This window comes from Cervus elaphus, chromosome 12, assembly GCF_910594005.1.
Source record: "Cervus elaphus chromosome 12, mCerEla1.1, whole genome shotgun sequence".
Lineage (NCBI taxonomy): Eukaryota > Metazoa > Chordata > Mammalia > Artiodactyla > Cervidae > Cervus > Cervus elaphus.
This window is the reverse complement of record NC_057826.1, coordinates 22065089-23163368: the sequence shown is the minus strand read 5'-3', so window position 1 is coordinate 23163368 and position 1098280 is coordinate 22065089. Positions and strand designations below refer to the sequence as shown.

Here is a 1098280-nt window from a genome sequence, read left to right as displayed (position 1 = left end):
CACATCATAAGAACACAAAATCTCTCCGTTCCATCTGATCTCAACCCTGTGAGGTTAGTAGAAGGAATCTTGATAGTAAATACCTCCAGAGTTATGGAGAAAATACAAAACATGGGCAGAGGATCGAGTAGGAAGTTTATATTCCTATGCATGTGTGCTAAGTAGCTTCAGTCATGTCCGACTCTTTGCAACCCCATGGACTGTAGTCCGCCATGCTCCCCTGTCCATGGGATTCTCCAGGCATGAATACTGGAATGGGTTGCCATTTCCTCCTCCAGGGGATCTTCCCGACCCAGGGAGTGAAGCAGCATCTCTTACATCTCCTGTGTTACTGTATTCCTACTATGTGCCAAAGACTTAACATTTACTACTCATTTAATCCTCAGATTTCCCAGTGAAGTAGGTATTATACCCATTCTGTAGATGGAAATGAAGATTCAGAGAAGGTGGGTAACTAACTTGGACAACATCACACAACTAATATGTGACTGAGTCCAGGTTGAAATTTAGGCCTGCCTGATTCCAAGTCTTTCTTTTCAGCACTTCACACTGTCTCCTTTGCCCAAAGGATGTTCTTAGAGGGAATCTGCTTGGCCTAAGTCAAGTCTACTGCCGTGGTAGACTGCATTATTGTTCCCCAAATTATTCACTGCCCTATTGCTGTGATAGAATTATACATTTCTGTGCCAAGTCACATGCAAGTGACTTGGGATGGGTCACGTGACTTGCTTTGGCCAACGAAACCTCAGCTGCATATCCCAGGAGGCCTTCAAGCACCATCACTTTGCTCTTTCCCTGTACCATAGCCCAGCATGGCCCACGGAGAGGCTGCTTCTGCAGCTTGGGGCCATTAATGAAGACAGCTGGAGAAGAAGGTTAGAGTCAAAGAGAGTGAGAAGTAAGCCTTTGTTGTTACATACACTGAGGTTTGGGGAGCAGGGGTTTGCTCCAATGGTATGACTTAGTGAAAGCTGACTGATACACCCACCTCTCTATCCCAGATGCTGCCGGCTCTCACCATAGTGGATGCTACAGGGCAATGCCGAAAGAAATACATGACTCAGAACATCTCACTGACAGGAAGGGGGTGCAGTGCCCTCTCATGAACACCCTGAAGCTTACCTCCCTATTCCACTGGAAAGGCTGGAACACCTTGAGAGGATTGTCTGTCTCCCAAGGGTGCTCCACCAGCCTTTGGTGTGGGAGAGCCCAGACTTTCTGCTTCCCCACGGGACCACCAACCCTGCCTACCCGCCCAGAACCCAGCCCTGAAGGAGAAATGCCCAGGCAGCTGTCTCCTGCCTGGGAGATGGGGGTGGAGCAGGATACAGAGCATGACTCAGCTGGGTGCAGGCAGACTGGGACCTGTTTAATGTAGATAAGGGCCCTCCCCTCCTTCTCTTCCCCCTTCCTTCCTCTTCCCTCCTCACTCCCTTCCCTAAATGTTATTCCTGGAGGTTAGACTTGCTTTTTGTTTATTTCATGTGAGTAAAAGAGAAAGGGGGGCTTCCCAGGTGGCTTACAAGTGGTAAAGAACGTGCCTGCCCATGCAGGAGACTAAGAGACGTGTGTTTGATCCCTGAGTCGGGAAGATCTCCTGGAGGAGGGCATGGCAACCCACTCCTGCCTGGAGAATCCCAAGGACAGAGGACCCTGGAGGGCTACAGCCCATGGGGTCGCAAAGAGTCAGACACAACTGAAGCGACCTAGCAAGCACACAGGCAAGAGAAAGGGGCAGAACTTGGCCTGGGAATGTCTGAGAACCCCCAGCAGGAAGTGAGTGGCCATGGTGCCCTGTGTTGGCCAAGATGTATCACACCTGGTCACATCCGCTCTCCAGGCCTCAGACTCCCACCTGGCAGTTCATCAGAACCACCTGCAAGGCTGTGACCAGCCCCACCCAGGGCCCTGGCTCATGGCACTACAGGCTGTGTTCTGCATGACAAGGGCCTATTGTGGGGGCTGAAGGGCAGTCCATGCCCCCCAGTCCTTGATCCCTGAGTCCCCAAGGTTCTTCACCTAAAGGCTTTGTCCACCTGCCAAGCAGGGCTGCATCTGCATTTTCTACTTCATACAAAAGTGGCAGGGTTCATGCCCATCCCCAGGAGATTCTGCTTCGTGGACTGGGGAATCCTCATTTTAGAAATCTCTACAGGTGAGGAAAGACTCTCTGAAGGTAAGTGGCTCTGGGAACCTAACCCTGGAAAATCACTGGGCTTCGCAGCCCTCCTATGGGCAGGGGCCTCTCAGCTCCAGCCACCACGAGTGCCAGCTGAAGATTAGTACCCTTTGCTGATTCGGAGCCCCAACTAGGCGCTGCCCCCAGGGGTCTTTGCCTCTCCCAGGTGATGTGAATGGTCTCAGACGGATTCAGGTGAGCCTTCTTCAGCCTGGCCTCCCACCTGCACTCAGGCCTGCACAAAAGCTAAGATCCCCACACATCCGACTTTTCCCATGATTGGGGTTCTTAGTTGCAGAGTGAAGCCCATCCCAACAATCGTAGAGCTGTGTGTGACCTTAGAGGTATGTGAGGGGTAAAGGGTTGCTGAGAGCTTCCTAGGGTTAGACATGGCAAGAGGTGACCAAAGGACTGGATGGTGACTCTGAACAATCGTGCTCTTTTTTGGAGTACCCTGTACAGGAGTTACTCTAACCAGAAATCCCCAGGACTGGAGCCTGGCACTTCTCAGCATCCCGTGTGCAGCTTGGACGGGTGCACTGCCAGCTAATTGAGACCTCTTACTTTCAGCTTTCACTTTCCCCCACTTTCACTTTTCAATTTTTTTTTTTTTTTTACTTTTAAAGGAGGCATGCATCTCAGAGCCCTGCAGGTGTGGAGTCAGCACCCTAGAGCGCGTGCCTCCTTAAATTTTGTGCTCTCCGCTTCTTAGTCCCAAGGAGTCTTAGTCCCAACCCAGGGTTGTAGTGTCCTCCAAATTAGCTAGTGCTTCTGACAGCCTGTGGGATGCCCAACCATGCTGTAGTAGGATTTGGGACTCTTAGAAACTCACTTCCCAGAAAAAGGATGAATCTCCTCTCACTTGAAGATCAGAAATTAAGGTCTGTTCTGTGCAATCAGGGACTTTTCAGGTGGTTCAGTGGTAAAGAGTCTGCCTGCCAGTGCAGGAGACGCAGGAGACCCGGGTTCGATCCCTGGGTCAGGAAGATCCCCTGGAGGAGAAAATGGCAACTTGCTCTAGTATTCTTGCTTGGAGAATTCCATGGACAGGGGAGCCTGGTGGGCTACAGTCCATGGGGTTGCAGAGTCGGACCTGATTAGAGTGACTGAGCATATAGGCCTGTGCAATCAACGATACATTTCCGATAAATGCAGATGCAAAAGGAAATGGACAACAGCGACTGAGGTCCCAGGCTCTGGATGTGATCTGCCTCTGGAGGGCTGCGTGCAGCCCAGGCCTCTGAATGGCTAACTAGCTCTCAGATGATGAGATTGTAGTTGGTCAGGGACCAGAAGTGTCAGCTGCTCAGCTACTCTCGAGGGGAGACTGGCAATGTAAGTTGCAGGGCCCAATACAAAATGAAAAGGTAGGCTCCTGGTTCAAAAACTAAGAACTTCAAGACCTCGACAGCAGAGTATTATAACAATTGCCAGGCCTTTTGCCACTTACCTGAGCCTCATAGGGTTGTTGGGAGGATTAAGGGTCAGCCATGGAAAGTACTTCGAAAGCAACTGTGCCTCATAAATCCGTGGTAGTGTTCGTGATCATTATTGCCCAGTCCCCCAAAGTCTTGACTATCAGACCATGTGTTGGTATGCAGACCAACCTTCAGGTTACAGGAGAGGAAATGGAGCCTCACAGCAGGAGTGTGAAGAATAAATGTTGGGTGGATGGGTGACAGGCCTCCAGACATCAAGCTACGGCGTTCCCTTCCAGTTGGCATTCTCGGTGGGGGGAGAATGTGACAACAGCACAAAGGTAACCCTGCATCTCTCAGAGATGCTGGGGACAACCTGGACTGCATGGGGAAGGGCTGGCCCTACGTGAGTACAATGCTAACCATTGTACCGCTCGCCTGTTGGACTTCTAGCCCAACAGGTAGGTTCTGAGCCCACTGGTAGGGGCGTGGAGTTATGCAGAAACAGCAGAGATGCCGTCAAACATGGGCCCTGAAACAGATCCAGGCTGTGCGTTCATCCAGGCTGCTTCTCAGAGTTTCTCTGTCCCCTCTCTCATTGCCAGTTGCCACTTCGCATGCTGTCAGGGTGCCCATCTCCGTTGGCTGCTCTATAAATTGCTTATAATCTGATTAGACTCAGACAACTAACCTGGGTCATTAGACGGCGCTTTAAAAAAAAGATAAGTGGTGTCTGAAAGCATTAGTGCTGTCATCATGTGATATCAATTTCTCCAGGCTTTTCCTCTTCCCCCTGATTTCTGACGGTATACCTTGTTTTGCAGGTAAGTGAGGTGGCCAGATATTGAATTCTAGATGAATGAGTTATCACTGTAGCAATAAGGAAGTTGATAGCAGGTTTTTAAAAATCACTGCCATCGTTACTGTTTTGGTTGTCATGATTAGGATTTAAAAAACGGACAGTAAGTTTCTGAGGTCATTCTGAGAACCAGAGCAGCTCTTCCTTTCTATTATAAGTCAGGGTAATCTGTGCTAAGATGGCAGTTGTACTTCTTCTTCTAGGGCCACCAGCAGGCAACTTATATTGAGGACAGCCAGGGTGCTGAGATGCCCAGACCTCAGCTTTGTGTACACCCCAAACCAGGGCACAGATCGTGGCCACCTCCTCCCTCCCTTCCTCCCCTCTCCCTCTGACACCTCTCAGGTGTCTTGTCATTGGCTTAGGACAGAAGAAGTGGATGAGGCTGGGGTCAACCTGGCCAGGCAGCCCTAAAGACTGAGTAGGCAGTTGTCTTCTCCCAGAATGGGCCTCCCCACCACCCTCTCCAGCATGACCCCGCTGGTCTCAGACCCACCTCAGGGGCCCCCCTTCCAAAGCCCCCCAGCTACCCCCAGACACAGTTGTGGCTCAGCCCTGTGCCTCACCGCAGCTTACTAGTAACAATAATAGTAATAGCTGCCATATTTGGAGTTCCATGCTAAGTGTTCCATTAATCCCAAAAGCCCTATCGGGTAGGTGCGGTTTTTCTTTGCATTTATGGGTAAAGAAACAGAAGTAACTTGCGAAGATTGTCTAGGTCTTGGTCCAGGAGTGGGATGATAAGTAAAATAAACAGACCTCCTGTTTACATGTGGCCCTTTTCTCTAAGCCAGCATTAGCCAATAAAACCATCTTTGCTGATGGAAATGTTTTATACCAATACCACTAATGGTTATGGAGCACTTAAAACATAGCTTAGTGTGAGGAACTGATGTTTACCTTTTATTTTAATTACAATTTATGTAGCCACAAGTGACCAGTGGCTAGCAAGTTGGACCACGCAGATCTTGACCTAAACGAACCATCTTGTTTTCCAAATTAAAACTCAGGACCCAGGGTCCAATATATGGGAGTGGACATGTCAGGTGAAATATTTGAAGTTTAGACTGGATGCCCGGCTTTCCTGGTGGCTCAGTGGTAAAAAATCCACCTGCCAATGCTGGAGTCGTAGGTTTGATCCCTGGTTCAGAAAGATATTACATGCCACGGAGCAACTAAGCCTGTGTGCCACAAGTACTGAGCCTCGGCTCTAGAGCCCGTGCTCCACAGCAAGAGACGCCACTGCAATGAGAAGCCCGTGCACTGCGACGAAAAGTGGCCCCTGCTCACCACAACTAGAGAAAGGCCCACAAGCAAGGAAGTCCCAGCATAGCCAAAAATAAATAACTAAAATGTTTCAAAAATGTTATTTAGAGACTAGATGCTAATTCCTGGACACTAGGTCTACACTTGAGCCCTTTGTAACAACAAACATTTCAGTCACTAAGTTGTGCCCAACTCTTTGCAACCCCATGGACTGCAGCACACCAGGCTCCCCTGTCCTTCACTGTCTCCCCGAGTTTGCTGAAATTCATGTCCATTGAATCAGTGATGTTATCTAACCATTCTGTCCTTTGCCACCCCCTTCTCCTTTTGCCCTCAATCTTTCACAGCACTAAGGTCTTTTTCAATGAGTCGGCTCTTTGCATCAGGTGGCCAAAGTATTGGCGTTTCAGCTTCCGCATCAGTCCTTCCAATGAATATTCAGAGTTGATTTCCTTTAGGATGGACTGATTTGATCTTGCAGTCCAAGGGCCTCTCAATAGTTCGAAAGCACAGCCTTGTCATAGCGAACGGGCTTGCATAACTCAATCAGGCTATAAGCCATATCAGGCAGGGCCACCCAAGATGGATGGGTCATAGTGAAGAGTTCTGACAAAACGTGGTCCCCTGGAGGAGGAAATGGGAACCCACTCCATTAGTTTTGCCTTGAGAACCCTATTTACAGTATGAAAAGGCTTGAGCCCCAGCTTAGGTTTAAAATTCTCTTTGGGACTTCCCTCGTGGTCTAGCATTAAGTCTCCATACTTCCATTGCAGGGGGCCCAGGTTCCAACCCTGGTCAGGGAACTAAGATCCTGCATGTCATACAGTCAAAAAAAAAAGTAAAAAATCTCCTCTTTCTCCTTCTTTCATATATTTTTATTTCAAATCCTCACAGAAACTGTGAAAATAATCTTACTCCCTTTGTGCTGATGAGGCAACTGAGGCTCAGAAAGCTTAGTGGTGGCCAGGTCATGCCCCCAGAGCTGTCTAGTTCCAAAGCCCAGCTCCGCCCACTTGGCCACACTGCTGCTCCTTAGGCCTTTTGAAGTCAGCTCATCAGGACTCAAACCATTTCTGGTTTGAGAAATCAGTCCTGAATACTCATTGGAAGGACTGACGCTGAAGCTGAAGCTCCAATACTTTGGCTACCTGATGCAAAGAACTAACTCCTTAGAAAAGACCCTGATCCTAGGAAAGATTGAAGGTGGGAGGAGAAGGGGACAACAGCGGATGAGATGATTGGATGGCATCACTGACTCAATGAATGTGAGTTTGAGTAAGCTCTGGGAGATGGTGAAGGACAGGGGAACCTGGCATGCTGCAGTCCATGGGGTCCCAAAGAGTCAGATACAACTGAGCAACTGAACAATAACAACATCAAGGGTGGCCCAGCCCTCCCACAAAGCCTGGGGGCATAACTGCTGTGAGAAACCCGGGTAGGGAAATCTCTGAGTTCAGCGACTGAGAAGGTGTATCTAGGAGAGGAAGGGAGCAGCCAGCCCACCCACAGAGCCCAACCTGCATCACTTCCCCCCGCTCTGCACCCCCAACTGCATCTACCGCACAGCGCCCACAGGTGTCTTGTGGAAGAGGCCAGGAGAGGGCATAAGGGAGGTGCCATGTCCGGGACCTGCCTTCTGCCTAAAATCCTTCCTGTGCTGTCTGAATTCTAGCAGTGACAGGTGGGTTTTCTCTCTCAAAATCTCATTCACTTGCTCTCTTTTCAAGAAGAAAATTCTTTGATAGATTGGTTTATGGGGAGGCAAAGAGGGCTTTGATAGGGAGGAGCATCATTTGAAGGGTAGGGTTAGAGAGAAAGGCAGAGTTTGGGTGGAGTTCCAGAATGGGCAAACATTAGTCAAAAAGCCTGAAGACACAGCATTCTGGGTCAGGGGTTGCGGGGCACTGGCATGCGCAAGTGGAATGAGCAAAGAAGCAGGAGGGGAGATGGAGAACATTGGTAGGCAGATCTGGGGAGGCACTGATGGCAAACCCACTTAAGCTCCAGTTTGCTTCTCTCAGGCCTCTCCAGCCAGCCTGGTCCCTCCTGCCCCAGGGCCTTTGCACGTCCTGCTCCCAGTACCCCCAGCCCTCACTAGCTTCTGCCTGGTTCACCCTGCCTCTTCCTTCTTCAGCTCCCAGCTTACAGATCACTTTCTCAGGTCTATTAATAGCTCCAGACTTTGCATTGTATGTATTATAGGTTTTCATAGCATCTCCATGTGCTTAGCTCAGCTTCTAATTATTTACTTGTTAGGATTGCTCCTTGCTTAATGTCTTACTCCGTCATTGTATTCTCAGCCTTATGAGAGCTGGGCCTATGTGTGGTTTTGCTCTTGGTTTTAGCCTCTCACTGTGATGCCTGGCACATAGGTGCCACTGCATAAATATTGGCTGAAAAAGTTAAACAATACAGGTGAAGTTAATCACCATCTACACAGAATTTTCTGCTCCTTTTCACAAAGAACTTGGGTTTGCCCAGACTGGTCACTAGAACTGTGATTTATCCATTCCCAAATACCGCCTTAACTTTCTTCTCTCATTTGCAGAAAAAAATGTATATAGGTTATAATGCTTTGGGTTGCAAGTAACCAAAAAGTCAACTAATGTTAGCTTAAACCCTAGGGAGATGTTTTTATTACTTAACCAAAAAATCTTAGGATAGATAGTTTCAGAGTTGATTCACTGGCTTAATGCCGCCTGGAAAGCCAGGCTATTCCCATTTTTTCTGCCCTGTCATCATCAGTGTATTTACAGCAACAAACACCAGTCTCTCAAAACAGTGTCCCGAACTTGATGGAAAGGGGCAAAAAGGGGTTGGGAAAGTATTTGTTTCCAGGATTGAATTTAAAAAATTAAGCAGCTGTCTATATAAACCTCTAGAATAGTACTTACAGCATGGCAATGTAGTTCTTTCCCGACCCATGACCATCCCTTCCGTTTCCTCCCCAACACGCTTCTTCGAAACAGAGACTGTACTATAGGAATTTCCCCTACCAGCCCCTAGCACAGTCCGGGCACTCTTGGTGCTCATAGAACGGGGAGCTCTTAAGGGGGCCAAGAGTGAGAGGCGGGGAGGGGCCCCAGAGCGGGGAAGGGCTGTGCCCATTGCCAGACTGGGGAATCCAGAGGGAAAGTGGGGTAGCACAGGAAAGAGGAAGTGGTCAAGTCTCAGAAAAGACTGGAGAGAGTTGTGGCAAATATTGGCACAGTCAAAGGGCTCTGCAAAAAAGAGAAGGGTGTGGATGCTAAGGTCTGTGCCAGTGCAGCTCTGCTCAGGTCCCAGTAGCTTCCTCCATCTCAGCGCATGTTGTTCCCTCCCTGGGAGCGAGTGTGAGGCTGTCAGTCTACTTAGAAGCATCCAAGTGCCAGGGAGCCCTTGGAGGCTGTTTCTGATGGCTCCTGCAATAGTTGGAGGAATTCTAGGATTTTAAACCCCCCTCTTCTCAGCTATTATGCTCCAGTAGAATTGAATGCTCAACACCAGGCAGGGGAGATAAGCTGATATGTTGGGGGTAGTTAAGAGAGAAGGCAGTAGAATCAACCTCCCACCCCCATCTTCCTTCTCATGTCTGTTCTCAGCATCTGGCACCCTCCCCAGTCTTGGGTCCCGAGCTGCTGAAGGGCGTGCGGAGGCAAAGCTGACAGGGTCAGGCTGGCTCTCAGGGCACCATCAGATCAGGAAGGCCGTACCCACTGTTGTGACCCATCATGTGCTTGGGAGTCGGTCCCCTGTGGTCCTAGCCCAGCTCCCCTCTGTTGCATTCTCCCCTCCCATTGCCTTAATTCTTCCCAAGTCCCACTTTGGGAGGAAGGACATCATCCCAACTGGCTCAACCGCTTTGCCTTGCCTGGGGAAACAAAGTTTCATATTCAGGTGAAACCATTTTAATGGCCCCAAACAACAAGTCTCTAAGTGGTTTCTCAAAATAACACATCCCAAACCAAAATACACTCCACATCAAACATTTAGAATGTTCAGTATGACTCTCAGATTACCTTTTCCTGTGGAAAGATCATCAGAGCGGCAGCCTTTAGGACATCCTCCACACAAGGGAGAAAATTGTTGGATCTGAGAGCATTTCTGCCCAGCTTCTGAGGAGGGGAGAGGATTGAACTTCGCCCTTGGGGTTTTCAATGGTCTCAGCAGAGTTAGGAACCAGAGATGGGGGCCATGGCTGTGTGACCTTGGAAAGTACTGGAGGGGGCTTCTCTGGTGGTCCAGTGGTTAAGAATCGCCTTGTAAGGCAAGGGACATGGGTTTAGTCCCTGGTCTGGGAAGATCCCACGTGCCGAGGGGCAACTGAGCCTGAGTGCCACAACTGCTGAAGCCCGTGCACCCTGAGCTGGTGCTCTGCAACGAGAGAAGCCACCGCAAGAGAAGCCCATGCATTGCAACTAGAGAGTGGCCCCTGCACGCCGCAACTAGAGAAAGCCCTCTTGCATCAACAAAGACCCAGCGCAGCCAAAAAAAAAAAAAAAAAAATCTCTGATGTGTAAAAAAAAGAAAAGTATGGGCTCCCATGTAACTAGCTTTGTCGGAGGTTTCATTATCTGCTGCCCCCTTCACTATGAGGGCAATCAGTCAGCCCCTCAAATGGTCAAGTGGGATTACCTTCAGCAGCAGCAGAGAAAGCGCAGGCTGGGTGCTGGTTTGAGTGGGGGAGTCCAGAGTAAAGAGGAACTGGAAGTATGCAGACTCCTGAGGTTCAATCTTGGAAGCAAAGACAACTCCGAGCAATTCTAGAATTCTAGGCCTGAGGTGTGTCCAGGTGGCCAGGACCACAGTGAGAAGAGGGGAGGGGGCGGGCAAGGTGAGCGGAGAGGCTGTCATTTTCCAGCAGCGCTCTCCAGTCCTCTGGCTGGAGCAAGGACCCCAGGCCCTGGAGCAGTCGGAACTCTGCACGCTTCTCTGGGCGCCAGGAGCCTTTTCCACTCGTAAGGAGAAACTGAATGAGTCAAGGGAATCGGAAAGATGGAGCATGGGAGGTGGCTGTGGACGTGTAGGGGAAATACGCTCAAAAATGACTGAAGACAATGGGAGGTAGGGGGCGTACTCAAGCAGAAAGCCTGCACTGTGATATTTGTGATAGTGCCTTGTAACTGGAATGCACTATTCAAACGCTATTATAAAATCGCATTTTCTATTATAAGAGAAGAACCTCTGCATCGTGGCCGCTAGGGGGCAGCAGAGTCCCACGCGCTTGAGATGGTTTGCGCGGAAGGCCCACCTTGGCGTGCCAAGGCGAGGATAAGAGGGGCAGCCCTGCGGGCAGTGGTCTGCGGAGACGCCGCCGACCGCGGACCTAGGGGCTCGGAGGCGAAGCTCAAATAGGCCCCCTTTGTCGGAGGCTTGCTTCCTTGCTCTCTGCAATCCCCACGCACGTCCTGAACTCACTCAGAGCTTCCTGTCTGCCCACCCCCGCCCCACTCAGCTGCTGTCCCCTACAGAGCGCCTTCTAGGACTGGCCCGCCCCATCCAATTTCAATTCTTATTTTCTCGGGTTCTGCTAAAACCCTGGCTCATCTGAGAAACTCATTAATGCTGAGGGGCAGATGACAATGTACTGTTTAGCCCATCAAGGGGTATCCAAGCTGAGGGTGCTGTGCTGTGCTGGCTTAGTTGCCCAGTTGTGTCCGACTCTTTGAGACCTGATGGACTGTAGCCCTCCAGGCTCCTCTGTCCATGGGGATTCTCCAGGCAAGAATACTGGAGTGGGTTGCCTTGCCCTCCTCCAGGGGATCTTCCCAACCCAAGGATAGAGCCCAGGTCTTCTGCTTTGCAGGGGGATTCTTTACTGTCTGAGCCACCAAGGAAGTCCAAGAATTCTGGAGTGGGTAGCCTATCCCTTCTCAAGGGGAACTTCCCCACCCAGGAATCCAACCAGGGTCTCCTGCATTCCAGGCTGATCCTTTACCAGCTGAGCCACCAGGGAAGCCCAAGCAGAGGATATCTGATCCCTAATAACGATGAGGTAAACTATTTCCTCAGGCCCCTGCATGGAAGCATTATCAGTCAGTTCATTTCAGTTGCTCAGTCATGTCCAACTCTTTGCGTCCCCCTGGACTGCAGCATGCCAGGCCTCCCTGTCCATTGCCAGCTCCCAGAGTTTACTCAAACTCGTGTCCATTGAGTTGGTGATGCCGTCCAACCATCTCATCCTCTGTCGTCCCCTTTTCCTCTTGCCTTCAATCTTTCCCAGCATCAGGGTTACAGTAAGCTGTAACACTATATTTTTCTGATATCTTCTGCCACTGTTACGGTACCATCCAAAAAGCCTCTTGCACACATTTCTGAGACTCTCCAAAGGGCATCTTATAGGAGCTCCACCTATGACCCAGACCTCCACAGTCATCATGGGGAAGCTTCTGACTGTTTCTGTTGTAGCGTTAGAGGGACCACGTGCCTCCCCCCACATAAAGGTGTCCTCAGAGTACCAAACCCAAAGCAATAACATAAAAATATTCACACTCAGTACTTATGTAGCGCTTATGTGACTGGCATTTTCCTAAGGACTTATGTAGACTTAGTTTTCACAACAACTGGGAGGAACTATTGTTATTACCCCTGCTACACAAGTGAGGAATGTGAAGCCCAAAGAGGTTAAGTACTTTGACCAAGGTCACACAACTGATAAGTGGGAGAGCCAAGATTGTTGTGAAGACTAAATGCGCGTAAGTCATTAGGAAAGTGCCAAGCAGTCTAGCTCTTCAGCCAGATTTGTAACTGATACACACAATGTCTCTTTAGAGAGCTCAAGAAACTGCATTTTCAGCCTGGAGTCTCTTCACAATCTTTCTTACTAGGACACAGTCGGGCAGACGTTTATTCTACTCAACACTGCCCCTTCCTTCAGAATCTGTTTTTCAGATAGACTTTAGGGCCGGGCATTTCTTCCTTTAATACTGGTTATCTACCAGGCCACTCCTGCGGCTTCCCTTGGGGCTCAGTGGTAAAGAATCCACCTGCTAATGCAAGAGATGTGGGTTCAGTACCTGGGTCAGGAAGACACCCCCCCCCCCCCCCCCCCCCCGCCGCCGCCGCCCAGAGAAGGAAATGGCAACCCACATAAGTATCCTTGCCTGGAAAATTCCATGGACAGAGGAGCCTGGCAGGCTACATCCACGGTGTCACAAAGAGTCAGACCCAACTGAGCAACTAAACAACAACCAGGTTGCTCTACAGGCAAGCTCCCTACAGCCTTTCCTGCCAATGCCCTGGGATCTAGGCCAGGAGACAGACAGGCTTTGGTTTGAAGAAGCCTGATAGACTTTGGGCAGCCTCTCTCATCTTTCCCTGTAGGCAGCCATCTCATCTGATCATCCTAAAGTTGGTCCCTGTGGCAAGGGGTATTACCCCATAAGGTCAAAGGGATAATAGAATCATGGAGTAGGAAGAAGTAAAAGGCTCAAGACCCCTCCTCTTACTTTATACAAAATAAAAGCTCATAATGGTGAAATGATTTGCTGAAGCTCGCCAAGCTGAAGCTGAAGCCATCACTAGAAACTAGATCATTTCATTCAGAACAACAATAACAGCATCTAATGTTTATTAAGTGCTTACTACATGTTAGGTACCAACAGCCCTTTATATGCCTGACCTCATTTCATTCTTTTGACATCCCTATGCTGTGCTGTGTGACGCGCTCAGTCGTGTCCGACTCTTTTTGACCCCATGGACTGCAGTCTGCCAGGCTCCTCTGTCCATGGGGATTTTCCAGGCAAGAATACTGGAGTGGGTTGCCGTGCCCTCCTTCAGGGGATCTTCCCATCCCAGGGATGGAACCCAGATCTCCCACATTGCAGGCAGATACTTTACCAGCTGAACCACCAGTGAAGCCTAACATCCCTATAACCTGGCTCTATTTGACCTTCATTTTACAAATGTAGAACCTGAGATTACAAGAGGTTAAGTAACTTACTCAAGATTGCATGGCTTGTCAGCTGTGGAGCTGGGGTTGAACCCAGGTTTGTCTTTGACTCCAGAGTTGCTGCTCTGAACTCTTACAGTGTATAAGGGAATCACAGGCATCCTTGTTACACTCTTGAAAGAGGAGGGCAAGCCTGGCTGTGTCTTGGTTAGAGCTGAGGCACGTGGCCACAGTCATACATGCCAGTCCCCTCTTCTGCTTGACAAACCCCATGCCCTGCATGACAAAGACCCAGGGCCACCTGGGACAGAACCTGAGTCCTGCAGACAATCTGAGTTCACTTACGTACCATCGGGGCTTGGGAAAGATAGATTATAGGGAATAACATCAGGGCACTGCTAAAATGGGGAAGGATCCTGGCCTGGTAGCTCCAACTCAAAACCAAGGCCCAAGCGGCTGGTTCTGGAGAAAGCCTGTCCTGGCCCCGAACCGGTGCTGGACTGAAATGTCAGTGTCCCGAACGAAGGAGCGGGCTGCCTGGCAGAGCTGAAGCAGCCATCCCGCTGGGGGTTCAAGGGACTTTTCTCTAACTTTACACCCTCAAAGGACGAAGAGTGGGCCTTTATTGGCAGGAAGGTGACCCAAGTGGAGTGTCATATTGACGAGCAGCTGATGCTGATGGTGTCAAGGGGATAGAGCTTTGGAGGAGGCCAGTGGTGACAACCAGAGGGGTGGAGTGTTGGCATCGAGTGGGTTGGTGCAAGTATCAGGCACACCCCCGGGGCTTAAGACCCAGACGAGCACTCAGGACCTTGGAGGACCTGCTCATCACCTGGCAGAGAGCTTCATTAAGTGGAGGCAAGGCTCCGCTGCTCATTCCAATCCCTTGAGGGCTCTGATTAAATCACTTAAGAAAATGTTATTGTATAGCTGATTTACAATGTTGTGTTAATTTCTGCTGTATAGCAAAGATACATATATACATGTATATACATATATTCTTCTTCATATTCCTTTCCATGATGGTTAATCACAGGGTTTTGAACTATAGTTCCCTGTGTAATACAGTAGTACCTTGTTGTTTATCCATCTTATATACAGTAATTGGCACCTGCTAATACCAAACTCCTGGTCCTTTTCTCTTCTCCCTTTCCCACTTGGCAACTACAAGGCTGTTCTCTATGTCTGTGAGTCTGTTTTTGTTTCATAGATATATTCATTTGTGTTGTGTTTTAGATTCCACATATAAGTGATATCATATGGTGTTTGTCTTTTTCTGACTTACTTCCCTTGGTAGGATAATTTCTAGGTCCATCCATGTTGCTGCAAATGGCATTATTTCATTCTTTTTAATGGCTGAATAATACTCCAGTGTGTGTGTGTGCGTGTGTACACCACGTCTTCTTTATCTGTTCATCTGTTGATGGACATTTAGGTTTTTTCCATGTCTTGGCTATTGTGAATAGTGCTGCTATGAACACAGGGGTGCATGTATCTTTTAGAATTATAGAAGCAGTTACTTCTTGCTGTGCCTTTGGAACCTCAAAATGCTCTGGGAAAATGTCTTCCCAAATATGTCTTTGTCTTTACACACAATTCTATGTTACCCCAATCACTTGGCAAGAGGAGTCTCTGTTCACTCTGGATTTCAAAAAGATAAATCGGACAGTGTGAAATCCATGGCAGGGCTGGACACCCAGTTCTAGTTTACAAACTCTGGATTAACACAAGCAAGGAAAAATGGCTCAGGAGGCATGAGCTGGGTCATGTTCCAGGAGTTCCCGCACCTAAGCTCGAGAGATTGGTACCCATCTGAGGGCCATTGGTACCCATCTGAGGGCCATTGGTGCCCACACTCTAGATGTCATTGCTGGATGATGATAAAAATGAGCATGCAGTTCTATCTTATTTTCCCCCTTCATTACACATTAAAATATGTTTTAACATTAGTTTCGTTATATACATGAAACAAAAAAGGGATGTAGTGAGAAGTGTCCCTCTTGCCCTTTCTCTCTGTTCTGCCCACCCCAGGGGCAGCCACTAGTAATTGGTAATATCTGCCTGATGCTTTACAGGTTAAACAATGATTTCCCATAAACCATCTCATCAGATCCCAGCAATAACTCCCTGAAATATGTTAGGCATAAATTTTTATTGTCTCCTTTTACGGATCAGGAGTACAGCTCAAAGAAATTAAGTGACCGGCTCAGAGCGACACTTCTGGTAAATGACAGAGTCAAGATTTAGGCCTTGGTGGTCTGAGCCCAATTTCCGAGCTCTTTGAATTACGTCACATTGCCTCCTTTGCAAAAGAGTCCTGGGTTCTTAGAATTTGGCATATGCCATAAATAGTTCACCTTCTGTGAAAAGAGACTTGTGGTTGGTCAGGAAACAGGAAAAATCTCATTTCTTGAGTATTTACATTCCGGAGTGGACTGTTCATTCTCTGCTTTGGGCAGCTTACAAGGACATTTCTCTGTGTTTTAGATAATTCTACAATTAAAAGTCAGCACTGGGGATGATTTCAGGTGAAACTGGGGATGCTGTGTAGACTGGTTTCATAGGGCTCCATAGCACAGTACCACAAATGAGTGGCTTAAATCACCAGAAGTTTCTCTCATAGTTCCGGGGGCCAGAAGTCTGAGATCAAATTATGGGCAGGGTTGGTTGCTTCTGGAGACTTTGAGGGAGAATCTGTTCCAGGCCTTTCTCCCAGCTTTTGATGGTTACCAGCAACCTTGGCATTCCTTGGTCTGTAGATGCACCACCACTTCAACCTCTGTCCGTTGTCACACGGCATTCTTCATCTCCGTGTCTGTGTCTGTGTGTTTGAATATGTGTCTGTCTTTCTCTTTTATACAGACAAAAGTCGTTGGGTTTAGGGCCTCCACTAATCTCAGGCAGTATAGAATCTGCCTGCAATGCAAGACACCTGGGTTTGATCCCTGTATCGGGAAGATCCCCTAGAGAAGGGAATGGCAACCCACTCCAGTATTCTTGCCTGGAGAATCTCATGAACAGAGGAGCCTGGTGGGCTACAGTCCTCGGGGTCACAAAAAGTCAGACACAACTAAGCCACTAACACACATCTATATATATAATGATATAAAACACTAATCCAGTTATGACCTCATTTTAACTAATTATGTTTGCAAAGACCCTATTTTCCAAATAAGGTCACATTCTGAGGTTCTCTGTGGACATGAGGGGATACTTATTCAACTTAGTACACTGTCTTCCTGTTTCTTCGATAAAGAGGGATGAAAGTGAAAGTGAAGTCGCTCAGTCGTGTCCGACTCTTTGCAACCCTATGGACTGTAGCCTACCAGGCTTCTTCACCCATGGGATTTTCCCAGCAAGGGTACTGGAATGGGTTGCCATTTCCTTCTCCAGGGCATCTTCCCAACCCAGGAATTGAACCCGGGTCTCCCACATTGCAGGCAGATGCTTTACCCTCTGAGCCACTTCTCGGCCCTTTGGCTAACATCAAGTGTAAAGAGGCATGACATTTCTGGAATACTCGAAGTCTTTCTAACCAGCTATACCCTCACCCAGAAAGGTGGTGCCAGGACAACTCTGCCCATCTAACCCGGGGGGAAAGGAAAACGTAGTCAGACAAACAGGGGTGACTTCAGAGCAGCTCACAGACTGCTGCTGTCTGCAGCTGAGCAGCACTGTTCGCGGGGCCTGGGCTCGGGGTGGGGGAGTCTGTCATTTTATCAGCATGGATTTGGGGTCAGAATGCTTGTATTTCAATAAGCATGAGAATGAAGAGTGGGACAGAGGGAAGGGAAAGGGAAAGGGAGAGCTGGTTTACTCACAAAAATGATTCTCCCTCTCCCCAGAATAGTTGGAAATTAATTTAACTTGGAATAAATGGTATTTCTTCAAAGAAAATTTTAAAGTAGGAAGAGTAAAGCAAAACATGAGTGGATGAAGAACTATACTCTCCTCCTGATCATAAAGTCTAACTTAAATTCAGATTACAAAAGGATATAAATTAACACAATGAGATACATCACTATATTTAACAAATAAATTATAAAACTCAGCTGGAGTATGAATGGGAAAAATGCCACAAAATGTTTTGAGGGAACTTAAAATAACCACTGCCCTGGTGGCTCAGTGGTAAAACTCTGCCTGCCAATCAAGAGACACAGGTTCAATCCCTGGGTCAGGAAGATCCCCTGGAGAAGAGAATGGCAACCCACTCCAGTATTCTTGCCTGGGAAATCCCATAGAGGAGCCTGCAGGCTATAGTGTCCATGGGGTCACTAAAGAGGCAGACATGACTTAGTGACTAAACAACAACAAAATAACCAGACAGTCATTACTGTATTCTACTGGGGTAAAGACAAGAGAAACTGCCCAAGGGAATGGAATAAACTCCACAGAAGGAGACTGAAGTTATTTAAGGACTTGATGTAAGGTGACTGAGTGTCAGCACAAGGCTATTAGAAAGAATCACTCTTTAACAAATATCATCTAAATCCTGGAATATCAGCATGGATCAGAATTGAGCTTATATCCATATTTTTCACACCATGCACTACAATACATTTCAAATGGGCCATAAAAAGCCAGGGTAGGAAATGGAAAAGCAAATGTGTTTCAACTGTGATGAGGAGAAAACATTTTGACTATTGATGAAAGAGATATCAGGGACAGGATGGATGGATCCAAATGTGTTGTTAAAAGCCTTTTGTGCCACAGAATGTAATAAAGCCAACACAAAAACGAAAGCCACAGAAGGGGAAAAATATATGTGGCAAATAAAGCTTTCTATCCAAAATAGCTAAGGAATTGACGTAACTATAAAAGGCCAGGATCCTGCTCCTTTTTTGAGAAGCAGTCAAAGGAAATGAGTGGATAGCTTACACACAAAGCTTTACATCGAAAAATGACCAGCCCCATTATAAATCTTGAACCTGCAATATGGACAACTTTTATATTGCTACAAAAATCAATTTAAAGGCTAAAAGTTAATGTTTAATTATTCAAATTCCCTTGAGACTAATCTGGGAAAAACTACAAAACAATGCTTAGCCTTTGATTCCATAATCTTTCTTTTAAGAAAATGTCTAAACAAAATTATGCAAAAGAAAAAACATTATTTCTACCAGATATTCACTGCAGTATTATTTAAAGAGAAAGCAACAGATAGCAATCACTTGCATAGTGATTTCTTAGTACTCCTTGAAGCAGGGTCTTTGGCTCCCCTACAGCAGAATCATCTAGGAGGCTTGTCCAAATGCAGATTTGGGGGCCACATTTCAGACCTACTTCATCAGAATCGCTGAAGGGCGCCTGGGAATATTCATTTTATCAAGCAGGCCAGATGACTCATAACTACACTGAAATTTAAGAACCACTGAACTGTAGGCAAACTGCAGACCACGGGAACATTGAGAGGACTAGACAGCGTTTCAGGCGACAGAGCCTGTGCCTGCATAAAACTGGATAGAAGGCATAGTGATGACTGCAGAGGACTCAAAGCCCATGAGCAGCCAACGCCCCATGTGAGACGCCCACAGAGCGGTGGCCACAACAGGATAAAATCACTGATGTCCTTGGTGCTCGTTATGTTGTATTTGTTTTAGACATTGTTTATAAGATTCATCACTGTCATACAAGTTTTTCACTGATTTGTCAAACTCCCGTGAAGGGCACTCGAAAAGTTAAGTGCTGTGTATCGTAGGGAGCTCAACTTGGTGCTCTGTGATGACCTAGAAGGCTGGGATGAGGGGAGGCTGGGAGGGAGGCCCAAGAGGGAGCGGCTATATGTATGCATATAGCTGATTCACATCGATGTACAGCAGAGACAAATGCAGTATTGTAAGGCAACCGTATCCCAATTGAAAAAAACAAATATTGACCAATAATCTCCATGATTCCTGCCTCGAGCCATACCTACCTGGATGTCACCCCCTCTCCCTTTCTTCCCTTGGACCCCAGACTCTGTGCAGTAACAGGCCCTTTCTGCCTTGGATTCGATCCAAAGCCTCGCATCCCACTAACTGTCACCCCACTGCATCCTTGGCCGTGTCCTGTGGCTGTGGGGATGTAGGCCTCTCATTAGGACATTTTACTGCCCACACATTTTTGCAACAAACTGGGTGGAGGGGGGCAGGGAGAGCTTAGCAGGCAGCTTGTTGGAGACTATTGGATATTCCCTTTTCAGGATGAGGAAGGGAGACAGGTCTGATGCGGTGAGTTGCTTATGCAGTTCTGAGCATCTGTAGCTCCCAGGGGGCTTACTTCCCAGCGGGCTGATCCCTGAGGTACAGAAATGCCACCAGAGATCTGCTTCCCACAGAAGCTGCCTTCCTGGAACCAACAGATCCATTCTTGTCCGGAGCCTTGGGGCTTCTTGCCAAGATCTATGGATGTCACAAGAAACTACTGTCTGGTCAAGGTTGGCCAACCTCCCTTAAGAAGGCTGGGCAAATGCCCAGGACACCAGGCGCCTGTGTGGGACAGGGTAATCTGTTATGGAACAGCCAGGGGATGGTGGGAGCCAGACTTTGCTCAGCGACATACCTAAGATTCGAATCTTGATGTTCTGCAGCCCCAAGGGAGTACAAATGCCTCCTTTCATACTAGCACATGTGTTCTCTGGCCCTGAAATACCAGTCCTCACCCGTGTCTGGCTATCTCACAGCTGTGCCCTCTAGGTGGTACCCAGTCTTGGGCATCTGTGCATGGTTCAGCAGAGGAGCTCCTTTTCCATGAGGGAGACGAGGAAAGACACCCCACTTAGGACACCAGAGTGGGTACTGGGAGTTGTCACTTTGTTCCCAGCCTCCATCCAACACCCTATAACCTCACTGTCACCTTCAGCCCTGTTGGAGGTCTTTCTCACAGGGTCAGAAACCAGCCCAGAGGGTAGATTCTGCACTTTGCCAGCCCCCTGTGCAGTGAGCCAGCCCCTCGAGGGAGACAGCAGAGGAGCAGAAGCCTGGAGGGACGAGAGAGACACAGGGCTGTGATCCTATTGTGACTTTCGGAATGGACTTTTCATCTTCCATCCAGAAGCAGTGGAATACCAAATGCTATGCTAGGAAGCTACAGCTGAGAACAGACAGACCCCCCGCCTTCATGGAAATTATGGTCTGGTGGAGGAGGCAGAAGAGAAACAAGTCAGCAAAGTCACGAAATGACATTTACATGGTAATGAGTGCTCAGAAGGAAATAAACAGGTGCTGTGGTAGAAAATAAAGGGGAATTCTGTTTCAGGAAAGAGGGTCAGGGACGCCCTCATTGAGCTGAGCCTGGGTGACCGGAAGCTGTTGACCAGAAGGCCCTGAGGAAGAAAAGGGCTTGGTGGGTTCCAGGAACTGCAGGTTCATCAGTGCCGGGGTTTACTGAATGAGGGCGAGACCTGTGGCTTAAGATGGTTGGATGGGCAGGGGCCAGACCAGTCAGGCCAAGTCGAGGAATTTGTATCTTTGTCTATGTAGAATGGGAGATCATTGAAGGCTTTTAACCAAGTGACATGATCTGGTTTTAATGTTCAAGCCACACTGTGGCTGTAGGTCTGGGAATAGGCTTCAGGGGCTAGAGTGGAAAGAATGAGAGCACTTAGGAACCTCTGCAGTGTCCAGGTGAGAGAGGATGTTGCATAGACTCGCTGGTGGAGTGGAGGGGAAGGGGTGGAGCTTGAGACGTATTTGGGAGGTTGGACCCTGGAGTGAGGGGTGGGGAGGAGTTGAGAGTGAGTCTCAGACTTGCAGCTTGAGCCACGTGACAGTGGGTGGTGCCAGCCACCGAGGTGGGCAGGACCTTAAGAGGGAGGCGGACAGGTAGTGGGGATTGGGAACAGGACCAGGGCCTCAGGCTTGTCCTGACTCCAAAGTCAAGGAAGTCATTACCCCGTGTTCCTTCCCAGCCTCTCCTGTGAGAGGTTATGAACCTCACAGGCTGTGAATGAGGCCTATGAACCTCGTTTTCCAGGCTGAGAGAAGCAGATTGGGCCCAATGAGTCAAGAGTCGGGGCTGAGAGATGACACCAAGGAGCCAGTTTGGGACCTTCTGCACCCTGCCTGGCTCTCTCTTTCCCAGTCCAGCTATGAAACCCCCTCCCAAACACCTCGCCAAGGCCACTTTGAGGCACCTTGGTAATCACTCCCAGGACGGGAGGCTCTGGCTCCAAGATATTTTGTCCCATCTCTAATGCTTTTTCCAGTGCCCCCTCCTGGTCAGCATCTAGAGGGTAGGGTGCTCTTACACTGGGGCAGGAACCTAGGAAGCAGAGACAGAGGCTGGATGTTGGTTTCAGCTCCTACCTGGCTGGGCCCATTACTTCCCTTCTTTGAGAACTTTATATTTCTGACTGCAAAATGGGATACAATCCCCCCTTTCTTTGTGTGTGTTAGTCGCTCAGTCGTGTCCAACTCTTTATGACCCCATGGAGTGTAGCCTGCCAGGTTCCTCTGTCCATGAGATTCTCCAGACAAGAATACTAGAGTGGGTTGCCTTTCCCTGCTCCAAGTGGAGGGGGTTAGGAATGGGGGCTTTAGAGTCAGGAGGACCTCGGTTCCAATCCCACCTGGCTGTGTGATGTTGGCAGGTCCCGCTCTAAGCTGCAGTCATGTCACCTTCAAAAGGGAAACATTAAACCCCTTTCCTATGGGACTCCTGTGAGGATAAAGTGAGATCATGGAGGCCAAGGGCCTTACTTACCCATAGCATCAATGTAAATGGTAGCTGGTGTTATTGTGTTGTTGTTGGACATTGACTGATGGAGAACATCCATAAAGGGACAAGGACAGGTGCCAGTTTCCCTAAGGCAGGTGGGAAATTATAGGATCTGGACAATGAGTTTTTATCTACAAACCTCAAGTTTTAGACACATACACACTTTTAATCTGACCTCTGCAGAGTTAGGAAAGCCCAAGGTCAACTGAATATTATCTTGTGACTTCATTTTTGGTCTGTGCCTTAATGACCTTATCTGCAAAATGCAAATAAAAATCATTTCTATCTCATGGGGTTGCTGTGAAACTTAAGTGAGTTAGCTGAAGTTTTAAACACTATAAAGTGTTTAAAATAGTGTCAGGAACAGGCTCTTGTTCATATTTTAGTAGCAATAGTAGCAGTAATGGTAGTAGCAGCTATAGAAATAAAAGCAGCAGTCATAGTACCAGCAGTAATAACAGAAGTAGTAAAAGTTGTTCAGTCACTGAGTTGTGTCTGACTCTTTGTGACCCCATTGACTGGAGCACACCAGACTCCTCTGTCCTCCATTATCTCCCAGAGTTTGCTCAAACTCGTGTCTATTGACTCGGTGATGCTATCTAACCATCTCATCCTCAGGCGCCCCCTTCTCCTCCTGCCTTCAATCTTTTCCAGCATCAAGTTCTTTTCCAATGATTCAGCTCCTCGAATCAGGTGGCTGAAGTCTGGAGCTTCAGCTTCAGCCTTAGTCCTTCCAAGAAGTATTCAGGATTGCTTTCCTTTAGGATTGACTGGTTTGATCTCCTTACAGTTCAAGGGACTCTCAAGAACCTTCTCCAGCACCACAGTTCAAAAGCATCAATTCTTCAGTGCTCAGCCTTCTTTAGTAGCCGTGGTAGCAATAATGGTAGTAGCAGTATTAATAATGGGAGCAGTAGGTTTTCATCAGCATGGCTTAGGGTGAAATGTCTCTTTACTGTGGTAGATGCTTTCATTCTCTCATCAAAAGAAGAAGAAATGAATGACTAAGGGTTGGGCTGCTGACTATTCACAGAACTGATAATTCTGGACAGTGTGAAAAGGCAAAAAGGACACTGAAAAATGAACTCCCCAGGTCAGTAGGTGCCCAGTATGCTACTGGAGATCAGTGGAGAAATAACTCTAGAAAGAATGAAGGGATGGAGCCAAAGCAAAAACAACACCCAGTTGTGGATGTGACTGGTGATAGAAGCAAGGTCCAATGCTATAAAGAGCAATATTGCATAGGAACCTGGAATGTTAGGTCCATGAATCAAGGCAAATTGGAAGTGGTCAAACAGGAGATGGCAAGAGTGAACATTGACATTCTAGGAATCAGTGAACTAAAATGGACTGGAATGGGTGAATTTAACTCAGATGACCATTATATCTACTACTGTGGGCAGGAATCCCTTAGAAGAAATGGAGTAGCCATCACGTCAACAAAAGAGTCCGAAATGCAGTACTTGAATGCAATCTCAAAAATGACAGAATGATCTCTGTTCGTTTCCAAGGCAAACCATTCAATATCACGGTAATCGAAGTCTATGCCCCAACCAGTAACAGTGAAGAAGCTGAAGTTGAACATTCTATGAAGACCTACAAGACCTTTTAGAACTAACACCAAAAAAAAAAAAAAAAAAAATGATGTCCTTTTCATTATAGGGGACGGGAATGCAAAAGTAGGAAGTCAAGAAACACCTGGAGTAACAGGCAAATTTGGCCTTGGAGTACAGAATGAAGCAGGACAAAGGCTAATAGAGTTTTGCCAAAAGAATGAACTGGTCATAGCAAACACCCTCTTCCAACAACAAAAGAGAAGACTCTGCACATGGACAGTACATCATGTGTAACATGCAGAGTACATCATGAGAAACACTGGGCTGGAAGAAGCACAAGCTGGAATCAAGATTGCCAGGAGAAATATCAATAACCTCAGATATGCAGATGACACCACCCTTATGGCTGAAAGTGAAGAACTAAAGATCCTCTTGATGAAAGTGAAAGAGGAGAGTGAAAAAGTTGGCTTAAAGCTCAACATTCAAAAAACTAAGATCATGGCATCTGGTCCCATCACTTCATGGCAAATAGATGGGGCAACAGTGGTTGACTTTATTTTTCTGGGCTCCAAAATCACTGCAGATGGTGACTGCAGCCATGAAATTAAAAGACGCTTACTCCTTGGAAGGAAAGTTATGACCAAACTAGACAGCATATTAAAAAGCAGAGACATTACTTTGCCAACAAATGTCCGTCTAGTGAAGGCTATGGTTTTTCCAGTGGTCATGTATGGATGGGAGAGTTGGACTATATTAAGAAAGCTGAGCACCGAAGAATTGATGCTTTTGAACTATGGTGTTGGAGAAGACTCTTGAGAGTCCCTTGGACTGCAAGGAGATCCAGCCAGTCCATCCTAAGGGAGATCAGTCCTGGGTGTTCATTGGAAGGACTGATGTTGAAGCTGAAACTCCAATACTTTGGCCACCTGATGCGAAGAGCTAACTCATTTGAAAAGATCCTGATGCTGGGGAAGATTGAGGGCTGGAGGAGAAGGGGACGACAGAGGATGAGATGGTGGGATGGCATCACAGACTCAATGGACATGAGTTTGGGTAAACTCTGGCATTTGGTGATGGACAGGGAGGCCTGGCGTGCTGTGGTTCATGAGGTCGCAAAGAGTCGGACACAACTGAGCAATTGAACTGAACTGAACAAAGACAACCAGAGTTTCCCCTCTCTGGTTCAAAACCCATCATTAGACTTGCCCGGATTCTTAGCCTCCACCCCACCCCTCCAACATACACACCCTGTCCTCCAACACACAAACACACATACAACACATTGATCTGCACCCTCATATACACACACACAGAGACTCCTCATTCTGATCAGTTCCTGAGGACCCAGACTTAACCTCAATCACCCTGACTCATGCCGTTTCTCAGGAGGCACCAACCTGGAGTGTCTAATCGACCCCTCATTAAACCCATCTCATTTCTTCCTCAGGGACAGAGTTACCTCTCTAGCAAAGGTCATCATAACACACTGTCCCCAGGAGCCTTTGAAACAGGACTTACTGGCTGAGTAGTTATGCCTTTCTGCATTTTCTTTACTGTGTTGTTGACAATCCGCACACATCCAGAGAACTAAAAATAAATAGCAGGAGGGCTGACTTTGAAGCTGGGTCAGTGTTTATTTTCTCAAAGATTGAACTTCCTTGATGTGGATGTAAAGCTACATGAAATGGGCCTTAGATGCATGGACTGTGGTCTGTGTTTTAAATATACAGACAGGGAGCATTTGCCCTGAAAATCTTAACTGTGGAATCCCTGTCTCACCTGCCTTGCCCCGCTCCCGGGTCAGGTCTAGGGCATGGGACACACACTTCACAGATCTTCCACTTTGCCCTGGTGCTGCCTGATTCTACTTCTCCCCCTGCCTTGACACACCAAGCAAATGGACACCCTTCTCGAGGCCTTACTGTCCCCATCCGGCAAGTGGGTCAGGGGAATAGAATGGAGGGAACGATGGCAGAATATTGATCCTAACTGTGTTAGTGTCTTAAGCATAGAAGTGGTTTGTGACAAAAGAGAGATGAAGCCCTTTCTGGTGGTGATGACCTCCCCACAAGAACATGCCTCTCGCCAAGGATCTCCTTCATCCCTCTCCAGAATAGAAAACACAGGAAGAAGTGCCTGGTTCGTATTTCGTGGATATGAAACGCCCAGGATGCTATGCAATCACCACCGTTTTTAGCCAGGCGTAAACAGTAGTTTTGCGTGTTGGCTGCTCTCCTGTCCTCTGCCAGGCTATGAGGAAAAACAATCTTCCAGAAGGATGCTCCTTCAGACAGAAGCAGCACTAAAAGCACCCTATACCAAGATGAATGGAAAACCATCCCAATAAACGCATTTTGGATACAAAAAAAAGAGAAAGAGACAGATGAAAAGTCAATCCTCCAAGACCTTGACTCCCTTTCTTTCTTATTCCACCCAGCTAGAGATTAAAATGCCTGGGCTCCAGCCCCCAGGCTCAAGACCCCTGGCAGTGAGCCCAGGTATCCACTGTATGCTCAGAGCTATCTCTTCCGTAGGTTCCTTTTACAAAGTGGTAACGCCAAGGAAAGGGCCATGTGTAACTTACTCCCTAAATCCTCAGGGCCAGCTTCTCCAATAGGCTCAATAGACAAGGTGCCTAAAGTCCTGGCTTGGTTAATTTTATGTGTCAGCTTGACTGAGCCATGAGATGCCCAGATACCTGGCTAAACATTATCCTGGGTATGTTTGTGTTTCTGGCTGAGATTTGGATCAGTGGACCCATGGAGCAGATTGCCCTATCCAGTGTGGGTGGGCCTCATCAAATTTGTTGGAGGCCTAAATAGGACAAAAGAAGGCAGAGCAGGGAGGCATTGAAGCTCACTTAGCCTGGGATATTGATTTTCTGTATTCAATCTCAGACTCAGGTAAGAACTTACGCCATTGGCTCTCCTGGTTCTTCAGGTTGTCAACTGAAGCCTGTAGGACTCCTTGGCCTCAGTTACCACATGAGCTAATTCCTTACAATAAATCTCTTTATATATTTATATATCTATATATCTCCTAGTGGTTCTCCTTCTCTGGAGAACCCAGACTAATACAGTTACCAGTACTTTTAGGGGTCCGTGAAAATGTTGCAGTTTTTTTAATCAGAAAGAGAAGACAAATATAATAAAAATGAATATACAAAAAAACTAGTCAAGGCTGAATTATACTTGTCTTTACGCCAATGTAGCCACAAAGTATAATTTCAAATATATTTTTATATAAGAAAAGGCCTATAAAGGGACAAGTGCCTAAAGCCCAGGAAAGCCATAACGTGACCCCATTCACCCTCCATAGTGCTCCATCCTTGAGGATTGGGGTCTTTTTATCTGGGATCCAGTGTCCACCAATTGGTTCAGTGGGTTGACCAGGATGGTGTCTCTATGGCCTTGAACTGACCTTGAAGATGAGGTTATTTTGGAGTTGCCCTCTTGAGTTGTATCTATTAATAGAACTCTGTGTGTGTGTGTGTGTGTGTGTGTGTGTGTGTGTGTGTGTGTGTAGTGGGGGTGGATCTAGCTGTGCAGAAGGCTAGCTGGGCAGTAAACCGGAACTAGGAATTTGATAGCAATAGCTTCTCCTTCAGAAGAGGTTGGCTGTAAGGAGCACCCTCCCTGCCTCCACCCCAACCAGTTTTCCTCTGTGTCCTGTCCTGGTTCTTGTCTAATTAGGTTGACCTCTCTCTCCAATAGACCGGGACTCAATATTTAGTCTCCAAGATATGTCAGATACTGCTCGGGGCAGAGATCAACAACACCATGCCTGTAGCCTTTGCAAGCAGTTTTCCTTGGTGGCTCAGACAGTGTGGAATCTGCCTGCAGTGCAGGTGACTTGGGTTCGATCCCTGGGTAGGGAAGATCCGCTGGAGAAGGGAATGGCTACCCACTCCAGTATTCTTCCCTGGAGAATCCCTTGGATGGAGGAGCCTGGTGGGCTACAATCCATGGGGTTGCAAAGAGTTGGACAGGACTGAGACACACACACACACACACACACACACACACACAAAAGCCTGTAAACAAACTGACGGAATAGAGTACCAGGTGCTACGGGAAGACCAGTTTTAATTCCACCTGGGTAACCACAAAGACGTTGTCATACAGGTGGGAACACTTGGGCAAGACTTGGAAGTATGGTTGTGATTTTGACCACAGGTGTAGCCTCAGGGGAAAGGGGGAGAGGGTGTGTATCCTCCCATCTGCCCAAAGGGAAGAATTTGTTTGTGATGACGAGAAATGCGATAGAACTGATGGCAGTTACAGGAAATGAGTTCTGTCAGCTGTGAACTCCAAATTACAACTCTGTCCTGCGACAGTGTAAAATGCTTTCTTCCAGGTAAAGAACAGAAGCAAATGTAAATAAAGAGCATTCTGTCAGGATTTCCCTGAGGGTCCAGTGGTTGAGACCTCGCCTTCCAATGCAGGGAGTCAGATTTATCCCTGGTTTGGGAGCTAAGATCTCACATGTCTCAGGGCTGAAAAACCAGAATATAAACAACAGAAGCAATATTGTAACAAATTCAATAAAGACTTTTAAATGATCCAAAAAAAAAAAAAAGAGTTCCCTGTCTTAGAAGACCTACCAACATCACAAAGCATTCTGTGCCCTGCAACCTTTTTGATCACCTGCACTTTGACAGGAAAAGAAGGGAAAGAAGGTCATGCCAACAGACAGCATGGTGCAGGCAAAGGGGAAGAGGGCCCATGCCTTGGGGATGGCAGGTAGTTTGGCCAACTCAGAAGTGGGGTATAAGAATGACATGGCCCCAACCAAGCCCTTTACCCAGATAAGGAAACAGGAACCAAGAAAATGGGGCTTCTCTGTTGTCTCAGGCATAGAATCTGCCTGCAGTTCAGGAGACCTGGGTTTGATCCCTAGGTAGGGAAGATCCTCTGGAGGAGGGCATGGCAACCCCCTCTAGTTCTTGCCTGGAAAATCCCATGAACAAAGGAGCCTGGTGGGCTACAGTCCATAGGGTCAAAAAGAGCTGGACATGATGGAGAAAAGGAGCATCCTTGCCTTTCCTGGGAGGAGGGTGACCTCTTAACAATGAACATGATAAAGTAAGTGTCCAGAGTGTGTTTCTGAGGCTCTTGCTATAAACATCCTAACTGATTTAGGCACTACATATATAATATATATATATAGTATAGTGTACTATGTATAACAGAAAAAGATTAGTCTGTGTTCTGGGTTCCTGGCACAAAGGCCCTAAAACCCTTGGAATTTCCTGATAGGAGTGTCTTTTGCTATTCACAATAGGCCCTTTTGAACACACTAGAGTTTATACTAATGAGGTGACTCAGGATGAGACCCCTAGAGATAGCTTTATGGGGGCTGCTCACCCAAAAGACCAATTATTCTTGAGGGTGGGAATTTTCAGCCCCACCTTCCAACCCCTGAGGAAGGGAGGGGCTGGAGACTGAGTTATAAAAACTCAGGAGCAATGAAATTTGGAGAATGTTGGGGTTGGTGAACTTGTCGAGGCGCTGGGCGGACAGTGAGCCCTGAGAGGACACAGAAGCTCCCCTCATGCTTTTCCCTGTGTATCTCCTCCATTTGGCTCTTCCAGAGTTGTATACTCTATAATAAAGTCATTAAAAGCAGAGCACTTCCTGAGTTCTGAGTCACTTTAAGTGAATTGTAGAACCGGAAGAGGGCAGTCATGGAAACCCCCATAATTGGTCGGGTAGAAGTGAGGGTCACTGGGGGGCTCCACTTGCAGCTGGCAAGTGAAGGGGCAGTGTGGTGGGACTGAGCTCGTAACTGGTGGGATGTGACTCTAAGTCTAGGTAGACAGTGTCAGCCAGGTGGTTCCCGTCTGGCTCTCCATAGATATCCTCTGTGCCTTTGGGCAAGTTGCGCCCATCTCAGGTTTCAGCTTCCTCATCCATAAATGAGAGGTCCTGGACGTGATGAATACTCAGGTCCACCCGGCCCCAGGGAGGGTGCCCCAGAACACAGTAGAAGAGCAGGCAGCAGCAGCAGTTGAGTAAAGGAATTTTTCAGAGAAGCAAACAGACTCCAGGTGACTCCTGTCCCACCCCTGAGCCAGATGCCCTCCAGGAAATCAGAGAAACAGAGAGACTGCAAGTTGGCCCCTGGGTCAACAGAGGCTGTGTGATTAGAAGGCTGTCCAGCCATAAATAAGATGAAATGACAACCTTCAGAATGGGAGAAAATATTTGCAAATGAAGCAACTGACAAAGGATTAAACTTCAAAATATACAAGCAGCTCTTGCAGCTCAACATAAAAAAAAAAAACAAAAACCAAACGACCCAATCAAAAACTGAGCAAAAGACCTAAACAGACATTTCTCCAAAGAAGACATACAGAGAGTCAACAAACACACGAGAAGATGCTCAACATCACTAATTATTGGAGAAATGCAAATGAAAACCACAGTGAAGTACTACTTCACACCAATCAGAAAAAAAAGTGGAAAGTGAAGTCACTCAGTTGTGTCTGACTCTTTGCAACCCCATGGACTGTAGCCTACCAGGCTCCTCTGTCCATGGGATTTTCCAGGCAAGAGTACTGGAGTGGGTTGCCATTTCTTTCTCCAAGGGATCTTCCTGACCCAGGGATTGAACCCGGGTCTCCTGCATTGTAGGCAGACGCTTTTACCATCTGTGCCACCAGGGAAGTCATATTTCACCAGTCAGAAAGCCCACCATCAAAAAAAATCTACAAACAATAAGTGGAGGAAAGGGAACCCTCTTGCACTGTTGTGGGAATGTAAATTGGTACAGCCACTATGGAGAACAGTATGCAGGTTCCTTAAAAAACTAAAAACAGAACTACCATGTGACCCAGCAATTCCACTACTGGGCATATACCCTGAGAAAACCATAATTCAAAAAGGTATATATACCCCAATGTTCTGGAGGAGGAAATGGCAACCCACTCCAGTATTCTTGCCTGGAGAATCCCGTGGACAGAGGAGCCTGGTGGGCTATAGTCCCTGGGGTCACAAAGAGTCAGACACGACTGAAGTGAGTTAGCACAGCACCACAACATTCACTGCAGCATTATTTACAATATCTAGGATGTGGAAGCAGCCTACATGTCCATCGACAGATTTATGCATAAAGAAGATGTAGTACATATATGCATGGAATATTACTCAGTCGTAAAAAGGAATGAAATTGACCCATTTGTAGTGATATGGATGAACCTAGAGTCTGTCATACAGACTGAAGTAAGTCAGAAAAACAAAAATTGTATATTAACATATATACATGGAATCTAGAAAAACAGTACAGATGAATCTATTTTCAGGGCAGGAATAGAGACACAGATGTAGAAAACAGACTTGTAGACACAGTGGGGGAAGGAGAGGGTGGGACAAATAGTACTCTTGCCTGGAAAATCCCATGGGCGGAGAAGCCTGGTAGGCTGCCGTCCATGGGGTCACTAAGAGTCAGACACGACTGAGCGACTTCACTTTCACTTTTCACTTTCATGCATTGGAGAAGGAAACAGCAACCCACTCCAGTGTTCTTGCCTGGAGAATCCCAGGGACAGCGGAGCCTGGTGGGCTGCTGTCCATGGGGTTGCACAGAGTCAGACACGACTGAAGCGACTTAGCAGCAGCAGCAGCAGCATTGGAGTATATACACTAACATGTGTGAAACACCTGTTTGTCTAGCTCAGGGAAATCAGCTTCTTGCTCTGTGATGACCTGGAGGTGTGGGTTGGGGGAGGGTGGGAGGGAGGCCTTAGAGAGAGGGGATATGCATATGTACATGTATACACACACGCACACATAGCTGATTCACAGCAGAAACACAGCATGGTACAGCAATTATACATCAATTAAAAGAAAAAACAGAAGATTGTCTGGTCAAGCAACCTTCCCCTGGCAGTCCTGCCTTCTCCCTAGTGAGACCTTTCCCAGGATGGGCAGCATGCCACCACTTACCACATTTTCAAGAGCCTGCTGGTCTGATGAACCACGAAGACCCTGAAAGTGCACCCAATATGCACGGGACACAGAGCAGAGAGGGAGAGCTACTGTGCTGGGTGGTAGAATCAGGTTTCAAAACTACGCCCCCTGACTTGAAAGATGCATTGAAGTTAATGAGATTATGTTTAATAAGGAGAAATGAGACCAAGCTCAGATCCAAAAAGACCAAGTAGATCAGGGGTTGGCAAACTTTAGCCTGAGTGCTGAGACCAGCCTGCAGCAGCTTTTGTAAAATTAGATTTTACTGGAACACAGCCACGTTCATTTGCTCACATGCTTACACATGACAGAGAGGAGTAGTTGCACCAGGATCCTATGGTCCACAACGTCTAAAATAATTGCCATCTATCTGTGTGACTCCTGAAAATCAAACAAGGAAGTTTGGGGGAGATTTAAATTTATAGCAGCTCAAATGGAAATAGACAGGGGGAGAGAGAAAATGAAGGTGTGATTATTTAGTCTGCATTAATAGTGGAAACTGGAAAAGATCCTGATGCTGGACAAGATTGAGGGCAGGAAGGGAAGGGGGTGATAGAGGATGAGATGATTGGATGGCGTCACCGACTCAATGGACTTGAACTTCAGCAAGCTCCGGGTGGTAGTGAAGGATAGGAAAGCCTGGTGTGCTTCAGTCCATGGGGTCACAAAGAGTCAGGCATGACAGAGTGACTAAGCAGCAACAGCAAAAGGGTGTTACAATATTAGGACAGATTCCCTGGTGGCTCAGTAGTAGAGAATCCACCTGCCAGTGCAGGAGATGAGATCTGCCAATGCAGGAGACGTGGGTTTGATCTCTGGGTCAGGAAGATCCCCTGGAGAAGGAAATGGCAACCCACTCCAGTATCCTTACCTGGAAAATCCCAGGGACAGAGGAGCCTGGAGGGCTACAGTCCATGAGATCGAAACAGAGTTGGACGTGACTGAGCAACTAAACAGCAACAATATTAAGACAAGGAATGTGTTAGGTAGACAGGTCTCCTTTAGCTGTAAGTGACCAAAAGTAATGCAAGATTAGCTCAGCACCAGAGGAGTGTATTGGAGGGACACAGTCAGATGACCCCAAAGGTCTGAGCTATTGACTTGGCCCTAGGCCTTTATATGAAGGAGGCTGGGTTGGGTCCAATTGCCCCTTTCCCTGATTTCAGGGGTGTATGAGCCTATCAGCCATTGCACCAAGGGAGCCCCTGACAGATAGAGCAGGAGAGCAGGGAGGGACCGCACCAGGGAAAGCATCCTGGCATTTGAGAGATGGATGGTCTGCCAGAGGCCCAGGCCCTGCGGGGGTGTCACACACGGACCGTGCAGGCCCCCGGGATGCTGACTCAATGAATCCTTAATCGCCTTCCCCTAGATTGGACTGTGGCCTTCCTGCCCATCAGTTCAGTTCAGTTCAGTTCAGTCGCTCAGTTGTGTCTGACTCTTTGCGACCCCATGAACCGCAGCACACCAGGCCTCCCTGTCTATCACCAAATCCCGGAGTTTACTCAAACTGTTGTCCATCGAGTCGGTGATGCCATCCAGCCATCTCAACCTCTGCCGTCCCCTTCTCCTCCTGCCCCCAATCCCTCCCAGCATCAAGGTCTTTTCCAATGAGTCAACTCTTCGCATAAGGTGGCCAAAGTATTGGAGTTTCAGCTTCAGCATCAGTTCTTCCAATGAACACCCAGGACTGATCTCCTTTAGGATGGACTGGTTGGATCTCCTTGTAGTCCAAGGGACTCCCAAGAGTCTTCTCCAATACCATAGTTCAAAATCAACAACTTTTCAGCACTCAGCTTTCTTCACCGTCCAACTCTCACATCCATACATGACCACTGGAAAAACCATAGCCTTGACCAGACGGACCTTTGTTGGCAAAGTAATGTCTCTGCTTTTTAATATGCTATCCAGGTTGGTCATAACTTTCCTTCCAAGGAGTAAGCGTCTTTTAATTTCATGGCTGCAATCACCATCTGCAGTGATTTTGGAGCCCCCCAAAAATAAAGTCTGACACTGTTTTCACTGTTTACCCATCTATTTGCCATGAAGTGATGGGACCAGATGCCATGATCTCAGCTTTCTGAATGTTGAGCTTTAAGCCAACTTTTTCACTCTCCTCTTTCACTTTCATCAAGAGGCTTTTTAGTTCCCCTTCACTTTCTGCCATAAGGGTAATAATAAGGCTGTAATCATCTGCATATGTGAGGTTATTGATATTTCTCCTGGCAATCTTGATTCCAGCTTGTGCTTCTTCCAGCCCAGCGTTTCTCATGATGTACTCTGCATATAAGTTAAATAAGCAGGGTGACAACATACAGCCTTGACGTACTCCTTATCCTATTTGGAACCAGTCTGTTGTTCCATGTCCAGTTCTAACTGTTGCTTCCTGACCTGCATACAGATTTCTCAAGAGGTATGTCAGGTGGTCTGGTACTCCCATCTCTTTCAGAATTTTCCACAGTTTATTGTGATCCACACAGTCAAAGGCTTTGGCATAGCCAATAAAGCAGAAATAGATGTTTTTCTGGAACTCTCTTGCTTTTTCGATGATCCAGCGGATGTTGGCAATTTGATCTCTGGTTCCTCTGCCTTTTCTAAAACCAGCTTGAACATCTGGAAGTTCACGGTTCACATATTGCTGAAGCCTGGCTTGGAGAATTTTGAGCATTACTTTACTAGTGTGTGAGATGAGTGCAATTGTGCGGTAGTTTGAGCATTATTTGGGATTGCCTTTCTTTGGGATTGGAATGAAAACTGACCTTTTCCAGTGCTGTGGCCACTGCTGACTTTTACAAATTTGCTGGCATATTGAGTGCAGCAGTTTCACAGCATCATCTTTCAGGATTTGAAACAGCTCAACTGGAATTCCATCACCTCCACTAACTTTGTTCATAGGCCCACTTGACTTCACATTCCAGGATGTCTGGCTCTAGGTGAGTGATCACACCATCATGATTATCTGGGTCATGAGGATCTTTTTTGTACAGTTCTTCTGTGTATTCTTGCCACCTCTTCTTAATATCTTCTGCTTCTGTTAGGTCCATACCATTTCTGTCCTTTATCGAACCCATCTTTGCATGAAATGTTCCCTTGGTATCTCTAATTTTCTTGAAGAGATCTCTAGTCTTTCCCATTCCTTTATTTCTTTGCATTGATCGCTGAGGAAGGCTTTCTTACCTCTCCTTGCTATTCTTTTGAACTCTGTGTTCAAATGGGAATGTCTTTCCTGCCCATCAGGGATGCATAAATAGATTTTAATTTTTTTCCCCAAAAGTTGCTGATGGATTTAACTGTTCCTAATTTCGTGCCAGGTCGAGGTAGTATTTCTGTCTCGGTGGTGGTGGGTTTGAGCTTCAGAGCTGGGATGAGAAGTTGAGGAGTAGACAGGGCGTTGTTGAGTCAGAAATGTACACACAGGGCATTGCATTTGCCAGACCTTGGCTGGGGCTCCCCTGCTGCGGAGGGAATGGGCTAACCCCCAGGTTTAGAGCTCAGCAGAGTGCATCAGGGGGGCATGGGAGAGAGCAAGGTGGCTGTAATTATAGATCCTGGCTCTGCCACATACCAGCTGGCTGATCTTCGGCAAGTTAGCTTCTCTAAGCCTCAGTTTTCTCATCTGCAAAATGGGGAAGAATCAGATGTCCGTCTCAGGAGGATGTTTAAAAAGATGCCAATTCCTCAGTTATACCAGCAGTAGAGCAAGGGCTGGCTTGAGGGCAGCATGGGGTGGTGATAAGAACCTGGCTTCTGGGCCAAAGTGCTTGGTTAAGGCCGGACTGCTTACCTCTATGGAACATATTGAACCTCTCTGCCTTCCAGTTTCCTATTCTGTAAAATAGACATAGTCATAGTTAAGTGCTTCAAGCAATTGTTAGAGAATTTAAATACTAAATACGTGTGAAACATTTAGAATAGTACTTGGCACATAACACATGGGAGTCTACTAAATACCCAGGTGACATTCTTGTTCATCCTTGTAAATCCAGACAACTTTACCTGTCGAAATTCCTTTTTCGCATCTCATAAGCATCTTGACATTGTCATCCCTCCTTCCTTTTAAGGATGACACTGTGTACCCTTTTTTCCTTCATGTGGTACTTGTTCAGTCACTCAGTTGTGTCCAACTCTTTGCAACCCCGTGGACTACGCACGCCAAGCTTCCCTGTTCTACACCATCTCCCAGAACTTGCTCAAACTCATGTCAATTGAGTCAATGGTACCACCCAACCATCTCATCCTCTATCGTCCCCTTCTCCTCCAGCCTTCAATCTTTCCCAGCATCAGGGTCTTTTCCAATGAGTCAGTTCTTCGCATCAGGTAGCCAAAGTATTATAGCTTCAGCTTTAGCATCAGTCCTTCTAATGAATATTCAGGATTGATTTCCTTTAGGATGGACTAGTTTGATGTCCTTGCAGTCCAAGGGCCTCTCAAGCGTCCTCTCCAACACCACAGTTCAAAAGCAGCAATTCTTCGGTGCTCAGCCTTCTTTATGCCCCAACTCTCACACCCATATATAACTACTAGAAAAACCACAGCTTTGACTAGATGGACCACTGTCAGCAAAGTAATGTCTCTGCTTTTTAATTCAGAGGTTTGTCATAGCTTTCCCTCCAAGGAGCAAGCGTCTTTTAATTTCATGGCTGTAGTCACCATCTTCAGTGATTTTGGAGCCCAAGAGAATAAAGTCTGTCACTGTTTCCATTGTTCCCCATCTCTTTGCCATGAAGTAATGGGACCAGATGCATGATCTTAGTTTTTTGAATGCTGAGTTTTAAGCCAGCTTTTTCACTCTCCTCTTTCACTTTTATCAAGAGGCTCTTTAGTTCCTCTTCACTTTCTGCCATAAGGGTGGTATCATCTGCAGATCTGAGGTTATTAATATTTCTCCCTGCAATCTTGATTCCAGCTTGTGCTTCATCCAGCCCAGCATTTCGCATGAGGTACTCTATATATAAAGTTAAATAAGCAGAGTGACAATGTACAGCCTTGACATATTCCTTTCCCAATTTTGAACCAGTCCGTTTTTCCATGTCTGGTTCTAACTGTTGCTTTGTGACCTGCCTACAGGTTTCGCAGGAGGCGCGTTCCACATGGTTTTCATTGCACAGAATCTTCTGACCTTTCTTTTTTTCCAGCCTTCTGGCTCACTTCTCCTCCAGAACTCAGCAGAGACCTCCCATCCACATTCTCCTGTTAACAGCACAGGGCTCACCTAGGGCTTCCTGAGTGTGTAGAGATCCAAACACCTGTCCAGCACACGCCGTGACCTGAGGGCTCTCCACTCATTCATTCACTCATCAGACACTCGGGTCGTCTCTCACTCTCAGGCACTGTGTTAGGCACTGGTGGCACAGGAAGAATAGCCAAGGTCTCTGCCCTCCTGGAGCTCACAAATCAAGAGACAGGGAGACCAAAAACAAGAAAAGAGATCATTAAAGTAGACTTTTATAAGTTGAATGATAAGAGGAAGTCCTGGTCCCTTGGGAACACAAAAGAGGTGCCTAACCTAGGCTGAGGGGTTGGGGCCAGTCTCCTGGAGGAGGTGCCTTGGCCCAGGGCACCCTTTGAGCACATCTGGTTGCTGCTGGCCATCTGCTCTGCTTGGGCCTCACCAAGGGCCATCCTGCCCTCCCCGCTCCCTGGCGGTGCTCAGTTTCTCCTCCTTGCAGGCTCCCTCCCCCCACCCCCCAGGTCTTTTGCATATCATCCCCTCTTCCAATAGTTTCCTTCAGTCCCCACCTTAGCTCCCAGTTAATGACTGTTTCCTTCTAGATCTTGGCTCGCATGTGACTTCCCTTGACCTCCCTGACTAGGTCAAATCCCCCACCTCTGACTCTTCATAGGTGCTTGTAGAAGTTTGTACCTCTGTTTTTGTAGCCCCGAGACACACATTCTGTGACCAGTTAATTCAAATCTCTCCTACAGATCAAATGTAAAATTGAATGAATGAATGAACGAGGGAAAAAATGGATAATAAATAAATAAGGCAGGAAAATGTGTATGTTAGTCTTGAGAGACTATGGAAATCATGCTTCCTTTTAAAGTAATTTATGATAAGTACTTATTTATAATAACCATCACTTACTACATAGAACAACACTGCAATAAGAGTTTATTTATTGTCCATGGGATTCTCCCAGCAAGAATACAGGAGTGGGTTGCCATTTCTTCCTCCAAGGGATCTTCCCAACCCAGAGATCAAACCCGCATCTCTGACATCTGCACTGGCAGGCAGTTTCTTTACCACAAGCATCACCTGGGAAGCTCATTCATTTATTCACAAACATTAATTAAGCATCTGCTTTGGGTCAGGCACTCTTCTCAGCACTGGGATGAGAAAGCGGTGAAAGGGTTAAGCATGCGCCCTGCCCTCTGAACCCTACATTTGAGTGGAGAAGACAGAGAATTAAGAGATAAATGCATAAGTATAGAAATCAGATTTTGGAAAGCCGTCACAATCCCACAGCTGCAGACCTTCAAAATTTGTCCTGTCCTTGAGGATATCACAATGAGAAAGATGACATTGACTCAAGAAATACAGGAAACCTTATTGGGAAAGTTCCACCAGACTCGAGCCTCTTTGAGCTCCCTAGCGCAGGCCTGACCAGGAGTTGGTACCAAATGCCCCAGGAGCAGTGGGCGGGCGGGGCTAGGAGATGACGGAACACCTGAGGTTCCGGCTGCGGGTGCTGTCAGGTGTGGCTGCTCTCTGGTGCCAGGCCAGAGAGCCGCTTGGCTGACTCCTGTGGCCCAACGTTCCCCTGCCTCAGCAGACAGGAGCGGGAAACAAAGGCGGAGCTGGCCAGTCCCTTGTGGCAGCGAGTGCTGCAGCCCGAAACCCGAGGAGATGGGCTGAGATCAGTGCTGGCCTCTGCTTCCCAGCTAGGGGTGAACTCAAGGCTTCGGATCTTTGCTGCCGTGGATGAGGGACTCCTTATAGTGGATATGGGGTGCCAGAATCAGGATGGGGTCCACTCTGGGGAGGATGGATACGGGGTTGAAGCTGGAATGGGGTGAGCCTCCTCTACAGGCTCAGAGTTGATGGAAGGATGTGTAGTTCTCTGTCCTTTATGGACTTGTGATTATACCTGCCTATTCCTTCATTCACTCCACAAATGTTTATTGAGCTCCGACTGTCTGTCAGACCCACACTGTACAGGTGCTTGGGATGCGGTAGTGAGTGAGATGTGGTCCCCAGTCTCCCCCAGATCATGTGGATAACATTTTGTTCTTTTTAATGCACTGTGAGGATCTCAAGTTATCCTTGTTACAATCCTGTGAGTCCCAGGAGAACGCTATTGTTCCCATTTGATGGATAGGCAAACAGAGGCAGAGAGAGGTTAAGTAATTTGCTAGTTAGAACCAGCCATCAGATCTTGCTTAGTCCTTTTGTTGACCCCCCCACCAAGGGAATTCAGGGAGGTGGTCAGTCAGTTCAGTCGCTCAGTCGTGTCCGACTCTTTGCAGCCCCAAGGACTGCAGCACACCAGGCTTCTCTGTCCATCATCAACTCCTTGAGCTTGCTCAAACTCATGTCCGTCGAGTTGATGATGCCATCCAACCATCTCATCCTCTGTTGTCCCCTTCTCCTCCTGCCTTCAATCTTTCCCAGCATCAGGAAAAATTTCCAATGTGTCAGTTCTTCGCATCAGGTGGCCGAAGTATTGGAGCTTCACTGGAGGAGGGAACGCCAAGCCACTTCAGTATTCTTGCCTTGAGAACCCCATGAACAGTATGAACAGGGAGGTGGTACTTTCTACTGATTTTTAATGATTCATCCTGCTCGTTAGCGTCTGAAAGTAAAACTTTCTAAATCAGGGAAGGTTTCATGGAACACCTGACCTTGTTTTCCTCATTCATTATTTCATTTTTAGCACCTTCTTCCTGAATGGAACCAAAGCCCTTGATAGGCAAGGGGATACATCAGAGACCTATTTAAAGTTCTTGCTTTCACCACTCATGTCACACCCTGGTGCCCATCTTTACCAGCCCTGCTTAGAAGGCCTCACTGGCTGGATGCAAACCCGGCTTGGTTTGAAGCTGAAAGGCCTCCTGGGTTACACATCAGGCTCTTAAGGGTCAGAGACATAGCGTATGCTTCTGTGCCCCTTCACAGCAACAAAGAGCTCCCTGTTCCCCACGTAGGCGTTCAATAAACTCTAATTGATTAGCTGATTGGGAACAACAGATATATGGTGTAAGTGCCGGGAAATACAATCTCCCAAAGGCTGCCAGCCAGCCAGGGGCTCAAGGGACAGGTGTTTTCAGATCAATGTGCTTGCTCATCCCCAAGGCAAAGTTTAAAGTGAGTGACTGAGCATTATTTTAGAGCAGTGCAAAATTGGAAAGAGGCAAATACCCAGCGACAGGGGAATAGCTAAGCTAACTGGGTTATATTAAGATGCTGGAAGACTGTATAGTTTTAAAAAATGACACCACAACACAATACCAAATAGAAAGTTGTGTACCAAGTACCAATGTGGGGAAAGCAGAGTTTGTGGAGAATGTGGGAATATACACACAACCGTTTAGAAAGACAAGAAGAAAACGACTACTTAGTAGCAGCTTTTTTGTTAAGTTCACTAAGGAAAGGGAATGACTATAGCAGGGTGGTGTCTGTCATGGTGTGTGGTGTGATGGGAAGAGTCCCTGGACCAGTTGACCAGGTGACCCAGGGATCCTGGTGCTGCCAATTATAGTCCACGTGCTCTCGAACCTTAGTTTGTTACCTGTCAAGTGAGAACTTGAATACTTGCCCTACTTGTCTCACAAGGTAAGAACTTATTTACCCCACGTAGTGTGATATTTATAGGTTTCCTGTGGAAATAATAATGTGTTTGACTACGGGGTGCTGACTCACACCTGGTTCAGGTGTTACAAAATATACAGCATTTAAATGTTATTATTTTTCTGAAATCCAGAAAGTCTCACAAAATCCCATGGGTTTAGAGTAAGGAATCAGGAACCTGTACTAAGCGTTTAGACACATAATTTTATTTAACTTAACTTTCACAATAATCCTTCGAGTAGGTTAGATCATTCCCACTTTACAAATGAGAAAACTTGTGTGTTTAGAGGTTTATATGCTTTTCCATTGATAATAAAGTGGCCCAGTTCAGATTGGGAGCATTCAAAGCCCATGATTTTGGCCACCATGCCTACATCAGCAGGAGTCCAGAAATCTGTGGTGGAGTGACATCTGCTTGTATTTGACTATGAGACCAACAAAGAATATTTCTTCTCATATCTGACACCAACTGCATGCCAAGCACTTGACGAGTATTGTCTCATCTGATGCCCATGACTCTGGGAAGTGCAGACTAATATTAGCCCCATTTTCAGATGGGAGACTGAAGCATAGACAGGTTACATCACACACCCAAGTGAGTCAGGGACCTGAGATTCAAACTCAGGTCTAATGACTCCAAAGCCTGGGATGTTGCATCTTCTCCTGAACAATCAGGAAGCTGCCAGGGTAACACAGAGTGCAGATGGTCACATTCTGGAAAGACTGAGAAAGGGCCTGGTTACAAATAGTGTCATGAATGTAGAGCAATCTGGTCCTTCCATGTCCTGGTTCTGAACCTTCCCTCCCCTCTCCCTTATCTTCATTTTCCCTCTTCATGGACAAGGTTAGCAGGCATCTCAAGGACATGAAATGTAAGCTGGGATTGGGTCCCAAGTGCCTTCAGCAGAGTCATAGGAAGGAAAAGTGTATGGATAACTAGATGGGATCACAGATAAGTCAATCAGAAGGAGATGAGGAGTTGTTTCTCAGGATGGCCAAGGCCTGCACCAAAGCAGAAATGATGAGATATTCCTACAAAAGGTACCATCTGGTCCTGCTGGTCAGCAGGCCTGACACCCTAGGGGAACAGACTGAGTAAAGTCAGCAAAATAATACCTAACGTCATTTTGTTCTCATTTCTCAAGTGATCCAAGGAAGAGGCTTGTTCTTTGGTGTTGAAGTGGTCTAGACAAGGTTCTGTCTTCTGCCTTGACCCTTGACTTGGTTCAGCAGGAGAGACTGTCCCAAGGAGCAGCCCATGGGGGAGCCAGGTAGGCAATGGGCAGTAGCTGTCCTTACCTGTCTACCCAGAGGTGGTGGGCAGACTTGTGCCTATCTCTAAGGATTTAGAGATCTTCAGTTTCCCCATCTGAAAATGGGCTAATATCAGTTCAGAGCCCTAAAGGTTTCCTAGAGACCCTACTGCAGAGAAGGACAGTTCCTGAATCAGATGAATCCCAATCGGAACAGGTCTGAGCCCTGGAATATGCACAAAATTAGAAAGAGTGTTATTTGTACTTCTTAGCTGATAAAAGAAGGGCCTAGTTTGGGGCACTCCCATGTTGGAACTTCCTCAGCTTTCAGCAGTCAACCTAAGTCTCCCAGCAAGTGCAGAGCTGGCAGGCATAGATGGTCATGGGTGAGGTCTCCTGGAGGAGGGGTGCAGACTGGATAAGGGGGTATTAGTTCAAGGCACGAGCAACATCTCGAGAATCAGGAAGGAGGAGTGTGAGGGCTAATGATACGATTACAGGTGACAGCTGATGCTGGAAAGAAGTCAGCTGTGTAGCAGGGTTCCTGACTGTCAACACAGGAGGTTCTCACTGCTTTGCAGAGAGTGGGAGAAGGGTTGGTTAAAAGCAACAGAATCAACTAACACAAACCAAGAAGGGATTAATTGGAAAATTGTGAGGGGCACCTATGGTGTCAAAGGAAAGGCCAAAGAACACTTCGAGAAAACAACAGGAACCCAAAGTCCTCTGGGGCTTCAGGGGACAGGAAGGGTTTATTGGACGGAGATGAGCGTGTTTTGTTCACTGCTGTGTGTAGGCCTAGCACAGGACCTGGCATGTCGCAGGGTGAATGAATGAATGAAGGTCTGCTGCATGGGCAGCCCCGGAAGAACTGAGCTACTGCTGCTGGCAGCTGTCACGCTGAGGGTTTCCAGGGAGACAGCTCCCATCCTGAGTTTGCCTGAACTAAATCGGGAGCTGGGGCCAGTGAAAGTGTGAAGTAAACAGAGACCAACCATGCTGGATGTAATCGAGCTCATCTGTCATCTAGCTGGGCTAAGAGAAGGGGTAAGAACATTCCAGGAAGAGGAACATAGGGCTGAAGGCCCAGAGGCAGTGAGTGGGGACATGCCAGGGGAACCACAAGTCATCCTCCCTGGACTGTGCAAGGCTGAGGGGGAGGCGAGAAATGAGGCCAAACCACAGAGGGTTGTGTAAGCCTCGCCGAGGTGGTGAACTTGATCCTAAAGGTAATGGGAAATCGTTAAAGAGTCTGGAGTAGGGAGTGAAGTGGTCAGGTCTGCATCTAAACAGAAAACCCAACTGCAGCTACGGGCGGTCTTGGGATGGACAGCTTCAATCACAACCTAAATGCTTGAGTTCTCTCCCAGGTGACCTACACTGTACTTCTAGCTCTTACTCATAATGGAATTCCTACATGGGTGTAGGATACAGGGCTTCAGAAGCAATGTCCCTCCTGAGCCCTTGAGTGGCTCCCCAAAAGATAGTGTTGTTGTTGATTTTCAGTCGCTAAGGCCTGTCCGACTCTCTGTGACCCCAAGGACTGTGGCCTTCCAGGCTTCTCTGTCCATGGGGTTCCCACAAGAATATTGGAGTGGGTTGCCATTTCCTTCTCCAGGGGGTCTTCAAGACCCAGGGATTGAACCCGTGTCTCCTGCTTGGCAGGTGGATTTTTTACCACTGAGCCATCTGGGAAACCCCTTCCCCAAAAGATAGATCCACGTTCAAATTCATGGAACATGTAAATGTGACCTTATTTGGAAAAGGGGTCTTTGTAGATGTAATTAAGTTAGGGATCTTGGGATGAGATCATCCTGGATTACCTAGATGTGCCCTAAGTCCAGTGATAAATGTCCTTAGAAGAGAAGACACAGAAGGGGAAGAGGCCATGTGACCATGTGGCAGAAACTTGAGTGATGCTACCACAAGCCTAGGGAGCCAAGATGTGCCAACAGCCACTGGAAACCGGAAGAGACAAACAACAATACTGCCCTACAACAACCAGAAGAAAGTCCTGCTGAAACCTTCATGTCAGACTTCTGACTTCCAGCACTGTGAAAGAATAAATCTCATTATCTTCAGCTAGCTAGCTTGTGGTAATTGCAGTAGCCACAGGAACTAATATAGTCTTACACTCTAACTGAGAAGAGTCAGCCTTCATCATCAGTGGACCCTTATAAACCAGAACATTTCCTTTCTGTTTGGAAAGTGTGATTGTGACAGAGGCAAGAAGCCAGACTAGACTAACAGTGATTCCTTCTTCTTTGAACTGCTTGGCACTGAAAGGACACCTCTGCTCACACCAAGAAAGCATATCACCAGAATGAAGCAATGGACAAGTCAGTGGAGCTGGGTCTTTGGCCAAGGACCAAAGACTGGGAGTGAAGCTGGAATGCTGGCAGGGCCCTGCAGGGACTAATGGTTTGGAAACAGAGGGGAGGGCAGTGAGTTGCTCTATGGCAGTGGGCACAGGTATGGCAGGGATGACTGTCACCAAAACAGGATTCCTAACTCCGGGTTTCCAAAGGGGCAGTGGGTGCTCTGGAACATCCAGCCTGGTCTTTAGGGTGGGCTTACTAGGTCAGACATCCTGTAAGTCTTCATTCATCAAGAGGTCCTTAAAGCACCCACTGTGTGCTGGCTTTGTTCTGCAGTCTACCCATCTAGGTGTCTCACAAAGCACAATCAACATCCATCTTTCTGGACAGTGGGAAGTCAGCCCACCGCTGGGAGCATCAGTACTTGGCCTTCAGGTCTGCGCTATGTGTCTCTTCTGTGGGGAGTCCTTGCCTATCCCTGTAGATGAGTCAGCTCCTCTGTCAGACTGAGGCTTCTCTTTTGGAGGCCTGATCAACATTGTACTGATACAACTATCTGCATGAAAGAACATTCAACGCCTGTCTCTTGACTAGCTGTGAGGACCCCAGTAACTAGCCTGGTCCCCAGCTCATTGCAGGGGTCCAATAAGAAGTTGAAGAACTAACCAGGTCAATTCTCAGGCCAACTGAGTTTTCAAAAGGAAAAAGATTTCACCTCATGGTGAAGACCTTGATGCTGGGAAAGACCGAAGGCAGGAGGAGTAGGGAACGACAGAGGATGAGATGATTGGATAGTATCGCTGACTCAATAGACATGAGTCTGAGAAAGCTCTGGGAGTTGGTGATGGACAGGGAAGCCTGGAGTGCTGCAGTCCATGGGGTCGCAAAGAGTTGGACACAACTGAGCAACTGAACTGAACTGGTGGTGTCAGACCCTCTGAGAGCACCTACAGCTAGGGGATAGGCTTAATCTCAAGAGAAGGAAATAGGATCAAAGGTGGAAGACCCAGGGAATAAATAAAGTTGCACATGGGAGGGAGAGAAGGTGTCAACCCTAAACTCAGGTTGCCAAAGGCCAAAATCTCACAACCCTCCCTCCATGAGGAGCCATGAGCCAGTTGGTTTAAGTCTTGGCTGAGATGGTGCCTCTTGAGAAACCTGTAAGCAGGTCAGGAAGCAGCAGTTAGAACTGGACATGGAACAACAGACTGGTTCCAAATAGGAAAAGGAGTACATCAAGGCTGTATATTGTCACCCCGCTTATTTAACTTATATGCAGAGTACATCATGATAAACGCTGGGCTGGAAGAAGCACAAGCTGTATTCAAGATTGCCGGGAGAAATACCAGTAACCTCAGATATGCAGATGACACCACCCTTATGGCAGAAAGTGAAGAGGAACTAAAAAGCCTCTTGATGAAAGTGAAAGAAGAGAGTGAAAAAGTTGGCTTAAAGCTCAACATTCAGAAAACTAAGATCATGGCAGCTGGTCCCATCACCTCATGGGAAATAGATGGGGAGACAGTGGAAACAGTGACAGACTTTATTTTGGGGCGCTCGAAAATCACTGTAGATGGTGACTGTAGCCCTGAAATTAAAAGACGCTTGCTCATTGGAAGGAAAGTTATGACCAAACTGGATAGCATATTAAAAAGCAGAGACATTACTTTGTCAACAAAGGTCCATCTAGTGAAGGCTATGGTTTTTCTAGTGGTCATGTATGGATGTGAGAGTCGGACTATAAAGAAAGCTGAGCACAGAAGAATTGATGCTCTTGAACTGTGGTGTTGGAGAAGACTCTTAAGAGTCCCTTGGACTGCAAGGAGATCCAACCAGTCCATCCTAAGGGAGATCAGTCCTGGGTGTTCATTGGAAGAACTGATGCTGAAGCTGAAACTCTAGTACTTTGGCCACCTCATGTGAAGAGCTGACTCATTGGAAAAGACCCTGATGCTGGGAAAGATTGAGGGCAGGAGGAGAAGGGGACGACAGAGGATGAGATGGTTGGATGGCATCACTGACTCGATGGACATGCGGTTGGGTGGACTCCGGGAGTTGGTTATGGACAGGGAGGCCTGGCGCGCTGCGGTTCATGGGGTCACAAAGAGTCGGATATGACTGAGCGACTGAACTGAACTGAACTGAACTGAGATGGTATCTCATACTTTCTTCTTTATAACCCCCATCTCTCCCCCGAAACCTCCTCCTCCTGCAGGTTAATTTCTGAGGTTAATTTCTGAGGTTAACCTCCTCCTGAGGTTAATTTCTCTTCGTGGATGGCATTGGGAGGGGCTGGGCTCTAACAACATCCGGAATCTCATTAAAGCACAAAAGAGCACCTGAATCATCACAAGTTCTTGCTAAAGTAAGGGAAGGGTCTTTTACTCACATTAAAACAAAAAAAGTGATGTGGTAAATTGCAACTGGAGACTGGTTGCCCCCAGACCTCCTCTGTAAAATAGGGAAACAGCGAAACTCACCTAGGATGGGAGAAAATTCGAGAATGAGAGTGAGCATTCAGTGCAATGCCTGAGTGGTCGCAGCTACAGCACCACCAGCAGCAGCAGCCACAGCTGTTGTTCTTCTAACCTGTGATGCGATGAGTCAGACGGTCCCTTTGAATTGGGTTAGGGTGGGGCAGAGGAGGCGAGGAAGGAAATTTATCAAGAAAGGAAGGTATCCACTGAGTGGAGTACAGAAGGAACTGGCCGATGAAGAAGGGCCTCAAGTCCTTTCAGGCTCTTTGTTCTGGGTCTTACCTCTTGCCTCTTCTCCATTAAGTAGACCTTGTTCCATGGAGCTTGCCTCTTTCTTTTTATAAACACCTGCTCTAATGAACTAGTCTTACAGGTTTATTTGTACTAACACGTGACTGTTGGGGTTTTGCTCATTTGTATAAAGGGAAACGCTTTCAGTTACAGCAATGAATACCATCAAGTGGGGGGGGGTGTGGAGGCTGAGGGCCTTCTCAGTAATTCAGAAAGCTCACTGCTTATTCCATCCAGAAAACCAACAGGTAATTTATAGCTCAGCTGCAGCAGTGGGGGACAGGGTGGGGTTGGGTGGGGTAGGCAGGCAGGCCATCTTGGTTTGGTTAAACTTGCTGAGCAAATTCTGAACCCTCCCTCCTCTTCCCAGAAGCAAGAAATAGGTGGGTGGAAGTAAGAAAGTAGGAGCGTGGTGGGAGGAGAGGAGGACAAGGGGGGCTAGACAGAAGAGAGGTTCACAGAGCAGGAAGGGATGACTCCCTCCAAACGCACTTCTCGGGGAAAAGAGCACTGCTGGGGGGAGTGCAGAATTCTGTTTCTAAATAGCATGACTCCCAAGGCAATGGGAAGTAAGGGAGTCTGGTCTTCCAGCTCTCTGGGGTACCCTCAGACTCGATCCATGGGCCCTCCCACCCCATGAGACATGGCAGGTCATGGCTGGCATTTTGAGAGGAGCTCATCTCATGGGCAGTAACCTACAGCCAACCTGGATACTGCTGAGCAGCTCCATCCTTGCAGTCTGGGCCCAAAGTCAGGACTGGACCAGACTGTGATAGGGAGTGGGAGGGGCTGGGTGGAGAATTCAGGTTACCAGAGCAGGTCAGCACAAAGATTGTGGATAGGACTGGTGGAGTGGGCCATCTGCCCTTCCTACAGCCCGCCCTGTCCAGCATGCTTCAGGGCAGCGTGACGCCAGTGTGTGCAGGGCCAGCAGCCCCTAGGGAAGGGGCTCCAAAATATAAGAAACAGAGATGGGCCAGAGTCAGTCCTGGAACACAAACACCAGTATATTTTATGTGCACGAATGTGAAAAGAAAGAGACAATGAGACCAATGAAGACAGAGCAGGCAATGGGCGCACAAACCAGTCATGTGTCCTTCGGAAGAGCTGCCATAACTGGGGGACAGTCCCACCCATAAAAGGCCCTTTTGCAGAGCAGGGACCTGCAGGTCCTCCAGGCCTGGGGTGGCCTCGGAGTAGAAGCTGCTTTCCTCGCTTGAGCCATAACTCCCCCAGGCCTGGTCCTCCCAATTTTCTGCATCCCCTTGACGATGTCTGCATAGCCCAGAGTTTCATAAATACAGGTTCTCATGACCTCATCCACTCAATGGCTGCCTCCCCAGGAGACCCATGCAGAAGGCGAGGGACCAGGACAAAAGGACTTTGCGGGCACCCCCTAGGTATTATTGCTGTGAATAAGCATAGGCCGTTGTGACTCACTGGCACATCCGAGGGAACACGGCACAAGGGACAGGATGCCTAGCAGATGTTGGAAGCGATTCAACCATGCAGGGCAGCACATGGCGACCTGTGCCTCAGAGACACTGCCATGGCCAGTGGGGAGAGGCCCAGGACATCAGAGGTTCATGAACAGTGAGTAGATTCTCTCCTGCTTTGCAGGGCTGGATTACTCCAAACTTTTGAGTCCTTGGGCACTAATGGATTGGGGCCCTGAAGATACCCAAAAAAAGCAAGAGTTGAGGTCTGGGTGACCTCTGGTGAGCTCTGAACCTGCAGATCCCATGGTTAAGCTCCAGGTCATCACCTGGAGTGAAAGTGAGAGAACAGGAGCCTTGGGGCAGCTGGATGAAGCAGAAGCATAATGCTCTGCATGCTGCCAGGCAGGCAGGTTTACTTGGGGACCTTTCGCACTTGGGAGTTTATAGGGCCCGGAGAGATGGTACCAGGGAGCATGGACAGGGCAACCTTCTGGAGCAGACAGACCCAGAGGGCCATCCAAGGACTGGCTCTGGGAGAGAATCACAGAGGCCTTGGGCTGGGAGACATCAACAAGCTGACCACCAGATTTCTGTCATGAAGGAAAGAACAAAAGGTGAGTGGTGTGGCCAAAGGGTCCACTAGGGGGCTTGGAGGGGTCAGGGTTGGGGGTCCAGGAGACCGAGATAACATGGAGCAAGGGGAAAAGACCAAGGAGACGACTACAGGGCAGAACGACTACAGGGCCGTCGTAGCAGATGACCACGGAACGGGGACCAGGCAATACTCTTCCTATGGAATCCCTTCCACCTATAGATGGAAAGCAATTGGCCCCCACTGGAAGGCTGAGTCCCTGGGAGCCCCAAAGCCCTGGAATTGGAGCCACATAAAATCAAAGGGAGAGTTAATCCCTGCAGAATGTAGGTCGTGCCTGGACTTGAGGAGCCTGCCCAGGACAGAGAGACTGGGGATCACCCTTTATCCTGTCCTGGATGGGTCACTGCAGAACTCAACCCTGCCAAAGGCAGAGTCTCTCAGCCTTTCTCCCAAACCAAGACACCACTTCTGCCCACCCCCAGCACCCCCACCCTGGCTTGCACCCTGGCTGGTACTATCTGCACAGTATACTTGGAGTAGTACAGCAAGAAGAGGAAGTTCTCTCCACAGGTGGTATTACCACTTTTAATGTTCTATAAAAAGGGAAAGGCTAGTTTCTACCTAAGAGTCCTAGGGTGGTCAAAAAGAGACCACGTACTGCCAGATAGGTTGCATTTGATGGAGCCCTCCCCTGGGGGAGGCAGCAGAGCTGGAAATGGGCTGGAGTTAGGATCTCACCTGTCCACTGCCAGCAATGGACCTGTCAGTGGGGAAGGTGGGGCAACTGAGATGACAATGCCCGTGAGCATGGCAGGCTTAATACTGTTTAAGGAGCAAACTCAGTGTGTTCGTCTTTCTGGGAGGGGGAAGGAGAGGATAGACCTGAGGAGGTTTTGCTGCAGGGCTGGGGCTATGGCAGAACCAGAACTAACTCATTCCCGCTGAGGATGCTTTGAGGACCCTCCAAAAGCCAAAGTGTTAGTCCATCAGTCATGTCTGACTTTTTGCGACCCCACGAACTATAGCCTGCCAGGTTCATTTGTCCATGGAATTCTCCAGGCAAAGATACTGGAGTGGGTTGCCATTGCCAAAGCTGAAAAGCCCTCTTTTTCTCCCTCACTCAGTCTCCATGACTCTTCAGCACTGGATACCTGCTCCTCCACCCTCTGGAAAGCTGGACTGTCCCGAACTGGTTTGAAAATAAACCAGCCGGGTGCCTTTACTGCCCACCTCCCCCTCCCCCTTCAACTGATTTGTCTCTCGGTCCCCACTGTGGATCTGTGGGGCCCATCTTAGCCTGACTGTGCGTTGGGGGTATTATTCGGTTTTTAGCCACTGTCCCCCAGATAAGGGGGTGGGGAGCCATAACAAGGAACTTCCCGGGGATCAGGCCAGTGGCAACAGGGGAGGGCAGGCTGCAAGAGGGTGGGACGGGTCTGCTCAGGGTTCTATCTCTGGCAGCTGTTGTGTTGGCTAGGGAGATGGGGGTGGGGACAGCTGGGGTGGTTGACTTGGATACAGGGGGCTGCTAGTGGTAAAGGCTCTGAAAATAAGAGATAAGGGGGAAACGCCACCGAACACACAGGGATTGAAACCTCCCAAAGCCTAAGGTTGGTGGGAATCCAGCACCAGGGGGGAGCCCCAGAAGGCCAAGGGAGCAGCGTGGGGCCCTGGGGGAGGGGAGAGGAGCCAAGGGAAGGCCTCCCAGCCCTTGCAGACCAGCACTCCTGCCCAGCAGCCTCCTAGCTGCCCAGTCTGTTCTTAGGCTGCAGCTCAACAGGCCTTGGGGGGAGGTATTGGTTGCAAGCAAGCACCTGAATATTGCCTAATGGAACCAGCCGAAGCCCAACTAAACTAGGTGAGAGGGAGGGAGCCAGCGGCGGCTGCAGCCGCCCACAGCCCCTGCAGGCCTTGCCTCCCACCTTCTGTCCCCTTCTTAGACTACCTTAGCCAGGACAGGGCCTGCTGCTTCCAAGGTCACCCACATAGTCCAGTCTCTGCATAGCCACAGGCCTCCCGCCTCCAGCCCCTGAGCTGGGCTGAGATCCACGCACTCCACCCCAAGTTCCTTTGTCGCCCCCAACACCTGACCACGCCTCCAACCCCGCCCACAGCGGAGGGTCCTGGGGTGCTCCGTGTGCCCCCCATGGGGCGGGGCTTGTGCTGTACAGAGGGGGCAACCCCACCAGCTTGGTACCCGTGTCCACAGGGTCCATGAGAGCCCCCGGGGGCCCCCATCCCAGCAGCTCCCCGCCCCCGCCCCCAACTCAGTCAGTCTTGACGTGGCCATTGGCCAGGGCCAGGGCGCCGCTGGGCTCCCCGGGCTCGGCGTCCTTGTCGAAGCGGAGGCGGAGGGTGTTGCGGATGATGAACTGCTCCACGATGAGGGCCCCGCAGAACCAGGGCACGGCGTACTCCAGGGTGATGAGGCCCATGAAGTCAAAGTCGAACTGGGAGTAGTCCCAGGGGCAGGCGTTGAACTGGCGCAGGATGAAGCCGGTGGTGAACTCCCACAGGTATGTCCAGAGCGTGTAGATGAGGCAGCGCACCAGCAGCGGGCAGCGGCCGCGCAGGCGCAGGTACATGCGCTCCACGATGAGGATGGACGTGCCGTAGATGAAGAGCGCCCACACGCTCGTGACCCCCGGGAACTTCCAGTTAAAGTTCACCACGAACTCCCAGGCCGCCGTGAACATCACCTCGCAGAAGTAGCCGTGGATGGCGTACAGGTACCAGCGGGACAGCGCCGTCAGGGGCTCGGCGGAAGCCATGGTGCCGACGGGGGCCGGCTGGCCGCTGGGGACCAAAGGACACACAGGTGAGGCAGGCGCGGAGGGACTGCCACCGCCCGGCCCGGGGGTCTGCCGAGGCCAGGCCGGAGGCGATTTCAAGCCTGCTTCTGCCCCTCTCTTTAGTCAGCCATCATATTCCTAAGCCTATCCCATGTTCCTTACTTCGGTTCATATTCCTTCCCTGAGCCAGGGAGGCAGGAGAAGTAAGAGAATACAAACAGCCCCGACTGGCTTCCTCTGAGCCAACTCTACGCAAGTGCTACTTAGAGGGAGGTGGCCAGCACACTCCCCATCATAACTTCTTAGGATTTATTCGTGGTCAGTGAAATAGTCAGCTATCCTGGCCCAGAATCACCCCCATTTCCAATCTACTTGCTGATCTTTTGCCACTGGGGTTCCCATCTCTTCCTCCACTTCTCAAACATCTCCACATCACTCATGTTTCTGAGATCAAGGATCCAGTAACATTTGCGTGTGTATGTGAACGTATGAAAGTTACCACTTTACTTTGTGTTAAGTGTACACTCAATGGTATTAAGTTCGGTCTCATTGTTGTGCTACCATCACCACCAGTCAGCTCCAAAACATTTCCCCCATTCCAAACTGAAACTGCACACTCATTAAACACTGACTTCCATCCCCTCCCCAGACCATGGCAACCACTGTTTTACTTTGTCTTTATGAATTTGACTTCTATAGGTATCTTATAATTTAAATGGAATCATACAATATTTGTCCTATTGTGACTGGCTTATTTCACCAAGCATAACATTTTCATGGTTCATCCATGTTGTGGCATGTGTCAGAATTTTCTTCCCTTTTTAAGGCTAAATAATATTCTATGCTGATCTATCTAGATATATCATATTTTGTTTATCAATTCATCCATTAATGGGTGTTTTTGGTTACTGTGAATAATGCTGCTCTGAACTGTGCTTAGTCACTCAGTCGTGTCTGGCTCTTTGCAACCCGGTGAATTGCAACCTGCCAGGCTCATCTGTCCATGGGGATTCTCCAGACAAGAATCCTGGCGTGGGTTGCCATGCCCTCCCCCAGGAGATCTTCCCAACTCAGAGGTAGAACCCAGATCTCCGGCATTGCAGGCTGAGCCACCAGGGAAGACGGCTGCTCTGAACATGGGTGTACAAATATGTATTCCAGTCTCTGGTTTCAATTCTTTTGGGTACATACCCAGAAGTAGACTTGCTGGATCATATGGCAATTTTATTTTCATTTTCTGTTTTCCACAGCAGCTATACTATATTACATACCCACCAGCAATGCACAAGAGTTCCAATTTCTCCATATCCCTGCCAGCACTTGCTATTTTCTGGTTTTGTGATGATGGCTGTTCTAATGAGTGTGAAGTGGTGGCTCGTTGTGGTCTCATTTGTCTTTAACTGCTCCGTTAAGTGGGGTTTTGATGTTTAGTTTGTTGAAAGGAAACCAGTGGGCTGACAGAGGAGAGAGTCCTCCCTTGTACTTCTTATTCCCTTCCGTTCCTCTCTTTTAAACCCCACTGATCTTCAAGGCCCCATCACATTTCCCCAGAGACTGGCCTGGCCCTGCACTGGAGACTGTGTGGACCATTCATTTGGTCCTTTATTCAGTGCTACCCCAATTTACTATTTTGAGGCACATGCCCTCTTGATCCCACCAGCCTGTGTACTCCTCAAGGGCAGCAACTACCTCCCAGTCCTCTGTCCTGAAGCCTTGGCACAGACCTCCCCCGAACAGGCATCTCTAAATGACATGTAGTTTATATGGAGGGTGGGATGAGAGAGTTCATGGTTAAATCGAGAATGGGAAGATAAAGCAGGAGAACATGAACGACAGCTCTGCCAGCTGCCAGTAGACTCTAGGCTGACACCTCTGGCAGTCCTCTCTCTGAAGTGGTAGAGGGGACAGACGTGAACAAGATGACATCTGTAGGGACTTCCCTGGTGGTCCAGTGGCTAAGTTTCTGTGCTCCCAATGCAGGGGGCCTGGCATCTAAGACTCTCCAGGATCTCACTCCAATCTACTTTTTCAGCCTAATTCTCACATTTCCAGCTCTCCCTGTCTTACCACCATCTGGTTTATTGTTTTATGTGTGTTTATCTCCTTGCCCGCACAAATACAAACCCAGCTTACAGGTTACCTCCGGTACAAAATCTTTTGCATTCTCCCAACCACAAATCCTTTCTTCCTCCTCTGAATATCCACAGCAAGTACTTTGTCTCTCTTTGGTACAGATGATCTTGTTTCACTATGTTGATAATTTTCAATCTCCAGCCAAACATCTTTCCTGTGTTCTATACCTATTTATCCTATTCCTTTCTGAACACCTCCACCCAAGTGTCCTATGGGCACCTCATATTCCTTTCCTCAATCAAAGTCATTATCTTCTCTCCAAAAGTCTGTTTTCCTCCTATGACCCCCATCTTGATTAACGGTACCACCACGAACCCAGTTAGCAGACAGAGGTCCTTCTTGCTTCTTCTGCCACATCGCCCCTTTAACCTGAACTCCCTGAAATTAAGGGCTTTGTCTGATTCAGCACTGCATCCCCAGATGCCAAGAATAGTGCCTCGAACACAGTAAACACTCAATTCAAGAATGAAGACATTTTTATCACTCAGCAAGTGCTACATAACAAATCATCCCCAAACTCGGTGGCTTAAATAAACTCTCATTTATTATTACACTCACATGCCTGTGGAATGGCAGATCTTGGCTGGCCTCAGTCACGAGACTGTGAGTCATCTGCGGGCTCTGTCTGTCCTATGCTTGGACGGGATGGCTCTGCTCCGCTTGCCTCTCGCCCCTTCCCTGGGCCCAGAAGACGAGCCTCATCAAGTTCTTCTCATGGCAAGGGCAGAGGCCCAAGAGCAAGCAACCCAACTGCACCAGTGCTTTTCAATACTGGTTAAATGTTCAAGTCACGCCCACTAACATCTTATTGGTCCAAGCAAGTCACATGGCAAAGCCACCAAGTCAGCCATTAACTCCTATCCATTCTACCTCATTTTTAAATATCTTTGAAATCCATCTCCTCCTCCTCTTTCCTCTTTCTCATTCCTGCTCTAGTTCAAGCCTCATCATCTCTCACCTGGATGACTCCAATAGTCTCTTAGTCTCCCAGACTTGCCTCGCTCCTTTCAATTCACCCATCACACTGTGAAAGAGTGTATAAAAACAACAGTCTTTCTAAAATACAAACCCAATGTTTCTCTCCACTTAAAGCCTAGGCTCAACTCCTAGGCATGACTGGCAAAGCCCTTCGTGATCCACTTCTGCTTTGGAGCCTCTCCTCCTGATCCCTCCATTGCTGACTTTGTTACCTGGGGTGCCCTTCCCAACTGCTGCTGCTGCACAATGCACCCCTACCCCTGCCACCCGTCCAGCCCATGGCCCGAGAAGTCATAATCCTTCTTCAAGATCCACCTCCTCCTTTGTGAATATTTTCGTAAACACTTGCAGCTCCGGAGCTGTCCACTGCCCTGTCTACCTCTGCACCCCACTTGCTTCTGTGACGACAGCTAGCACTCGGCTTTGCTACAATCTGTTTGAAGGCCAGCACTAGTAGCTGCTTGATGAATGTTTGTTTAATACAATATTAAGAGAAAAAAGGCAGAATTCAAAACAGGATACTTAGTACAATTTTGATTTTGCAAAGGCATGCAGTGTGTGTTAGTCACTCAGTCGTGTCCGACTCTTTGCGACCCCATAGACTGTAGCCTGCCAGGTTCCTCTGTTCATGGAATTCTCCAGGAAAGAATACTGGAGTGGGTAACCATTCCTGTCTCCAGGGGATCTTCCCGACCCAGGGATTAAACTCATGTCTCTCGCATCTTGTGCATTGGCAAGTAGATTCTTTACCACTGAGCCACCTGGGAAGCCCCAGTTTCCTTACATGGGAGAATAATGAGGAACTTGCTCCAAGGGTTACAGGGCCAATGGATGAGCCAAGAGAAGTCCACTACTAAGGATATAGCAAATGCTCAAAAAAAGGTGGCTTTCATTTCTGGCACAGAGCCAGGCTTCTGATCGGCTTCTCCCTCCTACCTGTGGCAGAGTCTTTCTGCCCCTGTCCTTGCTAGCAGCCGGGCAGCCTTCCATACCAAGCAAGTCAGGTCTTCGCCTCCACCCAGAGCCCCAATCCAGGCAGCCAAGCTACTCATGAAAATAAAGTCTCACCATAGCCCACAGAAGGACAGAAACCCAGCTGAGGAGGGTCAACGGGAGCTGGAAGCTCCTGTGTGGCTGAGCAGGTTTGATGAGTGGGGAGGGGTCCCAGAACCAGCCGTGTGAGGGCCAGGCTTTAAAAGAATATGAGTGAAAAGGCCAGCATTCCGGGCACAGTTCCTCAAGCTCTGATTTTATCCTGAACTCCTAACAGGTTCTAAGCTCTGCTCAGAGCAGAGCGGGGCAGTGAAACTAGTGAGGAGTGAGGAGGGGTCCATGGTCTGAGGGGGGTGGACAGAGGTGGCCTGGAGACCACTCTGCCTCCCGCCTGACTCAGGGTCCCCTGAACTCAGGTTTCTCCACCTGACCAGCACTTGTACCCCTGGCCCCTCTGTCCCACAGGACTCCAAGGAAGGGTCTTCTTCAGAAGTGTCCTTCAGCAGCCTCATGTAACTGGTGGAGACATCACTCAGCTCAGTCCCCATCTTGATGCTGATTTTAAAACCCTGCTCTCATTGCCTCTTGGTCTCATCTTTTGTGGCGGCCAAGAATGGCTTCCTGGCCAGTTACACATCAGAGGCTCCAGCCCCCACCTCGACCCTGGAGCAGGTGACGTGGAAGAGATGGACCCCCCCAAACCCTAGAGAGCAGAAGCAAGATTAGAGGAGTAGCTGTCACAGGGCAAGAGGATGGTGGCACAGAGAGAACAGGGAGAGCCCAAGACCTGGATTCCATTTTTAGACTCTTCTGAGCCTGGAAGAACACAGGTAGGGGGTGGGGGTGAGGGGTGGGGGGAAGCATACCTAGGAGAAGTCAGGCCGAGTCTGAGAGGTTGTGCCAAGACTGGTCCACGGAAGATGAATGGGGAAAACTGGAAGTCCTGGCTGGGGCCAGAAGGCACGGCTGAGGACAGGGACAGGGATGTGAGAAAGTGTCGTCAGCCGGGATGGCAGCTCACACTGTGATGGGACAGATGCTAAAATTAGAGGCGGCCAGTGGCCGGGGTGGATTTTCAGAACTCCACTCCCCAAACCCATTTCTAATCATCACAGGAGCTGTGCTTAAACTTTGAGCTAGCACAGGCTCTCCCTCCCTCTGCTAGGCCCAACAGCCCCCCATCCCTGCCTGGCCTCCCTCCGCCTGAACCCTTTGCCCCAGGCCCTTCTAGTACCTCTCCTGTTCTGCCCCGGGGATCAGAGCCCCAGTCAGACTGGCATCAAGAGGAACCAGCAGCTCACGAGACGTTGCTCCTTTCTCCTGCTGACAAACATAACCATCCTGAGGACCGTGACAGAAAGATGGGACAGCCCGGCAAAGAAAACTCAGGGTGGAGTAGAGAGGAGAGCGTGGGCAAGACTGAGGGCAGAGAAAACAATCTGGAGAGCAGTGGATGGTTTCACGAGCAGGATTTGGGGGAACAGTACACAAGTACAAGAGCCCTCGTGTATGATGAAAGAATCTGGGCACAAGGAGTTCCCGCAAAGGACCAGAGCTTAAGAGACTCCTAAGGACAGGGCGCCGCCCCTCCCAGGAAACAGGTGGGAGCCAGGGGGAAGGCCGGCTTTCTGAGCCTGGCTCCCTAGGAGAATCTCACCCGCTATTCTCAGAACCTGCTGAGCTGTTCCTTAGGTGGCAGAGAGCAGAGCAAGTAGCTGAGAGAAGTGAAGAGAATACCATAAAAGTCCAAGATGGTCTGGAGGCAAAACCAGATGGGGTGACTGCTCCTGGTTTTGCCCAAAACTCCCATCTTGTTCCTGGAAGCTAAGCTGCTACAACACAGAGACTCTGGGAGTTTTCATCCAGAGGAGCATCTTGCTAGAAAACTGGGAGTCCCCTTCCATGCAGACACGCTGGGCAGGCCTTCCTCTTTCACTTCATTTACTTCCCAAATTTCACTCCCCATCCCCAGGCAACAAAGCAACTAGAGTTAATTAATACCACTGCCCCAGGGAGAAGCACAAGCCTTCCGGGGGCCCCTGAGGGCAAGGGATTTGGGGCATGGCTTGAGCGACCCCGAGTCTAGTCTCCTGGTAGGGGAGTGGAGTCAATGAACGGTGGGCGGGTGCCCTGACAGCTGGGCGCCAGATGCAAGTTCTCAAGCAGTCCTGAGCTTCCCCTGTGGTCATCAGGTTGAATGAGAGGAAAACTGTGGTGGGGAGGGCCTTCAGGGCCAGAAGGGAAGCAAGTGGGGGAAAATACCTGTGGTCACTGGCTGCTCAGAACGCTGTACAGTCCCACTATCTCTTGCTGTGGGTGTCCCCCAGGAAAGCTCCCAGGGATGGTCTGTCTGCCACTTCCCAAGTCACAATAATAATCAGGCACTCTTCACAGTACTTTCCATGTGTTAACTCAGATAATCTTCAAACCCATTTCACAGATGGGGAATTTGAGGCAGAGAAAGGCTGCAAAATTAGCCCAAGTTCCGACTTGGCTAAGTACAGCCTTGTACAGCTGTACAAGGCAGCTGTCCGCTGGGACTCAAACCCAGCTCCAGAGCCTTCCCTCCTGATCAGCGCGCCTCACTGCCCTTAAACCTGACTGCAGGCTCCTCTAAGGGCACTACATTTTCTGAGTTTCTGCTTATGGCAGGCTGAGATGGTATATGGAGAGACAACAGGAAAGCAAGGACAGGAGCTTCTAGGTAGATCATCAGTGAAGCTCAGGTCTGGTGTCAGAGCTGCTGAAGGCTCTCAGCCTCTCCTGAGAGGCCAGGTTCTATTCTGAAGCTGCGTTCTGGCAGGAACTACGTGAAGGTCCTCCTGGGTCATAGCTGACCCTCCCAGGACCATCACAGCAACACGTGCCACTCAAAGACCTCTCACCAGGACATATATTACCCAGAGCTTCCCTGACTGCCAGCCTGCCCCAGTGCTGCCGGGAATCTTAGATGCCCCAGCCCTGCCATGGCAGTGCCAGCCAAGAGCAGTGGAGGCTGCCCAGAGAAGCCTTGTGCCTGGAGCAGCAGCAGCCAAAGTATCAGAAGCAACCGATCCACGCAGGATGGCCGGCAGGGGAGGATTCAGATGCGCTTAGATGCTAAGCAAATCCCAGCTGGCAGGTGCATGGGGGCAAGTGGGCCTGGGGCATAGAGTCAGGTTGGCACAGAGGCTCAGGCAGCAATGGACAGCCTGCGGGTGGTGCCTGCAGGCTGCAGGACCCCCCACTTCCCAGACCTCCCGAGGCTGCCTGTCTGTTGTTATTCATATCTCAGCTCATCCATTACCCCTCAGAGGATTCTCTGATCTCTGATGCAAAGCAGCCTCCCCATCACTCACATCATGCCATTTTAGTCACAGCACTTTCAGTTTCTGATATTTTGCTACTTGTTCAGTCACAGCACTTTCAGTTTCTGACATTTTGCTACTTGTTCACTGTCTGTCTCTCCCAGTTAGAATGAGCCTGGGTAATCAGTGCCTAGAACAGTGAGCAGCAGTGAAATCCACTGATACCTGTGAATGAATGGGTTGATGATGAATGAATGGGCCCAAACAGGTTCAGGTCCTTAAACTGATAGGAGCAGGTATAAATAGCTAACCAGCTCAGCCTTTCTCTTCAACTCTTTCTTGGGAAATATAGCCTTTAAAATTTTTTTATTTCTAGCATTTTAAAGTCATTTTCCCAATTACAAAAATGACATGTGCTCACAGTTGAAATGTAAACATGACAGAAAGGAATGACGTAGAAAGCAGAAGTCCCCCATCTTCCCACAAGTTAGAGAAAATCACTTTTAAAGGTATGGTGTGTACACATCCAGATTTAATTTCATTTTAATATAAACAAGTTAATGCATCATAGAAAGAAAAGGCATTCATAATTCCAGCAGCTAGCAGCCATTATCATTTCCCCTCTGCAGTCTTTTCTCTTGTGTTTATTTTACAAGTTACCATAATGTACCTATCCTGTAACCTGACACTTCACTCATGACATCATAATCATTATTTCAAGTTGTTATATTTCCCATGTCCTCCTCATTATAATGGCTGCATAATATTCCACCAAGTGGGAAACTATAATTTACTTCAACAAAGGGAGAACAACTGTTTTCCATATCCACTGTGACAATGACACCACAAGAAACATCTCTTTTATGCCCGTAACAGGAAAATTCAGCCCTTGTCTTTGCTGGGACTATTTCCTAATGAAAGAGTTCTCAACAATTCCAGAAGTGGGATCACTGGACGAAAGGGTACAACCATTTTGTTTTTGTTTTTGGCCACTCCGTATGGCATATGGGATCTTAGTTCCCCAACCAGGGATCAAACCCATGCCCCCTGTAGTGGAAGCATGGAGTCTTAACCACTGAACTGCCAGGGAAGTCCAGGGCACAGCTATTTTAAGGCTGAGGATTTAGGTTGTTCTGGGGAATTCTGTGTAATGCAGGGAATAGATCTCTGTCTGAGTGGCCGTGTTTCCCACAGTGGCCTCCATGACCATCCATCCACCCCAAACCCCCTCCCATGGTCCAGGCTTGCTCACACCACCTTGGCTATAAATCAATACAGTAACACATGTCCTGAAAGACTGTCTAGTCACGAACTGATTTTGTAAGCCTTGGCTGACTGAAAAGTAAATTCTAGCCTTGAGTGTTAAACTGTCAACTAGCAGTGGAGTCAAGAGTTACCTAAAGCTGAGAAGTGCCCAGTTGCCCTTGCCCCTCTCCTAAGTAGAATCTAAGGGCTCCGCACTCCCATGGACCAGTCCAACACCTCCTAGAAGCCTATCCAGTCAGCAGTGCAAAAGCACCAGCCCTCCCTGACCTGCCTTCCCGGGGAGCTCTAAACCTGCTGGCTCTGAATCCCTCAGTGGGGCTGACTGCCCTGTTCAGGCAGATGAGCCTTCAGGCTGGACAGCCTCTGGGTAAAGCAGCCAATTGTCATTTTTTAAAGTGTCCTCAAGGAAAAGCCAGAGGCTGAGGCTGGAAAAAAAGGCTGTGTGAGGACAGAGGAGACTCCGCAGCCAGAGGGCCCTCGCCCTAGAGCCGCTCCTCTGGACTGAGGAGGAGACGTGGCTGAGACACTTGGAAGCAGTGGAGGACTTGCTTCTCTTGACGACATTCATGGCAGCCAAGACGCCACAAATCCCTCCCCATCCAGTGGCCCAGATGCCCTACCCAAGCCACAAGATCCACTCCTGGCTTCTGGGCAGAGTCTGGAAGCCTAGGTAAGATCCAGTTCCCACTGCACAGAGGTGAAGCCCAGGGCCCAACGCATCCATGAGCCTACAGATGCGAACAAGAATTGGGGAAGTTGCCGTCTCCTTGGGGCTGGGTGTCTCCCATCACTCAGCTCAACTGGCTCTGGCCTGGTTTTTAGAAGCCATGTAGCTGTAAGACGGCTCTGGCATGTGACACGGCCTGAAACTGCTGGAAAACGCCCTCTCATTCCAAAACATAACCCTGTGACAGGCCCTCGGATGGGAAGCAGGCTCAGAAGTGGAATCTCCAGACGTGTGCTTGTGCCGCTGAGGCAGGAAGGGCCAGTGATTCCCCTGGGAGCCAGTAACATACTCACTTATCACACCCTTGAGTGCGCAGCTCTGAACAGACATCAGGATCACTGGCCACGAGTGTCCCGGGTTAACCTTTGTCCCGGTGCCTGGCTGGGCCGCAGTGCCACTCTCAACAGTGTGAGCAAGCATTAGCCCCAGGGCTCAGCTGATCCTTGGCTACTGGGCCGGTGGCTTCCATTTATCCCTGGAATTAAAGAGGAGGAGTTCATCAGCTTAAACTGCCCCAGATCTGAGCTACCGGTCAGAGCGGCGACCTCAAGGCAGACATGACAACTCCAGGCACTGGCTCAGCACCAGACACGCATCACACCCAGGCCACGGGGCCCTCTCCTGGAGCCGGCCACCTCCTCCCGGCCATCCTGCTCACCCAGGTCTGGTTAATCCGGTGATGAGAACCAGGCAAGGATCCCAGGCGACTCCTGCGGGGGCTAGGACGCAGCGCTTCTTGCGCCATGAGTGAATGTGTGCACATTTGTAAATCCGAGTGGTGATATAATTTTAGAATCCAGTTCCCTTCTCAATTGAGCTTCAAATTACACTCTCACCTTCACCCTGTAGTGGGTACATCTGTTCTCAAGGGCAGTCAAGAACCTCACAGGAGACAGACAACATAGGACATTTGTTTTTAGCATTTGGGGAGCCAAGCACAATTACACCTGGAAAAACAAGCACACCAACACAATGTGCGCCAAAGCCCCATCCCCGCAACCCCACTCAATCAAATTTAATTCATTCTATTATTTTTTTTTATTATTGTCAGACTGTTCCTATTAACATCAGTGACTGACTACAAGCTGATGTAAATCTGACTTTATGACATCCCTTGCCACATATATATTTTTAATTTAGCCCTAAGACTTGACCATTTGGTAGAGATTTCAACATTTCTTTTTGTTTCCTAAAGGAAATCAACCCTGAATATTCATTGGAAGAACTGATGCTGAAGTTGAAGCTCCAATACTTTGGCCGTGTGATGCCAAGAGCTGACTCACTGGAAAAGACCCTGATGCTGGGAGAGAGTGAGGGCAGCAGGAGAAGGGGAAAGCAGAGGATGAGATGGTTGGATGGCGTCATCAACTCAATGGACATGAGCTTGAACAAACTCTGGGAGATAGTCAGGGAAGGGACAGGGAAGCCTGGTGTGCTGCAGTCCATGGGGTCACAAAGAGTCAGACACGACTGAGCAACTGAACAACATTTTTGTTCTAATATGAAAGTGCTGAAGCTTCCACTGAAAATCCCTGGGACACTGCCCCTTCTGCATGAGCCCAAGGACAGCCCAGTCCTACAGAAGGAGGGACCAGCTGCTCAGAAACCGAGAACAGTGTGTGACCGGGGGGAGCTGTCACCATACCCAGGGGACATCAAGCAGGGTGAGCCATAGAGGCATCACCTGAGCTGCTTGCTACCCATGGCCACCCTCCTCCTTCCCTCTACCTGCCAGGCTCTCTGAGCAGGGGTGACTTGGGCCTTTGCTTCCAAAGCTGACAACCTGCAAGGCAGCAGGGGAGCCAAGAGAAGTGAAAGGGCAGGACTTGAGGAACTGAAATTCATTGTGTGCGCATGTACTTTGGGGTAGGAAAGCTGTGCACCGCCGGCTCTCTCCCGGGAGCCTCTGGATGAAGGACAGAGTGGGTGAGGGGCTGTGGGTTGCTATGCTGTCCTGGCCTCAGCCCCTCCCCATCTCCTCCACAAACAGGAGCCCACCCTCCCTTCTCCCAGCCTGCCAGACCGTGGGCAGGGGTCACCCTGGCACGTACCTGTCATCGGCATATCCAGCACACCCTCCACCCCCAGCATCACCAATGCCTGGGGAGTTTGATTCCCCTTCACAGGCACTTCCCCTTCTCTGGGCCCTAAGCAGGCCTCCTTAATAGCACAAGTCAAACCCAAACAGAAACAGAAACCAAAGCCCACATCCTGGCAGCACAGCCTGCCTGCAGTCAGCCCTGGGAGCCCCTCACTGGCTGCGGGGCCGCCCCAGCAGATGAGGTGCAGCAGTCAAAACGGGGTCCATCTGGGGCTCCTCCTCAGGTTGGAGCCCCCCTCCTTCCTCATCTGCAGGCTGTCCCTCTAGGGAGCCAGGGGGAGGTGGGGGTGCTGGATAAGGACTTGATGGGGTCCCACCTCTGCCTCCAAGTGTACCAGCTGTTCCCAGACTCCTCCGACACTCCCTGGCCCCTTCAACTGGGTCCCAGGGTATAGAGGGCATGCTCCCTTGTGGACAGCATGACCTGAACCAGAAGTTTCTGGAAGAGAGGAATGGGCGAAGAGCCGTTAGACAACTAACATGGGGGTAGAACTTACACTTTTTCAAGTGTATCATCTCTCATGATTCTCCCCAACCTCCTGCAGGGAAGGCAGGAATTAGTCTACCTCCCACCCTGTCCCCAACCCTCCTGCATTTTAAAGATGAAAACACGGAGTTTTAGGACATTAAGCGATTAGGCCAAATCCACACACTTGATTCAAGCCCTGGTCCTAGGGCTCCAGAGTCACCCCTCTCTCCACACGGCATTCCTTCCAGTTGCTTCCCATCCCAGTTTCATTCTCAAGGCCCATGTCCGCACATGCTCATCCTTCGTTGAGTGTAATCTACTTAGTCCGTTCCGTAAGCCGCTTACTCGAAAACATACTGCTGAGTCTGTCCGTCTAGCTTCTTCTTCAACACAACCAGATGCCCCAGAAGCTTGAAGGAGACCACGTTCAAGTTCAAGCCCTAACTGCCCTCCTCCACAGCCCATCACACCCACGCCTCCTTTGAGATCCTGCCCCTCTTCATTCTTGTGTGACATCCTCCCACAGTCCCCCAGTTATTCCATCACTGATGTTCCTACAGGGCATTGAACATCTTCCCATTGAAACATATGGTCCCATCTTAAAACGATTCAGTGTCTGTTTCCCCCTTTATATGGTGAATCCCTTGAAACCATGGAACTTCTGTTGGATGGAGGGACAGGCAAGGTAGAGAAGGCTCCAGCTAAATTACTGGGTGATTGCAACATCCAGTGTTACTAATCAAACATAATGATGCCTGAAAGTGTTAAGTCACTCAGTCATTGTCTGACTCTTTGTGACCCCATGGACTGTATGTACCCCACCAGGCTCCTCTGTCCATGGAATTCTCCAGGCAAGAATACTGGAGTGGGTAGCCATTCCCTTCTCCAGGGAATGAAGAATCCCTTTCCAGGGTTGGAATCCCTTTCCAACCTAGGGATTGAACCGAGTCTCCTGCATTGCAAGCAGATTCTTTACCATCTGAACCACCAGGGAAGCCCCGTATCTTCTCTAATTTTTAGGCCACCATCACAGAAGGGTTCTTTCCCACAAAGCACGTAAATATTGGTTTACAATGGCCAGGGCTGTCTCTGCAGAGGAAAGAAAGAAGGGTGCTTGCTATCCTTTCTCCTACCTCCAAAAGCCATCACCCAGCCTAAGGTGAGGAGAGATGGGGTGAGTGCCTGGGGTCTGGACAATACAGAAGACATGAGAAGAGAGATGGGGCTAGAACAGAGCATCCTAGGCATCCTGGGAGACACTGAAGGCTCTCACGTGGGCAAGAGGCCAAGCTCAGGTTCAAGTCAGAGAATACCAACGCCTATTCTGTTATTTCTACAATGTGCTGGCACTCTCAAAAGGCGCATCCAGTTTTCATATACGTAGGATTCATCTCCCAAAGAGGTTTAACCAGCAGCTGCTGGCAGGAAATTCCCACCGCAATGCTCTCTCTCCTCCCCTGTAACTATTTAGGGTAAGCTGGGCTTGCAGGATTGAATCTCTGCTTCTCTGACTAGAACCTCAAAATCCAATATACCCTCCCCCCTAACCCTTCTCCATGGCTCGGAACCTAAGACTGAAACCAGAAAGCAGCAGGCAAACACTATGCCTTTTTCTCTTCTATTCTCTTCCACAGATTCCCCCAACCAGGTGCACATAAAGTAAAGAGAAGATGCCCCAGAGACTCACTGGGGTGTGCTCTGGTTATGCAAATCCTCCCCAGTTCTTCCCTTTTGCTTTTATTTGTCCTGTAGTAAGACCAACCCTGAACGCAAGTGGATTTGCCAACTTCCCAAACCAAGGTGTGAACCCCAGGGTGGGGTGGGGTGGGGGGGGCAGGGAGGCTGAGTGTGGTCAGCTCCCTCTGGGGAGCAAGGAGCCCCAAGCCCTGGGGCCTGACCGGCATGCGGAAGAAAGGGTGGAGATAGGGGATAGGTTCCCCACTCCACCTGGCCATGTTCTTCCACTCCATTCCCCTCACCCTGGGCTTGGAATGTGGGTTTCCCTGCCTGTTGGACATCTCACCGCCCCGCCCCGCCCCCTCCCCCCCGCCCTGACCCCGGGTCTTCTGCCTCACCTGCAGACCACCCTGTCCTGATAACCTCCTCTTCTTCCTTCCTCCTCCCCACTCTCCAGCCCACTCTCCCCAACTCCCCGCTTCCCTCCTACCCCCGGAACCAACCCTGAAGGCCTGCCCACATCCCCCTACACCTTAGAGGGTGGTCTCTGACCCTGCGCTCCTTGCCTTCCCTCCCATCCCACCCCCTGGCCCTGGGTGGCTGCTGCTCGCGGTCTGAAAGGCTGGACAGCTGCTGGGCTCTCTAATTAGCTGCCTGGCCGCCGTCCCAGAGCGAGGCGTGTGTTACTGTACAGAGCCGGCTCCCCTCCCCTCGGCCAATAATCCCTTATGCAGATCCCACCGGGCAGCAGCTGAGGGGCCCTGGGATCCTCATCACGTGACCCCAGCCAGGTTCCTGCTGCCAGCTGGACAGGAAGAGACGACAGTGGCCTCACGGCCGCCCCCACACACTGAGCAGGAATTCATCTATCTGGTTTCTCCCTATTACTGCTCACATCCTTAGGAGGTCCCACAGGTAAATCCACCGCACCTTACCTTTGCAGCAATGGAGACCCTGACCCTTCGTCGCCTTCCCAGGGAAGGCAGAAAGAAACCCAGGGCGAGGACAAGTCTGGACGTTGTCAACAGCGTGACACCCAATGCCCTACTTTTCACAGCCTTCTGCAGCCAAGCCACCCCCGGAGATTTCTAAACAACAGGGGACTGGGTCCAGGAAGTCCTGTGGAGGCTGGTTTCTTCATCTGAGGTGTCATATTCCAGAAGTCAACAAATATTGACCAAGCACCTGCTGAAGGCCAGGCACTACACCCACTGTGAACAAGGCGAGGTTCCTGCCCCCTTGATGCTCGCAGCTCTATGGGGAGACAGACAATAAGGAAGCCAGCCGGCACATGCTGTAATGTCTGATATCAGGCCACGAAGAAGGGGAAAGGCCTGGTAGGGGGCAGAAAGAAACTAGATGCTGGAGGACGAGTCTTAAACTTCTCTAAGGAGCTAGCATTGGGCATAGGTCAGAAAGATGCAGAGAAGCTTTGCAAAGAGTGTCGGGAAAAGCATTCCAGGCAGAGGGAACAGAAGTGCAAAGATCCTGAGGCAGAAACAAGCTAAACAAGCTTTGTGTAATTAGGGGTCTGACATTCCCTGCCCCCAGAGTCCTCTGGTGATCCCTACAGGGTCTACTAGGTCAGGGCATAGTGCTCAGGTGCCAAGTAAATACAGCCAGCCCACTGAAGACTCTTTCTGTGGTCAGGGGCTGGAAATTGTGAAACCTTCAGCTGTTGTTGGCAATTGTATTGAACAATGAAGGGAAGATAAAATCCTTTGACTGATGGCCTAGAATTTCCACCTGCTTCTGATCAAAAGAATTTAAGTAACTTTACCAAACCCTCTCTAGTCCGGGTGTTTCACCTTAACGAGAAAGTAGATATTCCTTTTTTCTCCAGCTAGTTTGTTAGATTTTCTGTCACTTGTGATCAAGAAAATTCTGACCAGCACAGGTAGTTTTTCCGTCATCTGGAACATACCTAGCTGGCATGAGAATTACATACCTGAGCACCACCTACCCATCTCTGTTGCTGTGAAAACCAGTGGCTTTGCCCCCTGCAAACTGTAAGGGGGCAGAACTGTGGAATAAGAAGGTCAGATGCCCAGCACAGTCAGTGAATCTCAGCAGGATGGCTATAGCTCTGGGGGTTCCAAATTGCCCTTCTGGTCACTGATTTTTGTCATTGCCCCTTGACTCACTTGGCCTTTGCCAACAGCACACTCAACTATCTTCTCCAAACAGGACATGTGAAAACTAGTAGCCTTGAGATGCAGCCCAAGCCAAGAATATGAAGTACTCAGAGATGAATTTTCTGATAACTGCACAACTGCACTAGCCAGTCTGATAGCTACACATAGCTATTTAAAATTTAACTTTAATTAACTAAAAATGAATAGAATTTAAAAATCCAGTTCCTTAGTCACTGGAGCCACATTTCAAGTGCGCAGAGCTACATGTGGCAAGTGTCCACCATATTGGACAGTGCAGAGGTAGAACGTTTCCATCATCACAGAGAGTTCCCCTGGACATTGCTCTCGGAATTATCAAGGGTGACCAAAAGGCTGGCAAACATACAGACCTAAGGCTGAGCTTCATTCCTTGTTCTTGGAAATCTTTGTGTTCTGAACAGACACCCTACTCTCCTCTCCCACAGGCTCAGGCCTAGTCAACCACGGCTGCCATTGTGAGATGGGGGAGAATGAACCCTTGTTCCAAGAGAGTCACTGTCTACTGTCTGAAGAGTGACTTTTATCCAAGAGGCCAGGAGAGGGCCCTGGCCATTGGTGAATGAGACCCGTCCCTGTGTGTTTGGCTGTAACTCAGCATAGGGGCTGCTTCCTGGAGTGTTTAAAAAAAAAAAAAAAAAAAAAAAACTCCAAACCATTTATTGAGCACCCTCTACATGCTGGGCAGGTGTCACACAGGTCGTCTCATGGGTCCCCTCCATAAGCCCATGACATGGATTGACTCAGGAGGCAAGGGAGGCTCAGAGGCTTAATGACAGCTGGAAAATGGGAGGACCGAGGTTTTCATCAGCACTTCCCCTCCCATCACTCATGAGAGATGCAGATGTGTGGACAGGAGTCAGGGCACTTAATTCTCCTATGGCAACAGCCCACCTACAGCTGCCCCTTCATTCTTACAGTAAACAATCTCATATGACCTGCCCCTTCCAGCCTACTCAGGCCCACCCAGGAGCTTGGGAGTGATGCCTTCCATGGATCTGCCCACGAAGGCCCAGTTATTGAAAGACACCTCAGAACACATTAGAACCAAAGGAAGGTCATGGTACAGAAGATAAACCCTGGAAGGGGGTAGGGGTTAGAACACAGACATGTGACATTGCTCCTGGGCAAAGAGGAGAAGGGTGTGATCAAATTTTTGGTTTTGGAAAGCCATCTGGACCATGGGTTCCTTATCTTTGCATCCTCATGTCCTGGATAAAACTTGACATACAGTAGGATCTCAAAATCCAAGTACTGAATGGGAGAAAAGGCAGGGGGCAGGTCCCCCAAGAGTGAGAGGCTTGGCCAAGAGGATCCTGAAGGCCAGGTGCACTAGGGGCGAGGACTGAATGAGTTGTTCAGGAGGAGCTGTGATGGTTGCTGTTTGCTCCATACATGACCTGATCTGATCATCCCTTTAGGTAACGGCCCAGAGGACAGGCCAGCATACCCGAGGCTGGGCACTGACTGCAGCCAGGCGCTTCCACTGTGGGCCTTAAGTCCTGAAACCCTGGTCCCTCTGGACCAGCTTCTCCCAGACAGCTCCATCCACTGTGAAAGTACCAAGCTTTGCAACACGTTCAGATATGGCTCCAAACAGCACTTAGGCAAGAGTAATTAAAGGGAATGTTATCTCAGCCAGGCTCTCATTAGCCACATAATTAGACTGCTGAAAATAATTAACATTCCTTTTGACAAAGGAAGCAGAGGACCCATTACATTCATTAGGACAGCCTCAAACCAGCCTGAGGAAGGCCCAGAAGAGGACTCATCCCCTCCCAGGCCTGCACAAGACAGAGTCAGCATCCAGGATCCCAGACCAGGTGGCAAGTCCTGCCCTCGGCCAGGCTCCTGGGTGAGCAGAGAGAGATGGCAATGGATGCCTTCGTGTACGTATTACAGATAATAATAAGACTCACACAGCTCACTGAAGAAGATTTGAAGGAAATGTATCACTGTATCAAGATGGCAGACCAGGGTCAACTGTGTACCTCCCCCAAGGCCCTTGAAAGTGACACAAAAGACATTTTCTAAGAAGAATAAATCCATCACAGCAAAAAACAAGAGGGAATTCTATCCTTGAAGATGGAAGTAAATGATAATAAACTGATAGAGAAACCACAACCCCCACAAATAAAACCATGAAAAATAATAATAACTGACATTCATACAGCACATATATTGAACCCTCACAAAAATCCTTTGAGACAGAGACTATTATTTTCCTCACTTTACCAATAAGACCCAGAGTTCCATACCTTTCCCAAGGTCATAGTGCTAGTAAGTGCCGGTGCTAGGATTTGAACCCCGGCAGTGTGGCTAAGGATTCTACATTTGGGGGAATGGCTCTGGAGGCTCCAGTTTGGAGCAAGCAGATTAGGGGTCCAGGAGAGGCCCTGAGTGGTTGGTCATGGGATCTGGAGCAGCCAGGCAAGCAGCCCCTGGCCCACGTCTCCACCCAGCTGTCCCTCCACCAGGGACATTAGGGCATTGAGGCAAAGGGATACCTAGACAGCTCCTGCATCCTGGCTTGAGAGCATGTAATCGGGATTCATGTAGAGGTGACCGAAAAACCTCAAAATACAGAGAGAGAAACACAACCAAGACTCACCAAACATTTGACAAAAACCAAAACAGCCAAAGAAGCACCAAATTAGAGAATACAAGTTCTAGCTAGAAAACAAAATTAGTAAAGTCAACAGAATGAAACGTTTGTCAAAATATGATTAATAGCCTCTGAGGGACCTGAAGGGCTCCTGAGTCCATGAACCCAAATGAGCCACTGCCAGAAGAATGTCAAAGATCTCAGAAATGAAGGAACCACACTACGGTTAACTGGTTATCTCTGGATGAAAGAACAGAGTGACTTCATTAAAAATTTTCTTTGTATAGCTCTATTTTTCTAAACGTCTTATACCACACATGTATCACTTGTAGAATCAGAAAAGTTTTTTTTTTTTTTTAAATGCCTGGTATGAGGTAGGTGTTCAGTAAGGTGTAGATCCTGCCACCTACAGCAACCCTTGGCCCCATCCAGGCTGGTACATAACTCACCATCCCACAGTCACTCCATCCATACTCTCATCTCTGGGCCTTTGTGCACACCATTCCCCTTCTGGAGTGCCCTTATTTCTGTTTATCCAGATTTACCTGTCCTTCAATGCCCACTCAGAGATGACCCTTGTTAACGAAAGGTCCCTGCATCAATCTTACCTAAACCACTTTGATCCCTCTCCCCCCAAATTCCTAAGAGCCTCTAATTCTCCAGGGTCACAGGATAACTCTTGTTGAGTTGTCCTGTGGGGTCACAGTACTAAAGACTTACATGTTCTTTACCTTTCAGTGACCAAGTCTTGTCTCCCCAACTCAATGGTAGGCTTCTTAAAGGCATCGAACGAGTGAGCTTTCTTTTTATACCCTACCGTGCCCAAATAAAGCTGTGAAGCTTTCGCAAGAACATTCTTATGTGTCAGTTGAGTGAATGACGAATGAGCTTCTGTTTCTGGTGGGAGTAGGAAGAGGGAAATTATCATGGAGATGCGGTTACTCAACAGGGCTGGGTAGCACAGCCAGGCCCTCCCATGTGGGTGAGGCCCTCATAAATAGGTCACCTGGTCCCGGATAGCTCGACCTCCCATCCCTCGGGTGGGATCCAGAAATACCTGCAAACCCAGTGTGGATGATTGCTAAGTCTTAGGGCAAAATGTAGATTCGGAGTAAGACATTCATATGGTCTTGTCTCCCCACAGACTGCTTATTAGTAGGAGGAAAAATTAGTAAACACACAGTGAAGAAATGGGACACCTTGGCCAAGTGATCAAACGTAACATCACATAAAAGTGACAGAAGGGCATTTGGTGCCTCTGGGTGTAACACACCGAAAAAGACACAACATCACTCCTGTGTATGCTAGCCGGGAATGTGTAACTTGGAGTCTAAACATGACCCAACAGCAGACCACTCCAAAGGGAAAAGCATTCCTTTTTTTTTTTTTAAAGGTGAAAAGGAGGCTGTCTTCTTTGAACATGTCATTGTCATGAAAGACAAAGAAAGACTGAGGAACTGTTCTGGATGAAAAGAGACTAAAGAGACATAACAAATGCCATGTTGGATCCTGACTGGGGAAAAATGCTGTAAAGGATGCTATTAAGTTAATCAACAAATCTGCAATAAAATCAGCAGATTAGATAAAGTGTCATATTAAAGTTCAACATACCGCAGAGATTATAAAACAGTATCCTTATTCTTAGGAATCCACACATGAATTATCCAGAGAGAAAGGGCCACCATGTAGGCAACTGACTCTAAAAAGGCTCAGGAAAAAGAGAAAGAAGGAGAGAGAACATAAATGATAAAGCAAAATGTTAAAAAAAATATTGAATCTGGATAAAGAGTATATGTGTATTCTGTGGGCTTCCCAGGTGGCACTAGTGGCAAAGAACCCAATCCCTGGGTGGGGAAGATCCCCTGGAGGAGAGCATGACAACCCACTCCAGTATTCTTGCCTGGAGAATCCCATGGACAGAGGAGCCTGGGGTCTACAGCAGAGTCAGACACAACTGAAGTGACTTAGCATGCATGCATGTGTGTTCTGTACTATTCTGCCAACTTTTCTGAAGTTACTTCTGAAGTAAGTCTGAAATTACTTCCAAGTAAAAAGTTAGAAAAATTAGGACAACAACAAAGGAACCCTGCCACTACTTGGAGTGGGATGGAGTAGAGCAGACACGGAGGGTGAACCCAGGAAGGACATTGGTCATCGGCTGTCTATCTGGGCCCCCAACTTCCAGCCCTGTCAATGGGTCCCTCATAGACACATTTCCCCTCCAGTGGGGCCTTCCCCTTCTCTTACTTCTCCACCCGTTTACTCCTCTCTCTCCCCAAGATCAGCAGTCTTCCAGGAGACCACCCTATCAGGACCAGAGGACAGGATTATTTAGACCTATTCTTGGATGTAGTTAATGTTTGCTGGAGATATTTTGACACTTGTTTTGTCCACAAGCCCATACTAATGAGTCAGGGTATGTTTGTGAAACCACAGCCTTCTGGGTATTACCTGGTATTTCCTTTCCCCTACACTGCCCAGATTTGTGGTTAGTCCTATTCATACTGCCTGACTTTAGGTCTTTAGACCATGTTCATCCCTTCTGAGATCTCATGCAGGCACAGCCTCCCTCCCCCGAGTACCATGTCTGTCACAGCTGAGTGTGGCCACTTTGTTTTTTTCTTCTATTTTCTGGCCACACCACATGGCAGTTCCCCTACCAGGGATCGAACCTGTGCCCCCTGCCACGGAAGCGTGGTCTCTTAACCACTGGACCACCAGGGATGTCCCAGGGTGTGGCCACTTTAAATAACGCACCTCTTTAAATAAGGGGCAGGTGATGGAGTCTCTTGAAGCAGCCTCACTGCAGGAAAGGGAATCAAGCAAACCATCATGTTGTGCAACTTCATTTATTTATTAATTCAGAAATCCTCAGATGCATCTTTTATGTACAGACTACTCAGTGCAAAGTGGCTTGAAGTATGAAAGCTGAAGCACAACAGTGGCGCTGATTGTCTTTAGAACATTGTAAATATACAATCTTGGAAATTGTACTGTAGCATCAAATACCAGAAGCCTAGTAATGATAATAACTTTCAACAGTGCCTTTTACTTAAATGAACCTACTTCAAGTTCATCTCATTATTCATGCACTCATTCACATGTTCCTTAAACAATTACTCAGTATCTATGTCATGCCACTAGGTACACACAAACACCCAAGAGGCAAAAACCACAGGCAAAGACATCTCAGGCCACAGGTGGCTGACATTCTAAGTGATCCTGGATTGTCCAAACCGGCCCACTAGACACACACTTAGGCCTACCAGCCACAGTAGGGCACCAGAGGAAAATATTTTAAAGAAGATCAAATGAGAGAGATTAAAAAAGAAGCTATGAGAGAGAAAAAAAGAGAAGCTACTGTGGCTTTGGTATACAAATAAATTTTCTTGTTTCTGAAAACATTATTTTATAATTCAGAATGAGGTTAATTTATTTTTAATTACTTAGGAAACTCTAAGCCCTTCCATGCCGAGAGCCCCTAGAGACCTTAATCCAGCCAAACAATAAGTACAGGTTGCAATCCTAAATGTCAACAAGGGTCAGGCAGCCAACTCAAATTAGCAAAGACTCCAGAACTATTAAGAAAGCAGGACTGAAAGGACTCAGTGAGAGATTTATTGGAGGTGGGGCAGGGGGTGGGAAGGAAGGAGGTGTGAGAGAGAGAGGAGAACGGCACCCATAGTTCTGACGTGGGCAATGGTAGGATCATTGTAGGTTCATTCACTGAGAGAAGAGGATGCAGGCAAAGGTGTGCATCAGAGGTGATCCCCAGTGAACTGTGTTTCAGATGCTCTGATTTTGAGATGCCCACAGCATTCTAGGCTGGAGGCAGGTCTCAGCCCCCACTGGATGCAGTGGTAGAGAGGAGAAGCCTGCTGGGGAGAAGGTGCAATGGGTGACATCCAGGGCCCATAGAGGATGGAAGATGAAGCCTGTGGAAGGGCCAGGGAGGGAGCAGGGCACCCAGGAAGGGATCCTTCTGGGGAAGTGGGGGCAGGAGAGTGTGAGGGGTCACAGTCAACTGCAGAGGCAAGCCAAACAGGGACTGAGGAGAGTTAGCAGCAAGAAGGTTCCTGGGGACCGCTGTGACTGAGACAGTATGGACAGGTGACTCTTTTGAGAATTTTGCTTATTAAGGGAAGGGGAGAAAAAAGCTGCTGGAAAGTAGAGATGGGGGCAGGGGGAGGTGTCCTTTCCCCCTTCCTCCTTCCTTCCTCCCAGATAAGAGAGACGTGTGTGTGTGTGTGTGTGTGTGTGTGTGTGTGTGTGTGTGTGTGTGTGTGTGTAAGTCAGTCATGTCTGCCTCTTAACTCCATGGACTGTAGCCTACCAAGCTCCTCTGTCCATGGAATTCTCCAAGCAAGAATACTGGAGTGGGTTGCCATTCCCTTCTCCAGAGGATCTTCCCCACCCGGGTATCTAACTTGGGTCTCCTGCATTGCAGCCAGTTTCTTCATCATCTGAGCCACCAGGGAAGCCCTAAGAGAGACATAAATACGTTAAAATGCTCAAGAGAAAACCACAGTGGGGGAGAGCTGTGGCTGGGACATATACTATGGGGTACATATGGATGCTCTGCACTGACCTGAGATCGTGGAGGGAGCAGTGAGCCACAGTCCCAAAGACCAAGGACAAGTGTGTCATTATATTAATAACCCCTTTTCAGAGAGGAGACCCAGGCGGCCAGAGTTAAGGTCATACAAGTACTAAGGTGCCTTGACCCGAAATCAGATCTCCCAGTTCCTGGTCCTCCTGGTCGTTCTTCCAGACCAGTAGGTCTCAGTGGGGCCACTCCTGGAAATGGTGGGGGTGGGGTGGGGGACCTGTGTCAGCACCACAGTGGGTGGGGAGTGCTGCAGGTACTTATTAGTGGGGAGCTGGAATGCCGGACGCCCTGCTGTTCCCACAACAACCCACAGAAGAACCCTCCCACATAATTTAGAACATGCCACTGGGCATTCACAGAGGAAAAGCTCATTCCTTGTTATCAGCATCTAGAACCAAACTCCTTTCTGAAATAAACACAGGAGATTTTTGCACAGTTTTAACATATACTGAATTGACCAGGAATACCACTGGAGTGCAAACCAAGGGGATACGGTACTTTATGTTTGGAACTTAACCAAGAGAGGTTCAGCATCTGGGAAAACCACATCAACTTCAGGGGCGCCTCTCTTGGTATCTGAGTCACCCACACGACACACCTGTATCTTGTGGGTATTTGTGGCTGTTACATTCTCGGTGATTCTACGCACAGGTTCAAGCACCTGGCTCCTTCCTTCTGCTTTCTGTGTCGTTGTGCCCAAGCAATCCATATCAGAATATGTGGTATGGTATTTTTTTTTTTGTGTGTGGTATGGTATTATAATTAATTTTCCCCTTAGTTCTCTTTCAATTTAGGCATGTTGATTTTTTAATTTATGTATACAGGTATGTCATAGTATCTATAAATTTTAATTGGGGTAATCAGGAGGCATTACAAATAATTGTTCTAATAAAAAGGGACACCATCCTAGATTGTGCAATGCAAGGGAAACTGCAATGCTGAGGAAAATGGAGGTGAGTAGAATCAGGGTGGCTTCGTGTGATCAAACCCAGACAGTAAGTTCAATGGTCTCTTACAGATATTGACATGAAGTTCCTGAATTATGGGTACACGGTGTGATCAAACCTTGGGGCTTAAGACAACTATACAACTGGGGGCCTTTGGGAAATTTCATCTCCACAATTAATTTAAACTATACTATACTGCAGCATTTTCCAGCACATAATAATAGGTAGAAGACAGCATGTCATCTGCAGGGCCCAGGGAAACGACAAATGGTTGAATGTCTGGAGGCAGAGGTGTGTTTAGAAGTCAAAGAAAGAGGTGCCAGGCTTGGTCTGGTGAATATCTTCCTAATGGATGAGAAGATGAGTAAACAGTATGTAAGAGGATGCTTAAGGATATTTATGGAAATGCTATATCACGAGGAATCGTGAACAGAAATAGGGATAGAGAAATGATCTCAGAGGACCTCCAATAGGTTAGAAAAGCAGGCCAGAAATACTTACGGCTCAGAATATAAGAGGGGCTGGTTACTTAATGGTAGGGGAAAGGTGGCCTCAACTCCCATAGGCATGCCCATCACTGCCAAATAGGTATGAAGGGTTCAAAAAAAGTGTCTTTCTGTATATACCTATGGCTGATTCATGTTGATGTGTGGCAGAAACCAACACAATATTGTAAAGCAATCATCCTCCAATTAAAAATAAATAAAATTCTTTAAAAGTGTCCTTCAATCAAGAGGAGATAGCTAACTGATTCATGTGTCCGCCCCATCTGAGGTCACCTGGGGATGGGAAAAAAGGAAAGTCACAGCCTGCTGGCTTGGATACTAATGGAGGGCCTGGAAACAGGGCTGTCTGAACCTGGCTCTTCCACAAACCCTCACAACTCTATTACCTCTCCTCTCGATTCCCTCATCCAAAAGTGAAGAAAACACAATAAAACACTTTAGATTCCATCACTGTACATTTTTCTACTGTTCTGCTATTCTTCCAGGAGCATTTGTGTATATACATATATTTTAATTTTAAAATGTCAGGTTGAAGCAGCTATCGGGATTAACAAGAAGAGTGATTCTCAAATGAGTAACTGCATCCCTTCTCAGAAGGTGGTAGAGGAACTTGGCTCACATGGGCTCTGAAGAAACATCCAGGTGTAGGACTTGCATCCAGGAACCAGCTTATAAGTCTCTCTTCAGAGCTGACTCGGTCAAGGGCCAACAGCCTACCCCCCACCCCTACCCCCAGGATTAGAGTGAAATGCAAGCACCCAGCAGGCACTCCCACCTGGAGGACACACCAGTTCATCATTGAGACAAACCAGGAAACTTCTTGATTTTCTAGGGTGAGGCAAGACTGACGATGTACCTAAGGCACAGAACTGAAGGAGGTGCCAAAAAAAATCTTAGCAATCAAGATAAATGGCATTGTATGCAATACAATATCTTAAAAAACCAAATTGGTAAACCAAGGCGTGGGCTGTCATACTGGAACTAGGGCCGAGATTAGGACAAGGTCAAGGAGGCAAGGTCATGTGAGGGTCTGTGATGCTGGCATTGTCCTGCATCCAAAGGACCTCTCTACCCGTTACTGCCAAAAGCACCTCTGGAGAAATACTGCCCAGAACCACAACCTCTGGTCCCAAACCCCTGACATACAGAATTGTTTAGATTTTTTTTTTAAGGTAATGTAGAGCGCATCTAGTAGATTACATAACCCCCACAACTGGGTCTGGGGGCAACATCCCAAATACATGAGCATCTCTGCAGCCAAATTTATGAATATGCTCGCTCTGCGGATAAAAGAGACCACCACTGGCCTCATGTTTGTCCAGGTCAGGCTTTGCCATCACACAAGTTTAAAAAAGCTTTTTGGTTTTAGAATGTTTTGGATTTTGAAACCACAGATAAAGGAGTGTGAGCCTGAATAGCATTACATTAGGTCTCTTAAAGAAAAAAGGCAGCAGATTGGACCCAAAACTTCTGTTACCAACTTGTACAAAAAAGAGAACTCCAAAGATCCTCAGCAGTGACCACCCTGAGGAAGGTGATTTCTAGAAGTCACTCAAGCCCAAAGCAGTCTTACAGCCTCTCCCACCGACCAACCAACCGACACTTAAATACCGTCTGCGTGTAAAAGCTTGGGCAGAGTCCTGGGCTGTACTGAGACATCCAAGACACAGGTCCAGCCCTTGAGAGCTGAACAGTTAGAGGAGACTGGAAGGCAACTACAAACCACTGTATTTTGGAAATCAGAAGGAGCAAATCCACACCCACACTTTAGGAATGATGAAACCAAAGTTCATAGGGGGTGAAGGCCTTTCACATATTAGCAACAGGAAGTGTCAGGGAGAGTTCATACTGGGGTGTGCTAACTGCCCTTCCCTACGCTCTGCATAAAGGCACATAATAACTGCCATTTTAGTGAGGAAATGGCAAGAGTTGTCGAAGATCCTAGCTGAAGTGGCTTTGGTCAAATACACCTTTGCAGCAAAGATGGGTCCTCTTAAAAGGACTGTAATGTAGGGAGGGAGCAAAGAGGTGAGGGGCCTCCTGGCAGGGAAATAATGAGGTATGGGATGGGTGATATGTGGCAGGTGAGCGGGCATGTGGATTAGGCTTTGGTGAAAGGCATAGACAGAGTTGTTGGGAAAGCAGGCAGAGGCGATGAATGGAGAGCTCAAATGTCAGGGTGAGGACTCTGCAGTTAGGTCCTAAGGCAGCATTTCTCAATCATTTGAGTTCTGCCTTCATGACTTATGGCTTTCTACTACCCTTGTAGGAAGAGGCAGATAGAGCGATTTAAGAGAGACCACTCTGGGACTTCCCTGGTGGTCCAGTGGTTAAGGGTTTGGTCCCTGATCCAGTAAGATCTCAGATGACTTGGGGCAACTAAGCCTGTGTGCCACAACTACTGAGCCTGGCCCGGGAGCCATGACTACTGAAGCCTGTGTGCCCTAGAGCCTGTGATCTGCAACAAGAGAAGCCACTTCAATGAGAAGCCCATGCACCACAACTAGAGGATAGCCCCTGCTCTCTGCACCTACAGAAAGGCCATGGAAAGCAACAAAGACACAGCACAGCCAGGAAAAAAAAAAAAAGAGCCCACTCTGGGGTCACATTCTTTCCATCTGAATCTGGGCTCTGATGCCAACTGTGTGACCTTAGAGAAGCTCTCTTTGCCTCTGCTTACTCATTTGTAAATTAAAAAATAACACAAGTATCTCCCTTGTAAGAGTTACATGAAAGAGTGTTTTTGGTTGTTCGGTTGCTCAGTCATGTCTGACTCTTTGCGACCCCACGGACTGTAGCACGCTAGGCTTCTCTGTCCTTCACCATCTCCCAGAAATTGCTCAAATTCATGTCCATCCCAAAAAGAGCACCTGGCATTTTTTATACGTTTTCAGTAAATGTTAGCTGTTGCTAACGTCTTGATTTAAGTTAAATTTGTAGTTATGTATGTATTGTAGCCTTATCCTAAGCAATAATATTCACGAAATCCTGGGTTTCTCCTGTCATTATAATTCTTATGACACATAAAACAAGAGGTTCAATCAAAAGTCTTGAAAATCTTAACTAAAGCACTGAATACAACAGGTCTGATGCTCCCCAGCTGGTGCGAGGGCCTCCAACAGAACCATCCAGGGAATCTGATATCTGAGCCTGCAACTGAGAGGACAAGGTGGACTGGCACCTGACTGTACCTGAGACACACAAGGTGTGAGACGTGAGCTGCCCATCTGCTGTGGGTGGAGCCGAGGGAGCCAGCTGAGCTGGGGGCGTGGGGGTGGGCCCGAGTCCTCAGGTTCGCTGCAGGAGAGGACAGTGTGATTGCTTCCCGGGCTAATGTGGGCCACATGCAAGAGAGGCTGGCTCCAGATCAGAGCAGGTCTTGTCCAAGAGGGCCATTTGGACAGATGGAAAGACCTTAGCTGAAAGAGGCGAGAGGTGAATTGCTGGATTTTCAGGGGCTGAGGAAAGAACAGTGATCTAGAATAGAGGATAATTTGCTCTTTTCAAGACAACTGGAAGTAAACAGTCCCCACTCATGGAGGAAGAGTCTCTGAGAAACCCATGACCATGGCCACAAGAAGAGACTCAGCATTAGGTACCTGCCAAGCCCAGGAAGCTGGGAGCTGGCCGACAACAGTGCTGGCCAAGCAAGCCCTTTCCTGTCCCTCTCAGCCCAGGGACAAAGGACTGGACGTATTCAGTACTGAATTGAGACAGTTTGTGACTTAAAGTGACCACAGGACCTTCTACTGCCTAACAATGACCCGGGTCATTCGTTATGAGGCCTGATGGAGTTTTCCTGCCGGGTCAGGGAAACAACCAATCCCACTGAATAAAGGGACAGCGGGAGACAAAATCAAGTCGTATTATGAGTGAATCCCAATGATTCATGTTTCTTTACACTCATTAGAAACATAGCTATTAAAATAAAATGTTTGTCTCTGTACCAACTAAAATAATTTCTCAATATCCCCAGTGGTATGGTAACCACCATTCGAAATCACTGCAATAAGGCAATAAGGAACTCAGGAAGAAAGCAAGGCAGGCAGGGACAGAAAAGATTGGTTTGGTGGATTCAGTGGCAACTCATTTGCTCCCCAACCTTGAATATGATGAAATTAAAAGACGTACCAATGGAGAGCAGAATCCTTGGATGAGTGGCTTGTTTAAAAGGAAATCGAGGCAGCCCAATTCCATGAACAGAAAAGCTGTGACTCTCTGGATCCCTAGGCTGAGCTTATCATATGATCTTGTTCTTTTAGGAGGAACTAGGGCTGCAGCATTGGAAAAGACCCTGATGCAGGGAAAGACTGAGAGCAGGAGAAGAAGGGGGCAACAAAGGATGCAATGGTTGGATGGCATCACCAACTCAATGGACACGAGTTCGAGCAAACTCCAGGAGATGGTGAAGGACAGGGAAACCCGGCCTGCTGCAGTCCGTGGGGTCACAGAGAGTTGGACGTGACTGAGCAACTGAGCAATAACAAGGGCTGCAGCGGGCGATACATCCTCATTGACTCTGAGTCACTGGGAAAACATCAGCTGGTCCCTACGTCCTGGGGCTTTGGGAGGATACTGGGCTGAACCAGAACCTGTATCTGCCAAATCCAAGCACAGACTGTAAGACATACACCAGTGCACGACCTCCCTGCTGTCTTCACTTGGGGAGAGTAGGAGGATGGGGGGGATGAAGATTAAGTTTTAAGACAAGATCATTGGGAGATGACAACAATAAGGGTGAACAGAAGTCACCTCTTGGCTCCCCATTTTAACAAGGAGAGGTGACCCAACCCAAGCCTCCTTCACAAGACTTGGCCCCTAACTTGTAATAGGGCTTCTTTCTCCTTCAACCTTACCTCTGTTCTCTCAGCTGTGACTTCTTCCTACTCCAGACCAGCTGAGTTATCGCCTGAGAAAGAACCAAATTATCCAGATTCTAACGTGTCTGTGTGCACTTAGTTGCCCAGTCATCGCTGACTCTTCGCGACCCCATGGACTGTAGCCCACCAGGTTCCTCTGTCCATGGGATTTCCCAGGCAAGCACACATTCCCTTCTTCAGGGGACCTTCCCGACCCAGGGATTAAACCCATGTCTCGTGTTGGCAGGCAGATTCTTTACTGCTGAGCCACTAGGGAAGCCCCAGAAATCTACTAGATGACCCAAGCATTATTGCCAGGGGAGATGTTAGAGAATATCTCTCCCGACGCTCCTATTTTACAGATAAGGAAACGAATTTATGTCACATGCCCTGAGTCACTGAGTTGAAACAAGAACTGAAGTCCCACGACCTCAGCTCCATTATACACTGTCACATCAACTCTCAAAAGGGGGTCAGCCCCCCTGCTCCAGGCCACCAGTTCAACCTCCACTCCTCTTCCAAAAGCATCTCAAAAATGGTAGAAAAGCCCCAGAGTTAACTTGCCTGAAACAAACAAGAAAAAAAAGAGATGAGAACCATCTCAGTGAACTAGCTGGTCAACTTTGAATGGAGTAATCAGCGACCACAAACACTTTCTCAGAAGGACAGGATGGTCCAATGCTTTCTGTACCCTAGAGAGTATACCTGAGATCCAGAGTCATAATCAGGGTCTCCACAGCTGGATTATAATGATGGGCAGGGGAAGGCCCAGAAACTAGGTTGGAAAATGAGGCCTGGAGTCCAGAATCTGCAAAGGACTTCCCTGGGGGTGCAGTGGATGGGAATCCACCTGCCAATGCAGGGGACCCGGGTTCAATCCCTGGTCCGGGAACTAAGATTCCACATGCCACGGGCAACTGAGTTTGTGCACTATAACTACTCACCCCATGTGCCTAGAGCCTGTGCGCCACAACAAGAGAAGCCCCTGCAATGAGAAGCCCGTGCACCGCAATGAAGAGTAGACCCCACTCACTGCAGCCAGAGAAAGCCCACACATAGCAAGAGGGACCCAGCACAACCAAAAATTTAAAATTAAAAAAGAATCTGCAAAGATAAACTACTATGACTAGAAGAGGTAGGGTGATAGAAGGAAAATGCTGCCCCAATAGCTGGTTAAGCAAGAGAAAAATTTGGCATGCAAATGTAATGGGGTTTATGAGATACATTCTTATGCTAAGCAGAAAGTCTGTCCTCTTATAGTAACTCCCAGGCTTCCCCAGTGCAGAATACTGACCTCTCTCTTCCCGAACATTCAAACACTCGTCAGGATGTTGTTTTTCAAAGGAGAATCTCAATTTCCGTCTCCTTTTAACTAGCTGTGTTTAACCCACACCAGCTCTCCTACTTACACTTTAACTGCCACTACCTCCACTTGACTTTCTCCCTGACATTTGTTCCACCATGCGATCCGAGGCTATAGAACACAGTGGACTCGGACAGATCTCAGTTCAAATCTCAGTTTGGACTCTTTCTAACTGTGTGGCATGTGCAGTGATTTTATCCTTTATCAAGTGCTCAGCCCAGTGCCTGGCATAGAGTGAGTAGTCAATAAACAGTGGCTGTCATTGTTATTATCGCTATGTTCACAGAAGCCAGCTGGAGCTCCACGGGTGGGATGAAATCTCAGAGGGCTGAAGTGGGCTGTCCAAGGTCACACAAGTGAGTCAGGGAGGGATCCCAGACTTCCTAATCCCAGAAGCCTTTGCCAACCATCAGCTTCTACACAAACAGCATTATCGCCCAACGACCTCGAAATCTGGGTATCTGATTATACCCAGGTACTCCAGCTGATGATTAAATAGGTACTCACCATGTGCTGGAAACTGGGTAGACTATATGAAAGCTCTGAGGCGTCTACAGATTAGCACGGGAAGGCCATCCCCTTGTTGTGACAGACAAAAACACAATCACAATACAAAAGTCTGGAGCCACTGCTTGTGTTGCCCAGTGGTGATAATATTTCTCATCCATACTTGTTTTCAGAAGGTAGATGAAAGGAAGACCAATGCCCTGGCTGCCCCATTCCTGGCTTTTAGAGAGGCTTTTTCAATTGAGAAAGAGAAGGGGAGTGGTCCTAGGGACTGAAGACTAAATGGGTCCGACCAAGGACTGCTATGAAAAACAAGATGGGGGCTGGAAGTGGGCTAAAAATAGGTCCCACCATTGATTCAAAGAACTGCGGTTATTTTCTTCAAGGTGGGCTTCTTGTTGTACCAGGACCTGTCTCTCCACTGACTGTGCAAATGATAAGACCGGGGGGCCCCAGGAAGCACACTTTATCTCGAAGTATGAATCACCCCCTCAGAACTCCAGAAAAGAATCCTCTCTTTGTGGCCCTTCACTCTCCTTCTTGGCAGGCATCCCTCACTCCTCAGGGCTGGTGTCAAGGCTTTAGGATAACCCAGGGTGAGTGTCCTTTCTGATGGAGACAGACCATTCCAGAAATTCAGGAGACAGGAGTGCCTCTTAAAAACTGAAAGGAAACAATGAATGAATGAACCAGCTAGAAGGCTTTCATTATTCAAGTCCCATTGAGAAAGCAGTCCCAGTGTGCCCTGAATGCAGGGCTTCTGAAGTGGAAAGCGGTGGCAGAAAAAGCCCTCAGCGATTACGCCCCCTGATCTATTAGATCTCCCAATGGTAAGTTAGGATTTGACAATGCCATGCCTGATTTTTTTTTAACTGCCATGCATCTAGAGGGTGGAGCAGCAGAAAGGAGCAATCTGAGGACCCAAGTCCTGCCACGTAGACTGTCTGCCCTAATTCCAAGGATGCTGTCCCGTCTACAATACCAGCCACATGGAGAGCCAAGAGCCCTGAAAGGATATCAAACTCCCCGCTAGGGAGCAAGCAGAATAAAAGGCAATGGGGAGCTGAATGTTCAGAAACAGGAACTGGCAATGACTTTGGTTACTCTTCAAGCTGCCAGACTTAATTGTGACCGACCCCAAAGGCAGAAACACCAACATCAGTAGGGGGTGGAAAGTTACCTTTCAGAACCATCCTTTGAGGAAACAGAGAGCCATTATTACTCATTCTGGGGCTTTGACCCCACCAAATACCTAAAGGAACTGATGGATGTTAAAATGAACATTGGGGACAGCCTTAGGGCAAAGGGGAGTGGGAATCCACAGCCGCAGAATGGTGTGAGCAAAGGGTAGGGAGCAGGCTCTCCCTTTTATCTGCGAACGGGATAGATGCCCTATCCAGCCTCAGTTCTGTCTATGGATGTTAGCTGCAGGGGTGAAAACCCCTTCCATTCCCTTGAATCACAGAAGCATGGCACATGCCATAGCACAAAGTCTAAGACAAATGTTTATCTGAAATCAAACATGTGGTACCTAAATTCTATCAGTGCCTGTTTATCTCATAACAAAAAAGTGTAACCAGTGGATCTCTGGTACTGGATTCTAAACACTTTTAAATCCCAGGCAAGGAAAACTTCCCCAACACAGGCATTCACACACATACCATGGCCAGCATGCTAACTCACAGTGTGACTCAGTTTCCCTCCACGGAAGCCATAGTCAAGAATGCCACCTCCTAGCCCTTCCCCAGAAATCAGCTTGGACTTTACTTTTCAAATATAAAGCCTCTTTGATTTCTGAGAGGTAGTGGTGGAAGAAGCAGAAGTCCTGGCCAGTCAGGCTGAGTTCCTTCCTGCTCAGAGCATCAGAGTCCCTCCAACATTCCCAGGTCTTGCTACAAAGGAAGTTGAGAGTTTGCCAAGGCAGAAGTTGTCCACACCTTAAAAGGAATGTTCCTGGAATAATTATTAAAAAAACAAACAAACAAACAAACCTAAACCACCTTGCCTGTAAAACTGGGGATGGGGGAGGAGAGCAAAGGAAAGTAGAGAGACAAAAATTTGTAAACAGCCAGGGTTAGATTTCCCTTCCCTCAAGGACAGCCAGATCTGATACGGCTGCTGATAAGGCCAAGCAGCTTCACTTTACTGCCCTTATCCAGGTCTCAATTTATAACATCAGTGTTCCCAAACATCATCAGAGACCCTTCTGAGAGCATGGAGGGGGATTGTCACTGACATCCAGGCTGGACAACATCTACCAGAAAAAAATCCTACTAGGAAGGAGCTCAAAAGGCTTCCGGAGAGCAGGGGCAGAAAGCATAGCACTTGCTGCCCGCAAGTACCTTTCTGATGAAAAAACTACACTTTTGAAACCAACACTGAGCTTTCCCTATCACAAAGGCTGTGATGTGGCCCTTTCCTGCCAAAGGAGACCTTTCCCTTTAGAAACAATGTGTGAATCTCATACAAGTGAAATAAACACAGTATAAGACTCCCTAGCTCATTAAACATCTTTCATTCAAGACTTCAAGGCACTTAAGTCATTTTATAAATGTAAAAATTCATGCCTCATCACTTTAAAAGGGGGAGTCAGAGGGAGTATCATTTCCCCATCTTACGTTCAGTACATTTGAGAAACAGTCCATGGAAAAGCCCCTCTCTCCCCACTGTAAGTGGGGAGGTCAAACCTCTATATCATTATCCTCAGCTCGGAAAAGCTTGGGATAAACCCAAAGGAGAATTGAGCCATAGTCAACCCTGCCTGTTGGGAGGGGAAAGGGCCCTAAAAGCGGGGTTGGTGGTGGTCTCCAGTCTCACACCTGCATCTGACTTCAGCCACAGGTCCCAGGGCCATATAGAGCTATAGCTCAGGGGACTTCATTTTTCCTGATATCCTTTACTGCCCCCTCCCTCCTGTACCTTTAAGTGGCCAAAGTCAACACGAAATTAGCTTGTTATTTCCCTCCAAGGACTGGATAAATAAGTTGACCCAGCATCGACTGTTTCCCCAGTTACTCAACTCTGTCCCCAAATATAAACTAAAGCCTTGGGGAGGAGGGTCAAGCCTTATCTCAGCCCACCCCTCCATGTGTCCGGCCAGGCCCACCCCTGGCCCAACCACTTAAAGCATTAGTAATTCATTTACAGAAGCAGACAGAAGAGTCACCCAGCCAGCCTGCCCCCACTCCCCGCAACGCCACCCCCAGTCCCACCCAGCGCATTCTGTCTCCACAAGCAAGCAGATGTAGCTCTGCCTTGCAACCAGTGGATAACCTGATTCTCAAAGGGCTGTCCTTTCTAAGAAGGCAATGGGCAGTCCTGCCACTGGATGGAAGCTGGGGGTCACATGCAAGAGGCTCAGGGCTGGAGGCACCTTCTTCTTGGAGACACAAGGTCGGGGACTGGGGACCTGGAAACTGGCTCATTTGCTTTCTATAGAAAAAGACACTTTATCCACACCCCCCCCCACCCCCCAATCCCCAGAGGGTGTTCCGCCCTCCCCTTGACCACTCTCCCTGCTTACAGCAAAGAGAAAACCCCAGGCCTCCCAACTGAAGTCGGAAGGCCAGAATAACAGCTCATTTGTTACTGGGTGCTGAGAAGGCAGACTTGTGAGCTGAGCCCCCAAGGTTACACTGGCGCAGCTCCCCAGGGTCCTGTTCTTCTCCTTCTGGGAGGGCTCCCAGTGGCATCAGAACAACCTGCCACCCTCAGCAGGTTGTACCCGAGGCAACCAAACAAACATACCCCCGAGGAAACTGAGGAGAAAGAGGGAGACATAGTCCAGGGAGGGAAGGAAGGGGGTCAGTTTCCGACTGGACATAGAAAGAGGAAAAGGAAGACACCTGGGGAAAAGGCCAACGTCTCCCTCCCCTTGCGGTAATGGTCCCCATCCCAGCCCCGCCTCTCCAACAGAGCACCGGAGATCAGGGTGGGCAGATGGAGCTCTAGCAGCCAGGGGGCTGGGCTGGGCCCCAGGGCCCGGACCGGGGGAGGGGAGGACTAGGTGTGCAGTCCACCATCGCCTCGTTTTCCCATGCACCCTGGAGAGAGGGTTCATCTTGGCACGGTTTCCTCCCCTTCAGAAAAGTCCTCAAACTCAGGAGGGCCCGTGATTCAAGCCTCTCTAGCTTCCACCCAGACTGACGCCCCCTCCGCCCTCCCGAGGCTTCGGGGATGCTCTCCGCGCGGAGGAAGAGGGGGTGTCAACCTTGCGCTGCCGGAGATCCCCGGCTGGCCCCTTCCCCTCGCATCTCCCGGATGCCCCCTTTGTTTCTGGCGGTGAAAGTTGCCAAGGTGCACCCCTTCCCCAACACGCCCCCCTGTGCGCCCATCCCCCGCAGCGAATCCAAGCCCGGGCGCACCATCTAATCTGCGGCTCGCTCTCTATCCTGGGCACCGCAACGAAATCGAAAGCAAAGAGCAGGCGGGATCCGGCAGCGCCTCCAGCCTGGTCACCCGGTCGCAGGGTCTTCCCCATCACCGCACCATCGCCCGGGCCCCCCGCAACTCGGCGCTGCCCGCCCCGCGCGGCCACTTCTCCCGGCGGCGGAAAGGCCTCTCTGCGGGCATCGAGGGCACCTACCGGTGCGGGGCCGGGATCGCGAGCCGGGGCAGGGCAGGGCCGGCCGCCTGCCGGGCGCAGGTGCGGCCAGGAGCGCCGTCTCCCGGGCTCGCTCCCGCTCCTCCTCCCGCGCCGGGACTCGGGGCGCTCTCCTGCGCCGCCTGCTCCCCGCCCCCACGCCCGGCGCTCGGGCTCCCCCCGCGCCGAGTTGCCGCTGCCCGTGCCTCCCCTACGCCGCCGGCCCTCCCGCGCCGCGCCTAGTCCCGCATCGTGTGTAGGCGTCCGCCGCGGCGCGGGGGTCGGAGGGCAGCGGCCGCCGCTGCCCGGGCCGAGCGGAGCCCCCGGCGGCGGCGGCGGCGGCGGCGGCACTCACCCATAGTATGGATGCGGTGCAAACTGCACATGCTCGCGTCTGACAGGCGCTCTGCCTCCGGCCCCGCTTAACTCCTTGCTCGCCCGTTCACCGGCTCGCCCTCCGGGTTCGCGGCCCGGCCGACTCCTTAGCCCCTCCCCCGCCTCCGGGAGTCGGTTGCGCCCCAGGCGCCTGGAAATGCGCCCCCGGGTTCCAACCGCGGCGCGCCGGGCTGCAGTGCAGAGCTCCTCCGCCCGTCCGGCCCCTGCACCCCGCCTGCATGTAAGGTGTCTGAAGGAGCCCCGAGGAGAGCACCCCTCAGCTCCCCGCTTGTAGGAGTTGTGGGGGTACAAATTCCACTGTGGGTATCCTGTGGGTACCAGTTCCCCGAGGGCCACGGTCCGCATGGCACTGCAGACCCACTAGATGCCAGCACTGTGTCTTGTGTTGTCCATTCGTTGAAATAGGCCTGCAAGGTCGGTTTTATTATCCCCACTTTCAAGATGGAAAAACTGAGGCCTGTGGCAGTTAAGGAATCTACCTAATGCAGAGCCTGAATTTCCAAGGTTGACAATTTGGTTTATACCACAAAGATTAAGCAGATGTTCTTTCTTAAGTCAGTTGGGATCCTTCTATTGGAAGGTGGAAAATAATGGATGTCATCTAGAAAACCTGGAGATTCTGGTATGTGGATCAGTGGGAAATCCCTGACAGGAGGGCCAGAACTTGAGACAGGCCCCTCAGGTGGGCCCTAGGTCCTGCAGAAAGGCTGGGAGGGAGTAGGAAGGCAATGCAACTCCAATCCCTACATCAAGCCAGGGTTTGGTACAGGAGCTACAGCCAAGAGGAAAAGACATTTTTACGATTTCTAGTGCCCACTAGGATATCTCTTTGTCAATTATCGGCCCGGAGGGGGCACCCTTTGCTAATTCTCACAGGGACCCTATGTGTGCCAAGGCCTGATCAGAGAGGTCTGATGGCTGCTTCCCTGCTAGCCCTCACCCCCTTTTTAATCACATGCCACAGTGACAGAGAGTTCTCGGAGGTTCAAGGCAGCACAGAGTCTTCTAAGGAAAGGAACCATCCAGCCAGTCTCGCCCCACTCTGGATGAGAAGCTGAGCTGCTGTCCTAATCCGAAACTGTGGGTTTCTCAAGCCGGCAGAGGAAGTGCACTGCCACGTGGTGCCAATGGCCAGAGCTCTTGGCTTCCCTGAGTTAGTTTTCTCTCTGAGATGGAGGTAGTAAGGCCTGGGTCATAAGTAGATTGTGATGACCCAGTAACGAAATGCATGTAGCGTCCTCAGCACAGGAGGCCTTCCATAACAGGAGAGTATTTTCTGCTGAGGGTAAAGCAGGGCTGGGGAGAAGGGATCAGGGCTACAGTGAAGCCGTGGGTTGTCCTAGGACACTGTCAGAGAGGCAGGAGACAGGCCCCTCTCAGGAACACCTTGCAAGAAGATCCTGCAGTCAATCTGGCAGCAAAGCCCACCTGCTGAAGACGGACCTCCTTGGCGCCCCCTTGCCTTGGAGTCCAGCTCTGCTCTGGTTTTCTATCTCTGGCTGGTGGCTGATTCCACTCCCTTCTGGCTCAGGGAGGCAGCATTGTGCAGAAGAAAGCATAACGGGCTGTTCAGACAGAGGATCTGAATTGGGGGTGATTTATCCCTTAGGTACAGTGCAAGGCTGAGCATCCACAATATTTTTAGGGCCCATAAAATTTTCTGAGTTTCTTTTAAACTCAGAGGCAAAAAATAAACTTTGAGGTCAAAGAAAAGGTTTTCCTATATAATTTTAGTTTAGAAGCCATAGTGTATGGAAGCCAAGGGACCAGTTACAGAAAATAAAAGAAGGAAGAGTTAGGAACTAAAGCCCAAGATTTGGCATCCGTCAGTCTCTATCCAGCTCTCCCACGGACTTCACTCCGTCATCTGGGTCTTCCTCATTCCGAAATTAGGAATCATCTGTTCCTAACAAAAATATATACAATGCCTTACAGTTGACTTATCTCGTTTCTTGGATTTATTATTAATCCCCATCTTATAAATGAGGAAGTCAAGGCTCAGAGAGATTATATGGCTTGATCAAGGTTATGTCGCTAGTAAAAGCGGAATGCAATTCAAACGCAAGTCTTCTGGCACTCTGTCCAAAGTCCTTTCCATCTACACGCCAAGTAAGATCAGGTGTATATAGGACAGAACTGCCTGCTGCAGAAGCAGACCTAAAAATAACATCTGTAATAGTGAGTGGGTCCCCTGGCTTTTCACCCAGGGAATGCTGAGACATACGTTCATTGTTGTGAGAATGGGTAGAGAGGGTGACCCTGGGTGAAGGGAGGCACTGTATAATGGTTCTAGTGATTCAAGTACAGATTCAAGGTGGAGGGCCATGGGACAAACCAAGCCCCACGGCACTAACACACACACCAGAGGATACCAGCCCCTTTTCTGACTTCTTGTCTTATCCGAGCAACCTGGCCCTGAGTTCAGACTCCACATCCTAGTCAGGCATCTTAAGGCAGTTTATTTAACCTTTCTGAGCCTATTTCCTCATCTGCAAAATGGAAATGGAAATAAAACTCAACTCCATGGCTGTTGCAAGCATAAATAAAGATGATGAACACATACAGAGTTTGAAGTCCCTGCCATCACAGGCATTTAATGATCGTTCTTTTCACATCTCTCTTCTACCACCGGGTAGGGAAAAAGAGAGTCTTACAAGTGTCTTTGTAGTCTCTAAAGTACCTTGAAAATGTTAGGTCCTTAACCATATATTCTGAAAGACAAGAACTTTTCCGCCCTTCTGCAAAGCAAACCATCCATAAAGTGGTAGCTCTTGTCCACCATAAGACATTTTCTTGAGGACTTTCAAGGAGAACCAGAAAAACTTCTGCATACTTGTTAGAGAGGGTTGGTTTCCTGGGGGTTGCCCTCTGACCACAAGTCAGGAGACATGTTGCTCAAGAGGGTGATTTCAGCGAAGGGGCTGGGCCAGCAGCCAGAGCAGGAGGGACTTAGGAGGGGACCGAGGCGTGGAAACTGGAGGCCAAGAGATAACCGTGTATGGCCTGTCACAGAATGCTGTGATAAGAAAAAGAGAAGTGAGGTAGGGTGGAGGAAGCGCTGAAGTCAAAGGCTATCTTGAGTTTGGAGTTATTTGGAAGAGCTTAGCAGGAAAACGGGCTTCCCAGGTGGCATTAGTGATAAAGAACCTACCTGTCAATGCAGGAGACACAAGAGACACAGATTGGGAAAATCCCTGGGTGGGGAAGATCCCTGGAGGAGGGCCTGGCAACCCACTCCAGTGTTCTTGCCTGGAGAATCCCATGGACAGAGGAGCCTGGAGGGCTACCGTTCATAGGGTCACAAAGAGTCGGACACAGCTGAAGTGACTTAGCAGGCACGCATGACAGGAAAATAATCTGGGTGAGAGAGACCTGGAGAAACCCCCCAGGGAACCAGTCTTCCCTTACAAGCATACAGAAACCTTCCTGTTCTCTTTGAATGTCATTATGAAATTACTTGCGGTAGACAGGCGCTACTGCTTTATGGATGGTATGCTTATGGTATGCAATGGAAGGGCAGAAAATTTCTTGTTTACCAGAAGATACGGGCATGGTCGAGGCAGTAAGAGAGGAAGACAAGATCTGCTGGAGTCTGAAAATGGGGTGGGAGGAGGAATCTGTTTGTAACAGCCTTTTTTTCAAATAGGAAGGAAAGAGGCATAAAATTTAGAGGCATAAAGAGCCTAACTGGAAGGAATATGAAGCTGGAACTTTTAGGATTCTTTGGTTGCAAGTAACAGAACCCAACTTTAGCTGTCTAAAAGGAATTTATTAGCAGGATACGATCAGATGGCTCACAGATTTGGAAAGAATGCTGGCAAAACAGACTTGAAAAGGCTAGGACCAGGACAGCTTTGGGAGCCCAGGGAATTGGAAGAAACTGAGAGCCTCCTGGGCTCTGCTGCCAGAACAATGGGACTTCAATTATTTTTATCACTTTTATCTGCTCAAGTGTAAGGGTTAAGTTGGTTAAGTTTACCTAAGTTGAGTCTTGTATCTACCGCTCGGCCAGAGAAAGGCCAGGAGTATACCCTGATGTAAGCTCCACCAACGCCCCACATCACAATTCAGAGGAAGACAGAGAAATTGAAGTGCTGTTACCCCAAGGGAGAGAAAGGCTGGTAGGCAGTCCCAGAAAAGGAGATGTCCACGGTATATGGGGGAAGCAGCACAGGGACTGTGCACTTGACTCGGGGCCCCATTAAGTTCTCAGTTAGGAGAGAAGGTGAAGGGAGAAAAGTACTGGGACAGGGAGGCCTAGATTGCTGACTAAAATCACTGCTCGCTCTAGGGTGGGTATCGAGCTGGAGATAGGCCAAGATTTTCGGGACTTTGCACAGCTATGAGCTGTGCTCAGAAATGGATGAACTGTGATAGGAAAGCAGGCGCAATGGGTTATTAAGGATGTCCTTGAATGTTTGTTAAATGCTTCTGAGGGGTGGGAAAGTGGTACCAGAGGAGGGCTGGGAGGCATCAGGCCCCAGGGAAATGGTCAAGTTGACTACAGGTTTATCAGAAGGTTTTCTATTCACATGTCCATGTGGGAGAGGGGTTTGTGTACTTTCACCGAGCTCTCAAAATAATGTATGTTCCTACTTTAGGGATCTTTAAAAGTCATGTCCTCTTTTTTTTTTTTTTCAGTCATCAAAAAGAAAATGCAGTGGATAAGAACTATGCAGTATTCATGAACACCTAGAGCCTGAAAATGAGGAACTTACTATATTCTGTGATAATGTGAATTCATCCATAAAGCATTAAGACATTAATGTGTGGGCACTAAGATAGCCCAGAAAATGAACGCAGGTTCATGAAACCAGCAGTAAATTAAGGGGTGGGGGAAGGCCAACGCTCAAAGAAATCAAAGCGAGAATATGAACACACATGGGAACTACACAACTTCATAGTCGTTAAGTGTGAGTTTAACTGTGACGGTGGTAAACTGGAGGAGGGGGGAGGCTAGAGTTGATTATGAAACTTGGGAATCATGGGGAGAGCTGTCCCCATCCCCAGCTGCTCTCATTTCCGACTCAGCAGTCAGCCCAGGTGCTGGGCAAATTTGAAAGAATTTCTGCCCTGGAGATTAGAAACCAAACTCCAAGCTAGTCACCTCCCCTCCGTGCCTCCCTCTGCCAGGATACAAGGAGCTGAGTCGTCTGAGGAGGGACAAAGGAGTATTGTTAAAGCAAGCCTGGTTAAGAGGAGGCTTTGCAACTAAAAGCTTTTATGCTGCTATCTAAGCCCTTCTGCCTGGGGGGGGGGGGGGGGGGGGGGGGGGGGGACTCTGTGTGCCTGTCCCAACTTCACTAGATCAGTTCAAAGAGAAATTTCAGCCTGGAATTTTTGATTGCAGAAGGATAGCTTGGGACTTGGCAGCATTAATAGGTTAAGAATGTCTATCACAACATCTCATCCAAGACCCAGTTCCTGGTCCCACTAGGTCCTGAGATGGGTTAGAGTGGGATAGTCCTTTTTTTTTTTTTTTAAGATTTGAGTTAAAGAAGTTGTCCTATAGGAGCTGACTGAGAGGCAGCCCAGCTTGGGGGTGAGAGTAGGGGTAGAGGGGTGGGGGTGTTGGGACTATACTACCTAGGGTAGGATATAACCTGTATCAGTTCTTTTCACCCTCTTTGTCCTGCCCCGTGTAGAACTCTGCCACCTCCAGGAAGGGCTGCACAAGGAGCAGGAGGGGTGGATGATCTCAGAGATTCCATCTTGTCTGAGACATGAATTCAGGTGAGGTGTCCCATTAGTCTCAGATGCTCACTAATTAATAAGTTTTATATCTAATCTCTTCTCTGGTACTGTGCTGTCATGAGGACTGGACTCCTGATTTGAAGAAAATTGTTACTTAGTTCAACAACTATTAACGTACATGCGCTGTGTTGAGGAGTAGGGTCATGGAGGTAAAAAGATTGCGACCTAAGTGTTTGGATATGGGGACACTACACAAGCATCTCTAACAGAGATCCCATGCTCCTAGGGACTTAAATTTTCTCCCTCCGATGGAGCTCAGTTCAGTTCAGTTCAGTCACTCAGTCGTGTCCGACTCTGCGACCCCATGTACTTACTGCAGCACACCAGGCCTCCCTGTCCATCACCAACTCCCGGAGTCTACTTAAACTCATGTCCATTGAATTGGAGATGAAAGGCAGTGATTATTAGTGTTCTAAGGTGGAAAAAAAAAATAATAAGATAGAGCTTTATCCCTACCACACTTGATTTGTAAAGCAACTTTCAGGCACTGGCTCAATATTGACTAGTATTTGCAAATTTGTACATTTCTTTCTGTCAAAGACTCTGCCTTTCTTTCTTGCCTGTGACTTAGGTCAAAGTTTGCTTTTGTTTATGCCCTTCAGCAAGACACAGACTTGGGACAGGACATTGTCATCTTTACTGGAATTTTCCATACTTATGAGCAGTAATGATGTCAGGTATAGAGCTGTGACCTCCCTGGAGAATACAGCAGAGGGGTCTAGGGACAGGGAAGGAAGAAGAGTGAGGTTCCCCATGACTTAAAGACCACAGAGGACAAGAGTGCTTTGTTATGGACCTCCGTGTGTGTTCTTAGCACCGTCAAAGAAGGGAACTAGTTGCTCCAGGCCTCATCTTAACCTAGTAAGTGTCCTTATGGGCGGTTGTATGATGGGAGGTTAACACTACCCCATATCCTAGCATTTTTACTATTGAAATCCAAATTCATCTTGTAGGAAGACACTGGACCCAGTGAATCCCACCCTCTAGCTTAACTGAAAGGAGCTGAATGATGGCCTAAAACTCTAAGAATGTTGAAGGAAGGGTCATGAGTGTCTCTGGTGCTGCAGTCAAGGAGCGTGGATGAGCATAGGTGGGTGTGGTGGAATGAGAAGCGTAGAAGGAAGGAACAGGGGCTCTAGACTTTCTTCCTGAGATCATGCACCATGCTGCTCCCAGCCAGAGGCTCACAAAGTCTACCCTCTGGACCACACCCCACTAGCTTCACATTCCTTCTTCCCTCAAGTGGACACCACGGCTGAATGCATCATTTCCCTTGTAGGATGTAAAATGGGCTTGGGTTAGACCTAGACCCAACTTAACTCTGTCCTCAGACTTGTGTCTGCTCCTTCAAGACCTGGACTACTTCCAGACCACAAGAACATAGTGTATAAGAGGAATCCAGTAATGCTGTTGTGGGCACAGCTTAATTGCTCTGAAGAGGTAACAGGATCCGGGCAATATCAAAAGCATGTGAGTCCCCTCTGATCTCAGCATTGGTCCCCAGCTCCTTCCCCTGTCGTACCCCTGCCCAGGATCTTCACCAGTTGGAGACAGTGAGTTGGCATTAAACTTGAAGGATGGGAGGTTATGAGGCAAGTTCTTTGACTGGTAGATTGTAGCTTTCTTGAGTTAATTGTCAACTTCCCTGAATCTCAACTTTATACTTTACCGATGAGATCCATGTTTTTTAAACATTTTAATAGCTTTATTAGAAAAATAATCTATACTCCTTGTAAAACATTCACATAATATAAAAGAACAAAAACTAAAAATATTACACCAGATTTCTACACCCAAATATAATCAGATAATCACCATTAATGTTTGGGGGAAAAGCCATCTACTTATATTTATTTACATATAGTTTTATATATATATATATAGGTGTATATATATATATATTTAAAATATAATAGAATATTTATATATTTAATAAAATATAATTTAATAAATAAAACAAATATATAATTTTATATATAAATTTACATATACATAGGTGTATAAATATATACAACCATATGTGTGTGTGTGTGTATATATATATAGGCTTCCCAGGTGGCTCAGTGGTAAACAATCTGCCTGCCAACACAGGAGACACAGGAGGTGCAGGTTCTAACCCTGGGTCAGGAAGATACCCTGGAGAAGGAATTGGCTACCCACTCCACAATCTTGCCTGGACAATTCCATGGACAGGGGAGCCTGGCAGGCTATAATTCATGGGGTCGCAAAGAGTCAGACATGACTGAGTGACTAAGCACAGCATATATATAGTTCTACATAAAGTAAATTCTATTATACATACTTTTCTGGAAATTGTTTCACTTGACATTAATAATAAATTTGTTCCATATCAATAAAAATAATTCTTCAACATAAATTTTAATGGCCGCATAGTATTTTATTTTCTAGACGAATTTTAATCATTTATTTACTAGGTTCCAAGTGATGAACATTTAGGTTGTATCCTTTTTTCTTTACTCTGTTATTATTGCTGCTATAAATATTTGGGGCAACACAGTCCTTTGAAACATCTTTCTCCTAATGACAAAAATACTGAATGATGTAGCTTGAGGAAGGGCAAAAGAATCATAAAACCCTGTCAGTGAGAACAGGAATTTGGAGTGGAGGAAAAGGCCTTAGAAAATATTTAGTGATCCTCACCTGAATAAATGGTTTCCAATCTTATGTACATTACTACATATGTACATGACTATTGCACTGCCTTAAGTAGCAAGTTTATTAGAGTTATTTCTCATTCTGAATATCCAGTGAATTTATTTCAACACAAAACTTTGCTTCCCAAAAGAACCGTGTTCTTCCCAGGAGAGGCTTTGTTCCAGAGATCCTGCGTCCACGTAAGCACAACTCTCTGTGCCCTGCAGGGAGATTCCTTCTTGCAGGGTCAGGCCATTCCAGAAGCTATCTGAATGTTTCCCCAGTGGCCAATGAGGCGATGCATAGTGTTTGGAAGGAGCAGCAGTCACATGTCACCCCTAGAGCAATGCCTGTTGGTTTCCCATCCTAGGAGCCTGTGTGTTCTGCTCCTTACTCACCTCCCTTCATATGTACAAGACCTGCCTGTAGGTACTACCTGATTCCTTAGGGTGGACTCCATTCTGCAAGGGGGAAAGAACTAGTGCTCCCTCTTCTGGGACCGGATCAGGAAATTGAGAATCTGCAAGTGTGGATATTCCTTTTTGGAAAGGTACACTGTCCATAGGACCTCTCTGAGAACTCCAAAGGTCACTTTTACATGAGAAAAGCCCAGTTCATGCATGGATTCCATCAGTATTCTGAGTCAAGCCATCTGATTCCAGCTCCATGTCCCATCTCTTTATCTGTGGCACAGCAGAGATGATTCTTAATGCTCAATTTGCACTTTGTGCAGAAGAGACTTGTCCTGTGCCCTCCTCTTATGGCACAGCTGGGTGAGAGATGCCTGGAATACATGCCAAGCTGATGGTCTGTGTGTGCATGCTGGAGCCACGCAACTGGGGAAAAGGAGAATGTTCTTTCTATCTATCCCTACTTCACCCTAGTCTTTTAATACCACTAAATTCTCCAATCCCCTTCCCCAAAACTATATAAAACTGAACAAGGATAAAGGATATGGAATTTAAAGTTTCCACTTTAGGCAGAGCTTAAAGCCTCATGAATCACTTGTCAAAGTGTCCAAAGCCCGCAATGGTTTGATCAGAAGGGATATAGCCCTAGGTGTGGCCAGAAGCAGGAATGCGCGGGCTCAGGGTCTTTTCGGGAAATAAGCCAAGCCCACCACTAGATGGCGCTGAGAGATAGCCTCCAACGTCCTAGCTGGTAGCGACTCACACCCAGGACTTTAAGATGGAAGATAGGTTACGTTGCCTGGACTAACCCCTCTTCGCAAAAAGGAGTTGGCAGTCAGAGCTTCTGATAGGATATAAGCCCTGACGCTTCTCATAAAAACCCTGAGCCAGAGCCTGATGATCAGAAGCACAGGAGAGAAAGGTGTGATTGATCAAGGGAGACCTACTGGTTTCACACTAAACCACCCGGAAACGGAGGAACTGCTGCAACGGCTATGTCTTCTCATCCATTCAGGTATTTCTGTTCTTCCTTTCTCTGTGAATTCTGAGGAGCGTGTTGGCCCACTCTTAACAGCAACCACATCCTGGAAGGTGCCCTGCAGGGTCATGCTGTATTCCTGAAGCAGAGGGAACTCTCAGCCTTGTCTGGCCATCCCCACCTCAGTCCATAGGCCTCTTCCAGTCGACAGAAGCAGCTGCTTAGAAGGGAAACCAAGCTGCCATAGCACCTACCACCTACTTGGACTTGGTCCCTGCCCAGGCCCTCCTGCCCACTGATGTGAGCGGCCATTGTTTCCATCTGTGATGAAAGTTGAAGGAGAAAAAAGACAGCTGCTTTCAAACCACAATGTTCCAAGTTCTGAAATGATCTATCAATAGAATCCCAGTTAGATGGCTGGATTTACCAGATTCCATGCCCTGAGCTCTATCAGCTCCAAATTTAGCTTCTCTTTCCCCTTCCCTGCCATCTCCTCTCCCTGATTTCCTCCTTCATCCTACCTAGCCCCACTCCTCCTGGCTCTTTCTTGCCTGGGGAGCCCTCAGCTGCACTGGACAGATCATTCTGCACTGATAAATGTCATCATTGCGTCAGTTTTACCCTGTGTTCCCTCTGGGGCTGTTGCTGCTCTCTGAGAAGATCAGTGGAATGTGGGAATATGATGTGTGACAAACCTGTCAGTACTGAGCAGGATCCAGGGCCTAAGCAGCAGAAAAATACATATCCCTGAGCCTGCTGATCCCAAAGGTCAGGGCCCGAATGCATATTTTGAATAAGTGCCCCCAGGATTTTGTGACCAGAGGCTAGATGGAGAATCACTGCCTACCTTCTTATTGGAATCCTTCTCCTCCACACCTCCTGTCACCTAGTCCTCTTAATAGTTACCAGGTCTTTAGTTTTTGCATATCTTCCTAGTCCTCTACCCCTTTATACCCTCATGTTCACTCGTCATTTAACAACACTCATCAGGTGTCTATCATATGCCAAGGATGGGGCTAGACCTTCACCTCCACTCCTCAGAGCAGGTAAGAATCCTGCTCCCTGCCCTCCAAATGCAGAACCCCTCCCCTCCCCATCCTCCACCTGGCTTTCTCTGGCTTCAGAGCCCACTGCTGCCCTGGACAGATGGGTCATTTGCAGAGACACAAGCGGTAACTGCATCAGTTCTTCCCCATGGTCCCCACTGGGAAAAGCGTGGATTAACAGCAGGTATGTCTGCTTCTGAAGCCCGTGTCCTGCGTTCATCCATCACACCTGCCACACTTTGTCTCCTCGTATAGTGCCTGGAAAACAGGAAGTGCTCCCTAAATATTTGTTAGGGAGTAGCTGAACAAATAAATGAGAGAAGGAGCCACATTCGATCTTAGGATACTCCCCCAACACACACACACACACACAAATTCTGCCTCTGGGCCATCTCAAGTCCTTTCTGCCCTGCACCTCTCTGCATGTCCCATCACTGCCTTCCCAGCCCTATTTGGATGATGACTGAGCCTCCGTGACCCCAGCCCATCATTGCTCTGGCTGCTCCCAGAGATTCATCAGTAGAAATAGCCTCCTGATTTCTCTGTAACCCCAAAGCCACCAAGCTCTGCTCCTGAAGCAAAAGGCTGGACAGGGGACTGGCCCCAGGGCTCCTGAGACTCTGAGGCCCCTCCCCCCTTCTCCTCTTTGTTCTCCTCTGCCCCCGCTTTACTCTCCTCCTTACAGCAAGTGAGAATCAAGCTGTGAAGGCAAAAGGGTTACTTTGATTTGATAAGGTTTCTGGGAAGGAGGAGGGCTCTCTTTGGAGCCCAGAACCCTGCTCAGAGAAAACAAGTGGGGTTGGGAAGTGAGGTCTCTGGAAAGCCCAGGACATGGGGAGGACAAACTGTCAAGCATTTCACCGGTTCTCCTGGAGTTATTGCTGTCTCCCAAGCTATCTCGCTTAACTACTGCGCTGCAGTCTTACAACAAAGAGAATTCTTTGGAAGCAGATAACACTCCTGGACCTAGTAGGGGAGGGGTGTGGGAGGGTAACTAGTAAACATTAGACCTCCAGCAAATATTTGTTCAAGAATGCATAATAAAAGCTATCATTTAGACAGAAACTTGCTAAGTGCCAGACATGTACTATCTCACCGAACCCTCTCAAAAAGCCTAACTTGCAAGAATTGTCATCACCATTTTACAAATGAAAAATTAACTCTGAAAGCTTAGCAATTATTCCAAGGTTACATCAGCACATGGGTAGTGAAGCTGGGACTCGAACTGTGGCCTGGCTGGTTCCAAGTTTCCCATTCCCTTCCACAGTGCTGCCCAGGGAACCAGGCACAGCCTGGGATGCTGTTGTATTGACTCTGGAGGAATTTCTTTTTTAACTCTTTCAGTCCAAACAGTGTGGTGTGTGTATATGAACAGACTCTCCTCTCACCCCTAGAGTGGTCAGTTAGAATCTGAAGTGCCCGAATAAGGAATCCGCACTCTACAGCACAGTTACATAAACACTTCAAATGCTACTAAACGCTACACAAGCGGGCTGGATGTGCTTGAGGGATACTAGAAATAATCTCTCACTGGTAAAATGAGTGGCTTTCGAAATATGGAGGTAGTCAGAAAGATGATCCGGGCCCTCGTGTGACAGACATGTGAGAAGACAACCAGGCCAACTCCCCAAGTCCTGTGAAGCAGGTTGTGGGGCTTTTGGTGCCTGCTTGCTGATAAATGTGATGTTTGTACATTTGGTAGGTTCTGGCCTTGGCCACATTTAATGCCCCACCTGCAGGAAGCAATGGAAAGGGGACACGTGGCCTCCACTCACCTCTCATTTCCAGTGGCTGCAAATATTGGGTTGGCCCAAAAGTTCATTCAGGTTTTCTGTAAGATGATATGGAAAAACTCGAATGAAATTTTTTATCCAACCCAACAGAAGACCTTGACTATTGCCAAAGGGCCAAATGGGTTCAGAGCTGTTCACAGTGGATGCTTATCCAGGCCTCATCCTCCTCTCAGAAAAGTGAAAGGAGGCCTTTGGCTTCTGTGGCCCGGCTGAGCCTTCATCTCGGGGAACATGATGGCTTTCTCCCCTCCTCTGTTCTGTCAGGCCACCTGTAATGATAAGCAGAAACAAGCTTTAGGTGTGGAGGGTACTGTCTCTCCCTGGACCCTTCAGGGGGCCTGGAAACTCAGAGCCTCTCTCTCAGCTCCGTCCAGTCCTGCCTGCTCTCCTGCCTCTCCCACAATGGCACTGGCCCAAAGCAACTTATTATTTTTTTTGCCTCAGTTTTTCAAAGGTTCCCCTCTTCTGTGGGGACTCCCTCATAATCCAGCCTTTTCTTCAGACTCTCAAATATCATGATCCAGAGGGTAGCTGAGCAGAGGAAATAATTTCCCCACTTTGTTGTCATTCAGCTGCTAAATCACAGGATAAACTGAGGCAGGAAGCAAGGAGATAGTTTATCCAAGCTTGTAGCTGGGCAGCTAATAGATTCCCTGGAACAACTTGAAAGTCAGCTACCACAAATGAGCAAATGAATGAATGAATGAAAGGGTGGGAGAGAGGGACAGGCATCAGCAGATACTGTCAACTGAGTCAGCGGTAGCCACGGTTTGACTTTGTCTCAGTCCATGGAGGGCTATACAAAAAGTGCTTTTCTTTTTATTTTTTTTTTTTTACTAATATTTCAACGTGGACCATTTTTAAAGTCTTTATTGAATCTGTTGCATTGTTGCTTCTGTTTTGGTTTTTTGGCCAAGAGACATGTGGGATCTCAGCTCCCCTCCCAAACCCCCTGCATTGGAAGGCCAAGTCTCAATCACCGGACCTCCACGGAAGTCCCAGAAAGAGCTTTAAGACAAAAAGACTGTGGGAAAAAGACAGTGTCTCAGACATTCCAACCCTGAATGTCAGAGTTGAGTTAGGCGTAGGCCAGCCTTAAGGTCCAGAAGAATCCATCCTTGGGGAGGCGTGGCACAGGGAGCTATGGCTGAGGGCACCACTGGGGAGCCAGCCTCACTGGAGCCCGAACAGTCTGTCTCTGATGATTGGGGACCAATGAGGGGGCTGGTGCAGGAACCCATCCAGAGTTGGGGGACAGTGGGCAGGACCTCTCTGGGCTGCTATCATGGAGGTGGCTGGGGTCAGGCAGAGGAGGCAACTGCAGCAAAGGCTGGTGGGACAACCTGTAGCATCAGATGGGAAACTGCTCTTCTTGTGAGCATTCCTGCCGGCCTGCTTATTGATTACCTGCCAGGGTCTGAGGCTGTGGGAGTCACTTTTTCCCCTGGAGCATAGGAGGAGACAGGCCCATCTTCCTCCAGGCAACCATTCACCCTGGGGAGTACTAGGTAGGGATTAGTAATAGTAAATAGAAGAGCTATAAAACTGAGCTATAAAGGGCAATATTGGGGCAATTGGGGAAATTTATGGCCTGTACAGTCAATGATAGTATTGTGTTGATGCTAAATTTTGTAAGTGTGATGATACTAGGAAAACATGCTTGTTCTTAGCAGGAACATCCTGAAGTATCCAGGGACAAAAGGTCATGATGTGTACAACTAAGTCTCAAATGGAAAATACACACACACACACACACACACACACACACATATACATGGAGAGAGAGAAAGTAAATACAGCAGTGTGTTAACAATTGGTAAGTCTAAGTGAAGAGTATATGGGTGTTTAATATACTGTTTTTTGCAACTTCTCTAGGTCTGGAATTTTCATAATAAAAAGTTGAGGGGGGAGCAGAACTAAGAGAAGAAGAATAGCCATCACTTATCAAACAATGATTGGATCTCAAAATTTCAGTTCAGTTCAGTTCAGTCGCTCAGTCATATCCGACTCTTTGCGACCCCATGAATCGCAGCACGCCAGGCCTCCCTGCCCATCACCAACTCCCAGAGTTTACTCAAACTCATGTCCATCGAGTTGGTGATGCCATCCAGCCATCTCATCCTCTGTCGTCCCCTTCTCCTCCTGCCCCCAATCCCTCCCAGCATCAGGGTCTTTTCCAATGAGTCAACTCTTCGCATGAGGTGGCCAAATACTGGAGTTTCAGCTTCAGCATCAGTCCTTCCAATGAACAGCCAGGACTGGTCTCCTTTAGGATGGACTGGTTGGATCTCCTTGCAGTCCAAGGGACTCTCAAGAGTCTTCTCCAACACCACAGTTCAAAAGCATCAGTTTTTTGGCGCTCAGCTTTCTTCACAGTCCAACTCTCACATCCATACATGACCACTGGAGAAACCACAGCCTTGACTAGATGGACCTTTGTTGGCAAAGTAATGTCTCTGCTTTTTAATATGCTGTCTAGTTTGGTTATAACTTTCCTTCCAAGGAGTAAGTGTCTTTTACTTTCATGGCTACAGTCACCATCTGCAGTGATTTTGGAGCCCAAAAAATAAACTCTGACACTGTTTCCACTGTCTCCCCATCTATTTGCCATGAAGTGATGGGACCAGATGCCATGATCTTAGTTTTCTGAATGTTGAGTTTTAAGCCAACTTTTTCACTCTCCTCTTTCACTTTCATCAAGAGGCTTTTTAGTCCCTCTTCACTTTCAGCCATAAGGGTGGTGTCATCTGCATATCTGAGATTATTGACCTTTCTCCCGGCAATCTTGATTCCAGCTTGTGCTTCTTCCAGCCCAGTGTTTCTGATGAGGTACTCTGCATATAAGTTAAATAAGCAGGGTGACAATATACAGCCTTGACATACTCCTTTTCCTATTTGGAACCAGTCTGTTGTTCCTTGTCCAGTTCTAACTGTTGTAAAATTTAGGTAACTCTAATATCTGATTTAATCCTCAAACCAACTCCAGAGGGAGACATTACAATCCTCATATTAAAGATATGGAAACTGAGTCCCAGAGAGACTAAGGAACTCACCCAAGTTTACAGAGCAGGGATTGAGACAGAGCCCAGAGAAGGGGAGGTCTTGCAGGGGAGTGTGGCTGGGACTCTGTCATCTAACACTTTTATTGAGCCTTTCTGTGTGCTGGCAGTGTTTTAAAATCGTCCATGTGTTTAACTCATTTCATCCTCCCTTCCTAAAAGCTTTGTGCTTTGTGATAAATCACTTCATCATTATGGGTGGGAGGGAACAAAGGATCACTCAAATGCATCGACAGAAGTGTTGGTTGGTACAGTCTCCTTTGAGGGCAGTGCGCAGCATCTATTGAAATTTAAAATTCACATTGTGTTTACATCCAGCAATTCCACTTCTAAGTGTTAAACCATAAAGATAGTCACATATGTGGACCAAGAAATAGGTATAGAGATATTCACTGCAGCAAGGTATATAATAGCCAAAGACTGGAAATGTTCTAAATATCCATCATTAGGCGTGCTAGGGAACCATTTAAAAAGTAAGGCAAATGAACAAACATAACAAAAAACAAACAGATTTATAGGTACAGAGAACAAACAGGTGGTTATCAGAGGGAGGAGATTGGGGAGCGGAAAGAAATAGGTGAGGGAGATAAAGAGGTACAAACTTCCAGTTGCAAAATAAATGAGTCATGAGTATGAAATGTACAGTGTGATGAATATAATTAATAATTACGTAATATCTTTTAATGGTGATGTATAATAATAACCAGTAGTTAGAACCTAACATGGAACAACAGACTGGTTCAAAGTTGAAAAAGGAGTATGTCAAGGCTGTATATTGTCACCCTGCTTATTTAACTTATATGCAGAGTACATCATGAGAAATGCTGGGCTGGATGAAGCACAAGCTGGAATCAAGATTGCCCAGAAGAAATATCAATAACCTCAGATATGCAGATGACACCACCCTTATGGCTGAAAGTGAAGAGGAACTAAAAAGCCTTTGATGAAAGTAAAAGAAGAGAAAGAAAAAGTTGGCTTAAAACTCAGCATTCAGAAAACTAAGATCATGGCATCTGGTCCCATTACTTCATGGCAAATAGATGGGGAAACAGTGGAAACAGTGACAGACTTTATTTTTTGGGGTTCCAAAATCACTGTGGATGGTGACTGTAGCCATGAAATTAAAAGACGCTTACTCCTTGGAAGGAAAGTTATGACCAACCTAGACAGCCTATTAAAAAGCAGAGACATGACTTTACCGACAAAGGCCCGTATAGTCAAAGCTATGGTTTTTCCAGTAATCATGTATGGATAAGAGAGTTGGACCATAAAAAAGGCTAAGCGCCGAAGAATTGATGCTTTTGAACTGTGGTGTTGCAGAAGACTCTTGAGAGTGCCCTGGACTGAAAGGAGATCAAACCAGTCAATCCGAAAGGAAATCAATCCTGAATATTCACTGGAAGGACTGAGGCTGAATCTGAAGCTTCAATACTTTGGCCACCTGATGTGAAGAGCCAACTCATTTGAAAAGACTCTGATGCTGGGAAAGACAGAAGGCAGGAGGAGAAGGGGATGACAGAGGATGGGATGGTTGGATGGCATCATCGACTTAATGGACATGAGTTTGAGCAAGCTCCAGGAAATGGCCAAGGACAGGGAAGCCTGGTGTGCTGCAGTCCATGGGGTTGCAAAGAGTCAAACACGACTGAGTACACACACACACGTATACACACAGACTAGGGGACAAGGGACAGGTGAGGAAGGAGACTTACTATTCATTGTTAGCCCTTTGGTATTATTAATAATTCAAATTTATACTATGTGAATGATTACCTATTCAAAGTGAGTGAATGCACACATGAATGAACATAAGAAGTCTCCTTGACAAACTCCACAGGACTTGTTTTGGGGCTTCCTTAGCAATATTTCCAGTCTTGAAGGGGACAGAGGCCAGTTTCCCACACACAGTTTGGGGTTGATCTACTCCAATCCTCAGGAGGTATGAGTCCATGTGTAAGCTCATGAAGTCCCAGTAACCCTGTTGAACTTTCACCCTTGGCCTCCTGAACTACATGAGTCAGCTTTCCACAGAATCTGGGCTCTCAAAGTTGTGCATGAGATTTACTTGGAGGCCTTATTAACTGCACAACTTTTCAGGCTAATCTCCAGACACTCAGATTCAAACGTGGGGTGCAGCCGGGGGCACCGCCACCTGGAATGAAACTTTCAAAGCCCCTTGGGAGAAACTCTGGTGAGTCTGCCTGTGTTCAGAACTAGCCTGAGAGCCTGCCGGATTGGGGAAGAAAGCTGTTCTGAAACGTGGAAGTTTCCCTGCAATATTCTTCATATTCATCGTCTTTACCCCATATCCACCTAACTAAAACCTGAGTACTCCACCCCCCCACCCCCCCGCAGGTTTAGGATTGTGTTGGTGAGTGCAGGGGCTGCAAGAGTGCACGGTGAGCTGCCCGCGCAAGCGACGTCCTGTTTGCCTTTCCGGTTCCTCGGCCGGCCGGCTCCTTTAAAATAAATAATACGTGCATGCATACATACAGACGTACGGACGCAAGCAAGTTACCCTCTAGACTGCGGTGAGTTTTGTTTTTTCCTTCATATTACACATCAGAACTTTGGTCTCCCAATGGGACAGACTCTTTGAAATAAGGATTTCTGCTCCAAATATCCAGGCGTGACGGTTCCTGCAAGTTGTTCGGCCAATGAGGGAATCTCCTTTTAGGGAGGGACGGGGGAGGGTCTGGTCTTGAGCCCCATCCAGGGAGGGTCTCAGGCTGGTTGGGAGCTGAGGAGATGCTGGGGCGCCCCGGCCGCCCCAGGTGGCCGCTGATTCGGCCTCTGCAGAGAGCTCGGGGCCGGAGCTCGGGACACGTCTCGGCCCGCGGGACCCCGCCGCCGTCCCCGCCGCCCCAGGGACGAGCCCGGCGGTGCCGAGAGGAGGGAGGCTGGAGCCTGCTGAGGTCATTTCCTGCGCCTCTCCGCGAGCCGCCCCGCGAGCCAAGCCTGGCGCTCTGCCTCTAAGGAGCGGGCGGGGAGGGGGCGCGGCGGAGTATTGAATGGGGCGCTGCGAGGTCGGCTCGGCTTTTGTGCAGCCAGCGGGCGGGCAAACCTCCCAGGCCAGCCCGGCCCGCCCCGCCCACGCCGACCCCTGCTGCCGGGGAGCGGAGACCCGGCGGCGGCGGCGGACTCGGGAGAGATCGACGCAAGGTCAGCGGCGGACGCGCGCGGGGGGCGCCCGTGTGCCCGGTGCGCAGCGGAGACGCCCGGGATCTGGCTGGAGGTGAGCGGCCCCCGGGAGCCCCGCGGGCAGAGATGGGGTGGGCGCGGGGGTGGAAGTGAGGGTTCGCTGGCCGGGGAGGGTGTTTGGTTAGACTGAGACAGGATCCGCTGCCTCTGGCGGAGGGCGATTCCGGAGCAGGTGCCTCCCTACCTGGAAACAAGCTCCTAGCAGCCAGGAGCGCTAGGAGCGGAGCGTCGGGCTTGGGGAACTGGCACCGCCAGGAGAGGAGTAGCGTTCCTGGAGAGGATCCGGAGTGTGGGACCGGCTCGATCCAGTTGCCCCCGGGAAGGGCCCTCGGAGCGAACCTGCAGGCTTTCCACCGAGTTGCCTGAGCTCTAGCAGGCTCTCAAGTCCTCCCGCTTTCTTCCCGGTCTCATCTCGGGTTATCGCTTCTGTGATTCCTGGGTGGTTCTCTTAGGGTCCCGGTGGATTAGGCTTGATTTATGGAGGCAGGTCAGCCAAACAGAAGAGAAAACCAGTCGGGCGCCAAATGACAGCAGGAACTTTGCGTCCTAGGAGCCTTAGAGAGGAATCGGTCACCGGGGCGCAGGGGGTCTTAATGGACATGGCAGGGGCAATGAAGACCCTCATTTGGGAGTAGATCTGCTCTCTGTTGGATCTGTCTCTGGTGGTTTAGTCGCTCAGTCATGTCCGACTCTTTTGAGACCCCATGGACTGCAGCCTGCCAGGCTCTTCTGTCCATAGGATTTCCCAGGCAAGAATACTGGTTTGGGTTGCCATTTCCATCTCCGGGGAATCTTTACCCACCGAGGGATGGAACCTAAGTGTTGCGGGAAGTCTCCTGCATCCCAGGCAGAGTCTTTACCAACTGGGCCACCAGGGAAGCTCTGGATCTGTTCCTGCCAGGGGATAAATAAGCTTTTACTATGAATACACTTCATGAAACTTCAGGACAAAGCTTTAGTTCTGGCTAAAACTTCTGCTTGAAAGATCGTTTTAATATCAATTTCAGTGGAAAAGTTGTTTGTTCCTTCCTTAAACTTTTTGGACTGTCTTCTATGCTGCAGACGTTGTGTCTGTGGTAACTTCACTCAACTCTTTATAGAACATCACTTTGAGTGTTTCTGCATGATATTATCTCCGTTTTATAAAGGAGGAAACTAGGACTCAGAAAAACAGTGACTTGCCCAAGGTCACATAACTGAAAAGTGGAGGAGGCAAGACTCAAATGGAAGCCTCTTAAACTGCATTTACATCGCTGTTCACCGCTCTCCTTCTCCACAGGCTGCTGAGGGGGCCTGTTCAGAGCTGGGTTACTCATTGAAACTAACAAGTGCGCTGAGAAAATGCCTCTGGCACCCCTTCTGCCCTCTCCAGAAGGCATCAGCTATGGGAAGAGGTCACTGCTCGCAGAGGAGTGCTCCATACTGTTCCCATCTTCTCTCTGTGAGGCTGTGTGTGTGTGTATTGCTTCGTCGTGTCTGACTCTTTTGGAGCCCATGGACTGTAGCCTGCCAGGCTCCTCTGTCCGTGGGATTCTCCTGGCAAGAATACTGGAGTGGGTTGCCAGTTCCTTCTCCAGGGGATCTGTCTGACCCAGGGATCAAACCCAGATCTCTTATTTCATACACATGTATGAAAAACCCTTCATCAAAAACGAATTAAAAACTGACTACCTCTGTGGGGAAATTGGTGCTTATTGCTGACTGGAATATGAGTTAGAATAGCCTCAGGGGAGAGCAGTTGGAACTCTTTGGCCATTGCAAAATGTACATCACTCAGCGGTCCAGTTCCATTTCTGAGACTTTATCTTTGAGATAAACTGTATTTCATACATGTGTATGAAATAATGAAATATGAAATAATGTCTATTCATTGAATATTCATTGCAGCATTGTTTTTATGAAAGATTTATAACAACCCAAGTGTCTGTCAATTGGGGACTCAAATGAAATCATGTAATAGCCACACAAGAGAATACAATATAGCTCTTAAAAAGCATGAGGGAAGAACGGGGCAGGTATATATTATTATATATGCACACTTTTTCTCTGGTGGCACAGTGGTAAAGAATCCACCTGCAATGCAGGAGACGCAGGGGACATGGGTTTGATCCCTGAGTCAGGAAGATCCCCTGGAGGAGGAAATGGCAATCCACTCAGTACTTGCTGGGAAAATCCCATGGACAGAGGAACCTGGTGGGCTGCATTCCATGGGGTTGCAGAGTCAGACTGAGTGAGCATGCATGCATACACACATACACACGTATAGGAAGCTCTCTGAGTTATATTAAGTACAGTGTGTATAGTGTACCACCATTTGCTTGTGTGTATGTGTGTGCAACATACATATGGACACTTGTATATGCAGGAAACATCTCAGAAAGACTCAAATCCTCCTAACAGTGGTTGCCTCTGGGGAAAGCTATGCCTGGAGCTCAGGGGTGGGAAGAAGCCTTACTTTGTACCATATACTCTTTTGCTTAGTATTCAAAAACAAAGAGGTAAATAATTTTTTTATTTGGCCACGATGCACAGCATATGGGATCTTAGTTCTCCGACCAGATATCGAACCCATGCCCCTTGCATTGGAAACCCAGAGTCTTACCCACTGGACTGTCAGGGAAGTCCTGAGATAAAAGAATTTTTAAAAATCTTCTGACCTGTTCTCTGATCATGGTGGTGAGCACATCTCCAGGTATGCCCAGGGCACTGTTGGTTTGCCTCTTGCTTGTTGATAATAGCTGTTTTTTATTGAGTACTTCCTGTGTGCCAGGCTTTTGTATTATAATCTCTCCCTTGATTCTCAAAAAAATCCAACATAGTATGGCCTATGAAATTGCCAATTTTGAAAGTAAAAAAATGGTTAAGTGTTGACAGTTTCACATGGTTCGAACAAATATTATTATGCTCCTTTCAAATATTATTGCCTTCAATTTCAAATAGGTTCAGAGAAGTCAAGCAGATGGTTGAAGGTCACAGTTCGTTCTTGAGTCAGTATTCAAACTCAGGTCTGTTTGGTGCCAAAACTCAGGATCTTAAGTACTACACTCTGCCATTTCTCTTTGTTGGTTTTTGTCTGAGGGATGCTATATTCCTGGATCTCTTAGCCCCTTTTGGGATTTATGTCCCAGAAGTCTGTACCATGCTCACCTTTTCCTGACTCTCCCACCATTGTGAAATGGGATGCTCACTCAGCACCCAAAAGAGGTAAAAATGCATGTTGTTGGCTTGATCAGATGACAGTGGGAGATCAGATCAGAGGGAGCTGTGCCCCTGTGTGCACTCACCCTTCCTCCGGCTTCGTCCCCAGAAAGAGAGCTTTTCCTTGCCGAGAGCTGGGCAGGTGGTCAGCCTCATCTGCACAGCCCTTTCAGAAGCCCACTGCTAGTGAGTGGGAATCATGGAAGGTGCTCACGCTCAGAGAGTGAGCCACAGTGTGGTGACCCAGGAGAGCCTAGTGGAGACTGCACCAGAATGTAGCCCCTGTTATCTTCTGATGCCCCCTGCAGTGCCTTTAGGCACTTGCTCTGATTGGCCGTCTTTGCAGGAAGGTTCCAGGATATTCAGACTATAGACCTGAAACCTCACAAACCGCAGGGTCTTTGTTCTTTGTGTCTCCAACCTCACACATAGGAATCACCTAACAAAAGTTGGTTAAGTTAAATTTACTGTCAACATTTTGTCCATTTCTGGTCCATATCCCTAAAGTTTCCAGAGCTATCCCAGGTAAAGTCTGTGTTTTCTCTAATACAGACTGAAGTCACCTAACAACTTCCTCTTGCCTCTTTTCACCACCTTCCACCCATGGCCCCTGCCTCTTGAGGCATATCTCTGCTGACCTCTGTGGCTGTGTCAGTCCAGGGTGCTGGGAGCCTTAGGGAGTTATAAAGCAGGTGCCAAGGCCATGGCAACCATTTGACTCTTGCCTGCCAAGTCATTCAGCATGCTGGGCGCTAGTGGGAATCGAGAACTAGCTTTCACAAGAGCGACTATGAGTTGGTGATCATTATACCTGGCCGGATGGCACATGGGGATTTATTGTATTGTCCTCCCGACTTGTGTGTGTTTGAAGATTCCCAGGATAAAACATGAAACAAACAATTGAGCTGGGGTTTGTCCCCAGCTCACATCTCTTTTGTCATTTCCCCACCTAACGCAGCACATTAATGCTGTATCTTCGTTAGGCTAGCCTGGTACCGCCACTATGGAAGCATCTTCATGGAAAGAGAACAGTTCTAGATGTTGCGAGATCAGGATTCTTAGCCCACCTCTGATACTACTTGCCTCTGTGTCCCTGAGCAAGTCACTGATGTGGGAAGTTTGCTCACCTGTTCAGTGTGAATTATATATCACTTGTCCTCCATCTCGGGGATATTGAGAGGGTAACGAGAGAAATAACACCTGACAACGCAATGCTTTGAAGAGTTAAGGACCATTCTGCAAGTTCATTTCTTCTTATCCTTGCACATCTTTATGGGCGGTTCAAATGCAAGGTGACTTAGCAGCTGAGGTTCATCTTACTAGTATCTCCCCCTAACATCCTGTATACTCAAGCTGCAGCTCCAGCCACCTGCCTGTGTCGAAAGAGCCTCTGGGTCTTGGTTTCACAGCAGGCACCTTGCTCCAGATCCATTTAGAAACCTCTTAGTTCCACTCACATGCTGAGACAAGCTTAACAAGATTGCCAGCTCCTTCACCAGCATCCCCAAGGCAGGGAGAGGATTAAGCTGAGCACTTCTAAAAACCAGGATGACATGAAGATGCTGGATTGGGGAAAGAACTCCTTCCAGACTAGGTATAATCTCAGGTATCACCGTGAGGCAGAGACCAATGACGTAGTTTATTTCCAAAATCCCTGGAGATTTTGATAATTTGGGTTTCTGCCCTCCAACAGAATCTGAGCTGCAGCTTTGGCAATCAGTAAGAGGGGATTAACATTCGCCAAACTTTTTTTAAACAACACAAAAGAATTGAGTTTCTGCTGCCCTTTGGTTTTACTTGGGTGCTTTTACTGCTAATTCTTAGCCCCAGGCTAGGTTGCAAGACTCCAAGGTCCTAACTTTGGGTCTGCCACTTTTTGTACTTAGGCAGGGAAAGTGAAATCCCCTTTAAAGGACAAAGAAAACTAAACATGAAGCCTCCGGGCCTTCTATGGAGGCCCCACAAGGTTCTGTTGTGTCTTTTCAGCTGTGATCTTAGCTCAGAGAAGGTCATGTTTTGTTTTTGTCTTTTGTCTTCCTGCCCGTTCCAGTTGGTCCCAGTCTTTTGAGGTGGGGATCGCTGGGAGGTCACAATGTCGAATTGTTTGGGATGACAGTTCTGGGAGCGCAGGACTGAGGTCATGTGTCCAGTGTTCTGAGCCGCCCAGAACCAAAAGACTCCATCACCTGACCTATCAGTGGTTTCATTGTTGAGCCTTTCTCTACAGGTCTACTGACCCTGTTTTTTAAACAGAAAGGGCACATGACAAATATCCTTGCTTATGGAGGTTAAAGGGTCAGAATATTTGAGACCAGGGTGCCCTGGGAAGTCTAGGGTGTAGGTTCAGGTTTGCACTGAAAATCTTGAGAGAGCCTATAAAATGTTTCATTCTTAACAGTCTGCTCCACTCTTTTTTTGAAAAACAGTGAACACTTTTATTAATTCTTTAATACTTATTTTTGTTTAGTTGGTGGTGCCAGGGTTTAGTTGCAGCATGCGGGATCTTTGGCTGTGGCATGTGGGATCTAGTTCCCTGACCAGGGCTAGAATCCCGGCCCCCTGCATTGGGAACCTGGAGTCTTAACCACTGACCACCAGGGAAGTCTTCTCCATTCCACTCTTTGTGAAATCAATACTTGCAGTTTTTGGATGGATAAGGAGCTCAGTAGCTAAGAGTAGGCACTTTAGAATGAGAATCTCAGCCCTACGGCTTGCCGGCCACAGACTCTGTTCCTCAGAGTCCTCACCTGAGAGTGTGGACTAATGCCCACTCCTTGTCTCATGGGTTCTTGTGAAAATGAAAGAGGCCACTTGTGCCTGGAGTACAGTAAGGACCCAGTAGGTAATAGCTCTTTGTGGTGTATAATGGGAGAAAGATATTGTAGAGGTCACATGTCAGGTGGGAGGCAATACGGGTGGTGAACCTACCAAGGACAGGCTCACTGGTGCCCCAGGGTAGTATTTAGTGACATACAGGAGGTGGCTGGGTTTTCTGAGACCATGTGTCTCCTGAAGAAGGGAAAAGAGATTTTTTTTTAAAATGACAAATTTTTTCATCTCTCTTTTTTTATTGAAGTATAGTTGATTTACAGTGTTGTACTAATTTCTGCTCTACAACAAAGTGACTCCGCTATACACATATATACATTTCTTTTTTAATGTCATTTTCCATTACGGTTTGTCCCAGGAGATTGGATATAGTTCCCTGTGCTATACAGTAGGACCTTGTTGTTTATCCATTCTAAATGTAATAGTTTCCATCTGCTTATCCCAAATTCCCAGTCCATCTCTCCCCCACACCCCTTGACAACCACAAGTCTGTTCTCTAAAGACAAATTTTTATTATGGGAAATTCCAGGCATGTATTCAAGTAGAGAGACCAGTATACCCATCACCCAGTTTCAGAAATTATCAGTGTTTTGACAAGTCTCATTGCATATATCTCTCTCCACCCCAGCTTCTCACCTCTTATTGTGAAGTGTTTTAAAGCAAACCCCAGGCATTACATCATTTCACCTGTAAGCCATATCCATCTCTAAAAGATAACATTAAAATATATTATCAACCTAAGACTCCTGCTTCCACTGCAGAGGGCACAAGTTCAGTCCCTGGTCAGGGAACTAAGATACCACATGCTACACAGCACCGTCCCCGCCCCCAACTTTTTAATGAAAAAAAAAAAAATTATCAACCTAGAAAATTAATAATCATTCTTTAAAATCACCTGATAGTAGGGAGACCATATGTCATGGTTTGGGACCGACAAAATTTATGCTTATTGTCAAGCATAATTATTAAAAGCTCCCTAGAAAGGGGATTTAAAAAGGCCTGGTGATGGATATGTCTCCAGCCCTTCTCTTCTCTGTGCCCCCTCTGCGCCTGTATCTCCCTTCTCATGCACACTTACACATTCTTCTTCATTTTCTCATCCCTGACCCAAGTTTGTTTCTCTAAAATATGTTCAGGAGACATCTGGGTAAATTCCCCTGGCTGGGGATATTCTAGGTGTCTACTTGGCTTGTTCTGAATCTGACTGAAGTGTTTTCTAAAGATCTGTGGTTTCCTCCAGTGTGTGTGCATGCCTAGTCGCTCAGTTGTGTCCAGCTCTTTGCAACCCTGTGGACCGTAGCCTGCTAGGCTTCTCTGCGCATGGGATTTTCCATGGCAAGAATACTGGAATGGGTTGCCATTTCCTCCTTCAGGGGATCTTCCCAACCCAGGGATCGAACCCGTGCCTCCTGTGTCTCCTGCATTGGCAGGCGGGTTCTTTACAGCTGAGCTACCTGGGAAGCCCACGGTTTCCTCCAGAGGCTACAGCAAAGTATCTACCAATTTTCTGGTTTGCATTTTATAACTTAAAGGAAAGTGAGAATCTGTTCTGAAACAGGATGATTTGATGACAACATATGAAATCCCAACTGAATAGAAACTTGTCAAGGAAATTTGAAGCATTACATTTTCACTCCAATTTTTTTTCCCATCTGAAATCTTTTTAGTTGTGAAAAATCAGTACCCACCTGGGAACCACGATTCTATCTCCAGTTAGCCTTGTGATCATGGATGAATCCGTTATCCAGTTTAAGCTTTCCCTAAACACCCTCCCCCTAGCAGTCCTCTCCATTTCTCTACTTCCTTTTATTGATTAGTAATTGTGACTACATTGTAATTTTGCAATTAGACTTTTCCAAAGAGTTGTTTGAAAAGACACGGGGACCTCTTTCATTTCCCTTTGCATCTCCAATGTCTAGAACAGTGTCTGGCACTGAATGTTTTGTTGAATGAACACATTTTTTGTTAAATGGATAATTGAATGAAAAACCAATGAGCCCTGCTTTTCACTTCTGTAATAGGAGACGAGGTTCTCCTCGCGGTTTCTCAGGTTTTGTGATTCCTCACAAAGGTTGCACAGCTGCCTTGTGATGAAACAGGACCAGCTGGGCTCAGAGCTTGCCGGTGCAACAGAGGGAGAGCCAGGCTCGCTTACCTTCCCCGCCCTGTTTCCTCTGCTTTGCGTCCGTCTCCTCCTTTCCCCACCGAACTCCTCCTCACACACTTATCTTTTTCCCTCTCTGTATGCTGGTCCTCAGGGCTCCCTGGAATCCCCACAAGTTGCTCCCATCATGGCAGAACTCACGGTGGAGACGCGGACCAGTGTGGACTGGCAGAAGCGCTACCTGGCTCTAGAAACCCAACTTTTCCGGTTCCGACTGCAGGCCAGCAAGATCAGAGAGCTGCTGGCCGACAAGGTGAGTCCTGGGGAGCAGGTAGTCTCTACGGTCCCTGCAGAAATCACTGTCCGAGAGGAGAGCTGGAGAAGGCCAACTTTCTTTTTCTTTTCATTTTTTGTTTTGTAGAGGTTTGATTGATTGGTTGATTGACTGAAATATATTTGACATATAACATTGTGTAGTTCAAGGTGTACAACATGTTAATTTGATCCATTTATATATTATAATATGACACCATTGCAGCAATAATTAGCTTGTCTATCATATTACATAATTATCATTTCTTTTTAGTGGTTGGAATAATTGTGTTCTAGTCTCAGCAAGTTTGATGATTATAGTACAATGAAAAGCGAAAGTGTTAGTCACTCAGTCATGTCCAACTCTTTGAGACCCCATGGACTGTAACCCACCAGGCTCCTCTGTCCATGGAATTTTCCACGCAAGAATACTCAAGTGGGTAGCCATTCCCTTCTCCAAGGGATCTTAACCCAGGGATCGAACCCGGGGCTCCTGCATTGCAGGTGTATTCTTTACCATATGAGCTCCCAGGGAAGCCCTAGGGTACAATATTGTTGTCTATATTCATTATACTGTGCATTTGATCTCTAGGGCTTATTTAGTACCTGTTGCAGTAAGGTGAACTTTAAAAAATATATATTTATTTCTAATTGGAAGATAATTGCTTTACAACATTGTGTTGGTTTCTGCCAACATCACCGTGAATCAATCATAGGTATACATATGTCCCCTCCCTCTTGAAAGGGCTTCCCCAGTAGTTCAGTTGGTAAAAAATTTGCCTTCAATGCGGGAGACCCCGGTTCAGTTACAGTCGGGAAGATCCACTGGAGAAGGGATAGGCTACCCACTCCAGCATTCTTGGGTTTCCCTTTTGGCTCAGCTGGTAACGAATCTGCCTGCAATGCGGGAGGCTTGGGTTTGATCCCTGGGTTGGGAAGATCCCCTGGAGAAGGGAATGGCTACCCACTCCAGTATTCTGGCCTGGAGAATTCCATGGACTGTATAGTCCATGGGGTCTCCAAGAATCGAACATGACTGAGCGACTTTCACTTTCCCTCTTGAATTTCCCTCCCACTTCCCACCCCATCCCACCCCTCTCCAAAATATGCAGGCAGCTCATGCAGCTCAATACCAGAAAAACAACCCAGTCAAAAAGCGGGCAGAAGACCTAAACAGACATTTCTCCAAAGAAGACACACAGACAGCTAATAAACACATGAAAAGATGCTCAAATTACTCATTATTAAAGAAATGCAAATCAAAACTAGTAATACAAGGAAGGTGAACTTTTAATAAGGTACTTTCCACACTTATAAAATAAAACCCGGGTAGTTTTTTTTTTTTTTCCCCAAAGATCAAAATCTAAGCAATTTACTAATCCGTCATCTGGCATTCTTTCCCACTCTGTATCTCCCTATAACACACCAAAGAAATGCTACAAGTCTTCCTGGTCTTGCATCACTTCTTGAGTCATGTGTGTCTGCAGTGGGGGTTCTATTATTCTCCTAACACTTCTTTCTCAGTGTGAGAAAGAAGATATTTTAGGAGAGTTGTTCCACACGCAGATGTATTTTTGATATATTTGTGGGGAGGAAGGTGCTCGCCACATGTTACTCCTCTGCCATCTTGAAGGTCCCCCCGATATTTTAGGAGAGGAGAATGGATATCTCCACCCTGCTGCTCACCCTCTGTTAAGAGTGTGAACTATGGAAGGCAGCCTGCTTACTGGTGACAAGGACCCAGGCTTTGGATCCAGACTACCTGGCTCTGCCACTTTTTAGCTTTGTGACTGATGGCACGTCCCTTTACCTCTCAGGCAAGGACTCAAATGTCTGCCTACGCAGGAAAAAGGAAAGTCCTTAGTGAAAATGAATATATGATCCACAATGACTAAATACTTGAGAGAATAGCCCACAGTGAGTGAGAGTCCATGTATGCAACAAACTGAACTCAATCTCCCCTGCAAGAATTTCTAATAACTGTTGTTCCAACTGTTCTAAGAACTGTTGGCAAGACACTATAAAGTCCATGAATTCAAAACTACTTAAGGGAATTCCCTGGCAGCCAGTGATTAGGACTGCATACTTTCACTTCTGAGGACCCAGGTTCAGTCCCTGCTCGGGGAACTAAGATCCCACAAGCCACTCAATGTGCCCCCCCCAAAAAATAAAACTATTGAAGACATAATAAAGTAATTGAAAATATAAGACGAAGACAGGACATCATCCAAAAAGATCAGAAAAAGAACCAAATAGGACAGCTAGACATGAAAAATATTTGCACTGAAATGAAATACTCAGTGGCTAGATTAACACCAGATAAGGCGCCGCATGAGAAAGACTTCAGGAATGGAAAGATGGAGCTGAGGACATAACCCAGACTCGAGGGCAACACAGAGAGATGAAGACACAGGCTAAGACGTGGATGCCAGAATGACAAGATCCTTTTTGAAGATTCCAGAAGTGGAGAAGAGAAGCATGACTTCAAGAGATAATGCCTTTAAAGTTTCCAAAGTTGATGAAAGACCTGAAGCCTCAGATTTAGGAAACAGGATGAGCCAGGCAGTACATGTGTTTAAAAAATCCATTCCTTTTCATGTGACATTCCAGACATAAGCAGCCTAACTCTGCAGGGAGGTCTGCACATGTTTGAAGGTGGTTCACCCTCATGTCCACATTCCAGTCCCTTGCCTTTGAGAGCATGACCCAAAGGCTGCCTTCATTCCTTCCACTCACATCCCATTGGCCACTTATTCATGGTTATATCCCACCACCGAGAAGATTGGAAAGTGTAGTCTTTATTCTAGATAACCATGTGCTCTGTTAAAAGTCAGAGCTTCTACCTATATGACAAATAGGGGGAGAAGAGAATGTGGGGAACAAATAGAAGTCTTTAAGTCTAAGTCACTTCAGTTGCTCAGTCATGTCCAACTCTTTGCGACCCCATGGACTGCGCTACACCAGGCTTCCCTGTCCATCACCAACTCCCAGAGCTTGCTCAAACTCATGTCCATAGAGTCAGTGATGCCATCCAACCATCTCATCCTCTGTCATCCCCTTCTCCTCCTGACTTCAATCTTTCCCAGCATCAGGGTCTTTTCAAATGAGTCAGCTCTTTGCATCAGGTGGCCAAAGTATTGGAGTTTCAGCTTCAGCATCAGTCCTTCCAATGAAGATTCAGGACTGATTTCCTTTAGGATTGACTGGTTGGATCTCTTTGCAGTCCAGGGGACTCTCAAGAGTCTTCTCCCAACACTACAGTTTGAAAGCATCAATTCTTTGGCACTCAGCTTTCTTTATAGTCCAACTCTTACATCCATACATGACTACTGGAAAAACCATAGCTTTGACTAGACACACCTTTGTTGGCAAAGTAATGTCTCTGCTTTTTAATATGCTGTCTAGGTTGGTCATAACTTTTCTTCCAAGGAGCAAGCGTCCTTTAATTTCATGGCTGCAGTCACCATCTGCAGTGATTTTGGAGCCCAAGAAAATAAAGTCTGTCACTGTTTCCATTATTTCTCCATCTATTTGCCATAGAGTGATGGGACTGGATGCCATGATCTTAGTTTTTTTTTTTCTTAGTTTTTTGAATGTTGAATTTTAAGTCAACTTTTTCACTCTCCTCTTTCACTTTCATCAAGAGGCTCTTTAGTTCCTCTTCACTTTCTGCCACAAGGGTGATGTCATCTGTTATAGAAATAACAAATAGAATGTATAACCTTCCAATCAGGAGAGTAGCTACTGGAAATGGAATAAAATCTATTAAATCCAGGCAGGGAAGAGAAACAGGAATATAGAAAATAAGGAGTAAATACAAAGCACAAAATGCAGCAGTAGAAATAAATCCATATACAACATTGTAACCAACTATACTTCAATTAAAAAAAACAAGAAATCCAAATATATTGGTCATAAATAGACCTATACAAGAATGTCTATTGCAGCATTGATGCATGAAAAGTTGAAAATATTCTAAATGTTTATCAGTGTGATTGGGTAACTATGTTGAGTATATTTGCACAATAGAATACTACATTGCAGTTAAAAATGAGTCAAGTAAAGCCATATGTATAAGATCAATGAATCTCAAAAACCAACATTGAACAAAAAGGATCAGAAGAATATATATACAAAAATACACTTTATATAAAGTATTAAACCTGCACAAAACAGTAATCTCTGTTGTTGAGGGGTGTTTACAAATGAGGTAAAAATGTAAACATACTCAAGTGTAGGGTACATATATTCGAAAGGAGAGGAGTAACATTGGAGAGAGGAACACTGGAAGCGTCAACTGTCTGTAGTGGTTTATTTCTTAAAAAATCAGAAGCAGATCTGACAAAAATTAAGATTTGACAAAGATGAATAGTGGATACATGTTTTTTAAAAAATTATTCTCTATACATTTCTGTTGGCCTGAAACGTTTCATGATAGAAAAGTAAAGCGTTTTAAAATGCTTTCCTCCCCTATTCCCCAGCAGCCTTAAACACATTATAAATAAACATGTTCTTTTTCCATAGCCCCTTCGATCTGGGGAGGTTGAACTTCTATTGGGTTGGCCAAAAAGTTCACTCAGCATTTTCCATAAGATGATGTGGAAAAACCCAAACGAACCCTCTGGCCAACCCAGTATAATATCAACCCTTTCTTTTCTTCTAGACTGTATTTGCTAAGTAACCAGAATGCTCTCTAAGTACCAGTACTTACCATCTAAGCAACCAGAACGCTCTCCCATAAAGACGTTGGGGGCTCAGGGTGGGACTTGAGTAAAGAAAGGAGAAGCATATAGACTCAGGGCAGAAGAGCCTGGGGGTGTAGGAATGGAGAAGGGAGGGAAAGAAACTTTGACTAGGAATCATGGGCTGGAAGACTTAATCAGGGACTACGGCTGGGGCATTAGCTTGACATCGGACCTCTTGGCAGGAAACCGTAAGGCCATAAATATGGTGTTGCTCAATGTTGGGGCTGCTCTTGTCATCTGCTGTCATTCCCCAAACCAGTAGGCCAGATTCAAGAATTCATTAGAGGTTTTCCCCAGTACATCAAGGTAAGTTTCAGGTCATAGGAAGAGAGGACCCAGATTTCTCAGGAGAGCTCCTGCCAGGGCTGGGCCCTGGTCCCCATCTCTGTCGCTGCTCCCAGAACTTACTTATTAGTCATCATCAGTACCCACCTGCACCCAGGTGAGCCAGGTCAGCTGGGTCCCTTTGCCCCACCCCCTTACCTGCCTGCCCCCTCCACCGCCCCTGTTGCACACAGCTCACCCACTGGCCTGACCGCCCGTGGAGATGGCACTGCCTGGATGACTGATGGCCACTCACTCGCCGCTGGCAGTGGTGCAGGGCAAGCCAAGCCTGCGTGTCTCCCAGGGGACGGGCCCTGCCTGTGATCAGATGCCACCCGCTGGCTGCTAAGACTTGGGAGCGATCCCTCCTCCTTCCCCATCACACAGCCTGCTCGTACCTGACTCCCTTTTTCAGAATTGTCATTCGACACATGGAATCGTCATGCTGAAAACCAAATTTTTTAAAAAAAGAAAAAATGTCAAGGATGCCAGATAATTCCTCACCTGTTTTTGGGGGCTCCAAAATCACTGCAGATGGTCACTGCAGCCATGAAATTAAAAGACGCTTGCTCAGTTATGACCAACCTAGACAGCATGTTAAAAAGCAGAGACATTACTTTGCCAACAAAGGTGTGTCTAGTCAAAGCTATGGTTTTTCCAGTAGTCATGTATGGATGTAAGAGTTAGACTATAAAGAAAGCTGAGCGCCGAAGAATTGATGCTTTCAAACTGTAGTGTTGGGAGAAGACTCTTGAGAGTCCCCTGGACTGCAAAGAGATCCAACCAGTCAGTCCTAAAGGAAATCAGTCCTGAATCCTCATTGGAAGGACTGATGCTGAAGCTGAAACTCCAATACTTTGGCCACCTGATGCAAAGAGCTGACTCATTTGAAAAGACCCCGATGCTGGGAAAGATTGAAGTCAGGAGGAGAAGGGGATGACAGAGGATGAGATGGTTGGATGGCATCAACCGACTCGATGGACATGAGTTTGGGCAAACTCTGGGAGTTGATGATGGACAGGGAGGCCTGGCGTGTTGCAGTCCATGGGGTCGCAAAGAGTCGGACACGACTGAGCGACTGAACTGAACTGAACTGAAGGGTGAGCGAGGGGAGGAAGCGGGAGAGAGAAGACGGTTCTAGACCTTGTTTCTGCTGGGACACCTCTCATGGTCTGCTGTGCCCTTGTCAGGGCCACCCATTCGGAGGCCAGGTGAGCCATGGACTCACTTTCCATCTGGCACAGGAGTCGAGGGAATGGCTCATGTTTCGGAGGTCGCATCCTGTCCTGCTTCCAGGAGCCATTTTTCTGGCTGTCTTCTTGGTTGTGTTGAAGAAGTCACAGCTAGTCTGGTCAATCTAAAGTGAAATGAAGTGAAGTTGTCGCTCAGTCGTGTCTGACTCTTTGCGACCCTGTGGAGCCTACTAGGCTCCTTCATCCATGGGATTTCCCAGGCAAGAATACTGGAGTGGGTTGCCATTTCCTTCTCCAGGGAATCTTCCCAACCCAGGGATTGAACCAAAGTCTCCCGCATTTGCGGGCAGATGCTTTAACCTCTGAGCCACCAGGGGCGCCCCGCTCAATCTAAAAGTTGATGCTGTCGTAAGAGCTGGATGTGTTAAAAGTCCCTTGGACTTTGTTCATTCTTGCTAACCTTGTGCCTCAGTTTTCCCATCAGAAAAGTGGGAGTATAGCATCTATCTGCAACAGAGCTTCGTAGGAATTATCATGATGAGTACATGGCATCAATATGAGGACTAAAACGAGTTTAATATTTTTTTTATTTATTTACTCCCTCTCTGCTTCCAAAGGGTATTTGAGTGGATCTGTTAAAGAGAGGACTTTATGTAATAAAACATCCCTCACTTTTTAGCTTGAATATTTTTAATTGAGGCAGGTCTTCCTGAGGCCTGTTCTGGTGGGTCCGTACGCACTTCCTCTTTTTCTAGAATCCTTTACTAGTTTCTCTAACCAAGGTTTTGAAATACAGTAACTCAGTTTTATGTTTATATACCAAAAATTTGTACTTCAGGATTTTTTTTTGAGTGTATCAATGGTTCAGTTCAGTCTGTTACACAAAGGAACAATGGCTATTGCTCTTCCCTACTCTGACCAAGGATTATACAGAGGCGGCGATTCAGTTTAGGCACCAGCTTGACAGCACAAGGATGGTTCACAGAGCCCAGAAAAACATCCTTATATACTTCAGAATTTGTGAGAAGGCCGATACTGTTATATAAAAAGAGAACACTAGGGCTAATTAGGACTAGTTGGAAATAAAGAAAGTCTGCATAAAGTCATCTCAGAATCGGCCTTAGCAGATCTTGCTGATAGATCCGATTTGCCTTCTAGAACTTTTATTCACTATGTTTAAGGGTGTGCATGCACGTGTGTGTGTGTAGAGAATTTTTTTTTTATTCTCCTAATCCCCATTTTTAATAAGGCTCACTATAACATTTCCCAGGAACCATAGTCTTTGCTAGACCTTTGTACTCCTATAAAGTCATTTGAGAAGAGGCCTGTACTGATGCGGGCTTGACCTTGGGATGTTTGCATCCCCAAAGGAGTCAGTTAGCTTTGCTTTGCATTCTGTAGCCGGTCTAGCGTTTTTGAGTGGTGTGTGGACCACCCGTATCAGGATCACCTGGGGTTTTCTTTTCAAGCATATTCCTGGGTTCACGCCTCAGATGTGCTAAATAAAAACCTCTGTGGGCACAACCCAGGGATCTGTAACAAGCTCTGTGTGGATCACTGTGCCCCTGAGAGTGCGAAATCTGCTGCTACAAACTCCTCCCCTGAACATGTCCCTGGGCCCCATCCACCCATCCTTCTAGCCTTGAGCCCTGTGCGCCTTCAAGGGACTTTTGGGCTGGGTGGGGCCAGTGGAGCCACAGACAAGACTTAGGAGTCCCTTCTTTCCTGCCTCTTCTGCACTCGGATACCGGGGCAGCCCCACAGTTGTGTGTTTTATATATTTGGGAATAAGAATATGATTTCAATTGAACACGAGATTTGATATTAAAAAACAAAAAGTTGAGAATCAAGGTCTTTGATGACAACAGAGTTAGAACCATTTAATAGCTAACACTGGGGGTTGCAATCTCAAAGGCTTGCAGTTAACTAATCTTCTATGAATGCAGTGGGAGGGTTTTGGGGAGGATTCAAGGAATGTGCTATAGCTAGAGGAGGAAGCCAGGTGTTGCCAAAAGGTAAGTGTCGTGTGTCCAGGTCTCCTGAGTTTTCAGGAGAAGCTGGGAATTGGGGATTGCATTTTGGAATCGGTTTTTGCAGGATAGGAAATTTGGATGTGAGGGCCACAGTGTGAAGTCGCTTAGTCATGTCCAACTCTTTGCGACCCCATGGACTGTAGCCCACCAGGCTCCTCCATCCATGGGATTCTCCAGGCAAGAATGCTGGAGTGGGTTGCCATTTCCTTCTCCAGGGGATCTTCCCGACCCAGGGATCGAACCCGGGTCTCCCGCATTGCGGGCAGACACTTTAACCTCTGAGCCACCGGGGAAGCCCAGAGGGTATAATAGGGTAAAATAGACTCTGGAACCAGTCCTCCCGAGTTTGAATCCTGGCTCTGCCTCCTGGCTGTGTGACCTTAGGCAAATTGCCTCATCCCTCCGTGTCAGTTTATCTGTACAACAGGGATAATAACAGGACCTGCCTCCTAGGATTGGGATGAAGATGAAATGAGTTGATACTTGTAAAGTGCTTTAACCAGTGCCAGACACATAGCAAGTGGCCTTGTTTAGATATATCTGTGTTGGCTAAATGCCCACAACATGGTAGGTCTTACATGACGCTCTGTAGGCTAATAGCCCTGACTTAAAGCCATTCTTTCTGTAGATGGATTGTAAGCAGCATGACCAGGTAATTTATCATCTAAACCAGGAGACTTTGGAGAGAGAAAGGAAGGGTCTATTACTCATTATTCTGGAGGACAGGTGACCACAGGACTGTCCCAGGCAAACTGGTCTCCCTGGTCCTAAGCACCATCTTTGGTAATGAAAATCCAGCAAGTAGCTGATATCTGCACACTGCTCAGTAAGTGCCAGGTTGTGCATGTGAGCTGGCATCTCCTGTGATCTTCACCACAACCCTAGGAGGTGGACATTCGTTACTGTTTTTTCTACTGGTGAGAAAACTGAGGCTCAGAGAGGTTAAGGAATTTATCTTAAGTCACACTGTGATGGAGCCAGCCGGGCTCCAGAGCCTTATTGCTTACCTGTACCTTTCTCTTCAGAGGGTGTGATGCAATGGTAAGATGTTGAGCCCTTTTCAGAGGGATAGCTGAGACCAGCCTGGCGAGGCTCCGGGCTCGAACCACTGCTCAGCACGCAGGTCTGTCCTGGGAGCACAGGAGGGTGCCTGCTGCCTTGGGGCCAGTATTTCACAGCACCACAAGGAGCTGTGGACATGGGGATTAAATACCAGGTTGGTGCCAAGAGCCTTTCATCAGGTCACTGCAGCCCATTCTAGGATGGCTTATGAGTCTCATGTGTAAGTCGAAGCTGGTGAAAGTGGATCCTGCCTAAAAGTCAGCCGCCTAAACCTGACACCACCTTGGCTGGCGTGTCACCCAGACTGAAAGGATAGCTGAGGACTCAGTCCTAGGGAACCCTCTGAAAGGAGAAACAGAACCCAAATAAGGGGGCCTGCCTGTAGCTCACCTTTTCAGATCTCCCAGTGTGGCCCTCTAAGTGAGTGCAGGGGATGATCTGCCATCATGAATTGTGTCGATCCTGGAATTAAGAGTTTGAAAACTCCAAAATCGACACTCAGGTATAGGCACAGTTGGGAGTGTTCCCACAGCAATGGAGAAAATGTGTTTTCATAAAAATGGAGGGAAACATGATGTTAAAGATATTCTCTTCAGACAAGGATGGCAGGATGTTGGTAATTGTTGGAGCACAGTCATGGATACATAGATGGTTTTTTATACTCTTCTCTTTTAAAAAGCTACCAGATGTGCCAAATGGTTTCAATGTTCAGAAATTTGTTTTAGAGACAAGAGAGTGCTCCAGCATAAAGGTGACTACAGACTGCTTTTAGCTTTGAGTCTCAAGTGCCCTTGCCCAGTAGATAAGAATGGCTGGAGGATGGGTGACAGGAAGGACCACGTGGCAGTCAGGCCAAGGCTGGGAAGAGACCCTAGGTTCCAAGGGGCGCCTTCCTTTCCATCTGCTTCAGTGGTAGCTTACCCTAAAGGATATCTGACATTAAAAATTTAGGGGGTTGAATGCTCACCACATTGTTAATAACAGATTTCTGGCTCTGACCAGTGTCATTGACCACTCTTGACCCAAATGGAAATGCCCAAGTGGGAGGTAAGACTCAAATGCATTCTCTTCTTCTCTCTACCATGGTTTCTTTACTGTGTAAGATCACAGATATGCATGATCATTTCTTATGGAAATCATATGTCTTCTGAGCTACAGAGCAGATGTCAGATCTAAATGAAGGTGAATCTAGGAAACTTGTCAAGAATCTAAAGCCTTCCCATTCAGTGTTTCACTGTGTTCTTAAAAATTAAATGCTCCTAGTAATTGTATTAGTTAGATATGTTCCTGATGTGTGCAGAAATTTCAACCCTGGCTAGCTTAAACAGACAGGGGATTTATTAGGAAAGACCTGGGACATATCACAGAACTGAGGGACTTACCTGATAATCATGACTTGGTAAAGTTTGTGCATGTTCTCTGGTGCAGTCCCCTGACTCTCATCTCTGGCCTCTTAATCCCACATTTCGGCTTTCTGGGGAGAGAGAATCTGATTTGCTCCTGGAAGAGTCGGTTCTGGTGCCCAAGTGGGAAGGATTATATAGTACTAACCTGGTCACTGGGTTATGTGTCAACCACCACCCCACCCCAACACCAAGTAGAATGTTTTTTGCACTATGCAACCATGCCTATCACTGTAATATTGGTTTATTCTATGCTGTTGCCTCCCCCGTAGCTATGATGGCCTGAGGACTGTTTGATTTTGGAAAGGCCATCTGGCTATAATTGATGCCTGAGTCTGGCCAGAACCAACCCAGTGTCTCAGGCTTGAGTCAAGAGGTTCCACCATGATTATTAAACCCAGGAGAGTAAGGAAAGAGGAGATGCAGACATCCTTGGACTGAGCACAGGAATGCTCATCAAAGATGGTCCTGTCCGTTGGGAGCCCAGGGAGCATTTTTGTCCCCTGGGTTGTAAATCTTGAGGTTTTATTTGGTATCCTCTGTCCTTTCAAAGGGTACGTGTACTGAAAACATCTGTCTCTCCCCAACTCCAAGGAGGAAAAAACAGATGAGGGAAGGCGGTCCTGAGAGCAGTTTCTCCAGGCTCTCTAACTCAAACCACTTCTGGGTAACCCTGCTTTCACTGCCTGGCACCAGACTGGGGGACTTCTTTTCTTTTCCATCCTTTAATCAAGGCCTGAAAGCAGAATTTCACCTAGGCAGAAGAGAGATTGGGAAAGATAGAAAATTAATTGCTCAGTTCACTGGTAAATATCAAGCCAGGGTCCATGCTACATGGAGAAAGTTGAGTGGCTAGAGAAAAGGCCAAATCTGCAAAGATAAGGTGGGCGAGGACTGGACTGGACCGGACCTTGGGACGTGAGGCCTGTCCAGTCTCACGGAGGACATAGCTGGGACATGACGCCTCTGGTATGGTTCTCCTGCATACCTGTTGCCCTGGGACAAGGCATGGTGGGGAAAGCAGGAATTGACTCAACCAGACCATGGCCCGTGGCATCTGGTTGGAGAATGGAATGTGTGACTGTGCCCTGCTTCTGCAGGGCCTTTATGTGATGGCGTGTGGTTTTGGCAGTGCTCTCTGAGCCCTGACCAGGGGGAGGATGGGAGCTGAAATCCACTCCACTCGGTAGGCTGTACGCTCGAGAAGTGGCAGAGATGGCCCCACTGCTCCTGAGCTGCTCCTTAGGCTTTAGCTTAGATCTGTTCCCTGATGAGCTTCTGTGTGTAAGAGCATTGGTCCCTTTCCTTGGGCCGGTTGGCATGAGATTCCAGAATTGCTGTGATCCTCAGACCTCTATGGGAAGCAAGAGAGAATTTTTAAGAAATGTGTCTTAAGCCTCTATTTAAGATTAAAACAATCAAGAAGGGGATATCTATGAATGCCATTTGCAGTTGGAGGTGTCTGGAGAGAAGGAGAGGAAGTATTTGTCCCCAGCCATTCCCAGTGGGAAGGAACAGCCTCATCCTGATGATGGCGGCTCACGTGGGAGTAGGCTCCATGTCAGACACGTGGCGAGCAGTGGCGGGGCACTGCCTGCAGCCCGCTGCGAGGAGGACGGCCTGGGAGAGGAGCCTGAAGGCAAGAGTGGGGGCGAGGACACCCCAGGAAGAAAGATGGTGGTACTGCTGCCCCTTCCCGGTGCCCCCAGAGGGAGAAAGACCTTAACGTTTTCTCACTCACTGTAGAGAGGGCGGCACCTCTGGGCTCCTCACATGCCCCAGGCTTCAGGGCTACCTCTTGATGAGGGTGAAAGAGGAGAGTGAAAAAGATGGCTTAACACTCAACATTCAAAAAACAAAGACCATGGCATCTGGTCCCATCACTTCATGGCAAATAGATGGGGAAAAAGTGGAAATTGTGGCAGATTTTATTTTCTTGGGCTCCAAAGTCATTGCAGATGGTGACAGCAGTCATGAAATTAAAAGATGTTTGATCCTTAGAAGGAAAGCTATGACAAAGCTAGATAGTGTATTAAAAAGCAGAGACACCGGTTTGCCAACAAAGGTCCATCCAGTCAAAGCCATGGTTTTTCCTGTAGTCGTGTACAGATGTGGGAGTTGGACCATAATGAAGGCTGAACACCTAAGAATTGGTGCTTTTGAACTGTGGTGCTGGAGAAGCCTCTTGAGAGTCCTTTGGACAGCAAGGAGATCAAACTAGTCAATCCTAAAGGAAACCAACCCTGAATATTCACTGGAGGGACTGATGCTGAAGCTGAAGCTCCAATACTTTGACCACTTGGTGTGAAGAGCTGACTCATTAGAAAAGACCCTGATGCTGGGAAAGGTTGAAGGCAAAGGGAAAAGAGGGAGGTGAAGGATGAGATGGTGAGATAGCATCACCGACTCAACAGACATGAATTTGAGCAAAGTCTGGGAAACAGTGAAGGACAGGGAGGCCGGGCCTGCTACAGTCCATGGGGTCACAAAGAGTCGGACATGACTGAGTGACTGAACAACAACCAGGGCTGCCATGGTCATCTTTACCCTGACATCCTTGAGCCTCTTGCAATGGGTAGTTTAAGCCCGGCCTGTGTGTAGCGTCTGCAAAATTCACATGTGTTGCCTTGATGCCATGTTCATAGCAGGGACACTGCACTTATATCTCGTTTCCTCTCTGGCTGAGCAGATGCAGGAGCTGGAGCAGAGGCTGCTGGAGGCAGAGCAGAGAGCAGAGAACGCGGAGACCCAGGTAACGGGAAGGAGATGGTGGGAGTGTACAGGGAGAATGACCTTTCCTGACGCTTCCCCTGAACACTCATGGACACATCACACCGACGTGGTCCCACCCAAAGAGACCTGCTTCTTACAGGGACGAGGAAAACCAGCAGTCATGTGTTAGACCTTCTGAACAAATAAAGGTGCCTGGGGCTTGCTATGGGCATGAGGGAATCTTGGGTAAGGGTCAGTACAGTGAGCAGATACATGGCTTAGTCCAAATAGGCTGGGTTATGCTGAGATAACCAGTGAAGTCTGACATGTCCACTGTTTATCATATTTAGTTCTCATTCACGGTACCTGTCCACTGAGAGGTCAGCCAGGGATTCTGCTTCACACAGTGATTTGGGGATCCAGGTGACTAGAGTCCCCCATCTTCCAGCTGAATCAGCTAGAACATACAGTCTTCTTGGTTGCCATGGCAGAGAAAGAGAGCTGGGTGCTTGTGCAGTAGCTCTTAAATACTTCAGCCCAGAAATAATGCATCATTCCACTCCGACCCATTGACTTCAGTGACTTCCACAGCCACCTAACTGTAAGATGGCTGAGAAGTATTAGGAAATTCATGAACATTCAATGAGCAGCAGATGTCTCTGTCACAATGAGGTTGGAGCATTTCCTCTCCAGGGCTTTTTGTCCTGCCCAGCTTGTCCTTACTGGGGCCCCCAGAGTTAGATGGCCCTACACCTGGCTATTCCTTCCTCGTCAATTCCTTCTTTTTCCCAGATGAGGCTTCATAATTGGTCACTGAATTAATTGGCTCCCATTGCCCTGGGTAAGGACTCTGCCTGGGAGTCACAGGCTGGGGCGTCCGGAAGCATCCCATCCCATGTCAGCGGTGTCACATCCCTACCGTATGACACGATTGGTACTTTCCAGGTGGGTGTGATGGAAGAGAAGGTGAAATTGTCCAATCTGATGAACGGGGACTCAGCAGGCAGCCTGCACCGGAAGTACCAAGAGTTGCTGAGAGCCATGCAGGGCAAAGATGAGCTCATCAGCGAACTGGAGGCACAGCTGGAGACGCAGGTAAGTACTAGCGCCCTTTGCAGCAGCTGGAACAGTTGCCTACAGCCCCTGAGCTGAGCCCGTCTTCTCCAGCCTCGGGTGGCAGGGGCTCACTCCCTCACCAGACTGTTCATTCCCATGGAGATATACTTATTGGAAGGGGAGTGAGGAGCCAGGCAGGGGATGTGGTGGGAAAGGGAATTGGAGGCTGACCCATCTGGGTTGAATCCCACCTGTATCACCTGTCTGCTCCCTTGTGGCTGAGCTGGTAAAGAATTCGCCTGCAATGTGGGAGACCTGGGTTCGATCCCTGGGTCGGGAAGATCCCCTGAAGAAGGGGAAGGCTACCACTCCAGTACTCTGACCTAGAGAATTCCATGGACAGAGGAGCCTGGCAGGCTACAGTCCATGGGGTCACAAAGAGTCGTACACGACTGAGCAACTTTCACTTCCTTCCTTCACTTTAGCACCTGTGAGCAGATGACTTAACCTGTTGATTCTCGTTTTATACATCTGTAAAATGGGGGTTGTAATATGTCATAGGGCTGTCAGCAGAATAAACTCAGGGAGTCAGAGTAGAGTGTCAGACACGAGGTTGGTGTTTGGTCAGGAGAACTTTTCCTTCTCCACCACGTGCCCTGCCAACCTGTGGGACATGTAGTATTTGGAGCAGCACAGAGCCGGACCGTCAGCCTCGGTTGGCCAAAGTTTCTCAATGCACCTGAGTAGGCAGAGCCCAAGGTTGCTGCCTCCTCTGAAGAGCGTATGGAACTCAGGAGAGGCCAGTGCCCAATGTTGCAGCCACAGTCAGCACCTTTGTTCTAGAGAGGACATCTAGGACACCCCCTGCCAACAGTCCCATACACCCAGCTTCCCCGTCACGATCTCATTGACTTCATCCTAATTCTGTCCGTCCCTTCTGCCATTGGTCTTACCTACCCAGCTTTTCCCTGGTGCCAGAGCTTCATTGTTTCCAACAAAAAAAACTTCACAGCATGGCCAGACAACTTGCGATTTTCCACATGTGTACTCTCTATGGAAGTCCCAGCTGATCCTGCTAATGCCTTCCCACTGTTGCAGGCGCATTCGTAACCATTTGCCAGTAGTCACTGAACATTTCCTTTGTGGGGCGTACCTCCCACAGTGTGGGGTACCATGTCTTCCTGAAAAATCATGGGAAAATACAATATTGACACATGGAATTTTTCATCAATTTCCCATTGATTTTAGGTGCCTGTCTTCTTCTGAGCTTGCCAGGTGGCACTGGTGGTAAAGAACTCATCTGCCAATGCAGGAGACATAAGAGACATGGATTCAATCTCTGGGTTGGGAAGACTTCTGGAGGAGGGCATGGCAGTCCACTCTAAAATTCTTGCCTGGAGAATCCCATGGACAGAGGAGCCTGGTGGGCTACAGTCCATGGGGTCACAATTGAAGCAACTTAGCACTCATGTACATTTCTGTTTTGAGTGGTCTGTAGTTAAAAGTGGCAGCATCTGGCATGGGTGGACAAAATGCTTCCTGCTAAAGCTGAGGTCAAGAAAAAAATCCTTTCACGGTAATACTAGGTCCAGATCAGAATGGAAAAATGCTGTACTGCAAGTCAGGAGACCTGGTTTTAGTCCCAGCCAGGCCATAAACTAACAGAGGCAACTCATTTCACCCTCTGGGCCTCAGTTTCCATAGCCACATAAAGATCAGGTTATCAGACTAGGTCGGGTTGGCAAATTTTTTCTGCAGAGGGCCAAGTAGTAAATATTTTTGGCTTTGCAGGCCACGTGACATTGTTGCAACTACCCACCTCTGCTGCTATAGCCTGGAAGCAGCCTTGGACAACACAGAAATGAATGGGCAGGGCTGTTGGGGGAGGGCCCAGGTGGAAGGCTAGATTTGGCCTGTGGCCAGTCTGCAAACCGCTAGATCAGGGGTCCCCGACCTCCAGGATCTAGTGCCTGATGATCTGAAGTGGAGCTACTGTAATAGTAATAGAAATAAAGCCCGCAATAAAGCACTTGAATCATCCCCAAACCATCCCTCCCACCCACTCACCCCAGTCCATGGAAAAGTTGTCTTCCACGAAACTGGTCCCTGGTGCCGAAAAGATTGGGGACCACTGTACTAGAAAAGCTTACCAGTTCTCCAGCTCTGAAATACTGAGTCAGACATATTCATAGCCCCGTCTCATTTCCACCAACCCTCTTGTTTGGGGCTTACATCCATCATCTTACAGTTTTGAGGCCGTTTTCCCCTGGAAGTGTGACCAAAGTTGTTCTAGGTGGTCTTCAAACTGAGAATACCAGTTGCCTCCATGTTCTTTAGAGCAGGGAACTAGCAGTCATTCCGGAACGGGTTGATTACCTGCTCCTCAGGCGCTGTGCTGTACACGTTCTGTCCCTTCATCCTCAAGATGATCTGGAAGGGAGATGTGTCATTGCCTAGTTTAGAGATGACATCACCAGGGGGTGATGGAGCCTGTGCAGTGCCCAGCAGCAAATCAGCTGCAGAGGCAGAGGCAGATCCCCACAGATTGTATTTTGTTCTTCCCTAGGCTGCTGTTCTTTACATGCAAACCTCACTTTTCAGTTACCTTACAGGGTCCCCTCTGTATCCACAAGGGACTGGTTGCAGGACGCCCCACAGATAACAAGATCCATGGATGCTGGAGTTCATTATATAAAAGGGCGGAGTGCCCTTTTATATAAAAAAGGGTATATACAGATCTTCCGCATCTGTGGGATCAGGTCTGTGGTTGGTTGACTCTGTGGATGCCAACCCCACCAGTAGGAAGAGCTGACTGTACTCCACCCTTTTATCTAATGACTTGAGCACCCAGGGATATTGGTGTCTGCAGGGTGTCCTGAAACCAGTACCCTGGTACGTATCGAGGGATCACTGTATACTATTGATTATTTTTAGGGAATTGCACTCATGTGCTAATTTACCTTTATTTTTTGCTTTTTAACTATAAAGGTAATATATGCTTATAGTGAAAAATACAAATGGACCAGAAGGATATAAAATGACAGCATTTTTCCCTCTGGCATCATCCTTCATTTCCATTCCTTGCCACTAATCACTGTTCATTGTGACCATTTCCTGTGTATCAGAGCACAGTGTTCCATTTTCATTTTGTTTATTCAGCCAAACCCTAGGAGTCCACAAAGACTCTTAGAGGTTATTTCCAGTTTTTAGGGTTTTTTGGTTTTTGTTTTTGTTGCTTTATCAAATAATAATGGAACTAATGATTCCTAAGCAGTAGATTTGTTAGATCAATGATATGGACATTTAAAATGTTGACAAATACTATCAAGTGTTTCCCCCAAAAGCCTTTTCCAGTTTGTAGGAAGTGAGCTGTTTTCCAACACCCTTGATAATTTGGGGTTATGTCAAACTTTTAGGTTGTGTTAGTCTAGTCACTTTAATCTGCATTGTTAAAATTATAATTAAGATTGAGCAGCTTTTCATGGGTTTCCTGGCCTTTATTTTGCTGTTGATCTATTCATATCCTTTGCATAACTTATTCATTTGTTCATTTCAAATTATCCCCTTTGTATGTAAATCATTTGTGTTGCAAATCATCCCCCAGTTGGGTTTTTTGTTCAGAGGGGCTGTGCTGGGTCCTCCTTGCTTTTCTCCAGTTGTGGCAGTTTGCAGGCTTTTCTCTAGTGGTGGCAGCGAGTGGGGGCTCCTCTCTAGTTACATGCACGGGCTTCTCATTGCAGTGGCTTCTCTTGTTGCAGGGTATGGGCTGTAGACCACCTGAGCTTCAGTAGTTGCAGCTCGCAGGCTATGGAGTCCAGGCTTAATGGTTGTGGTGTACTGGCTTAGCTTAGTTGTTCCATGGCATGTGGGATCTTCTCAGACCAGGGATCAAACCTGTGTCTCCTGCATTGGCAGGTGGATTCTCTACCACTTGAGCCACTAGGGAAGCCCTCCAGTTAGTCTTTTAATTTTAAGGGCATCTTTTTTTGGTTGTATAGTAATTTATAGTGATGATGTAGATTTTTTAGTCTTTTCCTTCATGGCTGTTTTGGATTTGTATTATGCTTAGGAAGGCCTTTCCCACTTTAAGAATATTTTCTAAAAATTCATAAATGAATGTATTTTCCATATTGGCCCACCTCCATCCTGTCTGGTAATATTCTCAGGGCATCCCACCTCCATTTATTCAATAAACCAGGGACTGCCATGACTAACTAAAGGCCCTTTCCATCTTGCAGAAGCAGATGAGAGCTGAAGAGGCAAAAATTGTTCAAGAAAAAGCTGCAAAGATCAAAGAATGGGTAACACTGAAATTAACAGAAGTGAGTTAAAAGCTGGTCTGGGAACACCTGGGAGGAACCTGTGTGGGGTTGCTCTGGTCCCCCTGTGTTTTTCTGCTTCCATCTGTATTCAGGGTCTTGCCTGCCTTTCACGTTGTTAACCATTTGTCCCTCACTCAGCTTAGATGCGGAGACACTTTACTTTCCCCTTCCTGTTTTCCGGGTTGGGTTTCCCTTGAGCTCCTGGTTAGCTCTGTGACTGGGGAGAAGGAAGGATTTTCCCTTCTGAGAAGTCCCATCAGTTTCCCTCTGAGAAGCACACATGGTCCTTACCATCCACCCTCTGTCCTCACCATTCTTTTTAACTGGTTTTTTTTTTTTGATGGTCAGATATACAGAGTGTACCATTTGAGCTGTCTTTAAAGTGTACAATGCAGTGGAATTAAGTACATTCACAGTGATGTGTACGCATCACCATCATTTCCAAAACTCTTCATCACCCCAGAGAGAAACGCTGTACCATTAATCACTAACTCCCCATTGTCTCCATTCTACTTCCACCTCTGTCCATCTCTTTTCATAGTTTCATTACTTGCTATATAGCTTTGTTTAGGAAACTCAGGACTAGAAGCTATAGCACTGTGGGGAAAAAAAAAAAAAGCTCTAAACAAAAGGAAAGGGAATTAAAGTTTGGAGAGGAGTAAACACTCATCGTGGCTTCCTCTTTCCTGACACAAGTGACCCACACCTGCGGGAGGTAACTGCTCATTTTGCCTCCTGTCCCATCTGTGGGTACACATCTCGGGTCACCTGCTAGACTACTAGTCCTTGGGGACAGAACTGACGCCTGTTACTCCATCTTCCACAGCTCTGACCTCTTGCTAAAAGAAGCTCAGTAAAAGTGTGTTGGCTTTCATTTCCAAGAAAATGCAGCCCTTCTGAGGCTGGATCTCATGGGATGGTGTGTTGAGCAAAAGAAACCAGACAGAAGTTCACTGCGAAGAGTTCTATTTAGATAAATTTCTAATGGGTACAACTACATGAATGTGTGTAGGGATGCATACTTAGACAGTAAAACACAGAAAGCAAGGAAATGAGTTTAAGAGACTCAGAAGATTTGTCTTCTCGGTGGGGAGGGAGGACTGTGTGACTGGGGAGGGATGAGTCTTGGTTGCCTGGGGTGCTGGCAGATTCCTCTTTCTTAACCTGCATCGTGGTCATATGACTATTCACATCACAGTCATTTGTTAAGATATTCACTGGTGTGGAATGCATTTTTTGTGTTATATTTCACCACTTTTTGAAAGATTAAAACAACCTAGAAAAGAAAGCCCAAGGGCTCCCCAACCACAACCAGGGAGCCCAGAGGGAAGGCAGAGGTCAGGGCTCCCAGAAGAGTCATCAGTGGATTGGGTGAAGGGCAGCACGGGTTCTGTTTTGAGGATTTGATCTTTGAGAAGGATTTTAATCTCGTTTTGAATTATTTGTCTAAACCTGTAGGCTTGAGTATTCTAAATCTTCATTTTTCTTTATGCCTAGCTTGAGATGGAGAATCAGCACCTGAAAAGCTGTAATCAGCATCTGGTGGAGCAGGTGGGAGCCCTTCAACATGCACTGGAAGGTAAGTGGGCCAGCCTGCTCGGGGACTGGGGGAGTGGGGGGTGTGTGGAGGGGGCGGGGGTGCTTGTGTATGTGGTGGGTAGTGGCTGAATTGGGGGAGCTCTTAATATGCCTGTATTTGCCCCAACCACAGCTCTGCAGATGGCACCTTCGGGGAAGCTGCTGGTGGCCCCCCAGGGAACCACAGAGCGGGAGTCTGTCCCTTCGGGACCAGGGGCCCAGCCAGCGGGGCAGGACAGTGGTCCTCCGGCCCAGGGTGCCCTGAATGCAGCTATCCCCGCACCTTCTTCAGGTGCCCTGCAGAGCAAAGACTCTGTTCCTAAAGCAGGAAGCCCTGTGGAGGATTCTAGTTCCCAGACAGTCCACCCTGGAGCAACATCAGAGGCCAAGACCCTTCCACTTCATCTGGGAAGACAGGGCTCTCCTGGCCAGCTGTGCCTGAGGCCTCGCACCCCCAGGCATGGTCTGACCTCCTGGGGTGAGGGCCTGGTCACTGCTCAGGGAGGGACACTCCCTCGGACGAAGACTTCTGCCAAGGAAGGTGGCCCTGGCTGCAGCCTGACCCTGCCAAAGGCCCGGGCTCCCAGTGCCCTCTGGGACAGCATCCAGCTGGCCAAGCGGCACCACAGCCAGCCTCAGGCAGGCCCTGGGCACTTCAGCCACGTGGTGCGCATTGAGATGGGGACCCTCTCAGCCTTCCACCCCCTTGGCCTTCCCAAGGGGGCGGTCAGAGTCGAGCCCCGGGAGGAACCAGAGAAGATGGAGATGGAGGAGCAACCCCCTGCGGGGAAGAAGGAGGCCCCGGGAGCAGAGCTGAAGGAAGTGGATTTGGAGAACAAACCACCGCCACCCCCCTTGCACCGCTTTCCATCCTGGGTAAGAAGCTCCCCGAGGGACAGGACAGAGGGGCCTGGCTGATGATATGACCACGTTTTTGGTGCCCAGACCACACCACCCACAAGGGGTGGAGCCAAGATTTCTGATGATCAGATGGTGGCCGGCTGTTTCCTGAGCTTGGGCCACAGCCAAGCTGCATGCCTGTTTTCTCATGTGATCTTTGTGACTCTCCAAGGAGGTGCGATCTGGTGGCTAAGAGCACCTAGGATCAAACAAGAAGGGCTGAATCACTAGCTCTGAGAGTCAGCATGAGCTATTGAACCTCTGTGCCTCAATTCCCCTCTCTGTAAAATGGGGATAGCAGTACCTGCTTTACAGGGTTGCCCTGAGGATGAAGTGTATTAATACGTATTTGGTGAGTAGTTGCAGCAGTAGTTCACAGCAAGGGGAGAGGTTGTTGGAAACAGGGTAGGGGCCAAGAGAGGTTAGAACACCACCAGAACCATCCCTCCTCTTGTTCACTGCTATCTTGTAAATCCAGATGCTTTGGAGTCCTAAAGCAGAGGTGGGCAGTAAGGGAGCATTCGGCAAGAGGGCTCAACTGCTTCCGTCCCTGAGACAGGATCACTCTTGTCACTTTAAGGAACCATAATGGCCAGAAAACCCAACGTCTCTTCTTGGGTGGGACCAGCTGGGCAGTAACCTCATGGGAAAAATTGAGACTGAAAATTGGGGGGAAGGCCGTTTCTTAATCTGAGGGAGTCAGATGGACTTACTTGCTGATTTAGAGTTCCTTTCTCTGCTGCTGCTGCTGCTGCTAAGTCACTTCAGTCATGTCCGACTCTGTGCGACCCTATAGACGGCAGCCCACCAGGCTCTGCCGTCCCTGGGATTCTCCAGGCAGGACTACTGGAGTGGGTTGCTATGCTCTCCTCCAGGGGATCTTCCCGACCCAGGAATCAAACCCACATCTCCTGTGTCTCCTGCATTGGCAGGTGGCTTCTTTACCACTAGTGCCATCTGGGAAGCCTGAGTTAGGCATCAGGTAACCTTCTGTAAAACACTCTTGCATTTGTTTAACCTAAATCCCACAAGTTTCACTTTCTGTCTATGAAGTCAGAGGCCTATCCGTAGTTGAATTCCATAACCACTACTGGCAGGAATAATTTTTTTTATGCCTGATTTTACCACTTGGACCCAGTTTATCTGCCCTACATAAGCAGAGAATTCCCTGCCCCAGCCCAGTGCCACCCCCGCTCCGTAATCCCTCCTTGCTGCCCGTCACTTCCCTTCCCTTGCCTCCAGGTACCGCAGGCCCTCATCCCAGCCCTTGCCAGCCCATTCCTCCCTCCCCCAAGTGCCCCAGCACTGCCGCTCCTCTCTGGAGTGGCCTTGATGTAGCATGCACCCCGCTTCCCGCCCCAACCCCAAGAACCAGGCCAACAACCTTTCCCAGTCCCCGTGCCTCACATGTCACCTGAAGGGGCCTTTGTTTTCCCTTTACCTTGAGTGGAAAAGAGATATGGAAAAGGATAGGTGGGGCTTCTGGGTTGTTTGGGAGGGATCCAAACCCTAAGGCAAGCTCCCCAGATCTGTGGGCCTGCTTCAGAACCAGGGAACCCTGAGGAGGGGCAAGGGAAGAGTTGGGGTGGGCATTCCTGTTGTCTTCTGTGGTGGGATTCAGGAGTCTGGGTGAGCTAGAACTTTGAGCTCGAAGCCTAACCATGATATGACATTGTTACCATAGGGAAAAAAGATGTCTCAGTTTTCTAACAACTGGCTTACAAAAGGGCACGTCCTTGCCATGGGACTCTGACCTCCTCATTGTCAGTGCCCCAACGTCTAGGGCTCTGAGATGCAGAGAAACAGGTCCTAGTCCCCTCTTCTCCTGAACTTCTTGCCCCAAGGGGAAGGGCTGCAGCGAGGGAGGGAATAAATATCAGCTGATGAGCACTGGCTGTATTCCAGGCGTTAGATGTTTTTGTTGATAATTTTATTTGCTTGTCACAACAGCCTGAAAGGTATTATTTAAAATTTACGTCCATTTTGGTTGGTTGTTTTAGTCACTAAATCGTGTCCAACTCTTGTGACCCCATGGACCATAGCCCGCCAGCCTCTTCTGTCCATAGGATTTCCCAGGCAAGAATACTGGAGTGGGTTGCTATTTCCTCCAGGGAGTCTTCCTGACCCAGGGATCGAACCTGGGTCTCTGCATTGTAGGCAGATTCTTTACCAACTGAGCCACCAGGGAAGCCCACATTTAGAGCCGCGGAAAATGAGGTCCAGAAATGATGTTGACTTGCCCCCAGATCCCCCCGCCCCTACCCTTGGAGCACACTAAGCATGAATGTGGACCCAGGCCTGCCCGCCTCCAAAGCCAAGGGCCGGGATGGGCACAGGGGTGGGTGGTGACCCCCTGCCACCACCCTGTTACAGGAGAGCCGGATCTACGCTGTGGCCACGTCGGGCATGAGGCTGTCTGAAGTGTCTGTCAGAAGTAATGTCACCTGCTGCGGTGAGTCCCAAGTGCCTCCTGTGGTGGGCAGGGTGGGCATGCGCGGAGGAAAGGACTCTGAGCTACGCCCAGGCCAGGTCACCTGCAGCCCATTCCTTCCCACAACAGGCGAGGTTCAGGTGAAAGCACGTGGCCAGGGCTCCCTTGGAGGGAGAAGGAAGCTGCAGGGTTCTGCTCATCAAGTGCAGGGTGGGAGTGGGCGTGACCGGAGCTCTAGCCAATTACAGAGATGGAAGGGGTTTTGGAGGCGGGGCCTCCAGCAGCCGTCCACCTGCGCCGGCTTTCCCGGCCGGTGCGAGGACTGTGGGCTGAAGGAAACGCCAGCCCTTGCTGTGTGTGGCTCCGGAGTCACCCGCCACGGCGTCCCCACAGTGATGCGAGCGCCGCCTAGTCACATGGCTTGTAACTCACCTTGGCAAGAGTGGGACCAAGGAAGACCTTGGCCCTCGTCCTGTTATCTGTCACCCGGTCTGTCCGGTCTGTCCAGAGGGCTGTTTGTTTCAGGGAATGCTGTCGATGCAGATCTCTCTCGTCCTGGCGCCGCTCAGGTCTCTGCCTCCCTCCCACCCCTTCCTGAGTTATGTCACCGGAGTGAATCTCATTCCTCTCTTCTGCCCCTCCAGCTTCAAGCCCTCCTGCCCTTGCATCACCCGGGCCGTTCTCTGGCCTTGTCTACAAGAACGTCACCGTGCCTGTCTACACAGCCCTGAAGGGGGTAAGAAGCCGCTGTTGGAGGAGGGATTGTCCTCCTCCAGAGAGGCCTTCCCTTCACCTCCTGACCACCACCCGTATCTGCAGGCAGAGGCTGGAGTCGAGCTCTAGGGTCAGGCCCTGAACACACATGTAACTCTGGGCAGGCAGCTCAGTGCCCGCCCACCCCCCGCATGTATCATTTTGTTTTGTTTATCTTTATTAGATTTTTTAAAAATCTATTTTTAATTTTTCTTCCAATTTTATTGAGGTGTAATTGACACACAGCATTGTATAAGTTGAAGGTGTGTAGCATAATAATTTGACTTACATCACGAAATGGTTACAATGATAAGTTTAATAAACATCCGTTATCTCATATAGATATAAAATTTAAGAAATAGAAAAAATACCTTTCCCTTGTGATAATGACTTTTGGGATTTACTCTTTCATGTATTAACATATAACAGTGTTAATTATATTTATCATATTGTGCACTACATACTTAGTTCTTACTTATAGCTAGAAGTTTGTACTTTTGATCACCTTCATCCAATTCCCCCACTTGCCCCATGAGTATCCACAAGTCTGATCTCTTTTTCTATGAGTTTCTTTGTTTCTGAAGTATAATTTATAATTGACCTACAACACTATATGAGTTCCTGGTGCACAGCAATATCTTTATTAGGTTTTTATTAGAAAAATTCTACATTTGCAAAAATGTGAATCATTATGATTGAGGGCAAAGTAAAAAGTTAGAGGTTAAACCAATGCCTGCTCCACCTCTGCTCCTCATCCTTTCACATGTCTGTCCCAGAGACCAGTGGGGTTCCATCCTGAATTTTTTATGTGTTCAAACATGTATTCCCATATGTACTCCCATAACTTTTCTACATTTTAAAAAAGCATTTATTTATTTGGCTGCCTCCGGTTTTAGTTACAGCACATGGAATCTTCACTGCATCGTGTGGCATCTTTCATTGTGGCATGTGGACTCTTAGTTGCTCCACGGCATGTGAAGTCTTAGTTCCCTGACCAGGGATCAAACTCATGTCACCTGCATTGTAAGATGAATTCTTAACCACTGGGCCATCAGGGAAATCCCTCTATATATTTTTAATATATATATATTTAAACAAAAACCAGATATTGCTGCAGCATGATGTTTTCATATATTTTGGTCTGCTTTTGTTACTGTTTTTTGAGATCATAACAGTAATACTTAGTAAAACTTGTTTGTAGAAGGATAAAAAGCCAAAAGTGAAATTTCCTTTTACATTGCTTTTCCCTTATTCCTAACCCTAGAGGCAACTATCACTAATGGTTTGGGGTTTATTCTGTAATGCCCTCTGATGCATTGACAAATTTTCTGTCCCTCTCTTACACGCACACACAAAGAGGATGATGTCATACATGGCAGTCTGCCCGTTGCTTGTGCACCCAGCCATGTGTCAGGTCTTCCTGCCCCGCCCCCACAAGCAGCACAGCTCTGCCTCCCTTTTTAGGGCTGTCCAGTATCCCTGGTATAGATGCCCCATAATGACTTTAACTTGTCCTCCCCTGATTCGCAACATGGGTCATCTCTGTCTTTCTCTAAAATCAATGTTACGATGAACATCACCTTGCAAGTACTTCTCTGTGCACTTACATATACATATTTCTGTAGGACCTAGTTCTAGAGGTGGAATTTATGGGTAGATAATATGTATGTTTTAAATTTTGACAGGTAGTACCAAATAACCTTCTAAAAGATTTTATCTCATTCTAGAGTATCCTTTTCTGCACAGTTTCCCCAACATTGAAGTAATTGGTCTTTTAAAATTTTTACCATGATCTCTCGATTTCTCATCCCCACCCACTTTTAAAGCTCGTGTCTCACACTTGGCGGTGGTGTGGTTTTCTGGCCTGCTAGTGGCAGGGAGCACGGGTCCCAGCGGCCAGGTGTTCAGCCCCAGTGGGGCAGCTCCACTGGGGACCACGTGGTGTGTAGGGGAGAGAGATGAGAGGTGAGGATGCAGTGGTAGGGTGGTCAGGTCGGGAGGGGACAGTTGTCTTTTGGGTGTTGCAGCTGGGTGGAGGCGTCCCCATGTGCTAGACAGGCTGTGTCGGCCACACCGGGGACACGTGGAGCTGGAGTGAAAGTACAGGTGGGCGGGGGCTTGCTTTGCAGCAGGAGCTGCAGCGGGGGGCCTGTCTTGCAGAAAGCCACGCAGATCAGCTCCGTGCCCTTTGTGGATGAGTCCTCTGGGTCCGATGATGACTGCAGCTCCCAGGCAAGCTTCCGAATTTCACTCCCCTGCTCTGAGTCCAGGAAGACCAGTGGACTGGGCAGTCCCCGGGCCATCAAGAGAGGTAGGGAGGAGGGGGGTGGGAGGGATATGAAACAATGAGGGGCCCCTCCTCTCCTCCCATGGGTGGTCCTACTTGGGGGTCCCTGGTGGGTGAGGAAGGCCCTGCAGTTCCCAGGCTGGGCTAGCTGGGAGGGTGTGGACCCAGGCCTGGACTCCTCCTCCCTTGGACAGGTGTCTCCATGTCCTCGCTGAGCTCCGAGGGTGACTATGCCATTCCCCCGGATGCCTACTCCTTGGACAGTGACTACTCTGAACCTGAGCACAAACTGCAGCGCACCTCATCCTATTCCACGGACGGGCTGGGCCCAGGCGGGGTGAGCTGGGAGCTCCACTCCCACCCCACGGGGCCGAGGCAGAGCTGGGTGGGAACGGACCTCCAGCATGAGACCCAGGCAGCAGCTGTGGGGTCCCTGGGACTGGTGAAGGGACAGCGGGGCCTGGGGGTTGCCACTGATGATGTGAGGCCTCAGGGAGTGGGCTGGGGGTGTGCAGTTAGGAGGTCAGGTGCACACAGACCCCATCACTATGGCCCAGGGGGCCTAGTGGGGCAGGAGGAGTTTACACGTGCTGCCTCTTTAGCTCCACGCTGACCCGGGGATGCTGACCGCTAACAATGTATTTATTGAGTTCTTAGTGTTCCGGGCACCATGCTCAGGGCTTTGCATGCAGTGCCTCATTTGTCCTCACGGTCATCTCAGGCTTATTACCCCCTCTTGCGGATGAGAAGTCTGAGGCTCAGGTGTGCTGTTGCGCTCCAGAGCCAGCGGTGAATCCAGGTGGCTCATTCCCCATCCCTCGCTCCGCACCGCTGTGCTGCCCTGTCTTGTCTTTCCCTCCCCCTCCACAGACTCTGCTCCCCGACTCAGCTCATGTTCCCCAAACTCTTCTCTTGCCCTTCCTTGCTGCCTGGGATGGCCTCCTTCCTCCTCCGGGCTCATCTCGAAGGAAAGGCTGATTTCCTTCCAAGGCTGGTTCAGATTTGGCTCCTACTGGAAGCCTCCGCTGGCCAGCCTCTCGCTTGTACAGCCCCTGATCCACCACCTCCTCATGGTCCTGTGTTGTGTCCCCCTGCCAGCAGGACCACCCATGCTTTATGATTCCTCTCTGCACCCTTAGCCGGGCAGTTCCCTGAAAACACACATTGTTGTTGTTGTAGTCGCTAAATCATGTCCAACACACACAGTAGATACTCAATAATTTGTTTTAATTGATGACAAAGCAGTGATTCTGCTGGGCCCTTTTGGCCTGTGTGATGTCCAGGAACCCCAGTGATTTTTCCCCTTCTCACCCTGCACCCCTCCACTCCTGCAGGAGTCACTAGAGAAGTCGGGATACTTGCTGAAAATGGGGAGCCAGGTGAAGACGTGGAAGAGGCGCTGGTTTGTGCTGAGACAGGGACAGCTCATGTACTACAAGTCTCCGGTGAGACCTTCCTTCCCTGGACCATAGGCAAAAGGACCCACCCCAGCCCCAGAACTGCATGAGGGACCAGAAGCCAGGCAGAGGGCGAAGGTCTGGCAGGTGGAAGAGGCAGCCTGGGCAGGTTCCTGAGGCTCTGAGCCCCATATGGGACCAGGAGTAAAATCAAGCCCTGAGCAGTCGAGGGCACTTCTAGACCACTTGGCTTGGTGATTTCTTTTTCCTTTGGAAGCCAAGTTCTTCTTATGCCTGGTCCTATAAATAAACTATTCCCAGGCTGCTCTCACGTGATCGGGGCTATTCTAACAGGGAAGCTTGTTACTTCCTCCATCTCCTTCCAACGCTGTTTGGAATTAGGAAGCCTTAAGATCCTGGGACCTAGTTTGGCAGGATCTCCCTGGAGGACCAATGTTAATGTTTTTTTAAATTTTTTTTAATGTTTTAATTTTTTTCAATGTCAATGTTTTAAAGAAGGTGAAAAGGCCTGTCTCTTGTGCAATTCCAGTTGATTGTTAGTGCCTGCCTTGAGCACCATGTTAAAGATTCTGGGCCTGCACCACTCAATGAGTAGGCATGCTCTGATTGATTAATAATGTCTGGAAAGGGTAATGGTGATATACAGGCCACCTGTTTGTGACACTTGCTATAAAATATACAGTAGAAAGAATTTAAGGGCTTTATAACTCAGGAATAACTTAGTGGCTTCTTGCCCAATTTTTAAAAAGGTTCAAGCTATACTTTTGAGGCCTGGATCAGCAGGACCCATGTCTCTAATCATTGCTCCATTTACTTAGAACCAGGATCCAGAACAAGTTACCCATCATACCGCAGCCCAGGAACGCTTGGGAGTCACTTTCCCCTTTGTGACCTGGAGTAAGATCTGAGGGGAAACGGTGTGCTCTGGGAAGGCTCCAACCTCTTTCCTCTTCTTCCTTTCTTTACAGAGTGATGTCATCCGGAAACCTCAAGGCCAAGTGGAACTAAACTCCCGTTGCCAGATTGTTCGAGGGGAAGGTGCACAGACATTCCAGGTGAGCACGCTCCTGGCAGTTCGTGTTTTAGATAGAAGAGGTGCTGGGTTTGGATATGGCTCCGATGAAAACAAAGATGGGGCACGATGAGCATGTATGAAAGACATTACATTGACATTTGCATCGATCCTCATTTGTGGGTTCAAGGAAGGAAGAGGAGGCAGGATGTGAGAAGGAGTGAAGGTAGGAGAGAGATGGAGGAAACGAGGAGAAGGAAGGCCCGGTGGGCCAGAGTTCTGTACTACCTCATAGCCGGGCCCCTGTTATTCCATCCTCCTCTCCCCACCCCCTCACCCCCCAGCTCATCTCTGAGAAGAAGACCTACTACCTGACGGCTGACTCGCCCAGCCTGCTGGAGGAGTGGATCCGTGTCCTGCAGAGCCTGCTGAAGGTCCAGGCCATTGGGCCTCCAGCCCCACCTCAGGGGGGCTCCAAGCCCACCGTGAAGGGCTGGCTGACCAAGGTATGGATGGGGGGATGGGGGAGAGTCAGGGGAGCCAGGAGTGAGTCCCAGAGGTGGTGGGTCCCCTCCTGACACAGCTTTCTGCAGAAGGTTCCTCGCACTGGTTACCTGTGGTCTGAGCCACATAAGGTGATGGTGAATGACTCTGGAAAAATAGGGATCAAGGTTGTTAGAACAACAGCTGTTCTCAAGACAGAGGAGGGAAAGGAATGTCTTGGACCCAGTTTGAGATCATTTGAAGATGCCCCCACCCCTGCCTTGTACCCACCACAGCTCAGTATGAATAGAGGGAAGCTGTGACCTTGGTGAGGCAGGCGTGGCCAAAGACTCATAATATCTCAGGCTGCCCTTAAGACATTTTTTGTTTATTTGTTTGTTTTTGAGCCGTGCCACTTGGCATGGGAGATCCTGGTTCCCTGACCAGGGATCGACCCCAGGGCCCTCTGCGGCTGAAGTGCAGAGTCTTAACCACTGGGCCACCAGGGAAATCCCTAAAGACATTTTAATTAGGGCCTTTCTGGTTGCAGGGAGCTGAGAAGCACTTGTTGACCCCAAGGAAGGGGACGTTAACAGGGAAGTGCAGTAACTAGGCTAGGATGCTGTCAGGAGTGATGTGTGAGAAGCCCTGTGCTCGGGGCTCTCCCTCTGCCTTCCTGGTCAGTCTGTGTTCACGGCCCTCTCCTCTGCCCAGGTGCAGTGTTTTTACACTTCAAGATTACATTTGCCCAGGGGCTTTGACCCACGGTGGCCCTGCCCTCCCAACTCTAGCCCTTGCTGACTAGCAAGTTCTTCTTGTGGTCATCTTCCTGGGACAGGACATCTGGTTGGCTAGGTCGACCTTTTAATGGTGGCTCATATGAGGATGAGTGGGAGTGTCGTGGCCATGGACCCTTGCTGTGAAAGGGCTGGTTCCATTAGTCAAGAATCTGGGTGGCATCTGAGTTTGACCTGGAATTGACCCAAGGGTCTGAGTTGAACCAGGGGTTTTGAGATGTGTCTCCTTGTGGCTTCTCTTTGCCGGTCCCAGATTTACTTCTGGGGTCATCTGATTCTGATAATGCTGGTTCACTTCTGACCTGCAGGTCAAGCATGGCCACTCCAAGCTGGTCTGGTGTGCTCTTGTTGGGAGAACCTTCTACTACTATCGAAGCCATGAAGACAAGGTACTTCCTGGCCTCCCAATAGCTTCCCCCAATCCACGTTTCTGTGGCTCCGTGTCCTGATGGAAGGCCCCACCCCAAACTCTATAACCAGTAAGAAGCTAGTGACTGGATCCCTTTCTTGAGTGTGTGACCAGTGTGCAAGGCCCACAGGTTGTTTTTGTGTGGTGTGTCTGTGCTCCTCCAGGCCTGTCTCACCTTCCCCATCCTGTTGTCCATCCACCTCCTTGATCCCCAGCCCTATAAGCCCTGTGGTTCAGAGGGAGGAGACTCCTCCGTCCCTGCTGGCCCTCCCATTCATGCGCGGCTCCTGTCTGCAGCGACCCCTGGGCCGTCTGCCTGTGCGGGACGCGCACATAGAGGAAGTGGATCGATCCTGTGACTCAGACGAGGACTATGAGGCTGGAGGAACCCGGCGGTTGCTGTCCTCCCACTACACCCTGGTGATCCACCCCCCGGAGCACAGCCCCACCTACCTCCTCATTGGCACCAAGCATGAAAAGGTGAGGGAGGGGACTGGGCCTCCATGGCAAAGCTCAGCCCTTTGATCCTCATCTTCCTTCAGTCTTCCCTGAGAGTCCCAAGATTCAAATTTATTTTCCTCCTAGACATGTTGGCAACTCGTATTTCCTGATTGGGAATATTCCTTGCACTGGGTTCATTCCCAGTGACCAACATTTATTCACTCAGGCGATGAGATGGAGGGGACCACAAGCTTAGGAACTTAGGTTCACATTCATTCGATCCCAAGTCTTTCCTCTTAGAGACCGATGGCCTCAGCTTGTGCCAGCCAAGCAGGCTGAGCATCACCCTGGACTTGGCCCCTTCAGGGAAGCTCCCTTGGAGGTCCTGCCTCCATTCTGTCTCAGCCCAGCCCCATCAGCTGGCTTTCCGTCCTCTTCCAGGATACGTGGCTTTACCACCTCACGGTGGCTGCGGGTGGCAGCAGTGCCAAGGTGGGCACGGCCTATGAGCAGCTCATTGGAAAGCTGATGGATGGTGAGGGAGACCCAGGTAAGCCAAGGGTGGCCATCACTGCTGGGCTGGAGGGCAGTGGCTGAGTAATTGGTGGTTGGGAACCCCAAGAAAGCACAACCATACCCTGAAGCTGTTGGGAAACCATCTGAGCCACAGAAGGGCATTTGTGTCCCATGCTCCAGGGCCTTATTTCTGGAGAGAATACTGGGGAGACCACTCAGTATCTGGGGGAGTTGTCTGGGGAGCAGAAACTTGGTCAATGTTTTACTTTGTTCCCTGCAACTTTGCTGGCCGGACAGAGGGTTGAGGAAAGAAGGTAGCTGGTTAATCTGTAGTTAGAGGTGGTTAATAAATGAAGTTAGGATCAGGCTGACCTGAGCCTGGCGCATTTAGAAGTCTGTATTTTGCTGCTGATTCTCAGGACCCTAAGGACCCAAGGGCTCCCAGCACACACCCTGCTCCACTGCTGCTCCAAGGCTTTTTCATTCCAGGCTGACACACATTCCTCTATCCAGACCTGACACTGCAAGGAGGGGGCCTCCCCTGCATGCGTGCACACACACACACACGCGCCTACATTTAGATGCCCATGCCTTGCACACTCACTCCTACTGCATCCCCACGAGCAAAGCAGTAGCTGCCTTCCTGTAAGCCGTGCTTCTGAGTGTGCTGAACAAATGCAGCGCACACCTGCCCAGCCCATGCTCTGTGGGTATAAATGCAGCACAACCCGTGTATCCAGACTGAAAGCCCTGTCTTCCCTGCAGATCAGAGCGGGGGTGGGGGGGGGCGTGTTCCCTGTTCCCTCCGCAGTGCTGACTGCCCCTGATTTCCGGTGCTGTGCCCCGGGCAGACTCCCCACTCTGGAGGCACCCCATGCTGTGCTATACCACAGACGGGCTGTACACCTCCCTCACCACCCTGCCGTCCGAGGCCCTGCAGACGGAGGCTGTCAAGCTCTTCAAGGTAAAGTAGGAGCCGAGCCCAGGCCCACAGTCTGACGGTTGGCACCCTTGCCCTGCATCTTGGCTCTGTCCAGAGCAGTTCTGCCCACCGTGGTGATGAAGACCCGGGCAGTTTAGGGGGTGGCTTATGGAGGGATCTGAAGGGATGGGAGACAGTCCCTCAGGGTTCCCACCGTGTCCTTTATGGGGAAGATACTGGAAGCTCTGGGACGTCACCCCGGGCCCTTGAAATGAAGAGCTGGCCTCCTGGAGTGCACAGCGGGAAGGGGCAGGTTTCTATTGCTTCTGGACCTGAGAGGTTCTGGCCTATTTTAGGATGTTCTTTGTTCCCCTCTGAATCTTCTATTTTTTAAAAAAAATAAATATGTCTTGTAATGGGACTATTTAAAGAAGGAAAGATCCTCTCCCAAAGTAGCCATCTCAGTAAGCATAGATATTCTCAAGCAGTAACACTGCTTGCTCCGAGAAAGCACTGTCTGCAGGGCCTCCCTTGAGCTCTGAGGGGGTGGGGGGGACAGCCCAATCTGTCCCAGCCACAGGGGACAGTCATCAAGGAACCGCCCAAGCCTACTGTCATCTCCCTGCAGTCCTGCCAGCTCTTCATCAACGTGCCCGTGGAAGCCGCCTCGGTGGACTACCACGTGTCCCTGGCGCAGACGGCGCTGCAGGTCTGCCTGACTCACCCCGAGCTACAGAGCGAGATCTACTGCCAGCTCGTGAAGCAGGCCAGCTGCCGCCCGCCGCAGAAGTCCTCCCTCATGCAGGTGGGCGTCCCTGGGGCAGAACAGCTGAGAGCCAGGGCTGCCCAGGAGGTGGGAGAGGTGGAAGGAGGTGACGGGGCACATATTCTCCGAGCCTGGCGGCCAGCAGGTGGCCTCAGGGCACAAAACTGCCCCGCTGTCTTCTCCGTGCCCCTCCTGGACGTCCGCACACAGATTGCGTGACAGCGGTTCTGGACGGAGCCTGGCCAAGCTGGCCCTCCTGGTGCCCACAGGAGGTTGGGGGCTGTGGTTCGGAGGGGCTGCTGACGGCTCTGCAGCTCAGGACCGTGAGGGCGGTGGCGCGCAGACCCAGCACTCACCCCGCACTTCCTCCCCTCCCAGTGCTGGCAGCTCCTGGCTCTGTGCGCCCCCCTCTTCCTGCCTCAGCACCACTTCCTCTGGTACGTCAAGCAGCAGCTCCAGCGCCATGCAGATCCCAGGTGAGATAGTGCCCCTCTGGCGTGATCGAGAGGGATGCTGAGGGAGACTGGGATGGATCAGATCGCCCCTGCTCCCTGGGATTTGTGTGGTGGCCATAGAGACTTTGCCCATCAGCACGTATACCAATGGGCACATGGCGATCCAGGCATGCTGGGCTCCTCTACACGCCAGTCCACGTAGGCACAAGTATTCTGTAGGGGCTCTCATGTGAAGCTACAATGCCCCCACATCATCCCCATATTTTCATTCTCTGTTGCCATGTTTCTTTCTGCTCCCGCAGAAAACAGCCATGCCAGCAGCCTGCAGCAAATAGATCCCAAAAGACAAATTAACACCCCAGACCAGTCTTTGGGCCTCCTATCACAGCCTCCCAGCTGCGGGTTCAGTCCTACAGGTTACGTGTCAGTAGGGAGCCAGGGGTGAGTGGGTTCCCCAGTGTTCCTTTTTCCCTTCACCTGTCTTTTTAGAAATGAAACCGGCCAGTACGCCACGTACTGCCAGCGGGCGGTGGAGCGGACGCTGCAGACCGGGGAGCGGGAGGCCAGGCCGTCGCGCATGGAGGTGGTGTCCATCCTGCTGCGGAACCCCTTCCACCACTCCCTGCCCTTCAGCATCCCCGTGCACTTCGCCAACGGGACCTACCAGGTGACCAGGCTGCCGCGCTCCCTGAGCTGAGTCTTCTCGTGTCACCGACCCAGAGGAGAACCCCTTTGGGCCAGAGGGTGCTGAGCCTCCGTAGGCCCAGCAGGTCTTAACAGGCAGACCAGCCGAAGGACAGGCCTGGGGTTTAGAGGGCGAGCAGGGCCACTTGCACCAGTGTGGAGGGAGGAAGGAGCTTGAATCGCAGAGGTGCTTCACTCTTCGGGGCCTGGGAGATGGATCTCTTGAACCCACTGCACGAACAGGGATGCTGAGACACTGACCGAAAGAGTGGCCTGGGAAAGGTCCCCCCAAGAGAGTAGAGTATAGCATGTGGGACTGCAGTTCACTGTGGGCAGGCTCCTCCCTTAAGCATGCACCACTCCACGTGGAAACCAGCTCCCTTTGGCCTTTGCGATCGCCCTTTCAGACTGCCCTGGTGGCTCAGCTGGTAAAGAGTCTGCCTGCAATGTAGGAGACTTAGGTTTGATCCCTGGGTTGGAAAGATCCCCTGGAGAAGGAAATGGCAACCCACTCCAGCATTCTTGCCTGGAGAATTCCATGAACAGAGGAGCCTGGTGGGCTACAGTCCATGGGGCCACGAAAAGTCGGACACGACTGAGCGACTTTCACTTCACTTGCTTCTTTCAGTCATGCCTCTCCACCTCCTGGGCCCTGACCCCTCCACTGGCCCCTCTCTCGGCAGGTGGTGGGTTTTGATGGCTCCTCCACTGTGGACGAGTTCCTCCAGCGGCTAAACCAGGAGACAGGCATGAGAAAGGCCTCCCATTCCGGCTTTGCCCTCTTCACGGACGACCCTGCTGGCAGGGACCTGGAACACTGCCTGCAGGGGAGCGTCAAGGTGATTACCCCCACCCCCTAGCCAACTGAGTCCCTCCTGCTCCACCTCGGCCATCAGGATTGTGTTCCCAGCCTGTTGGAGACTAGCCCGAGGTGTTCCCCCAGGCCAGCATTTCTGTGCCATCCTAAAATGAGCCCATACAGGCAGAATTGTCTCTGCTCTTGTCTCTGGAGAGATCTCCACATCCCGCCCTCCCTTGAGAGACTCTTCAGCTTCTGGGGGAAAAGCTGCCTGTCAGCTCAGTGTTGGAAGGACAGGGAGGTGCTTGTCAGCATCAGCCCCACCTGGGCAGAGCCCCCTGCCAGTTCTATACGCACACAAACGCGTAGACAGACAACTGTATGCTGGACCCAGCGGATGTTGTGTTGCACACTGGCCACTTGCTCTTACCTCAACTGCCAAGGCCCCTACTGTGCTTACAAGTTCCATCATAAGGAGGTAGATCCTTATAGTACTTCTGTATGGACTTTTGAGTGGGATTCGAGCCCTGTGTTGCATTAGGGTCTGGGGTTAGAACTGCAGGGCATGCTGGCTGTTTGTGGGAATGTGCTGGAGCAGTTGCTAAGGATGAGGGTTTGGCTTCGGTGCCTGCTTTCTTTATGGTGACAGGACAAAGGCTTCTATAGTCTCTTACCATTGCCTGGAAAAACTATGCCATGTACCTTCTTTGTAAATGCCTGGCATCTGTAAGGCTTTGTTACACAGTAGGCCTCTGGTAATACTTGTTGAGGAGGAGAATGGCGGCTGGTGGAAGGAAAGTGGAGCTGGTGATAAGGGGCCATGGTTTTTGACTGGGGCCTGCCCAGCCTTGGGAGGCCGTCTCAGATGTTAAGGCAGTGGGGGGCAGGGTTCCGTGGTTTGCTGCCCACACCACACTCAGAGCTCCACCTCTGTCTGTAAGGAAGTCGCTGGCACCCTGGGTCCCAGGAGCATGAAGCCCCCTCAGGTCAGCCTCTGGATGGAGAATGACCATTCTGCTCTGCCTGGGTGCAGGCATGACTGGACCTTCTTCCCCTCATCGGGGGCTTTTCTGACTTTGCTCTTTTGCATCTTGCAGATCTGTGATGCCATCTCCAAGTGGGAACAAGCCCTGAAGGAGCTGCATGCCGGAAAGTCTGAGGGTGGCACACGTGTTGTGAAGCTGATGTACAAGAACAGGTCCTGAGGGCTGCCCAAGGCGGGACCGAGCAAGAGGGCTGCTGCTGGGGTGCAGCTCTTCACCTTTTCACTGGAGGCCTGTCCTTCACAGACAGGCCCACAGATATAACACTGCCTACTGGTCATGAGCTGGGGGCCCAGGCTGGCCCTGCTGGTCTCTGTGAGACCCTGGACAGCTCAGGCTCTCGGTTCCTGTACTGTATCTGCACACTCACCCATGCATGCAAACACACACACACACACACACCCCTGAACCCCAGCCAGCTTCCTCAGGTGGCTACATGTGCTACATTAAGAGAGGAAGATTTTGAGCACTAGATATTTAAGGCTAAAGAATAAATTGCTCCTATACCAATTCCAGGAAATACAGGAGCCATCCTGACTTTGAGCCATATCACTTTGAGTAAGAAAATTTCATCTCAGATATGTCTCTAGGCAAATAATTTCCATTAGTCTCTTGGCATCTTAATTTATCCAGTTCCCTAGTAAACTGTGAAAAAGGAGTTTCCCAGGTGGCGCTATGGTAAAGAACCTGCCTGCCAATGCAAAGCACCATGGGTTCACTCCCTGGGTTGGGAAGACCCCCTGGAGGAGGGCAAGGCAACCCAATCCAGAATTCTTGCTTGAAGAACCCCATGGACAGAGGAGCCTGGCAGGCTACAGTCCATAGGGTTGCAAAGAGTTGGGCATGACTGAAGTGACTTACCGTGCATGCACCAGGTACCAGCTTCCCCTCACCTAATCCAGTAAGTCTACAGGTGAATTCAGAATTAACCACACGCTACTGTTGCTGTGAGATCTGGTGGCCCTGTATTTTCTCTGTGTCCTGCTTGGTTAAATTTTCTGGAGGCAGTGGAAAACAGACTCACAAATGGTATAAGAAGAGTAGTTTTTTTCTTTGGAAATCAAGAGAAACAGATGCAGAGACAGCCTCATCTGTTCAGGATTCCAGTTGATTCCTGGCTTCTCTTTCTCTCTCCCGTAGGCTGTATTTTCGGAGTCAAGTCAAAGGGGAGACAGAGCGAGAGCGTCTGCTGCTCGCCTCGCAAACTAACAGAGAGATCGTGGCAGGGAGGTTTCCTGTCAACAAGGAGCTGGCCCTGGAGATGGCTGCCTTGATGGCTCAGGTGAGGCTCTTTCCAGGAGTCAGGAGGGTCAGGGGGCCGTCTTGGACTCGCAGGCGGAATGCACCACACGGGGGACACAGAGGATTCTGCAGGATCTGAACTGCCAGAGAGGGTGGCCTTGCTGGCTCCTTACCTAGTAGAGCGTCTCCCTGCAGACACATACTGAGAGCCGGAACCCAGGGGCCTAGGTTTGAGTCCAGTCACCTAACTGCTGTGAGATCTTGGCCAATTTACTTTTCTTATCTATACTTTAGTTCTCTTTTGCATTTTGAAAGCAAAAATCCTTACAGTGTTGTACTATGATTCTTAGGTAATGTATGTTGTAAAATGTGTACTTACCAGCTGTCAAACACTGCAGTGAGAACTGGGAAAAGGAACGTGCATTCTGGCTTTGACTCTTCTCCCTGTTGCCTTTAGGAGGCTGTCTTGCCAAAGGCATCTGGGATGCCTTCATGGTTCCCCTAAGAAAGAGCCTGGATTTATATGCTGGAGAAGAAGGAGATGTAATAATAGTAGATCTTTAATAAACTTGTACTGAATATGCTAGAGAGGGCCCTGTGCTGAGTGTTTTATATGCATTACCCTGTTTAGTTCTCATTCTTACTTTGTAGGAGAGTAAACTAAACAGAGTTTAACTTGATTGTGCTTTCAAAGCTGGTAAATGGCAGGACTGGGATTTAAGTCAAGCATCTGACTCTCATGGCCACATTTGGAACACTGTTATACTGTAGGATCTGTAGCATCTTCAGCCCTGTATCCCATAGTTTGGGATTAGAAGTCAGAATTTCTGTAGTGTTGTCTGCCACTGATTAGCTGTGTCTTTGGATAAGGCACATGACTTCAGCTGCAAAATGAAAGTTGAACTTGACAATCTTTAATATTCTTGGACCCTAAGATTTTTTTCTCTGGTGTCTGTAAAACTTGAGATAAAGGGTCTGTTCACAAGAAATGTTTTTTTTTTTTTTTCCCATCCATTCCCTCCTCACGAATAAAGGAATGAAATGATGGTTTATTGTACCTCTCAGCAGGCCCGCACCCATACCTATGCACATCCAATTTCCTGACTTGTCCCTCCGCGTGCTTCTACTGCAGGTAGAGTACGGGGACTTGGAGAGGACCATCCTGCCGGGACCTGGGGGTACACTCTCTGCCAAGGCTCAGCATCACCTCCAGCAGGTCCTGGACAGGTTCTACCCAAGGCGCTACAGACACGGGGCTCCCGCTGAACAGCTGAGGTAGGCTGCAGGGTCTTGCAGGGAGTCACTGTGGGGAGGGCTGCAGAGCTGGGGAGACCTCAGAGCTGCGACAGAAACGTGGCGCCCTGTCTCTCCATCCGTCCAAACCAGGCTCCTGGCAGACCAGCTGACCACGAAGTGGGCGGCCCTGCACGGCTGCTCCTCTCCTGAGTGCGTCCGCATCTACCTGGCAGTGGCCCGGAAATGGCCCCTCTTTGGTGCTAAGCTCTTTGCTGCTCAGGTGAGTGTGAGCGTTTCCAGTGGGAGGAGTGGGTACCATCCCATCTGGAAGCCCCCCATCCCATCAGAAACTCCCCTAAGTTCCTCGTGGATTCCATCAGGTTTGAGCCAGTTCAGTCCGTAGCGCCCGCCTGCACACTAGCAACCACTAGGGGTCGCAATCTCTCCACCCATTTCTTGCCTGCTGCAAGCTTTCCCTGATCCAGGGCAATTGTGACTTACTGCTTTTGGACCAGGATTATTTCTGGGTGACCCTCAACTTTCCTTATTGACTTCTTTCCCAATCCTACCCCTGGAGGAAAAAAAAAGATAGGGTCAACTAATTCTCAGCAGGGTTCAGACTTGATGTGGACGTCCCTCTCAAGAGTGCTTTCATTTGAAAAGAAGTTTGAAAGGACGTATTAGTATAATAACCTAAACAAACACATCTCCACTGACCTGGAGTGGCCCTCAGGCAACAGTTCATTTCTCCTGCATGAAGGCCAGGTGGCCAACAGTAATTTCAGTTGGAACTTTTCTTCACTGGGTATCTGGTATGTGTGAACTTTGTACATAACCACACAGAGTGTCCTGTCCTCAATGGTGGATTGTGGCCCTGTTCACTGAGGACACAGATCAGACAATAGACAGTCACTCATTCATTCAACGAAGAACTGTTGAGCTCCTGTTATGTCTCAGGCATTGTGCTGGTTGTTTGCGGTTATAAGACATAAGCAAATCTGACACAGTCCTTGCCTTCATGGAGCTTTCTATCTAGTAGGGGAGGGCCACATTAATCAAATAATAATTCTCTCTCTAAATACATATATAATTTTTTTTACAAGTTGTCACAGTGCCATGAAGGAAAAGTACAGGGGTGTTATAAAGGCATATAACATGGGGACCCTCTTGGCCTGGAAGGTTGGGGAAAGCTCCTGATGAAAGAGACATGTCCATCTCTGCCCCCAGACTTCTGGGTAGAAGAGATAGAAAATCTAGATTGCCCTCATGCAACCCTGGCAGGGAAAATTAGTCATTCTAGAACTTGTCCACCAAATAGTCACTTTTCTCCCTGGTAGGGCCTAAAGCCTTTAAGGTTGCATTACTGTTTTCCTGATTTTTAAAAAAATAGTCCCTAGAAAATTGGTTGAAGCAGGATGCACTGGTGCTGGGAAAAACTGGGTGGAATGCTTTCAGTTTCTGAGAGCCAGGAGAAGACAGCCTCTTCTCCATGCCTGTGACGGAACAGCCAGGGCTGGCCTCTGCAGCAGGAACAGTGTGCCTTGCTCTGTACCGTAGCAGGGTGGGCTGTGGGTACTGCAAGAAAGTGGTACCCTTCCCCACTCAGCCTAGTTCGTAAGTGGCCAGAGCTCCAAGCCAGATGCCTCCCGCCACGAGCAGTCTGTTTATCCAGCATGCTGCACAAATACCATCATCTGTGTTTTCCAAAAGGAGAAAAAAGTTGGAAATCACTGCCTAGGAGATCCCTGGATGTGCCTTCTACCTCAGAAAGCTCTAGTGGTTCAGAATCCTAGCTGTGACTCGGTCTGATGGGATTTTCCTGTTCCCCCAGCCTGCACAGCTGTCTTCCAAGGAGAGAACTCTGGTGTGGATTGCTGTGAATGAGGATGGAGTCAGCATCTTGGACCACAACACTATGGTATGGGAGGGTGAGGGCTGGCTCCCTGGCTCCTCCTGTCTGCACTCAGAGTCCTGAGCTGAGTGACCGTGGTTGCTCTGCCCCCACTCCCCCCGCCCCCCGCCCCCCGAAGCACTACTGTCCTCTAGTCTAGACACAGCTATAGACATTTGAATGGAGCTCTCCAAAGTGTGGCCACTTCAGACTTCTCTTTCCTGGTCTGACGAGACTCCCAGCTCAGGAGGCAGGGGGAAGGCTGCCCAGGAACTAACTGGATCGCTTCTGACAGCAAGTGCACATCACGTATCCCTACTCTTGGGTGACGACCTTTGGTGGCTGCCGAGATGACTTCATGCTTGTGATCAGATCCCTTCCGGACCAGAGCTCTGGGAAAGGTCACATTGAGAAGTTGATCTTCCGGATGGCTGCTCCCAAGGTGGGCCTGAAAGCTGCTAAAACATTTGACTCTGATCGGGTATGATGAGGTGGGCTTGGAGCATAGAAAGGAAACTGAGGTTGTGATAATACTCCAGAAGGGCCCCGCCCGAACAAAAACGTTTGGGCTTGTCTCTCATCAGTACCCCTGAGGATGCTGGGCTGGTAGGTAGAGGGGCTGGTGGGGGCACTCCTCACGCTACTTCCATTCTGTCAGCCACCGCGCCGGGCAGCTTGAGCTGGGGGGCCTCTCGCTGCTCGTCCTTGCAGCAGGCCCAGGCCCAGGGCGGCTTCCTCCTCCAGGCGCTCTCGCCTTGCCTTGGGTTCTGCTGTCCCAGCACTGGTCACAAGTGGGCCAGTCAGCACGGGCCCCCCTTTCCCTGGGGTTTTGAAGAAGGCCCAAAGACCTGTTTCACTTTAAGGGCTTTGTTCCTACTCAGTACAGGAAATGTTGATTGGGAAAAATAACAATTCCAGAGACTCTGAAACCGAAGTTCTGATTTATAGTTCCTGGTTCCCTTCTGAGCAGCTGGAAACCCTGTTGTTTTAATCCTAAAGCTGGAGTTTGACAAACCTCCTCCTTTAATACTGCCCCTGCCGAAGGAGAGGACACACAGGTCCCTTCCTCCAGGGAGGCCGCTTGCCCCAGCTTGGAGACAACCAGAGCAGAACGTTGGTCCTCCTGTTTTCAGGAGGTACTGTGGACTCCAGACGCCCATTTCACTGGTTGTCTGACCCTCACCAGTAATGATCCCCCGCCTTGGACATTTCCACCCTGGGTGGGTATCTAAGAGACAAACCGAAGCCCAAGAAGCTTATGTACCCAGTGCAACAGCTAATGAGAGACAGAGCCAGGATTCAAGCCAAAGCTAGTTCCATTCCTTCATTTCTCTGTTGTCTCCTTAGATTGCAGAGATGACCTTCATCTTGGCCAGCTACATGAACCACTGCTCCACAACTGTGAACCCACCCACCACCCCCACTGCTGCCTGCCAGCCATGGGAACTGCATGGATGACAGTTCTTTGCTTCTGTTCCCTGTGCTGCCAAGGGGCCAACGTTGCTGTGAATATTCCTCCTGTCCTTTTCCCCACCACCACCTGGTCCCTCTGGGATGAGAGACACGCATCCTCGGGTGTGATACTACTGTGATGGCTCCGATAGCCCCCTGCAACCCGCCCCGGTTGTTCTGTGAAATGTGTACTTCGGTGTCCATGAAGCCTTTACTCTCCAGGTGCCTTATCATGTTCCAGGGCCAACCTTTAGAAATCCAGACCCAGTGTAAAAACCACTTTTCCCCCCACAAAAATACTGAGCTGTGGACGCTGTTCGGTTCCAGACACAGGGTTGGCCCGCCATCCCTGACTACTGAGGGCATCAGTGCTGTACGTCAGTTTCCCTGCACTGCTGTTCTCAGGGAGACTAGTGTTTTTTATATTGTCTATGGTCCTCACGCAGGGATTTATACTTGAAGTTTTTCTGACATCCCTGAACGGGAGAGGACTAGAATTTCCAATTCACTTGAACTTCAGCAAAAGCCTGGAACTCACTCAGGCTAGACTTCCTTTCCCACATGGGAGAGGTGTTGGCGGGGCTGGAGACAGAGGAGTCGACCCACCTTTCCCCTTCCCCTGCTACACACGAGGCATCAATGGCGCCCTTCCAGGGCAGAGGCCCCTGTCCCTGCAGGACAAGGTGCTTTACCCCGAGAGTGAGGCTGTTCTCCTCACACTGGACCGTCAGCCCAGCTGAGTACAAGCAAGGGCAGGGATGGGTCCACCCTGACCTCTCCCTGTCTCATTTTAACGACTGGACAGGGCTCAGTGAAGGCTGTGCTTACTACTGTAGAAGGTGGGCGTCACTTATTCCCCTGCTCATTGAAAGACTGAGCAAATGCATCCTGCTCTTTGCTAAAAATGACTCAGAAACAGAAGATCCCCCCTCCAGGCTTGTGAGCCTGGATTTGCTTAAGACTTCTGGTGAACTTGCACTGGGAATTAGTTTGAGGGCAGAGCACACACATGTGTTATCTGATGCCTGAGAGCATCTGGTGAAAGAAATTCAAAGTTTCTTTCACCTTTTGTCTTCCCAATGATACCAATATCTCCCCAACCCCCCCAAGTGAGACCTGCTGTTGAGTGCAGAGAAGATCTTGTCTCCGCCCTCCCCTGACAGGAAAAAAAAAAAAGACGAAAGAGTTCATTTATACTCTGATTTTCCAACACTGGAGAAACTGAGTTTTATTTCATAACTCTAAGACAGCCTTATCATTTTTCAATAAAGTGCTGAACAAACTATATGGTTTAGCAGTAGCATCCATGAACCAAGCCTTTAACCCCAACAAAGTGTGTCGTGGGGGCACACTGCTGAAACTGCAAGGCTGGAACTCATTTATCTGAACACCTCAGCTGCCGTACGCTTCCCCTCTCTCACGCTTTACACTGAGGAGCATGATGAGAAAGGCAGCACATCAGCGTGTCTGCCTCTTTTAAATGAACTGGACTTTGCCAGGCTGGCAATTTTATAGCTGCCTCCCATTTTGGTTTCTCCCTTTCCCCCAGGATTTGGGATTTAGCTGAGACATTTCTACCTCGAACAAGTCACATGTCACATGTCCCACAGGCTCCTGATAACCCTTCCAGGGCTGGTGTAAAAGGCAGAAGTTACAGCTCTGGTTTTGTAATATCGTGAGTATCTCTAAGGCAAATAAGGATATTATCATCTCCAGGACCCTGTACAGAACTACTCTGCACAGAACACAGGAGCTAGGTGGACAGAGACTAGTCCTTTGTAGGACATTGCTTCCTACTAACCAGTCCCTGAAGGGATTGCTTTTTTCTTTCTTAACTTTTATACAGGAATACTGCACAGTTGGAAAAATTATCTTTTATCAAAAGAGCTGATTCAGGAGTTTAAAAAAAAAAAATCCCAAAGAAAAAGCAAGCAGGGATGGAGCTGTGTTTATAGTGAGTTTAGAGGGTCAAGCTGTTTCCCCTGCCCTGTCTTCTTCCCCGCCCTTCAGGAATCCTCCCTAGTTTGTTGATTTTATACAAAAGAAACTGCCTTATAAACAAAGGCTTCTACAGTATGTATGTTTATCCTTCTTCAACATGTCTGGGAACCAAAGTCAAATTTCTGTCTGGCTTTTTGTTTCATCCCTCTTGGCAAAAGAAGTTTTTGGAGCCATAGACAATGCTGAGTAACAAGAGTATTAATGTGCTTGACACCCTTGACTGAAATGCCACGATCATGTTTGTCAATAAAAAGCAGCTGTCTGAAGCAAGCAGTGGTGTATGTTTCGGAAGAAGTTCTGTTTATTAAGAGAATCATCATAAAGTAACCCTGTACAGAACCCAGGAGCTAGGTGGACAGAGACTAGTCTTTTGTAGGATATTGCTTCCCAGTAACCAGTCCTGAAGGGCTTGCCTTTTTTTCTTTCTTAACTTTTATACAGGGATACTGCAAAGTTGGAAAAATTATCTTTATCAAAAGAGTTGATGTCAGTTTCCCATTTTCTATAAATTCCAACAAAAAGTAAGCCCAAGTATGCTCACAAAGTGCGTTTAGTCAACATTACTCCTAATATAGAGTTTCGAGGTCTCCCCTCAATTGGTAAAATAAATAAAACCTTACAAGAGGAACACTAAAATATACATTAATACTTTGCTCAATATCACACAATAAGTTAGGTTTCCAGTCACCTGCTCTATGACTCTGAGATCCACCACATCCATACTGGTTTCTCAGACTATGTCCACTTGAAGGTTTAAAATACAGAAAATAAGCCAGCCACTGTGGCTTAGGAGTCATCTCCTTTTGAAGACATTACTGGCTTTCTGAATGCTGGGACTCATGGGTTTGTTGATGTGGCTTTCTGGTGTGCCAGGATCTCCTGGCAGCTTCTGTATACTTCAATCAAGCAGTCCAGCCGGGGCTTGGCACTCTGAATTCCAAAGGGGGAGAAATGCAGAGTCAAGATGAACGTTAAGAGACTGATTAGTGGTGTTGCGTCCATGTGCAACCTTGATCTTTCACCCACAACCCGGGCCGGCGGCGGGGGGGACGTCTAAACGGCACAGGTGTGGGCTCAGAGAGGCAGAAGTTCAGGCCTCACAGGACTTTGCTGAGAGTAATCCCTAACCAGGCCCACAGCCCAGCCTGTGAACTGTAGGAAGCAGGAGCTCAAAAGACAGTTTTTAATCTGTCTAAATTTCATGACCTCCGCTTAAGAGCAAGAAAGGGGAGTAACAAGGACAGGCCCTCTTGGGAAGTGTCACAAGCTGTGAAGCAGCTCTCAGAGACAAGAAGGGCACTTTAATATGTAAATATTTCAAATTATTTTGTATAATGAATACAATCAAAAGAAAAGCCACAGAATGAGAAAAATGTATGTGGAAAGCATATTTAATAAAAGTTGGCTACCTAAAATAAATTGTTACAATGCATAATCAATATGTAGTATCTGCTTGACTAATAGAGGAGATGGATAGCTTAAAACAAGAGAAAATACTGATAGGTAATACTTACAAGGAAATATAAAAGTCTGTTATTTAAAGAGATACAAATTTAGTAACTCTAAATTCCTTTAACTATATACTAAACTAAAAAATAGCTAAAACTACTGTTAAGACAAGACTACATAAAAACAAGCACAAATTCCCAAAAGTATAGTAAAGTTGTCTAATCTCTAGAGCCAAATCTCAAACACTATTATATTAAAATCTATGAAAGTATTCATAAGCTTTAATAAAATTTTGAGATATAATGCAAAAGAATTTTAGCTTAGCTGCCTTAAATCCTTTGTGAAAAAGGCAGTGAGGCAGAATTAACTGCATATATAACTTTATATACCTATAAAATAGTTTATTGTAATTATGTTTGTATGTTTTTTCTAAGAGCAAAATAAAAAATAATCTGGATGTGGTTTTAAAAGCTAGCAAATGATGTGGCTAAATAAACTGATATTTGACATGATGATATAATTATTTAAAATAATTAAGTATAATGGCTTTTGTAGATACATGAAAAAATATATATTAAAAAACCAATTATGGCTGATTCACATTGTTGTATGGCAGAAACCAATACAACACTGTAAAACAATTATCCTTCAATTAAAAAAAAAAAGATGTAAAAAAAAGAGTCAACTGAAGAAAACAAGCAAGATACCACAACAGTGTGCAGCAGTCTGTATAGATCAGTAGCATCTGTGTAAAATCATATATTGGGCTTCCCTGGTCACTCAGTGGTAAAGAATCCTGCCAGTGCAGGAGACCCAGGCTCCACCCCTGGGTCGGGAAGATCCCCTGGAGAAGGAACTAGGCAACCACTCCAGTATCTTTGCCTGGGTAATCCCATGGACAGAGGAGCCTAAAGGGCTACAGTCCATGGAGTCTCAAAGAGTTAGACACGACTTAGTGACTAAACAACAACAAAAATCACATCCTGGCAGACTGACAGAGTCGAAGCAGGTGAATGATGATATATATGCAGAAGCTGCTACACATGTGTTATTATCTCTAAAATTTGTATAGGTTCCTAATATTTCTGAAAGTTTTATCTGCCTCAGAAAGGAATTTCTGAAATAACATTCTAATTCTTAGTAAAAATAGCCCTCAGGAATCCTCAAATATTCTTGACAACAGAAGATTACATTCCTACTGAACCTAAGAAGCAGTGGATCTGCTTAGAGAAGGAGTAAGGTAAAGGATTTCTCTGGAGAAAAAACTTAAGAAAAGTCTTCTGTGCTCACCTGGAAGAGGGGTACTACTTGGGATATCCCATGTGGTTCCACTGGATCCTTCAATAAAATGCAGAGGTAGTAAATCACCTTCTGCTGTAAGAAAAATAAACCAAATAGGAGAGATCTAGGTGAAACTCAGTTTTCTTCCTCAAAACATTTCATAAATGAAATAACACTTGATAGCTTCTGAACTGAGAGAGAGGTATATTCTCATTCTTTAGAGGAAAAAAGACAACAACAACAACCAGAGATGATTCTGAGGCTGGGCTAGACAATAAAGTTGAAATGCTAACTCCCTATCCATGAAAACCTACTGCATCTCTTTAAGAATAAAGGGTGTTGTTTTCAATACAAGTTTACTTTTATGGTTTAAAGACATGCCAGCCAAAAAGAAAACACTCTAAGTACTAGTACACGGAGCCCTCAAGTTTAATTCTGTGACATCACTGACTTTAGGTATTAAGACTCAGTTTAGATCCAGACACACCCCATGGGCTGCCTCCTCTAGGGAGGCCTGTAACATTTACCACTTTAAATACTTACCATGTAAATAGCCTCATTAATGATGACATCCTTCACCTTGCCCATCTCAATGAAGGTGGTGCTTTCTTTGCCTGAGGCATAGGATGAGGTCATCTGGATGCCCAGGGAATCAATGATTAACAGAGTCTCGTGATCAATCTTTACAAAATGGAGGTAACCAAGCAGGCCTAAGAGAGTGATGAAGATGGCAGCAGAGAGGATCATGCTGTTCTGAAGAGAAAGCCAGACACAGGCGGTAAGGTTAACAAGTGTTTCTCTGCTGGTTAATAAGTTAACTCCAGACAATGTGGGAAAAAACCTTTGTTTTCCTGTGAGGTGAATGAATAGGAAGAACGTGCGTGAAGGAAGAGGAAGCTACTTTTATTTGGGCTCTGCAGTGCTAGGGAAGCACATGATAAAACACATCCAGACAACAAATGGACAGGTCTGGGGAGGAGACCCTCCCTCAGCAGGATATCCATCACACTACTTTCCGAGATTTTTCTTCCAAAATTGCAACTTAAGGACTCAGATTTTTTCTTCTCACCTTTCATCAGTAAAATATGTAGCAAAATCTCAGACTGAACAGTAATAAAATGCTTAGCACAGTGCAGCAGATAATACTCAACAGCCACTCCTGCTTCCTAATACTCCCGCCAACAACTGGTTCAGAAATGGACCAATGACACAACTCTAGCCAATAACATATAAGGGGAAGTCTGCTGGAGGGCTTTCTAGAAAACTAAGTCCATCTCAAGAAAGAGATCCAAGGAAGAGAAGGCCCCTTCATCCTGAAGTTTTGATGCCCAGAACTACATGGCCTCTGCTATGTGGAAAGCTAGGTTGAGGACAGGTAAAGACTAGAAGATTGGTAAGATAAAAAACCTAAATCAACTGAGCTTCTTATGCCCTCTAGAGCTTCTTATACCCTCTGGTTTTGTTAAATAATAAAGATCTTACTATTCAGGGCTCTTTTGGTTGCTTTGGGTTATGACTGACTGATGTGTTAAGGCTGACTGACTAGCTGAAATAACTGTGTTAAGGGCCTCCAAAATGGTATTATTTCTTTGACTCTAAGACACATTTACAACCTTTTAATATTTCTGAAGTTGAAGTGTGTTTTTCTATCGAGGTATGTTTTTTTGTTTTCCTTTTTTTTTTTTTTCCCAAAAAAGCTATTTAGAAGGAAGGCACAGGGAAAAAAATCATTGGTGACCTAGAATCACAAGAGATTCACTAATTTATGGCTGTCATTCCTTGAGGGCAGGAGGTGTTTTATTACTAATCTTTGTTACTGAAAAGATACCCTCTTTGACCTAACTCTTGTCAGACTCTTGTTGAACAATGCAGGCCTTGTTGGCGAAGTTGTAGCAAGACTCTTGCTAAGTGAGTTTAGAGAAGACGCTCACCTTGGTTATCTGATCACCCTGGCCTGCCTTCAGCAAGAATCCTGTCGAATCAATTTAGCCAGAATCCCCCATTTACTCATGTTTCCTTTTAGTAATTTTGCATCCGTTGACCACTGACCCTGCTCTTTGGCTATGAATTTCTACTGGTCCCTGCTGTATTCAGAATTGAACCCAACCTTCAATACTGAGGTCTCTCTTCTCCCACTGCAATAGTTTCTGAATGAAATCTGTTTTTATTGCTTTAACTACTGACCAGCTCTGGTACTTCTTTCTACATAACACATAGTTAAGAGTTAGATAAGAGATCTAGAAACTATTTGGACCTGTGATCTGCTTTTGTCTGGTCCACATTAAGCTAAGACTGTTTTTGTGGGGTTTTTTTTTACAATTTTTGAAGGGTTGATAAAGAAAATGAAACAGAAGAATATGAGACAGAGACCTGCAAAGCCGAAAATATTTACTATTTGGCCTTTTCAAGAAAAAGTTTGCTGACCTCTGCACTAGATAATTATTTATTAGTTAACAAATGGAGGATGGAGAAATCTATGTGCTGGGTCTTTGGTGGGCCCAGAAATACCTACATTGAGTTAATTAAATGTCTAGTACCTAGTACAGTGTCTTGTATATAGTGTGAACTGAATAAGCATTATGGAAGAATGGAGAGAGATAAACTTTAGTTCTGGCCCTTACAGACTTATTAGAGGCAAGATTAAAATATATAAAATATTTTTGGAGAATACTATAATATAGAAGTGACTAAAACAGGATTAACAGAGAAAGAGAAAAAGCAAGAAAGAGAGAGTTTAATTAAAGCACACAGGAATATCCTATGAAGACTTCTAAGGAAGCAGGATTAAACTGGTGCTGAGGAGGTGGTGATTATTGACAGATATACTTAGCTGTCAGATATACTTAGGACAGAGGAAGAACATTCTAGGTTGGAATAAGTAAGGTAAAAACCTAGAATCTTAATAGAACTGTGAATTCAAAAACTGGGAGGAAAGAAGGAATGAAGAACAGTATATACTTAGGGGATTTTAATATTATTTTTAAATTTTTTATTTTATTTTGGAGTATAGTTGATTTATAATGTGTTAGTTTCAGGTATAGAGCAGAGTGATTCATTTATACATATTCATTTATCTTCACATTTTGAAATTCTTTTCCTATTGAGGTTATTACAAAATATTAAGTAGAGTTCCCTGTGCTACACAGTAGGTCCTTGTTAGTTACCTATTTTAAATATAGTAGTGTGTATATATCAATCCCAAACTTCCAATTTATCCCTCCCCCCTTCTTTCCCCTATGGTAACCATAAGTTTGTTTTCTAAGTCTGTGAGTCTATTTTGTAGGTAAGTTCATTTGCTTACGTAGGGGGGTCTGACCCATATCAGCTTTCCTATAATCACTGCCCAAAACTTTATTACCCCTGCATGTTTTATACTTAATTTTTCTTTCTGAAATTCTAAAAATTCAATATTGGTTTGGATTGAAGTAAAACCACATGTCTTAATGAATTCCTCCAACAGATTTCTTCTTATCTTAGCTGAGATTCATTACTCTGATTAATAGTTTTGAGTAGGCGGAAAAATAGAAATTCTGGTACACAGAGCCCTTAAGAAGTACTGCAATGGAGTTTAAAGGAAGATAAGGTTACTTTCAGTTCAGTCTCTCAGTCGTGTCCGACTCTTTGCGACCCCTCACAATGCTGTGACGCTGGTATAGAAGGTATCAATTCCATTTTAGAGGTGTGAAAACGGAACCTGAGAAAACACTGGTGGGAATGAATCTGGAAGTTAAGCACAGAAACCACCCATCTCTGAAATCTCACAGTGCTTTAGAAAATACTTGGAAGTGGGGTAGTGATTGTGGGGTGGGGGAGGTTAGACCGCCCTGAAAGAGAGAGATTCTTAACCTGCGTGTGAGAACTGCGGAGGCAAAGACAGTTTCTCGAAGACTGTAAAAGGTATTGTCAGCAGTGATTCCTGTGACGAGTGGAAGTGATGGGTAAGGACGATCCATCATCCACCTAGTTCTCTGAACTCTTGGAACTGAACTACCGTGAGCGTGTACTACACAGAGCACACGGAAGTTAACGTTTTAGGCTGTCGAGCAAGGATGAGATGTATGCTGAGTGGAACCACAGGGCAGAGAGCAGCGACTCCAGAGCAGGGATAAAGCACAAGAGCGCAAAGTTCACTCAACGTTAAGGAAAGAAGAGAGCTGTCCAGCAGCGGAATGGCGTCCCCTGAACCAGCGAGTTTCTGCCCTCCAGGCCGCACGCCTGCAGGAGGGTCCGGCGACAGCTCTGGGCTCGAGCCTAAGACCCCAAAGATCCTTCCAAACCCGAGCCCCCGACTCCAAGGCCGGCCTTACCTCACAGAGGGTGAAGAGTCCGTAGGCCGCCAGCCACACGGTGCAGGTGACAGCGGTGAGCGAGCGCAACGAGATCCGAGGGCAGCTGAGGCAGAACTCTAGGCAGGAAGGGGAGTAGTATCGGCGGTGCAAGGCCAGACGGCCGCCGCAGATATCTGAGAAGCTCCGCTCGTCCTCCATGGCCGGTTCGCCGGCCCCAGGCCCAGCCATGCCGCGCCGCTCTAGCGCGCCCTCCAGCGTCCTCTCGCTGGTTCTGGACTCACTTCCCCACCGCGGGGTTGGCCACGCCCCTCCTCTGGCGGCGCGCAGCCGCAGTTCGGCGCGGACGGCGGCGAAGGCTCTTGAGGGGTTGTCTTTTCACGCGCTGCGCGGCCGGGATTCTAAGTGTATATACCACCGAGATTCGTAGGGGGTGCCAGTGCCTGAGCGGACAGATGAAAACCGCTATTAACGTGCTTTCCACTCGACAAACTGATTTTTATTTACAAACTAGAGTATGCCCCCCAGGAGGCAGTCAGCAGGTATTCGTTCATACCATTCATTTATTCATTCATTTCGGTGCCAGGCCATTTTAAGTGCTGAAGGTACAGAGGTGAACAGGATCGACAAGGTCCCTGGCTTCAAGCAGCTTCCTTCCTATTGAGAAACAATATAGAAATAATTCCAGAGAGTGCTGTTGCAGTAATATGACCTGCAGGGGTGGCTTGGGAGTCAGGAAAGTCTCAGAGAAAATATACCAGAGCTGCAAGGATATGGAGCCAGACTAGTCTCTGGGAACTCGGGAAGAGGAATTTGCCAGGAAGGAGGACCAGAAAAGACAAAGCCCCCGAGGCTGAAACAGGATTGGCTATTGGAGGAATCAATAGGTCAGAGAGGCGAATGCTTTGGAAATGCAGTTGAAAGTTGGGGAAGTAGGGAGGGGTCAGAACCAGGAGAGTCTGGTAAGGAGATTGGGTTTCATTGCCTAGTTTTCTCTCCCAGACCATTAAGTGGAGCAGTGAGTAGGCAGACAAGTCCTGGCTGGAAGGGTTAGCAAGAGTGGAGGATGCAGAAGGTATGGATAATAAAATTACTAAACTCATGAGTAATAGAGACCTGTGGTGTGGATTCCCTTTTCTTTTTTACTTGGGATGTGGCCCAAGAGTGCCTGTGTGGCCCATTAAAAGAATTATGGCGCTTCAGCCCTGGGGCACCATCGTGTATTAAAGAATTTGTGTATAAAGATGAATGGTATAAAGGTCTCATGAACTTGTGTCCTGATGAAAGTCGGTTTCAGTTTCTCCATCTTCATCCAGGATTTTGTTTTCCTTTTTCTTCAAGCATTATTTTGTTTTTCCAATTTTATCTCTGTATAGTTAAGCTTACCAAGCAATACACCGCTTTCATTTTTGTAAATATCATGTTATGTCTTTTATAATGGTAAAAGTGATGTTTGCTTATTATGGAAAATTTGAACAATACAGAAGAAGAGAGGCTTCCCTGGTAGTCCAGTGGCTAAGACTCTGTGATCCCAATGCAGAGGGCCTGGCTTCCATCCCTGATCAGGGAACTAGATCCCACATGCCACAGCTAAAGATCCTGCATGTCGCAACGGATTGAAGATTATGTACGTGTACAATTAAGACCCAGTTTAGTCCATTAAATTAAAAAAAAACATTGTCACCATACATGGTTATAAAAAATAAGAAAAATTTAAACCATCCATATTTCCACTACTCAGAGATAAACACGGTCAGTGTTTTTGGGGAACCACTAGTCCTAGAGTTCTTAACTTGCACACCATAGATAAAATCAAAGTTTTATCTTTATTTTCTTAACTTCTGATTGAAATTTAGCATTTCTTTTGATTGTGAATTCGGCAACAAACCAATTAGTATTAGTAATACTTGTGATTTTTGTCACTGATAGAAACCACAGATATTTTCATCTCATAATATTCTCAAAATGTCATTTCCACTCATTACTTCAAAATTTCTGCAGTAATTATTAGACCAATTACTAGATCTCCTTATTTAATGTGTCAACAGAGACACATATTACCATAAAACATTTAAAAAAATATTCTGATAACTATTTTAATTCACTTTTGTTTGAAATTCTATGTGTTCATTTACAAACATTATTGTGTATCTGTGACAACAAAAAATGTGAAGAACCTGTGTAGGCTCAGAAGTTTCACCACTCTAGAGTCATAGAAAAAAGACACCTAAGACACCTAAATGTATTTAAAGTACTTAAATTTTTGAATATTAAATTATTATATTAAATATTAAATTCTAGGGACAAATAATATGGTAATGTAATTCCACAATCTTTATAATCACTTTGCTCTGTTAGATCGTATTCTTAACTTGCTTATCTGCAGTAGAAATTGAAATCTGTGTATTTGCCATTTGCTTAGATGCTGCCTGGGATATAAAGTGACAAGTTCTCACGACCATAACCCTGTAAAGACAGCAAGGAGTGATATATATATTTATATATATATATTTATATATATATTTTTTAGCTCTCAATTTTGGACTTCAAAGTATTCATCAGCCTCAAAAGTTCGGTGGAGGGGACTTCCCTGGCAGTCCAGAGGCTGAGACTGTGCTCCAAATGCAGCGGGTCCAGGTTCAATCCCTGGTTGGAGATCTAGAACCCACATGCTGCCACTAAGAGTTTATGTGCCATAACTAAGATCTGATGCAGCCAAATAAATAAATAGAACTAAATAAATAAAATTTTTTTAAAAAAAATGTCGATGGAATATAACAGCAAGGAAGGGCGGGCTGACAAAAAGAATTCAAACTTAGCAATTGGCAAGTTTCTCCATGGAGTTTTATTAATGATATCTTTTTGCAGTGTCACTAAAAGAGTCTCAAACTAATTCCCTAGTGAATTTAGTTGTGGAGAAGCAGAGAAAGGAAGTATGAGAAACACATACCCTGTGTATGTCAAAAACTGCTATGAAAATAAAATGTCAGTAGCATAACAATAAATGTTGGTTTATTGTCTGTCTATAGTTCATTTAAGTGCTTCTGGTCAAATGACTCGTCATTCTGCCTAGTGGTAACTCAGAGACCCAGACACCTTCTATTTAGCGGCTTCCAATCCCTTGGGGCTTCCTCATGTTTCCTTCCATTGGATCTTCTGCATCTAACAGATGAGGGGGCAAGCATAGAGGATCATTCCTGGGAGGGTTTTATGGCCAAGTCTTCGACCCGCAGAACTCATAAACATGGATATACGGAACTTCAAAGGAGGCCGGGAAACACTGTCTATCAGTATGCCAAGTGGTGAAAGAAAAATGATTTGGTGAACGACTGGCCAGTCTTCGCTACACTTTCCAAAGAGTTCTGGCTACAAGAACTAGAAAATATATTTGAGTGATTTGAGCATTGTGGTGACAATAAACAGGAATAATCTGACCTACTTTTGATAAAACAGGTACTTACTTCAACTGCTGAAGTTGTTCTTGGAAGCTGAGTATTTATGAATGGTAAGAAAAATATCTAGCCAAAGAATTCAGATAACTTTTTATTTTTATGGCCTATGCTAGATTCCTTCTTTTTTTTTTTTTTTTTGTGGCTACGATGGGTCTTCATTGTGACACTGGGGCGCTCTCTAGTTGTGGAGAACAGGCTCTCAAGTGTGTGGACGCAGTTGTTGTAGCACGTGGGCTCTTAGTTCCGTTATCAGAGATTAAACCTGCATCCTCTGCATTGGAAAGCGGATTCCCAACCACTGGACCACCAGGGAAATCCCCATGCTAGATTCTTAAAACCTTTCTATAGATCTTTCTCTTAGTATTTACACTCATTGATGGCGTAGTTTTTCTAAGAATACTGTCTTATTCTATAGTTTTTATTGTTTTTTTTTCTTATGATATAACATTAATGATTGTTGCTACTGTGTTAACTCACAGTAGACTTTATTTAGGACCACGTACTCATAGGGGAGAAAAAGTAGAGGCCCATCTAAGCGAAAAGAAATTCCAAAGAAATAGGGTTTTAAAAAGATAAATATTGAAATTATACCTCAATTTTTAAAAAGCCAACTAAAAGGACTTAAAAAGCTTGTTGCAATTTTGTGAAATTGATCAAGAAAGAATTTACTTTGCATAAAAAAAAGGTAAATATAACACACTTCATCTTGTTCAGGATTTCATTTTGGTTTATCTATGTAGTGTGGATATGCCTCTTTATATAGCTTTTTTTACTGTGATTTCTTTTGGTACTACATTACGTATATGAAACTGTTTTAGAAAAAACTTGATCTACTGTATTTCTTCTTTACTCTTACACTACTACCACACTCACAATACTTCTGACACCAAATGCTGAGGAAGGGGGTCCCACACCAAGGACAATAATTCTCTGTGACACCAGTTTTCACACTCCATTATGTTCTGTTGTTCTCTTTTGTTTCTCCTTATGCCAGCATCAACCTGTCTCGTTACTTTACAGTAGGCATTGATTTCTCATAGTGTTAAGTCTTTCAACTGTGATATTTTACTTCAAGACTGTTGAAATATTTTACTTCAAGACTGTTGTTGGCTGTTCTAGGTTCTTTGTATACAACATAGTAATTCACAGTTTTTCAAGATTATACTCTATTTATAGTTATTATAAAGTATTGGCTATATTCCCTGTACTGTACAATATATTCTTGTAGCTTATTTTTTTTTTGCTTTGGTTTTTTTTTCACTTTTGTTTTGCTTATTTATTTTTTAACATCTTACTTATGTTAAGATTTCTAGGTCATGAACCTGGTACTGTATATCTCTGTCTATTTAGGTCTTCTCTACTTTCTCTTAGTGGTCTTCTGCAGTTGTCTTGTACATCTTTCATCACACTTATTTCTAGGTATTTGGTGCTTTTTGATACTCTTACAAATAATATATATTTTAAAAATTGTATTACCTGTTTCTTTTAATAAGATATGTTCATTATTTTCCCAAAAACATCAAGTTGAAATTTTATAAAAGAAAATATATTCCTAACCCTGTCACCCAAACACTCTTCATTTCTCAAGCATGTGAGTCCTTTTGTTTTAATGTTTTTAAGTATTGAAAAGATGATGTAATATAGAAAATTTGTGAATGAGAAAAAAATTACACAAATCCTAAAGACCTTTCAGTTTTATATATCACTTTTCCATCATTCTCTCTTAGTTTCTGCACTTTAAAATATCATAGTGATAGAATACACACCATTTTGTAATGTTAAAATATAAACTGAAGCATTAAAAAAAAATAAGAGTTTATTTGAGAAAAAATCAATTCAAATAGGGCAGTAGCAAGCCAGAAGTAAGAGCTGTCATTCCACTGACAGGTGCGAGGGGAAAGACTTTTACAGAGAAATTGTTTTTGCTGTTTAGTTGTTAAGTAGTGTCTGACTCTTTTGCGACCCCGTGAACTACAGCCTGCCAGGCTCCTCTGTCAATGGGATTTCCCAGGCAAGAATACTGGAGTGGGTTGCCATTTCCTTCGCCAAGGGATCTTCCTGACGCAGGGATCCAACCCACGTCTCCTGCATTGCAGATGGATTCTTTGCCACTGAGCCACCAGGGAAGCCCTTATAGAGAAAATGTGGGAGCAAAACAAGGAAATCATCTGATTGGCCATATCATAAGGTTGCAGTGTTTGGAAAGCCTGGTCAGCCATGTGTGATTGGTTGTCCTTAGGTTTCGATTTCTTAACCTTAAGGCATTTATAGGTTTTTTTGGTTTGCTTATGTAGGCAGCAAAAGTATTAGAATCACCTCAGTGTAATTAACAAGAATTAAAAATGAATGTTTTGGCAAACATTTTCCATACTTCTATAGAATTTATGAATACATTTAAAATAGCTACATAGAGTTCCAGCCTGTTAATCAACCATAACTTACTTCATACCCCCCTGTTGTTTTCCTGCTCAGTGAAAATGGCTAGTAACTATTTCAAATAAGGAAGACAGTGGGGAAATATAGACAGCTAGAAAGGGAAAATAGACACACAGAAATAGAAGGAAACCTGCAGAAACGGATACAGCATAGGAAGTGGAGGGGTTTTTTCCTTGGAGTCATATCTCCACCTTGTGGCACTTTAGGATAGTAATGCTTGATGTTTTTGATTTAAATCAAAGAACACAATGGCCTTTTTGTGTGTGTGTGGGAGGTTTCTTTCACCCCTAAAACATCAAGCGACTATATATCCTTGAACACTAAAGTTTTAAATGGAATAAACCAAATGTGGAAAAGTTTAGTTAAAATGATGGATCTAGTTTGAAGCACAAGGGCTTGAGAAACAGGTTCAGATAGACCATTATATTCTCAGCTCCATTTCAAGTGATGGGTATCAATGACTTAAGTCATTGATGAAGCCACAACTATGTAGCCTAGGAAGTTGTTAGCTTCATGTGAAAATGATTCTGAAGATTTAAAAGGAAAAGTGGAAAAAAAAAAAAAAAGCCTGGTTAAAGAAAGCCTTACCATTCAAAGTGTGGTAGTTAGAGCAGGTGCATGGACATCACCTAAGAGCGTGTTAGAAGTGCAGATTCTTGGGTCTCACAATAGATCTGTATGTGTGTGTGTGCGCACACATGTGTGTGCACGCGTGTGTGCTCAGTTGTGTCCCACTCTTTTATGACCCCATGGACTGTAGCCCTCCATGCTCCTCTGTCCATAGAATTCTCCAGGCAAAAATACTAGAGTGGGTTGCCTTTTCCTCCTCCAGGGGATCTTCCCAACCTAGGGATTGAACCCATGTCTCCTGCATCTCCTTATCGGCCAGCTGATTCTTTACCACTGCGCTACCTGGGAAGCATCCCCCATCCCTGCCCATAGGCCTGCAGACTCAGAATCTGAGCTTAACAAGATTCTAAGGTGATCTGCTTACACATTAAAGTTTGAGAAGCGCTGAAAGATCTAACTCCTCATACTTGATTCTCTATCTTGACTGCATATTAGAACCACCTGGGGAGCTTTCAAAGCTGTTGTCTGAGTCCATCTCTGATAACTAATCAGTGGTGGGGGAGGGAGGATAGGGACTTGAGTATTTCTTAAAAAGGCCGCTGCTGCTGCTGCTGCTAAGTCACTTCAGTCATGGCCGACTCTGTGCGACCCCATAGACGGCAGCCCACCAGGCTCCCCATCCCTGGGATTCTCCAGGCAAGAACCCTAGGTTCTTTTTATCAGCTGCCAGGGTCGAAAACTGTTGGGAGAAATATTTTCCCCTGCCATTTTAGGTTCAAGTGACTCGGGGCGCGGGGGGGGGGGGGGGGGGGGGGGCGTGGCTTGCAAATTAACTGACAAGAGATTAACAGGAGGAAAGGAAGTTAGTAAGAGTAACTCACTGAATAGCCAGAGTAAAGCTATAGACACCAACTTAACAAAAGGAGAAGAGGGGAGGACTTCATACTTCAAAGTATGGAAAATTCTGTTTGGCTTTTTGATGCCAATAGGCAGCCAGTTCCCTCTTTGGTGTTAAAGGTCAGTCATTTCCCAATCAGGAAAATCCCTCAGTGGAGTGAGGGGTGGGAGTCAATGGCAACTGTGTTTTCAGGAGGCTCTGCTTAAGTTTTTTTTTTAATGTCTTTTTATGGCTCATATCAGATATTATTAAAATAATTTTCATACAACTTTGGTGGGCTCTTCATCCTTTTTTAAAAAGACCACACAATCCCTCTTTTAAATTGTATTTTTATTTGGCTGCCCTGGGTCTTCTTGCTGCTCTTGCGGCAAGCGGGAGCTCCTCTCTAGTCGTGGCAGGCAGGCTTCTCACTGCGGTGGTTTGTCTGGTTGTGGCGCCCAGTCTCTAGGGTGTGGGCTCCGTAGTTCCGGTATAAGGGCTTAGCACGCTTCCAGCATGGCATGTGGAATCTTCCTGGAACAGGGACTGAACCTGAGTCCCCTACGTGGGCAGGCGGATTCTTAACCACTGGACCACCAGGGAAGTCCCTATTCATTCTTTTAGAACTGTCATTCTAGCACCACCATTCTGTTACTCTATATTGTATAATATATATTATATACATGTTACTCTAGTACACCATCCTCCTCCTCACCCAGGCTTTAAAACCTCTCCTAATCTGCAGCTCAGTACCCTGTGTTTCAGTTGCTCCATACTTTTAACCTCTGTCCCTCACCTCCCTGACGGCATTGGTTGACAAAGTTCTCCCCCATACATACTCTCTACCACATTACCTTATATTATTTATCACACATGTTTTATTTATCATGCAGATCAATACCTACAATTCTCTGTCTCAAGGAGAGCTTGGACTCTTTATCACTGTACCCCCAAGATCCTAGAACACTATCTGATAAAGTGGGAGCCCAAATATTTATTGACTCTCTCCCTCTACCTTCATCACTGAAGTTCCAAACACCCTACAGATTCCTCCTGGAAAATCCTTAAGCTCAGCTTGAATGCCAGTTCCATGAGTTCTTCCCTGCCCCATATAAGAGTGGTAATTACATCCTCAGAACTTTCACAGTATAAAGAGACATAATTTCTTTTAATCTTTTAAAGCTTTTTATTTTGTATTGGGGTATAGTCAATTAACAATGTTGTGATAGTTTCGGGTGAACAATGAAGAGACTCAGCCATACATATACACGTATCCATTCTCCCCCAAACTCCCCTCCCAACCAGGCTGCCATATAACATTGAGAAGAGTTCCATGTGCTATACAGTTGGTCCTTGTTGGTTATCCATTTTAAGCATAGCAGTCTGTACAGAGACATGACTTCTTTTAAAACTCACTTATGATAATTAACAAGGTCCTACTGGATAACATAGGGAACTATGTTCAATATTTTATAATAACCTATACTGGGAAAGAATATTAAAATATATTATATATACTATATGTAATATAGTATATATAAATATATAATCTGAATAACTTTGCTGTACACCAGAATCCAACACAACATTGTAAATTAATTATACTTCAATTTAAAAAGACACTTACATATGTCATTTAGTATCTATTTATTCAATAAAAATTTATTGAACACCCCTCCTGTACCAGGCACTGTGTTAAATGATAGTAAGACACTATTCAGGCTCTCAGAGAAGTTGCTCTGCAGGAGAAAGAGAGAATCCTCTTAACGGATGATTGTAAGTCAGAGGCTGCAGTGAACCATGGGAGGGGTAATCAACACTCTTGATCTGACTTGGTTTTGGATTCTCCTTTTGACCACTTACTCTGTGACTCTGAGCAAATGACTTCACCTTACCAAGTCTTGGTTTCCATATCTTAAATGGAGGTAATACCAGTGCCTACCTCACTACATTGTGACGAAGATTTAAATAACACTTGCAACACGTTGGGCGGGTATCTAGTTTATAGTAATCATTCAATAATGTTAGCTAGTACTATCATGTCTAACTCAGCATTGGAGGGTCTGGAAAGGCTTCCTTGAAGAAGTGACTTCAAACTGAAAACCTGAAGAATGAGAAGGAATTAAGTAAGGGAAGGAAGGGAGGGAGGGAGGGAATGGAAGTAAAGTCCTAAACAGAAAGAACAGTAAGGTGCAAAGGGCTTGAAGGTTGTTTGTAGTGTAGACCTGGACAAAGGACAAAGTGTTCTGGTGTCCTTTGCAGCCCCAGCCTCTGCTGGCACTAAAAGAAATTTCACACCTAAATTTCATTTGGCCTTTGATGGTAGCTGTTGGTCTGTTTTTACTTCTTTATCACTGATCAAGGCTAAAAATAAAATCCCCCTCTGTGTTGTGGGGGTGAGGGTGGGGGGAGTGATGAGTATGTGAGGGGCTCAGGCACCTCCCTCCACACAGGACTGCTGGTTGGGCAGGCAGTGAGACCAGTCATTTACTCCTACTTCCCCTCTTCTGTTCCCCTCACTTCAGGCTTTCTACTGAACCCAGGAATCCCCACTGTATGGTAAACAGACTGTTATGTCTTACCCTCCTTAGAACTCATCCTTGGCTTCCTTACCTTTATTGTATGAATTCTCCCAGCTCCAGGATGGAAAAGCAAAGAAAGAAGGGACCACATTTTCCCAACTGCAGATTTTCCCTAATGCAGATTCAGAAACATTAATCTTCTGCCTTTCTGTAAAAATTCTTTTTCTGAAGTTTATGTTCTTCACCGATGCCCCTGACATCTGACCCCCACCTACCAACATGACCCAAGTCACCGTGTTTCCTCTGCTCTGGACATTTGGGCTATATAGGCATTCTTGTTCTTCTGACCCACAAGCCGGTTTCAACTTAGGGCTGTTGATCTTGCTGTTCCTATAAGTCTGAAAGGCTCTTTTCCTAGAACTTGTTATGGTAGCTCCTTATCATTCAGGTCTTTGGCTCAAATGTCAGTTTGGAGAGGCCTTTCTTGACCCTTCTCTCTAAAACAGTACATCTGGTTCCATTACTCTACATTATTTTCTCCATACCATTTACTGCCATCTGAAATTATGTATCTGTGTGTGTGCGTTCAGTCACTAAGTCATGACCGACTCTTTGCAATCCCATGGACTGCAGCACACCAGGCTTTCCTGTCCTTCACTATCTCCCAGGAGCTTGCTCAATTATGTATCTACTTAACTGTTTTCCCCACTAGAATGTTAGTACTGGGAGTGATGAGATTTTATCTGTAATTGTCAACAACACATAGACAATTTTTTTTGCACTTTAAATATTGACAATATTTAAATGTGTTAAATATTGACAATAAATGAATACATGAATAGTTTAACTAAGAGGCTCTAAACTTTAGAGTCGGGCTTCGCAGGTGGCTCAGTGGTAAAGAATCTGCCTGCCAGTGCAGGAAATGCAGGAGACTCGGGTTTGATCCCTGGGTTTGGAAGATTCCTTGGAAGAGGTAATGGTAACACACTCCAGTATTCTTGCCTGGAAAATCCCCATGGACAGAGGAGCCTGGTGGATTATAGTCCATGGGGTCGCAAAGAGTCAGACACAACTGAGTGAGTATACACACAGACTTTAGAGTCAAAAGGTGTGGTCAATGAGCTCAGCCTTTGGAAATTTCCACTTACCACATCAGAGCCCTAGACCAAAGACCATGAATAAGGGCTTCATAAAAGTATAAGTTTTGTTCATTACCAAGCTTCTGTTATGTGCCAAGCACTGTACTCTGGAAAGGATCAAATGATGAACAGAAAGAGTCATGGGTCCTGCCTTTGAGAATCTGCAATTTAGTCCTCTCTGAGTTCCCTTTCTGCTGCTGCTGCTGCTAAGTCGCTTCAGTCGTGTCCGACTCTGTGAGACCCCATAGACGGCAGCCCACCAGGCTCCCCCATCCCTGAGATTCTCCAGGCAAGAACATTGGAGTGCCCTTAGATTTGTAGCAAACAGTGGTGTGCTGGACACCGCTTTTAGCCACCTGTCGGAAAGATCTGCTGGAGCCGGAAATGGCGACCTGCTCCAGTATTGTTGCTTGGAAAATTCCATGGCCAGAGGAGCCTGGCGGGCTACAGTCCCCATGGGGCACAGTTCCCATGGGGCTGCAGAGAATTGGACATGACTGAGCGACTAAGCACACACAAGACCCTATTGTCAAATTTTCAGGAATTTTGCAAGCCAGTTGTTAAACATTGCCATCATTAAAAGTCAAATTATATAAACTTACAAGTAAATCATGATAAAAACAAAGATATACTCAAAACTTTATGCCTAATTATTTTACTATATCTTACTTTTTTATGCTCTTGAGGTTATTTATGGTGATTGTATACATATGGTGAAAATATTTTATAAGCAGCACATTTTCCCAGTTTCATGTTCAGTGACATCACAATGGTAGCTTGAAATGATAGCCCCTGTGGAGTATTTACACCAGAGAGATCTCTCAACACCATCATCAGGTCTTACCTACTGACCAGCCCCCACCTATCACCCCCAGCACACACTCCCAGCAACCTATCAAGGGATAGAGTATGTGTTGGCAGCCAGTGAATTGCAGAGGCAGAATCTCTAGGTCCTCCTACAAAGGAAGAAGAAAAAGAGAACCAGCTGATTTGGACCTGAGGAAAGGTCCAAGAGCTATGCTATAAAAGAGTACTACAAGTCTTAAAATAAATTTCTAAAATTTAATTCATTCTTTTATGTAAAGTTAGAATATTATCTTTAATTACTTATTTTGCAAATAAATACCTATTTTGGAAATAAAAGCAGACCTGTTATTTGAACTTTGGGTTTTAAAGAAATGAATTATAAAATATTTCAGATATATAAAATTAATAATTTTAAAGTATAATAGTGATATAAAAATCTACTATTCACTCCCCTGAGGTATAGTATTGTGAAACTAGTAATTTACCTGTGAGTAAACTGTAGGTGGTGGAAGACCAGTGAAAGTGACATGCAGGATTCATGTAATACTTTAGAAAATCAATCTGGTGACTCACAGTAGGTGCTCATGAGCTGAGGTTTCCAGGAAAACCTGAGGTAATCTGTGACAGTATCAACTTCTGAAAACATAGCAAGGGGGGAAAAATGGATGGGTCAATGGGCAAGAAAAATGCACTTAGATAATTACAAGGATCTGCTCAAGTGTGACAAATCAGTGACTCCCTGACCACAGCCCCATCCAGGCTCTCCGCACTCCCCCACCCTGGAGAACTTGTTTAAAACCCAGGCCGTTGGCTCCCTACCCCCAGAGTTACTTAGCCAATAACGTTTGGGGGCGGGGGGCGGTCGGCGGTCAGACTCAGTAATTTGCATTTCTGCCAAGCATGCAAATATTGACCCTGCTGATCTGGGACCACACTTTCAAAACCACTGCCTCACAGTAATACTCTGCTTATTTTGCTAAGGCTTCAAAGACACCTCTTCTAAACCAGCAGGGGGAGACAGGTATATTTTTTATCCTTTAAAAATAAAACCGCCTTAGGAATACCCTGGTGGTCCAGTGGGAAAGATTCCGTGTTTTCACTGCCAACAACCGGTTGGATCCCTGGTCCCCTGGTCGGGGGAACTACGATCCCTCACAAGCCCCCGCAGCGCAGCCAAAAAACAAAGAAACAAAACCTGCCTTATAGTACTAAAGCTCCTTGGAATTACGACATTGCCATGGAGACTTCTGAAATATTTTAGAGAGCTGCATGGAAGTTGGCATCAGGTGAAAACATTTTCAGGTATTTATATAAAAATTTATTTTTGATAGGACTAACGTCCAGATTCCTGTAAGTAATTCCTTTCAAGTCATTCCTGTAAGACACTAATCATGGTTAAGGGCTTGGAATCTAGAGTCAGGTAGCTACCACTTACAAGCTTCCTGACTTTGGAAAAGTATTATCTTCTCTAATCCTGTTTCCACGACCTTAAAATAGTCCCTAATTTATGGAATTGTTAGAGGGCTAAAAGTTCTTAGAACTTACGTCGGTTATTAGAATATTACTATTACAACTTTAAGTAGTTACATATCTGCTCTTTAGCCTCTCTAAAATTGAGAAGTAGTTCAGATACGTTGCTATGCTTGTTTTTTTAATAATCGGTACTCCCGTTATTCAGATGAAGAACTGAAAACGCCTAGAAGGTAATTTATAAATCCTAACCTTCACATCCAAAATACCTGAAATAGGTGGGTTTAACACGCCCCTCCCGGAGAGCTCTAATCTATATTGGATCTAGCTTTTGACGCCCAAAGGAGGTGATAAGCACTTTTCCTGGACCTTGAGCTCTGAGATGAAACGGAGCCGATGGACATCAGCTTGGTCTTGGCCAGGCACTCACGTGGGGTTGGACCAAGTCCAGCCCCAGCCAACTCTTCCGTAGAACTGGCATCTGCCAGGCGTGCATTTGTGCGAACAGAGTCACGATCCTCGAGCCTACGTACGTGTTGGTTGGTTCGCATGTTCCGCTGAGTTCGCGCATTTGGGGGGTGGGGTAGGGGGGCGGCGGCCGCTTCCCGCCAAGGGACACACCTCTCCGGGACCTCCTTCTTATTGGCCAGGCCCCCGATCTTGGCCCTGTGGCGTCAGCGGCAGGGGCATGTCCTTGGCCCGAGAGTCCGGACCCGAGCCAAGTGACATCAGCGAGAGCAGGGGCACGGAGCAACAATGGGCGGGGCCTGAAGGAAGGTGTGCGGGGGGCTGGCTGGGGGCGAGGCGGCGGGGGCCTGGGCGGGGCCGGGCGGCGGTGACGTCACGGCGCGGGGCGGGGCGGCGCGCGCCGGTAGGCTTTAAGTGTTGCCGGCCCAGGCGCTCACCTCAGTAGGCGATCCGCACGCAGCAGGCTTCTGGGTCTGCTACCTCCCGCGCTGCCCATCATGTCCCTGAGGAGCCACCTCTCGCGTCTCCTCCGGACGCAAGTGCACTCCGTCCGGAAGAAGTCTGTCCACTCCGTGGCTGTCATTGGAGCCCCATTCTCCCAGGGACAGGTGAGGACTGGGACCTGGCACTTTGGGGCTGGGTTCCTCTCCCCTCAACCCCCACCCCCCCACCCCCTCACTCGAGCCCCGGAGAAAATCGGGACCGGTGGAAAGAACGAGGAGGCGAGGAGAGGATGGGGAGAAACGGAGTGGGGAAGAGGTGGTGGATTCCCGCGATTGGACACCAGGAGAGCACGTGGGATTTTTTTTCCCCGGGGTAGAAGATGGGAGAGGAGGGAGGGATGGAGGGCACCCAGCGGTGCCCGGGGTAGCGGCCTGGTGGGTTTCTTCGGCCTCCCCTCCGAGGAGCGAGAGAGGGGTGGGTTCCCCTCGGGGTGATGGAGGAGAGGAAAGACGGGAGAGGATTTCACAGAGGGGCTGGAGGAGGAGAAACCGAGGAGAATCCCCGGTGGAAAATCGAGGGCGGAGAGGCTAAAGAGAGCGACCGAGGATTTAAGCCTCCAGGGTCTATTCTCAGAAAGAGCGTTCACTGGAAAGGAAGTCGGCGCTTGTCTCTCCAGCGGCGGGAAGACTGAGGGGCTGTTTTGTCCTCTCTTCAATGAAAGAAACCTGGAGTCATGGAGAGCTCACTGATGGAGAAGCCAGGGCTCAGCCCAGGCCAGAGACGCACACACCCAACAGCCAGATTCTGACTTGGCTCAGGCTCAGTCTTATCTCCGCCTGCCCTTCCCGACCCCGAGGGGCTTGGGAGGTTGATTTGAGTCCAGTGATTGTTGTGTCTCTCCTCCTTCCCTCCAAGTGTTTGAAATGACCAAAACTCAGATTAAAAGAATAAAAGGAAGGGCTGATGCTGTCACAGGTTTCCAGAGGGATCTGCTGGAAACTAAGAATACCATTGCAGACTTCTGTATTTTTTGTGAGCTAAAATGGTCTTATTTTCAGTCATCTTCCCTCACATCTAGCTCTAATTTAACTTACAGAAGAGAAAAGGAGTGGAATATGGTCCCGCTGCTGTAAGAGAAGCTGGCTTGATGAAAAGGCTCTCGGATCTGGGTGAGTGGCTGGATTTTAGAAGTCTGAAGGCTGTTAATAGGCCAGTTCAGAGTTTCATTCTCTTATATCCTGAAACTGCACTGTGTGCTTGGAAAGTGCTTCCCATCCTCCCTTGGATTTCACCTGCAGCTTAAGATCTATGGAGGAGTCTTCAGGCAAAGTCTTCTTGCAATAAAGAGCGAATGGGGAAGGCAAGGAGGTGAAGTGAGGCAGGACCTGGAACAAGTGCTGGTGACTGCAAAGTGGTGCTGAGGATGCTGGCTCCCGCTCCTACTGGACAGTCAACCTTTCCTCGAAATTCTAGTTCTCCTAACTCAGTCAGAGGTCCTTCTGATTGATCCGTCTAACCAGTTTCCTATTAGAGCCATTTGTTTCCTCCTTAGTTTTAAGAACTTGCTATGACTGTAAGCAGAGACTTAGATCTGTGTTCTCCAGACTTCCCTGATTATGAAAATAACTTGGTTTACTTGTCAGAAACAGAGATTCCTTGGCTTCACTGAGGACGAATCTGATTTACTGGCTCTGAAGTGGGACCCAGGCATGTGCATTTTCACAGACAACCCAGATAATCAGAAGTAATATTGCTGTCTTGCAATCAGGATAGTGTTCTAAACATACAGAACCAGAAGTAAATCGCACCCACAGATATATGCCATTTGTCTAGTAATAACAGAGCACCAGATTCCAACACCTTTATGGTAGGAAGTTTCTTATATCGAACTCAAATGTTTCTAGCTGCTATTCAAGGCCATTTCCTCTGTTATATTAGGACCATTCACATATCTCTTCTGGAGCTATAAAGTGCAAAAGGGCAGTGGGAACTATAGGTCCTGGAGACAGTAATACAGAGGCTAGGTGGGCTACAAATCCCCTCCCCACGTTTGCTTAGAAATCTCTGCTGATCATTGAGTCCATTCCAGGGGTGGGTCATCTCCCTTTAAAACAAGATTGATGAACTCTCCGAAATCACCTTGAATTGAGGGCCCCTTCGTACACCTCTGGCTACATATGGATGTGGTATCTTGGTTTGAATATTGAAAACTTTTCTGTTAAATAATAGAGAACCCTACTGAAGAAGGAAATATAATTGATCACTTTAATAACTTTCCAAGTTTACCACCAAAGATGAGAGAGAAGATTTACTCTTGATGTGTCAACAAATTACCTGATGGGAAGAGATTGTCCCCCTCTTCCTGCTTATAAATGAAGATGTGTGTACTTAATCGATCAGTCGTGTCTGACTTTTTGCGACCCCATGGACTATAGCCCATCAGGTTCCTCTGTCCACGGGCATTCTCCAGGAAAGAATAATGGAGCGGGTTGTCATGCCCTCCCCCGGGGGATCTTCCCACCTCAGGGATTGAACCCAGGTCTCCCACATTGCAGGCGGATTCTTTACCGTCTGATCCACCAGGGAACCCCATAAATGAAGATACTGTCTCTTTGAATCAGCTGTACATTCTTTCTTTTTAAAAGTGTCTTTTACACTCAGGAAAGCAATTTCTGCTAACCGCTATTTTTTAATACTGGGTAAACCTGCAGCTCATCTGATAAACTGAGTCTAGCTTTGCTAAAATTGCCTGCTCATTCTATTCTGCCTTAAGAGACTCCTGACTGGAATCAATTGTAGCTTCTTACAGGGGAGGTTAGTAATACCCAGCGGCTGCTGCTGAATGAGGGGGAGGGGAACGTTTATAGCAGCTTCTCTCGCTCATGCTTTGTAGACCTTTCTTCCGGCCACAGAGCCTGGTATTTTTCCACTCCAACCTGGGGAAGCCATTCTCCCTAAAAATTCCACTCACTCAAAAACTTCTTGTGTAAATTTCCAACCTAAAGTGATGATGAAGCTTCAGTTTATTTGGTCTCCCCTTTAATTTTTTCCAGATATTTTTAGTTTTACACTTTATGTCCTTACCCTGTAGCTGATTGGCAGCCCGGTATTACAAGCAGTCTGAAATAGGATCTCATTGCATATTAATAAGATCGTGGCACTCAGCAGATTTCCAGCATGTGGTTTTGGCTAATCTCCAGGAAGATGCTGGAGAAAAGTAGCAAGAGGAGTTTTAAATGGCACTATTCTGAAACAGTACCAAATAAGCAGCATGAGTCAAATTTCAAGGGAGAGAAGACCCGTGGAAAGGTAGCTCACAAATCTCTTTGTTCCTTGCCTTCTGCTCTGATGTCACAGGCTGCTGGTGTTGCCATGGCATCAGTTAAACTTCCTGTTCCCTTGAATGAATGTATTTGATTTTGTCTGAGTTTGTTTGTTCCTTTCCCTGGGCTTAGCTAGGCCATTCAGTGGTTCTTCTCTTGGGTGACCACTTTACTATATAAAGAGAGCCTGAGAGAAATGAAGAAGTAATTTCTCTGGCAAGGCTTAGGTGCAGGACCATTGCTCCTGATTCTAGTTAGCGCTTATGGTCATGGTAATTTGCACTCTTTCCTCCAGAAGGGGAACGAATGTTCTGTGGGTAAGATAGTTATAAACTAACAGTTTGAGGTGTCTGTTATTGTAATTATGGTAATTTGACCCATCTGTGGTCAAATGGCAGCCACTGAAAATGACAGCCTAAATGTACCGTGCTCCCAAGCTCAGCCAAGGGTTGTGGGGGTCAGGAAGCCATTGTTCCCCTCAACTAGGCGAGGGACATTTATGCTTTTGTCCCATTTGGTGCTCCATCGGAGAGCAGGGCAGCAATCTCTGGTTGAGACCTAAGCATCTGGTTTGCTTCAGCAAGAACCAATAGAGAGCCCGAGATAGTTTAAACATAAAGATATCAGGGCTGTTTGTTTGGGACAGATTGCTATGTGAGTGCAGGGGTCTGCTTTCAGTGTTTGGTAGAGAATGGTAGCCATCACACATTTAGTTGTATGCTAGTGATGCTTCAGCCTGGCTCCCATCCCACCATTGTACTGAAACTACCCCAAGTAAGCTTACTGGTTTGTCAGCCTCTTTTTTGCTGGACCTCTGTACTATACATCACTTTATTCCTGAAATATCCTGTAAGCCAAGACACTGCTGTCTCCTGAGCCTTCTCCCCATTGCCTGGTCCTTCCTGGACTCCTTTGTGGGATCCTCCTCTTCTTCCCAACTCTCAAGTGCTCATGTCCCCAGTGTTCCTCCAGCTTTTTTCTGAGTAGCTTCATCTCACTGTCACAGATGTCTCAAACGCAACAGGATGGAAACAAAATTCATTACCTCCCTCCCCAGTTTGGTCCTTGGTAGGGGAGCTAAGGTCCCACATGCTTTGTAGCCAAAAAGAACCAAAAACATAAAACAAAAACAATATTGTAACAAACTCAATAAAGATTTGTAAAAAGATCCAAATAAAAATAAAAAGATCCTGCATACCACTGTGAAGATTGACAGTCCCACATGCTGCACCTAAGACCCAGTGGAGCAAAATATGTAATTTTTTTTAAAAAGAGGATATTCAAAAAAAGATCCTTTATAATTTGACCCTCAACTACCTCTTCAGACTTCTCTCCATCCACATTCTACTTCATTTTTGTTGTAACTAAGGTTGTGGGCACTTGACCTCGGCTCTACCAATTGAGACACCCATCCTACACCTTGTCTTGATATTCTGGATGGAGCAGTAAAGATTTCATTCTGTGCGGGGCCGTGGTGGCGGCAGTTCCAGCATAGCTTCTGTCTGTGGGGTCAGCCTTGGCAGTGCTTCCTACCTGCTAGTAGTGGAGTTGACAGCTGCAGTAGTATCTTCACTGGGAAAACCTGCATTGGAAAGGCAGAGTCTTAACCACTGGACCACCAGGGAAGTCCCAAGCCTAAAACTCGAAAACGTCATCAAGTTCTAGGCATGCCTGACTGGTAAACAGACCTACCTTAGTGTGTTAACTGTGACTTATTAATAATTTTACGTTCAGTGTTCTGTATCTTAAGCATGGTGTAGGTTATAGGAGTACATATGTTTGCCAAAACTCATTGCACTTAAAATGTCAACTAATATAAAGTATGCGTCAAAGCTGTTTAAACATTTCTAGGCTTATTCTTTTTTCCTTTTCATACTGTGCATGGGGTTCTCAAGGCAAGAATACTGAAGTGGTTTGCCATTCTCTTCTCCAGTGGAGAGCCAACTTGTTGGAAAAGACCCTGATGCTGGGAAAGATTGAGGGCAGGAGGAGGAGGGGTCGACAGAGGATGAGTTGGTTGGATGGCTTCACTGACTCGATAGACACGAGTTTGAGCAAACTCCAGGATGTAGTGAAGGACAGGGAAGTCTGGCATGCTGCAGCCTACGCAGTCACAGAGAGTTGGACATGACTTAGTGACTGAACAATAGGTTTATTTTTAGGATCAGCTTTTAGTCACTAAAAACTATAACAAGTTCACTAATTTGCATTGTGACTGTCTGCAGGTGTTAGTCACATAGTCATGTCCAACTCTTTGTGACCCCATGGACTGGAGCCCGAAAGACTCCTCTATCCATGGAATTCTCCAGGCAAGAATACTGGAGTGGGTAGCCATTCCCTTCTCCAGGGGATCTTCCTGACCCAGAGAAAGAGCCCTGGTCTCCGGCATTGCAGGCAGATTCTTTACCATCTGAGCCACCAGGGAAGCCCACAGTTTCATTAATTTGTATATTCAAAAAATCTGAGCACTACTAAGCTTTAGGTACTAGAAATACAATAGTGAACAAAACAGAAATACCTGTTATCATGGAACTCTCATTCTAATGAGGGGTGGTTGGAAGCTGATATAATTAAAACATACAGTATGTCAGATGTAATGACATAAAGAAATGAATATAAGGGTTGGGGGATGGGGTAAGCATTGCAGATGTAGGTAAGATACTTCACTGAGAAGGGGTCCTGTGAGCAGACCTTTGGGAGATAAGGAAAGGAACCATGTGCATATCTGAAAGAAAAGCATTTTAGGAAGAAGGTAAGTGCAGTAAGTGAAGTGCAAAGACCCTGAGATAGAAAGGTGCCTGGAATGTTGAGGGAACAAAAAGCTACTCCTAAGGTCCTTCCAGTGGTTGTCCTGTGGAAAGGGGAGGGCCTTTCTACACTCTCATCTCCAGTTTTTCAAGAAAAGCCAGAAATCTGGGTTCTTATAGGAGATTTAAGAAAAACGTGATATTCATAAAAAGGAATATTGAGTCACAAAAAGGAATGAATTGCCAGTTCATGCTGCGAAATGGATAAACTCTGAAAGCATGATGCTGAGTGAAAGAAGGAAGAAGACCACATGTTGTATAAATCCATTTACATGAAATGTCCAGAGCAGGCAAATCTATATAGAAAATGATTAGTGGTTCCCAGGGACTCGGGGGAGAGAGAATGGGGAGTGACCGTTAATAGGTCCTAGTTTCTTTTTGGAGTGTGTTAAGCTTTTCTGGAATTAGTAATTTGCTAATGCCTTGGCAAAAGCACACATCACTGATGAGCTTGAATATAGGCAAATCTATTATAGGCATTACTGGGTGGGATTTGGCAAATTTTAATGTAACTGTATCTTTCCTGGTTAGAAAAAGGCAGCACAGAATTTAACTTACATCTTATATTTCAAAGTTGTTTGATATCTAACCTTTATTATGTTCTAGGCACTGTGATAGGCTTTTGCTCTTATGGGATCCTTAATCTTAAGAGGAAATTATGGCATTAGGATGGCTAGCATCAAAAATAAATAACAGTTATTGGTGAGGATGTGGAGCTATTGGAACCCTTGTGCACTGTTGGTGGGAATATAAAATCATTCAGGTACTGTGGAAAACAGTATGGAATTTTCTCAAAGTTAAAAACAGTTAATAGATGATCTACAAATTCTACTCTGGGCACATATTCAAAGGAATTGAAAAACAGGGTTTTGAAGAGATGTTTGTGTACCCATATTCATAGCTGCATGCTTCATAATAGCCAAACAGTGGAAGCAACCAAGCATCCCTTAATGGATGAATGGATAAACAAAATGCAGTACAAACATACAATAGAAAATTAGCCTTAAAAACGAAATTGACATATGCTATAACATGGTGAACCTTGAGCATTATGTTAAGTGATATAAGCCAGTTGCAAAAAGACATATATATGATTCCATTTATGAGGTACCTGGAGTAGTCAGATTCATAGGGGCAAAGTAGAATGGTGGTTCAGGGACTGGAAGAGGGAATGGAGAGAGATGGTTTAATGGGTACAGAATCTCAGGTTTACAAGAAAGAGTTCTGGAGATGGATGGTGGTGATCATTACCTAGTAATGTGAATGTACTTAATATCCCTTAAAAGTGATTAAGATGGTTATTTCTATGTGTATTTTACCATAATTTAAATTTATGTGTATTTTATCAAAATTTAAAATTTAAAAATGAATTAGAATATTCTAAGAACAAGGAAGTTCACTTGAGGTTGTAACTTCTTAGGGACATAATAATGCTGTATGCTTGAAAATTTTTCAACTTGTTATTTAGCACACTGTCCTATAAATAAAAGCTGAGAATGGAAAAATGTATGGCCTGAAGGTCATGCAGTCAGCAGTAGAAGTAGTTGAGAGCTTCACAACTTGCCATATACAACCTAGCCCCTCAGTTGGGGCAGTCAGAACCTTTCTCGGTTCATCATGGCTGAATAAGCTGAGTGGCACCATCATAAAGGTATGGTCCCCAGCTTCTTCTGAAATCCCTGTATTCCTCATGATGGCTATTTCAAACCTACCCACAATTCTCCTATTTTTCCAACTCAAGTATGAACTCCCTTAACTTCTAGCTCTTCTCCCCATCATCCCCCCAATTAGTTGTATCTACAAAGATGCTATGACACTCTCCTTAGAGGATGAGGTATTCAGTCCTTCCTGGGTAGGCAGGTACAATTGCACATGATGAAAGTCCCAAATAACAGTGCTTTAAGAAAAACAGTTCATTCTCCAGGAAATAGAGTCCAGAGAGAAGTCAGAGCTGGTTTGGAGGCCCAGTTCCTTGACATTCAGACCTAGATTCTTATGTTGCTGCATTACCAGCAAGGCCTCTATCTAATGGTCCCTTAAGGCTGTGGCCTCGTTTCTGGTGGCAGGATGGGAGAATGAATCAAGAAGCGGGCAGAGGGAGAACCTGCGCTTTCCCTTAAGGGAAGTTCCCAGGACATTGCTGGAGGATGCCTCTGCTTATCCTCTTGGCCCCAGCATCTCACATGGCCACAGCCAGTTGGAAAGGAAGATGTTGAATTTAGTCTATTCTAGGGGATCACACTTCAGCTATTAATAAAATTCTTTCTGGAGGAAGGGAAGAGCAGATACTGGACAAGTGATTCTTAGCCATGCCATCTCCCTGTGGTCTAGAGCCTGTCCCTTTCTACTTCCCGAGTGTCCTTGTTCAGTCACTTAGCCCTTCTTTCCCTTGTTTCTCAGCACCTCTTTACTATCCTGTCCCTTCAATAATTCAGTGCAAATCTTACCCACCTCCCACCCGCTATCTGCCAAATGTAGCCTTCCAGCCCTTGTCCAGATATTTTGCTTCTCTTCAGAGCCGCTGTCTTGGCTTCCCCACTGCCTTTTTACACATCTCCTTGCTATAACCTGGTGTCCTGGGCCATCACTGCAATGAAACTAATTTTGCTAAGGTCTCTGATCTCCTACTTTCTAATATGGTGGATTCTGCAACATTCACATTTGACACTATTAACCATGCCATCCTTATTGAAACTGACACCAACCCTCTTCTACTTTTAATTCTTCGGGTTTCTTTGCAATATTCTCCACCGCCTACATGGTGGTATTCCTCAGGGTTATTGCCCTTGATCCTCTTGCTTTATGCTGCCTTGGTTGGCAGTTTGTCCATTTCCATGGCCTTCCTGGTACTTGTACATTGATGCCTCCAGAGCTTTATCTCCAACACTTAAAATTCCCTTTCCTTCCAGCTCCAAACTTATATACCAGCTGGCTTCCGTGTGTCTTAACTTTTTTATTATGGAAGTGTTCAAACATAAAGAAAAGTAGAGATGGTAACATAATGAATTTGATGTCTATCACCTAGTACCAATTATCCATACTTGGCAATGTTTCTCATCCCACCTTCATAACTTTTGAAGCAAATAACAGACATCATATTTTTTCATCTGCAAATATTTCATTGTATTTCTTCAAAATTCAAGAAAGCTTTAAAATTAACTACAATACTTTATTGCATCTAAAATAAGTTAGTATCAAATGCAGAGTATCAGGGAAATATAATTTAAAAGAATTTCTCAACTGAGAACCTGTCCACAAAGGTGGTAGAGAAGGAAAACAGTTTATTTTTGAATAAGCATTAAATCAGGCAATCTGCTGAAAAATTACAAAGATAAAGAAATCTTACTCTCTTCTATAGCCAAGCAGGTGCAGTACAATCCATGTTTTCAAGATTAATAACTAGTCCTCCAGTTAGAAGACTTTGATAGTTGACCTTATGTCACAGGGTCCCAGGTGGCACTAGTGGTAAAGAACCCACCTGCCAATGCAGGAGACGGAAGAGACTCGGGTTCAGTCCCTGGGTCAGGAAGATCCTCTGGAGGAGGGCATGGCAACCCATTCCAGTATTTTTGCCTGGAGAATTCCGCAGAGGAGCCTGGTGGGCTCCAATCCATGGGATTGCAAAGAGTTAGACACGACTGAATCAACTTAGCATGCACACAGTTATATCACATGTTTAGTTCAGTACAGTCGCTCAGTCATGTCCAGCTCTTTGCGACCCCGTGAACTGCAGCACGCCAAGTCTCCCTGTTCATCACCAACTCCCGGAGTTTACCCAAACTCATGTCCATTGAGTCGGTGATGCCATCCAAGCATCTCATCCTCTGCCATCCCCTTCTCCTCCTGCCCTCAATCTTTCCCAGCATCAGGGTCTTTTCAGATGAGTCAGCTTATTGCATCAGGTGGCCAAAGTATTGGAGTTTCAGCTTCAACATCAGTCCTTCCAGTGAACACCCAGGACTGATCTCCTTGCAGTCCAAGGGACTCTCAAGAGTCTTCTCCAACACCACAATTAAAAAGCATCAATTCTTCTGCGCTCAGCTTTCTTTATAGTCCAACTTTCACATCCATAAATGACTACTGGAAAAAATATCATATGTAACTCATCCTAACTTTATCATCAAACTTGGAGGGACTACTTTAGTTGACTGGCTTTATCTGGAGGGGAAACAAACATCTCACATCTTAACGTGGGAGGTAGTTTTTTGGCAAATTGAAGCAAGGAGCCCACCATCCATGCCCTTAGAACTGGGAGGTTGAGACCCTAGATGTTTGCATTTCAAAAAGTGGTTCCCAGCTCCTTGAGGAAACATTCCTAAATTATGAGGCCTATTTAGTCTGTAAAGGTTACTTGCATGTGAAAAGGACAGAGAAAGAAATTCTGAAACACAGGGAGGGGAAAAGTCTACCCTTGTTTTCAACAGGGATAATCAAGTCTATTTTCAATTTGCATCTGTCTTTACACAGTTAAGATTCACAGTGCCCAACTGATTTATACTTGTGGTTGATCTGTAGAGGAAACTAGGTCATTTGTAGAATATCTCAGCTTGGATTTTGCAGATGGCATCCTTGTAGCATTCTGGGACATGTTCTTTGTCCTCTGTATTTCCTGTCAACTGTTTACTGAATCTAGATTCTTGGTCAAATTCAGGTCCAGCTTTTTGGGTTTTTTCCTGGCAGTTCTGCTTCTTGTGCTCAGTCACATATGACTCTTTGTGGGACCATGGACTGTAGCCCACCAGACTCCTCTGCCCGTGGAATTTTCCAGGCAAGAATACTGGAGTGGGTAGCCATTTCCTTCTCCAGGGAATCTTCCCAACCCAGGGATCAAACCTAGGTCTCCTGCATTGCAGGCAGATTCTTTCCCATCTGAGCCACCAGGTGACATGTTTTCATTCAAAGTGATGTCATCAGTCATTGAATACTCATTGAATTGAGCCTTTAACTTGTTGAATTGAGCCATTAACTCGTTCCTGTGTATGATCAACAGGATAGTCTCTAACACCCCAATGTCGGTGCATCCAAAACTGAACTTAGCATCATCTCCACTCCCTTCCCCTGTGCTTTCTTATCTCTGGTGGAAGCAGAGCCAGAAGGCTGGAGGGCAAACCCTTTCTCCCCCATAGCCCTCTTAAGTATTACTGGAATCTTGTCAGTTCTCTCCCACCGCCTCGTCTTTATAGGCCCTCTGGCGGCTGCTCTTCTGCAGGCCAGGCAGTTTTCCAGAGGCCACCAGATCTACAGTGCAGATTTGATCTGTCACCTCCTGACTTGAACCTTAGTAGCTCCTACTGCATATAGGACCTGAGCCCTGCCTCTTCCTGCCTCATCTCTCTGCAGTCATCCCTGATGGTCCCTGGGCATTGTTGTGTAGGCCTGAAGGCATTATGTGCCTTTTCTGCTTGGCAAGCCTTTCTCCTTTTATTCCTGGCTAAAATCTTCAAGATTCAGACACCAATTCTTCTGAGATGCCCTCTTGGCTCATCCTGTATCTGAGTCAGCACCTTCTTGTGACTCTTTCCATCACACCCTGTGTATGACGGCGTCATCACAATTAGCACCGGTCTGTGCTTCCCCCGCCTGTCTTCTGACCAGGCTGTGAGCATCCTGAAGGCTGCAGCCAGGCGCGCAGTCAGCACACAGTCAGCTTTTGTTGAAGGAAGAAATGGGGCAAAAAATCTAGCTATCTTCTGGAACTTTATCCATCGTTACCCATGGGATTTTCCCAGATCACAACTTCCTTTCTCTCAAAATAGTTTGCTCCTCAGAAGCCCCCTGGTTTCTCAGATTTTAAAAATGCATGACAATAAATAATATATCAAATTGATATATTATCAGATTATATATATTAATCTATATATCTGTCATGTATCAAATTGTTTAATTCTTACAAGGTGTTGGGCTACCAGTTGAATGAACTTAGTCACGCTAAGTGTTGGTAAGCAGTGATGACCAGTTTTTGCCTCCTTTTCTGAAACATGCTTGGTTTTAATCTAGAACTTGAGTATCCAAGATGACTGCTTCAAGTAAGGCTGACCTCTAGTTGCTTTAGACAGAAGTGGCATTATTCCTTTCATATCCAAGACAGTACCGTTCAGAGGCCTAGAACCTAAGAGATTACCATGTTTAGTTTAAATAACTTAGCGCTTGAATAAATTTACTTGTCCTCTCTATTAATGAGCAAGCTCTCCTGGTGGGGAGGGTGTATTCCTGTAATAGATGTAGTAATGCTAAGATTTGATGAGAAGATAGAAAGCATCTTTCTGGCTCCCTCCTCTAACCCAAGAAATCAGAATTACAGAATAGGAAAAGAAATAGAAAATACCTTCCTGTGTGACTGAAAATTGAGTCACAGTAGGATGTGGCATTGCAGTTAGGGTTTTCAGAGAATCACTGTCCCAAGTGAAATTGGCGGTGCCTTTATATTCTTTTATAGGGAAGGTAGAAAGTTTGAACTGTGTGTGAAAGCTGGACTCCTTAGGAGCCATTGTGATGAGAAACCAATGGGCCTGTGTGTATTTGCTACTTCTCACCGAAAACTCTTTTCTTCTCAAAATGACATAATCATATTACAAACAAGTTTTGGGAAGTCTTAAGTTACACCATCTATTGTGAGGAAAAGGGTAGGGTGGAGAGAAAAACCACAAAGATGCCTCATCCAACTAATACAATGTCACCCTTAGTGTGTGTAGGCTTTTCCTTGTTCAGTTCAGTTCAGTCGCTCAGTCGTGTCTGACTCCTTGCGACCCCATGAGTCGCAACACGCCAGGCCTCCCTATCCATCAGCAACTCCCAGAGTTTACTCAAACTCATGCCCATCGAGTCGGTGATGCCATCCAGCCATCTCATCCTCTGTCGTCCCCTTCTCCTCCTGCCCCCAATCCCTCCCAGCATCAGGGTCTTTTCCAATGAGTCAACTTTTCCTTGTTACCTTATTTTAACTAACGACTGTGTGAGGGTGGGACATACTTAGAGACTGAACTTGGTTAGAGATCTTGACTCTTCTGGGGAGTCAGGGGCCAGAGGACAGTGATTCTTTCCTTTGCATCTGTTATGACCACATGAGCCACCCTGGCCACCTGGTCTTCATGCATGTGCTTTTGAATTGTGTGGAATGTGGTCGGTCTGGTTTGTTGAGGTTCCTTGGGAAACTCACTGGGATGCTAGCCCAGGTCTGGGGCAGGGAGCTACACATCTGGACTGGTTTACTGGCAGAGCCTTAGTAGTCACTCACCCTTTCAGTCCTTCCTGGAACAAGGTGAAGCATCAAGAATTTAAAAAAGAAAAAATCACATATTCTGAAGAGCAATATTTTAGCCCCAGGGATCATTGCTATCTCTTTCTGTGGTTAGATATTGAAGTAGCTTGAGGTCTTGTCAGCATGTTAACAACAGATCTTTTTCTCAGAGAAGCTTAACAGTCTTGTTTGGAATGAGGGAAAGTGGTTATGTTGCAGTGACTTGAGAAGCCAGAGGAGCCCTCCTCTTCTCTCTGCCCCTGCCTGTGTTGGAATCAGGCTGCCATCTCTCTGCTGAAGATCTGAAGGTCTGAATACTGCCCGAGAAAGCTGAGCTGGCTGGCTCACTGTGGTCTAGAAGTGCCTGGAGGGTTGACATCAGTCGGGTACAGAGGGGCATGCATTACTAAGCCTATTCTCAGCAGGTGATGCCCTGTTCTCCTTTGGCAAGAAGTTCAGATGTAGCTGGAAAACCAATTAGCAGGAAACAATATAAATATGAATATAATATAATATAAATATAAATGGTGTTGCAAGTCATCTCTTGTTACATGTCTTGGGCCAAACTTTTGCGCTTGTTTTGTGTTGGGGTTTTTTTACACCAGGATCACGGTCATGCACAGGCATCTAGTAACCACGTCTATATCAGCTGATCTTGAGGTTAAGCCCGGTATGTGTTAGATGGACATGTCTGAAGTGACCAGCCTGGATGCCGGGATTAGCCTTCCATCCTCGAGCCCCCTGGGCTACTCTCCCTGGCCTTCCTCAGCTGTGGTCTTAGAGTAGCATCGTAACTGTTTTCAATAAGTTGATCTTCCAGGTACAACTTTGAGGTTCTAAGAATTAGCAGGTGCAGTCCTTTTAAAATACCAGGAATTCCCTTTCTGTGGGATGAAATCTGCCATGTGCAATATATGAATCTGTAACTTTAAGAGCCACCAGTGTTCTCTTGGCACCAAATGAGAACTCAGAGTCTTCATTTTTCTGCACGTTTCACTGACTCATTATTCCTGACGAATCATAAGCTCTCATCCTATTCAAGGACAGTTCAAAAGACTGTACACTAATGGACTCTTGGGCTTCCCAGGCGGCTCATCTGCCTGCCAAGCAGGAAACATGGGTTCAATCCCTGGGTTGGGACGATCCCCTGGAGACGAAATGGCAGTCCACTCCAGTATTCTTGCCTGGGAAATCCTGGACAGAGGAGCCTGGCAGGTTATAGCCCATGGGGTCGCTAAAGAGTTGGACACGATTTAGCGACTAAACAACAGCACAACAACAATAGACTCTTGGCTTTTCTCCAAGTCTGATATTCTGCCAGTAGGCTACCTGTGGTTCGCTATACTCACCCATGTGTCAACCCACTTCAATACCCGTCTCTCGACTGGCTGGAGGCCTTGGGAGCAGCTAAAGCTACCTGTAAGTACAAGTGGAGCAGCAGAGAGAATGGGGTCCCCTTCTTTTGTAGAAATGCCTGCTCACTCATAATATTCTTATCTGATCTCTAACCAAAGGAGGATTCAGGCATGCTCTGAACTGTGGGAGCCATTTACCTTTGCTGAATTTCTTCTGCAGCATGTGGATGATGATACCAACAGAGGAAGTAGATGCTCCGTAAAGCATCTAGCCAGCACTACATGGTAGGCAGAGAGAGACAAGTTGTGTTCCTTTCCCTTGTTTCCTGTCACTGGCTTCTTTCAGGGATTCACTGGTGATGAGGGCCCTGAAATAGAAGTGCTGTTCGCAGACATTGCTAAGGTCAGATAGGGCTCTTTTCATTTCTTCCGGTTGCATCATTCTGTGGATGCCCTTGTGTTCTTGTTCCACTCCAATGGAACCTGAGAGGTTTATCAAGGCCAAAGGTAACATCCAGGCCTAAAAGATCAGAGTAGTAGTCAGTGTATTTTTATTTCCAGCACTGAGGAGAAAAGCAATGAGGCGGTGCCAGTATATATAGGGCTTGACTTTTTTCCCCACTGCAAATGAAAAATGAGAGCCCTTTCCAGTTGGTTGCAGATCTATTTGATATGAGAGCTTCCTTGGAAGTTTCGGGTTTATTTCATCTTACAGTACCTTCTAAAAGAGGAAAGAGCAGCAATGGAATATTGTGTCTCTTCCAATTTAGACTTGCAGATGAGTTGACCTGAAGCACAAAAGATTTGAGAAGAGAGAGCTCCCTCCAGCATGGTAGCTATTCCATGTTATAATATGTGCAGTTTTCACTATTATTCCAAGATTCATTAAAATTGGTGAAACCATTTCTTGTTTTTTGAACCAGAAAATTTGCCATTAGCACTCAAATTAATTGCTTTAACTGTACTCAGTTCATCCTGCTCTTAAAAAAATTAACCTCCCATCAACCTCTTTACACCTCAAAAGCAGCCTATGGGTCATAATTTATGTTCTCTATAACTTCATATTGCTTAGCTCCAATATGCAGACATCTCATTCCTATTAAATTGTTCAACTGTTTCCAAACAAGGCATACATTTCTTCTTTCAGGTCCTCATTTTCTTTAGAAACCAATCTTAGGCTCTGTTCCACTAGTCATTTGGGTGTTACAATGCTACTGATGCAGTAGGCATTATAGGAGAAAGCTGCATCAGGTTGCATCAGGATGGCATGGTCCCCTCACTTGATTCTGCTCTGTAATGAACTGGAACAGTTAAGATCAGCAACATAAGCTTTCATATTTTGAGTTCTTAATCACTTAAAGATTATGGCAGTGGAACTAGAAAGTATTCACTGTGTCACAGATTTAGCTGTCTGCCAGAATCCAGTCTCATCCTCTTCTGGATGTGAAAACCTAGTTTGCTGGCCAGTGCCATCTGAGCAGGAATGATGTGCCACTTCTAGGCTGGGGCCTTTAAAAGCAGAGGTGTGCCTTCTTAGTGCCTTCTCCCTCTCCACCTGCCTTGAACCTGGGGAGACTTAACCTTAGCCATACAAGATGACAAGCTCCTAAGTGTGGCAGATCCACAAGCCAGAAGGAGTCTGGTTTCTGAATCATATAGAGGAAAGCTGCTTGCTGACCTAGAATATTGAACCCTGGATACTTAAATGAACAAGAAACCAATCTAACATGTATATGTATGGCTGAGTCCCTTCATTGTACACCTGAAACTATCACAACATTGTTAATCGACTATACCCCAATACTAAATGTTTTTTGTGTTAAAAATATATATAAAAAAAGAATATTACAGTGCTTGCTTCAGCAGCACATATACTAAAAAACTGGAACAATTCAGAGAAGATTAGCATGGGCTGTATGCAAGGATGATGTGCAAATTTGTGAAGTATTAAAAACAAAACAAAGAACACCATGGATTTTGTTTAGGGATAAAGGTCTACAAGGACAGAGTAGTCAAACTTGGAGAATGGGATAAGGGACTTTCACCATTTGACATTTCCTTGACGATTTTACAAAAATTTCTATTGTCAATTAGGAAGGAAAACAATAGAATAACAAAATTTTCCTGTACAAAACTCACTCATTGTAGAAGCCCTTCCTTGTCTACCCGATCCTCCCTGAATTTCCTTTCACTTCTTTAGCATTCACTGTCCCTAGTCCTTACCTGGACTTTACTGTGGAAATCCAGGAGCAGAGTTGGGAGTCATACAGGGTGGGCCACTCAGGAAGGGCCCTCAAGGTATTAATCCCTTCAAGGGGTCTGGCCCTCAGCTTTGTGGATCCAGGAACAGAAGTCTTAAAGTGTGTAGCAGTTTATCAGGCTTTTATACCCAGAGACTGATGCTAACCATGATGTATAAACCCAAATGCCCATCTGTGCGTAATTACAGTGAGCAACGGTCCTTCTGACATCCACTGTCAGGAAGTCCTCTTGCTGGTATGAGGGCAGCTGGGAAACTAACTGAGTAAGCAAAAGGCTGTTTGGCAAGCAAGGAATCGGAACCCACCATCCAGGCTGTGAATTAATCTGGTGATTCACTCCATAGTTACACGTTTAATGACCAAAATCCTTTTATGAAATTCAGTCTCTCTGCCATGGAGAGTGTTGCTTTTAAGACTGCCAGATTCTCTTAAGGTTCCTTTTTAGGCTTTCTGCAGCTTTATTCTGATAAGTAAACAATAGTGAGCCCAGTTAGTACTGCTCCTGTCCCACTTATCGAAGCCTACATTCTATATTCCATGATTGGACTTGAGCGTTCCTCAAGTTCTGTCACTTAACCACTAGGCTGATCACTTTAGTTCTCATTATTTCTTATTGGCTATGGGAGGATTAAATGAGTTAGTCTTCAAAAATTAGTATTAGCATTATTTACTTAGATTATAAACCCTTTCTAATTATACACCTAGCATAAAACACCTAGGAAGAGCCTAAATGCTTGATGTGGTTTAAGGAGATGCTGAGATAAACATGGATAGGGAAGTTAAAGGGGCTTCCCAGGTTGTGCTAGTGATAAAGAACCAGCCTGCAAATGCAGGAGACTTAAGAGACATGGGTTCGATCCCTGGGTTAAGAAGATCCTTTGGAGAAGGGCATGGCAACCCACTCCAATATTCTTGCCTGGAGAATTCCATGAACAGAGGAATGTGGCGGACTACAGTCCATAGGGTTGCAAAAAGTCAGATATGACTGAAGCGACTTAGCACTGGAGCACTGGAGAGAAGTTAAAACATCCAAGTATAGGCACTGACATAGAATCTGTCCAGCACAAGACTGTCTTGCAACAGTGGCAAGACCTAATATTAACTTGAAAGTTAATGCTTCATTTCTCTTAAATCCAAAGTGTCCTTCCATATTTTGAGATTCAGTAAAGTACATAGTGACCTTCAGTTCAGTTCAGGCACTTAGTCATGTCCAACTCTTTGTGACCCCATGGACTGCTGCACGCTAGACTTCCCTGTCCATCACCAACTCCCAGAGTTTGCTCAAATTCATGTCCATTAAGTTGGTGATGCCATCCAACCATCTCATCCGCTGTTGTCCCCGTCTCCTCCTGCCTTCAGTCTTTCCCTGCATCAAGGTCTTTTCCAGTGAGTCAGTTCTTCACATCAGGTGGCCAAAGTATTAGAGCTTCAGCTTCAGCATCAGTCCTTCCAATGAATATTCAGGACTGATTTCCTTTAGGATTGACAGGTTTGATCTCCTTGCAGTTCAAGGGACTCTCAAGAGTCTTCTCCAATATCACAGTTCAAAAGCATCAATTCTTTGACTCTCAGCTTTCTTTATAGTCCAACTCTCACATCCATACGTGACTACTAGAAAAACCATAGCCTCGACTACACGGACCTTTGTTGGCAAAGTCATTTCTCTGCTTTTTAATATGCTGTCTAGGTTGGTCATAGTTTTTCTTCCAAGGAGCAAGTGTCTTTTACTTTCATGGCTGCAGTCAACCGTCTGCAGTGATTTTGGAGACCAAGAAAATAAAGTCTGTCACTGTTTCCATTGTTTCCCCATCTATTTGCCATGAAGTGATGGTACCAGATGCCATGTTCTTTGTTTTTTGAATGTTGAGCTTTAAGCCAGCTTTTCACTCTCCTCTTTCACTTTCATCAAGAGGCTCTTTAGTTCCTCTTTGCTTTCTGCCATAAAGGTGGTGTCATCTGCGTATCTGGGGTTATTGACACTTCTCCCGGCAATCTTGATTCCAGCTTATGCTTCATCCAGCCTGGGATTTCACATGATGTACTCTGCATATAAATTAAATAAGCAGGGTGACAGTATACAACCTTGACGTACTCCTTTCCTAATTTGGAACCAGCCCATTGTTCCATATCCAGTTCTAACTGTTGCTTCTTGACCTGCATACAGATTTCTCAGGTGGCAGGTCAAGGTGGTCTGGTATTCCCATCTCTTGAAGAATTTTCCACAGCTTGTGATCGACACAGTCAAAGACTTTGGCGTAGTCAATAAAGATGTGGATTTTTTTCTGGAATTCTCTTGCTTTTTTGATGATCCAATGGATGTTGGCAATATGATCTCTGGTTCCCTTGCCTTTTCTAAATCCAGCTTGAACATCTGGAAGTTCTCAGTTCACGTACTGTTGAAGCCTGGCTTGGAGAATTTTGAGCATTAGTTTGCTAGCATATGAGATGAATGCAATTGTGCGGTAGTTTGAACATTCTTTAGCATTGCCTTTCTTTGAGATTGGAATGAAAACTGAACTTTTCCAGTCCTGTGACCACTGATGAGTTTTCCAAATTTGCTGGCATATTGAGTGCAGTACTTTCACAGCATCATCTTTTAGGATTTGAAATAACTCAACTGGAATTCCATCACTTCCACTAGCTTTGTTTGTAGCAATGCTTCCTAAGGCCCACTTGACTTTGCATTCCAGGATGTCTGGCTCTAGGTGAGTGATCACACCGTTGTGGTTATCTGGATCATGAAGATCTTTTTTGTATAGATTTTCTGTGTATTCTTGCTACCTCTTCTTAATAGTGATCTTATGTCTTTTTTCTTTTTAAAAGACTTTTAAGAAAATTTTTTATAGTTGTTTTATTTGGTTACTTTTTTTTCTCTTGGTTCCCAATATCTTTGGTCTGTTTTCATATTCTACCTCCAGAACCTTTCCTTCTTATTTAGTCATTGATATCTTCTCCAGTTTTGGATCTCTCATATGTTATTTTTAAAAAAGCAATGGTATACAAAGAAGATACACACAGAAGTCTAGCTGCATATGCATCTTACCTTTAATTGAGAGTAGGATAAGACAGTCTGTTTTGCTTCCAGTATCCTTACTAGTGGTGATCCCTTGGTTGGGCTTATGTTCCAGGCCATTGTTGGCCTTATGTTCCAGACCGTGGCTTCTCAAGTTTCTACATTCTTTCAGAAGTTTGGCTTTGGATTGAGTTTGGGTTCAAGAGGTAAAGCTCAAACTGTACAACTTACACTCAAGACTGGTCTGTGCTGGTCTTAATCTAGATCTTTAACACAAATCTCTGCAAACATTAAGATGTCTGTCCTGTGACCCACCCTTTGCCCCTCCCCTCATCATACCTGGATCCCAGTTGGAGAAGGAGGCCCTTAAGAATACAATCTGTTCTAACATTCTGTTTACTCAGATCTCCTGATAGTGTTAGATTATTTAGTCCTCACCCTAAGTGTAACTGATTTATTGATATAAATGGTTAAGATGGAAAGATTGTTACTTACACTAAAGATTAACATGTAGTTACTAAAGGTTACTAGAGTGACTAATGTAATTTGCTGGAATACTGTGAACCCTGCCTGGGTGGGAAAATATTACAGCTTACTGTCAGAATGTACCAGTAGCTCATTTTGTTTGTTTTAAAGAGAAGTCTGTGCCTTTACTGGCCAAACAGGTACTCGAGGCAGATGAAGCAGGAGGAGTGGGTGGCTCCATGGTTCCTGGGCTTGTAGGTGATGGAGAACTCACCCAGGTAGTGTCCAGTAATCTTGGACTTGGTTTCCACCCGGTGAAGGTCTTGCGGTTGTAGACACCTACCGTCTGAGTGGGATGACTTCAGCACCTATGGCTTCTCTTTGGGCCGAGCCCCAAGACTGGTCCTGCCCAGGAGCTTCTGCCACGGCCATGGGGTGCCGTGTAGCTGTGTCACTGCGTCAGTGTCCAGCAGCTGGTCTGGGTGCTCATCCCTGTGGGTGAACTTGTGGAAGGTCCACTGCTGCCTGCTCCCCTTCTGCTGTCTTGTTGGCTCCTGGGAGAGGGCTGTTTAGTTCTTAAAGTGTTGGAATCAAGAGGGAGTCTTTGAGGTCTCAACTGCATAGTCTATAATACACACTTCGGGGCAGACGGCCTGAATTGGGATCCTGATTCTGACACCTAGAAACGGTGTGACCTTGGGGCCTTGCATCAGTTCCCTCACCTATAGAATGGCATACTGCAGTTGCCTAATAGGATTGTGAGTCTTAAGAATTTCTGTTGAGCAGTTGCAACAGTGTTTGGGATCTTGTAAGTAATTAACGGTAAAAGCCTCCTACACATAAGAGATATTTAGGTACTCAGATTGGCCTTTTATTTTTTTAAATGTTGATATTATGAAAATTTCTATATTTGTTTCTTTGTCCTAAATTAATGCTACTTAATTTTCTATAAATCCTTTCAGTTCCTCTTGGTATTTTACTTTCAGTCTAACTTGAGGCTATCGGAGCTCTAATTGCAACCAGTTTTGTGATTGGTAGGTTAAGTGAGTGAACATTTCTGGGTTTTACTTTCTAAAATTCAGCTTCTTTACCTGCAAAATGATATTCCTAAAAGAATCTACCCCACAGGATTGCTGGGAGGACTGAGAGAATCCTGCCACTGTCATGTGACATTTTAGTTACCCTGATATGTACTCTGTTACAACAGTTATTTGTGGCTCCGGGCCAGTAAAAGTGGGAATAACATGATTACTCTTGTCACCCCTCATTCCTTTCTAGGCTGCCACCTTAAAGACTTTGGAGATTTGAATTTTACTCCAGTTCCCAAAGATGACCTCTATAACAACCTGATAGTAAACCCTCGCTCGGTGGGCCTGGCCAACCAGGAGCTGGCGGAGGTGGTGAGCCGAGCCGTGGCGGGTGGCTACAGCTGCGTCACGGTGGGAGGCGACCACAGGTAAGCGGGAGCCAGGGCGGTGGCGGGGCTGGACCGCCCGGTGCTCTGGGCGGATCAGTTAGCTTCTTTGTCTCAGTTTCCTCATTTAAAGTACTCTAGAGTTTCTAGGCCATCATGTACATAGCATTTTCATGTCTAAGATCAGGACCACCTGAGGCATGTAGTTTTCTTCGTAAGACGTGGCACATAGTATGAGTTTCTTTCGTAAGACGTGTCGCAAGTTCAGAGTTAGACTAAGAGCCAAGTTTTTAGATGGTATGTTTCATGCTTGCTTCTTGGAGAACTTTCTTAAAACTTCTAATGACTTTTCATTTTGATTATTTAGGAGAATTGGAGGGATTCATCGACAAGCTGAATTTATTTTTTTAAAGCATTTCTGCTGAAAGGTTTGTTAGAAATGCCCCACTTGGCATGTGAATACTTTCTCTGCCTCCACAGTATGGACCCTAGGTGGCTTATGCAATCAATCCTTCCTCTCAGTGAGTCAGCATGCAGTTTACTGAGCACTGTTCTGATGAGTTGTCAAGCAGTGCCAAGGAGTATTGGAAACCTGTGATCTATTAGAACTAAATGAAATAAATATACATGGAATGAGGAAAAAATACTGAATTCTACATCTCCGAAGGAAGAGACCAGTCTGAGCTGGACTAGTCACATATCACGGGGGAGTATGATTTGAGCTAAGTAATGAAGATGTTTTTGGTAGAAAGAAAAATGGCATTGAAGTACTAGGAATATCAAGCATTTAATACATAGTCTCAGTTAATCCTCAAAACCGTGCCATGAGGCAGATACTATTTTATCTAATTCACTGCTGGGTACAATGAGGGACAGACGCTGAATAACATCTAGAGCCAGGAAGTAGTAGAGCTTGGATTCAAGTCCATTGTGACCACTATGGGCAATTAAATTGTCTTTTGAGATCAAATCTAGCAACTTCCCTGAGTCACTCAACTTTCCAGATCAATTAACAGAACTGGAAAGACAGGTAGAGTCCTCATTAAGAATAAAATTTTAGGTAGAGTAAGGAAGTCAGTCCCAGATTCTCTACTGAAATTGATTAAATAACTCAAGGGTGGGTCTCTTGCTCTTAGCTCAGTACTCTCTGAGCTCTGAGAGCTCATTTATTGTCTCTCTCATTTATTTATAGTCTCTTTTCTGGTTGGCTTACCTATTTAGGGCTCACTTATTACTGCAATTATAATCTTTGGTTTTTCTTTTGTTTGTATGAAGATTGCAGTCCTCTCACTGCTAAAACCTAGGTTGTCTGAAAGATTCTAGAAAGGAAGGGGTGTGTGTATATAATCTGAACAGCTGTTGAATATTTTAAAGAAAGAGGCACTTTTCAGTCACTCAGCTCCCTTTAACAGAGTAACATACACTACTGCTTTGATCACCAAACTGACTAAGATTATTATCCTTACCTTATAGAAAGGGAAACAGCAGTCTAGAGAAGTTAGATGACTTGTCCTATTTCACACAGTTCTTCCTAGAAAGACCCGCAGTATTCTGAACTGATCCAGTGCTTTTAGCACCATACCATGCTCTCTCTTGAAAAGGTCCTATGTGAGACACAGGGCTTAAAATGCTACCTCAGGGTATACTGACCAAAAGGATGACTGTGGCTAGTTCCTAAGATGCTTAAGCTGCATTTCCCATTGCCCTGAGGACAAATTCTTTGGTTCCTGGGAAGCTTGGGCAGCTTTCCAAACACAATTTCATCAGCTGTACTCCTTCAGTTCAAGCAGGACAGTTGGCTAATGTAAGCAGAGACCAAGGACAAGCAAAGCAAAAACCAGAAACACTTAACGATACTTGAATGTCATGCTAATGTACAGAACATGCAAATAAACTTGTTTTATTCAGTGATCTAATGAGGTCTTTAATTGGGTTGCCTTGCTAATGTCTTTAAAAATGCTGACTTCTTGTTTTAGGAAGTATCACATAACCTTTCTAAAAAGTGGTAATACAAATTTTTATTCTTAAAAAGTTAATATAACTGATTCTTTAAAAGTAATTCATTCTTCTTGGTCTCTCAAGAGATATTAAGTAGTTTCTAGTAAGTTGTTACATACTGATCAACTCTTTAACAGGATTTCATTTGTTGAACAAAATTTTGGGTCCTTTTCTGGGCCAAGGCTAGTGGATCCAATTAAAGGAATTTAGGGGCAGCAATGACACCTGGCACACCCCAAGAATAACCGGTTGTCAGCTTTGAATCTTTAGCGCCTCCCATCTCTCCCTTTCATTCAGGATTTGTCTTTGGGAATGACAGTCCCAGGGGCTCTGTTCTTATCCAAATCCAGACTCAATCTAGAGCCCTGATTTCACCCTAAGGACAAAGTGGGAGCTGTGCTGGCTGAGAATATTTGTCATTACTGATGTTTGCCAAGCAGGGGGCCTTTAAGATTATTTTATTTGTTCTTTGCAGCCTGGCAATTGGTACCATCAGTGGCCATGCCCGACACTGCCCAGACCTTGGTGTGATCTGGGTTGATGCCCATGCTGACATCAATACACCCCTCACCACTTCATCTGGAAATCTACACGGACAGCCAGTTTCATTTCTCCTCAGAGAACTACAGGACAAGGTCTGTGGGCCGAAATGAACAGAACATCGAGCAGGTTTCTAAGGGTTATCCTGGGGCTCTGAGAATCTAGTTCAGTAAGACTTCTCTGAAGGATAGATTTATGGTGATGGTGGTAATGTTCCCCACTTCTTCATTTGTTCACCAAACTTATTTTGGATCAGATAGTCTAGATGCTGGGGGCATAGAACAGGGGCCCTGCTCCTGGAGTGGCTCATAATCTCATCTCATAATAAAGGAATGTGGTAGTGGGCAGTACCCTCTAGTGATATGGATATACCTACAGCCTGAAGAATTATTGGTAAGAAGCTCCAGGGCCTCACTCCTGGACCCACACCAGTCTAGAAGACAAATAAAACCATGATTACCTCGGTAATGTTTTCCCACCCAGAAGACATGAGAGCTCGTGCTAGGCATGGACTAAAATCTGTGTATCCCTCCCCTCAGTAAGGGACCAAGTTAAACCAGGACAGTACAAAGGTTATTCACTAGGCAGAATTCACATTTTGACTCTTGGGGACTTGAAACATAACCTGGTTCCCATCTCGAGAACCAATCTGTAAACAATTCAATAGTGTGCAAAGAGGTGGAAAAGATCTAGTCAGCAGTATTCTTGCTATTTAGGTAAGTTAATGAGAAACCAAGGCCACCTTCAATTCAGGTCATTCGCTCAGTTGTGTCCGACTCTTTGCGACCTCATGGACTGCAGCATGCCAGGGTTCCCTGTCCATCACCATACTCCTGAAGCTTGCTCAAACTCATGTCCATTGAGTCTGTGATGCCATCCAACCATCTCATCTGCTGTTGTCCCCTTCTCCTGCCTTTAATCTTTCCCAGCATCAGGGGTCTTTTCCAATGAATCAGCTCTTCACATCAGGTGGCCAAAGTATTAGAGCCTCAGCTTCAGCGTCAGTCCTTCCAATGAATACTCAGGACTGATTTCCTTTAGGATTGACAGGTTTGATCTCCTTGCAGTCCAAGGGACTCTCAAGAGGCTTCTCGAACTCCACAGTTCAAAAGCATCAATTCTTCAGCACCCAGCATTCTTTGGCATTCAGCTTTCTTTATAGTCCAACTCTCACATCCATACATGACTACTGCAAGAACCATAGCTTTGACTAGACAGACGTTTGTTGGCAAAGTAATGTCTCTGCTTTATAATATGCTGTCTAGGTTGGTCACAGCTTTTCTTCCAAGAGTAAGCGTCTTTTAATTTCATGGCTGCAGTCACCCATCTGCAGTGATTTTGGAGCCCAAGAAAATAAAAGTCTGTCACTGTTTCCATTGTTTTCCCCATCTATTTGCCATGAAGTGATGGGACCGGATGCCATGATCTTAATTTTCTGAATGTTGAGTTTTAAGCCAACTTTTTCACTCTCCTCTTTTACTTTCATCAAGAGGCTCTTTAGTTCTTCTTTACTTTCTGCCATAAGGGTGGTGTCATCTGTGTATCTGGGGTTATTGATATTTCTCCCGGCAATCTTGATTCCAGCTTGTGCTTCATCCAGCCTGGCATTTTGCATGATATACTCTGCATGTAAGTTAAATAAGGAGGGGGACAATATAGAACCTTGACATACTCCTTTCCTGATTTGGAACCAGTCTGTTGTTCCATGTCCACTTCTAACTGTTGCTTCTTGACCTGCATACAGATTTCTCAAGAGGCAGGTTAGGTCAAGGTGGTCTGGTATTCCCATCTCTTTCAGAATTTTCTACAGTTTATTGTGATCCACACAGTCAAAAGCTTTGGCATAGTCAATAAAGCAGATGTTTTTATGGAACTCTCTTGCTTTTTCAATGATCCAATGGATGTTTGCAATTTGATCTCTGGTTCCTTTGTCTTTTCTAAATCCATCTTGAACATCTGGACTGTTGAAGCCTGGCTTGGAGAATTTTGAGCATTACTCTGCTAGTCTGTGAGATGAGTGCAGTTGTGCAGTAGTTTGAGCATTCTTTGGCATTGCCTTTCTTTGGAATTGGAATGAAAACTGAACTTTTCCAGTCCTGTGGCCACTGCTGAGTTTTCCAAATTTGCTGGCATATTGAGTGCAGCACTTTCACAGCATCATCTTTTAGGATTTGAAATAACTCAACTGGAATTCCATTACCTCCGCTAGCTTTGTTCGTAGTGATGCTTCCTATGCCCATTTGACTTCTCTTTCCAGGATGTCTGGCTCTAGGTGAGTGATCACACCATCGTGGTTATCTGGGTCAGGAAGATCTTTTTTGTATAGTTCTGTGTATTTTTGCCACCTCTTCTTAATATCTTCTGCTTCAGCTAGGTCCATACCATTTCTGTCCTTTATTGTGCCCATCTTTGCATGAAATGTTCCCTTGGTATCACTAATTTTCTTGAAGAGATCTCTAGTCTTTCCCATTCTAGTTTTCCTCTGTTTCTTTGCATTGATCACTGAGGAAGGCTTTATCTCTCCTTGCTATTCTTTGGAACTCTGCATTCAAATGGGTATATCTTTCCTTTTCTCTTTTGACTTGAGCTTCTCTTCTCTCAGCTATTTGTAAGGCCTCGACAACCATTTTGCCTTTTTGCATTTTTTTTTTCTTGAGGACCGTCTTGATCACTGCCTCCTGTACAATGTCACGAACCTCTGTCCATAGTTCTTCAGGCACTCTATCAGATCTAATCCCTTCAATCTATTTGTCACTTCTGTAAAATCATAAAAGATTTGACTTAGGTCATACCTGAATGGTCTAGTGATTTTTCCCTACTTCAAGTCTGAATTTGGCAGTAAGATTGAGTTCATGATCTGAACCACAGTCAGATCCTGGTCTTGTTTTTTCTGACTGTATAGAGCTTTGCCATTAGGCTGCAAAGAATATAATTAATCTGATTTTGGTACTGACCATCTGGTGATGTCGATGTGTAGTCTTCTCTTGTGTTGTTGGAAGAGGGTGTTTGCTATGACAAGTGCATTCTCTTGGCAAAACTTTGTTACCCTTTGCCCTGCTTTATTTTGTACTCCAAGGCCAAATTTGCCTGTTACTCCAGGTATCTCTTGACTTCCTACTTTTGCATTCCAGTTCCTTATAATGAAAAGGACATCTTTTTTGGGTGCTAGTTCTAGCAGGTCTTCAGAGAACTGTTCAACGTCAGCTTCTTCAGCATTAATACAGACTTGGATTACTATGATAGTGAATGGTTTGCCTTGGAAATGAACAGAGATCATTCTGTCATTCTAGATTGCACCCAAGTACTGCATTCTGGACTCTTTTGTTGACTATGATGGCTACTCCATTTCTTCTAAGGGATTTTTGCCCACAGTAGTAGAATGGTCATCGGAGCTAAATTTGCCAATTCCAGTCCATTTTATTTCACTGATTACTAAAATGTCGATGTTCACTCTTCCCATCTCCTGTTTGACCACTTCCAATTTACCTTGATTTATGGACCTAACTTTCCAGGTTCCTATGCAATACTGTTCTTTACAGCATCAGACTTTATTTCTATCACCAGTCACAGCCACAACTGGGCGTTGTTTTGCTTTGGCTCCATCTCTTCACTCTTTCTGGTGTTATTTCTCCACTCTTCTCCAGTAGCATATTGGGCACCTACTGACCTGGGAAGTTCATCTTTCAATGTCCTGTCCTTTTGCCTTTTCATACTGTTCATGGGGTTCTCAAGGCAAGAATACTTAAGTGGTTTGCCATTGCCTTCTCTAGTGGACCACATTTTGTCATAACTCTCCACCATGACCTGTCCATCTTGGGTGGCCCTACAGGACATGGCTCATAGTTTCACTGAGTTAGACAAGGCTGTGGTCCATGTGATCAGCTTAATTAGTTTCCTGTGATTGTGTTAAAAGAAGGTATTTTATTCTTCTGAAGACTATACTGTGTTCTTCAGCTGCCCTTCTGAATCATTTCCACTTCTATCAGTTTTTTCCCAGATCGTGTGTTTGCTGGTTTACACGTACACTGAGGGTAAGGAGAGAAAGCATACCGCACACAGGGATTTATCTTGGGGAGACCAAGAATCCCTGATGAGTCCTTCTCTTCCCAGGTACCACAGCTCCCAGGATTTTCCTGGATCAAACCTTGTATCTCTTCCCCAAGTATTGTATATATTGGACTAAGAGACGTGGACCCTCCTGAACAGTAAGTTGATACATTAGGGTTGAGTTTTGGGCCTGTCCTGGCCACTAATGTTCCATTTGATAGGTTATTTCTGGACTTAACCTGTTGTAGGTCACTATAAAGACAAGCCCCACTCCCACATCTGATTGAAAAAACTGCTCTTTAGCTAAGGCTTCTTTCCTTTATATCTCACCAGTTTTATTTTAAAGAATTATGATATCCAGTATTTTTCTATGAGAGACATAGATCGACTTGGTATCCAGAAGGTCATGGAACAGACATTTGATCTGCTGATTGGCAAGTAAGTAACTACAATGGATGTCTACTTCTAGGTTCCAAAGGGAACAGGGCAGACTGTCAGTGGGCAGTAAACTTTGGCCTGTCTCTTGAGGATAATGACCTTATAAAAGCAAAACGTACATATAAAAAAATTCAGATAATTCAGAAAGAGACTATGAAACTTCAGTCATGTTCTTCTGGGGCTGGGAGTGAAAACAGCTCCGGTGAATTTCTCTTTAGCTCCATTTTTAATGCTTATCTTTCGAGAGGAGAAGCATTCATTGTTCCAACTTTTCTCTTCCCAGCCTCAACTATTGCATCATCTGAAAGTTTTATATTAAGCAAATCTTGGTAGTATAGAAAGATGACAGATGAATGCTAATAAAATGCTAGTTAACATTTTCCCAGTGCTGAGTCTTCATTTCTGGGTGATTAATTGCCCCACCTTGGTAGTATACCGTTTCTTAAAGTGTTAAGAAGTATAAATAATTTACTATATAGGTGTTTACTGTATGTTACCTTCAACCATTAGGCTGAACTGAAGTTGCAATTGGGAGATGGTAAGATCGCAGTCATAAGTTCAGAGCTGCTGTTCTACTCTGAGAGGATAACTAACTGTAACCTAGACCAATCCAACTACAACTAGAATTTGCCAGAACCCTTGTCCTATGGAAGTGAGGAATTCCCTCTGTTGATAGTTCTTAATATAAGAGGCTCTAAAGCCCAGGGTAAATCAGAAATACAAACTGGAGTTAGTCTGAGGCGCACAGAACAAGGGCAAGACTATGAAGTGTGTAAGCACCTAACATAGTAACTTTCAGAACAGGAAATCTGGAAATCTGCTGCATTAATAAAGTACTAGCATAAACACAACAAAAACAAGGAGTTGTAGCTGTAGGAAGGATGAATATCCAAGTACAGCCCAAATGACTTTCTCTTATTTTCCTCCTTTCAAGAAGACAAAGGCCAATCCATCTGAGTTTCGATATTGATGCATTTGACCCTACACTGGCTCCAGCCACAGGAACCCCTGTTGTAGGGGGACTGACCTATCGAGAAGGCATGTATATTACTGAGGAAATACACAGTACAGGTAAGCAGTGATCAACCTGTTAATTACCTAAGTAGATCTGCTGAAGCCCCTTGCCTGCCAGGGGATCTTTTCTATTACATGTCACTGGAGACACTGTTTTCTCTTTAAACTTCTATAGCTAAAAGCCATGTGGTCAGGGTAATAAGGAGTCATTTAGAGGCATGTTGACCTGGCTGATAACAAAATACGTTAAGGTAACACTGAATAAAAAAAAAAATATTGTCCACTTAAACACTTAATAAATACAAGAATAAACTCTCAAACTGATGTAGTTCTTTGCATCTGAATTGTATAAAGGCAGATGAAGACTAAAAGGCAAGGCCAAATAGCTCTAATTTTAACCCTGACACTATAAGATTGGTTCACTGGGAGTTAAGAACGTCAAGCTGAAGTTTCCCTTGAAGATATTTCAAAGCTGGACAATACCTTGTGCCCTTTCATAGAAGTCTTATACTAGAGCTTGTTTGCTAGGACCTGTAATATGGGGATACTGGAAGATGAATGGCTGAAAGGAAGATCAGGAAACTGAAAGCTAGGGGATCAAGAGTAGCTACAAGAGGGGAATTCCCTGGTGGTCCAATGGTTAAGACTTACTTGGTGCTTTCACTGCAGTGGCTGGGTTCAATTCCTGGTTGGGGAACTAAGATCCCACAAGTTTTGTGGTGCAAAAAATTAATAAAAATTTTTAGAAAACAGTAGCTATAAGAGGTTACTGTCCCCAAACTCATACTTATTTGCAAACACTTTCCATTTCTGTCAGAAAGCTTTTTGTTTTAAGGCTACTTTAAATGACCTCTCATTGCAAAATTTAAACAATTACTGCATGGTACTTTAATACCACCTCATGAAATTGGGGTTGAAATAGCATAGAGACCCCAGACTGAAAAGTCGAGGACTATAGGAAACCCTTGACTAGCTGGGATGGGATACAGAAGTTGAGAAATGGTCTCCCTGGCTCTGGAGCCTACCAGAACCTTAGGCACTACAGAAAGAAGAGTGCTTGTCAATCAGATCTGATGGAACCAGAAAATCTTATTCTCAGACCTAGAACTGTAGACACTGTTAGTTGTCCTTAGCCAGTGAACCTGGCAATTCAATTCTCCATTCAGTTTCCCACTGACACCACTTAGAGCAGATTAGTAACCTCTAGCACTTAGATGGGGGCAGTGGTCATACCCTGTCCCTCCCTCCCTTGCTGCAGTGTTATTCTATTCCAAAAGGCTGTCTGTCCTGAGACTATCAACTAGATAAAGCAGTTTGCTTAAATTAATCTACAAGGTGGCAGCAGTCTAGAAACATGGGTAGTATATGTTTTTAACAGCTTGTACCCTCTTGATTTACTTCTGGGCTATGTAAAGGGTCCACATTTAGTAGGTGGAAATTGGATACAGATGTGTGTGCAGGAACCGGTGGACACATCTGCCCATTGTAGTTCTGCACGGTGCACTGAACCCCACATTGCTCCTAAGGGACGGCACACTGTGTGGATGTACTAGCGTTGAATGTACATGTGCTAAAACGTAATATCCATAAGTCATTAGGTATATTCATCCATGTATCGAGGCTTTATGACCACCCTAAATATTCAGATACTTGTATTCTCCAATCTAGTTTCTTCTAGTGACTCTTAAAAGGAGGTAGATTAACTTCATCCAGAATAACCAACTAAAAATAAACACCCCAGAGGTAGGGCATATATGTGTTGATGGGGAGGGGCAGAGGGCAGGTCTAGATAGGTTCTTTTTTTGGTTTAATCTTTCCGACTCAAACCCTTTGGCACAAGTACCCAGACCGTCACAGAAGGTAACTGGAGTTCAAACTAAATATGACCAAATGCAAGATACTGCATCAGTCTGAAGGGAAACCTAAGAACTGTGTCATACATGGAGCCTGTCCTCAGAGTTCAAACTTGCAGGGTTGAGAGTAAGATAAGGAGTAACAGCTATACTTTAGGACACACGGTGCCTTAAAAGCCACATAGCGCCAGAGTTCAGAAGTGGGAATAGTGCTGGCTAGTGAGCCCTGAGATCTCATCACACAACTACAGGCAGGCATCTGGGAGGTCCCTAGAAATACTGGAAATGATACATTTTCCCAACTAGATTGGAAACTCCTACTGCCACCCCTGCTTATCCTTCACCCCGACCTAACTCATCCTAACCAGAAAGCCTGTCAGCCATGCCCGTTATGTTCATTAAACAGGGATAACTGACTTAATTACTTTAAAGGTTTCTTTCGATCCTACTCCAGCATTACCAGTGTTTCTAACTTAAATTCATGCCCAAGAGGATGAGGTGTAAGGGCCTTCCTGACAGTGGGTAATTTTCTAGTAGAGAATGACCCTTTCACCGTGGTCTGTTCTCCCCGGGTGGGACGACCCCACTGAGAGGAGCAGCTCACAAGTTTCCTTTTGTCCTGCTTTGTGTTCTCAGGGTTGCTCTCGGCCCTGGACCTCGTTGAAGTCAATCCTCGATTGGCCGTGTCAGAGGAGGAGGCCAAGGCTACAGCCAGCCTGGCAGTGGATGTCATTGCTTCGAGTTTCGGGCAGACAAGGGAGGGAGGGCATGTTGTCTACGACCAACTTCCTACTCCCAGCTCACCAGATGAATCAGAGAGTGAAGAACGTGTGAGAATTTAGGGAATACTGTTTGCTGACAGGTGTGTCACAGTGGGCATTCCAGAGCCATGAGGCGTTTGTGGTGACAGATGTGAATGATCATCTGGGTCAATACTGCCTTAATGAGAACATTTGTGCACTCTCACAATTGTCAAGTTGCCTTCCCTTTCATTTTGGTGACCGATAATAGTACTGTACATGTACTTGGTTTTTTGAAGCTCACAGGGTATTAATATGTCGGAGCACTACGTAAACTTAAAGAAGTCATAAACGACATTTATTACCTTGGTATATCATACTGGTCTTATTGCTGTTCCTTCACATATCAGTGGTTTTCCGTCTTCCTCCCTCCACCCACAGTCTGGCTACATAGTGCCTTCTTGAACCGCTAGTTCACAGCAGCAATAAGATTTTTTCCACACCTCTAACGCCATTCATTCACAAAGTCACAGTTCTGGTCCACAAACCCTTCCCTGTAGGAGGTTCAATGCCTGCGAAAGAATTTGTAATAAACCAGGCCTCCCAGAATGGCTAGCTCCAGTAAGATGACGATGGAAAGCAGCAGCTTGTTGGTTGTCACTCTACAAAGAGAAGCAAAGTGGGATGTAGTCAGAAGTCTGGGTAACCTTATTTCTTTCCATTCTTAATACTGAGGAGTTTGACCTGGGGCCAAGGCAGGATACTGTGAGGCAGACTGAATTTTTGTTTGATCATGTAGCCACAAAGTAACCTTGTAAATAATTACTACTATCTACCTCACAGAAATATTGAAAACTGAGGCAATAAGATACCAAAACATACAAATGTTTTTTTCTAAAATGTCTTCAAATAGTAATTAGTACTTCACTTTAAAAGTAGTTTTTCTATGATGGGCTAGTTAGAAAAATATTAAATGTACATATGAAAAATTATACCATTTTTTAAATCAGTTGAATCAGATTTCAAAGTAGAAGCTCACTATCTAACCATCTACAGCTACCCTGACCACATATTACAGCTGCCGAGGACACATTAGGAGAAGGGTTGGTAGGAGACTCCAGTGTCCAACTCCAGCTTGGTACAAAGAGGTGGTCCTGCTTTAGGATAAGTAACTAGAAGCTGGGAGTGCCTTTCAATGTCTTCTCAACTTCTTGCCTTTCTTTCTCTATAAAGGTAGAAATTTTTCTGAAGCTCCTATATTCTTTAACACAAAGAATCGAAATCAGACATTTCCTCCTGCTCCACAAGGAACTTACCACTGTTTTGGAAAATCTCACTCTCTTGCTAGTTCCATGACTTGGTTATAGTTTTATTCATACTACCTACACTGACTTACCCCCCAAATTCAGCCTCAGTGCCAGTACTTCCCTTCTGCCCATAGTTCTGCTGCTGTCAGCACTTACCTAAAGGGTTTTTTCTCAAGTCAACTCCTTGCTAACAAGACAGAACTCCCAAATAAGGGCTGACTCCCATAAAGGGCAAGCAGAGCCAAAATCAAGTATGAAGCCATAGCAGTGAAAAGTTTTCTAATTAAGTTTTTACAAATTTATTTCCAGGAATTTGAAGCTCTGTTCCCATGTGCTGTCTTCTCTAAAGAATGTAAACTGGGATGAAAAGTCCTTCCAGTGGACCAGTTTTCCACTGCTCCAAATCATAGCAGTATATATACTTCCAACAATGGATTTTTTACTGGGATACTTAACTATGTGATATTCTTTATTTCTTCTGCTTTATCAGTACCTTTGGAAGTCACGGTTTAAAGCTTTGACATTCTCAGCTGAAAGATTAGAATTAAGAGAAATTAATTCTGTGACTAATTTTTAAAACTTACTTTCTGGACATTGAGCGGAGAATCTTCCGACTTTTGCTCAAGTTTTCACTTGTATTTACCAGCTGAGAAGAGAAAATAGCAATTATTTCCCTCTTCTTACAGAAGTACACACTGTAGAACTGAACCTTAGTAAACTGACGGGTGTTAAAGGGTTTATGTTGAAAAACTCCCAGAAATCACATCAATTTAAATGATGGCCTCTGTAAGTAGAAGAAACTGGAAAGGACAAGATACTTTAATACTTGTCAATAGGCCTAGGAATGATTGTATCCCAAGGCTGCTATGAAGAGACCTCTGGGACTGAGCTAATCCTTCACTGTGGCTATACAAAACAAAGTCTTCAAGTTTACCTTGCCAGTAACTACAGTAACTCTGAGCAACTTAAGATGTGAATTTCATCAGCCAAACTCCAGGAGAGCCTCCTGAGCTGATGTTTGTTTTGGTTGGCTGGTGGATTTACCACTTTGGAGATCTGGTTCTTTTTCCTTTTTTCTTTACCCTTTTAAGAGATATTTACATTGACTTGTGAAAGGAATTTATATATTTTTTAAAAGTCTTTTTTATCCCCTTTTGGTTGCCTGTTACTAAGCTATATAGCTGGAGGACATTTCAACAGATGCCACCTGCCATCTGTCCCTGTTCACCAGTGGCCTTGGTAAGCTGATATCTCAGCTCATTCCTCAGCTTTTAAATTCAACTAATCCATCTAGTAAGTTCAAAAGTAAAAACAAATAAACCATGCAATCTGCAAACAAGCTGCTTTCTCTGCAGCTTACCTTGAATTCAGTACTTTACTGTGAATTTTCACTGAGGAGGTGATACCTGGCTTGATTTTTAAGTTGTCAAAATCATTCTGACTTGATTTTAAGAGTGGAGAATTACGGCTATTACGGTGGGAAAATAATAGCTCAGTATGGGGATCTGAGATGACTTTGTCATATCTAAGTCTTGCCCACAGCATCTGTGTTTCATTTATCTGCCTCATGCTCTTAACACAGCATTCCATTGGCAATTTTTAAAATTCCTTTGCAGATGGTACAGAAAGGAAGAAATAAGTTGTTTTTCAGAGCCTCTTAGAGTGATAGTAGATTAGAGGCCACAGTATAGTCATCATTTGGCCTAAGTATTTTGTTTTCTCACAGTGATATCCCTTAGTGTAGTAGTAGTAGTGTTAGTTGCTCAGTCATATCTGACTCTGTGATCCCATGGACTGTAGCCTGCCACGTCCTCTGTCCATGGGACTTCCTAGGCAAGAATACTGGAGTAGGTTGCCATTTCCTACTCCAGAGGATCTTCTCGACCCAGGGATCGAACCCCTGTCTCCTGTGTCTCCTACATTGCAGGCGGATTTTTTACCACTGAGCCATCGGGGAAGCCCATGATCTCCCTTACCTTAGGTTAAAGAGTCCAGGATTCAGTCAGTTCAGTTCAGTTCAGTCGCTCAGTCGTGTCCGACTCTTTGAGACCCCATGAATCACAGCACGCCAGGCCTCCCTGTCCATCACCAGCTCCCGAAGTTTACTCAAACTCATGCCCATTGAGTTGGTGATGCCATCCAGCCATCTCATCCTCTGTCGTCCCCTTCTCCTCCTGCCCCCAATCCCTCCAAGCATCAGGGTCTTTTCCAATGAGTCAGCTCTTCGCATGAGGTGGCCAAAGTACTGGAGTTTCAGCTTCAACATCAGTCCTTCCAATGAACAGCCAGGACAGATCTGCTTTAGGATGGACTGGTTGGATCTCCTTGCAGTCCAAGGGACTCCCAAGAGTCTTGTCCAACAACTAACTTCAAAAGTATCAATTCTTCAGTGCTCAGCTTTCTTCACAGTCCAACTCTCACATCCATACATGACCACTGGAAAAACCATAGCCTTAACCAGACGGACCTTTGTTGGCAAAGTAATGTCTCTGCTTTTTAATATGCTATCTAGGTTGGTCATAACTTTCCTTCCAAGGAGTAAGCGTCTTTTAATTTCATGGCTGCAGTCACCATCTGCAGTGACTTTGGAGCCCAAAAAAATGAAGTCTGACACTGTTTCCACTGTCTCCCCATCTATTTCCCATAAGGTGATGGGACCAGATGCCATGATCTTAGTTTTCTGAATGTTAAGCTTTAAGCCAGCTTTTCACTCTCCTCTTTCACTTTCATCAAGAGGCTCTTTAGTTCCTCTTCACTGTCAGCCATAAGGGTGGTGTCATCTGCATATCTGAGGTTATTGATATTTCTTCCGGCAATCTTGATTCCAACTTGTGCTTCTTCCAGACCAGCGTTTCTCATGATGTACTCTGCATATAAGTTAAATAAGCAGGGTGACAATATACAGCCTTGACGTACTCCTCCTATTTGGAACCAGTCTGTTGTTCCATGCCCAGTTCTAACTGTTGCTTCCTGACCTGCATACAGGTTTCTCAAGAGGCAGGTCAGGTGGTCTGGCATTCCCATCTCTTTCAGAATTTTCCACAGTTTACTGTGATCCACAGTCGAAGGCTTTGGCGTAGTCAATAAAGCAGAAATAGATGGTTTTTGGAACTCTCTTGCTTTTTCGATGATCCAGTGGATATTGGCAATTTGATCTCTGGTTCCTCTGCCTTTTCTAAAACCAGCTTGAACATCTGGAAGTTCTCAGTTCAAGTATTGCTGAAGCCTGGCTTGGAGAATTTTGAGCATTACTTTACTAGCGTGTGAGTTGAGTGCAATTGTGCGGTAGTTTGAGCATTCTTTGGGATTGCCTTTCTTAGGGACTGGAATGAAAACTGACCTTTTCCAGTCCTGTGGCCAATGCTGAGTTTTCCAAATTTGCTGGCATATTGAGTGCAGCACTTTCACAGCATCATCTTTCAGGATTTGAAATAGCTCAACTGGAATTCCATCACATCCACTAGCCCTGTTCGTAGTGATGCTTCCTAAGGCCCACTTGACTTCACAATCCAGGATGTCTGGCTCTAGGTGAGCGATCACACCATCATAATTATCTGGGTGGTGAAGATCTTTTTTGTACAGTTCTGTGTATTCTTGCCACCTCTTCTTAGTATCTTCTGCTTCTGTTAGGTCCATACCATCTCTGTCCTTTATCAAACCCATCTTTGCCTGAAATGTTCCATTGATATCTCTAATTTTCTTGAAGAGATCTCTAGTCTTTCCCATTCTGTTGTTTTCCTCTATTTCTTTGCATTGATCACTGAGGAAGGCTTCTTATCTCTCCTTGCTATTCTTTGGAATTCTGCATTCAAATGGGAATACCTTTCCTTTTCTCCTTTGCTTTTTTCTTCTCTTCTTTTCACAGCTATTTGTGAGGCCTCCTCAGACAACCATTTTGCCTTATTGCATTTCTTTTCCATGGGGATGGTCTTGATCCCTGTCTCCTGTACAATGTCACGAACCTCCGTCCATAGTTCATCAGGCTCTCTGTCTATCAGATCTAGTCCCTTGAATCTATTTCTCACTTCCACTGTATAGTCATTAGGGATTTGATTTAGGTCATACCTGAATGGTCTAGTTGTCAGTAGTACTATTTTATGACATGTGGAAAATAGCCTTGGCTCTAAATGACAGGAAAGCTAGAATCTTTTAAAGCAAATGATGCTTTCATAAGAATAGCAGGTGCTCTACTAGACGTGTGAGAAACAGAAATTTAGTTCATAATACAGGACCTAATACAGGACCTAGTAAAAGGATGGTATGGCTATAATCCTATTTGACAATCTTCAATAAATGTAGAAACTGGGTTTCTGCAATCTCAGTCCCCCTGCCCAATGACCTCTAAATCTTACAAGTAAAATTACTTCCAAGGGATATGTTTTAGTCAAGCAAACTGTGAACAGAGAAAAGCATAAGAACCTAAGAAGATCATACCCTGAATTTGGAACTGTGGTAGCTTCTGGCAGCAGCAAAGCATCAGGGTGTAACGGGCCCAACTTTCCCCATTCTTGCCCCCTCCCTATCCACCCAGACTTACTCTACTCTTGGTACGTTCCAACTGGTCACGTTGCTCCCCCAGCTCTTCTATGATTTCTGAGCCAATCTGGTCAGTCTCTGCGGCAATACGATGAGAACGCTCAATACTCTGGGTGGCCCGGTTCAGGCTGTCAGTGCCTTGCAGAAGCAATGTCCTTTGAGACTGTAGCCGATTCTGACAGGAGTATGGAAGGAATTGTTAGATTTCTTCTGTTATAAATGAATTTATAAGGAGGGATATAGTGTGCAGTAATTTTCATTACTTGTAAGACAATCAAAGATGCTAATGAATCAGACTACAAGAAAACCTGGGATTCAATCTAGGATCACAATACCTCCCAGTCCACTGCTTGTTACACTTAAGTGAGGCAAGGAAAGGATTAAATACACCAGAGCATCTTCTTTGTGCTCCTGATGAATCTGAACTGACTCATGTGCTTCCTGGACTAACAACTTCTGAGAGGCAATGGCCCAGATCTAGCATGCAGGAGCTACCTGAAAATGCATACATCCTATCATTTTGATAGGGCAAATCAACTAAACTCTACTGCCTTAGAAACAGTGTAATTCACTGAAAGTTCCCACTGATTGATACTAAGTGACCATGAATAAGCTATTCGTTTTCAGCACACATAGAAATCACTTAAAAATGTAAGAGACTACTACTCTCTGGAAAAAAGCATCCAAAGAATTTCACCTCAGACCAAACACAGAAAACAAATACTAAAGTTGTTACACTGGTGATTTGCTCTCAGGGGAGGTAGTATCTGGGGCCAAGTAAGGGCCCTATTTCTGAAACTCCACCAAAGCATTATTCCACCTATAGTCCTAAGCACAGAAGGCATGAGGACAGAAGTAGCCTTTGTCAGGCCAGAGATAACTGCTGGCAGAAATGGAGGCAGCTCTAAGTTCTCAGCTATTCAGAGCATACATGTGCACAAACTCTAGAAAAGGGGTCGGCTCACAAGGCCTATTACTGAGCAGGTGACCATTAGCACTTGATACCAACATTAAGAAGCCGAAAGATGTGTTTACAGATCAGAAGCAACAAGGCTTTTTCACTTCATATATAGCTACGGACAAGTGAGTGAGGAAACCACTGAATGAGGCTGAAATGAACCCCAGTTTACACTGGCTTAAAAGCAGCAGGAAAACAACATTTTTAAACATAAAAGATGAGGATTTTCAACTGATTAGGCTTAAGAAAGAGTAGGGAGAGACAGTAAGGTCACATGAATCAACCCCAGATTTGAAACAATAATTCTACTGAAAGTAGTTTATATACCTATATTGTCTTTATAATTTCCGAAACTAATAATTTTAAAGCAAAATTATTGCTTGGAATTATCCTCCCCCCTTTTGTTTTTGGGGCTTTTTGGGTCACAGATGACCAAAGTCACTGTACACCTTTCATCTCACTTTTAACAAGTGCTACTTGCCTGCGTTTTCCCACTCTGCTTTGAAAATTTTACATTATTCTAAAATACTCTAGTTTTCACATCAGGAATGTCAGGCCAGTATCATTTGAATATTTCTTAAACTTTATTTAGGATGCATCATGAAATAGGATTTGTTTAAAACTGTCATCAGCCTTTCTACATCCATACAGTCTGCACTAGTGGGTCCCCTTCCACTTCTCTCCCACATTACCAGCCAGGCCATTTCTACTTTGTGCTGTGGAATATAGTCCCAAATGTAACACATGAAATTTAACCTCTGTCAAGCTTTTCTCCTTTACCTATCTAGCTTCTCTAGACAGTTTGAGAATACAGATTTTCAATTTAGAAGTCTAATTTTATAAATGAGAACACTGGAGGCTAGAGAGGCAGCCTGTCTCACTTTCTATTATGATGAAGTAAGGTGTCAGCCCCGTTTTTGAGAAGCATCCTGCTTTCTCTACTGTATCTGGGCTATTGGGCCATCTTGATACAAATATAAGGGAAAGTGTGGGTTACTTTTGTAACAATGCTCTGATAAGTTAAAATCCTAACTGAACTCTGGGGGGATATGTGACAAAGAAACAGGATTGGTGAATCAGACTACAGAGTCCAGGTGTAATATGAATAGGTAACACTTGTATATCACCACTACCCATCAAGCACTGTTTTATACATAAAGGATACAAAAAAATCTAAACAGGCAAATTGTTTGGAATGGTCTGCATTAAATTCAGTAGAGGAAGGCACCCAAGGGGAGAAGGGGAATTGGATGCAAGAGGGAAAGATAAGATAGAAAAAAACAGTCAAGTATGCACTAATAACATGAATTGTACTTCACAATTCGGTTAATCATTGTACCACAGACCCACAGGGAAAAGACAGCTGAAGCTTACCATATGCTCATTCTCCACAGTGTATGTACCATATTTCATGTCTCCTCGGGCCCCAGGAGTGGCTGTCAAAGGCGTACTTCTCACTTCCCGATGGAGTTTAGCAAGGTCCTTTCGGTAGGTTCGAAGCTTAGACATCATAGGGTTACGGAAAGATAGGGGAGCGTAACGTAGTTCCTCTTCCATCTCTGCCAGCTAGGAAGGCAGACAGTGGTGAGCAGACGGCCTGCTTCTATTCTCTTATGGGTAGTATGTCTAGTCGACCAATCAAACCACAGGCAGTCCTAAATAAATACTCAACATGTGGCCCAGGAGGGCAGGGACCACATGTGACACCTTCACTTCATTACTGAGTGCTTGGCACAGTGCCCAGTGGGCACAGAACAGGCCTTCCCAAAGTATGTGATGAATGAGTGAGAAAACTAACAAGTAGCTTATAGCTTATTAAACATTTTGACATATACTGTCTCATTTAATCCTCACAACAGATCAAAAAGGTAGGAAATACTTTTACTTCATATATGAGACTTGAAGAAACCTGTTCAAGATTACGTAAGTCAGGATTCCAGATCTTCATACTCTTTTCAGTACACCAAGTTCTTAGCCTGTTATGGTTCAAGTGCTATCACGAAGCACTTAGGGATGTACTGTACTAAAAATGATTAGGGGTATGGCATCAAGGTTCTTCCCTTCCTCCTCCTGAAAATCAACTGTGTCCATGTCAGAATAACCAGAGGTCCGAATCATTTCCATTTTTTGGGGACAAATAAATTGTAACACACAGACTTATTTGTAAGAGGCCATGAGTCATTTTCTTCTGCTTTGGATGGCTAGAGTAGGACTGGTTAACTTTAGAAAATGCTACCAAGATGTTAATTGAAAAAGAGGACTAGCTCTGTAACAGATATCACAGATATATGCCCAGTAATGCAGAGGTATTAGAAAAGTTTCTGGAAATCCCATGAAGGTGATAGTTTCCACAGTCTGGTAGGCTGATCCTTCTTCAAATACATGCAGAACAAAGGATGCAGATGGGCTTAACTTCTCAAAACTTCATTGTAATAAAAGAGTTATTCCTCAACAAACAATGAAGTTCTCTGGCTTAAAAAGAATTCTTCAGTCTACTCTGGGGTAGCAGATACTAGAGGCAACTGTTTCTTTGGAGTGCTACCAGGGACCAAGATTTTAGCTCCAGCCTCCTAAAAGGGTTTGCTAAAGCTAGAGCACAATGTGATGAAGACAGAGGACCCTTACTTCTAAAAGGTAAGACCAAAACTTTTTTTTTTTTTTTTTAAAGAAAAGTCACAGGTTAAATGAGAAGCAGTTCTTAAACTGCTTAGCAACCTGGACCAACTTCTGCTAAGCTTTGGGTCCTGACTGAGAACTCATCCTGACCATGCATGCCTTGCCCAAGGTACCAAAACCTTCTATTTTTTAAAACAAGGCAATGTGAGTAGGAACCACCTCTGAGCTCCATTTTCTGTGACAGTAAATTTAACAAAGGAGAATAAGTTATCTTAATGGCCAGCTTTTAAAATGAGCTTTCCAAAGACCACCCAAGTAAAAGGAGAATGTCCTTATGGTATCAGCAGTGTTTTATCAAGGACTCACTTCAGGGGAGTCTTTAAGTTTTACTCAATACCCATCTCCATCAACTGGCCTCATTTAGTAAGAAATAATCAAAACTAAGATCAATAGAAAGGAACGGTTAAATCTGTGATCATAATGTCATAAGCATTACTTCTGGCAAAGACCAACAAACAGGAAGAGGAAATAAGGACTTGTTCCTGTTCTCACCGTTTCATTTGCTTCCTGTTGCTTTTCATCGAAATCTCTGATCAACTTCTTCTTCTCTTCTGGAAAAGACAGATGAGTTTTAAATACTCAATCCTGCTTCCAAACATTTATTTGTAGAGGACATACCCTCTGCTTAGAATATACTCCCCATTCCCTTCCCGGGGGTACCCTACAGTACTTAATAACCCCTAAAAGACATTTAGAAGTGTAAGGGAACTAGTTACCACAATTAATGGGGGGGGGGGGGGGGCGGCGGGGGGAGGGATGGTATTACCACTGACATTTAAGTGCCCAGGGAACAAGAGTACCTATGCTTCCTGCGTAACAATGATCTGGCTCCAAAGACCAATAGCATTCCTACTAAGAAAGAAAACAGGGCTAAATTATTGTCAATCTTTCTTCACTGACCCTAAGAAAGGGACCAGGCACGCTTTGATCAATAAAAATGTTTAACAATACCAGTTCTCTGAAATCTTTATCCCCATGGTAAATCACATCTCTACATTAACCCTTATCCACTGCTTTTCTGCAAAATATATTCAAAGCCCACCTACTTTGCTCTCTGGAGAGCCTGCAAGGCATACAACACAAGTTTCTTAGCCATACTCTCTGGCAGCAGTGTAGGAAATGATGTAAAATACCACTGACTCACACAGGGGAAAATGTCATTCCTTGTTCAATCCTTTGCATCATGTTATTTTAGTTCTAGTATGTCTTTAATACCTAAAAACTACTAATCTCCTCTTTAATAAAAATAGAACGGGCTTTAGCCTCAAAGCAAGGACATCTAACTAAACCAGCATTGTTTTGTCTTCATTGTAGCTTTTCTGATCATATAGCTAGGTTCTATAGATTTTCCATCTAAGGCGGTGATATAAAATTTCCTTTTAAAGTAACTTTATATGTTAAATAAATGCATTTTACATGAAATACTGATATAAAGGAAATAATTACAGTAAAAATGGTGCTTAGACACACCACAATGATGAAGGGAGTACCTGGTAAACTTTGTATGGAGGGAAGTGCTGGGGAGTAAACAGGCTTAGGTTTTGGTCTTAACTTTGGGCCTAACTCAACATGTAAGCCTGGATAATTCTCTTCAACTTTTTGGGATCTAACCTCCTTCCTTGGCTAGGAAATGAGGAGGCAAATCACACCTAAGAAGCAAAAATTAGCCCTATTTATGAGGAGTTTCTTTTTTTCAAATGTATACAGCCAAATGAATGTTCTCCCTGGAAATCTACACATAATCTACTTATTACCACAAAACTGTCACTGCTTATTATATTTTTTGAATTCATCTTTTGGGATTACATTCACAATCTGGGATACTTTTTTTAAAATTGTGGTTAAATACGTATAACATAAAACTTACTATTTTGACCATTTTAAGTGTACAGTTAAGTGGCATGAAGTACATTCACAATTTTGGGCAACCATCACCATTATCCATCTATAGAACCTTTGCATCATCCCAAACTGAAACTCTACACCCAGTAAACACTAATTCCCTATTTCCCCTCCCCTCAGACTCTGGTAACCACAATTCTACTTTCTGTGTCTATGAATCTGACTACTCCAAGCACCTCATATAAGAAGAATCATCAAGTATTTGTCTTTTGGGTTTGACTTATCTCACTTAGCATAAAACCTTCAAGGTTCCTCCATACCGCAGCATGTATGAGGGCAGTCCATGTGTTTTTCACTCAGTGTGATTTCTAAATACCAGCCAGCACTGCCATCAACTGAAGAAAGAGCAATCTTTACCAACGCCAAGAAAACAGCAGAGTAAGGCCTACGAAGGGATGGCATGCAGGTACTCGACATGCTGTCCTAAGATTTTCTTGGATAATTTTGTCTACCAATTTTCATCTCACACCTTGACTTTCAAACCCAATCCCATGTTGGAAGTAACACCACTGTCATGCTTTATATAGATTTACATTGTGTTAATCACATAGCATCTAGCATGTCAGCTGTCCACTACTTTTTAACTGATCGTAAATCACTTGGCTGTATATATTCTATGTTCTCAACTTGACCTCAATCTCCCTCTGAGTAGAGAAATTTACTTTTTCTTTTATACATCCTATAAGTTCCAGAACTCTAAACCTGGTAGGGTGCTTCTTAAACACTGTCATTGCCTGCAAGACTTAAGTGACAATCCATCCTTTACTAAGCTGCATTCATTGTCATGTGCATTCCCTTAATACGTATTCCAGGTGAACAATTTTTCACCACACACTGCTCACAACTCGCCCCCGCCCCAACAAAAGGAGAAAGTTCAGGCAAAGCAAAAGGCCTACCTCTTGACCAACCATGAGGTAACCACCATGAAATTACCACCACGAGTGAAAGTGTTAGTTGTTCTTTGCAACCCCATACTGTAACCCATCAGGCTCCTCTGTTCATGGAATTCTCCAGGCAAGAACACTGGAGTGGGTAGCCATTCCCTTCTCCAGGGGATCTTCCTGACCCAGGGACTGAACCTGGGTCTCTCACACTGCAGGCAGATTCTCCCTGTCTGAGCCAGCAGGGAAGTGCCAAAGCAGCTTTATTATCCTTGAGTGGGCTGTGTTTCCACCCATCAGCAGTGAAATAATATCTGCAATCAAGAATGGCTACTTCCATGGAGAGCTATCATATTATTTTATAATAAGCATTCACAAAAGTGTTGAGTGTCACCACTCCTCTGAAGAGGCACATCTCCAAACTCAAGCACACTCACTCAGTTCTGATCCAAGTTCTATAAGTGCATTCTGGCCCTAGATTTTTCTACATCTCTGTTAGTCCTAAGTTCTCCTCGTTTAATCTTTGTTAAAGGATACGAGTATCTGCATTCCTAAGAGACAAATTCTAGAATAATTCAAAGAATGCAGCTGTATAATAAGAATCAGGGTGGGGGGGGGGTGGCAAGGTAGTCCACAGAGTCTTGATCCTTTCACTAACTTCCCTGCATGATTCTGTTATTCTCAGTCTTTTTGGAATACTCTACTCTCTGATTTCATAAGACATATATTCTCCTACGAGTGCTCTACAGCCTATATACTTCTAAAGATTCAAGAGACGGAACCCTTACCCAACTGAGAGGTATCAATACCTGTTCCTTTATGCTTTGCTCAGAGCTGTGAGATTAATGAATGTTAAGAGCTGAAATCATTTTACAGTTGAGGAAACTAGAGCCTGGAGACTGTCTTCCCCAAAGCCATAGAAAAGAGAAGATGTGTAGCAACACTAGTTGCAGAATGCAAGTCTCTAACTATAGCACTGTACACCATGTACACTATGGCACTGAGGGGTATTTTCACGCTCCCAAGATACACAAGTATAATCTTTTCAAATCTCTTCATTTTTTAGGGAGCTAGAATTAACACTACAATCAACCACAAAACAGCAGGACTGATAGCAGGTAGACTGGACACTCAGAAAGAATGAGCTACTCCAATAACACTATTCCTGACCCCTCATGTCTTTCCAAACCATTCACACGTTGAGTGACTCACCCTGAAGCCGAATGTCTGGTAAACTAGGTGCACAGCAGCACAACGTCTCAGACACGGAATAAAATGGAAACACCCAGCACTGAAAGTGCTAGAGGAAACCTACGGCATCTTAACCAAGGTGGCAGCCTCTCCACCTTGTAGAAAAAGAAAAGAAGGTAGCTCAGTCATGTCAAACTCTTTGTGACACCTATAGTCCATGGAATTCTCCAGGCCCGAATACTGCAGTGGGTAGCCTTTCCCTTCTCCAGGGGATCTTCCCCACCCAGGAATCAAACCCAGTTCTTCCGCACTGCAGGTGGATTCTTTACCAGCTGAGCCACTGGTAGGCGGTTTGAATTTTCACAACCCCAGAATGACTCATCTTGGTCCATTAGAACTGTGGAAATAACTTCAGTTTCACCAGGATCTTTAAAATTTGTGATTAATGCTTTTGGTGCCTCCTTGCAGCATTTCTAGGACCTACATCCTCTTTGCAGACCTCATGGTTAACCTGATCTCACACCATAAAGGAAGTTAAAGCATCAGATCCCTCTAAGCCTATTTCCTCAATTATAAATAAGAAATATAACAGCACTGACCTGTATAGTTGTCTGAAAAAGACAATACATATAACAAACACGCAGCAAATGCTAAGCACACTAAAGGTTCAATAAATAGTGCTACCACTGTTTTTTAAAGTAAATTCCTAGGTAGGAAGAACTAAGCAAAAACTAAATTTAAATATGAAGTGTTGGAAAAATTAAAATTCTGCAGCCAGGGAGTAATTGTGTTTACTAACCTGCTACATATGGTCCTCCGTAGTTATCATTTTTTCTGGTTTCTGAAATAATGGAGTTTCGTGTATAGCAATTGAAATGAGTGAATTAAAGTGAAACACTGAAAAATTTTACAATGTTCATTACAATATGTGAAGAGATGCCTTCAGGTGCTACGAAACTAAAACTAGAAATCACGACTATAGGTACTTACTGTATTAACTGGATAAGAATTTACAGCAGCTTGAGATATGTGGAGAGACCTCTTCAGATGCTGCAAAACTAAAACTACAAATTATTGTGGGTGTTTAAAGTAATAATAAATGGATTAATAAGTATCACAAATGCTAATGGACTGTCACTGCCATACAAACTTCCTAAAGTAAGACACATTGTGTCTGTTAATCCTATCCTTTTTAAAAATAGATATACATTGATTTTAAAAGTGATGACAATATGGAAAACATGGTAAATAAAATCACCTTCAGTTTCAACATTTAATCATACATTGATAGTTACTATTTTCTTCCCAACAATTCACAGTATTTATACAACCATTCAACAAATATTTATAGAGCACCAAGTATGTACTAGGCATTGTTCTAGGTGCTTGAGTGCTAAGTTGCTTTGGTCATGTCTGACTCTTTTAGACCCTATGGACTGTAGCCTGCACCAGGCTTCTCTGTCCATGGGATTTTTCCAGGCAAGAGTACTGGAGTGGGTTGCCATATCCTCCTCCATCTAGATGCTTAGGATATATAATTAACAAAACAGACAAAATATAGAGCTTACAACAGAAGAGGAGGGAATGCTTCCAAAGTCTTTTATGAGGCCAGCACTGCATACCAAAACCAGAGAACATCACAAGAAAAGGAAATTACAGGCCAATATCCCTGATGCAAAAATCCTCAACAAAATATTAGCAAAACAAAGGGCATTTTCCACAGAAACAGAACAAACAATCCAAAAATTTGTATGGAACCACAAGAAACCGCAATTAGGCAAAGCAATCTTGAAAAAGAAAAACAAAGCTGGAAGCATCATGCTTTCTGATTTCAAACTACAGCTGACCCTTGAACAAGGGTCTGAATTGGGCAGGTCCCCTTTATAGACATATTTTTTTCAATAGTAAATTCTATAGTACCATATAACCCGTGGTTGGCTGACATCTGCAGATACTGAGGAACCTTGGATAGGAGGGCCAACAAGCTACACTTGGATTTTCAGCAACACAGAAGGTTGGTGTTCAAGGGTTAACTGTATATTATAAAGCTAAAGTAATGAAAACAGTATGGTAACTGGCATTAAAACAGATTCAAAGCTCAATGGAATGGAAAAGACAGCCCAGAAAAAAAAAACCCACTAAGGTATGGTCCCCAGTATAATTCTGTGCCTCTTTCAACCTCTACTTGGTCACCAGCATTCTCCTTCTAAAATACAATCATATGGTTCGATTTTATTTTAGAATCTGTATTTTGTTCAGGATTTTTGCATCTATGTTCATCAGGGATAGTGGCCCGTAATTTTCTTTTCTTGTGATATTTCCTGCCTTTGGTATCAATGTGGGCTAGCCTTTAAAAGAATTTAAAATCCTTTATTGAGTCTCCGTGTCAAGTTTAGATGTCTTAATGTAATATTTAGGTCCCTTAAGGGTCTGGCTGTGTCTTACTTACCTCATCTACTACTGATCTCCCATACACATCTTAAGTTTCAGTCATAGTTCTGAATATTTGACTTTTATTTTTCCTTCCTTTGTTGTCTCTTCTCATTTCCCCTCTCAGGCAAACTCCCGCTCAACCCTTTACACTCAGAAGCTTCTCAAAAAGGAGAAGCTTTTTGAGAAGCTTTCCTCTCACTCCCCTATGGCCATGTTAGCTTTTCATGTCAAAACTATGTTAGGACTCATCACACACTTTGGAAATTTGCTCCCATTTAAGGCAAGAACTCATAGAACTCCCTAGACCCAGGATACTGAGTGATACATAATTCTTGATAGATGTTTATTGAAAATATTCAATTACCGAGCATAAGCTAAATGCAAGGGATGTGTTATGTATTAATATATTATTCAGTGCTTAATAATTCATGATAGGAAAGCTTTGGAAAGCCTATGAAGTCGTCTCAGGACAAGAAAAAAAGGAATCAGAGATGACACCCCAGTATGTTTGCTTAATTCAACTTATTCAACAAATATTTATTGAGGAATATAAACACAGCAGTGAATAAAGAGGCTGAAGGTTGTTGAAATTCTTATAACCTGAGGATATGCAAATACTATATATACTTACCCACTGAACAACTGTTACCAGCAACTTGTGTTGAGAATATTTTGTACTTGAGTAGAAATTCACACCTTTTTGATTGTCCTCTTTGCAGCAATTAGAAGTTCAGGTAGATGACAAAAGTGAATACAACTAAGTTTTCTATTTTTGGAAACAGAATGTCCTTTGGCATTATTTAGCCTTCCCCGGTGGCTCAGTTGGTAAAGAAGTCGCCTACAATGCAGGAGACCAAGTGCAATGCAGGAGACAGGGGTTTCAATCCCTGGGTTGGGAAGATCCCCCTGGAGAAGGAAATGGCAACCCACTCCAATCTGGTAAATGCCATGGACAGAGGAGTCTGGTGGGCTACAGTCCATGAGGTTGGAAAGTCAGACACGACTTAACAGCTAAACCACAACCACACCCTTACAGAAACAAATCTTGCAAAATTTAAATAACACCAGGCTGAAAAAATGATCTATTTTTCAACCATGTAAATCATATCCAATCACTCTCCTGTTCTGTAGCCTTTAACTTCAAGTCACTGTATTCAGATAAAGATATAAATCTTTCACCATGGTTCACGTGGCCCCACACAATCTGGCCCTTTAAAACCTTATCCACTACTACTATTTCCTTTGCGCATTCCACCCTAAACACACCGGCCCTTTAGTTCTTCCTAGAGCATACCAAGCTCACTTCTGCTTAAGGACTATTACAGTACTATTCTGTCCTCCTGAAACGTATTTCTCCCAGATTTTTGCATGGTTCACTCCCTTACTTCAAGTCTCTGCTCAAACGCCACCTCCTCAAAGAGGCCTTTCACAGCCACATTTACGAGAGCTTCCCCATTCCTTGCCCTGCTTTATTTTCCTGTATGGCCCTTAACACCACTTCCTAATATTTATATATCATCATCGACCCATAAGAACAGAGATTTGTAAGTCTTTTCACAGCAGTTTGCAATATTACCAGCATCCAGACAGTGCCTAGCGCACAGCAGCCTCTCTCAATAAGTATATGTTAAACAAAAGTATGAGTTTCATTCTCACCAGAGTCATTCAATTCATGTGACCTTGGGTAACTCTCAGAGCAAACACTCAAGCTTCCACGCTTCAGTAAAAGCAATGAAAGTCTCATCGGCCTTGTCATCAAGATCTACTTGTCTTAAGGCAAAGAACTATGATAGACTTTCCTATACAGATTCAACCAGAAAACTCTTAGCTCCCCCAAGCCAAGCTTGCAGCACACTGCATTATGAAATCAAGGGGCAGGAAGGTCTAAGCAGAGGTCATAAAAGGATCGCACCTGAAGGCCACCATCCTTATTTTAAAGACCAGTCCCTCCCCCAACCCCCACCCACCCCCAAGACTGGTTATTTACACCAGCCTCAAAAGTTATGATGGCTTTGGGTTCGTAACCCTTTTTGTGCCTTTTGGTCCTTTGCCAGTCTGGTGAAAACTATGGGCCTCTTTGGAGAATACTTTTAAGCGTGGAAAACAAAATACTGAGAGCCACAAAGAAAACCAATTATACTCAGTTTACAGATTTAAGGGTCACAGGTCTAAGGTGTCTCATGCCCATCTTGCCACAGTGAAAATGAAACGAGCGAGCTCTGAAGGCTACAGGGGATTCAAGAGAGAGATGACACTCCGTGATGGATCCTTGGGTACCTAAGAGGTAGCACGGAGATTCTGGATGCCGGGACTCAGCCAGCCCTAGGGGGCGTGTCTGAGGATGCCAAGCGAGGAGACTGGAGGGTGGGCCTGGGAAGAGGTGGGGGCTCTTCCTCCCGGTGCTAGCGGAGCCCTGTTCCTGTTGGCTCATCCCACTCCCACCTCACCTGTCCCTGCCATCCCCAGGAGCCGCTCCGGCACCCCTCGTAGGTCTTCATGGAGGCCGCGGAAGATCTCGTGCAGTTTCTCGAAATGCTCCGAGGAAGCGGCGGAGGTGGCCATGGCGCAGGCCGCTTTCGAGCAGCGGGCGCCGAAATTTTGGGCCGAGGGCCCGTTCCTACTCCGTCGTCAGCCGCCAAGCCCCGCAGGCATCACGGCGACCGCCGCCACAGTCGCCCAAGACGAGGCGCTTCCGGGGCCGCGGCGGGGTCCTCCCGGGCCGGAACGCCCACCCCCCCGCATGCCGTCACTGACGGCGCGCCGGGCGCCAAAGCCTGACAGAAAGTTAGTCTGGCTCCGTTGCCCTGGGGACTCCTGAATCGGCGACGGCGCTTTGGCGCGAGCGGCAGTCTCGGAGCCCCGGAAATGCTCAGTCCGAGGCTGGGGGGAAGCCCTATGGCGGAAGGAAAACATGGGCACCCGCGGGCCTGGCGACGCGGACTCCTCTTTCCTGGGCCCCGCCTTCCGCCAAGGGTTGGGGGCGCTGCAGTGCATGCCGGGGGTTGTAGTTCGGCGCGGAAGACGCTCCGACTCGGAAGTCAGCAGTTGCTGGGGGCGGTGGTCCTGCTGTAACCGTGGCCGCCGGCGTGACCCTGATGCGCAGCGGTTAGGTATCAGTTGGTACCTGGCCGTCGTCTTCATAATCATCTCACTGTGTGACTATCCTGACTTCCTCAGTTCACATTCCGGCTGTTAGCCTTCAGTTCTCAGAAGATAGTTGAACCAGGTGCCTGCCTGACACCGAGCTGAAAGCACTTTTATTGGGGAGCAGGTGACCGAAGTGACATGCTTTCAGGAGTGGTCCCCAGGCAGCAGTGCGACCCCTCAAATATGCGCTCAGCCTCTGGCGGTTGGGCTTGCTCATGCATTCACTCACTCAGGCAATTTAAGCGTAGCCTTTATGCTGGGATTTGGGCATGTGTTGGTGAATAAAAGATTCACCCTCTGCGCTTGGATAATTTATAATGTAGTGAGCAAGGCAGACCTGGCTTCATCAGGTCTCTTTCCCATTAAGTGTAATGTGTTAACAATTACAAAGACTTTTCCTGCACACTGTGGGTTTCCATGGTTTCAGTTCAGTTCAGTTCAGTTCAGTTGCTCAGTCGACTCTGACTCTTTGCTACCCCATGAATCGCAGCACTGCCAGCCCTCCCTGTCCATCACCAACTCCCAGAGTTTACTCAAACTCATGTCCATCGAGTTGGTGATGCCATCCAGCCATCTCATCCTCTGTCGTCCCCATCCTCTGCCCCCAATCCCTCCCAGCATCAGGGTCTTTTCCAATGAGTCAACTCTTCGCATGAGGTGGCCAAAGTATCGGAGTTTCAGCTTCAGCATCAGTCCTTCCAATGAACACCCAGGACTGATCTGCTTTAGGATGGACTGGTTGGATCTCCTTGCAGTCCAAGGGACTCTCAAGTCTTCTCCAACACCATAGTTCAAAAGCATCAGTTTTTTGGTGCACAGCTTTCTTCACAGTCCAACTCAAATCCATACATGACCACTGGAAAAACCATAGCCTTGACTAGATGGATCTTTGTTGGCAAAGTAATGTCTCTGCTTTTTAATATGCTGTCTAGGTTGGTTATAACTTTCCTTCCAAGGAGTGTCTTAATTTCATGGCTGCAATCACCATCTGCAGTGATTTTGGAGCCCCCCCAAAATAAAGTCTGCCACTGTTTCTACTGTTTCCCCATCTATTTGCCATGAAGTGATGGGACCAGATGCCATGATCTTAGTTTTCTAAATGTTGAGCTTTAAGTCAACTTTTTCACTCTCCTCTTTCACTTTCATCAAGAGGCTCTTTAGTTCCTCTTCACTTTCTGCCATAAGGGTGGTGTCATCTACATATCTGAGGTTATTGATATTTCTCCCAGCAATCTTAATTCAGCTTGTGCTTCTTCCAGCCCAGCGTTTCTCATGATGTGCTCTGCATAGAAGTTAAATAAGCAGGGTGACAATATACAGCCTTGACATACTCCTTTTCCTATTTGGAACCATTCTGTTGTTCCATGTCCAGTTCTAACTGTTGCTTCCTGACCTGCATACAGGTTTCTCAAGAGGCAGGTCAGGTGGTCTGGGTATTCCCATCTCTTTCAGAGTTTTCCATGGTTTAGTGGGGAAAATTCCTATTTCCATTGATTACATGGTTTGCCTATGGAGTTCATTCTGAAATGTTTCCTCGGCAGCCCAATACTGAAGACTGCCCACACATTAAGATTCATGTGACTGTTCAGGGGGAAATGATTTGGTGATGTATATCTCTTGGGCCCTTATTTTTATTAGACTGAGTTCACTGACCTTTGATTCAACAAACATTTGTTGAGCTCTTTGTGTAGCCAAGTCTGCGGTTGTCAGTAGCAGTGTACTGTGATAAGTCCCATGAAAGTGAAAAGTGTCAGTTGCTCAGTCGTATCCAGCTCTTTGTGATTCCATGGACTGCAGCCTGCCAGGCTCTTCTGTCCATGGGATTTCCCAGGCAAGGATATTGGAGTGGGTAGCCATTCCCTTCTCCAGGGGAATATTCTTGACCCAGGGATGGAACCCAAGTCTTCTGCATTGCAGGCAGATTCTTTATCACTGAGACACCAGCATTCATTGAGCATTCAGAGATAGCGAAGTCTGGGATTGTTAGTAGCAGTGTACTGTGATAGGCCCCATAGCATTGTTAGAGAAGGGGCAGGCACAAAAAGGAAAGATAATAGCCTGGGCTGGAAAAAGTGGTCTTTGAACAGTGTCACAAAAGATTAGTAGAAATGGGTGAATGAACAATCAAATTATCAACAATGCAAGTTAATAGCATTTGAATTGAGACTGCACTGTGGCAAACTCTGGGACAAATTATCCTCATGAATGAGGACTGATTGCATAACCACAGTAATGAAAAGTGTTTTCTTCTTTTGACCGTAATTAAACTGTCATTTAATTGCTTTCTTCTGTTGACTCAAATTAAATTTGCTTCATTATTACAGGCTTTATTCTGGTAAATAAAAACATGGTTAATCATTAGATTTTTTATTTGTCATTGACAGTTCAATATAAATTAAGTAAAATATTAATTCAGTTCTGTACTATTATCAAAAGTTTTCCAATTTTTCCATAAAATGACCATATCTATAGTTTAATGGTCAAAACAAGTTCAACAAAAGATTATTTACGAATATGAGAAGACCATGGTCCTATAACTCTTTTCCCCACCAAAGTGATCATGTAATTATTAGTCCAAGAAAATCACAAACTCTACTAAAAGAATGTACTCCAAACAAGTGATGGAACATGTTTGTGTTCCAATTTCTCAGACTTCCATTACTTTGGATAAACATTCTTCACGTAAACCATACAACAGGCATTTTAATATTGTCACGGTAACGTAAGGAAATGCCCTGAATGAGTTTTAAAATGACCATAATTACCAATACCAGTCCTTAAGATAATTTTGCTGAATAAAGAATTGGAGGGGGTGGGGGACTGTTTTTGCTTTTTCTGCCACATAGGTTGATGGGTGCTTGTTAAAACAGTGCCTTATCATGCTTGAACACAGGGTAGTCACCCTCAATTCTTCTATTGCTGGATTTTACCATCTTTAGCTGTGCATTAAAAAAAAAAAAAAAACAACTCCCTTTTCTAGCCCCTTCATCGCCTTTGCGTGCATTATCTTCCAGGATTCTTCTCTTTTTTGGACTTCTTCCCTGCTACCCATGTGCTTCTTGGTGGGTAGTTATCAGCATAGACAGAGTTCATTTCCTATTTGTATCAAAGACTGAATGACACAGTTCTGCTCTGTCTCTGATTATTTATCTGCACTAGGGTCCAGTTTAATACTGTTCCTTTCTGACTATTTTTAATACTCCCAACTGCTTAAAAACACAAGAACACACACAAAGATATACTCAGGGACAATCATTAAATAGCCTTCCTCTTCTGGTTTTCTAAGAGAAATTAAGGCACAAAGAGGAAGCCTCCATGAATTAGGGTCAGTAAGTGAAGCCAAGTGGCCTATCTTTTCAAACTGCCTTTTCCACCACCTTCTTGCTGATTTGAAAAACAGCAGAAAAATGAATGGCAGTTTAAATTTGATGTTTATTTCTGCCTTTCCACAAATCTCTGTGGAAATCCAGTAAACTCCACCTTCTTAGAAAAGGAAGTTCTTCTGTGGTCTAGGCATGGGAAAGTGTTTTAGCAGCAGTGGCTTTAGGTTGTCAGAGATAAAGCCATGCCACAATCCAGATTCAGTGAAGAGCTGAGAGAATTCAGGTGTTGGTGCCATGGTGGTTTTCTTAAGAGAAGAAGGACAAACCCTGCTCTTGAGCCAAGCCACTGGGACTCCTGTTAGCTGAGGCTAAATCATGCCTCCCCTTGAAGGTTGTTTGGTTCAGAAGAACTACATTGTGGACAAAGAGGATAGAAACTAATCCAAAGTGCCATCAATCAACCCCTGCGCAGCTTAGGTTCCCCTGGGTAAGAGGCTTCAGAAGGGAAAGATGAGTTTGGAGGTCAACTGAGGGTCTACTTAGCCTATATTATCTCTAATAACGGGCAGGAATAGGAGCAAAGTAACCGGGACAAATGCAAGGTGTTTGGATGAATCCGGCAGTGTACACTGGGCTTTCATCAGGCATCAAGCAGGCAAGGTTGGAAGGTCTGCTTTGTGCTCCAGGTTTTGGCCATCCTGAAGGAGAATCATTTTGGCAGGGAGTGCTGAGGAGTCTGCTTCAGGCTTCTCTTGGGTCCAGCTGCCATCATCAGTCAGTCCACAGGGATGCCCAGCAGGTCACAGCTGACATCCCACAGCCGCCTTGCTACCGTCTCATTACGAGCCTGTGCAGAGACCCATGCCACATGGCAGTCACTGGAAGGGAAAGAGAAAGGCTGAGAACACGGGGTTAACAATGCAGTCTGCCCTCCGCCTGGCATAAGGAACACGACAGAAAAATAACCCAGGGACGACACGGGCTCTGGGTATTTCACAGGACCAGTGTTTGTCCTATCTCTTCATTCTCCAGGCTTTAGCCCAGAGAAAAATGGGGTCAGAACCATTTTGGAGCTCACTAGACTGCCTGGGATCAGAATGTTTGTTTGATATATAATACATATCATTTAGTCTTTATATCCCCCTTGTGTGTGTGTGTATATATAAATATTTATTTATAATATCAGTGCCTGGCTGATACCTGTGTATGTCCATCTTGTTCAAATATGTCTCAAAGGTCAACTCTGTAAGATGTTGTATGGTGTCATGTGGCTGAGATACTACATTGCTCATAGATGCCTGGAGTGATTAAAAAAGTGCTTCTTCTTTCTGCAGTGTACCTACAGTTATAACTGTTTTTAAACTCAAAGAACAAGTAAAGTCAGCTTCATAACCAACAAAAGAAGGAAAAGATGACAGGAGAAAAGAAATGGTAACAAGGGGACTTCCCTGGTGGTTCAGTGGTTAAGACACTGCCTTCCAACGAGGTACAGATTGACCCCTGGTTGGAGAGTTAAGATCCCACATGCCTCATTGCCAAAAAAACCAAAACAAAAACAGAAGCGATATTGTAACAAATTCAAAATGACTGTTAAAATGGTCCACATTAAAAAAAATATCGTAAAAAAAGAAATGGTAATAAGGTCCCATCTGTTTCATATACCTTCTATTCACTGTTGTAATTCCAATTATTTTAAGTCCCCATTAAATACAGGACAGATATCCAAACTCTTTACTGCCCAGAAAAGTGTCTCAAGAATAATTCTTTTACTCATTTTTGTATTCTCTGCATCTAGTACACAGCAGAGATTCAGTGAAGGGTTATTTTTTAATGACTGAGTAAAGGGAATTATGATCTTTGAAGTCATGTGAGAAACGATTTCTAAGACTACCATTTTGGGGGATCTGCTGGTGGCTCCACGGTGAAAGATCTGGTCTGCCAACACAGGAGACACAGGTTCAGTCCCTGCTCTGGGAAGAGTCCACATGCTGCGGGGCAACTAACACCATGCATCACAACTACTGAGCCTGTGCTCTAGAGCCCAGGAACCTTGACTATTGAGCCCACTTGCTGAAACTACTGAAGCCCGCTTGCCCCTGAGCCTGCAGACCCCGCAGCAAGGGAAGCCACTGCAAACAGAAGCCCACACATCGCAACTGGAGAGTAGCCCCAGCTCGCTGAAACTAGAGAAAAGCCCTTGAAGCACAGCCTAAAATAAATAAAATTACTAAAAAAAAACAAAAACAAAAACACAACACTATACTATTTCAGGGCTTTCCTAGTGGTCCAGTGGTTAAGAATCTGCCTGCCAATGGAGGTGACGTGAGTTCTATCCCTGGTCCAGGAAAATCCCACTTGCTCCAGAGCAACTAAGCCCATGCTTCACAACTACTAAAGACCTCACGCCTGGAGCCTGGGCTCCACAGCAATGAGAAGCCCAGGCTTCGCAGCAAAGAGTAGCCCTTACTTGCCGCAACTAGAGAAAGCCTGTACATAGCAATGAAGACCCAGTGCAGCACCCCCCCTGAAATAAATAAATAATTTTTTTTTTTTAAAGGTTATAGTGTGTCAGACAAATCCAAATAATTCCCTATAGGCAATAAAATTCCATCCTCAAAAACAGACACATTCGTACCTGAAGTGGTTTCCACTGAGAACTTCTAGACCCTCCGTTAAGGCACAGTATAGGCTGGTCTGGGCTCCCTGCTGAGGGGTCTTGATGAGGAAGGAGAAAATCCACCAGATCCATCTCATGAGGGCGGAGTGTCGAACCAGCTCAGAGCTGACTGTGCCAGGATGCACAGAGTACACCGTGACGCCAGAGCCTGATGCTAGGAAGCCGTGTAGAAAGAGGAAAACAGGACTTGACGCTGCCGAATGGCCAAAGAGGGCAGGAGACATGAACGAACATTTGCCCGCTGTGGACTCTGTTCTCCTGATGCTGTGACAAGCACTCCTCGCGGTAATGTACACGTTCACTTCACAGATTACGATTCAGGCTCAGCATGTCTATTAACTGTTAGGAAGCAGCAGAGCCAGGACCCGCTCAGAAGCACTTGACCTTGTTGATCACTGCCTTTCTAAAGCTGCCTTTTCACTGATGGTGGTAAATCTCCAGTACTATATGGAAAGATCTCTAAAGTACTGTGTTAGGATTTCAGTTCCTTATGTATGGTATATACACAGTTAAATGCACAAGAAAACAATTGGAGAGGTGCACGTCAAGTTTTGACAGTGGTTTCTTAGGGCGGGCAGGGGGGAAGCAGAAGAGGGACAGAGAATAAGTGAAGGGGGTTTTTCATTTCTAACTCTGTATACTTCCATATTATTGGAACTTTTCACAGTGAGAATTATTCACGCATTAGTAGATTCATTTTACATGGGACAGCTGGATAAAAACTTGCTAATTATTTCTCTTTCCTATTGGATGTGAACCACTCCATCCCCAGCCCCTAATCCAGGGTGTAGAATAACATGGGCCCTGAATACGTGGCTATTGAATGGCTGAATAAATGACTCTTCCATCATGCCCAGGTTTCTTTCTTTGCATCATGGCTTATTTCCCATCCAATCCTCATCCATCAGGTTTCCTTGTGTATCCTCTGCTCTTGTCTGATCCTCACAGCTGGACTCATCTCTCCACTTCTGTGCCTCCCTAGCACCCTGACCAACTTTTGGTTGATTTTCACCACCCAGTTCCCCTGATCCATCTACAGCTGATAAAGGATATCATGCCCAAGACATAGACTTTCCTCCCCATCTCACAGCTGTTCATGTGTTTTGACACTCCTGTTCCAGTGCTGGAGTGCCTGTGTCTGATTCCTTCTGCCTGATCTGCCTGTCTCAAGTCTAAGCACTTCTAATTGTCCACGTTGGATTTCCTTACTCTTTATTGGAAATCCAGAGTAGCCTATGCTAAGGACCTCTGTTTGTGTCTGGAGACTCCCTTCCTCAAGCATACATTTCCCTTCTATTTGACCCTTTGCTGTTAGGGAGATCCCCTCACCCTCTATAGTCCCAGGACCTGTTTTATCCTAGTGTTTGTAGCCAGTGCCATTTTGGTCCCTCCATTCTAAGTCAAAAACCTTCCTTGACTTGCTCATGAGGCTTGAATTAATCATAACAATAACCCATGAAGCAATCCCACTTTACATGTGAGGAATTAAGTCTTGCAAAGTTAAGCAACTTGTTGCAGGTTATGCAGCTAGTAAATGCCAAAGCCAAGCTTTCAGAACTCCCCCGTCACCTCCAACATTCATTTGTGGGCTGTTTAGTAAAACTATACCCAAGCAGAGCCATGAAAGCAGATGCTGTCCACCAGATCAGCTCCAGAATACAGCTCTGATTCCTGAGACTTTTAGCTACTTCCCATTGACTCCTGTCTCCATACTCACTTCTTTTAAGCTTACCTTTTAGCCTCCGGGCCAGTTCCTGGGTGAAGAGAATGTTGGCTAATTTGCTGTGACAGTAGGCCAGACCTGACTGATAGAACTTCTCGCCCTGCAGGTTATGGAAGTGGATCCTTCCCAGGTGATGTGCTAAGGAAGACACATTCACCACTCTTGATGGTGCTGATTCCTTCAGCTTTTCTAGCAACAGATGGGTCAGGAGGAAGTGACCTATGAGAAAAAGAATCAACAGATTTCAGGGCCAATGTGGGGGGGAGAGGGAGTAGAGGTGAGCCAGGCTCTGCTATGGGAGACAGAGAATCCAATAATAAAGCTTTTTGCTTCATTAATTCATTATCAACTACAGAACAAGTTCAATGAGAGTTTAGGGACATAGGAACGCCAAAGACATTAGACATCCTTCTATGATGGAGGTCTAGATTATGTGAATATGAATTCTCCAGGCCAGAATACTGGAGTGGGTAGCAGTTCCCTTTTCCAGGGGATCTTCCCAACCCAGGGATCAAACCCAGGTCTCCTGCATCGCAGGCAGAGTCTTTACCAGCTGAGCTACCAGGGAAGCCCTCATGAATATGTAGTCATATCTTATTCCAAATTTGAATAACATCACTGTTGCAGGGAGGAAGCCAATTCTGACCCCATGATGGAACTGTTTCTTTGACTTGCTTTTTGCTGCTTTTGTTATTGAAATCATACAGAATGGTTTGCCTCAAAGAATCCTGCCCTTCTGTCTGGCTGTTAAACTAAAAGTGCCTTTGTTCAGAACCCTGTCCACCTGTGGATGGCAGGAAGGGAGAAATTAACACATGCCATGCCTGAGGCTTGCCATTCCAGCAGGTGTTTGCAAGATTAACGGTCTTTTTACTTTGCTTCCTTACCTATCCCCATCTCTGATCTATAATAGAACCTGGCATCCAGACCCTGATAAGATGGTTACTTTGAGGTGCTAGCCTGCCATCTTCTCAGTCTGCCTGCTCCCTGATTAAAGTCTCTTCCTTGCCTCAACACCTCGCCTCTCGGATTCATTGGCCTGTCGTGTAGTGAGCAGAGTAAGCCTGGACTAGGTAACAACTGTTTAAGAGCCGATGGCCTCCATTTGATGCCTGCCACAAAGGTGGCTACAAAGAAAGCAACATAACACCCACTCCAATTAGGTTAAGTTAAACTGAATGTGAAGCACAGATTAAAAAACGGGGGGAACCTCAAGGGAGCCTGAGCTTTCTGGCAGGACCACACTAGTTATTAAATTAATATATTTATGGTCTGTTACGGAAAAGACTCTTGAGAGTCCCTTGGACTGCAAGGAGATCCAACCAGTCCATCCTAAAGGAGACCAGCTCTGGGTGTTCACTGGAAGGACTGATGCTGAAGCTGAAACTCCAATACTTTGGCCACCTCATGCGAAGAGTTGACTCAATGGAAAAGACCCTGATGCTGGGAGGGATTGGGGGCAGGAGGAGAAGGGGACGACAGAGGATGAAATGGCTGGATGGCATCACCAACTCGATGGACTTGAGTTTGAGTAAACTCTGGGAGTTGGTGATGGACAGGGAGGCCTGGCGTGCTGTGATTCATGGGGTCGCAGAGTCAGACACGACTGAGCGACTGAACTGAACTGATGGCCTAGAGGTCCGCTCACACAAAGAAGGCGCCATATGACCCTAAGTTTTCCAATGAGAATTTAAGTTTCCCTTTAGCTTCGTGATGAGACAAGATTTCTTACCTAAGTGGTTGACTCCTATATGCATCTCAAAGCCATCTGCTGTTTTGGAGTAGGGACACATCATCACTCCTGCGTTGTTGATCAAAATGTGGAGATGCTTTTCCTCTGTAGGGAAGAGGAGAAGGAGAGTGCACGTGGCCAGCCACGCCTGTTACATCTTCGAAATCTGCCCCACACCCATGCTTTGAAAAGGGGGATGCATGGCTTCAATCTTTCCTCTATTTTCCCTTCATATTTATTTTGTATTGTTTTTCATTTTAAGATGCTAGTTGAATCCTACATATTCTTACTACAAGGAAAAATTCCACATGACATGACCAAATGGCCTTTCCAATCTTTCCAATTTAGGACCTACTGACTCACTGCTTTTGGGAAGTGTTCTATCTTTCCCAATAGAAAGACTTCCCCAGCTGAATGAGAAATTCCAAAACAAGAGAAAAACAGGATGTTTGGTATGCCTCCCTGCCACTCGGTTTCAGGCCCCCAAAGAAACACTGGTTTCACCTCTGTTTCAATTGCCAACTCTCTTACGATTTCTTTTTTCATATCATTTGTAATTTTTGTCTAAAAGCATGTATCAGTGGAAGTTGTTTTCCCTGGGAGGCCTAGATCCCTGGGTTATGAGGGAAAAAGTCTACAGAGTGCTCTTGGACTTGCTTTTGATGTGACACTACAGGATTATATGTTAATTTCTCGGCTTCAGTTTCTTGCATAGTTAGTGATGTGAATGAAATTCCCCCCGCCCCCATAAATGTCAGCCTGAAGTTCTAATTTCTTGCAGATGACCTTTAATTCATCCACCTCCTAGAGAGATGATAGGCTTCTTTGTCATATCCTTGAGCGGCTGGCCTGGGTTTTTTTTTTTTAAGCCCCTGTACCATGGACCAGATGACTTTTTGTGGATCCCAGCCTGACGTGGAGCCTCAAGTACAGCAACCCAGCCCTCAACATCCTGAGGCCTCATCTCTTAGCTCTATATGGATATTTGGACTCCAGACCATATGGAGTTCTAGTACACATGTGAGATTTTTGGCTTTAGTTCTTATGAACTACTATGACATTTTTGGGTGAATTTATTTATTTATTTATTTTTGGCTCTGCTGGGTCTTCACTGTTGCGTGTAGGCTGTCTCTAGTTGTAGCGAGAGGGGGCTACTCTCTGGTTGTGGAGTATGAGCTCTAGGTAGGTATGGCTCACAGGCTTAGTTGCCCCGAGGCATGCAGGATCCTCCTGGACCAGGGATCGAACCTGTGTCCCCTGCAATGGCAGGTTGATTCCTAATCACTGGACCACTGTGGAAGTCTGCTATGACTTTTCAAAGTCACTTTTTTTTCTGCCTCTTGAGGATTTCCCTTTGTTACTAAGGAGTCCCGTTATGAATCCAAAAGTTTTTGATTGTATCTTGTCTAGCATTTCTAGATGTCAGAGAGGGAGAGGAATCTTTTCCTTTTAGCTAAGTCTTCCATGTTGACTGCAAGACCCACAGCATAGTCCCTAGTTGGACACTTACCTTCTAAGAAGCGCTTAGCAAAGGCTCGAATAGATTTAGTATCAGCCAAGTCCAGTTTCCGAACCAACACTTGTTGGTTCCCTGTCATCATCTGGATTTCTCTGGCCACCAACTCCGCCTTTTGCACGTCCCGGCAAGCTAAATACACACGGGCTCCTGTCAACCAACATATAAGAGAGATAAACTGTTGGCTCTGTTTTTGAGTGAGCATCAAAGACTTAATTCTAATGTTAAATATTATTTTCTACTGTTTGTTTCTAAAAAGGGACTACCCCTACTTCACAAAGAGGTATCTGATGAATAAATCAGGAAAGAAAAATAAATCAACACTTTTCATTATGTCCATTGTATGTAGAACATGTACAACATTCAGACCAGCAGATCAGTGGGGCCCTTCAAATGTTCTTGTATTCCAAGCCTGGGAGGAAATAATGAAAATGGTCATCATGGCAAGGGATAAAATAGCAGTAGCAAGCAGGAGACCTAAATAGAAGTTTCTCCAAAGAAGACAGAGGGCCAACAGGCACATGAAAAGATGTTTAATGTTGTTAACTATTAGAGATGCCAATCAAAACTACAATGAGATATCACCTCATACCAGTCAGGATGGCCATTATTAAAAGTCTACAAATAACAAAAGCTGGAGAGGGTGTGGAGAAAGGGGAACCCTTCTATGCTGTTGGTGGGAATATAAGTTGGTACAGCTACTATAGAAAATAGTCCTCAGAAAACTAAAAAATAGAATTATCATATGAACCAGAAATCTACTCCTAGGCATATAGTTTGACAAAACTATAATCCCAAAAGATACATGCACCTTTATTTCATAGCAGCACTATTCACAAAAGCCAAGACAAGGAAAAACCCAAATGTCCACTGACAGATGAATGGATAAAAAAGATATGGTACATATATACAATGGAATTCGACTCAGCCAAAAAAAGAATGAAATAATGCCATTTGCAGCAACATGGAAGGAACTAGAGATTATCATACTAAGTGAAGTTAAGCCAGGAAGGGAAAGACAAATACGATATGCTATCACTTACATGTAGAATCTAAAATATGACACAAACGAAGCTATCTGCAAAACAGAAACAGCCTCACAGACACAGAGAACAGACTTGTAGTTGCCAAGGCAGAGAAGGGACGAGGTTGCATGGATTGGGAGTTAGGGGTTGGCAGATGAAAACTATTACATATAGAATGGATAAACAACAAGGTCCTACTGTTGAGCACAAGGAACTATATTCAATATCCTGAGATAAACCATAACAGAAAAGAACATAAAAAAGAATGCATATATAACTGAATCACCTTGCTGTACACAAAGTGATTAACACAAATAAACACAACATTGTAAAATCAACTATAAGGGTGTTAGTCATTCAGTTGTGTCTGACTCTTTGAGACCTCATGGACTGTAGATTGCCAGGCTCCTCTGTCCATGGAATTCTCCAGGCATGAATACTGGAGTGGGTAGCCATCCCCTTCTCCAGGGGATCTTCCTGACCCAGGGATTGAACCTGGGTCTCCTGCATTGCAGGCAGATTCTTTACCACCTGAGCCACCAGGGAAGCCCCAAATCAACTATACTTCAATTAAAAAAAACAACAAATGAACTAGTAGCAGGAGGGAACTGAAAGCAGATAGACTTGCCTCTTCGAGCCAGCTCTTTGGCGGTCTCCTTCCCGATGCCTGTGTTGGCTCCAGTGACCACAGCCACTTTTCCAGGAAGCTGGACGGTTGATGTACAAACCCCGCTGGACAGCATCTTCCTGCAGACAGAGGAGTTATCAGTTCTTCATTTTCTTTGCCTTAGCCAGAGGTTCCTGCAATAACCCCATATCTACACATCCCAAGGCTGATGGCTGTTTTCATTCCTTCTGCTGTCCTTTTACAGACTGAAGGAAGACTGGAGGAAAGAAAACAAAAGTTTTCTGCTCTTATGATTTTCTTGCTCAAATTTTTTCTGCTCTTGCTTAAGGACAGAAATGATTATATTGTAAGGGCAACTTTAACTTTAGCTCCTTGCAGTACAAGAACTGGATGAATATTTGAGCTCCTGGTGGAGCTCTTCCTCGGGTTGAGGAAATCACAAGACTCAGCCTAGAAAAAGAAAGAACTGGTCCACTGATGTTAATCGGTCCATAACTGGCACTTTATGGCCTTTATGGTTGAATAAAACAGCTTACCCAACAAAAAAAGTTAAAAATTATGAAAGCTTGTCAACCTGGGACAAAATGAAACGAGTCACCGCCCCCCCCCCAGCCCCCTACACATGAACACAGTTAAAAATAAGGCAAAACATGAGGTAAGTAAGTACAGAGTGAAACTTGACATTCCAGTCCTGGTTTATCCTGGTTTAATCAGTACAAGTCCTTCTTCCTAAGCAATACACCACCCTACTTCTCCAAAGGACTGAATGCCTAAACAGGTTTTAAGTCTTAGAGTGTCCTTTACCCTGCAAAGCCTGGGGACTCAATTTAAAAGAATCAGCTGACTGGGATATGCATTTTTTAATTTAAATGTTTCATTGAAAATTGGAAAGCACACACTGCTAGCCACTCAAGTTCCTGCTTAGAAGAAACAGGCCAATAAGGAAGCAAGGTGCCCAGCAGCGGGTATCTTTCTCCTCAGACAATCGTCCCCTCTCAGTTCTCCCCCGTCCATTCCGCTTCTCCTCCAGGAGCACCCACGAGGACCTCAACCCAGCTGTTCCTTCTCCTTACCCAGCAGGAAAAAACGAGACAACCAGCTACAAAAGTCCAGCTCTGGTCCAGCCCCCATGACCTAGCTTGGTAAGTTGGGAATATGACCCTTGGAGTATAACTTTGATTAGAAAAATCTCTTTGAAGTATGAGCAGTATTTTCAGCTCAGTTCAGTCGCTCAGTCGTATCCGACTGTTTGCGACCCCATGGACTGCAGCACGCCAGGTTCAACGTTTCACTGAGGTTCTGTGTGGATCAGAGGATGTTGTGGCGAAAAAGAAAGAAAAAGCAGCGTATTCATCCGAGTTTCGCACTCGTGTGAGCTTCTAGAGGTGGGAGCGCGGAGAGTTCAGAACAACAAAATTGGAGAAGCGGCTCGAACGAGGAGAGGAACGAGGAAGGAAGGGGTGAATGTGTAAGAAACGGCGGAGGGTGATCTAGCGCGCCTTCCAGTCCCAGTCGGACCTTGACTGCATCTCCCGCCCGCCCCACCCAATCCCCACCGAGGGAAGGAGTGTTCTTTGCAGGCACAGGTCCACCGTCACTACTGGTGACTTACTCAGAACCAATCAGCAGGCTGCCTGTCCGGCAACTCGCTGCTGATTCTCTGGGGCACGAAGCCAGCCATTGGCTGATACAGCCCCTGGTGAAGAGACCACGACCCTCAACCTCTCCTCCTCACCCCCAAACCCCAGGGCAAGGCTCGGGACCGCCCTCCCCCACGCCGCCCCACCCCATACTTCTGCTGCTAAGGCAGGTTAGAAGACAAGAGTGATGAAACCCTTTCATTTCTCTCCTTTACTGCATCTGCCCAGAGGAAAAGTCAGTCCAACAGCGACAAGAGAGCAAGCAGTGGGGGTGCAGATGTCACGACTGGCATCGAGGGAACAAAGCGGGGTGCTCTGGACTGCAGCCTCTTCCCACGACCTGGGGGTCTCTTGATCTCGCCCTCCTCTCCCCGGGCAGCTGGACCTCCTCCGACCCACCGAACATCCCCTACCTGGAGCCCCGCAGGGAGTCTTCCTATCCTCCTTTTGAAGCTCATAGCTTCGATGAGGATGTCTGTCTCCCCCCGCCCCGCGCCCCGCGCCCCTCAGATTTCTCTAAGAGGAAGGCAGTACATTTGCACAGACCTGATTTGGGGTGCAGCGATGTACAAGAGAAAGGGGAGAAGAAGGAGCAGGAGCAGGACCCAAAGCATCTCGCCGGGAGGCAGGTGCGGCTGCCGGAGCAGCAGCGAGACGCCGCAGCTGTGCTTGCCGACTGCGGCCTCGCCTCCAAGACACGCCTTGGTAAACTACGACAACCCGGGGAGCAGAGCCTTCTGGGAAATGTAGTCCGAAGCTTGGCATGTGCGCTCCTATTTCCCAGACTCCGAGAGAAGCTGAATCTTGCCCCAGATAGCAAAGACTCCCCAACCGGCTAGGATCTAGGACATTTGGGATCACCCAACCAGCTCTCCCATGGCCCCTTGGGCCACCGTGAAATCTCCCCAGTCCTCTCTGCCCTGGTGCCCAAGTCCAGACCCTGTTCACGTTTCCCTAGTTATGGTTAGTCGGTTACCGCATGTTTCTTCTAGAGATCAAATATTGGCGCCAGGAAAATGTTCCAACGCTGATTACACGGAAGAGGAGCGGTTGGAGTCTGACAGTTGGGGGCGGGGGTCGGGGGGCGAAGAGGGGAGAGATTCTTTAGGGATTCCTTCATCCAAAGGAGCAGAAGCAATCCGTCCCTGGAGACGTTACAGGAGAATCACTTCGTGTCTTTTGAATTATTTTATTCAATAAAATAAAAACATATCATGAAATAGAAAATATAATTTTCCTGGTGTTTGAGTGTTAACTGAAGATAGAATATAGTTTTCTTGAAGACTTGGGTTAGCTATTTTAACTCCCAGGGTGGCAGTGGATTTCTCAGATTAGCACAGTTGGTTTTGCCTACTCGGGAAAGTATTTAATCCTGTCTTGAATAAAGCCATGGAAATTCTCTGGGAACAAGCAGGTTCCCTGATTAGTCATTCCTTTTAGCTCTGCCATCTGAGGACTTTCTTGTTTCCAGAGAATGAATGTTTTCAGGTGGGGAATGTTTTAAGTCATCATCTGTTTGTGATTCCTGCCTGCACTCAGTAATGTATTCTGGTTCTTCTGGACAATTCATTTCCATTTGATTGAAAGACACATGTTCCGGGCTCAGTTTAAACCAGTGTATTTTACAGCACTTGGCAAGGAAAGTATTTCCTTCACACAATACAAATTTGATTATCTAATAGTCATCATATTTTGTCACACGCTAATTATTGGGTTATCTAATATTTGAATCAGCTTCCCTGGTGAGTCAATGGTAAAGAACCCGCCTGCCAATTCAGGAGAAGCAGGTTCGATCCCTGGGTCAGGAAGACCTCCTGGAGAAGGAAATGGTAACCCACTCCAGTATTCTTGCCTGAAGAATTCCATGGACAGAGGAGTCTGATGGGCTATAGTCCATGGTTGCAAAAGAACTGGACACGACTAAACAACAGAAACAATATTTGCCCCATGTTTTGTTCCTATACATTCACTCATTTATTTGACAAATGTTTATGGTATTCCTGGGCTTGCCTGGTGGCTCAGACGATAAAGAATCCACCTGCAATGCAAGAGACCCTGGTTCGATCCCTGAGTTGGAAAGATCCCTTTGAAAAATAAATGGCAACCCACTCCAGTATTCTTGCCTGGAGAATTCCATGGACAGAGGAGCATGGCAGGCTATGGCCCATGGGGTCGCAAAGAGTTGGACATGGCTGAGCAACTAGCACTTTCACTTTATGGTATTCCTGCAATGTATTAGGCACTGTGCTGAGGTCCAGGAAGGACCCAGGGAGAAATTACCTCTGCAACAAGTGATTACTATGAAAAAATTGTGGTGAGGTTTACAAGGGGAAATAGAGAGTTTTGGGAGGTTGTAGCAGGAGACCCCTTTTGATCTGGAAATCAGGAAGACTTTGAGGAAACAACTCAACCTCTTTGAGTTGAAGCCTGAAGAAGGTCAGAAGTTAGTGGGTAAGCAATATATAGGCAAGAATTCTCTAAGCAGAGGACTTGAGTGAGCACACAAAGGTAAAACAGGGGCCACTAGAACAATGGAAAACGTTGATCTATTTAGGCCACAGAGGCTAGAGGCAGTGCCAGAAATGGCAATAAGACCCAGTGCTTATATAGTGTTTATTATGTGCCATGTGTGCTAAGTTGCTTCAGCAGTGTCTGACTCTTTGCGACCCCATAGACTGTAGTCTACTGGTCTTCTCTGTCCATGGAATTCTCCAGGCAAGAATACTGAGGTGCATTGCCATTTTCTTCTCCAGGGGATCTTCCCGACTTGGGGATCCAACCTGGATCTCCTGCATTGCAGGTGGATTCTTTACCGTCTGAGCCACCAGGGAAGGGCTCTGTATCTACTAACTACATTACCTCTCATAACAACTCTCTGAGGTAGGTATTAATACTACAATATTCCCTCTTTTATAGACATGGAAACTGAAACAACAGCAAGGTTAAATATGTTAGCCCAGGCCATAATGGCAGAGCTGAGATTCAAACTTAAGCAGGTTGTATCCAGGGTCTGTGCCCTTAGCTATTGTGCCATTGTGCCAAAAGATGAGGCTAGAGAGCTTCCTATACATATGCACATTTGTGCATCCACACAAAATTTGCATACAGTTTCATTCATAGAACCTAGATTAAAACCCAAGGTTTCTTTAGTTAATTCCACAGACCTGATGACTGAAGACAGGTAAGCAGATAAGTCATTTGGAAAGGAAGTTAGGGAAAGTATAGAGGAGGGCCTTGAGGAGCTCTCACATTATAGGATAGCTAGAGGAAGCTAAGCCTGGAAATGGTCTGTGAAAGGGAGACAGAGAGGTTGGAGACATGTTAGATTGAGTCTGAGCAGATTAGGAAAGTTACACAGTAAATTTGAACAGGGAAAGTTTACTATGAAGAACTATTAAACATAATGGGGGCCTGGAATAATGAACTGACTTGTATACAGGTGGTTAAACTTCTTTTGTAGAGAAAAATATTTTAGACTTTGGGGGCCATCTCTTTTGTAGTTACTCAACTCTCCTATTGTGGCATGAAAAGAGTTGTAGGCAATATGTAAATGATTGAGCATGACTGTGTTCCAATAAGACTTTATTCACGCAAACAAGCAGTGGGCTGTATTTAGCCTGTGGGACAGTTTGCCAACCCATGGGCTAGTAAGGAATAAAGTGAAGTCGCTCAGTCGTATACAACTCTTTGTGACCCCATGGACTGTAGCCCACCAGGTTCCTCCATCCATGGGATTTTCCAGGCAAGAGTACTGGAGTAAGGAGTAAAGAGAGCTCTAAAGAAGATTAAAAGAACAGCTAAAAAATATGACCAATATTTAAAATTGTAATAGCAGGTTGTCATTGTTGTTCAGTCACTCAATCATGTTTCCTACTCTTTGTGACCCCATGGATTACAGCATGCCAGGCTTCCCTGTCCTTCACCATCTCTCAGAGCTTGCACAAACTCATGTCCCTTGAGTTGGTGATGCCAGCTAACCATCTCTTCCTCTGTCATCCCCTTCTCCTCCTGCCTTCAATCTTCCCCAGCATCAGGGTCTTTTCCAGTGAGTCAGCTCTTCACATCAGGTGGCCAAAGTAATGGAGCTTCAGCTTCAGCATCAGTCCTTCCAGTTAATATTCAGGACTGATTTCCTTTAGAACTGACTGATTTCATCTCCTTGCAGTCGAACGGCCTCTTGAGTCTTCTCTAACACCACAGCTCAGAAGCATTAATTCTTTGATGTTCAGCCTTCTTTGTGGTCCAACTCTCACATCCACACATGACTACTGGAAAACCATAGCTTTCACTAGATGGACCTTTGTTGGCAAAGTAATATCTCTGCTTTTTAATACTCTGTCTGGGTTTGTCATAGCTTTTCTTCCAAGGAGCAAGCATTTTTTAATTTAATGGCTGCAGTCACCACCTGCAGTGATTTTTGAGCCCAAGAAAATAAAGTCTGTCACTGTTTCCATTGTTTCCCCATCTATTTGTCATGAAGTGATGGGACTAGATGCCATGTTCTTTGTTTATTGAATGTTCAGTTTTAAGCCAGCTTTTTTACTCTCCTCTTTAGTCAAGAGGCTCTTTAGTTCCTTTTAGCTTTCTGCCATAGGGTGGTGTCATCTGTGTATCTGAGGTTATTGATACTTCTCCCAGCAATCTTGATTCTGGCTTGTGCTTTAATAGCAGGTATAATATAAATAATACAACACAATACAACATATAATAGCTTCTACCTGGGGCAGAGATGGAACTCCCAAGGAAAAGACCCCTTCCACTTCCAGACTGAAGCCCAGACCTTGTTAGAGCATATTGCACAATGAATGTCAAAGAAGTCACTTTCTGCTGCATTAGTGGAATTTGATGGAAATCCACTGTGCTGAGGAAAGCTGTCCCACAGAGAGATGTCTCCCTGGAGGCACTCTGCTACAAAATCACCTAACGGGAGGGTTGCTGGGGGAGGCTGTGAGCAACTGAATGATAATGGATCCAGGCACTGGAGAAGCTGTGTGGATCACAGTAGTCTGGCATGGCAGGAGCCAAGCATGCTACAGAAGTCTACAGAGCTAGGGCGCCAAACCCCTTTCCTTTTTCAGTGTCTCTCCAGTGCCATCTATTGACAAAGCTTAACATCCTGCAACATGCCAAAGAAGAGGATATTAAAGAGTCTATTTTCACTCTCACAGAGTAGGCAAAAAAGATGAATTGGATCTGAGAGGCAATAAATTGATAACTGGCACCAGAAGGAGGGGTTTCCCTGGTGGCTCAGTGGTAAAGAATCCATATGTCAACGCAGGAGCCACAGGAGACGTGGGTTTGATCCCTGGGTCAGGAAGATCCTCTGGAGGAGGAAATGTCAACCCACTCCAGTATTCTTGCAGGGATAATCCCATGGTAGAGGAGTCTGGCAGGCTACAGTCCATGGAGTCACAAGAGTCAGACACAACTGAGCACACACGCATATACCAGAGGGAATCCAGTGGATGTAATGTAATAGAATGCATTATAAAGACATTTAAAGAAATGAGTACAATACCAAAAGCATAATCCATAGACTAACGAATTGATAAGTTAGACTTTATCTAAATTGTTGACTTCTTTTCTTTGATAAATAAAGGCTGGGAGAAAATATTTACATATCACATGTCTGATAAAGGACTTGTAGTCAGAATATATATTTTAAAAACTCCCCAAACTCAAGATTAAGAAAGCAACCCAGTTTTTTAAACAGTCAAGTGATTTGAACACTCCAACAAAAAGATATATAGATGTAAATGAGTACATTTTTTAAATGCTCAAATAATTAGTCCTTGAAAGTGAAAGTGAAGTCGCTCAGTCGTATCCGACTCTTTGCGTCCTGGTAGACTGTAGCCCACCAGGCTCCTCCGTCCATGGGATACTCCAGGCAAGAATACTGGAGTGGGTTGCCATTTCCTCCTCCAGGGGGTCTTCCAGACCCAGGGATCAAACCCAGGTCTCCTGCATTGCAGGGAGATGCTTTAACCTCTGAGCCACCAGGGAAGCCCAGTCCTTAGTCCTTAGAGAAATACAAATTAGTATTTAGAGAAATACAAATTAAAACCACAATAAAATGCCACTAAGTGAAGTCGCTCAGTCGTTGCCGACGCTTTGCGACCACTTGGACTGTAGCCTACCAGGCTCCTCCATCCATGGGATTCTCCAGGCAAGAATACTGAAGTGGGTTGCCATTTCCTTCTCCAGGGGACCTTCCCGACCCAGGGATCGAACCCAGGTCTCCCACATTGTGGGCAGATGCTTTACCCTCTGAGCCACCAGGGAATGCCACTATATACCTACAGTAATGGCTAAAATAATAAAGACTCATCATGGCAAGTATTGATGAAAATGTGGAGCAACTATAACCCTCATACATACCTTTTTAAAATGCAAAATGGTACAACTACTTGGTAAACAGTTTTTTAATTTGTCAAAAAGTTAAATGGACGTTAAACCTACATCTATCATATGGTTCTTAGGTTATCTCCCAAGATAAATGGAAGTTATTCCTACAAAGGCTTGCATGTCAATGACCACAGAACCTTTCTGTGTTATAATAAAAAATAGGAAACAACCCAAATGTCCGTCAACAGGTGATCAGATAAACAAATTGTAATATATCCACACAGTGAATATTACTCTGCAATAATAAAGAACAGATTTTTCAATGCACTCAACAGCCTGAATGAATCTCTAAGTAACTATGTTGACTAAAAGAAGCCAGACCAAAATGATTCCATTTATATAAAATCCTAGAGAAAGCAAATTGTAGATTATAGATTGTGATGACAGAAAGCAAACCAGTGGCTTCCTGGAAATGGGGGCAGAGGGGAGGAAGTGGAGAGGGATGGAAGGTTTTAACCAAGGGAATAAGGAAACTTTGGGAGGTGATGGCTGTGTTCATTGTCTTGAGGGTGGTGATAGACTGTGTGATAAGCATATGTTTATGCCAGAACTCATCAAACTATATACTTTTAACATATGCATATAAATTATACCTCAAAAAAACTGTGAACAACAGAAGTAGGTAGTGATCAAGTGTGCTATACTACTGAGAAGTCAGGCAACATAAGAGTTGAGACTTGCCCACTAGATTCAGCATTGTGTCAGTCATTGGTGACTTTGGGGAGAACAGCTTCAGAGAAGTGGTGGGGTAGGAGGAGCCTGATTGGAGGTGGCTGTGGGGTGAGCAGAAAGTTAGAAAGTGTAGCCAACTTTTCCAACTGGGAAGGAGAAAGAATTTAGTGTAAGGAAGAGGAGGTGGGATAGTAGGAGCATTTTTATTTACTTGGTTATTTTTGGCCACCCTGCGTGGTTTGTAAGATTAGTTCCCCCATCAAACCTGGGCCCTCAGTAGTGAGAGGACAGGGTCCTAACCACTGGACCCCCAGGGAATTCCCTGGTAGGAGTATTTTTAAAGAGTACAGAGGAAAGAGCAAGAGAAGATAGGAAATAAATGATAGAATAAGATCCCCGAGAAAGCAGGAGACAGTGGGGTAGGGAGAAATTCATTTTAGGAGGAAATGAAACTGTGATGAGGGTGAATTCAAATAGACTTCTAGACTTGGTAGTAGAATATTGAAGACTATTTTTTCTGATGGTCCCTATGTATGTATGTGTGTGTGTGTGTGTGTTAAGAGGTCAGGATACATGCTGAAATTTAGACAAGAAGTTAAGAGAGATAGTAAAGGTGTGAAACAAATTTGTGGAGATGAGGTTGCTGGCAATTAGGGAAAGAAAAAAAAAAGACTGACAGTTTCTTTTTGGAAGCCTGGGTGACATGGGTGGCTATGCACTTATAATGGCATCATCATGCAACGTGATGTGATTTTTCTCTAGCAGCTGCTCGAAGAGGACCAAAAAATGGGTTCATCCAGAGTTGGGGTTTTCAGGCTCTTAGCACAGAAAGGCTAGGGTGTCAGGGGCTGAGGATATTGGCAAGAGGATGATTGAAGTAGTAGATATGAAATCTCAGCTGGATAAGAATGAAAGTGATGACAGCAGGTGTTTATCTGGAGGTCCTCCTGGGGTTAAATAATGGTTGGGATTCATGCCATGTGACCTAGACGAGTAGGAGGTGCTGAGAGGGGGAGCCTGAATGTAGAACTTCAGAGGTGGATGGTTCCAGGTGCTGACAGACTAAGGGACAGGAATGAGGTAGAGGAGAGGGTTTCTGGTGAAGAGGAGGTCAAGGGTCCCAGGGTCCAGGGAGTTGCTGGCTCATCTATGAAGATAATGAAGTCACCTGGATGATGGTAGTGTTAGGATGAGAAGGCTGAGAACCAGGCACTAAAGTCATCTGTGAAAGAAGAGACATGGAGGGAAGTGAATCCAGGACAGGGTCAGAGAGGAGGAGTCTCATGAGCCAAAAAAGGAGCAGGTGCTTCATGTCAGGGTTGAGCAAATGTCTGAAAGTGGGAGTGGGGTGTGGAGAAGACAGTGATACCCTGGCCCCGGGGAGCTGAGGCCTGTGGAGAGTGGGAAGAGTAACAGCCTCCACTTCAGAAACTGCAGGCAAAGAGGTGTCCACAGGACAAAGCCAGTTTTCAATTGAGGCCTGGAATTGGGGGTACATCAGAGATACAAGGGCTTCCCTGGTAGCGCAGTTGGTAAAGAATCTGCCTGCAATGCAGGAGACCCTGGTTCGATTCCTGGGTGGGGAAGTTCCCCTGGAAAAGGGACAGGCTACCCACTTCAGTATTCTTGGGCTTCCCTGGTGGCTCAGCTGGTAAAGAATCCTCTTGCAAAGTGGGAAACCTGGGTTTGATCTCTGGGTTGGGAAGATTCCCTGGAGGAGGGCATGGCAACCCACTCCAGTATTCTTGCCTGGAGAATCCTCATGGACAGAGGAACCTGGCAGACTACAGTCCATGGGGTCACAAAGAGTCGGACACAACTGAGCAAGTAAGCACAGCAGAGATACAAAGGCTGAAGATTTGAGGGTGTTTATTATTCATGAAAAGGGATTCCAGTGAGAATTGTGGAGGGGAGAGGGTTGTGAGCTTGGTTCAGGGAGAAGACCAATGGGTTTATGTTTGAGAATGTTCACTCAGCAACCCTCTGTGCAGTGTGGTATGTTTGTTCTTTCAACAGCCAAAAAAATGTCAGTGAGGATGCACCGTGATAAAGGGCTGTCGTACAAATAGCACAGGCCATTTGAGGGTACAGGAGTGGAGCACCCCTAGGGCAGGCAAACAAAACTCCAACTAATGAAGGAAAGGGATAGTCAAGAGGCCAGGAGGAGGGGCAGTTGAACCAAGCTGGCAAGTAGATGGGGTGGATGGGTGATCAAAGCTCACCAGGCGTGGGTTTGAGGGCACATGGTGACAGACTCACAGTCTTCTAAGAACACAAAGGAGTCTAGATCAAAGAAGGGGAGGGTATGGGTGAGGTATGGCAGACTAGGTCAGAGACACAGGCAACCGTCAAATCATGAAGGACTTGTGTGCCAAGCCAGAGTTACAACTTTATCCTGAAATCAAGCCAGTGAAAGGTTTCAGGTGGAATGAGATAATTGGATTTATGCTGCTGTACCCCCAAAGAAACTGTTCGGTTCAGTTCAGTTGCTGTCGTGTCTGACTCTTTGAGACTCCATGAACCACAGCATGCCAGGCCTCCCTGTCCATCACCAACTCCCGGAGTTTACCCAAACTCATGTCCACTGAGTCGGTGATGCCATCTAACCATCTCATCCTCTGTCATCCCCTTCTCCTCCTGCCTTCAATCTTTCCCAACATCAGGGTCTTTTCAAATGAGTCAGCTCTTCGCATCAGGTGGCCAAAATATTGGAGTTTCAGCTTCAGCATCAGTCCTTCCAATGAACAGCCAGGACTGGTCTCCTTTAGGATGGACTGGTTGGATCTCCTTGCAGTCCAAGGGACTCTCAAGAGTCTTCTCCAACACCACAGTTCAAAAGCATCAATTTTTTGGCGCTCAGCTTTCTTCACAGTCCAACTCTCACATCCATACATATTGGAAAAACCATAGCCTTGACTAGACGGACATTTGTTGGCAAAGTAATGTCTCTGCTTTTTAATATGCTATCTAGGTTGGTCATAACTTTCCTTCCAAGGAGTAAGCATCTTTTAATTTCATGGCTGCAATCACCATCTGCAGTGATTTTGGAGCCCAAAAAATAAAGTCAGCCACTGTTTCTACTGTTTCCCCATCTATTTGCCATGAAGTGATGGGACCAGATGCCATGATCTTAGTTTTCTGAATGTTGAGCTTTAAGCCAACTTTGTCACTCTCCTCTTTCACTTTCAAACAAACTGTAATGCCCAATAAAACAATTTCTCCTGCCCAGACTTCACTGAGCTCCAGACCTGTATTTCCAACTACCTGCCAGATCTCTCCCATTGACTGTCTTGGCCTCTCCTCCATGTGCCTTGAATCTAGTGAATGACACCTCCCTTCTTTATGCCTACACCCAACCTTATGGGTGCTATTAGAAAAAAATATGCTCCTGGGTAGACTGGTGCCAGGACAGATCAATGGTTAGCAATGAAGTTGCATAACATAACATGTATATTAACTAATATGCTCCATTATCATGCTTGATCAGAGTTTGAAGATGACCCAGTTGACATAAGTGGGTTCAGGGTCGAACTGATCTATGTGCGCATACTAAGTTGCTTCAGTTGTGTCTGACTCTTTGCAACCCTATGGACTATAGCCAGCCAGGTTCCTCTGTCCATGGGATTTTTCAGGCAAGAATACTGGAGTGGGTTGCCATTTCCTCCTCCAGAGGATCTTTCTGACCTAGGGATGGAACCCACGTCTCTTACATCACCTGCATTGACAGGTAGGTTCTTTACCACGCGTGTCACCTTGGAAGCCCAGAACTGATCTAGGGCATATTATTTACTTTTTCCTCTTCTAAGCTTTTATTTAAAAGATAAACACATAGATAGTAAGATTTCATTAGTAAGGCTATCTGCTCCTTTCTATCACTTAAGGAAATTATTTTGCAAATATAGGCTTACAAGAGTTCTCCAGGACAGTTCTCTTAGGTTGTTTTTTCAGTTACCTATAGTTGTGTAACAATCCACCGACACGTAAAGATTAAATAGCGTTTATTTTATAACATTCATGAACTGTAGGTCAGAAATTCAGGCAGGGTTCACCTAGGTGACCTGCCTCTCCATGTAGAGTTGACTGTGACTACCCAAAGAGGAAATCAGATGATCTCTGGGTTGATCTAGAGGGTCCAAGAAGTCTTCTCCTCACACATCTTGAATCTCAGGAAGGATAACAAGAAGCTGAACTCCGCTGTACTACTCTCCTTGTCCACATAGTCTCAGAGCCCCTCTACGGTCTTTCCAGCAGGCTTGTTTGACTTCTTGCGTAATAACAGAACTTGAGGAACGATACTGAAGCGATAGAAAATCTCTTCTTGTCTGGGCTTGGAAACTGGCATGACATTCCTCTGTAGTCTGTTGGTCAGAGAAGTCACACGGCAGTCACGTGGAGCCCACCAAGATTCAAGGGGAGGAGGGGCACATAGACCTACATCTCCATAGTTAAGAGACCTAAAGAATGTATGCCAATTTTATTTTTTTTCTTTTCCATTATGGTTTGTTACAGGATATTGAATATAGTTCTCTGTGCTATACAATAGGACCTTGTTGCTTATCCATTCCCTATAAAAAGGTTTGCATCTGCTAATCCCAAACTTCCAGGGCAACCCTCCCCTGCCTATCCTCCCCGCTTGGCAGCCACAATGTATACCATCTTTAAACTGTGTTCTTGCTAGGAATCTAGACGGATATTTTACAAATGAAATTATTCTTTGGTATTTCTGCAAAATTACTGAAATTTTTATCATTCAAAATATGTGTGAGGCCAGGACTTCCCTGGTGGTCCACCACTCAAGAATCCACCTGCCAATGCAGGGGACTCAGGTTCGATCACTGGTCTGGGAAAATTCCACATGCCACAGGGCATCTATGCCCATGGCCCACAACTGCTGAAGCCCCCACGCCTAGAGCCCAGTCCTCCCCAGAGAAGGCACCGCATTGAGAAGCCAGAGGGCGTTGCAAGGAAGAGCAGCCCCTGCTAGTGGCAACTAAAGAAAGTCCGCCCACAGCAACAAACACACAGCACAACCAAAAATGAATTAATTTTAAAAACTCTAAAAAAATGATTAAAATTTGTAATATGTTATTGAATTCTTTTCTTGTAATTGACTTCTTGTTTTCACTTTCGCACCTAATATTTATTCATAGTACTATATTCTTTTTTTTTTTTCTGGTTATAAGTTTAATGAAGTCCAAAAGACTTGCAAGATGGTGCTCAGAGTTAGGGAGGTCCACCTAAAAATGCAAAGGGTGTCCAGGTACCCTGGCCAGGCTTAGCACATGGGGTTCGCTGACAGAGAAAGAATCTGATAGCTTGAGGAATTCCTGCGAGGAGTCCATTATAACATTGCTATCACGGTAGGTCAGTACAGAGGAAGCAACTGACCAGTGTCTGTCCATCCGTCACGCAAACGCACATAGTCTTGTTTAGGGTCACCTCCAGCTGCTGCCTAGCCTGTACAGCTGGGGAGTTCTCGAGGAGCACTCCGCACTGAGCTCCTCTCCAAGCAGCATGGTTGGCCCAGCTCCAGCCATTTGTCCCCCAATCTCCTCCAGGCCCTTCAGCTTCCTATGAACCTTTCGGGTACTCTGGTCTCATACTACCATGTTCTTTTTCTTTAAAAGAGTCCCGTAAATTGAGTAGACATCAAGCCCTCCAACATCGTCATCCACTTCTGATGTTTTATTTCGTTAGCTAGATAGTGAGTAACTGTGAGTATTTATATTTTGTGCTATAGGTTTTGGTTTACCCCAAATAGATTATAGTCAAGCATTTTAAAGTAGTCTAGGTCAGGATCCCCAACCTCCAGAATCTAATGGCTGATTATCTGAGGTAGAGTTGATGTAATAATAATAGAAATAAAGTGCACAATAAAGGTAATGTGTTTAACCATCCCGAAACCATCCTCCCCTCACACACCCCAGTCCATGAAAAATTGTCTTCCATGATACCATGGTGCCAAAAAGGTTGGGGTCCTCTGGTCTAGGAGGCATTTGTTTTCTGTATCTCTCCTTGTCCTGGTATTGGGTGACTGTGACTCTGCTGGTGGCTGTGGGTACTTGAGTTGGCAGAGAGCCTGGACAGCTGAGTCTCTTTCTCCTTGAGGTCTCACAGTGCAAATCTAAGGCCTGGGCTTTGAGGTCCTCTTTTATTTAAAAATTTCCCAAGACTTAATTGCAAAACCCTCTTAGCTTCTTTTCTACATCCCATCACATTTCAATCTCTAGTGCCCAGTGCATTCTCTTTTTAGTTATTCTCTATAGGGATGGCTCACAGTTCGCTTCTATTAGAACCAAAATCTTTACATTGTTCACAAAGCTGCAAAGAATTAATCTAGAATATTTTAGAATTTCATAACCAGAAAGAGATTACTATATATTCAGTAATAGTCACCACTACTGATTGGGTGTCTGCTTCATGCAAATCTTGGTTCTAGGTGCTGGGAAAAAAGAAAAAGGAAGACCCTGTTTCTGTCCTTGAGTTGCGGAGACAAGAATTTGCCTAACTAAGCTACAAGCCAAACTATTATGGTTCCCTTCAAAGTGTTTTAGTCCCTCAGTCATGTCTGACTCTTTACAACGCCGTGAACTGTAGCCTGCTAGGCTCTTCTGTCCACAGGATTTACCAGGCAGGAATACTGGAATGGGTAGCCATTCCCTTCTCCAGGGGATCTTCCAAACCAGGGATAGAACCTGGGTCTCATGCATTGCAGGCAGATTCTTTACCACTAGGGAAGCCTTTAGGGTGAGGTAAATGCCATATATGGGAACAAGAGAAGATGGTGATTAGGGCAGGTGAATGCTTCAGGGAAGAGATGATATTTAAATTAAACCTTAAAGATAGTAAAATTTCTTCAGCTGAAGAAAATTCCCATCACAACTTAGTAGAGCAATTGTCTTCCTATCGTTGCATTTTGTTCTATACTTCTCAATATTGTGCCATTATAATCTTTGGATAATTTTTTAAAAATATGAAAAAAGAAAAAAGTGTAACACAACTTTGTAAATCATTCAACTAATACTTCAATTTTTAAAAAAGCATAAATAGAAGATGGCGGAGGAGTAGGACGGGGAGACCACTTTCTCTCCTACAAATTCATCAAAAGAATAACTGAACGCAGAGCAAACTTCACAAAACAACTTCTGATTGCTAGCTGAGGTCATCAGGCGCCCAGAAAAGCAGCCCATTGTCTTCGAAAGGAGGTAGGACAAAATATAAAAGATAAAAAGTGAGACAAAAGAGCTAAGGACGGAGATCCATCCGGGAAGGGAGTCTTAGGCGGCATTGCTTGGGGTAGGGTCCGGGCCTGAGTGCCCTGAGGACAATCGGAGGGAGCGTCTGTGAGTTGCCAACTTGAACTGTGGGAGACCAAAAGAGAGAGAGAAAATTAACCGGCCGGAACACACTGCTGGCCATTCGCAGAACAAAGGGACCGAGAAAGTCCAGAGAAGAGCTCGCAGGTTGCGGACCGGCCCAGCCCCGCCTGAGGCAGGAGGCAGGGGGGAGGGGAAGGTCGCGGCGAGACACAGGGCGCAGGCACCCGACCGGCGCGGGCGGGGACTGGGGCTGGGGACGCGGAGGGCAGAAGGCGCACGCACCCGACTGGCGCCAGCGGAAACTGAGACTGGGTCCGCGGAAGGGAGTGGGCGCGCCACACCTGGGGATAGTGCGCCCATCAAGCCCCTCGCTGCCTGGACCGCTCTGACGGGGAAGGCACAGAGAGCAGGCGCAGCTTTTTGTTCCGCGCTTTTGTGGAACACCCGAGGGCTGGAACCTCGCGCAGCGCGGGGCGCGCTCCATATAGAACAGCCGGGAGCCTGAGCAGCGCAGACGGAGAAAGCAGCGTCAGCCCCTCCCGGCAGCGCCAGCCCGCCCCCGCAGGGCCAGCCCCTCCCCGCAGCGTCAGCCCCGCCCCGCAACGCCAGCCCCTCCCAGCAGCGCAACGGAACTAGCTACCTGAATAAGAATCCACCTCCGCCAGCCTGTGTCAGGGCGGAAATGAGGCTCTGAAGAGAGCGGCAAACAGAAGCCAAATAAACAAAGGGAACCGCTTCAGAAGGGACCGGTGCAACAGATTAAAATCCCTGTAGAAAACACCGACTACACCGAAAGGGGCCTGTAGATATCGAGAAGTGTAAGCTGTAACGAGGAGCTATCTGAAACTGAGCCGAACCCACACTGACCGCAACAGCTCCAGAGAAATTCCTAGATATATTTTTACTTTTTTTTTTAAGTAAGAAAAAAAAAATTTTTTTTAATTTTTTTCTTTTTTCTTTTTTCTCTTTTATTTTCCTCTAAAATTCCCTATTACTCCCCCATTACTCCTTAACTTTCATTTTCATAGATTTTTATGATTTTTTTAATTAGGGAAAAAAAATTTTTTTCTTTCTTTCTTTTTTTTTTTTCTTTTTTCTTCTTTTTTTTTCTTTCCTTTTTCTCTTCTATTTTCTATTTTTCTGTTTCTCTTATTTCTTTTAAAGTCCTCTAGTACTCCTCTACTACTCCTTAATTTTCATTTTCAATACACTATAACCTTACAAAAAAAAAAAAAAAAAGAGAAGCCCTATTTTTAAACTGAAGATTATTCTCTCCCAATCTTGATTCTCTGTTTTCTACCTCAGAACACCTCTATTTCCTCCTTTCCCCTTCTCTTCCCAATCCAATTCTGTGAATCTTTGTAGGTGTCTGGGCTACAGAGAACACTCTGGGAACAGACAGCTGCATAGATCTGTCTCTCTCCTCTTGAGTCCCCCTTTTTCTCCTCCTGCTCATCTCTATCTCCCTCCTCCCTCTCCTCTTCTTCATGTAACTCTGTGAACCTCTCTGGGTGTCCCTAACGGGGGAGAATCTTTTCGCCATTAACCTAGAAGTTTTATTATCAGTGCTGTATAGTTGGAGAAGTCCTGAGACTACAGGAAGAATAAAACTGAAATCCAGAGGCAGGAGACTTAAGCCCAAAACCTGAGAACACCAGAAAACTCCTGACTACATGGAACTTTAAGTAATAAGTGACCGTCCAAAAGCCTCCATGCCTACACTGAAACCAAGCACCACCCAAGAGCCAATAAGTTTTAGAGCAAGACATACCACGCAAATTCTCCAGCAACGCAGGAACATAGCCCTGAACGTCAACATACAGGCTGCCCAAGGTCACACCTAACACATAGACCCATCTCAAAACTCATTACTGGGCACTCCATTGCTCTCCAAAGAGAAGAAATCAAGTTCCACGCACCAGAACACCGACGCAAGCTTCCCTAACCAGGAAACCTTGACAAGCCAATCGTCTAACCCCACCCACTGGGTAAATCCTCCACAATAAAAAGGAAGCACAGACCTCCAGAATACAGAAAGCCCACTCCAGACACAGCAATCTAAACAAGATGAAAAGGCAAAGAAATACCCAACAGGTAAAGGAACATGAAAAATGCCCACCAAGTCAAACAAAAGAGGAGGAGATAGGGAATCTACCTGAAAAAGAATTTAGAATAATGATAATAAAAATGATCCAAAATCTTGAAAACAAAATGGAGTTACAGATAAATAGCCTGGAGACAAAGATTGAAAAGATACAAGAATTGTTTAATAAAGACCTAGAAGAAATAAAAAAGAGTCAATTAAAAATGAATAATGCAATGAATGAGATCAAAAACACTTTGGAGGGAACCAAGAGTAGAATAACGGAGGCAGAAGATAGGATAAGTGAGGTAGAAGATAAAATGGTGGAAATAAATGAAGCAGAGAGGAAAAAAGAAAAAAGGATCAAAAGAAATGAGGACAACCTCAGGGACCTCTGGGACAATGTGAAACGCCCCAACATTCGAATCATAGGAGTCCCAGAAGAAGAAGACAAAAAGAAAGGCCATGAGAAAATACTCGAGGAGATAATAGCTGAAAACTTCTCTAAAATTGGGAAGGAAATAGCCACCCAAGTCCAAGAAACCCAGAGAGTCCCAAACAGGATAAACTCAAGGCGAGACACCCCAAGACACATATTAATCAAATTAACAAAGATCAAACACAAAGAACAAATATTAAAAGCAGCAAGGGAGAAACAACAAATAACACACAAAGGGATTCCCATAAGGATAACAGCTGATCTATCAATAGAAACCCTCCAGGCCAGAAGGGAATGGCAGGACGTACTGAAAGTAATGAAAGAGAATAACCTACAACCTAGATTACTGTATCCAGCAAGGATCTCATTCAGATATGAAGGAGAATTCAAAAGCTTTACAGATAAGCAAAAGTTGAGAGAATTCAGCACCACCAAACCAGGTCTTCAACAAATGCTAAAGGATCTTCTCTAGACAGAAAATGCAGAAAGGTTGTATAAACGTGAACCCAAAACAACAAAGTAAATGGCAACGGGACCACACCTATCAATAATTACCTTAAATGTAAATGGGTTGAATGCCCCAACCAAAAGACAAAGATTGGCTGAATGGATACAAAAACAAGACTCCTATATATGCTGTCTACAAGAGACCCACCTCAAAACAAGAGACACATACAGACTAAAAGTGAAGGGCTGGAAAAAAATATTTCACGCAAACGGAGACCAAAAGAAAGCAGGAGTCGCAATACTCATATCAGATAAAATAGACTTTCAAATAAAGGATGTGAAAAGAGACAAAGAAGGACACTACATAATGATCAAAGGATCAATCCAAGAAGAAGATACAACAATTATAAATATATATGCACCCAACATAGGAGCACCGCAATATGTACGGCAAACACTAATGAGTATGAAAGAGGAAATTAATAGTAACACAATAATAGTGGGAGACTTTAATACCCCACTCACAACTATGGATAGATCAACTAAACAGAAAATTAACAAGGAAACACAAACTTTAAATGACACAATGGACCAGCTAGACCTAATTGATATCTATAGGACATTTCACCCCAAAACAATCAACTTCACCTTTTTCTCAAGTGCACACGGAACCTTCTCCAGAATAGATCACATCCTGGGCCATAAATCTGGTCTTGGAAAATTCAAAAAAATTGAAATCATTCCAGTCATCTTTTCTGACCACAGTGCAGTAAGATTAGATCTCAATTACAGGAAAAAAATTGTTAAAAATTGAAACATGTGGAGGCTAAATAACACGCTTCTGAATAACCAACAAATCATAGAAGAAATCAAAAAAGAAATCAAAATATGTATAGAAATGAATGAAAATGAAAACACAACAACCCAAAACCTATGGGACACTGTAAAAGCAGTGCTAAGGGGAAGGTTCATAGCATTACAGGCTTACATCAAGAAACAAGAAAAAAGCCAAATAAATAACCTAAATCTACACCTAAAGCAACTAGAGAAGGAAGAAATGAAGAACCCCAGGGTTAGCAGAAGGAAAGAAATCTTAAAAATCAGGGCAGAAATAAATGCAATAGAAACTAAAGAGAGCATAGCAAAAATCAACAAAGCTAAAAGCTGGTTTTTTGAAAAAATAAACAAAATTGACAAACCATTAGCAAGACTCATTAAGAAATAAAGAGAGAAGAACCAAATTAACAAAATTAGAAATGAAAATGGAGAGATCACAACAGACAACACTGAAATACAAAGGATCATGAGACTACTACCAGCAGCTCTATGCCAATAAAATGGACAACTTGGATGAAATGGACAAATTCTTAGAAAAGTATAACTTTCCAAAACTGAACCAGGAAGAAATAGCAGATCTTAACAGACCCATCACAAGCAAGGAAATCGAAACTGTAATCAAAAATCTTCCAGCAAACAAAAGCCCAGGACCAGATGGCTTCACAGCTGAATTCTACCAAAAATTTAGAGAAGAGCTAACACCTATCTTACTCAAACTCTTCCAGAAAATTGCAGATGAAGGTAAGCTTCCAAACTCATTCTATGAGGCCACCATCACCCTAATTCCAAAACCAGACAAAGATGCCATAAAAAAAGAAAACTACAGGCCAATATCACTGATGAACATAGATGCAAAAATCCTTAACAAAATTCTAGCAAACAGAATCCAACAACATATTAAAAAATCATACACCATGACCAAGTGGGCTTTATCCCAGGAATGCAAGGATTCTTTAATATCCGCAAATCAATCAATGTAATACACCACATTAACAAATTGAAAGATAAAAACCATATGATTATCTCAATAGATGCAGAGAAAGCCTTTGACAAAATTCAACACTCATTTATGATTAAAACTCTCCAAAAAGCAGGAATAGAAGGAACATACCTCAACATAATAAAAGCTATATATGACAAACCCACAGCAAGCATCACCCTCAATGGTGAAAGATTGAAAGCATTTCCTCTGAAATCAGGAACAAGACAAGGGTGTCCACTCTCACCACTACTATTCAACATAGTGTTGGAAGTTTTGGCCACAGCAATCAGAGCATAAAAAGAAGTAAAAGGAATCCAGATAGGAAAAGAAGAAGTGAAACTCTCACTGTTTGCAGATGACATGATCCTCTACATAGAAAACCCTAAAGACTCTACCAGAAAATTACTAGAGCTAATCAATGAATATAGTAAAGTTGCAGGATATAAAATTAACACACAGAAATCCCTTGCATTCCTATATACTAACAATGAAAAAACAGAAAGAGAAATTAAGGAAACAATACCATTCACCATTGCAACAAAAAGAATAAAATACTTAGGAGTATATCTACCTAAAGAAACAAAAGACCTATACATGGAAAACTATAAAACACTGATGAAAGAAATCAAAGAGGACACAAACAGATGGAGAAACATACCGTGTTCATGGATTGGAAGAATCAATATTGTCAAAATGGCTATTCTACCCAAAGCAATCTATAGATTCAATGCAATCCCTATCAAGCTACCAACGGTATTTTTCACAGAACTAGACCAAAGAATTTCACAATTTGTATGGAAATACAAAAAACCTCGAATAGCCAAAGTAATCTTGAGAAAGAAGAGTGGAACTGGAGGAATCAACCTGCCTGACTTCAGACTCTACTACAAAGCCACAGTCATCAAGACAGTATGGTACTGGCACAAAGACAGAAATATAGATCAATGGAACAGAATAGAAAGCCCAGAGATAAATCCACGAACCTATGGACACCTTATCTTTGACAAAGGAGGCAAGGATATACAATGGAAAAAAGACAACCTCTTTAACAAGTGGTGCTGGGAAAACTGGTCAACCACTTGTAAAAGAATGATACTAGAACACTTTCTAACACCATACACAAAAATAAACTCAAAATGGATTAAAGATCGAAATGTAAGACTAGAAACTATAAAACTCCTAGAGGAGAACATAGGCAAAACACTCTCTGACATAAATCACAGCAAGATCCTCTATGACCCACCTCCCAGAATATTGGAAATAAAAGCAAAACTAAACAAATGGGACATAATGAAACTTAAAAGCTTTTGCACTACAAAGGAAACTATAAGTAAGGTGAAAAGACAGCCCTCAGATTGGGAGAAAATAATAGCAAATGAAGAAACAGACAAAGGATTAATCTCAAAAATATACAAGCAACTCCTGCAGCTCAATTCCAGAAAAATAAATGACCCAATCAAAAAATGGGCCAAAGAACTAAACAGACATTTCTCCAAAGAAGACATACAGATGGCTAACAAACACATGAAAAGATGCTCAACATCACTCATTATTAGAGAAATGCAAATCAAAACCACAATGAGGTACCATTACACGCCAGTCAGGATGGCTGCTATCCAAAAGTCTACAAGCAATAAATGCTGGAGAGGGTGTGGAGAAAAGGGAACCCTCTTACACTGTTGGTGGGAATGCAAACTAGTACAGCCGCTATGGAAAACAGTGTGGAGATTTCTTAAAAAACTGGAAATAGAACTGCCATATGACCCAGCAATCTCACTTCTGGGCATACACACTGAGGAAACCAGGTCTGAAAGAGACACATGCACCCCAATGTTCATAGCAGCACTGTTTATAATAGCCAGGACATGGAAGCAACCTAGATGCCCATCAGCAGATGAATGGATAAGGAAGCTGTGGTACATATACACCATGGAATATTACTCAGCCATTAAAAAGAATTCATTTGAATCAGTCCTAATGAGATGGATGAAACTGGAGCCCATTATACAGAGTGAAGTAAGCCAGAAAGATAAAGAACATTACAGCATACTAACACATATATATGGAATTTAGAAAGATGGTAACGATAACCCTATATGCAAAACAGAAAAAGAGACACAGAAATACAGAACAGACTATTGAACTCTGTGGGAGAAGGTGAGGGTGGGATATTTCAAAAGAACAGCATGTATACTATCTATGGTGAAACAGATCCCCAGCCCAGGTGGAATGCATGAGACAAGTGCTCGGGCCTGGTGCACTGGGAAGACCCAGAGGAATCGGGTGGAGAGGGAGGTGGGAGGGGGGATCGGGATGGGGAATACATGTAAATCCATGGCTGATTCATATCAATGTATGACAAAACCCACTGGAAAAAAAAAACAAAAACAAAAAACAAAAAACTGAAATGTTGTGAAGTAATTAGCCTCCAACTAATTAAAAAAAAAAAACCATAATAACCATAAAAAAAATAAAAAATTAAAAAAATAAAAAAGCATAAATATGGCAATGTTTTCCAACTTTTTATTCTGAAATGTATCTCTTGATTCTCCATGACAAAAGGTGTGTGTGTTTTCAACATTTTAATGTGAACAAATGTGAACATTCATAAAAGCTTAAAGAATTTTACAGTGAACATCCACATGTCCATCACCTAGATTGTACATTAACAATTTATTATGCTTGGTTTTTCACAAAAATAAAACAAGTATAATAAAATGTCTCCCCTCTTTCCATTATCTATCTTATTATATTAATGTACTTCAAAGTAAATTGCAGACGTAAACATATTTCCCGTTTAAAAACTCCAGATGGGTACCTCCCTGGTGGTATGAAGTGAAAGTGAAAGTGAAGTTGCTCAGTCGTATCCGACTCTTTGCAACCCCATGGACTGTAGCCCACCAGGCTCCTCCATCCATGGGCTTCTCCAGTACGCTTGCCTGGAGAATCCCATGGGATAGTGGATGGGAATCTGCCTGCCAATTCAGGGGACACAGGTTCAATCCCTGATCTGGGAAGATCCCACATGCCATGGAGCAATTAAGCCCGTGTGCCATAATTACTGAGCGCATGTGCTCTTGAGCCCATGTTCCACACGAGAAGCCACCACAGTAAGAAGCCTGTGAAGAGTAGCCCCCAGCTGCTGCAACTAGAGAAAGCCTGCATGCAGCAACAAAGCTCCAGTGCCACCAAAAAATTAAATAAAATTAAAAAAACTTCAGATGTATATCGTTAACTAGAACTTAATATTTGTCTACAGTTTTTTTTCTTTTGATGCAAAACTTACATATAGTGAAATGCACAATGTGTATTCACTGAGTTTAAACAAATACATAGATCTATGTAATCCAAACCCTCTCAAGATATAGAACATTCCCATCATCCTGGAAAGTTTCCTCATGAGGAGTGCACAGATCCTAGCCCTAGTAGACTAATAGAGTCATCAGAGGTATTCAGAATTAAGCTTTAATAGAATAGAATATGTGCATGCTCAGTCGTGTACCACTCTTTGTGACACTGTGGACTCTAGCCCACCAAGCTCTTCTATCCATGGGATTTTCCAGGCAAGAATATTGGAGTGGGTTGCCTTTTCCTATTTCAGAGGATCTTCCCAATCCAGGGATGGAACCCGAGTCTCTTGCATCCCCTGCATTGTCTGTCAGGCAGATTCTTTACCACTAGCACCAACTGGGATGCCCGCAGAATTCGGCTGGGAGAAGGTGAAACGGTTAGGAGATAGCTATCACCTGTAGCTCCTGGAAAGGTACTAATAACTGACCATGGATTAACAGGTTAATCTGGCTAAACTCCAGCTGAGTGAAAGGCCTAGGATACAAAGCAAAACATTACTGTGCTCTAATCCTTTTTATTAACACACATACTGAAGTTGCATTATTCTGTTGTCCTGAAGGCTCTGCCTCTTGGAGAGCAGTGACTCTCAAATGGGATAGTTTTGCCTCTCGGTAGATAGCAAAGACTAGAGATGCTGTGGTTGTCACAGGGGCAAGTGGTGCTACTGGCTTCTATGTGTAGAGGCCAGGGATGCTGTTAAGTACTAAGTACTTCCTCCAAAGTACAGGACAATCCCTCACAGGAATCTTCTGGCTCCAAAGTCGATAGTACCTGCTGTCGGTGAGGGTCACTAACTCTTACGGGAAAAATCAATATGTATTACATACTAGCAGTAGACTTTTTTTTTTTAAGAAGGATAATGAGTTTTTCACCTTTTAAAATCAAGAAAAAGGAACAATCAGTGTTTGCTTTAGCAGCACACATAGTAAAAAAAAAAAAAAAGAAAACTGGAAAAAAGGAACAATCATTATTATTGGATAAAACTAACCATTTTAGTAGTTTGGGGGTAGGGACATTGGAAGAGGCAGCAAGTTCCTCATGGCAGAAATAGAAATATCTATGCCGTGCTTTTGGAGGGGTGGCGGCAGTTTGTGGTAGGAAGTTTGGGTTTGAGACACTCTACTTCTCTGCCGAGCTTCCAGAATCTGTGATTTTAAGACCAGATGAAGAGAGAGCAAGAAGGAGAAGTGTGTAGTTCTTCCTCCTGCTCTAATTTGTATGAAGTTGAAAGGTTACTCCCTTTCAAGAGTAACCAGGGCAGGGTAACCAGGTGGACAGTGCAGCATGACTTCATATGAATTGCGACCAAAAGTCAAACCATAAAGCAGCCTTCCAGCTTTCTATCATGTGATCTGTCCATAGCACACTCTTCAAGGATGGTGTTACCTTCTGATCTGTGGTTAAGCAAGTGTCACGATGAGGTGTTGCAAATGATGAGTGCTCCCTCATAGCTGAATTTTAGGTCTATTCCCCTGATGTTTTCATCACTTTCTATCACATGTAAGATTAAAGTCCTTAAAAAGGAAGTATCAGATTTTGGTGTTGATTCCAGTGGTGAAGTAGGTCAAGGTGTTGGTTTCAATACACCTATGGGCACTTTATTTTTTTTTACAAAGGAGGCAAGAATATACAATGGAGAGAAGACAGCCTCTTCAATAAGTGGTGCTGGGAAAATTGAACAGCTACATGTAAAAGCATGAAACTAGAACACTTTCTAACACCATACACAAAAATAAACTCAGAATAGATTAAAGATTTAAATATAAAGCCAGAAATTATAAAATTCTTAGAGGAAAATACAGGTAGTACACTTTTTGACATACATCACAGTAAGATCCTCTTTGACCCACCTCCTAGAGTAATGGAAATAAAAACAAAAGTAAACAAATAGGACTTAATTAAGCTTAAAAGCTTTTGCACAGCAAAGGAAATAATAAAAGGCAACAATATTAAAAGACAACCCTCAGAATGGGAGAAAATAATTGCAAATAAGACAGCTGACAAAGGATTAATCTCCAAAATATATAAGTAGCACATACAGCTCAATACCTGATAAACAAACAGCCCAATAAAATAAATAGGCAGAAGACCTAAACAGACATTTCTCTTAAGAAGACATATGGATGGCCAACAAACACATGAAAAGGAGCTCAACATCACTCATTATTAGAGAAATGCAAATCAAAACTATGATGAGATATCACTTCACACCAGTTAGAATGGCCATCACTAAAAAATCTACAAATAATAAATGCTGGACAGGATGTGAAGAAAAGCAAACCCTCTTGCACTGTTGAAGGGAATGTAAATTGCTACAACCACTGTGGAGAACAGTGGGAGATTCCTTAAAAAACTAGAACTAGAACTACCATGTGACCCAATAATCCCACTACTGGGCAAATACCATGAGAAAGCCGTAATTGAAAGAGATGCATGTACCTGTGTTTGTTGCAGCACTTTTTAAGATAGCTAGGACATGGAAGCAACATAGATGTCCATCAACAGATGAATGGATACAGAAATTGTGGTACATATATACACTGGAATATTATTCAGCTTTAAAAAAAAGAGCACATTTGAGTCAGTCCTAATGAGGTGGATAAACCTAGAGCCTATTGTGGAGAGTGAAGTCAGAAAGAGAAAAACAAATATTGCATATTAATGCCTGTGTATGGAATCTAGAAACATGGTACTGATGAATCTATTTGCAGGGCAGCAATGGAGACACAGACATAGAGAACAGACTGTGGGAGGGAGGGAGAGGATGGGACAAACTGGAGGAGTAGCATGGAAACATTATGTTACCGTATGTAAAATAGATAGCTGGTGGGAATTTTCTGTTGTGACACAGGGAACTCGATCCAGTGCTCTGTAACAATCTAGATGGGTGGGATGGGGTGGGAGATGGGAAGGAGGTTCAAGAGGAAAGGGGCATGTGTATACCTGAGGCTGATTCATATTGACATATGGCAGAGACCAGCACAATACTGTAAAACAACTATCCTCCTATAAAAAAAATTTTAAATGTTGGTTTTGCTTATACAGAAACACATGTTTAAGAATATCTCCATACAGTTTTGAGAAATAGCCTTGCTTTGTGATATTGCAATGGTTACTTTAACAAAAATAAATAAGCAACTTGTTTCAAAGTGACCTGGGTCTTTTTGCTCAAAACTTTAATTTTTAATAAGCCATGGCTTATAAGTTCACAGGGTGCAAAAAGAGTATATTCAGTGAAAAGCCTCCTATTCCTGTCCCCTGTCCTCCTAGAAGCAACCATTGTTAACTACTTCTTATCTTTTCTGAGATGGTCTATGTATATCAAATAAATATGCCCATATATTCTTTTTTAAACAAATGGCAACATATTATAAACACTGTTCTATTCCTTGACTTTGTACCCAATGTTCTCAAAGATTATTCCATGTCCCTATGTTAAAAAAATTGTTCTTTGTTACAGCTGTATAGTGTCCATTGTATGGCTATACTATCAAAGGACATTTAGAAGGGTTTTCAAACTTTCGCTATTATACAGTGCTGCAATGACAATCTTACAAAAACAAGAACGTGGGATGTCTAGGTCAATAGGTAAGAGCTTTGATTAATTAGATGTTTCTACACTTCTCTCTGTAACAATCAACTCTTTCAGTAGCATTTCATCATTATTTATTCATACCCTCAACCAGTGGATCATATTATAATCTTTTTGATCTTTGCCAAACTGATAAGTGAAAAGTGGCTCCCAGTGCAATTTTAATTTGTTTTCTCTTATTATGAGTGAGATTAAAGAACCACCTGTATTTATTTTTCTGTAAACTGTTATTTTAATTGAGTTTTTATTTTTTTCTTAGTGATTTTTAAGAGTTTTTTATATGTGAAATGAATTAAATACTTATCTGCAATGCATGTATTTCCTATCTTATTATTAGGTTATATAACTTTAAAATCATTTAAAAATGTGTTCAATGGTTTTTCTTAATACTTTAATGGTTTTGTTTTTCACATTTTTATCTTTGATCTATTTGAAATTTTTGTGTAAAGAATAAGATAACGATCAAGATTACTTTTTCACAACTGTTTACCTAGGTATTATGCTTTATTAAATACTCCATCTGCCCCACTCCACCCCCAATTTGAAGTGGTGTTTTATCATATCTATATTTCCATATGTATTGGGGTCTGTTTCTTGGCTTTCCATTCGGTTCTATTGATTTGTCTGACCATTTACCTGCCTGTACCACACTATTTTTAGGGCTTCCCTGGTGGCTCAGATGGTAAAGTGCCTGCCTGCAATGTGGGAGACCTGGGTTCGATCCCTGGGCCAGGAAGATCCCCTGGAGAAGGATATGGCAACCCACTCCAGTACTCTTGGCTGGAAAATTCCATGGACAGAGGAGCCTGGTAGGCTATAGTCCATGGGGTCACAAAGAGTCGGATATGACTGAGCGACTTCACTTTCACCAAACCATTTAAGTTGGTATAGTTTTAACATAGTTTAACATTTGGTAAAGCTAATCAATCATCTGGTGATGGTCTTTGAATTGCAATATTTAACATGTTTTCAGCAAATTATTTGTGTCTTTCCATAATTCTAGATGTCTTATCTTCCTTCTAACGTTTTAATCTGTGCTGCTCCAGGGCACAATATGCTGTACTTGAGGGCTCTCTGCCTCCCAGACAAACTTAAGATAAATTGCATATCATCTCCACAGGGGCAGGGCATTTTAATTTGATTCAGTAGTGATGGGGAGCCAACAAGACTTTAGAACAGAGGTACTCAGATTTGAGGTTCCTAGATGTACTTTCCCTCTCATGATATGGCATTGTGTCTGCCTCACTAGTTGACCCTAGCTCTGATTACATGGGGGTAAGGAGGACTCAAATAAAACACCAATAGATCTTGTTTTCACATAAAATCTATGGTGTTGTAGACCCAGTATCAGCAGGTACTGAAGAAAAGGACTCTGTCCAATCAACAGAACCCTGTGGGCCCAGCAGACATCCATCTCAAGGAGACAGACATTGAGAAGCACCAATAGAAAGTTCCCCTCAGGACCTTCAGAGACTTTGCACTATTTGCAACTGTCACTGCTGCAGTGAACTGAAGCTACTGTAGGAGAAGGGGGAAGATATGGGAGAGGCAACCTGGGAGTCAAGAGGGATTCGCCTTCAGAGTGATCTGACTGCTTCTTGTTCTGTTCATCGGTTCTTGGGATTTGCAAGGGGCAGGAATGGAACTGAGAAATGCTCAGTGAGTGTATGTTCAGTAAATGGGTGAATCATTGAGTGAGGGAGTGAGCAACTGCCTGCTACAAAAGTCTTTTTTCATCACTCATGTCTTTTAGGAGCCTCCTCTATCTGCAGGAGGGAGCGGATCTGGGGCATAACTCTTGGAGTCCTGTCCAAGAGAGGAATGCTGAGTGAGCAGAGGCTGTGAACCCTTCGCGTTCTCCTCCCATCCCCTCACACAGCTCCAGAGGGCTCTGAGAGTTTCTGCTAGGTTTGTTTCCTATGTTTCCCCTCATCTTTAATAGCGTTCCACTGAAACATCCCCTGCATTCACTACCTCTTGCTTTTCTACACTAACCCCCTGAATAAAGCAGGTGAAATAGCAAAGGAGACAGAAATCAATACAGCAATGGCAACAGCCAACTTCCACACACAACTAAATGTGTTATTTTTGTCTCAAATTTTCTATTTAATTAAATACTTTAAAAGATAGGTGTATATTTTATCATGCCCATTACGCAAGTGAGGCAACTGAATTAACAGAGAGGTTTAGTAACTTACCCAAGGTCACTGCTCTGGTAAATAGATCAGCTGAGATTTGAACCAGAAAGTTCACTCTAAAGACCATGCACTGACACACTATACCTTTTCTTTGGCACGTGTACGTGTGGGTTAACTTCACTGAAATAGAACATAAACACAGTCAAGGGCTTCCCTGGTGGGCCAGTGGCTAAGAATCTGCCTTGCAATGTAGGGGACACCGGTTTGATCCCTGGTCCAGGAGGATCCCATACACTGTGGAGCAACAAAGCCCGTGGGCCGCACCTGCTGAGCTACCGAAGCCCCACGTGCTCTAGAGCCTGTGCTCTGCAACAAGAGAAGCCACAGCAATGAGAAGCCCAGGCACCACAATGAAGACCCAAGCACAGTCACAAATAAATAAAAAAATTAAAAAACCCACCAAGTGCACAGATAAGTACATGACTCAGTGAATTTTCACAAAGTGAGCACACCTGTGTAAGAGCAGCCACCTCAAAGAACAGAACACTACCAGCACCCCCCACAAGAAGGTCCTAACATGCTCCACCCCAGTCTCTACTCCTTCCCCATCAAGGGAAACCACTCTTCTGAATTCTCTCATCGTTTCCTGGGGGGTTCTTTCTTGTCTATTTTAATCACTCTGTTTTTCAAGTATCATGGGGTCTGTTGCTAAAGTTAAACATATTCTATTTTGCAGGTGTGGAGCTGGGGGTGGTTGAGAGAACACACTCCCTAGATAAGAGAGATGATTGAGGGCGGGAAAGTTAGGGGGCTGTTCTCCAGCTGCCCTTGTTCTCTTTGCCAATGTGAGGCTCTGCTCTTTTCTCTGTCCTCCTCCCCCAGGACTACATCTCCCAGCAGGCTGCGCTCTGACAGCTCTCGGATTTAAATAGGATTCTGGGCTGTGCTCAGAGCCAGGCTGTTGCTGAGCACCCAGGAGCGAGAAGAGCTGGAGGAGAGAGAAGCAGCAAGAAGCAGCCAAGAGTTGGAGCCAGACCAGGAGGAGCCTGAGCCAGAGTTGGAGTATAAGTTGCTCTTGCTGAAGCAGCAGCAACTAAAGAAGTTGAAAAGATGCTGGTTGTCTTGGGACTGCTCACCTCCTTCCTTTCTTTCCTGTATGTGACAGCTCCATCCATCAGGTTTGTCTTAATTCAGTAATTCATTGAATAGTTTACAAAGCCCTGAGTTGGGAGCCATGGAGCTTGTAAGTAGATGAGTTCTCAGCTGCTGAAGGGATGGAGGCCAAGGGAGAGAAAGTCAAGGCAGAAAAAGCATGAAGGAAGGAGGTGGTTCTGAGTACCATGGTGGAAAATAAGAAGGAAGCACCTGGGGAGAGGAGAGGCCGGTTTGAATTCTGAAGCTAGTGAAAGGCTGACTGGATGACTCTGTTAAGTAGCTTGAAAGCCATCTTATGGGGGAGCCCTTGCTCTTTCATTCTGCTCCCTTGGGTTCCTCTGAAGACCTCCCTTTCTTCAGTATCCCCAGTCAAGGTGGGCTTGCTGCATTACCATGGGTGGTCCTTACCAAGGGACTCATTGTTAAGTACCAGGCATCTTGGGAAGGAAACAAACTCTCCCCACTTTGAAACTACTGACAAGTAATGTTTGGGGATGGCTATTTTGCTGTAAGATTTCTGGAGATGTCAGAGAAATGTGGGTTCTGAGTAAAGAATTTTTAAATTGCTGATGGTCAAGAAGGTTAAAGGGACCTATCAAGGACAAAGTATTACTCTAGGTCCTGGCAGAGAAACCTGGGTTCAGATTCCAGTTTTGCCACTGTTAGCAAGTGAACTTCTTCAAGCCTCAGCTTTCTCCATTGTAATATGGGGATAATAACTGAATGACTGAATTAAATTCCCTTGGAAATTGCCTAGCCTAGTGCTTGGCAGCTGGATGATGTTCAGATCATGTCAGGTCTGTTCCTTCCTGTCCAATTTTGGGGAACTTGTCAGGTCAACTCTATGTAAAAGAATGCTCTTTGCATAGAGGTCTGAGCAAGGGAGGTTTTTCTCTCTGTGCACTGACGGCTAGAATGAAATCTCTAATAAGATGGCAGAATATTCTGGCTCTCTTAAAACTGGCAAGGCAACCCAAGAGCCATGTTTACATATGGGACCCCTGGAGGTGCTGTTCATCAGTTACTCACCACTGATGCTTATTGAAGACCGAGGGCTCAGGACCACTGATTCTACACATGCCCACCCCTCTCATGTTTGTGGCGCAGGTTAGAGGAGGAATCTGACCTCCGAGAACCTTTAGAGTTAAGTGCGAGATATTTTTGTTATCTAACAAGGAGGGTCTCCATTGGCTCTGGCTCAAGAGAATTGATTTTATTTGCTCTGATGATCATTTGTAGCTTCCGGGCACATGACCTCCCCACATGAGCTGATAAGCAGGAGACTGCCTTGCTCACTGGGACAATGCCCTCCCCTGAAGATTAGCTGCTTTAGGTCTCCTGACAACAATGCAAAGAAATTCCTCTTTGAGGGAGGGTGGGTTTTATGAATCTCCTTCTGGGGTTGGAAAAGATGGTGCATAAATGTTTTGTTTCCTTTGCCTATAGGAAGTTCTTTGCTGGCGGGGTTTGTAGAACAAATGTGCAGCTTTCTGGGAAGGTGGTGGTGATCACTGGCGCCAACACAGGCATTGGCAAGGAGACGGCCAGAGAGCTTTCTCGTAGAGGCAAGTCTTTCCCTTTCGTTTCCACAGGGCAGGGCCTCCTGCCTTTCTTGCTAGGAGCTCTGCTCACGTTCCCTTATCTTTCCTCCTGGGCTTGGAGGTTGTGGCCAGAAACTCAAGGATCCTGGGGTTCAAGTCCAGCTGGGACACCAACTTACTCTATGGCCTGAAACCTTCCTTCCTGCCTGCCCCTTCCTTATTATATAAAGTAAGGAAAACAGTGATGCCTACATATAATATTGGTCAAGTCAGTTATTTGAAAACGGGATCCTTAACCATGGTAAATATAAAACCAGTGTTGTAAAAATCAGGGTTCCCAGCCTGGGCTGAAGCTGATAGCAAGGAGAATCCAGAAGTGGCAACTCACTGTTTTAAGAATAGTGAGGGGGAATGCTCTGCCCACCAGCCCCAAACTCACTTACTAGACTCTTCTTCAGCCCAGATTCTGAACATGTAGTCCTCTGTTTTGGCCCCAGGAGCCCGAGTATACATTGCCTGTCGAGATGTACTGAAGGGGGAGTCTGCTGCCAGTGAAATCCGAGCTGATACAAAGAACTCCCAGGTGCTGGTACGGAAACTGGACCTATCTGATACCAAGTCCATCCGAGCCTTTGCTGAGGGCTTCCTGGCAGGTGAGGCCCTGGTATATCACTAGAAAGGCAGGAAGCTGGGTGTGGGTGTGGCTGCTCAACCCTGGACCCTCTCTGACTATAAAATCAGAAACATCATGGATCCCACTGGACAGGTTCTGCCGCATGAACTAGCAGGGCAGGGAACTGGCTCAGGGACAGTGGGTGGACAGGTTGGGCAGGATCCTTATCATTCTTTTGTGGATGTTGGAGGTGTCAGCTCCTTGTCTGGGCTTGCACCTTGACATCAAGGTGTGGCCCTGATGCCACTCTCTTCTTTGATGCTGAGAATCAGCCTTCTGGGGCCACAGGCACTAGAGGAAGTTCTGTTGCTGCTAATATTCTTCTGTATCTTGGAAAATGACCATCTCCCATCAAGGACGATGAAATCTGTGAAGGACAGTGACCATGTCTGTCTTATTTACCACTGTGCGCCCCGTGCCTAGCCCAGCCCCGAGTCAGTACTGAATACCCGTTTGCTGAATGAATGGATGAATGGTGTCCAGGAAGAAACAGCAACCAAAATTAGAAACCCAGTGACAGCGGTTACTGAATATCACTGAGATAGGCCCAAAGGCAAGGAACAAACACTCAGAAGTGGGACAGGCGGCTAACCACGTGGTCTCCTTGGCTGTGCTCCTTAGAGGAAAAGCAGCTTCATATTCTGATCAACAATGCAGGAGTGATGCTGTGCCCGTATTCCAAGACAGCTGATGGTTTTGAAACCCACTTGGGAGTCAACCACCTGGGTGAGTATCTTTGAGTGACTGAAGAGCAAGGCATACTGGTTTTTCCTTCATTATCTCTCTCCTAACCAGCGCAAAAAAGTGAGCTCCTCTTACCTACACCATTAAGAAACCCCCCAAATTAGGAGATACCAGGAAGAAGAATGTCATTCTTAAAGGGAACCATGGTAATGAAGACTTGCCAGGCAGGGCCAGATGTCGGGGTGCAGGGATCTTTGGCTGCGGGGGGTCAGTTACTGTAACAAGTAAACCAAGGGTTGGTCCATGGAGGAGGCAGAACTTTGAGACTTGAGGTATGAGAGAGGTCATGGTTCAGAGTTCAAGGCGATGGCTTTTGTGAGGGTATCAGGGAGCATGTTCTCTGACCATAAGTGTGTGTTATTTTCCCTGAATATTTCATCCATGTCCATGCCCACGGCTATGTGATCATAGCTACAGGGGAGATGTCGAAAGCTCGCAGTTTCCCCTGACTGGGGCAAGGGCAAAGGTACAAATAACTACAGATTACATCTGTGTTGCCTTATCTACAGTCCAGCTCTGGCCCTTGCCTTGAGGACTCAACTAACTCAGACTGACTGACCACTAGCGCTAAGTTGCTCATGGTATCAGCGTGTTCACACCCAGAAGATAGTGAGCTGGTGCTAAAGTCCTATCACACACCAGCTCTCACACCCAAGCCCAGGCTGCCAGTCCACTCTTACTTCTCCCCCACTGGCTCTCCTCACAGGTCACTTCCTTCTCACCCGCTTGCTCCTGGAGCGGCTGAAGGAGTCTGCTCCTGCACGGGTGGTGACCCTCTCGTCAGTGGTCCATCACGCCGGCAAGATTCGCTTCCATGATCTCCAGGGTGAGAAGTACTACAACCGGGGTTTCGCTTATTGCCACAGCAAGCTGGCCAATGTGCTCTTCACTCGCGAGTTGGCCAAGAGGCTCAAAGGTGAGTCTAGAGAAAGAGCCAGCGTTAAGACCGCAAAAGCATGGGCTCAGGTCAGTTTCGAGGTTGGCAGAAACTTCTGAAGTCAGAATGTCAAGCATGCTCATTTTAGAAGCAGCTCTGTGCATTAAGGAGAATGAGGTTATAAACAGAGTGAAAAATGAATGAGGTTATAAAACAGAGTCTTCGCCCTTGGGAAGGACTGTTAAAATTGAACAGGGGTCAGGAAAACCTATAAACCTTATTATGTGTTTTGTCACATCTTATTGCGTTGGCCAAAAAGTTCTTTTGGGTTTTTCCATAACGTCTTATAGAAAAACCTGAAAGGACTTTTTGGTCAACCCAGTATTTCATATTTATCATCTCATTTGATTTTTAAAATAATTTTATTTATTTTTGACTGTGCTGGGTCTTCATTGCTGTGAGGGCTTTTCTCTAGTTGCAGAGAGTAGGGGCTACTCTCTAGTTGCAGTGTGCAGGCTTCTCATTGCGGTGGCTTCTTTTGTTGCAAAGCGTGGGTTCTAGTGCATGCAGGCTTCAGTAGCTGGGGCACATGGGCTCCGTAGTTGCGGCATCTGGGTTCTAGAGCACAGGATCGATAGTTGTGGTGCACAAGTCTAGTTGCTTCACAGCATAAAGGATCCTGCTGGATCAGGGATCGAACCTGTGTTTCCTGCATTGGCAGGCAGATTCTTTACCACTGAGCCATCAGGGAAGCCCTCATCTGATTTTTTTATGACAACCTCTTGCAACAGGCAGAATGGGTATTGTTTTTACTGTTTTATGCGTTCACACTGAGATTCAGAGAAGTGGCCGGCCCAAGATTATGCGGCAAATAAAGGATAAGGACTGGAACGTGGGGACTGAGATTTAAATCAGGTTGCTTCCTTCACTGGGCCTTCTGCTGAGGTTTACGTGGTGAGCTGAGCTACAGAGCGGCCACTCGCTGCCTGGAGTCAGGGTTTCAGATATTTGGGTCTGAGTTCTTACTCTACCACATGTAGAGCCACGTGTATATGCAGACATGTCCCTTTAATCTCCCTTGACTTCATCCCCTCAGCTGTAAGGGGAGGTGAGGCCACTCTTAATCCTATGATTCCGTGCTCCCCTAGAGTTTTTGTTGAGCTGTTGACTTTGATATCTTTGAATCTGGAGGACCATTTGCTCTAGTGAATAAGCCAGAGTTTGGGGGAAGGTATTTACTATCAGAATGCAGAAAGCAGAAGAATAGGGTAACTCTGTTCAATGTCATGTGGGGCCTGGGCAGGAGGGGAGCTTGGGGGAGAATGGATACATGTATATGTATGGCTGAGTTCCTTTGCTGTCCATCTGAAACTATCACAACACTGTTAATCACCTATACTCCAATATAAAATAAAAAGTTAAAAAGTACTAATAATGACAACAAAAATTGAGAGTTTGTGTGTGCCGTGTACTAGTGATGTCTTTACTCATTTAATACAATATTCCTATGAGGAAATGCTATTATGTTTCCCCTCCCTACAAAGGAAGAAATGAGCACAGATATCTTAAGAAACTTGCCCAAGCAGGGCATATTGTTCCTAAATGAGACAGGATTCAAATCCAGGCAGCTTGGAAGTCCGTGCTCTTTGCTCTACATCGGGGTTCAGACCTTAGCTCTGCAGCCTGCTAGATGGGGCCTTGGGCAACTTCCTTAACTTGTCTGATGAGAACTCAGTTTCCTTAGCTATAAATGGGCTTCTTAGTATTGCTTACCTCATGAACCTCTTTGAGAGTCAAATGAGATAACATGTAAAACATGTAGCACAACCCTTGTATGTAATAAATACTGAAGACAGTAGAGGTAGCAGGCGTGTCTTAGGGTCCTATCAGTAGCCCTCATCATATCCATCAACACCCCTCAACCTATATACTTCATCAAATGTGCTTGCCTGGCAAATGCAGTTTACAACAAGATCCTAGCTTCCTACCTTCTAACAGAATTGTTACCCCTGAGACCCTCCAATAGAAATTCCAAAGATACCATTTAAGCCAAAGATTAAGATGACGCTGAAACAGGGACTTCCCTGCCGGTCCAGGGACTTCATCTTCCAGTGCAGGCGGTATGTATCTGATTGCTGGTTGGGAGCTCAGGTTTCATAGGCCACGTGGCCCGAACACCAAAACATAAACAGAGTCAATATTGTAACAAATTAAACAAAAGACTTTAAAAAATGGTCCACATAAAAGAATCTTAAAAAGAAAAGATGACACTGAAATAGAAGGACCGTCAACCAAACATTCCATCTGGTGCATAGAATGCTGAGAAAGTTATAGATCTTTCTGGATAACCTCAGTGAATTAATTGTGAGATTCTACCTGGCGGCACCGCCACCACCACCTGGCTAGAAGTGGTGTCTTTATAACACAGGGGTTCCCAAGGCCCTTCTTGTCACTTGTGCGTGTTGGTGCAGGAGGTGAGCTGTTTCCTCGCCTGGGAGTGTGTCTCTGGTCTAACTGTGCCCTCTTTGCCCTAGGCACGGGGGTCACCACCTACGCGGTGCACCCAGGCATCGTCCGCTCCGAGCTGGTCCGACACTCCTTCCTGCTGTGCCTGCTTTGGCGGCTCTTCTCCCCCTTCCTCAAGACGACGTGGGAGGGGGCCCAGACCAGCCTGCACTGTGCACTGGCTGAGGGCCTGGAGCCTCTGAGCGGCAAGTACTTCAGGTGTGTAGCAGCTGTGTGCCTGATGGGGGAATCCAGATTCCGGTTGGGCCAGTAAACCAAGTGCTTTTTCTTTTTAAAGGAAGCTTAGATTTGATACATAGGCTTGCCTGGTGGCTCAGTGGTAAAGAACCTGCCTGCCAATGCAGGAAATATAGTTTCAATCCCCAGGCCAGGAAGATTCCCTGGAGAAGGAAATGGCAACCCGCTCCAGTATTCTGGCCTGGAAAATCCCATGGAGCCTGGCAGGCTACAGTCCATGGGGGTCTCAACAGAGTCAGCCATGACTTAGTGACTGAACAGCTTTGAAACATTGCAAGAACTGGTTTCAACAACAACAATAAGAGTTGGTTTCATGGCTCTGTTTGAAACCTGTGTGCCACATTTGCAGATAAACCTTTGCAGAGCCTTTTTCTTTTCCTTGAAGCTTTTGGCTGACTTCCTTCATGAATTTTTAAATAGCACATAGCACAAAGCTCCAGGGCAAAGCCACTGCTTCCCAGTGTGAACTCTGTCTCCCAAAGATGCCAAGATTGGCATTAACTGATGGAATGTAAGAATAGACATTTTGTTGTCTACTAGATGAGCTAGCCTGGGGTCTAATCACCACCAGATTTCAAAGGATTGGTGAGCAGAAGTGACATTCTGTGGTATCTGCAACCACTGCAAAGTGACATGAACACGTTACTATGCTATGCATTTGTTTTTAAAACATTTTATACTGTATATAAGATAGATAACCAACAGGGACCTATTATATAGCACAGGGAAAGCTACTCAGTATTCTGTGATAACGTTTATGAGAGAAGAACCTAAAAAAGAATGAAGATATTACATGTCTAACTGAATCACTTTGCTGCATACCTGTACGTAACACAACACTGTAAATCAACTGTAAGTCAACTGTAATCAACTGTAAATCAACTGTAATCACAACACAACACTGTAAATCAACTCGACACCAAGAAAATTAAAAATTTTTAAATAAAAAACCCAATATACAATACAAAACCCAAAATATTTTAAAATTGCATTTTAGTACAGTTAGTTTCTTTTTTATCTAATATATTTTATACATTTAGAAATCTGTTCCAAGAGGAGGACGTAAACTTTTCCGGACTGCCCATTTTCACTCCTGGATATTCACTCTCTTTCTCTGCCCTCCAGTGACTGCAAGAAGACCTGGGTGTCGCCCAGGGCCCGGAATAACAAAACGGCTGAGCGCCTGTGGAATGTCAGTTGTGAGCTTCTGGGAATCCAGTGGGAGTAGATCTGGTGGAAGAGGCACGGTCGTATCAGACCGAGTCCACACCATGAGAGACGGGGACCAAGGAGAAAGCCTACCCTGCAGTCTTGTCCTGGCAGGCTGCTCTAGTGAACCCTGGCCTGCTCTGATACTCCTGACCCTTCTAGAAATCTTTGCACATCCAACCCTCTCATGAGGCTGGCTCATGGCATAAGACGGTCACACCTACAGAGCTCTCTTTTCCAAGACTTACAGAGTCGACCACCCTCTTGAGCCAGGAGAATGGGGTGGTTGCCAGGCTGGGCATGAGGATGGCAGAAGAACTTGGGAAACTGGGTCAGTTTCCTCATCAAGAACAGAAATGCCAGTTAGCACACTCAGCTGAGGTGATGAACATCAGTGTTACATCTTTCTATGATCTTTAGGCTCAAAGACCCTTGACTGATCTCTTTCCTCTTTGTAATGCTAGTCTGGAGTCTGGACCAGCTCAGGAGGATCTTGGCTCAACCTTGGCTGACTTTATTTCCTTCCTCTGAGCATCCTGGAGCCACAGTGTGAAGGCTCCTGTGTAAAGGCATGGGAGCCTGTTTTCTGTTTCCAATAGTTTTTTTTTTTTTAATTAAAAACAATTTTTTCAGCTCCACTGAGATATAATTGACATATAACATTGTATAAGTTTGGACCTTCCCATTTTCAATCATGTAGATGGTTTCTTTTTCTAAAGAGTTGCCTTTGCCTCAATTTTAGAGAAAATAAAGACTGCGTATTCATCTTATTGCCTTATTTATTCTCTCAGGGTAGCAAGGGAGAAATGAAACCAAGTTCAATGGGTAGTATTTCACTTTCTCACCCACTGACCCATAATCTTGTTATAATACATCCTCTAGGTACAGAATAAGATGGTTCAGTTGGATGTTTTCTCAAATTTCTTCCAGCTCTCACATTTGACTATCTAAGAAGTGGTAGGAGTGAATTAAATTATACAGATGCTGAGCTTCACTATAGATCAAGGTCAGAGGCAGTAGAGGACTTCATTTAATTTGATACATAAAGACAGAAAAATCAAGATCTGATAAACCTGCTAATTAAAACCATAGCTCTCTTCTCTTCTGGCCTCCCTGTTCTCATCTACTGTGGCTCTGGGTGACCTGCTCCTTGCCTTAAGTGCTGAAGGTCTCCAAGAAGAGACAGAGAGATGCCAAATTTTTAAGTCAATTGACCCAAGAAGTTATGTTATTGCTTCCAGTGTGAATGTATCCAAAGGGCATATGGTGACAAAATTGCCCATTCTTTCCATTGCAGGCAGATTTAAAAAACAGACAAGCAGGACTTCCCTGCTGGGCCAGTGGTTAAGAATCCACTTGCCAATGCAGGGGACATGGGTTCAATCCCTGGTCCCAGAAGATTCCACATGATGTGGAGCAACAATTCCACATGATGTGCCCCAGATATAGAGCCCATGCCCTAAAGCTGGTACTCCACAACAAGAGAACCCACCGTAATGAAAAGACTGCACATCGCAGAGAAGAACAGCTCCCACTGGCTTCAACTAGAGAAAGTTTGCATGCAGCAAAAAAGACCCAGTGCAGTCAAAAATAAATAAAATAAATTAAAAAAAAAAAACAAGGAAACAAAAAACCATTTTACTAAGGAAGTTTGCAAATAGATGAAAGTAAAGCAAATAGTGGAGTTCCCTGGTGGCTCTGTGGTAAAGAATCTGCCTGCCAATGCAGGAGACGCAGGTTCGATACCTGGGTTGGGAAGATCCCCTGGAGAAGGAATTGGCAATCCACTCTAGTATTCTTGCCTGGAAAATCCCATGGACAGAGGAGCCTGGTGGGCTATAGCCCCTGGGGTTGCAAAGAGCTGGACACAACTGAGTGACTAAACAACAATGAAGCAAATAGTTTTGTGAATCTCCAGGTACCTACCTATCATCCAGCTTTAACAATGTTAACATTTTGTCAATCCTATCTCATCTATGTCCCTCTTGACATTTTTTGGTGCCAGGGGTAGGGGTTGGGGGAGAGTTGGGTAGATATTTTAAATCACATACTGAGGCTTAGTTGCTCAGTGGTGTCTGGCTCTGTGTGACCCCATGGACTGTAACCCGTCAGGCTTCTCTGTTCATGAGATTCTCCAGGCAAGAATAGTGGAGTGTGTTGCCATGCCCTCCTCCAGGGGATTTTCCTGATCCAGGGATCGAACCCAGGTCTCCTGCATTGCAGGCAGATTCTTTACCGCCACCAGGGAAGCCCTTTAAAGCACATTCCAGACATCAAATATTCACCCATAAAGACTGTAATGTGCTTATCTCCATAACCTCCGTGTTTTACAAAGCCTCAATACCATTATCACTCCTAACAACATTAACAATACCTCAATATCATTTATTAATAATACTCTGAGTTTCAGTTCCCCTGGTTGTCTCACAGATGTCTTTTTACTGTGGGTTTTTTCAAATCAGGGAAAGAGAAATGGTCCTTCTGAAGAAAGAGGAAGCTTTGCTTTGCAGGAGCCCCAGCAGGTCTGCCTGTGCTTCACTGGCTGGGAGGAATACTGGTTTCCCTCCTGGACTCATCACTAGGCTAGGGATGAGCTATGTTCATTCCATTTAGTTCAGTTGCTCAGTGTGTCCGACTCTTTGTAACCCCATAAACTGCAGCATGCCAGGCCTCCCTGTCCATCACCAACTCCCAGAGTTTATTCAAACTTATGTCCATTGAGTCGGTGATGCCATCCAACCATCTCATCCTCTGTCATCCCCTTCTCCTCCTGCCTTCAACCTTTCCCAGCATCAGGGTCTTTTTCAAATCAGATCTTCCCATCGGGTGGCCAAAGTATCAGAGTTTCAGCTTCAGCGTGAGTCCCTCCAATGAATATTCAGGACTGATTTCCCTTAGGATGGACTAGTTGAATCTCCTTGCTTTCCAAGGGACTCTCAAGACTCCTCTCCAACACCACAGTTTGAAAACATCAATTCTTCGGCTTTCAACTTTCTTTATAGTCCAACTCTCACATCCATACATGACTACTGGAAAAACCATAGACTTGACTAGACGGACCTTTGTTGACAAAGTAATATCTCTGCTTTTTAATATGCTGTCTAGGTTGGTCATAACTTTACTTCCAAGGAGTAAGTGTCTTTTAATTTCATGGCAGCAATCACCACCTGCAGTGATTTTGGAGCCCCAAAAAATAAAGTCTGCCACTGTTTCCACTGTTTCCCCATCTATTTGCCATGAAGTGATGGGACCAGATGCCATGATCTTAGTTTTCTGAATGTTGAGCTTTAAACCAACTTTTTCACTCTCCTCTTTCACTTTCATCAAGAGGCTCTTTAGTTCTTCTTCATTTTCTGCCATAAGGGTGGTGTTGTCTGCATATCTGAGGTTATTGATAGTTATCCTGGCAATCTTGATTCCAGCTTGTGCTTCATCCAGCCCAGCATTTCTCATGATGTACTCAGCATATAAGTTAAATAAACAGGGTGATAATATATACAGCCTTGACATACTTTTTTTCCTATTTGGAACCAGTCTAGTGTTCCATGTCCAGTTCTAACTGTTGCTTTCTGACCTGCATACAGGTTTCTCAAGAGGCAGGTCAGGTGGTCTGGTATTCTCATCTCTTTCAGAATTTTCCAGTTTGTTGTGATCCACACAGTCAAAGGCTTTGACATAGTCAGTAAAGCAGAAATAGATGTTTTTCTGAAACTCTCTTGCTTTTTCGATGATCCAGCAGATGTTGGCAATTTGATCTCTGGTTCCTCTGCCTTTTCTAAATCCAGCTTGAACATCTGGAAGTTCTCGGTTCACGTATTGCTGAAGCCTGGCTTGGAGAATTTTGAGCATTACTTTACTAGCATGTGAGATGAGTGCAATTGTGTGGTAGTTTGAGCATTCTTTGGCATTGCCTTTCTTTGGGATTGGAATGAAAACAGACCTTTTCCAGTCCTGTGGCCACTGCTGAGTTTTCCAAATTTGCTGGCATATTGAGTGCAGCACTTTCACAGCATCATCTTTCAGGATTTGAAATAGCTCAACTGGAATTCCATCACCTCCACTAGCTTTGTTCGTAGTGATGCTTCCTAAGGCCCACTTGACTTCGCATTCCAGGATGTCTGGCTCTAGATGAGGGATCACACCATTATGATTATCTGGGTCTTGAAGATCTTTTTTGTATAGTTCTGTGTATTCTTGTCACCTCTTCTTAATATCTTCTGCTTCTGTTAGGTCTGTACCATTTCTGTCCTTTATTGAACCCATGTTTGCAGGAAATGTTAGGCTACTCACCATCCACCCCTGGAGCCAGTGTCCACTCCACCTCACCCCACCCCACCTCACCTGTGGGGAAGAATAGTAGTTCACAGAAAGTCCTTATAATAATTAGGATTAGCTATCATCACAAGAACCCCCTGGGGTAGGAACTATTATTATCTCCATGTTTTGCTAATGAGGCACAGAGACGTTAAGCAGCTTGCCAAAGTTCGCACAACTGGTAAGTGGTAGAGTGGGCCCAGATAGTCCATCTCTAGAACCTGGAATCTTAACAAGTGGAGGAAGCAACAAAGTCCCTCAAGGAAAAACCTAGGACTGGGAATGAACAAAGGGGCAGGGTAGAGAATGCTGGGAAACAACCAATGTATATTCACTACTGGGACCTATAATCTCTGCCTTATAGGCTATTGGGTCCAGTGGAAAATGCTTAGTGAAGAATGAAGGGGAAAAGAGGAGAGAGACGAAAAACAACAGGAAAAGACCATGCAAGGGTGGGAGACAGGGCTGGCAGAGAGCACGCCAGGCACTGATGATCCTGGATGCCTCCTCTGGGCTGGAGGAACACACATAAATCAGAAACCAGGGGCGCGGAATGTGGAAGCAAGCGGGCAGGGCTGCTTTTGGGGACAGTTATAGCCGGGAGGGCGAGAGCCACACCTGGGTGTTCCCGTGAGTGTGAAGCAGTGCAGTAGAAACACTAAGGCAAGAGGGGTGAGCTTGGGGCCTTTATGCACATCAGAGGGGGCTGGCTGTAAACGGAAGAAGCAAACCCGTGCAAGAGCTGCAAGGCTTTGACGCCAGCTACCATATCTGGGCAACACACTGGCATTGATCTTGGCCTAGTGCACGCATGCGCAATCATGTCCGACTCTGTGCAGCCCTATGGACTCTAGCCCACCAGGCCCCTCTGTCCATGGGATTTTCCAGGCAAGAATACTGGAGTGGATTGCCATTTCCTTCTCCAGGAGATCTTCCCGATCCAGAGGATCGAACCCGTGTCTCCTGCACTGACAGGCAGATTCTTTACCACCAAGCCACCAGGGACTATGGTTCTGGAATAAACTCACTCACAGGCTGGGTTCCTCCACTTTCACACATAGTTGTTTTAAACAAACCTATGGTTGCCAAGGGCTTCCCTCATAGCTTAGTTGATAAAGAATCTCCCTTCTGTGCAGGTGACCCAGGTTCGATTCCTGGGTCAGGAAGATCCCCCTAGAGAAGGAAATTCAACCCACTCCAGATTTCTTGCCTAGAGAATCTCATGGACAGAGGAGCCTGGCAGGCTACAGTCCATGGGGTTGCAAGAGTCAGACATGACTTAGTGACTAAACCACCACCATGGTTGCCAAAGGGAAAAGGGGAGGGAGAGGGACAAATTAAGAGTGTGGAATTAATGTACATATACCACTATACATAAAACAGGCTTCCCTGGTGGCTCAGATGGTAAAGAATCTGCCTGCAATGTGGGAGATCTGGGTTTGATCCCTGAGTTGGGAAGATCCCCTGGAGGAGGGCATGGCAACCCACTCCAGTATTCCTGCCTGGAGAATCCCATGGACAGAGGAGCCTGGTGGGCTACTGTTCATGGGGTTGCAAAGAGTTGGACACTACTGAAGCGACTAAGCACAGCATATATAAAAAACAGAGAAACAACAGAGATTTTCTGTATATCACAGGGCACTATATTTAATGTCTTGTAATAGCCTCTACTGGAAAAGAATCTGAAGCTGGACACCCAAACCTAACCAACATTTTAAATCAACTATAGTTTAATAAATAGAATTAAAAAATAAAACCAAATGCAAAACCAAATAAAAAATAAAACCAAATAAACCAAATGTTTATTAAAGTGGAATCTTCTCTCTATAGAACATATTTTTCAGAGATCAGAATGCTAACCCATTCAAAAGATTGTTCTTTAGAACCTTACAGTATGTGTGTGTTTGGAATCCTTTGGGCTATTACACTTTATACTTTTTTTGTGTTTGGCAGACTTTTTGCTGGTACAGTTGGCTTAACAAAGGTTATCCAATTCTTGCGTGCTAAGTCATTCAGTTGTGTCTGACTCTTTGCGACCCCATGAACTGGAGCCTTCCAGGCTCCTCTGTCCATGGGATTCTCCAGGTAAGAATACTGGAGTGGGTTGCCATTTCCTACTCCAGTCTGATTCTTGACTTGTGTCAAATACCTAAAATCTGAAAAACCTCTTTGTATGTTCTCTGAGACTCACGGGCTTCCCCCGTGGCTCAGATGGTGAAGAATCTGCCTGTAGTGCCAAAGACCCAGTTTCAATCCCTGGCTTGGAAAGATCCCCTGGAGGAGGGAATGGCAACTCAATCCAGTATTATTGCCTGGAAGACCCCATGGACAGAGGAGCCTGGCGGGGTACAGTTCATGGGATCGCAAAGAGTTGGACACAACTGAGCAACTAACACTGTAAGAGACTCAGAGAGCTTGGGACCAATTGCTGGGGGCAGGCTGCTGATAATCTTAGTCTAGAGTACAGGGCCTGGGGCATAGCAACCGAATGGGGCCTAGGACTCAGGGCCAAGACAGAAGCTTGAACATAGAATCCTCAGGGTCTATAAATGCTAGAAGCAGCACATCTAATTTGGGGAGGCAGATGTAAGCAATTTGAGTGGGACTCTGACATCCAAGAGGGAGGGACTCATCTCCCCCACAGCCTAATAATCTTAGGAACTTTGTGGGCTGAGGGTTGAGGGTCATGATATTTGTTGGAGAAATCCATCCCCTTGAATTCTAGGGTGGGGATTGGGGAGAGTGCATTCCCTACATTATCACCTAACCCTGGTCTCTGGAAAACACAGAAATTGCCCCAATCCTACTTCCCTTATCATAACTCCCATACTGTAGATCCCCTTACTTCCTGAAGAGTGACTCAACCAGAGCATTCCCCCTTTTCCGCCATCCTCGGCAAGTGGCACAGCTCAGCCAGCCCAAGGTGGTTCAGGCTGGGGTGGTTACTCCTGACCACAATGCTACACAGCTTCTCATTGAAAGAAGTCTGTGAAATATTATTTGGCCAGGGAAGATATTTTAAATCAGAACTTTTCTTTCCCATCCTATCAGTGGGTGCATTAATACCTAACAGTAGTGATGCCAACTATGGGAGAGCTGAGAAGAAAAGAAGGCAAAAAAGAGAAAAAAGAAAGAAAAGAAAAGAGGCGTGGGTATTGATTTCACGGGTTGTTGGTATTTTTCGACTACTGTTTCCCTTGTTCAGATTCTAGTCTCCATCACTGCTTACGGCTTTAGTCTCCCATGAGACTCAGCCTCCCTCAGCATTTGATCCTCTTTTGGAAGCCTCTCATGCTCAGGCTTCATTACGTCTCTGTGTGACTTTCTGCCCAAAAATGTTGTCTTCTCTGTTCAGCCTGGGCAAGGAACAAGTACCAACCTTGAACTCTTGTTAATGTTTCCAGAAGAGACTTGCCCCACATTCACCGCCACACAAGGGAAAGGCCTTGGCCCAACAGAAACAAGGCTGGGGCATCTGGTGGCTGAGTCACCCTCATCTACCATCTCATCTCTGCGCCTTAGCTTCTTCTGTGACCACAGAGTCATTTCCCTTCCATTTCGCTTGTGCTATGGGTATGCCTTCCTGCCTGGCAGACTGCCTCTTAGCATATAGGAGACAAAATCAAAGATAAGGGCTCAGGGATGACAGTCACTGCGGATTTCTCTGCTCCTTGGTGCCTCTCCAGCCGCCCCAGGTCACAGCCTTCACTGTTCTTCATTTCTGTTATGCTCTGAGATGCTCAGCTAGCCTAGCCCAGGTGAGGAACAATCTTTCCCTTTGGCTCTGAGACTGGCTTAAATTTCTAAAAATTAAAACTTGTCCGATACACTAAAGAGAAAGGAAATCAGAGACATATGAAAGTCGAGAAGCAAACAGTCCCAGAGCACAGGTTACCTAAGGGATGACTAGCTGCCTCACATCACCTTTGTTGGCACTTTGTCCTTTTCCGAGTCGAGTCTGTGCCATGTGTCACCATGCCTCCAGGCCCTGGAGGATCCACCTGTGTGTTTGGCCTCTTACAGGATACACACCCACTTTGAGAAATCGTAGGCAAAAAAACAAAGCATGGAATACCTTCCTCATAAATTCAAGGAAGGACTGAAACTGGAAGGTGGGAAAAGGCAGGGATAGATTTCAGAAACAACTAGAACTCAAGCATCAGAATCACAACTGTCCTATCCTGGGCCTTTCTTTGGATGTGGGCATCAGAGCAAGTGGCAAGACACTGGTCTGTTGAAAACTCTCAAGCTTTATACCTTGTGGTTTTTACCATTGGAGAGGCACTGTAGCTACTTTTTATTTTTAGTATCTAATGAATCTCAGGTTTGGCTAGGAAGCATTCGGCTGTGGTAAGGGAGGGAAGAATCATGTGAGAATGTGATGGCTATAGATGTTGCATTTCAAATTAGGGAGAAAAGCATGGACTGTTTAATATATGGTGCTGAACAAACAGTTCTCCAAGTGAAAACATAGGGTTAGAGTTCCTGTCTCACACCATTCTAAAAACAGGTATACTAGAGGGATTAAAAAAAATGTATTAGAGGAAAATATAGGAATATATCTTAAAGATCTCAGAAGAGGGAAGGTCTTTTTGAAACATGAAAAGCAAGAAGCATACAGGAAAAGAGGGATATACCTAAAAAACACGCCAAAAGTTAAGTCAAAAATCAAGTGATGTTGATGAGTATACTTGTAATTCAGGTCAAGTATCCTGGGCGATTGACTTTGAGATGGACATTGGTGCACAGGGATTTTGTGGCGATTTCTCTTGGGATCAGTGTCTATGGGGGAGGGATGCTACTAGGGTTGGGCAAAAGGGGAGTGGAACTGTGGGGCAGTCCTGATCCCACAGGGAGTGCTGGAACTGAGTTGTCCTGAATTGAGCGGAGGAGGTTGACCCCCTCCCCACCGGGTGTGGGCAGTGTCCAGGAAGGGGGCATGACCTGGGTGAGGGCTCTCTGTTTGGTGAAGGCACAGTCTAGAGAGAGACTCGGCTGTGAACTCTCAGCTGTGCTCCCAGCATCTAGGGGGATGGAGGCTTTGTTTCCTTTTTGTTTCTGTTTATTTATTTATTTTTGGTGGTGCTGGGTCTTCCTTGCTGCACTTGGGCTACTCTCTAGTTGTGGTGCCAGGGTTCTCCCTGTGGTGGCTTCTCCTGTTGGGGAGCACAGGCTCCAGGGCTTGAGGGATCAGTATTTGTGGCGCATGGGCTTAGTTACCCTGTGGCATGTGATTATCTTCCTGGACTAGGGATCGAACCTGTGTCCCTTGCATTGGCAGGTAGATTCTTAACCACTGGACCATCAGGGAAGTCCAGGTCTTCATGTCTGAAATGAAGTCTCTGGTTGGCACCCCACAGCATCTACTGTACTGATACATAGGTCAGAGAAAAGAGTAGCACTCATTTAAAGAAATTTTACTTGTAAAATAGGACATAGTACCCAACAGACCACTTTGCAAAAGATATTACTAGGAAATTTGCAGAAGAAATAAAAATGGTCTATACACTTTAGTACTAATCAGGGAACTACAAATCAAAACAAGATGCCATAATGTAATTTTTCAGTCATCAGATTGTCAAAAATTAGACTGCTTAACAAATTTTGGCAAAAGTCTAGGAAATAGATATTTTCATATACTGTTTGTATGAGCCGAAGAACTGGAGAAGCCAATGCTACTCAGAGATTTACTTCTTACAATCTTCAACAACACTACTTGTAGTTATTTTTTATAAGTACTAAAAATAAATACTAACATTATAACACATAAACATTATTCCTTATGTGTAAAGAGGCATTGTTTGTACTAGAAAAGAATTGGAAACAACCAAAAGTCCATCAGCTGGGGAAAACTAAATGATCTTTGGTGTAATCACACAATGAATTAGTACACCTGCATTTGGGATAATTACTCCCAAAAGTAATCGCGCACACACACATACACATACACTATATATATATGTATATATTCATATAAATTGATGAGTTGCAGAAAGATGAATATGTGCAGGTGATAAGATTCATATTAAAAAATTATACACACATGTAACATGATATCATATATCTTTTATGGGTACATATATAAGTATACAAAGGCATAGGAAAAGGTCTAAAACCAAATGCAGTGAACACACAAGAGAAATTACTCTTTAAGTCTTATGGAAAATAATATTTCAATTTAAAAAAGAATATTTTCATATTTTATTTGGAAATTAAAAATTAGTAGTTTCAGCAGATGCTGTTGGCTACTGCTGTCACTGTGACCCTGATTAACCTATCGCAGTGTTCTCAGCCCTGAAAAGTGAAAGTGAAGTCACTTAGTTGTGTCCGACTCTTGAGCAACATTATGGACTGTAGCCCACCACGCTCCTTCGTCCTTGGGATTTCCCAGGCAAGAATACTGGAGTGAGTTGCCATTTGCTTCTCCAGGGCATCTTCCCTACCTAGGGATCAAACCCAGGCCTAACTGCATTTTATTTTTTTTTTAAATGTTTATTTAACTGATCTGGGTCTAAATTGCAGCACGTGGGATGTAGTTCTCTGACCAGCGATCAAACCTGGAGCCCCCTGTGTTGGGAGTGCAGAGTCTTAGCCACTGGACCACCAGAGAAGCCCCACCCCTAGCTGTATTTTATAACATATAAAGTGCCAATACCTGGGGCTGTGAACTGCTGCTCCAAGACAATCATGGTGAGCACATTTCTCTTGCAAGTGATTGTGAAAACCATATGTACCTCAATCATGGGATGTGGAAGCTTCTGGGAGACACCTTCCTCATTGATCAAAAAGTGAGACACAGAAAGAAATTTTCTGTCTTTTTCTGCTAGACATTGTCATGGCCGAATGTTACATCTCAGTCTATGACAATTACGTTGAGTCATAAGTGGAGCTGAGTGATGACCTTAAGAGGTGAGATGGGGAGGGTGGGAAGGAAGCTTGGGAGGGAGGGGATGTACATAGAGCTGATTCATATTGTTGTTCAGCAGAAGCTAATACAACATTGTAAAGCAATTATCCTCTAATTAAAAATTTTTTTAAAATGTATAATTTGAAAAAAATAAGTGGATTTGAGTTGGCCCAAAGACCAAGCTCACATGCTGAAGATAGTAGAGGGAAAGAAAAAAAGAAGCTGAGTAGCTGACAGTAAAGTAATAAGTCACTAAATTAGCCAAGATTGGAGTGCCATCTGTTGTGACTTGTTACAAAACACCATAAATTGTCTTCATTATTGAAGTCTATGTCCTAACTGACACTATAGTGTTATGTCGAGCCATATAAAATTGCTGACAATAAAAGTGTTAGTTGCTCAGTTATGTCCTACTCTTTTGTGACCCCATGGACTGTAGCCCACCAGACTCCTCTGTCCGTGGAATTCTTCAGGCAAGAATACTGGAGTGGGTAGCCATTCCCTTCTCCAGGGGCTCTTCTCAATCCAGTGATAGAACCCAGGTCCCCTGGATTGCTGACAGATACTTTACCATCTGAGCTACCAGGGAAGCCCCAAATTGCTGATATTCTATCCTTTTTAACCCACTCTTTTCCATCGTCACTGCTGATCTAAGGCAGGTGCCTCCCTGGGTTACTTTTATCACCTTTGATTTCCTATGTTTCATTGTAGTTTTCTCCACTCCAAAGATCTGTCATCTTTCATTGATTTTAGTATCCACAGTGATAATTATCTAACATCCTCATACAGAACCTTAATAGCTCTGTTTTCCTTTCACAGGTATTCATCCAAGTTTTAATCTGTATGAAAAATCTATTATTTCTATATGATATCTTTTAGCCAAAATAATCACAGAGAAGATTATAGAACATCATGTACAATTTATTCTGATAGAAGGAGTAGATTAGCTGTTGTAACAAACAATGCTAAATGTTGGCAGCTTAATGCAAAAAAGTTGATTTCTTGCTCATAGTCCGATGTGGGGATGTGAGTGGGAGGGTGGCTCTGCTCCACATGGCTTTCATCTCAACACAATCATGAATTACGTTGCTGTAATCATTGAATATTTTGCATTCTAATGGCAGTAGTTATTTAACTGAAGGATTAAAAAAATACAAAATATACTTGTATTCAAAATATGTGCAATTTAAATACATTTCCATAAAATGTAAATTGAAGTAAAAAATTTAAATGTCTGTTTATTTTCTAAAATATTTAAATTAACTATTAAAATTAAAGACAAAATACATTATCACTGTGAATATCAACCTTTTAAATCAAAATTTTGTAAATAAAGCTAAATTTTTGTCTTTAAAAATTTAAATATTCTATGAATTTTTATGAAAATAAAACTATTCACAATTCTAATGTTCAATGTCCATTTAGTTGCCACTGTAAATCGTGGCTATCATACTTCATGCATGTTTCCTCTACACTGACATGTCTATCAGTTTAAAAGTAATATAAATTGATTATTATTTAGCCTCTATTATACCAGTGTTGCGAACACATGTGTATTAGAATATGGAGAGATGAGAAAATAGACACTCAGCACTACTGAAAATGATACCTATTTTTATGCAAGTGTTCATTATAATCATGCTGAGAAAGAATTTGACAAGTTAATTAATTTGTCTTGTCCCCAGTTGCTTCCTCTATTCAAATTCTTCCTGCACTCAGAAGTAACAGCACAATCTACACACATTCAGAACATTTGGATGTAGTCAAGATGTATTTTCCTGGGGCTTAAACAGTGCTTGTCATGGGAGCCGATGTCTAGGGTATCAGGTAGTATATAATGTCAGAACTGAACACTAAGAGCCTCAGTAAACAGATGTCCACATATTCTTATATACATTTTTTTTTTTGTATATGGTTGTGAAATGTAGGGCTCTTAAAAGTGCATGACTGAGAAAAAGAGCCCTTCCATACTGTAGTCCTGACATGGGTGTTAGACCCTGGCAATTCCCAGAAAAGAGGCTCCTTTCCTGTGCCAGGGCACATGTCTATCTTGGAGTTTTAATGTTGATCTGGCATGAAAGAAAGATTGAATATTTACTGAACACAATAGAATTCGGCCTCATAAGGTTTCTGAGATAGTATGATTAGAGAGCAACTATCACAACTCACATAACAACATGGTACTATAGGAAGACCAAGTGAAGAGTGTGATGATTGTGGGTATACATGGGCTGCCCAAAGCACTAGTATTTGAAAGTGTCCACTCAGACTCAGTTCTCTGGTATCCTCTGCACTGTCCTGTTCCTCCAACCCTTTCATCTCCCATTCCCATGACAAGAACCACCCCTGGGCACTTTGTCATCACATGAACTTGCTGTGTCTAAAATATCTTAACTTTCAACATCCCACTCCAACCACAACCTTCTACTCCTCCAACTTTCCCCTGCCAATTCCATGTCCCATTATCACCGTCTCTGGCAAAGGCTAGAAGAATACAGCTGTCTGATTTCTACATGCCAAGAGTGCTGCTGGAGAAAATAATTCAGCCCGGCAGACTGGAGCCACTATTAGTCACTGGTCCTCAAGGTCATCTTGGCTTTCAGTGCTACCAGATCATCTGTTCTTCCACAGTCAAGGATGGATCCAGAGATGCTTATAAGTTCATGGGATCATCTTTAAAAGTTCAGTTCAGTTCAGTCACTCAGTTCTGTTTGACTCTTTGTGACCCATGGACTGCAGCACGCCAGGCCTCCCTGTCCATCACCAACTCCCGGAGTTTACCCAAACTCATGTCCATTGAGTCTGTGATGCCATCCAACCATCTCATCCTCTGTCGTCCCCTTTTCCTCCTGCCCTCAATCTTTCCCAGCATCAGGATCTTTTCAAAGGAGTCAACTCTTTGCATCAGGTGGCCAAAGCATTGGAGTTTCAGCTTCAACATCAGTCCTTCCAGTGAACACCAGGGCTGATCTCCTTTAGAATGGACTGGTTGGATCTCCCTGCAGTCCAAGGGACTCTCAGGAGTCTTCTCCAACATCACAGTTCAAAAGCATCAATTCTTCGGCACTCAGCTTTCTTCACAGTCCAACTCTCACATCCATACATGACTACTGGAAAAACCATAGCCTTGACTAGACGGACCTTTGTTGGCAAAGTAATGTCTCTGCTTTTTAATATGCTGTCTAAGTTGGTCATAACTTTTCTTCCAAGGAGTAAGTGTCTTTTATTTTCATGGCTGCAATCACCAGTGATGTTGGAGCCCCCCAAAATAGTCAGCCACTATTTCCACTGTTTCCCATCTATTTCCCATGAGGTGATGGGACCAGCTGCCATGATCTTAGTTTTCTGAATATTGAGCTTTAAGCCAATTTTTTCACTCTCTTCTTTCACTTTCATCAAGAGGCTCTTTAGTTCCTCTTCACTCTCTGCCATAAGGGTGGTGTCATCTGCATATCTGAGGCTATTGATATTTCTCCCAGCAATCTTGATTCCAGGTTGTGCTTCATTCAGCCCAGCATTTCTCATGATGTACTCGGCATATAAGTTAAATAAACAGGGTGATAATATATAGCCTTGACGTACTCCTTTTCCTATTTGGAACCAGTCTAGTGTTCCATGTCCAGTTCTAACTGTTGCTTTCTGACCTGCATACAGGTTTCTCAAGAGGCATGTCAGGTGGTCTGGTATTCTCATCTCTTTCAGAATTTTCCAGTTTGTTGTGATCCACACAGTCAAAGGCTTTGACATAGCCAATAAAGCAGAAATAGATGTTTTTCTGGAACTCTCTTGCTTTTTTGATGATCCAACAGATGTTGGCAATTTGATCTCTGGTTCCTCTGCCTTTTTAAATCCAGCTTGGACATCTGGAAGTTCACGGTTCACGTATTGCTGAAGCCTGGCTTGGAGAATTTTGAGCATTACCTTACTGGCATGTGAGAATAGTGCAATTGTGTGGTAGTTTGAGCATTCTTTGGCATTGCCTTTCTTTGGGATTGGAATGAAAAGTGACCTTTTCCAGTCCTGTGGCCACTGCTGACTTTTCTAAATTTGCTGGCATATTGAGTGCAGCACTTTCACAGCATCATCTTTTAGGACTTGAAATAGTTCAACTGGAATTCCATCACCTCCACTAGCTTTGTTCGTAGTGATGCTTCCTAAGGCCCACTTGACTTTGCATTCCAGAATGTCTGGCTCTAGGTGAGGGATCACACCATTATGATTATCTGGGTCTTGAAGATCTTTTTTGTACAGTTCTGTATATTCTTGCCATTTCTTCTTAATATCTTCTGTTTCTGTTAGGTCCATACCATTTCTGTCCTTTATTGAGCCCATCTTTGCATGAAATGTTCCGTTGGTATCTCTAATTTTCTTGAAGAGATCTCTAGCCTTTCCCATTCTATTATTTTCCTCTATTTCTTTGCATTGATCGCTGAGGAAGGCTTTCTTATCTCTCCTGGCTATTCTTTGGAAGTCTGCATTCAAGTGGGTATATCTTTCCTTTCCTCCTTTGCTTTTTGCTTCTCTTCTTTTCACAGCTATTTGTAAGGCCTCCTCAGACAGCCATTTTGCTTTTTTGCATTTCTTTTTCTTGGGGATGGTCTTGATTCCTGTCTCCTGTACAGTGTCACAAACCTCCATCCATAGTTTATCAGGCACTCTATCTATAAGATCTAGTCCCTTAAATCTATTTCTCACTTCCACTGTATAATCATCAGGGATTCAATTTTGGTCATACCTGAATGGTCTAGTGGATTTCCCTACTTTCTTCAAGTTAAGTCTGAATTTGGCAATAAGAAGTTCATGATCTGAGCCACAGTCAGCTCCTGGTCTTGTTTTTGCTGACTATATAGAACTTCTCCATCTTTGGCTGCAAAGAATACAATCAATCTGATTTCTGTGTTGGCCATCTAGTGATGTCTATGTGTAGAGTCTTCTCTTGTGTTGTTGGAAGAGGGTGTTTGCTCTGACTAGTGCGTTCTCTTGGCAAAATGCTATTAGCCTTTGACCTTCTTTATTCTGTACTCTAAGGTCAAATTTGCCTGTTACTCCAGGTGTTTCTTGACTTTCTACTTTTGCATTCCAATCCCCTATGATGAAAAGGACTATTTTTAGGGTGTTAGTTCTAGAAGGTCTTGTAGTTCTTCATAGAACCGTTCAACTTCAGCTTCTTCAGGATTACTGGTCAGGACATAGACTTGGATTACTGTGATACTGAATGGTTTGCCTTGGAAATGAACAGAGATCATTCTGTCGTTCTTGAGATTGCATCCAAGTACTGCATTTTGGACTCTTGTTGACTATGACGGCTACTCTGTTTCTTCTAAGGGATTCCTGCCCACAGTAGTAGATATAATGGTCATCTGAGTTAAATTCACCCATTCCAGTCCATTTTAGTTCGCTGATTCCTAGAATGTCGATGTTCATTCTTGCCTGTTTGACCGCTTCCAGTTTGCCTTGATTCATGGAGCTAACATTCCAGGTTCCTATGCAGTATTGCTCTTTATAGCATTGGACCTTGCTTCTATCTTTAAAAGAAGAATACAAAATTACAGATACAGGGGGACATCACTGGTGGTTCAGTGGTTTAAGACTGACTTCCAGTGCAGGGGGTGAGGGTTCGATCCCTGGTCAGGAAGCTAAGACCCCCACATGCCTTGCAGCCAAAAACCAAAAATATAAATCAGGAACAACATTGTAACAAATTCAATAAAGACTTTAAAAACGGTCTACATAAAAAATCTTTAAAAAAATACATATACAAAATTAGGTACACAGGTGACATTGAGTTAAAATGAGGACCTCCCCCCCCCACTCCCAAATCATAAGTAATTGGAGCTGTGGGAATTCAAAATCTTCTGCTGTCTCTCAGGCAATTTGACAGCAATACTTGCATAAAAATACCTTCGGAAAGCAAACTGGCTTTCTCTCCCCACTTAACTCCACTCCCCAACTCCCAGCAACTCCTTTAACTCTCAGAGGGCCAAGTGAACTTCAAAAGCTTCATTGTAAAAACAGCGCTTAGGTTACAATATGAAGAGGTTCACATCCTCTCCATATTTTTAAGCCACTTCACCAAGCAGCTCCCTTGAATTAGTAACACCTGATTTCTCCTCTGATTTCATGGAGAACATGGAAGCCAGCAGTCCTAACTATTTCAACTTTCTGCTACCACACTAGCAAACTTACCTATATCCCATTCGTATTATCTTCCTTTCTGCTTTTCATGGTTAAAGATGTGTTACTCCCTCTATTGTTTAATCTTCTTGTTGAAAATTTCTCTTAACATTTGTCTCCTTCTTTTATCAAAGATGAAGCTTCTGTTTCTGTTCGTTGCCCTCCTTCGCTCTTTGGGGGTGGTTTATGAGAGTAAGTAGAAACCACGTGGAAACAAGAGGTCAACACTTGTTCCCCTGGTTTCCGTGAACTGCATTCCTAGTTCTCCCCCGCTCTCTGGAACTTCTTTCCAGGTTCTTCCTCTTCCTGCCCTTAAATTGTAGACGTCCTCCACTTCTGGTGGCAGAGTCTGGGAAAAGGGCAGCAGGTGCGGCATGGGGCCATGAAGGTGGCAAGAAGACCCTGCAGCTGCCCAGGAAGCAAGCCAAGGGAATGGATGAGGAAGATAAGGCATTCAAGCAGAAACAGGAGGAGCGGAAGACATTTCAGGAGCTAAAAGTAAAGGCCATGGGAAAAAGGTCCCTAGCCTCAGGTGGAATTAAGAAATCTGGCAAGAACAAGCTGTTCCTTGTGCCTGAGGCAATTATGATCCTTAATTCTATCCTCTTTAAAACACCCAGATTCCCTGCCATAACATTTGTTGCCACCTATAGCTAGAATGAAGTGTTGTCTTGAAATCTATTGTACTTTTAAGAACAAGCTTTTGTTAAAAAAAAAAGTAAAAATAAAAAAATTTTAGATATCCTCATGCCACCATTAGATCATTCATTTATTTTAAAAAGTACACACGATGTTCCAGGATTGTCGCCAACTATGGGTGATAGGAAGTGAACAAGAGACATGCTGTTTCTGCTCTTACTACAAGGACACGTGGCAGAGGTACCCATGCTTGTCTGGGGTGGGACGAAGAGATCTGAGAAGATGTCCTAAGCCATGTGCCACGTGCTTAGCAAGACTTGTTCACCAGGGGAAGAGAAGGTGAAAAGAGATCAGGCAGCAGGCTCACAGGGGGCAAAGAATGGTCACATCTGAGAAGCTGGAAGAAGGGAGTGGGGGTGGAAGGTGAGAAATGAGAGGTAGGTAGGGATCCAATAGGGCTTCCCTGGTGGCTCAGTGGTAAAGAATCCACCTGCCAATGTACGAGACACAGGTTTGATCCCTGGGTCAGGAAGATCTGTGGGAGAAGAAAATGGCAACCCACTCCAGCATTCTTGCCTGGGGAATCCCAAGAACAGAGGAGTCTTGCAGGTCATGGGATTGCAAAAGAGTCAGACATGACTTAGCGATTAAACAACAACGAAAAGGGTCTAATAAGGGCGGGCCTTTATGAGCCCTGGTGAGAATTTGGACTTTATTCTGAGGGCTACAGAAAGCCTCAACTACCATCCAAATTTGGTAAAATCTCTGCTTCTCCTCCTCCCTCTGCCCCAACTAACCTGTGCTCCATTCTGCAGCCAAAATGACCTTAAAATTAAAGACACATCATGTTATTCTCTTGCTTAGAACATTCTGATGCTTTTGTATTATTCAATGGGTTATATCCCAAACTCGTTAACAAGCTTATAAGACCCCACACACCGGGTCACAGCATGCTGACCCGGAAAGTTCTTTGATTTCTCTAGCGAGGTGCTCTGTTGTTTCTGGACTCCAGGACAAATTGTTCATCCTGCCAGGAACCTCTTTCTCCTGCTACTTGTATGCTGAGCATCACATTTGCTGGGAAGCCTCCACTGACTTCTCCCTAGTCTGTATTCAGGACTCCTCCCATGAGCTCTCATTTATACCTGGACATCCTGTCAATAATTAATACATAAGACTTATAACAAGTGACTGGGCATCTGCTATGACTCGGAAAACTCTAGCATACAGCTCACAATATAACCTTGATATTTGTGGGATAAATAAGTGAAGAAAAAATGAAATAAGGGATGTAGTCAACGTGTTCTATGACCACTTGTAGCTCTGAAAAATATATTCTTTGTAGATGCTGTCTGATACAGGTAACTTAGACAGAGTTCAACAATTTACTTCTAAAAAGACAGTGGGAGTCAAATTTCTACTCTTTGAGTTCCTATTTCCATTAAATTGAAGTAACTACTATGTTGGATTTTTTTTCCTCAACTCAGATGTTCTCAATATATCAACACAGAAATGAAAAGTATCTTCTCAGCTTTTCTTTAAATATGTTCAATCTTGCCCATTTTCTCTACAAAGTTTCTTTCTCTCTGAGGAAATGACTTCTATACTGGTATGTTCCTTAAATAAACTATCCCCATTGGTTCGATCCAATTAAAAAATTCAGCTAAAACTTATTGACAGCCGATCATGTGCCAGGCTCAGTCCTGGGGATACAAATAAGTCATTTGACCTTACCATTATCTGACCAGCTTACAGCCTGGAAAGAGACTCTTGAACAGATAACTTTAAACTGTTCCACTTTCTCAACTATTTCTGGCTCAGGACATGCTATATACTATACAGTTTAATTTAAAATAATATTTATGTACTGGTAAATAATGCACAAGTAACTTGTAAGCGAACTCAAAGATGAGTAAAAGACGACCCTGGCTTCCAGGAGCTTATGGTCTGTGAGGAAACAAAATGACAAGGGAAAATTGACTCAGCTCAGGAAATGTAGAGGGGTGGGCAGGGTGGCAGGCGGGAGGGAGGTTCCAAGGGAGCGGACATATTATACCGATGACTAATTCATGTTGATGTATGGCAGAAATGAAACCAATATTGTATAGCTTTATCTTTCAATTAGAAATAAAGAAATTAAAAAAAAACCCTGAATGTCAGGAAGGCAGACTAGGGGGGCTTTAAGAGACACAGAGCGTTAAAGGAGTGAGAGCACACATCTCTGGGGGAAGGGCAGAGATGGAAGTTGCCTAGTCACTCAGTCGTGTCTGACTCATTGCGACCCCATGGACTATAGCCTGCAAGGCCTCTCAGTCCATTGGATTCTCCAGGCAAGAAGACTGGAGTGGGTTGCCATTTCCTTCTCTGAGAGTGGGAAGTGGGGGACCAGGAAACAAAAACTTCTCAGCACAACTGCTATTCAGAAAGGGCCCTGAAGTACTGATAGAATTGATGTAGGTACCTTATGTAAGTGGAATCATGTATTATTTATTACCTGTCCTTTTGTATCTGGCTTAGATTTCACTTAGCGTAATGAAAAGAGTTTTTATGTCAAATGTATTGCTTATGGGTTTTTAAAATATGGGCTTCCCTGGTGGCTCAGATGGTAAAGAATCCACCTGCCATGCGGGAGACCCAACTCCGATCCTTGGGTTGGGAAGATCCTGTAACAAAAATAAAAGGACTATCAAAAGTTGGAAAAACATGTTTGCAACTTATATGACAAACAAAGGAGAATTAATTGAGATGGAGAGTAGAGTGGTGGTTACCAGGGACTAGGGGCAGTGGCGGAGGGATAGAGGGTTAGTGGTGAATGGGTACAGGGTCTCAGATTGGGAAGATGAAATGTTCTGGAGAGGGATGGTAGTGATGATTGCAAACAATGTGAATGCATTTAATGCTACTGAACTGCACACTAAAAAATGGTTAAAATGGAACTTACAGTTGCCAGGGGGAAGGGATAGTTAGGGAGTTTGGGATGGTCATGTACACACTGCTATATTTAAAAATGATAACCAACAAAGACCTACTGTATAGCACATGGAACTCTGCTCAATGATATGTGGCAGCCTGGATGGGAGGGGGTTTGGGAGAGAATGGATGCTTGTATATATATGGTGGAGTCCCTTAAGCTATTCACCTGAAACTATCACAACATTTTAAATCAACTATATTCCAATACAAAATAAAAAATTCCAGATAAACAAAATGGTTAAAATTATAAATCTTTTTGTTAGGGACATTTTAATCACAATAACAGCTAAATAACATCATGGCAAATAGATGGGGAAACAATGGAAATAGTGACAGATTTTATTTTCTGGGCTCCAAAATAACTACAGACAGTGACTGCAGCCATGAAATTAAAAGATGCTTGCTCCTTGGAAGAAAAGCTGTGACAAACCTAGACAGCATATTAAAAAGCAGAGATATTACTTTGCTGACAAACGTCCATATAGTCAAAGTAATGGTTTTTCTAGTAGTCATGTACGGATGTGAGAGCTGGACAATAAAAAAGGCTGAGTACCAAAGAATTGATGTCTTTGAACTGTGGTGCTGGAGAAGACTCTTGAGAGTCTCTTGGACAGATCAAACCAGTCCATCCTAAAAGAAATCAACCCTGAATATTCATTGGAAGGACTAATGCTGAAGCTGAAGCTTCAATATTTGGGCTACCTGATGTGAAGAGCCGACTCATTGGGAAAGACCCTGATGCTGGGAAAAACTGAAGGCAGGAGAAGGGGATGATAGAGGATGAGACAGTCGGATGGCATCACCGACTCAATGGACATGAGTTTGAGCAAGCTCTGGGAGATGGTGAAGGACAGGGAAGCCTGGTGTGCTGCAGTCCATGGGGTCACAAAGAGTTGGACACAACTGAGCAACTGAACAACAATTAAATGTTTCAGGGATTCTGGAATTTATATCTGCTTAGAAAGACTTCCCATACTTGAAGATCATAGAAAAGTTATTTTTTCCAGAACTATTTTGTCTGTTAATATGGAGTTGGCTGGAGGTGCAACTTTTGGATAGGTGTTTGAGATGAAGGAAATAGGCTTCTTCAACAGTCAGAGGAGGAAGTGACAAGGACCTGAAGTAAGGTGATGAAGGGCCAGGTTCTTCAACTGGGAAAGCAGGATAGGAGGTTTTGGCTTTCAACAGGATATATGCTTGATGCATTGTAGGTACTTGAATATTTGTTGAATGATGAGGGAAAAGAAAGAGTCAATACAGAGAACTCCTGAGGTTTCTAACCCAGGCAGCATTCACAATAGTAATACTAACACTAATTAATTGATACTAATATTCATTGAAGGAGGAAGGTTTGTGAGTAGAATAGGATGTGTTCCATTTTGAATATGCTAATATTTTTAGGGGCAATTCAGCCATCTGGGTGAGTTTCAGAAAAGAAACAAAAGCTGGATCTTTTGTGGAAAAAAGTTAAGGAAGACAAATTTGGTTTCTAACTTGTTCAATGAAGATGATTGCTGAAGCTATGGGATTATTCGGGAGAATATATGAGTGTCAAGAGAGAATGGATGAGACATTGAAGGATTTTAGTCCTTCAGTTGGATGAAGAGGAGGTATAGCCAGAGCAGCAAATAATTTGCAGAAAAGGCACTTGAAGTGGGTTTGAAGGGAATTCCCTGCTGGTCCAGCAATTAGGAGTCTGCACTTCCACTGCCAGGGATACACGTTTGATCCCGGGTCAGTGAACTAAGATCGCACATGCTGAATGGTGAGGCAAAAAAAAAAGTAAAAGAAATGAGCTTGAAGGAAGGTTTTGGATAACAGCAGATTGGAAGGTGGGGTAGTGGAGGTGGTGAAAGAAGAGTGCCAAGCAGAAATAACAACATGAAGAAATAAGGAGTGTGAAAGAACCCCACTGAAGAAGCCATTCAGCAACCAGATGTTGAGTAAATCTGTTGTAGAAGAATTGGAGGCTTCAAGGATGGGTCAGTTAACATCATTACTATAGAAGAGAGGATGACCAAGACAGGCCATTTCCCTCAGGGTTATGGTGACTGTTGCTATTTGGTTGCTTGAGTATGAAGAATCTGAGAACATTTGATCTACTTCACTTAAAGCTCCAGCCAAAGATATCCAGTAAATTTGGAGTGTCTCAGATTTCTAAACATAGTCTGGATCCTCTATCTTAGATTTACTTTGGGTGTTCCAATTTCCTTTGTTTGAAGCATCTTTGTGCCAGATCCCAAACAGGGGATTTTCAGGTCGACTTTCATCATTACTTTTTGTTTGTTGTGTGTTTGAAGTTTTTGCTAATTTTCTTAAATGAGATATTGGATGAGATCATGTTCCTGGGGAAAGAAGATAATGGTAGCAAAGCTCCCGTCTGTGACTCAAGTGTCATTCTGCACACAGGTGCTGTAAGAGGGCGGCCAGAAAACAACAAGCCCAGTGTGAGTTCTACTTTCCCCAAAGATCTGACCCCTGGTTTCAAAGAGTCACAGTTTGGTTGATATTAAAAAGATACATAGAATTAAAGAAAAAAAGCCAGCTTGAAAAAAAATTTCAGAGTTCCATTTTTCATTCTCAGACTGGCAGAGATCTACAAAGTTTGCTAAGTGTTGAGGTAAGGGTGTGGGAAAGCAGGCCCTTGTCTTCACTGCTGGTGGGACAGGTAATTACGATGACCTCTATGTAAGGTAACTGACAACACTCACCAAATGTTCATATTCTCTGACCCAGGGTATTCTAGTTCAGAGGTTTTTAATTTTTTGACTATGCCATGCAGCATACAGGATCCTAGTTCCCCAACCAGGGATAGAACCCATACCTCCTGCATTGGAAGGTTAAGACCACTGGACTGCCAGGAAGTCTTTGACCCAGGGTATTCCAGACAAGATAATTCACTGCAGCATAATCTGTTGTGGTAAAGATGGCAACAACCTAAACTATCCATCAATAGAGACTGGTTAAATAATTATGGCATATCTTCACCACAGACTACTTCAGTCATTATTGCTTCTATATGCATTAAAGAGTTCTGAAACTATACACGACAAACTGGTCACACAGGTAGCCTCTGGGAGGGGATGGGTCTGAGGGCTGAGGAGATAGGGGTGGGAAGGACTTTTCATTTGCCTTCTCTACCTGATGAATGTATGACCTACCTCCACCCACCACTCTGAATGAAGCAAAAAAAAAAAAAAAAAAAAAAAATCCCTGGTGGTAGAGAGTACACAAATAGTTTTTTTTGTGTGCCTAGTTGCTTCAGTTGTGTTGACTCCTTGCAACTCCATGGACTGTAGCCCGCCAGGCTCCTCTGTCCCTGGGATTCTTCAGGCAAGAATACTGGAGTGGGTTGCCATGCCCTCCTCCAGGGGATCTTTCCAGCCCAGGGATTGAACCTGGGTCTCCTGCATTGCAGGCAGATTCTTTACCATCTGAGCCACCTAGGAAACTTGAGATAAATCTTAACCTAAGAGGTCTGAGTTATAACAGGAATCATTTTGAGAAGTTCAAGAGTTGAAGGTCATTTCATCTTTCCCACCCACCTTTTTTCTCCACACAGAACCCAAGGCAAGAAGGGAAGGGTAAGAGCAAGACAGCACAAAGGAGCCATGAAGCCAAGAACCTGTAGGACAGACATTTTATTGACTTGCTTACAGTCAAACATTCAACCCGTCGACCTGCCTGTTAGTTAATTGTTTTGCTGGAGACCACAGCCGGATGCCCAAAGGCCCTTAGCCTCATCTTATGTCAGTCTAGTCAATGGTTGCCTATTTTCCAGTTCAATTAGTTAGAGGAAAATGTCAGGAAAATCTGGTCTTAACATCTCAAATTAATGGCTGTAAGATTTGCAATCCATTTAGTATAAAGTGCTCAAGTTCAGTGCAAAAAGGGCAGAATTGGAAGGGCAAGCAGATGCCAGGGAAGAACGTTTCCTGGGAGACAGATGCATTCTATGACTCAAAGACAAAAAAGCCACTTGTCCAACATCCCCATAAAGGAGTCTAGTATTTTCTTTGCCATCTCTTCCCTCCCTCAGAGGACCAAAACTTCTACAGATGCTCTTAGAGTTGTTTAGTTCACTATTTAAAAAACCTGGTTCAGAGGGAGATCCGCAGGGTTTCTAAGCACCAGAGATACTGACTTGGGCTTCTAGCTCCCGTTCCTCTCAGCAGCCCCTGTGAGGTGGACGGGCTGAGCTCTGGCTGGTGGGAGGCTTGCAACTGTGGAGCTCTTTTCACACCCCTCGTTTGCAAATTCACATCACGGACTAGGGCAGACCTTTTCCAGAAGCTTGCCACGTCTCCAGTGGGAAGACAGGCCCACACTAATTAAATAAAGGAGCACTTCATTTGGTTGCTCACCAACTGGACATGACCTTATGTCATCATCTCCTTGTTTAACTCTTGTCCTCAGGCCCAACTTTACAGTGAACCTTTGACTCCCATTGTTAAGACAAAGAAATGCACTGCCTTCTCAATGACTCTGGGTCTCTGCATGTCCACCCTTCTGTCCTGAAGAGAAGCAGGTGGAAAGAGGAAGCGATTTTCTAACCAATTTAAGGGGCATAAATAGGACTGTAACTCAAACAGGCAAAGTCTAGTCATTTGGTCCCAGGACCTTAGCTACTGTTTATCTCCCAGACTCTCCAAGAGGAAGCCATGTTCTCTTACTTGGCAGCAGGAATATTGACAAAAGCCAGTTCTGCGCTTGTAGACAACTCTCCTGCAATGCTGTTTGGAGAGGTTCCCCTTTCTCTCCCTGTGGATGAACACGATGGCGCCCCTCCTGCCTGTGTCTGGGGTTCCAGACCCCATCAGGTATCCAGGCATCCACAGCTTTCAGATGCCAGCACCTGAGGATCCTTCTGTTCAGACTACCTTCCAAAGACTCACAGTAACTCTTGTGCTTATGAGAGGAGAGAGGCTTAGAATGGTTTCACACCACTGGAAGCACCTGCCCCAAAGCCATCTCTGCATCTGGGGACGGGAAGGAGGGGAAAAGAGGCAAGCCTTCTGATGCAGCTCCATCATTCTGTCAAAAACCCTTGTAGTCACGAGAAGCTTCTGGAACATCTCCACACCAAGGGGACTGTGTACAAACAGGATGAACCCGGGTTAAGAACCAAAAACGCAGGAAGGTTTTCAGACAGGCAGAAGTCAAAAGTAAAGTGCCTCTTTGCAGTGGGCGAGAGCTTTGTTCAGAAATGCTTGAGCGTAAACATGAGCGTGAAGAGCGTGCATACACACACACACTCACTCTGAGGTAGAAAGAACTGGCCATCTCCAGACAAACACACACAGACTCCACAATTTTACAGAAACATGGCACTTGCGTGAAAGATTTCCTATCTTTGCTCAAAATAGCAGGTCGGGTCCAGTTCCAGCTCTTTCCAACCTGGGGTGGAGCCAGGGAAGTCCTGCCCCACATGAGGAAAGAGCCGGAAGTGTGCCCATCACTCCTGCCCCACAGCTGTCTGGCCCTGCAGCCCAGGGTCACTTCCTGGAGGCCGAACCATGGGCACCCCGGCTGCGGCTTGTCAGAAGCCACTGGGAGCAGATGTCTTGCACCACTGCGTCCCCGCTGCTCTTGGCGGCCTGCTGCACCCGCTCGACTAGGACCGCGGCCCGAGAATGTTCTTGCTTCACGGCGATCAGGTAGGCGGAACGCAGCTTGCAGCACGTCAGGTAGGCCTGAACCTGGCAATTGGGTGTGAGAGACAGCCGGAAGGAAACCATCACTGACAAGTCACCAAGGAGCAGGGCCGCGTGAAGAGAGACAAGACAGCACTGCTCACCCACCAATAACTATAACTGGGTTCTTGCCTTTTATTACGTTATGGTCACTCTTTAAATATTCTGGACACTAAGCTATTACACTGTATTACTGTACAGTGGAAAAGTTATTATAAATAAGCCAAGAATTTTAAAAAGCAGAAGGCAGGCAGGCAGAGCCTGGCCTCTATCTACTCCCTCCAAGACTCCTCACTCTCCTGGGCTTTCCAGCTTTCTCTGGGCCTCACTGCTGACAAACTGTGGTTTTTGCGGTTATTTGAGTGATTATTTGATTGACATCTGTCTCCTTGACTAGGAGGTAAAGAAGAGTGTCTGCTTTTTCTAACCATTCCTGGAGCCAAGCACAGGGCCTGGCATGTGGGTACTCCATGAATATTCATGAAGTGAATGAATGAGTCAGTTATCATACCTGCCCCCTACAATGGGCACACAGGGCCCCTTTCTCTATTTTCTTTGACCTGCTGAATTAAAAATCTTGGGGAAAGAAATGCAGATACACAATTAGAAAAAGTCTAATTAAGGGGTGGCCCCAGGTTGACCTTACTTGCTGTTTGCATCAGAGGCAGTCTAGTTTCCTGCATTCTGGACACACTCCATCTCATGAGTTCCTAGCGTGAGGGAGATGAGAGCCCCTTCCTTCCCCGCCCTGAACCCACCAGCACCTCTCTGGTTAGCCAGGGCTCCAGGCGAGCGAATGGCAAGGTCCTGGTGAACTGCCTCAGAACTCCAGGCCAGTAGGTGCCTTTTGCCATGACAGTCCTCCTGGTGGTTGGAGAGGACTCCTCTCTTCGTGTTTCAAAGCTCTACCTTCTTTTCTTATTTTAGTCACTAAAGTCTTCCTTTTCTAAGCTCAGTTACAGATAATCTACAGCTGCAAGATGTCTGGCACGTTCTGAGCTCTGGTCTTGTTAATCCATCTGCTGTTCTGGGATGTTTGCTCTCTCCCAGACCTTCAGCTCCCTTGGCACCAGTGTACACTGAACGGAATATCACCAAGTTGACAGGCAAAACTCCCTACCTAGAGAAGGGCATTTTTCCAGAAAGTCTGGAATAAAAACTGAATGAAGCTGTTCTACGGCAAGATCTTGTGGCCTTAGATCACTTAAGTGTGTTAGAACAGCAACTGGCAGAAGAAAAAACCTGAAGTAGTAACAATGACGGTAGCCAGGGTCCGTCTTTTCCAGGGACAAAGCCTCTGTCCTACTGAGCAGGAGGTTCCCCGAAGGCTTAGAAAAGAACCACACACAGTCTGAGAATCAAGAAACCTGGGTCTCAGGCCTGTCGCGTTCTCATTCTGATTCTAGAAGAAGAATTTTTCACATTTCGGGATGTCAGAATTCCATCCTTTTCATAAGATCGCATCAGGATCTCGCAGAATTAGATGAAGAAATGTTAAGAACAGATCCTCCCTAAACCCTCAAATGAAACATGCCCTGGGAATTCAGTTCAGGAAATAGCAATACTGTCATGGGGAGCAGCAACATGGTAGTGTAAGAAGTTGTTTGCTAACACGAGTTTTCTTCACGAGGGACTCAGATGATTCCACTGCTAGTGGCCAGGGCGGGCTGGCTGGGTTTTCTCATACCTCTCCTGGCCTGCAGGCCTCCCCCTGAATGGCAGGTGGATCGAGCCTGTGGTGGAGTCACAAACTGGAGCAGCTGGGAATACTTTTATTCTGCCTGGCACCCTCACCGAGGTTCACTCATTTCCTATGCAATGGGAAGCAGGTACGGGCCTCAGGGGAAAGGCCCATTCTGGAGACTGAGGCACTAACAGGCATTGCTGGTCAAAGGGTTGGCTGGGTTTTTTCCCTACCAGAGAGGGTACCCTCGCTCCTTTAGGATAAAGAGATGCCTGTTTACTCTGAGAACCTTATTCAGTGAGACAATCTGCAAGTGAGGATTTCCTAGGGATGGGAGAGAAAACCTCCGTGGAAAATGGGGAGAGTAGAAAGGCCTGTGTGTCTTGGGGGTACAGAAGAGAGAGGGCCAAGGCTCATGTCAGGGTCTCATGTTCTCTACAAGTTACCTCCCTTCTACACCCTTGTCTGGGTCCCGGCCCCACCTCTGATAATAAAGAGGGCGAGACAGGGGTTGAATGGAACTGTTGTAGCAAGCGAGGGGTGAAGGTGCCAAGGCAGGTCCAAAGGGCTGTTCCCGCGCAATCAATGGGTGCAGAGACAACTCTGCTCACCTTGTTGTCATCACTGTGTATCGCCTGGATCAGGCCCTCCAGCTCCTGTGCGGGACAGAGACACAGCAGCCGTGAGGCGGAGGGGGTAACAGAGGGGGCCCCTGGCATGGGAGCTGGGGCTCAACTCCGTCTCAGCCCAGCCCTTCTGACTCTGAGTGGGGATGCCTGCCTGACCCTTCCTTATAAACTCAACTCCTGGGAAACCCCTGGTGGTCCAGTGGTTAGGAGTCAGTGCTTTCACTGCCGAGGGCCCGGGTTCAGTCCCTGGTTGGGGAAATGAGATCCCAAAAGCCTCGTGGGGTGGCCAAAATAAACAAACAAACACCTCAACTCCTGCTATCAGAGCAACAGAGGAAATCTAATGATAAGACTAAGCTTGGGAATCTGACAATCAACATGAGACAAAAAGCTTTTCCTTGGCTTTCATGAATGATGTGTCTTTGTTCATCCTACAGAGAAGCCATCGGGGAACAGTTTTGCAGATGACATGTCACCTGTAGACCCATATTGACCTCGTCTACAATCCCTGGGAGAAACTCAACTCCACCGGTCCGCAGACACTTCCAGGTGTCAATAACATCAGGCAACAGGATGCTGAGGGGCGGCTTCTGGATACATACTGTGGATTTTCTTTCCAGGGAAGGGTTGATTAGAGTAAGGCCATTATTATAGAGGGGTCAGAAAGACAGAGGGATCTTGTCGAGTTTTGGGTACATGATGGGGAAGAGAAAAATAGAGGGGGATGTGAAGACACTGAAACAGATGGAGGAGCCGAGGTCTGGGGGGGTGTACCTGGGGGGGAATCCTCCTGAACGCTTCCACGCAGTTGAGGAGGACGGTGTCCCCATCGCTTTGGGCCGCCATGCCCGACTCGCTGACGCACTTGAGCAGCTGTCGGATTTCACTGTACTTCTCCCTCTCCACCAGCTGCCGGGCGGCCTTGCAGTAGGTAGCAGCAGCATCCAGCTGGAAGTCCTAGAAGAGAACACAGAATGACAAGGGTAGGGAGGCAGGGACTCCACAGCCGGTGGAAGGAAGGTGACATTTACAGAGCTCCAAACGGGCTTGGGGCAGACACGCCAGATTGACTGCAGTCCCAAGAGGAAACATATGTAAGCAGACAACCAGCAGAAAGTTCCTCTTTTGGAGTTCGGCAGACATTTGGGAAGCAAGCATGAAAACTGGGACTTTGAGATCTATGCTGGTACATTTCACTTGCTGCCACGTCACTGCCTGAAGATATTCTAATCAAATGCCCCAGACCAGTTCATTCTCCCTCTAACGAGTTAACCTTCTCTTGGAAAATGGATGTCGGGGGCTGATACTGGCTTCCCAGGACACCAGGTGCTCTGTGAAGAGAGGCTGTGGTGTTAGGAGCAGACCAATTCGCCAAAAGACTGATGATCTAGAAACTACCGGATAAACACTCCGTTGCCTTTGGGTCTGAAAGGAGCTGTCACTCCACCTGCCTATGGAGAGCTTTGTCCAACACAGAAAATGGGTGGGAAGAAAAGAGATCTGTCAGATTGGATTGCTTGCTGTCTTTGGTCCTTGAGATGTGCACAGTGTTAATTAAGACCCTGCCTGCCTGGAGAGTGAGGGGCCCCTGGGTGCCTCTGTGTCACGGTGCAGTAGGGGTGGCCTGGCTTCTCATGGTCTCAGCGCCCTGCTCCATCCTCTATCCAGTGCCACAGCTGTACCTGGGTCCTCTTATTACAGCAACAAGAAATGTACACTTCGGGCCGGCTCGTGGGCAGCTGAAGGATGGAGGGGCGGCTCTTGCTGCCAGGGAGCCCCTCCCATTGAATAGGACCACTCTTCCCCCCATCATCTCCTCCAGGTATGCTCCCCTGCAAGGAGGACAGCTGTGGTGAACTGTCCTAGACCCGGTTTCAGGTATTTATTTGACAGTTTTGATGAACTTGTCACCAGTCGCTTGGCTTTTGTCAAAGTGGCCTTTGGTCTCGAACTTGACCCAGTTTTGTAACAGCCACCTCGTTGCTTTCATCCTTGATGTAGTATAAATCTGCTTTTCTCGGGATAAAAATTTTCTGAGGAATAATCTCTCACAGAACTGTGCTCATGTGCTGATCCCTGCTCGTATAATCCTGAGTAATCCGGTCATACCTGCAGAACCCGGAATGCAATTCCAAAACCATCTTCTACATTTTTCCCTCCTAGCATGACCTGAAAAGGAGAGGGAAACATGCTTACAGAAGCGATAATGACTGGAGCAGCCCCTCAGTCAAGAACAAGGCCCTCGTTCATTCATTTATTCCAACAAATATCCGTGAAGACTCTACTGAGCACAGGCACATGGGATACGAGAGTCGTCAAAATGGACTCGAGCCACAGCCTTCTGGGGCTCACATTCCATTGGGGAGGCAACCATCAAACAAACGACTGAAATAATCAGACGATGCCAACTGTGATGAGCATTCTGAAAGAGAATGGCCTGCCAGGGGTCTGAGTCATCAGGCATACCTTGCAGGCAACATCCATTTTCATGTTGTTATTTCCAAACAGGGTTGGCAGAGGCGAGGCAGTGACTTGGGAGGTCCCGGCACTTTCGCAGCGATGCAAGAACCTGGTCACTTCCATCTGCAGCTGAAGGGTGTTCATGTGTCTGGGGGGACAGGCGACGCACAGTCTAGCCTCAGGAGGGAACTCGGGGGTAACGAGGACCAGGGGGGGCTGAGAAGTCATAACAGGATGGCAGTGGAAAGGGCAAGAGAAAGGGATGTGGAGGGAAGGGATCCAAAATGCCCTCTGAGACGTTACGACAGGACAAAAATGGGTGACGAGTGTTTACAGAGCATGGTAGGCTGCTAACAACAACAGAGGTTGAGACAGATGTGAACGCTGCCCTCGAGGCCAGAGGAGAGGTGGGTAAGGAACAAGCACATCAAGGCATCTAGCGACTGGGGCTGGGAAGGAAAAAACGGTGGCAGTGAGCATTCACTTCAGATGTGGTGTCCTCAGCATAGAGCTGAGAGGAGGGGAGGACTCGGGGTGCTGAGGAGCCGGCGTGCCTGACGCACCACAAGGAAGGAGTACTGCGACGTAAGATGGGGATGAAGGCTCGCCCAGGACCTCTTTTGTCTCTTGCACAGGGTAGGGGTTTAGCCTGATTGTCACGAGTGAGCCTAATCTCCGCCGCTCCCCTAGTCGCCTTTTCTCCAAGCTCCTCTGGAGACTTTTGAGACTTAACACCAGACACAACCATCCATGAAGGACTCCTATCAGGTGTATATGTTTGTTTCTCATGAGTTCAGAGATGGGCGAGAGCGGCTTCGTCACCAAACAGTCCCCTGGGTTCCAGCCCTTCTGCACCACCCCAACTGTTCCCTGAACCCCGAGCTACCTTGACACATCGGACGCCGTCATCTTCTTTCGGAAGAAGGTGGTTTTCTTCCTTCCGCTACGCCGGGAGGTTTCTTGGAGGTAGATCTTCAGGTGGTCCTTGGCTTTCAGCAGCCAGGAGAGCTTCTCTCCCAGCTCCGTGTACGTCTTTGCTTTGTGAGTGAAGAACCGGATACAGGTCATGGCGGCCCGCACGTGGTCCTGGAAGAGGAAAATGAATGTTCTGGTCAAAGGAGATTTGCAGGGTGGGGATGTGGGGAGAATTCTGATCTGAATTCCACCCGGGATGTCTGGTTGCCAGCACCCCTCCCCTCAGAGGCCCAAGAGATCTGCAAGTGAACTGACTGGCTGGGTTCTTGTCAGTTGTTTCTGCAGCCTTGTGGGCTGTGCTTGGGCTCACTTGTGTCCAACTCTTTGAGACCCCATGGACTGTAGCCTTCCAGGCTCCTCCATCCATGGGATTCTCCAGGCAAGAGTACTGGAGTTTGTTGCCATTCCCTCCTCCAGGGGATCTTCCCACTCCGGGGATCGAACCTGCGTCTCCCGTGTCTCCTGCATTGCAGGAGGATTCTTTACCCACTGAGCCATGGGGGAAACAGCTGGCAGGACTCTTGGGTGGGACATTATTCTTCCACAAAAGAGATCTTTAAAAAGCAGATTTGGGATACTCCATTTGACTTGCCATCACTTTCACTCTGGCACTGAATCATTCAAAGTCTCACAGACTAGAAGAAACCTGATCCTTCTGCTTTCATTTATATTCTCTAAAAATACTTCTCCACCCTTCCTTATGAAATAATTCTGTATTCACGCCCCATGTTTATCTAGAAACTACCATATCCCTCTTCTTTTTAATCTTTATATTTCCTGAATTCTGACAAAATTAAAGTTTGCCTCTTTGGGATGAGAATGGAAATCCTGATATTATATAAGAATGCCTCAGAGCAACATGGATTTGTTGTTGCTGAGTCAAGGAGCAAGGCTAGGGGCCAAGGGACAGTCTTGTCCCCTCATCCTGTGCAGACCCACCTCACGGCAAGGCTGCGGGGACAGAGGCGGCAGGCAGGATGGGGCTGTTGTTACCTTCATAAACTGCTGCAGCTCATACAGGATGTGGTAGTAGTTCTTCTTCTGTAAATGCTGGCAGGCGGCAATCAAGTACTTTCCCCAGCTTTCCAAGGATGAGTCAATAGATTCTAGGAGGTTTTCTAAATCGTGTAGCTTCCCACTTTTATAGCTTGGCTGGAAAATGCCTTCTATGAAGACTTCTGGGGGACTCTCCTGGAGCAGGGCAAAGCAACAAGTCAGAAGTCTGCAGCCTGGTTCTGGCACTGCTCGGGACCCATTCTGAGTTTCCTTCCACTCACATCCCTCGGCATTCTCCTACAGTCGTGCTACTTAACCTTTTTGTGCATCACAGATGGACCCCTTTGAGAATCCCACTCCAGTGACTGCTTCTCCCCTTCTCTGTACAGAAGAGCTCCTTGATGGAGTTATCTACACTCCCTGTCTCTAATTCCTCTCCTGTGATTGTCTCTTAAACTCTCATCCAGCTTTTATACCTACAACTCCACTGCAACTGCCCCTTAGGTCACTGAAGACTTCTACTTTTGTTAAATCTAAAATTCTTAAGTTCTTATTTTCCACCTATCCTGTCAACAGCTGCTGATAGCTGGTGGCTTGCTCCTTGAAAAACTGTCTTTATTTGTCTCCCAGGATACCACCCCTGCCAGGTTTTCATTCTATTTCTCTGGCTAGTCCTTCTCTATCTCTTTTGTTGATTCCTCCTAAGCTCCCCAGGGCTTAGGAGGATCCTCTTCTCTTTTTTTTAACTCACTCTTTTGATTTCATAAGTCTCAGGGCTTTAAATCTAGCTATTTGCTGATTATGTCTAAATCTCTATTTCTAGCCTGCTTATTCTTCCTGAACTCCATAACTGTATCTCTAAATTATATTCAATTGCCAACCCAAAAAGTCCTCTTGGGTATCTAGAGAACAATACATACTGATATAAAACTGCACTCCTGACTGTTTCTCCTCAATCTGCTCTTTCTGCAGTCTTCCCTTTCTCAGATGGCAATTTTATTCTTCTATTTGTTCAGGTCAAAAGCCTTCACCATCTTCTTCTTACCTTGCAATATAGAAGTCATTACCAAATTCTACTGGCTCCACCTCAAATATACACAGAATCTATATGTAACTGACCACTTCTCACCACCTCCATGTACCACTGTGGTCCAGGCCATGGGCACCACTTGCCTGAATGATCGCAATGGCCTCCTCCCTGGTCTACCTCGTTTACCTCCTGCCTCTTTTTTGACTAATGTCAATTGACCCAAGTGATCTGGTTAAAACATAAGTTAGATCACGTTATTTCTCTGCTCAAAATCTTCCAAAGGTTTTCCTTCTCACGCAGCACAAAGCCCAAGTCCTTATAATGTCTGCAAGGCCCTATATGATCTGGGCCCTATTAGGTTTCTGACCTTACCTGCTCCCATCCCTTCCCCAGCTCACTCAGCTTAAGCCACCCTAGCCTTTGCCCTTGTGACTCCCTCCACCTGGACTGTGCTTCCTCCACAATCTGCATGGTTCATTCCCCACCTTCTTTAGGCCTTCACTCAGATGTCACCTGTCCAGACATCTGTCTATAATCATACAATTCGCCTCTTCCCTCTCCCCTACTTTATTCTTATTACTTGTCACCTACACTATATATTTTATCTTGTTTATTGCCTCTCTCCCTAGTATAATGTAAGTTTTACAAAAGTAGCTTTTTTTGGCTTGCCTTTTTTTTTCTTCACTGTTGTACTTCTGGTGTCTAGAACAGTCCTCGGCTATTCAATAACTATTTTTTGGGTGAATGAATAAATGATAAATATCATGGATCTCATCAGGAAAGTGTACACACACACTAATCTACTCAATTCTGAAGTTCATCTGTGGTTTAGAGACCCTGAATCTTATCCCCCCATTGCATAGTCATAGAAAAGAAAATCATTTGGCCCTTAGACTTTAGATTATGAGTAAGTGATGGGAAGGGAAGGACAGCTATAAACTCACGGCAGTACAACCATGCTGGCCTTGAAGCACTGGACACAGCTGTTTAGAAGTGGAGAGGATCTGGGCTTTAGAACATGCACAGTGGGTGAGGGGCTTCTTTCCCAATTTTGGCTCTTCCTAAAAACTCAAACCTAACCTAAAAGTTGTAGGACACACTTTAAGAAGTAGGGAGATCAGCTGCACTGGAAAGGTGGAATATCTCAGAAGAGCAACCCCATAAGAACTTTCATTTCATCCACTCATTCATTCATAACTGGCACTAGGACAGGTGCCTGAAGATAGCAGGTAAGGTAAGTAAGGGCCTTCTCGGTCCAGACGGGAAGACACAATTGTAAAGAAATAGCTGCAATCCACTGGGATAAAAGCTATAAGAAACCTAGATTCTAGGCACAAAGGTGGTATATAGGAAGAGGTCAATGCTCAACAGAGAGGGTCTAGAAGGACAAACAGGAGTTCTCCAAGAAAACAAGGAGGGGCAGGGCATCCTAGGGAGGGGAAACAGCAATGCAGACTCCTGAGGTAAGAAAGGGTGTGGAACAATTAGGAAAATTTGAACAATCTGGCAAGTCTGGAATACAGACCATAGATAGGATTTGTGGTGAAAATAAATTGGAGAAATAAGGGGACCTGATCCTATTGTGTTCTGCATTCATGCTAAAGAGAGTGGACTTCGTCTTACAGCCATGGGGATCCACCAAAGGCCTTTTAGAGAGAGGAATCACATGAATTATGAATAACATAAATAACATGTACTATGTTTTAGAAAGCTCTCTAAGGGATGAAAGGCAGGGAATGAGCATCTTCCATGCTCTAGGCATTCAGTTGTAATTTTCACAATGTTTATCTATTTATTTTTTTCTGTTGCTCTCCACCTGTTTGAGAAGGTAAGATAGTCCACTTCAAGGGTAGTTGTGATTACAGGAGACAGAAAGGCTTCTTTCCTAGCTCTGACTAATGTAAAGCAGGGGCAATGCTGTTGTCAGCTTTAACCAAGATAAGCAAATAAGCAGCTTAACTCTCTGGACTGGTCATCAGAAGAAACAGAACTGGGTGAGGTAAAGCAGCTTTATCTCAAAACTCACCTGGAAACTGAGTAAACAGAAACAATTAGCAATTGAAGACCAAATAATATAACTTTTACAATATTCTTGACAACTGGTTAAGACACAGTAGCTAAGGCAGTAGTGAAAACATTTCCCTTTGGCTGTCCTGTGTGTGTATGTGCTCATTCATGTCCGACTCTGTGATCCCATGGACTGTAAACTGCCAGGCTCCTCTGTCCATGGGATTTTTCAGGCAAGAATACAGGAGTGGGTTGCCATTTCCTCCTCCAGGGGATCTTCCTGACCCAGAGATCAAACCTGTGTCTCCAACATTCTGTAGGGGTGGGGTTACCAGGACTCTGTACTGCTGACTCACTTGGAGACATCCGAGAAGGTATGTCTATTTGTAAACTTTCACTGGCTACCATTTTGGATGAGGGCAGCAGACTAAAATTAAAGTAAAACTCAAGTTTCTTTCTTTTTATATGAAATTTGGTATGAACCAGTTTTTCCTCAGAAAAACTTCATGGGGCCTTCAGATAAAAAAAGAGAAGGCCAAAGAGTCATGGTGAAATGGAGTGTTGACTTGGCTTAACAATGGCTCCAAGGAAATAACACACTTCAAGGGTGCCTTTGCCTCCTATGAGAGGAGAGCAGAGGACATCACAGGAAGAAAGGAGAGCATATTCTCCTCCTGTGAGATGCCTGGGGGCCCAAACTGAGGATCTGCGCCATGGGTGCTTCCTGGTCTTTGTGGAGACATCTCTGAGCAGACTCGCAGCTGGGTCACCAGCAGGACACACTCCAGAGCAGGTGGGAAGGGTGTGGAAACAGAAGTTAAGCAATTTGCCCAAGGTCACACCACTCATACCAAGCATCTCATTCCAGAGCCCACATTCTCAGCTATTATTTAGTTCTGCTGTATGTTCTGGGAGAAGGGATGAAATTTGTCATTGCCAGTGAGAAGGGCAATCTGAGATCCAGGTTAAGACTTTTGCCTGCTCATCAAAACATGATTTGTGTAGAGAGAATTTGCCATTTGTGGTTTTTTCTTTTTTTTTGGTCATGCCACACAACTCTCAGGATCCTAGTTCCTTGACCAGGGATTGAACCTAGGTCCTCAGCAGTGAAAGTGCAGAGTCCCAACCACTGGACCACCAGGGAAATCCGTAGAATTTGCCATCTGGACTTGACTCTGCCCAAGATGATCCTACAGCTGAACCCTGGGGTAAGGTTAAGGGGGGTTATCGCCCCCCCGAAAGCCGGGTAGGCCAAGCCAGGTGGGCGAGGCAGGTACAGCCGTGTGAGAGCGTGTCTGTGGGTCCCACCTTGTGGAGCAGGTGCAGCAGGGCTTCCCGCAGGCAGCTGTGCCTCACATAGAAGCTGATGATGGCCAGGTGGGTGCTGTAGTTATGCAGGTAGAAGAGGCATTCTTGGTAGTAGGTGTTGTTCAGGATCTTCCCTTCAGGAATCACCTCCAGAGAGAGGCTCTGCGTCCGGAGGGTTGCTTCCAGCTCTTTCAAGGTGGCCAAGAAATCATCATCTTGCTGCCAAGAGAGGACAGAGTGAGAGGGACCAAGGGACCCAGAGAGTTCTCAGCAGCCTCTGGACACACTGCTTTCAAAAAACGCTTAACAATACGGAAAAATGCTCTCTCGTATAGTTTGAAGGGTACAAAACAGGCAGGATATAAAATACTATACATTAAACCGTATGCCATGCCATGCTAAGTCACTTTGGTCATATCTGACTCTTTGCGACCCTGTGGACTGTAGCCCACCAGACTCCTCTGTTCATGGGGATTCTGCAGGCAAGAAAACTGGAGTGGCTTGCCGTGCCCTCCTCCAGGGGATCTTCCTGACCCAGGGATAGAACCCGCATCTCCTGCATTGGCAGGCAGGTTCTTATACCACTAGCACCACCTGTAGAACCCTATATACTGTATAGCAGCAATTTAATTCAAAAACACAACAAAGAAAAGTCACCAAAATCTAAATACAGCTTAAGTCTGGATATGGGATATGTGATTTTCATGTCTTTAAAATAATTCTTTTTTATTTTTTTGTTGTTGGATATTTGACTCTTTATGACTTATCTAATCACATAGATGGTGAGGGACAGGGAAGCCTGGCATGCAGCAGGTCCATGGGTCACGAAGAGTAGGACAGGACTAGGTAACTTTCTTGGAAAAGCAACCACATATACTGGAAAGAAGGAAATCCAAACTGGACAGCTCTGGGCCAGGGCTGCACTGTCAGTGGGACAGAAGCAGATCTTCTCCCCAGGCTGTCACTGCTCTGGGGCCTCGCTGCCCCCCTGAGCCCAGCCTCTGCCTGCTGCACTCTTACCACAGATAGGAGTGGCCTCGCTGTGGACTCCAAGTACTCGACCACCTCCTGTACCAGCCTTGAGCCATGACTCAGCTGATTGAGGTCGAGAGGGGGCTTTAGGCATCGGCTGAACTTCTCCCGTGCGGCAGTGAGGTTCCCAGCTTTGAGGCAGGCCATGCCCCAAGCGTGCCATGCCCCGGTGGTATCAAGGCCAGTCTTTGTGGAGACCTGGAGGAAAAACTGCTCCTTTTAGGGAAAAGGACTTGCAGCCAGGCCTGAGGGTCCCAAAGATTGATTCTATCCCCTTGTTGCCAATCATCTCCCTCACCCCACCCCACCCCACCCGCCATGACTCCCACACTGGCAAACTGGTCATGCCCTAGACACTCTCCGTGGCCAAGGAAAAGTGGAGGAAGTAATTTGTTGGGGCAGACATCAGCTCTGTGCCTCACCTCAACACCCAGTTGGTAGTACTCAGCTTCCAAGAGCTGGTTCCTGAGCCTGGTTACCGCAGCCGGTTGCAAGATCTGATCCAGAGATGGCACGTGGCGATAGGCGGCAGCAACTAAAATATTCAGCACATCGACCTTGCTGATGTAGCTACCAGGAGGAAAAGGGCATGGCAGTGAGGCTCCCCAGGGTCCTCCCAGGAACAGGTGCTGCTTAAAGGTTTCCTGTTTTATTTTTAATGTGAAATGGGATCACGAGAATTGGGAGGTACATGGGCGAATAGGCTCTGGAGTCAGACTTTCTGATTCTCAACTCTATCACTTGGTGGCTCTATGATCTTGGGCAAGTTAGTTAACCTTTCTCTGCCTCAATGTACTCATCTGTGAAATGGATATAATAACAGGGAGTTTTAAGGATAAAATGAAATAACTGAAGGAAAAGAGCTTAGGATGGTATCTGCAGCTTTGCAGTGGATTGTGGTAGATGTAGTTAGTCGATCAGCCGTGTCCAACTCTTTGTGACCCCATGGACTGTAGCCTGCCAGGTTTCTCTGTCTATGGAATTCTCCAGGCAAGAATACTGTAGTGGGTTGCCATTTCCTTCTCCAGGGGATCTTCCCAACCCAGGGATCGAACCCAGGTTTCCTGCACTGCAGGCAGATACTTTACCATCTGAGCCACCAGGGAGGCCCTCCAGGGAAGCTTTCAGGAACTCATTAAATGTTAGCTATCAATACGTGGAGTAGGGACGTTCTGGGACACTCAGGTTTATTTGAGGCAAGGCCTCTACATTGAATGTTAGCAGCTCACAGGCTACCTGTTGCTTTTCGGTTCTCTGGAAGCCTATCTGGGAGAGCGCATACAGATTGTATCACGGTCTGCATCTCCAGTCAGTATGGAGGTCACAGCACTACCGTCCTCTGGAGTGCTGCTGGGCAGGGGCCTCCTGGCCCTTCACTTGGATTCTAGTGCCCTGGACTTGACATCCTCTACCTGGGTCAAGGGTGGATACTGTCACCAGGACTGCTGCCTCTGATCTTACTCCTGATATTTGGTGACCGCAAAAACCTTTTAAAGACAGACTCCAGAAAGCTGTCTGGGATCATTCTGTGTGGCCCTACCTGAGACAGGCCTACACTCAAGGTTCTTGACTCTTGTATCAGATTCTATCAAAACCCATCCACGGATCCTGACTTGTCCACTGATTTCCCTGGAAAGGGATTCAGCACATGAGTGAGTCTCAACTAGTGGGGGTACGGCAGGGGATGGTATAGTGTATAAAAGAAAGCTTGGTATCATCATGTATTGGATGTGTAATAGGTGGTTTGAGCTTTTTTGTTTTTAAACATTATTTGTCTACAGACTCTTGAGCATCCCTTGGACTGCAAGGAGATCAAACCAGTCAATCCTAAAGGAAATCAATAGTCATTGGAAAGACTGAGGCTGAAGCCCCGACACTTTGGCCACCTGATTCGAAGAGCCGACTCATTGGAAAAGACCCTGGTGCTGGGAAAGACTGAGGGCAGGAGGAGAAGGGGGTGACAGAAGATAAGATGGTTGGATGGCATCATCGACTCAATGGACAGGAGTCTGAACAAACTCCGGGAGATAGTGAAGGAGTCTGGTGTGCTGCAGTCCATGGGGTTGCAAAAAGTTGGACATAGCTTAGCAACTGAATGACAACAATTTGTGTACCGGAAGAAGGTATTTAAAACAGTGGAAAAATACTCTGCAAACCAGGAGTTCTCAATACACGAGAGATGAATCTACTGTTGTCAGCAACTGGGCACAAGTGCAGCTAATGTGAGGACTCCAGGGTTGGGCAGAAAGAATGTGTCATTTGAAACCACTGCTGTTACATGTCCAGAAGCACATGGCACCTGGGGGTGGTTGAGAATCCTGCTGAAGCAATGACCTCCTGAATTTCTGCTTACTTAGCCCAAAGTGGATATTGCCTCCATCTGTACTGGATTTTGAAGGAAGTTTAGGACTTATTATTAAATTTGTTCTGCCTCCCCACAATCTATCTTTTTTCTCTTAATAAGATTGTATTTCATTTACATTTCTGATATTTGAGAAATATTCAGACATCTCAAGATTTTTAACATTAACTCTACCTTTTGCTATATGGAATGGTTTCTGTTCTTTCCTTCTCTTCTCCCCCATTTCTGATAAATTGGTATAGTTTTGGTTCTTCACATGGTTATTTAAAAAACTGTATTTAACATATTATAGTCCTCTTTTTTTGTCAACTTGAAAAATGATATAGAAACCTTTGTCTCTTGATCAAGGAGTAAAATTAACTCCTATATATTTCCTTCCACTTCCTGTCCCACTTCTTTCTGCCTTTCTCAACCTTCAGGTCTTTGTTAATAATAAAACTAACATTTTTGGAGTACACAAGCTCAGTTCTTAGCCCTTTATATGGATATAGTACTCACACTTTATCCTTATAACAGCCATAGGGAATAAATATCATTATCATCCCCATTTTCCACAGGAGGAAACTGAGGCCCAGAGTCATCTAAAGTTACAGAGCTCTAGGAAGTGGTGAATCTGAGCGTCACTGCACTCTCTGTGATCTGGTGAGTGTGCAGGCCGGTACTCTGGGCAAGTGCCTAAAGCACTGATACATCAAAGAAAATTATGCTCTCTTCTCTGAAATCTGGGTAGGACAGAGTGCTGGGAACACACAACATGAGTCACACATTTGGGTGGGTAAGCTGGGAATTGGGAGTTTTCACTGTCAGGTTAACGGAGGCAGAGCAGGTTGTGCTGGGGCCTGGGGCAGAATCCTCCCTTTTCTATAGAGACTTCTATTTTATGACTCACGTGTCTCCCTGGGATGCAGGGACAGACCAGTCCACAGTATGATTCAAAGATCTGTCATCCACAACTCCCTGAGGCCATGGTCTCAATTTGGTCAAGGCTAGGTAGACTTTTGGTTAAGGCTAAGGATACATTTTCTGTGTCTTTTTTTTTTTGTCTTTTTTTAAAAAATTTTGGTTGCACTGAGCAGCATGCAGGATCTTAGTTCTCCAACCAGGAATCGAACCTGCACCCTCTGCGGTGGAAGATCGGAGTCTTAACCACTGTACAGCCAGGGAGGTCCCAGGACACATTTTCTTTAAAAGTCAGAAAGTTCCACAGAGACTAAAGGTGTTCCCCTAAATTAATTTTAACTACAAATTAGCCAGTCTTTCAGACTGGGTATAGCTAGAGAACCTTCCTTGAGGACCCCTCAGGGAAAGGGAAGAACTGTCATGGGAGGGTGACAAGGACGGCTTGGGGTCTGGTGATGGCATTTGCCAACGTCAGACGGGCTGCCAAAACAGTTCAGCACATCTTGTCAGAAGATGGGGAGGTGAAAACTCACAGTGGGATCAGAAAAAGAAGCTGGATAAACATGTTATTGTTTAGTTGCTAAGTTGGGTCCGACTCTTTGGCGATCCCATGGACTATATAGCCTGCCAGGCTCCTCTGTCCATGGGATTTCCCAGGCTGGAATGGGTTGCCACTTCCTTCTCCAGGGGAAGTTCGACCCAGGGATCGAACTTGCGTCTCATGACCACCAGGTAAAAGGACAGGGACTCACTTCCACTTACCTGTCACAAAGGGCCAGGTCCTGGCTCTGGCCTGCCTTGACGAACATCATCTTGGCGCTGAAGAGCAGCTGCTTCATGATGTCCGTGAGCAGCCCGGCATCCACCTCGGGGTTGGTGAGCCCCTGGGACAGCCTGCAGCAGTGCTCGATCAGCTGGTGGCCGCAGGCCACGCTGTCCTCGTGCAGATTCAGGATGGCAATGCACAGGGAGGCGCTGGGGGCCTGGCCCGAGTGGAAGAGGAGAGACGCACACCGTGAGTTCAGGGGCCAGACCAGGCTGCAGATGTAGCTGGGGAGGCAGGAATTCTACCCATTCCAGGAAGCTTGAAAAACTCAGGAGGAAGAAGCCAAACTCCCACAGAGCAGAAGTGGAACTAAACCCGTTTCAGAAGTTCTAAGTCATACTCTGGCTGCTAGGTTTTGTCACCTGACTGGGGAGAAGGCAGCTGTGTCCATGTGTTACCTACTTCTTGGAAACGTCCGGAGGGGCCCTTCTTTTCCAGTTTCCTAGGAGTTCAGCTGCTCTTTAATGTTGGTTTGGACAACAGTTGCCTTGCTTGTTTAGCTACCTGGAGAGGTCTCTGCTTCAAGCCACTGGACACAATGCTGCTAAATTAATATTCCTAAAGCACACTCCATGGCCCCTGACATCTACCAAATACATATATCTCACTGCAGAGTGTAAGGTCCTACACATAAATAGCCCATTTCAACCTTGCCTCTATTAATACCCCATGTTTCCTTCAAATTAAATCACTCCCAACTCCCCAACTATTTTGGACACTGTGTCTTTGCTTGGATGTTCTAGTTTGGAATTTGTTGTCTTTCCCCTATCCTCACTCCCCTCATGACACCCAAACTTCTGCTTGTCAAACTCCTACCACACTTCCAAAGCTCATCTTAAATGGCATGAAGGCTTTCCTGATTTCCTCTTGTGTATTTCTCAAGCTGTTCCTCATTTTGTGCTTTTAATGGTTTCCTTGCCTTAGGTCCCATGTGATTACACTGTGAGCAAGTGAAGACCAGCCTGTGTTTGTCCAACTCTGCATTTCCTGCTATGTACTACACATCATGTGTGTGTGTGTGTGTTTTCAGCTGATCAGTCGTGTCTGACTCTTGGCGACCCCGTGGACTGCAGCCCGCCAGTCTCCTCTGTCCATGGGGATTCTCCAGGCAAGAATACTGGAGTGGGCTGCTATTTCCTTCTCCAGACTACAAATCATAAAGAAACTCAAATGACTATCTATTTTATCGTTATTACCTGCTCATAGTAAAATTCACTCCGCACCAGCTCATTTTCCTCCTCATTCAGATCCAAAATCCATTCCACCTCTGCTGCTTTGGGGACTCTCACCACAGCTGAATACGGAGGGCTTTCACTCTTGGAGCTGTCTGGGGCTGAGAAGACAAACGTCATCTGTGTGTCATTCATTGGCAGCAGCCCAGTTAGCCCAGCCAGTGAGTGGCGTCAGCCGTTGGCAGATCCCTGCTTGCTATCTTAGGGCTATTTCTTTCCTTTTGGTCCCTTGTATTTCCTTCAGGAGACCACCTTGGGTACCTCAAGCTTTCTTCCCCAGGCACAGACCCGGGATGAGTGTTGCCATATCTGCCATACAACCCTGTTGCTTCATGTGAGAAGCCCTGAAAAGTACATGCCTCCTAAATGGAGGGCTGAGCCACTGGCTGCTCTAAAGACCAACCTGCCCAAACTACCAATAGTGATTACTAAGGGGAGGGAGGGGGCGTTGGGAGGCAGGATGGTGGTCAAGGGGAATCTAGGGGGAAACAAGAGAAATAAGCTACTAAAAGTTAAGGACCCAATTCTTTGGCTAATGGCGTTCTCGATGCTGGAAGCTAATGGGCCAGTGTGATAAATTAATATGACAACAAACCTTAAGGGAAACAGCCTGATAGAAATGCCAAGAATTTTCTTTGGTCAGCCTATTGGACTGAGTTGCCACTGAGGGTGTCAGTTGCAGCAGATATGCTGAAGGAATGGCTCACTTGAGCACAGAAAGGAAAAGTCACAAGGAGGGAGCTTCCTGGCGGTCCAGGGGTTAGGACTCTGCGCTTTCACCTCCAAGGGCTCAGGTTCAACCTCTGGTTGGGAAACTAAGATCTTGCAAACCTGGCAGCGCAGTCAAAAAAAAAAAAAAGAAAGTCACAGGGCATGTGAGTCAGCCTTACCTTCTGGTTGTCCTGGATTCTCCTCTGGTATACTGGAAACAGAGAAAGAAAAGGTGAAATGCCTGTGAAAACTGAATTCCTCCTCCTCCTTGAGCTTGGTATACAGCACTGACATTTACTGTTACCCCACTGAGATTATCAGGGAATCATCCAAAACTCTTCTCTCTCTCTCACCTGTCATAGCCAACCACTTATCATTTCTTGTCCATGCCATCTCCTGAATACCTCTTTAAATATCCTCATCTCTCTCCTCATCCCTGTCTCAGAGACAGTCCTCATCACTCAATGCTATTGCCTCTGCAGTAGCTTCCCAACTGGTCTCCTTGATTCTGCCAATCTATTCTCTACTTTGTAGCTATGGCAAGCTTTCAAAAAATGCATTATGTTATGCTTCTGCTTAAAATTCTTTAATAGCTCCTTGGGGTACAAATATTCCACATTTGCAGGTTAGCAGACAAAGCTCCTCATGGCCTGGGTGTCTCTGGAGACCATCTCCTACCACCCATGACCTCTGCTCAACCCATAAAAGTCCTATCCACACTGCCACAGGCTTTGATTAAGTTCATTCAGTTGGTGCCACTAACCACTAAAGCTCAATGTCACAGGCCAGAGCCCAAGTCTATCACCAAAGGAGCCTTCTGGTCAACCAATCCCAGCCCATGCTGCCAAAGAGCAAGCTCCAAGCCATTGTGCCATTCCCTAGGTCCTCCCATCTCAGCTGCCCCTGAGTCCAGAGCCTTAGCTCATGACCTACCTATTTACACTTTTCAAAGGACCTGCATTTTCTCCTGTCCCTAACTTTGCAGGTGTTACTCCCACTTTTGGGTGCTGTTTTGACTTCTTTTCATCCTCTAGGGAGGCTTAGGCCAAGTGCCACACCCCTAGGAAATCCTGATCACTGAGCTAAGCTGGGTGTGTCTCCATACTGTACTATCAAAGGGCTCTGTGGTCTGTGTTTTGGCTGTCTTCCCACTAAATAGGGGCTCCTCAAGGGAAAAGTGATTGCTGAGTGAAAGAATCCTTACTGACTGCTCATTTCAAATCTCAGCAGAAAAATAAACAGGTAATTTCCCTGTCCCCCACCAGGAGGGAGGCAGTGGTATGCCAGGGTCACAGAAACTGTGGTATAAGCAAGGCACATCCTCCTTTCTATCAGGTCAGTAATCACCATGATAAACAATGATAAAAAAGTTCACGTTAAAAGAAACACAAACATGAGTTTGAGATCGATTTAAGTCTGTTCATAAAACACAAAGAAGTCAAAGTAATTTGGCTTTTGGATAGCTGCTTTGGCTCATATTCCCACATGCACTTAGTTTCACCCTCTTTTGCTGCTAGAAGTAGTGGAAAAAACTGAGCAACACTGAGCCGGCAAAAAACACTTGATCTGTTTCACCAGTGGCATGAGCAGTTTCTGAGATCTGTCCCCAGGTGAACTGTGTGTAGGAAAGTGTGGGGGCTCTCTGAGTCGTGGATAACAAGCCAGAATGATTAGGTCAATGAGAGCTGATGTAAGCGAGGCCCCAACATTCAGTAGGTGAGCGTGTTGTTCTGAGTCCAGCTGAGACCGACTGAAGCAAGAGTGGCTGGAAGAGGTGAGGGTGCTGGCAAACAAAGATCAACGGCCTCCGTTAGGGGACAGGCCAAAGAACCCAGTGCCCTGATCTCAGAGCATCATGGACGAGCTTGCTCTCTGCTTCTACGTACCCCTACTTCCTCTCTCAGATGTCTCTCTGACCAAGGTCAACCATTACACCACAGGCTTGAAGGCATTTCAGTGTGAATGTGAAAAGAAAACTTTCTGTAACTGCTCAGATTTGAGATGTGCTCCCTCATGAGACTCGTAGGTTTGTCAGGACCCCGGGGAGGGGGTGCTGGTCAATAGCAGCAGTGGCCCCGCTGCAGGGCACTCACTCTTTGTTGAAGTAGCTATAGCACTGGTCACACACGCGGGTAGGGTTCTCTCGGCAGCCTTCCACTACCATTTTCTTGGTGGAGCAGGAGCTGCATACCAGCCGGCCACAGCGGCGACAGTGATGACGCCTGTTGAACTGAGGAGGGTCATTGGAAAGAGAAAGGGGAGTAGGGAAGAGAAAGTGAGATGGCCGGACCTGTGAGCAACCTGTCAATCCATTTACCCTTGGAATGAGCCACCTGTGATTTGCTAAGACTATCAGGTGCTTGGGCTTCTGTTGAGAAGGAACACACTAATCCTTGCCTTCACAAAGCTGACATTTAAAGATCTCTCTCATTTGATGGGCAAAGATGCCTGAGTCATGGACAGTTTTGCAAGAGCTCCTGACAAGCCCTACCTGTCTGTGGAGGAAACATGTGAAGACAGAATAAAAAGTAGTGGGGAAGAAGTGACTTTTCCAGCCAATGAGGAACACAGTTCTACAAGGTATTGATGATGATGAAAAAGTGTCCTTTTTTCAAGTATTTTACAAATACTGCCTTATTTCATCATAAGAGGTTGATAGACATATTACACCTTTTTTTTATAGAAGAGGAGGAAACAAACACAAAGAAATTACACCATCATCATTCTCCCACATGCTGAGCTATTATGCCAGTTAGGTAATGTGCTCAGTGTGGTAACATGTGTTACTATAGTTAGTGTTTATGAACCAAGTAATACATCATCCCCAGTTTACAAGTGAGCATCTGAGATGAAAAGACTAATAGTCACATTGCAAGTAAGAGGTAGGGCTGGGATGAGAAGTGAAGTCCTCTGGCTCCAGCACATAAAACCACTACCAGGTCACCCGTCTTATTGCAAAAGACACGAGAGCTGGAAACGAGATGTTCTGATGCTTGGTCACTGCTTCTGCAACACCTCTGCCTCTTTCCATTTATTCCATAAGAAAGGCAGAGATTTAGAATTTAAGGCTACTCAAGGGAGGGGAGGGTGCGGCGTCTACCCTCTATCTGAACTCAGAAAATGCATCCTGGTCAGGTAAAAGATAAATCCAGTGCCTTAGACCTTCTGAACATACCCTCTCCTCTTGGGGACAGGAGGTGACTATAAACTCAGGCTCATGAAGGAGAACTTTCATTTCTCCTGCAGGTGAAGCTAGAGATGGATGAGACTTACCATGGTGAAGCGCTCCCTGCAGCAGACCATACAGACACTCTCACTCTCGTCTGGGACCCACTGGTGCCTGGCAGGGGGTGTAGCCGGGGGCACAAACTCCAGTGGCAGCTGATTCTGGGGGAAGCTCCTCTCCCTCAGACTTGGGGAATGTACAATGGGGACACCTGGGGGTCAGAGCCAGAAGTCAGAGTAAAAGGTGATCAACAGTCCAGCTGATAAATGACGAAGGGATGAGAGAATTAGAACTGTACCATTTTACAAAGCCTCCTGATATCACAGATCCAATTAATGATTATCAATGGCTGACTGCCAAAAAAGCACTGTGTGGGACTTTCCTGGTGGTCCAGTGGCTAAGACTCTTGGCTCCCAATGCAGGGGGCCTCGGTTCAGTTCTTGGTCAGGGAACTGGATTCCACATGCCACAACTAAGACCTGGCCTAGCCTAATAAATAAATATGCCATGTTTCTGAACTTGGTGATTTAAAGAAAAAAAGAACATTGTGCATTTCCTGATGGAAGGCACAGGACCGCTTATCAAATATACTGGCCAAAAAACATTGAGCCTGAATTAAATCAGGCTTCCAGATCCATGTACAGGGTACTGGAAACAAAGGGAACGGAGACCTAGATTACCACAGGGTGACAGTCAACAAAATCCAGAGTGTGGGAAGCTCTACGAGACAAGTGAACCAGTTTCCTTCACAAATAAAAAAGAGGTAGAGGGAAAAAGAGGGTATAGAAACCTACTGATTAAGAGAGATTCTTATTAAGAGAGAGTTTAGTCAAATGCCATGTGTGGACATTATTTACATCCTGATTCTAGAAATACCAATTCTAAAAAAATTCCTCATGAGATTACTGGGGAAATCTGAATATTGACTGGATAATTTATAATAATAAGGAATCATTAATTTGGTTCTCGCTATGAGAATGATGTTATGGTTTTGTTTTATAAATTTCCTTACCTTTTAGAGGTATACACTGGTTTTTGGGGGCTTTTTTTTGGGCCATGCCATGCAGCTTCTAGGATCTCAGTTCACTGACCAGGGACTGAACCCAAGTCACAGCTATGAAAGCCCTGAACCCTAACCATTAGACCACCAGGGAACTCCCGAGATAGACACTGTTTTATTTATGAGCAAAATGGTATGATATCTAGGATCTGTTTCAGAATAATCCAGTAGAGGGACAGGGGTACAGATGAAACAAGAATGGTCATACTCAGATGATAAATATTGCAACTGAGTAATAGGTACATGACACTTCATTACACTATTCTTTCTACTTTTGTGTACTGGAAATTTTCTGTAATAAAAAATAAAGAAAAAATTAAGTAAACCAAAGCTGCTCAGGCTGCCTTATGCAGAAAAGTTGCTCATATCCTTGTATACCTGAGCCCTTCTGTCAGGTCTGCTGATTATCCTGAAGCATGGCTCCTTCTCAAAGTTGGGCCACAAAATGCTACTTTGCTTTATGGTATCTAAGGAGATGGATGGTACGGTACCTAGCAGAATGATGTCGGCAGGTCACAGAAAAAGAACTGAATACACAGTGACTCTTAGCAGCACCCAGAAGGAGAGGGATTGTTGACCTCTCCCCAGGAGCCTGTTCTCCTGACTGTTGGCAAAACAAACACTTGCTGAGCCTCTTCTGAGTGCAGGCCATTGGGCAAAAGTCAGGAGATTGGAGTGGAGCAGTGGTGAAAAGGGGTGACCGAGAAATGGCAGGAGACTTCAAGGACCTTGCACCCTGTGTGGCTGCAATAAATAAATAACTACCTGTAGGACAGGGTCAGAATGAACACGATGACTAAGTAGGTTGATCCTCCTTATTAGCAGATTCCATATTTGTGAAGTTGCCTGCTTGTTAAAATTTGCTTTTAACTTCAAAATCGGTATTTGCATTGCTTTTGCAGACACCTATAGAGTGGTGAATAATTTGAGTTGCAGGCTTGTTATTATGCAGGTCCTCATCTACGGTTGAATAAGGTCATGTTTTGCTTTCTTATTTCAGCTTTCATACAGAGCAGACCAGAGAATGGAGCCAGTATGGGACAGTGAGGCAGGAAGTACAAGAAGCTCACTTCTGGGGATGGTTGGACAGGGTTTGAATCCCAAATGCTCAATATGCACTCGTGGATGGGGTGGCTTCAGGCAAGTCACTTTAACACTCTGAGCCTCTTTTTTTCTTTTGTACAATAAAGAAAATAGAATCTACTGGGATGAACTGTATTCAGTTGAGATTATAATGTATGTGAAATGTGTGTATATGTATATATGTATATATATATACATATGTATACATACAAGCATACACACACATACAAGCATATTTTCCCTAGGAGCAATGGTTCAGTATCTGCTAATTCATTGTGGAATCTTCAAAGATATACTATTGCAAATGATAAGAATCGTTCATATGTTGAGTTTTCTGGGATATACAAAGTTGGAACAAATCAACAAAACCAATAAGAATGTTGTGACTGGAAATGAAAAAAAAACAGAGTAAGGCAAGATTGAACTGAAAAAATGGATAACTCTCAGACTCATTCTTACCAGGAGCAGCAGCAGAAGAGAACTCGGCTGACGGTGACCTAGACAAGGTCTCGAGGTCTGAAGCCTGACTGACAATCTCCTGGAGGTGAGTCACAGAGTCTGCAGGGAAGGAAAATGTTGACAGATCATTCTACCATAAACAAACCTCACTTGTTTTGCTAGGAATTTAGTTCAAAGCCCTGTTGATTTCGCTGTCATCCCATGATTCTACCAGGCATGCAGAGAATGACAGAAGGACTTCTAAGACAGTCATAAGCATGCTTTTCAAATGCCTCAATAAACAAACTAAGTTAGGCATGTGAGATAAGTGATGTATAGACACTAGGATTTTACAAAATAAATCTAAAGATGTCCAGGGGGAAGCAGAAGATACTTAAGTGATGGTCCTGGAGGGTAGGGAGTAAGAAAAAAAAAAAAGCTGGCTGGGAACATTAGCCCTCATTTATTTCATTTTCTTCATTCTATTAAAGACTGAATCAGCTCACATACTAGTGACATCTGATGTGACCCTGGGAATAGTCCTCAAATCAAAATGATGGCACTTAAGAGCCCATTGCACCAAGGCTAGACAGACCACTCTCAGCATGCCTTGTTTTCCGAATCTTTATGTTATTATGCACATGGCAGTTATCTACCAACATTTCATTCAGGTTAGCCTGCCACTTCCTCCAAGACTGAGATCTCTCCTATACAAAAGAGCTCTCTCTCCTGAAGTGTATCCTCTCATTCTCTATCAACTCAAAATCATAAAAGAGGAGAAATGAAAACTAAGGATGGAGCACAGTTATTTTCTTCTCCATGTAGAACCCCCACTGAGCATGCAGGCCGTTACCTGAGCGTTTCTCCCGCAGAGGGTACGGGAAATCCAGGGCTTTTCCTGCATATCTGGAAAGCAGCGAGTCCACCTGGTCCACGGTGAAGCCAATCTCCTGGCCGGCCAGCAGCTGGCGCAGAGTCTGCACGGCCACAGTGGCCCAATCCACTTTCATGTTCATGAGCAGCTGCTCCAGCATGAGCAGGGGGTTAGAGGACAGGTGGGAGTAGCTGGCCCGGTGCTGCTCGGGCAGGGTCAGCAGTACCTGGGAGTGGGGTAGAGCCCCAGTGTGAAGGAAACAAGATATGAATTTCAGAAGAAAGTCAAGATTCTCACTGGGAAGTGGGAAGGGTATCTGGGACCAATGGCCTCTTGGCCAGCTGGCTGGGAGTCTTTTAGAAAGGAAGTAAGGCTGGACTCTGAGCTAAATCCTCCAGTGGCAATCAAGATGAGGGGAACTTTCTCTGGAAAGGTTCAGATAGTAAATATTTCAGACTTTATAGGCCATAAGGTCTTTGTGGCAACTACTCAACTGGTAAATGAGTGTACATGCTTGTGTTTCAACAAAACATGATTTATAAAAGCAGGCAGAGGACTGGATTTGGCTCACAGGTGCTGGTCTCCTAACCCCCAGCCTAGACTAACCAGGCATGATTGACCTCTGCCTGATCCTTAAAGTCACCATTCTGTCCTTTTGAGGCTTTGCTAGAATAAGCAATATAAGGTGGACTAAACCTGGTACCTGCAGGGTCCTACAGGTGAATGATGACTCTAAATTCTTCCTAGGGGTTCTTATCACTGGGCTTGAAATATGTTCACTGGCTCTGATCATTGCCCGTCTTCAAAGATTCCACTCTGGCACAGTTCATCCAAAAAGAGAAAAACAGGTGTATCCTCTCTAGGATCATTTTACGTGGTTGAACTCTTAGCAAGTAGGTTGGTAATCATGTTCATGGCTCTACCAGCACTGGTTCTATTCATTCTATACTCAGGGGACAGTATGACTGCCAATCACAATCATTATCACAGAGTTAGAAGGCCTTATCTTTTCCTAAACACTACTCTACTGAAATTAGCTTATAATTTCTTCTACCTAGGTTACACATCAAGGGTAAGGACTTATTATCCCACTGCATAGACAACTGACCCCTTTGCTTTAGCACAGAGTAGTTTTAAGGATTTAAAGCAGCAGTTTTAAATCCTCACATCAGAATCCTTCTGGAAAACAGGCAGGCCCTGTCCCAAAAAGTTCAGTTGTAAATACTCCAGGGTGGAGGTCAACTACTGCTAATTTTAGAAAGTCCAGGTGATTCTAATTCATGGTCAGAATTTAGAAGCCTTGATATAGCAGATGTCAGGCAAAGCATACAGAGAACTTAGGAGGACCGTAAAATTCACTTTGGAGGCAGAGCAGTAGGCAACGCTAAGTTCTAAGGGATATGGTGGACTATTGGGGTCAAGATTTTGTATAGCACAGATCAAGGAAGGCAGATGCCTGGAAGAGCAATTTCTGAAGTGGGAGCTGGACCACCATGCTTTCCTGACAGCCCCTTCTCCTCCTGACCTTGGATCCCATGTACAGTGCCTGGATTTCACGGTGTCGGTCAGCGGTCAGTTCTCCATAGAAGTAGGTTGTGAGGTAGTTGGCCAAGAAATGAGAAGTGGCCAAGCTAGGGTGCTGGTCGAGGGACTGCTCTGTGACCTCAAGGCACATGGTGGGGTCAGGAATTCTTTGTAGAAGCTGTTGCAGGAGGAAGGTAGAGGAGAAAGGTGAGGCTTATAGAAGAACTCTTAGTCCAGCCTTGTTTTGTTTGAGAACAGAACCTTTCGATTTATTCACTTTGGATTAACCCTTTCTCTGCACTCATTTTTTTTTCCCCAGCACCCCTTAGCTTCATAAATGATGACTTTGACAGGACCAGAGATCAGCAGGATCTTGGGCCCAGCTGCCCACCTGGCACCTAATGTAGAGTTGGCACTTACAGGGAGGGTGACTATAACCAGCTAATGCAGGAGCAGATCTGAGACTGTGAGTGCTCTGAATGGGATCCAGTAGGAACAGAGCCATCCGATTCGACCAACCTTCGCATCCCTCCCCAGAGAAAACTGGGAAGAGTTGGAAGCTTACCTGCAGAGCCTTTTCATGATCTCCTCTTTCTAGAAGGTGGAGGAGATGCTTTTGATGTAGGTTGATTAAATGTTCTCTTGGAATAGGGTAGAGGCAGCCCCACTCCTCACATAACTCATATTCCTGGAAGGAAACACACATGCCTTCAACCCCTTTAAAATCCTGGCCTTTCAGTGCACTTAAGTAAGTGCTTAATAAATGCTTAATGTTAAAAAAAAAAAAAAATCCTGGCCTTGTCACTCATTCAACTCTTGCCTGGTTTTTCTCAGCAGTCCCGAATCTGCTAAAGCCCCAGGACAGTTTGGGAAGTGTTGATGGGAACTTCATTGGGGGATTAAAGTGGGATCATAAAGGACCAGAATTGGCAAGGTAAGTTCTGAAAATGGTGCAAGTAGGCAGCTAAACATGTCCTTTTCCTCTTAGCTCTCCTATAAAAAAGAAACAGATGACATACAGCCACTAACACTTGGTCAGTGCTGGGAAGATACTGAGAAAGTGGGGAAGGCTGAGAGGATTGTCAAAGGAGACAGAGCCTACTCAGCTCTGACTGTTGCCATATGACTGTGCAGGCCCACTGCTGCCAGAGTTTAAAAATTTTCAAAAAAATTTTTTAGGGCTTCCTTGGTGGTCCAGTGGTTAAGACTCCACACTTTCACTGCAGGGGACATGGGTTCAATTCCTAGTCAGGGAACTAAGATATCTCTCACATGCTTTGTGGCATGGCCAGAAAAAAAAATTACAAAAACATTTTTTTTTAATTGAAAAATCTCCCTATTTTCCAATGCTGGCAATGAAATCAATATGAAAAGCTAAAAATTCTACAGACTACTACTGCACAGGTCAAATAAACATGCTGCTATTGGATTCCATGGATATCAACCCTTGTTACTCCCCGCATCCCCACCTCCAATTTGGGAACTCTGGATTAAAGTTTCAGAGAGTGGAATTCTCAGAGCTACATCCGAGTATTCTATGGTGGCATCTAAGGCTCTCCCCACAACTCTGCCTGGGGCCACCTTCTTCAGGATGTTCCCTTGTCTCTCAGGCTACATTAGATGCCCTGCCTGTGCCATCACCACAGTCTGGGCTTGCTTCTGTCACTTGGAATATCACAATCACCTAGGGATATGGCTCACATTTCCCCTCACCCTTGCCCCGCCCACCCCTTCCCAAAATAATGAGTTGCACAAAGGCAAAGGCAAAGGCTAAGCTTAATGACCTTTGTTTCACCACTATCTAGCACAGTGGTCAATAAAGGTTTCCTGGATGAGTCAGCACCTGAATAAATACATCTATATTTTGACCTATGATATATATCAGCTTCTCAAAGGGTAAAAAAAAATTTACTCAGCACTCAGTGTCCAACAATCACATGGAAAAGTAGTTAAAGTCATTAGTAGTCATGGCAACATAAATTAAAACAATGATGGTATCATACCACCTTATTGGCAAAAAGTAAAAAGCTAAACGACGCCAAAATTGCCAAGAAGATGGAGCAACAGGGACTGTGAGTAGGAGAATAACTGGGCCAGAACAATGTGGTAACATCTTAGTAAAGGTGAGGATGCTTATGCCTCATGATGCAGCAGTTCCACGCTGGGTATGTATTCTGTACCCACTGTGAACAGTGCAGGAAATCTCCTGTATGAAAACAAGGGTGATAGTTCAAAAGCATTAACTGTCTTAGTCCTTACACTTCTCTGAATGTTGGTAAGTTTCACATGCATAAAAAAGAGAAAAAAGAGTGTTAGGTAATTATAGAAAAAAATGTGAACCTTGACATATGGAAAGGAGTCTACCTAACTGGTTAAGGAGGGGTAAATCTAGAAAGAGGAGGAAGGAGAATAGTACCCAGGAAAATGGTACCTTGGCTTCCAGAATCAGGTTCATGACAGTCGATGGGTCCTCAGCGCAACAGTTTCTCAGGGCCTGCCAGTCACACCACATGGGGGTAGACTGCAAACCTAGAATCTAAGGAAAGACAAGAAAAGCTATCAAACCACACTGTAGTTTCTCTGTCCAGGAACAAGTCATTGGAGTATCCAGGGATGGGCCATCCCCAGGTCTCTGTACCAAACTTGCCAGGAGAGAGAGGGAATAAGAACTAATGGGGCAGAGTGTTTGCAAAGATGAGTGAATCGATCTGGCAAGTATAACCAGGGAGCCAAGGCTGAGTGGGGAGGCCACAACTGTTCTCAGAGGCTTCTGTCCTTTGCAGTTTGTTCAGTCTTCTGGGGTCACTTGTTCCTTGCTCCTTTACCTAAAAACTCTATCCAGGTTATTCTTCTGGCTTGAATGCTCTGTGGGATCACCCTTCATGCAACATTTTAGCTCAGCATGAAAACTGCTGAGGAAGAGTGGAAAGAAAATCTTTTTTACTTGCCATTTTCACTTTCCCTAGTTGGGCTCTGGACTCTGGTTACCAGTACACTTAGGAAGATTAGCATATGTATACTTGCTATGTAGCTGTACCACATAAATCTATATCCCTAAGCCTCTTGATCTTGAATATAACACATACATAACAAGAACCTTTCACTTGAAAGGTTGAACTGAAAGTGAAATTTTCACTTTTACTTATCCCTTTCAAAATGGCTACTGTTATAGTGAAGAGTTCTCATAAAACATGATCCACTGAAGGAGGAAATGGCAAACCTTGGGGAAATTTTTGCCTTGAGAACCCCATGAACAGCATGAAAAGGCAAAAAGATATGACACTAGAAGATGAGTCTCCAAGATCAGAAGGTATACAATATGCTACAAGAGAAGAGTGGAGGGCAATTACTAATAGATTCAGAAAGAATGAAGTAGCTGGGCGAAAGTAGAAATGACACTCAATTGTGAATGTGTCTGGTGATGAAAGTAAAGTCCAATGTTGTATACAGCAATACTGCACAGGAACCTGAAATGTTAGGTCCTGAAGCAAGGTAAATTGAACATGATCAAGCAGGAGATGGCATGAGTGAACACTGACATCTTAGGAATCAGCCAACTAAAATGGATGGGAATGTGTGAATTTAATTCAGATGACCATTATGTCTACTACTGTGGGCAACAATTTCTTATAAGAAAAGGAGTAGCCTTCATAGTCAACAAAAAAATCTGAAATGCAGTACTTGGGTGCAGTTTCAAAAATGACAGAATGATCTCGGTTCATTTCCAAGGCAAACCATTCAATATCATAGTAATCCAAGTCTAAGCCCCAACTGCTAATACTGAAGAAGCTGAAGTTGACTGGCTCTATGAAGACCTATAAGACCTTCTACAACTAACACCAAAAAAGGTGTCCTTTTCATCATAGTGGATTGGAATGCAAAAGTAGGAAGGCAAGAGATACCTGGAGGAACTGGCAAGTTTGGCTTTGGAGTACAAAATGAACCTGGACAAAGGCTAACAGAGCTTTGCCAAGAGAACACAGTCGTCTTAGTAAACACCCTTTTCCAACAACGCAAGAGACGACTCTATACATGGACATCACCAAATGGTCAATACCGAAATCAGATTCCTTTCTCTTGATGCCAGGTCCTATACCTTCTGATACACCTGCAGCTCCGCGAGCTTTCTCCGTAGCTCATACTCCAGCCCATCTTGGACAGCTGTGTCTGAAAGGCAGTAGGCCAGGATCTCCAAGCACCACTCCAGGGGCCACCGGTCCACAAACTGCAGTGTTAGCCGACTTCTCAGACATGCATCCTTCACAGCAAACAGGTACTGCCAACCTTCTTTGTCTATAAGACAAAAAGATGTTCAGCAAGCCTGGCACGGGAGTTCAAGAGTCCAGGTTACTTCTTAAGAGAAGGGCTGTGTTCAATTTCACAAAACAGGAGTTGGGAGGATCCTGAAGATACATCTGACCTGAATTAGTTTTTATACTTGGAGCAATTCTATGATGAAGACAGATGCTGTATCTTTTTTCTTGTTATGAAGGTGAAATCAAAGTCATGGGACTTTCTGAAGACAGAGGAGAAAAAAAGAAGAGAGGAGAAAGGAAGGAATAAAGGGAGAAAGAATGAAAAGAGAGAAGACAGAAGAACAGATGAGGTGCTCCATGGTTTGGCAAGCTGCATACACAGCACCGTTTCAGACTCAACTTGTCAGCAGAACTTTCGGTTTTCCCTGTAATTTCCATGCTGTATCCTACATTACGACTTGAAAGTTACTGCAAGCAAACTAGGCTGTTTTTTTTAACAGTTGTTTTTACTTAGCAGCTCTCTCTCTCACACTCCCACATCACAGAGCTGAAACACAGACTCCATCCAAGCCATTAAGACCTCAGAGCCGGTCAGTGGATTTCTCCACCTTCTCAAGGAAGGATTTTCTCCTTTCCATAGAGAAGCCAAGGTCCCTACCCGCAGCCAGCCCGGCTCTTGCTCCCCCTGGTGGAGGGCTGAAAGTCACCAGTCTCACCTCTGGGTACACGTCAGTCTCCTGGGGAGCTTTTAGAGTAGGAGTTGACTAACAGGCGTGCATGCGTGCGTGTGTGTGTCTGTGTGTGTGTGTACCTGGGGGAGTTTTTAGAGTAGGAATTGACTAACAGGCGTGCGTGCATGTGTGCGTGTGTCTGTGTGTGTGTACTAGCTTTTATAGTAGGAGTTGCCTAACAGGCCCCTGTGTGTGTGTGTGTGTGTGTGTGTGTACTAGCTTTTATAGTAGGAGTTGACTAACAGGCCTGTGTGTGTGTGTGTACTAGCTTTTATAGTAGGAGTTGACTAACACGCCCGTGTGTGTGTGTGTGTGTACTAGCTTTTATAGTAGGAGTTGACTAACAGGCCCCTGTGTGTGTGTGTGTGTGTGTACTAGCTTTTATAGTAGGAGTTGACTAACAGGCGTGTGTGTGTGTGTGTGTGTGTGTGTGTGTGTGTGTGCCTGGGGAGCTTTTAGAGTAGGAGTTGACTAACAGGCGTGTGTGTGTGTGTGTGTGTGTGTGTGTACTAGCTTTTATAGTAGGAGTTGACTAACAGGCCCCTGTGTGTGTGTGTGTGTGTACTAGCTTTTATAGAAGGAGTTGACTAACAGGCGTGTGTGTGTGTTTTAAATAATTATTTGCTCTTGAGTGCACTGGGTCTCTGTCCCTGCCTGTGCCTTCTCTAGTTGTACTGAGCAGGGGCAACTTTCTAGCTGCGGTGTGCAGGCTTCTCCTTGTGGTGGGCTCTAGAGCACAGTTGACCACCTTAATAGTTGTGGGCTCTGTTGGGCTCCACCAGCAGGTGGGATCTTCCTGGATTAGGGATTGAACCAGTGCCTCCTGCATTGGCAGGTGAGTTCTTTACCACCAGGGAAGCCCCTGAGGGTCTGTTTTTATAAAGATTTCTTAGAAGACAGCCACGCTCACTTGTTTATGGTCTATGGCTGATTTAATGCCGTAATGACAGATCCAAGTGGTTGCCACCAAGCCTGTAGAGCCTACAAAGCCCTTTACAGAAAAACTTTCCTGACTGCTCTTTTAAAGCAAACACTTTCCTGAACCTTATCATGGGCTTTTGGAAATGGGGCTCAGATATTTGTAGTCTATAACATTTGTCAACGATTCTGATATGCAGGGTTGAGAATACTGGTTATGAGTGCCTGTCCTAAAGTTTGATGGGCTTAGGTTCTAAGCTCTGCTCCACCACTGACTATCCTGGGCAGTTTCCCACGCTCTGGGCCTGGCTCGCCTCTCAGTATCATCAGACCATGGTGGCACCTTTCTCGAGAGTTCCTGTGAGGATCAGACGCGATGATCCACTTGGTGAACTCTCAATGTTATTACCATTGCTGGAGGAGGAAGACACAGCTTTCTGCTCACCACAAGCCGCCGCACAGCACAAGACCGCATCCTGTATGCCGCTCAAGTTGTCCCCATCTTGTCCGTACACATTAGTGAGCTGAAGGGCCCGGCGCCAATCTCTAGCCACCAGGGCTTCCTCGAAGGCCTCGGTGAGCACGTCCAGAGCAGTGGGAGAATGGAGGCCCAGGAGGACGGTAGAGAGACTGGCCTGGCCACAGAGACTCGCGGCCAGACTCTGCCCCTGCTCGGAGGACCCTCGGAGGGGTTCCCAGGCAGCCAGGAGGGAGGCCTCCAGCAGAGGAAACTGTTCCAAGAGGCGCTCACACTCCCGGGCTACCTGCTCGGCTGTCAGGGGCACTTCCCTGCGGCCACGAAGCTCCTTCCATGACAAGCTGGGCTTGGTGACCTTTGACCCCCGGGAAGCCCCCAGACAGGCCACGGTAGCCAGCAGCTTTGAGCGGGACTTCAGAAAGGCCAAGGCGGAGGAGGTGAGGGCTGGGGGTGGTGAATCCCTCGGGGAGGAAGGGGGCTTCCTCTCCAGTATGGGGTTCTCAGTTGGCTTCGGGGAGCTCAGTGTGGAAAGTGGGAGGTCACCCAGGCAGTGGGAGGTGTGCAGCTGGGCCAGCGTGCCCAGGCGGGTCAGAAGGGCTGACGTCTGCTGGCTCTGCCTGGAGGAGCAGAGGGTGAGGGGCTCGCAGCAGCAGTTGACAATGACCTGCGGCACGCTCAGGCTCAGACCCTCTCGGGCCAGGAGGGCTGCCAGCCTGGAGGGAGAGAAGCAGAGGGCATGCAAGGCCTGAGTGCCTGGGCACCATCACTCAATCTCCAAATTTCTTTATGTTTAAACAAACAGAAGTAAATGCAGACTCTCTGTTTCCCCCTATTCCCCTCCTCCTTTTAACTCAAAAGACAGTCTATTAGACCCAATGCCCTGCCCCTTGCTTTTTTACTTAATAACACATCTGGTAGATCTGTCCATATCCGTCTACAGAGAGGCCCCTTATTTATTTATTTTTTTAATAGCTACGCAGCATTCCATTATGTGGGGGAACCTGAATTTAACTAGTCTGTTAGTGGACAATGGCTACGACACACAAAGTTGTGGTAAAATGACTTAGCACATATAGCATTTTTCATACGCATAATAAAGCTTTGGGATAAATTTCCCAATGTGGACTGCCAAAAATGCGGATCGTCATTTTAATGGACAAGGACAAACTGCTTTCCCACAGGGACTGTACCCAGATTTATATCCCGCTAGTAATCTATGAGAACGCTTGTTTTCCCACAGCCTAGCCAACTAATTATGTTATCAATGTTTTGGGTTTTAGCCTACTCTTAAGTAGAGTCCCCCCTTAATTTTATTTATTTATTTTTAATCTGATTTTAACCCCTTTATTTAGATGTGGATAGGAAGAAACAAGGCACATTGAATTTTAATGAAGCCTGCATAAGAGTAACTGCAAACTAATGGAAAAGTTGAAGAAATCCCCCCCTTCCTGTACTGAACTCAAACACAGCCCCACTGAGCCCTTGGTTTCCTTGATGAAACTATTAGGAAGGCCCATGCCTGACTCTCACGGGGTGGCTCCTACCTGTCTGGGGGTACTTGTCGCTCAAGCAGGAGGTGTGACACCAGTTGGGAAGAGCTTTGTTGCAGGAGAACAAAGGGGTTTCCTACCTTGACCTCCACATGATCTGCAAAAGTAAAGAAAATGATTTTTGCACCACTGACTGCAACATTCAGAGCCCTATCTTCCAGAATCAACAACAAAAATAGTGTCAAAACTACACGGAAAGTCCTTTCATTGGTATTTTTCTAGGTAAAAGGTATTCTTGACATGATGCTGGCCACAGGTTTATCTATGCCTTACCACTGTCCTAGAGACTTCCAACAACAGACACACTTCAGTGAACAGGTCTAGCCACAAACAGCAATTTCTGCTCCCTTCCATGTGACTGAAGTGCAGGTAACACTTGCTCTGTGGACTCGAGTAAGCGTCTGGCATTTTAAACAGAGACTCAATTCCTCTTCTCAGTTCTCATATCCACAGTAGATCGAAGATCTGACAGTATTTTTGAGTCATTAATACCGTCAAAACATACTGAATACTCTCATATGTTGTACTACTGTACGAGGCATTGGGGAGATAAAGGTGACTAAAGTGCAGAGGTGTGTAAGAGAGGACCTCATAAATCCAGTGTCCTTGGCTACTGCTGCACCTAGAACCACTTCATCGTATGCCTTCTTCTTCCTCGCCCTAGATACTTGCAGGCCGGTCCTGACTATATTTCCTTTTTCCTGCTACTCACCAGGCTCAGAGCTCAGGCTCCGAAGGAAAACGGCAGCCAGGGTGCTGCAGTACTTGAAGAAGGTGCCCATGTAGTCAGTCTGCTTGCCGCCTGCTGCCGTCTGTTTGCCCAGGTTCTTCTGGAGGAGCTGAGCCTGGATATACACAGGGTGGGCCTCGGCCTCCGGAGCTTTCTGGGCCACCTGCTCCACCAGGGAGGAGAGTGGGGTACTCCTGGGCTCTGGGGAGAGTTATGGAAGGAGAAGGCATGCAGTCTTGAGTCTGTGCATCCGGCTTTGGGTCAATTTCCAACACAATATGGGAACTGAACCTCTGCTCAGTTCTGCATGGGGCATCCTATATTTGGGTATTATACTTACTAGGCAGCTATAAAATCCTAAGTTTGTAAAATAGAAATACAAATATATACTGCATGGGGCATCCTACAGCTTGGTATTACACTTATGAGGCAGCTTCACAATCCCAAGGGCTTCCCTGATAGCTCAGTTAGTAAAGAATCTGCCTGCAATGCAGGAGACACAGGCTCAATTTCTGGGTTGGGAAGATCTGCTGGAGAAGGGATAGGCTACCCACTCTAGTATTCTTAGATTTCCCTGGTGGCTCAGCTGGTAAAGAAACTGCCTGCAATGTGGGAGACCTGGGTTCGACTGCTGGGTTGGGAAGATCCCCTGGAGAAGGGAAAGGCTACCCGCTCCAGTATTCTGTCCTGGAGAATTCCATGGACTGTATAGTTCCTGGTGTTGCAAACAGTAGGACATGACTGAGTGACTTTCACTATACAATCCCAAGTTGGTTCCCTGTGCAAGTGATTCTCAGCCAGGAAGAGTTCTGAGTCTGGAGAAATCAGGGTGAAGAGTTCCACTTTCATCTCAGGGTCTCTGGGGTGGAACTCCTCTGCAAAATGCACAGCACTCTTTTGGGGATGGTTTGGTCAATGTTTACGGAGTGACTTCTGGGTATATCTCTCATTAGGAATGAGAAATGTGTACCAGTCACTTAGGAGGTGGGGAAATAGGTGGGATTAGTTACAAGACCAGTCCTGGTTAACTAGAGGGCTGGTAGGGTCCACTTCTGGGCTTCCCAGGTGGCACTAATGGTAAAGAACCCACCTGCTAATGCAGGAGACTTGGGTTCAATCCCTGGGTCAGGAAGATCCCCTAGAGGAGGGCATGGCAACCCACTCTTGCCTGGAGAATGTCATGGACAGAGGAGCCTGGCGGGCTACAGTCTATAGGGTGGCAAAGAGTTGGACATGGCTGAAGCGACTCAGCACGTACACACAAGGGCCCACTTCTGAGTCCTAAGCCTCCGTTCCAATGTGCTCCTTCATGCTCCGCTGTGTCCTTCCCCTAGTTCAACCGTAACTGCTCGCTCGCAGAAGGACTGGTACCTGGCAGCTCCAGTGCTTCTCTCAGCGACTGCAGGATCTGCTCCAGCTGCTGGGAGAGGCTGGCATGGCTGGCTACACAGTCCTCCGTGAGGCTGGGCCAACACATCTGAAGCAGCTCAGCAATGCTGCACCGTGGGGGACCTCCTCCTTTATCCTCTCCACTCTCTATGGAGAGCAAACAAGAAAGAAAGAGTCAGGTCTGATGCTGACCCAACGTTCCGAGTCCAGGAGATTAAAAAAAGGTAGTTACGCAGCTCACCTGATTTGATTTGCCCGGCTGACACAAGCGGGTAATTGAGAATCTTACTGATCTGCTGAAGAACACCTGGAAAGCCTCGAATGCCATCAGCATTGATGAATACGTGGTCTAGCCGGCGACCTGGAAATGGATGAATCAAGAGGGAATGCAGAAAAAACATAAGGTACTTTCAGAGATTGAAAGTCCTGTATTTACGTGTAAAGTTTTATCTCCTTCAATATGAAGGGGGAGGTAGATGCTGTGCCGGTTGAGTAGCCCAGTAAACCTGGCGTATTCCATGTCTGTGGTTCCAGGGCTATCTGTGGCAAGATGCCTCAGCTGTCCACAGCAGCAGAGCCAGAAGCTCTGGTATTCCTGGGGAATTGCTGTCCCAAGCCAACCAGGCACTTCTTGTGGATTTGCCTTGGTACCTTTCTTAGGTGAGAATTTGAGCTGGGATCCAGTCTCCTCTAATTGTTTTAAATGGTATCCTGATACCCTGACTAGACTATAAAGAACTTTATGCAGAGATTATTCCTTATACCTCTCTTGTGCTCCATAAACTTTGGATAATCTGGAAATGCAGTAGGTACTAAATTAATTCCTGATTGGCATGAAACCAGTTGGCTTGAATATTATATAATCTTCATTCAATTTTAGAATATAAGTGCTAGACGAGGGGGAAGTAAACTGTTCAGTAAAAACAGCATTGTATATGCCACAGTACACTTTCTTGGAAGGACTATGTCAGCATTAAAGGATTTCAAGCCAACAGCTCAGAAGTGATTTGGAAGGGTGTGCATAAAAGAGTTAACACAGAAGGCCCGAGACTGCTATCCTCAGAAAGGCTTGCTGGCAAGGTTGGTCCTTGGCTGGCAACTCCTACCTTGACTGGTAGATGCTTTTCTACCCTGATAAAAATTTCCCTAAATGATTCCCTAAATCACAGGAAGTGATTGATTGTGCCTAAACTGTTTGTATGGTGTGGTTTATGCTGAACACCTGCCTTTCTTCCGAGAGTCTGGAAGCTTGGTACATGTTGGGCAGAGGCTGCCTCTGTCACCAGCCCCCAATAAAAACCTTGGGCTCTGGGTCACTGATGAGCTTCCAGTAGACAACATTTCATATTTGTTTGTTGTCACAACTTACTACTGGAGGAGTTCAGTACGTCCCGTGTGACTCCAGCAGGAGAGAATTCCTGGAAGCTTATGTCTGGTTTCCTCCAGATTTGATCCCATGAGCCTTTCCCCTTTGCTAATTTTGCTTTGTGTCTTTCTGATGATGTAATTTGTAGCCATGAGTATGACTGTATGCTGAGTCCTGTGAGTTCTCCCAGTGAATCACTGAACCCAGGGAAAGCTACTCATATCACACCTGTTCACCATTCCTCCCTCCGTATTACTCAGAGAGAATAAGTTCCTGTCTCTCTGCCTCGTCAGTCCTTCCAGTGTTGGGTGTGTGTATCAAGGACAGGTGGGGAGTGACACTTTGCCTAATTCTTTCTTCACATTCCTCTAAAAATTCCATAGACACATTCTGGGATATTATTAACCCCAAGGTATAATCCTCCCCTTAACTGTGATCCACTAAAAATTTCCCTTATACCTGGTGTACAGTTTGAGACCCAGGTTTAAAGTTAAGTGGGATTCACTTTGGAGGAGGTATGCAGTTAAGGGGCACAAACTCCATTTGTAACATTTTTGGAAGGCAACTATATTCACTACTGTATCACCAATGCCATTTGAACCAGTTTTGAATGTTTATCTCTTCCTTGAGTTTATCTATAAACCAGAAGAAAAGGTTCCCAAATGACTGTAGGCTGTTATATCTGTTAAGAAGGTGAGATTCTTGGGCTTTCCTGGTGGCTCAGTGGTAAAGAATCCACCTGCCAATGCAGGAGACACATGTTCGATCCTTGATCTGGGAAGATCCCACATGCCACATAGCAAATAAGCCCTCATGCCACACTATTCAGTCTGTGCTCTAGAGCTGGGGAAACTGAATCCTTTGTGCCCTAGAGCCCATGCTCTGCAACAAGATAAACCACTGCAATGAGAAGTCTGAGCACTGCATCTAGAGAGAAGCCTGGCTCTCTGCAACTAGAAAAACAGTGAAGACCCGGCATAGCCAAAAAGAAAACATTAAAAAAAAAAAAGAAGGCGAGACGGTCAATAGACTAGTCACCAGAATGGACATGAAGGAATAAAGAAACAATCCTTTCACCTTGTCCCTCCTTCCCCAGTAACTTTCTTCCTGTATAATTGTTAAGCATCTCAGAACCCTGTCTCCTCATCTGAGAACAAAGGGATCATGTGAAGGAAGCATACTCACCCCGACTCTCAAGGCTGCTGTTAAGGCGCCGTTCAGCCGTTTCCAAGAGCTGCTTGCCGGTTTTCCAGAGCTGGCACTGTGAGCAAGCCAGGTCAAACGCAGCCATGGCGGGCGGGCTGAGGTCTTCCAGAACCTCTTTCAGGGGAGCAGTGAGCTCTACCGGGCTACTGCTTATCCAAAAGTCCTCCTGGAGCGTGGGGATGGGGTCTCCAGAGGTGCTGAGCAGCTTGTCGGTCACATCAGAGATGGAATAAAATACCATCCCTGGACACCCAGCGGTTGGGGGTAAAAGGCAAGAGGTTAAAATGATGCTCAGTACCACTTTTATTTTGAGAAGTAGTTATAAGGTCGGGAGAAGTGAGGGTTTCTTCCAGATCGGGCCTAAAAGGTTGAGAAAGAATGTGGTAGGTCTGTGTGTGCTCATCTGAAAAGATCTCTAAAATATATTGCTAAAAAACCAAACCAGAAAATAGTACTTGTTACAAGAGCCCATTCATATTAAAAACAAAAAGCATATGTGTATATTCTTTTGAATCTGTAAAGAAAATTTCTGGGAGCATATAGAAGGGACAGTGTGTGATGGTAACTTGATATATACAGCCTAGACTAGCAAAAGATGTGAAAACATGGGACAAGATTCCACTTTCAAGAAATAATGAGCTCTTTCGGCAGTACAGCCAAGGTTGGGCCTGGAGACCCGAGAATCCCAGGCCACAGATGTTAGACAAAACTCCTTCACTTTTTAGGAATGTAAAATAATCCCTGAATAACTACATGGGAAGAAAATACAGTAATCAATTCCCCAAAGCTCAAGATAATGGCCATCAAAACCTGTGGTGGAAACTGCATTCACACTCCTCAGTATAGGCTTAATGGAACAGTTCGAGAGGCAGGTAAGTGACCCCTGTGGTCAGCAAAGTTGGCCCCATCTAGAAAATGACTTGGGGGGTGTCAGGACTGCTGTTTTTCAAGGCAAGCGTCCTGCCCTGGGTTTCTGTTCATCTTCACGGTGAGCCTCTGCTCGGGTGGTTTCTCCCCCACCCCCTCCTCCCACAACTCCCTCCCCACCCAACAAGAGGGAAGCCAGACCTGCGGCTGCAGCGCTGCCGATGGCCTGCAGGGTGGAGCGGCCACTGCCTGTTCTTCGGATGGTGCTGCTACCCCCGTCTGAGTTCTGGTTTTCGATTTTATGTTCTACTCGGGCCAGCTCCTGGATCACCTCCTGGTAGCGCTCCATGAACATCAGCTCCCCGGAACTGTGTGAAGACTTCAGGTTGAAGGTGAACACCACCTGTCACACAGGAGAGAAAGGAGTGTGGCTTTTGGTGGGCCTGCTGGAGTGGGGGAGAATCTACAGATCTGAGATCTTGCCAGTCATCAGCCTCTGGCCCTAAGACAGCTGCTTTGTGGGGCTGGAAGAGTGTTGGATGTGCAGAGAGTAGATCAAATGTAGAAATAACTCATAAAAGTCAGCATGAGAGTCACCAGAGCCCCAGCAGAATATAGGCAAATGATGTGGACAATTTCAAAGAGAAAATACGCTTGACTAATACACAGATGAAAAAATGCCTTCCCTTCCAAGTAATCCAGGAAATTTAAAAGTCATACTACTTTGCATCTATCATAAGGACAAAGTGTAAAAATAAACCCTCAGGGGTAGAATGAACTGTCACAATCTTTTTTGAAAAGCAATTTGGCAATCTATGAAGCTTTAAAAATGTTTATATTCTTTGACTCAGTCGTTTTTATGAGAAACTTTCTTAAGGAAAAAACTCCAAAGTCTTAATATGTAAAAGTGATAATCTTGACACTAGTTATTACAGTGATTACAGGATTGAAAATAATCTAAGTGTTGAGTTAACAGGGGAATAGTCAAATGCAGCTACATGATCAGATAAGATCACTAAAATCAGTTACAGAGCAAATATTTAAAATGTAAAAAAGGTGCTAAAATTTTAGATTCAAAGTGATCTTGGCTCTATATAAAGGTCACATATATTTCAGAAAAACATTGGCAAAAAATATACTTTTATCTTTAGTATTGGTTGCTCTGGACAATAAGATTAAAAATAATTTTATTTTCTGGTTAATACTTTTTGGCATTTTCTTATATGCACAACTTGTTCTGTAACCAGGTTAAAAAACTTTCATTAAAAAAGAAAAACTCAAAGCCTCCGAAAAGGAAGTGAGGACTTTAGTGGTAAAGCATCGGGGACCTCACAACTGACTTCTTGGTTTGGGTGTCAGAGAGGCTAGTGAGAGTCCTATCCTCCTGAGAGCAACAGAATTGTCACTGTTATTAAAATACAAGATCTAAAATGTGTCAGAAGAAGTTAAACAAAAATTATCCCATCACATAGATGTTTCCATGTAAATTCACATGAAAGGAAAATTCTGACCTGTGTGTTAAGGGACCAGCATACGCATTATAAGTACAAGAGAGTTTTAAAAATTAGAATAGTGGGTTTTTATGCTATTACATTTTAACAATAGCAGAGGATTCCTGTATTTCTCACAGCTTGCACACAATCCTCTTAACATTCCAGGAGGCAGCACAAGCAGGTATTACATTTAACTCCAGTTTTCAGGTGAGGATATCAAAGCTCAGAAAGAACAGCTCAGAGGGAGTAAGGGTCTTTCTGGTTTTTACTCCCTGTAATTTCCCCTACACACATGAACCTTCCAGTTTGCTAGCCCCTTCCACTTCTTGCATATTGAACTGGCATTCTATTTCTTGTTAAAAATGGTCTGCACAGTGATTTCTAACTATATAAAACCACATATATGTTCAGAGAAGGACATGAAGGAAAGATATAAAATTCTTTCAATGTTTTGATTGCCGCCCAGTATTTTATCTTGCTAAAACATCATTTTTGTTAAGAAACCAAATGATTCAACAGCTTAAGTCTCCTCCTGGCTGGATCTTGAAATCCACAGTGCTCAAGATGGGGTTCCATACATGCAGACTCCCTCCTGCTTCTCCTGCTGGACGTGGGCCCTCAGATGCACCCGAGTGGCTCTGGCTGAACACACATCGGCCTCTCCCTGTGGCCCCGCGGGTCCCAGATGGTAAAAGGCTGCCTTGGTGCTCTTTACTGTGACAAGGTGAGGCCTAGGCTCCTAACACCTGTTGCACAAGAACCTGCCTCACCTGGTGGGCTTCTGCAAAGTTCCCCCGGAGGATGCAGGATGCCAGCAGGGACTCGGGTGGGGAGAACATCATGGGGATGAGGGAACTGTGGGGTTGGGGCTGCAACCGGCCCTCCAGCTCATTCTTCCCAGATGCAGCGCTCAGACTTCCCTCTGTTGGGATACAGGAACATGGGTGGCCACGGAAGGGATAGAAATTGAGGAAAAACTATTCTGTCACCTGCTGCCAAACTCCTATCCTTCTCAAAGTCCTCTAAAAGGTCTGTAAATAGATCTTGATTTTTCCTCAAATGAAGGGCACACCTATGCTACCATCTTTTTCTCTTCTTCTTAAATTTGAAGTACAGTTGAAGTACAGTTAATATTGCATTAATTTCAGGTGCACAGAGAGTGATTTGGTTATATATACTCTTTTTTTTTTTTTTTTTCAGGAAATCAAGCACACTTTATTTTAAATGTTGAGAAGAAAAACTGCTCATCTTTATTCCAAAAGTATGTCCAAAGATGGAACTTAGTGGCATTCTGACAAAGAACATGCTGAAAAAGAAAATTTAATTGTCTTAAATGTGGAGAAAAAATAGTTGCTGTTTCCGCTTTCACAGTAAATGCTCAAATCAAAAGATTTAGTATGAAAAGGAAGGGGATATATGTATACCTATGGCTGATTCATGTTGAGGTTTGACAGAAAACAGCAAAATTCTGTATATATATACTCTTTTAAAAAATCATTTTCCACTACTGGTTATTGTAAGATAATAAGTACAGTTCCCTGTGCTACCCAGTAAATCCTTGTCTATTTTATATATGGTAGTGTGTATCTGTTCATATGCTATCATCTTTAAATATAAGACTTATGTACCAACTACTTTCCTTGGGTATTTACTTCTGTTTCTCTCTACTGATGGGGAACTCAGCTGATAGGGAAACAGCCCCTTCACTGTTGAACACAAGCAAGAACTGCTCAGTCCAAGGTTTCAGACCGGGGTGTATGACGACTCTATCAGGGCAAAGTTACTGGAAACTGGCACCTGGTAGGGACACCAATACCTGAAGTACTTGTGCTCAGTTCACTGCTCGTATTTTCCAGGGATGGTTTGGAACCTTTGTCCCGGTCGTCTAGAGGTATTAGGAAGAAACAGAGAAAATCAACCATCAATACCTTACAGTGCAGAAAGGGGGAGGTTGGCTTGAAAGCTGAGATCTAGGTAAGAGTGAAAAGATAATGAGTAGTTACTACATCAGTGGCTCCTTCTACAGCAAAACACCAAGTTCCTATGGACCTATATATATGTATGTATGTATGTATATATATATATATATATATATATATATATATATATAGTTTCTTCCCCTCCCCCCGCAGCGGTGAGTCTTTATTCCTTTTAGCTGAGCTGCTCCCCTTGCAGGGAGGAGAATTTCCTCCTATCTCAGTCCAGCTGCTCCTTCTGAGCACCCTGAGAAACGGGGATCCATCTTCTTAGTCTCATTCTAGAAGGTTCCAGGCTTCCTCAGCTGATGGTCCGCCTCCCCTCCAGCACGAAGATACACCTAGCAACAAGCTCCAGGGAGGGGAGCTGGCCCTGGCAGAGGAGCAGGGTCAGGAACTGGGGTGAGTGAAGTGACTCAGAGTCTGGGTGAAGGTGCTAGAGCAGCAGCTGCAGGAGTGGGCCCAAGAGGTGAGAGGGAGGGCCCTGGCTGCACCCCTCCCTGGGCCAGTGATGGCCCCAGGGCAGGCTTAATATGACCCTAGTGCTCATTTGGATAGTAGCTTTTACCAGTGGTTTACAAGCTCTGGGTCTCAGAGCCCCAGGAGCTTTCAAATTACTTCTTGGGGTCACTGACCCCCATCTGCCCACTAAGCACTGTCAACAGTCTGAAAAAAATAAAAGCACAACTATTATAGCCAGGAAGCAGTAGGGTGCCAAAGAGAAGGGAGAAGTTGCTCAGTTCTGTCCGACTCTGCGATCTTATGGACTATAGCCTACCAGGTTCCTCGGTCCAGGGATTTTCCAGGCAAGAGTACTGGAATGGGTTGCCATTTCCTTCTCCAGGGGACCTTCCCAACCCAGGGATTGAACCCAGGTCTCCCGCATTGCAGACAGACGCTTTACCGTCTGAGCCACCAGGGAAGCCTAGGGTACCAAAGAGGGTCACAAAATTTTCTGACGTAGAAAAGGTGGCCCTCATGCTTGAAAGTGTAGGAAACCAAAGTATAAGGCCAGGCAGGCTGAAGACCATGATATTGAAAGCCCTGGAGAAAAAGCATCTTCTTCTCAACCCTTGCTTTCCTGAAGTGCTGGGGCTTTCAAGGGAGGCTTGCTATTCCTTGTTGTGATCAGCATGTAATTCAAGGGTAATGTCTGGCCACGTAAGGTAGCCTCCTTGGCTTACTGTGGGGAAGGAATAGACAGCTGCAGGAAACAGAATATGAACTGTGTATCTGGAGCTGGATCAGCCAGGTGGATGCAAACGATACCTTTTTGACTCTGATTAACTGAGTCACTTAAGGGGCTCAGCCTTTAAGTTTTCCACGTTTCTCTCTCTGTATCCTCCAGCTTGGCCAGCATGCTCGCATCTCTCATTGTCACTTATCTAAAGCCAACTCATTCTTCTATGTTTGGTCCCATAGTCAGCTCTTTCATAAAACCTGTTTCTTTGCCTTTTCAGGCTATGCTGACCTTCCCTTCCAAGAGATCTCTTCTGTTTTCAGGCCATGCCTCTGGGCAGTTTAAGTTTTTCATGTGTACTGTCTGTGCAGGTAAATTATAAATTCTTCAAAGGCAAAGTCCTGGTTTATGCCTCATTCACCTCTCTCAAAATACCCAGTATTTTTTAGGGCACAGGAAACTATTTATGAATTCCCTGTTAATTATTTAAAAACTAACAAAAATCATAAATGGAATGACTATCCAAAATTTAATACTTCTGTATAATGCTCAATAGACAAAATGGAACAAAGCTTATAGCACATGACAGAATATTTTCCTTCAGGTATAAAGAGCTTCTTACAATTCTACAAGAAAGACAAACCCAATAGAAACTATGGACCTGAGACTGAAAATTATAAATGGCCATACAATCTCAAACTAAAATTTAGTATTAAATTGATGACACACCATTAGTATATTAATCAAAGATTAAAAAAAGTCTGATGCTACTCATTGCTTTTTTTTGATACTGCTCATTTTTGACGAGTGTATATGCAAACAAGCACTCACATATAGATGATGGGAATGTAAATTGGCCTGCCTTTTTTGGGGGCAATTTGCTACATCTATAGTTTGTACCCACATATACTTTGACTTTCTGTTAAACTGCTATCTATATTATAGACATACTCACACAAGGATGCACAGATATACATACAAGGTTGTTTACTGTAGCATTGTTTATAGAAGCAAAAAACTAGAAACAATTTAAATGCCCACAAAAGGGTACATAGGACAATGGACTCCTAAGCAGCTTTTAAAATAAGTGAAGTGAGTTCTCAATACAGAGTATGATACATTTACACATGTAAGAGGATGTAAGTGAAAAAAGAAAGTTGCAGTTGCAGTTCTCTCTATATAGTAACAATGCATCTATATATCTTCTCAGGTGGTGCTGGTAGTAAAGAACCTGCCTGCCAATGCAGGAGATGCAAGAGACACAAGTTTGATCCCTGGGCTGGGAAGATCCCCTGGAGGAGGGCACGGCAACTGAGTCGAGTATTCTTGCCTGGAGAATCCCATGGACAGAGGAGCCTGGTAGGCTACGGTCCATAGGATTACACGGGTGGACACAACTGCAGCAATTTTAGGCACATGTATCTAAAATGATATATATGCTTGCATTGCATAGAGAATTTCTGTAAGAAAACTATAAGCAAGGGTTATTTTAGGAGAGTGGGATTAGGATAATCTTAGACTACTTTTGTTTGTACTTTATCTGGAATTGCTCTAAGATACTTTGTCTTTGGGTGGTCCAGTGGCTAAGACTCCATGCTCCCAGTGCAGGGGGCCCAGGTTGGATCCTTGGTCAGGGAACTAGATCCTACATGCCACCACTAAGACCTAGCATAGTCAAATAAATTAATAACAATTTAGAAAAAAAGATACTTTATCTTTAAGAATTGCTTGACTGCTTTAAGTATATTAGACAAGCAGTAATACACCACCTGCCTAGTACGTGGGATGGAGGCATGGGGAGAGCTCTTCAGATTACCTGCCCGGCTCCTTCTTGTCCGACGACCCCGGCGGAGACTGGGGTGCCGTGTGGTGATGGGTCGGTATCTTCGGGAGGGTTGTTCCTCTGAAACAGCAAACCCAGTGGGTCATACGAGAGGGTGATCAATTTTTTTTCTAATTGATGTATCACTGCTGCTGTACAGTATTATGTAAGTTACAGGTGTACAATATTATATGTTACAGGTTATATATAACATATAACATAATATTGTATGTTACAGTTGCACAATATAGTGATTCACAATTTTTAAAGGTTATGCTCCATTTATAGTTATAAAATGTTGGCCCTATTCCCTGTGCTGTACAATATATCCTTGTAGCTTATTTTATACCTAACCGTTTTTACCTCTTATTCCCCTACTCCTACACTGCCCCTCCTCCCTTCGAGGGTGACCAATTTAGAGTCGGTCCACCTCCTGGGGTAATAACAGGGAAGATCTGAACCGGACTGTGAGCCGTGGAGCAGTCCCTGAGTTCTGATAGGGGTGGCTCTGGCGACGTGCCTGGAGCTAGTTGGCTCTAGGCACGCCTAGTCTCTCCCATATTCCCGAGATGTTTCTCCCTCATCCCCTTCTGTTAACTCCTCTCACCTGAGCCCTGGATGCTGGTCACCACCTTGTACCTCCACTGGGCCTCCGAGAGAACCTTGGAGAACTGGTGTAGGCGACCCTGCAGTCCGTCTCTGCTGCCTGAGCCGCTCTGGCCTTCCAGCAGCTTTGACTTCTCAGGAGGACTGTGGCCGCTCAGCTCATCCAGCTGCTCCTGCAGCAGCCTGAGGAAGGCCCCGATCGCAAATTCATCAGCCAGGAACCCACTGACACCGCTCGTAAAGTGCTTTAGGTCCAAAAAGCTGTGCCCGTGAGGCTGCCGGGAACTGTCTTCTGGCTCTGGCTTCGGACAGCTTGGAACTGTGTAGGCCAGGCTCCTGGCAGTGCCCAGGGCACCCTGTTCTGACTTCCTCTCAGGCTGTGCCACATGCTGGGGGCTCTCTGACGGGGACCTCAAACCCAGTGGGCCCTTCCCCTCAACATCATCGTCCTCAGCGTAGTCCTCGGGCAGGTGAGGCTCTGGGTGAAGATCAGCAGAGGTGATGAGGAGCAATGAGAAGATGTTTTCTAGAAGTTCCAGGCACAGAGAGTCAGGAATACTGCACAGATACTGTTGACACCTGGCCAGGTACGTTGCGAAGAGATCTGAAGACCCTGAAGCAGCGTGGGTAAGAGAAGAGGCCGAAGGAAAGAGAGAAAATGCAAACATCAGAAACAGCACTTGCCAGACTCACTCTCCCAACTTTAACTCTTTTCTTTCTTTGTAACAACTCAGGGAACTGTGGTTACAGTCAGAAGAATGAGAGACTGCCCAGCCATGTCTTCATGATTTGCAGAAAAATTTTGTTCCCTTAACTAAAAGTGCAGCTTACTGAGTGCTCATAATTTTGTTTCTGCTTTTTGAAATTACATTATTCCTCATCTTGGAGAAGCACTCCATATTGCAGTTCCTACAATGAAGGCAGCCTGGAGACTCCTTACCCCTCAGTTCCCATTTTCACTCACTGTTACACTACAGGTGACCACAGGCTACCCAGATCACTTAAGGCATACTCTCTGGTCAAAAATGACCATGCTCAGAAGTGAAGGTCTATTTCAAAGCTCCAAGGGAGAGATATCTGAACACTAGTCACAGAAGGCAAGGTAAGGAGTTGTAAGTTAAGAAAAATGGGAGAGAATAGGACAGAAGGTTCTTTCCAACTGTAGGCTGTGACCTGTGACACTGACTTAGACAGCTGCATTTGAAAAAATGAAATAAAACAGAAAAATAATCTGGAGTGTGCTCTGTTTGGAAGGGTAAGTAATGTTTCTTAAAACTTATTTCAGTTTTGTTGTTGTTTAGTTGCTAAGTTGTGTCTGACTCTTTTGTGATTCCCATGGACTGTAGCCCACCAGGCTCCTCTGTCCATGGGATTTCTTAGGCAAGAATACTGGAGTGGGTTGCCATTTGCTTCTCCAGGGGATCTTCCCTACTCAAGAGATCGAACCTGCATCTCCTGCAGTGGCAGGCAGATTCTTTACCATTGAATCACCAGGGCAGCCCTCTTTCAGTTTATACGTCACATATACACATACACATAAAAGCACAAATTATATACCTAGGTACAAACTGGAGTGATGTGAAATACTACCTACTGTGGATTGAGTTTAAAAAAAAATGCATTTGGAAGACACAGTACTAGATCAGACTCTGAGAAGTTATACAAATCACTTGCTTTCTCCACGTCCCTTTGACTCACAGAGGCTGATAAACGGAAGAAATTAATCGCGGGCATACTAAAAGGCCACCTTCCAATCCTGGTGGAAAAGTGTTCCCATGCAAAGAGCCTCCTGGGGCAGGCTGTGCCCAGCTTCTGCTGGGGAAGGGGTGAGGGCGGCGCTGTACCTGGGGAGGAGACAGGATCGTTCACGGGCTCTGCAACTGAGGCCAGGTCCTCGGAGGGACCGTCTTTGCACTGCCGGCATTGGGAGTGCTGGTGTGAGTTGACGCACAGGGCATAGATGGCGTACTTCATGGCACAGAAGCTCCGGTAGAGAGTCAGGTTCTGACTCTGGCTCAGGTGTGCGGGGACCAGGGCATCAGCTGAATCTGAATTGCAGAGAGAAACAGGCAGAACTTCAGGGTTGCTCTTTTTAGGCCAGGGCCGCACTCAGGGCTGAAGCACAGAGATATCAAGCTACTAGTCCCCTAAGTGTTCCCACCATCCTCCTTTTCGGGCAGGGTGATGGGTGTCTCTTCCGGGTCTTGTTTCCTACTCAACAACAATATCTAGTCCCTGTTTCATTTTCCCCACCAACCTCCCCTCTACATGTCTGTTCAACCTGGGTCTCCTGGCTATTTAACAAGTTTCCCCCTTGCATTTCTTAAAATACTTGTTTTTCTTTTTTTAAATAATTAAAAAATGTAAAAGTTTAGTCCACTTTTAAAATGCCACATTATCCAAGAGGAGGCTTAAAATGTGTTTAGATTGAGAAACAAGACAGCGAAGGTAACACAAAATTTAAAAAAAAATTGATATTTTTAGGAAAGCCCTCAAGCAGACATCATGGGAAAAAAATACAAACTCTGTTGAAATTCCTTTACACTTGTTTAATAATTTATAATTTTTTATTAAAAATTTGTTTTGAACTTAGGAGGCAGGGTCCCATAATCTTGACAGAATCTCTAAACATCTTAATCTAGCCCAAATTTTTTCCATAGAAGAAGTACAACCTGTTCAAAGAAATAAAGCAAAAAGAAGAAAAAAAATATCACCCACAATCCTACTAGCTAAACACAACCACTGTTACATTCTGGTTTAACCCCTTTCATACTTTTGTGTACAAGTATACGTGTTTAAGTTGAATGTAACATCATTTTGTATACGACTTACTTTTTCTACTTCTTACAGATCCCTTAGAGCATAAGCACTGGATTATGTTTCTTTAAAAACTAAATTTCTGCTGGCTGCATATAGTTCTACCATATGAACCCTTTGTCTAGGCATATTCCTCCAGGGACACTGCAGTAGCTAGGGATGCTTTGCTGCTACAATGTTGGAACAAGCCTCTTACAGGTTTCCTAGTGGTCACTTCTGAGCAGCTCAGCCAATATTGTTCTATGGCCTTGACCTCTTCATGGCATTACTGCCCAGAGCCAGGACTTGCACGCACCCAGAGAGGGAGTGGCTCCAACACTGCTGCGCCAGAAGCCACTCTTGCCTCACCCTGTGCTGTGTGACACGCTCAGTCGTGTCTGACTCTTAGCGTCCCCATGGACTGTAGCCCGCCAGGCTCCTCTGTCCATGGGGATTCTCCAGGCAAGAGTACTGGAGTGGGTTGTCATGCCCTCCTCCAGGGGGTCTTCCCAACCAAGGGATCGAACCCATATCTCCCTCATTACAGGCGGATTCTTTACCCTTTGAGCCACCAGGGAAGCCCAAGAATACCGGAGTGGGTAGCCTATCCCTTCTCCAGGGGATCTTCTCGACCTAGGAATCGAACCGGTGTCTCCTGCATTGCAGGCGGATTCTTTACCAGCTGAGCTACCAGGGAAGCCCTGCCTCATCCTAGTCCAGCCCTATTATCACTCCTCTTTTGCCTCTTTCAAGTTCAAGATCTGAGTATGTCCTGTGACAGAATTCAAATGCTTCTTCGGAAGATTTTTATACCTGTATGTGCAAAATAGAGTTTCAGTTCTTTCAGGAAATCTGCTAAAGTTGTCTACATTTCCAAAAAAAAGAAAATGGAATGTAGTAACACTAACTGTACAGTTAGTGGTAGGTCCTTTAAAAAAGTAAATGGTGGGGTGGGATGAACTGGGAGATTGGGATTGATGTATATACACTAGTGATACTATGTATAAAATAGGTAACCAATGAGAACCTCCTAGAGAAGGAAATGGCAACCCACTCCAGTATTCTTGCCTGGGGAAATCCCATGGACAGAGGAGCCTTGTGGGCTATAATCCATGGGGTCGCAAAAGAGGCAGACACGACTGAGTGACAAAACGGCAACAATGGGAACCTACTGTAGAGCACGGGAACTCTATTCGATGCTCTGTGGTCCCCTAAACGGGAAGGAAACCCAAAAAAGAGGGGATGTATGTACACATATAGCTGACTCACTTTGCCATAAAGCCGAAATGAACATAACATTGTAAACTAATTATGCACCAATAAAAATTAACTTACAAAAGTAAAGCAAAGCAATCTCTAGGCTGAAAGACTTCTGCCATATGAAAATGTTTGTTTCTCTCAAAGGTAAGGTCCCTGGCCTGTGTAGTAGATTGAGACCACACTATCATATGATTTTTGAGAGCAGAAAGAGCTTGCTATGAGGGCTCTGAATTTACAGCAAAGATCTAAAGTTAAAGTAAGGCTTTGTTACTGTTTAAGGCAAATCTTTCTTTGAAAAGAAAAACTCTAAAAATGTTTGAAAAAGAATCTTCTAAGAGAAAAATCCTACCTGCTCAATAGATTATGAAGCGGGAAGGCAGGCACAAAATGTGCTATGAGACAGCTAATGGACCTCGGAGACTCACCAAGAACTGGCATAAATACTGCCAGTGACAATGCTGTGAATTCAGAGGGCAGTTCCTAATTCCGTGGAATGAGGGTATGCTTGTGGTTCCTGAGCTGGATCCCTATGGGACTGCTCTCATAGGAATCCCCAGGCCTCACCTAGAAAGGGGAGGGTGTCCCTACATCTAATAATCTGATTAGGGCAAACAGCATTAATTTAGAAGGTACCTGCTGGACCACCCCTCTTGGTGGATCCTAGCAGTCATGCTAAATAAACCTTGTTCTAAAAGAAACATGTGTAATATTGTCCTGGGGGGAACCCTGCCTAGGTCACTCCTTGGCCCACTCACCATGCTCTTGCTCGGGGTCCTTGGCTGGCACCTTCTGTAGGAGCTTGAGAACATCTTCCTCCCTGAGGGCTGGAAGGTTTGTAAGGTGATGGAGAGAGTAGAGCACTGAGTGGCTGTCTCCACCATGTAAATGACACAAGAGATCTCTCTTTGGTATGGGGTTGCTGAAAGCAAAAGTTGGGAGGATGGAAGGGGAGACAGTTTAAATAATTGCTTGGAAAAAGACCAGTCTCCGTTTCCTCTTATTCTTCTCTCTGGCTAGTAACACCACAGGTTTCACTTCCCCAAACACTAAATTTCAGATGGTCCATCACAGAGGATAGCATTTGTTTACCCTCAAGGAAGGACATCTATTAAACCAGCTTTTTACTTGTCTAGAAAGGATCTAGGAAGGGCCCGCAGATTAAGCTTCCTAATTTCTGTAACCTTCCTAGCTGAGATCCAATAGGAGCATCTCTGCTTTTCTTTGAGTCAGGGCCCCTCGCCACTTCCACCTCTGCTGGTAAGGTGGGTGAAGAACAAAACAGGAACCCAGATTTAGGGAAGACTAAGGCTAAGTTATCAGGAAAACACAGGACCTCACACACATTTCAACAGGCAGTTGTTGAATAAAAATGTGACTTAAGATAACATGCAGCTAAGGATGTGGACCACGCCCAAAAGCTGTGTGACTCTAGGCATGTCACTTAACACTTCTGGGCTTCAGGGGCCCCACTTTTAAAATGAGGATAACTTTGGTGTCTATCTCACAGGGTTAGGGTCAAGCTCATTACCTAAAGGGCTTAATGCAATCCCTGGTATACAGTAAGTGCTCAGGAAACACAAGCTTTTGTTCTTGTTATCATTGTCATCCTTAAATTATCCTCTAGTTATGACCCTGTGGTTGTAGTGAAGATCATCACTACTTATATTTCTTTCCTGGTTTAATAGTTGGAAAAACTACTTGTTGTGGGTCAATACTGTCAACTCAAGACATTTATGGGGAAGATGTATTGAAAAGGCCACATGCATAGAGTGTGGGGTCAAGTGTGCCCAGTGGTGGGAAGAGGGGGCTGGCAGTACAGAACTGTACCTGCTCTGCTGCACACACCACTCCAGGACCTCCAGGTGAGCCCACAGCCCATCGCAGGCATCCCTCAGGAGCTTATCACAGCCTTGGTCCTGCATTGATACAGGAGGAGAAAGAGATGCTGACTCAGGCACCTGGGGTCAGAGGCTGTGACCTACTTCAGGACCCCGCCCCAGCCCAAAGCCTCATCACACACATTTCTGGAGGAGCTTGGGCCACAGTGAGTTACCTGGGTCCCATGGAGTGTCTGGAGCAAGCTCTTGGCTGACGCTAGGCTCTGGCAGTGTGTCCAGCCCAGGAGCACAAGCAGTCTGCTGAGAGGCCTGAATTCTCTATTGAGCAGGCAGCCAAGACTTGGGAAGTCCTCCTCCTTCAGGAGGGTGAGTGCTGTCACCTGGAAGCCAAAGGAGACGGCTAGAGGACTTGCTGCACATCAGGGTGAGAAGATTTTCCATTGTGAAGGGAGGTTTCCAACAATACTAGAAGTGGCCAGTTGTTTACAAAAAATACTAGATTATAAACTTCCTGAAGGTAGGGACTGACTTCTGTTCTATCTCCAGATCTTAGCATAGGATGTAGCACATAGACTAAATTAATAAATAGTTGTTGAATTAAACTGGAGCTCAGCTGCAATCTGGAAGAAGGGTGGAGTAATTAGATTCCCCTGTCAATTAGGTGATATGTTGCTGCCACTGTCTCTTCTTCCTCACACCCTCCAGAAAGCTTACACATAGCTGCTCAAGGACAGATACGAAATGAAATGCAGGCAGTTCTAAATATGAATGATACTGGTTCTCAGAGCCTTCTAGAACTGTGAGATGGACACAAACTAGATGACTTACCACTAATTAAACTGCTTTGCATTGGACAGATGAATGGGTGAGAAAGGAGAAATGAAAAAAACCTGGAAAGGATCCCTGGGAACTTGTGTGATGGAGAATTACTGAGTTTGACTTACCAGGATCTGCTCGAGGAAGTGCTTGTTGTTGCTCAGGCAATAGAAATAGGCCAACTTCCAGGCGTGGGCTGGGTCAGGATTGGAGAACAAGGCTAGCATTGCCCGCTCAGGATCGAGAGGATCCGGTGGGACTGAAAATTAAAACAGACAGCCCACCTGATGGGAGAGTTCACTCCTTCAACAAGTTATACCAGGTTTTCTACACTTCTATCCTAAAGACTCTTTTCTTCTCTCGGTGTGTGTGCTTAATCCATCAGTCGTGTCTAACTCTTTGCAACCCCATGGCTCCCCTGACCAGGCTCCTCTGTCCACGGGATTTCCCAGGCAAGAATACTGGAATGGGTTGTCATTTCCTTCTCCAGGGGATCTTCCCGACCCAGGGATTGAACCTGCGACTTTCGTGGCTCCTGCATTGGCAGGTGGATTCTTTCCCATTAGCGCCACCTCTTTTCCTGCTAGTGTATCATTTTTTCCCCCATCACTCCATCTTGGACTACAAAATCCATGCTTTCACAAAGCACAGATGCCCATTTTTACAGGACCCTTGCCTGTTTTTGCTTAGCTTCTCCCATTAGATTTCCAGAGCAACATGGAAGGCAGGGATTCAGAGGGGCTGGAAAGGGTGGACTTGGCAACACAGGAGAAGCAGCGCAGGGACACACCTTTTCCCGAGGGTGTGGCCTTCTCTGCGTAGGTGTGGCCGTACAGGGACACCAGGTCCCGCCCGGCCTTGTGTAGCAGGCAGCCCAGCAGCTGCTCCTCCCGTAGGGGACTCCCCTCCAACCTGCAGGCCTCCAGCAGCTCCTCACACAGGAGACGCAGCTCAGCCCCGAGCGGCTCTGCAGGGCAGCGCAGCGTCCGCAGGGCCCCGTAGATGGCGTCCACTGTCCCTGGGGGCGCGGCGGTAGGGCCCCGCAAAGTTGGCAGTGCCTTTCGAATGAGGTCCACCAGGGCTTTCTGCAGAGGCCAGCCTCGGAGGCCCGCACCATCAACCTCCCCAAGCAGGAGCTCCAGCAGGGCCTGTGCGACCTGGGGGGCCTCCCTCAAGAGATCCCAGAGCACAGAGACAGCTTCTGGGCTGAGCCCAGGGGGCCAGCTCTCCTGCCTCAGGTTTCCATCAAGCACAGGGTCCACTCTGTCGTATGCTAAGACTGCGTACAGCTCCTAAACAGAGGATGAAGACAGAGATAGGTGGTATGTCCAGAATGTTATCACTTACAAGCCTCGATGTTTCGCTCTTTTCAGTGTATACATGCATGGGTATATACAATAGCAGTGGTAGCAAACGTTTCTGTAGTCGCTACTATGCGCCGGATTCTTTAGACAGAAAAATTAGTACTTAAAACCACCTTAGGAAGAAGACACGACTATTATTCTCATTTTGAAGGTGTCCTCAAACTAGGGGGTTAAGGCAAAGAGAGATTTGCCCAAGGCCTCCATGCTCAAGCTAGTCTATCCACACCCCTAACCCAGTTGCCCCTAAAATGTACACTGTCACACTAAATCAGGGACTGCAAGCTCACAGACCAGGTAACAGATTTTTATAAGACCCTGTACTCATCTCAAGGCACTTAAATTCAATTTTTAAAAGAACACTACAGACTAGTTTTTAACGCTTGATCTAAATCCCAAGCAAGATTTCAGATACAGTCTGTTCTTTTTTTTTGATTTATTTTTTCTTAACTTTTCCTTTTATATTGGAGTATAGCAGATTAACAATGTTGTGACAGCTTCGGGTGGACAGCAAAGGGACTCAGCCATACATATACATGTATCCAATCCTCCCCAAACTTCCCTCCTATCCAGGCTGCCACATAACATTGCAGATACAACCCATTTTTTATCCTTCCATAAAACCTTCCTCAGTACCTCCAACCCACACAACTCTCCCTCTTTATGGGGCTCAGTACCATATGGTTTAGTACAGAATTGTGCTATGTGTGTATTTCCTTCTTCCCCCACTAGACTGTAAGTCTTTAAAAGGCAAGATCTCTGGAACCTATAATTTGTTTGGTAGGTTATTTCCACTCTTCATTCCTGTGGGTGGTGCTCAGGGATACTTCTTTTTTTTTTTTTTTTGATACTTCTTCATTACCTGCTTCCGAGATGGTCAAAGGACCTTGAGTTCTAGTGAAAGTCCCTACCTTAAATCCTACTGTAAATATGTCTTTCATTGGCTGGTGGCCAGGTCATGAAGAAAATAAGCATTAAGCCTCAGAGCATCCCTCATGCACTAAAGGACAGATCTAGTTAAGATTCTGAATCTGCTCCCGGAAGGTGGCTGTGAGGATTAACTATAACATATTCAATGCACCTGTTGCAGAAGGAGGATTTTTTTTTTTTTTTCCCCCCCTTGTCTATGGGATTTTCCCAGGCAAGACTACTGGAGTGGGTTGCCATTTCCTTCTGCAGAGCTATACTTAGTACTTCTGGCCAAAACACTTCTAGGAAGTCTACAATTAGATAAGGTTTCCCTATCTCTAAATTTCTTTCAAGGGGCCTCCCCCTGGTCTGGCCTGAGAAAAGTGAACAGCCAACATCCTGAGGGCTTGTTTCTGCTGGATCTGTGAAAGCTGAGCTTCTTGAGTGACTGCACCCCTGGGCAGACAGCTGGGGCTGTCTCTCACCTTGAGGATGTCCTCTGAGATGTCACTTGGGAGGTCTTCTGACAATAAAAGAAACTCAAGTTTTCTCCGGAAGCCAGCTGGGAGTAACTTCTGGAAGAATCATAAGAAGGAAGCATAGAGATTAAGAATATGTTTTAAGGGAATTCCCTGACTGTCCAGTGGTTTCACTGCAGTGGGCCTAAGTCCAATCCCTGGTCAGGGAACTAAGGTCCCCCACACCACATGAAGCAGCCAAAAAAAAAAAAAAAAAGACTATATTTTAGCTGACAATTATAAGTAAGTACTTCTCTCTGGTTCAGCTTATTTTTGCTGTTTTCTCTAAGATAAAGTACTTTCTTTTTTGATAAAGTACTTTAGACCATTATATTTCTAGGTATGTTTTCATTCAGACACTTTTCTTTATAAACAAAAACAGCTAAACTGAACATATACTCCCCTTAAATACTAACACTGAAATCCCATACTGATCAGCCTCAAATGCCAAGGCTTGTTCATTTCATGTGATTTTTTCCTCTCTAACTTGAGGACCTTCTCCAAGAATCTTCCTTGTGGTGTCCCAAATACCCAGTTATGAGTAAGTTGGGATGGAATGGCCCATGTGATCCTTTTCTGGACCAACCCCGTTTTTTATTTCCATTTTTAGTTAGAAAATTAAAGGGGGAGAGATCTAATGTTCATGAAACACTTATTTAGTGCCAGTTACTATGTGCCAAGTTTTCACATGCTTTTAAAAATCTCACTTAATTGCTAAACCAACAAACCTATGGCCTTGGGATGTTTTAAAACACTATCTTCAGTAAAGATGAAATGATTAGGAAGTATTTTCCAATCATTTCAAGCATGAAAAGGAAGATGTTTGTTAATGAGACATGTCATCGGAGACTAATGCATAAGGGAAGAGAAAGCTTCTGACTTATTCTGTACCTGCTTGTTTCACAGTAACTTCCCTTCACTTGGTTCTTAAAACTAAAACGATAGTTCCCCTTTCTCTAGGCACAAATTCAAATAAGATGAAAGTCTGGGACTAATCCTGACAAGCACTCTTTAAAACTAGAGACACCTGTAAATCTTGCAGCTGGTTAAATCTTCCAGATGATGGGTTTTATTGAAAAGTCTCCTAAATCAAGGCAAGAAGCACCAATAGGATTGTGCATCTGTAAAGCAAAGTTTAGAACATAAGGGCACGCTTACTTTATTTGTGTGTCATTCATTACATCAGAGGCTAATAAGATCTAGTATGTTCTTGGTCCAAAATCCTTCTTACGATGCCCTCCCTTAATGCTCTATGCCACCTGAATCCTTGCATAATGCTAGTGATTGGAAGGTGGTAAATAAAATTCATTCTGGCAAGCTGAAAGTTAGTGATTCCATTGAGGGACTAAGAGGAAGGAGTAGATAACGCCAGAGGGCAGGCTCTTAATAAAAGAACTAGTTAAGATTTTAGGACTTTCATTTAAAGTCCTAAAGACTGACTAGCTTGTATTTTTTCTACTGGTGAGGTTACTTTATGCCTCTGCAGGGTCATAAACATCTAATATTTGTAAAACAAGCAAGAATTTGCCCAATGTTTCTAAGCACAGATTTTCTTATTATAAAATCAACGCCACGTTCAAGGTAGAAAAATACAAACAGGCAAATGAAAACACACATTCACAACACACACATACCCCAGATCTTTCAACTAAAGGAGAACTATAATTACAACTGTATTCTAAGAGTATTCAGACCATTTTCTATATACACATATAGGCATGCATAACAACACTGTTTTCTAAACAGCTTTTTCTTTTTCTTCACATAGCAGAATACAAATATCCTTCCACAAGACCAAAAATTCATTTACCATGTAATTTTAACAGTGCCATGGTATTTTACAAATAGATTAATCAGTTCTGGACTGTGGACATGGGAGCTGTTTCCATTTTTCCTCTTTTAGAAGCAGCAGGCTGTGAACATTACACTTTTCACATGATAAAACATAAAAAGGCAGAAGGCAAAAATGGACAAAGGAGAGGGAAAATGGAAGCACTGTTTCATCAGATAATTAAAAAGGATCTTTCAGTAGCAGGTGGTAGACAGGAGAAGGAGCTGCCAGCAAGTCCCTAGAAGATGAAGGCCAGTCTAGGATAAAGACTGGCTTTGTGGAACTACTCCAGGAATGAATTTGAAGTCTTGGTCCTTGTATAAAGTTTTAAAATTCTCTGAGGTCCTTGTACAAAGTTTAAAACATTCCCTAAACTGCTTATATAACTGAGGTAATGGGGCTTTAAGGACCAGATGATCTTCAATGCTGGGAAAAACAACTCTTAAGTCTGTGAAAAGGAGCCGGGGAAGTGAAATTCACCTTCAGATCTGGTTGAGCAGCTGTGCAGAAATTTAACCACCACCAATTAGCATAGAGTAAGCAAATGTGCTCCGTGAGGCCAAAGTTCATCTGGTTTGACAAATTCCATGTGTGTACTGAGAAGGTCCTGGGTAACAGTAAGACATTTTTTCCCCCCTTTTCTCTTTGAAGAAACTTTTGGATATTCTAGTTGAAGATGTCTCTTTTAGATCTGAAACTACAGCCAACTCTGAATCACCCTGGGGTTGATTATTTTTCAGTTTGCTTCTCTTCCTTCCCTCTCCTGCTGACCTTTTTTGTCATTTCTCTTTGCTAGTCCATTATCAAAAATCTGGATGATGAATGCATTTACATTAGTAACTTCTGGTACTTTTTGACGTTTATGTGAAGAAAAGTGTCAGGCAAATTCAGAACTAAACACAAAATTCATTTTGATGACCAAGAGAAAGGAAGAAGAAAATTAGGCTGAATTATAGATATTTACAAAACAGAATATGCGGTTTCTTACTTTCAAGTCCATGTAGGCTAAAGATAACATTGAGGTGGGAAAAGGAGAGGACCGAGGAGTTGGAGGCAGAAGACAATGGTTCCAGCTCCAGTTCTGCCAACTAACTTTACGGTGTGACCTTGAGCCAGTCATCTCTTTTTTGAGTCAGAGGTTCCTCACTTAAATCTTAAAGTGTCAGCTTTAATACAAAAGTGCCTCAGAGAGTTTCTTTAATAGACATTTATTTCTGATAATTAACACATATTTCTAAAAGAGCTAAGAATGGTAATTTTTCTTAAAATAAGAACAAACTCTAAACCCTTCCTTATGTTTTCTTTCACTATTAATTTATTCAGTTTTTTATTTGGTAACTTTTAGTTCAAGTCACATGAGTTATTAACTTATTAATTAATGATGTTTAAATCAATAAGCTTTCACTGTACTGGACTAGTTAAAATATGATTTTTGTATCAACAACCAAGTTTTGATTCAGCCATTCTCCATTACTTGAGTACTACGAGGGTTAGACTTTATTCACAATCTTGTCACTTTCACCTGAGTTCTCCAAAGTTCTGTTCCAACACAAGAGTCACAGTGGTTTTTAACACAATGGTATCACCTCAAATGGTAGGTTGGTGACTCAATGCCATGTAGGTTGTTAGTAAATTAATAAATGAATTTAGGTAAGGAGACATCAGTAAATATTCAAGCCAACCTCACTGTCAGTACTGAAACAGGAATACAACAAACCTCAAAATAAAGGAAGCAGCAGACAGAAGGGAAATTTCACAACTCCTTCCAAGTTCTTTTCTCCTGGCCTCAGGAGAAAATTTGAAATGTAAACCTATTTACCTTTTCCAGGGCCAACCATTTTTCCAGTACAAGAAGCCAAACCCAGGCTAATCTTTGAGGACTGATATCCTGTCCACATCTGAAAAATGTAAAAAGAAAAAAAATTCTAAACAGAGTTTCTACTGAATTTTTCTTCTTTGTGATCCAAAATTTAGATTTCACTTCTCAGTCTGTTTTACAGCTGAACAGGCAATACATTGCCCTAATGAGAAATTTTTGAATGTATGTGACAGATCAGTAAAGGGAGAATCAGAACAGAACTAGCAGCATTCACTTAAAAAAAAAAAAGGAAATGTTCTCAATTCTATCTCTATCTCCTTATTTAGTCTTTCTTATTTTTAAGCAAAATAATATTCCACCAAAAACCATAAAAGCAAAGCTATCTGAAACAGAAAACTTGAAATCTTGAAATAGAAACTGAAATCAAGTAATCAAAGAAACCAGAAAGTTCATAAAAATTTATTTTTAACTCTATGCTAAAAATAGGATTGGGGCTTCCCAGGTGGCCCTAGTGGTAAAGAACCTGTCTGCCAATGCAGGATACATTAGAAAGCTGGGTTCAGTCCCTGTGTTGGAAGATCCCCTGGAGTAGGAAATGGCAACCTACTCCAGTATTCTTGCCTGGAGAATTCCATGGACAGAGGAACCTGGCAGGCTATAGTCCATAGGGTTGCAAAGGTTGGACATGACTGAAGCGACTTAGCATAAAAAACAGAATTATAGGAGTTCATAAGCCTTTCTTTGAAGTTAGTAGTTTAGAGAGTAATTGACTAGAATCCAAATTTAAAGGAAAAAAAAAAAAGGAAGAAAAGAATCGTGTAAATCTCCATTCTATATATGCTAATACAATACTTTCTTATAAATAACTGCCAGAGTAAGGAAAAATGAGGGAAAAGACTAACGTTTAACTCCTATACCACTAACTGTTAATAGCACTGCCAGGAAGAACTTCAAAATTCACACAGAGAACACTGGTTGCCAGGGGACAAGTAGGAATCAGTGCGCAAACAGGTAGTCCCGGGGACCGGGGGAATTCTTTTGCAGTGATGCCTGATTATAGTGGGAGTTACATGAATCTAAGAATGGATAAAGATGCACAGAACTACACACATAAAAATGAATACATATTGGGACTACCCTGGTGGTCCAGTGGTTGGGACTCGAACTTCTAATGCATGGGGTGTGGGTTCCATCTCTGGTTGGGGTACTAGGATCCTGCATGCAGTGCAGCACAGCCAAAAAAAAAGAGAATGCAGATTTAAAAAATGGTGAAAACTGAATAAGGGCTGTAGTCTAGCTAACAGTGGTGGTGGTTTAGTCGCCTAGTCATGTCCAACTCTTTTCGACCCCATGGCCTGCCAGTTCCTCTGTTCATGAGATTTCCCAGGCAAGAATACTGGAGTGCGTTGCCATTTCCTTCTCCAAGGGATCTTCCTGACCCTGGGGCTGAACCTGAGTCTCCTGCATTGGCAGGCGAATTCTTTACGGTTGGGCTATGAGGGAAGCCCCCCCTAGTTAACAGTACTGGTGTCAATTTCTTGGTTTGATATTGACTATAGTTATATAAGATGTCACAATGGGGGGAAGTTGGGGAAAGGGTACTCTTTGTATTATTTATGCATTTCTTGTGAGTCTATAATTAATTATTTCAAAATAAAAAGCTTTAAGTGAACTCACTTCTGGTCCTTTGTTAAAGTTACAACAACATCTTCAATTTCACAAGCAAGAAGGGAGCAGGATTTGCTCTTATGGAGGCAAAGAAAATGCTTTATTATTAATGATAATAAACATGAAATGCTGGTTCCAGGCTTAAACGCAGTTTCAGATGATAGTTCAAAGCCAAAATGATTAAGTAATATACAGGCATGTATCAATATTATAGAAGCAAAATTTCAGAACACTTGAAATACAATCTGCCTTTGTTAATTCTTCAAAGGTGATTCAGTGAGGCACGTGGACCCGAGCTCAAGTATTGAACCTTTCCTGTCCCGTCCTGTGACTGTATGACAGGAAGCAAGAGATCCCTTACCTCAGCTGATTGGGACACAGGACCAGCGCCCAAAGAATATCTTCCACCTTCTTTGGGATATCCCCTTGTGCCTCGTGTAGCTGAGGTACGCATGCCTTTGCCAGTTCCCAGTCTCCTCTCCGAAGGCACTCACAGAAAAATCCTAAAAGCTGCTTCTGGGAAGCAGCTTCCTCTTTTCCAAATGGATGGTGCATTTTCCCCAGCACAGAGTGCAGGGAGACAGAAACAGATGAATTACACAAAACACATCGGCTTTTTTCTCATTTGTGGACTATCTCCTAGAAACAATACACATCCGAGAGAGAAGAAAAGGAAGGAATAAGACAAACTAGCAACACCCGTAGGAGGAAAGGCAGGGCTTACTTTTCTAATTAGACATGTTACTGTGTCTCTTTTTGAGAAGCTCCCTTTCTCCAAGGGGTGGATCCCATTTCTCTAGGCGCATCCAATATTTGATTAATATTAATCGTCATAAGAGCCCGCGACGCAGACCCAAAACTCCACTTCCTTATTTCCTCCTGAACTTTATGCCCAATCCGGCTCCAAATCCCCAGGTGGTCGCCTCCTTAAAGATGAGAAATTCAGCAGGAACCTCCCTAGTTTGAGCCCTCTTTTAAGGCAGAGCACTGATGATCAGGAGAGGAATCGGTGTCAGAACTGGAGGGCGGTGGGGATTGGGGCGCAGGGACGCTTCCTACCGGGATCGTGGAGAGCGCTCCTGCCTTCTCGGGGCGCCTTACACTCACCCGCTCCCGGTGCCCAAATCTGTACATCTTCCAGTGAAGCCATGTTTGAGCCGAGTCAGGTGACAAATCTCGTTCGGCAGGCTGGGGGCGGTGGAGGAGGGCGGGGGGAGGCGGGGATAACGATTGACATCGGCTAGTGTAATTGGTCAGAGGAGGAAAGATGCAAATAAAGCGCCATATTTGTTTGGGTCACGTGACTCTACCTCAGTAGCTGAGGAAGCTAGTCAGCTGGGAAAGCGATACCAGATACGTGCTTTAGGACCATCCCTCACAGTTCTGACAGTTCCTCTGCTTGATACCTTCTGTTTTGCCTTCGATGGAGCGAGTAGCAGGAATAGCTGTCTGCCTTGATCTTTTTTCTTTTGTTTTCTTTTCTCCTCCTAGTTTGAAGTTAGCGTTTACCTAGGGCCAGCCAGTGACAATGCTTTGCCACGCCCTGGGGATACCCAGATAAAGGAGACTTAAGTCCTCCGTTATTATTCCGTCCACTTGGACTCCCTTATAATTCCAGAACCCTACGTTCTGAATTTCCAGTTCCTTCTGCTTAACACCCGTTATTTATTTGCTCATTTACCGACTTATGACCAACCTAGACAGCATATTAAAAAGCAGAGACACCACTGAAATGTTGTGAAGTAATTAGCCTCCAACTAATAAAAAAAAAAAAAAAGAAGCAGAGACATTACTTTGCCAACAAAGGTCTGTCTAGTCAAGGCTATGGTTTTTCCACTAGTCATGTATGGATGTGAGAGTTGGACTATAAAGAAAGCTGAGCGCTGAAGAATTGATGCTTTTGAACTGTGGTGTTGGAGAAGACTCCTGAGAGTCCCTTGGACTGCAAGGAGATCCAACCAGTCCATCCTGAAGGAGATAAGTCCTGGGTGTTCATTGGAAGGACTGATGCTGAAGCTGAAACTCCAATACTTTAGCCACCTCATGCGAAGAGCTGACTCATTTGAAAAGACCCTAATGCTGGGAAAGATTGAAGGCAGGAGGAGAAGGGGACAACAGAGGATGAGATGGTTGGGTGGCATTACTGACTCAATGGATATGGGTTTGGGTGGACTCCGGGAGTTGGTGATGGATAGGGAGGCCTGGCGGGCTGTGGTTCATGGGGTTGCAAAGAGCAACTGAACTGAAGTGAACTGAACCGACAACCGTGAACTGTGCGCTAGACTCTACTTTAGAAGCTGAAGAAGACGCGGTCCTTGTCCCCAAAGAGATCACAGTCTACTGAGGGGTGTAAGTCAATAGTTAGGATGCAGTGGGCTAAATGATAAGACAGAGGTATGCACAGGGGAGATGAGAGCAAAGAATGAGCAAAAAGCCATTCTCAAATATAATAATCTGAAATTGAGTCTTAAAACAATTTACTAGGTATCCTCATCACAGCTACTTTTATACTGAACTTTCTGGTTTCCTTCATGTTCTTCAGCTATAGACTCGGACTTTTCCCCGTTACATGTTTTCGGCTTGAGCAGTTTCATTTCAATATTTTCCGAACTATCACCACCAAAGGCGAAGAAAAAACCAAAGCAAACCAAAAATTCTCTTCCAAAACTTGGATGATTGGTGGATTCTCATCTATTCTCAGAAAATTAACTTGTCTTTCTGGTCCATTAAGCAGTTTTTAAGTGAAGTGACAAAATAAAGAATAGAAAATTAAAAGAAAGTTATTTTCTGGCATGGTATTCTCCTTGCTGATATTCTTCCACCGGATGTTGATAATCACTATAATGAGAAATTTGACTGGGACTCACAGACATTAGCGAGTGTGAACTACAATTCCCAGCAAGCAGCGGAGCCGCCCTGGGCCTGTGCCTACCTTTGATTGGATAGTTCCCCAGTGTGACGACCCAACCAGCGCTTCGGTTGTTGCTTTTCATCACTTTCCGCGGGGAAGTGTGTAAGGGATAGGGGAAACTTTGAAAGTTGGATGCTGCAGAACCCGGTACTGGAAAGTTTCCTCTTGCGGGCGGTTTGGGGAAATGGGGTGCGCTTATTATTTCCTGCGCCCTCTCTGGGCACGTGGTGTTGATATCGGGGGAGTGGAAAGCCACACTTGGGTGCAGGCGCACGCCCCCTTAGGTACACTGGGATCTTAACTTGAGCACAGCCGCACATCTTTGGGGGTCTGGTCTTCCTTTGTGGGGGTTGCGTGGAAGCTGCACCTTGTTGGGAAGAGCTGTTGTTCAGGGGTGATGTTTTCGCCTCTTTATGTCCATCCATCTTCCCACGTGTGGGCAGTTTGAGGTCTAGGAAGGAGAGCCAGTCATTAGGGGAAATTGAGTGTCTGCCTGTCTTCAGGTGTTGTTGAATTAGAGGTACTGAATAGTGTGGAATATGGACTCAGATACCTGGGTTCGAATGCAGACTCCACCTTGTGCTAGATGTTAGGCTTTGCTTAAGGCTTTCATCTCAGTGCCTCAATATCAAACTATAAAGTGGGGTAAAAATCGGAGTTCTTGGAAAAGTGGCATGTAATAAAGGCTCAAGAAATATTAGCTATTATTGTTAATTGACAGTTTTCAATCGTGAGGATATTTTTTTTCTTGATAAGAAGAGGATTCACTTTCCAGGATTGAACTTCTTCCCTCACACACTTGTTTACATGCACTGGCATATATATACGCAGAGCAGGAATTTACCGTGGAAGAAACAAACGTTCAACTCATAACAACATGTTAATAAGATTATCGAACAAATGAGTACACAGTGTGATGAGGATATTGGAGAGAAAGAGAGTAAGCAGGAAGTCTTTGTGGAGGAAAATCAGGGAGGCAGGATGGCCCTCATGTAACCTATCAGTGTTATGGTTGGAAGGCAGGTCACCTGAGGTAGCAAATGCTGTTGTGCTGAATGAGTTGATAGCAATTGTTAGCAGTAGGAGCCAGGCACCATCCACATCCTCTAACTTTCACTACATTCCTGCAAAGTAGATATTTAGACAATGTCTGTTTTTCAGATGAGGAAAGTGAGGTACTGGGAGGCAAGCGATTTTACCAGAAAGATCAGAATCTGGGCCTTGCGATCTGATATATGAATGATAGGGAAGTGAGGGACCAGTTCACCAAGAGGCTTTAGGCCATCATAAGAAATGTGGAGTTTATCCTGTGGTCTCATGGTCCCACGGGCAGTGTGAAAGGATGAGCGTGACAGGATTGGAGCATTTTTAGGAGGCTACCTCTGACAGGATTGTGACTTGTGGGTCAGTTTGGTGCGTATTCCTCTCTGCTTCCATCTGAGTGTATGTGTTCTTGTTGCTGTCCTGTCCGACTCTTTGTCACCCTGTGGACTGTAGCTGCCCAGGGGGATTCTCCAGGCAACAATACTGGAGTGAGTTGCCATAGCACATTTAAATTCCGATGACAATACTTGCTGCATGACTAATTATTTGTGTATATATTACTTTTAATCTTTTACTGTGCGTTTCCAAAGGGGAGAAATATACTTAAGTGATTCTTGTGCCACAGCACTCAGCAGAATATGTGCTTAAGAAGCATCTGTGGAAGGAACAAACAATTTATTTTTTTGTGGGTTGGGGGGTGGGGGGCGGTGAGTGTGCAGGGCAGAGAATGACCAGAGGCAGTGTGAGTAGTCTAGGCAAGTGATGTGTGTGTGTGTGTGTGTGCTCAGTCGTGTTTGACTCTTTGCGATCCCATGGACTGTAGCCCACCAGGCTCCTTTGCCCATGGGAGTTCCCAGGCAAGAATGCTGGAGTGGGTTGCCATTTCCTTCTTCAGGGGATCTTCCCGACCCAGGGATCGAACCTGTGTCTCTTGCATTGGCAGGTAGATTCTTTTATCACTGAGCCACCAGGGAAGCCCTATTCTCTTTTTTGGGTTGAATTTATTAGTCAAAATGATGTCATTGCCCAGAGCTACCTGGTATGTGAAGACCCTGGGCAATGATTCAGCAGATGTCACTTGGTAAACTTTCTATTAGAGACACAAAACCCAACACTGACAAATTCCCTTTGAGTGAAATGAGAAGGATTTATTTTGTGGTTGTGGGAGGGATGTGTGTGTGTGAGAGAGAAAGATGAGGGAGAGAGAAAGAGTGTTAATCTGATTAGAAATTTGGGCCATGGTATTGGAAATGAATATCTACATTCTCAGTGATTGGTTTAGTTCCCAAATGTGACTCTTTTTCTGATCATTTTATTGTTTTATCTCCTGGAACAATGAAGAGTCCCTATTTCTATTTTATCCAGAGGATATTCTGCCATCTGAGTGTAATACAGCTTCTTCTTTGCTTGTGTTATTAAGATAATCACAGTGATTCTGTTCTTACTCTCTGAAGGCACATATTTCATGAGCCTCATTTAGTCCTCACAGGGTTCAATAGCAAGAGTGAAATGTAATTGCATGTGGGAATGTGAGCAGCTACTGTAATAAAAAACCATTTCAGTTTTTAAGTGACACCTGAAATAACAAAATCTCAGTTGATTCAGGATGTTTGTTCTGACTCCGAAAAGAGTATGATTATGGACTTGTAGAAGAGTGTACTGACTAAGAGGATAGGCCTCAGAGTCAGACTTCCTGGGTTCAAATTCTGGATCTACCATTTACTTTTTCTGGTAACAGTGGAATGGCTAACCTTTCCAGACTTTAGTTTTCTCATATGTAAAAATGGGACCAGTCATCAACCTTTCTTATAGGGCTGTTGAGAAGCTTAAATGTGGCAATTGATGTAAAGCTTTGGAACAATGTGTGATACATAGAAGGTGGTCAATAAATTTATTATTGTTTTGGTGCAATGAAAGCAGACTTTCTGGGAGTGCTCTTTGGAAATATTTGTATTAATTACACATCCAAATAAAGTTTATGAATGAACTGAAAATCTTAAGATGCTATATAAATGTGAAATGGTGTTATTATATTTGTGTAATAAGTTTTTAAAGAATTTTTGTGAAATGCAGATTCTTACATTGTTTCTTTCCATGTTTGACAAACAGTAGTCTCCCCTATTTAAAGTATTTAGAAAGATTTATAGCCTTCTTTTATTTTATCAGTAATATTTTAAATACCATACATTTCATTTTATATATGGAGAGGCTTGAAAATGTTTTATTTTGCAGAGTGTTGTGGATTGCCCATCTGCTACTGCTTATGCTATTTCCCAATGTTTTTTCAAGGTTCTTTTTCTTGCTGCATCTGGAGGCATGGGTAGCAAGAAACTAAGACGAGTGGGTTTATCACAAGAGCTGTGTGACCGTCTGAACAGACATCATATCGTTACCTGTCAGGTACAATTTGTTTAATTTTTCTCAGTGAGAAATCTTAAGTGCAAATTAATCTTAAGTGTACCTAAATAACTTTTCTTAAAAAATTTTTGCTTAAAGTTTTAGAAAACATGTTTATTTTAATTGGAGGATAATTGCTTTAAAATATTGTTTTGGTTTCTGCCATACGTCAACATGAATCAGCCATAGGTATACATATGTCCCCTCCTTCTTGAACCTCCCTCCCAATAACTCTTTAATTGCATCTGAAATATGAACGTTTAGGTTTATAAGTGATGGTGCTTGCTAATTCAAAATAACAAACCTCTTAGCTTGTATTTCCAAATGTGATTTCATTTCAAGAGTTTTACATTTTGGTTAGGGCTGAGTCAGGAGAATGCTCATGGCAGAAGGTGAAATACACCTGGCCATTTATTTGGGATTCTAGAGAAGTTTTGTCCTTGTAAAAGAAATTCTGTAGTTACATGAGAAATATGACTCAAATGAGGAGACAGTATTCAAAATGGGTAATTTCTCTTGAAAGCAAGAAAAATTTTTAGGATTACTTTTCTATCAGTGGAGTGAGAAAAATATATAAAGTGGATGTTGTATATTTAAGCACAAGAGTAAAGCAAATCCCTCTTAGGAGGTTAAATTAGATTTAACATTTTATATTAGGATTTAATCCTTGATAAGATGGACTTTTAGAGAATGCTGGAGGGTTTTTTTTTTTTCTCCTTTTTTTAATTGCTTTGTGTGTTAATGATATCTTTGCTTTCTCTGTTATAACATTTGATAACCTTCATGTTCATACTTTGAAACACTCTTAAAAATATGATATTTAACATTTCAGTCCATAGTTCTTTTTATTCTCTCTCAATTATGAAATACTTCCCCTGAATGATCTTATAACTTAGGATGAAACTGATTTTATTTCTGGTTGTCTGTTTGTGTCCAAACTTTTGGGTACAGGGGCAGGGCTCCTATCTACTTGGGCTGATTTCTGCTGCTATGTATTTTTACTTGGTGTGTCCTCTGGTATATATTAAGTTGGATAATTAGAAGATAAGATTATGTCATATCTTTTAGTTAAGGAATATTTAGGAGGAAAATACTATAAGAAACATTCAAACTGATCTGCAATAAATTACGCTTTTATTTACACATGGACAGTGTCAATTGAAAGCTTCCTTTTAATTCCAGTATCTTTGTTGTACATGTATATTTAAAATAGTCTCTTTATGTTTTTTAGGACTTTCTATGTCTTTCTCCACTGGAGCTTATGAAGATGACTGGCCTTAGTTATCAAGGTGTCCATGAACTTCTGTGTGTGGTTAGCAGGGCCTGTGCACCACAGATGCAAACGGTATATATATATTTTAGACTTATGATTTGGTTATGATTTTTATTTTGAAAAGCTTCTGAATTCTCTTTAAATCTTTTAGGGGATAAGGTAAAAGCAAAAATAGAGATGAACACCTCAAAAATACCAACCCTCACAACGTAAGAGTTAGTCCTCTAATGAGAATAAATTTATGTTGTTTATAAGCTCATGGGAGACAGTTACAGGAATGAGAGGTAACAGGAATTTTTTTTCTCTATAGCTGGCAGTGTTATTTCAAAAGTTCATCTTTCTCTTTTACTTGTTTGGGAAGGATTTGTGAACCTCATGGTTAAAGTATAATATACTCTTAATTTTAGAGTGTCCCTGTCTCTGTAATACTAACTTTTACCATCATCATTTACTCTACATCTCAGAGTATGCATATTGGACTTACACTGACTTATTGACTGAATGAATAATGCTTTAAAACTTATCCTCACTCCTGAGAGGAGTTAAAGTCTTTTGAAATAAGCCCAAATCAAGTTATACTATTATTTCATACTTTCTGTGTCATGTCTTTAACTTTTCAAAATGTAGGTTTAGTGCATGGTAGAAAATGTCTTATTTTCTCAGAGTAAGAGTTACCTGAAAGTCTGTCCAGTGTTTTGCAAATGTATTTGTTTGTGTGGGTTGTAAACTACTTACTATGTTATATTGAAATTTGGTAACCACTGAACAATAAAGTAGGATCCAACTCTGTGGCGGAGGGATGAAGGAATATTAGTGTCATTTGAAACTTTGAAAACAGTGAACAGATTGAGTGTTTTCTTTTGTTCAGGTTTTGCTTGTGATCTAAGGAAAATACTTTAAATCAGAAGGTGACTTAGAATTGGAATTAGAGATGGGCACCAGTCTTAGCTTTGTCATTGGTTTCAACAAAGATAAGTAGCTTTGAACAGCTCACTTTGTTTTATGGGAGAAGTTAAAGAGTTAAAATCACATGTGATGATTTCATTAGGAGGTTCAAATTAACCTGTCACTATTTTGAAAGTTGTAAAGCACCAAGAGAACCTTTTAATTTGACATCTGTGATTCAGTATGTATTGCATATTCCTAGTCAGATAATTAAGCAGGAGACGATGGCTAGGAAATTCACCTTCGATCTCCACGTCTTTCACCACTTTCAGCTGCAATGTTACTACAATTCCAATTGCCAGTTCAAGGAGCCATCTTTCTCCTTTGTTGTACATTTACTTTTGTAACATTGATTGTTTAGAGTCCTGCCTTAAATATTGAATTAACCTTAGTTCATTCCCTCAGAAAGATTTTTTGTTTTGTTGATTTATTTATTCAGTCATTTATTCCTTCAACCAGTATTTATCGAGTGCCAGCCATGGATCTGTCAGGTACTGGAGATACTGTAGTGAAGATGACTGATAAAGTTTTCTGCCCTTGTGTAGCTTACAGTCTAGTGGGAGCAGTCACATTAAACAAACAATTATATAAATGATTAATTAATTGTAGTAATGATAAGTCCTATCAGAGAAAAGTACAAAGAGCTTAGAAACTGAAAGGGACATTACTTAGTGTAGGGGTCAGCAAGGGCTCCCTCACGGAAGCAACACTTCAGCTGAAACCTGAGGGATGAATAGGAGAGAGACAGCCAAAGGGATTGGGAAGGGAGGGGAGCAGGGAAGAGCTTGCAGGCAGCGGGAGTGGGAAATGCAGAGACCCTGTGAAGAGCAGGAGAATGGTGCTTGTATGGTCAGAAGGTCAGGCCGGTCTGAGTGAACATAGCGAGCAAGAGATGAAGCTGGAGAAGCAAGCAGGGTCAGATCATTGGGGCCTGCAGGCCTGTTAAGGATTTTGGACTTCATTCTGAGAGCAATGATAAGTCATCAAAGGGAGTAATTTTCTAGTATGTGTTTTTTAAAAACTCAGTCTTTAAACACAGACAAGTGGTTGAAAAGGAACAAGGATATATTTGTGGACTAGTTAGGTATCTGTGACCATATTCCAGATAGATTGTGACATGGACTATTAGTGTGGTGTTAATGCCAATGGTATAATGTCAGTTACCATGAGCGATATGTAGGAGGTAGCATGAATAGGATTTGGTGGTGATTTGTCTGTGGGTGGTGGTAAGGTACAGGAAAGGGTCAGAGATGATTCCTTGATTTTGCTCTAAGAGGCTGGATGGTACCATTTCCTGAGATAAGGAATATTGGAAGAGGATCAGGTTTGAGGGAGGCAGATCATGGATTTGTTAGTACTTGCTGAATTTAGGCACTTGTGAAACACTGAATGAAGATGTGAAGTAGGCAGTTAAATATGTGGACCTAAGCTTGAAGGATAGTGTGCACTGGGGGGTCATCAGAATGAATATGGTAGGCAAAACCATGAAAATGGATGGGAGATTGCCTAGAAAGTATGCACAGTAAGAAAGTAAGTGTGAAAAAAAAAAAAAAAAAAAGTAAGTGTGCCCGAGGCCAAGTCCCGAGTCAGTCAGCATTTAAAGATCAGATCTGACAATGATGAATCTGGGAAGCAGCCACTGAAGAAGAAAACTGGTGGATTTACTGATAAAACTTTTTGGCCAACTCTATATTAATATGTTGGTCTCCTGTGTGCTCATAGAGGCAGAAGAGCTTGGATTTGAGACCTAGATTTATTAAATTGTAAGCTTTAAGTGGGTAGAAACTATGTCTATTTGGTTTACCACTCTTTCCCAGAGCTTATCATATTATATAGCATGCAGTAGGCAATTAATTTGTATTTGTTGAATGTATGAGTGAATGAATGATTACGATTCTGTGGCTTGACCTCAGTTTATTTGGGCAACTTAATGCTAGTAATTTTTAATGTTAGAGATTGCTTACACATTGCTGGTAGGTATGTAATCATGTCAACCACATCTGCAAAGACCTTTTTTCCAACTAAGGTGACATTACAGGTTCGAAGGATTTGATACGGCTTTCTTTTGAGGGGCCATATCTTAGGCCACACCACCCGCTTTCAAGCTGTTTGTCACATACCAAGCTCGGTTTGAAGTGGTAGCTTGATCATTTCACTCCCTGTTGCTCTCAGCCTACATGCCACACTTCAGCAAGATTCATCTGAGGTAACCCCTGCTTATTTCTCCAGCCTCATTGTTTGCCATGCCACGAGCATGCTCCATCTTTCAGCCATTCTAAATCACCTCTTTCATTTTTATAATTTCCCTTAGTTTCCATTTCTTATTTCTTGCTCCTTGACCTCTCTTTCTACATTCTTGTCTCTTTGGCAGGAACGTGCACACTTCCTTTGCCCATCTCATAACCTTTTCAGGTTTTAGCTCAGACATCCAGATCTTCCCTGGATCACAAAATTCAGATCAGGTGATTTGACCTGGACAAATCCACTTTCCAGTCTCTGCTTGCCCTATCACCAGTAGCTAGTGTTTAGCTGTATTGTAATTGCCTACTTTCTAGTCCTAGTTTCATAGTCTCTAGTTGGCTATAAGACCTGTGAGGGCAGGGGCTCTGTCTTTTATATAACAGCCTTCAAATCTAGCACAGTTCATGTGAAGTGAAAGTTGGTCAGTCATATCCAACTCTCTGTAATCCCATGGACTATACAGTCCATGGAATTCTCCAGGCCAGAATCCTGGCGTGGGTAGCCTTTCCCTTCTCCAGGGGATCTTCCCAACCCAGGGATCGAACCCAGGTCTCCCACATTGCAGGTGGATTCTTTACCAGCTGAGCCACAAGGGAAGCCCAGCACAGTCCATGGCACAGAGTAAATAGTTGTAGAATAAATAAGTAATAGAAGGAAAAAAACATGAATTGGGTTCTAGCTGCTAAAATTTGAATTTGGAGTTGGCTTATGTTTTTGAATAAATATAGAGGTTGAAAAGAACTTAACTTTTTCTTTGATCAGGCTTATGAGATAAAGACACAGAGGTGTGCTGCTCACTCATCTGCATTTTTGTCTACAACCCTGTCTGCTTTGGATGAAGCCCTGCATGGTGGTGTAGCTTGTGGATCCCTCACAGAGGTAAAGAAGACACTTTCCAAACCTTCTAACATTGACCTAGAACCTTTAGAACCAGGGGAAAAAGTATAATTAAGGAATATAAATTATTTTATGAATATTAATCTAAATTAAATTGTAAGTACCTCAAGGGCAGGATTCTCCACTCAGTCCCTGGTGGTACTAGTGTAGTATACCAAAAGGAAGATGTTCTAAAAATCTTTGCTGACAGACTGAAATCTATTTGGGTGGTTGTTTCTCTGAATTAGAAATTGAATATTATGAAATAATATGAAACAATTCAGGGGGAATTAGAAAAGGATCCCTACTTAGTGTCTGAGGAAGGAAAATTTGAAATTTTATTAATGTGCAGGTAAATTATAGTATTATGCTGAACTGAGCTATTTTTACTCCCTGTTAAAGATAAAATTTGGTTCTAGGAAGTAATCAGTTGTTGTGTTAGTTAGTTATTGTCACGTAACAAATTACCTACAAACTAAGGGGCTTCCATGACAGTAAACACTGATTTCTGTTTCTTTGGGACTGGCTTAGCTTGGAGATACTGGCGAGGGGTGCGAGGGGGCAGGCTGGTGCTGGTTGTTGGCAGGAGGTCATGATTCTCCCCTGGAGAGATCCCTGCAGGCTGCCTGAGTCTCCTCGTGGCACGATGTCTGACTCCCCCAGGCAAGATGGAAATGGCCATTCCTTTGATGATTTAGCTTTGTAAGTTACACACCATCATTTCTGCCACTTTCTTCTCTTTAGAAGCAGGTCATTAAGTTCAGTCCATGTTCAAGGAAAGGCAAATTAAGCTCTATCTTTTGCACGGAGTGTCAAGAATTTGAGGATATTTTAAAACCACAACAGGTTTTTCCCCTGAAAACTGCATTGATGTGCTTACTGGTCTTGGTATGGTGACTCCATAGGCTGTGTTTACCAGTGCAGTCCTGAGGGTCTTCTTGCCTGAGAGTTCTAGGGGCATAGATGCGTGAAACAAACTTTTAATAAGAGTAGATGCTTAAAGCATTGTGATAGGCATAAATTTAACTGTAGATATTTTTATTTGAAGATAGAGAACCTGTTTTAGATAGTAAGTCTTGTTTTATTTCCTGACTTCCAAGAAAGATTTAAAAATGTGTGTTCTATGCCTAGTAAATGAACCACTGAGAGAATTAATCTTAAAAAAGAAATTAGAATCTGCTGTTGCAGTGCACTGCCACCAGATGGTGCCAGAATCCTATCTTCCATAATCTTTGCACTCTAGTTAGACCTTTCTTGAAATAGGTCTATGAAAAAAAAGTTTTATAACAATTGTGAGCCATAGTTATAAGCTTTCTTATTTAGATAGCAAAAAGTTGAACTTCAAGACGATTAACCAACAAATACTTTTTTATGTTTTAAGTCTTGGAGTAGTTTTCAGTACTTTTTCACATCAGTCAGTCACATCAGTCGCTCAGTCGTGTCCGACTCTTTGTGACCCCATGGACCGCAGCACGCCAGGCTTCCCTGTCCATCACCAACTCCCAGAGCTTGCTCAAACTCATGTCCATTGAGTCAGTGATACCATCCAACCATCTCATCCTCTGTCATCTCTTTCTCCTCCTGCCTTCAACCTTTCCTAGCATCAGGGTCTTTTCCAATGAGTCCCCATCAGGTGGCTAAAGTATTATAGTTTCAGCTCCAGCATCAGTCCTTCCAATGAACACCCAGGACTGATCTCCTTTAGGATGGACTGGCTGGATCTCCTTGTAGTCCAAGGGGCTCTCAAGAGTCTTCTCCAACACCACTGTTCAAAAGCATCAATTCTTTGGTGCTTAGCTTCCTTTATAGTCCACCTCTCACATCTGTACGTGACTGCTGGAAAAACCATAGCTTTGACTAGACGGACCTTTGTCAACTTTTTCATGTAGCTTTTGTCAGTTCTTTTTCAATTCAAGAGGTAGTTACAAGCCCTGAGATGTTTTTTCGTGATCTGATAAGATGGCATGGAATATAAATACCCTGATTGCTTATTAGTGGCAAGTTCTGTACTTTCTGTTCCAGCCACAGGTAGCCTCTGCAGTCTTTTTTGGGACTTTTCAGCTGATTACAGAGATTGTTTACCTTTTATTAAAAACAAAAATTTAATATATGTCTTCCGTATACAAGATTAAATACTTCCTACATGTGTAAATTATAAACATTTATGAGCCTGTGACCCCAATATAAGCCCTGGAACAATACCAAAATCATTGAAATCAACTGTGGGCTTCTCCCTGATCCTATCTTGGGCTTTCTGTTAGGAGGTAACGTCCATCCTGAATTTCTACCCGTCTTGTAGTTTTCTAAACTTGAAGCATAGTTGACTTATGATATTATATCAGTACTGGTGTCAGATGTACAGCCCAGCGACTCTGCCATTCCTGTGCTTTTTCCCCAATGGTTACTCACACCTGTAGTTTTTTTTTTTAAATCACCCATGTACATAGGAAATGTAGCATTTTATTTAGTTTTGCTTTTTGAGCTCCATTACATCATATATTGATGATTAAATCATGGCATATCTCATCTATGAATTGCTTTTTCCACTTAATATTATTTTGTAAGATTTATCCGTGTTGTTGCAGGCAGCCAGAGTATAATTCACTTTCATTGCTATATCATACTCCATTTTGTGAAGTATGGCCCTTTTTTTTTTTAAATCCCTTTTTCTGTGAGTGAACATTTGGGTTGTTTCCAGTTTGCTGCTAATATAAATAGGTCCTATGAAAAGTGTTGTACATGTCTCCTGGATCACACGTACAAGTATTTCTTTAGAGTAGGGATTGGCAAACTACTGCCTAGTGGTCAAATCTGGCTAGCTGCCTGTTTTTTGTGAATAAAGTTTTATTGTCACACAGCTATGTTCATTTGTTTACATTTTGTCTGTGGCTTTGTTTGAGATACAAGACAGAGTTGAGGTACTTGTGACAGAGATCTCATGGTCTGAAACACCTAGTATATGTACTGCCTGGTCCCTGTTGAGGGTATTTGCCTTGGAGTAATGGCTAGTTACTAGCAGAGACATTACTTTGCCAACAAAGGTCCATCTGGTCAAGGTTATGGTTTTTCCAGTGGTCATGTATGGATGTGAGAGTTGGACTGTGAAGAAAGCTGAGCACCGAAAAATTGATGCTTTTGAACTGTGGTGTTGGAGAAGACTCTTGAGAGTCCCTTGGACTGCAAGGAGATCCAACCAGTCCACCCTAAAGGAGATAAGTCCTGGATGTTCATTGGAAGGACTGATGCTGAAGCTGAAACTCCCAGTACTTTGGCCACCTCATGCGAAGAGTTGTCTCACTGGAAAAGACCCTGATGCTTGGAGGGATTGGGGGCAGGAGGAGACGGGGACGACAGAGGATGAGATGGCTGGATGGCATCACCGACTCAATGGGCATGGGTTTGGGTAGACTCCGGGAGTTGGTGAATGGACAGGAAGGCCTGGCGTGCTGTGATTCATGGGGTCACAAAGAGTTGGACATGACTGAGCGACTGAACTGAATTGAACTGAACTGAATGGCTGGTTATAGAGTATGTACATAGGTAACTCTGCAGAATCAGGACAAATTATTTTCCAGAGTGGTTGTTCTTGTTTAATTTCCTACCAGTGATGTGCATGAATACCTCTTGCTCCATATCTTCTTGCCTTGGTATTATCTGACTTCTTAATTTTTGCCTGTCTTTGTTTTCATTTTCCTGATTACTAATGAGCTTGAATTTCTTTTTTTTTTAATAAATCATTTGACTATTTAAAAAATAATTTTATTAATATACAACTTAAATACTATGAAAGTCAATGTTTGTAACCATATAATTCAATTGTATTGGTGGATTTATAGTTGTCATCACCGCAATCCACTTTTAGAACTTTTCCATTATCCTAAAACATTCCCTTGTGCCCAGTTATAGTTAATCCCTACTCCCATTCTCAGCCCTAAGCATCCACTGATCTACTTTGTGTCTCTATAAATTTGCCTTTTCTAAACATTTCATTTAAATGGAATTGTATAATATGTAGTCTTTTGTGTTTGTTTTTTTTCACATAGCATACTGTTTTTGAGGTTCATTCATGTTGTAACATGTATTAGAAGGTTCCTTTTAATTGTTCCTTTTTGTTGTTCCTTTTAATTGTTGAATAATATTAATATCACTCCAGCCACAGGACTGGAAAAGGTCAATCCTCATCCCAGTTCTCAAGAAGGGTAGTACTAAAGAATGTGCTAACCATCAGACAGTTGCACTCATCTCCCATGCTAGTAAGGTCATGCTTAAAATCTTGCATGCTAGGCTTCAGCATTATGAGAATCAAGAACTTCCAGATGTCCAAACTGGGTTTAGAAAGTAAAAGGGACCAGAGATCAAACTGCCAACATTCGCTGGATTATAGAGAAAGCTAGGGAATTCCAGAAAAACGTCTACCTCTGTTTCATTGACTACACCAAAGCCTTTGTCTATGTGGATCATAATAAACTGTGGAAAGCTCTTAAAGAGATGGGATTACCAGACGATCTTACCGGTCTCCTGAGAAACCTGTATGCAGGTCAAGAAGCAACAAGTTCTAAACCCTGTATGGAACAACTGATTGGTTTAAGATTGAGAAAGGAGTACAACAGGGCTGTCTGCTGTCACCCTCTTTGTTTAATCTATACTGTGAGTACATCATGAGAAATGCCAGGCTGAATGAGTTACAAGCTAGAATCAAGAGAAGCGGAAGAAACATCAACAACCTCAGATATGCAGATGATATCACCCTAATGGCAGAAAGCAAAGAGAAACTAAAGAACCTCTTGATGAGGGTAAAGGAGAGTGAAAAACCCAGCTTAAAACTAAATATTAAAAAAACTAAGATCATGGCATCTGACCTCACTATTTCATGGCAAATAGAGGGGGAAAAGGTAGAAGTAGTAACAAATTTGCTCATCTTGGGCTCTAAAATCACTCTGGTGACTGTAGCCATGAAATCAGAAGACGTTTGCTTCTTGGCAGGAAAGCTGTGACAAACCTAGACAGTGTATTGAGAAGCAGAGTCATTACTTTGCTGACAAAGGTCCATATAGTCAAGGCTGTGGTCTTCCCAGTGGTCATGTACGGTTGTAAGAGCTGGACCATTAAGAAGGCAGAGTGCTGAAAAATTGATGTCTTTGAACTGTGGTGCTGGAGAAGACTGCTGAGAGTCCCTTGGACAGCAAGGAGATCAAACCAGTCAATCTTAAGGGAAATTAACCCTGAATACTTGTTGGAAGGACTGATTCTGAAGCTGAAACTCTAGTATTTTGGTCATGTGATATGAACAGCTGACTCATTGGGAAAGTCCTTGATACTGGGAAAGATGGAGGGCAGAAGAAGAGGGTGTCAGAGGAAGAGATGGCTGGATGGCATCACGGATGCAATAAACATGAACTTGGGCAAACTTTGAGAGATGGTGAGTGACAGAGAGGCCTGGTGTGCTACAGTCCATGGGGTCGCAAAGAGTTGGACCTAACTGGGCAACTGAACAACATTAATGTTATTCCATGGTATGGTTATAACCACTTTGTTTATCCAACTGTTAGTTGATGTTCACTTGGATTGCTTATAGTTTGTTCTATCAGGAATATGACATGTTTTTGTGTGGATATCGGATTTTATTTCTCTTGGGTAGATTCCTCGGAGTGGAATGGCTAGGTGTATGTTTAGTTTTTTTAAGAAACTGCCAAATTTGCTTTCTGGAGTGGCTGTATCATTTTACATTCTCACTGTAATGCATGATAGTTTATTTCTCCATATCCTCACCAACACTTAGTATTGTTTATAATTTTAATTTTAACTATTCTAGTGAGTGTTAGTAGCAGTCATTGTGGTTTTAATTTGTGTTTTCCCAGTGACTGATGACATTGAACACCTATTCATGTACTTGCAACCATTTGTATGTCGTTTTAGAAATGAAATATCTATTCCAATCTTTTGCCTATTTTTAAATTGGTTGTTTTCTTGTTACTGAGTTGTGAGTTCTTTGTGTACTCTGGATACAGGTCTTTTATCAGATACATAATTTGCAGTCCAATCTATGGCTTCTCTCCGCATTTTCTTAATGGCAGCTTGTGAAGTTTTAAATTTTGTAGTCCAGTCTTTTGGTTTTTTCTTTTATACTTGGTGTCAACTCTGTCTGGCCAGGGACACAAAGATTTTTGCTATATCTTTTTCTAGAGTTTTATATTTAGGTTTTGCATATAGTCTGTGGTCTGTTTTGAGTTATTTTTTCTGTGATCTATTTTGAGCTAATTGATAGAATGATTTGTGGAATATTTTCTCTTTTTTATGTTCTATAATAGTTTGTACATTGTTTCTTGAAAATTTGATATAAATTTCCTGAAAAAGTGTCTGATCTTAGTATTTTCCCTATGGGAAAATTAAAACGATGAAATAAATTCCTTTAATGATTAAAGGACTATTCAGGTTTTTTATTTCTTTTTAAGTAGTTTTAGTGAATGATATTTTTAGAGATATGCCCATTTTCTTTAAGTTTTAAGAGGTGCTTCCCTCGTGGCTCAGACGGTAAAGTGTCTGCCTGCAATGCAGGAGACCCAGGTTCAATCCCTTGGTCAGGAAGATCCCCTGGAGAAGGGAAATGGCAATCCACTCCAGTATTCTTGCCTGGAAAATTCCATGGACTGAGGAGCCTGGTGGGCCACAGTCCTTGGGGTTGCAAAGAGTGGGACATGACTGAGTAACTTCACTTTCTTTTGCTTTGTTTTAAAATTTATTGTTATAAAGCTTTTCATTGTATTCTTATCTTTAAATCTGGTTTTGTGTTTCTACCCCCCTCCCTGTTTTCATTCCTACTGTTACTTCTTTGTCTTCTCTTTCCCTTCCTTTTAAAAAGACCTGATCAAATGTTTGTGTATTTTATAGTCTTTTCAAAGAACTATGCTTTTTATTTTTGTTCTTTGTTGGTTTTCTATCTTTTCTCTGTCTTCTACTTCAGTGATTTCTGTTATTTTCTTGTCTCCCTCTATCTAACTGTATTTTTCTGGAATTCTTCTCCCACTCCCTCCAACTTCTTAAATTGCACATTTAATTCATAATTTTCCAGTTTTCTTCTTTTTAATCTGAGCTATTGCATCCTTTCTTTTTTTTTTTTGGTGATGAAGTATTTTCATTTTTATTTAGTTCTCATAGTATTTAAAATTTTTCATTATGATTACTTCTTTCACTCATGATTTTTTGGGGAATTTTTGAATATCTAAATTATTTAATTAATTTTCCTTTCACATTTTAGTTAGATTGCTAGCTTATTTGCATTTTAATCAAAGAATTTTGTGTGATACTGATTCTTGGAATTTTTCTGATACTTGTTTTAAGGATTAACATGTGATTAACTTTTGTAAGTGTCAAAAGTGTGCATGAGAAGAGTGATCTCTAATGGTTGAGTGTTCTGCTTATGACCATTAAGTTAAGCTTGGAATTTGGGTTGTGCACCTCTTCTTTATCTTTGCTGATTTTTTTCTTCAACCAGACCTAATACTAATCCGGAGAAGGTTGTTAAAATAGTCCATTATATCATTAACAAATTTACTTGTAGTTCTGTTATTTTGAATATTTTAAGACTATTTGATTATGTTTAAATCAACAGAATTGTTGTATATTCCTTGGGAACTGACATGTACTATGGTTCTTCTATGTAAGTACTTCTCACTGTTATAGTTTTACTGTTTGTGTGATTAGTTAATGTATGTCTTCCTCATTGGAGAATAAATTCCAGGTGGGCAGGAATTGTCTTTTTCGTCTTATTTTTACATCTACAATATTAGCACATGTGGTGGTGGTGGTTTAGTTGTTCAGTAATGTCCAAGTCTTGCAACCCCATCGATTGTAGCCTGCCAGGCTCCTCTGTCCATGAGATTTCCCAGGCAAGAATACTGGGGTGAGTTGCCATTTCCCTCTCCAATTAGCATATGTAGAAGGTACATAGTAAATATTAACTGAATGAATGAATTTATCTTCATTTATTTATTTTTAAGCACTTCTTTAATGTTTTGGTTCCTGCTGCCTCTCCTCCACTCTCAGACTCTCTGGTCTTGGAATAAACCAAACTTCAGTAACTTTTAATGTTTTTGCTCTTCCATAGTACGGTATTTATTTTCATTTGTATGCCATTTGTTTTTTTCAAATTATCAGAATAGTACATTTAAGAAATATGATTTTTCTACCTAATTGATTTCTTTATAATAAACATCAGAGATTATTTTAGGGGTTTTTTTTCTCATAAGTTTTAAAGTCGTTCCTCTCTGATTCTATATCTACAGACGTATAGAACTGTGTTAAACTGCTGTTTAACAAACCGTTCCAAAACTTAGTGGCTAAACACATCAATAAATGTTTATTATCTCACACAGTTTCTGAGTCAGGAATTCAGGAGCAGCTTAGCTGACTGTTTTCAGTTCTGGTCTCTCAGGAGATTACAATCAAGACCGAGGGTGCCATCATCTGAAAACTTGCCTGGAGGTGGGGAAGATGCCTCCAGAGCAGCTCCCTGACCTGTAGAACTGTGAGATAATAAGCTGCTAGTCTGTGGTCAATTGTTACACAGCAGTAGAGAGCTCATGCAGATCTCAGAGAAGATGTCTAACTAGTTGTGTTGCTCCATCTTTGTTTCTCATGCAAAGTTCAAGCCTAGCATCCCAGATATCAGGTAGAAGTTAGATCTGGTGAAGATAAGAAGTAAGGCATCTAGTTGAATAAACTTCGACCAGGCCTAGGGATGACTTGAGGGAGGAAGAATAAATCTGGAAACATTCTGCTGTCACTTTTATAGCTGCTCTTTCCTGACTCTGACTTCAAAACACCCTAATTTATTTATCATCAGTTTTGATTTATGTGAACTACCCTGAATCTGTGTATGTTCAGCTACAGTACCAAGATTAAAAGTGGAATTAGAGAAGTGCTACTCATGCCAAAGGCAGAAGCAGCAGAGGAGAAATCAAAGGGAAACCAACTGTGCTGAATCACTAATGGAAGTGAGCTAAAGGGCTTTGTCTCATTCCCAGAGAACATCAAATCCCTTACTTATGGAATATATAAGCAGATAATTCTACATCTATTATGACAGTATTGGTAGGGAAGATATGTTTGAAGTTTAAACTTTAAATATTTACGTTATGTGGAGATCAGACCATGTAATGGTAGCCTTCTCATATGAGGTAATATAGATCAGATCAGTGTTTCTCAATCTCTGTTCATTACCACCCCTTAAGGAGCTTTTTAGTCATTTTCTCTCTTTAGTAGCGCTTCCATCCCGAGATTTTAATTGTTGCCAGTAAATTTAAGGTTTTTGCTTTGTCATGAAAGAATTTAGAGACAAAATGATAGGTAAGAAGTGGCTTTATTTAGAGAGAAACACACTCCACAGACAGAGTGTGGACCAATCTCAGAAAGAGAGAGCAAGAGAGCCTGAAAACATGATGTGGGTAGTTTGTATGGGTTGGATAATTTCACAGGCTAATGAGTTGGGGATTATTCCAATTATTTTGTGGAAGGGGTGGGGGTTTCCAGGTATTGGGCCACCAGCCACTTTTTGACCTTCTATGGTTGGCCTCAGAACTGTTAAGGTGCTGGTGGGTGTGTCATTTAGCATGTTATTTTACCAGGAGGAGAAGGGGATGACAGAGGATGAGATGGTTGGATGGCATCACCGACTCGATGGACATGAGCTTGAGCAAGAGTCGGGGGTCGCAAAGAGTGGGGCATGACTGAGTGACCGAACTGGTATTACCATGAGCACATAATGAGGCTCAAGGTCTGCAGGAAGTTGGCTCATCTACCATCTTGGACATAGTTAGTTCTAACCAGTCTTTGTCATGTCCTGTCATTCTTTAAAAGGTTGTGCCCTGCCCCCTTCCCTCCTGTTTCACGCAGATACACTATATATCTGTTTATGTACAGTATGTAGATCTGTGCTTTATATGGAAAAGAGAGTAACATCTTTCTTCCATGATCAAAACCAAGTTTTGCCCTTCAGGTCACTGTCACCCCTGCTGAGAATGCATGATAAAGATGCTGATATAATTAGGTAAAATTAAAGGTTGTATTTAAAGGGATCATTAAAAAAAGGTATTTTCATATTGTAATCCAGAGATTACAGGAATAGAAAACTGGTCCAAACTCATGTCAATGAAAAGAGATATAGCATCTGCATATGTTGGTTGGAGAGTGCCTCTGGACTGGTAAACCTGTGAAGCACCGCCAAATCTTTATAACATTTAAGAAAAATGATTATACCCAGATACTTGCTCTAAATAATGAGAAACAATGTGGCACATGTCTACGTTATTTGTGTTTCCTGAGTCATTTCTATGCTTTGTTCATGATTTAAGGAGACCAGATGTCCTCCTCAAAGGGGGCAGTTTTGCTTTGGAGGTGACCACTCTACTGTCCCAAAAAGGTAGAGGCAGAATGCCAGACTCCTCTTTTGGCTTCCTTATCTTTCCTTAGAACAGTTCTGCTTGTTTCTTCTTGACTGGGTGGGCTGTCTAAGATTACAGGAGACAGTAAGTCAAGGCTTGTAAATTCAAGTGTCCACAAAGGTCTTGGCATGTATAGAAATGCATAAACAATGAAATATAAGACATACATACTTTATCAGTCAATTTTGGCTGCTTACTCTGCTTACAACAGCAGCAGACAGTCATTTTTCTTGCTCAGGGGTCTGCAGGTCGGTCAGGGTGGGTCTCATCTCTTTTTCAAGCTGCAGTCAGGTTCTGGTCTGTTCCACTTGCAGCAGCAGCAGTAGGAAAACTAGGGAGAGACTTCTAATCTGCATTCCTGGAACATCATCTACTGACAAGATTTGTTTATCCTGCCCTGTGTTTTGAAAGGCAAGATAACCAGGCCCCTGTCCTAAGACAGGAGTTTAGCATATGTGGTTGATTGAATCATTGTTCCTAATTCTTCACTCATTTCCTGATTTAGAAATGAGTATCTTTCGCCATAAAGGTTTCATAGTCTTTTTTATGGCACATATTATATGGTTGTTAAATATTTTTTTAAGTTTTATTTTTAAAATTTATGAAGGATAATTGCTTTACAGAATTTTGTTGTTTTCTGTCAACATCAGTATGAATCAGCCATAGGTGTACATATGTCCCCTCCCTCTTGAACCTCCCTCCCACCTCCCTCCCATCCCACCCCTCAAGGTTGATTCAGAGCTCCTGTTTGAGTTCCCTGAGTCATATCGCAAATTCCCATTGGCTATCTGTTTTACACATGGTAATGTTTTGACACTTTGATTTTTTTTTAATGTGAATATTGGGGTACTTGTTATTTTCATGTCCTCTTGTTTTTTTCTTTTTCTACTCTGTTACCCTGGCTGCTTTTTTTCCCTTACATTTCCATTTACTTTATTATTTTTTTTTTTTTATGATGCAAGAATGATTTGTTCTAAAATGCAATCCTACATCAAATTACATCAGACTTAGGAAAAGGTTTATGAAATTTTTAAAGCTTCATTTTTAGCAGTCTTGTTAATTTCTTTAATTTAACAAACTGTCAAGATACAAAGACCCTGCTGTGTTAACACCCCTTCTAACAAAATTTCTAGCTCAAGAAAAAATAAGAGTTGAAAAATTTAGAAATGTGGCATGTCAATGTCTTCAAATCAGAATCTATCAGTTCAGTTCAGTCACTCAGTCATGGCCAACTCTTTGTGATCCTATGGACTACACCATGCCAGCCTTCCCTGTCCATCACCAACTCCCGGAGCTTCCTCAAACTCATGTCCACCGAGTCAGTGATGCCATCCAACCACTGATACCATCCAACCATCTCATCCTCTGTTGTCCCCTTCTCCTCCTGCCTTCAATCTTTCCCAGCATCAGGGTCTTTTCCAATTAATCAGTTCTTTGCATCAGGTGGCCAAAGTATTGGAGTTTCAGCTTCAACATCAGTCCTTCCAATGAACACCCAGGAATGATCTCCTTTAGGATAGACTAGTTAGATCTCCTTGCAGTCCATGGGACTCTCAAGACTCTTCTCTAACACAACAGTTCAAAGGTATCAACTCTTTGGTTCTCAGCTTTCTTTATGGTCCAGCTCTCACATCCATATATAACTACTGGAAAAACCATAGCTTTGACTGGATGGACCTTTGCTGGCAAAGTAATGTCTGCTTTTTAATATGCTGTCTAGGTTGGTCATAGCTTTTCTTCCAAGGAGCAAGCATCTTTTAACTTCATGGCTGCAGTCACCATCTGCAGAGATTTTGGAGCCCAATAAAATAATATAAAATAATATCTCCCACTGTTGCCATTATTTCCCCATCTATTTGCCATGAAGTGATGGGACCGGATGCCATGGTCTTACTTCTTTGAATTTTTTTTTTTTTTACTTTTTTGAGGTTTTAAGCCAACTTTTTCACTCTCCCCTTTCACTTTAATCAAGAACCTCTTCAGTTCCTCTTCACTTTCTGCCATAAGGGTGGTGTCATCTGCTTATCTGAGATTATTGATATTTCTTTTGGCAATCTTGATTCCAGCTTGTGCTTCCTTTACTTAAAACACAGCAGTTGTCAGTATGGAGTAAGAGAGAGTTGTGGAGAGAATTTAAAGTCTAAAAGCTTCCACTTGTTGATATAAAATAACTTTAAAGATGAAAGTTACTTTCACAAGGCAAACAGCTGCCTGACTGTTCTGAGATTGTTTGCTTTTTGTTTGTTTTGGGATTCAAAGAGTGATTTTAAAAAAGAATTCTTTAGGTTTGAAAACCTAATTGTATTTCTACATAATCATAGAGCACATGGAGATAGGTAGTTGGATGCTGGGGAGGGAGGCCATTAAAAAGATGATGTAACATTTCCACATGCTCTTTTCTCAGATCAGAAGCAGGCAGTCCTTAAATTTTCTCTGCAAAATATTGGCTTGGTGAAAAAAATATATATATATTGGCTTGGTGGATTGCCCCATCCTCTTGACCCATCTTGAATGTGGGGGAGAGTTACTTGGTAAGATTTTAGGTCCTACTAGGTCTGGGTTTCTTTTCCATGGGGATGGTCTTGATTCCTGTCTCCTGTACAATGTCATGAACCTCCATCCATAGATCATCAGGCTCTCTGTCTATCAGATCTAGTTCCTTAAATCTATTTCTTACTTCCACTGTATATTCATAAGGGATATGATTTAGGTCATACCTGAATGGTCTAATGGTTATCCCTACTCTCTTCAGTTTAAGTCTGAATTTGGCAATAAGGAGTTCATGATCTGATCCACAGTCAGCTCAAGGTCTTGTTTTTGCTGACTGTATAGAGCTTCTCCATATTTGGCTGCAAAGATTATAATCAATCTGATTTCAGTGTTGGCCATCTGGCCATGTCCATGTGTAGAGTCTTCTCTTGTGTTGTTGGAAGAGGGTGTTTGCTATAACTAGTGCGTTCTCTTGGCAAAACTCTATTAGCCTTTGCCCTGCTTCATTCCGTACTCCAAGGCCAAATATGCTTGTTACTCCAGGTGTTTCTTGACTTCCTACTTTTGCATTCCAGTTACAAATAGCTGTGAAAAGAAGAGAAGCAAAAAGCAAAGGAGAAAAGGAAAGATATTCCCATTTGAATGCAGAGTTCCAAAGAATAGCCAAGAGAGATAAGAAAGCCTTCTTCAGTGATCAATGCAAAGAAATAGAGGAAAACAACAGAATGGGAAAGACTAGAGATCTCTTCAAGAAAATTAGAGATACCAAGGCAACATTTCATGCAAAATGGGCTCAATAAAGGACAGAAATGGTATGGAGCTAACAGAAGCAGAAGATATTAAGAAGAGGTGGCAAGAATACACAGAAGAACTGTACAAAAAAGATCTTCATGACCCAGATAATCACAATGGTGTGATCACTCACCTAGAGACAGACATCCTGGAATGTGAAGTCAAGTGGGCCTTAGAAAGCATCACTATGAACAAAGCTAGTGGATGTGATGGAATTCCAGTTGAGCTATTTCAAATCCTGAAAGATGATGCTGTGTAAGTGCTGCACGGAATATGCCAGCAAATTTGGAAAACTCAGCAGTGGCCACAGGACTGGAAAAGGTCTGTTTTCATTCCAATCCCAAAGAAAGGCAATCCCAAAGAATGCTCAAACTATCGCACAATTGCGCTCATCTCACACGCTAGTAAAGTAATGCTCAAAATTCTCCAAGCCAGGCTTCAGCAATATGTGAACCGAGAACTTCCAGATGTTCAAGCTGGTTTTAGAAAAGGCAGAGGAACCAGAGATCAAATTGCCAATATTCACTGGATCATCGAAAAAGCAAGAGAGTTCCAGAAAAACATCTATTTCTGCTTTATTGACTATGCCAAAGCCTTCGACTGTGTGGATCACAATAAATTCTGGAAAATTCTGAAAGAGATGAGAATACCAGACCACCTGACCTGCCTCTTGAGAAACCTGTATGCAGGTCAGGAAGCAACAGTTAGAACTGGACATGGAACAACAGACTGGTTCCAAATAGGAAAAGGAGTACATCAAGGCTGTATATTGTCACCCTGCTTATTTAACTTATATGCAGAGTACATCATGAGAAACGCTGGTCTGGAAGAAGCATAAGCTGGAATCAAGATTGCCGGGAGAAATACCAACAACCTCAGAAATGCAGATGACACCACCCTTATGGCAGAAAGTGAAGAGGAACTACAAAGCCTCTTGATGAAAGTAAAAGAAGAGAGTGAAAAAGTTGGCTTAAAGCTCAACATTCAGAAAACTAAGATCATGGCAGCTGGTCCCATCACCTCATGGGATATAGATGGGGAGACAGTGGAAACAGTGTCAGACTTTATTTTTTGGGGCTGCAAAATCACTGTGGATGGTGACTGCAGCCATAAAATTAAAAGATGCTTACTCCTTGGAAGGAAAGTTATGACCAACTTAGACAGCATATTAAAAAGCAGAGACATTACTTTGTCAACAAAGGTCCGTCTGGTCAAGGCTATGGTTTTTCCAGTGGTCATGTATGGATGTGAGAGTTGGACTGTGAAGAAAGCTGAGCGCCGAAAAATTGATGCTTTTGAACTGTGGTGTTAGAGAAGACTCTTCAGAGTCCCTTGGACTGCAAGGAGATCCAACCAGTCCATCCTAAAGGAGATCAGTCCTGGGTGTTCATTGGAAGAACTGATGCTGAAGCTGAAACTCCAATACTTTGGCCACCTCATGTGAAGAGCTGACTCATTGGAAAAGACCCTGATGCTGGGAGGGATTGGGGGCAGGAGGAGAAGGGGACGACAGAGGATGAGATGGCTGGATGGCATCACCGACTTGACGGGCATGAGTTTGAGTAAGCTCCGGGAGGTTGTGATGGACAGGGAGGCCTGGCGTGCTGCGATTCATGGGGTCGCAAAGAGTCGAACACAACTGAGTGACTCAACTGAACTGAACTGAGGTCTGGGTTTCACATTCATTTCTACTACTTGTTCTCTTTTGAGATTAAAAGACTAGGCCTCATTTTCACTTCAGTACAATTAAACTGGGCTTCTCAGGTGGCTCAGTGGTCAAGATCTGCCTGCCAATGCAGCAGACACAGGAGTCTTAGGTTCAATTTCTGGGACAGGAAGATCCACTGGAGGAGGAAATGGCAACCCACACCAGTATAGTTGCCTGAAGAATCCCATGGATAGAGGAGCCTGGTGGGCTACAGTCCATGGGGTCGCAAAGAGTCAGACATGACTGAGCACACATGCACACACAATTATACTGTCTTGGAAAGAATTCTTTCCCCTTTAAAGCAATTGCTAATATTTGCTTCTTTGTTGATATTCTAGTGATCTTCTCTACTGGATGTTTTCTTTCTGTTCTTTTATATTTCTCAGGCAGGATTGTTGAAACTCAGGCTCTAACTATATGAAGCTAATTGTATTTTACCAGTGTCTTCTGTGTGTAAATGCTGTATTCACTCTGAGTTTCCAAGAAGCAATCACTTAGACTATTCTGGTTTGGCATGTTCGCTCTTTCTAACCACCATTCGAGCTGTACCTGGGAACTGAACACAATTTGAAATTTTGTGGTTTGGCTGCTAGAAGTCAGAGCTAAACTATCTGAAGCTAAAAATTATTAATGTTGAAATGTTTTAACCCACTAAGTAAACTTGAAAAAATAATGAAATTTAACTCTAGCCAACCTTTAAAAATTGCATACAGCATATTTTTTGAGGCTAGAAAGAGAGGAAAAATATATGAAAAGGATCTGAGATTGCTAAAGAATTAGAAATTATTTATTATAGTTTATGTAAAGAAAATGTTAATATTCAAATTTAAAAGCAAAGTAAAGCAAACATAGAAAACCAAATGAACCCAAACATCTTATGTTATCCACGTGATGTTCTGCTTTTCTCAAGACTGTACTGAATCACTACATAAAAATAATGAAGCAGATAAAATGCCAGTTGCACTCATTTGACTTCAGATTTTTTAAAAACATGTTTTCTTTGAAGATGGAATGATAAGATACTACCTTACATTTTCATAGTATTTTATACTTTACTAAATATTTTCACATATAACATCTTAAAAAATGTTTTTAAGTTGAGGGCTTGCTTCACCTTTCCACTGAAAATTAAAAGTATTTCATAGGTTTAAGCTCATTAAATCTTACAACATATCTAAAGATCTAATGAAATCTTTCAGTTCAGTTCATTCACTCAGTTGTGTCCGACTCTTTGCGACTCCATGAACTGCAGCAAGCCAGGCCTCCCTGTCCATCACCAACTCCCGGAGTCCACCCAAACTCATGTCCATTGAGTCGGTGATGCCATCCAACCATCTCATCCTCTGTCGTCCCCTTTTCCTCCTGCCCTCAATCTTTCCCAGCATCAGGGTCTTTTCCAATGAGTCAGCTCTTCACATGAGGTGGCCAAAGTATTGGAGTTTCAGCTTCAGCATCAGTCCTTCCAGTGAACACCCAGGACTGATCTCCTTCAGGATGGACTAGTTGGACCTGCTCGCTGTCCACGGGACTCTCAAGAGTCTTCTCCAACACCACAGTTCAAAAGCATCAATTCTTCGGTGCTCAGCTTTCTTTATAGTCCAACTTTCACATCCATGCATGACTACTGGAAAAAACATAGCCTTGACTAGACAGACCTTTGTTGACAAAGTGATGTCTTTGCTTTTTAATATGCTATCTAGGTTGGTCATAACTTTCCTTCCAAGGAGTTAGGGTCTTTTAATTTCATGGCTGCAGTCACCATCTGCAGTGATTTTGGAGCCCCCCCCAAATAAAGTCTGCCAGTGTTTCCACTGTTTCCCCATCTATTTGCCATGAAGTGATGGGACCAGGTGCCATGATCTTAAGTTTTCTGAATGTTGAGCTTTAAGCCAACTTTTTCACTCTCTTCTTTCACTTTCATCAAGAGGCTCTTTAGTTCTTCACTTTCTGCCATAAGGGTGGTGTCATCTGCATATCTGAGGTTATTGATATTTCTCCCAGCAGTCTTGATTCCAGCTTGTGCTTCATCCGGCCCAGCGTTTCTCATGATGTACTCTGCATATAAGTTAAATAAGCAGGGTGACAATATACAGCCTTGTATGTATCTTTAGGACATATGTAAAACTGGGTAGGTATATAGTGTATATTGAAAGGAAGTCCTTTGTTCCTGTATTGGTTAACACTCTGAAGAGCTATCATTTCTCACCTTCAGGATGCACTTTCAACTTTATATGTGAATATTTTCTTTGCTCTGATATCTGGTGGTTAATTTGATTCACATTGTCTTTGATGATGATAAAAAAGTCAATGAAAAGTGTTTTGGGCTCTTCAAAACTTCCAGTCTTCAAAGCAGAGTATGTAGCATGGCCCTTTAGGTTATGGGAAGAAAATACTAGAATTTTTATTGGTGTTACATCTAAAACATAAAATAAACCTTACTTGACATTTAATATATGGCATCCTCACTTGATCCCTGTGTTATACTGTCATGTGTCAGGTAATAATCCACAAGGAAAGGGTACAGAAGGTTTACAGAGACACCTCGTTTTTAATCTTTATTTTCAACATATTGGGGTGGATTATAGTCCTATGTGGGCCTAGTTAGGTCAATTTATGGATTTAACTAAATAAAATCTCACAAAACAGACAAATGGCATAAAAAGATTCCTGCAAAAAAACTGTATATTGAAGGCAATACTAATAATGTGAGTAGAAATGAACCACATGTATGTAAAAGTCAGAGCTGATGACTCTCCTACGATTAATGAAGTGAAAATCAGTGACAGTCTAATCTCATTTGTAAAGACATCCCCAAAATTTGGAATTAGAAAGAAAACAATTTGATATATGGAATTATCTCCATTATTGTTAATAATGAAACTTTCTCTGTTATTTTGTTCCTTGAAATAGTGATAGTAGGTAGCCATTGTTAAGAAACATACATCACAGAAAGACAAGCATTCACAAGTTTTTCAGTGACGTTTAAGGTCATGTGACACATATTCAGTATCTAGAAAAATTTCACTAAAATTAATGTTAGATATTTAAAAGCCTCTTTTGGGCTTTCTTAATAGCAAAAGACCAAATGCAATATGTTTTTAATAACATTAGGGACACCCTTCAATGTACATGGATTTGGGTGGACTCTGGGAGTTGGTGATGGACAGGGAGGCCTGGCGTGCTGCGGTTCATGGGGTCACAAAGAGTCGGACACGACTGAGCGACTGAACTGAACTGAACCGAACTGTTCTTTTGTTAAAGTAAAATGGATAACATAAGACAGGGGAAGCAAAATGGCAATAACTTACGTGGATTCTTTTAGGAAGAAATACTTTCAGATGGAAATCATTGCCAATGATGTGAAGCATTAAGAATTAAAGCAAAAAAAAAAAAAAGAATTAAAGCAAATTATTTATTGAGGAAAGATGCTAGACAGTTAAAGTACAGAAGTTTCTAATAGGGCCCAGGTTATATTCTCAGCTAGATTCTGTTTCAGTAATGAGATACATGAACTAAGTTATTCTTAAGCCACAAAAGAGAAGATAAATCAAGGAAGATATATTCTCAAAAATAAATGTCTTCTTAAATATAAAACAATGTTTATGAGGGAATTTCCTGGCAGTAATATTCTTGTTCTGACCTGATAGGGGTTTGGATTGCTAATGTATATATACATTTACTACAGTTCATCAAATGAAACACTCAAGATCTGGGCATTTCATTGTGTGGAAAATTTACCTTAAAAGAAGAAAAAATCATACTTATTAAACTCAGGTTAATGATACACACATCTAACTTTTAGGGGAAAGTATATTTATGTCTCTGACTTACTTTGAAATACATTTAAAAACATCTAAGATGGACTGATGAATGAATGGATTGATGGATAGTCTAGTGTATTAGTAGACTATACAATAGTATAAATATATGTATATATGCATGCACACTCAGTTGTGTCCAATTCTTTTTGACCCTATAGACTGTAGCCCCCCAGGCTCCTCTGTCCATGGGATTTCTCAGGCAAGAATACTGGAGTGGGTTGCCATTTCCTTCTCCAGGAGATCTTCCTGACCCAGGGATCGAACATGCATCTCCTGCATTGGTAGGCAGGTTCTTTACCAGCTGAGCCACAGGGGAAGCCTGGTACAATAGTATAATAGTAATAAAATGGCAGTTGCAGAGTCTAGGTGGTGATATATAGATGTTCTTTGTAAAATTCTTTGCATTATTCTGGTACAACATCCTTAATCTGTAGTAACTCAGAACTTGATGTCATATGTGTGAAGAGTGCTTCAGGATGGTACAATTTTTATAAAAACCTGACTAGTTTTTATTGACTCTTTATAGTACTCTGTAATGCGATGAGGAGTGATCATGAAAATTGTTTGAATCACAAGAGCTTCTTTGGTTATCTCACAGCAAAGATTGTAAAAAACTGTTGAATTTAAAATGGGTGAAACTTTTTTAAAATGAAAAGATAAGTCAAATTTGTCGACCCTTTTTGTAAAACAAGTGACTGTGCAACTTGCCGCCTAGTAGATTGGAAATCAAGCAATCAGCCAACCAATGGAACACTCTTATTCCATCCCTTAAAGGTAAAACTGATATTTTTACAATGAGTGAGAAAGTAACTGCTTATTAAAAGACAGACATAAAAATATAGAACAGTATTCAAATTTCTGCTTGGAAATGTTTTATGATGTGGTTTTTGTCTTCAAAGATACACGTATCTTGTGAAAAAACTCTCACAATATTTTCTAAACTGTTAAGAAATCTTCCAAATAGTTTCATTTGATTTTGAAATCAATTTTTTAAAATGTTAAAGTGTAATACATCTTGATTGGTTTGCAAGAATAATTAATTGGTCTGAGGGAAGATGAACATTTATTAGCCAAAGTTGAATAATAACTTTTGCAATTATCCTTTCTCAACTACAGAGACATTACAATTGAGTACTACAATAAGCAGAACTTAGGAACTGTTTCAGTTGCTGGATTACAAAATATTTAAATAAGTATTTTAAAAACAATGTACATAGTTTCATTTATTTTCATTGTTAGATTGAAAAGATCTGTACAACTAATATATAAAATATGAATATTCTTTATGCTTCTAGATATTACTACTTTGTCACTTACATGTATCACAAATATCACCTTCAAATTTATAATTCATCTTTTTACTTTCTTTATGGCATATTTTTATCAAAAAAAGTTCTTAATTAAAGCTATGAAACTATTGATTTGTATTTTAAATGAAAAAATATATGAAACTTTTTAAATGCTTGTAATCTTTTATTTTTAATCTCTGTGTATTTTTTACTGTGCATAATGTATTAGTAAAATAGTTTATATATAATGCATATGCACATACTGGAGGATTGTAATAAAATTTTGTTTGTGTTTGTTTTTTTTTGGTGTGTTTGTTGGAGTATGTAATCAAAGAATTTTGGAGTTTTCCAAATCACTCATGATCTGGCACACTGTTATTGCTAGCAGCAATTATTTATACTAAAAGTTTAAATCATTGTTTTAGAGATTATAAATCAACACATGGTTTCTAGCTTGTGAGCCTTTGTTTTTTTCAATGTTAAACTTTGAAAAATGAAGTTTACTTTTAGTCTAAGTTCTAAAAGTGGTTCTCAAATGCAGAGCAGCATCAGTGTCAACTTACTAGAAATATAAATTTTCAGGTCCCGTTCCAGACGTATTGCTAACCAGAAATGCTGGTTAATGAGCTTGCCAGGTGAGTTTAAGCTCAGTCACGTTTGAGAATCACTGGCCTAGATGATTTAGACTCCTGTGTCATCCCTTCTTATTTCTTCCTGCTTCTTGGTATATCTGAGACAGTGTCTTCAGATCTGATGTGTCTTAGTTTAGCTAAGAGTTCTGTTCGTCTCTACTTCAGATTTCTACTTTTTCCTTTTCTCCTTTTCTCCTTTTTCTTTTCCCTCCTTCCTATTGTGAAAAATTATTCATTAGTGCTATTCTCACAAAAGGGATAGTGTTTTGGTTCTTAAAATTAGGATGCCATAGCCAGTATGACAAACAGTATGTTTAAACAGGCTATTTTAAATATTTCAAATTAACTTTTGTTAACTACTTCCTGTTGGACTCAATATGCCTTGATTAATGTCCTATTCTTTTCCATCTACGCCCTCTTGTTTTCAGATTTTTTAGTCTCAAGCTAGCTTTCCAACAACTAAACTTTTAAAATATACACTTCAAGTATGACTCACCTAGATTTAGCAGTTGTTGAATTTTGTTTCATTTGCTTTCTCTCTCTTCTACACATACACACACACATACACTTTTTTCCTTTGCTAAACCATTTAAAATTGTATAGATCAATACCTTTTACTCTTAAATACTTTATTAATATTAATAATAAAGATCAAAGTACCTTTAAGTTTTGAAAGGCCAATTTATTACAAATGCTAAACCAATTATTAAAGCCTCTTAAATATTTTCAGAGCTTTCTATAAATGTCTTACTGAGAAAAAATATAAAACTTCCAGTTGTGAGTGTATCAATGAATCCTCAAGCCTTTCTCAACCAGAGTTTTTCATCTGAACTTTGCAGGACACAGGGATGATTTTGGTGACTGTTTTCTCATTTCTCTCAAGGATGGTGCATAACTAGTACATATCCAGATGCATAGGGGAGAAGTTCATTTATTATATATTTAGTGAAAGTGAAACTCGCTCAGTCATGTTCAACTCTTTGTGACCCCATGGACTATACAGTCCATGGAATTCTCCAGGCCAGAATACGGGAATGGGCAGCCTTTCCCTTCTCCAGGGGATCTTCCCAACCCAGGGATCGAACCCAGGTCTCCCGTGTTGCAGGCGGATTCTTTACCAGCTGAGCCACAAGGGAAGCCCAAGAATACTGGATTGGGTAGCCTATCCCTTCTCCAGCAGGTCTTCCCGACCCAGGAATTGGACTGGGGTCTCCTGCATTGCAGGCAGATTCTTTACCAACTGAGCTATCAGGGAACTCTTATGTATATAAGGGTTGTATTAAGTGTTGCCTTTGGGAACCCGGGTAAGTTGAACTGTGTATGTGGCAAGTTTTTAAAAGGGTTTTGCTTTGACTAGATTGTAATGTTTATACAAATAATATTTTTTTCTTTTTATTTTTTTAGATTACAGGTCCCCCAGGTTGTGGAAAAACTCAGTTTTGTATAATGATGAGCATTTTGGCTACATTACCTACCAACATGGGAGGATTAGAAGGAGCTGTTGTGTACATTGACACAGAGTCAGCATTTAGTGCTGAAAGGTAGGAGATTTTATTTTCTATTTTAATGCTTTATTTTTGTAACATATACAGCATATAATATTTACAAACAGATTAATATTTACTTTTGAGAATATAGAGTATTGTTAATAGATTCAATATTAAAGAAATTTTCTTTTTAAAATGACACAGGAAGCGTATTCTTTGTTTTCATACTTAAAACTTTTTGTTTTAATTTGATGTATAGCCAATTAACAATGTTGTAATAGTTTCAGGTGAATATTAAAGTGACTCAGACATACTTATACATGTATCTATTCTCCCTCAAGCCCCGCTCCCATCTAGGCTGGCACATAACATTGAGCAGGGTTCACTGTGCTATACAGAGGTCTTTGTTGGTTATTCATTTTAAATATAGCAGTGTGTATATAACCTTCCTAAAGTCCCTAACTCTCCAGGAAGCATTTTCTTTTTGCCTTTTCTATCCCTTTATTATGGTTTAAAGGGAATTTCTGGATAAGCTGTGTTTTTCACAAAGTGAGGAAGAAATAAGTTTAAGAAACAGAGGGAGAAATGTAAGTAGAAAATAGAGAAGAGGGAAAATTAATAAGAAAAACAAAAGGTAAACTGCTTTGTAAGTAATTTCTAGTTGGAAATAAAATATTTGTGAAAGAAAAAATTGCAATTTTCAAAACATTTTTTATTGAACATTATTTTACTTTAATCTTTGAAATAATGTGGTATTAAATGCAGGAAACACTGATGGTAAGTATATGCATGCTTAGAAAGAAAAGATTTCCTTAGTTTGGCAAGGACCTTTGTTTTAACATTCTATGAGAAAGGCATTCAGTCATTTATGTAATTCTGTAAATCTGAAGATAAGTCTGGTCTCCTCTTCTGCTGCTCTGATAAACATTCATAAATAGGAGTGCTTTATGCATCTGGAGACTGATTCAATTCTGTTTTCTTAACCAAGGTGTAGTGTGTCACAATGAATATTCCTTATTTTTCTCTACAAGTACTACAAAGATCAAAGTGTATTACCCGACCAGGTAAATTCCAAATGGACTATTTTGCCTAGAGCTTATTTGCTTTGTTCTACACTTCTTGATAATCTTTTCTTCCTAAGTATATACCACTGGTTTGTCAGCTGTTTAAGTTTGTGTTATATCTTTGTATCTTCAAAGCCAAATCCTACAAGTAGCACATACTGGCTACTCAGAAAATGTTTGATAAATGAGGGAATTGACAAGTGTTACTCTCAGATCATGGAATCCAGATACCATTTCCTACTAAAAGGAACAAGGGTTCCATAGGGGAATGGCCAGTTCTAACTATGGAGCAGAAAGGTTTTGTTTTTTAGTAAGAGGCAAAAGATTTCTTTGATCTGAAGTGAAATCAGAGTATTAGGAAGTTTATAAGTTGAATCTGAAACATCAGATATCAAGAGAGCTATCAAAGACTACTTATAGGAGTGTCAGAAGGACTTAAGAGTCAACCTGAGGAGCTCGCCCTAGCCAAAGACGAAACAAATTGATCACCAATAGAACAATAATAGAGGTAGACTAAGACACATGAAATATATTTAAATTCATGAGTCTGTTATATTAAGAATGAAAAGCAACAAATTAATCACCCTTGGAAAATTCTGGAGATGCAACTTATTATTTTGAAAATGGGTTTTTATAAAAAAGGAAATTAAGCATTTATTCTGGTTTCTATATAAATATTACTAAGTAGTAAATATGTCTTTTTTATAGATGATAAATTAAGAAGAAATAATAGAATATCACCAAATTATAAACCCTAAAAATCTAATGGATCTAGGCACTAATCATTTCAGTTCAGTTCAGTTGCTTAGTCGTGTCTGACTCTTTGCAACCCTCTGAATTGCAGCATGCCAGGCCTCCCTGTCCATCACCAACTCCCGGAGTTTACTCAAACTCATGTCCATGGAGTCAGTGATGCCATCCAGCCATCTCATCCTCTGTTGTCCCCTTCTCCTCCTGCCCTGAATACCTCCCAGCATTAGGGTCTTTTCCAATGAGTCAACTCTTTGCATGAGGAGGCATTGAATATTGTGATACAATGAATATGTATTTTGTAGTCATCCTGGTTCCTGTCAAAAGAACTTCTAAAACTTTTGGAATTTCCTGAGTGATAGAACTGAGAAAAGCATCATTTGTATTCATAATTACCACCTTTCCAACCATACTTGATTTATGCTAATGAAATGACTCTTGATGGCCCTCTAGATTGCATCTAAATGAAACTGATTGCCAGAGGAGCCTGTCATGTGATTATAGGTTTGAACTTTCAGCTTTACCTCCCCAGTCTCTGAGCAGGGAAGGACTAGAATTGGATCAATCAACATTTCAATCATGCCCATGTAATGGAATCTTCCAAAACCCTCTAATTGATAGAGTTTGGAGAGCTTCTGGGTTGGTGAACCCATTGAGGTGTTGGGGGTAGGTGGTGCTCTCAATTTATTGCTGGCTGGTCTGAAGTAACAGAGGTCTGGGACTTGTTATTGATGTCTGAGGTCAGGGCAGTCTTGTGAGTCTGAGCCTTTAATCTGTGGGGTCTGAGTTAACTCCTAGTAGTTAGTGTTATAATTGAACTGACTTGTAGGACACACAGTTAGTGTCCATAGGGAATTGGAAAATTGCTTAGTATAGAAAACCTACACATTTGGTGTCAGAAGTGTGAATAAAAATGGTTCATAAACAGAAAAGCATGCTAGCATCACAAAAAGGCAACCAGTCATTGTGGTACTTCCCGATGGAAAGTGATCAAGGTTTCAGATCCAATGACCAGTTTACAGGGGCTTCCAGGTGGCGGTGGTGGTAAAGAACCCGCCTGACAATACAGGAGACATAAGAGATGTGGGTTTGATCCTTGGGTTGGGAAGATCCCCTAGAGAAAGAAATGGCAACCCACTCCAGTATTCTTCTTGGAGAATCCGATGGACAGAGGAGCCTGGTGGGCTATAGTCCATAGGGTCACAAAGAGTTGGACACTGCTGAAGTGACTTCAGTCACTTAATAATGTTTCCTAACTCACAAGGAACTTACAAAGGTCATTTGAAGACAAGGACTGAAATTTATATTGTTTTTACTTTTCTAGTCTATTCTTCACAAGGCTTGAAAAGTGTAGTCATCTAGTGCTAGGGTCAGATTGAATCAAAGTTCCCAGTGCTCTTTTGTATAGATGTCAGACTTATGTTCTTATAGTGCCTTCTGGAGTTGGACATAGGGGATTACAGAGTGGCACCAGCTCTGCCCTGCTTGGTCACATTTCATTTGTGCTATTACAAGACTGTTTGATCCCTATTTGGTGTTGCTGGGAAGGGTAGGTCAGGAAAGCTTTCTCCTGCAAGCAGTTGAATACCCAAAGAATAGTGGCTTAAACAACAAGAGGTTTATTTTTTCCCTCAGAGCAGGAAGACCTGAGTTGCTGGCAGTGGTTTTGCTTCTCAGTGGTGGTAGAGACCTAGGGCTGATACATTTTTGGCATTATATCCATTCTGTGTTCAAGTCAGTGAGATGAGAAAGAGCCCATTATATCTTAATCAGGAAAGTATACTTTTCAGAATAGCTGCCTCTTCTTCTCTGCTGATTTTCTTTTCATGCTTTGGAGTCCTTCTCCAGATTTCTCAGTTGGTCACCCTTGCATGCAAAAGAGAAGGGAAAAATCAGGGGAAAAATATTTGTAACAAGCCTGATGGGGCTGGTTAACATTACTGCCTGAGTGAAATTGAGGTTCCCACATTGCAGGGAAGAAGTGGAAATGGATATTGGTGGGTAATTAACAGTGTCTGCCACAACTGAGATAGTTTATGGACTTGGAAAAGAGATAAAGCAGGAAAAATAAGACTGAAAAAGGAATATTTTTAGCTTTCTGTATGTCTCTATATGGAGCACTCTCTCCATTTTGTGCTTACAAACAATCTGTTGGAAAAAGGCAAGTGAGAAAGTAAATTGAAGAATTAATATGATGGAAGATTAAAGGATTCACATCTAGAGAATTTAGGGTAAGTGGAAAATATTTTCTATCAATAAGTTGCTAAATATCTTTTTATCAAGAAGGAGGAAGAAAACAGTAAATAGAAAGAAAAAAGAATAAATAAAAGTAAAAAATTTAAAATTTATTTAAAAAAAAGAAACCCTTGTGGGTGATGTACTTGAAAGCACTTTAGAATGAATTGAAATGATTAGTTATATATTTTTTTACAACAGCGCACTAGCTAGCTTATTTTTATATGACTTTGAGCAGTATGTTAATCATACATGTTCATCACAGACTGCAATTGTATTTCCATACTGTTAATAATTAGATAATAGTATGAAAGTGAAAGTCGCTCAGTTGCGTCCGACTCTTTGCAACCCCATGGAGTATACAGTCCAGGGAATTCTCTAGGCCAGAATGCTGGAGTGGGTAGCCTTTCCCTTCTCCAGGGGGTCTTTCCAACCCAGGGATCAAACCCAGGTCTCTTGTATTGCAGGCAGATTCTTTACCAACTGAGCTATCAGGGAAGCCCAGATAACAGTACGCTGCTGCTGCTAAGTCACTTCAGTCATGTCTGACTCTGTGCGACCCCGTAGACGGCAGCCCACCAGGCTCCCCTGTCCCTGGGATTCTCTAGGCAAGAACACTGGAGTGGGTTGCCATTTCCTTCTCCAATGCATGAAAGTGAAAAGTGAAAGTGAAGTCGCTCAGTCATGTCCGACTCTTAGCGTCCCCATGGACTGGAGCGCACCAGGCTCCTATAATAGTGTAGTCTGGTGCTAAACCCTCAGGTAATAGGGACTGCCTTGGGGAGAGGGGAGTGCCAAACAGGCAGAATTCTGAATCCCCTTCTTCTGATTGATTCAGGAAAACTCTATTTTTATTTGTTTCACCTATTGGATTTCTGATTAGGGTCTGATATAGTTTTAGATGCTATATGCTGTACACACCTTGAGAATATGATTAAATAGATTAGTGACCTATCTATGGATATTTTGGCAGCCGTGAAAATTCCAGTATACATGAATTAAATAAATACTATATTGTCCCTATTGGGGATAATTAGAAAAAAAGATGGAGCTGTAGGTTAAGAATAAAAAAGAAAGGTAATATGAATGGTAAGTAGTAATAGTGATTTTTGAAATAAAACTTTGTGAGAAATAAAATGGATAAAGGAAAATAAACCCAGGTCTTTGAACTGCAAGTGGATCTGTGTGTGAGAAAGGCTGAAGGGTCTGGGGAAGCCAGAGATGGGACTCAGGGCCCTGGAAGGTGGTGACTTGGAGAGGAGGGATATAGAACTAGAACTGTAAGAGGCAGAAGTGGACATTCCTGAGTTGTCATGAAATCAGAAGAGCTTGAAAACCAAGAAGAAAGATGTAGTGCAATAGGGGAGGAAGACAAGTAATCATAAAAAATAACGAAGTATGCAAAGGAGAGGTATATGTTGTGTTGGTACCATGTGGAAGCAATGGCCAAGCTTAGATCTGATGGAAGTTTTCTACTTAGTGTGTAGGTCACTTCTGAGGGTACCAGCTACTCGACCACTAGTGCCGTTTAATTCCTACCGAACTACTCAGAACATCAATCTTTCTGAACCAGTGAATCAGGGAAGCAACATGTAGTGCTAGTGACAGCTTCACTTTGGCTGATTCTGATGGCAATGGCAGTGTGGTCTTAGGACCATTTACCTACTTGATAATATAGATCCAGGATCTTTGATCCAGGAGACAAACAGTAAGTCAAATAAATTCCCTTTTACCAGTTTATGAGATGGCTTCTTGAGTCTGATTAGGTTTTTCTTGGTTTACTTCCAGCTCTCCTATCACTTGTGAATCCAGGTAAATTAGTGGTGAGGGAGATCCTGAAGATTTCTGTGATAGAAAATAAAAATTATTCATAAGTACTTATTATAACTAAGACAAAACTTTGGAATATTCTGGAATCTGTAAGGAACTAATAGAGTCACATTATTATACTTAGTAATACCACAGTACTGAGCAAGTACATATTGAATTAATGAACAGGAAAGTATTACATGTGTGCAAGAAGCTTTGAGAAACCATAAACATATTTTAGCATATTTATTATGCTAGATTTCAACTAGAATTTTGAAAAGCTTTTTTTTTTTACATTAAGCTCGTGTTTTGTTTCAAATGGGCATTTGGTCACTAATGTAAAGCTTTTAACTTTCTTTTTATACAAGAGCTGTGAAGTCACAGGGGAAACTAATAACAAAAAGCTTGATCTGAATCCAGTCTTCTTCACTTTAGTTAATGGTAATTCCATTTCTCCACCTGCTCGTCTGATTAGTCAAGAAGTCCCTTCAATCCTCTTTGAAACTCTGTCTTGAGTGCAGTATTACTAATTACCTGAGCTATTCTCTAGGTCAAGTCATCATCTCTTATCTGGATGACTGCACTAGCTGATCTTGCTGTCACCCTTGCCCCTCCATAGCCTATTCTCCATTTGGTAGCTAGAGTGATTCTTCCAAAGAAAAAAAAGACATCCAGGGTTTTCCTCGTGGCTCAGTGGATTAAGCATCCACCTGCCAACGCGGGAGACACAGTCCAGGAAGATCCCGCATGCAGCAGAACACCTAAACCTGTGCCCCACAGCTACTGAGCCTGCAGTCTAGAGCAACTAGGCGCAACGAGGGGAGCCCACACGCAGCAGCTCGGGGAGCCCACACACCCTCGAGCCTCTGCTCTGCAGTCAGAGAAGCCACCATACTGAGAAGCCTGCGCACCATAACTAGAGAGAAGCCCCGCACTGTAACTGGAGAGGAGCCCCTGCTCACTGAAGCGAGAGAAAAGCCCGAGCGCAGTGACTAAAAATAAATAAATAAAAAAAATTATTTAAAAAAAATGTCAGATCGTGTGAGTCGTGATCGTAGGTTTCCTGTCTTACTGAATAAAATCTAAAAGCAAAAACAAAAAAAACACACCACAAACATAGACATCTTTTGTGTCTTCGGCCCCGGCTGTCTCTTAGACCTTATTTCCTTTTATTCTGCCTCCTGGTTTCTGTGTTTCAGCTACTACATTAGCCTCCTTGTTTATTCCTCCAGCACACTAGGTATCTTCTCACAAAAGAGTGGACTTGTGCCCTTGCTCTAATTCTTTCTTCCTGTGTGCTGTTTCACTGGATAGCCATATGGTTCATTTTCTCATCTCCTTTAAACTTTTGCTCAACTGTCACTTTATTAAAGAGGCTTTCCCAGACTACTTTCCATGAAATAGCCATTATTTCCTTCTGTTACAATTTGTTCTCTGATCCTGACTCACTTTTCTTTAAAGCATTTACCATCTGACATATATATTTATTTGTCTTTCTCAGTAGCATGTAAATTCCATGAGGGAAGGATTTTTTGGTTTTGTTGTTTTTGTTCATTGTTGTATCCTTAGCACCTAGAATGGTACCTGGCATATAGTGGTGGTGGTTTAGTCACTAAGTTGTGTCCAGCTCTTTGTGACCCCTTGGACTGTAGCCTGCCAGGCTCCTCTGTCCATGGGATTTTCCAGGCAAGAATACTGGAGTGGGCTGCCATTTCTTTCTCCAAGGGGTCTTCCCCACCCAGGGATTGAACCTGGGTCTCCTGCATTGTAGGTGGATTCTTTACCAACTGAGCTACCAGGCATATAACAGGTCCTCAAATATTGGTTGAATGAATGAATATTAAGTGCATCTTTTGGAAAGAATGCTTTTTATAAAAAAGACATCCACTAGATGGCATTGCTTTCAAATTTTTTGTAATTAATGTCTGGGAGGAAAAGATAAGATCTTTTGCTTGCTATAACCAAAAAGACCTTTGTGATGAAGATTGTCCTAGATTAATGTGAGGCCTTTAGAATATTACGTTTATATTTGGTTTTTGATTTATATGTATTTTAGATACATTTTTCTAAAGTAAACATTTGGAGAAGCTTATAGGAAAACAACAGCATATTGGTGTGTAAATAACCATTTGATACCGTTACTTAGTGGGCTTAACTGTGATGTCCACATAGTTCATGTGCACACACTGACCATCCTGCTTCTGAGGAGCGTACATGCAACAAGAGAGCAGAAATAACTTCCAAAGTCTTTCACTACCCAAGCCACTAGTTGAAATCGAGCCTAGTGTTAGAGGCATGAAATTACTGTTGTCTGTCAGCTGTTCACTTGTTGCCATCAATGAGTTCAGTTCAGTTCAGTTCAGTCGCTCAGTCGTGTCCGACTCTTTGCGACCCCATGAATCGCAGCACACCAGGCTTCCCTGTCCATCACAAACCCCTGGAGTCTACTCAAACTCTTGCCCATCGAGTCAGTGATGCCATCAAGCCATCTCAGCCTCTGTCATCCCCTTCTCCTCCTGCCCCCAATCCCTCCCAGCATCAGGGTCTTTTCTAATGAGTCAACTCTTCACATGAGGTGGCCAAAGTATTGGAGTTTCAGCTTCAGCATCAGACCTTCCAATGAACACCCAGGACTTATCTCCTTCAGGATGAACTGGTTGGATCTCCTTGCAGTCCAAGGGACTCTCAAGAGTCTTCTCTAACACCACAGTTCAAAAGCATCAATTTTTAGGCTCTCAGCTTTCTTCACAGTCCAACTCTCACATCCATACATGACCACTGGAAAAACCATAGCCTTGACCAGATGGACCTTTGTTGGCAAAGTAATGTCTCTGCTTTTTAATATGCTATCTAGGTTGGTTATAACTTTCCTTCCAAGGAGTAAGCTTCTTTTAATTTCATGGCTGCAGTCACCATCCGCAGTTATTTTGGAGCCCCAAAAAATAAAGTCTGACACTGTTTCCACTGTCTCCCCATCTATTTCCCATGAGGTGATAGGACCAGATGCCATGATCTTAGTTTTCTGAATGTTGAGCTTTAAGCCAACTTTTTCACTATCCTCTTTCACTTTCATCAAGAGGCTTTTCAGTTCCTCTTCACTCTCAGCCATAAGGGTGGTGTCATCTGCATATCTGAGGTTGTTGATATTTCTCCCGGCAGTCTTGATTGCAGCTTGTGCTTCTTCCAGACCAGCGTTTGTCATGATGTACTCTGCATATAAGTTAAATAAGCAGGGTGACAAAATACAGCCTTGATGTACTCCTTTTCGTATTTGGAACCAGTCTGTTGTTCCATGTCCAGTTCTAACTGTTGCTTCCTGACCTGCATACAGGTTTCTCAAGAGGCAGGTCAGGTGGTCTGGTATTCCCATCTCTTACAGAATTTTCCAGAGTTTATTGTGATCCACACAGTCGAAGGCTTTGGCGTAGTCAGTAAAGCAGAAATAGATGTTTTTCTGGAACTCTCTTGCTTTTTTGGTGATCCAGCGGATATTGGCAATTTGATCTCTGGTTCCTCTGCCTTTTCTAAAATCAGCTTGAACATCTGGAAGTTCACAGTTCATGTATTGCTGAAGCCTGGCTTGGAGAATTTTGAGCATTACTTTACTAGCATGTGAGATGAGTGCAATTGTGTGGTAGTTTGAGCATTCTTTGGGATTGCCTTTCTTTGGGATTGGAATGAAAAGTGACCTTTTCCAGTCCTGTGGCCACTGCTGAGTTTTCCAAATTTGCTGGCATATTGAGTGCAGCACTTTCACAGCATCATCTTTCAGGATTTGAAATAGCTCAACTGGAATTCCATCACATCCACTAGCTTTGTTCATAGTGATGCTTTCTAAGGCCCACTTGACTTCACATTCCAGGATGTCTGGCTCTAGGTGAGTGATCACACAATCATGATTATCTGGGTCATGAAGATCTTTTTTGTACAGTTCTTCTGTGTATTCTTGCCACCTCTTCTTAATATCTTCTGCTTCTGTTAGCTCCATACCATTTCTGTCCTTTATTGAGCCCATTTTGCATGAAATGTTGCCTTGGTATCTCTGATTTTCTTGAAGAGATCTCTAGTCTTTCCCATTCTGTTGTTTTCCTCTAATTCTTTGCATTGATCGCTGATGAAGGCTTTCTTATCTCTCCTGGCTATTCTTTGGAACTCTGCATTCAAATGGGAATATCTTTCCTTTTCTCCTTTGCTTTTCACTTCTCTTCGTTTCACAGCTATTTGTAGTTAGGTACTCTCATCTCATTAGGTACTTTCAGTCTGGTTCCTAATCAATGGACGATCCAAATATTAAAAAAACAAACAGACAAAAAAACAAACCTCCCTATTTCTGGCAGATGTCACCATCACTATCCTATTAAAAAGTTCTGCTTTTCACTACTACTGGCTCCAAGTGTCAGAGTTTTCTGCTGACTTCTCTGACTAGCGCTAAACTCAGCAAATAGTTTCCCTAATCAAGAAATTTGCACATTTTCCCCAAGCTGTTGAAATTTGCCCATTCCGCCTTTGCCAGTGTCATCTCATTTCTTCTTGCTTTCATTACTTACTTCATTTTTTTTCTAATCCTTATGCCTTCCTCCCTCAAGTACTTCTCCTGAATGGTCATTTGATCCATCTTGTTCTCACTTTGATGAATCTTGATTCTCAAGCTGGAATCAGGGTTTCCAGGAGAAATATCACTAACCTCAGATGTGCAGATGACACCACCCTTATGACAGAAAATGAAGAGGAACTAAAGAGTCTCTTGATGAAAGTGAAAGAGGAGAGTGAAGAAGCTGGCTTAAAACTCAGCATTCAGAAAACTAAGATCATGGCATCTGGTCCCATCACTTCATGGGAAATAGATGGGGAAACAATGGAAACAGTGAGAAACTATTTTTTTGGGCTCCAAAATCACTGCAGCTGGTGACTGCAGCCATGAAATTAAAAGACGCTTGTTCCTTGGAAGAAAAGCTGTGACGAACCTAGACAGCATTTTAAAAAGCAAAGACATTACTTTACCGACAAAGGTCTGTCTAGTCAAAGTATGGTTTTTCCAGTAGTCATGTGTGATTGTGAGAGTTGGACCTCTTCTTGGAACTCATTATTTAGAAATGAAAACAGTGTTGTTTTTTATACTTTTGTATCATTAAATGGAAGATAAGATATAGGGTGGTTTTAGTGTTTATAGTCCTTCCTCCCAGTCACCCTTGGATGATTAAGTTTTGGGCTGCTAAGCTATCAGAGACAGTTACCCTCAAAGATTTACATTTTTAACCAGAAATATTTGAAATTTCTAGTTATTACTCCATTTCTTATATTATTAATGATAAAGTTGCATCTGTTTCAGCTTGTCACCTCTAATGCTCAGCCTACCCCATGTATTAGGTCTAGCTTTGAGGTGAGAATTCAGTGTTTAGAGAATAGTTTTTTTTTTCTTTTAGGAAATGATGGGCTTCCCTGATGCTCAGACTATAGAGAATAGGCCTGCAACGCAGGAGATCAGTATTTGATCCTTTGGTCAGGAAGAACTCCTGGAGAAGGGAATGGCCACCCACTCCATTATTCTTGCCTGGAGAATTCCATGAACATAGGAGCCTGGTGGGCCACAGCCTATGGGGTCGCAAAGAGTTGGACATGACTGAGTGACTAAGCACAAAGGAAATGTGGATAGCATCCATATGTTTAGAAAATAGTATCCTGTTTACAAAGGAACAATTGGTTAGCATTTATTTAGTATGTGTTACGTTTTAATTGAGAAATTGTATTTTTCTGGTCTGAGACATGGAGATTTACTGATATCTGATTATTAGAATGATAATATTCAAATATATATTCCATTCATGAAAATGAAAGCATTTTTCTTAATTTACTAAACACGTATTATAGGTGGTAGTCAGATGGTCATTTATAAAATAACATTTTTGGTTAAACCTCAGAGATACTGCTTTCTCAACATTAGATGAGATCTCAAAGCCCTTGCTGGGCTCAAGTGCTGACTGGTAATCTTTTAGTGATTATAAAGAAGGGCTTACATTCCAAAATCATATACGAAGCCATTTTGCTTATACCTGCTGTATTGATAAGGCTTTTTTTCAAGTGTTACTTATGGCTTATGAGTTTCCTAAGTATAAGTCATTAGAGGTTTAGCAGTGTGACCTTAAATATTGACTTATTTAAAATTATTACAATTTTATAGGTTACTATCCATTTATAGTTATTACAAAATATTGGCTGTATTCCCTGTGTTGTCCAATACATCCTTGGGTCTGTCTTACACCCAGTAGTTGGTATCTTCAACTCTTCCACCCCATGCTATCCGTCCCCACTGGTAACCAATAGTTTGTTCTCCGTATCTGTGAGTCTGCTGCTTTTTTGTTGTATTCGCTAGATTGTTGTGTATTTTTTAGATTCCACATGTAAGTGATACCATACAGTGTTTGTCTTTCTCTAACTTATCTCACTTAGCATAATGCCTTCCAAGTCCATCCATGTTGCTGCAAATGGCAGAGGATATTAACTATTATTGCTTGTGCTATTTTTTCCCTCCACAGACTAGTTGAGATAGCAGAATCTCGTTTTCCCAGATATTTTGACACTGAAGAAAAACTACTTTTGACAAGCAGTAAAGTTCATCTTTATCGGGAACTCAGCTGTGATGAAGTTCTACAAAGGTATGCTGTTTTAGATTTTGGCATGTTAGTAATACTTTGAAGATTTATTCTTTTGTTCTTCATGTTTTCAGCTTCTGTGTGGGAAAAAAGTCCCTATCTATTAGGGTTAAGAGAAAAATCATTTCAGTGTTATTTATTTACCACAGCCTATCGGCTGAAATATTTCTTTAAAAATGAAAAAAATTAAATAAATAAGATGTTTTAGATTAACTAATTAAGTGGTATATTAATTAGCTACTGTTCCGTTAACAAATTACCCCGAAGTTTAGCAGCTTAAAATAATAAGCATCTGTTTATCTCAACTAGTTTTTGAGGGTTAGTTATCTGGGAATAGCTTAATTGGGTATTTCTGCCTCAGAGTTGCTCAAGAACTTGCAGTTAAGCTGTTGGCCAGGGCTGTAGTCATCTCAAGGGTCACTTGAGGCTGGGAGATCTTGGAGAGTTCCAGGATCATGCATGTAGTTGTTGGGAGAGCTTCTGTTTCTTCCTGGATGCTAGCCAGAGGTCTCTGTTTCTCACCATGTGAGCCTCTCCATAGGGCTTCTTACAATATGTTGTTTACTCAAAAAAGTGCACAACCTAAAAGCTGAGAATTATGTTTTATTCAGTGGTCATACTGAGGACTTAAGCTTGGGGGAGCAACCTCTCTGATAGCTCTGAGGGACTGCTCTAAGGATGTAAGGGAGGAACCAGGATGTAAGGGAGGAACCAGGACATAGGAGTTTCTGCAACAAAAACCCAGGTAGTCAGAATATCAAAACATTATTGTTAATTAAAGAAAAACCAGACATCTTTTAAAATATATATATACATATGTGTGTGTGTGTGTGTGTATGTTTATTTATTTATTTATTTATTTATTTATTTATTTGGCTGTACCAGGTCTTTTTTTTTTTTTTTTTTTTTTAAATTTTTCTTTATTAGTTACTTATTGGCTACACCGGGTCTTGGTTGCTGCACGTGGGCTTTCTCTAGTAGTGGTGAGCAGGGGCTACTCTTCCTTGTGGGGCTTGGGCCTCTCGGTGTGGTGGTTTCTTTCGTTGTAGAGCACAGTCTCTAGAGTGCAGGCTTACTAGTTGTGGTCCACGGGCTTAGTTGCCCCAGGGCATGTGAGATCTTCCCAGACCAGGGATTGAACCTGTGTCTCCTGCATTGCAGGGCAGTTTCTTAACCACTGGACCACCAGGGAAGCCTGTACCAGGTCTTGGTTGCTAGTTTCAGCACATGAATCTTCCTTGCAGCATGCAGGTTCACAAGGGATCTTTAGTTGTGGCCTGTGGGATCTAGTTCCCTGACCAGGGATTGAATCTGGGCCCCATGTATTGGGAATATGGAGTCTTAGCCTCTGGACCACCATGGAAATCCCCAAATCAGACATCTCGAGTTAATGAATTTAGCACTTTTCTGTGTGTGGGAAGATGCAAAAGTCTGGGCTTATTGAAATCATTCCTATGATATGCACCTTAACTATCTAGAGCCAGTACCTTGCTTTTCTCCATCCTGAATTCCCTTATGGTGCACAGCTGGGGCAGCTTCAGTAGCTGATGGCTTGATGGCCTCAACATCATTTGTTTACTCATTTGGCAGGTGGCATTTTTAGTCCACAGTGGTATCTTGCCTCCCTCAGAGCGAGTGCTCTGAGAGAGTGGGCAAGTGAGCAAGAGCCCAAGATGGAAGCTGTAACCTTTTACAGCCTATCTCTCAGAAATGATCCACCATCATTTTGCCATTTGGCCCCCAGCCGAGCCCTGGTACAGTTGGGAAGGGGACTCCACAGGGATATGAATGCTGGGAGGTGGGAGTAAGTGGGGGCCATTTTGGAGACTGGCCACTGCAAGTAGTTTTGCTCTAAAACTGGAGCTTTAGCAATATCATGAAAAAACCAAGCAATAAAGCTAAAGGAAAATATTTTGCCCTGTTTAGAAAAGAATGCAATATGTATGGAAGAACTGGAAAATAAGTTACGTTTATTGAATATCTGCAGTGACTACTGTAACTTAGAGAAGAGTAATTTGTTGTTTTAAAGTTGGTTAAGCTTGGCAGTGCTCTATTTTTAAAAATTATGCCTTGAAGTCATCCACTATTTTATATATTCTGCTTTTACAGGATTGAATCCTTGGAAGAAGAAATTATTTCAAAAGGAGTTAAACTTGTGATTGTTGACTCTGTTGCGTCTGTGGTAAGAAAGGAGTTTGATACACAGCTTCAGGGCAACATGAGAGAAAGGAACAAGTTCTTGGCAAGAGAAGCAGCCTCTTTGAAGTATTTGGCTGAGGAATTTTCAATCCCAGTAAGTTTTTCTTTTTTTTTTTTCTTCCCTTTTTTCCTTTCTTTTATTTGAAGTTCACTAACTTATAATATCAAATAATAGAAAGAATTATAAAACGGATGACTTTTTTAAGGGTAACACAGTCTGACTGCTATAGCAAATACCACCATCTTCTAAAATTTGTTTATCTGTTGAGATCATTTTATCTTTTTCATAATTTGAGCTTAGAGCAGATTTAAATATTATTTTCCGAAGTTCCTATAGTCAGTCCTTTTCTTCTCTCTCATTGTTTACTCTTTGTGCATGTTTTTATATTACTTTTGTTATGCTGAGGTAAGTAATAAGAATTAAAACTACATGAAAGTGCCCATATCTATACACTTTTTTTTTTATGACAGTATTTGTCAGTTTTATAAATTTTTAAGGTTTAGATTTTGTTATTGTGTTTAGTGCTGTTTTATATGCTGTAGGATTTGGTTTGCTTCAAAAGCCAGAGATTGATTCTTAGGGTGTAAACATTGGGAGTGATAGTAATGAAAGTGTAAGTAAGGAAAACTTGAAAAATTACTTTTGGCATGACTTTCAGTAGTGGACCAGGAAATCTGAAGATGAGATGTATTGTAAGAGTTTGTGGTGGTAAGCTACAAGAGTAATAAGTTATATTCCCATTAGTAGCGTGTGGGAGAGTGCAACTTGTTCTGAAGTTTTGCTAGCATTTAGTACTGTCAGGCTTTTAAATTTTAGCCATGCATCATCTCAACAGAAGATAGGAAAATTCCTTAAACTGAGATAAAATTTAGTAATGATTTTATAATTTTTAGATTTGCTTGGAAAATTAAAACCTTGGATCTTTGTAACATAGGAATTTGTACCATTAGTGGAAACTATCACATAGCCTTTGAGATTTATAAACCAAAACAAAGAGTTGAGGGAGAAAATGTGGCGTTCAGAAAGTTCTGCGTGTTTTAATGGCTTTTCAACTCATATTTTGGACTATATGGTATAATTCCTGGGGAATCAAGTGCTGTAAAAGTTATCTTGGATGATGCTTATCTTTTAAATTTTGTTACAGTTGCATAAAAGGACAAATTCATACTGTATATTTCCTGGTCAAGGAGAATAGGGAATTAAAAAATATTTTATAGAGTTGATTGAGTGGAAAAGTTAAGTGTATATGTTTATTTCTTTAATTCATACTGTTGCCTGATTTTAATCTTATGTAAAATATGAAAATTCACTTTTTAAAAGTTGTATTTGTTGTTTTTCTATTGTAATTATAAACTAATGCATTTCAGTTTTTTCTCAGGTGATTATTTTCCTGAGTGAGAAAGGGCCTCTGCTTTTCTTTTCTTTTTTAATAGAGCACTCTGAAAGAATGGGTGCTTAGCATCTCCTTATTCCTCTGTCTTTGCCTTTGTTTTTCTGTTTAGAGGTAAATGCAGAACTTATATAATATGTACTTATATAATACAGTATGGTATTGGTTTTTCTGACATATCAGTATTGGTTTTAGAAAGCTTTTGAAAAATACTTCCTTTAGGAAATGTCTTACTTTTCCTAGCCTAATTAGCTCGTCTAAATGGAAAACCAGAAACTTTTAAACTTTTATACTATACTTTGAATAGGTGGCTTCCTATGGAACAAAATGCATTAAAAAGTATGTTGTCTTCTGGTTCATTGTACCTTTCAAATTAGCAAGCCTTATGCCTCTTTGTATTTACTCAAAGTGAAACTGAAAGTTGCTCAGTCGTGTCTGACTCTTTGCAACCCCATCGACTATATAGCCCATGGATTTCTCCAGGCCAGAATTCTGGAGTGGGTAGCCTTTCCCTTCTCCAGGGGATCTTCCCATCCCAGGAATCGAACTGGGGTCTCCTGTTTGTGTTTACTCAAACATGTCCACAAACATTCCTGTCCCAGTAAGTGTTTGCTGTTCCTTAGCCTGAAATATTCCTCCACTATATCCATATGATTTATTGTCTCCTGTTGTCTTATGAGTGAGGACTTCCCTGACCATGTAAGTATTAATCACACTACTTGTGTCTCTCTCTATTTTGCTTTATGTTCCTCCGTCATAGTTTTCACCCTCTAGCATTATACATTTTTTATGTTTATTGTTTGTGTGTCCCCACCACCCCATCGTATGGTTATAGGGACTCTGTCTTCTTTGTTCATGGCTTTATTCTCAGAACCAGAAATAGTACCTAACAAATAGTAGGCACATTGAACGTGTGAATTTAGATATTGCATTTCTTCTTAGGCTTGATTTAATCATGTATATATTTATATTGAACTTAAATTTTATTATTTGCTTTAAATTCTATTTTGATCCTATCTTTAATATTATTTACTATTTATATAGTGATAAAATATAATTTTAGATGGTAGAATCTTATCATATAGGAGCTGTACTCAATTTACACTGGTGTCTTATAGGAAGAAAAATAGTTCTTAAGATTCTTAAGCTTGGAAAGGCTTTAGAGATCTAGATAGTATCGCAAAGCCGGCAATTTTAGAAGAGATTTTATCTCAGTTTAGTAAAACTGAAAAGTGAATGTCTGATGATCTCTGAAGATTGGGCAAAAAGCCAGGCCCTCCAACCTGTTCTTTGGCTGTTGATCTGAGGTGGTGGATAGGGCCAGGAAACCTGGCATATTGATACACTTTAGGTATGTTTTCATTCAGATGAGAATAAAGAGTCAAACCAACTTGGGTGGTGGGTTGATTGCTTCATTGAATTTAAATATATCTGTATAGTGAAACTTCAGTGCTTTCAAAATGTGGGAAAAAAGCTTAAAATATAATTTGTATTTAATTTTGATCATCACACTGTGTATGTGTTTGTGTTTGGTATGTAGAGTTGTTCCTCAGTATCTGCAGGAACTTGCTTCCAGAACACCCACAGATATCAAAGTTTGCAGATGTTCAGGTCCCTTATGTAAAATGGTGGTCCTCCTTATCTGTGGTTGTTGTGTTCAGGGCTCTGCATCAGAAATTCTTTAAGTGTGAATTTTTGATCCATGGTTGGTTGAATCCTCAGATTTGGAACCCATGAACATGGAAGACGATCATATGTATGTTTGTATGCAAGCATGCCTACGTGCGTGGAAATTTCAGCTTCCTTTCTCAGTAACTGATAGAATCAATAGAAAGTCAGAAGAATAGCATAATCAATCAGCTTGACCTAACTGATATTAGATCAGATTATAAAACTTTCCACTTAAATGCTTGCAGAATACATACTGCTTTCAGGCACACATGAGATATTCACCAAGATAGACTATATTTGGTGCCATAAAATAAATCTCAACATATTTAAAAGATTGAAATAGTACAAAGTATGTTTTTTGACCACAAGAAAATTGAACTAGAAACAGAAACATGTCTGGAAAATTCACAGATATTTGGAAATTAAGTAAAAACACTTCTAAATAACTCATGAATCACGGAATAAATCTTCTAAGAACTTAGAAAATATTTTGAAATAAGTAAAAATGAAAATACAGTGTATCAAAATCTGTGGCTTGCAGCTAAGTCAGTGCTTGGAGGGAATTTTTTTTCTGCTATAAGCACTTGATTAAGGAAAGAAAGATTTATTTAATATTTAATGTTAATTTTTAATATTTAGCATTAAACTATTTAATATGTATTACTTAATTTTAATATTTATTTGATTTTTATTTAATATTTATTTAAAGGAATCAGCGATCTAAGCTAGTGAAAAGTAGGAAAAAATTAAATCCAAAATAAGCAGAAGGAAGGAAATAAGGAAGATAAAAGCAAAAATTCATGAAAGTAAAGATAGGAAACAATAGAGAAAATAATCAGTGAAATAAAAAGCTGGTTCTTTAAAAAGTTTAATAGAGTTGATAAGACTCCCCAGACTGATCAAGAGAAAAAAAGAAAAAGCAAATTAGCAGTATCAGGAATGAAAGACGTTATATATCACTGGAGGTCCTCAGATATTAAATGAACAATAAGGAAATGTTATGATCAATTTCATTTCACTAAATTTAGTGGTGAAATGGATAAATTCTTTTACCAAAGCTTTCTGAGGAAGAACCATATAACCTGGATAGTCCCATATCCATTAAAGAAATGGAGTTTAAGGAACTTCCCTGGTGGCTCAGTGGTAAAGAATCCACCTGCCAATATGGGAGACTTGGGTTCGACCCCTGATCTCGGGAGATCCCACATGCTGCTACAAAGCAACTAAGCCCACGTGCCCCAACTATTGCACCTGTGGTCTGTAGAGCCTGGGAGTCACGACTGCTGAACCTATATGCTGCAACTACTGAAGCCCAATGCACCCTGGCGCCCAGCTCCACAACAAGAGAAGCCACCACAGTGAGAAGCCCACACACCGTAACCAGAGAGTAGCCCCTGCTTGCTGCAATTAGAGAAAAGCCCATGCAGCAATAAAAATCCAGCACAGCCAAAAATAAGTAAGTAAACAAAATTATTAAAAAGAACAGAAATTGAATTTGTAGTTAAAAATCCCATGAAGAGACAGCTACATGTAAGAGGATGAAATTAGAATACTTCCTAACACCATACACAAAGATAAACTCAAAATTGATTAAAGACCTAAATGTAAGACCAGAAACTATAAAACTCTTAGAGGAAAACATAAGCAGAACACTCAATGACATAAATGAAAGCAAGATTCTCTATGACCCACCACCTAGAGTAATGGAAATAAAAACAAATATATACAAGTGGGACCTAATTAAACTTAAAAACTTTTGCACAGCAAAGGAAACTATAAACAAGGTGAAAAGACAACCCTCAGAATGGGAGAAAATAATAGCAAATGAAAAAACTGACAAAGGATTAATTCTGAAAATATACAAGCAGCTCATACAACTCAATACCAGAAAAACAAACAACCCAGTCAAAAAGTGGGGAAAAGACCTGAATAGACATTTCTCCAAAGAAGACATACAGATGGCTAGCAAACACATGAAGAGATGCTCAACATTGTTTATTATTAGAGAAATGCAAATCAAAACTACAATGAGATATTACCTCACATGGGTCAGAATGGCCATCATCAAAAAGTCTATAAACAATAAATGCTGGAGAGGGTGTGGGGAAAAGAAAACCCTCTTGTAGTGTTGGTGGGAACGTAAACTGACACAGCCACTATGGAAGACGGTAGGGAGATTCCTTAAAAAACTAGGAATAAAACCACCACGTGACCCAACAATCCCACTCCTAGGTATATACTCTGAGGAAACCAAAATTGAAAAAGACATATGTACCCCAATGTTCACTGTAGCACTATTTACAATAGCTAGAACATGGAAGCAACCTATATGTCCATTGACAAATGAATGGATAAAGAAGTTGTGGTACATATACACAATGGAATATTACTCAGCCATAAAAGGAACACATTTGAGTCAGTTCTAATGAAGTGGATGAACCTAGAGCCTATTATACCGAGTGAAATAAGTCAGAAAGAGAAAGATAAGTCTCGTATACTAATGCATATATATGGAATTTAGAAAGATGATACCAAGAATTTATCTGCAGGGCAGCAATGGAGAAACAGACACAGAGAACAGACTTATGGACACGGGGAGAGAGGAGGAGAGGGTGAGATGTATGGAGAGAGTAACATGGAAACTTACATTACCAAATGTAAAATAGATAGCCAATGGGAATTTGCTGTATGTCTCTGGGAACCCACACAGGGGCTGTATATCAACCTAGAGGAGTGGGATGGGGAGGGAGATGGGAAGGAGATTCAAGAGGGAGGGGCATATGTATACCTATGGCTGATTCATGTTGAGGTTTGACAGAAAACAACAAAATTCTGTAAATCAATTATACTGCAATTAAAAATTATATAAATTAATAAACAGAATCCCATGAAAATTCTAGGTAAAATTCACTGGTAAAATCTATCAAACATTTAAGGGTGAAATAATATCAATTCTACACAAACAACTACAGACTGATGTTTCTCATGAACATAAATATACAAATCCTTAAAAATGTTAACAAAGTAAATTTGGCAATAAATAAAGAGAGTGAATATATCATGACCAAGTAGAGCTTATTTCAGAATTGCTAGGCTGATTTTGAATGCAACATTAAAATGTAAAATTTACCACAGCAACAGATTAATAAAAAAGATCATTTCAGGAGATGTAAAAAACCATTGACAAATCCATTAACTATTTATGTTGAAAACGCTGAGCAAACCCGGAGTAGAAGGGAACTTTCTAAACCTGATAAAGGATTCAATACTTAATAGTGAAATACTGGGAGAAGGAAATGGCAACCCACTCCAGTGTTCTTGCCTAGAGAATCCTGTGGACAGAAGAGCCTGGTGGGCTGCTGTCCACAGGGTCGCACAGAGTCGGCCGTGACTGAAGTGGCTTAGCATGTGTGCATGCTTTGGAGAAGGAAATGGCAACCCACTCCAGTATTCTTGCCTGAAGAATCCCAGGGACAGAGGAGCCTGGTGGGCTGCCGTCTATGGGATCGCCCAGAGTCGGACACAACTAAAGCGACTTAGCAGCAGCAGCAGTGAAATACTGAATTCTTTCTTCCTAAGACTGGGAATAAGACAAAGATGGTCTATTCTTGCGATTTCTAATTAGCAGTGTGTTGTTGAATCTAGCCAGTGTGATATGGCAAGAGAAAGAATTTAAGTATATTCAGATTAGAAGAAATAAGACTGTCTTTACTCATAGACAGTATGATGTATTTGATAGAAAACCCCAAAGATTTTACCCAAAAAAGCTACTAGATTTAACGAGTGATTTTAGTAAGATTATAGGGTATGGAAATCAATATATAGACATTAATTGTTTTCCTGTAAGCTAGTGGTGAACAATTGGAAATCAAAATTTAAAACCTATACCATTAATAAGAGAACCTTAAACCATGAAATATTTGGTGATAAATGTAGCAAAATATGTAAGATTTTTACACTGAAAACTATAAAGCATTGATGAGAGAAATCAAAGTAGACCTAAATAAATGAAAAGATACCATACTCATATACTCAGAAGTGTCAAGACTCAGAAGTGTCACAATGTTAATTCTCTACAAATTGCTCTGTATATTCAAAACACAATCCTGTGGATCCCAGTAGGCTTTTGGGTAGAAGTCAATAATCTGACTGTGAAATCTATGTAGGAAAGCAAAAGATTGAGAATCGCCAGAGCAATTTATGAAAAAGAAAGTATAGTTAGAAGACTTGCACTCCCTGATTTTAAGACCCACTATAAAGCCATAATAATTAAGACAACATTGTATTGGTGATAGGATTGACACCAGATCAATGGAACAGAATAGAGAGTGCAGAAATAAATCCAGTTTGCAGTTAATTTTCAACAAAGATGCTAAGGGAAGTCAATGGAAAAGGAATAGTTTGTCAACAAATGATGCTAGAACCATTGGATATCCATATGTAAAAAACAAACAAATAAACTAATTCCTTTCACTATTGTAGAAACTCAACTCAAAATGAATCATACACCATAACATAAAACCTAAAACTATAAAACTTCTAGAAAAAAAAAACATCGGAGAAAATCTTTATGGCCTGGGGCCAGGCAAAGATTTCTTAAATGACAGAAGAAAACATTAACTATAAAATATTAACATTTCTATTCTTTGAAGACACTACAGAAAATGAAAAACTAAGCCACAGACTGGGAGATAATATTTGTGCAGCTCATATGTTAAAGGACTGGTAACTAGAAATATAAGGAACTATGAAAACACTAACAATCTAATTTTAAAAATGGACAAAAAAATGGGCAAAATATTTGAATAAACACTTCTGCAAGGAATATATACAGATGACAAATAAGCATGAGAAAATATGCTCAAAATCATTAGTCACTAAGAAATGGAAATTAAAATCACAATGCAATACTGCTACTGCTAAGTCACTTCAGTCGTGTTCGACCTCTGTGTGACCCTATCCCTGGGATTCTCCAGGCAAGAACACTGGAATGGGTTGCCATTTCCTTCTCCAATGCATAAAAGTGAAAGTGAAGTCACTCACTCGTGTCTGACTCTTCACGACCCCATGGACTGCAGCCTACCAGGCTCCTCCATCCATGGATTTTCCAGGCAAGAGTACTGGAGTGGGGTGCCATTGTCTTCTCCGAAATACTACTATATACCTATTAAAATACTTCAAAAAACAAAACAAAACCCCTGACATTACTGAATACTGACAAAGATATGAGTATACAGAGCACCTTGAATTCTCCTACATACTGATGGAAATGCTATTAGTAGATAATATTGCCACCATGGAAAACAGTTTCTTATAAACATCTACTTTAACCATATGACCCAGCAGTCTTTCTCCTAGGCATTCTTTTTACCCAAATAAATGATATATATCAGTGCAAAAATCTGAAAATATTTTTAGTGGTTTAATTCATAATCACCAAACACCAGAAACAGCCCAGACAGGTCTGAGTTATAGTAGTAACTGGTTGTTCTTTTAAATTCAATTTATTTATCACAGAGCTTCAAATACAGCTTAACAAGTAAAAAAAAAGCTGTAAGGGGCCCTTATGTCTAATTTTATAAATCAGAGAATCTTATTGTCTTATCTCTCTTCTAGAAACAGTAATGCTTTGTTTCCCACTTGTTTGCTTCAGGACTTTCAAACACAGTGAGCGCATTCTCATTTTGCCCTATTAGCTCACTGGCCAAAGGTCAGCAAATTTTTTCTGTGAAGAGCCAGATGGTAATATTTTAGGCTTTATGGGCCCTACAGTCTCAGTGGCAACTACTCAATCAGCTATAGTAGCATCAGTTCAGTTCAGTTCAGTCGCTCAGTCGTGTCCGACTCTTTGCGACCCCATGAATCACAGCACGCCAGGCCTCCCTGTCTATCACCAACTCCCGGAGTTTACTCAAACTCATGCCCATCGAGTTGGTGATGCCATCCAGCCATCTCATCCTCTGTCGTCTCCTTCTCCTCCTGCCCCCAATCCCTCCCAGCATCAGGGTCTTTTCCAATGAGTCAACTCTTCACATGAGGTGGCCAAAGTATTGGAGTTTCAGCTTCAACATCAGTCCTTCCAATGAACACCCAGGACTGATCTGCTTTAGGATGGACTGGTTGGATCTCCTTGCAGTCCAAGGGACTCTCAAGAGTCTTCTCCAACACCACAGTTCAAAAGCATCAATTTTTCGGCGCTCAGCTTTCTTCACAGTCCAACTCTCACATCCATACATGACCACTGGAAAAACCATAGCCTTGACCAGATGGACCTTTGTTGGCAAAGTAATGTCTCTGCTTTTTAATATGCTATCTAGGTTGGTCATAACTTTCCTTCCAAGGAGTAAGCTTCTTTTAATTTCATGGCTGCAATCACCATCCTCAGTGATTTTGGAGCCCCAAAAAATAAAGTCTGACACTGTTTCCACTGTCTCCCCATCTATTTCCCATGAGGTGATGGGACCAGATGCCATGATCTTAGTTTTCTGAATGTTAAGCTTTAAGCCAACTTTTTCACTCTCCTCTTTTACTTTCAGCAAGAGGCTTTTCAGTTCCTCTTCACTCTCAGCCATAAGGGTGGTGTCATCTGCATATCTGAGGTTATTGATATTTCTCCTAGCAATCTTGATTCCAGCTTGTGCTTCTTCCAGACCAGCGTTTCTCATGATGTACTCTGCATATAAGTTAAATAAGCAGGGTGACAAAATACAGCCTTGACATACTCCTTTTCCTATAGGAGTCTGTCCAGTCTGTTGTTCCATGTCCAGTTCTAACTGTTGCTTCCTGACCTGCATACAGGTTTCTCAAGAGGCAGGTCAGGTGGTCTGGTATTCCCATCTCTTACAGAATTTTCCAGAGTTTATTGTGATCCACACAGTCGAAGGCTTTGGCGTAGTCAGTAAAGCAGAAATAGATGTTTTTCTGGAACTCTCTTGCTTTTTCGATGATCCAGCGGATATTGGCAATTTGATCTCTGGTTCCTCTGCCTTTTCTAAAACCAGCTGGAACATCTGGAAGTTCACAGTTCATGTATTGCTGAAGCGTGGCTTGGAGAATTTTGAGCGTTACTTTACTAGCGTGTGAGATGAGCGCAATTGTGCGGTAGTTTGAGCATTCTTTGGGATTGCCTTTCTTAGGGATTGGAGGAGCCTTAAACTATTTGTAAACAAATGGGTATGGTTGCAGTTCAATATGATTTGTTTACAAAACTAGATGGAGGGTCACAGGCCATAGTTTGCCATCCCCTGGATCTTCCCCTTTCTCTTTTCTCCTTAGCCTTAGGACCCAGGCCTGGTGCTACTAGTAGGATAAGGATTTTAGAGGAAGGGTCAGAGAGCAGTCTCCTCATAAAGCAGTGTTTTCCCGAACTAGTGTAAGGCATTGCTGCTGCTGCTGCTAAGTTGCTTCAGTCGTGTCTGGCTCGTGCGACCCCACAGACAGCAGCCCACCAGGCTCTCTGTCCCTGGGATTCTCCAGGCAAGAACACTGGAGTGGGTTGCCATTTCCTTCTCCAATGTATGAAAGTGGAAAGTGAAAGTGAAGTCGCTCAGTCATGGCCAACTCTTCGAGACCCCATGGACTGCAGCCTACCTGGCTCCTCTGTCCATGGGATTTTCCAGGCAAGAGTACTGGAGTGGGGTGCCATTGCCTTCTCCCGTGTAAGGCATTGGCCCCTTTTAAATGCAAGTAATACTTTCATTAACCACCATTTCTGACTTCAGGATTATTATAATATCATAGAAGTGTATAGCATTATGTGCTAAGTCACTTCAGTCATGTCCGGGGATGCTAAGTCATTTCAGTCAAGTCAGGGGATCTTTCCAACACAGGGATCGTACCCAAATCTTTTATGTCTCCTGCATTGGCAGGCAGGTTCTTTACCAAAAAGTAGTTAATAACTCTTTGTATTAAACCATACTTATGAAACCATATAAGTGGGTTGTATTTATAGATAACACAATACTATTCAAATTAATTATTCTAATATTATAGATGATAATTTGCTAAGTTCAACTATTACTTGCAATGTAAATATACTAACTTACGGTATAGCTTCTTTTGAATTGTGTGTGTGTGTGCATGTGTGTGTGCGTGCATGTGTGTGTGTGTGTGTGTATTTACTGTAGTTCATGTGATGCCTGAACTTTGAACTACTGTAAAACGTTCTTCTGTTTGGGAAGGATGACATCATTTGGCCTTCACCTGGGCATGAATGCATTTACATTTGAATTCTGCCATTACTTTTTATCATTAGACTCTTGACAATAAAAGTTGTGCCACTTGGCATCACTTGACTGAAAATAGATGTTAACATCTGGTGTCAGTTTTCAATTATAAAATACCTATACTAATACATATTTTGAGGCCATCATTGAAATGGAAACATAAAATTTAAAAATTCTCAGAAACAATTTATAAATCTTTGAATGTGTTCACTGACTATAGTTTGAGAAACAGTTGTACAAGTTTTGCAGAATTTTTTTTCTGAATTTTATGGGGGAAGCTTAAAAGATACTTTGCTCTTGGGATGTAAGATGCAAAACCGTTGTCTTTTTAATTGAAGTATAGTTAATTTACAATGTTTTGTTAGTTTCAAGTGTACTGCAAAGTGATTTAGGTCCATATATATTCTTTTTCAGATTATTTTCTATTATAGAAAACCTTTGTCTTTTTAATGTTTGTCTATGCCAGTATTGGGAAGAAACAGTAGGCTCTATAATTGTTTAGAGATAATTGATGAAAATAACATAAGAGAAGAATTTAAATACCACCTCTATAAAATAAATGTTGGTTATGGTTGCTTGTTAATCATTGACCTCTAATTACCGTAGAAAATAGTTTAGATATATTGTTAATTATGTATTAGGTTAAGATAATGAGTTTTTTTTTTTTTTTTTGCCAGAAAAGACCTTAAAAATCATTTTCTTTTTATAGATGACACTGATTCTGAGAGGTGACTTGACTTGTTCTATTTTTAGCATAGTGGAAGACAGATGAATGAGTAGAATGCAAGATCTTTGAGGTGCCAGTTCTTAAATTTTTTTCCTGCAGTAGGAGTCTCTTTTTTCTGAGATCTACAGAATGATGGTGGTGCTTCTTTGAAAATGCTTCAGAAGTGTCTTGATCAGGTCTTTAAAATGCAAAAAATGCACAAAATGCCAAGATAGCAACTTTTGCTGTTTCAGAGAATTCAAGTTAATTTTAGTGTTGGTCTATGAGTAGCATTGAAGTTTCTTGTCTCTTTCCCTTCTCTTTTCTTTTACCTTCCTTGCTTGATATTGTGCAAATGTTTTCTAGTGTAAGGGAACTAGTACTAGTTATCAGAATTTAGAGAAGTGGTATTTCAAGAAAAGTTAGAATGTACTACTTAAAGGTTCTAAGAAGGAAAAGTCTCTTTTCATTAAAAGTTGTTAGAATCCAGGGAACTTTCCAGAACGCTGGGTGAAAAGCGGAGGAGCGGCGGCTGCCCGAGCTGCGCACAGCAACGCGCTCCTTCCCGCTCCCCCACACCGGCATCGGCCCGCTCACCGGCTGTAGAAAATGGTGAAAGAAACCACTTACTATGATGTTTTGGGGGTCAAACCCAATGCCACCCAAGAAGAATTGAAAAAGGCTTACAGGAAACTGGCCTTGAAGTACCACCCTGATAAGAACCCAAACGAAGGCGAGAAGTTTAAACAGATTTCTCAAGCTTACGAAGTGCTTTCTGATGCAAAGAAAAGGGAATTATATGACAAAGGAGGAGAACAGGCAATTAAAGAAGGTGGAGCAGGTGGTGGTTTTGGCTCCCCCATGGACATCTTTGATATGTTTTTCGGAGGAGGAGGCAGGATGCAGAGAGAGAGGAGAGGTAAAAACGTTGTGCATCAACTTACAGTAACTTTAGAAGATTTATATAATGGTGCAACAAGAAAACTAGCTCTGCAAAAGAATGTGATTTGTGACAAATGTGAAGGCCGAGGTGGTAAGAAAGGAGCGGTAGAATGCTGTCCCAATTGCCGAGGTACTGGAATGCAAATAAGAATTCATCAGATAGGACCTGGAATGGTTCAGCAAATTCAGTCTGTCTGCATGGAGTGCCAGGGCCATGGGGAGCGGATCAGCCCTAAAGATAGATGTAAAAGCTGCAATGGAAGGAAGATAGTTAGAGAAAAGAAAATTCTAGAAGTTCATATTGACAAAGGCATGAAAGATGGCCAGAAGATAACATTCCATGGTGAAGGAGACCAAGAACCAGGACTGGAGCCAGGAGATATTATCATTGTTTTAGATCAGAAGGACCATGCTGTTTTTACTCGACGAGGAGAAGATCTTTTCATGTGTATGGACATACAGCTGGTTGAGGCGTTGTGTGGCTTCCAGAAGCCAATATCTACTCTTGACAACCGAACCATAGTCATCACTTCTCATCCAGGTCAGATCGTCAAGCATGGAGATATCAAGTGTGTGCTAAATGAAGGCATGCCAATTTATCGTAGGCCATATGAAAAGGGTCGCCTAATCATTGAATTTAAGGTAAACTTTCCTGAGAATGGCTTTCTCTCTCCTGATAAACTCTCTTTGCTGGAAAAACTTCTGCCTGAGAGGAAGGAAGTAGAAGAGACTGATGAAATGGACCAGGTAGAATTAGTGGACTTTGATCCAAATCAGGAAAGACGGCGCCATTACAATGGAGAAGCATATGAGGATGATGAACATCATCCCCGGGGTGGTGTTCAGTGTCAGACCTCTTAGTAGGCCCATGAATAACACTCACTGCTGGGGTTTTATTGCAGTAGTGATTGAGTGAAGGACTATAATCATAATATGCTCACTACTTGCTTTTGTTTTAATATTCAACTATAGTAGTGTTTAAAAGTTAAATGAAGAATAAACTCGAATAAAAAAAAAAAGTTGTTAGAATCCAAATTATTTTACTGAAATGTGGTTTTGACAGGTTTTTCTGTTGTTGCCATCTGTGTATTCTTGATTATGTGTTTTTTGAGAAAATGCATTGCTCTAATGTATTGCATAACATGATTTCTTTTGAAATATTAATGCTCATGAAATATTTAAAGCTGTTTAGAAAAATGAATTAAAATGTGTATTCCCTATTTTCATGTTTTAAGGACATAAGAGTTTAAAATAATTAACAGATGGAAACTGTTTTTTAGTGAGGCAAATATTATAAGGTTAAAGTTTTCATTATTATTTGACAAAAGCATAAAAATATTTTTCTCAGTTTCTTGGTAAATTCATATGGGCCAGAATTTCTTCTCCTTTATTTTTAGCTGTTCACCATACAAGGTAGATTTAATCTTATAGGATTATACCTTATTTTAGATATTAATAAATTTTGAAAATTACAAAAAATAGGAAGCTAGGTCAATGCATTTAAAATAATTAAGGTTTTATTAATTGCAAAATTATAATGCAATGTTTATGATGTGAAATAGAGGGACAAGGTACATATGAACCCAATTTTGACATTTTTATCATAAATGTAAAAATTCAGGACTTGCATTTTCATAAAGCATTTTGTAATGAAGTTTCTCTAATTGTGAAGTTGAAATCCTGGACTCTTGGTATATGTAAGTAAGCCATCAAAACTCTATAGTTATATTTTATTCTTGTGTAATGTTATTATATGATTTTTCAGAAATGATACAATTTTTGGTTTGATTACTTTCATCTGAATTACTGAAAGCAAACACTATGGGAATTCTATGAGGTAAGAAGAATCTTTTACATTTTTTTTTCTTTTTTCCTAAGTACCTTGTGTTTGCTAACTCACATTTGAAGTCAGTGTATCCTTAATGGTACCCTATATTCATTTTGGTGGCTGAAACTCACAGTCCAGATTAAGTCTTTATTTTATTTCATTAGTAACTGATAATAATTCTAGAAAAATTATATCCTTCCTTTGTGTGGCTCTTTATAATTTATAAAACTTTGTTTTTATTGTTGACTAGAGCAAAAAGCTAGGAAGAACATAAGGTTGATGAGTGTGGGGTGATTGGCTAAATTAGTGGTAGAATATCCATACAATGAAATACTCTGCCATTGTTAAAATGAATGAGATAACCCAAAAATGTATTCATAAGTTGTATAGGGAAAGATTAACTCAGCTGGGGTGGGTTGCTCAGACCTAGCATGCCCCCAAGCTGGTTTTTAGGACTACCAGCTCATGGGAAATGAACCCAGAGCCTTTGGAACATTCTTAAGAGTGTTTTTGTATGCCGGCTGCCTTGGACCACATAATACCAGTTGAATCAGATGGTTTATGCAAACAGTGTGATTTATGGGGAGCACTTATGTTGCTCTGGTGTTTAGTCACCAAGTCATGTCTGATTCTTGCAACCCTGTGGACTCTAGCCCACCAGGCTCCTCTGTCCATATGGTTTTCCAGGCAGGAATACTGGAGTGAGTTGCCATTTCCTTCTCCAGGGGATCCTCCTGACCCAGGAATTGAACCTAGATCTCCTGCACTGCAGGCAGATTCCTTACCGACTGAGCTACCAGGGGACTGGAATCTCAGTAGCTCAAGTTGGTTATGTAGGCTCTGCATGTTGTGTGACTGACCCCTAATAAAAACTCTGAACACCAGAGCTTGGGCAAGCTCTCTTGGTTGACTTTACTTCACATGTGTTGTCACATATAAATTCTGAGAGAATTAAACATGTCCATGCAACTCCACTGTGGGATGACACCGGGAAGCTTGTACCTGGTTTCTCCTGGACTTTGTCCATACTCCTTTTCTCTTTGCTTATATCAGATTGTATCCTTTTTCTGTACTAAACCATAACTGAATGTAACAGCTTTTCTGAGTCCTAGGAGTCCTTTCAGTGAATCATTGAGCCAGAAAGTGGTCTTAGAGACCCCTGACACACAGGGACAAGTAGATAGGTACAAGAATGTTTAGGACTTTTATGGCAACTTAATTTAATTGTTCAAAACTGACAAAATTTAGTTATTAGTATTTCATCAGCCTTTATTGGTTTTGATCAATGTACTATGATTATTTATAAAAGATGTCAGCATTAGGAGAAGCTGGGTGAAGAGCATGTAAGAACTCTCTGTATTTCTTTTTGCAACTATTTATTAGATGAATCTAAAATTATTTTAAAATAAAAAAAAGAACAGAGTGGGTTGGGGTGCTTTTATATGTATAGATTGGCTCTGGAGGCTCATTAAGGAATTCAGATTGGCTCTGGAAGCTCATTAAGAAATTCTGTTGGTTGCATCTGGAGAAGGAAAGTGGGGGTAGGAAGAGGGCTTATGTTTTAATCACTGAATGTCTTCCATTTAGTCATCTGGTCCTGTAGGTATTACCTAATACCGCTTCAATTTACATGCTACTCTTCATCTTTCAGCTAATCTATCTGACTCCATTTTCAATATATACTAAGTACCATCATCAGATTAATTCCCAGCATCTTCAATACTATCTACCCTGGTTCTGGGTGGTTAAGAGTACTGGCTTTGGAGTTAGGTATTGGTTTGAACCAACCAAATAGCTTCACTGTTTGCTGGTTTTATCACCTTGAGTAAGTTCCTAGTTCCAACTCTTAGTTTCCCATTTGAAAAAATGGGGATAATAATATCCGACTCATGGGGATGTGAGGATTAAACGAGATAATGTCTGTACTCTTCTTTGTACAATGTTTGATACATTCAATAAGAGATAGCCATTAATTATTAATTTTACTAGTTACATCATTCCAGATGCTTGGTATATTTTATCTCTCACCTCCTAACTTTTTTTCCTTAGAAGTCTGCAAGCTCTTCGGAAGGAAAAATGTCTTACCGCTGTATCCCCTTCCAGCTATTTCGTTGATGGTTGCTGTTACTGTCTGACTCTCCTATACCTGGTTTACTCACTTATTCTTTGGGTCTCAGACGCTCTTCTTCTTTTCCTAATTCGATCCTCAGCAGTGTGTACAAAACTCTGTGCTAGGCATTATGAGATCATAATGATGAATAAAACATAGTCTTTGCCCTTACGACTTCTATAAATAAGTTACTTATAGAAGACAGATGACTTTCTGTGGCATAATGGAGAATGAAATAAGTACCTTGTCTACTGTTCTTTTTTCTGTTTCTAACAGATATGTAAATGCCTTGGTGCACCCCCTTCTCTGTCCTTTACTTGGAACTACAGATTACACAGAGAGAAATAAAGAGAGGTGGCATAGATCTTCATTTTTGTTGTTGTTCAGTTGCTCAGTCATGTCAGACTGTTTTCAACCCCATGGACTGTAGTGCGCCAGGCTTCCCTGTCTTTCACCATCTCCTGGAGCTTACTCAAACTCACGTCTGTTGAGTCCGTGATGCCATCCAAACATCTCATCCTCTGTCCTCTTCTCCTCCTGCCTTCAATCTTTCCCAGCCTCAGGGTCTTTTCTAATGAGTCAGCTCTTCGTGTTGGGTGGCCAAAGTATTGACGCTTCATCTTCCGCATCAGTCCTTCTAATGAATATTCAGGATTAATTTCCTTTAGGATTGACTGGTTTGATCTCCTTGCAGTCCAAGGGACTCTCAAGAGTCTTGTCCAACACCACAGTCAAAAGCATCAGTTCTTCTGCTGTCAGCTTTCTTTACGGTCCAACTCTCACATCCATACATGACTACTAGAAAAACGATAGCTTTGACTAGATGGACCTTTGTAGGCAAAGTAATATCTCTTGCTTTTTAATATGCTGTCTAGGTTTGTCATAGCTTTTCTTCCAAGGAGCAAGCGTCTTTTAATTTCATTGCTGCAGTTACCATTTGTGGTGATTTTGGAGCCCAAGAAAACAAAGTCTGTCACTATTTCCACTGTTTCCCTACCTATTTGCCATAAAGTGGTGGGCCCAGATGCCATGATCTTCATTCTTTGAATGTTGAGTTTTAAGCCAGCTTTTTCACTCTTGTCTTTCACTTTCATCAAGAGGCTTTCATCATAGATCTTCATAGGGTCTAGCTAAATTCTGTCTCATCTGATCTTGACCCTGATGGTCCATTCTCTTTCAAAGAGTGTGCTTTTGGAGACAGATAGTGGTTAAACTGATAAAGTATAATTACAAAGTTGAGTTGGTAAGAAAAAGTTAGAGATGAAAGTAAGCAAGTTATAGCTCTTAGATTTTGCTGCTACTTTACATTTATTAGGCAGTGCTTTGATGTGCTTGTAGAACTTTCCAGTTGAGGATCTTAAGGTTGTAGCTGAGTGGCAAACTTCAATTCTCAAGTGAGAACAGGGATGCCGAGAAAGGAGGTGTTTTATCTAAGGCTGCTCAAGAAGTATTTGCAGAATTGAATACTATCACTTACATCTTCTCTCCTGGATTATTATTACAGTGTCTTAATTGGTCTGTTGCTTTTCTACCTAAGTACCTATTACTGCTGCATAATTTCCCAGAGTATATCTCTGATCACATCCTCTGCTCTGAAGAATTGCACGGCACTGTATTTTTTTATGGAATAAGCCACTAGACTATCATCACTATGAGGGTAGAGAACTTCTCTGTTTTGTTCACACTTGTATCCTTTGCATCTCAAATTGAGGTACATGACACAGAATAGTTGCTTTAATTGGTGTTTGTTGAATAATTCATTCTAAGTTCCTGATCTGATATTCAAAGTTTGCTTCCACATGGTTCTAGCTTACTTCTCCTACCTTTTCTCTTTGGTGCTGGCTGCTGGTCTACCCCTGGTCACCCTATGTTTATCTAGCTGTCCTTCTTCATCTCTCCTTTCTAAACTTTACTCTTCTTTGTTGTCTGAGCTCTCACATTTTCTCTTTTTCCTGAGAGTTTTGTATCACTTGATTTTTAAGTACCAGTTAATTCTACACACAGGTTTTAACCTCCATCAATTCTGTCTTCTTTGTAGTATACATGATCTTGACTTCTAAATTGGAGCTTTAATCATTTATTGCTTTGCAGTGTTATTTAAATTTTTTTATGACCATGTCTGGGCTCCTTAGTTATATTAGGAAGCTTCCTGAAAACAGAGCTATCTTATAGGTATAGTCCAGAGCTGCCTATATAAAATAGGATCCATGTTGAATAGTGTCCTATGTATATTTTTAGAATGATTGTATCACTTTTTCTAGTCATGCAATTTATGAAATGCATATTTAATTGTCTACTTTACATCTTACAATACTTAAAGGGAAAACATTCTAACACTCATTATAAAAAGTGAAAAGATACTTGGAAACTAAACTTTGATGTCTTTTGCCAACCCCTTTCCTTCTTTAAAATTGATTTGCTCATAATTTGCTAGTTCTGTACCTTTAATTTAATATGATGGAAGAACTTCTGTCAGACATCGATCAAGATTTTATACAAAGAGTTGTGATCATCAAAGTGGGAATTTAACATTAGTGCTCTGATACGTTATTACTATAATGCCTTGTTTGGAAGTGTAACAATATCGATAATACTCTATTTTATCATTTTTAACTTAGCAAAGGAAAGCATTGTAGATAAATTGAATCTTGAGTTTCATGGAATCAACAAACAGCTCACTCTTTAATTAAATTCAAATGAAGAATTTGAAATATAGTCTTGGCTATATGAGAGGTTGGTCAGAGGATACGGTCTTGTGTTTTTTAAACACAAAAATTATTTCTTTGGTTCAGAGTGTTGTTTGTTCTTTGTCTTTCTTCAGTGTATCTGTTGAGTTAATTACACTTATCTTCCAAGTGCATACATATTGCTATCTTGTTAGTGTTTTAGTTTTACACTTTAAAAATCTTCGTATTTAAAAAAGTTTTTTCTTTTTTTTTTTGAGCTTAATTCTTTGACATTGTAAATTTTGACTTCTTTCTGGAAGCTTCCAGTTTTATCATTTCTGTTTCCCATCAGTTTATTAAGTCAAATAAATTTATTTCTCAGATAACTTATAATTTTAATAAGAGTCTGAGATCCTAGGAAAAGTTTAGCCTTAAAACAGAAAACAATTTTAATAATGGCAGTTAGAATTTTTTCCTTTATTGAGTACAAGAATTTAAGTAGGCGTTTAATTAACTTACCAAGATTTAAGAAAATTTTCCAAATACTTGAGTCTGTGTAAACATGTAATAGCTGTAGTTTAAAGGTTTTATCTCTCTTCTAATACAATTGAAATAATTTAGAATAGAGACTATTAAAACTTAGATGTTTCTTATTTGAACTGTTTTTCCTTCCCCTTTTTTAATCTTTTGTTTATCCTTGATATTGAAAATTTTCAATTTCACATTTTCCTATTTGTCTTGATTCTCTTAATGTGGATTCGTCTCTGCTGGGAAATGTCTTATTAAAAGTAAAACATTAAGGAATTCCCTGGTGGTCTAGTGGTTATGACTCAGTGTTCTTACTGCTGGGGCCCTGGGTTTGAGCCCTTAATAAGATCCCACAAGCAGCATAGCATGGCCAAAAAAAGAGTAAAACATTAAATCAGTTGATGGCTTTTTGATTCTTAAGATTGTTTTGATTGTTATGGGAGAGAAAAATGTATGTGGATAGAAAGAGAACAAGGGCTCTTGTTCTTACCATTAGTGGTTTGAAAAACATAAGCTTCTTCTAAAATTAAATTTTGATTATAGATGTTTGGGTTTTGACGTCCCTTTTAAGATAAAGGACCCCTTATTTAGTATTTCAGAGTTTGTGTTAATTGTTGTACTGGCGGAAGTAAGTAGTTGTTGATATTGTTCTGGTTTGTCATCTTGAAAGACTTAATTATAAATAGCTGGACCTTACTGAGCACTTAAGTTTTTGTTCCAGGTATTGTAATGAGTACATTTTAAAAATCTTTCATTTAATACTTTAAATAATTTTATGAGGCAGGTTATATTATTCTTGTTTTATAGTTGAAAAAATTGAGCCTTGTAAGTGTTAAAGATTATAACTTTCCCAGAATCACATGGCTCGTGAGTGAAAGGGGTAGAATTTGAATTCAGATCTGTTTGATTGCAATGCACATATTTTTTAATTAATTTATTTTACTTTACAACATTGTATTGGTTTTGTCATACATTGACTTGAATCTGCCATGGGTGTACATGAGTTCCCCGTCCTGAACCCCCTCCCACCTCCCTCCTCATCCCATCCCTCTGGGTCATCCCAGTGCACCAGCCCTGAGCATCCTGTATCATGCATCGAACCTGGACTGGCAATTCGTTTCACATATGGTAATTTACATGTTTCAATGCCATTCTCCCATATCATCCCACCCTCGCCCTCTCCCACAGAGTCCAAAAGACTGTTCAGTACATCTGTGTCTCTTTTGCTGTCTCACATACAGGGTTATTGTTACCATCTTTCTAAATTCCATATATATGCACTAGTATACAGTATTGGTGTTTTGCTTTCTGGCTTACTTCACTCTGTATAATAGGCTCCAGTTTCATCCACCTCATTAGAACTGTTTCAAATATATTCTTTTTAATGACTGAGTAGTATTTCTCTGTGTATATGTACCACAGCTTTCTTATCCAGTCGTCTGCTGACGGACATCTAGGTTGTTTCCATGTCCTGGCTATTGTAAACAGTGCCACGATGAACACTGGGGTACACGTGTCTCTTTCAATTCTGGTTTCCTCAGTGCAATGCACATTTTTTTTATTCACAGTGGGGCATTGTTTCCTAAAGCACTAGTCAAAATTATTCTGCTCCCTCTCTTAAAAAAAAAAGTTTTATTTACTTTTGGCTGCACTGGGTCTTCATTGCTTTGCCTGGGTTTTCTCTCGTTGCAATCAGCAGGGGCTACGCTCCCTTGTGGTACTCAAGCCTCTCATTGCCGTGGTTTCTCTTGTAGAGCACAGGCTCTAGGCGTGCAGGCTTCAGCAGTTGCAGCACATGGGCTCAGTAGTTGTGTACAGGCTCTAGGCACTCGGGCGTTGGTAGTTGTGGCACGTGGGCTCAGTAGTTGCTGCTCATGGCCTCCAGAGCATGACCTCAGAAGTTGCAGCAGCATGGCCTTGGTTGCTCTGCAGCATGTGGAATCCTCCCTGACCAGGGGTCGAGCCATCTGTGTCCCCTGCTTTGGCAGGCGGATTCTTATCCACTGCGCCACCAGGGAAGTCCCCTTACTTCTTATTGTAGTACTAAAAGCTGTTCAGTATTCAGAATTCTTTCTTTGAAAGCTTTTTCAATGGGAGATCTCACACTTCACTTAATGCTTTGTTGTTTGGAAGTGGAATGGTAGATGTGCTTCTGTGTTAACTGTATTGGTATTTCAAGCAAGAGAAATATTTGAACAGTTACAGCTTGGTTGCTTTTCCACCTGCATATAAATCATACATGTATGTTAAGGGTATAATTAATTCCTTTTATCTGCTAGTGAATGTGCAGACTTGTTGGGTTTCTATATTTTCCAGCTGGAATTGGAGAATCATAGCCTAAATCCTGTGTTAGGTATGCTATCTTAGGAAAATAATTTCTAGACACTTGTACTTTGGACCTCTCTTAGGGAACATCTGAAGTACAGACAATCTCCTAAGATTTTGCTTTGAGGTTTAATGAAGACTTACTATGTGCTGTGACCAGACAGAAGATATTTCAGTTTCATGGCATTGCCAGATATGTCTGGTAAAACTGGGTGTTCATGAATTTAATTAGAAGTTCCTAGGAACTTACAACTTAAGGTAGTTTTTATAAGCATCAGGACTCAAAGGATCTTTAGTGTATATATTTTAGGGAGGGACAGTTTTGACTTGAACTGAAATAAAGTGATGTTTGTAGTTACGGTGACCAAGGTGCAGTATTTTAAAGAAATACTGAAAATGTTATAATGTGAAGTTTTTTTTTTAATGCTCCTATTTTAAAGTTATTGCAGTTGGTTTCATTTCCTAGACTATATTGCAGTGAATCTCTCTTTTGTTCTTCTTTGTGATCTTTAGCTTAGTTTACCGGGTTGTCCAATGACATGAGATTGGCTTGCTCTAGAGCCTTAGAAATGACACTTCTCTGTTCAACAGTAGACCTCTCCTTTCACATTTCTTGACCCATCTTTGGGAGTCAATCATGTTTTGAAGAGTAAACATTTTATACAAACAGGATGATGTAGTAGAAAGTACCCCAGAATTTCAAGTCTGAAGATACAAGTTTAAGTACCAAGTATATTTCAACTAACTGTGTGATTATGTTCCAATCAGTTCTCCTTCCTGAGCCTCAGTATCCTCGTCTGTAGAAAGGGCATATAAATTCCTTCTCATAAGCCTTAATGTTATTGTTACTCATAATAGTAATATTATTACTAATACAAACTATAACTAGTAGATGAATAATAGTATTCATATTGTTAGTAATATTTATTGCTAATACAGATCGCTAAATTACTTTTATAGAGATTTTTACAGTTAACAAACCACTTTCATATGTAGTAATTTTTTAAGAAGATCTATCTATCTATGAAAGGACTAAATTCTAAAGCACTGTGTGAGTATTAATTGATATTTTCATAACCAACTGAAGTGGCTGTTTTCAGTTTTAGTTATTTGAATGATAAACAAGGGTTTTTAAAATTCAGATAACACATTTCTGTTTAGCTAAAATAGAAGTTTTAGAATGTTTTCTGACTAGTGTTAAGGTTGATTTTAAGTTAAATTTCAATAACATCTGATTTCCATATTACTATTATTATTTGGATTTCCCTGGTGGCTCAGACGGTAAAGCATCTGCTATTCAAAGAAATAGAGATAGATGATCAGTAAAATTATGAGTGGTCAGGAGTACTTGTGAGCTAGTGTCATTTCTAGAAACTACAACAAGGTTCCTGTTACACTAACAGTAAGTTTATCATTTACTGCTAAATCACTGTGATTATTTAAAAATAAACAGTTAGCCCTTTATGTTTACAAAGTACCCTGCAATTGTTAATTAGCCTGCACCAGTGTTTATAAAGGGCTGGACTAGTGCCTGTATTGGTCAGCTTTGTGCAGGATTTCCAGACACCAGTCTGATGACTCAGTCTAACTCTGGGATCAGCTGATATTTGTCTGTATACTGCAGGGGATTGTCAAAGCTTATTTCATTGTTCAGTTGCACCATCATTTTCTTAGAGAAATTATTCTGAAAAAAACTGAAGAAAAAATTATTAAACCTTTTCTGTGCATTTGTTTCAGAACCTCACAGTTTCTGGGACCTAGAAGTTCTTACTAAGTATAATCTAAATATTTCCCTTCAGAATTTAAATAGCTAATAGTTTTAAGGTAATTACCATTTAAGGCATTTTGTAATGAAATAATCTTAGCCTTCAAGACTCATATTCCACTAGTGGACATATATTTGAGAAAAGATCAATGTGACATTTGGTAGTAGGTAATGAGTGTTAACCAAGTGGATGTGGCAGATACTGTTAGTTGCCTATCTAGTCCCCATTTCCATCTTCCCATTGTTAACAGACCCTGATTAAGGTGGCAGTGTCCTCACCTTAGCTAGTGTTAGTCACTCAGTTGTGTCTGACTCTGTGACCCCATGGACTATAGCCCACCAGCTTCCTCTGTCCATAGGATTTTCCAGGCAAGAACACTGGAGTGGGCTGCCATTTCCTTCTCCAGGGCACCTTAGCTAAGGTCATGGCAATCATGTTCCCTCATTTCCCAGGTTCTTTGCAGGTGAAGGTGGTCACGTGACCTAGTTCTGGCCAATCATAGCAGTTTTAGTTCTCTATTGCTGCTTAATAAACTATTCCAGAATGTAGTGACTTAAAACAACTTAAAACTTCTAGCTGTAGCTAGAAGACTCCAAGACTGGAGGCTGGAATTGTATGAAAAGGCTCCTTTGTACTGTGACAGTTAATGCTTATGTCTGCTGGGGACCCAGCTAGAACATTCACACGTAGTCTCAATGTGGTTTCTGGGTTCTAAGAGTTTCCCAAAAGAGAGAGCCCCAGGTGGAAGCTGTATTCATTTTATGACGTCGCCTCAGAAGTCACATAGCATCACTTCTGCTATACTCTGTTGGTCAAAACTATCATAAGTCCCCCTCCCAGTTTCAAAGGGAGAGAATATGACCTCTCAGTTGGAGAAGTACTTATCACATTGTAAAAAGAACATGTGGGCTGGGATAAGTTTGTTGGTGTGGCCATCTTTGAAAAATAAAGTTTGCCACAATCTAGTGAAGGGGAAGCTTACAAGAAAGCTTTTATAATACTTTCCAGATAAAAGAGAAGTGATATTTCTGCATGGTTCTTTGTTACTTGTCCCTTTTTCCTGCCTTAAAGGAGCAGCAACCATCTTGTACTCATGATGTGACAAACCAGTATTCTAAGGATGTTAACATCATTGGATGTCAACCCTGGACTATCTGCTTTCAGACTTTTTCTTCAGTCAGTTCAGTCACTCAGTCATATCTGACTCTTTGCAACCCCATGGACTGCAGCATGCCAGGCTTCCCTGTCCATCACAAACTCCTGAGCTTGCTCAAATTCATGTCCATAGAGTTGGTGATACCATCCAGCCATCTCATCCTCTGTTGTCCCCTTTTCCTCCTGCCTTCAATCTTTCCCAGAATCAGGGTCTTTTCCAATGTGAGGCAAATAATTGCCTATTTATTTAAAATATCTGTAGAGAGGTTTTCTTTTTTTTTTTTTTTTTGGTAATTTATTTATTTGGCTGTGCCAGGTCTTAGTTGCGGCATGCAAACTCTTAGTTGCGGCATGTGGGATCTAGTTTCCTGACTAGGGATTGAACCCAGGCCCTTGCATTGGGAGCACAGAGGCTTAGCCACTGGACTGCCAGGAAAGCCCCTAGGTTTTCATGATCCTGGAATCTCATGGTTGTCAATACTGAGTGTGCACAGAAATCACATGGAGAGCTTGTTAGGGCTGACTTAAAGGGAGAGATGGATCTTGGGCTAGATAAGTAAGATTTGGACAGTTAGAATAAGGGAAGCAATTCAACTATTACAGGTGGAATGAGCAAATACATCAAAGCAAAAAAAAAGTTAATTCTTTTTTTGAACTTCTATATAGTAATCCGCTTACTTGTAGTTTTTATTGAGGGTAGGAAATTAGTTAAAGGGGAGGTAACAACTAGATTAAGGAGGTCCATGGAGGCCAGAAAGACATTTCTTTTTTATTTTGTAAGTAGTTAGATGCCCAGAACTTGTCAAAGGCTTGTACTGTTTGACCATTGTTTGTCATTTCCCCCACTCCAGTTTCTGCTAACCACCATTCTACTTTGTTTCTCTCTTTTTTTTTTTTAGGATTCCATGTATAAGTGAAACCATACAGTATTTGTCTTTCTGTATCTGCCTTATTTTACTTAGCATAATGTCCTCCAGATTCATCCATGTTGTTGCATATGGCAGAAATTCCCTCTTTCTTATAACTGAATAATATTCATTCATTGGTTGACACTTAAGTTGTTTCTATATCTTTTTTTGGCTCTTGTGACTTTAAATTTTATATTTCACTAGATTTGTGTAGTGCCAGATTACTGTAGTGACTCGAATTAGGTACCAATTAGACTTCAAGTTATTGACCCACATCTGAAGATAGCCTTGTAGAGTATGTGTGTAATAATTTGTATTGTGCATTGTAGGTCTGATTTTGAATTAATAGTTCTTCCTTTATGTCAGTGTTGAATACAAGATAGAATCCTTTATAAAACAGTGAGCCTAACCTGTAAAATGATCACATTCCTTTAGCTTTAGTAGTTGAAAAAACTGTCTCATCTGTTAGTATGTTATGACTGAGATGTTTGCCAAGTTTTTCTTAGGAGCAACTGTTGTGCAAGCTATGAGCCTATATAGTTGACTCTGGCCTGTGCTTTCTGTTATTGGCAAATAGTGTTTCTTCCAGGGAATGTTACGTTTTGAGTCTAGAAGTTCTGTGAGGTAGAGCAACACTGAAGGTCAGATCACACAAACCACATTTTTTGTATTGCTCCAGAGACCTCTGATGCAGTTTCTGTGACTGATTCTTGTTTAATCTAAATAGTAGATGTTTGACATTTATGACATATGTGGCCAAGTCTTTTTTAGACAGTTTTCTCCACAAGTTCTTGCTCTGTATTGTTAGCAGGAAGTGTTTTGTTTGTTTGTTTTTTAAAAACAGTTTTGAGCTATAGTATACATACCATATAATTCACCCTAGGAGGAAATCTTGCTTCCATGGAAAGACTGATAGATTCAAAACAAAGCACACATTTCTTTATTCATTTATTCCATATTATGGAATTCCATATTATTCAACATATATCCCATATTATGAATTTATTTCCTACTTTACTGCTAGGCTACTATATATCCTGTTGCCATTATTATTACTATTATGCATCTTACTTTATACATTTTGAAATAAAAAGCTTTGATGTCATTTTAGATTGATGAGTATTTTGAAATTATTTTTATAGTGATACTCCAATATGAATTCTAATAGATGAAAGAGCTTTGTAAGCCATCTTATAGAAGACAGTAAAGATTTTAAAGATGTCCCAATTTAATGAGATTTCTAACAGCTGGAAAGGTTGATGCAGTGAATTCAGAACCAAATGATAGCAGTGAAACATTGATGGGATGAGAGAAGAAAATATTTATCTTGGATGTTATTTATAGTCTACTAAGCATCTGTTCTTCTTTCTTTCTTCCTAATGGACCCATGATTTTTCTACAGGATTCCCCTGAAAGTGAAAAAGAAAGTGAAAGTGAAGTCGCTCAGTCATGTCTCACTCTTTGAGACCTCATGGACTGTAGCCTACCAGGCTCCTCCGTCCATGGAATTTTCCAGGCAAGAGTACTGGAGTGGGTTGCCATTTCCTTCTCCAAGGGATCTTCCCAACCCAGGGATCAAACCCAGGTCTCCCGCATTGCAGGCAGACACTTTACCATCTGAGCCACCAGGGAAGCCCTGGGAGTCCCCTACTCCCATGTAACCAGTAAGCATCAAGAAAGTTGATTCCACCCTCAGTTCAAGCATGGGCCTGGTTGATCCAGGGTTACTTGCTGCTTGATGGTTCAGGCATGAACAGATGACCTAATCCTGGCAAATAGGAAAGTGTTTTAAGCTTGGGGCTAGTATTCCTTGTTCTTATAAGACATCCATGGGAAGCCACTCTGTATCTTCTATGGAACATAATCAAGGAAATCATGTTTTAATAGCTCTGATTACTATTGTCATCCATACTGTACCCAAAAAGGTGGAGCTGACCTTAGGATGAAACTGACATTTTGGATGGTATCTCAGAGAGATAGAAAAGCTATGGGTTCTTGATCACATTGTTGAACAGTCTTATCACTGGGTTTCCAGAAGTATTAATCCATATATTTCTTCGTGGTATAAGTCGTTGGTATGGAAATGGTGCTCTGTGAACTGATAGCATTATCATCACCTGTGAGCTTGTTTGAAATGAGAAATTTCAGGGCCTACTCTAGTCCTGCTGAATCAGAATCTCCATTTTAATAGGCTGTCCAGATGATTCGTATACACACAAAAACTGGAGAAGTGTTATTTTAAGCCACTTTGAAATGAGTTTTTGTTTATTTACAAATGAAAGCATCCTACTATGACATTCTAGAGTTTTTTCTCTAAGAAGTTACAAACTGTTCCAAGCATGCCATTTAGAAATAATGGAGTTGGGGATAGGCACCATTTCTGGTTGTTATAGAAATAGCATTTATTGGGTCATGATACAGAGTTTAAAAAATTCTCAGACACTTTACCATCTGAGCCACCAGGGAAGCCCTGGGAGTCCCCTACTCCCATGTAACCAGTAAGCATCAAGAAAGTTGATTCCACACTCAGTTCAAGCATGGGCCTGGTTGATCCAAGGTTACTTGCTGCTTGATGGTTCATACACTTTGACTGATGTATTTTTTTGGGGGGTTGTCTTTATAGTTATTTTTAGATGAAACCTAAAACTGTAATCCTTACTACTTGTGGTCAAAAAGACCCTAATGTTATTTTTGAAAAGTCAGGAGATGTGAGCTTAGCTGTGCTGGCTGAAAGCCGGCTTTGAGAGTTGCATTTTACCTTACCTAGGACCACGCCTTCCCATTCTCTCCTCGTTCCCATTCTTATTTCAACTAGTTTTGTACTGCTCTTCTATTCCAGAAGTATTAACCCATCAATGTCTGGGGAGTACATCTTACAAACTGCTGCCTTTTAGACCAGATGTGTGTTTCAGTTACATGAATGGAGAAAAAAATTTTCTCTCCCTGATGTAAATTATAAATTATCTGTCTGTATGAAGGCTAAAGATAGCATGAGTAAATTAAATCCCCTGTCTATCTGGGAATTTTATTTGAGAATTTTTTTCTTCTATGTTTTGTGCAGAATTAGATACTGCATTCCAAAGAAGCAACTCAGATTATTAAATTATACTTCTTTGTCCATTTTTCTAGAGGCCTTAAGGAGCCTCTGTCAGGATAAATTGGATAATTCAGTTCACAAATTAGATGATCATTTCTATAATTAATTGAGGATGAATGGTATCTGGCATGCTTTACTGTGAGAATTGCCAAAGGTCTGTGTTCAGTCAGAAAGGTCTTAGCTCTGAAAGGAGTACTTTTAATGGAAATGCCACTATGCCAATTGATTTTATTATTGCTATTTGCTGAGTTTTTACTGTGTGTTAGGCATTATGCTAGTTACTATGAAAATTTATCTCTGATCCTTACAGTTACTCTAAAAAATAGATGATCATTTTATTTCCATTTTAGACATGATAAAGTTGGGGCTAGAGAGATTAAGTAACTCCCAAGATCATATATATTTTAGAGCCTATGACTGGTACACCCAAGCTCATTCAGGCCCTCAAGGAGTTTTAATTTCAACTGAATGGGAGTCTAACATGCAAACAGTACACAGTAATACAATGAGAGATAAAGTAAAATTTTAAAATAAAGTAAAATCTAAAGATAGAATACAAATAACATTTAATGAGAGCGTAGAGGAAGAGGGAATTAATTCTAGTTCAGAAGATCAGGAAAAAAATAATTCATCTTCCTTCCCATTTCTCTAGTTCCTTAATAGGCTTCACGTGACTTCTCTTGTTCTCTTAATGTTATTAGTAATCAAGACTCAGAACCTTTGATATTTTGATTTTCTTCATATTCTTACATTTCATCAATCTGTAAAATCTTTTAGTAGAGTTTCTGGCAGTCTCCTACTCTTCATTCCCACTTCTATTATCCTAGTTTTATCTATCACTGTACCATTGAGCCAGTAGTTGTTAACCTTTGATGCACCTAGGATTCATCTAATAGTGTTTTGTCAATGTACAAATAGATTTGATTCATTAATTTGAGGTCACAGGTGATTCTGATGCACATTACAGTTGAGAACCACTTATCTAAGACAGGGAGTCCTCAAAATTTGATCTGGGCCTCCTGGGGTTAGGAGGCATTACCTGGGAATCTTTCAGGGGTGTGCACAGTCATAACTGTTTTCATAGTTGTACTAAGATATTATTTGCCTTTTTCACTGTCCTGACTTTGCACTGATGGTGAAAAAGCAATGAAGAGTAAATTTGCAGTGCTTTACTCAAATTAAGGCAGTGGTGCCAAACTATGCTAGTAATCATTGTATTCTTTACTGCCACACACTTGTGAAAAAAATCTAGTTTTGCTTAAGAATGTCTTGAATGAATCAGTTAATATTGTTAATTTCATTAAACCTTGCCCCTTGAGTACATGTTTTATGACTCTATTTGACTGTGCATTGTGCATTCTGAAGTACAATGGTTGTCTCAAGGAGTGGCACTTTTGCAGTTGTTTGAATTGCACTAAACTTTTTTTTTTATGGAATACCACAAAAAAAAATATTGATAGACAGACTGTGGTTATTTAAGACTTTGATATTGGGCAGAAGTTTTCCCCAAATGAGCAAAAAGAATTTTGCTATTGCTTATGATAAAATTTAAGCTTTTAAGCAAAAATGAAAATGTGGAAAAAACTTCCCAGTACTTGAAGACTTTTCTGATGAAATTGATGGTGTTTGAAATGTGTTGTTATTAGAAAGGTAGCCAGTGTATTCCACATGACCAGTACATGATATTATAAAATCATTCAAAGTGCAAAGTAGAACAATGGATTTTAATGTAACAGAGCCCCAAGAGTTCACTGATAATAGTTCAAGTAGCAAAGCAATTGTTCAATGAGTTTTTTGTTTTTTTTTTCTGTCTTAAAATAAATGAGCAAACTTAGGAAGATAGTGAAGGACAGGGAAGCCTGGCATGCTGCAGTTCATGGGGTCACAAAGGGTCAGACACGACTTAGCGACTGAACACTAACTATAACAAAATAAATGAGTAGATAAGTACTTAAGCACTTAATTTTTATTTCTAATATGGTAGATATCAATATCTAATATGGTCAGTCAGTTCAGTTACTCAGTTGTGTCTGACTCTTTGCAATCCCATGGACTGCAGCCCTCCAGGCTTCCCTGTCTGTCACCAACTCTCGGAGCTTGCTCAAACTCATGTCCATCGAGTTGGTGATGCCATCCAACCATCTCATCCTCTGTCAGCCCCTTCTCCTCCTGCCTTTAGTCTTTCCCAGCATCAGGATCTTTTCCAGTGAGTCAGTTCTTCACATCAGGTGGCCAAAGTATTGGAGCTTCAGCTTTAGCATCAGTCCTTCCAATGAATATTCAGGACTGATTTTCTTTAGGATTGACTGGTTGGATCTCCTTGCAATCCAAGGGACTCTCAAGAGTCTTCTCCAATACCACAGCTCAGAAGCATCAATTCTTCGGCTCTCAGCTCTCTTTGTGGTCTAACTCTCACATCCATATGTGACTACTGGAAAAACAATAGCTTCGACTATATGGACCTTTGTCAGCAAAGTAATGTCTCTGCTTTTTAATATGCTGTCTAGGTTGGTCATAGCTTTTCTTCCAAGGAGCAAGTGTCTTTTAATTTCATGGCTGCAGTCACCACCTGCAGTGATTTTGGAGCCTAAGATGATAAAGGCTGTAACTGTTTCCATTGTTTCCCCATCTGTTTGCCATGAAGTGATGGGACCAAATGCCATGATCTTAGTTTTCTGAATGTTGAGTTTTAAGCCAGCTGTTTCACTCTTCTCTTTCACTTTCATCAACAGGCTCTTTAATTCCTCTTCACTTTTTGCCATAAGGGTGGTGTCATCTGCATATCTGAGGTTACTGATATTTCTCCCGGCCATCTTGATTCCAGCTTGTGCTTCATCCAGCCTGGCATTTCACATGATATACTCTGTATATAAGTTAAATAAGCAGGGTGACAGTATACAGCCTTGATGTACTCCTTTCCCAATTTGGAATCAGTCTGTTGTTCCAGGTCCGGTTCAACATATGAAAAAACTCTTTGGGAACCGCAGTCATTTTTAAAGAGTGTTAAGGGGCCTGTAAGTGAGTTGAGTGTTCCCCCAAAAGATATGTTCATGTCATAATCCCTTATCCTTTATTTGGAGACAGGATCTTGGCAGATGTATTCAAGTTAAAATGAGGTCATGGTGGATTACCACAGGCCCTAAATCTAATTACTGGTGTCTTTATACGAGCAGGAAGAAGGAGATTTGAGTATAGAGACGCAGAGGAGATATATAGAAAAGAATGCCCTGTGAAGACAGAGGCAGAGATTGGAGTGATGTAGCTATAAGCCAAGGAATAGCAGGGATTGCCAGAAGCACCAAGGCTAGAAAGTGGCAAAGAAGAATTCTCCCTTAGAACCTTCAAAAGGGCATGTGGCCCTGCCGGTTGATTTCAGATTTCTAGCCTCAAGAATTGTGACAGAATGCCTCTCTCTGTGTTAAGCCACTCATCTGTGGTACTTTTGTTACGATAGCCTAGAAAACTAATACAGGATCTTGAAACCAAAAAAGTTTAAGAATCTCTCACCTAGGTTACCCACCTATCTTTTCTTCCAAATTTTGTCTGTCAGTACATGCTGCTCACCACTGCCAGCTTACTTATCCTAAAACAATTATTATGCTTCCCTTTCTAAGAAAATGTCACTGATTTATAAAATTATCTTTCAAATATAGTTCAAACTCCAAGTTTGCATTCAAAGTCATCTATAATCTGGCCCTAACCTACTTTTCCAATTTTGTGTCCCACATTTTCCTAAGATACTATTTTCTAATATACTATACCCTTTGAAATATTCACTTGAATGTACATTTAAGCATGTACTCTCTTGTTCATTCATTTATTTATTCAACAGAAAAAAAATACCTTTTCTGAGTTTTTATTCTAATAGTGTGTTGTCTAGTATGGTAAGCAGTAGCTCCAGGTGTCTATTCATTTGAAATTAGATAAATAAAACTGAAAATTCACTTCTTTGATATCAGTGGCTGCATGTGACTGGTGACTGCTATATTGAACAGCACAGATATAGAACATATCCACTCTGTAGAAAGTTCTTTTGGATAGTTCTATTCTTATAAATAATCTCTTCACCTTGGCCCCACATCACCTTGCATTTTCCTTCATTTTTAGCACTCCTGATATGGTCTTCCCTGAACTGGCTCTTTACCACACACCCCACACCTTTCCTCCAATTCCCTGGCATACTTTCCTTCCTGTTATTTATCAAAATCAACTTTTGATTCTGACTCAAATAATTCTTTTAAGATGACTCGAGCTGGATAGAATCCCTTATTTTTATTACTGTGACACTAATTTTATTCTGTGATATGTTTGTCTTGACCTGCATTTGCACCTGGCATGTAAGATGAACAGTTATGGTGTCTTTCCTACTAAGCTCATTGAAGGTAGGAACCTTGTCTAATAGACTAGGGTATACTAATCATCATACTAGAAATAGAAGAAAAGAAAAAGAAACCCACCAGACAAATAAAATGTTTAGTGAATATATTAATTTTAAAATCTTGATTTCTATTGAAAAATCCTCTCAGGCACATCTGTAAGGTGGTTATGATGCCTTCAGTCGTGTCCAACTCTTTGTGACCCCATGGACTGCAGCCCTCCAGGCTTCCCTGTCCTTCACCATCTCCTGGAGCTTGCTCAAACTCAGGTCTATCGAGTCGGTGATGCCATCCAACCATCTCATCCTCTGTCGCCCCCTTCTCCTCCTGCCTTCAATCTTGCCCAGCATTAGGATCTTTTCCAATGAGTCGGCTCTTCCCATCAGGCGGCCAAAGTATTGGAGCTTCAGCATCAGCCCTTCCAATGAATATTCAAGATTGATTTCCTTTAGGATTGACTGGTTTGATCTCCTTGCAGTCTGGGAAACTCTCAACAGTCTTCTCCAAAACCACAGCTGGGAATAAGAATTATACTGCTTCAGTATTTTTGTTTGTTTGTTTTTTGTCTCCTGTTTCAGAACCAATCAAATTGCCAGGTAGGTCTGTCTTCTTGGATGTTTCATAAGCTCTTCAGATTCTTTGTATCTAAAACTGAACTTCTCTGTGGCTCCTACTGGCCACAGAGAAGATTTGAGTCTCAAAAACAAAACAGAACAAAAACCCCTACGCAATTGATTGAAACACATCTAACATAAAATGATTTATATCATAATGACAAAAGGAGAAATACCCAACATCTCACTGAGACCACTGAAGAAACTAGGGCATTAATTCTAGTCTGAAAATTGGCTGTTTAAAGGAAGAAATTCAGCATTTAATTAATTCACACTTAATACTAATTAAAATTTGTATAGCTAATCTTCTGGATTAGCTTATACTTCAGGAAGGTCAAGTAGCTCTTTACAGAAGAATTCCAGCTAATAAGAATGGGAAAAAAATGATAGAAATAGAAACTCATCATTTTGTGACCCCCCCCCCCCAAATTATTGATTTAAACCACAATCATTGACGGATGAGTTTTGAATGGAAGGTTAAGTATGATTGATTATATGTGTTTTGTTCCTTTACGTATATTTGTGTGATGCCTCTTTACCTAACTATGCATGTCTCTTTACTAAGTATGCACCTAAATAGTAGAATGTCCTTCAGTCTGAGTTTTCACATGATTAGATGTGAGAAATTTCTGGGAGGGGATATATGTATACCTATGACTGATTCATGCTGAGGTTTGACAGAAAACAGCAAAATTCTGTAAAGCAATTATCCTTCAATAAAAAATAATTAAAGAAAAAAGAAGAAATACTCTTTCTGACAAGAATACCACAGAAGTGATGAGTATACTGTGTATCACAACAGTAGGTAAATGATAATGATTTGTTCCATTGTTATTGGTATTAACTTTAATCACCTTGTTTAGGAAGTATCTTTCAGGTTTCCTACTATAAAGTTACTATTTTCCCTTTGAAATTTAAGTGTCTTATGAGGGGATAGCTTTGAAGCTGTAAATATATTCTGTTACCCCTCAAGCTTTCCCTATTTTAGCATCCACTGATGCTTCTTGCCTGAATCAGTTACCACTATGATGGTTGTCAAATGGTAATTTTCTGATATTACCATTTTATTTACATTTGTTAATGGGCTTTCTACTAGAAGGAAGAAGTTTTCTGTTTGTTTATCTGTTTGTTTTTATAAGCATGAATTCAATGGATTTTTAAAAATTCAGTTGTCTGTAAACCATTACTATTATTATGAGAAAAGGTGAACATCTTTTCTTAGGTTTAAAGGCCATATTTATATCTTTTTGTATAAATTATTGATTTTTTGCACATATTTATTTGGGGTTTTTGAACTTTTTTCCTTTAATTTTAAGATTTTAAAATTTTGTTAGTGATTATTAGTCCTTTATCTGTGACATATTTTACATATACTTTCTCCATTTGTTTTCTTTTGACTTTTGTACATTTTTTGCCATGCATAAGTTTTTTATTCTTATGTAATCAAACAAGTTCTTTCAAATGTATCTAGAATTTAAGTCAGGGTTAGAAAGCCTTTTCCTATACTGAGGTTAGAGGGGAAGCCACTTGTATTTTCTTGAAGTATGTACGTATAGGTGATCTTCATTGCAGGTTCTGTATTTGTACTAAAATGTATTTGTAACCCCAGGTTAATACTCGTGGTGCTCTTGCAGTCATTTACAGATATTTGCAAACTGGCAAAAGTTCGAGTCAACCAGTGATCACGGTCCCGGCTGAGTTCGTACAAAACAATGCTCTGCCTTCTTTCAGCTCTCGTATTGTAAACTGTGTCCTTTTCATATTTTTGTGCTTTTTGTTGGGGATTTTACTATTTGACTCCAAAGCATGGTGCTGAATTTGTGTCTACAGAACTTCAGTTCTTAAGCCCCTGAATACTGTGATGTCCGTTAGGGAGAAAATAAGTGTATTAGATAAGCTTCATTTAGGTATGAGTTATATTGCCGTGGTAGTGTGTTCAATGTTTATGACTCAACAACATATATTAAATAAGGTGTCTCTGAACAAAAACACATAAAATAAGTTATGTGTTGATCAGTTGATGAGATTATTACCAGAGGCTTGCAGGGACCTAACCCTTTGTTTGTCCTAGGAATAATCATTGAGTATTTGTGAATTCAGTGTTTGCAGAGACTTTGTAGAACACTGCCATGAATGCCATGAATACCAAGAATTGACTCTAGTTTCATTTTTTACTTTTTAATCTCTGATCTTTTGGGATTTGTGTGAATGATTTGTTGTAGGGATCTAGTTTTATCTTTTTCCAAATGGCTAAACAGTTGTTCCATCATTTTTCTTTCTTCCTCTCTCTGTGTTTTTTTTTTCCTTTCTAAAATTCACCTTTGTTATAGTGATTTGAGACACCACCTTTATTATTACTAAGTTTCTGTATATATTTGGCTCTGATTTTGGAGTCTCTTTTGTAGTCTGTTTGTGGGCTGATACCTCATGTTTTAATTACAGATATTTTGTTTTATGTTCTAATTTTGGTAGGGCTAGTTCCCTCTCATAGCTTTTCTTTTTTAGTGTTTTCCTGGATATCTTTACTTGTTTATTTTTCCAAGTTGTCTAGCTCCCAAAAAAAGATTATTAGTATTTTTATTAGGATTGTATTAAATTTAGAAGTTAATTCAAGGAGAACTTAAAATTTATGATGTTTAGTTATCCTGTCCAAGAACACCAGACATCTTTTCATTTGTTCAAGTCTATTTTTGTACCTGTCAAGTGACTTAAAGTTTCTGTCATATAAGTTTTGCACATTTCTTGTTAATTTGTGCCTAAGTATTTTATCTTATTTGTTGTTATATTAAGTAGAATTTTCTTGTCCACCATATCCTTTAACTATTTAGTATGCTTGCATATAAAGGCTATTGTTTTCTATATTTTAATTTTATATCTTGCTACCTTATTAAATTCTTTTATTGTTTTAATTAGTTTATCTTATTGATTCACTAAGATTTTGCGTGTTCCCTCTTATGTCATTTAAGAATAGTTGTTTAATTTTATTTTTTTCCAATTTATAAGCTTCTTGCCTATTTCATTGGCTAATACTTTTAGTCCAGTGTTGAATAGTAGTGGAGATAGTGGACATCCTTGCCTTGCATTTGATCATGCATCTCTAGTGTTTATTATGTAAGATGTTGGCTTTAGGACTGAGATATGTATTATTTTATCAAGTTAATGAATGATGCTTTAATTTTGATATAGTAAGACTGCTAGAATTTCTAACTTAGTGCTGGGAAGATCTAAGTAGAGAGAGGAAATGAAGTTGAAATGGACAGAAGGAGGAAGCAAATGAGAAAGGAAAAGGCTTTGGAATGATCAGTAAAATGGCTCAATGGGAAAGAGTATGCCGTTTTTAATAACAACACATCTCACTGTTCACTTGGTTAATTAATCGAAGACTGAATGTCTGCACATTAAGATAGTAGAAATAATTCTAGAAATATTGTTATCACTCTGCCTCTATTATATTCTTGGACTTTGCTCGTAGCTTGAGTGAATAAAATACTTATATGACTGTAACCCTAAAAATGGAGCTTTGCCTTGTTTTTGAACTTCCAGTTTTTCCAGATCGCTCCTTAAGGCAATCGTAAATGTTTATTGAATGCCTTATATTAGAATATATATATATATATTTATATATATGCACACGCACATATATTTACAGTGCACACACACATACACATTGTCTAGCTTCAAGTGAGATTTAATCCAAAGGCTCAAATGATTTTATCAGAACTCAGTCTTCTTTCTCTTGATCTTTCTGTTCTACTTTTGTTAGTGTTACCCTCATCCTCAGGGTCTGCTTTTGGCATACGAGATTTAGATTTAGATTTACCTCTGTGTAGCTCCTGTGCAAGTCCTTGGAGTTCATTCTGGCTGGACTAGCCCCGTCATGTGCCCACAGGGGCAGCAGGGTTTGTGGTTCCTGCTGGACCCCAGTGGCACAGTCCACTCCTTCTGATGGGGATGCAGGTTCCTCCCCAAAACACACGGTCTGGGAGACTGGAGGGGTAGTTTTCCAAAAGAAAGGGGGTGTATTTATTGTAGCAGAAGAAGGGAGGATTAGGTGCCAGTCAGGCAAAAAAGCAGCAACTGTTTGCTGCCGTAACTGAGTTAAGTTTATTGGATGGACTTGAGTTTAGTAGTGAATGAGAAAGTTGTAGTAATTTGGAGAAAGGAAAAATGCCCGAATGAATTCTTTGGACATAGACTCCTCACTGCTTGCTTTCTCCCTTACTTTGGCAATAGCTTACTGTTTTCCCCCCAGAATTGATTCCTCTAGCTTTATTGGATTCTTTCACCCTTGCTGGAGGGAAATGACATCAGGTAAGTAGTGAAAGTGACAATAAGCATCACGGTTCTGTTTTTCTGCAGCTTTAGTCCTGCCTCCCAGATCTACTGCCAGAGGTGAATAGAAGGCCTCCTCCCAGCTTTCCTCTTGACTTTAGGGGATGAAATGTGTCATTCTTACATAACACAGAGAATATTTATCATATGGCATACTTGTACCACAGTTTTGGTTCTTTTTTGTGTGTGTGTGTGTCATCTAAAGTAACAACATGTATAAATCTTTATCTTTGCTTTCTAGGGCTGCCAATACAAAAAAGTAATATTTCCTTTTGGAGCCTGAGGTATGGAGAATATGCAGTTTAGATATTTGAATAGGAATAGCGGATGCGGCCAGAAACTTTTCAATAGTCCAGTTAAAATACATAATAGCATGTGTTTAAAGTAAATTTTTGGAATACAAATTGGAAAATCCTGGATACAGTCATATAGTATGTACCATAAAGGCATGCCTTGCTAATAAGTACAAGTGGGAGGAAGCAGTATATATCCTACTAGGGGTCAGAGATTCCTACTAAGTTGTTTCTCTGGCAGCCTTGTTCCCATCTAGGTAGCTGAAGGACTAAAGGAATTTTCCAGTCTTGCTTAATCTACTGGCTTTTATTGAGTTAAATACCGTCACCTCTGCAGCCTCACATATTTGCATAAACACTCTCCCTCAGAATTTAAACAAAGAGTTATATATTTTCCTTTGTTAGAAATGTAAGAAAAAACTTGCAAAGCCTGGAAGTCTATGGAGGATTCACCTCATTTTAATCATAGACATGGACAGGGGGCAGTCTAACTTAAACATGTGGACTTTGGCACCAGGCCAACATGGATTTTAACCTGGTTTTTCATGTTTTGGATGTGTATCCTTAGACAAGTTGATCGTTGTAGGCCTCACTTCTCTTATATATGAAAATTATTCATTTATTCATCCAGCACGTTTATTATTAACTACTGTTCCATGTGTTGGGGATGCATCAATAAACGAAACAATAAAGGTCTCTTCCTTTCTTCGGCTTACGTTCTAGTGATGGGGAGAAGCAAGAAAGTGAAATTTTGTGTTCAAAAATTATAATTGTTGTAAGAAAGGAAGGAGAAGAGCAGAATCATAGAGAAGTGGATTAGGGAAGAGAATGGGTGCAGAAGTAGGGTAATCAGGATTGGCATCACTGAGAAGGTGATGTTTGGGTGAAGTTTTAAAAGACTCTCTGCCTTGAGAACAGATTGTCGGGGGATTAAAAAAAAAAGCAGAGAGAATTGTTAGGAGGCTTTCATTGTAACCCAGGTGAGAGTTGATGGTGACATAGTAGTAGCACTGAAGATGGTGAGAATGGCTGAATTCTGTATACATTTTGTAGGCTCAGCCAACAGAATTTTCTGATGGTTTAGATATGTTGTGTGAGACAAAAAGAGGAGCCGAGGCTTTTGATCTGAAGAACTGGATGGAGGAATTGTTAACTGACGAGGAAGACTGTGGGTAGAGTGAGTTTTAGGGAAAAGATCAGGAGTTCAGTTCTGTGTGTGTGTATATATATATATATATATATATACATATAAAAAATATATATATTGAGTTTGAGATGTCTGTTAGGCATCCACGTAGGCATAAAAACATATACCGACAGGTTGCTTGTGGTGATTCAGTATGGTGAATATACATCACTTAGCACAGTGCCTGACATAATTATCTGTATGAGATCAGAGAATATATTGCTATATGAAACAAGAATCAGTTCAGTTCAGTCGCTCAGTCATGTCCGACTCTTTGTGACCCCATGAACCACAGCACGCCAGGCCTCCCTGTCCATCACCAACTCCCGGAGTTTACCCAAACCATGTCCATTGAGTCAGTGATGCCATCCAACCATCTCATCCTCTGTTGTCTCCTTCTCCTCCTGCCCTCAATCTTTCCCAGCATCAGGGTCCTTTTAGATAAGTCAGCTCTTTGCATCAGGTGGCCAAAGTATTGGCATGTCAGCTTCAACATCAGCCCTTCCAATGAACACCTAGGACTGATCTCCTTTAGGATGGACTGGTTGGATCTCCTTGCAGTCCAAGGGACTCTCAAGAGTCTTCTCCAACACCACAGGTCAAAAAGCATCAATTCTTCTGTGTCCAGCTTTCTTTATAGTCCAACTCTCACATCCATACATGACTACTGGAAAAACCATAGCCTTGACTAGACGGACCTTTGTTGACAAAGTAATGCTTTTAATATACTGTCTAGGTTGGTCATAACTTTCCTTCCAAGGAGTAAGTCTTTTAATTTCATGGCTGCAGTCACCATCCGCAGTGATTTTGGAGCTCCCAAAAATAAAGTCAGCCACTGTTTCCACTGTTTCCCCATCTATCTGCCATGAAGTGATGGGACCGGATGCCATAATCTTAGTTTTCTGAATGTTGAGCTTTAAGCCAACGTTTTCACTGTCCTCTTTCACTTTCATCAAGAGACTGTTTAGTTCTTCACTTTCTGCCATACGGGTGGTATCATCTGCATATCTGAGGTTATTGATATTTCTCCTGGCAATTTTGATTCCAGCTTGTGCTTCTTCCAGCCCAGCGTTTCTCATGATGTACTCTGCATATAATTAAATAAGCAGGGTGACAATATACAGCCTTGACGTACTCCCTTTCCCATTTGGAACCAGTCTGTTGTTTCATGTCCAGTTCTTACTGTTGCTTCCTGACCTGCATACAGGTTTCTCAAGAGGCAGGTCAGGTGGTCTGGTATTCCCATCTCTTTCAGAATTTTTCGCAGTTTATTGTGATCCACACAGTCAAAGGCTTTGACATAGTCAATAAAGCAGAAATAGATGTTTTTCTGGAACTCTCTTGCTTTTTCGGTGATCCATCAGATGTTGGCAATTTGATCTCTGGTTCCTCTGCCTTTTTGAAAACCAGCTTGAACATCTGGAAGTTCACGGTTCACGTACTGCTGAAGCTTGGCTTGGAGAATTTTGAGCATTACTTTACTAGCGTGTGAGGTGAGCGCAATTGTGCGGTAGTTTGAGCATTCTTTGGCATTGCCTTTCTTTGGGATTGGAATGAAAACTGACCTTTTCCAGTCCTGTGGCCACTGCTGAGTTTTCCAAATTTGCTGACATATTGAGTACAACACTTTCACAGAGTCATCTTTTGGGATTTGAAATAGCTTAACTGGAATTCCATCACCTCCACTAGCTTTGTTCATAGTGATGGTTCCTAAGGCCCACTTGACTTCACATTCAGTGATGTCTGGCTCTAGGTGAGTGATCACACCATCGTGATTATCTTGGTCATGAAGATCTTTTTTGTACAGTACTTCTGTGTATTCTTGTCACCTCTTCTTAATATCTTCTGCTTCTGTTAGGTCCATACCATTTCATGAGAAGTTGCAAAACCAGATTTTCAGGGGAAAAGGGCTCATTGAATATAATAGCAAAATGAAAAATAATAATTTGGAAAACTGAGGAAATCTCTCAGAAAATGAAAGTCAGAGGGATGCAAAAGTCATAGAGAATCCATGTAGGAGGTCTAACTCCTTCCTAATGGGACTCTCAGAGACACAGACCAAAGAAAATGAAAAGAGGAAATTATGAGTGAAACAGGAGAAGAAAAAGTTCCAGAACTGAAGGACAAGAATTCCTAAATGGAAAGTGCTCAGCACTAAGAATAGGGGGTGGATTGAGGTGGGGAGAAACATAGTACCAAGACATTTTAGAGCAGCAGAGAGAAGAAGCAAGTCACAAAGAAAGGATTAGAAATTAGCAGATTGTCAGACTTTTCAAAAGTAATACAGGATGCAAGTAGACAATAGATTAGTGCCTTTAAGGTTCTGAGTGAAAATGATCAAACATAGATTTCTATGTCCAGCCAGACAGTTAGTTATAAGGATAAAATGACAATATTTTCCAATGTGCAAGGTCTCAGAAAATTTATCTCCTAATACATCCTTCCTTGGGAAGCTATTAGGAGAATAGGATATAACACTGGAGAGACATAAAGGAAATTCCTCGAGTGATGATGAAATAAAGTCCAGGATAACAGCTGAATAGCAGGTCTAGAGGTTAAGGTAAATACAGTTAGGGCAGAAGGATGGAAGATCCAGGGAACATGTCTCTAAGGAGATTGAACTGACATTATATGTGTTTGACTTTTCTGAAGGAGATTCTTAGCTCTTTCAGAGAGCTGGGGGATAAACTGTTCCCAGCTTAAAGCAACTTATACTGCAGTATGGCATACGCTCAAGGAAGTAGGTAATTACTGTAGTCTGTGAAGGTTTGGAAAGCTTAGTACCCTTCTCCTAGACCACCCATAGTTGGAATGTGGGTTTAGAAGTCTAGTATTTAGCTCCTTCAGCATCTGTAATTGAACTGTCAAACCAACAGCTTGAAGCTGACTGTGGGACTAGCTGAAAATCATTCCACAGTCTAGGAAAGAAAGTCTTTTTCTTTTTCAGGGGATGGGCAGGGGAAACTATTGCTTATTATTAGTTGAAAGAATTTAAAATATATGTATGTATATTTATAAGCATTTGTCAGTTTTTATTTTTGTATGTATGACACCATATGTTTGTAAGAATGTCTTATTTTTACAATGAGTGTGGAATAGTACAAGAGAAAAAGCTTTCAGTTGTTAATTTTGGTATAAAAAGCAACTGAATTTTTTATATAATAATTAATTTTTTCCTCCCAAGATAACTTATTACCCCATTGACTTCTGCCAATAAGGTAATATTCTCCCAATATAATAATGACCTTTTTTTGTGTGTGGAAATCTCACTGTAAAGTTATTTTATAGTTGGAGATTGATTGCAAGCAAATTCAAATTTTACTGTTTGGCTTAGACTTTGCATTTTTTGGTACACTTTGGCTATACTAGAAAATGTAGCAGTTTTGTGTCACATAAGTATTTCTCAATATGAATATGAAATGATATTTATGTCTTACCTAATTTCTCACTCAGTGCTGCAATCCATGGGGTCACAAGGAATCAGACACGAATGAGCAACCGAATAGCAACAGTTAATATATATACTGTACAGATGTACAGAGGGAGTATATAAAGAAAAATGGCACGGGGAGAAAAAGATAATCAAAATGAAGCTTATTATTTTAAAGTTTTAATACTATGTAAGATTTTATGGTAGTTAAGTTCCTATAAAATATGTTCATTCTGTAATATATGACCTGGGAACATCAGTTAATCTGCTGGGAACACAGGACAAGTTAGGACATTATTCCTGCCCTCTGATAATTCTTAGTCCTAAAGAAATTAATTTATAAACAAGTAAATGTGATAAAATAGAGGGTTGTTGCTGTGTTGTGCTAAGTCGCTTCAGTTGTGTCCGACTCTTTGCGACCCCATGGACTGTAGCCCGCCAGGCTCCTCTGTCCATTGGATTCTTCAGGCAAGAATACTGCAGTGGGTTGCCATGCCCTCCTCCAGGGGATCTTCCCGACCCAGGGATAGAACTCATGTCTCTTATGTCTCCTGCATTGGCAGGTGGGTTCTTTACCACTAATGCCGCCTGAGAAGCCCAAATAGAGGTTAGAAGTACTATAAATGATGTTTACCAAATGAATAAAGAGAGGAAATCATCCCAAGAAAAGCATGGATTAAGAAGACAGATATGGAGATGCAGTACTATTTGTGAAAATGGCAAACTTTTTGTTTGTTTGTGGCATAGATTGAGAGGAAGGACCTGGAAAATACATGAGCTCCATCTCATAGAGCAGCTCTGCTGTACTCAGAGATTTACTTATTTCCTCCTAGGACAGTGTTCTCAAATTTATGTGGTCATAAGAATCATGTACAAAGTTAAAGCAAAGTAGAACAAGAAAACCTCTAAAGTTCACCCTCGACCTGACGAATCAGAATCCTCAGAGGAGGCCTGGTTGAATGTATCTGGTGTTGCTAGAAGACCTCACTGGCACAACAGAAGAACTGCAATTCATCAGTATTCCTTAGTAGTTGTTATTTGGTCACTCTGTTTCAAGCTCTTTTGCAATCCCATGGACTGTAGCCTATCAGGGTCCTCTCTCTGTGGATTTCTCTGGCAAGAATACTGGAGTGGGTTGCTGTTTCCTTCTTCAGGGATCCTCCTGAACCAGTACCCGGTCTCCTGCTTGGTAACCAGATTCTATACCACTGAACCACCGGGGAAACCCATTTCTTGGTTAACTTTCAGGTTTTTCAGTTTTATTTTGTGGTTCCTATGGATAAAGGGAGCTTAGACCACTAGGGGGTGCTTTATAATTAGAAAATGCAGGTCCTCCTTTGCCACCACTGGGGTCAGTGTAGCAAAGCAGGGGCCAGTGAGAAGAGTTGGTGCCAGTCCTAAGACACGTTTAAAATAAGAGAGAAAAGAAGAAAGGAAGAGATGACGATAGAGAGAAAAGAAGTCTAAAGGCAAGAAGAGAGAAGAGGAGAAAGTAAACAGGTATATGATGAAGGAGGTTGTCAAATACCATCAGGAAAATGGCTCCTATGCTTCTTGTTGCTGATTTATTTCTGTGTTTATTCATTTGACTCTAGTCAACTGAGATGTCAACAAGATGTTCTCCCTACTCTCTGAGAGTTTATAAAGGTAAAGGGAGCTTAAAAAATCTGAACTTAAAATCTTGACCCTCTCTTTGTGAAGTATGTTAAATAAAATGGGAAAAAATACTTTAAAAGTTTAGTTTTGTTTGTTTCCTATCGTCTGTTTCATTCCCCTACTGGAGAAAACCATTTCTAGAATTTCAAAGAAATTTTTCTTATAAAAGTATTTGAAAATTAGCTCCTTGAGGTCTAATGCTTCAGGAATCCAAAGCATGTAGTTCATTATTGGGCTGTTAGTAACAGGTGAGGGAATGTGGAGGTGTCCAAGTGTGTTGAATAAATGATGGGTTCAGAGAGGGCCCTCAGTAGCCAGCTCCTGATTAGAGTCTGCAGCCTTCCTGGCTTGTTCCAGAATTCAGGCTTCTGACCTCGAACACTCTCCCAGTAGCACAGTATTCCCTCCTTAGCTGTAGCACATTGCTGCCAGGGCCTGTTTACAAGGCATTCTGTGTGTCTCCACAATAGTGAGTTCTTTAATGGTAGAGTCTGTATCTAATTTAACTCATCTATGTAATCCCAATGTTTGGCAGGTGTGAGTGCTCAACAAATTTTGGTTGAAAGGATGAGTAAATAGTATTTGGTAGTGAACTTGGTAAAAGACAGATTCCTAATAGGGCTCCCTTCTGCAAGAGGTATTTTTTGAATATGCCAGAAAGCCCTTTCTTTAACACTTTTCATGTGCATGAGAGAGTGTGTAGACTTGAAGTATAAGATTAGATTACACTTTCAGAGATAACCAAAGATGTACCCTTCATCAGATAGAGATGGATTTGTCAATCCAACTCAAATTTTAATGTTGGATTCTGTTGCTTCACCATAGGTAAATAGTCCAGCTGTAGTTCTCTATATTTCTAATGTAATAGGGACTGATGGCACCTATTATTAATACTTCAGGCTCTAGGGCCTGCTGAGGACTTTGTCTTACAAAGATGTGCATTGAAATTGTCAAAGTTGAGTTGAGGAAGACGGATTTCACAGTGGGTGAATTCTACTCCCCCAGAAGTCAGTAACAGCAGATCAACATCTGTTGAATGCGAGAGCTTTACTATTCAATAATGCACATCATGAAATAGATGTATCGTTATAGACCTCAAAATGCTTGTTGTTTTATAAAGAACACATTACAGAAAGCCTTCAAATAACAGAAATGTTTTTAAAACAGCTTTATTGAGATATAATTCACATATCATACAACTCACCCTTCTAAAGTAGATAAGACTCTTTTTTTTTTAGCATATTCACAAATTTGTGCAACTGTCACCACTATCTAATGCCAAAACATTTTCATCACCCCCCAAAGAAACCCCATACCTAGTTAACAGTCACTCTCTGTGACTGTGAGAAATGAATAATTATTTCCCTCTTTTGTGGTTCAGGCAGTGTGTGCTTTTAGAGATACAGCTAAAAACAAAACAAAAAGCAACAAAGGACCAAGTGGTTCCAGCAGGGATGGCAGTAGTTCAGCTGTAGTCAAATCATTATCAGAGAAATATCCTCATGTTGATCAATATCATAGTGCTGCAAGCTGTTGTCTTTCTTTGACTGTAGGTTCAGTGACAGTTGCCCGGGTGACCAGACACCTAATTTAGATGATGGAGGGGAGGTATGAGGAGAAAATGTAATGTCTGTGTCTTGTTTTTCTACTAGTAATGGGCAGGTGGACTGCTCTGATGAACATGAACATGGAGTGACACAGTGAAGTGGTTTTGATCACTTGCACATCTTTTTGGCTGGTCTCATCCTGTGGTCAAGAACAGTCTTGGTCCCCTTACCACACCTTTAGCTTGATATCAAAGTGCAGTGGTAACAGTGAAGATATTTTAAACTCAACTGAGATAAATTAAGAAATGGTCGTATGTAGCAAGTGATAGGTACAGATGAGTGATTTTTTTTTCTTCTTTTTTTCATGGAGTGTTTGAAAAAGAATACTAAGAGTCTTCTGAGAATGATGTTCAATGTCCCGAAACTTTTTCCTGGAATGACCTATCAAAACCGTTACAGATTCTTGACCAAGACTTCTCAGCTGTATTATGTGAAAAGGTTTGGGTTTGGTAAAGCAGCCTGGCATGTGCTGCAGCACTTAAAAAAAATTTTTTTAAGTTTTTTTTTTTAATAAAGCACTAATTCCAGATTGTAGGTGCACTTGTATGAACAGTTCCCTAAACTTTTCTTTCTGAAGTGTAAATTGTTAAGTCTTTTGGAATAACAGTACAGTTGTCTCTTTAGAAAGATCCTTTAGATTGATGTCTTATGATTGGCCTAAGTTCTTCTGGCACATTCCCTCCTGACTCCTTTTTATACCCAGAGAGATCTTTTTTTCTTCTTAATCTATGCTTTGTTCAGGATAAAGAAATGTCAGAGAAGTTCTCTAACATACTTTTAGGAGAGGTTGCACAATAAAATTTTGAATCCAGAATGGCATAAACTGTCTACTTTTGCCGTTCTGGGCTGGTGGACAAGTTTGTAATCAACCGTTTTGCATAATGGTCATGTAATTGAAGTTGTAGGTTTGTCCTTAAGAACACAGCCTCGAAGACACTTGTGTTCAGTAAGTAATGTTTCAGGTGATTGTGAAACTCTTTGCTGTCAGATAGTGGGGACTTCTCTATCAGTTTGGTTTGCTTTGTAGACGATGCTGTCTTTAAGTAAAAAACAGTTGACACCTCCATGTCTCATTGGCATGTCTGGTTAAAGGTAGCTCAAATACATATTAAACTTTTGTGTGTGATAATGTGCTCTTCAAGTAAGGAGTCAGCACCGTATGACTCTAGAGGAATTATCTCATTTGATAATTTCAGTACCACCTAACATTTTATCTAGTGTGTGATGAGGTCATGTAGTGACTGTTATTATATATTGATTCAGAGTCTAGGAAGATAATTGATAAACTTGGTCCTTGGTTCCCAGAGGTGTGTCATAGAAGAAAGGCAATGATTAAAGGAACAATCTTTATTGGTGCTGACCAGCTCTGCTGTGGAACGTTTAAGACATTGGGGCTCTGGTGTGAAAGATGAATTGAAAAATAAATATTTAGCACTTACTCTACGTCCATAACTTTGTTAGGTACTGGTAAGTTAGAGACATAATTCCTGATCATGAGGTACTTACATTTGGGGGAATATAGGCAAAAAGATACTTCTTTTTTAAAAAAAAATACATTGAGGTAATGGCTTCCCTGGTGGTTTAGATGGTTAGGAATCTGCCTTACCATGCAGGGGAACCTGGTTAGAACTCTGGGTCAGAAAGATCCCTTGGAGAAGGGAATGGCTACCCACTCTGGTATTCTTGCCTGGAGAATTCCATGGACAGAGGAGCCTGGTGGGCTATAGTTCATGGGGTTGTAAAGAGTTGGACACGACTGAGTGACTTAACACTTGAAGGACTTTACTTTTTCTTCCCTCCCCATTGGGGAAGCATGCACAAAGAGGGATTAGCAAATACATTAGAACATGCCATCACTTGTGGTAAAAATTATTTTATAAGAGGCAAGAATAAAATAAATGCATTATTCAGAATATTGATGATCTTCAGGAGGGAGACAGAAGGATGGAATTCAACAGGAGCCCATGTGTAACTTCACTGGGACTGGGAATATTCTGATTCATAAATTGGGTGATGGGTTCATGAGTATATCTTTTATCATTATGCTTCAGTAACCTACATAGTATACATATTCTTTTGTATCTATTAAATGGTATATAAGTTTAAAAAAATCAAGATATTTTAGTAAACATTTCCCAATCTAAATTTATTAGAAGCATTTACTTAGGATAAATTACGGGAGAAAGACTGAACTCAGCCAGACTTTCTCTGAACAGTATCTATTCATCCACTCATCCTTTTTTGTTTTTTACTTTAATTTTTTGAAATATAATAAAAATAATGTAGGTTTTTTTCATATGACCTGAATGCCCTATTTCTGTGCTCCCTGAGGTTCTGTGTACTCTGTGTAGAACCCAGTTTATAAGTCAAAAGGATTCTGTCTGGACTGGCTGGCTAGACATTTAAGTATTCATTACCTCTGTTTGTGCATGTGTATGTACGAGTGTGTGTGTGTGTATTTAATGATGTTTGTGCATGACTTAGCTAGGGATTTTGAAGTATTTGTAGAGTTTTCCTATTTGCTGGGTGGTTTTAGAATTGAGAACCATCAGTAGAAAGAAAACAAAGAAAAATACTATTTCTTCTTTCATCTATGTCCTGTATTATACAAGTGTTGGCTGAAAATAGCACCAGTTTTCTGGGAAAGGTCATGCCTGAGACTTTTCTCACCCTTTACCCCTACTCTCCAATTCATGTTTCTTTCTTACAATGTGGTCATGCGCTTGCCCAACTCGGGCTTATGAACCGTGTAGAATATTTGTGCAGTTTTGTTTTTTAAGCCCTGCACTGGGCACATGATGCAGTATTTAATTTGGAATGGACCCTGAGTTTAGTCACACGTGCTTCTTGTGGTGTTTATCTTGGAATCCACAAGTAGGAGGGAGGTATTTTTGCATTTTATACATCTGGACATTGTTCATGATCCCCTTGTGACTTGGGAATTCTGTGTGGGGCAAAATCCAAAGAACAGCATTAAAAATAACATGGAGCTATAATGACATCTGAGTAAAAATCCTTGAGAATGCCCTTCTAATCCCAGCAGAGTTTGATCTTGATGGTGCGTGTGTGTGTTAGTCACTCGGTCGTGTCTGACCCTTTACAACCCCATGAACTGTAGCCTGTCAGGCTCTTTTGTCCATGGGATTTCCCAGGCAAGAATACTGGAGTGGGTTGCCATTCCTTTCACCAGGGGGATCTTCCCGACCCAAGGATTGAACCCAGGTCTTCTGCATTGCAGGCAGATTCTTTACCGTCTGAGCCACCTGGGAAGCCCTTGATTTTGAGAGTGAACTTTTTCTTTTTTCTTTTGTTTTTTCTTTCTTTTTTTTTTTTTTGAGACGAGAGTGAACTTTTTCAATTGCGCGCTTCACTGTTGGCCTGAGTAGAGTGCTGGGGTTATGCTTACCTGACACCTTTGCATGGAGGCTAATGCACTGCCAGGCTTTCTGAAAGTCTACTGCAGAGTCAGCCTTTTGGGAGGGGAAGATTCTGCCTTGATGGTGCATGGGGTAAGACAGGTGAAGTAAATTCTGCTTACTGCTGCAGTGTCTCTGCCATTCTCTTACTCCATGGGCATCTTAAGATGATGATGACCTGTGAGCATCTTTCCAGTTATTCCCTTGATCTTGCCTCATTTCATCTAGTTTAGAGCTAAAGGTTGATCTGACACCACCTCAGGGGCTGTGTCAAGACTAGGGATGGGAGTGAGGGGAGGGGTGGGGGAGGCGGGGAGGTGCGTCCAGTGAATTTATCCTTTCCTTGATTATATACGGGAAGTTGTACAGATATAGTACATCGCCTCCTCCTTTTGGCTAGGGTTCTACTAGGATGGCAAAAGTGAGAAGGGATGTATAGAAGCCTTGCTGCTCTTTGAGTGAGTTTGCATACAGACAGTATTGCTTTTTGGCTCCAATCTAGTTTTCTTCCATTCCCATGTCTCATCTTTTATGCAGCTGCAGAGAGCAGGCTCGGAAAGTGGAATGAAAGCTTCAAGCAGATTTGCTCTTGAATACAAGAAAGAGTGATTTCTCTGGGTCAGAGTACAGATTCAACTGAGGAGGAAGCTGTTTGTTTGCCTTATCACTTTCTGAGTGAGGACTGTTAGCTTTTTTCCCTTCAAATGTATTAAAAAGGGGGAAAAGCTGATAAGGCAGCTGGACCTGCTAGTTATAATTTATGTAGGATTTTCAAATGTACTTAATAAGGTCTATCATATGATTAGAAAAGAAGTAAATACTTGGAGGGAAAAGGTCAGCCTTTGCTTGAAGTTTCAGAAGGAGTGGCATATGAGGTGGCTGAGTGCTTGGATAAGACTACTCAAATAGGAGCTGTTTCTCTTTGCTGGTTTCTTTGGCCTTTCCTTTGGGAACTTTTTCCTCCTTACTTTCCTAATGTATTTTGCAACTTTCAGTTAAAAAATATCCACCAGAGTTTAAGCTCTTAGCAAATAAACACGTCCTGGTCCTACGATGGGAATCACAACATAACCGAGAATGGCTTGACTTCAGCTGGAGAGAGGTTAATCGTCAGAACTCCGAGGGTTGATACCAAGATCGTGCTTGTTTAATGTTTTAATGACTCCAAAAGGAAATGGTGAAATCTGCTGATGACACCAAATAGTTTTTGCTGATCCAAACAGGAATTTCTGGGAAGCTTCTTCATAGTATTTGGAAGACTGGAAGAATTGGGCAATGTGGTAGCAGACACACCGAACTTGAAGTGAAGGTTTATGTGAAGTAGTAGGAGTAACGTCAATTTGTTGAAGCTACAAAGCCTGTCAAGTCCTCCAAGGGGAAGACTGTGGGGTCCCTATAAAGGACTTGGCTTTGATTCCTCTCATGAAAGGAAGATTTAGGACAAAGAATATTTTGATATATAGAAAATGAAAACTCCTGTGGTAATAGTTGTAATTATAAAGCATGGTGATTTAAAGATATGGTGTCCAAGTTTCTTTGCTGGTGCCAGCAGTAGTATATCCACATAAGTGCTGTTTTCCCTCAAAATGCTCGTGGAAGATTGTATACTCATTTTATGCATGCTCCCTTTTGGGGAAATAGTCCCTAGTATATATCCTTTTCACTATTTTCTGGGGTGGCAGGTCTTAAGTCTTTAGGTTTATTTTTGATTTTTGATGTAGCCAGTGGTCATTTAGAACCAATTGTGATCAATAAGTTACATGATCAAACTAGATAAATTTAAAATATAAAGTAGTGAAACTAATTTTCTTTTATTGTTTCAATGTTTTCTGGAGAAAATTACCAATGAGAAAGTGCAAAAACATTTGTGTAATAGTAGTATTAAAATAACTTTTTTTTTCACCTTTAGATTGCTTGCTTATTTTTTTTCCCCCAGCTTTATTGATGTACAGTTGACAAATAAAATGGTATATATTTAAGGACTTCCCAGGTGGCTCAGTGGTGGTGAAGAATTTGCCTGCCAATACAGGAGATGCAGCACATGTGGGTTCAATCCCTGGGTCAGGAAGATCCCCTGGAGAAGGAAATGGCAACCCACTCCAGCATTCTTGCCTGGAAAATTCCATGGATGGAGGAGGCTGGTGGCTACAGTCCATGGGTTCACAAAAAGTTGGACGTGACTGAGTGACTGAGCAAACTACACACACAAGGTATACAGGGTAATGGTTTGATATATGTGTATAGTGTGAAATGATTACCACAATCAAGTTAACACACCCATCATCTCACATAGTTACTACTGTTTTATGTTTGTTGAGAACACTTAAGGTTTATTCGCTTAGCAAATTTCAAGTATATAATACTGCATCTCTAAGTATAGTCATCATACTGTACATTAGATCCTCAGAACTCATTCATCTTATTTCTGTCCCTTTGTCAAGAATCTCCCCATTTTCCCCCACTCCAGCCCTGACCAACTACTATTTCGCTGTTTCTGTGAGTTTGGCATTTTTAGATTTCACATATGAGTGAGATTATACAGTATTTGTCTTTCTCTTTCTGAATTATTTTACTTAGCAGAGTGTCCTCCAGGTTCATCCATGTTGTTGCAAATAGCCAGGCCTTCTTTTAGAGTAAGTTCTTGGTTGATTTATTTCACAAATGTTACTCAAATAGATACGTAATGATAGTGTTGTTAAAACACTTGCTTCATTACATTATAGATACACCATGTTTATAAGTGACCTTCTCTTTTTAAAATTGTTAGAACTCTGTGTCCCCCAACTGTACTCTTAAGGAGGAATGAAGAGATTGAATAGTAACTGGAGATTCATTTAATACATTGATATTTTCTCATTAAAACTTCCATCTGTATAATGAAAAAAGACCCTGTGGGTTGATAAATAAGATAGTCACTGTCACAGAGGCTCTGGGCTAGCTGTCTATATCCATCCATCCATCTATCTGTTCATTTACTTCACAAGAATAGTCATAGACCCTTACTTCAAGTTTTTTTTTTCCTGACATGGTGGAAAGTCCATGTGAAGCAGACAGCAGTGAGTTGCACCAGTGTCAGTGGAGGAAGTCAGTGGTTTTCAGACTTTGTCTGTGGATATATTTTGAATAAATAAGGGCAGGATGGGAACAGTGCTTAATTTTTATCCTCTCTTTTCCCCCTTGATGAGAATTCATAGAATAACTTTTGAAAAATCACAGGTACACCAGTGTTCATCGCAGCACTGTTTATAACAGCCAGGACATGGAAGCAACCTAGATGCCCATCAGCAGACGAATGGATAAGAAAGCTGTGGTACATATACACAATGGAATATTACTCAGCCATTAAAAAGAATACATTTGAATCAGTTCTAATGAGATGGATGAAACTGGGGCCCATTAAACAGAGTGAAGTAAGCCAGAAAGATAAACACCAATACAGTACACTAACGCATATATATGGAATTTAGAAAGATGGTATTGATAACCCTATATGTAAGACAGAAAAAGAGACACAGATGTATAAAACAGACTTTTGGACTCTATGGGAGAAGGCGAGGGTGGGATGATCTGAGAGAACAGCATCGAAACATGTATAGTATCAAGTGTGAAACAGATCGCCAGTCCAGGTTGGATGCATGAGACAAGTGCTCAGGGCTGGTACACTGGGATGACCCAGAGGGATGGGGTGAAGAGGGAGGTGGGAGGGGGGATCGGGATGGGGAACACATGTAAATCCATGGCTGATTCATGTCAATGTATGGCAAAAACCACTACAATATTGTAAAATAATTAGCCTCCAACTAATAAAAATAAATGAAAAAAAAAAAGAAAAATCACAGGTACAGAGGATAAGTTATCTGCAAGGTCAGAAAAGAGTTTTGTATACAGAAAGCAGTGAGGGGGGCTTACTTCATTTCTTCTCTACTCTTCTAAGATTATTAAAACAGAATTAAGAATTTCCATTTATCAATCTTATACTTTCGTATCTTGAAAGTCAGTAAAACACAAAATCCAAATTTATGACAGTTTCACCATCATAGTTCTCTGTATGTAAACTCTTTAAAATATGAGAAAAGTAAGGAGAACTTCTAATTTAAGAACAGATGGATAGCCCAAGAATAAACTTATGTCTTAGAGCTCTATTGTTCTAAATGCTGGGCCCCAGACTGACTGGGTCAAATTTGGCAAGGCTTACAAATTTCAGCTCAGACATAATGAATCAGAATCTCCAGAGTAAGGCCCAGGTATTTTAAAAAGTTCTTTGCATTAAAATAACACCTCTGAAAAAAACAGATGTATACAAAAAAAAAAAAAAAAAAGCCTATAGAGAGAGATAATGATGTTATAAAGTATTAAGGTAAAGTGTGATGTAGAGTTTGTCCTATGGAGTTCTGATGACAGAAGGCTGATTAATCATTATTTGAACCTACCTATAGTAATAGCTTGATATCATGGTAAAGAGATGGGTTCTGAACCCAGAATGTCTGGATTTAAACATAGTTTGGTCACTTACTAGTTGTGTTACCTTGGGAAAAGTTTGAATAACTCCTTTGTGCCTCAGTTTCCTTATCTGTAAATTAGAGATAATACTAATGACAGCTCTCTCAAAGGATTATTGTGACAATTACTTGAGATATTGAGTCAAACGCACTTAAAACACTATTTGGCACACAGTAAACTTTCAGTCCACTTTCATGGATCACAGCCTGGTAGTGAAAGGGCTTGAGACTCTGATGCTGGGAAAGATTGAAGGCAAAAGAGGAAGGGGGCAGCAGAGGATGAGATGGTTAGATAGCATCACCACCTCAATGGACATAAATCTGAGCAAACTCTGGGAGATAGTGGAGGACAGAGGATCCTGGTGTGCTGCAGTCCATGGGGTCGCAAAGAGTCAGACACAACTTAGCAACTGAACAACAACAAAAACTCTCAGTCAAACTTTGCTACTATTATTACTTGTTCTTCTAATATACAGGAGTAAGTATTTGGTCCCTACTGTGATACTCTTCTTATAGTGAGTTTAGGCCTACTTAATTAGAAAGTGAAAAGAATGCAGGAAAAATGATTGCACAGATATGAGAGTGTGTGTGTGTGTGGTGTGTAGCTAGGCAGTTGCACCAAGTATATGTATAAAAATATGTAATGGGAAAAAAAAGCACACCCTCTAATTTTTTTGCAATAGAATTTTAAAATAACAGATTCTTAATTTACTACATTTTACATTTCTCTAGTGCTCTGATAAAATGAACAAAAATGATGTGATCCTGATAGACACAGTAGATGGCGCTTTAGACTTAATTTTTAAAGGAACTGGCACCAGAAGGAAAAAGAAAACTAAAGCACATTTTAATGGACTTTTTTTAAAAGTTTCACCACCAGGACAGTTTCATTTTAGGATACATGCCTTTAAGAAGTAAGGATTTTTTTTTCAGTACTGGATAATAATTTTAGCAAAAATAAATTTCCCAGTTGCTATGTTTGTGCCAGGTTTGTCACTTGGAAAATGTTAGTTGTGTTTGAAGCCACAAATATATAAGGGAATAGTTTTCTTTTGAAACATTGAGCTTTATGAGATTTCCCCTGCTCTTTTTCTCTATATTTAATATTCTTTTCCTAGTTTTTTGGGGGGTCCTTTATTATTTTTATTTTATAAAAATGTCATAAAATTAATTTGAATCACGTTCATTTATAATGTAGTTATATTTAAAAATTCAGCTGTAGTCATCCTAATGGGCCTCAAAATGTAGGTCTCCTTTAAAGGATAATTATAGTACTTTTGTTACTACTGTGTTATGCTTTGTGTTCTTGATCTTACTTAATCTTAGCAATAACTCTATGAGGATTGCTATTCTCTCTTTTTAGATAAATAAACTGTCTCAGAGATGTTTTGTAACTTGCTGAGCTCACATACTTAGTGGTAAAAGTAGTAGCCGGTTTCAAAGTTTCATCTGTGCAGTGTAGGTGTGTTTTTTGAGCAGCTGCTGTATGTCAGGCTTGCTAAGCACTGGGCATGGATGGTATAGTGACCAAACTCTGCCCTTATGGACCTTGCAGATTGTTAGCTATTTGATAGCAACTCTTTGAAGTCTACAAGATTGGGAATATGCAGAGATGTATTTCAGAGTCACTGTGATTTTTAGGTAGGTCAGGGAGCCCTTAACCAGAAAGACTCATGCCTAGCTCGAATGTATTTCTATATTGAAATACTTCTTCAGGCATACTGATTCTAGCCAAGGGAAGAGCAAAATCTCCCTTCTCTCTACAACTCTGGACAGTTAAATTATAAAATCAAAAAATGAAAAAAAAAATCAACAAATAAAACCCACCATAAACGAAACTGATTTCCAGATAAGGGACAATTAAAGAAAATATGAGTGTACTAGAATGTCAAAATTTTCCTTTCGTTAAATGGTATTGAAACATATAAAGCAAGAAAATGTCAGTGACAGTCTGAGGAATAATGGACTTTGTGCCCAGTAAGACTATGGTAACTTCTAGATGGTTTCACTTGTGCCATTTGGTGAAATGTTTTGGTGTACAACCACTCTGTGCTTAGTCACTCAGTTCTGTCCAACTCTTTGTGACCCCATGGACTGTAGCCCACCAGGCTTCTCTGTCCATGGGGATTCTCCAGGCAGGAATACTGGAGTGGGTTGCCGTGCCCTCCTCCAGGGGATCTTCCCAACTCAGGGATCGAGCTAAGGTCTCCTGTATTGCAGGCGGATACTTTACCAACTGAGCCACCCGGGAAGCCCAACCAGTCTAGGTGATACCCAAATTGCCAAGTATCCCTTCCACTTTGAGACGTTTACCATTTTTCTTTTAACTGATTTTTCTTTTCAAAAAGTTTTGCTCTATTATTTTCACATATAATCCCAAGCTCCTGTGCTAGAGAAAGGTATGTAATTGATGAGGAAACAGACCAAGAGTTTTAAACTAAGGTCCATAACTGGACTTCAGTAAGTGTTTAGAACTCCTGAAATTGTGTAAAATTTTATGTGTAAGTACTCAGGAATGTTACCCTAGGAAGAAACTCCATAGTATCCACAAAATACTTAAAGAGTTCTATGACTATTAAAAAAGTTAAGCATTATTGTAATTAGGACTTTAGCCAAAGAAGTTTGCTAGATTCACTCCAGTTCAGGGTCCTGAAAAGAGAGGTATCTTCCCAAACAGCATCTTAGAGAAGGAAGGGCTGTTTTGTTCCTTGTAGGGATTGTAGTTTTGAGACTCTGAGTAAATTTGGGATTTGAAGGTATGTGTTTATCAATGGAGTTTTAGAACTCTCCAATCTCAGTGGGGTATCCTGATTTCAACTGGGGGATACCTTTTGGGGAAATGGAAAATGCTTCTTTTCAATATAATCTTTTAGTCAAATGATTCCCAGGTAGCGCAGTGGTAAAGAATCTGCCTGCCAGTACAGGAGACCCAAGAGACTGGGTTTTAATCCTTGGGTTGAGAAGTCCCCTGGAGTAGGAAGTGGCAACCCATTCCAGTATTCTTGCCTGGAAAATCCCATAGACAGAGGAGCCTGGTGGGCTGCAGTCTATGGGGTTGCAGAGTCACAGAGTCAGACACAACTGAGTATGTGTGCATGGACATATTTTTTTTGTTTGTTTTGAAAATGAAATAGAAAGGTAGTAGCAAATGAAAAAAATTGTTAGATCTCAGTGGAATAAATAACTGAAGAAATTAATTCCTAAATCTTTAAATTTCATCACAGGTTAAAGATATTCCTTTAGATCAAAGTCTTTGGTATAAGTTCTTTGATAATACAAATTGACTTTTTTGGGACACAGATTTAAGAAGATAGGAGATATGTATAGGAGATGTGTATAGTTCTTTTTTTCCCTATCACCTCTCTTATCTTAACCTTTGCATATATTTTGCTGAAGAGCAGGTAGTTATAACTTACAGTTAGGGTTTCCTGATTAAGCTGTTACCTGTGTTTCTAGATAGATGAAACAAAAAGTAGAATTAGATTTCTTAATTTGATATATTTGTCTTTTATTTTTATCTAATAATTTTTTGATCAAACAGTGATCTTTTAATTCTAACACTGTCACACATAATAATAGTACCTATCATATAGGATATGGTTAAGATTATGGTGAAGGGTAGACTGAATAATAAATGCAGTGTTTAGTGTAGTATCTGACGTTTAATGAATACTTACACAAGTATTAGCTATTGCTGTCTTCATCATCATCATTATCATTAATAGTAATATGTGTATTATATATATCTCTATGACTGAATTTGAAAGTGAAGTTGCTCAGTTGTGTCCAACTCTTTGCGACCCCATGGACTGTAGCCTACCAGGCTCCTCTGTCCATGGGATTTTCCAGGCAGGAGTACTGGAGTGGGTTGCCAAACTGAATACATAGCATAAAATCACCCCGAAATGTAAAGAAATGGGAAGGCTATGTTAGTTGGCCTCTTGTTTAGGGAAGCAGATTATCCCAGGAGTTGAGAGAGTTTCCTGCATGTGTATCTTTTATTCATGGGTTGATGGCAATATAGATAGCTCTTTTTTTTTAATTAATTAATTTTTTATTGAAGGATAATGGCTTTACAGAATTTAGCTCTTTTCTGTCAAACCTCAACATGAATCAGTCATAGTATATATATATCCTCTCCCTTTTGAAACTCCCTCCCATCTTCTTCCTCATCCCACCCTTCTAGGTTGATATAGAGCCCCCGTTTGAGTTTCCTGAGCTCTTTTGATGTAGGAAAAATAATGGCGTTAAATTGATTATAAATTCATGAGGGCAAGGACTATGTTTTATTTGCCTGTATCCTTTTTGGTTTTGGCTGTGCCGTGTGGCTGGGAGGATCTTGTTTTCCCAACCAAGGGGTCTGATGTGGTCCTCCTGCAGTAGAAGCGTGGAGTCCTAACCACTGGACCGCCAAGTAAGGCCCTCTTTGCCTGTACCCTTAACTCTCTTTTTAGTGTCTGGCCCATGATTGGTGTTCCATTAATTGTCTTTATTTATTTATGTTTTCTTTGTTTTTCCTTCAGCTTCCAAATATATTTGCTGTTTCCATATTCAGAATTCCTATGAAAGAGTTACATTAGTATTGTGACTTGTTGAATTATTGGTTAAAATGTGGATCTTTTTTGGAATGTTTTGCTTGAAGCAAATTACTTGTGAAACAAGACTCAATTCAACTTAAGAACATTCAGACTTAAGACTTTTTGTAGAAAGGCAAATATTTGGTCTTAACAAAGGAAAAAACCTTTATCTTCATTTGTGTGTGTGTCAGGCAATCACTGATGTTTAACAACACTTAAGTTACCTAGTGTACTGGTGTGTATATATCATAATGGAAAAATGTACTGCCTAAAGAACAATGTCTTTAATAAGATATTTAAGAAACACTGTTTACTCTCCCATATTAGAGAACTTTAGACAGCCCAGCAAATATTTATGATTATAGGAAAAATGATATTTTTCAGAAATGAATACCAATCATAAGTATGGCAACTGTGACAAAATTAGGTAAAACAGTTACATCTGTTAACTTATCTGTCTCTTGGAAATGTATTTAGATTAAATACTAAATTGGACATAAAGATTAGTATTCCTGTTGCATACTAGAGCCCAGCTATATGCAGGCCCAGGGTACTTTGTTATAGTTTATAAGAACATTGTAGATATGACCCCTTTGAAAAAGGGACTCTCATGAGGCTGGGTTGGTTCTTGAATCACGCAAGATTGAGTTCAAGTTAAGGGACATTTCACTTCTTTGGACATTGAATTGTTTTCTCCCTATTTCTAGGAATAATGAACTCTGGATGCCTTCTGAGACAGAGTAGAAATAGTATGTGTAACAAGAATTAGGGTCTGGAGATAAATGATACTCAACATCAGTCAGTTCAGTCACTCAGTCGTGTCTGACTCTTTGCAACCCCATGAACTGCAGCACGCCAGGCCTCCCTGTCCATCACCAACTCCCGGAGTTCACCCAAACCCATGTCCATTGAGTCGGTGATGCCATCCAACCATCTCATCCTCTGTCATCCCCTTTTCCTCCTGCCCCCAATATTTCCCAGCATCAGGGTCTTTTCAAATGAGTCAGCTCTTTGCATCAGGTGGCCAAAGTATTGGAGTTTCAGCTTCAGCATCAGTCCTTCCAATGAATATTCAGGACTGATTTCCTTTAGGATGGACTGGTTGGATCTCCTTGCAGTCCCAGGGACTCCCAAGAGTCTTCTCCAACACCACAGGTCAAAAGCATCAATTCTTCGGCACTCAGCTTTCTTTATACTCCAACTCTCACATCCATACATGACAACTGGAAAAACCATAGCCTTGACTAGACGGACTTTTGCTGACAAAGTAATGTCTCTGCTTTTCAATATGCTATCTAGGTTGGTCATAGCTTTCCTTCCAATGAGTAAGCGTCTTTTAATTTCATGGCTGCAGTCACCATCTGCAGTGATTTTGGAGCCCAGAAAAATAAAGCCAGCCACTGTTTCCCCATCTATTTGCCATGAAGTGATGGGACCAGATGCCATGATCTTAGTTTTCTGAATGTTGAGCTTTAAGCCAACTTTTTCACTCTCCTCTTTACTTTCATCAAGAGGCTCTTTAGTTCTTCACTTTCTGCCATAAGGGTAGTGTCATCTGCATATCTGAGGTTATTGGTATTTCTCCCAGCTATCTTGATTCCAGCCTGTGCTTCCTCCAGCCCAGCGTTTCTCATGATGTACTCTGCATATAAGTTAAATAAGCAGGGTGACAATATACAGCCTTGATGTACTCCTTTTCCTATTTGGAACCAGTCTGTTGTTCCATGTCCAATTCTAATTGTTGCTTCCTGACCTGCATACAGGTTTCTCAAGAGGCAGGTCAGGTGGTCTGGTATTCCCGTCTTTTTCAGAATTTTCCGCAGTTTATTGTGACCCACACAGTCAAAGGTTTTGGCATAGTCAATAAAGCAGAAATAGATGTTTTTCTGGAACTCTCTTGCTTTTTCGATGATCCATAGGATGTTGGCAATTTGATCTCTGGTTCCTCTGCCTTTTCTAAAACCAGCTTGAACATCTGGAAGTTCACGGTTCACATATTGCTGAAGCCTGGCTTGGAGAATTTTGAGCATTACTTTACTAGTGTGGGAGATGAGTGCAATTGTGTGGTAGTTTGAGCGTTCTTTGGTACTGCCTTTCTTTGGGATTGGAATGGAAACTGACCTTTTCCAGTCCTGTGGCCACTGCTGAGTTTCCCAAATTTGCTGACATATTGAGTGCAACACTTTTACAGCATCATCTTTCGGGATTTGAAATAGCTTAACTGGAATTCCATCACCTCCACTAGCTTTGTTCATAGGGATGCTTCCTAAGGCCCATTTGACTTCACATTCCAGGATGTCTGGCTCTAGGTGAGTGATCACCTCATCGTGATTATCTGGGTCAAGAAGATCTTTTTTGTATAGTACTGCTGTGTATTCTTACCACCTTTTCTTTTTTTTTCCACCTTTTCTTAATATCTTCTGCTTCTGTTAAGTCCCTACCATTTCTTTCCTTTATTGAGCCCATCTTTGCGTGAAATTTTCCCTTAGTATCTCTAATTTTCTTGAAGAGATCTCTAGTCTTTTCCATTCTATTGTTTTCCTCTATTTCTTTGCGTTGATTGCTGAGGAAGGCTTTCTTATCTCTCCTTGCTCTTCTTTGGAACTCTGCATTCAAATGGGTATATCATTCCTTTTCTCCTTTGCTTTTTGCTTCCCTTCTTGATACTCAGCATACATATTCAACATACAGTGTTATGATATTTTTGTTTTGGTAGGAGATTGCTTACAGTATATGTAGTTGGTCACCTGTGGTTTGGTATCCATTGAAATGTACTGTTACTCATTTGGTCTGGAGTTGGGTGAGGTTTGTATTAAAAATATCAGCTTGTCAGAGGGCTTCTGGTCTTTTTCTTTCTTCTGTGGTAGTGTGCTATTATTAAGCAAAATTTTTACGAACATTTCTAGAAGAATAGAAATTGAAAAATTATTTCTTAACTAACTTCAGCCTTAAATGTAGCGTTCATTCCTCCCACCCCTAAAAAGCTTGTTGTCCCTTTGGATTAAAAGGTTTAGACAGCGTGGAGTAAGAATGGTGAGTAATTTTGAAATTCAAAAGTTCGAACCTATTTCCTCTTGATCGTACAGTCACAGGAATCACAAAAGAATGGGCCTCATTCTCTGTAGATGAGAGTTCAAGATTATCTGAATTTAAAGTTTTAAATTAGGGTCTTCCCTGGTGGTGCAGTGGATAGGAATCCACCTGCCAATGCAAGGGGGCACAGGTTCAATCCCTGGTCCAGGCAGATTCCACATGCCCTGGAGCAATTAAGCTGCTAGCCAGAACTACTGAGCCTATATGCCACAACTACTGAAGCCCACTCTAGAGCCCGAGGGTAGCAACTATTGAAGCCTGTGTGCCTAGATTTTGTGTTCCGCAACAAGAGAAGTCACCATAATGAGAAGCTTGTGCATTGCAATGAAGAGTAACCCCTGCTCGCCACAACTAGAAAAAAGCCCATGCAGCAATGAAGACCCAGTACAGCCAAAAATAAATAAATAAATACATTTAAAAAAATTAAATTTTACTTTAACCATAGTAACATTATTAAAAATCTTATTTAAATCACAGTTGACTTTATACCACCACATTGTCTTGTGAGGTGATGTCAGGTGACTGGAAAATTGTTTATAGTTACTCTTGAAGGTACCTCATTCTCCTAAGGACACCTTCTATAACCTAGTATTTATTTGCAAAATAAACCACATTGTCCCCTTGTCGTATTAAAATGATGGAATTATTTCTAGCATATGGAAACATTTCCGCACCTCATGTTCTTTTGAGCAAGTAACCCCATGTGATTTACAAATAACAGTAAAAGCAATATATATTTCCAAATGCTATTAGAACGATAAAACTAATATATGAGTATTAAAAAAATTTCTTCATTGGGATGAATGAAGACTTGAATGAATAAAGTATTAGGCACTCTTTCTACTCTTTTAATTCCAGAATTACTTTAATTATTGCTGCTATTTTAATTTTTGTTGCTACTGTAATATCAGTATCACCACAGAAGATTCAACAGTCCTCTCAACACGCAACCAAATATTGCCCAAACCAAAGGTAGAATGTTCTCCCTGGCTTCACTTATAGAGAAAATAGCTGGTAGTTAAAAAAAGGTGTTCAAACTCTTGAAAGTATCATTTTAAATTATCATTGTCAAAACAAAATACATGCCAGGTTGAGATTTTAAGCATATAAAATCTGTACATGGAAGAATGAATGAAATATTTCTATAATATGTTAATGAATGATCAGATATTAATATATGGGGAGAAGTAATAGTAAACCTGGTCATGTATTCTGACTGTATATGAGCAGAGTGCTCATAAAAAATAGTGATATATCACTGTAATAGGATGTACTCTAAACTCCTTCCTAAATGACATCTTGAAATTTTGCCCTGTCTAAAAACATTTTTTTTTTTGAGGAAGGACAGATGGTTTAGCTGCTGTCTTCAAGGAAAAAGAAAAAGTGACATCATAACCTATATTAAATTTCATGAGGTAAAGTAAAGATGGCCTCTGAAAAAATGATAAAGTAGAGAAGGAGCAGGAGAAGAAGGAAAGGAGCTTTTAAAAAAATAGAAATAGTTGAAGATATTAGGGTATCTAATATTGTCAGGAATGGTGCATATAATGAGACTGTTGGCCGAGTGCAGCTTCAGAGTTCTCTGAAGATTCTAAAAGCAAAAGTTGTTTTTTCAACACAAAACTCTTTCTGAATCAGACATTCTTTGGCATCTTAAAATGAGTGTCTGCTACTATACCAGCTGTTTTGTGAAACTTCATTAATTCAATGCATATTCTAGATCCATCTACTGTAGGCTGGTACGCTGAGCATTTCAGAAAGAACAAGATGTTACGATATTGTTTCTGTCTCAGAGAATTTATTATCCAGTAAGGGAGAGAGCATCTATATACAAATATCTACAGCACCGAGCAGAACAAACTATCGGAGAGGGCTTTACTGACAAGACAGATTCCCCTTGTTAAGATGATTGTGTCATGAACGAGGACAGGTGAACCAGATGTCATTTTGCTCTTATTTTTTTCCGGCTGTACCAAATGGCTTGTGGGGTCTTAGTTTCCTGACCAGGGATCAAACCCGACCCCTTGTGGTGGAAGCACTAAGTCCTAACCACTGGGCTGCCAAGAAAGTTCCCTGGGGTTGTTGTGTGTGTAGAATTTGGACAGTTTAAGATGGAATTGGGGTAGGAGTTAGGCTTTTGGCAAAGAAAGGAGCATGGGCAAAGGTGGCGCAGGGATGAAGATGGGGACATATTCAGGGAACAGAGCAGAGCTGAGAGAGGGTGAAGTGTAGGTTTTATGGAAGAGAGTGGTGGGAGGCAAAATGGAAAGTAAAGCTTGGAGTCAGGCATGAAAGGTTTTAGAAAGTAAACTGAAGGATTTTGGTCTTTATTCTCTAAGCAGTGGGGAGTTCATGAAAACTCTTCATCTGCGACAAGATAGCTAATAGCTGTGCTTTAGAATAATTAACTGGAAGGATACAGTGTAGTAGGGAGAAACTTTAGAACTAAGATTTCAAATTAAGAGGCCGTTGGAGAGGCCCACGTGAAAAATAATCAGGGTCCGATAGCAGGTGTGGCAGTGGAAAAGGAAAAAAAGGAGAAACATTTAGTGAGAATCAGCAGAACTGAACTGTGATTATGTGGGGTAAGTAAAGGAAAAGAGAATTCAAGGAAGATTTGCATCTGCCCGAGTTAGGGCAGTGGTGCTGCCGTTAACAGAAAGAGGAATATTAGGCAGAGGAGCTGGTTTGGGAAATTAAGAAAATTCGTTATGACAGTGGTTGAGGAGGAAAAAAGAAGATTAGTTAAATGGTTGAAATGAATGGGTAGGGGCACATAAGAATGGTAAGGAAGAGAAACAGAAGACAAGAGAAGATTAAAAATGAAGCCTTAAGAAATACTTATCTTTGGGGATTCGAATAGAAAAAAAGGAAGAAGTTGGCAAGAATGGTCAAAGAGGGGATGAAGAGATAAGGACACTGTGTTATTCAAAGGTCCCTCTTTTAGGCTGTGTGACCCTGTTTAACAGCGGTCACTGAAGATTTTACTATCTGTGTGGTCTCTGCTATACTCTCTCAAAGACTTTTCACTGTCCAGTGAGTGGCCTTTCTACCAAAGAAAACCCCCCAAATTTCTGGGAAATTGGTTACAGTAGCCCTCTAACTCAACTTAATTTCATTGTTCTATTTTTTATTTCAACATCACAGGAGTTGTTATGACTGATAATCAACAAAAGGGTACAAGGAATCAGAGGCTTACATTGCCAGTGCCAAGATTATATAGCACTCCTGAGCTCACCTGATAGATCAGATTCTATGTGCGTAATTCCCCCATTGTGAAGGAGTCAGTGTGAGTCTGTTGTTTCTTTTCCTGTATCTTATGAGTGAGAGAAGGGCGGTAGGCATTTTGTTGGTATAGAGGCTGGCTCTCCTGTTTGTTCTCCAGATCAATGTGTCACTTGGAAACCAAGAGCTGAAACATTTTAATGAGAGTTCAGTCAGTAGTATCATGATTAACACCACTTGGTTTAGTGGTTTTGAGCTCATGGATGGCCTTTGAGAAGATAGTTTTAGTAAAATGATATAGGTAGAAGAATCCACATAGGATAAATACGTTATCGAGAATGGACTAACTATTGTAAACTACTCTTTCAGGACTTGTGACTAGAGAGGAATGGGAGTAGAAAGATAGGAGCACTATGATGAAAGGAAGATTTTTTTCCCCTTGTCTCTCTCTTGGTTTTTAGTGGGAAAATGAACATGTTTGTAGGCAGAGGTAAGGGAGCCTTAGGAGAATGTACTGGGGAGTAGAGGGTTCATTACTGATTGATAGATACCGGAGGAGTCTGGAAAGAAGGAGAGCAAGAGTACGGGTTCAGATACTGGTGTTGGGAGGGAATATTTAGAGATCAGAGGAAAAAGGACGAAAGATGGATGAAAGTGGGGGAGAGGACAGATGCTGAGGGACAATGTACCACATGACCTCAGACATCTCATTAAAGAAGGAAAATCCACTTGCCAGGAGTGAGGGGAAAGGAAAGAGGAGAAAAGATGTTGGAGTAGCTGCTGTGAGAAATAGTTAAGTTGTTGAGTTTCAGTGACAACACAGTTGAGGATAGTTAATCTTATTTCTTGCTTTTCTTTAGTAAGATTTACATGAGGTTTTTGTTTTTTTCACTTAAAAGGATGGAAGAAATTTCCATGAACGTCTGCGCTCAAAAATGTGAAGAATTTTGTTGTCAGCTAATTCATGCTGATGCACATATCTTGGATCCAGAAATATAGATGACAATGGTACTATTCCTGCTGATGGGTGGATCACAGAAAAGCAATATCCACTGAGGACCTGATGGTTCTTTCAAGTGTTAAAAGAAAACAGAATTTCTTCAGGGACTTGTTTTAGGAATGTAGCTTGGGATTTTGCCAAGCATATCTTCTCTGTCACTCAGTGGCGTGGTTTTGCATGACAGTGTCTGGCTCCTCTTGTTTCTGATTTCTTCTTTTTCATATGAAAGGTATTTCTCAAGGTTTGGAAATACTCCAAATCAAGATATGTAAAAGATGCTTGACTCAATCCAAGAAGACTGTACATTTTCTGAATTTGTCATGATGAAAAATGAAATATTACATATAGGTATTGGTGGTAGTTCAGAAAAGTGAGACATTAAATTCTATGGGGCTAACATTCATTGTGTAGCATTCATTGTGTATAACGAACTTGACAAACATCTGTAGAACAAAGCAGAATTGAACCATCTGAGAAGACTCCCAGATCCCAACCTTTTTTTTTTTTTTTTTTTGGTCAATGGGAATGCTTCATGAAGGCGCAGCACATGAACTAGACAATATAGTACATTTAGAATTTGGATGATGAAGGTGAGTTTGGGGTAAGAGGCTTTTGGCAAAGAAAATAGTATAAGCAGAGATGAAACAGAGGTGGAGATGTGGGACATATTAAGGAAACTTCTTTCTTTCCCTAGTTCCTTTTCTGAAAGTAAATACTTGAGGTAGCTGCTTGTGGAGGACATATAGTTCAGATAGTATAACATCTTTCTTTGTCTTGTTTTACTTTAATGGTGATTGTCTGATTTTTAGAATTACTTGCTATTCTTAAACTGGAAAGAAAAAAGAAATGTCAAAGTCTTTAAGTTTTAGCAGTTGCCATCTTCATTTCAACTAAAGAGTGTTTTAAAATACGCCTGCTATATATAAGATGTTGAACAAGATAAAATTCCTGCCCTCGAAACATGTGCACCCTGTTAAGAGAAATTTCACCTTGGAAATTTTAATAATTTGAGCAAACTATGCTTTAATGTTCAATTTATTATACAATATAAGCAAACCAAATTGTGCATAATTGGTATATTCCCGTTGTGATTCTAGAGCTACACTGTTCAGTATATTAACCACTAGCCACTTGCGGCTGTTAAAATGAATGAAAATTAAATAAAATTAAAAATTAAGTCACACTGGTTCATTTCTAAGTGCTTAGCAGCCACATATGACTAGTATTTATTAGTATATACTGTACTGGAAAGCAAAGATACTGATTATTCCACAGGTGGAGGAAGCTCTGTCCTGTTCCAGAGATGTAGAACATATTTTAATTGCTTTGGTCAGGTGGCTGGCTTAGTCATTCTTCTCCTCAATGAAGCAGCCACAGTACTGAGCATTTTTGCTGTGCCAGGTGCTGTGCCAAGAACAGCATCATGTCAGAGAAGCCCCGCAACAGCCCAGCGAAGACGAAGAGACTGAAGCTGAGCAAGGTCAAGTCACGTGCCCAACATCACTTAGCTGAGAAAAGGCCGAGTCAGGATCTGTACCTAAGCCCCTCTGACGCCGTGTGTGCATGTGTGCTCACTCAGTTGTGTCCGACTCATTGCGACTGTAGCCCGCCAGGCTCCTCTGTCCTTGGGATTTCCCAGGCAAGAATACTGGAATGGGTTGCTATTTCCTCCTCCAGGGGATCTTCCCAACCCAGGAGTCGAACCTGCGTCTGTTACGTCTCTTGCATTGGCAGGATTCTTTACCACCGCGCCACCTGGGAAGCCTCTCTATAAACCTTCATTAAATGCCTGCCATGTGCCAGGTGTTGTGATAGAGCTAAGTAATAAAGAAAAGTCATGGTTTCTGTCCACAGGGACTTTTCAGTCTGGTGGAGGAAAGAGATAAGTTAACAGGTGGATTACATAGGATATGATAAATGTTTTCAGTTGGTAAAGAATCTGCCTGCATTGCAGGAGACCCTGGTTCGATTCCTGGGTCGAGAAAATCTGCGGGAGAAGGGATAGGCTACCCATTCTAATATTCTTGGGCTTCCCTTGTGGCTCAGCTGGTAAAGACTCTGCCTGCCATGCGGGAGACCTGGGTTTGATCCCCAGGGTTGGGAAGATCCCCTGGAGAAGGGAAAGGCTACCCACTCCACTGTTCTGGCCTAGAGAATTCCAAGGACTGTATAGTCCATGGGGTTGCAAAGAGTCAGACACAACGGAGCAACTTTCACTCACTGTGGGAGAAGAAATCCAAGAGGCTATGAGCAGTATATAAGGAAAACTACAGAAGCAATGCTCAAGGGTTATCTCTGAGGAAAGGTCAAGAGATACTGGCTTGTGTAAGCTGAGAGAGTGAGTGAAAAGATGATCCTGGCAGTGTAAAACACCTAGCATGTAAAAGAGCACAGCAAACTGGAGGGACTGAAAGATGTTCACTCTGACTGGGGCCCACGTAATCTCTAAGATCTCGTAATTCAGAGTCTTTTTATGATATATTTGAATTATTTTAAAAAACAGGCTGAAGTTGAACGGTTCTATGAAGACCTACAAGACCTTCTAGAACTAACACCCAAAAAAGATGTCCTTTTCATTATAGGGGACTAGAATGAAAAAGTAGGAAGTCAAGAAATATCTGGAGTAACAGGCAAATTTGGCCTTGGAATACAGAATGAAGCAGGGCAAAGGCTAATAGAGTTTTGCCAAGAGAACGCACTGGTCATAGCAAACACCCTTTTCTAGTAGCACAAGAGAAGACTCTACACATGAACATCACCAGATGGTCAATACCAAAATCAGATTGATTATATTGTTTGCAGCCAAAGATGAAGAAGCTCTTACAGTCAGCAAAAACAAGACTGAGAGCTGACTGTGGCTCACATCATGAACTCCTTATGCACAGATGGGCACAATAAAGGACAGAAATGGTATGGACCTAATAGAAGCAGATGATATTAAGAAGAAGTGGCAAGAATACACAGAAGAACTAGACAAGATCTTCCTGACCCAGATAATCACGATGGTGTGATCACTCACCTAGAGCCAGAGATCCTGGAATGTGAAGTCGAGTGGGCCTTAGGAAGCATCACTACAAACAGAGCCAGTGGAGGTGGTGGAATTCCAGTTGAGCTATTTCAGATCCCAAAAGATGATCTGTTAATGTGCTGCACTCAATATACCAGCAAATTTGGAAAGCTCTGCAGTGGCCATAGGACTGGAAAAGGTCAGTTTTCATTCCAATCCCAAAGAAAGGCAATGCCAAAGAATGCTCAAACTACCACACAACTGCATTCATCTCTCATGCTAGCAAAGTAATGCTCAAAATTCTCCAAGCCAGACTTCAACTGTACATGAACCGTGAACTTCCAGATGTTCAAGCTGGATTTAGAAAAGGCAGAGAAACCAGAGATCAAATTGCCAACATCCGTTGGATCATTGAAAAAGCAAGAGTTCCAGAAAAACATTTACTTCTGCTTTGTTGACTATGCCTAATCCTTTGTGTGGATCACAGCAAACTGTGGAAAATTCTTCAAGAGATGGGACTACCAGACCACCTGACATGCCTCCTGAGAAATCTGTGTGCAGGTCAAGAACCAACATTTAGAACTGGACATGGAACAAGAGACTGGTTCCAAATAGGGAAAGGAGTACATCAAAGCTGTATTTTGTCACCCTGCTTATTTAACTTATATGCAGAGTACAATATGTGAAATGCTGGGCTGTATGAAGCACAAGCTGGAATCAAGATTGCTGGGAGAAATATCAATAACCTCAGATATGCAGATGACACCACCCTTATGGGAGAAAGTGAAGAACTAAAGAGCCTCTTGATGGAGGTGAAAGTGGCGAGTGAAAAAGTTGGCTTAAAGCTCAACATTCAGAAAACTAAGATCATGGCATCTGGTCCCATCACTTCATGGTTAATAGATGGGGAAACAGTGGAAACAGTGACAGACTTTATTTTTTGGGGCTCCAAAATCACTGCAGATGGTGACTGCAGCCATGAAATTAAAAGACGCTTGCTCCTTGGAAGGAAAGTTATGACTAATCTAGACAGCATATTAAAAAGCAGAGACATTACTTTGCCGACAAAGGTCTATCTAGTCAAAGCTATGGTTTTTCCAGTAGTCGTGTGTGGATGTGATAGTTGGACTATAAAGAAAGCTGAGCCCCAAAGAATTGATGCTTTTGAAGTGTGGTGTTGGAGAAGACTCTTGAGAGTCCCTTCGATTGCAAGGAGATCCAACCAGTCCATCCAAAAGGAAATCAGTCCTGATTATTCATTGGAAGGACTGATGATGAAGCTGAAACTCCAGTACTTTGGCCACCTGATGCAAAGAGCTGACTCATTTGAAAAGACCCTGATGCTGGGAAACATGGAAGCCGGGAGGAGAATGGGACGACAGAGGATGAGATGGTTTGGATGGCATCGCTGACTCCGTGGACATGGTTTGAATAGGCTCTGGGAATTGGTGATGAACAGGAAAGCCTGGCGTGCTGCAATCTATGGGGTTGCAAAGAGTTGGACACAACTGAGCAACTGAACTGAACTGAAAAAACAGGCTCCTTCCTTTTCTGAAAAGAAAAAAAAAGATCCCTGGGTCTCTCCCACTGTTTGGGGAGCTTCTTATACCTATCTTACATTTGTAGATCCTGCAGTTACAGGAAGATAAGAGGTAAAAAGATATTGGAGAAAAGAAGGAATAAAGAGAGAAAGATAGCCAGAACAAGCTGCAGAGAAGTAAGATAAGGTAATATTTGATGGGGAATGTCAGTAACATAATTCTCAGACTCCCTGTCTCTTATCAAAAGTTCAGATCAGCCATTTCAAAAGGTCATGTTTTGCTATCATGAAATGTATTTATGTGAGAATATTTTTGATAAGGTATCTAAAAATTGAATTGCTGTAGTGTTTCATTTCATTAGAAATCATAATATAATTTTCTTTATTTTATTGTCATGTCTGTGCACTTACAGTGTATTCCACCTGGCAGAAATTTAAAAGCTGTTATTTTTATAGGGGAATACATAGTCATTGTAAGACTGTAAGATTGAAACATAAGGAATCAGAGATGTAGTAGGGTCAGGACACAATGAATTGTATCTTTACTCACCAATTCCAGAGATTATTCTATGTATTATACAAAATACATTACACATAATAAATCTCTCACGCTTTGTAAATATTTAGTTGTTGTTGATTTATTTCTGCCCTACTGGCAGCCATCACGTCTCTGTTCTGCATTGTGAAACTTTGTTTATATGTCTGTGTCAACATCATCTGTTCTAGGATGGAGGCTTCTGGAAGGCAGGGATGATGTCTATTTGCTTTGCATAATGCTTAGCATATAGCTCTTTACATGGAGCTTTATTTTTGTTTGATGGTGATGATTTTCTTTATGTATTTCTTTTCTTTCCTGTCTTCAGATTGGCCACATCTTCTGATAACAATGAATCCAGTGGAACACAAAAGTGAAATTAACTGTTGAATGCCTACTAAGGCTGGACAGCCCAATGCCTCTTGCAGCTATATGAGGTCTTACACCACCACAAAGAGGCACCCTCTTGTTAAAAAATTAAAAATACAGAGAAGCCACCCACGTTGGTTTTCATGAAGGAAAAATTTGGTGTCTAGTTTTACCACCAAGTGCTTGTCAAATAAACTTGGTATGAAATCAAGGCTGAATACAGTAAACAGAAAATTTAGATAAAAGCTAAGTGGAAAAAAAAATCCTCTTTATTTCCATCCCTATTCTTTTTGGGGATGGGCTGCTGGAATAGTGTTGGGGGTTGAATGTAAGTTTGATCAAATGGAGCTGGAGCCAAGTGAGTAAAAACTCAGTATTTTTTGAAGATCTTCCAACTCTTTGTTTTAGTAAAAACAGATTTTACTAGTGTATCCTCCTTCAGATTGTCCACCTTTTAAAACTTGCATCACTAAATTATAAATCTGGGTATTCAAAGGCATTGTGTGGACACAATTATTAAGTTTAATTTTGTTAGAATATTCCAAACACTAAAAAGAAACATCCTAGATTCTTAAGGTACCTTTAAACTTTTCCTTAAAAACTTCCCTTTCTCCTTTACCTTGCCTTTTCTGCCCTTTCTCTAGATTTATCATGAATTTTTCTATTGTATTTCAGAGAACTTTTAAGGGTTACTTGTTACAACTTTTATTATAGTCAGCTTTTTATGTAACCTTGTTTGTATTAACCTGTTATAAGTGACATTTCTTTTATATGATTTCTAGATTCTTCATTTTTATTTTTTATTCTGTATTTTATTGAGGTCTGTATGTGTAAAATAACAAATCATATTATCAGAGGAATCAATATTATTAATCTTGATGTTTAGATTATGATTTTTAAGCTTTTTGAAGGTTTCTATTTGATTCTCTTGGGTTCCTTTGGGCAATACTTACTTTTTTTTTTGTTCAATACTTAGCATTGAAAAATGAAGATAGCCCCGGAATAAATATGCTTATGTATCTTGTGTTATTTAGATGATTAAAGATTCATTTATAAAACAGTTAAAAGTTATCATGTTATATCTTCTTTCTCATATGTATGTATGTGTATATATATATATATAGACATCTAAAAACATTTATCAATTATAATGTGCCTCTTCCTACCAAGAATAAGACTCTTTATGAAACCACTTTGTAAACTTTTTTGAAATATACAAATATAAAATTGATATTCTATATGAAGTATTTAAATATACTATTCAACTATTGAGCAGAAGAAGAATCAAGTTCAGGGAAGCTGAATAAACCATTGTTTATTCAAAGTCACACAGTTTCATAGGAGCTGAGGCTCAAATTCAGGAGTGGTTTGATTTCATTTCACTTGATCTTTTCATGACATCATTTCATCTCTTCCTAAAAAATATTCAAGTCATTTATGATTAATTTCCATAAATCACATTTGTTTGATTAGTTATCAGTGAAGGTTCTTATTTTCTTCAGCTCAGTGTTTCAGAAGAACCTATATCTTGGCTTTTGTTCCAGGACCCTGTCTCAGGGATTTTAGTAATTTGAAAGCATCAGAGTATAGGTTTATCAGTATATACACAATATACCTAATAGGAAATATATTTAAGAGAAATATATTTTTGAGAACACTGGATGGTGCCTGGACATATTGATCAACAATTTCCCAGACTCTGAAAGGAATTTCTTTATCCAGATACAGTTTGATAAGAGAAATTCTCTAAGGCCCTTATTTCCTTAACCTCTGAAACAGAAGAATGGGATCAGTCAGGAAAAAAGGAGGTGAGGTTTTCTTTCACACATGTTCTGTATCTCTGTCTGAGACAGATGGGGTGCTGGTGATCAGTATACCAAAACGGCTTACTTTGCTGTTTTTTCAAAGACTACTACTACTCATGGCTTGAGGAAGAACTTTATTCTTGGAAAGTTATATATTTTGGATCATTGACATAAAGATGGTTAGTGCTTAGCTGGACACTTAAAATTTATAGCTGGCATAAGTTATAGTGATATAAGCTCTGTATGTGTTAGTGCCTATCAATATCTGTGTATGAGTAACAGTACACAAAAAAATTTAGGAAGTTTAGGTAGGCAAAAAGAAAAAAATCACTGACTACAGTAGAAAGCTATGAAAATTCTGTTGTTAGCCTTTTGGACTTTATAGTACATGTATCAGTTCAGTTCAGTTGCTCAGTTGTGTCTGACTCTTTGCAACCCCATGAACTGCAGCACGCCAGGCCTCCCTGTCTGTCACCAACTCCCAGAGTTCACCCAAAGCCATGTCTGTTGAGTCGGTGATGCCATCCAACTATCTTATCCTCTGTTGTCCCCTTCTCCTCCTGCCCTCAATCTTTCCCAGCATCTGGGTCTTTTCAAATGAGTCAGCTCTTTGCATCAGGTGGCCAAAGTATTGGCGTGTCAGCTTCAACATCAGCCCTTCCAATGAACACCTAGGACTGATCTCCTTTAGGATGGACTGGTTGGATCTCCTTGCAGTCCAAGGGACTCTCCAGAGGCTTCTCCAACACCACAGTTGAAAAGCATCAATTCTTCGGTGCTCAGCTTTCTTTCTGAAAGCTTTCTCTCAGCTTTCAACTCTCACATCCGTACATGACTACTGGAAATATCACAGCCTTGACTAGATAGACATTTGTTGACAAAGTAATGTCTCTGCTTTTCAATATGCTATCCAGGTTGGTCATAACTTTCCTTCCAAGGAGTACATGTATATACACACATAAATCAAACACAATATACATAATAAAAATAATAAATACACTTTAAAAGTATGCTCATATTGATGAAAAGTGAGTTGTAGAGCTATGGAAACAAATTATGGACTAGAACAACACCATTAAAAAACTAGTAAGTGGTGGAGAGCCAGTAAGGAATAGAATAGAGATGGCTGAAAATTTAACGGGTTGGAGCAAAAGCTTGATACATTCACCATAAAAACAGGGGAAAAGATTAAAGCATATTGGTTAACAGTGAAAGATATGACACACGGTGAGTCAAGGAAAAGATTACTGGTGTCTGTGAGGAAGAGGAGTCAATGAAGGGAACTAAAAAGATATTCAGAGAATTAAAACAGCAAAACTTAAATGAACAGCTAAATCTGCAGGTTAAACATACACAGCAAACATTGAAATTGGTAAAGAAGAATCAGTATCAACTCATATCCTGGTTGCGTCTGAAGAGAGACTTCTTCAGTCATCACACAAGAGCAAAAGTCATCTGCAAGGGAGAAGATTAGAGTGGTCTGAGACTTCTCTACAACAAAGTGTAAAACTAGAGAAGCTGTGTCAACAAAGTTCAGATACAGGAAAGTATGACTAAAAATATTGTATCTAGCCAAGTTATTAAAGAAGCAGTAGACATGTAATCCTCAAATGTGAAAGAACCCTGAGAATACAGTATCTGTGAGATCCCTGGAAAACTTGTTAAAATTTAGCCAACCAAGAGATGAATCAAAACAAAAGTGGTTTTGAATATTAAAAACATTTATATATAAGTCTCAGATTTAGAAACTGTGGTAACAGGATGTGAAAATTATACACCGTAGCAAAGTAAAACAAATATTGGGAGGTGGGTGGAAGGGAAATGGAAATTATTAATCTCTTTATCTTTCATAGCGACAGTTCAGTCAATATAGTCTAAAATTTAAAGTAGTTTTAAAGTAATATTAATCTCTATGGTTTTTTATAATTTTTCTTAAACATGGATGTTTTATAGTTAATATTTTTTGAGTGAAGAAGCAATTGTCTAAGGTTTAAAATTGCTTCAGTTTCATTTTAACTTCTGTTACTTTCAAGTAAAATTAGCATTGATATATTTTTATTATTTTTAAAAGTGGGTATACTCTTATTTTTTAGAAGTAAGTATACACTTATTTTTAAAACTGAGTATACTCATCCTAGAAATAATAAATTTATTTTTGTTTATCCTTCTATCTGTATATGTGGGTAGCTGTCTGGAGTGATATCCACTAAATCTTAATACTGAATATTTCTCAATGGTGAGATTTTGGGTCATTTGTTGAATTATTCATTGTTTATTTTGTATTATTTCAATATTTATAGACTATTTAGTGAAAATGATACAATGAACTTATTATCCTGAAAATGGATTTATACTTATGTTTCTCAGATATAGAATTTACTATCCTCATTTGCTTTGCCAACAAAGGTCCGTCTAGTGAAAACTATGGTTTTTCTAGTAGTCATGTATGGATGTGAGAGGTGGACCATAAAGAAAGCTGAGCACTGAAGAATTGATGTTTTTGAACTGTGGTGTTGGAGAAGACTCTTGAGAGTCCCTTGGACTGCAAGGAGGTCAAATCAGTCCTAAAGGAAATCAGTCCTGAATATTCATTGGAAGGACTGATGCTGAAGCTGAAACTACAGTACTTAGGCCAAGAACTGACTGATTGGAACTAACTCATTGGAAAAGACCCTGATGCTGGGAAAGATTGAAGGCAGGAGGAGAAGGGGATGACAGAGGATGAGATGGTTGGATGGCATCACCGACTCGATGGACATGAATTTGAGGAAGCTCCTGGAGTTGGTGATGGACAGGGAAGCCTGGTGTGCTGCAGTCCTTGGGGTCGCAAAGAGTTGGACACGACTGAGTGACTGAACTGAACTGATCCTTGTTTAAAAAAATTAATTATGACCCTTTTCCTCTCGCCATTATATTTAACAGCTCACAGTGTTTTATGGATATGTTATACTTCTTATTCCAATCTTGATCTCAGTTTCTTCATCTGTAATTTCAGAGTTGGATTAGGTTAGTAGTTTGCAGTCTTATTCTTTAAACAATAGAAACTTTCCAATAAACAAAACAATTTATAACTCTTGGAATATAGTTTCAAAGCTGTACAGATTAGGTAATTTCTGAGGTTTATTCCGTTTTACCAGAGAAGTGTCTTTCATAGGATTTTTTTTTTTTTTGAGTGACTGCTTACTGTGTGTTAAAAAAAGAAAAATCAATAGCCACGATCTTAAGAATCAGAATTTTAAGGTGGAAGGGAGGAGCCTTTAAAACCATCTCATCTATTTCCCTAGCTTTTAGATATAAAGAAACCAAATTTAAAGTTGCTTTAACTAACGTGAAATGTATGGGACTTCATCCCAGATCTTCTGACTTTCTGTGCTATTCTTTCCTCTACAGTACATGAGGGAAAAAAAAAAATATATATATATATATATATATATATATATATATATATATATATTTTAAATGGTGGGCAGGAGAGATACAATTTTATCTTAACCTATTTCACATGTAGACTAACTTGTAAATGTGAGGAAATGCATTTAATTTATAGTGTATTTATTTTTTTCCTCATGAAGAAAGATCTGCAGGGCAGGCATTTATTGAACTCCTAAGTTCCAGAAGTTAGGAAAGTGAGTGGGATTTTGGTGAGGAAGAAAGCATTTACTTGTCAAAGATTTGGAATTTACTGTGGTTGCTGAGATTAAAATAAAACTAAAACTTGACTTGGCAGAGGATTAAAAACAAAGCAGCTCCAAAGTGTGTGCACATCATGGAGAAGATGCCATTCTTCCTTCAGGCGTCCAAGGGGGAAGGGAATATTGTTTCTTTGTGTTGCCGGAGTTGATTTATTTAGTTATGATTTCAGCATGCCTACGAGGCAAACCCCAGAAAACATTGCACAACATTAACCGGAACAAATTTTTTTTTTTCCTCTATATCCCCCTTCTTAAGGTTTTCCAAATAAAACAGCAGTGTTTTTTATTTTTGTTTTTTCAGACTGTTTAGATGGCTCTGATTATGTTTGACTGTTGGGTGTGGCAGGTTTTAGAATCTTAAGTGGTACTACAGGTTCCTGAACAAGAAAGAGAATTAAAGGTGAGGTGACTTGATTATTGGAATGTGTAGAATGTAAAGTCTGAGAGGTATTATGGTCTGCCGCAGGCTGCTCTTAGTAATAGGCCTTCTTGTTAAAAGCCCTATTATTATTGGAAATTTATTTTGGAAACGACCATAGACGAAATTTGACAGGAAAGTAAAACAAACCACCTTGTCTCGTATTTCCTTTCCACACAGGCACTTTGAAGAGCTATCTTAAATATTGTCAAGCCTCAATTATCATGGGATAGGTTAGCATTAGCACCATCCTCACATCCTCACAAGCTTGAATTAAACGCACATGGTGTTGCACTGTGTGCCACAGCACAGAGACAGTTAGCAAACAAGATCCTTATCCTTTGGGAGCTTGCTAAAAGTTGATAGCTTCGTATGTAGTTCAACAAATCCCCATCTCATTTTCCCACTCAGTATCTCTAAAGCCTCCTCCCTTCCTGTGTTCTCTCTCTCCTTTAATAGCTCTCCATCCTCTCAGCTGGAAACCTCACATCCATCTTGAGTCCTCATGTTCTCTTAGGTTTCCCAGCCAATCTATCCACAAGTCCTGTCTCTTCTGTCTCCAGAATTGCTTTTGTATGTGGTTCCTCTTCTGCATTCTCATAGCCATCACCCTTGTTTAGGAGCTTTTCATCTTTCAGTTCTTAGGAGAGATGCTTGTCTGCTTTCAGGCTTTCCATTTTCTGGTCCATCCTCCATACTGCTGTCAAACCTTTCTTTAAAGACAGATCCAATCATACCATCTTCTGACTTAAAAACCTTTGATGGGCTCCCCTTGCCTTCAAGGGGATAGAGTCTAAACTCCTTAGCTAGTCATGCAAGGGTTTCATAGTCTGGCCCCAATCTGCTTATTCTCACCTCATTTTCTGCCACATTTCCGTCTCCCTCCACCTCTTCTTCCATCAGCTTCCTCATGGTTTCCTGAGCTCACCCTCTCCTTGTACTTTTGATCATCCTGTTCCTTGCTCTCTACTCACAGAATGTGTTTTCTTGATTGCCATGATCCCCAAGTCCAAGCCTGGTTACCTCCCCACCAAAACCAGAAAATGATGACTATTTTCAGTTTAGTGTCTGTCCTTCAAAGCAAGCCTTTTTATATGCGTTGACTTAGAGATAGATGCAGGGGTAGATAAACAGGCTTATGAAAGACACATCGTGTTTTGTATGTGGCTGTTTGTGTGTGCTTTTCCCACAAAAACAGTATTGTATGTATTGCCTCTCATTGGTTAAACTTCCTTTCTAGATTCTACAATTTATATTGGAGATCTTTTCATATTATCACATACAGATGATGATTTATAACATTTTTTCAGCTCCTCCCACATGGTATCACCTTTAGACCTACCTTTACTTTTCCTCTTTTCCTGTATTCTCATATGTACAATTAGAAGGTAAAAGAGAAAACAGTTATAGCAAGCAAGTATAGATTCTGATGCCAGTTAAATAAGGAAGAAGCTTGCAATTGCTGGCTGGGGGAAGGAATGTTTTCCTTAAAAATTAGACTGTCTTAGAAACACTGTTGGCCGCAGTTCAAAGGATATCACCAACATTAACACCCTCTCCCCTCCCCTTCCCCTACCCATTTCCCCAACTGTTGCTGGAAACTAAATGTAACCAGGGCTCTTTGTGTTATGTGTACATCTGGTTTTCCCTTTGCCATGTGCTCAAGTCCTCCCTTCTCAATTGCTTCTGTTTAGCACTTAATTTAAATTTCCAAATTAATCCAAGAAGTAAATTTGAAACCTGTAAATTGAGGGGGTTTGATGATTTTTTTAGGCCTTTTAGAGCTATGAAAAGTGAAAGTGAAAGTCACTCAGTCGTGTCCGCCTCTTTGCGACCCCATGGACTTATACAGTCCATGGAATTCTCCAGGCCAGAATTCTGGAGTGGGTAGCTGTTTCCTTTTCTAGGGGGTCTTCTCAATCCAGGGATCGAACCAAGGTCTCCCTCATTGCAGGCAGATTCTTTACCAGCTGAGCCACTAGGGAAGCTCTTTAGAGTTCTAGGATTCTTTTAAATAGTACACAGTTTTATTTTAGAGAATGTATTCTAATAAAATGTTTAAGTTGTTTGTTTAAGTTGTAGTTAAGGGCCCAAGAGTGGGCTCTTGTCTAACATTCTGAAATGAATTGTCGGAGGAGACACATATGCAAGAGACTTTATTGGGGAGGGGTGCCCAGGCAGAGAGCAGGAGGGTAAGGGAACCTGGGAGGACTGCCCTGCCATGTGACTTGCAGTCTCTGGTTTTCTGGTGATGGGGTTAGTTTCCAGGTTGTCTTTGGTCACTCAGGATCCTTCCTGGTGGCTCACACATTGCTCAGCCAAGTTGGATGCCAATGAGAAGGATTCTGGGAAGTGGTAGGACACATGGGGTCTCCTTTTGACCTTTCCTGAATTCTTCAGGTTGCTGGTGGCTTGTTTTGTGTTCCTTGCCAGGACCTCTTGTTGTAAAATAACTCACGCAAATGGTTGCTATGGTGCCTGGCCAGGGTGAGTGGTTTCAATCAAAGTTTCCTCTAACATTAGGCTAAGGGAAAGTTTTCTATATTAGAAATAAAAATACTGAAAACTAATATAAAAGTAAGGGTTTGTAGCATTGTAGGATCTGATCTGATCTATACAGTTCTCTCCAGCTCTAATGTTTGAAGACATTTACTGCCTTTGACAAATAATTAGTGACACACCTTTTAGTTTTTTTTTTTGTTACATATTTGTTTAAATATTTTCCATGAGTTCTGTCCTTTAGATAACCTTGGAATAGAAAGTTGTATATAAAATTTGCCACTTTATTGAATTCTAATCCTTTCTGTGGAGTTATTATGTCAGGTTCTGTTTCTAAATTCCACTTCTCACTTTCTTGTGATTGGTCATTTTTTTATGATAAAAACCTGTTAAAAACAACTCTTAACCTCCTTGAAAAATATCTGTTGTTCTTTCAGATGATGTAAACACCAGTAAACTTCCTCTTCAAAGAAAAAAAGCAATTGTAGTCGAAAGGAGATATATATTTGAGGAAAGAGTGTAAAGAAATGCATGCTTTTCTCATTGTACTTCTTTCCAAATTGTTGTCACCCCAGGGGGTGTGAGAATTCTTTCAAAGCTTCAGGTCTGACTGGTGAACAGAACTGACACTTGATCACGTGAAGTCCAGTGGTGTTTTGCTGTGTAGTTTCTGCATCTGGAGACGATTCTGTTATGTGAAAAATTAAGATTACAATTTTTAAAGTATATATTTCACAATCAGAGTATTTATAAACACATATGAAACTTGTTCTACATGTAACTTATGCTGAAATGGAATGATCATGTTTATAACTCAGTAGGTAAACTACTCTGGAATGTTTCAGACCCTTCTCAGCTGACAGTTTGAGCTAATAACATAAGAAAGAGTTTGTTTCCTTATTCAGCAGTTTCATATGCATTTAAAAAGATAACTGATGTCTAGTTAGTTCCAAGTTTGCTATACTTATGCCTCTAGAACATTTTTTTTTTTTTCTTCTGTTTATAGACATAGTAGTGTTGGTCTTGAAATATGGATTTGCAGGTTAAAAAAAAAAGATTATTTGATTCTTCTTGAGCTTTAGAATTCAAATCAGTTAAGTAACCAAGAAGTGCAGTTAGGATACTGTTGACATGCTTTGTATTTCTGTTGCTTTTTCTTTCTTTGTCTGCAAACTTATACTGAATTGTGGTTTTGTACTTAAAAATAAATTACTATTAAAATAAAAGTTTAATAGCATTAGAAAAAACCTGGAAAATGGAGAGAGGAAAATGAACTATAATAGATAGGGTCTGAGGTGAGTCTTGAAGAATACATAGTACTTAATGTTGGTGTTTAGTCACTAAGTCGTGTCCAACTCTTTTGCAACCCTTTTGCTGTAGCCTGACAGCTTTTTTGCTATAGCCTGACAGGCTCCTCTATCCACGGAATTTCCCAGGTAAGAATACTGGAGTGTTTTGTCATTTCCTTCTCCAGGGGATCTTCCCGACCCAGGGATCGAACCTGTGACTTCTGTGTTGGCAGTCAGATTCTTTACCACTGAACCACCAGGGAAGGCCAGTATTTGATGTATTCCAGACTATCTCTTGGACGATCTGTGTGACTGTTGTGTGTTATATGTTATGCAACTGTGGTCATCCTGCCTTGATGAAAGGAGTTGGTAACTACAATATAATCTTTAAAAGTTTTTTCTAACTTAAAAATTTTTTTTATTGATGTATAGTTGATTTACAATGCTATGTTAGTTTCTGGTATATCATAAAGTGATTGTTATACATATATATTCCTTTTCAAGTTCTTTCCCATTGTGGGTTTTCGCAGATACTGAATATCTGTGCTTGTTTATCAATTTTGTATATAGTAGTTTATATCTGCTGATCCCAAACTCCTAATTTTTATCCCTCCTCCACCCCCTACAGTATAACCTTAACATATCTCCATCTGTAAAATGATAATAGCTATATAATTTAATTCAGTGGAGGTGAACCTTTTAAATTTGTGGAAATGACTTTCACTGTGAGTGAATTTCAGATAGAAGATAGCATTGCATATTCACACATTGTTCTACATTTAAGATGGAAGCACTTTTTTTTTTTATTGGCGTAACGGTGAAGATTAGGCTCCCAAGATAGTTTTGAGTGCCTTCTGCATGTTCTAGCTGGCAATAGTCTTAATCATTTTATATCCAGCATCTGTTTATGCATGAGACCCTTATAATTAGCCAGTTAGTACTTCTCTGTTTGGGAAGATTTATAGTACACCTCAGGTGACATGAGGTGGCAGGCAGAAGATGAATAGCTAACTCTCTTAGTTTAGAAGAAATGTGTATTCCTGATACCAGTATTGTTAAAATGCGATTTAAAAAATCATTTTCCAAAACTCTTCATTTGACATGATTGATAACTTTACTGTCTGAACAACCTCAGTCTGAAAAACCTAAGAAGCTTAAGCTTCTTGGGTGTGGTTTTAGAGTCTTAGGAAAGCCTGAGGAACCTGAGATTTAGGGGGGTTAGACTTGTGTGTTCTGGAGTGTTATGCAAGGAAGAATTATTGGGCCAGGTGCCTTTCATGTCTGTATCTGCCACAGTAAAAAGCTGTAGAGGCAAGAGTTTGTTGCAATAAAATTTTCATATGTTCTCTTCTCTAGGCAAAATGGCTTTGTAATACAAGCAAGAGTCCAGATACTTCAGAGGTAATCAGTCTCAAAAAGGGAAATTTATTTTCTGATTGGTTATCAAGTAGATACACACTTCTGTTGCCGTGTTCTGCTTAAACTATAATTAAGAAAATCTTGTTAAATAGGATTTTATGAAATTAAGCCTATTAATTACATCAGACCCTTTGGTTTTATGTGAAACTGTTATCATGGCATGAATTGAGAGCTGATTGTGCAACCCACTTTTTGGAAAATTCTTTACCTCAAAATTTTGCTTCAAATCCATGACTTCTAATGGAAACAGTATGGTAAGAGGCAACACTAGATTTCTCATTCTCTTTTTCTTAAAAATCCCCCAGTGATCAAGTTGCTTTGATTGAGTAGATCTAAAACCAGGGTTTGAGGTTGGTTAGTTTCAAGACATTTTGTGAAATACTCTTCTAGGGACGGGTTTGTGCTAGCTAGACCCATAGAAATCAAAACTTATCAACATAGTGATGACAATGTAATTGGCCACATCTATCAGCAATGTATAATCAACCATATCTAAGGCTGCTGAAATGTCCACTGAGGTAAAAATTCTTGCCGTACCTTTGACTCTCAGTAAGGACCCTAAGGATTTTGAACTCTGTGCTGCTGCTGCTAAGTCGCTTCAGTCGTAGATGGACTTAAATCTAACCTGGGATTTACTTTGTGGTTCCAGGTAAATAGTGTGCAAAGTTAGGAAACTAGATCAAAACAAAACTCACTTTATAACTCAGATAAATTATGATAGAGTGAGAAATTGGCAGTAAAGTTTTAGTGAATAGGACCTTCAAAGAAAGCTGAAGTCTGTTGCATTGACTTTAAAAAAAAAAACAAAACAAAACTTTGTCTAAACTGTTAAAGAAGATTTTATGTAAATTGTTCATGCTAAATATTTGCATTATATATTCCTATTTCTTTGTACTTCCCATTTGATGAAGTTTTCAAACTGTGGTTTGCTAGAGGGGAAAAAAAAACCAAACCCAAACCACATAGGACAAATTGAATTACAAGCCTGGTGTGGTCCTTTAACTCAATTACATCTAATTTGTGTTATTTTAGTCATCCTGGGAGGCAGCTGTTCTGCGTGATTGCCCACAAACAATTTCAGTGTAAGAATTTGTCCTGATTAAGACTCCTTAAGATTAATAGTAGTCTATTTCTATTGTAAGGGCAAACTTACAGATTAATTTTGTTTTATCAGGACCATTTTAAAAATTAAAAATATAGTTGGTTTGTTTCTTAAGTTGACTTAAGTATTACTAGTAAGCATATAATGTTTAAAAGTGTTAACTTTTTAATAAGTTCACCTCATTTTTTTTTTTATTTCTTACGCTTCTAAAGTTTCTCCTAAAAATATCCTCTTAATTACTTCTTTTAGTCAATTATCAATTTGAAGGCAAGGGAATATGGAATTTTAGGTTTTTGAAATACCTAAATAAATATTTTGACATTCTAAACCAACATTTGGAATGGTCTCGGAAGAAAGGACAGGAAAGAATATGGATTTAGGATTGTTCAGTATAATTGAGAGGGAGATTTCAGTTAGAGTTGTTAGGATTGAGTCTGAAATGCAGTTGACTTTACAGAAATGAAGAATTTGTAAATTCTTCAGAATTTATAGAAATTGAAACCCAAGTGGCTTATGCAAAAACAGACACAGGAACCACTTACATGAATGGTGTCTAACGATACTAACTTGTCCTTCACTCATCTTTCTGTCTTTTATGATTATTCTTATTTTAGTTTCAGGGGATTCATCTTCTGAGCAAAATACTCAGTTTAGATCATAGAGTATTATTAACTTCGACAGTAAGAGGACACTTAAATGTCTTTATTATTAGAGGTGAAGTCTGCAGAATATATAGATGCAGAAGAGAACATCCATGATAGAAAAATCTCAACTAGTTTTCTAAAGTGGGCAAATGGGGCAGTGCTAGGGTGGGATTACAGTGAAGAGATACTGTCCAACAGAGACAAAAATGGAAGAAAAATCTTAATTCCTCAGAAATGATATATGAATATGTTTGGAAAGACGTCTTTCTACTATATCTAGTAATTTTCAGTTAGCAACTGAACATCTGTTTTGGGTTAGATGTTGTTTTAGGTACTGAGACTTCACAGATTAGTAAGCTGTAGGTCCCTACTTTGGAGGAATTTACGTGTAGAAAGGATGGCAAACATGTAAATAATAATTTATAGGGAATTCCCTGGCTGTCCAGTGGTTAGGACTCCATGCTTTTATTGCATGGGCATGGGTTCAATCCCTGATTGGGAAACTAAGCCCCTTGGCATGGCCAAAAAAGTATATAATACTTTATGGCACCAAATGGTAGGTAATGTGATAGAGGTTTGAATAAATTCAAAGCTTATATTTTGTTAGGTCAAAGTATAAGACTAAAGTTAGGATTTAAAATGGGAGTGTATTCCAAAAAATACTACTTTATATGAGAGGCATCAGTTACTAGTTGACCCATAGATTTAGGAATATAAATTAAGTTTGTGGTGTCTATCAGCTGCCTGTACTACTTTCCTGTCATTCTCTTCATAAGGAAGAAACTAACAATTTGATCACCTTTTATTCTGAGCATTTTCTTGCCTATTATCTGCTTTTAATTAGTTGTGAACTATACCAAGTTCAGCAACATTAAAAAATTTTTTTCGTCATCCTATATTCTTTAATTTCTGACCCTATCCACATATTTACTACTTGAAACTCTCACCACCCCTTGGTTTTCAATGGCAGTATATTTTTTTATTTTCCTCCTGCCTTTCTAACCTTATTTGGTGTCCCTTTTGCTGGCTTCGTTTGTAGATTAGTTATCTATTGTTGTAACAAATTATCCTGAGATTTAGTGGCTTAAAGCAGTGAACGTTCATTATGTGTTTCTGTGAACCAGTAATAACACAGGCACATAATAAATATTCAGACATTCAACAAATATTGTTGAATGTTTCATAAGTGGATGCTGTTATTCTAGTTGATGTTCTCATCATTTCACACCTAGATAACTCCACCTACTTCTTTACCGGCTTTCAGTCTTTATCCCCATGTTGCAGTTAAACCAACATTTGTCAAGAATTTCATGATGCTGCTTCTCTGATCCGTAACCAACTGTCACTCTCATTGGACTAACTTTAAGTTTGTATTGGTCTTCTTGGCATTCAAAGTATTCTATATAGGAGCCTCACCCTATTTATTGAACCATTTTTATCTACTTATTTTTATTGGAATATAATTGCTTTACAATCCTGTGTTAGTTTCTGCTGGTACAGCAAAGTGAATCAGCCATGCATATGCATATATCCCCTTTATTGGGGATGTCCTTCCCATTTAGGTTACCATAGAGCATTGAGTAGAGTTCTCATTAGTTCCGTTAGACAGTAGGTTCTCACTAGTTATCTATTTTATACAGCGTATTGTATATGTCAGTCCCAATCTCCCAGTTCCTCCCCCTGACCCCGTATCCATACATCTGCTCTCTACATCTGTGTCTCTGTTTCTGCTTTGCAAATAAGTGCATCCATGTCATTTTTCTAGATTCCACAAGTGAACCATATTATCTGATACTTGGTTTTCTTTTTCTGACTTACTTTACTCTGTATGACAGTCTCTAGATCTATCCATGTCTCTGCAAATTTTGTTCCTTTGAATGGCTGAGTAATATTCCTTTGTTTATATGTACCACATCTTCTTTATCTGTTCCTCTGTTGATGGACATTTAGGTTGCTTCCATGTCCTGGCTGTTGAAATAGTGCTGCCATGAACATTGGGTTGCATGTATCTTTTTTTTTTTTTGCATGTATCTTTTTGATTTATAGTTTTCTGCTGGTACACGACCAGGAGTGGGATTGCTGGTCTATGGTAGTTCTAGTTTTAGTTTTTTAAGGAACCTCCATATTGTTCTCCATAGTGGCTATATCAGTTTACATTCCTACCAACAGTGTAGGAGGGTTTCCTTTTCTCCACACCCTCTCCAGCATTTACCGTTTGTAGATTTTTTTTGATGATGGCCGTTCTGATGGGTGTCAGGTGATACCTTATTGTAGTTTTTTTTTTTTTTAATTAGTTGGAGGCTAAGTACTTCACAACATTTCAGTGGGTTTTGTCATACATTGGTATGAATCAGCCATAGATTTACACGTATTCCCCATCCCGACCCCCCCTCCCACCTCTCCTTATTGTAGTTTTGATTTGCATTTCTCTAATAATTAGTGATGTTGAGCATCTGTTCATATGTTTGTTGGCCACCTGCATGTCTTCTTTGGAGAAATGTCTCTTTAGGTTTTCTGCCCATTTTTTGATTGGGTTGTTTGTTTTTTTGATATTAAGCTGCATGAGCTATTTATATATTTTGGAGATTAATCCCTTGTCAGTTGCTTTGACAAACACCTTCTTTAGTTAAATTGGTTGTTTACACCTTATATCAACCCCCAGCTCCATCCCTAATACTATGTTTGATTTTGCTTTTTTATTGCCTTTATTACTGATTTTCTCCCAAATTTTATTCTCTCTCTAATTATGTTCCTTCCACTTTTTCAGTAGTCACTTTGGACTTTTTCTGGCTCATTCTAATTTTTAATATTTGAATTTTCTGTTCTTTAACGCTCTGGCCTGGAGAATTCCATGGACAGAGGAGCCTGGCAGGCTACAGTCCATGGGGTCGCAAAGAGTTTGATATGACTGAGTGACTTTCAGTCACGCACTCACACTCACACACACACCCACCAAACAGTATAGTTCTTTATCTTTAGTTTGAGTTAATTTCTCTTCCCAACTAGAATCCCAATTATCTGAGAGCAAAATTCTTTCAGTGCTTGTATCTCTAGTGTACTGAGTCTTAAGTATCAATGTGCATGCATGCATAGTCACTTCAGTCGTGTCTGACTCACATGTTGCTCGACTGAGAATTAGAAAACTTGGGTCACCTGTAAAAACGCTGCTGAATGAATCTTAACTCCCAGAGCCATAAGTGAGAATGAGCTGGGACTTTCGGACAGTTTGGAACTACATTTCATCATTTTCATGAAGCATTGATGTATGAAGTGATTAATTTGAAAAATGTTCCCTCTGGCCAACAATCAAAACTGGCTTTTAGCCTTGAACTATCAAAGCAAAAGTTTCACAGTTGCCTGGAGCAAAACAGGTATTAAGTAGCAAGCAGTTCAAGGCCTCTGATCCCTGCTTCAGCTATCGGCCTGGCCAAGCCCCTTGGCATAGATAAGTCAAGGAATTTACTTTTATCTTGTTTCTCTTGAAAGTTTCCTGAGTTTGATTCACAAAGAAAGGGTAATAATTGAAATTTTATGTCAGCATCTTCTCATTCTCCTAGAAAAGTTAAAGTTAGATAATAATATTAATCAAAATATAAGAACACATATAGCTTGAAAACATCATTGAAAAAAAAAAAGAAAGAAAACATCATTGGGGCTAATTGTGTTTCTTAATCCTCGGTATAATTTTGCACTAGCACTGGAGAATGAGGCCTGAGAGCCAGTGGGAAGTGGAACTCCAGTTCTTTTGGTAGCTTTAAGTTTAGTTTTGTGTTTCTGCTAAGATAGGATTCTCTTAATATTCCCTTGTATGCCTTTATTTTTTTATGTCCCTCTTTCTCTCCCTTTCTGTTCCTCTTTGTTACTTTCCACCAAAGCCATAGGAATGGTATTTGGTCATGGTTAGAATATAAGAAGGACATTAAAATTTTCATTGCAGCCATCTCAAATTCTTTTTAGGTTTGTATTTTAGGATTATTTATAATATCAAAACTATGATTTAGCTTATTATTTGCACATTTTTGGTTTCTCTGTGGCTAAATTACTGATGTTTATATAAAACCTTTTTTTTCCCCCTTGTTATTTGTTCACATAGGTGTTTCAGCCAAGATTCCTGTCTTTAACACTGGAATATTTGAATTAGAGAAATAAAGGAAGTTGAAAAGGTTAAAGCTCTTGATTCTGGCCTTTTATCTGTACAGCTAATGACTTTTGGCTGTGTTTCCTGGAGAAGATAAAGAGTATCAGTTGTGAATTTACCTGGTTACTACCCGGATCACCTTGATTCATACATCCTACCTCTGCATTCCTGCCTTTAGTTTCCCTGCACATCTCAGGGCCTGCTTATACATGCCAATCCAGTGATACTGTCTCTAACTATTACATCTTTTAGTTTTATTCTTTTCTTATCCCATGCTTCTTCACATTTACTCCTTCGCTATCTGCTACACCACCTCCAGCTATGCTTAAAGGTGGGCTTCGCAGGTGGCTCGTTGATAAAGACTCCACATGCCAATGCAGAAGCCTGGGTTCTACCCCTGGGTTGGGAAGATCCCCTGGAGGAGGAAATGGCAATCCACTTCTTGCTGATATAGTCCCATGGACAGGGGAGCCTGGTGAGTGAGCCACTGAGTATACACATGCGTAAAGGTAAAAGATAAAGAAGTAGGAGAAGAGAGAGTGAGGGAGAGGCAGAGACACACAAGAAGATTGTCAGGAAGAGATATGATTGTTATCTTCAATGGATTCCCTGCTCTTTCCCACCATTGTCCTCCTCTGCCTTGTTCCTATTGTCACCGCTTGAATATTTCTAAAAGGAAGTGTTAGTCACTCAGTCATGTTCAGCTCTCTGCAACCCCATGGACCGTAGCCTGCCAGGCTCCTCTGTCCACAAAATTCTCCAGACAAGAATACTGGAGTGGGTAGCTATTTCCTTCTTCAGGGGATCTTCCCAACCCAGAGATCAAACCCAGATCTCCTTCATTGCAGGTGAATTCTTTACCGTCTGAGCCACCAGGGAAGCCCCAAAAGGAATTTAAATAAAAATTAAATTTTTATTTGAATTTCAGTTCTCAACACTCAGAAGTGCTTTTCAGAAAATCACCAATGATGTCCTTAAATCGCATGGTTTTTGCTTAGTTTCTGTCTTCCTTGATCACTCTGCTGCATTTTATACAAATGGAACACTCGCTTCTTGCTAAAAAAGAAGACTTATGAATACAACTTTTACCACACGAAACCTTGTCTAATCAGCCTCATTTGAAAGTACACATTTCATTTGATGGCATTTGCAAATTATCTACCCTCCTCTGTCCCGGAACTTGCAGTATTAAAATGCTTCCATATGCTAAAAGCCAGTCTACTCATTTTGCTGAAGAAGAAAGAAGAAAAACGTACTTTACTAACTTGCTGTTTTATAAACATGAAGCTACAATGTGGTCAGACTTGGCAATGGCAGCCCCTCAGAGTTCACTGTAAACAACTTTGCAGCCCTGAGGCTTCACTACCGTTCAAGATGAGTGTGGAGAGTTGTTTTTGCTCCACAAAAGTAAATTGTTAAAAAAAAAAAATGCATTTGGTTCTAAACTATTTAACTACAGTTAAAATATAGTATTAGACTTTGATTAGATTTGGACATTTAGAATAGCTAAAATATTTAGCTATTCTAAGTTTCAGATTCTTTATCTCAAGGCATTTATTTCAGTAGCCACCACTCTGGTCTGGGTCCCTAATACCACATGCCTGGATTACAGCAATAGTCTTCTCACTGAGCTCCCTAACATTAGTCATTCTCCCTTTTAGTCTCTCCTACCTGGTGTTGTAGGATAATCTTTCTTAAATAACTTTATGCCTTTTCCTATCAACTAATCTCATTTATACTAATCTTACCAATATTTCTTTCAAGCCCTGACTTAAAATTTCCTTTATGGAGTCTTCCTAACAATCCCATCTGGCCCTGTTTTTTCCACAGTACTTTTTTTTTTTTTTCCCGTTTATTTTTATTAGTTGGAGGCTAATTACAATACTGTAGTGGTTTTTGTCATACATTGACATGAATCAGCCATGGATTTACATGTATTCCCCATCCCAACCCCCCCTCCCACCTCCCTCTCTACCCGATCCCTCTGGGTCTTCCCAGTGCACCAGGCCCGAGCACTTGTCTCATGCATCCAACCTGGACTGGTGATCTGTTTCACCCTAGATAATATACATGTTTCAATGCTGTTCTCTTGAAACATCCCACCCTCGCCTTCTCCCACAGAGTCCAAAAGTCTGTTCTGTACATCTGTGTCTCTTTTTCTGTTTTGCATATAGGGTTATCATTACCATCTTTCTAAATTCCATATATATGTGTTAGTATACTGTATTGGTCTTTATCTTTCTGGCTTACTTCACTCTGTATAATGGGCTCCAGTTTCATCCATCTCATTAGAACTGATTCGAATGAATTCTTTTTAATGGCTGAGTAATATTCCATGGTGTATATGTACCACAGCTTCCTTATCCATTCATCTGCTGATGGGCATCTAGGTTGCTTCCATGTCCTGGCTATTATAAACAGTGCTGCAATGAACATTGGGGTGCACGTGTCTCTTTCAGATCTGGTTTCCTCAGTGTGTATGCCCAGGAGTGGGATTGCTGGGTCATATGGCAGTTCTATTTCCAGTTTTTTAAGGAATCTCCACACTGTTCTCCATAGCGGCTGTACTAGTTTGCATTCCCACCAACAGTGTAAGAGGGTTCCCTTTTCTCCACAGCCTCTCCAGCATTTATTGCTTGTAGACTTTTGGATAGCAGCCATCCTGACTGGCGTGTAATGGTACCTCGTTGTCCACAGTGCTTTTCAACTAAGCTCCTGCTCAGTTGTATGTAGTTGATTTATTAAAGATTTCCTTGTTGTTGTTGTATGTGTGTTCTTTCCTTTTCAAGTGGATATCAGTGTGATAGAAATACTGTCTGCTATTTCTTTTTACTGGATTCTCATGGACTTATGAGCAAATAATAGATATAAAATATATATATTCTGTTACTACAGGTTATCAGTTAAAAATTGTGGCTGTTTGCCTAAATTGTGTAAATTATCAAATAAAGAGCTGAATTATGGTATCTGAGCAATGCTCAATATATACTAGAGACTTTAAAATAAATCCTACTGAAGTCAGTAGGAGACTGTACTTTGTCTTCTTTGAAGATTTATTGCTTGGGTTTTAGCACTGATGGTTTTATCTTTTAAAGAAAGAAATAGGTCTGCTGTTCATGTGGTTATAGACAGAAATTCTAGTATTTCATATTTATCATTGCAGCATCTTACACCAAAAAAAAAAAAATATTTTAAAGAACAACTTTGGAAAAGGAGATAAAGTTCAAGGACTAACATTACCTGACATCAAGACTTATAAACCTAGAACAAATAACACAATGTGGTATTGTCATTAAGACAGAGAAATAAATAAATGGACTTGATCCACACATAATTGAACAACTGAATTTTGACAAAAGTGTAAAGGCAATTAATTGGATAGAGACCATTCTTTAAAAAGATGGTGCTAAACCAGTTGGATATCCATATTAAAGAATGATTCGTATCATACCATATAAAATATTAACTCAAAATGGATCATATACTTACATGTAAAACCTAAAACTGTTAAACTCCTAAAGGAAAAGATAGACAAACCTATATCTTGGTTAGGCAAAGGTTCTTATACACAATTACAAATGTATAATCCATAAAAGAACAAATTGATAAATTGGACTTCATCAAAGTAAAAAAATTGCTTTTCAAAGGAAAGTGTTTTGCCTATGTTCTCCTCTAGGAGTTTTATAGTTTCTGGTCTTACATTTAGATCTTTAATCCATTTTGAGTTTATTTTTGTGTATGGTGTTAGAAAGTGTTCTAGTTTCATTCTTTTACAAGTGGTTGACCAGTTATCCCAGCACCACTTGTTAAAGAGGTTGTCTTTTTTCCATTGTATATCCTTGCCTCCTTTGTCAAAGATAAGGTGTCCATAGGTCCGTGGATTTATCTCTGGGCTTTCTATTCTGTTCCATTGATCTATATTTCTGTCTTTGTGCCAGTACCATACTGTCTTGATGACTGTGGCTTTGTAGTAGAGTCTGAAGTCAGGTAGGTTGATTCCTCCAGTTCCATTCTTCTTTTTCAAGATTACTTTGGCTATTCGAGGTTTTTTGTATTTCCATACAAATTGTGAAATTCTTTGGTCTAGTTCTGTGAAAAATACCGTTGGTAACTTCATAGGGATTGCATTGAATCTATAGATTGCTTTGGGTAGAATAGCCATTTTGACAATATTGATTCTTCCAATCCATGAACACGGTATGTTTCTCCATCTGTTTGTGTCCTCTTTGATTTCTTTCATCAGTGTTTTATAGTTTTCTATGTATAGGTCTTTTGTTTCTTTAGGTAGATATACTCCTAAGTATTTTATTCTTTTTGTTGCAATGGTGAATGGTATTGTTTCTTTAATTTCTCTTTCTGTTTTTTCATTGTTAGTATATAGGAATGCAAGGGATTTCTGAGTGTTAATTTTATATCCTGCAACTTTACTATATTCATTGATTAGCTCTAGTAATTTTCTGGTAGAGTCTTTAGGGTTTTCTATGTAGAGGATCATGTCATCTGCAAACAGTGAGAGTTTCACTTCTTCTTTTCCTATCTGGATTCCTTTTACTTCTTTTTATGCTCTGATTGCTGTGGCCAAAACTTCCAACACTATGTTGAATAGTAGTGGTGAGAGTGGGCACCCTTGTCTTGTTCCTGATTTCAGGGGAAATGCTTTCAATTTTTCACCATTGAGGGTGATGCTTGCTGTGGGTTTGTCATATATAGCTTTTATTATGTTGAGGTATGTTCCTTCTATTCCTGCTTTTTGGAGAGTTTTAATCATAAATGAGTGTTGAATTTTGTCAAAGGCTTTCTCTGCATCTATTGAGATAATCATATGATTTTTATCTTTCAATTTGTTAATGTGGTGTATTCAAAGGAAAATGGAAAGATAAGCCACAGAGTAGGAGGTAATATTTTTGGAACCTGTGTGTGATAAAGGATTATATATACTCAGAATGTATAAAGAACTCAGTAACAAGAAAACAAACCACCCAGAGAGAAATGAGACAAAAGATTTGAACAGATTTTATTTTATCAAAGAAGTTATGTGGATGATGAATAAGAACATGAAAAGAAGCTAAACACCATCAATTATTAGGGAAATGCAAATGAAAGCAAAAGTGAGATACCATACCTATTGGTATGGCTAAAATTTTACAGATTGACCATGCCAAGTGTTGGTGAGGATGTGGAGGAACTAGAACTCTGATGCCCTGCTGGTGGGAACATAGAATTAGACAGTCACTTTGAAAAACAGTTTGGCAGCTTCTTTTTTCTAGCTTATTTTGAGATATAATTGATGTTGAACATTGTGTAAATGTAAGGTATGCATGTTGATTTGATAGATTTACATACCACAAAGTGATTACCACTCTAGCATCAGCTAACATTTCCGTCCTGTCACATAATTACTAATTTTGTTTTTGTTTTTTTGTGGTGAGAATATTTAGTATCTACTCTTTTCGCAGCTTTCAAGTACATAATATAGTATAATTAGCTATAATCACCATGCAGTACACTAGACCTTATTAACCTTTCGGATGGAAGTTTGTGCCTTTAACCAGTTATCTCCCCATTTCCCCTACCCTTCGGCCCCTGGAAACTGCCACTCTACTCTCTGGCAGTTTCTTAAATGTTAAGCATAGACCTACTATTCAATCCAGCCATTCTACTTAGCTTTTTACCCAAAAGAATTAAAAGCATATTGCCATACAAAGGTGACTTGTACACGAATATCATAGCAGCCTTATTTTTAATAGCCCCCAAATGGAAATCGTATTTATTAACATGTGAATGGATAAATAAACTGTAATATATTCATGCAAGAGAATACTATTAGGAATAAAAAGAAATTAATTATTGGCACATGCAGCCACATGCATGGCTCTCAAAATAATTATGCTGAGTGAAACAAGGCACACTTTCTCTTTACTGCCACCTCCCCAAAGTATATACTGTAGTATTTCACTTCTGTAAAATTCTAGAAAATGGAAACTTTTCTCTATTGACAGCAGATCACTGGTTACCTTGGAATGAGGGGCAGGAGAAGACGAAGGAGTCCAGAGAGGCACATGGAAACCTTTGAGGGTTATTGACATTTTCACCATCTTAATTGTGGTAATGGTTTTGCAAGATGTGTATGTGATTCAGAGTTTATAAAATTGTACTCTTTGAATATGTGCAGCTATTTTATAGGTCAATAAAACTATATCTCAGTTCAAAAAAAAATTGTAAAAAAAAAGTGTTAAAGGTCCAATTTAGCAGCAAAAGCAACATCATTTAGCATATATATTTACATGTTATAAATAATACATAAACAAATATATATTTATAAACATAAATATAGCAACATATACATTATTGAAGAGACCCACATGCCACTTAACATATTTAGTCTTATAGAGTTGCTAGAATGTTATCAAAGAAGACCATTTAAAAGAGAATTATTATACCCTGACCATCCAGCACTCATCTTTCATTCTGCATAGAAGCTCTGTACAACTGCAGTGATAACAATAAAAAAAAAGAACTTCAAGCTTTATTTTTAATTCTGGTGGACTATCTCAATCTTTATCTAAATATCAATATTTTTGTTTTTTGTTCTTTCACTTTCTTGATAAAGCCTTATATTTTGCTTTATCTTCTCAGTGTGTTTTCTTAAACCAGCTTATTATTAACATAGGGAGTGGATCCAGAGGAACCATGTAGAACTGTTACACGATATTGCTTAAGCAACTGAATTACAAAATAATGTGGGGAGGGAAATTGCTGTATTTTATCACAAGTGAGGAATGAGAACCAAAAAAAAAAAAAACAGTGGTTAAAATAAAGAGTCTAAATCAAGCAAAGTGTTAGGATTCTCTTGTTATTTTATATATTGTGCTTAAGTTTTCCATTATGAAAGGGAAATCAAATCTCATCGGTCCCTTTATTTTTTAAAAAAGGGGAATTTTATGTAGGCCAACTTATATCAACATCAGTCTGAGTGAAAGAAAATAGTGAGTTTCTGCTAGGGTTCAGTGACACCACTTGGACAGCTCAGTAATAACATGTAATAATGCACAAGATATACACAAATTCGTTAGTGTTTTCTCACTGCAAACTATCACCAGACTACCAAGGAGCAGACACTAGGGGTGTATGACTTTGACTTTCTATATATAATGATATTTAAGAGATACTTAAACTTGACTTTAAAGCTCTGCAATGATTTGTCTAAGATGAGCCTACAAAACTACTAAACTTTAGTCTTTTTTTTAAAGTTCTTGTTGATAGTAATAAGCATGTCAATTATTTGATGTTTTAATACTTTGGAGGAAAGGATGTGACCAGTTGACATTTTGGCTGAAATAACATTGGCAAAATAAGTGGCTGTGCTGACAGTTGTTAGGTATATCATGATGGTAAATCACCTTGACGGATGGGAAACAACTTTGTATCTATAGTTATATAATTCAGACAAGTAAAAATATTAGGTGAAGCCAAGTTTTCATTAAAGATTCAGTTTGATTCTTAAATGTTAGAGCTAAGTCCTGATGCATGACTTACCAATGACTTATGTATTTTCCTGAATTAATTCTGTAAGACATTGCCAGGTATTAATTATTGTAAGCATTTCTGGTTTCAAGACACTTCTTACTCTAAATACAGGTTTTTCATTACGTATGTGCTTTGTTCTTCCTTGAATTTATATTCAAGACCTTTCAAAATCCATCATCAAGCTATCCTTTGTCTTTCTGTGTCACTGCGCCTCAGTATGAATTGCCAGAAATTCTGTGATTTTCTTCTTCTTTGCCTTTTGTCTGTCTCTGTTCAGCTGGACCCTCTGCTTTTCTCTCCTCTTTAGTTTTCATCCCTCTAAGCCCTACAGTGCTTCAGGTGCCACATAAGTCAAACTTTTCTTGATATTCTGGGCTTCCCTGATGGCTCAGCAGGTGAAGAATCCACTTGGAATTCAGGAGACATAGGAAACTTGGGCTTGATCCCTGGGTCAGGAAGATCCCCTGGAGGAGGAAATGGCAACCCACTCCATTTTCTTGCCTGAAAAGTCTCATGGACAGAGGAGCCTGGTGGGTTATAGTCTAAAGGGATACAAAAAGACGGACACGAGTGAGCATGGACTTTGGCTGTTGTGCTTGACATCCTGTTCACACATGTTATATATGGCTCTTTGGTGCTCGAGTTGTCTGTGCCATTTGTCACCAAGGTAGGGGCAGAGGGAGAGATTGCCCAGGATGTCCCACTGCAGTGCAGGAAGAAAATATTAGAATTTTACAAATATTTTTAATCTCATCATGGTTAATGTGTGTGTGTGTGTGTGTGTGTGTGTGTGTGTGTGTGTGTGTATGTCTTATACAAGATAAATTATTATTCAAACAGAAGACATAAAATAATTGAAATACTTATAGTGGGGGTGGGGGTACATGCCCAAAATATGTTACTGATGGAGTACACACCAAAAAGTTAGAGGACCACTGATCTACACTGGTTATCATATGTCTTGAATTGTCAGGTCTGTTTCTTCATTTGTAAATTTAGGTCCAGGATTGGGTTAGATAATTTCTAAGGTCTTTTGTAGCTTAAATGTTCACTGAGTTAAAAATGTTGTTAAAAATTTTTTTAAGCATGCAGAAAAGTTTTAAGTATGGTATAGTGAATTCCCTTATGCCACTCACATAGTTTTATCCACTGTTAACTTTGTGCTACATTTCCCATTTCCTCTTTCTCTCTTAAATCCATATATGTCATAATACTTTTAATCAGAACCATTTCATAATAAATTGCAAAGGTTGTGACCATTCAGTGTAAATACTTTAGCTTGTGTCTATTTAGAGCAAGGACAGTCTTTTATAACCACAATACATTGATCAAATTCAATACTGGACTATTATCTTGTCCGCATTCAAATTTTTCAAATTGTCCAGAGTATGACCTTTTTAAGTTGTTTTCCCCACAGTCCGAGGATTGGAGGATAATTTTTTCTTTTTCATGTCTCTTTAGCTTTCTTTACTAGAACAGTCTTTTAACTTTTCTTTGTCTTTCATGACACTGACATTATTTGAAGAATAGAGACTTTCAGTTTTGTGGAATGTCTCTTTTGAGTTTTGTGCAGCTGTTTCCACTGTACCTTGGCGTTTTCTTTTTTGTAGTTTAATTCTCTCTCTATGTTATGTGCTCATGCTATGTGCTCATGTGTGGGTCTTCTTTTCTGAACTAGGTTCTAAGTTCCTCAGAGACAGTGATGATTTATCACGTTCATATTTGTTCTTTACACTTCCATGCACATGTAATACTTTGCCTATAAATGTGTTACAAATATTCACAAACCAAAAGCTCTTTCATACTTTTTGTAGGTTAAAAGTGTTCTTTAAAACATAGAGAAGGGTGTAACAGATTAATTAACTCTCAGTAATTAATGTCAAAGAATGCCATGGTAACAACAGAGACATTATGCTTTATTTTATTGAGTCTTGAAGGATATTGGCGCTTCAAAGTGTAGTATGATATGGGGCATGCTAAGAACACTGTGAATCTTGTACTTATTGACATATTTCTTTTCATCATTCCTCTGAGGAAACTCTTTGCAATAATGTTTGACCCCTTCTATACACAAAATTCTAATATAGCACTTGCATCTGTGCTGATATTTCAATAGTGAAATTAGCATGAAAGATCCTAGGCATAAAAATATGTCTTTCAAGATTGGAAATATTCAAGGTTGTCAAGAAAAGGTGTTTGCTATCCTTAATTATCCTTTCAGTTAATAACTAAACAAAGTTATAAGAAAGTGATTCAGCCAAAGTTTCAAGGCAGGCACAAGTTAAAAGTTTTCCATTTTAAAATCAACATCTGAGAAGATGCACTGTAGCCTTTTAGAGGCTCTGATTTCCCCTAGAATTCATCAGTTATTTGTAAAGGTCTGTAGCTTTCAGGAAGCCTTAGAATCCAGTTTTCTCTTGTTTCAGTGGCTAACATTTAATATATGGGTGTTCTTAGTATTCTTAGTATTTCTCAGTATTGACGTTTGTAACTATCGTCTGGAACAATTATTGTCTTGGTTGATTATCTCTGAAAGCGTATTCTAACTCTACATTTATCTGAACTTACTGAATAACTCCTCGTTACTCAGCACATACTTTAGTGAAGATATTCTTAGGAGTAGCGGCTGACATTCTCCATATTGTGGTTTGTCTGTGTGTATGTGCCTGTGGATAACTTGGCAATCACTTCCTCAGTAAAATAACAGTCAGTGTGGTTCAGCCAAAGTTTAGAGGAGTGAAATGACTGAAGTGGGAGTTTTTTGTGTAATGCCAAGTGATACCGTCCTTAGTTCATTCTTATTGAATTGCTCAGGTAGCAGGTAGTGTTTTCATTGCCTTGGAAGGTATTAAAAGCACAACAATACAAAGCAAGCAAGCAAACAAAGAAAACCCAACAACAAGTGACAAACAGAAAATACCAGGTAATTCGGATGCTCTACTTTCTTGCCATGGTGTGAAGACAAAAACTCTTCCTGTAACTGCAAAATGTATGCTTAGATAAGAATCTGATTTAGAGAATGAAAAACATCTTATATGTTTTTTCCAGGATCAGTTTTAATAAGAAACTGGTGATGCATTAATCTTTTCTTAGATATGACTTGAGAATATTTCATATGTCAAAAAAAAAGAATTTTTTGAGGCTTATTTCTACTGCAGCAGGAAAAGAAGTCCTGTTATCCACTGAATTGTATGAATTAAAGGCATGATCATGGAACAGGCCACTGAAAATGATGGCCCCTGCAGGATTAAAAGTGCTTTGATCTTCTGTTTTCATATGATGAGTTTATCTTTAATTATATGTGATGATAGTTGATTACTATACACTTAGACTATTATAATGTGGTTTGTAAAATGTAGTTTGCACTATATGATAACTTTAGCACCCATGTTTCAGTAGTTATGGGCTTGCAGAGATATGTTGTAGTTTTGTTTAAATGAAAACTACTAGATTTCTGATTAGTAGAAACTTAAAATGTAAAATATTTGTCTGCCAGGCAAAGTATCTTTCCTGTAAAATAAGGATTATTGTGCTCAATTGGACACAGTGTCTTATTTTATGAAGGTAACAGAATTATGTATGGTTATTAATTCCTGATCTATCCACTAACTGTCTGCTTGACTTCAGGCAAATCACTTAAGTTGTCAGGGCCTTTGAAAAATGAAAGCCTTAGACTGGGTGAAATTGTTACTGAATACAAGTTCATGTGTCTGTCTTACAGTGAAGCCAAGCAAATTGAAACATCAGAGTTTGGAGCAGAGAAAGGATTACTGCAGGCGAAGCAAGGGAAATTGGTTGGCATCTGCTCTAAAAATCCCCCAATAACAATATCCCAGGTTTCAACTCTGAAATTCTGTAGTTCTACTATTCTGATGTCTGTGATAAACATAATACAGAATAAAATAGAAATTCCCAACACATTTTCTAAAAGAAAGATGTTTGTACAGCATTGCATGAGTTAATAGTTTGACCTTGCATTTTGATATGGAAATGAGATTTAAAAAACCCTACAATGACTTTTTCATTTTGCTAGGTCAGGGCAATGGATTGGTGGGCAACCCCGCTATAAAGCCACAATTGTCAATTTTATTTGAAATTTCCTGTATTACACCATCACTTTAGCCTTAAGGGTATGAGGTCTTTCTTTGAAATTGCCTGCTTTGCTTGCTTGCATTTACATGCCCAACCTTGGATTTTTCCCAACTTAGGCAGTTATATGCTCTGCTTATGAAATGTCCTTAAGAGTTTGAACTGGATTTAATTCTCCAGAGGAAATTACAAAATGATTCTTTTCAAATGGTAGCCAGTTATAGTGATTTGATTCTTAACACCGTTTCATCAATTTTGCAATTGTTCTTAATGGGCAATCAGGCAAAAAACACAAGTAAAAATGAATAAACAAAATCCTTCAAGTCCAGGGGCTATTTGGATAGTACAATTAGGGAGCATAATATTCCATGTGTTTTTATCCTGGATTTTGCTTATCTTTGTCATATGATAATCCTTTACTTGCTTAAAAGGCATCTCATATTTTAAGAGCATCCTATGGTTAGGATGCTCTGGAAACATACATGATGATAGGTCCATAATAGAAATTTGTAAATGTGAATATAAACTTTTAATATTTATTTGTTACATTTTTATAAACATAAATTCACTCAATAAATATTTAAGTGAATTGCAGTTTCAAAAACATTTTTCAAACATAAACATGAAAGATTTAAGAGACTGGATTAATGGTTGAAGTTATTAAGCTTCTTAACAAATGCTAGAGTTATCTTTGTTGAAGAAATCACTTGTATGTTTTTCTTCTTTTTTTTTTAATTGACTGTAAGATTCATTACTTTAAATTCTGATCTGTCACACATGACAATTGTGTATGATTATTTACTGCCTAGGAAATAAGCATTACTACTTTGACAAGTTAAAAAAATTTTTTTACTGAAAGATCATAGTATGTTTTATTTGTAAATATTTGCAGATTTTTTTAAGCTAAAGCCTATAAATACAGATAATTTGTAGTAAGTAAGCAACAGAGTGAAAAGCAAAACCAAAAAGGTATAATCATACAGCTGCATCTCATGCTAGTCTCTTCTTTGCTCACAAACTATTGCTATGTTAAGATTTTAGAATTGGTTTCTTTTTAGGGAGAGTGGAAAGGTGAAGTTTTAGTATAAACTAGCAGTCCTCAACCTTTTTGGCACCAAGGACCAGTTTCATAGAAGACAAGTTTTCCTTGGACTGAGGTAGGGGGGATGATTTCTAAGATTCAAGTGCATTACATTTATCATGCACTTTTATTTCTATTATTATTTCATGAGTTTCACCTCAGATCATCAGGCATTAAATCCTGGAGTTTGGGGACCCCTGAATGAACAATTTCCAGGCAGTTAGCTCTATACCACATACTAACGGAGAAGAAAAGACATACAGATAGGTCTAAACAGTTGTTAACTATTGCTTCCCTTTGTTGGTAAAAAGAGCGCAGGAAAGGCATTTGGGAACTGGAACTGGGTGGGCACGTAAAATCTGGAAACCCTGTTGTTGCTGTCTTTTTTCCCCTCTGCCTCTGTCTGGATCCCTCTCCCTCTGCTTGTTCAGGACCCCTTGAGGGTGAACTTCAGGCAGGAGAATGAAGGAGGAAACGAGAGAGAGAGGACAGATCACTGAGCCTAAGGCAACAGTGGTCCTAGTGGTAAAGAACCCACCTGCCAAGTGCAAGAGACTTTAGAGATGTGGGTTCGGTCCCTGTCGGGAAGATCCCCTGGAGAAGGGCATGGCAACCCATGCCAGTATTCTTGCCTAGAGAATCCCATGGACAGAGGAGCCTGGCGGGTTACAGTCCATAGGGTTGCAAAGAGTGGAACACGACTGTAGCGACTTAGTACACACACAAGGCAATAATAGCATCTGTGGGTTCTCTTTCTTGTTCCCTACAGGCGGTGAATGTGACGTGAGTCCTCAGTAAAATTCCAGGTTAGATGATTTAGCAGATGAGCACTCAGAAGGAAAAATATTGATCTCTAAGGAGCTAACCTGAGTTTATTAAAAAAAAAATGTTATGGTAGATTAACCTAAATTCATTCTCCTTTAGCAGATTATTAGACTATTAACACGCAGTACAAGTGTCTGAATTTTATCATGATGGACCATACCATCATAATATCATTGTAGGCAAGATGAGTGAGAGTGATATGATAATACAGTTACGTTAATGTGCAGCTGGTTGAATAATTATCTGAAAGAGTGTTAACAGAAAAGGAAGATTCTGGGATACTACAGGAATCCTGTCTTCAGCTTCATATTACATAATACATAAACAAAGAGGTAAAAGGAAATAATAGCTGGCACACTGATCAGATTTGTAGATAATGCATAATTGGAGAAGAATGGCTAAAGTTACTAGATGATAGAGATAGGAATCGAGAGTTTTTAAACATGCAGGGATGATGGCCTTGATCAAGGAGATGAAATTTACTGAGAACAGATTTAGAATGTAATATATATTGTGCATGCGTGCTTAGTTGCTCAGTTGTGTCCAACTCTTTGAGACCCTATGACTGCAGCCCACCAGTCTTCTCTGTCCATGGGATTTTCCCCTCAAGAGAAATGGAGTGGGTTACCATTTCCTCCTCCATGGGGTCTTCCTGACCCAGGGATTGAACCTGTGTCTCCTGTGTCTCCGGCACTGCAGGTGGGTTCTTTACCACAGAGCCACTGGAGAAGCCAAGAGGTCATAATAGCCATCTCCTAATCTGTGATGGACATCCCTATAGAAGAGGGTTTAGAGTGAGACTGTGAGGGTTCACAACATAAAATGATAGCCAATGGTTGTATGTTATATGGTGATTGATTTTGGCTCCATACGAAGAAGAGTTTTCTGGTCCTTAGAAGTGTCCAAAAGAATGAAGTGGGCTACACTGGGAATTAAATAGTGAGTTTTCCAGGCACTTGCCAAATTATTTTCTGGGCCTGTGGTAACAGAGGAAATTTATTCATCCTATAGGGAATAAAACTAGTTGATTCAAAGTCGTAGCCTGACTTTTCTTGGTTGTATGTTCCCTATTTGTTTACAACCAGTCTTGCTTTCTGTCATTTGGCTAAGAATGTCTTTGACCGAAAATTATGAAGCAGGAGTCATCTGTATAGGTTATTATCAAAACATGCCTGTTGCTTTTGCAAGGAGCTTTTTTCTTATCTGTTCACTCCTAAAATATCTTTCTGAAATTAGAAGGACTTAACAAAAGTATTTAGAAGGGAAAATGTTTGTAGGAAACATTATGTATATACTTGATGCATTTTTTATTAGCACCAGAACCAAGATGATCATATGGTAGCTGTTAGAAGATAGTACTCTGCAGTGAACACATACAGATACATCAGAAAATGAAGTTTACTGGTTTGGTCTCTCATTTGTTCTTTTACTCATTATTCATTTATAAATATTTTTTGACTCCTGGTAAATGCTAGGCACTTTGCTAGGTGATAGGAAGCTAATGTATACTAGTTTCTCTCATCAAAAATCTGTAATAGGCTGTTTCTTATAACTTGCCAAGAAATACTTTCATTTAAAATAGTAAAAAGTATCACTCCATATTTTCTCTTTTTTGATGATATAAACTTCAAAAAAAAGTTTAGGGAATTCCATGGCAATTCAGTGATATGGACTCTTGTGTTTCTACTGCTGTGGACCCAGGTTTGATCCCTGGTCAGGGAACTAGATCCCACATCTCATTCCCACAGCCATGTGGCATAGCAAAAAAAGAGAAACCCTGGAAAATCCTGATATTAACTCTGGATTATATATATTCATATAAAATTATGATTTTATTAATCATAATTTTATATAATAATCATCATTATTAACATTGCTTTGAGATTGGATTCTCAGGCAAAACTTGGTTTTTTCAGCTTTCTTTTCTTTCAGAATTAGTGTTTTATATATTTTCTTGTTTTTCTTCTTTGGACTGTTAGTATGCATATTGCTCTTTGAACAGAAAAATAAAATACCATATAAAGGGCTTAAACATACTAAATACAACTTTTTAAGAAAAAGTTTTGATCTCTTGACTGAATGTTTTTAGCTAGTTTTAATTCAGTGTGTATTATTGCTAGGTAGACAGGAATGATCTTGAAAAAAGAAAGCTTTTGAAATATTAAGCCAGCAAAGGCATTGCCTGCAGGATACGTTAACAGTTGAACATATTCACTGGTTATGCTGCCAAGTTTTATCCTTAATTTATTTTAATGTAAGGTGGTTACTTTGTCTTTCATCTTTAAAGTGCACCTATTAATATGAGCTTATAAATCATTATCACACCCAGGTAGGGTTTATTAGTAGCGTTTTTATAATTAAAAACATAAAATGAGACGTGAGTCCTCCTCTGTGTGACTTATATAGCCCAGCAGTGGTTAAGTCAGGGAGGGGTCCCCACTGGTTGGCCTTCAAGTCATCTGTACATGTCCAAGACTATTGCTACTGCCATGTTGTCTTTCTCTGAAGTTTTCCAGGTTTCTTTGGTGAAATGTTAGTTTCCAACAATCAGTCTTACCATCCCCAGCTTATGGTCTTCTCTAACATTTCCCATAATCATCCCAAGATTGCAGAGAAATGGAAAAGATACTTATATATTCATGTTCATAGCAGCATTGTTTACCATAGCCAGAAGATAGAATCAATCCAGATGTTCATCCGCAGATGCATGGAAAATTATTCAGCCTTAAAAAGAAAGAAAATGTTGCAATATGGATGAACCTTGAGAACATAAAACTGAGTGTAATGAGACAGTAGTAGAGACAGCATGTGATTTCATTAATATGAGGCATCTAGAGTAGTTTAGCTCATAGAGACAGAAAGTGGAATGTGGTTGCCAAGAACTGGGGGAGGTGGTAATGAGAAGTTGTTTAATGGGTATAGTTTTCTAAGAAGAGAAAGTTCTAGAAATTGGTTGTGTTAATACAACAATGTCAATATACTGAACACTGATGAATTGTATACTCATAACTGGTTAAGTTGGTAAATTTTTTGTAATATGTATTTTACCACAATTAAAAAGAGAACTTTCAAAGATACTTCAAAAAGTTAACTAAATAGAAGTGTTCCCATCCTATTAAATAAAAAGTTGCAAAGAAATGAAAAAAAATGAGAACAAAAACATGGCCTCCACAAAAATAGGTCACCAGATTAAGGCCTGGGTTTGACTTTCAGGATTTGGACTGTGAGACAGATTTACTAGAGGATATAAGTAAGTCATTTACTCCACATGTACAAAACTGAACTCTTTTCACAAATTTGTTTTTGCTTCCTCTGTCCCTTGTTGGACATATGAATGTCAAGTCACACCTCTTTTTCTCATTTACCCTCCAGATACTACTGATGGGCAAATCCTGCTAATTATATATTCTTCACCTTTCTCTTAGCTGTGTTCTCTACATCACTGATACAATTTGTTCATTTCAGGAATACTTTGTTAGCAGTAATATATGCAGGACTCTGTTCTAGTCCACTGAGATGTATCAATCAGTCCAGTTTAGCCCCTCAGTCATGTCCGACTCTTTGCGACCCCTTGGACTGCAGCACTCCAAGCTTCCCTGTCCATCACCAACTCCTGGAACCTGCTCAAACTCATGTTCATAGAGTTGGTGATGTCATCTAACCATCTTATCCTCTGTCGTCCCCTTCTCCTCCTGCCTTCAATCTTTCCCAGCATGTATCAGATGTATGAATGAATAATAGCAAAAAGAGATCCCTGCCTTCATGAAGCTTGTGGTGAGGACAGATAATAAAGACTAGATCTAAGAGTTAAATGAATTGTATAGTATTTTAAAAGGTGTTAATGCCACAAAGAAAGAAATAGTATGATAAGATGGGGGTTTTGAACTGTGGGAGTGTGGAAAGAGTTGTGATTTTAAAAATAGTGATCTGTGTTGACTTTACTGAGAAGATGGAATCTGAGCAAAAACCTGAAGGAGTATGAGAATATCTGGGGAAAAGCTTTCCAAATAGAGTAAGTCAGTGCAAAAAAGATGAGAGTATCCCTGGTGAGTTCAGGGAACACCAAGGAGGCCAGTACATATGGAGTACCTCTGGAGTACAAATGAGCAAGGGGAAGGGTCATGGGAAATGAGATTTTAGATTTAACAGCAGTCAGTTTCTGTAGGGCCTTTGTGGAGCACTGAATGGAGGCATGCGTTGGGCAGAGAAGAGATACCAGATGTATATTTTCAGAGAGCCACTTTGGTTGCTGGGCTGAGAATGGATTGCGTGAGCAAGGACTGAAACAGACTGGTTAGGAGGTTGTTGGAATATTTTAATCAAGAAATGAACGTAGCTTGGATGGAGTGTTTAGTGCTAAGTGGACTAGCACTTAGTCCAACAGTAGTTGGCAACGGTAGTTTCTAATAGATTAGATACTGGACATAACAGACAGGGTCAAGATAAATCTAAGGTTTCTTTTCCTCTCCTCACCGAGTAATTATTTCCCATCAACTGAGATGAAAATGCTGTGGGTGGAAGAGCTTTAGAAGGGAGCAATAAGCCTTGAGTTGTTGGACTTCATTAACTTTGAGATGTCTACTTGGTATCCAAGTGAAGGTATTGAGTAGATAGTCAGATGCCTGAGTTCAGAATTCAGTGGAAATAAATTTGAGAGTCAAATGCGAATATATGGTATTTAAAACCGAAGGCTAAATGAATGTTCTAGAAGTACGAGTAGATGGGGAAAGGGACAAGAACTGAGCACAGTGCTCTTCAACACTAAGAAGTCTAGGTTTGGGTGAGATGGGGACAAAAAGGGAATTGACAAAGGAGACCAAGAAGAAGCAACCAGTGAAATGACCAGGAGATCTAGTGTGGTGTCCTGGAAGACCAGTGAAGGAAGAGTATCAAGAAGGAGCAAGTGGTTCATCTTTGCCTTAGTTTAGGTTTCCTTAGTCATTTCCTAAGTTATACAGTATCCACATCTCTAGTCCTGTCCTCGGCCCTTTCCGTATACCCTATCCTTTCCCTATATCTTTATTGTGAAAGTGCTCTTTAAAGCAAACACACAAAAACACAAAGAAAACATTATTCTGCAATTAAAAATTTATCAGGTACTCCTAGTTGTCTCTGAAATCCACACTTCTTTTTTCATGATACAGATTTTTGTGGTCCCTTTATCTAGTCTCAGCTCTGTTCCCTTTCTGTCTTCTGCTTCAGCCTTACTGAATTATTTTACTGACTCACACTATCTCATGCCTCTTCTATTTCTGGAATATTGTATTTTCCTACCTTCATCCCCAAATTCACTTATTGAACATCTGTATATCTTTCAAATCTTAACTCTGTCATCACCTTTGGATGAAGACTTTTCTGTAGAACTTAACTCCTAGCAGAATTGATCGCTTTCTTCCTTGCCCTGACTATGGCAAGTACCTGCTCTTCTCAAAAGTCCTTACATATTGCACATATATAACCATATTTGTTTATCTTTCTTCCTCCTAAGTGTCTTGAGGGTAAATATTATTTCTGATTTATCACTTTATCCCCAGATTGTAGCATAATGTGTGATACATAGTGGTACCAAAAAATGCTAATTAAAAGGTAACATTTTATGCTTTAAACAGTGTTCAAAGGAATTAAATAAATGAGGAAAAAAAGTCTTTTATATTTAACATTAAATATTAATATTTTAATTAAATTTATTTTATAAATTTATCAAAGTTTAATTTGTACATGTTCACTATGATAATACAATTTATAAATGATGATTTGATATTTATTAGCAAATATTAAGTATTAAAACTAAAAATTAATAGTAAATGCTACATATTTACCTTTTCTGATATTCTTTGTGTAGATCCAGGTTTTCATCTGGCATCATTTAACTACATCATGAAGAATATTCTCTAACATTTCTTTTATTGCAGATGTGTTTGCAATAAATTCTCTCAGCCTTTGTTTTTCTGCAAAAAATCTTTATTTTACCTTTATTTTTAAAGGGTATTTTTACTAGATACAGATTCTGCAGTGACAGTATTTTGTGTGGGCGTGTGTATTTTTCCTTTTCGCACTAAAGTTGTCATTCTATTATATTCTAGCTTGTGTTGTTTTGCATGAGAATTCAAAGGAATTCTTACCTTTGTTGTATGTAATGTTTTTTTCCGCTACTGCTTAAAATTTTTTCTCTGTTTATAACTTTTCTTTTAGCACTTTGATAATGATGTGAATTTCAGTGGTTTTCTTTATGTTTATCTTGCCTGCCATTTGTCAAGCTTTTATCTGTCCCCCCTGCCCCCCCATCAAATATGGCAGCTTTTGGCCATTAGTTTTTCAAATACTGTCCTGCACATCCCCCACCCCTGGCCCCTCTCCATTCATGGCACTCTAATTATATGTATGTTAAAACAGTTGATTTTGTTCCACAGATAGTGAGCCTTTGTTGATTTTATCTTTCTTTTTTCTGTGCCTCAATTTGGATAATTTCCATGGTGCTTCAAGGTCAATGATCTTTTCTTATGTCTAATCTGTGATTAATTCTATTCACTGAATTTTTCACTTCAGATAATGTGTTTTTCACTTTTAGGAGCTCTGGTTTGTGTGTGTGTGTATTTTTCATTTCTCTTCGTGTTTTTGTTTCCCTTTATATTCACAAAATAAGTAAATCTAGTTCTTTTACAGTCTTTCTCTGCTATTTCTGTATCTTTGTCATTTATATAGCTGTTTTATTTACTAATTTTTCTTTTGTTTATCGGTTTCATTCTCTTGCTTCCTTGTATGTCTGATAGTTTTTATTGGATGTTGTGAATGTTATGTTGTTAAATGGAAAATTTTATTGTCTTTCTATCAAGCGTGTGTTAGGTTTAGGTATAACAAGTTGTTTAAGTTAATTGTGGATCAACTCTCTTGAACTGGGTTGGAGTCAAGAGTTATCTTTTCTCTAGGGCAGTGGTTCTCAAAATACGTTACCTGAACTATCTGCATCAGTATTATGTGGAAACTGGTTAGAAATGTGAATTTTAGAGTTTTGCTCCAAAATCACTAAATCAAAAACTGTGGGGGTGATACTTAGCAGTCTGGGTTTTAACAAACCCTCCTAGTTTTTCTGATGCATTCTAACTTTTAAAAAAGATTTATTTTATCTGGCTGCCTTGGATCTTGGTTGCATCACGTGGGATCTTCTGTTGCTGTGCCGAGACTCTCTAGTTGGTGAATGTGGGCTCAGTAGTTGACGCGCCTGGGCTTCGTTGCTCTGTGGCATGTGGGATCTTAGTTCTCTGGCCAGGGATCAAACCCAGGTCACCTGCATTGCAAGGCAGATTCTTAACCATTGGACCACCAGGGAATCCCTGCATCCTTACTTTTTAAGTACCATTCCAGAGCTACTCGGGACCCTTTTGGAGTCTCTGTGCAATGTTCTAGATATTTATTGAGGGCTCTACTTTAGCTGGTCAAAATATGTCACAGCCTTGTATGAATTCTGGAAGTTATTCAGATTACCACTCATTGAAGTTTGTTTCTATGGCCTTTACTCTATACATGTATAACTTAGTTTTCACCCATAATCTCAAGAAGACCCCTGCACAGGTTTCTTGAGCTCTTCTCTGCATGGCTGCCTTCTCTCTACTCTGTCTTGCAGAGTCCATCTCTTTTCTTCTTCAAATTCTAGACTCTGTTCACCGCAAGTCAATAAGACATCTGTACTGTGATTTCGGTACCACTCCCTGTGTTGCATTCCAGAAAATGCTTTCAGACAGACATCCTGGGTAATTTGGGGGCTTACCTTATTCATTTCCCTTCACTTAGGGGACACAGTCTTATACTGACGTTTGTCCAAGGTGTAACAATAATTCTTTTGTATATTTTATCAAGGTTCTCACTGCATATAATAGGAGGATAACTCTGGTCCCAGGTACTTAATTTTTTATGATCATGAGGCCTTACAAGAGCTACTTACTGCTACTGCTAAGTCACTTCAGTCTTGTCCGACTCTGTGTGACCCCATCCCTGGGATTCTCCAGGCTAGAACACTGGAGTGGGTTGCCATTTCCTTCTCCAATGCATGAAAGTGAAAAGTGAAAGGGAAGTCACTCATTTGTGTACGACTCTTAGCGACCCCACGGACTGCAGCCTACCAGGCTCCTCTGTCCATGGGATTTTCCAGGCAAGAGTACTGGAGTGGGGTGCCGTTGCCTTCTCTGTACAAGAGCTAATTGTATGAGAGCTAATTATAAATTAATACAATGTTGTATTAATTTCCTCATATCATATCTAGCACTACTAGAATGCTTTATGTGCTACATAATCGACAATATACTAGGACAGGCATGTTCAAACCTAGACAGGACAGAGTCTTTGCCTTCAAAGATCTCATAACCTCTGAGGGTGGACTGACATATAAACAACTCATCATAACTCAGTCTATGGTAACGGCTATAATAGAATCAGCTTAAAATTATGTAAAGACCATGGACTTTGAAGTCAGATAGGCTTTATTTGAATCTCGTATCCATGACTTATTGTGCAGTATAACCTCTCATAGCTTTAGTTTCTCATTCTGCAGAATGGAGAGAATAGTACTTTGTAGGACCATTGAGAAGATTAAAATGAAACTATTTTGTAGAGCACCTGGCATGTAGTAGAGGCTCGTGAAGTGGTAGTTTCTCCTTAGAATAAATGGAGGATACAGGAACAGGAATTATTAAATACATAGAGTTCTTGAGTGAGGAAATGATATTTAAATTGTTCCTTTGAAGGTCAAGTAGGATTTTGATATATGTTAGATGTGTGCCAAGAACATTCTACTTTTATGGAGCTAAATGAGCAAAGGCTCAAAGGGTAAAATGTGGGAAAGCTTGCAAATATCCTTATGAAAGTTAGCATAGTCTAGACCCTTAAGAAAAGCAGTTTGGATATTAAAAAGAAAATTCCTAGGAGTAGGAAAGTAAAAATGCAGAAAAAAGGACAAACCGAAAATCTAACCCATAGTAAAAAGTATACTTCCTTAGACCATTCCTATTTACTGCCATGACTAATAAATTTGGGCAGGCCTGTGGAAAATTCCTGTGGGCTGATATTTTCCTAACCACTATTCAAAATGACTTAAAGTTGATATTCTAAGCCGATCATTTCATTAATATTAAACTCCAGACCATGTCCCCAAGTTTCCAAGTTTGCTTCATTGTTTTTCTCTAGTATCTTTTTCCTTGGGTTACTTCCATTTTTTTCCTTCTCATTCTTCAAACATTGATTCTCTAGGTTTTCTAAATGATTGGTAATATGAAAGCACTAAAAAGATCTTTCTTAAACTCTGGTTTGTCTTTCTGTGTTCACATTTGGTAGGAATACTAAAGGGCTTAGTAAAAATTATATGAATGGTATTCTTTCTATGTTTCTGTTAGTGGGGGATTATAAACATAAACAAGTTTAAAGAGAATTTTAAACTAACTTTCAGGTTAGGATTTGTCCTAATGAGATTTTTATTTGTTTGCTTTCAATTGTTATCTTTTATACTGTCTATTAAGAATCAGATGGCTTCCTGGGTTGAGTTTGCTTCATTTCTTCAGTGAGTAACTTTTATGTGACCTTTAGGTATTTATTCTAATATTGTTTTGTTTGGTTTCTGAAGCTTTGGGATGTTTTAGGAAAAATAAGGCTTGGGACTTCCCTGGTGGTGCAGTGGTTAAGTTTCTGCACTTCCACTGCAGGGAGCCTGGGTTCCATCCTTGGTCAGTGAACTACGAACCTGCATGCCCGTGCATGCTCAGTCACTCAGTCATGTCTGACTCTTTGCTACCCCACGGACCGTAAACTGACAGGCTCCTCTGTCCACAGGATTCTCCAGGCAAGAATACTGGAGTGGGTTGCCATTTCCTCCTCCCGGGGATCTTCCCAACACAGGGATCGAACCGGAGTCGCTTGTGTCCACAGGCAGACTCTTTACCAGTAGTGCCACCTGGGAAGTTCCGCATGCCATGGGGTGCAACACCACCCTCAAAAAAAAAAGTCTCATGGAGAAGAGATATTATCCCTGAAAATGAAAAGATCCAAAATAGAAAAAAGAAAAATCAGAAATCACTCCTGAAAGCTTTATTTCCGTTTTTAAAATGTCCTTTGCTTCTGTCTCTGATACCATTCGTTTGGAAGATTATCTGTCTCATTTTGTGATATATTTTCACCAAAAATTATCTTGTGTTTCTACTAGGATTATATTGAGTTCAAAACTTAAGTGAGGAGAGTTTACATATTTATGACAGTGAATTTTCTCACTCATGAAAATGTTTTTTCCTCTATTTATTTAGACCTTCTTTAGTAATATTATAGAGTTTTATCCCCAGAGAGCTTACACATTTTTATTAGGTTTATTCTAATAAAAGTTCTTAAAAGTTTTTTAAAAATGGGAGTTATACACTCACACTGGTAATTACCTCAAAAAATTGATTTTATGTATAGATTTTGAGTCCAGCAAACTTGCTTTACTTGCTTATGAAAATGAATTGTAGATTTTCTTTGATTTTCCAGGGAGAGAATCCTAACCTATGCAATGGCAATCCTTTCCTTTTCAAATCTCTTAATTCTTTATTCTTGAATGGATATGATGTTAGTGGGAACTTATTTTGTTCCAGATTTAAAGAGACTCCCTCTAATGTATCAATTTTCATGTTAGAAAGTTTCTTTTTGTTGCTGAATCAGTGGACATTTTCAAAAGTAGTGAATCACTGTAGAATTTCACAAATGTGTCTCCTGTGTCTACTGAGGTAAATTGTATGGATTTTCTCTTTTATTCTATTAATGTAGTAACATATGTTAATGGATTTTCTAGTGTTGAACCTTTCTTGTACTCCCAAACTCTATTGGTTATATAAAAATAATATATTGCCAGGTTTCTTTTGTTAATATTTTGCTAAGGAATACCCTGGGATCTTTCTTTCTAGTATTATACCTACCTTTTAATCATAGAGTAAACTTGGTAGCTTTTCCTCATTTTCTGTTATCTGTAAAAAGTTAAATAACATAGGATTTATTTCTTCCCTGAAGATGATATGGTAAACTTATTTTTTGCCCTCTGTACCTAGTGTGGAGTTTTTAGGTGGGAGGTTTTTTTGTTTTTTCTTAGATTTTTAAAATATTGGAATATAACATATATGTGGAAAACGTACGTAAATCATAAACATGTAACTCACTGAATTTTCACAAACTGAATAGATGTATATAACCAGAATCCAGATTAAGAAACTAAAAATTGCCAGCACCCTAGAGGTCCTTATTGTGTGCTGAAAGGACACACTGTGTCCCTCCCCAGGGGTAACCACAGTCCAATTTCTAAGCCGTAGGTTAGAACTTTTTTGTTTGATTGGTCTTATACTATATGTAAATAGAACCATAGAGGAATAATTTTTTTGTATGTGGCTTCTTTTACTCAGCAGTATATTTGTGAGACTCATCATAATTGTTTTGGTAATTATGTTTACTGTGTAGTATTTCACTGTGTGATTATTCACTCAATAGAATCCACTACATCATTTATCCATTCTAGTACAAATGGATTTTTGAATACTTTCCAATTTTTGCCAATATGACTATGTCTTTTGATGAGTAAATTTACATATTCTCCTTTAAATTTTTTTTATTAAAATATTGTAGGTTTACAAGGTTGTTTTAGTTTCAGGTATATAGGAAAGTAATTCAGTTCTACATACAAACATATGTGCATGTATATATATATATGTGTGTGTGTGTGTTTACATTCTCTTCCATTATAGGTTATTATAAGATATTAAATATAGTTCTGTGCTATACAGTAGGTCTTTGTTAGTTATCTATTTTATATATAATAGTACAGATGTTTTAATCTCAGACTCCTAGTTTATCCCCCTCCCCTTGATAACCATCAATTTGTTTTCTATATCTCTGTGTCTATTTCTGTTTTTTTTAGATAAGTTCATTAGTATCATTTATTTTAATCCCAAATATAAGTGATATCATATGGTATTTGTCTTTCTCTGCCTGGCTTACTTTACTTAGTATGGTAATCTTTAGGTCCATCCATTGCTACAAATGGTATTACTTCATTCTTTTTTTATGTAATATTCCTATTGACAGACACTCAGGTTGTTTCCATTTACATGTTCTCTTCAGCTGAGAAGTTGAATTGTTGGATCATAGGATTTGTGTTGTTCAGTTTTAGTGGTGGTGTACAACAGCTAAGTTGTTGGACTAGCTTACATTCTTATCAGCAGTGTTTGAATTCTGAATGTTCCACATTCTTGTTGGGACTTCATATTTAATTATTTTGTTTTAGCCATTTAGTAGCTATGTTGAATATTATAGTATTCTGTTAATTTTTCCTTGGTGAGAAAGTACTTTAAGGACCTTCTTCATAAACTTATTGGTCATTTGTATAGTCTCTCTGGTGAAGTACCTATGTAAGTTTTTGTTCATTTGTATCATCTGCCATTTTCTTATTAATATATGAAAGTTCTTTATATATTATAGATACCATCCCTTTGTTGGGTTTATTTCAAGTAGCTTCTCTTAATGATCAATTATGAATAGACATTTATTATAATAGTAATTATGGATGTTTGGGCCTATGTCTTCATTTATCAACAGCTCCAACCCAATTTTAAGAGAAAAGTATTGGGAACTTTTCCAGCATAAATTAAATGGAGCTAATTAGTAGCAAAGTGCTGATAAATACGACATGAAAAATTTAAACATCTGTTAACTAGAAAAACTTTAAAGGCCAATGACAAAGAGGTAGAAATATTTGCAGCATGTATGTTGATGACGGGCAAATACACAAAGTGTTCATGAAAATCAAAGAGAGAAACAATGCTAATCTCTAATATAAAATGGCCAGATAATATTTAAAAAGAAGATTTCACAGAAGAAGTACGACTGGCTAATAGAAAAAAGATTAGCTTCATTGATTAAATAAATGCAAATTCAATAATGACATGTTATTTTTTGCCTTGCATGTTTTCAAAAAATATGATACCTTTTGTGGGCAAGTATGGAATGGAAACTCTCAGATAACTCAGTAGCAGAAATGTAAGTTGGCATTACCTTGTGGAAGACATTTGACAACACTTATAAAACTTGATATAATATATCTGTATAATTTAAACCAGAGTTTTACTGCTTGGAATTTATTCTAAGAAAATAATCATTATTTTTAATATAGATTGAATACAGTGATGTTCATTCCAACATCAAGTTTAATGGCATAAATTTGAAATGAACAATAGAGATACAGTTAGTTACATACAGTAGAAGATTTTACCATTATTGAAGTTAATACTTTAAAATGCGGGCTAATTGCTTTTCAAGTAATATTAATGTTAAATGAAAAATAGCAATATACAAATGTATGTAAAAAGTATAACACTTCCATGAAAAACAACAACTACTCCCATAACAACCATTAAACATATACATGCATATATATATATATAAATAAATCTCTTTACATTGGAAATAAATACTACATTTCATTGATAGCAGTTATCTTTGGGTGATATTTTCTCCTTTAGATAGTTCTGAATTTTCCACATTTTCAAGAATAGATATATATTGCTTTTAAATTAGGAAAAAAGTACAACAATTACGAATAAGATGTTTTCACACAGATTAAACAGACTATTATAGCATGGTGAGAATTTGTTCCATATGGCCATGGGATTTTCTGTTTATAAGTTGAAGTGCTGACAGTTGTGAACTAGTTTTCTAAGTGATAGGAAGCAGCTTTGAAATTTGAAGCATTCTAAATCGTACGGGTTGACAATGAAGAAAATACTTGGGCAAATAGTGTCAATAAGCTTGACAAGTACTGCTAGCTTGTCACCAGTTTGGTTAACATCCATGTGATGATAACTTTGTTATTCCTCCCCCATTTATTACAGTCTCCCAGCCTACCCTTTGCCAAGCCCATATGAGTAGTTCTATGTTGCAATAATAGATATGAGGCCCATTTCAGTAGTTCTCTCTCACTCCAACTTCCTTCCAAAACCTATCACATTTACCTTTAAATGTTATGTTTTATTCATTGTTGTGAGTATGTTAATGGGATTTCCCTAAATAAGGAGAGCCATCTGCCTGGTTTTGGGGTCATGGTCTCTTTAATTATATTGGAGTTTTTATAATTATATCTAGAGTGGAAATCTGCATTAGTGAAGTGAAAGTGAAGTCGCTCAGTTGTGTCCAACTCTTTGCGACCCCGTGGACCATAGCCTACCAGGCTTCTCTGTCCATGGAATTCTCCAGGCAAGAATACTGGAGTGGGTTGCCATTTCCTTCTCCAGGGGATCTTCCCGACTCAGGGATCAAACCCAGGTCTCCCTCATTGGAGGCAGACGCTTTAACCTCTGAGCCACCAGGGAAGCCTGCATTAATTCAACCTTATTTTGCATCTCCTGTATGTCATTGTACTTGTATTAGGGATATAACAAGGAATAGACTGTGAATTTTGTCATTCTGTAGTTCCCAGTGGAGACTATATATTAATAGTATAGTGGGGAGAGAATCAGTTCAGTTCAGTTCAGTTGCTCAGTCATGTCTGACTCTTTGTGACCCCATTGACTGCAGCACGCCAGGCTTCCCTGTCCATCACTAACTCTCGGAACTTGCTCAAACTCATGTCCATTGAGTCGGTGATGCCATCCAACCATGTCATCCTCTGTTGTTCCCTTCTCCTTCTGCCTTCAATCTTTCCCAGCATCAGGGTCTTTTCCAATGAGTCAGTTCTTCACATCCGGTGGCCAAAGTATTGGAGTTTCAGTAATTGAAAGAATGAGCTACTTAATGGGATTAAATGCCTGCTTTATAATTTACCAGCTTGTGATTTAAACTCTCTATAGCTTTATCTCTAAAGTAGAAATAACACTACTTCTTTCCATCACCCTCTATTTCCCTTTATTTTTCTTTTTTCTTCATTGAACTTTTCACTTGTGATAGTTTTGTTCATTTATTGACATTAATGTAAAATCCTGGAGGACAGTCACTTTATTTGGTTCACTTATGTATTTTCAGCATCTAGCTTAGGATCTACTACATAATACCTCTCAGTAAATTGCTATTTCTTCTCCTGGGAATAGTCTTCCTACATATTTGCACATAGCTCATCCTCATGCTCTATTATCATGCCCAAATATCATCTTGATGCAGGGACCTTACTAGACAATCTCTTCTATAAAATAACATCCTCTATTTTTCTCTGTTTTATCTTGCCTTATTTTTCTCTGTAACGCTTGACAGTACTGATATTGTATTTTCTTGCTTATTGTCTGTATTTTCCACTAGAATATAAAATTTCTGATTCTGGGATTTTTTTGCTTTACTCCTTGATCCTCAATTTCTCACCAGGCACATTAGGCTCTTAAATGTTTGTTGAATGAATAAACGAATAACAGTGTTGAATATATGGATGAATAGGTAAAGGAATATTACTTATACTATAGGGTTACTATGAAAATGAAAAAGAAAAAATCATGTGTTCCACTTCCATAATGACTGATACAAGTAGATGCTTAAATAAATGCTAGCTATAATATAATGTTGCTCAGAATTTTTAATTCTTACAACAAATTTGCTAAAACAGTTTTGTTTTTTTTTTTTGGTTTTTTTTTTTTACTATTTTATAGATGAGAAAATTGAGGCTCAAGATTTGTTCAAGGTGTAGTAAAGGCTAATTCTGGGGTTCAGACTTTGATCTGCCTTTTTCCTCAACTGCATCTCTTTTCACTCTGCTATGTTGCTGTCAAAAAAAAATATTAAAGAGTGCTCATGGAGATGGCAACATTTGAACTAGCTTTGAAAGATGAATGGGGATTTTCTTAGCATATAGTTGGAGGAAAGGCATTCTAAGTAGTGGGAACTCCCTGATGGAAACCATGAGCAGTGAGCAATGACAGAAACCATGGTTATGCAGGTGCACTTGTGGTAAGCTAGCTCCTTACTCTGAAGAGCATCGAAATAATTTTTTTTAAGCAGAATTTTTATAACTTGGGTGTTATGGATACTCTGGCTGCCAATTTTGTCAGTGATTTTACAAGTCTTAATGGGCATATTTCTGGCACACAAGCAATAGACCGGAACTGCCCCAAATGGTAGCCAGTGGACATCTGTGGCCATTTAAATATAAATTAAGAGTAAAGTAAAAAGTTAGTTCTTCAGATGCCCTAGTTACATTACAGGTGCTCAATAGCTACAGGTGGCCAGTGGCTACTATATTAGAGTATGGTTATGGAACATACCCACTGCAGAAAGTTCCATTGTGCAGCATTGTTATAGACAGCTAACACATGACTGGATAGAGGACTCAAGCTGAACATTTATATAGAAGGAGAGGATAGTGAATAAAAAGATTTCCCAAGCTAAAAATGTTTTACAAACAGAGTGTGGAGTAGTTATTGGAAATTCTACTCTAATCAAACTTAAAAAGGTCAGTTAGGCTTTTGTTTTTCCTTATAGATGAAAACTTCAGTTTGTTTGGCTTGGATAGAGATATAAAGCCAAAAGCTCCAGGAGTCTTGGAACATCGCTTCATGGATATAGATTAAAAGTCATCTAATGTGCCTCTCTACTCTGCCCATTAGCCTGGCATGCCAAAACAAACGGAGTCAGAAACTTGAAATAGCCAATCCCTGATCTAGGCTCTGAACCACTTAGACTGGTTACTGATTAGGTAAAGAGTTGAGTTTACTTAATATGGATTTATAATCATCTTCATATTTACAGAAGTTTATATATTGTCTCTTCTCACTTTATAAAAACTTCACATAAATCCTCAAAATATCCCTGTGAGTCTGGCTCTGTTTCTTCAGATAGAGAAATAAGAATGCACATGGACTTGTCCGATACCATGTAACCAGGAGGTGCTAGAGCCAGTATGCAGTCTCATATTTTCTGACTTTTAGGTCAAGTGATCCTCAAACCACATTAACAATGAGGATACACTGTTTTAACCTGGATAAAAAGGAATGTAAAACTCTTATGACCAAAGTGAGAAGAGCTCAGAAGAAAGGTAGGATGAGAGGCCTTAAAGAAGTGACTGTTTTGGCAGTAACAGGTTGATTCTCAAAATCATTGAAAGTCACCAAAGTTCTGTCCTTGCAGTGTGGTAAAACTTGGTAATGAACTTGATTTACTCTGGGAGGGAGCAACTAGGTGAAAGAACGTGTTTGATGCTGGGACTCTAACAAAGTATTATAAATAAAAGATGAACTGGGCTTGGACTTTGTAGAAAGAAATTTAAGGGAGGTGGATTAAGATACATCTTGAAGAAAGAATACATATTATTTGGCGTTATTTGACTGTTATTCTAACAGTCAGGCTTAAAACATTGGTCTTCCCAGTTCTACTCAGGATTGATTGTGCCATCCTCCAGACTATTATAATATGTTGTTTATACCTATATTGTAATATTGATTATGTTCAAACTTCATTTTCATAATTTTTGAGTGCCTTGTAGGCACTCAAATATCAGGTCTCCATAAATGTTTGCTAAACTAGTCCATGCTTTCTGTCTTATTCTCAAATTTAATAGATTGCCAGTTTGTGGCAATTTTTAGGTTCCCTTTATCTGTTTCTGTGCCCACTTTGATTTTCCTTCCCACCACCGTCATTCAGGCACCAGCCACTTACTTTGTGTACAGTTGAAGTTTCTTAATTTTGTTTTGTTTTTCCTCCAGTCCTTTAACCCTCTAATCCAACCTGCACAAGAATCTAGATTACACTTCTTCAAATTATTGCTATTGCCATTTCACTCTTTTTCAGTGGCTTGCCATGATCTCTGAATTAAGTGAAAATCCTTAACTTGATATTCAAACCTTTTTATATGATAGCTAATTGGAACATACCTTTCCACAGCACTAGGGAATGTCTTAAAGGAAGTAAGTTCTTAAGAATTACTTATTGATGTGTTTAGATTGCTTTGAGATTCAAAAGCTTCTAAAGACACAAAGCAACATAAAAAATGACTTAAAAACAGTAGAAATCAATATATCATCAATTATTTGACCATGTGATTAGTCCACACATGCTGTAGTACTTCAGAGAAAAAGATCATTGAAACTTTGGGTCATCAGACATACAGCTTTATTGGAGAAGCTGACAGTTATTTGGGACCCTGAATCATTTATTCATTTTATTTATTCAGCCTAATTTCCCCCTGTTTTCCTAGTAAATATATGAGGTTTTAGAGTAATGGGCTCTGTTTTGTCAGCATAAAAATATTTCTTTTGTCAGAAGAATTCAGATACTTATACATAGAAACTTGTGCTTAAATGTCATTATTTTAAGTGTTATTGGATCCCTTCTCAGAACTTTGAAAATATATATACCTGAGCTGTTTCTTCTGATCAGCTTCTACTGTGGGCACTTAGTTTGAAGTCACAATAGAATAATTTGAGAAAAAGTTGAATTTGGCAGATATAGCATACGAGTATCTATCATAAAATTTGGGTTTCAAACAGGATATTGTTTAAGCTCAACTTATAATAAGTATAATTTGTCAATTATGTAATATAATATATACTCAAAAGTGCTATTTTTATGGATGATGGCTTTTCCTATATGGTTAACTTCTCTGTTTTGTACTCAATACAAAGAAATTTGTATTTCTTTGTTTTTTAGATAAAAGAAAGGTAGAGTATCATACACAATAGTAAAAATATCAGATGCCTCTAAATAACACTTCTAATTTTCCAGGAATTTTCAAAAATGGAGGATGTAAATTGGCTAGTTGTATCTTTTCAGTGACTGGATTGGCTACTTTTCATGATGACTATTTTAACTAATTAATTCATCAAGACAAGTTGTTTCTATTACCATGACCTGGCTAGCACTTAAGCTACTAGTGTTCAGCTTGTATCTATCCTATGTCTGTAAGAAGGGCTGTCTGTGAGCCTATACTTACTGCTTTTTATTTACTTAAACTTTATTTACTTTACATTCCTAAGCAAAATGAATAAAAATTTTTATACATATGATTTCATTTCCTCCAATACTTATCCCAGTTTCTAAGGGCCTTCTGATTTACAGACTCTTAAAAATTTTTCTCCTTCCAATTCAAATGTAAGTAATTAACTTCTTCCTAATTTGGAACTTCAACTTGAAAACTAGGGTGTTTGATTTGGCGTCAGATTAGGCATCTTATTTTAGATGAGATCGTATAACTTTGGTTTTAGGTGATCACAGAAGTGTTTGTTGAGCAGCATCTTTGTAGCTTTGAGGAAACTAGAAAACAACTTTTCTACTAAGATTATGATTCTCCTTGACAGTCACTTTAACTGCAGTTAGGTCCTGGCTGTACCAACTCCAGTTTAAACAACTGGACTCTGAACCTGTTTTTGTTCTGATTAAGAAGTTTATTTATATGTTCGGGAATACAGAGGCACAACCTGTTAACAGCTGTAAATTTGGTTGATTAAGCTCTGTGTAGACAAATTTACTAGCGGGGACTGCTCCCTAGAAATTCCAGTTCACTTACATATGAAGGTAGTCTGGCTATTTCTCTCCAGTTTCCATCACTTCCTGCCAAGAAAAATAAACATTTTCTTGCAAAGGATTGATGCTAGAGGTTAGAAGTGGTCAGTGTTTTATCAGTCATACTGGGCTGTCATGAATCTCAATAAACAAACATAGTAATATCCATGTAGATGCCTGGAAAAGCAGCCAGACCCGAGAGAGATCATTTCTTTCAGATAGTCTTCCAGACTTTTTCAATGTAGGTGAATGTCAATTATTAATAGGCATTTATTTTAATAGAAATTATGGATGTTTGGCCCCATATTTTCACTTACCAACAGTTCAGGGAAGCTTGTGGTTTTAGTGGATAATAACAGGCTGGAGCCAGAAACGATGTTTTCTTAATTTAGTATAACTATAGGTACTATTATAAGTATTGTAATAAAAATGAGCTTATTAGGTCAAACCTCTGGTATTCAACATTTCCCTATAGTGGTCTATTGGGCAAACTATGGCCCCAGAGCCATCCCACAGAATATTTTTGTGGTGGGCACAATCTGAGAATTGTTTTATATTTTTAAAGAGCTATAACAAAGAAGAATATGCAGCACAGACTATATATAGCTTTCAATGATTAAAATGTTCATTATCTGACCCTTTAAGAAAAGTTTGTCAACTCCTACTGATATAGATTAGCAATAGTCATGGTGAGATCCATTGTTGTTTAGTCGCTCAGTCGTGGCCGACTCTTTTGTGACTCTATGAGCTGTAGCCTGCCAGGCTTCTCTGTCCCTGTGATTTCCTACTCAAGAATACTGGAGTGGGTTGCCATTTTCTTCTCCAGGGGATCTTCCTGACCCCGAGGGATCGAATTCACATCTCTTATGTCTCCTGCATTAGAAGGTGGGTTCTTTACCACTGAGTCACCTGGGAAGCCTGACGATCTGTTACAAGGATCCAAAAAAAGCCATCTGAATCAACAAAGCAAGATGAAAATATGGAAAATATGTTTTTCATAGTTTTAGTTTTAGAGCCTTTTATTTCTGGTTAGCATGTGATATGTGAAATAAAGATGATACTATTGTCCTTATACGGTTCTTAGAATCATTGAATCATGGCTCCTTGTAGTACCTTACATATGGAAGATAACTGGTATCAATTACTGTTATAATAATGTGTTGAATGCCTGACAGTTGTTCCTGCTTTATGAGTCTCTGTTCTATTCATGCCATATTTGCATTTTATTTAATTTTGTAAGCCACTTTAATGTCTTTTTTTTTTTTTGGTTGAAATGCAAATCTTAAGTGTAGCAGTTTTATTGCTCCTGTTACTATGGCTGCATAACAAATTACCCCAACATTTAGTGGCATGAAAAAATAGATTATTATGCTCACAGATTCTGTGGATCAGGAGTTCAGACAGGACACAGCAGGATGACTTCTCTCTTTGTTCTGCAACATCTGAAGCTGGAAAACTCAAAACTGGGAACTGGAATCATCTGAAGACTCATTCACTCTGGTAGTTGTTGCTGTCCGTTGGCTAGGAAGGCTCCAGTTCCTCTCCATATGGGTCTCTCCTTGTGATATCTCCAAATGGACTATTTTGTGCTTCCTTGAGTGAGCCAACAGGGTTCCCCAGAGCATGCATTCCAAAAAGAGAGAGCCAGGCAGGAGCTATCCTCTCTATGACATAGCCTTGGGAACCACAGAACATCATTTCTTTTTCCTGCTTTGATGGTCAGAATAGGCACAAGTCCACCAAGTTCAAGGGGAGAAAAAAAGACTTTTGATGGAGGCTGAGGATATTTTTGGAATTAAAATTTCCTGTAATTATATCACTTTATTTATTTAACAATCACTTACATGTGATTTAATCCACATATCAGGCACTATTCTAAGTATTTTGCAAATATTAATCCATATACTCTAGAATAGGCTTATTTTATAGATGGAGAAATTGAATCAAAATATTGAATTAACTGGAATATAATTTTCTCTGACTTTGATGGATAATAAAAAAGTTACTATGGTTTTTTTAACTTACACAGTATTAATTAAAAGATTTAAAATATTTCAAATGCATACTTCTGTTTCTTGCCTTAGAATTGCTTTGAGAGAGGCATAGTTTCGCATAAGTAATTTCTGAAATGTGTGCAGTGGTCAAGCCTCCACGGTTCCATCCTTCCACATTCTTAGTGCTGGGCTGTGTGGTAAATAAGTTGGGATTTCTTAATGAAGCAGGTTTCAAATAAATCAATAAGTAGGAATAATACTCTATTTTGACAGCAGTCTTGGACTAACTTACCAAACTTGACTAATAGATTGATTCTGTGTCCTTTCATGAAAATCAATACAATATCTTGGTCTAGGTGTGATGATCTTACATATTAATTGCTATCTTTTCCTTCATTGCTATTGAAATCACCACTTTTGGTTGGTAAGGTCAGTGATCTTTCGGCCTCCATTGTCATGAAGATATTTTATCAGGGGCAAATATTCCTTCTCTTCTTTTTTTTTTTTAAATAACAGTATGAATGTTTGTTGGGTATATTTCAAGCCCTAGGTCTTTTTGGTTTTGTGATTTTTTTGCTCTTTTACATCTGTTGATTGATTTTTACCTTGGAGATTTAGCAGTCTCTGACCGAGTTGTTTATAGCTTTTCAATCAGTTTGGTCTCCCAGAATTCAGTAGTCTTATTTTAAGCGTAGCCCAAAGTGACTTTCACCCTGATTCATTTGTGACACAGTTAACACTATATCTCTGAGTCTAATGAATTTATGCTTGCTTATACATTGTGCTATATTTAAAATGGATAATCAACAAGGACCTATTGTATAGTACATGGAGCTCTTTTCAATGTTATGTGGCAGCTTAGATGGGAGGAGAGTTTGGCGGAGAATGGATACATATATATGTATGGCTGAGTTCCTTTGCTGTTCACCTAAAACTGTAACAACATTGTTAATAGGCTATTCCTCAATACAAAATAAAAAATTAACAGAAACACTATATCTCCTAGTCTCTGCATATATGAATGTATAACAAGTATGAAGTATGCAGATAAGAAAAGGGTAGCCTTGTTAGAGTTCAGTTCAGTTCAGTTGCTCAGTCATGTCCGACTCCTTGCGAGTCCATGGACTGCAGCACGCCAGGCCTCCCTGTCCATCACCAACTCCCGGAGTTTACCCAAACCCATGTCCATTGAGTTGGTGATGCCATCCAACCATCTCATCCTCTGTCATCCCCTTCTCCTCCTGCCTTCAATCTTTCCCAACATCAGGGTCTTTTCAAATGAGTCAGTTCTTCGCATCAGGTGGCTAAAGTATTGGAGTTTCAGCTTCAGCATTAGTCCTTCCAATGAATATTTCCTTCCCTTTCTTTTCCTTCCCTTGTGGCTCAGCTGGTAAAGAATCTGTCTGCAATGCAGGAGACCTGGGTTCCATCCCTGGATTGGGAAGATCCCCTGGAGAAGGGAAAGGCTACCCACTCCAGTATTCTGGCCTGGGTCACAGAGTCGGACACAACTGAGCAACTTTCACTTGTTAGAGTATCAAAACTCAAATGAAGTATCTAATATTTTAGGGGAATATTTAAATAATTTTGTTCTAATTGTAAAATCTGGATTTTTCTTTTAAAGCATATTTGATTAGGAGTACATGTAGAAATTTGCATATCAAAACTTGCCAAATCTAAGACTCACTAATTTTATATTTTTAAATTTAAAATATAAGACAGAGAGATCAGTACTATGTGATCTGATTACACATATGTGTAATGTATGTGAATGAACTGATTACATTGAGTGGCATTATTTATTTACTTATTTAGACTCAGAAATAATGTAAGAATGAATGCACAAAGGAGCTGTCCTGCTGCTCACTCATTTATCTGAGATGTAGCATGGTGACTGGTTTTATAGGCTAGCTCTTCTGCCATCTGTGTGATTTTGTTCTAGTTATTATTATCTCTTTGTGATTCAGTTTCATTGTCTGTGTAATAGCTTAGTTCTCTCATTGGTCATGGCAGCACCTACCTCTTAATGTTTTAGTGAAAATGAAATGATTTAATATATATCAAGTGCTTCGGACAGTGTTTAGCAAATTGTAAGCTCATAAACAGCTCTTATTCATTAATCCATCCTTTCACTTACTCATTAAAGAAACATTTATTGAACATCTACTATGATGTGGATAGAAAGATAAAGAAAGTTCTGCTCTGAAGGTATGAGTAGTTTAGTGGGGCAGAGGAATATAATAGTCATTATAACATAGGATGAGGGGAGTGATACATTATAAAGTAGATAAATAAAAGTGCTATGAAAAGGAAGAGGTTGGGGACTTCTCTGATGGTCCAGTGGTTACTGCTCTGCACTTCCACTGCAGGGCGCATAGGTTCCATCACTGTGTAGTGTGGCCAAGAAAAAACAAAAGAAAAGGAAGAGGGTGGAGTTTTTGATAGCCTTAATCATTTTACTTTTCTATGACACTGTTTTTCATCTGAAAATGTTCCTTTGTGAACCTTTTAAAATTCTTAAGAACATAGTTTCCTTTCTTTGCATCTCTGTATCATTTTACCTTATGGTATTTATCACTTTTTGTCTTGTTAAATCATTATTTGTTCGTATCTTTTTTACTTGAAGATGTCAACATTTCTGGATCACCAACAACCACTCAACACAGTACTCTTTAAAAATACTTTATAAACATTTGATAACTTAGCTGGTAAAGAATCCACCTGCAATTTAGGAGACCCTGGTTTGATTCCTGGGCTGGGAAGATCCCCTGGAGAAGAGAAGGCTATCTACTCCAGCTTTCCTGGTGGCTCTGACAGTAAAGAATCTGCCTGCCATGCGGGAGACCTGGGTTTGATCCCTGTGTTGGGAAGATCCCCTGGAGAAAAGAAGATCCCCTGAACAAGGGAAGATGCTCTAGAGAAGGAAACAGGCTACCCACTCCAGTATTCTGGCTTGGAGAATTCCATGGACTGTATAAGTCCATGGGGTCGCAAAGAGTCAGACACGATGGAGCAATTTTCACTTTCTTTCTTTTTCAAGTGGCTCAAAAATTAAAACTGATTAAAATGCTTAGATGCCAGTCTCTGCTTCTACCTTTTGAGGACTTCTTAAAGGTGTAGATAGGTGGAAAAGTGCAGAGTCTGAGGGTAAAATAAACAAGATACATGTATGGCTTCAATCAGTCTAGTTCTCTAGATTCTCTAGGAGGGTAAAAAGCCCCATTTGTACCATTTTCCCATTTCCACAATATGAATACTCCCACTATGGCTAAACTTATGCTACAACGTGACATTACTGAATTTTGATGGGAAGAGATGTGCAGTAGAATACCGGTATATAGTAATATCTCCACTGTATAGATATAGTAGCTATAATTAACTCTGAGCAAAGATATTAGTAAAGTGTAGTAATACAATTAAAAAATGATGAATTTTGAGTATTTTTTAATTTAAAATTTAATTATACATTTACAGAATTTGATTTTTAATGATGTTGGTGTTTAACAACTTAATTAGAAAATTTCTGAAAATTTAACAATAAGTACTTGTGAACCTATGCAGGCTGAGTCTATCATATCTCTTGACCTAGGCCCTGTTCTTTACTGATTATATGTCTTTGGCTAGTGATTTAATTGCTAGAATTTATGCTAGGAACATTATCTGTGAATCCAAAAAAACACAAAGATGTTTGTCTTGGCATTATTAGCATAACAAGAAGCAACCTAATAGTTTAAAGTGAATTTTGGGGTTTTTATTGGTTTGTTCAGTCACTGAGTTGTGTCTGACTCTTTGCGACCCCATGGACTGCAGCACGCCAAACTTCCCTGTTCTTCAAAATCTCCCAGAGTTTGCTCAAACTCATGTCCATTGCATCAGTGATGCCATCCAACCATCTTATCCTCTATAGCCCACTTCTCCTGCCTTCAGTCTTCCCTAACATCAGGGTCTTTTCCAGTGTGTCGGTTCGTCATATCAAGTGGCCAGAGTACTGGAGCTTCAGCTTCAGCATCAGTCCTCCCAGTGAATATTCAGGGTGTATTTCCTTTAGGACTGACTGGTTTGATCTCCTTGCTGCCCAAGAGACTCTTGAGAGTCTTCTGTAGCACCTCAGTCCAAAAGCATGAATTCTTTGGCACTCAGCCTTCTTTATGGTCCAACTCTCACATCCATACATGACTACCAGAAAAACCATAGCTTTGATTATACGGATCTTTTGTCAGCAAAATGATGTGCTAAAGTATGAATTGTGGTTAAGTAATTTATTAGAATATTTCCTAGAATTAAAAGTGACTTTATTGAAGACTTTATAATAGCATAGGAAAATGCCATAAGTTTAAGTGAATAAGAAAGAATGCTGAATACCTAATTTACATAGAATTATCAAAATTTTTTATGAATATAGGAATGTGTAATTAGAAGGAAGTGTTAGTGGTGAGAACATGGCTGTATTTTTTTTTTAATCTTTATCTTCACTTTACAAGTTTCTAGCAATGAGCATATTTTATATCTATAATGAAAACATAGTATCACTTTTGTCACAAAACCAAATTCTAAGTAATACCTCTAATTTTTTGTTGAATTAAAAGCATTATCAAGATAGATCTTTTCTGTTTTAGAAATTAAATATTTTCTTGTAACAATGAATAAAACATATGAATTGAATTTTTTGTTTAATTTAGACACACAAAACTTATTTATTCTTTTAGTTTGTTGCTTACTGTTTTATTGGAATTTCTATTTAAAAAAATGCTTTCTTTAAGAAAAAGTAAAAGCTTGTTTGCATCCAGTGACTTTTTTTTTAATTTATTTTTTAATTGGAATATAATTGCTTTATAATGTTGTGTTGGCTGACTCATGTTGTTTTATAGCAGGAGCTAACAGAACATCGAATTTGATTTTTATAGATCTGTACTAGATTTGTTTTTCTCCCTAAATCTCATGTACGGGCCATCATAGATTTCCATGGAATATTTTGAATTTTTATAAAAGTATCCCACATTAAAAATGCTAACTTCAGAAATACCATTTTAAAAAGCTGCTTTGTAGTTAAGTCACTAACTCTTCACTTTAAGAAAACTAAAGATATATTGTTTCAAAATGATGAGGGTCCTGTGTGTTTCACATTCCTGTCTAATCTAGGCATTGTTAAAAATTTATTTGACCATTATAGCTCTTCTTTTGTGAAAGAATTTCTCTAGAGCTTTTCAAATTATCTTTTGATATAAACAGATAATCTAATTTCACACACTTCTAGAAAGTAGTTTTAACTACTTTTCCTGTCCCTTTTTTGTTAATAACTGGTTAACTGTAGGAGACAATTTAGAAACGCTTCTGTGTAATTTTTTCCTCCTGAAGATTAAGATGTGATGAAACAAATCACCTGTGGCATTCTTTGTAGAAAAAAAAATGCTTTTTTGGTGATTTTTTAAAAGGTACTAATTTAAACGTCAAAGCAAGTTCTGTTAAGATTTTGCCTTTGTTCCAAGGTTGTAATGTCTCTTACCACTTTATTTACTTGGTTTGGATGGGTTACAACAGGATTTAGTATAATGTAATTCTCTATATTTTTATGAAGGAGAGATTGAGGCATTTCATGATCTCTTGAACTCTCCCTCCTAGGAACTCCTAGTACTTATTATTTCTTTGTTTTTATCATGTGTTCTTATTAACCTTTTGAATTATTCAACTTTTTATTTGTCTGGATTGTGTTTTTAAAATACCATAAACTCGGTGATGCAGATATGTGTGGGCTATGGGGAATGATAGGTAATGAATTTTAGTGTGGGTAAATCTGACTTATCACTTACTGGCTATGGGACCTTGGGTAATTATTATTTGGGCCTTAGCCCTCTTATCTCTAAAGTGAATAGAACAACCTCTAGCTTGTGGGGTTACTGAGAAGATTAGAGATAAGGTATAATGTTCCTGGCATATAATAGCTGTTCAATAAATGATTAGTTATTAGGTGATCAGTAACAATTGAGTGAATGTGTATTAGTCTGCTTGGGCTGCTATAACAAAACACCATAGACTGGGTGCTTAAGCATCAAAATTTATTTTTTCACAGTTCTGGAGGCTCACAAGTTGAAGATCAAGTTGCCTGCCAGTTCACTTCCTTTTCCTGGCTTACATGTGGCTTCACATGGTTAGGGCTGGGGGTAAAGAGAGAAAGGGAAGAAGCAAGCTCTTTGGTGTCTCTTATATGAGCGCTAATTCCATCATAAGGAAACTTCATGACCTCATTTAACATAATTACTTCTCAAAGGCCCCATTTCCAAATACCATCACATGAGGTGGGGGGATGTTAGGGCTTTAACATACACATTTTGTCTTGGAGAAGGCAATGGCAACCCACTCCAGTACTCTTGCCTGGAAAATCCCATGGACGGCAGAGCCTGGTAGGCTGCAGTCCATGGGGTCTCTAAGAGTCAGACACGACTGAGTGACTTCACTTTCACTTTTCATGCATTGGAGAAGGAAATGGCAACCCACTCCAGTGTTCTTGCCTGGAGAATCCCAGGGATGGGGAAGCCTGGTGGGCTGCCGTCTATGGGGTCGCACAGAGTCAAACACAACTGACACGACTTAGCAGCAGCATACACATTTTGGAGAGACATGATTCATAACAGACTTCTTCAGGGAAATTTGGATTACTGAAATAGCCATTAAACACCTACAAAATTTTAAGCACAGTCAAAACATGAAATTAAAAGATGCTTGCTCCTTGGAAGAAATGCTATGAGCAACCTGGACAGCATATTAAAAAGCAGAGATGCTCCTTTGCCAACAAAGGTCCATATAGTCAAAACTATGGTTTTTCCAATAGTCATGTATGGATGTGAGAGTTGGACTATAATAAAGAAAGCTGAACGTAGAAAAATTGATGCTTTTGAATTGTGGTGTTGGAAACGACTTTTGAGAGTCCCTTGGACTGTGAGAAGATCCAACCAGTCCATCCTAAAGGAGATCAGTCCTGAGTGTTCTTTGGAAGGACTGATGTTGAAGCTGAAACTCTAATACTTTGGCCACCTGATGCAAAGAACTGACTCATTTGAAAAGACCCTGATGCTGGGAAAGATTGAAGGCGGGAGGTGAAGGGGACGACAGAGGATGAGATGGTTGGATGGCATCACTGACTCAATGGACATGAGTTTGGGTAAGCTCTGGGAGTTGGTGATGGACAGGGAGGCCTGGCGTGCAGTCCATGGGGTCGCAAAGAGTCGGACACGACTGAGTAACTGAACTGAACTGAACTGAACTGAAAACTTAGAAAAGAAAATCATTTATAATTGCATTGTCCATTATTAGCATTTTTAGAGTATATCAGGTCAGACTCTTTTTGTGTTCACATGTAGAAATTTATTATTTTTATGTGATAGATACAGAATTTAAGTTTGGGAAGATGAAAAAGTTCAGGAGATGGATGGTAATGATGGTTGCACAATAATGTGACTGTATCTAATGTCACCGAACTGTACATTTGAAAATAGTTAAAATGGTAAGTTTTATGTTATGCATATGTAACTGCAATAAAAAAAAATTTCCTGTTTGCAAAAATAAGCTCGTACTCAGTATCTTTTTTTAAAGTCTACTTTTTATGCTCAACAATGAAAAAAGAACACCTTTCCACATGAGTAAATATATTTTTGTACTGTGATTTTTGTGGCTGAATATTTATTTTATCCTTTGGATGTACCACCTTTTATTGAGGGCAGTGTTAAAGCAAATAAAAAGGAGTGTTAGCCCTTTCCTTTTTAAGTGGATTCACAGAGAACTTTGTGATGCATGGCAGAGAACTTGGGGAAATAACCAGATGGTGGAAACTGAAAACCCCCCTGGGTCCTTAAACTGTGTCTGCCTTGTTCAAATGACTCTCTAAATAAACTGCTTTACTGTTCTGATGTCAACATGGCAGCTTTGCTTTCTTTTTTTTCCAAGTATAATTTTTTTTTATTTGTCTAAAAGGATGTTTATTCCAGACTAGTGGTTTTCTTGGATTTCTGCCTTTACTACATTAATGTCATATTAGAGGAATCAGGGCAAAAGAGAAGCAATAGATGGAGAATATTGCACCCTGAGAATTGGTTCCTTCACACAAGGATCAGATGCCATGATGGCAGGCATGTCTGAAATTTCAGCATTGGTAAGCTACTCTTAGGAAGCTTCCTCTTGACTTATGGTCTGGCTCTCCCCTAAGATGCTTTTTTTTTTTTTTAATAGCTCTTCTGAAAGGATGCTCCTCATTTTCCCACACTTCTCTGTCGCAGGGTCCTTGTCTTCCTAGGCTACCCCTACCTCTTTTAGACCATGATTTCTTCACCTGCTGTAAAATACTCTGCTTCTTTTTATTTATTTATTTTTGACTGAGCTGGGTCTTTGTTGCTGCATGCAGCCTTTCTCTAGTTGCAGAACGTGGGCCTCTCGTTGCAGTGGCTTCTCTTGTTGCGGAGCAGGGCTCTAGGACACGCAGGGCTTCAGTAGTTGTGGTGCACAGACCTAGTTGTCCCATGGCACGTGGAATCTTCCTGGACCAGGGATAGAACCTGCATCCCCTGCATTGGCAGGTGGATTCTTATCCACTGGATCACTAACGAAGTCCAGTACTCTGCTTCTTTGAGGATGCCTTTGCTACTTACTCAGCCAAGCTAACTGGTATTTCTTTTCTGTGCCATAATTTCCTTATCTTTCCAGCTTACACACCAAATCTTCAGCTTTTCAGGGACTTGCTATTATATGGCACGTGTTCTTCACTCCCTTTTCTCTTCACTTTAGATTCCATGGACCATAACTCTTAACTTATCTCTTGTCAGCTTACTGAACTCCAGTGCCCCATTATCAGTCATGTCCCCTTGGTGTTTTCACAACTGTGGGTGACTCTGAGCTTTTTCTGCAATTGCTCCCAAGCTGCTAAATTCAGTGCGAGATGTGGGGAGGCAGATTAATATCTTCATCAATACATGGCCCTCACCTCATCTTTGCTCTCAGCATTACCGAGAAGTCTTTTTGTGTGTGTGTGTGTGTGTGTGTAGAATGTGTTCTTTTATTTATTTATTAAAAAAAATTTTTTTTATTAGTTGGAGGCTAATTACTTCACAACATTTCAGTGGGTTTTGTCATACATTGATATGAATCAGCCTTGTGTCATTCCCTAGATAACCCTCTCCTGCATCTTCCATGGCAGTGTGTTTCACCTGGGGCTTTTCCTGCTAGTCTCAGCTTGCATCCCCCTGAGCACCTCATATAAAGCAATTCTCCCTAAGCTCTCTTGGCCCCGGTATCCTGATTAATTTCCTACAGTAGCATATCACAATGTGAAATTATCTTGTTTGCTTGTTTATTATATGTGTTCCCCTGCATAAACTTAAGGATTGTATGAACTGTTAACTTTGTTTTGTCTTACTACTATATTCCCTGTGCCTAGAATAGTACCCAGTGCCTTTTGTTGAGTGAATGGGTGACAGTTTCAGTTATTTTCTACCCTTTAATCCTGTCTTGATTCTCAGCAAATGACTACCTCCAAGTCAATAGGAAAGATGTATGTGTGTGCTCAGTTGCTCAGTTGTGTCCAACTCTTTTGTGACCTCATGGACTATAGCCTGCCAGGCTCCTCTGTCCATGGAATTTTCTAGGCAAGAATACAGGAGCAGGTTGTCATTTCTATGCCAGGGGATCTTCTTGACCCGGGAATCGGACCTGTGTCTCTTGTGTCTTCTGCATTGGCAGGCAGATTCTTTACCACTCACTGCGCCATCTGGGAAGCTCCAATAGGAAAGATAGAAATCTTCAAATGGAAAACCTGTTCCTCATTTGCCATTAAAAGTAAACCTTTCTACATGTTTTTTTTCTTCCTCTGTCCTGTCTGTTATGAAAAAAAGGCTTTCCTCATTTCCTAAAGCCTGGGGCCCATCCTTTTTCACCTTACAGTTTCTTGATTTTTCTCTAATCCTGTGTATGGTATGGTGATTATGAATGTGGACTTCATAATGTAATCAGACATATGGATTCAAATTTGAGATCTGTTGCTATGAAATTTTGGGCAAAGTATTTAACATCTCTCAGCCTCAGTTTCTGTGTGCTTAGTTGGAGATAATAATATCTATATCATAGAGTTGTGAAGCTGGAAAGATTTCATATTTTTAAAGTGCTAATAAGTTTTGTGGTTGGGACAAAGGAAGCACTCAAAAGAAAGTTTTTTGTTATATTATTATTGCTTCCCTTTCTATGGGCTGCTAATTTTATTAAGCTCATCTTTAAAAATTGTCCTATTTCAACTACGTATTTAACACCCTATTTTTCTTTTACCTATCACACCTCTTCCCCAGTTTTTACCTCCTCCTCATTTTAGAACCCACTCCGGTCTGGCTTCCCAAACATTTCACATTTTATTCCCAATCTTAATCCTAATCTTGTTACTTTCCCACCCATCTCTCTCCAAGCCTGTCCACCTCCAGTGATTTCATCTCCCAGTGGTCTAAATCAGAAGCCTGGAAGGTAAGCTTGTCCTCTCCTTCCTTCCCTACGTTGCATCACCAAGCAGAATTCTGATAATTCTACCTCCTAAATATTTCTTCAATTTTCCCTCATCTCTTTTTCCTTTGATGCTGCCATTCCAGTCCAAAGATCTATCATCTCTCACAGGATTGTGATCATAGCTTTCTGTCTTCCTCTCCTGTACCACACTGTTCCATACTCTACACTGTAGACAGAGCAGTCTTCTAAAAAATTCAAAGCCGATAACATTGTTCCCTTTTCTAAACATTCCAGTGACTTCTTACAGTTCTTAAGGCAGAGCCCTTCTTGATTAGATCTTTCTTATGTCTCCAGCTTTACCTTGTACCATGGTTCCCCATGTCCATGCCTTAGCCCTCTATTGAATTTAATTTCTTTCTCGTTTGTTCAGCTCTTTCACATACTGTTCTACTGCCTCTTTCATCATCCCTCTTTCCTGCTTAGCCTTCTGTTCTCAACCTAAATTTTACTTCCTCAGATAGGCCTTCCTGCAGTTAGGTGCCCTGTGGTCTGTCCCATATCATTGTATCAACATGGTGTTTGTTACATGTGATAGGTCCTTGTCTCTTCTCTGGATCCCTGCTGGCAGGAGGCATGTAATGCTTGCTCATCAGTGTATTCCCTTGGGGAGTGCCTGGTCTATAGTAGACACTCAGCGAAGTTTTATTAAATGTTGTTATTAAATGATAATTCAGTGAGGAGGAAAACCACCCTGTTTTACATTTGGTAGGGTTTAGAGCTACATATGGTATTCCTGTATTTAGCTTTGAATATATCTTTAGACATAAGTAAATGTGGAAAATAATAAGACTGCTTTTCAACACATGCTCTTATTTTTCTATCTTCACACATTCCCTTATTTTAAAATCTTTTAATGTTTGTTTTTATTCTGTACTACAAACGTGAATTTTTTCCCCCATGTGGATGCTTTTGAGTGTGACATGCCACTTAACATCAGCACGTCTGCCAACTTTCATTCAGCCTTCCAGCTCTATATGATGACATTTCCATGGACAATCTTGTGAAGTTTTTCTATTAGACATTGAGTCTAAATCATGCAGTCTTCTAATGGTGCATTTGAAATGTGGTGAAGCCTACTGAACTGTCTTGCTCTCCAGCACACCAAATAGAAAGCTCTAGAAGGACAGGGAGCTGTGACTTAGACTTCTTGGCTCTTCACAGCCACTCCACAGGCTCTTGACAGATTAATGATCCTTTCCTTCTCAGTCAGACTTGGGTCTCAGTAGGTTATGGAGCTGAATCATCCCTGACAGGCAAAAATAAATGCCCTGGAAACACATGGGAACTGCCTTAGATGCATTTTCTTCAAGGGTATTGATGAAAGCTTCGTTATGGAAGGTAGCTGATACTGATTGTGTTTTTACTGTTCTTAAGAAAGAAGTCCTTTTTTTTTTTTTTAGTCTGAGATACAAGGAGATCACTGTATGTTAGTTTCCCTTGCCTTACTAATATGACCACCAATTGTTTCATAATGTAGTTTGTGGCAGCTTTTATTCATTTTTTAGTGCATCTTGGATTAAAAGTGTAAATAGGAAAATTTTACAGGGAAATATTTGTAATCTTGTATTTACTGGGCTTTTCATAGGATTTGTCAGAACTCTTTTCCTCGAATGGATTAGACTTTTATTTTTAGATCAGTTATGATTATTTGCTTTCTTAAGTCTATAACAAGAATGTCAGATTATTATATTTATATGACCCCATTTGATACAAAATTATCATTAGAGTTAATTTAATGGTTATCCCTTGTGCACAGTTTCAGGCAGACTTGGATAGCACTTTTAGCAAAAAAGGTAAATTGGTTGTTGAAAATCCTCAGAGGAAGGTCAGTCTAGTTAGTTATGAAAAAGTCCTTTACGGAGAAAGAGTAAGCTGTTTCAATTATTTATTTATTTTTGATGTGAGGAAAAACTGAGAAAGCAGTAGCTAGAGGGATCTATGGTTGAAGAGGTTCTTTTGTTTGTTTTTTTAAATGTTTATAGGGGTATCGTTGATGTACAGTATTGTGTTAATTTCAGGCGTACAGCAGAGTCAATTAGTTATACACATACATATATCCATTTTGTTTTGTTTTTAGATTCTTTTCCCATATAGGTCATCACAGAGTACCAAGTAGAATTCCCTGTGCGATACACTAGGTCCTTATTAGTTAGCTGTTCCTTTTTTTTCCCCAAATTTTACTCTGGCAATTGTCTATACCCAGGGAGCCTGGAGGGCTCCTCTGAAGAGTTTGGGATTCCTAATGTTGCAAATTAAGTAAATTCATCCTATGTGCCTTGGATTTCAAGCAGAAGCAGGAAGAGGATCTGATGAAGGAATTAACTTTGTGTCTCCAATGTTAAATATATTCTAAATCCATTTTGGGGATAGGTCTGTTTCCTGGTTGCAATATGATCTCTGGTTCTTTTAGACTCTGATAATTTAATTTACTCAGTTCTACTTTAAGTAAAACTGTCAAGAGCTTGTATTCATGGATTTCATCATTTTATCTCTTATTTCCGGAGTCTTTTTTTCCTTTCATCCTTATCTTTAAAAAAATAACTTAAGGTGTTTGTCCTAGGAAGGCTGGCAGGATATCAGCTTTAATGTGTTCATAAAATGAGCTGTTTTTGTTTTATGTACATGCACTCTGGGTAAACATCCACTAATTTAATGAAAATTAATTCAAGTGTTTAAATAAGTGAATAATTACTTTCTCACAGATTAACACATTCTGAGTTACATTCTTGGGTGAGATATGAAAATAAGAAAATACAACGTTAACCTCCTCTTGTTGAGTACTAATATGAAAGGAAAGCTTATCTCATTACTACTTCAACACTCCAGGAGGTGGACTCTAGCTGCTGTTTATACCATGGGAGAAATATATCCAGGGTTACATAGGGAATAGCAATCTGAAGTTTCCCCCTCTCACTGTTTCCTTCTGCTTGATCATGGTAGGCAAGAGCTGTCACTGATATTCTGGATGCTAAGAGGGCCATGCCTTCCTCTGATAGTATAAAAAACACTGTTTCTCCCCCCTGGTAGTAGGCCCCAGGGCATAATGAAAAGAACACAGAAATTGGAAGCAAGATGGACTTGGGCTCAAATCCCTCTGCTGTGATTTACTTGCTATTTAGTCTTAAGCAAACTGCGCTTTCTGATGCTCAGAGAGATTAAATGAGTTTGAAAATGAGAGTGAGAGAAAAATATGACATATTATGTTTATGACCTGGTTCACCTGAGGGAGCCAAGCCTCCTGTTTCAGGACATAAAAAGGTAGATGCAATCTTCAAAGGCCTATTAACTATTATTGCCATGTTGTTACTGACCATGGTACTTATTAATGACATAGACTAAATTTGTAACAAAACCTAACACCACATTCTGGTATCCTTGGGATACAAAGAAAATATCAGAATTAGTTAATGCTAATAGAAGTTAAATGTGCTCTACCACTATATCCTACCTAGAAGGTTGTAATGATTAAAGATTGGTTATATAGTAGATTTCAAACCCTAAGGTTTAAGATTCAGTTCATTTCAGTTCAGTTGCTCAGTCATGTCCATCTCTTTGCGACCCCAAGAACTGTAGCATGCCAGGCCTCCCTGTCCATCACCAACTCCTGGAGCTTACTCAAACTCATGTCCATTGAGTCGGTGATGCCATCCAACCATCTCATCCTCTGTCGTCTCCTTTTCCTCCCGCCTTCAATCTTTCCCAGCATCAGGGTCTTTTCAAATGAATCAGTTCTTTGCATCAGGTGGCCAAAGTATTGGAGTTTCAGCTTCAGCATCAGTCCTTCCAGTGAATATTCAGGACTGATTTCCTTTAGGATTGACAGGTTTGATCTCCTTGCCATCCAGGGGACTCTCAAGAGTCTTCTCCAGTACCACAGTTCAAAAGCATCAGTTCTTCAGTGCTCAGTAAGGTTTAAGATTTTGGTCAGTCTTAACAAAAACAGTTTATGTTAAGATGTAGAATTTTTGTGAAGATTGTTCGTATGCTCAGTCATTCACGCCTTTTTTATTCTGTATGATTTTACTTCATATTATAAATTTTCAAATGCTGCTTTCTTGTCATATATTAGTAAGTATCTGGCATTTGAAATGTGTGGCCATTGTGAATGGAACTTTTAAGGGAAAAAAGAAGCAAACTGTTGCCATCACTATATGCCCAATAGTTAAAAAATAGAATTTATATGTATTAGACACATGAGAGAGTTTAGAGAGAAGATTCAACTGAAACCATTGTGCCCCAGAACCTTAATAACTTAAATGCAAATACTGGCATATATCCAGAAAGTAAGATTCAATTAAGTACAGTTGTTTCATCTTAAAAAAAATCATCTTTCCATCAAGAACTTTTGGCAGCTGTATTGATGACTTCTCAACAGAGGGGCAGATGGGACTATAAAGACACCTGAGATCTTTTCCCACTGACTTTCCAATTCTTCATTTTTTTTTTTTTTCTTTTTACTGTCAGGAGGAGCCAGGTTGTAGAAATGAAGTACTCTGACTTTCCCTCTGCTTTTCCAATCATAAGTTTAGTTACTCTAGCTGTCTCTTATCTGTTCAGATGTTATAATTTGTAGTGATGGCGTAAGTGGATGTAATGGAAGTGGAAATTGGATAGGATCTAGATGGCAGATTATGGGCTTAGTTTCAAAGACCATTTTTACCTGGAAAATAAATAAGAGTTAATAAGCATTTTCTAGTGATTGGTGGTTTATCTGTTCCTTGTGTTCCACCTTGACTTAGCACTGGTCTCTCAGGAACTTCTAAAACCTCTCTTGCCTATGTCAGAATTCATTTTTTTTCCTGAAGAGATCAAAGCTTTTATGGGCATTATTTATTGTAGTCTCATGATATCCTAGGGAGCTAAGTAGAGTTTATGTGGCTCCATTTTTATTTTTAAAGTCAAGTGATGAACAGATAAATCTCTTCACCAAGGTTACAAAATGAGGCTGTGGTGGAGGCAGAAATAGACTCCTTAGTCAGAGACATCTCTTAATTCTGGCCCTTGTGTCTAAGATGCAGTAGATTGTTTGGCCTTTCTCTAAACAGGCCTTTGACACTTAGAGTGTGTGGAAAGTATGTGCTTCCGTCAACGAGTTTTGCTGTTTAGCTATTCTTTGCCTGTTAAAGTAATGACTAGGGGACTAAAGAAAACAGAAAGGATGTCCAAGCCTTATTTCAGCCTCTGCCTTTAGTTCATGTGCACTTTGAGCAGAGAGTGCTTTTATTTCCTTAGGCTTACTTTTCTGTCTTTATATTCGACTTAAAAATGATTTTTCTTCAGGGCACTGCTGATATTGAGAACTTTTAAGGGAAATTAATATTATTTTTTTTAAATGAAAGCTTTGTATGTGAAAATTAGACTTTTGAAATAATATGTATACCGATACTAGACCACATTGAAAGAGGGGATTTGGGAAGATAACTGCAAATTTCTACATTTTCAAGTGTAGGTTTAGTGCTCTCCTTTTTTCTTTTCTTTTTTCCCCTGAAAGTCATTGCCAAATGGATTATATTTTTAAATTACCCTAATTCAGCAATTTATATTACTATACATTAAAGTTTTTAAAAATGAAATAGTATGCTTGATAATAAATATTTTGTTAAAATAATTTTTCAGCTATGTTTTTATTTAAATATTTATCACTCAATGGTTATTAAATTTATGACTTGACTTTACTCACTCCACTCTTCTCTTTTAGTATCCATAATGCTTATTTGGAATTTTAAGCACAAGACAGGAAGGAATAGTTTTTCTTCTTTCCTTTTCTTTAAGGTCTGCTTCTCAAATTAGCCTGCATGCCTGAACCTGTGTTACAATTCAGAAAGAACAGTGGAGTGTATTGCATGCAGTCTTTTTGTTAAGCCGGGTTAGCACCACTATCCTCCTGATGTCTTAAACATTGCAATTTTTGTAAACTTTTCCATGTGCCTCCAGCATCTCCAATTTGTGAGCAAGTCTTACTATATTTATCCCTATTGTATATGTCCACATGTTTGTTTTGCAGTGTAATAACTCTTGACAGTTATAAATTTTTCCATATGTTCCATCCTGTAGAGATAAACAATATGTGTGCTGTATGTTTCTCTCAGCTTTGAAGACTTACTTTTGAAATAAATAAACCCAGAGGACACTATGCTTGGTTTTGGAAAGTCATTTACACGAGCATACTTTCCCTGAAAGGGAAGGTAGTGAATTTTCACCCTTTTAATGTGAAGCTGGTTAATTGAATTTTTCTAAAGGACTGAGAGCTACCTAATTGCTTTCAGTTTTTCAAAGATTTACCAGGCAATGCAGACTTATTTTTGAAAGTCTTTAAAAGTGCCAGTTAAATCATAAATGACCATTTCATGGAGTTCTCTCAGTCTCTCACCGGTTTACTTTGGCTGTAGGGATTAGTGAAATAGCTTTGGATTTCCTTATAATTTTTCCTTTTATCTTTACAGATTGAAAAGTTGGTATTGGCATGTAATGATGGCATCTGAAGCATTTATATTGTGGCTGCTTTTTTTTTGTCTACAGAAAGAATCATTATGATTCACTTATAAGTGGCTATTTCTTTTTCTTTGGATTCTCCTAGGAAATCAAGTCTTTCTGACCAGTTTAATATGTGAAAATTGATGCAAGTATCTTTATTCTTAGCTTGATGTGTGTGTGTGCTCTTTCATGTCTGACTCTTTGCAACCCTGTGGACTGTAGCCCTCAAGGCTCCTCTCTCCATGGGATTCTCCAGGCAAGAATACTGGAGTAGATTGTCATTTTCTTCCCCAGGAGATCTTCCCATCCCAGGGATCAAACCCATGTCTCCTCCATTGGCAGGCAGGTTCTTTACCACTAGTGTCACCTGGGAAGCTTTGATGTTCTTTTTTACCCCAACAAATATCTTCTGCCTACATTTCTTTCCCCCACAGATGCAAAGGTGCTTTTATTAGTTGATTTGCTAAAGCCTTTGGGTATATAAATGTTTCCTACATTTTCTATTGCTAACTGCAAGATTGACTACATAAAAGATACAAATGGTATCTGTATTGCAATTTTTATTTATTTTTTGGGTTTTTTTGGTTGTCTCTTTAACATACAAAATTTGTCATCTTTCCCCAAGTGATTTTTAACTTAGAAAACTGAAAAGTGATTTGTAAATGTGGTGGTATAAGCAACAATGTGTAGGATGTGGTTTGAGGCTAGTGACGTGCTGGAGCGAGCCCCCACCAGCTCCTAAAAACCAATTATTAAATTTTCGGACAATTTCTGACCTTGTTAGCATTAAAAACTAAATTATATAAACTTTTAATTAAAATAAATTATATTAAAAACAAAAAGATTAGTACTCAAAACTCATCACATCATAATTATTTTTTACTACATTTTACTGTTATCAATGCTCTTAAAATTATTTATGCCTATTTTATCTGTATTGGAAATACTATATACTAGTGAATACTTCTGGACACCCCTTCCAACTTTATGTTCACTGATGTCTTGTTGGTAACTTGAAATCAAAGAAGTAGTAACACCATGGAAATTGGCAAACACAGCAAATTAGGACTTGATTTATTGTTTTGTTAATTGTCTACACTTATGAAAGTGATGCAGTATCAATAACGAAGACTAAGCTTGGAAGTGTGTTATGTCTATAGCTATTATTCAGTTCAGTTGAGTTGAGTTGCTCAGTCGTGTCTAACTCTTTGCAACCCCATGAATCACAGCACGCCAGGCCTCCCTGTCCATCACCAACTCTCGGAGTTTACTCAAACTCATGTCCATCGAGTCGGTGATGCCATCCAGCCATCTCATCTTCTGTCGTCCTCTGCACCTCCCGCCTTCAGTCTTTCCCAGCATCAGGGTCTTTTCTAATGAGTCAACTCTTCGCATGAGGTGGCCAAAGTATTGGAGTTTCAGCTTCAGCATCAGTCCTTCCAATGAACACCCAGGACTGATCTCCTTTAGGATGGACTGGTTGGATCTCCTTGCAGTCCAGGGGACTCTCAGGTTGGTACAAATGTAACTGAGGTTTCAGACTGTTAATTTTAAATCATTATAACTAGGCTCAAATACATCTTTATTAATCAAAGTAGGAACCATTACAGTCAACACATTTTTGCCAACAAGAAGTGTTTGTTTATTACTGTAGCCTAAAAGTCTGGGCTTGAGGAATTGATGAACTCTTTGAAAGCATTTTCTGCCTCCTGATGTTGTGGAAGTGTCTTCCCTGCAAAAAGTTGTCAAGATCCTTGAAGAAGTGGTATTTGGTTAGCAAGAGGTCAGGTGAATTATGGTGTGTGTGAAGTCACTTAAGTTGTCTGACTCTTTCTATGGACTGTAGCCCTCCAGACTCCTCTGTCCATGGAATTCTCCAGGCAAGAATAGTGGAGTGAGTTGCTATGTCCTTCTCCAGGGGATCTTCCCCAACCAGGGATCAAACCTGCATCTCTAACATCTCTTGCATCTACTTCTTATGTAGTTGTAAGAGGATCAGTTATGATGATGCTCTCAACTGGTCATTGTCAGCTTCCGATGACTGGCCCCTCCGCTCCCCATCTTCAAGGCTGTCATCTCCTTTGCAAAACTTCTTGAACCACCACTGCTATGTACATTTGTTGGCAGTTCCTGGGTCAAATGCATTGTTGCTGTTGTGAGTTGTCTCCACTGTTTTACAACCCATCTTGAACTCGAATAAGAAAATCACTTGAATTTGCTTTTTGTCTAACATCATTTCCCTAGTTTAAAATAAATATAAAATAAACAGCAAGTAATAAGTCATTAGCAAAAAACCATAAAATGAGAAATGTGCACTAAAATGATGTATAACATAACCATATTTAAGAATGTATTTCAGAATCAAATGGCAAAGTTCAACAATGCAAAACTGCAATTACTTTTGCACCAACCTAATATGAATAACACAAAAAAACTTGAGAAAATATTTTTCCAGTATTTGAAACCATTATCTGATTCAGCAAAGAAGTGGTTCACATCATGGAAAGCTGAATGAGTGAAATTCTGACATACATCTGTGTTTATGTTCCTTTTTCTCATTAACTTGAACAAAACCATCAACCAACTAAACAGAATTGTAAGAATAATATATTGCCCCGAGTGTACCAGACATTAGATGCTAAATACAACAAGAAGCCTTTGATAGTTCTCTTCTGAAAACCATGCGACTCACAAACATGCTGCCTCTCTTCCAACTCATACATGACTTTATATTTCCTCTCTTTGCTGTTGTTAAAGGGTACGACAAATTCATTTATTCAGCCATCTGCATCCATCCCTTTGACGACAAATTACCTTAGAGTAGTGTTAGAAAACATTTGTTGGAAAAGAGAAACAGTTTAATACTGGATTTATGAAACCGTAGCTTTCCTTTCTTGGAGGCATAATTCTGTTATTTAGCCCACTGTTGAGAGGTAGTTTACATATCAAAGGAGAAATAGCTTTATTCAACAGAATTTGTTTTCCTAAGCTTTATGGATAGTCTGATGATCCATGATAGTATATGCAGTTCATACAAATAAATGTGGGTAAGAATATCGTATGATTAAAGTTCAGTTTCTTAGCCTTGAGTGACCAGAAGGTTTTGAAATACATTTGGAACTCTTATCACACACCTGCTCCTTATGATGGGATAATCTGGTCAAGCCCCTGCCTTCCTGTTTCAATTGATGTTTCAACTTTAGTCATTTGAATATCACCCTCATCATTTTTGTCATATCCATGTACCTCTTATACCTTTATTTACTTATTAATTTTTTAATTGACTTTTCCCTTGTAACATAGCTTTATTCTAGGTGACAATACCCATGAAATCTTGAGTTTAATGTAATCATCTTGAGTTGAAATTATTTTTTTCTAATACCCATTAAAATATTGCCTAAAAATTAAAATTTTTAAAAGTTTGTCCTTGTACCACCAATGGTATGTGTACCACCTTTTGGGAAATGATGTACCAGTGGATGGTAATAACTAGGCATTAGGCCAAATAGTCTTTTTTATTCCTCTTGTCAACTTTATGAGGTAGGCATTGCTATCTCTATTTAAAAGGTGAGGAAAATGAGAAATTTGATTTGTTAACTAACCTGTTCAGAGTCATTAGTTGAGTCAAAATTTACCTAACAGAGATCCATACTAACCCCTGCTACTCACAGCATGATTTCTAGACCAGCAGTATCCAGCATCACCTCGGAGCTTCTTGGAAATGCAAAAGCTTTGGCCTCACTCCAGACCTAATTAATTAGAATCTGAAGTTTAACAAGATTCCCAGGTGATTCTGATGGACAAGGTGTGAGAAGCCTTGATCCAGACTCCTGTGGTGTCTGCCTCCCTAAGAGAAGATGGATGCCTCGACTGGTCTCTTTTACTCTCTGCAGAGAGAGTGCCCTGCTGCTCTGAGATATAGCTATTTCTGAGAAACATCCATTGGTTATGGATGGGAAGGTAGGAAATAATGTTCTCAGTCACTTTGGTTATTTTCTCTCTTGAAGTCATCTTTTGTTTGCTTCCCCTTTTTCGTTAATTGAGGTATAAGGCTAGGTTGAGAGGTCAACATTTTCTCTCTTTTTCTCTCCTAGTTTCCTTCCCCAGCATCCACAGATCAACTTCTTGCCCTCTGAAATGGCCTGGTCCTTTTTTTCCTGCCCACCCCAAACCTACCTAGGCCCTGAGAACTGTCTGCACAGCTACAACTAATTTTCAGTTATTCTTGGATGGTTATAGTAGTATGTATACTGTCCTGACTCTTGACTTCTTTGCTTCTGCTTGCTGCTGTCTGCAACTCAGCTATTTAACTGCTTGCTTTTATTTTCTCTAAGCCATGCTTAACTCTGCACTCATGAGGCTTCTGTTTCCATTCTGCTCTGCTTCTCACTCTTGCTGTTGCTCTTACAATTGGAAGTTTTACTATAAGCAGCAGCCTCAGGAGACGGTATTAAGACAATCTTGTGGAAGTGGTCAGAGTGTTGGGAATTTGATGGTTGGTTCTGGGAATATCAAGAATGGCTGTGACTGATGAACATAACTGGCTATAAATTTTGAAGTATTCCTGTGCGTCATCAGCATTTCATCAGCTTATTGTCTTTGTGTTTTTCCATAGAATTTCGTTGTGAATCCTATGCCTGGAGGAATCTGCAGCGTTTCTAGACACCGCACCCAGTTTGTACAGTTACAGGCCTTCTGTCTTGGTATTTATGTAGTTGTTTATTCAGTCTCCAAGATGACTAGTTATTTGAGATGAGTGGAAGTTGGATTTATTCATGAGATCAGACCTTGCCTTCTTGTTCACTAGTGGCCAGGTACAGGTCATAATATTATTTCATTTTCTTAACTTTGAATAATGTTAAAAGGGAGTTAACTCATTTGAATTATAAGAAGTACTGAAAGAAAACTATACTATTCATTATATATTGTACAGTGAGAAACAAAGAGGAATGGTTGTTTCTTACCATAGTAATTTCAGACTCTGAAAGATTTGTTTATCAGCCAACTGGAGACACACCTATCTCAACCCAGATTTTTTAATGGCCTTCAGCTTTGTAGTCATTTAGACTTGAGTCTTTTTTACCCCTCTTTTCTCCTTTCTGCCACATTTTTTGGGTACACACCCTTCTTCCTTCCCCTTTGTCATTTTCTTCTTTCCTTGAGAAAAGGAGAGTCCCTCTTAGAGTGTAAACAGTTCTTTGTGAAGTGTGACTTACTTATGCTTCAGGGGTTGTCAGTGTATACACAATAGAGAAGGTGATGGAGGCTCCCAGGCATGCCAAGTCAGCACTTTGCGCATGTGAAGGCCAAAGAGCATGTTAAGCAGGCTGAAAAAATTTTAACAAGTCAGAACATTTTACAATTTCCATATTTATCAAACATGTCAGGGGATGGGATCACAAAGCCTTCCAAGGATTAACTGCCTCTAGGACTTGAACTGTTTTATTAAGATGGAGGAAGCCAAGTTCTCAATACCCCATGATTTTCTCTAATAACCACAGGAGTTAGAATGTAGGTGATCCTTGCTGAATGAAAGGTAATCCTCGGGCTAAAATGCTCGTTGAATGGGAAAAAAAAAATCTCTCAACAGATGAACTGTGTGTGAATCTATCTGACAGAGCTTTGGAGCTTGAAGTTTATTTACCTAGAGCTTCAGTTTTATTAAATCTCTGGTTGGTGGTTCTTGACCTTTGACACTTAAGGGCTTAGAATATGAAGACTAAGTAGATGTCAGAAACATGCAGACATTCTTAAAGAGGGGTGGCCTTTGGGTTTTGGGGTTTGGCAAGGCATCCTAGAGTTATTATTTATTTTCAAATGTTTGGGGTTTGGCAGATCCAAAGATGCATTTTGCCAAGCATTTTCCTTTGAATTTTAGTACAGGAATATCTTGGGTGGAATTTAATTGCTTTATTGGTGATTCATTTGCATTATACTGATCAGAATGCTATTTTGGAAAAGATATTTGATGATTGACAAATATTAGGAACTTGACAGTTTTTTTAGTACCGACATTTTCTTAGATGAGGATAGAAATGGCATTCAGGCTCCGAATATTTTCAGTAAGGTTTGGAATCTTTAAGTAGTAGTTTCCAAATTTGTCTATCACTTTTCCCACAAAAGCAAACCAGACTCTACTTCCCTGGTTGATCTGCAAACCTTTAGAAAAGTTGCCGAGCTGATCTACAACATTGGGCCAACTCTTAATTTAAAAATTAATATTAAAAAAAAAGGTTTTCAACAAGTAGACAGAGCAGCCCTCTTCTGGAGAAATAAGCTGGAATTAAAACAACAACTCAAGAAGACTAAGCATAGGGTAGATTTTGGGTTCTAAAGCCAAATTACCAGGAATGACAAAACCCCTGAGAGGACTAAAGTTATATAAGGTGCCATGAGGTAGCTTTTCCATTACAGTTTGTAGAAAAGCTTGTAAAAGAAGGAAGCATGCTGAGACTTTACAAATGAGGACTAAGTCATAACTTTTTAAAGAACAAGAAAGGGACATGGCTAAATATGGCACTGAACTTCTCACTGCCCATTGAGTTACAGCAAAGTGTGATGATAAAAACAAGTTTCTTATTGTCTGTTGCCAGCTTCTTATCTTTTGTAATTGGCTCAGAAACAGCAGTGCCAGCAACTTGAATGAATGACTGCACACTCTCCATGAGAAAATAGCAATGCAAATAATCATCTAGCAGGAGAAAGAAAAACATTTTAAACAAATTGACATGGATGTCTTCATGTCCCAATTATTTTTAAACCAACTGGTAGGAAATTTTGGGAAATTCTAGTTATGAATTCTGTAAACTAGTGGTAGGAGATGACAGAATGACACAGACTTCTTCATTTGCTTCAAATAGTGGGGTGCAGGAAACTGTGGATGTATCATTGAGCTAGTATTGATGGGTTTCTTCTCTCCCTTAATCCATATGCTCTTTAAATGACTTAAAATGCCAAACCAGCAAGATGATCTGTTTTGAATCCTTGACTTTATCCTGGTACTGATTTAACAGATGAGATTATTAGGTGGTCTGTAGAGAACCACACTGATGTATGCCTAAAATTTTTTATCTGGACCAACTTTAAGTAATCGTAAACATCTTTCAGTGTAAGTAAAATTTCATGTTTTTTAAACTTTGGTCCTGATGACCTTAAAACAGACAATTTGCCAAAGACAACTTTTTATTTTTTCTTTCTTTCTCTTCTCTCTTTTCTTGTTCCTCCTTCCTTCTCTTTCTTACTGGTTATCATCTAATTAGTGGGTGCTTATTAATGACCAATGAAACATGTGACTTTTTGCCCAGCTGTAGTCTTTTCCAGCAGGCAGGATTTGTGTGAAGTTGACAGGAAATGATGGATCCCACCCATATGATGCTGTTACCTTTTAGAAAATTGAAATGATTTGTTTCATAATTGAGAACATGTGTTATATTTGGACAGTAGAAGATGTAAGTAAACATTTTAAGGGTGACTCTTGCTCTGTGCTTGCTGTCTCCCTCAGTGCCTTTTATGTAGTAGAGGCTGAACACAAAATTGTTACTGATTTTAATTCTGTTAACTTTTGACTATAAGGGAAGATAAACTCATTTTGTTATCTTAATATGTTATCAAGGGGTGGTAAACAACATATTCTGCCAAAAACCCACTAACCATAGTAAATAAAAATCAACGAAAGTCTTATAAGTAAGAAGTAATTTAGTTTTTACAAGTTATGCATTTTTTAAAGAGAAGCATAAAATGTTTTCAATCTGCATTTGAAATTAAGATCAAGAAGCAAAGCATTCTCACAAGTAAGTATGTGAAACAATGAGAAAGTACCTTACCTCTGCATTTAGTGCTATTCTACAGTAGGTATTAATTAGTGACCAGAGGACAAGCCAGTATGTAATATGGGATAGGAGAAAAGAAAGCATCTTACTTAGCTCAAGGCTGCCATAGCAAAATACCAGAGACTGGGTGACTTAAACAACAACTGTTTATTTCTTGTATTTCTGGAGGCTGTGAACTCCAAGATCAAGGTACCTGCAAATTCAGTTCTTGGTGTGGGCTCTCTTCCTAGCTGTAGGCTTTCTGCTGTGTAGTCATCTGGCCTCTCCTCACTGCTTGTGTGTGGGGAGAAAGTGAGACCTCTGTGGCCCTCTTCTTATAAGGGCACTAACGCCATCATAAGGGTCCTACCCTCATGATTTAATCTAATCTAATTACCTCCCAAAGACCCCATCTCCAAAACCATCACACTGGGGATGAGGGGGCTAGGGCTTCAACACATGAATTTGGGGGGGGGGGAATTCTTTCAATCCATAACAGAGAGTGTGGTATGCAAGCTCTCATGAATGATGGTTTAACTGTTTAAAAAGAGAAGCCTTATAGATTTGTTCAGGGTTTACAAATATTGGATTTTTAAAATTTAATTACTTTAATTCTTTTCTCAATTCTTCTCAGTTTTTTCTTTTTAGATTTAGTAGCAGCACTACTGGAAACCATGGCTTCCTCCTCAGGAAATTGGAGAAAAAGAGAATCTGTGGAGTACTTTGTTCATCTTGTAGCCATTAGGAATATTGCTTCTGAAAAATGTTTAAAGCCATCTACAAACTGTGGTTTTCAGTATAAAATGGGGTTAATTATTGATACTTCACTATGGTCAGATAGAATTATGTTATGGTCCAATTTAAGCTCATTGGATGAAAGATTTTCCAATTTAGTATAGTATTTGTAATATAAGATATAGGATAATAGGATTTTAGCAATTTTAAAATTCTAACATTTCCTGTGTTTTCATCATATTAAAAGGCCAATTCACATCATGTATTCACTACAGGAGACTTTTACTATAATGTGTCATGTATCTACATAAGGAAGATTTCTAAGTAAGCTTCTTAAGAGCTCAATGTTGTTTATTTTTTATACACATAAAATTTTACTGAAATATAGTTGGTTTACAATGTTGTCTCAAATGTATAGCAGTGATTGTTATACATACATATGTATATATATTCTTTTTCAGATTCTTTTCCATTATAGGTAATTTAAATATACTGAATATAGTTTCCTATGTTATACAGAAGTCTTTATTATCTATTTTATATATAGTATGTGTAAAATTTTTATTCTTTAAGATCAGAAAGCAAGTGAAAGAATAGCAGGTAGACAACTTTCAAAGAATCAGAGGGAACAAGTTGAAGGAAATAAGGTTTATGAGATGAGGTTTGATCTTGTTGTTAAGGGAGCCAAGGTGTTCAACAGAGGAAGAAGACAAAAATTCTATCAGTATCTACTTGGCAGAGGAAGTAAGACCCTCTCCCATTTCTTTTATGCAAACTCCTAGATATTTTCACATGTACAATTATAAAAAAAGTATGTACCTGTTTGGAGAAATTTAAAAAGAATGAGAAAAAATGAAGAGTAACCATGTAACACCAACTATCTGGAGATTAATGACTCAACTTTTTTCTCATGGTTGCATGACTTTATTCATGCATTTTTCCATATTTATTGAAATGTGATTGATTTAATATCATTATATAAGTTTAGAGTGTACAGTGCAATAGTTTGATAAATGTATATAGTATTGTGAAGTAATTACCATGATAAGGTTAGTTAATAAGGTTAGTTAACCATCTCCTCATGTAGGTTTTTTTTTGTTTGTTTTTGGTAAGAATTTTTAAGATCTAGTCTCTTAGAAACTTTTAAGTGTACAATATGGAATTATTAGCTATAGTAATCAGGCTGTTCATTACATCCTCAGAACTGATTAATCTTAAACCTAGAAGTTGGTCCCCTTTAATGATATGCACCCCCTCTACCTGCCAAACCTCTCGTAGCCACCAATCTGCTCTGTTTCTGTGAGTTCCTGTTTTTCAGATTCCATGTTTAAGTGATATCATACAGAATTTGTCTTTCTCTATCTGACTTAATTCACCTAGTACAATGCCTTCTAGGTCCATCCATTTTTCTGTATTGCTGTAAATGGCAAGATTTTCTTTTTTTTTTTTTGTTTTGTTTTTAATGGCTGAATAATATTTCATTGTGTGTGCATGCATGTGTATGTGTGTATCACATTTTCTTTATCCATTCTTTTGTTGATGGACACTTATGTTGTTTCCATATCTTGGCTATTGTAAGTAATGCTGCAGTGAACATGGTGGCACAGCTATTTCTTTTGAGATAGTGACTTCATTTTCAGATATATATCCAGAAGTATAGTTTCTGAATTGTGTGTTAATTCTGTTTTAATTTTTCAGGAACCTCCATACTGTTTTCTATAGTAGCTGTGCCAATTTACATTCTCACCTGCAATGTAGTAAAGTTCCCTTTTCTTGAACCCTCCTGTACTGTTAGTGGGTATGTAAATTGGTATAGCTACTGTGGAGTGGAGTATGGAGGTTTCTCAAAAAACTAAAAATATATTTGCCGTATGATCCCACTCCTGGGCATATACCCAGACAAAAGCTAATCAATGAATATAGTAAAGTTGCAGGATATAAAATTAACACACAGAAATCCCTTGCATTCCTATACACTAACAATGAGAAAACAGAAAGAGAAATTAAGGAAACAATACCATTCACCATTGCAACAAAAAGAATAAAATACTTAGGAGTATATCTACCTAAAGAAACAAAAGACCTATACATAGAAAACTATAAAACACTGATGAAAGAAATCAAAGAGAACACAAATAGATGGAGAAATATACCGTGTTCATGGATTGAAAGCATCAATATGGTGAAAATGAGTATACTACACAAAGCAATCTATAGATTCAGTGTAATCCCTATCAAGCTACCAATGGTATTCTTCACAGAACTAGAACAAATAATTTCACAATTTGTATGGAAATACAAAAGACCTTGAATAGCCAAAGCAATCTTGAGAAAGAAGAATGGAACTGGAGGAATCAACCTGCCTGACTTCAGGCTCTACTACAAAGCCACAGTCACCAAGACAGCATGGTACGGCACAAAGACAGAAATATAGATCAGTGGAACAAAATAGAAAGCCCAGAGATAGATCCACTTACCTATGGACACCTTATCTTTGACAAAGGAGGCAAGAATATACAATGGAAAAAAGACAACCTCTTTAACAAGTGGTGCTGGGAAAACTGGTCAACCACTTGTAAAAGAATGAAACTAGAACACTTTCTAACACCATACACAAAAATAAACTCAAAATGGATTAAAGATCTAAATGTAAGACCAGAAACTATAAAACTCCTAGAGGAGAACATAGGCAAAACACTCTCAGACATAAATCACAGCAAGATCCTTTATGACCCATCTCCCAGAATATTGGAAATAAAAGCAAAAATAAACAAATGGGATCTAATGAAACTTAAAAGCTTTTGCACAACAAAGGAAACTATAAGTAAGGTGAAAAGACAGCCCTCAGATTGGGAGAAAATAATAGCAAATGAAGAAACAGACAAAGGATTAATCTCAAAAATATACAAGCAACTCCTGCAGCTCAATTCCAGAAAAATAAATGACCCAATCAAAAAATGGGCCAAAGAACTAAACAGACATTTCTCCAAAGAAGACATACAGATGGCTAACAAACACATGAAAAGATGCTCAACATCACTCATTATCAGAGAAATGCAAATCAAAACCACAGTGAGGTACCATTACACGCCAGTCAGGATGGCTGCTATCCAAAAGTCTACAAGCAATAAATGCTGGAGAGGGTGTGGAGAAAAGGGAACCCTCTTACACTGTTGGTGGGAATGCAAACTAGTACAGCCACTATGGAGAACAGTGTGGAGATTCCTTAAAAAACTGGAAATAGAACTGCCATATGACCCAGCAATCCCACTCCTGGGCATACACACCAAGGAAACCAGAACTGAAAGAGACACTTGTACCCCAATGTTCATCGCAGCACTGTTTATAATAGCCAGGACATGGAAGCAACCTAGATGCCCATCAGCAGACGAATGGATAAGAAAGCTGTGGTCCATATACATAATGGAATATTACTCAGCCATTAAAAAGAATACATTTGAATCAGTTCTAATGAGATGGATAAAACTGGAGCCCATTATACAGAGTGAAGTAAGCCAGAAAGGTAAACACCAATACAGTATACTAACGCATATATGGAATTTAGAAAGATGGTAACGATAACGCTATATGCAAGACAGAAAAAGAGACACAGATGTATAGAACAGACTCTTGGACTCTATGGGAGAAGGCGAGAGTGGGATGATCTGAGAGAACAGCATCAAAACATGTATAATATCAAGTGTGAAACAGATCGCCAGTCCAGGTTGGATGCATGAGACAAGTGCTCGGGGCTGGTATACTGGGATGACCCAGAGGGATGGGATGGGGGAGGGAGGTGGGAGGGGGGTTCAGGATGGGGAACACATGTAAATCCATGGCTGATTCATGTCAATGTCAGCAAAAACCACTACAATATTGTAAAGTAATTAGCCTTCAACTAATAGAAATAAATGAAAAAAAAAAAAAAGAATAATGAAAAGAAAAAAAAACAACAAAAAGATACATACATCACTATTTTCATACCAGCACTTTTCACAGTAGCCAAGACATAGAAGCAACCTAAATGTCCATTGACAGATGAATGAAGGAGATCCAATATGTGTATACAATGGAATATTACTCAGCGATTAGAAAAAATGAAATAATGCCATTTGCAGCAACATGGATGGACCCAGGGATTATCATGCTAAGCGAAGTAGGTTAGACAAAGAAAGATGAATATTGTCTGATGTCACTTACATGTGGAATCTAAAATACAATACAAATTAATATGTCTATGAAACAAAAATAGACTCATAGATATAGAGAACAGATTTGTGATTGCCAAGCAGGGGGTTGTGTAGGGAAGGATTGGGAATTTAGGATTAGCAAATGCAAATTATTTTATATAGGATGATAAACAACAAGGTCCTACTGTATAGCACAGAGAACTATATTCAATATCCAGTGATAAATCTTTATGGAAAAGAATATATATATATATATGTGTGTGTGTGTGTGTGTGTGTGTGTGTAACTGAGTCACTTTGCTGTATAAGCTATACTTCAATAAAGTTTAAAAAGAAAAAACATTCCTTTTCTTCCGTCCTCTTCAGCACTTGTCTTATTTTTAATAGTAGCCATTCTAACAGATGTGAGGTAAGACCTCATTGGGGTTTTGATTTGCAATTCTCTGATGATTAGTGATGTTGAGAATCTATTCATATACCTGTTGGCCATTTGAATATGTTCAATGTAAAATATCTATTCACATCTTTGCCCATGATGAATAAGTACTGTCTTGCTATTGTCCTGCTTTTGGTTTTGTTGACCACTGTGTTTTGTACTCATTCTGAGTAATTACAATATCTCAGGCACCGTGTTAAGCACTTTACAAATACTATATTCTATCATCAACACTATGAGGATAGATATTATTATGCCTTGGGGTTTTGTTTCAGGGAATGTCTATAAATGAGTCTACATCTTTAAGTGGGCTTCACTGTATGGAGAGAATGCCTACAGAAAGAAAGAAAGTTCATCTATAGTCTTTTCATTTCTCTAACCTTTTTCTTTCTCTTTCTCTCTTGCCTCTCCTTCTTTTTGAGGTTTTATTTTAGAAAGAAGGAAAGGAAATTTTGTTTTTTAAAGGATAAATGTTTTTAACTGAACACTTGTCTGCCATGTTTAGTGTGTGAACAAGTTATAAATTGTGAAAAAGTCTTATTAGAAGAAAGACTGCTTTGAAAGTGATATGGACATATTTGTTTTGCGTGTTACTTCTTTAAGCCTAGGTGAAGCATATGAGGGAGGAACTAAATTTTTACATTGTTTAGATGGTTACATAGTGAGTAAGCATTCTTTATGCCTTTAATAGAAAATTAACATCAGCTTTTGTAGAGTTTATATGATAGGATTGAATCAGGGAATCAGTACCTTGGACACTTTTGTTAGGTCTAGAGCTGCTACTCAGACTGTGGGCCAGGTCCCACTTCTCTTCAAGGTGCCAGAACACATCAGAGTTCCTAGAGGCTGCAATAATGTTCCAGAATACTTCTCCAATTAAGTGCCTCTGTTCCTCTGCCAACACCCAAGGCCTCTCCATCTTTCCTCCTCAGAGGCACTCCTTGCCCTTTTCTCTGCCTTCTAGATTACAAACAACTCCAGATTCCCTGTGTCCAAGTGATCTGTAGCTTCTAGAGCCCAAGATCTCTTTGGAACCGCTATTAAGACTTTTGAGATTTTATAGCAAGAGTTTCTGACTTGGTTTGCCCCTGTGAATCTATCACCATAGCCAAGAGAATAATCCAGGCCTTCGTTACTCCAGCAGCCTCCTATTCAGCCCTTCTGCTTCTTCCCTCACTGCTCATCCTCTTACACACCATTCCAGATTTATCTTTCTAAAACGTTTCTCTCCTGTCATTCCTCTCAGGAATGCCTTGAGCATCAGGCCCAGATTTCTCAGCTTGTCCTCCAAGGCCGTCTTTAATCTGACTGGCCCTACTGGGCACTTTTATTTCCCTTTCCCCCGTGAAACTTTCTTTGTGGCCCACAGGTGTGCGTTTTAGCCTTTATCCCTTTGATTGTATTTTTTTCCCATAGGTCTAGAAAATCCTTACTTCTTAAAATTTATTGAAATTTTATCCTCAAGTTCCATCTCTTCTATTAAGTGTTTCCTAATTCAGTTTTCTAAAGCGTTGTCTTACTCTGTACTTCCCCTTATAGAAAGTATCATATAAATGAAATCATGTTATTATGAAAGTTATTTTCCCAAATAGATTATAAAATTCTTCATCAATGAAGCTATGATAAAAGTGGAATAAATGCATTTCCTTTTCTTCATCATCATGATAAATAAAGCATGTAACCTTTAAAAGCTTATTCCTTTTTTTTTTCTCCGACTTTTCTCCTGTCACCCCTCCTTGATAATTCAAATCATTGGACTGTTATCCCCTCTCCTTTCTATTGTATTTCTCTCTTCCTTTGGAAGCCTCATCAATATATCAGCATACTGTAGTATGTATCGTATTTTAGTCTATAGTGAAAAGAGCTTGGCTTTTTGTACATATTACTGTGTAATTATTTTCATGCAAAACATTGAAACCCTCATTAAAAAGAACCTGAAATCCCATCACAGTAAGAAGTCTACCATGAACATTTTGGTGACTTGTCTGTTTAGGCATTTCTGTTTGTACACACATTGATATAAGTGCCATGCTGCTTTTCAGGAGTATCTTCAAAAATGTACATTTTTTTTGAGAATGAGGTTTATCTTTTCTTGTCTTCTTACTATCTCTTTAGGTATCCATGTTAACAAGCTGTATGTCTGAACATTCACCAAGTTCGTTTGATCATATACAAATACAGGAACTTTTTTCCTTTCAGTTTATCCTTAAACTGAAATTTTTGACACTGCTATGAATAGAGCAATTATATTTTTAGCTAGTTATTTAATGGTATAAAGAAAAGCTATTGCGATACATATATATTCAGTATCTAGTCATCTAATCAGACATTTTTCTTATTAATTCAAATTCCTTGTTAAATTTCTTGTATAGTTAGACACAAAGCAATTCTTTAGAAGAATTTTCTTAATGTATAATTAAGTGGAAAAAGCTAAATCCTAATAACTGTATATAATCTGATCCCATTTTGGCAAGCATACTCCCCTCCCATATGTAACATTATATCCATATATGGATAAATATATATACATATATATGTTATATATAAATATTATATAAATATATATTTTTTAATACATGTAAATATAAATCCATATATATATAAATGTTGTAGGGAGCATCCTGTGGGTAAATTTTTGTGCACAGTCCTGGCTGTTTTTATGAAATAAAAAACCTAGAAGTAAAATTGCTGGATGAATTTTCACATTTTTAAGGCCTTTGCCACATGGGTGCTCATTATTGTGCTATTAACAATTGTTGTTTTAGTAGCTAAGTGGTGTCCAATTCTTTGCGACCCTGTGGTTTGTAGCCCGCCAGGCTTCTCTGTCCATGGGACTTCCCAGGCCAGAATACTGGAGTGGGTTGCTGTTTCCTTTGCTAATCTAATTCCCAATGGAATCTTTGTTTACTAAAGAGACTGGACATTTTTCACATTTGGTATTTTCATTTGACAAGTATTTTTTCTTTTTTGACAACTGTTGTTAGGGGAACTACAAAGGGATCACCCTACTAGCTTTCAAAACTAAGAAAAAAACTTACTTGAGGTTTAAGGCATTTTGAGATGTAAATGGTATGCAAACTGACAAACTGAGCATGACAGGAAGATCTGGTTTTTCTACATTTCACTCTGTTTCAGTCTCTATGGCAATTAGGACATTAATATCTTGAGGACATAAGTGATAAGCAAAATGTGACATCTGGGGAATTCTATACCAGAAATCTCTTAAATTTTCTTCTTAGGTCCAACTTGGGTAACACCATCAAGATGTATTTCTTCAGCTTCTACTAGTAATCAGTTAACAATAGTAGTAATAACTGACATATATTACCTGAGATAGAATTTAAATATTTTGTTTCTTCTTACTGATGAGAAAATTTACTGTAATGAGGAATTAACTAGGGATTGAGTGAGAGGACAGAACCCTGCAGTTGGCCTCATTGTTACTAACCAGAATCATTTCCCTCATTCAGTCTTTTCTGTCCTTAGTCCTAACTTATGCTTCTTCACCTCTAGTCATTTCTAGATTTCTTTACTCTTTTTCTCTCTTGGTGTCTTCCTTTTTCCCAATTCCCTTCCTCCTGGTTATATGGACACCAACTGTGCCACCTTCTCTTTCTTTTTTTTCTGTCTTGTCATTCATTTGTTTTATTGGTAGCTATGTTTAATTTAACCTACGGAAGCTTGATCTTCTTCTGTAGAAAAAAGGATGGATCTACTGCCCATTCAGTTGGAAGGAATGTTTACTTACATTGTTGTGTTTTAAAAATGTAGTTATTTATTTATGAAATTTAAAAAGCTAAAAACTAAAAAACATATGTATAAAAAAGGAAATAAACATTGGTATAATACTGTTACCTAGTTTATAGACCTTATTCAGATTTTTTCATTTGTTTCAATAATAGTCTTTTTAACAAATTAAAATCCCTGATCATTTGTTGCATTCACTTACCATGTTTCTTAATCTTTACTCTGAGACATTTTATTAGTCATCCTTGTCTTCTATTATTAACATATTTGATTAGTACTGGTTTGTTATTTTATTGAAAGCCCATCATTTTGAGTTTGTCCAATTCCTTATGATCAGATTCAGATTGTGTATTTTGAGCACTAATACCACAGAAATGATATTTTGTCCTTATTTCTTCCTGTGAAAAACTATGAGTTCATACTGATTACTCCAATTCCAATTCAGTAGCACAAAGTTCATTCTATTTTTCCTCTTTTCCATATTTTTAGCCCTCTTTTTTTGACAGTGAGAAACTGGATCCATTATCTTCAATATATTTACTTATCTACTCAATCCTAAAATACAAAGAAAGCAATTTCAGAAATGCTAGCCCACGTATCTACCAAAGGAAACTTGTTAACTATGTACAGTGTTTTAGGGTGCTTTGTTTTTAGTCTAATAAATATGATTGTATTTATTATAGTGCAAATAACTGCGTCCAAAATTTACTTGGATTAGTTTGCCATTCTCAGTTCTCCTTTGCTCCTCCATCAAGTATGGTGGTGTTATACATTTAAAATACAGGTTTGATTCACTTATTCTATTTATATTTCATTTTCAAACCTTCTGTCATTCTTATTATGTTTGTGGGTGGTTGCATGCATGTGTAAAACATCGACATGTTTCCAAAACTCAGAACTGCATGAAAAACTATTCAGAGACGCTTTACCTCCCATTTTTCCCATGTCATTTCCATAGCCCATCTTTCCCACCCACCAATCTGTACATATCTAAACTCTCATTTCTTGTGCATTCTTTTGGTGTTTCTTTTTTGTAGATATGTATGTATTTTGTGTATGTTTTCTTTTTTTGGAAGATATGTATATATTTCTTATTTGAACAGATACTTCTATACTTTTTCTTTTTCTCTTCTTTCTTACACAAAAATGTCACATACCATAGATACTATTCTGTATTTTTTCTTAATAATATTCTTAAATCATTCCGTATCAGTTCATAGAGATTTTCCTCATTCTTTTTTTCAACTGCATAATACTTCATTGTATCAATGTATCTTTAGATTACATTAATCTTTTTTTAAAAAAAAAACCTGTTTATTTTCTATTGAGGTATAGCTGATTAACAGTGTTGTGACAGTTTCAGGTGAACAGTGTAGGGACTCAGCCATACATGGACTTGAACCAATCTTTAATTGTATTGAGGGAACTTTTTCCTTTTTAAGTTTCAACAGTTTGGAGAGCTGTTAATAGTTAGGCTATGGTGGTAGTAGTATATTGTACTAATTTCCACAAACTCAACAGTGTAGGAATAAACCAATATTCCTAACAAGTGAGAAAGACATCTAAATATGCAGTAACTCGGAGCCTTGTTTTCTGCACCTATAAATATGAAGGCATTGATCTAGATGATCACTGATGTCCCTTCTATCGTGAATATATTGATTTTGTATCCTGAAACTTTACTGTTTGTTGATTTAGTTCTAATAGTGGTTTTTTTTTTTTTTGGTAGTGTCTTTTGGCTTTTCTATATATAATATGTCATTTGAAAATAGAGATAGTTTTATTTCTTTCTTTTCAGTTTGGATGTCATTTGTTTCTTTTTCTGGCCTAATTGCTCTGACTAGGACTTCCAGTACCATGTTGAATAAAAAGTGGCAAGAGTGGGCATCCTTGTCTTGTTCCTGATCTTAGAGGAAAATTTTTTAGCTTTTTGCCATTGGATATGATGTTAACTGTGGGCTTGATATATATATATATGGCCTTTATTATGTTAAGGTACCTCGCCTGTATACCAATTCTCTGGAGAGTTTTTGCCACAAATGGATGATAAATTTTATGAAGTTTTCCTGAATCTATTGAGATGATCCTATGATTTTTATCCTTTATTTTGTTAATATGGTCCATCACATAGATTGATTTGTGGATGTTGAACCAACTATCCTTGTGTCTGTGAAATAAATTCCACTTGACCATGATGTGTGGTGCTTTTAATGTATTGTTGACTCCAGTTTCTTAATATTTTGTTGAAAAATTTTGCATATAGTTCATTAGGGATATTGAATTATAATTTTCTTGTAGTGTTCTTGTCTGGTTTTGGTATTGGGGTAGTGCTGGCTTTGTGAAATGATATTTAAAGTGTTCTTTCCTTAATAAATCCCTTGGAGGATGAATGATTACTGACTTATTTATGTATTTATGTATGATTAGGATGTTCAAGAATTCTGATGTACTTGATGATATGCAGATAAACAGTATTAACTTGTATCCTTTACTACTGCATTATGATAAATTGTTTATCATCAAAGGCAGAAATTCCCACAAATGATTCAGAAAAGAGGTTAAAATAATTAACAACCTAGAAGAAATGGATAAATTCCTACAAATACAACCTACCATGAATCATGAAGAAATAGACAATTTGAATAGACCAGTTACTAATTAGGAGACTAAATCTGAAATCAGAAACCTCCCACAAACAAAAGTCTAGGACCAGATGGCTTCACTGCCTCATGGAATGTTATGGTGTGAGGTGGAGAGCAATTATGTGATAATAGCAGCTAGAGACCAATAAGTAATGCTAGTGTGCTCATGTGAGCAGTAAATACACTAAAAATAATCAGTGCTAAATATAGAAATCTTGTTGAATATTTTAAAATATAAAATTATTTATATCTTTGCAAAAATATAAGATAAATATCACACAGACATACTTTCTGGATATTTATAATGTCTTACTGGAACTGGGTTACAATATTATCATTTGCCAGTAGATGCCACTATCTGATATTATATCTTCTTAACAAGCAGGATATTGTGTTCCTAACTTCCCAGGCCTCAAATACTAAGAGTAGTTGCCTCCAGTATCTATTTTACAAAGTTGAAAGTCTAAATTGCAAGTTTATTGAAAATTAAGATCATTTCAATTGCCTTGAAAATTTTAACATTACAAAAGCTTTCCTTTTTTCCTTTTTCTGTTCTCCTTTTATTTTTCTCTTCAAAGTTTTCATTTTCCTTCTTCAATGAAACTTCCTTTCATTTACAGGGTTGTGGGCCTCCTTATTGGCTCAGATGGTAAAAAATCTGCTTGCAATGCAGGAGACCCAGTTCAATCCTTGGGTTGAGAAGATCTTCTGGAGGAGGGAATGGCTGCCCATTCCAGTATTCTTGCCTGGAGAGTTCCACGGGCAGAGTAGCCTGGTGGGCTACAGTCCATGGGGTCACCAAGAGTTGGGCATGACTGAGTGACTAACATGGTGTTATTAACAAGTAAAGCAACCCTTTGTTTTGTCTTGATATTGTTTTAGCAGAGCCTTTGTGAGAGTCATTCAAGCTTCATTCCAAGGTTGGCTCTGATTTTGTCAGTTTTCGTATATATATATTTTTGAAATAGGTATTGAATCTCAACTGATATATCCTAAGTACCAGATATAGCACTAAAAAAAACCTAGAAGAAAGCATCAGTAAGTGTTCATGTGAACCTCAATAGAGAATAATTTCTTAAGCCTAAGAGCAATGGAAGAAATAAAAGATTAATATACTTGTGTTAAAATATTAATATTTTATTAATACAAAAACCTTAAATATAAAAAATCATATATTTTGAACATGAAAGTGAAGTTGCTCAGTTGTGTCAGACTCTTTGCGACCCCATGGACTGTAGCCTATCAGGCTCTTCCATCCATGGGATTTTCCAGACAAGAGTACTAGAGTGAGTTGCTGTTTCCTTCTCTGGGGATGTTCCTGACACAGGGATCGAACCCTGATCTCCCGCATTGTAGGAAGACGCTTTTACCATCTGAGCCAGCAGGCATACTTAAAACTTATTGATTTCATTTTATTTTGTTTAAAAATAATGCCTAAAGTTATGTATGATATGAATGCACTCATAGACCTTTGGGGGTATAAAATGATACAGCTCCCATAGAATGTAATTTAGTGTCATCATATCAGGAATTTTGAAATTGTCTATAAATTTTTTTTAATATCATGATTAACAGAAGAACTATCTTAAAAAATAATCATATATAAATATAAATATTTATAAAGAATTTACTGCCTTATTATTTTAAAATGAAAAATAGAAAATAACCCAGATATTTCAGTGATTAAATATGTTATTGATAATTTATACAATATTATACAGTATTGGGCTTCCCTAGTGGCTCAGCTGTAAAGAATCCACCTACAATGCAGGAGACTCAGGTTTGATCCCTGGGTCGGGAAGATCCCCTGGAGAAGAAAATGGCAACCCACTCCAGTATTCTTGCCTAGCAAATTCCATGGACAGAGGAGCCTGGTGGTCTAGAATCCAGGGGGTCGCAAGAGTAGGACATGACTTGGTGACTAAACCACTACATGGGTGTTATTTTCTAAAGAGTGTTTTCTTCCTTTGACTTGGGGAGATCAATCTATTGACTTGCAATATATTCCAAAAGAATAATCAGAAATATAAAAAAGTATTCATTGTCATATTCATAGTAGTGAAATTTTGAAAGCAGCCTAATGTTATGAGAATTAAGGAGGATGATGGCTCAATAGGAGAAGATATAATGTTTGCAAATAATCTGTAATGGTATGAGGAAATATAATTAACATAAATAAGGGGGCATTTTATAAAATTCTATGTATAGTTGAGATTTCAAACTATGTTGATAATACCTGAAATAAAGTATGAGGGAGAATACAGAGAAATGTTCATTTTTCTGCTGGATTGATAATATAATAAATACTTTAAATATTCTTTTCACTTTTCCATTTTTCTAGAAAGACATATAATGTTTTCATTTTTATTTGTTTTGTTTTGGCCTAAGACAACAGAAATTTATTTTCTCACAGTTCTGGAGCCCAGAATTTCAAAATCACTGTCTTGGCAGGGTTGATTCCTTCTGGAAACTGAGAGAAAATTGGTTCCATGGTTTTCTCCCAGTGTTTGGTGACTGCAGGTAGTCCTCAGCATTCATGGTCTTGAGGCTTCTTAACTTCAGTCTCAGCTGTGTGGATACACCAAATTTTATTTATCCATTCATCACTTAATAGCCATGCAGGCTGTTTCTACTTTTTTGCTGTTATGAACAATGCTATTATGAGTATATGTATACAGGTTATTGTATGGACATGTGTCAGTTCCCTTGTGTTTTTACTTAGGGGTGGAAGGAATAGCTGAGTTGTTTGGTAATTCCTCAATTGTTACAAGCCTTTTGATTGATTCCCAGAGTTCTGGAGGAATTGATTTTGACAGTTTTGCTACCACTGGGTGTAATTGTCAATATTGGAAGGAAATATTGAGGGCAGTATTGGTTGTTTGAAACTGGGCTTCTATGTGTCAGTTTCCTTATGTCTAACTGAGATGATATATATAGGAAATATTCATTGGGTGTAGAAGTACTTTTTCATGCCTTTTCTTCACAAATAGAAGGAGCTGAAAGTAGTCTTTTTATTAGTAGTACTCATATCTTAATAGCTATAGATAGCAATCAACTATCTTATCCTCATGAGTATTTTATAGAGTGCCTTTACCAGACACAGGTAAGAATGAATGACTCATAAAATATTACATGTCAACTATATTTCAGTTTTAAAAAATGAGATGAATGAGCTAGAGAAGTTTAACCTGAGGGAGAGTTAATGTAAGTGAGTAATAGGGTGTTGCTCTTCAAAAAGCTGAAAAATTGGCACATGGAAAGCAGAATAAATCCAATTTCTATAGAAGACAGACTAGGACCAGTGGATCAAAGTTATAGGGATATAGATTTTTAGTTATTTCTAGAAAGGGACCTGACAATTAGAGCTGACTTCTTATGTTCAGAAGTAGTTAGCATGAGCTTCTTCTTAGGAGGTTGTCAAAATAATTCCTAATTGGGAGAAAGTTTGAACTAACCTATCTAGGGAACTTTCTTACTTGAATAATACATCTAGTATTTTTTTTTTTATGTGTTACAATTACTGTGAAATAAATTACTTGCCCCAGATTCTTGCTTAAGCAAACTTTAATTCATTTCTATTATTTATTACATGAAAGTGAGAATTTCCTTTGGAATATAAGGGACCTCTCAGAATTCAAGAAATAGTTGTACAGCTATACTTAAAAAAAGAAAAAAGAACTAAGATAGCTCTAAGAAACTCAGCAAAACCTTTGTTTTAATAGTCTGCCATTGACATGTTTAACTTCCCAATATCAGTGTGTGTGTGTGTGTGTGTGTGTGTGTGTGTGTGTACACGTGCATGTGCTGAGTTGTGTCCAACTCTTTGCGACCCCATGGACTGTAGCCCACCAGACTTCTCTGTCCGTGGGATTTTCTAGGCAAGAATACTGGAGTGGGTTACCATTTCCTTCTTCAGGGGATCTTCCCGACCCAGGGGTGGAACCTGCATCTCTTGTGTGGCCTGAATTGGCAGATGGATTCTTTATTGCTTGCTCCACCTGAGAAGCCCAAAACCAGTTTATGTGCCTCTAATTTCATATTCTCAAGTGAGACAGTCTGATTGCTTTGATTTGTGTTATGTCTACCTTTGATTCATTCAGCTATAGACCAGGAGTAAAAGTCAGGTAATAGAATGTTAAAATGGTGGTAGTCCTGGGCCTTATCCTCTGGATGGTAGTCAATAGCTCTAAGAGGAAAGATGGAGTAATCTGTGGACTAAACATGCCAAAAGATATTTATTACATTTCCCAAAATGTCAGTGGTAAAAATAGGGCTAGGATTTGGACTATTTAAGTCTATTTTGGACAAGTATTTATTATATAAATATTATATGCAAGGCACCATGCTAGGTGATGGACAGAATGTAGAAATGTAAGAAATAGTCCCTGCCATCAGTATTTATAATCATTCTGTCTAGTAGATTGTTTATTATTTAAGAGGTCATCTTGCTTAGGTTTCATTTTGGAAGGATTAACCTACTAATTATGTTAAAAGACTCCATGTAAACTGAAAAACGCTTCAAGTTGAATATTAAAACATTTGCTTTTTCTAGATATCCATACATGTGTTATTTGTGTAGGCCAATCCTAAAAGATGATCATAAGCTCAGACTCCAAAAACACAAACAAAACACCCAGTTTCTTCACATCAAAGAAAAAAATGAGTTGTATGTCTTACATTGCTAGGAATCTATCATATTAAAATGTGTGCCCATGCTCCTGTGTACATGAAGAGGAAGACTACAGATATTTTAAGGCTCTTTGAGCTACCCAGTATCTTTGATAATGTAGCATATATAACATGACATACACATGCTGCTGCTGCTGCTAAGTCGCTTCAGTCGTGTCCGACTCTGTGCGACCCCATAGACGGCAGCCCACCAGGCTCCCCCGTCCCTGGGATTCTCCAGGCAAGAACACTGGAGTGGGTTGCCATTTCCTTCTCCAATGCATGAAAATGAAAAGTGAAAGTGAGGTAGCTCAGTGATGTCGACTCTTCATGACCGCATTAACTGTAGCCTACCAGGCTCCTCCATCCATGGGATTTTCCAGGCAAGACTACTAGAGTGGGTTTCCATTTCCTTCTCCATGACATACACATATGGTGCAGATATTACCTGAAGGAGTATGTGTATTAATTATTTCTAGTTTTTATTTTCATTATTTTAAGGGTATGTATTCATTTCAGTTGAATGGCTAAGAATATTGTGTTACTTCCTATCTGTGTTTCAGCTGCCTTTAGGTTTGCAGTATGTGAAAGGTGTCATTTCTGGTTTGCATTCAGCTCTTATTCTATCAGTGGAATAGTTTATCAGTAGCAGATGATAGAGTGAAAATGTATGTGTACTCAGTCACTCAGTTCTGTCCCACTCTTCAACTCTTTGCAGTCCTATCGACTATAGCCTGCCAGGCTCCTCTGTCCACAGAATTTCCCAGGCAAAAATACTGGAGCAGGTTGCCATTTCCTACTCCAGGGGATCTTCCAGACCCAGGTGGATTCTTTACCATTGTGCCACCTGTGAAGCCCATGAAGTAAAAATAATGTAGCGTATATGTTAAATTCTAAGTCTTAGCCTCATTTATTTTCTAAATAAAGATGATGAAGATTTTCTAGGTGGAATGTCACATTAAAACCTTATAAAGATAATTAGTAGCAGACTTAGCAAATTGAATGTTTCCTGAAAGGTGAACTTTAGCTGTGATGTAAGAGGTACTGGATTTCCACTTGAGTAGGCCATTGGTTTTATTAAGACCCTATATTTAACTATATCTTGGTCTATTTAAAATCCTGGATTTATTTTAAATGGCTATCCAGATTTTCATGGTACATGCTATACCTTCTTCTGGGAATCTGTGTGGCCTTAGAACCTAACTAACTTCTCTATGGATATTTCTCAGGGACCATTTTTCCTAAAGAATCGTTTCATTTTTTGGATCTTAGTATGCATTTTAAAAGTTGTTTTCCAGTTTTTCATATATTGTTAACTCTCCACTCTGCCAGTACAATTTCAGGAAAGGAACACTTAAGTCACTGTGTTCAATTAAAGCTTCTGCAGATAAATTGTTACTTGCCCTACTTTTCAAGTTTCATGTGGTCTTGGAAAAATGTAGTCAAAATTGTAGTCTAAATGTAGCTTAGAATCGTATGGTTCCATTGATTTTTATATTTGTGACTGTTTAAAAAAAAATGTACATCAATCCTGCTGCTGCTGCTGCTGCTAAGTTGCTTCAGTCATGCCTGACTCTGTGCGACCCCATAGACGGCAGCCCACCAGGCTCCTCTGTCCCTGGGATTCTCCAGGCAGGAACACTGGAATGGGTTGCCATTTCCTTCTCCAATGCATGAAAAGTGAAAAGTGAAAGTGAAGTCACTAACTTGTGTCCGACTCTTAGCGACCCCATGGACTGCAGCCTACCAGGCTCCTCTCCGTTCATGGGATTTTCCAGGCAAGAGTACTGGAGTGGGTTGCCATTGCCTTCTCAATAGTAATGTTTAGCTCTTACTTCTGCCTAAACTCTGATATGTTCAAGAAAGTGGAGGGTGTCATAGTAGTATTTCCTTTATAGTTGTAGCATAGAATATTACTATCAGTATAAGTAAATATTTGAGAATTAGAATGAGCCTGCCTATCTCAATGGAATCTAAAACTTTCAGTTGATTTTTGCTTTGTCACTGCTGCACCCAGTGCTATTTGAATATTTAATCAAAATGCATTAACAATATAAAAGGCAAAAAGACAGAAGTTTTTTTAATGTGTACATATTTTTTTCTCATTTCCCATGACATTAGACTACATCTGTGCCATCTATTTAAAGTGAATTTTGTTTACCCCTGTTTCCAAAAAGATTTCAGCTGTGTTTCTCCCTCTGTCTCTCCATCACCCCTGCCCCTCTTCCTTACACACATAAACACCCTCCTAGACATCAAGGACCCTGTCTTTTCTCCCTTTCTCCCCACCTCTTTTGCTGCTGTTCAGTCACTAAGCAATGTCTGACCCTTTGTCACCCCATGGATTGCAGCATACCAGGCTTCCTTGTCCTTCACTATCTCCCTGAGTTTGCTCAAATTTATGTCCATTGAGTCAGTGATTCTATCTAACCTTCTCATTTTCTGCCGTCCCCTTCTCCTCTGGCCCTCTATCTTTCCCAGAATCAGGGTCTTTTCCAATGAGTTGGCTCTTTGCATCAGGTAGCCAAAGTATTGGAGCTTCAAGTTCAGCATCAGTCCTTCCAATGAATTCAGAGTTGATTTCCTTTAGGAGTGATTTATTTGATCTCCCTGGCTAAAATAATATTCTGTATGCATGAACATGATCATTGCATATTATGTTGTGATTATTAAGTAGTTCACAACTTTCTTGAAGGACAGATACGAAGAACAAACGGGTCCTTCTTTCAAAGGAAAGATGAAAACACGGCTTCCTGCGACTTAACCTTACTGTTCTCACTCAGTTACTTCTGTAAACCTGTACCTTTCCCCCTCCACACTGTGGACTTTTCTGCTTCATGCCTGATTTTCTTATTTGCAAAATAAGAATAAAAACAGTTCCTTCCCATTTACTTCACAGAGATTTAAAGGAATGGGCTATGTTCCTTCCCCAGATGTAGCAATTTAATCTTATTTGTATATTTTCTGTCTGTTCTTTTCTTCCATAATGTCCAGTTGTATATATATTTTCCATTCTTTTATTTACATTCTTTTCTTTCTCTGGGGTTTTTCAAAATCAAAGCATGTTAAGCACATTTCACAATGTACTTGAGTACTCAAGATACTTTTCAGACATGGGAGATGTTTGAATAGCTGCATTTGTTTTGGAGTGTCTGTCAAAACCCAGGCCCCGGACCATTGAAGAGTACAATAAGGCGGAGTGTCCCCAGCCTGAAGTGTTGATCAGTTCCAAGGTGAGTGTTTTAGCCTTTTCTGAAAACCGCTCTGGTCTTCTCAGTTACCTTCTTTTCTTTTCACCTAGATGATCATTTATGAAACAATGGCATGATTGAGGGTTGAGTTTGCTCTCTTCAAGAGCATTAGCTGAGAAGTCTGATTTCTCATCTGAAGAACAGATGTTTTATCACAGTCCTCAACGCTTATGTGCCTGGTCAGCTTGGTATTGATAGAGAAAAAGAAAAAGGTTTGTAGTCAGTATCTGGTATCGCTATCAATTACAGATAAACTATTAACAGTTAAATTACAACATAATTATTATTTTTGAATAATAGGGCATTGAAACTTAGACCTAAACTATTAATTGATGGAATTTCACTAAAGGTTAGTGTCAGAATAATGGCTTCCATTTATAAGGCTGTGCAGAAATCCTGGCCTTGATATGATTTATGAATTCCAGTGGGATCAAACTCTTAGTTGAAAACCCTAAGTTTTTAGCACTAACATGACCTGGAAACAATGATCTTAGATTTTGAAGTCAGGAGTTAACAATTACAAGTCTCTATCACTTTATTATGGCTCTTTAAAAAATAAAAAAAAATTTTTTTTCTTAAATTTGCCCTATAATGAGATCCCTAAAGGATATTATTATTTAGTACTCTTTCAGTACAAAATAGTGTCCTCCAGAGATCGCAGGTTTTGGGTTGGTATAACTGATAATGAATTTTTTGTCTTCTGTTAGAAGGTGACCAAAGATTCAAATGCTTCTTGAATCTGCTCCTAGAATATGTGAGCAGGGCTGTGGTCCCAGTTTCATGGAACATCCTAAACTTTCTTTTAGCTGTGGCCCCAGGATGTGTGTCCAGATCATACAGTCACATCATGAAATGATTGTTGTTGTTTAGTCACTAAGTTCGTGCCTGACTCTTTGTGATCCCGCGGACTGCAGCACACCAGGCTCTTCTGTGCTCCACTGTCTCCCAGAATTTGCTCAAATTCATTTCCATTGAGTCTGTGATGCTATCTAACCATCTCAACCTCTGCCCCTACTTCTCCTTTGCCTTCAGTCTTTGCCAGCATCAGAGTCTTTTCCAGTTAGTTGACTCTGCATCAGGTGGCCAAAGTATTGGAGCTTCAGCAAGAGTTTTTCTAATGAATATTCAGGGTTCATTTCCTTTAGGATTGACTGTATTGACCTGGCAATCCAAGGGACCCTTGAGAGTCTTCTTCAGCACCAGAGTTGGAAATACAGTTGTTGTTTTTTTTTTTTTAGAAAGAGAGGAGCTAGGACAAAATTTTAGTTTTTGGCAGTTAAATTTGGAACCACCTGTGTCAAACATTTTTCTGTATTTATGTGTATTTCTTAATGATAGACAAATAAATTAGGCAAAAACATCTCATTTTTTTTCTTTTCCATAATTTAGGAAAATGAGCTTTATCAGTATTCACTAATTGAATCTTAATGCTGCCTCTTTTTCATTGCAAGTACATTGACTTGAAGAGAAAGTTATTGAAGAAAAAGCTGCCATCGATTTTGTTGTTGTTGTTGTTAATTACTGTTTTGTTTGGGCTTCCTCGATGGTGCTAGCAGTAAAGAGCCTGCTTCCCAATGCAGAACACGTAAGAGATGAGAGCTTAATCGCTGGGTCAGTAACGTCCCCGGGAGGAGGGCATGGCAACCCAGTCCCCTATTCTTTCTTGAAGAATCCCACGGACAGAGAAGTCTGGCAGGCTACAGTCCATAGGGGTAACGAAGAGTCAAACACGACTGAAGAGACTGAGCAGGTACTGTTTTGTGAGGAGTTCTTACCAGTGCTGTGTTCATAGAGTGTTGAGGTACACATTGACAATATATTAACAGAATTTACTGATTTAGAGAGTAATAAGTAATCTTTCCCCTGATGGACAATCATGCATTGTTTTGGCAAATTAGATTTTAAATTTCAGTTGTATTATTTTCGAATAGGAAATACATTCACCTGGTTCTTGATTCCAGAGCTACACAGCTACACAGCAGTCTGTAGGAAGAAGTGTTCTTCTCATTCTTTCCCCCAAGTCACCGTATTAGTCTCTCTGAAGTACAGTTTCTGTTAACTAGTTTCCTTTGTTTCTTTCCGTAAATATTTTATACATATAGAAGATATACATATATGTGTATGTATATATGTATACTATTTGTAACAAAAGAATTTTCCTTTTCACATAAATGCTTAGTACTATTTCTCATGTTGCTTAGTTTCACTTAACAGTGTATCTTGAAAATAATTTCATGTTGGTCTATAAAAAGCTTTCTTATTCTTGTGGCCTCATGGTATCTATTATATGAGTGGATGGTAGTCTTATTTAATGTAGGCCCCTACTAATGAACATTTAGGTTGTTGCCAATCTTTTATTTTTTATTAACAATGATTAATATTGCTTTCTCCTTATTTTTCATTTTTAATTCATTTCCTGCTTTTGTCAGGGTCTATATATTAGTACCAAGAACTGAGAAGTATTTATTTGTATATAGACATTCAGGTAAATGTACACACTGCTAAGCTATATAGTTCTAGTCTCCTTCCCCAGAGTACTCACCTACAATAAAACCTATTTATTTGGATTCATATGCTATACAAGTGCTGAGTCACTGCACCTATTGGCAAACTAGAAACTTCCAGTTACTAATCTGTGATTTCGATTACTATGCCATATTCCATGTTGCAGTGACAGGCAACAACCCTTATTTGGTGAGAGTCAAATAGCCTTAAGTAAAACTGTATCATTGATAAGATAGGGTTAAGAAAATGGGAACTGTCTAGGCTCTTAGGGTGAGATGAGTTTAGAAGATCAGAGCAGTTGTACTCTTTGATTTCAGGGTTTCCATACATTATTTCAGCCTACATCAGATAATTCTGCTAGGGCCACAGCTGGGACATTTGATGGTCAGAACTCTTAAGGTACTAATGTGTGTTTAGTTGCTCAGTCGTGTCAGACTCTTTGCGAACCCATGAACTATACATGGTGTTTTCCAGGCAGGAGTGCTGGAGTGGGTTGCCATTTCCTTCTCCGAGTTATCTTCTTGACCCAGGGGTCAGGATCTTGTGTCTCTTGCATTGGCAGGTGGATTCTTTACTGCTGCGCCACCTGGAGAGCCCCTGAGATAGTAATCAGATGTAGTAATTAGATAGCAAATCATTGAGCAGGTTTGTTGACCTATGGCAAGTTACTCTAAATCGTTACAATATCATATAAAGTACAAAAAGAATATTGTCACAGCAAGCAATGGAGGTTTTAGTATTTAATCACTAGATTGAACCAGTTTTCCCCTAAATTTTTCACTTTTTCACTCAATGAATCATAACTGCAGTTCTCTTAGCTTACTCTGATTTTGTGCAGAAAACATCACTTCTTTAAAAAAATGTATCTGGGAAGGACAATAGAAATAAAGTCATTAGGATTGTTATATATTGGTATTGATTTGATGGTTACTTGGCTATATAAATAAAGAGAAAACAGATAAAATTCTATATTTTAAAAGTCTGTGGAAGTAAATAAATTTTTTATTGGATCCTGATTATTTTCCATTAATGTATCTCAGTGACATATATGTATTAAATAGACTTAGCCTCTTGAACCCTTCTTTCCCTCTGTTTGGTAGCTCCCTTTCCCCTCTCTTTTTTCCATTTCTTGCTTTTCTTCAGATAATTGGGGACTTTGTGTTGCAGCATTTGCTGCTATCAGTCATGCCAGGAAATCTTCTTCTGCACCAGAAATGCTGTGAGATGTTTTAAGCAAGACAGAAAAAAAAGAGAGAGAGCCGGGAGGAGAGAGAGAGGAGGAAGGGGGGTGATGGGGGATGGGGATGGGAAGGAGCGGGAGAGAAACAGTGTCTAGCGTCATTGTGCGGGTGGTTTTTTCCTCTTTCAGTGAAGCTGCAGATTCTGTTTGGCTCTGGCTCAGCTGCTCTTTGGGCATAACTGAAGAAGGGGGTCGGAAAGGGGGAGAAGGCAATTAAAACCTTGAATACTGTAAAAGCCCTTCTAATTAAGTGGTGAGGATGGAAAAATAAAATTCCTTCTTAGGCTTTATTTCCGTTCTCCCTTTAAAAGTCTGCTGAGGGATTGAAGTTCATGTCCCTTAGAAGAGATAAAGTTCAAAATAACAACTCTGGAAAGAAAAAGTTTTCATGAACTTTTCAAATAAAGCCATCTTTATCTGATTTCCTGGGGCCCCCCTCACCTCGATCCTCCTCCCCACCCCCACTGTCACTGCAGCCTGAAGCACCCAATTCTCTGGAGTATTGCAGGAGACAGTTCAAGTAGCTCGCTGCCCCACTTCCTTTGTGCAGGTTGCTTTTGGTCCTTGCTGGGAAATGTTCTGAAAACTGAACCGGCCATGAAACACAAAGGCTGACCTATGTCTTCCCTCCCGGTAACCACTGTGCGATTTGTTCCCACTCCTGTTCAGGACTCATTAGTTCCTCGGAACAGAAAAGGTTGTTCCCCTGGAATAAAAGGAATGGGCTGGGCTCAGAGTCCTCTTTCACCTTTTCCTGTGTTTTATTTGGGTGCTCTCACAGCCCCCTACCTTCATTAGTGACCTGGTGCGGGGGGTGGGGTGGGGGGCGCGGTGGGTTGGCACAGTGCTGAGACCAGCTTTTGCTGGTTCCCTGGGTGTATCGGAGATCTCAGAACTCAATACCTTACTGTGAAAAGAAAATACTCTGCTTCAGACGACCTTTGCATGGAACAAAGCCATACGTCCCAATCTGCCTGGGCCTCTCAAATTGCCATCCCTGCCAAGAGCCCTTCTTGCATTTTGCACATGCCCTTCACCCCCAACTTCCCCCTTCCCCCACCCTTCCTCTGACTGTGGTTCTTTAGGTTGCCTCTGTATCAGGTAGATGTTTATGTGTGTGTGAACATGCAGGCTTTATGTGAAGACCTTGTGTATTTAAAACACAGTTCAGGGTGGTAGTTTCTTGGAAGAGCAGTAAGCAGCAGATATTTCTGGGCTTTTACACCCCAAGTGCAGACTTCCCAGGTGGTGCTAGTGGTAAAGACTCTGCCTGCCAATGCTGGGGTTGCAAAAGACATGGTTTCTGATCTCTGGATGGGGAAGATCCCCTGGAGGAGGAAATGGCAACCCATTCTAGTATTCTTGCCTGGAAAATTCGATGGACAGAGGAGACTGGTGGACTGCAGTCAATGGGGTCACAAAGAGTTGGACACAACTGAGTGAGTGAACAGACACACACACACCCCAAGTGATATCATTTCAGATTCAGATAGGAAATTTGGGAAAGTATGTGAAAACTTAAGAGATGCTCTAGAAAACTGAGTTACATATTTATAATTCAAGTTGTTTTCCCTAATTTTCCGGAGTGACCCAATTATTGTCTTTTTTAAAACCCAGTCTCCTGGAGATCTCTCCCTGATGCCAGAGCCACATGTATGCATGTGTGTAATAATGTGAGACACTAACATGTACAGTGTCCATCAAACTTATCTTTAAAGCCCTTGGAGTACTCAGAGTATTGTGTTTGTTCAATTCCCAGTGTTGACATGCTATAATTCTTGGAAACACATTACTGTACTTACTTTAAGGCATTGTGGGAAACTAAAACTAAGGGACTTTTTGTTATTAAATGACCATTAGAGTCTAGAACTCAGCTTTCTTATCCATTGATTGTTATCACATCATCACTGCAACAACAAGGTAAGATTTGCAGTTCTAATGTGCTTAGTCGCTCAGTCGTGTCTGACTCTTTCTGAGCTCATGGACTGCAGCCTACCAGGCTTCTCTGTCCATGGTCTCCTCCAGGCACTGGAGTGGGTTGCCACTCCAGTGGCAGAAGATTCTCTTCTCCAGAGGATCTTCCCAACCCAGGGATCAAACCCAGGTCTCCTGCATTGCAAACAGATTCTTTATCGTGTGAGCTACAGGGAAATTCTAATAAATTGTTCTAAATCTCAAAGTTCATTATTTCATTTCAATGATAATATTCAGATTGTATGAGATATTTAGGGCCTTTGTTTATAGAGTATTCAGTAATTTAAGAAAAATTTCTTTGAGTCCGTAGGAAAATAATATACATGTGCAAATATGATGTGCTATTTTTGTTTTGTATTTCAGGTTTACAGACATGCTCTAATTTTCTACAGGAAGTTTATGATAGACTCTTTGTTTGAAAAATCTATAGAAATAGAAATATTTTCATAGTTTGGGTCTACATGATTTTATATTGCATAAAAAATTGGATTACCTCTTCCTTCCTGCTACCACAGACAGCAATGTAGAGCATCTTTGAACTCTCCAGGGTTTGTACTTGGGAGTAGGCTTGCAGGGTAATCAAGAACACACGTTCTGAACATCCCTAAGTACTGCCAGGTTGCTTCCTGGAAAGGCTGCCTTAATCTGTGTCCCACCAACAGGAGATGACTGCTCCTGCTTCCCACATCCTTGTGAAGATTTGCTATATTTAGACTTCATCATTTTTCCAAACTGATGGGTGTAGAGTGATATTTCATTTTAATTTGCCTTTCTCTGATTGCTAGTGAAGTTGACTAGTTAGTTATTTGGGTTTTTACTATCATGACTTGATTTAAGGTTTCATGTTGATGTAGACCTTAATTTTGAGTTTGGCAAATATATTCAAAATTATGTATATTTTGATCTTACAGTTTATGCTGTTAGGATTCAAGACCATGGGTTACCCTCTGATGTTTTTTTCTGTTAGCCACACTACTTTTAAGCTTTAATTCATCTAGATGTCACTTTTGGTTATAGCAGCATTGTTTTAGGTAGCAGATTCATACTTTGGAACATGATACAGCAGTTTGGTATGAACTCAAGGGCCATATTGCATCATGGATGCAGTCTGAAAAGAGGATTCAGTGAAAAAAAAGATGGCTATGGATGCATAGTATATTATCACTTATGAAAAAATTTAAACATGTATATACAGAAGCTGGAGCAGGAAATAGCAACCCATTCCAGTATTCTTGCCTGGAAAATTCCATGGATAGAGGGGCCTGGTGGGCTATGGTTCATTGGGTCGCAAAGAGTTGGACACTACTGAGCAAGTGAGCGCACACACAAGACAGTACTTATATTTTCCAAATAAACAGTCCATATCCAAAGATCGTCACCAGACAGTTAAGTGTTTGTTTATGTAGGAGTAGGAGAGAATGGGAATTATAGATAAAGGGGAAAAAAACAAATAAATTAATAAATTAAAATAGACCAAGAGAGGGGCCTTGCATAGATAGTATATTCTGGACTGCGAAGTATGATTAACTCAGTGATTTGGGGACAGGGTGAGGTAATCAGAAAAGTAGACTAGGTGACCAGCTAAAAGAGGTTAATTGAAGGAAAATAAAAATAAAGTATTTTAATTGTTATAATTCGTAAGTAAGATGCCTGTAAGGAAAAAAAATGCTCTTAAGTAACTACATCTGGTTGTGGGCATTTCTTCTTCTTCTTTTTTTTTTTTTCTTGCTTTTAAAGTTTGTGTGGGAGAAACAAATTTTTCTTATTATTCCTTAGGTGAAGATATCTCTAAGAAAGAAAGCAGATGTTTCTTTTCAAGTGCATGTGTACACCTGCCATAAGACAAAATGAGTAGTTACCACTGAGAACAGGCCCTGGTTATATTTTATGTTGCTTGTTAAATTAAAAATTTTTTTCCTGGCAAGTATAGGTTTATAATTAAGTCATTTATCATAAGTGTTCTTTTGACTGCAACTTAAGTTTGATGACATGCAGAAGTGATATGTGGGTGGTTACTTGGAAATTAGATGAATGAATTATTTTACTGGCCTTTATCATTTGATGTGTTGATCTTCCTATTTATAACAAACACTTAACACTGATTAATTATTTGCAACTGAAAAAGTAAAAAACATCTTAGTCTGGAACTGTGTTCTTGTTTCCAGCCCACCGAGACCTGAGGAGTGTGCTACACCCCATTAATAGATAATAGATATACACCCCATATAATAATATGGTGCTCTCGGCACCATACTCAATTCTTTTACAGTGTGAGGAAGTCTTCCACTGTCAGATATAGATTCCATGCTTCCCTTGCCTCAATATCATATATTCTCCTTTTTTTGCTATACTGGTTCTGTTGGTACTCTGCCCCATGCCCCCTCATTTATTTTGTGTCCACATACTCAGCACTATACTAGCACTTTATATTTTTTTTATCTCATTTATTCCTCATTACAAGTCACATACTATATAGAGGAAACAGACTCAGAAAGTAGATGTGATTTTTCTAGGGTCATACAGTCATCAATAGCAGAACAAAGATTTGAAGCCAAGCATAACTCCAAAACTCGCCTCTTTTTCAGCTTGACTGCATTATATTTTTCATGGGCTACCTTCAAAATTCATTCAAAATTCATATTTGTGTAGAGTGTGGTATCTTCATTAGGCTCCTTAATTTTGAAAGAGAACATTAATAATCCTTTCCTCTGTTCCCACTGTTGCTAAAAGAGGTGGACACCTTTAAGTTGCATCATAGAGAATCTATATTCAGGTTCCCTTTACAAATTAGAATTTTGAACTCTCTACTATTCTAGTTGGTCAAAAATCTGCTTGTAGAAGATTGGCCTTCAATGATTGATGTTGTCATGAAATTCACTCTTCCATAAGTAATGGAGTTTTTGAAGAGGCCCTGACTACATCACACCCAATCATCTTTAAGATGACCTGGAGATGAAATTCCTCAAGCCTCTGGGTCAGGAAACACTGCTTGATTTTCTTTAAAAAAATCAAATCTTAAAAAAAAAAAATCTTGTGGCTATTACGAATTATATTTGATTATATTTTCTTCTTTGAGTACCTTAGAGCCAAATTTGCACATAATTTCTAATAGCTGTGGAGAAATAAACAATGTGCATTTGTGTGCTAATCTTACTCTTAGCATTATTACACCTAGCATTATTTCTCTGTGTTCCTCTTTGATCTTATGTTTCTTTTTCTTTGTGGCCCCATGGACTGTAGCCCACCAGGCTCCTCTGTCCGTGGAATTCTCCAGGCAAGAATACTGGAGTGGGTAGCCATTTCCTTCTCCAGGGGATCTTCTGAACCAGGGATCGAACCCGGGTCTCCTTCATTGCAGGCAGAATCTTTACCATCTGAGACACTAGGGAAGTCCTTATTTATTTGTATTAAGTGCATTTTCATTTGTTGTTGTTGTTTAGTTATAAAGTCGTGTCTGACTCTGTGACCCCGTGAGCTGCAGCATGCCAGGCTTCCCTGTCTTTGACTATCTCCTGGAGTTTGCCCAAACTCATATCATTGAGTTGATGATGCCATCCAAGCATCTCATCCTCTATCATCCTCTTCTCCTCCTGCCTTCAATCTTTCCCAGCATCTGGGTCTTTTCCAGTAAGTTGGCTCTTTGCATCAGGTGGCCAAAGTATTGGAGCTTCTGCTTCAGCATCAGTCCTTCCAACGAATATTCAGTGTTAATTTCCTTGCTGATCTCCTTGCTGTCCACGGGATAGTTTATTTTCATAAATTGTCACAAGTCATTTCACTGTGTGGAATATAAATATACAATATCATGTGTAAATTTTCCTGATTTGACAGTTCAGTCACATTCCTACTAGGAAATGTCATGTGCTCATCTTTCATGTTTGTTTCCTCCATCTTTCATCTCCTAATTTTCCTTTGTTTATTAGGGATTTCTCCCTTGATTAACAGATTAGTAGAATTTCAGTGGTGTTTCTCATTGTTGAGTGTCTACACAAGGAGTTATTTTTTTTAGAAAAATTAATCTTGTAATTTGTATTTCTCTAAGTCCATGTTTTTAGTAAAAGTATAATTTTTTATGGAAAAAATAAATTTAACTAATTTGATTTTGTTTTCATCTGAGGATAGGAATAGGGAAGTTTGGAATCTCAGAGCAGTGCCATTATATAAGGTTTGGAGAGTTTATATAGAATGAAATGATTTTTCAACTTATTATAATGAAGGCAATGAATTTTCTGTCTATTGCTTACTGGACATCTCTAATTGGATGTTCAGCTGCTATTTCAGATTGTCTGGAACTTCACATCTAATTCCCCTCCCCAATGAAGTTACCTCCACCATTTCTGCCTTACCATTCCTCATTGCATTTCCTAATTTGGTGACTGGTATCACTTTGTACCTCGTCACCCAAATCATGTATGTGGCAGTCATATTAGACTCCTCTAAGCAGTCACTCAGCTTCCCTGGTGGCTCAGTGGTAAAGAATCTGCCTGCCAATGCAGAAGACACAGGAGACCTGGGTTCGATCCCTGGGTTGGGAAGATCCCCTGGAGAAGGAAATGGCAATCCACTCCAGTACTTTTGCCTGGGAAATCCCATGGGCAGAGGAGGCTGGTGGCCTACAGTCCATGGGGTTACAAAAAGTCTGACACAACTTAGTGACTAAATAATAACAGTCAGTCACTCAGTTCTTTATATTTACTTATTTCACAGCGTTTAAGCTGGCCCTTTTCCAGTCTCATTGCTTTTTACTGATTCCAGTGCCTTGCCCAGAGCCTTTCCTAGGCAGGCACTCCAAATTGTTGGTTGAAAAAATGAAGAAATGGCTGAATGGATGCAGGAAGGAATTGTCTTCATTTCATTTCTCCACTCTGGACTACTGCAAGATCCTATCTTTGTGCCTCTATCCTGGCCCCTCCTCATGTCCTCAGAGTGATAACCCTAAAATGCAAATCAGATCCTGTCACTCTTCTGTTTAAAACCTCCAACCACTTCTTTAGCTTCCAGGATTAGGTTTAGTTTAGGATCAGAGCCGTACATGCTAAGTCCCCCGTGTCTTTATCATTTACCTCCTGCATTTCTCTCTACTGGTACCTTTATCATGTGGCTGCATGTTCCACCTCCTTCCACATGCTCCTTCATTCTGAAGAATCGAAGTGTAGCTTCACTGGAGAACTTGACTGACTCTGCCAAGTCTGAGTTAAATGCTTTTTCTCATTGCCCTCATATTCCTTTATTCACAGCACATGGCTCATCTCACATTAAACTGTTATCATGACTTCCTTATCTAGGGGCCTTTAAGTGTTTTTTTTTTTTCTGTTTTAATTTGGCTGCATTGGGTCTTAGTTGTGGCAGTTAGGATATTTGATCTTCGTTGCAGTATATGGGATCTAGTTCCCTGACCAGGGTCGAACTCAGGCCTTCTGCATTCGGAGCAGGGAGTCTTAGCCACTGAACCACTAGGGAAGTCCCTAGGGGCCTTTTCTTAACCTGGGTTCTTTACTCCTAGACAGTATCCAACATGTAGCGAATAACCAGTAATTGAGTGAGTGACTGACTGAATATGAAATAGAAAAAATCTGTAGGCTATAATCCAATCTCTTTATTCAGTAACTATTTATTGAGTCCTTACTAAGTTTCAGATGTTGGTTGAGAGGCTGGGATTACTGCAGTGAACAATTACTACACAGACAATTATAAAATTAGCAAATAGATGTATAGTGTTGGGTAGTGTTAAGTGCTATAAGGAAAATGAAGAAGGAAGGACACAGAAATTCTAGAGTGTACAGTCAAGCAAGACATGTTTGGAGAGGAAACCTTTGAGCAGAGACCTGAATGTGGCTCCGGTGGTGCTGTGGGAGAGGGGGGGTTCTGGGCAAAGATAATAACTTTCCTGAGCACTTATCATGTTCCAGGCCCTACTCTGGGGGCCCTGGGGAAAGCAATGAACAACACTCGTAAACATCAGCACCGTTTATTATTTAATGGTGAAGTCTATTCTTTTTCAATATTACATATCATACCATTCTTTAATTGCTTGATTTTCTGAAATTGAAAAATTCTACTATGGGGAAGTCCCTTTTTTCTCCCTAACTGCTTTTCGTTTTTCTTCAGCAGAAGAACCTCTAGATTTTTACTACCTAGGGAGTCCTAACAGTAGGATACTGATTCAGGGGACAGACCCTCAATCTAGCCATATTTAATTATGGTGTTCAGGAATGTGTGAAAGTGTCTTAAGCTTTTATGTCTTTGAGTTGACACAAATTGTGGATGTACATACAATTCCCTTTCCATGACTAGATATAAATACCCCCATTTCCTTTTTCTAGACTCCCAATCTAGCCTACAATCCTGGGTAAAACATTTTTAGATCCTTTTGAGTCACTAAAACAAGAAATCACAATTTTTTAAAAAAAGTGGAGTATAGATAATTTACAATGTGATGTTAGTTTCAGATGTACAACATAGTGCTTAATTATTTTTATAGACTGTACTCTTTTACAGTTATTACAAAATAATGATGGTTCAGCAGATAAAGAATCTGCCTGCAGGGCAGGAGACACCAGAGGTACAAGTTTGATCCCTGGGTTGAGAAGATCCCCTGGAGGAGGAAATGGCAACCCATTCTAGTATTCTTGCCTGAAAAAAATCCCATGGACAGAGGAGCCTGGTGGGCTACAGTCCAGAGGGTCGCAAAGAGTCAGACACAACTGAGCGACTCAGCACACACACACACACACACACACACACACACACACACACACACACACGAGTCTGTTTCCTTGAGCTGTACTCTATCTCCTGGTTGCTTCTTTGTTTTACACATAGTGGCTCTTTAGTACCCCTATCTCGCCCATCCGTACTTCTCTCTCCTCACTGGAAAACACCAGCTTGTTCTCTGTATGTCAGAAATCATAGTTGTGGATGCCATTCCTTACCTTGTCACTTGCCTGCTTCGTAAGTTAAATCTGCTCTGTGGCAGTTTCCCATTGGTAAGCAGGGCACCCTTCCAGTTAAGCTGTAAACAATCTCTCTTTAAATAAGCCCCCATGCCCTTGAAGAATAGGAGCTGTAGAAGTGGAGCGTCCAAATAGGAAAAAAGAAAGAACATTCCTAAGAAAACTGTGTAAATTTGCAGATTCGTTGTCCCCTGGTTGCAGCTGACAGGTGGAGTGACAACCCAACTAAATAACACTAGGGCCATTGTGATAGGAGGGAACTTAATATTGTTATTGTTCCGCTTGGATGAAGTTTGTGTGAGGCCATGCCAGCTCTTGTATTGAGAACACCCAGTCGAGCGGAAGAGTCTTTGGTTTCTGCGTTTAGAGCTGCCCAACAACTGAGGAAAACCGATTAAATCTGGAAGGTGGCAGCTCACTCGACAGGCTTCTCCGGGCACCCTTGAGGAGAATCAAAGATAAATAAATACCACGTTTTATGAGAGGAGTGTGGGGTGAGAGGGGGTGCCTGGACAGGAGCTAAAATTTCAAAGGGTGGGGGACGGTCTCACTGACTTTCTTCCTGATCACACTCTTGTCTTATGACCTCGTTCATGCTCGGATTAGAGCCAGTCTTGTAAACATGTGTGAGTTTGATGGGGAAGAAAGGAGATAAAAGTGTATTTCCAACAACCTCAACTGTAGAGGCAAAATGTTCAAATACAAATTTCTTTTAAAAATGGCATATTGGGTGCTTGTTTGCCTGTGGAATGTGTAAAAATTCTGGCCTGTTACGCAGAGATTTATTTTTGAAAGTCTGTAATTTTTTTCAGGGAAAGTTTATGGACTTTCAATATGGCCCATGTTCCAAGTTCAGTAAATTACCTCAAGGCCAGGTGGCACTCTGATTCTCTGTTTCCTGGGTTTGGGCCTTGGTCCCTCATCCTTCCATTGTGCCCTACTTTTTTTTGAAAATCTTAATGAATAATTTTTCACTTGAGTTTGACCTACCTCAGAGGGCTATGAATATTTATTTAATTGGCTAAAAATAATTCATTATTTTCATAGACTTATAGAGCTTTAGAGATCATTTGGCCCACCCCTCCCATTTTGTAAAGAGAAACAGAAGTCCAGAGAAGTCAGGTGGCTTGCCTAGGGAAAGTCAGATGGCAAGTATAGACTGAAGGACTTTACCCAGATTCTGACACACCCAGTACTTTTTTTATCCCACTATGTCTTTTGAGCTGCTTAGGGTTCAATATTACAGACAGTGGAAAGAACTATAGCAGTTTACTTTATTGATTTATAAAAAATAATTAATGAAATAATTACAGGAATTTTCATATAATTCAGAACCTCGTATTCAGTCTCTTTTTTCCTTCAAACCTTTTCTGAGAGCAACTGTGAGAAATAGATATCCACATTGAGTTTTAATTTGTTGGGTTTTCCTTTCTGCTGTGGTGAATATGGTAATTAAAAAAATTAAATGAAGTAGCACAAAGTTAAGCAAATAGCAGGTGAAGAACAAAACCAAAGGTGTTAATTACTATTAAGTGCCAATAGCTGAGATTCTTAACTATGACTCCTGTGAATATAGTTTGAATTGCTGTGACTATTGTTAAAACATTTTATGTTTCCACAACTTATAATACTTTGTCATTCTCATTCTTTTTTCCCAGTGTGCAAAGTTGACTTAAAATACTAGTACAGATTGAGGAAGGATAGCTTTTTTAAGATTTTCTAGGAAGATAGGGGTCCTTGCCTGAACTAGAATAAAGGAGAAAAAAATATATTATTGACTACTTCTGACAGACCACTTCAGAGAACAAGTTTTTAAAAAATTAATTAAAAAAGGCATTAGTATCAAATAATCCCTCAAAAGAAAAGTGCTTTACAGATGAAAAATACTCCTGTAAAAATGTAGGGAATTTTGCAGGTTCAGTATATTTTGTTCCCTCTTAGAAGTGATAGCTGGTGCTCGCTTCGGCAGCACATATACTGAAATTGGAACGATACAGAGAAGATTAGCATGGCCCCTGCGCAAGGATGACACGCAAATTCGCGAAGCATTCCATATTTTTCCAACTAATAAAAATAAATGGGGAAAAAAAAAAGAAGTGATAGTTGACATTTGTTAATATTAGTTATCAGTGCTACTAGTTCTCAGTATTAGCTGTGACTTGCCTGGTCTGTCCTCCTTCTGTCTTTGTTTTAGAGAATACAAACTCATGCAGTCACAGTTTTCAGAAGGGCTGAGAGGTAACCTCCTTCAGTATGACAATAGTGCTGTTTATGTTGGAGACAAATCCCAGAAACTCATGGTAACGACATACACAGAGTAAGAGAGTATATCCGGGAGGTTTTTATTTGGCATTTTTACTGCTAACAATCTACAGAAGTTTTAGTATTTAGTGCCAGGTCAGGCTTAAGGGGCAGTTTCTATTTCTGTGTGATTGTGAAAGGTACAAAAAATCAGCAAAAGGATTATATAATAGATAATAGACAATGAAGATTCTGGCTTCTATAGAAACTTACAAAGATATGGGGGAAGGCAAACAGGTGCTTCTATTTTGTTGTTGTTGTTTTAATTAAAGGAGCTCAAGAAGCTCGGTGTATTTTTTGCTTCTTTGAGCAAGGCCTTTGTTTGCAGAAGTCTTGGAAACCCAGCCCCTTCCCCAGACCTATATATACTTTTGTGACAGATTAAAAAGACAGGTAAACTGAGAAACAAAGAATTTAGAAGATAGGCATTGGGTCACATGGTGCGACCAACACAAAGTCTGAGTCTTAAAACTTAGTTATCTAATCTCCCCTCTCCACTGCATACTCTACTAGCAGTCATTCAGTAAAGTACCTTTCAACACTGTAGAGTCTTGCTATAAACACAGTGGCTTTGGAACAAGGTTATCTCTAGACTGTTGACATCATGTCTCTGCTCACATACCAATTGGGTGAATATTGGCCCACATGATTCTTTTAAGTGGATTACAAGGAATCCATGATAGATTTCCTTCACTTCTGATGAAACCAGGAACTTTGCCTCTCCAGTGTCTTAGTGAGATACCGTTATTTGTGTATTACTCAGGGTGCAGGTAAGGGCTGTTAGCTCTCTGAATTCTTAGGCATTCAACTGTGAAAATCAAATCAGTCATTTTACTGACTTGTGCAGAAGTTAGCTACATTTGTAATAAGGTCTAGTAGGAAATAGTAATATCTTTAAAATTATGCAAGTAACAAAATAGCAGAGCTTCCTAGTCCTAAGAGTTATGCATAGCTCTGGCAGTTAACTAACTTTGGACAAGTTACCTAATTAACTGAGTTTGTTTCCTGAACTCTAAAACAGAGATAAATGCTCTTCAGGTAAATGCTCTTCTAAGTTGCTTCAAGCTCTTAAGTTCTCTAATTACTGTGTTATAGTCATACACTGATAATGAAAAAAAAATTAGCTATGTGCGTAATTATATTTTGCAGTAAAGAAGATGGTTTATATTTGTTAATGGTAGACTTGAAATTTCTTTTGTGTGTGTATGGTTGGTTATACTTGGCCAGTGAATGCAAAATTTCAGGTTGTTAATAAGAAACAGTTAACGGTTTCTTCTAAGGAACATGGCTATGGGTTTGTGGGTAAGAGAGGAAGAATTTTTTATTCATTTTATACTTCTGTTTGCTTTTATTTTTTTACCAAGTCCATGCATGGTTTAAGTTGTTTTAATTTGGCCTTATTATTTTTCAAAGAGCAAACGGGAGACTTTAGAATATTTAGTGACTGTATACTAGAATGATAGTATCTGGAACTTAATTTCTGACTCCAAATAATTTATTTAACCTGAAAGTATTATTTGAAATTATAAGTAAATTTTTTGCTTTTATTAAAGGTCTTTTAAATCCTATGAATGAGAGCAACTACTTTTGTTTGATGAAACAAAGCAGCCCTTTAAAAGCATAGAAGCAAGAGTTTAACAATATTAATGATAGTATTATATAGCTTCTACTTGTTGATCCTCTGAAGATCTTTATTCTTTATCCTTTCTGTAACAGTTTCTGGAATTATCTTCCTTTGATTTGCAGCTATGCAAATGAAATAGAGGTGGGAAAAAACTGTTTTTCAAATCAATTAGTAAAGATGAATGCCAAGCTTCGAGTGTCTCACAGTCATATTGCCATGTTTTAAATGCAAAACAGTAGCTCTTTCTTAATCTTCTTAAAAGATAAAACTACACTACTACGGTATTGTAAAGTAATTAGCCTCCAACTAATAAAAATAAATGGAAAAAAAAAAGAAGAAAAAAACTACAGGAAATGAAAAGTCTGTTCAAACATTAGAAGCCATTTTTAGAGGCTGCATATGGCAACTGGACTTGAATTTTGGTTTGAACATTGGTTTTTGTTCTCTTTTCCTATTTTTACAGATACTTCTATGAAGTTTTGAGAAACCATAAGAACCGAGAAACTAGGGGTTTCTAGTCTGGCATGTATATGGGGTTCCTTTTCTTTTTATCTTTTCTACTTTTTGTTTTTTTGAAAAAATGAACTTTACAGAAAATAAGAGCCTAAGGAACATTTCATTCTATTTTTGAAAAATTGGAGTATCTTCTTAGCACTGTTAATTCATTTATATTATTATAATCAATATAATATAGACATTGTGGGGTTTTTATTTTCAATTGTTCTATCAAACCTTGAACATTTCCCCCTATCTGGATCAATGTTTTCTAGCCTTACCCAGATTCAATAGGAGCAAGTACAGTGGTCCCTTAATATCTGAGGGAGATTGGTTGCAGGACCCCCATGCCTGCTCAGTAACTCAGTTGTATCTGACTCTTTGGGACCCCACAGACTGTAGCACACAGGCTTCTCTGTCTGTGGCATTCTCCAGTCAAGAATACTGGAAGGAGTTTTCATTTCCTACTCCAGGGGATCTTCCCGATCCAGTGATCGAACTTGAGTTTCTCGTGGTTCTTGCATTGACAGGAGGACTGGATACAGAAATCCAAGGATAATCAAGTCCCTCATATAACATGGCATAATACTTGCATATAACCTTTACACATCAGCCCATATACTTTGAATTATCACCAGATTGCTTATAATACCTAATACAATGTAAAAGCTATTATATAGTTGAAAATACAAATTCAAATTTTGCTTTTTGGAAATTTTTGGACTGTTTTCGAATATTTTTGATGGCCAATCAGTTAAATCCAAGGATGTGAAACTTCTGATACCAAATCTACTTATGTGGAGAACCTGTCTTATTTGATTCCAGTCTGCATTCTGCTGCATTCTACTGCCTCACGATAATCAGTACTATTTCCTTCATTAAAGATGTTTATAAACATTTAGCACTGGTTTGAACATGCTTGATTATGGACATAGTTATTTCTTTTTAACCTTGGTGCTTCAAGACTAGAAGAGACACTCAAACCTAATACTTTAAGCATCAAAAAGGGTGCAACACTTAGAAATAAATTTTACCAAAAAAATAGAAGATTTTTACATTGAAAACTACAAAACATTGCTGAAAGAAATTAAAGCAGCCTAAACAGTGGAAAGATATCTCATGTTTATGGATTAGAAGACTCAGTATTAAGATGAAAATATTCCCCAAGCTGATCTACAAATTCAATACAATCTCTATCACCACTTCAACTGATCCTAAATTCATTTTGCCTCAGAATAGCCAAAATAATTTTAAAAAGAAAAACAGAGTTGGCGGACTCAACGTTTCCAACTTCAGATTTAACTGCAAAGCTACAGTAATCCAGATAATGTGAAGCTGGCATAGGGTAGAAAAACAGATCAATGGATTAGAATTAAGAGTTCAGAAAATAGATTAGTGGTTGCTAGGGAAGAAAAAAGAAAGAAAAAATGGGTACCAACTACTAATGAGTTTTTTGGGGGGTAATGAAAATGTTTTGGGCTTATATTTTGCTGATGGTGAAATACTGTCTGACTATACTAAAAAACACTGATTTGTAAAAGAGTAAATTTTATAGTGTGTGAGTTATTTCTCAGTGAAACTGTTACATGTATCTGGTTTTGGGAGTTTGGATTAAATTTGGATTATCTGTTTGTATCTGGTTATTTCAGTCAGAGTACAGTGTAATGTAGACTTTTATTACCATGAGGATCTTTAATCTTCTTTGTCTGTCTGTCTGTCACCTTACTTTACACTGGCTAGCCTTATTAGGTATAGGCAAAAACTGATACAATATGATGCCATTTTGTTTATACTTTCTTCTTGATTCCTTTTTTAAAAACCTTAATGTTATATTTTCAAACCAAAAGTGGCATATTGTTGTAATTATATAACTTGGATTATGTGTTTATTTTCAGGAGCACAGATTTGATTTAGAAATTGCTTTTCCTTCATTCTTCCTTATTCATTGCACTTGATGGCCACCTACTTTAAATGCTCCCTGGCCAGAGCACATGAGTCTTGGTGGGTCAGTGTAGAAGTGATTCATGATTTGATAAAATGCAGGCAGGTGGAATATGACTTTTATAATGTGGCTGTGAGCCCAGCTTATGCTATGGATTTGTACGCGTCTCTTTCGTAAACATGGAGTTGAAGTAGGTTTTATTTCTTGAATGTTCTAGCATAGTGCTGGTGAGAAGTGTGAGTGTCCTACCCAGAGCATTCTATAACAGGAAGCAAAGTTTGCTGAGAGAAATAGGGAGCTTGGTAGAAAGAGAAGATAAAAATCTTTGCTGGGGGACAGTTCTTTTCCATTGATATTCCCAATGCATTTCCCCAGGGTGTGCGCTGGAGGATCCTGTCCTGTAGTTGGTAGATAATATTTCCTCTTATGTAGGGTGACTGGATAAAGAAACCAGTTATTTGGGGCCTGGAGTATAGACAGCAAGGAGCCATGGTTCTGAATGTGGTGTCTGGCCCAGGCATACTTGCTGGTGATGGTAATATAAGCTGGGCGGGGAAAGAGTGGGCAGCAGTATTTGATAACACAAGCCCTGGCATCACCAATTTTATTTCTGGTCTTCCCTTTTAAAATAGATTATGTTTTAGCCTCTTGTCAAATTGCATTCTGAGTATCCCTGTAACTGTTGCCTGCCTTGCAATGTCATTGACAAAGGTGAAGAGAATTCTGTAAATGCAGTTGCCAGCCACATTTGAATTGTTAATTTTAATCAACTCTTTCATACATTGGTCCTGCCCACCAGCAACTTGTCCTTTATGCTTTTCAGTCTTTCTGCCCAATTCAAATGACAGCAACCTCCAAATTCAGCACTCTTAATCCCTAACCTTATAGTTGTTACTTTCAGTGGTACCATGGGCAGTTGGCTTGTTTGTTCACTCGAATTTCTGGAGAAATAGCATGGTTTCATGCCAGAAATGGACTTCCTTAGTGGCTCAGATGATAAAGAATCTGGCTGCAGTGCAGGATACCCAGGTTTGATCCCTGGGTTGGGAAGATCCCCCGGAGAAGGGAATGGCAACTCATTCCAGTATTCTTGTCTGGAAAATCCCATGGACAGACCATGGGGTCACAAAGAGTCAGACACAACTGAACGACTAACACTTTAACTCTTTCATGCCAGAAATGCATTTTAATTATTACACCATCTTGGAATTAACTGGAATCTTGAGATAACATCCACTCTCTTCTACCTAGTGGAATGCTTTAACTAAAACCATCCTAAGAAATAAACAATCTTAATTTAAAGAAAACCTTAATTTTAAAAGAGATAACTCATTCTAAGGTTTATGGGTTTCTACAGTCAGGGAAATTGTGTTTTAATTTTTTTTTAATTGATTTCCTTAAGCAAAGTTAATTCAGTTTTCTCACTTATTTTTCCTTATTATCATATCAGGTAGATTTTTAAAAATATATTCACTCTCAATCTGAAGCATGTCATTTTTCTGTACTTTAAACATTTCTCTCCAAAACAGGGGGGAAAAGTCTCTTGGACAAGTAGCTTCCTAGTCACCCTTGAATTGTATCTCCCTTGAGTTCACATTATACTTGAATTGAACATAGATGTTTGGCTTTACTACCCAGAGATATGCTGACATTTAAGTATTATTAATAGTTTGAAGTCTCTGAAGTCCAAATTCTATTGAAGTTCATAACTAGACATATGCCATTTCCGAGAACCATCGCATTCAGGAGCTACTGAGAAATCAGGGCAAGTTTAGTGTGTCTTCTGTGAAAGGTGGGAGTTTAAGGTGGGAGAACTGTGCGCAAGGGGGCAGCAGGCCTATTCTTTGAGGTTTCCTGTTGTATTCAAGATGCTGACGGGTTAGGAACTCAAGAGAATTCGTGCCATGGACACAAGGGGGCTGGATAGAAGTGGAGGATGAAGAGATTCTTAACTATGCTGAAAAAAATGGGGAACTGTTCACAGTATCCTGTAATCCCCTCTTCTTTCCATTATTACTTTGGTAAGTGGACAAAACTGAATCTCCTTTCTCACCTCTGCCTCAAGGTTGCTAACCTGCATTGGATGGAAGGGAATCAGGGAAAGAGCAGAGCTGCATTACTTACTTTAATTTCTATTTTTAGGACTTTGGATGCTGAAGTCTTAATGATGGTCAGTTTAGGTTTTCATAATAAAAGTAGGACTAATAATTATTACCATTTATTGAATATAGGAATTGTGCTAAGCACTTTAACTATATTATTGCTTTATTTATTTAATCTATACAGCTCTGTAATATAAGCATTTCTCTATAAGTTAATGAATGTAAAGCACTTAGAATAGTGCCTGAAATATAGTAAGAACTCAATAAAATGTTATTGTCAGTACCCATTTTGAAGATAAGAGAATTATCTTAGAATAGCATTGGTAGAATTTGAATCCATGGCTGTTAAACTCTGAAGTTCATGCTTTAAACTATTATGCAATATTGTGTCCCTTTCCTTCAATAACTAAACTTCCTTTACAAAAGTATTTCCTCATCTTCTCTGTGATATCCATTCTAGGATAATACTTATTTTTTAAGTTCTACATTCCTACCTGTTCCAGTTTGTGAGTCCTAAATCCCTTTTTTCTCCCCACTGCACTTATCCCTGGGGAAGTTCATTCTTCAAATTATCAAGGTCTGGGCCAGATTTGTTTAGTGAGAATGTAGAATTCTTCTTACAAGATTTTAAAAGAACAAGTAAGATAATTACATGAAAGGATCTGTTTAGGCTCTTTTGCATTGTAGGGGGTGGACCAAATAACCTTTGGATCACTTCCACTTGTATAATTCACCATTTCGGCAGGACAGCAACATTTCAGGCCAAAGTTCAACTTTTTTTTATTATTAAATTCTTTTATCGTCACCAGGAAACTAGAGAAAATGAATTCTTCACAGTATGCTTGTGCATGCAACTTGAAACGGTTTGCACACTAAATGAAATTAAATGAAAGACAGCTGTTTGGGAAAGAGCTGTCAGAAACTGATTGGGTTCTATTAGGGAAGAATAGAGGCTAGGAATAAGTTTTCAGAAACAGGATATCAGTGGTTTAAAAAGCAAGCAAATTTACATACACAAAAGCTCTCATGTGGTTGTGCTGTTGCATGTCTTTTCAGTTCATTCATCTTAAATTATTATTTGCTCTTGGTGAGGAGGTGTCTGCTTTCAAGGCTGCTTTTCACATATCAAGTGTACAGCAGTTCTTTCTGAGAAGTAAATACAGCATAACCCCACTACAATGCCGTTCTGAGTACTTTGGTTTTGGTTAAACTGCAAATCTGGTAATGGTCACCAAACCACTTCCTTTGCCCAGTACCTCTGTGTTCCTACCAAAATGCGAAAGGGGAAGGACCACCTAGGCTTGGTTGCCAGAGGTGCCACCAGGGTCTCCTAAAATGGCTGACAGCAAGAAGGGAGCAATTACATCCCGTCACAGACTCAAAGCAGATGGTCTCCTATGGTGATAAGAGCTATGATGTTATTAAGCCTTTGATCTGTGATTTTGCTTTGTACTTTCAAAGCATTCAAGTTGTGTTACCTGTGTGATGCTGCTCTCTGCCCTGCAAGACCTCATTGCTCATTGTTTGGGTATTTGTCCTTGTATCTTACCCTAAAACCCTGCTACTGCTGACAAGCTTCACTCTACTGTCCTCCAACCCTCCTGCTAGATGATAGCTCTTAGTGGGGTCTCTGCTGGGCCCTCACAGCAGCGGATACAGTGCTACATGTGAAACTACCTTTAAAGGAATTAAAGTATTCCTTTAAAGGAATAAAAATATCCTCACATTACAACTCCTATATTCTTCATTTCTCCTACAAAATAAGTAGGGGTAGGCACCAGTTTAGAGGCACCAGCAAAGTTAGCCATCTTTCCAAAGACATTTCCTGAAGCAGATGTCATTATTGAAAGTAAGCCATGAGCTTACCAGTGATTTTGTTGGTGAGAATATTTGCTTCTTAGTTCTGAAACTGCTTATGTTAATTCCTCTGAATGCTTTCTTCCTTCTTCTCCTGGTTAAGCTCTAGAGCAGATCCCAAAAACATTGCTCTTTTTTTCTTAAACTTTTTATTTTGTATTGGCATATAACCAATTAACAAACCATGTTGTGATAGCTTCAGGAGAACAGCAAAGGGGGGACTCAGCCATACATATATGTGTATCTATTCTCCCCCAAACTCCCCTCCCATCCATGCTGCTACGTAACATTGAGCAGAGTTCCATGTGCTATACAGTAGGTCCTTGTATATAGCAGTGTGTATATGTACATCCCAAACTCCCTAAGTATCCCTTCCCCCTCATCTTTCCCCCTGGAAACCATAAGCTTGTTTTCTAGGTCTGTGAATCTGTTTCTGTTTTGTAAGTAAGTTCATTTGTATTGTTTCTTTTTACATTCCACGTATAAGGGATGTCATATGATATTTATCCTCCTCTGATTTACTTCACTCAGTTTGACACTCTCCAGGTCCATCCATATTGCTGCAAATGGTATTATTTTGTTCTTTTTAATAGCTGAGTAATATTCCATTGTATATATGTACCACATCTTTATCCATTCCTCTGTTGATGGACATTTAGGTTGCTTCCATGTCTTGGGTAGTGTAAATAGCACTGTAATGAAATTTGGGGTGCATGCATCCTTTCAGATCATGTTTTTCTCTGGATATATGCCCAGGGGTGGGATTGCAGTGCCATGTGGTGGCTCTATTTTTAGTTTTTTAAGGAAATTCCATACTGTTCTCCATAGTGGCTGTACTAATTTACATTCCCACCAACAGAATAAGAGGGTTCCCTATCCTCTAAATCTTCTCTAGCATTTTTTTGTTTGTGGATTTTTTTTTTTTTTTTTTAATGATAGCCATTCTGGCTTGTGTGAGGTGATAGCTCATTATCATTTTGATTTGCATTCCTCTAATAATTAGCGATGTTGAGCATCATTTCATGTGTCTATTGGCCATCTATATGTCTTCTTTTGAGAAATTTTCATTTAGGTCTTCTGCCCATTTTTTAACTGGGTTATTTGTTTTGATGCTGTTAAACACCATGAGCTGTTTATAAATTTTGGAGACTAATCCCTTATCTGTCACATCATTTACAAATATTTTCTCCCAATCTATGGGTTGTCTTTTTGCTTTTATTGTTTTCTTTGCTGTGCAAAAACTTTTGAGTTTCAGTAGGTCCCATTTGTTTATTTTTGTTTTTATTTCCATTATTCTGGAAGATGGATCAAAAAATATATTGCTGCTATTTATGTTAGAGTGTCCTGCCTATATATTTCTCTAGGATTTTTATAATATCCAGTCTGACATTTAGGTCTTTAACCCATTTTGAGCTAACTTTTGTGTTTGGAGTTAAAGAATGATCTAATTTTATTCTTCACATGTAGCTGTCCAGTTTTCCCAGCATCACTTGTTGAAGAGACTGTCTTTCCAGCATTGTATAGTCTTACCTCCTTTGTCATTTATTAATTGACCATAGGTATATGGGCTTATTTCTGGGGTTTCATTCTGTTCCATTGATCTATAGTTCTATTTTTTGTGCCAGTCCCAGACTCTCTTAATGACTGTATCTTTGTAGTATAGTCTGAAGTCAGAGAGCCTGATTCCTCCAACTCCGTTTTTCTATCCCAAGATTGCTTTGGCTTTTCGAGGTCTTTTGTGTTTCCATATAGATTCTGAGATTTTTGTTGTTGTTGTTCTTTTTCTGTGAAAAATGCCATTGTTAATTTTATAGGGATTGCATTGAATTTATAGATTGCTTTGGTAAGTATAGTCATTATGACAAGATTGATTCTTCCTTTCCACAGACATGGTATATCTTTCCATCTGTTTATATCTTCTTTGATTTCTTTCATCAGCATCTTATAGTTTTCAGACTACAGATCTTTTGTCCATTAGGTAGGTTTATTCCTAGATATTTTATTCTTTTTGATGTGATGGTAAATGAAATTGCTTCTTGAATTTCTCTTTCTGATTTTTCAGTGTTAGTGTATAGTAATGCAACAGATTTCTGTGTATTAATTTTGTAACCTGCAACTCTACCAAATTCACTGATGAATTCTAGTAGTTTTCTGGTAGCATCTTTAGGATCTTCTATGTATAGTATCATGTCATCTGCAAAGTGACAGTTTAACTTCTTTTCCAATTTGGATTTCCTTTGCTTCTTTGTTTCTTTGATTGCTATAGCTAGGACTTCCAAAATTAAGTTGAATAAAAGTGGTAAGAGTGGACATCCTTGTCTTGTTCCTGATCTTAGAGGGAATGCTTTCAGCTTTTCATCATTGAGTATGATGCTAGCTGTTGGTTTATCATATATGGGCTTTCTTATATTGAGGTATGTACCTTCTATGCCCACTTTGTGTAGTTTTTTAAAATCACATATGGTTGCTGAATTTTGTCAGAAGTTTTTTCTGCGTCTATTGAGATGACCATATCATTTTTATTCTTCAATTTGTTGATGTGGTGTATTATATTGATTGATTTGCAGATATTGAAAAATCCTTGTGTTCCTGGGTTGAAGCCCAGTTGATCATGGTGTATGATCTTTTTACTGTATTGTTGGATATGAATTATTACAATTGGGTTGACCATTTTTGCTTCTATGTTCAGAAGTGATATTGGTCTGTAATGTTTGTGTGTGTGATATCTGTTGGATCATCAAAATATCTGTTGGATCATTGAAAAAGCAAGAGAGTTCCAGAAAAACATCTACTTCTGCTTTATTGACTACGCCAAAGTCTTTGACTGTGTGGATCACAATAAACTGTGGAAAATTCTTCAGGTGATGGGAATACCAGACCACCTCACCTACCTCCTGAGAAATCTGTATGCGTGTCAGATACAACAGTTAGAACTGGACATGGAGCAACAGACTGGTTCCAAATCAGGAAAGGAGTACATCAAGGCTGTATATATTGTCACCCTGCTTATTTAACTTATATGCAGAGTACATCATGAGAAATGCTGGGCTGGAGGAAGCACAAGCTGGAATCAAGATTGCTGGGAGAAATATCAATAACCTCAGATATGCAGATGACACCACACTTATGGCAGAAAGAAAAGAAGAATTAAAGAGCCTCTTAATTAAAGTGAAAGAGGCGAGTGAAAAAATTGGCTTAAAGCTCAACATTCAGAAAACTAAGGTCATAGCATCAGGTCCCATCCAGTAGATGGGGAAACAATGGAAAAAGTGACAGACGTTACTATTTTGGGCTCCAAAATCACTGCAAATGGTGACTGCAGCCATGAAATTAAAAGGCACTTGCTCCTTGGAAGAAAAGTTGTGACCAACCTAGACAGCATATTAAAAAGCAGAGATATTACTTTGCCAACAAAGGTCCACCTAGTCAAAGCTATGGTTTTTCCAGTAGTCATGTATGGATGTGAGAGTTGGACTATAAAGAAAGCTGAGTGCTGAAGAATTGATTGAATGGTTTTGTTAGAAAAGACTCCTGAGAGTCCCTTGGACAGCAAGGAGACCCAACCAGTCAATCCTAAATCCTAAAGGAAATCAGTCCTGAATATTCATTACAATGACTGATGCTAAAGTTCCAATACTTTCTACTTCTTACTTTCTCTGTATCACATAAATAATTAAATCATAAGTCTTGTCTCATTGTTACCTAGTTAGGGGAGATTAATTGTTTGTATCAGTTACCTTTTATAATCTTCAACAGTTTCCCATCAAATTCATCAGAAAACATTTCTTCAGCAACTGCTCTGTGCTAGATACTATGCTAAGATTGATGTCAGAAAATTTGGTGAACTATGTCTCTTGCTCTTGAGAGCTTATGGTCTGGTGAGCTGTGAGGAAAAGTGTTTTTCTGAGTGTTGATATAATAATTACATGTTGCTATGGTTGGAAGTGAGAAATAGATTTAAGGGACTAGATCTGATAGACAGAGTGCCTGATGAACTATTGGACAAAGGTTCGTGACATTTTACAGGAGACAGGGATCAAGACCATCCCCATGGAAAAGAAATGCAAAAAGGCAAAATGGTTGTCTGAGGAGGCCTTACAAATAGCTGTGAAAAGAAAAGAATCGAAAAGCAGAAGAGAAAAGGAAAGGTATTCCCATTTGGATGCAGAGCTCCAAAGAATAGCCAGGAGAGATAAGAAAGCCTTCCTCAGTGATCAATGCAAAGAAATAGAGGAAAACAACAGAATGGGAAAGACTAGAGATCTCTTCAAGAAAATTAGAGATACCAAGGCAACATTTCATGCAAAATGGGCTCAATAAAGGACAGAAATGGTATGGAGCTAACAGAAGCAGAAGATATTAAGAAGAGGTGGCAAGAATACACAGAAGAACTGTACAAAAAAGATCTTCATGACCCAGATAATCACAATGGTGTGATCACTCACCTAGAGCCAGACATCCTGGAATGTGAAGTCAAGTGGGCCTTAGTATGCATCACTACGAACAAAGCTAGTGGAGGTGATGGAATTCCAGTTGAGCTACTTCAAATCCTGAAAGATGATGCTGTGAAGGTGCTGCACTGAATATGCCAGCAAATTTAGAAAACTCAGCAGTGGCCACAGGACTGGAAAAGGTCAGTTTTCATTCCAATCCCAAAGAAAGTCAATGCCAAAGAATGCTCAAACTACCACACAATTGCACTCATCTCACACACTAATAAAGTAATGCTCAAAATTCTCCAAGCCAGGCTTCAGCAATATGTGAACTGTGAACTTCCAGATGTTCAAGCTGGTTTTAGAAAAGGCAGAGGAACCAGAGATCAAATTGCCAATATCCGCTGGATCATCGAAAAAGCAAGAGAGTTCCAGAAAAACATCTACTTCTGCTTTATTGACTACGCCAAAACCTTCGACTGTGTGGATCACAATAAACTGTGGAAAATTCTGAAAGAGATAGGAATACCAGACCACCTGACCTGCCTCTTGAGAAACCTATATGCAGGTCAGGAAGCAACAGTTAGAACTGGACATGGAACAACAGACTGGTTCCAAATAGAAAAAGGAGTACATCAAGGCTGTATATTGTCACCCTGCTTATTTAACTTATATGCAGAGTACATCATGAGAAATGCTGGGCTGGAAGAAGCACAAGCTGGAATCAAGACTGCTGGGAGAAATATCAATAACCTCAGATATGCAGATGACACCACTCTTATGTCAGAAAGTGAAGAGGAACTAAAAAGCCTCTTGATGAAAGTGAAGGAGGAGAGTGAAGAAGTTGGCTTAAAGCTCAACATTCAGAAAACTAAGATCATGGCATCTGGTCCCATCACTTCATGGCAAATAGATGGGGAAACAGTGGAAATAGTGTCAGACTTTATTTTTGGGGGCTCCAAAATCACTGCAGATGGTGACTGCAGCCATGAAATTAAAAGATGCTTACTCCTTGGAAGGAAAGTTATGACCAACCTGGATAGCATATTAAAAAGCAGAGACATTACATTGCCAACAAAGGTCTGTCTAGCCAAGGCTATGGTTTTTCCAGTGGTCATGTATGGATGTGAGAGTTGGACTGTGAAGAAAGCTGAGCGCTGAAGAATTGGTGCTTTTGAACTGTGGTGTTGGAGAAGACTCTTGAGAGTCCCTTGGACAGCAAGGAGATCCAACCATTCCATCCTATAGGAGACCAGTCCTGGCTGTTCATTGGAAGGACTGATGCTGAAGCTGAAACTCCAATACTCCAGCCACCTCATGTGAAGAGTTGACTCATTGGAAAAGACCCTGATGCTTGGAGGGATTGGGGGCAGGAGGAGAAGGGGACAACAGAAGCTGAGATGGCTGGATGGCATCACCGACTCGATGGACATGAGTTTGAGTAAACTCTGGGTGTTGGTGATGGACAGAGAGGCCTTGCGTGCTGTGATTCATGGGGTCGCAAAGAGTCGGAAACGATTGAGTGACTGAACTGAACTAAACTGAATGGCATTTATGTCAATAATAGTTTTAATAATATATTCTCTCCTTCTTCATCTGGTCAATGTGATATTTATTCCCCTCCAGAAAATATGATCAGCTCTTTTGTCTACCTGACCTCAGGTGAGATGACAGAATGTGTGTTGGGATACATGACACGGCCACAAACGTAATTCTCTCTACAGATAGTCTTCCCTAATTCTTGACACATTTAAATTGTTAATGTTGTGAGTCTTCACTGAAATAATATAGACTGAAATATCATGTGATCAAGCTGGGGTGATTGTTTTTAGTGTCGCCATAAGAAATCAAAGCTGACAACTGGGATGCAGCTGTGACCCAGCTGGTTCTGTTGAGCTGTATTCAGTGGGAAAAGTAGTGGCAGCTCTCCAGGCTCCTCAGCTCCAGGAGATGGTCTTCTTCAGTCATCCAAGGCCAGCCCTGCCAGATGCTTTTGAAGTGAGTGCAAGTAACACTCAGGAAGTGAGACTTCAGTAAAAAGATATTAAGAATATAGTGCATGTTTAGGGCACATGTCATCATCATTTTCTTCCTTACACATTTAATAAACCCACAGCATAAAACTACTTACCTCATACAATCAGGCAATATTTTCCCTGCATTACAAAAACACGCTTTTAAGGTTGACTGTCTTAATGTTCTCTAATCTCTTAAGGTTCTAACCTATGGTGTCTAATTTTTCCTGAAAATATTTATAGATTCTATCAGGCAGAATAGCATATTTATGTTTAAAATATGTTCAGTTGTTTTACTGATTTTATTAATTCTCACTAGAATTTGCATTAGCTACTTTTAGTTTTCTTGGAGCAAACCATGTTTGTAATTTAGATTAATCAATATTGTCCTTATTTTAAGTGATATTAATACTATAATGGAAGCTGGAATAAAATTTTTGCTGTGCATAATGAGTGACTGACTAGTATTCATAATATATTCAGAATTGTACAAATCAAAAAAAACTCGAGAAAAATAGTTTTGAACAAAGACTTCATAGATGAAGATCTCAAATTGCTAATAACTATAGTAATAGTTAAAGAAACACAAATTTTAGTATATTCTACAGTAAGGCTCTTCTAATACATTAAGCTGTTAACAGAAAGGTGTGATACTCAGCAATACTAGTCTCAGTTAGGAAAAGTTCCTTCAGCCAGGTATTGTTAGAAGTTCTCTTAGGAATGCGTTCTCACTCGAATAGTGTGAGCAACATTTTGTTGCAGGCTTTTTCACATATAACATATGCATAAGCACTTCTGCAGCCTAGAGTCTCAACTTCATTACTAGATCTGATTGCTTTGAGAAAGCTTGATCACTTTCCAAAAACAAATGGTTTTTCTCTCTTGCACATCATAACTGATCCCTGGCCATCAGGGTGACTGTTGTCCCCAACCCCCAGGCTGCGTACTGGTACCGCACAGCTGGAGGTGAGAGGTGGGTGAGCAAGTGAACCTTCAAATGCTGCTTCTCATTGCTCCACATAGTTTTGCTTTAGCACCTGAACCTTCCCCCACCCCTCCAGTCCATGGGAATGCTGTCTTCCATGAAACCAGTCCCTGGTGCCAAAAAGGTTGGGGACCACTGGGGTAACTCAATGGAACTCTTAATACAGTTGCCGCATTGACAAGCTTCTTTTTTTTTAATTTAAATTTATTTATTTTTAATTGGAGGATAACTGCTTTATAATATCGTGTTGTTGTTCAGTTGCTAAGTCGTGTCCGACTCTTTGTTACCCCATGGACTGCAGCATGCCAGGCTTCTCTGTCCTTCACTGTCTCCCTTAGTTTTCCCATCATCAGGGTCTTTTCCAGTGAGTCAGCTCTTTGCATCAGATGGCCAGAGTATTTTAGCTTCAGCGTCAGCATTAGTCCTCCCAATGAATATTCAGGGTTGTTTTCCTATTGTGTTGGTTTCTGGCATATATCAACATGAATCAGCTGTAGGTATATTTATATCCCCTCCCTCTTGACAAGCTTTATTTTTAAGGATAAGCATTTTGAGGTTTCTTCACGTTTGACCTGTTAGTGAAGACGTCCCACAATCATTATATGTACAGGTTTTTCACTTGTATGAATTAAATGATGCAGTCAAAGATATGATTTCTCAGCAAAAAAATTCCCACAGATAGTACATCCATGAGGTTTCTCTGCAGTATGAATCTTCTGAAGTGTAAATTAACTCTGACTTCTAGCTGTGGACCTGCCAATATTCAGTGTATAAGAGTTTCTCTCCAGGAAGAATTTTCTGGTGTGAATGAAGTCAATCTTTTGATGAGAGTTTTTCTGCATTCAGTATATATATATACTTTTTCATGTCTGTGGACTCACTGATATCCTAGGAATTGCAAGATTCATGCTTGTTTTACTGTTTTTTCCTAAATACTTGTGATCCTTGTTAGTGACAGCTGTCCAATCCTGAGTCATGGCAAACACTTCACCCTTATTGAATGACATGCTCTTTGCCTAATCATGCATTTTGTTATGTATCTGAATTTATGAAAGTGGAATTTAACTATTTCTTTGTTATATGCTAGATATTGTTCCAAGTTACATTGAAAGACCACTTGTTTTATGCTGACCTATTTATATAGATTGCATGCTGACTTGCCATAATAATCCTTCAGCTATGTCATCTGAGTGTCACACAGTTGAATGACAGTATTTTTCTTATCTACCAGCTTAGGATGATAGTCACTCTTTCAATTAAAGCTTGTGAGGTTATACATAGCCTTTTGTCTTTAAATTTGTGCAGTTATATATGATGGTTTCTCTGTTCTATTTCATAATATACCAACATGTTAAAATTTTTATGTCAAGAGTACTTATTTTCTTAATCTTGTTACTCTTATTGGGTTGATTTTCTTATCAAAATATGGGCTAAATATTTATTAACTTGTGTTCCATTGTCATGGGTTTGGTATACAAGTAAAAGTATTGGTATTTCCCTAAGACATTCATAAAATCATTTTTATTGAACATTAGTTGATTTGTCAGAAGTTATTATTATTAATTGCAAAGCATTTTTGTAATTACTGTTTATTGAGTTCATACTCCTGAACAGATATTGTGTAGAATGTTTCATGTATTATCTCAATGAATCATCTTAATAACTTTTAGTATGGCTGTGTTTTCAAGTGAGTAATAGTTTCATACTGGCCAAGTAGAGCACAAGTAGCAGTAATTTGAAGGGATTCATTGAGAAAATGTGTAAAACTATAGTAACAGAGGCTAAATGATTCAAATCTTCTTGAGATATAAAATTTTCTCTTAGTCTCCATAGGATTCTGCTCTTTGAATAGTGATAGAATATGGTCTTCTGTTTAAGCAGAGAATCTGAGAGTTGTGAGATAGTATTGTGAACTTTAAATTTTTACTAACTCTCTAAATCATTGTATTTCTCTTAAGATCCCCAACTGGAAATGTTGAATGAATGTGCTTAGCTTTACTGAGGGGCATTTTTTATACTCACAGGCTTAGACCATCTGTGAATACTGCTTGGGGTTTTTGGTTAGTTAGCTGTGTTTGTTCCTGGTTCTGCAGTATAAGGAATTGGACTTTGCTTATATAAAGAGATGTCTATAAAGGCACAGGCAAGTAAAGTTGGTATTTCTTCCTTGGGGAAATCTGGAGTGTAGAGTTATAAGCAAATATCAAGGTTCAAAGCAGGCAATATAATGAGCACATTCAAGAAATGAGTAAGTATGTAACACTTCATGTTTGCAAACTGTTTTACAGCCATATTCATTCATTTACATAAGTTCCCTGGAAGGTAACAATGTTATTACATCTGTTTTATAAGCAAGACAAGCAAAATATAGGCAAATTAAGTGGCAAAAGATAGAGAAATTAGGACATTGATTCCAAGGCTTGAGTCTATAACCTGTAAAACGTTACTCCATGAGGGAAATAAATAAAATGCTTCTGTTTTGTTGTAGACTTGGGCATCATGCCTATTTGGGTAATTATTTATATATTTATATAATTTTATATATTATTTTTTCAATTATATGGTTCAAAGGCCTTCCAATACAGCTTCTAATGAATGAAAATCTGAGCTTATTAATTCATGAATAAGGTCCCTAGTTATAAATTTTACATAAAATGTTCATGGCCAACAGATCGGTGAATATGCCTGGGGGATGCTCAGGGTTGACCTTGATAGAATACCCACTGAGAGCAGCTGAGGGCTGGATGACCTCGGAGAGCTGACCTTGCTAACTGCACACTGCCTGCACACCACTATTCTCTCTCACTGTTTCTCTTTCCTTACACCCCCCAAAGAATAGCAAATTTCTACTAAAGAGTAATAAATTTTCTCATAACCTCAAAAAGGTAAAACTAGAAGAACTTCCTAACAGACGAGATTAGAAAATTCACTCAGACTCTTGTGTTTGCAAACAGGAGACATGATAAATTATTGCATTCAATTAACTTTTCTTTCACTTACAAAGCACACAGAAATTGCTTTAACACCCTGAGGTGTTAAAAGTAACGAAGAGTCACTTTTTAGAATAAATATACCATAAGGTACCCTGTTTAAATGAATGCTATTCTTCAATGTAGCCACTCTTTTACACTAATTCAACAATGCTGTTATTGCAAAACATATTTTTGGACCTTGTCCTTTTGAATTGCCTTTGGAAGCTATAAAACTGTAAAAGAAAACAGAGTCGTATTTACCTAAAGTCACACCATGTTTTTTTAATCAACTCCTCTCCAACCAAGAAATTTATTACCCAGATAGATTACTGACCTTTTCACCAGCCTTTGTTCTACCCTAATTTTTCTTTTCTTTTTTGATTTCAAAATAAGTTCTATACTTAAAAAAAAATAACGATTTGCCATCAATAAGGGTATTTATTAATTTTTTAAAATTTAAAAGCTTAAACTTAAGAAGTTACAAAAATAGTAGAATTTCCATTATTCTTCACCCAGCTTTCTCTAATGTTAACATCTACTTGAAGTATAGTACAGTTCTCAAAGTCAGGAAATTGTTATTGATAAATACTATTTGATAAATACTAGATAATACTATTTGCTAATCTGCAGACATTATTGAAATCTCTCCAGTTCCCCAGTAATATACTTTTGTGTTTCAGGATACAATCCTGAATCCCACACTGCATTTAGTTGTCATGTCTCTTTAAGACTTTAAGTGTAATCTGTGACAGTTCCCAACAAGAACATTTAAAAGAAAGTACTCCCTTGGAAAAGAAGGCCATAGACTCTGAATGTAATTCCAAAAATATCTGTCTTTGTCACTGTTTTGTGAATATTTGATTTATTGTGGCCTAAAATTTGTGCTGACTGCTGAAATAAAAAGAAAAGTAAGATATGCTTGAACACAAAGGAGCTCACAGTGCATGAAAGCAAAACACCTGTCTGTTACTGTGGTGCCAGGTGTATATCAAGCTCTGGATTTTTTAAATGATGCTCAGAGCCTCTTATATCTCTGCCTTCCTTTCCATTTTCTTTGCTGTAACCTCAGTTCAGACTCTCTCTACCTCATGCCTTGTCTGTCACAATAGTTTTCTACCTCGTCTAACTATAATTCCCTTCTCCCTTCCAGTTCACCTAAAATACCTCTTATATGTATCATCTCTCTATTCATTAACTTTGTAGCTCTCCCTAAATTTAATTTCTTAATAACTTCCTTGTTTCTTAACTGGACAGTTCTAATGTTAGTCATTGAACCTACCCTAATAGCTCCCTAATTGGTTGCCCTATATCTGCTCTTGTACCTTCGTATTATACAGAATGATCTTTTCAAAATGCAACTCTGACCACATCATACTTCAAAAGTGTTTAACCCTTTGAGTGACGTCCCATTGTTCTTAGGATACCATCCAAATCTTTAGCAAGACCTATTAGCCCTTGTATGATCTGACCATCATATTATTGCCTCATAGGGTTTTAGGAAGGATTAGATGAGTTAGAACTCATAAAGTACTTGAAATGTAGTAAGCAGTCAATAAAAGTACAAAATCATTTCATTAAGAATGGTGAATTTTATAAAATACCTTTCATCATGTAAAGACATGCTAATATAATTTTTCTATTGATGGTCTAATATGGTAAATTATATTAATAGATTTCTTAACATTGGACTATCCTTAAATTCCTAGTATGAACTCTATTTGGTCATAGTGATTATTCTTGCAGGCATAATGACTAAGACTTACTAGTACTTTTAATTTTTTACATTAGTTTCTCATTCTCTAGTCTATGAGATATCTTATTTCCCTTATATAGTGCTTTCTGCTACTGTAATTAATTTTTGTCCAATTATTTGTTTGATGTCTTTTTCCTGCTAGACTATAAATACTTTGAATGCAAGAACCACCTTTGTTTTATTCACCAGTGTATCCCTTACACCCAGGTCTTCCCAGGTGGTTCAGTGGTAAAGAATCCACCTGTCAGTGCAGGAGATACGGGTTTGATCCCTGAGTCAGAAAGATCTTCTTGAGTAGGAAATGGTAACCCACTTTAGTATTCTTGCCTGGAAAATTCCATGGACAGAGGAGCCTGGCAGGCTACAGTCCATGGGGTTGCAAAGAGTCAGATATGACTGAGCATGCACACACATTCCTTACACACAATACAATTCTGCCAGTATAGTAGATGCTCAACAAATATGTATTTATTGAATTAATGAATTAATTAGTAATTATACAAGGGAATAGACACATTTTTTGCAGTGATGCAAGTGACTTTAGCTTCTTCCACTACTTCTACTACAATAAGGGACTATGTAAATACTGTACAAGTGTTTTGTGTGAAAGTCGTTCAGTTGTGTCTGCATCTTGGTGACCCCGTGAACTATTACAGTCCATAGAATTCTCCCGGCCAGAGTACTGGAGTGGGTAGCCATTCCCTTCTCCTTCTCCAGGGGATATTCCCAACCCAGAAACTGAGCCCTGATCTCCCACATTGCAGGCGGATTCTTTACCAACTGAGCCACCAGGAATGCCCACAAGTGCTTTAAAGTTAAGCGATTCCAAGAAAGGAAATTTTAAATGAATAGTGTCTATTTTCCCTGTTTTCTCTGCTCTCACAAATATTTGTGATTTAATGAAGAGGTAGAATAATCTTATAGGAGAAATTATTGAATAGTTCCTTACCTACAACACTTCCAACTAGGCTGAAATAGTTATTTAAATAAGAAACACTGCATTTACAAAGATAAATGGGGCAGAGGGCTGAAAAATTCAGCCCTTTGTCACTAGTTCTCAAGATTCTGACCATTTAGAACTGCTTAACTTTCTGTTTTTCCTAACACTTACTTTTAAAGAGAATGTTTAAGTGTTAGGGATGACCCACCACTGGAAAAGTTCATACTGAAGAGGAGAATCTGATTGGACTTAATCTGTTTTCAGATTGGTAAGTGGGCAGTCACCAACCACCTATGGATTGTGGATCCTAGGTCAAGTTAGTGTCTTTCCTCCATCTGACTGGACATGAGGATAGAATCATATGGTATAAACCTTGGCTGCTGCCACTCAACAGGGTGAAATAACATCGCTTAGAAGCATATTGGTAGGCAGTTGCCATTCTATGTGTCTACTACAACTTCCTATGACCTTGAATCGTTGGAAAAGTTTCATAAATGGTCTAACTTTCAGTTTCTTTACTTTTAAAATAAGGCTAATAAGGCATGGTTACAAAGTTAGTGTAATGATTAGAGATGATATATGTAAAATGCCTGGTACACAGTAGTACTCAGTTGTTATAGCTAGTGTTATTCATATGAGATAACATTAAAAAGTGTTCTAATTTGGAACACACGGAAGAAAACTATAACTTTCACGGATTTTTGTTCAGTCACTCGTATCTGACTCTTTGCAACCCCATTGACTGCAGCCTGGTGAACTATGGACGGGGGTTCGTGACATTGTACAGGAGACAGGGATCAAGACCATCCCCATGGAAAAGAAATGCAAAAAAGAAAAATGGTTGTCTGAGGAGGCCTTACAAATAGTTGTGAAAAGAAAAGAAGCGAAAAGCAGAAGAGAAAAGGTAAGATATTCCCATTTGAATGCAGAGTTCCAAAGAATAGCCAGGAGAGATAAGAAAGCCTTCCTCAGCGATCAACACAAAGAAATAGAGGAAAACAACAGAATGGGAAAGACTAGAGATCAGAGATACCAAGGCAACATTTCATGCAAAGATGGGTTCAATAAAGGACAGAAATGGTATGGACCTAACAGAAGCAGAAGATATTAAGAAGTGGCAAGAATACACAGAAGAACTGTACAAAAAAGATCATGACCCAGGTAATCACAATGGTGTGATCACTCACCTAGAGCCAGACATCCTGGAATGTGAAGTCAAGTGGGCCTTAGAAAGCATCACTACGAACAAAGCTAGTGGATGTGATGGAATTCCAGTTAGGCTATTTCAAATCCTGAAAGATGATGCTGTGAAAGTGGTGCACTGAATATGCCAGCAAACTTGGAAAACTCAACAGTGGCCACAGGACTGGAAAAGGTCAGTTTTCATTCCAATCCCAAAGAATGCTCAAACTACCACACAATTGCACTCATCTCACACACTAGTAAAGTAATGCTCAAAATTCTCCAAGCCAGGCTTCAGCAATACGTGAACTGACAACTTCCAGATGTTCAAGCTGGTTTTAGAAAAAGCAGAGGAACCAGAGATCAAATTGCCAATATCCGCTGGATCATCGAAAAAGCAAGAGAGTTCCAGAAAAACATCTACTTCTGCTTTATTGACTACGCCAAAGCCTTCGACAGTGTGGATCACAATAAACTGTGGAAAATTATGAAAGAGATGGAACACCAGACCACCTGACCTGCCTCTTGAGAAACCTGTATGCAGGTCAGGAAGCAACAGTTAGAACTGGACATGGAACAACAGACTGGTTCCAACTAGGAAAAGGAGTATGTCAAGGCTGTATATTGTCACCCTGCTTATTTAACTTATATGCAGAGTACATCATGAGAAATGCTGGGCTGGAGGAAGCACAAGCTGGAATCAAGATAGCCAGGAGAAATATCAATAACCTCATATATGCAGATGACACCACCCTTATGGCAGAAAGTGAAGAGGAACTAAAAAGCCTCTTGATGAAAGTGAAGGAGGAGAGTGAAGAAGTTGGCTTAAAGCTCAACATTCAGAAAACTAAGATCATGGCATCTGGTCCCATCACCTCATGGGAAATAGATGGGGAGACAGTGGAAACAGTGTCAGACTTTATTTTTTTGGGCTCCAAAATCACTGCAGATGGTGACTGCAGCCATAAAATTAAAAGACTTACTCCTTGGCAGGAAAGTTATGACCAACTTAGATAGCATATTAAATAGCAGAGACATTACTTTGCCAACAAAGGTCCATCTGGTCAAGGCTGTGGTTTTTCCAGTGGTCATGTATGGATGTGAGAGTTGGACTGTGAAGAAAGCTGAGCACCGAAAAATTGATGCTTTTGAACTGTGGTGTTGGAGAAGACTCTTGAGAGTCCCTTGGACTGCAAGGAGATCCACGCAGTCCATCCTATAGGAGATCAGTCCTGGGTGTTCATTGGAAGGACTGATGCTGAAGCTGAAACTCCAGTATTTTGGCCACCTCATGCGAAGAGTTGAATCATTGGAAAAGACCCTGATGCTGGGAGGGATTGGGATCAGGAGGAGAAGGGGACGACAGAGGATGAGATGGCTGGATGGCATCACCAACTCACTGGGTATGAGTTTGAGTAAACTCCAGGAGTTTGTGATGGACAGGGAGGCCTGGCCTGCTGCGATTCACGGGGTCGCAAAGAGTTGGACACGACTGAGCGACTGAACTGAACTGAACTGAACTGAACTGAACTGACTGCAGCACATCAGGCTTCCCTGTCCTTCACTATTACCTGGAGTTTATTCTAATCCATGTCCGTTGAGTCAGTGATGTTATCTAACCATCTCATCCTCTGCCACTCTCTTCTCCTTTTGCCTTCAATCTTTCCCAGCATTAGGGTCTTTTCTAATGAGTCAGTTCTTTGCCCCAGAAGGCCAAATTATTGGAGCTTCAGCATCAGTCCTTCCAGTGAATATTCAGGGTTGATTTCCTTTAGGATTAGCTAGTTCGATCTCCTTGCAGTCCAAGGGACTCTCAAGGGTTTTCTCCAGCACTACAATTTGAAGAGGTTAGGTAATTTATTTACTCAGGACTACATAGTTTATATGCAGAAGAATTCAGTTGCTAAGTTTGTGCTTTTGACTACTATGTTATCTTCCATATGAAGATACTTTGTAAAATATATGTGTGTATATACCTAATTTGAGAGGCCAACATCTTGCTTAATAAGGAAACAGCAAAAGCATTTCCATAAAATTATTAAGACAATACCTCTATTCCCACTATCACTTAATAATGTTATAGAGATACTGGCCAAAGTAGTCTTACAAGAAAACAATCAAAGGTAAACAAAAAATTGGAAAGAGGAGTGTTAATCATACTTTCAAGCTTATAGAATTGTATATCTGGAAAACTGACATGACTCAACTGAAAATCTGATAAAAATAAGAATGCATAATGACATGCTGAGAAAGAAGAGTATAGAGGTGAATTAGTCCATCTTTTTAATAAAAATATTGAACTATAATTTATGCTGATATAAGTGAGTGGAAAAGCCTGGGAAATTCAAAAAATAAATGTGGGATAAATACACATACTTGGAAATGTCACAGATGATAAAATTGGCATTATGCTTCATAAAGGACATGATGCAGCTTTTAATAAATGTTAACTTTCTGTAAAGAAATAAAGTTAACTTTTGCCTTAAACCTTATTACAAAATAATTCATAATGGAACATAATTTAAATGTAAAGAATAAAATGAGATGAATCTTTTCAAGATAAAATACAAAATCTAGTAGCCATGAAAGAGATGATACGTTTATATACTTAACAAAATTTTTCATTGAAAATAATCCATCATAGCCAAAAGGCCAAGACAGAAAACAGCAAAATTCTGTAAAGCAATTATCCTTCAATTAAAAAATAAATTAATTTAAAAATAATTCATCATATGCAAAATCAAATAACAAATAAAAATCTAGAGAAATATCTTATGTATATATATCACAGATCAAAACTATTTTCTTTGTTGGATAAAGAGCATCTACAAATAAGTAAGAATACAATAACCAGCAATCTGGTAGAAAGGACAGACAGAGTAGTAAATAATAATGATTTATTTATTTATTTATTAAAATTTTTTTTATTAGTTGGAGGCTAATTATTTCACAACATTTCAGTGGGTTTTGTCATACATTGACATGAATCAGCCATAGATTTACACGTATTCCCCATCCTGATAAACTTAAAAAAAATATGTCCAACTTCACTTGTAATATAGATTAAGTGAAATAACGTTATCAGATTGTTGAAGATAAAGAAGTTTAATCAAAAGTGGATCACCAAGGGTTTGAGGAAGTAATTGGTCTCATACTTCTGGTGGAATGATAAATTGAAACAACTTCTGTAGTGGTCAGTCTATTAAAAAAAAAAAAACCCTTAAATTTGTGTATACTTGATTAAGTAATGCCACTCTTAGGAATTTTCCTACATTTGTACTTTCATTTGAGCAAAATGGCGACATAAGCATAGTTACTGCATTATCATTTGTAATACGAGAGGTTTGGAAACAACTTAAACGTCTATCAGTAGGGGGCTGATAAATATATTATGATATACCATGGAATATACTATGCAACTTTTTAAAAGAATGGGAAAGTTCTTCAGTGGTAATGGAACAATCATATTGTTAAGTAATAATGCAAAGTTAGAACAGTAAATTTAATATGCTACCATTTGTATAAATTACCCACATGCAAAGCTTCGCTTATCTTTATAGGATTGTTTTTAGGGAGAGAATTGATGCTTGGGAAACAGGGAAAAGAAAGAGATTCTCTTTTCACTGCAAATCCCTTTGTATTTTATATTATGTACAGGCTTTGCCTGTTCCAAAAAAAAAAAAAAAGAAATTAACCATGTAAATATTGTGAACTTATTTTAAAAGTGAGATGATGTCAATTCATAGTTGCATTTCAGACTGTTATTGAAAAGATCTACATGCACAGGAAACTGCGTGGAATTTCATTTTGTTTCTCTTAGAAGGATAAAAGCTTGGTTAGATTTGCTCTGATTTGACTGTTTCTGTAGGAGCTAATATTCCAACATGATGTATTAGGTCCCTGGACTCTTTTGATTAGTGATCTATAGGTCAAGACCTATGATGTGCTATTTAAATCATCTGGCAAATAGATGTTTGGGGGAAAGAATTCTCCCCATTTTTTAAAAAGAAACTTGTTTGTTTGCGTGGTAAGCACATAGAAAGATTGGAACCATCATTTTGGAAATGTCCTTAAATGAAAGGAGGATATGTAAACTCATAATTCCATCCAAGAGGGCAGGTCCAGCTTTATTTTTCCATTCCTACCATGGAGCTGCTGGGTGACCCTGAGTAAGCAGTTTCATGCACTTTGACCTTAAGCAGTTTCATGCACTATGACCTCAAGCCTGTATATTCCTAATGGAGGAGCAATTATGTTGGTACGTTTCTTATTCAGAGGGTGGCAGATTAATGAGACTTTGGGTAGTTTCAAGATTCTAGCCAAACAAAAAGGACTTTTGTATACAAGATGGTGTGATTTTTCACTTAGTTATTTTATTACATCTCTACTTTGAAACCCTGTAAGAGTTTTTCCTAATTTAAAACACTGAACTAGCTCCTTAATGTCACTGAATTTGCAAATCATTTTGGTTCATTTTGAATAATGAGTAGGTCTCATAAATTGTAAAAAGAAGACAGATATTCTTATTCTCATAATGATATAAAGATGCAGTTGAAAGATTATATAACTTTCTCAAGTTCTCATGAGAAACCAGATGACAAAAGCTTAAGTTTTCTCACATAATGTCATTTTGGATGAGAAATATATCCTTATTTAAAATATTATATCAGTGAGTCACAGGCTTTGTGGAGCTCTCATGCCAGCAGTAACATTATTGAGCCCTATACTGGGCAAGCAAGATAGTGGTCTGAAAATTGGATAGAGCTCTATCATCCATTTACATAGCATTCAAAACAAAATTAATTTCGAGTCAGGCAGGTGGAACTGTAGAATTTAAGGGGGTGTGAAATGATTTGTGTTCACTTCTTTTTTTATCCTCGAGTTTTCTTTAGCTGATGTTCTTCTCAGATGCCAGAGAGACTAGTCATGGTTGCCAGATGACTGGGCCCTGCTGGCTCATTGCAGGACTATGGCAGTGCTTATTTCCATGAGAGCTGGAAGAAAAGATGCAATGGAAAAAGCACGCACAGTCATTTATAAGTAGCTGGCTATGTAATTCTCAGTGCCCTGTGCACCTCAAAATGTGAACTTAATCTGGGAACTCTTAGATCTGGGGCATCTTTAATACAAATTCAAGTGCCTGAAAGCTGATACATGAGCAGTGGCAGAGCACTTTGGTTAATGTGTACACATCCAGGTTTGTAGGCATAATTGGTGCCATTTGACTTGGGTCAGTTTGATTGCCAGTAGTCTATGAGTGGGAAAGACAAAGTGCCTCATTTCTGGAGATACTGTAATCATTTAGATACTTAAGAGATGTATTTTGTAAAGGTAAATCCCTTTTGGGGTGATCAGAGAGTTGATCTTAACTATCATGTAATCTGCTATGAAATTTGATGGTAGGCTCTGTTCCGAGTAGGAGTTCAATCAAAGCCCATTCTTATGGTGTTTTTTAGAAGTATATTAAATATGATAAGGTACCAAGGCCCCACAGGAATCACATAAAACCAGAGTTTATAAAGAAGTTACTGAAATGATACCTTTGAAGTTGGTGTTTTCTCATGGCTTCTCTGTTGCTAGATCTGACATGAATTACTTGGCTACAATAATTGTAGTGAAATGGAGATTGAATTATAAACATCTATTTCTTATAGCCATGCAGTTTCTTTGGGCTAATGATGTTTTTTCATGACTGAGTGACTTAGCACATACTTCCCATAGTAGCAAAAAAAGAATCAGTTTCCTTTTTTGAATATTCATACTTCACTCTTAGTTTGTATGGCCTAATTTTCTGATCACTTTTACTTTCTTGGTTCTGTTGTGCATATTATTTTTCCTGGTGAGCCATTATAGTTTTTTTTATATGCCCCAAAACGTCTCACATTCAAGATGCACAGTTACTTTTCTTCTTAATGGATTATTCTGTTTTCAAGTTTTCTAATCCTAAATCACTGTCAGCAAAGATGAGAAGCAGCAGTCTGAAGTATTCTACTCCTTTGAACAACTATATAAAACTGTATCTACCTGTCCACCCGCAGATGGGTTTTGCTCTGTCGTACGTCTGATCAATGTGAGATTGCTGCTGGAGCAGAGGTTGTGCATGGACCCTCTGGACAGCAGATGAATTTTTTTACTTCCCTTATGCCTAAACTGAAGTATTTGTCTATACGCAGACAGCTTGTTTTCAAATCAAAATGGCTTTTTTCTGCAATTCGACCTTTTTTGGAAATTAGGTATGCTTTCCAACATATATGTTTTGAGGTCCTTGGGGATTTGAACCATTTCCTAGCCCATTTTCCCAGACATAAAAGATACCATGTGTGAAATATGTGGAATGAGATTGTCAAGGTGTTTGGGTGGATTCTTTCTGCAGAAAATGTATTTGCTTATTGCAGTTTCTCTATAAAAACTTTGTGTCAGGGAAAATCTATAAGCACCTCTTCAGAACTGAAGCCATTTATGTCTCCAAGTATAAATAGAACCTAGAATATAAGCCAATTAGCTGCTGCAAATACCACCTCCTTTATGTAGCCTTCTTCATTCATTGCCTTTGTTGAAAAGAAAGCAGTCATCCCTTCTCTGCTTTTACTAAGCACTTTCCATTTACAAAACAGTGCTTATCTCAGTCTGCCTCTAATTAGGTTTTTATACATTTCTCTCCCCATCCACCATTAAAACAGGGTAGGGATTTTGTCTTCCTTATTTTTTATTTCTCCAACTGTTATATCCAGACCATTGATTGCAGTAATAGATCAGGCACCTGCCCCAACCTGCCTGATTTCTGCCTCTAAAAAGGTCTGTTTACTCCTTTGTCTCTGCTAGGATTATGTTCTCTTAAAGCACTACTCACACACTATTCCAGTGACTTGCTTGCATAGGGGTTTCTCCTATTAGATTTTGTACTGCCTGGGGACACGACTATGTCCTCCATCTGTATTTCCTCAGAGTCTATCATAGTGATGGGACACACAGAGTACTCATTAAATTTCTGCTGAATGACTGTTGGACTTAATGAACAGTGGCCTTAAGTTATATGAGTGGGAAAGATAGGGGCCCATTTTCCAAAGTTAGCTATACTACTGTGTAATAATAATAAAGCATAAATAACAATTGCACATTGCAATACATATACATATACATGCTTTGGTACTTTTTGGAGAACTGTGAGTACTCGAGAAGTATTCCACTTAATGTTCATATCATCAGGACATGAAGCATATTTTGCTTTTAATTCTCACCTTAAAATCCAGAGATGATAATCTATCATCTCTTAGAAGGTAAAGTAGAGTTGATTCCTGTCTTTTTGTCTGGTCTGTAATCAGATTTAGACTTAAATTTTTGAGTTTTTATTTTATCAATTGTTAGAATTGGCTTTTCCGGTGGCTCAGATGGTACAGAATCTGCCTGCAATGCGGGAGACCTGGGTTTGATCCTGGGTTGAGAAGATCCCCTGGAGGAGGGCATGGCAACCCACTCCAGTATTCTTGACTGGAGAATCCCATGGACAAAGGAGCCTTGTGGGCTACACTCCATGGGGTCGTAAAGAGCCTGACATGACTGAGTGACTAAGCACAGCACATTGATAGAATTGCCTGTTAAAGAAATGGTCTGTCTCTTCCAGGAATGTGCACTCCCTGGGTGTGGAAACTGTGCCTCTTACTCCTGGACTGCTAGTATAGAGCCTGAAAAGTATGGTAGATGATCAATAAATATTGAATTGATTGTGAAAATAAATATGACCCAAATGAAATTAAAAGATGCTTGCTCCTTGGAAGAAAAGCTATGGCCAACCTAGACAGCATATTGAAAAGCAGAGACATTACTTTGACGACAAAGGTCCATCTAATCAAAGCTATGATTCTTCCAGTATTCATGTATGGATGTGAGAGTTGGACCAGAGAGAAAGCTGAGTGCCAAAGAATTGATGCTTTTGAACTGTGGTGTTGGAGAAGACTCTTGAGAGTCCCTTGGGCTGCAAGGAGATCAAACCAGTTAATCCTAAAGGAAGTCAGTTCTGAATATTCATTGGAAGAACTAATGCTGAAGCTGAAGCTTCAATAGTTTGGCCACCTGATGTGAAGAACTGATTGGAAAAGACCCTGATGCTGGGCAATATTGAAGGCAGGAGGAGAAGGGGATGACAGAAGATGAGATTGTTGGATGGCATCACCAACTCAATGGACGTGAGTTTGAGTAAGCTCTGGGAGTTGGTGACGGACAGGGAAGCCTGGTGTGCTGCAGTCCATGTGGTTGCAAAGAGTTGTACACAACTGAACTGACTGAACTAAACTGAGCTGCATTAGAAACACCTATGTGAATTATTTATCTTAATTTTCTTTTTCTTTTAACTTAAAAAAAATTAATTAATTTAGCTGCATTGGGTCTTAGTTGTGGCACATATGCTCTTTCTGTGCAGTATATGGACTCTCTAATTGTGGTGCTGGGCTCCAGAGTGCACAGGCTTCAGTAGTTGTGGCACCCTGGCTTAGTTGCTTTGTGGCATGTGGTATCTTAGTTCCCTGACCAGGGATAAAACTTTCATTTCCTGCATTGCACCTTGTAATTCTTAACCACTGGCCCACCAGAGAAATCTCTCTTTATCTTAATTTTCAAGTGAAAGTTCTTTTGCTTGCTTGGAAATGATCACTGGACCAAATGACTTTTGAGATAAAAGTTGCAAAGATGGTGTCTTACAAGCTAGAATATGGGTTGTCTGGTGTTGGTTGTTCCTAGGTTCTTTTTTTAGAAATTATACTTCATTCCTTTAGAAGCTTAATCCTATTTGTTTTCCTATTTCTGTCTTAGATAATCATCCAGAGAAACAGATTTTCAGAAAAGGTAATGTGGGGAACAATCAAATTAGATCACAAGAGTAAAGTTTCTTAGCAGTCACATTTTCTGTAACTTTCAGATCAAATGTGACAGAGGATCCTTTTCTGCCTATTCTCACATGAAAGGAATTGGTATTACCCAGCTCTTAATAAGTTATCCCTTTCCTCTTAAAGTGACATGAAATCATTTAAATTTAAATTCTCAACCTACCTTTGATAAGCCTCTAAGTTTAAAAGTTAATGTGTCATTGAAAATTAATTTCTCTTTACTCCCAAAGATAGCTTGCTACAGATGGAAAGATATCTAACATTTTCTACTTCTTGTGAGATATTATGCAAATTAAGCAACTTGCAATATTATTTAATACTTTATATCTTTCTTTTATCATCAAGGGCACTGGTCTGGCCTCGGGAGGAGTGATCTCCCTTCCAGAGCTCACTTCCAGGTCCTTATTGCTAAAACTGACCATCAGAGTTGTATGAATTGAGAGTTTGGGTGGCTAAAACGTAACACACACAGCCAAGATGCAAAGATTTAAATTCACTGTACTACTCTTTCACTGGTACAATATAGATACCACATGGCAGTGATCCCCAACCGTTTCGGCACCAGGGATCATTTCTATGGAAGATAATTTTTCCACAGACGAGAGGTGAAGGGAGTGGTTTCAGGATGATTCAAGCATATTACATTTATTGTGTACAATTTTTAATATTATTATTACATCAGCCCCATCTCAGATCTTCAGGCATTTGATCCTGGGGGTTGGGGACCCCTGCCCTAGGGGAACAACATTAGTGAGGTGTGTCTTAGTTAATGAAGTAATGTAAGGTTTATCCTTAGAGGTTAAACTACAAATCAAGAAGTACTGGAGCCCAGTGGATATTTATACAACAGTTTTAAAGAGTATGATGCCAAGGCAAAAATAGATGACTGCGAAAGTAAATAGCATGTATTAACATCCCAGAGAAAGAGTGTATCAGTCAGAAAATATGTTGGCCAGCTATTGAAGCATGGACAGTCACAAGGTCAAGTTGCCTGTGCCTCAACCATCACGTACTTCTGTGGTTCCCAGGCTGCGGTGCACTTCAGAGTTAGCTGGAGGGCTTGTTAAAATACAGACTGGGGGATCCTACCCTCCAAATTCCTCTGGCCCAAGAATTTGCGTTTCTAGTAAGTACCTAGATGATAGTGATGCTGGCTGAGGGAACTACATTTGAGAATCATGGGTCTGTAGGTGTATTAGTTTTCTGTATTTGTGTAACAAATTGCTAAACTGTGACACACTTAGCCCCTTAAAACACCCTGTTAGCTCACGGTTCTACAGGTCAGAAATAGGGGACGGCATGGCTGAGTTCTCCATGTTCAGCCCGAAATCAAGGTGTTGGATGGCAACATTCTCATTTGGAGCTCAGGGTCCTTTTCCAAGCTCATTCCTGTTATTGGCAGGAATCATTCCCTTGAAGTGATAGGACCAAAGTCTTGTTTTTTGCCGTCAGCTCTACTCGAAGTTGGGGCCTGCTCTCAGCTCCCGGTGGTCCACAGAGGATCCCTACAAGGGAGAAAGATGCTAGACTGATGGACTCAAATGTTCCTGGTCTGTGTAGTATCTCATTTCACTCAGATCAGTAAATCAGTATCCTGGTTACATCTGTCAGCTCCTGTGAACTTATTTAATGTGAATCTCATCTTAGTATAAGGTCCCGTTCTTACTGTGTTTAATAGACTGGGTTTTGAGACTGAGTAGCAGCAATTCAGATCCTGGATAAAAATAAACTCAACAAAATGGAAACTGATGTTGGGGAGCAGACAGGGCAGCCAGCCTACTTTCCTAGGGATCACCCTTCTCTATTGCTTTACATTTGTACTTGTTCTTCAAACGTTTTATTATGTAGCATATCCTAGACTAAAGCCATGCTTCAAATTAAAATAGAACAGTTCTCAGAAATTCAGACAAAATGTCCACTGATTTTTCTTTAGCCAGTCTCCCCAACATCTCTTTGTTGGAATTGATTCTTTAGCTGAAGCCTTGCTGAGCAGTATAAAGTTTCTGAACTGAAGTAGGATGCTGAAAATAAAATGAGAAAAGGTGAAGCAGTGGCAGCTTCACTTCACTTCCCTGGGAGATTCCTGAAAACACCAAGGCAGAGAAGTACATGGCAGCTGCATATGATTGAGAGTTAATAAATAAAGCTTTGTGATCTACTGGTTTTTAATACCATCTATGTTCCTAATTGTGCATGTGTGTCTTTTATTTCTGTTTTCCTCATTTTTTTCTTCAAGCCTTAGGTAAAGGGGTATCAGTGGCCTAAAGTTCCTTTAATACGCATTTATTGTTGTTGTTGAGTCACTGAGTTATGTCCATCTCTTTGCGACCCAATGGACTGTAGCAGGCCAAGCTTGCCTGTTCTTCACTATCTCCTGGAGCTTCCTCAAACTCATGTCCATTGTGTCAGTGATGCTATTCAACCAGCTCATCCTCTATTGCCCTCTTCTCCTTTTGCCTTCAATCTTTCCCAGCATCAGGGTCTTTTCCAATGAGTCGGTTCTTCACATCAGGTGGCCCAAGTACTATAGCTTCAGCATCAGTCCTTCCAATGAATATTCAGGATTGATTTCTAGGGATTCTAACTTGGGCCATGTGTTCACTCTTTGGCTAAAGGAAGGCAGGGTACCTTGACTCACAGTCCTACCAGGCTACATTCAGTAGGGGAGAGGTGATTTCCCACAAAGAATTGGGATTCTATTGTTGATATAGGGAAGCATGCTCTGCAGTAAAAAACTAACAAATTTCCACAACAGGTTCTGTGATCATGATCTTTGAATATTTGGAAAAGAGATGAGACTTGGTATAGATGTAAGACAAGGGTTAGCATGTCAAGGAGGTCTTATTGGATTTTAACTTGAGGAAGAACATTCCAACAGAGCTGTTAACAGGTTGCGTTGTGAGGTTTTGGACCTCTTATTTTTTATTAGGATTCTTTTGGTTGCATGCAGCAGAAATTTGTCTTGTTTAGCTTGGTAGAAAGAGAAAATTATTAGAAGAATACTATGACTATCTCATGTGAACAAGGGAAGGACTGGCCAGCCAAACTGTGGGAAGGGCAGACATCCCACTGGGTCTCAGAAAAACTAGAACCAGGGACTCAGATGCAGCTGGTCTTATTTCTGTTTCTCCCATCACTTCCTCTCTCTGAGTATTGGCTTCATTTTTTTTTTTTTTTCCTCTGCAGACTCTCATGTACATCATGTGAAACATGGTTGCTGAGTGCCTGAGTTTCACATTTCACAACACTGCAGAAAAACTCTCTTTCTCTATCACATTTGAGAATTATCTTGGGGAAAGGCTCTGGTCCAGCTTTGGCCAGATGTCCAACTCTGGGCAAACCAACCAATGCTAAGGGACAGGAGGGCTTCCCAGGTGGCGCTGGTGGTAAAGAACCCGCCTGCCAACGCAGGAGACAGAAGAGACGCAGGTTTGATTCCTGGGTCGGGAAGATCCCCTGGAGGAGGATGTGGCAACCCACTCCAGTATTCTTGCCTGGAGAATCCCACAGACAGAGGAGCCTGGCAGGCTATAGTCCATAGCGTTGCAAAGAGTTGGACATGACTGAAGCGACTTGGCATGCACAAGGGTCAGGATGCTCACTGTGGTCAGCTATCTTCTCTGGACTGAACCAGAGTATGGGAGAAATTTGGCTCTTAGTAGAACCACAATTGGGACAAAGCAGTTTTCCACAGAAGAAAAAGAGGTGCTTTTGTTTGAAAAGAATGTGGTGGGCAGGTAAACAAGAATCCATTGCTCTGTCACTGCATCTATTTAAACAAAGGTTGGACCAGTCAGAGATATTACAGAAAGGATACTTCTCTTGGTGGAAATTTGAACTGGAGTTATTAGAACCCTAACTTCTAAGAACTTAGAACCCTAAATTCTTTCCAACTTGGAGATACAAACATTCCAACTGCTTTCTAAATAAGGCAGTCCTGTGTTAGTTTTGGGTTGTATCTGAGATTTTCTTTTTCTGTGTATTTCAGTTCCAGTTATTCTGGTTGAAAACCAGGAAATATTTACCCAGCAATTTTTTTTTCTTAGTTTGAGAACAGAGAAAATATTGAATGATTTAAAAATAAATAGATTCCTGGTTCAGGAAGATCCGCTGGAGAAGGGATTGACTGCCCATTCTTGGGCTTCCCTTGTGGCTCAGCTGGTAAAGAATCTGCCCGCAATGCGGGAGACCTGGGTTCAGTCCCTGGGTTGGGAATCCGCTGGAGAAGGGAAAGGCTGGCTACCCACTCCAGTGTTCTGGCCTGGAGAATCCTATGGACTCTATAGTCCATGGGGTCACAAAGAATCGGACATGACTGAGCAACTTTCACTTTACTTTCATCCAGTGGAGGAGTCATGTAAAGGTTTAAAAAAAAATGGAACTTAGGGACTTAAAATCACATAATTATCTTCAAAGGGTGAGAATACTCTTAAATCTGAATTATTTATGATGATTTTGTAAAAACTTATTATTTTGAAATCATTATAGATTCACAGGAAAGTGCAAAGAAATGTCCAGGGAAATCTCATGTGCCCTTCACCCAGCCTCCCCTAGTGTCAGCATTTTGTATGACTCTAGTACAATATCAAAACCATGAAACTTGAATCGGTAAAATCCATTGAACTTAAGTTTTCACAGATGTTATATATGCACTCATTTGTGTGTGTGCATGCATATAATTTTGCATTTAATCACACATGTAGCTTTGTTTAATCACCATCAGAATACTGTATCATTACCATAAGGGTCTCTACAGCCACACCCATACCATTCCCAAGTCCCTCACCTCTGGCAACCACTAACCTGCTCTCCACATCTATAATTAGATTATTTCACAAATGTTATATAACTGGAACTTCCACATGTACCATTTTGAGACTGACTTTTTTCACTCAGTAAGGTTTCATTAAGGTTCATCCACATTACTGTGTGGATATGTAATTCATTCTTTTTTATTGCTGAGTATTATTCTGTGGTATGGATATACTGTAGTTTAACTGTTTACCCTTTTAAGGGTATTTGGCTAGTTTCTATTTGGGAGCTATTAGGAATAAAGCTGCTATTAACATTCATGTACAATTTTTCAAATGTAATTTTTATGTTCTCTTAAGATATAAGGCTAAGAGTATTTATCTGGGTTGTTTGATAAATCCATTTTTAGTTTTAAAAGGTATTGTCAAACTATTTCCAGAGTGGCTATTCCATTTTTCATTCCTGCCAGCAGTGTGTGAGTCTTCTAGTTATTCATGTCCTCTTAAGCAATTGGTGTTATCACAAATTTTAATTTTAGCCATTTTGATAGGTGTATAGTTATATTTCATTGTTTGATATTTTTTTTGGCCAAACTGTGTGGCATGAGGGATCCCAGCTTCCTGACTAGGAGTTGAATCCATGCCCCCTGCATTGGAAGCGCAGAGTTTTAACTACTTAGCTGCCAGGGATGTCCCTCATTGTGTTTTTAATTTATGTTTTTCTAGTAGCTTATGATATTGAACATCTTCTCATGTGCTTACTTGCCATTGTGCATCTTCTTTGCTGGAGTATCTCTATGTATCTTTTTGCTTATTTTCTAATTGAACTGTTTGATTTTTTTTAATGTTGAATTTTGAGACTCCTTTTCAGAGTCTGCATACAAGTCCTTTTTTGGATATGTGGTTTACAGATGTTTTCTACTAGACTGTTAATTGTTTTTTCATCCTCTTAACCTGGTCTTTTGCAGAGCACAAGTTTTAAATTTTGATGAAGATGATTCTGTTTTTGCATATTTGTGAGTGATCTAAAGAATTTTAAGTTAGTAAATTACCTGTTCCACCTTCTCATTTTCCTGCTGAGAAGCTGAGACATGGTTAAATTTAAAATAAATAAAATCATTTAGTATGCTGCTGCTGCTAAGTCACTTCAGTTGTGTCTGACTCTGTGCAACCCCATAGATGGCAGCCCACCAGGCTCCCCCATCCCTGGGATTCTCCAGGCAAGAACACTGGAGTGGGTTGCCATTTCCTTCTCCAGTGCATGAAAGTGAAAAGTGAAAGTGAAGTCGCTCAGTCGTATCCAACTCTCAGCGACCTCATGGACTGCAGCCTACCAGACTACCCCGTCCATGGGATTTTCCAGGCAAGAGTACTGGCGTGGGATGCCATTGCCTTCTCTGATCATTTAGTATACAGTGTTAAAATGTACTGGAATGCCTGTGTGTTTGACTCTATTGTGGACTTCCCTGGTGGTTCAGATGGTAAAGAATCTGCCTACAATGCAGGAGGCCTGGGTTTTGATCACTGGGTCAGGAAGATCCCCTGGAGAAGAAAATGGCAACACACTCCAGTATTCTTGCCTGGAGAATTTCATGGACAGAAGAGACTGGTGGGCTACAGTCCATGAGGTTGCAAGGAGTTGGACACGATTGAGTGACTAACAATTTTTTACTTTAACATCTATTTTTTTCTTTAGTGATATTTTAATTAATGAAGAAAAAGAAAATTCAAGTCTTTTAAGGAGGTAGTTTCATTTGAATTTAAGCAAGATACTACAGATTGGAGAGAGGACATGTGATTCTACTTGTACCACTGATTTTGCAAATAAAGACACTTCACATTACTAGTAGTTTTCTCTCCACACAGTTCCAAACACACCAGCAGGTGCAGCCACGTTCAATATTGCTTTCGTTATACACATTTCTTATGGCTTTTCCTCTGGGCAGTCCATTTGCTCAGTCTAAGACACTGCAGCACATACCAGAACCTCAGGACTGTGCTGGATTCAGGGTTATAATGGGGAAGAAGATTCACATAGGTGCTGCCCTTATGGAGTTTACATTTTTGTTCTTATTTCTTAATATTATAATATTTGTTCTTATTTCTTAATATTATAGACTTGTGTTGCTTGTCAATGTTTTATTGATTAAATTAAATGTTCTTATTTCCCATTTCTTGTTACAGAATCTTTCCCACTTATCCAGTGTGTCCAAATTTCAGTGAATGATTTTGATGCTTTGGGAGTGGCTGCATTCCATTAAAATGAAAACTAAGCCAAACAAGTAATACTTACAAGCATACACATGAAAATTTGTTATGAAGAGGATAATCTTCATATTTAGTTACTTTTTTTGCCAATGGAGGAAATTCTTGGCAGAGCCTTAAGTTATCTTAAGCATGATTGAAGATTCTAAATATGAGATCTCAAAGGCTCCCATTCACCTTATTCTATAAAATGAAGCCCAACCATTTAAATGAGACAGTTAATATGCCATTTGAATGAACCAGTTAATATACTTTTTGCATAAGCCATGTTTTAAAAAATCTTGATCTTGTATCATTTATAAAAATTATGATTCCATGTTGATTTTATGTTATAAATAAGACACTTTTCCTGTCTGTAAACTGGGTGACCTATTTGTAGTCTGGCTTAAATGTAACTTGCCCAAACATAGAGAAAATTCTAAAATAGCATCTAAAATGTATTAGTTAAAAATCAAAATTGGTTAAGAAACATTCTGAGTTGCATTAAATTCTGTGTTCTTTGATAGGATAACAAAGTGTTAGAATCAATAGAGTTAAGAACAGAGGGAGAAGGAAGCTAAGATGTTCACATCTGTGAGAGATGATATTCTCTAGCATTGTTACAACTGAACTTTGGGACCTACATCAAAGTGGAAAGTCCTTGTAGATTTTTAGTACTATACTGATCGATTAGAACTCTTTTTATGAGAAAGTAATAAAAAAAAAATACAAGTAAAACTCTATCAGTAGGTTGCATTTGGCTGTAAGTTACAAAACTTCTACTCCAAATGACTTAATAAAAGGGAATTTATCATCTTGTTATCTCACATGTTGAGAATACAGAGTTGGCAACAATTCAGCAGCTCGTTGATTTTGTTAAGAACTCCTATTCCATCCATGCCTCTACTCTGCACTTTAGTGGGGAGGCTTTGCTCCTAGATTGACTCTCCTCATGTTCACAAGATGGCTGTAACATTTCTATCACGTTTTAAACCAACATTATCCAAAGACAGCAGAGAGACTCTTGTGCAACTTTTTTAGGAATAAGGAAACCTTCCCCAAAAGCCTTCTTGACACACTTCCCCATATGTCTTATTGAACAGAATTCTGTTACATGCCCATTTTAAAATCAGTTTCAGGCAAGGAGAATGGCATTACCATGTTTGACTAGACTCAATGCTGTCCAACATCTGTAGTGATCTGTAGTGTCCATTTCTGTAGTGATGGAAATGTTTTTCATTTATTCAGTACAGTAGCCACTAACCACACATGGCAGTTATTGAGCAATTAAAACTAGTGCAACTGAGGAACTGAATGTTAAAAATTATTTTAAATTTAACCACATATGGCTAGTGGATGCCATATTGAACCACATAGGGCTGGATCAGTCATTTGAGACAGTGGATTTTGGGTAGTCAACTACCATGTTCATCACATCTTTATATAAAACAATGAACCAGTGATGCACTTGTTTTTAGAACTTCAGTCTAACTACTGGCCCACTAAGAAGGCTCTTTGGGAGACAGATAAACCAAATAAGTAAAACCAGTGCACACAGGTGTGTGTACTAACAGTAGCAGCATCTCATAGGTGAAAAGGTAAGGCAGGGAGATGATGGTATGCCAGTACTGTGGCATGGTGTAATTAATAGTGGGGGTTGGATTGGGATATCGTTGGCTAGGAACTCAACTGGTAAGGAACTTCTCTTCTCCATTAGGATGCTGTTTTATTTGCAGTGTTGTAAACAGGGAATAAGGACAACTCTTATTAATATAATAATGTCAAAGCCTTTTTGCCTTGGAGTTTGTACAGCCAGGGAAATGCATAGATGGAATTGGTACATCCAGTAAATATCAGTTATTTGCTGTGCTCCATATACTATTCTAGGTACTGAAAAGATAGTAAACTGGACTCAGACTAGTGAACAAGTTCCTGCCCTTATGGAACTTAGTTTTTACAAACAAGTAATATATTTCAAATTGTGATAAGTGTTAAGAAAAAAAGCAAGATAATAGGTACAGTGGATAAAACAGCCTTAACAAATGTCTAGATCTGTGACTGTCTTGTCAAAAGCTCAGGGGTTTTAAGTTTTTTCTCTGGGAAAAAAGGACGTTTGGTTTTATAGGCTTATTTAGTTTAACAGCAAAGAGAGACAAAAGGTCTTTGGTTAGCTATTTGCCAAAATACAGGGAAATTAAATTAGTTTTTGAGAATGGTTTCCTGATTTTTAAACTAAATTTTGCCTGAGTTGTTGTGGTATTGTAGGTGTGACCTGAGTGTAGGAGGAAGTCTATTTCTATTTTGATCCTTTTCTTCTGTATCCTTTGCCTTATCTGGAGAACTTTGGCTACTTTGTCAACCTCTAGGCTCCAGCTCTCTCAACCATAAAATGGCATTATTTAATAATAACAATTAATTATATGGGTTCTGGGAAGATTGGCTATTATCAGAATAATTATGAAAATTTTATAAAATTGCAGGCCAAAAGGAACATTAAGCTTTTTTCATTAAAATTGAGCAAGTCCTTTAACCTCTCTGGGTCTTAACTCTTCTAGTGTTGACACAAAGGAGTTACAATGTTGTCAAGAATGTTAGGAAAACAGATCCTCTGAAATTGTTGTTTAGTTACTCAGTTGTGTCTGACTCTTTTGCAACCCCATGGACTGAACCCCACCAGGTTCCTCTGTCCATGGGAATTTCCAGGCAAGAAGGCTGGAGTGGGTTGCCACTTCCTTTTCCAGGGAACCCTCCCAACCCAAGGAGTGAACCCAAGTCTCCTGTATTGTCAGGTGGATTCTTTACCACTGCGCCACCAGGAAAGCCTTGCTGATAGAAGTAGGGATCCGTATAATCTTTCTCCAGAGCCAATTTTCAGAATAATTTCAAGTTCTTTAAAATGTACAAACCTTTTCCCCCTAGGAACAGAATTCAAACAAGTATTCACAGGTACATGTTTAAGGATGTTTTTCATACTATTGTTTATAATGGCAAACAGACCATAAATGGATGTTGAACAATTGGAATTTGGTTCAGTTATAATACATTCCCTGTGAAATTCTATGCAGCTACTAAAGATGATAGTATTAATAAATATTAATGTAATTAGATAGAAGTTCTTTGTACCAACATATGTGGTAGTCTGCCTCTTCACTTTGACCTACTGCAGTCAAGGGTAGTAATTATGGTTGCCTTGAAAACAATCTAGCAATAGTGGCAGATAATAAGTGAACACTCCAGTATCCTAGGCATCAGGCTGCAACTTTCCTCATATATCGTCTCACTGAAGTTTTCATATTAAGCCTATTGAGTAAGAACAGTTTGGAACCTAACTTTACAGATGAAGAAACAAGGAACAAAGTACCTTGTTCAAGGTCTTAAATGCAGAAGTAGTAAAGTCAGCCTTCGTAACCTAGTCATTTGACTTCAGAGCCTGCTTTCTGAAATTATGGGCCAGACTGCCTCTCTCTAAACTATCTTCAGATTCTTCTTCCACTGGTAGATTGTGGAAACTCCTTCACCTCCTTTCCTGTAACTATACACTTATTCAAGAATACTTTGGCCTGGGGCTATGGCAAAGGAATGAGTGGTCCACTCTTTAATACAGAGGCCGGCAAACTACGGCCAGAGTGCTGATACAGCCTGCTGCTTGTTTTTGTGAATCAAGTGTTACTGCAACCCAGTCATGCTTATTCATTTAGGTCTTGTCTGTGGCTTTCCTGGTGGCTCAGATGATAAAGAATCTGCCTACAATGCCAGAGACCTGGGTTCGATCCCTGGGTTGGGAAGATCATCTGGAGAAGGAAATGGCAGCCCACTCCAGTGTTCTTGCCTGGGAAATCCAACGGACAGAGGAGTCTGGCAGGCTATATAGTTCATGGGGTTGCAAAGAGTTGGACACAACTGAGCGACTAACAGTTTCAGTTTCATGACTGTTTTTGCACTGCTAGGGCAGAAATGAGTGTTTCAACAGAGACCGTGTGGCCATTTGTATTATCTGGTCCTTTACAGAGAAAGTTTGTTGGTAGAAATCTGGAAGGATGTGTGCTGTATTACAGTTACCATTTCTTTCCTTAAAGAGAGTAACTTATAAGACAAAGCAGTGGCTTCTCTGGTGGCTCAGTGGTAAAGAGTCTGCCTGCCAACACAGAAGACGTGGGTTTGATTCCTGGTCCAGGAAGTTCCCACATGCGTGGAGCAACTAAGTCCATGTGCCACAACTACTGAACCTGTGCTCTAGAGCCTGGGACCCGCAACTACGGAAGCCCGTGAGCGCCAGAGCCCCTGCTCTGCAATAAGACAACGAGAAGCCCTGGCAACTCGAGAAAAGCCTGTGCGGCAACAGAGACCCAGCACAGCCAAAAACAAATCTGTTACAAACAAAAAAAATTTTTTTTTTTTAAAGAGGCAAAACAGCTCAGTTTTAGGATCACTCTCCTGCCACAGGGATACAGGCTGTTGCGGGGTTTTCCAAGGCAGTGAATAAGAATCTATTTCAGGGCGATTGAAGGCTCTCTGTGCGCGGCTGATTGGCATTCTCTCACTGGGTCTTAGTTGCCTTGAAACATTGCCTGCTGTTGCTCCTCTGAGATGGAATGTGTATTCACAAGTGAGGCGCTCCATTAGTCATGGTGCATTTCCTGGGCCCTGGAGACATGGGCATGACATCACCAAGGGCCAATGAGAAAGGCTTCCCCCGTCCCCACAAGCCCTTGAACCTCTTTAGAGGTCTGTATGGAGTGTGTGTGTGTTCTGTTTGTAGCCCTCAGGGTATGATTTGAGACTGCCTTCCTCATCCAGCCATGTTCTGGGCACAAAAGTTGAGCTTCTAGACCCCAGAGGCCAGGACAAGTTTGAAAATCTGCAGAGCTGTAGGCAGATTCCCATTTCGTACTTTTTTCCAGGGCTCAGGTTTTTATTCCCACAGTTTTCCACTCTTAATGACGTTGATACTTCATGTGGGGAAGGGAAGCTGGTGAAAGATGCAGACTGTGTTAGATAAAAGACACTTGGCAGTTAGAGTTTCTGGGTAAGTATAGGTTGGTAACATAGCAAATCAGAAGCATATTTTGCTGTTTTGTTACATGGCTTTTGTGTGTAGCTTAACATTGTAAAACAACGTCTTTTAACAGAAAAGGCTCCTGGCAAAATTAGTGTGGCTCAGAGTAGGACAAGTACCAAAGGAATTTTACTGAGGGAAATTAGTCACTCATTAAATCTTTTATCTTCAGGAAGAAAAGACACTTTTCTTTTCCAATTCTTTTTTCTTAGAATTTAAGCATTTTAGGTATACCCCGTGCCAGCACCCCCTTTTCCTAATGTCTGTATTTGTTTATTTATGAGAATGATTTGTGAAATTTAGTCTCAGGGATACCTGCTCAGGGATAACTGTGTACCAGAAAGTTTATTGAAAAAGACTTGTTTTCTTATGGATACTAGCTCAATCTCTTGCTAACAAGTCATAATCGTAAAGTTCCCTCTTTAAAAATCATTCAAGGAAACAGGCTCAGGACTCAGGGTGAGGTTACACTGGACAGACTTTTATAGTTTAATTCAGGAATTGAACCCAAATTTGTGTTTTGCAATCTTCACAGGCAATCTACGGTTGAGTGATAATGATTCCTTTACTGTTTTTTCATGTTTGAACACTTTTTGAGGGTGTCTAAGAGAAGTTATGAGGTACAGCCATTTTTGTTAATATGTTATCTGTGGCTCCCCTAAGCCATGCCTACTGCTTAAAAAAATAATCCTCATTGTTTCTGCAAAGATGAAGATGATTATTACTTTATTAAATTGTAGGGGCTTTTAAGAATCACTTGAAAGCATTTGAATTTTTTCTTGTTTCCTAAGGACAAATATACAGCAGGTAAAGGAGTTTCTTCTGGAACTTGCTATGTACCATGGAAGAGGGCTGTGTGTGCCCTTAGTTGCTCAGTTGTGGTTTTTTGCATTTCAGAGATTCTCCCTTGAAGAACTCTATGGAGTTTAAGATATTAATTATTAAAATTTCCAAACATCTGTGGTATTTTTCCATGATATAGCTTTTATAGGTGAGGAAACTGACATATGGAAGGATCGAATCTTCTATCTTGTGTCATTCATAGAAGTAGATACTGAATGCATAAATCATTCTTATCAAAACATGTAAGAAGACATTCCTCTGTGTCTTTATATACGGCTGTTCTTATTTTTCTTTGCTAGCTTCAAGCTTTGCCTCATTAACAACAAATTGTGTTTTTCACAAGCTCTCTGACTGGGACAAAAGAGCAAGTTAGCCTGGGCAGACCGGAGCCAGGCTGGAAAGGGGCCAGTTCCTATCGGGGTGAAGGTGTGGGGCCGGGCCTCTGGGGGATCTCCTGCTGCCTCGCTCTTGGCAAAAGGACTTAATTCTTCTCAACCCCATCCCCCTGTTTCTCACACCTGAACTAATATTTTGCCACCTCTCAGGGTTGTCATGAACACCGATGAGTTTCATGTCAAAAAAATGCTTCAAGCCTTTTGGAAGGAAGGTCTGTCTTATATAAGTAAGAACACAATTAGTATTGGCCACCGTACCTAGTCACAAGCCTCTTGAGTGGGCAGTAGGTACCTTTGGATGAAGTTAACCAGATCCTCATTTTGCTGAGTGAGGTCTGCTGCTGCCTTGAGAGGACACATCTGGCTTAAAATGTTGAAAGCCAGGTGCTCCTTACAGCAGCTACACAGCAATGTCGTTTCACTGCTTCTGTATTCTGCTGATCTGGGGAGTAACAGATGCCTCCTTCGGAATCCCTCCCAGAGCGCTGGCATGCTGTGGCGATCTCAACTAAGCCCTACACTTCTCCTGCGAGAAGAAAAGTCTCAAAAGACTAATTCAAAATATGATAGCGAGAAGTCTTGAGAGATAGTCAAATTGGTTTAGGAAAAGGTAAGGATGAGTCATGTTACTCCTAAAGGGATTGGCATCCATTTATCACACCAAACCAAATACTGAAGGAAGAATGTCTTTAGTCTCATTAAGGAACCCAGACAAAAATCCCACTTAATCCATCTTGCTTTTCCTTTTCCTCCAACTCAGCTGGTGTGCAGGTGTAGGGCAGCTTGGCAGAAGCTTTGAACATTTGGAAAAGGGAGTCATTACTGAAAGTCACTGACACACACTTCCCTTGGAATGCTGCTGATGTCATGGAAAACTGGGACCTTAGCAGTAACCCCTAACAACCAGAGCTACAGTAAACAGTAAATGTTACCTCCACCAAGGCATTGGTTTTTAAAGAGTTTTAACAGGCTAGGGCTTGCCAGCCACAACTCATAAAAATGTTCTTATAATTTTATCCTACTCTCTAAAAGCACTGGATAACTGCTGAGGTTTCTCTGCCACTGGGGTATGCAAAGCCAAACGCACGTCAGTTTCAAGGTTCACTATTCAGAATTTACGGTGCTTCTTTTCCATTCCTTTTCTTACCCCCTGCCATGCTCACAGGGAGATTTAATACGTTTTCAAAAAAGGCTCTTGTCTTACTGAGTTGCCCCCATTTCTGATGACGGGGTAAATCTATGTGCTAGCTTTTGCCTAGTGTTTTATTAGCCTAGCAGTTAACCCAGTCTGGTTAATTTGTAGCCCTTGATCAATAGGTTATATTCCAACCAATTTGAAATAGTTGGTTTAAGTGACACCTTGTAGTTCAAATTCTGAACTAGGTGAGCAACAAGAGAACAAGTGGCCCATGCTGTCCTATAGAGCTGTCAAGAATGGTTGCTGTCATATAGAGCTGTCAAGAAAGGAAAAGTAGATATAAACACCAGGAGATCAGGAGGAATTTTCTTCCATGATTGGCTTTCTTTAAGGAGAAGGCTTTGGAGAAATATTACTTTGTAAACAAAACCCAGCATGGCTTCCTTTAGACCTGTCCACACAGTGGGAAGAAGCAGAATGCTAGCCCTACTCATGCAAGACGTTATCAAGATGACCATATAACTTACTGTCCAAACTGGATACTTTGGAGAGTGAAAGGGCTCTACTAATAATTATTCCGGGACAATGGGAATAAACCTGGACTGTCCCAAGCAAAGCAGGCATATGGTCACCTCCATCACTGTATCAAAACCCAAGCCCAATCCCTTTGAGGAGGCAGTCTTCACAGTGCCAGAGTGGACCCATTCGTGCAACCTGGGTTGTCTCAGTTCCAAGAAGACAAATCTACTCCTAGAATTAGTGGCCTAGATAAGGAACTCTCTTACTGAAAGATTTCCCTAAGTTAAAACCTCAAGTAGAGTAAGCTCTAGGATATCTGTTAAAAATACAGAAGGAAGGAAAGTTAGCTAATTTAGTTAGTTATTGAAGTCCCCAGCCCCCACCCCCCAAAATAGAGGGCATTTATTGCATCTTTAAAATATCATAGATAGGTCTTAGGAATCATGAAAAAAGTGAAAGTGAAGTTGCTCAGTCATGTCCGACTCTTTGTGACCCCATGGACTGTAGCCCACCAGGCTCCTCTGTCCATGGAATTCTCTCCAGGCAAAAATACTGGAATAGGTTGCCATTTCCTTTTCCAGGGGATCTTCTCAACCCAGGGATCGAAGTCAGGTCTCCCACACTGTGGGCAGACTCTTTACCACCTGAGCTACCAGAGAAATCCAAGAATGCTGGAGTGGGTAGCCTGTCCCCTCTCCAGGGGAGCTTCCTAACCCAGGAATCGAACTGGAGCCGCCTGCATTGCAGGTGGATTCTTTACCAGCTGAACTGCCCAGGAAGGCTGTTTTTAACCTTTGTGACTTGCTAAATCAAAGCAGCTGAATTTGACATAAGTTCAGTATAGTTTCCTTCAAGACTTAACTGATTTTTCTAGACTTGAGATACCCTGTGGATGTTTTTTCCATGTTTTTTTCCACCCAGGACATTGTAGAGTTCAACAAGAGACCTCTTTTAAAAAAAATTTTTTTAAATTTTAATTGGAGGATAATTGCTTTCCAGTGTTATGTTGATTTCTGCTATACAACAGTGTGAATCAGCCATAGGTATATATATGTCCCCTCCCTCTTAAACCTCCCTCCTACCCCCTATTTCATCCCACCCCCTAGGTTGTTACGGAACACCTGATTGAGCTCCTCGTGGCGTACAGCAACTTCCCACTGGCTATTTTAATATGATAATGTGTGTATTTCAGTGCTACTCTCTCAGTTCATCCCCCCCAACTTCCCCCCACTGTAAGTGACCTCTTCTGAATAAGGATGTCGATTGAGAGGTGGGCACATACAGGCTTCACCTTAACGACCATAACAACCCCTGTAATGCCCTTGTTGGTGTCCTGTATAAAACTGCAGCTGATGCCAACTACAGCCAGTTTTTTGTGTTTCCCACTATTTGTCAACCCAGAGCCTCTTTTTCCCTCCAAGGGCGACTGAGGTCTACACTGATGTGACTGAATCCCTCTGTGGGGTGCCTCTGGGGCCCTTCACAGTAACTATGTGATAGTTACTATGTTCAGGGTGATGTGGACATTTTCTGGAATGTTGATAGTCTGTTGAGAATTGACTTCATTCTTACAGTAGATGCAGCAAAGGGAGGTATTTTTGTTTTTATGTTTTAATGTCATATTTTAGTATGGTTTCCATAGTACTGGACAAAAATGTTTTTCTCAAAAACAAATTTGAGAAAAGAAGATAGACTGCTTTGTTATGTACTTGTAAACTGATATTCAGTGGGCCCTGCATATCCATAGATGTGGAACTTGTGGATATGGTGGGCCAACTGTACTGAGCCATTTTATGTAAGGGACTTGAACATTCGAGGATTTTGGTGTCTGCACAGGATGTCCTGGAACTAATTCCCTGTGAATACCAAGGGGCCATATTTCCACCTATCCCTCCACACTCACAAACTCCTTTTCAGAATCAGGACCTTTAAAGCCTTTAAAGGTTGGTTACTTTTTTCTGAGAATGTGATTTTTCTCAATATCAGAAATTGTTTTGGCAAAAAGGGGAAAATTCCATTGTATATTATATATATGTGCATGTGCGTGTGTGTATGCATACCACATCTTCTTTATCCACTCACTTGTTGATGGACAGTTAGGTTGCTACCATGTCTTGGCAGTTGTAAATAATGCTACTGTGAACATTGAGGTGCATGTATCTTTTTGAATTAGTGTTTTTTCCCCCAGATATATACCTAGGAATGGAATTACTGGGTCATATGATAGTTCTGTTTTTAGTTTTTTTTAAAACCTCCATACCGTTTTGCACTGTGGCTACAACAGTTTAGATTCCCACCAATAGAAGGTTCCCATTTCTCCATATCCTTGCCAACTTTTGTTGCTTCTGTTCTTTTTGATGATGGCCATTCTTACAGGTATGAGGTAACAACTCATTTTGTTTTTGATTTGCATTTCCCTGTTGATTAGGAAACTGACCATCTTTTCATGTGCCTGTTGGCCATCTATCTGCATGTCCTCTTTGGAAAATATGTCAATTCCGTTCTTCTGCCCATTTTTTAATTGGATTGTATGGGGTGTTTTATAATGTTGAGTTCTATGAACTGTTTATATATGCTGGATATATATATCTCCACATATGGATATATATATTGAATATTATATATACAAATATAAGTATGTATATATGTATGAAACCTCTTATCAGTCATATTATTTGCTAATATTTTCTCCTATTAAGTAGGTTCTCTTTTTGTTTCATATATGGCTTCCATTGCAGTATGAAAGCTTCTAATTTTAATTAGGTCCCATTTGTTTATATTTTTGGATCCATCTCCTAAACAAAGAAATAAAGATACTCTGCTTGGTTAGGTTAGTCTTTTTTCTGAGTGCTGTTAGTTATATGTCTCCAAGTCTCTTTTCCTTAAGACCTAACATTTTGGCTAGTTACTTACCAAACTTATATGCAATTTTTAAAGAAGTAAACAGAGAGAATATATCACAGTTCTTATCAAGTTCTCTTTTAAAAAGGGTTTGAAAAAAATTAAAAAAATAAAAAGGTTTGGTGGGGGAAGATTAGCATTTTATCTGAGATGGAGCCCTAAAGGAACACCAATATTTGTGGACAGGGAGGGCGCTAACTGGATGGAATGGGAGAATTGGATATTTGTCCTGACTTTTGCTGCTCTCTAAATATTAGTATGATGTCAGCAGATCACCCTACTTTCCTTAGGTACTCTTCGTTTCCCCAGCTGTAAAATCAGAGTGCATTAGATGGTCTCAAAGGCCCCTTGCAGATCATCTTACTCTATAGTTTGTATTATACTGTCAGGACTTCTTGAAATCCTTAGTTTACAAATAAGGTTTGGGCGGAAATGACAGAGTCTTGAATAACCAAAATGGATTTTCTACACGCATGTGCTAATCCCCAAAAGAAGAAGAAAATGCAAACGAGCCAGGGGCCAAACACGAAAATGGTGACATTGAGAACATTGAAGCAGACAGCTGAAAGCTCCATTTCCTGGCCTGCATGAGAAAAGCTGAGACTGCCAAAGCCTCCAGGCAATCAAGGCCAGAACTTTGGCTCACTCTTATTTTGAGCTACCCCCATACCACACACACAAACCACACAGGAAAATTGTCTCTCTCCCTTCATATTTGTGCGTTTTGGCTATGCTTCTATTTATGCCAGCTCCTTGCCTAATCCCCTTCTTCCAGCTGTCACTGTATTCTGCCTGCTGCTTTCTGGGGCTTTGGAAAGCAGCTGCAGTTGTCAGTGAAGGCCCAGAGGTGGTGGCCTTGGCAGTGGGGCGTTGTTAGGGTGTGTGGACTCTGTCAGAACCCACAGTCACTTTTACCTGGTTTATAGGCAGTTTGAGCAGTGTTCTCTCTCCTTCTTTGGCAAACGTCAGAACTGATGGCTTTAATTTTTTCCTCTCCTCTCTTTGGGGGAGATTTTTCCTCCCTCTGCATTCCTCAGCCTTTTTGTCTGCGAACGTCCTATGGAAGGTTTGGTTTGTCTCAGGTTCTCTGCCCATCTTCTTCTTTTTTTTGTTTTGCCTTTTTTCCACATAAAACATATTTATCTCTTGGGAGAGCTTGAGTTGGATAGCCAGAGCTTACAAGCCTAGAAATTGGACCCCTTCTCTTCTCTGACAGTGTATCCCAAACCATTAGGTCTCCCAAGGCCCAGAGAGATCTTGGCTGGTTGCTGTCCATCCAGCCACAGTTGTGGGGGGTGGCTAGCTTTGGTGTCCTTTCACCTCTGGCTTTCGGTGTTTCCCCACTGAGCTTGTCTGCATACACCTCATGCTGGCTCTTAGTGATGGCGAATGAGCAAAGAGACACTTGGTTCTCATCATTTTAGAAAACTGAGCACGAATCAGGAAATCTGCTTGAAGAATCTTGGCTGAATATAAGAAGAAGTCATGAAGGTTTTAAATCATTTCAGCATGCACAAACTGACCTTGCTGGCCTGAATATTGAAAGAAAAACACAACAAAACCGCCTCACAGTCATCTTTTGCTGATAAGGAGAGCTTCTTTAGGTCCAATGGATTGTTCTCTGCCACTCTGGAAATGCCATCAACTATCTTGCCTCCTACTTGGCAGAACCACTTCACACTCTTGTTTATGTAAGAACTTTACATAGGTCTCAGAAGCTAGTGTAAAAAGCAAAACTCAAAATGTGTCTGTATTTGGATCTGTCTGATGGTTTCTTCTGTCTGTATGATTTTTGTATTTTATTTCAAGGAATGTAAATGTTAGATATGTTAAATTTAAATAAGTGAATCTATTTGATAGGATTCTGTTTAGCTTTATAGGAACTATGTAAAGTCTTTTCATTCACGTTAGGAATATAATATCAATATTACAAAGTCATTTTTCTTTCAGTTCTACCTGTCTTTTTCTCAGTCCTGGACTTGGTTATATTGTTTCTTACACCAAGTTAACCCTTTTGTCGTTCATCCTTTCGCCCAGTCCACATTTTTTGTGTTGTCTATAATTCATAGAGTCATAGTTTGATAAAGTATTAGTGCTGGAAGGGCCCTTAGATGTTACCTACCCAAACTTCATTTCATAGATGAGAAAAAGCCTGCAAAAGGAACAGGATTAGGCCAAGGTCACATACCTCCAGAGCTTAGGCTCACAAGTATTTTTCCATTATACCACTCCAGACTCCATGTGTCAGGAATTTTCCAAATCACTAGACCAGTAATAACTGCTTCAACAGCCAGGGAGTGCATCCTCCTGGAAAGGGCAGAGGTTTCGAAGCCAGAGATTTGGGTTTGAATATCTTGTTCTGCACCTATAGGTAGGGTAAATTGGGCAAGTAATAAGTTTTTAGGGACTCTGTTTCTTCTTCTGTGATATGGGAATAATAGTAATAATTTAGGGTTATTATGAATATTGCATTATCTGATCTATATAATGTGCCTGTTATACATGTGTTCAACAAATTATTATTATCAAACCCTACCTATCATAGGGAAATGTTATATCACATATGTAAATAATAATTTATTAAAATAGGTATTTTATAATTGGCTAGTCTGAGCTCCACTTCTTCAATATTCTCCTAAATTTAGCATTAAAATATGAATGGGGTGAGTTGTCTAGAAATGAATTCCTGAAAGTTATTTATACCATGACAGTGATTCATGCATTTCCCTTTTCTTTATGGCTTTCATCTGTACCTAGCTGCAGTGTATCTTGTCCAAAAATTTTTGTGCAAGTTGAACTTAACTTAGGAAGACATCTGGAGCATCCTTGGGTTTGGCCCCTGGTTTTCATTTAGATAAACACTAGGGTATAAATCTAGAATATAAGCTATATGGAATGTTATATTCATATTTTTGAGAAGCTTGAAATATTTACTGTTATCCTGAAACTCAGTGAACTGTGTGATGAACATCTTTGATGTGAAATTATACGTACCTGTTTGGAGAATAGGCTAAAGTTATGTTCAACATAAAGGGGTCCAAGATCATTCTGTTGAAAGGAAGTAGATCTGTGTTTTCATTGTTGCTCTTTTGAACTGTATGGCATGGAGAGGAGGAATGAGTTAGGAAACAAAAGCTAAGATTGAATTAGCAAAGGCCGGAAGCAACAAAAGAAGGTTTGGAAGCTTCAGAAGGAGTGATTCAGGGGAATTTCAGTTGAGGGCCTCTTGGGTTGCGTTGATGTCATTGGCTGACTGGAATGCACTCAAGTTTGAAGTGGATGGAAGGACCTTGAGAAACTAGACAGAAAGAATTTTGCTTCTCTAATAAAGAGAGTGCTTGGGAGAAAGAGCTTTGGCTTAGATTTTAGAGAAATTTAGTGCAACTAGAAAGAGACACTATTTGCTTTCCTCCATATGGAACCCTTCATTGCTTAGGTACTTTCAAACCCATGTAATTTGGTCCATAACTATGGTTAGATGCATAGAAGTGTAGACACTTTTTTTAAATTGTTTTTTCAGTAAGGTGAAAGTGAAAGTGCAGCAGTGGTAGAGAGCAGAATGGATATTCCTTGTGCATGTTCCTATCTCCTGTCACATGTTAGGTTAAAAGCGTCAGCCTGGCAGTTTCTTAAAAGTAGACATGAGTTTGGAGGAATATTATAATCGAATATGAGCAGGAAGTAGAAGGTGCTATTTTGCTCTAGTTTGGGTTCATCCAGATGGGATCAAACCAGAGGAATTTGGCAAGCATTGGGACTCACCACTTAGAACCGCACTGAAATAGTTGTGGTAGCAAAAGAATTTCTCCAGGAGACTTATTCCACTTGAGGCATAACAGCCAGAGATTCCTGACCCTTAAGGGGAGCATGCCAAAGTTGATAAATTTTCATACAATCAACTGAAGTCTACAAACTCAGGAGAAATAGTTCAATTAGATGATACTGGGCCTACACTGTTTCCTTGATTTTCACACTATGAGAAAATGTTTCTATAATCCACTCTTTAGAATTAGCTCCTCCCTAATATCATGTCCTTTCCTTGGGATTTATTATATTGCAATTTAATAAATGAGAAGAGTCTAAGAGAATTTAAGAACTTGTGTTTGACTTCTGTATTTGTGAAATTCTGACATATTAACCTTATCATTTTTTTTTTAAAGACTTTTTGGAAGAGCTCTTTGTGATCTAAAATTTACCTTCCTGTTTAATCATTCTCTGAGGCTTTTTATACTCTGGCAACATGAACTACACTTCATCACCCTCGGTGTTGCTTATCCCTTGTCACCTGACATCTATCCCTGTATTGTCCATCTGTATCCCCTTCAAGTGCCCAGTCCACTGACTTAACATACATTAGGGTTTCATTAAATATTTTTTTATTTAATGGTGAATGAGGAAGTATTTCTTTAAATTTGATACTACTGGCTATTGTGGAGAAAGCACAACAGGGAGGAATTACGGAGTAGAGTCAAACATGAGACTAAAAATGGCAGTGTTAAACATTTTTAACAGCTCTGTTGAATCATAATTGACAGTAGGCAGCATATCTTTAATGCAATTTGATAAGATTTAACATATGTAAATACTCATGAAGTCACCACCATGGTCAGGATAATGAACATGTCCATCATCCCCAAAAGTTTCTCTATGGCTGTTTTAATCCATCTCTCCCATCCTTCCCTACCTTACCCTCTTCAAGCAAACCACTCATCTGTTTTTGTCACTGTAGTTTGCATTTTCTAGAGTCTTATATAAACAGAGTCATTTAGGGTAAACTCTTTTTGCCTATCTTTTTCACTCAGCTTAATTATTTTGAGATTTATCCATGTGTTGCGTGTATCACTATTTTACTCATTTTAAGTAGTGGTCCATTGTATTCATATAACACAATTTACTTATCCAGTCACCTAGTGATGGATATTTGGGGTTCTTTTCCAGTTTATGGATATTATAATTAAAGCTACTATGAACATTTGACTACAAATCAGAGGTATGCCTTTTTTTTTTTCATGGATAAATTCCTGGGAGTATAATGGTTAGATCACAGGATGATGTGTGTTAAGCTTTGTAAAAAACTGACAAACTATTCCAGAGTGGCTATACCCTTTTGCATTTCTACCAGCAATGAAATAGAGTTCCTGTTGCTTCACATGCTTGCCAGCATTTGATAATGTCAGAGCTTTGCATCTTTTCCATTCAAATAGATGTACCATGGTATCTCATTATTGTTTTAATTTTCAATTCCCTAATGACATATGAGGTTGAGCATCTTTTAAGTAAATACTTATTTGTCACTTGTATGTCTTATTTGATAAGATGTCTATTCAAATCTTTTACCCATTTTTAAATCAGATTGTTTAAAAGTTTTTTTGAGTCCCTTGTATGTTTTGGATATGAATCCTTTATCACTAAGCATTTTGTAAAGTTTTTGTCTCAGTCAGACAAGCCATTTCATTCTGTTAACAGTGTCTTTTGCTAAGTAAAAATTTTCAATTTTACTGAAGTCCAGCTTGACAATTTTTTCTTTCATGGAGAGAGCTTTTGCTGTTATATCCAGAAACTCATTGCCAAGCTCAAAGTCACCTAGCTTTTCTCCTATTTTATATTACCTTCCAGAGTTCTATGACTTTGTATTTTATATTTAATTCTATCATCCACTTTGAGCTAATTTTTGTAAAGGGTGTAAGCTAAGTGTCTAAACTCATTTTTTAAAATGTGGGTGTTTGACTGTTCTAGCACCGTTTGTTGAAAAGATGATCCTTCTACATTGAATTGCCTTTTGCTCCTTTGTCAAAATTCAGTTGACTATACATGAGTCTATTTATAAGCTCTCTCTTATTTCCCATTGATTTAGTTATCTGTTCTTTCACTGATGGCATACTGCCTAGATTACTGTAGCTTTACAGTAAGTCTTGAAGTCAGGTAGTTTCAGTCCTCCAATTTTGTTTTTCTTCTGTATTGTGTGGACTACTATGGGTCTTTTGCCTTGCTTTATAAGCTTTATTATCAATTTGTCCTTATCCATAAGGCAACTTATGGGGATTTGGGGAAGAATCAACTTTTTGAAAATATTGGGTCTTCCTACCCATGGAATGTCTCTCCATTTATTTAGATCTTCTTTGAGTTATGTCATCAGAGTTTTATAGTTTCCTCATATAGATCCTAAGTATTTATACCTAAGTATTTCTCTCTCTCTCTCTTTCAGTGGCAGTGTAAATGGTGTTGTGTTTCTAATTTCAAATTCTAATTGTTCATTGCCAGTGTGAGTGAGTAAGTAATAGTTGCTCAGTCATGTCTCACTCTTTGCAACCCCATGGGCTACAGCCTGCCAGGCTCCTGTGTCCATGGGATTTTCCAGGCAAGAATACTGGAATGGATTCCTGTTCTCTTCTGCAGGGGATCTTCCCAACCCAGGGATCAAACCCAGGTCTCCCGCATTGCAGGCGGATTCTTTACCAGCTGAGCCACCAGGGAAGCCCGCCAGTATATAAGGAAGCAATTAAGTTTTGTACATTAATGTATCCCATCTTCCTTTGGATTAAGTGTTTTTTATGATTCCATTTTATATCCTTTATTGTCTTGTTACCTATAATACTTTGCTTCTTGTGGTTACGTTAGAACTTATATTATACATCTCAAGTTATCACACTCTAGCTGCTATTATGCCACTTCACATATAGTATACAAATGTTATAGTAGCTTTATTAGTAGTTGTCATACATTTTATTTATACGTGTTAAATTATGAATCACATATAAAGTTTTGTTTAGGCAACCAATTTTATTTAAAATATGTTTAAGTAATAAAATATCTTATATACTTCCCTAGTAGGTATCATTTTTGTTGTTCTTTATTCCTTTGTATAGATCCAGATTTCCATTTGATGTTATTTTCCTTCTGCCTGAAGGACTTACTTTATTATTTCTTGATGAATTTTTTTAGCTTTTGCATGTTTAAAGAGCTCTTTGTTTTACCTTTGTTTTTGGAAGATAAGTTTTCCTGGGAATAGAATTCTCAGTTGACAGTTTTCTCTTCCATTGTTTTGAAGTTGTACTACTGTATTTTCACTTTGTTTCCAGTAGAAACAATTCCAATAGAAACTGGACTTATTTTTGTTTCTCTGTATATAACACATCTTTTTCTCTTGTTCCTTTTTCTTTCTTTTCACTGGTTTCAAGCAACTTAATTGTGATGTACTTTTATGTCCTTTTCTTATGTTTTTAATGTTTGGGATATGTTGAGCTTTTTGATATTTGGAGTTACAGTTTTCATCAAATTTGGCAAAATCCTGACCATTATCTTTTCAAAAGTTGTTCTTCTCTTTTACTTCTGTTCTCCTTGGAGATTCCTATTACACATATAGTAAGCCACCTGAGGTTGTCTCATAGCTCAGTGATGCTCTTTTCATTTTGTTGATTTTTTTCTGTTTCATTTTAGATTGTTTATGTTGCTATTGCTTCAAGATCATTAATTGTCTCTGTTTCTATATTTGGTAGTTTCTTTCAACGTCTCCACTGAGTAATCTACCATTAATTCTATCCAGCGTATTTGTCATTTCATATATTGTAGTGTTTATCTATAAAAGTTTAATTTTGGAACTTTATGCTATCTCTGTTTAACTTTTCAAACATACAGAATATGGTTCAAATAAGTATTTTGATGTTCTTGTCTACTCATTCTACCGTTTATGTCAGTACTGAGTCCATTTCAGTGACTGATTTTTCTTCTTATTATAGGTCTAAGTTTGCAGTTTCTATACATATTTAGTTATATTTGATTAGATGCTAGACATTGTGAGTTTCACCTTCTTGGGTGCTGTATTTTTTTGTACTCCTATAAATATTAAGCTTTGTTTTGGGATATAGTTGAATTATTTGGAAACAGTTTGATCTTTTTGTATCTTGCTTTTAAGATTGGGGGTGGGGTGGGGGCAGAACCAGAACCATTTGGTTTAAACCTAATTATTCTTCCCTATCAAGCAAGATCCTTCTGTATACTCTATTCAGTGCTCCATGATTTACGAAACTTACAGTCTAGTTGGTGAGGTGATAGGCATTACTCCTGGCTTTGTGTGAGAACCGGGCACTTGTCTCTTTACTCCTATTAAATCTTTTTTCCTACAGCCTCAAGCAGTTTCCTCACATGCCTGTATTGAGGGGAATTCTCCACAGATCTCTCTTGAGAACTCTAGCTGCCTTGTTCTTCCCAGGCCCTAGGCTTCATCTTCTCAACTTGAGGGGTCTGCTTGCCTCCACCTGGGTTCTATCTCCCCATATCATAGCCTAGAAATTATTTCAGGGCAGTAGGCTGGGGCAATCATAGGGTGTTCTTTTTTTTCTGTCTCTAAGGGATCACTCTTTTTCATTGCTTGATGTCCAATGTCTTGGGTGGGAGAGAGAAAGTTGTTTCATATGTTTTGTCTTAAAACTTTTTTTCTTTTTTTTTTTACTATTCTAGGTGGTGGGGTAAATCTGATCCCTATTACTTCATCTTGGTCAGAAGCAATAAAGCTTTTAAGTTTTCAATGGTGGTTATAAAAATGACCAATAGCAAAACAGGGAGTCTCAAACCGAAATATCCATGGTATTTTTTTCATAACTTGAGAAATTGGAAAGAGAATTCATCTCAGAATTATCATTATCTATTCTTTCTTCCACTCATATCCATCACAAACATTTACACAACAAGATTCATTGAACAAATAGTCAATCACATCATTCAGGGGGAACATTGAATCTGAGGGGAAAAGCCATCACAAGCCACTAGAATTGTAAGTTTCATAGAACGTATTATGTAAAAAGGAAATGATGTCAAGTGAATTGAGTTGGTATCATAGTACATATTAAATAGTACATAGTATTATTTTAATTTCTTTATATCAGTAAATAGCTGTGAGATTTTTGGTTTTGTTTGTTCTCTTTATTTGTGCTTCACAGGGAAGTGATTTTTGCCAAGAAAAGAAGCAGAAAAAAATAAGAAAATGCTAGAGAAATGTAGGCTATCTCTTACCTTTTCTTATAGCCCCTATAATGTCAGCCTAGTCAATAAATGTTTGCAAAAATCCAACTAGAATGTGATAAGGTAGTTGCTGTAGCTGCTTTCTCTTTTCCTACTTTTGTAAAAGTAGGAAAGTTCATGGATAAACAGTAGTAATTAGCATGCAATTGTGAATCTAGGTTGTAATTTGCAAGTGTGAGTTTCAAATTGACTAGGCCCTCAGAACAGAAAGACCCTTCTAAGACGGGTACACAAAGACTTGGAGTTCATCTGCCCAGTTTATATGACTAATTAGCACTTAGAGTTTTCTTCAATAGGGGCTAGTGAAGTAAGACCTAAATAATATCTTGTAAGATCTTTTTTTTTTTTTTTTTTCTATCTGAATTCTTAGAAGAGGGGCTTGTTGAATTGGAATGGAACAATTAAACAGATTTTTAAATGAAGCCCTGACATACTGGCTGCTTGCCTGCTCTATTGGGGCAACTCTGGTTCCAGGGAAAGAGAATGCTTTTTTTGTTTATTTGTTTGTTTCCAGACAATTTCCTGCGTCATCACATTTTTTGTGAGAGCCAAGTGTTTGAGGTTGATGATGTTGACAGAGCCCTTGGAGAATCGAAGGAGTTCATCTCCACAGAGAAGAGCTTTTGTATTTCAAGTTCTGAAATCCCAGAATATTTTTCAATAGCATTGTTATTGCTAGCTTTTTATGTCTCTTTGTGGGAGAAGACTGGTCTCCCTTTTATCTAGTCATCAGCTTTTTAGGTGGATTATTCTTTTAAGTCAAGAAGGCTTTTTAGAAAAACTATTTATCTTGGTATTTATGAAACTCACAACCATGTATCTTGCTCTGTTTGAGTCTTAATTTGGCTGGTTGTACATGTTGTAATCCCAGAGGCTTAGAGTTTCATTTTAACTATAAATTCTATGTTTATTCATATTTAATTTTCCTATAATAGAATCATTGTATAGTTAGTGATATTTTCTCTTGAAGTGTTTGGGAAAATATAAAATATGTTTGAACTATAATGAATTATAATGGTCCATTTATTTACAAATTTACTTTTATGAATAATGTACCCAAGGCTATTTTTGACAATTTGAAAACAAAACTTTTTATATATGTGTATGTACACACACACACACACACACACACACACACACACACACATATGTTTTTCTGGTAAGATTTGGGACTCTTAAATGAAGGTGTAAAGTCTTATTCATAATTGAGTTCTCAGTCTGGTTCCATAGCATCTCTGATTCAAAGAGAGTGTCACAATTTGTAAAAGACTTACCTTTGGTAGCTGAGGTGGTGATTTTGGAGAAATGGTGGTAGAGGGGGAAGTGTTAGGTAAACAAGCGTTTTTCTAACACCTATTATATGCCAAGTGCTGGGCCAGACATCTGTATGTTATCCTTTTATAAACTGTCATTTCTGAATCTCAGAAAACGACCTGATTAGGTGGGATTTATACAACTAGAAAATCTTATTATTATTTCTTTTTTAACCTAGACCTATAAAAGAGCATTAAAAATTCTTTTAATAGGAGTGCTTCTTTTTCTCTGCTTCAAATTTAAACCGTTATTCTAAAAGCTAATCAATAGAGGGATAATTAATATTTTAAAGCATGTTATGGAAAGGCATGGCATTATGAAAAATGGAGACACTAAATGTAATGAATAGTAGGTATGAAATTAGGTAGTCTGAGAACTATAGAATTAAAAATAATCTTAGAAATCACTTGGATCATATATTTCACCTGGCAAATTAGAAAATTGCTGTCCTCCAAGGACTAATGCTGAAGCTGAAATTCCAATACTTTGGCCACCTGATACGAAGAACCAACTCATTGGAAAAGGCCCTGAAGCTGGGAAGTATTGAAGGCAGGAGGAGTAGGGGATGACAGAGGATGAGATGGTTGGATGGCATCACCAATGCGATGGTAACGAGTTTGAGTAGGCTCTGGGAGTTGATGATAGACAGGGAAGCCTGGCAAGCTGCAGTTCATTGGGTCGCAAAGAGTGGGACGCGACTGAGCAACTGAACTGAACTGAGCATATCCATCTTGCCCAAAAGAGTTCTGTAGTACAGATAGAAGATGGAAACCTAGGCTCCTTAACTGCCAGTTCACTGCCCTTTCTATTATAACCTCATTCTGTTTTCTGCCTTATTTTAGAAGCAGCCTTTTACTTGAGCCCTACATTTTACATAAAAACAATAATAATAACAATAGCAAGCTACAATCTTAAAATTTTAATTTACACCTACTTGTTGGTCTGTTGGTTTATAGTTGACTTGTCAAAAAGCCTTAGGGAGTCAGGTGTTGCATAGGCAATGACCTCTAATATTATTTTCAAAGTTGGAGAAAAATAATTGGAGACAAATTCCCTTCTTATAAAAACTTTAATACTATACACTTGAATGTTTAGGTAGCTGTAATCTCTGTTATGATGGTCCTAGAAGACATTGCTCGGGTCGCAGCTGGCTCTTCATAATGCCGTAGAAAGAGTCTTTGCCCTCATGTCTTCCATGACATGAATAATTAGCAATATTTAAGGAACATATGGCCACAGCCTTGTCTAACCCAATGAAACTAGGAGCCATGCCATGTAGGGCCCTCCAAAACAGACAGGTAGTAGTGGAGAGTAATCTGTATGCAGATCAAGAAGCAACAGTTGGAATCAGACATGGAACAACAGACTGGTTCCAATTTGGAAAAGGAGTACGTCAAGGCTGTATATTGTCACCCTGTTTATTTAACTTACATGCAGAGTACATCCTGCAATATGCTGGGCTGGGTGAAGCTCAAGCTGGAATCATGATTGCCAGCAGAAATAACAGTAACCTCAGATATGCAGATGACACCACCCTTATGGCAGAAAATGAAACTAAAGAGCCTCTTGATGAAAGTGGAGACTGAAAAACCTGGCTTAAAACTCAACATTCAAAAAACGAAGATCATGGCATCCAGTCGCATCAATTCATGGCAAATAGATGAGGAAATAATGGAAATAGTGACTGACTTTATTTTCTTGGGCTCCAAAATCACTGCAGGTGGTGACTGCAGCCATGAAATTAAAAGTTGCTTGCTCCTTGGAAGAAAAGTAAAGACCAACCTAGACAGCATATGAAAAAGCAGAGACATTACTTTGCCGACAAAGGTCTGTCTAGTCAAAACTATGGTTTTTCCAGTAGTCATGTATGGATGCAGAAAAGGCAATGGCACCCCACTCCAGTACTCTTGCCTGGAAAATCCCATGGACAGGGGAGCCTGGTGGGCTGCAGTCCATGGGGTTGGAAGAGTCGGACACGACTGAGCGACTTCACTTTCACTTTTCACTTTCATGCATTGGAGAAGGAAATGGCAACCCATTCCAGTGTTCTTGCCTGGAGAATCCCAGGAACGGGGGAGCCTGGTGGGCTGCCATCTATGGGGTCACACAGAGTCAGACATGACTGAAGCGACTTAGCCGCAGCAGCAGCAGCAGCGTGTATGGACATGAGAGTCGGACTATAAAGAAAGCTGAGTGCTGAGGAATTGATGCTTTTGAACTGTGGGTTTGGAGAAGACTCTTGAGAGTCCCTTGGACTGCAAGGAGATCCAACCAGTCCATCCTAAAGGAAATCAGTCCTGAATATTCATTGGAAGGACTGATGCTGAAGCTGAAGCTCCAATACTTTGGCCACCTGATGTGAAGAACTGACTCACTGGAAAAGACCCTGATGCTGGGCAATATTGAAGGCAGGAGGAGAAAGGGACAACAGAGGATGAGATGGTTGGATGGCATCACCGACTCAATGGACATGAGTTTGAGCAAGCTCTGGGAGTTGGTGAGGGACAGGGAAGCCTGGAGTGCCATAGTCCATGGGGTCGCAAATAGTCAGACACGACTGAGCAACTGAACTGAAGGAACGTGTAGCTCATGGCAGACTATTCTCATCACACCCTTCCCACAAACTTTTTTTTTCCCTCCTCCGCATCCCATTCCAACCTGCCTGGACCAAACACAGTGAACAGGAACCATTGTATGAATCGGAAGGAAAATACCTTAAATATATGAAGTTATAATGACTTGGAAAGTTCTATAAAAATACTCTGTAACTGAGTTGGAAGTTGCATCATCCATGCCTATGGCACTATGGACTGGGCCCAAGTGGTATAATTCTCTACTGTAACACTGAAGTAATGTTTGCATCTGCCAAGTAAATAGGTTAGATTTCAAACCCGTGACATGGCCAGCTGTAATTGTTCAATTCCAGTGAACCACAGGGATATTTTGTTTACTTTACTTCTTACTGTCTTCTTTAGGTATGCTGAGCCATCTAATTAAGAGTGTGTTCTTATATGAATCTACAAGGTGAGATGTAAAGTCACTCAATGTATTTGAATGCCTATGTATTATACAGCCCTGCTGTCTTAAATGTACAAACTCTTTAATAGAGTATAAGTCCATTTCTTTAGAGAAAACAATAATTTTCATCTACACATGTCATGGTAATGATAGAAATGACATATTATAATAATAGAGCATGAGAAATCAGAAGTTTTAGATTCATCTTTTCCCTTACTGTTGATTCTTCATTGGATCTGGCTTGCATCATTTCCTTTCTCTTTAGTTTCTTTATCTGCTGAAGGTAAATAATAATACTTTCATTTGCCCCACAGAGGTGCTGGGAGAATGAAAGATAAATTTTTCCAAAGCACTTTGAGCTATTTAAAACAAAGATTATTTGCTTATTTTATTATTATATTGTTATTTCTTATATTCAAATACCACAGTAAGTGTTAGAAGACGCTCAAAAGCTTTGGTTGTTTTTCATAACTTCGTTTGTAGTAGGTAAGGAGGTGAGTATTATGGCCTGCGTCTTATAAACAAGGAAACTAAGGCCCCAAAAAGTTTGTTTATTGTGGCACTTAAAACGAATATCCCTTTATAAGAACTGGGAGAAATCAGTGAGGGTATAGGCAATAACCATGGCCATGAGTTGATAATTATTGGAACTGTAAATGGGTATGTGGGGGATCATTATACTTTCATGTACACCTTGTCTGTGTTTGAAAGTTTGCATAATACAAAGTTAAAAATATATTGATTTTAAAAAAAGAATGGCCTCTGTTTTTATTTACAAAGTCCTTTTCAAAAGCTACTGAGTCCCTTTATCTCCTAGGCCTGGATAATTCTTTATTTCATAGGGTTCAGCAAAAATAATTAACATGCTTGGATCAGAGCACAGGCATTTTAGTTTTTCATATTTAGTGTTTATGCTCTAGGTCCTCGTGGCTCAGCTGGTAAAGAGTCTGCCTACAATGTGGGAGACCTGGGTTCAATCCCTGTGTTGGGAAGATCCCTTGGAGAAAGGAAAGGCTACCCACTCCAGTATTCTGGCCTAGAGAATTCCATGGATTGTATAGTCCATGGGGTTGCAAAGAGTCAGACACGACTGATTGACTTTCACTCACTCATTGTTTTTCCATTGCTTTTTCAGTCACCTGCTACTTTTATCACTTTTAATTTAATAGATTATTTTTTAAAGAATTAATAGATTACTTTTTTTCTTACTCCTGTTCCAGATACTTGTTACCTTCTCTTTGTTGTTGTTAATTTTAGATTTTCCTTTTCCTATTTCTGAAAATTTTTGGCAATTATAAGCAGTCACTTATTAACCCAAAAATTTTATGCTTCAGTAGACTTGTCAGTGGGTGGGCTGTATGAATTATTTCAGCTTTTAGAGACACAGATCAACCTTGCTACTCCCTACCCACAATGGAAAGCTGCTGACCTCCCCACTGCAGGATCTTATAATCAAATGGCATGTGAAACATGTGAAAGCGCTCATATTAAACAAACAAAAACAACCTTCAACCTGGGTTATTTTCACTGGTAGACTTGAATGGTTAAAGCTTGTTATTTCATAAGCCCCTAGATAACACGAATGCTGGACTGAAAATGCAACGTATTGGTGTTTATTTGTTTTTAGATATCAAAAGAAGTTAAATTTAGAATATAATCATAGAACTTTAGAGTTAAGAAAGCTCTTGATGATCAGTTAGTGTAGCCCTTTCCGTTTATGTGTGAAAAAACTAAAGTCTATAATGGCCAAGTAATTTTCTGGGTTACATAACTTAGTACTGGCAGAGCTGGTTAGATTTCAATTCAGAGTTCTCAACTGGGTTACCTCTCAAGAGCATTTAGGTCCTTGATGTTGTTTGTGAATACTAGATATGCCTTTGCTTTTTCTATTAATAGCTTAGAAATTTTACTGTTCTGGAATGCCGTGATGAGCCATTTTGAAGCCTGGGGCAAAGGAAAAAGTCAATGATGTTGACCCTGCCTTTATTTAAAATTCTGATATTTTCTTCATCATGGATTTTTAGCATCAATTTTGATTTTTGAAATTGTGCATTAAAATATCATTTACCTTGCTTCTACCTTGATTACTGAGTTTTGCATCTAAGGTAGGTGTCTCACTTGACACACCCTAGTCCCAATCTTGATATTTTGATGATTTAATCCACTGTTTAACCTCTCTTTCAGTCTTCTGGAAGTTATTTAAAAAACAAAACAAAACAAGCTATTAATAGTAAACCTTTATACTCAAAGCAAACCTTTACCATTGGCCACCTAAAAGTGTGGCAACAAAGAAAACAAACAAATTTGCATGTGCTATTTATTGACATCATAGTAGGTAACTCAAAGCATAGTAATTTTTGGCTCCATGAATTTAAGCTCTTTTAGACTCTATACCAGTTTATTGAAAAGAACTCAAAGCCAATCATGGGTTCTGTTGTTTGATCCTTGACTGCATTGTGTTTTTCCATCTTATATAATTGTGTTTGTTTTGATTTCTATAAAGTAAGAACCAGAGGAAGGAAGCTCTTTGTAGGCTTATTCATATTTTTACTTGGTCTTTTCAACAACTGTTTGAGATAGGTAACTCATAGGTTAGGACCCTTTTGGTTCCAAGTGATAAAATCCAACTCAGCCCTGACTTAAGTAAAAATAAAAGGGAATTCATTAGCTAACATGACTGAAGAACATAAGGGGTAGATTGAACTTCAGGTATTTTACATTGTCTCATCAAGGCTTGGTCTCTCTACATCTCTTGACTTTATTTTCCACTGGGTTGATTTTTCCCATACAGAAGCTCCAGGCTTATGGTCCTACTAGCTTAACAACTTCAGGAGAAAGAGAATGAATCTTTCCTCTTTCTCCAGCAAAACGCCTCAGAATTGAGTATAATTGGACCAGCTTGTGTCACATGCCCATCCTTGCGCTATTAATTAATGTCTAGGGCATACATTTATTTCACTGGTTAGGCTGGCCTCACATGCTCAACCCTGGAGTACAGGAATATAATGAGAGTGGAAAAACTGTTTCCTCCTAAGGAAGAGAGGACTTAACCCCTTCAACCCAAAAGGGATGCTGGAGGGCAAAGACAAATGTCTACTAGGATGTTGTTATATCCATTTCATTAATGAGGAAGTGAGGCTTAATTAAGCTGATTTTCAGAAGGCTACGTGGCTATTGAGTGATAGTCCTAATTCCAGTCCGCGTAACTCTAAAGCCCATCTTCTTTTCTTCATAACTTGTATCCCTAGAATACTGTGCTTCTGCCCTGGTGGCTCAGGTGGTAAAGAGTCTGCCCACTATGTGGGAGATCTAGGTTCGATCCCTGGGTGGGGAAGATCCCCTGGAGAAGGGAATGGCTATCCACTCCAGTATTCTTGCCTAGGGAATTCCTTGGACAGAGGAACCTGGCATGGGGCTGAGCAAGTAACACTTTCACTTCACATTCTCCTGAATGAAACTGTGACGGTCGTCATTCCTTTATAGCAGTTGCTTTCAGCTGGGGTGATTTTGCCTTTAGGGGAAATTTGGCGATGTCTGGGACAGTTTTTTTGTTGTCAGAACTGCACAGGGAAGTTGAAGAGGTGCTACCGTGTAGAACCCAAGGATGCTGCTGAACATCTGTGCACAGGACAGCCCCTCACATGAAGAATTACCCAGCCCCAAGTGCCAATATAGTGCTAAGGTTAAGAATCCCTCCTTTATAATAAGGTTCCAGTTCCAAGCTATTACTATTAATAAACATTTTGAAAGAAAGGTATGATACAGAGCAAGATTTGAAGGATTCAGACATCTAGGTACAGTTCATTAACCAATCAATTCAGAGAAATTTATTTTCATAACAGCCAATATTAGAACACTGATTTCTCTTATTTAATGGGTAAATTGAAATAACACATACATTCCTTTTTTTAAAAAAATTGTCATACTTAGTGAAGTAAATCAAACAGAGAAAGCAAAATATCTGTGATATCACTTATGTGTGGAATCTAAAAAAAATTATACAAATAAACTTACTTACAAAATAGAAATAGACTCACAGACTTAGAGAATGAGCTTATGGTTACTGGGGGAAGGGGGAGTGGAAGTGATAGGGAGTTTGGGATGGACATGTACACACTGCTATATTTAAAATAGAGAACCAACAAGAACCTACTGTATCGCACAGGGAACCCTGCTCAATGTTATGTGTGGGAAGGGAAGGGAATCTCTGGATGGGAAGGGAATTTAGGGGAGAAGGGATACAAGAAAACCTATGGCTGAGTCACTCTGCTGTGTACCTGAAACTATCACAACACTTAATTGGTTATAATCCAATATAAGATAAAAGGTTAAGAAAAAGTAAAAAAAAAAATTGTTCTATAAAAGCTTTAGCTAATTTTTCAGATATAATTTTTATTTCATATAAAATTTCTTTAAACTATTAATCTAGTTTTATTTTAAATCAAATATTGAATGCTTTCATTAAAAAATTTTCACAGTATTTATCTCCATTTGTTTAATCTTATTTTATTACTTTCATGAGTTTTGGGTAGTTTCAGCATACAAGTACTGTACATGTTTTGTTTGATTTACATCTAAGTATTTCATTTATTTTAGTGATGACAAATAGTATTTTTCCTAGTTTTATTGAGGTATAATTGACAAATAAAATTGTATATATTTAAAACATACAACATGATTGATATATGTATACAATGTAAAATGATTACCATAGTTAATTAACATCCATCACCTCACATAGATACATTTTGTGTGAGTGTGTGAGAAAGCTTAAAATCTATCCTCAGCAAGTCTTAAGAATACAGTACAGTGTTATTGACTATAGTCACCATGATGTATGTTAGATCCCCAGAACTTACTTCATCTTATAACTGAAAGTTTGTGCCCTTTGACCAACATCTCCCCACTGCCTCCACCCACCATGGCAACCATGATTCTACTCTTTGCTTCTCTGAGTTGGACTTTTCTATTTTTAAATTCCACATATTGATGAGATCATACAGTGTTTATCTTTCTCTGTCTGGCTTGTTTTACTTAGCTTAATGTCCTCCCTGTTCATCTATGTTGTCACAAGTGGAAGGATTTTCTTCCAAAAGGAAGAAAAATTATGGCTAAATAATTGTGTGGATGTGTGTACATGGGCATGTGTTTGTGTATCATACTTTATTTATTCTTAACAGTAAGGTTGTATATCGATCTTGGCTATTGTGAGCAATGCTGCCATGATCATGGGGGTACAGATATCTTGCCCAGATACTAATTTCATTTCCTTCAAATATATACCCAGAAGTAGAATTGCTTGATCACATAACAGGTCTATTTTTAATTTTATTTCAGTGTCCTGTGCACAGGCTTCTCTGATGGCTCAGTCAGTGGTAAAAAATTTGCCCGACAGTGCAGGAGACTTGGGTTTGATCCCTGGGTCAGGAAGATCCCCTGAAGAAGGAAAATGACAACCCACTTCAGTGTTCTTGCCTGAAAAATCCCATGGGCAGAGGAACCTGGCAGGCTACAGTCCATGTGGTTGCAAAGAGTCAGACATGACTTAGCAACTAAACAACAACAACAACAACAACATCCCTATGCACATGCTAGTATGTAGAAATGATTTCTGATTACTTGTCTTATATCCTGTGACCTTGCTGAACTCACTTATTATTTCTAAGAGGGTTTGGTGGGTTTTTTGGTATATTTCTTAGAATTTTCTTTTTCTTTAATTGAAATATAATTGATGTACAGCATCATGGTAGTTTCAGGTGTATAACATAGTGATTTAACATTTTAATACATTATGAAATGATAAGTCTAGTGACCATCTGTCCCCATCCAACGTTTCTATAGTGTTATTGATGATATCCCCTAGGTGGGATATTACAACCTATGACTTATTTACTTTATAACTGAAGTTTGTTTCTCTTAATTTCTTTCACTTATTTCTCTTATTCCCCTGCCCCTTCTCCCCTGGAAACCACCTGTTTCTTCTCTGTATCTATGAGTCTGTTTCTATTTTTTAAAATTCATTTTGTTTTTTAGATTCCATATATAAGTGAAGTCGTAATTCCACATGTAAGAAATCTGACTTATTTCATTTAGCAAATACCCTCTAGGTCCATCCACATTTTCACCAATAGCAAGATTTCATTCTTTTTATGTCTGAGTATGGGCTTCCCTAGTGGCTCAGTGGTAGAGAATCCACCTGCCAATGCAGGAGACTAGGGTTCGATCCCTGGGTCAAGAAGATCCCCTGGAGAAGGAAATGGCAACTGTAACCAAATAGCCTCTTGATGAAAGTGAAAGAAGAGAGTGAAAAAGTTGGCTTAAAGCTCAACATTCAGAAAACTAAGATCATGGCATCTGGTCCCATCACTTCATGGCAAATAGATGGGGAAACAGTGGAAACAGTGTCAGACTTTGTTTTTTGGGGTTCCAAAATCACTGCAGATGGTGATTGCAGCCATGAAATTAAAAGATGCTTACTCCTTGGAAGGAAAGTTATGACCAACCTAGATAGCGTATTAAATAGTAGAGACATTACTTTGCCAACAAAGGTCCGTCTGGTCAAGGCTATGGTTTTTCCAGTGGTCATGTATGGATGTGAGAGTTGGACTGTAAAGAAAGCTGAGTGCCAAAGAATCGATGCTTTTGAACTGTGGTGTTGGAGAAGATTCTTGAGAGTCCCTTGGACTGCAAGGAGATCCAACCAGTCTATCCTAAGGAAGATCAGTCCTAGGTGTTCATTGGAAGGACTGATGCTGAAGCTGAAACTCCAATACTTTGGCCACCTCATGCGAAGAGTTGACTCATTGGAAAAGTCCCTGATGCTGGGAAGGATTGGGGGCAGGAGGAGAAGGGGACGACAGAGGATGAGATGGCTGGATGGCATCACCGACTCTATGGACATGAGTTTGGGTAAATTCTGGGAGTTGGTTATGGCCTGGCTTGCTGCGATTCATGGGGTCACAAAGAGTCGGACCCGACTGACCGACTGAACTGAACTGAACCAAATACTCCAGTATTCTTGCTTGGGAAATCCCATGGACAGAGGAGCCTGGTGGGCTACAGTCCATGGGGTCACAAAAGAGTAGGGCACAACTTAGCAACTAAACCACAACAACAACAACACCCTTTATGTATATATATATCTATATACCATGTCATCTTTCCATTCATCTGCCGATAGACATTTAGGTTGCTTCCATGAATACTGAATAATTTTAAAACAAATATATAAGTTTATCTTAGAAGCCTTTTAAATATTTCAAATAGAAGATTCTGTATGAGGGGAAATAATTATTTTTTAACCTCTCAGCCAAAGCATTTTTTAAAATTATGATGCTAATAGGATATTTAATGTGCTAGAAAATGTACAGAATTTTTTTCCCCTTTAATAAGCACATGTTTTGGGGAAAAGGAATGAAGGCAGAAGAGTATATTTAATTTGTTGTAGGGACTAGTTATAGGGGCTTTCCTGGTGGCTCAGACGGTAAAGAATCTTCCTGCAGTGCTGGAAACCTGAGTTCAATCCCTGGGTTGGGAAGATCCCCTGGAGAAGAGAACAGCTACCCACTCCGGTATTTTTGCCTGGAGAATTCCATGGACAGAGGAGCCTGGCAGGCTCACAAAGGGGTCGGACATGGGGTCTCAAAGAGTCGGACATGACTGAGCACCTGAGCTGCTAGTTATGGGGCTTAGCACTTCAGAGGAATCAACCTGCTTGTTTAATGACATGAACATACTTCCAACAGTCCACCTCCTTAAGACTGCAAGTGCTTTCTGGATTGTGCAAATCTGAATAACCTAGGAAAGCTGCACTTCTCTAGTCACACCTCACATAGTATTCTGGTAGAGTAATGGAATGAGTAAAGGGATAGTACAGAAGGCCTTGACAGAGAAGTCTTTAGCAATCCAGCAAATCAAATTTATTATTGGAATTGGAAGATTTTGGACTTTTCTCATTTTGTCCATCTTACCAAATAATTTTTCAGTATCATATTCCAGGTGCCTCACAATTCTGTGCATGCACGGAATTACAGATCCGTTTCTCTCTAATTCTTTTCAGCTTCACTGAACCCAAACCAGATCAACAGCATTTTCTCCAATTTCAACCAAATAATTCCTGCTTGCCTTGGTATCTCACATGGAAGACCCTCCTTCTGTCTTGCTTTAATCACTTGAGGTCCCTTCATCCCATGCCTGTCATCCCCCTGGCTTGGCTTCATTTTTTAACTCACCATACCACCCAACCCCACGATTGCTTCTTTTGTTCCTTCTGTTTTCTTTTGGCCTCAGTTCCCTGCCCTTTGTTATATTTCCTCCATGAATATTACTCTTACCTGCTTTTGTGTCCCAAGCCTTATTTGTTGTTGTTGTTTAGTGGCTTAGTCATATCAGAACTCTGCAAATCCATGGACTCCAACACACCAGGCTCCTCTGACAATGAGGTTTCCCAGGCAAGATTATTGGAGTGGGTTTTCACTTCTTTCTCCAGGGGATTTTCCCTCCCTAGGGATCAAGCCTTCATCTCCTGCTTGGCAGGTGGATTCTTTACCACTGAGCCACCTGGGAAGTCCTCAAGCCTTATTTACTGATTCCATATCCCTAGAGATCCCCATTTCTTAGCTAATGTCCTCACCTACTGAGATGTCTAATGTCTACCCATCTAGCATATTTTAGTAAGGTATGGGTGTATAGACAGGCCATCTATTCATTGTTCATAAAATCCAATTTGCAGTTTCCTGGGAAATAAGGCAACTACTTATCTTCAAACCACCCAAGGTCTTAGTCTCTAGAATGCAAGTCCTCATGACACAGTAGAAGGGGTAATAATTGTATGTCTACAAAACATTTTGGGAAAATAACCTTTGTAAATGGTGCTGGGTAAAATGTTACACTTTTTTAGTATAGTCCTGCTAATTTCCTTGAGAAGAAATGTTCTTGGAGGTATGGAATTTCTTATCTCTCCATTTATATGCATTTTCCTGGTGCTGTCAGAAGTTTACTCCTCCCCACAGTTTTGTGGGGTATGTTGGTATTCTCAGTTTACAGAGCAGAGAGAAGAGAGGTCACTTGACTAAACCAGTCATCTGACTTGTTTAGAATTTTACAACAAGCTAATTGCAGAGTCCTTGAGTTTCCTGGCTCTAGTTCCTGTGATATAAATATAAGATGATTTATTTTGCATTGCTTATTTATATAAATGCCTTAGAGCATTTCCTTTCCTTCAATAAAATTGTAAAAACTCTTACCTGGTAAAGAAATTGTTAGTATAGAAAAGAAATGAACTAGGGCCAAGGTTACCTCAATTTGATTACTGCCTCTTCAGCTGACTAGCTCTAAGGGATGTTGGTTCCTAGACTCTCCTTTCAAATTGTGAAAGCTGTACTCCTTTTATTCTACACTGGTGATGTCCCTTGAAGTTTTTTTTAAGAAAAACAAAACAAAACAGAAAACTTAAAGTACAAAGTGTTATTATTGATTAACTTAAAATGACCCTTGTTTGTGTTGCTAAGGCAGGTGATCCCATGGGTGAGCATTGTGGAGTGTGGTGGGAACCAGCCAGGTCTCCGTAATTTCTTTTGGATTTCTAGGACTGTCTTTCTGTGGAGTTGAAGTGGGGAAACAGCTTGTGGAACTGCTTTTGGTGCTGCCATGAGTGTATTTGGGAAGAAAAGGGTGCATTCCGATGGTATGTTAGGGGGATGTTAGCTGTTCAGGAAAAATAACCCTTACCAAAGTTAATGGCTCCCACTAGCATTTTCAGTAACACGTACCAGATGTGGGTAGTTAATTATTCTCAGATCTGATAAGTACCTGCCAGCCAAGGCTAATTTTATTTTCAGTAAACAGTGGCCAAAGGTCCTAGCTGTTCATTTGATAGGATGGGGCCTGTTTGCACTTATCTATTAATAAAAGCACAACACTCCTTTAGTTTTCCTTTCCCAGGGCCAGATAAAACATTTCAGACACTCAACGTATTTGTCTTAGTAAATCAGGCAAAGTAAACAAATCTGGTGGATTAACTTGGTAAACAGAGAGTGGTTAAGTGTTACCTTTTGAGTTTAGCTCAATGCCATATAAATAGCATTAATCGCATGGTATTTTCAATAACCTTTATGGAGCAAGACAGAAGAGGGTTTTTTTTTTTTTTCTTTCTTTCTTTCAATCACTAGGGATATGGCGTGTTTCTTAAGTACTTTCAGATGTCCTTCTGTAGGAAGACTTGAAAATCACTTTAAAATGGAATTTATTCTTTTGTCCCGTTAATAATGCATTGGGAACCTTGCACCAGTTAATGTTGTGTGTAAACCTGGAACCCTCCATGGATCATCTTAGAAAGTAAGATTGCACAGTGGCATGTGGGCTTTGCCACACAGAGATAAGGAACATCTAGAGGTTATTAATTTGGATGGAACAGTGCGAAGGGGGACAGCCTTTATGGTGGAGAAAGGGGTAGGGAGGCAGAAATTCAGACTTTATTCATCCAGAATTTTTCTCTTGGACATAGTCCTGTTAAGGTCAGGAGTGCTATTTATTTTGTGATGTAGATGCTTGTCTTGTGAGAACTGGCATTAAACAGATCAGTTATTTCACACTAGCCAACAAAGCACCATTATATCAAAGTATCTTCCAGTCACACCAGGCCTGGACCGGATTTGTAGTGGTGATCATGTGGTATAGAGCTCCAGCCTTACGCCAGCTCTCTGTATCATCTTGTCTCCCTCATTAAACTTTCATTTTTTAGTAATGATCAAAACCAACTCTCTACCTATACACACACACACACACACACACACACACACACACACATACACACATATATTTTGCATTGGCTTTATACTTAAGGTTGTATGTACTTTATAAAATTCTTTTTAAGTTTTGCATTCTGTAGAATAATCCACTTAATTTGGTAAACATCATGCATAAGAGAAATAGCTGAAAGGCCTTAGAGACAATTCCCTACTCACACCTCCACCCCTAATCCTCTGCATTAATACCTTATTCTATAAAAGGGTGATCTGACATAGTGCTGTGAATACAGTGCCAGGTGAATATAGTACAAGGTACCCACGCAGTGGTAACATCCCAGAGGTGACTGATGATGATAGAGTAGAAGAGACAGTGAAAGCCAGGAATTTGGATCTGTATTCTCTTTTCAGCTTCACTTATTGACCTGTTAGAGGACAACTGAATGACTGCAGTTGTCTTCTTGCCACCAGACCTACCCAACTGCAGTCTCTTCTCAGACCATTTCTAAACTAGCCTTCCAAAATGCAAGTCATAAAGTGTTACTTTCTCACTTAAAAACATTTGGTAGTGGATTCTTGTGTCCCTACAAGATATTATCATGGTCTTAATGATTTTTACCTTGTTTGTAGCTTTGCATCCTCTCATTGGCTAATGCTTCAACCATATTGAATATTTGTGGGTTATTAAACATACATGTTGTTGAACACTCTACCCTCTCTCTGTCCATTTCTTTGATCGATGAATACCTGTTGATTTTTTAACACCCGGTTTCAGCATAAAGTCTCTAGTGACTCAAATGGAATTGATTAATCGTGCTTCATCATACCCTGTGCATATTTCTTACATAGTTCCTATGAAACCTATGGCACTTATTTTGTGTATTTCCGTTTCTTCATACTTAATTACCAGAGGGATTGTATCTTGTCCAGTTTTGTATTTTCATGTACAGCTGAGTTATTGACACAGAGCTAGGACCTGGTTGGTTGGTTGGTTGGATGGATGATGGATGGATGGATGGATAGATAGATAGTTAAGTGTATGCATGGATGGATGAAATAAAGTCCTATAACCATACCTCCTTGCTCAAATTCCACTCCCTTGTCAGTGTTGCATGGAAATGGCCCTTAAAAGTACCCAGATTAAGATTTGATAGGTATACTTGGTCTTTACTTGTATGAGTGAAGAATCAAGAAGAATGCTCCCATAACCCTTGTACTTGCCCAGAGATTTCATAGTCTGAAATTTCACCTTAAAGACTCATTTATCAGTTTTCTGATATTCTATCTACATTTCCTGCCCTCTTTAGAACCTTATACATAGTTGTGAAGTCCTTCCATAAGCATGGTCTTATTTGGTTTTGAAAAGAACCTTATTAGATAAGTTTCTATTATATATATTTTAGAAGTAAAGGAATATAACTTCAAAGCAATTCACTGATCTGCCTAAGGTCATTCCATTGCCATGGATGAGCTAGTGCTGAGCTGAAGGCCTTTGACCCTGGCATCCTCTTTTCTTTAGCTCCTTGCCTTAGAAGGAGACACAGATCTATTAGTCATTAAATACTTCAGGATATATTAATCAAACAGATCACTCTCTCCATGCCAGCTCACCAGATTCTGAGGAAAACAAGAGTTTTGATTTCTAAATTGGGAAGGAGAAGTAGCATGAAGAGAGAAAATGGAGGATAATTTTAAAGACTGGGTCAAGCACAAAGAGTTTGGTTAGATGTGACAGTGGCCCAGGATGGATACTGTCTTAACATAAATATACCAAGTTTATATTTCTTAATTCACCACTTCTTTGTTAAACCACATTTTCACTAATAAAAGGGACACAGACATTTCTGTCATCATTATATTGATATTCATACAGATCTTATCAAAGTACAAAGTGCTAAATATTGAAAATCATATCCTTAATATCCCCAGAAGTTCCCTTTAAGTCTCTTTAATATAGTTGTTTCATTGTTGTTGTTGTTCAGTCACTAACTTGTGTCTGACTCTGTGACCCCATGCACCACAGTTTGCCAGGCTTCCCTGTCCTTCACCATCTCCTGGAGTTTGATTAAACTCATCTTCATTGAGCTAGTGATGCCATCCAACCATCTCATCCTCTGTCATCCCATTCTCCTCCTGCCTTCAATCTTTCCCAGCATCAGGGTCTTTTCCAATGAGTCAGCTCTTTGCATCAGGTGGCCAAAGTATTGGAGCTTCAGCTTCAGCATCAGTCCTTCCAATATGCATTCAGAGTTGATTTCCTTTAGGATCGACTGGTTTGATCTCCTTGCTGTCCAAGAGACTCTCAAGAGTCTTCTCCAGCATCACAATTCAAAAGCATCAATTCTTTGGTGCTCATCCTTCTTTATGGTCCAAGTCTCACATTGGGAAACACAAACTGTTTTTATGACACAGGTAACATGGATGGGATTATGATTTACTCTTTATCTCTCATGTTGGAGGCTTTCTTTCAAAATTCTGATGTTCTCTGGCACTCTGTGTTGACGAGTAAGAGGTGCATGCACTTGTGTGGGCATTGCATGTGTGTGCCACACACACAGACACATACAGGTGCTTTAGGTACATGGGCAGTTTTGTTGACTAGTGTCTTTATTAGATGGTTTTGGCATGGAAACAGTGTCTTGTGGGTGGACCTCCAAATGTCTACATCTGTATGTCTTTTCTGTACAGGTCATCTTTTTGTCCAGAGAAGACTGTTTCAGTTTTCTTTTTGAGAGTTAAACATCTGGTTGTCAGAGCTTAGGGAGCTGAGGGAGAGAAAGATGCTAAGGTGCAGATGTTGTCTCTCCCAGGATATAGACTCTTCCTTAAATCTTCCATTTCAGTTCCATTCAATTACCTCCTCCAGCTCACCCTCTACCTTTGGGTCCAGAACTCCTTTACATCCATTTCATAGGGAATAAACCTCTGAAGTATATGTAAAATGTGGGTAGGATTTAAACACAAGGAGATCAGAAAACCTTCCTGCAAAAAGAATAAAGCAGGAGAATGTAAGGTTGAGTTCCTTTGTGGTGCACCTGAAACTATCATAGCGTTGTTAATCGACTATACTTCAATATAAAATAAAAAGTTTAAAAAAAGGAAAATGCCAGCTAAGACATGAATTTGGAGGAAAAAAACAGAGTGAATGGGAAATAGCCAATAATTCACTTCACTTAGTGTGAAGCACATATGAAGATCTGTATTTGAGAAGAAATGAATGTGGGAACAGAGACTGAAGCTTCAAAGACTCAGAAACCTAGACTTTCTTTCTTCTGGAGGCATCGAAGAGCCAGCTTCTGCACACTCATTCATTAACTTGTTCAGTCAGTTTCTGAGAGCCTGGTAGATCATTACTGGAATTTTAAAAATGAGTTAGATTGGACTGCTGCTCTGTGACTTTGACACAGTTAACTATTTTTCAGTTGAGGTCTCAACATGGAAAGACTTCATATTTCATATAATAATGTTGGAGCTCACAGATTCTAAGGAGGTTATCAGGCTTGGGAGACTTGATGTTTTTGGAGAGCTGCATTTCTTTCTCCAACAGTGAGACCATTTTGTTAGAGTATGAGAGCTTGGAAATATCTTTTTTCTTCTTGTCAGTGAATGTTATTACTTATAGCACAAATATCACTTCTTCAGGTGGGCCATATGACCAAGGAACCAGGTGGGCCATATGACCAAGAGGCTCGAAAGAACATTATCGTTTCATAAATGGAATTAAATTTGATGTTTAATAGAAATGGACTTCTGGAATTTTTTGCCATCAACCCAGGACCAAAATACAGGACAAAACTGTTGTGTATTGCCTAGCACTGTGCTCAGTTTGCAAAGTCCTTTTATGCTGTTGATGATAGTGGTGAAAATTTGGAAGTAGTTTTTGCCCACATATGTATGCCATGGTAAAGCAGTTTCCTTCCTTAGCAGTCTAGGAAGAACATTATTATATTTATAGACCTCAGTTACAAATTCTCTCCATCAGACTATTGGCCTGAGCTTAAAAATATGACATGATTACACAAGCACTCTGGAATTTAGATTAAACAGCATTCAATTTGAAAATCTAATCATATTATCTAAATATCATGAAGTTATAATAGGCTGATTGATAGGGACCAACACTGTCTTTTCCTGGCGCTACATGCCTTTCACTCAGCCAGCCTTTTCCAGCTAAGATGTTGATAAAGGCGACTATAAATCTTAATAGTTGCAGACAGTTTAAAAGCATAGTTCACTGGGTAAGGTCACACCCACTTAAGTGATCTATTTTGTATACTTTTCAAAAATAGGTTAATTAACTTAATAGAAATAATAGGACTCTCGTATTGATGTGCAATTACTACTAAAACAAGTTTTTTCTTTTCTTTTTTTCCAAGTGAACATGATGTTCATGAAATTGAGGACATAATAGCCATGACAAGAACCAGGCTTAGCAAGGCAGGTCATGTTCAGCGAGTATATTTAGGCCCTTTAAAACCCGCCTTTATTCCCGTCCTAGGACATGGGCATACCTCCACCAAAGCATTTCATTCCTGGCACTCTCCTCTTTCAGTTTTCAGGAGGGATTATTCTTGCTGTTTTGTTTTCCTAATCATTCTCACAGTCGTTTATATAGCCCCTGTTCCCTGAAGACTCCAACGTGCGTAGGGTGCTCTATGAATTTTGGTCTCTGTTCTTTTTCATCTGAGGCTGTTTTCTTCACTCTTCTAACAAATGATTCATCTGGTACCCTGGGAGAAGCATGGTTTCAGAGGAGGCTGGAGTGAAGGAGAACAAGGGAGGGCCCAGGCCAGAGTCATGTTTGGGACAAGTTATATTATCCTAAAATGGCCTGGTTTCATTTTATTGTTTAGTGCCTGGTTCCAGTTTTCTGCACTCAAAGTGATTTACCCTACTCTAAGATCTCTTGTTGATGGCTTAACCTTCTTATTTTATTATTCGTCACTAACTTTGCATAATTTGATTTTTTCCATGTATTTAGTCCTTAAAATATACCTTATTTTGTATCTTAAATCAAGTGTATGGGTGTTTATTATATTATTTTGCAGAACACCTAAATATATTTAAAATAGCATATTACATTTTAAGGTGTTAATTCCTTCCTTCAATGTGATATCTTATATCACAAACAACTCTCTCTGTGGATATTGCTGAGTCCTCAGGGCTTGAATTCTCTTGTGGCCTAGGCGGTACAAGAGGTAGCTGTTTGGTGTTGTTTAGTTGCTAAATCATGTCTAACTCTTTGTGACCCCATGGACTGTAGCCTGCCAGGCTCCTCTTTCCATGGGATTTCCTAGGCAAGAATACTGGAGTGGGTTGCCATTTCCTTCTTCAGGGGATCTTCCCAATTCAGGGATTGAAGCCACGTCTCCTGCTTTGGTAGGAGGATTCTTTACTGTCTGAACCACCTGGTTAGTGATATCTGTATATATGAGGGCAGGATGCATTTTGAACCAATGGGCATATTTTGAACTTGAGATGCCGGGTGGATTCCTAGTTTATCTTACGGCTGTACTGTTTTTCCACTTCCTTACACTGCCCTGCCAAGACAGCCTTTTCTAAACAGAAACGAATCTTGTTGGTACGTATATGTGAATGTACATAGAAAAGAGCAGGTAATACATAGCTGGGGTAGAAAGAACCTTTTAACCATCTCCCTGCCTTAGGTTCTTCATTAGAAAAATGCCTCCCTTACAGATGGTTGCAATGACTGTGAAGTTCAGTTTTCAGACTTAGTTTTCTGTTGAGCAATAAAATGGTTCACCTGCAGTGCAGGATGGAACCACCCATCTTGAATATACCATATTCCTCTATTTCCTAGGTTAATGTTGGTGGTTTTCCCTCCCAAGCATTCTCTCTAGAGTTTAGCAGCATTCCTTTCTTGAAAGCAAAGACCTCATTTCCTATTTCTTTCATATCCTCTAATTTGTCCAGTACAGGGTCCAATTGAGAACAAGCATTTGTTAAAACCATTTTAGGTAATTAACTAAAAAACGTCTGGCTTGGGTTTCGGAGAGCATGAGAGATTGGGCACGGGAAGTTCTGGCAACGGGAGAATTGAACTCAAAGGGACATCTTTTTCCGTTACTATTTTTCTTTAATAATAAAAGAATTATAAGTACCTTGTACATATAAAATTTGGGAGCACAAAATTATTTTAAAAGTGGTTCCATCTGCTCCTAAGTATACACTTAAGATAACTGAAAAAAGTTGTACACAAATGTTCATAGCATCATTATTTGTAACACCCCCAAAGTGGAAATACCTTAAATATACATCAGTGGATGAATGAATAAACAATATGTGGCATGTCCATACAATGAAATATTATTTGATGGTAAACAGAAATGAAGTACTGATACATGTTACAATGTAGAAAACATTATGCTAAGTGAACGGAGCCTTTCACCAAAGACCACACATTCTATGATAACATTTTTGTGAAAGTCCAGAACAGGGAAATCTATAGAGACAGAAATAAGGTTAGTGGTTGTTTAGGGATGGGAGTGGGTGGGCTTGTGGATGATAGCTAAAGGGTACAGGATTTCTTTTTGAAGTGATAAAAATGTTATAAAATTGATTGTGGTAATGGTTGCACAACTCGGTGAATATTTTAAAAATGATTGAGAATTTTTCAGTGAGGGAATTGTATAGTATGTGAATTATCTCTCAATAAAGCTATTATAAAAAAAATTAGTGATCTAAAACCCTATACTTAAATATCTACTGTTATAGCATTATATTTCCTTCATCTTTAAATATTTAAATTTTTACACACTTTAGCTCATAGTTTACATAATTTTGTAGAGTGTTTTCATTTATCATTTTATCATGATCATTTTCTCATCCCATTAAAAAATTTTTTGTAAACAGACTTTTAATGGCCACAAAATAAATTCCCTCATTGTAGCATAATTTCCATCACTATTCTTCTAGATATTGTACATTTAGGTTGTATCTCTTTTTCACAATTACATTTTGGGAAGACTATGAAAACTTTTATTCTCATTTCTGAGCATAAAGAGTTGAAGTAAAAGAAAAAAAGAGTGTAGTGAATAATGCCTTCATTGAGTTTTAGACGAAGGTTTCCCAAAATAAAAACTTTATGTCTTGGTTTTAGCCTTTGGGTAGAACAAAGTAAATTTTCATCAGGAGTCATTAGAAAAGCAAGCCCCACCTGCCCAGGGAGAGTTTTAGGTCAACATACAGATTAGCTCCTCCTCCAGACCCTGGCAAGTAGCAGAAGTCTCTTGCTTTCCTGCGTTAAGAGGTGGACAAGTTGTCAGCCTGACTGAGTTCATATCTTTATACAGTAGGTTGTTTTTCCTAAGAGGTTCTACCTTATTTGATCCTTCATCATTTTCTGTTACTCTGGTGGCTGACAGTATGAAAAAGAAGTAAGAATTTCTAGAGAAGAGTCTTCTCTAGAGAAAAGGATTAAAGTTTTATTCACTGTAAATTTTCATTTTATTATTTTCTAAAGAAAAAATTAAATGCAGTGTTTTAGGCAGTTATCACCTTTCATCATATTCATCATATCTCATATTCTTATTTTAGGCTGATTAAAATATTTAAAACTTGAACATCTTCATATCATAACTTTGTTTAAATTTGTATACCCACCAGCCAATTTTAGCATGCTTCTTTCCATTATATTCTGTTTAGTCTCTAATTTCAATTTGTACCTTCCCTTCTCCCTTAAATTGTCCAGTTCTAATTCGGAAGGGTAAGAAAATGCTTGGTCAGTTGTTGAGAGGAGGGTGTTGATCCTGTGTGTTTTTTTGTCATTTCATTCTTAACCTATTACATGTATTAATACATTTGTCCTGTCCTCACTGACTTGACCTCTGATCACATTGCGAAGTACAAACATCTTCTAAGGAAGGGAGAGCCAGGCGCTAATGAGCTTGTGCCTTTGTTAGCCAGGGCTCAATTCAGAATTTCTGTTTTCTAACTTGGGGGAATAAGAAGCTTAGCTAGATTAAGAGACTTGCCTAAGTCACATAGCAAAAAGCTGAGATCAGGACTGAGAGCTGTTGCCAAACTCTTCCACTAAAATCTATAAACTTATGGAAGCTCACTCATACAATATATAACTTGGTGTAGGGAAGAAAAATAACTATGTATCCAGGTTGAACTGATCTCTCTCAAATTTCAAGTGAAGAAAGACCCTTAAAGGAAGAATTTAAGAGAATTAAAATGATGTGAACCTGAACCATGGTTCCTTTCTCATTCAATTATTTCCTTTTAACCACTGATGGCTTTTTGTGCTTGGCTGGGTATGTTTTCAGCTAGTCAAGCCTATGTTATGAAAGAGAAATAAGACACTTAATCCTGTGAATGATTAACCTGCATTGGCCTCCCTCCCCAGTAGCTTGCCCTTCCTGTATTGTAGTCTGTTTACTCACTTCTGAGCCAAATCTCCAAGGTCTCTTCTTATTGAGTGTAGGGCCATCTGGATCAGGAGTAGGGCCTTGCCTTTGTTTTATTCTGAAGATGATGTGACTGATTATACAGCTCCAGGCATTTGCATTTTTCAAAGGAATTTTTAAGTTTATTGCTTGCAAAAACCCAGTTACAGTAAAATATCATTTAAAAAAGTTTACGGATGAGGAAGTTGAAGCCAGGGAAGTTTTGACTTTCCGAAAAAAGTTCCCCAACAAGTCAGTGGCAGAATTCAAATGGGTGTACACTCTTATATACTTAGTTTAATGTCTAATTTGTTGAGGTGTATTTTTTATTCTTATTTATAAAGCCAAGTAGAGCTGGCTTGAGTCATTTGTAGTTAATAAGTTTTTGTGTTTGACCTGTTGCTATTGAAACCCAGGTCAGGCTTAAAGATGGAGTTATATTCTCTGCATTCTTGGCAAAAAGCTGTTTGCTACTTTGTCATACTGTCTGAGAGAGAAACTCAACCTGAGAACCAAAAATTTATTCTCCAAGACAGCTGTCAGTAGGTTCAGTGAGACCTAGGGAATAACCTTTGGGCTATAGATTTTCCTTCTGTGAACTGGAAGGCCTAATCAGGCTCCTAGAGGTGACAAGAACAGACTGATTACTCAGTGATTTAGATTCCAGGGCTATGAGTAATTTTGTGTGAAGGTCTCTAGAACTTAGTCCAGGGGCATAGACTCTTAGTTCCTTAGTAGAGGGAACTAAAGAGAAATGACTTTCCATTGTCATATTGAAAAGCAGTAGCAGAAAGAAGCCATATTTCCTGGCTTCTTTCCTTGGGCTGTAACCACTAGACTGCATAGATAAATATTTACTCAAGGAAGAATGCATAGCACTGAAGGAGCAAAGTCTTAAAATGGGTAAAATATACAAAATACTCCAACGTAGGTTATTATATTGACATCTGTGGCCACATACTGGTCCATGAAGGGGAAAGTTCTAGCCGCTGAAACCTCAACCACTAGAAACTTACTCTGCAGGGCATCTTTGTAATTATGGCACTGACTAGCCCATGTTAATTAGCAACCCCTATTAATTCCTCAGTTCAGTTCAGTCACTCAGTCATGTCCAACTCTGCGACCCCATGGACTGTAGCACGCCAGGCCTACCTGTTCATCATCAACTCCCAGAGCTTACTCAAACTACTCCTCCTGTTATTTTCCTAATGATCCTTAAATATTTTGCTATCTTCTTACTCTGCACATTTAGCCTTTGGTGGAGGTGCTGGTGAGTTCTACTTTCTGGTAGATTTTAGAGTCCAGATAGTCAAGAAAGAAAGAACAACAATAAGAAAGAGAGAGAAAAAAAAAAAAGACACATCAATTTGACTAAGACAAGGATATAGTGTTGATGGGCCTCAGTGACCCCAAGCGAAGATCAGAGCAACTTGGATTTAGTGTTAAAAGCTCTTTAATGGAAGCTGTTTAAAAATAAAGCATATGAACCTAAGACAAGCTATGTTGGAAAGAGGGAACAATGCTGGAGCGAAGCCAAGAGCTTGTGGTGAGACAGCATCCAGTGGGGCCGAGACTAGGAGTGTTGGGTTGGATCAAGGTTAGTGACTAAAATGCTCTTCTCCTTGATAATCACATGACTAACTCCCTCAACCTCTCCATTCTTTACTTAAATATCATCTTGTCAGTGAGACGTACACATCTATTCTGACCCATCTATTTGAACTTGCAGTGAATAGAGTGAGTTAATTAAACCTCATGTTGATTAATCCTGCATTACACAAGAAAATTTAATGCTATAGATGGTTGAGCTCCGTGGTATTATAATCCTCGTCTCGCTTTTTAGTTTAATGCTCCTTGAAAATACTGGTATTCAATTAGTGTAAATATTAAAAATTATTGGCCCATGAGAAAGGAACAGGATGTTTGCTCCCTTTCTCCAGCCATACTTTGAATCCTGGTGATCAAGATTTTCCTGAAAGATTAAAGATGAAATAAAGCAATACATTGATTTAGTTACATGATCTTTTTGTATACTAATATACTATATTTTGTCATTTCGTTTTTTTCTTCTCTATGTTTTTTTTTTTTCCTATCCAATGGAAACTCACAGTTTCAAGCTCCTTTTTCATCCCTTTGCTGTCAGTGGTGAGGGAGAGCTCAAGATGCTTTTGCTGAACTTAAATATAGTTGAAATGTTTATAATCAAAGTAAAGCATACCAGTGGAGAAGGAAATGGCAACCCACTCCAGTATTCTTGCCTGGAGAATTCCATGGACAAACGAGGCTGGCAGGCTACAGTCCATGGGGTCACAAAGAGTCAGACACGACTGAGCGCGACTATCACAGAGCATACCAAAGAGGCACAGTATTTGAGTTTCATCAGTCATGTAGGATAATTTAAGTATTAAATGCATCAGACAGCTTATTTCCATTTTCTTCATTATAGGCATAGCTTAAAAAGACTTGGTAGATGTTCTTGTTCATGGCCTTCCCACCTGTGTTTGGGATGAGCTCATCATGGTTTATAAACATAGCTGACATGAGGTAGTCTTTACATGGAATACAACTAAAAAACACGTATTTTGGGTTGTATCAGGTGAGCTATTGCTGACTCACCCTGTGATGCTTTTCTGTCTAAATCATTGCTGGGGCTTGATACGAAATGTGCCAGGGCTCACCAGTAAGACCAGAGTTCTTTTATGGTTCCTAAATCAAATTCAAGTTCTGAAATTTATGGTGTCTGTTTAAATTCCAGTTGGCTGAGATAAGTTCTCAGTTAACATTTACACATTGGATCATCATCTTCTAGTAAATTCATGGTATCGATAGAAAATGTATGAATTAGTCTGACCTAGGTTCAAATCTTTCTTCTGCTACCTATTCTGTTGGGTAAACCTCTTTGTGCCTCCACTTCCTCATCTGAAAATCTGACAGTTCAAAGACGATGGCTTCATGATTCTTGACTACACATTCACTTTTTAGAATAGTTACAAAGAATTTGCAATATCTGTCACTGAGGTTTTGCCTGTTTTTCCTTCCTTTGTTCTTCTATTGCAATAACTGATATAGCAGCCTGTTTACTGCAGTCATCAGGAAACTGCTAGTCCTGTGATCTAATTGACTGGCTCCTCCTGGTGAGCTGGGGCTCCATATGGGTGTTGTGTTCTTTTTGTTATTCAGTCGCTCAGTCATGTCCAACTCTTTACGGCCCCAGGGACTGCAGCACGCAGGTACCCCTGTCCTTCACTGTCTCCCAGAGTTTGCTCAGATTCATGTCTGTTGAGTCACTGATGCTATCTAACCATCTCATCCTCTGCCGCCCACTTCTTCTTTTGCCTTCATTCTTGCTCAGCATTAGAGTCTTTTGCAATGAGTTTACTCTTTGCTCAGGTGGCCAAAGTACTGGAGCTTCAGCTTCAGCATCAGTCCTTCCAATGAATATTCAGGGTTGATTTCCTTTAATATTGGCTAGTTTGATCTCCTTGTAGTCCAAGGGACTCTCAGGAGTCTCCTCCAGCACCACAATTCAAAAGCGTCCATCTTTGGCATTCAGCCTTCTTTATGGTCCAGCCCTCACATCTATACATGACTACTGGAAAAACCATAGCTTTGACTATATGGACCTTTGTTGGCAAAGTGATGTCTCTGCTTTTTAATATGTTGTCTATGTTTGTCACAGCTTTTCTTCCAAGGAGCAAGGGTCTTTTAATTTCATGGCTGTGTGTTCTATTAACTTCGTTCTGAGTGTGTGTTGACTTGCCAGTCTATCTAGTCCTTAACTCTGGGAGATGAAGAGACAGATTTTGTTTCTTAGGTGTAGGCATTTTGAGAAACATCAGCTCACACTTCCTTACTTTGCTGGGACTTTGTGTGAAGGGTAGAAAATGAAAACTAGAGGTTAAGTCACTTATTCAAGATCCACAAGAGTAAACAGGGAAACAGATTCAAACACAGGTCCAACTAGTTTCAAAACCTGCACTCTTAGCTCTCAAATACTTGGTCATTTCTAAAAATAATGTAATACAATCTAGTGGTGAAATAGTGAATCAGGAAATTAAGATTTCAGTTTTCAGTTTCACCATTGGCTTTACCTCGGCAACTCAATTATCCTTTGATGATTTGTCCATAAGGATAGTGAGGAATGTAATGTCTGTAGCATTAAAAACTAAAACAAAATAGCAACAATAAAGACGTTCAGTCTCCAGAGAGGATGAACACTGCATGAATTTATAGTTGTTAATGTTTCATATTGAAGACTTCTGAACACATCCATTTTAAATACAAAAAGGTAAACTTTGAACCATGAATATCCAGATTCTGGGAATCAAATGGTAACCAACCTTGAAATAGTTATAACAGTGCCCAAACAGGGTAGGCTAACAGAATAATGTCACCCAGGTAACTCCCAGAGAAGGCTGCTGGATTGTTTCAGTTAGCAGCAAGAGTATGCATTTCTTGGACCCAGAGCATATTAATCAACTGCCCTGTGCCAAGACTTGAGTTCTGTTTTTTCACTAGAGACCTGTTCTAAATCACTTTGTTCATAATATTGTCGTCAAGTTTGCCATCCACAGTTGAGGCATGTCACGAAATGAGCAAAGGAGCTTTTTTCTCCCAAGCTATAACTACAAGAACGAGCCAAGAAAGATAGTTTTGAGGATTTAGACTTGTTTCTGTGAAAGCTTATTCTTCTAGACTCAGAATGCCACCGAGTGTACATTGCCACATCTCCCTTCAAGGGCAAACAGCATGTAATGCTACACACAGACAAACTCAGTGATGTTTCTTCTGGAAACCTTTAAAAGTACCACCTTTTCCTGGATGCCGGAAAGACCCTCAGCCCACCAGCAGCTGCCTCTGTTTATGCACGTGTGTGCACATAAAGGCACTTACGTTCTTGTTTTTAGAGAAGGATCTTTTTTTTTTTTTTTTCAGAATGATCTTGTGTTTTAGAAAGATCCTGTTGCTGCCCATTACCAGAGTAATCTAATTATGTATGCTTTACTGATTCCCATCTGGCAATATCCATTTTTCAAGTGTAACTAGGTTTCTTCAATGGTTCTTTAAAAACATGTGATCCATCACAAGTAGTTATCATTTCACTTAGAGGTGAAGTCCTTTCATAAGGAGAAAATATAAAATTGTTTTAATTTTGGCATTATCATTGAAGTTTCTCCAACAATTCTAAATTGATTTGAGAGAATGTGAGAAAAGGGAAGAGAAAGGAGGAGGGAAAGGGAGAGGGGAAGCAAAAGGGAGAGAGAATGAGAGGGAAGAAATGGAAATGAAAGGTAATGAAGCTTAAAAAAAAAACAACTCAGCTGAAACTCCTAGCAACACATATAAATAAGGTTAGTTTAAGAAAGCCTTCCAAGGGTTAAAAGAATTGAACTGTCCAGCCTAAAGGTTCAAACCTTCTGACCTTTGACCAACTTTTCACCTGGTCTTATCTATTGTTCCTTGAGTCACTGTTGAGATGACCAAGTTGTCTAGGGGCTGAGAATACTTTAAATAAAGTTGCCTTGCTGGAGAACATTTTCCTCCTCAGGTATCTTTATCATGTGCTCAGTGCACATGACCTTGACATTACCTGAAAGGGGCCGCTCATCCAAGTGGGTAGAGCACCAGATCATTCAGCACTGCTTTCATTCATTAAGGCACTTTTCTAGCATTGGGCTGGTGACAAGAATCAGGGTCTTCTCCTCCTTTTCTCACCCTCCCTCCCTGCCCTGAGGCTGTTTTGACAACAGTAACCGTAAACTGGAAACCCATATCTCTTTGCAAAGACCTGGAATCAATTAATTGATAGGTAGCTTTTTAGTATTTAACTTTGGACTCATTTATCAAATTCTAACTAAGACTCTTCCCTGGTGATCCAATTAATTGGAATATGCTTTCTAAAGCTGTTGGAGAGAATATCACTGTTTTATATGCTTTATTGTTACCACTTTCCATGTTGAAGTGTGCTATACACACTTTCTTCTGTCATCATTTCCCTGCCTATACTGTCGGTTTCATGAATGACAAAATGGGGTTAGTACTTGACCATAATCATGTTAGGAGCTGGCATTGAAGATTGGATTAAGATTTCGGTCATCCAAGTAATTAAACTGCTACACACAGCTTATTTAATCACATTCCTTTCCAAATCCTTCTTTGTTAAAAGTTTGAAGGTTGGGCTGTTTTATTTTCTCTTATTCCTATAAGTCAACCAAGGAATTTTTAGGCTGCGTCTGGACTTCTTCCCAGTCCTGGCCCATAGCTAACATATGGGAAATTGGCAGAATGTAGGGTCAAGAGAGAAAGGAGTTCTCAGTAAAGCACCGTGAAAGCTTTCCCCACACTAACACATCTATTTCAGTGCTCCTGTTTTGTGTGGCTGGCAAGTGATGTTGTTTGGGTTGTAAAAAAATCAGTTTGCCCAATTTTTTCAGGCAGACACAAGACAGGATTCTTTGAGGTCAGAACTCGAGCAAAGTATTTGGTTCTCTTGAAGAAGTTGAAATAAAGGGCACTTTGAGTGAGATGCATAGATGAAAATGTTGCTCTGGTCTAAATCACAGAGAATGCCAAGTGTGTGTTTGTCAAAGTATTGTGGGAGTATATTGGCATTTTGGACATAGAAGCAGGTGAGATTAGTGTCACCTTCTTTCAAAGTACAGTAAAACCCCTTCTTCCTTCATTAATATTTCTTCCTTTGAAGATAAAGGAGCTACTTCCAGTATGTGTTAGCATTCCTTTTATCATTAAATTACTGTTTATTGGTATGTGATTTCCTTGTTACTCTAGAATGTGGTAGATTCTCCTCATATATAATCCCTGGATTACAGGCTTTGTTTTTAGGATAAGGCTCTGTTATTTATTTATTTATTTTTTCCTTTCTTGGCAAGAATCTGCTTGGGGATAAGACAGATTTCATTCAGCAAATTAAAAATAAATATTTAAATTATTTTTTTCTTCACCTAAAAATTTCAAAGCACTTGTAGCTAATATTACCCTCAGATCAATCCAAAGAGATAAATACATATATTTTATCTCTGACCTAGAGATAGGAAATTAAAGTACAGAATAGTAAAGGCCTAGTTTCACTTACTAGGTTGTACTTACTAAGTTCCCAATGAATGTTTGGAGCTTACTGAATGGTAGGTTTCTTTCTGGTATTAGTCTAGAGCAATGCCGTACAACCTTTATATGCCATGATACACAAAAATGGGTACTAATTACTCTATGGTACCTGGAATATTTTTTTCAAAGGACATCTCTAGTGATAACATAATTTAGATAGGAGAACAACTTGAAAAATATTATGCTATATTATTATTGTATGTGTTGGGAGTAATACTGCCAAAGGGCTCACGCATTAGAGTGCTCATCTGTGACATGGGTAAACAGAAAACACATCCTTCACACCATAGGAATGTTATGCCAAACATCATGCTAAAGATACAGATAGCTTACAAGGAGCCACAAAGACTAGGATTTCAGCCAGTTCAGGTCTTACTTCAAGACAATTGGTTCCTTTACAAATGGTAGACAATGTCTATGTGTGTATTCCTCCAAGGCATTCTGTGACTAGAGCTGGGCCTTTGACGCCAACAGTTTCTCAGTTCTGAAGAACATGTATAGGCCAGAGCATTGCCTAACTCAAATAGTCATCCTTAATATTCTTGCCTGGGAAATCCCATAGACAGAGGAGCTTGGTGGGCTACAGTCCATAGAGTCACAAAGAGCTGGACATGATTTAGCGACTGGGCAACAACAGTCAAGGAAAGGAGTTTCAGCACCTGTCACCTTAAAATATGCCAAATTTGGGTAGATTCTGAACCATCACCTGCATTTTTAGAGCATTTAGTTTGATGGAGTACAAAGTATTTAGAGCGCTTCACCCCATTCATCTTTATTTTGCCCTTGACTAATACTTTGCCCAAACTTGTTTATCCTATAGCATGCTTACAAGTACCTCCATTTGCCTTTGCTCACTGTCCTCTGCAAGTAGCAGCTCATCTGTCCACTGATACGTGAGGCCGTACTGGTAACAGTACATCACTATACTGTACTATTAGAGGGGACCAGTTAGAGGAGTAATCTTTTTAAGAAAAGTACTCAGCATTGGTAATGGATGTATCATCATGTTCATCATCATGCATTATGACATTTTAGACACTGTTATAACATCGTGTATTGATCCTTTAAAAAAACATTTTAGGTGGACATGAGTTTGAGCAAGCTCCGGGAGTTGGTGATGGACAGGGAAGCCTGGTGTATTATAGTCCATGGGGTTGCAAAGAGTTGGACACGTCTGAGCGACTGAACTGAACTGAAATGAACTGATAGTTGATTTACATTGTTGTGCTTATTTCTGCTGTACTGCAAAGTGATTCAGTTATACATACCTGTATTCTTTCTCATATTCTTTTCCATTATGATTTATCACAGGATGTTGAATATAGTTCCCTGTGCTATACAGTAGGACTTTTTAAATTAATCCATCCTATATATATTACTTTGCATCTGCTAATCCCACACTCCCAATCCTCTCCTCCCCCATCTCGCCTCCCTCTTGGCAGCCACAAGTCTCTTCTCCATGTCTGTGAGTCTTTGTTCACAGATATGCTCACTTGTGTCATATTTTAGATTCTGATATAAGTGATGTCATATTGTGTTTGTCTTTCTCTTTCTGATTTACTTTTCTTAGTGTGATAAGCTCTAGGGCCATCCATTGTTTCATTCTTTTAGACGGCTGAGTAATATTCCATTGTATGTGTGTATCTTCTCCATTCATCTGTTGACAGACATTTATTTCTTTTTAATTTTTAAAATTAATTTATTTATTTTAATTGGAGGCTAATTACTTTACAATATTGTAGTGATTTTTGCCATACATTGACATGAATCAGCCATGGGTGTACATGTGTTCCCCATCCTGAACCTACCTCCCATCTCATCCCTTGGGGTCATCCCAGTGCACCAGCCCTGAGCACCCTGTCTCAGGCCTAGGACCTGGACTGGCGATCTGACAGACATTCAGGTTGTTTCCAGGTCTTGTATTGTAAATAGTGCTGCTATGAACATAGGGGTGCATGTATCTTTTGGAATTATAGTTTTCTCTGGGTATATGCTGAGGAGCGGGATTGCTATGTCCTATGGTAACTATTTTCAGTTTTATGAAGCATTATGTTTTCTATAGTGTGTTTTTCAACAACATCTTTTCTCCACAGCCTCTCTAACATTTAATATTTGTAGACTTTTTAATCATAGTCATTCTGACCAATGTGAGGTGATACCTCATTGTAGTTTTGATTTGCACTTCTCTAAAATTCGTGATGATGACGACCATCTTTTCATATGCCTATTGGCTGTCTGTATATCTCTTTAGAGAAGTATCTATTTAGTTCTTCTGCCCATTTTTCAATTAGCTTGTATTTTTCTTATTGAATTATATGAGCTGTTTTTATCATATATTTGATCTTTACAACTCTACGAGGTTGCTGGCATCATTATCCTCATTTTACAAATTAGGAAACTGAAGCAAAGAGAGGCTGAATAACTTTTCCAAGGGCATACAGGTCATGAATTTGCAGAGCCTAGAACATTTAACTCCAGAGGCCCTGGCCTTATGCACTATTTCTTCTTTAAGTAGATGGGAGTGGGGAGAGATACCTTAGGGAGCAGATGCAGAGAATACTAGATAATCACAGTGGTGGGGTGAGCCCTTATGCTGAGTTACATACTTCAAGAGGTAAGGAAAAGATGGGGAAATGTGGAAAGACAAAAGCGTTTTTTTTCTAGATGAGAGTAGCCATGTGGCCATCATGGTGAAGTTGGATCCTGTCTGATGTCTACTATGAGCATTCCTGTCCGTATACGTTGGGAGCACTAAGATGGGGAAGTGGCAAGACAAGCCAGCATCACCTCCATGAGGCTGGGGAGGAAAGGGAGGCAAACAGTAGAAGTGGCTTGTATTTAGGTTAGCAGACAACCTAATGTGAAAACTCACTTATTATTACATCAACGTTTGGATGCTCTTTGAAAGGCTTCTGGGAGGGGTATGAGAATGATTTGAGGGTGGGTTTTGGTCTTGACCCTGTGCCACAGCAAACAAAATGAAACTCTCCTTGAGCTCAAGGTAATCAAGATGAAAGTGTGTTTACATAGATGAGCAGTGGGATTTACCCTGTGACTCTGGAAGGTAATCCCAGGGTTCAGCGCTCCGTGAATACCATGCCGTGTTCCTAAGCTGGTAAATTACTGTGAGCTTTTATGAGAATGGATTGTGGGAAGCATCTAGATGAAATTCAGCCTGTTTCACCTCAAGTCCAGGGCCCACTAATGCACTCCAGGTGCGCAGGCTGCCCAGGCTTTCTGCCTTGGAAGCCTCAAAGAAGAACTTTCATCCCACAAGGGAAGCTTTGAAGAATACCAAGGGCCTTTCTATCTCTCCTTGTTTTTTTGTATTCTGTCTGCCCACATTTGGTAATTGGAGATATTTGCGGTGTTAAAGCGGACTTGTTCCTTCTCAGCCTGCCCCTCCAACAGTGAAATTTTAAGCCTGTGGCTTCAATTGTGCACAGCAGTGATTTCTCTGCAGTGTCCCTCGGATGTAAAAGGAGAACGGCTGAAATTCTAGAAAGGGGGATATAGGAAATCACCAAACAACAATTTTCCACGTCTATAGATCCTTTCATCTGAGGGCAAAAGAAGCTGGAAAGGGTCCCTCCAAGAGGACTGGCGGGGGTTGGGGGCACAATTTAAAACTCCCTGGTTATGGGCTAAGGAACTAAAGATCAAAGGACTCTGTCCTCAGAATTACACAGTGAGTCACTGGAAAAACTCTGAGTAAAAGTCAGGCATCCTGTTCTCCAATCTTATATGGCTAATAAGTACAATTGACTTTAAACAGTACGTTTATTTTTTTCATTTAGATCCAATACCTTCCTAAAGAATATAATTATATGTGCATTACAGATGAAGAATTTCAAGCCCTGGGGCAGTCTGAGGGGTTTTGCTGTGATGATACAGTGGTTGAAGGGAAAAGGGACTTGAGAAGCCTTGTGTCTATTGTGTGGTCCCTGCGCTCTCCTGGGTTGTTGGCCCCCGTTACAAACCACTGCCATTATTCAGGCCATCTTGTGGCTTCCATTTAGAAGTTCTCCTTTAGGAGAGATTTTTCCAAAGCTAAATTAACAGCTATGAACTGTACTGGGTAAGTCTGTGATTTCCTTTTTCCAATTTTGACTGCTGTAAGCATTTCAGTCTGTTGCCCACTAGTTCAGATCAGCATGTCAGTTTTAACTTTATCTCCAAATGTAGTGCTTTCACATAATATGACAAATGTGTTTGTAGATTTGAGGGCATCAGAGTTTGCTTGAACAGGGACTGTATAAGTTCTGTAAATATTTTAATATCCCATTTAATTTGGATTCTTTTTTCATGGGTCCTCTTTTTTAAAAATATTTTTAGCCTCACCACATGGCATGTGGGATCTTAGTTCCATGACCAGGGATCGAACCCGAGCCCCTTGCACTGGACGCACAGAGTCTTAATCGCTGGACCACCAGGGAAGTCCTCACATGTCCTCTCGATGTATGTCAGTTTCTGATGATGGGTGATCTGGCTTGAAGTTCTGGTGACTTGAAGTGCAGGTGGCTAATATGTGCGTGTGCCCATGTGAAATGTCCATGTGGTAAAACTGAGCCAGAGATGATGCCAGAAGCTGGAAGCAAACATCCACTGCAGAGATGAGTTCTAAGTATCTTTCCCAAGCATGTTCTAAGAGACCACCTCCTAGGGAAAATGTTGAGGGGTCTGCCTCTTTATTTCTTGGAGATTTAAAGAGCATTGGCTCTCTGACTGTACCTAGATTGGTGAGACACAGGGCTGTCACCTTTGGGGTCATCCAGGAAGTGTATTAGAGTCAGAGAGACTTTTGCAAATCCCTTGAGACGCATACAGATATAAAGGTAGCAAGGACATAGTGAAAAGAGCATGAACTTTGCAGTGAGACAGATTAGGGCTTAATGCAGGCTGCACCACTTCCTGGTTGTGTAACTTTTGGTTAATTACTTAATTGCTATGACCTTGATTTCTTCTTTCATGAAAATGAGAATAACAATAAGTACCACCCAGGTTTGTTGTGAGACTTAACCAAGAGTAAATATACGAAAGTTTCTAGGATATGGTAGAGTTTCTCTAAATATTAGTTTTATTTTACCTCTGTCATAGCCCCCTTCTCACTCTATCCTCACATGACCAGCAAGAAAAAAAGAAAGCTCTTGTGTTTCTTCTTGTAAGGGCACTAATCCCTTCATGAGGGTTCTACTCTCATGACCTAATTACCTCCCAAAGGCCCCATCTCCAAACATGATCACATTGGGAATTAGAGTTTCAATATGTGAATTTTGGGGGGGACATAAATATGTCTCCTCCAATTCATACCACTTTCCCTTTCTCCCTTTTGCATATCTGATTTGGAAAATCTATATGCTATCAGTTCAATTCAGTTAAGTTGCTTAGTTGTGTCCAACTCTTTGCAACCCCTTGGACTGCAGCACACCAGGCTTCCCTGTTTATCACCAACTCCCGGAGCTTGCTCAAATTCATGTCCATCAAGTTGTTGATGCCATCCAATCATCTCATCCTCTGTAATCCTCTTCTCCTGCCTTCAATCTTTCCCAGCATCAGGCTCTTTTCAAATGAGTCAGTTCTTTGCATTCAGTGGCCAAGTATTAGAGTTTCAGCTTCAACATCAGTCCTTCCAATGAACACCCAGGATTGATCTCCTTTAGTATTGACTGGTTGGATCTCCTTGCAGTCCAAGGGACTCTCAAGAGTCTTCTCCAACACGACAGTTCAAAAGCATCAATTCTTCAGTGCTCAGCTTTCTTTATAGTCCAGTTGTCACATCCATATATGACTACTAGAAAAACCATGGCTTTGACTAGACTGGAGAAGGAAATGGCAACCCACTCCAGTGTTCCTGCCCGGAGAATCCCAGGGACAGAGGAGCCTAGTGGGCTGCTGTCTGTGGGGTTGCACAGAGTTGGACATGACTGAAGTGACTTAGCAGCAGCAGCAGCAGACTAGACAGACCTTTGTTGGCAAAGTAATGTCTCTGCTTTTTAATATGCTGTCTAGGTTGGTCATAGCTTTTCTTCCAAGGAGCAAGGCTACAGTCACCAGCTGCAGTGATATTGGAGCCCAAGAAAATAAAAGTCTCTCACTGTTTCCATTGTTTCCCCATCTGTTTGCCAAGTGACGGGACTGGATGCCATGATCTTAGTTTTTTTAATGTTGATTTTTAGGCCAGCTTTTTCACTCTCCTCTTTCGCTTTCATCAAGAGGCTCCTCAGTTCCTCTTCACTTTCTGCCATAAGGGTGGTGTCATCTGCGTACCTGAGGTTATTGATATTTTTCCCGGCAATCTTGATTCCAGCTTGAGCTTCATTCAGCCCAGCATTTCACATTGGACTCTGCACATACGTTAAATAAGGAGGTTGACAATATATAGCCTTGACATACTCCTTTCCCAATTTTGAACCAGTCCATTGTTCCATGTCCAGTTCTAACTGTTGCTTCTTGACCTGCATACAAATTTCTCAGGAGGCAGATAAGGTGGTCTGATATTCCCATCTTTTGAATTTTCCATAGTGTGTTGTGATCCACACAGTCAAAGGCTTTGGTGTAGTAAATAAACAGAAGTAGATGTTTTTTGGGGACTTTCTTGCCTTTTCTATGATCCAACGGTTGTTGGCAATTTGTTCTCTGGTTCCTCTGCCTTTTCTAAATCCAGCTTGAACATCTGGAAGTCCTTGGTTCACGTACTGTTGAAGCCTAGCTTGGAGAATTTTGAGCATTACTGTGCTAGCGTGTGAGATGACTGCTATTGTGTAGTAGTTTGAACATTTTTTGTCATTGCCTTTCTTTGGGATTGGAATGAAAACTGACCTTTTCCAGTCCTATGGCCACTGCTGGGTTTTCCAAATTTGCTAACATATTGAGTGCAGCACTTTCACAGCATCATCTTTTAGGATTTGAAATAGCTCAACTGGAATTCCATCACCTCTACTAGATTTGGTGGTAGTGATGCTTCCTAAGGCCCAACTTGACTTTGCATTCCAAGATGTCTGGCTCTAGGTGAGTGATCACACCATCGTGGTTATCTGAGTCATGAAGATCTTTTTTGTATAGGTCTTCTGTGTGTTCTTGCCACCTCTTCTTAATATCTTCTGTTTCTGTTAGGTCCATGCTGTTTCTGTCCTTTACTATGCCCATCTTGCATGAAATATTCCCTTGGTGTCTCTAATTCTCTTGAAGAGATCTCTAGTCTTTCCCATTCTATTGTTTTCCTGTTTCTTTGCATTGATCACTGAGGAAAACTTTCTTATCTCTCCTTGCTTTTCTTTGGAACTCTGCATTCAGGTGGGTATATTTTTCCTTTTCTCCTTTGCCTTTCAGTTCTCTTCTTTTCACAACTATTTGTAAGGCCTCCTCAGACAACCATTTTGCCTTTTTGCATGTCTTTTTCTATACGCTATAGTTGATTTTAATTATGCTTTTCTCACCATAAAATATGATCAAAGTCTTCTCAAAACTTGATTGGACATTTGGATTTCATTGCATCTTTTCATGATTTGCTTATAACATATGTATGATTCTATCTATCATTTGACTTTCTTAACCTATGTGAAATTCAGAGTATGAATTCACTGACAAGAAAGCATTCAGTGTGCTGTTAGCACTTTCCTCTCAAAGTCTGGTCAGCAGTTAATGGCCCTAGATTGAGGAAGACAGGCTTATCCACGACTATGGTAGGGTCTGGCCTTTCCCACAGGGCCTATTTGATTTGTCACCCAGCACAAGTTGTTTTCATACATAAACTCCTAAATCTCAATGACTCAGTGAATTCAAATTTATTTCTTGCTCCCATCAAATTTAATTAGATGTTCTTAGTTGGTGGAAAGCTCTTCTCCAAGCAGAAATTCCTTCCACTTTGTAACTCAGTCATTTTCAACAAGTGACTTCCAAGGTCACTTTGGAAGAAGAAAGCACATGAAGATTTGCAAATGGGAGGTTTTTAGAGGTCAACCCTGGAAGTGTCTCAGATCAGTCCCATCCATATTCCATTGGCTTGGACTTATACGGCCACAGTGAACATAAGGACAACTAGAAAATGTGACAGCTATGTGTCCAGGTAGAAGAGGAAATAGGCTCTGTGCACAATCAGCCGTCTCTGACAGATGTATTTATTGGTTCAGCCTCATCCTTCTGGACTTGTTTGTCTTTCCTCAGTTGACCCCTGTTCCAACTTATGACATCAGTTTGTGATTTTGACTCTAGCTTTGTTAACACCTTATTTAAGAGATTTTTGACTTACTTAATTTGTCCTCATCTTATATCCTTTTGACTCTGATTCTTGCCCCTGCCCTCTGGCCTTTTTTCATTCAGAGAAGTTTGGAATTGTTTCAGAGTTAAAGAGAATTTTAGAGATCATTGAGTTCAACAATTGTTTTTTGTACTAGAGGTATCTATTTCCAAAGAACTTTGGTAAGTTTACATGGTACATGGAAACAAAATATGAATGTATCAGAATCTTTTTCTGCAGCTTTCCTCTTTTCTTTTTTTTTTTTGCTTTCCTCTTTTCTTAAATATTTATTTTATTTATTTATTTGGCTGTGTCGGGTCTTAGTTACAGCATGTGGGATCTAGTTCCTTGACCAGGAATCAAACTCAGGCCCCCTGCACTGGAAGCATAGAGTCTTAGCCACTGGACCACCAGGGAAGTCCCTGAAGCTTGCTTCTTTATAATGCTTGGGCATTGTGAAAGGGAAAGGTCATTAGGAAGAAAGGAGCTTCCTGATGTGATGGAATGTGTTCATGAATTTCAGCCCTAGTTTTGATGTTAATTAGTCATGTGAAAATTTTCTCATTTTAAAATGGGCTTAATAGGAAATGGCAACCCACTCCAGTACTCTTGCCTGGAAAATCCCATGGATAGAGGAGCGTGGTAGGCTGCAGTCCATGGGGTCGTAAAGAGTTGGACATGACTCAGCAAGTAACACAACACTTCACAGAATGTAGAGAAGAATTATTAGACACAAGGAGTAACAGTGTGTGGTGCTATGTGGTAAGACTATGAATGATTCTTTGACTTGGTTCTGTTTTTTTTTTTTTTCTCCAGATTTTATGCACTTGGAAAGCATTCCTTTTCTATTTAATGCCCTTTCCTAGCTGAGTATCTCTTCAAATGTAAAAATCATGAAGAGCAAAAAGATGGAGATAAGTTCTAGCTCCAACTATTTCATAGAGTTAGGAGAATCACATGAAATAAGATGTAAGAGTACAGTTTGAAAAATGAAGGCTAACTATATAATAAGGTTATTGCTGACAGGTTAGACTTGGCCTTAAAGATTTCTATGCAGGGGAAGTGGAACACATGAAGACATATTTTTAAAAAATTATTGATTTATTTGGCTGCTGCCAAGTCTTAGTTGGGGCACAGGGATCTTTAGTTGTGACCTGCTGTGACTGTAAGACATCTTGTTGTTGTGTTAGTCACTTGGTTGAGTCTGACTCTTTGTGGCCCCATGGACTGTACTCCACCAGACTCCTCTGTCCATGGGATTCTCCAGGCAAGAATGCTGGAGTGAGTTGCCATTCCCTTCTCCTGGAGATCTTCCCGACCCAGGGATCAAACCCGGGTCTCCTGCATTTCAGGTGGACTCTTTACCATCTGAGCCACCTTGGAAGCTAATGAGACATCTTGTATATCTTCAATTCACCATTTCAGTTTATTGCTCCCCCAAGAGGAGGAAACTTGGCAGGCCTGACATGAATATTTGTTTCTCACAAAAACAAAAGCTAAAGATTATTTGCTGCTCATATAGACTAACAGTAAAATATTCAGTATTAAAATCATCACTTTAAAGTCCACATTTGGGGGAAAAAAATGACCTTAGGAAGGAATTAAGCCATTTTCCTGAAGAAAGTGAGGAGATAAATGAGGATTGTCTGCTAATCTAGAAACCCTGCCTTTGATATGTTATGTTGACCACATAGAAATGGGGCAAACCTGCTTGTTAGTGGTGACTGTCACATGGAAGTGCTTTAGTTCACTTATCTGGCTTCCCACAACCTTTGTGATTATAGGCCACTGTTGAAAGATTTTATTTAAATCAAATTGATCCTTCAGTGGTTTTTCTGCTTGTAAAAGTAGTACATACTCATAAAGTTCAGACTTTTAAGAAATATATTATGGAGAAAAAGAAATAGTCCCCCATTATCTTAGACTTAACTACTGATAGCAAGTTTGTCCTTTACATTTCTTCAGTGCATATATGAATGCATTTACTATGAATTTTCTGAACAAAAATGTGTTTCTATGTTACATACTGTTTTGCACATTTTCTTCCTCATGTTACATCATTACATCTTGAATGTATTTCATAGGATTTTTGATACCAGTCTCCTTACTTTTCTCATTTTCTTTCAGAGACCCTTAGACCCTGATCTGGATGGTAAATAACTTACAAAGTGAAAAACAAGAGAGCCAGAGAGTGATTTAAAAAAATAAGGCAAAACCTTTTTTAAAGTCAGAGCTTTTTCAGTTTGGCCATGGCCCTACATTCTTATTGGCCAACCTATTATTTGTGATTGTTGTATTGATAGTATGAGTCATGAACTAATGACTTCAGAAAAGTAATTTTTTCCCCCATCCTGGCATTCTTTCCAGCACAGGGCTTGTGAAAACTAATTGGATTTAAGGGTGATGTTGATCTGCCCTGGAAAGATGGAATGAGTTATCCACTGAGAAATACATCTGATCTAGCCACTCTCCAAAAACATCTCTCAATTTCTCTTCTACAGAATAGAATCCAAACTCACTAGCTTCATAGGTCAGATTTTCTTGGCTCATCTCTCCAACTCCCAGCATCCCATTTCATGTACACATGCTTCATAAACTGCCTTTCTTGCTGACTCTTACCTTTGTGTTTTTGCGTTGACTTAACCCTTTGTGAAGATGCATTTTGTTAGCTTCTTTACTTGGTGGAGCTTGTATGCTCATCAGCTCTTTGGTGAGATTTTGCTGTACTCCCTAGGCAGAGTAAAGAACTCCTCTCTCTTCTCCATGCTGGTTCTATTATGGTGGTTCTGATGCTAGAGTGAAACTTACCTTACCAGTCTGAATTCATACCTGGACTGTAAGCCTTCAGAATTTAAGAACCATATTTTATTCATCCTTTCTCTCCAGAGATACTCAATAAGTGCTTCAGTGAATTAGTAACAATTATAATTTCCTCAGTCCATCTAGTGTTGATTTCTTTATGGGAAGGGGACAATAAAGTTTTTTTTTTTTAGGACTATGACCAAGTATATTTGTTTACTTCCTTGCCACTAGCCTCAAAAGTGAAGAGATATAGCTCAGTAGCAGTTCCCTCAGTAGCAATTATGGATTGTCAGTAGCAATTATGGATCCATGAACAAAAACAAATTTTATCCGTTTATCTACGCATTTGATGGGGCTTTCCTGATAGTTCAGTTGGTAAAGAATCCGCCTGCAATGCAGGAGACCCTGGTTCAATTCCTGGGTCAGGAAGATCCCCTGGAGAAGGGATAGGCTACCCACTCCAGTGTTCTTGGGCTTCCCTTGTGGCTCAGCTGGTAAAGAATCCACCTGCAATGCAGGAGACCTGGGTTCGATCCCTGGGTTGGGAAGATCCCCTGGAGAAGGAAAAGGCTACCCACTCCAGTATTCTGGCCTGGAGAATTCCATGGACAGTCCATGGGATCGCAAAGAGTTGGACAGGACTGAGCAACTCACTCACTCACTCACTTACCCATTTGATAAAGTTTTACTGGAAAATATAAATCTTAAGACTTGAGGCATTAACAGAGACATATGGTTAGGCTCAAACTGCCTTCCCCTTATTATTTATTCCTTGTAGTAAAAAGCAACTGTGCCTTCCCTTTTAAATTCTTAAATCTAGGTTTAAACTGCTTAAGAAATGGAAATGGATGTTTAATTTCAAAATTGCTTATCTCACTAAGAGTTGCCGACATAGTAAAGGAGATAGTATTTATATATGTTTTTTTAAGCTAAATATCAGAAAACTTGCTCAGAGTAATTTGACTTAACAAAAGGGTTCAGTAATCTTCCTTGAAAAATGATCCTGAAATCAATTCCTTTAATTTACATTAGGCTCTCCAAGGAAATAAACACTCTTTCCTATTTAAAATGAGGCTGGCCCAGATACCTTTTCTGAGCTAGAAAAATCCGGGCTGAAATAGTACTTTACACTGATTCCTATTAGAAACTCTTCTTTGGGACTTCCCTGGTGGCTCAGATAGTAAATAGTCTGCCTGCAATGCAGGAGACCCAGGTTCTATTCTTCCTGGGTCGGGAAGACCCCCTGCAGAAGGGAGTGGCAACCCACTCAAGTATTCTTACCTGCAGAATTCCATGGACAGAGAAGCCTGGCGGGCTACAGTGCATGGGGTTGCAAAGAGTTGGACATGACTGAGTGACAAACTCTTTCACTCTGAAAAGTATATCTAGAAATAGCTAAACAATAGTACCAGATGGGCGTGTTTTTATCTGTCCTTATGAACTCAGATGCCTTTTTCCCTTTTCAGCCTTAGTTTTATTATACAGTTGCCCTTCTCCCACTAATTAGCTAAGCAATCAATGTTGTTGATGCCTATTTTATGTGCAAGACACTCTAGATTTGGGGACACAAAGGTAACAAGTTCAGGTTAGAATTTTTTCTCAACTCTCTATTCTTAAAAAATTAGTTTTTACTCCCTGTGACTGACTGCTCAATTTAATATGTGTCCATTTAGGATCTATTCTGTGTTCAGAACTGTTCAGAACCCTAATCTATAATCTTTCTAGAAGCTAGCAATTTATCCTATTAATTTAAATGATGATTAATAAATTTGAAGTTCTTTGTGTGGTTTATGTCATATATTTCTTTTTTTAATTTATTTTTTATTGAAGTATAGTTGATTTACAATGTAGTGTTAGTGTAAGTTATACAGCAAAGTGATTCAGTTATATTGTATATATTCTTTTTCAGCTTCTTTTCCCATATGGGTTATCACAAAATATTGAGTATAGTTCCCTATGCTACACACTAGGTCCTTGTTGTTCATCTATTTTATATATAGTAGTGTGTATATGTTACTCTCAAATTCCCAATTTATCCCCCCCTCCATTTTTCCCTTTGGTAACCAGAAGTTTGTTTTTTATGTCTGTGAGTTTCTGTTTTATAAATATATTGTATATATTTGTAACATATATTTCATTAGTAGTAATGAAATGGAGGATTTATGCAAACCATTCTTATTTCCTGTGAAATATATATATATCTCCTTAGTTCTCAATATTAATTATCCAAATGCTTTTAGTTAATGCTGTATTACTGTAGGCTTTTTAAAATATGCTGAAAGAATGTATCTGTGTTAGATAAATGTTATTGTTCATTTTTAGAGGGATTGAGTGGTTTTGTTAGCAGAGTTGGAAACAGAAATGTGATTGCTTAAATCTTAAATTGTGTTAAGATGTGAACTGCTGATAAACAGACAAAAATTAATCATATGTGCTGTGATTATGGTTTTATAGAGGTCATAGATCTGCTTTATGGAAACTTGAGTTTCTGTGTAACAGTTTGAAATTATTGCATAATCAGGCTACTTAATAAAGGTAGTTTGAGGTCTATGTTAAGAAACTGAGAACTAAGTGATATGACTACTTACCAGATGAAATGAGAAAAGTCAGTCTCTCCTTTAGTTTCTTCTGTTATGGGCAGGGGAAAAATAGTTCTTAGAATCAGGTCTTAATCTATCTAAAACTGAGAAGACATTGGCAGCTTCTCAGTGTATACTTTCTAGGGAAGCAGATAATGGAAGACCCTTTCTTCCTTGTCTTATATGATCTCTCTTTTAAAGCCCAGGTCTTATTTAAGCATAGATTCTCATATTCAGAAAAACTCAGACTGTTTTGGTCTTAACCTATAAATCAAGAGGTAAAGCCTTTTCCTGCTCTCCTGAAGAGTTCTGCCCTCAGTAAAGGGCAGAGAAATAATTTGTGTCATAAATCACTCAGGAATTGTTTACCACGTTAATCTAGAGGGCACTTGCCCATGGCAGGCAGTAAAGTTACCTTGGTTGTTTAAAAATAACATGAGTGGTTTATTCAGACTGTTCACAAATGTTTGGACATTATTCCAGGGCTGTCCTAGATTGACCAATTACCTTTATTTTTCACTGCTCTTCTTAGATTCACCCTTACACCATCCAATCACATTGAGTGGAGCAGGGGTTCCTGAAATTGCAACATTACTGACTTTCCAGCCATGTGATATAGCGTCTCAGGCCCTGAGTTAAATTTCAACCCAGGCATCTCTCTTCAATTCAGGTCACCTACAGGCCAGACAAAAATCAAGGTCATGTTGAACCAATGTAAGGAGTTTTTTGTTGGTTGCAATAACTATAATGTTATTCACTGTTTGAAATACTATACCATGGTTAATCATAAGTTTCTGCTGTTGTTTCCTTTTACTTATGAGCTCTTAATCAAGAGGATGCAGCAAGGGCCACTGTTTGAAAGGAGCCTTTCATGAGGTCTTCCTTTTGGATGCTCCTTCATCTTTCATTGTGAAAAGAAGAGGACTTCATGTGACTTTCAAAAGTTATTGAATATTGTATATTGGCCTCCTGGAGAGCAGATTTTACTCTTCTGAATTTAAATGATCGTGTTGTAAACTTTATGTTTCAGCTGATGACCAGTAGAACACTAAGCCAGTGTTCTTCAGACTATTCCTTTCAGCTGGTCCCAAACTTGATTAATTCTTATATGTTAGTCACTATCACTAAAAGTTACATATTGGTTCTCTGAAAGCACATTTTGCTATCTAGAATTCAAGTTGTCTGTCTTTAACCATATGTTTCTGCTGATGTTAATGTAAACAGTCAGACCAGATCTCTCCAGGCAGCTCTTTTAACTGCCCCTCCTCCCCTACCCCCACCCCCCAAACTAATGGCTGAGACATTAAATGTCAGTCTCTCTCTTTTTTAAACTTTTATATCCTATCTTATTTTATGAGAATTCATCTTGTGAGTTATCCTTGTCAAAAGAGGGGGTCATATCCAGGAATTAGGATAGGATCATTTTGTGAATGAATTTTGGAATTGATCATATATGAGAATGAATTTTTTAAATCTAAGAATTGAGTAATAGGTTATGCTCTCAGACTTGTTGATTTGTCAGCTTCATCCTAAATTGGATTTGGATAAAACTAAAGCTGGGGTAGCTGCTTTCTCTTTGAGGCACTCAAAATGTTTCCAAAGTTTAACATCAAATTTATTTTTTACTGATAGCTTTTTGTGGATTTCATTTACATGAGCTTTTAACTCTTCAGTTGATGATCCCTTGTGAGCCCTCTCCACTGGCCAAACTGGTTTCATGTGGTTCCCTAAGTATAGCATACCTCCTGTGTGGCTTGGATTTTGCTGTTACTGTTACCAACCAGAGTTCTTGGCCTCCTTAATCAATAGAAATAGATAAGAGGCTAGACAGGAAATTCAGGCAAAGCATTATCGGGGTTCCTGTTGCAGCAGGAGGGAGTGAGCACAAGTAACAGTTTCCCTTGCTTGCTGACTCCCTAAGGTGGGGCAAGCTGGTTCCTTATATGGAGTGAGGGTAGGGGTGGGTTCAGGTGTTGGGCCTGAGGGAGGCTTAGGTGTTTTGCCCATCCTTTTGGTGGTATTGTGTGCAGGGAACATGCATAGTACCCTGCTTTTGCTCCTTGCTCTTAAGAAGTGGCAGTTGGGTTTCTGGTCTTTTTGTATCTTGTTGTCCATAATTTGTCCCAAATGCACATGTATGTGGTTATTTTTCTTCCCTTATTTCTTTTATTTTGTTGCTTGAGGAGACATTTGTCCAGAGACGAGCACGATAGCAAAGGGTCCCAGGTCTCAGTCCCAACCTGTCTCATTACTGCAAACTGGTGTTCTACAGTATTTGACATCCTTAGAGATAAGGCCGAAGTACTCCTTTCATCATGAAATTCTGCCCTCTGCTTACCACCTGGACTTAAATGCTGCTCACTGAACCATTTTATTTGGCCTGTTACTGAAGCACTATTTTACTCTACCTTGTGTTTTAATTTATTTTGTGCACATTTTACTCCTCTATGAGAGGCAGACTTATTGAGGACCAGGGCTGTATCTTCATGCTGCATCCAAATGATTGACTTGATACAAAGCCGTGTGCATCTCTTGTTTTTCCATTAACATAGGGAAACATTTCTCAGAACTGCTTTGAGGAAGGGATAAGAGATGGAGAGGAAAACTCTTGATCAAATTCAGAAGTCTCTTTACAATAGTGTTAATCTGAAAAGGAATACCTCAAGTTTTCAGTGACAGAGTGTGACATGACAGCTTTGCATTTTTCTAAGATACCCAAAGATTAAGATGGATAGTTGGCCAGAACAAGAGGTGATATCTGCCTTCAATCTGTTTGACCAAGTCAGGTTGAGACAAGAATGCTGGAGAATGAGCTTCTCTGACTGAATGTGTTTGTTTAGGCCTCCTTCAAGCTTCTTACCCCTGGGCTTCCTCTCTCCTTGTACCCACATTTTCAATGCTCTTTTTATGTGGAATGGCATGTCAGCTGTAGGAGATAATAGGGATCATATTCATTGTACCAACAATAGTCTATCTTAATGTGATCACACGCACTAGACAGATTATTACAGGAACTTGGGGTAAATAGCGTGGGACATTAAAACAAACAAACAAGCCAAGAGGGCTGTCTGGGACCAAAGGAACAGAGTTACTGGATTTGTTTAAAGAATTAAGCTTATGAGCTACACTTTCCCCCTTTGCAACACAGATAAAAATCTTTACTTGAGGGACATTTCAACATCACAGCTGCAAGTGTAGCTTACAATGGAAAATGTTTTTCATTTTGGAAAAAGGCAATTGCTGTTTTGTAATGGAAGACATGCTATTTTGCATGCAAAGCCAATACAGTTTGATGAAGGGGGCAGAGTCTAGTGTAACAACCTCTAAGTCAAGAGATCAACATTTTCATCTTACTAGTCCTTCAGTCAAGAAATCTTAAGTGTCTCCTCTGTTCGGAACTGCTAAGTATCATGGACAATATAGTAAAAGTAGAAGACACTATGTCTTCCCCAGGAAGGAGAGGAAATTTAATAGGCAGCTCATATGTACCAAAGTCAACAAAATATGATGTTAGTTCGGAAGGGTATTATCAAAGTGTCACATGACTACAAACCAGAAGGCAAGGAGTGGATTACTGTGGATTTTGCTACTAGGTGGCTTTAGATTCTTGGATCTTCTCCATGACTCATTACTTCCATTTAACTGAGGATTGTACCTGCTGTCTACCAAGTAATGGAAGTAATCAAAGTAATACTGAGGCTGTGAATTTAGAACCTGAGTCTCTTGCACTTTTGTACACAAAATGAGGAGGTATGACAGTGTGGTAGAAGAGACTTGAAGATTGATGAGTGCTCTGTGATAAAAGGAATGAGTGCTTTTATAGTATGATTTTAATTAAAGAGATTCTTCTTTTAGTTTTGTAAAATGTAACTTTCTATTAATAAGTGGCAACTTATTAGAAAGATCTATCAAGTTGATTTGTTCTTCCTTTAAGAAACACAGAACATTTTATTTTCCCATAAGACTGTTTTTTTTTTTTTCATTTTTATTTTACTCCATTCATTAACTCATTCAGTTTGTAATTACTGAACATGCGCGCCCTACTTGGTAGGAATATAAATCTGAAGAAGGCGTAGATAGGCCATGTTGCTAAAGATCTCATGTAGAGGATACTGAAGTAACCAAGGGGAGTTTTTCCTGTTTTGAGTATTTAGGATCATTTTTGCTTTTTTCTGTAGTTTGAAGAAAACTCCAGATTTTAGCTAGGTTTACTGTGCAGTCTTCATTTATTCATTTTTTTCCAAGTTAATGGGTACTAGAAACCTGATCATTCTTGACATCTACCTTTAATTTGCCCTTGAAATACAAATGATCCCCAAGTCCTTTCGATGTCTGTCTCCAGGATATGTGTTGAATCTGTCCACTTCTCAACTTATTTACCCTGTGACTACTCCATTCACCTTCTAACTGGTTTCTGAGGTGTTGCTCTTAATCCCTCTCATTAGAGGCTTTCAACATTTTTTGACTATGACTCACAATAAAAAATACATTCACGATGCCCACAGTATACGTATCTCTGTGCTTTGTTTCTGTAAGTAACTCTGAGAGAGTCATAAAATAATACTTTTACTCTGTATGACACAGTCTGATATTTTTTTAATTCTGTTTTTTTTTTCTCTTTTTTTAATACTGCCATGGTAAACTAAATTCACTTCATAATCCATTAATGGGTTGAAATATACTGTTCTGATCTTTTCAACACAGCGGCCAGCATGATGGTTTTATCCCACTTCCTTGTTTAAAATTTTTCACTGGCTTCCCATTGCACTGATGATGAAACCTGGAAATAACAGTGTGATCTGTGAGGTCCTGCATGATCCCATTCCTGCTTCTCCTCATTCTTTCCCATCTTTCAACACCTTTTCAGTTCACTTTGGTTGCTCAGTCATGTCCGACTCTTTGCGACCCAAAAACCGCCGCATGCCAGGCCTCCCTGTCCATCACCAACTCCTGGAGTTTACCCAAACTCATGTCCATTGAGTCGGTGATGCCATCCAACCACGTCATCCTCTGTTGTTCCCTTCTCCTCCTGCCCTCAATCTTTCCCAGCATCAGGGTCTTTTCCAATGAGTCAGCTCTTCCCATCAGGTGGCCAAAGTATTGGAGTTTCAGCTTCAACATCAGTCCCTCCAGTGAACACCCAGGACTTATCTCCTTTAGGATTGACTGGTTAGATCTCCTTGCAGTCCAAGGGACTCTCAAGAGTCTTCTCCAACACCACAGTTCAAAAGCATCAATTCTTCTGCACTCAGCTTTCCTCACAGTCCAAATCTCACATCCATACATGACTACTGGGAAAACCATAGCCTTGACTAGACAGACCTTTGTTGACAAAGTAATATCTCTACTTTTTAATATGCTATCTAGGTTGGTCATAGCTTTCCTGCCAAGGAGAAAGCATCTTTTAATTTCATGGCTGTAATCACCATCTACAGTGATTTTGGAGCCCCCAAAAATAGTCTGACACTGTTTCCACTGTTTCCCCATCTATTTGCCATGAAGTGATGGGACCGGATGCCATAATCTTAGTTTTCTGAATGTTGAGCTTTAAGCCAACTTTTTCACTCTCCTCTTTCACTTTCATCAAGAGGCTTTTTAGTTCCTCTTCACTTTCTGCCCTAAGGGTGGTGTCATCTGCATATCTGAGGTTATTGATATTTCTCCCAGCAGTCTTGATTCCAGCTTGTGCTTCTTCCAGCCCAGTGTTTCTCATGATGTACTCTGCATATAAGTTAAATAAGCAGGGTGACAATATACAGCCTTGACGTACTCCTTTTCCTATTTGGAACCAGTCTGTTGTTCCATGTCCAGTTCTAACTGTTGCTTCCTGACCTGCATACAGATTTCTCAAGAGGCAGGTCAGGTGGTCTGGTATTCCCATCTCTTTCAGAATTTTCCACATTTTATTGTGATCCACACAGTCAAAGGCTTTGGCATAGTCAATAAAGCAGAAATAGATGTTTTTCTGAGACTCTCTTGCTTTTTCGATGATTCAGCGAAGGTTGGCAATTTGATCTCTGGTTCTTCTACCTTTCTAAAACCAGCTTGAACATCTGGAAGTTCTCGGTTGACATATTGCTGAAGCCTGGCTTGGAGAATTTTGAGTATTACTTTACTAGCGTATGAGATGAGTGCAATTGTGTGGTAGTTTGAGTATTCTTTGGCATTGCTTTTCTTTGGGATTGGAATGAAAACTGACCTTTTCCAGTCCTGTGGTCACTGCTGTGTTTTCCAAATTTGCTGACATATTGAGTGCAGCACTTTCATAGCATCATCTTTTAGGATTTGAAATAGCTCAACTGGAATTCCACCACCTCTACTAGCTTTGTTCATAGTGAAGCTTCCTAAAGCCCACTTGACTTCACATTGCAGGATGTCTGGCTCTACGTGAGTGATCACACCATCGTGATTATCTGGGTCAAAAAGATCTTTTTTGTACAGTTCTTCTGTGTATTCTTGTCACCCCTTCTTAATATCTTCTGCTTCTGTTAGGTCCATACCACTTCTGTCCTTTATTGAGCCCATCTTTTCATGAAATGTTCCCTTTGTATCTCCGATTTTCTTGAGGAGATCTCTAGTCTTTCCCATTCTATTGTTTTCCTCTATTTCTTTGCACTGATCACTGAAAAAGGGTTTCTTATCTCTCCTTGCTATTCTTTGGAACTCTGCATCCAAATGGGAATATCTTTCCTTTTCTCCTTTGCTTTTTGCTTCTCTTTTTTCACAGCTATTTGTAAGGCCTCCTCAGACAGCCATTTTGCTTTTTTTACATTTCTTTTTCTTGGGGATGGTCTTGATCCTTGTCTCCTGTACAATGTCATGAACCTCTGTCCATAGAACCAGACACTCTATCTATCAGATCTAGTCCCTTAAATCTATTTCTCACTTCCACTGTATAATCATAAGGGATTTGATTTAGGTCATACCTGAATGGTCTAGTGGTTTTCCCCACTTTCTTCAATTTAAGTCTGAATTTGTCAATAAGGAGTTCATGATCTGAGCAACACCTATGCATGTGTTCTTTCCTCTTCCTAGTTTTACCCAGCCTACTCCTCCTGTTTTCCTGCAGGACTCTGTATAAAGATCACTGCTTTAAGAAAATTAGATTTCCATTTATAATCCCTCATCCTCCTATTTACTTTTAATTAATTGTATTTGTTATAGTAATGAAATAAAAGTTTGTTATAGTCTTATGATTATGTGTTCCATTGTATGACTCATTGTTTAATATTGATGGCTCACCCTAGACTATAAATTGCACAACAGCTAGGACCAGGCCTGTTTTGTTTATTGCTCCCTCCACAGCACTTCGCACAGTCCTAGAATGGGTAGCAAATATTTTGGGACATCTACTTTGTGTCAGGCTTTGTGCTTACCCCAAGAGTGCAAAGATGAGTAAGTCATAGACCCTGCTGTCAAGGATATGCCTTTTTTGGCATGTGGTGTGTCTGAAGACAAGCTGTCTAGAAAGCAAAATAGGTTAAGAAAAATGTTTGAAAGGGTATGAGAATGCTAAAATTCCTACAAATAAGGGTTTCTTTAGTTTAAGACTGTAACTGAAACAGGGTTTTCCTTATGATAATAGAAATTCAAGAAACTATAGTGTTTTGTGGAATGACTATGACATTTCTCACTGATATATAGAAGGATTTAAGCAAATGATAGATGCCTTTTCTTTTGAATGTTATTTATGTCTCATTACGTGGTTCTCAGACTCAGAAAGTCTGAAAGACAAGGCATCCGACTAGTCTACCTCTGAATCCCGGAACACTCAGTTATAACATCCCTGCCAGGTGCTCATTAAACCTTGAACTCTTTCAGTGATGGAGAAGTAACGCTTAGACAAAACAGCCTTTTCCATTTTGGAACAGTTTGAATTGTTAGAAAATGTTTTATTACATTGACTTATTTTTCTGCCCATTTGTCTGCCCTTTGGAGTCATGGAGATATGCTTGCTCTTTCTTCCACAAAACAACTCTCCATCTATGTATTTGCAGATAGCTCACCTGCCCACAGTGTTCTTTTTTCCCAGTTGAAACAATTTTGGTTTCTCCAATTATTCCTATGATATGATTTCCCTACCCTTTCTATTCCTATGACACTCTTAACATGTTCCAGGTTTTTCCATGTATACTTGAGAACTTAGCCCCCACGATGGAGGCAGCACTCCACTTGTGTCCACGCCAGTGCAGCACAGGACTAGTTTTTCCTGCTCTGAACACTATACCTCTGCTAATCTGGCCTTAAATTGCATTGGATTTTTCAGCAGCCAAGCCACACTGCTGGCTCCCATAATGTTCACAGTCAACTCAAACCCCCCAGATCTTCTTCTCATGAACTCTTGTTCAGCCTGGTCACTCTCCCACCCTGACCTTAGGCATGTAATGGTTTTCTTTCTTGTATCGGTGTAATAGGTTTTTACATTTATTCCCATTCAGTCTCATCGTATTAACTTCAGACCAACATTCCCTTCAGTTGCTTGTGGAGTCTACAGGCTTGGCAAAAGAAGAAAAACAAAACAAAACAAAACCCAAAACCCTCCAACTCCAGTGAATACCACAAACAGTTATTTGCTTTAGGTTCAGGAAATGAAAAGTTATGCTGGTTTTAAGTTTCTCCATTTGCCTTCGTCGTCTCTCCTCCATTCCCCCCCACCCCCTTCAGTGTTTTGGTCTGAGGCCCAGAGCAGGATGTCTGCAACTTAGGCTCTCTTTTGCGAGGGCCCAGATCTCATCCTCCACACGCTGAGGTGCGGCAATAGCCAGGGTCTTTCTTGGCTAAGCTGAGGGAACATCTCTTAGCCTCGCTGAGGAAACCCTTGCTGCCTCGTGATATGAAACATGCCACCTACTTGCTCTGTGCCATTGTGGGGCCGATTTGGCTCATTGTCTCCCAGAGGAAACACAGAGCAAGCAGACTCCTTCTCCGTCGCCCCCTCCCTTGCCCCCCTGCCATCTCTTTTGTCCCCACAATCCAGCTCTGGAAAATATCTGAAGGCCACAGAAGTGGGAGTACCCTTTGATGTTTATATTGGCTGGCTCCTTTTCCTTTTTACTTCTTCTTCTCCTTCTTCTTTTTTTTTTAATAATCAGAGTAGTAGAAAACGTGGAGAATTAATCGCATGACAGCAGCAGAGGAATTCATTAGAAAAAATGAGATGAATTCTGCTCAGATTTCAGGCTCTCAGGCAGGAGTCACAAAGGAGTAATCGTCTTCTAGTTGTTTTTAATCATTTCTTTTGTGGCACCTTCCTTGTCCATGAAACCAATCTCAGTGTCCAGCATGAGGGAGCCTGAGAAGAGAGGCTGTTGGAATGGAGGCTTTGATTGGGAAATTACTACAGTGGTATTAACTACTTCCTTCTAACCTCCCTTTGATGGAACTTGTCCATCTTGGACAGGGCAACGGACAGTGCTATGTCATTGTTTTTTATTTCAAGTGTTACCTATTAACTTTTAAGACTGTAAATAGTGTGCATAAAACTTTACTACAGAAAATTCTTAAATTGACAAAAACAACTTCTGAGGCACCAAGTTTTGCAAAGTGTGTTTTTTCACTTAAACTGCAGAACACCCCCCAACCCTTTTTTTCTTTATTAGCCTCGAAAGCAACTCTGATGGTGTCTCTGCCCTTGACTTAGTTCATTTATGCTTAAAATTTTTCTTGAAGCAACTTAGTAAAATAAAACATTGATTTTCTCTCTAAATATATAAAGGCAGCAACTGGATTTCCAGAAGCTATGATAGGATAAAAAGTTTACTCCAAAGTAGTTTTGACTGCTTTGCTTAAATATTGGATCTTCATTGCTATTCTATTTACTCATGAATCTGTTTTTAAAATGCAATCATATTAAAATATTGAAGTTTCATATTGAAATAATTTAAGAGAAAAATCTTTCTCAAGTGCTTTCATAGCCTTCAGAAGTTTCTGTTAATACATAATGTATCGCTCTTTTAAGTATGAATCTTTGTATCTATTTATTATAGCAGATTCTATAAAGCCCCCCTTTCAGACATTTTAGCGCAGATCTAGTAAAATAGATCTACCTGAAAGCAATGAAAAGGACAGTGCTTGAATCTTAGTGATAGTTTTGCAAAGAGAGTTCATTAACCTGAAGTACTTATGCGTGTAATTTATTTAAAAGCCATTTGGTTTTAACTTTAAGCTCACCCAGTCAGCACGTGCTTTCGTCAGACATTTAGGGCCTAACAGGGATGGATTTATTTAGTATCACAGAAAATTTCCCAGGGAACACTCTTCTCATCTTAGGGCACAAAGTCAGACTCTGAGACTCAGAACCAGACCGTTGGCAAGTAAATTACCTTTTCATGTCGTGTTTCTCTTACCTGCCAAGTGGAGATGCACAAACTTGTTATCTGCTTGTCAGTGAGAGAAAAATATATCCCGTCTTTTTTGTGTCAGTGGTTATCAGGAAGGAGTGATAACTGTGGCCTGCAGTTTTTATAGGGAAGGCCCTGTGGGAGATGGGAGACATGAGCGAGGCCTGGGAGGGTAAATAGGATGTTAGTCACTCCAAGACCATTTTTTGAGGACTTCTGATACAGGGACGTTTAAAATATGTTGCCTGCTTCTGTTTTAGATTGGCACAGAGGAGTCACAAAGGCAACAAGAGAAAGGGAGTAAAAACATAGCAGCCAGAAAGCCCATTAGTGTGTTTTGTATTCACGAAGCAGTGGAAGATGTGATTCAATTTTAAGTTTAAAAAAACAGCCATTCATCCTAAGGAGATCATTAAGAAATGAGTATAAAGTATGTTTGTATGAATATTTTTATTTGTGTGTTTTTATAAAAATGAAAAGTTGGAGCGGACAGTCTCAGAAAACTGATTGAATAAGACTAGAAGTAGAGAATGGAGTACTCTACAGATACTAAAATCATGCTGTATAAAATATTTATTCCAGTGGGGAAATACTTGTGGTATAGGGAAGAATGGAAATGTATGTTATGAAATGGAATATACACTGTGGTCCCAATTTTGTAAAGTGTTTATATTTATTTTGTGGGAAAAAATTAGAGAGGATTCAAAACAGCAGTATGTTCTGAGATGAGTTTGACTTCTTTGGGCTCTGATGCTTTCAGCTTTCTTCTGCCAACAAAATGCAATTAATTCTTTTTTAAAGTTAGGCTAAGAAGTTAGGCCCTTTTTTGAATTGATTTATTCACTTATAAGAGGCAATACAGAGTCCATTGTGAAAATCTGAGTCAAGGAGTGACAGAATGAAAATAATATTGTTGGGAGACGATTAAGATAAATAAGCATAAGATGTTTCAGTGTAGAGAGCCTACAGTTGGAGTGATGAATCTACAAACTGCAACAATACTTTATTGTAAAATGGTAGATGTTTGATGTTTGTTCCTGGAGTAGGAAATGGCAACCCACTCCAGTATTCTTGCCTGGAAAATTCCGTGGACAGAGGAGCCTGGCAGGCTACAGTCCCTGGGGTCACAAAGAGTCAGATGCAACTGAGTGACTGAGCACGGCACAGCACAGATGTTTGAAATAAGAAGGTAATTGTAGGAATTCAAAAGAAGGGATGGATGTGGAACATTAGGAAGGGTAAATAGGCAGTATATGGTGAAATGGCTCTGAGAGATGGGGGAGAGAATAGTCCTGAGGAAAAATGCAATATTTTAAGCTTGTTGGGGGCATGAAGTCAACAGAAGACAGAGACCATTGTCTTGGAAATAGGGAAAAGTGATTTTCAGTCCAGGTTGGTTGGTTGGTTTGGTTGTTTTTTTGTGTGTATGTTTTAGTTTCTTACTTTTTCTTGGGAAGTGCAAAAAATGTTGCAAAATAAAAATAGCATATTCGAGTACCTTTACCCAGTAATATTTGACTACAGTTGCTTTATAATTTATCAGTTGTCTATGTACATATACATAATTTTTTTCAGATATGGTTATCTTGATCCTTTACCCTCAAATACTAAGTTTGTATTTCAGAGAAAGTGGATATTCTCTTACATAACCATTGTAGAGAATTATCAACTGTAGTAAATTTGATTAGATACGTTTATCTACACTATCACTAATATTCCAGTTTTTTCAATTAAGTCAATAATGCAACAGTGTCTTTCACAGCATTTTTTTCTCTTTAGCACAGGAAAAAAGTCTAGGTTTAAGTATTACAATTAATTGTCTTTCCTTTTTAGTCTCCTTTCATCTGGAACTGGAACATATTCATAGCCTTTCATTTTCTTTTATGGCTGATATTTTTGAAGACTATGGTTCGTCTATCTGCCCCTCCACCCCCTTTTATTTTTAATTTCTTTTATTCAGTTTCCTCATGATTAGACTTGAGTTATGCCTTGTCAGCCAGGTGAATGTTTTGTTCTTCTCAGGTTATCATATCTGGAGGCACATAATGTTCATCTGCCTCTCACTGGGATGTAAATTTTAATCATCAGGTCAAGGTATTATTAGATTTTCCTCTACATAGGTACTATTTTCCCCTTGCAAACACTGAGCAGTCAGTGGGAAACAAATATCTTATTCATCATGGTTCACCCAGAGTTACTGTCCATTAATGATTCTTTCATAATCCAAACTTTTTAAGATAGTTGCAAAATCACAATTTTCCAACTCCAACATTCCCGCCACACTTACCAATCATCACTAGATATTTTCCAGTAAGCATAAGAGCTCTTTCTTTTTCTCATCTATTTATCCATCCGTCTCTTCCTCCATCCATCCCTTACCAGTTTGGATTTGGATTCCTGTTTTGTTTTGTTTTAATGGTCAATACTGTACTGAATCACTTTGGTGCTCAAATTGTCCCAGATTTGGCTAATGTGTTTTTGTGCCATATCCTCACCATTTATTTCCCTTTCTTTTAAAAATATTTACTTTCTTACTTTTTGGCATAGTAAGTTATCTTAGGCTCATCTGTACCTATTCCTTCCTAGTCCTCAAATTGCCCATTTCTCCAAGAATCCTCAGTTGTTTTGTAGTGGAATGGTATTAGAGACCAAATTCTGGGAATAGATGGGTTCATTGCTATTGGAGTATCTTTGCTTCTTGGCCTTTTGTGGACAGAGTTGAGAATTACATACATACATACACATGTGCATATATACATACATACATATACATATTTTAGAAACTGAATTCATTCTTATACTTCCAATTTTAGTCCATTCCCACAGGTTTCTTCCTTGCTTGATTCAATTTTCTATGACTTTCAGTTTAAAATAATGATAAGGCGAAATGGTAAAGAAGTCCAGCATGCAATAAAGAGACAGAAAATTGAAACTCATGTGAAAGCGTCAAGTTTAGTGATTAGGTTAAGGTGTCACCCACACAGAGTAAGGCGTAAGTGGAGTTTGCCAAATCCAAAGACAAGAGAAAGATAGTGAAAGATAGTGAAAGTGGAAAGAAAGTGAAAGCCACTGAATTTTGAGATACATGAAGAAATTGTAGTAAAGATAAGAATAGCTCAGGGAAAGAGATACAGAAGATGGAGTCAAAAAAAAAGGAGGAGAAGCCAGTAGAGTCATGATGGTCAAGACTGGAAAGATTTTCAGTAGTCAGATACTTCAAAATGGTCAGAAAAAAATTGAAGATTGAGACTAAACCTTTGGATTTGTTATTTGATTACCAAAGATTTTACAAACTAGGGCTCATTGGAAAATTTTTTGAGAGTACAACTTTAACGTGGCCACATAGCTCAGGCTAATTATGATAAAATTTGATTAAATATTTGGGGGATATTCACATTTACTTTTTCTTTTAGATATGTTCACCAAATATCATTTTGTTTCTAATTACATGCTAATAAGCAAATATGTTCTGTGTATAAAATGACCAAATCTAAGAGGCATTGTAGACAGACTATTTTTAGGGAACTCATGTTTTTCTTTAAAAGCTCAGTTAGCATTTGGAATCGATATACAGTATAATATTTAAAAGAAAAACAACATATTTCCTCATCCCCCAAGAGGTTTCTTAAAATAGCATGTAATCTTACCTACAGTGGGAAAAAGTCTCAAATTTTATAAATTGGGTTGAATCTACTAACTCAGATTACCTGACCAGAAGAGCCCCCAAGAAAAACAAGGTGTGGTAAAGGTTATTGTAATGGTAATTAAGAAATTTGTGTTCTGCATGCTGGGCCTCCCTCACTAAAGGCAGTGACCCAGCCTGTGGCTACTGGCACCATTTCTACTGCTGAGACATGCTGTCTTTTTAGAGAGACGTCCAAACCAAATCTTTGCCTACTTTGAAAGCCAAAATATTCTTCTCATTCCTTTCAGCCGCAGAAAGGCTGAGCTTTTGCTAATGGGATCCATATCTCTGTGACCTGTTGATGCATCAACCTGTTTTCTTACGTGGCATGTAGGCAATACAGGGTTTAATTTTAGTTGTTTTTCTTCCCAGAGTCAGATGTGCTAGAAATGCTAGAAGCCAGAAAGGATCTCTGAGGTCAACTGCTTTAAGCCTCTCACCTTCCAGATGAGAACACCAAGGCTCAGAGAGGTGAAATAACATGTCCGTGGCCCCACAGCTGGAAGAGAGTGGAGCTTGAACTCAGGCCAGTTGACCTCTCTCCCAGTTCTGCAGCTGTACCATACATCACAGCATCTCTAGTCAACAGTAAAACCTCTTTGGGGTTATGTATTATACTTTAGATGCTATGTATCACATCTGTGTGGTGACAACCTGTCCTGTAACAGAGTCATACTGGGCTCAGCAACAGTTTGGTAGCCACACCCACAAGCAAACCCTGTGAGCAGTCTGAAGGTACAGTCTTTTCTGAGCTGAAAGGAATCTGTGGAGATGCATTCTGTAAATCTGTGAAGTTCTGTTTTGTTGAGTGGTTGCAGCTATTCTCTAAGCTGTTGCACTTTGTGGAAGTGCTTTCCTCTTGATGGGTAATCCCATTTGGCAAACTCTGATGGACCAGGAAGATTTTCTTATCCTTCATATTACAAGACTCAAAGACAGTAGCTTAAAAATAGTATTTCTTTCTCTTTTCTTCCAGTGGCGAGTGTTCCACTTTACTTCCAATAGCATGTTCTACATGCTAATGTCTAACATTTTGGGACATACGGGAGCTTGTTTGCATTTTATCTGATTTTAGTCAACAGATATTTACAGAAGGCTGTGTGAGCCAGGCACCATGCTGGGCACTGTGAGGTGACCAAGGGCCTTTGAGAACTGTTCATCATTCCTCCTGAGTTCAGGGTAGTGACCGATTGTGCAGGTCTCTGAGAGGCCTTTGATGGGTAATCTCTCTGGCTCCCAGAGCCTTGTTATCAGCTTCACTGATGCTCTCTCCAGGGAACTTGTCCCTCTCGCCATGATTCCCTTCAAAAGATGAGATTTTCCAAGAGAATTTAAAAAGTGTCTTTGTCTTCCTCATTTCATTTTTATTCAGCATTTGAAAGGACTGAAGTCAGGAGAAAGAAGAATGTTTCGGTCTAAAAAAATGTGAATGTTCCTTTAAATCTGCTTTTGAGAAAATGATAGAAAAATATTCAGTACACTCAGGGATCTACTGCCCTTGGGATACTTGTGCCTTGACTACCATCATGTTAGAAGATGCTATGTTTAGGTTTCAAAGAAAGGAATTATACTGGGAACTCTTAGTAATGAATCTTTTATTGTAACCTTGGTTTTCTTCCTCCTGCTAATCTTTTTAAATGGGTATTGCAGGAAGCTACTTGCCAGGCTGTAATATACCTCCAGGGAATGTAGCACATAATCTTTCTCCTTATTTGGCACTGAAATTTCATCAGGCTGTATTAATCTGAGTGAAGCACACTCTAGGAATATCTTGAGAATAGGTCTCTAGTTAGAAAAGTTGAGACCGGGTAACAATGGAACCACAGTTTTTAGATGCATACCTGAAACAAATAAAAATGACCAGTATTTATGTTGCAGTATCAGATACACCAGGACCAAATAAATAGTACTATCTTGAAAACATTCTCGTCCATGTCTGTGTTTTCCTTTAAAAACGTTAAGGATGATAACCCAGTGTAGGGTACATAGATAGACGTGAATCATTGCAGAAACAGGGCTCGCTTATTTGGTTGACTAGGACACGGGCTAATTAAGGGTAGTGGAGTGATCATCCTGTCTGTTATGGTTGCCTTTGGTGAAGTCTGGGTGGACTGTGATAGCAACCTCAGCTGCTGTAATATCATAGAAAAAAAACCTTGAGCTTAAAGCAGTTTCCTTACCCGTAACAGACAGACAATAATCTCCACCTCACAGAGTTGGTTTGAGGGTTAAATAAGAAGTGGGAAAGTGCTTTGTCATCCACAGAGCACTCTGCAGAAGCAAAGATGTTCTTCTGATCATTATCACAATGACATGGAATGAGTTATTCCCCAGATATTTATGATAAGGTCATCAGGAAAGAGTAGGTAGGTCACTTTACTAGGATTCTGAATGTGTTACAGGAATTCCCAGTTTGAGTCACAGAGTTAAATGAAAGGCAGTGAGAAGTGTGCTTCATTTCAAATGTTATTTCATTTTCACATTTCATTCTTTACCACTGAACTCTTTCACTTCATTTCCAGTCACTTTCACTTTCAACTTCTCAAGCTTCGGTTCAGTGTTAGTGATGTTCCCACACTTCAAAATTTGCATTGTTTTCCTTGGTCTTCTCTCTGACTAATGGATTGTGGTCAGGATGAGAGCATTGCTCGGGGTGCATTTCCTAGGTAGGAATGTCTAAAATCAACAAGAACATTCTCTAAGACCCTTCCTTCTGCCCTCCTCTCCCAATGCCAAGTGATTCTGATTTGTTTGCATATAGGACTACTTCCATTTTTAGTTCAAGGGCCTGACTGCTTGTACACTGGACTCTTTCTGTGAACTGTGGCTTAGAGCCTTTATTAGCATCTGGCTACCTGTTTTTGTTTTTTTTGTTTTTTTTCCCCTGTAAGTGAGAGTGTTATAACAAGGCAGTAAACTCTTCCATGACAGATTCTTGGGAATCCAAGGTGTTCTGGCTCAGTCTCAGGAATCACAGTCTAGAAAACATTCATAGTATGTATCCTGTTCTGTCATCTTTCAGCATCCTTCTCATAAACCCTAGAAAATACTTAAACCAGAAGAAAAGACAAGCAAGTAGGGTTATACTGTGCTTAGTATCTAAGCTGGCATGAGGCCTCCAAGTGTCCAAGGGAAAGCAGGATGGGATGTGTCCTTTGGGGCCCAAGAGACAGACAGAACCAAGGCCGTGGGCAGAAGCTACACAGAGACAGATTTTGAACTGAATATGAAGATTGTTCTAACAGAGCTGTCCAAACATGGGATGAATTGCCTCAAGAGTCTGTGAGTTTCCATTACTGGAGGTGTTTAAGAGTCAACTAGACTTCCAGTGAAGGTATATTGTAGGGAATATTTATATTATCAGATGAGATAACTTTTACGTTTTTAAAGCATTGGAATTTTTAACCATGAAAGTAATGCATGCCTTTTATAACAAATAACACAGGGCTATATAACAAATCAGTTAATAGTCCTTTTTCTTTTCTCTGATCACATTGTTCTTTCTCTTTCCCCTTTCCCCAGTGACACCACTGTGAGAAGAAGAGAGGAAAAAGAACATCTCAAATCCTATTTCTATACTAAAAAGGGGGGCTCCCAGGTGGTACTAGCAATAAAGAACCTGCTTGCCAATGCAGGAGACATTAGAGATGTGGGTTTGATCCCTGGTTCAGGAAGATCCCCTGGAGGAGGGCATGGCAACCTACTCCAGTATTCTTGCCTGGAGAATCCCATGGACAGAGGAGTCTGGTGGGCTGTAGTTCATAGGGTCACAAAGAGTCAGACATGACTGAAGCAACTTAGCACGCATGCACACACTAAGAAAGAAAATAAAAAAGATAGTAGGAGAGTGCCTGTTTTTCTTAACTGAGTCAAAGGTTTTAGGCCAAACCTGGTTATGTTGTAGAGTCTAGACTAGATATGGGAGTTACTCAAGGACTTGATTGGGAAGTAAACTTATGTCTATATATATGGCCATCAGAGAATGGATTAGAGCAAAGATGTGGAAATTCATCTAAAGAGAATGATGATCTCTAAGCCAAAGACTGGCAAGGTGGTGGTTTAGTCGCTAAGTTGTGTCCAACTCTCGCGACCTCATGGAGCCTGCCAGGCTCCTCTGTCCATGGGATTCTGCAGGCAAGATTAAACCTAAATAAAACACAAATGTGTCAGAAAGGAAGCTAGTCAACATCAGAAGCATCCAAAGTGAACACTGGTTGTGCTCTGTGTCCCCAGTAATTGTCTATAGGAATGGGAGTCTTCAAGGTTTCAGTTCCCCTGGCAAGAGCCTTCCTCTGTAGGAAATTCAGTTCGACATTCCAGTTCTATAGCAAGCTCCTCTTTCTGATACCTCATGATTATCATTTGCCTCTGTAGGTAGAACTGTCTGAAGGGGGAAATGCTCTGGTCAGAATGTTATGAGTATCTTAGTCTGTGTGATAGATACATCACTATTGTAAAGCAATAAATTGGCATTCTGATTTGCAGCACTGGTTTATTATGAACTTGGTTAAGGTGAGGTGTAAGAACTAACCCTTGTCAACTCTGGGATACAGACAATGTCAAGTTTCTGGGCCTGCAAGGCTGGAACTGGACCCTAGCTGTGAGTTCGTATAGTCTTAGGCTGTCATTTAGTAAAGAAGGGAGATAATGTACACTTGGATAATTTAGTCTTGAGTCTGATTTGGATTTGAATGCTTGATCAGTCATTTATAAAATGTATGAACTAAGCCTTTTTCCTTCTCTGTAAAGGGGGAGAGAGAACATCATAACCCCAACCTCAAAGGGTTGTTTTGAAGATGAAATTAGATAATCTGTAAAATGCTTGACTCAGAGCCCTACACAGAGCTGCTCTCATCTTACCACCAAAGCAAATGACACCTTGTGATGATTATTAAAAGCCAGTATGAGCTCATTAAAGCAATGCATTCCTATTTCCTTCTTTTACATTTCATTTGATTGCTTATGGGAATGTCATAGAGTAGAGTTGAGGTGTTTGGCAGAGATTTTTATTATATCCGTGATGTCTCGTTGGGTTAATTAAGTAAACTCAGAGCTGGTTGAACAAATGTAACCAAGTGGTTTTGAGCTTGGATTGATGACAATCTAGAGGGAGATCATCACAGTAAGGAATCTGTTTGCTGATACTGTTCTATCCAATTTTCTCACTTAAAGTTTTGATGAAAGCAGAGAAGACGTGTTTGTGTAACATATGGTTGCCTCAAAGTTGAAGGAGATGGCTCACACATCCAATAAGAGAGACCGGATTTAAAAAGATCTGTGTAGGTTGATGGGATGGGTTTGCTGATAACAACCACAAATACATTTATTGAGCACTTACCATGGACCAGGCAGAAAGCTAAATGTGTTCCATGGATTCCCTCATTTAATCCTCACAATCACCCTCTGAGTTGTACATTATTAATACTCCATTTGATAGGCAGATATAGAAGCACAGAGATGCTAAGTTATTTCCTCAAGTCCTCCAGCCACAGAGGCACAGCTGGAGCAGCGACCAGTTGTCTGACACCAAAGCCCACACTCTTAACCACCGTAATAAGCTCTCTGAGCCAGTGAGTCTAAATGTTACACAGGGTCATGTAAAGTTCCACACTTACGTTAGCAAAATATTGTGGTAAGTCCTAAAGAGAAGGCAGGAGCTTGGTTTGATAGCAAGTAATGGGGAGAAGTTTAAGGGGTGTTTGTTGATGGGTAACTCAGTGAGAGTCAACACTGTCGTGTACTTGCTTTAAAAAAAAAGAAGAAGAACAATGTCTGCCATACTCTGAATGAGAGAGAAGGGAGCTTATTTCACATCTGCCCCCAAATCCTTCTTGGAATCCTTGGGGCTGCAAAAAAAGACCAAAATGCTACTCTAGCAGGAGGCCCCTCAGGAAAGCCTCAGGGCAAGGGAATTGTGTTAGCCCCAGTACTGGTCATCTGTGGCTCCAAGGGCAACCAGACCAGCAGGGCAGCCTTGTCCCTGGACTGTCCAGCCTCTGTGTGGAATGGTGTGAAGACGACCCTGCCAGCAATGGGAGTTGTGGGGGATAGAAGATTTCTAAGACCCCGTCCCTAAGATTCTCTGAGATCATTTATGACACACACTGAACAACAACTCTGAGTTAAGGAAGTCGGTGGTTTAAGGGCCGAGTTTAAGCAACCAGAGACGGCCGATGTTCTGAGTGCTGTGGTGGTCATGTTTTGGACGTGGCTTTGCTCCAGCTGTTTGTTCACCAGTGTTTTGAGTTAAAGGGAATGACAGTCTAGAAATTTATGCACATGGCACTTCACAGAATAGAAGAAGCCAGCTTCTGGCCACTGATATCCACATGCAACAAATAGAACTTGTATCCTTCCCCTAGGACTCAATTTGTAAGCTTCTTTATTGCATTGTGCTGTAGTAACTATTTCCCAGTTTTGTGGGCGATCTGTGAAACCATCTTTCCCTTGATTTCCATTTTATTGTTGTTGTTTTGCGTTTATACAATGAGTTAAATGATCCCTTAGGGGTTCCAAATATATTACGAAAAAAAGACCTTGGAGTTCTGAGAACCTGAAGAACATTTTGTTTTTCTCAGCTAGATATTTAGGGACCTTTAGGACGTAGTTATCATTTTCAAAAAATGTCAAGATTAATCCTCTCTGTCAGCTCAGATGTCAGAGATAGTATATTCAATTCTCTCTTGAGTTATCCTCATAATACCCCCATATTCTTATATTGTCTTTTACATTTTCCCAAATGCTATTTCACATATGATAATCATCACAAATAGTACTATCTGGAAGATAGAATACAGGAGGCAAGATAGATATTATTGCCTCATTTCAGAAACAGAGAATGTGAAACTATGAGATTGGTGGTGGTAATAATTAGATATTTCTGAAAACCAGCTCTGTGCCAACTACCTGCAATAGTTTATTTAATTCCTATAATAACAGTTCAACAAATTAGGTATTATTATCTCCCATTTTGAGATGGGGAAGCTGTGGCTCAGAGAGTGATTTGCTCAAGGTCACACAATAGTAAGCAGAACCAGAATCAAATCTAGGGCTTTTGGTTCTGAAATCCAGGCACATAATCGATAGATTATTACCACCAGAGAGGTTATGAACCCACCCAAGGCCATCTGGCTACTCAGTAACCTCAATCAGGCCAGAATCTATATCTTTAAACTGCTCAGCACATTTTTTTACTATGTATATACTGCAGCTGCTTCACTGGTTTTCATTAACATTGGTTCTTTACAACATATAAAGAGGAAACCTCTTCATGGATCATAGCCTTGTTGTGCTGAAGGGGCTTGTGTAACTCAATGAAATTATGAGCCATGCTGTGCAGGGCCATCCAAGATGGACAGGTCATAGTGAAGAGTCCTGAAAAAATGTGGTCCACTGGAGGAGGAAATGACAACCCATTCCAGTATTCTTGCCACGAGAACCCCATGAACAGTATGAAAAGGCAAAAAGATATGACAGTGGAAGATGAGCCCTCTAGGTCAGAAGGTGTCCAATATGTTGCTGGGGAAGAGTGGAGGGTAATTTCTAATAGCCCCAGAAAGAATGAAGCAGCTGAGCCAAAGCAGAAATGACACTCAGCTGTAGATGTGTCTGGTGGTGAAAGTAAAGTCCGATGCTGTAAAGAACAATATTGCATAGGAACCTGGAATGTTAGTTCCATGAATCAAGGTAAATTGAACATGGTCAGGCAGGAGATGGCAAGATTGAACACTGGCGTCTTAGGATTCAGTGAACTAAAATGGATGGGAATGGGTGGATTTAATTTAGATGACCATTGTATTTACTACTGTGGGCAAGAATCCCTTAGGAGATGTGGAGTAGACCTCATAGTCAACAGAAGAGTTTGAAATACAGTACTTGGGTACAATCTCAAAAATGACAGAATGAACTCTTCTTTGTTTCCAAGGCAGACCATTCAACATGATAGCAGTTCAAGTATATGCTCCAACCACTAATGCCAATTAAGCTGAGGCGACCAGTTCTGTGAAGACTTACAATATCTTCTACAACTAACGCCAAAAAAAAAAGTCCTTTTCATCATACGGGATTGGAATGCAAAAGTAGGAAGTCAGGAGATACCTGGAGTTACAGGCAAGTTAGGCCTTGGATTACAAAATGAAGCAGGGCAAAGGCTAGCAGAGTCATGTCGAGAGAATATGCTAGTTATAGAAAACACCCTTTCCCAACAACCCAAGAGATGACTCTACACGTGGACATCACCAGATGGTCAGTCCTGAAATCAGATTGATTATGTTCTTTGAAGCTGAAGATGGAGAGGTTCTATACAGTCAGTAAAAACAAGCCCTGGAGCTGACTGTGGCTCCAATCATGAGCTCCTTATTGCAAAATTCAGGCTTAATTTGAAAAAATTTAGGGAAAAAAACTTTCTTTAGGTGTCATTTAGGTATGACCTAAATCAAATCCCTTAGGATTATATAGTGGAGGTGAAATTAGATCTGGTAGATGGAGTGCCTGAAGAGCTATGGATAAGGGTTTGTAGTATTATACAGGAGGCAGTGACCAAAACCATCCCTGAGAGAAAGAAATGCAAGGACAGTGGTTATCTGAGGAGGCTTTACAAATAGCTGAGGAGAGAAGAGAAGCAAAAGACACGGGAGAATGGGAAAGATATACCCAACTGAATGCATAGTTCAGAGAATAGCAAGGAGAGATAAGAAGGCCTTCTTAAGTGAACAAGGCAGAGAAATAGAGGAAAACAATAGAATGGGAAAGACTGGAGATCTCTTCAAGAAAATTGGAGATACCAAGGGAACATTTCAGGCAAGGATGGGCAAAATAAAGGAGAGAAACAGTAAAGACCTAACAGAAGCAGAAGAGATTAAGAAGATGTGGCAAGAATGCACAAGAATGCACTGAAGAGCTATATCCACAAAGGTCTTAATGACTCAGATAACCACAATGGTGTGGTCACTCCCCTAGAACCAGACATCCTGGAGTGTGAAGTCAAGTGGACCTTGGGAAGCGTTACTATGAACAAAGCTAGTGAAGATGATGGAATTCCCTTGAGCTATTCAAATCCTAAAAAGATGATGCTGTTAAAGTGCTGCACTCAATATGTCAGCAAACTTGGAAAACTCAGCAGTGGCCACAAGAATGGCAAAGGTAAGTTTTCATTCCAATCTCAAGGAAGAGCAGTACCAAAAAATGTTCATACTGCCATAAAATTGCGCTCATTTCAAATGCTAGTAAGGTGATGCTCAAAATTCTTCAAGTTGACTTCAGCAGTATGTGAACTGAGAACTTCGAGATGTACAAGCTGGGTGGAGAGATAAGAGAGAAGCCAGAGATCAGGTTGCCACTATTCGCTGGATTATAGAGAAAGCAAGAAAATTCCAGAAAAACATCTACTTCTGCTTCATTAACTATGTTAAAGCCTTTGACTGTGTGGATCACAACAAACTGCAGAAAATTTTTAAAGAGATGGGAGTACCAGATCACCTTACCTGTCTCCTCAGAAATCTGTATGTGGGGTAAGAAGCAACCATTAGAACCAAACATGGAACAGTGAACTGGTTCTAAATTGGGAAAGGAGTATGACAAGGCTGTATGTTGCCATCCTGCTTATTTAACTTATATGCAGAATACATCATGCAATGTACTGGGCTGGATAAATTGCAAGCTGGAATCAAGACTGCTGAGAGAAATATCAACAACCTCAGATATACAGATGATTTCACCCTAGTGGCAGAAAGCGAAGAGGAAGTGAGAGCCTCTTGATGAGAGTAAAAGAAGAAAGTGAAAAAGCTGGCTTAAAACTCAACATTCAAAAAGCTAAGATCATAGCATCTGGTTCCATCACTTTATGGTAAATAGAAGGGGAGTGGAAGCAGTGACAGTTTCATTTCTTAGGCTCCAAAATCACTGTAGATGGTGACTGTAACCATGAAATTAAAAAATGCTTGCTCCTTGGAAGCAAAGCTATTGCAAATCTAGAGAGCGTATTAAAAAGTAGAGACATCACTTTGCCAACAAAAGCCTGTATGGTCAAAGGTATGGTTTTTCCAGTAGTCATGTATGGATTTGAAAGTTGGACCATAAAGAAGGCTGAGCACCAAAGAAATGACGTTTCCAATTGTGGTGTTGGAGAAGACTCTTGAGAGTGCTTTGGACTCCAAGAAGATCAAACCAGTCAATCCTAAAGGAAATCAACCATGAATATTCATTGGAAGGACTGATGCTGAAGCTGAAGCTCCAATACTTTGGCTACCTGATTTGAAGAGCCGACTTACTGGAAAAGACCGTGATGTTGGGAAAAATTGAGGGCAGGAGCAGAAGGGGGCGGCAGACGAGAGATGGTTGGATGGCATCACCAACTCAGTGGACATGAATTTGAGCAAGCTCCAGGAGATTGTGGAGGACAGAGAAGCCTGGCGTTCTGCAGTTCCTGGGGTCATAAACAAGTTGAATACAACTTAGCTTCTGAACAAAAGAGGAGGCAAATGAAAACTGAGCCAAATTTTGCCCTTATCACATAAAGGAACTCACTCAGAACCAAAGAGAATCTCAGGCTCTTATGGGTTTTTAAGTTTCTGATGTTCTCTTCCTAGCCTTCATCTTCACCATCACCATCATTTAATGCAGGTGGCTCTTGTCTGAGGGTGATTCATATGTGACCCTGCACCAGGTATACCTGTTTTACTCGGTTTGACATCTGTAGAGACAGCATGTTTTTCAACCAACTTGGGGGAAGTAAGTTCTGATATGCTGTGGCAGACAAACAAACAGGAGAGACAACAGATTGAGCAGAAGGAACTTTGGCATCAGTTTTCAGCAGAGTTAAAAATCCCAGCTCAGCCTCTTCCTAAAGGAATGGGTTTCTGAACCTCACTACAAATTTGTTCCTGCATTTTAAAATGGAGATAGCACTTGACTCATGTGTTTGTTGTAAAGAACAAATGAAAAAGGTAATTAAATGTTTATTAGTGCTCGGGCCTGGTGCACTGGGAAGACCCAGAGGAGTCGGGTGAAGAGGGAGGTGGGAGGGGGGATCGGGATGGGGAATAAGTGTAAATCTATGGCTGATTCATATCAATGTATGACAAAACCCACTGAAATGTTGTGAAGTAATTAGCCTCCAACTAATAAAAAAATTAAAAAAAAAATGTTTATTAGGCATGTACTCTCTGGTTGGTGCTGTGCTTGCATCATTTAATTTTTTTTTTTAACATTTTTACATCATTTAATCCTGATAACAGCCTTAGGAAATAAGTGTTATTAGCCTTTTCCCCACTTCTAACCACTTGACAGATAAGGGAACCGAATCTCAAGGAGATTTTATAACTTTCCCGAGGTGATTTTTACCACAGTGTCTTAGAAAAGTTTAAGAGGGCATTCTATCAAACATAGCTAAATCAGTTTCCCTAAGCCATGAACTATCTTTAAGACTCCTCAAAATGTTTCCCAAATGTTCCCCAAGTGTTTCCCAAATGTTTCCCAAAATCTTCTTAAAGAATGCCATCTAGCTTCCATTATCTTAGCTGTTTCTCCACCTTTTTGGTGCCATAAAATTAAATTTTAAATTACACAGAAAAAAAGTTAAATGTATATTGCTCTGTGATATGGATTTATGTATCCCCTTCTACATCATCAGGAATCAAGATGGGGTATATGTACTTGGATAAGATCCCCTTTTACTTAACTTCATTGGATACTCCATTATCAGGAGTCAAGGGGAACCCAGGCAATCATCCCTCTCTGACCCCACTCTCAGCCTGGTCATCAATCTCTGCCTCTGGTAACACAGATCTGATTTCATTGTGCTCGATTACTGTGTAGATGTCACAAGGAGCCCAACTTGTAGGAAACCCTTTATCTCCCAAACTCTCGTTCCTCTCTTCCACCCCTTCTTCATCTCCCTGCCAAGGCCTGTGTCCCTACAGTTCAGAAACTGACATCAGCAAAATCTGGCATCCTATATCCTCAGTCTCTTCTTGGAACACTCCTTTCCCCTCTTGACTCTAGGAGAACTTTGCTTCTCGTGTGTCTAAGCCTGCAGCCCTCTTAATTAGTGGCAGTTATTTTCCATAGTCTCCTACCATGAGCCCCGAATGTGGGGTGGGCATCATCCTTTTCCTCATTGCTGCTTTCAGATCATTCTTCATTCCTCCTTTCTAAAAGCCTCCAACTTTGAATCTCAGGTTATCAGTAATATGGAAACTTCAGAGACTTTTTCCTACACAGTATAAAGGCATATCATTTGTGGTTGATTAAATGCTCTTTTACAGAAAGTGATCCTTTGTAAAAGGTCCCTTGATCAAGAACATAACTGCTGTTTTAGTGAGTCAGTGTTTTGTGATAGGGCTATATGGGACAGGGGAAGTGGGTTTAGCTTCCATCAGACTCACTGGGAGTTGGCATCATAGCCCACGAAGAGCATAAGAACTGCTGTATTAATGAGCAGACACCCAGACACAGTGTCTGAAGCACTACTGGCATCTGTTCTGAACATCAGAAATATACATTCCCTGCCCTAGAGTGATAATCAGAAGATTTTTTACCTGGTGGGACTCTGTGGCTCTGGGCTAAATTAAATTTGAAATAAACTCCATTTTCATAGTCTCTCTGGAGGAATGGGACCTACAAAATGTGGTGCAGAGAGTTGGGCACCTATGTCAAATGTTTTTCTAAAACAGAGGAAGTTGTGGAAGACTCAGGGTCTGGAGTGTTAAGTGTTTGTCTACCTAATTTTGAAAGGACAACTTTGTAGACATAAGCAAAGCCTTCTTGTTGAAGGTTAGTTTTAAAAAGTAAGAAGGCCTTGTTGGATTTCTCCATAATTCTCAGTAGTTCCCAGAGGTCAGAACTACTCCTTATCTATAAGTGGCGGGTCTTTAGATTATAGACCTAGTGGGGATATAACTTTAATGTTGTACGGTTAAACCAGCTTCACACTATTTACAAGACATGTCAGACAACACTGAAAACAAGAAATTAGAGTATGTGGAAACTATGCTACTAAAATTAAGCAGTGTAAGGAAAATTAATATAACCCTGTAAGTCACAGCTTGACTTCTGTCTTAGGAGCCAACCCAAAGGCAATGGAGCCAAAAACAATTTTAAGACCTGTTCTGTTCTGACTTGTAAAGATTATTTGATGTTACCCCTCCACACATACCCCTACCTCACTTCCAAGTTAGTATCAGAGTTAGGAAAAAGATTATAATATTTCCTGATTCATTTCTGGTCTAACCTTGATTCTGGCTTCAGTAAGGTGAGATGTATACTTTCTATTGAGTATCACTGGCAGTTAGCAGTGCATTTTGTGTTAGTTTATGTGGCTGCCAGTATTATTTATGATACTCTGAAGATGGACATTGAGGAAATATGTGCTTATTGGAAAGTATGCCAGCTTGTAAGGGATGACTTAGTTTTGCTATTACCTGAGTGTGAGTGCTATTAATATGGCATGATCTATTTAATCAAGAGACAAATTGCAGATGTATAATTATGACATGAGTGTATTGATCTCTCTTTAGAGATAAAAAGCATATAGTTAAGAGCTGTGCAAAGTTGCCCTAATTATATCAGAAAATTCATAGTTCTATGTTGAAAATGTATGTAGCTAACTTAATTCAAAAGCCTAATTTTGTGGAATTTTCGGTGTGAAAATATGACGTATTAGTGAGTGGGCTGTATATACTTTATCAAGGCACAACTTGGAATATTGATATTTGATTATGCAGTTATCATGGAGAGGAGAAGAAGGTATTCTGTGAAGCCCAAAGTCTGGCAAGAGGTGAATGAGAAAAATTCTTCAGTCTGACAGACTGGTTGGGCAGAAGTAAGGCTGATAGCAGAGAAATTTTCAGAATTAGGGGAAAATTAGAAAATTCTGGAAATATTAGTAAAGAGAATGGGAATTTCTAAGTAGCTAAAACTCCCAGCATCAGTGTTTTTGATAGAACACCTACATCTTGTGTATCAGAGCTTTTGAGTTCATCTGGAGCAGGAGAATTTGATAATTTTTTTTCTCCCATAAGGATGACTTATAGAGGAAAACAATAGGAGACTGGAATTATCCAAAAGAAGTTGACTTTAACATAAACCTGGTTGGACTTCATCTAGTCCATAACATGTCTTTCTATTTATCCCACTTGGTTACCTTAAAATACTCTCTAGTCCCCCTCCCCCACTGCTGTTGTCAATCACTAACCTACTCTCTGGGTCTATGAATTTGCAAATTCTAGACATTGCATATAAAAGTGTACGTTGCCTTTTGTGTCTGACTTCTTACTTTTAGCATAATATTTTCAAGTTTCTCCGACACTGTAGCATGAATCAGAACCTCATTCCTTTTATGGACGAATAATATTCTGTTGCATGGATATACCATATTTTGTTTTTTCTTGCATAGTTACTAAACTCAGAGTTATATTAATGTCATATAGTCTATTCTCTTCCTCCCTCAGGATACTCTGTCAGATTTGAGGTTTTGAATCTTATTTGGCTTTTCAATTCTTTATTCTTCAGTTTTATAAGATTCTTTTGAATTCCTAATTTCACTGCCCAGCACAGTATTATTCACAAGCTACAAAAACCTACATCAAACATGACTTGTTTCATTTTTTAAACAGACATGTTCATTATATGATGGATACAACAAGTCCCTTCTCATTTGTCAGATTCTCATCCCTCACAAGTTTGGGCATTTACTAAACAGTCTTAGAGAAGAGCACTTCTCAGAGCATGCTAACTCACTGGTCCTGGGAGTAGATAAGGGTGGATGAGCGTGTTTGATAGCAGATGCTCAGTTTTTACAAAACCTCCATCCTGTTGCTTATGGTGATCATTTGTTCCCTTTCATGAAGAGTGGACATACAGAACATGAGGACTTTTAATAGAGCATGGATTGGGACTTCTTTGTGGTCCAGTGAGGTTAAGAATCTGCCCATCCCTGGTCAGGCAACTAAGATCCCACATGCCGTGGAGCAACTAAGCCTGAGCGCTATAACTAGAGGGCCGGCATGCTGCAACTAGGGAATCCATGTGCTGCAAGGAAAGATCCCAAAAGACCCAACAAAGATCCCACGTGCCGCAACTAAGACCCAACATGGCCAAATAAATATTTTTGAAAAACTTTTTAAATAATGTGGATTTACTCTTGTGAACATAGACACATTTGGCTTTGTGTCTTAGCTGTGCTATTTGGCAGCTGCTGCTGCTGCTGCTAAGTCACTTCAGTTGTGTCTGACTCTGTGCGACCCCATGGACGGCAGCCTACCAGGCTCCTCTGTCCCTGGGATTTTCCAGGCAAGAGTACTAGACTGGGGTGCCATTGCCTTCTCCAGTGCTATTTGGCAGCAGCTGTATCCTAATTGTTACATCTGTGAAATGGAGTAGTAATATCAACCTTGTATAGTTGTGATGTCTAAATGAAATAATTTGTAAAGTCCTTCCAAATAATGCTTGAAAAGTGAAAGTTAAAGTGTTAGTTGCTCAGTCATGTCGGACTCTTTGCAATCCTATGGACTGTAGCCCACCAGGCTCCTCTGTCCATGGAATTCTCCAGGCAAGATTACTGGAATGAGTTGCCATTTCCTTCTCCAGGGGAATCTTCCTGACCCAGGGACTGAACCCAGGTCTCCTGTATTGTAGGCAGATTTTTACTGTGTGAGCCAGCAGTGAAGCCCTTAATAATGCCTGGATGTGCATTTAAGAACAAAATGAAAAGCTTAGGGAAATATATTGGAAAGGCATAGAAAGTACAAAATAATATTTTCTATGTCACATAAGTAAATTTTGAGGGATAGTATAGAAGCTGGTGGGCTACAGTCCATAGGGTTGCAGAGTCAGGCCCTTCTGAAGTAACAGCATGTACACACATAGAGGAGGTACCACTGATATCAAGAAAGAAATGTGTCTTACTCAAATACCTATAAAATAATCTGGAGGGCTGGAACTTCCACTTTCTTCACCTCTATGCCTGGAAGTACCACATGTAATGACCACATGGAGTGGCCACCCAAGGGAGGTATATACTAAATTGCTGTCTATTACAGCATTCTAGATGCCTCCCTTGGTTTTCTTCTCACTGTATGTTCTCCCTGGGCGATCTCTTATTTATGCTTATGAAATCCACCCACACCTCGACCAGTCTCAGAACTCTACCTCTAGCCCAGACTTCTCCCCTAAGCTTGAGGTTCATGTGTCCAAGTGTTTGCTGGATATCTACTAGATGTTGTGTAGCCACCTGAAGCTCAGAATGCCCAGGTCTGGACTGTTAGTCTTTCTTTCTAAAATGACCATCTCTCACCGTTTTCCCATTTTTTGTTAGTGGAAAATCATTGTCCACATAGCTGCCCAAGTCACAATTTAGGGGCATAGGAACTCCACCTCCCCCATCCAAGTGAATACATTTAACTTCCTCTTTCTCCCGTGGTTCAGGATTCCCACCAAGACAGAGTCCTTTTCTCATTACTGTTAGCCTTCCTCACCAAAGTTTGATCCAGAATGTACGCATTTTTAATAAATGTCTAATGAACTGGCATTTTATTCTATAGTTTTTCATTTTTATTGAAAGGGCACACACACACATGTGTGGGCCTGTGACCACATACATCCATATACATCATCCTAGTTCACCATCTTCCATTCAGTGCTCTTTACTCCCTCAACTTATTGAGATTAGCACAAAGCTACAGACATGTGCAGTTGTAAAGGGGATGTGAATTGAGAATTCTGCTATGATAAACTCAAAATTCTTTCCTACTGGCTAGTTAAGCCACACACTCCATTCTGCCAAACCATTCTCAGACATTTCTCAACCATTTTCCTTCTCCTTTGCTAACAAATTTTCAAAATTAAAAAGAAAGAAAGAGAAAAGAAAAGCGTACCCTAAGAAATTATCTTCGTTTGGATCCCCAGTTGACCATTTTCCATTCTGTCATGGAGATGTGTTTGGAGAACAACAATAAATAACCCCTGAGCCCTGTCATTGTTTCTTTACGGTTTATGTTTCATGCTCTGCTGCTTAGCCGGCAGGGACGGAGGCTTAACTGACAAACCCAATTTCTGGAGCTGTGCTGATATCATCCATGATTCAAAGCCACAGTAAAAAATTGCAAATCAACCTCAGCCACATTTTTTTTTTGTTGTTGTTGTTCTTCTTCTTGCTAAGGAACACACATGCACAGACAGAGAAATCCCGTGTTTGCCAAGTGGGACCAAATGATCCCACTGTGGAATGAAGAAAGATTGTGAAACCATAGTGAGTGAAATTACTTAAACCATAAAAGGCAAATGACTTTGTTTCCCTGGATTGCCTGGCCTTTTAAACCATCTCCTTTTTACGTAGTGTCCATCCTGCACGAAGCCTGTTGTATTAATTACTTGTTTACTCACTGACTGAGGTTGCACTGAAAATGGCGTGACTGTGTGAATGGTATTTGGATGACTTTTCGTTGGAAAAATTACTGTAAAAACAGCGTCTCTCCAGAATCCAGTTCTGTTCTTTCCCAATGACTCCCTTGGCCAGTATGTCATTAGCGGTCCTGTGCTTAGGATGTTCCTTCAGCTTGAGTGTGGGGTCAAAATCCTGCTCACTCCTCAGTGTTCACCTTAAATGTCATCTCCTTTGGAGAACCTTCCAAGTTTATATGTTTTTTTTTTTTTTTTCATATTCTTTCCCAATCTCTAAGCACCTAGTGTGTGCATAGCAGGTATCTGACAAATGTTCATTAAGTTGATGTTAATATATGGCTTATACTATTGTGATCTTAATTCTTCATGTAAACAACAAAAGACATCTTAAAAAAATATTTTCATTTTGAGCCTCAGTGTTACTTACAGAAAACACAGGAGATAAGTATGTTTGTTAGAGAAAAAAGTATTTAGACATGCCACTGTGCAATTTATAAAAAAATTTTTTCCCTAAAATATTGTGAATTTAGAAAAATTGTGCAAAGAAGGAGAAAACACTGTAGGAACAGTGCATAACTAAATTGTGTTTCAGCAACTCATTACTTCTTAGATGCCACTGAATTATCTGTATTAATGTAAAAACAGGGATGCACAAAACCCAAATCTCCTTGTATTTACATTTGATACACATTTTAGGATTCCTGTTCAGCTAACTTATTGATACTTTCTTATGTTTTTCCTGTATTCTTCCAAGGTAGTTCTCCCTAACTGCTTGGAGGAGAGTAGATAGAAGCATGTTGAGAGCTGGGAGATAGCCAGTTTAAGTTTGCTCTGAAGGATAATTTACTTTTACCCTAAATTAGGGTGCTATAGTTTTACAAACCAAAGCATGATCTTGGAATGCTAATTTAGGGAACCTTCCTGTAGGAACTATGACACAATCAGCTCGCTAGTCAGCATTCAGAACCATAGTAGGAAATTGTGCTCAGTTCTGTGATTTGTAATTAATGGGGAGGAGCTGAGTCTCGAGGTAGCCGAGAGTTCAGCCACAAAGGTGATTAAAGGATTGGGAAAGAAGAAGTATGAGGGAATTTAAAGAAACTGGGATTAGTCAGCTTGGAAAGGAAAGAGGATAAAAGACAATTTAATAGCAATCTTTGCATCCATGAACATGCTTAGCAGAAAATAATGACATGTGTTTTCCAGCTCACCTGAGAGTAACACAAGAGGCTTAAACTGCAGTATGAAGGATTGGGGATAGATATAAGGAAGTATCTACTAAGAAGCAAAACTGCAGTAGACTACTGAGAAATGGCTAGAATTTCCATCTCTGAAGGTTATATATATAACTCTGTTCTCTTTTAAAGAGAACATTCTAAGTGTTTTAAAATAGGTCCTTCTTAAAAAGTTTTTATTTTATATTGGAGTGTAGCTGATTAACAATGTTGTGATAGTTTCAGGTAGACAGGAAAAGGACTCACCATATACATATACACGTATCCATTCTCCCCCAAACTCTGCTCCCCTCCAGGACACCACATAACATTGAGCAGAGTTTTCTGTGCTATACAGGAGGTCCTTGCTGGTTTTTCCTGAAATAAGTCCTGCTCAAAGACAGTGGCACCAGAGCATGACAGAAAACAACAAAATTCTGTAAAGCAATTATCCTTCTATTAAAAAATAAATTAATTTTAAAAAAAGTGGCATGGATCCAATGGCTTCTTTGAATCTCATCAATCATCAATCATGTGGCATTATTTTCAAAAGTCACATGGACAGCAAGAGAGAAACAAGAGTACCAATCAAGTCCTGAAGCAGTGTGAGTAGAAAACAGGGTACCACACTTTTGAGGGAACTTCATTGTTGTCCTAGGTGTACTGAAGTTAATTAATTAATAATGATCATATTGTTCTTGCCACTTAACTTCTCCATATTTTAGGTTCCTCATGTGTAAGGTAAGGAGGGCAAGTTAAATGATAGAATGGAGTTTAAAAGATGAAAAGTATCATATCAATAAACATAGGTTAAAAGCCCCTTCTAGGCCAGCCATTGCGCACGACTACTTTACATATTATCTCCTTCATAGATCATCTTATCAACCCACTTTATAGATGAGGAAGCTGAGGGCCAGAGAGCTTAAGTTTTATTTTATTTAAAAAATTTTCATTTTATATTGGAGGGCTTCCCTGGTGACTCAGATGGTAAAGAATCTGCCTGCAATGCGGGAGACCCAGGTTCGATCCCTGGGTTGGGAAGATACCCTGGAGAACGAAATGGCTACCCAGTCCAAGTATTCTTGCCTGGAGAATTCCATGGGCAGAGGAGTGTGGTAGGCTAGAGTCTATGGGGTCTCGAAGAGTCAGACACACCTGAGCAACTGACACTTAGGTTATTACATAATATTGAGTCAAGTTCCCTTTGCTATACAGTAGGTCCTTGTTGGTTGTCTATTTTAAATATAGTAGCATGTATGTTTAAGAGACTTACTCTTTTTTTTTCTTTCCTCCACTTTTCCTCGAAATTAGCAGTCTTTGATTTTTCAGTCTGTTGCTGGATTGGATTTAATGTAGTGTTTCTGTTTCGTCCATTTTATACACAGAGTTTTAGAGCTGGGTAGGAAGGACCCAAGTCTCCTGACTCCCAGGCCAATGTTCTGTCACTGAGCTAGGGCTCTGATAAATTGTTTGAGAATCCTTTCTAGTTCTTCTTAACCTTCACTTCCCCTTTTCCTTCTAGAAATGTTTATTGTGCCCTATTAATATGGTAGGCACTATAGAAGGTGCTGGCCATACATAATGGATCTTTGATGGAGTCGTCAAGGACTTTAATTCAGAAGTGTTGGAGGCATCTTTGGGGTTTTTCCAGGCATGTAGATACCTATCACAGTACAATAATGCCTCCTTGACCCAAGTTGGTCAGAGGCAGAGTATCAGGAGAGATAGATACACATCCTCCACAGCCCGTGGCTTTGACTTAGAGGGCAGTAGGACTCTCCTGTCTTTTTTTCAGACAGTCCCTTTCCTCTTTTTTCTCTCCTCTCAAACCCTCTGATTTGGACCTCAGCATGGCTAAAACATAGGTGGAGCTTTCCTAGCTGCCAGGACCAGGTTCTGGAATCCCAGGAGTGTACCTCCCCTCCTGTGAGAGCTCAGGGCTGTAGCCAGTTCTTCAATCTGAAGATTCCCTGGGTTTAAATCCCTACTCTGCCCCTCACCAGCTGGTGACCTTCAATAAGTTGCTTAAGTCTTCCATGAAAAGGAGGTAATCCTGATGCTTCTACCTCAGAGGGTTGTTGTAAGGATTAAATGAAACAATGCCTGTGAAGCTATGATTATTACTGAGAAAGCAATTAAGTGTTAGCACTCAGTACATTTTAGCCATTTTGATTTCCAAGGCAGCAATACTACCCTCACCTTCACAGCCATGGTCCCTGCAACATGGGCCAAGGAGACCAAACCCCTCCCAGATCTTTTCAGTGAAATGGTGCTTTCTTCTCGTGGATTAGTCTAGAGAGTGTATTTCTATTTGAAGACAGTGTACAGAGTAGTCATGTGTTCAGGTTCCCTTTCTTCTATCCTAGGCAAGACTGGAGGTCTCACTTCTGGACCAGAAGTAGACGCCATAATGGTTTCTAGCCCTTACTTGTTAGCTTACTGAAAATAGCCCCTATTGCTGGGAAAACCATTCACATAATGTTGAATAATTATTGTTGATATGACTGTACAAATTTATTTATCTTTTGCCTCAATTCTCTTGCCTTTACCACAGTGTGAAAATGTATTAATACTAAAACATCAAGAGGCACTTTTAGAAAGCAACCCCCCCCCTTTTTTGAAGGAATTTAATTATATTTGTATTTATCATTTTATGCTTACATAGAGCAGCTCCTGGCATATCAGATGTGTTTTATAAATGCATGTTGAATGGGATGAACGAATGAATGAGAATTTAGTAGCTTTGTTTTTAAAGTGCTTGCTATAGTGAAACAAGCACTGGACTTAAGTCAGATAATCTGTGCTCTCAGTTTAGCCAGGCCGCTGATCGGCTGTTTGACTTATATCAAGTAACTACTTCCTAACTGGCCCGCACATGCAGTTTGACTTTTGTAAAATGGTGAAATGTAATCTAAATGATTGCTAAGGTCCCATCCGAGTCTCAGCTTTTTTAGCTTTCTGTAGATTGTGGAAATAAAGTATGACTTTTTTTTTTTCAGGGATTCATCTGGAATCCCAGAACCTAGCCAATTTGGAAAGAAAACCTTATGTTCTCTAAAAATATTACAGAAATTCTTAAGTTACCAACAGATAAGTTCCAAAAGTCTACTTGTTCCTAAGTCCCAAAAGATACTATTCATGCAACAGCTAATAACATCTTTTGCTGATGAGCTAAGTTGACTGAGACATACTTTATACTTTTGAAAGTTTATAAATGGAAAGTTCTCTTGTAAGTAAATACTTCTAGATTTCTGAGAAGTAATTATTTTCTCTTACATTAATTTGAATATATTTAAATCTTTTATATTAACTTGTAGTAGCATCATCAACTCGATGGACATGAGTTTGAGTTGGTAATGGACAGGAAAGCCTGGCATGCTACAGTTCATGGGGTCACAAAGAGTTGGACATGACTGAGAGACTGAACTGAACTGAATGGTTGTCATCCTGGTCAAGTTAACATGTTTTAATGGCCAGGAGCTGGAGAACCTAGTCACTATTGGCCTCATTTTATTCTCAGCACACCTATGGAACTCTTGGCATTTATAGGGTTTCTTATAAAACTCTTTCCTGGAGAGACCTTAGTGGATAATATGAGCAACACATTGCATTTTAGAATAGTATGTGATAAGAACCAAGATGGTAAAATAATGTTTGAGACTTCTGGACAATTTTCAATGTAGGTAAGAATTTGATATTATGTAAGATGCCTCTGGTTTACATTGCCATTTCCAAGGTCTTTTATACTGCAGGCTGAGAGAGAAATGAGCCCATGGAGTAGACAGCTGCAATAAAATCTGAGTTAATCTGCTCACAGTTAGTTTCAGAGCAGAGCAGTATCCAGGGTGTTGGGAATAACCCAGCCACAGTCTCTACTAGTAGACTCCCTTACATTCTTCTTTTTTTTTTTTTTTAATTTTACTTATTTATTTGGACACACAGGCATTTGGGATCTTAGTTCCATGACCAGGGATTGAATCTATGCTCCCTGCATTGGAAGCACAGCCTTAGCCACTGGACCATCAAGGAAGTCCCTCACATTCTTGCAAGGTGTTTGGCATATGTTGTATAGTGCTCCCTTTTCAGGTGGTCAGTCACCCTGTCTCCAGACCAAGAGGCTGGCCCTGAAAGTTGTAACCAACTGGGCAAGTATCCCCGCTCCAGTGTGGGGCTTGCTATGCCCTTTAGTTAGACAAGGCTTCAATTTGGGGCCAGGCTCAGAGCTGTGTTATAGATCTGTATCTGTGTAACCACACCCCCCACCCTCAGTTCTCTAGATTGCCTCATATCTAAATGAATGTCTTAGGGTTTGACAGAATGGTCCTGACCAGTTTCTGGTGCCACCATAAACCAGGCTACAGCCTCATCTCATATTTAATTTAACTTTTTGACTAGGTTGACTCATCTTATTTCTAGCATGTCACTGCATCCTGGCCCTGCTTTTCAGAACAAGTTAAACTGTTTCAGCTAGGTTTCCAGGACTTTGATGGCACAGAGAAGAGGCCTGTAGCTAGTTGAGAGGTTACAAAAGGCATCAAGCTGTAGGATAGTCTTAACACAGATAACTTGTTGATTCAATGTAATATGGATCATATTAGTTGAGAATTTTTAATTAAAAGTAACAGAAGCTAACTCTGGCTGATTTAAAGGAAAAAAAAACAATTTTTGAATAGATAAAGAGTAAAACATATAACTGAAGGAAAAGTAGAGTAGGACAGCTTCTAGGAATACAGGAAACAGGAACTAATGGACACATCATAATTCCACCTTGGGGATGAATCCATTCCAGATATTTTCTGATCTTTGTTGATTAGCTAATTAATCAGATTCCCAGGAGAGAGTTGGACTGGCTGGCTTGGGTTATAAGCCCACCCCTTGGCTAGCAGAATCACCTGTACCTAGGATGACAATCCCATCAGCACTGCCTACACTGAAGGTTGGGATGGTGCTCCAAACTACGGTGTTTCTACTGAAAGAAAGGGAGGTTCAAAGACAACAGATGCTAACTACGAGTGTGTACAAAGTGGGAATAGATTCAGCCTCACAGCCAAAGAAACAGGCAGCTGTGCAGATATTTCTGTTTCTTAGGAGTTGCCATTCAGATATTTAACCCAGCTAAGGAGTCCTTGGCTCTAATTTTCATGCCCTTTTGTCCCCAATATACTTTCAGGCTTTAAATCAGTAATTAACAAGAGGCGTCTTTTGGTCATTGTAGTTGCCTGGAGCAAAATGAATTTTTAAAATTCTTTGTGATTAAAAAACACCATCATTGTCATTATCACCTATGGAAGGCCAGTTATTAGAAGTAAACTGTCAGAAGAACATCCCAGTTAGTTCTTTTCTCATTTTTGAGTTATGTCAATTGACAGGATTTGAGTCTTTGTGGGCTTTGATGAGAGTAGCTGACTTCAAAAGAATCAGCAAGACAGATATTTCAGTTTCTATAGGCTGAGGGATTTCTAACCAGAAGCCATGTTATGGATAGTAGATTATAATAACAAAGGGGATTTTAAAAATGAGGATGACACATTGACTTGGAATGTTTTCTCATCTGTATTTACTTATTCCTAAATATTTTCCTTTATGCTTTCTTTTTCAAGTGGATGGCCAGCTGCCTGCCACCTTTTTCTTTTCTTGTTGCCTCTGTTCCTGATTTCTTTCTTTTCCTCAGCCACTCCACCTTCCTTCCTTGAATCCTGTGTTTTTTCTTTAAATCTTCCTTTCTCTAATCCTATTTCATCCCTCCTTTCTTTTCCTTATTTCGTCTTACAGTTCATAACTTCTCTTTCTTTTTCTAAAGTTCTCTTCTGTTCTCCTCCTCCAAAATCAATGTTCTGGTGCCCTATTCCCAAGCTTCTTATCTCTTCAATGTTAATCCCTAATGTGTTTACTGATCTGTGGGCCAAACGGCAAAATCCCCAGGGCCCTCTCTCCATGCCAACACAGTGAAAAGCAGCAGTTAGCATTGCTCAACAAGTGCCTTGTGAACCATGAATCAATGGATGAAAAAACCCTGTCAGTGAAAGGTTGCATATGTCTGTCTGTATGTGTATATGAGATGGATGATGATGCTCAAGCAGCTAGTTTGTTGAATGAAGGGGTTCTTGGATTTTTTTTTTTTCCTGGCAGTAAAGAGAATTAAGCAGCAAGCTTTGCCTACTTTTCTTCGTTAACTTAATGGACACGTTTCTAAGAAGTTATGTAAGGAAAATAGATGATGTTAAAGAGAGAAACAGAGACGAGACTGGTAAACAGTCAGGCATTAGTAGATCCTGCTGACACATTTTTGATAGCAAACACAAAGAATGTGTTGTGAATGCAGTGATAGAATAGAAAGCAGAACCAGGAAAGAGATGGCAATAAATGGTAATAAAATCCAAGTGATTCTTATGTTTAAATGAAAGAAAGAAGAAAGCCGGCAGCGCCCAAAATGTGAAAGGGTAAGAAAATGGAAGTAGAGACATACTGGTGGAGACCAAGAGATTAGAAGTTTGAGAAACTCTTCTTACATCAATAAAACATTACATGTTAAACAACAAAGAACATGCAACTATACTTCTCAGATGCAGTATCTCTAGTAACTTTAGGGGAATAAAAGCCAGATAAAATTAGAGTAACATCTTTAACAAAAACATGTAAACTTCAGAATTCACATCTGCTATAAAAGGATTGGAAGAATTTGAATAGATGACATAAGGAACAGTGGCAAGTGATACAAATCTTAAGCAGGAAAAGTGATTTTAAATGGTATTGCCAGGTTTTCAAAAAGGAAAGCACTCTGGTTCTCTCTGCCCTGAGAGTTGGGAGACCAACACGGCCTAAAGAAGAAAAGACCCGCCTCACGTTTGCCATGTACTGAGCTAGATGCTTTACATCCACTTCTCATTTAAGCCTCATGATACATAAAAGTGAAGCCAAAGACCGAGAATGATACCCACTGGGAGGAAAAAGAGGAAATTTTCTGAGCCAGTTCCAAAATTATAAGGCTCAGGAGGAGTAGCTTTGGTTTTGTCAAGTCAGAGTGCACAGCCAAAGGCAGCAGACATAGGATATTATCAGGGGTAAATCACCCAACTAAGCCTGTTCTGTCTTTATTGCAAGGTCAGAGGACCATAGCAAGGCGGCCAAACGATTTCAACCATGGAAATCCCCTAACTTTCCAATGGCTACAGCCCCACAGCTCTGAGGTTTTACTCACAGGATGGCTCTCATCCAGCTTTCAAATGTCTTCAAGTGGATTAATCATTTTCCTCTCCTGACTCATTCAAGCCTCTAGCAAATAGCTGTAGGTACTGGAGGGGCTGAGTAGATCAGTTGAGTTGATATTGGGCTATAGAAAAACCTATAATATCGTGTCAAAATCACTTAAGTATCTGTCCTCAGATGCTAGTATGTGGGCTATGGCCAGACGGCGTTGGCTCATTCATGTGTTTGAAGCAGGGTGTTTTCATTTGCAGTAGGAAACTTGGGTATGTGTGGGGATTTTAGTCTCTTTGTAAGATTAAGTATTGTAGGCCACTTACTTAGGCAGTAGAATTCCATTATGACAGCTTATTTTTATATTTATTTAGATGGATTATGGGTCAGAATATAACCCCTTAATAACAATAGCAAACATATATACAGTGCTTATGGTGTGCTGGGCACTATACCAATTGCTTTCCCTAAGAGGGCATATTCACAGGATTGAAAGGTCAGTTCTGGTTATCTAATCCAAGACCATGTCTATCAGTTACATTATTTTGTCTGGCTAGTGTTCCTCATCATGAAGTTTATTTTTGAAGAAGTGTTCATTTTTAGATTCCTGATTGTACTTATTTATACTGGAAAGTCTGTTTCTCTTGCTTTCGGAATGCTTTAATTTCCTGGTTCAGTCATTCAGTTCATAGGCATTTATTAAGCACCTGAGTGTACTGGTCATGGAAGATACAGCTGTGAATAAGACATGGCATCAGTCCTAGAGTTCAGCATTGTGTTAGTGCTTTGTGATTGGCACGAGCAAAATACCTGGGAAGCAGCAGCAAATATTTCTTCAAAGGAAACATTAGAGCTGAAACTTTAAGAATATATAGAAACTGCTCACTCTAATAAAGGCAAAGGAGCGTCATCAGTAGAAGAAACAGCATGTGAAAAAGAATATAGCATGTTCAGGGTGGAAGAAGACATTTTAAATATGGGATTGTGGCAAAAAAATGAGCCTAAATAGGTTAAGTTGGGATAAGATTCCGATGGATCTTGTATAACATCCTAAGACATTCTCTTGTAAGCACTGGAGGGGCTTATGGAGGTTTTTAAGAAAAAGTAACTTTATTTGATTATGTTTCAGTAAGAGAGTCTTGATGATAATGTGGGGTAGGAGAGATGGGGAAACAAAATGAGACTGGTTAGGAAACTGTTGCACAGTCTAGAAGTGATAGCAATAGGGGCAAAGGTGAGGAATAGATTTGAGATGCATCTGGGGGGTGATGTGGGCAGACTATAATGTCGGGTTGGATACAGAGATTGATGTGTGGATGATGTCCCAGATGAGGGACTCGGGTCTTTGGGTGCGCCGTGATGCTTTACCATGAGAAATGAGGAGGAAAACTAGCCTTGGGGAGTGATGAGATTCCTTTGTGACATGCTGAGTTGAAATTAAGGTGCTAGTGAGAGGTGAAGTACTTGAAGCTGATTAGATCAGTGAAGCCAAGAGGAAAAGGGGCCAAGGACAGTAAAGCATGTGTTCTGTTTAGATTGTGGGTCAGGAATCTATCCACGCTGTGGGGAGAGAGTTTTAGGAAATTACTAGCTGGCTGTTTTAACCATGTTGGTTGTTTCTGTGGTAGAACACACTTTGGATTCTGTTATTTTCCTACGCGTGACTAATACATTTTTTAATGAGGTTGGAAGCCTCAGTCAAAGGCTAGCAGGACACTGACCCTGTATAGACCATTATTCTGCATGTGCTGCTTTGGGGAGGGGTTGAAGTCATTCTTGGAGACACAGAAACACAAGTTCCCACTCAGATTTCCCTGGCTGACCTGGATTCTGAAGGACTGCTGGCCCTATAGAGATTTGCAGACATCCACACCAAAGGAGCATCGTTTGTATGCAGCCCCTGAACTAATTTTAACAATCTGTTCCTTAAGTCTCTGAGAAAGCACACAAATTGATTCTCCAGGACTTGTCCATTTTCAAGGACATCTGTGTGACCCTTCATCACATCACCTGACCCCTCCCCCTTTTGTTCACCTGCTCTTTCAATTATGCGAGCCGGGATGTATCTGCCTCAGAACACCCTGTCCTGGGAAACTCCTTCAGAAGAAAATTATTGGAAAAAATATTTCTGCTTTTGAGGCAACTCAGGGATTTAAATCTCCTCCAGCCTACAGAGCACTTGGATTCAAGTGTCTCTTCTCTTTTGATTCTGGAAGATTGAGTTGCATCTTGAATGGAAGCTCATAAGCACATTGAGGAACTTGGAGTCTGTTTCCTCCTGCTGTTTACTGAAACAATGAAAAAATAAACAAATTCAGTTAGTCCGGAGCCAGTACTAAGGATCATGTGATGGGGCCCAGTGGTGAACCCGGAGCTCAGGTCAGTTATAGTGCCTGGTGCATAACTGTCTCCTGCAGGCTTCTGAAGCCACCTGCCTCTTTCGGAAATGCCACTTTCCATTCATCATCATAATTGACTGACCAGGACCTATGTTCTTGTTCCTAACTTTCAGTGCCTTATACCCAAGAGGTCTGTGATAAATATTTTCAACCTGTTGGATTGTCTCAAGTTTTGGAGGTCACTTAATATATTTAAAGGCTTCTGAGCTCCTTGAATGCCATCAACTTTGCTAACAGCAAAGGAAGGTGCATATATTCATCAAAGGTCAAAAGCTGGCAGTCATGGGATCCTCTGGCCTACAGATCTATGGGCCATACTTAACTCTCTCAGTGACGTCTTTAGGAAAATATGGATTCAGTATCAGTATTAACAGATTGAGCGAAATCATCGTGAAACAACTCAGGTTTTCTGACTTCTTTGGAAACCGGAAGATCTGACAACACTGGGCTGCACTCTTGCAGGTTGATGGCTGATGAGAGCTGCATAACTGCTGCTCATTTGAGGGTGGGCATGGCTCTCCCATTTGCCAAGATCTCCACCGTTCCCTTTTTTTTGTTACACTCAATATACCTCACTTGCATGTTTTATGCCTCACCTCTGTAGGTTTTTCTTTGTGGGCATCACCAGCAAAATTACTTAGAAAACTTACCAATTAGCATGATATTTCAAAAGCATTTTATTTAGATATAATTCACTTACCATAGGGACTTCCCTTGTGCTCCAGTGGTTAAGACTCCGCACTTCTCCTGCAGGGGGTGTGGTTTTGATCCTTGGTTGTGGAACTAAGATCCCACATACCACTCAGCCAAAAATGGAAAAAAAAAAAAATCACTTACTATAAAGTTCACCCATTTAAAGTGTGCAATTCAGTATTTTCTGGCTTATAGTTGTGTAACTATTGCCACTATTGTGTTTTAGAACTTTTTCATACTCAAAAGAGATTCTGTACCCATTAGCAGTCACTCCCTATGCTTTCCCACACCCCTCAGTTCAGTTCAGTTCAGTCGCTCAGTCATGTCTGACTCTTTGCGACCCCATGAATCTCAGCACGCCAGGCCTCCCTGTCCATCACCAACTCCCAGAGTTTACTCAAACTCCTGTCCATTGAGTCGGTGATGCCATCCAGCCATCTCATCCTCTGTCGTCCCCTTCTCCTCCTGCCCCCAATCCCTCCCAGCATCAGGGTTTTTTCCAATGACTCAACTCTTCGCATGAGGTGGCCAAAGTATTGGAGTTTCAGCTTCAGCATCAGTCCTTCCAATGAACACCTAGGACTGATCTCCTTTAGGATGGACTGGTTGGATCTCCTTGCAGTCCAAGGGACTCTCAAGAGTCTTCTCCAACACCACAGTTCAAAAGCATCAATTCTTTGGTGCTCAGCTTTCTTCACAGTCCAACTCTCACATCTACACATGACCGCTGGAAAAACCATGTCTGTCTTGACTAGACAGACATTTGTTGGCAAAGTAATGTCTCTGCTTTTTAATATGCTATCTAGGTTGGTCATAACTTTCCTTCCAGGGAGTAAGCATATTTTAATTTCATGGCTGCAATCACCATCTCCAGTGATTTTGAAGCCCCCAAAAATAAAGTCTGACACTGTTTCCACTGTTTCCCCATCTATTTCCCAAGAAGTGATGGGACCAGATGCCATGATTTTAGTTTTCTGATTGTTGAGATTTAAGCCAAGTTTTTCACTCTCCTCTTTCACTTTCATCAAGAGGCTTTTTAGTTCCTCTTCACTTTCTGCCATAAGGGTGGTGTCATCTGCATATCTGACCTCCGTTATTCTGCTTTCTGTCTCTGTGGCTTTGGGTTGATTCTACTTTTTAGCTATTATAGATAATGGTGCTAATGAATATTTGCATACAAATGTCTGAAAGGATATATATTTTCATTTCTTTCGGTAATATACCTAGGAAGCAAAATGATTGGTCTTAACTCTATGTTTTAATTTTTTGAGGAATTGCCACATTTTTTTCCAAAGTGACTGCACTATTTTACATTCCCCACCATCAATGTATAAGGGATCAAGTTTCTCTACACCCTCACCAGCACTTTTTATTGTTCTTCTTGTAGCCATCCTGGTTGTTGTGAAGTGGTATTTCATTGTGGTTTTGATTTTAAAAAAACACTTCTTTATAAAATAGAATTTATTAATTTTTACAAGGAAATGTTGCTAATAGGTCATGCTAACCCTTCTTCATCACTGGAACTCTCAGCTTCATCTCAGTTCTCATGGTCAGACCACATCATATATTGCAGTGTTTCCCCTGGCTACCACCTGTGGTGCCCTCATGAATGGGATTAGTGCCCGTATTAAGAAGAGCCCAGAGAGCTCTCTTGCTCCTTCTATTACATGAGGTTGCAATGAGAAGATAGCAGTCTGCATTCCAGAAGAGGGTCCTCACCAGAACCTGACCATTTTAGCACCCTGAACTTGGTCTTCCCAGCCTCCAGAATTGTGAGAAATAAATTTCTGTCATAAGCCATCCAGTTAATGGACTTGATTACAGCAGGCCTAATGACTTAGGTGGGGGCTTCCCTGGTGGCTCATATTGTAAAGAATCTCCCTGCAATGCAGGAGATCCTGGTTCGATCCCTGGGTCAGGAAGATCCCCTGGAGAAGGGAACAGCAACCCACTCCAGTATTCTTGACTGGAGAATTCCATGGACAGAGGAGACTGGCAGGCTACAGTCCATGAGGTCGCAGAGTTGTACATGACTGAGTGACTAATACACACATACACACACACACACACTCACACACCAGACTTAGACACTGGCCTTCCAAGGGAAGAAGCAGTGATCCTGCTCTAGACTTGGGTTCTTCTTTTTTCCCAAGAAGCTATACTCCTCCCCCCCCACCCTGCCCCCCCGCACTGAGTCCAAGGGCTTGACTCTGGTGCCTGACTTGGGTCTGTTTTCGTGAACTCACCACTTTCTGCTTTTGTTCACTGCCCTCCCTCTCTCTCCTTTCACACTTTCTCACTTCTCCCCACCCATCCCATCAGCCCAGCCCAGTGGTTCTGATCCAGTTCTGAAACTCTGGAGCCTCCTTTAGTGATACCACCAGCCAGAAGAACCACATGAGTCCTTTCTGTCCAGCAGAATCTGATTTAATTATCAGATGTTCCAACAATTGCATTTTGAATATTCTGTTCCATCGTTGCCTTAACTACACTTCACTGGCAAGGTTTTCAAGTTGCAAAAATTTGGCTACCCTAATTGTAATGCAATCAATATCTGAGTGAAAAAGTGAAAGATCTTAGTCTGGATATGAAAAGGCTTCCTTGGCCACATTGTTCCAGTCCACAACTATTCCATATTTTTACTGGGTCTACGTAAAAGCCCACTGTCTGACCACAAGAACATCCATGTAGGCATCTAGAGCAAAGAGACCTTTTCACTAAATGTGACACTGAAATTCTCCAGGAGCCCCCAACCCCTCTTTATCAGCAACAGTGGGTTTTATAGGACACCCTTATTACCTGGGGTGTTATATCTGCAATAATAAAGACTGCCTCAGATCTTTTGCTTCCTTTATCTCAGAACAGACCTTGTTGTGTGTATTTAGAGCCACAGCCCAGGCCTATTATGTCTGTAATGAATGGGATGACTTAAAACAGCACCTTTCACCTCAGAATCTGGAAGCCTTTAACAGCCTCAGCTCCACACTTCCACACACAAACACTTTAGGGAAGGACAGATAATAAACAGGAACTTCTGGTGATTGTCCTGTCAGGGAGAATGGAGAGAAAAAGAAGATGGTATGCCCTGGCAACGTAAGCCTTTCTCCTTCAGTCACTGTGACTTAAAGCTCATGTGAGTGTCTAGGGTAATTTTTCTACAGCATAGGTATAATCAATACTTTCACTTATCTAATCTTTCATTAAAAGTGCTTTACTCATCGATTGCTAGAAGGGAATATGGTGATAAAGGACAATTATTTCTCTAACACATAGGAACTTGCTCTTTCTGGTGAGTCAGTAGAAGAATAAGATAAAGTGTCCAGAGTACAAACGGCCTCTTGTTTTTGTATGGCCTAATATTTGTTCACCTTCCTGCTTCATTTACTTCTCAAGGAAACAGGCTCTACTGCCATACCCATCCCAACTCACTTATAGGTAAGGCCGGAACTCCAGGACTTTAACCCATAGAAACTTGCCTTGATGTTTTTCTTTCTGAAGATTTAGAGAACTACTTTGTATTTTTCCAACTCAAACCTTCAGAGAAAGAGAGCTTATCTTGCCTTTTTGTTGGCTAGAGTGGGAAGCTGAGAAGGAAAAGGAGAGGAACTGGCATTTGCTTGGCTTCAGGCGCTGTGCTGGTCACTTTGTATATATTATCTCATGAAACTAAAAGAAAACCCAGAATGTTTATCATTTGTTTTGTTGGCTAGTAGCTGTCTGTATGCTATCATGGCCTTAGTCCTGATACCCACCAGGACCTAGTCTATGATATCTTGTCTTCCCTTTTAAATTGTGGCTCTGGTACATTCAGTTCAGTTCAGTTCAGTCGCTCAGTCGTGTCCGACTCTTTGTGACCCCATGAACCACAGCACACCAGGCCTCCCTGGCCATCACCAACTCCCAGAGTTTACTCAAACTCATGCCCATCGAGTCGGTGATGCCATCCAGCCATCTCATCCTCTGTCGTCCCCTTCTCCTCCTGCCCCCAATCCCTCCCAGCATCAGGGTCTTTTCCAATGACTCAGCTCTTCACATGAGGTGGCCAAAGTACTGGAGTTTCAGCTTCAGCATCAGTCCTTCCAATGAACACCTAGGACTGATCTCCTTTAGGATGGACTGGTTGGATCTCCTTGCAATCCAAGGGACTCTCAAGAGTCTTCTCCAACACCACAGTTCAAAAGCATCAATTCTTTGGTGCTCAGCTTTCTTCACAGTCCAACTCTCACATCCATACATGACCACTGGAAAAACCATAGCCTTAACTAGACGGACCTTTGTTGGCAAAGTAATGTCTCTGCTTTTTAATGTGCTATCTAGTTTGGTCATAACTTTCCTTCCAAGGAGTAAGCATCTTTTAATTTCACAGCTGCATTAACAAACCCAAATTGCACATTTTTACCTCTTACAAAGTGCTATTCAGGGTCGAACTTAGCATTAGACAATCTTCTTTCTCTCTCTTTTAAAAATCTCTTTTCTCTCTTCCTTTGTTGTGAGAAAAACATATTTATACTCCTTTAGAATTGTCAATCACAGTGTTATAATAAAATATTTGGTTTTGTCATTTTAGCTCAATCGAATAAATAAGTTCTATTTGATTTAAATTCTCTTGGTTCTCAGATTTTCTTTTTTTAGAAACCTGTAGTCCCTACCCCACCCCTGGCAGTCCAGCCCATGTTTTTTCCCCTTACCATTCAAAAGACCATTACATGATTCTTCTGCCCAATTCTGTCTCTGTCTTCACAAATTCTGGAATCACACTGACTGACTTTGTCACTCCCAAAACTCACCCCCAAAACTTCTGAGCTGTGTGACCTTGGGCGCACATTTCCTCATTTCCCCATCTGAAAATGCTAACTCAGTTATTATCAGGATTAAATGGCCTGGTGGTGTCCGCCCTGTCCCCAGGTTCTCCCTGCTTGGGTTGACTGTGTACTCAGCTGAGAAATCATTTTGCCTGAGCCTTGCCATATCTTGACTCTGAAGCTTCTCTGGCTCCTTCCCACTATACCTTTGCATTTGAGGGCCTTCTAGATAAAGAGTCTGCCTGCAATGCAGGAGACATGGGTTTGAGCCCTGGGTTGGGAAGATCCCTTGGAGGTGAGCATGGCAACCCACTGCAGTATTCTGGCCTGGAGAATCCCCGTGGACAGAGGATGCCGGTGTGCTGCAGTCCATGTGGTCACAAGAGTCGGACATGACTAAGCACAGCACAGCACAGGCTGCTCCACACTGCTTTTTCCAGACCTATTTCTCTCTACTCCACAGCATGAACTGTCTTCCAGCCAGCCTGGACTAGACATTCCCTAATGATGAACTTGCTCTCTTCACTTTACACTTCTCTTGGTACACCTTGTTTTCCCAGGATGAGTCCCTTTTGCCGTCTTAGCTCATCAGAAATCCCATCACCCTTCACGGTACCCTTGAGGGAGTGATTGCTGGTCACCTCCAGACTCTGAATCCTGGTTAGTCTATGTTTGGATAGCTCTTGTCATAGATAGCTGGAGGATGATTAGCACAACTTCTTTTCCTCTTCTAGGTTGTAAGTCCCATGAAGGTAGGAAGTCTAGTTCTTCTTACATGTCAGTCCTTAATAAATGTTTGTTGAACAAATAAGGCCCCCTTTGTCACTTTTTTGTCTCCTCAATTGAATTTGATAGTTTCCTCTACTGTTTAAACAGAGGAGGGCAAGAGTATATGTATGTACAGTCAGGATTTGACCTTATGCCACCAACATGCACTTTCTGAGTACCTGCTGAATGTTAGAAACTGTGCTATTGCTGGGGTCAAAAATAACAATTGCAGCTACAATTTACTGAGCCCCTCCTAGGTGCTAGGCACCATGCTAAACTAAGTGTTTTTTTTTTTTTTTAATATTATTTCACTAAACACTCAAGATAACCTTATGAGGAAGATACTTTCAGTGTATTGTCATGAAAGCTATATGGTTCAGGGAGGTTAGTACCCCTGCTCAAGGTCAGTAGCTAGTCAGAGGTAGAGCCAGCATTTGAAACTAGGTTGTCTACTCCCAAACCTGTGCTCTTAATCAGGTAAATAAGAGTTCTACCTTGTGAGTTACTAAATGTCCAGTAATGAAGATATGTGAGCTGGTCCACATCTTCTTCTCTGACTTTTACCTTGTAATACCACACTTCAACCACACTGGCCTTCCTGCAGTCCCTTCAGTGTACCAGACCTTTTCCTGCCCCAGGACCCTTGCACCTACAACAGTGCAGATAGTCGCTTAGAATGCTCTCAGTGTTGACCTTCACATCACTGGCATGTCCAAGTCTTCATTAGAAAGTCATCTTCTAGAAAGACTTCCCTGAACTCCTCAGCTAAAAGAACATTCCACTTTCCCACCTGCTCTATGCTCCCTCTACCCCAGTTACCCTGGTTTATTTTCTTCTGGTATTTTTATCACTGTCTGCATTGATCACATGTACTTGTGAATTTATTCTTTTCCCCTACTAGAATTGAAGTCCAGCAAGAGTAAAGATTTATTCACCACTGAATCCCCAGTATCTAGAACAGGCCTTGTGTGTTGAACAAATGGATGAATTTTTGACAGCTAACTGTTTCAGGTTAGGTTCTGGAGAAGTATACACTGAACTGGACTTTGCAGTGCAAGATGTTGTTGGGAATCAATACTTGCAAAAGGCAGGGGAAGGGGCAGGATTGAACAGAGGGAGGAATTGAGTTGTGGTATGGATCCAACAGAGCTTTGTCAACCCTGTAGCAAGTTTTAGAGTTTAAAAAAAAAAAATCTTCCCACTAGAATTTGCTGTATGACACAGGAAGTTCAAACCGGTGCTCCATGGCAACCTAAAGGGGCGGGATGGGGTGGAAGGTGGGACAGAAGTTCATAAGGGAGTTATTGTTGTTCAGTCACTAAGTTGTGTCTGACTCTTTGTAACCTCATGGATTGCAGCACCCCAGGCTTCCTTGTCTTTCAGTATCTCCCAGAGTTTGCTCAAACTCATGTCCGTTGAGTCAGTGATGCCAACTAACCATCTCATCCTCTGTCACCCCCTTCTCCTCCTGCCCTCAATCTTTCCCAGTATCAGTCTTTTCCAGTGAGTTGTCTCTTTGCATCAGGTGGCCAAAATATTGGAGCTTCAGCTTCAGCATCAGTCCTTCCAATGAATATTCAGAGTTGATTTCCTTTAGGATTGATTGGTTTGATCTTGCAGTCCAAAGGACTCTCAAGAGTCTTCTCCAACACCACGGTTCAAAGCATCATATCTTGATGCTGGGGGACATATGTATACCTATGGTTGATTCATGTTGATACATAGCAGAAACCAACACATATTATAAACAATTATTCTTCAATTAAAAATAAATTTAAAAAAGAGAGAGAAAAATCCCTCCACTAGACTAATAATAAGCTAGCATTATATTAATAATTAAAAATCAGGTTTACTCTAGAACTTGCTGTGGCCTTTATACTCCCTCCCTCCCCCACTGATGTCTCTTAGTTAAGAGATGTGGATGTGACCTACTCCTGGAAGGTCATGACCTCAGGCAAGGAAGCCTCTAAAACTGGGGCTGACCCTGAAGGTGTTAATGTTGGATGCTGGTTGCTGACCATGCTCCCCATAGCCAGAAATCGAACCCTTCCTTATAGAGGCCTTTGGTCAGTGAGTTTTAGAATCTACTAACTAATGACAGTGTTGTAAATAGTGCATACCTTATGCATGATTGTCTCTATTATTGATGTAAATGGTGTTCTTCAGAATTAATTTACATCTAAAAGCTGGGAGTATTTATACCAGAAATTTTAAAGCAAATCAGTACTTGTTGCTTTCAGATCACCCATTGCTTTGATTCACATATTATATTCAATGACCTCTCTCTCTCTTTCTCTTTCTAATATATGTTTGGCATTATAATTTTTCAAAATGCACCAAAAACTTGCCTAGAATTATTAATATGATGACTGTTTTATAGTTAGTGACAGATTTTCAAGGTGATCACATTTTTTAACCTTTGCAAGTTCTGGTAAACTGAAGTTTCTTTTTATTTTTTCTGTAAAACACTGTTCAATTTTTTTTTTTTCTGATTGTAAATATACTTATATAAACCTTTAGACTAACAGCAACTTTCTGTATGTTATTTCATGTTTTTAACAGTTTATCTTTTTAACTAGGTCATTTAGCATGTAAGAACTATTGAGCAACATCACCAATAAATTGTCATGTTTGGTGTTATTTTGTATTTTCTGAGGTCTCAATCTTAACTGAATTTTTTTGATCTGGCTTTTTTCTTCCTGGGGGAATTTAGTTTCCTTTTGTTCACTTATTTATAGCTTTGCAGTGGGCATGGTTTGGAACCTTAGTTTTTATTGGTTCTACAATAATTGACACACTATGCATTCCAAGTCCCATGTTCCATTTACATATGGACACATACTACTTGATGACTCAAATAGACTATAATGAATCCCCTTGATTCTGGGATATCTTTGAGATTCTGGGTTACTGTGTGGGTCTGTTCTTAAACATGGAACTGACAGCATTGAGTATTGGAAATAACTGACCTTTTATTTCCGCTGGCATTTCATCACTATGGGTGCATCCCAATCTAATTATATGTTGATTTGTAATCAACTGAGGCTTCCTCTCATTTAATTTTCTGCTGACGTTATTTTCTCCCTGTTTGGAAACCTCCAAGATTATTATATCAGTTTCAATTTCTTTTTTTTTTTTTTTCAGTTTCAATTTCTTAAACAGGTTTTCTTTCACGATGGCCTGCTTCCAATCTCTTACTTTGCTATTCAGTTACTCTGTCAACCCATGTTATCTGTTTAAAAAATAAAAAAACCAAACCAAACAAAATGCTGATCTGTTGGTGGGCTCTATGCTGTCATCTAAAATATTATGGAGAGAACTATTTATGTTATAATGTGGTTATGAATTAACTCAGTGGCCCACATCTCTCTGTAAGTGAAATGCACTTGACCTTAGAAGGAAAAAAAAAAATATCTGAACCAGAATCCTCACTGAAGTCTGACTTGGCTACAATAAGAATTCATCAAAAACATAGAAGCTACATTTCCTAGGAAATGCAGGCTTTTTCCTGTATTCGGGAGCAGTAAAGGATACGCCCAAGAACTTGGAACAGATACAACCCTGGCAGACAAACAAAAGATCTGAAGGGCAGAACTTCCTTTTTTTCCCTGAGCTCTCTCCCCCATTGTCTAAGAGAAGATGGGGCAAGTACCCAGACAGAAGCTGCTTCAGTATTGTCTTTTATTGATAGGCTGCTTGTGTTCAGTGATTCCTCTGGCCCATAGTGTCTGCTGGACAGTTGGAGGCTTTTTGAAGCCATTGTATTGTTAGAGAATAATTAGGGTGAATGAAGCAGGGGGTAGGGGTTAACAACAATTCTTTGTTGCAAGCAATTGCTAGTCTTGGCATCAGTATTGGTAACAAGGCCAATCTACTGGAAGGGATGGAAACAAAAGAAGGAAAGGTTGCCGTTGGTTTGTCTAATCCATCCAGCAAATCCACCCATGCGTGGCCATTGTGCTTTGTGAGCTCTCTGGAAATGCCTTTGGTCACACTGCATTCCAAGCCACTGGGTGGGTGATCTCTAGGCAGATCTCATACATGGATTTCCTAGAATGCTTCCCATAGCAAAAAAGTGGATGCACAGGTGTTGCCTTGGCAACTAATCGGCATACTTCATAAAGAAAATAATCTTCTGACATTTGGGTAGATGAATGTCCTAACACAAAAGAGCTAAGATGTGTCGATTGACACCAAGGTGAAAACACCTGTGCAGAACCGTGACCTCTGTCCTCTCTTTCTCCTCCATCCTCTCTAGGACAGTCAGGCCCTGTCCTGGTCATCGGGGTCTTGATCTCACTCGGATTGTGACCTAGAGGAGCCCTCGCCAGGGTAGGATCCAGCAAACTGCCGTGGTTATCAATTTAATGCTTCTAGGAAAATGGTTCTTACTGAAAGACTTTATAAACTGGTTGCCTATCTGAGCTTGCCCATTTGGGGAACTGGAGCTGCTGCTTTGTTCGGAGTCAAGGTACTGTCCAGCTGTGGTTGATCAGATACCTGACGTATTAATAATACGTGGCAGAGTACCTTACATGGGCGCCTAGGTTCCTATTTGAAGTCTGTTCAGATTTTATAGCATCCGTGTAATTTTGTAGCATGCGTTGCTTCCTACATCCTTCTCCCAAATCAGCTTTCTGACAAGGGTGCCCAAGCACAGAGGAGGTGTGCCTCAAATAGTTGACTCAAATTGTACAACAGAAGTTACCCCATATATCCCTTCCTGTTGCTTATCGAGGACAGAGACACAGAGGCAGTTTGGAAGTGGATGGAGGCATCTCTCCAAGGAGATTTTTGACCTTAGACACACCTCCCCAAAAGGTGAATTCCTGCTCTCATGTATTAAATAGGGCTTTAATGGTACAGTCTGATTTAGACCAATGATGATTTACATTTGAAATCTCAAACAGGGAATGTTCGAGACTGATCCTGAACTCTGAGCAGTTGGTGCAGAGGTGGTGTTTACCTCTGTGCTATGCTGAGTGAATCTACGCTCCGGGAGTGGAGTGGTGGGCGTTAGGCAGCGGGCAGGGGAGAGAGAGGTGGCATGGGGCTTTAAGGAGTGGGGAGGACGGACAGAGTGTGCTTATTTTCCGTTTGTCAGCTGTTCTGGAAAACTGCCAAAATGAATGAGCTACAACAAGCCCTCATGGATGTTGTAAGCCAAGGCGAGGCTAGGCCCCTCCTTTTAAAAGGCTCTGTGGAATTTAGACTTAAAACTTCATGTGTATTTGGTTTGGGGCAAATGTGAAATCCCTGAACTTTCCCCAGGAAAATATTAGCTCCCTGGAACACACAGTGGGTCCTAACTCTCTGGACAGAAGTGTGTCTTGAGGGAGAAAAAAGAATCCAGCACCTTCCCATTTAGCCTCCTGGCTCTGTTTGGCCAGCAGAGAAAGATTGATGAAAACCCTGATTAGATCTGTCTCCGTGGCCTCCAGCAGATTATTGGAAAGACCTGAAAAAATCCTTTTGATACAGGGGGTAGAGGTTCCCCTGGATAGGGGGAGGGAAAGGGCTGAATCTTGCTGGCCCAAATGTGCCAGGGTGCACACAAACAAGCAGCCAGTGAGGGGGGCAGAGTGAGCAAAGGCCGAGCATTTTTACAAGACTAGGCACCGACATTCTCCTAAGGGAGAGGGAACTTGGAACGTTTAAAATAAGGCACTTCCATATGGGAAGAAGAGCCTGTAAACCCAATGTGGTTGAGATTTCACAAACAGAAATCCATGGCTAGGTTTTTCTAGGCAAGACTTGTATCCTCTGTTGGCAGTCAGGTTCCAAGCCTGACCCCTCTGCCGTGTGACTTTGGTCTGACGTTCATGTCAGGAAAACTCCAGGCTGTTTTTGCCGTCCTCCCTGCTAATGTTGACATTGGTAGGGAGAGAGGAAATCTGGATAAATAGAACTCTTTTCTTGGCGTTGTTAAAAATATTACTAAAAAGAGCAAAGGGTGTTTTCGGAGCTACATGGAAGCAAAGTCTTTCTTTGGAACTTTGAAAGCCTAGGTAGGTGGCTGGGTAAGCATTTTCTTGCAGCCTGTTTGTTTTAGCCCGTGGTGGTTTCTGATTAGCTTTAAGAGATCCTGATAGAGGGCACACACACACCGCCATCCCACAGTGGCCCTCTCTCCTGACCCTGTCCTTTGTATCTTGTGATTGAAAACTTACACAGCTTTTAGGACTTTTCTGAAGATCACATTGTAGCTGGTCTACCATGAGCTTTAAATAAATTTCACTGTCAAAAGCAGAACAGCTTTTCATCATTGAACTGGGAGGAGCAGTTTTGTTTGCCCCTTATGTTTTGCACTTTCAGAAACTGAAATTGAGAACTTCAAGCAACTTGCCTGAAGTTACACCGTTTAGTTAGTATGGGAACAGAAATGAAAAACTAAGTTTCCTGATGCCTGGGTTATTATCACAACAAAAGCTCTGCCCCCAGAAGGAAATTTCGGTTCAGATTCTAACTTTAAGAACATGGGTGAATATATGGATTTTAGTAGAAACAGCTGATCAAGATAACCTCATCATTCTCAAGGGAATGTAACTTTGAGGAGACACAGTTGGAATAACCTGATTTTACACAATAATGCAAATTCTTTCACTACTTTAGTGGGGGAGATTTTCCTATGTTGTATGAACTATTTGAACATTTTCTAATTTAATACTTCTTATAACCATAAAAGCACTTGTGCTGTGCTCAGCCTCGTCAGTGGTCTCTGGCTCTTTGTGACACTGTGGTCTGTCACCGACCAAGCTCCTCTGTCCATGGGGATTCTCCAGGCAAGAATAGTGCAGAGGGTTGCCATGCCCTCCTCCAGGGGATCTTCCCAACCCAGGGATCGAACCTGCATCTCCGGAGTCTCCTGCATTGCAGGCAGATTCTTGACCCACTGAGCCACCTGGGAAGTGTACTTATCTGAGAATAAACACAAGTTGGTTATGCAGGCCCTTCACACAGAAGGCTCCATAGACGTAACTGATGCTGTCAACCAAGGAAGGGTACAACAGAGTGGGGGAGATGGTCTCCATAGTGCTTTATAGCTGACAGGCAGCCTTCACATACATTTTCAAACTGATCCTCTGGACTGTTTTGTAGAAGTAGGAAAAGTAGGCATAAGTACAACTGTTTTCCAGAGAAGAAAACCAAAGCTTAGCGATACAGAGTGACTCACCCAGCACAGGTGGATGCTGAGTTGGGTCTCAAACCCAGGCTTTCACTCTAAGCCTACAACTCATTTCATTACCCCCGATGCATGTGTTATGCAGGTGACCATGCCTTATGGAACAATCCCTGTTTTTTTTTTTTCTTTCTAAGGCAGAAAGTACAGTTGCTACATTGCGCCTGCCCAGATGGTTTTTACTTCCTGGTTTGTTTTATTCTATTAGTGCTATTTATCTTCCATGGCGGGACTCAGCCTTTTAAAAATCATTAAAATGGGTTTCTGAGGTTATCCTCATTTCTCCTTCACATCCTGAACTTTAGACCTAATGCTCCCCGTCTTTCCATTCAAACGAGAAAAGGATTATTGTGATTGTTGGTGATGCCTCCCCAGGATGCCAGCATAAATGAAGGATGCTCTTTTTAAGAAAGAAAGAAAAAAAAAATGCAGTTTAGCAGTGTTCTTAATTCTTTTTACTCTTTTAACACAGCATCTGCTTTTAAAGATGTTATTTGTTTGTTTCCATGTGTAACACTAGGTGGCAGAATAACTACACCACATAGCACGATAGCCTTTGTTTCTCGCTGCTCTCAGAGCGGGGACCCGAACTGTGAGGCATAAACCATCTGTGGTTGCATGAGATTGGACCAACCAACCTGGCCAATATTTTCTTGACAGGGAGCTGGCTGCAGTGATTCTAAAACATATGCTTCCAAGATACTGTCTTTAAGGTTTCCCTCTTTCTTTTTTTTCCAGCTCCCCAGCATTTTAATTTGTATGCCCCATTGCATCCATGTAGACAAATGGCAAATCTGGATGGACGCACCCAATGGCACTGGCACCCTTGCCCTTGTGCACCAGTGGGTCAGGGAGGGTCTGGAGAAGAGAGGCCTGAGCCCTTGTCCCCAAGTGGTGTCAGCGGGTGTGGCCGAGGGGCAGCAGTGGCCAAGCTGGACCAAGCTTGCAAATGCTGCCCTCACTAACTCAGGTATACAGAAGGGTTTTTGTTTTTAAAGAGCAGCCTGATCTTGGTTCAGCTGTTTAGTGGGTTTAGAAATGCTGCCACGTGGTCTGTGGGAGCCTGCTCCGTTTCTTCCCCCTAAGGCTTTGCCTGAGTCTCAGTGCTCCGATGTGTCTGTTACCCTGGACCCCTCACGTGCCACAGGATGTGCTACGCTAAGTGGAGCTGCACTGGCTTTGTCCTTTCAAGTTGTAAAGAGGATGAGCTTCGGGGTGCAGAAATACTTCTTCAGATTTTCTTGCGGAAACGGAATATCGTTATAACAAAACAATCCATATCTAAGTCTAGTGATAGCACTCTAAGTATACTCTACCTCAAGGCATTCCAGTGAAACCAAGTCTGAATGTGTAAAATGGATCAAACAGAAAGGTCTTATTTTAATTACAAAAGCATTCCTTACAACTGGAGCCACAATCGGATTTTCAATAAATAGTACGTTCCCTGATGTGAATTGTAAATGATTCCATTTACAAAAATGAAGAAAAAAGAAGTATTTAAACCTTGACTTTTCAGGAACCCACTTGTTGCATGAACTGGACTACAGTTTACGGTACTTTCACCACACCCTACTCCACTTTCCAACTGGGAATCTCAGGGTATTTTTAGCTTACAGCTGAGGGTGCTGGCCCTGATTTGAGTTTTCAGGGAAGGCATTGGTGACGTGAAGGCTCCTTGTTGAAGGGACCCAGGTGAGTCACAGTAATCAGGGCAAGTCTGCAGCTCAGGGATTTGGGGGTCTTGTTTGTTTGTTCGCCCTCCAGAGATGCCGCTCTTTCATAAAGAATAAACTATGTGACTTTTGAGAACACCTGAAGCAGCATACACAAATCAGGCCAAGGATATCCATCTCAGGCCACCACCACCATGGGGAGGCTTTGAAGCTCAAAGAGGGTTGTGAGACCTTCTTGTTTGTTAAGAATGAAATGTCATAAAAATTCCAAAGCAAGACTCAAATTTCCAGGGGGAAGGGACCTCTTTATTGTTTCCTCTAATAGCTGCTTTGGTGCTTTAGTGAATAAATGTGTTGCTCAAAATAACCCAAGATGCAGGCTCGGAACTATAGCCTGGCTTGGCTCCACTTTTGTACTGAGCATCCATTCTGAATTATTTATTTATGATCGTTCTGCTATTTTCATCACTTCTCGCTACCCCCTCTCCCCACCCCCTGCCACCATTTGTCCTATCTTTTATTCTTACACCCTTCAATTAAGTGATATCTTCTGCTCTTAGGACAACAGCAAATGTGTCTCTGCGTGTTTATGTGGGATCCTCAGTAAGCAGGCCGTGCTTTTAAGTTTCTGGAATAGAACAATGACAGAAATGAGTCACAGCTTGTTTCCATGTTTGCTTCTGAGTCAAGAAACTTAGTTTTCCCTTTATAATGCTCAAGGTGCAGAGCTCGAGTTGACTTTTTAGAGACATAACCAAAATGTAGTCAGTTCCTTTCATCAGATGTTTTTGAATTATACAGAATTCTCTAGGTTTGTATTTCCAAAATGAAAAAAGCACAGTGGTCATGGTTTTATTGTTTTTGTCCATAGGGAGAAAAGCCTTACCCAAAATAGGCAAGATCTTCCCCTGAATTCTCCAGCGACAGGCCTTTGGGTTTTGCCCAAGGTTGCTCATAACCTTAGGATGACCAGCCTTCACTGAGGGCCTTATACCTGTATTTAAATAATGTCTTAAAACCAGAGACCTGAAGGACTGGGATCTAATAGTAAGAAAATAATGAGATGCAACTGAGGGTTAGGGGGCATTTGTGGGGCAAGGGTAGAATATCGGCAAAACAAAATGGGAGAGGCAAGCTGGGGGCCCAGCCCCAGTGCAGTGGCCGGACTATAGCAAAGGGTGACCAGAGGTTCTGGTGCCTCCCTCATGGACACAAGCCAGAGATGTCAGTTTGCCTTGATTTTCAAACATAATAAAGCCAAGTAATGTTCTTGAGTGTCAGTTTATGGATATCTCCAGTGCAGCCTCATAACTTATATTAATTGGGAGGAAAATGCTTCCAGAGAAAAGAGAGATGCTGGGGGAAAAAAAAGCGTGTCTTTGACTAGTTGTCACAGCCCTGCTGTTTGGAGTCACTGACGAGTCCTTGGTTCTTATATGACAGATCCTGAAGAAAAGTGATTCATCTTCTTTCTGCTGTACCTTTCAAGGAGGACATTTTTTTTCTTTCTTAAAGACAGATTATGTTTATGGACAGAACATCACTGGCAGTGGCCAGTGGGCTCAGAATCTTTGCAAGGTATAATTTACTATTCTGCTCCTCCCTCCTAAGTTTGTGCACCACGAAAAGCTCCATCCCATTAAAATTCCTTCTTAAAAGCATAAGGTGAAAGAGCCAAGCATGTGTTTTTTTTTTGTTTTTTTTTTTGTTTTAAAGGGAGTGTAGCTGCAAAAAGGGAGAGGACCCTGGCTTTTTCTCTTTAAAATGCTAGTAAATAGCTTAAAACCTGTAGAAGCTTTTGGAGGAATGTGAAGGAGTTTTCATTTGACTCTAATGTTTAGAAAAACAAAAAAGTTTTAAGAAGACACTTTTCCATGATGGACTCTATTCTCTGAAGTGTCCTGTAAGCACCACATTGGTTCCTCCATGTACACGAGCTAACTTCAGTTGCCTCCATGACTTCTGGACCCAACAGCTTTGCTAATTTTCCTACTGAATTTTTTCTTCACACTTTAGGTCTGGACTTTTTTTCAGCTCCATCCTTATAAAAGTGTGAAGTACTGTTTTTGACAGTGAGAAAAAATAGTGTTGTTTAAAGATGAGATGCTAATATATTTATGTACAAATACTTCCTTTTCTAATGTTAGAGGAAAACCACCAGTGTCTGTTGTGACTGAATGCTATTCTCACTCAGCCATGTTGCCTCAGGCTCATGCCCATAAAGATGAACCTGGGAAGCCTTCACAACCTGAAAGGCTCAGGAAAGAACTGGTTTTTATCGAGAATTTAGAAGGAGTATCTTTCATAGCCAATAGCTTTCCTTTCTGAGTCTCTTATTTCCAAGAGGTCTTTTGCAGCTTCTACAAAAGAGAGGGCTCAAATTCGTCTTTGGGTCCTCCAGCCTGAAGGAATTGAGTGTACCTGTAGTCAAGCAGGGCTTCACTTGTAGATCACCCGCTAAAGAATCCACCTGCAATGTGGGAGACCTGGGTTCCCTGATAGCTCAGTTGGTAAGGAATTCGCCAGAAATGCAGGAGACCCTGGTTCGATTCCTGGGTCAGGAAGATGTGCTAGAGAAGCGAAAGGCAACCCATTCCAGTGTTCTGGGCTAGAGAATGCCATGGATTGTATAGTCCATGGGTTGCAGAGTTGGACATGATTGAGTGACTTTTACTTTCACAGTCAAGCAGCTAAATCTTGAAAACAGCAAAAGAGAGATGTGTGTTCAATTGTGTCTGACTCTTTTGCAACCCCATGGACTATAGCCTGCCAGGCTCCTCCATCCATGAAATTCCCTAGGCCAGAATACTGGAGTGGGTCACCATTTCCTACTCCAGGGAATCTTCCCAACCCATGGATCGAATCCACGTCTCTTGTGTCTCCTGCATTAGCAGGCAGATTCTTTACCACTAGTGCCACCTGGGAAGCAAAGTACAATCTAAAAAAATTGTTTATTGTATTTTAGCTGTGGACATTTTGAGCTTCAAACCCCGATGAGGTCCTGGTTTTCCTGGGAAATTGTCTGTGTAAGGCCTCAAATTTAGATCTTGAAAAATTATATGATGGTGAAATAGAAGCCATATAAAATGATGTGAATCTAGCTTGGATATGTATTTTTGAATATACATTTAAATATGATCCTATCTTAGACTTTAGAAATGCAGTACACTCCATCAGACCTTAATTTATTCTCCTGCTTCTCATCCACGATTTCTCCTTCCATCACACACCACACACACACACACACAAACACACACACACACACACACACACACACACACACGCCTCTTTTGGCAAATAGCAGAGAAATATACATAATATTTTTAATGAGGTTATACATAACTGTTTTGTAACTTGTTTCTTTTTATGTTAAAACATGGCATAAAAATATACTTCATTCTTTTATAACAACTGCTTATGAAGTTATTTGTATATATGCATGCATATTATGTATGTTTCTAACCCATTTGCTATAAATGGACATTTAGAGGACTCTTAATTTTTCACTATTCCAAGCAATACTGCAGTGTTATTTTATTTGTCTATTAAAAAGAAATGTTTCCCATTGTAAACTTGGTCAAATTCTCCATTCACAAAGGCAGCAAAATATAAAGAAGAATATAAAAATCACTTACTCATAACCCTCTATCCAGAGACACCTTTAACATTTTTACTTCCATTCTCTTTTCAATGTATTCGTGTTTTTATAAAGTTGATAGGCTGCTGTATGCAGTTTTGGTCCAGTTTTTTTCTACTTAACAGTTTACTTCAGGTATTTTTCTCACATCGTTAAAACTTCTTTTGAGCAAATTTTCTACGTGTATTTTGTCTTTTGTGAGTTGTCTGTTTATGTCTTTTGTTCATTTGTCTATTGGAATGTTATTGTGTGTTTTTATATTGATTCGTGAGAACTCTTTTTGAGGTAAGACCATTAATCTTTGTCTCTCGTATTCATTTCAATTATTTTCCTTAATTTTTCATTTACCTTTTAATTTTGTTTATGGAACCAATGCTGTTTAAAAGTCTTAAATTTCTCTGTAATCAAATATATCAGTACTTTCCTTTATAGTTACTTTTAGTCTTGAAAGGACCTTTAAAGAAGCTATAATAAATAATAGACACATTTTTAGCACTTAGCTACCATGTCAACAGTTTTATATGTATGTATTTTCTCTTTACAACAAATCAATGAGGTAGGTAATATTATCTCTGTTTCCTTGTTGAGGAAATTAAGGCACAGAATGTCATATAGATGGAAGAGGCATAAACCTAGGCAGCCTGGCCTGGGAGCTTGTCCTCTTCCTGACTTGACTGTATTGACATATGTTTGAGAGAGTGTATTTATTTAGCCTCAAGTTCTCTGCTAAATCCTGCTCTGTCTCAACAATCACTAAAAAAAAAAAAAAAAAGCATCCATAATTTCTCCTACTTTTGAATAGTTTTAATTATATTTAATTCTGGTTTGTCCAGATCTTACCTTGCTGTGTGGTGTGAGCTGGGGCTTGTATATTTCAATCAGTCAGTGTCCCCAGTGTGTTCGCATTTGTTTAAGAATTTGGAAAGGACTTGCCTTTTCCAAGAAGCCTTTGTAGTTAGTGCCACTTCATGCTGTTTCTTCAGCTATATTTCTTCAGAGTTGTCGGTTTTCTCAGCAACTTTGGTCTGCATAATTTTGTGGAATCTCGTGTTGCTGCTAGATTAAAAGTTTCATAAAATGAAAGAGACCCTTCTAGTTGTTTTCACTCTGTATAAGAATAGGATAAGAGATTCTCATCCTAGGGTCAGTGGAACCCTCTTCTCCCTGAATTCAGGATATCTGTGAACTTGGATAAGAAAAGAAAAGTACATCTCCATTTTCACTAACCTTTTAATGAAATCGATCTTTTCCTTCAATTTTGAATGTAGACCACACATCTCAGTAGTATTAGCAGAACCTGGGATTTTAAACTATAGATACTTAGTATTACATTTCCGTTGTTCTTGAATAATTCTTTACACTTATCACTACTTTGACATTATAGTAATTATATTAGACTGACCACTAGATTTTGCTATTTTAAGGATTAAGAAGCACATTTACTAATATTTTACATATCAGAAGTTATTTTGAAAACTGGATTTCTATAGAATTGGTTTCCTTTGTGATTCTATGTTTTTTTTTTTTAATGCACTAGGAAACATTTTTCTGACAAAGTTTCCATAGGTTTCATCAAACCACCAAAGGGATCCTAGCATAACATTGTGAAGAGCCCTCATCTCTTTGAATGCAGGGCATACCATTGAGCTTTATAAGCACTCCTTAAGTACTGAGTAATCAAGAGATGATTTGGGTGGAGGTGGAAAACAGTCTGGCATATTCCTCTCTATTGTCTTGATTCTTTCACTCCTGGAAATATTTTCTTTATCATCCTAAATAGAACTATTTCTTCTCTTTCTTATCCTTCCTTCTTCACCCTCCGCCCTTTGCACTTAGTACTTCTCATTCTTGCCTATTCTTTCTCGTTTTCATTTCTTTCTGTTTCTCTGCCTCTATTAGGCTCTTCTCCTTTTTCTTCCTATTCTTATTTCTCTTCTTAAAAAATAATACCTTAAGGAATTTGTTTCAACTATTTAAAAAAATATTTCTTCTTCTGGATTTAAGAATGAATTCAAAGACGGTGGGGGAAAGGAATTGATAGAAAGAGTTAATAACATCAGCAAGAAGTTGAAAGCAGGATTTGCCAAAAATAAGTGTGAGGTAATGACCTGCAGATAATTAAAAATTGACCTTTTGTTTGGCCACAGGAAAGAGCCTGTGTCTCTTGGTTCTGGCTCATAAGTCCAAATCCTGCTTTCACATCTGACTTATCCAGCTTCTTTGGTAAATTGTTTGCCTCATAAGACAATCAATCACTCTATAAATTTACAGAGTACCCACAGGGTGGAACCTGTTTTGAAAGAATGAGACAACCAGTCTGTATTAATGAGTTGCAGTCATTTCTTTGGGATCAGTTAAAAAGTATACATATTTAATGGGCAAAAGTTATCACACAGTTTTCTCACTTAAAGTGGAACTTTTGATGCCTGGAATAAGTTAGTATTTCATTTCTGAGATGCTCATGCCATGGGCTCACCTATCTGCTGAAATGCAGTAATGATTCATCTTAGTCATTGGTCATGGGTATCTACTGATAAACAATCTGTGTGGCTATAGAATTTTTCCTCTTTTTCTTAAAGTAAGTTCTGTCTGGGATAATGCTGTTTTTCTACACTAAAAACATTAGCTCGTCTTACAGCTAACATAAGCTGAAAATTAGAGGTGCCTGGGGGAGGGAAATGAGGCAGATGGATTGTTTACATGAGTGCTATAGTTTCACTTTTTATGCACCAGTCACCTTGGAAAAATTAATGTCCTGTAAGTTTGCCAATCAGATTGCTCCAGTCATCTCTAAACATTCCATTTGGTTTATTAGAATAATAAATACTGTGCAAAGAAAGTTCATCTGGATCCAAGACATTATACTGTGGTCAACCAAAGAAATATGTGCTGCACCTTACCTCTGACTACATTTGGTCAGGTGACATGCTGAATTGAACAAACGGATACAGATTTACCCTATTTGGGCATTGAATGTGAGGACTGGCCACTGGAGTTATAGTTCATGTAACTGGAGTTATAACATCATTGTTGCCTGTCCTGGCCAGTGTTGGTGGCCCTTTCCCTCGCCATTTCTGTCATGTCCTTCACCATCTGATGTCTGCTGAGTGTTCTCTCTGGAAAGGAGTAAGAAGTATTTCTTCACCTGTCAGGTAGACTTTGTATCTGAAGTTACCCCCAGAGAAGACTTACAAAAAGTCCATTTAAATGTTCCATCTGATTTGATGACTGGGACCTTGAATTAATTTCAATTTGAGAAGTCTCAGTTTTTACATCTGGCTTTCAGATCCTTCTCTTCTCTTTCAGGTTGTTTTAGCTGTTCCCCAGTGATACTTCTGCCTCTCTCAGGGAAACAGTTCTTTGAGTCACACTGCTTCATCATATACTTCAGTATTTTTTCTGAAACTGCCTTCCTTATCTGTAGAGTCCCTCTTCTCTGAGGTATGTTTCCAATGCCTGAGTCAAGTTCCACCTTCTTCACTTGCCTTTCCTACTGTCTTCATCCATCACCAGTTCTCTCTTGCTGCGCTAAACTTCTACTGATCTGACAGTTGGTACAAAAAGACAAACTTTGGGCATAGGAAGCAATCAAATTGAGTCAGAGACATACTAAAGTCATCAATATAAAAAATCTAGTTTTATTCATACACAGTATACTAAAGAGATCATAAGTAATCGGTCTTTCTAAGAACAACATTCTTATTTTAACACTTTATTTCTGGGGATACCATATGTAAGGAAAAGTAGTAAAATCTAAAATTGAACAAGCATTACAAAATGACCAGTACACTGATTAAATTAATTGCAGCATTATTTATAAAGGGAAAAACATCCTCAATGTCTAACAGTAGAAGAATGACTAGTTTGCTTAATACACTGTGCTTTTATTAATTGATAACAATTTAAAATTAAATGATAATTTTGAAGATGTTCCACTGATAAGAATTTTTGTATAATAGTAAGCACAAGCTGGAATCAGGATTGCCAGGGGAAATCTCAATAATCTCTGATATGCAGATACACTACTCTTATGGCAATAAGCGAAGAGGAATTAAAGAGCTTCTTGAAGGTGAGAGAGGAGAGAGAAAAAGCTGGCTTAAAACTCAACATTCAAAAAACAAAGATCATGGCATCCGGTCCCATCACTTCATGGCAAATAGTTGGGGAAACAATGGAAACAGTGACAGACTTTATTTTCTTGGGTCCAAAATCACTGTGGACACTGACTACAGCCATGAAATTGAAAGATACTTGCTCCGTGGAAGAGAAGCAATGACAAATCTAAGCAGCGTATTAAAAAGCAGAGATATTACTTGGCCTACAAAGGTCTGTCTGGTCAAAGCTGTGGTTTTACCAATAGTCATGTACGGATGTGAGAACTGGACAATCAAAACGACTGAGCACTGAAGAATTGATGCTTTCGAATTGTGGTGCTGGAGAAGACTCTTGAGAGTCCACTGAATTGCAAGGAGATCAAACCAGTCAATCCTAAAGGAAATCAACCCTGAATATTCATTTGGAGGACTGATGCTGAAGTTCCAATATTTTGGCCACCTGATACAAAGAACCTACTCATTGGAAAAGACCCTGATGCTGGGAAGGATTGAAGGCAAAAGGAGAAGAGGATGACAGTGGATGAGATGGTTGGATGGCATCACTGACTCAGTGGACATGAGTTTGAACAAGCTCCGGGAGATGGTGAAGGACAGGAAAGCCTGTTGTGCCGCAGTCCAACAGGTCACAAAGGGTCGAACATGATGTGAGTGACTGAACAACAACAAAGCAATAAAATCAGAACACGAAATTATAAACATGTGTATATATGGATCAGGATAGAGCATAGATAAATGAAAACAGTTGATTGGTTAAGATGGTGGGGATTGGTAATCTTTTTGATTGAAAGATTTTCATTTTAGCAATATTATAAAATCCTAAAGTTTGTTATATAAATGTGTTAGAGTTTCAAATGTTATTTTCTGTGAAAATTTTTGGCATCCTAACTCAATTGTAAGCTCCATAAAAGGAGAGTATATGTCTTTTATTTCTATCATACCCTGTGCTTTTAAAAGAGTAAATTGGTGCAGCCACTATGGAAGACAATATGGAGATTCCTCAAAAGATTAAAAATAAAGTTATCATATGATCCAGCAATTCCACATCTGGGTATTTATCCAAAGAAAACAAAAACACTACCATGAAAAGATATACACACTACCATATTCATTGCAGCACTATTTACAACAGCCAACATAGGGAAAAAACTCAATGTCTGTTGCTGGATGAATGGATAAAGAAATTATGATATATGTATATATATACACATATGTGTGTATACATATGAAATATTATTATTATTATATATAATATTATTTAGCCATAAAAAGGAATGACATCTTATCATTTGTGACAACATGGATAGACCTCGAGGGCCTTATGCTAAGTGAAATAAGTCAGAAAGACAAATACAATATGATCTCTCTTATATGCAGATTAAAAAAACACAACAGCTTATAGATACAGAGAACAGACTGGTGATTGCCAGATGTGGGAGTCAGTGGGTGGGAGAAATGGGCCATAAGGTCAGAAGATAAAAAGAATTAAAAGAAAAACATAAAAATAAAAGCTTCATTTCAACAAAAAGTAAATAAAATAGTAAAGTAGAACAGATATTATCTCTCCAAAGGATTATTTAGTAATCAAGAATTAACAACAAATGAAATAAACAGTTTAGCTTTCTGAGCAACGAAGACTTAATTTTTTTCTTTAGGAATATATGCATTATTTTTTGTGTAGGTATTTTTTTTTTCAAAATCCTCTCTATCACTTGGAAAAGCAGAAAATCAAAAAGTCATACATTGAACACTTAATATGAAACAAGAGTCCTTACTAAGGTATATGATTTCTAAAAAAATTTTTTTAAAAATTAAATAGTGCTTTAAAATGAATACAGAATAGATAGTGCTTTTGGTTAATGAGTATATTTATTTATTAATTATGAGGAAAGTAAGAACATTTACACTAAAGGGAGGAAAGTAAGAACATTTACACTAAAGGGTGGAAACTGATGTTTTAAAATACTTTTTATGTGCCCAACAAGGGGCTAAATGTTTAGGATAGTTTATTTCATTTAAATATCTGTTCAGTTCAGTCGCTCAGTAAAACCCTGTACATATCTGTATTCTGTATATATCTGTAAACACCTCATTTGTGGAAATGGTGGGAAATCAAATGGTTCACCCAACCCAGGGTGAACCTGTGAGCTCAAAGAATAGCAATCTCAGATCTGCTATGTCATGTCTTCATAGTGACTTAGTTGGTACTAAGATGCTGATTAATTCAGACTTCTGTAACAAACATTAAGCAAGTACAGTTTCCTACAGCACAAAGTAAGAGTCATAACTTTGAGGTGAAATTGTTGTAGACATAAAAATTGTTTTTAAAAATCACTAAGTCAAAGTAGAGCTTAACAAACTAGCCAGGATTTAATTTAGTGATGCAAATGCACAGAGAAAGTCTGGTGACAAAGGACCTTGCCTTTTCCTAATACTGATATACATAAAAGGAGTACGTCAAGGCTGTATATTGTCTCCCTGCTTGTTTAACTTACATGCAGAGTACATCATGAGAAATGCTGGGCTGGATGAAGCACAAGCCAGAATCATGATTGCTTGGAGAAATATCAATAACCTCAGATATGCAGATAACACCACCCTTAGGGCAGAAAGTGAAGAGGAACTAAAAAGCTTCTTGATGAAAGTGAAAGAGGAGAGTGAAAAAGTTGGCTTATATCTCAACATTCAGAAAACTAAGATCATGGCATCCGGTCCCATCACTTCATGGGAAATAGATGGGGAAACAGTGGAAACAGTGTCAGACTTTATTTTTGGGGGCTCCAAAATCACTGCAGATGGTGATTGCAGCCATGAAATTAAAAGATGATTACTCCTTGGCAGGTAAGTTATGACCAACCTAGATAGCATATTAAAAAGCAGAGATATTACTTTGCCACAAAGGTCCATCTAGTCAAGGCTGTGGTTTTTCCAGTGGTCATGTATGGATGTGAGAGTTGGACTGTGAAGAAAGCTGAGCGCCGAAAAATTGATGCTTTTGAACTGTGGTGTTGGAGAAGACTCTTGGGAGTCCCTGGGACTGCAAGGAGATCCAACCAGTCCATCCTAAAGGAGATCAGTCCTGGGTGTTCATTGGAAGGACTGGTGCTGAAGCTGAAACTCCAATACTTTGGCCACTTCATGTGAAGAGTTGACTCATTGGAAAAGACCCTGATGCTGGGAGGGATTGGGGGCAGGAGGAGAAGGGGACGACAGAGGATGAGATGGCTGGATGGTATCACCGACTCGATGGACATGAGTTTGGGTAAACTCTGGGAGGAGGTGATAGACAGGGAGGCCTCACGTGCTGCGATTCATGGGGTCGCAAAGAGTCGGACATGACTGAGTGACTGAACTGAACTGAATGCATGTATATACACCACTTGAGTGAGAGTTGGACTATAAAGAAAGTTAAGTGCAGAAGAATTGATGCTTTTGAACTGTGGTGTTGGAGAAGACTTTTGAGAGTCCCCTGGAGATCCAACCAGTCCATCCTAAAGGAGATCAGTCCTGAGTGTTCATTGGAAGGACTGATGTTGAAGCTGAAACTCCAATACTTTGGCCACCTGATGCGAAGAACTGACTCATTGGAAAAGACCCTGATGCTGGGAAAGATTGAGGGCAGGAGGAGAAGGGGACGACAGAAGATGAGATGGTTGGATGGCACCACTGACTCAATGGACATGAGTTTGGGTAAACTTGGGAGTAGGTGATAGACAGGGAGGCCTGGCATGCTCCAGTCCATAGGGTTGCAAAGAGTTGGACTTGACTGAGTGACTGAATGGAACTGAACTGACACCACCTGAGGCCATGTAGCTATGTATATAAACATGTATATACCCAGGTGGCTCAGTGGTAAAGAACATGCCTGCCAATGCAGGAGACACAGTAGATTCAGATTCAATCCCTGGTTCAGGAGGATATCCTGGAGTAGAAAATGGCAACCTGCTCTAGTGTTCTTGCGTAGGAAATCCCATGGACATGGAAGCCTGATGGGCTACAGTCCATGGGGTGGAAGAGAGTAGGACACGACTGAGTGATTGAGCTCATGCATCTCTTTTAATGGCAAGGTATCTGAGATTCAGAAACATGAATTGTGTGAGGTGACGTGGGTAGTCAGATTTGAAACTAGTTGTTGGTTTTGTTTGGTTTTTCCTTATCCGAGAAACATATCTCTTTAGTCAGTAATAAAATTACTGTGACCCTGGGAAATTCCTGTGGGCTTTGTGTCTTGTCTTAATAAGACTCAAAAGCCCTAGATTCACTGAATATGTTTGTAAGTGTATGTATATGTATCACTTTAATGATTTCTATGGTTTCTTCAAAATACAACTTTTCTCAAAAACTATGTCATCTCAAGGATACAGTTCGGTGTGGACCATATTGTCAGATTGTGTATGTGTGTGTGGTGTCAAATAATGAAGTTACCTTTTTCATCATATTCTCATTGAAGGCTGTCCCACAAGTTGCTTGCTTTGTTAGGGCAGTTCATGGCCATCCCCATGGGATGATTTACTAGAGAACATTTTTCTCCCTCCTTCTCATACTGGTTTGTTGTTGCTAAGTTATTTGCTAAGTTATGTTCGATGCTTTGTGACCATGTGGACTGCAGTACACTAGGCTTCCCTGTCCTTCACTATATCCCAGAGTTTGCTGAAACTCATGTCCATTGAGTCGGTGATGATGTCTAACCCATCTCATCCTCTGTTGTCCCCTTCTCTTCCTGCCCTCAATCTTCCCCAGCATCAGAGTCTTTGCCACTGAGTCAGCTCTTTGCATCATGTGGCCAAAGTATTGGAGTTTCAGCTTCTGCATCAGTCCTCTGAATGAATATTCAGGGTTGATTTCCTTTAGGACTGACTGGTTTGATCTCCTTGCAGTCCAAGGGACTCTCGAGAACCTTCTCTAGCAGAATTTGAAAGTATCAATCTTTGGCACTCAGCGTTCTTTATGGCCCAACTCTCACATCTGTACATGACTACTGGAAAAACCATAGCTTTGCCTATATGGATCTTTGTTGGCAAAGGGATGTCTCTGCTTTTTATACACTGTCTAGGTTTGTCATTGAAGAAGGCAATGGCAACCCACTCCAGTACTCTTGCCTGGAAAACCCCATGGATGGAGGAGCCTGGTAGGCTACAATGCATGGGGTCGCTAAGAGTCGGACACAACTAAGCGACTTCACTTTCACTTTTCACTTTCATGCCTTGGAGAAGGAAATGGCAACCCACTCCAGTGTTCTTGCCTGGAGAATCCCAGGGACGGGGGAGTCTGGTGGGCTGCCATTGGTGGGGTCGCATAGAGTCGGACACGACTGAAGTGACTTAGCAGCAGCAGCAGCAGGTTTGTCATAGTTCATACTGGTACTGTTGGAATTAGACTTTTGTGGTTGTGAGGAATAAAGACCCATTCAAACTAGCTCAAATGAAAAGAAGATTTACTGCAAAGAAAGAAGAATCCCCTGGAAATTCAAGAACAGGAGTTATGACAGTGTGAAGCTTCATGGAGGCAAAAACTGGAAGATAGACTTCAACAGAGGCACTCCTGGAGTCTCATTCATTGCCAGGTCTCAGCTGCAGTCCAAGTAGTTTTCTTCCGGATCCACTGCCCACTGTCAAATTCTCCCCTAACTTCTTGTCCTTGGCTCAGTTGCTTAACTCTCTGCTCTAATCAACTTTGACTGGGAATGGATAAGCGTGGTCTAAAATATGACCACCTAGGCAGTGGAGGCTCAGAATGTTTTACATAGGAGGCCATGGGAGCAGCAACATGGTTGGGGGAAGAAGAAGAAGGATGCCATGAAGAGGCTACATTTGAAGAAAAATTTACAGAGTTTCATTCATATCAGAGGATGTGAGAAAGGGGAAAGGGGCATAACTTGTACCAACACTAGCAGAAAGGACTGTTGCCAGGTGGTCTTTCTTAGGAGACTTACTTGCAGTAGGCCAAGATCCAAGTGTCTAGTGTTCTTGTTGTTGTTGTGTGGTTGCTATGTTGTGAACCACTCTTTTGTGACCCTATGGACTGTAAGCCTGCCAGGCTCCTCTATCCACAGCATTTTCCAGGCAAGAATACTAGAATGAGTTGTCATTCCCTTCTCCAGGGGATCTTCCTGACCCAGGAATCAAACCTGCATCTCCTGTATTGCAGGTGGATTCTTTACTGCTGAGCTACCAGGGAAGCCCAAGTGTCTAGTGTAAGGACATGAAACAGATAATTGTTGTTTATTCTGGTATATGGATTTGTTTTTAATTACTACTACCTAGACTCATATTTTTGGAGAAGGCAATGGCACCCCACTCCAGTACTCTTGCCTGGAAAATCCCATGGATGGAGGAGCCTGGTAGGCTGCAGTCCATGGGGTCGCGAAGAGTCAGACACAACTGAGTGACTTCACTTTCATTTTTCATTTTCATGCATTGGAGAAGGAAATGGCAACCCACTCCAGTGTTCTTGCCTGGAGAATCCCAGGGACGGCGGAGCCTGGTGGGCTGCTGTCTATGGGGTCACACAGAGTCGGACATGACTGAAGCGACTTAGCAGCAGTAGCAGCAGCAGACTCATATTTAGATGCTGAGTTTCACTCAGAAGCAAGAGTTAAGCTCTAATTAGAGAGGGAAAATATAGAACCTAATCTGGAGGAAATCAAACCTATGAATAATCAATTTCTAAAATATGGTCATCATTCAACTTCCTGGTCTCTGCTAGGCTCCTGACTTCATTTCTCTCCACCTTATGTTTACAGTCCTTCTTGATGATCTCATTACCCCATGTACATAATCTGTCCAACATTCTAACTTCCCAGGGTGACTCCCTCCCCCAAAGGATCTTTTCTTCCATCCTACTTCAGCAACCCATTCTGACTGGCTTACGTTATACCTGATACTACAGTTACACCATCCCCTCTTCCAAAGTCATGACTTCAAGTATCTTCCACCTCCTGTATTTATAGCTCACTTATTCTATTATCCCTACTCCAAAAACACTTTGATCACATGAAGTCCATCACATGAAGTCCAAACTGAGTCCATGGTCCATTATGATAATAGCAACTTTGTATATACACTCAACTTCTTTCTTTTCATCATACTCATACCCTTTGGAAGACCTCTATACTAATTAAGCCTAACTCTTTGTCCACTGTGGTTTTCACTAAAGTACAATACATAGTGTCTAAATTTATATTTATAATCTTTACCTGAATGCCTTCAGTCCTGCCCAGCATTGCCTCTCTGAAATAACCACTTCATATCTTTTTTCTCTAACTTCTGATAATTCTTTTCTACTCTTTCCTGATGAACTTTTCTCAGATTTCACTGAGAAAATGGAGGCTATCAGAAGAGATTGTTTCTCATCTTCCCACTAACAACCCTGTCCACTCTACCTCTACACATTTTCTCCCTTGTCCTGTCTAAGGCCAGTGCTTAATTTGTGCCCTGGATCCCACTTCCTCTCACCTCCTCGAATTCCTCACGCTTTTCTTTCCTCCTTAATTTCTCTCTCTCCACTACCCATCAGCATTAAAACTGAAATAATACCCATCTTGAAAATCTACTTTAGATTTCACATTTCCTTTCTGGCTACCCTGTGTTTCCTCCAACTCAAAGGGCATATCTAAATCCTCACTCACTGTGTGCAACTCACCATCCATTCTCTTCTCAGCCCACTCTGATGAGGCTCTTGTTCCCAGCCTCCCCCTGAAACCAATCTTTTCAAGATTACTAATGACCTTTGCTTTGTTGATTCCAGTGGCCAGTTCTCAGTTTTCATCTTTCGGGCATTCTCACTAGCATTTGACACAGTTGATCCTTGATTCATTTTTCTTTACTTGGCTTGGCTTCTGGGACATCATGCTGCTGCTGCTGCTTCTCCTCCTCCTCCTCTCTTTAATCCATTTCCAGTTAATATTTTTGTGTATGGTGTAAGATAGGGGATCTAGTTTCATTCTTTTGCATGTGGCTGCCCAGTTTTCCCAACACCATTTACTGAAGAGACTCCCTTTACCCCATTGTATATTCTTGGCTCCTTTGTCATAAATTAATTAACCATATATGCAGAGGTTTATTTCTTGGCTGTTTATTCTGTTCCATGTGTCTTTTTGTGCCAATACTATACTGTTTTATTTTCTTGGGCTCCAAAATCATTGTGGATGGTGACTGCAGCCATGAAATTAAAAGATGCTTAATTCCTTGGAAGGAGAGCTATGACAAACCTGGACAGTGTATTTAAAAGCAGAGACATCACTTTACCAACAAAAGTCTATAGAACCAAAGCTATGGTTTTTCCAGTAGTCATGTGAGAATTGGACCATAGAGAAGGCTGAATGCCAAAGAATTGATGCTTTCAAATTGTGGTGCTGGAGAAGACTCTTGAGAGTCCCTTGGACTGCAAGGAGATCAAACCCATCAGTCCTAAAGGAAATCAACCTTGCATGTTCATTGGAAGGACTGATGTTGAAGCTGAAGCTCCAATACTTTGGCTACCCAGTGCAAAGAGCCAACTCATTGGAAAAAACCCTGATGCTAGAAAAGATTGAGGGCACGAGGAGAAGAAGATGACAGAGAATGAGTAGATAGCACCACTGACTCAATGGTCATGAGTTTGAGCAAACTCCAGGAGATAGTGGAGGACAGAGCAGCCTGAGATGCTGAAATTCATGGAGCTTCCTTGGAGTTGGACATCACTTAGCAACTGAGCAGCAACAGCAACAAAATACTTTTGACTACTATAGCTTTGCAATGTAGTTTGAAGTCAGGGCATATAATACTTCCAGCTTTCTTCTTTCTCAAGATTGCTTTGGCTATTCAAGATCTTTTGTGGTTCCATACAAATTTTAGGATTATTTATTCTGTTTTTGTGAAAAATGCCTTTAGAATTTTGATAGGCATTTCATTGAATCTGTAGATTGCTGTAAGTAGTATAGACATTTTAACAATGTTAATTCTTTCAGTCAATGAGAGACTTCTTCACTATTCTCTTTGTTTGTACCTGTCCCTTGATTTTTATTGTTATTATTATTTTGGCCACACTATGCAGCATGCAGGGATTGAACCCATGCCCCCTGCAATGGATGCTTGGAGTCTTACCACTGGTCCCCCCACGGGTTTAAATATCAGCTGTATATACACGGATGATGATTCCTGCTCTGAATTCCTTGGTTCCAGATTTATATATCCAAATACCTCTTGACATTGCCATTTGTATGTCTAATAAGCATTCAAACTTAATATATTTAAAACAAAACTCTTGATTTCTCCCCAAAGCTGTTCTTTCATAATCTTCATGATCTTAGTTAATGGCACACCATTTACCCAGTCGCCCAGGCCAAGAATCTTGGAGTCATTCTTGATTATATTTTCCTCACTCACATTAAATCCATCAGCAAGTTTGTCAACTGTACTTTCAAAATAAGCCCTGAACCTATTCTCTTCTTCCTTCTTCCACCTCTATCACACTAACCAAGTCACCATCTTTAGTGATCTAAGTAACTTGTTATAGCCTGGATTCCCAGTTTCTACTTCTGCCCTCTTAAGTCTATTCCCCCTACAGTAGCCAGGGTGGTCTTTCCAAATATAAATCATGTCCTATCACTCCACTGCTTAAAACTTTCCAGTGGCTTTTCATCTGTCTCAGAATATAATCCCAAATCCTCACTCTGGCCCCCAAGGTTTTACATGGTCTCCCATCATTTTGATCAGATTTCCCTCTTGACTACAGCTGCACTTGTCTGCTTGTCATTTCTCCAACTTATACACCAACACAATGTATCCTACTATAATGTAAGCTCCTAGAAGCAGGGACTTTGTTTTGGCCATTGCTGTAATCTCAATCCCTAAAACAGAGCCTGTTATGTAGAAGGTGCTCTATAAATATTTGTTGAATGAAATGAATAACGTAAGAGTCTCTTTTCAAAAAAAAAAAAAAAGAGGGAATAGAAAGTGCTGTCATCAGCGAAATCATTCCAAGTATGGAATTTTTCCTGTATATCTCTCTCATATCTGTCACTCCTAAGAATTATATGATTGCAAATAAATCATACTGAAATTCTTGATTGTCTCAAGGAAATCAAAATGTTGCTTTTAGATGCATGTGAATGAACTTTTTAAATAATTTTATTTATGTATTTATTTTTGACTGTGCTGGGTCTTCACTGCTGTGCGGGCTTTTCTATAGTTTTGGCGAGTGGGGGCTGCTCTCTCTTGCAGTGAGCAGGCTTCTCATTGCAGTGGTTTCTCTTGTTGAGGAGCACAGGCTCTGGCACATAGAGGCTCCGTAGTTGCAGCTCCCGTGCTTTAGAACACAGGCTCAATAGTTGTGGCACATGCACTTTGTTGCTCCACTGCATGTGGGATCTTCCTGGATCAGGGATTTAACCTGTGCCTCCTGCATTGGCAGGCAGATTCTTTACTACTGAGCAACCCAGAAAGTCCCATGTGAATAAATTTTTAAATGTTGGAAATCATCTGTACAGGAAGCATCAGGATTTCAGGAAGTTGTGGAGATGAGTGCATCAGCATGCTGGTCCTTTCACTCAAACTTTATCCCATTGGACCTACCTGCTCTCTTACTATTTTGAAAATACTGAACAATATGTAAAGAAAAGGAGGATGATATAAAAACTCTCAGAGCACAAATAAAGTGTTCTAAAGACCTTTGCTGGGGTCACCACATGTGATTTCATATAGAAGGGTTTGCCTTTTTCTAGGGATTGAAGAAGAATTGGCAAGGTTAAGTATACAGTGCCAATTGTAATCTGACAATGTGGTTATAAATGGCCACAGTTTCATATGATTTCAAAGCAAGGTGGATAGCAGACTGTGGATAAGCACGTATCTGTGGTGGATACATACACAGAGCACCACTACAGTATATTTTTTACATTCGCTCAGGTCAATTTGAAGAAGCTAGCAAAACATTTTATAAAGTAAATTCTCTTAGTCATCATAGAAAATTTTGGTAAGCAACCAGTGATAATATTTATTTTAGTCTTGTTTTGTTTCCAGTTAGATATTTTCCAGTGGATATTTGTACCAAACATTTCTGAAAAATAAATGATATAAGTCAAAACCAGTATCATTGTTTCTACACCATCTGGAGAAGAAATTGCCTTCTGAGATTTATATCTTTCCTGAATTACATCCTTTGTTTTGTTTGTTTTTAATTTGAAGGTTTATGTCATTTTCACCAAAAACATTAGATTTGGAAAACTCATTTGATGTGTGGTTTTCTGTCTCACAAAGATGGGTTCTGTGAGATCTTGATCAAGGAAATGGTTGTGGGGAAATAAAAAGAGAACTGTCTACTGAGTCTCAGGATTTGGGTTCCAATCTTGACATGTCCCCTTCATGTATTTTTTTAGTCACATCTCTCTGTTCTCCTGTGTTTTCATGTGTGTAAACAAGCATAAAATTGAATTTTTACCCTACTTGGTTATTATAAGAATTAAATACCCATGTAGACATAAGTGGGGTAACTAGGATGATGCCTGACACATTAGAAGATACTGGGGGAAATATTTGTTTGTTCCCCCAGTCATCATGGTTTTATACTATATGCTGTTTTATCCCCGATTCTCTAGTTAACTATTTGGTGTCTTTCATGGCTCACATTATAGGGAACATGTACATTTATTATCACTGATTCCGTCTGCCTTCTGCATCTTGTCTTCTAAGTGGATTATTTGTTCCTATAATAAGTGATTCTTAGGCTGAGCACCCTCTGAGCCTCTTCTGATATGTCCAGTCAGCCTTGTATGCTCATATGTTTGTCTTTTGTCTCCTGCTGTAAAGTTGGTGGTGCTGAGCTTGCTGACTCCTTCTCCCATCAGTATCCTCTGTGGCGATGTCTAGTGCAGTGTTGGGTCTACAGTGTGATTGGTAAAGTTCTGTGGACTTGAATCTCAGCAGGTACTGTGAAAAGAAGTGGGTATGTTCTTTTGGTCAAGAAAGAAGGCATCATGAGTCTTATGGCTATGCCATAACCATGCTTTCTTTTCCCACAAAGCTGTAAATTGGAACCCTATGTTCTCATTGAGTCTAGCTGAACCAGGTATAAGGAGCCTGGGTTTTAGTTCATGGTACAAAGAAGTGGTTCTGTTGGAGACCTCAGACAGGGATATACCTGATAGGTGATGGTTCTGTATCTCTAGTACTTCTCCCCTCTTTTTAGTGGGCAGAGAAGGAAGACAGTATATAGAGGAGCCACAAACCAATCAGTCCTATAATATTCTTGGCTATCTAGAAATTTAAGCTTGCAAGTCATCTCTTAAAGCTCTATTTTCCCTCTTGGCCTCTTCCTAGTACTTAAGGTAGCAGGTACCAGTTAGACAGCATTCCCTGGCCATGATGCTGTGGTCCGAGCAGGAGGACTAAGGCTACATGGCCATAGCTTTATGACTGTTTTGAGAATTATTTATTCTCTCATCAAATATTTATTGGACACCTAAACTGAGCCAGGCATGAACTAGGTATTTAGGAGAGTGTGGTGAATAAGACAGAGTTTCTGTCTTCAAGGAGCTTACATTCCAATGAAGGGATTCATACATTAAGCAAAATAATAAATAAATGAGATATTTTCCGATAGTGATAAATATGACAAGGTAAATAGAACCTTGTCATCGCTTGTCATGGCTTCCCTCATAGCTCAATCGGTAAAGAATCTGCTGCAGTGCAGGAGTCCCGGGTTTGATCCCTTTGTTGGGAAGATCCCCTGGAGAAGGAAATGGCAACCCACTACACTATTCTTGCCTGAAAAATCCTATGGACAGAGGAGCCTGGCAGGCTACAGTCCATGGGGTCTCAAGAGTCGGACAAAATTTAGCGATTAAACCACCACAAACAGGGAGAAGACAGGCACATGTAGAGAGACTGGAGAGACAGACTGCTGTAAAATGGGTGATTAGAGGGACTGCCCTGGTGGTCCCGTGACTAAGACCCTGTGATCCCAATGCAGGGGGCCAGGGTTCTATCCCTGGTTGAGGAACTAGATCCACGTTCATAACTAAGACCTGGCAGCCAAATAAATAAGTAAAATAAATATTTTTTTTAAAAGTGGGTAGTTAGAGAAGGCTTCTTTGAGGACTCAATCTGGGCTGAGACCTAAATGATGACAGATCCAGTCACAGGGAGAACTGAGGAGAACATACTCAAGATAGATGGAAATAGCTGGTGCAAAGGCCCTGGGGTTGGTGCAAGCTTTAGTGACTGAGACCTTGTGTGCGTATATGTGGGGAGGGGGAGGAAGTAGGGAGGAGAGGAGGAAAGTAGGGATAATGATACAGGGATAAACTTATTTTCTCGCATTTACAGGAATATTCAACAGCTAAGATAAACAATTACTGATGCTATATTGAAAGATATACTTGAAGAATGAGTTCTTTAGACACCATAAGCACTTTTACAAAAATTATTCAGCTTCCATTCATCCTTCAGTGTCTCTGGTAACATTTATTTGTTTTACCCCACGTTTTAGTTCAAATGCCCTTTCCAGTTCATTCTGCCTGGCTTCTTAGAATTGATTTTCTCTTTAGGCTAGTTCATCCTTCAGATACCTTGGGCCAGTTGGTTTGAAAGACCCTTACATTCCCTCCAGGTTGAGTGTGGTGGATGTGGCAGCCCCAGGAAGCATCTGAAACTGGGCATCTTTCACAGCCTGGTGTAGAAGTTATTGCCTGCAGTTCTTACCGGCTTTCTCTTTTAGAAATCTTCTTTTGTTCCTGCCACAAGGCAAAAACAGGAAAAGAGATCTGTGTGAAAGAATGCTCTCCCTTATTCTTTTGTGGTGATTGTGTATCTTAAGAGAAGGCCTCAAAGGTTCCCGGAGCTGTCTGTCTTTTCATGTAAATGGAGCCCTTAAGCCTATTTAGAAGTGTGCGAAAGCCTGTGGGAGTTGGGGGTGAAAGAGGCCGAGGAGCAGCAGTGGCCCAGTTAATTTATTCAAGTTCAACTTGGTGCTGACTTTCGTTTATACAATTAAAAATACTGCAGAATTGTATTTTGCACTTGTAATTTTAATTATATGCTATGCATATTACTGTATACACATATTACTGTGCAGTGTCGTAACTGCAAAACCCTATATTTTTTACTGGGAGGTTTAAGGGATTTTCCAGGGTAATTTTGACTATGTAAATTTTGCCTCAGATGCTAACTATAGAGGACAATCCCTGAGCAAATGTGACCCTCTGTATTAGATACTTGAAAATCCAACTCATCCCAATGGGGTAGACATAACTGGCACTCATATTCATTCCTTACCCCCAAACCAGTGACAGGTATAGGATTGATCCTGGGCTTTGTGAGTAGAAGAGGGATGAGGCAGAAGGAACTTAGGAGATTAAAATAGAAGAGAGCTGAACAAGGGAATGTCAGGTCAGAGGTGGTGGGCCAGGGATTCCAAGGTCAGGCAGGGAAGGCGGGCTGATGGGTGGTTCCTGGGTGAGACTGTTCCCTCCAGTAAGTGCAGGGCTCAGGGCCATCCAAGTGATGCAGGAGTAGACCCTGCTGGGTGGCATGACACCTTTCCCCTAGAAGCCCTTCACCTTAGGACAACGCTACAGTGCATTGTTCCTTGTGAGCATCGCTGCCTGTGTGTGGGTGTGTGTGGGGGGGTGTGTGTGTGTGCGCGCATGTGCACGCGCAAATATGTACCTGTGCCCCTACAGACAGAGTGGATGGAAAAAGAAATAGTGTTGGAAAGAAGAGACAGGGAAGCAGGAGGATTTAGGATCTGAGTTTTTAGGAGCAAGTTCAACCTTTCATGGTTCTGTGACTGGGGCAGTGTCAGATGGGAGGGACCTGAGATACTAGGGGTGGAGCAGAGTGAAAGTCAAACTTGTGTGACCCTTGCCGCCCCTTTCCCAGGCTGCTGCCCTCCCGACAGCACCTCTCCCCACTCCCTTCCCAGCCCTTCCCAAACCCCAAGGCCACATCTGTCCATTCAGATGCACAGAACTTTCAGATTTGGTAGGTGTGCTTAGTCACTCGGTCTTATATGACTCTTTGTGACCCCGTGGACGTCAGCCCGCCAGGCTCCTGTGTCCATGGGATTCTCCAGGCAAGGATACTGGAGTGGGTTGCCATGCCCTCCTCCAGGGCATCTTCCCAACCCAACCCAGGTCTCCACATTACAGGTGGATTCTTTGCTGACTGAACTACCAGGAAAGATAAACAACCTATCCCAGTGCACCACCTAAGCTTTTCACTAAAGTGCAGTTGACACTTATATTCAGAATCCCTACTGTGGGATTTTCACTGGCTCCCTTACCTACTCCTTGAGGACATAGATGGCGTTCTGAGTCTTGCCAGCCTGGATTGGAATCCTCTCCAGGACTCTCAGCTGTTCTTTTTTTTTTTTTTTCCTTTTATAAAAAATTTTTATTGAAACATAGTTGCTTTACAACTATATTCTATAGTTGTAAACACACAACTATATTCTATAGTTGTAAACACACAACTATATTCTATAGTTGTAAACACACAACTATATTCTATAGTTGTAAACACACAACTATATTCTATGATTGTACACACACAGCTATATTGTGTTAGTTTTTGCTGTATAGCAAAGTGAACCAGCCACACATATACATATATTCCTTCTTTTTTAGACTTCCTTCCCTTCTATGTCACCACAGATCACTGAGTAGAGAGCCATTTATTTTTGAGCGAGTCTCTGAGCCTCAGTTGTGAGGGTTGAAGATAGCATTGTCTTCAAGCACTTTCCCACAGGTTTTTGCAGGTTGCCTGTAAAACAAATGGGTCTACCAAGGGAGTTTGAACACAAAAGATTCTAATGCATAGTACACCATTTTGATCAAGACTTTGTTGCAAGTGAGAAAAACCCAACAGAAACTGTTTATTTGCAAAAATGTGAAATTTCTTATTTCATAGAAGCCAGGGAAGACCTGGAATGAGGATTCCCAGGGCAGATAGTCCCAGTGACATTAACAATGTATTTTCAATGAAAATTTAAATGACATTTCTGAATTTCAGTCTTACAATAATATTCATTATGAATACTTAATTCTAATTTTACATTTTAGATTTATTTTGCTCATATTGATTACATATATGACAAAGATTAATATATTTCACAATGTTTTTTTTTTCTTAACAATTAGTTGTTATCTGAAGACACAAACTACATTTTACTGTAAACGAAAAAGAATCTGTCAGGCTTTCGATTCGGAAACCTGAGTCAAATCTGCAGTCTCCTGGAGGAGGAAGGTTGTAGGGCCTACGTTCTTTCATAATGGGTCTAGCCCTTCCCCCTCATCTGACATTTTCTTGTGGAAAACATCTGGTTCAAATGAGCACTCATGGCAGCCTTGATCATCAGAAACCAGAAAGAAAAAATCATAAACAGTGTATAGTACATACAAGGGATGCCAAGAAGCATTGTGCAAAGAGACTGTCAGCAGCAAATTTATTTTCTATGGAAATTTCACCTTTTGGGTGCTTATCTTCTCACTAACTTATACTTATCTTCTGGAGAACAGCCAAGCCCCCCTCAAGCACAGGGGTGAGCCTTTGTCCCACTTTGCCCAACCTTTGAGATGGATCTGCAGACCTATTCTCTAATTCATGACTTTCCCGCCACTTCATCCAAATTCACTGAAAACAGTGGATAGAGTTCTACGGACCAGCACCTGCTGCTTAGAGTATCAGTGAATATTTTGTTTATCTAGGATGATAGCTCCTAAGTGAGTAGGACAATTTTGACTAGCCCTGTTCTCCTGGCGGGCTTCCCAGGTGGCACCACCCCAGGTGGGTCAAGAACCCACTTGCCAATGCAGGAGACCCAAGAGATGCGGGTTCGATCTCTGGGTTGGGAAGATCCTCTGGAGGAAAGCATGGCAACCCATGGCAGTATTCTTGTCTGGAGAATCCCATGGACAGAGGAGCCTGACGGACTACAGTCCATAGGGTCACAAAGAGTCGAACACAACTGAAGCAACTTAGCACACACACATGCACATTCTCCTGGACTTACATCCAGGGATGGAACCAGACTTCTGATATATATCAGAAGTTTATAGTCTTAGAGTTTACCAGAGTAGAATAGAAGAGAAAATTTGTGAGTAGGTAGTTTTTGGAAGGATAGGGGTTTGTGAGAAGGTTAGGATGATCCAATAATTGATACTATGGAATATCAGGGGCCTTAGCAATTTGTAGGGAATTCCAGACGTGCAGGAGGTATCTCGTAGGGTATTTGCCTTTCCATAGACTAGGAAAGAGAAGAGAGGGAAAGTGGATACAAGTTGGTTATTGGAACTTTAATGGAGCCTTATGATGGTTGTCAGGGGCAGGAGGCAGAGGTCAGTTTGGAGACATTTCAGAGTACTGAATAAGATGTTAGAAGTTTTCAGGATTCAAAGAGAATGGTTGTCAGGAAGTAAGAGAGAGTTGTTCACTTTGTGTTTTAATCTCCTTTACCACTTCTCATCTGCCTTGTCTGTGTGTTACTTATCTCAAATTGAAGGTATATCTCTGGAGATTGAATACTGGGAAAAACATGAAATATAGAGTCTGAAGACCTTTGAGTTCAGACCTCTCTGAACTCAACCTTTATGATGGCATATGTTTACCACAGGGTTTGGCGTGAAATAAATGGGATAATCTAGGTCAAGTGGATTGGGTAGAACAGTGGCCAAGTGACCAGATGTCTTGGAATGAGTGGGATAGTCTTGGATTTCAGCTTCCTATTCTGTATCCAGTTCACTTTACTGATAGAGCTTTCTATTACCCTGATGTCTGGAGTGAATAAATCTTTATGAACTAGACACCTGTGGTAACTTTTATCAGTGGTTAAAACAGAATTCTTAAGCTGTATTTATATGTTTAAGTAGCATTATAATGGCAGAGCTACTGTGTCTTTGGGACAGTGATTTGGCCTTAGTAAAGTTTTGTCTGTTAAGATTCATCACTCATTTATGGCTAAAGTGTTAGTTGCTCAGTTGTGTCCAACTCTTTGCGACCCCATGGACTGTAGCCTTCCAGCCTCCTCAGTCCATGGAATTCTCCAGGCAAGAATACTAGAGAGGATTGCCATTCCCTTCTCCAGGGGATCTTCCCAATTCAGGGATCGAACCCAGGTCTCCCTCATTGCAGGCAGATTCTTCACCATTTGAGCTGCCCAGGAAGCCCATTTTTGGCTAAGAACATCACAAATAATTACTAGGTCCCATAGTGAGTTTTCAGCAATCATTTCCATAGGATCTGCCATGTATCCGGTGCTGTGCCAATGGCACAGAGGTGATTGAACTAATGGTCCTTGTGTTTAAGGTGTCCTCAGACAGTGGCTCAGAGGGTAAAGCATCAGAAGGAAATGGCATCCCACTCCAGTACTCTTGCCTGGAAAATCCCATGAACTGAGAAGCCTGGTAGGTTACAGTCCATGGGGTCACAAAGAGTCGGACATGACTGAGCAACTTCACTTTCAGACCAGTAGGACAGACTGGGATGAAAATAATTGACTATAGAATAAGATAAGTTAAGTGCTATTCTATTGGTATGAATCAAGTAGAAAGAGAAAATAATTCCTTTGGAAGATCAGGGAAGTACTCATAGAGGAGGGAGTGGATGGCTGGTGTTTTGAGGGATGAATATGATCGTGTTCAGCAAAATGTGGATTATAAATATAGTGATATTGGAAATGCACTATAACTGAAGTGCCACCAGATAGGATAAAGTATACCTTTTGGGTTTGTGGATGGCAGATGGATGATCCTATTGCGTTTATTCTTTATCTCTTTCCCTACTCATGAGAAAGTCCTTGTCTAGCAAAGTGATCAGTGTTTGCAGTCTTGGAAACAGGCGTTAGATACTTCCTTCTCTGGAAGGCAGATGGCTTTTTGATCTAAGTGAAGTTATCAGAGGCAATGTGGTATAAACGAGCAGAGGACAGGCTATGAAACAAAATTCTAATTCCACCACTTAAGAGCAGAGTGTCTTTTGACAAACCGCACATATTCCCAGTGACTTTGATATCTCTATGAAATAGGATTAAGAATAGCACTGACTTTACAAAGTTGTTGCCTCAAGTGCACTAATAAATATGAAAGCGTTTTGTAAAATGCTGTGAAAAGATATAAATGTTACTGTTTTCTTGAACACATCATCTAACCATTTATTTATGTAGTTGTATATATTGTGCAGAGCTGCAGAGATAGAGGACCCATCTTCTGGGGAAGCAGAATCAGAATTCCAAATCGGCTCCAAAGAAGGGAGACTAAAGCCTTAAGTTCTCACTAGGCACCCTGACCCGGAAGAGTAGACATAGGATCCTGCCTCTGTGTTCTTCCAGTGACCCTGTTTGCTCTTCAGCTGGGTAAAAAGCAATTTGGAAAGGGGAAGTAGATTATGCTCTCAAGAAAGAAATTACTTTTTTTTTTTTGCTCTTTGGAAATGTTCCTTTTTTTAATTTTGAGCTCCAAATATGAACAATCCAGCTGATTCAGATCCCTAGAGTAGCCCTAATCACAGAAACACTGTGACAACCACAAATATTAAAAACATACCCCAGTTTAGGCAACCAAGGTAAGGCAAATACAAATAGTCTTATATGAAAAGAAAATTCCCCTATGCAAACCTAGAATGTCATTGCATTTAACATTAAGGAAGTAATAACAGGACTTGTTTACCACAGGGACATTTCAAGGAGATAGTCTTCTGGATATAGGCAGTAGAAAGAGAATAATGAAGAGCAATCTTGTTTCTGGAAAAGTAAAATTGGGAGATTATATTAACATCATATTTTAAAAATTTTTTTAATTTATATACAATAAAGGGTATGATTTGATGCGTTTTGATAAACATGTACACCTAAAAACCACATTTTCATCACCCCCAAAAGTTCCCTCATGTTACCTTGCAGTCAGTCCCCTCCCACAGCCTCAGGCAAACACTGATTTGCCTTCTGATGCTGTAGCTTTGCTAAAGTTTCATTTTAATTCATATTTTGCTGGATAATGATGATTTTTTGCAGAGATGATGATTATTGGACATTGGCAAAATTTAGGATTAGAATCCTACCTCCTTTAGAAAGTACAATTCCAGGAATTTCTCTGAATCTCAGTTTTACCATATTAATAAGTATAGTAACAACATTTCTGTGTACCTCGAAAGATTGCTATAAAAATCCAAAGAGATAATAGATGAGAATTAAGTAAGAAGTTGAAGGATTATTTAGCAAATATTAAAGCTAATCAAAAAGACGGCACTTCTAGATATAAGCCATTTTATGGAGTAATTTCCATGCCAGAGCTCATGTGGTGCCTGTGCAGACCCATGAAGGCAAATCTTCCTCACAGTAGAGAAAATTGTCTTTGAAATAGTTGGCTCATGGGCCAAGAATTCAGTCTCATGTCTTTCTAGTTAACCATAGAGGACTATAACTCAGCTGATATATATGAGTTAACATCAGATTGATCATATAAATCACACTGAGTATGAATATGATATAAAATATTCTTTTTTTTTTTTTTTTTTTAGCTGTGTTCACGATGCTTTCTCACAATAAATTAAATAGTTTGCTTCATGCACACACTCCCACTGGCCTGGCTCTGAGGAGTGTCAGTTTTACAGTTCCCATTTCACACGGCTAAAACTGAACTCTTCAGATGTCAAGTCATGTGCCGAGGGCTTCAGTGTAGACTATCAACTCCCGTTATATATTGCTGTCGTTTTAAACAAGTGACCTAAGGGCCATTTTTATTGGAAATTGTTTGAGTGGAAGGTAGAGACTAACATATAAACTAAAGCCTCTGACTGAGTTCTAATGTTTCTCTGTGGGCAAGCAACAAGAGAATTGCTTTCCTTGTTGGCCAGAGAAAACAGACCAATTTTATCTTCCCTTTCTGGGAGAGATCACTTTAGACACTTTGTAGACATATTTAGATCTTGCTTATTTCTCTTGGAGGAGCTGTTAGAATGCATAGGTATATGTGTGCACACACCCTCGCTCACAACCATACACACCATGCTGCCATTCGCCTCTGTGTGTGCATATATATATCACATGTAGATGGTGCATTTCCAAAAAAGACAAATGATCACCAGCTGGTCACTCTCACTTCCTCTCATGTACATTTTGTAGCTTCCCCATAGAGAAGCGAAACTAATGGTGGTTTGGAAGAGATTGCGTTTACTGAAGTGGATTCAGCCAAGTGGCTGTTTATGGATGACCTTTGTCTTTTAGGGGGCAGCAGCAGGAGGAGATATACATTCCTCCAGAATGTCTGATCATGTCTTGTCACAATTAGAATTATAAACCATGGGCCTTGTGAGTGCAGTCATCTGAGACAGTGATAGACCGGGTATCCAAAGACCTGCGACTGAGCGCTGTCTTTAAATATCTCCATACATGTGAAGGAAGCCCTGTACTACTGTGCATCTTTTCCCTCTTCCTTCTGTCTTCCCTGTGAGCTTTTCTTATCCTCAAAGGCACATTGCATCTGTAATGTACACAGTATTCACTTTTTCATCTTTTTCTATTCCTGCTCTGCATTTGGTAGGGAGGTAATAATGACTTGACGATAGAATGAGACCATATCCTGCCTTGGATGAACTGGAATTCTTTGCCAGTGTTGCCAGCTAGAAATATTCTGCTTCAGGGCCATCACTACTGTTAAGAATCTGCTGGAACAATGTGATCAGATACCTTCTCCTCCCAGGTCTCACTCTCTGGTCCCCCTGAGAAGATGGGGCATGAGAGCACTCCCCTGGCTCCAGTCTACACCCTTAATGGGTCTTTCTCCTATTGTGCTGTGTTTTTGAGACCCTGTATTGAAGTCCCTACACCTCTCTCAATTCTTAGCAGCCTGAAGAGTCTTAATGGATACTTTTCTTCCCTTCTTCTTCTTTCCTTCCTTTCTATCTCCCTCTCGCCCTCCCTTTCTTTCAAACAAGAGGGAGTGAACTCATGAATATCTGAAGTGGATTTCATAGAACATAAAATTTCACAAGGGGGATACAGAGGTGGAGTTTTATTTCCTCAGAATCATCACATTTTAAAACATAAACCAGATCATGTCAGTCCCCTACTTAAAACCCACTCATGGCCTCCCACCACCTTTAAATTCAAACCCAGAATCTTTGTACTGGCCTACAAGGCACTGTCTGAGTCTATCTTGCTCACCTTTCTCACTAACCTTCAGCTACATGGGTCTTCTTTGGCTTCTCAGAGCACTCCAAGTTGGTTTCTGTCTCAGGGCCTTAGCACCCATCTTTTGCCTGGGACTCTCTGCCCTGCACTCTGTGCTGCCCCAGAGCCACTCAGATCTCTGCCCAAGTGCCATCTCTCAGACAGGCCTGCCCTGACCATCCCATCAGTAGCCCCCACACAGTACTGTTTCCCTTATGTCACTCATCATATCTGAAATGTCCGACCCATCTCTGGTTTTCTTGTATGTTGCTGAACCCTGGCTAGCGTGGGCGCTCCCTCCACAGGGCAGATGGAGGCTTTATTAGTCCTGCTCTGTTATCACCCAGCGGGGCTCCATGAACCTGTAACATGTTACTCAGTGAGGGATGGAATCTGAATTTATTTCTGTCTCTCTTGGCTTTCCCTTCGCTCGCTCTCTCATTTCTTTTGCAGAAACTGCATCATGAACGGCAGTGTGATCTGATGCTGGAGCGCAGGTCCTGGATCAGGGCCCTGGGTTTTGCTGCTCAGTTGATCCTACACAGCTGCCAATTGAAACAGCTGTTCTCGAACGACTCTCTTTTTTTCCATTGGTCAACAAGGAAATCAAAAGGAGGAATAAGTTTCAAATAGTCTGTAAGACTTTACTAGCGTTAAGTCTGGTAATAACTTTCAGTCTTAACTTCCATAACCAAACTGCTGCTTCACTTCGCCTACTTTGTGAGTTACTCTGTGATCTAACCCAGTAGAGGAGATAATGCAGGATATAGACTGCTGTTTCCTTGCGGCTTTTCAGGTGGCCCTGGTGATAACCCGCCTGCCAATGTAGGCAGACATAAAAAACGTGGGTTCAACCCCTGGGTTAGGAAGATCCCCTGGAGGAGGAAATGGCAACTCACTTCAGTATTCTTGCCTGGAGAATCCCATGGACAGAGGAGCCTGGCGGACTATAGTCCATAGGGTCACAAAGAGTTGAATATGGCTGAAGTGACTGAGCACACGCGCGTGCACACACATCACACACACACACACACACACTGCTGTATCCTCAGATATAGTCAAAGAAAAGTACTTGTGAACTGGAAGGGGAAGATGGTTCAACCAGGGACCATTCATAGAGGAGGCTAAGTACCAGAACTGAGTGCCTAGCTTTAGGTGTTTCTTGTTCGAAATTTGAGAATAGAGGGATAGCTTCTTAGGACTTTGCTAATAGAGGGATTCTCTTTTTGTTTGTACTAAGAAATTATCTCTGTAACTTCCCACAGACATAGGCTGAACTCCCGGGTGACCCTGGCCCTGTAATACGTTCTTACAGCAGGATTGCCTAGGCCTTGTGAACTCTTGGAAAGTGTAATGGAGCTTGTCTCGTTGGTTTTGCTGGAGATATCACATTTAGGTCACAGGGGTTCAGCTGGTCTTTGGCTGCTATGCCGAGCAGTTTTATGGGAATAGCTGTATAATGCTAACATCTGTAGGCTGAGAGCTTGACGAAGACATCACCCAGATTGCCTGGGAAAGCTGCTTACTTTGGGAGCTCATTCTTTATAGGTTAAATATATGCCCCTCCTCTTTCCCCCTTGCCTCTACACAGTCACCCAACCTTCCCATTTCCATCTGTAATGGTGGATGAGCTCTGTCCATATTTGCTTGTCACCTTGCACTACACATTTTTGGCAATTTAGGAGGCCAAGCAAAGGCCCTTGGCTTTTGAACTTTTCTGCTTTCTTGGTGTTTCCACATGAGATAAGATGTTAAAGGGATAGAGGATTTCTCTTTAAAGATTTCTGGTGTAGAGATAGGGAACTGACTGATACTCACATGCCTGCTGCCTCAGCACCTTCAAGTCCATATTTCTCCTTTCCCATGAAGCCTCTCTTGCCCATTTTGTTTAAAATCACAGCCTGTTCTGACACCTTTTACTAAATCCCCTTTACTCTGATTTGTTTCTCCTAGAAATGATTAGTCTTGGACATGATGTATTCTTTACCACTTACTGTGTTCATTGTATGCCTCTGTTGTCTGCCATAAAATAGATTCCTCAAGGGCAAGGATTTCTAGCTGTTTTACTCACTGTGTATCTGAAGAGCCTAGAATGGTGCCTGGTGTGTAGTTAAGTCTTGATACAGAGTCCTTTTATGAATGAGCTAACAGCCCAGCAAAGGGAGAGATGATGTAGTGTCGTGATGAAAAGCTTGAGCTTTGGAGTCAAATGATCCTGGATTTGAACCCCAGCTTTGCGACTTACCAGCTCTATGTCTTCAGAAAGTGATTTAAGCTCTCTGAGTCTCAATTTTCTCATCTGTAAAGTAAGAATTGTAGCACTAACCTTGGAGGTATGTTGTAAAGATCGGAAGAGAGAAAAAGGCAACATGACTTGACGGTCATGAGACAAGGCTTTGCATTCCTGTAGACCTGGAGTCTGGGCTTTACCTTCAGGTACTGGCTCTCCCAGTACCTTGTGCAATTTTTAGATAAACTCTCTAAGCTCACCTTCTTCTCATGTCAAATGGATATCATATCCTGGCCTACCTCATAGGATAGTGGTAAGAAGCTAATCCGTATGAAACTCGTAGGAAGGGATCCGTTAACTTGAATGGTTTGGAGGATGGTGATAATAATGTTTGTAAAGTTAGCCTTATTGCTTACACAAAGTAACTGCTCAATAAATGGTAGGTTTGGGAAAAGAGCATGCTTGTAGAACCTTGGGACTCTTCTAAGTTGATGTGGCCATTTTCTTTGCATTCCACTTCTTCAGGGAGAGTAAAGCACATGCTTGTTATCTTTGTAATGTACTTGTTTCAACTTACAATGGAACAGCGAACATTTTTTATGTGCCATAGCCCCTTCTTTGATCTGTAATCAATTCTGTTTGGATTTCAAGTGTTATTTTTGAATTTTTCGTTTGAGTTGCCACAGGGGCACTGCTCCACCCAGTGATCTTCAGGGGGACTTCATATAACTTGGGTGTTGAGTCAGCACATTTGCAGCCAATGGAATTGGCTCCAGCAGCTGTGGGTTTGGGAGACTGTGCCGTTTCCAGGGTTCCATCAGCTTCCACCTGCTTTTATGAGAGATGCTTCCTCCCACCTCTAATCTTCACTTGCAGTATGAGTCTCAGCAAGACACTTCACATCATCCAAACCCTTTGACTGTATGCTTCCAGTGGGAATCCATGTGACCCTGGCCAGATTATTCAACCTCACTGTGTTTTATTCTCCACTGTTGTAAATTAACAATGGAAATAAAAACAGAATGTTTCCACACCACAGGGTTTTGTGAGGACTGAATGAGTTATTCTGTGTAGTATTAGTCGCTCAGTCGTGTCTGACTCTTTACAACCCCATGGACTCTAACCTGCCAGGCTCCTCTGTCCATGGAATTCTCCAGGCAAGATTACTGGAGTGGGTAGCCCTTCCCTTCTCTAGGGGATCTTCCCAATTCAGGCATTGAACCCAGGTCTCCCACATTGCAGGCAGATTCTTTACTATCTGAGCCACCAGGGAATCCCAAGAATACTGGAGTGGGTAGCCTTATTCTTTCTCCAGGGGATCTTCCTGACCCAGGAATTGAACCAGGGCCTCCTGCATTGCAGGCAGATTCTTTACCAGCTGAACTACCAGAAAAGCCCTATTAGGGCACTTTGAACGTACTCAGTAATGTTTATTATTATGTTTCTTTATAAAAATCAGAATATCCTACTATTATATTTATGAACATTTCCTGTATTTAGAAATCTCTTGGTACTTCAGCTTCTCCTCACAGTGCCCTGTGGGGTCCTGAAAGTGCGTGGTGAGGAGTATCTTTGCTTGAAAAGAGCCACAAGTGTCCACTGCATCTTCCTGGAAGTGGTCAGACACAGTTGCCTCTCCACTGTTTAGTGTAATGTAGGGAAATAATAAGGATTCACTGGGTTGTTGTGAAAGTGCCCAGGGTCCTGTGGTGAATGGACACTGCAGCTGGGGCAGCTTCTGAGGAGGAGGCTGCTGGCCAAAGTCTGGCAGTTTGACAAGGTGGGCTTTATCTGGTGACCTGGCCTTGGCCCACATTTTGACCCAGAGCTTGTCACACTCAGGAGGATCTGGCCTGTTCTTGGTCCCAGAGCTCAGAGGGACCAAATTAGGAAAGTAGAGTGCCAAATTATTCATTTTGTAATGAAAAAGAAAGCTGTTCTATTCAATGAAGAGCCACGCCTGTCTATCTAGCATGTTTCCCCTTTAAGGCAAATTATAAATGAGAAATCAAGTTATTGGCAGATTCTTTGGTAAGTATGGAATTGATCAAGGGGTTAAGTGATTCAGAGGGTTATGGTATCAGGAGCTGTTAGCCTGCTGCGTCCATCCCCACAGTCCAGCCCTCCTTGTCAAGTGATCTATGCTCACAGAGAGGGGAGGGGGTCCCAAATACCAGGGGTCTGGCAGCTTTAGTTGGGTTTGGAATCAGTACTGCCACCATTTGTTTCTCTGACTATCCTTTAAAAAAAAAAATGAAGTATTGTTTCTTTACAGTGTTTTATTAGTTTCAAGTGTATAGCAAAGTGATTCAGTAATACACACACACACAGAATACTTGTATATGTATGTATATTCTTTTTCAGATTCTTTTCCATTATAGGTTAGTCTAAGATATTGAATTTAGTTCAGTACAGTAGGTCTTTGTTTATCTATTTTATATATAATAGTATGTATCTGCTGATCACAAACTCCTAATTTCTCTCTTTCCCACCACCTCCCATGATTCCCTTTGGTAACTATAAATTTATGTCTGTGAGTCACTTTCTGTTTTGTAAATAAGTTCATTTGCATCATTTTTTTTAAGATTCCACATATAAGTGATATCATAGGAAATTTGTCTTCCTCTGTTTGACTTACTTCACTTAGTATGATAATCTCTAAATCCATTTATGTTGCTACAAATTGCATTATTTCATTCTTTTTATGGCTGAGTAGTATTTCATTGAATATATTTCTCTTTTACTGTGTGTGAAGCAACACTTATGTTGCTTCCTTGTCTTGGCTATTGTAAACTGTGCTGCCATAAACATTGGGGTGCATGCATTTTTTTGAATTAGAGTCTTTTCCAGATATATGCCCAGGAGTGGGATTGCTGGATTGTATGTTTTATTTTTAATTTTTAAAGGAGACTTCATACTGTTCTCCATAGTGGCTGTACCAATTTACCTTTCCACCAACAGTAGGAGGGGTTCCCTTCTCTCCACACCCTCTCCAGCATGTATTTTTTGTGAACTTTTTGATGATGGTCATTGTGACTGGTGTGAGGTGATACCTCACTGTAGTTTTGACTTGCAGTTCTTTGATAATGAGCAATGTTGAGCATCTTTCCATGTGCCTGTTAGCCATCTGTATATCTTTAGAAAGATGACTGTTTAGGTCCTCTGCCTCTCACTATCCTTTTTATTAATTTTTGGCTGACAAATGTCTTCCCCACGTCATTCTGATGTATGTTTTAATTTACACTTTGTCTTTCATCGGAGTGAAACATACTGTTTTATAAATCTAATAATCGTATAATACTTATATTGAAAAACAGCATGTCCCACCCCGTGTCCACTTCTCCCCTTTGATTCTTTCTTTCTGGTAGCAGGCACTTTCAAATTATTATAGCATAATTGTGTTTCATTCTTTCCTTGATGATTCTGCTAGTTACTCCCACATTTCTAAATTGTATATTCAAATTACTATTTTTGATTTTCCTATTGAAGATGACATCTGTGGAAATGACCACTGAAAACTTATTTTCTCTTCCTTCTTGTGTGCTTATATCTTATATATTTAGTTAAAATCATATTTAACACTTACATTATTATGCCAATGGTAAGCTTCTAAAATGTACCATTATTATGTTTCCTTACTTCCTCTCTTGTATGTATTTTTAATTTTGTCTCTGGAACATATTTCTCCATCCACCCTGCCTCTTTAAATTGATAAGGGCATTTGAAACCATAACTGCTATGCCTTTACCACACCTAGTAAAATGAACAGTTCATTAAATCCCGTAATACCCAGCCCATATTCAAATGCCCCTGATTGCCTTGACGGTGTCCATTTATAGTTGTTTAGTTTGAATAAAGATCTAAATAAGGTCCACAAATTGTATTTGGTTGTTACATTCCCTTTCTTTTAATCTGTGACACTCCCTCCAGCTTTATTTGTGACATTGATTCATTGGCGAAATTGAATATAGAGTGCCATATTTTCTAGTGATTGGCTGATGGCTTTGTCATGGTGTCATTTAACTTGTTCTTCCACATCCTATAAACTAGTGGTTATTAGATTAGGGTTTGGATTTTTTCGGCAAAATATTGTATAGGTGGTGCTATGTACTTGCAGTTTTATTGTCATACGGAAATAATGTCTGGTTGTACCGCCTTTAATGATGATTAAATTGATCAGTGGATTCAGAGGATGATAGCCTCATCAGTCTATTGCTAACTTCCCTATCAGCTTTTGACCTTATGGTTACCTAATGGTCATCTACTGAAGATTATTGCCTAGATCCATTATTTTATGGAGCACATAGCCTGTCCTTCTGCTGTGTAATTCTGCTTTGAGCCAGTAAGTGCTGATTACGCAGTTTACTCCCAGAGGGTTGTTTTATTTTCCTTATTCCCAAGTCTAGGTTGGGGTCAAGGGGACTTCTGTGTGACTCACATGTACTACTAAATAACTGACTAAATTTACATGAAATAAATGTGCTTATATGTTATATGGATTAATGTTTTTATCTGAACCATAGTTGACCTTTACTGTTGGCTTAGAGAACATAAACAGAAAAGTGGAAAAGTTTGTCAGTCATGTTGAAACGCAACTGACAGGGAAAAAAAATAGATTTTTTTAAGGAGTGGAATAAATCAGAGGACTCTGCTTTGGCTCAAAATGCCTTTTTTCTCCAGGGTAGGAAAACTCTGAAATCGAATGGGGTCTCTTCTGCCCATGAGGGAATTGAAGGGAAACTACCAGAATGGTCTCTGATGCAGTCATTTGAGGACTTTTTGGTTGTTGTTTTGTTTTAGTTTTCACTCTGCTAGTTTGCTAAGAAGTCTTTCATAAAGATTTTTCCTAAACCCTGTTGCATATGAATTAGGGCTTTTCCTTTCCTCTGTAATGGGGCCTGATACCCTTTGATGTGTTTTAGCAGAATTTAACTTCTAAATACAGTTTGAAACTTAGCTCTACAGTTTGAAACACACATACACATATGCCCTTGCCCCCCCGCCCTCCTGCAGTGTTTGTTTTTTCACTGCAAGACCCTTTCCAGTAGGAACTAACTTCCATGGCAGGATGGTACTGTGGAGACCCCTTGCCATCTCCTTCCTGAAAGGTCAGGATGTGCAGGCGTGAGAAGTTGTATGAAGAGGGGAAGTTTTCTCCAGTGTCTCTTAGCTGGGAGATCAGTTTCCATTTTTTCAAGTATCTCCTTTTCAAGACAGATACATTCCTGATATAAATGTCTGGTCTGTTACTGTAAAGAGATGCAGATTGACTACGTTTTGAGTGACTCCTAGTATTCCAGTTTAAGACCCTCCTCTGAAATATGCTGCAGATCCCAATTCTTACAATATTGGGGCCTCTTTTGCCATTTGGAATGACCTTTCACATAACTTTCAATGACCAAATGATGCCTGTGTTTCAAGGCCCAGATCAAATGACACTTTCCCTGAGTCCCCCAGTGAGAAGTCATGTCACCCCATCTTCTAGACTCCTGCATGACAAGGATTATTTATTTGCTCCCTTTCATTCTAGTTTGCTCATCTACTCATATTACTTCCCCTTTTTAACAGGAAAATAGCCGTCTTATCATTTTGTTCTGACCATAGTTAGTATTTAATAACCAATTTCTTAACATTTAAAATTTTAATAATTAATAAATTACTTGAGTAATATTATTTTGTCAGATATTCAGCTTATATTTCAACTATGCTTCAGGTATCTATGGGGGAAATCTGTCAGTCAGATGTAGAGCCAGATATTCTATTTCAGAAGAGGGAGGGAAAGAATGTGTAGAGGAATTAACATGGAACTTGAAGATTCAAGACCCACCTGTACCACTTCAGAGTCATTGCTTTAGAGCAACAGGTCAGATACATCAATAGGGGTCCTATCCGGAGAAGGCAATGGCACCCCACTCCAGTACTCTTACCTGAAGAGTCCCATGAACGGAGGAGCCTGGTAGGCTGCAGTCCATGGGGTCGCTAGGAGTCGGACACGACTGAGCGACTTCACTTTCACTTTTCACTTTCATGCCTGGAGAAGGAATGGCAACCCACTCCAGTGTTCTTGCCTGGAGAATCCCAGGGACGGGGGAGCCTGGTGGGCTGCCGTCTATGGGGTCACACAGAGTCGGACACGACTGAAGCGACTTAGCAGCAGCAGCAGCAGCAACAGGGGCCCTATCTGGTAACATGAAGATCTGCAGCCAAAGTGACTTAACACTTATTTAAAATTCAGTTCTTTAGAGAGAGCTGTACAGATTTCTGAGCAGTGGTAGATGGTACAGGGATGGGGTCTAGTGCAGGCAGGGAAAGGAAGTCTGGGAGGGGTTCCACTCTTGCCGTGCTGGGAAGGATGAGTGTACAAAGGCTGTGGGGTACCTAGGAGAGAGAAGAGATCATGAGGCCTGGAGTGGAAAGCTATAATTATATGCTTTATTATTTAACATCCTTTCAGTCTTGCCCCGGACCTGCCTAGTCCCAGATGTGGCTTTCTCTCACTTATTTCCTCTGTCCTCTCGTGGGAACTCCTTGGCTGAATTATGAATGGGACCACTTTGATAAACCATGATAGCACTTATAATGAGCCTCATATTAATAATGGAGGACTGCCCTCAGAGAGACCATAGAAGTTCTAACACTATATAGATAGTCATCTCTCTAGAGAGGTGAAGTAAAGCCAAGATCCCATTGTACTGGTCTTCACAACTCCACAAGAAGCTCCTATTTGTTTCAGAAAGACCTGAGACCCAGAAATATCTGAGACCCAGCTTTTTCATGGTTGCTGTTTCTTTACCATCAGTCTGCCTCTCTGCAAGGTACCCTCCCCATTAGGATCAAAGAATGTAAAGAACATGGGATCTGAAGTCAGAAGACCTGGGTTTGGGTCCATTTATATGCTGTAAACTATAGACTTCTCACTTTTCCTGATATTGAAACAGAGGTAATACCTACCTTATCATTAGATGGTAAGGAGATTTAGATGAGATGTTATAAAGAATTCTTCCCCGTTAAGAAATTATCATATTTCAAAAGCTACATCTTCCCAAGGGTAAGAATCAAAGTCATGTTATGGTCTAATGGCACTTCTTTTTATTAGTGCCTACAATTACCTACACCTCTTGGCACCTTGCTTTCCTCTCCTGTGAAATGGGCAAGAATATTAGTTGTCCAGAGAAGGAACTTATCTGGAGTGGAAAATGTGCAAGGTAGACTTAGGACTGGTGAGTTACCATTATGCTAGTTCTAATACCACCAGTTTCGTTTCTTCCAGCAGGATTTAGAATGCCACAGCAGTCTTCCTGGTGCCATGCTTGAACCTGGTATATCTGGTTGAAAGAGTGACTTTGGGCAGCTGCTTGCTATAAACTAGGCACACTATTGGGCTTCCCTGGTGGCTCAGACAGTAAAGAATCTACCTGCAATGCAGGAGACCTGGCTTTGATCCCTGGATTGGGAAGATCCCCTGGAAGAGGGCATGGCAACCCACTCCAGTATTCTTGCCTAGAGAATCCCATGGACAGAGGAGCCTGGCAAGCTACAGTCCATGGGGTCTCAAGAATCAGACATGACTGAGCGACTAAGCACACAGGCACGTTATTAAATATGTTTATCCTCAAAGTAGAAGAATAATATCATCTACCCCATAAAATTGCAGTGAGGACTGAGGAGGTTATGTAAATAGGGTGAGTGAGGTATGTGGCACCCAGTGGGGACACAACCCTAGACTATATATTGCTTTTCAGGTTCTACCTTCATCAAATAGCATTTATTAAAAATTCCCTATAAGACATGGTACTAGGTGTTTTTACTTTAAATAATAGAGGGCTAAGGGAAGGTCGGGTTGGGGTGAAGGGCGAAGGGAGCCAGTTTATATTTGTTTGTTTGTTCTGTAATAAACAGTGGTAATACTGCCTCTCCTTTGCCTGGTCCCAAGCCTGCTGAGTCACTGTTCCAGCCTCTTGGCCCCATGATCTCTGGCTGTGTCTATGGAATACAGCGAGACCCACAAGAAACCAACACTAATAAGTGGCAGGTCACTTTGAGGGATTCGTGTTTGCGTTCCTATGCTTGCTCTCCTGGCGAGATAGGAAACCTTTAATAAGACTTTTCCAAAATGATGCTGCATGTGAAATGGGAATTTTTTTCCCCCCTCTGTTCTCCTAACAAATGACCATTTCATGAGGTTTCTTTTCATATTTTTTCCATCTTCTTTCCTGCTTCTCAGTACATTCTACAAAGAGCTTATTCCTCCGCTGGTTACTGATTGATGGTTCTACTCCCTGTGCCCTTTAATTTTGCAATAAACCAACAAGGAGTTGAGACCACAAACTTAAAGAGGATTGACTTATTTATTTGACTGGATTCACTGGAGCAACAGGGAGACTTAGTCATTTCAGTGTGGTCCTGGGGAGGGCAGGAGGAGCCCATGAGAAGGAACACTGTGTAAATAACCAGATAGAAGAAAACTTGCTTGTCCTCCCATTCCTGGACACCCGTTTCCAGCAGTGATCCCTCCCAGACCTTCGTGGGAGCAGGAAGTCTTCCACGAGACTTGCCCACAGCTTCAGGATTCTGAATTCACTGGGACTCTAGATAATGTGGAAATGATAGCACTACCCACAGGTCCTGTGTCTCTTCTTTTCAGAGAGATCATGGTGCCCTTAAAGAGCTGCAGGAATATCCACAAACCTGCCAAGGTCAGCAGTCTTTCAGACCTAGCCTCTTGACTGGATGATTTCGAAGACCCAGAACAAACCTCTCTCCCTACTACCTCCATCCCAGCAGTGTCTTCACCATAAAACTGGGGCCTCCAGGATTCAGAGGCACTAATACACTTTGTGAATTGATAACAAAACATAATAAGAATCAGTCATTTCTCACTTAACACCACCATTGTATGGAGTCACCATGCTGAAAATAAATGCAAACATCATTTCAAGTAGGAAAATAACAAGCTTCTTGAATGACTCATGTGAATAATCCTTAGTAAACTAAAGAGAACCCTTGTAGGGTATTTAAAAACGTAAACTATAATGGAAAAGAATCCAAAAAAGTATTTGTATTAATATATAACTGAATCACTTTGCTGTACATCAGAAACTAACACAACATTGTCAATCAACTATACTTTAATTTAAAAAAAAATGAAGAGTAAAAAAACAAAAGACCACATAGACATTATTATCATTTAGATTTAAGGATTGCTCCATACCCAGTGCTGCTCTCTAAGAATTGACGTGAGGCTGGAAAGACAAATGCCCAAATGGAATTTGTCCCAGCTGTGAACTCCTGCTCCAGATCCATGTTGTTTGCGGCTCTCCCACTTTTAACCAACTAACTGCCTATTCTTATTCTGCTCTTATGTGGCAGCCTTTCTTCTGAAACTCTTGTCATCGCATTTTAGCAGAAGTGAAAATACTAGCAAAGTGGCTAGAGGCCAAGACAGAAATAGACTCCAGGAGTCTGTGTCCTTTCTCTCGCCATACCTGCTAGAGCATGGTTCCTCCCTGGCCTGAAGACTCAATATTTCCAGCTCTACCAGACAGCAGTCAAACAGTCGACTGCTTTTTTCCTGCCACTGAAAGCTTGTCTTATTCTCAAACGTTTTGTACAGTTTTCTTTTACATGTGATTTTGCTTTAAACAGCACAGAACTTGGTCAGTGTTATATCAGCAAATGCCTGGCTCTGAAGAAATTAATTGACAAAGATCCATGAGGCTGTGAGTTTTCATGTTGAGAGTCTTTTATGTGGTAGAACCAGCGTAGGCTAGAGGGCCAGACAGATCTGGTTTGAATCCGGCTCTTCCACGTGCTAGCTATTTGGTCTCAGAAAATTGCTCAATTTCTCTAAACCTCAGTTTCCTCATCTTCAAAACTACGATAATAATGTTTACTTCACTGGGGGTATGAGGATGAAATGAGCTAATGTATGTAAAGTACTTGGTACAAGGTCTGATCTGATACATAGGAAGTGCTCAGTAGATGCTAGTTTCCCTGCCTCTCCCTCCCCTTCTTTAGAAACACATAAAACCTCATAGCATTTACACTGAAGGTTAAAAGATAAGAATAACACGGATGACATAACTAGGGAAAAATTCTCATACTGAATTACTTGGTACTGATTCTAGGGTGGGAGTGTTCAGAACTGAGAAATCAATGTCAGCTAGCATAGTTAGGAAGGAGTTCATGGAAGAGGTAAGATTTAAATTGGCCCCAGAAAGGTGGAAACTTAAAGAAGAGGAAAGGGCTTATTTCAGACTGGGGCACTTGGGGTGGGGTCTATAGTCCAAGTGAGTGAACTGTGAAAAATATAGAGATAGAATATAGAGGTCACAAGCCTCAATTTTTTTCACTGGGAAAATTGAAGTGGATAGAATAAAGAGCTAACATTTTTTTAGGCACCTGCTAGATTTTAGGCACTGTCTTAAGTGCTTTGTATCCAAGTCATTTATCCCCACAATAGATATGATTGTTAACTCAATTACAGAGTTGAAGAAAGGCAGAGAGAGCATAAGTATCTTACCTGAAACTATCCAGCCAGTAGGTGGTGGAACTGACATGAAAACCCAGGAGGTCTGACTGCAGAGCCCACCCTTCTGACACACGGCAGCTGCCTGGGTTATTTTTTGGCTTCCCTCACAAGGTAGTAAGGGTCAACTGAGACCATTCTGTGAACAAACTCTGAAAAATCTAAAGTTTCATGCTTGTGGAAGATGGCGTGATTGTACTAGTTAATGATGTCAAGTGAGAGGTGAACAAGATGGTAGAAAAGAAAATTTCAGGATGGTCCACTCGGGTGACAGTGGGCAAGCTCAGCGGCCCTGTGTCCCCCCATCCCCTCTAGCAACACAGACGCCTGACACCACCTCACCTTTCCTCCCGGGTCAGTGCTCCAGGTGGCCATTCCCAAGCCACCAGAGTGGGTATGGGAGACTCGGGCCTATTCGTCATCTGGCATTGAGTGTGACCTGCCAGGATATCCGTTTTGTGGGCCGGTAGCATGTGATCGGTAGTTGGCTTCTTAGTGGCCATGATGGAAGATCTCCACTACGTGGCCTTGCCTTGGAAGGAAGTCTGCTCCTCCTCACCATGTAAATATTTAACGATTTTAATGTATTTATTCTGGGCCTGTTCTTCTTGTGTCTCTCTCAAGTTGACTCTGTTTAATCAAAGTTGATTACTGTTTGCCTTTATTGATATCATGTATTTAAGTTATAGACACAGACAGCATTGCTTCAGCTCCCAGCCACTACCCCACCCTGCACCTTTTGTTTTTAAATAACACCTTACACAATATCCCTTCCTTGAGGACGTCGTATAAATAGTTTTTGTTCAAGAGCATATCTGATGAGGCTGCTGCCTTGGAAATTTGTTCCTAGGCAGACCTTTTGACCTCCTTTTTAACAGACAGTGAGTGACCTCTGCTCCCATTTTATGCCACAGATTCCCTCTGGAGATAGAGTTGAATGCACACATCCATTTACTGAGTTTGGAGAGCCCTTGGTTAGCCTGCCATTTGCCTCTGTGCAATAGAGAAACAAGGAGTCAGACCAGTGTTGGCTCATCCCGCTTTGGAGGTTCCTCAGAGGCCCCTCTGGGCTTTAGCCTCTCCCTCCTCTAAGCCACTGTAGGCGTGGTGGGGCCTGGAAAGTAGCCAGGTCAGTGTTTATCAGGCTGGACTCCCCCAAGAACTGTATTTTCTGACCCCCCAGGGAGCAAGTGACTCAACAGGAGTGTTTTCTTGATCTCAGATCAGTCTAAGGAGGGGAAATCAGTTAATAGCAGTCGTCTGTGATGGACTGATCACAAAATTGTGTCTTTCTAATCCTCTTTGCAAATCAAAGGGAGGGGAATCCCCAGAGCCCAGGCGTACGAGTGAATAGAAAGCACCACCAAGTAACAAAACACCTAAAAAGGTCAGCAGAAACTCGGGGGGGGGGGGGGGGTGTTGGAAATTCACCTCCCCTGCCTTTCTGTAGGGCTCGGTGGGCAGTAGGGGTGTGGGCGAAGACAACCAACCAAACACCCTGCAAAAGCCACTCGGCCACAGGAAATGTACAGCGGAGGAAGGTTTCTTCCATGTCTGAGAACCTCAGAGTCATCTGACAGTTGGCCTTGTTCTTTTCCAAGCCCTGGCTTCCGGAGACTCTTTTGCTCCCGTGCTGACTGCAGAACTGCACACCGTTGGCGTGTGCACCATTTGAAGCCGCTGTGAACGCACTGTCGCAGTTCACCGATGGTGCGTGTTGTTTCCTGCAGTGGGCCCCACATCACTGACAGGATGCCGCCGAGGTCGGGCTGAAGGTGGAAACAGCACACCAGCCTGCTCTTTGTGGCCTCGTTACGACTGTCGCCCCATCTGAGACCCGGAACCAACACGTGTTAACCTCAGCCCCATTGGGGCCAGTGGAACAGTGAGCCGACCGTGGAACCCGAGCACTTCACGCCTACGTCCACGGCACAATAGCTGCCGGCCCAGGGTTTCCACTACATCCTCTCCTATGTGCACCCCAGGAGAAGTAGGCCAAGGGGAAAGCCGCCCTGTGGTGCAGCCGTTTGCTCGTGTGTTTATTTTGGCCAAATGGCAGACATGGTACTTACCTCAATGCATTTTCCCTAACTCGGTGGTCAAGGCAATGGCTGCAACAGAGTGTAAGCAGTATATCATCCATTCCTTTGTGATTGACTAAATGTGTGTTTGTGCAAGGATGAGAAGATTCTTTTCTGTTCTTCTGTCTGTGTTGCCTCATACTGAGCCAGTATCTTCTTTAGTTACTCCCCTACTAGCTTTACCTGTGAAAATCACAGTGAAATCTACAACAGAGATTTTTTTCCCCCCAGGTCTCCTATTAAAGATGTGGATTTTATCAAGATTGAAAATATTCTTACCATAAACACAGAGTTATTTAAAGTTGTCTCCCTTATTCTTTTTTCCCCTCCTTTCTTCCTCAGACTCTGCCAATTGGTTCTATGTGGAATGGATTTCCTAAGGTTAGACATGATGAGAACCAAGGATAGTGGTGAAATATTAAGTACAATACTAATACCGATGTGGTGTGAAACCTTTTTCGTAGTGGACTGCCATTACAGTCATAATACATTCTTTTCTTCATGTCTTTTATGGATTCCCTTTTAGGTACAGAGAGGTTCAGAGCCTTTCCAAAATTGCACAGCAGGTTAGTAACAGAGCCAAAACTAAAAGGCAGGCTTCCTAACTCACACAGTAATCTTTTCATCAAGCCAAAGTACAATTTGGTCCTTTTACCACAAATATTTCTAAAGGAAAATCCCCCATAGCCTTTCAGATTTTCCCAGAGAACAGTTGTCACGCAGAAGTTCAAGATGGAAATAGCAGGCTGGAATACTAAAACCCTATCAGTTCTTTATTCTAGAGCTGACAGTTGATATTCTCTGGGCTGAAGCTAAAGAAAAATGATTTTTTTTTCCATAATGGAATGATTTATAATTTTCCAGAGCTTGGCAAAACTAAGCCAGTGAATAGTAAAACCAGATTTGTGATGCTCAAACTCCAAAATATTTGGTCTGACTTTTCCTCAAATATTGGATATCTCCTTTCAAAGCGGGAAGTGATGGGAAGGGAGGGGGTGGGGAATAGTCAGAGTAGAGGCTTGAGTCTGTGAGTATGGCTTTCCGGATCTGCTTTTAGGGGGACTTACCCTGTTCCCACGCTGTACTCAGAGCACCCCCTCTCTCACTTGGCCTTCTCCCCGCCTCCCCCCACCCCCCACAGTTTCCCTCTTCCTCTTAGCTCCTATTCAGCAGGCCGGTTGGGGCAGACACTGTCATGGTTGGGAGGCAAGAGGAAAGGATGGTGAAAACCACTCCAGGGCCTTTCTCTCAAGCCTTGGTGATGAAAGGACTCAACGAACCTTAACAATTTCTCACAGGAAAATTCCATCCTCTGTCTCCTTAAGAGCAAGGCATTAGTAACCCTTAACCAAGTCAGGATGAAAATTCAGGATTTCTGACTGAATCGAGGCCTGTGTTTAGACAGTAAGGCTCCGTCACAGTCATACCTGGCAATTCAGATCATTCTAGATACCAAAAGTAACATTTTTAAAAAGGGTACCTTAAGCAGATAGGTTGTGTTTAATATAAAAATAATAAAAACAGGCTTCAAACCGGAACCCTGGTTTGACAGGCCTTCAAACCAGAGCCCTGTCATATTTTTTTCATCTTTGGGGAAAGGTTTGGCTATAGTCCCTTTATTTTTCTTAATAAAAGTATAGTTGATTTATAATATTGTGTTAGTGTATTGACCATGCAGTTGCAGAGTCAGACGTGACTGAAGCGACTTAGCAGCAGCAGCAGCAATATTGTGTTTCAGGTGTATAGCAAAGTATGATTTGGTTATGTGTGTGTGTGTGTGTGTGTGTGTGTGCGCGCGCGCACGTGTCCGCACGCATGCCTGCTAAGTCGCTTCAGTCATGTCCAACTCTGCGACGCTATGGACTGTAGCATGTCAGACTCCTCTGTCCATGCAAGAGTACTGGAGTAGGTTGCCATGCCCTTCTCCAGGGGATCTTCCCGACCCAGTGATCACACCCGTGTCTCTTCTGTCTCCTGCATTGGCAGGCAGGTTCTTTACCACTAGCGCCACCTGGGAACCCCTTGGTTATACCCATATATGCATATATCTATATTCTTTTAAAAAACTTCTATGCCATTTTAGTTTAGAGCTTGGTCATTTGAGAGTGCTAGATTTGGCATCAGGCAAGCAGTTTGGGAGCAGATTTAGTGGTGAAGTCTCTCTCAGCAGCTGATGTCCTTTCTCCGGCTGCCCAGTTTATCCAGGGGGCTGCCTGTTCTTTTGGGATCTGTGATTATCAGGACCTTCACTGCACCTAGCTCTTCAGGCTCAGTTAAAGTGATCTTGAAACTTCTCTGATTCTCTGTGATGTTATAGCAGGTTTCTGGCAGAGAGTGAGCAGGAGAGGGAAGCTGGTATCCTTATGGGTGTAGAAACACCCCCAAGATGCCTGAGGTTGCCCGATGATTCCTCTAGACCAGTATGTATGTGTGTGTGTGTGTGTGTGTGTTCAGTTGTGTCTGACTCTTTGTGACCCCATGGACTGTAGCCTGCCAGGTTCCCCTGTCCATGGAATTTTCCGGGTAAGAATATTGGAGTGGGTTGCCATCTCCTACTCCAGGGGATTGTCCCCATTCAGGGACTGAACCTGTATCTCTTGTGTCTCCTGCATTGCCGGTTGGGTTCTTTACCCAGCTGAGCCACCAAGGAAGCTCCCTCTGGCCCAGACGACTCCTCAAACTCTGTTGCACCATGAACATGAAGAGCTTTAGTGTTCAGGCCTCCTTTGGGTTTTGGAAGTGACAAGCCACATACATGCATCTGAAGTCACTGAAAGCCACTAAAAAGACTGGCAGAATTTGGCTAGGATTGCCTCAAATGCTTAACCCTTTCATAGAGGCTGAAGCTTTACTTGGTTTATGGTTATTTATTAGCATCAGAGTCTGAAAGCACTCTTGCCACAAGATTGGACTTGTTACAGTGTAGCATTTTCATAATCTTTTAATGTATTTCTAGATGTTAGACCCTTTGTTCATTACTTTTATTAGATCAAATTCTGGTGACCTGGGCATCAAGGCCTGGACCTGTCCGTAGCTGTGGACTGAGAGTTATTCTCCCTCTTCTCCTCTGCCTAGTGCTGTCTTGGGAGATAGAGTGGGCAGGGAGGCCTGCAGACCCCCTTTCTTATCTGAACTATTAATCTCATGCCGATGACTCTAGTTCACTCTCTGAAAAGAAGGGATTAAAAAGTTTGTCTCTCACCTGCCTGCACAGAAAGCTAAATGAGGGCATGTGCCATATTCATAGGTCCTTAAAAATATCCAACTAATAGATGTTGAGCTATTGTCTTGTTGATCATGAATCTCTCTTCTGCTGACTAAACACGGCCAGATATCCCATTCCAACTTACTCTACTCCTGGTTGACCACTCAGTCCCTCTTTGTTGCCTCCCAAGAGTCAAATAAAAAGAGCCTCTTTATCAAAGGCTGGACTTTTAGGCCTGACAATTTCCCACTCTGATTTCTCCGGCACTGGCCCACTCTTTCTTCTCTCCATCATTTTCCAGTACTCAGTGGGCTGGACTATCATGAAGGTCCCCACAAAGATAATTCTTTCACACTTCAGTGTAGGGTGGATCAGGTCAGGCACATACAAACTAGTCACATACAGAGGCCCCATAAGGCAGGATTTATTCTGGTCCAGGAGCGGGAGGCATGAGTGGGGTGTGGCTGTAGCCTAGATTAGTCTTGTCCGAGTGTAGCCGAAGAAAGGTGTGCCCGCTGAAGGCAGACGGTCCACACTGGACACAGAGCCTGGTGGAGGGTCAGGCTCAGTTGGTCAGTGGACTCACCGGTTCCCTGGCCCTGGGGGCTGATGGTTCTTCTGACCAGCTCATCCTACGCCTACCTGCTTTGTTGTTGTTTAGTCTCTCGGTCATGTCCAACTCTTTGCAACCCCATAGACTGTAGCCCACCAGGCTCCTCTGTCCATGGGATTTTTCAGGCAAGAATACTGAAGTGGGTTGCCATTTCCTTCTCCAAAGGATTTTCTCAACCCAGAAATCAAACCTATATCTCCTGCCATGGATTCTTTACCACTGAGCCAATTGGGAAGTCCTACCTGCCTATCTCTAGGTATTTCCTTTCATAAGCTACCTTTTTGCTACTTACTGGAAGGGAGTTATGTTTTCGTTTGTTTGTCTGTTGGCTGGATTTTCTTCCCCAGGACCTTCTGCCTTCTGACAAAAGTGACCCACCCAATTCATTCCCACCTGTCTGCCACATCAGTTCTTCTTGTCTTTAAATGGTTCATGTTTTTATATCTCCTCTCTAGCTTATGAGAGAAGTCCTACTCTCTATGAAGGCCGGGGCTATTAGGTTATTTATAAATCTGTACTCTGAAACTTCTTCCTTAGAGAGCTTCATTGTTCCCTTGAATTGAGCTTAGCTGTTCAACTTCAGTACACATAAGGGTTGAATAGGATGTATTTAGAGAAGTTGGGTGATGCAAGAGAAACTTAGAACCCAAGGGCAAACTTATGAAACTGTTTATTTTGCCTGGGGAGGGGAGCACTAAAAATGAGACTCCAGGTGTACATGACATGATTTGAGAAGTCATTTCCTTTCATGTATACCTGAAACATCCTATAACCAGCTGTCATTGCAAGGAAGTCTTGGGAGAAATTGATCTCTCCTTATTTAACACTGAATGGAGTTTAGTTAGTAGTTACCTTATACATTATATAGGGCTGCCTATTTCTCCCAGTAAGTAGATCATCTTCTCTGGCCTGAAGAGTAGACTTTAAGCTGAATTCCATTTCCTCCTGGCTTCAGATGTAAAGATGTAATCACAACCATAAAAAAACAAACAAACAAAAAAAAAAACCTAAAAACAAAATTTCTCCTTAGTTCAAGAATCTCACTCTAGCCTTTGGATTTGAAATTGATGGTAGTAGCAGGAAGAGGGAATGTTAGATGTTTTCAACAAGTCATATTTTTAGAGAAATGGCAAAAATAGCATGTACTTTCATTTAAATTTTTATTGCTTTTTTAACATATCACCAGCCAATATTTGTTCTTTGTCATCAGTGTACTATATGTTGTACAAAAGGGAATCAGGCATAGGTTTTCTATCTAAACAAGCCAGGTATAAAGTCAGCAAAAGATAACTAAAGACAATGATGGGAGTTAACGTTTAAGCATTTCCCGTTGGCCAGTCACTATCCTCAGGACTTTACATGCGTTATTCAGTTTAATCTTCAGAACTCTGTGAATTAAGGATTATACCCAGAGAAGTTGTGACACTTGCCCATCATCACACAGTAAGTGGTGGAATCCAGTATCTGAACTCAGATCTGTCTGACTCCAAATCCTCAACCTCATCATGTACACAACACTCTTGCAAATTCAATACCAAGTGTGAGAAGGCTTCATCTTTTCAGCGGAGCAAAGCAGCAGGAAAGCCCCTCTGAAGTGTCAGTATCAGAACTCATTTTCTGAAAGTAGATAGTGTGAAGACTCTGTTCATAACATGTAATAGTATCTGATAAGTTATTTTAGGAGTGTCGTTTTCATGACTCCAGATTGCCTCAGAGGACAACACATCTATAGGCTTCCGCCCAAGTCATGATTATTTGTAATTGATGCTGTTTGGAAAGGTTTCCATTCTATCATTTTGCTGATCACAGGCTTAGCAAATCACAGCAATTCAGAACGAACACCCTCCTGAGCTTGGTTGCTGTATATCCCTTCAGCAGTTTGGCTTTCAGACTCATAGTAAAAAGGGAGTGGATTATTATCAAAACCATGGAAGCGCTTGTTCTTTTGCCATTGGAAAGTGAAAATGTTTTCTTCTCTGTCTACTCTGTCATTGGAAGTGGCGGTGGGGGTGGGTATCTTTGGAGGCACATCTGTAGTTTGCTTTTAGGCTTGGCAAGGTATCATTTTTATTAGCTATGTATAATAAAAACATCATCTTAGTGCACGTTTCCATTGTAGGACCAGGGAAATAATGCAATTGAGAATAAGTGGTCTGAATTCCTTAGTAAATGTTTTACTTTTAACTTACTTAGTTTCTCAAGAAGACACACCAAGCCTTCATCTCTTTATTTTCCCCTGGGTACATAGTAGCATGCTCTGCAAGGTCAGTATTCAGTAACTTTTTTTCTTGTTACTGTATCACTAGTGTTTTAGTCATTTTCACCAAGCCATCTTTTAGAAGAATTCCCTAAAAAATAGAGCTTACATATTTAGTTCTCTAGAAGCTTCACTTTTTAAAAAAGACTATGACAGGCAAATACATTGTTTTCTTCATTAGTAGACAAATTATGTAGTACTCTCAGAACAATATCAGTTTGTTACTGGCCTTGCTTTAAATAATACTATCTTTTTCTTACTGAGATTTTTACATAATTCTTTGCAACTAAAGAAAGCTTAGGAAGGACTAAGATTGGCAGAAATGATCAGGTGCTGATCTTGATGTAGAAAATTGTGATTTCATGTTGTTATTAGATTTAATATCTGAAGCATGTGGCATATGCTTTATTAATAATTTATTAATCTATATAACACCCTTCTGAAGGAAATAGTAGCAACAACAATGGCTTACATTTACTGGATATTTATCATGTGCCAGACACTGTATTTAACACCTTGCATTGGTTACTGATTATCTCATTCAGTTCTCATAACGATTCTATAAGATAGGTGTTATTTTACCTATGAATAGATGAAGTTTGAAGATTTAAGTAACTTTCCCAAGGTTCACAGTGTCAGAATTTGAACCCAGTTCTATTGAACTCCAAAGCTCATACCCTATAAAATAAAGAGGAAAATGAGCATAATTTCTTACTCTTGCTCCTAAATATGAATATTGTTTCATAAGAGAGCAGGCTATTATTTGACCATTTCCAGATATTTTCATTGAAAGACTTATCATATGTGATTCTTACCCATCCAGATGAAAATGAGGAACACAAAAGAAGAGGAGGGAAAAGATTAGCAAGCACTCAGTGGAATTCTGCAATATCTGGCAGATACACTATTACGTGTTATAATTATTATGTTTTATACATATTATGGCAGGTACAATATCTGGCAGATATCTGCAGATCATCACTGCAGAGAAACTAGGGACTCAACACGAGCCTTGTTGACACACAAGGACCTTGGTCAGGCCGTCTTTGCTAACAGAGTACTTCATTTCTTTGCCTGACCCTGCCATCCTGCTGCCCTCTCCGCCCCCAATTAAGCTGCCATTGGCACAGGATTTATAACGTGTCATTGGTCCATTCAAGAGACAGCAACAGAGGTGCAGCTGAAAAGCTGGACAATTAAGAATGGAGACAATTTCCATTTCTACTCCAATCAGGATGGCAACAAAACCATAGCTGACCCTTGGGACAGACCAAGACAGTCTGGCCAGATGCATATTCCAGGCACCAAATGCCTAGTTTTTCAGAAGTTACATTTCCTCTGAGGGAACAAAATGGTTCACCAATGTGTCCATGATGGGAACACCCAAATCTGGGGAACTGATCGTGGCATTAGTTGTGCTGCAGTTTTCCAAGAAAGGATCTGTGTTTTGTTCTTTAGCTTTATAAACAATAGGGTAAATTTTATAAGTGAGGATTTTTAAGGAAAAGAATAATTTCTTGATAGAATCACATATTAAAACACTGTGTGGAAATAAACCATGTGAATTAAGTAATTTTAGAGATCTTTCTGGGAATTTTAAATGTTATGAACTTTATTTTGTATAGGTCGGGTTCTATTCATTGACATTTTAAGTATGTAGTGAGACTTCGAAATTCTTTTATTAAAATTCAACTTGTTTAAAAGAAGAAGAGTGCTAGTCCTTTAGAGATGAGTTTTATTCCAATTTCACAAATTTGGAAAGAAAATTCTGATTTTCGTGTTAACAAGGGAAGAAGCCCCAGGCGTTCAGAGGTTAAATCATTGCTTCTCTTCAGCACTGTGATATTGTATGTTGCGGATATAATCTTAAAAATGATAAAATGTGTCCATGTGCATTTTCATTCTCTAGTTGGCCTTGTGTTAATATTATTCAGCTGATATGACAATACCTCTCTGTCCCAATTTGCTCAGCATTTAGAAAGAATTGATAAATGGTTTAAGCTGAAAAAAAGTCAGTCTGTTTCCTGGGTTTTCTGTGATTTGAATGACCTGGAGACTTTGCCAGATATTCTGGCCTCAAGATAAAATTGATGAAAGTCAGAGCTGGGGTTTTCCTACCTGTGTACTTAGCCGTCTTCCCCTAAACCACAGTCTGTCTTTTGATAGCTCTAATAATTTATTTGGTCTTCTCTTTTCTCCTTTCCCTCCACCTTCTCCTTGTCTGTTCACAGGTTATCTTGACGAATCAGATTACAACCCATCTGAGCAGAGCCCTAGCTTCTCAGGCAGACCTGGTGTCTCCAGCTGATGATTTGTCCCTGTCTGAAGGTAAGGGATCTGTCCTAGAGGGGCTGAAACTTGACGCTGACATACAGCCCCGCCACTACTTCTCTGCCTCCCGTTGAGAACTGAGACACACAACTAATAGGTGCTGGCCAGTAAACCAAGCCGGAGCCTGGCGATGGAGTCTTGGCCACCTTTCCTGACATCTGTTTCCTTGTATTTGTAGAATCTCTTATTCTGTCTCTAGCTTGTTCTGTCTCTACAAGTGAACTTCCTTTTTCACTTGAGTGAAGCATCTTCACAGCCATCTTCACCACTGCCTAAGGCCTGTCGCTCCTCTGTAGTTTCTTTTGGGTCCTTAGTACAAGAGCTGGTAAACTGCTAAATGACTTTGTTTTTGAGACTGATGCTCCAATGTTGGCTTTACAGCAATGTAACCTGTTTTTAAACTGGGTACTTTGGGGCTATCTAAATGTATACACTAGTATCATGTACTAGAGATGTGGCATTCCCAAACAGCTTTACAGAAAGATTAAGAAAAACTCTCCATGTAGGTAAATCTGCAAATTTTCTCCACCCTCCCATGCTAGCAAAGGTCAGACTGGCTCTGGTTTACGTAGCTAGGGGAATTACACCACTGAGCCAGTGGGTGGTTTCTAGTTTTATTGAAAGTTCTTACTTGACATTTCTGAGTTCTGCTAGTTGCAGTCTGATTTCTTTTAGAGTAGAAGGCTGTGGGCCTGGGTGGGTGAACATAGCTGTTCCAGGCCCCTCTGCACTTTCCATTTTCTGAGAATTATTCATGATGGAATATATGGGACTTCTAGGGCTCCTAACTGCCCAGGTGGTTTTCCATGGATTGGCCTTGGTTTATGGTCCCTGCTTCTTAGTGGTGTTTTTCAGGGTGAAAATGAATTACTTCTAAAAAGCATAAAATGTTCTGTATACCCTATTTCCACACTCAGTGATGCCTTTCATTCTCCCATCACCTGGGCTAAAGAGCTGAATCACCTATCATCCTTCCCTCCATATACTCCTTTCATCATCAAGTCTACTTGATTCTTCTTTCCAAACATATCTTTCCCCTCTTATGAGTTATATTGTGAGCAATACACTGACTTACTAAAAACTCACAATTGGAGTATTTGAATAAATTCCATAATGGCCTTCCCAATTCCAGCCTCTACCACATACACCCACTTCCCCATTTCTGGCTTCCTTTTATTGTATCACTCTCCTACTCATGAATCTTGAAATTATTTTAGCCCATTTCCTGAGAATGGGCAAAAATCAACAAGCTGATTTTAAAATATTCAGGAATTTGTGGCTTGTTAGCTTGCAATCAACCAGGGTGGAAGTATTTACACCATGGAAATGAACACATACCAAAAATCAGGTTTTTTTCTTTCCTTTCATGTGGATCAGTTTCCCAAAAAAAAATATCCTAGGTTAAGTTGATGCTTCTTAATTCTTGGTGGTCTGTCCTTTCCTTCCTATTCAGCCTCCGGAAAGCTCCTCCAGCGAGTGCGCGCCCTTCTGCCTGCGCTCCCGACCCCTGCCTCTGTGCTCTGCACAGACAGCTTGCCCTTCTAGAACAGCATCCCCCTTTTCACCTCTACATCTTCTTTTCCTCCCAAATCCTCCCGCTCCCTCGAGGTTTATTTAAAGACCACCTCTTCCACAAAACCTCCTTTCCTGTTCCAGGCTGCCTTGGTCTCACTCTGTCTTCCTCCTCTGTGGTCCTTCTACCTGGTCAGCAAGAGAGATTTTTAAAAGATCTTTAAAAATAATTTAACTTTTCATGGTGTCCCTACCGAATTGGCAGATATTTTAAGGACACAGGCTTTCTTGGATTCTTTTTTTATCCATGCTGTGGATAAAAATCTTTGCTGAGTGACCAGCAAGGTTTTAGCCACAGCGTGTGTGTGTATGTGTGTGTGTGTGTGTGTGCATGCGCACGCGCATGCGTGTGTGTGCGCTCAATCGTGTCCAACTCTTTGTGAACCCATGGACTGAAGCCCACTAGGCCCCTCTGTCCATGGAATTTTCCAGGCAAGAATACTAGAGTGGGTTGCCATTTCCTTCTCCACGGGATCTTCCCGACCCAGGGATTGAACCCGCATCTCTTGTGTCTCCTGCATTGGCAGGTGTTTTCTTTACCATTGTACGACCTGGGAAAACCGTCTAGGCACAGAGGAAGCAGTAAATAAATGCTGAACCAATACCATAGTGAATGCTTTGTAACTGGTTAACCATGGGAATCACCTATGAATGTGATTAAAAATTGTTGTTATAATAATTACACACAGACACACATTTATTCAGTTCCTAGGAGGAGACTACAGGACAATATCTTGTTTCCTCATTTGAAAACCTGTAAGCAAGAGTACTTCTTTTTGTCCTGGCTTCCTGGTTTATCTTAAGCAAAGAGGAGGAGCAAAACAGATACAAAGGAAATTGCTTTGGGGCTCCAGTGTCACCGCTTTAAGAAAATGGTAAAGTCATGTTCAAGGCAAGGGGCAGTTACCAGCTCTTTCTTAGGCAACTTTTTCTTAATGTGAAACCCAAGGGAGAATGGAAGCAATTGATGTTTTTGGTCTTTTCCTGGCATCGCGAAGCAGACAAAGAGTCTATGGAATTTTTTTTTTTTTTCTGAAGTTCTTTACCAGTGAATGCAAAAGATAATAAATTTCTTAGAATATTTATACCTATTCAACTATATCACAGTGGTTACTAATGTTGCTGTGATTAAAATGTATAAATTGCTTTGTTGGTGTTGTAAGCATTCATTTGTATTGGCTTTGCCCTTGTGCTATTAGCTCCGTGAGCTTGAGCAGCTCTTTTAATCACTTTGGGCCTCAGTTTTTTTTTTCTGTTAAATGACAGATTGGATGAATATGAGATGGCTGAAGTCTTTTCTAGTTTTAACATTATTAGATTGCGATGTGGGTCTGAAGGTCAGGCGCTTTCACTCATTGACGGGGTTTTAAAATTCTGATTTACAGGGTGGGAAGAGTGACCTTGTCGTCCTAGATTAAGCATAATGGGGCGGATCTTTGGAAATCTCGGCACTGATACATCGGCATACCTCTAACAGCCTCCTGCCCTCCTGTCCTGCTGTAACTTTCCCTGTAAACATTTCTGGGTTTGTCTGTCCCTTGCTCTTGCTGCCTCTCTACCACGCAAACGTGTACAGAAGAAGTGTGCAAGCCGGTGAGAGTGAGGAGTACGCTGTCATGGGCTGAGTCCAGGGTTTACCCTGTCCTGTAATGGATTTCAGCTGCGGAGCAGAGGGTACAGCTTCAAACAGCACTCCCTTGAAAACAGTTGTAGGGTGAGAACAAGCAGCCGAGAGCAGCCAGTGAGAAAATGATCTGAGTTGACCCGAGAGAAGTACCCAGCAGGGGCTGATGTGCGGAGATGAAGTCCCTTCTGCTCTGACGCAGAGCCGGGAGTTTGAGTGACCTGGCCCAACTGAGAGATCTCTTCCACACCAGCGGATCCTGTACTATTAATATCTGCCAGCTGCAGGCCCAGAGCTTCACCCTGCTGAGATCAAAAGAGCTCCTATCTTAGCTGGAACAAGGTCGTCTGCACGGGGCTGTAAAAGGGAGCCCTGGCTGGCTGCAGGGACCTCGATGGGGGAGGAGAAGGCAGGAGATGGGAGGTGTTCTCTCACGCTCCTTTCATCTCGGCTGACCAGCTGTTGCCCTCCCAGTGTTTGTGAAGTTGAGAGTTCTTTGTTTTTGTGTTGCTGGGTTTTTTTTTTTTTTTCTCCTTATTAAATTTATGCTTGGATTATGTAGACCCACATTCACTGCTAGGGTCCATGGTCTGATTCCCTTCGAGGACTCATTCCCCAGGTAAATTATCCAGCTCCCAGGCAGGGGGAGCCAACGAAGGGAGAAGTGACCCCCAGAGAACTCTCCCGACATTGCTTCTGCTCATAAGCTGTGTGCACTGAGAAGGCATTAGAGGGCAAAGTGAATTTTCCCTATTTAGTTAAAATAACTCCTCACGTGTGTACATGTGCTTGTCAGTTTTCAGCCTGCCTTTCACAAATGTTCTTTCCTTCAAGTGGGTAAATGGACTGGTCAACGCTTATGCAACCTGACCAAAGTTATATTGTGAACCCAAGGGCAGAAATCAGGATTTTTGACTTTATGATCTACATTGTTCTTGACCAGGCACTGTGAGTCAAAGTATTTTCTTCTTCGGTATTTTTTTCTGCTGATGGAAACTCAAGCGTGTAGGTTATTACGAAGTTCAGTGTCTGGTTACTCACTAGGTTATTGTGACTGTTCTGTGGCCAAGGATATATTTCTTAGATGCCCTTAATGTTTCTTCCTAGAGGTCATTGAAGGTGCTAAGGATGATGGGATTTCAGTCACAGAGAACATCCCTTTTGCCTCTAGTGATCAGTGAAGAAAGGCTGTAACAGTCCAGCTGGCCTAAGATGCCATCCGTGTCCTATTCTGAAGTTACCTGGAATTTGAGCAGAAGGGCTTCCTGAGTCCCTGTCTATCCAGGCAGAGTTGGTAGGGGAGATTCATGTATGGTGACTGTGGACCCTGTGTAAGACTGAAGCTCTCTTCAACTCAGATCATTGGCTTTCCTTCCTTTGTTAATGTTTTGGGATAGCATTCACTCCAGTGTGGTGACATGTCCATTTCAGGAACCTAGGGTGGCATGTTAATATCCTCTTATCTTAATAATAGTTTTGGTAGATAATGGCCTTAAAAACTAAAAATTTAAAGTATCTGGCTGGGTCAAGGAAAGAACATAAGAGAAAAAGTATTATTTACTAGGACTAAGAATGATTTCTAGTTTTAGTATTGGAAGCCTTTCTATTCCAATTGAATTGATGGCTGATTTCATGTGCAAGAGAAAGAATTTTGGGATTCATATTCCCTAACAAACCATCCTGCAAAAAGCTGGAGTCCATTTGATAGATTATATGCAAGTGTGTGTCTTGTGTCTCTTTTAAAATAAATTCAACACGCGAGAACAGCTCGGAGTGGTTGGGACAAATCAGGGACTCGTGGTTGTGAAAGAGGCAGACTTCAAAGCATGGTATGAATTTTCAAGTTTTATTTCCACTCTTGCTTTCCAGCTGGATCTGCTCTGGATTTACTGCAGGATGTTTGAAAATGTGGCTCCCTGCTAATCTCAGACAGTTGCTATGATCAATGGTTTCTTTCATTTCCGATAAAAAACACTGGTGTTTCTGCTTAAATTGTGTGTACTTTCAGCTTTATTATTATAGTAGTAATTTATTGTCCAGCATTACCCAAATTTGTAATCCATTAACCACAAACTTTGGGGTGGATTGGTCAAGTTAGCAGGACTCTGTCCACGCTTTGGCTCCAAGGCTCTGCACAGTCCAACCCCAAACTCATTGTTCATTTAGATAGGACCCTGGGCAAAATGAGTGTGGGTTGAAGCAGCTTTAAAAATCCACCTCTCAGGGTCATGGTGCAGGTTGGTTATAATTAGCACTTTGAAAATATGAAGTGTCACCATGTGACTGCAAGGTTAATATTAACAAGGATGATCAACATGTGAACATTAGCATTTCCATAGTATTTTAAAATGTCTCAATGTGATGAATCATTTGATCTGTCCCAAGCAAGTGAAGCATGAAGGCGAGAAGGGTGTTGCCCAAAGGCCCCGCAGCAAGTGAGAGGTGAAGGTGCCAGAACCAAAGTCGGAGCTCCGCTCCTGAGATCCTAGGTTTGCACACTTACGCCTCTTAGGAGAAAGTTTGGGGCAAAAATGTATGTGTCCTAGTGACCTTTCAATTTTTTATTCCAAAGCCACAGACGTGGATCAACACACACAACTTCACATGCTTTTGGTTAAAAGGGGACACACACCTACCTGTGCCATGCTTCCCCTAGTAGTCAAACATCCAGGGTCCTTAGCTGGGTATATACCACTTCTAGTAATGATTCAGGTGCTATGAAAGGTCTAATTTATAGAGAAAACTTAGAAGGTTGAAATACTGCCCAAACCCTGTAGTATTTAACTAAAAGGAAACCTAAATGTTATGTGAGGTGGGGGCTGCCAGAGTTGAGAGGGGACTGGGTACAGCCTACAAACATCTGAAAAGCTGTCGGTCTCACAAGGGAGAGGAACTTGTTGAGGATTTTCAGCAGCGAGGCCGGGGTCAATACAACCATAGCTGAGGGATCAAATGGAGAAAGGAACAGTGAAGTCAACCCCCAGGAAGCACTTCTTGATCAGGAGCTCTGCTTTGCTAGAAAGTTTGCCAGAGAGACGTGTTTGAGGCAGGAGGTATGTTAAGATCAAGTGAGGTGAGAGCTGAAAGTTTTCTTAGGGAAGAAGTCTTTGAGGTGGTTCATGGGAGAGCAGTGTTAAATGTTGTGAAAGTCTTTTCCCCTCACCCTCAGACCTCTTCACTATTTAGGATTTATGGGCTCATTTCCCAGATCTACACATGTTCCTTCAGTGTCATGAAGGCAGAAGGGACAAGAACACCAAAGCCAGTTTTGCCAGTTGCTTCAACTACAGACATAGAGGAGCCAAAGACCCAGAGAATGGGATGTCAAGAGGAGGTGTGATCCCGGAGGGCTACAGATTAGAAGGATTCTCTGAGAAGAGATCCTCATTTACCATCACTGAAAAGAGTTCTATACCAAAGATGAAATGTGTCTAGGTCAGCAATCTTAAGAAAAGTATGGTTGGTTTCTAGGAGTGATGCCGGGGGGATAACTTAGTTTGTGTTGTTATGTGGCATGAAAAACATTTAGAATGCATTGGTGGTGTTTATAGCATTTGGGAAGGATTGTAACAAGGTCTGGTAAGGTGGTCTGGCCCTAGAATAGACAGTCCAGCTCAGCTGTGCCCTAGGTTTGAATCTCTCTGATGGCTTTGCTTTTCTTCCTTTTTCTGATAAGCTAGTCGATAAATACCAGTTGGATTAAACAGTATTTCATTCAGTCAGACTGACTTTTCCTGGGCATTAGCTGCATTCCTGCATATATTAGCATAGTTTTAGAGCCTTGGTCCCTCCAAAAATTTTTTAAAAAACACCTTTTTGGCTAGGTGAGGAGACCTTTCAGTGCCTTCCAACCTTATGATTTCATGAGTGTGGAGCCCCTACTTTATGCACTGTATTTACTATATTCATGTTACAATCCAGAAATGAGCAAGATATGGTCCCTGTCCTCAAGATATTTATGGTGCAGTTTGAGAGTCATTCTAAAGAACAGTATTTGGGTAGAATGTGTGCAGTGCTTTAGACAAGTAGGGTATGAAAGAAAGTCTCCAGGATTTAGGAAGAAAGGAACATCTCTCTCAGTAGAGGGAGAGCTGAAGGGTCCAGGGAAGAAGGTGGAAGAGACAGGCCTCGAAGGATGGATAGGATTTCAAGAGGCACAGAAAAGATCAAGAAAAACTGAGAACTAAGGCATTAAGTTCAAAATAGGCCTTGTCTGCCCTTTTTTCTACCAGTCTGCCCTTCTCCAAACCTGTTCTAGCTGTGTAGCCCACTTCCTTGTTCCTTAGACTCTGGGCTTTCTGTCTCTGGCCTTTTGCACTTGCTGTTCCCATTGACTGGGGCACTGGTCCAGACCTTCACTTTGCCTGTTGCCTCACTACCTTCAGTCTCACTCAAGTGTCATCTTCCCAGAGAGGTCTTCCTGCATCTCTGTCTTAGATGAAACCACTACCCCCATCCCAACCTTCTCTAATCCCCTAAGCCTGCTTTATTTTCTTCATTGCCCTTATCACTACCTGACCTTATAAGTTTATTTGTTTATGGGTTTATGGGCTGCCTTCTTGCTTTTGTACAATATTCTCAAGGGCAGGGACTTTGTCTTGATCACTCCTGTATCCCCTAGCTCCTGGAGGGTACTCAGTAAATACAGGATCTCTGTTGTAGGGAAATGTAGCATATGTTGGGAAGGGGGCATTTGCCTGGGGTTTTAGGGTAAACATAGGAGGTCATGTGCAATGAATTTGGAAGTAGATTGGGGCCAGACTTCAAATGCCAGACTGAATTAAGGTTTTATGACAAAATGATCATAATATGTACTCTGTGGATTCTCTAGATGAGATGTGTTAGATGGCTTAGGGATGGGGAGATTGGAAGTAAGGAAACAATGAACTCATCAAATATTTAGGGAAATGGGACACCCATTATGCTTCAGGAGCTGTACTTAGTGTAAGGTTACAGAGATGAAAGAATGATGTTTCTAGATAGAGGACAGATCATTACCAAAGCTATGATGGCAAGAGCATGGTCATCTGAAGAAGATAAGAATCATCCCTTATGACTGGGAGTGCAGGGGGCACATAGAAGAAGGCAAGGGATGAGACAGTGCAGATCATGGACATCTGGCATGCCATGATGGGGAGTTTCCTGAGGCCTCTGTGAGAAGAATGAGAGGATGATCCATTGGCAACATGTCATTTCCTTGATCAATATGATTGATGAGACTTATTTGACTGGTGGGGAATGTTTCTCCATCCTCTTTGGTAGTTTCTTGTGTATCCCTTCCCTAGCCATGAGATCAAAGGTGGATGATCCCCGGATAGAATAGGACTGTTCTTCAGTCAAGGATAAGAAGCGGTGTTTCCCCAACAGAACCCTTATTCCAGTGGGTCTCAAACTTTAGTGTGCGTTAAAATCATGCTGAAAGGGTTATTAATACACACACCACTGAGCTCCCACTCTCAGAGTTTCAGCCAGTCTTGGGAGGGGCCAGAGAAATTGTAATTCTAGCAAATTTTCAGGAGTTGTTAATACTGCTGTTCTAAGAACCTCACTCATGGAGAAGGCAATGGCACCCACTCCAGGACTCTTGCCTGGAGAATCCCCGGGACAGGGGAGCCTGGTGGGCTGCAGTCCATGGGGTCGCTAGGAGTCGGACACGACTGAGTGACTTCACTTTCACTTTTCACTTTCATCCATTGGAGAAAGAAATGGCAACCCACTCCAGTGTTCTTGACTTGAGAATCCCAGGGACAGGGGAGCCTGGTGGGCTGCCGTCTATGGGGTCACACAGAGTCGGACACGACTGAACCGACTTAGCAGCAGCAGGAACCTCACTTTGTTGTTGTTGTTGTTGTTGTTTTTCAGCCGCTCAGTCATGTCTGGCTCTTCATGACCCCATGGACTGCAGCTCCCCAAGCTTCCTGGCCCTTCACTATCTCCTAGAGTTTGCTCAAACTCATATCCATTGAGTCTGTGATGCTATTCAACCATTTCATCCTCTATCGTCCCCTTCTCTTCCCGCCTTCTATCTTTCCCAGCATCAGGGTCTTTTCCAGTGAGTCTGCTATTTGCATCAGGTGGCCAAAGGATTGGAGATTCAGCTTCAGCATCAGTCCTTCCAATGAATATTCAGGTTGCTTTCCTTTAGGATTGACTGGTTTTATCTCCTTGCAGTCCAAGGGACTTTCAAGAGTCTCCTCTAGCACCACAGTTCAAAAGCATCAATTCTTCAGCATTCAGCCTTCTTTATGGTCCAGCTCTCACATCCATACATGACTACTGGATAAACCATAGCTTTGACTATATGGACCTTTATCGGCAAAGTGATTTCTGTGCTTTGTAGGTTTCTTTCCAAGGAGCAAGTGTCTTTTAGTTTCATGCCTACAGTCACTGTCTGCAGTGATTTTGGAGCCCAGGGGAAAAAAAAAATCTCTTTGCCATGAAGTGATGGGAACTTTGAGAAACACTCTTTATGCATTGAGTCTTTTATCCATGTTAGGCACAGAAATACCAAGGTAAAAGCATCTCTATCTGAGCTGTCAAGGAGACAATACCCTAAGAGAGGAGACAGGCATGTAGAGGGTGTATCATCAGACTAGTGGCAACCACATGCCTTCACTGGATCATCAGTGGAGTTTTCTTCAGGCTTTGCCTCACGTCTGGGAGACAGTATTTACTAGAGTGTTTCAGGGCTCTTTTGGTAGCAAGAAACAGAAAGCTACTCAAGTTTGCTTAAAAAAAAGCTTCAGGTCTACTAATAACTGTCACTACCATTTATGGACCATGTTTTTGTGTGCCTGGCATTGTACATCCATGATCACATTTAACCTGACAACAACCCTCTGAGGCAGATGGTAATCATTATCCATTTTCTAGATGGAGGAACTGACTCCTCGAAAAGTGACACCATTGCTGGCAGAGCCAGGATTCCGACTCAGAGAGTCTGGCTTTAGGACTTAAATTTTCATCCACTAAGTTCTTCTGTAAGGATGTGTTGGCATTCTCATGGCTATGTGCAAATAGAAAGCAAAGTACAGTCAGATTTCTTGGAAATTGGAAAGGTTGAAACTTGGGACACTGTCTTCATTTTTCTCCTATCTGTCTCATCTTTCCATGGCACTGACCTTGGACCAGATGAGTTGATAAGCCCAATTTACCTTTTCACGCCTGTTAATTCTGTGGCTGGGCTATCAGCCATGGCCAAAAAATCATATGGTAAAGAACTCAACCAGTACACCCATCCTTTCTGCTGGGTCCATGGATAAGGGGCATTTTCCTCTTATAAGGGGTTATGTGTGAAGGGCAGATTCCTTTAGAAGGAAGTACCTATGGAGTCCCCAACCACAGCATGTAGTTCAACAACTTTGTCCAACTGAGCCAATATTTTTATTAAGTTTGCTTGTAAACACGGAAGTCTGTGTACCTTTGTCAATGGCCTTCAGTCATATTCATTCTCAAAATCATCTTCTTTTAGATCAGAGTTTTAGTATTATTTCCCTATTGCTAGTTGATGTGTAAAAGCCAACATACTTTTTCTTTTTAAACATTCGAAAACATTTTATTTCTAATTCCAGATCTGGCTCCTTTTTTATCTAATTTTCTTTATGCCCACTGTCAGCCCTAGACTACCTCTTCAGGGTAAATAGACATCTCTTCTGTTTATTCAGAATTCACTACCTCCTCTAAACAGTTATTATCTGAGGAGATATGAGGCCTAAGCTTACCTGTGTATAAGTCATTTCCTCTTCAGGGACATACGCCAGGTACATTAGCACAGACTGTTTAGCCTGTGGCCAGCCATCATTTACCCCTACTTAAGACAAGACAAGGCAGAGAAGTCAAGATGGCAGCTGGCGGACTGAAATGTGTGCAGGGAGTATTCTATATTTGTCAGTTACATCCTCTCCATCATTTACAGTATGCTGGAGCAAAATTACTTCTTCCTTTAAGAGAGGGTCTGAAGGATGAAATTAAATTTGTGTGTGTGTGTGTTGGAGAGGGTTTCTTATGTTTTAATAGAAGACATGGAAGCCTTTTTAGGTTCTGATGTTTATTTTTCTCCACTATCTTTCTATCTAATAGGCCCATAAAAGCGGCTCAGAGAATCTAAGTTTCTCAGGAGTATTCCTTTCAGCTATAGAGGATGGATGACACCCTAGTGAGTGAAGCAGTAAGGAGACAAACTTTTTTGCTTTTAAATGTAATGTAAGGGAGGAGGGATAAATTAGGGATTTGTGATTTAACATGACCATACAACTATGTATAAAATATATAGCCAGCAAGGCCTTACGGTATAACACAGGGATCTATACTCAGTATTTTGTAATAACCTCTAAAGGAAAAGAATCTGAAAAAACAGATATATATGTATATGTAACTGAATCACTTTGCTGTACACCTGAAAATAACATAACATTGTAAAATGTGTAGATAAATGAGGCTGGAAAAGCACTAAAATAAATTGCTTCTGTGTTGCGTGACAAGGGGGACATGCCTCTAAGAGAGATGTAGACCAGAGATAGAATAGATGATTGAAATCTCTAAAGGTAGAACCCATGAAACCAACATCAGTGAATAAGTAGCTGGCAGAGCCCAAAGTCAGGCTCTTCCAGCCAGGAAGAACCTCCTTACTCCTTCAGAGACCCAACTAGAACTAAGGAAAATAGCTTGCCCTTTGACATGATAGCCCCAAATTAAGGTAAATCAGCAAAAGAACCCTGTCATAGGGTCATTAGAATGTAAGCTCCCTAAGGAGAAGTCTTCTTATCTCTTTCGTTCACTACTGAATCTCCAGAGCCAGGAAGGGTGCGTGGTCTTTATAGTTACTCTATAAATACTTGATGAATGAATGAGACACCTACAGCTACAAGAGGGACAATCAAAGAATGATTTAAAGTTTTAGACCAGTACTCACCTGAAAGAAGCATGAGACTGCCACTGTGATCGCTGAGATATCATGAATGCTCTAAAATTCCTACCAAGTACAGTCAGCTTGAACTATGTGCCTGCACTGACTGTATTAATGAATAACAGTAGGCAGCATAGGGAAAATGTCAGAGAGGAAAGGGGCCCAACAGTTCTGCTTTGGAAAAAGGAATCTCCCATATTCACACAAGAGTTGTGAGCGAAGTGGTTTAGTCTGATTTACAGTAAGGGTGTTTACCAGGACTCTCTACTGGGTCCTGAGCTAGACAGACAGCTTAGGGATACAGAGACAGAAGCTAAGGCCCAGCTCTTTGGAAAGCTCACAGTCAGGTTGTTGGGGAATCATGATGCACATGTATACAAAGTGTGCTGTGGTGGTTCTTGGATCAGAGTTTTCCTGGGGAAGCACATGGGAGTCCCAATTTGGGGGTGGGAGTGCTATCTGAAGGTTCTTCACGAGAAGACACTTGAGCTGGATTGTGAAGGATCAGTAGCTGTTACCAAAAGGAGGAAGAGAAGGGGAAGGTGACCTTGGACAAGAGAAAAGCCCGAGTAATGGGACAAGAGGCAGGGTTCCATGGGAGACCTGTGGGCCATCCATTATGGCTGGCATGGAAGGGAGCGGTGACAGATTGTCTGCCCCCTGAAACCTCCCTGCAAATGGACGTTAGAGAAACAGTGTGTTTTAACAGTAGATAAAGCACCACATTTGGAATTAGGAGACTTGTGTTCAAGGGTCAGCCCTACCACAAAGCCTCTGTGTTATGTCGAGCAAGTCACTTAACTTCTCAAAATTGAGCTTTGGTCTAGTCAACTTTTCATTCATTCAAAACAGAACATGTATAATAAGAAATGCTTCCTGGAGGTTCAAGGGTTAAAAAGAACAGCATCAGGCTTGGTCTCTGCCCTCTAGAACATAAAGGCTAGTTCTAATTTTTTGGCAGCTTTATCTGGTCGGAACCCTAGAATTCCTACCTACTGTAATGAGCTAACCTTACATCGAAACTGGCTGTATGTGTTGTACTACCATAGATAGGACAGGAAAAGATAAGAATATAAGGAAAGGCCGGAATATGAGGCCCACACACATGAAACAGCTAAAGTCACACTACAGCCCAGCAGCTAGTGAATTACCAGGTTGAGGGAGACACATCTTTTATGTCAGAAACACTCAAGGAAAGGCGAAACCATCATGATCTTGTGGCATAATCTTGTGGTGGCTTGGGCCACCATCTTGAGATATCAGGGCATAAAGATGGACTCCCTGATCAATCTTCCCTGAATCACAGTATAGGTAGGTCCCTGGATATCAGCCAATAGCCAATCTCCATCATGGGCTTAGACCCACTCACAAAGTGGCAGGCAGTAAATCAGTCCCACACTTTCTGAGAGCTTGCCAGGCTGGCCAGGGGAGCTTAGCACCTGTTGTGGGTGGCTGTTTTTCTGGGCCAACTGTTTAATGAGCCCCGAATCAGGCAAACTGCACTTGATTCCTGTGTGCTCTCCAGACACAAACAATGACGCTCATCCAGCTGGAATGGTCCTGTTAGCGAGCCTGGCTTCCCTGTGTCAATCATCTGGTTTTCCCTCCCTCTTGAGGGAGATTTTGGAGAACCTGTTGGGGTGACTTTGAGAAAGTTGTTAACCCCTTAAAGTTAAGCTCTTCATCACCAAAAATGTTCAGAAACTGTCTGTAGCCAATGCCTTACCAGGTAGTTTTAAAGTTATCAAAATCACAACTTAGTTCATCGTACCCTCTACTCAGGGTTGGCTGAGAGAAGTAGGAGGTTACAGTTCATGGATCCTTTTCTGGTTTTGTAACCAACCTACAGTCTCAAGTTGAGGTAATCACCTTGCCCTTCTTAGTTTATTCATCTGTGACCTGGGGTAAAGCTGCCCATGCCTCATCTGGTTGCGTTTCAAATTTTGTGAGAAATTTCTTTGCTTCATGAGAATGCACAGATCAGCTGAGACTAGCATGATTGATTCCAGACACAAATTAGAACAAGCCTGAGCTGAATAGCTCTCCTGAGCTGAATAGCTCTCCCAGGAGAAGTCATCGAAAATTGGTTTGTGTGGCCTAGTATGGCCTTTGACCAACTGGCTTTGGGAACCGGGACAGGCATGGAGGAACTCTGACCTTGATCTGTTGCCTGCCCTACTGATAAATATTCTTGCCATTAAGTGTATCTGGAGTTTGTGGGAAGTGTGTATTGGGGAAATCTTTAAAAACAAGCAAGTCAGTAATGCTATATCTCTTTGGGAGGATGTACTTGCATGTCCTTAATGACCCAAATAAGATTTCAGTGGGAAGAGTCTGGTGGCGAGAGAGCAAGAGAGTGTGTGTTGATCACTGGAGGACATATTATGGTGTGCCAGGTGATGGATTTCCCCATCAGGAAAGGAATCTAGAAAGGCAAGGAGACTCATGAGAAAGGAGGTGACTTCTGTTGACAGGTCACTGTTGTTCAGACTCTGTGAGATGAGAAAGGAAATCCAGAAACCTACGTGACAGCTTCTCTTGGACTGGACAAAAATATTGATTTTTTTTTCTAGCTGGAATTTGCCAGGGTCAGTTCACGTCTGGGTTTTCAGCACTTAATACAGGGCCCTTTTGTCTCAGAGGCGGCTGGACTGGTTTTTCCTCCAGGCAGGTGCACAGAGAGCGTTTATTGTAGCCTGAAATGCAAACACCAAGCCCCTAGGCCCTGATCCCCACACTCTCTGGCGTGGCTCAAGGAAGTACAGTGAACAATGTCTCTTGCAACAGGCAAGCACTGTAAATGCCACTCCTGAATGAAATATTTCTTTAAACGTTGTATCTGTAACTCGATCGTCTCTTAAAACTTAATTATATGTCAGGGAAAAGGAAGCCATTGGCTCCTCTAGCCGTCCAGGTTGAACATGGGTGCACAATGGAGCATATCCGATTCACGGCCTGGCTTAGGTAATCAGATTAATATCTCTTGAATTGAATTTACCCTTTTGATACGGAGTCTTTCAGCTGCCTTGTTTCACATCTCCAATTCTGACAAAGCTGTGCGGCCTTTGAGTAATTCCCCTGAAATCTATATGCGGGAAGCCTGTGCTCTTTCGAACACTTTTTGGGACTTGTACCAATTAAATCTGTTTCTGGCACACGTTTAATGGCATACTTTCCCCTGAGTCAACAACCGCTCCAAAATCTGAGGTCATTTGTTTAATTTAAAAGCAAAGGTTATGAAACATCCATTTCAGGCTTCGCCAGCCAAGCCCCTGTGGCTTTGAAAGGGGTGATGAGACAGGGGAAAGGCTAATAAACTGGATTTCTTACACACGAAATAAATTCATTACCATGTTTCTGTGAAATCAGTATCAACCAGGTTTGTCCACACCCTCCCTGCCTACCTGGCCGCCCCTTTCTCTTCAAACACACACATCCTCTTCTTCTGGGACTCTCATGCTCAAGACTGAAGTTCACCCTCTTGCTGTTGTTCTTGCAAAACAAACATCTGGACTGGATTTTTGTCAGCTGGAGTTGAGAGAGAAATGTAAATGATGCAGTGATTTTTTTTTTCATGCTTATTAAATTTATTTATAGCCAGTCTGAAGCCAGGAAACATGTTTTTAAATGGCTAGAGCCCTTGATTGGAGGTGCTCGAGGAACAGACAGTGGATGGTATTTTTCCCCCTGCCATTTTCTAAATAACACAAGGGTAGAATTACATAATTCCACCATTTGGGTGGGTTTTTTCTTTTTTTTTTTTCCCTTGAAGGAACCTTCATGAAGACATGTTGTACATCAGAATTCTTCCCTTGTATTAGCCTATCCAATGTGCCCTTCTTTCTGTCTGTCAGAGAAAAGAGAATGTACCTGGCAGGGTGTTTCTGAATAATTATAATCTTGGAGAGTGAGTTTCTGGTTATTTGAGATGTGAAGCAGGGGCACAGGTATTTTCTTTTGCCAGAAGAACACAGCTTGGATCCTATTTCTACCTTCTCCACTCACCAACATCTAAAATCTTAAAAGCTGCCATAGCCTAAAGACTCTCAATCATTTTCTCGTTATTTAAGATAATAAAAGGCTCCACGAGGGAGCTTACTAAAATAATTTATAAAATACTTTGCCTTCCAAGGCATTGTATCATTATTTAAGAAAAAAAACCTTCTAGGGGAAGCTGAGTCAGATGATGATTTTTTTTGAGGTCCCTTCCTGTTCTGTGATTGGAGATGATTCTTTGATTTCCTTTCACTGTCATAAAGGAAAAAAAGTGGCGGGGGGCGGGGGCTGTTTGAGAATGAGGTTTGCTACCCACAGGCATTTTCTTCTCCAGAGAAAAGGCTGATCTGCTTCCTGCCACCCAAGTAAGTCATCCTCAGCCTGAACAATGGAGCTTAATGTTCTCCATCTTGCTAAGGGTTAGTCTCTGTTGTTATGAAAGTGAATTGAAACCAAATGCACTTTCTATTGGAAAAGCTGCCATTGATCTCAGCTCATAGACATTATTGAAAGGGAAGGTGCTTATAAAACAGAGCGGAAAAGCCCTCACTGTTATATCCCGACACCACTTACTTCACGGCAAGGCCTATGCACATATCTTTGATGCCACATCACTCTATTTTATGATGTTCCTGTGCCACTTGAAGATTGGTGTTCCACATTGAGTTCATAGGAACGTTAACAGGTTATTTAGTGAATTGTCTGGCTAATGGACTGGGAAAGCTATTCTTACAGCAAGACCCTTCATTAACCAAGAGGGCATAAGATAGTTCACATTCTCCACCAAGAAAGGCAGCTCTATTTCATCTGCCTAAATGGGGAGGCTTTGGAGACAGGGCAGCCTCATCAAATGTGGTGTCTGCTGCCCACTTTCCAGTTATTAAAGTAGAAGCCAAGTCATTGGCACTGGTCCTGGCAGTGAAATGAGCCACAGAGAGGGCACCACTCATCACCAGCATCACGACTCGAGCCTCTGGAGCAGAGAATGGCAGGCCCAAGGGTAAAGAACATTTATTTTTCCATAAAGGAGAATCACAGAGAAGTAGAGAGGCAAGGGCAGAAGATGAATACAGCTGGACATTAAGCAACAGTGCATCTTCCAAGATCATAAAGCCAAATGGTTCCTGCTAGATTTAACTTTTATTATGTTTGGAGATGAAAATCAGAGGGTGGATAAAGGTGCTTGGAGATTTGCTGCTCTAGGCCACTCGTGTGAGGGGCGTGAAGTTCTTGGTCTGCCCTTGGAACATTCCACAGTACTTTCCTAACAACAACAACAATATTAATAAAGATAGTAATCGCTTTTATTAAATCCTGCTAAAGAAACATCTTTCAGTGCAGTGTTGTTTGCTATAAAACTTTCCAGCTAATGGCAGGGTCAGGATCTCTGCTGGAGCTGTGGTAAGGGACTGGACACAGAACCACTGGTATTGGACGCTAGCCGAGTTAGTTCCTCTGACCAAGAGTAATGGATGATTATGGTAAATGGTTATTCTATCTGTGATGCTTAGAGAATTTCAATAGAATGTGATAGTATTATGTAAGGGATATTTTTAGACTTATCAGGAAGATGTATGTCAATCAACTGGACTGGCTATCATAGGGAAACCTAATTTGATGAATATGTAAGATGTTTTGTAAGGTGTTATTTGATTCTGCTATATTTTATGTTAGTTTGGAGTCATTGTCAGGCATGGACAGTCTTTCATTTATATTCCTGTTTTCTATAATTCAGTACCATATACGTAAATTAATTTTGAGTCAGTAAAATCTTATGAGGATATCCACATCACTCCTGCATAAAATCCATCCTCCTCTGGAATCTTCCATTGAGTAGCAGTAAGATCAGATACCCTGTTCACTCTAGGATGGAAAGGATCACATCAAAACTTTGTTGGCTATTTCCCCCTCAGGCACCCAGACCTGATTTCCTTTTATCACTCTATGAATTTTTAAACGTTCTACTTTTTTCATCCTCTGTGTTTGTGCTTTTTATGAAGCCACAAAGCCTGAAAAACTGCATGACAGATATGATCACAACATTACTTGGGAGAAGGCCACGCTGTTGTTTAGGCTGTTGTAGGTCTGAGAGCTGAGGTGGGACCAGTCAGGCTGAACGTGAGAGGGAAGAGAACAGTCTGTTGAAAGAGCAAATCACCTTTTTCTCTAAAGGAAAGCTAGTTTTTTTGGTTTTGTTTGTTTTTAAAATAATTTTTATTGGAGTATAGTTGCTTTATAATGCTATGTTAGTTTCTACTGTACAGCAAAGTGAATCAGCCTTACATAGACATATATACCCTCCCTTTTGGACTTCCTTCCTATTTAAGTCACAAAAATAAAGTCCACAGAGTGGAGAGCATCCTTGCTTGTTTGAACCAGGTTCCACCCTGTCCTCTGCCTTTTTCTATTTAATTCCACTGTGAGCCACGTCACTTCCTCTCTCAGAGGCTTTCCCAGGGCACTGCAGTCATGGCGCAGCCTCCCCTGTGGAGATGTTTTCAGTCACGTTGTCCTCTCAGCAGGGAGCTCGGTCTCTCATCAGGCGATACTTTGGAGATGAACCTCTTCAGAGAGTAGCCTTTCTTCCCTTGCCTTTTAACTCTTTATTTCCCATTTTTCCAATCCTGTATACCTCATCTCAGTATAGATGAAACTCAGTCTCCCCAGAAAGTTTCTGTGAGTGACCAGAGTAGACTGCTGTTGCCGTGTCAACTTTGTTCATCGCAGCCCAGCAAGTAATCTAGGAGAAGTGGACTTGGATCCAAATCAGGAAAGATGGCACCATTACAATGGAGGAGCATATGAGGGTGATGAACATCATCCTTGGGGCGATGTTCGGTGTCAGAGCTCTTAAATGGGACCAGTGAGTAACCCTCACTGCTGGCATTTTACTTGCGGTAGTGATTGAGTAAAGGATTGCAATCATAGTATGCACACTACTTGCTATTGTTTTGTTTTAATATTCAACTCTGGGAGCGTGTTAAAAGTTAAATGAACCCTGTGTGGCAAGGTGGTGATTTACTAGGGTAGTTAGAGGAGGATTCATGGAGAAGGTGATATTGGAGGAAAGACCTGGAGGTAAGCCATGGGGCCATCTAGGGAAAGAATGAGCCAGGCAGAGGGCATGGCGTATGCAAAGGCCCTGAGGCAGTGTTGTGCTTTGCATGTTGGAGGAATAGCAAGGAGCCCTGTTCAAGAAAGAAATACAACAAAATCAATTTTAACAGACTACCCATAGGCAGTTTTTTCTGAAGAGAAAGTAATGGCAAAATAGAAAAATGAGACTTAATGAGTAGGCCATTTGAGAAGCAAGCAGTGATTATTTTCTTTTATTTTTTTGCCAGCAAAATGGGTTTATTTGGAAGCAGCAAAAAGGGCAATGACTATTTTAAAGTTGGGGGGGGGCAGTGTCTAACATATGTGTATGCCTTTTCCCCACTCATCTATTACAAATAGATAATGGTTGACGTCAAGAGAAAATTCAGGAAAAATGTCTTTTTTTTTTTTTTTTTTTTTTTACTTCCAGGAAATCTGGTCACTGTGTCCTGTAGCCAGTGATAAATGGCAATGCCACCAGCAGTGACCTAGGACATCCTGAATTCTTGCTCTTATGAAGAGCTTGCATTCTCTTTTCAAAGGACTTGCATTCTCTTTTTGAAAGATATCCTGTTCTAATGCAATCCTGGAGCTATCACAGCTCAAGATCATCTCCCCTCTGCCCATTACCATACTTAAAATGCTATAGTGCTATATAGAAGATTCAACAGAACTCATAGATGTTGATGTCATCTGGAGGCAGGGAGGGATGAAAAGAAGGGAACTGGATATTGGCCCTGAATGTAATTTAGTGCAGCAAATCAACCCAACAAAACTCAGGTCTGTTAGTTCAGGTCTTTATTTCAAATCAAATAAATACTATTTTGTCCACTGGTGGGAGTTACTAAGTGCCTTACATCCACAAAGACCAGTATTCCTATAGAGTAGCAGCATCATGGAGGAGGAATGTGATGTTTAAAACAAAATGTGCTGGTGAAAGGCCCTGTTCCCAAGGGTAAATTGTAAACAGAGCAACTGTTTCTGATTATGAAGATTGATTCACTCTGTCTGCATGGATGCTACCTAAAGAACTGGGAGGAGCAAAGAATAGTTCCCAGGAGCCTCCCAGTTGCTTTGTATCCCTGTGAATTTAAAGCAGAAGATAGAACCAATCCATCGTTCTGCTTCCCTCCTGTCTTCAGTTTAAAACGTGTTGAGGACGAAGGTCCAGCGGGAGAAGGCTCTCTTGCTCCGTCTCTGCCCCGTGGGTCTCCACACAGATTATGTAGGTCCTTCAGTCTTCAACCCGTTGTCTGCTGGCTGAGGCAACAGATACATCCCTCTTTTCCCTGAACCAAGGCACCTGGACTGTCAGGGGAGAAAAAGCCCAACTCTAGAAAAACAGTTCTCAAAACCCAATTAAACTAGAATGTCTTGTTAGCAGTTCCTTTCCACAGTTTATGGATTTTACATAATTATCATTATGCAAATTTTTACACAATTATCCTTAAGCATATCCTTAAGCATTATTAGCAAGCTTTTACTGTTTCTCCTTTTCCACTGTCTTGTTTTGTTTGAGTCACCTGATGCTATCATTGCCTTTCTTTCTGAAGAATCTGCGCAAGATAAAATATTGCTAAAAGCAATTGAGATAGTACTGAAAAATATTAGGAAAATAATAGAGGGAGAAGCCGTTGTCAACAAAATGGCCTGGGTATAAGTAGTAAGCTTGGAAGAGAATTGAGACCATTTCGGCTATCTGCACAAAACACCTTTGTTTATCCAACCATGGAAAAAGCCCTTGCTTGGGGTGTCTTGAGGAGTCAGAACCTGGGATGGTTCCAAGATTGCTAGCACTGTGCTTCAACCACCACATGGCTGTAACTTTCAAAGTTTAGAGGAAAGGGAATACTATGAGTTTTGTGGTCTTTGCTGATTTCTTATTCCAAACACTTTTTCGGTTCCAAGCAGCTGATTACTTGGATTGCTTATACCTGGTGAATTCTAATACTCTGGAAACTGTACCGCATGGGGTGGCGGGGGGGTGGTTTCCCATCTGCCTCCTTTGTGAACCTCTTCCCCTTTCAGTGCCTCCAAACTTGGGGCTCCGGAGAGGAGGACAGCAGCTGAATGTCATGCTCTTGGGCCTTGGCCCAGGCATGCATCTTTCTGGAAGGATGATTGAATCCCCCTCTTAAGTCTAAAGTTCCTCTTGATTAGCAGCTCCTTTTGTTTGTTGTTTTTAAGGCATCTCTGTCTTTCATGGGTAGCTTACAGGGATGTGTTTGAGAACCCCTTCCAGCTGGGAAGCTGCCCAACTCCCACCAGCTGAGTTGGGGGATGACTTCCCTTTAGTTCCGCTGCTGCCTGTGGCCTCCACAGACTCCACTTCCAGCCCCAGCCACAGTGGTCCTTGTCTGCTGTGCAAACTTGGCTCCGTTCTGCGGGTTTTCATTCTCCAGCCATCTGGGCATTTTGAGCACCCCTCTTATCTCAGTACCTTGGCACTCAGGACCACATGCCATCCTATCCTAGAGATGAAAACAAAGGCATCCTTCATTTTTGGCCTGCAGTTTCCCTAGAACCATCCTAGGTTGAGTGACAGTCAACAAGACTGTGGGGCCAGGGATGGGTCTGGAGTGATGTAAACGGTTTTGCTGATAGAAAGCCTACGGAACTGTGTGACAATAGCTAGGATTGTTCAGGGCCAGATTCCTAGTAACTAGTCTTCATTTTCCCTTGGCTGTTTTGAAATCAAGGAGCAAGGAGTCAGGAGCATGAAGATCCCTGTGGCCTCTGATGGCTGTAGCCTCTCCAGGACTGGCAGCCAGAGATTAGGGTCTACCAAGCACTGTGTGCTGGCAGAGTGAATCTAGCGTGCAACTAAGAATTCTGTGTGCATCACCAGCTTTTAAAATTCCTCCTTCCACCTCCTCAACTGCTGATTTGGGAAGGGTTTGATCAGAGTCCTGCACTCTTCAGAGAAGTGTCTGGAGAGATTAGTCTAAGAGTGCTGACAGCAAGTTCCCTATAATCATTCTGCCTAGAGAAAAATAAGCATTTGATTCAAAGACAGTTCCACCACCCAGTTTCCTCCTACTCCACGGAGTCCTTTCTGTCCCTGACCCCCAGCCTCTGATCCCCATGTACTCATCTAGACCCCTCACTCTGCACACCTCTCGGAGGTGGTCCGCGAGGCATTGGCTAGCCAAAGAAATGCAGCCAGTGTTAAGTCACTTCTTTGTAGACCCTGGTAGTTGGGTGTGGCTGGCTGCAGCTTCTTGAAAGGCAGATGTAAAATGCTTGCCTCTTTTTAGAGATTCTGATTTCACATTTGGCTGCTGATCATCTGGTACTGGCGTTAATTCGTATGTTGGAAGCCCAGAGCTTCACACACACTTGATTCTACAGAGCCTTGTAATACTAACAAGACACGTCTTGATTATTGAGCCAAAAAGGTGATGCAACCTCATTTCACACCAAAGCGGGTGGGTATGTTTATTTATGTTTTAATAGTTGAGGCAGCAGAAACACAGGGAGGGTCAGAAATTCATTCAAGATCATCCAGTGAGCCCAAGTTCTGATCCTCTGGTCCCTATGACAGGCAACAGTGGTCTCTTTCCTGTAGAGCATGTGACCAGTATAACTGGAATCGTGGGTTCTAGATATGACTCCCCCTCCCCACCTACTGACACTGTTATCCAGTTGCCAGAACCCAGCTGGTTTTCTGTAGAATGCCAGCTAATGGCACTTGGTGTGGGTTCTGCCAGAAGGCTTTTCAGTCTTTATCTCATTTGATGTGTTACATCTCAACCAAGAAGATAACTCTTCACATATGAAATTAACTCCCTCTAATTTTCAGTTTCTTTCCAAGAATCACCCACTGTCAGTCCCTAGACCTCTGTCTGGCAAATTTAGAAGAAACGATGCCGTTCAGACTGATCATCACTCTCAACACACATTAATGAAACAGTGACCTTTCGTGTGTCTGTAAATGAGTAGAGAAGGAATGCATATTCTCTGGCACAAGCTGGCTCTCCCACATGGTTTGAAGTAAATGCCATTTTATTTCACATTAGGAGGAGAGACTGGAACAGCTTGGCAACAGATCTGTAGCTGGGTAATTAATCTAAGAACCGTAGCTTTCTTCCACTCAGGAGATTAAATACCAGTCTTTGGTCAGATCAAAGCAGGCCTCTTGAGCGATCTGGTCTTTGCAGAAGACCCCATGTTGGGCCAACACAACCATCTTTTCATGTATTGCTCCCTATGTTAAAAGAGAGAGAGAGAGAGAGAGACCATTTTAGTGTGTTTAAAGAATTAAATCTTCCAGCATTTGTAGCTCTTTGTAAGCTGAGTAAATATGGATTTTCTTCTACTAAAACAAGTCCACTGTCTCTCAGAATTTGAAGAAAAGTGAAGGTTATTTTCTGAATGAAAACAGCAGCGTTTCTCTTTGGGTAGCATTACAGTAAATAACATCTCAGACTAATCTGGCATTTTCTTTAGGGCATTCACAAATAGAGTTTATGGCATCTCTCATTCATTTTCTTGATATCTCTTTGAAATGATTTGGAGACTGGTCCTATAGCCTTCATCTGTAAAACGGAAAGAACCAAAGTATTAAGTTCAACTTAGATGGATGACAAGAAAGAATGTAGACGTTTGGGTGATCTATGTTGCCAAGATGCTGCCCAGAACTTTTAAATTTTGTTAAGAGCTGCATTTCACCTAACTAGGGGGCGTCTAAGCAGTGTATAATCTGGGCCAGGGTGCAACAGGCTTATGGCCAGGTGGAACTGGACAAATCTGTGGAACTTGTTCCAGTTTACCAACCTGGCACTAATTATGTGCTGGTCAAGGAAGTGTTTTTCAAATCACAGGGAGCCACCAGTGAAAATCCATTGGTGCTTTGATGGTGGCCTTTGGAGATACTTCTATAATTTGAAACCATTCCCATGGCAGGCCCGGGGAGAGGTCTGACTTCAGCCAACATGCAACATTAGGCAGAAGAAACGGGGCCTTTCTTGCTGAGTTGACCTGTGGGTGGGCCCTCTTCCACATGTTTCTAATTAGGGATGCAAGAGAGAGTAGATATTCCATGGCGACTCTCCTTTGCTTCTCGGCTGTGAGATAGAACAACAGTGCCTTTATGGTGACCTCTGCAGAGCTGTTGACATTTGGTGACCTGCCTGAGCTCCCCTGCTAGCATGGATGCACCTCCTGGCTAACAAGGAACAGCCATGATATCTGGTACTATGGTAGACCCTGGAGTCAAAATGAAAAAGAAGATATTTTCCTTGTGGAGTAGACTAAGTTAATTTTTTTTTATGTATTTATTGAGGTGTAATTCACATACCATAAACTCATCCATTGTAAGTATACAATTCAATGATTTTTAGTAAATTTAGAGAGTTATATTACCATCAACACAATCTGGTTTTAGAACTTTCATGGGACTTATTTGAAAATGTCAAATAATGATCATAACTGGAATGCAGGTCATGCTGAAGTGCAAAAATAAATTCTGAGGCTATCTTGGACAAAGGAAAAAGGCCACACAGGATGTCATTTGAGACAACTAAGTCTTAAGTTTCTCCAAGTACATGAAGCCTTGAGATTAACATTTATATTTAGGAAGACTTTACATATTTTTGCTCATCAAATGGTATGACCTACCTGAAAGAACCAAGCAACCATTTGCTACAGAACCTAACCTCATATGTTGACATCAATTAATGCTTCTTAATTATAAAGAGAAGATACAGAGGGTGAGAATGTGTGTACCCTCCCCTCAAAGAGCTTATAGTCCACTTTGAACATCTCATCAAGTCTTTATTTGCTTGACTGCCCATCTTCAGGTATTTTGTTAGGCACTGCAGACACATAGATGAGTGGACCAAGGGTTCTACCTAAGAGCTTGTTGTCCAGTGGCTTATGTAGCTTATGTATAAACGGATAATTTCAGTGTGATGTCATAAGTTCTGTGGTAGAGTTAAGTGCCATGCAGTATCAGAAATGTCATCAGTAAAAATTTCCTAGAGAAAATATTACTAAGAAATCAAAGACATAGTTAATAACTACATCAATCCTGTTGACATAGGTTGAGTACCCTGCCCCCTGCTCTATTTGGACAAGGCCCTGTAAGATCTGGTTCCTGTCTTCAGGGGGCATTATAACTGGTAGGGAAAACAAGACCATCACTACCAAATGGTAATGACTGCATTTAAGTGGAAAGAACAGAACACATCAAGAATTCAGAAGCAAAAGAGAGATCATTTCAGGGAAGCCTTCCAAGAAGAAGTATCCAAACACTACTTCAAAAGCTGGAAAATTTGAGTTTTGACCCATAGATAGGACTTCAGCAGACATGGTGAGTATTAGGAAGCAGTCCAGAAGAAAGACGCGAGCAAAGACTCAGGGGCAGGAGAGCTTGGGATGTATGCTGAGAACAGTGAGCAAGCCAAGATGGACTGATAAATAAAACTATGAAGTGAAGTGACGTTTTAGTCTCTCAGTCACGTGCAACTCTTTGTGACCCGTGAACTGTAACCCACCAGGCTCCTTTGTCCATGGCATTCTCCAGGCGAGAATACTGGAGTGGAGTGGAGTGAAGCCATTCCCTTCTCCAGGGGATCTTCCTGACCCAGAGATGGAACCCAGGTCTCCTGCATTGCAGGCAGATTGGTTACCATCTGAGTCACCAGGGAAGCCACCAATATGTCTGATGGTATGAAGTATTTCTATATATCTGTATCAGAAACAGGGAAGTCAAGTGGATCAGAAGTTCAGAATTCCCTTGACTATATCAAGGAAGGCTTCCTAGAGACGTGGTTTATTTCTCTCTGTCTCTTAGGTAGGCCCTATGCCAAGGGGATATGATGATTAGTTTTCTTCTTCAGTTTCTTCTTTCATGGTTCATCATATCGCCAACACCTACTGGGCCACCATCAAAGCACCAGTGACTTCACTAGTGGTTCCCATGATTTAAAAAGCTCTCCTTTGATCAGTACATTCTGGTGCCAGGTTGATGAGCTGGGCCAGATTCCATGTGTTTGTCCAGTCCTACCTGGCCACAGGCCTGTTGTACCCTGGCACAGAAGTTTCCTGCAATACCTTCAAGAAGATTTAAAAAGAAACAAAAGACTTGGAAATATTGGCTCCTAACCTTTGAAGGAGTCACTGTTGTACCTGAGTAGACTTAGGAAGTAGATTGGAGGTCTGAGAAGAAAAGAATGGATAAGCATGGTACCATTCACTTAAAATTCCCAGGGCTCCACAGGGTAAACCTCTTTCTAAATTTAAGTTGCTAAGGATCTTGAGCCTGGAGTTGTTTGGGGGGATGTTTTGCAAAATAAGGAATCCTGTTGGCTTTCACTCAGGAAGGAAAGAACTCAGTTGCCTTTGATATAACCAAGGAAGAGGGAGTTTTGTATTTGTTTGTTTGCATGGACGGTCCACCTACGGCGTGGCCTTGTTCGCGACATGGCTGACCTCTCTCTGGGGTCAGTGTGAATAGCCAGGCTGCAGCTGTGACTGGAGACAATGGCCAGCGCTGTTGGGCAGTGCCCTTTAGGCCCCAAAGATTAATTTCATAGTATTTGGTGGCATTGAACCTGCTGAAGAAAATGCTGTGTCATTTGGTGAAATGTTTCTATACGTGTTTTGTTTTTTTTTCTTCATGAAGAATAAAGAATAGAGATTTTTGGAAGGACATAACTCATCCTACTGGCCTTTCTAGAAAAGCTAAAAAAGCAAGATGTCATACTCTTAAAGCGTCATGTCTGAAACATCAGTTGACCAATAATTATTCGTATGCCATCACAGGGCAAATCCCCTCCCATTGTTATTCTTTTTCTCTAGACTTAGATGCTCAAAAAAAAAATCCCTGGGTGGGGAAATTATATTTTTTTTAAAAGTCTGTAAATTTAGTACTATATTTGCTGAGAAGTAACAGCCCTAAGAACTGTGGGGTTTTAGGGTTTTGGTGGGGTTTTTTTTTTTTTTGCCGAAAAGTAACAGCCCAAGTAACTGTGGGGTTCAGGGTTTTGGTGGGGTTTTTTTGTGTGTGTTTTCCAATGAAGTGCTGATTATGTATGGAGGTAACTTTGCTTTGCCAGTCTGCAGGTTAAAAAGGGCAGTTTCTTGGCCACTGTCTAGAGTTGCCAGGTAAACCTACAGGGTGTCCAGTTAAATCCACATTTTAGCTAAACAGCAAATAATTTTTTAGTGTTAAGTACATCCCAAATATTGTACTGAGATATACCAAAGTAAGTATACTTTTTTTTAATACCAAAAAATTCATTGTTTATCAGAAATTTAAGTTTAACTGGACATCCCGTATTTTTTATTTGCTATATCTGGCAATCCTACATTTACTCATGCAATAAAAATGCCACCCAAGGCGAGTGGGAGCTTTCACAATGACTGAAAGTCACTCTCAATTTTGAACCCAAACAGAACAGTATATGAGAAAGAACTGAATATAAAATCGGGTTAGTCATATGAAGGTGAAGGGAGTCCTTCCTCATTTCTTTATCTTTGTGTAGCTCTGAGGATTCATTTCTTTTGGGAATGGCTCTCTGACATCCACTGTAGGTCGATAGCATACTTGGTAGGCCACCTGGATGGCGTCTTTGTCCCAGCTTTAAGTAGATGAGCATATCAGAACTGGAGGTCCCTTTTATCTTTTATTTATTTTGCAAGCTTATTTATTTGTTTATGGTTGTGCTAGGTCTTCACTGCTGCATGCAGGCTTTCTGCAGTTTCAGCGAGCCAGGGCTGCTCTTTGTTGTGATGCCTGAGCTTCTCATCGCAGTGGTTTCTTTTGTTACTTAGCACAGGCTCTAGGCTCAGTCGCTGCAGTGTGTGGGCTCTAGAGTATATGTGTTTCAGTAGTTGTGACCCACGGGCTTAGTTGCTGTATGACATTTGAAATCTTCCCAGACCAGAGGTTGAATTCATGTCCCCAGCATTGGCAGGTGGATTCTTAACCCCTGAACCACTAGGGAAATTTTGGAGTTCCCTTGTAAATCCAAAGTGCTTGACGTCTTCAGGATAGCTCTGGGCCCTCTTGAATTTTTGCTTCTACAAAATTTCTACCAGGCCTAGTGAAGTGGGTTCTTACCAAACTTGTGTCTGAGATTAATTATAGCTGTCATTTAACTGAGTGCCTTATAGATATCACTGCTTTACCTGCATTTCCCATGTCTACCTACACGGGTCATATTGCCTCCTAACAGCCCTGTTAGATGGGTACTGTTATTTCTGTTTTACAAACGACAGAATGAAAGCTCAAAAAGATAAAGTAACTTGCTGCAGGTCACAGAGCCATTGAAAAGCAGAGTTGAGATTTGCATTCATATCAGTCTGACTCTAAAACTCCATTGTTTAACCACTGCTCTACCACACATGGTCCCTTAGATCCCCATTCTTCCCTCCCCAGAACCCAGTTGGATTGATACTAGAATAGCATCCCTTTCTTTCCTTGGTCCTTACTAGTTGAAATTGACCCTACATCATCATTGTCAATATGTATCATGCAGCAGTGGAATACACACAGAAAGCTGGGCACTGGAAGTTGTTACCTTTGGATGCTTCCTATTTTACATGAGAATGATTAAACCAATGGGGGGAAAAAGCCCAGGAACTTTATTACAACGTTTTTAAATGTGTCATCATTTTAATATCTTTATAAAGAGCCTTAAGAGACTTTCCAGCATGAGACTGTAAATAGCTAACAGCTCCAAGATGAGCTGACATAGGAATCACATGATAGTTCCAAAATGGCCATGTGTCCAAACTCTGCAGAGCTGCTGTGGTGCTCAGCCAACCCTCCTGCAAAGGCGGAGGCCTCTGTGCCCCACCCACTCCCTCCACCCAGCTCTCCTCTTGGTAAAGAAGTAGCAAAAACATACCGCCATTTTCTTTTCGAACCAACATGTGCTCCTCCTGATTCACTCCTTATATGAAATGATTTGTCAGCATTTTGAGCTCATCAAGTAAAATGTTTTACTTGTTCCAGCTGGGAAAATCCACGGAGTTGGCCATTCTCTTCCCATCATCTGCTGTGGCCCAGTTGTTAAGTGCAAAATATCTCTGTTGGGTGCGGTCTACACAATGGCATTTCTCAAATTGTGGGTTATGGACTCAAGGGTCTGGAAGAATTTGTTTCACAGGGTCACACTCGAACACTGACTCTTTCTGGTGAAAAACTGGCCCAGCCTTCTTCCTCTGACTCTCATCCTGTCTCCCATTTTTCTTTTTCCCCAGAGTAGTGTAATGAGCTGTCTCTCTTCTTTTCCTCTGTGCTCTTGTCATCTGTCTACTTTCCCCATTAGCTATTTTTCTTGGTGTTCCTGATTCTTTTAATCCCTAACTCCTCATAGTCTTAAAAACCAGGTCCATCTATCTCTCAAAGGAAATTTAAAACAAGAAATGGGACACTAGGAAAAACAATGGAGGTGGGAAGCATAATATTTCAGTTTTCTTCTTTAGCCCTCCATATCTGAGAAAAACAAGCTTGTTCTGTTCTCCATGGAAACTCAGGGCAGCCCCAGGCACTCTGTCCCCCTTTATTTTCCCTCCTGATATCCATCCCTCTATTCTTTTGTATCTCTAACTCCCCTCCCCTCTTCAGGTGTAATGTAGTCAATTTCTACCCTTGGTAAATTTGCACACATTTTGTTTCCCTCCTTTTGGGTGGTAGAATCCTGGTGCACGGGGGCTTTCAGGAACAATTCAGTAAGTGATAGTTGTGTGTGTATGTTTGTGTGTTCAGTCATGTCCGACTCTTTGTCACCCCATGAACTGTAGCCCCCAGGCTCCTCTGTCCATGGAATTCTCCAGGCAAGGATACTGGAGCAGGTCGCCTTCTCCAGGGGATCGTCCCAACATGAGTTGGGAATCTAACCTGGGTCTCTTGCGTCTCATGCATTGGCAGGTGGATTCTTTACCACTAGCACAGGAAGCTCAAGTGATAGTCTTAAAATATTTCAAAAGAAGTTCTGTGAAGATGTTATTGATTAATCTCTGCACATGGGATTTCATTTGCCTCTTTGAGGGGCTCAGCAGACAGAAGCATTTGGTCCATCATCTGCTCTTCTTTGGGAACAGGAGAGGCAGCACAGGTATCAGTTCAGTTCAGTTCAGTCACTCAGTCATGTCCAACTCTTTGCGACCCCATGAATCGCAGCACACCAGGCCTTCCTGTCCATCACCAACTCCCGGAGTTTACTCAAACTCATGTCCATCGAGTCGGTGATGCCATCCAGCCATCTCATCCTCTGTCGTCCCCTTCTTCTCCTGCCCCCAATTCCTCCCAGCATCAGGGTCTTTTCCAATGAGTCAACTCTTCGCATGAGGTGGCCAAAGTATTGGAGTTTCAGCTTCAACATCAGTCCCTCCAGTGAACTATAGGCTTTAGCAAATCTCCTAAATTCTGTGTTTTTGTTTCCCCAGCTGTAAAAAGGACAAAATAATTACTCCAACTTCATGGCACTGCGGTGCATAGCCAATGAATTAATATTTATAAATCTGTTGGAATAGGGCTTAGCACGTAGTAAGCACTGTATTAAATAAGGAAATATAACAAGGCAAAGAGCGATAAGAATATCCTTCTTCTGATTCATACATGAATAGGTGTATTCAGCTCCTTTATGACACCTTAGAGATATAAAATAAATCCAAGGACTGCAGCCTAACACACTTCATAATTTCACTCAAGGACTTTGGCAATCTGGTCTTAATGTACCTCTTCTCACCTGCAGTTTGGCCAGACTGATTGACTGATTATTTTCCACTCAAATTCCTTCTTCCATGCCTTCCAGATGTGTCTAGATGCCCTTGCTGCCTTTACCTCATATTGGCTCTCAGCATGTGTGGCCCAGTAGTATTGAGTATCTATTTAAGTGCAAAGCCTTTCTTCTTTTCTGGATCACAAGCTTCTTTCGAGGGGTATGGACCACCTTTCTGATGGTTGTGTATCATTCTTCATGCCTTGTACATAAATGGTACTCTATAAATGTTTTGATTGGCTGATTTGAGCTTTTGCAGACTAGGAAACAGTTGGCTGAGAGTCAAGTGGCCCCTAGATGAATCTTGCGTCGAGGACTCATGGATCTGTTCTGTTGAAAGGCCAGTGCCTTCCTGCTTTGTGTTAAGACAGTGAAGCCTCCCATTTGTCCAGTATGGGTCAGGGCAGACAAAGCCACTGTGAGATTGGGGTGTTGGGGGCAGTGTGCTGGGATTCAAATGTGGGACAGACGAAAGAAGAAGTACCTACAAATAGAAGGCTAAAGACAGTGGCTTTGCACAATTACCAGGAATGCTTTTAATTAGCACCTTGAAAAAGTTTGGGTGAAAAGGAACAGTTAAAAAGTACTTTTTATAATGCAATGGCCTACCTCCAAAAATGTTCCAACTTTGCAGGCCTAGTGGGAAAACGACTAAACACAGTTGGAAAAAAGTCACAGCAACACTGCTCAAAGGTGTATAGGTTGGAGCAAAATGGAGAAGTTGGCATACCCATTAGAGGCCGTCTCTAAAAAAAAATAAACCAGTGGGGTGCTATTGCTCATATCCTGTGTGATTTTTGGTGGATGGATAAATAAAATTATATGAGAAAAGCTGTTTTCTAAAAGTAAATTCTGCCACTCCAGCATAATGGTATGTATGTCCACCCTTTGATACATATATTTACACAGACTCACGTGGCCATGTAGCTCTCACATGTTAGAAAGACAGTTGGCAAAGACAGTTGGAAGAATTATAAAGTGCTGTGTTTTTTCCCCATTTGTGGGTAGCTTTTGATGTTTGTAAATGTGTGGTTTTATTAACCTTGACTAGTAGGTATGGCAACTGTGAGAATTTCAACAAGGAAAGCAAGACTCCAGAGAGGAAAACATCTCCTGTTTCTAGGGGGCAGTCTTCCCAGCAGCCCTCAGTCCAGAAGACAAGGAGAGCCCAAGGACAAGATAAATAGGCTTTCCGACCCAAAGACAGGAACACCCAGGGAGATCAGAGGATCTGGGAGTGGGAGCAGATGGGAGAGGTAGTGTGTCCAGAGTGAGGCTGGGACTAGCTGTGGGCTGGGCAGTTGGTCATTCTGTGGCAGCTGAGCATTGCTGCCCATGCAGTGGAGGGCAGGGTCCCTGAGAGGCCCAGAGGTGTGAGCCTGCCTTTGTTTGCGCCTTTATTCTTCAGCAAACCTTTCCTGAGTTCTTATAATGTGCCAGATACTGGGCTGAGCCCCAGTGTGTGAACTCACTGGGCATTGACTCCAAGGCCTTGGCAGCTAAGGGTGATGTTCCTTAGAGAACTGGGAGGTCTGCCAGGGAAGAGGCATAGCACAAACAAGAAGGCGCTGGAGAACCCATCAGAGGAAGTGATGCACAGATGCTCTGCACCGAGAGCAGCAGCCGGAGCCGCCGCATCCTTCTGAGAGTTCAGACCTGACTTTGTACCGTGGTATTCAGATACTTGGAGAACTTGCAGAAGGAGTTCAGGGACCCTGCCAGCCAGGGTATGCCATTGTGAGTCTTCTGAAGCTGCACAGGCAGCCGGGAGGAGCAGGAGAAGCAGCTGAGAAAAGGAGGCAGCACAGATGCCTGCAATCCCAAACCTCTTTCAGGGCCATAAATACCACCTCCCTTCGCTTGAACGGACTGTCATTCGTTTGATAAGTGCTCAGCATGGCAAACTGTGCAGTTTACTTCCAGTCCTCTTTTATTGGTTTTCAAATTAATCTCTTGTTTTAGGTTCTAAAGTCCACTTGGTTACTGCAAGCATAGACCATCTGAGCCCAGGTAGTCTGAACAGAGACCATCTTCCCCCAATCTGCATGTCTGGGCAGGGATGACTCTTGTGAAGTTTATATCACCTCTCAGGTTGCTTTTGACCCATCCGCTCAGTGCTTTATCTGCCTGGCCCTCACACTCTGCCCCAGTTCTTCCTTGCCTGTGCTGTGTGGCCTTATTAATGTCAACGGGGCATTACCCATTCTATTTCTTAGCATTTATGGGTCCAGAGAAAACTCTCTTGTGTGCATCTCTGTGCCTCCCATAGCAACAAACACAATGCCTCTCAATCCAGTAGATGCTCAACAAATGGGTGCAAATAAAGTTCCATTAGTGAGACAAGGTAGTTAGGAGCAGGTATTAGCTTATCAGTGAGGGAGCAGGAGCAGACTTGTTAAGAGTATAAGCATTTGAGTGGGATTGCCTGGGTTCTAATCTTGGCCTCATCACTAGCTACATTTAGGACTTTGAGGAGTCTGACAAACCTCCCTGGGTCTCAACTTCTTCATCTTTAAAATGAAGACAACAGAAGTACCTATGTGATGAAGATGTAGAAAGGGCTAACTTAAGAGTTAAGATAAGTACCACACTTAGCCCAGGGCCCCACCCATGCTGAGAGCTACCATCATCATCAACTCTCAGCACCATAGGTATTCATTATCAGCTGCTGGGGTTTGAATAAAGAAAGCTAGTTCCTCTAGGTCAGGGGTCCCCAACCTCTGGGATCTAGCGCCTGATGATCTCAGGTGAAGCTGATGTAATAGAAATAAAGTGCACAATAAGTGTAATACACTTTTGAGTCACCCCCAAACCACGCCACCCCTAGTCCATGGAAAAACTGTCTTCCACGAAACCAGTCCCTGGTGCCATGAGGTTGAGGATCACAGATGTAGGTTATATTCATGTGAAGTCTGGACTAGAATGCACCTTCTTAGATCCCTTGTGGAGTAACTTGTATCCTGCCTTTTTTCTACACAGGGAACATGTCTATTTCAGGGTCATATGGACCATCTTGAGTAAGAGTATTTTTTTCTCTACCTGTAGTCTTTGACCTGTATTTATCTACTGGTGTCAGAGCAGGTATGTTGTTTTCATCAGATTCTCAAAGGGGGAAGTCCATGACCCAAAATAGGTTTAATATCACTGTGGGAGACGTTGATGATGTTCTGATAAGAAGAGTGAGGAAAGTCAGAAAGTGCACCATTGTGCACACGGTGGAAATGTATACTCAGGACACACAAGTGTGGCTTCCCACGGCACTTGCCACTCTCCTGTCCCCATGAACAGACACTCCAGTTCATCTCGATAAATGTTTTAATGGGCCCCTACTGAGTGTCAGGCACTGAGCTAGGTCTGGGGACCAGACCCATGACTGGGACATAGTTTCTGCTATTGAGGTCCTTGGGGTTCTAACAGTTTCCTTTAATCTTTTATTAAACACTAACTGAATAGTTTTTTTTTTTCTCTGAATAATTTTATAACTCATGAGTAAGTAAGCCTTATCTCCCTGAGTGAACTTACTGTGTCCTTAGTACTGTCCTGGACACTATTACAAGCAGTGCTGTTGGCCCCACCACTACCCAATGGAAGGAAAGAGTGACAGGCTGAAAGATGAGGTGGGAATTTTGAGGACAGTGGGGAGGAGAAGGCAGGGTCATGTCAACATGCTGAAAGCTGAGCAGTCCTTGCTCCACACTTGATATCTATGTCTAGATAGAGGGTAGAGGACTGAAGGCTTTTTTGGTCATAAACCTCCTTATGCCTTGACTTGGCCTGCATTCAACTCTCATAAAAATAGTAGTAAATGTTAGGACTAGAAATAAAATGAGGCACAGGTTGCCACTAGAACTTTTTCTACAACTGAATTTTTCTTCAACCGAATATCTTACATGATGTATCAGCCAAGATCCCATCAAGAGATGGCTTGCATTAGAATCACTCAGGAGACTTTAATGATAAAAGGAGTACTCTTCGTGGAATGGACAGGGGCTTGTGCAGGTCTGCCAGGGCTAATAATGGTAGGGCTCCACTAGTACCCCTATTCCTGAAGGGATGAGGGGACAGACTGGATTCTAGAAGCAGGAGACAGAAAAGGCTGTCTGGGGGAATCTGAGACCTTCAGGAGGTGCAGGCAACCCACAGCCCAAGGCCACTCTGCCACCTCCCATCTCCTGAAGGTGTTTCCCAGTGGCCAAAGCCGGGAAAGAGTCCTGTTGATATGGTCCACACGGGTCAGATGCCAAAGCAAGAGACCAGGGTGAAGAAGGATGCCGAGTATTCTGGAGGACACACAGGAAGGTAGCTGGCAAACATGTGTGTGTGTTTGATTTTAGAGATAAGGGTGTGTATTTCAACTTTTCTGTTTTGGCAAGCTAGATTTTTAATAGGTTATAAAGTATTTCTGCCATACTCATTACACCATCAGTTTGATCTTAGTCATTTTTCTCAGTGCCTTACTAGTTTAGCCTTTCTTTTTGTAGGGGAAGTTGTATATAAGCCTGTTCTCTTCCACAGCATACAGAGAATAAAAATGCTATTTTTCAGAGATATTTCCTTGTACAAAGAGAGTTGTTCCATTTCCTTTCTTTTTTTCTCTCTACCGCATTCTCCTTCTATGCTTTGGCCAAGAGTATATTATATTTGGAGACATCTTGCCCAGTGCTTCCCAAAGCTTTCTCAGCCAAAGACTCCTTTGGGAATCCAACTAAATTTCCTGGTTCTCTTTTGCTTTTAATACCAATGCCCATATTACCCAACGAGGTTATTTTTATTACTTACAAATATTTTTCTAATTAACTTAAGACTCAACAAGGAACCAAACCAAAGGTAAACAGACCGTAATTATTTCAAGTTCTAACCACTATGAGTGGATGTTAATCTCTGAAGAAGGTATTATTAAAACACAGTATAAAATTGTCACAAATATCAAAGTCATAATTGCGAAGGCATATCTGTGACTATAAAAGGCAAAATAAACTGGAATTTAAAAGGTAGTTGCTGTGCCATAGTAAATATGATTGTGACACATTTCAGCACAGGATTAGAATAGGACCTTATCTTCTGATTTTTCACTGATAGGCATTCATATTACTATGATATTCAGTAAGAAACCTCTTATATCACTTTCCAAAGGTAGGTAACTTTCCAGAACAGCTGCCCTGCCTCTGCCAAGAGCCTTATAGGCACCCGCTCCTCTATAGAGCCCCGGTTTCTTCCTGCCTTCCCACGTACCTCATACATCTTTATCCAGCCTTGTTCCTCTGGCCACCCCAGCTATTTTACTGAGCTGGCCAAAATTCACTGCAAAATTTTGATCAGAACTTCACTGAACCAGGGATCAAAGACATGCTAAAGGAATTCTCATTATAGGCTTTAAGTAAATATATGTTACTTCTTAGATGCATGGGAGTGATTTCTCTAATTCTGGGGTTGCCCTCCCTGAAATTACACAGAAAGGACTATGTCTTCTCAACCCTTTTCCCTTCTCCACCACCCCCAACCATTCCAACCCAGCAAAGATTTTCCCTGGTGCGTTGCTAAGCAGTGCTACTGTTATTAAGTGCCTGAGCTCTTGTGCTGTGCTGGGCCCGTGGTCACAAAGGGGCCGGGCTGCTGGCCAGTCGACTCATTCTCCAAGCCCTTATCAATTCCATTCTGTGTGTCACAGACCGTGCCATTTGTGGCCTTCCTGAAGGGCTGTGAATAGAGGAGCGTGTTCTTCCCTACCACGCTTCTCTTCACCCTTCTTATGGAAATAGCACCTAGTCTGCCCCAGTTCCCCAGAGTTTTCCTTTGGGAAACTACCCCATACTAATCTCCATCTAGTGGTCTGCATGAAGCTGATGCCACCTTCTAGCTCTAGAAGTTGACTCTGAACTTGGATCAGACCAAGCAGAGTTTTGGTGATTGCTTTAGGAATAAATATGTGACCCAAGCTGAGGATATGAGAATCCACCACGAGTTTGGGTGGAGCTACTAGAAAAGAGGAGCCTTGTCTCTCTGCCGGGGTCCCTCAACTGGTATTCTGTAAGCCTGTTGTTGTTTAGTCGCTAAGTCATGTCCGATTCTTTGCGACCCCATGGCCCACCAGGCTCCTCTGTCCATGGGATTCTTCAGGAAAGTATACTAGAGTGGGTTGCCATTTCCCTCTCCAGGAGATCTTCCCAACCCAGGGATCAAACTCGCATCTTCTGCATTATAGGCGGATTCTTTACTATTGAGCCAATAGGGAAGCCCTTATGTAAGCCTATAGTCACTGCTTAATGGAAGTCTGCCTAAAAATGCCAAAACACTGGAACACAGAATTGGAAGATGGAGAAAGACAGCTTCCCATCATCATTTAAGCACTTGGGTCCAGCTATTTTGGTAATGTGACCCATTAATAGACCCCACCTATTGTTTTGGCCATGATGACCATTTGAGTTGCACTCTTGTCATTTCCAAACTAAACTCCTGAGTAAAACATCCACACACCTGAGAATTCATCACTTTCTGGGACTCCAGCCCTAGGAAGACCACAAGCTACTAAGAAGAGTCTACAGTCAGCTTGAGCTGCAGGGCCCAGAGAACTACATAGAGTGGTGTTATTTTTCTTTGGTTCCAGAAAACAAGATGATGCACATATGAAATTTTGAAAATTCCAGGAGCAGACTCGGAGCAGTAATAAGGTGTATTACTAGCTATGTGTGCCATCTGTGATTAAATTTGTTAAAACCCTGTGAGGGCTAGGTTTTTACCTTAAGAGGATCACATTCTAAATGATTTGGGGACTTTTCACTTTTAAACAAGTTAATGTTAAAAATATTTTTTAATAACAGTTAAAGAGGTCAAAGTAAAGATCAATTACATATACAAACATATTTATATATGTGTGTATGTGTGTAGATATATATTTAAGTATACTTTAAAATCTAACACGATGCTGGACTATATTGGCACAAAAAACTGAGTCACCATACTCAGCATTAATGAGACACTTAGTGGCAAAGCTGTCGTTCAGTGACCATGCCCAGCTTGGGCTTCTGCATTTTGAGAGGATGTGGAAAGCAATTGAATTGATTAAAAGCATGGAAAATCAAATCTCTGAAGAATGATGAAAGTGGGCTATTTAACCTACAGAAAGGAAGATTGAAGGGAGAAAATAAATGGTGTTTAAGTCTAAAAAGAATTCTTATAAAGAAAAAGGTGACCGGTGTTTTCTGCCTCCACTGAGTATATGAAGAGAAACTTGCCTTAGGTATTTTATTTGTAGTAAAGAAGGATTTTTTTCAAGCAGATGAGATTCCTATACTGGATAAAGAAGTTGGACTAGGTGAACTTTAATGTTTCTCTTCACTAAGATTCTGTGATTACTGGATTGAGAATTTGTTTATCAAAAGAGTTGTGGAACTGCTTGGTGCATATCTTAAAAGATAACATGAACAAACACTGACTGGTTTAGTTTAAATGTAGTTCGGCCCAGGAGTTACTTCTAATTCTCATAATATGCCTGTGAAGAAACAAATATTGTGTATAGACAAATAGCATATCAAAGAAAAAAGAAACCTGGTGGTCAAGTAATGATAAAACTAAGGACTTCTATTTTCTACTCCTTCATTTTTGGCATTAGAAAGCAAATGAGAATTTGTTTAAATGAGACAAATTATGGGATAGCTTAGTATTGTGTCAGTATTTTTGGAGAGGTAGGGTTAAGTATATAGGTTCCATATTGAGTCAGGAGCATTTTAATGCTGGCTCTGGTAGGTATCTGGCTTATTTCCTACACGTCTAATTTAGATTCAGACTTCAAATCAAGACTCAAGAAAATGGATTTTACTTAGGGAAACAATTCAAGTTTATATATAGAAAAGCTATTCTAAAGCACAATAGCTTTGGCATTATTACTGCTTTGATTCTAGTTGTAGACTTATTTTAAAACTTAAGGTTAAAAAAGTGGTAAAGCCTACAGGTTGCTCCACATGCTTCTATACTGTTGGGTTGACTGAAAAGTTCATTCGAGTTTTTCCATAAGATGTTCTGAAAATGAACTTTTTGGCCAACCTGATATTTGGGCCATTACATCAAGTTCTACTGTGTGGCAATCCTCTGACCACACTTTTCATACATCCACATACTCTACTAATTGGCTTCACCGCTGGATTCTGCAGTTTCCTTGGCCACATTGCCTAGAGGCTACAGTCTCTGCATATTACACACCAACCGTCATTTTTCCTTCATGGAGCCCACATGGTCACTTGCCAGTCATTTATCCAGGAGGCTTTCCAGTCTTTAAGCAAATCTCTTAATAAGCAGAGGTTGACTTACTTCACAGTCAGTTACTCTAAATAAATTCAAATGATAATTTCTAGATCTGTAGTTTTCAGGTTATAGGGAATAACCGGGGAGAGAGAAGAATAGCAAGTCTGCAGACCTTTTGTTGGAAGGACTAGAGGAAGAGTTTTCTGAAGCTGGTGATTTTGATAAAACAGGACCTCACAATCCCTTACCCATACACATTTTCTGACTGAATTTTGTAGGAAGAATCAACTGAGAAATAAAACCAAACAAGCAAACAATCCAGACACCTCCTAACAACAGCAACAAAACCTGGCTTCCAAACGGATTGCACATTTATAGGTGGACTTCTTAAAACACTGATTTAGAAACAAGAAGCTAGTTTCTAAGTTTATTTCCACACTTGCCCTCTGACCTCTGTCTTGTTGAAAGATTCAGGGTATCAGATTCTCTCCCATCATCTCCTTTCAACAGAACTTACTGTATTACCCACCCACCCCCCAAATACAAATTGCTAAAACAGCTGGGTCTTTCACTCTGGGTATGCACAGACAAACACAAAGGACACACACACATACACATGTAGAATATACAGCTCTGCATATATAAACACACACTTTGGTCATTTATTTTTTTAACAGAATAAAAGTCATTAATCAAAATACAATTCATTTTAACAGTCAAGGTTTGACACGAGATCATTATTTCAGGGAAACCCAAAGAGACTAAGCTCCCTTTCATAGCATTGTTTTCTTTCTAAACCTCTGTAGGGTGCGTGACTCTTCTCCACTGAGGAAGTTGGGGACAGGGCCGTGGAGCAGCCTGGTGCCCACATCTTCAAAGATCTAGGTTCTCTTGGGGAAGGAACTTATCCCACATACTCACTCACCTTACGGAAGAGAAGACTTTGCATCTGCTGTATTTCTAACACTAGGCTGTCTCTAGTTAACTCTAGGGCAAAGAAAACAAAAATATTTCCTCCTGTTTCTCAGAAGGTGCAGAGAAATAAAGCTAAATGTCTTTATAAAAATTACATTTCCATTTAGTTTCATCTGCTCTTTTCTTAAATGTTTTGTAAGCTGAGAGAAAACATTTTCAGGTCATTTCATCTAAGTGAAACCTGTCTTGAGGAGGCTTAAGAGAGGACAAGGCTTTTTCTTCTTCAGTCCATGAGAGATCATGAAAAGGCTGGTAAAGATTTCTGCCTCTTGCTGCCTAGGAAATAGAGGTGTTGAGTAGCAGATTGAACAGATGAATGGCCAATCAAGTGAAAAAGAACCCAAGAGCTCTGTCCACAGCCTGCCCATCCAGAAGAGTAACTAGTTAGGTGTTTCCTGAATAACATGACCTCACTCTTGTGCTGTTGATGCAGACTCTGCCACGAAGCCTGCCCCCAGGTTGGGTGGCCCCTTTGCCCACTTGGGGCCATCCAACAGCTCCCAAACTAGTCTATAACCTAGACCCTCTAGCCTTAAGATGTTCAGTATATTCATATTCTCTAAGTAAAAAGAAAATGGCAACCCAATAGAAAAATAGGCAAAGGCTATAAACTGGCGATTTTTAGAAGAAACCTGAGTATTCAACTTTACAAGTCATTAAGGAAATAAAAATCAATTCAAAAATGAGATACCACTCTTAACCCATCAGTTTGGCAACAAACAAAACAAGTAACTCTACCAAAACCAAAACTGAAAACTTCTAATGTTGGTGAGCATGTGTGGAGACTGGGATTCTAATGGGAGAGTGAATTGGTACAGGCACTTTGAAGAACAATCTGGCAGCTTCAAGTTAAACATAGAAAGGCACAAACACTGCGACCCAATGAATACAGTTCTGAATTTGTGCCTTAGAGATACTCTGTGCTTCACTGATAAGATTATGTAGCCCCAAGAGACTGTATTTATTTTAGAAAGACTAGAAGGATGCATACCAAATTCTTGAGAATGGCTGTCACCTGGAGAAGGCAAGGCAATTATGGTACTTCAGCATGATATATTTTTAGACATACAAGACAACAAAGAAAAAAACTGAAGAAAATATAGAAACTGTGTTTGTTATCTTTTTCTCTGTAATTTTCTATATTTAAATTTTTTTCAGAGTTAAAAAAAGAAGAGAACCATCCATGCATTTGACTAGTACCATCAGCATATTTTAGTCCTTCAATACTTTTCTGATTTGCGTCTTTCCTGTCCTGGAGCACATCGACTTTCCTTTATGATACCAACAGGTTTCACTGTGACTAATTTTCCTGCCTAGAGCTGCTTATAAGCTCTGTGAAGGTGATGCTGACAAGGCCCACCAACATGGGTGTTGTAGAAGAGGCCTAGAATCTTTTTCTGTTGTTGTTGTTGTTTTTAATAACATTTTGCAGAGCTGGAAAATAGCCTCAAGGTATTTTCTCTAATACCTAATATCGAATATCCTAAAAGTATCTAATATAATTCTTTTATTTAAATGAGGAAATTGAGGCCTTGAGAGGCTTGTTCAAAATCACTAGCTAACTAAGGGTAGAGTCGGGACCAGAATCCATGACTACTGATTTTCCAGTAACAAAAGTTTGACATGTGGAAATGAATGGAAGCCTTCACAGTAGACTTGCAGGTACCCCACACAGGTTTAGTGTTATGGAAATAGGCATTAGACCAGCGATACTCGAAGAGACTGGAAGGAGAAAAGTAAAGACTCTGAGTGGTCACTATAACACATGAAGCAGGAAAGCATAGAGGTGAAGGGGTTTGTCAGAATTTGCAGTTGCCTGGATATAGCTTGGCTCTGTCACTTCAGGTATTTTACCTTGGCTGTTATTTAACCCTTCTGTGCCATTGTAAACATGAGCATATTAATTGAACCTATTTCAGGGGCTATAATGAGCATTGAAAGAGTTAATACTGTCATCTGTGAGGATGCTGTCTGATATATGTGTTCAGCAAGTGTTAGCTCTTATTATTACATCATTTGTAGAGCAAGTGATTGAGGAAACTGGATATTTAATTATGGTTCTGCCATCTTTTGCCTTAAACCACATACCTACTCTCAAAGCTGTCATTAGTATCTCCCTTTGTATTTGACTTGGATGAGTCTTTGTTTGGAGTTGAAAAAGCAGAATTCAAAAAGGTAAGATCATTTGTTTGTCCAGAACAGCGTCATAAAGGAGTGGCAGTGATTATATTTTCTTTTCACTACATTTCACTTAACACTTACTCCTTTCTTTTGGTACACATGGGGCTATCGGTGGGGGATATGAAGCAGTGAAATGACCATGGTAGAGGACTCATTCCTTGAGGGGTCCTACTGTCCAGTGCCCAAGTTATTGTGGTGTTCTCCAGTCAATTACCAGCAGATTCTTGAGGTTTTTCAAGAGGTAAATAACCACCCCCTAAATTCCTACAGTCATCTTGACAGAAGTACCTTGAACTTTAACCTAAGATGATGACAGAATTCTACTCGCTGCCAAATTTGTATTTATTACTTGGAAAAGGTTTCTAAGTTCTAAATCAGATTCTCTTCCTCTTATTTTATTTTTTATTGAAACTCCTGTTGTACATGAATCCTTACATGCCTTTCAGACCCCAGTCTGTTCACTGGTGGAGAATTCATTCCAGGGTTTTCAGGAGAGCTAACCATATCTTTTTTGTTACCAGTGCCTCTTAACCAAAGAATGTAGTTCTTAAAAGATACCTTTTTATAGAGTAGAAGATTACAAACTTTCTTATAATTGTTGAAAAAATCTTGACAAATATTACAGTAATCTTTCTCATCTAGCTCAGAAAAAGATTACTCTCTAAACCTGAGATAAATTCCTTTGTCAAAGTTACAAGAGGGTGATTTCATTTGTAGTTATACTTACTAATTTATTCCATAATTTGGGTGTTAATTTTGCTGTCAGATGAATACAATCAACTTTTGGACTCAATTTCTTCCTGTGCAGGGGAGAATTTCTATACCAAATTCCCACTTAATTGCCTCTTTTGCACACACCCACATCTTATTTTCATTTGTGCCTTGCCTAGCCCATCATAACCTATAATTGTCTAGCTAAATAATGTTTTTTTAAGATCTGATGCTTCCAGATACCAAAATGATTTAGATTTAAAGCTACAGGGGATAGTTTATTGTTATATAAAGCAAACCTGAAATACTTTGAATCCTTGGAGCCTTAAATCCCTTTCATGACAGAAGACTGACATTGACCACAGTTTGTTCAGTGTGGAAGTACATGCTGAGTCATCTACAGTGTGCAGCTTTGTGGAAATGGTGTGCAGTCTTGCATCCTATGGGTATTCCTTCCCCTTTTGCCATTGTTATCTTGGCCTGGAATGTCCATTTTCTTTTGATGCCCAGCCTTCTGCTATGTACTGGTTGCCATTCCATCAACCATAGTTCTTCTCTTGCGTTTTTAAAAATATCACGTGTCTGGGTTCTGTCCCAGACCTGCTGAATCAGACATGCTAGGGGTCTGAGCAGGGGTATTTGGATTTTCAGAAATCCTCTCTAGGGCATTCTGATGCTCAACCAGAACTGAGAACTACTGTCTCTTTAAAAAAAAAAAAAAATTATTGCTCTATGATGTTGCTTCTGTACAGCAAAGTGAATCAGCTATATGTTTACATATATCCCCTCTTTTTCAGATTTTCTTCTCATTTAGCATTGAGTAGAGTTCCCTGGGCTATGCAATAGGTTCTCATTCGTTATCTGTTTTATACACAGAATCAATTGTGAATGCACGTCAATCCCATTCTCCTAATTCATCCCCCCCACACACACACAATTTTCCCCTTGATGTCCGTACATTTGGAGAACCATTGTCTTATTGCCTAGGTTAAAAATCTTTTGCTTACAAATAGTTGAAACCCACTCAAGCTGTCCATAACAACAACAGCAACAAAAAAGAGAAATTTACCATAAGAAAGCAGGAGAGTCTTTCAGAACCCAGGTGCGTGGGATCTACATGGGCTTCTTAAAAGACCCAATCCTGAAACTGGAGCACTGACAAGGACCCGGGTAAGCTAGTCCTCTCTTCCCATGCATCCCTCTCTTTGCCCAGCTCCTTTCAGATCTTGTGATCTCAGAGCTCTGCTTCGCTCTGTATGTCTGCTTCTTTCTTTTTCTCTTTCTTAGTTGGCCTCTTTCACCACTAAGTAAACATATGTCCCAACATGGTAGCCTCCTGAGTACCCAAGACTAGATGTCCTCAGTTCAGCTGACCAGTCTAGGTTGACTGGCATCTTTCAGTCTAAATTCCTATGAGAGGATCAGATTGGCCGAGGACAGGTGATGTGTCCGCCCTTACCAATCAGATAACATGGTTCAAACATGGCTGCCAAAGAGCCACCCAGTGTGAGTTCAGTATGAAGGCTGTTCAGCTATCTCAAACTATTTGTCTACTTGCCAAATTCTCCATACTAAGTCACTTTATTTTTGATTTCAGCTTTATTGCCAATATTTTCCCATTTAAGAAAGTTAAGTTGCAACAATTTCCACATATCGGGGTGTTTTAATTTTGCAGATGCCAAACAGTGAATGTGCTATTCTTTATCCCTTGTTCTCCCTTTTATAAATATGCATCACTTTAAATGTTGAGAAAATTGGAGCCTTGGGAAATCTGCTTCTCCTAAGTAGTAAAAGTCAAAAAATAGTAGAGTAAAAGCAATTGAATGGCACAGTTATTTTCTAAAATACGTATAATTTTAATCATCAAAATAGTGTTTAAAGGCATAGAGGTAGTTCATCACAGACAGTGCTGAGATGTGACCTTATAATGATCTTTTACAGAAGAGTTTCCTGCCTTTTCTTTGTCAACACAAGGGTTTAAAAAAAAAAAGAGGAAATGCTTTTAGGAGGAATAAAACATAGAGCCTGGCAAAGGATTAGTATTTAATAGTATTTTACCAATAGTATTTACTTAGAAATATTTATTAGAAATAACTTCCAGGTAGTATTGAAACATTGAAATAAGTTACCAAAGAAAGTAGGTAAGATTTTATTCACTCCTATTTTAATTGTCTTATGAGCATCTTACACATATGGAATAGACAAAAATACCCACAATATTTGGCTCTTTATGAAAACAGTTTGTTAGAGGAAGTAAAATACAAAAACAGTGGATAACACCCTCACCTTTGGTATTCAGAGATCTCCACATGCTCTCACTTGTCCCATTTTATTTTTATAGGGCAAGAAAAAGGTATAGGGTTCACTGTCTCTGTTTCACTTCTGAGTAAACAGAGGCTCAGCCATTCCTACAATTAAAGATTCTAATTTCCCTAATTTCTTCTTCAGGGAAGGTGCACAACAACAATTTCCACATATCACAGTGACTTAATCTTACGGTTATCACTAAGATGAACTAAGCAGATAGAATGTTAAGAGAGAGCACAATGTTAATGACTAAATTAGAATTGAATTTGGTCTCTTTAAAGGGCAACAAGAACCAAGGTGACTGTATTTCAGTAAATTATAATGCAAAGAAAATTCACAGTGGCTCAAATAAGTCACAGAAGTGTATTTGTGTTAGTGAAGGTTGGGTTATAAGTATGATGTGATAGAAAAGGGACTTTTCTGGTGGTCCCATGGCTAAAACTGCGCGCAGCTGAGCGCATGATATGAAAGCTAAAAACTGAAAGTAGTATTTGATAAATGTTACTGTATCAGAGTAGCTTCATCATTAGATGACACTGTGTCACTTAGAGCATAACTGGCAATTCCTGGAGCATATCTTACAGCATTAAAGCAGTAAACATCTTCATAAAGCTTTGCCAAGTCTCAGCTTTAACATCTTTGGTCAAAGGTAAAATAAAAATAATCTATAAGTAATGTTTTCAAGTAATTTGTAAGCTTATGATAAATACTGTGTTATCTGGGATTTTTTGTTTTAAGTAGCAGATTCAGTGGAATCTTTTGGGTAAAATTAATTGGGTAATTGAGATCTAAGGGGTAAATCTAACTCCGTTTCCAGTGATGTCATCACTGTTTCTTCTGATATTTCCACCTCTCTGCTCTGCCTTTCTCCTGATGCTTTTATTCTCAGCAGGTTTTGCCACATGATGACAAAGCAGCTTCCCTGGTCCTTATCACTTAGGATATCAGAAAGCATGAGGTCCTTTTTCTTTCTGCTTTTAAGTCATTACTCTCCAACAGAATCCTATTGGACCACTAGATCACCTGCCTATCCCCCAGGCAGGGAGGCAAGAGGCCTAAAGTTGGGGCTAGTAGTTCTCTAAAGAAAAGGAAGGCTTCTGTTACCAGAAACAGGAGAAGGGGGTGTTGAGTAGGCAGAAAGAACAGATGTCCACCCATACATTACACAATTGCCTGTTAGGCACTTTCACATCCTTGGCAAAAAAAAAAAAGGCCTTCACTAATGAAAAAAAAAAAAATGACAGCTTGAAATATTATAAGTAGTAAAAGAAAAAAATGTTTGAGTCCTTTTTAATATTCTCTCCAGTGCCCCAGGGTTACAACTAATTATTACTTTCTCTTTGCTTGTAAATATTTGCTTAGCCCTCTGCTCTGTTATTCAGTCATCTTTCTTCTACAGATCTATCTTCCTGAAATAGGGTGTGAACACTTGAAGACAAGAACTTTGTCTTTTATCTGTTAATGTCCAGTGCCTAGTTCAGTACCCGGGACACAAAAGCCACCTGATGCTTTTAAAATGGAATTGGATCCTATCTAACATCTATCTATTATATGTACTGCTTAAATTAGGAAAACAGCAATAATAAAAATTTCACTGGACTAGGGCTTTAGGTCAGGCCTCCCCAGGGAAAGTGGAATGGCTCATCTGATTGGTGAGTCTGGGATAAGGGAGGAACTGCTCACACTCAAGCAGGTTCTTCCACCAGCCACAGAGGCGTGGGAGCCACGGCCTGATCCAGTTTGGAGGAAGCCCACAGTTGCTGTGCACCCAAGCCATGTCTCTCACCTCCCCTGTTTCTTTTGATGGATTCAGAATTCAGGTGCAGAAAGAGTTTATAATTCAATGGTCCTCTCAAAGAGTTTAGAAAGATCCTGTGTTTGTGTTTAGATATGTGCAGAGAATGGATTAAAAAATAAGTATCTTGGTATTTTACATATTAATTATTTACATCCCATCATTTTCCAAAACAAATGTAAGATGGCTTCAACTTTGGCATGCTAATCTAATCCATGACATTCAAAAGCCACAAGGGCAGATAAAGAATTTTCTAAGATGCCCTGAAGCACTACTTCATCTATATGATTTCTTAGCCTAGATTATAATCAGGAAGGCACTGATCCCTTTTATTGTTGTTTTTAAGCAAAAAAGATCCTATTGCTCCTCCCCTCTTCCTCCTTATGGTGAAAAGCCCCACCAGCTACCACATCACCAAACCAGAAACCTGGAATCAGCTGATTTCTTTTCCTCCCTGCTGCCCTTCCCCACAAATATCTGCTCTATCATCAGGATTTCCTCCTTGACACCTTTCATATCCAATGTGTCTAAGTTCACACATTGAATTTTCTTTCTCCTGGACCCCATCCAGCATTCCCCTTTATAGACCTTCTTTTCCTTTTCTGACTGTGGCAAAAGTGTTCCTTCTAATGTAACAGTGTGATTGTGTTACTCTTGCATTTGAAATCTCTTTACTGCCTCTAGGATTTAGTCCAAACTCCTTAGCATACATACATACAGGGACTTCAAGGATCTGGCAGCTGCTGAGTTCTCCAGCCATGTCTCTGAATGATTTCTCTCTCAGTCCCATTTCGCCATCACCCCTCCTCCTCCAAAACACATACACTGGAGCCATTGTGAAGTACTCAAAGTACCTCTTATGGGCTAGGCTCATTCACATTTGGGGGTTGCTTTTGCTGCTCTTCTGCCTATAATTTACCCCTTCCAGTCTCCTCCTGCCCCCAAACTAGCTCAGCTTTCAAGACTCAACCCAAGTGCAGCTTCCTCTCTGAAGTCGTTTGACAGCTCACCCTCAGGAAAAATCAAGCACTCTCTTGCATGTGTCTCCTTCTGTGTCTTGTAATCTCTAACACATTTTTTTTTTCATCAGCTGTCTGCAATACTCTGCCTCCTGTAGACCGAAAAGATCCTGGGGACTAAATCCATGTCGTGATCCTTTCGTTATCTGACACTTTAGCAATGTCCCATAAACGTTTGTTGACTAAATGCATGTTTCTATGCATGAAAGAACAGTTCAGGAATTTTTATTAGCAGTGTTCCTTTACTTCCTGTAACTTTGAGAATATAGAATTAGCTGCTCCCCAAAATGGTTGGGGAGGGGAGCCTGTATTGTAAAGATCTGGCTTTAAGAAGCAGCCTTGTGAAAGGCAGCAGGCTCTGCCTACAGTAATTTCAGCTACTGATGTTAGCAGCCTTTGTTCCTTGTAGGGTTCAAAGAGCTGCTGGCCACTTTTGGTCTTTATCTTACAAACACCCACACTCAGAAAGATTGCATGGGAAGCCAAGCAGAGAATATCTGTGTATATTGAGAGGGACTTTAAAGCTTTTGAGAGCCTCATCTTTCTGGAGTATTTTAAACATGCATCTCTCAGGCGTAGGGATGGAATAAATGAATTGGCTCAAAATTCCATCCAGGTTCTGAAAACCAACAGGACAAGAGGGAAGTTGAGAAGCAAAGATGGTTGGTAAACTCAGCAAGGATTTACTCAGTGACCATTGCTTGGCTCGTGCTATGGGAGGGAGGGCATAGACCAAAGTTAAATAAAAAGAACATTTGTCAAAGAGGTAACAGTACAAAGTCATTAATGTTACTACAATAAATATACCTTCGGTGAGAGGTTCTAATGAGAAATGTAGATGGCTTTTAAAAAAAAAATTATGTAACAACATAAAGTACTTTGGGGCTTCCCAGGTGGCTTAGTGGTAAAGAATCCGCCTTTCAATGCAGGAGATGTGGGCTTGATCCCTGGGTAGGGAAGGTCCCCTGGAGGAGGAAATGGCAACCCACTGTAGTGTTCCTGCCTGGAGAATCCCATGGACAGAGGAGCCTGGTGGGCTACAGCCCATGGGGTCACAAAGAGTCGGACACAACTGAGCATGTAGGCACTGTGCCCTGCATAAAGTACTTTGCAAAGCCCAGACTGTTTTCTTACAGTTCATAATGGTTGAAAAGTGAAGAGTTCAAGGGATGCTCATGTTCTGAATCAGAGGCTGTATGTTGGCCCACTGGACGAGAGTCATACAAAATTTTCAAATTCAAGAATTTTTTTAAATAAAAATTAAGATTTCCTACTTGTGGTTTCTTGGGGGAAAACTGTACAAACAGTTTTGGATAAGTGGCTTCTTGTAGAAACATAGAGTATATTTAGCTCTATTGTGTGTTCCTAGGCATAAGGCATAGGTTTGTTAAAAACAGTCCCATCCCCCAAAGCAGCTGAAAATTAATATTGCCTTTGTTTCACGGTTTAGATCTGAGATCAACAAACACTTTCAGTAAAGGGCTAGATAATCAAAGTTTCAGGCTTTTCATTGTAAATCATGTGGTCTTTGGAGAAGGCAGTGGCAACCCACTCCAGTGTTCTTGTCTGGAGAATCCCAGGGACAGCGGAGCCTGGTGGGCTGCTGTCTATGGGGTCACACAGAGTCGGACACGACTGAAGTGACTTAGCAGCAGCAGCAGCATATGGTCTTTGTTGCAGCTGCTCGACTCTGCCATTGCAGTGAGTAAGAAGCCATAGGTAATATCTGAACAAATGTGCATGGCTGGGCTAACCTGGTGGCTCAGCAGTAAAGCATCTGCCTCCAACGCAGGAGATGCAGGAGATTGGGTTCGATCCCTGGGTCGGGAAGATCCCCTGCAGGAGAAAATGGCAAACCACTTCAGTATTCTTGCTGAAAGCATTCCATGGACAGAGGAGCCTGGAAGGCTACAGTCCTTGGTGTTGCAAAGGGTCAGACACAACTGAAGCAACTGAGCATTCACACGTGTTCCAATAAAACATTTATTCATAAATACAGACATTTAAATTGTGTATAATTTCAATGTTACAAAATAGTGTTTTTCCTTTGTCTTTTTTTCCCCCCAGTGATTGAAAACTATAAAAATTATTCTTAGCTCGTGGACCATGTGAAAATAGGAGGCAGACCTCACTTGGCCCATAGGCCAAATGGTCGTTCGATGATTGTCATTAAAATTTTTTTGCTCTTAGGCGTTTTAGTCCTAACTAGACCAAGACGAACAAGTTAGGATATGCTGTCCTCTATAGAGTGCCAGGGAATTCTCCATTCCTCACTTCATCTTCAAAAGAAGCTGGGTCGATATTCCACTTGAAGGTGGAAGAGCCAAGTTGCTCACCTCAGAGGCTAGTCTGCATTTCAGACAGCCCCGGTGATGAGTGAGCCTTGTGTTTTCCACGAGGAACTCTATCCCTTCAGCATCTGTATCCCAGTCATACTTATGCATGGAAAAGGCTAAGTAAAATTTATTAATATCCTAGCTAGAAAGAAAACTATAAAATTACACATATATGCAAGCTTGTGTGTATCTGCAGTTCAAAGTGTAGTCAGCAAAAAACGCATGCACGCTATTGCACTGGGAGGAAACCGGTGTCTTTGAAATCAAATACCCTGCCATTGGCATATTCAGGCTTGAAACCCGGCTGCAGCTTTTAGCTTCCACCACATGTTTACATTGGAAATCTCTCTGTGCGCTTATAGAGTTTGTTCTCTTATGAAATCATGTCTCTTGGGAAGGATAATTTAAAGCCATTTCCGTTTGTTATGTCTGAGCTGAACTAGACTATTAGGGCTTGTTAACGCTGGATAAACTTGAGCCCTATAACTGCCTTCATCTGCAGATTATAGAATCTGTCCAACAAATTGCATTCTGATGTTTTCAGATGAAGGCTAAGCAAGCAGGGGCCTTTTAATTTATATTCTATCACCATGGTTGTCTGAGGAATCACGGTTTTGCCTTTCATGCCTACTTGGTAGAGTATAGATGATATAAGTCTGGAATGGGCCAAATCCAGAAGTAATTGAGACACAAAACTCCCATCTGCTACAGCCAAGCAAGGAAAGCTGGCAGTCAGAAAACTGCTGGCTAAGCATCTTTCTTCAGAGTATCTCCCTCCCCCCCAGTCTCAGCATAAATCAATGTTAGGTCCCCTGGAATATCGTGTGTGGTCTGCATTTAGAAATTTCATTTGAAAATTATATCGTGGCAACCATGAGACAGACAGATAAAGTAAAACAAGTTTTCTTTAGGCTCGTGTTAAGTAAATAGAATTAAGTGAAGATAGACGGTTTCCCTGATTTAGCGAAGGGGAAGTGATGGCTGCCCCAGGGATCTCACTCCCTCCGCCTCTGTTCAACAAGCTCACGGAACACACTTTCTGTCATGTTCCTCTTTAAGCATTTGGCTTGTTATCATTCTCTTTCTTAGATACTTGGATATTAGAAGGTGAAAATTGCATCTGTTTGACTTCTTTTTTAAAAAAGTTTAGCAGAACTGCAGGACGGCTTCAGTAGCATCTTCAGTAGGATGGCCCTGGGCAGCAGTGTGACCGTGCAACATGGTGTCTCTAACTCAGTCTCATTAACACTGTCTCTGCTGAGTTCAGTTCTTTTCAATAAACTTGTAGAAGGCACCATCCTAAGCGCAAAGGTTGGTGACAGGGGTGGAGATGGGATATAGAGACAGTTAAGACATGGTCCCTCTCAAAAGGTGACTGTGGATATGAATCACCTTTATCAGGACCAGATTCAAAGAATGCCAGAAATGAAGGGCAGATACTGGAGTCTAACATTTAAATGGGATTTTCAGTAGGAAATCAGGTTTTAACCAGAAGGAAGAAGAATCTTCTAGACTAAGGGAACAACATAAACAAAATTCCAAAAGTAGAAAAGTTCAGAATGTGTTCGAGGAATGTGGGAATAAGCCACCTCTCCAGAGTTCCTTCCCTCCCTCTTTCCTTTATTCAGTAGTTATTTAATGAATACCTGGGGAAAACCAAATAGACTTGGCCCCTGTCTGCACAAAGCTTACAGTCTAGAGAGGAGACAGCGATGACTCAGGGAAACCCAATGTGAATGACAGATTGTAGCTGCGATCCCTACCTCCAAGAAGAGGGCTGCCTTGGCTAAGAGAGCATCACAGGAGAATTCAACATGCTTTTTGGAGTAGTTTAAAGGGATAATAAGCACTGATTTGTTATTGTTGTTCAGTCACTAAGTCGACTCTTTGCAACCCCATGGACTGCAGCACGCCAGGCTTCCCGGTCCTTCACTATCTCCCAGAGTTTGCTCAGACTCATGTCCAGTGTGTTGATGATGCCATCCTACCATCTCACCCTCTATTGCCCGGTATCAGTCCTTCCAGTGAATATTCAGGTTTAATTTCCTTTAGGATTGACTGGTTTGATCTCCTTGTAATCCAAGGGACTCTCAGGAGTCTTCTCCAGCACCACAATTCGAAAGCATAAATTCTTCAGGTTCTCAGCCTTCTTTATGGTCCAACTCTCACATCTGTATATGACTACTGGAAAAACCATAGCTTTGATTGAAGGCACTGATTGGAAGGGGTCATTGCATAAAGTCGGAGTATACAAAGCATGTGCAGGAAACCTTGAGAGTGAGGCTATGTGTGTTGTTACATTCGACTCCCAGAGTCAGGGAGTGGAGTGGGCTTCTTGTCTTTGTTCTAAGAGCAAAGGAAGGTGATTGATTTGCTTTGAGCAATGAACGCGATGGCATGGTGAGATGTATTTTTGGGAAAGATCACTCTGGCTGCAGTGTAGAGACTGAATTAGAGGTGTTGGGAAGGGGTGGGGGGTTTTCCTGGAGGTAGATGCAGTTTTCCCGGGGGAATATTGCTGGTTGTTCACACTGGGGCAATGCTGGAGAGATGAGAAGAAGGAAATGATTTTAAGGGCGGACGATGAGTTTGGCCTTGGAAACATTGATTTTGAGAAGCCTGTAAGACACTGAGAAGATAGACCAGAAAGTTATGAGTCTGGAGCTCAGTGAAAACATCTGGACTGAGAGACACATTTGAGAGTCATCTCCTTACAGATGAAGATTGAACCGAACCATGGGTGTGGTTAAATGCCTAATTGAATGGATGATAGAATGAATAAATTAATAAATGCGATTGGGAGAGGAGAGAGCACACAGCGTAAGAAAAGGGGCCAGCAACTGTGTGGTGCTGTGTTTCTGTAACTGCCGTTGTCACTTGTGAAGTTGCCAAGGTAAGCTTCTGGTTCCATGGTTAGCTCTCATGCCTCACATGGACATATTTGGAGAGCTGACAAGAACCAGGGAAGTGACCAGGCACCCTCTTTCCCATGAGGAGACGCCTCTCCTAACCCTTCCAACTTACAAGTGGGCAGACTCCAAGAGTTCCCAGAGAAGAAGGTTGTTTGGGTTGTAAAACTGTTCTCTAAAGAACAACCTCAGTTCCTAGGCTGATTCCATCAGTGGTCTGAATTGATCAGCATCCTTTCTATGAGACACTATGTTCACGAGGACCTTGGGGTACCAGGAGAACTTTGTCCTGGTCTTGCTGCCTTCGGCACTCATCTGGGGAGTCTTCCCTACTCTCCTCCCATCCCACTTGCCAGGCACTGAGAGACAGGACTGTCCACCTAGTTGTCATCGGAAGGGGTTTGGGCTTCAGAGAGGGAGCTTCAGGGGATTCGGGGACACCTCCAAGCACAAGCTCCCTGAGGCTCTTCTAGGTCTGCCCCTGAATCCAGTCACCCCTTTGTCATCTCTTCTGAGGCCCCCAGGGTTGGCCTGCCTCTGTCTCTTGCTTTCACCACCAGCAGATGCAAACCCCGTGGGGTGAGAGGGAGGGATATGACGGGGAAGGTGGGCCGGCAGGGCTTTTCCCCATGTTTAACTTGCAAGGTGTAGTCATAAAACTTCTCATCCTTCCAGTTCCTGGAGCGAGCACACAGCTCCTTGGAAGTTTCTGAGGCTTTTTATGACTCGCAAAGTCAGAGAGCAGGTTAAGAGCCAAAACAGCCCCCTCTGGGTGTCCTCCCCAAGCTTCTCCTTATTTTGTGTTGTTTTCCTTAGATACCTATCCCGGTTTCTGAGGTCAGGCCTGGTGTACACCTGGTATCTTGGCATAATTGCTGGTCGCACCTCCTTACCCTTTAGAATGTCTAGAAGATAAATAGCTACCCTATTTAACCTCAGAGAAAGAGAAATTGATGTCTTGATGGTAATGGTGGCTTCACAAAGGACTGAAATCACCTTTATCTGTATTTTAGTGAGCCAGCAGCATAGCTTTTTTGGTATTTTGTCCCAACAGCTGGACTGGGCCTCTGCATGTGTCAGTGTAGGGGTTGGGGTACTGGAAGGGAGGGTGCATTGAAAAGTGCTGGATCTGGTGTTGGGTGCTGCTGCAGGCATTAGCCGGCCCTTTTCTCCTGTGCCTTCCTTCCTCCATGACCAGTTCTGCCCACGGGAGATTCAGACTGGCCCATGAAGAAGATAGCGCAAAGACTAGGGTTGAGAAAAGTGGGTTTCCAAGCAGCTATGGGGGTCAACAGCAGAGAGGATAAAAATTTGGAAGCAGAAATGGAACCAGGTTACAACAGAACAAAGCGTAGGTGTGGCAGTGGGCCAGCCTGGCCCATTGTTGTCTGGTTGTTGCAGCAGGGGGTGGGGAACACAGAACTGTCAACATTTACTTATAATTTTTCCCTAGAATAGTTGCCACTTTGGGGAAATGGTTCAGAAAGACCATCCCTGTGTCCACATAGCTGTGCTTCTATTATGAGGTTTCTGGGCATCTCAGGCCACCCAAATGGAGTAACCCACCCAAGTCTGTGGGTCTCTAAGAGATGTATTTAAATCACATGTACTCAGTATAAGAGCCATCCGTGATGTTAAACCAACCAACAAGCAAACATCTGATCCTTTCTCATTGCCACTTCCGTGCAACAAAAAAATATTTAGAATTGTTGACTATAGGGGTAGTGTTTTCTCAACAAAGAGATTACTTGTAACAACATTGGAAAAAGAGCCACAGTCACTACTATTTTTGGTGCTACATTGGTGATCTGCTTATAGTAACCTTTGCATCTCTCTCTGATGTTTTAAAATAGAAAAATGAAGTTTGTTGCTTCTGAGCACTCAGAAAGTCTGAAAACCTTATGCTGTCTGATAGGGAAGACAAATCAGTTAAGTCCTTGGGAATCTGTAGGGCAGCCTCTGGAATCACTCATGAGTTGAGGAAGACTCAATGGTGGATTCAAGACTGAAATTTGAATTTAGAAGCCCATATCAAGCTTTAAGTTCTGAAATGCCTTTGTGTAAGCCATGTGGTCTCAGCGTAACTCAGCGTTTCTTTTTCTGTAAAAGCAGAAGGTAATCCTAGTATTAGAACTAGTACCTCAGTACCTTTCAGCATTTAGGAAAAGTTCCAGTGAAGGAAGTGAGCTCTATGATTGTAGTAGACCATGGTGTACAGTGACGTGGACTCGTCACTGGAGGGGTGACCTTGCTCAGGAATAGTAGAGATGACACTCCTGCTTTGGTGGGACTAGTGCAAATATGTTTTTGCATCACATTTTTATTTTGTCTGTTTTTAGAGAAACACCTTTTTTTTTTTTTTAATTCTTTGCATTGCATAAAGAAAATGTTAATATAAATCTTACTGAGTGGTAGTTTAGTTCCAATAATTCTGAGTCAGTTCAACATTCATAAATAAAGAATAACACTATTAATTAAAGTGGCTATATATAATATTTCATCAAGTAGACGTGCCATAGCTCATTCCCAATTGTTGATCATTTGGGTTTTTCTGGTTTGGCTTTGTTTTTTTTTTTTTTTTTACTATCACAAAAAAGCATTGTAATGAACATATTACAGATTTCCAAACTTGTCTAATCCTCTTCTTAAAATACATCCCTGAGTAAAATCAGTCCTGAATATTCGTTGGAAGGACTGACGCCGAAGCTGAAACTCCAATACTTTGGCCACCTGATGCGAAGAACTGACTCATTAGAAAAGACCCCGATGCTGGGAAAGATTCGGGGGGGAGGAGAAGGGGACGACAGAGGATGAGATGGTTGGATGGCATCACCGATTCAATGGACATGAGTTTGAGTAAACTCCGGGAGTTGGTGATGGACAGAGAGGCCTGGCGTGCTGCAGTCCATGGGGTCGCAGAGTCAGACACGACTGAGTGACTGAACTGAACTGACTGAGTGGTGTTATGGGTCATATGTGTGTTTCTATTTTTATGTGAACTGCCAGACTACCTGTGAGGAGGGTATCAGTTCGCATGCCTACATTGGGAGATTGTATTTTCTTTCAGTCTTTGTGATTCTCATATGAAAATGATATCTCGTTGCTGATTGTACTTGCTTTACTTCGATTCCTAGAGAGGTTGAGCATCTTTTGTGTGTATATCGCCTGTTTGTATTTTTCCTATTGTGAATGGCTTGTTTAGTCCAGTCTGGAAACTCTGGGAGGGCTATGGTCTGGTTGGTCCATGGAATGCAGGATGTGGGCTATAAATTATTCTTCAGTTAGATGGCATGATATGAAAGCCTACAGTAAAGAAATTTTTAAAAACCATTAGAAGGATATTTTCAGAGTATTGCATGTTTGTGATAAACTGTGCCATGGAGTTTAAGTATCCTTAACAAAAGGAGAAATTCACAATGCTAATTGGAGAGTCCAGGCCTAGGGAAGGTGGGACAGGACTGTGTCCCTCTGCTGCCTGTCTGCTAGTAGTGACAGAATTCTAGGAAACCTCTCCAAATTCACACTACCCCACAGAGGAACCGCTGCAGCAGCCAACCATACCCCACTTGCTCACAGAGGCCATAGGCTTGCCTCTCCAAATTTTATGATGCATCTGAAATGAAGTTTAACTGCATCCTCCCCACCCAACTCACGAAAAACCACAGTAGGGGAGGAAAGAAAAACAGAACCCACCAAGAGGAACTGGCAGACCTGTCCAAGGGAGGAGACTTGGCTACTCCGTGGGGCAGCGGGAGAGTAAACGACAAAAGGCTAAAACACACCTCGCTTTAATCCCTTCCATCCGCCCACAGCCCCCAGAAAGCTCATAAAGCCTCCCTTTCTGGGTGATTGGATTCCTTTAGCTCAGGGGCAGGCAGGGTGTTTTTGTTGTTTGGAGAGAGGGCAGGGAGGGGGAGGGGGCTGGTTGGGGAAAAGGAGAATGGCCATCACTGGGGGAGAATGAAAACCAAGTCCCCCACTTGCTTCAAGGTGGTGAGTGGTAAACACAAACAGCTGCTGCCTGCAAACACATGGGGGCCGAGCATCCAGGACAGTCAGCTGCTGTAGGCAGGACCCAGCAGTTCCTAGAGGCAATTACCTCCCTCAGAAGCCATGCCTATCTGCGGATTTTTTTTCCTTCTTTTTTTCCACCTTTTGAGGGCTCTTCTTGGCTAACTCAAAGAAATCATTTTGAATGCTGCTGGCAAAAATGTTGCCGAAAGTTGTGTGTGGTGGGTGGTGTGTTTTTTCTCTCTCTAAAAAGAGTAGTTGTTCTCCTCTGCCAGTATTTAGAAGCTGGAACTGTCTGTTCTTTTTGTTTGAAGTAGAGACTTTGGAGACCAGTCCTTTCAGAGACTAGAAGAAAGAGAAAGAAAGAAAAAAAAGGAATCCTCTGGTTTGCCTTTGGCCTGGAGACTTTTCGCTTGTTTACTTTTGACCTTTCTCCCTATTTGTAGCCTACACAGGAACCCTGGTCAGCCTGGGCTGGGCTCCGGGTCTCGAACAACAAACTCTCAAACAATCGAAAAAAAAAATTCTTTGGCACTCAAAAAAGCTCCTAAAATTTGTCTAGGCTTGCTAGTTTTTGAACTCTTGATGAATGCGGAAGAGAAAATGCACTTACTTGTTCTTCATCCTGTGGCCCACCTCCCTCCTAAGGCCTTCTCTTATTCCTCCTGACTCAGTCTCCCCCAAAACACACTCATCGACAGAGCTGCCCTTTGGGCTTCTCCACCTTCGCAGGTGCCATTCCCTCTCCTGGAAGCTTTCTCCCCCATCCTTAGCTGGTGAAGTCCTCCTGGTCATACCCAGATGCCCTAACTGCACTGAGCTCAGCTGGTAAAGAATCCACCTGCAATGTGGGAGACCTGGGTTCGATCCCTGGGTTGGGAAGATCCCCTGGAGAAGGGAAAGTCTACCCACTCCAGTATTCTGGCCTGGAGAATTCCATGAACTGTATAGTCCATGGGGTCACAGAGTCGGAAAGAACTGACTTTCACTTCACTTCCCTTCCCTTCCATAGGCTGATGGCTTTGAAAGCAGGGCCTAATCTTAAGTGTCTAGCACAGCTCCTGTGGTACCAGGGCAGCAGGGTGTTAAGATTAGCATCAGTAATGGTAACATAATACTTGGTCTTTTGAGGGTATGTGCCTTGTGCTAGGTACTTCTCACATTCATTGTCTCTTATCCTCCCAATAACCCTACCTCATAGGTGATGTCATATTTGTTTCATAGATGAGGAAATTGAGGCTTAGAAGTTCAGAAAGTTCACTTAGCTAACAAATAACTGAACCCAAGTTGGAATCCAGGTCTTAACTCATTCCTAGTCTATTTCCAGGCCTCTTAATAAATGCTCAATAAATATCTATTAATTGAACACATGGCCCTGAAATTGTTTTTGTGAGCCTGGGGAAATCTTTCTAGGAATTTCAAGAGCCACAGCTTTTACACTTGATCCCTTACGCTTGGTTCCCTTGACCTTTAGTCTCTCTTCTTTCATACCTAGTATCATCTCGTCTCCCATTTTGCCCCTAAGAATCATACCCTCTCTTCATGTTTTAGCTCTGCAGGGTGGGGATAGAGCAAGAAGTAGCCTCCTGGTCCTTGTCCCATGTGTCTTTCCTTGCACTGGTCTTTGTTCCCCTGAAGTCTTTATTGTCCCCTAAAGGAAATTAGGCTAACTTAAATAAAGATCGAAAACAGTTGAAGATTGGCCATACTGTATGATTCAAATGAATACAGTGCCTCTATCAGAAGCCTTAAGAAGATGCCTACAAACTTTCTTCATGGAATTGTTGTAAGAATTACATAAATATAAGACCTCTAGTGCCTGACACATGGTGAGTTATCAAAAAATGCAAAAGTTAGCTCTTGTCATTGTTTTTATAAATCCTTTACTGGGGTACTCAAACTCCTAAAAGTGGTTGAGACAAGGAAGATACTTTAATATTAATAATTATTATAGCAACTAATAAATATTTATTACTATGTGTCAAGCACGTTTTAAAAGGTTTTTCAAATCTTAACTCATTTAATTCTTACAATCTGATAACATAGCTACTATCACTGGCTCTTTTTACAGTTGAGAAGATGGAGAAACAGAGAGGTTCAGTTGGGGAGCTTGGGTTCAAGTCTCTGGTTCTAGTGTCTACACTCTCATAGTCATCACTGCTCTGAAAAAAAGTAAGCACCAGGCCTAAAAGAAACATAACAGAAATGTGATATATTTAATCCCTTCTCATTCTTTTCTTGAATGTGTATTTTCTGGAGAGTGAGTGTATTTGTGACAGGCAGTGCCTCTGGTGTTTTTGCATCATCCCAGGCATCACCAGGAGGAGGGCGGGTAACCCAGAGTCATCCATGTTCCTGGTAAACAACTCAAAATGGGTAGAACCTTGTGCGCCAAACCCAGCCTCTGCAAACCAGTATTTCCCAGTTGCCAGCTTGGCGCAAAACCCCACATTACCACAGTTGAGCCTGTTTTGTGAGGAAAGACTTTTTGGTACAAAAATGTTTTTCATATTCGCTCTTGTTACTCTTGAGACTGCAAAACACCATGTCTTCCTGCTGCCAGAGGCCAAAACAAATTCTATGACTGAGGACAGTTTTTGTAGCTCTTTTTCAGAATGGTCCTATGCAGAGAGTAGAATTAACCTAGGCAGCTAAACTGTAAAAAGCAACATATATACCTAGATGCTGCATATTTGCATAGGAAATCACACATACACAAAAGAAATTTCATACGTAAACTGTACATTTGTGTGTGTGTGTATATGTACGTGTTAACATATTTTTTTTTCTTTCTTTGTGCTAATCTGTCTTTTCTGAATTTTCCTTGGTGTAGAGACAGAACACATTCAAGGGTGCAGGCTGGGACTCGGGAGGCCCCCTGACAGTGGTGTGCTGGGCTCTTTGGACCTGTGCCCACTCCTGTCTTCCTGCCTCATTCAGCTCATCACCCTGTGGTTACCGTCACTCTGGGGTTCAAGTGGTGGGCCAGGAGCAGAGACCTAGGGCTGGTGTCACCTCTGAATGTGTTAAAGAAGATGTTCTACCACATGTTTGCATCAGCCTCGTAATGCACCAGGCAGAGCTGGAAGCAGGCTGGTGGTGTGTGTGTGTGTGTGTGCATATGTGTTGAAGGTAGAAGCACCCAGTTAGTAAGACTGAGCCTGTCCTTCACTCTGCGCTTCCCTATGCCCACGTATAAGATGGAAATCACAGAGCTCCCCAAAGAAAAGGTAAAATCGATGATGTGTTAGCATCTGCAGGAGAATGCTGTGTTGTGGAGAGAGGCCAGCACTGTGATGGCCGGGCTGCTTGCCCATTTTTTCGCACAGGCTCTGAGTGAGGGCAACATGCTGCAGGCTTCCTCCTCGGGCACTGGCTGCGTGTGGCAGAGGTAATGTGTGTTCGGTATCTACTTTGGCCCTACCTCACCATCGAGCTCCGCCTAACACTTTCTCCTCTCCTATGGTCCTCTCCTCTCTCAGGACTGCAGTTGTTTGTTCCTGCACTTCCCAGCTCCCAGCCACCCGGCTCACCCCTTGCTGCCTTCTCCCCTCCCCTCCCTCTGTGACCACTCGCTCCCCACAGGCCCCAGAAGAGCCCTCTCTTGACTCAAGACACCCATTAAACAAGACTGAGACATTAACAATCATCGGGCACTTTGTGAGGAGGGCCAATTAGAGGCCGGCCTGACCAGGGCGAGCAGCGGGATGTCCAGAAAGACGCTTTGCTCCTGGGGAGTGGGAGCCTAATCCCGTTACTGGCTGGATGGAGGCTCCTGGGGCCCAGGAGCCTCATTCCCGCTGGGCCTGGAGGGCTGTCATTGGAGGATGGCCGGGCCTGGGGGGCTGCGCTCACTGGCAGCCTCCCTCCCTCCCCCAGCCCCCTTGTGTCTCTTTTCTTTCGCAGTCACACACACTGCAGTGCCTCTGAGGTCATTTGTTTCCCACAGCCTCACAGGGCGCTGTGGCAACCAGGGGGACAATGATCTCTCACAGGAATGATGGGAGGCCTTTTTTTTTTTTTTGCCTTAAATAAGCCCCTTCAAGGGAGCAGTAAGGTCTGTTGTGTGTGCGGTTTGCTTTTTCAGAAAATCCTCTTGCACGTAGTTCCAGTGTGAAGGACTCAGGCAACTTCAATGGAAGCCATAAAGAATCCTGTGTGTGTGCTTGTGTGTGTGTGTGTGTGTGTGTGTGTGTGTGTGTGTGTGTGATTTTATTTTTATTACTGTTTCGAGATCAGGATCGTGTTTTCCCTTCTGCCAGATACCCTTTTCCCACTCATGCTCCCTCAACCCTAATGTTCTTTGATAGTTTTAGGCAGGAATTGGCAGGTGTTGGGGCAGAGATGCCCAGGGCTCTGTGCTGGCATCTGACTGCCCTTGGCTGTGGTGATGCGGCTCTGGGCTGAGCGCCCCAGAGGTTTGGTACTCCGCACATTTCTCATCCTATCCCAGGCACTCAGAGAGTACTTGGGACTGGATAACTAAGGCTGGAATTCACAGTAGAGTGAAAGTGAGCTGGGAGGGAACCCAGCTTTGTGGACTGCCTCAGAACAGATCACTAGCTTTAATGCCAGAGCTTCAGGGGAATATGTGGAAAGAAAAGGGTCTGTATGTGAACTCTGGAATAAAGAGAAGTCAGGTTCTTTATCTGATGTAGCTGTTTCCTGACGGAAGATGTAGTTTGTTTCTCCACCATTCTGATAGCACCATTGGAGACCAAGACTCTATCCTATTTGTCTTAGGCTCTCCAGTGTGTTAGGTCTTCAGACTGCTGAGGATTGAGTAACCTTAGAGCTTACATATGCACACATTATCATTTTTAAAGGCTTTTTATTTCATGAATTACATTGTATCATATAATCTAGACATTTCATCTGGAAAAACTGAGTTTAGGCAGATTAAACTCAGTCCCAAAACCACATGATGAATTAATTTTAAAGCTTATGATTAAAACCTAGCTCCTTACCTTTCCAGATCATTAGCTAATCATTGTGATCTGCAAATTGTTTCTCCTTGTTCCAAAGAAAAAGAGCAATCAAGACATTCTCTCATCTGAGCCTAATGTATTATCAGAAACTGAATGGCTGTCTAAATTATATTTTAAAGCTATCTCTTCTTTCTTTACCTTGTATAAGTCATGTTTTCAACTGTTTACAAAATTTTATCACCTCTTGACCATATAAGGCTCAAAAACTGTTGGCCTTATGGCTGAGCCACTAGAAAAATATAACATTTTTACTCTTACCTTTTCATTGCCTAACTTCTTTTCAGTGATAATTTTAATGCATTTGTGATAATTAATTTAATTCAAGCAGGAAGGAGAGTTTTCCAGATGTTTCTGTTGACTGCTCTGTTGCAAACACAGGACAATTCAAAGACTGGTATCACTTTTTGGTAAAGTGAAGAAACATATTTTTTTGATCTCTAGCTATCCTTGAGATTAATAAACATTCTTAAGATTAACTCTTAACAATCCCAGTGTCATTTTCACTGTTCACAAATTCTAAAGTGGGAGTCCTGGAAGTTCTGATAAACAGATTGACATGTTGACATATTTCTCTGGACCATCTGTTAAAGGTTTATTCTCAACTGTTCATTAGCTTCGCATAACAAACACACCATAGTCAATTCCCCAAAGAGAGCCAGTGTCTCCCTCTTATAGGACATTGGCCAGGCCATCTTTTGTCTGACCATGATAGACGTGTTCCAGTCTTAGCTAAAGATAGACCAACTCATGCTTTAGCATTGATTTTAAAGGAAACAACAAAAATAAATAAATAAAGACTAATATAAGAGCTGTAGCAGATGATGAATAGCAAAAGAACACCCTGATCCTGCATCCTTAATAAGCCACCTTTGGAAATGTTTGACTCAAAGGACAGGCAGATTGTTCCTGGTCTGCCTGGACTCAAGCTCCTTCCCTCTGGGCTCATCTCAGTATCTTCCCAGAGGTTTCTTGCCTCCTGGCAGGTCCCACTGCATCTTCCAGATGCACAGAAGATGAGCATGATTAAATCAAAAATGGTAACCCAAAATGTTGAGTAGCTAGAAAGTGGCCATGGTGGCGTCAGGAGCTGGTAAATAAATAACAGGCTTGTTGTCCCACACCCTAGTATAATGCTCTCAAGAGGTTCTTATGTTGCTCGCATTAGTGGGCATGTAAATGAAACCCCTGTTGGCCTTGGCAGATATTGGCCTCTTCTGTGACCTTGTTTGACTGAAACAAAAAGTCATTGGTGGAACAAAATTTTCAGAGCTCTGAATTGGGTTGAAAGAAAAGGGCAATTCTCTGAATTGGGTAATTGGATCACCCTCCCAAGTGCCCTAGGGCTTATATCAAACATATAAGTAGAGAATTAATAACTTCAGTGTATAAATGAGCTTTAGGCAGCTTCCAACTGTAACATTTCACTCTCAGGAGCTTTAAGACATAAAAACAGATTTTTTTCCCCCCTAGAGCATTTTGAAGTGCCCTTTATAACATGCAGGAAGGGACTGCAGACTTCTTTTGAATCCTTGTAATTGTGTATGGTCCATCTCATGGGTGGGCAACTTGAAAGCCTCTATAAAATAGCCACTTAATAAAACTGTTCATGAGTTGTATTATTGGAACCAAGAGATGATGACAATGATATTATTTCATATTGTGCTTGATATTCACTTCCTTGGTCATCATTCTGTTGTTTAGATTAAATTAAATGTATCTATACACTGGAAAACTCATCATTTTCTTATTTCTTTCAGTTGAGTCAGTGAATTTTAAGACTTACTACAGACCTATATACTTTTGTGTGAGTTGTAAAAGCCACTTGAGAAGCTGAAAACTTAAATAATAATAATTTGTTAATTTATTCATTAATTTGCATACTCAATGTTTATTTAGTACCTACTATATACCAGGCTTGAGAACATAAAAAAACATAAAACAGAACAAGTAGAGTAAGACCCGTGAATAGATATGTGAAATATAGGTTCATCAAGATTGAAGGGACATGCAGGCAGGGAGCCATTACTTCTTAGGAATGGGGAGGTCAGGAGAGGGCTGAAACTTGTTTTTAAGTTTTCACTCAGACAAGGGGTGAGTCCAGGAGGCAGAAAGATGAAGAAAAGCATTCCAGGTAGAGGTTCAACACTGGAAAAGATTCTGCACCAAGGCCAAGTTGGTGAGTGATTTGGCCCAGATTAGAGATATTGGCCAAAACTATCATTCTTCTCTTGGAGGAAGAGGATCAAGAGGGTCCTGTTGGATCCTGAAGAAGTTGAATTATTAGTGATGGAGGCAAACTGTTAGAGCCCCAACTTGGGTAGAAATGGGGAAAGGAGTGAAAACTTTTGAAAATACATCATTTCAAAATATATCTTTAAAGGTATAGACATTATGAGACCTTTGGCACCCACAAAGAAGAACTCAAGGGGGAACATTCTAGAATTGATTCTTATCTTAATGGCTATAGATATGTCTAGATTCCAAAAGAGTTTGAAGAATCCTGCTATCTATTCATGACTAATTAATGGTGGCTTTTCTTTTTAACTGAAGAAATACTACCAAAGCTGAGTAGAGTTGTTTCTAAGAACTAAAATATCAGAAAGCTAATCAGAAAAGGAACCAACTTTAATCATGACCCAAGTATTTATTTTCATTTTTCTCCTATAATTTGAATAGAAACCTATGAGGCAAGTGTTTTATCTAGGTAGTCACAATAAACAGCTTCAAAGAAGTTAGTTAAATCCTCAGAATCCTACATCAGCATTTGACAAAGCCCATATCCTCCTTGAATCGATACTCCCGCCCCTCAGAGCTAAATCTTTAGGTTTAGGTCCACCTATAGGCATGCATTGGTGGCTCAGACCGTAAAGCATCTGTCTCCAATGCTGGACACCTGGGTTCAATCCCTGGGTCGGGAAGATCCCCTGGAGAAGGAAATGGCAACCCACTCCAGTACTCCTGCCTGGAAAATCCCATGGACAGAGGAGCCTGGTGGGCTACAGACCATGGGGTCGCAAAGAGTCAGATACAACAGAGCGACTTTACTTACTTACTATAGGCATGCATGTGTACTCAGTCACTTCAGTCATGTCCAACTCTTTATGACCCCATGGACTAAAGCCTGCCAGGTTTCTCTGTTTATGAGATTTTCCCAGGAGTACTGGAGTTGGTTGCCATGCCCTCTCCAGGGGATCTTCCCAACCCAGGGATCAAACCCACATCTCCTGCATCACAGGCAGATTCTTTACCACTGAGCCACCAGGGAAGCCCCCCACCTACAGGAATAAAAGCAAAATACTTGAATTCTCTCATAGTTGTTTTGGTTTTCTCACAGACCATGTTTTTCTCCCTATAAAGTAGATTTGTTTTATTCTTCTTTTTTCCCTATATTATCTAGGTGCTTCTGATCATAGGTGCTTCTATCAGATGCAAATAGGTTCTGTCTTCTATTAGGTTCCAAAGGATCAGTAGTAGTTTATTGGATGACTGTATTGTAACTACTTAATAGCAGCTCCCATGGTCTCTATAGTGGGGAGTGGTACGTGGGCTGCATATATGTTACCAAGGCTGTTATGTTAGCATCTTTATAGCATCCCCAAAGTGGTGAATGAGATAAATCCTCTAAAGTCCTAATGTAAGAAAGTTATGTCTTCTTCCCAAAGTGGGGAACACACCTCTTCTGCATTAAGAAATGGAAGACAGCAGTGGATTTATAAGAAAGATTTTCAGTCTGAGAATCAGAAGGGGAAGTCTGTAGAGGGCTAGATGAAATAGATGACAAACATCTGAAGTGTAGCTACAAAATCAAGTTGGGATTTTTATCTTCAGAGTAGATGTAGAATCTTTTTGCTGTTTTCTTTTCTTTTTTTAGCATCATTGTATTTTTTTTTCCCTTTGTGCACAGTGAGATGGCAACCACAAAAAGCAACAGCCTCTTGGGTCTCTTGGCTGTACAGTTTAGCCAGTACCCAGCTCCTCTCCCTGCAGCCAGCACTAGCTTGTCCTAAAGAGGCTGGTGATTCATCCCTCTTGGGAGATGAGATGTAGTTCCATATTGATATCACTCATTGGGCTCATTGCTTGAATCCCCAGATTGTTCATGTGTTTGTTGAGTTTTTACCTAAAAATAAAAGTCACATAAGGCAGATAGCCTAGTGCCAATGGGTTTGGCTATTTCTGAAGTTTATAAACTCGTTTAGGAAACCACCATCAGGATTTTCTTGGCGTTGTCTCAGACGTGGCATGTTGCACTTCAGCCCACCAGCTCTTGCACAAATGGAGTCTGTTGAGTTGAGTTATGGGAAACCTCCCTGAGAAAATCAAAACACTCAGGAAGTAGTATTGGTAATCCACAAGGCATTGCTATGTCCACTAAGGTTCTCTCCTGATCAAACCATTGTTCCTTCTTGAGTAAAATGTGAAGGTTTCCCCTTCCCAGGGGAAAACATGCTAGTTGCTTGGCTTTAGAATTTAGTGCAACTCAGTCAATGATCTACCTCTTCCGTAAACTCCTCCTGTTCTTTAAACGGGTGCCACATCCTTCATTTTCCCTCCCAAGTCATTATACATTATTTCTGGCTGCTCGATTCCATTCCAGAGCCTACTAAATTTAAGTAATAGATGAAATAATCATAACGACTAGTTCAGTACAAGTTGCAGAATTGGAAACTGCAGCCTGGTCATCCCTCTGGGTCACACAGAAGTCATTTAGGACAAAAAGTGCTGTATATAACATATATTTTTAAAAACGATCTTTCTTCTACTTTGTGCTGCAAAAACAAACTTTGAGGGGATGGTTCTCCCACAGGATATGGAAATGGCCTTGGAGCACATCCAGGGTTAGTGACACAGCTGCTGTTTCCTGCTAGGGACATCCCACAGCCAGAAAGGGAAAAAGACAAAGTTAAATATATAGCAGGAAGTTAATGACTGAATCTATTAACAAGAATGAAAGGATCAGCCTGTTACACAGTCTGTTTATAATAATATACAGCCATTGGCCAAACTTAACAGTTTATGTTTAGAAGACATATTTAAAACTCTTTACCAGAGGGCAACTGATCCAGTAATAGCTGTAGCATCAACAACATTGTCTGCTTATGGTACCCAATAATTTTAAAGTTCCTTTGGGTACTTAGTTCTATATTCACAACAACCTGGTGAAGATGGTAAGTTGAATAGAGAGGTTGGTGGCTTAGATGGTTAAGAATCTTCCTGCAATGCGGGAAACCTGGGTTCAATCCCTGGGTTGGGAAGATGCCCTGATGAAGGGAATGGCTACCCACTCCAGTATCCTGGCCTGGAGAATTCCGTGGACCGTTAGTCCATGGGGTCACAAAGAGTTGGACATGACTGAGTGACTTGCACTTTCATTTCTTTCAGGGTGTGTAAGCAAGGTAAGGAGTTTGGATTTCATTTTAAGAATGATGTAAATTTTTAAGCAAGACCATTGCATGACATGTCTTACATTTTAGAAAGATTGTTCAACTTGCTGTATGGAATATAGACTATAGGGTGCCAGAGCAGAAGGTGAGGGACTAGTCAGGAAACATGACTCTAATTCAGGTGAAAAATGATATGGTTTGGACTGGGTAGTGGTGGTGAAGGGGTGGTTAGATAAAATTTGAAGAAACTACTTACAAGACCTACAAATAGACTGGAGGTAAAGTGTGAATTTTTAAAAATTAAGAATATCTAAATTTGGAGGCCTAGATAACTTAGAATGTTGGGTTTTTGTTTTGTTTTTTTTTCCCTATGAAGTTCTGTGATGTTATTTAGGCCCCCAGATCTAGGAATGCTGAAGGAAAGAGCAGATTTGTGTGGAGAAGAGTAGGGTAGGGATTTCTGTCCTGAAAAAGTTGAGTTTGAAATGACTGTTAAACATGCAAGTGGAGATATCAAGTAGGCAGCTGAATATATGAGTCTGGAACTCTTGGGAATGGGCTGAACTGGAAATGGGGAGAGGCCTAAGGAATGATCTCAGAGGTACAGCAGCATTTGGAGACAGAGAAGAGGAGAAGTCTACAAATGAGACTGGGCAGGAAGGGATGATAAGGTGGGGGAATCCCTGAGTATGATTTTTCTGGAAGTCAAAGGAAGCAAGTACTTTGAGAAGGAAGGGACTAGACCCAGTGCTGAGAGGTCAAGTAAGATGATGACTGAGAATTGACCCTTGGATTTGACAGGATACAGTCAGTGTTGAACTTGATAATAGTAGAGTGTTGGGGACTTAGTCCTGACTGGAGAAGGTTAAAGGGAGAATCAGAGATAAGGAAATAACATGGACAACTTTTTAAAGGTGTTTTGCTATGAATAGAAAGAAGGAAATGGAGTGGGAGCTGGGGAAGTCAAAGGTGTTTTTATTTTATGTTTTTGTATTAATGTACATGATTAGTAGAAAGGGAAAATGTAGTAATGCTGAAGAGAAAGAAGGATCACCACTAGTAAGTGCAAAGACCTGGAGGATGTAAGCAGGGATGGGATATAGGTCTGTGTGGATGGGCTGGCCTTAGGTTGAAGCAGGACTGTTTATCCACTGGACCAGAGAAGGACGACTGCATGAGGATAAGTGTAAGTGCATAAGTAGATTTAGAGAGGATAAGAATGAAGTAGTTCTGTTCTTGTGGCTGCACTTTTCTCTGTGAAATTATACATGAGATGGTCAACAGAAAGTGGAGAGAGGGAAGAGAACGTTGGAGATGGCAGAAGACATGAAATAGTCAGACAATCTTTATACTTAGCCACCACTGCCTTGATTCCTAATGATTTCATGGGAAAAACAGATAACAGGTCTAGACTTGGTAATTTACTCGACAGAGAAGGAGCTCTGGAAGAAGATATGACTTAAGTGGCTGCCAGCTCTGTGGACTAGAGAGAGTGGGATTTATAAAGAAGGGATAAAATGGTGGTGGTCAAGTGAACCATCTCTAAAGATTCCCCTGCCCCCTGTTTATATCCCCCTGATAGAGTGTGTGGAGCTGGGAAGCTATGCAAGCCTTTGCCTCCTTCCTAGTTGCCCCACTTGAAGTCATGTTTCCCAGCTCTCCCAGGGGCATTGCTGACCCAGTTCATTCTGTCCCTTACTGGGTTGCTTAGAGACACTCACCAAATCAATTCAGCATATCATCATTCCCCATTCACATTATGCCTCTTTCATATTTATGATAGAAGTCTTGACTCATATCTGCATGTACTACAGACCTACTTAGGGAAAGAGAATAATGACCAGAGGACTTCACATATGGTATATGTCTAGTGTATTCCCTTGCAGATAATTGAATTCTGCTCAAATGCTATCAGTATGCTGGGGTTAATTAAAGTTCTTATATTCTAAGATCCTTGTTTTGTGTTCTGATAACTAGAAAGTAGAAAATCTAGGCTTATGGATGATAAAATTCTTGAGCCCCTGAAAGGATGGCAACAGGAGAGTCTAACAGAACTTTCTTCCTACTTTAAGGTGGTGATATTACCTTTATCTATTATTTTTTTGGCTGTGTTGGATCTTACTTGCAGCATACAGGATCTTTCATTGCAGCGCACAGACTCTCTAGTTGTGGCACAAGGGCTCCAGAGCAGATGGGCTTCAGTAGCTATGGCACATAGGCTTTCTAGTTGCAACATGCAGGCTTAGTTGCTCCAAGGCATATGAAGGTCTTAGCTCCACACCCAGGGATTGAACTTACGTGTCTTGCATTGCAAGGTGGATTCTTAACCACTGAACCACCAGGGAAGTCTCAATGATATTGCCTTTTTGTGGCACTTTTCATTACTTCTCCCAGAAATCCTGTTGTGATGTACTACTTCCTTATGATTAATGATGTGTTCCTTTAATCTGTATTTTTGTTGCTCTATGAATAAATGAAGTAAATGAAGAAAAGTACATACAATAGTACTGTAATAATTAAATCAAACCAGTTCCTTTGAGATAGGCTGTGTGTGTGTCTTTATTACTTGCTAATCACCCAGTTATTTTTTACAGCTTATTGGTTAACCAGATGGCTCAGATGATAAAGAATTTGCCTGCAATACAGGAGACCTGAGTTTGATCCCTGGGTCAGGAAGATCCCCTGGAGAAGGGAATGGCTACCCATTCCAGTATTCTTGCCTGGAGAATTCCATGGACAGAGGAACCTGGCAGGCTAAAGCCTGTGGGGTCACAAAGAATGAGACATGACTGAGCAAATAATATACATTGGTTAACCTGGACATGTTGCATTAGTCATCTTATTTAACCCTCAAACCTACTCCATCATTGCCATTTTATAGATAAGGACGTGGAGACCCAGAGAGATTTGAATAGTAATAGTGTGCTCAAGACCACATATCCAGTAAGAGGGAGAGTCAGTAATTTAATTCCACTCTCTGTGTTTCCAAAGCCAGAAATCTTTCCCCTAACCGCATTGCTTACTAAATGATCGATGGTAATAATGGCTTGCTTATTTGAATTTGTGAAATATCTTTTATTGAAACTCTAAACATTAGTGTCTTCTTTGTGATTTGGAGAAAGAAAGGAAAGAACCAATATTTATTGGATACCTTTTATGTGTCAGCTTCCCAGGTGGTGCCGTGATTAAAAAAACTACCTGCCCATGCAGGAGACACAAGAGGCATGGGTTCAGTCCTTGTTGGGAAGATACCCTGGGAAAGGGAAAGGCAATCTACACCAGCATTCTTGCCTGGAAAATTCCATGGACAGAGGAGCCTGGCGGGCTACAGTCCTTGGGGTCGCAAAGACTCGAACACAACTGAGCATGCACACGCCTTATATGTGTCAGATATAATCTTAGACACATTCACATACCAGATGGGTTATATTATCTTCATTTTCAGATGAGGAAATGAAGCTTAACAAATTACTAAGTTACCCAGTGCCGCAGCTTGCAAAGGAGTTAAGAGTCAGTTCTGGCACTTGTTTTCAGCAAATGCTGAGGTCTGCTGGAGCAGGGAGCGAGTCTGTTTTTAGCCCCTGTTATACCCCTAGTGTACAGTACAGGGTCTCTGGCACATAGTAGATGCTCAGGAGAAGTTTACTGAGTAAATAATGATTGAACCTACTATAAACTGCAGTTAGAATGCAAGAAGTCTTGTCTTGTGCTTCCTCGGGTCTTCCGGTGAATGTTGATGTGATATAATGAGGGGATTCTGAAAAATGAAGCAGCAAATGCAGGAATGTTTCTAATTACAGAACCCTTGCCCTTCTCACAGTTGTGTGAGCTCAGTGATAAAATTGCTTTTCTATCGTCGGGATAACTGAAGCATAAAAGTCACCCTGGCAAAGGTTTTGCAAGTCAGTGGACACTTTGTGGCACACCTAAAATCTTGAAATTCTCACCTTTATAGCCCCAACCGCTTAATGATCCTGTGGTGCTGGTGGGATTATAGCTTTCCATAACTCTGGAACTTAATCATTTAATCATTTAAAGAGATGGCAATTTATCTTAAATACACCCCTTCATATGGATGTGACCCACTTAGCACAGATGGTCTCAAAAGTTTTTCCTGGCTTCCCCTACCCTCACGGTATCTAGTAAGTTAACGTCAATATTAGCTTTACTGTTTTAGGTAACTTTGGTATGCTTCTCATTAGCTGGAACGGTAAAGAGCTCAGTTTTACCTGCACTGAGGGATCGCTAAATTCCTATTGGCATCTGAGCGCACAGTCCCATGTCGAAAGTGAGGTCATGTTTCTCCTGGATTGTGCCTGTATCTGATGAGCCTGGGCTGGCGTGAATCCGAGACAATGAAATAATCACACCCATTAGCTCACCAGGGCCCTATTAAGATGTGGCCTGGCTTTCCATCCATTTCTCCTGCTTGGAAAAACTGACACAGTCGTGGCTGTAAAGGTTAGTAGAGCTGTAACTGCTTCAACAACCGAAACTGAGCACTACCCTATTTAGACCTGAGACCTGCCTGCTGCTTAATCTGGGGAAATGGCCCTCCAGGAGCTGGGGTGCAAGGATCTTCTTTAATCTTCTTTTGTGCGGTGGTAAAGCTGGATTTTCCTAATACTTTCCCCCATCCCAGCTTCTGTGGCTAGTGGGTCACTGTGGAGCAGTGGTTCCTAAACAATTCACTACTTGTTGTATTTCTTTTTACAGACCTCACATTTAAAAAAAAAAAAAAAGGAATATAGTATTGCTTTGATGTTATGTTGGTTTCTGCCGTATAGCAGTGTAAATGAGCCATAAGTATGCATACATCGCCTCCCTCTTGGCCCTCCCTCTCACACCCTCTCCCATCCCTCCCCTCTAGGTCATCCCAGAGCACTAAACTGAACTCTCTCTGTTATGCAGCAGTTCCCACTAGCTAACTATCTTGCACATGGTCGTGTATATATATCAGACCCCACATTTTGAGGGTTTGGGTCTAGTAAACAAACCATGAGGGTTAGATAATGATTCGGTTTTCTTGTTGATACCTAATGTCATTATGCTGCATCATCTCTGGCTCAGGTCTTCATGGTCCTTTCTTAGGGCCACCTTCCCAGACCCTGTGAGCATTCTTGGGCTGTGACCTCAATTTATACCTCACAGAGTGTCCTTAACCTCAACAGAGCACTTTTCACAATTATAGCTAATAACTTGTGTAACTATTTGCTCATCTAGGCTGTAGGCTCCAGGAGCACAAGCACCACACCTGTCTCGTTCACAGCAATTTTCCCAGTGCCTAAGCCTTCATTTGACACATAGTGGACATTCAAGAAACATTTGCTGAGGGAATTAATGAATTAGCTGCTTTCATCCCAGTGAAAAGTAAATCTGTCCCTTATACTGGCTCAGGGAGCCTTATCCTGTGTAAATTTGATAGGATTTTTGAAGTGTTGACGGGGCTTTCCTGATGAATCAGATGGTAAAGAATCCACCTGCAATGTGGGAGACCCAGGTTTGACCCCTGGGTCAGGAAGATCCCCTGGAAAAGGGCATGGCAACTCACTGGAGTAGTCTTGCCTGGAGAATCCCATGGACAGAGGAGCCTGGCAGGCTACAGTCCATAGGGTCACACAAAGTCGGACACGACTGAAGCAACTTACTTCTTTTGAAGTGTTGGCGGTAGCTTGACTGAAAATCATCAAGTTTAGAATAAAGGTTAACTCGGGTTGGAGACAAAATGGTGCTATTGGGGAGGATCGCACAAGGAGCTTTCAGAATATTGATGAGGTTCTATTTCTTAAACTAGAGGACTCCTAGGGATTCAAGGCCCCTGACTCTTTCCTGAACTAGGAAAGTAGTGAAAGTGTTAGTCACTTAGTTGTGTCTGACTCTTTGTGACTCCATGGACTATAACACACCAGGCTCCTCTGTCCATGGAATTCTTCAGGCAAGAATACTGGAGTGGGTTGCCATTTCCTTCTCCAGGGGATCTTCCCGACCCAGGGATTGAACCCTGGTCTCCTACATTGCAGGCAGATTCTTGACTGTCTAAGCCACCAAGAAAGCCCCCTGAGTGGGACATGCCAAATAAGCCACCTGCAATTTATGCTATGCATACCCAAGGCAGAGTCATCAGGACCACCTAAGGATTTTGTAAAAAGGGAAGGTAATATTAAAATAGGCTTATTACTTTATAACTCTTATGATTGTTCACCAAAATCCTTGAAAACTACCTGTTTCTCCCTGCTTATATCTCTGGAGACAGATTTCCTGCAAACAAGTCTTTCTCAATTACCTCTTGAGCCCATCTCACTTTCCTAAGCCACCTGCTGAAACAAAACCAAATTAAAACCTAAAAATAAGCAATCAGCCAGCAGTGGTCAGTTGAGTACCTACTATGTGCTTTACATTTTTAGCAGTAATTAAGATACCTTGAGTCTTGTCCTGAACGTCCTAGGATCTTGTTGTGGATATTGTCATTCAAGAATAAGAAAGTTATTGGAGAACGATCTGATGTCAGGGCAATTTTTTTAGTCTTGCCTGAACATCTAATGTTCTCTTGTATGGGTCACAATCTTTGGAATGATCAGAGATATCTTGGAAAGCTCACAGCATGTCCCAACACAGTTGAGCAAGGACCCAAGTGGGATGACTTGTGTGGCATTGCTCCCTGATATTCAGAGACCACCTAAAACCAAAAACTTGTTAGGACCTGTTCCAGGGAAGGGTCAAGGCAGCAGGCCCAGTCAATCTTCTCGTCAGATCACAATCAAAAGTTACTTGATAAATCAGTAAGGCTGAAAATATTCTTGGCAGTTTTAACAGGCAGAGGTAAGAACATGCTTTCTGAATTACAATGAGTTTATTATGCAAAGGCCGGAAGTGACCAAAATCATTGATTGGCTAATTATACATAACTCAAGGGCCATAATGCTTCAGTCATTATGTGGGAATACTCATAAAGCACTTGAGTTCAGTTCCAATAGGAGAAGGAATGCATCCAGGGAAACTGTAGGGTAAAGTCTGGGAATGGAGAGAGTATAGGATATTATTGGTCTAAATGGAAAGGCTTAATGTATTATTGAGTTTTGCAAACAGATACTTGGAAAACAGATTTCCTAAGTCTTTCCCAGCTTTCAGATGGGATGTAAAACTAGAAGCCTTAACCTTTACTTGTGGTCGTCTAAAAATCTGCCCTATTTTTCTTAGGAAGGGAAGCAGTTGCCTTAACACCTTGGCCAGATTCCCAACATGTACAGGGTGGCCCATTTAAAACAGGCCCGTGGATGCTTCAGCGTGAGGAAAGGGGTTTGTTGTAAAGCGCCATGTGTATGTGGGTGTTTAATGAATATGAGCTGATTAAATTGGCCACCCTGAATTATAACCTCATACCTTCTGCAGTTCTTCTCAGGTTTTTAGCTTGAGACCATATTCTTCCTACTTTTCTGTCCAAACTTGTTAGGCAGAAATGCTACTGCTATTAAAACTGTTTGGTTTTCTACCCAAAGTTCCTTTGTTTCAATGGTGAGCAAAAGAATCTCTCCTTGGAAACTCTCTTACAAATTGCTGGCCCAGCTGCAACTTTCCGCATCAGCCACACCCACGTCACCTCCCCTTCAAACCTTCTCGCCTCCATCTGTTTCCCTGTCTCTGGTCTAACACAATACCAGTATCTGTCTGGAGCAGATAGTGAGCTCTGCCACAAACAGAGGAGGCCTTGTCTAAAGAAGGAAAAGGCTTTGCTCTAGAAATCAGGTGACCTAGACTTCTGGCTTGTTTTTGCTAATAGCCATTTGTGTGGCTTAGGAGAGTCAGTGTCTTCACAGACCTGAGTTCCTTCATCCATAAAAGGAAGGGGTGAGACAAGAATCAAGATTTCTCAAAATGGGGGCTGTGGCAACTTGGAATCTGCACATTCTGTAGGGTTTTATATTTTTTATGTTTTTATTTTAAATATTTTTTTATTATGAAGACAATGCTTAGCGATGAAAAGACATTTTCAATAAGTAAATCCTAAGTTTCTTAAGCTGACAATTCTGAAACTCAGACTAAGGTCTCTTAGAGGTTTTTAAATGTATTTTTGGTGTCTCAAATAATTTTTCTCCTTTAAAAAGTAGCCATATATCATTCCCCTTTGAGAAACACTGGACTATTTCCATGTACCCATAAACTAGATATATAAGTGGGACAAAATATTAGCTCTAACTTTCTTATCCTCATCCTACTCAACCTAATTATTTTTAGACCACCCTAATATGTTTGAGTCTTCTAGCACATGGGCTTCTTTAGTTTTCATAACTGAAATATCCCCTGTTTTCAATCACTATGTATTAATTCATAGAGCATGTTTCTACCAAAAGCAGTTTCTCTTTCCCTTTAAGACTCAGATGAGTTAATTTATTGGTAATTGACCTGGTTGAGACCACCTTCTTCTATAAAGGCTTCTGTGTTGGTTGAAGTGAAAAGATGAGCTCCTCTCATCCGTGACCTTAAGACTGAGTGATCGCAGCTGTAGTTTATATATGCCTTCTATTTTCAGACTATACAAAATGCCTTCTTTCATGTAGGTTATTTCTTTTGATTCTCAATGCAATCTCATTTTGTAAGTAAACAAGTAGCAGGAGCCCCATTTTACAGATGAAGACACTGAGGTTCAGAGATGCCTCCTATCTTTTCTTTTTCTTTTTTTTTTTTTAATTATTTTAAAAATTTATTTATTTTTGATTGAAGAATAATTGCTTTACAGTATTGTGTTAGTTTCTACCAGACATCAACATGAATCAGCCATAGGTCTACCCATGCCCCCTCCTGCTTGAACATCCCTCCCACCTCCCCCTCATCCCTCCCCTCCAGGTTGTTACCAAGCACCAGTTTGAGTTTCCTGAGTCAGACAGCAAGCTCCCATTGGCTATCTGTTTTACATATGGTAATATATGTTTCCATGTTACTCTCTCCACAATCCCACCCTCTGCTCCCCCCATCCCCAGCCGTGTCCATAAGTCCATTAGGCCTCCTGTCTTCTGACTCAGTTTACTCGTCCTTTCCAACAATAATGCTTCTTCATCCAATAATAGCAGCAATATATATTGGGTAGTTATTATTTGCCATATTGTGCTGTTCCACTGTGGTTTTGTTCCAGGAAATTTTAAGTGAAGCTTCTCACTTAGGATAGACTAATATTACCAGGCTTGTTCAACCTGACATAAGTCATATGACATTATTTACTAAAAGACCTAGCTGGTCTTACTCAGCCCAGTTCCTTGTACTTAGAGATTACTCAATAAATATTTATTGGAGGATGAGTGCATAGATGAACAACTCTAAAAAAATCGTCTTTCCGATAAAAACTCATACACTGGAGATAATTTTTGCTGCACAGATTTTTGCCAACATTTTTTCAAGTTCTCAGTCAATTGGATTTGCTCAAAGACTGCCAAGTGCTCTAAAGGGAAACGAACAGGGAACTGTTGAGAGAGGTGCACTGACAGGCCAGCAGAGGAAATCCCCCTTCTGGCTTTATCTACCTTCCTGCCTGTGATCGGTTTCCTCGGCTCAGAGTAGATGTGGGAAATGGTGTCACTTTGCCTGGAGCTGACGGAAATAATCAACTCCCACCATAGGGAGAGGAGAGAAATGATGGATGTGTATGAAGAGTACATAGAAAGGCAGATCAGTGGAACCGAGTTAGAAGGTGAGGACGGAAAGCAGAGCAGTTGGTGGGAAGACAGTTTCTGTGGTCAGGCTATGCCTGAGTGGAGAGGGAAGAGATGTTTGGTGTGCTCCTTCCATGGTGTGGTTTGGCTGTTTTCCCTCGGCTTCCCAAGAGAACTATTAGTGACCCAGGGACATCACGTTTCAATCAAGGCAGCTCTCTCTGGGCTGGTAAGCTAGGCTCCCAAGGGTGTGGTGAAGTTATAGCAGGCTGACCAGGGAGTCTCCTGGTCACAAAGGGATCTAGTCACCCTCTTCCGCTGTTGGCGGCTGTTGTGGTGTCTATAAACATATAGTGTTCACTCACATACTCATAAATGCTGGTTATTGTCATATGATTGCATTGTCTATGAAAGTGGATTGCCTGGAAAAAGTGATTCCACTTCTTTTTTATATACTCATTGTTCCTGGAACCACTTCCTGAAATTCCAGGCTTCTTTTTTTCTTTTGCTGTCATTTTCTTAAATTGCTTCTTTCTCAGAGCCCCAGGGTTCTGGAGATGTTCTTGTGCTAATGTGGGCTTCTAAGTAGCTTCTGGGAACTGTGTGGAATGGGTCTGGCTCTGGCTGGTCAATGAGGAGGCTCCTTTGCCTCCTGATTATTCTTCTCTGACAGCAGTTGTTGGTCATATTGAAAAGCTAAGGATGTGAGGGGACCAGAGTGAAATTGCAGAACATGGTCACCCAGCCAAACTGAAACACACATGATTAACTGACCACACACATGGTCTTGGAATGACATCTCACTTGGGGAGTAAAAGCCAAGGATTGTGGTTAGTGCCCCAGCAGGCCCCAGATGGTTAGCGTTAATATACACCTATACTTTCTGCCAGGTAGTTTTCATCGGTTTCCTCAGGATGTCAGTGTGTGTGTATAATTAAGAGTATTTAATCACATTATAATTCCCCACAGAGAGATGGGGGTGGGGTGGGGGATGGAGTAGGATCACTGGCTTTTACAGTCACAGAGAGTCATCGGTTGAAAAAGAAACCGAGAAAAGTCGTCTCTGAGCTCGGTCTGTGCCATGCTCCTCAGAAGCTGGGTTGGCACAGCCCTTCCAGTGACACTGCAATGAAAACATAACCCACATGTTTTGTTGCAGTCTCAGGGTTCCCAGTGTTAGGTTAGAATACTTGAATTGCAGGAGGAAAACTATGTTTTAATTCTCCCTCCACTGAGGCTGTGTTTGTGGAAACCCATGTGAGGCAACCTTCAGTTTGAAAGGGTAGTGACTCTAGTCTTGTGACAATAAATGAGGTGGACACTTCAGTCATTTTAAGTTAGATCTGACCAACAGAGTCCATTTAACCAGCATCTATTGATAGGATTCTAGATAAAAAGAGTGGAACCTAAGCCATGAAATCATTTTTATGTTTATTTTAAGTCCTTCATTTTTTCCAGCTTTTCTATATATTCTCTTTTCTTCATCCTGTCAATCACCAGATTTAGCTGCTGAAAGTGACTTCTTATTTTGGATGAGGAAACCAAGTCCCATTGACAGTAAGGGACTTTTAGGATTACACAGCTTGTTAGTTAGTTAGAATCTGGGCCATCAGAATTCTCATCTTTTCACTTTACCAGGTAGTCATCCCTAGAATATATATTTTTACCTGTTCCTTAGAAGAATTTTGGTAACGCGAGTTTCACTTAAAGCAATACAGTTTTATTTTCTAATTCCATTAAATCGATCTTGGTGAATTTCTGTTTAAATGCCAGAGTAGAGTTTCCCTGTAATTAGGTATTCATTCACTGAAAGAATAGCTATTTCAGATGACATTTTGTCAGTCCCACAAGGATGCAGAACTTAATACTCTTTGGATGCTACTCAGTGTAGTTGATTTGCTCACCCATGTGAACAAAATGCAGATTTTGAGGTTGTTTTCCCTTATCTAGCTTTAACTTGGACCAGCCATCTCACAGATTGGACCAGCATAAAAGTATCCTGGTTACTCCAAAAAACACTTTAAAGACATATCCTACTGATGGTATGTTGAGAGCTTCCTAGGATATGAAGGTGACATGGTAAAAGCTTGAAAGGACTCTTAGAGACTAGTGGGGAAAAAAAATCCTCTTGTTAAATCAGCAGCACAGTGTCACATGGCTTTTTCTGGCTCAGCTGAGCCCAGCCCGGTTGGTCTTTAGACTCAGATCACTGTACTTTCTGATACCAGATGGCCTTGTTTATATTTCTTATATTCCTTTAGTTTCCTCTGATTCTTCTTTCTAGATAAGAAATCAGCTGGGGGGAAAATCAGTTAATACTTAATTTGCTCTTAAATGTCTCACCCTTTTTTTAATTAAACTTTTTACTTTGTATTGGAATATGGCTGATTAGCAATGTTGTGATAGCTTCAAGTGAACAGCAAAGGGATTCAGCCATACATATAAAAGTATCCATGTATAGATCTTAAATATCTCCCCTTTGGAAAGTAATAATGCCTCTTGTCATTTTGTGCTGGTTCTACTTCAGTATTTTATTCTCTTTGGATGCTTATGAGCTGGATTTTTATTAAGCAAGATAAAGGTATATATCACAAGCTAGTTACTTAACTTTTCAAAGCATCAGCTGTAAGTTTATATTAAGTCTCCCATTCAAGCTCTTTTCAGAATTTTAGCTCTACCTTATGTGCTAATGTACCAGTTATTCTCAAGCTGGGGTAATGTTGCCACTCCAGGGATGTTTGGCAATGTCTGAAGTCTTTTGTTTCTAAAAACTGGAGGGGGATACTTTTGGAGGATGCTGCTAAACATCCTTTAATGTATGAGACAGCCCCACAACCAAGACTTAACCCAGCCAAAATGCCAACAGTGCTGAGGCTGAGACGCCCTATAGTGTACAGTGCAGGAAATGTAACTGAACTAGATGCTGATCACTTAGCAGTTTCACTTCTTCAGGATATCCTCCTCTTTTTACAAGGAAGTTGTGCCTAGTTACTTCCCATGAAAGACAGCTGACCCTTAGGGTTTGGAAGTGTGTTCCACTTCCAAAAAGGTTGTATTTGGTTCCCTCAGAGCATTACTTTCTGTACCCAATGTTCTGGGTCTCTACAGGCATATTTTGCTGCTCCTAATTATTAGGCATATATTGAAGGGTAGACTATAAGTATTTCCCCAGATATCCTTTGGTCTAGAATTGACCCTGCTGGCTGACAAGCTGCAGATCCTTACAGATGATCACTTTCACTGTGTCAGTCCCAAGGTCCTGTTCTAAGACGACAGACGTGTGCAAGGAGCCCCCAGAGGGTCACTGAGTAGGCAAATTTGGGGATATAGGCTTCTTTCTCAATATCTCTATTTAGGTGCATGGTCTATTGAATAATTCAGTGACCACTTAAGTTTCTTCTCATGAGTCAGCTTTTCACTTTGCAAAAGCAAAACCCATTTGCATCAGTGACGTTTAAATTAACTTTTTAAAGCCTCTTATTTACCTTACTGAATGAAATAAAGAGGTGGAACAGCAGGAGTGGAGGACATTTACCAAAATACATAAGTCAGGGATTTTTTTAAACTTCTTTTTCTTTCTGAAGATCTTCTGTTGTTTACATATTGGAATTTTGTCACTAAAGAGATTATTATAAAAATGAACCAATTTTCAAAAGTATGAGGCAGGTTTTCCAGTAGGGCTCAATCTCAGCTGGCTTCAATGCCAGGTGAGTCTCTGAGCAGCTGACACAATATTACCACCTGGAAACAATGACCAGTGAAAAAGAAGCAGAGAAAAAATAAAAACCCTACAAGAAGTACAGTGTGGAAAATAACTTGTAAAGTGGCTGTTTGCCTCCCAAAGTGGCAAGGTCTGGTCTAAGCATGCACAAGTATCATTTATCACATGTGATAAATGCCTATGAAGGAAACTGTTCCACAGTCTATAGTTCTGACTAAAGGAAACTTATTTTGGGTTCAGAATAAAAGTTCCCTTTTCTTGTTTTCACCCCCAAGTTGTAAATTATACCCTTCTGAGCATTCTCGTTTGCAACTGTGTGCCTTTTAAGCCGTTGTTATGAGGAATCATGTGTCAAGTATAAAATAACAAGAATTCAATAAAATTAACTTTGCTTTTCCTTTAGAACCAAAGGTCAGTATCTCTCTAACGTCCAAAGAAAGACATTCTTACCATTATACCCCACTTGTGGGTGATAGTTATATTTAGAAAGTCCTGTTACAGCTTTTTTTTTTTTTTTCACACAGGATGGTTTCTCTGTGACCTTGATCTTCTGAGATGGGCCAAGAGGGCCGGGTAGAGTTAGATAGCTTAAGGACAGAGGAGAAGCTAGTGGGAGCGCATTGCAAACAGAGATGGGAGAGTTAAGTTACTGCAATTGCCATCTGTCTCTGTTTTGCTAACTCATTAGCTCAGACACCACATTGTGTTAATCCCCACTTCCCCTGGCTATGAGCTTGATCCAGATCTCCAGGAGATAGTGGGACTGCTTGGCCTGACTCTCCTGTCAGCTGGGCTGCTGCCTTCCACGGTGGGCAGCTTGCCAGGCCTGCACCTTTCCAGAAGACTCTTTGGCCTTTTATTCATTAGCACCCTATACCCTGCACCTGCCCTCACCCCCACCATGCCACAGCCCAAGGCAACTGCAATTTCAGGCTGACCATCTTGGAAGTTTGATGGCACTACATACTATCAACCAAATGGTCTTTCATCCTTTGTGAAAATGCTGAGGGGCACAAAAGCCCATTGGGCAACTAAGAACAAGTGAGTCCTAATTTGTCCCCCAGGACAGTACCAAGAAGGAGTAACCAGGAAGACAGTAATATCTCATTTCTGGTCCTAGTCCAGCATTAAGAACATCCAATGATGATACTCATGGAACTTTTTGAGAATAATTTTTCAAGAATGTCATTGTCTCTGCTGACAGACTGGTTGGGATATGCAAGTCATTTCTGTTCACTTATTTTGACCTCTCTGGCCCTTGGTTTTCTCATCTGTGAAAAGGTGTTTTCTGAGGGCTCAATATTTTGTGAAGTCTTTTCCAGCTCTGAAAATGAAAGTATGTTGTGCTTGTTAGTAGTAAAATTTACTAATCTTGCCAGACCCTGCTCTGGGCATTTAACATATATGAACTCATTTAATGGTACCTATGATTACAGATGGCTTCCCTCATGGCTCAGTTGGTAAAGAATCTGCCTGCAATGCTGGAAACCTAGGTTCAAGCCCTGGGTTGGGAAGATCCCCTGGAGAACAGAATGGTTACCCACTCCAGAATTCTTGCCTGGAGAGTTCCATGGACAGAGGAGCCTGGAAGGCTACAGTCATAGAGTCGCAAAGAGTCAGACTCAACTGAACAGCTAACATTTTCACTTACTTTTTGATTACTGATGTCCTCTGTGATTTACGGATGAGGAAACTGAGACACTGAGAGATGAAGTAGTTTGTCCAAAGGCACACAGATAGTAAGTAGCAGAGCCAGAGCTGAAACTTGGAGCTTAGCTCCAGAGTCTGTGCTTTTAGTCACTTAATGTGGTCACTTAATGTGGCCCCTTAATCTGCCTATTTCCTCAGCATTGTTTCCAGAATTTGTAGGTTTCTTCAGATGTGCTCTTATTAACCTTTAGGGCAGTATATTTTGAAAGTTTTTGTTGCCCCCTTTTTTTTTTTTTACAAATTTAAACTCTGAGATAAAAGCAGGGACTTGCATAAGGCCACATGTAAGTTCTTGTTCTCCTCGGAAGCCAGAAGCCCTTGCTTACTGGCTGGGGCCTCCATCTGCTAAGTGTCTCTCCTACTCATTACGAGCAGAAAATTCAAATATTAGAGGTTAAGTATTCTTTGACCTGCTTAACCCTTTCAACCAGGGCAAATCAGGAACAACTCCACAGACAACTGGGTTAAGTTCCCAACTCAAATGATGAATGATCTATGCAGGATATAAAGCCTTTACAAGCCTATGACATAGACAAATGTAGCAATAACATACCGTTCCCTGTTTCTCTCCTTGGCACTCAATAGCTCACACCTCTTGGGATGGCAGAAGTTACAGAGAATTCTGCAGACTTCCTCCCATGTTCAGTCCCTGCAGGGCTCATCAGGGAATTTTAACAACAGGAGGTGATGGAGAGCTTGCTCTTTTTTGGTCCTTTCTGACTCTCTGACCTGATACTGCCTAGTACCCTTTGGCCTTTACCATCTCCTCCAGTCTCCCTGGATCGCGTGTGCCTTTAGTACTAGAAGGTTTGAAAGCCAATCCAGAAACCCTCATTATAGAATTCTCTCTCTTCTCACCCCAGGAGGGTTTCCCATCAGGAGGGTGATAGGTTTAGCCTCTTATTTAGTTGTGCCTTTTCACCTTGCTGGCAGTGGTTGCCTGCCATAATGTCCTGGGAACTGGGACCACATGTGCATTTAGGGTGCCCGAAGACTGGTTTGTGACATGGGGAAATTAGAATCCAGATAAAACTCTACATTGATATCACCTCTCCCATTCAGGTCTGGACCTATAGCAGAATGAAGTTAACCTTAGTGAAGTTAAGCTCTCGACCCATTCCCCTCTAATTCCAGTTCCATGTTTAACCAAAGACACACAGAAATAAATGTGTGTTGGCAGAAAGACAAACCCTGAGATGAAGTAGGAGGGATGTTGGCTGATAGAAAGGCTGTTCTTTCATTTCTTTAACATTGCAGCAGTCTCAGATGGATGGTATCCAGGTAACTTGTAGCGCCTGCACCTTATTAAACTCCTGTTTGATTCAGAATTTACAGTTAAAATGCACCTGGAATACTTCAAGCTAGAACAAGACTTTGGTTCATTTGTTCTCAAAAGTGATGTACAAATTGACGGTGCAACCTACAGCAAGTAATAGAAAAAAACTTTCAGAATTAAATTTTTGTTAATGCTTTTATTTCTTGATTTGTAAATTCAACAATGCTGATTTAGTGTCAACTCTTTGACAGATGTTGTGCCTCTAAAGCAGGATGCACCTATGGGCGTGTTTTCCCTATATTTATCTTTATAAGTTAGGACTCTTTTTATTCCAAGAGACAGAAACCATACTTGAAGTAGCTTAAGCAGAAAGTGGAAATTCTCAAAGGATACTGGCGTATCTATAGGAACTAAAAACTGGAACATAGCTGATTTTATGAACAGATGGAGCTAGTATTAAGTACCATCAAGTCAGTGTCAGTTTTTTTCTCTTTCTCTCTGGCAGTTTTACACACACACACACACACACACACACACACACACACACACACACATCCTGTTCATCTTTGTAAAAGAACTTCTACCAAATAGATATGCCCCTAGACCTGCATTGTTGATACAATAGTCACTAGATACATGTGGCTATTAAGCATTTGAAATGTACTATAAGTGTGAAATATACACTGGATCACAAAGACTTAGTATCAGGGAAAATAATGTAAAATATCTTAATTTTCATATTGATTTCATGTTGATCAGATAATGTTGTAGACATCTTATACTAAATAAGATATATTATTCACATTTATTTTACCTTTTTCTTTTTTTCATGTGGCTATTACAAAATTTTAAATTATATTTGTGGGCTATATTGTATTTTTATTGGACAGTGCTTTTCTAAATGGTTTTACCAAAAATCTACAGCAACACAAACCTCCCCATTCCTGACTTGGCTTCCTTGAGGCTCACTGAAGGGACAAACAGAGACACAAATCACTAAATATATGTCTTCTTACTACATCTTTTTCCTTTCTGTTTACCATTCATGGTAACTTCTACTTGAGCTGTAACAGTTTCCTCTTTTTGAAAGTGGATTTATGCACTCCCTCACTTCAAAAATATTTATTGAGCCTCTATTCTGTGCCAGGACTTGCATTAGGCGCTGAGGATATGAGGTCCTGGCCTTCACAGAGCCTCTCTTCTAGCAAATACAGTCACTTTCACTTGTTTTTATGAATGCATGCTCAGTGCGGGGAGTGCACCCCCCAGTGTGGCCACATCTGGTCCAGGCTGATTCATCAAGCCTTATAGAGAGGCTGAGTCAAATGAAAACCTGGATTTCCAGAGTCACCATCAACAGATCAGGACCCTTCTGTGACGTAGATTTGAATTTCTCTTCCTGCTTTTGTGGAGCCTGGTTCCAGGCCCCCTTCCTCCGAGACGGAGCTGCGGGGATACTGTCATCTTCTCCTTGGGATCACCACCATCCGAAGGAGACAGTTGTATACCTGAAAGTTTGAAGTATCTCTTCCCACCCAAAAAGAACAGTCATTTCTCTCAACTTTTTGATAGTGTGTGTGTGTGTGTGTGTGTGTGTGTAAAGAAGCCTCTGGATGCAGGTTTGGTTTAGCTTGGTTTGGTTTTCATTTCAGTAACTTTAAAAGTGCAGCATAACACAAACAAAAAAAGTGTATGCATCATAAGTGGACAACTCTGTGAACTTTTCCAGCAAACACACATGTGTAACCACATCAAAGTAGAAAAAGGGACATTAATATACCCTAGAAGCTCCCCATTTCTATCACTACCCCAAACACCTCCACTAAAGGTAACCACTATCCAGGTTTCTACAAACATAGATTAGTTTTGCCTGTATTTAAACATCATATAAACAGAATCATGTAATACATTTTCTTTGGTAATGTTTCCTTTTGCTCAACATTATGTTTATAAATTTATCCATGTGGCTGTAGGTACCAATAAAAAACATAGATAACCAAAAAAGAAAATAAAAATCATAATGCCATTCCAGTAAGATAAGTAAAATATCAGTGTTTATAATTTTATCCACTTTTCTATGCATATAATACTTATGTACATTTTCAAAAATTAGACCATAGTGCACATACTACTTCATGATTTGCTTTTTTGTTTACTATATCATGTCTACTACAGTATTCTAAACCTTGGTCTGTTTTAAGAAGGTTGCATTCTGAATTGATCTGAAAGGTAATATAGAAAAATGAAAATTTACTTTAAAAAAAAAATCAGGAACACACATTATTATCTGTATTAGTCATTTTGATAGATCTGGATTTGATCCATCCTGGTCAGGCTTCCAAAAGAGTTCTAAATAAAGATAGTAAGCAAATGGACCAGTGAGTCACCAGGGAAATCAGATACTCAGGATTGAATTGAACCTCTTGTTTCTCAGTGAATCTTCTAAATTTCTCTCTACTCTTTTAAATCCAGGTTTTCTGATAACCCATTCGGAATCCAGGTAATCCTGTGAGTGACTTATTGGAGTCTCTGGTCTAGTCCTTACACTCTTATCCTAGATAAATTGATAAAATATCCTATATTTCTCAAATGGATAATCTCATTGCCACATCTGTTTGAGATCATAAAAAATAACACTTACATAACATTTTTAATGTCTTTGAATGAAAAGTTCCTTGGAGTTGCTGACCATTCTTGAAATTTCCTCAACTAATATTGTGGAAACCCATTGTCATGGAGATAGTCGATGAGCTGGGTCATAAACTAGACTGCAAATCCTAGGCAGTGGAAACATCTGAGCCCTGAAGTTCTAGTCATTTATTTCAAAAGCTACCCATTGATTTCCTAGATGTTAGCGTGGAGGACTTACTTTCTTGTAGTTTTTATTTACATTATTAATTTCCCCATTTGGGTCTTCATCCTTTCCCGTTTGGAATGTACCCACTGGCATATGCCAGTGGGTTCTCCTGAGTGAGGTCACCTAGAACACTGGTATTCTGACTTTAACTTTCTTCTGTGGGAGTGAAGAGAAGTGGCCAGTAAAGCTTGAATTCCTGACCTGAGACTCCTCAGACACTGTAAGGCACCCCTAGGGTCCAGCACTGGATAAAACTGCAAAGATAGAAAATATAGTGTGGCTGGGGAAAATGCTGGAGCCAGTCTATGCAGAGATACAGTAGTTTTAGGGCATATTAGAGGTAAAGGGGGTATTAGAGGCCCTCTAATCCTACCCCTTCATTTTTCAAAGCGAGAAATTGAGTCCAAGGAAGTCACAGAATGAGTTCATCACAGAATCAAGTTGGAAGCTCACTTTATTGTTCTATTACCTACCCAGATGTCTGTACTGTTCAGGAGATACAGGGAAAGACATGTCAGAGGAGTGGTTAGGGTGAGCTCTAGGCTACATTAAACTAGTACTATCCTTGGTAGGATCCAAAGCCATACACTTCTCTGGGCCATCCAGCGATAAACTGAGAACATTAATTCATTCTTCCCCTTTTCTCACCTTGGGCTTATAATGGTGAGAGATATTTGGCATTTTATCTGATTGGCACTGGAAACTTGACCTTCTTCTGGAGAATTCAAACGTTCAGTTCAGGAGATATTCAGAAAATCCCTTCTTCCAGAATCAGGTGATGAAGATCAATTGCTATTAAACTTATAAAACTTTCTTTCTCTTCCTCTCTCCTCCCTCCTTCTTTCCCTCCCTCCCTCCCTCCTCCCCTCCTTCCAGTATTCTTTTTTAAATTTAATTCTGATGACCTCTTAATTCCTGCTTTTCAAGTTCAATTACTTTTCTGTTGTCACAGATATATCTGTTGTTGAGGGTTTAGTATGCAGACGTATTGAACTTCCCTTCTGTAATTCTTCCGGGGTCAATTTGCTTTATGGTCTAGGTCCAGGAAATTAGAATATTTCCAATTCATCAGGGACCATCTTGGCCTTGAGCAGAAGTGGCGTCTGAATCATTACCTAAGAGGGCTTTGTAGATTGTCACAGTTGGCAGCCTCCAGGCTTGAGCTAATCCTGGAAATTCTTTAACTTCCCAGAAAGAAGGTTCCACAAGGTCAGGCTGAGGTCCTCAGAGAGAGCAGATGGAATAAAGCTTGCAGCTAGTCACTTTTGCAGCTGGATTTGAAGATAAATAAAATTATACCCATTTTTTTTGGATCATCAAGTCTCTGATTTTCATTTGTTCTTTACTCTTTTTATCCTGTATGTGGAGGGGAAAAAAAAGAATGTGCTGCAATCAGTGAAATAAAAGCAAGCAAACTTGTTGACTCAGTTCCCATGGTGAATGCAAGGAAGGCCAGGCCAATAGAAACAACTGAGATATTACAAAAATGTGTTTCTTTCTGGCGGCTACACAGTCCGTCCTTTATATCCAGTCATTGTAATCAGCCCATCACCCAAGACTCTTTCCAAGGTCATTATTCTGGTTGCGGGGGCTGCTTCTCCTGCAAACAAATGTTGATTTTACTAAAAGTCCTGTCTCTCCAACCCTCTTTGTGACAAAGAGTATCAAAACATCGTTCTTGAAAAGAAAGTATAAAAGATCAGAGATAAAATACTTCGGGTTTTCTAAATGCTTAGGCATATCTGGCTCAAGCAACACAAATTATAAACTATGAAGCCACCTGTAAAATCCTGTTTTAATTAAAGACACACCAATGTTATTTCATTAAAGTGAAATTCTGTTTAAATGGAAAACCACCACTGCAGGGTACATTGAGGGCGTTGTTCACGTGGCTTTTAGGGTTGGCAAGTGAACCCTGTATTTAGAAAAACTAAAGCAAATGCTATTTCCTTGGAGCCTTCTTAAACTTTGAACGACTTGTCATAGGCTCCTTGGAATGTAAGGAGTATCCCTCGGTGAGGCCTGGGCAAACTCGAAATGTTGTTTGCCAATTCTTTTTTTGATAATGCTTCCAGGCTTCTTCCTGTTCCCTGCCTCCCTCCATCTCTTTAGTCCTTAGCCTTGATGTTCCAGGACTACCTACCTCTTGCATCTCCCACCTGGAAGACCGATTTGATGCCACTGCCATTTGGAAGGATATTGGATGACACAGAGGCTCTACAAAAGAGACAAGGGTGCTATTTCAGGCTTACAAGCAAAATGAAGCTCAGATTGTCACAAGGGGCTGGTGAAACATAGAGGCCCTCTTTTGAAATTCTCACTCCACTCATGATCCAAAAAGCTGGAAAGAAAAGTAAAAGTGTTAATTGCTCAGTCGTTTCTGACTCTTTGCGACCCCCTGGACTGTAGCCCACCAGGCTCCTCTGTCCATGGAATTCTCCAGGCAAGAAGACTGGAGTGGGTTGCCATTTCCTTCTCTAGGGGATCTTCCCGACATGGGGATCAAACCCAGGTCTCCTGCATTGCAGGATTCTTTACTGTCTGAGCCGCCAGGGAAGCCCAGTGAGCTGGAAGCAACCTTAAAGATCCTCTCACGGAAACCCCTCATTTTCCCGTGGGGGATGCTGAAAATCAGAGGTGAAGTGACTTATCCGAACCAGTTAGAACCACCCCCGTGGGGCTTCTCCAGTCGACTCCTGTCCTCCTTCCTCCAGCCAGTGCTGCAGTTCTGTGGACCTGTTGATTACAACACTGCCCTTGGCCAGAAAATCCTGCCCCATCAGCAAAACAGCTTTCCAGGCTGACATGGGACATGTCCCGTTAGAAGACGGCTGAGTTTTAGTTCCAGTTCTGCCCCTGCTTTGTTGGCTCAAATGAGTCACTTCTTCCTTTGTCTATTTCCCCTATTGGTAAGGAGAAGATAATGAACCTTTCCACCTATCAGGCTCACTTGAGTGTTGTAAAGAATAATGAGGTGATATTTGTAAAGTGCTTTGAGCGGCTGGGAAAGAGGAGGGGGTGGGCTCAGTAGAAAGCATTATTAGCTGCAAGCACTTATCAATTGAGCTGTTTAACAATAGCAGAGAGTAAGAATACCCAGAAATGAATTCCAGGGACTGACCCTGCTTTGAATTTAGGAGGAGGATTAGTGGGGACCTAATAGGTATTCCACTTCTCCAGTTTCTTTAGTGTACCGTCAAACTAGGAAAGGTAATTACATTCTTCTATGTCGGATTCAGCCTGGAGTTTCAATTGGGATGTCAAAGCATACTTGTCTTCTATTCTCCTCCTGAGGCTGTGTTCTGTTGTAATTGTTAAAGCCTTGGGCATCTTCTATCCCCAGGGGTAAATTCACTTAGGAGCTATACAAAGTCATTTCTGTGTAGTGGCTGGGCTGCTGTTTATAAGGTTGATTAGTGGAGCTTTCTAAATCTAAAGCGCCTGGGGAGCGATTTGGATGAAGCTGGGAAATAAAAAGGCAAGGTCTTCATCATGGTTGATCTTTTTTTGTTACACTGCTCCATGGGAGTTTTCTCAGAACTCGGGTGTATGCACAGTGCAAATGGCTTGAGAGCCATTGCCACATCCTCTTTCCTGGGGAAATGGAGACCTAGCCCAGGTTAAGATGAATGTGCCAGGTCACTAAATATATTTAGAGCCACCTTTTAACTTCTCTTACTCCCACTGAGGGCTTTCTGGTGGTTCAGAGTAAAGAATCCACCTGCCAATGCAGGAGACACAGGTTCGATCCCTGGGTTGGGAAGATCCCCTGGAGGAAAAAATGGCAACCCACTCCAGGATTCTTGCTTGGGAAATCTTATGGACAGAAGAGCCTGGCGGGCTACAGTCCATGGAGTGGCAAAGAGTCAGACACAGCAAATAAAAAACAACTCCCACTGGGGGTTAGATGAGAGATATTTGTGGGGGTCTAAGACGTGTAGGAATGTTTCCAAATAATGATTCTGGTCTGTTTCCCCAAACTCATGCCCCGCTGTCTCAAGATCCTCAGGCCTGAGTTGAGTTCTCTCTCATTTTCTGAGTCAGGGCACAAGAGAGAGGCAAATCAAAACCAGAGAAATGTTTTGAGCTTGTGCAGGTCTCTGTGGGCCAACAGGACAGTGAGCCAAGAAGAATGTGGCTCCCTCCTCATTGGGTAGGAGTAGGGCTGAATTCTTTCATCATCCTCTAGAGGCTGTAGGGAGAGTTCAAGGGGTCATTTGGAACAAAAATTTTCTTGATCAGAGTTATATTAAGGAAAGTATACTGATGGATGCATCTTTGTGCCCTGAATTTTATGGGCCTTTTTACAATCGCTGCTTCCACAAACCCTTAGCTCCTTAAACCAATCCTCCAGGCCTTCATATGCAGGGGTTAACACTCCCAGAAGACCAGAGGTGACCATACCAGCATCGCTCCATGGTGACTTGTGAGTCTCCAGTAACAGCCACCAACAGTGAACCCATCAGCAACCCCATCCTGGTGCGTGTCACACACACACACACACACACGAACACACCCTGGGTGCCGAAAGTCCCTCCTCTCCTCCTGTCATCCCACTGTGTCCAGCAAAGCCCCACTCGGAATTTGGTACCTCTTTGGGGGTAGATTCAGATCTCTGGGCTCCTTCCTGAGTCTGCCCCCAACTCCTGCTGGGCTTCCTCAGCAAGTCACTTCTCTGCCCTGAGACTGCATGAAATCATACGGGATTTACTTGGCGGGATTCTCTGACCTCTTTCAAAGACCCAGATTTCTTGTTTACTGTAGTTTCAATCCTCTAAAAGCATTTGGAATATTTTCTTCATTTCCCTCTCCCAAGGTATCTATTTGGTCCCAGGCAGGCCTCCCCCAGTGCCTGTGGGGTAGGGGGAGGGATGCTGAGACACTGGGCCCCAGCCACTGTCCTTTCCTTCACCTCTGCCAGGGCAAAGACCAGTGCTGGGCTGACCTTTCCTGGCCGGACCAAAAGAGAAGGCTGTGGAAACCCGCACGCCCCCACGGCTGTCCTGCCCTCTGCGGCCACAGCTGCTTGCCCTCCCCGCCCCCCGCCTGCTCTTTTTCCCAGTGATCCTCCATGCCGCTGGGAACAGAGGTCTGTCCCCCGCCCTGCACTGGCCTCGGCTCCCCACACTAGAACATTCAGGCATCAATGGGAAACAGCAAGATCTGTCAGCATCGCCCCTTTCTTCGGGGCTTTGAGGGCCACATTCTCCACGGCCATCTGTTCCCTTTCACCTCTCTGGACAATGTTGCTTTTTAAAGCCAGCGATTCTTCCTCCTTTATCTCCTCCTCTCCCGCCTCCCGTTCTTCTGCGTTCCCACCCTTCCCCGCCCCCCACCCCATCCTCATCTCTCTCTTTGCCCAACTCTATGAAATGAGTTTCTCTGAAGGGAACGCTTGCCCTTCTTCCACACAAAGCTGTTTTACAACCCCTATGGGTTTTGGAGTTTTTATTAAAAAAATTTTTTTTTTGAAGTGAGAGTTAGCTGCTTTGAAACTTTGTGATTGTCTCGGATGGGGGGAGCTATTCTTTTGATAGGGATGGGAGTGGGGAGGATCGGAAAAACCTTTCAGTCATGCAGAAAGAGAACACAGAATAATAATAAGTGTTAGGTTCCTGCTGGCAGGCGCTTGCCTCTTTCAAGAAGGAACTTGATGATCAGTTTAAAGAAATTTTTATACCCTCGAGGTGTTTCCGCCATTTATTTTATTATTATTTTTGTTGTTTCTGTTGTGCTGTTTTGTATTTATTTTTCTTTTTTATTTTAAGTCCACGTGTCTTGTGCTGTTTTTAATTTAGGGGCAGGGCTGCTGCGAAGCGGGTGCTATGTTCCCTATGGCCCTGCAGAGCTGTGTCCACTTACAAAGATGCTTGGTCAGGCAGGAGGCCGATGTTGTCTAAGAGAAGCACTAGGCCCTGAGGTTCCAGGACATAGGAAGGAGTGTCTGTCCCAGTACTGACCTATGACTAAGTATGTCACCATAGGTATGTCACTTTCCTTAAGAGCAATGGTGATAAAATCTTACAATGCTGATAAAAATCTTCTACTCCAAAAAAAATGCTTAATACGTGACTCTTGTATTTGTACTGTGACACTGTTCCATAAACAAGATGTGTCTATGGCAATGTCATGAAAACTTGATGGGCCATCCTTGACTATGGATGCTAGAATAATCCACTGCTGAGATCAGATTCAGCTGCTGCCATGGGAAGTCAGCTAGGACAAGGACTCCCAGCCTGGACTGCCTGTCAGAATCACCGGCAAGGCTGGAACAGGCCCTGGGGCTGGACCATGAGGGTTTGAATCCTCTTCACCACTTACTAGCTGTGTGAATGTCATCTGTAAAATGAGGGCAATAATAGTATCCAGCTTCATATTGTTGAGATAATTAAGAGATTTTTATCATGTAAAGCACCTGGAATCACGTCTCGCACGTAGTAGGTACATGTAAATGATAACTGTGGTTGCTATCTCGCCACGCATCTCACAACTATGGTTATATCTGCAATGCAGTACAGATGAGAAAATGGGCTAGTTGGCTGCTGTGGGTCCCTTCTGACTCTCCCACACTTGCCTTCTGCTGCTTTATTTTTTACTGTGCAGTTAACATTGAGAAAAGCACTAATGCAATTATCAGTGGAATTGTAATGATGATTAACATAGCAATTCCACTTGGAAATGTCATAAAACACAGCAACATCCTAAGATATACAAAAAAGACATATGATAATGTTCTTCTGGCAGAGAAGGTGAACCAGATGTGGAGATTATAGTCACAGAAGGAAAGCCAGTCATGATTTTGGCAACTCAGGTTATTTGACTATTTTCAGTTGAAAAGCTACAGAATCTGGAGATTTATTTTTCGTTGGTATCAGTTTCGAGACACCTATCATATGACTAAGAGTTTCCCAACAACAGGGAGAGAACGCTAATCAAATATGCTTTTCTAGTCAGGCACAGATGACTCTGAATAAGACATTAAATATTATAGTTTAATGCAGAAAAGAAAATGAGTATAATATATAGAACATGGGGTAAGGCGGCCCTATGAGTTTTCTCTTCCAGAGAGGGAAATGAGTGGTCATTCTTGTGGTACCTTCTAAATGGCTGAAGTTAGACACCTGGGATCAAGTCCTTACTCTGCCACTTGCTGAGTAACCTCAGGTAATCACTGACTCTCCCTGTTGATCAGCTTCCTTCCCTAGAAAATTGGCACCGTAATGACATCTGCCTCATAGAGATAATGTAGGTAAGGTATTAAGCCTACTGCTCAGAAAGTACTAATCATCCCCCAAAATGTTACCTGGTAGTCCTTTACCGTAATGCCTTATAACAGCTGATCTCTGAGATGGGAGACAAATTACACCAACCCAGTCGTCTTGGTCATTTTGCTGAAACTGGTCATTTTCAGTAAACCCATAGTTTCAGCCCATAGATAAACAGTGGCCTTCAAGGAAGAAGGAAATTGCCTTGCTTAAGAACTCATGGTTTGAAGATGTGGACTGACAGCCTGCTGCTACCAAAACCAGTTCCCCCGATTAAAATAACCCTGTTAGCATCAGCACATTCGGTTCATCAGTTCCCTTTCCCTTCACGAGCCTGCTGCCTGAAAAGCTGTGCCGCACCAAGGACTGGGACACTCTCTTGCAGGAACACTTGAGGAAGTTAAAGCAAGGTCATCTCCGTTGCCTAAGATCCCCGACACCCTAGCAGTCTGCACGTGGTTTGAACCTCACACCTTGTGATCTGGGGGCCACTGTGAGTTCCTGTCACAAATGGGATTTTCCCTTCCTCGGCGGCTGCAGTTTATTTTGAGCCTTGTGGTGGTGTGACAGCCATGGGGATAGCCCTTGTGTACGTGCGTATGTGTGCCTCTCTGTGTGTGTGCACATTGTGAAATGGGAGACGTGCTGTTGCTTCTATCCTAGCCTTGACTCAGGAAGCCCAGCTCCAAATGTCAGGGAGACACAGGCCGAGCTGAAGGAACGCAGCAGTCAAGCTGAGTTCACCAGTGTGAGAAAGAAACCTGAAGAACCTTTGGGGTTCTTGTGTAAAACTCAGGGTGCTGTGGGTTCTGAGATTGCCTCACCAAGGATTCAACAGTCTGCTTCCCCACCCCACCCCCCAGCCCCCTTCTCAGAGCCTTCAGGGGCAACAAACATATGTGACGCCAGCATTCCATTCCCTCCCACGCATGAAAATATCCTGATTTCTGTCATGATCACTCTGCTTCCCAAAGGGGTGCTTAAGATAGGACCAGAGGAAAGCATAACAATAAATCTTCGCACTCTGGGCAAAGTGATAATTAGAAGCATTCCCCACGATGATGTGCTCTCAGATGCCCAGGGGGAAGGAACTGGGACAGCAGGAAGTCGCAGAATACCTGGGCTCGGGTCCCAGCTCTGCCTCTGACTAGGTGGGTTTCAGGAGTCAGGTCACTTCTTTGTTCTGTGAAATGGGAATAATGATAGCTGCTTTGAAGGAAGCAGTATGTATTAATGCACTTTAACTTGGATTCACTGGATGCTCCTATGTACCCTGGAGTTTTCAAAGCACCTCAGGGTGTCTGTCTCCAATCCCATTTCATTTTCTTTATTTTCTGTTTCTGTTCTCACTGAAGAAACAAAAGGGGAAGCTTGAACTCTGAAAGCTGAGCTGTGTTTGGCCTCTGAAGAAATGGTGGCCAGGGAGCCTGACTGAGGACCTTACTGAGGGTCTCTGCCTGCATGGGGACCTGGGCCCCTTTACTTGCCCTGTCCTGTTCCATGTCCCCAGGCAGTCAGCTGCCCCTCCTTCACTTTCTGAATTAGGGTCTTGGGTGATTCTTCTGACAAGCAGTCTAACCAGATGAATTATGGAATTTCTAAAGAGCATTTACATCTCTTCTCTACCCTCTTTGGTAAACAGACCAAAGGGCATTCACCAGAATGTTGCCTTCCATGATGAAAAGCTGCATCATGGGGTATTAGGTAGAGATTTTCATAACATTTGCTCCATGGACTGTCCATGGGTCTGAGAAACCTACAGTTAACAACCAAAGCAACAAATGCCTAGTATGTAATTTTGTTTTCAAATGAATGATCTGGGAGAGCATTTTGAAAATGCAGACCTCTGGGCAATCACCGCTCAGAGATACTGACTCATTAGGTTTGGTATGGGGCCAAAGATTCCGCATTTTTTAGGGTGGTTGATCTGGTTTAGGTGATTCTGATGCATAAACACACATATGAAACAATGCCTTTAGTTATTTCTCCAGAGATCTAGTCCTGTATCCTGATTTCATATCAGTTACCCAACTTCTCTTAGGGTAGGCCAGCCTATATTTTCTTGCTGGTTTTTTTTTTTTTTTTTGGTAGAAAAAGAATTCAAACCTACAAAAAAGTTCCAAGGAAAGTATAATGAACCCCAACATATCCTTCCCCTAGATCATTAACATTTTACCCTATTCATTTGATTTCTTTCATATTACTGTTGTCTATTTTTTTATAATATTAATTTATTATTATTATCTTTGCTGAACCATTTTAGAGTAAATTTTAGACATCATAACCCTTCATCTCCAAATACTTCAGCACTTTTCTCTTAAGAACAAGAACTTCTCTGACATAACCACAATACAGTGATCTCACCCAGGAAATTAGCGCTGATATAATACCATTATCTAATATACCAGCCATATTCAAACTTTGCCAGGTGTCTCAATAATGTCATTCACAGCTATTTTTTTTATCTGATCCAAGAGCCAGTTCAGGATAACACATTGTATTCAGTTGAAATGTCTTTCTACATTGATGATCTTTTTTAAGCCACTGCTGTTTTCATAGGAATATTTTTCAAAAACATATTTCCTGATAAACAACAGCGTTTTCCCTCCTTGTCTCATTACTTGCAAAGAACCAGTGATCCAGTGTCAGCCTGAAGCCAAAGCAGACTTACCTGGGCCCAATTCTGCATCAGCTGAGGCCTTGGGAAAAGACTCTGTCTCCTGGTCCTGGGTTTGCCCTGTAAGCTGATTTCCCAAAGACAAACCCTGTGACTGTTAGTGTATCCCTTTGATCTTTAATCAAATGGGCTGTCACCTGGCTTACTCATTGTCCAGACTAATTCCTTGGCTATGAAAAGCTACTAAATATTATTTTGCCATGGTTTTTAATAAACCTTGACTGTAACCCATCAGGCTCCTCTATCTTATGGAATTCTCTAGGCAACAATACTAGAGTGGGTAGCCATTCCCTACCCTACCAGGGAATTCCTACCAGGGAATCTTCCTGACCCAGGGATCGAACCTAGTTCTCCTGCATTGTAGGCAGATTCTTTACTGACTGATCCACCAGAGAATTCTCAATATTCTCGCCTGGAGAATCCCATGGACAGAGGAATTTGATGGGCTATACAGTCCATAGGGTTGCAAATAGTCGGACACTACCGAAGCAACTTAGCACACATGTATAGTTTTTAAATCTGCCCAGGAAAAGTGACCGATAAGAGATATGCCACTTTAAAAACAAACAAAATGAGTAAAAAAGTAAATAAAAAGTAAAATCATTTTTTAAAGAATATATAAATTCCAAGCAATGTTGAAAAGGAAAAAAAAAAAAAGATATGTGACTTTTTACCCTTCCCAACTTTCTCCAAAGGCAATGCACATATCTGAGGGTGATCTTTTTCCAGAAACCAGGACTATTATTGTTGTTTAGTTACTAAATGGTGTCCGACTCTTTTGCTATGCCATGGACTGTAGCCCGCCAGTCTCCTCTGTCCATGGGATTTCCCAGGCAAGAGTGCTAGAGTGGGTTGTCATTTCCTTCTCCAGGGAATCTTCCTGACCCAGGGACTGAACCGCGTCTCCTGCACTGGCAAGCAGATTCTTTACCTCTGAGCCACTATAAACAATCAGTAATCAGGATAAGTTGGCTGTATTCCTTCTGCTTCAGCAAGAAAAGGGAGTCACCTGAAAAAAAAATTGAATGGTCAAAAAATGAGATGATGAGCAGATATAATGCCTAAGAGTTACTGCAATCTGGCTCTGATATCCTCAGATTCCACAATGAGAGTAGAAAAGCAGAACTCATACCAAAATGGCTGATGGGCAGAGTTTGAGGAATTCACAGCAAACAGATGGGATACATTGTTGCAGAAGAAAGCCCATTTCACATAAGCCATCTTCCTGGCTTATATTGAATGACACCTAAATTAAGAGAGGGGAAGCCTTTAATTTCCTTAAATGTTTGAGTTTGGGGATTTTTTCCCTTTGTTTTATTTTGCTGGCATTTACTTAAGGATAGCATGTGTTTTCTCTAGTGAGTGAATTTATTTTTATTAAAGAGTTTTTCAAAGGGTCAGGAGATCTAGTTAGAGGCCACCATTCAGAATCTTTTTTTTTCCTTAAATGGAGGATAGCAGGAGGAAAACTGTGTCATTGGAGAGAACGTTCAGGGTCATGGCCTCCTGGGCAAGATGGAAGCTGAGCTGGGCGGGGCAGATTGCTCCTTTCTATTCAGACACCCTAGTTCTGTTCTTCTCAGGCCTGTGTTTTCCTAGCTGTCTTTGAGAACCTTTACGACTGTCACTGAAAACATAAAAGCCCTATGCAGTATCCCCTATAGAACCTCTGGTTGGTAAATGAGATGGGTTTTGGAATGACCAGTATTTTGTAGGGTGAGAATCCTCATCCCAATTCTGGACATTTCCTACAAGATATCTCTGTATGGTGAACCATGAATCTTGGTTGGCCCCTGAACAGTCCCAATTTCTCTCTTTCATCCCAATATATTTATTGAAATGTCCCCATTTCATTTTCTAAAGCATTCTGGTGGGATGATAGCTTACATGACCACTCTGAGACTACGGGAAACTTAAAGTATTTCCTCCCCACACAAAAACCAGTGGACTTGTTTGAGTGGTTTGTGCTGCTGCATAACCAGTCTTTATCCTAGTGATTAGCTTAACTCTACGTCTCCCTTCTGCTGCGGAGGATTGCTCCATCTCTAACCCTTGCATTCCAAAGGTTCTGATCATCCCACCTTATCTTGTCTTCTTCACATTTCTTACCTTCCTCAGGAATGAGTTTTACGGAAACTTGGACCAGCCTGGGTGTGTTGTGCAAGGAAAGACTCTGGACTACATTCACCTTTTTCACCTCTCGCCAAGACACATTGGGAATGAAATCCTCTGTTTTCTCAAAATGCAGCAACCTTATTCTTTACTCAGGCCGAAGGTCTTCCTCAGTGGGCAGATGCTGTTGAGGCAGTTATTGTGTGGTTTTATGCCTCAGATCCTTTATTTGTAAATTTGAAAGAAGACTAATAACTTTAAAGTATTTTGAGAATCTCAAGGCTCAGAAGATTATAAATAACAAGAGATTTCTTTTTTCCTCATCTAAAATGGCAGTACAGATACTGTGGTTACTTACTTAATAGATAGCGTGTGGTCCCTGGGCCATATGCAGCTGATGGGTTTTTTCCAGTGTGCTATTTATAGAGGTAGATCAGAAATATCACTTCCGTTGGAACTTGACCTACAGACCATCGGCAATTTTAAAGACCCAAGGAAGTAGAGTATGTGCTAAATACAGATGGTTCACAGGTTCAGTTAGTGAAGCACAAGCCTCCGGGGAAGTTAATTTTGCTGGAGGACAGATGTGTGAGCCTGTCTCAATCACTTTTTATTTAAATTAATTTTTATTGGAGTATAGTTGCTTTACAATGTTGTGTTGGGTTCTACTGTACAGCAGAGTTAATCTGCTATATGTGTACACATATCCCCTCCTTTTTGAATTTCCTTCTCATTTGCCATGTGGCCTCATGGAACTTGTCAGTCGTCTTGAATCCTTATTTTCAAATACCCTATCCTCTGCAGTCTTCCTCCTTCTTTATAGTCAGTCTCTTCAGTGTAGGTTACTGAAATTCTGGCTTTCTGCATCAAATAGCAAAAGAGCTCACGATCCATTAGCAGAAATAACTCAGGCTACTCTGGAAAGCTTGGGGAAAAGATCTAAATATTTCCCTACTTCATCTTTCTATTGGGGCTAAACAAGATTCTCAGTCACTTCCTCACTTCAAATGAGTGACCTAACAACAACAACAACCAAAAATACATATGCTGAAGCTCAGCAACTTCCATGGGCCTGGTTTTAAACAGGGGAAACTGAATTTAATGAATGATAATCCCTTTCCAATCCCTACTCTCTCCCTCAGACTCCCATCTTTAAGCTTTGTTCTTATGAAGTTGTGTTTGCTGGGATTTGGCCACTGGCCAACACATGTTTACCCATCAAAAGGTTTTAGTAGGTAGGATAGACTAAGAAAATCCCTAGTCTGGGGAGAAATCTGCTCTTAGGAAAAGGAGCCCACATCTGCACTCTTCAGTCTTAGATGAGTGCTGGGTGGGGCACAGACATTCAGAAACAGCGCATATAATAGAGCAGTCTCAGACTTCCTGGAAAAAGTAAGGTCCAGAATGAGGAACTAATTTCTTGCCATTAAAATACCGTAGATTCAAAGTTCTTTGAACAGGTGGGAACTTTTGAGATCATTTGAACAACCCCTTCTTGTCATGGATGAGGAAACGGAGGCTCAGAGAAGTGAACTAACTGGTCATTACCAAGGTCTGCTCCGATGTTCTCAGTTACATCATTCTCTTCTCTCACCTGGTCTCATTAAAAGCCCACAGCTAGGGACTTCCCTGGTGGTCTAGTGGTTAAGAATTTGCCTTGCAATGCAAGGGATGCGGGTTCCATCCCTGCCTAGGGAAGTAAGATCCCACATGCCACAGAGCAAGTAGGCTGGTGCACCACAGCTAGTGAGTCCACATGCTCTGGAGCCCATGTGCCACAACTAGAGTCCGTTCACTGCAACGGAAGTTCCCACATGGTGCAGCGAAGATCCTGCGTGCCTCAACTAAGACCCGACACAGCCAAATAAATAAATAAATAAATGTTTAAAAAAAAAAAAAAGCCCATGACTAAGTCAGAAATAGAATTCCAGGGTCCTGTCTTCCAGCCAGCCATATGCCATCATGCATCATATAGAACATGTTTCAAATGTGAGGATGAGAGATCAGAAAGAGAATGTCACCTCCAATGGTTAACAACACCATCCCCTTCCCCGAACTTACTTGAGTACTGAAAACATTTGTATTTTCACCCTTTTTTTTTTTAAATCTCCTCTTTCAAGTCTCAATAAATTGTCTTTCATTTAAAGGGGCAGGAGAGACCTAATGTCCAGAGGAGCCAGCTCTCTCAGGCCATGAACTTCTCCTTCCCCTCGGTTCCTATTCTGGGAGTCGCTGCTTTGTTTACATTTTTTTTTTCAAGCATGGAAAAGTCTAGTCTTTTAAAGATGACCTTTTGCCACAGGGCACACTTTCATGTTATATACTGGAGATTCCATTTGACCTCCCAGAAATGCTTAGCATAGGAGTCATAAATTGCAATGTTTTTAGAGAAGGAGTTTCCTCATTAAAAGCTCCCTCAATACTGACACTGGTTGGTACCAGAGGCCTATTACCTTTTTGGAAATCAAGGCTACATAGCAACCTGCTTATCCTCCTCCAGGCTGATTGCACAAGGACTATACCCTCTGTGCAGAGCTGAGAGAGAGAGAGAGAGAGCTTCTTGCCTTGTAAGAAATTTGTCTTCATAACCACTCCCACTCCAAAGGAGTAGGAGAAGGGATCCAGAGATAGTAGTCATGAAAGATATTCCAGAATCCAAATCCTGCTGTTTTAACCACTTCATTACTGAGCTTTACTAGCCTGCCTCCTTATAAGAATAAAAAAAAAAGTACTAGATGATGATTAAACTTCTTTTCTCCCTAGAATTTTATCTTCAGTGTTTGATCATCATTGTTCCTGTCATTTATACATGTCAAGTATCTTCATCTAAGGGTCATTGAGAACTTTTGGTTTCCTGGAGGCAAAAATTATTATTCACATTTGACAGATGGATAAGCAATCACAGAGAGAGTATCCTTTGACTTACCTGAAAGTGTCTCTGAGACAGTAGAGGATGACTATTCCCTCAGTCTTTTTTAAAGAGATCTGGTGGTGGTGGTTTAGTTTTAAGTCATGTACAACTCTTATGATCCCAATGACTGTCACCTGCCAGGCTCCTCTGTCCATGGGATTTCCCAGACAAGAGTACTGGAGTAGGTTGCCATTTCCTTCTCCCGAGAATCTTCCCAACCCAGGGATCAAACCCCTATCTCCTGCATAGCAGGCGGATTCTTTACCAATGAGCTACCAGGATTCCCAAAGAGACCTGACTTCAGTGTAAATAAATTAGATTTTCTGTCTGGAGCTCACTCAGGTACTTCTATAAGCTCAATCTTGTGACCGTGAAAAATCTCCAATAATGAAAATATTTTTAAAACCCAGTTCACTTATTTGATTTTTTATTTGTATTGGAATCAACCAAATTCTAGTACAATGAAGTCATACTGCCTTGGCAGATCTAAATACCACAGTCATCGAAAAGGAGAGAGGGAGAAAATGCCCCAATTTTTGTACCTTCTGCTAAAATGAGCTTAGAAAAGATTCACATAGCTGTTTCCTGACCAATTAGGTCATTGGGCAGGAAATCACCTTTTCTGAAAAGCCAATAAGCAGATTCCTTCTACCTTAAATTTTCTATAAACAGCATTAATGATCATCTATGCCAGCCCTCACATAGGAATGCTTAAAAGTCAAAAGACATTAGAGACCACTGAGTTTTCTAGTTGAAAATAAAATTACAAGTTTATAGTAACTGATAGCTTCCCAATTTCCCTTTCTCAAGCCATGCCACCACCTATAACCACCCTTCAATTGTTTTTCCATATTCAAAATCCTATTAAGTGAAATAACTTTTCAATCTTGACCAGATTTTTAATCCTCCAACCAGAGAGGGTCAGTTTCAGGCCACCTGATTTGCCTGATTCCAGTTGCTGGGCCAGTTGAGTGAGGTTAAATAACTTTCCAAGCCAGGGCATGCAGCATCTTTCTGGAAACCCTTTGCCCTGGGTTATCGCTGTTCATCAGAACAAAGGAAGCCGAGTATAGAGCCTGAGCGACACAGAGAGTTCAGATGAGTTGATAAGATGCTCACAACATACTTGCATCAGTGTCTTCCCAGAGACAAGCCTCTGGGCTCTTCAGGCCCTTCCCAGCCACCACCACCCCACCCGCCCCAGGCTGGCAGAGTGGCCAGCTATTTGACATAATAAGCCTAGAGAAGGCTAATTGGAATAGTGGTTAAGACCCAGTCATATACCTGCTACTATATGTAAAAGAGATAACCAACAAGGACCTGTATAACACAGGGAACTCTACTCAATATTTTGTGATAACCTATAAGGGAAAAAACCCTGGAGAAACAAATGGCAACCCACTCCAGCATTCTATCCTGGGAAATCCCGTGGACAGAGGAGCCTGGCAGACTATAGTCCATGGGGTCTCAAAGAGTCAAACATGTCTAAGCGACTAACACTTTTGTAAAGGAAAAGAATCTGGAAAAGATATATATAATCTGAATCACTTTGCTATACACTTGAAACCAATACAACATTATGAATCAACTATACACCAAAAAAAAAAAAAAAATGACTCAGCCTAGTTTAGAACCCTGGCTCTATCATTAACCAACATGTGACCTTGGGAGAATTACTTAATCTCTTACAGCCTTGGTCTGTTGATAGGGATGATGATATTACCTACCTCATAAGGTGGTTTTCAGGATCGAAAAAGATGTACCTAAGATACAAAGCTCAAACAGGGTGTAAGCCCTCCTTATTTAAAGGGCTTACCTGGTGCCTAGTTTATAGTATTATACTTTTAAAATATTGTTTTTCCTTATCATCTAATGTTTAACATTTAACATTTCCCATTTCCTTATCATCTAAGGTCCTGCTGTTATTGCTTTTGTGGTGGCTTAGTGCTTATAAACACTCCTGAAGATATAGCTCCCTAAGCTTGCACACTCAAGGTTTCCATCGGAAACTTTTCTCTGGTTATTTTTGCTCATGGCCCTGGATTAAGGACCCAAGCTTACCTGTCTGACAAGCAGCCAAACTTGTGGATCCTTTTCTAAAATTCTGTTTTCATTCATGTTTAGGGACATGGGATTCTTTAAATAGCCACTACTGGCCGTTTATGGCTCTAATCCCTGTAAACATCTTTTGGACCTGAGCAACACCCACAGATGTATCACCACTTTTTTTTTTTTTATTGAATGCTTAACTCATTAGCAACTCTTCAGTATTCACATGTAGCTCTTCCTTGGTGAACTTTCAAATTCAGGCTCAGTTCATCCATCACTTAGTGGGCATCGAAGCCACAGGCTTCTAGAGTTTGCTTGAAAAATGTAAACCTATTAACTTTGGCTTAAGCAAGATCGGATTAAGAATGTAAATCTGCTGCTAAAACAAATATATAACATAGTTTAAAGTTTAATAGTAATAACTTATTGACTATTTAACCACAGTTTATGAAGCATCCTCTGGGTCTTCAACCTCATGAATCAGGCATACTAATATAAATCAGACTTGGACTTGATCCTCTTAAAATATACATCAGGGGTGCTAAGAAAAGCACAGGAGTAGCATGCCATAGGATAGAAAATGGCAGCAACATGAGAGAATAATATAATTATGGGCATTTGAAGGAGGAAGGCATTATTTCTGTGATGATCAGGGAGGTGGCATGTAAGAAGGAGTATTAAAGATGATGCATGGGCATGGGAGGTGGGGGACATGAGGAAGGAGTGATTACGTTGGAGCCGAGTCTTAATGAAGTGGAATGGAGGGAAGACGTGTGGAGAGGCAGGTCAGACACAGCTGCGAGAGCGCCAGCCTTAAGAATTTAGAACTCTTCAAAAGAACTCGGGGGCCGCCAAAAGTTTCTGAGCTTGCTGCTCATAAGTGGAAGGGCAACACTCTTAGCTGTGTGCCTGGGCAGCTGAAGCAAACAGTAGAATAAAGGATGCTTTCGTAGGGAGAAACTCAGAGCAGCATGGTGACCACAGCCATCCCCAGGTGAAAGCTAACGTGCCTCTGATCTAGGCTGGGGTAGAACGAATGGATGTAATGAGACATTTACAGTGAAATGTATCTGACTTCACAGTTTATTGAAACTGAGAAGCACAGGAGAAGGAGACATTTTTTAAATGGAACTAGGTTTCAAATCAGATTAACTAGAAGGCTAAAGAAGGAGGAATAAGTTTATACAGGAAGCATATAAGCTTGATTTGAAGATACTGAATTTATAGTACCCAAATTCATCATGTTAGGCCTGCAGATCTTGTAGCTGAAAATGAGGGACAGGTGCTTAGGTAAGTGGGACACTGAGACAGAGGCTTAGAAGTCATCCCCCTGGGGATGTCATCTTTGTCAACAGTGAGGACATCCAGCATGGAGCAGACATTGCTTGGTGGGAATATGAGTCATTTAATATGTTTAAAAATTGTTTGAAATAAGCCAACATTTTCCAATCAGAAGATTGTACTTAAAGTATTGACTTTTAAAATAAGATAAAAAGATATGGCTAAACACAAACTCTTATTGCCATGTGACAATAGCAGCTGGAGCTGGTTGGGGGCTGTCCCCTTGAAATCATGGGTGAATCGTCTAATTCACCACCATCTCCACTATTCCCCATCATCTCCTAGCACTTAATATTAGATGGAAAGTGGATTAATGATTGCCTAGGGCTTCAAGGCAGGAAGGAAGGGCTGGAGGCTTATGACTAAGAGATCTGGAGTTTCTTCTGGGGGTGATGAAATGTTCCAAAGTTGATTGTAGTGATGGTTGATCAACTCTGAATATAGTAAAAACCATTCAACTGTACGCTTTAAATGGGTGGATGGTACAACATGTAAGTTGTCTCAACAAAGCTGTTTTGTAAAAATGCAAGAAAAAGGAACATCAGTGGCTATTGTCCTTGCAGTGTTGACTTTCTTATAGCAGAAAATACATCTCTGTTAGTGTGTCTTTATCAAAAATGGGGGAATGAAAGACAGACTGAGAGGTCCATGTATTGCAAGAAAAATGGGAGAGAGTACATCTCTCTGTGGTAGTGAAGACTTTCTACCTGCTAAGAGGCAGACACTTGGTTTCTTTATTAATATACATTACCCTCCTAGCCACTGAAGGCCTGTGGGAGTTAGAGAAATAACTGGTCATGACCAGCTCTCTGAGGTCCACCCACAAGTAAGGACAGAGAGAGAAGAAAAGCAGAGAAGGAAAAGGAATACTCAACATGATTGGTACAAGGAGAAGCAAAGAGGCTAGTGTATTGGATGCTGGAAGAAGCTTTATCAAATGCTGACAAGAGTTCAAGGAGGATGGAGACAGCGAGGTCAGGAGATTACAGGACCATCCATCCGGAGAAACGGAGCCAGAGAGAGACGCAGATGCAGATGACAAAGCATTCAGAACACCTAGTCCTGAAGTTAGCAGTGTGGTCAGATCTGCACAGTCTCAATTATTTGTTTTCAAATTAATTCATTTGTGTTTTGAATTGTATATATGATGAACCAAGGTCACCCTAGATTTTATTCTTTCCTTCACTAAATTCTCCCTCAGTTGAAACCCCAGGCTTGTTGAGGCCCTAATGTGGATGATATCCAATTCCCATAGCTGCTTGAACCAGAGAAAAAGATATGTGTTTGTTTTTTTTTTAACCCATGGCTTCTCACCATCGGCTTTGTTGTGGCTGGGGCTGGGTAATTCTTTGTTGTATGGACTGACCTGTGTGTCACAAGGTGTTTGGCAGCATCCCTGACCTCTACCCTCTGGACACTATAGCACTCACACCTCGATGTTGCCCACAGAATCACTTCCATCCTAGAACCACTGAACCACATTTATCTGTTGCTGTATATGAGTCCAGGAGTTATCAAATCCCCTATGAATGTACAATGGAGGTGAGGAGGAGATTCAAGGGATTAGATCTGGTAGACAGAGTGTCTGAAGAACTATGGATGAGGTTTGTTACATTGTATAGGAGGCGTGCATACATGTATACACTGTATACATTGACCAAAACCATCCCAAAGAAAAAGAAATGCAAGAAGGCAAAGTGGTTGTCTGAGGGGGCCTTACAACTAACTGAGAAAAGAGAAGAAAAAGGCAAGGGAGAAAGGGAAAGATATACCCAACTGAATGCAGAGTTCCAGAGAATAGGAAGGAGATATAAGCCTTCTTAAGTGAATAGTGCAAAGAAATAGAGGAAAACAGTAGAATGGGAAAAATTAGAGATTGCTTCAAGAAAATTGGAGATACCAAGGGAACATTGATGCAAGGATGGGCACAATAAAGGACAAAAACAGCAAAGGCCTAACAGAAGCAAAAGAGATTAAGAAGAGGTGGCAAGAATACACAGAAGAACCGTACAAAAAAAAGATCTTCATGACCCAGATAACCACGATGGTGTAATCACTCACCTAGAGCCAGACATCCTGGAGTACAAAGTCAAGTGGGCCTTAGGAAGCATCACTACGAACAAAGAGAGTGAAGGTGATGGCAATCCAGCTGAGCTATTTCAAATCCTAAACGACGATGCTGTGAAAGTGCCACATTCAATATGCCAGCAAATTTGGAAAACTCAGCAGTGGCCACAGGACTGGAAAAGGTCAGTTTTCATTCCAATCCCAAAGAAAGGTAATACCAAAGAATGTTCAAACTACCACACAATTGAGCTCATTTCACACATTAGCAAAGTAATACTCAAAATCCTTTAAGCTAGGCTTCAGCAGTACATGAACCGAGAACTTCCAGATGTACAAGCTGGATTTATAAAAGGCAGAGGAACCAGAGATCAAATTGCCAACATCCATTGGATCATAGAAAAAGCAAGAGAATTCTAGAAAAACATCTATTTCAGCTTCATTGACTACGCTAAAGCTTTTGTCTGTGTGGATCACAACAAACTGTGGAAAATTCTTAAAGAGATGGGAGTATCAGACCACCTTACCTGTCTCCTGAGAAACCTATTTGCAGGTCAAGAAGCAACAGCTAGAACTGGACACGAAACAACGATTTCCAGCCATGGCTGGGAACCCACTGGTGCTGCCTCCTGATCCCAAGCACTCTCACCAACTACTCGCATCCGTGATGGGGTTTTTGGTCCTGTTTATTACCATTCTTCTGTCCAAGTGTGGGCCTGATTCCCTGCGGAAACCGGGGCTTCCATCACAAGGATTTTCCCTAAGCACAGGGTTAGGATCAACGTGGTCAATAAATGGGCACATGAACATTTTTTTAAAACACCAAAAAAAAAAAAAAAAATTGGGAAAGGAATATGTCAAGGCTGTATATTGTCACCCTGCTTGTTTAACTTCTATGCAGAGTACATCATGTGAAATGCTGGACTGGATGAGTCCCAAGCTGGACACTTCAGTCGTGTCTGACTCTGTGCGACCCCTTAGACGGCAGCCCATCAGGCTCCACCGTCCCTGGGATTCTCCAGGCAAGAATACTGGAGTGGGCTGCCATTTCCTTCTCCAATGCATGAAAGTGAAAAGTGAAAGTGAAGTCGCTCAGTTGTGTCCAACTCTTCCCGACCCCATGGACTGCAGCCTACCGGGCTCCTCTGTCCATGGGATTTTCCAGGCAAGAGTACTGGAGTGGGGTGCCATTGCCTTCTCCGCAGATATGCACATGATACCACTCTAATGGCAGAAAGTGAAAAGGAACTAAACAGCCTGTTGATGAGGGTGAAAGAGGAGAGTGGGAAAGCTGGCTTAAAACTCAACATTCAAAACTCTAAGCTCATGGTGTCTGGTCCCATTGCTTCATGGCAAATAGATGGAGAAAAAGTGGAAACTGTGACAGATTTTCTTTTCTTGTGCTCCAGAATCACTGTGGATGGTGACTGCAGCCATGAAATTAAAAGATGCTTGCTCTTTGGAAGAAAAGCTATGACAAACCTAGAGAGTGATTTAAAAAGTGGAGACATCACTTTGCCAACAAAGGTCCATGTAGTCAAAGCTATGGTTTTTCCAGTAGTCATGTTTGGATGTGAAAGTTGGACTATAAGAAAGGTTGAGTGCCTGAGGAATTGATACTTTCGAACTGTGGTGCTGGAGAAGACTCTTGAGAATCCCTTGGACAGCAAGGTGATCAAATCAATCTATCCTTAAGGAAATCAACACTGAATATTCACTGGCAGGACTGATGCTGAAGCTCCAATATTTTGGCCACCTGATGTGAAGAGCTGACTCATTGGAAAAGACCTTGATGCTGGGAAAGATTGAGGGTAGGAGGAGAAGGGGACGACAGAGGATGAGATGGTTGGATGTCATCACCAACTCGATGGACATGAGTTTGAGCAAACTCCAGGTATAGTGAAAGACAGGGAAATCTGGCGTGCTGCAGTCCATGGGGTTGCAAAGAGTTGAACATGCCTGAGTGACTGAACAACAACAAGCTTCAGACCATGCAGAGTTGGGAGAGCACCCTGAAAGATGGTGACCCAGAAAAGAGGACCAATTCCTATTTCACACAGATGGTGAACATGAGATGATGCCATGAGCGGGCAACAAATGAGACACTCAAGGCCTCATTTTGTTTTAGCTGATCCAGTGGACTTCAGGCTTTTGGTACATGGTCTCCTCGTTGGAAAGAGATAGCATTTCGAAGACACAGGCAGGCTACAAGTCTGCTGTGCCCCTCGGGCCAAGACTCATCTCATGGCCCAGGGCCAAAGTGAACACGGGAGCTTGGAGGAGACTTCAGGGTGCACTCCAGATGGGAGTCAGTGCTGACTTCTAAGTGATGGGACTTGTGAGCCTGCCGCTAACACAGAAGAAGAGAGAAGTGCAGGAATGGGTTCCTTCTGGTTATGTCAAGAGAGATCAGTGATGCTCTAGAGATGTCAGAGGGTAGCTGAAATACAACTTGGTATAGACTAGAAAGTCAGATAAAGTTTACTTCAGATCCTCCCCCTTATAGGAAAGTCTTAGGTTAAAGAATGTTTCTCTTGGGATAAGAATGTCTAATACAGATTAGATATGAAATGATGAGATCTTCCAGATTCCTCTTCTGGGTGCATGTATGTTCAGTGGTTGGAAAGGCATAGAAATTTTATATACATATGCCACCATTTCTATGTTGATAAGGGAAATTGAATTAAGAGTCTTATCAAGCTGGAAAAGTCTTACAACTTTATTAAACTGAGACTGTTTCATAACTGGCTCTTATTCTGTGTAGTCGAGTTATGCCTTTCTGCCGTGGATGTTGAGTAGCTTGATTTATTATTAGCAATGGCTCCAACCTGCCTTGCACTGCAACCTCTTATTGATATATAACTCTGTTATCTCTAAGCCCAGTGGTGGTTACTTTCACTGAGGCTGAAGGAAACCCATGCTGGTTTTTCTTTTGTCTCATATTCCTTAAACCTTTGCTTCCTTCTTTCCTTCATCAACTTTTGTAGTAGTGACCTGGGCTCCCGAGTACTGTCTGAGCAATGAACAGTGACTGGACTTTTGCTTAAGTGAAAGACCATGATGAGACCGGGTGTCTATAAGCATGCTTTTGTTCTGTTTCATTTCAGGCACTTCTGGATCTAGCTGTTTGACGGCTGCGCTAGGGAACACCTGGAGTCACAGTGTGAACACCCGGCTGATTCTCCAGTACCTTGGTTCAGAGAGAAGACAGGTGAGTGCTTGGACAATATTCTCTGACTGTCAAGGTCAGGGAACAAGATGTACCAGCAATCTGGATGTTCATCTTTTGAAAGCATTGGCCATGCTGTCTGTCCTGGGCCAACACTGTCAGAAGGTGGGTAAAGAAACCAGTCTCCCTGCCTACCTCAATAGCAATTCTAATAAGCTGGGAAGATAAGTCACACACAAGGAAAAAAAATACCAAAAATAGAGCGTTGCCCCCCAGTTTTTGCTAATAGCTTGGTGAGTGACCAAGGTTTCTACCCCGCAGGGATCTCCAACACTCTACCTCTAAAGGGTGAATAAATGATCATTTCTCTTAGCTAATGTTTGTTAAGGGCTAGATAATTTGTGTATAAATTGAATAATGATGATGCTTTTTCTTGAGGTTAGGATGTTTTGAAATCCTGAGGCCACACAGACTCTGCTAAGTGAATACACTCTTCTCCAGATCCTGGATACTTTTGCATTAACTCATAAACCAGTAGGTTAAAGTACTGAATGATGCCAGAAATTATCCAAAAGGGTAATGACTCTCTCAGAACTCTATTAATGCTGTCTATCCTGGACTCAGTTCCCCACTTATATCCAGAAAGGTTACTTTTTATGTCTTTCTTAATCTTCCCTCCCACTCCAAAGAAAGGAACACCACAGTTTGACCCCTTCCTTGAAGAGTTTCATAATTAGGAAGTTTATTTTTCCTGATATCTAACCTCAACTTTATCCTGCTATGTGGACCAGGCTCCATCTTGACCTCTCCTACAAGCAGGAGAAAGAAGACAGGGTGATTATTCTGTTTTGTTGGATGGGGCAGAATTCAGAACCCAGACTTGCCCATCTTGCTAAATATATAACAAATCCAACTTGTTAATGAAAGAGGCATGAAGTATCATGCTGGTGGTCCTTTCTGGAGAAGGTGGTGGAAAGGGAGCTGTTTCCCTTTACCTGCATTAGGTAAACTGGCTGTTTTTCAAGGAATCAAGAATCATCTAAAACAGACATGAGCCTTTACCTGTTGCAGACATAACTTTCTGAGTGCCCTTGGTTACAGACCAGAGACTTCTTCTTAGTTTGCTCAGGACTGTGTAAATAACATTCCAGCTCGATGATTGAGTCAGCCATGTTCTGAGAAGATAGAGCTGCTTGTTTTCACTGAAGGGAACATTCTTGAGTGTTCAGGCCCTGGCCTGCTGATTACCTCAGTGATACCTTTTCCCAGATGATTTAAGTATTCTGGGTTCTAAATCCATTACTTCTCTTTCAGTGGAACAAGTTAAAAAATGTTCTGGTAGAACCTAATAACCTTCGGTTTGTACCTTAAGTTATAAATCATGTTAAATAAACCCTGTTTACAGCCATCAGGGATACCATTAAGGATTGTCAAGCACTCCTACCTAAACTCAAATTTGAGAAAGCAAAATTACTTGTGAATGCTTTCATTTTCATGGATCCTTAACTTTATGCCTTCAAAACTTGTAGTTTATCTCTGTTCTTGATTTTAGATGGTACACACGGATTTTCTGATTCAGTTTATTGTATATGGTACCATGGATTCCAGGTTCCCAGATCCCAGTTTTAGTAATTCTACTTAGCATTTATTAGTAAATAAAGAAGTCAGAGCCACATTTTCCTTTTCCTTTTGTTTTAGTAAATTAACTAGTTATTTCTATTTTGTCAGTGTCAACAGAAAGTAGTTGGCAGGCTACTGTTATTTGTGTACCTTTGGTGAGTGGAGGATTTGGGTGGCTCTTGGTTCTTGGCTCATAAGGTCAAATGCAGGCCACTAGTCACAAGAAGAACAGAAAGCAAAGCAGGGATAGATCAGTGACAGTCTATCAACTCCTATCCTATTAGGTCAGCAGCTTTATCTTAATCTACAAAGGACAACTTGTTACCATCATTATTCATCAATTGAGTGGAGTTAAATGTCTTTGAATCATGTTTGCACACAACAATCGGAAATTAAAGTAAAATATGACCAGTGTTCAAATGGCCAACCCAAGCAAAAGAATGTACATTTAATTAATTTATAGAAATGTACATGGCTTTTGGGACCAGTTGTTAAATGTGTGGCCTAACAACCAGGATAAATGTTGGTATTGAATACATGTCTCTATTTGATGACCTTATATCTTGCCTTAGCAGAGGGTGTACCTAGTGATTCACTGAACCTTTCCTGTGGTCTTACTTCATGATCAAGTAGAAAAGCCATATGAAAGCCAAAAATTTTCTGGTATATGGGCACAAAATAAGATTTGAAAGCTACCTTTTAAGGTAATTGCACAAAATATTTCCTTTTAACTCAATTTAGTAGGAGAATTTGTCTGGATCATTCTAGGGTGGGCAGACGCATGGAGCACCAGCTACTTGGAGAGGATACCAGGATAGCTTTTTTTTTTAAATGCACAGGTAGCGGCCACTAGACCAAAGGATCAAGGATATAGAATAAGGATTATGTTTTATCCCCTTTCTATGACACTGGGCTCTACAACAGGGCTCATGAATGTGAGGCTTAGTCTGAGACCACAGAGCTGGAAGAGGGTCAGGTCAAGCTGAGCAGATCCGCGAGGCGATTAACCCAAGAGTTGAATTGTATAGTCCAAGGCAAGGAGTCCGCCGTGGGTGATTATTTTCTTTACACCCTGGAAACTTTGTAAAATTATATAACCAAGAAAGAAATCTCCTTATCAGGGCACAAGCCAAGTTAATTCTCTTGTTTATTCTGCTTCAGGGTTGCAAAAAAAAAAAAAAAAAAAAAAAAAACCACCCTTTTAAGAAGCTGGGAAACATTTTCTTTTGGACTAATTTAGCTTTTTTTCCATTTGACTTTTATTTACTCTTTCCCTCCTCTCCTTCAATCTTGCCCCACCCTTTTTGCAGCATTTTTATTCTTACCAAAGACATATCCTTAAAGTAGAGTTAAAATGACCTCTACTAGGTGTTTTGGTTTGCTCTTTTTTTTATATGCTCAAAAATATGTTTTGGTCCACTATATGTGTGGTGTGGGGATGCAAATAAGTAGAAGACACAGTTCCTGCCTTCAGGGTTCTTCCAGTCTAGTACAGGAGATGAACCAAAATGCAGTGAGGGAGTTAAAGAGCAGACTCCCGCTGAGGTCCTGTCACAGGCAGCGTTTGATTTGTGAACTAATAAGTGGTTAAAAACGACAACTGCTTTGAAGCCAGAGGAAGGTGAACTCCTCAGAGACACATTCGTCTTTTCAGGAGAAGGTGGGACTTGAGTATCACTTTAAATCATCATTTCTCAAGTCCTGGCTGCACCTCCCACTCACCACAGGAGCATTTACAAAATACCAACGCCAGGGCTGCACCCCAACCAAGTAAATCAAAATCTCTGCTTATGGGGCTGAGAGTTGGTGTTCATTTTATTTATAACACTCCCTCCAGTGCTTCTACTCTGCAGCCAAGGTTGAAAATCTCTGCCTTAAATAGATCAAATTAGGTGAGTGAGAAAGGAAGGGGAAGATGTGGGAGGGAGGTCAAACAGCAAAAGAAGAGAAACAGAAGGACCGGTCACGTGTTCAGAAGATCCAGGCTGGGGGTTGCTTTTTAACAAAGCAGAGGGTTTGGGTCACACATTCATTTGATACACCTTTATTTAATCACCTCTTGTCTGCCAATTTGTGTGTAAGATGCTAGAGGTTCAAAGTGTAAGTGGATGTCCTGTAGTTGTTCACAGATAAGCATCTAAGGAGTACGTGCTGTACCAGCATCATGCATCCCGTGAGCATAGGGGAGGCGGCGGCTGCTACAACAAAGGAAAACCATGAATGAGGCAGCGGCACATAGAATGGATCGGCTAAGGACTCCTTTGGGGCAGCTCTTATGGTAACCAGGTGCCTTGTAACAAGGGACTGGAAAAGTTAGAATGAGGGTGGTTATACTTGAAAGAATGATGAAAAAACTTGATGAAATATTCATACTATTTCTCATCAGATCCTCATGTAGTCTGTTCATACAAACCACATATGGGATTATATAAATTTTTAAGTGCCCTGGAAGGAGTAATGAAGTAAATTAATCCCAACTAAGCTTTACACCCCCTTGATGAAATAAATATTATGACTCTCTTATTTCAACAAATTGGAGAGAGGTAACTTTTTTCATATAGGAGGTTTATTTAAATGGGCTTTATAATAATATTTCATCTTCTGCTTAGAAGGCACTCTGAAGTTACAGAACACTGGAGGGAAGAGCCTAAAGACCAATCCTATTACTCAAACTGATTCTTACTTGAATCCTTAGGCTTTTTCGAAGTCCCTGGTAATTTTGCATCTTGAAAGTATTTAGTGTTTCCTTTCTGATGACGGAATTCTTCACTCAGTATCCATTTTGTGTTTTGAAAGACTCAAACCCCATCGCTGTGAAGATTTTGTAATGCGTGCATGCTCAATTGTGTCCAACTCTTTGTGACCTGGTGAAGGCGGTGACTGAATCTTAACTGTGTACCCTCAGAGGCAAGACAAATGCTTGACACTCACACATTCAATGCATATATTTTGAAAAAAAAAAAAAGAAACTCTTTGCATCCACACATGAACACAATCTTGAGGAAGAAGGATATACTGCCTATTTAGAATCACTCTTCCCCATAGAATTTGAATTTTCCACTGTAAAAGTTCCTTTAAATTATTAGTAATAGTCATTTTTAAAGGTGAGCATCAAATCTTATAATTCAAGCAGATACTTCTATAGATATACTGTAAGAATACTGAGTACAGGAATATCTTTTTGCAGAACCTGCCTGCTGGGGGCTGTAGGAGAGTGGGAGCCAGGCTTCCCTTGAAATCCTAGCTGGAATTCCTTTGTGTAAGCAAGCCAGAGGCCTAAACACAGGCCCAGGCGGAGCACAGGAGGAGTCCTGCAGCTGCTCTCACGGAACAGGCAGCCAGGGGACTTTGGCCCCAGGGAAGGATAAGAAATCTTTGCTGCTATCTTCCACAGGTCTTAAGTTCTCTACTCTGTGGTTGGAAAGGCTTAATGAAGGACTGAAAAACTGAAAGAAAAGATGATAAATCTTTTCTCCCAGATAAACTGAAGGGCAGATTTGGGGCAAGAATGTCAAACATACATCCCTATTCACCCAAACAAAGACAGAGATTGGAGATGATGTTTTGCCTGATGTTAAGTCAGTTTTATAAACCTTTATGAACCTCTACCTTTGTAAAACGGCTCCAGGGCACTCATCTTGTTTGTTCCTTTATTTTCTGCCCAACTCATCTGCTTTTCTTAAGCAAAGAGACTGCTGTATTTGTTTTTTTTTTCAATGGTGACTCGATCCAGCCAGAGAAGTTTGGCTGTGCTGCAGGGGTGGGAGAAATGTCTTTTTAAGCATAAATATCTGCAGAAATAGCAGAGGGAACAGAGAATCCCAGCCAAGTACATTGCCTTGGGTATAAATGTGCCCTTCCTTCCAGAGCCTCTCATGTGTGAAGTCTAAGCCACTGCTCATACTCTTCCATCAGAAGTGCTCTAACAGCCATTGAGAGTCTGGGAGAATGTATGAAAGGGGACCCCAAAATGGGGACTTTTAAGAGGATTCTTTTTTCAGGTCACCAGGTAAGTGTATTAAAATCTGAGGAAATCTCACCTGAAAGTAGACAGTAACAGCAAATGAATGCAGTGAACTAAGACTCACAGAGCAGAAAGACAGGTTCTGACCTAGAAAGGGTAGCTCACATACCCAAATGCATGCTTCCTGTTTCTATCTCCACGTTTGAAATAAAAATATAATTATCTTTCCCACCACTTACCAAAAAAACCTAAACTCCATGGGGCTCCCTTTGAAAAAAAATCAATGTGCTCCCAAAATCACTCCTTGTGAATGCGCTAAAGTAGAGAAAACTTTTCCCTTTTCCAATGAAGAGGTTCCATTGGAAATTGACAGTTTAAAATGTACTTTGCACAACTGCCCCCATGCTTCTGATGGGGGTGCCCCTTTCAGATACTTTGCACATGAAAGACCACAGACCTCTGCTGAGGAAGAGTGCTCATGTCCCTAGGAGATTTTGAGCCACTTGAGGTCAATAGAAGTTTAAAGAAAAATCAAACCAAAGCAAGAGTTGAGGAACCAGCATAAAGTTTTAAATATCTTTTTTTTTTAATTAAATAGAGTTGCAATATTAATTGTTGCCACCCTTTCAAAAAGGTTAAGTACCTTTAACACCAGAAAGTAGAAAGAATATGTCTGTGAATAAAGAATACTGCTATAAATTGAATATATTTGTTTTTATGAAAGACTTAGTACATGTCTTCATTTCTCTCTTTGAGGATCACAGTCTCTGACGGTCAGGGGCTGAATGAGTGGTCCAGTCACTGAGTGTTTAGGTGACTTCCCCTGTGATGAACCACTCATTTCACCGGTGTTTTGTTACCTCCGTCATTCTCCTCCATCACTGACTAGTTTTATTTTTACACACTGTCTGGCACCAAATCTCCTTATTCAGTGACCCTCCCAGTTCTCACTTGCCAAGTAAACCAGAGTAAATAGGTGAATGAGAGATTTCTAGAGAAATCTCAGCTGTGGCAGGAAGTAGAAGAGACTCAGGGCTTTGGAATCAAACTGAAGGCTTCATTGTCAGGCTTGGGAAACAACAGAGGAAACAACTATAAGATCTCGTGGACAAGGCAGTGACCTGGGAGTCAAGGATGCTGATAATTAGTTGGCTTATTTGAAAATGAAGGTTGGACAGAACGTTGTATTTTAGCCTTAGTTGGTTAGCTATAGAAAGTGAAGTTGCTCAGTATGTCCAACTCTTTGCAACCCCATGGTTAGCTATGAGTGAGGAAAAAAACAGGGTTATTTGGTTAGGAGAAACAAAGGGGAACAAAGGATTCCATATCTCTATAAAGTGTAAACTGATTTACAAATGAACCAGCACTTTCACTAGAACAAAACCATTTAGAATATGACAGTGTCCCACCTGAGATACCCTCTAGGAATCATCTCATCCAGTGATTATCAACTACAGTGGGAGGGAGGCTTAAGACGGAGGGGATGTATGTAAACTTATTGCTGATTCACATTGTTGTGCAACAGAAACTAACACAACATTGTAAAGCAATTATCCTCCAATGAGCAAAATAAAAAATAACAAAATTTAAAACAAGAAAACAAGCAAAATCCCAAGTGTTCATTAACAGTGAAGATACCTAGGCCCTGCCCTCAGTGACCACTCAGAGAGGGCAAGCGCTTTCGGTGATTCTCATAGGAGTGGTCTTCAGACCCATAGTCTATTCTAGTCCCTTCATCACAGGGTGAACAATTAGGGGTGACTTCTTCAGGATCACACAACTAGTACACAGTAGAAATGGAAGTGGAGTTAAATTCTCTCAACTTCTAATCTGCTACTGTTTTCACTTTGCCAACTTTTAGTAAGAAAACTGGGCAAAAAAGTCCCCAACCCAGTCAAATTACTATGTTTGCAGACGATGTGATATTTATATTCCCTCTGACTTTCAGTGGTTCATAAAAAGTTTCTACAGAACTCTACAGAAAAATATTTTTGAAAGGTACCATCCCACCCCGCACTGCAATGAATTATCAGCCTTTTAAACGCTTGGGCCCAGACATGTGCGTAAGTGACTTTTTCCAAGTTGAATCTCACTATGAGCATGGACTTCCCAGTTGAATGACTTACAGACAACATCCTGCAAACAGGGCTGGCTTCTCTGCCCCTCTCCTGCAAATGATCTTTTGTGCTCATGGAGGGTCACCCTTAAAATCTTGAGCTTCCTGTGGCCTATCTTCATAGGCTAGATGTGCTCAATGGTTTTTGAGAACTGGAGTTGTCTGTCTGGTTTTCTCAACATGGGAGGAAACTTCATAGCTATATTTTTTAAGTGTTTGCATCTTTAGTTTGAGAAGTCAGAGTGGGACAGAGCAAAGAAGGCAAGAAGTAGCCCACGTGGGGACCTGTTTTCTACCATCATGGGGTCCCACTGTTTGGTAGTGAAAAATATCCTTTCTCCATTTCAGTGCTCTAGGCAACACTAATTTAAAGCCTCTTTTATTTCCAGGAATGGAAGGAAGTTCTTTGTGGGCATCAGATTTGATAATACCACATGCATTTTTCCATTAACTTCGACAAGAACCTTTTAGTATACATCTCATCATCTTCCTTTTTACAAATAGATAAACTGGGCTAAGAGGATAATCCAAGCCTATGCCCCAGCCAGTAACGCTGAAGAAGCTGAACGGTTCTATGAAGACCTACAAGACCTTTTAGAACTAACACCCAAAAAAGATGTCCTTTTCATTATAGGGGACTGGAATGCAAAAGTAGGAAGTCAAGAAACACCTGGAGTAATAGGCAAATTTGGCCTTGGAGTATGGAATGAAGCAGGGCAAAGGCTAGTAGAGTTTTGCCAAGAGAATGCACTGGTCATAGCAAACACCCTCTTCCAACAACACAAGAGAAGACTCTACACGTGGACCTCACCAGATGGTCAACACCAAAATCAGATTGATTATATTCTTTGCAGCCAAATATGGAGAAACTCTATACAGTCAGCAAAAACAAGACCAGGAGCTGATTGTGGCTCAGATCATGAACTCCTTATTGCCAAATTCAGACTTAAACTGAAGAAAGTAGGGAAAACCACTAGACCATTCAGGTATGACATAAATCAAATCCCTTATGACTATACAGTGGAAGTGAGAAATAGATTTAAGGGACTACATCTGATAGACAGAGTGCCTGATGAACTATGGACGGAGGTTCGGGACATTGTACAGGAGACAGGGATCAAGACCATCCCCATGGAAAAGAAATGCAAAAAGGCAAAATGGTTGTCTGAGGAGGCCTTACAAATAGCTGTGAAAAGAAGAGAAGCGAAAAGCAAAGGAGAAAAGGAAAGATATTCCCATTTGAATGCAGAGTTCCAAAGAATAGTCAGGAGAGATAAGGAAGCCTTCCTCAGCGATCAATGCAAAGAAATAGAGGAAAACAACAGAATGGGAAAGACTAGAGATCTCTTCAAGAAAATTAGAGATACCAACGCAACATTTCATGCAAAGATGGGTTCGATAAAGGACAGAAATGGTATAGACCTCACAGAAGCAGAAGATATTAAGAAGAGGTGGCAAGAATACACAAAAGAACTGTACAAAAAAGATCTTCATGACCCAGATAATCACGATGGTGTGATCACTCACCTAGAGCCAGATATTCTGGAATGTGAAGTCAAGTGGGCCTTAGACAGCATCACTACAAACAAAGCTAGTGGAAGTGATGGAATTCCAGTTGAGCTATTTCAAATCCTGAAAGATGATGCTGTGAAAGTGCTGCACTGAATATGCCAGCAAATTTGGAAAACTCAGCAGTGGCCACAGGACTGGAAAAGGTCAGTTTTCATTCCAATCCCAAAGAAAGGCAATCCCAGAGAATGCTCAAAGTATCACACAACTGTACTCATCTCACACACTAGTAAAGTAATGTTCAAAATTCTCCAAGCCAGGCTTCAGCAATATGTCAATCGTGAACTTCCAGATGTTCAAGCTGGTTTTAGAAAAGGCAGAGGAACCAGAGATCAAATTGCCAACATCTGCTGGATCATCGAAAAAGCAAGAGAGTTCCAGAAAAACATCTATTTCTGCTTTATTGACTATGCCAAAGCCTTTGACTGTGTGGATCACAATAAACTGTGGAAAATTCTAAAAGAGATGGGAATACCAGACCACCTGACCTGCCTCTTGAGAAACCTGTATGCAGGTCAGGAAGCAACAGTAAAAACTGGACATGGACCAACAGACTGGTTCCAACTAGGAAAAGGAGTACATCAAGGCTATATATTGTCACCCTGCTTATTTAACTTATATGCAGAGTACATCATGAGAAACACTGGGCTGGAAGAAGCACAAGCTAGAATCAAGATTGCCGGGAGAAATATCAATAACCTCAGATATGCAGATGACACCACCCTTAGGGCAGAAAGTGAAGAGGAACTAAAAATCCTCTTGATGAAAGTGAAAGAGGAGAGTGAAAAAGTTGGCTTAAAGCTCAACATTCAGAAAACTAAGATCATGGCATCTGGTCCCATCACTTCATGGGAAATAGATGGGGAAACAGTGGAAACAGTGTCAGACTTTACTTTTTGGGGTTCCAAAATCACTGCAGATGGTGATTGCAACCATGAAATTAAAAGACCCTTACTCCTTGGAAGGAAAGTTATGACCAACCTAGACAGCATATTAAAAAGCAGGGACATTACTTTGCCAACACGGGTCCATCTGGTCAAGGCTATGGTTTTTCCAGTGGTCATGTATGGATATGAGAGTTGAACTGTGAAGAAAGCTGAGCGTTGAAGAATTGATGCTTTTGAACTGTGGTGTTGGAGAAGACTCTTGAGAGTCCCTTGGACTGCAAGGAGATCCAACCAGTCCATCCTAAAGGAGATCAGTCCTGGGTGTTCATTGGAAGGACTGATGCTGAAGCTGAAACTACAGGACTTTGGCTACCTCATGTGAAGAGTTGACTCATTGGAAAAGTCCCTGATGCTGGGAGGGATTGAGGGCAGGAGGAGAAGGGGGAGACAGAGGATGAGATGGCTAGATAGCATCACCGACTCGATGGACATGAGTTTGGGTATACTCCGAAAGTTGGTGGTGGACAGGGAGGCCTGGTGTGCTGCAATTCATGGGGTTGCAAAGAGTCGGACATGACTGAGCAACTGAACTGAACTGAACTGAACTGTATATCCAGTAGTAGTATTGAGATTTGAAGCAAAGTTTGTGTTAACTCTGGAGCTTAAGTGTTTTTGGCTATACCATATTCTCTAAGATGAAGGAATTTATTTTTAATTTAGAAATGACTTGAGATGCTAGAAAACGAAGCCTTGTCTTAGTGATGATTCTTTTGGCTTGTAATGAATAGCTCTTATTATCTTTCTGTCTGATTTTTCCCTGGGGAATGTCTGGATACTGAGTGTCATTGAGCTTACCTCCAAAGTTTACTGAATTGCATATTAGAACAGCACTTCTGCTTTGGGGCAGGGACATTAGGAAGTATTAGATAATGGGCTGCTTCTTGCTTTTTTCTCTTACTCTTGCCATTATTTGGCTTGTGACTTCTGGCATGTGACTGATTCAGAAAGATACTTGCCCGGTCCGTGTACATGATTTGAAAAACATAGTTTGTCACACATATGAACCAAGGAGGTCCAACTTAGAGAACTCATTGTCTGGTTGGTTGCTGTGGATGGTAGAGTGTGCTTGCCTGAGCCTGTGGCCTCTGCTTCTCTCCTAGGGATCTGCACGGTATGATGCCGGTTTGCGTTTCAGTCTAATTGGAGCAGTGCATGGGGTGGGGCTTCAGACCCTTCCAAAATCTTAATGGCTTATGAAATTAGGTGTAGGGGTGTGGGAAGCAGACAAAGCATTTGCATGATGGAGATGTGAGGGGAAATGAATCAAGCATGTCTCTAGAATTCTATTTGAATATATATGTCTGATTGTATGACCATAATATTTTATGATATGCTAAACATTATCTAATGCATGATTGGTTGTCAACTACAGTATAACTCATTGAGCTTTCCTGATTTCTGCTGATCTAAGTAATTTGGGATTTTCAGTTCCCAGAATTGACATACTCACTCCTTCCTTCCCTCAACCTTTTCCTACACTGTTGATCCTCTCTCCACACCCACCTCTCCAGTCACCTTCAGATTTTTAAACCAGTCAATGACTGCTGGCAACTGCCTTAGAGTTCAAATGCTTGAAGCAGAGATTTTTGCACAGAGGGTCTCTTTCTGAAAGTTTCCCTTCTTGGCTTGTCAAAGCTTAAGAGTTCTGGCGTCTAGGACAAAGAACATGTGTGCTGGAGTCTTGGACCCTTGTTTTATTGTTACCAAAGGGATCATGATTTGGTGAACACCTTTGGAGAGCCAAGCTACAGTGGTCCTACCCATGCCTACTTTCTGAATCCTCGGCTCAGAACTGGCAGTGAGCAACTGAGCCGAGATCATGATCCATGACTCTTTAAGTAACAGACTTCCCTGTGTGTCACACTTCCAGAAAGAGACACATCAGTATAAACCTGTAAACGTTAGAAGTGAGGCATCTGGTGTGTCAGGAAGGGATTGAGCACAAATCACCCTGCACAGCCCTGACTTTCTGGTTGCTTTGCTCAGCCTTCCCACCCATTTATTGTGTTTCCTTTGTGCCAGTCACTCTCGTAAGTCCTTTGTGGGCATTTTCTTGTTCAAGCCTCACAACTACTCTATGAGAGAAGTATTACTTGGTATACTTTAAGATAAGTGTATTGAGGTTTACAGAGTTTTTAAAAACTGCTCTGAATCACATGGCTTCCAAGGGGTGCCCCCCCCCCCATACATACACACTCTCTTCCCTACAGCCCTCTCTTCTTAACCATTATCCTATACTGAAAATGTTAGCCGCTCAGTTGTGTCTGACTCTTTGTGACTCCATGGACTGTAGCCCACAAGCCTTCTCTGTCCAAGGAATTCTTCAGGCAAGAATCCTGGAGTGGGTTGCCATTCTCTTCTCCAGGGTATCCTGCCAATCCAGTGATCGAACCCAGGTCTCCTGCATTGCAGGCAGATTCTTTACCATCTGAGCCACCAGGGAAGCCCATCCTGTACTGAAGCCCATGTTAATATAAGATTATTCATGCACACTGCTTGGAAGTAATTGCAGAACATTTCTCCAATCAGTCACTGTGGTGTGGCCACCTTCAATGTTTGAACCAGGGAGAATGCTGCCTTCCAAGAATGGACTGAGTCTTTGCCTTGAGAGAGCTTTGTATATCTCTGTTAAATAATCCCTAGTTATTTCCTATGATGATGTGGCTCTGGGTAGCTACAGAACACCCTTGAGGAAGAATGAGCTCCATGGGACATGTTCAGCTCCTCTGAACCTCACCATCCAGTCAGGGGACAGCCTGGCCCTTCCTCTCTCAACTGCTAAGTTCTGGCCTTTCCAGCCGGTTTCTTTTTCACATTGTGATTTGGCTTCAGTGTTCTGCCATGTTCTGTCAAAGCTGAAAAATATAGTCTCTGTGGAGTCTTGCTCATGCTGGAGACAGATCTGTGCCCACCTGTTCATGGTCTCTTCCAGTGGGAACCTGCAGGCCAGGAGGTACAGTGGCAGAGACATCCCTTCCCTCATGGATGATACAGCTTGACATATAAGCCATCTCTGCCTCTTTACACTTTCCTTGCAAAGTCACTTTCCCCACGGAGTAGTCAGTGCCATGTTTTACATTTACAGCCTTCCTGAGTTGTCTGTTTCTCTCTGAAAACGTTATTCTGCCCCTGCTGAGGAAAATTTGGTCACTGTCTAGTGAAATGGGAAGACTCGGACAGTTCTGTGTTCTCTTATGGGGGCCTCCTTAAAATACAAGTGCAGTAGACCCAGTGTGGCCTCTTCCCCTTCCACAGGCACACTTATACCATGCTGTTTTCTCTTGTTTATAGCTAGACAGTATTCTTTCCAGACACACTGCCCTATACCAGCCACACATGGAAAGTTAGGCTCTTCTTTGTGACTGGTCTCCACTTTCTACCTGTGACTAACCTTACACTCTGGGACTAACCTTACGTGTTTATAGCCCTCACTCTGAGATCCGTGGGACAGCCTCTGCTAAGAGCATGTCAGCATTTCATCCCATTGCCTGGAGAAGAATAGTTCTTCCCAGGAGCCAGCCTTTAACCTATTAAACAGCAGACGTTTCTACCAGAGGCTTCATTTGTCTCTAGGACCCCTGTGCATAGGGAGTCTCATTACACGCTGTGGTTGTCCAAAAGCCAAGTATTTGCAAAGAAAACCCACAGAGACAAGTTGGCTGAGTGACGGCCATAGCATCTGTGAAGTCTTGGTCACTTTTTTTTTCCCCTCTCCTAAAAATTGAATATTTTCCCTCAGTTAAGAAATGGTATACATTACAGCTTTAAAGTCTTTTGCAATAAATCTTCTAGGGTCTGCAGTTGTAATAATAGTCCTTTGTGTATGCTCTAACCATAGACATGGATCCTCTTATAACTCTTCTATTTTTATCTAGACTAGACCATTAAGTGTTTGATACTCCCTTTTCCTGCCATCCTTTTCTCCCTGCTTCTTCCTTTTCTACCTTCAGATCTTTGCCGGTTAGATGTGTGTGCCAAATGCTGAGGATATGAAGTCAAATGAGTCTGATTTCCCACCCCAGAAAACCATACAGCAGAAGGAAGATGCCTAGTAGAGAGTGACAGACATAAATATCAATATATACAGGAAGGAACTAAGGGAACTTCAATGGAGGACAGAGTGGTCATCAGTATTGGGATGCTCAGAACCCTCAGCAGGGAAGACATGGTCGGGGAGGATTCAGAGGAGGGTACAATGTTTAAGTTAAGACTTGAAAGGCATATCAGTACTGGCCAGGTAGGTGGGAAAGAAGGCTGAGGAAGCTGTATGAACAAAGGCTCCAGGGTGGGAACTGCAAATGGTCCTTCTTTAGTGCTACTGGGAAGAGGATATGGGTGTCTGTGCAATGGGTAGGGGTTGGGGGAACTGAGGCCTATGTAGGGAGATAAAGCAAGGGAAGATAGGACAGATTAGACTTGACTCTGAGGCTTAGAAGCCCCCTTGAGAGGCTTCCAGCAGGGCTGTGACATCAGATTTATACTCTGCAAGGTGCTCTTGAGCAGGAGTTTGCCATATGGGTTTGGAAGCATTTGAAATTAAATGCAAAGAAATGAGGGCCTGAATGGGAACAGTGGCCACTGAGATGGAGAAGAAGGAAAAGAGATGCAATGACTAGGAGGCAGGATCAAAGCATTCTAGCACAGTGATTGGCTCTGGAAGGAGGTTGGAAGGAGGGTCATTTCTGATGTAAGTGAGTAGATGAGGTTATTGTTCATCTACTCACAGACTGGGCCAGTCCAGGAGATGAGCAGGCCTGGGAGGGGGACAAGAGCTGGCCTTGCCCAGAACACATGCCATTCCCTACTTATGGGACAGAGCAGTGATTTCCCCTCCTCCACCAGACCTCAGTGACTGTCATCAGAGATTAGGCTGGAGATCAGAAGGGATTCTTAATAACTGTGCAGAATCTTAGGTCTAAATGTTCTCTTCCCCCTGCTGACCTCACACCATCTCTTCCAGCCCATCATTCCCTTCTTCCCAACCTTCAGTGCTATTTCCTTCTATTAGAACCCTGGTTTCCATAAAGAGACAGTGGTCATCAGAATATGCAGGAAATGAAGTTTGGAAACACATGCTGGGGAAAGTGAAGACACGTGTATCTCCTGCTCCAGGGAATTCTGGCAAACTTCAGGTCTAGAGGTGTAGAATCAGTAACTAGTTTGGAGAACTACCAATTTAGGCTTCAGAGTTTTGTTTTTTAAAGATCTTCATCTGCAAATTGGGAAGCAAGAGGCCCTGCCTTGTTGGGTCCCACCAGTCAATTGCTTCTTTGTTCTCAGATACACTCCCTGCCTTTCCTCTGCTCAGGTTAGTACCACAGGGAACTGACCATGTGATCTGCCTTTCCCAGCTCCCTTTCCATTGATTCTGCTTAGTTTGGGGCCCTGGAGGGAGAATGAAGAGCAGAGATATGGGAGAAGCCACATATTTCTGCCTCCCTCTCTCTTTTTAACAGCGATGTCTCCAATGACCCCAATTCCTCCTCCATGATCCCTTTGTATGGGCTTCTAGATGGCGCTAGAGGTAGAGAACCCATCCATGCAGGAGATGTGAGAGACATGGGTTCAATCCCTGGGTCAGGAAGATCTCCTGGAGCAACCCACTCCAGTATTCTTGCTTGGAGAATCCCATGGCAGAGGAGCCTGGAGAGCTGCAGTCTGTAGGGTTGGAAAGTGCTGGACATGACTGAGCAACTGAGCACAATCCCTTTGTGGACGCAGCTCTGTGAAGAGCTGGAGATGGGCAGCTCCATCCTCTGAGCCCTAACAGCAGCACCCCTTCCTTTGTTACTCCAGCCCTAGGGGTGACGGTGGCTTCTTACTGTTGCTAGTCTCTTTGTTGCTTCACTGTTCCTTATTCTCCTTTCACGCTCTTCCAACACATTTGTAACTAGTTCTAAACATTAAACTCTCTCTCTTAAACTACCTGGGGTGAGTCCCATTTTTCTGATGGACCTTGACTAACATGGTCTACATGAGCACATGGATATGAGACCCTGAATAGTCTCCATTGGTTCTGTTCCCCAAAGGGCTCCTCTGTCTGCCATGATTCTCCAGTCCTGAGAGCTGGGTTCCTGGACTGGGCTGTCTTGGAAGGCAAGCATTTTGTGCAGTGCTTCTTGAATGGCATGAGAAAAGGAGCTCTCTTGGCTCAGTCTCTTTCCTGTGGGATTTTCCAAAACTTTCCAGATGTATCTAAGCTCAGGAAACATTTTAATGGCTGGAAATAATGCCTCATGGGGGCTTGGGGGCTTGAAACCCACAGAACACCTAAAAGAGGTGTGTTGAAATATTTCATGGCCTGTGTGTACATATCCAGACCCTGCCTCTCCCTCGTTGGAAGCCTGGCAGGCTCCCTTCCTCGTCGTGGAAGAGGAGTTGGCATTCTCTGAATGCACGGAGCAGAGGAGCAGCTCTGAAGGTTGGAATTCTCTCCAGGAAGGACAGGATGATTAAGTGGTTAACTATGTAGCTGGATACTAATTCAGATTCCACCTCTGATTCTATAAGGAGAATTCTATTGTCCCCTTCTAAGGCCAATAATAATGACTATAAGACTGATCTGGTAGTGGTGGTGTAGCCACTAGGTCATGTCTGACTTTTGCAACCCCATGAACTGCAGCCCTCCAGGCTCCCCTGTCCAGCGGATTTCCCAAGCAAGAACACTGGAGTGGGTCGCCATTTCCTTCTCCAATGCAGGAAAGTGAAAAGTGAAAGTGAAGTCGCTCAGTCATGTCCAACTCTTCATGACCCCATGGACTGCAGCCTACCAGGCTCCTCCGTCTATGGGATTTTCCAGGCAAGAGTACTGGAGTGGGCTGCCATTGCCTTCTCCTCATAGTTCCTAGCCTATAACAAATATACATACATAGCCCTTTGTCTTCACCTCTAAGTACCTAGAAGGAAGATTCTCCATTGTGAAAACAGGTAATGATATTTTAGAATTACTTTCTAGCTTTGTTTCTAATTAGATGTGTGATCTTGGGCAGAGGACTCTGAGTCACAGGTTCTATAAAATAGATCTAGAAGATGAAGCAGTGCCATGTTCTACCTCAATTACTATTTTGTACAATGGGAACATTCTTCATTATTTATGGTAGGGCTTGCCACACTGCTTGTGCTGAACCATGGGATACAACCCTAGCACTCTGCACAGTTATTAATATTTATTTGGCTAATGACTTCCTCTTGTAATGTTTCTTGACCAGTGGTCAGAAGAATACCTCTTGGAATCCACTAGTAGAACTTGTTAACTTTCAGATTCCTGGGCCCTCCTAGACTAAATCAGCAGCACTGGGGGATAGTCCTAGATATCTGCATGTTTTATACATTGCCCAGGTGATTCTTAGATACACTGGGTCCAAGATCCACTGCCAGCTGATAGCACATGGTGTCCTCTGTAATATGAATTACTTTAACTCTCTTTACTCTTTGTATCCAGTCTGCAAGGTCTTAGCTCAGGGTCTGCCACTAACTGGATGACTTGGTCACACGTTTTCATCTCTGATGACCCAGATGGCAAAGAACCTGCCTGCAGTGTAGGATACCCGGGTTCAGTCCTCAGATTGGGAAGATCCCCTGGAAGAGGGACTGGCTACGCACTCTGGTATTCTCACCTGGAGATTTCCATGGACAGAGGAGCCGGGCAGGCTACAGTCCATGGGGTAGCAAAGAGTCAGACACGACTGAGCAACTTAAACTTTTCATCCCTCTAGGACTGTTTTCTTATTTATAAAATGCGGGGGCTGGAATATCAGTCTCTAAGGAATCCTTGGGTTCTAACAGTCTGTGATGGTAGTTCTCTGGTGACTTGTTAGAGTTCCAGAATCAACCTTAGCAAATCCAATTTCTTGAGTCCCTACTATGCCCTGGGCATTGTGCAACTTTTACATATTCTTTAGTTTTTTCTTTACAGTAACCTATGATATTAGCACTATTATTAATCACTCTTGACACTTAAGGAACTGAGGCTGGGAAAAGTGAAGCAGCTTGTCCAAGTCTGCTTAGCTAACAAGGGGAACTGCAGTGAACTGGGATTAAACTGGGGTCATAAACACATGAATAATTGCCGGAGTTGCTGTTGCCCCCATGACTTCGAAAGGCCTGGGGCTTGTCCAGTGTGCCTTTCACTCACTCTATGTTCTATTCTCCCAGCAAAGAAGCCTGGTTTTGGTTTCCTTAGATGTTTACTTGGCCTCTTGCTTAAGCATTTGCCTTTCCTACTCAGTAACAGTGAAAGGACCTTAAAAAAAAAAAAAAAAATCCCAGGGCTGGAAACATTTTGTTTCCTACAAAAAGAATATTTTGCAGCCAGCTCTGTGGTCAAAAGTATTTTTCCTGTGGTCTAGGGATGGGTTGGATCCCATCTCTTCTTGGCTAGTGTCTGAGAACTTAGCCCATGGCTTCCCATCAAGTTAGCACACAGTACGCTGTGTTTTTTTAAATGAGTGTCTAGTGATGTTGAGTGTGTGCACAAGTGGACGGATCCATTTATCTGGGTGTATAAGAATGTGTACATGTACCTCTGGCCTTTCCAGGGCAGAGAGAACCTAGGAATGGTTTTCCACATACTGCACACATCAACATAGCTTTTAAGGTTTCATCACTCACACGACAACCAAACAAATTCAGATGCTGACAAAATGAGAAGAGAGTGATATGTGAGCCTTATGTGGATTTGCAAGTAATTAGAAAGCCAAGGGAATCTGAGATTTTGACCTGTCACATTTCTTTCCACTTTCAAATGTTCAAAGCCAAGACCTGGGACTGGTTTTATTAGATGGCAGGGTGGTCTGATGGTGATGGCAGAAAATGTGAATTCTGAGATCTGCCTCCAGCCTGGCCGCTTGCAAAGTTCAGGACACTGACCTTTGCCCAGCCTTGCATAAGTCACTGCTTCTCAAGGACTGCTTTTTCCTGTCTAAAAACATAAATTAAAAAAAAAAAAAAAACCAGCTGTATGCTTCAAATAATAAAAGCTCTTCCATGGGAGATGAATCTCAAGCATTCCAACAGAATTCGCAGATAAGAAGTATTACTAGTACTAGGTATATTTTCTTTATTCATAATTTATGTGCTTTCAGTAAAACGTTGCAGTGTGTGGTAGTGCCTAGAACTTTCTACCCTTACTTTCTTTGCTCAGGCTGTATTACCTGCCTAGAAGGCCCTTCGTTTGAAGAAATCCTACTTGTTGTCCTTTATGGTGTGGCTTGGATGATACCATTTCTTTGCATTTGTCTCAACCACAAGGCTCTCTGTCTTCCCACTGAGTGTGGTTTTAGGTAGTGCTTTCCTGCCACATTAGGCGTTGAGCTAAATTAGAAGGCAGGGCTGACTCACTCCTAAAGGTCCCAGCACAGTGCAGAGCAGATGCCCAATGTGTGTTTGTTGATTCAAATGGAATCGACTTCTCCGAGCATGACAAGCTACTGTTTGTAACTTCAGAATTCTCTGGTGTGAGTCCTCTATGTAGCTGTCCAACTGGGGGCATTTTGCAACTCAATGCATCATGGCTATCCAGGGAGAAAAGTTGTAGTCACGGAATTTGGGGGTACCATTTGAAGAAACAAGCAAATCTCAGTGGTGGAAGGAGTTATGAATCCTTTTGTGTTTACAGTTTTTGAGGGGGTCAGATATTAGGGAAGAATTGAAGGGCTGTTAGAATAGAAACTAAGCCAGCATGAGTGGTTCCCTTGAGAAGGGCAGGGATTGAGATAGAAGTAGGCCCCATGCCCAGATTCAAGCATTGGTGGCGTTGGCTATAGAGCTGCCCCTACCCTGGGATGCAGGAACTGGCCCGTCCAAGTGAGTCCGTGGGAAAGGATGACCACAAAGAGATCAGGGTTCACCAATGGGGAAAAGCTGGCCTTTGCTCCATTTCCTCACAGAAGGCAGTGGAACTATTCTCACGGTAGGGTTTGGGGTGGGGTTGGGGTAGTGGTGGTGATTTTAGTAAACCAATTTTCTGATGACAAGGATGTTTCTGTTTTTACCCCTTAACAATGAGACAACAACCCAAATAACAGATCCCTCAGTACGTTGAAATGCCAAGGCTAAATGAACTGGTGGAACTTTGTGGCTTTGGCTCTTGGCTTACAGGCGTATCCATGCATTAGGGCCATGGCTTGGCAGTAGACAAAGCGGCTGTCTGGGTCCATAGGGAGCTTTCTGGCTCTGTGGCTTTCTTTGATATGCAATTGAACTTTGGCAAATTTTCCCTCTCAAGTCTCTGTTTATGAGGTTCAGAGGTAGATAGAGACTCTCATTACGGAGCCCAAAGCTAATAGCAGACTAGAACTACAGTATATCTTCCCACTTTCACACTTTGCTTTCAAGGCTAAAGAGCTGGCCCACAATGCTTACAACAAAGGGACAAGTTGGGGAAGAGACTGCTGAATTCTCTTCCCAACTTCACACAGCTCTAAACCTGTAAGCTTGGCCAGATCTCTTAAATTTTCCTTCTTTCAAAGTGAAAAAGATCTCTTGCTTGTCAAAGGACCAGTAAGATCACCAATTTACTGGTTTTCAATGTAGCTGTGCTTAACGACAACAGCTAACACCAAATGCTTAACCACTTACATGGTCCCATGTAATTATCCATTCAGTCATCACATCTTTGTAAGATAGGTACTATTATCCTCATCTTACAGATGAAGGAATCAAGGCACGAAGAGGTTAAGCCATTACTAGTTGTCGCTGTGCTTAATTATTATTCACTAAGCTAAGGTACAACTCTGAAGGTATATCTTAAAATTGACTGGCTTTCCTGAATCCATTTCTCCTCAGATTTTACCAATGGGCCAGAAATAATAAAATTATTGGAGTTAGTAGAGTTAGCATTCTTAATTGCTGACTCCCCTTAAAGTGTAAGTAGGCATTGGCCACATTCAAGTTACATCATTCTTATATTGAGAAACCTTAGAAATTAAGACTTTGGAAAGTGATCGATTTGGTGAACAAGGAGTATTATCCATTCTACTGAACTTGTACAGTAAAGAGAAAACAAATGTGGTGTTGGGCTGAGAAGAATTAAAAAAATTGAAGGTAGGGATTCTATTCAAGTGCCAAGAGCAAGCCAACGGACTCCATGGGGGCTGACAAATGAGGCTATATGCCATGGTTTGCATCTAGGTTATGGCTGTGCACCTTCTTTCCTACTCATTTCTGTAAGAAAGAGCCTTTGTGGGGTAGCCTTTACACTTTCTATAAGTGCCCCAGGGAATGCTAATGATAACGTTAACTCTTGGCCCTTTTTGTAACAGGCACATGATGAGAGCTATACAAACTTTATCTTTATAATATACTATGAGGTGGGTTTTGACTGTAACACTATGAGATGGGTATTATTACTCTGATTTTACAGTTGGGGAAATAGGCTCAGGCTCTCTGAAGCAAAAACAACTAGTAAATGGTAGAAAATGGAGTCAAACTCAGATTTAACTCTGAAGTGACTGAGCCCTGATTTTCTATGAGGAACCACCTCTCTTCTATTTTCAGCCTGCACTGTATCCACTGGTTAGAGGTCTGACCAATGGTGGGATCACACCCTCTTTCTGTAGAGATGGTTTGCAGCAGTCAGTTTAGAATCAACCTGGGACTTTGCTAAAATAATCAGAGTTGCTACATTGGTAGAATGTAAGCCTGGCACTCTTGGTGGCCATCTTTGCCACTATCCAGAGGGAACCTACTTGAGAATGACAGTGAAGTCAACCCAGAGGGAGACAAAACCAAGAGATTCCATGAGGGGGAGAGGGGGAAGTTCAGAGGTCATCATTTGAGGCCTTGGATCCAGCTGTGCCTGAGGTCACATACCCTGAAGATTCCAGTTATGTAAGCCAATCGGTTTCCTTTTTATTTAGTCTCAGTTGCATTTCGGCGACTTGCATCTGAATAATACATGCATTAGATGCTCATAGTTGTGTACCAATGTGAAGCCAGAAAATTCTAACAGGGAGAACCTTTATTATCAAATTGGTTTATATATCCTTCCATTAGGTAGAGACCAGTCCTGATTATTCAGGCCCACCTTCCATGTTTCTAGATGATTCTATTCCCATGCATCTCTTCCTCCTGCTTTTGCATTTGTTGAACCTCTCACTGGTTTCCTTTCAGAGTTTTTCTTATTCACCTCCACTACTCTAGGGAGAAAAAAGGCATGAAACACGCATTCAACAGCTTTTCTGGTTTATGAGGCTCTTTGAAACAGTTCAGATAAAGAGTAAGTTAAAAATAATGACTTAAAAGCAATTAAAAAATCCTTTTGCGCTTTTAGCTAGCCATAGCTTCTTTGCTACATGCGAAGCTTTATGGAAGTACTTGATGTCATTTCTTCCATGATAAAAATACAGCATTTTCTGGTTTAGTTTCACTTAATCATTAATGATGGGCTGTAAAATATTCTTTCCAGTTCAAAAGTGGCATCAAATAAGTAGCTGAGATTAGTAATAATTTTGGAAATGTGGTCATTTAGCAAGCTGGCATTTACTGAACATCTACTGTGTACTGGACTAAACTCTGGAAAAAGCAAAGACGAATAAAACATAATGTTCAAAATCTAGCTGGATCGGCAAGGCTAGGAACCACTGACCATAATGTAGTGTGACGAGCAGGAGGACAGTGCAAGTGTGGTACGACTGGTCCTGCAGGGGGGCACCAGGCGGGACGGATGCCAGGCCATGGGGGAAGGGGCTTCTGGGGCACCCCCTCCCCTGCGCCAGGCAGTAACCCCTTAGTCCTGGATCACGTGGGCGGGGCCTTGGGCTGGTGAAATAGTGGAGCCATGGCAGTATTTCAGTATTTTAACAACTGGAATGGCCTGAGGAAAAGCCTGGGAGTCCTTCCGTGATCAAGGCCTCTTAAAATAGAGGGGAGGGAAGAATGAGGAAGAATGCGGAGAAAGGAGGTGAAGGGCAACCTTACAGAGGAGGTGACTTTTGAGCTGGTCTCTCATGAAATTGGTTCAGGGGAGAGAGAACAGCCCAAGGTAAGGACCCCTCTTTTATAGATTGATCTGATTAATCTGGAAAAGCTAGAAGTACAGGGCTTTATGCCATGGAAAGCTTGGACTGCCGTTCACCCTGAGGCAAGGGGCTGGGAAGCAAGTGTTTTCTGCATGTGTTATCTTCTGGATCCCCAAGGCCTTCTCAATTACTTCAGAGCTGACCATTTAGCTTCTTATGGGCAGGGACCTCATCATATTCATTTTCATTTTCCCTAATGTCTAGCTTAGTACCTAGGACATAGGAGGTACTCAGTAAACATTTGTTGAATTAATATAACATTAACTAAGTCATTCAGTTCTCAGCAACTGTTGCTTACACTTATTTTAAATATGGTTTTACATAATTGCAAAATGTCTGTCCTTTTTAGGTCCTGTGTTTTTGTTCTGGCATGATCTACTTTCAGTGGCATTCAGCTACAGTCTATGCCACTCAACAGGAAATTTCTGGCAACAACAAATTGCATATCCTGGCTAGATTGCTGACTAAGTATGGCAGAACACTCACTTTCTCTTTAACTTGACTTTCCCTACCTGTATGAAGGAAAGAATGTTTTTGCTTATTTATTCTGAAACAGGAAACATAAAAGTAATGCTTGCTTGTGGGAAAAAAAAGCAAGCAATATACATAGTAGAGGGGAACATTTTCCAGGGGTATATAATCTCCTAGGCTTTTCTGTGCATATATTAAAATATGTGTGTGCTCACAATATCATCCATACATCATGGATAATCTTTCCATGTAAATATAGTTACTTATCCCTTTTTTTCACAGTAGCATAGTATTCCATGATAGGGATATATAGAAATGTAGGCAAGAGGATGGCAAGAGGAAAATCCTTAAAGAGATGGAAATACAAGACCACCTTACCTGTCTACTGAGAAAGCTGTATTCAAACCAAGAAGCAACAGTTAGAACCTTACATGGACAATAGATTGATTCAAAGTTGACAAAGGAGTATTACAAGGCTGTATATTGTCACCCTGTTTATTTAACATCTATGCAGAGTACATCATGTGAAATGCTGGGCTGAAAGAATCACAAGCTAGGATCAAGATTGCTGGGAGAAATATCAACAACCTCAGATATGTACATGATACCACTCTAATGGCAGAAAGTGAAGAGGAACTAAAGAGCCTCCTGATCAGGGTGAAAGAGGAGGGTGAAAAGCTAGCTTAAAACTCAACATTCAAAACACTAAGCTGATGGCATCCGGTCCATCACTTCATGGCAAGTAGATGGAGAAAAAGTGGAAACTGTGACAGATTTTATTTTCTTGGGCTCCAAACTCACTGCATCCAGTGAGTGCAGCTATGAAATTAAAAGAAGCTTGCCCCTTGGAAGAAAAGTTATGACAAACCTAGACAGCATATTAAAAAGCAAAGACATTACTTTGCTGACAAAAGTCTGTATAGTCAAAGCTATGGTTTTTTCAATAGTCATGTACAGACATGAGAGTTGGACTATAAGGAAAGCTGAGTGCCTGAAGAATTGGCTTTTGATCTGCAGTGTTGGAGAAGACTCTTGAGAGTCACTTGGGCTGCAAGGAGATCAAACCAGTCAGTCCTAAAGGAAATCAGCCCGAAATGTTCACTGGAAGGACTGAGGCTGAAGCTGAAGTTCCAGTACTTTGGCCCCCTGATGTGAAGAGCTGACTCATTAGAAAAGACCCTGATGCTGGGAAAGATTGAAGGCAGGAGGAGAAGGGGTCGACAGAGGATGAGATGGTTGGATGTCATCACCAACTCAATGGATGTGAATTTGAGCAAACTCTGGGAGAGATAGTGAAGGACAGGGAGGCCTGGTGTGCTGTGGTTTATGGGGTCGCAAGGAGTCAGAGAGATAGTGAAGGACAGGGAGGCCTGGTGTGCTGTGGTTTATGGGGTCTCAAGGAGTCGGACACAACTTAGTGACTGAACAACAACAGGCAAGAGGATGATGACATTAACATGATTGAAATGGTACATTCCTTAAACTCAAAAACATTAAGCATTTTTGTCTTTATTATTTAAATAAAACAAACAACTTTTATCTAAGCTAGAGAAGTAGCATTCAATAGCTTCACTTCAGAAATAGCTGGCAGTCTACTAATATTTGTCGCCACTCTTTGCTTCATTGTTAACCTTGTCTAACCCCTTCTATCTAGAAACCCCAAAGAGCACAGTAAATGTTATACAAATACTCCATAAAAGTTGTTCTTTACTGATCTGGACTGAAATGGATCTTAAAATACAGTTGGTTTTTTTAATGTCTTTTACTAGGGCTCGCCTTAATTGGTTCTCTCTCTTGATCCTGATTTTAAAAGGGGATGATGGCTCAGAAAACTGCTCCAGGTCACCAAGTAAATCCAAGCTCAGAACAATAGGATTCCTTTAGGCCCATCCCCCAAGCTGTCCCCCCAAATCATACTCTCTATCACATGACTTCTGTGAGCTGGAGATTCTGCAGCTGTGTGGAAGAGGATTAAAATCTCTGCTCTTGTGTTACTGAACCTGGCTTTTGTTTTTTTGCTTCTATTCTTTTCTTTTTTTTTCCTTGCCTTTCTTCCTCTTTGGTGTCCCAGTTTTTGTAGAGTCCTGGCTGGCTCCGCTAGAGATGAATCTGCCTGCCTGTGTATAGAGGAATCCATGGTGTCATTAGGGGAGTTACCTCTAATCATTCTTCCTCATTGCTATTAGAGGAACTCTGTCTGAGCACTAAGAAAACGTCAATGTGTGGGCTCTTGTCTTTGCAATGAAAGCTTTTGTCCCATAGTAATGAGGCAGAGCTCTCGTTTACTTCTAAAACATGATTAACTCCTTGGGAAGGAGGGGGAAAAAATGGAGTTGTTATTTAAGATGGTGCCCTGGGGGAACAAAGGAGAGGCTTTTCACATTATTGTACCTCCTAATTGGGCCAAGCCAAGGTTGCTGTGTGCCATTCCAGAAGGCAGTTCCCTGCTTGGTGGGGGGGACAGGAGCAGAGGGGTGACAGATTGAAGCTGACATTGGAAAGGCATGGAACCAGAAAGAACTTAGGACTTTTTAAGGTCAAATCTTCTGGACTGGCCTCCCATCCCACCTCCAAAGGGCCCCAGGGGAGAGAAGGGAGCTTCGACCACTCACCACCTCCCCCAACCCCAGCTCCCACTCTGTTCTGTGGCCCCTGACATCAAGAGTTCCCTTACCCAGAATTTCTGGGAAAGGGCTGGTTTGCTTTATTCCTCACAATTCTATATTTATTGAATTGTTTATAGTAAACATGTATTATTTATATAATCAGGGAAACATAAAGCTATATTCATAGTGTGGCAGGGGAAAAGAGAGAAAGCCAGTAGTTTGGTAGAACTGGCAAATAATTCGTTAGTGCAGTCCAGTCAACATTAAAAATAAAAAGTGTGTTTGGGATTAGGATACTTTAAAAGGTACCTAAATTCTGAACAGAGCTGATCATTAGCATGAGGACCAAAAAGGAAGACTAAACACCCTCACCTCCTTCCTTTAGGGACTCCATGCCAGGCCTTGCTGGACCCTACAAAGGGCCCTGTCCAGATTTCCCAGCCCAGAGAACATCTACATTAGACAGTTTTCTACCCCTCTTGATGGTCAATATTTATCTGTATTCTTCAGGGTTCTACATTTTAGGCAAGATTATCTACTGACTTATTCTGGAGAAGTTTCTCTGCCTGGTAGAACACACTGTTTGTGGTGAACAGGGAGACCACCTGGAGAGACAGGTTTTGTCTGAATGTCTGATTCCAGTGAGAATTTCAAACCCTAACAAGTCAGCGAGAGAGGGAAATTTTTGACTAGGGACCTTCGGCAGCCCCTCCAATCAGATCTCATGAGTGGCTGCCTAGTGAGTGCACTTGTACTCAATATTGTATAAATAAAAGTTTTTGGCATGGGTATGGGCAACCAGACGTGCCCCTCTGTTGATCAGTAGACTTTCATGATCTGTATCTCGATTTCTTCATTGGTTACATGGGGATAATAATAGCATTCACCTCTTAAGGTTGATGTAAGGATAACCTGTCTTAGGACAGTGCCTGGCACATAACAAGAACTTAATAACTATTAGCTCTTATCACTATCATTACCAAGTCTGCCAGGAGTCCTGATGTTTAAAGTAGGCCCCAAATGAAAATCTGGTGGGTTCTCAAAGAGATCAGATAGTTTTAGACTGCTTCCAAATCCGATCTGGTTGTTATCAAGCTCTTCTTCCCAAGTTCTTTCTAAAGTCCTTCTCCTGCAGATTCCTATTTCTTGAATTATTTCAGTCCATGAACCTATTTCTGTAGGTTAAAGATACCTTAAGTTTCCAATATGTAATAAATGCACCAGTCTATATTCATGTCTAGTGTATTAGATACAGTAACATTAAAAATACAAAAGACTAAACTGACAACTCCTGATTATACCCTAACAACACCAGAGAGAGTTATTCTATGAAGCTGCAGCTTCCTTCCATCTGATTGAGCTTGTTGCAAAGACTGGTTCCAACTAGATTGAGTTGAAGCCCTAAAGGAAAGGATAGGAAAGGTACTCTATTATCTCTCTGTTACACTCATGAAGTCATCTGAAATCCTGTCTTGTGTTTCCTTCTTGTCCTTTGCCCTTTTTTTTTCCACTGGAGGAAGGCTTTAGGGAAATAGAATGCTGCAGTAACAGAGGGAATTAATTTGACCCTGCTCTGAAGAAAGAGTGTGTTGATTCCCACTAGCAATAGTTTCTCCACCCTTCAGAACAGGGCAAGGGATGTGGTCCATTACACAAGCCAGTCCCACTTGACCAGCCACTTTTGGAGATGTCAAATCCAGAGTTCAGCCTCTCTACATAGAAACATGTTGCCTTCCTCGAATCAATTCCTTTGAGACTAAAGAAAATCCCATGTGGCCCAAGCATGATGTAACAGGGATGTGTGCTTCAGAATTCAAGACACACCCTCTGAGTTCCTGGCATCTTTTTTACCATAATAATCGCACAGTCACGGCCTTCCTTCAGGGTCCCTTGCAGGCCAGAGTTCCCTTGGCTGTGTCTCCTAGCAGACCTGGGACAAGAAGGGCCAGATCTGCTTCCTCTGGGTCTGTGGACAGTGCTAGGAAATCAGGCCCATCTCACCAGCTATTCAGAGAACTTAGTATTTATATCAGGACAGAGTTCCTGTGCATCTTATTTTTCTGGTCATTTTTATACTCCTGGTTTATGGTAGAGAAAGGGAATTGGTTTTTGTCACTTGAAATTACCTATAACAGGATTTAGTTGCTCTAATTGGAGCCAGATTGAAATTTCCAAATTTCTAAATTCAAACAATGCAACCAGCGCATACTTATTCATACTTGGAAGTTAAAACCAGTAATACTTATACCAACTTTTGATTTTTAAAAGAAACATTAAAAATAAAGTCTAAATGTGGTATTTGATGGCCATGAACTTACTAGTAATACAAACATCTCTTCTTTCTTTAGCAGCAGCCCACAGCAATACTAACAAATGATAATGCTAACAATTTCAAAAAGGGTTAGAAATCTCATTTTAAACCTAAATGTACAGTGCTGTGGCCTGTGTATAAAACTGTACGTTAGCCTTATACACATAGACCCTCTCACATGGGCAGTAAAGTAAGCAAAGGCAAATAGATCATGGAACTAATTCTTTAGCCTTCCAGATAGAGAAAAATGACTGACCTTACTACATTTTTCACCTGCTCCCCCACTACAGTGGAAAGAAACTTACATTTCTTAGGTTCTTATGATGTGCCATATTTTTCATTCATTTCATTCATCTCACCAATTTTCACAATAAGCCTATGAAGCTGGTATTACTGTGCTCATTTTAGACATAAAAAAAGTGAGAGGTAGATAGGTTAGAATGTCCCAAATCATACAGCCAAGATTTGAAATCACAGTGACTAAATTCAAAGCATCTTACATTTTGTAATAATGATGATAATACTTGGCCTCAAGCCACCTTTTTTCAGTCCCCTGAAAGGATGATTTAAAGATAGTTAAAAACTATATTAACCATCACTGAGAGGAGCTTTTAGGTGTATAGTAATTTTATATATAGTATGTGCGTAAGTGTGTGTGTGTGTGTGTGTGTGTGTGTTTGTAACTGACCCTCAAAGCTGATATTGTGATAATACCACCAATTCACTACCCAACTGGAGATAAAAGAACGAAAGCTCACAAAGAGAGCCTCCTCTCTAATGTGAAGGTTTGACCACTTATATCTCTATTCTTTCTCATGATCTATCTGAAATTATTTCCATTTAATAATAATAAAAATGGTTAACCCCAAAGGGCAAGAAGATTAGGTCTCTTTGAGACATCAACAGGTTTCAGCAAGATATTGGAAGACAGGAAGTGATAGAAGATTGACAAGGTATAACAGAGGAAACTGTAAGCCAAAGTATACTCAATGTAGTGTAACAGCAGAACACTTAAAAGATTTCCTGAGATTTGGAAGCACCAGACATCACAGAAAGCAGAGAAGATGAAATAGGAGATTGATTGAAAATTTTACATGAAATATAGGAAATAGTTGGATCACCTTTCTCACCCTGACAGCCAGGTGACCAATCTCTAATCCAAGTTGACAACCAAAATTTTATCTTTGGAGAAAATAAATTAAAGAAGTTTCAGACTTGGGACTTCAAATAAAAGTGGAGGACAAAGTGGGAGGCTTCGCCTAAAACAAGGGATTACACCTGTCAAATGGTGAACCTGAAGCCCCTTTCTCTGCCCTGCTTCTAGAGTGTAGGAACTAGACAAGAGATTGGACAAGTCTTTTCTATAAATACCAACATACCTCTGAGAAAATATCTCCATGTATTGACATTTATCAGTTCCCAGTGAATCCCACCAGTTTACCATATGCACGTTATTTCTAATTATAGCTTTAGAATAAAATATATTTTCTATTATATAATTTAAAAATGACTGGACAACCAAGGATCACCCGACTCATAGAATGTACCTCACACATGAAAGTGAAAACAAATACAAAGAACACTGAGGAATTATAGATAATATAAGATTTAAGGGAGGAAAGTCCTTAAACTATAATTAATATCCTCAGAGAATTAAAAATTATCTAAAAATAAGGGTAGGATGTGTTGAATTAGAAATAGAAGATAAGAAAGAGCTCTTGGAAATTAAAAATATGATGGCTGACATAAGCTTAGTTAAAGAGGTAGAAGATAATACCAAGTGATATTATTTGAATTATGTGTAAGCATTAAGTTGATTAAAAACAAAATAAAATAATCAATTTTCTAGAATTGTGAAAATATTTTAAACAGAAAGTGAATTGCATAGTTGAACGGGGGGAGATAACAAATATAGATATTGAATCAATGTTTAAAAATTTGTCTTGGGAGACTTAACATATAGAATGGCAGAGTAATGCACTCAGGCAACTTGCATCACCTCAAAAGCAACAAGAACATTGATTAAAACTGTCAAAATCAACTTTTTCAGAACTCTGGAAATTACTGGAGGCTTGGAAAATCTGGCAAATTTTTACTCAAGAAAACCAGGTGAATCTCAGTAAGAACAGCAAGGTTTGTGGCATTAAACTTTTACAAATTCCATCATTCTTTCCCCAGTTGTGCAGTAATCTTGAAAGCCAACCATCTCACAACTACAATAGCTTTGTACTGTAGCTTGGAAAGGTTTGGAGGGCCTTTAAAGCCCCATGCAAGAGAATTGTCACCATTTGACCTGACTCAGAGCTTGGTCTGTGTGAATAGCCCTACCCTACAGGCTGATGGCAATTGTTTACATCATGGTTGCCTAAGGTCTTGTTACATGGTAGAGCTAACAAGAGGCTGACCAAAATATTTTAAAGAAAAAAAATTAGGTGATGAGATGTCCACAAGGAGTTTTGTAAAGGTCCCACATATATCAGGCTAAAATGCTACACACCTGCCCAGAGCTTTGCTCATGGCCAAGAAGGACCCGAGAAGACCTTAAGCAGTCACTTCTGGCTGACCTTGAGGCTCTGTGTGAACAGGAAGTGAACATTAAGACAAAGCTTTAAATTCCCTGAATGCATGCCCCAACACACACACATCACACACACACAAGGCTTAGGAGACTTACTGATCCAGGTTATTTAGGGAAATCTGTTCAATCAAATCCAGTTCAATCATTAATCACTAAGTGATATCATTTACCAGGCATCCTCAATAAAATTATAGGCTGACTTCCAATCAGAAATTTTGGAGGTCAGAAGGCAACAGAATGATGTATTCAAGTTGCTGAAAGGAAGACTGTCAATCAACAATTGTATAGCCAGCAAAACTATCCTTCAAAATTGAAGAAATTAAAACACTCTCAGAAATACAAAATCTTAGAATTTGTTACTAGTACACCTAGCCTACAAAAATACTAAAAGCAGTTCTTCAAGTTGAAATGAAAAGACTCTAGAGGGTAACTGGAATCCACATGCAAAAGTAAAGAGCACCAGTAAAGGTAAATATATAAGTAAATATAGACATATGAATGTGGGAGGTTTTTGTTATTTTTTTTTCCTCAAATAGGATTTGAAAGACAACTGCATAAAACCATAAATCAAAAGTTGTGTTGATGGACTTCTAATGTATAAAATGTGTAATTTGCATAACAATAGTTGTGCAAAGGAGGAAAAGAGAATGGAGCTATAGTGGAGCAATTGTTTTGTAAATAATTTAAGGTAGCATCAGTCTAAACTAGATTGTTTTAGGTTAAAACATTAATAGCAATTTCCAGGGCAACCTATAAGAAAATAACTCAGAAGTAGGTAGTAAAAGAAACAAGAGAATTAAAATGGTAAACTAGAAAAATATCTAACACAGAGAGACATCAGTAATAGAAAAATAGAGGAACATAAACCACAAGATATACAGAAAAACACATAGCGAAATGGCAGACATATATCCTGTCTTATCTTTAATCACATTAAAAGTAAATGGACTCAACACATCAATCAAAAGGCAGAGATTTGGCTGAATGGGTCAAAACAAACAAACCCCACCCCCGTGATCCAACTATATGTTGCCTCCAATAGATACACTTTAAAGTCAGCCACAAATCAGTTGAAAGTAAAAGAAGGGAAATTATATACCATAATATTGTGATTTATAAGAAATACATATATTTGGTCATTCAGATAACCAAAATATATTCCTCATTTATATTTAGTTTTTATTCATAGTTCCTAACTCACAGGTCCCAAAACCCTTGGAATTTTCTGAGTGATAAGAACAACAGGAGCATCATTTGTTGCAATATTTCATCTCTTAGTTTTTGAAAATGCTTCAGAACCATCACAGCGAAATGGGTTACTTGTTACTTATAACAAGCTGCTTCTACCACAGTGGGGTTCATGTAATGAACTTGACTTTTGTATAGCACCTAAGGATGGGTGCTAGTTGCCAGGAGAACCAACCATAAAAAGAGAGTGGGAACTTCCAGTCCCACCCCCTTATTTCTGGGGAGGGCAGAGGGACTAGAGATAGAATCAACCAGCAATGGACAATGAGTTAATCAATTATGCCTGTGTAATTCAGCCTCCATAAAAACTCAAAAAGAGAGGTGTTCAGAGAGCTTCCACATTGGGGAACACTCCCCTAGGCCACCATGCTGGGCTCCAAGCTCCACTAGGGCAGAAGCTCCTTTGTCTGGGACCTCACCCTATGTATCCCTTCTTCTGGTTTTTGATCTAAATTAATAATAATAAAAGGAAATTTAGGGGATTCTCAAATGTGTACAAATTAAACACATACACACATACTTCTAAATAAGCAACAAGTCAATAAATAACAAGGGAAATTAGAAAATACTTTGAGAAAATGAAAACAAAAATACAACATATCAAAACTTATGAGATGCAGCTAAAGCAGTGGTTGGAGGGAAATATATAACTTAAATACCTATATTAAGAATTTTATTGTATGGGCTTCCCTGGTGGCTCAGTGATATAGAAACTGTCTGCCAATGCAGAAGACACGGGTTTGGTTCCTGGGCAAGGAAGATCCCACATGCTAAGGAACAACTAAGCCCATGTGCCAGAACTATTGAGCCTGTGCTCTAGAGCCCAGGAGCTGCAACTACGGAAGCCCGCACACCCTGGAGCCTGTGCTACACAGGCAACAAGAGGTATCACTGCAATGAGAAAGCTTTGTACTGCAATTGGAGAGTAGTCCCCACTCACCACAACTAAAGAGAAGCCAGCACAGCAATGAAGACCCAGCAGAGCCAAAAATAAATAGATAAATAAAATTATTAACAAGAATTTCATTATATGCATATTCACCTCAATAAAGTTGATATTTAATATAGAAATAATGACCCATATTCTTTGACTATATAAATTTGCATGCTACCATATACGTGTAGACACTTAATTCTCTAGAATTTTAGTATAATTTGGAAAAAATCACTAACACTTTCAAAACACATATAAAGTTCACTGGAAAAAGAAAAAAAGAAACCTAACATGATTTTTAAAATATATGGACAAATACTAAGCTTATAATTAATTATATGCATGCTGAAGTACTTAGGGGAAACTGCACTGATGTTTGCAATTTACTTTAAAATGCAACAACATAAAGCTAAGATGGGTTGGTGGATAGATAAGTAATAAAAACAAGTATTATAAAAATGTTAGTGGTAGAATCTACTTGATAGGTTTATGGGTATTCACTATAAAATTCTTTTCATTTTGCTGCATGTTTGAAATTTTTCATAATAAAATGATAGGAAAAATAATAAACTCAAAATACCACTCTGACCTGAACTATTACCATTGCATAATTTACTAAGTTAATAGCCTATTGATCTGAAGAAATTAATGTTTTCTTTAAGGAGCAAGTTATTTTAGTTTATAAACTTTGGGAACCTAATGTATTATATAAACATTTTTAAACAATCACCTCACCCAGAGAGATGTTATGAAAGAGCATAATGATACTCTGGGGGGGGAGGGTGTGTGGAATAAGATCTTGTAGCCTCAGGGCCAAACTTTCTAGGAGAATCTTCCCAGGGTCTAGAATTATATGTCATAAGGGATTCAGATCAACTTTAGATTTCTGCCCCCAGTTTCTGTAGGAAAAGTTGTGAAATAGGCCACATGTAGATAAATTAAGTTCATGCCTGCTCAAGTACAGTGCATTTTTCCACCTTGTCATTTTCCAGCACTGTATTACTACAACAGATCTGGCTTCCCTATTTTGAGAAGGCAGTGTAGACACCATTCTCCTTTCTCTACTCTCCCCTCATAACCTTGCAAAGCTGCTGGTACTGAGGCTTCAGTGTTCCACGGAGAGTGGTTTTCCAAGTGATGAAGCAGATTCTAATCAATATACAATCCAGATATGTACTGGGACCTGGATCTCTGCCACCTTTCCCTCCAGCTCTCTTAACACAATGACTAGGGAATTCCTTTGAGGATCACTGAGTATGCTTCAAGCCACCCTGTTCCTGTGGCCTCCTTCCAGCCACAGAGATCTTCCTGTCTGGAGCATTTCCGGCCTTTCTGTCCCTTGGCTTGGAGAGTTCAGCTCAACCTGGAGAAAGGACAGAAGACTCGAGGTTATCAAAAGCCTGTTGAATTATCTGATGCAAGACTGGCTGGCCTGTTTGCCTCCCTGGCTCTCTTCCTGGGCTTCAAAGCAGCTGAGAAAACAACCTTTTTCTAAGTCTTGGACAAGGAGGAAAATCTCTGGCATGAAGGATTTCTGTCGCAGACATTTGGCACAGCTAGAGGAAAGGTTTGGTTAGCTTGCAAAAGGTTTTATTAGCCCAGACATCCAGGCAAAATGAGATAATGGGGTCCCTGTTGAAGGACATTTTAGAGTCAGTGGGTTTGCTCCTTTCCTTCTCAGCAGATCCCTTGTGCACAGAAGTAAATATTAGAAGTGTTTAACGAGGACACCGCCAGTGAGTTCATCAACTACCACACAATCCTGCTGATCATGGGGGAGACTGAGATAGGGTTAAAAAATTAGCAAGCTAGAAATCTGTGGATGGATGCAAAGTCCTATTTCTGAGCTATCCAACTCAACCGTTTCTCACCCCAGCTTTCTTAGCTGAACACATTACAATGTCTTTGGTCCCTGCATTTTGTGGATGGAAAGAAAGGGATAGAAAGAAAGCCAGGCCTACCACCTGCCCCTGCAGGAAGAAACTGTGCTTACACTTTCCTTCTGCCAGCTCATTTTACTCTGCCCTTTGCCCCCGACCAATATGAGATTTGGGGTAATGGGTGGGAAAGGGAAGGAAATAAAAGAGAGGAAGGATTCATTAGCAGTGTTAAAGGAAGCCTGCCTGGCACAGGAGTCAGAGAAGAGAAAGTGGAAGGATTGGTGCCAGCTAACCCTCAGCACATGGCTGCCTATTCATGTCTGCTTCCCTGGGCCACAAAGGCAAAACTCACTTTTTCCTAAAGTCAGGGCTCTTTTGCAGAAATTCATATACCCTGCCAGAACCAGAATTCTATAAAAGCAGCCTCCGGGAGAGCCTGTACCTGAGGTTACTGATGTCTTTGTGCTGTCTTGTTCACACTGACCTTCCTGGCCACCCATGGAGGAGAAGGGTAAGCTAGGTTGCTCCCGAGGAGGGTCACACCTGTACTTTAAGGGACACAAGGACTCTCTCTAGAAGGTGTCACCATCCTGGAGGATGCCTGAGGTTCCTATGCCCAGCACTTTCTGTTCTGTGGCTCCTTTTCCACTTTCTGAGCCTCTTGGAAGTGGGATCAGGCCAGGAAAAACATGTGATGCTATAGCAAGCTGAAACCAAAGACTTGACTGTGGTCCTGCCCAAGCCGAGAGTCTTGGCAGTGATTGACGGGGCAGCCTGCACTTTGCTATATGGCATCTTCTAAGTCCCCCAGCTTTGGGGATGGGTTGCCAGATAAGCCCTCAAAATAGGCATGAGTCAGAGCTTCTGAGAGTCACCATTTTTTTTTTTTTTTTTGTATTTATAATTGAGTTTCTGTTATGCATACAACACCATACTGGAGGTTGCTAGGACTAGGAGAAGCAGCAATGATGATGATGTCCTCCGCCTCCAAACACATGGTAATAAATTCAAGGGGCATTAACTATAAAATGTTGGAGAAAACAGTGAGTACTATTAGAGAGGTTATAGATACAATGTGATAGATTCAAGAGACATTACCTCGGGCTAGAGAAATTGGCATGAGCTTTCTGGAAGAGGCAGCATTTTTTACAGCATTCCAAGAGTAGGTAGGATTTGGACATTGAGACAGGAAGGACAGAAGGAAGATGATCAGTGTGGAAGCTTGTGAACCTCTGAGTCAACCTGCATGGATGTCCTTCTTTGTCTTGAACTGTGCAGTATCCATGCTGGAAAGCAAATACCTTTATTTGTTGTTTTGTATTCTGCCTCCTTGATGTCTTATCCCTTGGATGTGGATTTATCTATGCATGACAGATTAGAGGTTACATCATGCTGGTTGAAAGTACAAACTATAGAACTAGTTGGCTTGGGCCAGAATATTGTCTTCAGCACTTATAAGCTATCTACCTCAGGGGGCTATTGTGAGGAATAACGTCTATTTGTTGTTGCTTCCATTATCATTACTGTGGGACCCTTGGAAGGTCCTCCAATCCACCCCAAACCATAAGACTTTTCCTCCATTTTTAGTTCTATTACTCTCTTCTGACAGTCTTAGATTAAAATGCAAAATGTAAAGTTTCCTTAACACTAGAAGGTTTAAACCAGCTCTCAGTTCAGTACCTGAGTGGAGGGATATAAAAGGAGAAGAGAGTCTGTACAGGGAGGCCAGCGAGCTCCAGGAGCCAACTCCCCACCGCCCCCACCATGTTTTATTTAGAGTACCCAGGCTTCCAGGGTTTCACCTGTACACTGAGAGAAGCCTTCACACATATAGCATGGGGATAATGTGAGGAACAGTGAGGAAAATGTCCATCTGTCATTTTCAGAGACCACACATGCAAGACACTGAACTGGGCTCTATGAAATGGAAGGGTATGGGATCAAAGGCAATGCCCTTGATCTTTGCAATCCCATTGAGAATTCAGAACATATTTCTAGGAAATAAATTGAGGTAGAAATGTATGAAAGTTTTTTTTTTTTTTTTTGGTCATCATAATGGTGAAAGTGATGTAATTCCAGTAGAGCTATTTCAAATCCTATTTCAAATCACAGCATTGAAATCCTATCTCAATGCTGTGAAAGTGCTGCACTCAATACACCAGCAAATTTGGAAAACTCAGCAGTGGCCACAGGACTGGAAAAGGTCAGTTTTCATTCCAGTCCCAAAGAAAGGCAATACCAAAGAATGCTCAAACTACTGCACAGTTGCACTCATCTCACATGCTAGTAAAGTAATGCTCAAAATTCTCCAAGCCAGGCTTCAGCAATATGTCAACCGAGAACTTCCAGATGTTCAAGCTGGTTTTAGAAAAGGCAGAGGAACCAGAGATCAAATTGCCAACATCTGCTGGATCATCAAAAAAGCAAGAGAGTTCCAGAAAAACATCTATTTCTGCTTTATTGACTATGCCAAAGCCTTTGACTGTGTGGATCACAATAAACTGTGGAAAATTCTAAAAGAGATGGGAATACAAGACCACCTGACCTGCCTCGTGAGAAATCTGTATGCAGGTCAGGAAGCAACAGTTAGAACTGGACATGGAACAACAGACTGGTTCCAAATTGGGAAAGGAGTACATCAAGGCTGTATATTGTCACCCTGCTTATTTGACTTATATGCAGAGTACATCATGAGAAATGCTGGGCTGGATGAAGCACAAGCTGGAAGCAAAATTGCTGGGAGAGATATCAATAACCTCAGATATGCAAATGACACCACTTTTATGGTAGAAAGTAAAGAAGAACTAAAGAGCCTCTTGATGAAAGTGAAAGAGGAGAGTGAAAAAGTTGGCTTAAAGCTCAACATTCAGAAAACTAAGATCATGGCATCCAGTCCCATCATTTCATGACAAATAGATGGTGAAACAGTGGCTGATTTTATTTTTGGGGGCTCCAAAATCACTGCAGCCATGAAATTAAAAGACGCTTACTCCTTGGAAGGAAAGTTATGACTAACCAAGACAGCATATTAAAAAGCAGAGACATTACTTTGTCAACAAAGGTCCGTCTAGTCAAGGCTATGGTTTTTCCAGTGGTCATGTATGGATGTGAGAGTTGTACTATAAAGAAAGCTGAGCGTTGAAGAATTGATGCTTTTGAACTGTGGTGTTGGAGAAGACTCTTGAGAGTCCCTTGGACTGCAAGGAGGTCCAACCAGTCCATCCTAAAGGAGATCAGTCCTGGGTGTTCATTGGAAGGACTGATGTTGAAGCTGAAACTCCAATACTTTGGCCACCTCATGTGAAGAGTTGACTCGTTGGAAAAGACCCTGATGCTGGGAGGGATTGGAGGCAGGAGGAGAAGGGGACGACAGAGGACGAGATGGTTGGATGGCATCACCTACTCGATGGACATGAGTTTCGGTAAACTTCGGGAGTTGGTGATGGACAGGGAGGTCTGGCGTGGTGTGGTCCATGGGGTCACAAAAAATCGGACATGACTGAGTGACTGAACTGAACTGAACTGAATGGTGAAAGTTTAATTAATTGTCTACTCTATGATTGTGTCTGCTTTCTTTCTCTTTAAAAAAAATTTTTTTTGTATTTTTGTACAGTTGTTAAAGACTACTTTCCATTTACAGTTACAACAAAATATTGGCCAGGTTACTTTCCATTTATAGCTACAACTTATGTATTGAAGAATACAGGAGGGCACTCAAAAACAGCACAAGTCAGACAATGATTAGAACACCCCAGCTGTAGAGGTTGACTGAACTTCTGAAACAGAGCAGCCTGAGTTATCGGCTCGGGAGGGTTGTTTGCTTTATAAGAGGATTATTTATTGTTTGAAAGGCATAAGGGCATGGGGTGCTCATTGAAGTCTAAAAGAGGGAAAAGTCAATATGTATTCACAAAGACAACGTGGCAAACATCACTTTTTTTCCTGAAATCTTTTGAGCTAAAAAGCTAATTTACACTTCTTCACTCTGCCACATAACACTAGAGAATCTTCAGGTCAGAAAGCTCATGTTAAAAGCAATATGCATTTACCTTTACCCCAGGCCTCTTACCAGCATGTTTGCTTTGAAGTGTTTATGGTCACAGGTTGGTTTGGGTATCTAACCACCTTGATGGAATTCTCCTTCAGTTGTTCTTTTGTCAGTTTCCCTGTGGGAATTTGGGCTCCAATCCAAACATATTTCATCCACCATGGTTTGCTGAATGAGCAGAGTAGGACCTTGTTCTAGATACTCTGTCTCCATTAACACAACCTGAGATCACACTAGATTTTTGCAAACCACATCTCCCAGCTGGCTGATACTGAACTGTAGCGAACTAACACGTAATTCGTTTTCTGAATGGTAAATCTCATCTTCCCTATTCTGTAACCAGAACAAATTAGTCCCCTGTTCTTAAGGACAAGGCTTTACATGTATTTCAATAAAATTGTGTCCTAAAGATTCATAGGATTTGTCCCAACATTCTAACCAAATTGAGGTTTGCTTTCACATAATGGTTGTCTAATATATTAACTGTTCCTCCAAATTTGGTGTCTCCTGTTGCCGTATTTAGCATCTCATCAATAGGTTTAGTTACATGATCTGTGAGTCCAAATGTCACTTTTCAGGTGAGATCTTCTCTTAACTCCCTCTTTTAATCGAATACGCTTCCTATACTCTTTCTCTGCTTTTTTTCTCCATAGCATATATAATCATCTAATATGCGATATATTTCACTACATATTCATTTTATTTGTTATCTTTTGCCTCCTTTAGAATGTAAGCTCTCCTAGGGTAGCAATTTTTATTAGTTCTATTCCCTGTTGTATGGATGTGGTTGAATACATCAGTGTGTGCATCCAGGTCAGTAAGTATGTTGAATATGATAGGACTGAGGATAGAATCCAGTAACTTCTACTAGAGGTTGTTACCTCATACCAGATTGTTACTAAACTTCTGGTCACTTTCAGATCCATTTCATGGTATTAGCATCCAGTCCACCTTGTCTTTACTTTACCCAGAAGGATACTGAGAATTTGTTACATTTTTTTGCTGCAAATCTGATAGTTCATGCTGGTGGTAGCCCTCTGAGCTATCCATCTGGAAGTTTTTTCCCAAAAAAGCAAGTGGGATTCATCTGACGTAACCGATCACTTCCTCTTTCTAACTGCATACAATCATCCTTTTGATAGCTCATTTTAAACCCTGTCCAACCTCCTTGATTGCCTGGAAAGGAGGTACTTCCAAGTGTGAGAACCTTCCATGTGAGGTCCTACTGGCTCGGGCTCTGGGCTTGTTCCCAGAATGGGCACATGCTTCCTGGAAGAGGAAGTCATCAGATTATGGTGCGTAGCACCACTGAACTGAAAGGCTTAGGTTCAGATGGCATTTATTGTATTGCATTGAAATATCACATCCTTTTTCTGATTCTAAGATTCTGTGGTCTATAAAATAAATTTTCAAAAATATAGTATGATAGTTTATTGAATACTGTTTATTTACACCCTTCTGGCTTTTCCTGTCCAATTTTTCATGCAGGCAATGAAGATCTGAGGTTTGGTATATGTTTATTTATATTGATTTTTGATCTAAAGGCTTTTTATTTCTCTTCTCCATTTCCTCTTTTCCCATTCTTCCTGACACACCTGTGGTTTAGGCTCTTGTCTCCTCATCCCTGAATTATTACAGTAGCTCCCTAACTGACTCCAGGACTCCTGTCTCTTGCTTCTCCATCTTAGACTCTTCAGTCAGGCTAATTTCCTGAACCCAGCTATTCAAAATGTGGTCTATGGACCACAGCATCAGCATCTCCTAGGAGCTTGCTAGAAAGGCAGATTCTCAAGCCCCACTCAAAACCTAGTGACTCAAAATCTACATGTCAACAGGACCTGCAAGTGATTCATACCAACGTTAAAGCTTGAGAAGCACTGTCCTCTCTTCTGCCATGCCATTCTTCTACCAAGGAGCACCCACAAATTCACATTGAACCATCCCTACATTATCTCTGTCAGAAATGATCCACTTTAATTATCAGGAGAGAAGTTTTTGACATAAAGATGTAAATGTCCACCTATACCATCTACTCGTTTGTTCTGAAAATGATGAGCTAGTTTATCTCGATAACTTTAGAGCAGTTATCAAAACTGAGATTTAACTTGAATTGGATCCTTCAGGTAAGTGAAAATTAAGGGGAATTTGGGAATCATATGTAGTTAGTTGGTTGGAAATGTTCAAACTAAGGTTAATTTAGTGTTATTTGTTTATTTTTGGCTGTGCTGAGTTTTCACTGCTGCACAGGCTTTTCTCTAGTTGTGGCAAACAGGGGCTACACCTCATTGCAGTCCACAGGCTTCTCCCTGTGGTGGCTTCTCTTGTTGTGGAGCGCAGGCTCTAGAGTGCAAGGGCTTCAGTAGTTGTGGCTCCCGGACTCTCAAATACAGGCTCAGTAGTTGTGGCACATGGACTTAGTTACTCTGCAACATGTGGGATATTCCTGGACCAGGGATCAAACCCATGTCCCCTGCATTGGCAGGCAGATTCCACCATGAAAGCCCAACACAGGCATTTTTTATACTTAATCTTCAACATTATCTCATTTACATGGGTGTTGTTATCTCCTTTTTATCTATAAGGAAACTGAGGCTCAAAAAGGTGAGGTTGTCCAGAGCCAAAGTATTGGGTACATTTCAGGCTATACCATAGTAGTGTAGGCATCTGAAATACAGTGGTTCGCACAAGTGGCTCTCCTGAGCTGGACAGGTGACCAGATGGGAGGCTTTGCTGATTTATGAGGTGACCCAGCTTCCTTCCCACATGTTGCTTCATCATCCCCCAGGATGTGGTTGAAGCTGGATCTGGCCCTTGGGAAGAGGGAAAGTGAAGAGCCCATAATTTTCTTACAATCCAGAAGTTCTACCTGTCACTTTTGTCATCTTCCCTTAGTCAAAGCTTAGCCACATCACCACACCTAGCTACAAACAAGGCATAAAAATGTTGAAACCTGGGGAGTTGTTTACTTTAAGGAAAAAAGGAGGTGGCTACTGGGGGAGACTACATAGGCATCAGTTGACTTGCCATAGGCATCAAGTTGATTAGTGGAGGAACCTTGATTCAAACTCCATGACTACAACCTGTGATCTTTCTACCATTCTGTTCCACCCTTTCTCATAGTTGACAGTGAATGTTTGTTGAATTGCTGTGGATTGAGATAGTACATGTAAGCCTTTGGTTATTTGAAATTATTTCTTCCTTCTCCCCTCTCTCCCTGATTACCTAAGTGGCTCTGTGCCAAACTATCACTATTTTTTGATGATGTTAATTTGTAAACCAGGAAATAGCTCGTCATCTTCCTTCAGGAGAAATATAATAATAATACATAATCCACCAGTTCTTAGAGGTTCTGTGGAATCACATGCAGTGTGTTAAAGGGTTAAATAATAGTAATTTTTTAACTATCAAATGACCGTCCCTTTTAAAGTAGGTATCTTAGTAGTAGAGTGCCATTACACAAAATATTTTTGATACTTCATGTTGGTTGGTATGTCAGCCAACTCTCACTGCAGTAATGCTTTGTGACAACTTCAAAATCACAGAGGTGTGCATATAGTCATAATCATTTAACCAATGTGTATGTAGATCTCCTGGGGGTCAGCTATTTAGATTGGACCTAACTGGCCAGCTCTATATCAGGTGTCTCTCATCCTCCTTCTGAGATAACAGATTAGCTTGAACATATTTTTCTCTGGCAGTAGCAGAAGCATAAAAAGAACAAGTGGAGTTCTGTGAGGCTTCTTGAGAGAACTGGCACAATCTATTATTCAATGCAAGTCATGTGGCCAAACCTATGGTCAAGGTCCATGGGAAATACTCTATACCTCCAGTAGGAGGGAAGGTAGTCATGTGGCTAAGGATGTGACTACAGACTTGGTGAAGAGTTGGGGCCAACCAGGCAACCTGCAATGGCTCTGCCTTTAGCAAGTTATTTTGAATATTTGCAGTGATGTTAAATCTCTATCTTTTAGGAGTAGATTTGAATTTTTCAGTAAAATAGCTAAATATATGGATATAGTTAGAGGCTCAGGCTAAATTATCTTTGGGCAGAAAGGTAGCTATTTAAGCATGTGAGATAATGATGAAACTTATAATTAAAACTGGTTCAAGAATATGGCCTTCATTGATAGAATAGTTGGAATTGATGTACAGCCTACCAAGGTGGTCAGTTGTTCGAAGGAATAACACTCATTTGGTTCTAAAATAATTTCAAAGTAAATAAACCTCACAGTTTGTGGTCACATGTTACCACTTTGCTTCTGAGTAGGAAGAGGAGTGAACAGAGGCTCATCTCTATTTCCTTTGACTAATCCTGAGCAAATATGCTTTCTGTGCAGATTCTCATTGCCAAGTCCCCTCTGGCACCCTTCACCGCCTTTGTCTACACCATCGAGAAGGAAGGCCTGGTTCTTCAAGGTAAGATCTTCAGACAAAGCCATTTCTTTCGTCTAATTATGCTCAGCACTGCCCATTGTGGGTGATAATTACTGCTTTGCTCCTGATGGAAGCTCCTTCGGGACAGAATCAAAGGCCAAGAAGAACTGGCCGGTGGTGTTGATCCTGATAAGATAAAAGAGATTGGCAGTTGTGGCAAGAATTTGACAGAGGTCAGGGAGAATTACAGAGTTCCCTAACAGAGTGGGACAACCCAAGAATGAGGGACAAGTCGAGCAGGCTAGGAACTGCAACTCCTCCAGTCCTCTTTGCAGATCCCATGGGGGAAGGGACCCAGCCCTGCCTCAAAGCCTTCTCGCTTGGCCGGGAAGAACCATCTGGGCTGGCAGCCTTTGTCATGGCTCCATGAGCACCACTTCCTTGGCCTCCTTCTGGTTTCTCCATTTCCTCCCTCTGTACTCAAGTCCCGATCAGGGATCAGGCCTTGCAGACCTGCACTTTGTGACAAGGGCCTGAGTTCTGACTCATGGAAGAGCCCCTCAAGGCCACAAGCTGGAACTAATTCAATAAACAGGGGAGAAAGCGGATTGAGGGGCATCATTCCCTGAGGATCAGGGTGGTTAGGAAAGGCGTCATCTGATGGCAGGTCTGCAGAAAACAATGAAGAGGAGCAGGTCACTTCAAACCGCATTGAACTTAGCCCGGAGGGTCAGATGTCCCAGACTGCTTTGTAGATTAAGAAGGGTCCCCACAGAAGTGCTCAGAGTACACATTCGTCCCCCACTGTTGGGCCGGAGGCCTCACCCACAGAGATGCTTGGCGCACGTCTGCTCAGAAACTCCGAGGAGCATATTGTCTTTGCTGTCTGTGGGAGGAATATCTGCCCTTCAGGATTTTATAAGCTGAGTGTTTACCCCAAGTTTGTGGAATAGGGTGAGCCCTTACAGTATCCCCATGGAGACACCTTACACAAAGCTCTAGCAGGACTTCTGGGCAGCCGGCTGGACTGTGCTTCTGACTGAGGAACAGGCTTCAGCCCTCCCTTTCCTTGCCTTCTAAAGTGTCCACTTCTTAATGGACCCAGAAAGCAGCGTGTTTGTTTGGGGTAGCTGAGCTCCACAGCAGGGACTCGGGTCCAGGGGAATTTGGAGTAAGAACTCCTGACCTTTGGCTCTTAGCCTTTGACTTGTGCTATCCAAGTTCCTTGGTAAATATTTTTTTTTACAATTGCAAATATTGTTTTCTGACAAAGAAGCAGAGATTTTAAGACCAGATTAAGCAAAGCAAACAGCAGGCCTCTTTGTTACGGACTGTCTAAGGGTGTATAAGTAATAAGCAATCAGGGAGCCGGACTCGTGTTTACCCTGTGCTGTGTGCCCTTTGGCTTTTCATTTTTAGAGCCTTGCTTAAAAGATTAGAACTCCAGCAAATAGAAAATGTAGACGAAGATTTCAAGAAGTTCTATGCAAGATTACAAGATAATTTCAGGAGGAAAGGAGCCCATTCTGCCCAGACAGTTTGTAGGAGAGCCTTGATATGGTGCCTATATCTTGATCACTGGGCATTTTGGTAAACAACAGTTGAAAGCCTGGTCTTAATTGGATAACTTTGGGATAATATTTGTGGGAGCGAGATTCGCAGAGTTGCCTCTCTGACTCTCATTGCTAAGATCATGATTTTGATGGGAAAGAGGAAGTTGCTTAGGGAAAGTAGAAACTGAAACCACAGTAAATTGGTAGGGGTTAGAAAGCTGCAAAGAAAGACTATTAGAAATAGTTGGAAAATGAGAGAAAGTGGATTACTAAAGGAGGCTGGCCTGGAACCGGGTGTCCAGGAAATAGGAACATTCAGGAAAGTGTCTGATGATGCAAGAATCCCAACCAGTAAATAAAAATGTCTGGGAGACCTCAGAGCCTCACCTGTTTGCTTTTGAAGCCACACCTTCCTCTCTGAGGTTTTCTGGAGGCGGCAGGAACCTTCTGTCCCTATCAGCAGTGCCATTTCATATAAACCTCTGGGCATTCCCTCCCCTCTAGCTATGTGCTCCCAAGGCTTTAAGTAAGCAAAAAGGAGCTCTGATTCTCAGAAAAATGGGGGCCCCTCCTATATCAGACCCACCTTGGATTTCCGTTCCAGCTCTGGTATGTTCTTGAGAAAATCTATGGAATCCTAGTTTTGTCAGCTTGAAAAAGACAATGTTGACCTTGACTCAGTGCTTTGCAAACTGTTTTGTGACTCATCGGTGGGTCATGAAATAAAATTAAGGGAATCACAACCAGCATTGGGGAAAAAAAAAAAAAGAAAGAGAATAGAAAATAACAGATTATATCACATATGTTGTACTGCTTTGTAAAATATTTCTTGTGTGATTGTGTGTGCATGTACACGCATTCTGAGTTTATGTACAGCGGTTGCAGTGCAAAATGTTTTTCTTCATTGGATTGCAGTCATCAGCCTGGGTGATCTCTAAAGGCTTTCCCACTTTACCTTTATCTGATTCTCTGAGGAGATGATGTACTTATCATTCACTTAGCTCAGTAGAGTTGTACCCTTGAGATCTCCACAGCCTGGAAGGTAAAAGCTTATTTTTTCCCCCAGTTTTAACAGATGACTGAGCTAAAAAACACCTGCGCCATTTCCCAGGTTTAAAGCAAAGAAACCTTTGATCCCTGGGTGATAACCTTGGAAAGGTCTCAGAAGTCAAGGCCAAGAAGCTTTTCTCGTGTGAGAGGTTGCTCTGGCATGATAGTCCTGAAGTGGCATGCAGGTTGGCACCCACAGCTGCGGGGAGGTGGGGGCGTGAACAGTCCTTGTCTGAGGGGTGTAGAGACAGAGAGGAGAAGGGCTGGAAGAGTGAGGGCAGTTCCTGGGGTACCAACTAAAGGAGAGCCAGCCGCTGTGGCTCCACTTTCCATCTTTGTAACGGAGCCAGCCTGGGGTGGCAGGAAAAAACAATCCTGGCTTTTGGCGGGGGTGGGGATGAGGGTGAAGGACAGGGCTATTAGTGAACCTGGGAATGATCACTGGGTGCCTTTTATCCCCTTAGCAAGCCCTGAGATTCCTACTAGCCTGCTAACCAGGAGGTTTTACAATACCTGAAGAACTCCTGAGTGCAGAAGCAGAGGGAGGGAGAGAATAAAAGGTGAGGCCCACATTGGATTTACCGGCTCCGCATGCCACGCCCCACCCCGGTTCTCAAGGATTAGGATGCTGAGAACAAGCCAGCCACCAGGGGCCTTTCAGCCTTCCCGCCCCTTTGTTCACAGGAATGGGAGGGACAATACAACGGCAGGCTGGGGAGACTGAGGGGCTTGGTTAGAGATTTCTCAGGCTGCTTTTTGAAACACTTGAAGGAGCCGGTCCATGCTATTGTTGTAGTAAAATAGAAAGCGGAACTATTCTCCTTTCGCAAGGAAAAAAAGAAAGAAAGAAAGAAACCCCCCCACCCCCCCAGCCCAGCATCTTCAGGAGGCTGCTGGGCTCAGGCTGTTACCATGGTAATACTGTGTTGTTCACATCTTCTTTGTCTTCCACTGGTCCAGGATCCTGGTCTCTCCTGGTTGAGCTCAAGACTCTGGAAATACTTGGGCCCCCGGACCCTGGAAATATTTGGGCCCCCAAGGAGAGGGATCTCACAGTCCCCAACTTCCTGATGGTTCAGACTCTGAGAGGGACCAGCTCCCAGCAGAGGAAGAGTTCAGCTGTTTTGTGCTACTCAACTGGGAAAGGTGGAAGGGGGTCAGGGAAGACCCCATTAATCCATTTTTCCTTTTGCTCCCAGAGTTCACCGTGAAGTCCCAGTGCCCACTGAATGGGAAAGCTTAAAGGTTTGACTAGCCCACAGTGAGGCCCAGGGGTGCCAGGACCTAGTGGGGAGGAGAGGGAAAAGCGAGACTTGGCTTTGGGAATTGGCTTGCGTGGAGTGGGTCCACAGAACTGCATGGCTGTGGGTGGGAAGGGAGGGTTGACTGAAATCCAACCTGATCCACATCTGTTCTGGTCATGTCCTCTGCTTCCCCAGTAAGCCCCAAATGATGTGCCACCCAGAGCACAGATGGGGCTCCTGGGCCTCTGTGTCAAGGCCGGGAACAACGATTCTGTCCCTGAAAGCAGCCAGGCTGTTGCTGATGCCACAGGAGGCTAAGGGACAACCCAGAGCCCGAGTTTCCTGGAGCCATCGTGGCTTTCGTGGGTAATAAAGGCCTGCCAACTTGGCAAAGGGGCGATACCCAAGGAGGGGTTGGCCAGGGAAAAGGCAGGAGTGGGCTTGGAGTCTGGGTTGGGGGGAGTGTCCTCCTTAATCACTCTTCCCTGCCCTCTAGTCTCCTTTTACTTAGGGATCTAGGAAGTGTTTGAAAAACAAAACCCAAGTTGTTTTGAACAGGATAGAGGACAATGGTTTAGTTTCTCAATAGGGCAGAATTATGTGCTTTTACATTGTTTTAAAAAAATAAAGATCAGGTCAGGCAGGTTGAATCTTGATTCTGGTGCTGCTTTTATTAGTTTAGTTTGAATAAGCAGCATATACTTTGGGATGGGGAACCTCAGGGGAGCCCAGAGCACCCTGAGATAGGTCCAGAGAAGGTTCTGGAAACAAAGCTAGTTTCCTGTTTTTCCACCTACCCAGTACATAGGGACTCAGACAATAAAAAATGATTTGAGAGCTGGGAAGCTATATGCCTCATCTTCCTTGTAAAGTCAAAAATGGTTGTTTGATTGCTTTTTTGAAGCATACTGGGAAAGACATTAATCTCCTCTGTTTGTTCCCTTGTCACAAAGTTGGGTTAGAGTCTTCCACCCCATTTTATTAGTCACTGAGCCAACTGGATGATTCACTGAAAACTTCTTTGCCCCCAAATACCACCATCTGAGTTCATCAGATTTCAGTTACAATCAGTAACCCATCTAAATGTTTCTGCCCAGTGGACTCAGAGTGACCCAGAAGATTCTCAGTCTGAATCCATCCATCCAGGTATGGAGGTGTCTGCCTGGTAAATATCACCCACACACCTGGCACAGTCTGGCATGCTCTTGGGAGCGTGGCAGAGAGCCCTGGGATTCAGTGAAGCAGAGTGAACTCGCTCTCACAGGGCATGGAGGAGAGGGCCACGGATGCCTGTCTCATTGTCCTGAGCTGCTTCTGCCTGCCGCTCCAAGAGGCGCTTCCCAGGCCCGAAAACACAGGACTGCCATTTGCAGCATTGCCCCTTTTTGCTTCACATCCCCTCCCTCCATGACAGCATCCCACACTGGCCCTCGGCTTTTGGGCCCTTCTTTCACTCTCGCTGCTAGCCTCAAAGACAGATTTTCTTTTTCATGTAGAAAAAATATTTTAAATATGTAACAGTACAGAAAATAGTAAAGCCAAACCCATGACTCTAACATTCAGAATTAACAAATGTTAACTTTTTGTCAGATTTTTTTTTAAGCTGAAATATAGTTGATTTATAGTGTTGTGTTAGTTTCCGGTGTGCAGCAAATTGATATCAGTATATATGTTCTTTTTCAGATTCTTATCCCTTATAGGTTATTACACAATACTGAATAGTTCCCTGTACAATACAGTAGATAACTTGTTTCTCTTTTATATATAGCAGTCTGCATATATCAATCCCAGAGCTTCCTAGGTGGCGCTAGTGGTAAAGAACCTGCCTGCCAATGCAGGAGACATAAGAGATGCAGGTTCAGTCCCTGGGATGGGAAGATCCTCTGGAGGAGGGCATTGCAACCCAGTTCAGTATTCTTGCCTAGGGAATCCCATGTACCGAGGAGCCTGGCAGGCTACGGTCCATAGGGTTGAAAAGAGTTGGACACGACTGATGCAATTTAGCACACACATATGTTAATCCCAAACTTATAATTTCAGATTTTTTTAAAAAAGTATAGGAATATAACCTTACAAAGTTCAAAGCTCTTTTGTACCTATCCCTAGCCAGTTCTCTCTCTTCTCTACATTGCTCCACAGAAGTAGAATCTCTCTAGGGTTTGATATATCTTTCCCCCACTCTGAAAAACTTTTCTACATATACGTGAATCCAAATATCATATTTGCTTTGAGTGCATCCTAAATTTGCATAAATGGTCTGTTGTACACATCATTCCACAACTTGCTTTTTTAACTTAGCATCATGCTTTGTGACATATCTGTGTTAATACACATGGATCATGTTCTTTCAACTTAACTGAGGTGTCCATATCCATTGTATGAATATACATGTTATACATTCCCCTATTGACAGAAATTTTGATTACTTGTTAACTTAATGAATCCTGTTGCACATGTTTCTTGGTATATGCAAGTATGAGAGTTTCTCTAGGTATATATAATTTTTAAAAATGGAATGGCTAGCCAGGGGATGCACATTTTTGTCTTTATTTTCCCAAATTGTTCTTCAAAGAGGTTTACCAATTTATGTTTCCTTTGGAAGTAGTGGACCAATTCCTGTGTAGCTGTGTATAATGATAAGTGCATTGTCATGTTTCCATGAGCAATCTTCTTAGGTATTTTTTATGGCTGCCTCTTTTATCTGCACCACTGGGGTGTAAGCTTTCCATAGCTTCTAGAGGGATTTTCTGCACAGTCATGGGGCTTTCTTTGTGGCTCAGATAGTAAGAATCCGCCTGCAATGTGGGAGACCTGGGTTTGATCCCGTTGTTTGCTGCTGGAGGAGGGCATGGCTACCCACTCCAGTATTCTGGCCTGGAGAATTCCATGGACTGTATAGTCCATAGGGTCCATAGGGTCGCAAAGAGTAGGGCGTGACTGAGGCACTTTCACATGTGCTTTATGCGTATAGTTACATGATTAACTGATAAAAATTATTCTACTCCTCTTAAATTATTCTACTCCTCTATCTCCCAGAAAGGGATCTTTTCATTCCATTCATCTTTATTTTCAGGTGAGATGACTGAGTGCCAGAAAGGTGAAGTGATGCTCACTGCCTCAGAATTGTGTTTGTAGCCATTTCCAACTCATCCTGGGCTCCTATGATTTTTCATAAATCAGAAATGAGTTTGGGCCCCCTTGTCTCCCATCATGGCAGTCCCTGTGACAACTTGCCTCTTGGGCTTCTTAAGCCTCCATTGAGATAGTCTAGACCCATCCTGAATCTTGAATCCTGAAATCCTAAGCTACAATGGATCAGTCACATTGATATTGTGATCCTTCAAGAAATTTCCTTAGTTGGATCATAAATTTGGCTAGGTGGAACCATAACCTAGATTAACAGTGGTGTACAAGGTAGAAGTTGACTGCTTTCTCATGTAGCATTATGGAAGAATGCAGTTCAAAACTGATACAGCAACTCAGCCCCACATATTGGACCAGAGACCCTGGCAATTCTCTTGTTGCTCCAGCATGCCTGGGAGGCTGCCTTCGTTGTCATGATCCAAAATGGCTCACTATCATGTCCTATGTCAAGGTAGTGGGAGTTATGTGGGGCAGAGATTCAATAGGAGGAAAGGGCAGCCCCCTTCCTTAAGGATATTAACAAGAAGTTACACATATTATTTCTGCCAATCTATAGATGTATGGAAAGTAAGGCTGGAAAATGTAGTTGTTAATCTCAGTGGCCATGTGCCCAGCCAAATTTGAGGAGTTCTATTATCATGAGAGAGAGAGGACATGCATATTCAATGATACATTTCTTTCAGAGGAGCATAGTTGCAGAGATTAGGCCCCAGGGTACAATAGTACAGACCCTAAAGCTGGATTTGTTGCATAATGTCCAAATGCAGTATAAATATTGCAGTTTCTCAGAGTTACCTGGAAAACAGTTTGGCTCAGATAAATCTCTTTTCCATTCTTAAAAAAAACAAATGTATGTTTAAAATGGTATCAGGACATTATTTAATAAAGTCTAAAACAGAGTAGTAGAGTATCACAGTCAGTAATGCCACCAAAGATCAACACCCAAAAATCTTGGTTCCTCTTCCAAAACAAAATCTCTGTCAAGCAGAAACTTAGGATGTGTTTTGCTATTGTGCACTATTCAAGAAAAATACTTGAACAAGAGCTAGTGCTTATAGCACAAAGCAGGGTATAAATTTGGTTCCAAAGTCATAGACTAAACACATTTTTTTTCCAAAATGTTTTTTCTGTCTCCACCTTCAAAAAAAAACATGAAACAAAATGTCAGTTTGAATAAGGTTATAGAGGAAAACCTTATTCCAAGGCCTGGACTATGGTTAGAATAGATCTATACTCCTCTTTTGGAACTGGGAAGCCATTTGGCTATCTTTGCAGAGTTAACAATTTGCATCTGTGAAAATGCCCAGGTAATAATACCCAAAGATGTTAAATCAATTCAGGTTGTTGATTTTCTTTGAAAACCTCTTCCAGAAGGACTTGGAGTTCTTTCTGGAATATGACTTAGGCTCCATTTCAGTGAGTTCAGTTAAGCAGGTATTTCTTGAACATCTATTGTGTATAAACCATGGTGCTCAGGAGAGAAAGGCTGATTTTTAAAAAAAAAGTCCCTTATTTTAGTAGTTGACACTCTAAATAGTTAGCTTAAAAACAAAACAGCAAACTGCCACACCTATTATCAAGGCTCAAACAATGGGATCTGAAAAGATAGAGGAAATAAGACTCATTCCATCTAGGATGACTGAGGAAGGTTCCTGAGAGGACATGGGACTTGAACTGGATGTCAGCTCCTGAATACAGATGAAAACGGCATTCCATTGTCTCTTGACAGAGGCCAGTTTCTTTTGCTGTTTGAGGATAGATTTGGGCACGCTGGGGAATGCTGATTAGTGCCGTGTGACTCATGTTGAATCATGCTGACTAATGTGTTCTAAATGGATTGATTCAACAATAAAGGGGACACTGAGAGTCAAGAGTTCAGATCCTGAATTTTATCATGTGATGAAGTGTAAATCACTTAGCCTCAGTACTTCATTTTTTTGTCAATTAAAATGTGCTCCCGATGAGAAGCCAACAAATCACCTTGACTAGAAAGTGCTTTACAGAGCTCAAGGATAACAGAAACGCTTAACAACAATTCCCAGGACAGGCTTATGCAACCTTGGGTTATTCATAGTCCACACAGAATCAGAGCATCCATCACATGCTGCTCCCTAGCCATGTGAAACTTCTATTTCCTCACACATGCCATGAGAACTGACAAACAGCGCACTGCACTCACAAAAACTGACAAACAGAGGAGCTTTTGAAAAACCTTCCTATATACCTACTGGGGTGTCTCTGTTTCTCTACAACAAATGTCGCCGCAGAACTGAGAGCTTGCATTGCACACACAGCTCTTTCTCTCTTTTGACATCTCCGCAGCTAGACTGCTTGAGAACCTGGCCTTCCGTGTCCAGATGTTTACTGAATTCTCAAGGCCCCCCCAAAGGGCCCAAGTTCCTTTGTTGCTCTCCAAATCACTTCCCACAGAGACTGACCGATGTCCTGAAGGAGCCCTTCAATAGGGAGGATAAATGGAGGCAGATGAAGACATGACCCCCTGAGGCTCACCCACGTCCACGCTAACAAAGGGTCTGAGGCACGACCTTGTAAGGAGCATTTTGGTCAGCAGCGTCCCCTCGAGAGGCCAGGTCTCCCCCACAGGGCTATTTTCAATGGCTCCCATCGCAGTGGAAGCCCTAAGCATTTGTTCAGGGCTGGGGTGTGCTAGGTGTAGCACAAAACATCTAAATCATAGCCCCCAGTCTTTGTGAGGGCTTCCTGGCTACAGATGGCAGCTGGCTTTCTCAGGGGAAACCTGGGGGCAGTAGAGGAAGCTGAAGGGGAGCTCCCACTTCTCTGGATGACCTCTTCCCACCCGGCCCAGAAAGGCCCCCTTTTGTTTACAGCTATCGTCAGTCTAGCCAGGGCTGTGGGGCCTTAGCCCACACCTGTGCTGAGTTTCTGGGTGTCTCTGGTTTACGAAGCCATTGACTCCCTGAGTAATAGATAGATAGGTATGCATGTCAGAGGACTGCCACCGGAAGGAGAAGTTTATTTAGACTGCTGGAGAGAAGCTAGTGCATTTCATGACAGTGATGGTTTTTCAAACATTCTTTCTCTCCCTCTCTCTCTCTTTTTTTTTTCCTTTAGACCAACAGAGGCCATAGGGACACTATGACCTTTGTCTCGAGCTGATGGGGGCGTGATTTGTGAAATGAAACAGGACCCGGCTGCTTGGAAGAAGGAAACGGAAGCCAACATAATGGGGATTAATTAGTTGATTGCTGTTGAGATGGTAACAGATTTGCCCCCCCCCACAACCCTTTACCATTGAGCCAGCCATCTCAGACCTAGCAGGGAAGGTGAAGATGAAGAGGCCTTTGTTCAGGTCTCTAGATGCTTGGGGCTCAAGGCTTTGCCGCCATGGGATGGCAACAGCCATAATAATAATTTGCACTTATATAGCACCTTTCAACCAGGCACCTCAAAGCGGTTTAACCACATTAATTAATTAAAGCCCACAATCCCCCTGGGGAGAAGAAGAGGATGACTAACAGGATTTGTAATTACAGGGGGAACATTTCCGAATAAAGTATTGTCCACCAAATAAAAAGAGTAGGTGTAAAGGAATTGGGGTCTCCAAAGAGTAACTGATTCAGAAATGAAGTCTTGGAGGATGGGGAGGCTGAGGGAGGGCATGGGCGTGGGGGTCTGCTCTTGTGTCAGAGGGAGGTCAGTGGGCTCAGAATTCATTGACAGGTTCGGATCCAACTGAGAAGCGGGACACGTATGGTATTAGTGGTATTTGGAAGGTCATTAGCGGTACATGTATTGTGGTGTAAATTCAAGTTTCACTGGTATATTGTATAGAGCCCTGCAGAACAAAGAGTGAGATTCATGCAGTGTTTAATAAAGGATGAAATGATTTCTTTAGATTTAAAGCCTAAGGCTGGGCCAGTCAATGAGCAAATCAATCAATTGGTGACCCATAGGATAATTTAGTCATTTTCAGCAGAAGATCCAGCCTACCCCTTGTACCACATGAGGTTTCCAAATGAAGCGTCAAAGCTGGGGGATTCAGCACCTTCAAAGCCAAGCATCAAATCTTCCCAGCCTTTGACATTGGGACCTCTTTCCCCCAACTTGTTGCTGACACTCAGGCTGTCCTCTATAAAATCATTCTGTATCTGCTTCCCCTTCAGAGGTTTATAAAATGCTTTGGATGCTAGAATCAAGTTTTGTCCTATCTTATGTCTGCCATCAATGCCCAACAGAGTGTTGTACACAAAGTAGGTACCTAATCAGCGAAGAATGGTTAAATGACAAAGTCTTTTAACAAAACTCAGCATTTGTTGAACACATACCAAATGCTAAGGCAAAGCTCAGAAACATAGGTTATGTGTATTATGAGGAATGGAAATGACTCATGTACTCCCAGCTATAATATAAAGTAGAATAAAATAAAGTTGACATTATAGATGTACGCCCAAGTCACAGGCTGAAAGGGCCAAAGGAAGGACATTTTATGCAGCTGGAGTGAATCAAGGAAGATATTCCTGGAGAGCAAACAATGCACTGGGCATTGGAGGGTGAGAAAGATTTTGCTGGACCTGGAAGAGGTGAAGGATACTGAGTTTCCAGACTGTGGTCATCTGTCTCCTGAGCAAGGGGCCTTTGGAGCACTTGTGGTCTTCAATAGAACATTTGTGAAAACCAAGCTGAGTTTTTGCAGCTGATTCATTGTACATTTCCTATGAATTCCTGATGATGAGCTGACTAATTTGAAACAGCCAGGGACTATTCGGGAAGTTGAGAAAGATATTTTGTTCTCTGTAACTATTAATTTGCTCTCTCTGCACTTCCACTGTCCACCAAGAAAGAAAAGCTAAGCAGTTCACACATTAAACAGGGCACTTAGGAATGTCTGAGAAAGGAATGAGGAAAACATATCTCAATCCCAAATGTTAAAGATTAAATAGCTTCCTACTTGAGGTCACTCTTTTCTTTTTCTTTTCAATTTTTGACTGCGCAGGGTCTTCATTGCTACGTGCAGGCTTTCCCTGGTTGCAGTGAGTAGGGGCTACTCTCTAGTTGTGGTGTGCGGGCTTCTCACTTGAATGACTTCTTTTGTTGTGGAGCATGGGATCTAGGTGCAGGGGCTTTAGTAGATGTGTGCATGGGCTTAGTTGCCCCGTGGTATATGGGATCTTAGTTTCCAGATCAGGAATTGAACCCATGTCCCCTCCATTGGCAGGTGAATTCTTAACCACTGGACCACTAGGGAAGTCTGAGGCCTTTTTTTTGACCCCAGAAAACAGTAGGACAGTGCTGTCTGCTCAGTGATTGACAGACAAACCAATCCCTGTGCTCTCCTGCTCCAGCGTCCACCAGGACTTTCATCACAAACTAAGCTGCCAGGAAAGGACCTAAGCACTATCTTTGAATTGTGCCAACACTCAGTGTTGCTATGTGTGTCTCACACACACACACTGTAGTTGCATCCGCTTATCTTACCACCTCACAGTCTCACATGGTAGGACTTTACGTCATTCCTTCTTCAGAGATGAGGAATGAGGCAGGAAAAGTTGTCTCTTGCTAGAACGTGATGGAATGTAGATTTGAACCCTGGCAGTCTTGCTTCTTCCCCTCTTCCCCCTCACCCCTGTACTCTTTCTGTTCATATCTGTTACAACCTTTCTTAGTCACCCTCACTAACATACTCAGCACAATCCCATACACATAGTAGGAATTCAGTGAATATTTTCCAAATGAAAGAATTATCAGAGCAGTACTGGTAGTTGGATCTTCTAGTAGAAGTGACTGCAGAGAATATGGTAGAGGATCTATCACTGCCTTCTTCTCTTTTTATTAAAAATGGGGGGGCATGCATAGGAAAGCTGCCCCAGGGAATATTCACAAGGAAGAAGACACAGGTGGCACTCCTGAGCTGAAAAGCTGCCAAACTGGTACCACTCATGGAATGCTAGTGAAGCATCTTGTATTATTAATTACTTTTATTGAACTTGGATATAATGCAGTAATTTCTTGGGGTGTATGTACCTACACATATACATACCTATACATATGTAAGGCAAAGTCCAACTTTTGTCTTCCTAAGTGTGCTAGCATCCTCCCTGCTCTGTTGATGTGCTGTAGTCCTGGTGAAGATTCAGAAGTGTGTGGTCCCTATCAGCCCATGGAGTAAAACACTTTTGAATTAACCCAAAAGTGCCAAACTCTGTGCCTCGTGTCTTTTAGTTTTTGATGTTGTGAACAAATGCCGGAGATGGGATTGTAGAAGTTTGTCCTGCAAAACCAGGATTGCCAAATAAGAATCCTGGAAATTGGCAATGAGGATTAGGTGATGGAGGAGAGGGGAATGAAAGTAAGAGGAAGTCAAAAATATCAGATTCTGACCTAAAAGAGCATGGTCTTAGAACCACTTGGGAGTGTCATTTTTTCCCTAAGCTTTGGTTTTAATACTATCGCCATCACTTTTGTCTGATGGCTGTGAAAGGATATATATTATATTCCGTTACAGAATTCAGCAGAGGCCACTTTTGCTCAGATGGAGGGGAACAGTTCATCACTCCTCTCAGATGAATAACCTAAGTGGGAGAGAAAGCACATGGCCTACTTCTCTGATTCAGGGAAGGTGGGATTCAGATGTAGCACAAGTGCTCCAGAACTCTGAACAGAACCTGGAGGAGAGAAGACCAATCAATAGGGGGCCTAAGTCAGGACAGACTTGCTTTTGTTGCTGAAAGCAACTCCCTGAAATCTCAGTGACTTAAAACCACATCTATGCATATCTGAGAGACCCTCCCTGGAGGCTGTCCTCTGTGTGATGATTCAGTACTTCAATTCAGTATCAACATGCGTTTCACATTTGCCAATGAGGGGAGGTGTTGTATACTAGCAATTAAGTGCCTCTTCCAAGAAACAACACATAATCACTTCTTTCATGGCCAAGTAATCATGCATCCACCCATCCCCAACTCCAAGGAGCTGGAAACCTCGACTGTATTGGGAAGGAAAGGAGAACTGGAGATTGGTAAACACTTGCAATGTCTGCCACATACTCTAGACCCAGCAAGTGGTAAACATCTCCTTCTTTCACATCCACCCCTTGTTCCTTTCCCTTGGATTACTGGGCATTTAGCGAAGACTTATGGGGTAGAGCTGAGAACTGAAGACCAAATAATTCTGTAGGCCATTTTAGTCCACAAAATGGTGACCTTTTTGAAAAAGAGGAGTAGCAAAGGAAAATCAATTAACTTTGGGTTCTTTCCCCTTAAGCGATCGATACTAATAGCTCTGAGAAAGGATAATGGGTTAAAGGCAGCCATGGCCCAATTTAAATGATAACATCTAAGACAGAACGACTCACCTTAAGTTGCCCAGGACCATCATGCTTTGTGTGAAAAGACTTCTGGAAATGTGCCCTTCCGCCTCCATTCTGTCCCTTGTTACCAGACATGATTCAAATTCCCTCTAAGCCCTGTGATTTTTCCAGAAAGCAGCTTTCCCAGCAGCAGAGAGAGAGAGAAGAAAAAAGAAACTTTCCCTTATTATTCTTCCAATAATGAATTCCTGCTCTGAGTGGGCTGCTTCCATGTGTTTTCAGTCAAGTGCTGATGGCAGCCTTGCTGGGGGACATTTCCAAGAGGCTGTGGACATAATGGCTGCGGTCTCATATTGACAAGAGCTGCTCTCAGTTTTCCTTCCAGTTTAGCCCTCCTGAGCCCTGAAATCCGAGATGAGAAATGATTCACGAGATCTTGCTGGTGAACCAATATGGCTGCCACACCTCTCTGCTCTTTTGAACTAAGTAAAAATGCATGCTTTTGAAGCTTCCCTTAGAGAGATTTGTTGACATGGATCTTAGTAAGTTTAAAAGGTCCTACCTTTCTTAGACTAAACCAGTTCTTTGTAGATGCCAAGATCTCCTTTCTTCAGGACTGAAATGTAGTTTTGACTTGCTTTGACATCAGAAGAACAAAAGGAGAAATTGGGTCACACCATTTCCTGCCTAAAACCTAATCTCAAGAACGCAAGATGCTTCCAAGTAAGCTGTGGTGGTAGGTCATGTTTGCTAAGGGAACCAACCTACTCATTTTCCCCAAAGCAAATGTCTTCAGATAATAATTCAATTTCAGCTTACTTACAAGAACTTGAGCAAACGATTATAGTTAGGCTCTTTCCATTGAGAAGAAACTGAGTTGCTCAGGTAAAAAGGAACAGATGTTGTTAAGGGTATAAGGGGTTTGGAATTGGAAAACCTTGAGGAGCAAAGGCAACCCTGGGGCTTCGCTGCGTTAGAGTCTCTGCTTCTCTCTGCATACATGCCCAAGACAACTGTCTCTCCCAGCAGACATGCCCTACATACTACAGTTCTGCTTATTCAGAACTTCAGCTGTGTGTTCGTCCTGGTTTCCTGAGCTCCTCTCTGTCCACCTCAGCCTTTCAACTGCAAGTCTGTTGGCATTTTTCCTTGGTATTTAGTAGTTGGAATTCCTAGGAGAAAATATGATTGGCATAGACTCATCTTATTGTTTTTTCTCAGATAACATCATTGGTCACTAGCCAGCCAGTCTACTGTGGGCTGAAGGAGGAGCTGAAAGCACGGCTGCCTAAGCAGTAGCAGATGTGGGCAAGGCAACTCCATTAGAGAGGCCATGGAGAGTGAGACAGGAATGATGAACCAGAGTGCACTCTTTGTACCCTTAACCAGACTGCTGCACAGATTCTCATTCTCTCTCTTTCTTCTGTCTCCCCTTCTCATCACTGTAGACTGCCCCCCAATAACAGCCTGGTCCCCCACTATTGCTCATCCCCCACCCCTGATTTCTAGCTTCCCAGGTGGTTCTATTGATAAAACATCTCCTCCAATGCAGGAGATGTAAGAGATGCGAATTTGATCTCTGGGTTGGGAAGATCCTCTGGAGGAGGAAATAGCTACCCACTCCTGTATTCTTGCCTGAAGAATCCCATGGACAGAAGAATCTGGTGGGCTATAGTCCATAGGGTCACAAAGAGTCAGACATGACTGAAGCAAGGTAGCATGCATACACATACCCCTGACTTCTGTATCCTGCTTCTCATCCTATGAAAATACTCAACCATAGAGGTGTATGAAAGGGAAGGAAGGAAGAGATCTTAACATGTATGTGAGAACAGAAGGAAAATTGGTGTGATATGAAAGGATGAGTGGAAATAAAATCATTTTTTAGCTAAAGAAAATCTCATTCCCACCAGAAGCAAGACCCTTTCCTCTTTCTCCCAATCTTTATAGCAATTTCCCTCTCCCCAAAACCAGACATCAGCAGAAGCGAGAAAAACTTCCACTGAGGAATGCTGACCAAGCAGAGGGGGAAGATATTCTGGCTCAACTAATCCTCAAGACCTTCTTCTGACCCCCAATGATGAACTGTAGAATGCTTGGATGAACCGTAGCATTCCAAGTCTCCATCCCAGATCCTTGCCTTTCCCTGGCCCCACCTAGGCTTCAGGGAGGCCTGGTCTCAGATCCTTGAATAGTAAGTGCCAAACAATTTACTTTCAAAGTAAGGTTTAGAACACAAATGAAGGACTCTGTTTAAATAAGGTCTTTGCCAATTGTGTCCTCCCAAGATGCACAAAGCTCTTCACTGGCAGTTTTCTCAAATCTTCATGATGCTTTTGGAGGACTGGTCATGTGTGGTGTTGCCCTATTTCAACTGAGTCAGAGAAATTGTGCTTGTCTGAATTCCACACATCAATAGAGGATTAGGGAAAAATTGACTTGTGAAACTGAGCTTTGCCTTTTATTCATTATAAACCATTGCCTTTATCCCTCATCAGATGATAAAAACACAACCCAAACCATCTACATTAAAATTTCAGTATTTCCACATTCCTTTCATTGGACATGAAGCTAGAAATGAATTCAAGGGAAATCTAGACAACCCTGTATTTTCCTGCTCTCTCCTGAGCTCTGAGTACATTAGTGTTGATTAAATTACAGGTCAAACCTTGTCCTATGACTGACACTTTTATGTACTGACTAAAATTTGAACTGTGGAGATCAACCAGTCAATCCTAAAGGAAATCAGTCCTGAATATTCATTGGGGGGGACTGATGTTGAAGCTGAAGCTCCAATACTTTGGCCACTGATGTGAAGAGCTGACTCATTAGAAAAAGATCCTGATGCTGGGAAAGATTGAAGGCAGGAGAAGGGGACAACAGAGGATAAGATGGTTGGATGGCATCACCGACTCAGTGGACATGAGTTTGAGCAAGCTCCGGGAGTTGGTGATGGACAAGGAAGCCTGGGGTGCTGCAGTCCATGGCATCGGACACCCCTGAGCAACTGAACAGCAACGACAAAATTACAGTTTCTCTAGGAATCTAAGATGGCAGAGAAGGTGGTGCTAATGGTGTTTCTAAACCTGTTGCTGTGAGATTCTAGAGCCAGTTTCACTGGATCACTTCCAGATCTCTGCTCATTCCATTTGGAATCTAGGTTTGAAGTCTCTTGCTATTGGCTGTCCCCTGGGATCTGAGGGCCCATCTGGGGTTTGTCTGATGTCTCTCCCTACCGTCATCCCTCCTCCACAGTCATCACTCTAACAGCTTGAAAGTTGATGCAAAAATGGAGCAGAAGCCTGTTTGGCTTTCTCCCAGTTCTCCAGGCCCCTCAGGGGTTAATCAGCAAACAACCACCTATCTTTGTGTTAAAAATATAAGCCTCTCTAACTAGAACACCTGGAGGAGACCCATAGGAAAGCTTAAGATGAAACCAATTCTGCAGTAATTATTCTGACCATCACTCTGTTTAAGTTTAATTCAGACTCTGCAGACAAGAACAGTTTGCTAAACCCAAGCAATGGCCTGGGTGGACCTATAACTCTTAATGTTCCTTAACCCACCTTGAGTTTTGCTAATACCCCACATGTCAGCTCCCAAGTCTCCTTATGCTGTGTACTTCAGGCAGCATCTCCCCATTTCAAGTTTAAAAAAATGCCCTGAGTGCATCTCGCTGGTAGTGGCCTCATTAGTGGCCTCTTCCCAGCCCTTTCCCCACCCTCCCAGACCATCTGATGGTGGTGTTTGCACCCTGCAGAAGTAACAGAACTTCTTGTCTGGGGTTGCTGACTACTCCTCTTAATAACTGATCCAAATGCCGTTAGGTGTTAGGTGATTACCTGTGCTGAGGAAAGGGGCCAGGGGCTGGGGAGGTAGAACAGATGGGCAGGGGGTGCATGGAAAACAATTCCTTGCTGTCTTCGTCTGCTAAGGCTGCCATAATAGAATACCACAGAAGAGTTTAAACAACAGAAAGTTATTTTCTCCCAGCTCCGGAAGCTAGAAGTCCAAGATCGAGGTACCAGGTGCTTTGGTTTCTCCTGGGACCTTTCTCCTTGGCTTGCAGATGGATGCCTTCTTGCTGTGTTCTCATGTGGCCTTTATTTATGTGCACTCCTAGTGTCTCTTCCTCTTCTTATAAGGACACCTTGGATTAGGGTCTCCTCTTATGACCTCATTTAACCTTAATTACCTCCATTTAAAGGAGATAATGTTGCCAGAACTTCTGATTTTTCAAGGGAAGCCAGAAATCTGGATCTTCAGATGACATTTTTCTGTAAATAAATCTTTACATTATAGAAAGTAATTCAAGAATTATAAAATACTGTAGGTCAAATAAACACATTTACAGTCAAAATGAACCCTGGAGGCTGGCAGATTTCCATTCTCAGAATACTAGAAAGACATCTATAATGTCATCACATGAGGATGTAGGTGTTTAAGAGCTCAGGGTCAAGAATACACTGTTTGGTTCATATTCCAGCCCACCACTTACTAGCTTTGTAATCTTGGGCAAGTTATGCATGTAACTCAGAGGTTTTATGAGAATGAAATCAGTTAATACATGTAGATGCCTAGAAGAATGCCTGCTTCCTAGTAAGAAACTAATAACTGAGCCAGTATTATTCAGTTCAGTTCAGTTCAGTTGCTCAGTTGTGTCCGGCTCTATGTGACCCCATGAATTGCAGCACGCCAGGCCTTCCTGTCCATCACCAAGTCCCGGAGTTTACCCAAACTCATGTCCATCCAGTCAGTGATGTCATCCAGCCATCTCATCCTCTGTTGTCCCCTTCTCCTCCTGCCCCCAACCCCTCCCAGCATCAGAGTCTTTTCCAGTGAGTCAACTCTTCCCATGAGGTGGCCAAAGTATTGGAGTTTCAGCTTCAGCATCAGTCCTTCCAATGAACAGCCAGGACTGATCTCCTTTAGGATGGACTGGTTGGATCTCCTTGCAGTCCAAGGGACTCTCAAGAGTCTTCTCCAACCCCACAGTTCAAAAGCATCAATTCTTCGGTGCTTAGCTTTCTTCACAGTCCAACTCTCACATCCATACATGACCACTGGAAAAACCACAGCCTTGACCAGACAGACCTTTGTTGGCAAAGTAATGTCTTTGCTTTGTAATATGCTGTCTAGGTTGGTCATAACTTTCCTTCCAAGGAGTAAGCGTCTTTTAATTTCATGGCTGCAGTCACCATCTGCAGTGATTTTGGAGCCCCAAAAAATAAAGTCTGACACTGTTTCCACTGTCTCCCCACCTATTTCTCATGAAGTGATGGGACCAGATGCCATGATCTTAGTTTTCTGAATGTTGAGCTTTAAGCCAACTTTTTCACTCTCCTCTTTCACTTTCATCAAGAGGCTTTTTAGTTCCTCTTCACTTTCTGCCATAATGGTGGTGTCATCTGCATATCTGAGGTTATTGATATTTCTTCCGGCAATCTTGATTCCAGCTTGTGCTTCTTCCAGCCCAGTGTTTCTCATGATGTACTCTGCATATAAGTTAAATAAGCAGGGTGACAATATACAACCTTGACATACTCCTTTTCCTATTTGGAACCAGTCTGTTGGTCCATGTCCAGTTCTAACTGGTGCTTCCTGACCTGCATACAGGTTTCTCAAGAGGCAGGTCAGGTGGTCTGGTATTCCCATCTCTTTTAGAATTTTCCACAGTTTATTGTGATTCACACAGTCAAAGGCTTTGGCATAGTCAATAAAGCAGAAATAGATGTTTTTCTGGAACTCTCTTGCTTTTTTGATGATCCAGTAGATGTTGGCAATTTGATCTCTGGTTCCTCTGCCTTTTCTAAAACCAGCTTGAACATCTGGAAGTTCGCAGTTCACGTATTGCTGAAGCCTGGCTTGGAGAATTTTGAGTATTACTTTACTAGGGTCAATAAACCTCTCGGTTTCCTCATCTGTAAAATGCAGACCATGTTTGCCTTACCTGTCACCCAAAGGAAATAAATGTAAATGAAAGGATTTACAAAAGTGTGCACGTTACTAAGAAATACACCATGCATAATTTTTGTTACAGTGCCTATAAATGAAACTCAGCCTTGCCCCACGAAGGCATGGGAATCCCTAGGAGGAGGAGGAGGACAGTGGTGACTAGATCTGGTCTTCTTTTTCTTTCAAGGGTCACTTGGCCATATTGCTGTTCTTAGTATTTGGTGAGTTTTTCTTATTTTATGAAATTTTTAAACATTCAGCACCATAGAGGAAATAGTCTATGAACACCCAAGTATACTTATCTAGATTTAATCATTGTTAACATTCATCTTAGTGAGCATTCCTGGCAGAGATGTAGGAATGGAATGTGACAGAGAGGCAGTAAGGAAATGGGGTTGGGGGGGAGGAGTTGAGCTTAATGGTGCTACATGGGAGAGACTGGGAGTTTTAACTCCCTCAGAGACTCCTCATATTTTGCAAGAAAGTAAAACCCAATCAGATGTAGATGATTCCCTTTTTTAGATAGGGTCCAAAGTAGTGGTTTTTGTGAGGGATTGTTTATTAGAGATGATACATTAGTACTATCTTAATGATAGTGGCATTATAACCTGGGGCACAGAAACTTTTTCATTATTTATAAGGTTTTTATTTATTGTTGTTTTTAAGGGTTTGGGGTGGTTTTTTTGTTATTTTTTTAAGGTTTTATGCATGAACATATTCAGGTATTGCTTGTGTAATTGAAAACTTAAAATGTCTAAAGAAACTTTTAGAGTAGAAATGTCTGTCATAAAGAATTTAGGTAATGAAACTGTGGCGGATATGTGAGAAGCCCAGTAAAATCATGGTGATATAAGAAATGTCGGTCACTAAAAATGAAAGGCTTGAGGAGCAGAAACACTCAAAGAAAGTATATGCCAATTATAAAGGGCTCTTCTGTTGAAGCATGTAAAAGGGTCTCTAAGACACATTGCCCCATTTCTCAACATGAGCTCTTAACTGCATGTAAATGCGAAAGCTTCTACCCTGGAAAGGATGCCTTCCAACACGAAAGCAACTAAACCTTGCTTTAAAATTCTATTATTCAGACCCTCATTCATTTAAGCTGACATTCCTCCTCAATTGAGGCAAATCATCAAAGCTTTATTGTATTGAGAACCTTGAATTCAGCAACAAAGAGCGTGGGGTTTGGAGGGAAATGTGGAGGGGGAGAGGCTGAGAGCTCTGAGACCCAAAGAACTGGGGAGGGGAGGCAGGGGAGGGGAGGGCTGGAGTCCTGAGAGGCAGAGGGGAGAGCAAAGGAACCGAGATGGACTACTGGAGGCAGCCCTTTGCTGCAAAGCTGCCCCTTGTTAATCAGCATGGCAGAAAGCAAAACCAGCCTGCCTGCCACTCTGTCGTCACAAATACTTCTCCAGAGTTAGGATAGGAAGGAAGAGAGGGAATAGGGAAAGCATTTCCCCTCTTCCTTCATTCAGGGGCCTCTGGAGTCTCCTGTCCCTGGTGCCCTGAGCCTCAGCACAAGGCCTGGCAGGAAGTCGCCCCTGAGCCTGGACCCCAGCCCTCCCGCTAGCTCCTTTCATCAGTTCCATCTGGCCCGGTGGCACCTCCACCCCAGGCTGCCAGCAGGCTCTCTCTTCCTTTCTGGTGTGATTTACTGCAGGATGTACAAAGTGGGATGTACTAGGTAGAATATATTGGGTGCATTGTTGAGGCATCAGGCAAGAAAGGATCTTTGAAATGTGAGGACATCAGCCACAGACTTTTATTGAGCATCTACAACGTCTAGCGAGAATAAAGCAAGATTTGTAAGGTGGACTTGAAAGCCTAAGGGAAAACTGGGTTTTTCAATTAAGTAAAATACTGATTTTGAAAAGCAAATTACAGTAGTCCCCCCTTTTCCATGGCTTCACGTTCTATGCTTTCAGTTACCCACCATCAACCATAGCCCAGAAATACTAACTGGGAAATTCCAGAAATAAACAGTTCTTAAGTTTTAAATTGCATGCCCTTCTGCGTGACGCAATCTTGCACTGTTCAGCTCCATGCAGCCCTAGACATGAATCATCTCTTTGTCCAGCGTATCTGTGCTGTATGCTCTACCCACCCATTAGTCTCTTAGTAACCTTCTGGGTTATCAGATTGACTGTATCACAGTGCTTGTGTTCAAGTGACCCTTATTTTACTTAATAATGGCCCCAAGAGCAGTGATGCTGGCACTTCGGTTGTGCCAGAGAGAAGCAGTGAAGTGCTTCCTTCAAGTGGAAAGGTGAAATTTCTTGACTTGAAAAGGTATATGATATATTGGGTTCAGTATTTTCCCCAGTTCAGGCACTGGGGGTTTTAAATTTACATCCTTTGCAGATTAGCAGGGGCAACTAGTCCCAGATGGTCTTTTTCCTGCACCAAAAGAGTCGTCAAGGACTCAACAGACTTATGTGGACACCATGGAGCAGACCGATCCTGGTGCCCAGCGACCTGCCAAGAGTAACTCAGAGGAGGCTACAGGACTTTAGTTTCCAGGCTGCCACCTTCCAGCTCTGTGACCTCAGTGAATGCACATGACCTCCCTGAGTCACAATTTCCCAATGTGTAAAATGGTTACAGCGATAATCTGTCTCATTTTCAGCCTGAGGGACCCATGAGGGTGAGCACGTAGGCAAACAGGTGATTTTCCAGCCTTCCCTGTGATCTGAACCAGGGTTACTACACTGACCTATCCTCCGGCTTGAAGATAAATCAGGTCATGTTATTCTTCTGCTCAAAACTCTGAAGTGGCTCCCTTTTCACTGAGACTGGAAGCAGTCTCTCCCCTGTCCTTAAAGCCCCACGTGCCCAGAAGCACCTGGTGTCCCATCTCAAAGCTCCCCTCCACCCCCGGCTCACCTGCTGCAGCCACCCAGGTCTCCAAGCCCTTCCTCCAGTCACCAGGAACCCTTCCCCTCGGGGTCTCTGCATCTCCGAACCCTCTGTCTGAATGCTCTTTCCCCAGACAGTCTGTAGCTGATGCCCACACCTCTTTCCCCAGATACTGGCACGACTCTCTGACTGCTTATTTTTGCCAAAATGTCATCCTCTCCATGAGACCTACCCAGTTTAAGCTGCAGCCCACTCTCCCTACCCCCATCCTGTGCTTCCCCTAAGCACTCATCACCATGCAACATGACAAATAACTCATTATGTTTACCACTTATTGTGTGTCTTCCCTGCTACAATTTAAGCCCTAGTGGGCAGGCATCTTTTATTTTTCAAGTTGTGTCCTAAGCACCTTGAGCAGTGTCAGGCACATTAAGGACCCTCAATAAATAGGTTGGATCTTTCTCAGAGGTCCAGGTTATAAAGCAGACCAAGAAGGGCTACTCCAGTTGAAGGGAATATGAGCTCAAAATTTCCTCCACCATCTCTGCAGGCTCTCCTTGGAATACTTCTTGCTCTAATGAGGAGGTTTGAAAACTGCTGACATCCCGTCCTATGTAAAACCCATGTCTAAGATACAAAGTGCCATGTCAAGTCCAAAGGCCTGGCACAAACAGGTTGGTACAAACATACGCCAGGTTGGTAGAGTTATAAAGGAATTGGAGGGGTAGCAGGGCAGGGACAAGGATCCCAGGACTGGGTCTTTGCTGCCTTCACCACTCAGCCAAGCCTTACTTGTCTATTCTTCCTTTGTTTCACACAACATAACTATGATGATTTTAGACTGGAAAACACATTTTTAAGGACGTTTTTTGAGTAGCTACTGTGTGCTGGGCAGTGTCTGTGCTCAACTCACTACATAAGTGATCTCAAAAAACTATCAGCCGTCTCACCACTGTCACTATGGTACCTTATACCAGTCCTGGCACCTATAAGGTGCTCAATAAATGCTCATTTATTTCCCTAACAACTCTCTGGGGCGGTACTATTAACCCATTTTCCAAGTGAGGGACCAAAGTTCAGGTTTAGGTAGCTTGCTTCAGATCATACAACTAGTGAGTGACAAAGCAAGGATTTCTTTTTTTATTTTATTTTATTGTTGGAGTATAATTGCTTTATAGTATTGTTAGTTTCTGCAGTAGAACAAAGTCACTCAGCTACGTACATGCATCTCTCTGCTCCCTCTTGGGCCTCCCTCCCACCCATCTAGGTTATCACTGAGCTGGGCTTCCTGTGCTTTAGAGCAGGTGCCCACTAGCCATCTATTTGACACGTGCTACCCCAGTTTCACTGCAGCACTATTTACAATAGCCAGTACATGGAAACAACCTAAATATCCTTTGGCAGAGGAATGGGTAAAGAAGATGTGGTATGTATTTTCAATGGAATATTACTCAGCCACACAAAGGAACGAAATACGTCATTTGTAGAGACGTGGATGGACCTAGAGACTGCCGTACAGAGTAAAGTCAGAGAGAGCAAAGTAAACATCACATATTAACACGTATGTGTGGAATCTAGAACAAGGGTTTCAGTTCTACTTAGGCAAGCTCCAGTCACAGTGGTTCTGAGACAGAATTCAAGTTAGATCAGCCCTCCAGGCTCCCCTCAAGCAGATCTGTCTCCTGGCCACACCAGGAGGTAAGGGAATGGGTATTTCTTTTCTTCTTGGCTCTTATCCACCTGGCTCAGGTCTTCCCTCTGTATGTTAACTCACCTGGAGGAGGCTCCTGCCACCTTTTGATTAATTGGCCTGCCTTTCCCACCCTCTGTGGCTTGGTAACCCCAGTCTTAGCAGTGGTTCATCTTGAATCATAAATCAAGTCCTGAAAGACATTGTATTTGTGCTTAAAATCTTCCTAGAATTCAAATTCTTTCTGAGGGTCATTTGCTTATGAGTAGAATGATGGATTTCACATCTCTCCCTTTAAGAAAAGTCTGGATGGTATCTGCTAGCTTCCCCCTGCCCCCTTCAAAAACACAGCCCTAGTTAGTCCATTTGATGTAGCTAGAATTCCCCCAAGGACCTTACATTCCGTTTCCGCTCTGGCCACACTAAGGAAAAGCTCCAATCGTGTCATCTTCTTGCATAAACAGAAATCATTTGTAACTCACATGTTCACTGTGCTTTCCATAACCCACTCTTAGCTGGATATTTCTTTCTTCACTATTGCTGAAAGCCATGCCTGCTATTAGTAAAAGGCTGGAGTAGTTTTTCAGTTGTATGGGACTGTCCTGTGTACTAGGGGACTTTGTCCTTCCTGCCTTATCCATAAAATGCCAGGTGCATCCCCCAGTAACTGTAAGAAGCAGAGAGCCTGTAGGCAATGTTCCAAGCGCCCCTGGCTGAAGCCGCCAGTGGTGGGATCTCTGAAGATGGTGCACCAGATACTAAGTTCTGCCACTGACAAGGGCATCAGTCTACCCCCAAGGGCACTCCCTTTCTCCCAGTTAAGTTGCTTCCCCCCTTGGTCTTGATAAACACTTATTTTAATCTCTGATTTCTCCTCTGTAAAAATGTAGACAGTGGGAAGAAGAGGAGAAAGTACTGAAATTTTCCCTGGGCCCATATCGTTTTAAGAAGGATTTTGTTCTCTGGAATGATTTTGTACTCTTTCAAGTTCATGATTGAGAGAGTTTACTAGATGTAAGTTACCAAGTCCAATCAGCAATCTGGGATAAAATCAGAGCCTGGGATAAAAGAGAGAAACAAATGGATTCACGAAAACCAAAACATTGAACAGCACCCATTGCAACTTCCCTACTTGTACCCCACATCAGTCCTGACTTGCTGTGAATCCCTGAGCTCCACTCCTCGCCTACCCGACAAGGTGTGGCGAGTTCTAATTTCCAAAATATCAACAGTCTCTGAAAATGGCCAGAGTCAGAATCTTCTAGTAGGGCAGGGATTCAGTAACTCCCTGGACCCTGGATGAGTGCGACTGTCAAGAACCATCCAGAGAGGCGGTCAGATGAATCAGGGTGTCTATTCATCTTGTCCTACTTCTTGTTTATGATTTGCCATACATGCCATCGCCCCAGCTCACAGACCATCTCTTCCAGCCCTGCATCCCATCCTCCCATCTTGCTGAGGCAGTGCTCTGTGCTGCTCTCAGCACATCCTGTTTGTTCAGTCCCCTTTGTCTCCCACCGGAGCAATAGGGAAAGAGGATTCTTCGGAGTCCCTTTGCTTTGGGCTTTGAAATCAGATCCTGGCACACCTGATTATACTCAATAGCTGGAAATGGTAAGGATGTCCGATGGGCAGACGGCTCTTGTTCTAAGCTGTGCACATCAGGAAGGCCGGGGCTGGGTCTCCTCCTGGAGTCTGCGCTGGAGGAGGCAGGATGCTCCAGCAGGAAAAGCAAACAGTGTAACTGAAGGGAAATTCACTTGAAAAAGAACTCAGAACATAACCATCAAGCAGGGTATAAACCGTCCCCAAGGACAAAAAGTGGAGCTTAGACTCATTTCTCTCGCCTCCTGCATCCTTCCCTGGGAAACATTCAGTCCCAGTAACCATCTGCCCAAGGGCCAGGAGGGTCAAACCTCCTCCTTGTCCTTTTTTCTGTACAAATGTTGCCACTGAGACCTTGGCAAGGGGAATAAAAACATAGCGACTTACATGCCACACAGTGGGAAGCTCAGCAGGCATTGGAACATGAAAGGGCAGCTCTTGTGCTTCCAAGAGCTCCTCAGCCTCCTTGCACTGCAAGCTTTCCAACACTGAAGCTACCCCAATACTTGAAAAGTCATTAGGAAAATTTCACACATACAGAAAGGCTTAAGGAGCAACACTGACCCACACCCAGCTTAAGAAATGAAATATTTCACATGCAGTTAGAGCCCTGCCTGGACCATTCTCCTCCCTGCCTCCACCGTGCTAACTGCTCAGCTATGCTGGGCATTTCTTTACACCTTATACATCCCAGTGATGTGTGCAGCCCTCTTAGGGATATTGCTTAACCTTTTTGAGCCTCAGTGTCTTCATCTGTATAAAGGGACTATTGAGAGGATTAAAGGGAATGCCTTATGATAAATATTTGGCTGCTGTTCTTAGGAAAAGGAAAAAGTCAGCAGAAAGAACTGGGTCAAATGCAAGGCTCTTCCTAGCCTGGCCCTGACCTGCCTGGACAGCCTCCCTTCCTCTCTGTAGCCCTCCCCAGCCTTCCAAATGCCAGGTTCCCAGAATCCCAAAGGGGCCACCTGTTTTCCTGGCTTTTGGACCAACACGGATGCTGTGCTTACCTGCCTGAAATGCTCGTCCCCTATTTCAGTCCTGTTCGACTGTGGGTTCATATATCACCATGCTGGGAGGCCTTTCCCATCACCCCAGGCAGCAACTCTGGAGCTCTCATGGCCCTTTGCTTCTGTCTGAGCACTATGCCCATGACATTCCCAGGGTGCCCACCTCCACTCTCTCACTGAGCTGCAAAGGCAGGAAGGCCAGGGCCTGGGGCTCCTCTGGCTGCTCCAGCTAGTATCCTGACCCATTGTCTGCTGGCGCAGGTCAGGCCCATGCTGAATACACGAGTGAGGATGAGTGAGTGAGGGCGTGAATAAATGACTGTTCAGTCATCAGACTTAAAACTTTCTGCCCCAGTTAACAGGAAGAAATCCCTGTGCCCCTAGTTCTCCTGGACATTTTTCTCCTCTTACGTCCCAAATCTCCTCTGTCCTAGAAGCACAAAACTAAAAGGTCTCTTCGATTTTCTCAAAGTTGGAGCAAATGTAATAGGAGCATGAACTTTCTACTTCCTAACTTCAGCAAACAACAGTTTCAAAGAGTCCTAGACGGGCTTTGTGTGCTTTAGGCAGGCCTTCAATGTGTTTTTCTAGGTGTATTGCCACTTGTGTTCTTTTCCTTCTTTGCAGCCTGTAGAAATTCTTAAAAGACAAAGAAATATACAAGCCCATTCATCTTGCTTAGAAAGGCCATTTTACTGCCACAAAACCCAAATATTGTGAAACAACAGTCTGGCTGTGAAGGTGTTCTCACCTGCACCCATTGTTCTCTGCCAAAACGTTTGCTTGCCTCTGTGCAGACTCAACTTTAGTCATGGCATTTTGGAGGATGTGTCTCCGAAGTGGGATCAAGAGCAAGGCTGACGGTAATCTGCACCCTAAGCCAACTGGCTGCCTTGGCACTGAAAATGGGCACACAGGTCTGCCCAGGAAGGCAGTGAAAATGAGAGCAGTGCCCGGGGTGTGTGCCTGGAACACAAAGGGCAGCTTTGGGGTTTTTTTCTCCTTTTTTTCCCCCACATTTTAAATTTTTATCAAGGTGAAATTCACATAGTATAACCATTTTAAAGTGAACAATTAAGTGGCGATTAGTACATTCACAATTTTGTGTACAACCACCACCTCTGTCTGGTTCCCAAACATTTTCATCACCCTGAGAGGAAACCCCATACCCATTAGGCAGTTCTCCCCAGTCAACCTTTCTCCAGATCCTGAAAGACACCAATCTGTGTTCTGTCTCTCTGGATATACCTCTTCTAGTTATTTCATATAAATAGAATCATACAGAGAGTGACCTTGTGTATCTGGCTCCTTTAACTGGCATGTTTTTGAGGTTCATCCACATTATAGCATGAATCAGTACTTCATTCTTTTTTTTATGGCCATGTAATATTCCATTGTATGGATATACCACTTTTTGTTTATCCATTCATCCACTGATGGACATTTGGACTGTTTCTACCTTTTGGCTATTGTGAATAGTGCTACTATGAATTTGTGTGTATATGTATTTATGCAAATACCTGTTTTCAATTCTATGAGGTTAATAGAATTACTGGATCATATAGTAATTCTATGTTTAACTTTTGGAGGAACTGCCGCACTGCTTTCCACAGTGACTGAACTGTTTTACATTCCCACCAGCAATGTATGAGCACAGGTCAGATTTTTGTCCTTCTGGGAGTCACATTCTAAAGTGACACGAGGCCCTCCCAGGTCTAAACGGCCATTTTCCATGTACACAGAACTCACACTCTATATGTGAAGATACAGATTCTGCACACACATGTGGACAGGGAAAGGGGAGAAAGTGGAACCCTTGGTAGACAAGCTGAAGGATGGTTCAGAGAGTAATGAACTTCTTACCCATCTGTCTTGCCATGTTATTTTTAGCTAAACAAGGACCACACTGAAGAATTTCACTGTCTACTCTGTCTTCTTTCACTTCTTTCCAGTTAGTCTTCACTCCTACTTTATCCTCAAGATTGTAGGATCGCAGTGACTTTTCCCCCCTTGGCCATTTTCCAGTAAACATGTGGGACTGTTAGCCTGTGATCCAGTGTTTAGAGCTCCCACATTTGTGAATGCTGAATGCTCCACATGCCACTCAGCAACATCTGTGAGCCAGAAATAGGAAGAACACCTTTAAAGAGAGATGCAAGAGCAGAATTATTAATAGTAACCTGTTGAGAAGAAAGGTAAGGCCATTGACAGAGTCCCCTGCTGAATCTGATTCTTCAGAGGGAAAGGGCACAAAACTGGTTTCTTTCTCAAAACCACCTAGAAGGAACCAAGGCCTGTGTTAAATCTACGTATCAGTATTATTTGATTGGAAGAGTTAAAAATACTGTAGTATTCTAATCTTCCTTTTCTCACAGTCTGGCAGCTGAGGTCTCAGCCATCTGGAGGGAAGGCCTTCCTGAGAGGGCTGGGGAACCCCTGGGACAATACTCTTTCTATTAGAGGTCTTCATGGCTGAACAAGAGTCTGAAAGAGGAAATGGAGAAGAGGGCCAGCTAGGAGGGCCAGAGGAGGCCTCTGAGAAAAGAGAGGAATGGGTCCCCTGGGTGTTCTCCGTGAGTGTGGGGCCATGGGAGGATGGCGAAGAGAAGGGGAAGGGCCCGAGCACCGGGAGAATTAGTGCTTCCAGGGATTTGGAAGGAAGGAGATTCACCACACCATTGGGAAGTAGGTCTTCGAAGCTCACTCGTAAGCCTCAGAGGCAAAATGAGGTTGGAACCCCCGATGTATCTGGCTAAGAACGGGAGGCCCCAGGATGCAGTTCTCAATTGAATTGAACCCTGCCTGTGGGTATGGTTGAGGTGGGGTGGTCCTCAGTTTTTCCCAGAGCAGGAGGGGCTCGTCCTCACTACCTGCCAGTAAATAAAGAAGGAACAGCCAGATTGCCTTTCAAAGATGAGCCATGCTCCCTTTTGGGGGTCAAATGGAAACGTGGTGATGTCAGCCTAGAAAGAAGAGAGCCTCCTCCCCAGCCACAGGTGAGAGCTCTTAAATTTTTAGTCATAATCCAATGAGACAGTTTGCAGAGTTAGTGGGTGTGGTGGGCTTATGGTTTCCCCCCCGAAAAGGTATGTCCACACCCTAATCCCTGGAACCTGTGCATGTGACCTTCTCTGGAAAACGGGTCTTTGCAGCTGTAATTAAGTTAGGGATCTTGAGAGGAGATCATCCTGGATTACCGTGGTGGGCTAAATCCAATGACAATTGCCCCTGTAACAGAAGGCCACATGACCACGGCAGACTGGAGTGATGCCGCCACAGGCCAAGGAGCATCTGGAGCCACCTGAAGCTGGCAGAGCCAAGGATACGTCCTCCCCTGGGGAAGAACGCGACCCTGCCAACACCTTGACTTTGGACTTCTGGCCTCCAGAACTGTGAAAGAATAAAGTTCTGTTGTTTAAGCCACAAGGCTTGTGATCACTTGGTGCAGCTAATCCAGGGGAGATGCACAGAGAGAATTAGGGACTGCAGAGCTGGAGAGTCTGGAAGTCTGGAAAACCAAGTTCAGTCCTGGGTCTGCTGCTGGTGACTGAGGTGAACTTTGCTAACTTTAAGCTTCAGGTTCATTTCCTCTTCTGTTCCTCACATGCCTGGTCCTCACAGCTGGGCGCAGGGCTCACATCTCACTTGAAGAAGTTACTCAAAATCTAAGGAGGTCAGATGAGATACTCCCTACCTGTTTTGAACGGTGGTAACAGGAATAACCACACTCCTAGAATGTTGAATACATACTAGATACGTTTATATACATTATCTTGTTTAATCCTCAAAATAATCCCACAAGATTAGCATTCACATCCATCCCCATCTTCTAGGTGAGGAGACTGAGGTTCTGAGAGGTCCTGTAGCTTGTTCAAGGTCATTCATTGAGTGAGCCCATGTCTACCTATGCTCGATCCACAACACTACAAAAGGCTCAAGCTCCACAAAGACAGTGGGTCCAGATTCCCATAACATCCCACAGCATTCAGCTGGATGATGGAAGGGGGTTTGTTTATTTTCTGAATATTAGCAGCACTGGCACTACAGCTGGGTGATGGATGACAGATTAAGTTTGATGAGAGAACCTGTTTGGACTCTGCTTACAGTAGCATGGTGCGTGCATGTGTACTCAGTCATGCCCAACTCTTCATGACCCCATGGACTGTAGCTCCTCTGTCCATGGGATACTCCAGGCAAGAGTACTGGAGTGGGTTGCCATGTCCTCCTCCAAGGGTTCGTCCCAATCCAGAGATCGAACTTGCGTCTCTATGTCTCCTGCATTGGCAGGTGGGTTCTTTACCACTAGCACCACCTGGGAAGCCCTGCTACCAGTAGAGGTTTAGCAAAATATCCACATTGGGAAGAAATATAGTCACAACTGAGACCCATCTTGGTCCTCTTGGCCCCAAGGCCCTGAGCCTTTCTTCTCTCTCACTTTGCTGGAGAAAGAGACGAAACCTCTAGCCAAGTGGCTTCTGCCAAGTGAGAGACTGGATGGACAGTCACACACACAAAGAACATATCCACATCACCCCCTTCCCAGCCAAGACAAAGAAGAGAGGGAACCAGCTGAGAGATGCTCTAGATAAGCCCTGTCCTGAGCAGCCCAGCACATCTGGGACCCCCTCTTGTCTGGCTGGAGTCCCCGTGCCTTTCCCAGAGTCCCCGTCAGACGTTTAGGTGGTCTACACCAATCCCCCGCTGGCTGTGGCTTAGGCAGGTCCATGGCTAACACGGCAGCTGCTTCCCCGTACTTCCAGCGCTTTGGATTGGAGAGAGAGCTGGAGCCCAGAGATGACCCAAGGACCTACCAGATTTCCTCCCAGGCAGACCTCTGTGCGAGATAAAGTCAGGCAAGGCTGAGCCGCAGGACAGCAGCATAATAAATTCCCCGGCCTCCTCCCAGGCTCATTGTTCTATTGCGGGAGTTGTTTTGAGTACGATCAAAAGGAAGGAAGAGCTCTGTGCTATCAGGCTGGGGAAGAAGGATGCTCTCCTGACCGCTCCTGTTGCCCTTGGCCACCCTCGTGTTAAATATGAGGAAACTGAAGGGCAGTGTGCAGGCTAACCTCATCTTCAAGGTGAGGCGCACGGCCCTCAGTGAGGCAGCACCCCCATCGGAACCCGCTGACGGCCGCCGTGGTCATCCAGCCCTGGTCCTCTCACCCCGGCCAGCCCAGCCCTGGGAGGCGAAGCCCAGGGTCAGCGGCATTGGGGAGGTGGGGGAGCCGGAAGTGGACCCTGGAGTGGATGCATTAGCTGTTGTTTACCCCTGGGGCTGAGAACTGAAGCTGTAGGGCCACAACCCTTGGAAATAATAGGCCAGAAAAGGCACTTCCCGAGCTTGGCTGGCCTAGTGCCTACGGCTCAGACAGTGAATTGCTCGGGTTCTCAGGAAACATAGTCAGCTCCAGGATTTGTGGCCTTTCCTCTGCTCTGCCTGTGTTCATGGGGTGGTGTGCACCTTCAGGCCCCACGACTGGATTCCTGCGGGGAACTGGAGCAGAAAGCATCACCTTCCTTCAGCCCCGGACAGAGGAGACAGGAAGGGCGGAGCCGAGGGTTCCTCCTCACGGACCCAAGGGGCTCGGGGAGTCCTTGGCCCCTCAGACGTTCTGCTCTGCCCAGTGCCAGGGTCCGATTCCCCGGGTGCCCGGCTTAGCGGGCTCGGTCACCTTTGTCTGGGCTGGCGGCCATATCTGCGCCATCAAAGGAGCCTCAACGGGAGAGGATGTCAATGTGTTTCCTCAACCAGAAAGGTGGTTTGAGTTCAGCCAGAGCAGCCCAAGCAAACAGGCAGAAGCCTGTCAATGGAAAGCTGGGGGCTGCTGGGAGATCACAACAAAACGAGAACCATTATCAGTCCCAGCCCGGCCCGAAGGAGGGACAGCCTTTGAAGCCACAGACAGGCTGAACAGAACTTTCCACCTGAGAGACGCTGGAGATGGGAGGTCAGGCTGCCTGCAGCCCCCGCAAAACCTGATCAAAGCCTCCTGCAGAAGGGAGGAAGCCCACAGCTGCAGCCCCACTCCCCCCCACCATCCGCACGGGGCCGCCCAGGGCTTTCTGAAGACAACCGGGCCGCCTTCGCAGGGGCCTGTGGGAAAACCCAGCACAGATGCGCTCTGCAGCCAAACCTCCGAGCGCTGTGGGCTGGGGAAAGTAAACCCCTCAGCGGTCCTGAAAAGAAGAGGAAGGGAAGCAAAGCATACAGAATATGCAAAGACCACCCACCTGATGAGCGCCCACCTTTCGGAAACAAATAGCTGCCAGCTTCCCAGGCGCATTTCTAAAAGAACAAACAGGCTAAACACACCACCTCAAAGCTCCGTGCACCGAGGGAATTGTGGGAAGCCCGGCCTCTTGTAAACATTGGAAGCTTAATTTAAAGTGCATTGGCCTCCGTGGTGCCTGTTCGAGGGTTTCCTTGCATCCGCTCTCCTCCCTGGCAACTGAGAAACAGCAAGAAGCCTCATCAGGGTGGGGCAGGGCCCTATGTAGATGCCTTTCGTGTACTTCTGTCAGACTGGATGGGGACATTCTGCCAGGGAGTGTTCTGGGGGCATCTACTAGGTGGATCCGGGATGAGGGTAGCCCTGTCGGTCCTGCCTGGATTGGTCCCTCTGGGACAGCCTCAGCCCACTCTGCCTGGCCTCCTGGTTCTTCCCTTTGGAGAACCAGCACTTCACAGAACCCATAGTTTGATCTTTTCTGAAGCCGGGTGCAGCAGAGCAAAACCATCTCTACTGTCTTCTTCTCGAAAGACTGAGAAGGATTTTTTCTTCTCCTTTTTGGGGATGGGTTTGAAGTTGGGGGGGCGTTGGAGGAGGACAGTCATATGGAGGCCTTGTAGGTTTCGGGGGCAAAGAGGGAGTGTGTGGAGGAAGTAGTTGCCCAGCAGTGCTGGGGGAAACTGAGGTGAGAAAGTTCCAGAAACTCTGGTTTAACCAGCTGGCATTCTTTCCACAATGGATGAATGAGGACTAGACAGAGGGCCTCAGGGAGAAGAAACAGAATGTAGGACAGCAGCATCTCCTCTCCCGACTTCTCCAGAGGCTGGATCCTAAAGAGGGGAGACAGTTGGGAGTTACTGATCACCCACCCACTACCCACTAGGAGATCTATACCTTTTTATTACTTTGCCTTTGAGATGATTGGGATTACCTCCGTTTTACAAGCAGCAAAACCGAGATCCCAAAAGGTAACCGAGGCTCTCCTAGGATATACATGAAACTGCAGAGCCAGAACTCAGTCTCAGATGGCCTGGCTCCAAAGTTCGTAACCTTCCCTGCTGTTTCCAGCCCTGCCCTGCCTCCCAGGGTTAGGCATGTGTTTGTTGATGCTACCAGCTGAACACACGCAGGCCTCTTTCACCCTGACCAAGAGGCATCCTTACAGGGTCTGGGTTATGGAAAGAAATTCTCAAAGATACCAATAAAATCCTGCTCTGGGGTACAAGAAGGCCTTTTTGGAAATACTCCCTAATAAAGTTGACACTGACCCCGCCCCTGCCGACTGCCAAAGCAAAGCCAGAGGGAACTGGTCAGTCAAAAGCAGAGTAGGTAGATAATAAAACCTCACTGGGTCGGCTTTCTTCCAAGAAGCCAAAGCCTTCACAGGCTCTCATTGTGTCCTCATCCCCATGGCCCTGTCTGGAAGTGGTGGACATGTGTGGACAGTGGTCCTCATGTGAGGTGTGGGCAGTCTTGAGTACTGAAAGCACTAGTTCTCCGTAAAGCAAACGAAGTACAGAGCTGAACTGGGAGCACAGCCTCATTCCTCAAACCTGTATGAGGTGCTACCTTTAGCTGTGTCTCCTGACTCGGCAATTAAAGCCAGGTTCTTCTTTGAGAGGTTTGGAGGGTCTAGGAATGAGGGGGGCACAGTTGAGGAAGGAGGCCTCACTTTGACCCGAACATAGTGCAGATCCCCCTTTGTTCACCCGTAGGCCCATTCTTTAACTTAGGCCTGTGCTCTTTAACTTAGGCTCGTGTCCATCATTGGTGCTCACAGTCCTGGGATGGGCCACTCACCAGACAATAAGCACCTCTGAAGATGAAGATGGGAGAATGGCATGTGGGCTGACACTCATCCAGGAAGGCCTGCTGGACACAGGGGCTGTTGAAGCTCAGACAGCTGGAAAAGGGAAAGGGGACCTAATTGCAAAAGAGTCACCCCCCCTTTGCTGGTTCATATCCAGTCATGTCATTTCTTGGCGTTAATAACATAGTCCATCCTAAAGGAAATCAGTCCTGAATATTCATTGGAAGGACTGATGCTGAAGCTGAAACTCCAATACTTTGGCCACCTGATGAGAAGAACTGACTCATTGGAAAAGACCCTGATGCTGGGAAAGACTGACGGCAGGAGAAGAAGGGGATGACAGTGGATTAGATGGTTGGATGGTATCACCAACTCAATGGACATGAGTTTGAGCAAGCTCCAGGAGTTGGTGATGGACAGGGAAGCCTGGCATGCTGCAGTCTATGGAGATGCAAAGAGTCGGACACGACTGAGCGACTGAACTGACCTAACATTCCATTTCCACTCTGGCCACACTAGGGAAAAGCTCCAATCATGTCATCTTTTTGTATAAACAGAAATCATTTGTAACTCACATGTTCACTGTGCTTTCCATAACCCACTCTTAGCTGGATATTTCTTTCTTCACTATTGCTGAAAGCCATGCCTGCTATTAGTAAAAGGCTGGAGTAGTTCTTCAGTTGTGTGGGACTGTCATGTGTACTAGGGGACTTTGTCCTTCCTGCCTCGTCCATGAAATGCCAGGTGCATCCCCCAGTAACTTTAAGAAGCAGAGAGCCTGTAGGCAATGTTCCAAGCGCCCCTGGCTGAAGCCACCAGTGGTGGGATCTCTGAAGATGGTGCACCAGATACTAAGTTCTGCCACTGACAAGGGCATCAGTCTACCCCCAGGGACACCCCCTTTCTCCCACTGTAAGTTGCTTCCCTCCTTGGGGCCCCTGTCATTGTGTGACTCCTTCTAGGACCCCAATTCTTATGTCTTGCTCCTCGCGTAATTTCTGTGCAGGGATTCCCCCAAAATTTGTGAGCTGCAGACCTGTGGGGGCCATGGAGTTTCAACAAGGGGTTCCTCACTGCGTATCCTACACCAAACAGGGGCTACAGCCTGAATCAACAGTATGCAAACTTCAAGTTAATTTAAAAGGGTTGTCAAATTTCTAGCAGTTCTTTACATTGTGTGTTTTCTTGGTTACTAAAGTTCAACAACTCTTATGAGAAGAGGCCTGCCTGCATTGTGATGTTGTTCAGTCGTATCCAACTCTACGACGCCATGAACTGCCGCACTCCAGGCTTCCCTATCTTTCACTGTTTCCCAGAGTTTGCTCAAACTCGTGTCCACTGAGTTTGTGATGTTATCGAACCATCTTGTCCTCTGTCGCCCCTTTTTCCTCCTGCCTTCAATCTTTCCCAGCATCAGGATCTTTTCCGATGAGTTGGCTCTTCACATCAGGTGGCCAAAGTGTTGGAGCTTCAGCATCTGTCCTTCCAATGAATATTCAGGGTCGTGATAGTGGTTTTCAAACTTGGATCCAAGGAATCCCTCAGAGAGCCCCTGAAGGGGGAAGGTTCAGGATGAAACTAGAAGGGATGGGGACCCCCATCCACCTGCTGCACACGCACGCACATGCACACACACACACACACACACAACTAGTTCATCCCTTTCCTTTGCAACCAGAGCAACTCTGCTTTTATCACTGTTGCACACTGGGCTTTCTAGTAAGATTTTATTTGAAGAAAGGACTCTGCTGCAGAGGAGGGTGGGGTGGTGTTTACAGCAATGACTGAGGACAAAGTACAGGTACTCCAGCCATCTCCTTGCCAGTGTTCAGTGGAGCACAGTGGGACATCTGTCACAGCCCCACTTGTGTAAACCATGAATAAACTGTGGTGTGTGACTGACACAGTGGCAAGCATCTGCTCTATCCAGACCCACGACATGAGCAAGTCGGGTTAGTTTCCCAGGTGCCTGAAGTCCCTCAGGCTCTTGGAAATAAAAAATGAACTTGTATGTTAGCAGGTCCTGTGGTCAATGCAGAGACAGTGTCAATGTGTATACATAGGTCGTGCAACATTTACTGCTGTGGGAGGTGGGGGGTGGGCAGGGAAATCCAGCCCTCCCAATGCACCAAAGTTCCCAGAACAGGCATGGTCACTTGGGGCCCGTTTTCATCTCCTTTAGTTTCTACCCAAATTAGTCTCTGCCCGTGTGGCTGGTGCTTTCTGCCCAGGCCCTCAGAGGACACGGTTTGCCATTATTCAGGCAGCCTGGGCCTAGAATAACAAGAGGTGGCAAAGCAGGACCCTGAGCTGGTAGTTAGGTGGACATTTATGAGTCAGTCCTGCCCCATCCTGGACAGGGTCATCCTTCACTCCCCCACCTGGACACGCCCAGAGATCCTCTCTCTTGTGGTCAAGGACCATGGCTAGGTTTCCAGCCATATCAGGACCAAGCAAGGCAAAACTGCCAGCACAGGTTGGTGCAGAAGACCTAAAAGGTGATTAAAATTAACCCAGGGTTCATCACGCTGCATTTGTAATAAAGTAGCTTTGTGGTTTTTGCACCCTCTGACAATAATATTTGTGGAAATTCCTCAGCTGAGCCTCCATCCTCCCAGCCTGGTTTCAGACAGAGCAGCAAGTAAAGAAATTCTCTAACCCTGCTTATTAGCACATGAAACTCGGGCAGGAAATCGGGAGGGCCGCCTTTGTCCCTGCTTTTGGCTCTACTGTCACACGTACTTTTAAAAAGCCACCTTCCCAGCACTCAGGCTCAGGGCAAATGCGCCAAAACAGATGGCAAAGCTCTCTGTTACATGAATGTCCCATTAGAGGCAGAGGGGAAACAATGGCAAGCAGACCCAGGCCTGTCAAATGTATGACTGAGCCTGTTGGAATGTGGCTCTGTGTGTGTGTGTGTGTGTGTGTGTGTGTGTGTACACATGGGAACCTAAACACACTTGGCTCTGAATTCCTACGTGCCGGGGGTATGCTGAGTGAGCAAAAAGCTTCACGTGTGTCTGAGAGGGTGACAGGGAGCCCCCACACGCCTAGCTGCTCAGATTTCTAGATGGGGAGAAGCAAGGGGAAGTTCTGAGAATGGGAGGGCAGCTGTGTGTGAACACACATCTCCGTTTGTGTGTGTCGGGGGAAACTGAGGGGAAATTCTGCATTCGGGTGTGCGAGCACTCATGGCGGGTGTGTGTGCATTCAAGTGTGCCGAGGGGAAGCTGAGAGAAAGTTTTGCGAGTTTTGAAAATTCTCAGAAAAAATCTGGCAACTGCCCATACCACAGGTTGGTACACATTCAATGCTTGTGAAGCTCATTTCCTGTACTAGTTACCAGCCCTTGTTTATACAGGACACAAAATGTGATTGAGAGCAAAAGCTCCAGGTGTCAGAGGTGAGTCAAGGGACAGTGTATTTCGAGAGGATGGGGAAGGGAGGGCAGTCACTGCCCATGCCTTTTGAAGGAGCAGTGAAATCAATTTTCAGTTTTAAAATCCATGGTTCCCACCTTTATAGGCTTGAAAGGGAAGATGATTGAACTCAACTCTTAAAATTAATGCCATCCTGCATCATTGCTCTGAAGCCATTTTAGCACCCAATCTGCTCAGCCAATAGCAGCAGGGCGTTCTTTTGTGTTTATGCGTTTTTAAGCTCTGCTGTCTGGCTTCACTCTGAGCTTCAGTTTGGGAGCCCAGCTCCAGAACCTGTTTATGAGCTTTTTCACTCGGCTTTATTCTGACTCAGCTTTGGTGGCACAGAGGGTAGTGCCTAACTTCAGCACTCTGTTCTTTGCATGGGGACCCCAGATCACAGAGGGTCCTCGGGCTGGCACCCACAGCCCAGTTGAGGAGTTTGCACCACCACCTCATGGTGTGCATGTGGGCAGGCATTCCTGAACACCTCAACGTGGGAAGACACTGTACTCTACAAACTCCTTGGCGTGCAACTTTCTCAGTCTGTCTTGCCAGAGTGTTCATCCATGTGGCACCCAGCTTGTAACAAACTTTCAGTGGCCGCTAATTAACCATGGTGCATTCCATTCCGTTCAAGGGTCATGAAGCCATGACCAGAGACAACAGAGCCAATATCACTCGCTCATCAGCCCAGCTCAGGACCTTGCTAGATCAGGTATCCTGCATGGTTTCCTGATATATCCATGTGACAGTCATGAGCCCCTCTCTGTTCTTTCTCTAGTTTAGAGAAGAGGGAAGCAGTAACAAAAGTCTCCCAGCTGTTGGGCTCCAGGGAGCAAAGAGCCCAACCCTATCAGGAGACCAAGTCTAGGCAAAGCACAACTTGGAGGATTACACCCACAACTCTTGGTGCTGGTGGAAGTGAAGAGTACCAACCAGGGAATGTGCTAGGAGGCTCACCAAAAGGTGGAAGCCAGAGGACCATACCTTATCCTTTATCAAGCCAATATCTAAGCCCTGCTTAAGGCTCTTCCTGAGCACAGAGTCCCTGTGATGGTGGGACCCAAAGATGCTGATGGGGGCATTTCCCAGGCTTTACTCTGGTTCAACTTGGGATTTCAGTTGTTCATGATGATAGGAATTTGCTTTATACTTCATCCTGGCTCAGTTGGAGCCCATCCATCATCCTCAGGCAATTCACAATCTCTAGTAAGCTGGGAGGGTACTTCCAGTTGGCTCTAGTAGTAAAGAACCTGCCTGCCAATGCAAAAGACTCAAGAGACTCCAGTTTGATTCCTTGGTTAGGAAGATCCCCTGGAGGAGGGCATGGCAGCCTATTCTAGTATTTTGCCTGGAGGATCCCATGGAGAGAGGAGCCTGGTGGATTACAGTCTATAGGGTCGAAAAGAGTTGGACACAACTGAAGGGACTTAGTACTCATTTAGCATGCAGTGAACTGGGAGACTTCTAAACCACAGCAGGACTCTAAAGATTGTGACCCATGACCCCTTAGTGAATTCTGCATTCCTTTGAGATACTACCTAAAGTTGAAGGAGAAGCTTGCCAAGGAAGAGGGACCTGGGGACAGCAGTGGAGATGGAGATGTGAAGTACAGATCATTATTCTTTACAGGAATTCTCAGATCCTGTTCGCTGGAGGTCTTTACAGAGAGTTGACCTTCTGTGCAAGCTAATATGGCAGCCTGTTGAGCTGTGATTCTGATCAAGGCCCAGTATAACCAAAAAGATTAGGGGGAAGGGAGGAGGGGGAGGGGGTATTCCAGATCACAGCCACTGCAGCCCAAGGTAACATCGTTCCTTGGGTAGAAGTGTCTTCACCTGTGAAATGGAAGTATAGTGTTGTCAGGGCAAGTGCTTTGAACCCATAAATGAGTGGCCAAATTGTTAGCCTTAGTGTTCCCTGTTGCCATTGGTTAAGTGAGCATAAAGACACTTCCCTAGAAAGCAGTATTTGCAAGGAGCCTGGTATGGTGTGGGAACTAAGTGGATCCTAAATCTGTCTCTTCCTGTCCTACGAGTGGAATGGCTGCCCTGTAGTTCTCCAGCTGAGGGGTCAGCAAACTTTTACTATGAGGGGCACATAGCAAATATTTTCAGCTTTGCAAACCATACCATCTCTGCTCCTTTAGTCACTAAAGGAGCCATAGAAAATATATAAACAAGTGGGCATGGCTTTCTTCCGATTAAAGTTTATTTACACAGTCAGACTGTGGACCCAATCTGATCCCTGGGCTGTAGTTTGCTGACCCCTGCTTTAGCTCATGGTAGATATCCAGCAAACACTTGGGAAATTAACCTGTTGAAGATGAGTGAGTAGGGATCTCTCTGTCCATCCAGATCTTTGATTTGAACACTGTTTTCACAGGCCCAGGTTATGTGTTCCTGCCGCAGGGTCAGAGCAGCAAGACCCTCAAGTCCTCCTCTTCACTCCCCTCCCCCAGCTTTGAGAGACCACAGGCTCATTCAAACCCACCCCCATAATGGAGAGCAGCATTTGTGTGCCTTTCAGGATCTGCTCCCTTACCCCTCCCCACCTAGGGCCTTTCCCTTCCATCCCGTTTGTGGGACACACAATTTGTAATCTCCTTAAAGCCCAAGAAGCCAGGTCTCTGATTCATGTAGATTAAAATCAGCTGCAACCTATTAATGGCCCAGAGCCCAAGACAGATTTTAGGAAACAAAAACACTGGACCAAATTAGACTGAACTGGCCTCTGTCTCCAGGGGAGGGAGGTGGGGTAGGAGGCTGGGGGCGGTGAGGGGAGTGGCCATGTGGTTTTAATTAATTTGGATTCTCTTCCTGAAGCTAATTCACCCAACACAAAGCATGTGTAGCACCATAGAAGCGGACAGCCATGGAGCTGGGCTCTCCCTGGTACAGCCCCAGGTCCTATTGGGGGACTGGGGCTGGTTGCGTGTCTGTAATTAACAGGTTTCAAAGTGGTTATTTTGGAAAAGAGAATTTCAGTGGCGCGTTAAAATCCTTTCATCAGCCATCAGCCAGCGTCCCAAGGCCTTTAGCAAGGCCCTGGCCACTTATGGCTTCAGAGAGCTTTGGATTCCCAGGGTCTTGTTTGAGAATGTGGAGGCTTTTGCCATGGGTTTTATTAGGCTGATGGTTACCATGATTTTCATTATGTTGTTTGGTTACTGGGATCATAAAAATCCTTCTCTCTTCCTAGAGTACCTAAGAACATAAAAAAGAAAAAAAAAAAGAAGAGCCCCTGCCTTTATAGAAGTTGCATCACATACAAAGCTAATACTCCCTCAGGAGAAAGAGCTGGCTCTGCCTCTGGGTGGGTGGAGGGTGGGCAGGAATCATGAGGCTGGGAAGAGGCAGGGAGGGTGCCCGGCCAGCACCCCATCCTGACCTCACATCTGAGGAAACTGAGGCCAAGAGAGATGCCTCCTGCTGGACTCTGGCTCTCCGACTCTCAGTCCAGTGTTCTTTATCCTCCTGGTGGCATCAAGGCTGTGAACAGAGTTGCAGAGGTAGATGCAGAAGTAGAGAAGGAGTCTAGATTCTTTTAGGCTGGTGCTTCAGGGCACTTCTGAGAGTAGAAGGAAATGGTCGGATTCACATGCAGCTTAAAATAAAGGGCCCCGGTGTATAGGGAACTGATCCGGGCCAGTGCTGTGTGTTCTGATGGTGCCTCTGAGGGGTGGGGGGGGTGGGGGCGGGGGGTGCACTCCTCGGGCTGCAGCAGCTGCACGGAGGCCCTGGGAGGAGAGGGGAGTCACTGGGGCCCTCACTTGGCACCCACAGCCTTGGGCTGCGGGAAGAAGGGAAATAGGTACCAAATCCCACAAGCCACAGAGATGATTTCTTGCTGCTCTGAGTACAAAACCTCTGAAACCTGGTCAAGCTCCCAGAATCACCATATGGGGCAACAGGAACTTCGGTTAAGCCTGCGTTATCTGATAAATGGAACCCCAGCCTGGCTTTCCTTCCTATTTTGATGGTGGCTACCTTCCAGAGCATTCTTTCATGGGAGACACGAGAAATAGTCTGGGAGAACTTCTATTAAATAACCACTGTTGCTCCAGAGCAGCAGCCCTGGCTTTCAGGAGGACACGAGTAAGACCTTCGTCCACATGGAAGCTAGGATGGCATGTTCAGAGAATCATAGAGTATCAGAGCTGGGAAGGAAATGAAAGTCGAGCCAGCCCATTTTACAAATAGGGAAACTGAGGGCTGAAGCCAGGGTCGTGTCCAGCCCGTGGTTTCTGACTATCAGTTTGCTCAACAATACCATTCCTCACCAAGCCACAGTTCCCCTCTGCCTTGATATTTTTGTTCATTCGTTTAATATTTATTGATTATCTCCTATGAGCTGGACACTTTAAGGTGCATTAATTTTGTTTCTTTAAATTTTTTGAGATGGAATAAAAGAGGTACATTTCTGTAGAATACAGTAAAGAAGGAAAGGAAAATCTGCCCCCCTCCCAAGTCAGGTTTTAGGAAAACTTTGTGAGCCTGGGCACCCTTGGGAAACACCTCCTGGGCTGGATGTGCCTTTTAGATGGCCTAGTAATATCTCTGTCAAGTAAGGATGGACTTAACTAGGCTTCCTCCGCTTGCAGTCACCACCCGGGCAGCCTAGCCCAGAGGATTCTGGGAGTGACAATCATCAGGGATTCTCTGGATCCAAGTTTGAGCCGATGCTGTGGGGAACCCAAGCCAGTTGAAGGAATACGGATTGTAGGGGTCCCTTGGTCTGTTTCCCATCACTCTCATATAATTTGCTTGTCAGTCCTTTGCTCTTGTTTACCTCTGTGTGAATAAATCCTCGATTATAAATCAGAGAACTTGGCACTGAGGTTTGGATCATCTGTGATCTTTAACTTTCCCAGGGCAAAAGAAATTTAACAAATCTCTTCTCTCACGATGTAGTTTCCAAATCATGGATGCGTTGATCTGTGTAGAGCAAGCCAAGTCTGAGCCTCCCCACCCCTACCACACTCACCCTGAGCACATTCATTCATTGATTCATGGGTTCATTCAATATTCAGTGAACGATTAGGTGCCAGACTCCATTCTAGACAATGGAGATACAGAATGGAAAAAGACAATCCCTCCTTACTCTGTTTACATCTTAGGGGGGACAACATACAATAAGCCAAATACACACACACACACACACACACACACACACACACGAACTAGTGATAAGTGCCTTGAAAAAAGTATAGCATGATGAAGAGACAGGGGTGAAGGGGACACTTTCACACACAGAGGAATCAGGAAGACCTCTCTGAAGAGATGACCTTTGGGCAAGGGTTGAATGAAGAGCATTCCAGGCAGAAGGAATAATAAATGCGAAGACCTGGGACAAGGAACAGTTGGGGAACAGCCAGGAAGTCAGGCTGGAGCAGAGGGGGCAATAGGGATGTCAAGGGTACAGCAGGTCAGAGAAGTGAGCAGAGCCCAGGTCAGGGAAGGAAGACTTCACTTCTATTCTGAGTATTATGGGGTGTCTTTGGAGCAGGAGCGTGATGCTGCAGAGATGTACACTAGAGGGCCATAGAGAAGCTAACAAAGTGATGATGGCCCAGCTCCGGTTAAACGTTTGCATTCAGACCCATGGCAGGTGGTGGTTGCACCTCAAGGGCGGTGCCTGAAGTGGAAACCTTCGAAGAGAGCTACATGTTTCAACAGGGTGAGGCTGGGCCTGGGAGCTCACTACCTCTCTACCAATTAGTCGTAAGCCCCAAAAAAGGAAATGGTGATGTTTAAATAGCAGGGCTGGGATCTGTGAGTCAGAGAACTCTCAATTCATCAGGTCACCCCTGGTTAGGCTCTGGAAAATTGCTGACACTCAAGCCCCCAGTGGGGAGTTTGGCTGCAGGCTCAAATACAGACCTGGCCATTAGGGGATCGGGCTTTATTTCTGGCTGACTATATACTGTCTGGTCAATTTCATTCCCAAGCCCTTCACTTTGCAAAATGCAGGTGACTTAACTGGGGAGCAGAGGGGAGAGGGAAAAGGCATGAACTGTGGTTTCAGTCAGCCCTGGGTTGCAATTTTTGCCTCCATGCTTAACAAACTTTCGGAAATGCTACTAAATCTGCTACAACTACACTATCCAAAACAGTAGCCACTTGTGGCTACTTACATTTAAATCTCAAGTTTAAATCAATCAGAAAGATATGAAATTTAAAATTTAGTTCCTTAACCCCACTGGGCACACCTCAAGGGCTCAATAGCCACATGGAGCTGGTGACTATCATGGTATTGGACAGTGCAGACATAGAACATTTCTGTCATGGCAGGAAGTTCTGTTGGACAGTTTCACTTCTTTGAAAAAGAAGTAACCCGTGAGAAATGAACAGTTAACACACACAAAGCACAGGGTACTTCGGTCTCATTATAGGTACCCAGCAAGCAGCAATCTCCATGATTTACTATATGGATCCCCATCCTGGCTCTGCTACTGACCAGCTGTGGGGCCATCAACTTCTCTGAGCCTCACTTTTCTGATCTCTAAAATGGGAATAATAAGTAATACTGAGTGAATTTCTCATAGCATAACATAATATTTATTTTTCTCAGTTCTCCCTGGACCTGAGAACATCCCCGTTAACTCTCTGCTGACTTATCGAGACCCAAGTTTGGCATCTCCAATCCTGCCATGCTTAGCAGGAGGCATGACTGAGATCATGGCTCCATGATGAGTACTGGAGCTTTTAGCCATTTTGAAGGGTCTGAGTACAGTCAGGGGTGTGAAGTTCTAATGAAACAAGTGGGCAAGTCTGCTCAAGAAATATAATCATTTTTACTCAAGTCAGATATTCCCCTGCCCCAGTACTCTGAAAGCAGTCTGTCTGGGTTCCCCTAGCCCTGGGCCCCTGCTTCCTTGCCTGAATGCTCCTTCTCAGGGTGCAGCCTGCAGGGAGAGGCTCTCAAGCAGCCCTTCTGGTATCTTAGCCTCCAATCAGTCTTCTTTTTTCTACTTTGGGGCTTTGTTGTTGTTGAACGTTTATTAACTGCAGGCATTTGGTGGGTGGAAGTGGATTTGCCTGGGGCTGGAAGGAAGTTATTTGCCAGGCCAGGAGAAGGTGTGGTTTCAGAGTTGAAGCTGGAATCCCCTTCACCTGCTTAATGCATTTCAGGGGAGATTTGTTTTCAACTCCCAAATTACCTGCTAGGATTTCTAGACCTGAGATCCTATCTCCCGTGGCTGTTTTCTTTCATTTCCGATAAGAAAGACAAAGAAAAAATTAAAGAGTGAGAGGCTCAAGAACAATAGTCTCCTGCTTTTTTAAATTAAATTGCACACAGTGAGTGATTTTTTTCACTGTCTGCTGTCAGGCTGGCAGGAGAAGGGCCTGTGCAAGTACTCAGAAACTCTGCTTTTGGGGACCCAGGGGAGAAAGTGCAGCTGGGCTTCTACAGAAAACTCAGGGAACAGTGTGGGCTTACTGTGTCCAGTGGGACTTTCTAAATCTTCCCCCTGCAAGCTGTTCCACTTGCAACTTTCTCTTCTTAAGTGATAGCAGCTCCGACCCTTGGGCTATTTATGACCCAAACCTAAATGGAGTCATACTTAAACCCTGACTTTCTTTCACACCCCACTTCCAAGGTGCTGGAGCTTTTTATTGGCTCTACTTTCAAAATCTGTCCAGAATCCTCCCAATTCTCATCATCCCCTATGCCAGCATCCTGGTCCAAGCCACCACCATCTCTTCTCCAATCACCTGTGATAACCTTCTACTCACCTCCCTCTTTCCACTTCCCACTAACTGGCCCACATACTCCTACTTGCCTTGAAGTATATTCTCAACATACTCTGCTCCAAATCCCCTAGTGGCCCACAACGAGTCCCATCCCATAGAGAGTAAAAAGCCAAAGTCCTCCCAGTGGCCACAGGAGCCCTGAAGAATCTCACCCATGCTAATGCTGACCTTTCTGCTGTCCCCTCTCCCCCTTGCTCGTTCATCTCCATTTACCCTGGCCTTCTTGCTTTCCTCAAACACACAAGATACGTGTCCATGTTGGGGCCTTTGCTGCAGCTGTTCCCTTAACTCTTCAGGTCTTCAGTAAAATGTCACCTTCTCACCAAATCTCCCTCTGATCACCTGGCTCATCTCAAGTTCTCCTCATACCCCCTTGCACTCCCACCTGCTTTGAGCTGACTCAGCCTCCCCTCCTTAACACTTATCACTCTCTAACCTACTACAGTCTCCCTTCCAGGATTCCCCATGGATACCCAAGTCCACAGATCTGCAGGGTTTGCTTCCACGGAGAGATGACTGTGCATCATTTGGGTGTTGGTTTTATTGTTTTTCTCTCTTCTCACTTCTAGAATTGTCGTCTCCACGAAGGTAGGAACCCTGCCCTCCTGAGTTTGCTGTCTGTCCAATGCTTCCAGGCACTGGGCTCAGAGCTGCTCTTTTTTCTCCCACCAATAACCCCCTCTTGAAGATGTGTGCTGTTCAGGGAGCCTGACCTGAGAAGACTAGAGCTGACTTGAGCCCCAAGCATTGCCAGGCAAAAAAATCCAATAGATCAAGGCTACAAGGAGGGTTACACTCATAAAGGAACCCCCATAAGTTCAAGTTCAGAAGAAACAGCTAGAAGGAGCTGTCCCTGAGGTCATGGAGGGTAAGTGAGCAACAAGTTGCCTAAATGATCGTATGAGCAGGGAGACAAAGAAGAAGGAAGAGGAGAGGGAGAGGGAAAGAGAGATGAAGGAGAAAGAGGGGAAGGAGATAAGAGAAGAAAAGAATCATCAAGGCTATCAGCTCTCACATGTTTTGCTCGTGTGCTGTGCTGTGCTTAGTCACTCAGTCGTGTCTGACTCTGCAATCCCGTGGACTGTAGCCCGCCAGGCTCCTCTGTCCACGAGGATTCTCCAAGCAAGAATACTGGAGTGGGTTGCCATGCCCTCCTCTAGGTTTTGCCCTTAAGGACCCCTTTATACTTAAAACTTGGTGAAGCGCTCTCCCCCCCCCACCCCCACCAAAGCCTTTGTTTACGTGTTTGCATCTGTTGATAAATCCTGGGGTAACCAGCCTCCTGGATAGCTCCCAGTGATCCTTATCTCCCAGCATTCATGCCCTTGTGTGTTGAGTGAGGACCGGTCTGTGTGGCAGCAGAAAATGGCAGAATTGAGGATGTGTGACTTCAGCTGGCTTCAGAGGCTAGGCCTTAAAAGGGGCTACAGGTTTCTACTTGGTCTCTCCTACTGTCCACTCCAGAGAAAGCCAGTTTCCGCATTTTGAGGACACTGGGAGAGACCTCTGTGAAGAGGACATGAGGCCCTTCACAATAGCCAGACACAACTGGCTGGGCTTGTGAGTGTACTACCTCGACAGCAAATACCCTAGCCCTGGTCAGGCCTTAAGGGTACAACCTCTCAAGAGACCCGGAACCAGAAGAGCCCAGCCAAGCCACTCCTGAATTCCTTATCCTCAGCAACTCTAAGGGGTAACAAGTGACGGTTGTGTGTTTGAGGGTGGGGGGAGTTATATTTATTTTATTGATGTATAGTTGATTTACAATATTGTGTTCATTTCTCCTGTACAACAAAATGATTCAGTTATTCACATATATACACATACTTTTTCCTATTCTTTCCCATGATGGTCCATCCCAGGATTTTGAATCTAGTTCCCTGTGCTGTACCGTAGGACCTTGTTTATCCATTCTCTATATGCTAGTTTGTATCTGCTAATTCCAAACTCCCAATCCATCCCTCCCCCACCCCCCTACCTCTTGGCAGCCACAAGTCTGTTTTCTATGCCTGTGAGTCTGTTTCTGTTTTGTAGACAGGTTTATTTGTGTCATACTCTAGATTCCACATATAAGTGACATCATATGGTATTTGTTTTTCTCTTTGTGAGTCTCTTCACTTAGTGTGATATTTTCTAGGTCCATCCATGTTGCTGCAAATGGCATTATTTCATTCTATTTTATGGCTGAGTAGTGTTCCATTCTGTATGTACCACATCTTCTTTATCTGTTTAGTGACTGTTGTTGTTTTAAGCCACTAGGTTTTGGAGTATTTTGCTATGTAGCAATAGATATTTAAGTCATTTACTATATTAAAAATTAGAACAGAAAACTATTTAAATTCAAAAAAAAAGTTGTTGATACTTACTCAAATGTGGGTGTTTTGATATATACTTACATAATAAATTGCCAGCCACGGGCATTAGTTTCTGCAAAAATCTCCCAGTCAATATTGTGTTAATACTTATTTGTTAACCATTTAACATATATTTATATGAATAAATTCCTATCTATTAATTAACAAAAATCCAAAACTTTATTCATTTGTTTAAAACTTTAAAATAGCACAATCTTACTGTAAAAATAGCTGTGTTTTCCAAAACAAAACAGAACAAAATTTAATGAGAAGAATGACAGTGTTTTACATTTTTGCAAATCTCTTTAATGTCTGGCTTAATAGAAGACAGCTGGTTTCTCATATCTACTTCTGCATTCAATCAGCAGTGATAATATTGTTTTGGTTGAAGTTTATGAAGGAAACCCAGCCTCACATAGATACGAAGCTGGAAAAGGGAGGAATATTTTTAATAGCCTTTTCAGATAATTGTAGATATTCTTCTTTGACACTATACCAGAACTCGATAAATGGTCGTTTATTAAAGGTTACTTGTAATGTGGAATCTGAAACTATCTCAATGAACTCTTTGTACTCAGTTTCATTAAAATCTGTTTGGTCTGTGTTGCACTGAATGGATCTTTTGCCCGTGCATGATTTTGTAATCTATGCATGGTCATTTGGAAAATATTGCTTCACTAAGTTATGCGGATCTGAATCTGATCTACTTCATGATGAAAACTAAAAATTCACATTTGTTGATATCACCACTGATCTTATCAGAAACCTCTCTAAGTACTGAGACAGTATTAAGCTCACTGAGACAGAGACAAGTTTTCAGAAATGTTAATTTTTGCTTGAAAGTCTTTATTTTGACAACAAACACTGTCAATTATCTTTCTTAAAATGACAAGTTCAGATTGTTCCTTTTGGAGAAAATGACTGTCAAATCACCAAGTCTGAATAACCATGGTAATTCAGTCCTTTCAAGCAAACATGGTATATCATGAAAGTGGCTAGTTCAACTCACAACTCAGACGCTCCCACAAATGCTTTTTCTCTGAACAAACCATTGTACCTCAGAAAGCACCAGAAATGCCTTATACTTACTTTCTAGTTTGCCACACGCAATACTCAAAAGACTTGGGCTTTGGGCAAGATTTCATAAAATTAGTAATTCTTACTGCTCCATCTCAGACACGCTTAAATGAAATTGGTTTCTTTCTTTCTTTTTTTTTTTTTTTGGTCCGACTTTGTGACAGTGAAGAATATGACAATTTTACCCAAATGTCAACACTGTGAAGCAGACCAATAACATCTTGGAATTATGAGCAAAGTTTTGACCTTGCAAACACCTTCTTAGGGTCACAGGGTCCCCAGGGGTCCATAGACCTCACTTTGAGACCCATTGCTTTAGAGACATGGGTGCTGTTTCGTCACTTACCGCATTTGTAGGTGAGTGTGCTACACACTAATACATGCGTGTACCAGGTCCTTGTGTCAGACTGTGACGGCCACCAGCTGTTACACAAACTAGGAACATTGTTAGATGTTTGTTAGATACATAGCTTGTTAGATACCGGCTTACTCTTGTGGATAGAGTAGATATGAGAAAGGTTCTTTATATAAGGGAGGTTAGGGTATTTTTATGTTTCTGTTTGCCCCACTTATGAAAGGTGTGTGGATGGTAAGAGAAAGCTAGGCTCTGAGAAATTCCTTGGATGATCAGGGTGGTATAATTAAGGTAAATGAGGAAGCTAACACCTGCACCCCTTTCTTCATAATGCTTTTCTTCTCTCCCTTTCATCCAATGAGCTGTAAAAGCTCAGTGCACTGCAGAGGCATCCTTTTCAGAGCAGTGGGGTCCTTCAAGCTCCAGACTTAAAGCGGGCAAGAGGGCTCACTCCCTCTGGCAGGACCACCAATCAGGACAAGAGAAGCAGCAGGCCCGAGAGGCTGCATTGGTTCTAAAGGTCAGGGTACCTGTGAGGACTTGGTCACTGTGGGAAAGCTGACAACCTGGCCTCTCCTAAAGTCCTCAGCATTTCCACAAAGTGGACTTAGAGCAAGGCAGGGAGGGACGGGGTTATTTTTCAGTCCATTTCAGTTCAGTTTTTCACTGCAGACACACAGAGTGGGTTTGAACCCGCACCTGACTGGGCTCAGCTCTTTGGTGAGTGATGTGTAACTGTTCTGTCTGTGATCACGGGCCCCATCGGCGGGGGAGAAACAACCAGCAGTTGTGTCCGGAGCCCTGGGAACTGGAGACCTTTCCACATCTGTTCGCCTAGTCGGGGGTGGGAGGAAATCACCAAAACCTTCCAGAGCTGGGCCGGAGCCGGAGGTGGTGGGGGGCGCACAAAAGGGCTTAAGCCGCTGGCGACCCCGGGTCATATGACCACCCCATGGTCCTCCCCCAGCCCCTTTCATCCCCTCAGGTGCCCAACACTCAGCCTTTTCATCATCCCCTAGGTCAGCAGGATCAGGTTTATGTGAGTCGACCAGAAAGCTTATCAAACGAAGGCAGAAGCAGGTGTTTGAAAACCTCCTCCTGCTAAGAGCTGGGTTGAACAAGGTTGTCGATGTGGCCAAGGCCAGGGTCCCTCACTAATTGTGTTTTCTTTCCTTCTCCCTTTTCCTCTCTTTCTGCTTTGGAACCCCTAGAGGTCTCTGGAAATCAGTCACTAAAACAAACCACTCCAAGAGCTGGGGATGTAGGGAAAAACAAAGCTAAATCAGGGTGTCACTGTTGGTAGCTTGAATCAGCTATGATGGGGACAGTTAGTTGATGGAAGTCAATAGGCTCCAATGCAGACTCTCTCCCCTCCAAAATCAGTTGTTAAACCTTTACCAGCTTTCACCGTGGAGACTGTTGCTCAAAGTATGATTCTCAGAGCAATCGTATCTGAATTTCCCAGGGAAAGAAAGAAGGTAGGGGTGGAGGTGTTGCTATTTAAATGCAGCTTTCCTGGTCAACCTGAACTCACTGAATCAAATTCTCTGGAGGGGAGCCTGGGGAGATGTGTTTTTTTAGCAAAGTTATTAATAAATTTGATAAAGTTTAAGAGTTCGGGCTTAGGGAGTGGGAGAGAAGTGGGTGTACATCTGGCTTTTGGCATCCAGAAGGAACAGCTGGCTTCAGTCCCAGTTGGCCTGAACCCGGACAGCTGTTTTCCCTCGAGATATAAACTTCATGACAGGAAAAGGAGGTGGGAACTCTGGGGTCCCATCCACCCACTGACAACATGATTGGTTCTGCCTTGGATTGCAGGATGTCTCCACATTCTAACCTTGAGACTTGGACCCAAGACAACATGAGCAAATGCCCAGACATATGCATTAGCGTCAAGAAATTCACCACCATTCACGCCATCGATAGGGCCAGTGGAAGCCCTTCCCCAGGCTCCAGGCAGAGGAGCCCAGGCGGGACCTAGTGTTTCCATATTAGATTGCCTAGGACAGCACTTTTCTTTCAGATTTGTAGAGACATTAGCGGGAGCTTTCACAACCAGATATGATTTATGAAAAAAGGTCCTTGTTTACTTTAGCCCACTGGATCAGGAAGAGAAGGTCCTTTAAAGAAGAAAGAAAAAGAGAAGAAAAAAGAGATCTTTCTTTCCTCAGAGATGAAACAGAAACTTTTGCTTTTGGCTTGTTTTGCCTCTACCTGAGGGAACAGTACAGATTAATTTTTTCTGAAAACTTGACTACATTTCCAAACAGTTCTGGGAGGTAGGTGTTGATGAGAAGCAAAGACCAGGCCAGATCACATGAAAATAGAGCTGGTAAGTGGAAGGAAGGGCTGGAGTTTGGACTTCCATTCTGACAAAGCCCCACTCCCCCAAAAATACCAATGCAGTTTCCTCCCAAGCCCAATGCAGTATTTTTTTTTTTTTTTTTTTTTGCATGTGTTTGGAGCCCAGAGAAGTTGTTAACAGGCAACTGGGACAGTGACACTGGACATTTGAGCTCAAATTATTGTGAATTCTTAAACCGTTAGAGCTCCTTGTATCCTGATGCAAATTCAGAAACATAATATAAAGCCACATGTAAAACTTTCAAGATTATGAACTATTAAGTTACAAACTATTAGATTATTGGCTATTAAATTATCCACTGGAGTGGATAGTTGAGAGCCCACCATGTTGCTGAGTATAATTTATGCACTCCCCATATCAGGCATTTAGGCTCACAGCACTTCATCAAGTTCATGATCAGGGCCTACTTGTTTGTTCTACCTGTTCAGGGCTTTTATCAAATATGAAACTTCATCAAGTGGAAGGGGGAAGTGGCCAAATGGCCTACTTCAGGAAAGCAAGATGTGATCTCAAGTATTTTTTCTGAGGTTTCATGGCCTTCTTATACCTAAGAACTCTCCTCCTGACCCAAAGCCTCATCTCCACTTTGAAATCACTCATTCATTTAGCAAATAATTAGCAAGAACCTACCATGCATCAGGGCTTCCCTGTTGCCTCAGTTGGTAAAGAATCTGTCTGCAATGCAGGAGACCCATTTTCGATCCCTGGGTTGGGAAGATTCCCCTGGAGAAGAAAATGAAAGTCCACTCCAGTATTGTTGCCTGGAGGATTCCATGGACAGAGGGGCCTGGCAGGCTACAGTCCATGAGGTCTCAAAAATCGGACAGAGCTTAGCGACTAAACCCCCCACCACTATGTGTCAAGGAAGAATAGGAAGCAGATAGACTACACCTCATCCTCATGAAGTTCAGTCTATTGAGAGACAGATATTATACAAAAATATATAAAAATAAATATATTCTACCTTGTCTGAAATGCTGTGAAAGAAGAGCATATGGTACAAAGAGGTCAATGGTTTTGATGGTCATCCACAGCAAGAACATTTACAAGGAGACCTTATTGATGGGATTTTTTGTTTTCATTGTTTTGGGTGGCACGGGGTGGGGAGAAGGGGCTGCTGAAAGTTTGGTTGGGAACACTTGAAAGGGAGATGTCATGTAGGCAACTGAATTCCCAACTCAGGAGAGAAGCTGGTTTGGGAGTCAGCAACACAGAAGAAGACTGGAGCCCTCATCAGAGGACACAGATGAGATCATTTATGGATGATGTGTAAAAGGACAGTCAAAGTCTGAGGCCTGCACCCTGGGCTGCCCATATGGAGCTCTCTTGGACAGAGGAGGAGCCCTGAAATCCACTTGAAAAGGCTGGTCAGTTGCACTTAGGAGTAGTGGACATGAAAATACAAAAATCAGAAAAGCAATTCATGACCCCCAGAACACTGACTCCCACATCCTCTTTTTCCCATGAGCCAAGCAGGCTGTCTGTGGGCCAGTGAGAGGATTAAACTAGAGCTTCCAGAATTGGAACAACCAGCCTCATCCTGGGAAGTGCTTCATAGCTCTGTTATTTTCTCTTTCTTCCTCAGTTCCAAGTTCCTTGGCCCCTTGGAGATGCGGAGTGTGTAGGTGTTAGGAAGAAAGCAAGTAAACCAGTTTACACTGATGTGTGAAAGCTGTTTAACCACCTAGTCCTCATTGAGATATATCATTGAAAAAAGACAAAACTAAATCTCAAATCTGTGCAATTTCAGGAAACCTAGTATAGTTATGGAGATGCCCTTAGGAGGGAAGACATTTGTGGGTAGGGGTGATCACTCTGTTCCCCCTTCAGCTTCCTTCCATTTCTCCTGCAGCAGCTTCTTTTCTTCCTCCATTCCAAGACTCCCGAGAGTCTTGACAATCTCCACCATTTGCAGAGTGGATCCTCTGGCATCATAACCATGCCCCTGACAATTATGTGAGCTAATAACAGCAGACAGTATGTGTAGTGAGTGCTACACTCAAGCACTTTCCACAGTTTACCCCGTTTAGCTGTCACAGCAACCCTACGAGGCTGGGCCACTCTTCTCACTTTATGGGGGAAGCCATGAAGGATTTGCCGTGTGACTCAGCTGCCTATGGGCACGCAGCTCATAGGCTGAGATTTGAAACAGGGCCTTGTTTTCCAGTCCACACTTGGGTAGGTGAATCTGAGACTCCGTGTTTGGGTTTGCTGAGAGTATAAAAGTGAGCCCCAATCTGGTTCTCTGAGGTGGGTTCTCACTATGCCTGGCTTAGTTTGGCCCCATCCTGAGGTGTCTCAGGCCAAGCCTGTCATTTCTGACCACAAACAAAATGGGAGTCCTGTGAGGTGTCAGGCTTCTGTCTCCTTAGAGAGAGGACCAAAAATTCTCCTGAATTTGTTAGAATGAGATTGAGGACACAATCTTTTCAAGCCAAGCCTCTTGGGTAGAGCTTGCAGTGACCACAGAAGAATATGGAAACTCCCCTTACCGTCTCTGAGGTGTTCGAATTCTTCTCTCTCTGGAACAAAGCCTTTGGAAGGCTCCATAATCCTCCCTCTCTTGGCTCAGAGGCCCAGCTACCCAGGGCCATCTGATTTGAAGCATGTACCGGCTCGTGTGGGCAAGACAGTAATTACCTCCAATTCCAGTTAGGAAAGCTGAAACCTGCCTTTTTCATGCCTCAAACAATTATGGAAGCGCCTTTTGAAGCTCTGGATGGAATAGAAAAGCAAAACAAACCAGGGCCAATTAGAGCCTGGGACTGGAGGGTGGCTTAGTTTTGTGCAGCGGGACTCAGGAGGAACTGTGGGAGAGGGTCAGGGGTCATCCCAAACCTCCAGCTGCCAACCGACTTTGCCTGTGCCAAAAGGACTATTATTTTGTATTTAAAATCAAGGCCCCTTTCCCTGGCTCGGGAACAATTTGCAGGAACGGCCTCTGCATCAGCTGTGAAGAAGACTCCCTGATTAGATAAGGCCTGGAATGTATTTGATGTTGAGCAAAACAGTTTTCTGACAGCTTTCCTTACATGCCTTTAAAATTTTTTTTTCCCTCAGCTCAAACTTGGTGAGAGAAACTGAATCCCCAGAGGCTCTTTTGCTTTGGGGTGCATATCTGAGGAATTTATGTGGCCTGTGTGCCATTTGGGGTTGAAGGTCTCCAGCCCTGAAGCTCTTCTGGGCTGGGTTGTAGAATCTTGCCATTTGGAGGCAGGCTGGGTAACTACCATGATGAGAGTGGGAAGAGCAGATGACCAGGCGTGAAGTCAGAGGTCAGCAAGCAGTCCTGGGGTGGGGCGAGAAGCCCAGGGACTCATGCTTTTATAGAACCCAATGACCATTCTGTGTTGTTCACCACTGTGCCAGAAAGTACAGAGATGGAAGTGGAGCTGGGGCATGGAGGTTTGAAGCTGGATTAAAATTTGTTTGGCCAATATCTGTTCATGAGAAAGACTGCCCAGGTGGCCTTTTTGAATTAGTAGGATTGGGCTGACCCTGAGAGCCACATGACATTGTTCTGGGAGGCTTCCCTTTGGAGTTTGAATTAAGATAAACTGGACACCAGAGAGCCCCAAGAGAACGCCCTCTGCTGTATTTGTGCCCCTACCCCAAGCTGAGAAGAGACCTTGGCATAGCTGCTCTGGTCTCCATCTACCTGTCATTCACCCACTTGAAATGGGGCTTGGTCTGTGGCCACACCACCCTGAACGCGCCCGATCTCGTCTGAAATGGGGCTTGATGTCTCCCTTTGACTATAAGAAGCAGCCATGTGGGAATAGTATTCCTATAGAGCAATACAAAAGGAAGCTTTGCTTAGGAATATATCTGCTGCAGTCAAGATTGGGTGGATATCAGTGTTCTTGAGATATCAAAATGACTGGTTCTCTGACTATAAGAGAAAAGCTTTGTATCTTGTTAGGTCTTTTGATAATTGTAACACCCAAGATGTATCAGAGCTTTTACCAAGTACTGTGCTGTATTCTAAGGGCTTTGTATGGTTTCTCATCTACTCCTGACTCCAGTCCTTTGAAGTAGGTACTTTTATTATCCTCAAGGTATAGATGAGGAAACTGAGACATGGAGAGGTTTCACAGAGGGAATCAGCTCTGCTCATAAGAAACCGACAGAGAAAGCTACTGCCATGATTTTGGAGTGGCTTAGAAGCACTGAAAATTTAAATAATAATAAGATGCTTAAAATTTAAAAATCCAAATTATTCTATCTGGTCAGACTAAAAGTGTATGGCTGGAGTTAACCCTGAACGGGTAGCCAAGCAGTGTTGGAATCAGAGGCCTCTCTCCTGCATACTTCTGAAGGAGCTGTGTCAAGACCAAGAAATACAAGTACTACATTCACAACCCTAGAAGGGAGACATGTGAAACACCCACAGGCTAAAGCTGCTTTTGAATAAAGTGTCCCTGATGCCTGGAGAATCCCATGGACGGAGGAGCCTGGTAGGCTGCAGTCCATGGGGTGGCTAAGAGTCGGACACGGCTGAGCGACTTCACTTTCACTTTTCACTTTCATGCATTGGAGAAGGAAATGGCAACCCACTCCAGTGCTCTTGCCTGGAGAATCCCAGGGATGGGGGAGCCTGGTGGGCTGCCATCTGTGGGGTCACACAGAGTCGGACATGACTGAAGTGACTTAGCAGCAGCAGCAATGTATCCAAAACACATGATTAAGAAATGTTCTGGATACACTTTCAAGATTCTGGAGCTGAGTTAACTGTGGAGAATGCTCACATTCTCCAAGACACTGTGTCTTGTGGTCATTGTTCAGGAGGATTCCTGGCTGCCATCATTAATTTGACCCTGTGGGGTGGTTCTTTTTCTAGGCTCTGGTGGGGAGCAGAGGCATTGATGCTCTAGACTTTGAGTCTTCTCAGGAAGATGGGTGTGTCTGAAGCTCTTTAAGCATCATTTATGTGGTTTCCCAAGAGATGGCTGGATGGCATCACCAACTCGATGGACATGAGTTTGAGTAAACTCCGGGAGTTGGTGATGGACAGGGAGGCCTGGCGTGCTGCAATTCATGGGGTCGCAAAGAGTCGGACACAACTGAGCAACTGAACTGAACTGAACTGAACCTTTTCTCTGTAGCAGACCCCAGGTGATTCTTCTCCAGGATGCAGCAGAGACTGCCAGCTGCTTAGCATGCTCTCAGTTGGGCTTGAATGCCCATGATCAGGGTTCTCAGCTTTTCCATTTGGGGCCTATGGTAGGCAGAATAATGGCCTCACAAAGATGTCTATGTCCTAATCCCTGGAACCTGTGTATGTTACATGGGCAAGGGAGAATCGAGGAAGCAGATGAAATTAAGGTTGCTAATCAGTTGACTTTAGAAATAACATCCTGAATTATACAGGTAGGCCCAGTGTAATCACAGGGTCCGTAAATGTGACAGAGGGAAGCAGAAGAGTCAGAATGATGTGATATGAGAAAGACTTTGATGGGCCATTGCTGGCTTTGAAGGTGGAAGGGGGCCACGAGTCAAGAAATGTGGACAGCCTCCTGAAGCGGGAAAAGGAAGGAAATGAATTTTCCCCTAGAAACTCTAGAAAGGAACACAGCCCTTTCAACACCTTGGTTTTAGCCCAGTGAGACCTGTGTCAGACTTTTGACCTCTAGAACTATAAATTTGTATTGCTTTAAGCTATTATATTCATGGTAATTTGTGAAAGCAGTCATAGAAAAGTAGTCCAGGGCCTGGTAGACAGCTACACCATGAAAGACAACAACCTCCTCAGGGTCCATGACCTGGGAGTGAGAAACCATGATGGCCACCTCAACATTTTCCCAATAACTGTCTGGAAACTCTCACTGCCCCCACTGCTTGGCCAGTTACCATCTACATGTGCACCCTCCAGTCATCAGAGTTTTCCCTGGATGGGGCCTCTTCTCAGCTGGTGTGGTCCATTTCTGGGCAGTGTTGCCAAGGCCTCTCCCCAGTATGGTCCATAAACCGTATGGTATGACAGTGAGAGGCTCTTCATATCCATCCAAAATGCCAAACACTTCTGGCCAGCTCAGAGCTTGGGGGATTTTTTCTGTCTTTCAAAACAGCCAGGCGCAACTTCTCTGAGATCTAGAATATGGAATTAACATGACAGAACCTTGATACGCTAAGTGTGGGAGGACCACCTGAGCCATTCTTGGATTTGAGAAGCCATATGTTGCAAAATTTATGGTTTTCTTCAATCTTCCACTATTCCTCTCACATGAACATTCAAGTCAAACTTGCGGTCTGGGTTAAGAAGCTAGAATTCCTGGGATTCTGGCTCAGTCTCTTACTAACTCTGTGATGTTAGGTAAGTTATTTAAATTCATTGTGTTTCATCTCTTATCTGTAAAATAGGGAAAATATGAGTTAATATAGGTAAAGTGCTTAGATTACTTCCTGTAACACGTTCATTGCTATACAAGAGTTATTTGTTGTTATTACTACTGTTTGTGTTCTGGTTGCTATTATTATTAAATGGGTCCCAAGCCTCAGGGGCAAGTCATTTGGCACATTGGGAAAATCAGCCTCTTCATGGTTTGCCATGTTTTATACTTCCAGCAATTGAGATGAATTACCACCGCATAGAGTGTGGAAGCTCAGATGTGTAACATCCTTTTAAAACTTTTCTTCCCACAAACATCTCCTTCAGGAAGCAGATTCTGTTGTGCCAGGGTCAAATGAGTAATTGTTGGGAAAGACAAAGCCCTATGCTTAGAGTTATGCAAATGTAGTGAAGAGAGGGCATCTCAGTTGCTGACTCACTTCCACTGTCAACCCAGCCAGATTCATCCAGGTGGCTCACAGCTCTCCACTCGGAGGATCTCAGCTCACCATGTGGACAACCAGGAGCCCTGACATTTAGGCCTCTTGGTTCTTCAACACTTAGCTCATCAGTCCCCAAAAGTGGTGTGGAAGAGGGGAGAAGATTGGCCAGTTTTCAGGCAGAAGCACCCCTGGCGCACAGGACACTACTCACATTGGCCAGAAGCCACTCACAGTTAACTGCCCCTTCTGGGTGTGGCAGCCAGCCTGTCTTGGCGACCATGTAGCCTGGATCATGTAGAGGGAGCAGGTTATTAATAGCTCCTTAAGGGCTGCTGTAGGATGCTTCAGTCTGTGACTCACCCAAGAGAGAAGTTTCTGGGCAGATAAGGGGGCTCAAGAGAGAAGGAACTTACACAACTGCACAAAGCTTCAATTGTAAAGCACAGTAATAACATTGACAAGCAAGAATGTTCCCTGCTCTCTGGTATCATGGAGACTGAAAGCAGAACCACGATTTCTGACTTTCTCTTACCTTGATCCCCATAAAAGATGTTTGAATTACAATATTTTATCAGAGCAAAACCCATCAGAACAGCTGCCTGAGCTAACCTGAAGACACCACATGCTGGAGTTAGTGACCTCCAACATGTAGGGGAAGGGGAGAAAAGAAAAGAGAGAGATGCGGGAAAGAATGAGCTCCTTCTGCTTTCTGTTCTGGCCATTTGGAGCCCATGAGCTGGCTGAGTTGATGTCAGACCCAGGCACCCCTGGTCCCAGGAGTCACAGGTGAGTACCAGGCACCGGGGAGATGCCTGTGTCTCAGAGAAGCAGCACCTAGTAAGAGAGAAACACTACACTGCAGAGTCAGACACACCCAAGCATGTGTTCTTGCTCCTCCTCTCGCTGGGTGTTATTTAAAACCAGTTATATAACCTCTTTGCAAACATGAAAAACTGCCTTGTACCTGTTGGTATTAGGACTGTAAATACCAGTAAGTATCTGGAACACATTGGGCATTCAGTAGGCAAGCAATGGATATTCTTATTATTAAATATAGCAAACACTTGGACCAAAGACCACGTAACTTATAGTCATCTGACTGGAAGACAACTACAAGAAGTCAGCTAATATATGTACACATAGAAAAACATCTAGAAGGAAATTCATTAAAGTTTTGATAATGATTGTTTGTAGGCAATGGGATTATGAAGAGACATTTTTTGTTTTCTTCTTTATACTCTTGTATTTTCCAAATTTTGGCAATAAATATGTATCTTTTATTACCCGAGGTTATCAAAACATTACTGTTTAAAAAGTCCTCAATCCCAGCTTCCTGTCTCCAGTCATATTTGCACTAACTCACCCAAATCCAGAGTTGTTCAACCTATTTCTAAAGCCATAGGGATAGATTTCATCACTATGTAGAGAATTCCTTCTTCCACACCATGTACCCGGAATGGGGCTCAACCCCTAAATGGTTTTTAGCCCATTGTAACCTTGCCAGACTACTTAAGAGAAAAACTTAAGCCATTGAGAACTATGTCACCCATCACCTTTCCACTCTTTTGCCTTCAGCTGCCAGGAAGCCTTAAACAAATTTAATTCTCAATTACAGAAACAATTAGCTCAGGTTTTTGGCATAAGTATTCTCCCTTTCTCCTCTGTGATTCAAACTTCTCTTTTTCTTATTCATCTAACTTATTGTACATGTGTCTGTTATTATAAACTACCTCAAGAATACTTTGAAAGTTGGATATAAATCATAAAATCCAAATGAAATTAATGAAATTTTACCTGATCTGTTTGTTGTAAGAACCTATGATCAGCCTGTTAAAATTCAGATTATTAAGCATCTTGATCAGCAAGTACCAGGAGGGAGGCATGAAGAGAGTACTGAGGAGAAAGTCTATAAGTCCAGATCCCATATTTAGGGGAGGGGGACTTCTGGTTGCAAATATGGGTTTGTTTGCAACTAAATATTTCTGTTTTAAAATGATTGGTTGATAATCATCCTAATTCATGCTGTGAGCCTCTACTGGGTGCCAGACACTGTTTCAAACTTCATCCCATCAAAGTTGTGAGGTAGGTATTATCATTTCTAATTGGTGAATGAAAAAACATAATCAAACAAGTTAGATAACTTTCCCCCAGACTTCCAGCTAGTAAGTGGTGGGTCTGTGGTTGACACCCTGGTCTATCCAACTCTGAATAATTCTACTTCTGCAAATGAAGCTAATATTCTTTTTCTCAGTGAAGTAATGTTGAAATGGTAGACAATGCTGAAGCTGCAGTTGGTTGAATTTCAAATCCAGGAGGAGAAAAAGTAGCTCCTGCGGAGTAAGGAGGACTAAATTGCTCCAAGCAGAGTTGATGACTGGAGTTAGGTTCATGGCTTAAAATTAAGCACAGAAGTAGAACTTTCTCATTAGAGAAAGAAGGTTAGAAAACAAAGAAAAAAAGCTGATGACACTACCTAGGACTGCTTCCATGAAACTGTAAGCCTTTAGATGAACGAGGAAGTAATCACAGCTCAGCAACCAAAAACCAAATGCTTCTACCACTCAGGGAGAGATCACTAATACCGTAGTTGGGCAGGATCTCAAGCTATCATTTAGTTCTGAACCAGAGACCTCTATAAAACCTCTAGGATAGAAAGATGAACAGAAAGAAAGTGAAAGGACACCCACTCAAATGGGCATTCAAAAAGATACCCAACACTAGGAAAAACAGTCAACAAAATTAACACTTGTTAGATCAGTTTTGTCCAAAAGAAATTAATATAACAATCTGACAAAAACTTTGTGTGGTTTAAATACGCAATAACATCCATTTTTTAAAAGATAATTATGAAGCAGAGCAGGCATAAATGAAAGAAGAACTGGTAAATATAAAAGAAAACCAGTTAGAAAGGTAAACTCTTTAGATAGAATATATTCTAGGCAAATCAGAAGAAGAGGGAATTAGTGAATGGGAAGGTTGTCTTGAAAAAATCACCCAAAAAAAGTAGCCCAGAGACAGACTTAAGGCCATGAAAGATAGATTGAGAAGTTCCAATTTATGTCTAATATTAATAAAAGTTCTGGAAGAAACTTGAGGGGATGATAAAGAAACAATATTTGAAAACATATTAATTGGAAAAATGCATTTTGAATACTGAGCAGGATAAATAAAAATAAATCCATATCTCTATATTTTGCAGTAAAACTGCAGAATCTCAAAGATAAAAAGGCAATGTTGAAAAGTATTTGATGAAAAAGAGGTCACTTATAAAGGAATGAAAATTGCCTTGATGATGGTAGACTCCTCAATAACAATAGATTCTAGAAGATAAGGGGGTGATATCTTCAAAGATCTGAGGGGGAAAGTTGTTAATCTAGAGTTCTATACCTAGTTAAACTATCATTTTAAAGTGAGTTTAAAAATAAAGGAATTTTTTAAAATTAAAAACAGTTGAGTTTATCAGCCTTGAATCTTCATTAAAAGTGCCATTAAAGGATATATTACAGCACAAAACCAAATCTTTAGGAGCATATGTAATTCAAGAATCCTTAGTAAGCATAGAAATAATTTTTTTAAATGGTTAAACAAAATATTAATCAAGATATATGATGGGAGAGGGAGTGTTCATTAGTTAAAATGTGCTAAGACTCTTGCCTATTCGAGAGACGGGTAAAATACTGAAAATCTTTATACTTTGAAACATTTGCAGTTAAATGTAGATGGTAAAGGTGCTTCCCTGGTGGCTCAGATGGAAGTTTAGGGTGATAGAACTTCAGTCTATAGCTTCCAAAACAAAGGGGAAAATATGGGATACAGAGCACCTTATAAATTTAAGAAAAGGCAAGAAAGAAGAAAAAAATGAAGAAACAAAGGAAGATAATTAGAATAAATAAAATGGAAGAAATAAGTCAAATATAATACAAACCACAATAAGTATAAGTGGATTAAATGTACCTACTAAAAATTAGAGATTATCAGATAAGAATTTTTAAGTATCCAGCTACGACCTATTTTCAAAAGACACACCTAGGCCAAACCACACAGAAACTTAGAAATAAAGAGATGGCAAATGATATACTAGGAATTACTAACCAGAAGAAAGGGGGAGGATCAGAGTATCAATAGCAGACAAATAGAATATAGGTCAATACATATTATATTAAAACAGATAAAGGGAAACTCATAATGACAAAAGGAATGCTACGTCAAGAAGACATAACATTCATGAAACTGTATTCCTCTAAAAGCATAATCTCAAAACCTCAAAATATGTAAAATAAAAGCTGAGAGAATTACAAATGTACAGTCATTGTAGGAAATTTGAACTCATTTTTATGAAGACGCTTATTAAAAACTTAAAAGATATAACTAGAAACTGACACTTTACTCAAAATTCAACAATAAAGGATACATATTCTTTTTTAAGAAAACATTGAACATTTACATAAATTGACATCACAGGCCACAAAAAGTCTCAACAAGTTTTGAAGAATTGATAACAAATAAGAAAAAAAATCAATAAAAAATAGTTTAGAATATGTTTGGAAGTCAATCTCCTGAGTAATTCATTTGTTAAAATAGAAACAATGTAGTTATATATCAAAGCTTAAGGACTTAGGTAGAGCAATACTTAAGAGAGAAATTTAAAATCTTGAAGTTCATTAATAAAAAAAATGGAGTGAATATGAAGGAGCTAATTGTTTAAATCTAGAAGCAAGGAAACCAACAGACCAAATCCAAAAATAGCAGAGAACAAAATAATACAGTTCAGAAATTAGTGGAAAAGAAACAGAGATGCAAACAAACCAAAAAAATGGAATCAACAAGTTGATTATCTGAAATTACTAGTAACACAGATAAAACTTATTACAACAGCTCAAGAAACTAAGAAAAAAACATAATAAATAATATTAAGAATTAAAAAGAGACTGTGGCTCATAACTATATATGTAGTTGGAATTAAAAATATTGTCATAAAGGAGGATGAGCAATTTTATGAACAGCTCTATAAGCAACTTAATGCCAACGGATGAAATCAATACGTTTTAGAAAAATTAATTTTCAAAATTGAATCAATGATATGTAATTGGAAAATTCAAATTAGTATTCCATGAAAGAACTGATCACTATTCAAAATTTTCCACTCAAATGACGGGCCTAGGTAGTTTTGCTTAAATGTTTTACCAACCTATCGAGAAACAGTTAAACCTCTATGTAATACAATCTTAGAGTGTAGAAAAAGAGGGGAAATTATCCAATTTATGAGGCTAGTATAAATTTGATATGAAGTCTAAGAGTTTACAATTATAGATTAGTCTATTACAAATTAGGTGAAAAATTCCTAAATAAAATATCAGAGATGATGATGGTATATATGTGTGTATTTTTAAAATCTTCTATTGAAATTTATCTTAAAAATAGAAGGACTACCCAACATCAGAGGCTGCTAATATAATACACCACTGTAATAAATTAAAATATTAATAGAAAAGGTTTATGATCTTTTACAGATGCAGGAAAGTCATTGGATAGAATCCAAAATTCCTTTGTTATAAAAACTCAGTAAACTAAGAATAAGAGGAAGCGTCCTTTACTTGATAAAGAATATATAACAAATACTTTTTAGAATCACACTTAGTGGTAAAACTACATTCTCATTAAAATCAGAAAAAACAAATGATACCTACTACCACCCTCATTAATCAATATCATTCTGGAAGATCTATTAGTGCAATAGAAAAAGAGAAAATAAGACATAAAAATTGGAAAGGGAAGAGTCAAATCTATCTTCCTTTAAAGGTAATAAGATTGTTTACATGGAAAATCCATAGTATAGGAAAATTATTTTAAATAATAAGTGTTCAGCAAGTTTGCTGAATACAATATGGAATTTCAATATGGAAAATGCCAGAGGCCAGCAAGAGAGAGAGATGAATAGTCAGTGCACAGAGGATCTTAAGGGCAGTGAAACTATTCAATACAATACTATGATGGATACATGTCATTACACATTTGTCTAAACCCAAACCACTATATATTTGTACAACACCAAAGCAAACAATGGACTCTGAGTGAAAATGATGTGTCAATGTGGGTTCATCAGTTTAACAAAGTTACTACTCTGGTGGGGGATGTTGATGATGCAGGAGGCTATATGCATATGTGGAAGGCAGAGGAATATCTCAGAACCTTCTGATCAATTTTGCCATGAACTTAAAACTTCTCCAAAAGTAGAGTCTGAAAAGTCATTATCATTTCATACATACTAGGTAATACTAATTAAAAGGGAGACAGAGAAATAAAATAGTAGCCAGAGGAGAATGTTGTATCAGAAGGGAAGATTTTTAAAGATGAGAGATACCTGGGCACTTTGTTGCTGATGTGGATAGAATGACTAAGTAGAGTGGAAAAAGCTGATTATGCAGAAAAGAGGCAGAATGACCTCAGGAACAAAGTCCTTGAGATATCTAGAGAAGATGGGCTTTTAAACACAAGTAGAGAGGTTTGGCGGAGAAGGCAATGGCACTCCACTCCAGTACTCTTGCCTGGAAAATCCCATGGACGGAGGGACCTGGTAGGCTGAAGTCCATGGGGTCATGAAGAGTTGGACATGACTGAGCGACTTCACTTTCACTTTTCACTTTCATGCATTGGAGAAGGAAATGGCAACCCACTCCAGTATTCTTGCCTGGAGAATCCCAGGGACAGGGGAGCCTGGTGGGCTGCCATCTATGGGGTTGCACAGAGTCGGACACGACTGAAGTGACTTAGCAGCAGCAGCAGCAGCAGAGAGGTTTGGCTTTAATGGGATGAGGGGCACTTCTGTTGTAATGAGAGGGAAGACATGCTACACCATATATTTGCAGATGTCATTATGGGGAGATAAGAGAGTTTCTGATTATTTGTATTTCTCATTGAGACAGGAGTTGAGATCATCAATTAAAAGTAGGTGATCATTGGAGGTTTGAGAGAGAGAAGAGATATAAAGTGTAATCCTGGGGGAAAAAATGAAATGAACTTACTAGGAAAACAATGTAGGATTTCTGGACAATATTGAGTACTCATTTGAGAACTGCAGTAGTCATCTATTTAAAGTTTGATCAATCAATTCAGTATATTATTTTCTCCAGTAGTTGGATTTAATCAGCTTGGGGTTGTGCTAGGCAAGTTTGACTTGAGGAAAGAGGGGCAAAGAAGTAGAGGATATTTGTAGTATTTGTAGGCAATGTTTATAATAATGGGCCATAACACTGATGATGGGTAAAGAGAAAAACAAGGACACGAGAGAAGGTGATAAGTAGAATAAAACAGAGCAAAACAAAACAAAAATAATAAATAAGTAGGTGTGCTTAATTGATTGGAGGAGAAATACTAGAGAAAGTTAATTGGAAAGATGAAACCGGTGGTTGGATCATATGACAAATGAAATCTAGACTTGAAAAGTTGTGATGACAGTACCTAGGCTATAGCCATCTTAATGTAGCTGAGGAAGGTGGAAGAATAGATCATTGGAAGTGAGGCAGCCAAGGAACTCAGGATGTTAAAGTCATGAAGAATGACAGAAGTTGGGATGAAAGGGAGGAGGGTGAGTTGGGTGCTGCAGTGTGCAATAAATGGGTGATGAGGAGTTTGTTGATGACAGCAACAAAATGGGAGGAGAGGGATACAGCCTAAGGAAGAGCTGCAGTTTATGTAAGATGAGGAGAAGAAAGGAAACCAGCTTCTCTATCTTCAGGCTCTGGGATATGTGGACAGTGAGAAAAAAAGCATAACCCACTTTTGAAGGCAATGAGAAAAACCACATCCTCAGGGCCACACTGGTTTCATTTGACACCAAGAAGAGTGGAATGCTTAAAGAAGAGGATAAAGATTTAAAGGAGTTTCAGAAAGTTTGGTGGAATAGGTGGGTATTGGGTCAAATAATAATAATTGAGTCAGATATTAAAAACAGCACCAACATTGTTAATTGTTTCTGCCCTCACTCCCACCTGCCCTAGCATGTAATCTTCATGAAGGCAGGGATCTTTGTCTATTTTGTTCATTGATATATCCCAAGGACCAGAACAGCACCTGGAATGAAATATCATAGAAGCTCAATAAACATTTGTTGAATGAATAATTGTAGTCAGTATTTGTTGAGCACTAATGTACCAGAGTTGGAGAAGACTCTTGAGAGTCCCTTGGGCTGCAAGGAGATCCAACCAGTCCATCCTAAAGATCAGTCCTGGGTGTTCATTGGAAGGACTGATGCTGAAGCTGAAACTCCAGTACTTTGGCCACCTCATGCGAAGAGTTGACTCATTGGAGAAGACCCTGATGCTAGGAGGGATTGGGGGCAGGAGGAGAAGGGGACGACAGAGGATGAGATGGTTGGATGGCATCATCGACTCGATGGGCATGAGTTTGAGTAAACTCCAGGAGTTGGTGATAGACAGGGAGGCCTGGCATCCTGCGACTCATGGGGTCGCAAAGAGTCGGACATGACTGAGCGACTGAACTGAACTGAACTGAATGTACCAGAGTATGCTAAATGCTTATATGCATGATCATTATCATCCTATGTTATAGGTCAGGACATTGAGGGACAGAGAGGTTAAATAACCTGCCTAACTCAGGTTATTGGGCTAGTAAGTGGTAGAGCTGAAGTTCAAACACACTCTAGTTATAGTTTGGCCCTAGAGTCCCTGTATTCTTAACCTCTAAATTGTCCACCTCTAAATTGGTGGACATCTAGAACAGTGTCACAATAAGAGCCCAGGTGATGATAAATGATGAAAGAGCAATGAGATTAAAAGTTAAGCAATAAATATTGCTACTGATTTCAAAAGCTGATCTAGGGATCTGCTGCCCCTAATGTCATATACTCATGTCCATCTCTCACTGTGACCCAAGCACTTTCTGCTATCAGTTCCTAGTTCTTTTCATTTCTTTCCTCCATATCTTCACCCACCCCTCACTTATCCCCCTTCTTCGTTATTTTTCGTTCCACCTGGCAAACCCTCAGCCTTTTCCACTAGCTTTGTTCAAGGGCAGTCAGGCGCATTGGAAGCTAGTTTCTAAGCATGTGATACTGACACATCGATCTTACAGCAGGCCTTAGGCTCACCAGGCTGACTCACTGTCATACTGATTCCAACTATATACTCATTCTGGGAGTGTCCTTTGAAGTGCTGAGAGTCTGCTGGCCATTTTCTAAACAGCTTATGCTGTGAAGAGAAAAATGAAATGAACATTCCACAATTCGGGAAAACAAGAAGGAAACTGAATCCGTGTAACTGGGTAAAAGAAACCTGGGATAGTGCCACTGTTTTTGGGTTAAGTCTCAACATCATATCCTTCAGTGAGATACCCTGAGGTCAAGATATAAGGAAGGTTTCAATAAACACTGGGTAAACTGGACTGAAGGTCAGTACCCATGGTGCATTGATGGTGGTTTACTCACTAAGTCATGCCCAACTTTTGTGACCCCATGGACTGTAGCCTCCCAGGCTCCTCTGTCCATGAGATTCTCCAGGCTAGAATACTGGAGTGGGTTGCCATTTCCTTCTCTACTCATGGTGCATTAGGTATAATGATAAATGGACACAATAACTTGTGTCCCTTAAGGTTCTTTGGTTGCATGTAACCAAAACACCTCTGGCTAACATAAGCCCAAGGGAGTTTAAAAGAAGGAGGTAGGATACCTACAGGCATGAGGAGAGACTGGAGACCCAGTCACAGAAAAGGATGAGAAGCAATCAATTTCTGGAATCTAGGAGGTAAGAATTCTAGAAAATAAGAATCACAAAAAGGATTATAAAAGTCTGTTCAGGATATGCTGCTCAGATGGAGTGACATTCCTAATATTTTCATTCTCTTTGTCCCTCTGCTCAAAACTCATATCCCAGTAAAAAAGCATCTGATTGGTCTAACTTAGATCACAAATCTCCTAGTAACCGGCTCTATCCATAGACTGTATCCTATGGGGAAGAGATTATCTCCCCAAAAGAAAACAGGGTGTTGTCAGGCATGGAAAATGAGTGCTAGGTATTCTAGCACAACCAATTCCCACAATTCCCAACTTCTCCATGGATATTTCAGTTCAGTTCAGTTCAGTCACTCAGTCGTGTCTGACTCTTTGCGACCCCATGAACTGCAGCATGCCAGGCCTCCCTCTCCATCACCAATTCCCGGAGTTTACCCAAACTCATGTCCATTGAGTTGGTGATGCCATCCAACCATCTCATCCTCTGTCATCCCCTTCTCCTCCTGCCCTCAATCTTTCCCAACATCAGGGTCTTTTCCAATGAGTCAGCTCTTCATATCAGGTGGCCAAAGTATTGGAGTTTCAGCTTCAACATCAGTCCTTCCAATGAACACCCAGGACTGATCTCCTTTAGGATGGACTGGCTGGATCTCCTTGCAGTCCGAGTGACTCTCAAGAGTCTTCTCCAACACCACAGTTCAAAAGCATCAATTCTTCGGTGCTCAGCCTTCTTTACAGTCGAACTCTCACATCCATACATGACTATTGGAAAAACCGTAGCCTTGACTAGACGGACCTTTGTGGACAAAGTAATGTCTCTGATTTTTAATATGCTGTCTAGGTTGGTCATAACTTTCCTTCCAAGGAGTAAGCATCTTTTAATTTCATGGCTGCAATCACCATCTGCAGTGATTTTGGATCCCCCAAAATAAAGTCAGCCACTGTTTCCCCATCTATTTGCCATGAAGTGATGGGACTGGATGCCATGATCTTAGTTTTCTGAATGTTGAGCTTTAACTTTTTCACTCTCCTCTTCCACTTTCTTCAAGATCTTGGTAAGGAGGACCCCTACCTTGAAACCCATGCTTTAAAGGTCCTGACTCTGGCCCTTGTCTAATACCATGGACCAAAGAGATGTGACCAACCTGAGCCTATGCTCCTCCTTCTAGACCATGTGCTGGGCCTCTGGGCCAATTTGCATCTGTCCTCCCCAAGGGCAGACTACACCCTTGATGTGGGTACCGCTAAGCCAGAGGGACAGCAAAGGGTGGCCATTTGAAATGTAGGGGTGAAGCCAAAGCTTGGACTTGTGGGCTGGAGTGTCTGTGTGAATGTATGAGGCCCCGGGCAACACAGGACAGAGCCAGGAGTGGGAAGAGAAAGCTGGGGACCAGGAACCAGCACTCCCTGCGGCTGCCCCATTTCTGTAAGGAGCTCCAAGATGACCTCGAACTCTGAATTTATACCTGGCTTTGCATCCCACTCCAGTCGTCTTGCCTGGAGAATCCCAGGGACAGAGGAGCCTGGCAGGCTACAGTTCATGGGGTTACAAAGAGTTGAACACGACTGAATGACTAATACTTTCACTTTTCATTATAGGCAGACAGAACATATTTTAACAGTTAGTGAGCTTGATTTTTACCTTTTCAGTATTTAGACATGTGATACATAGGTCTCCATTTGTGCTTTTGGCCCAGACCCTGAGAACGTGAGGAGTGGGCTTGCAGTATGCTAACATATTTTGTTTGGCTACCATGCCTGGTTTTTTTTTTTTAAACATCTTGAATTAGTTTCCAACATTAACAATTGGGAGATTTCATATAAGAATTAGAGATTTCTGGTTCCTTTTCTTTAACAAAACACAGAAAATCATGTCTTTCAGAGCCTGCCTATCCGTATGGCAGGAAGGGGCAGAGGCCTCATCTCAACTGCCTTCCCTGGATGGGCAGGTGTTTTCTCATTGGCCACAGTTCCCCCCTGTCTCCTTTCACTCATTTTGGTGACCTCTCTGGCCCCTGGGGGCATTTGAGTTTGTCATCCCTGATTCAGGTCCTTCGTTAGATGTCTCCTTTCCAGATAAAGCCACCAGGCTCACACATTTTTGTACATTTGGAGCCTTTTCTCTCCATCTTCCCTCAAAGAAAACTGTTTTTCAGGTTTTGTTTTCATTGAAGTGAAGTGAAGTGAAGTCGCTCAGTCGTGTCTGACTCTTTGCAACCCCATGGGCTGTAGCCTACCAGGCTCCTCGGTCCATGGGATTTTCCAGGCAAGAGGACTGGAGTGGGTTGCCATTTCCTTCTCCAGGGGATCTTCCCGACCCAGGCATTGAACCCGGATCTCCTGCATTGTAGGCAGACACTTTACCGTCTGAGCTACCAGGGAAGCTAACTGTAATTCTCTAAATTTTAATATAGCTGAGTCCCATCATTTTAATATCCTGTTCCCTAACTTCTGAGGCTTGGGGAATCATTAAAACAACAGCTAAGAATTTCAAGGGAGCAGTCTCTAGGCAGAGACCCCCACTTTCAGCAGTCTCTGCAAACTGGAAACCAAACAAGATGGACTTTCTCACTTTGACCCCAGTGAGGGAGGGAGATTTTCGATAACTGACAAAGAGCTTTTGTTCAGGTTTGCATCAGGATAAATCAGCTTGCCCCACTGCATGGCCCCTTACTTCTACCAGGCTCCTCTTCCCTTTCTACCCCAGAAGAGCCCCCTGCCCTTCCTCCTCCCATGCATGGGGGCCACAGCCCTTCAGTGTCTCCAGCGCTCTCCCCCTCCTCCACTCCGCCTCTCAGTCTGGAAAACAGCTTTGCAAGTTAACCTCCAGGGGCATTCACTGGGTTTCCAGCGGGGTCCCCAGCCCCACGGGCTGCCAAAATAGGCTCTTTACACTCCATAGATGGGAGAGAAAAATCTGCTTGTTCGGTTGCAACTGTCAAGCAAAGGACGTGCTGAGCTCAGATAGAAATAGCAGCAGGGTCAGGGCAGGGCAAGGCCCTAGCATTTCATTAGCTCAGCCCACTAAGGGTGATTAAATGCACACAGTGGCCCATGAATGGGGCCATGGAGGGCAGCCACACAGTGCAGCACAGAAAAATCATTCTTTGGCCGCTGTCAGCTGGCTGAATGGGACTTAATTATCGGGATAATGAGAACTGATTTTCATTGTTTTAATTTTGGGGAAGGGGTGAGAAAGGAGGGACTTTTTTCCCTCATCTGGGTGAAAGGATGCTAAGTATGGCCTCCAACTGGGCCCCACATCTTCTAGGCTGCTGTGAGCTAAGCCTCCTGCATTTGCTGTTTTTTATGGATGCAATAAGGAAGGGTGTTAGGCTTGTCTTCTGTGTTGGTACTTCCTGTAGGCCCTGTGAGCCTGGCAGGATGTGTCCTTGTAAGAGCATGTCTGTGCTGGCATCTGACCCCAGCAGCTGGGCTGAGGTAACATGGACAGAATCCACTGGACAGATCTGTCTGTTCTCAGCGCTTTCCAAGTGCTTTCAAGTCATCAGTGAATCCTGTCTTTTTCCTCTTTTTGTTTTGTTTTTAATGCAAAATCTAGAGAATCCCAACTATTTGCTGAGGTCAAACATAGGAGAAAAATTCTGAGTTTCTTCTGTTCATTTTGAGACTCAAAGTCCAAGGGGTCCACTGCAGACCATTGTGGGGGTCATCAGAACTTCTTAAAAGCCAGAAATCCTTGACAAATGAGATAAGCTCTGACCCCACGAACTGTGAACGTCACAAATTCATCTCACTCTTATTCAGTTTAATTCACCTGCTACTTTCCTAAGAGCTTGTTCTTCATAGAGAAACGAGAGGGTTATTTGTTCTCCAGCTTGATCACCCCTTTCTCTAAATGACACATACTATTAGCTGGATGGTCAGACAAAAAGTATTTGTAAACTTGGGTTTAGCATGGTTCTAGATGCTACTGAAATGCATGATACATCCGCCCCATGAAAGTCATCTGGGAAGACCTAAAACAATTAGAGAAGCATTCAAGGAGGCTAGCCAGGGGGAGGAGGAGAGAGTGGGTTTAGGAGCAGTGCGGGAAGCTTTATGAAGCTGAGGGAGGCTTGCGAGGACTCCAAATGAAGTAGAATTTCAACCAGGAGCAAAGGGTGAAATTGAATAGTGTGTTTGCAAGAAGGAAAGAAACATCATTAGAGTGAAGAATTCACATGAGGCGTAAGATTTAAGATTTTGTAGAGTAGGGCTGGATGATTACAGTTGTGAAAACCAGAGCATGCTTTTTTTTTTTTTCTTTCCTAACTCCATCTTTGGCCATAAAAAATGGTTGTAATTGCTTTTGTTTTGTTTTTATTTTAATTTTCCCCTCCAAGTGTTTTAATAAGAAAAGCAGAAAGGAAGAGGGTGTACTCTCCTTCATGGAGCACAGAGAAGAAAACTCTCTTTGATGTTTCAGGGTTTTTTAGTGCTGGTTCCTGCTCAGAGACTGCCAGACCTCTGTACCCCCTGGAATTCCTTATCCTGCCCAATTCAATTTATCCCTTCTTTCCTTAAAGACTTGACAGGATATAGGTTAAGTTATTCAAATCTGGCAACTCAGTCCTTTGTGGCAAGGAATAGATGGTTAAAGAGAACTGACTGTGATAGGTAAACAGCCCACCTGCCCCTCTCCAAGGAGAAATGCTATAGTCCTTCCCAGAAGCCACATCCTACTACATGCAGAGTCTTGATAGGATGAGCCTGCCCATCACAATCAGTTAATCATGCCTATCCACAGTGGGAATGTCCTCTGTGACTGAAACAGCACTTATGTCCCTTGTGATTGAAGAATCCTTGCTTTGGAAACCCTTACAGGTCAGAGAGGAAAGTTGAGTCTGGACGGCATACAGTGTTCTTTGGGTATGTCTTCTCATCCCCAAAACTTGCTCTGTACTTTTATGTCACCCAAATAACTCTGTTCATTGCAAAGCTATATTGTCAGTGTAATCTTTGTGGCCAGAGATCAGCAAACTTTTCTGTAAAAGACCAGAAAAGTTTCATAGGCCATACTGTTTTTGTGGCTTCCCTGGAGGCTCAGATAGTAAAAGCGTCTGCCTACAATGCAGGATGCTCGGGTTGGATCCCTGGGTTGGGAAGATCCCCTGGAGAAGGAAATGGCAACCCACTCCAGTATTCTTGCCTGAAAAATCCAGTGGACAGAGGGTCCACGGGTGGCAAAGAGTTGGACACAACTGAACGACTTCACTTTCTTTCTTTCTTTACTGTTTTTGTCACTACTCAGTTCTGCCATTGTAGTTCAAAAACAGCCACAGACAATACAGACGTAAACCAACGAGCATGTGTTCCAACAAAACTTTCTTTGCAAAAATAGGAGGTAGACTGAATTTGGCCCTAGGGTTGTTGTTTGTTAACCTCTTCTATAGAGAGCTTCTATCATCCCACTTCCAACTTTGTCTCCATGATTGTCTGTGTAAAATCTCCTCTTCCCCAATACACAGAATTCCTTGAAGTCAAAGACTTTTATACCTCTTCTATAGAACCTAGAAGTCCTGGGCCTAGAAGCCATTCAGTAAAGACATACTGGGGCATCCTAAGTTGTGCTAATGGTAAAGAACCTGCCTGCAAATGCAGGAGACACAAGAGATGCAGGTTCGATCCCTGGGTCACAAAGATCCCCTGGAGGAAGACATGGTGACCCACTCCAGTACATTTGCCTAGAGAATCTCATGGACAGAGGAACCTGGTGGGCTACAGTCCATGGGGTGGCAAAGAGTTGGCCAGAGACTGAAGCAATTTAGCAAGACATAGCATGGCAAAGGCATACTATTCCACTTTAATTTTTATTAAAATATAGTTGATTTACAATATTGTGTTAGTTTCAGATATATAGGATATATATATCCTTTTTATTGACTTTCTTTTCCATTATAGTTTATTACCAGGTATTGAGTATAGTTCTCTTGCTATACAGTAGGTCCTTGTTGGTTATCTATTTTATGTACAGTAGTATGTATATTTTAATCCCAAACTCCTTATTTATCACCCCTCTTTCCCCTTGGGCAACCATAAATTTGTTTTCTATGTCTGTGAATCTATTTCTGTTTTGTAAATAAGCTCATTTGTGTCATTTTTTAGATTCCACATGTAAGCAATCTCCTATAATAATTTGTCTTTCTCTGACTGACTTAGTATGATAATCTCTCAGTCCATCAATGTTGCTGCAAATGGCATTATTTCATTTTTCATTTTTATGGCTGAGTAATATTTCATTGTATATATGTATATGTACCACATCTTTTTCCATCCATCTGTCAATGGACATTAGGGCCACTTCAAGTCTTGGCTATTATAAAAAGTGCTGCTATGAACATTAGGGTGCATGTATCTTTTCAATTTATGCTTTTCTCTGGATATATGCCCATAGGATCATATGGTAGCTCTATTTTTAATTTTTAAAAAATCATCCATACATTGTTCAGAGTAGCTATACCAATAGCAAAGGCATATTATTGATTTTTAAGCATTACCATGATGTTCTTGATAGGAAAATCTAGAAAAATTCTTCCATTGAGTATAAGATTGAATAGCTTGCTTCTAAGACTTACTCCAAATAAAAGATATATAAAAATCCCAATTAATGAGATTAAAAGATTTTGCTTCAGTAGGAACTAGACTTGCTAACAGACCAGTGTCCTGCTGATCTGAGCACCCACGTTCATATCCCTATCATGCTGTTTTGACCCACTACTTCAGTGGAATCTGGAGAAGCCCTTCATTTTCAATCACAGAGGCATTTCTAAGATCGAAACCTTCCTATATTTATATGATACTTTATGGTTTGCAAAGCATGTAGCACAATTCCCATTTCATTGATGAGGCAGCTGAGGTATTGTAAGGGAGTTGCCCAATGAATGACGTAGCTTGAGCTTTGACCTGGCTTTCTGATTCCCCACTTAGGCTCTTTCATTATACCAGTCACCTCTTAATTAATTAGAACAAAATGACACAGTGCAAAATTAATTCAAAGAATAAATTAACCCTATTTAAGATTCCAGAGAGACTTGGGACAATACGTGTGAGAATTTCAATAGTATTTTGTGGAGCTGGCCCAATGGAAGTATAGACACCCTGCCAACTTTGCACAAGATACATAAATCTCAAAATTGATTTAGCTAACCTTCATTTATTTTGGAAACACAAAATTTTAAGCTAGAAATTGGCTTGAATGAGGAGATTCACACCAAGCCTGCATCCTTGCTACTCTTGTAAAATGTTTCATGAACCCCAGTGTTGAAGACCTCACTGTTTTAGTTTGACTGTGAAGGCCGCCTACATATACTTGCTGCCAGTGGAAGGTTAATACTGACTCAGAAGCAAGAGGTCCATGGACTGAATCACCACCACTTACTCCAGTCCTTTCCTCTGTGTTCCTTGGAAACCTCTTGCCTCAGTTTGGGTTTGACCCAACCCACTTAGAAGCAGGGAGAGCAATTTTATAGCCCTGCGTGGAGTGACTCCAAGCCAATCGTATCTATTTCCAAATGATCTGACGCAGCAAGTGGATCATATTTCCTTTGGAGGCTTGGCTGAGGACAGTTGAGTTGGCGACATTGAACCAGAGTGAATAAAATACGGCTGTCAAGAAAAAAAATCTGAAATGGTCCCTAAGGACATAGGAGTAATGAAATGCTCAGGTCAGGGGTGGGGTGCTTTCTGGGGAGACTGAGAAAAGAAAAGAGGATGAGGTGACCATGTGTGAAATTCAAATGAATCGACAGTGATTTGAGAAAGCCAGGCAGATTGGCATATGCCCAGTACCTTTCTGAGAGCAGGCACCAAGCCTAAAAAAATTTCAGAAAATCTAACTCCTATTTTCATTCTTACCTTTAATCGGATTTTTATTGCAATTTTTTTCTTGGTTCCCTGTCCACTTTTCCCTCATCCTGCCAAAGGAGCCAGGGACTCTGAATGTATTTACCAAAGACCAACAGACCCCTGTGTCCAATTATTCTGGTCTTAGGGAATAATGATTAGGGAGTTCCAAGAATGAGAGGTGGGAACAGCACAGAAGATAGGTTCCATTTAAGGTCAATGGAAAGAAACATGCACCCTAGTTACTAGGATGGAAATGGTGCTGTTTCTTTGCACATCCTTTGAAGGGATGAACTGAACCCTAGAACCAACTCACAACCCAGGGGAAGGTCTGTTCACATGAATACAGGCAAATCTTTGAGCACCAGTCTCCACTGACACATATCTGCTTCATTGTTCTCTCCTTGGTTGTGCAAAAATATTTTCAAAGGCAAAGACAGTGACAAAGTTAGGCTTTTTGAAGCTATTCCTTGAACAGGAGGAGGTGTGTGCCTCTGGCCATCCACTTGGCAATGGATGTCTCCACACTACTTCTTTCCATCCAAATATTTTGGCCACTGAAATTGTTTTAGCAGGAAATAGTCTACAAAGGACAACAATCACTTGCCTTTGCTTCATGCTCTTCACAGTCAATTCAACTGGCTTGTTTCATGCACCCACTCTGTGCCAGGCATTTTTTCAGAATGGAACAAGACCGCCCTCAATGCCTTAGCAGGCTAGCAGGAGAGACAGTCAAATGTTACAAGTACCTGGAGCAGAAACAGTGGAAACACCATGGAGACTCAGGGGAAGGAGTCATTGCAAAGAAGCTTCATCAAAGAGCAGACAGGAGAAAGGGGAGAGGGCATTACTCTGGTTGGAACCCTATCCATCATTCATTCATCCACACATTGATTCCCTAAACATTTATTACCCATCTGTTATTTGCCAGTATCAAGGGACTTGGGATTCAAAGATGAAAGGGATTTAGAGCATAGAACGGAGGGGCTTGAGGATAGAGAAAGTTGTGGAAGAGGAACTGAAAAAAGATTGGGCCAGATTGGCAAGGGCCTCACATGCCAAGCTGAGGAGTTGAACTCCATTCCATAGATATGAAGAATCTTTGAAGATCTTTACATGGCTGGGGGCACAGATACTCACCCTACCCCTTATTACTACAATTTAAAAGTATTTTATTCACTCATGTGTCTTGTGTTTTTACCCTTTGACTCCCTAACTGAGATGTGAGCCCCATGAGGACAGAGATCCTCCGCGTCCTATTATTGTTGTATGCCCAGTTCTGGCACAGAGTGGACCCTTAGCAAATGTGTACTGAATCTAATCTGTGTTTAGACAATTGTCTCCTGTTTGTAAAGCAGAGGGAGATGCAAGCCTGGGAGATCCCGTAGAAGGGATTGTAATAGCAGAGAGATGCTAAGAGCCTAAAGGTGGCACAGATGGAAGGGAGAGAGAGTTAAAGGGCTCATCAGAGCTAATACCAACAGACCTTGATCTGGGAGAAAGAGGGGTCAGGGGTGAGTCTAAGGTTTCCATTGGGATGTTTGAGTGCCCGGTGATATTACTGGCTGAAAGAGAAAGGACAGGGGAGGGGCCGTGGAGGGGCTTGTCATGGGAAGCAGGAGAGCGTAGATAATGAGATCAGTTTTGGACATGTGTGATTTGAGACAACTGTAGAACGTCCAACTGGAGATGTTCTGCAGACAGTTGGAAATATATGCAGGCAATTCAGGAGGTGGTGGGGGCTGAGGTCACAGGGTTTCAGTGATGAATGGAGCCATCAGAGAATAAGGGCACTCAGTAGAGTTCAGAGAAGGCAGAAGCCCAAACCTGGAAGAAATAAAATTTAAGGGCAGTTGGAAAAGAGGAGCCAGTGGAGGAGACAGAAGATGAGGCCTCAGAGATAGGAGGAGAAGGGAGCAGGGACTCCTGGCTAATTGAGAAATATGGGTCTACCCAGGGCTTCCCAGATGGCACAGTTGGTAAAGAATCTGCCTGCCAATGCAGGAGATGCAAGAGACACAGTTTTGATCCCTGGGTTGGGAAGATCCCTTGGAGAAGGAAATAGCAACTCTCTCCAGTATTCTTACCTGGGAAATCCCATGGACAGAGGACCCCGGAGGGCTACAGTCCGTGGGATTGCCAAGAGTTGGACACAACTGAGCACACACACACACACAGGACAGAGCCAAGAGAATGGTAGCCACCATCTTGGTGACTGACTGCCTACTTCTTCCCATATTAATGATGTAGGGCGGTCCTTAGCAATTCTGGGCCACAGAGAAGAACAGAAACACTTCTGTGTAGTTTATCAGTATTTTCACATTCTGAAAGACCCTGAGGGCAGGGTCAGATTTAGACATGTGCTGCATGGTATGCCTGTTTAAGGATGTCTCAGCTTGGAAACACTTTTGGGTGGGCAGTTACGACTCCAACACCAGCACGTCCTGCCTCTTATCACCTTTTGCTGAAAATGGCTCAAGGGAACTTGATAGTTGCTTGACAAACAGCCCGGTCCAGGGTCCAGCAGGGTGATGGTGGCTGGTGGCTGGTTCCAGTTCTCTCAGGGAGAAGGTTTCTTCTGAGAGCTAGTTCACACGGAAGAGCTGATCCCAACCTCCCCTCGGTGCTCACTTCTTTTCTCAGCGTCCTCTGCCACATCCCTGTTTCTACAGACACTCCTTCTGTCTGCCTGCCTTCCAGCCACCTTGTACTGCTTTCCACTTCCTGCTTGCCAGGACAGACCAGTGATTTCCACACTGATTTTCATCACTGAAAATGTTGTGGAAAAGAACTGAAAACCTAAAGAGAAGCTTGGAAAGCAGACCAAAGTGGAGGTGCTCTGACTCCAGGGAGGAGCACAGGGGTCCAGCAGTCCAGCTCACTCAGAGCCCTAGGGTGCCAGGGAATCTTCTGTGAGCCTCAGGATGGGAGAATCAGGTCACGTCTCTGAGTCTGCGGACCTAGATTCCTTAGCCCATCTCTTCCCCTTATCACTGGTGGATTTAGGCTCCTCCTGGCTCTGAAATTCTCTGAGAAAGCATCTGCAGGTCTTGAGTCTCCATTCTCTTTGTGCGGGCGTTTTCACTCCCAGGGAAAAAACAGACCAGGCTAGGACAGAATGCTGGACACCCTGACTCAGAACACATTCCCATCGTCCCCCTGGTTTCTCCCAGAGCTCCATCACCCAGACTTTCAGACCCTTTCTATGAATGGAGTCATTTAGTCTGTGTGGCTGAGCAGAGCTTACCTGGAAAAGGCTGCTTGGGGGAAGTGGACTCAGAGACGTGGGTGTCTCACTGTAAGAGGTCAAAGCAAGTCTCCAGGGGAGGACTCCCACAACACACACACACACACACACACACACACACATAATTTAAAGGATCCTGTCTTACAGGCCTCAACAGTTTCTTCTTAGGGAGGAAAGCAAAAGGAGGAAAAGGAGAAGCTTTGTAAAGTTAGCATCATATTCTCATATTCTATCTATCTATCCATCTATCTCAGCTTCCCAGGTGGTGCTGGTGGTAAAGAACCCACCTACCAATACAAGAAAGGTAAGAGACACAGGTTTAATCCCTGGGTCAGGAAGAACTCCTAGAGAAGGACATGGCAACCCACTCCAGTATTCTTTCCTGGAGAATCCCATGGACAGAGGAGCCTGGCAGGCTATGGTCAATAGGGCTGTAATGAGTCGGGCAAGACTGAAGCGACTTAGCACATCACAGCACATCCATCTAACTATATCCATCCATTTATCTATAGCACCCTGTCTCTATCTCTCCCCGCCTTTGTCAAGTGCTCCGTCTCCCTCTCTTTCTAGCAGACTGACATTGCATGGGCCTCCTTGCCCCTCTCTCACTTCCATTTAGTGCCGGGTGAATCCTGTCCATCACCCCACCTGGGACCACACCAGTCTCCCTCTGTGGCTCACTCACCCTGGTGCCCAGCCCAGCCCAGCCTAGCCCTGCCGCATACTTTACTCAGCTCGTGCGTCATGGCTATTCATCTTGTTTAGTGCTCGGCTTGGCTGCAGATGCTGTAAATATGGTAATTTTAGACTGGCTGATTGGAAAGGGTTGTAGGGTGGAATGGGGAGAGGGCAGGAAGGAGAGCTTGGTTTGCTCTGTTGGAGCTGGTTCCTAGCTGGCCCTGCCGCTCACTGTGTGCCCTTCCCCAAGCTGCAGCCTCAGCAGGCCCCCTGCCCTTGCTTTCAATCCTAACTTCTCTGAGCCTCTGAGAAAGGAAAGGAGCAAGGGATGTGCCTGGTTTCTGAGCCTAGCCTAGGAGAATTGCAAGTTAGCACAGGGCACTTTGGGCCAAAAGTGTAACCCGTGACACATGGGGTGGGGGTCCTGACCTGCCATGACAATGCCGAGAGTGAGTGGCCTGAGGATTAGTCCCCAACCCAGGGCTGTGTTCCAGAGCACACTGGAAATGAAGTGGGGGTGGCCAGAGCCTCTGACCCCTCCTGAGCTCTCTCCCTTTTTCTACTCTTTCCCTCCTGACCTACCCCTGTGGGGGGCTGTCACTCCCAAGGGCCTCAGGCAAGGCTCCCAGGGTTGTCAGCTAATCCCCCCTCCCACCCCTACAGCATTTAATGGCATAATTTGCATTTGAGTGCAGAACCCCTGATCAGTCTCTGGGAGGATTCAAATCCCCAGGGAATAACTAGGAGGCTGACATTTCAGGCACTGGGAGTCAGGGTGGGAGCAGAGAGAACTTAGAGCCCAGGGCCATGTCGAGTCCTTCTAAAACCACCAGATAATGCTTCCAGCTGTCCCTCCTGTCTGAAGGACAAAGCTAATCCTAAGGCTCTGAGCTGGACTTGGAATGGCCCCATTTTCTGAGCCACTGTCCAGTCAATCCTAAAGGAAATCAGTCCTGAATATTCATTGGAATCAGTTCAGTTCAGTTCAGTCACTCAGTCGTGTCCGACTCTTTGCGACCCCATGGACTGCAGCATGCCAGGCCTCCCTGTCCATCACCAACTCCCAGAGCTTACTCAAATTCATGTCCACTGCATCGGTGATGCCATCCAACCATCTCATCCTCTGTCGTCCCCTTCTCCTCCTGCCTTCAATCTTTCCCAGCATCAGGGTCTTCAAATGAGTCAGTTCTTCGCATCCCAATGAATATTCAGGACTGATTTCCTTTAGGATGGGCTGGTTGGATCTCTTTGCAGTCCAAGGGACTCTCAAGAGTCTTCTACAACACCATGATTCAAAAGCATCAATTCTTTGGCGCTCAGCTTTCTTTATAGTCCTACTCTCACATCCATACATGACTACTGGAAAAACCATAGCTTTGAATAGATGGACCTTTGTTGGCAAAGTAATGTCTCTGCTTTTAAACATGCTGTCTAGGTTTGTCATAGCTTTTCTTCCAAGGAGCAAGTGTCTTTTAATTTCATGGCTGCATTCACCATCTGCAGTGATTTTGGAGCCCAAAGAAATAAAGTCTCTCACTGTTTCCATTGATTAATGCTAAAGTCCAATACTTTGGCCATCTGATGCAAAGAGCTGACTCACTGGAAAAGACCTTGATACTGGGAAAGAATGAGGGCAGGAGGAAAAGAGGGTGACAGAGGATAAGATGGTTGGATGGCATCATTGACATGATGTACATGATTTTGAGTAAACTCCAGGACATAGTGAAGGACAGCGAAGACTGGCGTGCTGCATCCATGGGGTCTCAAAGAGTCGGACAAGACTGAGTGACTAAACAACAACAACTACAAGTCACAGAATGTTCACCCCAGGAGCCAGCTCAGATTTCTTTGAGCCCAAATCCCCATTTGACCAAAGAGAAATGACCTGCACCAAATCACAGGGCCCAGTAACCATGGGATTGTTAGCCTATATCTGGTACTTCATCCATGTCCCAGACACATTTTTATAGGAGGTTCTAGAAGAAGGAAAGAAGGGTCTGATAGGTATTTCTTTGTTTCTGAGGAAGCTGCAATCCCTGCTGATAGATGTGGAGCTGATGTTTGGTCATCTCTGGGGACAGGAAACTTGTCGTCTACGAGGAGGCAGCCTGTGAAAATGTTGGTCAGCTCAGACTGCTGTCTAATAACTCTGCCTCTGCAAGCTGTCCTGCCTGTGTTTCACAGGTTGGGGTGGGACCTAGGAGAAGAATTGGGGGTGGGGGGCAGGGAGTCTCTGAAGGTGGACATAGGCTGTCCTGCTTTGGGAAAAGAACTAGCGGGTCTTGGACATCTGAGGGTCCAATGTAGCAACCTAGAGAGACCCTCTCAGCTCTCCTCAGTAGGCCCCACTCCCTTCCTGTGTCTACCACAGACAGATGCTCCCTTCTGCACGGTGTCCGTCCACCAAATACTTGTGCTTGTTCACTTTGCCTCCTGGAAATGCAGACCCAATAGCATTTGACTCACTTCAGAGCAAGGGGTCCTTTCCTGGAAGCATGATCCCCAATGAGAGTTGTACCATCATTGTGGGACCGAAAGAAAGAAAGGAAAAGGAAGTTGCTGAGTCATGTCCAACTCTTTGCGACCCCGTGGACTGTAAGCCCACCAGGCTTTTCCGGCCATGGAATTTTCCAGGCAAGAGTACTGGAGTGGGTTGCCATTTCCTTCTCCAGGGGATCTTTCCGACCCGGGGATCGAACCTGGGTCTCCCGCATTGTAGGCAGACGCTTTACCATCTGAGCCACTGGGAAGTCCACCTGTGGGATCGAGGTGTTCCGTGATTTTTCGTGGCGTTTTTCTTTCTTACAGATGCATTGCAGTGAAACGGCACTGGTTCAGACTAATACACGTTATGGCTAGAGGGCCTCAGGCATCACTCATGCCCAGCCTAATAGTCTTATTACTCTCCATCCTGTGGAATAAATCATAATCGCAGCTAACAAAAATCTTCTCTGGGAGAGGTGTGGCTTGCTCTACTTTGAGAAGTAGATGGGTCTCGTGTATAAACAGCATTTTGCCTGTTGGACTATAAATGGTGTGGGAGTGCTTGGAAACAGTTTGTTCTTTTAGTGGATTACCAGTTTCCCCATGAAAAAAAAAAAAAAAAACTGTTTCACAGAATTTGCACACTCTTCCTTTGTATGCAGTAAGGGATTTTATATCAGCCAACCTGGAAGGGTCAGAACTCTGGAAGCTTTGCTGTGCTCAAGCCATCGACCCTGGCAATGATCTTTGTTCTAGAGAGCTGGGGACAAAGAGGGGCTGCGTATTTTTTGGAGAGATTTGAAGATAATAGTACATTAGCAAAAGAAGGAGATGCTTCCAAATTTTCAAAATTAGTTAAGGAAAAGATATTTACAACCACAAGGCCTGATCAGCAGAGAACATGGACGTGCTAGTGGAGGAGAGCCAGAGGAGCATCCAGGTGGGAAGAGACAAGTTTAAAATTGTTTTCCTTCTATAAGATTCCCATTATCCCCCCGAGGCAGTCAGTTTTGGCAGCATCCCCCACCACCTCCCAAATTTCATCCATCCAGAGACCTGGTAAAGAAAGTGTCCTTCACAGGGCTCCCCACCCATTCCCAGGCCCCACGCGGGGTCTCCCCACAAATCTGCTCTCTCCTCTCCACTTCTGCTTTATCCTGTGCTCACCGACCGCTGATGACCACCCCCACAGGTCATTTCCATGCTTCCCCTTCCCTGCCAACAAGTCAGATAGTCTGCCATGCTCTGGCCTGGCAGTCAGCACCCCCATACCCTAGCTCCAGGGGACCCTTCCCATCTCATGCCTTGTCCCTCATGTGTATGAAGCCAAAGGAGTGTACTTACCAACCCATGGAGTACTTAGAGAGGGCCTAGCATGTCACAGTTACCACTGTAGTAACCAGTTATTATGATGATTATATTATCTCGCCTTTGTTTGGCCTGTCCCTCCTGCTCCCTCTCTGTCTGGAAGGACCCCCCACACATACACCCTGACCCCCCTCCACACAAAGGACCCTCCTCTGGTCGCCTGTAACTGATGCAGGTAACATTCTTACAGCTGACTGACTCACACTATCCAGTTTCTCTCTCTTTCCAGAATGAAAACCCCTTTGGGTCAAGGACTCTCTCTTGCACTTATTTGTTAAGTCCTTAGCACAGTGTGCCGTACACAGTAGGTGCTTGTTTTAGGCTGTGACATACTTAATAATAATGGTCATTCTACTTTATTATGCATTCCCCATGTGCAAGTTGTTGGGGACTTCTGCTAAGATTAATCTTCACAACAGTCCCAATGAGTGTTCTGTTTTATGGAGTAGGAAAGTGAGGTTCACAGGATGTTTACTTGCCTGAAATCGTAGGTAGTGAATGACAGAGCTGCAATTTGAACCCAGGTTTGTCCACTCTTGAACCTGAACTTGAACTCATAAGGGCTCTGTTATACTCTCATGAAGACAGGGACTGTGTCTTTCTCTAAGACGGGTTTGCAAATTGGCAACCTGAGGGCCAAATCTGGCTCACAGATGTGTTTTGTTTGGCCCATGCAGTGTTTTTTGAAAATCAGGAAATTTTACATCATCATCTACATTTCTGGCTTTGCTGGAAAACCTGGGCGATCCAGTAACCCTGTCTCAGCGCGGTGATACTAGGCTGCTGCTGAGAAGCGGCTGTGCCCTCGTTTCTCTCTGTCCCTCCCAGACGTGCTGGTCTTCTCCCCCAGGGTGTTGGCACTGGGGGCAGGTCAATTCTTGGTTACATGGGACTGTCTACCTAGTGTAGGCCGTTTAGCAACCTTGGTAAGTCAATAGTGCCCTTCCTGATGTGACTTTCGACAATCAAAAAAACACCCCCCAAACACTTCCAAAGCCCCTGTTGGGGGGAGGTGCCACACTGTCCCCTGTTGAGAACCGCTGGTAGACAACCCCTCACACCACCAGCGCTGGCACACAGTAGGGCCTCAGATAAATAGATTAAGTAGACTTAGAATGAAATAGCCATAACCAAATGGTTACACATGTGAAAAGTTCCCATGAAAAAGGAGGCAGAAAAATGAAGTAATTAAAGCATTTTAAAAAATATAAATTATCTGGAGCAAATTTAGCGCATTCCCCTAAACACCTGTCCAACAGTGGGGAAAAAAAAATTAGTACTAACACGTTCCCGTTGAGGCATCCCCATTCTGCATGCCTCGGTTCCCGCTGTAATGTTAATTGGTTATGGTTTTCTCTGCTTCTAGTCCTTACATGTAACAAGAGTTACTGTGCAGCTGTCAGACACCACCCAGAAAGGCTGCATTTAAAGGGAACAAGCAGAATTAAAATCACAAGTGGCCTTTCTTCAGAGAAACATTGTTAATACTATTTTTGCCTTTTGTTCTAATTCTAAAAATACTATATGTTTACAGTAGAAATTTCAGAACATGGTAAAGTACTAAGAGTAAATAAAAATCACACATTCATCACCTGAAGATAATCACTATTTATATTTTTGTGTATTTCCTTCCAGTCTTTTTTACCCCCATGCACATACTTGTGTTGTTAAAAAAAAAAAAATTTTGTTTCTTTTGGCCATTAGAAAAATTGGGATCTTATTACTTATAAAGTTTTTCTTGATATCTCATGGCTGAACCCGTAATGAATGCAACCAATCCGCTTTTGTTAGACATAGAGTTGGTTTCCAGCTTCAGCTCTTAAAAACAGCACAGTAATGAGCTTCCTTACTGATAAATCCTTTTGGTTCACTCTGATTGCTTTTATAGAAATTGTGATGTGCCCACCCATACAGAAAGACCTTATCCCCTCCACTGGGAGATAATGTTGGCTCTGGATGTAGAGAAGATGGGTAAAGAGTAGATTAAAGTTTGGCAAGGAATGTCCAGCATTCCCAGGTGGCACTAGTGGTAAAGAACTTGCTTGCCAATGCTGGAGACATAAGAGACAGAGGTTTGATCCCTAGGTCAGGAAGATCTCCTGGAGAAGGGCATGGCAACCCACTTCGGTATTCTTGCCTGGAGAATCCCATGGACAGAAGAGCCTGGAGGGCTACAGTTCACAGGGTTTCAAAGAGTCAGATATGACTGAAGTGACTTGGCATGCGCACACACAAGAAATGTCCAGGCAGGGAAAAGCCCATGTTTTTAAACTTGCACCTTAGCATGGCCAAAGCCAAGCCATCTGCCGGGAACAAGGGGAGTGGATGTGGGGTTGGGGACTTGGGTTTGGAGTTCTCACCGCAGGAAGCAAACAAGGGCTTAACCAAAGGATGAAAGCTGTTGGCAACACTGAGAGCCCAGTTGAGGTCACACCATGGGATTTAGTAACAGAGGCGATTGGCACAGACACACAGCTCTCTCCAGTGAGGCTGGGAGACAGAAACTAAGATGGGGGGGTGGGGTAAGGGTGGGGATCGTAGGATTATCTCAAGTTTGGGAAATGGCTTGATAGATCATCCAGAGAGCTTCATGCAGTCTTTTCCCACTCCAAATAATAAGTAAAAATAGTTTTTGCAACTTGGCACACAGAACTAAGAAATTATATTTGCCTGTTAGAATGGCTTTACAGATCCAGCATGAGCTGAACAGAGCCCCTAAATTGCTTTATGGCATGTTAATAACAACAGTGAACATTTTCTATAGCACATCGCAGTTTACAAATGCTTTATACAATATAGTCCTATTTAGTCCAATGTCTTCGGGTGAAAGTTATTAAGCGTGTACCCATTTAGGAAAAGAGAAAATTGAGAATGTGATTTATCTGAGCTCAGAGAATGTGATTTGTCTAAGCAGACAGGTAGCAGCAGTGGCGGTGGGCTCCAGACCAGCATGAAAGACAGAGTTGTGACAGACCATCCATTCTCTTGTATTGTCCCTTCTGCCCTTGTGAATGTGTCCTAAGCCTATGACTTTGACCTCCTTAGCAAGATGAATTAGCCAGGTGAGCTACCAGGAAAAGCTAGTTCTCTCCATGGTCAGAGTGGACTTAGTGTTCTTCCTATCAGACTGCCCTCCTCGCTGAGCCTTGAACAAATCATGTATGCACAGGACCATACTTTCTGCAGGCAGTTGCTACACCTAAAATCTCTCCCAAATGTCACCACAGCTCATTTCCTCACCTCTTCAATCCAAAAAAATAACACCTTTCAGTGGTGCCTTCTCTGACCACTTTATTTTAAATTGTGTCCCTCCGACTGCCAACTCCCACTGCTGGCACTTCCTGTCTCCTCCCCAGCTTTATTTTTCTCCATAGCATGAATCACCTTCTCTATCCTATACATACTCTTCTCCATCTTCTTGTTTGTTTGTTTACTCTATTAGAATGCAAATGTGATGAGGACAGGATTTCTGTCTGTTTTTTCCCTGCTGTTTGCCCAAGTCTAGACCATGCCTGGGACATGGTAGGTGCTCAAAAAGGAACTGTTGAATGAGTAGCAGTAGAAGTATTAGAATAAATAAAGACTTCTTAAGAGTACTAGCATGGTGACTAGTTCATAATAGGGTATCAATGTGTGTTGGGTCCCTTTCTCTGCTTTCCTTCTCCACTGTTAAATGCTATATGCTCAGCACAGCTATCTTTTTTATTAGAATATAATTACTTAACAATTATATTTCCTGCTGTACAGGGAAGTGAATCAGCTCTATGTCTATGTTATCCCCTCCCTCTTGGACCTCCCTCCCACCCATCCCCAGCCCCATACCACCTGTCAGAGCACTGAGCTGAGCTCCCTGTCTTTATTAACAGGTTCCCACTAGCTATCTATTTTATGCAAAGTAGTGTATACATGTCAATCCCACTCTCCCCTCCCTCCTGGTCTCCACATGTCTGTCCTCTATATCTTTGTCTCTATTCCTGCCCTGGAAACAAGCTCATCTGTACGATTTGGGAACAACCTAGATGTCTAACAACTGATGAATAGATAAAGAAGGTATGGTCCATATATACAATGGAATATTATTCAGCCACTAAAAGGAACAAAATAGGGTCCATTTGTAGAGACATGGATAGACCTAAAGGCTGACACACACAATGAAGTTAGTCAGGGAAAAACAAACACTGTACATTAACGCACGTATGTGGGGTTTAGTACAGTCATCTTTTACAATTAAAATATTTCTGAAAGAGATAACACATTAAGCCTTGACATCCAGTCCATAAAGCAGATATTGCAGGGAGAAGCCCACATTGGTCCACAAGAGAAGCGGTCAGTTCACATCCTAAACCAGTGAGGGCCTAGGTTCGTCTAGTGCGGGTGAAATGTGTGGTCTCAGGGGACGTTTTCAGTGCTGTCTGCGATTGTAGCCAGGCGTGACTCAGTGTGGCCGAAACAGGCAACAGGTGTGGGAGTGAGTCCCCTCCTCCGCCTGCCAGAGTTCCTGGGATGTCTGGTCATCGACCTGTAAGGGAGGAAAAAAATTTCCTGCACTCTCTCAAGGTCCCTGGTTGGGCTTGAAAGTTAAAGTGCCAGAGACAGATTAGCAGGTGAGAAGCATACACATTTATTTAATGTAAGTTTTATGTGACACGAGGGCCTTCATCAGCAAAGGGAGACTCAGAGAAACAGATTATTTTTATGCTAGGTCTGATGAAGAGTGGGCAGTCATGGAGGGATAGGATAGGGACATGAGGCCAGTGGAACAAACCGGGAAAACTTGGCAAAGCCTGTTTGCTAGGATTCTTCTTGGTGTTAGTTTGTCTTCAGGGACAGATATACTTCTGGTCACAGGAAGGGCACCCCTCACATGAGGGTTTTATGGGCTGGGTCAGGGGAGAAGGGTCAGGGGGGCAGTCAGAGTGACTTTCTTGCTTCTATTGTTTTCTCAGACTCCTTCAGCTTAAAATATTACATGTCTTAAGTTGCCATATTTGAGGGTAAAGTGTCCAGAACCCCATCATCTGTCGTGGGCTTGTAGAGAGTGTCCCTTCTCTTTGGTGGGGATACCACTGGGTTACTCACTTACCCACTCACCCCTTCACCCCCACTTCGCTTACTCAGTAGATATGTGCTGTGTGTCCACACATGTCCAGAGCCTTCTGGAACCTGGAGAAGTGGTACTGAAGACACAGACAAAGGCTCATGGCTCCTGGTCAGGTGAAGGGAACAGACCTCACTCAGGAAAGACCCACCTTCAGGCCTGACTTTCCTATCCTCCTTTTTGAGGTCTCCTCCTTCCCAGGGCCTTGCTCGGGGTGTCCCAGGAGCCAGCGACCTCCCTGCCATCCTCTTATTTGCACCCTTCCTGCATACCCCCCTCTCCACAGAGCAGCCTGCTCCCTTCCAGTTTGTTCCTAAAAGCCCAGATTTGATGGAGCATGGTGGCCCCAGCAGAGCCAAAGGGCTAGTCTTGTAGAGAAAAGCAGGCCCAGCTGAAAATGCCTTGTACTCCTGAAAGGACAGGCCTACCTGCCCCAAAGGCAGGGGCCAGGTGAGGAGGGAAGGTTAGAGGAGATGGGGGTGGAGGGCAGGCAGGGGACACCCCAGGTGGGGGCTGTCTGAGAGGCGAGGTGGCCAGAAAGAGCAAGAGGAACAGGGAACAAAGAAGGGTGATTCTAGTGTGGGAGACTGGAAGAGAAAACCTCCCACAAGGTTTGAGGGAAGGTTTGCTCTGAAGTGCGTGTCAGAACTCACAACATGGCCACCAGGAATGGTGGAGCCATTCCATCAGGCTTCACAGGCCTTTTTCTGAATTCAAGTCCAAGGAAAAGCCATCGTTTGGGAGGAACAACTGATTTACACAGATTCTGGGCATAGTTTCAATCTGTCCCTCTCCACCGCCCACCATTCTTAGCCAAGCTCTCAAGACCGCCCCCACCCCATTTCAAGGCCTCTGCTCACCCCTCCAGCCTTGTTTCCTGTCCCTGCCTGGCCTTCTCCACACACCCCAGCTTCTCACCATCCCCTGAGAAGGCACATGAGTGGCTTCACCACTCATTCCAGGCTGTTCTCAGGAGTTCCGGCATCTTCTTCCTCTTACCATGTTCCCAAACCCTTTCTGGCCTTCATGCCTGCAAGCATCTTCCATTTCTTCCATACACACCCAACCTCTCCTGGGAAATTTCCTATAAACCCTCTTGTATGGGATCATTTTCTTGATGGTCAGGACTTAGCTGTTGTGCCATCTAGATTGTAAACTCCTTAAAGACAAGGACTAGGGATTAAAATTCCTTTTGTCCTGCAGAGAGTTACTACCATGCCATGGACACGGAGCCTCTTAGATTGCAGCTGATTGCATCCACTTCCCAGGGCCAGCCCAGGGAGAGGCTGCCCACCGCAGGGGCAGGCAGCAGAGGCAGTCAGCATCCCAAACGTGCCTGCCGCCTTTGGGTCTGGTGCCTGGAAACAACTCCAGTGGCCTTGAAGAATTAATACTGCTGTCAGAGGGGCTGCCCTTCAAAGGGTCCTGATAGCTCTTGTTATATTCAAAGTGGAAAAGGTAAGGGGACTGTTCTTGGCATTTCCTGCCTCTCAATTGAGTGAGGACAGATGGATGATTTATTGGGCATTTCCTACCCTCTCCTTCACCATAGGAAACCAGTCCGGAAAAAAAAAAAAAAAAGGTGCAAATTTTAAAAAGATGTGTGGCTGTTTGGAGGAGGGTGGGGAGGATTCCTGTGTACCATTAAAGTGAAAAGACAAAACTCTGTAACAGCCTGAAACTCCCATCTAGAACACTAGCCATAAATTTCCACCACACTTTGAGGGCTCAAAGCTCTCAAAAAAGCTGTCTTGGTGCTGGGAGAGAGCGGGGCAGGGAGAAAAAGGCTAGGAAGAGTCATCCTCTCTCACCTCCCCATTTCCAGATGACCAGGCTTGGACTTAGGGTAGGTGGCTAGTTGCCCTGAGCCATCAGCCATCAGCATTGAGGACTGGGGGGTATGGGAGCTTCATAATCTGTCAGATGTTGGTTTCAGTTGGAAACAGTTAAGTATCTCCACCCTACCCCTTCCCCTGAGAGAGAGAGAGAGAGAGAGAGAAAGACTGCCAGGGAAAGGGGCCAAGAAGTGGGGGCTCAGCAGATGCAAAAGCTTGGTGAACATGAAGGCTTTGCTTCTCTTCCATTCCACAGCGGGAGGCCTATTCATTTCCTAGGGCTGCCCTAGCAAACGCTCACACACTGATGCTTAAGTGGGTGGCTTAAAACAACAGAAATGCATTCTCTCACAGTTCTGGAGACCAGAAGTCTAAAGTCAAGGTGCCTGTAGAGCCATGCAAGCTCTCAGGAAGGACCTGTCTCTGCTGCTTCTTAGCGTCAGATGGTTGCTGGCAATCCTTGGAGTTCCCTGGCTGATAAGATGCATCACTCCAGCCTCTTCCCATCTCCACGGGGCCTTCTCCCCTGCTGTCTGTGTCTCCTCCCTGTGTGTGTCTGTCTCTGTTGTTCTTACAAGGACACCAGTCATATTGAAATAAGGGCCCACTCTCCTCTAGTGTGAGTTCATTTTAATTCACATCTTGATTACATCTGCAAAGACCCTATTTACACATAAGGTCATATTCACAGGTTAAGACTTCAGTATATCTTTTGGGGGACACAATTCAACCCTCAGTAAGAGTCAAATGTTTATTGTCTATGGTTTCATTGGGAAGTCTTAGGTAACTTAACCAGTGGCTCATGCATGTCTGTATATGTGATTTGTCTTTCTGTATAGTGTTTTATATATACATACAAATACCAACATATTTGTGCCTCTGTGTGTGTGTATATATGTGTGTGTGTGTGTGTATATATATATATATATATATATATATATATATAGTTGTTATTGTTTAGTCGCTAAGTCATGCCCAACTCTTTTGCGACCCCATGGACTGTAGCCCTTCAGGCTCCTCTGTCCATGGGATTTCCCAGGCAAGAATACTGGAGTGGGTTGCGATTTCCTTCTCCAAGGGATCTTCCCAATGCAGGAATTGAACCTGCATCTCCTGCATTGACAGTTGGATGCTTTACTGCTGAGCTACCAGGGAATCCCGTGTGTGTGTGTGTGTGTGTGTGTGTGTGTGTATATATATATAAATACCTATATATAGATATTTACCTATATATACCTATAACGTAATAGGTATTTGTAATATACATATGAACACCCTCAATTTGTATTTGTATAGTGTCATATATATGACACTGTATAAATACATATGACACTATATGTGAAACATTATATAAATACAAATGACGGGTATTTATGATTTGTATAAGTGCTATGCAACACAATGTAAATAAATATATGACACTATATAAATACACATCACAGGGGCAACTTTGAGTAATGCTCTAATTTTATTAATCTGCAGAAGACCACAGAGCTGCTCTTAGTCTGTTTCCTGTGGTTTTCCCACTGAATAGACAGTGGGAAAGGTCTGGGTTTGCCCAGGTTGGACTCTGAGGAGGACTCAAGCATGCAGAGTGGACAGAGGCTGCGTGTGTCCGCTCCGCTCGGGTGGCCCCTGTGCCACAGGGCAGCCACTCTGCTGGCCACACTGGGCTCTCCCCAGCTCACCTGTGTGCTCCCCGGACCCAGAGACTTCAAGTGGCTCATCCGAGTCCATGTGGACACAGCAGGAGAAGGAGAAGCTGGCCTCCGCGTACCCAAAGTTTCCCCATGCTCATGCCACCTCACTTCTCTCTCTCCTCCTAGTCCCACTTTTCTGTTGTTGTTGTTCAGTTGCTGAGTCGTGTCCCGCTCTGAGACCCCATGGCCTGCAGCACCCCAGGCCTCCCTGTCCTTCACTGTCTCCCGGAGTTTGCTCACATTCATGTCCATTGAGTTGGTGATGCTGTAGACGGCATCTCCATCTCATCCTCTAACCACTTTCCGGACTAACAGTCAAATTTTCACTTGCATTACTTCCATTGAGCATACCCAGATGTTATAGGTGGTTACCAAAATAGCACTATTTTCCTTCAAATGAGCTGAGAAATTATTTTCACGGAGGTTCTACCACATGCCAAGTTTAAAGTACTCTGTGTTCAGTTGTTTTCGAGTTGTTGGTGAGTTGAGGAAAAACTCTTCCAATTTTATAAAGGATTTTTCTTTTTTTCATTTCCTCAAACTCCAAACTGATCAAAAGCTTGATCTCTTTATCTGGACACAGTGGCCTGCCCAGGATTGTCTTCCATTATGAGTTGGGGACTCAGGGTCCCTCAGGGGCGGCCTCTCTCCTAAGCTTCTGAAAATGACCTTCAGCAGTGCTAGGATGTCCTTTCCTTTGCCCCAAGTGGCCTACCTGGGTGTCCACCACGTTCTTTCTGCTTTGCAGGCTATCAGCTTTCCCTTCCGAAAGCCCTAGGGCCTGATTTACTCTCCATCCTGTTTGCTGGGATCATCCAGCAGGAAATGGCCAGATTCAGGAATGCCTTTTAAAATTGGGTTCTGGAGTCACTCTACTTGGAACTTTTGCTGGGGAATGTTTTGCCAGGGCTTTCACCTCTCCAGGACTTTCAAATGGACTGGCAGAGGGACCACGTCGCCTCTTACACCTTCCTGTGCCAGTGCTCACGTCCTCTCAGCCCAGTCTCCCTATTTCAGAATACCCACACCGGGACCCAGATAAACTCCCAGCTCTTTGCACGGCGCCTGCTCTGCAGCCTCTGAACCACAAGAGGCAGAGTTCAGTGTGTTGCTGTCTCGTTTCGGTGTGGCTACATCTGGCTCGTGTTCAATACATCATAATTCATAAAAAAGCCTAAGCTATGGGCCTCAAACTTTAGGGAGCATCAGAACCCCTTAGGGAGCTTGTTTAAAATGCAGATTTCCAGTCTCACTGCTGAGAACCTTAATGAGGTTTACAGCAGTGCCTGGGAATCTGCATTCTCGAAGCACCCTAGAGAATTCCGGTGCTGGTTGTCTAACTGCCATCCTTGGATGCTTGGTCAGGCTGGCTGACTTGGGGCCTCTACTCTGCAAAGCGCCACCCAGGGCACTTAGAGGAAGAGGTGACAAGGAGGAAGGAAAGACCGGAAGTGTGAGAGTATGGACTGAGGCACAAATATTCAGCAGGTGGGCATGGGCTTGGGGCTGGGGAGCTGGGTGGACGGAGGGCAGCTCCGAGCGTGATGGCTCCGGGACCAACACTGCAGGGCCCTGCATGGAAACACAGCTGGGGCGGTGACCGGAGAAGCCCGGACGCTTTCTGCTGGCGTGGGACAGGCTGTCAAGCCCGATGAGGGAATTGCTCTCCTAAATGCCGTTTGTGAGAAGAGGGGGCTCCTGCAGCTTCTCCCCAGAGTCAGCCCCGCATGAAGAACAAAAGCCCTGGCTTTGGACTCAGCCTGCCTGGGTGATTGTCCTTGTCCAATCTCTCAGGGCAAACTTGAACAGGCTACCTACTGTTGCTGCGTCTCGGTGTCCACCTCTGGAAAAGGAGAACAATAGTACCTGCTTCTGAGGGTTATTGAGAGGCTTAAACCTGAGATGATATATACAAAGTCCCTAGCTGTCCTGGGAACAGCAAGGGCTCAGTGACCCTGGGCTATGGCCTTTGTCCTCAACACTGCCCGTCTGCCTTGAAGCACATCTCCAAAGCTGCCTTTTGCAGAATTGGGCCACACGAATGGTTTGGATGGTCCACGAGTGTCTTTGTTCCCCTATTACTGGAAAGCCTTTGGTTTCCCCTTTTCCTCCCTCTGAAGGCCCTTGACACCCTGCAAATGCCAGTTTGAAATAAGCAACGCCTACAATGACACCCGCCTTCCTCTCCAAGTGACCCCACCTCATGGAACATGGATACCCTCCCAGTGATATCGAAGGAAGCTCTGCTCAACAGATGGGGGCCAGAACTCTGCAACCGAAAACTGCGGGTTTGAATTCCAAACCTCCGCCTGCTGAAGGCTCTGTGATCTACAAAGTGATATAGGGAGTTCCAGGTTGGAATCAAAGACTCCCGAGCAGATGGAGAAAGGAAAGGCACAAACGCAGTTCCAGACGGCCCCCAACTAACGCCTCTATGCCTCTGCCACCTTGGGGGGGGAGGAGGGGTGAGGGGTGGTAGTGGTACTGGTCTCAGCCTTGAAGGACACTTTGCCCCAGTTTCCCCCTACAGGGTGGAGCCAGCACACGTGTTTCACTGCATGGTAAACTAGCTCCTTTTGCAAGCGGTGCAGCATTGGGAGCACTATCAGTAATGGTTCTTTGATCTAATGATCATCTGTGAGCACCTAAGAGATGCTATAGCTTTGTAAATAAAAGATCTCAATTTGTCAGGATAACCAGGTAGCCACGAAGCAGCTGTCCTCCTGCCCCCTCGTCAGTAGCACATGTCTTAAAGGTCAGCGATGCTGTTTTGTACTCATCTGGTACAAAAGCCCAAGGTAAGATAGCCTAAGGTAAGTATCCCTGGGCCAGACAAGTGAAGAAGAACAAAGTAACATCTCTGCAAAGGAGACTCAAACCCGTGGAGCATTTTCTAGATGGAGGACGGTGCCTCCATATCCAGACACCAGTTATGTTGCTAACGAGGAAGACCCTCCTCTGTGTTCCATGAAAGGAACCAAGGTCCTGCAAGGTTCACAGTGGGGCCCCCTGGGGCCGACCCCCCCCTTCACTGGGGTGGCTCCCTGGTGAGTGGGAAGACGAGGCTGGGAGAAGAGCCAGGGTGTGCTTCGTTGACTCTGTGGAGTTCAGAGAGGGCTTCCCATTTGACTTGGCGAAGGAGAAAAGTCCTTTATTTCCCCCTAGCTTTGGGGCCTGCCAGCCCCACGGCTGAAGGAGGGGGCTGCCCCCCTTCCCTGACTCCCACACCGTGACTTGCAGAGTTCAGTGAGAAGCCCCATCCAGAACGGGCCGGGCTGGGTCTGGTACGTGCCTGTTCGGTCCCCAGAGCACACTCATGCGCCCCCCTCCAGCCCAGCCAGGCAGGCCTTCCCAGAGATCCTCCCAATCTGGCTTTTTCTTTTTCTTTTTTTCCCCTAAGTCCAGAGCCCAGTTATTTACCCAAAGAAAACAGGGAAGTGACAAGGTAACAGAGTACACATGTTGTGAAAATATGCAGGCTGAGGCCGAAGAAAAGAAAACATTCTTCCATAAGTAGCTGCCTTGTTAATTCATTTTTTTCCCCCCAGATTAGAACCAGCCATTTCTTGTGCTCCTTCAAGCACCTTCTGTGGTTTCCTAACAGCTGCCTGCAAGGGGTGAGATTTGGCTTGAAAAATGGGCCATCGGTCATGCTTCAGGGGCAGGGCAGAAACCAAAATTCCCAGATTGCTCAAATTCACTGCTCCCTTTTTAGAGGGGAATGAAAGAGGGAGAGGTGGTGGGGAGAGGATTGTATAAACTCCGAGGCGTCACCTGATTTTCCATAAGACACGACAGCTCGGTAATGAACCGTCCTTGGGACTGGCTTTCTTACCTCCTCTGAAGTCGGTTTCCGACCCCTGGCAAGCCTGCGCTCTGCAGCCTTGAGGAACAGCCATGGGCTGATTCTCGGCAATTAAAAATAACATTGGCCCTGATAGAGGACTCATGGGTGCCCCCCCCTCCCCGCTCCGCCCGCCCGCTGTGTGCACGCCCGTGCACACGCACACACACACACATGCCTTCTTCATTCCGTGCCAAAGATCACTTTCCCAAACCTGTTTGAAACAGCTGGCCGCATCCGAGGAGCAGGCTGCAGCCCTGAGCACCCCGAGTGGACCCAGGAGCAGCCAGGGTTATTAATAGCATTTGCTCGGCCTGGTGTTTGGGGCAGAAGAAGGGTGATCTGCTCCTTTCGGGGTATTTGGCCATCATGGTTTGGAGCCTGATTTTTCCTCGTTGGATTGTTTAAACCTCAGGGCCAACAGAGAATGGCCGAGACGGCCTGCAAACCGGCTCGCCCAGCCAGTATCCCTCAGTACAAACCTTCATGTTTCTCATTTTTTCCCTCCTCAATGTTCCCACTCCACTTCTCAGCCTGTGGGCGTTGGCCCATCGCTTGGCCTGGCTCCTCACAGGAGAGGTCATACCGCAGAGGCCTGGACGGCCCCTGTTAGCATTGCTGTGGCACTTTCTGTTAACCGGAGGCCTCTGGAGCCGGGCGGTCCACCCCAGCGTGGGGCAGGCCTGTGAGAGTATGATGTGTTCCCGTTTCCTAGACAGGAGGCCCGTGCAGGTCTGAGGGGGAACTGGGCTTAGAGGAGCCTCCTCACGCCTTCCTCACTGCCACAGAGTTCGTCAGCTCCCCACCACCAGCACCCAGCAGCCTTGACCTCAGGATGGGTGGAAATCCTACTGTTTCCCCAGAGGGCTTGCCACCACCACAAGGCCCCTTCCCAAGAGCCCAGGAGTGGGCTGGACTTCAGGCCTGGAGTGGCCTTGCTATCAGGTTGTGTTCAGGCAGAAGTGGTATTACCTGGAGATGGAGGCCCATTCATCACACGTTGGATGATAAGGTGTGGCCTCCAGGTGGGCCTCTCCCACTGAGAGAGCTGCTGGGCTGGGGCCCTTCCCATCAGAGCCTGCGGCCTTGTGGGTGGAGGGAATCTCAGAGAGCCAGTGTTCAGGGGCCAGACTGAGAAGGCCCAGCCGTGCCTCTAATGAGCCTCCTTAACATGGGTCACCAGGTTCTCACTGGGGGAACACATCCTCTCCCCCACACTGGGCCAGGTTCCAGCCTCTGGCCGTAGGTGAGAGACTATTTCCGATGATTGTTTTCAGATATTCTACATCTAGTGCGTGAAAACACAATAGTGACAGGAAAAATTCAGCACACACACACACGCACACGGTACAAAAGTGGTTCCATCCTCCCTGTGAGGAGGTCAGAGGACTCTTTCATCACTCCAGTCCTTGATGTGGCTCCAAGGGAAGTAGCGCCTTTGAACTCGGAGGCATCCATTGCAGGCCCGGCTGCAAGGGTGGGGACGGGGAGCCAGACACGATGAGCGGCCTTATCAGGGGCCAGTCTCAGGCCCTCCTGTGAGGACCAGGCTTCCTCTCCCACAAGGTGATTTAGAGTTGTTTGTTCAATCATCCGAGATGGCCAAGGAGGGCTGGGAGCAGCTGGGATCTGACTTAGCCAGAGCCAGGCCCTTCTGTTCTCGAGTTTCTGCACAGACCCCTGACGACTGTGTTCTAATTCTGAGCAAGTCTTTCCTTTGACTTCCTCGCCTCTCCATTTTGGGCATTCTTTTAAAAAAATGACTCCCAGCAGAAGGAATGACTGCTAAGCCCTTGGGAATGAAGGGCTGGCAGGGAATGAATTCTGACATTCAACTTTGAGAACCAGCTTTTGCACCTACAACCATGCCTTGCATCTAGTAGGTGTTCAACAATGGTCTTGTACTGTGTAGTGGAGGAAGGCCACCTGTGTTAAAATCCTCACCTAGCACCCTCTAGCTGTGTGCCCCTGAGCAAGTGACTGAACCTCTCTGTGCCTGTTTTCTCACGTATAAAATGGCAATAATGAAGTGCCTATTTCGTTGGTGGTTGTAAGGATTAAGGTGTTTAGAACTTTCGTTCATGTAAAGTGGTTAATAAATGTTAACTATTCTTAAAAAAACAAAAGAACCAGCTTTGGGAGTCCTATACTTGCTGCTAGAAGGTTTTTCTCTGGATTCTAGGTGAGGCTGATCCTCAGACTCCTCCTTCTACCTTTCAGATCTCTGCTTTCCTTAACTAGAATCTGAGGTTGGGAGAGTGGGAGGCCTTTGACTGGCCATGGAGTCTAACATCCCTGTTCCAACAGATGACCGTCCTAGGGTTTGAATTCTCCCAGAATGGGCTGTCCACTACTTTGACGTCTGAGCCATTGTTTGAAAGTTTTCATCCTTAGGCAGGTTTTTTTTTTCCTCACTGAGGTGGAATCTGCCTCTCCGTGACTTGGATCCATTGACCCGGTTTTATACTAATTCTTGAGACCTGGGTAACAGTACAGCCAGGTCTCCATACCAGGCAGAGCGGGCACCTGAGAAGCCTAACCCCATCCCCCGTGTCCCTGCTTCTCTCTGTGACTCACGCCAGATTGTTAATACTTTGATTACACATTAGACAGACTGAATCTTGCTTTCCTCCTAATGTATTTTCACCATGGACTTAACATCTTCATGTCAACAGTGCTTTTTTAAGATCTTGCTGGAAAGATGCTATTTTTGGAGACTGCTCAGAGGAAGCAACTGCTCCCCTGTACATCTCACTCCATCTCTTTATCCTGATGCAGCTGGGAGAGCATCTGGATCTCTCCTCTCCAGGGGAGTTTCACCTCTCCCATCCTTCCCTGGTATCACTGTGACCACAAGCCACTCTTGCCGGTATATCTGTTTGCGTCCCTTGGGCACGGTGGGGTAGAAAACATGAGGACTGCTTTTCTAGAACAAGGTAAGCTTGCTCCCTCTTCATGGTGCCAAAGCCCCATATTTCTCAGGTGTTTATGCCCCTTCTCTCCTGGCCTCTCCAGGTTAAGCAGTTCTAGGACCCACATTTCTCTGCAAATGATGAGAAGCTAACTTTACACAGCGTCTTACTAGAATGGTAGCTCTGGGAGAGTAGGGAGTTTGTTTTGCTGCTCTGTCCTCAGAGTCTGTAACTGTTTGTTGAAAGACTGCCTCACTCCCAAGGTGCAACTTATAAAGAAACCCACATCTTCATCTTTCACCCTCTGTACTAAAAACCCAGAGAATAAACAAGAAGGTGAATGTGGCCCGTTGTCCACAGCACTGTTTTATTTATTGTTCTTGTTAGATGTTAAGAAAGCAACATCAAGGCTGTATCTCAAACAGTAAGAAAGCAGCATAGCCAGGCCAACTCCTCAGGCTTGTGCACTCCTTGCATCACATGGCATGCCTGATTCACTCGTAACACCATCTTGATCCATTTCTAGAAAGTCCATACTCAGGGAACACTGTAGGGTCTTATCCACTGCTGCCAGATCCACTGCAATCTTCCATAGCTCTGCTCACAGATAATCATGAGGTCACAGCATACGGCTGCTGGTCTGGGAGAAACTCTTGCTGCCTTGATGACTGGGAGAGTGTTCTAGTTTCTCCTAATACTCGTCAAACTCTGCTTCGACAGCTGTAATTTTCATTACATCACTTCTCAGCTCTAAAACCTACAAGACCTTGTGTTCTTCAAAATCGAGTCCCAACGTCTCTGCTTGACTTACAAGACTCTTCGCCATCTGGCCCCACCTTGCCTACCCAACGTAAGTTCTTAATACTCTCTAATGCATACTTTTTTCCACAATCTATAGTCGAACCATGTTGTTTGTTGCCTTCCCCATGTATTTTGCTGGCTCTTTGTTTCAATATGCTTGAAAATGGACTCATACATTTGTAAGAAAAAAAATGGACTTAATTTTTTTAAGAGCAGTTTTAGATTCATAGCAAAACTGAGCAGAAAGTACAGAGATTTCTTATATACCCTGTCCCCACACACGCACAATCTCCCCCACTATCAGCATCCTCTGCCAGAGTGAGTGCATTTGTTATAAGTGATGAACCTACACTGACACAACAAAATCACCCAAAGTCCGTAGTTTACATTAGGGTTCACTCATGGCGGTATACATTTTGTGGATTTTGACTGATGTATAATGACCTGTATCCACCATTACAGTTTCATATAGAACAGTTTCTCTACCCTAAAAACTCTCTCTGCACCTTCTTCTTATAATCCTATTTTCATCATCATAAATAATAGAGGCTCTACTTTCTTCCCCAAAACCCTTCCAATAACTGTAGTCCTCAGATCTCTCTTTCCCATGACTCTTGCTGTCCCACAGGTAGGGATACCCTTGACAATGCCCTTATTGCATCCTTCCACGTTAGCTCCCTCTCTAACTAGAGTGGAAGCTCCTGGTACTTGGATTCCCCCATTGTGCCTGTGTAGGAGTTTCATAAACAGGGCCACCATACTGAATAGCTCTGGGGGTCTCCTTCTCATAATATCCAAGTGCATAGGGTTCCTAGAATTAGGTAGCTGGATTTAGAAAAGGCAGAGGAACCAGAGATCAAATTGCCAACATCTGTGGGATCATAGAAAAAGCCAGAGAATTCCAGAAAAACTTCTGCTTCATTGACTACACTAAAGTCTTTGACTGTGTGGATCAGAACAAACTGTGGGAAATTCTTAAAGAGGTGGGAATCCCAGACCACCTTACCTGCCTCCTGAGAAATCTGTATGCAGGTCAAGAAGCAACAGTTAGATCCAGACATGGAACAACAGACTGGTTCCAAATTGGGAAAGGAGTACATCAAGGCTGTATATTGTCACTCTGTTGTTTAACTTATATGCAGAATACATCATGTGAAATGCCTGGCTGGATGAAGCACAAGCTGGAATCAAGATTGCCAGGAGAAATATCAATAACCTCCAATATGCAGATGACACCACCCTTATGGCAGAAAGCAAAGAGGGACTAAAGAGTCTCTTGATGAAGGTGAAAGAGGAGAGTAAAAGAGTTGGCTTAAAACTCAACATTCAGAAAACTAGGATCATGGCATCTGGTCCCATCACTTCATGGTAAATAGATGGGGAAACAGTGGAAACAGTGACAAACTTTATTTTCTTGGGCTCCAAAATCACTGCAGATGGTGACTGCAGTCATGAAATTAAAAGATGCTTGCTCCTTGGAAGAAAAGTTATAACCAACCTAGATAGCATATTAAAAAGCAGAAACATTATTTTGCCAACAAAGATCCATCTAGTCAAAGCTATGGTTTTTCCAACAGTCATGTATGGATGTGACAGTTGGACCATAAAGAAGGCTGAGAGCTGAAGAGCTGATGCTTTTGAACTGTGGTGTTGGAGAAGACGCTCAAGAGTCCTTTGAACTGCAAGGAGATCAAATCAATCAATCCTAAAGGAAATCGGTCCTGAATATTCATTGGAAGGACTGAAGCTGAAGCTGAAACTCTAATACTTTAGCCACATGATGTGAAGAACCGACTCATTAGAAAAGACCCTTATGCTGGGAAAGATAGTAGGCTTCAAGGAAAAGGGGATGACAGAGGATGAGATGGTTGGATGGCATCACTGACTCAATGGACATGAGTTTGAGCAAGCTCCAGGAGATGGTGAAGGACAGGGAAGTCTGGCATGCTGCAGTCCATGGGGTCACAAAGAATCAGACACAACTGAGTGACTGAGTAACAAGAATTATGTAGTGCCATAGCCCTGTTCACAAGTCCTTGGTTATTGAATAAATCCCAATCTAGGACCTAAAAAGAAACAATTATCCTAATCATGATTCAATTCAATTCTTCAGGTGATGGCTAAATAGCTAAACACCAACAATACCAAAATCAATAATGATTGACTGAGGGTGATCCTACCCTCTAAGGAATTATAGTCTTGTAACAGAAAACTAAGCAAATAGATCACCTTAATACAATGTGAACAGTGCTAATATATAACTATGTATAAAGAATATAGCACTAATTATGTAGCTTGAAGAAGCAGCAAGAATCTGTCAGGCAGGTGAGTGGGTAGAGGACACTCCAGCAGGAAGATGGAAAAATGAAACCAGATGGCATATTTAGAGACTTGCAAGTGGTAGTTTATTTCCCAGTGATAAAACTGGAAGCAAAACGGTTGAATGATTGCCTATGCTCCCGAGGTAAACTGATAGCAGATCATTGGCATAATAGGACTGCATACTCACTCAGTAGCTGCTCCTGGAATCAGAAATGAAAGAGTGGAGCCCTATCCTGCTTAGTCATCTCTTGCTCTTCTGAGGACTGGGTAGGATAAGCCCCAGAGCCAGTGTATTTCTGTCATTCACCCTGTCCCATGTTGCTTTGTGCACGATGGGGTGGACTATCCGGGCAGCAGGGTTGGGTCCTCCTGAGTCCTCCTTGGACAGCCTCAGGAATGGGTCATAGTTTTCTGTAGGCTTGCTTTGGAAGCTTGCACTGTTTGGGCCTACTTCATGAATTTCTTCTTTCTCTTCCTCCTCTTCTTCTTCTGCCTTTGCTTCCTCCTCTTTCTCATCCTCTGATTTTGGGGGGGATATTAAATGTCTGGTTAATCAGCTAAACACCACTGTGGGCCAACATAGAGCAGTTTATGCCCTTCACACGGCTTCCTTTTCCCAATCCCGTGCTAGGTGGACAGTCGTTGGCCGCCATGTTGGAGTTTGGACATGACTGGGCTGCCACAGTGCGTGGCCCCGTCCCAGGGTATGAAAAGGGTGTTGAGGCCTTGCTGGATGAAAGGGCTGAAGCCCCATGTTGTGATTCTGGGCACCTCTAATTTCCCCCTTCTCTGTTTCTGCCATTTCATCACCAGCAGGAGTCTGTTTGAGGCTTCTAGAGCTTGTCTTTGTTTCACCTGGGAAAGTCCCTTCAGGGAGAGCGAAGATCTCCCCAGAGGAATGGCTGGAGGCCTGACCTCTGTCACCTGAATTGTTTAGATGAAGAAGCCCCCAGAGGGGTTAGGAGGGTGATCAATTGGGAACTTAAGGAGCAAAGACCTCTCGCTCCCTCTCCTCCCTCTGCTCATTGTGCTCAGAAGGGCAGAGGGGTCAGCGGTAGCAAACTGAAGGGCCAACTAGCCGCGCCTTGAAAGGCGCTCGTTTTGTGTTTCAGTAATGAGCGCTCTCTTTCTCCCCTTGGATGCACTCAGATTTCACGAGTTACAGGGAACCTGTCAACTGCTGTTTTCATTGTATGGGACTCACAGGGAACTTGGGTATAGGGCAAGCTCATTTCAAAGAGAGCAGGGGGAGGAAAAGCCCTGAATAGATGCAAAGCGCTGTCATATGCAGATCACAGCCCCAGTTGCTATGGGACACCTCTGCCCGCCCAAAGGGCGAGATGCTGAAGTCCTGTGTTGACGTGGCTGCTTCCTTGGAGATGGGAATGCCACCGTCGAAAGGGCACAGCCAGCAAGCCTGCACTGCCTCAGGCTCCCGGGTTTGCCACGGAGCCTGGCTTAACACGGCTTGGATCCCAGCAGCCTCTGCCCCCACTGGCTCTGCAGTCAGGAGCCTCTCACTCAGGAGCTGAGGGAACAGGCCCGGTAACCCTGGAGGAGTGGAGACAGGCAAGTAGAAAGAGGGTGTCTTTAAGGGCCACCAGGTCTCTGCTCCCAGATGAGCCACCAGAGCCCATGGACCCGAACTGGGACCTGATGTGAAAGGCAGGTTTTCACCTTCTTTGTTTGCCGTGCCCTCTGAGAACACTTGGCAGTAACACTGCTTTCCTGATGGGTTCATTTTGTAGCTGACAGACATTGTTTTCTTTCCCCTGTTTACCTAGAGTGACCCACAGTCACAGGCTGTGCCCACAATAGGGAAGAGCGGGCCTGCCCTGGTAGCCCTTGGCTCCCCACATCCAGGTCCTTCTGCCCTGCACCCACCTATGGGGACAGGGACGAGCCCGGGGACCGTCCTGCCTAGAGTAGAGACCACAGCAGGACCTACAGAGGAGTTCAACATCAGAGGAGTGCCCAGAACAAAGACTCTCTCCTTAAGACTCTCTCCAAGGGGTCCTTCAACTGGAGGTCCTTGGAGTGAAAGCATCTGGTAGCGCTCATGGTAGGACCTAAAAGAAACCAGGGGAGAGTCCTAAGGGAAATGTTGCCGACAACTGTTTACGGAACACCTTACTCTATCTACAATTAAAAGGCCAAAGTATGGCCCTGTCTCTGAGGAGTCTGAATCTGAGAGCTGTGGCTAAGCCAGGAGGTAGGGCTAGTGCCCTTGGCAACATGTTGTGACCTCCTTCTGACCCTCATGTGTTCACTCCTGTGCCCACTTTTATCACAGCTTAGCTTCTCCCTAACCCACTCCAGTATTCTTGCCTGGAGAATCCCACGGACAGAGGAGCCTGGCAGGCTACAGTCCATGGGGTTGCAAAGAGTCGGACATGACTGAAGTGACTCAGCACGTGTGTAAGCTTCTCCATATGAGGGCTGACAAGATACATACTTCAGTCTAGGACCTTACCCTCAAAGAGGCCTCTATGTTGTGAGAGGGTAACTTTTGCATATATGGAACTGTTGTGGAAGGTGCTTTGCAAGGCTGAAATCTCTGTGCAAATGTAAGACATAATGACCCTTCTAGGAGGAATCGCAAACATTGGCAGAGGTGAGAGGCAGGCACAGTTCAAGACAGGCAAGATTCCATGACCGGCTAGAACACGGGACAGGGGACCTTGTGAACTGAGGCTGGAGCAGCAGGCTGAGCGCCACATATGCTGCAGCCCTGGGATTGACCATGTGGAACAGAGAGTTTAAATTGTTGCTGTTTGTTTTCTATTTCAGCTACAAACTAAGTGACTTCAACAGTACAAATTCATTATCTTACAGTGCTGTAGCTAAGATGCCTGACATGGGTCTCACTGGGCTAAGATCAGGATACTGGGAGGGCCATGTTCATCTATGCAGGCTCCAGGGGCAGCTCCGATTCCTTGCCTTTTCCTGCTTCTAGAGGCCACCCACATTCCTTGGCCTGTGGCCCCTTCCTCCATCTGCAAAACCAGCAATGAAAGGTTGAAGCTTTCTCACATCTCATCACTCTGACCTCCCCTTCTGCCTCCCTTCCATTTTTAAGGACCCTGTGGATACACTGGGTTTCTCTGGTGGCCCAGTGGTAAAGAATCCACTTGCAATACAAGAGACACAAGAATCACAGGTTTGATCCTTGGATCTGGAACACCCCCTGGAGAAGGCATGGTGACCCACTCCAGTATTCTTTCCTGGAGAATCTCATGGACAGAGGAGCCTGACAGGCTACAGTCCATAGGGTCACAACACATAGAGTTGGACATGACTGAAGCAACTTAGCATGCAGGTACATGACTACATTGGGCCCATCTGGATGATCTAGGACAATATGCCTGTTTTAAGGCCAGTCAATTAATAACCCTAAGCCCCCTTTTCCTTGGAAAGTAACATGTTCATAGGTTCCAAAAATTAGGACGTGGGCATCCTTGAGGGCCCATTATTCTGCCATTGGTTAGTTGGTTGGTTATTAGTCAGTTACTGGTTGGTTGGTTGCTGGTTGGCTGTTTTCTGAGAAAAACCACTGCCGTCCACACTCACTCAAGAACTGGATAATCCCATTTATTAGGAGATGGGAAAAACAAGAGTGAGAGGCCTCTAAGGGGAAGAAGGGAGGCAGACACGTGTAGAGAATATCAGTGTCGTCCCACTGCCTATTAGAATGACTTGATAAACCACAATCCCAGGAATAAGACAGCATATGATTCTGGAGGTGTCTGTTAGTCCATACACCCCCTCAGACCCTGGTGCATGGCTGGGTCATTTTCCATGCAAAAATTTAGCCTCAAGTTCTTGGTTTCTGTCCTGTGTCCTCTGGATTGGAAGCAGAGATGCTTGTATCCCATTCTAAAATGTCTGGTCAACCTTTTGAGATAGTATCTCTAACCCAAAAACACTAGTGGATTTTACTAAGTGTCCAGCATTCCCCTGGAGCCTCTCAGTGGGTTTTGGTCTGTCTCCTATGCATCAGCCCCAGCCCTGCTTCATGAACCCTGCCCAGCAGCCTTGAGGACTTTGCAGCTTGCAGGCTGGACTGTGTCAGCAGCTGCTCTGCTTCCCACCTTGTTAGTAGCTGAAGCTTGCTCTTTAGGAAGTCCATCAAAACCCTTGAAGTCAAATGTAGACATCCTTTGCCCCTGAAGATATTGATCTCCCATCTCTAAACCGCCTGTGTTCCACTAACAGCAGCAGCAGCAGCGTAATAATGGCTGATGTTGGAACACTTCCTGTGTGCCAGGCACTGTGCATATATTACCTCATTTAACTCTTGCAACCACCCTAGAAAGAGCCCTATGAAGAATGGGCACTAGTCCATTTCACCGATGAGGAGACAGAAGCAGAGAGAGATTAAATAGCTTACCCAAAGTAAAGGAGGGTTTCCCTGGTGGCTCAGTCAGTAAAAAAAAAATCCAAATGCAGGAGATCCGGATTCAATCCCTGGGTCGGGAAGCTCCCCTAGAGAAGGAAATGGCAACCCACTCCAGTATTCTTACCTGGGAAATCCCACGGACAAAGGAGTCTGACGGGATATAGTCCATGGGATTGCAAGAGTCAGACAAGATGTAGCAACAAAACCACAAAGTAATGGAGTCATGTGAGGTGGAGTCAGGATTCAAACGCAGGCTGTGGAGGCCCATCATCCCTCACCAGGATTACTGCTGTAGTCACCCTCTTTTCACTTTACTCTGCTCACCACCCACTCCCAACAGCCAGAGTGATCCATGTATATGAGATTGTGTGCCCCTGTTTTCAGAACCTTCCAGTGGCTCCCATCTGACTCAAGACAAGCCAGGGGCTCACAGTGGCCTACAGGCCCACATGATCGAGCCCTGCTCCTTCTCTGCTGGCACCTCCTGCTATCTCTCCATCCCTCTCTCTTCCTCTCCAGCCACACTGGGCTCTTTGCTCTTTCTCCTGCCTTGAACATGCTAGTCTTTCTTCCTGGTCGCTCTCCCCAATCCCCGTATCTTGGCTCATTCTCTTCTCAAGGGAACAGTCTACATAAAGAAAACAAAACAAAACAAAACCTATATTTGTGGCACCCTTACCCAAAGACTCCCTAACCCCATTCCCTGGCTTATTTTCTCCATAAGATTGTCACCAAATAACACATGAGATATGTATCTGTTGTTTGTTATCTGCTTCTCCCACTGGAAGCAAAGCTCCAGCGTGTGCTCCTGGATGAAGGAGTGAAGCCCCTGGACTCCCCTGAAGACCTCGATGTTCAGGGGGGCTCCAGCCACCATCCAGATCCCTGGTCCTAACCTCTGCCCGTTACTGGGCCACCAGGCGTAAGATCTGCTGTTCAGCTCACAGATGAAGATTTAGCTTCCTTCTGGGGCTCAGTTCCCACCACGAAACTTGGCATGTATTTGGGGGCTGGGATGAATTTTCCATTCTTATTGACTGCTGAGGGTTTTGGAGGGAGGGTTACTCACTCACCTGATGAAGAGACTCTAAAGCTGTTCCCTCTATCCTCACCCTGACTCCAACCAGCCAGATGGAGAAGCAGCTACGTCTTCATAAACAACACTGCTGACCACTTGGGTCTAGCTCTCAGCCCTCAAAACCCTATCCCACCTACTGAACATTATTTGAAATAGTAAAACGGAGAAATCCTTGTTAATCTCTTTCTAAGGATGTCTCTACCTAGGACTTCTGCAGCCCATGTAAGTGGCATCCTGAGGGCTGCCTGAGTGCATCTGGGGTGCTGGGGCCTCTATGGTGAACCCACCAGGACTGCCCTAATGAAAGCCCGCCCAGGATCCTGGGCTGGGAAATAGGAATGTGTTACTGAAATAGCCCCATGGTTTGAGAGCCCCATAGGAACAGGTAGTGGGCCTGCGTCCCCCATCACTGTTCTCCAACAGAGTAGTCTTTTCTTTTTTTATGGCTAATGGCAAGGCTGCACCTGTGGTAACCTCGTTAGTCTGTTCCAGAGCTCTGCAGAGAGAGGTGAAAGCCTGCCAATTTAGCCAGGAATTTTTTCATCTCAGGCCTCTAGGTGTGGGGGGACTGGGGACTCAGCCAGACTCCAGGCTGAGAATCCACAAAAGTTTGGGGTCCAGCTGATCTGGAGTGAAATGAACTCAGGGGGTGTTTCTTTGTGTCTTGGACCCCACTTGGTAAGTTGAAATTGACCATTGGATCAACCCCAGCCTCACAGACTTCAGAATATAGAAACACAGATTCTGTCTCTTTCCCTATAACCTCCCTCCTCACTTCCCCTTGTACACCTTTGCTGAGCTGGGACTATCCCAAAGAGGAAGGCTCAGTAACTGCCCGGGCCCTCTAAACTGCTCATTCTAGAAACCTGTAGAAGCCAGCACCCACCCCTGTGCCTGGCCTATTCGCCCAACAGACAGCCAGTTTCATCCTTCATGGATTGCCAGGTTTTGGAGAATGAGATGTTGAGAACTTTGCAGGAAGGCTGAGGATGCATAAACATAAAATCCTTGTTCAAAGGCAAGTCTCTTTGGCATCCTTCCCATGCTGCCTGGTGATGAGGAATGAGTCTTACCTTAGGGACACAGAGCTGTGGGCATGACTAGCCCTGAGGGATGCAGGGAAACATTCTCAGGGAATGATCCAGGCCTTGGTAATTGAGAGCTTCTAGTGTGGGAGATATCTTTGCCTCTTAACAAGTAGATCACTATTGCTCCCCTGAACTCTATTGTTGGATTGAGCTGTGTTGGAGGCAAGATCTGGTTTGGACTTTGATTCAGGGCAGGAGCATGATGTGAGGTCAGCGAGGGGTCAGAGATGGGCCTGAGCTTGATCTCTGCCTCTTCATTCAAAATCCATGCTCTTTACTGAGCTCTTTTCTGAATTCAATACAGCAGATCCCAGCATGCAGATATTTCAAGAGCAAGAGAAGACATTTCATTTTCTCTTATTTAGAATCAAGGCTGGATGAAGGAGGAATAAACAGGGCCATTCTGTTTGTTGGTTTGCTGAGATTCCCTGGAAAGCAAGCTTAGGAGGCCGGAGCCTACATCAGAGCAGAAGAGACCAATGCCCTCTGCAAGATACGTGCAAACAGAAAGGGCTTCGGAACCGGCTGGAAGTCATGGAGAGGGAAGCAGAATTTCCAGTTTGGGTCCAAGTCTTTTCAGGCCTTGACCTGTAACCTAAAAGCCAGAGAACCAAACTGATCTCCATGACGACCATGACTCCAGAGTAGATCCATGGGCCAGGAAATGGGGGAAATGTTAGGTTTGCACGTCCAGCGTCACAGGAACCCAAGGAACTGCCCTTCCCTTTGCAGGATGACTAAAGCAAAGCTCCTGGTTCTCCTCATCCCAAGACCTTATCGTGCCTTTGTCTGTGACTTTAATCATTTTGAAAATGAAGTCACAAAAAGGATTAACTAAGGATGAATCCTGTCACCTCTACTCTAGATGATTCCACAGTGAAATATAAAGTTATTATTCTGGTGATTTTACTCATTGTTCCACTGATTTTTACTTAAAAGGAATAACAAATTTGAGACTCAAGCTGGTCCTTGCCATGAGGTTTTAAATCCCAGGCCACAAGCCAGGGTTCCTACCTCTCTCTTCACACCTTCCTCCCACCTCCGCCCAGATTCCACATTGCAGCTTCCACCTACCTGGACCTGGTCTGAGCCCTTCTGCCTTCAGGCCCTTCTGCCTTCCTGTTGTTTCCCTGCTCAAGGCCTGGGTTTTGTCTCAAAATGAAGGGATAAGGCTGGTCCTGGAGTGCAGCCCTTCCCTGGTGCCCTGTGGTGGAGGTCAGCCTCTTCACTGACACAGGGGCCAGCGCTGCCCACACGCCCACCTCCCTGGCTCTGTCCTTTGGTTCGTCTCCTCGCCTTTCTCTTTTTCTTGTCTCATTTGGAGGCAAAAATGTGTCCCTGCCGAGAGTCACATTCTCCCAAGGTGCACTTCTCTCAGTAAGGGAGATGCTCCCGACTTCACAAAAATACATCTCTTCCTTCTTTTACCTTCAGTACAGCCATTTGGAGAAACTGGACTCGCATCTTAAAGGGACCACGTGTTGTCCTTGCTTTTTCTGAAATCTATCCCCCAATCTTTATCTGAATAGATCTGGATGTAGACAGAGTAGCCTAAGATCATGAATGATCATTACAATCCTAACAGTTGCCATTTACTGATTGTCACTTGCAGACTCAATGCTAACTAAGCTCCTTGGTGATAGCTCGACTCAGTAACTTGTTGAGGGTGACCCTGGGTCAGCCTGATTGCACAGGCCACTCCCTGAACCACCACACAGAAATGTTCCTCTCTGCCTTCTCTCTTCTCGTCTGCCTGGACCCCGCCCTACAGCACCCACCCACCCAAGCATAGCCAGTTTTTTGGGATCTACTTCACTACACAATGCTTGGCTGACACCTCTGGTTCATGAGGCCCCAGAGCCTGTCATCCACACACGATCATCATCACCCACAATCTACCTGTGTAGCCTGGCTTTCACGTCTTCAAAAGATCTCCCATTGTATACACTTTAAGTCTCACTGGGACACCAAGATCTGCCCATCTCCAGGTGCAATAGAATAGGCATGCAGTCCATTTGCAACCATCATGCACTCCCAAGGATGTTCTTGATTTAGGAAATCTGTACCCAAAAAGAACCAGCCTTTGCTGCAGGTAACCTGACCTGCCACCAAATTCTGAGCATGGCTCTTCAGTAGTGCAGAGAAGGACCTCAGGGCTCCACCCTCAGACCCCTTCTCTTCTCTGTCTTCATTTACTCCCTACATGATCTTGTGCTGTCTGCCAACAGCTCCTAAACTGAGTCTCTGGCCTGGACCTCTCCCCTAGATTCCCGAATTGCGTATCCAACTGCCTACTTGATATCTCCACTGGGATACAGCTCTGGGGCATGTTCAGATGAATGTATCCACAATCAAACTCCCAATTCTCATCATCCCCACAACATGCTCTGCCCTCAGTCTCCTCATATCTATAAAAGGTAACTCCATCCTTCCAATTTTTCAAGCCAGAAGTTTTAGAGTCCTCCTTGCCTCCTCTGGAAATATTACACCCTGCATCTCAGCCACTGGCAAACCCTGCTGGCAATTCCTTCTAAATAAACCCAGAATCCAACCATCTCTTGCCGCCTCGGTTGCTCCTTTGCTGGTCAAAGCGATCACCATCTCTTGCCTAGATTATTGCAAAAGCCTCCAGCTGGTCTCTGCTTCCAGCCTCCCATGCCTCCCTTCAAACTGGAAGGGACACCCCTCACTGCTTCATTTTTCTCTCTAACACTACTGCCACCAGATAGATGGTGTTTATTAGTCATCTCCCCCTCAACACACGCATACACACAAATAAGGACTTTGTCTATTTTCTCCAAACCTATATCCCCAACACTTTGAATAATGCCTTCCATGTAGTGAGTGCTCCATTAAGTATTTAATAAGTGAATGAATGAATGATTTGTCCTCGGGGGTAGGAGCAAAGCTGAGGGAATGTTGGGTGTGGAATTTGTTTTGCTTTGTGGGATTTCAAGCTGGTGCAGCAGGTCATTTCCATCAGGCAAACTCCTAACAAGCTCACTGACCTTCCTGATGCTGTGGGGTGAGAGTGGTGTGTGTGTCGTCAGCACGCAGTCAGATACACTTCTGCCCATGCAGCAGAATGTGGCCACAGCTGTTGAAACTCGTTGCTAATGGAAGCAAAAGCCAAGAAAGCAAAAATGGACAAAGTGATGTGCCCTCATAGGGAGTGTGACATGGCAGCCTTCATGGGGGTTTCAGAATGTGCCAGCCCTCCTCACACATGACCTGATAGACAATTAGCTGAAAACAAACAAAACATCACATCTGAGCCCCAGGTTTTGCATGTCTTTTGATAACCTCTCTCCTTGAAGATTATATCAAATTATAGGGAAAACTACTTGATGATTAACTGTCAGGGTCAGGATGGAAAGAGTAGGTCACAGGACCAAAATCCGGAAAGGCGTTCAGGGAAAGTAGTCTGGATTTAGACACTGTACCCAACACATGTATGTACCTTCCAACACATGGCAGATCGAAGGGTGACAAGAGACAGGAGGAGAGGAGAGTGCGCTGGAGGAATAACTAATAGATTTATGTGTCACCCTGCCCCAGACCTAACTCTTGGGAAGTACTGGGATAGTCAGTGATCTGGGGTTGCAGGCTTAGCTTCCCTCCAGCAGGACCGCCCCCACTTGCCCTTCGTACACCTGGCCTCGCTTCCTCGCTTGCCTCAAAAATGCAAGGATCTGAAGGCAGATCTTTCAGAGCCTCTCCTGCAAGGAAGCAGCCCCTAATCTTCTGCTTCAAGATCTTTGTCCAGCTGCTTCCAAACTGCCAAGCTCCCCCTCTGCTTCACTCTGGCTACTGCCCATGGAGACATAGGCCCTCCACCAGAGTGGGCCAGAGGAGGGACCTCTTAACTTGGCACTTGAGCTTCTCAGACAACGAAACAAGACAACTCAGAGATTTCTTTTATTCAAGGAGCACAAGGCCATAAGCAGGTCCACTAGATCAAAGGCACGACATCTGCCTGAGCTTCTCTTTAACTGAGTCCCGGGAGCCAGGCTGGAGGTTTCTGTTTTAGGGTAGCATTGCCAGATTTGGCCAATGAAAATAGAGAAGGCCCATTTAAATTTGAATTTCAGATGAACAGTGAATGATTTTTTAGTTTAAAAGTATGTTCCCTAAAATATTGGGCATATACTTATGCTGAAAAATCATTTCCTTGTTTTCTGAAACCCCGGTTGCATTTGGTGTTCTCTATTTTACCTGACAACCCTATCTGCATGGTTCCTAAACATACCAGCCACACCCCAGTCAGCCTGGATAGATCTGGGCCTGCAGCATGGGACACACACAACTCCTGACCCCAGTCCCTGTTCCCCACACGCGTCCCTTCCAATGGAGCTGGCTGGCCCTCCATCAGGGGAGCAAGGAAAGAAAATGCTTGTGGTATACACATAACTTATATAATGCTATCAATCAACATGATCTCAATTTATAAATGGATGGATGAAAGAAAGGAAAACAGAAAATGCAAAGAAGAAACTGCTCATGGCATTGTGTTCCCCAAAGTCAAGGGCACCAGGATCTGTGAAGGGCCTTGTTCAGATAATATACCCGGGAGAAGGAGGTGGCCAGGGAGCGGGGGCAACAGAGAGTGGAAGCAGGAGAGAGGGAAAGGACCCAGGAGGACCAGTGTGGAGCTTTGAAGGGGGCTTCCGGAAAGCGCCATCTGGGAGGCACTGATTTCCTATAGAGCAGCTATGAGCCCTGCCCTCCCTAAGGCTTTAGCTGGCTCCCACTATTTCAGGCCTCACTGGTGGAGACAGAGAACATGGGGGAAGCAGATGTTTTGGCAAGTCAAGGAGATCCTCCAGGTTCCCTCAAAATCACTCAGGGGCCAAGCCTGCCTCCCAGTCAGGCAGACCCTGCATGCTCACACAGGATCCCTAGAATCAATACGTGATCAAGGCCAGAGTAACATACCTGGGAGACTCTCAGCAGGCCTGGGCTCCGTGTCACTATGCCTTCTGAGAGTGACTGCAGGGAGGGGGGCAATTCACCGAGGCCTGGCCTCCCCTGGGTTTGCCCATAAGCTTGCCTAGGGTACCTGCAGGTCTGCCAGGAGGGGATGAGCTCATCCGAGACTAGGTGATCCTTAATGGCCTTGTAAGTTGAAAGAAGGACTGTAAAATGGGTAGGAAACTTAGACTCATCCTCTAACATTTGGGATCCAGCCATGAATACAACGGAGGCTTGCTCCCACATGTCTAAATATTGGAAAGTTACAAATCAAGCTAATAAACTATTAAATACCGTATGTTCTCTCCTCTTACCCTTGACAAATACACCTTCATGACATCCTGAAGGCCAAGTCTGAATTTAGAATTTGTGGACTCCTCGGAGTTCCCTACTGTATTATGGTGGCCTAAGCAGAGGGCTGGCTTCATAGCCTGGCTCCGTCTAGTAGGGTCTCGAGTGCACATATTTGTACACTCAGCTCACATGTTCAAGCTCCAGGTCCACACACACACACCCAAAACCCACAACTTGTTCACCACTGTCTCATAGGTATGCATACCGTGGCATAATCTATTCTTGTTGGCAAGTCAGACAGAGGTTAACGATCTGCACTGACCTTGGGATTAAGTTCAGGGAATTGGTCAGGAAACTCCAGGATCTGAGTACCTGAAGCTAGGTCTGTCAGCAGGGCATGTGTGGGTTTGGGGGGAGGTGTCCCCTTACCCCATGGACTCCTGGCTCATGGCTGCTGGACTGTGGCTGGAGGAGAGCAAGAAGACCCCTAACTTGTGGGCCACAGCCAGGGCCACCCTTGTCCCTGGATGGGGTTGCCCACTGGGGGGTGACAGAAGTCAATGAGGAAGAGCCTCCAGATTTCCTAGAAGAGTCTTCAATGCGCCCAGGCGTCTCCCTGTTCCAGACTGGGCGTCTGCCTGACACCTCGTGCCTCGGGGTCATTCAGGTGTCACCGTCTCACGCTCCTGACACAGTGGGGAACTTGTTTTTTTCTTCTCTCACTCCCTGACTCTAATCCCCACCAGCCTGTGCCACTTGGCTGGCCTCCTTGGCAGAAAGGTGACAAAAGGAAGTGTCTCTGAAGAGTCAGATCCCTCAGCCAGAACCCAAACCTCCTTGGGGCACATGAGCTGATGGTTGAGGGCCCTGACCTCCAGTCATGGACCCTGGTGTCTCTCACCTCCCACTGCTGGGGTGTGGGTGGCGTCACTCAGAGTACGTTCACTGACAAGAGAAGCAGGAACTGTCACACTGCTGAGAGCAAGCCTCCTCCCTCCTCTCCTACACTCTCGCTGCTCCCCACTGCCTGGACCGCCCATCTTCATCAAGCCTTACCTTCTAGTGTTTCTCAACATCTACTTCAACTCCAGCCAGCTCACCTTCCTCCCCTGGGCTCCTCCCCTGCTCCCAATATCTGCTCACCTGCCCCCAGCTCATCAACTTTCTCCTGTCCAAATCCCTTTCATTCTTCAAGGTACACTTTAAATTTCACCTCCATGAAAGCTTCCCAATACTTCCATTAATCCTCCTGATTTCTCACCTGCATGGTTTACCACCTGGACCCCACATTTGGCCCATGAATTATATTCATATAGCACTTTATACCATATAGTGTTAGTATTTGTTCCTTGTTAAACAGGAATCACAGGACTAGAAGAGACCCCAAAGACCATCTCATCTAACCCTCGCTTTTTGAAGATGAGGAAACCAAGAAAAACGGGTTTCATGACTTACCCAGGCTGAAACTGTTGAAATGACACTGAAACTACAGTCAACTCTCTTAACCCAATGCAGGACTTCCCCACATCCCCTTGCTGCCCCTCTGCATGGAATTTTGTGTCACCCACAGGCTGGGGCTGTCATGCAGGGCAATCACATGATGTACTGATCAGCTGGGCACATAGTGCCTCCCCTTTACCAGCAGGACAGAGCCCAGACCTGCAGCCCACCAGTAGACCCCATGTATTTCAAGTTCCTTGCTATCCATTTTAATAACCACCCAGCCAAAAAAAAAAAAAAAAATGTGACTACCAGAGGTCCCTTGGATTTTCTCAGACCAGCTCTGATTTCCTGCTGTATCCCCTTTAATTCAAAAAGAATAAGCCCAATTCCTACTCCACCATGGCAGAAGGCCAGCTTCTCCTGCTGCCAATCCCCATAATCCTTTACATTTTCATTTTGGAAGACCTGAGAGCATCTTAGCAAGCCTCTCCTCTGACTTGCCCAGGGACAGACGAGGAGGCAGGAGGCTGGTGGGCCACAGCAAGGAAGGGTACTGAGTTCACAGCCAAGGAGGACCTGAGTGGAGGGGTCCAGCTTTCTCGGAGGGTGGGAAGCAAGGAAAAAACAGACAGGGGGCAGAAGATATGGGAGTGGCAGGGCCAGGATGACCTGCCCCAAACTCCAAGTCAATCACCCCATTCAAAATCAGCCAGGAATAGGGCAAAGCAAGCGTTCTTCTTTTCTCCCTTTTGCTGTGGTTGCCCTGCTCACTACAAGGAAGAGAAATAGAATAATGAGCCACGTCGTCAGAGAGTGACACCCAAGCAGCTCCGGAAGGCGGTGGGCAGACGCCTGGCTGGGTGGCTAGCTTTTTCTGTTTCTGGTAGAGGTTTTATAAATATTCGGGGAGTTTGATCTGAGGCTGGTGGTGGGGAGGCAAGGGGAACAGCAGAAGGGGGAGATAACTCAGCCCAAGGGGGTTCTGAGACCTCTCCGAGGCCTGCTTTTCATTAGCGTCTCCAAGACAACGGCCCATCTGCGGCAGATCCCCTCACTCCCTGCAAAGCGTCCTCAGCGCATGACGCCTTTCCTTGAATAGTGAATCTGCTGCCATCAGCCTTCCTCCAAACCCCCTCCCCTCAGCCTGTACCTCCTAGGCTGGAAAAGAGAAGAGAATTATGGGGGAGATTGCAGTCCAACTCTCAGGCTGGTGTGGAGAGACAGAGCCTCAATCGTCCTACTCCAAGGGTGATGATTGACCCCAGGGGGGCAGTTGGAGGCTGGGTGGTAATGAGTTTGGGATAACCAGGCTGCCCCAGCACCTCACTTTCAGTCCCTCCTCCACTTTGCACATCCAGCCTTAACTCTCGTCTCCTCCCTGTCTGACCTGACCTTTCCCCTCCACACACACGTTTATTCTTGACCAGGGCAAACATTTGCGGAGTTCCCAAGAAATGACCTGGCCAGTCATTGTGCTGATAAGTTCCAGATGCCCATGGAAGCACAAGCCGATGTGTGTCTCTGGTTTTCACCAAGGTGTCCAGTGGATTCTAAAAGGGTGGTGTCGGGAAGGCTGGCCAGGGAAGACAGGGAGACCTGTGTTTGCAAGTCAGTGTGAGAGTGGGCAAGTCTATGCAAAGAAGTGGCCGTCTCACCTTGGAGAGAAGAGAGCTGGGTTGGGTGATCAGTACAGCCAGGGAGGGAATGTACACCCAGAGCCTGTAACCCCAGCATCGCAGACACTTAGCATTTTCTCCATGCAACTCCATTTCTCTACTGAAAGATAAGCTCCCTCTAACTGTGGGCTCCACGGGGCTACAGGCAGGGACCTCTGGTCTCTGCCACACACCTGTGCCAGCAGAGCACCCATGTGTAGGAGGCCCTCGGTAATGCCTGTTGAAAGGAGAGTTGTCGGCAGATGGACTGCAGGGTCTGGGATTTCTGGGTTGTCTTTCTAGCCTGTCTTTGTGCTCCTGAGCAGACCTGAGCCCCAGCCTCTCCCAGCCCCTCCTTTCTGTGGAATGTAGGTCACCCCAGCCCTCCTGAAAGGTCTATACTCAGAGCCAGCCCTGGAGGCTGGGGCAAAAAAGCCAGAGAAGGTCCTCCTGGCTACAAATGGAGCAGAACCAGGAACCCGAGGCATGCGGCTCAGACAAGAGCGGCTCCTGCCTTCTTGCTTGTGTTCTTTTTCCCACCGAGATTGGCCCTAGAGGAGCAAACCCCAAGTTCCTCTGCTAGTCTGAGCAGGAAATTCCTGTCAGCTCGTGGGAGAGACCAACCGGGGGAGATACCATCACATCGATTTCCCCTGAGATACAGGATCGTATCAAAGTCTTATCCTGGCCCTGGGGAGCGACTGCTCCCTGCCACCATCCCCTCTGTGCCTCTCTCAAGCAGACCCTGCCAGTCTTTCTCACCCGGAGATGATGTTAGGTTTTCAGCAGTCACCCAAGGAACAAGGAAGAGTGAGATGATTAACAGTAATTAAGCATAGCTAACTGGGCCCCACGGGTGGTTTTCGGGTGCATTCTGGTGGCAAAATTGTATCAAAGAGGCCGGGGTGTGCCAGCCCCGAGGGCACAGATAAGCGTGGATTAAAGAAGGCAGGGGGATGAAGATCCTCACTCTTCACGTGTGGTCCAGAATCCTGCAGCATGGCCATCAGCCGGAGCTGGCTACAAAAACAGAATCTCAGGCCCCTGCTGAATCAGGAAATACGTTTTAACAAGACGGCCCGTGAATCCGAGGCACACTTGAGTCTGAGACACATTGGCACACAGGAAGGGACACAGGGTGCTTCTGTCTCTGACCCCACGGATTCTAGTCCAGATCTGCCCGTCAGTAACTGTGTGACATTAGGTAAGTGAAGCCCTCTCTCTGAGCTTCAGTTTCCTCACTTGAAAGCAGAAATGCTGTCATCTCTCATAAAGGTTTGACTGACGTGACATGGGACTTGACACCAGTAGGCTCCAACCCGAGTAAATTGTTGTTGTTTGCTGTTTGGTCGCCCAGTCGTGTCCAACTCTTTGTGACCTTACAGACTGTAACCCACCAGGGTCCTCTGACCACGGAATTTCCCAGGCAAGAATACTGGAGTGGGTTGCCCTTTCCTTCTTCAGGGTATCCTCCTGACCCAGGGATCGAACCCACGTCTCCTGCATTGGCAGGCGGGTTCTTTACCGCTGAGCCACCAGGGAAGCGCCTAGTAAATGGTATCAGCACAGAATTGCTTGCTCAGAGAACAGTAATATCCTTGGCTTCCCCAAGCCAGCTACCCCGGAGGTGGGGCTTCAGCCAGACTCTTGCTATTATTTCACTTTTGCATTTTCTGGAGAGGATCTATAGACCTCCGATCATGAACCCTGAAGCCAACAGTCATAGCCTTTCATCTCTAGTTTCCCCATAAGTGAAATTAGGACGTGAGTGCCCTCGTGGTGGGATGGATGCTGTGGGTGAAGGAGCTGGAGGATGTGGCCGGGCAGGGCCAGGCTGAGAGGCGGGACTTCTGGGAAGAGGTGACACTGCCTCTGACTTTGGCAATGGAACCTTGGGAACAGCACGTCGACCATTTCCCGCGAGCAAGTAGTACAGAGTCTGGGTTTCATTTCTTTTATCATCTCTGCATTTCCTTGAGACACTATAGGATTCCACATGGTTGAGGGGGTAGGGGGTACTGACCCACTCCCCTATATCCAGTGTTGGTGTTTCTGTAGCAGTATTTCCCCCCACTTTCCCAGGATAATGTAATGGGGTCTGCAGGGAGCTCAAGGTCTTCCTGAATGCTGGGCTCATTTCACAGAACTGCTTTCCCAGTAGTGCTTGGCTGAAGTTACTTTTCACTTTAGTTTCAGGGAGAAGAGAGAAGGACAGTCCCCAGGTGTTCCCTGGAATGTGCTGGCTGATGACCTGCATGAGTCATTTAACCTTTCTAAGCCTCAGTTTCCTCCTAAGATGAAAATATTAAGTCAAAAAAAATGCCCTGAAGATGCCAGACAAGTCTCTACCCATTCCAGGGATGATGGGATTGCTGGGGGATTAAATGAGGTGATACTGATAAAGAACATATTCCAGAGACTAGCATGGTCAATACATGCTAGCCGCCCTTCTTGTGGGTTGTTAGAAGAGGTAGGCCTCAGACAGCTGGCCCCGGGCAAAAATCACAAATAAGAGAGTGGCCTCCATTTGCAAATAGCAAGGCCAGCCTCCTGGCTCCGGTACAGGTCAGCAACTGACCCTTCCCTCCCCTACCATCATATTTCTTTCTTTCACACAGAAGTTGAGACTTGTGGCTCACCAGGCGACCCCAACGAGTTTAAAGCTGGAAATAAATACACTCTCAAAACTGCTGTCACGTCCCAGCCCCCAAGACTGCCGCAGGCCCCTCCTAACCTGGGGATGGTTCTCCCTCCCTCTCCCTCCCTCCCCCACTGTTTCCTCTCCTGCTGGAAGCCGGGCCGGGGCTGAGCCCTCGAGAAGGTATCTCCGCTGCACGTATGCTGGTCCCAGGGGCCCTGCACGGGGCGGACGGGGCTCGTCCTGATCCAGCACAGACTCTCCTCTTCCTGGGTTTGTTAGAAGCCTGACCAGGCCCCGAGTCTTATGACTTCAACAGATGTTTCTGCTTAAGCAGCCCTGGCATCTTTATGGCCTGTTTTTTCCATTCTTGCTTCTCTTCCTCTGTCCCAGCAGCCCTGAACGCAATTTGGACTTCATTTTCTTTCTAATGGTTACCGGGATAGAAAGGACTATTTTTTTTTTTCATTTGTTCCCTTTTACTTAGCTCTTCAAGTGACACACACACACATGCACACAAACACACACGCACACACGCGTGTACATATGCACACACACACGCACACACACACTCCATAGGCAGGCAGATCTGGGCTCCCGGTGTGCATTTGTCAACATTGCGTTGACATTTATTTTCACTTCAGACTGAGCCCCAGGTCAATACCTCCCTCCCTGCCTCCACCGGCACCTCACGTTTATCCCCTCTGTGTCCCCACACGGGTCACCCCAGGGCAGCTGATTAGCGTGCCTTCCCAACTGCCGATTCTGAAAGCTCATGTTGGCCTCGGGCTCTGGCCTGTCCCTCCAGTGAGACGTGAAGAGCCGCGTGTCTGTCCAGCTCTGTGGGTCTGGGAAGGTTTCGCCGCCTGATGGAGGGAGGGCTGAGAATACAGTGACCTCGTATCTCGTCAAACTGCCCGGCCAGCCGGTCTGCCCAGGCTCAGGTGGGGCCAAGGTGACAGCTGTTAAAAATGGAGCCAGTTTTCAACGGGTACGTGACAAGCTTGAAACCAGTCTGGCCACTCTTCACATCAACACCTATAATCCACCCGGCTTGCAACCGTGGCAGGGTGTTCCCACCCACTGGCCCTATAGGGCTTGGGGTCACTTGTCTTGAGTCTGGTTCCCAGAGCAAAGAAAGCCTGGAAACTTCAGGTGCTCCACCAAAGGCTGGTCCATGTTGAAGGCCCCTGGGGCTCAGAACCCTTGATCACCTCTCAAGACTGAGGCGCAGAGCTGGATTCCTCCTCGGGGCTCCCACCATGGGTGTGGACAGATCTACCTGGAGTGCTAAATGTGACACCACCTGCTGCCTTACCTGGTTGCCCATTGCCTAAGAATTGTGTGTGTGCATGCTCAGTTGTCCAGTCATATCTGACTCTGTACCCTATGGACTGTAGCCCACCAGGCTCCTCTGTCCAGGGGATTCTCCAGGCAAGAATAGTGGAGTGGGTTACCATGCCATCCTCCAGGAGATCTTCCTGACCCAGGGATCAAACCCAGGTCTCCCGCATTGCAGGCAAATTCTTTACCACTGAACTACCTGGGAAGGCCCAAAGAAGTGCATCCAACCTTAATTCCTCCATGTCCCTTCAGTCTTTCTACCTGAGTGTCTGATGATACTGACTCACCTCTCAGGACATGTTTAGAGCTGAGCTAACCATCAAGGACCACCGGCTCTCGTGAGCCACCTTCTGCTGACCGTGGGGGAGGTGGAGTCATCAGGCTGTCCCATCTTCAACGCCCTTACATGAAGGGCCTTTTCAGAGGGACAGTGACAGGGGCCTGAGCTCAATCTCATGAAGTCCTTACTCAGTGACTGCCCCACCTGAGGAGGGCCAGCCAGCCAGCACCCCTCCTCTCTCCATTGTGGTCCTGTCACCGTATACATTACATGCACCACCATTCTCTTCTCTCCTTCCTATTGACACAAGTTAAAACCCTGGTTCGTATTTCTTCATGTTTTGGAGGCTGAGTCGTGACACCCTCCCCACAGTGGATTAAGGGAGGCTGCTCAGGGAAGTCAGCCACAGAGGGGTGAGCTCGGGCTTTAATAACAAGGTGACACACACAGGAGGACTGCAGGGAGCGGAAGAAGGAGGAAGCCCTGGAAGCAGGGGTGCGGGGTGACGGTCCCCCCTGCCGGCTCTGCTGAGCTGGGCGTGCAGATCGGCAGCCACGTGCTTCCAGCAGGGTCCTGTGGATGCCCCCTGCCGTTTGCTTCCCTGTCACACATATTCACCGATGAACAGGGAGATGGCAGCTGGCTCCTTGGCTTTTCCATTCATATGACCCTCCAGAATTCCCCTCCAACGTAGACATATCTCCAGAAACAACTCTATGGTAATGTCATAACCAGAGATCCTGCTGACGTTTCAAAATCAATTCAACATCAACAGTCCTGTTAGCCTGATTCTGTCCTTGCCTGAGTGTTTGCCCTGCTGTGTGTATGTGAATGGTGGGGGAGGTGAGTGGGGGAGACGGGGCTGCTTGTTTCATTTCTGCTGCTCTCCAGGGTCCCCAAAATCAAGTGTCTGCAACAGCATCTCTCTCCTCGTCACTAAGGAGCACTGGGTACCTGCGTGCATGTGAGGCTCTGGCTCTGCCCAGGGAGATCTTTGGGGATCTCCAAGGGCCACTGGATTGGGAATGTTGAGCCCTGGGGAAGTGGGACTGTCTGGCCAGCCAGGTACCCAACACAGCCCTCTGGTCACTTCCCTTTTTCTCCTGTCACTAGGGGATCCCACCAGAGGAATGAAGCCTAGAAAACTAGACTGTGTGGAGCCAGGCAAGATACAGGTGGCAAGGGACCTCCAGATGGTCAGAGAAAGCCCACCCTCCGTGTTCTCTGGAGGTCTCCTTCCCAGAGGGACCTGGCTGAGCCCTTCTTTCCAGATACTGTGATGTCGTGTCTCTTCCATCTCAGGAGTGAGGAAATGGATGTTTTCCTCATTCTTTAAGAACCAAAGCTCCAGACTTTTCTGGCAGTTTAGTGGTTAAGAATCCACTTGCCAGTGCAGGGGACAGGGCTTTGATCCCTGGTCTGGGACGATCCCACACGCCCTGGAGCAGCTAAGCCCATGTGCCACAATTAAGCCAGCACTCGAGAGCCCACATGCCACAACAGCGGAAGCCCATGTGTTCTAGAGCCTGTGCTCCACAACAAGAGAGACCACCACAACGAGAAGGCTGTGCATGGCAACTAGAGAGTAGCCACCACCGATCACAACTAGAGAAGGCAACGAGGACCCAGCATAGCCATAAATAAACAAATAAATCTTTAAAAAAAAAAAAGAACCAACCCCCCTTCCTGCCTCAGGAGGCCCTGCTTTCATGGGTTGATAAGGGAACAGCAGAACCCCCAGGCCTTTATTCCACCATACATGTGAGGGTAATGATGCAATAAGGATGGGGTGTTCAAGGGAAGGGAGAGAGGAGCAAGCAGGTCTTTCTGGAATATCCAAAGTAGGTCTCTGTTGCAAGGAGGGGACTAAGTGGCCCCAGTGCTTCAAATATATGCACCTAGTTTTCAAAGAACCACAGTAGTAATACTAATAATTTTTTGGCTATCATTCAGGGAGATCTTTCTCTATGTCAGGCGTTTAGCATATATTTATGTCATTTAATTCAGTGAGGTACCTATGGGGTAGAAGTATTGTTTTGTCATTTTTCAAATGAGAAAACAAGTACTGAAAAGTTAGGTCAATTGCCAATGATCATGGATCTGAGAAGTGGCAGAGCCAGGATTGGACTCCCAGCTCCTGACCCAGAGCCCACAGTCTTCACCAGGCTGCTCATCCACCTGAATAGAGGAGTGACAATATCTACATGGATAATAGCAACTGCTTACATTTACAGAATGGGCTTCCCTGGTGGCTCAGTAGTAAAGAATGGGCCTGCAATGTAGGAGACTTGGGTTCGATCCCTCAGTAGGAAAGATGACCTGGAGAGGAGTATGGCAACCCACCCCAGTATTCTTGCCTGGAGAATTCCATGGATAGAGGAGCCTCACGGGCTACAGTCCACGGGGTTGCAAAGAGTTGGACACGACTGAGCAGCTAACACTTTCACATTTACAGTGTACTTGCCACGTGCCAGATTCTGTTTTATGTGCTTTATATAGATTCACTTAAATCATTGTCACAAAACCCTATTTGCTGTTGTCTCATTGTACAGATGGGGAAACTGAGGCACAGAGCATTTCTATACTGATTTCCTTCCACAAATATAAATTGAACACCTCTTGTGTGTTAAATGTTGCACCAGGGGGCTCTGTGTGGGACCCAGAGTTGAGTAAGACACCAATCTTACCCTCTGAGTATCAGCACGGTCCATGGCCATGACCAGCAGAGTGAGCTTGGGGTGGGATTTTGGAACTTGAAATGGAGCATGGTTACAATAGGGTATCCTAAGATATCCTAGAGAGATGGGCATACCAGGAGGTCTCTGAAAAAGAGACCCAAGCACAGGAGAAAGACAGAATCCTGTGGTCAGATTGAGACCTCAGGTCAGATCTGGACTAGCAGCTGAACTGATAGAACCAGAGCCATTTGATTCTGCCTGCAATGGGGCCGTAAGAACAGGACTCCAGAACCCAGCTTCCAGGTTCAAATCCTCACTCTTCTACTCTTCAACGGTGTGACCTGGGGCAAATTCATGAACCTCTCTGGGCCTCAGTATTCTCATTTGCACAATGAGGATAATAGCAGTGCCCATCTCATAGAGCTGTTGTGAGAACTCAATGAGTTAATACAGGAGACATCCTTAGAACAGGCCTGACCCATGGGGCTCTCGGGCTCCCATCAGCCTGTGATCACATTGGATTCTTGAGGCTGAGGCAGGCAGAGGCTCCAGGTAGGGGCCAAGTTGTCTCAGCAATAGAGAGAAAAAAACTGTAAAAGGAACCAGTTACAGCCTGTCCCTGGATGCTTCAAAGAGGGAGAGATGAACTCTGACGCGATACCGAGGGACTTCACATCCTTGGTGGAACAGGCTGGCAAACGGGCATTGGGCTGTCCCTTCTTAATCACCAGAGGCCAAGATGCAAGTGCCTGGCACCTGGGCTGGGTGGAAGCGGCGTGCTTCTCTGGGCTGGCATTTACAGTGTCACCACTGATGTCCAATTATGGGCATGAAGAGAGGTTCCTGCTGCCTTTGCACAGTTTCTCAATCACTCAGGACAGGCTTATTGATCTATTCCCAGCATCTTCTCTATAAACTCCCCCCCAACCTCAGCGTCTGGCTTGGAAGAAAGACAGGGGTGACCGGAGGAGGTGGTGGACGACAGCCATATTCTGTTGCAGTAAATCCTTCCTAGAAGCCCTGCCTGCTTTCCTAGAAGAGGAGACAGCTGAGCTCATCAGCCAGGGCTGGAATGGCCCAGAAACAATCCTT

General features: G+C 42.2%; 10 protein-coding genes, 1 long non-coding RNA gene and 3 other non-coding genes across 19 annotated transcripts; 8 read left to right on the top strand and 6 right to left on the bottom strand.

Annotated features, from left to right (window-relative positions):
• Nucleotides 1-47928: 47928 nt before the first annotated feature.
• Nucleotides 47929-70996, bottom strand: TMEM229B (transmembrane protein 229B). The gene is made up of 3 exons (XM_043920543.1): nucleotides 70896-70996; nucleotides 61438-61627; nucleotides 47929-51765 (listed from the first exon to the last, which is right to left on the bottom strand). The coding sequence occupies exons 2-3, from the start codon at nucleotides 61570-61572 to the stop codon at nucleotides 51244-51246; spliced, it is 657 nt and encodes a 218-aa protein (XP_043776478.1). The 5' UTR covers nucleotides 61573-61627; nucleotides 70896-70996; the 3' UTR covers nucleotides 47929-51243.
• Nucleotides 70997-105698: 34702 nt separating this feature from the next.
• Nucleotides 105699-158934, top strand: PLEKHH1 (pleckstrin homology, MyTH4 and FERM domain containing H1). Of its 2 annotated transcripts, XM_043919287.1 has the most exons (30): nucleotides 105699-105831; nucleotides 105996-106171; nucleotides 115127-115285; nucleotides 128734-128796; nucleotides 129702-129851; nucleotides 134051-134134; nucleotides 135632-135713; nucleotides 135846-136588; nucleotides 138986-139064; nucleotides 139688-139779; nucleotides 141957-142107; nucleotides 142278-142420; nucleotides 143418-143528; nucleotides 144470-144556; nucleotides 144858-145019; nucleotides 146102-146182; nucleotides 146500-146682; nucleotides 147085-147193; nucleotides 148011-148123; nucleotides 148710-148886; nucleotides 149226-149323; nucleotides 149792-149969; nucleotides 150670-150825; nucleotides 151883-151983; nucleotides 152969-153110; nucleotides 154203-154345; nucleotides 154457-154586; nucleotides 156138-156224; nucleotides 156493-156639; nucleotides 157545-158934. In XM_043919287.1, the coding sequence occupies exons 3-30, from the start codon at nucleotides 115160-115162 to the stop codon at nucleotides 157653-157655; spliced, it is 4029 nt and encodes a 1342-aa protein (XP_043775222.1). In that variant the 5' UTR covers nucleotides 105699-105831; nucleotides 105996-106171; nucleotides 115127-115159; the 3' UTR covers nucleotides 157656-158934. The 2 variants fall into 2 exon arrangements, with proteins under 2 accessions (XP_043775222.1, XP_043775221.1); XM_043919286.1 differs by lacking the exons at nucleotides 105699-105831; nucleotides 105996-106171 and adding an exon at nucleotides 106381-106875.
• A 988-nt stretch (nucleotides 158935-159922) lies between these two features.
• PIGH (phosphatidylinositol glycan anchor biosynthesis class H) lies at nucleotides 159923-166956 on the bottom strand. 2 transcript variants are annotated; one of them, XM_043919293.1, is made up of 4 exons: nucleotides 166688-166956; nucleotides 162924-163133; nucleotides 162390-162470; nucleotides 159923-160580 (listed from the first exon to the last, which is right to left on the bottom strand). In XM_043919293.1, the coding sequence occupies exons 1-4, from the start codon at nucleotides 166895-166897 to the stop codon at nucleotides 160488-160490; spliced, it is 594 nt and encodes a 197-aa protein (XP_043775228.1). In that variant the 5' UTR covers nucleotides 166898-166956; the 3' UTR covers nucleotides 159923-160487. The 2 variants fall into 2 exon arrangements, with proteins under 2 accessions (XP_043775228.1, XP_043775227.1); XM_043919292.1 differs by having other exon boundaries at nucleotides 162390-162473; nucleotides 166688-166954.
• A 13822-nt stretch (nucleotides 166957-180778) lies between these two features.
• On the top strand, nucleotides 180779-213733 carry ARG2 (arginase 2). The gene is made up of 8 exons (XM_043919288.1): nucleotides 180779-181015; nucleotides 181948-182020; nucleotides 202591-202768; nucleotides 205200-205359; nucleotides 209375-209469; nucleotides 209645-209749; nucleotides 210684-210820; nucleotides 213253-213733. The coding sequence occupies exons 1-8, from the start codon at nucleotides 180905-180907 to the stop codon at nucleotides 213456-213458; spliced, it is 1065 nt and encodes a 354-aa protein (XP_043775223.1). The 5' UTR covers nucleotides 180779-180904; the 3' UTR covers nucleotides 213459-213733.
• On the top strand, nucleotides 197424-197532 carry LOC122706008. The gene has a single exon (XR_006344269.1). It is a non-coding gene; the product is annotated as a U6 spliceosomal RNA (small nuclear RNA).
• On the bottom strand, nucleotides 213693-232186 carry VTI1B (vesicle transport through interaction with t-SNAREs 1B). Of its 3 annotated transcripts, none has more exons than XM_043919289.1 (6): nucleotides 231688-232186; nucleotides 223326-223384; nucleotides 221532-221723; nucleotides 219201-219374; nucleotides 215248-215309; nucleotides 213693-214018 (listed from the first exon to the last, which is right to left on the bottom strand). In XM_043919289.1, the coding sequence occupies exons 1-6, from the start codon at nucleotides 231800-231802 to the stop codon at nucleotides 213922-213924; spliced, it is 699 nt and encodes a 232-aa protein (XP_043775224.1). In that variant the 5' UTR covers nucleotides 231803-232186; the 3' UTR covers nucleotides 213693-213921. The 3 variants fall into 3 exon arrangements, with proteins under 3 accessions (XP_043775224.1, XP_043775226.1, XP_043775225.1); XM_043919291.1 differs by lacking the exon at nucleotides 215248-215309 and adding an exon at nucleotides 215157-215193; XM_043919290.1 differs by lacking the exon at nucleotides 215248-215309.
• A 2552-nt stretch (nucleotides 232187-234738) lies between these two features.
• RDH11 (retinol dehydrogenase 11) lies at nucleotides 234739-247370 on the bottom strand. 2 transcript variants are annotated; one of them, XM_043920592.1, is made up of 7 exons: nucleotides 247198-247370; nucleotides 245012-245130; nucleotides 243353-243508; nucleotides 241843-241947; nucleotides 240120-240329; nucleotides 238346-238541; nucleotides 234739-236588 (listed from the first exon to the last, which is right to left on the bottom strand). In XM_043920592.1, exons 1-7 carry the CDS (start codon nucleotides 247263-247265, stop codon nucleotides 236486-236488), a joined length of 957 nt encoding a protein of 318 aa, XP_043776527.1. In that variant the 5' UTR covers nucleotides 247266-247370; the 3' UTR covers nucleotides 234739-236485. The 2 variants fall into 2 exon arrangements, with proteins under 2 accessions (XP_043776527.1, XP_043776528.1); XM_043920593.1 differs by lacking the exon at nucleotides 247198-247370 and adding an exon at nucleotides 246085-246508.
• A 28477-nt stretch (nucleotides 247371-275847) lies between these two features.
• On the top strand, nucleotides 275848-284646 carry RDH12 (retinol dehydrogenase 12). Its single transcript, XM_043920994.1, has 7 exons — nucleotides 275848-276094; nucleotides 277518-277636; nucleotides 278110-278265; nucleotides 278907-279011; nucleotides 279736-279945; nucleotides 282441-282630; nucleotides 283795-284646. The coding sequence occupies exons 1-7, from the start codon at nucleotides 276027-276029 to the stop codon at nucleotides 283895-283897; spliced, it is 951 nt and encodes a 316-aa protein (XP_043776929.1). The 5' UTR covers nucleotides 275848-276026; the 3' UTR covers nucleotides 283898-284646.
• A 23862-nt stretch (nucleotides 284647-308508) lies between these two features.
• ZFYVE26 (zinc finger FYVE-type containing 26) lies at nucleotides 308509-373501 on the bottom strand. Its single transcript, XM_043919379.1, has 42 exons — nucleotides 373427-373501; nucleotides 372681-372958; nucleotides 370652-370730; nucleotides 366969-367058; nucleotides 365004-365505; nucleotides 364342-364472; nucleotides 363613-363777; nucleotides 363387-363475; nucleotides 362315-362478; nucleotides 359348-359551; nucleotides 357505-358116; nucleotides 356892-356978; nucleotides 353736-353804; nucleotides 352690-352841; nucleotides 350628-350829; nucleotides 349539-349802; nucleotides 347229-347348; nucleotides 346970-347134; nucleotides 345581-345799; nucleotides 344863-344965; nucleotides 343286-344031; nucleotides 341032-341228; nucleotides 339367-339471; nucleotides 337501-337623; nucleotides 336937-337113; nucleotides 335391-335637; nucleotides 334559-334657; nucleotides 332004-332167; nucleotides 330824-330960; nucleotides 328910-328941; nucleotides 327984-328120; nucleotides 326724-326944; nucleotides 323122-323269; nucleotides 322688-322897; nucleotides 321668-321886; nucleotides 317320-317517; nucleotides 316238-316437; nucleotides 315358-315499; nucleotides 315001-315060; nucleotides 313666-313848; nucleotides 312874-312918; nucleotides 308509-310584 (listed from the first exon to the last, which is right to left on the bottom strand). The coding sequence occupies exons 2-42, from the start codon at nucleotides 372872-372874 to the stop codon at nucleotides 310381-310383; spliced, it is 7605 nt and encodes a 2534-aa protein (XP_043775314.1). The 5' UTR covers nucleotides 372875-372958; nucleotides 373427-373501; the 3' UTR covers nucleotides 308509-310380.
• TRNAE-UUC lies at nucleotides 321431-321503 on the bottom strand. Its single transcript has one exon. It is a non-coding gene; the product is annotated as a tRNA-Glu (tRNA).
• Nucleotides 324240-327836, top strand: LOC122704551. Its single transcript, XR_006343884.1, has 3 exons — nucleotides 324240-324351; nucleotides 325619-325703; nucleotides 327712-327836. It is a non-coding gene; the product is annotated as an uncharacterized LOC122704551 (long non-coding RNA).
• Nucleotides 373502-375265: 1764 nt separating the features above from the next.
• RAD51B (RAD51 paralog B) lies at nucleotides 375266-982767 on the top strand. The gene is made up of 11 exons (XM_043921041.1): nucleotides 375266-375377; nucleotides 378564-378674; nucleotides 379903-380016; nucleotides 383893-384009; nucleotides 406582-406718; nucleotides 419056-419175; nucleotides 421282-421465; nucleotides 817543-817639; nucleotides 928156-928259; nucleotides 971866-971944; nucleotides 981987-982767. Exons 1-11 carry the CDS (start codon nucleotides 375363-375365, stop codon nucleotides 982001-982003), a joined length of 1095 nt encoding a protein of 364 aa, XP_043776976.1. The 5' UTR covers nucleotides 375266-375362; the 3' UTR covers nucleotides 982004-982767.
• Nucleotides 433857-435320, top strand: LOC122705587 (dnaJ homolog subfamily A member 1). Its single transcript, XM_043921040.1, has one exon. The coding sequence runs from the start codon at nucleotides 433974-433976 to the stop codon at nucleotides 435165-435167; it is 1194 nt and encodes a 397-aa protein (XP_043776975.1). The 5' UTR covers nucleotides 433857-433973; the 3' UTR covers nucleotides 435168-435320.
• Nucleotides 604539-604645, top strand: LOC122705929. The gene has a single exon (XR_006344200.1). It is a non-coding gene; the product is annotated as a U6 spliceosomal RNA (small nuclear RNA).
• Nucleotides 982768-1098280: the final 115513 nt, after the last annotated feature.

Bases quoted from the DNA above. Each gene is read 5' to 3' on its own strand.
- RAD51B (XM_043921041.1), top strand. The intron at 378,675-379,902 runs GTACAATTTGTT...TATGTTTTTTAG, and splicing joins ATCATATCGTTACCTGTCAG to GACTTTCTATGTCTTTCTCC. The intron at 380,017-383,892 runs GTATATATATAT...TTCTTTGATCAG, and splicing joins GTGCACCACAGATGCAAACG to GCTTATGAGATAAAGACACA.
- VTI1B (XM_043919289.1), bottom strand. From the start codon at position 231,802: ATGGCCACCTCCGCCGCTTCCTCGGAGCATTTCGAGAAACTGCACGAG. The intron at 221,724-223,325 runs GTGAGAACAGGA...CTGCCTTCCTAG, and splicing joins AACAGGAAGCAAATGAAACG to CTGGCAGAGATGGAAGAGGA. The intron at 219,375-221,531 runs GTAAGCTTCAGC...TACTCCTGTCAG, and splicing joins CTGTGGAGAATGAGCATATG to AATCGGCTACAGTCTCAAAG.
- RDH12 (XM_043920994.1), top strand. From the start codon at position 276,027: ATGCTGGTTGTCTTGGGACTGCTCACCTCCTTCCTTTCTTTCCTGTAT. The intron at 279,012-279,735 runs GTGAGTATCTTT...CTCTCCTCACAG, and splicing joins CTTGGGAGTCAACCACCTGG to GTCACTTCCTTCTCACCCGC. The intron at 279,946-282,440 runs GTGAGTCTAGAG...TCTTTGCCCTAG, and splicing joins GTTGGCCAAGAGGCTCAAAG to GCACGGGGGTCACCACCTAC.
- RDH11 (XM_043920592.1), bottom strand. From the start codon at position 247,265: ATGCTTTGGGTCCTGCTCCTGCTCCTTCTTCTCCCCTTTCTCTTGTAC. The intron at 241,948-243,352 runs GTAAGTGTCCAA...TCTTCCCTACAG, and splicing joins TGCTAAGCGCTTCTTAGAAG to AGGAAAAGCATCTCCACATT. The intron at 240,330-241,842 runs GTAAGAAATCTT...TTTTTCTCATAG, and splicing joins TATAGGAGTCAACCACTTAG to GTCACTTCCTCCTGACCCAT.
- ARG2 (XM_043919288.1), top strand. From the start codon at position 180,905: ATGTCCCTGAGGAGCCACCTCTCGCGTCTCCTCCGGACGCAAGTGCAC. The intron at 182,021-202,590 runs GTGAGTGGCTGG...ATTCCTTTCTAG, and splicing joins GAAAAGGCTCTCGGATCTGG to GCTGCCACCTTAAAGACTTT. The intron at 205,360-209,374 runs GTCTGTGGGCCG...TTCTCTTCCCAG, and splicing joins TCAGAGAACTACAGGACAAG to GTACCACAGCTCCCAGGATT.
- PIGH (XM_043919292.1), bottom strand. From the start codon at position 166,897: ATGGCTGGGCCTGGGGCCGGCGAACCGGCCATGGAGGACGAGCGGAGC. The intron at 162,474-162,923 runs GTAAGTATTTAA...TTTTTCTTACAG, and splicing joins TTAATGAGGCTATTTACATG to CAGAAGGTGATTTACTACCT. The intron at 160,581-162,389 runs GTGAGCACAGAA...TTTGGAATTCAG, and splicing joins AAGTAGTACCCCTCTTCCAG to AGTGCCAAGCCCCGGCTGGA.
- PLEKHH1 (XM_043919287.1), top strand. From the start codon at position 115,160: ATGGCAGAACTCACGGTGGAGACGCGGACCAGTGTGGACTGGCAGAAG. The intron at 142,108-142,277 runs GTAGGGAGGAGG...TCCCTTGGACAG, and splicing joins TCCCCGGGCCATCAAGAGAG to GTGTCTCCATGTCCTCGCTG. The intron at 156,225-156,492 runs GTATGGGAGGGT...CGCTTCTGACAG, and splicing joins TCTTGGACCACAACACTATG to CAAGTGCACATCACGTATCC.
- ZFYVE26 (XM_043919379.1), bottom strand. From the start codon at position 372,874: ATGCACCATCCATTTGGAAAAGAGGAAGCTGCTTCCCAGAAGCAGCTT. The intron at 367,059-370,651 runs GTAAATAGGTTT...TGATTCTTCCAG, and splicing joins AATGGTTGGCCCTGGAAAAG to AAGTTACTCCCAGCTGGCTT. The intron at 328,942-330,823 runs GTGAGTGCCCTG...CTCTGTTTCCAG, and splicing joins TATAGCTACTTCAACAAAGA to TATACCAGAGGAGAATCCAG.
- LOC122705587 (XM_043921040.1), top strand. From the start codon at position 433,974: ATGGTGAAAGAAACCACTTACTATGATGTTTTGGGGGTCAAACCCAAT.
- TMEM229B (XM_043920543.1), bottom strand. From the start codon at position 61,572: ATGCTTGCTCACACTGTTGAGAGTGGCACTGCGGCCCAGCCAGGCACC. The intron at 51,766-61,437 runs GTTACTGGCTCC...CCCAGCGGCCAG, and splicing joins AGGGTGTGATAAGTGAGTAT to CCGGCCCCCGTCGGCACCAT.